Below are 1,011,938 nucleotides of genomic sequence, written 5' to 3' on the forward strand. Positions count from 1 at the left end.
GCTCATGTTCATGAACCACACCTTTCCTTGTGTCCTTCACCCCAACCAAGATTGAAGGATGACGCAGGCCATACTACTGATTACTCCATGGAGCTGTTTTCACATACCATGCCTGGATTATCAAGTGAAATGGTGAATTACCCAGGTCAAGATGAATCTGACATGGAGTGCACTGATGCACAGCCACTGATAGATGATTCTGCTGGTACATTCACTCAGAGCACTACATTGTCCTCCCAGTGTACAGAGCCAGATTCTGACCCTGATGAGACTCAGGTGCCCCTTCCCGCACACTATACCACCATACACGGTGACACAGAGGAAGGTGCACATGACATTGAAGAGGAGGTGATGGATGACCCAGTTGTTGACCCAGATTGGCATCTATTGGGGGAAGAGGGTGCTGCTTCCAATAGCTCAGATGAGGAGGAGGAGCATCCATAGCAGACATCGACATCGCAACAGCTGTTATCTGGCAGGCCCGGAGCACTCCAAAGACAGGTTCCAAAAATCAAAAGAGTTGCTGGACAGCTTGTCCAGAGGGTCAAAATATCACAGCGTGCTAGGCCGCAAAATGTCTGCCAAAGTAGGAAGAGTGCAGTGTGGCATTTTTTTGAACAAAATCCTCATGATCAGGCCAAGGTTATCTGTAAGAAGTGTGCAAAGACCTTTAGCCGAGGGAAAAATCTGAAAAATTTGAATACCAGTTGCATGCTTAGACATTTAACCAGCATGCACTTGCAAGCGTGGACACAACACCAAACCTCAAGTACCACATGTGCAACTGATCACAAAGAAGGTAGTCAGCAACGCTACATTGTTTCCCCCACTGTAAGCCCACCGGTTAGCACAGCAGCAAATGTTGAGGTGTCGTTGCAAGACCACAGCAGTCAGGGAATCCCACTGTTATATCAACGAAAGACTGAATCTAGGCCATCAGAAAGAACACCAACTCCATCACCATCATCAACCCTCTCTCAGTCTGCCCTGTCCACCGCTACTTCCACCATATGCAGCTCTCAAGTCCAGCTCACCCTCCCAGACACTATGAGTAGGTCAAGAAAGTACTCAGTCTCTCATCCGCGTACAATGGGTTTGAACGCCCACATTGCCAAACTAATCTCGTTAGAGATGATGCCCTATCGGTTGGTTGAAAGCGCAGCTTTCCGCGAACTCATGGCCTATGCAGTACCACGCTATGACCTATCCAGTTGCCACTTCTTCTCTCGCAAAGCCATCCCAGCCCTCCACCATCATGTAAAAGACCACATTGTCCATGCACTCAAGCAGTCAGTGAGTGGAAAGGTGCACCTCACAACTGATGCATGGTCCAGTCGGCATGGCCAGGGCCGTTACGTGTCCATCACTGCGCACTGGGTTAATGTGGTGGATGCAGGGTCCACAGGGGACAGCGGTGGTGGGACAGTGCTGCCTAGCCCACGGTATAGGAAACAGTTGGCTGTAGGCGTTCGACCCTCCTCCTCCTCCTCCAGAAGCGAAAGCTCATCCACAGAGCGCAGTCGTACGAGCACTCCATCTGCAGCTGCCACTGTTGCACATGAGGTGTCCCCCTATCGAGCAGCTAGTGGAAAGTGTCAGCAGGCTGTGTTGCAGATGATGTGTTTGGGCGACAGACACACCGCCGAGGTGCTGGCCGAGTACTTTCAGCGACAAACTGAGTCATGGCTGGGCAGAGTACATCTTGAGGCAGGCAAGGTAGTTAGTGATAGCGGCCGTAATTTTGTGGCAGCCATAGCCCTTTCAAAACTCAGCCACATACCTTGCTTGGCTCACACCTTGAACCTGGTGGTGCAGTGCTTCCTCAATAATTATCCGGAGTTAACAGCCCTGCTCCAGAAGGTGCGAAGACTGTGCGCGCACATCCGCCGGTCGCCTGTACACTCCACTCGTATGCAGAAGCTGCAGCAATTGCTCCACCTTCCCAACCACCGCCTCATTATCGACATTGCAACAAGGTGGAACTCCACCCTGCACATGGTTGAGCGGCTGTGCGAGCAGAGGCAGGCCATAATGCATTTGTGGGAGGATACACGGCCAGGCACTTTGAGAGCAGACATGAAGTTGACAGGTGTGCAGTGGTCGAAGCTGAAAGACCTCTGTAAAGTCCTTCAGTGTTTTGAGGAATGCACACGGCTGGTAAGCGCAGACGACGCCATCCTATGCATGAGCATCCCACTTATGCGTCTGCTCATGCAAACTTTGACGCACCTTAAGGAGCAGGCGTCTGCAGCCAATGTTGACGAGGAGGAAGAGGTGGAGGGAATCCTTGATGACATTCAGCCATTGTCTGCTCAGGGACCTCTCCTGGACGAGGTGGAGGAAGAAGAGGAGGAGGAGGATGATGATGGGTATGATTACTTAGGGGAGGAGGATGCATCTCGTGGGGCAAGTGAAAATGTTGGCGTGGCAAGGTCTGGTACAGGGTTTGTGCGTGACTGGTGGGATGTGGATTTGCCAGAAAGTGCTCCTCCACCCAGCACTCGCAGTGCATCATTGACACTGGGAACATTGGCCCACATGTCAGATTATGCCTTGCAGATCCTAAAAAGGGACCCACGCATTGCCAAAATGATGAACGATGATGACTGCTGGTTGGCCAGCATCCTGGATCCACGCTATGAAGGCAAATTACAAAACATCATGCCACAGGAGAACCTTGACCTAATATTGGCTACTAAACAAGCAACTCTGGTTAACCGGTTGGTTGAGGCATTCCCAGCACACAGCAGCGGTGATGGTTCTCACACGAGCCGTACGGGCCGGGGGCAGCTTGGCAGAGGTGTTCGTGGTGTACACAGCAGAAGTGGCGTTGGAGACAGGGGTTTCATGACAATGTTGTGGACTGATTTTTCACGGACCGCTCACACAACTGGTAATACTGCATCGATGGAAAGTGACAGGAGACAGCAGTTGTCAACTATGGTTAACAACTACTTTTCCTCCCATATTGATGTTCTCCCGCACAGGTCATTCCCCTTTGACTATTGGGCCGTTAAACTGGACACCTGGCCTGAATTGGCACAATATGCCTTACAGGAGCTCTCTTGCCCAGCTGCAAGTGTGCTATCGGAAAGAGTCTTCAGTGCAGCTGGATCAATCCTGACAGAAAAAAGGACCCGTCTGTCAACCCAAAATTTGGATGATCTAACCTTCATTAAAATGAACCATGCATGGGTTTCCAAGGATTTTGTCCCACCTTCCCTTGATGACACATAGGTTGCCAGAAAAAAGGCTTGCTTTGGTCCTCCTCCTATTCCGCGAACTTGACCTATTTCGCCTTTTGCAGCAGCTGAATGACCCACATCTACATATGCCACTTTGTAAACCTCCCTAAGTGGGCGGCCCCCCCCATAGCCGAGGTCACCACCTAGCGCACAAAACCGTGCGAGTGCCGTTGCCCTGGACAGGTGGGTAGGCCGACTCTTGGGCGCGGGCACTGGCATAGGGTCCCTCATAGTGCAATCAAGTGTCTCTGACAGTGGTGGTGCACACCCGCCGTCAGACACACCGCCGTACTATGAGGGGCCCAGTGCCAGTACCGACGCCCACGACTGTGCCCCCCTTGCTTGGGCAGGGCCCCAGCATTTGCAATGTTTACCTCTCCCTGCTCCTCCGCTGTGTAGTCTGGCCTGTCAAATCCTTCACTGGGACTGCCACTACAAATTGATTGAACTGAAAGATGATGGTTAAGATGTAGCTATGCCCTGTCCTGCTGGCCAGGCTCTAGCTCCAGATGATCAGTGGCTTCCATTTCTTATGGACGTCGACTCACAATTACATGCAGTGGTGGTTTATCATCAGCTTTCACAGTTTTCCTACTCACAAACGTGTGACATTCCGGCGCACATTTCAAAATGTGCCCTCTCATGCCAATCAAATAGAATCGCCTACGGCCTGTGGCTTCTGTCTTTTGCACTCCAAAGTTACGTGACAGATCATGATAGCCAGTGAGCACCATGTTTACATCGCTCCCTGTGATAAAAATTGGATTGAGATGAGTAACAGTGATGGAATCAACGAAAGTGCGATACAGCAAGACTTTATTCACAAAAAAATGTTTTCACTGTCTCAACACACAAATTAATTGAGGGTCAGCATCGCCTATGAGAATTGTGACGGAAGTTTTTCCCGTGAATAATAATTCCTAGATTTCTGCAATCAATAGCCTTTATGTCACTAATTGTATGCATCTCATTTCCTATTGCGTAGAGGCTGGACTGTATTACTGAGACAGAAATATATATGTAGATTTAAAAATAACACCAAAAGTATATAGTTGTGTACGCCTCAAATGCATTTCCTTTTTTCCACTTTTTAGATTGCTGTGTCATCCATACTGAGAACACGGAGACTTTACATGTTTAAACTATGCTATATATACCTGCTATCCAGTGATAAAGTACCCTTTCTCAACTTTGTACAATCTGGTCAAATCCATACTGGGCCTGAGAACATCTGAGTCTGCCTCCTGATCTATAGACATATATTTTTAATGTGTAAACTAGGCTACATATATACGTGTTATCCGGTGAAACTGTACCCTTTATCAACTTTCTACAATGTTGTTGAATCCATACTGGGCCTGAGAACGGCTGCCGAGCTGTTAAGCAAGCTACAGCACCTGTGGTTTGGACACGTAATTTTTTCAGGAATGACGGTTAGGCCTAACTCTGGAATTGCGGTTGACCTGAACTTACTGGGAAATCATCGTTCGCGGGGAATAATCTGAATCCCAGATTCCCATCACTAACGGAGTTCAGCAGGTTATCTGCACCTGTAAGCGACAACAGCTGGTCCTTTCAGTGTAGTGTGCATGCAGCCCCGGACATGTACTGGAATGCTAGACCTGTTATTGCTCGATCTCACGTGCCACAGCCTCGCGTATCCCTCTAGTAAGCTTGACGCGTACCGCGGGGCCATGCCGGAGTCTCGGTCGTTAACGGAATAAAGATGAGAAATTGCTAGCACAACTACAAACGGACATACCACACCACACACAGAATCGACAAAGCTTGCAATCTGTCCATCTTTTCTGTAGCTTGTATGGTAGTGGTTTCCCGGGTGCAGTCCAATTAAGCCACAGGCTCCACTCCTGGTGGTGCCCTTTTGGACATTCCTTTAAGGTTCAGCTTTGCAATCATACTACCCCCGGAAACCAAAAACGTTGCCTTCAGGGACGCTGTTTGGAGGTTCGTGGGAATAACGCCGCCCGATCAGCAGTCGGCATATGGGTTGCCCTCCCAGGGCTGTGGGGTACTCAGTACCGGGCCGGTGTCAGTGGGATGTGTCACAGCAGCGGTGACCCGGACGGTGGCCCTGGGCGCCCATGTAAATTCCGTGGTATAATGGTAAAGAGTTTATATAGATAGTTTGACGCCACCTGTGGTGTTCGGCAACATAGATGTTAGGCCGACGCTGCATGCAGATCCTCTGGGACTGATGGTGTTGTGCAGCAAAGATGGAGAAGCTCCCCACAGGTGGAGCTGGAGTCCCAGGGAAGTGTAGATGTAGTGAAGGGGGAAAGGCACAGGCGGTGTAGGTGCTGGAACCCAGATGTAGCGGTGCTGGAATAACTGTAGGACAGCAGAGTGTGCAGTTCCAAAGCTTTACTCACAGTCTGCAGTTTACACAGATGCCTGCCTCCGTGCTGTGTCCTCCGGGTCAGGACCTCTGCCAACCTCCGGGACCAGAATGGAAAGCTCCCTTCCAACACTCCGCCAACATGTACCTTCCTGAACGTCTCCTTTCTAGCGCTTGTGAGGGAAGCACTCACAGGACCGTGGTTCACTGAAACGCCTCCTGTCTAATAGATGTTCCTCAGACTTTACTTGTATGACAGACAGCTGTAGCCTTTTCCTTCTGCCTCGCACACGTCGATGCTGGGACCTCCGAGCCTTAGTTGGGTACAGAGCATTTATAGCTGCTACTTCCCCCGGTTTCTGCTGCAGGAACGTCAGTGTCCCTACAAACTCGGAGACCGGAATCCGGACCAAGCGCTCCAGCTAGGAGTGAGCCTTAACTCTGCTCATCCTCCAGCTCCCCTTCTCACATCCACACACTTCCCCTTCCCTGCACAGAGTGCCCTAACTTACCTCCTCCCGACCACAGAGAGCAGCTCCTCAGCAGTCAGGTTCAGAGGTCTCCCTGCTGGCCTGGAATGGGAAATGTGTTGTGTGTTGGTTTCACTGCTAGAGAGATCCTTCATTGCTCCCAAGCTTGACAACACACTCCCTAGGAGGAAGGCAATGCCACAGTGGCGACCGTACTCTTGGGGACGCCACAAGTGCACTGAGGCCCAGACACTGCTGGATGATGCTGCTGGTACATTGACCCAGACCACTACATTCCCCTCGCACTCTACACAGCCAGAATCTGACCCAGAGGAAACTCAGGTTCCCCTTCCCGCATACTATACCACCTTACACGGTGACAAAGAGGAAGGTGCAGATGAAAGTGCTGGTTCCTTGAGCAGGTGGGGGGGCATACTCATGGGCGATGGCACTGGCACAGGGCACCGCATAGTACGCAAAAGTGTCTCTGCTGGTGGGAGGGCCTAAACAGCCAAGTGCAGTGAAGTGAAGTGAAGTGCAGCCAAATGAAGTGAAGATGGGGATGACAAGGAGTTCAGAGTAGTGCAGGGATTCCCTAGCAAGGAGACTTATGTAATTGTTTTCAATGTTGGGACAGCAATTTTTGGGGAGCACTATACTCTGGTGAATGATATATGGGGCCCACCATACACTGGAGCATTCCAAAGGTGGACATCAGACACTGGAGCAGCATTTACAGGGCCCATTATACACTAGAGCAGTAGAAATGGGGCCCATTATATATGGAGCATTATTTGGGCCCGTAAGACAGTGGAGCTTCATCCATTGGGACCAACATATACTGTAGCATTATGTGGAGCTCATCATATACGGTTTGAAACATTATATGGGAATAATGATTCCGTATGGAGAAATATATGGGCCTCATTACTCTGTATAGCGCACTAAGCGCTGGCCATAATACTGTATGGAGTTATATACTGTCCGTTTTTGGAGGTATTGGAGAATTTAAAATGGATATCAGTCATGAGATGTAAGAAGTGAAGCATTTTTCATTGTACTATACTGCTATTTCTCTGCCGTATCGGAGCATCATGAGTTGTGGTATGTGTTAAAGGGGCGCTCTTTGGCCCTGGGCCCACGAAAACCTGGAGCCAGCCCCCCCCACAACTGTAGCCAAATAACCCCCATTTTTCAGTGCGTAACTAGTATTATGAAGTAAATTAAGGTTGACAAGCTTCAGTAACAAGAATTTATGCTTTTGGCATTCAAATGGGCACTGTTGGTGTGTTTCCTGTCCTCCTCTCAATGCCGACTTTAATTCTCCATTGACTTACATTGGGTTTCGTGTTTCGGGACGGAAAAGTCGGGTTTCATGAAACGAAACTCGACCCTAAAAAAACAAAAGTTGCTCAACACTAGTGCATATTATTATGTCTATGCTTTGAGTAGTTCCGGGTAATTTTTGTTTGTTTACCAACACCAACAACTGCATCTATTATTACTATAACTATTGTGTTTTTATGTGATGATTAATAAAAGGAATATTTTTAATAATTATCTTTTGTGTTATGGATCATGTAGGGCTGGATGCTCTTTAAATGTGTAAATTTCAATCTCCTATATTGTGTCTGTCTCAGCTGTGGACTGTGCATTCCCCATGGGGTGTCCAGTTCACAGCTGCGGGGGAGTCAGGTGCCATTTTATTGTAGTCCAGAACTGTGCTCTTGGCTACAATTTACACCCCCATATCAACAGCTCACAGTGACACAGCTGTTGGTGACAGGAGGTCTGCACAGCAGTTGTGAGATGTGGTGAGCACAGATCAGGAGCCTGACGCTGTAGTAATATCAGGCTATTGAGCAGCTCGGTAGCCTGGGATTAGTCGTACAGTGTCAGGCTGCCGACCTGTACTCACTCCAGTATTCAGAGTTCATCATCACACTGCTGTGCTCTGAACACTGACTCATCTCTGCTCAGTCAGTGTAAAGCCTCATTCAGATGTCCCCACATTATACTGTACATTTGAGTGAGGCTTTACACTGAGCACAGCCATGTATCTAGTCCCATCATGTGTGACGGTCTGCTGAGCCTTGTATCTCATGCGGCCACTGAATGAAACGGTGAGCAGCGCACCTTCAACTAACAGAATATGTGCTAACGACAGACCTCTGTGTCACTTTCCACTTGTCAATACCACTTTGCCGCCACTAACAAAATGGCTCCTACGCTTCATCCTGCCTTATCCTTTTGCAAACATCTAGAAGGCGAGGAGTGACATCTCACACTTGGAGCAGATCCCACCAATGTGTACTGCAGTTGCACTATCTCACATTAGACTAAATTTTTACGGCAAATATCAGCCGTTGCCCCCCACTACCTCCAGTTTTTCAAGTTGAAAATATGAGCAAAAATTGCTATTTTATACCATTAAAAAATATACGTTTTTGCATTTTTTTTTCCAATTGTTGAGAAAAAAAATGGACACATTCCCATTCAATCTGCCAGATCCATTTATCATCTACTGTAGATTATAAAGGGAATGTTACTGATGAAATGTAGCCATTAAAATGAACTGTTGTGCTCTGACTGGAACTAATTGTTCTTTGTTCTGGCTCTGACCGCCATGAATCCTCAATGCCTGTATGTCCACTCTGATTGTCTCTTGGGATCAGGAAAAAACTTTATTTTTTTTAATAAAGCCAATCGGTTCATGATTTGCACTCCTTTAAGTCAATAAGGTAAAGCAAAGTTCTATGATCAACCTCCGACCCTTCCTTCTGATGTTTGCTCCTTCTGACATGAATATATTCTCAAGGTCCATACAAGAACATGGCATAACTATTATTGGTATAGTGGTTTGTCTTAAGCGTTCTGGGTTGAAAAATAACCTGAATAAATGTTCGGCACTCCTCACTAAGGAATTTGGCAGGAGATAGCAGTAATTACATATACTACTACTACTACTACTACTTTTTGAAGCTATCTACAAGGATGCGGAGGGCACCATCAGATAATAAGACTAATTAGAGGGGTTCCAACCACAGTATGTCCAAATTACATGTAAATCACAAAAAAAAGAACCAAGAAGACATACACCAAATGCAGGGATCACCATAGAAAAATTGTCAATTTTATTACATGGGATACACAAACCACCAAAAAAATGATTAAAAACGTTTAAAATAGACAGCGGTTATTAAACATAAGCTATAATCATGGGAGCAATAACAAGCTCTATATAACATCACACAATTGTATACGTATAATGTGTGTAGCTAGTCCACATAATCAATATAATGTGCAAAATACACTAAGCCATATGCAAAAAAAATTTCAGATGTATATTGTTGCTAAATGCATTAATTTAAGTACATCAAAAACCATATCCTGAGTGCAAATGTTGGGAAGTATATATGGAGGGAGGTTTACTATTGATTTATTTTATAAGTGTTTTGGCGCTCTTTAACCCTTCAGTTCTTTTTCATCTTCTGAATACGGGTTAATATAGTGGTCCATATCACAGTTTATTATACTGGACTAATATTTGATGCCACAATACCTTGCCTTGATGCGTGTACTTCTTACATCTCCTCTCCCTCCATATATACTTCTCAACAGGCTATCTGACTATGGAGCTAGCTTGGTATGTATCTCGACCCATGCGCCAGACCACAGACTATTTAAAAGTTATCCATTTGGACTACAAGCAGTAAGCTGGATCCATTTTTTTTTCTTTCTTCTTGATGGCTATAACTTAATTACTTAATCTAAGTTCACATTGTGTCTTTGTCTACGGTCGGGGGCTTGCAGCTGAAGCCCTAGAAAAACGTTTTCCGATGGTTGTGTTAATGAAGCCATTGATTATAATGATGTAGATGGAGTCACTGTGTGCTCTGTAGGACATAATTTTTGGCCTTGTATGCCTTTTTGAGGCAGACACCAAGATGGCGTCTTGGTGCCTGCCTCAAATAGGTATATAATGATGCCAACATAGAACACTGACTCTGCCTGCATCATTATAGTCAATGTTCCTGTTGGTGCGAACATCTGAATCCCATTCTCCGAGGCTTCAGACACAAATACCGACAGAGCCACTGATCATAGTCCAACGTGAATATAGTCCAAGTAGGACTGTCCTAGGATGCCCAAGTCCTACTGGTTATGCATGTCTCTAGAAGCTTTTATAAGGGAATAATTTGTCACGGCTAGATGATGACCAGGTCACATCATCTCCCACATCGGCAAGTATGAAGTGAGTAAAGGGAACCTGTCACCTCGTTTTTCAGCTATAAGCCACGGCCACTGCCTTTCTACAGCTTTCTAGAATGCTGTTGATAAGCCCCGAAAGGCAGTGGCCGCAGCTTATAGCTGAAAAACGAGGTGACAGGTTCCCTTTAACAATGTAAGCCTATGAAGCATCAGAACAAGGCTCCATAGGCTCCCATTATAGAAGAGACTTCTCGCTCACACCGAGAGTATACAGTGAGCTAAAGAGCGATGACAGGCGATTCCAACAGCTAAATAGGAAAGGGTTATTTACAGTTAGAGCAGTGACACTGTGGAATGCCGACCACAAGAATAGCAGACACTACAACAGCTTTTAAAAAGGGCTGGATGATTTCCTCAATACCATAACATTGTGGGTTATATTTAATTTAGTGACAAAATGGACAATTGGTGGAGAAAGGTTAAACTTGATGGACCTAGGTCTTTTTTCAACCTATGTATGTAACTATGTTGTTATGACATCACACAAAAGTGGAGCCGGACAGAGCTTGATCTCAAAGACGGCAGTAGGGAAGTATATTACCTCACCACACTACAACACATACACGTTTAGTGAAAAAACAAAACTTCATGAGGGTGCTTCAAACATGTACGACGTACAGTATTGGTATGCCATATATTTCAGAAATATTCTATTACAAAGGAACATTAATTCAGAATTTTTATTTTATTTTTTTAAATTTGGAATTCCCAATCAGTATGTCTTTGGTGTGTGGGAGGAAACCGGAGTACCCGGAGGAAACCCACGCAAACACGGGGAGAACATACAAACTCCATGCAGATGTTTTCCTTAGTGACATTTAAACCCAGGATCCCAGTGCTGCAAAGCAACAGTGCTAACCACTGAGCCACGGTGCTGCCCAAGTACAGCTTTGATGATGGACTTGCTGTACTAGATGTATATTGTGCCCTATGGACAGATTGGACAAATGCATCTTCTGATGCTGCGAGCGGCCCTGGATAATCCTCGCCAGCAGGATGATATAATCCGGCGGAAGATGGAACCTAGGAGAAGAGATATAAAACTAATGTAAGTAATGGAACTCCATATTAGAGGATACTGCTTTGGTGTCATTGTGGCAGGACGGTAGAGAAATCTTATCCGTGCAGAGCAACAGGATCATTGCAAGTCATCATACATGTGACAATCCCACCACTGACAGATAACATCTTCTCCACATGAATTATTCCCACTGGCCAACATCAAACAATATAGACTTTATTATCACACTTACGTCTTCTAGGTTTTCGCTCTTCTACTATTTGGGCATTTTGCTCTTCTACCAGTATTTTTGCAGAGTTATTTTTCTTCTCAACTAGAAATTCATCTAAAAAGTAAAAAAAAAACAAGTCAGTGATCATTTTCAATCATCATCCATGTAGCAATCATGTAACTGGGAGTTAACATCTCCTCCTCATGAATAATTCTCAATCGCCAACATCAGACCACATAGACCTTATTGTCACACTTACCTCTGCTAGACTCTATCTCTACTACTATTTCTGGGTCTTGATCGTCTCCCAGTTTTATTGCAGATGTATTTGTCTCAACTGGAAATTCATGTAAAAAAGTAAGAAATACAAGTCAATGATCATTGTCAGTCATAGATGTGAAAATCCCACCATTGACATATAATATATCGTCCTCGTGAATTATTCTGTCGCCGACATCAGACAACATAGACCTTATTGTCACACTTACCTCTGCTAGACTCTGTCTCTACTACTATTTCTGGGTCATGATCTTCTCCCAGTTTTAATGCAGATGTATTTGTCTCAACTGGAAATTCATGTAAAAAAGTAAGAAATACAAGTCAATGATCATTGTCAGTCATAGATGTGAAAATCCCACCATTGACATATAATATATCATCCTCGTGAATTATTCTGTCGCCGACATCAGACAACATAGACCTTATTGTCACACTTACCTCTGCTAGACTCTGTCTCTACTACTATTTCTGGGTCATGATCTTCTCCCAGTTTTAATGCAGATGTATTTGTCTCAACTGGAAATTCATGTTACAAAGTAAGAAATACAAGTCAATGATCATTGTCAGTCATAGATGTGAAAATCACACCATTGACTTATAGTGATAAGCGAGTGTGCTCGTTACTGGAGTTTTCCGCGCATGCTCGGGTGTTCTCCATGTATTTTGAGCGTACTCGTGAATTAAGTTTTAGTCCTTGCAGCTGCATGATTTGCGGCTGCTGGAACGCCTGAATACATGTGGGGATTTTTGCTAAAGAACGGGCAATCCCCCATGTATTCAGGCTGTCAGCCGCAAATCATGCAGCTGCAGGGACTGACTGTTTGATGTCGGCAACTGAGAATAATTCCCAAGGAGGATATATTATATGTAGTGATGAGCGATTGTGCTCGTTAATTGAGTTTTCTAAGCATGCTCAGGTGTTCTCTGGGTGTTTGCCGAGTATTTTGGGCGTGCTCGGAAATTAAATTTTAGTCCCCGCAGCTGCATGGTTTGCAGCTGCTAGACAGCCTGAATACATGCGGAGATGATTGCACGTTTTTTCAAAAATCCTCACATGAATTCAGGTTGTTAAGCAGTCTCAAATCATGCAGCTGCGGGAATTAAAACTTGATTTCCGAACAGGCCCAAACTACTCAGAGAAAACCAGAGCATGTTCGGAAAACTCGAGTAAAGAGCACACTCGCTTATCACTACATATAACATCTCCTCCTCGTGAATTATTCTCAGTTGCCAACATCAGACAACATAGACCTTATTGTCAAACTTACCTCTGCTAGGTTCTGTCTCTGCTACCATTCCTGAGTCTTGATCTTCTCCCAGTTTTAATGCAGATGTATTTTTTGTATCAACTGGAAATTCATATAAAAAAAGTAAGAAAAACAAGTCAATGATCATTGTCAGTCATAGATGTGAAAATCCCACCATTGACATATAGTGATGAGGGAGTGTGTTCGTTTCTCGGGTGTTCTCCTAGACTTTTGAGCGTGCTCGTGAATTAAGGTTTAGTCCCCACAGCTGCATGATTTGCAGCTGCTAGACAGTCTGAATACATGTGGGAAGGATTGCCTGTTTCTTCGGAAATCCTCACATGAATTCAGGCGGTCTAGCAGTCTCTAATCATGCAGCTGCGGGGACTAAAACTTGATTTCCGAGCACGCCCAAACTACTCAGAGAACACCCGAGCATGTAAAGAGTAAAGAGCACACTCGCTTATAACTGCATATAATATATCCTCCTTGTGAATTATTCTCAGTCGCCGACATCAGACAACATAGACCTTATCGTCACACTTACCTATGCTAGATTCTGTTTCTGCTACAATTTCAGGGTCATGCTCTTCTCCCAGTTTTAATGCAGATGTATTTTTCATCTCAACTGGAAATTCATATAAAAAAAGAAAAACAAGTCAATGATCATTGTCAGTCATAGATGAGACAATCCACCACTGACATATAACATCTCCTCCTCATGAATTATTCTCAGTCGCCGACATCACACAACATAGACCTTATTGTCACACTTACCTCTGCTAGGTTCTGTCTCTGCTACTATTTCTGGGTTTTTCTCTTCTCCCAGGTTTAATGCAGATTTATTTTTGTTCTCAACTGGAAAATCATATAAAAAAGTAAGAAAAACATGTCAATGATAAACTCCTATAAGATTAGATTAATATCAAGTCAAAAGATTAGAGTCATATCTTTATGGTTGCTGATGCCGGATTGCTATGAGCGCAACCCTGTGGTCGGCGTTCATAGCACACCTGTAATTCTGCTACATAGAGATGATCTATGCATCTCCTCTATGTAGCAGAGGCAATCGAGTTATGGCAGTTTCTAGCCATCTATGGAGGCCATTGAAGCATGCCAAAATTAAAAAAATGTTTTTAAAAATATAAAAAAATTAAAAAAAACAAGATTTTAAATCACCCCTCTTTTGCCCTATCCAAAATTAAACAATACACATATTTGGTATTACCATGTTCAGAATCTATCTATGTCTGATCTATCAATAAAAAAAGGATTAACCCTATCGCAAAATGGCTGAGCGAGAAAACAAATCGAAAAGCCAGAATTGCGTTTTTTTGGTCGCCACGACATTGCATTAAAATGCAATAATGGGCACTCAAAAGAATGCATCTGCACAAAAGTGTTATCATTAAAAAAGTCAGCTTGGCGCACAAAAAATAAGCCCTCAACCAACCAGAGATCACGAAAAATGGAGACGCTACTGGTCTCAGAAAAGGGCGCAATTTTTTTTTTTTGGAAAGTTTGGAATTTTTCTTCACCACTTAGATAAAAAAGAACCTAGACATGCTTGGTGTCTACGAACTCGTAATGACTTGCAAAATCAAAATCGCAGGTCAGTTTTAGCATTTAGTGAACCTAGCAATAAAGCCAATCGAAAATTAAGTACGGGATTGCACTTTTTTTGCAATTTTACTGCACTTGGAATTTTTTTCCCGTTTTCTGTTACAAGACTTGGCAAAACCAATGGTATTGTTCAAAATTACAACTCGTCCCACAAAAAATAAGCCCTCACACGGCCATATTGACCTTAAAATAAAAAAGTTATGGCTCTGGAAATAAGGGGAGCGAAAAATAAAATCACAAAACCGAAAAAAGCTTTGGGAGTTAAAGGGTTAAAACATCTGTGGCACATTAAGGGTAGTTATAGGGTTAGTTTGGGGCCTGACTGAGCCAAGGGCAGAGTATTCGTGATCAGTATCAGGCACCAGACTGTATGGCCCCTTATACCTTTTAATGCGCAGCCCATAAGAGTGAGAATTTTATACATTAATGTGTTGGATTGTTGTTTATTTTAACCCCTTCCTGACATGAGACGTACTATCCCGTCCACGGTACCCGGGCCCGTATGACCGGGGACGGGATAGTACGTCTACCGCGATCAGCGGCGCCCACGTGGTGAGCGCCGCTGATCGCGGCCGGGTGTCAGCTGATTATCACAGCTGACACCCGGCACAATGTGTCAGGGGCGGTCACGGACCGCCCCCGACACATTAACCCCTTGCACACCGCGATCAAACGCGATCGCGGTGTACCGGGAGTTAAAGGGAAGCATCGGCAGGGAGGGGGCTCCCTCCGTGCTTCCCTGAGCCCCCCACGGCAGCGCAATGTGCAGCGCTGCTGCGGGGGACTCCTATCCTCCAGGCCCCCGAATCCAAGATGGCGACGGGGGCCTTCGGGGGCCTGGGGAAGCTGGCTTCCTCAGTGCCTGCAAAGCGCAGGCATGAGGAAGCCTTGTGCACTGCCTGTGACAGATTGCTGATCTGTCACAGTGATCTGTGATGTGACAGATCAGCGATCTGTCACAGGACAGTGATGTCCCACCTGGGACTATGTAATAAAGTAAAAAAAAATGTAAAAAAAAGTGTAAAAATAAATTAAAAAAAATCGCCAAATAAATTAGTAAAAAAAAAAAAAAATATTCCCCAATAAATTCATTTTTTTAAAATAATAAAAAAAAAAAACAATAAATGTACACATATTAGGTATCGCCGCGTCCGTAACGACCTGCCCTATAAAACTGTCCCATTAGTTAACCCCTTTAGCGAACCCCTTAAAAAATAAAAATAAAAAACGAAGCAAAAAATAATGATTTATTATCATACCGCCAAACAAAAAGTGCAATAACGCGAGATCAAAAAGACGCATATAAATATCCATGGTACCGCTGAAAACGTCATCTTGTCCCGCAAAAAACAAGCCGCCACACAGCATCATCAGCAAAAAAATAAAAAAGTTATAACTCGCAGAATAAAGCGATGCAAAAATAATTATTTTTTATATAAAATAGTTTTCATTGCATAAAACCGACAAAAACATAAAAAAACGACCTAAATGAGGTATCGCTGTAACCGTACTGACCCGAAGAATAAAAGCGCTTTATCAATTTTACCGCACGCGGAACGGTGTAAACGCACCCCCCCCAAAAGAAATTCATGAAACGCTGGTTTTTGTTCATTCTGCGTCCCAAAAATCGGAATAAAAAGCGATCAAAAAATTTCACGTGCCCGAAAATGGTACCAATAAAAACGTCAACTCGTCCCGCAAAAAATAAGACCTCACATGACTCGGTGGGTCAAAATACGGAAAAATTATAGCTCTCAATATGTGGTGATGCAAAAACTATTTTTACAATAAAAAGCGTCTTTTAGCGTGCGACAGCCGCCAAACATAAAAACCGCCATAAATAGTAAATCAAACCCCCCGTTATCACCCCCTTAGTTAGGGAAAAATAATAAAATAAAAAAAATGTATTTATTTCCATTTTTCCATTAGGGTTAGGGCTAGGGTTAGGGCTAGGGGTGTGTTGGGGTAGGGTTAGGTTAGGGTTAGGGCTAGGGTTAGGGCTAGGGTTAGGGCTAGGGCTAGGGCTAGGGCTAGGGTTAGGGCTAGGGTTAGGGCTAGGGTTAGGGCTAGGGTTAGGGCTAGGGTTAGGGGCATGTTGGGGTTCGGGTTGGAGTTAGAATTGGGGGTTTCCACTGTTTGGGCACATCAGGGGCTCTCCAAATGCAACATGGCGTCTGATCTCAATTCCAGCCAATTCTGAGTTGAAAAAGTCAAATGGTGCTCCTTCCCTTCCAAGCTCTGCTATGCGCCCAAACAGTGTTTTACCCCCTCATGTAGGGTATCAGCCTACTCAGGACAAATTGCAAAACAATTTTTGGGGTCCAATTTCTCCTGTTACCCTTAGGAAAATAAAAAATTGGGGGCAAAAATATCATTTTTGTGGAAAAAAAATGATTTTTTTATTTTCACGTCCGAGTGTTATAAACTTCTGTGAAGCACTTGGGGGTTCAAAGTGCTCACCACACATCTAGATAAGTTCCGTGGGGGGTCTAGTGTCCAAAATGGGGTCACTTGTGGGGAGTTTCAATAGTTTAGGTACATCAGGGGCTCTCCAAACGCACATGACAACCGCAGACCATTCCATCAAAGTCTGCGTTCCAAAACGTCTCTGCTTCCCTTCCGAGCCCCGACGTGTGTCCATACAGTAGTTTTCTCCCACATATGGGGTGTCAGCGTACTCAGGACAAATTGGACAACAACTTTTGGGGTCCAATTTCTCCTGGTACCCTTGGGAAAATAAAAAAAATGGTGACTAAAAGATCATGTTTGTGGAAAAAATACGAATTTTTTATTTTCACGCCCGGGCGTTGTAAACTTCTGTGAAGCACTGGGGGGGTCAAAGTGCTCACCACACATCTAGATAAGTTCCTTGGGGGGTCTAGTTTACAAAATGGTGTCATTTGTGGGGGGTTTCCACTGTTTAGGTACATTAGGGGCTCTCCAAAGGCAACATGACACCCGCAGACCATTCCATCAAAGTCTGCATTCCAAAACGTCACTACTTCCCTTCCGAGCCCTGACGTGTGCCCATACAGTAGTTTTCTCCCACATATGGGGTAGCAGCGTACTCAGGACAAATTGGAAAACAACTTTTGGGGTCCAATTTCTCCTGGTACCCTTGGGAAAATAAAAAAATGGTGACTAAAAGATCATGTTTGTGGAAAAAATACGAATTTTTTATTTTCACGCCCGGGCGTTGTAAACTTCTGTGAAGCACTGGGGGGGTCAAAGTGCTCACCACACATCTAGATAAGTTCCTTGGGGGGTCTAGTTTACAAAATGGTGTCATTTGTGGGGGGTTTCCACTGTTTAGGTACATTAGGGGCTCTCCAAAGGCAATATCACACCCGCAGACCATTCCATCAAAGTCTGCATTCCAAAACGTCACTACTTCCCTTCCGAGCCCCGACGTGTGCCCATACAGTAGTTTTCTCCCACATATGGGGTATCAGCATACTCAGGACAAATTGGACAACAACTTTTGGGGTCCAATTTCTCCTGGTACCCTTGGGAAAATAAAAAAATGGTGACTAAAAGATCATGTTTGTGGAAAAAATACGAATTTTTTATTTTCACGCCCGGGCGTTGTAAACTTCTGTGAAGCACTGGGGGGGTCAAAGTGCTCACCACACATCTAGATAAGTTCCTTAGGGGGTCTAGTTTCCAAAATGGTGTCATTTGTGGGGGGTTCCACTGTTTTGGTACATCAGGAGTTTTCCAAACGCGACATGGTGTCCGATCTCAATTCCAGCCAAAAACGTCAAATGGCGCTGCTTCCCTTCCGAGCTCTGCCATGCCCCCAAATAGTGGTTTACCCCCACATGTGGGGTATCAGCGTACTCAGGACAAATTGCACAATAACTTTTAGGGTCCTGTTACCCTTGGAAAAATAAGAATTGAGGGTGAAAAGATCATTTTTGTGGAAAAAATATGATTTTTTAATTGTATGGCTTTATGTTATAAACTTCTGTGAAGCCCATGGGGGTTCAAAGTTCTCACCACACATCTAGATAAGTTCCTTAGGGTGTCTAGTTTCCAAAATGGTGTCATTTGTGGGGGGTTTCCACTGTTTTGGTACATCAGGGGTTTTCCAAACGCGACATGGTGTCCGATCTCAATTCCAGCCAAAAACGTCAAATGGCGCTGCTTCCCTTCCGAGCTCTGCCATGCGCCCAAATAGTGGTTTACCCCCACATGTGGGGTATCAGCGTACTCAGGACAAATTGCACAATAACTTTTAGGGTCCTGTTACCCTTGGAAAAATAAGAATTGAGGGTGAAAAGATCATTTTTGTTTAAAAAATATGATTTTTTAATTGTATGGCTTTATGTTATAAACTTCTGTGAAGCCCATGGGGGTTCAAAGTTCTCACCACACATCTAGATAAGTTCCTTAGGGGGTCTAGTTTCCAAAATGGTGTCATTTGTGGGGGGTTTCCACTGTTTTGGTACATCAGGGGTTTTCCAAACGCGACATGGTGTCCGATCTCAATTCCAGCCAAAAACGTCAAATGGCGCTGCTTCCCTTCCGAGCTCTGCCATGCGCCCAAATAGTGGTTTACCCCCACATGTGGGGTATCAGCGTACTCAGGACAAATTGCACAATAACTTTTAGGGTCCTGTTACCCTTGGGAAAATAAAAATTGGGGTGAAAAGATCATTTTTGTGGAAAAAATATGATTTTTTAATTGTACCGCTGTACGTTATAAACTTCTGTAAAGCCCTTGTGGGTTCAAAGTTCTCACCACATATCTAGATAAGTTCCTTGGGGGGTCTAGTTTCCAAAATGGGGTCACTTGTAGGGGGTTTCCACTGTTTAGGTACATCAGGGACTCTCCAAACGTGACATGGCGTCCAATCTGAATTCCAGCCAATTTTGCATTGAAAAAGTCAAACGGCGCTCCTTCCATTCTGAGCTCTGCCATGCGCCGAAACAGTCGTTCCCCCCCACATATCAGGTATCTGCGTACTCAGGACAAATTGCACAATAACTTTTGCAGTTCAATTTCTCCTGTTACCCTTGGTAAAATAAAAAAAATTGAACCTGAAGTATTTTTTTTATGAAAAAAAGTTAGATGTTCATTTTTTTTTAAATATTCAAAAAAATTCCTGTGACGCACCTAAAGGGTTAATAAACTTCTTGAATGTGGTTTTGAGCACCTTAAGGGGTGCAGTTTTTAGAATGGTGTCACTTTTGTGTATTTTCTATCATATAGACCCCTCAAAGTGGCTTCAAATGTGATGTGGTCCTAAAAATAAAATGGTGTTGTAAAAATGAGAAATCGCTGGTCAACTTTTAACCCTTATAACTTCCTAACAAAAAAAAATTTTGGTTCCAAAATTGTGCTGATGTAAAGTAAACATGTGGGAAATGTTAGTTATCAAGTTTTTTGTGTGCCTTATCTCTGTGATTTAAGGGCATAAAAATTCAAAGTTGGAAAATTGCGAAATTTTCAAAATTTTCGCCAAATTTCCGTTTTTCTCACAAATAAACGCAAGTTATTTGAATGAAATTTTACCACTAACATGAAGTACAATATGTCACGAGAAAACAATGTCAGAATCACCGGGATCCATGGAAGCGTTCGAGAGTTATGACCTCATAAAGGTACAGTGGTCAGAATTGTAAAAATTGGCCCGGTCATGAACGTGCAAACCACCCTTGGGGGTGAAGGGGTTAAAGGCACAGAAAAGCAGTGATTTTCTGAGTCCTCATGTAACATTTACATTAACACCTTTTGATCAGTGACGACAACAAGATCTCCTATAGACCTGCACTTACCTGACAATATGGGAGAGGGTGACTTGTTGTTTTCAGTAGTGAAACACTGATTATCACCATCATTTCTAGTAGGAGAATCTTTCTGCCTGTTTAGTAGAAGAAAAATAAATAAATTACAAGTGAAAGCAATGAAAAATAAAAAGACTCCTTTTTTATGGGCAATTAGGACACTTGGACAAAATGAAGGGTATACCTTGCACAGAACTGCCTTCTGTCAGCAAGAATGAAGAATAACTAGTAATAAAGGGCTTTAATGAAATAGAAATGAAAGGCTGGTCACAATGATCAACTCACCAGTGTTATGACAAGCCAGACCCCACAGTGATCATCAATCATGGAATGGTGGATTCTAGATTTAGTATTGTGTCATATGCGACTTGTATTTGGTATTCTGAAGATTTGTCAGTACTATACCCCATAATAATAATCTACTCACACGTCTGAGTGTTTTGTGCTGGTCTGTAGAGAACAATCTGGAGATGGCTCATGATCTTCATTGCTCATCATCCTGGTATTGGTTGCATATAGCTAAAATACACAGAGTAAAATTAAATATATATATATAGAGAGAGAGTTTTTATATTATTTTAGTTATAGTTTTGTGGATTTACTGATCACATACTTACCTTAGAAAGTCTTTGAGAAGATGACGCATAGTTTAGGCTTTCTGGCCAATCACTGACTTCACTTGTGTCACTCTCATCTGAATCTATATGTTTGAGTCTCTCAATACAAGCTACAAAATACAAGTATTATCAGAGATTATTAATATAATCACAGACCATCACCATGTTATTACTAATAATGATGGGAACATATTGTCACATAAAATAAAAGACAAGACAAACGGCAGCTTTAACCAGATGACGTCTCATTCTACTTACTGGGAAAGTAGTGGGTGTCCTCCTCTGACCTAAGAATTGGCCTAAACTCTGGCTCCTGATTTTCAAGATTCTCAAAATCTAACTCACTCAGGAATGGATGACTCTTGATTTTATTTGCTCCTCCTGGAAATGGAAGACAAGAAAAAAGTGATCCAGACAATATTAGGAAGACTGTACATTTTATGGTAATCTAAACTGAAGACATAGCAGAGCCAAAATATACTGTAAGTCAAGGCATGAAGAATGGGAAATAGACAAGGAGGTAACGCAGAGACCTCAGTGCTAATCCTCATGGAAATTATCTATTTGTCAGGGCACAGTGGAGTTATAAGTCATTATTAATACTACTATATACATTACCTGTCCCGAGTCTAAGGTTGGGACTTTTTCTGAGCAGCTGAGTAATGAAGTTTTCAGCATCGGGATGAACAGCATGATTTTGAAATTTCAAAATGATGGATTCTGTTATATAAAAAGTAAATGTTACAGAAAAGAAAGTCTCTATATTTACTATAATTTAAAAAACTATCAAAAACAACAAGTAACTAAACCAAAGTATGAACCTAACAACTCAACCAAATTACTATGGCATCACACAGCATTCAGATTATTTTACTTACCTGTTATGATTCTGAGGAAAATCTCATCTTCGCATCTTCCTTTAAATGGCAAATCGCCGGTAAGAAATTGATATGTGATGATTCCTATTGACCACCAGTCAATAGGCCTTCCATAGCCCGTTTTTAAGAGGACTTCTGGGGCCATATAATCCAAGGTGCTGCTCCTCTGGAAACCAACAGAACAATGAGAAGATGATCAATGAAAATTACTGTGACAAATAATATCAGTGTAAAAGTTTTCTATGTGAGAAAATATCAGAAATAGATCAGATCTGTGAAGAATAACTTTTTAATCTATAGCTAACCTCTTTATCACGGAACTCTTTGGCGATGTCTTTAGTTCGAGCCTTGTAAATGTCTGATGTTGGTCTCATGAGTCCGAGTTTTGAAAGCCCAAAATCGGTGACTTTGATATGTCCAGTTGATGATATTATAAGGCTGTGAAAGAAAAGATATTGTCAGCCCTAAGTAAAAACCCACAGACTGTACACCAAACTATAACTGTCTCTCCCTTTATTATACTGCAGCGTTCACTTACTTTAAAGGCTTCAGGTCTCGGTGAACCACACCAAAGCTGTGCAGATATTCCACAGCAAGAACCGTTTCTGCAACATACAAGCGGGCCAAGGAGAGCGGTAAACGGCCATAAACCTTTAAGAGACTGTCACAGTCTCCTCCTAGAGCAGAAAGCAAATATGACAGGTGAGGGTTTGTTACAATGTAAATTACACATGATGAGTGTGAATGAGAAATAAGGTGAGACATTGGGGCATGGAGTCAATCATAGAGATACACTGTGTGATGTAGAGCGTATACTGTATACTGCAGAGTAATCCTATACAAAAAGAGCTGAGATCTGCCCCCTGCTGGTAAACTCTTACATTACACTGTCAATATCTGACAGCGGCATTTACAGCAGGTGACCTGGAGGCGAGCTGCTCTAAGCACTCATCGCCCCCATTGCATGTCAGTGGTTTGCTATGGCTGCTGAGTGTCTGCGGAAGACTACTATCCTTGCCATTATGGTACTTCTGTGACAGTCACTGTGTAGCTTGGCTTCATAGTGGACCAAGATTTTCACCATATTCTGCAATGCCCATATTGCAGTACATAGTATTTACGATTATATAATCACAAGTTCAGGTCCCTTATGGAGACTAAAAAATAATAAAAATATTTGGGGAAAGAAAATAAATATAAAATCACTTTTTCTCCATTCAAAATAAATAATATAAAAACAAATAAACTCAGATGGAATTGCAGTGTTTTTGATCGCCCAACATAAGAAGAAAAAATGCAATAAGAAGCAATGAAAATTATTATCTGTCAGAAAGAGGCAACCCTCCAAAACTGTTCTTCTGAGCATGTAGATTAATGACATATAAATACATTGATAGCTTTATATATTTAAGCAGAAATGGGCTGGATAGAGATACAATGGATATGTCTTACCTGCTCCAAAGTCCATGACCATACACAGATGTCGTTTAGTTGGGAAGGAACAAAGCGTGGAGACAACAAAGGGACAATCAGCGAATATTGCAATGTCCCTTTCCAGGTAGGCCATTTCAAGATACTCTGGACGATCCAGGTTACTCCGGTCTTGTTTCTTCATGGCGAATACCTTGTTTATGTCTTTATGACGCACTAAGTGGACGGCCCTGTAGAGGAGAAAAAGCCATAATTTATACAGAATTCTTACTAACTGTCTATATTTCAAATGATCTTCTGTCCTAATAGTTAATAGTGATGAGCGAGTCGTTACTCAAGATTTCTGAGCATACTCGGGTGATCTCCAAGTAGTTTGGTCGTGCTCAGAAATTTAGTTTGTGTCACCGCAGCTGCATGATTTGTGGTTGCTGGACAGCCTGAATACATGTGAGGAGGATTGTGTGTTTGTTAGGAAATCCCCACATGTATTCAGGCTGTCTAGCAGCCACAAATCATGCAGCTGCGGTGACACAAACTAAATTTCCAAGCACATCCAATACTCGGAGAACACCTGAGCATGCTCGGAAATCTCGAGTAACGAGTATACTCACTCATCACTAATAGTTAATAATAGATGTATGGCCGTCACTAGAAATCAATGTCTGGAAATACACAAAATAACTCAGCATGAATGATCACTTATGGGAGGTTTTCATCCATATCACATGATAACTGAGCTGAATCATGACAAATACCGTATTTTTTGGACCATAAGACGCAGTTTTTTCCCAAAAATTTTTGGGGGAAAATGGGGGTGCGTCTTATCGTAGCAATATACTTAGAAATTCTGTTGCAGCGGTCTCATGACGGTGGTCCCAATGCAGCCTCCCTGTGCTCTGTGGTGCGGTGGGGTCGGGGCTCTGTAGTGTTGCTGCAGCGGGGCTCTGCTGCGTGGGGGGCTCCGCCAGCATTTCGTTAAAGCCTGAAAGCCCCCGCAGCTGCGTTGCTGCAGCGCGGTGTCCTCCAGAAAGATGGCCGCTGGGAGCGGCGCATACTCAAATTCAAATCACGGCAACGAGATCTTGTCCCGAGATCTCGGGACAAGATCTCGGGACAAGATCTCGCTGCGGAGATCTGAAACTGAGCAGCGGCCATCTTTCCGGAGGCCCCTGGCGGCCATCTGTCAGGAGGCCTCCGCGTCGCAGCAACTGAGCTGCGGGAGGCTTTCGGGCTTTAACGAAATGCAGACGGAGCCCCCCACGCAGCACAGAGCCCCGCTGCAGCCACACTACAGAGCCCCGACACCACCGCACCACAGAGCACAGGGAGGCTGCATTGGGACCCCCGCCACGGGACCGCCGCAACAAGATTTTTAAGTATATTGTGACCAGAGCACAGCCACCCCACGGACACAGCCACCCCACAGAGCACAGCCATCCCACGGAATTCAGACTGTAAGACGGACCCCCATTTGACACATTATTTTTTTCCCCTATTTTCCACCCCAAAATTTGGGGTGCGTCTTATGGTCCGGTGCGTCTTATAGTCCGAAAAATACAGTAGATGTGGACTAGATGACTAGATGTAGAATAGATCTAGTGCAAAGTGGTACCGATAACAACAGCTCAACACATAAAAAACAAGTCTTTACAAAGCTCTATGGGATGAAAAAATAAAAATGTTACATGTCTTGGAATACAGTAGCATTTAGATGTAGACTCATATACAGGAATTTCCCTAAGGCAGGACATATAGAAAGAGGCATCATCATAAGGAGTTTGGGAAAAATGTAGATTATACATAACGCTCACCCAAAAGCTCCACTGCCGATCTCTTTGATCTGGGTATAGTCGCTTTTACTTGGTTTTCTCATAGGGGTCAATGATCTGACAACGGCCTAGAAGAATAAGAAATGACAATGAGACATAAAAGTTGCAGGAAATTAAAAGCTGCAGATGCAGGAACTTCTCTACATTATGACCCCGCTGATTACACTGCAGCAGATGTAGAGGACATGATAGCAGCAAGACGCTCCCCAGACACTATTATATTATAGGGATATCCTCCATACACATATATCATTGTATGGAGGGGATGGTAAGGGACATCACACAGAGGAGACAGGAATAATAATAATAGGTCCAATCTACATTAAGAATAGCATTAACCCACTGTACTCTGGGGTGTAACATGTGATGTGTAATTCATACCCCGTTATCTGATGATATACAGATGTTTTCTCTGATACTTACACTGGCAGATTCGGGGATCTCTGGTGTCTCAGATATTCCACCGTCAGCAGTTGCCGGCTCAGTTGTCTCTAGTATAATGATAAAATAATGAGACATCATGTATTAGACGATATCAGAACTGAATATATAACACATCGATATAAGGAAGGAAAGACAAGTAAATGGCATAATACTAGTTCTATGGATATTCTGCACATACTGGATATACTTATGGCACATCCATAGATAGATATACTCTACCATAAATGTGTGATTGCTTGGGATCTGACAGTGACTTGGATGGGGACCCTGTGAGGTCCTCTGTGCATTTTGGGGCTGAAAAGATCCCACAAGAGAGAACCAGAGGGGTTTTCAGATTTGCATGAGCCCTCTCCATTATAGTCTATAGGAGGTTCAGGAGCCGTCACCGGCCTCATACAGAGGATGTAGAGTAAATTTTATATTCTCTGGTGTCTCCATAATATTAATATTTGTAGGAATGCAAGATGATCAGCTTACCTTCAATCAGATCGCTTTTTAGCCCTGGCTCACTGGTATTGGGGTCAGCGATATTTCGGTGTTGCCCCTCTTTGGAGTCACCCTCCGGTGTTTCCTGATGGATATAATATGCGCAATTAATATAACAATTCACAAATGCTAAATTACAGTACACAAAAGACAGAATGGACTAAAGCTGGATTTACATAATGGCGGGGAATATACATGGCCGCTCCGTCCAGTAAATCCACATTAATATATAAGGGACTTGTATATACGACAGTTCTCCAATAACATCTATTACCAGAACTGCAGCATTTACAAGAAGGAAGATTGTGAAGATAAAGCGAGACCGATGTGATATGAAAGGTCCGCACCACTGAGCACAGTACAGACTGTCCCCACCGAGGATGGAGCAGAGACAGGCTGCCATAAAAAATCCTGTATCTGCCTGGAGCGGACAGGGGGCTTCTATAATGAGAAATATGACAATCTGCTATGACTAGTAATCTGGAGAAGATCAGACAAGAAAGACATGAGATATAGAAGATGACGGATTCTTACCAAAAGCTTCAGTGAGCGGGCAATATGCCGTAGTACAAACAGGAACTGTGAGGCCAATTCTTTAAAAAAGGTCAAATCTCCATATTGGGATCTTTCTTCAGCCTATAAAAATGGAAATAAACAAAAAAGGAAAATCATGAGAGAAAGTAGAGAATATAGGACGCTATTTATGTCATCATTTTACTCCTGCAATCTACAGCTACAATTACTACATATATGGATATTTCTTATAAGCTATAATTTATATTGCTCTTGGCCAAAATACATATTTCATGTAAATAAACTTGTATTTTGTGAATTTTATTCATTATTGTTTCATGTGCTGTGAATATTATCCATTATTGTTTTATATGCTTTGCCCAGATTGTCTGTTGCCTGTTGTACTAATGTCCTGATGTTCATCTGTAAATGCTCAAGATATTCTGAGCTTATACGACCTTGTTGGTGTTTGGTCAGGCAGTCGCTCACTAGCTTCACAACCAGCCGGTAAGTGAAGCTGAGGACGCCATCGGGTAGTGGTAGCACTTTGTCAGGGGCATAGGTGGTAAGAATCCCCTGGAGTAGTGCCAACACCTCAAGTATATCTGAAGAAATTCCAGACATTTCAAGCAAATCCAAGCGCAGTCAGTATATCAACAGCTTCACAGCCAATCACTGACAACAATGACACCTGGGCAGTAAGCACTTGGGCAGGTAGTGGTGGTGCATTATGATGTCATAATGGAATCTTGTGGTGGAATGTTAACATGTCATCAGTGATGTCATCATGGAATCAAGGATGGAACCTTAACCGATTTACAACTTTGAAAGTATAGGTACGTCCAAGGTCGTGTCCCTGTCTTTTTTAGGCAGCGACAGAGCCCGCATCTCTACCCGCACATGACAGTTGATGGTGTGATCAGCTGTCATGTCCTGCAAATAGATGCAGATGGATTTTGGCTGTCAACCACTTAAATGCTGCTGTTAATCACTAACAACGGCATTTAAGATGTTCGGACCGAAACCGTGTCTCAAGTCTCGCTCATCAGAGCCCTTGTCCCATGATTCTGGGGTTGCAATGGGTTATCATAAAAGCCGGGGGTGTGCAGAAGACCAGTGTGCCTGTCCATTGATCATCTTTTATGAACACCGACTCATTGCCGGCGTTCAGATTTTTTTTTTTCCACCACTTAAATAGAAAAAAAAAGGACCTATACATGTTTGGTATCTGCATTCGCGTACTGTCCTGTAGAATCATATTACCAGGTCAGTTTTAGCATTTAGTGAATTGTGGAATTGCACTTTTTTACAATTTCACCTCACTTGAATTTTTTTCCCGTTTTCAAGTACAATATATGTAATCTATAGTGTCATTAAAAACTACAACTCGGCCTGCAAAAAACAAGCCCTCATAGGCTATATTGATGGTCAAAAAGTGTTCTGGATCTGAGAAGAAGGGGAGCAAAACAAAGAAAGCACAAAAACGGAAAATTGCAAGGTGGTGAAGGGGTTAAAGGGGCATCTAACCATAAAGGGAGGTTGCCTAGCAACATTCTAGTAACAATTAAGTTGGCAACATTATGGGTTGAGCATCAGAACCAGAATCAGGGAAAGACGGAAAACCATGGCTTTGCTGTTCTGATCAGGCTTTTATGTCCATCTTTCCCACCCAAAATTATTTTAACCAGGTTTTGGATGCTAAATATTGTTTACATGTGTAACGATTTCCTTTTTTTTTTACATATTGTGACCAGGGTGGACTGGGAGTAAAATTCAGCCCTGGCATTGAAGAGCACGCGGGCCCACGCTATCACCGCCCCCCTCCCCAGCTTGTATTTTATGAATATTATCCATTATTGTTTTATATGCTTTGCCCAGATTGTCTGTTACTTACCTGTTGTACAAATGTCTTGATGTTCATCTGTAAATGCTCAAGATATTCTGAGCTTATACGACCTTGTTGGTGTTTGGTCAGGCAGTCTCTCACTAGCTTCATAACCAGCCGGTAAGTGAAGCTGAGGACGCCATCGGGTATTGGTAGCACATTGTCAGGGGAATAGGTGTTAAGAATCTCCCGGAGTAGTGCCAACTCCTCAAGTTTATGTGAAGAAATGTCAGACATTTCAAACAAATCCAAGCGCAGTCAGTATATCACCAGCTTCGCAGCCAATCACTGACAACAATGACACCTGGGCAGTAAGCACTTGGTTAAGTAGCCGCGGTGCATTATGATGTCATAATGGAATCTTGGGGTGGAATGTTAACATGTCATCAGTGATGTCATAATGGAATCCGAGGATGGAATCTTAAAGGGGCATCTCACCATAAAATGAAGTTGCCTAGCAATAATTAACGTGGCAACATCATAGACTGATCATCAGTTCCAAACTCAGTCCAGGAGGGAAGAACTATGGGTTTGATCAGTGAGGCAGGCTTTTACATCTGTCTTTTCCCCCATAAAATTTGTTAAAGAGTTTGAACGCTAAATGTTCTTCACTTCTGTAATCATTTCCTTTTTCTGGATATTGTGACTTGGGATGGACTGGGACTAAAATACAGCCCTCTGTGTTTCAAGCCCATGCTGACGCCTCCCCTTTCCCTAGATTGAGGTCTCTAATACTAATTTTATCCTGCCTGGAGGAAATCAATAATTTACTATTATCTATATTTATGGTGCTTGAAACTCTAGGTTCAAGCAACATATTGTAATCCGATTTCTTATATTTATAGTGCTTTGAAGAAAACACTATCATGTAATCCGAACGACGCTGCTAACTTATTATAGTGGTTTGAAAAAACCACTATATTGTAATCCGAACGCTGCTAACTTATTATAGTGGTTTGAAAAAAACACTATATTGTAATCCGAACGCTGCTAACTTATTATAGTGGTTTGAAAAAACCACTATATTGTAATCCGAACGCTGCTAACTTATTCTTCTTATTATTATTATTATTAAGTTGATTTCCGCAATTAATGCGGCCCGAACCGCTACACGCACAGACTCCGTTGAGGTGTCGTTTCGAAGCCAGCGTCCATGAGAGGTGTGCTAAGTATTTTTCGTGTCGATCGGATTTGTAGTTTTTGCGCAATTTGCTTTTGAAAATTTTTTTTCCCGTCATTGGAATGCACTGTCTCCAATGCTTTTCAATAGGAAATGGCAAAACGTGCCCTGAGGCGATTGAAATGACAGTTGAGCTCATTGATATGCGCAGGCAGACCCAGTTACTAAGCCAACGCCTACGAACTTCACTTGAACCCCAGCACAGAGCCTCTGCCACATAATATCAGCTCTTAAAGCGAAACCCACAGCACAAATGCAAATCTAGCTTCATCACATGACACATGCCCCTGAGAGAGAATGTGTGCGCCAAAGTGGATTTAAAAGAAGCCCAGTGAGCCAAAGTAGCTCTTAAAGGGCCAACGCGCCAAAGTGATTGTTAAAGGGTCAGCGCACTCAAATGAGTCTTAAAGGGCCGACACACCAAATCGGAGACTGAGCCACTCCGGCCTCCAAATCGGAGGCTGAGCCACCCCGGCCTCCAAATCGGAGGCTGAGCCAACCCGGCCTCCAAATCGGAGGCTGAGCCAACCCGGCCTCCAAATCGGAGGCTGAGCCAACCCGGCCTCCAAATCGGAGGCTGAGCCACCCCGGCCTCCAAATCGGAAGCTCATCGACCCCGGCCTCCAAATCGGAGGCTCTTTGACCTCGGCCTCCAAATCGGAAGCTCAACGACCCCGGCCTCCAAATTGGAGGCTGAGCGACCCCAGCCTCCAAATCTTACCCAGAGTGGCCCCACCCACCAAATCAGACCCAGAAAGGCCACACCCACAAAATAGGAGCCTGAGGGATCCCGGCCAACAATTCAGGCCCTGAGGGGCCCCACCCTCAAAATCGGACCCTGAGGGGCCCAATCAACAAAATCGGACCCTGAGGGGCCCCAGCCACAAAATCGGACCCTGAGGGGCCCCACCCACAAAATCGGACCCTGAGAGGCCCCACCCGCAAAATCAGACCCTGAGGGGCCTCGGCCATAAAATCAGACCCTGAGGGGCCCCGGCCATAAAATCGGACCCTGAGGGGCCCCGGACACAAAATCATACCCTGAGGGGCCCCACCCACAAAATCAAACCATGAGGGGCCCCACCCACAAAATCGGACCCTGAGGGTCCCCACCCATAAAATCGGACCCTGAGGGGACCCACCCACAAAATCGGACCCTGAGGGGCAAACACCCACAAAATCCGACCCTGAGGGGCCACACCCACAAAATTGGACCCTGAGGAATCCCGGCAACTAATTCAAATCCTGAGGAGCCCAGGCCACCGAATCGGATCCTCAGGGGCCCCACCCACCAAATCAGACCCTGAGGCCAATGTGGCCCCTGAGAGGCACCCACATTTAAAACGGATCCTGAGTTGAAAGTCTTGCAGGGGCAGCAGGCAAGTCTCTCTTAAAGGGGCAGACCGGGCACCATTTCAAACCACTATCTGTACTTCCTTCAGGAAATACACATCTAGTATTATTATTACTATTCAGTTGATTTCCGCAATTAATGCGGCCCGAACCACTACACGCACAGACTCCGTTGAGGCCTCGTTTCAAAGCCAGCATCCACGAGTGGTGTGCTAAGTATTTTTCGTGTCGATCGGATTTGCAGTTTTTGCGCAATTTGCGTTTGAAAAAACATTTTCCTCAATGCATTTCAATTGGAAAATGTTGCCATAGGGAAAACATGGGACAGTCGTGAGGTGGCAGTTAAGCTCATTGATATGCGCAGGCTCACCCAGTTAGTATGCCAACGCCTAGGAACTTCAAATGACCTCTCCAGGACAGAGTTTCTGGCAGATAATTTCAGCTCTTAAAGCGAAACCGAGAGCACAAATGCAAATCTAGCTTCATCACATGATGCATGCCCCTGAGAGAGAATGTACGCCAAAGTGGATTTAGAAGCCCAGTGAGCCAAACTGGCTCTTAAAGGGCTGACGCAACAAAGTGATTCTTAAAGGGCCGGCGCACCGAAATGAGTCTTAAAGGGTCGGCGCGCCAAATCGAAAGCTGAGTGACCCCAGGCTGCAAATCGGAGGCTGAGCCACCCCGGCCTCCAAATCGGAGGCTGAGCCACCCTGGCCTCCAAATCGGACCCAGTGTGGCCCCGCTCAAAAAATCAGACTCTGAGGGGACCCACCCACAAAATAGGACCCTGAGGGGACCCACCCATAAAATCGGACCCTGAGGGGACCCACCCACAAAATCGGACCCTGAGGGGCCTCACCCACAAAATCGGACCCTGAGGGGCCCCACCCACAAAATTGGACCCTAAGGAATTCCGGCCACTAATTCAAATCCTGAGGAGCCCAGGCCACCGAATCGAATCCTGAGGGGCCCCACCCACCAAATCAGACCCTGAGGCCAAAGTGGCCTCTGAGAGGCACCCACATTTAAAACGGATCCTGAGTTGAAAGTCTTGCAGGGGCAGCAGGCAAGACTCTCTTAAAGGGGCAGCCCAGGCACCATTTCAAACCACTATCTGTACTTCCTTCAGGAAATACACATCTAGTTATTATTATTAAGTTGATTTCCGCAATTAATACAGCCCGAACCGCTCCACGCACAGACTCCATTGAGGTGTCGTTTCGAAGCCAGCGTCCATGAGAGGTGTGCTAAGTATTTTTCGTGTCGATCAGATTTGTAGTTTTTGCGCAATTTGCAGTAGAAATTTTTTTTTTCCGTCATTGGAATGAATTGTTTCAATGCATTTGAATGAGGAAATGGCAAAACGTGCCCTGAGGCGATTGAAATGGCAGTTGAGCTCATTGATATGCGCAGGCAGAACCAGTTACTATGCCAACGCCTACGAACGTCACATGACATCTCCAGAACAGAGCTTCTGCCACATAATATCAGCTCTTAAAGCGAAACCCACAGCACAAATGCAAATCTAGCTTCATCACATGACACATGCCCCTGAGAGAGAATGTGCGCCAAAGTGGATATGGAAGCCAAGTGAGCCAAACTGGCACTTAAAGGGCCGAAGCGCCAAAGTGATTCTTAAAGGGCCGCCACACCGAAATGAGTCTTAAAGGGCCGACGCGCCAAATCGAAAGCTGAGCCACTCCGGCCTTAAAATCGGAGGCTGAGCCACCCTGGCCTTCAAATCGGACGCAGAGTGGTCCCGCCCACCAAAGAGGACACTGAGGGCCCCCGCCCACCAAATCAGACTCAGAGTGGCCCCACCCACCAAATCGGACCCTGAAGGGCCCCGCCCACCAAATCGGACCCAGAGGGGCCCTTCCCACCACTTCGGACCCTGAGGAGCTCTGTCCACCAAATCGGACCAAGAGTGACCCCACCCACCAAATCGGACCATGAAGGGCCCAGCCCACCAAATCGGAAGCAGAGGGGCCCCGCCCACCAAATCGGACCCTGAGGGGCCCCGCCCACCAAATCAGACCCTGAGGGGCACTGCACACTAAATCGGACCGAGAGAGCCACGCCCACCGAATCGGACCCTGAGGAGCCCCGCCCACCAAATCAGAACCCCGAGGGGCCCCGCCCACCAAATCAGACCCTGAGGGGCCCCGCCCACCAAATCGGACCAGAGTGGCCCCGCCCACCAAAATGGACCCAGGGGCTCCACCCACAAAATCAGACCCTAAGGGGCCCCACCCACAAAATCGGACCCTGAGTAGACCCGGCCACAAAATCAGACCCTGAGGGGCCCCAACCACAAAATCGGACCCTGAGGGGCCACACCCACAAAATCAGACCCTGAGGGGCCCTGGCCCACAAAATCGGAACCTGAAGGGCCCCGGCCACAAAATCAGACCCTGAGTGGCCCATCCACAAAATCGGACCCTGAGGGGCCCCAGCCACAAAATCGGACCCCGAGGGGCCCCGGCCACGAAATCGGACCCCGAGGGGCCCCGGCCACGAAAATGGACACTGAGGGGCGCTGGCCACAAAATCGGACCCTGAGGGGCCCCAACCACGAAATCAGACCCTGAGGGGCCCCGGCCACAAAATCGGACCCTGAGGGCCCCCAACCACAAAACCGGACCCTGAGGGGCCCCAACCACAAAATCGGACCCTGAGGGGCCCCAACCACAAAATCAGACCCTGAGGGGCCCCGGCCACAAAATCGCACCCTGAGAGACCCCGGCCACAAAATCGGACCCTGAGAGACCCCGGCCAAAAAATCGAACCCAGAGGGGCCCCATCCACCAAATCGGACCCTCAGGGGCCCCGCCCACAAAATCGGACCCTGAGGGGCCCCGCCCTCAAAATCGGACCCTGAGAGGCCCCACCCACCAAATCGGACCCTGAGGGGCCCCAACCACAAAATCGGACCCTGAGGGGCCCCACCCTCAAAATCGGATCCTGAGGGGCCCAACCAACAAAATCGGACCCTGAGGGGCCCCAGCCACAAAATCGGACCCTGAGGGGCCCCCCACAAAATCGGACCCTGAGGGGCCCCGGCCACAAAATCGGACCCTGAGTGGCCCAACCACAAAATCCGACCCTGAGGGGCACCGGCCACAAAATCGGACCCTGAGGGGCCCCAGCCATAAAATCGGACCCTGAGGGGCCCCGGCCACGAAATCGGACCCTGTGGGGAGCCGGCCACAAAATCGGACCCTGAGGGGCCCCAACCACAAAACCGGACCCTGAGGGGCCCAAAGCACAAAATCGGACCCTGAGAGGCCCCAACCACAAAATCGGACCCTGAGGGGCCCCGGCCACAAAATCGGACCCTGAAAGACCCCAGCCACAAAATCGAACCCAGAGGGGCCCCACCCACAAAATTGGACCCTGAGAGGCCCCGCCCACCAAATCGGACCCTGAGGGGCGCCACCCACAAAATCAAACCCTGAGGGGCCACACCCACAAAATCGGACCTTAGGGGCCCCTCCCACCAAATCAGACCTAGAGTGGCCCAGCCTATCAAATCGGACCGTGAAGGTCACCGCCCACCTAATTCGACCCAGAGAGGCCCCAACCACAAAATCAGACCCTGAGGGGCCTCGGCCACAAAATCGGACCCTGAGGGGCCCCGGCCACAAAATCGGACGCTGAGGGGCCTCGGCCACAAAATCGGACCCTGAGGGGCCCCGGCCACAAAATCAAACCCTGAGGCCACACCAACAAAATCGGACCCTAAGGGCCCTGGCCACAAAATCGGACCTTGAGGGGCCCCACCCACAAAATCGGACCCTGAGGGGCCCCGGCCACAAAATTGGACCCTGAGGGGCACCACCCACAAAATCAGACCCTGAGGGGCCCCACCCACAAAATCGGACTTTGAGTGGCCTCACCCACAAAATCGGACTTTGAGGGGCCCCACCCACAAAATCAGACTTTGAGGGGCTCCACCCACAAAATCGGACTTTGAGGGGCCCCACCCACAAAATCGGACTTTGAGGGGCCCCACCTACAAAATCGGACCTGAAGGGGCCCCGCCCACCAAATCAGACCTAGAGTGGCCCAGCCTATCAAATCGGACCGTGAAGGTTCCCGCCCACCTAATTAGACCCAGAGAGGCCCCAACCACAAAATCGGACCCTGAGAGGCCTCGGCCACAAAATCGGACCCTGAGGGGCCCCTGCCACAAAATCGGACCCTGAGGGGCTCCGGCCACAAAATCAGACCCTGAGGGGCCCCACCCACAAAATCGGACTTTGAGGAGCCCCACCTACAAAATCGGACTTTGAGGGGCCCCACGCACAAAATCGGACTTTGAGGGGCCCCACCCACAAAATCGGACTTTGAGGGGCCCCACCCACAAAAGCGGACCTGAAGGGGCCCCGCCCACCAAATCAGACCTAGAGTGGCACAGCCTATCAAATTGGACCGTGAAGGTCCCCGCCCACCTATTTAGACCCAGAGAGGCCCCAACCACAAAATTGGACCCTGAGAGGCCTGGGCCACAAAATCGGACCCTGAGGGGCCCCACCCACAGGATCGGACCCTGATGGGCCCCACCCACAAAATCGGACCCTGAGGGGCCCCACCCACAAAATCAGACCCTGAGGGGCCCCACCCACAAAATCGGACCCTGAGGGGCCCCACCCACAAATCGGACCCTGAGGGGCCCCACCCACCAAATTAGACCCTGAGGGCCCCACCCTCAAAATCGGACCCTGAGGGGCCTCGGCCACAAAATCGGACCCTGAGGGGCCCCGGCCACAAAATCGGACCCTGAGGGACCCCACCCGCAAAATTGGACCCTAAGGGGCCCCGGCCACAAAATCGGACCCTGAGGGGCCCCGGCCACAAATCGGACCTTGAGGGGCCCCGGCCACAAAATCGGACCCTGAGGGTCCCCACCGGCAAAATTGGACCCTAAGGGGACCCGGCCACAAAATCGGACCCTGAGGGGCCCCACCGGCAAAATCGGACCCTGAGGGGCCCCACCCGCAAAATCGGACCCTGAGGGGCCCCACCCGCAAAATCGGACCCTGAGGGGCCCCGGCCCCAAAAATCGGACCCTGAGAGGCACCGGTTACAAAATCGGACCCTGAGGGGCCCCGGACACAAAATCGGACCCTGAGGGGCCCCGGCCACAAAATCGGACCCTGAGGGGCCCAACCCACAAAATCAGACTCAGTGTCCCCACCCACCAAATTGGACCCTGAAGGGCCCCGTCCACCAAATCGGATCCAAAGTGGCCCCGCCCACCAAATCAGACCCAGAGTGGCCCCGCCCACCAAATGGGACCCTGAGGGGCCCCGCCCACCAAATGGGACCCTGAGGGGCCCCGCCCACCAAATGGGACCCTGAGGGGCCCCGCTCACCAAATCGGACTCCGAGGGGCCCCGCTCACCAAATCGGACTCCGAGGGGCCCCACCCACCAAATCGGACCCCGAGGGGCCCCACTCACCAAATCGGACCCCGAGGGGCCCCACCCACCAAATCAGACCCCGAGGGGCCCCGCCCACCAAATCGGACCCCGAGGGATCCCGCCCACCAAATCGGACCCCGAGGGGCCCCGCCCACCAAATCAGACCCCGAGGGATCCCGCCCACCATATCGGAACCCGAGGGTCCCCGCCAACCAAATTGGACCCTGAGGGGCCCCGCCCACCAAATCGGACTCTGATAGATCCCGCCCACCAAATCAGACCCTGAGGGGCCCAGCTCACCAAATCGGACCCAGATTGGCCCCGCCCACCAAATGAGACCGAGAGTGGCCCCGCCCACCAAATTGTACCCTGAGGGGCCCCACCCACAAAATTGGACCCTAAGGGGCCCCACCCACAAAATTGGACCCTGAGGGGCCCCGGCCACAAAATTGGACCCTGAGGGGCCCCACCCACAAAATCAGACCCTGAGGGGATCCGGCCACAACATCGGACCCTGAGTGGCCCCACTCACAAAATCGGACCCTGAGGGGCCCCAACCACAAAATCGGACCCTGACGGGCCCCGGCCACAAAATCGGACCCTGACGGGCCCCGGCCACAAAATCGGACCCTGACGGGCCCCGGCCACAAAATCGGACCCTGAGAGGCCCCAACCACAAAATCGGATCCTGAGGGGCCCCAACCACAAAATCGGATCCTGAGGGGCCCCAACCACAAAATCGGATCCTGAGGGGCCCCACCCACACAATCGGACCCTGAGGGGCCCCACCCACAAAATTGGACCCTCAGGGGGCCCCGGCCACAAAATCAGATTCTGAGGGGCCCCAACCACAAAATCGGACCCTGAGAGGCTCCGGCCGCAAAATCTGACCTTGAGGTGAGGGGCCACAACCACAAAATCGGACCGTGAGAGGCACCGGCCACAAAATCGGACCTTGAGGGGCACCGGACACAAAATCGGACCCTGAGGGGCCCTGGCCACAAAATCGGACCCTGAGGGGCCCAACCCACAAAATCAGACCCTGAGGGGCCCCGCCCACAAAATCGGACCCTGAGGGGCCCCAGCCACAAAATCAGACCCTGAGGGGCCCCACCCACAAAATCGGACCCTGAGGGGCCCCACCCACAAATCCAGACCCTGAGGGGACCCGGCCACAAAATCGGACCCTGTGGGGCCCCGCCCACCAAATCGGACCCTGAGGGGCCCCGCCCACCAAATGGGACCCTGAGGGGCCCCGCCCACCAAATGGGACCCTGAGGGGCCCCGCTCACCAAATCGGAGTCCGAGGGGCACCGCTCACCAAATCGGACTCCGAGGGGCCCCACCCACCAAATCGGACCCCGAGGGTCCCCGCCAACCAAATTGGACCCTGAGGGGCCCCGCTCACCAAATCGGACTCCGAGGGGCCCCGCCCACCAAATCGGACCCCGAGGGATCCCGCCCACCAAATGAGACCCAGAGTGTCCCCGCCCACCAAATTGTACCCTGACGGGCCCCACCCACAAAATTGGACCCTAAGAGGCCCCACCCACAAAATTGGACCCTGAGGGGCCCCGGCCACAAAATTGGACCCTGAGGGGCCCCACCCACAAAATCAGACCCTGAGGGGATCCGGCCACAACATCGGACCCTGAGTGGCCCCACTCACAAAATCGGACCCTGAGGGGCCCCAACCACAAAATCGGACCCTGACGGGCCCCGGCCACAAAATCGGACCCTGACGGGCCCCGGCCACAAAATCGGACCCTGACGGGCCCCGGCCACAAAATCGGACCCTGACGGGCCCCGGCCACAAAATCGGATCCTGAGGGGCCCCAACCACAAAATCGGATCCTGAGGGGCCCCAACCACAAAATCGGATCCTGAGGGGCCCCAACCACAAAATCGGATCCTGAGGGGCCCCACCCACACAATCGGACCCTGAGGGGCCCCACCTACAAAATTGGACCCTCAGGGGGCCCCGGCCACAAAATCAGATTCTGAGGGGCCCCAACCACAAAATCGGACACTGAGAGGCTCCGGCCGCAAAATCTGACCTTGAGGTGAGGGGCCACAACCACAAAATCGGACCCTGAGAGGCACCGGCCACAAAATCGGACCTTGAGGGGCCCCGGACACAAAATAGGACCCTGAGGGTCCCCGCCCACTAAATCGGATTTTGAAAGGCCCCGCCCACCAAATCGGACCCAGAGTGGCCCGCCTACCAAATTAGATCTAGAGTGTCCTCGCTCACCAAATCGGACCCCGAGGGGCCCCACCCACCAAATCGGACCCCGAGGGTCCCCACCCACCAAATCGGACCCCGAGGGGCCCCGCCCACCAAATCGGACCTCGAGGGATCCCGCCCATCAAATCGGACCCTGAGGGTCCCCGCCCACCAAATTGGACCCTGAGGGGCCCCGCCCACCAAATCGGACTCTGATAGATCCCTCCCACCAAATCAGACCCTGAGGGGCCCCACTCACCATATCGGACCCTGAGGGGCCCCGCTCACCAATTCGGACCCTGAGGGGCCCCACCCACCAAATCGGACCCTGAGGGGCCCCGGCCATAAAATCGGACCCTGAGGGGGCCCATCCACAAAATCGGACCCTGAGGGGCCCCGGCCACAAGATTGGACCCTGAGGGGCCCCACCCACAAAATCGGACCCTGAGGGGATCCGGCCACAACATCGGACCCTGAGTGGCCCCACTCACAAAATCGGACCCTGAGGGGCCCCAACCACAAAATCGGACCCTAACGGGCCCCGGCCACAAAATCGGACCCTTACGGGCCCCGGCCACAAAATCGGACCCTGAGGGGCCCCGGCCACAAAATCGGACCCTGAGGGACCCCACCTACAAAATTGAACCCTGAGGGGCCCCAACCACAAAATCAGATCCTGAGGGGCCCCACCCACAAAATTGGACCCTCAGGGGCCCCGGCCACAAAATCGGACCCTGAGGGACCCCGGCATAAAATCAGATCCTGAGGGGCCCCAACCACAAAATCGGACCCTGAGAGGCTCCGGCCGCAAAATCGGACCCTGAGGGGCCACAACCACAAAATCGGACCCTGAGAGGCACCGGCCACAAAATCGGACCATGAGGGGCCCCGGACACAAAATCGGACCCTCAGGGGCCCCGGCCACAAAATCGGACCCTGAGGGGCCCAACCCACAAAATCAGACCCTGAGGGGCCCCGCCCACCAAATTAGACCCTGAGGGGTGCCACCCTCAAAATCAGACCCTGAGGGGCCCCAGCCACAAAATCAGACCCTGAGGGGCCCCAGCCACAAAATCGGACTCTGAGGGGCCCCACCCACAAAATCGGACCCTGAGGGGCCCCACCCACAAATCCAGACCCTGAGGGGACCCGGCCACAAAATCGGACCCTGAGGGGCCCCGCCCACCAAATCGGACCCTGAGGGGCCCCGCCCACTAAATCGGATTCTGAAAGGCCCCAACCACAAAATCGGACCCTGAGGGGCCCCGCTGACCAAATTGAACTCTGAGGGGCGCCGCCCACCAAATCGGACCCAGAGTGGCCCGCCTACCAAATCAGACCTAGAGTGTCCCCACTCACCAAATCGGACCCCGAGGTGCCCCACCCACCAAATCAGACCCCGAGGGTCCCCACCCACCAAATAGGACCCCGAGGGGCCCCGCCCACCAAATCGGACCTCGAGGGATCCCGCCCACCAAATCGGACCCTGAGGGTCCCCGCCCACCAAATTGGACCCTGAGGGGCCCCGCCCACCAAATCGGACTCTGATAAATCCCGCCCACCAAATCAGTCCCTGAGGGTCCCCACTCACCAAGTCGGACCCTGAGGGGCCCCGCTCACCAAATCGGACCCTAAGAGGCCCCACCCACCAAATCGGACCCTGAGGGGCCCCACCCACCAAATCGGACCCTGAGGGGCCCCGGCCACAAAATCGGACCCTGAGGGGCCCCACCCACAAAATCGGACCCTGGGGGGCCCCGGCCACAAGATTGGTCCCTGAGGGGCCCCAACCACCAAATCAGACCCTGAGGGGCCCCAGCCACAAAATCGGACCCTTAGGGGCCCCACCCACCAAATCAGCCCCTGAGCGGACCCGGCCACCAAATCGGACCCTGAGGGGCCCCACCTACCAAATCGGATCCTGAGGTGCCCCACCCACAATATCGGACCCTGAGGCCAAAGTGGCCCCTGAGAGGCACACACAGTTAAAACGGATCCTGAGTTGAAAGTCTTGCAGGTGCAGCAGGCAAGTCTCTCTTAAAAGGGGCAGCCTGGGCAGCATTTCAAACCACTATCTGTACTTCCTTCAGGAAATACACATCTAGTTATTATTATTCAGTTGATTTCCGCAATTAATACAGCCCGAACCGCTACACGCACAGACTCCGTTGAGGTGTCATTTCGAAGCCAGCGTCCATGAGAGGTGTGCTAAGTATTTTTCGTGTCATATTTGTAGTTTTTGCGCCATTTGCTTTAGAAAAAATTTTTTCCCATCATTGGAATGAATTGTCTCAATGCATTTGAATGGGGAAATGGCAAAACGTGCCCTGAGGCGATTGAAATGGCAGTTGAGCTCATTGATATGCGCAGGCAGAACCAGTTACTATGCCAACGCCTACGAACGTCACATGACATCTCCAGAACAGAGCTTCTGCCACATAATATCAGCTCTTAAAGCGAAACCCACAGCACAAATGCAAATCTAGCTTCATCACATGACACATGCCCCTGTGAGAGAATGTGCGCCAAAGTGTATTTAGAAGCCCAGTGAGCCAAACTGGCTCTTAAAGGGCCGAAGCGCCAAAGTGATTCTTAAAGGGCCGCCGCACCGAAATGAGTCTTAAAGGGCCGACGCGCCAAATCGAAAGCTGAGTGACCCCAGGCTCCAAATCGGAGGCTGAGCCACCCCGGCCTTAAAATCGGAGGCTGAGCCACCCTGGCCTCCAAATCGGACCCAGAGTGGCCCCACCCACCAAAAACAGACCCAGAGTGGCACAGCCCACCAAATCGGACACTGAGGGCCCCCGCCCACCAAATCAGACTCAGAGTGGCCCCACCCACCAAATCGGACCCAGAGGGGCCCTGCCTACCAAATCGGACCCTGAGGAGCTCCGTCCACCAAATTGGACCCAGAGTGACCCCACCCACCAAATCGGAAGCAGAGGGTCCCCGCCCACCAAATCGGACCCTGAGGGTCCCCGCCCACCAAATCGGACCCCGAGGGGCACTGCCCACTAAATCAGACCGAGAGGCCACGCCCACCAAATCGGACCCTGAGAGCCCCGCCCACCAAATCAGACCCCAAAGGGCCCCGCCCACCAAATCAGACCCTGAGGGGCCCCTCCCACCAAAATGGACCCAGGGGGCCCCACCCACAAAATCAGACTCAGAGTGGCCACACCCACCAAATCGGACCCTGAAGGGCCCCGCCCACCAAATCGGACCCAGAGGGGCCCTGCCCACCAAATCGGACCCTGAGGAGCTCCGTCCACCAAATCGGACCCAGAGTGACCCCGCCCACCAAATCGGACCATGAAGGGCCCCGCCCACCAAATCAGAAGCAGAGGCGACCCGCCCACCAAATCGGACCCTGAAGGGAACTGCCCACTAAATCAGACCGAGAGGCCACGCCCACCAAATCGGACCCTGAGGAGCCCCGCCCACCAAATCAGACCCCGAGGGGCCCCGCCCACCAAATCAGACCCTGAGGGGCCCGCCCACCAAATCGGACCCAGGGGGCTCCACCCACAAAATCAGACCCTAAGGGGCCCCACCCACAAAATCGGACCCTGAGTAGACCCGGCCACAAAATCAGACCCTGAGGGGCCCCAACCACAAAATCGGACCCTGAGGGGCCCCGGCCACAAAATCGGACCCTGAGGGGCCCCACCCACAAAATCGGACCCTGAGGGGCCCCGGCCACAAAATCGGAACCTGAAGGGCCCCGGCCACAAAATCGGACCCTGAGCGGCCCATCCACAAAATTGGACCCTGAGGGGCCCCAGCCACAAAATCGGACCCTGAGGGGCGCCGGCCACGAAATCGGACCCTGAGGGGCCCCGGCCATGAAATTGGACACTGAGGGGCCCCAACCACAAAATCGGACCCTGAGGGGCCCCAACCACGAAATCGGACCCTGAGGGGCCCCGGCCACAAAACCGAGCCCTGAGGGCCCCCAACCACAAAATCGGACCCTGAGGGGCCCCAACCACAAAATCGGACCCTGAGGGGCCCCACCCACAAAATCGGACCCTGAGGGGCCCCGCCCTCAAAATCAGACCCTGAGAGGCCCCGCCCACCAAATCGGACCCTGAGGGGCCCCGCCAACCAAATCGGACCCTAAGGGGCCCCACCCACAAAATCGGACCCTGAGGGGCCCCACCCACAAAATCAGACCATGAGGCCAAAGATGCCCTTGAGAGGCACACACAGTTAAGACGGATCCTGAGTTGAAAGTCTTGCAGGGGCAGCAGGCAAGTCTCTCTTAAAGGGGCAGCCCGAGCACCATTTCAAACCACTATCTGTACTTCCTTCAGGAAATACACATCTAGTTATAGTGGTTTGAAAAAACCACTATATTGTAATCCGAACGCTGCTAACTTATTCTTCTTCTTATTATTATTATTATTATTATTATAGTGGTTTGAAAAAAACACTATATTGTATTCCGAACGCTGCTAACTTATTCTTATTATTATTATTATAGTGGTTTGAAAAAACCACTATATTGTAATCCCAACGCTGCTAACTTATTATAGTGGTTTGAAAAAACCACTATATTGTAATCCGAACGCTGCTAACTTATTCTTCTTATTATTATTATTAAGTTGATTTCCGCAATTAATGCGGCCCGAACCGCTACACGCACAGACTCCGTTGAGGTGTTGTTTCGAAGCCAGCGTCCATGAGAGGTGTGCTAAGTATTTTTCGTGTCGATCGGATTTGTAGTTTTTGCGCAATTTGCGTTTGAAAATTTTTTTTCCCGGTCATTGGAATGCACTGTCTCCAATGCTTTTCAATGGGTAATGGCAAAACGTGCCCTGAGGCGATTGAAATGGCAGTTGAGCTCATTGATATGCGCAGGCAGACCCAGTTACTATGCCAATGCCTACGAACTTCACTTGAACCCCAGCACAGAGCCTCTGCCACATAATATCAGCTCTTAAAGCGAAACCCACAGCACAAATGCAAATCTAGCTTCATCACATGACACATGCCCCTGAGAGAGAATATGTGCGCCAAAGTGGATTTAAAAGAAGCCCAGTCAGCCAAACTAGCTCTTAAAGGGCCAACGCGCCAAAGTGATTGTTAAAGGGCCAGCGCACCCAAATGAGTCTTAAAGGGCCGACACACCAAATCGGAGACTGAGCCACCCCGGCCTCCAAATCGGAGGCTGAGCCACCCCGGCCTCCAAATCGGACAATGAGCCACCCCGGCCTCCAAATCGGAGCCTGATCCACCCCGGCCTCCAAATCGGAGCCTGATCCACCCCGGCCTCCAAATCGGAGCCTGATCCACCCCGGCCTCCAAATCGGAGCCTGATCCACCCCGGCCTCCAAATCGGAGGATGATCGACCCAGGCCTCCAAATCAGAGGCTGAGCCACCCCAGCCTCCAAATAGGAGGCTGATCCACCCCGGCCTCCAAATCGGAGGCTGAGCCACCCCGGCCTCCAAATCGGAGGCTGAGCCACCCCGGCCTCCAAATCGGAGGCTGAGCCACCCCGGCCTCCAAATCGGAGGCTGAGCCACCCCGGCCTCCAAATCGGAGGCTGAGCGACCCCGGCCTCCAAATAGGAGGCTCATCGACCACGGCCTCCAAATCGGAAGCTCATCGACCCCGGCCTCCAAATCAGAGGCTTTTTGACCTCTGCCTCCAAATCGGAAGCTCAATGACCCCGGCCTTCAAATTGGAGGCTGAGCGACCCCAGCCTCCAAATCGGACCCAGAGTGGCCCCGCCCACCAAATCGGAACCAGAGTGGTCCCGCCCACCAAATTGGACCCAGAGTGGTCCCGCCCACCAAATTGGACCCAGAGGGGCTCCGCCCACCAAATCAGACCCAGAGGGGCCCCTGCCACAAAATCATACCCTGAGGGGCCGCGGCCGCAAAATCGGACCCTAATGGGCCCCAGTCACAAAATTGGACCCTGATAGGCCCCGGCCACAAAATCGGACCCTGAGGGGGCCCAACCACAAAATCGGACCCTGAGGGGACCCAACCACAAAATCGGACCCAGAGTGGTCCCGCCCACCAAATTGGACCCAGAGGGGCCCCACCCACAAAATCGGACCCAGAGGGGCCCCTGCCACAAAATCGGACCCTGAGGGGCCGCGGCCACAAAATCAGACCCTCAGGGGCCGCGGCCACAAAATCGGACCCTGAAGGGCCCCGACCACAAAATCGGACCCTGAGGGGACCCAACCACAAAATCGGACCCTGAGGGGCCCCTGACACAAAATCGGACCCTGAGGGGCCCCGGCCACAAAATCGGACCCTGAGGGGCCCAACCCACAAAATCGGACCCTGAGGGGCCCTGCCCACCAAATTGGACCCTGTGGGGCCCCGCCCACCAAATCGGACCCTGAGAGGTCCCACCCACAAAATCGGACCCTGATGGGCCCCGGCCACAAAATCGGACCCTGAGGGGCCCCACCTGCAAAATTGGACCCTGAGGGGTTCCGGCCACAAAAATCGGATCCTGATTGGCCCCGGCCACAAAATCGGACCCTGAGGGGCCCCAGCCACAAAATCGGACCTTGAGGGGCCCCACCCACTAAATCAGACCCTGAGGGGCCCCGGCCACCAAATCGGACCCTGAGGGGCCCCGGCCACCAAATCGGACCCTGAGTGGCCCCGGCCACAAAATCGGACCCTGAGGGGCCCCACCCACAAAATCGGACCCTGAGGGGCCCCACCCACAAAATCTGACCATGAGGCCAAAGTGGCCCCTGAGAGGCACCCACAGTTAAATCGTATCCTGAGTTGAAAGTCTTGCAGGGGCAGCAGGCAAGTCTCTCTTAAAGGGGCAGCCCGGGCACCATTTCAAACCACTATCTGTACTTCCTTCAGGAAATACACATCTAGTTCTTATTATTATTATTATTATTATTAAGTTGATTTCCGCAATTAATACGGCCCGAACCGCTACACGCACAGACTCCGTTGAGGTGTCGTTTCGAAGCCAGCATCCATGAGAGGTGTGCTAAGTATTTTTCGTGTCGATTGGATTTGTAGTTTTTGCGCTTGAAAATTTTTTTTCCCGTCATTGGAATGCACTGTCTCAATGCATTTGAATGGGGAAATTTTGCTATAGACAAAACATGCCCTGAGGCGATTGAAATGGCAGTTAAGCTCATTGATATGCGCAGGCAGACCCAGTTACTATGCCAACGCCTACGAACGTCACATGACCTCTCCAAGACAGAGCTTCTGCCACATATCAGCTCTTAAAGCAAAACCCACAGCACAAATGCAAATCTAGCTTCATCACATGATGTATGCCCCTGAGAGAGAATGTGCGCCAAAGTGGATTTAGAAGCCCAGTGAGCCACCCTCGCTCTTAAAGGGCCGACGCACCAAAGTGATTCTTAAAGAGTCGGCGCACCAAAATGAGTCTTAAAGGGCCGGCGCGCCAAATCGAAAGCTGAGTGACCCAAGGCTCCAAATCGGAGGCTGATAAACCCTGGCCTACAAAAAGGAGGCTGAGCCACCCTGGCATCCAAATTGGACCCAGAGTGGCCCCGCCCACCAAATCAGACCCAGAGTGGCCCCAACCACCAAATTGGACCCTGAGGGGCCCCACCCACAATATCGGACCCTAAGGGGCACCGGCCACAAAATCGGACCCTGAGGGGCCCCACCCACAAAATCGGACCCTGAGGGGATCCGGCCACAAAATCAGACCCTGAGGGGCCCCGGCCACAACATCGGACCCTGAGGGGCCCCACCCACAAAATCGGACCCTGAGGGGCCCCACCCACAAAATCGGACCCTGAGGGGCCCCAACCACAAAATCGGACCCTGAGGGGCCCCGCTCACCAAATCGGACCCAGAGTGGCCCCGCCCACCAAATCGGACCCTGAGGGGCCACAGCCACAAAATCAGACCATGAGGGGCCCCAGCCACAAAATCGGACCCTGAGGGGCCCCACCAACAGAATCGGACCCTGAGGGGCCCCAGCCACAAAATCAGACCCTGAGGGGCCCCAGCCACAAAATCGGACCCTGAGGGGCCCCACCCACAAAATCGGACCCTGAGGGGCCCCACCCACAAAATCGGACCCTGAGGGGCCCCGCCCACCAAATTAGACCCTGAGGGGCCCCACCCTCAAAATCAGACCCTGAGGGGCCACAGCCACAAAATCAGACCATGAGGGGCCCCAGCCACAAAATCGGACCCTGAGGGGCCCCACCCACAAAATCGGACCCTGATGGGCCCCACCCACAAATCCACACCCTGAGGGGCCCCAGCCACAAAATCGGACCCTGAGAGACCCCGATCACAAAATCGGACCCTGAGGGGCCCCACCCACAAAATCAGACCCTGAGGGACCCCAGCCACAAAATCAGACCCTGAGGGACCCCAGCCACAAAATCGGACCCTGAGGGGCCCCAGCCACAAAATCGGACCCTGAGGGGCCCCAGCCACAAAATCGGACCCTGAGGGGCCCCGCCCACCAAATTAGACCCTGAGGGGCCCCACCCTCAAAATCGGTCCCTGAGGGGTCCCAGCCACAAAATCGGACCCTGAGGGGTCCCGGCCACAAAATCGGACCCTGAGGGTCCCCAGCCACAAAATTGGACCCTGAGGGGCCCCGGCCACAAAATCGGACCCTGAGGGGCCCCACCCGCAAAATCGGACCCTGAGGGGCTCCACCCGCAAAATCGGACCCTGAGGGGCCCCGGCCCCAAAAATCGGACCCTGAGGGGCCCCAACCACAAAATGGGACCCTGAGAGGCACCGGCTTCAAAATCGGACCCTGAGGGGCCCCAGACACAAAATCGGACCCTGAGGGGCCCAACTCACAAAATTGGACCCTGAGGGGCCCAACCCACAAAATCAGACTCAGTGTCCCCGCCCACCAATTTGGACCCTGAAGGGCCCCGTCCACCAAATCGGACCCAGATTGGCCCCGCCCACCAAATCAGACCCTGAGGGGCCCCGCCCCCCAAATGGGACCCTGAGGGGCCCCACCCCCCAAATGGGACCCTGAGGGGCCCCGCCCCCCAAATGGGACCCTGAGGGTCCCCGCCCACCAAATGGGACCCTGAGGGTCCCCGCCCACCAAATTGGACCCTGAGGGGCCCCGCCCACAAAATCGGACCCTGAGGGTCCCCGCTGACCAAATTGAACTCTGAGGGGCCCCGCCCACCAAATCGGACCCAGAGTGGCCAACCCACCAAATCAGACCTAGAGTGGCCCGGCTCACCAAATCGGACCCCGAGGGGCCCCACCCACCAAATCGGACCCCGAGGGGCCCCACCCACCAAATCGGACCCCGAGGGGCCCCGCCCACCAAATCGGACCCCGGGGGGCCCCGCCAACCGAATTGGACCCCGAGGGATCCCGCCCACCAAATCGGACCCCGAGGGTCCCCGCCAACCAAATTGGACCCTGATGGGCCCCGCCCACCATATCGGACTCTGATAGATCCCACCCACCAAATCAGACCCTGAGGGGCCAGCTCACCAAATCAGACCGAGTGGCCCCGCCCACCAAATCGGACCCAGTGGCCCCGCCCACCAAATCAGACCGAGTGGCCCCACCCACCAAATTGTACCCTGAGGGGCCCCACCCACAAAATCGGACCCTAAGGGGGGCCCCACCCACAAAATTGGACCCTGAGGGGCCCCGGCCACAAAATTGGACCCTGAGGGGCCCCACCCACAAAATCAGACCCTGAGGGGATACGGCCACAACATCGGACCCTGAGTGGCCCCACTCACAAAATCAGACCCTGAGGGGCACTACCCACAAAATCGGACCCTGAAGGGCCCCAACCACAAAATCGGACCCTGACGGGCCCCGGCCACAAAATCGGACCCTGAGAGGCCCCGGCCACAAAATCAGACCCTGAGGGACCCCACCTACAAAATTTTACCCTGAGGGGCCCCAACCACAAAATCGGACCCTGAGGGGCCCCACCCACAAAATCGGACCCTGAGGGGCCCCACCCACAAAATTGGACCCTCAGGGGCCCCGGCCACAAAATCGGACCATGAGGGACCCCTGCCACAAAATCAGATCCTGAGGGGCCCCAACCACAAAATCGGACCCTGAGAGGCTCCGGCCACAAAATCGGACCCTGAGGGGCCCCAACCACAAAATCGGACCTTGAGAGGCACCGGCCACAAAATCGGACCCTGAGGGGCCCCGGCCACAAAATCAGACCCTTAGGCTGGTTTCACATTTGCGTTTTTTAGCGCTGGAAAAAAACGCATACGTGTGCATGCGTTTTTTCCCCTATATTTAACATGGGTGCGCATACCTGCGCGCTGGCATGCGCACGTATGCGATTTTCATGCGCTGCGTTTTTTTGGGGTGTGCGTTGGTATTTTCCAGACGCAGCATGTTGCATTTTTTGGCCCTGCAAAAAAGCGCATGCGCACGTATGCGCACGTTTTGCGCTAAAAATGGCCATTATAGCCTATGGGTGCGCATATGTGCGCATTGGCATGCTTATGTATGCTTTTTTTGCACATGCGTTTTTTTTTGTTAACCATGGAATTTAGGGGTTTGGGTTAGAGTTAGGGTTAGTTAAAGGGGTTTAGGGTTAGGGTTAGGGTCAGGGTCAGGGTTAGGGTTAGGGTCAGGGTTAGGGTTAAGTATGGTTTGGTTAAGGGTTAGGGTCAGGGTTAGGGTTAGGGTTAGAATTAGGGTCAGGGTTAGGGTTAAGTATGGTTTGGTTAAGGGTTAGGGTCAGGGTTAGGGTTAGGGTTAGGGTCAGGGTTAGGGTTAGTTAGGGTTTAGGGTTTGGGTTAGGGTTAAGTATGGTTTGGTTAAGGGTCAGGGTCAGGGTTAGGGTCAGGGTTAGGGTTAGTTAGGGTTTAGGGTTTGGGTTAGGGTTAAGTATGGTTTGGTTAAGGGTTAGGGTCAGGGTTAGGGTTAGGGTCAGGGTTAGGGTTAGGGTCAGGGTTAGGGTTAGTAAAGTCATGGTTTGGGTTAGTGTGAGGGGCCATCTAATGTTGGAAAAAAACGCAAACGCGGTAAAAACGCACTAAAAACGCATACAAACGCATAAAAACGCTGCGTTTTTTTCATGCATGCTCATAAAAATGCTTGAAAAAAACGCAGCAGTTGTATGCTTTTGTATGCGTTTTTTCAATGCGTTTTTTTGCGGGAAAAACGCGCTGCAAAAAAAAGCAAGTGTGAAACTAGCCTGAGGGACCCCACCTACAAAATTGAACCCTGAGGGGCCCCAACCACAAAATCAGATCCTGAGGGGCCCCACCCACAAAATCGGACCCTGAGGTGCCCCACCCACAAAATTGGACCCTCAGGAGCCCCGGCCACAAAATCGGATCCTGAGGGACCCCAGCCACAAAATCAGATCCTGAGGGGCCCCAACCACAAAGTCCGACCCTGAGAGGCTCCGGCCGCAAAATCGGACCCTGAGGGGCCCCAACCACAAAATCGGACCTTGAGAGGCACCGGCCACAAAATCGGACCCTGAGGGGCCCCGGACACAAAATCGGACCGAGGGGCCCAACCCACAAAATCAGACCCTGAGGGGCCCCGCCCACCAAATTAGACCCTGAGGGGCCCCACCCTCAAAATCGGACCCTGAGGGGCCCCAGCCTCAAAATCAGACCCTGAGGGGCCCCAGCCTCAAAATCGGACTCTGAGGGGCCCCACCCACAAAATCGGACCCTGAGGGGCCCCACTCACAAATCCAGACCCTGAGGGGACCCGGCCACAAAATCGGACCCTGAGGGGCACCGCCCACCAAATCGGACCCTGAGGGGCCCCGCCCACTAAATCGGATTCTGAAAGGCCCCAACCACAAAATCGGACCCTGAGGGGCCCCGCTGACCAAATTGAACTCTGAGGGGCCCCGCCCACCAAATCGGACCCAGAGTGGCCCACCTACCAAATCAGACCTAGAGTGGCCCCGCTCACCAAATCGGACCCCGAGGGGCCCCACCCACCAAATCGGACCCCGAGGGTCCCCGCCCACTAAATCGGACCCCGAGGGGCCCCGCCCACCAAATCGGACCCCGAGGGATCCCGCCCACCAAATCGGACCCCGAGGGTCCCCGCCCACCAAATTGGACCCTGAGGGGCCCCGCCCACCAAATCGGACTCTGATAGATCCCGCCCACCAAATCAGACCTTGAGGGGCCCCGCTCACCAAATCGGATCCTGAGGGGCCCCACCCACCAAATCGGACCCTGAGGGGCCCCGGCCACAAAATCGGACCCTGAGGGGCCCCACCCACAAAATTGGACCCTGAGGGGCCCCGGCCACAAGATTGGACCCTGAGGGGCCCCAACCACCAAATCAGATCCTGAGGGGCCCCAGCCGCAAAATTGGACCCTTAGGGGCCCCACCCACCAAATCAGCCCCTGAGGGGCCCCGGCCACCAAATCGGACCCTGAGGGGCCCCACCCACCAAATCTGACCCTGAGGTGCCCCACCCACAAAATCGGGCCCTGAGGGCCCCACCCACAAAATCGGACCCTGAGGCCAAAGTGGCCCCTGAGAGGCACCCACAGTTAAAACGGATCCTGAGTTGAAAGTCTTGCAGGTGCAGCAGGCAAGTCTCTCTTAAAGGGGCAGCCTGGGCAGCATTTCAAACCACTATCTGTACTTCCTTCAGGAAATACACATCTAGTTATTATTACTATTCAGTTGATTTCCGCAATTAATGCGGCCCGAACCGCTACACGCACAGACTCCGTTGAGGTGTTGTTTTGAAGCCAGCGTCCACGAGTGGTGTGCTAAGTATTTTTCGTGTCGATCGGATTTGTAGTTTTTGCGCAATTTGCGTTTGAAATTTTTTTTTTCCCGTCATTGGAATGCACTGTCTCAATGCATTTGAATGGGAAATGGCAAAACGAGCCCTGAGGCGATTGAAATGGCAGTTAAGCTCATTGATATGCGCAGGAACACCCAGTTACTATGCCAACGCCTACGAACGTCACATGACGCCCCCAGGACAGAGCTTCTGCCACATAATATCTGCTCTGAAAGCGAAAACCACAGCACAAATGCAAATCTAGCTTCATCACATGACGCATGCCCCTGAGAGAGGATGTGCGCCAAAGTGTGTCCCCGCCCACCAAATCGGACCCTGAGGGGCCCCACCCACCAAATCAGACCCTGAGGGGCCCCGCCCACCAAATCAGACACAGAGGGGCCCCGCTCACCAAATCGGACCATGAGGGGCCCCGCTCACCAAATTGAACTCTGAGGGGCCCCGCTCACCAAATCGGACCCTGAGGGGCCCCGCCCACCAAATCGGACCCTGAGGGGCCCCGCCCACTAAATCGGATTCAGAAAGGCCCCAACCACAAAATCGGACCCTGAAGGGCCCCGCTGACCAAATTGAACTCTGAGGGGCGCCGCCCACCAAATCGGACCCAGAGTGGCCCGCCTACCAAATCAGACCTAGAGTGGCCCCACTCACCAAATCGGACCCCGAGGGGCCCCACCCACCAAATCGGACCCCGAGGGTCCCCACCCACCAAATCAGACCCCGAGGGGCCCCGCCCACCAAATCGGACCTCGAGGGATCCCGCCCACCAAATCGGACCCTGAGGGTCCCCGCCCACCAAATTGGACCTTGAGGGGCCCCGCCCACCAAATCGGACTCTGATAGATCCCGCCCACCAAATCAGTCCCTGAGGGTCCCCACTCACCAAATCAGATCCTGAGGGGCCCCGCTCACCAAATCGGACCCTGAGGGGCCCCACCCACCAAATCGGACCCTGAGGGGCCCCACCCACCAAATCGGACCCTGAGGGGCCCCACCCACTAAATCGGATTCTGACAGGCCCCAACCACAAAATCGGACCCTGAGGGGCCCCGCTGACCAAATTGAACTCTGAGGGGCGCCGCCCACCAAATCGGACCCTGAGTGGCCCGCCTACCAAATGAGACCTAGAGTGGCCCCACTCACCAAATCGGACCCCGAGGGACCCCACCCACTAAATCGGACCCAGAGGGTCCCCACCCACCAAATCGGACCCCTAGGGACCCCGCCCACCAAATCGGACCTCGAGGGATCCCGCCCACCAAATCGGACCCTGAGGGGCCCCGCCCACCAAATTGGACCCTGAGGGGCCCCGCCCACCAAATCGGACTCTGATAGATCCCGCCCACCAAATCAGTCCCTGAGGGTCCCCACTCACCAAATCGGACCCTGAGGGGCCCCGCTCACCAAATCGGACCCTGAGGGGCCCCACCCACCAAATCGGACCCTGAGGGGCCCCACCCACCAAATCGGACCCTGAGGGGCCCCGGCCACAAAATCGGACCCTGAGGGGCCCCACCCACAAAATCGGACCCTGGGGGGCCCCGGCCACAAGATTGGTCCCTGAGGAGCCCCAACCACCAAATCAGACCCTGAGGTGCCCCAGCCACAAAATCGGACCCTTAGGGGCCCCACCCACCAAATCAGCCCCTGAGGGGACCCGGCCACCAAATCGGACCCTGAGGGGCCCCACCCACCAAATCGGACCCTGAGGTGCCCCACCCACAATATCGGACCCTGAGGCCAAAGTGGCCCCTGAGAGGCACCCACAGTTAAAACGGATCCTGAGTTGAAAGTCTTGCAGGTGCAGCAGGCAAGTCTCTCTTAAAAGGGGCAGCCTGGGCAGCATTTCAAACCACTATCTGTACTTCCTTCAGGAAATACACATCTAGTTATTATTATTCAGTTGATTTCCACAATTAATACAGCCCGAACCGCTACACGCACAGACTCCGTTGAGGTGTCGTTTCGAAGCCAGCGTCCATGAGAGGTGTGCTAAGTATTTTTCGTGTCATATTTGTAGTTTTTGCGCAATTTGCTTTAGAAAATTTTTTTTCCCGTCATTGGAATGAATTGTCTCAATTAGAGTTGAGCGACTTTTGGTTTTTTAGGGTCGCGTTTCGTTTCGTGAAACCCGACTTTTCCAAAAGTCTGGTCGAGCAAGATCGTCCGATTATAGGGAAAAGTCGGGGTCGTCCCGAAACACGAAACCCAATGTAAGTCAATGGGGAATAAAAGTCGGCAGTGAGAGGAGGACAGGAAACACACCTACAGTGCCCATTTGAATGCCAAAAGCATCAATTCTTCATTCTTAAGCTTGTCAACCTTAATTAACTTCATATTACAAGTTACGCACTGAAAAATGGGGGTTATTTGGCTACAAACTGTGGGGGGGAGGGCTGGCTCCAGGTTTTCATGTGCCCTGAGCGAAAGAGCGCCCCTTTAACACATACCACAACTCATCATGCTCCGATACGGCAGAGAAATAGCGGTATAGTACAATGAAAAATACCTCACTTTTTACATCTCATGACGAGGCCCATCTATTTCTCCATACAGAATCATTGGTCCCATATAATGTTTGAAACAGTATATGATGAGCTCCACATAATGCTACAGTATATGTTGGTCCCCATGGATGAAGCTCCACTGTCTTATGGGCCCAAATAATGCTCCAAACATAATGGGCCCCATTTCCAATGCTCTAGTGTATAATGGGCCCTGTAAATGCTGCTCCAGTGTCTGATGTCCACCTTTGGAATGTTCCAGTGTATGGTGGGCCCCATCTATCATTCTCCAGAGTATAGTGCTCCCCAAAAATTGCTGTCCCAACATAGAAAACAATCAAATAAGTCTCCTCGCTAGGGAATCCCTGTACTTGTCTGGACAGGTGCTGTAGCTTGCTTAACAGCTCGCCAGCCGTTCTCACACCCAGTATGGATTGCACGTGATTGCACAAAGGTTAGAAAGGGTACCGTATCCCTGGATAACATGTATGGATAGCGTACACATTCAAAATATATGTCTATACAGCATGAGGCAGGCTCAGACGGTGTTTGGCCCAGTATGGATTGCACGTCATTGCACAAAGGTTAGAAAGGGTACCGTATCCCCGGATAACATGTATGGATAGCGTACACATTCAAAATATATGTCTATACAGCATGAGGCAGGCTCAGACGGTGTTAGGCCCAGTATGGATTGCACGTCATTGCACAAAGGTTAGAAAGGGTACCGTATCCCCGGATAACATGTATGGATAGCGTACACATTCAAAATATAAATATATGTCTATACAGCATGAGGCAGGCTCAGACGGTGTTAGGCCCAGTATGGATTGCACGTCATTGCACAAAAGTTAGAAAGGGTACCGTATCCCCGGATAACATGTATGGATAGCGTACACATTCAAAATATATGTCTATACAGCATGAGGCAGGCTCAGACGGTGTTAGGCCCAGTATGGATTGCACGTCATTGCACAAAGGTTAGAAAGGGTACTGTATCCCCGGATAACATGTATGGATAGCGTACACATTCAAAATATATGTCTATACAGCATGAGGCAGGCTCAGATGGTGTTAGGCCCAGTATGGATTGCACGTCATTGCACAAAGGTTAGAAAGGGTACCGTATCCCCGGATAACATGTATGGATAGCGTACACATTCAAAATATATGTCTATACAGCATGAGGCAGGCTCAGACGGTGTTAGGCCCAGTATGGATTGCACGTCATTGCACAAAGGTTAGAAAGGGTACCGTATCCCCGGATAACATGTATGGATAGCGTACACATTCAAAATATATGTCTATACAGCATGAGGCAGGCTCAGACGGTGTTAGGCCCAGTATGGATTGCACGTCATTGCACAAAGGTTAGAAAGGGTACCGTATCCCCGGATAACATGTATGGATAGCGTACACATTGAAAATATATGTCTATACAGCATGAGGCAGGCTCAGACGGTGTTAGGCCCAGTATGGATTGCACGTCATTGCACAAAGTTTAGAAAGGGTACCGTATCCCCGGATAACATGTATGGATAGCGTACACATTCAAAATATATGTCTCAGGAGGCAGGCTAAGACGGTGTCAGGCACAGTATGGATTTGACGGCCCAGATTACACAGAGGAGGAGCAGGGAGAGGTAAAGATTGCAAATGCTGGGGCCCTGCCCAAGCAAGGGGGGCCCACTCGTGGGCGTCGGTACTGGCACTGGGCCCCTCATAGTACAGCGGTGTGTCTGACGGCGAGTGTGCACCACCGCCGTCAGAGACACTTGATTGCACTATGAGGGACCCTGTGCCAGTGCCCGCGCCCAAGAGTCGGCCTACCCACCTGTCCAGGGCAACGGCACTCGCACGGTGTCGTGCGGTAGGTGGTGACCCCGGCCATGGGGGGGAGGCAGCACAGTTAGGGAGTTTTAGAAAGTGGCATATGTTGATGTTGGACATTCAGCTGATGCAAAAGGCGAAATAGGTGAAGTACCAGGAAGAGGTGGACCAAAGCAAGACATTTTTCTGTCACCCTATGTGTCATCAGGGGAAGGTGGGACAAAATCCTTGGAAACCCATGCGTGGTTCATTTTAATGAAGGTTAGATCATCCACATTTTGGGTTGACAGACGGGTCCTTTTTTCTGTAAGGATTGATCCAGCTGCACTGAAGACTCTTTCCGATAGCACACTTGCAGCTGGGCAAGCGAGCTCCTGTAAGGCATATTGGGCCAATTCAGGCCAGGTGTCCAGTTTAGCGGCCCAATAGTCAAAGGGGAATGACCTGTGTGGGAGAACATCGATATGGGAGGAAAAGTAGTTTGTAACCATAGTTGACAACTGCTGTCTCCTGTCACTTTCCATCGATGCAGTATTACCAGTTGTGTGAGCGGTATTTGAAAAATCAGTCCACAACATTGTCATGAAACCCCTGTCTCCAACGCCACTTCTGCTGTGTGCACCACGAACACCTCTGCCAAGCTGCCCCCGGCCCGTACGGCTCGTGTGAGAACCATCACCGCTGCTGTGTGCTGGGAATGCCTCAAGCAACCGATTTACCAGAGTTGCTTGTTTATTAGCCAATATTAGGTCAAGGTTCTCCTGTGGCATGATGTTTTGTAATTTGCCTTTATAGCGTGGATCCAGGATGCTGGCCAACCAGTAGTCGTCATCGTTCATCATTTTGGCAATGCGGGGGTCCCTTTTTAGGATCCGCAAGGCATAATCTGACATGTGGGCCAATGTTCCCGGTGTCAATGATGCACTGCGAGTGCTGGGTGGAGGAGCACTTTCTGGCAAATCCACATCCCTCCAGTCACGCACAAACCCTGTACCAGACCTTGCCACGCCAACATTTTCACTTGCCCCACGAGATGCATCCTCCTCCCCTAAGTAATCATCCCCATCATCCTCCTCCTCCTCCTGTCCTTCTTCCTCCACTTCGTCCAGGAGAGGTCCCTGAGCAGACAATGGCTGAATGTCATCAAGGATTCCCTCCTCCTCTTCCTCCTCATCAACATTGGCTGCAGACGCCTGCTCCTTAAGGTGCGTCAAAGTTTGCATGAGCAGACGCATAAGTGGGATGCTCATGCTTAGGATGGCGTCATCTGCGCTTACCAGCCGTGTGCATTCCTCAAAACACTGAAGGACTTTACAAAGGTCTTTCAGCTTCGACCACTGCACGCCTGTCAACTCCATGTCTGCTCTCAAAGTGCCTGGCCGTGTATCCTCCCACAAATGCATTATGGCCTGCCTCTGCTCGCACAGCCGCTCCACCATGTGCAGGGTGGAGTTCCACCTTGTTGCAATGTCGATAATGAGGCGGTGGTTGGGAAGGTGGAGCAATCGCTGCAGCTTCTGCATACGAACGGAGTGTACAGGCGACCGGCGGATGTGCGCGCACAGTCTTCGCACCTTCTGGAGCAGGGCTGTTAACTCCGGATAATTTTTGAGGAAGCACTGCACCACCAGGTTCAATGTGTGAGCCAAGCAAGGTATGTGGCTGAGTTTTGAAAGGGCTATGGCTGCCACAAAATTACGTCCGTTATCACTAACTACCTTGCCTGCCTCAAGATGTACACTGCCCAGCCATGACTCAGTTTGTCGCTTCAAGTACTCGGCCAGCACCTCGGCGGTGTGTCTGTCGCCCAAACACATCATCTGCAACACAGCCTGCTGACGCTTTCCACTAGCTGCTCGATAGGGGGACACAGCGTGTGCAACAGTGGCAGCTGCAGATGGAGTGCTCGTACGACTGCTCTCTGTGGACGAGCTTTCGCTTCTGGAGGAGGAGGAGGAGGAGGAGGGTCGAACGCCTACAGCCAACTGTTTCCTATACCGTGGGTTAGGCAGCACTGTCCCACCACCGCTGTCCCCTGTGGACCCTGCATCCACCACATTAACCCAGTGCGCAGTGATGGACACGTAACGGCCCTGGCCATGCCGACTGGACCATGCATCAGTTGTGAGGTGCACCTTTCCGCTCACTGACTGCTTGAGTGCATGGACAATGCGGTCTTTCACATGATGGTGGAGGGCTGGGATGGCTTTGCGAGAGAAGAAGTGGCGACTGGGTAGGTCATAGCGTGGTACTGCATAGGCCATGAGTTCGCGGAAAGCTGTGCTTTACACCAACCGAAAGGGCATCATCTCAAACGAGATTAGTTTGGCAATGTGGGCGTTCAAACCCAGTGTACGCGGATGAGAGACTGAGTACTTTCTTGACCTACTCATAGTGTCTGGGAGGGTGAGCTGGACTTGAGAGCTGCATATGGTGGAAGTAGCGGTGGACAGGGCGGACTGAGAGAGGGTTGATGATGGAGTTGGTGTTCTTTCTGATGGCCTAGAATCAGTCTTTCGTTGATATAACAGTGGGATTCCCTGACTGTTGTGGCCTTGCAACGACACCTCAACATTTGCTGCTGTGCTAACCGGTGGGCTTACAGTGGGGGAAACAATGTAGCGTTGCTGACTACCTTCGTTGTGATCAGTTGCACATGTGGCACTTGAGGTTTGGTGTTGTGTCCACGCTTGCAAGTGCATGCTGGTTAAATGTCTAAGCATGCAACTGGTATTCAAATTTTTCAGATTTTTCCCTCGGCTAAAGGTCTTTGCGCACTTCTTACAGATAACCTTGGCCTGATCATGAGGATTTTGTTCAAAAAAGTGCCACACTGCACTCTTCCTACTTTGGCAGACATTTTGCGGCCTAGCACGCTGTGATCTTTTGACCCTCTGGACAAGCTGTCCAGCAACTCTTTTGATGTTTGGAACCTGTCTTTGGAGTGCTCCGGGCCTGCCAGATAACAGCTGTTGCGATGTCGATGTCTGCTGTGGATGCTCCTCATCTGAGCTATTGGAAGCAGCACCCTCTTCCCCCAATGGATGCCAATCTGGGTCAACAACTGGGTCATCCATCACCTCCTCTTCTATGTCATGTGCACCTTTCTCTGTGTCACCGTGTATGGTGGTATAGTGTGCGGGAACGGGCACCTGAGTCTCATCAGGGTCAGAATCTGGCTCTGTACACTGGGAGGACAATGTAGTGCTCTGAGTGAATGTACCAGCAGAAGCATCTATCAGTGGCTGTGCATCAGTGCACTCCATGTCAGATTCATCTTGACCTGGGTAATTCACCATTTCACTTGATAATCCAGGCATGGTATGTGAAAACAGCTCCATGGAGTAATCAGTAGTATGGCCTGCGTCATCCTTCAATCTTGGTTGGGGTGAAGGACACAAGGAAAGGTGTGGTTCATGAACATGAGCCTCCAATGACGACTCAGTGCTTTTATTTTTTACAACTGAAGAAGAGGAGGCGATAGAGCTGGAGGCTGAGTCAGCAATGTAAGACAAAACTTTTTCCTGATGCTCTGCCTTTAAAAGCGGTTTGCCAACTCCTAGAAAACTAAGCGTTCGAGGCCTTATGTAGCCAGACGATGACGCAGGGTCAGCACCTCCTGCATTCGGTCCTATTTTGCTCTTGCCACTACCATCAGATCCACCACCAACACCATCATTACCAGCTGCCAACCCCCGCCCAATTCCACGGCCTCTTCCACCAGCCTTCCTCATTTTTGGTAGAAATGTAGACAAAATCCAACAAACTATATAGTAATGTAAAACAAGGTAAAAGGTGTCTATAGGACAGGGGAGATTTAGAATTTCTGCACACACTTGTGGACAGTGGACACTTTTGGATTGTGTGAGGCCCACTGATATCTGAGCGCTATGTGACACGCTCGATGGCACAGCTGCCTGTGACCAAAGTGACGAGAGGATAATGGAGATTTTGAATCTCTGCGTACACTTTTGGACACTGGACACTTGTGGATTGTGTGAGGCCCACTGATATCTGAGCGCTATGTGACACGCTCGATGGCACAGCTGCCTGTGACCAAAGTGACGAGAGGATAATGGAGATTTTGAATCTCTGCGTACACTTTTGGACACTGGACACTTGTGGATTGTGTGAGGCCCACTGATATCTGAGCGCTATGTGACACGCTCGATGGCACAGCTGCCTGTGACCAAAGTGACGAGAGGATAATGGAGATTTTGAATCTCTGCGTACACTTTTGGACACTGGACACTTGTAGATTGTGTGAGGCCCACTGATATCTGAGTGCTATGTGACACGCTCGATGGCACAGCTGCCTGTGACCAAAGTGACGAGAGGATAATGGAGATTTTGAATCTCTGCGTACACTTTTGGACACTGGACACTTGTGGATTGTGTGAGGCCCACTGATATCTGAACGCTATGTGACACGCTTGATGGCACAGCTGCCTGTGACCAAAGTGATGAGAGGATAATGGAGATTTTGAATCTCTGCGTACACTTTTGGACACTGGACACTTGTGGATTGTGTGAGGCCCACTGATATCTGAGCGCTATGTGACACGCTCGATGGCACAGCTGCCTGTGACCAAAGTGACGAGAGGATAATGGAGATTTTGAATCTCTGCGTACACTTTTGGACACTGGACACTTGTAGATTGTGTGAGGCCCACTGATATCTGAGCGATATGTGACACGCTCGATGGCACAGCTGCCTGTGACCAAAGTGACGAGAGGATAATGGAGATTTTGAATCTCTGCGTACACTTTTGGACACTGGACACTTGTGGATTGTGTGAGGCCCACTGATATCTGAGCGCTATGTGACACGCTCGATGGCACAGCTGCCTGTGACCAAAGTGACGAGAGGATAATGGAGATTTTGAATCTCTGCGTACACTTTTGGACACTGGACACTTGTAGATTGTGTGAGGCCCACTGATATCTGAGCGCTATGTGACACGCTCGATGGCACAGCTGCCTGTGACCAAAGTGACGAGAGGATAATGGAGATTTTGAATCTCTGCGTACACTTTTGGACACCGGACACTTGTGGATTGTGTGAGGCCCACTGATATCTGAGCGCTATGTGACACGCTCGATGGCACAGCTGCCTGTGACCAAAGTGACGAGAGGATAATGGAGATTTTGAATCTCTGCGTACACTTTTGGACACTGGACACTTGTAGATTGTGTGAGGCCCACTGATATCTGAGCGCTATGTGACACGCTCGATGGCACAGCTGCCTGTGACCAAAGTGACGAGAGGATAATGGAGATTTTGAATCTCTGCGTACACTTTTGGACACTGGACACTTGTGGATTGTGTGAGGCCCACTGATATCTGAGCGCTATGTGACACGCTCGATGGCACAGCTGCCTGTGACCAAAGTGACGAGAGGATAATGGAGATTTTGAATCTCTGCGTACACTTTTGGACACTGGACACTTGTAGATTGTGTGAGGCCCACTGATATCTGAGCGCTATGTGACACGCTCGATGGCACAGCTGCCTGTGACCAAAGTGATGAGAGGATAATGGAGATTTTGAATCTCTGCGTACACTTTTGGACACTGGCCACTTGTGGATTGTGTGAGGCCCACTGATATCTGAGCGCTATGTGACACGCTCGATGGCACAGCTGTGACAAAAGTGACTAGAGGATAAGGGAGATTGGATTGCTTTTAAAAAAGCAGTTTGTGGAGCAGTGGGTAAACAGCAATGCCAGCGTGTCAGGAAGCCTTAGAAGGCAGCCCAACAACCAACACCACTGATACACCACAATATAGCCTCCCCTTGCACTGCACACACAGTGACTTGTGTGTTGTGCAGGCCAAATCGCTAGCAGCAGAAGCAGTTCTTTTGTCTTCTTCCCTGCCTAACGCTCTCCCTACAGAATCAGCAGCAACCTCTCCCTATACTAAGATCGGCAGAAGTAAGATGGCGGTCGGCGTGCACGCCCTTTTATACCCCCTGTGACGCCCACCAAAGCAAGCCAATCACTTGCATGCCCTTCTGAAAGATGGTGGTGACCCGTGCCTAGGTCATCACGTTGCCCACAGTGTCCGTGGATCCTGATTGGCTGAAAAAGAGCGCAAAACAAACTTTTGAAACGCGACTTTGGCGCGTAAGTCGCCGACCTCGTGGCCGACCTCATCCTAGGGTCGGGTTTCGTTTCATGAAACCCGACTTTGCCAAAAGTCGGCGACTTTTGAATTTTTTCGACCCGTTTCGCTCAACTCTAGTCTCAATGCATTTGAATGGGGAAATGGCAAAACGTGCCCTGAGGCGATTGAAATGGCAGTTGAGCTCATTGATATGCGCAGGCAGAACCAGTTACTATGCCAACGCCTACGGCCTACGAACGTCACATGATATCTCCAGAACAGAGCTTCTGCCACATAATATCAGCTCTTAAAGCGAAACACACAGCACAAATGCAAATCTAGCTTCATCACATGACACATGCCCCTGTGAGAGAATGTGCGCCAAAGTGTATTTAGAAGCCCAGTGAGCCAAACTGGCTCTTAAAGGGCCAAAGCGTCAAAGTGATTCTTAAAGGGCCGCCGCACCGAAATGAGTCTTAAAGGGCCGACGCGCCAAATCGAAAGCTGAGTGACCCCAGGCTCCAAATCGGAGGCTGAGCCACCCCGGCCTTAAAATCGGAGGCTGAGCCACTCTGGCCTCCAAATCGGACCCAGAGTGGCCCCGCCCACCAAAAACAGACCCAGAGTGGCACAGCCCACCAAATCGGACACTGAGGGCCCCCGCCCACCAAATCAGACTCAGAGTGGCCCCACCCACCAAATCGGACCCAGAGGGGCCCTGCCTACCAAATCGGACCCTGAGGAGCTCCGTCCACCAAATTGGACCCAGAGTGACCCCACCCACCAAATCGGACCCTGACGGTCCCCGCCCACCAAATCGGACCCTGAGGGTCCCCGCCCACCAAATCGGACCCCGAGGGGCACTGCCCACTAAATCAGACCGAGAGGCCATGCCCACCAAATCGGACCCTGAGAGCCCCGCCCACCAAATCAGACCCCAAGGGGCCCCGCCCACCAAATCAGACCCTGAGGGGCCCCTCCCACTAAAATGGACCTAGGGGGCCCCACCCACAAAATCAGACTCAGAGTGGCCACACCCACCAAATCGGACCCTGAAGGGCCCTGCCCACCAAATCGGACCCAGAGGGGCCCTGCCCACCAAATAGGACCCTGAGGAGCTCCGTCCACCAAATCGGACCCAGAATGACCCCGCCCACCAAATCGGACCATGAAGGGCCCCGCCCACCAAATCAGAAGCAGAGGCGACCCGCCCACCAAATTGGACCCTGAAGGGAACTGCCCACTAAATCAGACCGAGAGGCCACACCCACCAAATCGGACCCTGAGGAGCCCCGCCCACCAAATCAGACCCCGAGGGGCCCCGCCCACCAAATCAGACCCTGAGGGGCCCGCCCACCAAATCGAACCCAGGGGGCTCCACCCACAAAATCAGACCCTAAGGGGCCCCACCCACAAAATCGGACCCTGAGTAGACCCGGCCACAAAATCAGACCCTGAGGGGCCCCAACCGCAAAATCGGACCCTGAGGGGCCCCGGCCACAAAATCGGACCCTGAGGGGCCCCGGCCACAAAATCGGAACCTGAAGGGCCCCGGCCACAAAATCGGACCCTGAGCGGCCACAAAATCGGAACCTGAAGGGCCCCACCCACAAAATCGGACCCTGAGGGGCCCCAACCACAAAATCGGACCCTGAGGGGCCCCGCCCTCAAAATCAGACCGAGAGGCCCCGCCCACCAAATTGGACCCGGAGGGGCCCCGCCAACCAAATCGGACCCTGAGGGGCCCCACCCACAAAATCGGACCCTGAGGGGCCCCACCCACAAAATCAGACCATGAGGCCAAAGATGCCCTTGAGAGGCACACACAGTTAAGACGGATCCTGAGTTGAAAGTCTTGCAGGTGCAGCAGGCAAGTCTCTCTTAAAGGGGCAGCCCGAGCACCATTTCAAACCACTATCTGTACTTCCTTCAGGAAATACACATCTAGTTATAGTGGTTTGAAAAAACCACTATATTGTAATCCGAACGCTGCTAACTTATTCTTCTTCTTCTTATTATTATTATAGTGGTTTGAAAAAACCACTATATTGTATTCCGAACGCTGCTAACTTATTCTTATTATTATTATTATAGTGGTTTGAAAAAACCACTATATTGTAATCCGAACGCTGCTAACTTATTCTTCTTATTATAGTGGTTTGAAAAAACCACTATATTGTAATCCGAACGCTGCTAACTTATTCTTCTTATTATTATTATTAAGTTGATTTCCGCAATTAATACAGCCCGAACCGCTACACGCACAGACGCCGTTGAGGTGTTGTTTCGAAGCCAGCGTCCACGAGAGGTGTGCTAAGTATTTTTCGTGTCGATCGGATTTGTAGTTTTTGCGCAATTTGCGTTTGAAATTTTTTTTTCCCGTCATTGGAATGCACTGTCTCCAATGCTTTTCAATGGGTAATGGCAAAACGTGCCCTGAGGCGATTGAAATGGCAGTTGAGCTCATTGATATGCGCAGGCAGACCCAGTTACTATGCCAACGCCTACGAACGTCACATGACATCCCAAGGACAGAGCTTCTGCCACATAATATCAGCTCTTAAAGTGAAACCCACAGCACAAATGCAAATCTAGCTTCATCACATAACACATGCCCCTCAGATAGAATGTGCGACAAAGTGGATTTAGAAGCCCAGTGAGCCACCCTGGCTCTTAAAGGGCCAACGCGCCAAAGTGATTGTTAAAGGGCCAGCGCACCCAAATGAGTCTTAAAGGGACGACACACCAAATCGGAGGCTGAGCCACCCCGGCCTCCAAATCAGAGGCTGAGCCACCCCGGCCTCCAAATCGGACGCTGAGCCACCCCGGCCTCCAAATCGGAGGTTGAGCCACCCCGGCCTCCAAATCGGAGGCTGATCGACCCCGGCCTCCAAATCGGAGGCTGATCGACCCCGGCCTCCAAATCGGAGGCTGAGCCACCCCGGCCTCCAAATCGGAGGCTGAGCCACCCCGGCCTCCAAATCGGAGGCTGAGCGACCCCGGCCTCCAAATCGGAGGCTGAGCGACCCCGGCCTCCAAATCGGAGGCTGATCCACCCCGGCCTCCAAATCGGAGGCTGATCCACCCCGGCCTCCAAATCGGAGGCTGATCCACCCCGGCCTCCAAATCGGAGGCTGATCCACCCCGGCCTCCAAATCGGAGGCTGAGCCACCCCGACCTCCAAATCGGAGGCTGAGCCACCCCGGCCTCCAAATCGGAGGCTGAGCCACCCCGGACTCGAAATCGGAGGCTGAGCCACCCCGGCCTCCAAATCAGAAGCTCATCGACCCCTGCCTCCAAATCGGAGGCTCTTTGACCTCGGCCTCCAAATCGGAAGCTCAACGACCCCGGCCTCCAAATTGGAGGCTGAGCGACCCCAGCCTCCAAATCTTACCCAGAGTGGCCCCACCCACCAAATCAGACCCAGAGAGGCCCTGCCCACCAAATCGGACCCTGAGGGGCCCCGCCCACCAAATCGGACCCTGTGGGGCCCCGCCCACCAAATCAGACCCAGAGTGGTCCCGCCCACCAAATTGGACCCAGAGTGGTCCCGCCCACCAAATTGGACCCAGTGGGGCTCCGCCCACAAAATCAGACCCAGAGGGGCCCCTGCCACAAAATCAGACCCTGAGGGGCCGCGGCCACAAAATCGGACCCTGATGGGCCCCGGTCACAAAATTGGACCCTGAGGGGACCCAACCACAAAATCGGACCCTGAGAGGTCCCGCCCACCAAATTGGACCCAGAGGGGCCCCACCCACAAAATTGGACCCAGAGGGCCCCACCCACAAAATTGGACCCAGAGGGGCCCCAACCACAAAATCGGACCCTGAGGGGACCCAACCACAAAACCGGACCCTGAGGGGCCCCTGACACAAAATCGGACCCTGAGGGGCCCCGGCCACAAAATCGGACCCTGAGGGGCCCAGCCCACAAAATCGAACCTGAGGGGCCCTGCCCACCAAATTGGACCCTGAGGGGCCCCGCCCACCAAATCGGACCCTGAGGGGCCCCACCCACAAAATTGGACCCTGAGGGGTTCCGGCCACAAAAATCGGATCCTGAGTGGCCCCGGCCACAAAATCGGACCCTGAAGGGCCCCAGCCACAAAATCGGACCTTGAGGGGCCCCACCCACCAAATCAGACCCTGAGGGGCCCCGGCCACCAAATCGGACCCTGAGGGGCCCACCCACAAAATCGGACCCTGAGGGGCCCCACCCACAAAATCAGGCCCTGAGGGGCCCCACCCACAAAATCAGACCCTGAGGCCAAAGTGGCCCCTGAGAGGCACCCACAGTTAAATCGTATCCTGAGTTAAAAGTCTTGCAGGAGCAGCAGGCAAGTCTCTCTTAAAGGGGCAGCCCGGGCACCATTTCAAACCACTATCTGTACTTCCTTCAGGAAATACACATCTAGTATTAATGTTGTAATCCGAACGCTGCTAACTTATTATAGTGGTTTGAAAAAACACTATATTGTAATCCGAACGCTGCTAACTTATTATAGTGGTTTGAAAAAACCACTATATTGTAATCCGAACGCTGCTAACTTATTCTTCTTCTTCTTATTATTATTATTATTATTAAGTTGATTTCTGCAATTAATGCGGCCCGAACCGCTACACGCACAGACTCCGTTGAGGTGTCGTTTCGAAGCCAGCGTCCATGAGAGGTGTGCTAAGTATTTTTCGTGTCGATCGGATTTGTAGTTTTTGCGCAATTTGCGTTTGAAAATTTTTTTTCCCGTCATTGGAATGCACTGTGTCAATGCTTTTCAATGGGAAGCTTAAAACGTGCCCTGAGACGATTGAAATGGCAGTTGAGCTCATTGATATGCGCAGGCAGACCCAGTTACTATGCCAACGCCTACGAACGTCACATGACATCTCCAGAACAGAGCTTTTGCCACATAATATCAACTCTTAAAGCTAAACCCACAGCACAAATGCAAATCTAGCTTCATCACATGACACATGCCCCTGAGAGAGAATGTGTGCGCCAAAGTGGATTTAGAAGCCCAGTGAGCCACCCTGGCTCTTAAAGGGCCGACGCGCCAAAGTGATTCTTAAAGACCTGGCGCACCAAAATGAGTCTTAAAGGGCCGGCGCACCAAATCGAAAGCTGAGTGACCCAAGGCTCCAAATCGGAGGCTGATAGACCCTGGCCTACAAAAAGGAGGCTGAGCAACCCTGGCATCCAAATCGGACCCAGAGTGGCCCCGCCCACGAAATCGGACCCAGAGTGGCCTCGCCCACCAAATCAGACCCAGAGTGGCCCCGCCCACCAAATTGGACCCTGAGGGGCCCCACCCACAAAATCGGACCCTGAGGGGCCCCACCCACAAAATCGAACCCTGAGGGGCCCCAACCACAAAATCGGACCCTGAGGGGCCCCAACCACAAAATCGGACCCAGAGTGGACCTGCCCACCAAAATGGACCCAGGGGGCTCCACCCACAAAATCAGACCCTAAGGGGCCCCACCCACAAAATCGGACCCTGAGTAGACCCGGCCACAAAATCGGACCCTGAGGGGCCCCAACCACAAAATCGGACCCTGAGGGGCCCCGGCCACAAAATCGGACCCTGAGGGGCCCCACCCACAAAATCGGACCCTGAGGGGCCCCACCCACAAAATCGGACCCTGAGGGGCACCGGCCACAAAATCGGACACTGATGGGCCCCGGCCACGAAATCGGACCCTGAGGGACCCTGGCCACGAAATCGGACACTGAGGGGCGCTGGCCACAAAATCGGACCCTGAGGGGCCCCAACCACGAAATCAGACCCTGAGGGGCCCCAGCCACAAAATCGGACCCTGAGGGCCCCCAACCACAAAATCGGACCCTGAGGGCCCCCAACCACAAAATCGGACGCTGAGGGGCCCCAACCACAAAATCGGACCCTGAGGGGCCCCAACCACAAAATTGGACCCTGAGGGGCCCCGCCCACCAAATCGGACCCTCAGGGGCCCCACCCACCAAATCGGACCCTCAGGGGCCCCACCCACAAAATCGGACCCTGAGGGGCCCCACCCACAAAATCGGACCCTGAGGGGCCCCACCCACAAAATCGGACCCTGACTGGCCCCGGCCACAAAATCGGACCCTGACGGGCCCCGGCCACAAAATCGGACCCTGACGGGCCCCGGCCACAAAATCGGACCCTGAGGGACCCCACCTACAAAATTGAACCCTGAGGGGCCCCAACCACAAAATCGGACCCTGAGGGGCCCCAACCACAAAATCGGACCCAGAGTGGACCTGCCTACCAAAATGGACCCAGGGGGCTCCACCCACAAAATCAGACCCTAAGGGGCCCCACCCACAAAATCGGACCCCGAGTAGACCCGGCCACAAAATCAGACCCTGAGGGGCCCCAACCACAAAATCGGACCCTGAGGGGCCCCGGCCACAAAATCGGACCCTGAGGGGCCCCACCCACAAAATCGGACCCTGAGGGGCCCCGGCCACAAAATCGGACCTTGAGGGGCCCGGCCACAAAATCGGACCCTGAGGGGCCCCGGCCACGAAATCGGACCCTGAGGGGCCTCGGCCACGAAATCGGACCCTGAGGGGTGCCGGCCACAAAATCGGACCCTGAGGGGCCCCAACCACAAAACCGGACCCTGAGGGGCCCCAACCACAAAATCGGACCCTGTGGGGCCCCAACCACAAAATCGGACCCTGAGGGGCCCGGCCACAAAATCGGACCCTGAGGGGCCCCACCCACAAAATCGGACCCTGAGGGGCCCCAACCACCAAATCAGACCCTGAGGGGCCCCGGCCACAAAATTGGACCCTGAGGGGCCCCACCCACCAAATCAGCCCCTGAGGGGACCCGGCCACCAAATCAGATCCTGAGGGGCCCCACCCACCAAATCGGACCCTGAGGTGCCCCGGCCACCAAATCGGACCCTGAGGGGCCTCACCCACCAAATCGGACCCTGAGGGGCCCCACCCACCAAATCGGACCCTGAGGGGCCCCAGCCACAAAATCGGACCCTGAGGGGCCCCACCCACAAAATCAGACCCTGAGGGGCCCCAACCACCAAATCAGACCCTGAGGGGCCCCGGCCACAAAATCGGACCCTGAGGGGCCCCACCCACCTAATCGGACCCTGAGGGGCCCCGGCCACAAAATCGGACCCTGAGGGGCCCCACCCACAAAATCGGACCCTGAGGGGCCCCAACCACCAAATCAGACCCTGAGGGGCCCCCGGCCACAAAATTGTACCCTGAGGGGCCCCACCCACCAAATCAGCCCCTGAGGGGACCCGGCCACCAAATCAGACCCTGAGGGGCCCCACCCACCAAATCGGACCCTGAGGTGCCCCGGCCACAAAATCGGACCCTGAGGGGCCCCACCCACAAAATCGGGCCCTGAGGGCCCCACCCACAAAATCGGACCCTGAGGCCAAAGTGGCCCCTGAGAGGCACCCACAGTTAAAACAGATCCTGAGTTGAAAGTCTTGCAGGTGCAGCAGGCAAGTCTCTCTTAAAGGGGCAGCCCGGGCAGCATTTCAAACCACTATCTGTACTTCCTTCAGGAAATACACATCTAGTTCTTCTTATTATTATTATTAAGTTGATTTCCGCAATTAATACAGCCCGAACCGCTACACGCACAGACTCCGTTGAGGTGTCGTTTCGAAGCCAGCGCCCATGAGAGGTGTGCTAAGTATTTTTCGTGTCGATCAGATATGTAGTTTTTGCGCAATTTGCGTTCAAAAAATTTTTTTCCCGTCATTGGAATGCACTGTCTCCAATGCATTTGAATGGGGAAATGGCAAAACATGCCCTGAGGCGATTGAAATGGCAGTTGAGCTCATTGATATGCGCAGGCAGAACCAGTTACTATGCCAACGCCTACGAACGTCACATGACATCTCCAGAACAGAGCTTCTGCCACATAATATCAGCTCTTAAAGCGAAACCCACAGCACAAATGCAAATCTAGCTTCATCACATGACACATGCCCCTGAGAGAGAATGTGTGCGCCAAAGTGTATTTAGAAGCCCAGTGAGCCAAACTGGCTCTTAAAGAGCCGAAGTGCAAAAGTGACTGTTAAAGGGCCGGCGCACCGAAATGAGTCTTAAAGGGCCAACACGCCAAATCGAAAGCTGAGTGACCACAGGCTCCAAATCGGAGGCTGATCGACCCCCCGGCCTCCAAATCGGAGGCTGAGCCACCCCGGCCTCCAAATCGGAGGCTGAGCCACCCCGGCCTCCAAATCGGAGGCTGAGCCACCCCGGCCTCCAAATCGGAGGCTGAGCCACCCCGGCCTCCAGATCGGAGGCTGAGCCACCCCGGCCTCCAAATTGGAGGCTGATCGACCCCGGCCTCCAAATGGGAGGCTGATCGACCCCGGCCTCCAAATGGGAGGCTGATCGACCCCGGCCTCCAAATCGGAGGCTGAGCCACCCCGGCCTCCAAATCGGAGGCTGAGCCACCCCGGCCTCCAAATGGGAGGCTGAGCCACCCCGGCCTCCAAATGGGAGGCTGATCGACCCTGGCCTCCAAATGGGAGGCTGATCGACCCCGGCCTCCAAATGGGAGGCTGATCGACCCCGGCCTCCAAATGGGAGGCTGAGCCACCCCGGCCTCCAAATGGGAGGCTGATCGACCCCGGCCTCCAAATGGGAGGCTGAGCCACCCCGGCCTCCAAATGGGAGGCTGAGCCACCCCGGCCTCCAAATGGGAGGCTGAGCCACCCCGGCCTCCAAATGGGAGGCTGAGCCACCCCGGCCTCCAAATGGGAGGCTGATCTACCCCGGCCTCCAAATGGGAGGCTGATCGACCCCGGCCTCCAAATCGGAGGCTGATCGACCCCGGCCTCCAAATGGGAGGCTGATCGACCCCGGCCTCCAAATCGGAGGCTGATCGACCCTGGCCTCCAAATCGGAGGCTGATCGACCCCGGCCTCCAAATCGGAGGCTGAGCCACCCCGGCCTCCAAATCGGAGGCTGAGCCACCCCGGCCTCCAAATCGGAGGCTGATCGACACCGGCCTCCAAATCGGAGGCTGAGCCACCCCGGCCTTCAAATCTGAGGCTGATCGACCCCGGCCTCCAAATCGGAGGCTGAGCCACCCCGGCTACCAAATCGGAGGCTGAGCCACCCCGGCCTCCAAATCGGAGGCTGAGCCACCCCTGCCTCCAAATCGGAGGCTGATCGACCCCGGCCTCCAAATCGGAGGCTGATCGACCTCGGCCTCCAAATGTGAGGCTGATCGACCCCGGCCTCCAAATGGGAGGCTGATCGACCCCGGCCTCCAAATGGGAGGCTGATCGACCCCGGCCTCCAAATGGGAGGCTGAGCCACCCCGGCCTCCAAATGGGAGGCTGATCGACCCCGGCCTCCAAATGGGAGGCTGATCGACCCCGGCCTCCAAATGGGAGGCTGATCGACCCCGGCCTCCAAATCGGAGGCTGATCGACCCCGGCCTCCAAATGGGAGGCTGATCGACCCCGGCCTCCAAATCGGAGGCTGATCGACCCCGGCCTCCAAATCGGAGGCTGATCGACCCCGGCCTCCAAATCGGAGGCTGATCGACCCCGGCCTCCAAATCGGAGGCTGAGCCACCCCGGCCTCCAAATCGGAGGCTGAGCCACCCCGGCCTCCAAATCGGAGGCTGAGCCACCCCAGCCTCCAAATCGGAGGCTCTTTGACCTCGGCCTCCAAATCGGAGGCTCTTTGACCTCGGCCTCCAAATCGGAGGCTCTTTGACCTCGGCCTCCAAATCGGAGGCTCTTTGACCTCGGCCTCCAAATCGGAGGCTCTTTGACCTCGGCCTCCAAATCGGAGGCTCTTTGACCTCGGCCTCCAAATCGGAAGCTCATCGACCCCGGCCTCCAAATCTTACCCAGAGTGGCCCCGCCCACCAAATCTTACCGAGTGGCCCCGCCCACCAAATCGGACCCAGAGAGGCCCTGCCCACCAAACCGGACCCTGAGGGGCCCCGCCCACCAAATCGGACCCTGTGGGGCCCCGCCCACTAAATCGGACCCAGAGTGGTCCCGCCAACCAAATCGGACCCAGAGTGGCCCCGCCGACCAAATCGGACCCAGAGGGTCTCCGCCCACAAAATCAGACCCTAAGGGGCCCAACCCACCAAATCTGACCCTGAGGGGCCCCAACCACAAAATCGGACCCTGATTGGTCCCAACCACAAAATCGGACCCTGAGGGGCCCCGGCCACAAAATCGGACCCTGAGGGGCCCCGGCCACAAAATCGGACCCTGAGGGGCCCCGGCCACAAAATCGGACCCTGAGGGGCCCAACCCACATAATCGGACCCTGAGGGGCCACGGCCAGAAAATCAGACCCTGAGGGGATCCGGCCACAAAATCAGACCCTGAGGGGCCCCGGCCACAAAATCGGACCCTGAGGGGCCCCACTCACAAAATCGGACCCTGAGGGGCCCCACCCACAAAATCGGACCCTGAGGGGTCACACCCACAAAATCAGAGCCTGAGAGATCCCCGCCAACAATTCAAGCCCTGAGGAGCCCAGGCCAAGGAATCAGATCCTGAGGGGCCCCACCCACCAAATCAGACCCTGAGGCCAAAGTGGCCTCTGAGAGGCACTCACAGTTAAAACGGATCCTGAGTTGAAAGTCTTGCAGGGGCAGCAGGCAAGTCTCTCTTAAAGGGGCAGCCCGGGCACCATTTCAAACCACTATCTGTACTTCCTTCAGGAAATACACATCTAGTTATTATTATTATTATTATTAAGTTGATTTCCGCAATTAATACGGCCCGAACCGCTACACGCACAGACTCCGTTGAGGTGTCGTTTCGAAGCCAGCATCCATGAGAGGTGTGCTAAGTATTTTTCGTGTCGATCGGATTTGTAGTTTTTGCGCTTGAAAATTTTTTTTCCCGTCATTGGAATGCACTGTCTCAATGCATTTGAATGGGGAAATTTTGCTATAGACAAAACATGCCCTGAGGCGATTGAAATGGCAGTTAAGCTCATTGATATGCGCAGGCAGACCCAGTTACTATGCCAACGCCTACGAACGTCACATGACCTCTCCAAGACAGAGCTTCTGCCACATAATATCAGCTCTTAAAGCAAAACCCACAGCACAAATGCAAATCTAGCTTCATCACATGATGTATGCCCCTGAGAGAGAATGTGCGCCAAAGTGGATTTAGAAGCCCAGTGAGCCACCCTCGCTCTTAAAGGGCCGACGCGCCAAAATGAGTCTTAAAGGGCCGGTGCGCCAAATCGAAAGCTGAGTGACCCAAGGCTCCAAATCGGAGGCTGATAAACCCTGGCCTACAAAAAGGAGGCTGAGCCACCCTGGCATCCAAATTGGACCTAGAGTGGCCCCGCCCACCAAATCAGACCCAGAGTGGCCCCACCCACCAAATTGGACCCTGAGGGCCCCACCCACAATATCGGACCCTAAGGGGCCCCGGCCACAAAATCGGACCCTGAGGGGCCCCACCCACAAAATCGGACCCTGAGGGGATCCGGCCACAAAATCAGACCCTGAGGGGCCCCGGCCACAACATCGGACCCTGAGGGGCCCCACCCACAAAATCGGACCCTGAGGGGCCCCACCCACAAAATCGAACCCTGAGGGGCCCCACCCACCAAATAGGACCCTGAGGGACCCCGCCCAGCAAATCGGACCCTGAGGGACCCCGCCCAGCAAATCGGACCCTGAGGGTCCCCGCCCACCAAATCGGACCCTGAGGGGCCCCACCCACCAAATAGGACCCTGAGGGACCCCACCAACAGAATCGGACCCTGATGGGCCCCAGCCACAAAATCGGACCCTGAGGGGCCCCAGCCACAAAATCGGACCCTGAGGGGCCCCGCCCACCAAATTAGACCCTGAGGGGCCCCACCCTCAAAATCAGACCCTGAGGGGCCACAGCCACAAAATCAGACCATGAGGGGCCCCAGCCACAAAATCGGACCCTGAGGGGCCCCACCCACAAAATCGGACCCTGATGGGCCCCACCCACCAAATCTGACCCTGAGGTGCCCCACCCACAAAATCGGGCCCTGAGGGCCCCACCCACAAAATCGGACCCTGAGGCCAAAGTGGCCCCTGAGAGGCACCCACAGTTAAAACGGATCCTGAGTTGAAAGTCTTGCAGGTGCAGCAGGCAAGTCTCTCTTAAAGGGGCAGCCTGGGCAGCATTTCAAACCACTATCTGTACTTCCTTCAGGAAATACACATCTAGTTATTATTACTATTCAGTTGATTTCCGCAATTAATGCGGAACCGCTACACGCACAGACTCCGTTGAGGTGTTGTTTTGAAGCCAGCGTCCACGAGTGGTGTGCTAAGTATTTTTCGTGTCGATCGGATTTGTAGTTTTTGCGCAATTTGCGTTTTAAATTTTTTTTTCCCGTCATTGGAATGCACTGTCTCAATGCATTTGAATGGGAAATGGCAAAACGAGCCCTGAGGCGATTGAAATGGCAGTTAAGCTCATTGATATGCGCAGGAACACCCAGTTACTATGCCAACGCCTACGAACGTCACATGACGCCCCCAGGACAGAGCTTCTGCCACATAATATCTGCTCTGAAAGCGAAACCCACAGCACAAATGCAAATCTAGCTTCATCACATGACGCATGCCCCTGAGAGAGAATGTGCGCCAAAGTGTGCCCCCGCCCACCAAATCAGACCCTGAGGGGCCCCACCCACCAAATCAGACCGAGGGGCCCCGCCCACCAAATCAGACACAGAGGGGCCCCGCTCACCAAATCGGACCATGAGGGGCCCCGCTCACCAAATTGAACTCTGAGGGGCCCCGCTCACCAAATCGGACCCTGAGGGGCCCCGCCCACCAAATCGGACCCTGAGGGGCCCCGCCCACCAAATCGGACTCTGAGAGATCCCACCCACCAAATCGGACCCTGAGTGGCCCCGCCTACCAAATCAGACCCTGAGGGTCCCCGCTCACCAAATCGGACCCTGAGGGGCCCCACTCACCAAATCGGATTCTGAAAGGCCCCAACCACCAAATAGGACCCTGAGGGGCCCCACCCACCAAATAGGACCCTGAGGGACCCCGCCCAGCAAATCGGACCCTGAGGGACCCCGCCCAGCAAATCGGACCCTGAGGGTCCCCGCCCACCAAATCGGACCCAGCAGGGCCCCGCCCACCAAATAGGACCCTGGGGGCCCCGCCCACAAAATCGGATCCTGAGTGGCCCCGCCCACCAAATCGGACCCTGAGGGGCCCCGCCCACCAAATAGGACCCTGAGGGACCCCGCCCAGCAAATCAGACCCTGAGGTGCCCTGCCCACCAAATCGGACCCTGAGGGTCCTCACAAACCAAATCGGACCCTGATTGGCCCCGCCCACCAAATCGGACCCTGAGTGTCCCCGCCCACCAAATCGGACCCTGAGGGGCCGCAGCCACCAAATCGGACCCTGAGGGGCTAAACCCACAAAATCGGACCCTGTGGGGCCCCGGCCACAAAATCGGACCCTGAGGGGCCCCATCCACCAAATCGGACCCTGAGGGGCCCCACCCACAAAATCGAACCCTGAGGGGCCCTACCTACCAAATTGGACCCTGAGGGACCCCGGCCACAAAATCGGACCATGAGGGTCCCCAATCACAAAATCGGACCCTTAGGGGCCATGGTCACAAAGTCAGACCCTGAGGGGCTCCAACCACAAAATCAGACCCTGAGGGGCCCCGGCCACAAAATCGGACCCAGAGGGGCCCCATCCACCAAATCGGACCCTGAGGGGCCCCACCCACAAAATCGAACCCTGAGGGGCCCTACCTACCAAATTGGACCCTGAGGGGCCCCGGCCACAAAATCGTACCATGAGGGTCCACAATCACAAAATCGGACCCTTTAGGGGCCCTGGTCACAAAGTCAGACCCTGAGGGGCTCCAACCACCAAATCGGACCCTGAGGGGCCCCGGCAACAAAATCGGACCCTGAGGGTCCCCACCCACCAAATCAGACCCTGAGGGGCCCCGGCCACCAAATCGGACCCTGAGGGGCCCCACCCACCAAATCGGACCCTGAGGGGCCCTGGCCACTAAATCGGACCCTGAGGGGCCCCACCCACAAAATCGGACCCTGAGGCCAAAGTGGCGCCTGAGATGCACTCACAGTTAAAACGGATCCTGAGTTGAAAGTCTTGCAGGGGCAGCAGGCAAGTCTCTCTTAAAGGGGCAGCCCAGGCACCATTTCAAACCACTATATGTACTTCCTTCAGGAAATACACATCTAGTATTATTATTATTATTATTCAGTTGATTTTCCGCAATTAATACAGCCCGAACCACTACACGCACAGACTCCGCTGAGGTGTCGTTTCGAAGCCAGCGTCCACGAGTGGTGTCCTAAGTATTTTTCGTGTTGATCGCATTTGTAGTTTTTGCGCAATTTGCGTTTGAAAATTTTTTTCCCCATCATTGGAATGCATTGTCTCAATGTACTTCAATAGGAATGTTTTGCCATAGGAAGACATGGGGCAGCTTCATCACATGACGCATGCCCCTGAGATAGAATGTGCACCAAAGTGGATTTAGAAGCCCAGTGCGCCAAACTGGCTCCTAAAGGGCCGACGCGCCAAAGTGATTCTTAAAGGGCCGGCGCACCAAATCGAAAGCTGAGTGACCCCAGGCTCCAAATCGGAGGCTGATTGAACCCGGCATCAAAATCGGAGGCTGAGCCATCCTGGCCTCCAAATCGGAGGCTGGTCGACCCCGGCCTCCAAATAAGAGTTTGATCGACCCCTGCCTCCAAATCGGAGGCTGATCGACCCCGGCCTCCAAATCGGAGGCTGAGACACCCCGGCCTCCAAATCGGAGGCTGATCGACCTCGGCCTCCAAATCAGAGGCTGATCGACCCCGGCCTCCAAATCGAAGGCTGATCGACCCCGGCCTCCAAATCAGAGGCTGAGCCACCCCGGCCTCCAAATCGGAGGCTCATCGACCCCGGCGTCCAAATCGAAGGCTAATCGACCCAGGCCTCCAAATCGGAGGCTGATCGACCCCGGCCACCAAATCGGAGGCTGATCGACCCCGGCCTCCAAATCGGAGGCTGATCGACCCCGGCCTCCAAATCGGAGGCTGATCGACCCCGGCCTCCAAATCGGAGGCTGATCGACCCCGGCCTCCAAATCGGAGGCTGAGCCACCCCGGCCTCCAAATCGGAGGCTGAGCCACCCCGGCCTCCAAATCGGAGGCTGAGCCACCCCGGCCTCCAAATCGGAGGCTCATTGACCCCGGCCTCCAAATCGGAGGCTAATCGACCCCGGCCTCCAAATCGGAGGCCGAGCCACCCCGGCCTACAAATCGGAGGCTGAGCCACCCCGGCCTACAAATCGGAGGCTGAGCCACCCCGGCCTCCAAATCGGAGGCTGAGCCACCCCGGCCTCCAAATCGGAGGCTGAGCCACCCCGGCCTCCAAATCGGAGGCTGAGCCACCCCGTCCTCCAAATAGGAGGCTGATCGACCCCGGCCTCCCAATAGGAGGCTGATCGACCCCGGCCTCCAAATAGGAGGCTGATCGACCCCGGCCTCCAAATCGGAGGCTGATCGACCCCGGCCTCCAAATCTTAGGCTGAGCCACCCCGGCCTCCAAATCGGAGGCTGATCGACCCCGGCCTCCAAATCGAAGGCTAATCGACCCAGGCCTCCAAATCGGAGGCTGATCGACCCCGGCCACCAAATCGGAGGCTGATCGACCCCGGCCTCCAAATCGGAGGCTGATCGACCCCGGCCTCCAAATCGGAGGCTGATCGACCCCGGCCTCCAAATCGGAGGCTGATCGACCCCGGCCTCCAAATCGGAGGCTGATCGACCCCGGCCTCCAAATCGGAGGCTGATCGACCCCGGCCTCCAAATCGGAGGCTGAGCCACCCCGGCCTCCAAATCGGAGGCTGAGCCACCCCGGCCTCCAAATCGGAGGCTCATTGACCCCGGCCTCCAAATCGGAGGCTAATCGACCCCGGCCTCCAAATCGGAGGCCGAGCCACCCCGGCCTACAAATCGGAGGCTGAGCCACCCCGGCCTACAAATCGGAGGCTGAGCCACCCCGGCCTCCAAATCGGAGGCTGAGCCACCCCGGCCTCCAAATCGGAGGCTGAGCCACCCCGGCCTCCAAATCGGAGGCTGAGCCACCCCGTCCTCCAAATAGGAGGCTGATCGACCCCGGCCTCCAAATAGGAGGCTGATCGACCCCGGCCTCCAAATAGGAGGCTGATCGACCCCGGCCTCCAAATCGGAGGCTGATCGACCCCGGCCTCCAAATCGGAGGCTGAGCCACCCCGGCCTCCAAATCGGAGGCTGATCGACCCCGGCCTCCAAATCGAAGGCTGAGCCACCCCAGCCTCCAAATCGGAGGCTGATCGACCCCGGCCTCCAAATCGGAGGCTGATCGACCCCGGCCTCCAAATCGGAGGCTGATCAACCCCGGCCTCCAAATCGGAGGCTGATCGACCCCGGCCTCCAAATCGGAGGCTGATCGACCCCGGCCTCCAAATCGGAGGCTGAGCCACGCCGGCCTCCAAATCGGAGGCTGAGCCACCCCGGCCTCCAAATCGGAGGCTGAGCCACCCCGGCCTCCAAATCGGAGGCTGAGCCACCCCGGCCTCCAAATCGGAGGCTGAGCCACCCCGGCCTCCAAATCGGAGGCTAATCGACCCCGGCCTCCAAATCGGAGGCTGAGCTTAACCGGCCTCCGAATCGGAGGCTGAGCCACCCCGGCCTACAAATCGGAGGCTGGGCCACCCCGGCCTCCAAATCGGAGGCTGAGCCACCCCGGCCTCCAAATCGGAGGCTGATCGACCCCGGCCTCCAAATCGGAGGTTGATCGACACCGGCCTCCAAATCGGAGGCTGAGCGACCCCGGCCTCCAAATCGGAGGCTGATCGACCCCGGCCTCCAAATCGGAGGCTGATCGACCCCGGCCTCCAGATCGGAGGCTGATTGACCCCTGCCACAAAATCAGACCCTGAGGGGCCCCAACAAAATCGGACCCTGAGGGGCCTCGGCCACAAAATCGGACCCTAAGGGGCCCCGGCCGCAAAATCGGACCCTGAGGGGCCCCAACCCACAAAAATGGACCCTTAGGGGCCCAACCCACAAAAACGGACCCTGAGGGGCCCCACCCACAAAATCGGACCCTGAGGGGCCCCACTCACAATATCGGACCCTGAGGGGCCCCACTCACAAAATCGGACCCTGAGGGGCCCACCCAGAAAATCGGACCCTGAGGGGCCACACCCACAAAATCGGACCCTGAGGGGCCACACCCACAAAATCAGACCCTGAGGGGCCACACCCACAAAATCGGACCCTGAGGGGCCACACCCACAAAATAGGAGCCTGAGGGATCCCGGCCAACAATTCAAGCCCTGAGGAGCCCAGGCCAAGGAATCAGATCCTGAGGAGCCCCACCCACCAAATCAGACCCTGAGGCCAAAGTGGCCCCTGAGAGGCACTCACAGTTAAAACGTATCCTGAGTTGAAAGTCTTGCAGGGGCAGCAGGCAAGTCTCTCTTAAAGGGGCAGCCGGGTACCATTTCAAACCACTATCTGTACTTCCTTCAGGAAATACACATCTAGTTATAGTGGTTTGAAAAAACCACTATATTGTAATCCGAACGCTGCTAACTTATTCTTCTTATTATTATTATTATTAAGTTGATTTCCGCAATTAATACGGCCCGAACCGCTACACGCACAGACTCCGTTGAGGTGTCGTTTCGAAGCCAGCGTCCATGAGAGGTGTGCTAAGTATTTTTCGTGTCGATCGGATTTGTAGTTTTTGCGCAATTTGCGTTTGAAATTTTTTTTTCCCGTCATTGGAATGCACTGTCTCCAATGCTTTTCAATGGGTAATGGCAAAACGTGCCCTGAGGCGATTGAAATGGCAGTTGAGCTCATTATTATGCGCAGGCAGACCCAGTTACTATGCCAATGCCTACGAACGTCACATGACATCCCAAGGACAGAGATTCTGCCACATAATATCAGCTCTTAAAGTGAAACCCACAGCACAAATGCAAATCTAGCTTCATCAAATGACACATGCCCCTGAGATAGAATGTGCAACAAAGTGGATTTAGAAGCCCAGTGAGCCACCCTGGCTCTTAAAGGGCCGACGTGCCACAGTGATTCTTAAAGGGCCAGCACACCGAAATGAGTCTTAAAGGGCCGGCGCGCCAAATCGAAAGCTGAGTGACCCGGCCTCCAAATCGGAGGCTGAGCCACCCCGGCCTCCAAATCGGAGGCTGAACCACCCAGGCCTCCAAATCGGAGGCTGAGCCACCCTGGCCTCCAAATCGGACCCAGTGTGGCCCCGCTCAAAAAATCAGACCCAGAGTAGCACAGCCCACCAAATCGGATCCTGAGGGGCCCCGCCCACCAAATCAGACTCCGAGTGGCCCCGCCCACCAAATCGGACCCTGAAGGGCCCCGTCCACCAAATCGGACCCTGAGGAGCCCCGCCCACCAAATCAGACCCTGAGAAGCCCCGCCCACCAAATAGGACCCAGAGTGACCCCGCCCACCAAATCGGACCCTGAAGGGCCCCGCCCATCAAATCGGACCCAGAGGGGCCCCGCCCATCAAATCGGACCCTGAGGGGCCCCAGCCACAAAATTGGACCCTGAGGGGCCCCAGCCACAAAATCGGACTCTGAGGGGCCCCACCCACAAAAAAGGACCCTGAGGGGCCCCACCCACAAATCCAGACCCTGAGGGGACCCGGCCACAAAATCAGACCCTGAGGGGCCCCGCCCACCAAATCGGACCCTGAGAGGCACCCACAGTTAAAACGGATCCTGAGTTGAAAGTCTTGCAGGGGCAGCAGCCAAGTCTCTCTCAAAGGGGCAGCCGGGTACGATTTCAAACCACTATCTGTACTTCCTTCAGGAAATACACATCTAGTATTATTATTACTATTCAGTTGATTTCCGCAATTAATGCGGCCCAAACCGCTACACGCACAGACTCCGTTGAGGCCTCGCTTCGAAGCCAGCGTCCACGAGTGGTGTGCTAAGTATTTTTCATGTAGATCGGATTTGTAGTTTTTGCGCAATTTGCGTATGAAAAATCATTTTCGTCAATGCATTTCAATGGGAAAATGTTGCCATAGGGAAAACATGGGACAGTAGTGAGGTGGCAGTTAAGCTCATTGATATGCGCAGGCTCACCCAGTTACTATGCCAACGCCTACGAACTTCACATGACCTCTCTAGGACAGCGTTTCTGGCAGATAATTTCAGCTCTTAAAGCGAAACCAACAGCATAAATGCAAATCTAGCTTCATCACATGACGCATGCCACTGAGAGAGAATGTGCGCCAAAGTGGATTTAGAAGCCCAGTGAGCCAAACTGGCTCTTAAAGGGCCGACGCGCCAAAGTGATTCTTAAAGGGCCAGCTCACCGAAATGAGTCTTAAAGGGCCGGCGCGCCAAATCGAAAGCTGAGAGATCCCAGGCTCCAAATCGGAGGCTGAGCCACCCCGACCTCCAAATCGGAGGCTGATCCACCCTGGCCTCCAAATCGGACCCAGCGTGGCCCCGCCAAAAAAATCAGACCCTGAGTGGCCCCGCCCACCAAATCGGACCCAGAAGGGCCCCGCCCACCAAATCGGACCCAGAGTGGCCCCGCCCTCCAAATCGGACCCTGAGGGGCCCAGCTCACCAAATCGGACCCTTAGGGGCCACACCCACCAAATCGGACCCAGAGTTGCCCCGCCCACCAAATCGGACCCCGAGGGGCCCCACCCACCAAATCGGCCCCTGAGGAGCCCCGGCCGCCAAATCGGACCTTGAGGGGCCCCACCTACCAAATCGGACCCTGAGGGGCCCCACCCACAATATCGGGCCCTAAGGGGCCCCACCCACAAAATCAGACCATGAGGCCAAAGATGCCCTTGAGAGGCACACACAGTTAAGACGGATCCTGAGTTGAAAGTCTTGCAGGGGAAGCAGGAAAGTCTCTCTTAAAGGGGCAGCCCGAGCACCATTTCAAACCACTATCTGTACTTCCTTCAGGAAATACACATCTAGTTATAGTGGTTTGAAAAAACCACTATATTGTAATCCGAACGCTGCTAACTTATTCTTCTTCTTATTATTATTATTATAGTGGTTTGAAAAAAACACTATATTGTATTCCGAACGCTGCTAACTTATTCTTATTATTATTATTATAGTGGTTTGAAAAAACCACTATATTGTAATCCGAACGCTGCTAACTTCTTCTTCTTATTATTATAGTGGTTTGAAAAAACCACTATATTGTAATCCGAACGCTGCTAACTTATTATAGTGGTTTGAAAAAAACACTATATTGTAATCCGAACGCTGCTAACTTATTCTTCTTCTTATTATTATTATTATTAAGTTGATTTCCGCAATTAATGCGGCCCGAACCGCTACACGCACAGACTCCGTTGAGGTGTCGTTTCGAAGCCAGCGTCCACGAGAGGTGTGCTAAGTATTTTTCGTGTCGATCGGATTTGTAGTTTTTGCGCAATTTGCCTTTGAAAATTTTTTTTCCCGTCATTGGAATGCACTGTCTCCAATGCTTTTCAATGGGTAATGGCAAAACGTGCCCTGAGGCGATTGAAATGACAGTTGAGCTCATTGATATGCGCAGGCAGACCCAGTTACTATGCCAACGCCTACGAACTTCACTTGAACCCCAGCACAGAGCCTCTGCCACATAATATCAGCTCTTAAAGCGAAACTCACAGCACAAATGCAAATCTAGCTTCATCACATGACACATGCCCCTGAGAGAGAATGTGTGCGCCAAAGTGGATTTAAAAGAAGCCCAGTGAGCCAAACTAGCTCTTAAAGGGCCAACGCGCCAAAGTGATTGTTAAAGGGCCAGCGCACCCAAATGAGTCTTAAAGGGCCGACACACCAAATTGGAGACTGAGCCACCCCGGCCTCCAAATCGGAGGCTGAGCCACCCCGGCCTCCAAATCGGAGGCTGAGCCACCCCGGCCTCCAAATCGGAGGCTGAGCCACCCCGGCCTCCAAATCGGAGGCTGAGCCACCCCGGCCTCCAAATCGGAGGCTGAGCCACCCCGGCCTCCAATTCGGAGGCTGATCGACCCCGGCCTCCAAATCGGAGGCTGATCGACCCCGGCCTCCAAATCGGAGGCTGAGCCACCCCGGCCTCCAAATCGGAGGCTGAGCCACCCCGGCCTCCAAATCGGAGGCTGAGCCACCCCGGCCTCCAAATCGGAGGCTGAGCCACCCCGGCCTCCAAATCGGAGCCTGAGCCACCCCGGCCTCCAAATCGGAGGCTGAGCGACCCCGGCCTCCAAATCGGAGGCTGAGCGACCCCGGCCTCCAAATCGGAGGCTGAGCCATCCCGGCCTCCAAATCGGAGGCTGAGCCACCCGGCCTCCAAATCGGAGGCTAATCCACCCCGGCCTCCAAATCGGAGGCTAATCCACCCCGGCCTCCAAATCGGAGGCTGAGCCACCCCGGCCTCCAAATCGGAGGCTGAGCCACCCCGGCCTCCAAATCGGAGGCTGAGCCACCCCGGCCTCCAAATCGGAGGCTGAGCCACCCCGGCCTCCAAATCGGAGGCTGAGCCATCCCGGCCTCCAAATCGGAGGCTGAGCCACCCCGGCCTCCAAATCGGAGGCTGAGCGACCCTGGCCTCCAAATCGGAGGCTGAGCGACCCCGGCCTCCAAATCGGAGGCTGAGCCATCCCGGTCTCCAAATCGGAGGCTGAGCCACCCCGGCCTCCAAATCGGAGGCTGATCCACCCCGGCCTCCAAATCGGAGGCTGAGCCACCCCGGCCTCCAAATCGGAGGCTGAGCCACCCCGGCCTCCAAATCGGAGGCTCATCGACCCCGGCCTCCAAATCGGAAGCTCATCGACCCCTGCCTCCAAATCGGAGGCTCTTTGACCTCGGCCTCCAAATCGGAAGCTCAACGACCCCGGCCTCCAAATTGGAGGCTGAGCGACCCCAGCCTCCAAATCTTACCCAGAGTGGCCCCACCCACCAAATCAGACCCAGAGAGGCCCTGCCCACCAAATCGGACCCTGAGGGGCCCCGCCCACCAAATCGGACCCTGTGGGGCCCCGCCCACCAAATCGGACCCTGAGAGGCCCCGCCCACCAAATTGGACCCAGAGTGGTCCCGCCCACCAAACTGGACCCAGTGGGGCTCCGCCCACAAAATCAGACCCAGAGGGGCCCCTGCCACAAAATCAGACCCTGAGGGGCCGCGGACACAAAATCGGACCCTGATGGGCCCCAGTCACAAAATTGGACCCTGATAGGCCCCGGCCACAAAATCGGACCCTGAGGGGCCCCAACCACAAAATCGGACCCTGAGGGGACCCAACCACAAAATCGGACCCTGAGAGGCCCCGCCCACCAAATTGGACCCAGAGTGGTCCCGCCCACCAAATTGGACCCAGAGGGGCCCCACCCACAAAATCGGACCCAGAGGGGCCCCTGCCACAAAATCGTACCCAGAGGGGCCGCGGCCACAAAATCAGACCCTGAGGGGCCGCGGCCACAAAATCGGACCCTGAGGGGCCCCAACCACAAAATCGGACCCTGAGGGGACCCAACCACAAAATCGGACCCTGAGGGGCCCCTGACACAAAATCGGACCCTGAGGGGCCCCGGCCACAAAATCGGACCCTGAGGGGCCCCTGAAACAAAATCGGACCCTGAGGGGCCCCGGCCACAAAATCGGACCCTGAGGGGCCCAACCCACAAAATCGGACCCTGAGGGGCCCTGCCCACCAAATTGGACCCTGAGGGGCCCCGCCCACCAAATCGGACCCTGAGAGGCCCCACCCACAAAATCGGACCCTGACGGGCCCCGGCCACAAAATCGGACCCTGAGGGGCCCCACCCACAAAATTGGACCCTGAGGGGTTTCGGCCACAAAAATCGGATCCTGAGTGGCCCCGGCCACAAAATCGGACTCTGAGGGGCCCCAGCCACAAAATCGGACCTTGAGGGGCCCCACCCACCAAATCAGACCCTGAGGGGCCCCGGCCACCAAATCGGACCCTGAGGGGCCCCGGCCACCAAATCGGACCCTGAGTGGCCCCGGCCACAAAATCGGATCCTGAGGGGCCCCACCCACAAAATCGGACCCTGAGGGGCCCCACCCACAAAATCAGGCCCTTAGGGGCCCCACCCACAAAATCAGACCCTGAGGCCAAAGTGGCCCCTGAGAGGCACCCAGTTAAATCGTATCCTGAGTTGAAAGTCTTGCAGGGGCAGCAGGCAAGTCTCTCTTAAAGGGGCAGCCCGGGCACCATTTCAAACCACTATCTGTACTTCCTTCAGGAAATACACATCTAGTTATTATTATTATTATTATTAAGTTGATTTCCGCAATTAATGCGGCCCGAACTGCTACACGCACAGACTCCGTTGAGGTGTCGTTTCGAAGCCAGCGTCCATGAGAGGTGTGCTAAGTATTTTTCGTGTCGATCGGATTTGTAGTTTTTGCGCAATTTGCGTTTGAAAATTTTTTTTCCCGTCATTGGAATGCACTGTCTCCAATGCTTTTCAATAGGAAATGGCAAAACGTGCCGTGAGGCGATTGAAATGACAGTTGAGCTCATTGATATGCGCAGGCAGACCCAGTTACTATGCCAACGCCTACGAACTTCACTTGAACCCCAGCACAGAGCCTCTGCCACATAATATCAGCTCTTAAAGCGAAACTCACAGGACAAATGCAAATCTAGCTTCATCACATGACACATGCCCCTGAGAGAGAATGTGTGCGCCAAAGTGGATTTAAAAGAAGCCCAGTGAGCCAAACTAGCTCTTAAAGGGCCAACGCGCCAAAGTGATTGTTAAAGGGCCAGCGCACCCAAATGAGTCTTAAAGGGCCGACACACCAAATCGGAGACTGAGCCACCCCGGCCTCCAAATCGGAGACTGAGCCACCCCGGCCTCCAAATCGGAGGCTGAGCCACCTCGGCCTCCAAATCGGAGGCTGAGCCACCCCGGCCTCCAAATCGGAGGCTGAGCCACCCCGGCCTCCAAATCGGAGGCTGAGCCACCCCGGCCTCCAAATCGGAGGCTGATCCACCCCGGCCTCCAAATCGGAGGCTGATCCACCCCGGCCTCCAAATCGGAGGCTGATCCACCCCGGCCTCCAAATCGGAGGCTGAGCCACCCCGGCCTCCAAATCGGAGGCTCGTCGACCCCGGCCTCCAAATCGGAAGCTCTTCGACCCCTGCCTCCAAATCAGAGGCTCTTTGACCTCGGCCTCCAAATCGGAAGCTCAACGACCCCGGCCTCCAAATTGGAGGCTGAGCGACCCCAGCCTCCAAATCTTACCCAGAGTGGCCCCGCCCACCAAATCAGACCCAGAGAGGCCCTGCCCACCAAATCGGACCCTGAGGGGCCCCGCCCACCAAATCGGACCCTGTGGGGCCCCGCCCACCAAATCGGACCCTGAGAGGCCCCGCCCACCAAATTGGACCCAGAGTGGTCCCGCCCACCAAATTGGACCCAGAGTGGTCCCGCCCACCAAATTGGACCCAGAGTGGTCCCGCCCACCAAATTGGACCCAGTGGGGCTCCGCCCACAAAATCAGACCCAGAGGGGCCCCTGCCACAAAATCAGACCCTGAAGGGCCGCGGCCACAAAATCGGACCCTGATGGGCCCCGGTCACAAAATTGGACCCTGATAGGCCCCGGCCACAAAATTGGACCCTGAGGGGCCCCGCCCACCATATTGGACCCAGAGTGGTCCCGCCCACCAAATTGGACCCAGAGGGGCCCCACCCACAAAATTGGACCCAGAGGGGCCCCAACCACAAAATTGGACCCAGAGGGGCCCCAACCACAAAATCGGACCCTGAAGGGCCCCAGCCACAAAATCGGACCTTGAGGGGCCCCACCCACCAAATCAGTCCCTGAGGGGCCCCGGCCACCAAATCGGACCCTGAGGGGCCCCGGCCACCAAATCGGACCCTGAGTGGCCCCGGCCACAAAATCGGACCCTGAGGGGCCCCACCCACAAAATCAGGCCCTGAGGGGCCCCACCCACAAAATCGGGCCCTGAGGGGCCCCACCCACAAAATCAGACCCTGAGGCCAAAGTGGCCCCTGAGAGGCACCCACAGTTAAATTGTATCCTGAATTGAAAGTCTTGCAGGGGCAGCAGGTAAGTCTCTCTTAAAGGGGCAGCCCGGGCACCATTTCAAACCACTATCTGTACTTCCTTCAGGAAATACACATCTAGTTATTATTATTATTATTAAGTTGATTTCCGCAATTAATACGGCCCGAACCGCTACACGCACAGACTCCGTTGAGGTGTCGTTTCGAAGCCAGCATCCATGAGAGGTGTGCTAAGTATTTTTCGTGTCGATCGGATTTGTAGTTTTTGCGCAATTTGCGCTTGAAAATTTTTTTCCCCGTCATTGGAATGCACTATCTCAATGCATTTGAATGGGGAAATTTTGCTATAGACAAAACATGCCTTGAGGCGATTGAAATGGCAGTTAAGCTCATTGATATGCGCAGGCAGACCCAGTTACTATGCCAACGCCTACGAACGTCACATGACCTCTCCAAGACAGAGCTTCTGCCACATAATATCAGCTCTTAAAGCAAAACCCACAGCACAAATGCAAATCTAGCTTCATCACATGACGTATGCCCCTGAGAGAGAATGTGCGCCAAAGTGGATTTAGAAGCCCAGTGAGCCACCCTCGCTCTTAAAGGGCCGACACGCCAAAGTGATTCTTAAAGAGCCGCCGCACCAAAATAAGTCTTAAAGGGCCGGCGCGCCAAATCGAAAGCTGAGTGACCCAAGGCTCCAAATCGGAGGCTGATAAACCCTGGCCTACAAAAAGGAGGCTGAGCCACCCTGGCATCCAAATCGGACCCAGAGTGGCCCCGCCCACCAAATCAGACCCAGAGTGGCCCCACCCACCAAATTGGACCCTGAGGGGCCCCACCCACAATATCGGACCCTAAGGGGCCCCGGCCACAAAATCGGACCCTGAGGGGCCCCACCCACAAAATCGGACCCTGAGGGGATCCGGCCACAAAAACAGACCCTGAGGGGCCCCGGCCACAACATCGGACCCTGAGGGGCCCCACTCACAAAATCGGACCCTGAGGGGCCCCACCCACAAAATCGGACCCTGAGGGGCCTCAACCACAAAATCGGACCCTGAGGGGCCCCGCCCACCAAATCGGACCCAGAGTGACCCCGCCCACCAAATCGGACCCTGAGGGGCCACAGCCACAAAATCAGACCATGAGGGGCCCCAGCCACAAAATCGGACCCTGAGGGGCCCCACCAACAGAATCGGAACCTGATGGGCCCCAGCCACAAAATCAGACCCTGAGGGGCCCCAGCCACAAAATCGGACCCTGAGGGGCCCCACCCACAAAATCGGACCCTGAGGGGCCCCACCCACCAAATTAGACCCTGAGGGGCCCCACCCTCAAAATCAGACCCTGAGGGGCCACAGCCACAAAATCAGACCATGAGGGGCCCCAGCCACAAAATCGGACCCTGATGGGCCCCACCCACAAATCCAGACCCTGAGGGGCCCCAGCCACAAAATCAGACCCTGAGAGACCCCGGTCACAAAATCGGACCCTGAGGGGCCCCAACCACAAAATCAGACCCTGAGGGACCCCGATCACAAAATCGGACCCTGAGGGGCCCCACCCACAAAATCAGACCCTGAGGGACCCCAGCCACAAAATCAGACCCTGAGGGGCCCCAGCCACAAAATCGGACCCTGAGGGCCCCAGCCACAAAATCGGACCCTGAGGGGCCCCACCCACAAAATTGGACCCTGAGGTGCCCCGCCCACCAAATTAGACCCTGAGGGGCCCCACCCTCAAAATCGGTCCCTGAGGGGTCCCGTCCACAAAATCGGACCCTGAGGGGCCCCGGCCACAAAATCGGACCCTGAGGGGCCCCGGCCACAAAATCGGACCCTGAGGGGCCCCACCCGCAAAATCGGACCCTGAGGGGCTCCACCCGCAAAATCGGACCCTGAGGGGCCCCGGCCCCAAAAATCGGACCCTGAGGGGCCCCAACCACAAAATCGGACCCTGAGAGGCACCGGCTACAAAATCAGACCCTGAGGGGCCCCAGACACAAAATCGGACCCTGAGGGGCCCAACCCACAAAATTGGACCCTGAGGGGCCCAACCCACAAAATCAGACTCAGTGTCCCCGCCCACCAATTTGGACCCTGAAGGGCCCCGTCCACCAAATCGGACCCAAAGTGGCCCCGCCCACCAAATCAGACCCAGAGTGGCCCCGCCCCCCAAATGGGACCCTGAGGGGCCCCTCCCCCCAAATGGGACCCTGAGGGGCCCCGCCCACCAAATGGGACCCTGAGGGGCCCCGCCCACCAAATTGGACCCTGAGGGGCCCCGCCCACAAAATCGGACCCTGAGGGTCCCCGCTGACCAAATTGAACTCTGAGGGGCCCCACCCACCAAATCGGACCCAGAGTGGCCAACCCACCAAATCAGACCTAGAGTGGCCCGGCTCACCAAATCGGACCCCGAGGGGCCCCACCCACCATATCGGACCCCGAGGGGCCCCGCCCATCAAATCGGACCCCGGTGGGCCCCGCCAACCGAATCGGACCTCGAGGGATATCGCCCACCAAATCGGACCCCGAGGGTCCCCGCCAACCAAATTGGACCCTGATGGGCCCCGCCCACCAAATCGGACTCTGATAGATCCCGCCCACCAAATCAGACCCTGAGGGGCCCAGCTCAACAAATCAGACCCAGAGTGGCCCCACCCACCAAATCGGACCCAGAGTGGCCCAACCCACAAAATCGGACCCTGAGGGGCCCAAGCCACAAAAACGGACCCTGAGGGGCCCCAACCACAAAATCGGACCCTGAGGGGTCCCAATCACAAAATCAGACCCTGAGGGGATCCGGCCACAACATCGGACCCTGAGTGGCCCCACTCACAAAATCAAACCCTGAGGGGCCCAACCCACAAAATCGGACCCTGAGGGGCCCAAGCCACAAAAACGGACCCTGAGGGGCCCCAACCACAAAATCGGACCCTGAGGGGCCCCACTCACAAAATCGGACCCTGAGGGGCCCCACCCACAAAATCGGACCCTGAGGGGCCACACCCACAAAATCGGACCCTGAGGGGCCACACCCACAAAATCAGACCCTGAGGGGCCACACCCACAAAATAGGAGCATGAAGGATCCCGGCCAACAATTCAAGCCCTGAGGAGCCCAGGCCAAGGAATCAGATCCTGAGGAGCCCCACCCACCAAATCAGACCCTGAGGCCAAAGTGGCCCCTGAGAGGCACTCACAGTTAAAATGGATCCTGAGTTGAAAGTCTTGCAGGGGCAGCAGGCAAGTCTCTTAAAGGGGCAGCCGGGTACGATTTCAAGCCACTATCTGTACTTCCTACAGGAAATACACATATAGTTTGATATATGCCATTCATCACTAGCGTTTATATTACAATGTCTTATGTCAATTTTTTAAATCTGAATACTTGTTTAATAATCATAAAAGAAATTTTCATGATTGTATTGATCATTATGTTCTATTGTCATAGGCTACATTGATTTATAGGATATTTGATGTGATTCACCACATGTCACACTGGGTACATGCGTCTGGCAATGGGTTGTATGGGCCCCATGTGTGTCGCGTCTTCACACATCTTGGTTGCAATCGCGGCCTTGATGTTGACGCGGCCCATCTGGTCATCCCACCTTCCCTTGCTTGATGTGCGTCATATTCCATCTGACATGTGTGGTGAGATATTAAATGGTTATCTGTAATCCTTTTAGATCTAGTGTATCTCGTAGTAGTACACCTTCCTCCTCCTAAATGTGTAAGGAGTGGTGTTCTTGTCTATGCCAATGTTATTTCATCTTACCTTAGCTATTATTGATATTAACATATGCCTAAAGATATCATGTACCATCTATTATGCGCCTATTATATTATATATACCTAATGATATCATGTGCCATCCTTTTTGCGCCTTAATTTTGGTTGTCATGATCGTCTGGTATTATACAAGGATGGCTCTTAATTATATGTGACATTTGGTTATTATGGATATTGTTACTCCTTGGATGTTGGCATCCATTTTCTTCTTTTTCTGCCTATGCACAGTGGTTTGTTCCATATATTTCTGCGCTAGATATTTAAAGGGAATCTGTCTCCCTTTTTTTCGGCTTGCAGCTGCTGGCATAGACATCGGGGGCTTATCTACAGCATTCTGTAATGCTGTAGATAAGCCTCCGATGTAACCTGAAAGATAAGAATAACACTTTATATTATACTCACTGGGTTGGGCGGTCCAGTCCGACGCCTCCCTTCTTCATGCGATGACATCCTCTTCTCCCGTCCTGTAATGGCAGTGGCACAAGCGCACTGCTCTGCCCTTTTGAGGGCAGAGCAGAATTCTGCATTGCGCAGGCGCCGGACCTCTCCCGACGCCTGCGCACTGCAGGACTCTGCTCTGCCCTCAACAGGGCAGAGGAGTGCGCTTGCGCCACAGCCATTACAGGACGGGAGAAGAGGATGTCATTGCATGAAGAAGGGAGGCGTCGGACTGGACCGCCCACCCCGGTGAGTATAATATAACGTGTTTTTCTTATCTTTCACGTTACATCAGAGGCTTATCTACAGCACTACAGAATGCTGTAAATAAGCCCCCGATGTCTATGCCGGCAGCTGCAAGCCGAAAAAGAGTGACAGATTCCCTTTAAGAATAATGGTTACCATTTTTATGTTATGTGCAGAGTGATATCTAATGGATGCTATATATTTACAGCGGCGGTAAGTTGTTTTTTTTTTGTTTTTTTTCCTGCTTAGGGGCAGTATGAATATTGATATCAACATGGATGCTTTTGTATCATCTACAAGTAATAACGTACGCTATGCAATTAGGACTAGCGGCGGTCATTTTTTCCTGTCATGCGCAATTTAAGTATCTAAGTTACCATGGATGCTTTGTAATCATGAATAGCGGCGGCCATCGTTTTCCTGTCATGCACAGTGCAACTTGTTGTTACTAGGAACGCTGTGTTTGTAGCTGCGGCCATTTTATTCCGGTCATGCGCAGAGTGATTCGTTTTGTTACTATGGGCGCTGTATATCCACGAGTAGCGGCGGCCATGTTTTAACTGTCATGCGCAGTATGCGTGTCATTTTGTTACCAGGGACGCTTTGTATTTATGAGCGGTGACGATTACTTCTTGTTTGTCATGCGCTATTAGGGCCTGGTCTCCTGTTTTCACACATATTATAGCGATTCACTGCTTATAATGATATGGCTTTAATTAAATGACGTATGAGATAGAATAGGATGGGAAGTTCATCATCGTGATTGTTAAACACACCCTTCCGCTTTGATTGGCCAGTTTTGCTATATCTGATGTGCGATTGGTTGAGTTTGGGTATATATACTTACCTGTCTCCTATAGGCACCACCCCCTGATGAAGGCTAAGGGTCGAAATACGTTTTGGGGAGGGCGGCTGTCCAGACATGGTGCAGTGTAGCTTGTAAGTTATACCTTATACTTACCTTACTCTTTGATGTCTAACGCCGTTTTCAGAAATTTTCCTGGTCCATGACATAAACTATGCATATACTGACACCTATTGGTGCTATTGGGTATTATTCCCAATATTCATGTGGTATATCTATGCAGTGACACATATGGTGTTCACTATTTTTGCACTAATATTGCACTTTAATACCTATATATTTTTTGCACTTTATATACGTTTTCTTATTTGTATAATTATGATGTACACCTATAGGGAATTGATATACAATGTTTACTAATTTGTATGCACCTTACTTATGAATATATATTATCCATTTGGTTTTTAAAAAATTTTTTTTTTCACTGTTGAGATATATATATTTGTTAGCAACATTTACTGCAATAATATGCCCTTATGAAATGGATAGTACTGCCCTCTTATGTATATTTTTATATTATAAACACTGATACTTTGCTACTTTTAAAACACCTCAAGTACCTTTATTTATAAAATAATAAAGTGTATATATTTTTTACATTCAGGACTTATGGTCAATGTTTCTTGTGTGTTGTGCTGTGTTCAGTGATTTGACTGTCCTAACCATTATAGTTATATAGTCTGTGGGGTTATCAGCTGTAGATACCACTGGGTCTGCATATATCACTGTGTGATTGCTGCTGTTGTTTTTTCCCCTGTTTTCCTTTATGTGTGGTGTTCTCTAATTAAGAAACTAGGCAGAAAAGTAAGTAGATTCGCACACATACACCTAATTGTTTTATATTAACGACAATAACACAAGTGCAAATGTGGTAAAAATACATTTAGACCTTATAAATATGTTAGAATTCAATGGTAGTGGCCCACAATGATTATTGCACTCTGCCCAAATTATTCATGAATTGCTGCAAGTAGAAAATGTAAATGAAAGCAGAGGTATATTGGAATTGGATCTCGAGATAATATAAATTTATCCCAGGACCCCACTACAGAAAAAAATAAATGACGTTAGATATAGTGGCGATGGAATCCAACCCTAAAACAGAAACTGTGGAAGAAGCAGAATGAGGTAATCATTGCAGCAGAATGAAAAAATATACCAGGTATTAACTCTGTGAAAGAAGCCTGTAATAAATAAGGGGTTAAAAGTGCCGTTCTAGGAAAAATCTCACATGAATTTATAAAAAAAAACTTGTTTGCACCACTAGACATACGCCCTTCAAATGGATCCTGAGAAATGTGCCTGGTTGCTATAGTCTATTGGAACAAGCCCCAGCTGGTGGCAGCTCCTGATTGTCCAAAACTGGATTGATAGCCTAGTCATGGAGTGTAGCTTGGATGAGTTACCTGACATAGTATAAGCAAGTCCCTTCTGATAAGAGTCCGTGCAGCAGTTGATGGTGAGAGCATCCTGGTAGCCCCGGTCAATGGCTGCGCCCCCGCTTGTGAGCGTGGATGGGAGCAGGACCTGGCGTGACGTCAGGAGTCATGTGATGAGGTGTGACACTCACTTGCTGCTGGCTGCTGCGAAGTCTGGAGAGCTCTCTACAGTGACAAATTCAATGCAGTAACAGTACACCCGTGGTGATGAAGTCCCGGCAGCCGCAGTTAGTTACTGTGTCCTCGCTGTTGTGCGCTGTTAGGAGCAGGCCCTGGCGTGACATGGGAGGCCACGTAATAACACGTGACCTAGGCTTACAGCGGGCAGTGAAGATGTACGGAAGGCAGAAAGGACCACGAAACATCCAACGCGTTTCAGAAACACGGTTTCCTTCGTCAGGGATGGTCCTTTCTGATAATGAGGTCCTTTTATACATGCCTATTCCCGTACTCAGGTGATAAAGTGCAAATCTGATAAGGCCCGCTCAAGTTAGTAAAACTAATAAGTTTCAGCTTGCTATTTAATCCTTTGGGAATCAATGTGTCTAAAGTGAAAATTCACTTAGTTTCCATTTGTGACATTAGGGCTATATAGTCACCCTTCCTTCAAGGTGGTGGTACATGCACAAAACCCGTAACATCCTTGCAATGTACCTCACTGTTATGCTGTTCGATAAAATTTTTGGAGAGTGGATGACCCATAAATTTCTTTTAATATTTCTAATATGTTCTCCAATTCGTGTTTTTAAGGGGTGTTTTGTACGTCCCACATACAATTTTCTACATGGGCATCTAATTACATATATAACGCCATCGGAAGAAAAAGTGATAAAATCTTTTAAAGTATAGTTATATCCATCTTTTGTAACTGCTAGCTTTTTATTGGTGCAGGTTTGTGAGCATATAATACATTTTCGGCACGGATAAAAACCTTTTAAATTGTGAGTGAAAACATTAGGGCTTCGGTGTTTCATATTGTTTTGCACCGCGAGTGCAATTATATTAAATTGCGTGCTTTTCTATATATAAAACGAGTGACTGGAGGGACCAGTCCACCCAGAATTTTATCATCTTTTAATATACCCCATTGTTTGGTCACAATTTTCCTGTCATGTCGGACGCTGTTCACACCACAGCATCCGGCAGGCAGAGGTAGTTCCACCTCCAGCCACTATAGCCTCAGTGGCGCCGGCCTGATCTTCAGGCTCTCGGGGGTTAATCCTGCTGGAGACCAGGTTGGATGGTTAGTCACGCCCACGGTCTTTAAATAGTCATACTGGCATATGGGCGTCGCCGATTATAGCTTGTGTTTCATACCAAGTGGTTCCGGTCTGGAGTGGAGGTGTTCAAGAGAGAGATTCATATCTGGTGTCGTATGATCCGTCGTTATCCTTTCTCCTTCCCATATTTGTGTTTAGTTGTGCCCTGTTCACATTACTGTTTATTCCTGTGTGTGTGCGGCGCAGTGCAGTTTAAGTTCTCCCTGTCTGTCATTATTTGTGTGGGAGCTTTGGTGGTGACTTCTCACTGGGTGGAGGGTGGAGGGTTAAGTGCAGGGCTGAGCAGGAGATAAGGAAAGGTCGGAGGCTCAGGCATTTGCACCTTCAGCAAAAACCCTGGGTTGAGGGTCAGACAGGGTTTCCCCTAGTAAAGGGACACCACAGGGGCCCCGGGTATTTCAGCCTTAGTTGAACTAAGCCCCCGTGACATTATAATCGGCCCACATTTTTTCAGGAGTCCATGGATCCATTAGATTCCATAACCCGCCAGTTGGCGGCGCTGTCCATACAGGTCTCCGAGTTGAATGGGGCAGTTCAGCAGCAGGGCCTGGTAGTAGCAAAGGTGCAAACGGCATCTGCAGGTATCGGTGCAGAGCCGAAGTTTCCGCTGCCAGAACGATTTTCAGGCGTTCGCAGCAAATTTGTCGTATTTCGGGAGGCCTGCAAATTATACTTCCGCATGCGGCCAATCTCCTCAGGTAATGAGGCCCAGCGAGTAGGGCTGGTGTTGTCATTACTGAGTGGTGATCCCCAAGCATGGGCATTTTCCTTACCACCTGACTCTGCTACATTTCATTCGGTCGATAATGTTTTTTCTGCCCTCGGGCTCATTTACGATGACCCTGACCGACTGGCTCTAGCGGAATCTAAAATCCGCGCCCTCCGCCAGGGGGAGCGCTTGGCAGAAGACTATTGTTCGGAATTTCGCCGCTGGGCTGTAGACACACAGTGGAATGACCCAGCACTGCGGAGCCAGTTTATTCATGGGGTATCAGGGAGGGTGAAACAAGCCCTCCTGATGTATGAGACTCCGGCATCATTGGAGTCTGCCATGCGTTTGTTGATACGTATTGATCGCCGTTTTCGTCAGGGGGCACAGGAGACGCTACCTCTGGGGGAAAACAGAGGTGCAGGTGTGGTTGAAGTAGATGAGTCCCATGAACCTATGCAGATTGCTGGCGTGGCACAGGTTCAGCCTCGCGCTCCGGGAGTCCGGAAGTCCGGAGCATGTTTCTACTGTGGTAAAGGAGGTCATTATGTTAACGTTTGCCCGGTACTACCTAAGAGGGTCACACCGGCGGAAAACTGTTAAGCTCAGAGGGTATGGAGGAGACCCAACTGAGCGTATGCATATCCTCCATGATGGTATCTCAATGTATGCTCCCTGCCAAGGTTATTGTCGCCGGCAGAGAGCTACCTATATCAGTGTTTGTGGATAGCGGTTCCGCCACCAATCTCATAGATGAGGAGTTTGCACACACCGCCGGGTTTAAGATTGAAAAACTTCCTCACCCCATACAGGTGGTGACCATTAATGCTGTTCCCCTCCCTCAAGGGGAGATTACTGAGTTTGTGGCAGAGGTGAAACTCCACATTAGGGTCCTACATTCTGAGTCGGTTACATGTAGGGTCCTCCGTAATCTCCCAGCTCAAATGGTCCTGGGTTTTCCATGGCTGTCCAGGCACAACCCGGTAATTGATTGGAAAACTCAGGACATAGTACAATGGAGTGGTTTCTGCCAAGACAATTGCTTGGCCACATGTGTGTCCGCCGTGACTCCCAGCCTGCCGGAGGCTTTGCAGGATTTCGCGGATATTTTCTCTGAGAAGGGTTGCTCAGAACTGCCTCCACATAGAGCCTATGACTGTGCTATTAGGTTAAAACCCGGGGCCAAATTACCTAAGGCCAGGATGTTTAATATTTCTGGTCCTGAGAGACAAGCTCTGAAAGACTACATCGCGGAGAGTCTGAGCAAAGGTCACATCCGGCCTTCATCCTCGCCTGTAGCCGCGGGGTTTTTCTTCATTAAGAAGAAAGATGGGGGGTTACGCCCGTGTCTGGATTTCCGAGAGTTAAACCAGATTACTATCCGTGATCCCTACCCAATGCCGTTGATCCCGGATTTGTTCAACCAGGTAGCGGGGGCAAAATGGTTTTCCAAGCTGGACCTCAGGGGGGCGTATAACCTCATAAGGGTCCGTCAGGGGGATGAGTGGAAGACGGCGTTTAACACTCCTGAGGGTCATTTTGAGAGTCTGGTTATGCCGTTTGGGTTGACCACCGCGCCTGCCGTTTTCCAACATTTTATTAATGATGTCTTTGCTCATGTCCTGGGGAGATTTGTGATTGTATACCTGGATGATATCCTCATTTATTCTAGCGATCGGGACACTCATTTAGAGCATGTCAGGCAGGTGTTACAGCTTCTCCGTGAGAATAAGCTCTATGCTAAGCTGGAAAAATGTTTATTTTTTGTCCAGGAGTTGCCCTTTTTGGGATATATTGTGTCCGCAGCTGGTTTTAAAATGGACACCGCTAAGGTGCAAGCGGTGTTGCAATGGGAGAGGCCGGAGAGTCTGAAAGCACTCCAGCGGTTCCTTGGGTTTGCGAATTATTATAGGAAATTTATAAAACACTTTTCGACTGTCGCCAAACCGCTCACGGACATGACAAAAAAGGGTGCCGATCTGGCGAACTGGCCTGAGGTGGCTATACGTGCATTTGAGCGTCTGAAGAATAGTTTTGCTTCAGCCCCCATTCTGGTGCAACCAGACGTGTCTAAACCTTTTGTGGTAGAGGTTGATGCGTCGGAGGTGGGAGTGGGGGCAGTACTGTCTCAAGGCTCGTCCTTGAGCGAGATGCATCCATGCGCCTACTTCTCCAAGAAGTTGTCGCCGGCCGAACGGAATTATGATATCGGCAACAGGGAGTTGTTGGCCATCAAACTGGCTTTTGAGGAATGGCGACACTTCTTGGAGGGGGCGGCTCACCAGGTCACAGTTATCACCGACCATAAGAATCTGCTCTACCTGGAGTCGGCCAAGCGTCTGTCTCCTAGGCAGGCTCGCTGGGCATTGTTTTTTACTCGTTTCAATTTTCTTGTGACGTACCGTCCCGGGGCTAAAAACACCAAGGCGGATGCTTTGTCTAGGTGTTTTCCGGGGGGAGAACCTCGGGAAGAGCCGGTACCCATCCTCCAGAAAGGGGTAGTGGTCTCGGCTCTCACGACTGAGGTAGAGGCGGAGATTGCCGAGGCCCAAGAGGAGGTACCACCAGCACTTCCCGCCAACAAATCATTTGTACCCCTGCATCTTCGGCCTAAGGTGTTGAAGGAACACCACGATTCGGTACTGGCTGGTCACCCAGGGGTGAAGGGCACCTTAGAGCTGGTATCGCGTCGTTTCTGGTGGCCCAAAATCCGGCAGGACGTGGTCTCGTACGTGGCAGCTTGCATCACGTGCGCTAGGGCTAAGTCACCCCGAACCCGTCCTGCTGGCACGCTACAGCCTCTGGGGGTACCCAATAGGCCATGGACAGAAATCTCCATGGATTTTATCACTGACTTGCCAGCCTCGGCAGGGAACACGGTCATCCTGGTGGTGGTTGACCGTTTTTCAAAGATGGCGCATTTTGTGGCGTTGTCCTCTTTGCCCAATGCTAAGACGTTGGCTCAGGTATTTGTGAAGGAGGTGGTCAGACTCCACGGAGTACCGTCTGACATAGTATCTGATAGGGGTACGCAATTTGTGGCGAGGTTTTGGAAAGCTTTTTGCTCAAGGTTGGGGATCAAGTTGTCACATTCATCGGCGTTTCATCCACAGTCTAATGGACAAACTGAGCGCATGAACCAAAATCTAGAACAGTATTTACGATGCTTTGTGTCCGACAACCAGGAGGAGTGGTCTACTTTCCTTCCTCTGGCCGAATTCGCTTTAAATAATCACCGCCAAGAGTCATCAGGAGAGTCTCCATTCTTTTGTGTGTACGGTCAACATCCTCAGTTTTGTACCTTACGTCAGGGTGACTCCGGGGGTGTCCCGGAGGAGGATCAGCTAGGAGCCCAATTGTCATCAGTCTGGAGGCGGGTGAAACAGCGTTTGTTGAGCATGAGTGCCAGGTACAAACGGGTGGCTGACAGTAGACGCGTGCCAGGTCTGGACCTGTGTGTGGGTGAATGGGTGTGGTTAGCTACTAAGAACATAAAACTCAAAATCCCTTCTTTAAAACTGGGTCCAAGGTTTATTGGGCCTTTTAGGATTTCTGCCATCATTAACCCAGTAGCTTATCGGTTGGAACTTCCCGCGGTGTACAAGATACACAACGTGTTTCACAGGGCTTTATTGAAAAAGGTGGTAGGCTTGGTGGACACGACGCCGATGCCACCTCCAGTCATGGTGGATGGCGAGTTAGAGTTCGAGGTCGCCAAGGTAGTGGACTCTCGAGTAGTACGCCGTACTCTTCAGTATTTGGTGCACTGGCGGGGGTATGGTCCAGAGGAGAGGTCTTGGGTTCCAGCCTCAGACATACATGCGGATCGGCTGGTCAGTTCTTTTCACCGTCGTCATCCGGACAAGCCGGGTCCTATGAGTCTTGAGGGCCCTGGGGTCCCTCGTAGAAGACGGGGTACTGTCATGTCGGACGCTGTTCACACCACAGCATCCGGCAGGCAGAGGTAGTTCCACCTCCAGCCACTATAGCCTCAGTGGCGCCGGCCTGATCTTCAGGCTCTCGGGGGTTAATCCTGCTGGAGACCAGGTTGGATGGTTAGTCACGCCCACGGTCTTTAAATAGTCATACTGGCATATGGGCGTCGCCGATTATAGCTTGTGTTTCATACCAAGTGGTTCCGGTCTGGAGTGGAGGTGTTCAAGAGAGAGATTCATATCTGGTGTCGTATGATCCGTCGTTATCCTTTCTCCTTCCCATATTTGTGTTTAGTTGTGCCCTGTTCACATTACTGTTTATTCCTGTGTGTGTGCGGCGCAGTGCAGTTTAAGTTCTCCCTGTCTGTCATTATTTGTGTGGGAGCTTTGGTGGTGACTTCTCACTGGGTGGAGGGTGGAGGGTTAAGTGCAGGGCTGAGCAGGAGATAAGGAAAGGTCGGAGGCTCAGGCATTTGCACCTTCAGCAAAAACCCTGGGTTGAGGGTCAGACAGGGTTTCCCCTAGTAAAGGGACACCACAGGGGCCCCGGGTATTTCAGCCTTAGTTGAACTAAGCCCCCGTGACATTTCCTTAAAATACAGGAATTTAAGCTGTATTGTATGATTATTGGGGTGAAATTCAAAAAATTATTTCCTTTGCTTTTTATTTATTTATTTTTTTTTTTAAAGAAATCTTGACGGGTCATATTCATAACTGATTCTTTCGATGCCTCCAATGATTTGAGGCTATACCCCTTTGCCAAAAATTTGGAAATGAGGGATTCAGCCTCCCTATTGAAATCAGAGGGTTTAGAGCAGTTAAGATGTAATCTCATATACTGACTCTTAGGTATATTTAACAGCCAGCTGGGTAAGTGACAGCTATTCAATACATGATTCAATACTAAGGTCCTATGCACATTTTATTATGAAGAGTAAAGATCTGCTTTTCATCCTTTACATAAAACAGAATTTTTTATGTAAAGGATAAAATGCAGATCTTTACTCTTCATAATGAAATGTGCATAGGACCTTAGTATTGAATCATGTGATCGAATTCTCTTATTCTATTGGACTATGATTTGTATAAGATTTGCGACATTATATTACTCTGCAGCTGTGAAAAAGATCCTGCTGGATCGAAACGCGTAGCTGTTTCAGTGCCTCCCAGCACTTCTGCTTGCTGTGAGGAGAAAGCCGACATGCTGTCATTTTGATTATAACCAAATAAAGCAAGAAATTTTATGAAGCTGGAACCTTTTTTTTTTTTTTTTTTACTCTCAATAAGCCTACGAATGCCAACAGCTTTATCTCTATTGATAGCTGTCACTTAAGGCCCCGTCTCACTAAGCAATTTCGGTAGCGAGATCGCTGCTGAGTCACAACTTTTGTGACGTAACAGCGATCTCACCAGCGAGATTGCTGTGTGTGACAGCGATCAGTGAGCGGCCCCCCTGCCGGTATCGCTGATCGCTGCAAGAAATCTCTGGACATTTCTTTGGTCGCTGGTCTCCCGCTGGCCAGCACACATCGTTGTGTGTGACAGCGGGAGACCAGCGATCAGGTGTAAAAAATAATAAAAAAAATAAAAAATATAGTTATTCTCATCTTCCGATGTCCCGTTCAGCCATCCCGCCTCTCTCAACGCTCCGGACCCAGTGATCCTTTGCACGAATGACCGTGAGACTTTGTTATCCCACGAGACCGTGACATCTCGCGGTCATTCATGCAAAGGATCACTGGGACCAGAGCGTGGAGAGAGGCCGGAAGACTGCGCGGGACATCGGAAGGTGAGAATAACGATATTTTTTATTTTGATTCTATTTTTTACAGGATGGCCAGCGATGCCGGGCGCTCGGCATCGCTGTGCTGATCGCTGGTGAAGCTGTCTGTGTGACAGCTCATCAGCGATCACATAGCGACTTACCAGCGATCCTGACACCTTGATATCGGTGTCGGGATCGCTGGTAAGTCGCTTAGTGTGACGGGGCCTTAACCCAGCTGGCTGTTAAATATACCTATGAGTCAGTATAAGAGATTACATTGTAACTGCTCTAAACCCTCTGATTTCAATAGGGAGGCTGAATCCCTCACTTCCAAATTTTTGGAAAAGGGGTATAGCCTCATATCATTGGAGGCATCAAAAGAATCAGTTATGAATATGACCCGTCAAGATTTCTTTAAAGAAAAAATAAAAAGCAAAGGAAATGATTTTTTGAATTTCACCCCAATAATCATACAATACAGCTCCAATTCCTGTATTTTAAGGAAAATTGTGACCTAACACTGGGATATATTAAAAGATGATAAAATTCTGGGGGGACTCCCTGTTTTATATATAGAAAAGCACGCAATTTAGGTAATATAACTGCACCCACGGTGCAAAACAATATCAAACACAGAAGCCCCAATATTTTCACTCACAATTTAAAAGGTTTTTATCCATGCCAAAAATGTATTTTATGCTCACAAACCTGCACCAATAAAAAGCTAGCAGTTACAAAAGATAGAAAAGAACAGATGGCGGTTCTCAGTAAGGGGATGTCTTTTGTCCCAACATCTGATTTTGAATGTTTTGAAACGATTAAGGATTTACAGCTCTTCATCCGTAAACTTAAGTGGAAAAAACACTTTATAAATATGGATAAAAAAAGCTGCGCAGAATTGGGTATAGAGGGAGATTTACTTAATGATGTGAGATTTTTGTTCAATTTGGGGGATATGAATCCCAATGATTTGGGTGAGGGACCGTTCACACAATTAAAAAATAAGAGTAAACAAATGCCACCTATTAGCAATGATATAGGGGCCCTTGACATATTTGCCAACTTGGTATCTAGAGATATCAAGGAACTGGGTAATGGGAAAAAGACGATTCCATAACCTCACCAAGTTTGAGATGGATGGGCTTCTGGAGCTGGAGAGAGACAATACTCTAATAGTGAAACCCGCAGATAAAGGGGGGAATATAGTGTTGATGGATGTAGCACAGTATAAAACCATGTGCTATTCACTGTTAGATAGATCTATGGGGTATGAAAGAATGGAACATAACCCCACAAACACTTTTTTAAATGATCTTAAGAAGTTGGTGAATGGGGCCTTTCAAGCAAAACTCATTGATAAAAATGAGAAAGATTTTTTGATTCCACAACACCCGACTGTGGCAACATTCTATGCTCTGCCTAAGGTTCATAAAGGCCTTTCGCCTTTGAAAGGCCGACCGATTATATCGGGTATAGGAAGTCTAACCCAAAATCTGGGTATCAATGTAGACAAAATTTTAAGACCATTTGTTATATCACTTAGTTCCTACACAAGGGATACCACCGACCTTTTATTGAAACTTGACCACATCGAATTGGACACCGATATGATATTGGGTTCAATAGATGTAGAAGCCTTGTATTCATCCATTCCCCATGATAAAGGTCTAATGGCTGCAGACTATTTCCTTAAGACAAGAGGCGTCCAATGTACGAGACATAACCTGTTCGTTATGCAGGCCTTGGAATTCTGTCTCACGAAAAAAAATTTTCTCTTTGATGGCAGGTTCTTCCATCAGCTCAGGGGCACTGCGATGGGCAACCCCTGTGCGCCATCGTACGCAAATCTGCTCCTGGGCTGGTGGGAGGAAAATGTCGTTTTTGGTGAGCAGGTCGATGTGGCGGAGGACAAAATAGTGCTATGGCTCCGCTACATCGACGACGTATTTGTTATTTGGAGAGGTGATGAGAACAGTTTTAGAACTTTTGTGAAAGATCTTAATATAAATGATATTGGTCTTAGCTTTACATGTGAGGTTAGTGCCAACAGACTACCCTTCCTGGACATAGTCATTAAGAGGGGAGAAAATGACCGCATAGTCACAGAAACATACAGGAAACCTACCTCTACGAATTCCCTTCTAAGATGGGAATCTAGTCACCCAGTCCCCTTGAAAAAAGGTATTCCTAAAGGTCAGTACCTACGCATGAAAAGGAATTGTACTGATCAGAGAGACTTTAAGAGACAAGCAGATGACCTCAGATCTCGTTTTCATGAACGAGGATACCCAGATGACATTCTTAAAGGGGCCTATAAGTCTACGGTAGAGAAGGAAAGAAAAGAACTACTTATACCCAAACAGCAAACCAATGAAGACAATATCATAAGGTTCATCACCACTTTTTCCAATGGGGCAAATGAGCTGAGAGCCATTATGAACCGACATTGGCCAATACTATGTATGGACAATGATCTTGGAGGCTTGATCTCGGACAATCCACAAATTACATTTAGAAGGGGCCGCTCCTTGAGGGATAGGTTGGTCCGCAGCCATTATACCCAGAAAACCTCATATAGCTCAACATGGCTAGGTACACAGCCGAAAGGCTGTTACAGATGTGGTAGCTGTAAATATTGTACCTCTATTCAACAGAGCAAAGAATTTCAGAGCAATGTCACAGGAAAGATCTACCCTATTGGTCAATTCATTAATTGTAGATCAATAGGAGTGGTATATAAAATCACCTGTAGCTGTGGCCTTGAATACATCGGCAAGACCAAGAGGGAGCTGAGGGTTAGAGTAGGCGAACACCATAGAGATATAATTCATAAACGTGATACACCGGTAGCCACCCATGTCAATCAAAGACATAAGGGTGACGTGAAGGCAGTCAGTTTCATGGGCATAGAAAAGGTCCCCCAAAATCCAAGAGGAGGTGATTGGGATAAACGCATACTCCAAAGAGAAACCTATTGGATTTTCTCATTACAATCTGTATATCCCAAAGGACTGAATGAGACACTATCCTTTTCTTCCTTCTTGTAGGGAGTATTAATAGGGCTTTTTAGTTCAGGGAGAGCCGACGAGGAGTGGGGGCGCCATTTGCGCAGGAATTTAGGGTGCCAACCTCCGCGTGAGGTAGGGAACAGCTAGTTAGGGACCTATAGGGCCAGATTTAGCGGGCACCCTTTCTATAATTCCTACAGATATATGGAGGTTGGTGGTATCCCCTTCTTATGCATGCAACAAAATTAATTGAATAATTTCCACATCACACATATTTTGCAGTTGGTATCCTGACTCTTTTTTCTGCTTCTTTTCCTATGACGGAGTGTAAAGAATTTGTTTTCATTCACAAGATAATCCCTGACAATGTCCATAATATGGGTGTTGGCGTTTTGTACTGATTCATAACGCCTATGCAATCATAAAATGACTTAACAATTCGGGTCCCGTATAAATAATGATAGGGGGACGCATTCAACATTTATGATTGATTAAATGAAGCCGCACTATTAGATTGATGCAATAAAATAAAGTGAGCGGCTCCTACTGATACGTGATGGTCAGGTGACTGCCTAGACCAATCACGCAATATCTTGATATGCAGACTGACATGCCCGGTTACGCCCAGGAAGTGGGGCAGGGTATGGTCGGTTCCTGTCTCAACATGACGCGCGGCGCCTGTTTAGGAAAACCCAGGAAGTGGGGCAAGTTGCCTGAGCAGATGCCGGCGTCATGCGCAAACCGGAAGTACTGTACGGGGCAACCGGAAACGGCAACAAGCCGCGGTATGCCGCGATTTATAAAAGGCAGCTATCTTACAACGGGCGTGCTATGCGCCAGAAGAAGGTGTCACAATACCCCTGATGAGTCAGGCATCGACGAAACGCGTTGGGTGACAAGTCTGGAGATCGGGTCACGATTTTGGGTTTTCAGATGGACCTTACCTGATCATCCATTCTCTATAGAAGCGTTTAAGATAAGTACAGCGGTCTCAGTTTCTATAGTGGTATCATAAATGGATACAATTTGCTCATGAGGTGATTTTATGCTTATGCATTTGACCGATGCTGTACATATGCTGTGCTAATTTATATACGGGCTGGATATATGTCTATTAAGTAATATTAATTCTGATGACATAAAGGCCTGGTCGGCACACAATTACAAATATACAAGGCTCATATGGTCGGAGATTCCAGGTTTTGAAACACCTGGACAAGAAATACGTTAATGTCTAGGGCCATATGGTACCTTATTTAGTACAAAACGGTTTGTTTTTAATAGAACACTGCACAATTGCACTTTGGCACATGTTTGTTTTGATTTGATGTATGGTTTTTAAAGAATCATTAAAGGTTATGTTTTATTGTTCATGATATACCAATTTGCTACCTCTAAATATCTGACATTGGTTTGAGACACCCCCGCTATATAATCAGTTACAAAAGATGAATTGGATATAACTATACTATAAAAGATTTTATCACTTGTTCTTCTGAAGGCATTACATATGTAATTAGATGCCCATGTGAAAAATTGTATGTGGGACGTACAAAACGCCCCTTAAAAACACGAATCGGAGAACATATTAGAAATATTAAAAGAAATTTATGGGTCATCCTCTCTCCAAACATTTTATTGAACAACATAACAGTGAGGGACATTGCATGGATGTTATGGGTTTTGTGCATGTACCACCACCTTGAAAGAAGGGTGACAAGCCCTAATGTCACAGACGGAAACTAAGTGGATTTTTACTTTGGACACATTGATCCCCAAAGGATTGAATAGCGAACTGGAACTTTTTGTTTTTTACTTTATCAGCTGAGTACAGGAATAGGCATGTATAAAAGGACCTCATTATCAGAAAGGACTATCCCTGACGAAGGAAGCCGTGTTTCCGAAACGCGTTGGATGTTTTGTGGTCCTGCCTTCCTTCTACACTGCCTGCAGTAAGCCTAGGTCATGTGTTATCACATGACCTCCAGTGTCACACCAGGTCCTGCTCCTAACAGCGCACAACAGAAAGGACGCAGTAACTTACCACGGCTGCCGGGACTTCATCACCCCGGGTGTACTGTTACCGCAGCGAATTTGTCACTGTAGATAGCTCTCTGGACTTCCCTGCAGCCAGCAGCAAGTGAGTGTCACGCCTCATCATGTGACTCCTGACATCATGCCAGGTCCTGCTCCCATCCACGCTCACAAGCAGTGACGCAGCCATTGACCGCAGCTACCAGGATCCTCTCACCATCAACTGCTACACGAATGCTTATCAGAGGGGACTTGCTTATACTGTGTCAGGTAATTTATCCAAGCTACAGCTCCATGACTAGGCCATCAATCCTTTTTTGGACAATCAGAAGCTGCCACCGGCCAGAGCATGTTCCAATGGACTATAGCAACCAGGCACATTTCTCACCATCCATTTGACGGACGTATGTCTCTTGGTGCAAACAGGTTTTTTATAAATTCATGTGAACTTTCTCCTAGAATGGCACTTTTAACCTCTTATTTATTACAGGCTTCTTTCACAGAGTTAACACCAGGTATATTTTTTCATTCTGCAGCAACGATTAACTACCTCATTCTGCTTTTTCCACAGTTTCTGTTTTAGGGTTGGATTCCACCACCACTATATCTAACCTCATTTATTTTTTTTCTCTAGTGGGCTACTGGAATAAATTTATATTATCTCGAGATCCAATTCCAATATACAGTACCTCTGCTTACATTTATGTTTTCTACTTGCAGCAATTCATGAACAATTTGGGCAGAGTGCAATAATCATTGTGGACCACTACCATTGAATTCTAATATATTTATAAGGTCTAAACGTATTTTTACCACATTTGCACTTGTATTATTGTCGTTAATTAATAAATAAACAATTAGGTGTATGTGCGCGAATCTGCTTACTTTTCTACCTAGTTGGTTAAAGCACCTGTCTTGTAAACAGGAGATCCTGAGATCAACTCTCAGCAGTACATTGCTTTCATCTTCTTAAAAATAAGCTTCCCATCTTAATACAGGAATTTTACTTGTGTGCAAACTCAAATTTGCCTGTTACATGTTTTGCCAGGTTGGCATCTGTGACGACTCCTGGAGTGGACCCTCTGGGTCGTGACACCAACCCACCCTGGTTGAGCTGACCCAGTGAGGACCACCCCATATACAGGGTGTGCCAAGGGCAGACCCAGTGGGGTAAAGTACCACAACTGCTGTAACCATGTGGCCAGCTCAAAGAAGACGTGAGAGAGCGGGTCTAGCAAGATGCAGGTGGGGACACGCAGGATACAGGAGTGTGCAAAACGTGGACACGGGCACTCTGGGTACAGGAGTGTGTAAAGCATGGGCACGGGGACATGCAGGGTACAGGATAATGCAGGGCATGTACACAGGGGCACGCTGGGTACAGGAGTGCGTATATCATGCACGACCGGGTACAATGCAAAACAGAGCTCATGCTGGGAAGCACGCCAGAGCACAGAGCAAGGGACCTGAGTACAGAGAGCAGCCAGTACGGGATCAAGCAGGTCTAGCAAGTAAGCCAGAATGATAATCAGGTGTCGCCTACAGGAAGAAGCAGCCTGATATAGGGCATGTGTGCTGGGACATCCGGGTCAGGTCCTCCTGGACCATAAAGACATTGGAGATGGCGCGGCTGCAGTCAGGCTATGAGGAAGCGCATGCGTGCTTGACAAAGTCAAGTGAACAACCACAGAGTCAAGCGCAGAAGGCACTTGACGGGACCCCCGGACCGGCCACTATACCGGAAGTGATGACATCGGGTGCTGTGCCCCAGGTCTGAGGGAATGTAGTGAGAGCGGCATGACAGTACCCCCCCTTTTCACGCCCCCTCTTTCTAAGGCTGCAAAGGAACTTAGACAAAATCTGGGGTGTTGGATATTTTCCCTGGGCTCCCAAGACCTTTCTTCAGGGCCAAAACCCTTCCACTCAATTAAGAAAAGGGTTTTCCCTCTTACCTTCTTCATGGCCATGATATCATTCACCTCAAATTCATCCCCCATGCCAACAGGCTGGGGTGTGTGACCCAGAGAAGGATAAAGCCGATTGAGTACCACGGGCTTGAGGAGGAACACATAGAAGGAATTGGGAATGCGGAGCGAGGCGGTAGCTTCAATTTGTACACCACGTCATTAATACGCTTGAGGACCTCAAAAGAATCAATGTTTCGGGGGACCCAGTTTGTAAGATGGTACCTTAAGGCAAATGTATTTCGAGGAAAGCCACACCTTGTCACCAGGAAGAAAAGGAGGAGAATCCAGGCACCTTTTATCTGCATGTAGTTTCATCCTATCCTGTGCTTTTTGAAGAGCGTATTTGGTCTCCTGCCAGACCCTGGAGAACTCCAGAGAGTTGGCCGCAGGCACTTCCAAGACAGAAGGTACCGGTAGAGGCACACTGGGGTGTTGTCCGAAGACGATGAAGAAGGGAGACTTGGAGGAAGATTCGCTGGTGTGGTTATTGTATGCAAATTCTGCCCAAGGAAGCACACTGACCCAGTCGTTCTGATGAGCATTTGAAAAGTGACGGACATAAGATGTGAGGATCTTATTTGTTCATTCCACCTGCCCGTTGGTTTGGGGATGGTAGGCAGAGGAAACGTCTAGTGTCACTTTCATGAGTCCACAAAGAGCTTTCCAGAACCGGGATGTTAATTGAACACCTCTGTCCTACACGATGTGCAGAGGGAAGCCGTGAATTCTGAAGATGTGAGTGATGAAAAGCTTCCCTAATTCAGGAGCAGAGGGTAGACTGGGGAGAGGAACAAAATGGTCCATCTTCGGGAATTGATCCACGACCACCAGGATCACAGTACAACTGGAGGAACAAGGTGAGTCGGTAATAAAATCCATGGCTTTGTGCTGCCATGGAGCCGAAGGTACTGAAAGAGGAAGCAGAAGGCCCGAAGGTGGTTGTCTGGGTACCTTGCTCTTGGCGCAGGACGGACAAGAGGCCACAAAGTCTTTGACATCCTGGGACAGAGATGGCCACCAGTAGTAGAGGGAGTCTCCTTGACTCCAACATGGTCGGCAATTTTGGATGAACGTCCCCAGAATAACACTAGTCTTCGATTGCTCTCAGCCACAAAGGTTCTTCCCGGGGGTAAGGTCAAGTTGACAGGAGCCATGATAATTATCTTGGATAGGTTGATGACATGTGAAGGTTCCTCTTCAGTATCAGTCGACTGGAAAGATCTCGATAAAGCATCAGCTTTAATGTTTTTATCGCCTGGTCGGAAATGGAGTTCAAAGTCAAAACGAGCGAAGAACAATGACCACCTGGCCTTCCGAGGATTGAGCCTTTGTGCTGACTGAATGTACGACAGGTTTTTATGGTCTGTGAAGATCTTGAATGGATGTATGGCAACTTCTAATAAGTATTTTCATTCCTCTAAGGCCAATTTAATGGCCAATAGCTCTTTGTCATCAATGGAGTAATTTTGCTCAGACGGAGAGAATACCTTGGAAAAGCCGCAGGTGACTAGACATCCTGAAGACTTCTGCAAAAGGACAGCAAAGGCAGCAGTAGAGGATGTGTCTACCTCAAGGATGAAAGGTTTACTAACCTCTGGACAGTGAAGTGCTGGAGCAGTGGCGAAAGCTTGTTTCAAGGAAATAAAGGCGCCCTCTGCCTCTGAAGACCAAGCACTAGGATTAGCTCCTTTGCGGATAAGAGACAAGATAGGCCGAACCAATGAGGAGAAATGAGGAATGAACTGTCGATAGTAATTCGCAAAGCCAAGAAAGTATTGGATTGCCTTCACCCCATGGGGCCATGGACAATCAAGAATGGCGGACATTTTCGCCGGATCCATGTGTAGACCAGAGTCCAAAATAATGTACCCCAAGAACGGCAAGGACGTTTGTTTGAAGACTCATTTCTCGATCTTGGCGTAAAGGCAGTTCTCCCTCAAACGCAGGAGTACTTGGCGCAAGTTCTTTCTGTGGGTAGACAGGTCTGGAGAAAACATGAGGATATCATCCAGGTAGACTACTACACAGGAGTACGGCATATCCCAGAAAACGTCATTCAGGAACTCCTGGAATACTGCTGGAGCATTGCAGAGGATGAAGGGCATGACCAAGTATTCGTAGTGACTGTCTCGGGTGTTAAAGGCGGTCTTCCACTCATCACCAAAACGAATACGGACCAAGTTGTAGGCCCCACGAAGATCCAGCTTGGTGAAAATTTGTGCTCTTCTTTGCCGGTCAAAGAGCTCCGGGATCAGTGGCAGCGGATACTTGTTTTTGACCATGATGTCGTTCAGCCCTTGATAGTCTATGCAGGGACGGAGGGAGCCGTTCTTTTTGACAAAGAAAAACCCCGCACCTGCGGGCGAGGAAGACTTGCGGATGAAACCTCTAGCTAGATTCTCCTGGATATATCCTCTGACATGGCTTGGGTTTCGGCAGGAGACAGCAGGTATACAGTATTCTACACCTAGGTAGGGTAGAGCCAGGAACGAGGTCAATTGGACAGTCATAGTCGATGTGGAGACAGGGTCTCAGCTTCCTTCTTGTTGAAGACATCTGCAAAAGACCAGTAAGCTGACGGCAGACCTGCAGATGCCGAAGGTTGGCAGGGTGAAGCCATCAGATGGACGGACTGCAGGCACCTCTTCTGACAGGATGGTCCCCAACGGAGTATATCGCCAGATCACCAGTCAAGAACTGGCTCATGTGCACGTAACCAAGGGAGACCAAGAAGAAGCATGTGAGACAAAGTCGACAGGACATGGAAGGAGATCTCTCGAAGTAGGGCTCCATCTGCAGCTCTACTTCAGTGACCTGGGTAACGGTCTCCTGCAAGGGCTTACCGTCGATCGAAGCTATCAGCCGAGGAGTCTCCAGGGATCTGACAGGAATCTGATATTTTTTAACTGCCTCGAGCTTGACAAAGTTCCCTGCCGCGCCTGAGTCTACATAAGCCACCTCAGAATAATGTTTGTAACCTAAATTCAGCAAAACAGACACGGTCAGGGGAGGAGAGGAATCACATACACTTAGGGAGGCCTCTCCTACCAGTCCTCGGCGGAGGCGTTTCCCAGCCTCTCGGGACAAGAACGAAGGAAATGGGAAGCACTCCCACAGTAAAAACAGTCCTTGTGCAAGCCTCTCCACACGGCGCTGTTCAGCCATCTTGAGACGGTCCACCTGCATAGGCTCAGCTACAGGGTCCGCAGAAGATGACACAGATTGCAATTGGGGAGGACTGCGGGTAGACGAGGAGAGACAAGTTTTCTCTCTCTGACTGCCTCATGGTTGTGCTCCTGGAAGCGCAAATCAATGTCGGTCACGAGAGATTAAGTCCTCCACAGAGGTAGGGGTATCCCGACAAGCCAGTTTGTCTTTAATCCAATCGGACAGGCCTTACCAAAATGCCCCTACGAGGGCCTCATTGTTCTAACCGAGTTCGGAGGACAAAGTGGGAAAACAGAATGGATCCAAGATGGCCGCCGAAGGAGCAGGACACGTTCATCTGAGCTCCTGCTTCATCTGAAGCAATCCCCCACATCCAGCCTCGCATCCAAGGATAAAAGGACACCAGGATTACAAAGACCATCTAGCCTTACTAGAGGCTGCCTCATTTTAAGTCTGAAGCCCGTCTGCCCACTAATTGAGGGGCTCTTCTCTGGCGCACGTGGGAGACAGTGGTGCAAGGGGCAGATGAATGGCCCAGAAGGTTGGATCCCCCTTCGACTAACTGCTCACTACAGGAGGACTGGAGGGAGAGAGGAGTGGAGAAAACACCGCACACTAGCAATATAAGCAGGTACCTGAACGGGGAGCCCCGGGAGGCAGAGGTTGGGTGAGCTGTGGACGGCTGGAGACAGGAGACACAGGACTGGAATTCCCCTCCATGAGACCGGGCGCCCATCCCCCCTCATAGCAACACAGGCCGCTCACAGGCGCATCAACTGGCCCTGCTGTCTATACCATCAACTCCTAGGAGATCAATAAGAAAGTGCTCTCAGGAGGTGGGTGAGGGGTGAAGCAGGGAGGCGATATTCAGCTCTGGCAAAGCAGCATGTAATAAACGCTGCTGGGACTCATTAGCAGGCCTCTTATCTGGCCCAGATAGCACAGCGATTTGCATATGAACAGCGCTGTATAGATCACAATAGACTCCACTGTAGCTGCTCTCCCCCGCCCCTAAAAGAGGATATATTCGTGGTCATCGCTGGAGGCTCTGAGTACAGGCCAGCATCTTCAATATATACTGGAAGGGGCGCTATGCATGCAGCCCCTTGCTGCTTTGCTAAGCTCAATCTCTTTGAACAATGGCTCACTCTTTCTGTTTTTGCTATGATTTAAAGGAGCAGACACTGTGCCCACCGGGGAGGTATATATTTTAAAGTTCCATGGAGAATGTGAGAAACAGAACTCCCATGAGTCCTAGGGAGGCTGCTTCCTCTCTCATAAATTAATTCCTGCTGAATAAACAGCTAAATAGCTGTTAAACAATCCTTTTTTTTTCTCTCTCTCATAACTAAAAGGACACCACTGGCTGAGCCATTGAGAAATCTGCGAGTAACACAGCACGTGATCTCCATCTAGTGGCGCATTTGGCAATACACCAGCTGAGGGATCTTTCTGCACTCTCATTCTAATTCTGCCGCAAGATATCATAGTTAACAGACCTGATACCTGATACCTGTCCATGGTCTCCAGTGGCGAAACGCACTACATCACCTGTACTTAACGATAGAGTCGGATCATGGTCTAGATTGGCAGACCAACAGACATCAACACTAATAGGGGGCCGCAAACAACCAAAAAAATGGAAAAATTTATCACGAAACAAAATGAACCTAAACAAGGTCCACAGCTTTACAAGGACTCAGGTGACGACCTAGAGTTGGATGAATCGCAGGAAGATCCTTCTGACCTTGGAGACTCAGATAAGCCTATTTCTAGAAGCTTCATTAAAAGTATTTTGTCTTCAGCCTTGGCCCCTCTAGCAAAAGATTTATCAACAATTAAAAAAGACATCCAGCAGATAGGCAACAGGGTGGAGGAGTTAGAAGAAGCGCAATCAAAGTTGTCTGCCTTCGCTGGGGAACTAAAATCTGGCTCCAACAACAGGAGGCCCACATCAATTCCCTCTATACAGCAATGGAAGATATTGAAAACAGGAACAGAAGAAACAATCTAAGAGTCCAGGGGGTGCCTGAGGCTGCTGACCGAGAAGACATACCAGCCATTCTCCATGAACTCTTCTCCCCTATGCTAGACCCAGATGAGGGAAAGATGTTAATCCTTGAGAGAGCACATAGGGCATTAAAACCCAAGCCCAAACATTCAGAATTCCCAAGAGAGATAATTTGCAGAATCCTGGACTTCCGCATGAAAGAGAAAATTCTCAAAAGGACAAGGATGCTAAGTACTCTGGAATATAAAGGCTCTAAAATCTGGGTTTTCCAAGATCTGGCACCGTCAACCTTGTCTAAGAGATTGTTGAAGCCCTTTACAAATGCCCTCAAGCAGAGACAATTCCCATTTGGCCTTTTCATCACAGCAGACGGCAGGAGATTCACAGTTAAGTCATCTTCCGACATCGCCAAAGTGTGTACAGAGTTGGACTTTCAACTTGACTCACTGCTTGATCTTCGCCTCGCTCGTACTAACTACAGTCTTCCTGACCTGTCATTTCAAGAACCCTGGAGAAGAGCGGGCAATGCCAAAGAGCAGAGAAACAGAAGAAAGCAAGCAGGAAAGCAGCATCCCTCTGGCGATTGAATCGGGGACACTTGTCCCTTTACCATCATTGCATAACCTTTTTGAGTTGATCCACAATGACTGCCTAGCCACCAAGTGGAACAAAATGAAAAACTGTCATGTTTTCTCCTGTTACACTCCCTGATGGGTATTATAGGAATAATCGCAATCTTGCTTATCACTAAGAAAGTTATTAGTTTAGGGCAACAAGCCCTTATTGTTGAATACTTGTTAATGTTTATGTCTTTTGACTTTCTCTTTCCCTTCTCCCAACCTTTCCTACGTCCATCGGCGAATCATCAACTATCTCTTTCTGAGCCCCGGTGCCCACTGACCCGACATGGCTGACCGAATGCAAGAAACGACATTTGCATCATACAACATAAAAGGACTGAACCGCCAATTAAAAGAGCTCAGGTACTGGCACATATTAAGAAATTGGGGGCAGACATTGCACTCCTGCAAGAGACCCACTTTATATGGGAAAGAACCCTGAGTTTTGAGAAACATTACTATAACACGTGGTTCCACTCATTTTCCTCTTCTAGAAAGGGGAGGGGAGTGGCAATCGCTATTGCAAAAAACAAGCCATTTCAGTATCTCGACAAACTCCACGATAGAGATGGCAGATATATTTTTATAAATGGAGGTTAGCACATAAGTTGGTCACGATTGGGTGTATATATGCCCCCAACACAAAACAAGACACCTGGTTTCACAGAATCATGAGAGGCAGGCCAATTTGTAGAGGGCACTTTGATACAAGGATTAGTATGATTCTAGACACACTTGTCTGTCCCCTCCCTACCCCTCACAAAACCCACCTGCTCTGGAGAGAACTCCCCGAGACTATTGTACCTGATGCAACACGTGCACAGCCACCACAAACCTCTAGTTTTGATGGGTACCGACGCAGAGAAAGCGTTCGATGGGGTGGACTGGACATTCATGTGTGAAGTTCTCAGGAGGTTCGGTTTTCCCCTCACGGGTATTGAGGCCATCTTCCAAATGTACAAGTCACCTTCTGCAAAAGTAAGGGTAAATGGAGATTTCTCACCTCCCTTTGAAATCAAAAACGGCACGCGTCAGGGCTGCCCCCTCTCACCAACTTTGTTTGTTCTAACCATTGAGACGTTAATCCAGAGTATTAGACAACACTCAGCAATAGAGGGCATCAAGATCTCGGACTCCTCACACGTTGTAGCGGCGTTCGCAGACGACCTTCTCTTGCTCCTATTGGACCCGGAGAAAGAAATCCCGGCGGTACTAGAGAGGTTTGAGGCATTTGGAGAGTTATCGAACTTTAAAATCAACCTAGAAAATCTGAGGCGATGGGGATAAATATACGACCTGCAACAATCCAATATCTGAAGGCAAAATTCCCGATAAGGCCTCTTTCACACATCCATTTTTTGTTGTCAGTTAAAATCCGCCAAAATGGCGGAAAGCGGATCCGTTAGTAAATGATGCAAACGGAGGAACCGGACGTTTTTTTTGACGGATCCGATGAATGCAGAATTTTAAAGGAACCGCAGTCCGGGAAGGGGGGGGGAGAGAGAGAGAGAATTTTTTCTACCGCCAGAAAGGATTTCAGGGTTAAATTCCCGGCTGACTTCCTTTCTCCGGGCATACGCACTGTAAAATGCGGATCCTCCAGCAAAAAAAACGTTGCAGGGTCCGTCCAGGCATCCCGGCGGATGCAAACATTTTGGCGGATCCGCAAAAAAACGGATCCAACGGATGGCCATACATCAAGATCCGTCGGTAATGCAACTCATTGGGGACAAAAACAGATCCGCCCAAAAAAATGGCGGATCCATTTTTTTCAAAAACTGACGGATTTTGACTGATGGTCAAAAACGGAAGTGTGAAAGAGGCCTAAGGTGGAACTTTAAATATCTAGGCATTAAACTGTGCCCGCATTGGAACTCCCTTTTTACACTCAACTTCGTTCCCCTTCTCGATAATACTCTAGAAGCCATTAAGTCGTGGAAGGCACCCTATGTTACTTGGATAGGCAGGAAAAATCTCATCAAGGGGTTCATTTTACCCAAGTACAGTTATATATCCAGAATGTTACCAATTAAAGTCCCAGACATGTTCATCCAGAAAGTCCGATCTCTTTTTGGGAGATATATATGGGGGGGTTTAAAACCTAGAATAAGCTATAATACACTTTCCCTACCTAAACATAAAGGGGGTATGGGGATACCGGACCCACAAAAATATCACGCAGCGGCAATTTTATTGCTTCTAGTTGATAGTACAAACAAACTCTGGACAGAGATTGCGAATGAGTCATTATCAGTACCGATTTCCACTGTCCTTCACTCGTCTACGGCTTTTATAAAGAAAGTTCTTTCCCCAAATGCAATAACAAAAAATTTGATCAAGACCTGGGCCAGATTCTCATCCTCACTAATGCGGCTCCCATCACCTCTGATAAAAGTAAGGGACCTACCTGGCCTTTATTTAGACCGCCCTTTTACTAGGGACACAGACTCTTTACATAAGATAAACGAAAGTTTAGATGCTTTCATGGACGAAGGCGCGATCGTCCCACTGCAGGATTTACAAGCGAAATTCCCACATTACCATATTAACTTCTTTCATTACAACAGGCTCAATAATTGGATCAGATCCTATTTACAATCTGGACTTCCACATAGAGAGTTGACTGATTTTGAGAAGTTACTGTCTCAGAGAAATAAACCAAAGGGCGTGTTGGGTAAGCTCTACCAGGTGCTCTTAACCCACTCCACTTCGGTTAAACGAGCGTTCATATTGAAATGGGAAAGAGACCTCGAGGTTAAATTGCAAGATTGGGAAGTTGAAAAGATATATAAAAACTTGCATGGTCCTTCTGGTTGTGTAAGGGTCCAAAAAAATTCTTATAAGGTCCTTACTAGGTGGTATACCACCCCTGACACAAGAAAGAGGTGGCAACCTGAGACATCCTTCAATTGCTGGAGATGTCTTGGTGAGGGAGGATCATACCTCCACATTTGGTGGCAGTGTGATAAAATTCAACCTTTCTGGGAAAAACTGCTTAAATTTCTGCAAGACTCCGTCAGCTTCCAAACCCTCCATCCCTTAAGTTGATCTTTCTAAACTGGTCTGGTGACACTGCACAATATAAACACAAAAATCTTCTTATGTACTTGTTAGCAGCAGCTAAAATGCTTATCCCCTTACATTGGCTATCACAGAACTGCCCTACCCTGACAGAATGGTTGCACAAAGTAAACCAAATATATTACATAGAAGAAATAATTGCCAGTACGACCTTTAAGATGAATAAATTCAGTTCGACTTGGGCGCCGTGGACACTCTTTAGAGAAATAGATGAATACTTATGATATACTGAGGGTTTAGTAAGTTTATCAATCTGCCCCAAGATCAGCTAAACTTGAAGCAACACTGATTGACTAACCAGACAAACAGGGCAAAATAACTACCGACTGGACACTACTCCTGTTGAAATTCCTACCCCACCCTACCCCCAAATATTTTCCTTTTCTATATTTTTCCCCTTCTCTCTAACTACTATCTTTCTACTTAATTGAAAGTTTATACTCTGATGCGACTATTGTTTTGGACTTACGAGTTTAAGTCTTTCATAGCCTAGCTATTGTCTGTTCTGTCATATAGCAAAATGCCACAAATAGCAACAAAAGAGATGCTAACAGTTGTTCGAAACGTCCGGACGAAAATCTATGAAGCCAATGATACTTGTTCGTACTTGTCACATATATTGTTATTCTTGTCTATGTTAAAACAATAAAAAAATGTTTAAAACAAACAAAACAAAGTGGGAAAACAGATGGTGTATTGTCCAATAGATAGAGTACCCTGGTGGTGGTTGAAGGGAGACTCGGTGGTGGAAGCCAGATGACCAGGCTTGTCAAACACCTTGCGGAAGGTGTCCAAAAAGGTGGAGAGCTGAGAGAGGAGTGGATCGTCATGCTCCCAGAGAGGATTCACCCACGCTAACACCTCCCCCTCTAAGTGGGACACAAAGGCCACTTTAGCATGATTGGTGGGAAATTGCTGCGGCAGGAGCTCAAAATGTAGTCGTCATTGGTTCAAAAGTATTAAGTTACGTACCGGTAACGGTATTTTTCGGAAGCCCATGACAGCACCACGAGAAAGGGGATCCGCCCTTCGGGAACAGGAAACCTACAGATACAAAAGGGCGGCACCTCTCCCACGCATCAGTTGGATTACAGAGCTTGAGAGGCTACCATGGTTAGTACACCGCATATACACAATATATACAACCTATCTATCCTATTTACAATTCTTTATACCATCTCCCACATAAGGTAAATTCGTGAAACAATTTTCTAAAGGGGTGCACCCCTATACGTGAACAAGGGAGGGAACTAAGGGTGCTGTCATGGGCTTCCGAAAAATACCGTTACCGGTACGTAACTTAATACTTTATTCGGACTCCCATGACAGCACCACAAGAGAATTACAGAGATGTAAACTAATTTAGGGAGGGACTACAGCCTGCAGCACCCTTAGGTGAGATCTGAGGAGGCACCCATGTCTAACCGATAGTGGTTAAAAAAGGTGGAAGGAGATGACCAGGTGGCCGCCTTACATATCTGGTCAATTGATACTCCCGATCTCTCTGCCCAGGATGATGCCATGGCACGAGTGGAATGCACCCTCAGGTTCTGTGGAGCCGGACCGCCACCTGCTGTGTAGGCAAGAGAGATAGCCTCCCTAATCCACCTCGCTAACGTGCGCTTTGACACTCTATACCCTTTCCTGGAACCTTGGAAGGATAAAAATAATGCGTTCTCCTTCCTCCAAGGATCTGTGGCTGCTAAATATTTAAGTAGGCATCTCTTAACATCTAGAGCCTGAAGTTTTTGTTCTTTAGGATTGGTTGGATTAGGGAGGAAGGCAGAACTATCTCTTGTGTCCTATGAAAATGAGATGCTACCTTGGGAAGGTATGCTGGGTCTGGCCTTAGGATTACTCTATCCTGTAAGAATTCTGTGTAAGGGGGCAATCTGGAAAGTGCCTGTATGTCACCTATTCTACGTGCCGATGTTATTGCTACCAAAAAGGCTGTCTTAAGTGATATCGTTTTTAGTGAAGCAGAATCCAGAGGTTCAAACGGTCTCTCTGTCATGGCTGTCAGAACTAAATTTAAGTCCCAAGGCATACACCTATCTTTGAGTATGGGTCTCGATCTGGTAACTGCCTTAATGAATCTTGCAACCCAATGGTTACCGGCAATGTCGCATGCAAATAGGGCCCCTAAAGCTGAAACTTGTACTTTCAGTGTACTCGTGGAAAGGCCCAACTCGAGACCCCTCTGGAGGAATTCTAGAATCTGTTTTACGGGTATTCCATCCCTGATATTAAACTCACAGGTGGACAGGAATTGCCTCCAGGTTCTAGCATAGATACCTGTGGTGGTTTGTTTCCTACTTTTTAGAAGTGTATCGATTAGGTTTTTTGAGAACCCTCTATCCCTCAATAGTGTCCTCTCAAACACCATGCCGTCAAACGGAGTCCTGCTACTTGTGGGTGGTTGACTGGCCCCTGGTAGAGGAGATCTGGAAGGTTCAGCAGTACCCAAGGATCGCTTACTGACATGGTCCTCAACCATGCAAACCAGGTCCTTCTGGGCCAGAAGGGTGCAATCAATATGACTCTTGCCCCGTCTTCCCTGATCTTCCTCACTACCAGAGGTAGAAGGTTCAAAGTCGGAAAGGCATAAGCCAGCGAGAAGTCCCATTTTATTAGGAGGGCGTCCACGGCCAGTGGATTTTCCCTGGGATTTAGGGAACAGAAAGTCTTTTCCTTCCTGTTTTCCTTGGTGGCAAAGAGGTCCACCTCCGGTTGACCCCATTTGCGGACAATCTGGTTGTAGATGTGTGATTTTAACGCCCATTCTCCCTGCCTTAGGGCCCTGCGGCTTAGAAAGTCTGCCTTCATGTTGTCTTTTCCGCTGATGTGGAGTGCGGTTAAAGATAGAAAATTTTTCTCTGCTATCTGGAGACGTTCCGTTATCCGCATCAGGGCGTTGGAGCGGGTTCCACCTTGGTGGTTGACATAGGCTACCGCTACCTGGTTGTCCGAGAGTATCCTCACATGATGGCCCTGTAGATACATAATGAGTTTTTTAATGGACAATTCAATTGCCAGCAGCTCCCTCTGGTTAGATGATATCTCAGCATCGGAGCCCCATTGTCCCTGTACCACTATGTCCCCCATATGGGCCCCCCAACCCCAAGGACTAGCGTCTGTGGTTATTACACGGGTTATCTATATTACCCAGGGCACCCCAGAGGCCAAATTTCCGACATCAAGCCACCACCTAAGAGATGTAATAATTGAGGGGCTTAGCAATACTTGACCCTGCAAGGAGCCCTCTAAGGTTCTACTATTAACCAGGACGTCTTTCTGAAGGTCCCTAGTGTGGAATTGTGCCCACTTGACCGCTGGGATACATGAGGTTAGGGAGCCTAACAGGGACATGGCCTGCCTGAGGGTCATGGAGGGTTTATCGATTGCCCGAAGAACCTGCTGCTGTATCTGCTGTAATTTATCTATGGGTAACAGACACTGCTGAGTTTCTGAATTTAACAGCAAGCCTAGAAACTTCTGGACCCTTAAGGGCTGAAAACGGGATTTCTCGTAATTTATTATCCATCCGAGGTTCTCTAATCTGGACTTAGCTTTTTTAATCTGAGACAGACAATGGTCCACTGAATTTCCCACAATCAAAAAATCATCCAAGTATGGGATAATTAACATGTCAACTTCCCGTAAATGAGCCATAACTTCGGCCACTATTTTTGTAAATAACCGGGGCACTGCTGAGAGACCAAACGGAAGGGCTCTATATTGATAATGATGGATTATACCGTCTATTGATACCGCCACTCTCAGGAACTGCTGGAAATCTGCATGGATGGGCACATGATAATATGCGTCTTTTAAGTCCACTACCGCCATAAAACACCCTTCAAACAGCATCTTTATTGTAGAACTAATGGACTCCATTTTAAAGGTGCGTTTAACCAAAAACTCATTAAGGAAACGTAAATTGATAATCGTTCTGAATGTTTTATCCGGCTTTTGGATTAGGAATAAGGGAGAGTAGAACTCTCTTCCTCTCTCAGACTCTGGAACCTCTATCAGAACGTTTTTTAGACACAGGCTCACGACCTCTGCTTCTAAAGCCGCCTGCTCGAAGGGTGAAGATCTTAAGGGTGTAGGTTTGAAAGTATCCCGTGGGACCTGAGTGAACTCCAACCTGAGTCCGGTGGATATCACATTCCGCACCCAGTCACTGTTGGTGATCTGTAGCCATGCTGGGAGGAAGGATGACAGTCTACCCCCCATGGGAATTGCTAGTCATTGGTTTTGTCTTTTACGCTCTCGACGAGCGTCTGAACATGAAGCCCGTACCTCTTCTCCTTCTATCCTCCCATCTGGGACGGTCTCTATTAGGTGAAGGGTTACGCCTTCTCCCTTGACTGAATCTCCTTCTATTAAACGGACGTCGGTAAGATGCGGACCAAAGATTTGGGAATTTCTTTTTATCATCCCCGGCCTTCTCCAGTAGTTCTTCCAGGACTGCTCCGAATAAATATTCCCCCTCACACGGGATAGTGCAGAGTTTCGCCCTGGACTGAATATCTCCCGGCCAGCACTTCAGCCACAGGGCTCTCCGAGCCGCATTAGAGAGTCCTGCTGCCCTGGCGGCCATTCTGACTGCATCAGCTGAGGCATCCGCTAGGAAGGCTGCGCCATCCTGGATTATTGGAAGGGCCCCAAGGATTGCCTGTCTAGATGTTCCTTGTTTTAACTGTGACTCTAACTGGTCCAACCAGACCATCATGGACCTGGTCGTGCAAGTCGATGCTAATGCTGGTCTTAAGGAACCGGCTGCCATTTCCCAGGTATTTTTAAGGAAGGTATCTGCCTTCCTGTCAAGAGGATCTTTAAGGGACCCCATGTCCTCAAAGGGTAGCGAGGATTTTTTTGATGCTTTTGCAATAGCTGCATCTAATTTGGGGGCCTTGTCCCAAGTATTCATTGCTGTATCGTCAAAGGGATATCTCTGCTTGAGGGCTGGTGGTAGCGACCCTTTTTTATCTGGCTTTTTCCACTCTCTGCAGATGAGATCCTGGATCTTTTCGTTTAGTGGGAAGACCCTACGCTTCCTCTGCTCCAGCCCCCCGAACATCACATCCTGCATGGATAATTGAGGCTTCGGCTCCTCCACCTCCATTGTTCCTCTGACCACTTTTACCAATTTGTCTACTCGGTCAAGCGGCAGGCAAAACCGATCAGAGTCTTCGTCTTCTGAGGAGGACGAGGGAGATGAAATGTGGGAGCCTTTACTTCTCCTCCACTCTGTTGAGGAATCCGACTCCACTGGGTCCTCACCTCTTACACTCTCTGGTTGGGACAGGGATTTTAGGGTTCCCTTCATCTCTGCCCTTACTATATCCCTTAAACACGCCGCTACTGCGGGCGACTCCTCCGCCACTGTCTGCTGGATACAGGGGGGACATAACTTTTTGGGGCATGAATCTGGTAACGGGCATGCACAGAGTGCGCATTCCCTGTGTCTGGTTTTACTCATAGCTTTCTTCCCCTAGAATAAAACACAGAAGGAGGCCCCGTCACTGAGTGAACATTCACGAAGATCACTTACCAGTGCCACAATCAAGTACCGGAGAATGAGGGGGATTTTTCTCAGTTGATGCTCCTGTCCGCCTAGCGGAGCTCTTATGACTGGACTGGTCACTTCATCCCGGATGCTCCTTACTGTCACGGGCCTCTTTCTTCTTCTGTTTGACCTGCCTAGGTCATCCAGGGGCGGCAGTGAAGATTGTCGCTGTTGCCGCTGTTGCTGCTGCTTTTGCTGCTCCTGATCGCTCTCCATTACTGGCTTGCAATAATGTGGCCAAGGCAAGGCACCCATCTAGGGTCCTGCCTATATACCCCTCCTCCGGACAGCAGCTATCTCCTGCCGCGCCCCACCCTCTACTAGGGCCCCTCCAGCTGGCGCCGCTTCTGGCAGGCGAACCGGCGCTTACCGGCATCCTCCTGATGGGCGCCACCATCTTGTGTCCCCGCGCCTGCGCAGTGGCGCCGCCGACCCGGATGCGCCCCGAGGCTCCGCCCCCTGATGTCACCGCGACTCCCGACGTGAACAGAAGTCACGCGGAACGCCCGGGCCCTGCACTATGGAGCGCTCCCCGGCCCCAATGCTCTGCAGCTGCGCTGGCCCCAACGCCCTGCAGCCACGCCGGCCCCCCCGACCACCGCAATTGCGCCGCTGGAGTTGGGATTCCCTAGGGGGCATACTCACCGGCGCGGTCTGCTTATGGAGACGGACCTCCTCCGGACGCCGCTCCCTGCTGTCTACACCACTGCCGTGCCACCCATCCTGGGCCACCGTGGCGTCTTCCAGCAGCTCCGCACCAGGCGGAGGTAGGAGACCCCCCCACTACCTGAACCGGCCGGCCGGCCTGGGATCCGGTCATCTGCAGGATCCCGTCCCCTCAGGAACAGGAAACCAACTGATGCGTGAGAGGTGCCGCCCTTTTGTATCTGTAGGTTTCCTGTTCCCGAAGGGCGGATCCCCTCTCTCGTGGTGCTGTCATGGGAGTCCGAATAAAAACCCTGGCACTACTTGGGGTCAAACCCCTATACCGGGGTGGTCAGCCTAAACTAGGTAGAGGGTGCAAGACCGAGGCTTGGGTAGAAACGGAGGTAACAGATTGTAGGGAAAGGAGTCGGGTATCTACCGACGTCATATAGTTGAGGATGTGGGCCTGGGTGTCACGTTGCTGAGTGAGCTCTTGTTGGAGACTGGCCTACTGGGAAGCATTCCCTGGGTCAGAGAACTATAAGGCCGACAAACGGGACTCCATAGATTTCAAAAAGGACATAATCCTAGTCTGATTCTCCCATAGGAACACCAGTTCATTTTGGGCAGTGGCCGAGGTACCAGCGGGGTCCATGGCCTGATTATACTGTGGTGACTCCTGGAGTGGACCCTCTGGGTTGTGACACCAATCCACCCTGGGCGAGCTGACACAGTGAGGACTACCCCCTATACAGGGAGCGTCAGCGGCAGACCCTGGGGGGTAAAGTACCATGACTGCTGGAACCAAGTGGCCAGCTCACAGAAGACACGAGAGTGTGTCTAGCAAGATGCTTGTGGGGACACGCAGGATACAGGAGTGTGCAAAGCATGGACACCGGCACGCTGGGTACAGGAGTTTGTAAAGCATGGACACGGGGACACGCAGGGTACAGGATAGTGCAGAGCATGTACACAGGGGCACGCTGGGTACAGGAGTGCATATAACGTTCATTGACAAGCACGCCCGAGTACGAGGCAAAACAGAGCACGTGCAAGGAAGCACGCCCGGGTACAAGGCAAGGCAGAGTGCGTGCTGGGAAGCACTCCAGAGCAAAGAGCAAGGGACCTGAGTACAGAGAGCAGCCAAGCGGGGACTAAGCAGGTCTAGCAAGGAAGCCAGAATGATAATCAGGCACCGCCCACAGGAAGAGGCAGCCTGATATAGGGCATGTGTGCTGGGACTTCTGGATCAGGTCCTCCTGGACCATAGAGACATCGCAAATGGCACGACTGCAGTCAGGCTATGGGGAAGCGCATGCGCACTCAAAAAAGTTGAGTGTACAACCAGTGACAAGCGCGGAAGGTGCGCATGCGCACTCGACGGGACCCCCAGACCGGCCGTGATACTGGAAGTGATTACGTCGGGCGCTGTGCCCCGGGTCCAGGGGAATGCGGTGAGAGTGGCATGACAGTATCTCTTTTATGCTCTATGTCCCCCAGGTGTTCTTCAACCCTCAGCCTAAACTCGTTCATGGTTTCTCTGATGTATTCCAAGACCACACTCACATGTAACCTTGCATACAAAGCCTTTGTGCAGTGCAGCAATTAATAAAATCTGATTGTAAATTCCTTTTGTATAACGTTTCCTCTGGAGGTTTTTGTGGTGGAGATAAGGACAGGCCATACATTTTCCACATATAAAACACCCTTTACTATTGGAGTCAAGTCACATCTGTTTTGGTCCAGTGAAATGGCTATGGATGAGTCTATCCTTTAAAGATCTGTCACTTTTATATGCAACCCGTGAATAGGGGTCAAGACACTCACAGATGTCTGTATCCATTTTAAGCATGGGCCAATGTCTAGCGTGAATGGATCTGACTTTGCCCCATTTGAATAATTGAAACACACAGTAATCTCCAGCGATCTCAGGCAGGAAGGTAGTTATAAAAAATATTCCTTTATTTCTTTTCGTTAAAAGAACATGTTACAGGTAGTGGATGCTAAAAAATGTTACAGGTAGTGGATACCCCAATGGATGGTAAAAAAAGACTCTTGAGTTGAAACGCGTTGGACTTTTTACCATCCACTGGGGTATCCACTGCCTGTAACATGTATTTTTAACGAAAAGAAATAAAGGAATATTTTTTATAACTACCTTCCTGCATCAGATCGCTGGAGATTACTGTGTGTTTGGACTTGTATCCACCAGGCCAGGGCGGCTCCGTGCGACGGTGTGGTTCTTGCTATCCGGAGGATGCTAAGGGGTGAGCTGAAACATTTTTTTCAATTTGAATAATTGGTGATAAATCTAGTTAGTGCCTGATTCAGATCTGCAACCAGTAGACAGCAAGTCCGTCCTATCCTCAGATTTTGCTTTTTTTGTAAGCCTCTTTAGAACTTTTTTCGAGTACTCTTTCTGAATGAATCAATCCTTTGGTTCCTTAGCACTCTTTGTTGTTGTGTAGAATAGGGAGCAGGTCACTGAGGGATCTGTGACTGGTCAGAAGCCATACACATGAATACCTAATCAGAACACCACATGAAGACCCCCACAGTGCCACCCCAAAAGCACAAGCATAGCTAAGGGCCCCGTCACACATACAGTTGTGGCCAAAAGTATTGACACCCCTGCAATTCTGTCAGATTATAATACTCAGTTTCTTCCTGAAAATGATTGCAAACACAAATTCTTTGGTATTATTATCTTCATTTAATTTGTCTTAAATGAAAAAACACAAAAGAGAATTAAGCAAAAAGCAAAATATTGATCATTTCACGCAAAACTCCAAAAATGGGCCACACAAAATTATTGGCACCCTCAGCCTAATACTTGGTTGCACAACCTTTAGCCAAAATAACTGCGACCAACCGCTTCTGGTAGCCATCAATGAGTTTCTTACAATGCTCTGCTGGAATTTTAGACCATTCTTCTTTGGCAAACTGTTCCAGGTCCCTGATATTTGAAGGGTGCCTTCTCCAAACTGCCATTTTTAGATCTCTCCACAGGTGTTCTATGGGATTCTAGTCAGGACTCATTGCTGGCCACCTTAGAAGTCTCCAGTGCTTTCTCTCAAACAATTTTCTAGTGCTTTTTGAAGTGTGTTTTGGGTCATTGTCCTGCTGGAACACCCATGACTTCTGAGGGAGACCCAGCTTTCTCACACTGGGCCCTACATTATGCGGCACAATTTGTTGGTAGTCTTCAGACTTCATAATGCCATGCACACGGTCAAGCAGTCCAGTGCCAGAGGCAGCAAAGCAACCCCAAAACATCAGGGAACCTCCGCCATGTTTGACTGTAGGGACTGTGTTCTTTTCTTTGCCTCTTTTTTTCTCCTGTTAACTCTATGTTGAAGCCTTTGCCCAAAAAGCTCTACTTTTGTCTCATCTGACCAGAGAACATTCTTCCAAAACATTTTAGGCTTTTTCAGGTAAGTTTTGGCAAACTCCAGCCTGGCTTTTTTATGTCTTGGGGTAAGAAGTGGGGTCTTCCTGGGTCTCCTGCCATACAGTCCCTTTTCATTCAGATGCCGACGGATAGTATGAGTTGACACTGTTGGACCCTCGGACTGCAGGGCAGCTTGAACTTGTTTGGATGTAAGTCGAGGTTCTTTATCCAACATCCGCACAATCTTGCGTTGAAATCTCTTGTCAATTTTTCTTTTCCGTCCACATCTAGGGAGTTTAGCCACAGTGCCATGGGCTTTAAACTTCTTGATGACACTGCACACGGTAGACACAGGAACATTCTGGTCTTTGGAGATGGACTTGTAGCCTTGAGATTGATCATGCTTCCTCACAATTTGGTTTCTCAAGTCCTCAGACAGTTCTTTGGTCTTCTTTCTTTTCTCCATGCTCAATGTGGTACACACAAGGACACAGGACAGAGGTTGAGTCAACTTTAATCCATGTCAACTGGCTGCAAGTGTGATTTAGTTATTGCCAACACCTGTTAGGTGTCACAGGTAAGTTACAGGTGCTGTTAATTACACAAATTAGAGAAGCATCACATGATTTTTTGAACAGTGCCATTACTTTTGTCCACCCTCTTTTTTTATGTTTGGTGTGGAATTATATCCAATTTGGCTTTAGGACAATTCTTTTTGTTTTTTTCATTTAAGACAAATTAAATGAAGATAATACCAAAGAATGTGTTTGCAATCATTTTCAGGAAGAAACTGAGCATTATCTGACAGAATTGCAGGGGTGTCAATACTTTTGGCCACAACTGTAGCGATCTTGCTAGCGAGATCGCTGCTGAGTCACAAGTTTTGTGATGTAACAGCGATCTCACCAGCGAGATTGCTGTGTGTGACAGCGATTAGCGACCGGCCCCCCTGCCGGTATCGCTGATCGCTGTTGGAAAGCCCTGGACATTTTTTTGGTCGCTGGTCTCCCTCTGGCCAGCACGCATTGCTGCATGTGACAGGTGGGAGACCAGCGATCAGCTGGTAACTAAGGTAAACGCAGGGTTTCTAAGCACAGCGCTGTGCTTAGAAACTCTCTGTGTACTTTAGTTACCAGCGCGCTGATGCAAGGAGCTGGTAACTAAGGTACACATCGGGTTTCTAAGGGACGCACGTCCCTTAGAAACCCGATGAGTACATTAGCTACTAGCTCCCTGCATCAACGCGCTGGTAACTAAAGTACACAGCGACACCGCGCGCTCGGCGTCACTGGTCCTGATTGCTGGTGAAGCTGTCTGTTTGACAGCTCACCAGCGTTCATGTAGCGACTCACCAGCGATCCTGACACGTTGATATCGCTGTCGGGATCGCTGGTGAGTCGCTATGTGTGACGGGGCCCTTAGTCAAAAGTGAAAATAAAGATTAAACAACCACCACAAGATGGACTTCATCAACCAAGGAATCATTTTAGTGTAACGTTGCCGACCTGACATTGTTTGTAAGTTACTAAGCACAATCCTGCTGACAGATTCTCCTTATTGTCTCCAACTAGAATCTGGTGAGATTGTTCTAATTTGTTTACACTTTGTCGCAGGAAGTCACAGGCATTGATTTTGACTAATGTGTATAAATTGCTGTGAAGAAAGAAATTTGAGTATTTTTAGAATTTGTGTGTAGGTGATTCTTTTTCAGTGGTTATAAAATATTTTAATAATTGTACACGCCTTGCTATTTAAGATATGATTTAGTTGTACTTACGAGAATCTGCATAGATGTATAGGGGTTCATTACCCCATTTTTTGTATCCAACTTGCTACTTTATGATACTGCATAACACAATCACCATCTGCCATCAAAGATGCGGGTTCGTTTTCTGAGCGCTTAGCAAAGGCACGGAGAAGACATATGACAGCTGTGACGGACTCAGCTCCTGCTGAGCCCATTTTTTGAGTGGACCCTCTGGGTCATGGCACCCACCCACCGAGGGCAAGCTTACGTTGTGAGAATCCACCCCCTATACAGGGAGTGTCAGGGGCAAGACCAAGGGGGTGAGCCACCACGACTGCTGGGACCAGACGGCCGGCTCAGGGGACACTAGACGAGTGTCTGACGACAAGGACGAGCAGGAAGCAAAACGAGACAAGACGTAGGTGCAAGGTAACTTCATTAGGATAACTCAGGATCACATACAGTTTAAACAAGCAAAACATGCAAGGTGCGCGCGTGGGCACGCCAAGGTCCATAGCATGGTACGTGCCAGGTGGCACGCCTAGGTACAGGTAACGGCACGATGGCATCGGACTCCGGACTGCTGGCAACGATCGACATCATCAAGGCATCAGGCTGCGGACATCAGCTCCGGACGTCAGGCCGCAGTCATCCAGCTCATGATCTCTGGAAGCGATCGGCAGGTTCCGGGCATCCGGCAGGCAAACCAGGTTCCAGGCAAGGAGGCACGACAGATATCCGGGCATGGTGCGTGATAGGGAACACGCTGAGGTCCAAGGCTAGGTGCGTGTGTAGGGGACACACCAGGGTTCAAAGCTAGGTGCAAGGCAAGGTGCGTGTGTAGGGGACATGCCAGGGTTCAAGGCTAGGTGCGCGTGTAGGGGACACGCCAGGGTTCACAGACGAGACAGGGTGCGTGTGTGGAGACACGCCAAGGCATGAGACAGAGTGCGAGTGTAGACACACGCCAAGGCACAAGGTACGAGACAGAGTGCATGTGTAGAGACACACCAAGGCACAAGGTACGAGACAGAGTCCTGAGCGTGCAAAGGGCACGCCAGGGTCAGGCGAGGCAGAGTCCTGCGCGTGCAGAGAGGCACACCAGGAACAGGGTTCAAGGACCAGGCAAGACAGGAATCAGAGCAGAGCAAAGTTAACAAAGAGTTGTGCAAGAGTAGCACGAAAAGGCACAGTGCGAGAACCAGCGTGAGTGCAAGGGAGCACGGAGACCACGGCTGGGAGCGCCGGCAGGTGGTACTGACGATGGCAGTTGCAGGCGGGCACGACTAGAGGCGGCACCTCCGCGGGGCCACGCAGCCAGACCACTATAGCACTGGACGGGGCACGGCTGAGGCACACAGGCGAGCACGGCTAGAGGCGGCACGGCTGAGGCACACCAGGCAGGCACAGACGACCAGGCACGTGCAAGGAGGCACGGAGCCACAAGGCAGGGCTAGGCAAAGACACAGGACAGAGACACGTACAGACAGTATGGCAAAGCCTAGTGCAAAAAGTGCAAGGGCGCACGAAATGTCAGGGACAATACAAAGAAAAAGGCAGAGACCTGTGCATGCAAAGAGCATGCCAGGGACAGGGACAGTCTAGCAGCGGAGCATAGGCCGAAGCCCAGAGCCGGGCCAAGGCAGGGCCTTGGGACTAGACAAGGTACACAGGCGAGGCAGAATCCTGCGCGTGCAGAGGCACGCCAGGGACAGGCGAGGCAGAGTCCTGCGCGTGCAGAGAGGCACGCCAGGGACAGGCGAGGCAGAGTCCTGCGCGTGCAGAGAGGTACACCAGGGACAGAGACTCGGAACAGAAGCAGACAAGGACTACAAGGCAAAGCAGAGCAGGGACAGAACATGGCACGAAGGACAACACAAGACATGACAAGACAAGAGACGGAATACGAGCACGGAGCGTGTGCAGAGATGCACGACAGAGCAGAGTGCAAGGGCACAGAATAGAGGGAGCGCCCCACAGACCAAGCAGCCATGCAGGGACACCACACAATACTCAGGCCCTGAGCATAGGAAGGGGCGGCCTGATATAGGGCATAGCACCTCCTCTTCCAGGTCAGGACCAGGGGAGCACTTCCGGGTTCAGATCCACAGGATAACAGAGCACAGTCACATGATCAGAGTTCCAGACATGACGAGATGATTACCGAACCAGACAGTGCAGGATCTTTAGGAAACGTCACATGATCAGCGTTTCAGACATGACGAGATGATTGCAGAACCAGACAGTGCAGGATCCAGGCAGGGACACATGATCAGGGATCCTAGACATGACGAGAAGATCACAGAAGGCAGAGCAGAAATGCAGGCATCCTGCAGCTCAGACATGAGGTGAGTGTGCACACTGCTCTAGCGAACATGCAGGACAGCAGACAAGATATGCACATGCACAACGCTCCAGGAGTTCTTGAGACAAAACAGACATGGCAGACATGACAAACATGGCGGACATGACAACAGCAGTGCGTCCAATGTCAGAAATGTGTTTAAAATGAAACCTGTCATGCTTCTGCAGCTGCGATCCATACCGAGATGCAACATGCTAAACACATATTTGCTATGGTCATATCTGTAATGAACCAAACTATAAAATTATCATGCTTTTTATCCTACCCATTAAACACCGTAAAACATAAATACTTTCCAATTCACTGTTTTTATGTCACTTTGTCTCTCAAAATCTGGATTTAAAAGTACATTTAAAAAAAAATCACATTCACCCAAAAAATTGTATCAATAAAACTAAAAAGGGAAAAAAAGCTAACTATCAGCTGTTGAACAGCCGTGAGACACGCAGCTGCAACAACTCGAACATCGTATTCCAGCACGTCAAAAATAGCCCACAAGCACACTCAATAACACCTTATCCGAGCACACTCACTCATCACTAATTATAATGCACTACTGTTCATAAACCTACTTTTCTCACTAGAATTAGCATTGCATTTCCTACAACTACATGTTTTACTAGGAAATGTGAAAACTTTAGGGTTGGTTTAAACCTAAATTGGCCACTTATATACACAATACAATTTTATTTACAGTGATCTTTAATGTTTTATTCATTGCATCCATCACAGAGACATAAATGCCATACCAACCAGATTTACACCTATACTTGTATATACTTTTAGTCAAAACCTGATAAAAATCTATTTAATTTAAAAAATACACATATATATAACAAAAATCAAATAGATGCAGTCTTGAAAACAAAACAGATGAGCTTTTCTTTTCTTTATTTAGAACACATCAGTAATTTTCTATTGAAATAAAGAAGCCCTCCCAATACATTTTTGATTTGCTTAACTTGTATAAATGTGTGTGTGTGTAATGTAGTGTAAGGTTGTTAACCCCTTCACGCTGCAGCCCTTTAGTTTTTATGGCAATATGGCCATGTGAGGGCTTATTTTTTGTGGGACAAGTTGTACTTTTGAACACCATTGGTTTTACCATATCGTGTACTGAAAAACCAGAAAAAAAATCCAAGTACAGGGAAACTGCAAAAAAAGTGCAATTCACACAACTGTTTTTTGAATTTTTTTTTTACCATGCTCACCAAATGCTAAAACTGACCTGCCATTATGATTCTCCAAGTCACTACGAGTTCGTAGATAACATATGTTCTTTTTTATTTAAGTGGTGAAGAAAAATCCAAAGTTTGTTAAAGAAAAAAAAAATTGTTTCATTTTTTTGAGACCCGTAGCATCTCCATTTTTTGTGATCTGGGGCTTATTTTTTGCACGCCGAGCTGACGTTTTTAGTAACATTTTGGTGTGGATATGATCTTTTGATTGCCTGTTATTGCATTTTAATGCAATGTTGCATTAACAAAAAAACTTAATTCTGCAATTTTGAGGGGGGTTTTTGCTACAATTTACAGATTGGATTAATTTTTTTATATCTTGATAGATCGGGCAATTCTGAATGCGGCGATTCCAAATATGTGTATTTTTTTACATTACTTTATTTTGAATGTGTCGAATAGGGGGTTTGTTAAGCTTTTATATTTAACCCCTTCATGACCAAGCCTATTTTGACCTTAATGATCAGGCCATTTTTTTGCTTAAACGCATCCTAGCGATTCTGAGAATGTTTTTTCGTGACATATTGGGCTTCATGTTAGTGGTAAATTTAAGTCAATAATTTTTGCGTTTATTTGTGAAAATATCAGAAATTTGGTGAAAATTTCGCAATTTTCACATTTTGAAAATTTTATTCTGTTAACCCCTTCACCCCCAAGGGTGGTTGGCACGTTCATGACCGGACCAATTTTTACAATTCTGACCACTGTCCCTTTATGAGGTCATAACTCTGGAACGCTTCCATGGATCCCGGTGATTATGACATTGTTTTCTCGTAACATATTGTACTTCATGAGTGATAAAATTTCATTCAAATAACTTGCGTTTATTTGTGAAAAAAACGGAAATTTGGCGAACATTTTGAAAATTTCGCAATTTTCCAACTTTGAATTTTTATGCCCTTAAATCACAGAGATACGGCACAAAAAAAACTTGATAAGTAACATTTCCCACATGTTTACTTTACATCAGCACAATTTTGGAACCAAATTTTTTTTTTGCTAGGAAGTTATAAGGGTTAAAAATTGACCAGCGATTTCTCATTTTTCAACATCATTTTATTTTTACGGACCACATCACATTTGAAGCCACTTTGAGTGGTCTATATGATCGAAAATACCCAAAAGTGACACCATTCTAAAAACTGCACCCCTTAAGGTGCTCAAAACCACATTCAAGAAGCTTATTAACCCTTTAGGTGCGTCACAGGAATTTTTTGAATATTTAAAAAAAAAATGAACATCTAACTTTTTTTCACATAAAAAATACTTCAGGTTCAATTTTTTTTATTTTACCAAGGGTAACAGGAGAAGTTGGACTGGAAAAGTTATTGTGCAATTTGTCCTGAGTACGATGATGCCTGATATGTGGGGGGAACCACTGTTTCGGCGCATGGCAGACCTCAGAAGGGAAGGAGCGCCGTTTGACATTTTCAATGCAAAATTGGCTGGAATTCAGATCGGACGCCATGTCACGTTTGGAGAGCCCCTGATGTACCTAAACAGTGGAAACGCCCCACAATTGACCCCATTTTGGAAACTAGACCCCCCAAGGAACTTATCTAGATATATGGTGAGAACTTTGAACCCACAAGGGCTTCTCAGAAGTTTATAACGTAGTGGTACAATTAAAAAATCATATTTTTTCCACAAAAATGATCTTTTCACACCCAATTTTTATTTTCCCAAGGGTAACAGGACCCTAAAAGTTATTGTGCAATGTGTCCTGAGTACGCTGATACCCCACATGTGGGGGTAAACCAATATTTGAGCGCATGGCAGAGCTCGGAAGGGAAGCAGCACCATTTGACGTTTTTGGCTGGAATTGAGATCGGACACCATGTCGCGATTGGAAACCCCCCACAAATGACACCATTTTGGAAACTAGACCCCCCAAGGAACTTATCTAGATATGTGTTGAGCACTTTAAACCCCCCAGTGCTTCACAGAAGTTTATAACGCCCGGGCGTGAAAATAAAAAATTTGTATTTTTTCCACAAACATGGTCATCTTAGTCACCAATTTTTTTTATTTTCCCAAGGGTACCAGGAGAAATTGGACCCCAAAAGTTGTTGTCCAATTTGTCCTCAGTACGCTGATACCCCATATGTGGGAGAAAACTACTGTATGGGCACACGTCGGGGCTCGGAAGGGAAGTAGTGACGTTTTGGAATGCAGACTTTGATGGAATGGTCTGCGGGTGTCATGTTGCCTTTGGAGAGCCCCTAATGTACCTAAACAGTAGAAACCCCCCACAAATGACCCCATTTTGGAAACTAGACCCCCTAAGGAACTTATCTAGGATGTGTGGTGAGCACTTTGAACCCCCAAGGGCTTCACAGAAGTTTATAATGCCCGGGCATGAAAATAACAAAATCGTATTTTTTCCACGAACATGATCAATTAGTCCCCAATTTTTTAATTTTCCCAAGGGTAACAGGAGAAATTGAACCCCAAAAGTTGTTGTCCAATTTGTCCTGAGTACGCTGACACCCCATATGTGGGAGAAAACTACTGTATGGACACACGTCGGGGCTCGGAAGGGAAGTAGTGACGTTTTGGAATGCAGACTTTGATGGAATGGTCTGCGGGTGTCATGTGCGTTTGGAGAGCCCCTGATCTACCTAAACTATTGAAACTCCCCACAAGTGTCCCAATTTTGGACACTAGACCCCCCACAGAACTTATCTAGATGTGTGGTGAGCACTTTGAACCCCCAAGTGCTTCACAGAAGTTTAAAGCGCCCAGACGTGAAAATAAAAAAATCATTTTTTTCCCGACAAAAATATTTTTGCCCCCAATTTTTTATTTTCCTAAGATTAACAGGAGAAATTGGACCCCAAAAGTTGTTTTGCAATTTGTCCTGAGTAGGCTGATACCCTACATGTGGGGGTAAAACACTGTTTGGGTGCATGGCAGAGCTTGGAAGGGAAGGAGCACCATTTGACTTTTTCAACTCAGAATTGGCTGGAATTGAGATCAGATGCCATGTTGCATTTGGAGAGCACCTGATGTGCCCAAACAGTAGAAACCCCCCAATTCTAACTCCAACCCTAACCCCCACACACCCCTAACCCTAATATCAGCCCTAACCCTAAACCTAGCCCTAACCCTAATGGGAAAATGGAAATAAATACATTTTCTTTTAATTTTATTATTTTTCCCTAACTAAGGGGGTGATAACGGGGGGTTTGATTTACTATTTATGGCGGTTTTTATGTTTGGCGGCTGTCGCACGCTAAAAGACGCTTTTTATTGTAAAAATAGTTTTTGCATCACCACATATTGAGCGCTATAATTTTTCCGTATTTTAACCCACCGAGTCATGTGAGGTCATATTTTTTGCGGGACAAGTTGACGGTTTTATTGGTACCATTTTCGGGCACGTGACATTTTTTGATCGCTTTTTATTCCGATTTTTGGGACACTGAATGAACAAAAACCAGCATTTCATGAATTTCTTTTGGGGGGGTGCGTTTACACCGTTCCGCGTGCGGTAAAATTGATAAAGCGGTTCTATTCTTCGGGGCAGTATGGTTACAGTGACACCTCATTTAGGTCATTTTTTTATTTTTGTCGGTTTTATGCAATGAAAACTATTTTATATAAAAAATAATTATTTTTCCATTGCTTTATTCTGTGAGCTATAACTTTTTTATTTTTTCGCTGACGATGCTGTATGGTGGCTCATTTTTTGCGGGACAAGATGACGTTTTCAGCGGTACCATGGATATTTATATGCGTCTTTTTGATCGCGCGTTATTGCACTTTTTGTTTGGCGGTATGATAATAAATCATTTTTTTTTGCTTCGTTTTTTATTTTTATTTTTTAAGGGGTTCGCTAAAGGGGTTAACTAATGGGAGTTTTATAGGGCGGGTCGCTATGGACGCGGCGATACCTAATATGTATACTTTTATTGCTTTTGTTTTTTTTTTATTTAGAAAAATTGGATTTATTGGGGGAATATTTTTTTTTTTTTTCTAATTTATTTGGCGATTTTTTAAAAAAATGAACACTTTTTTTTTTCTTTAACTTTATTACGTAGTCCCAGGTGGGACATCACTGTCCTGTGACAGATCGCTGATCTGTCACATTACAGATCACTGTGAGAGATCAGCGATCTGTCACAGGCACTGCTGCAGACTTCCTCATGCCTGCGCTTTGCAGGCACTGAGGAAGTCAGCTCCCTACAGGCCCCTGTCGCCATCTTGGATTCGGGGGCCTGTAGGGAAAGAGACCCCCGCAGCAGCGCTGCACATTGCGCTGCCGTGGGGGGCTCAGGGAAGCACGGGGTTAACGTGTCGGGGGCGGTCCGTGACCGCCCCTGACACATAGTGCCGGGTGTCAGCTGTGATAATCAGCTAACACCCGGCCGCGATCAGCGGCGCTCACCACATGGGCGCCGCTGATTGCGGTAGACGTACTATCCCGTCCATGGGCATAGGGGCCCGGGTCCCATGGACGGGATAGTACGTCGGATGTCAGGAAGGGGTTAAACCAGAGAGTTATGTGACACAAAATAGCTACTAAATAACATTTCCCACATGTCTACTTTACATCAGCACAATTTTGGAAACAAATTTTTTTTTGTTAGGAAGTTATAAGGGTTAAAAGTTGACCAGCGATTTCTCATTTTTACAACAAAATTTACAAAACAATTTTTTTGTAAGGGACCACATCACATTTGAAGTCACTTTGAGGGGTCTATATGGCAGAAAATACCCAAAAGTGACACCATTCTAAAAACTGCACCCCTCAAGCTACTCAAAACTATATTCAAGAAGCATATTAACCCTTCAGTTGCTTCACAGGAAGTAAAGCAACGTGGAAGGAAAAAATGGACATTTTAATTTTTCCAACAAAAATTTTCTTTTATCATCAATTTTTTCATTTTCACATGGGCAACAGGATATAATGGATCCTAAAATTTGTTGGGCAATTTCTCCTGAGTACACCGGTACCTCATATGTGGTCATAAACCACTGTTTGGGCGCACGTCAGGGCTCAGAAGCACCATTTGACTTTTTGAATGGAAAATATGCTGGAATATTTAGCGGTTGCCATGTTGTGTTTGGAGAGCCCCTCTGGCCTAAACATTGGAGCCCCCCCACAAGTGACCCCAATTTGGAAACTAGACCCACCAAGGAACTTATCTAGATGCATAGTGATCACTTTGAACCCCCAGGTGCTTCACAAATTGATCCGTAAAAAAAAAGTACTTTTTTTTTCACAAAAATTTTCTTTTAGACTCAGTTTTTTCATTTGCACATGGGCAACAGGATAAAATGGATCCTAAAATTTGTGGGGCAATTTCTCCTGAGTACACCGATACCTCATATGTGGCCATAAACCACTGTTTGGACACACGGCAGGGTCCAGAAGGGAAGTTGCGCCATTTGACTTTTTGAATGGAAAATTAGCGCCTATCGTTATCGGACACCATGTCGCGTTTGGAGAGCCCCTGTGTGCCTAAATGGTGAAAACCCCCACAAGTGACCCCATTTTGCAAACTAGACCCCTTAAGGAACTTATCTAGATGTGTAGTGAGCACTATGAACCTCCAAGTGCTTCACAAAAGTTTATAAACGCAGAGCAATGAAAATAAAATCATTTTTTTCCTCAAAAATGATTTTTTAGCATGCTATTTTTTATTTTCACATGGCTAACAGGAGAAATTGCACCACAAAAGTTGTTGTCCAGTTTGTCCTGAGTACGCTGGTACCCCATATGTGGGGGAAACCACTGTTTGTGCGCACGGCAGGGCTAAGAAGGGAAGGTGCACCATTTGACTTTTTGAAAGGAAAATTAGCTCTAGTCGTTAGCGGACACCATGTTGTGTTTGGAGAGCCCCTGTGTGCCTAAACTTTGGATCTCCCCCACAAATGACCTCATTTTGGAAATTAGACCCCCTAAGACTGGTTTCACACTTGCATTTTTTTGTGCTGGATTTTAGCGCTAAAAAATGCATGCTTTTTTTTCCTATATTTTGCATGGGATGCGCTTATGTGCGCATACACATGCGTTTGTATTTGTTTTTCCGCGCGTGAGTTTTTTTGCAGTATGCGCTCGGGCACACAAAATGCATCCTGTTGCATTTTTTGGGCGTCCGACTTGCCTCAAAAAAACGCATGCGCGTGCAATGCGTTTTTTTACAGCAAGACACCCATTATAAGTCTATTGGTGCGCATATGTGCGCATTGGCATGCTTATGTATGCGTTTTTTTGCGCATGCTTTTTTTTACCATTAGACAATGGAATTTAGGGGTTTGGGTTAGAGTTAGGGTTAGTTAAGGGGGTTTAGGGTTAGGGTTAGCTAGGGTTTAGGGTTAAGGTTAGGCTTTGGGTTAGGGTTAGTAGGGTTTGGTTAAGGGTTAGGGTTAGTATGGTTTGGTTAAGGGTTAGGGTTAGGATCAGGGTATGGTTTGGTTAAGGGTTAGGGTTAGTAAAGTCATGGTTTCGGTTAGTGTGAGGGGCCACCTAATGTTGGAAAAAAACGCAAACGCGGTAAAAACGCATACAAACGCATAAAAACGCTGCGTTTTTTTCATGCATGCTCATAAAAATGCTAGAAAAAAACGCAGCATTTGTATGCGTTTTTTCAATGCGTTTTTTTGCGGAAAAAACGCGCTGCAAAAAAAAGCAAGTGTGAAAGTAGCCTAAGGAACTTATCTAGATGCACAGTGAGCATTTTGAACCCCCAGGTGCTTCACAGAAGTTTATAACGCAGAGCCGTGAAAATAAAAAATATTTTTTTCCTCAAAAAATTATTTTTTAGTCCGCAATATTTTATTTTCACAAGGGTAACAGGATAAATTGGACCCCTAAAGCTGTTGTCCAGTTTGTCCTGAGTACACTGGTACCTCATATGTTGGGGGATCCACTGTTTGGGCACACGTCGGGGCTCGGAAGGGAAGTAGTGACATTTTGAAATGCTGACTTTGATGGAATGGTCTGCGGGCATCATGTTACATTTGCAGAGCCCCTGATGTACCTATACTGTGGAAACCCCCACAAGTGACCATTTTGGAAACTAGACCCCCCAAGGAACTTACCTAGATGTGTAGTGAGCACCTTGAACCCCAAAGTGCTTCACAGAAGTTTATAAACACAGAGCAGTGAAAACAAAAAATCATTTTTTTCCTCCAAAAAATGATTTTTAGCCCGCAATTTTTTTTCCACAAGGGTAACAGGATAAATTGGACAGCAAAAGTTGTCCAGTTTGTCCTGAGTACGCTGGTACCCCATAACTGTGGGGGAACCATTGGTTTGGCACACGTCAGGGCTCGGAATGGAAGTAGTGACATTTTGAAATGCAGACTTTGATGGCATGGTCTGCGGTCGTCATTATGTTTGCAGAGCCCCTGATGTGCCTAAACAGTAGAAACCCCCCAAAAGTTACCCCATTTTGGAAACTAGACCCCCCAAGGAACTTATCTAGATGTCTGGTGAGCACTTTGAACCCCCAAGTGCTTCACAGAAGTTTATAAAGCAGAGCAGTGAAAATAAAAAAATCATTTTTTTTCCTGCAAAAATAATTTTTTAGCCCCCAATTTTTTATTTTCCCAAGGGTAACAGGAGAAATTAGACCCCCAAAGTTGTGTAATTTGTCCTGAGTACTTTGATACCCCATATGTTGGGGTAAACCACTGTTTGGGCACACGGTGGGGCTTGGAAGGGAGGGAGCACCGATTGACTTTTTGAACGCAAAATTGGCTGGAATCAATGGAGGCACAATGTCACGTTTGGAGACCCCCCGATGTACTTAAACAGTAGAAACCCCTCAATTCTAACGCCAACTCTAACCTCAACACACCTCTAACCCTAATCCCAACCATAACCCTAACCACAAGCCTAACCCTAATTCCAACCCTAACCCTAATTCCAGCCCTAGCCCTAGCCCTAAGGGAAAAATAAAAATATTTTCTTTATTTGTGCCTACCTATGGGGGTGATAGAGGGGGGTTTATTTACTTTTTATTTCATTTTGATCACTGAGAGTTTATCACAGTGATCAAAATGAATTAATGGAATTTGAAGTGGTGGACACACTGCTCATTGCCCGCCAATTTTCCAAGATGGCGGCGCCCATGATCCGGGACTGCGGGACACTGGGAGCGACAGCACTATTCAGGTACCGGGGGTGGTGGGGGGGGCGGAGGGAAGGCGGGGGGAGCAGATGATGACAGCGGCGGCACATCACCGCTGTCATTCATTGGCGGGGGCCGATCGCCCTGGCCAGCCGGTGTGTGGGGGGATCAGATAACAGTCTCCAGCCATGTCCGATGCTACTGCAGCATCGGCCATGGCTGGTTTGTAATATTTCATCAATTTTCATTGATGAAATGTTACTATCGGTATGATTGGCTGTTTCACTTTTAACAGCCAATCAGAGCGATTGCAGCCATGTGGGGGCGAAGCCACACCCCCTGTGGTGAAGTACAAAGCCTCCTGTATCTGCGGGTCAGGTGACCTTTCATTGACCCCGGTCACCTGACCAGCAGGGGGGCTTTAAAGTCATGACACAGTGTATGCGTCATTGGTCGGATTGGCACCGACTTTCATGACGCATACGCTTGTCACTGGTCGGGAAGGGGTTAAAAAACTTTAAAACCTTTTTTTTAACTTCTCACTTGCTTCGATAGTCTCCATAAAAGCTGCGATAATCCGATCACTCCTGCTACACACAGGTGATGATCAGATCACCTCTGTGTAGCAGAAATGCTATGAGCGACGTCTGCTGGGTAGTGCTCATAGCAATACGGAAATGACAACCACAGGGGTCTGCTGTAGATCACTGGTTGTCATGCCAACCCATCGGTGACCCACAGTCATGTGACATTAGCGCCGATGGGCGGAATTAGTGATGCACTTCTGGCAATATCACATTAAATGCCGCTGTCAGAGGTTGATCACAATTCCACCCATGGCTATTAGAGGCACATGTCAGCTATTCAAAACAGCTGACATGTGGGGAAAAAGATGTGGGCTCTGCCCCTGAGCCCACATCAAAGTGACAGACATAACATGTGCTGTACGTGTACGGCGCATGTCGTGAAGGGGTCAATATATTTACCAATTGCTGCTTTCGCTGGTTTTCAGTTGATACCTCATAGGTTTACATTGTAAAAGTGACTTTAAAACTAACACATGGAACCCATGAGGGTTGTAATGATCACAGAGAGTGCTACCACAACCGTGGAGTCATTGGGCCCACCAAAGTCAGCACTATTTACAGTCGAATTGGCTAGTTTGGATACACATTATGCTGAAATGTTTTGTGGTGCACCGGGACCACCAGCTTCCAGTGCCGCAATAGCTATAGTAGCTGCCAGCGTATCACAGGCTGACAGCTGATGTTGGCGTGCCCATTGTTGGTGATGTATGACGTCACTGCCATGGGCCACTCGCACACCCTATGGAGGTGGAAGATGGCACTGCTTGCCACAGAAATGAGGACAGGTAAGAATTGTTTTTTTTGTTTAAATGTGTTTTGTAGAATGCCAGGAAGGAGAATATTATAACAGGAAGGGGACGAAGACAGGGACATTATTAAAGGATGGGAGCCAGAGTGGTGGAGATTACTGTAGGACGGGGTCACATTATTGTAAAATGAGTCCAGAATGCTGGGCTTTATTACAGCATAGGTCCCAGGATGAAGGACATTACAGGACATGGTACATTTCTACAGGATGGGGTGCATTACAGACTGGGGGACAGGAAAAACTACATTATTAAAGAGGCCTACAAGTTTGTCAAACCTGCCGGTTGAGGACCCACAGGATTCCAGTTACAAGACTAGACCTCTGTGAGAGGCTGCACATCAATAATAGAAGTCACATGTTCCAGAAGAAGACCGAAGCAAAGCTGGAAACTGGAGAAGATATTTATTATATCACATTACAAACACATCTACACAGGTTTAACTAATAAAAATATTATTGGAAGAGCTTCTATAAGAAAAATATAAAAGTACAGTTGGATTGTTGCATTCACTGAAGAACTACAATTCTTGCTGACCAATTCAAATGTAATAAAACTTATTTTTTTTTATTTTGCCAATTAAAATGAACAATGATTTAAATTTACTTCATATTTTTAAGAGCAGGCAACTTGATTGCAGCTTTCCGAACTTGTTCCGAGATGTCTTTTCCAAACAAAGCTCTAAAAGGAAAATAATAATTTGACTTTAATTAACATGTTTAAGACCAAATAATAGAACTCTGCAAGGGAATGCATGGATTTCATCCGCACTGCCCAAATGATGAAATTCCAGAAGGTTAATAAAGTTTGACAGTGGTTTATTCTACGCGTTTCAAGATTTTTTGCAACCTCTTCTTCAAGTATTTCCTGAAGAAAAGGTTGCAAAAACCTTGAAACGCATAGAATAAACCACTGTCAAACTTTATTAACCTTCTGGAATTTCATCATTTGGGCAGCGCGGACGAAATCCACGTACTCCTTTGCAGAGTTCTGTTTCATATAGTCGGTGACCGACTTGTGGATCTGCAGCAGCCCTTATCTATACATGCTTTGAATACCTACTACCAGGTGAGCAGTTTTCTGTCAAACCGCTTACTTGGGATAAGACCCTATATTGCGCTTGTGTCTCCCTATTTCCTCACAATACTATAAGACCAAATAATGAATGGTCTACACAGAAATTTTGTTGAGTGATGGATTTTATAACAAATTACAAGTAAAGATGGGCGTTCCCCTGGATGTCCGGGTCGAACGGGTTCAGCCGAACAATTATAAAAAAGTTTGGGTACCAGAACAGTACCCGGATCCCATTCACTAGAATGGGGGGCCTGAACATCCAGTGTTTGACATGCTGCGCATCTTTACCACCGGTCAGACAGCTGCAGTTCCCATGCTGTCAAATTATAGCTTGAGCAGCAGCTGTATCAGCGAGAACAGACAGCGGATGATGGAAATTCATCAGCCAGCACCTGCACTCTAAATAGTTTTAAAAATAAACGGAGTAAATTCCCCTGTATTTTTGATAACCAGCCAGGCAAAACTGACAGCTGGGGGCTGCAACCCTCAGCTGTCAGCATTAGCAAGGCTGGATATCAAGAATAGATGGGTCCCCATGCTGTTCTTGTAATTATTAAAATAAATATTTTTAAAAAACAGCCTGGGGTCCACCCCATTTTTGACAACCAACCAAGCTAAAGCATACAGTTGGAGGCTGGTATTCTCAGGCTGATAAATGGCCACCGATATTGACCCCCCTCAGCCTAAAAATAGCAGGCTGCAGCCACCCAGGAAAGGCACATCTATTAGATGCGCCAATTCTGGCGCTTTGCCCAACTCTTCCCACTTGCTCTGCAGTGGTGCCAAGTTAGGTTCATGTTTGTGGGGTTGATGTCACCTTTGTCTGGTGACATCAAGCCCACGGGTTAGTAATGGAGAGGAGTCTTTAACCCCCTAACCCCCAACGGTGGTTTGCATGTTAATGACCAGGACAATTTTTACGAATGACCACTGTCTCTTTAGGAGGTAATAACTCTGGAACGCTTCCTTGGTTCCCGGTGATTCTCATGTTTTCTAGTGACATATTGTACTTCATGATAGTTGCAAAATTTCTTTGATATGACTTGCTTTTATTTTAAAAAAAAAAAGCGGAAATATGGCGAAAATTTCGTAATTTTCCAACTTTGAATTTTCATGCCCTTAAATCACAGAGATATGTCACATAAAATAATTACAGGAAAGATGTATATCTTTGCACTGTGTTAGCCAGTAGATAGAAAAATATTCAGAACTGAGAGTCCTCAGTGGTTGATACCTTTTAATGGCTAACTGAAAAGATGGTAACACATTGCAAGCTTTCGAGACTACTCAGGTCTCTTCTTCAGCCTACCTAATACAAAATCTGAAGAGTCACATATTTATGCACAATACAACACAGAAAAAATGCAATGGATAAGACAAGTGACGTGAAGCAGAACTATCAATATGGGAGAGGGAGAAACATAAATATTGGACCAGTACATGGATAAGGAGTCCGGATTTTTTATAGTCCTCTGATTGGGTCTCCTAATGTGTTGTGATGCCCCCACCAGGTCTTGAAAGCAAATTCCTTAATTGATGTAAAAAGACATAAATCCATGCAACACATTCATTCCAGCACTGAGAGTGTCAAAGGTCGTCACAAATTTATACTCCCAAACACGTCTCGCTCTCTGAGATGTGAAGTTACCTTTCAACACCAGTAATTTCATATCCATGTTGCTGTGATCAGGGATACAAAAATGTTTTGCCACAGGTAGATCCATTCTTTTTTCTCTTATTGTGTGACGATGATCATTCATCCTTGTTCTAAGCTTTTGCCCTGTCTCCCCCACATACAGACATTTAGTACAAATAGTTAAGTACACCACATTAGATGTAACGCAGCTGAAAGTACCTGGGATCTTGTAGTCCTGATGTGAGTTGGGGGATCTTTATCTTGTCCGTGGTCATTATAAATGGACAAGTTTTACATTTTTTCTGGATGCAAGGAAAGGTTCTTGCAGTTGTTGGAGAGGACAGGGAGCTTCTGACAATGATGCTTCTTAAATTTGGGGGCTGCCTAAAACACAGCAGTGGGGGGACTGGAAAAATGGATTGTAATCGGGCATCTTTTTGTAGTAAAGGTTGTAATTTCCGTGCAGTTCCCCTTAGCACTTCCAGATTTGGGTTGCAGGTGACTACTAGAGGCACCCGGTTATTTTCTTCTTTAGCTTTGTAATGTAGCAGGTGATTCCTTGACATTCTGGTGGCTCCTGTAATTTGGTTTTCAATTGTTCTTGGATGGTAGCCCTGATTCAAAAAGGTCTTTTTGAGGCGACCAAGGTGTTTGTCTCTATCCATGGGGTTGGAACATACACGATTGTATCTGATGGCTTGGCTATAGATAAGAGTTCTTTATGTGTTTTGGATGGAAACTGTCCCATTTAAGGTATGTTGGACGGTCGATTGGCTTTTGATACAGGGATGTCTCTATTTCATTGTTTTTTAGCTTAATGATGGTGTCCAAAAAGTTAATCTCAGTGCTGGAGTAGTTGAGTGTTAAATTGATGGTGGGATGAAATTGAATAAACTGTTCGTGGAACGTCTTTAGCTGTTGCTCAGACTCCGTCCAGATGATTAACCCCTTCATGACCAAGCCTATTTTGACCTTAATGACCAGGCCATTTTTTGCAATTCTGACCAGTCTCCCTTTATGAGGTAATAACTCAGGAACACTTCAACGGATCCTAGCGACTCTGAGATTGTTTTTTCGTGACATATTGAGCTTCATGTTAGTGGTAAATTTAGGTCGATAATTTTTGCATTTATTTGTGAAAAAATCAGAAATTTGGTGAAAATTTAGAAAATTTTGCAATTTTCAAATTTTTAATTTTTAATTCTGTTAAACCAGAGAGTTATGTGACACAAAATAGTTACTAAATAACATTTCCCACATGTCTACTTTACATCAGCACAATTTTGGAAACAAAATATTTTTTGTTAGGAAGTTATAAGGGTTAAAAGTTGACCAGCGATTTCTCATTTTTACAATAAAATATACAAAACCATTTTTTTAGGGACCACCTCACATTTGAAGTCACTTTGATGGGTCTATATGGCAGAAAATACCCAAAAGTGACACCATTCTAAAAACTGCACCCCTCAAGCTACTCAAAACTACATTCAAGAAGATTATTAACCCTTCAGGTGTTTCACAGGAACTAAAGCAACGTGGAAAGAAAAAATGGACATTTTAATTTTTCCAACAAAAATTTTCTTTTAGCATCAATTCTTTCATTTTCACATGGGCAACAGGATAAAATGGATCCTAAAATTTGTTGGGCAATTTCTCCTGAGTACACCGATACCTCATATGTGGTCATAAACCACTCTTTGGGCGCACGGCAGGGCTCAGAAGGGAAGGAGCACCATTTGACTTTTTGAATGGAAAATATGCTGGAATATTTAGCGGTTGCAATGTCACATTTGGAGAGCCCCTGTGTGCAAAAACATTGGAGCTCCTCCACAAGTGACCCCATTTTGGAAACTAGACCCCCCAAGGAACTTATCTAGATGCATAGTGATCACTTTGAACCCCCAGGTACTTCACAAACTGATCTGTAAAAAAAAAAAAAGTACTTTTTTTTCACAAAAATTTTATTTTAGCCTCAGTTTTTTCATTTTCACATGGGCAACAGGATAAAATGGATCCTAAAATTTGTTGAAAAAATTCTCTTGAGTACACTGATACCTCATATGTGGTCATAAACCACTGTTTGAGCACACGGCAGGGTCCGGAAGGGAAGGAGCACCATTTGACTTTTGAATGGAAAATAAGCTCCAATCGTTAGCGGACACCATGTCGCGTTTGGAGAGCCCCTGTGTACCTAAACATTGAAGCTCCCCCACAAGTGACCCCATTTTGGAAACTAGAATCCCTAAGGAACTTATCTAGATGTGTAGTGAGCACTTTGAACCCCCAAGTGCTTCACAAAATTTTATAACAGAGCAGTGAAAATAAAAAAAAAATTTTCTTCAAAAATGATTTTTAGCACACTATTTTTTAATTTTCACAAGGTTAACAGGAGAAATTGGACCACAAAAGTTGTTGTCCAGTTTGTCCTGAGTACGCTGGTACCCCATACGTCGGGGGGGAACCACTGTTTGGGCACACGGCAGGGCTCAGAAGGGAAGGAGCGCCATTTGACTTTTTGAAATGCAAATTACTTCTAATCGTTAGCGGACACCACGTCGTGTTTGGAGAGCCCCTGTGTGCCAAAACATTGGAGCTCCCCCACAAATGACCCCATTTGGGAAACTAGACCCCCTAAGGAACTTATCTAGATGCATAGTGAGCACTTTGAACCAAGTGCTTCACAAAAGTTTATAACGCAGAGCCGTGAAAATAAAAAATATTTTTTTTCCTCAAAAAATTATTTTTTAGTGCACAATTTTTTATTTTCACAAGGGTACCAGGATAAATTAGACCACAAAAGTTGTTTTCCAGTTTGTCCTGAGTACGCTGGTACCCCATATGTGGGGGGGAACCACTGTGTGGGCACACGTCGGGGCTCGAAAGGGAAGTAGTGACATTTTGAGATGCTGACTTTGATGGAATGGTCTGCGGGCATCATGTTACATTTGCAGAGCCCCTGATGTACCTAAACTGTGGAACCCCCCCACAAGTGACCCCATTTTGGAGACTAGACCCCCCCCAAGAACTTATCTAGATGTGTGGTGAGCACCTTGAATCCCAAAGCGCTTCACAGAAGTTTATAACGCAGAGCCGTTAAAATAAAAAATATTTTTTTTCCTAAAAAAAAAAAATGATTTTTAGCCAGCAATTTTAATTTCACAAGGGTAGCAGAATAAATTGGACCCCAAAAGTTGTTGTACAGTTTGTCCTGAGTACACTGGTGCCCCATATATGGGGGGAACCATTATTTGGGCACATGTAAGGGCTCGGAATGGAAGTAGTGACGTTTTGAAATGCAGACTTTGATGGAATGGTCTGTGGTCGTCGTTACGTTTGCAGAGCCCCTGATGTGCCTAAACAATAGAAACCCCCGACAAGTGACCCCATTTTGGAAACTAGACCTCCCAAGGAACTTATCTAGATGCCTGGTGAGCATTTTGAACCTCCAAGTGCTTCACAGAAGTTTATAACGCAGAGACATGAAAATAAAAAAATAAAAAATTTCCACTAAAATATTTTTTAGCCCCCAATTTTTTATTTTCCCAAGGGTACCAGGAGAAATTAGACCCCAAAAGTTGTTGTGCAATTTTTCCTGAGTATGCTGAAACCCCATATGTTGGGGTAAACCACTGATTGGGCACACGTCGGGGCTTGGAAGGGAGCACCGTTTAACTTTTTGAACACAAAATTGTCTGGAATCAATGGTTGCACCATGTCGCGTTTGGAGACCCCCTGATGTCCCTAAACAGTGGAAACCCCACAATTCTAACTCCAACCCTAACCCCAACACACCCCTATCCACAGCCCAAACCCCAACACATCCCTAACCCTAATCCCAACCCTAACCCCAACACACCCCTAACCCTAATCCCAACCCTAGCCACAAGCCTAACCCTAATTCCAACCCTAACCCTAATTCTAACGCTAATTCCAACCCTAACCCTAATTCCAACACTAACCCTCTTTCCAACCTTAACCCTCTTTCCAACCCTAACCCTAATGGAAAAATAAAAATAAAAGTAATTTCTTTATTTTATTAGTTGATCCTGTCTATGGGGGTGGCGGCGCCCATAGTCCGGGACCGCGGGACATCGGGAGCCATAACGGCACTCGGTGAGTACCGGGGGGTGGGAGAGGGGGCGATCGGAAGCCAGGGGGAGTGGAGGGAAGGCGGGGGATGATAGCGGCGGCACATCGCCGCTGTCATTCAGTGGCGGGGGGGCAGATCACCCCCGTTAACGGGGGGGGTCGGATCGCTGTCACCAGCCATGTCCGATGCTACAGCAGCGTCGGACATGGCTGGATTGTAATATTTTATCAATTTTCATTGATGAAATATTACTATCGCTCTGATTTGCTGTTTCACTTTTAACAGCCAATCAGAGCGATCGTAGTCACGTGGGGGCGAAGCCACGCCCCCTATGGTGAAGAACAAAGCCCCCTGTATCTGCGGGTCGGGTGACCTTTCAGTGACCTAGGTCACCCGACCCGCAGGGGAGCTTTAAAGTCATGATGCCACATAGGCGTCACTGGTCAGATTTGCACCAGTTTTCATGATGCCTATGTGGCGTCATTGGTCGTGAGGGGGTTAAAATATCATCAATGAAGCATAAATATGTGACTCTTTAGATTTTGTATTAGTCTAGCCTGAAGAAGAGACCTGAGTAGTCTCGAAAGCTTGCAATGTGTTACCATCTTTTCAGTTAGCCAATAAAACGTATCAACCACTATTCTGAATATAAAATAATTAATAACATTTCCCACATGTTTACATCAGCACAATTATGGAACAAAAATTTACTTTTGTTGGGAAGTTATAAGGGTTAAAAGTTAAACAGTGATTTCTCATTTTTACAACACCATTTTATTTTTAGGGACCACATCACATTTGAAGTCATCTTGACGGATCTATATGATAGAAAATACCCAAAAGAGACACCACTCTAAAAACTGCACCCCTGAAGGTGCTCAAAACCACATTCAAGAAGTTTATTAACCCTTCAGGTGCTTCACAGGAATTTTTGGAATGTTTAAAAAAAATGAACATTTAACTTTTTTCACAAAAAATTTACTTTAGATCCAATTTTTTTATTGTACCCAGATTAACAGGAGAAGTTGAATCCCAAAAGTTGTACAATTTATCCTGAGTACGGTGATACCCCAAATATGGAGGTAAACCACTGTTTGGGCGCATGGCAGAGCTCGGTAGGGAAGGAGCGCAGTTTGACTTTTCAGTGCAAAATTGGCTGGAATTGAGATTGGACGCCATGTCGCGTTTGGAGAGCCCCTGATGTGCCTAAACAGTGGAAAACCCCCACAAGGGACATTTTTGAAACTAGACCCCCTAAGGACCATATTTAGATGTGTGGTGAGCATTTTAAACCCCCAAGTGCTTCACAGAAGTTTACAACGTACAGCCGTAAAAATAAATCATTTTTTTTTTTAACAAAAATGATTTTTGCCCCAAATTTTTTATTTTCCCAAGGGTAACAGGAGAAATTGGACCCCAAAAGTTGTTGTGCAATTTGTCCTGAGTACGCTGATAACCCTTATGTGTGGGGTAAACCACTGTTTGGGCGCATGGCAGAGTTCGAAAGGAAAGGAGTGCCATTTTACTTTTCCAGAATTGGCTGGAATTGAGATCCGACGCCATGTCGCGTTTGAAGAGCCCCTGATGTGCATAAACCGTGGAAACCCCCAATTCTAACTCCAACCCTAACCCCAACACACCCCTAAACCTAATCCCAACCCTAGCCCTAATCCCAACCCTAACCCTAACTTTAGCCTCAACCCTAACTGTTGTGAATTCTCTCTCTTCCTTCCCTCTGGTGATTACTGAAGGTAGTGGAGCTTGTCAGATTGACAGAGGGGTTGCGAGTTCTCTTTCTGGACTCCCTCTGGTGGTTACTGGAGGTAGTGGAGCTGATCTGATTGACAGAGGCTTGCCACCTGATGATAAGAAAGACGATTGGAGATCTGGGGTTTCTGATTGGGATTTAAGACAGCTGACTCCCTCTATCCCTGCTGGTGATTTTCTTCCTGTCCTGTTGTGAGTTCATTTTCCCTTTCACCGTTGATGTCTGATGAACTCCCTCTGCTGGTGAAGAGAGGTAGTGAAATTGAATGGGTTGGGAAGAACCTGTCATCTGAACAGGTGGAGCCCGATTGGACACCCGGAATCACTGAGTGGATATAAGGCAGCCGACGCCCTACAGGGGTGCTGGTGATCCTTTCTGCTCTGAGCTCATGCAAACCAGTTCAGAACCTGTCTTCTGAAAGCTAAGTATTTGCTCTCTTATTTTTCCATGAGATATTGTCTGTTTACTTAGTGTTTGTGTTCTGCCAGCCCTTGTTGGTACAGGCTGAGCTCCATTTTTGTCTCTGGTCAAGTTGATCTTCAGAATATACCCGAGTGCTGATATAGTGTTTTTGAAAGTCTAGTGACTTCAGGGCCTTTTTTCTATCAGACGTGTTGGACATTATTTTGGCAGTATTTTTGCGGATTGCAGCCAGCATCTTTTCTGTCCTTTCCTATTTAGTTAGTTGGGCGCCATCGTTTGCTCAACCTGTCTTTCTTTGTTTGTGTTTTCATCTGCTTTTCACCGACAATACATGTTGGGGGCTGTCTATTGCTTTGGGGTTTGCTCTGGGGCAGTTTAGATTTCCCCTTTCTTTCTTTAGGCTTATTTAATTCTCCGGCTGTGAACGAGGGGTCTAGGGCACCGTAGGAACCCCCCATGGCTACTGTTAGTTGTGTGAATAGGATCAGGGGTCTGCAATCCGATAGCTACCAACCTCTCTGGTTTCCTGGACTTAGCTTGTATTTTTGTTTTTTCCTCCTTCGGTGACTCATTCATAACAGAATCATCAGCCATACCGCAGATTCTAGGGTACTCAATAGGAAAGAATTGTTAAAAAAAAAAAAAAAGTGTCAGAATTTTTTTTATTTTTGTGTTTATTTTTTCCTCTATGTCTTTGAGGCCGTAGGGGGAATTTTTTTTCTTCTCAATGGAGATGAAGCAATTGTCTGATCGTGTGAAGCAGCTCGCTGCTGAAGTGCGGGGAATTTCCGCCTATCTTGCTCATTCACATGTTGCTGAACCAAAGATCCCTACTCCTGATGTGTTTTTTGGGGATTGGTCTAAATTTCTGAATTTTAAGAATAATTGTAAATTATTTTTTGCCTTGAAGCCTAATTCATCAGGGAGCTCCGCGCAGCAGGTTAAAATTGTCATCTCTTTGCTGCGCTGCGATCCTCAGGATTGGGCGTTTTCTTTGAAACCTGATGATCCTATTCTAGCTAATGTGAATGCATTTTTTCAAGCCTAAGGGCTGTTGTATGATGAACCTAATGCTATTGATCAGGCTGAAAAGGCCCTGTTGGCATTGAGCCAGGGTCAGGATTCTGCAGAGTTGTACTGTCAAAAATTCCGAAATTGGGCGGTCCTTACTACTTGGAATGATGGTGCCTTGGCAGCTCTCTTTCAGAAGGGTTTGTCAGAAACCGTTAAAGATACTATGGTGGGATTTCCTGTTCCCTCTGATCTTGACGATTCTATGTCATTAGCCATTCAGGTTGATCGGCGTTTACGCGAACGCAAAACTGCACGAGAGGTGTTGCCACCTGTTGAACAAATGTCTGAACCTATGCAATGTGATAGAGTTTTGTCTAGGGCGCAACGTCAGGAGTTCAGAAGGCGTAATAAGCTGTGTTTTTTCTGTGGAGATGCCTCGCATATTATTTCTGTCTGCCCTAAACGAGAGAAACGTTTTGCACACACATTTGCTGTGGGCGGTGTTCAACCTAAGTTTCTTCTGGCAATTACTCTGATCTGCTCCATGTCCACATTTTCCGCTAAGGCTTTTGTGGGTTCGGAAGCAGCTCTGAACCTGATGGACTTGGATTTTGCTAAACGTTGTGGATTTCCTATGACACCTCTGCGGACGCCTATCCCTTTGAGGGGTATTGATGCTACTCCTTTGGCGAAGAATAAACCTCAGTTTTGGACCCAGGTGGTAATGTGGGTCGCCCCAGATCATCAAGAAAATTGCAGAGACTTGGTGTTGCATAATCTGCATGATACCATTGTTCTGGGGTTTCCCTGGTTACAAATCCATAATCCAGTTTTGGATTGGAAATCTGTGTCTGTGGTGAGTTGGGGTTGTCGGTGTGCCCTTAGTGACGCTCCTGTTTTCTCCACCTCTCCCCAGTCGCATGATGTTCCTGACTATTTGGCTGATTTTTATGATGTATTTACTGAGAATGAGTCTGCGTATTTGCCTCCTCATAGGAGTTATGACTGTGCAATTGAGCTGAGCCCTGGGTGTAAATTTCCCAAGGGTCGACTTTTCAATTTATCTGTACCCGAGCACGAGGCTATGCAATCCTATATTAAGGAGGCGTTGGAGAAGGGTCATATTAGACCATCCTCTTCACCTTTAGGTGCTGGGTTTTTTTTCGTGGCCAAGAAGGATGGTTCATTAAGGCCTTGTATTGACTATCGTTCCCTCAACAAAATTACTGTTAAATATCAGTATCCGATACCCCTGATTTCTGATCTATTCTCTAGAGTTAAAGGTGCTTGCTGGTTTACCAAGCTTGACCTCAGGGGGGCGTATAATCTTATTCGCATTAAGCATGGGGATGAATGGAAGCCGGCGTTTAATACTCCGGAGGGACATTTTGAGTACCTGGTGATGCCTTTTGGGCTCACTAATGCCCCTTCTGTCTTCCAGTGCTTCATGAATGATATTTTCCGAGACTTTGTGGATAAATTTTTGATCATCTATCTGGATGATATTTTGATCTTTTCCAAGGATTGGGACTCTCATGTGGAACATGTTCGGACTGTGTTCCGGATTTTGAGGGAGAATTCCCTGTATGTCAAGGGATCGAAATGTCTTTTTGGGGTACAGAGGATTTCATTTTTGGGATTTGTTTTGTCTCCTCTCCGTCAACTACTGAAATGGACCCGGCCAAGGTACAGGCCATTTATGATTGGGTTCAACCCACTTCTTTGAAGGCCCTCCAGAAGTTTTTGGGTTTTGCTAGTTTTTATCGTAAATTTATAGCTAATTTTTCTGGTATTGCCAAACCATTGACTGATTTGACTAAGAAGGGTGCTGATGTGCTGAATTGGTCTTCGGAGGTTGTTTCTTCCTTTCGGGAGCTGAAGCGAAGGTTCACTTCTGCTCCGGTTTTGCGGCAACCTGATGTCTCACTCCCGTTTCAGGTAGAGGTGGACGTTTCTGAGATTGGGGCAGGAGCTGTTTTGTCCCAAAAAGATCCGGTAACATCTAAGATGAATCCCTGTGCTTTCTTTTCCCGAAAGTTCTCCCCATCTGAACATAACTATGATGTGGGGAATCGGGAACTGTTAGCCATGAAATGGGCATTTGAGGAGTGGAGACATTGGTTGGAGGGAGCTAAACATCAAGTCGTGGTCCTTACTGACCACAAGAATTTGATTTACCTGGAGTCGGCCAAACGCTTGAATCCTAGACAGGCTAGGTGGGCCTTGTTTTTCACACGTTTTGATTTTGTGGTCTCCTTTCTTCTGGGCACTAAGAATGTCAAGGCAGACGCCCTCTCTAGGAGTTTCTTTGCTGATTCTCCTGTTGTGACCAAGTCTGCTACCATCTTAGGTGAGGGGGTAGTTCTTTCTGCTATCTCGCCCGATTTGAGACGTGCTCTGGAAGAGTTTCAGGAGGACAAACCTGAGCGTTGTCCCATTGGAAAATTGTATGTTCCTGACCAGTGGAGGAAGAGAGTGATGTCTAAAGTTCATTGCTCTGCATTGGCTGGTCATCCAGGTATTTTTGGTACTAGAGATTTGGTGAGTCGGTCTTTTTGGTGGCCCGCCTTGTCTCGTGATGTCAGTTTTGTGCAGTCCTGTGGGACTTGCTCCCGGTCTAAACCTTGTTCTCGCTCTAGTGGGTTGCTGATGCCTTTGCCGGTGCCCAGGAGGCCATGGACCCATATATCAATGGATTTTATCTCTGATATGCCTGTCTCTCAGAGAATGACTGTTATTTGGGTGATTTGTGATAGATTCTCTAAGATGGTCCATCTTGTACCACTCCCTAAGTTGCCATCTTCCTCAAAGTTGGTGGCCTTGTTTTTGCAACAGGTGGTTCGCTTGCACGGGATTCCTGAGAACATTGTATCTGACAGAGGAGTTCAGTTTATTTCTAGATTTTGGAGGACTTTCCGTTCCAAGCTGGGAATTCAGTTGTCCTTCTCCTCTGCGTTTCACCCTCAGACCAATGGGCAGACGGAGAGAACAAACCAGACTTTGGAGTCGTATTTGAGATGTTTTATTTCTGCTGATCAGGATGATTGGGTTTCATTTTTGCCCTTGGCCGAATTTGCTTTAAATAATAGAGCTAGTTCTGCCACTTTGATGTCACCTTTTTTTTGTAACTTTGGGTTTCATCCTCGATTCTCTTCAGGACAGGTGGAGTCTTCTGCCTGCCCAGGTGTTGACACTGTGGTGGAGAGAATGCACCAGATCTGGGACCAAGTGGTGGATAGGTTGTCTCTCTCCCAGGAAAAGGCCCAGCGGTTTTCCAACCGTCATAGGACCATTGGTCCCCAGTTTAAGGTGGGTGATATGGTTTGGTTGTCATCAAAGAATATCTCTATGAAGGTGGCTTCTCCAAAGTTTAAACCTAGATTTATTGGACCTTACAAGATTTTGGAGATTCTTAATCCTGTCTCTTTTCGATTGGCTCTTCCTTTTACATTTAAGATCCATAACGTGTTTCATAAGTCTCTGTTAAAGAGGTTTGTTGAGCCAGTAGTTCCTGTGGTGGCACCTCCTGACCCTGTATTGGTGGAAGATAATGTGGAATATGAGGTTGCGAAGATACTGGATTCTCGCCTGGCTAGACGGAGACTCCAGTATTTGGATAAATGGAAGGGTTATGGCCAGGAGGATAATTTTTGGGTCCCTGCATCCGATATTCATGCCGAAAGATTGGTTTGTGCTTTTCATCGGGCCCATCCTGATCGTCCTGGTGGCGTGGATGAGGGTTCGGTGACCCCTCATCAAGGGGGAGGTACTGTTGTGAGTTCATTTTCCCCTTCACCGTTGATGTCTGATGAACTCCCTCTGCTGGTGAAGAGAGGTAGTGAAATTGATTGGGTTGGGAAGAACCTGTCATCTGAACAGGTGGAGCCTGATTAGACACCCGGAATCACTAAGTGGATATAAGGCAGCCGACGCCCTACAGGGGTGCTGGTGATCCTTTCTGCTCTGAGCTCTTGCAAACCAGTTCAGTACCTGTCTTCTGAAAGCTAAGTATTTGCTCTCTTATTTTTCCATGAGATATTGTCTGTTTACTTAGTGTTTGTGTTCTGCCTGCCCTTGTTGGTACAGGCTGAGCTCCATTTTTGTCTCTGGTCAAGTTGATCTTTTGCTCAGTCTTCAGAATATACCCGAGTGCTGATATATTGTTTTTGAAGTCTAGTGACTTCAGGGCCTTTTTTCTATCAGACGTGTTGGACATTATTTTGGCAGTATTTTTGCGGATTGCAGCCAGCATCTTTTCTGTCCTTTCCTATTTAGATAGTTGGGCCCCATCGTTTGCTCAACCTGTCTTTCTGTCTGTGTTTGTGTTTTCATCAACAATACATGTTGGGGGCTGTCTATTGCTTTGGGGTCTGCTCTGGGGCAGTTTAGATTTCCCCTTTCTTTCTTTAGGCTTATTTAGTTCTCCGGCTGTGAACGAGGGGTCTAGGGCACTGTAGGAACCCCCCACGGCTACTGTTAGTTGTGTGAATAGGATCAGGGGTCTGCAATCCGATAGCTACCAACCTCTCCGGTTTTCTGGACTTAGCTTGTATTTTTGTTTTTTCCTCCTTCGGTGACTCATTCATAACACTGTCCCTTCTGAGGTCTGATGTCTCCTGCTCTTTCCCTGCACGGTTCAGCCAAGTGGTTCACTTGTTATTCTGTTTGCATTTGATCTGGTTTTGTTCATCTCTGCTTTGTGCCTGTCAGCCAGCTCCGGCTGGGGCTGTGCTGAATCACCGCCCATATGTTACTGCATGCGCCAGTTTTTGTCCCCTGTTATATTGGTCTCTTTTTGCTTTGCTTTCAGAATATACCAGAGTGCTGATATAGTGGGAGCAAAGTCGTGCAACGTCAGTGTTTTTTGTGCATCAGACGTGTTGGACTTTTTGCAGGGTTTTTTGCATGATTGTAGACAGTGTCTTTCTTTTCCTGTCTAGTCAGTGTGGGCTCCATCGTTTGCTCAGTCTATTTTTCTGCCTGTTTGTGTTTTCATCTTGTCTCACCGACAATATATGTTTGGGGGCTATCTATTCCTTTGGGGTCTGCTCCGGGCAGTTAAGATTTCCCCTTTCTTGCTTTAGGCATAGTTAGCTCTCCGGCTGTGCCTAGGCGTCTAGGATCACTGTAGGCACGCTCCACGGCTACTGCTAGTTGTGTGGACAGGATCAGGGGTCTGCATCTGCTTAGTTACCAACCTCTAAGGTTTTCTGTGGCTTAGCTTGGGCCTGCTATCCTCCTCGGTGCCCATTCATAACACCTAACTTTAACTTTAGCCAAAATCCTAATCCTAACTTTTGCCAAACCCTAACTTTAGCCACAACCCTAACCCTAACTTTAGCCCAATTCACTTTAACACTAATGGGAAAATGTAAATAAATACTTTAATTTTATTTTTCCCTAACGGGGTGATAAAGGGGGGTTTAGTTTACAATTTTTTTATTTTGATCACTGTGTAAGGTGTATAGGAGGTTGTTAAGGGGTTAAATGTAACTCATCACTCTCCCCTGCTCGTGCCGATCGCTGACAGAGCTGGGGAGAATGACGAGAGTCATGTTCATCACCCGGCGCCGAGGAACAGCACTTAAAGTAACGCTTCTTCCCTGGCACCTGTCCATGTGGTACTGATGTGGCACACACATGCCACACGTGTGCCGCAAGTATTACACACAGACACATGTCAGATGTTACTCCAGGACCAGAAATATCAGGATGTGTGAAAGAGGCCTTATAGCGGGTTTTTATGTTTGTCAGCTGTCACACGCTAAAAAGACGCTTTATATTGCAAAAAATAGTTTTTGCATTACCACATTTTGAGAGCAATAATTTTTCCATTTTTGGCCTACAGAGTCAAGTGAGGTCTTTTTTTTGCGGGATGAGCTGACGTTTTGATTGGTTTAATTTTAAGGCACATGACATTTTTTGATTGCTTTCTTTTTCGATTTTTGGGAGACAGAATGAGCAAAAACCAGCAGTTCATGAATTTCTTTTGAGGGGCGTTTACACCATCCCGCGTGTGGTAAAATTGATAAGGCAGTATTATTCTACGGGCCAGTACGATTACAGCGATACCTTATGTATATTTTATGATTTAGTGCTTTTATATAATAAAACCTATTTTATAGAAAAAATAATTGTTTTTGTATCACTTTATTCTGAAAGCTATAACTTTTGTACTTTTTCACTGATGACGCAGTATGGCGGCTTGTTTTTTGTGGGACAAGGTGACATTTTCAGCGGTACCATGTTTTTTAATACATCCATCTTTTTGATCATATGTTATTCCACTTTTTGCTCGATGGTATGATGATAAAGCATTGTTTTTTGCCTTGGTTTTTTTATGGTGTTCACTTAAGGGGTTAACTAGTGGGACAGTTTTATAGGGCGGGTCATTATGGATGCGGAGATACCAAATGTGTACTTTTTTGTTTAGATTTTTTTTTATTCAAATATTTATTTATTGATAGAATATTTAGTTTTTATTTTTTAAAATATTTTTACAATTATTTAAAAAATGTTTTATTTCATTCGATGTTTTACACTTTGTCCCACTATGGGACACTCATTTTGTGCAGGCTGATCGCTTCTACAACATGCAGGTCTGCATGCTATAGAAGCTGTCATCGCTGCATGTATTTTACACTGACCGGAGACTTGCTGATCAGCACTGCACATGACAGGAAGTCTCTCAGCTCTCGGGTCTCCATAGCAGCGATCCGGACCCAGCGTCACACCGCGGGGTCTCCAATCCAAAGGCAGAGGGGCTGTCAGCTCCTGTGCTGGCTCCGGAATGCTGTGATCGTGTTCGATCACAGCATTTCAAGGGTTAAAGTGCCGCTGCCACTTAGTGCCGGGTGTCAGCTGTGAGAATCTGTTGACACCCGGCCGCACACCACCTGTGTGCGTGGCTGATTTCTATGACATACTATCCTGTCCATTGGAAGTAAAGCCCAGGTCACATGGACAGTATAGTACGTCAGATGGCAGAGAGGGATTAAGATACCTATCCATTACTAATCCTATAGCTATATTGTAAAGAAACAGCCAGAATAAAGTCCTTTATGTGAAATAAACACTCTATAACTGTTATTTTTAAATAAAAAAGTAAAAAATCACCTAACGCCCATTCCGTTAAAGCCAACATTTCCTGTGATAAAATAAAAATAAAAAACAACCATATCACTCACTGGTCTGACGTTCTGTCCCACTCTGTCATCCATGTCTGGGGATAAACAGTTTTCAAACTGGACGGGACCAAGATGCGACCATTCAGGTTGAAAACCACTGAGGAATGAGCTGATGTGAACGCAGCATCAATGAGCAGTGGTGACATCGAGGTTACTGCCAGTCAGTGAGGCTACGTTCCCAGCCAGGCCAATTAACTGAGGTGACCTCGGTGAGATCACTGCTCAACACAGTGCGAAAAAGTCTCACGGTGCAGCTGTGCGTTCACAGGGAACATAAAGTTCATATCAAACAGCATAGCGCCCATGACAGAGCTCCACTCTGTTAGCCCTGTAGTCATACAGGTTAGGCAGTGTCCAATACGCAGGCTTTCTAGCCTCACAGTTATCTCACCCCGTCAGGGTTACCTCATGGCTGCTTCTCCATACTGCAGACGTTCATTCCCTCTCCTGGGAACTCTGAGACACATGCAGCCATTATGCACACAGGCACTCAGGAAGGCACACACATCTTCCAGCGAGACCTTCCAAACGGACCAACCGGGTCCAAGCATTCACCCATGTGACCTACCCTGGCCACCTTATATGGTCCGTAGCCACGCCCCACCGGATCACATGGCTACGACCTCATCACAGGTCCTTCACTCATTCACACACAAATACGTTACTATGGTATCCTAGATACCCACCCACCCCTAGGTGGGTTTGTAGGTAGCTGGTCTCACCCGTCTCACAAGCTACCTGGAAAGCTCTCCCTGACACCGTAACGAAAGCTCAGCAGTACCTCTACTGATCAACACACATATTCAAGCTTCCATCCCAAGGCCACCTTGGGATACATAACGATCATTCAGCACCCTGCCACTCATCCTCTCTCCTGGGACACCCACACAGCGCCCTCTAGCGGACACAGTGGTCACTACACCACATACCTCCCCCCTCTGTTCAAACTTGTGGGGTTGAACAAACATTACCCCGGGATCTCAAGACCAGGCACTCATTACACCTTGCCCAACAGGTCGAGAGAACCATCTTCATCTGTCATACGGCCTCATTCCTACGTTAGGCCTCCCCCACCCCCAGCAGTCAGAATATCGGTCTTGGTCTTTGGCCTTCCAGTCACAGTCTGTTTGCATCATCAGACACTGTTTAGTCTCCACCCTTTCTCTATCTGTTCCATTCCCCAACCAGCTCTCCTGGTTGGCGCGGTCACAAGTTTTAGTTGAGCCTACTGTCGGGCCTGGTCTGACCCATTCAGTGTCTTACAGGAACTAAGGTCTCTCAGCCTCATACGGCCCATCAAAATGCCATTTGCTGACATTCTTCGGCCACCTGCCATGTCACTACTTGGAGGAACCCTTCAGGTCCTTACATCTTGGGTTGAAGGCGGCCGCCACCTGGTGTTCCGTACCTCTTTATTGATTCGCAGACGGTCCAGCCTCAACTGCTCAATCTCTTGCAGGTACCCCACTCGATACTCCAAGACCATCTGAAAGTTTCTCAGGCTTTCTACGGAGCCAACCACCATGATGGGAATCCTACCCTCTTCACTGGATACCTGGTCTTCATCATCAGGAGGGATCCTCACCACACCGGAGATATTTACAAGGTCTTGCATTACCTTCCCCAGTCTTCCAATGATTCTCCCAAACATACCTTTGGGTACCGGAATTACATCTTTCACAAACCCAGCGATCCATAGCCTTGCTAACTCTAGGCGTCAAGCAGCTTTCATATTACTCCGCCTGACCAACTGTTTGGCGTGGAGACATTGCAAATGCATCTCTTTCAGGACAGCTACCTGGTTTGCTGTACCTTCCCTGGCTGATGTTATCACCAACTGCCGAGTCTCAGGTACCCAGTGCACCTTACAAGTCTTTACCGCCTCCTTGAAAGCCTCATGCACACCTTCCTCAGCACAGGCTTCTTGCATGTCTTCGGGTACCTCGATCACAGATTTGAAGGTCGTGGTCTTGCTCTCTTCCTGGACAGAAGGCTCTGGCTTTACCATGGACACTTCCCTCACTACAGTTGACCTGACCAGGTGACTGTCTTCTTCAGTTCTTAGCTCACAAACTTCATGAGACTTTCTCTCTTCATGACACTTTGCCAAGATGGGTACTGGCAGTTCCGTCCTATCAGTCGAGCCCGGCCGCTGTAAATCTTCATCCAAGCGCTTCTCCCGCAGAAGACCTTTTACTACTCCTCTGAGTTCTTCCATCTCTTCCCTAAAGGTCTTGTTCATGCTTTGCCAGGTGGACAGGTAACCTCTGAGCTCCAAGACTTCTTTCTTGAGCCCTTCCACCCTGTGCTTGGCCATTTGTCTCAGGACACTTTCACGTTCGAGATGTTCTTCCACTGTCTCTTTTATCAACTGTATCTCATGATCTTGTTCTCTTTTGGCCAGCACGTGTCGCACCACTACTTCTTTAATTATATCGTCAAAGGGTACCACTGGGTCAGTCCCGTCAGCCGAGTTTACCCTCCCATTACCATCTAACCGTATTTCTACTCCCCTACTCAGTCAGTTCACCATCCGTCATGTCACGAGACGTTAGGTCCTTAAGTTGAGCAGATGTTCCCCTTCTTCCGGTCACTTCCACATCAGACCTGTCCACTTTAGGAGGCGCCACCGTCTCAATGTGTTAGCCCAACAGTAGAAACGTCTCCATCCCCCTGCCATACACCGTCAAACATGACAAAGTCCTGGCCTCTCTCAAAAGGATGCACTAAGTTTGGTGGCATACTACCACCTTGGCACTCAACCCACTTTGTCATCTCCATCATGACTGTCCACCGTATAGTTCACTGACCCCATGGTCACAGTGAACCCTGACGTTTTTCTCGGTCAGAGATAAAATGAGAGGAGTTCCTGTCAGAGTCACTTGACTCTGAGTCCAGCCTACCAGAGACTCCTTCCCGATGCAGCATCACGGTACACACCTGTGGCCTGTCGTTATCTGGAAAATACATGCCGCACGCCGAAAAAGTCATACACACACACTGCGGTTCCCCAGACATGTCCACTGAGGTACCCAGTGCTGCCCCTTTTGAAAACTCGCCCCCTTTCTGGACCACCATCCCAGTTTGGGCCATCGCCTCCCTCTGGGACTCCACCCTTTTTGGGTTACCACCCCAATTTGGGTCACCACCTCCTTCTGGGACTCCACCCCTTTTTGGGATACCACCCCCTTTCGGGATTTCCCCATTTAATTTCTACAGGTCTCCTTAGACTACAGTTCACACCAAAACAGTTTGTCTTTAACGATTCCACACAAGTTCTTGCTGGCACCACCACAGCTCCTGCTGTCACCGATCTCCGACACCTCCGGCTGCCGCTCACACACAGCTGCCGGTGTCAACTTCGTAACCCCTCCGAGTTACAGCAAGCCACTTGTCACCTTCTTGACCCCACTGAGGCTGGTTTCACATTAGCGCTTTTTAAGCGCACTCATGGCCGGGGGTAGCTCCGCCCCCGAGCCGGCTCTCTGCCCGGCGTGCCCGCCCCTTGCTTGTAGCGCAGCCTCCTAGCGCACAGCGGCGCCTGCGATCGGCGCACCCTATCTTTAGCATAGGGTGCGCAGATCGTGCGCAGGCCGTGCGCTAGTTGCGCTTTGACCTGCGCTGCACACTTTTGACGGTGCGCCGTGCGCGCCAAAATCAAACTTTTCGGATTTTGGCGCGCACGGCGCACCATCAAAAGTGCGCAGCGCAGGTCAAAGCACAACTAGTGCACGGCCTGCGCACGATCTGCGCACCCTATGCTAAAGATAGGGTGCGCCGATCGCAGGCGCCGCTGTGCGCTAGGAGGCGGCGCTACAAGCAAGGGGCGGGCACGCCGGGCAGAGAGCCGGCTCGGGGGCGGAGCTACCCCCGGCCGTGCGTGCGCTTAAAAAGCGCTAATGTGAAACCAGCCTGAGCCACCGCATGCTGACTTGAAAGGGAAAAGAAAAAACACCACACAAAACGCACGTGTCCTGTCTGTGTGCTATTCAGGACGTCCGTCTCCACGTGAGACCGTCCAACACACAGGGCGCACCGGGTGCTATTCAGGGAGCAGACCCTCCTCTCAGGGTTTCCCAACACACCGGCCTCACCAGGTCCAGGGGCTCAGCGGGTGCTCTTCAGGACATCCATCTCCGCCTGAGACTGCCCAACACTCATGCCTCAACAGGTCCAAGGTCACAGCACGTGATCCAGGGATCAGACTCTTCTTCCAGAACATCCCAACACTGACCCTCCAGGACTTTTGCATACTGAACCCTCCAGGTACAGTCTTTCTCACTGACCAAGGTCAGTACAACACGGACACCTGTCCGTTACCTGTGTCGGCCACACAGGCTCTCAGGTACCTATTATCCACAGAGGCACCCTATAGCAATCCACAGTCTTTCTCTGACTCTGGTCAGCATACCTCACGGCTTTCACGACCGTCACCTGCCGGCCGCGCAGGTTCTCGGACCCTCTACCGCAGAGGTGTCCTACAGTTGTGGCCAAAAGTATTGACACCCCTGCAATTCTGTCAGATAATACTCAGTTTCTTCCTGAAAATGATTGCAAACACACATTCTTTGGTATTCTAATCTTCATTTGTCTTAAATGGAAAAAACACAAAAGAGAATGAAGAAAAAAGCAAAACATTGATCATTTCACACAAAACTCCAAAAATGGGCCAGACAAAAGTATTGGCACCCTCAGCCTAATACTTGGTTGCACAACCTTTAGCCAAAATAACTGCGACCAACCGCTTCCGGTAACCATCAATGAGTTTCTTACAATGTTCTGCTGGAATTTTAGATCATTCTTCTTTGGCAAACTGCTCCAGGTCCCTGATATTTGAAGGGTGCCTTCTGCAAACTTACATTTTTAGATCTCTCCACAGGTGTTCTATGGGATTCAGGTCTGGACTCATTGCTGGCCACCTTAGAAGTCTCCAGTGCTTTCTCTCAAACCATTTTCTAGTGCTTTTTGAAGTGTGCTTTGGGTCATTGTCCTGCTGGAACACCCATGACCTCTGAGGGAGACCCAGCTTTCTCACACTGGGCCCTACATTATGCTGCAAAATTTGCTGGTAATCTTCAGAATTCATAATGCCATGCACACGGTCAAGCAGTCCAGTGCCAGAGGCAGCAAAGCAACCCCAAAACATCAGGGAACCTCCGCCATGTTTGAATGTAGGGCCCGTCTTCTTTGAATGCCTCTTTTTTTCTCCGGTAAACTCTATGTTGATGCCTTTGCCCAAAAAGCTCTACTTTTGTCTCATCTGACCAGAGAACATTCTTCCAAAATGTTTTAGGCTTTTTCAGGTAAGTTTTGGCAAACTCAAGCCTGGCTTTTTTATGTCTCGGGGTAAGAAGTGGGGTCTTCCTGGGTCTCCTACCATACAGTCCCTTTTCATTCAGACGCCGACAGATAGTACGGGTTGACACTGTTGTACCCTCGGACTGCAGGGCAGCTTGAACTTGTTTGGATGTTAGTCGAGGTTCTTTATCCAACATCCGCACAATCTTGCGTTGAAATCTCTTGTCAATTTTTCTTTTCCGTCCACATCTAGGGAGGTTAGCCACAGTGCCATGGGCTTTAAACTTCTTGATGACACTGCGCACGGTAGACACAGGAAGATTCAGGTCTTTGGAGATGGACTTGTAGCCTTGAGATTGCTCAGGCTTCCTCACAATTTGGTTTCTCAAGTCCTCAGACAGTTCTTTGGTCTTCTTTCTTTTCTCTATGCTTAATATGGTACATACAAGGACACAGGACAGAGGTTGAGTCAACTTTAATCCATGTCAACTGGCTGCAAGTGTGATAAAGCTATTGCCAACACCTGTTAGGTGCCACAGGTAAGCTACAGGTGCTGTTAATTACACAAATTAGAGAAGCATCACGATTTTTCGAACAGTGCCAATACTTTTGTCCACCCTTTTTTTATGTTTGGTGTGGAATTATATCCAATTTGGCTTTAGGACAATTCTTTTTGTGCTTTTTCATTTAAGACAAATTAAATGAAGATAATAATACCAAAGAATTTGTGTTTGCAATCATTTTCAGGAAGAAATTGAGTATTATCTGACTGAATTGCAGGGGTGTCAATACTTTTGGCCACAACTGTATAAGTCTTTTCCACTGACCCAGGTCAGTATATCACATGGCTTTCAAGTCTGTCCGCCCTCCTGGCTCAGCGTTGGCAGCAATGCAACATGTGCTTTTGGAAATCGTTGCCCTTAGCAACCGAATTTTGCAGTCCTCTTCCGTTGCCCCTAGCAACAAGGCTACAACACTGCCCATAGCATTCTCCACCAATTGTAAGGTAGCACTTGTCATTAAGGTTGGGGACACTCACTTGGCAGCCAAATAATCAGATCCGGCACGGGTTTTCCATAAAACAATAACAATCCATGCGATTTATTCAGGTATCATAAACCATGACCAGCAACATAAAGTTCATATCAAACAGCATAGCGTCCATGACAGAACTCCACTCTGTTAGCCCTGTAGTCATACAGGTTAGGCAGTGTCCAATATGCAGGCTTTCTAGCCTCACAGTTATCTCACCCCGTCAGGGTTACCTCATGGCTGCTTCTCCATACTGCAGACGTTCATTCCCTCTCCTGAGAACTCTCAGACACATGCAGCCATTATGCACACAGGCACTCAGGAAGGAAGACACATCTTCCAGCGAGACCTTCCAAACGGACCAACCGGGTCCAAGCATTCACCCATGTGACCTACCCTGGCCCACCTTATATGGTCCGTAGCCACGCCCCACCGGATCACATGGCTACGACCTCATCACAGGTCCTTCACTCATTCACACACATATACGTTACTATGGTATCCTAGATACCCGCCCCTAGGTGGGTTTGCAGGTAGCTGGCCCCGCCCATCTCACCAGCTATCTGGAACAAATCCAAAGTGGAAAAAAGAGCCGGGCTGAATAAACCGCGCTGACCAGAAAAAAAACGCACCTTCGGCAGTCCATATAATAAAAAACTTCTTTAATAAGCCTACGCGTTTCGTGGCAAAACCAGCCACTTCATCATCATACTCCAGAGATCCAAACGTTATCTTCCTCATCAGGTGGCAGATCACTACCACTTAAACCAACCGCACTACCTACTGTCACCACCAGAGGGAGAACGGAAGGGGAACTCTCAACTGGTGGAACAGAAAATGAGTTCATGACAGGACACATAACGATCATTCTGCACCATACCACTCATCCTCTCTCCTGGGACACCCACACAGCGCCCCCTAGCGGACACAGTGGTCACTACACCACAAATATATATATATATATATATATATACTAGCTGAAGAGCCCGGCGCTTCTCGGGCATAGTAACTAACTGTGGTTAGTTATAGTAAATTATAATTAGCCTCCATCCCATAGTCCCGTGCCCATATACCCATCATACATATCCACGATCCCATAGCCCCGTGCCCATATACCCGTCATATATATCCTCCATCCCATAGTCGAGTGCCCATATACCCATCACACATCCTCCATCCCATAGTCCCATGCCCATATACCCATCATACATATTTGCCATCCCATAGTCGAGTGCCCATATACCCATCACACATCCTCCATCCCATAGACCCATGCCCATATACCCATCACACATTCGCCATCCCATAGTGAAGTGCCCATATACCCATCACACATATCCTCCATCCCATAGTCCCGTGCCCATATACCCATCACACATCCTCCAACCCATAGTCCCATGCCCATAATCCCATCATACATATCCTCCATCCCATAGTCCCGTGCCCATATACCCATCATCCATATCCGCCATCCCATAGTCCCGTGCCCATATACCCATCATACATATCCTCCATCCCATAGTCCAGTGCTCATATACCCATCACACATATCCTCCATCCCATAGTCCCGTGCCCATATACCCATCACACATCCTCCAACCCATAGTCCCATGCCCATAATCCCATCATACATATCCTCCATCCCATAGTCCCGTGCCCATATACCCATCATCCATATCCGCCATCCCATAGTCCCGTGCCCATATACCCATCATACATATCCTCCATCCCATAGTCCAGTGCTCATATGCCCATCACACATCCTCCATTCCATAGTCCCGTGCCCATATACCCATCATACATATCCTCCATCCCATAGTCCCATGCCCATATACCCATCATACATATTCGCCATCCCATAGTCGAGTGCCCATATACCCCTCACACATCCTTCATCTCATAGTCCCATGCCCATATACCCATCATACATATCCTCCATCCCATAGTCCCGTGCCCATATACCCATCATACATATCCGCCATCTCATAGTCCTGTGCCCATATACCCGTCACAAATATCCTCCATCCCATAGTCCTGTGCCCATATACCCGTCATACATATCCTCCATCCCATAGTCCAGTGCCCATATACCCATCACACATCCTCCATCCCATAGTCCCGTGCCCATATACCCGTCATACATATCCTCCATCCCATAGTCTAGTGCCCATATACCCATCACACATCCTCCATCCCATAGTCAACCATTATGACATCATAATGAGCGGCGGCGGGGCTTGCAACCTATGATGACATCAGCGTCGCCATGGCAACCATTGTGACATCATAATGAAGGGCGGGGTTTGACGCGCACACACTTTTTCCCCCAGTATGTAGACAGGGGCAAAAATTGTTTGGTGAATTGGAACGTGCGGGGTTAAAATTTCGCCTCAACATAGCTTAGGATGCTCTCGGGGTCCAGACTTGTGCCAAATTTTGTGGCTGTAGCTGCGACGGTGAGGATGCCTATCCCAGACATACACACGTACATACACTTTGAGCTTTATATATTAGATATGTGTGTGTATATGTATGGCTTGGGAGATCTGTATCACGGAGGTGATTGTCCTCTGTGAGGTAAACCTGGAGTAATGCTCTAGTACACATAATACTAAGAGGGGATAATCGGCCATGACAGGACTAGGATTATAGTGAAGAGCTAGAGTTGGGCGGGACAGCTTTTCACCATATCTCCACCCCTGGGTGTGGTTCACATTGTAAAATGGGACCTGTTTGTCTCACACATGCTGTGTGTGGATGTATGCAGATCTCCAGGAGTGTGTATGTCTTTGCTAAAGGTCTAAGAAGCTGGACTTTAACTCAAGTGGGCAAATCCACTCTACTTTTGAATGGACGTTTTACTTTATGTTTCACTTTGTGCCGAGAACAGGCTGTAATTAAGTTTTAACGTGTTGTGGTTTATGTGGAATGAAATAAACCAGCCGGATTATTAAATAGAAATATTTTCTTTGATCCGAATCGCAGGGGGGATATTTTTGAGTATCCCTCTGTTGCCACTGATATGTCAGGAACCGGGGTTCTTCTCAGCATGGATTTATGTATATCTTGCTTTCCAATTTCCAGTTTGGACTTTGCTGCTCTCCGGCGCCTCCTTACCCTCAGGTCATTCAGGGAACTGCACCTAGGACAAGTAGTCACTGGATGGGCCACCTCACCATGTACGGGCTAATGGGACGGCTGCAGTGAGGGAGATGACTTACCACTGTCCTAGGCACGATGTCCACTTATCTAACTCCGTCCGTCACTGCCAGGGTGTCCCCCAAAAGCCCAGAACACACTCTACGCCACCACCAACTCCTATTCCTAGGATCAATAACACGTCAGGAGCCAACACAATCAGTAGCGAATTTAGCCTCAGAGGACGTGAAGTACGTTATAGAGCAAGGAGAAATTAATCTAGTAATTTTATATTTTACTCCAAAAAGTAGGCAGTGTTTACAAAAGGTTTACAAATATATTACAACATGAGACAATGGAAATATGTACAAACGATTACAAAATAACAGAATAAAAGGAGAGAAACACTTACAGTTGCTTAAGTCATTTCATGAAACAAATCCAAAATGGAAAAAAATCCAAAGTGGAAAAAAAAGAGCCGGGCTGAATAAGTCACGCTGACCCGAAAAAAACGCACCTTTGGCAGTCCATATAATAAAAAACTTCTTTAATAAGCCTACGCATTTCATGGCAAAACCAGCCACTTCATCAGAGCATAAGGAACAATCACAAATTCAGGAGATAAATACAATCACAATTTGATTGAATTTATGATTGTTCCTTATGCCCTTATGAAGTGGCTGGTTTTGCCCCGAAACGCGTAGGCTTATTAAAGAAGTTTTTTATTATATGGACTGCCGAAGGTGCGTTTTTTTCTGGTCAGCGCGGTTTATTCAGCCCGGCTCTTTTTTTCCATTTTGGATTTGTTTCATTCACTACCAGCGGGATACCAGCGACGACCGGACTTTTATGAGTGATTCCCAGTTTGTTGTGACTCACACAACTTCAGCAGGTGAGTCTAACTGATTGGGCTTGCTTGCTATTGTGGTTCTTCTAGACGATACACTCTATGTGCGCTTTCCATCTTTGTCTCTTTTTTTTTTTTAAGTCATTTCATAGCAGACCATGCGGTGTGGGGGGAGGGGCGATACATCACATTGCATCACAGAGCCTCTCTGTATCAGGGTTCCAGGGCAAAGATGCTTGCAAAATGAGCCCCCACTATCTTATACCCCCTGGTCGTGACATCACTGCAGGGGCTGAGTTATGGGAGCCCTCCTCTTTTCTCAGAGGGAATAACACGTACTGAAAACTCATAAGTATCATATCTCGGGGAGGGAACCTCGTATAGCGATAAACCAAGTATCCTCTTACTCAACATGATGTTGGCGTTCATCTAAGTCCAAACCCGAAGTGCCTGTATGATTTGGTTAAGTAGGAATCCATTTCTTGGATTCCACTGAAGCTGGAGTCTAGAAAATTACAGCGTGGGTAGCTATCGGAGCACATTCCAAATATGTAACTTTCATTCTTATACCACCAACTGGGGTCAAGATATGCCCTCTCACATATGCCTAAAGCACATGTCTGCAGACAAAGGATTGTGTTATGAATGGGCACCGAGGCTGATAGCAGGCCCAAGCTAAGCCACAGAAAACCAGAGAGGTTGGTAACTAAGCAGATGCAGACCCCTGATCCTGTCCACACAACTTTTCAGTAGCCGTGGAGCGTGCCTACGATGATCCTAGACGCCTAGGCACAGCCGGAGAGCTAACTAAGCATAAAGCAAGAAAGGGGAAATCTAAACTGCCCCAGAGCAGACCCCAAAGGAATAGATAGCCCCCAAACATATATTGTCGATGAGACAAGATGAAAACACAAACACAGGCAGAAAAATAGACTGAGCAAACGATGGGGCCCAAGTTGACTAGACAGGACATGAAAGGACACTGTCTGCAATCATGCAAAAAAACCCTGCAAAAAGTCCAACACGTCTGATGCACAAAAAACACTGAAGTCGCACGACTTCGCCCCCACTATATCAGTACTCTGGTATATTCTGAAAGCAAAGCAAAAATAGACCAATATAACAGGGGACAAAACAAACTGGCAAATGCAATAACATGTGGGCGGTGATTCAGCACAGCCCCAGCCGGAGCTGGCTGACCCGCACAAAGCAGAGATAAACAAAACCAGATCAAATGCAAACAAAACAACAAATGAACCACTTGGCTGAACCATGCAGGGAAAGAGCAGGAGACATCAGACCTCAGAAGGCACAGGAAGAAAATCACCAGCAGGGATAGAGGGAGTCGGCTGTCTTAAATCCCAATCAGAAACCCCAGATCTCCAATCTGCTTCCTCATTATCAGAATTAAAACAGTGAGGGTGATATCCTGGATGAATTTAATAGTTAATAAAATAGTATAGTAGAATATAATAAAATATAAATTAGAACCACCCTTCTGAGACAATGGATGGCAGACCATCCGGGAAAAGCAACTGTACACACTGGATGTGGAGGAAAAAACCGGCAAGGTAACAAATGGATATCAATAAGATATATGCAACAACACGCAAGATAATTAAAATACCCTTTATTAAAATATGGGTGTAAACATTAAACAATTAAAAAGAAAGGCATCCCATATGTATACATGGTATAATAATGTAATACGCTATAGCATAAAGCTTAGTAAATAACCATGTAGGACAGGCTCAATAATGAGCAGGTAATGATTATGTGCAACATGGCGTGACAAAGAAAATTATAAAAGTAGGGTGCACAAATAATGGGGACAAAAAAATGCCAATGTGTGCAAAAAAAACACACTAAATGTGTGGAAACCACGAAAAGTGAGGATCAGGGAATGGAACAATTACCTGGTGAGCCCTTAATGGTGCCTGTAACGCGCCCCGACGCGCGTTTCGGAGTAGGTCTCCTTCGTCAGGGGGTGGAGATGCTAATGGCCGGCACGTCCATTTATAATGAGTAAAATGCCGGGCAGGTCACAAAACGGCGCATGCGCCGCCACTGCGACCCGGAAGACACATCGCGCGCGGCGTCACATGACAAAACACCGCCGGGTGAACCCGGCGTGTCAGGGCATGAAGAGACGCCGTCGCCATGCGAACCCCCGGCGCCGAGGCGGCGCACGCGCACAAGTGCCCATCCAGGAACAAATAGGGAAGAGTGTAGGTGCAGCAACAGCTGCAAAAGGACCACTTAGCCCAGCATATCGCCACAATATATATATATGGTTTATGGGGACACAAATATAAGATCCAATAATGTGAGAAAAAGGACATGGTGAAAAATAATAATAATAATAGTAATGATAAATGGAGAGCGTAATACTGTATATAAATACATAATGAACGATCCACATATGAGATGTGAGGAAAATCTTTTTTAAAAAACAAAATTACAACAATATATGTGACAACTAATTACAAAGTGATGAATAAATATAGTGCAAAAGGGGAAAGTGTACATTCCACAAAATGATATATAAATAGATATTGCTGAAAAAAAAATATATATCTCCATCCATATTGCAAGGTTCAAGGTATATCACTGTTACGAAGTGATAAATATATATAATGCAAAAGGAAGGAAGTGCACATTCCACATAATAATATACATATAAATATTGTTATAACTCAAGGTGCATCACTGTAACAAAGTGATGAATGTATATGATGTAAAAAAGGGGGGAGGTGCATATTCTACATAATATATATATATACATATTACTGAAAAAATATATATATATCTCTCTCCATCCATATTCAATATCATAATATATACAAGTGAAAAAAATCTTGTCACTGTTTCTTCTTTCTCAGATGTGAACGGTCCACAAAAAATACAGAGTGCCGGCCAAAGAATCTAAAATAAACACAAAGAAAATTAAAAAGTGCACAAAAGTATTTTATAAAAACGGAATAAAAGACAAACTCTCATTCAAACGCAGTGGAGACACAGTGTTCAGTGTCCAGATCCACTGGGTTTCTATCTGTGCAAGACGTTTGCTAACGCTGCCTCCCCTAATCCCTTTACGGATCATATCAATGCCAAACACTTTTAATAGAGTAGGATCACAATTGTGATGCATTTTAAAGTGTTTTGGCAAGGTTTTAAGGGAAGCAATATCCTCAACCTCACTTGCTGCCCTTATGCCCAGAACGTGCTCACGAACCCTCACCTTGAGCTGGCGGGTGGTAAGGCCAACATAGATGAGGGAACATGGGCACGTGGCATAATAGATCACAGCTGTTGATAAACAGGTGATGGATTGTTTGATATCAAAGACACGCGATCCATCAGAGCTAGCAAAGGTGCAGGCTCTGACAATGTTACAGCAAGCAACACAAGAGCCACAAGGTTTGCATCCTGCGGATCGTGTATGTTGAGTCATGAAATTATTGACTGGTTCGGAAATATAGTGACTTTTCACTAACCAGTCACCAAGATTGGGTGATCTACGAAAAGCGATGTTAGGGCAGTCACCAATGTATTTAGAGATTATCGGGTCATTTTTTAAAATGGGCCAAAATTTTTTTAAATAAAATCTCATTTGTTCATTGTGACCATTGAACGTAGTGATAAACCTTACCACTTCCTTAGATTCAGATCTATTCATGTTCGTATAAAGTGCATTGTGACGTGACGTGTGCTTGGCCCTATTAAAGGCTCTCTTCAGTGATCGCCTGCTATAACCACGTTCAAGAAATCTTTCCTTTAGAAGATCAGCCTGTTTGAAAAAATCGGTGTCTGTAGAGCAAATACGTCTTAAACGTAAAAATTGCCCAATGGGTATTGAATTGATAAGCGTGCGGGGGTGGGAAGATGAAGCATGGAGAAGCGCATTAACGGAGGTATGTTTTCTAAATAAATCTGTCTGAAGATGATTGTCACAATCCCTCATCACTAGAACATCAAGAAATTCAATGGTTTTAAAATCACTGTGATATGTAAGATGCACGTTGATGTTATTGGAATTCAATACATCAATGAAATCAGGCAACATACCGATGGGATCCTGCCAAATGAAAAATATGTCGTCAATGTAGCGTGTCCAGAAAAGATGTGGACCGTTCACATCTGAGAAAGAAGAAACAGTGACAAGATTTTTTTCACTTGTATATATTATGATATTGAATATGGATGGAGATATATATATATATATATATACATATTACTGAAAAAATATATATATATCTATTATTATGTAGAATATGCACCTCCCCCCTTTTTTACATCATATACATTCATCACTTTGTTACAGTGATGCACCTTGAGTTATAACAATATTTATATGTATATTATTATGTGGAATGTGCACTTCCCTCCTTTTGCATTATATATATTTATCACTTCGTAACAGTGATATACCTTGAACCTTGCAATATGGATGGAGATATATATATATTTTTTTCAGCAATATCTATTTATATATCATTTTGTGGAATGTACACTTTCCCCTTTTCCACTATATTTATTCATCACTTTGTAATTAGTTGTCACATATATTGTTGTAATTTTGTTTTTTAAAAAAGATTTTCCTCACATCTCATATGTGGATCGTTCATTATGTATTTATATACAGTATTACGCTCTCCATTTATCATTATTATTATTATTCCTATTTTTCACCAAGTCCTTTTTCTCACATTATTGGATCTTAGATTTGTGTCCCCATAAACCATATATATATATTGTGGCGATATGCTGGGCTAAGTGGTCCTTTTGCAGCTGTTGCTGCACCTACACTCTTCTCTATTTGTTCCTGGACGGGCACTTGTGCGCGTGCGCCGCCTCGGCGCCGGGGGTTCGCATGGCGACGGCGTCTCTTCATGCCCTGACACGCCGGGTTCACCCGGCGGTGTTTTGTCATGTGACGCCGCGCGCGATGTGTCTTCCGGGTCGCGGCGGCGGTGACCTGCCCGGCATTGAACTCATTATAAATGGACGTGCCGGCCATTAGCATCTCCACCCCCTGACGAAGGAGACCTACTCCGAAACACGCGTCGGGGCGCATTACAGGCACCATTAAGGGCTCACCAGGTAATTGTTCCATTCCCTGATCCTCACTTTTCGTGGTTTCCACACATTTAGTGTGGTTTTTTTGCACACATTGGCATTTTTTTGTCCCCATTATTTGTGCACCCTACTTTTATAATTTTCTTTGTCACGCCATGTTGCACATAATCATTACCTGTTCATTATTGAGCCTGTCCTACATGGTTATTTACTAAGCTTTATGCTATAGCGTATTACATTATTATACCATGTATACATATGGGATGCCTTTCTTTTTAATTGTTTAATGTGTACACCCATATTTTAATAAAGGGTATTTTAATTATCTTGCGTGTTGTTGCATATATCTTATTGATATCCATTTGTTACTTTGCCGGTTTTTTCCTCCACATCCAGTGTGTACAGTTGCTGCCTCATTATCAGGTGGCAAGCCTCTGTCAATCAGATCAGCTCCACTACCTCCATTAACCACCAGAGGGAGTCCAGAAAGAGAACTCGCAACCCCTCTGTCAATCTGACCAGCTCCATTACCTTCAGTAATCACCAGAGGGAAGCCAGAGAGAGAATTCACAACAGGATTGTATTCTGATTCCCCCAGCACATTCTTGAGGGAGAGGGAGGATTATAGGATTACACTTGCAGGCATAGGGAGGAGGTGGAAGGGGGGTCGAAAACCCACAGCGTGTGTTTGTAATGCCATGTATCTTTCTAGAAGTATACTCAGAATGTGGCATAGCAGGATCATTACACCTCATCCAAGGGAGTAGCTTTGTTACAGTGTATACAAAAATGTGCATTTTCCTAACAGATCAAAATTTCAGACCACACTCAGTGTCAAAGGCATATATGAAATACTAGTTTACCAGGAGAAAATGGTGACAATTAGAAAAAGAAAATGTACCTTCAATTAAAATATAATGAGTGCCAAATATATGTGTCATGCTCGCCATGTCTGTTTATGTCCTCCAAGTCTGTTTTGTCTCAAGAACTCCTGGAGCGGTGTGCATGCGCATCTCATGTCTGCTATCCTGCTTGCTCCCTAGAGCAGTGTGCACACTCACCTCATGTCTGCTGAGCTGCAAGATGCCTGCATTTCTGCTTTGCCTTCTGTGATCTTCTCGTCATGTCTAGAATCCCTGATCTTGTGTCTTTCCTAGGATCCTGCACTGTCTGGTTCTGCAATCATCTCGTCATGTCTAAAACCCTGATCATGTGACTGCACTCTGTGATCCTGGAGCATCTGAACTAGGAAGTTCTCCCCTGGTCCTGACTGGGAAGAGGAGGTGCTATGCCCTATATTAGACCGCCCCTTCCTATGCTCAGGGCCTGAGTATTGTGTGGTGTCCCTGCATGGCTGCTTGGTCTGTGGGGCACTCCCTCTATTCTGTGCCCTTGCACTCTGCTCTGTCGTGCGTCTCTGCACACGCTCCATGCTCATACTCCATCTCTTGTCCCGTGCCTTGTCTTATGTTTGTCTGTTGTGCCATGTTCGTCCTTGTCCCGCTTGGACTTGTAGTCCTTCTGTTATTCTCTGCCTTGCCTGTTTTCGCTATGCCTTGTTCCTCCCTATGGTCTCAGTCTTTGCTTGCTCTGCCTCGCCCTCTCCTATGGTGCTCTGTAGTGCTCCCTGGCACACGCACCATCCCTCCTTTCTTTCCTTTCGTGCTCTTTTCCATGTCTAGTCCCAAGGCTCTGCCTTGGCCCGGCTCTGGGCTTCGGCCTACGCTCCGCTGCTAGACTCTTTTCCTATTATGCTCTCTTGCACGTTTCTAGGCTAGTCCCAAGGTCCTCCCTTGGCCCGGCCCTGGGCTTCAGCCTAAGCTCCGCTGCTAGCTCTATTCTTGCTCTGACCTGATTCCGTGTTTCTGCCTATGCTTCCGTCCCTGGTTCCGTACATTGCCTAAGCCCTGCCTTGTTTCTCGTCTTGTCTTCCCTTGCTCTGTTTCTTCGTGTGCCCTTTGCATACGCCTGGCCTTCCTACCCTCCTGTTTGTGCCTCAGCCGTGCCCGCCCTAGCCGTGCCCGCCTGCTTGTGCCTCAGCCGTGCTTGTCGGTCAGTGACAGCTGTGTCGCCTGCCATGCCTCAGCCGGGTTCGCTGGAGTCTTGCCCGTCTGTCAGTGGCCGCAGCCCGATCAGCTAGCCAGTGCCCCAGCCGTGCCCTCTGTGCTCCCTTGCACTTCACGCTGTTTCCGCACTGTGCTCTGCGTGCTCTTTAAAGCACGCGCAGGCCCTCGCCTGCCCATGGCATACCTCCCCGTGCTTCTATAAAAGTATGCGCAGGCTTTGCCATGTCCCCTGTCGTGCCCTCTTGCACGCACAGGCCCTAACCCTGTCCTGGAACCTGACCCTGGCGTGAATCTCTGCACGCGCAGGACTCTGCCTCGCCTGTCCCTGGCGTGCCTCTCTGCACGCGCAGGAATCTGCCTCGTCTGATCTTGGCGTGCCTCTCTGCACGCGAAGCACTCTGCCTTGTGACATTGTGCCTTGGCGTGTCTCTACACACGCACTCTGTCTTACCTTGAACCCTGGCGTGTCTCCAAGCACGCACCCTACCTTGAACCCTGGCGTGTCTCCAAGCACACACCCTGCCTTGAACCCTGGAGTGGCTCCAAGCACGCACCCTGCCTTGAACCCTGGCGTGGCTCCAAGCACGCACCCTGCCTTGAACCCTGGCGTGACTCCAAGCTCGCACCCTGCCTTGAACCCTGGCGTGGCTCCAAGCACGCACCCTGCCTTGAACCCTGGCGTGGCTCCAAGCACGCACCCTGCCTTGAACCCTGGCGTGGCTCCAAGCACGCACCCTGCCTTGAACCCTGGCGTGGCTCCAAGCACGCACCCTGCCTTGAACCTTGGCTTGCCTGCCGGATTCCCGAAACCTGCCGACCGTTGCCAGAGGTCCCGAACCAGATAACTGTGGCCTGATGTCCAGAGCTGATGTCCACAGCCTGATGCCTGGACCCTGTCAGTCGTTGCCAGTAGTCCAGAGTCTGATGCCATCGCACCCCGTCTTGGATCCTGGCGTGTCCTAGCATGCATCCCTTCTAGGAACTCTTGTGTGATCCCTATCACGTATCCTGTCCTGGTCCCTGGTATGTTTACATGCACGTGTTATGCCTGGAACATTTGGCATGCCCTTGCACGCATCCTGCCGTGTTTCACTGTTTGTGCCCTGCACCTGATTCCCTGTTATGCCTTACACCAGAATAAAGTGTGAATCCACGTTTGAGGAAGAAACTGTGTGACTTCGCGTTATGTTTGGTATCCTGTCCGTCCTGTTGTCAGACACTCAATAGTGTCTCCTTGAGCCGACCATCTGGTCCAACTGCCTTGGTCTTGCCCCTGACACTCCCTGTACAGGCGGTGGGTTCTCCCCTACTAATCAAGGCTAATGTTAACTATTTATCTGGAGTATCCAATATACCCATAGCCTCCTGATGAACTTGTATCATTGGGGGAAAAGAATTGGAGGCATGATGTATAGATCAGTATCATTATTGAACATCCTATATATTAACCCCTTAATGTCCAATGACGGACACAGTCCGTCATTAGACATATCCCCTGCTTTGATGAGGGCTCCTGGCGCTGAGCCCGCATCAAAGCCGGGACATGTCAGCTGTTATGAACAGCTGACATGTGCCTGCAATAGGCTCGAGCGGAATCGCCGTCCACCCGCACCTATTAACTAGTTAAATCCCGCTGTCAAAGCTGACAGCGGGCATTTAAACAGCATTTCCGGCCGCCAGGCCAGAAACGACCTCATCGCCGACCCCCGTCATGTGATCGGGGGTCAGCGTTATGTTGCCTGGACAACCAGAGGTCTCTGAGACCTCTATGGTTGTTCCAGGCATATGGCTTTCAGCGCCACCCAGTGGTCGGCGCTGAAAGCACAGGAGTAAATTTGCTACATATGGGCGATTTGCTCATCGCCCATATGTAGCAGAGCCAATCAGGTTGCGCATGGTTCTAGCCTCCTATGGAGGCTATTGAAGCATGCCAAAAGTTAAAAAAAAATGTTTAAAAATAAAAAAAATTAAAAAACCTAAAAGTTCAAATCACCCCCCCTTTTGCCCCAATCAAAATAAAACAGTAAAAAAAAAATCCCACATACACATATTAGGTATCGCCGCGTTCAGAATAGCCCGATCAATAAAAAAAAAGCATTAACCCGATCGCTAAACGGCGTAGCAAGAAAAAAAATTCAAAATGCCAGAATTACGTTTTTTTGGTCGCCAAGACATTGCATTAAACTGCAATAACGGGCGATCAAAAGAACGTATCATTAAAAACGTCAGCCCGGCACCGAAAAAATAAGCCCAGATCATGAAAAATGATAACGCTACGGGTCTCGGAAAATTGCGCAAATTTTTTTTTTTTGTTTTTTTTTTTTTTTTGTTTTAGCAAAGTCTGGAATTTTTTTCCACCACTTAGATAAAAGAGGACATAGACATGTTTGGTGTCTATGAACTCGTAATGACCTGGAGAATCATAATGGCTGGTCAGATTTAGCATCTAGTGAAGTGTGGGATTGCACTTTTTTTGCAATTTCACCGCACTTGGAATTTTTTTCCCGTTTTCGAGTACATGACATGGTAAAACCAATGGTGTCATTTAAAAGTACAACTTGTCCCGCAAAAAATAAGCCCTAACATGGCCATATAGATGGAAAAATAAAAAAGCTATGGCTTTGGAAAGAAGGGGAGCGAAAAACGAATGCGAAAAATCGAAAAAAGCTCCGGTCATTAAGGGGTTAACTGCATTTCAAGGTGCTATACTTGTTTGTTTATATATAAACCTATTTACTTATTGAGGCATAATGTGTGGATTAGCAACAATGTCTGTTTACCCTGTCTACTGAATAAGTTTAAGAAACTCCTCAATTTGCTTTGTTTTGGAGGCACGTGGTGTTATTGGTCAAGCATATGTACTGTACATTTGTCTAATGTATCTATTGACTGTACAGCTATCATTTAAGTCTTCCCCTCTATTTCTATTGGGGCTAATACATCATTTAATACCCTCAACAATGGTTATTAAATGTAGCCATTTATATGCATTTTCATTGAGTCATCAAGTGTATTTCTTCCCATTAATCAATTGTTTAGTGTCAGTTGCTTATATTCACCTACTTCCTGGTTCACCATCCACCACTCTATATACTCTTGCGTCCTGTCTAGGAGTAGACTCCAACAGATTGTAGACTGGAATTGGCCTGTAGCCTGCCATATTAACCCCTTAAAGAGCAAGCCACTTTGTAAGTTAATGACCAGGCCTTAATTTTGAAATCAGACCAGTCACTTTATGTGCTTATAACTCTGGAATGCTTCAACGGAGGATCCCGCTGATTCTGAGAATGTTTTTTCGTGACATATTGTACTTCATGTTAGTGGTAAAATTTATTTGATATGACTTGCGTTTCTTTATGAAAAAATGGAAATATAGCGAAAATTTTTAAAATTTTGCCATTTTCAAACTTATTTTTTATGCCCTTAAATCAGAGAGATATGTCACAAAAAATAGTTAATAAATAACATTTACCACATGTCTACTTTACATCAGCACAATTTTGGAACCAAAATTTTTTTTGTTAGGAAGTTATAAGGGTTAAAAGTTGACCAGCGATTTCTCATTTTTATGACAAAATTTTAAAAAACATTTTTTTAGGGACCACATCACATTTGAAGTCACTTTGAGTGGTCAATATGACAGAAAATACCCAAAAGTGACACCATTCTAAAAACTACACCCCTCAAGGTGTTCAAAACTACATTCAAGAAGTATATTAACCCTTTAGGTACTTCACAAGAATTGAAGCAATGTGGAAGGAGAAAAATGAACATTTAACTTTTTTCCCTAAAATTTATCTTTGGACACAATTTTTTTTTTTAATTTTGTCAAGGGTTTCAGGAGAAAATGAACCATAATATTTGTTGTGCAATTTCTCCTGAGAACACTGATACCCCATGTGTGGAGGAAGACCAATCTTTAGGAGTACGGCAGGGCTCAGAAGGGAAGGAGCATCATTTGAGATTTTGAAGGTCAAATTGGCTGGAATCGAGAGCGGACGCCATGTCGCGTTTGGACAGACCATGATGTACCTAAACAGTGGAAACCCCACATAAGTGACCCCATTTTGGAAACTAGACTCCCCAAGGAACTTATCTAAATGTGTGGTGAGCACTTTGAACCCCCAAGGGCTTCACAGAAGGTTATAACGTAGAGTCGTAAAATTAAAAAATCATGTTTTCCACAAAAATGATCTTTTCACCCCCAATTTTTATTTTCCCAAGGGTAACAGGACCCCAAAAGTTATTGTGCAATTTGTCCTGAGTATGCTGATACCCCATATGTGGGGGTAAACCACTATTTGGGCACATGGCAGAGCTCAGAAGGGAAGCAGCGCCATTTGACTTTTTTGGCTGGAATTGAAATAGGATGCCATGTCACATTTGGAGAGCCCTGATGTGCCTAAACTGTGTAAACCCCCCACAAGTGACACCATTTTGGAAACTAGACCCCCCCAAGGAGCTTATCTAGATGTGTGGTGAACACTTTGAACCCCCAAGTGCTTCACAGAAGTTTATAACGTAGAACCGTGAAAATAAATCATTTTTTTCCACAAAAATGATCTTTTTGCCACCAAATTTTTATTTTCACAAGGGTAACAGGAGAAATTAGACCCCAAAAGTTGTTGTGCAATTTGTCTCGAGTACGCTGATACCCCATATGTGGGGGTAAACCACTGTGATCGCCTTACTGCGATCCTTGGGAGGCAGAATGCACAAATCCACAAAAGGTGAAGAATTGGTTTTATTTTTTACGCCGTTCCTCATGCGGTATTAGTGATATGACTATTCCTCGGGTTGGTACAATTAAAGCGACATCTCATTTATATGTTTTTTGTTTTTTACACAATGAAAACTTTTATAGAAAAAATAATTATTTTTGCATCACTTTATTCTGCGAGCTATAACTTTTATATTTTTCCGCTGATGGAGCTGTATGGTGGCTTGTTTTTTGGGGGACAAAATGATGCTTTCAGCGGTACCATGCTTATTCATATCTGTCTTTTTGATCGCGTGTTATTGCACTTTTTCCAAGCGGTATAAGGATACCGCTTGGAAAAAGTATAATTTGCTACTTTTTTGTTGTTTTTTTTAGCGGCGTTCACTGAAGGGGTTAACTAGGGTGACGCTTTTACAGATGGGATTTTTACGGATGCAGCGATACGAGACGAGTATTTTTTTGTTCATTTTATTTTTTTACATGTGTATTTTTAGGGGAATTTTTTTTATTATTTTTAATTATTTTTTAATATTTTATTTCATGTTTTTTTTTTCCTTGTCCAATTATGGGACATTCATTTTCGGTATAATACATTACAATGCTCCAGCATTATAATGTATTATGCCTATGCTGAAAGCTGCAGACACCATGGTCTCTGCAGCTTTCCGTAGGTAAATGACCCGGAGGTTGTCATGACACCTCTGGGTCATCATGGCACAGGTCGGTCCCCGCGATTACATCGTGGGGATGCCGACCTGAGGCAGAGGGAGCCCCCTACCCTCTACCTTCCCCTCTGAATGCTGCGATTGTGCTCGATCGCAGCAGTGAGGGGTTTAACAGCGGGGAATGGCGGGGGCACCACTCCCAGCTGTCAGTGCAGGACACTCAGCCCACTGCAGCGCTGAGCTCCTGCACTGATCATCGGGCAGGAGATGCTGACATTTTAGCCTCTCCTGCCCGATCGCTGCTGTTTGGTCAGTCAGACTGACTGACCAATCACAGCGCTTGGTGTGCAGGGACCGACTGCAAGGGTCCCTGCACCACTTGCCGTGCCTGTCAGCTGTCATAGACAGCTGTCGGCTCTGAACTGTCACTGCGTGTTTACACGCAGTGGCAGTTCAAAGCCATGACGTTCACAGTCCGTCATGATGCTGGAAGTTACCTCCTGCCATGACGGACTGTGCACGTCAGTGGACATTAAGGGGTTAATGAATCTGATAAAAAAAAACAAACTAAATAATGATAAAAAAGGTTCATTTTCAGCTTTAAGCAAACAACACATGTACGATAAAATATGCTATAAACAGAAATTGGTACCTGATTGCTATAGTAGCTAGCGCTTTGTCCCTTTCAAAGAATAAACCACTAGTTGCATATAGATGCAGCAAGAATCTAAGTGATGTTTTATTACATAAACGATTCCAAGAAAATAAAAAGCAAAACAATTTGATGTGGTTAAATTCAATCAGTCCAATAGGTAACTTTATTTTACCCCTTAAGCCCCAAGGGTGGTTTGCACGTTAATGATCGCGCCATTTTTTACAATGCTGACCACTGTCCCTTTATGAGGTCATAACTCAGGAATGCTTCAACGGATCTAGGCGATTCTTAGGTTGTTTTCTCGTGACATATTGTACTTCATGTTAGTGGTAACATTTCATTGATATAACTTGCGTTTAATTGTGAAAAAAATGGAAATATGGAAAAAATTTTGAAAATATTGCCATTTTCAAACTTTGAATTTTTATGCCCTTAAAATAGAGAAATATGTGACAAAGTAATTACTAAATAACATTTCCCACATGTCTACTTTACATCAGCACAATTTTGGAAACAAAATTTTTTTTTATTAGGAAGTTATAAGGGTTAAAAGTTGACCAGCGATTTCTCATTTTAACAAAATTTACAAAACCATTATTTTTTTAGGGACCCCCTCATATTCAAAGTCACTTTGAGGGGTCTATATGGCAGAAAATACCCAAAAATGACACCATTCTAAAAACTGCACCCCTCAAGCTACTCAAAACTACATTCAAGAAGATTATTAACCCTTCAGGTGCTTCACAGGAACTAAAACAACGTGGAAGGAAAAAATGAACATTTATCTTTTTAGTCACAAAAATTGATCTTTTAGCAACATTTTTTTTATTTTCCCATGGGTAACAGGAGAAATTAGACCCCAAAAGTTGTTGTCCAATTTGTCCTGAGTGTGCTGATACCCCATATGTGGGGGAAAAACACTGTTTGAGCACACGGCAGGGCTCGGAAAGGAAGGAGCGCTGTTTGACATTTTCAACCTAAAATTGGCTGATATTGAAATCGGAAGCCATGTTCCGTTTGGAGAACCAATGATATGCCTAAACAGTGGAAACCCCCCACAAGTGACCCAATTTTGGAAACTAGACCCCCTAAGGAACTTATCTAGATGTGTGGTGAGCACTTTGAACCCCCAAATGTTTAAAATGCCCGGGCATGGTGAAAACAAATTTTTTTTCCACAAAAATGATCTTTTAGTCCTCAATTTGTTATTTTCCCAAGAGTATCAGGAGAAATTGGACCCCAAAAGTTGTTGTCCAATTTGTCCTGTGTGCGCTAATACTCCATATGTGGGGAAGAAACACTGTTTGGGCACACTGCAGGGCTCGAAAGGGAAGTAATGACGTTTTGGAATGCAGACTTTGATGGCATGGTCTGCGGGCATCATGTTCCGTTTGCAGAGCCCCTGATGTACCTAAACAGTGGAAACCCCCCCCCCCCCAAGTGATCCCATTTTGGAAACTAGACCCCCTAAGGAACTTATCTAGATGTGTGGTGAGCACTTTGAACCCCCAAATGTTTCGCTAAAGCTTATAATGCCCGGGCGTGAAAATATAAAATCCTATTTTGATTCCTCATAAATGATTTTTAGTTCCCAATTTTTAATTTTCCCAAGAGTAACAGGAGAAATTGGACCCCAAAAGACGCTGTCCAATTTGACCTGAGTACGCTGGTACCCCACATGTGGGAAAAAACTGTTTAGGCACATGTCGGGGCTCGAAAGGGAAGTAGTGACGTTTTGGAATGCAGACTTTGATGGGTCTGCTGGCGTCATGTTCCGTTTGCAGAGCCCCTGATGTGCCTAAACAGGAAAAAACCCACATGTGACATCATTTTGTATACTAGACCCCCAAAGAACAAATCTAGATGTGCCCCCAACTAAACTAATGTAAATTAGTAGTGAATGGAGGTGTGGTACAGTTTGAAGCAATCCTTCATACACAGGCCAGGTTTTTCGGGGCAGGTATCGCACTGGTAAATGGTGTCCTTGCGTATTCCCTTTTTGTAACACACTCGGCCCCTTTTTTGTGGCTTACCTTTTCTACCAGTTGGCGGGACCACCCCCGGAAAATGCTGACCTGGTACGATACGAGCACCTTCCGTTCCGGAAGTACTGGGACCCGCTCCTTCCTGAGTGCCAAACATCAGGGCCTTAACCACTACCTCCTGGAAATGAAGGTACAACGTATTGGTGTGGCGTGCACATTGTGACAGCAGTAATGCGTTGAGCATTGCCATTTGTACGATGTGCACGGCCAGCTTTTTGTACCACGCCCTGGCCTTTCTGAGAGCATTGTACGGTGGGAGGTATTGATCAGAGAGATCAACGCCCCCCATGTTTTTGTTGTACCCCACGACACAGGTCGGTTTGCTGACCTGTGTGGAGGTACCCCGTATAGTGCAGAGGGTGCTGCAATCACAGTGTATGGTGGTCAAGTGATGGACATCCCTCTTGTCCTTGTACTTGACCACCAGTAGGTGGTCGCTACATTGGGCTCTGCTCTCACCTTTTCTGAGCATCTGCCCAAGTAGCGTCTTCGGAAGGCCTGTCTGATTTTTGCGGACAGTACCGCAGTCTGCGGTACCTCGCGCAGATAGGGATTTGTAGAGTGGGATGCGGTATAAAAGTTATCAGTGTAGAGGTGATAACCTTTATCCAGCAGTGGGTGAACCAAATCCCACACAATTTTCCCACTCACTCCCAGGACAGGAGGACACTCAGGGGGTTCAATCCTGGTGTCCTTTCCTTCGTAGACTCTAAACCTGTGAGTGTACCCTGAGGTACTCTCACAAAGTTTGTAGAGTTTGATTCCGTACCTGGCCCTCTTACTGGGCAGGTATTGACGGAATCCGAGCCTTCACTTGAAATGGACTGAGGACTCATCCACGCTGATTTCCCTTTGGGGCACGTACACTTCAGCAAACTTTTTGTTGAAGTGTTCCATGACCGGCCGAACTTTGAACAGACGGTCAAAGTTGGGGTCATCTCGTGCGGGACACTGCATTATCGGTATAATGCAGAAACTTGTGGATGGCCTCAAAACGCGTCCGGACCATGACCATTCGGAACACTGGAGTGTGGTATAAAATATCAACACTCCAATATTGCCGAATTTCCGGCTTCTTCAGTATCCCCATGTGGAGGACCAGGCCCCAAAACTGCATCATTTCAACTGCAAAAAAAACCCTGTTTGGGAGAGAAGAACAGACAATTCGCGGCGCCCCAAGTGCGTAAACACAATATTGTAGTCTTTAAAGGGTGCACAATTTTATGCACTCACCTGATAGAAGACTAATATAGCTTTGGATTATGTATCCTCAAAAATCCTTCCTTTTGGGATACTTCTCAGAAAACAGGGCTTGCAGCTTACCTCGGGTGGATCCAAGTGAAAGAGCCAGGTTCAGGCTCACACAGGATGAGTAAATCAAGAAAAACACATCCAGCCCATAAACGGCAGCGCTTCTCAGGTCTCACATCCAAAGATGATATTCCATATTTTTTATTTCATAGGTTAAAAAAGAGATACAGAGTTTTTAAATGCACCTCTAAAAAATGTTGTACCTGTGGGATCCTAGATCACGGGGCTAAAACCATCAAATGTAATAGTACTGGTGAGATCTTTGAGATTTCACAAAGACTCAGCTGTATCAGTGATTTTGTTGTATATGTAATCACATGGAGTTGCGGTTTGCAATATGTGGGACGCACTGTGCAGACACTGCGGTCACGCATTAATGGTCACAGAAATAGAGCAAAAAACGGCTTTTTAAAACATAGTCTCTCAAGGCATCTACTAATTAAACATAACAAAATTTTTAACATAAAAGTAACTCCGGTGGAGCAGATAACCTCTGGTGTTGCAAATAGGAATGCTCTTTTAAACCGGAAAGAAACGTTTTGGATATATCGTCTGGGAACATTATATCCAAATGGATTGAATTATATCGTAGAGAGAGTTTGAACGTTGCTTTTTTTTTTTTTTTTCTCTCTCTGGGTTTTTTCCCCTTTTGGGGTTTTTTTTTTCTTTTTCTTTTTTTTTTTTTCTTTTCTGTTTTGCATATATGTTGTCAAGGTTGTATCAATCAGTGGGTGTGTTCCTGAACTGTGTTCCTGAACTTGGTCCACACCCTAAATCAAGTTTCTGAGACTGGGATAAAAGGTTGCTACTATATATAAGTGTAACTGAATTTTATACTATTAGGATTTGTACTGTGTTTTTAGGATACCTCATGAAGGATATACACTGTATCCGAAACGCGTTGTATCTCTTTTTTAACTTATGAAATAAAAAAATATGGAATATCATCTTTGGATGTGAGTCCTGGGAAGCTCTGCCGTTTATTGGCTGGATGTGTTTTTCTTGATCATTTCAACTGCGTCCACATGAGACCAGTTGGAATATGATGAACGTGGGTTTTCCGCCAAAAATTGGCGCGCATACAAATTAGTTTACTCCACCATGAGGTTAACAAAATCCTCAGAGAAAAAGACTTTGAAAAAGTCTATTTCAGTGAGGCTGGTGGTGTCAAACTTGATTCCTGATTCTGCCACAAAATTAGGAATCAGTGGCTCGTAATTTTCGGTGGGCGAAGTCCATACAGGGTCTACTGAATCAGCTTCGGGCATGGTGGGCGCTGCCTCATCTTCTGTCCTGGAGAATCTGCGTGGCGGTTCCGCAGGACCCGAGGATGAAGATGAGGAAGAGGATGAAGAATCCAAAAAATAAAGAAAAGTCGGATCCTCGTCCTTGCTATCAGTGTCGGAGGCAAGGTAAGAATATGCCTCCTCCATTGAATAGCGCTGTTGGGACGAACGCGATGGGCGAGACATTTTTTGTGAAAGTGGTGCTTGGATATACTTTATTTATAACCATGTGTATGTGTGGGGGGCTAGTGATTGGTGCACACTATCCTGTAAAGAAAAGAGGAAATGGGGAGAAAAATACCTGTGAAAAGAAAAGTCTAAAACAGCAGGCCCTAGCTCTGATAAGTGAACGGCGTCACTTATCAAAGTTCAGTGGCGGCTGATGGGTGTGTGTACAGGTGTGGTGCAAGGGGGGGTGAAAAAAGGAAATCAGCAGGCACAAGCTCTGATAAGTGAACTATGTCACTTATCACAGTTTGGCGGCTGTGGGATGCAAATAAGGAGTTGGTGCTAAGGGGGCTGCTAAATGTGCGCACAGAGGTGGCGCAAAGGGGGATGGAGGGGGTAAAAAGAGGGGGAAGGGGGGATGAAGAGAGATCGGACAGGGATCAGGGATTAGCACTTCCACTTGTAGTTAGGTGGTGCAAAGGGGGGGTAAAAAAAAGGAAATCAGCAGGCACAAGCTATGATAAGTGAACTATGTCACTTATCACAGTTTGGCGGCTGTGGGATGCGAACACAGAGTGGCGCAAAGGGGGCTGCTAAATGTGTGCACAGAGGCGGCGCAAAGGGGGATTGAGGGGGGTAAAAAGAGGGGGAAGGGTGGGGATGAAGAGAGATCGGACAGGGATTAGCACTTATGCTTGTAGTCAGGTGGCGCAAAGGGTGGATAAAAAAAGGAAATCAGCAGGCACAAGCTATAAGTGAACTATGTCACTTATCAAAGTTTGGCGGCTGTAGGATGCGAATATGGAGCTGGCGCAAAGGGGGCTTAGGGAAAAAAAGCAAGCACGAGTTGATTGGTGAACTGCGTCACCAATCAACGCTCGGCGGCTGCTAAATGTGCGCACGGAGGTGGCGCAAAGGGGGGGTGGAGAGGGGGTAAAAAGAGGGGGAAGGGGGGAGTGGGGGATGAAGCTAGATTGGGGGGATAAAGCTAGATTGGGGGTGAAGCTAGATTGGGCAGGGATCGGGGATCAGGCAATACTTACAGTTGTAGGGTTTTCTTTCTTCTTTCTTTAGCAGGTATTGTGATGCTACAAGCTGCTGTGGCACCACAATACCCAGCACACCAGGAGAACCAGCCATATGACTGCTCTCTAGGGAATCCTCAGCTAGTGTGAGCACCCCCTGCAGAGTTGTCATACAGGTCACAGGCAGGTCAGGGACCGGTCACAGAGCGGTCACTTCGCTGCTGTGAACTGTCATTGGTGGGATCAAATGATAACATCGATCCACCAATCCCTGCACTTCCTGGTGACCATGACAACCGCCTAGGATCAGAGCTCACAGCTCCGATTCAAAGGCAGGTCATGCCCAGGTCATCAGCACGGCACAGAGCGGTCACAGAGTGACCGCAGCTGTGCCCTGTGGTTGGCGCCATCGCCGATCTAATTGATCGTGCCAACCAGTCCTGCAGGCACTGCTGGGCCTGTATCAGGTCCCTGCCTAGGATCGGTGCTAATACAGCACCGATCCGGACCGATACGATCGCGCCAATCCGGGGAGGGTTTGCCGGTGCCTGGCGTTGCCAGGCACCGGATCCTGGATCGAGTACATCGGTACTCGATCCTAGCCTAGGACATCATTGTTTCAGCCGCGCGGATTGGCTGAAACAATGAGAAGCGCTGCGATTGGCTGTGTCGATTTCAACAGCCAATCACAGCGCTCGGGAGGAAGGGAGGGCGGCGACAGACCCCAGGATGTTGAGTCCATCTACAATAAGGTACGATGGCATCGGAATTTTAACGCGATCATCGCGACTTAAGTCGCGATGTCGCATTAAATGCCATGACTTACTCTACCGTCCCTGGAAATTAAGTCCCAGGGCACATGGATGGGATAGTACGTCTCATGGCAGAAAGGGGTTAAACACAGTTTGTAATGTTAAAAAAATTGGTAAAAAGCCAAAGGGCTGAATACCTTTGCAAGTCACTGTATATAATGTCATTCAAGGCTTGGTATTTAAACCCAAATGGGTCTTACACTCATTGCCTGGGGATCGTAATACAGACCCCTACTGTCTCCTAGCCATTTGTTATTGTACTTTTGAGCTGTATTGATATTGTCTCTCGATCTTTGCTCTGTTTTGGGCCATATCCTTGTCTGTCCCACAAGACGCTCCATGCAGCACTTGTATTTCCTGAATTCTGACTTTGGCATAATCCTTAATCTGGCTCCGTCTATTACCATAAATATCTTGCCAGTATCTGTTTCATTCATCCAGTACTGGTCAGTGGCTTACCTGTGACTTTACTTCTGGATTTTAAGTTGTCCTAATTTTTCCTGTCTATCTTCCTGTTTACGAGTCCCTACTTAGTTCCTGATCCTGACTTCACCACTGTCTCAGCACTTATCCATTACTCCATGACTTATAATACTTTAAAGTGCAATATGTTTGTAGAAAACAGTACAAGAAATAAACACTATGCGCAAAGAGCAGCTGGTATATTTCTATATTATTGTTTGAGCACAGTACTTCAAGTGAGTCTACAGGCTGATAGGCATTAGTGATTTTATTTTATGTTTAATAATCCAGCAAGGTTGGACATCTAGCAACAGCCGTGTCTCATTGATTTAAGATCTTAATTTGATCAACACTGGAATTATTTGACTATTAACCAGAATTTAAAAAAAATAAGCAACAATTAACTTTGGTGTTAAAACAAAGTAAACGTTCTGAAAAACAATACAAACTATTTATTAATGAATTGAAAAGTTAATGCAGGTGCTTCTCACAAAACAAGAATATAAGCAAACATTTAAATTATTTCAGTTCTTCAAATAAAAAAAAAGTGAAACTCATTATATAGAGCCTGGATGTCTTCCTGGAGAGTAACAATATTGTATCTTACAGTTATTAGATTCTTTAGAAGGACGTAGATCTGGGGATTTATTCTGACGGAATATAGGCTGAACTGGATGGACAAATGTCCTTTTTCGGCCTTGCTAACTATGTTACTATGGATCTCAATTGTTTATTTCTGTTAATGTTGATGATTATGGCTTACAGCCAGTGAAAACCCAAACGTCATTATCTCAGTAAATAAAAAAAACTTTATAACACCAGCTTGAAAAATAATTTTAAAATCTGAAATGTTGGCCTACTTAAATGTATGTTCAGTAAATACACTTTTTGTATTGAAGAACTGAAATAATTTAACTTTTTGATATTCTAATTTTGTGAGAAGCACCTGTAATTAAGAGTCCTCAGTAGATTGTGCCTTTTAATGGCTAATGGAAAGCATGATGACTACTAACAACAAGCTTTGGACACAACTTCCATTTCTTCATGTTATAAAAAGACCAAAGTATTGTAAGAAGATTGCTATTTGTCATCGTCTTTTGGGCAGCCATTAAAAGCACCAACTACTGAGTACACTCAGTTTTTATCTTTTCTATACACTGATTTACACAAACAAGTATAAGACTGGAATCATTACCTTGGTTCATAACGTATGTCATCTAGATTTTCAAAAACTCCAGCACCAATGCGCAGTCTCTCAATACCATTCCTAAGAAATAATGGTTTGTAAACTGTAGTAACAAAATTATTTTGAGTGCATTACCATATACAAGATCCCTATTTATCACTATAAAAGGGCTAAAATGATGACAAGTAGGCATGAAAATGGATTTTAAAATGTGAAGCCTCGTCTAATCCTTAAACCCCCAAGGTCTCAGTCACACATCTGTCTTTTCACGTACGTGTTCTGTATTCTTCAGGGACAGAACACATACCAATCATAATCTAAGGTGTCAGTCATATGTCCATGTTTTTTATGAACCATGTGAACAGAAAAGTAATCATTGAGATGTGTCAGTTTTTGATCCTTCTAAGGGATCAAAATCACCCATACAAGTCTAAGGGTCAGTGAAAATCTAGGACAGCACACAGATGGCAGCAATGTACAATCCATGTGCGGTCTGTGATTAACATTGTCATGTATAGAAGCTTGGTAATTTATTTTTTGCAAAGGAAAATTACTAATGAAACTCTGATGGTAAAAACTGACACTGACCAAACACTGATGGAACTCGGACCCAAAACACTGATGAACTACAGATTATATTCTCATGTATGAGAAAAATCACTGATGTCAGAATAAGGCCTAAGAGCCAAGCCTAATTTGGCCTTAAAGGGGTATTTCTAGCTCCTAGAGTCTATTCCTTTATGTAGTAGGTGTAAATCTAAAATTGGGACACAGAGCGCACAATAGGGTGAAACCCTATGGAGGGAAAGTAAGAGAGTGATGGTTATGCTCACCTGGTGAGGTTGTGACAGGCATAACTCCTATGTAGGCTTGAAAAAAAAAAATAGCTGCTGCTGTCCCGTGGCTAGTGGGTAAATCCTTCAGGAGATATTGGATCCATTTGGAAAAAGACATAGGGGGGCTGCGCTGCTGGAGTGAATCAATTCTTCAGAAAGGATAATGAGAGAAAGGCTTTTTATTCACGACGCTTTTCAACAAATATTAACCAAACCATGTGTTTATCCAATTGAATCCAATATGTAGTAGGTGCAATAATAATAATAATAGAAAATACCACCAATTAGAAATGGAGCATAGCTCTTCTAATTAGCTTTTAGTGGTAAGCGACATAGCAAATTACCTGTCATTATATGCCCCACACGTGGGGTAAGCGATATAGCTAATTAGTAGAACTACAGTGGGTACAGAAAGTATTCAGACCCCTTTAAATTTTTCACTCTGTTTCATTGCAGCCATTTGGTAAATTCAAAAAAGTTATTTTTGTTATCATTAATGTACACTGCACCACATCTTGACTGAAAAAATACAGAAATGTAGAAATTTTTGCAAATTTATTAAAAAAGAAAAAAACTAAATATCACATGGTCATAATTATTCAGACCCTTTGCTCAAACACTCATTTAAGTCACATGCTATCCATTTCCTTGTGATCCTCCTTGAGATGGTTCAACTCCTTAACTGGAGTCCAGCTGTGCTTAAACTGATAGGTGTGTGCCTTTCCAAATCAAGTCCTGTCTATATAAGACCTCACAACCCACAGTGCATGTCAGACCTATTGAGAATCATGAGGTCAAAGGAACTGTCCAATGAGCTCAGAGACAGAAATGTGCAAGGCACAGATCTGGCCAAGATTAAAAAAAGAATTGCTGCAGTACTCAAGGTTCCTATGAGCACAGTGGCCTCCATAATTCTTAAATGGAAGAAGTTTGGGACCACCAGAAGCCTTCCTAGACTTGGCTGTCCAACCAAACTGAGCAATTGTGGGAGAAAAGCCTTGGTGAGAGAGGTAAAGAAGACCCCCAAGATCACTGTGGCTGAGCTCCACAGATGCATAGGGAGATGGAAGAAAGCTCCACAAAGTCAACTATCACTACAGCCCTCCACTAGTTGGGCCTTTATGACAGCGTGGCCTGAGGGAAGCCTCTCCTCAATGCAAGACATATGAAAGCCCGCATAGAGTTTTGTAAAAAACAAATGAAGGACTCCCAGACTATGAGAATATTAATTAATAAATTAATTATTTTTGTAAGAAATGTTTCATACATAGCTGTGAATCAACTGACCATTTCACTCTAAGGCCGGGTTCCGATGGTGGTATGGAAAACATGGATTTTTGTGATAACTCACCGTAAAATCTTTTTCTCCGAGACGCTCATTGGAGGACACAGATACTGTGGGTGTATGCTTCTGCCGCTAGGAGGCTGACACTAAGTGAAAAAAAGAGGTTAGCTCCTCCTCCGCAGTATACACCCTCGCCCCTATTGCGGGCGGAAATCAGTTTGGTGTCAAAATCAGCCTTAATACAGGTACAACATGTCCAAATAAAAACACCACCCTAATATCAAACAAGTAAATGCATATTAATTAAACAAAACAAGAGCCAACTGGCTAATAGGGTGGGTGCTGTGTCCCCGATTGAGCGTCTAGGAGAAAAGGATTTTACGGTGTTATCACAAAAATCCATGTTTCTCCTTCGCCTCATTGGGGGACACAGATACCGTGGGACGTCCTAAAGCAGTCCCTGGATGGGAGATTGACTCACCGATCCAAACTACATGCACCTCTTGTTTAAAGGTGTGCCACCGCTGCTTGGAGAATCCTTCTACCCAGGCTCTCATCCGCCGAGGCCTGAGTATGGATATTATAATGTTTGGCAAATGTGTGTAGGCTGGACCAGGTTTCTGCCTTGTAAACCTGCTCCGTCGAAGCCTGGTGCTGAAGCGCCCAAGAGGTACCCACTGCCCGAGTAGAGTGCGCTCTGATCCTTCTGGAATCGACGTGTCTTTAATGCGGTAGGACTCCTGAATAGTCAAACAAATCCATTTGGCTATGGTCGATTTTGAGGCAGCGAGTCCTGTTGTGAGTTCATTTTCCCCTTCACCATTGAGGTCTGATGAACTCCCTCTTCTGGTGAAGGAAGGTAGTGAGGCTGATTACCAAGCACCTGGGTATGATGATGATGACTGGGTGATGGGAATTGCTGACTGGATATAAGGCAGCTGACGCCCTTCTGCCTTGCTGGTGATCTCTCTGAGGGATTCTAGGAGACCAGTCTGATTCCTGCTCCTCAAAAGCTAAGTTTTCTGCACTGCTTTTTGCATTTGTGTTTTGGTTTGTTTTGCCTTGTTTTTCTGAATTTCTGCCATTCCCTGCTGGGGTGAGTTGAATTCCTTTTTGCTCTGTCTTCAGAAAATACCTGAGTGCTGATATAGTCTTTTTGAAGCCTAGCGTCTTCAGGGCCTTTTTCCCTATCAGCCTGTTGGCCCTTATTTTGATAGGGTTTTTGGCGGATTGCAGACAGCAGCTTTCCTATCCTGTCCTATTTAGTTAGCTTGGGCCCCATCATTTGCTCAGCCTATCTTTCTATCTGTGTGAGTGTTTTTTCATCTTGCTTCACCGTCATTATATGTTGGGGGCTGCCTATTGCTTTTGGGTCTGCTCTGGGGCAGTTTAGATTTCCCTTTCTGTCTTTAGGCTATGTAGTTCTCCGGCTGTGATCGAGGGGTCTAGGGCACCGTAGGAACCCCCCACGGCTACTGCTAGTTGTTGTTGATAGGTTCAGGTGTCTGCAATCCGATAGCTGCCAACTTCTCTGGTTTTCTGGACTTAGCTAGTATTTCTGTTTTTGCCTCCTACGGTGACTCATTCATAACAGAGTCCCTTCCTGCGCCCTTCGGGGAGCACAAACAGTGTGTCCGTCTGATGAAAGAGTGCCGTCCTCGACGCGTACCTCCGGAGGGCTCTTACCAGGTCTAACGTGTGAAGAGCCTTTACCACATGGTGCACCGGTGCTGGAAAAAAATGAGGGCAAGACAACATCTTCATTAATGAGAAAAAAGGACACGACTTTCAGCAGAAAAGGAGAGGGCTGGTCTGAGCACCACCTTATCCTTATGGAAAGTGAGGAACGGAGCTCAGCAGGATAGGGCCGCCAGCTCTGAAACGCGCCTAATAGAAGTGATGGCCACTAGGAACACCACTTTCCGGGAAAGGTACCTCAGAGATATCCTGAAGCGGTTCAAATGGAGCTTCCTGCAGAACACTTAGGACCAGGTTAAGGTCCCAGGCGTCCATAGGTGCCTTATAGGGAGGTACCAAGTGGGAGACTCCCTGGATGAAAGTCTTCACCTGAAAATTTGGTTGCAATTCTGCGCTGGAACAGGACGGATAAGGCCGATATTTGTCTCCTGAGGGAACTTGGGGCCAAGTCCGAGTTTAGGCCTGACTGGAGAAAAGCCAAGATGTTGGGGATCGAGAATTTCAGCAGAGAAACACCGCGGCCTCGACACCAAGCAAAGAACACCTTCCAGGTGTGGTGGTAAATTCGTGCTGAAGCAGGTTTCCGGGCGCTAACCATTGTGGTGACCACCTTGCTCCCAAACCCTGCCTGGGTTAGAATCCAAGATTCAACGGTGCATTAGATCTGCGTACCACGCTTGAAGGGCCAGTCTGGGGCCAGCAGAATCGCCGGAACCCCTTCCGTCTTGATCTTCTTGATGACCCTCGGCAGTAGTGGCAGCGGGGGAAATAGATATGGGAGGCGAAACTGGTTCCATGGTAGAACCAACGCATCCACAGCGATTGCCTGCGGGTCCCTAGCCCGAGCGACATCTTTGGGATGTAGAGACCACTCTCCGGACGCAAGACCCTGCCGGCTGAGAAAGTCTGCCGCCCAATTTTCCACGCCTGGGATGTGTACAGCCGAAATCACTGAGTGGTTTGCTTCGGCCCACTGAAGAACGCGCCCCACCTCGCGCATGGTTGCTCTGCTGCGGGTGCCCCCTTGTAGATTTATGTGAGCCACCGCCGTGGACTTGTCCGGACAGGGCGGCCTGCTAGAAAGTGATGAAACCTTTGCAGGGCCAGCCGAATTGCTCGTATATCCAATAAGTTGATCAGGAGGCGTGCCTCCTGTGGCGACCACTGTCCATGGGTTGTGTGGTGGCGAAACACTGCTCTCCAGCCGAGGAGACTGGCGTCGGTTGTCATCCCCAACCAATGGTCTGGGGGGAAAGATTTGCCCTGGGTCAGAGAGGAACCGGTTAACCACCATCCGAGCGACTGCCTGACTTGAGAGGACAGTCGGCACCGCCGATCGAGCGTGAAAGGATTCTTGTCCCAGGCTGACAAGAGGGGGTGCTGTAGGGGGCAAAGATGGAACTGGGGGAATGGTATCACTTCCATTGCTGCCACCATTTTCCCTAGAATCCTCATCCCGGATCGGATGGTATGAGGGACTGGTTGGCGAAGTGTCCGGACTCCCTGCCGGAGAGCTATCGCTTTTTCCTGAGGGAGAATTACCAACCCTCGGCAAGTGTCGAAGATCATTCCTAAGAAGGAAATCCTCTGAGCTGGCACAATGGATGACATCTTCGCATTGACCAACCACCCTAAGCGGGCAGGAGTGTCTAGCGTGATACTGACATTTTCCTCGCATCCCCGTATTGACGGGCCCTTGACCAAGAGGTCATCCAAGTAAGGCAAGACGACTATGCCTCGAGAGTGCAGTATGGCCATGACAACTGCCATAACCTTTGTGAACACTCTGGGAGCCGTGGCTAGCCCGAAGGGTAGCGCTACGAACTGAAAATGTCGACTGCTGATGGCGAAGCCTAGGAACCTCTGATGAGGAGGAAAAAATGGGAATATGCAGATATGCGTTCTGGATGTCGACCCTCGGCAAGTGTCGAAGAGAATACGTGGAGGGACACTTGCACATGCTCGCCCGTTGTTGGTTTGGGGAAATCGGACCCTTTCAAGAGGATCCGTTGCCCCTGTCTCATCTTCATGGGAAAAAGACAAAAAAAAGTCTGGAGAAAAACCAGACGTGTGCCTCCATGGACACTAAGCAACAAACTGATTTCCGCCCGCAATAGGGGCAAGGGTGTATACGGCAGAGGAGCTAAGGCTGGTTTCACATTTGCGTTTTTTAGCGCTGGAAAAAAACGCAAATGTGCGCATGCGTTTTTTCCCCTATATTTAACATGGGTGCGCATACCTGCGCGCTTGTAAGCGCATGTATGCGATTTTCATGCGCTGCGTTTTTTTGGGGTGTGCGTTTGTATTTTCCAGACGCAGCATGTTGCATTTTTTGGCCCTGCAAAAAAGCGCATGCGCACATATGCGCACGTTTTGCGCTAAAAATGGCCATTATAGCCTATGGATGCGCATATGTGCGCACTGGCATGCTCATGTATGCGTTTTTTTGCATATGCGTTTTTTTTTTTTAACCATGGAATTTAGGGGTTTGGGTTAGAGTTAGGGTTAGTTAAGGGGGTTTAGGGTTAGGGTTAGGGTCAGGGTTAGGGTTGGGGTTTGGGTCAGGGTTAGGGTTAAGTATGGTTTGGTTAAGGGTTAGGGTCAGGGTTAGGGTCAGGATTAGGGTTAAGTATGGTTTGGTTAAGGGTTAGGGTCAGGGTTAGGGTTAGGGTTAGGGTCAGGGTTAGGGTTAGGGTCAGGGTTAGGGTTAAGTATGGTTTTGTTAAGGGTTAGGGTCAGGGTTAGGGTCAGGATTAGGGTTAAGTATGGTTTGGTTAAGGGTCAGGGTCAGGGTTAGGGTTAGGGTCAGGGTTAAGTATGGTTTTGTTAAGGGTTAGGGTCAGGGTTAGGGTCAGGATTAGGGTTAAGTATGGTTTGGTTAAGGGTTAGGGTCAGGGTTAGGGTCAGGGTTAGGGTTAGGGTTATGGTCAGGGTTAGTGTTAGGGTCAGGGTTAGGGTTAAGTATGGTTTTGTTAAGGGTTAGGGTCAGGGTTAGGGTTAGGGTCAGGGTTAGGGTCAGGGTTAGGGTTTAGGGTTTGGGTTAGGGTTAAGTATGATTTGGTTAAGGGTTAGGGTCAGGGTTAGGGTTAGGGTTAGGGTCAGGGTTAGGGTTAGGGTCAGGGTTAGGGTTAGTAAAGTCATGGTTTGGGTTAGTGTGAGGGGCCACCTAATGTTGGAAAAAACGCAAACGCGGTAAAAACGCACTAAAAACGCATACAAACGCATAAAAACGCTGCGTTTTTTTCATGCATGCTCATAAAAATGCTTGAAAAAAACGCAGCAGTTGTATGCTTTTGTATGCGTTTTTTCAATGCGTTTTTTGCGGGAAAAACGCGCTGCGAAAAAAAGAGAGTGTGAAACTAGCCTAACCTCTTTTTTTCACTTAATGTCAGCCTCCTAGCGGCAGAAGCATACACCCACAGTATCTGTGTCCTCCAATGAGGCGAAGGAGAAATCATTTGCTGAATATGATTGACAAAGTGTGCAACTTGTGGTCATTTGCGCAGTGGATGTGCAGGAGTTGCCTTCTATAGCATGCAGTAGACCAGACTAGGGCACAAAGTGTTTTTTCTTCCCATTAGCCAGCGAGTAAACTGTTGATAAAGTAGTTACTGGCCAGTGAGCTTCTCTGTACAATTCCTAGTAGGCAAAAACCCTATAGCAGAACTGTGTACCTTTGTCAAGCTGTAGCCACCAGGGTGCACCATCAGCACCTTTTGACAGCTGACAGAGGTATCAAAGAAGTCAACAACCAGCACTGGGCCCTTCTTGAATGTCTATTGCTACAGGTGCTTCTCACAAAATTAGAATATCATCAAAAAGTTAATTTGTTTCATTTCTTCAATACAAAAAGTGAAACTCATATATTCTATAGAGTTATTAAGAAAAGAGTGATCTATTTCAAGTGTTTATTTCTGTTATTGTTGATGATTATGGCTTACAGCCAATGAAAACCCAAAAGTCATCATCTCAGTAAATTAGAAAAATCAACAAAAAACACCTGCAAAGGATTCCTAAGCATTTAAAAAGGTCCCTTATTCTGTTTCAGTAGGCTCAGCAATTATGGGGAAGACTGCTGACTTGAAAGATGTCCAGAAGGCAGTTATTGACACACTCCACAAGGAGGGTAAGCCACAAAAGGTCATTGCTAAAGAAGCTGGCTGCTTACAGAGTGCTGTATCCAATCATATTAATGGAAAGTTGAGTGGAAGGAAAAAGTGCACAAGTAACTGGGATAACCTCACCCTTGAAAGGATTGTTAAGAAAAGGCCATTCAAAAATTTGGGGGAGATTCATAAGGAGTGGACTGCTGCTGGAGCCCTTGCATCAAGAGCCACCAAACACAGACATGTCCAGGACATGGGCTACAAGTGACACATTCCTTGTGTCAATCCACTCATGACCAATAGACAACGCCAGAAGCGTCTTACCTGGGCCAAGGAGAAAAAGAACTGGACTGTTGCTCCAGTGGTCCAAAGTGTTGTTTTCAGATAAAAGTAAATTTTGCATTTCATTTGGAAATCAAGGACGCAGAGTCTGGAGGAATAGTGGAGAGGCACACAATCCAAGCTGCTTGAGGTCTAATGCGACGTCTCCACAATCAGTGATGGTTTGGGGAGCCATGACATCTGCTGGTGTAGGGCCACTGTGTTTTATCAAGACCAAAGTCAGTACAGCCATCTACCAGGAAATGTTAGAGCACTTCATGCTTTCCTCTGCCAACAAGCTTTTTGGAGATGGAAATTTAATTCTCTAGCAGGACTTGGCACCTGTCCGCCCTGCCAAAAGTACCAATACCTGGTTTACAAACAGTATCACTGTGCTTGATTGGCCAGCAAACTCGCCTGACCTTAACCTCATAGAGAATCTATGGGGTATTGTCAAGAGGAAGATGAGACCCCAGACCCAACAATGCAGATAAGCTGAAGGCTGATATCAAAGCAACCTGGGCTTCCATAACACCTCAGCAGTGCCACAGGCTGATCTCCTCCATGCCACTCCACATTGATGCAGTAATTGATGCAAAAGGAGCCCCAACCAAGTATTGAGTGCATTTACTGAACATACATTTCAGTAGGTAAACATTTCAGATTTTAAAATCATTTTTTCAAGCTGGTGTTATAAAGTATTCTAATTTACTGAGATGACGACTATTGAGTTTTCACTAGCTGCAAGCCATAATAATCAACATTAACAGAAACAATTGAAATAGTTAACTGTTTGTAATGACTATATAGAATATGAGTTTCACTTTTTGCATTGAAGAACAGAAATAAATTAACTTTTTGCTGATATTCTAATTTTGTGAGAAGCACCTGTATATTGGGAGTGTAACTGGGTAACACTGATGCCCTTCTGCGAGTAAATCCAGATGGATTAAGGGTGTCTTAACTTACTGTGCTTTTAGATGTACTTGTACATCCAGATGTGGTTATGGAAGTGGTTAGGTAAATAAGTGAACATTTCCAACCTTGTTATCTTACCAGGCAATCATAACACCATTGTCTGTGCAGAGGTTTGGTGGAGGACACAACAAAGACATATCGAGATCATCTGTTAAATTTTGTAGAACTTTGCAAATATATTTATTGCTGGCAACCCCTCCAGATACAACCTAAAATAGGAACATACAGACAGTTACTGTATATAGCCTTACATTCAGGACATCTATGAATATCAACTCAATCTATTTTAATTTGTCTTTAATTTGTCAGAAATTTATTTTCAAAATTTTCACTGGTTAGGATCAGAATGGCAAATAAAAATGCACAAAAGTAGAGTGTAATAATTTTATAAGATTTTAACTTGATAAAGTCTGGGAAATAATTTGTTTAGTTTAGCACAGAATAATTTATAGGGTCAGTTCATACATGGTCAGTTGACAGCACTTGTTTTATTGAATCGTATAATGACCATAGCCTGGGGATCAGTGACCATAGTATATAAGCATTGCATTTTAAGACAGATAACTTTCCAAAGCTAAGAACATCACTAGAGTGTATAGACTATAGCTTCATGTTCATAAATCAAAAAAATGTGAATTATTCACATGGATGACAAGAAGATACAGTAGCCCATTTACCGTATATATTCGTGTATAAGCCAACCCGTGTATAAGCCGACCCCCCTAATTTTGCCACAAAAAACTGGGAAAACGTATTGACTCGCGTAAAAGCCTAGGGTGGAAAATGCAGCAGCTACTGGTAAATTTCAAAAATAAAAATAGATACCAATAAAAGTAAAATTACTGTAATTGAGACATCAGTAGGCTAAATGTTTTTGAATATCCATATTGAATCAGGAGCCACATATAATGCTCCATACAGTTTATGATGGCCCCATAAAATGCTCCATACAAAATACACCCCATATAATGCTGCACAAAGGTTAATAATGACACCATAAGATGCTCCATAGAATAATATGCCCCATATGCTGCCCCATAAAGGTTATGGCCCCATAAGATGCTCCATAGAATAGGCCCCATAAGATACTCCATAGAGTATGCCCCCATATGCTGCCCCATAAGTTGCTCCATAGAATAGGCCCCATATGCTGCTCCAAAGATTATGCCGCCATATGCTGCCCCCATAAGATGCTCCATAGATTATGCCCCCATATGCTGCCCCATATGCTGCTCCATAAAATGCTCCATAGATTATGCCCCATATGCTGCCCCCTTAAGATGCTCCATAGATTATGCCCCAATATGCTGCCCCATAGATTATGCCCCCATATGCTGCCCCCATAAGATGCTCCATAGATTATGCCCCCATATGCTGCCCCATAAGATGCTCCATAAATTATGCCCCCATATGCAGCCCCCATAAGATGCTCCATAGATTATGTCCCCATATGCTTCCCCATAAGATGCTCCACAGATTATGCCCCATATGCTGTCCCATAAGATGCTCCATATATTATGCCCCCATATGCTGCTCCATAGATTATACCCCATATGCTGCTGAAAATGTAAAAAAAAAAAAAGACAATCACCTCTCCGTCACTGGGGGACAGGTGCCGGTGTCTGCCGCGTCCTCAGTCAGTGATGTTCAGGCAGCAGAGGGCACAGCGTGCACTAACCATGTCATCATGCCCTCTGCTGCCTGAATGTCACTAACAGAGGACGCGGCAGACAGCGGTGAGCAGCGTTGGAACGGGGGACAGGTGAATATAGCGTATACTTACCCCCTCCTGGCGTGGTCTCTGCATCATTATTCTCCCACGGTTTCCCTTCCTTCCTTCAGTGGTCACGTGGTACCGCTCATTAAAGTCATAAATATGCGCATATTCATGACTTTAATGAGCAGTACCACATGACCACTGAAGGAAGGAGCCTGAGACCGTGTGACAAGCAGGGGGGCTGCAGAGACCATGCCAGAGGGGCTTAGTATGATCTGACACCCCTGCCCCCCCTCCCCACCGACCCCCTGGCATATATAACTCGCGTATAAGCCGAGGGGGGGACTTACAGCCCAAAAAAATGGGCTGAAAATCTCGGCTTATACGCGAGTATATACGGTATTCCTATGGGAAGCACTCACAAAAAAAACCTTAAAACAAATTAAAAAATGAACAAAAAGTTAAAATCTAAATGTTGCTAACAATAAAGGTAAAATGAAAAATAAATGCAAAAAAAAAAGAATTTGACCCTGATGTTATAGTCTACTTTGAACTTCAGGATGGAGCATCATTTTTCAAATATCACTTGTGTCTCTTTGTGTGGTAATGAGCGAATTTGTTTGAAAAACAATTGCCAAACAAAAATTCGGCATGAATATTGCACATTAGGATTCGTGATTGGAAACACAAGCAAAATTTAATAAAATCGGGGAAAAAAAAATCTGTAACATTCGGTAAAAAGTGCAGGAAAATATTTGCGTGGCCACAAAAGTATTTGCAGCACTTTGGCTACAATAATTGTGGTGTAAGATGAGCGTTGGGCACGTGTTTGATGAGAGTAGGGGGTTTGCAGAGCTCAGTGAGCGGCTTGCTTATAAACTGTAATTTTTTTTCTAACTTTATGTGTGCACATTGTGGCTAGCCAATCAGGGCGCATGAAACATCCACAATGTTCTGACACAACGGCTTGTGTCACTGGCTGCTGAAATCACATGTCCCTGTTCATATAAAGAGCGGACATCTTGTTTTAGCACCATTTTGACACTGCCAATCAGGGCGCAGGTAACATCCACAATGTTCTGACACGTTGGGCACGTGTTTGATGAGAGTAGGGGGTTTGCAGAGCTCAAGTGAGCGGCTTGCTTATAAACTGTAATTTTTTTTCTAACTTTATGTGTGCCCACTGTGTGTGGCTAGCCAATCAGGGCGCAGGAAACATCCACAATGTTCTGACACAATGGCTTGTATCACTGGCTGCTGAAATCACATGTCCCTGTTCATATAAAGAGCGGACATCTTGTTTTAGCACCATTTTGACACTGTAACAGCAAAGAGAGGCCGCTCCTGACAATGGCACTGTTAGCAGCTAGATTTTAGCTAGTTAGCCAGGCAGTTGTTTCTTAATAGTTTAGCAAGGAAGTGTCCTGTGTGGCTGTGAAAGTGACCTTCCAGCATTTTTTGCAATTACTGAGGTCCACAGACAAAAACAGCAGGGCACATTTCTAACAAGTGTGTTGTGCACTGCTTCTATAGTGCTCCATGCACGAGTATACCATTCTAAGGCTACTTTCACACTAGCGTTTTTTTGCGCTGCGTTTGGAGCGCACATGAAACACATGTCAAAAGTGCATGCAAACGCTGCGTTATTTTGTATCATTATTGTGCGCATTACAACAAAAAATCGCAGCGTTTTTATGCGTTTGTAAGCGTTTTTCATGAGATTGCATTTTTATGCCCAATAAACAGGAGAAAAAATCCTTGAAAAATTCTTGCAACACACTCCACCAATGGGACACCAGTGGGCGTGTCTATGGAAATTCTTTATATAGACCCTGTTTACACCTGAATTCTCCACATTTGCTTGCATTTGACTTGAGAAACACGGATCTGCGCTGGAAGAGCTTTGACTTTGACTTGGATCTGGACATGAGGACGGCTCAGGCTTATGCCGTTGCTTGCCATGAACAGAGGGAGAGAGAGAGGCAGCTAAGACGGCAGCAGCAGCGTATGTGGATACATCCCATTATTGAACTCCGGGAGAGCCGTGGAGCGTACCACACCCTCTACAGTGAGCTACAGGCAAACCCGGAGAAATTTACGGATTATACCCGGATGACCCAAGAAACCTTTAACTATTTGCTTGGTCGGGTCAAAGAAGTCATCCGGAGACAGGACACACAGCTCCGGTGTGCAATTACTCCTGAGGAACGGCTCCTGGTCACATTAAGGTAGGTAGTTTTGCTAAACCAATGCCTGTTGATTTTTCTTGCTTGTGACATGTACTTTTCCAAATCTGGCATAATTACAGTTCTGCCATGTCGGTAACTACAAGCTGCGTTAATTTTTGGATGGCATGTATTGAACCAAAGGCTGCAGAATTTTTTTTTTTTAATTTAACATGTTAAAAAAATTATGTATACACAAATATTAATTATTGTTTTCTTTGTGTCACAGATTCATGGCTACTGGAAAGACCCTCTCGTCACTGCACTTCTAGTACTGGATTGGAATCTCCACGCTGTCTGGAATTGTAGCGGACACCTGCCAAGCTCTCTGGAACATTCTTTGTCCCGAATTCATGCCCATGCTAACCGCAGAAAAGTGGTTGGAAATCGCCGAAAGATTCTGGACTGTCTGCAATTTCCCTAACTGTTTGGGAGCGGTAGAAGGCAAACACATCCGGATTATCAAGCCCAAAAGAACAGGCTCTGAGTTCTTTAACTACAAAAAGTACTTTTCTACTGTACTGATGGCTATTGCGGATGCAGACTGTATGTTTATTGCAGTGGACATTGGGGCATTTGGCCGTGGGAATGACTCCCAGGCTTTTAAGACCTCGGTCATGGGCAGGAGGTTGTATGGCAACAACTTCAAATTCCCCATGACTCGGCCTCTTCCCAACACCGAAGGTCCGGCACAGCCATTTGTAATGGTTGGTGATGAAGCGTTCCAGATGTGCCAAAACCTGCTGAAACCCTACTCCAGCCGGGACTTGGACCACAACAAAAGAATTTTCAATTACAGGCTCACCAGGGCCAAGAGAACAGTAGAGTGTGCATTTGGTATCCTTGTATCTAGATGGCGCATTCTTGGCACAAGCTATTAATCTGAAACTGGAAACCGTGGATGAGGTGGTCAAGGCCTGTGTTGTTCTACTCAACTTTGTACTCTCTCAAGAGCACCCAAACTTTCATCTTGATGATGTTGACCCTAATCCATTGCTTGAATTTACACAGCACCCTCTCAGGTCATCCGTTGAAGTTGGCCAAATAAGGGACCAATTTGCGGCATACTTCAACTGAGATGTAGGACGGGTGGAATGGCAAGAGCAAATGGTTTAAAAAAATATTATTGCATGTTCTTTGTATGTTAATAAAAAAAACCTGTTTTGATACCTGTACTGAGTGCATTCTCTGTTTTTACACTCCCAATACCATTAGCAAGTAGCCAGGTGTATCAGTGAATTTATGATGCTGTGTTTTGTGCATGATTTCACTAATACTCCAGAGTAGGTGACTATATAGATTATGTGGTTATTTACAAGGTATATCTATAGTTCCTTGCCTTTTTGTCTAATAGTTAAATGAGAACAATAGATATGCCTTGCACTCAACACCATCCTCTATAGCCATGGTTTTCAAAATGTAGTCCTAAATGTCAACCAACATATCATGTTTACTTTTTTTTTTTAATTTTTTTAACTCCAATTTAATTACTAAAAACATGCTATGTTGTTTTGCTTTGAATACTGCAGTTGGGAAACCCTGCTCAATTCAGTGTGTGCAATACACCAGATATCTCGATTACTGACGTTTCTTGCGTCAGTCTTGGAGAAATGTTTTGTCAACGAAACCAATCTACATGACTGGTCTTTTTCACCGCAGTGTCAACATTCTAGTAATATTGCACAGACAGATTGGATCCAGCAGGGTTCCCCAACTCCACTCAACAAGGTCCACCACCAGATCATGTTGTAATGAAATCCATAGCTCCGTTGATAACTGTTTCACAATAGCCCAAAAAAAAGAGGATTCCATACAACATGATCTTTTGGTGGACCTTGAGGACTGGAGTTGGGGAAACCTGCTGGATTGAGTATGTGCAATATTACTAGAATGTAGAGACTGTTGTTGAAAAGGCAAGTCATGTAGATTTGGTTTGTTGATATCACACATATCTCCAAAACTGACACAAGAAACATGTCTCACACAAGAAACAGTAATGGAGATATTTGTTGTTGCAAAAACGCTAAGTGTACGGCGCAGTGTGTGTACGGCGCAGTGTGTGTAGTCAGCGAGAGACACAATAACCATTCCAAATTTTTTGAAAGCACAAGTGCACATTTATTTTGTAACAAAAAAGAACCAAAAAAAAATTTATTAGGAATGACATTTGGGGGAAGATTGGGAGACTTTGGGTGTGTGGAGAGACGAGGAAGGACTGGAGGTAGAGGAAGGGGTTCTAAAAGAAGGGGCGACAAAAGTACTGGGGGAAGGGAGCTCTGGAATGGACATTGAGCCAGCTTGGGACACATTAGGAGGAGACGGTGGATGGACAAAGTTTTTTTTTCCTCTTCTTTGGCGCAGGAATATCCTGCCCGGACCGACTTGCAGCCTGTGACCGCCTTACTTTTGTTGACCGCCTGGTAACGGTGGACTGTGGCGTTGCCCTGTAAAATAGGGAATGCGGATCACCCCTTTGCTGCTCTGTGGTGGCGGTGCTGCTAGAAGTGGCGGTGCTCCTAGGAGAGAAATTTGGGTCGGTGCTCTGAGCAGGAGGCTGCCTGTCTGGAATCTCATCCAAAGTTCTTCTCAGAGGAGGAGAATTGGTGGCGGTTATGTTGACATGAGGAGTGGTGGGGGTGCTCCTTTGCTGCGGAGTGCTGGCGGTGCTCCTTTGCTGAGGAGTGCTGGCGGTGCTCCGTTGCTGCGGAGTGCCGGCGGTGCTCCGTTGCTGCGGAGTGCCGGCGGTGCTCCGTTGCTGCGGAGTGCCGGCGGTGCTCTGTTGCTGCGGAGTGCCGGCGGTGCTCATTTGGTGTTGACTGGTGTTGTCGGTGGCCCAAGCAGGTTCTGTGGTGGTTTGCCTCCAAGCTGGTGGTGCTGTGGCGGTGGTGGTGCTCCATACAGGAGCAGCGCTTGCCATAGTGGTGGTGGCGGAGGAGTGTCCAGCAGCACTCAGACTTGAGGTGGTGTAGTGATGTCCGGCTTCGCTGGGAATGGAGGTGGCCGTGCAGTGGTATGCAGCAGAAGTCGGTAGTGTGGTAAAGCGAGTCAGCGGTGGAACTGTTGGAAATGACACCACTGACTGCTGAACATACCGATTCTGCTGCATAGCCTACAAGTAAGCAGCGTTGCAGGCCTGTAACACACTCAGCTGTTGCTCAGGACTAAGGTGTTCCGCCATGCCCTGTTCAATTTTACTGAAAAAATGGTGCGTTGGTCTGTTGAGGTCGGCCTCCAGACGGTCAAGGCGATGGTCAACAGAGTGGAAGCGGTGTTCCATGTGGTTAAAACCACGTTCCATGTGGTTAAAAGCACATTCCATCAGAGAAAACTGCTTTCCGTTCTAGCGGCCAGCGCCTTGAGGCTGGCCTTAAAGGCCTCGCTCAGGTGCATGAACTCGGGCATGACATTCCTGTCCAAGGCCCTCTACCGCTGGCGGGTAGTGCCCGCATAACCAGTGACAGAGACATGGGACAGGGGAACACCTGATGGACCAGCATCCTGGTCACCAGCTGTCTGTGTTGCTGACCTGCAAGATGCTTCCTGGCTGTCGGATGGCTGGGACGGGTCCGAGGTCGATCGATGAAGAACCGCTCCCGGGACAGGTTGCAGGGTGTTGCTCCAAGTGCTGTGGAAAGAAAGGGAAAACATGAGCATTATGCATTTACAAGAAGCATCACCTGTGGAATAGAAAAGCACAGAGTAATAACAAACCAAAAAAAAAAAAAACACTTACGCTCTGCTGGCAAGGACCAGTCTCAGGAAAGCCAACTCGCGATGATAGCGGTACTTTCTTCTGCGCCTTGACGCAGAACCACTCCGAACCTGTCCCTCAGCATGAACATCAGTGTTGAAGCAGTCCTTCATCGAGCGCCAACGTGTGCGGATTTTGTTCACTGTTGGGAAAAAAAGAAAAAAAATATTAGAAAATGCACTTAAGGCAACTTAATTATCAGCACACACACCGGATAGAACTTTGCAAACAGTCAATGTTGCAGCACAAATAAAATTCTAGACACAATGCAGTCACTGTTGATACTGAGGACACTGTTATGTTTCCTGCTAGAATATATGTATCAGCGAAAACAACAGTATCATCAGGAGCAAGAGTGAAAACAGGATCAAGACAGCAGTTGAAAAAGCAATCACAGTCTTCCACAAGGCATTGTTGTTTTAAATGCAAGAATATATCTTGCCAAAAAAAACACCAGCACCATCAGGACCATAAATCAATGCAGCAGTTGAAGATACAAATCAATCACAGTTTTCCACAAGGCATTGGTGTTTTAAATGCAAGAATATATCTTGCCAAAAAAACACCAGCACCATCAGGACCATAAATCAATGCAGTATCACAGAGCATCTTTATACTTACTGAACGCCCTTTTTGAAGCTGCAGAGGCGCTGTCCCAGCCATCCATCATCGCTGCGGCCACCTCATTCCAGAGCTACCGGGTCACCACTGTGTCTTTGTACTGCTGGTCACGGCTGTCCCACAATGGGATACGCTCCTCAACAAGGCGGATAAGGTGCTCGTTGTCGATGTAGACTTCGTCATCCCGTTGTGGAACCTAGAAAAAAAATATAGAATGTTTAGAATTTTGGAAAAGATACAAAAAGAAACAGAAAAGAAGCAAGATAAATAAAGACAGAAAAAAAAAAAAAAAAAGTAATAATAATAATAATAATAATAATAATAATATTATATATATATATATATATATATATATATATATATATATATATATATATATATATATATATATATATATATATATATATATATATACATACACACACACACACTCACATTGCGTCTCCTCGCCACAACTTGAGCACGCTGCTCCCGCTTAGAATCCTCAGACGGCTCCCACTCAGACGGCTCCCGCAATACTTACCAAAAGGCAGCAAGATTCTCACCTCACGATCAGCTTGGGCCAGTTCTTGCCGTGTTGGCGAATACATTGAGCCAGAAGAAGACATGCTGAAAAGAAAAAAAAAAACATTAGTACATTATAAAATCATACAGGACACACAGACATTATGTTGAAGAATACTCACATTTTGGCTCCTGAACCTTGAATCCACACTTGTAGGCTCTTGTCTGCTCTCTGCAAGGCTGTCTGTAGAGTAATTGTCTGACCCTGAAGACACCTTCTTTTATTTACACTCCTCCAAAACAATGTTGCTTGTTTAGGGGGAGTTCTAGACCAGTGTCTAGACATTGTTTACTCAAATCGCGTGCGCGGTGCCAAGCGCTCGTCAGCGACCACATAGACTGCAATGCTATTTTTGTGCGCACACCGAGCGCACACGTGCGCGCGAGATTTTTTTAACGATGTCGCCGGAAAAAAATGCAACATGTAGAGTACGGCGCGTCTGGGCACACACCTGTAAAATGCGCAGCGTACACTAAACGCTGAAGAGCGCGTACATTCGCAAGACCCTACGATCACCATGTTAAAGATAGGGGAACATTGCGTGTGCGCCCGATAGCGCACGATGCACTGCCCGATCGAACGCTGGTGTGAAACCAGCCTAAATCTTATTTTTTCACTAACTAAAGATGAAACAGTGTGCTATATCCCACCTTGCCATTTAGTGGTGTGGTGACATTGCTCTGTGATTTGAGCCGTTGTGCATGAAATGTTTGGGGGGCAATTGCTACCGTGATTCACCATGCCACATCTCATATTGTTACCTTGTTATTTAGTGGCGGTGAAATTCAACATTTTACATAGCTCATGCACATTAAAAAAAATATTTTTTTCTGTTGCTAAACTTGATACAGCCCGACATATCCCATGTTGTATTGTTTTGAGTTGAAATTAAAATGAACCTATCACCTTGTTTTTCAGCTACTAGCTGTGGCCACTGCCTTTCGGGGCTTATCTACAGCATTCTAGAATGCTGTAGATAAGCCCCCGATCTAACCTGAAAAATAAGAAAAATAAGTTTTATTATACTCACCCGGGGCGGGGCGGTCTGGTCCGTTGGGCGTCGCATGTCCGAGTCCGGCGCCTCCCATCTTCATGCAATGTCGTCATCTTCCTTGCTTCGTGTCGTGGCTCCTGCGCAGGCGTACTGATCTGCCCTGTTGAGGGCAGAGCCAAGTACTGCAGTGTGCAGGCGCCAGGAAAGGTCAGAGAAGCCCAATAACAGTGCAAACCTGATGGCGTCCCTATGGCGAGGCCAGCTCACACATGTGCCTTGCATTGCTCACATCCTGAACCTGGTGGTACAGCATTTTCTACGCCACTATCCTGACCTGGGTGAGCTGCTGCAGAAACCACAGAAGCTGTGTGCTCACTTCCGCCATTCGCCCCCCTCAGGTCATCGACTTGCTTCAATACAGAGGTCTATGTCCATGCCAGTTAACAGGTTGATATGCGGTGTAGAATTCCACTCTACAGTACACATGTTGCGACTATGGCAGCTGCATCGAGACCTGACGCAGCATGTCAGGTTGTATAGCCTGGGCCAACGCAGTATGGACGTGGCACTTATCACATTTACGGAGTGGGCACAGATTAAGAACCTTTGCATCCTTCTGCAGAGTTTTGAAATGGATACTATGATGGTTATCGCCGACAAAACTATTAGCATCACTCTTCCAGTCATTTATATGCTGGAGCAGACTTTCTATAGCCTGCAGGAGAAGGTGGTGGTCCCAGAAAAAGAGGAGGAGACAGAGGGGGATGCAGAAGGGATAACATGGTCTCAAAGCTCCAGACTGTCGTCACACAAGAGGGTGCCAAGGGAGGGTGGATTATTGCAATTGAGGGGGGGGTGGTGATAACAGAAACTGTTAGTGAAGGTGCAAGATCCGAGGAAAAGATGGAGGACGAAGAAGTGATGGTTGAGCAACTGTCAGGAGATGAAGAGGAAAATCATCCCCTCTCTGTTATTTGTGGTTGGCGGGAGCGGACAGAAGAAGCAAGCATCAGTGTTACCCAGCCACCAACACAGCATGGGCTTGGAACTCTTGGAAGAGCATGACATATCTGAAACATGATCCCAATATAGTTATGATTCAAAATAGTGCTGACTACTGGGTTGCCACTCACGTTATAAGACCAAATTTTGCCAGATGCTTCCTACCCTGGAAAAGGACCCACGAATGCTGAAGTATTGAAACACGCTTTTACACAACTTTAAGGAGAGGTTTTCCCCAAGACAGCAGTGAGGCACACAGTGTGCATCACAGCTCTAGATTTCCAACCTCTGGCATGTCAGTTCATCATTGCCAAAAGATTAGCAGCAGTAGCACTTTTTTAGACCAGCTCGTGCACCAGCACAAGAGTCCCAATCTGACACATGGTGGACGAATGGAGAGGATGGTGCAGGAGTATCTAGAAGTGAAAATCAATACCATCAAGGAGAGTTTGGACCCTTTCACATTTTTGGTATGCTGCATTAATCTGCACTCTGTGATATCTTTAGTGTGGCTTCTGTGCCTACTGTTGGGGCTTCAGATGTTAGCACAAATTTGTGGAAATGTGAACAGTCATGGTTGGCCACCATCTGATGGGTTGCCTGTAGTGAAAGAGATATCATTCTCCATTATACTATTTCTACTCTGGTGAAATTGATGCCAATTCAGAAGAGGCAGGACCTAATTTTTGGAAATGTCAACTCTCATGGTTGGGTGTAGTGAAAGAGATATCGTTCTCCATTATCCTATTTCTACTCTGGTAAAATTGATGCCACTTCAGTGGTGTCAGGCACTAATTTTTGGAAATGTCAACACTTCTGGTTCGGTGTCCACCTGCTTGGTTGGCTGTAGAGAAAGAGATATCGTTCTCCATTATACTATTTCTACTCTGGTAAAATTGATGGCACTTCAGTGGTGTCAGGCCCTAAATTTTTGGAAATGTCAACACTCCTGGTTGGGTGTCCACCTGCTTGGTTGGCTATAGTAAAAGAGATATCATTCTCCATTATACTATTTCTACTCTGGTGAAATTGATGCCACTTCAGTGGTGTCAGGCCCTAATTTTTGGAAATGTCAACACTCCTGGTTGGGTGTCTATGTGATGGGTTGGCTGCAGTGGAAAAGATGTCGATTCCTATTATACCATTTCTACTCTTGTGAAATTGATGTCACTTTGGTGGTGTCTGCCAATAATTTCTGGAAATGTTCTGATCCTGATTGGGTCCTGATTGAGTCTCCTTCAAGCGTGTTGCCTGTAGCCATAGGCGTCTGAGACAGTCAGGCCTCCACTTCCTTGGAGTCCGTGTTACTACTATCATCAGATTTTTCTGACAACAGAAGTCTACGAAACTGATATTTGTGCCACCTGTGTGTGGCTCAGCACAAAAGCAAGTTTAGGTGTTGCATGTGGTATGAGGGCTCCCAACACAGCAGGCCTATACTCATCCCTCACCTACCTCGTCTTACTTTGACGTTCAGTTCAAAGCTGTAAATGCTGGCCCACATCCCCGATACCTCACGCATGGCTGATCGCTGCCATCTCATGCTAGAATTTGTACTGTGGGTGAATTGAGACCACTTTCCTGGTGTCTGTCCCTCATTTGATATTTTTTGGCATCTTTTGGGTAAGAGCTTGAGGTTGAAACCCAGAAAGGAGAATATCATAAGATAAAAAACATGAAATGATAAAAAGAGAGTAATAGAGTGAGCCAAAGAGATTTTCAAACTGGTACTACAAGCAAACAGATTAAGTCAGTAGTCAGGACATTTTCACCCAATCCCTTTACGGTTTGGATACCCTTCCCTCCTGCAAGTTCACTTTCCACCTTTGAACCTGTCACAGAAGATACTAGGCTCCTCACTTCTTCTCGGCCTACAACCAGCAGCAATGATCCTATTCCCTCACATCTCCTTTAGTACCACTCCTCGGTTGTCACTTCCCAACTAACTAAAAGATTTCACCTCTCTCTCTTCCTTAATCTGACCCAACTCATTCAAACATGCCATCATAAACCCCTTACTAAAGAAACATTCCTCGACCAGAACTGCGCTGCTTAGTACATACCTGTCTCTAATCTTCCCTTCATCTCTAAAATGCTTGGTCCACTCTCGCCTAAACTTAAATCTCTCAGATATCGTTCTTATTGACTCATTACAATCTGGTTTCTGGTGTTTACACTCTAGTGAAAGTGAATTTACAAAAGTCTACTAACAGATAAATGTAATGGTCACTACTCCCTGCTGCATTTGAAACCATGGATTTCCAGTTTCTTCTCACTGTGCTCTGCTTTTTCGGCCTAAAGGACATCGTTCTCTCCTGCTTCTCCTATCTCTCTGACCACTCGTGTATTGTATAATTTGCCAGCATATCTATGGTACTTTAACCCCTTCACATTTAAGCCTTTTCTAACCTTCCTTCAAGGCCAAGTTATTCAATTATGATCAGTGTCACTTTATGTGGTTATATTTCTGAAATGCTTCAACATACCCAATGAGCTCCTCGTGACATATTGTGCTTCATGATAGTAGTAAACTTAAGTGAATATGATTTGTGTTTATTAATGAAAATATCTACAATTTGACAAAAATTTGAAAAGGTCATAATTTTTGAATTTTTAGTTTGTATGACCTAAATTTAAATTCACACTGTACAAAACAATAAATACGATTTCAACAGATGTGTACTTTGTCAGTATCATTTTTTAAATATTACTTTTTTAAATATTTAAAATATTTTTGTTAAGAAGTGAGAAGTCTTAAAACGTTTACCAGTAATTTTTCATTTTTACAATGAAATTTTCAAATATTTTTTTTAGAGATCATTTCACTTTTGATGTGACCTATGTGTCAGAAAACCCTCAAACAAGATCCCATTGTAAAACACCTCACAGCATTCTAAACTGCATTTAGGAAGTTAACCCTTCAGATGCTTCACAAGAATAATAGCAAAATGGAAGAAAATAATGAGAAATTGTTATTTTTTCCCCACATAAATGTTACTTTAGCCCCACATTTTTTTTATTTTCATCAGGATAATAGAAGAAAATGGACCTCTATATACATTTTGCAATTTCTCCTCAGTACGCCGGTGCCCCATGTGTGGGGGAAAACTACAGTCTGTAGACACAGAAGAGCTTGGAAAGGAAGGAGAGCTATTTGACTTTTCAAGTGCAGATATGGTCGGAATAGACTGCGCATGCAATGTCGCATTTGAAGTGTCCCCAATGTTTCAAAACAGCAGAAACCCCCGACAAGTGATCCCATTTTGGAAACTGCACCCCTCAAGTAATTTATATTGGGGTGAGGTGAGCATATTGAACACATAAGTGCTTCATGGATTTTTAAAACATTGGACTGTGAAAATGAAAAATTATATTTTCCCAAAAATTATTGCCCTAGCCCAAAATGTTTCATTTTTACAAAAGGAAAAATGAGAAAATGGAGCACCCAATCTTTTGTGCAATTTTTGCAGATTTCGCAATTGCCACATACGGAGGGTAAAACTACTGTTTGAGTGCACAGCAGAGCTCCAAAGGGAAAGAGTGCCGCTTTGGAAAGCAGGCTATGCTTGAATGGCCATACACAAATATGATGCTTCAACACACAGCAACTAATTAACCCCTTAATGACCAGGGGTATTTCAGTTTTTTAATTTCTGTTTTTTGCTCCCCTTCTTCCCAGGGCCATAACTTTTTTATTTATATTTTTAAAAACTTTTTTTTACTTTTGCATACTTCAATATTCTTTATGGGAGACTAGAAGCTGCAGTACTTTGCTTCTGCTACACACAGGTGATGACCAGATCGCCTGTGTATAGCAGACAAGCTCACATGCTATCTGCGCCGAGCATGGGGCGGTGCTCAAAGCAATCTGGCTATGACAACCACAGAGGTCTGCTGCACACCTTTGGTCATCATGCTGACCCATGGGTGACCCACGATCATGTAACAAAGTCACCGACGGGCAGGATTAGCGACACGCTTCCAGTAAACATAAGTTAAATGCCGCTGTCAGAGATTGACAGCGGCATTTAACTATCTAACAGCCACGGGTGGATTGTGATTCCACCCGTGGCTGTTGCGGGCACATGTCAGCCGTACAGATCAGCTGTCATGTGCCCGGAAAGGTGCTGGTTCAGCATCAGAGCACACACCAAACAGGGAAAGTTTGGCATGGGTGTACTCTAACACCCAATGTTGGAAAGGGGTTAATAAATAAACTTCAATATTGTGGAAAAGGCTAAAAATGTAAGGTACTTAGCGGTTTTGATCAAAGGGTAAAAGTCATCCAACCATGTCAAAGTGTACCTTTGAACTCCTTCCCGACCAATCACGCCACATAGGCGTCATGAAAACCTGTGCCATTATGACCAGTGATGCCTATGTGGCGTCATCACTTTAAAGCCCCCCTGCGGGTTGGGTGACCGGGGTCATTGAAAGGTCACCTGACCCGCAGATACAGGGGGCTTTGTACTTCACCACAAGGGGGGTGGCTTCGCCCCCACGTGGCTACGATCACTCTGATTGGCTGTTAAAAGTGAATCAGCCAATCAGAGCGATAGTAATATTTCATCAATGAAATTTGATGAAATATTACTATCCAGCCATGGCTGATGCTGCAATAGCATCGGACATGGCTGGAGACCATGATCAGACCCCCCACCAACTGACAGCGGCGATGTGCCGCTGCCATCAGTATCTGCTCCCCTCCGCTTCCCCCCATTTCCCCCTGCCTTCCGGTCACCCCCTATATCCCTCCCTGGTACCTCATGAGTCCCGGTACCTCCCGGTGTCCCGCCGTCTTCTCTCCATGGGTGCCGCCATCTTACAAAATTGGCGGGCGCATGCGCAGTGCGCCCGCGAATCTGCCGGACGGCAGATTCATTCATTTTACTATCACAGTGATCAAAATACAAAAAAAGTAAATAAAGCCCCCCTTTATCACCCCCATAGCTAGGGACACATAATAAAATAAAGAAAATATATTTATTTTTATTTTTCCTTTATGGTTAGAATTAGGGTTAGAATTAGGGTTAGGGTTGCAATTAGGGATAGGGTTAGGGTTGCAATTAGGGTTAGGGTTAGAATTAGGGTTGCAATTAGGGTTAGGATTAGAATTAGGGTTAGGGTTGCAATTAGGGTTAGGGTTGGAATTAGGGTTAGGATTAGGGGTGTGTTGGGGTTGGGATTAGGGTTAGGCTTGTGGTTAGGGTTATGGTTGGGATTAGGGTTAGGGGTGTGTTGGGTTTAGGGTTGTGATCAGGGTTAGGGGTGTTGGGGTTAGGGTGGAGTTAGAATTGAGAGGGTTTCCACTATTTAGGCACACCAGGGTGTCTCCAAACGCGACATGGCGCCACCATTGATTCCAGCCAATTTTGCGTCAAAAAAGTCAAACAGTGCTCCCTCCCTTCCGAGCCCTGACATGTATCCAAACAGTGGTTTACCCCAACATATGGAGTATTAGCGTAATCAGTAAAAATTGCACGACAACTTTGGGGGTCTAATTTCTCCTGATACCCTTGGGAAAATAAAAAATTGGGGGCTAAAAAATATTTCTGGAAAAAAAAATTTTTTCTCGTTATAAACTTCTGTGAAGCACTTGGGGGTTCAAAGAGCTCACCACACATCTAGATAAGCTCCTTAGGGGGTCTAGTTTCCAAAATGGTGTCACTTGTGGGGGGTTTCCACTGTTTAGGCACATCAGGGGCTCTGCAAACGCAACATGGTGTCCGATCTTAATTCCAGCCAATTCTGCATTGAAAAAGTGAAACTGCGCTCTCTCTCTTCCGAGCTCTACCGTGCACCCAAACAGAGGTTTACCCCCATATATGGGGCATCAGCCTACTCAGAACAAATTGCAAAACTTTTGGGGTCCAATTCCTTTTGCTACCCTTGGTAAAATAAAAAATAGGGGGCAAAAATCATTTTTGTGAAAAAAAATGATTTTTTTATTATTACGGCTCTACGTTATAAACTTCTGTGAAGCACTTTGGGGTCCAAGGAGCTCACCACATATCTAGGTAAGTTCCTTAGGGGGTCTAGTTTTCAAAATGGTGTCACTTGTGGGGGGTTTTCCACTGTTTAGGCACATCAGAGGCTCTGCAAATGTAACATGATGCCCGCAGACCATTCCATCAAGTCGACATTTCAAAACGTCACTACTTCCCTTCCGAGCCCCGACGTGTGCCCAAATAGTGGATCCCCCCACATATGGGGTACCAGCGTACTCATGACAAACTGGACAACAATTTTTCCTGTTACCCTTGTGAAAATAAATTGCGGGTTAAAAAATCATTTTTTGAGGAAAAAAAATGACTTTTTATTTTCACGGCTCGGCGTTATAAACTTCTGTGAAGCCCTTGGGGGTTCAAAGTGCCCACCACACATCTAGATAAGTTCCTTGGGGGGTCTAGTTTCCAAAATGGGGTCACTTGTGGGGGTACTCCATTGTTTAAGCACACAGGGGCTCTCCAAACATGGTGTCCGCTAACATTAGGAGCTAATTTTCCATTCAAAAGTCAAATGGCGCTCCTTCCCTTCCGGGCCCTGCCGTGCATTCAAACAGTGGTTTATGACCACACATGAGGTATTGGTGTATTCAGGAGAAATTGCCCAACAAATTTTAGGATCCATTTTATCCTGTTACCCATGTGAAAATGAAGAAATTGAGGCTAAAAGAAAATTTGTGTGAAAAAAAGTACTTTTTTTTTTACAGATCAATTTGTGAAGCACCTGAGGGTTCAAAGTGCTAACTATACATCTAGAAAAGTTCCTTCGGGGGTCTAGTTTCCAAAATGGGTTCACTTGTGGGGGAGCTCCAATGTTTAGGCTCACAGGGGCTCTCCAAATGCGACATGGCAACCGCTAACGATTGGAGCTAATTTTCCATTCAAAAAGTCAAATGGTGCTCCTTCCCTTCCAGGCCCTGCCGTGCACCCAACAGTGGTTTATGACCACATATGAGGTATCGATGTACTCAGGAGAAATTGCCCAACAAATTTTAGGATCCATTTTATCCTGTTACCCATGTGAAAATGAAAAAATTGATGCTAAAAAAAATTTTTGTTGGAAAAATTAAAATGTCCATTTTTTCCTTCCACGTTGCTTTAGTTCCTGTGAAGCACCTGAAGGGTTAATAATCTTCTTGAATGAAGTTTTGAGTAGCTTGAGGGGTGCAGTTTTTAGAATGGTGTCACTTTTGGGTATTTTCTGCCATATAGACCCCTCAAAGTGACTTCAAATATGAGGTGGTCCCTAAAAAAAAATGGTTTTGTAAATTTTGTTGTAAAAATGAGAAATTGCTGGTCAACTTTTAACCCTTATAACTTCCTAACAAAAAAATTGCTTCCAAAATTGTGCTGATGTAACGTAGACATGTGGGAAATGTTATTTATTAACTATTTTGTGTCACATTACTCTCTGGTTTAACAGAATAAAAATTCAAAATTTGGAAATTGCGAAATTTGCAAAATTTTAGCCAAATTTCCGCTTTTTTCACAAATAAACGCAGAAATTATCGAACTAAATTTACCACTAACATGAAGCCCAATATGTCACGAAAAAACAATCTCAGAATTGCTAGGATGTGTTGAAGCGTTCCTGAGTTATTACCTCATAAAGGGACACTGGTTAGAATTGCAAAACATGGCATGGTCATTAAGGTCAAAATAGGCTTGGTCATGAAGGGGTTAATGTGGATGGTCTCTAACCACTATATGTCCTTCCTCTCCATGTGCCAAACCAGACCTCATCTGAAAGAATTCAGAACCCTTATACATCCATCTTTCCCATACAAGATCTAAGTACCTTAATGTTTTTCAACATTTACAGCTATATTGGGGTTCATGTATTCATTAGCCGCAGTGTGCTGACGCATCATATATGTATATGTTTGTATATTGGCCAGATAGCGAATTTGTACACCTGTGCATTAATTTAATACTAAAGGTGGGAGCCCTATTTTTTCTTTTTTATGCTTGTTTGTATGCACCATGCCACATTTGTAGACCTCTTGTACTGCCAGAAGATCAGTAACCCTCCACAAATGACCCCATTTTGAAAACTACAACATTCAAGGAATTTTGTTGAGGGGTGTGTTGAACATATTGCACCACAGGTGCTTCACACATATTTTATAACATGAGGACATGTAAACGAAAAATTACTTTTATTCCATGAACATGTTGTAGCCCAAATTTTGAATTTTCACAAGGAATAATAGAAGGAAATGAATCCAAACATTTATGAAGCAATTTCTTCTGAATGCAGCATTACCCACTATGTGATCAGAGAATACATACTACAGGGCTCAGCTCAGACGGGGAGAATAGCTATTTGGCTATTGGAGCACAAATTTGGCAGTACTAGTTTGTGGGTGTCCCTTTTCAGAGCCCCTGAGGTGTCAGAACAGGAGAAAAACCGTACAACTGACTGAATTTTGGAAACTACATACCTCAATTAATTCATCTGGGGATGTAATTAATATTTGTTTACCATAATTGTCTTACCAGTTTTTTATAGTTGGGATATGAGAAAATGAAAAATTACATTTGTTATGTTACAATGATAAGATTTAGATCAAAATGTTTCATCTTTACCATTGCTATAAAGAAAAAATGTAGCCCATAAATTATTATGCTATCTCTCACAAGTGCAGAAATGCCCTATATGTTGTCATATACTCTTCAGCTTCCAAAATAGCAGAAAGCCCCCCCAAATTGTTCCAATTTAGCAATTTACACTCAGCGAAATAATCTAGGGGTGTACTGACTATTTTGACCCCACTGGCATTTTCCAGAAATCAGTGCGCAATGTATGTTGCACAGTGAAAAATGCAAATATGCAATTTTAGTGCATTATACATAGTGCCGACTTGTACTTCTGATGACGTGTGTCATACAGATTGCTAAAAGGGTTGTCCAGGACCTAACAATTGACGACTCATCTCAATATAAGCTTGGTGAGGGTCCGACAGTCTCCTGATCAGCTGAAACTAGTCTGGCAGCAGCCCAAACTAAGGCTAGGTCTACACTGCACTTGTCGACACTGATGCGTGCATACGCTTGGTTGGTATGTGCCCATGAGCATGCATTGTTACGATGCATCCCAAAGTATCCACCCACTGGAGGGACCCATTGTAAAGAGACATATACTGCATGGAATACACCTTTACACTGTTCCTTGGTATAGGAAAGTTCAATCTGCTGCTCTTTCCTATACAGATACATCAGTGCATGCCAGCCAGAAGGAGGCTTAAAGATCACACGTTTATCCTGAGTCTGCTGAATTGTCGGCCATGGTGACTGTGACGATACAGAATTTTAGCTTAATTAATCAGATGTCTATTTTCAGTAAGCCAGGAGGAATAGACTTATCTATATGTTGACTTTTGAATTTGTGATTGGTTCTTGACCAACTGAAGAACAAACACTTGTCATATAAGTCTTAAACGTTGATTTTTGATAATTTTGAATGGCTGTTTGCCTATTATATCAGCTCCTAGAAATTATTGTCTGCTATCTTTACAACACAGTGATGCAGGGTAATAAAACAATGTTTGCTGATATGTTGATTACACATTGTTCAGGCCAACTAGTTTTTTGACTTGCAAAACATAGGAGGAAAAACTATGCAAATAGAATAAATAATCAAACAATGCGAGTTGATCTCATCACCATTCATCTTTACCTGTGAATAATGGTTTAAAGAACAGTTGTGGACTATAAAAAGAGGACATAGAATCATAGAATCGTAGAGTTGGAAGGGACCTCCTGGGCCATCTGGTCCAACCCCCTGCTCAAAGCAGGATTCGCTAAATCATCCCAGTCAGATGTCTGTCCAGCCTCTGTTTGAAGACTTCCATTGAAGGAGAACTCACCACTTCTCGTGGCAGCCTGTTCCACTCATTGATCACTCTAACTGTCAAAAAGTTTTTTCTAATATCTAATCTGTGTCTCCTCCCATTCAGTTTCATCCCATTGCTTCTAGTCTTTCCTTGTGCAAATGAGAATAAAGTTGATCCTTCTACAATGTGACAGCCCTTTAGATATTTGTAGACAGCTATTAAGTCTCCTCTCAGTCTTCTCTTTTGCAAACTAAACATTCCCAAATCCTGCAACCTTTCCTCATAAGACAGGGTTTGCAGACCGGTCACCATTCTGGTCGCTCTTTTCTGAACTTGCTCCAGTTTGTTGATGTCTTTTTTAAAATGTGGTGCCCAAAACTGGACACAATATTCCAGATGAGGTCTGACCAAAGAGGAGTAGAGGGAAATAATGACTTCACGTGATCTAGACTGTATGCTTCTGTTAATACATCCTAGAATTGCATTTGCCTTTTTTGCTGCTGCATCACACTGTTGACTCATATTCAGTCTGTGATCTATTAGTATACCCAAATCTTTTTCACATGTGCTGTCACTTAGCCCTATTCCTCCCATTCTATATATGCTTTTTACATTTTTATTGCCCAGATGTAGTACTTTGCATTTCTCCCTGTTAAAAACCATTCTGTTAGTTGCTGCCCACTTCTCCAGTTTATTTAAATCTTTTTGAATCCTCTCTCTCTCTTCTCTAGTATTAGCTATCCCTCCTAGCTTTGTGTCATCAGCAAATTTAATCAGTTTACCCTCAATTCCTTCATCTAAATCGTTGATAAAGATGTTGAACAATACAGGGCCCAGGACAGAGCCCTGTGGAACCCCACTTGAGACATTCTTCCAACTGGATGTGCAGCCATTTACGACCACTCTTTGGGTCCGATCACTAAGCCAGTTATGAATCCACCTAACAGTTGCCTTGTCCATTCCATACTTAATCATTTTTTCAATAAGGATTGTATGAGAGACTTTGTCAAATGCTTTGCTGAAGTCAATATATACTATATCTACAGCATTTCCTTGATCCACCCAATCAGTGATACCGTCATAGAAGGAAATTAAGTTAGTCTGACATGACTTATTAGTTACAAACCCATGCTGACTCTGTTTAATCACTTCATTCTTATCCAGGTATTGACATACATGTTGTTTAATAATTTGTTCAAAGGTCTTTCCTGGTATAGAAGTCAGACTCACCGGCCTATAGTTACCTGGGTCCACCTTCTTCCCCTTTTTGAAGATAGGAACAACATTTGCTCTTCTCCAGTCTTCTGGCACTTCTCCTGTTCTCCAAGAATTTTCAAAGATTATAGAGAGGGGTTCAAAAATTTCTTCTTCTATCTCCTTCAGTAGTCTGGGGTGTAATTCATCTGGACCTGGAGACTTGAATTCATTTAGGCTAGCTAAGTGTTTCCTCACTATCTTTCTGTTTATAGATATCCTGGATTCTTCTATTCCCTTAATAGGACAGTGAATAACAGTTGATGTTACATTTCCTTTCTGAGAGAAAACAGATGCAAAATAGGAATTTAAAAGTTCAGCCTTCTCAACATCCTGTCTTACCATTTCATCATTTTCATCCTGTAAAAATCCTATAGCATCTTTGACTTTTCTTTTACTTTTGACATATCCCCAAAATCCTTTATTATTGCTTTTGACATCTCTTGCAAGCCTCAATTCATTTTCAGCTTTAGCTAATCTGATTTGTGCCCTGCAGGTTCTGCAGACAGCATTATATTCTTCTTTAGATATGCCTCCCTCTTTCCATTTTATAAACATTTTTTTCTTCCTTTTTAGCATGTGCTTAAGTTCTGTGTTCATCCATCCTGGTTTCCTTAACTGCTTCCTATTCTTCCCTCTTTTCGGAATTGTTAACAACTGTGCTTTGAGAATTTCATTTTTCAAGATTTCCCATCCTTCCTGGACATTTTTGTCTTTAAGGATATCCAGCCATTGAATCCCTCCAATTCTCTTTCTGAATCCCTTAAAATCTGCCTTTCTGAAATCTAACCTTGACGTCTGAGTCTTCACAGGTCTTCCGCCTCTAGTTATCCAAAATTCTAAAATAGCATGGTCGCTACCTCCTAGGGTCCCAGCCACTTTTACCTCCTCAACCATTTCCTCCCTGTTTATAAGGATTAGATCCAAGGTAGCAGTTCCTCTTGTTTTCTCCCTTACCTTTTGGAAGATAAAGTTGTCAGCAAGAGAGGATAAGAATTTCCTTGACCTGTTAGTTTTGCCTGAGAGAGATTCCCAACAAATGTCTGGATAGTTGAAATCTCCCATGACAACTATGTCATATTTTTTGGAGAACTTGGCCATTTGATGCATAAAGAGTTCATCCATAGCTTCAGCTTGCACAGGCGGCCTGTAGTAAATGCCTACAATGGTGTCCTTTCCATTGTTCTGTCCTTGTATTCTTACCCAAACAGTTTCCACAGAACTCCCAGTCTCTGAAGCTTCAATCGCTGTGCAGATATACGCGTTTCTAACATACAATGCGACACCCCCTCCTCGTTTATCAAGTCTGTTTCTTGCAAATAAGTTGTATCCTTCTAGTCTTGTATTCCAATCATGTGTATTGTCCCACCAAGTTTCAGTGATTCCAATGACATCATATTTCTTTTCCTGTGTTAGTAGTTCCAATTCTCCTTGTTTGTTGCCCATGCTTTGTGCATTAGTATAGAAACATTTCAGTTTGTGATTGGTTTCTCTTTCTCCAATATTTTTATTAATTAGATTCTTTCGTCTTTGTTCTTCCTTTCCACTTCTAATAGCAGAGTTCTCAATAGCATTTGTCAGGTGTATGGCTTTTTCTGGTCTTTTGCTTCCCTTCCCATGTTGTTCTAGTTTAAAGCTCTCCTTACAAGTGTAGCAAGGCGACTTCCAAATACATGCTTACCAGTCTTCGTAAGGTGCACCCCATCTCTAGCAAGTAGTCCATCGTATAAGTAGTTCACTCCGTGATCCAGAAATCCAAATCGTTGCTGACGGCACCATCGACGTAGCCAGTTGTTCACCTGCAGAATCTTATTCCACCTCCTTGTTCCATGGCCATCCACTGGGAGGATGGAAGAGAAGACCACCTGCGCTCCCAGTTCTTTCACTTTCTTGCCTAAGTCTTCAAAGTCTCTGCAGATGGTTTCCAGGTCGTTTCTTGCAGTGTCATTTGTCCCCACATGTAGTAGCAGGAATGGGTAGTCATCTGTAGGTCTGAAGAGTCCTGATATCCTGTCAGACACATCTTTAATTTTTGCACCTGGAAGACAACACCAGACATATGCCTGTGTGAGATAATAACCAAACATCCAGACATACAAAGATCCAAAGAACCAGAGACTCTTTACAAGACAGCAGCCAAGACATCATGGCTCTATCACGAGGGACACAGATTTGACATTTTACAGGATGTCAGATTAGGGGACCATGGCCCTTGGTTAAAGAATACAGATCTGCTCAATTGACCATCACTAAACTATGGATACATTTGGGGTAATCAGGATTTGGACCCACCAGTCAAATGGCTCCCTGGAGATGTTCGGAGAAGCCAGAAAGTGACCTTCTGGTCACCTGGCCGTGTATTTCAATGGACTGTCATCTTCCTAAGTTTGTCATTACCTCCTCGCGGTGCTTGCCATAGGTGCTCTTATCCCGGCGAGTCAGCAGAAGGGTGAGACTCTGTAATTTTTCACCATCTTTGGTATTTTGCCGGGACTGTTTGATGTGTTATTTGCCTGTTTTGTGGTTCAATAAAGTATTGCAACACTGCTTTACCCTAACTCTGTGTTGTCTGAGCAGTATTCTGCCCATAGTAAAGGGAGAGCAGGTGTTTAGTGGGATAATCCCTGGTCCATGCGGTTTTGTCAAGCGGACTAGACAACTTACAAACTCCCTTGTCTCCACAGTGATGTTACCGTATATGTCTCACAAAGTTTCCAGATATATACTGTAGGCTAGGTGCACAGACTTAGTATGCATGCAGCCGAAAACATGTACAGGGTTGATATATATATCCCGTACATAGCTTGGTGGCTGCTGCCTAGATAATGCAGTACGTTCACTTCAATGTGAGAACAAGCTCAGCACTCATCTACTAAGAAATGTGCGGGACTGCTGTGTTCTGCCGGTACAGCGCTTAGGTAAGGCAGCTTCCAGAGAAGTCTTCAGCTGATACATCGGTGTGCTGTTGCAGGACCGCCACGGATCTCATTCGAAGATCTGTCCAATCAGATGGATAACAATTAGAGCCAGAGAGCGTCTTTAATCCCTTTACCCCCAAGGGTGGTTTCCACGTTAATGACCAGGCCAATATTTACTATTTACAATTCTGACCACTGTCCCTTTATGAGGTAATAACTCAGGAATGCTTCAATGGATCCCCGTGATTCTGAGATAGTTTTCTTGCGACATACTGCACTTCATGATAGTGGTAAAATTTATTTGATGTTACTTGCGTTTGTGAAAAAAAACAGAAATTTGGAGAAAATTTTGCAATTTTCAACTTTGAATTTTCATACCCTTAAATCACAGAGATGTGTCACACAAAATACTTAATAGATAATAATTCCCACATAGCTACTTTACATCAGCACAAATTTGGAACTATTTTTTTTTTATTAGGAAGTTACAAGGGTTAAAAGTTGACCAGTGATTTCTCATTTTTACAACACCAGTTATTTTTAGGGACCAAATCACATTTGAAGTCACTTTGAGGGGTCCACATGATAGAAAATACCCAAACGTGACACCATTCTAAAAACAGCACCCCTCAAGGTGCTTAAAATCACATTCAAAAAGTTTATTAACCCTTCAGGTGCTTAACTGGAATTTTTGGAATGCCTAAAAAAATGACATTTAACATTTCACAAAAAAATTACTTCAGATCCAAATTTTTTTATTTTCCCAGGAGAAACTTTAACAGGAGAAATAGGACTCCAAAAGTTATTGTGCAGTTTTTCCTGAGTACGCTGACACTCCATATGTGGGGGGTAAACCACTGTTTGGGTGCATGGCAGAACTCGGAAGGGAAGGAGCGCCATTTGACCTTTCCAATGCAAAATTAGCTGGAATTGAGATCGGACACCAGGTCACGTTTGGAGAGCCCCCGATGTGCCTAAACAGTGGAAACTCCCAACAAGTGACCCCATTTTGGAAACGAGATTCCCCAAGGAACGTATCTACATGTGTGGTTTGCACTTTGAACCCCCAAGTGCTTCACAGAAGTTTATAACGTAGAGCCGTGAAAATAAAAAATCAGAGTTTTTGTACAAACATTTTATTTTAGCCCCAATTTTTGCATTTTCATTAGGGTAATAGGAGAAATTGCACCATACTGTTTGTTGTACAATTTTTCTTGAGTAGGCCGATACCCCATATGTAGGGGAAATACTACTTTTGAGGCAAAGTGCAAAGCTCAGAAGGGAAGAGGCGCCATATTGGAGTTCAGATTTTGCTGCAATGGTTTGAGGGTGCTGTTGTGAGCTCATTTTCGAGTTTGCCTGGCTTCTGGTGAGGGTTATAGAGCTGGCTGTGCTGACAGAGGAGTAGTGAGTTCTCTGTCTGGACTCCCTCTGTTGATGAAGGGAGGTAATGAAGCTGATCTAAATGGCAGAGACCGGCCACCTGAGGAAGAGGACTGCGATTGGACATGAGGAGTTTGATTGGATTTAAGGCAGCCGACTCCCTAGTTTCTTGCTGGTGATTTTTCCTGACTGTGGCTCCTGGTTTCCAGTTTGGTTCCTGCCTTCCTAAAGCTAAGTTTTCTTTGCTATTGTTCATATCAGTTTTTGTCTGGTTTACTTAATTTTTGTGTTCAGCCAGCCCTGGCTGGGACTGGGCTGAATCCCCATTTTGTCTCTGATCAGTTGATCTCTTTGCTCTGTCTTCAGAATATACCCGAGTGCTGATATAGTGATTTGAAGTCTAGCGACTTCAGGGCCTTTTTCTATCAGACGTGTTGGACATTCTTTTTGGCAGGGTTTTTTGCGTGATTGCAGACAGCAGCTTTTCTTTCCTGTCCTTTCTAGTTAGCGAGGGCCCCATCGTTTGCTCAGCCTATCTTTCTATCTGTGTCTGTGTTTTCATCTTGTTTCACCGACAATACATGTTGGGGGCTGTCTATTGCTTTGGGGTCTGCTCTGGGGCAGTTTACATTTTCCCTTTCTTTCTTTAGGCTTATTTAGTTCTCCGGCCGTGACATGGTGTCTAGGACCACCGTAGGCACGCTCCACGGCTACTGCTAGTTGTTGTGAATAGGATCAGGGGTCTGCAATCCACTAGTTACCAACCTCTCCGGTTTTCTGGGCTTAGCTTGTTTTTTGTTTTTTCCTCCTTGGTGACTCATTCATAACAGGGTGCCATATCACACTGGCAGAGCCCCTGAGGTGCCAGAACAACAGAAAGCCCCTATATGTGAACTCATTTTACAAACTACACTCCTCAATGAATTCATCTAGGGGTGCAATCATCATATTGACACCACATGTGTCTCACAGAACTTTATAACATTGGGCAGTGAAGACAAAATAACTACATTTTTACCACCAAAATTTTGTTTTAGCTTAAGATTTTATATTTTAGCCCAAGAAGTGGGAAAAAATGGTCACAAAGTTTGTCCCACAATTTCAATACCCCATATGTGGCTGTACAGTACTACTTAACCATACGGAGAAACTCGGGAGGAACGGAGCGCTATTTGCCTTCTGTAGCACAGATATTCCTAGAACAGTTTGCAGACTCCATAAACAGAGCCCTTAATTGCTAGAAGAGCAGAATCACCCCTCAAGTGACTCCATTTGTGAAACTATACCCCTCGGGGAATTTATCTACAGGTATAGTAATGAATTTGACTTCATGGGTATTTTCCAGAAACAAGCAGCAATGAATGTTGCCAAGTCACAATTGCAAACTGCCATTGTAGTGACCAGTACGCTCTAGTGACCAGTACATTGCAGTCACCAGTACGATAGGCCCAACCCGTGCTTCTGGAGGCATGCACCCGTAATTTAGGCGGGCTTTCATCACTTCAGAAATGCCAAACGTGGACGCAATATGTGATTTTGGTATACTGTGGGGCTCAGAAGGGAGGGGGGCATTTGGATTTGGGAGAAGAGAATTTGCTGAATTTCTTTTGGAGGGTGAGAAGCCATTTTGCTTTTCCAGAGCCTTTGTGCTACTAGTAATATGGAAGCCCCCTATATTTCTGTTAACAGATGGCGGACCTGAGTGGGGACTTGCTTTTGTTGTGGATTGAGTTGAAGCTTTGATTGGGAACATTTTACATAACGTTTCGGATCACATTTATCCAGCGCTCTACGCTGAGCACTTACTTTGGGGTTTTCATCTAAATCTCAAAGTAACGTGATTCTGATGAAACCCCTGAGGGATCCATTCAATATAGTGAGGCAGCAGTTACTCTGGACTCCGTTTGGGCTCTGTTCAGCAGTGTCCTTTTCAGAAGTGAACAAACTGTGGTCGACGGCACTTTTATGCAATTCTAAAAAGATGAACACCACCGGATCACAGTTCAGACGGCGTCCACAGTGCCTCCATCTGCCTCATCATAGGGAATCTTCCACCAGAGATTCCGTCTAAATCACATATTTCAGAGATTTACACAGAAACTCCAGTGCAAGCACTCAGGCAAGGTTAAATGTGCGCCGAGCCTTACTGCGATCTTTGGGAAGCAGAATTAAAAAATAAACAGCATGTGAAGATTTGGTTTTCTTTATTTTTGTGCTTTTCCTCGTGCGGTATAAATGATTAGGCGACTTTATTCTTCGGGACGGGGCGATTACAGATTACAGTGATATCAGATTTAGGCATTTTTCACAAGTCCATGTCTCCATAACGTGTGTGGACAGCTTTCACATGTACCGGAGACACGTACACACGTAGACTCATTCAAGCAAATGGGTCTTTGCACGTCAGTGTGTTTCCACGGACCATGTGTCCATGGGCAAAATATGATGACATATCCGTTTATTAATGTCAGCACGGGCCGCAAAACGTTCCGCACACGTGAACATGGATAACACACATGGATGTGACATGCATCGGCGCCGGGGAAAAAGCATTACAGTAAGTGCTGTTCTCCAGCGCCGGGTGCTGAACACGGCTCTCATCATTCTCCCCTGCTCTGCCGGCAATCGGCGCGAGCAGGGGAGAATGATGAGACTAATATTTAAGTGATAAAAAAGACAGCAGGTGGTTGCTGATGGGACTATTACTCCCATCAGCCTACCCCTGCTGCCGCTAAGAACAGTGACAGCAGGAGGGGCTGATGGGGGTATTCATCTGCCGCCACCTGCACTATAAAGAAAGAAATAAAAAAACGGAGTGGTTTCCTGAGTATTTTCTATAACCAACCAAGCAAAACTCACAGCTGGGGGTTGCAATCCTCAGCTGTCAGCTTCAGGAAGGTTGGTTATCAAGAACAGAGGCAACTCCATGCTGTTTTTAAAATTTCTTAAATAATTTTAAAAAATGGTGTGGGTTACCCCCATTTTTGACAAACAGCCTTGCTACAGCTCACAGCTGGGGGCTGGTATTCTCAGGCTGGTAAGGGGCCATGGATATTGACCCCATCCAGCCTAAAAATAGCTGCCCACAACCACCCAGGAAAGGCACATCTATTAGATGCACCACTTCTGGCGCCTTGCCCAGCTCTTCTCACTTGCCCTATAGCGGATGGCAAGTGGGGTGCATATTTGTGGGGTTGATGTCACCTTTGTATTGTAAGGTGTCATCAAGCCCAGAGATTACTAATGGAGAGGCGTCTATAAGACATCTATCCATTAATAATCCTATAGTTGTATAAAGACACAGCCAGAATAAAGTCTTTTATTAGAAAAAACCCCACAGTTTTCCATTTTTATTTAAAAATAACCAACACAGTTATACTAACGCCTAATTCCACTGAAGCCCTTGTTTTCCTGTAATAAACCAAAAATAAAAAATAACAATATCCACACACCTCTGTCGTTCTGTCCCACACCATTATCCATGTCTGGGAGAAAAATAGTATCAACTTAGACGGTACCAAGATGCGACCATCCAGGCTGAAAACCACTGGGGAATGGAACTACTGCTAAGTCGCAGCAAGGTTACTGCAAGTTGTAGGTTTTCCTGAAGAATTAAGTTTTAAGACTGTCTGAAGATTCCAAATGTCGGAGACATTCAGATGTGTTGAAGCACTGAATTCCATAATTTTGGTTAGGGCAGCTTCAGTGGAGTGATTGGAATGCAAGCTGGATTGTAGATTGTGGAAGAGTCTGTTAGATGGAAGAAAGGGATTAGGGATATGGGGGGGATAACTGGACATAGCGGTTGAGTCAAAGGATGGCTTCTTCATGGTGATCATTGCTTATTTGAAAGTGAGTATACCAAAGGTTAATGATAAGTTGAAGAGATGGGTTAGGGTTGGATAAACAGGGTGGCAAGGTCGGGGAGGAAGTGGCATGGGACAGAGAAATACAAGCGGTGAGGTGTGATTTGGAGACAAAATGAGCACTTTTTTTCTGTGATGATGTAAAAGAAGGTTGTGGGAGAAGGGCAAAATAACTTGTGACATGGTGAAAGAGTGGTAAATGCTGCTGTTTTCAACAGATAAGGCTTGTGAGGTATCGGATGATCTTTTATGTTTATGCTAGTATTTTAATGAAGTCACAAAAAAATTTTTGGCTTTTAACTCTTTACTGGATTGAAAAATACTTTTCATCACCCAATAGATCTATTTATTATAATGAGGCAGACTCCATAAGGCTCTATTCTAGTGGTGTGCGACTTTTAATAAGTGCACAAAAGCATGGTAGACTGCACTTTTGTGCCGGTCTAAAAAAAAAATGTGACACCTCTGGTTTGGAGCACAGATGGAGGCCAAAGTAAATTAGTCTGTTTCATTATTGTGAATGAGGGGGAGACACCAAGCATAATAAGGTCTTAACCAGAGGAGAAATTTCTCCACTGGTTAAGAAGTATAGGAATTGCTCACCTGTTGGGGTTGTTCAACCCACAACTGAGGAATCAAGGTATGGAAGCTGCTGCAGTACCCTAAGGTCAGGATTGGAACAATTACTAGGAGGATAGGCGTAGTAGTCTGCGCTGTGGTGACAGATTCAAGAAATCTGGAGAATGGGATGAAGAATTAGACCATGCGGTTTATTCTCAACTCATTTAAAAGTTGAACCAACTTTTTTCAAAACTGCCCTGTTTAGCTGCATGCACTATGAAAATATTGCACACATGCTGTAGCTTTTCATTTTTTTGGCCGACATACAGTAGCTTTATGCGGGCTTGTTATTTGTGGGATGAGTTGAAATTTTTATTGGTAACATTTTGGATTTTTACTTTTTTTATTGTTTTCTATTAAGATTTTTGAGAGACTGGATGAATAAGAAATAGCAGTTCACAGGTTGTTTTTAGATTTATTTATATTTTTTTCTACATCTTTCACTGTGTGGTAAATGTGATTAAACAGCTTTATTTTTCAGGTTGCCATCTTCTGACAGCTATAACTTTACGCTGACAAAGCTGAGTGTTAAGTGGAACCTGTCACCAGAAAAAAATGCTATTAACCTGGGGTAATCTGCAGGTTAATAACGTGGTTAATCTGCCTGTCATCCGCACTTAGCTGAACGTTGCGGTGAGAAAATGAACGTTATTTCTCCCGGCAGCATCCCAGTTAAAGCCATGAGGGTGGCTTGGTGTGGGTTCTGTCACCTCTCTGAGTATACAGAGTGATGGCTGGTACAATGCCCTTGGCCCTGACTGACACTAGTTCTGCATTAGGGCGGACTGTTAATCAGCTTTTTTATTTATTTTTTTGTACAAAGAACTTTTTGAGTCACCACAGAGAGCTATAATGTTTCTATATTTCTGCCTACAGTTATGTTTTTTGTTGGACGAGTTATCTTTTTATAGGTGCCAATTTTGGGCGCATAACATTCTTTGATCTCTTTCTATTCTGATTCTTTACCCTGCACCTATATTCTGTTTCTTTTAAGAAAGTAGGTGGCATATTCTCTAATCAGTACATACTTAATCTTTTATTTTTTTATTTCATGGTTTGTTTTACTCACTCTGGTATTTTTTTCTATTTCAGTACACTTTCTCTTCATGAGGGAATTTTCTCCCTGCTCAGCTCTCTGGTTCTTTAGGAGGAGCAAGAAACACTTGACAGCCTTGGTTCAATAAGGAACCACTAGAGACTGAAGGGACAGGATCTCTAGTCTGTGCAGGAACCAGCAGGGTCAGTTGCAGTTTTTAGTGTGTTACCTATTTTTCAGAGTGAGATTCTATACCATCATAACAGTAACTTCGCTACAAATGCCTGCTCACATATTAAAGGTACTGGTGACTTTTTGAAAAAAAATAGAGGTGTTCACCTGACTAAATCCACCATTTTGGCATCATTTGATGTAATTTCTCTGTAGACAAGTGCTCTCCAGGTCGAACATGGCACCTGAGTGTACATGATTTCCTGGAGGTCATCCTGAGGAGGAAATATCTTCTCTTCAGTGATGATTACCTCCTGCAGTGTCAGGGTTTTGCCATGGGGTCCAATGTGGCCCACACTTATGCTAACATCTACATGGTGGTATTCAAGGACAAGTATGTGTACAGTTTCTCCTTTTGGCCTTATGTCCTGAGCTGGTGGCGCTATATTGACGACATCTTTCCCTTGTGGGATGAAAGTAACGATTAATTACTTGCCTTTCAGGATCAAATTAATCATGTATTTCCAGAGCTACAGTTTACCCTGACAAACTGTACGATGGAATTACAATTTCTGGACACTCAGGTCTACAACGATGATGGTACTTTAAGCACTGATCTTTTTGTGAATCATACGGACAGAAATATTAAAATGTAGAAGACTATTTTAAAATTTGTTTATAGGAGCTATCGTGCTTCTAAGATTTCTAATCATAAAGTAAGGCACTGGAACTGAAACAAGATCTCCTTATGGAAGTACACGCTAACCCCTTCGTGACTTTGGGTTTTTCCATTTTTGAGTTTACATTTTCTGCTATCCTTTCCAGAGCCATGACTTTTTAATTTTTCTGTCAATATAGTCATGTGAGTACATGTTTTTCTCAAGTGAGCATTTCTGCTCTATGTAGCAGAAATGCTCACTTGCTATGAATGCCGACCGCTGGGAGCCATCACGCTGCCTCCGCCGTGTTTTACAGATGATGTGGTATGCTTTGGATCATCAGCTGTACCACGCCTTTGCCATACCTTTCTCTTTCCATCATTCTGGTAGAGGTTGATCTGGGTTTCATCTGTCCAAAGAATATTCTTCCAGAACTGTGCTGGCTTTTTTAGATTTTTTTTTAGCAAAGTCCAGTCTAGACTTTTGATCCTTGATGCTTATGAGTGGCTTGCACCGTGCAGTGAACCCTCTGTATTTACTTTCATGCAGTCTTCTTTTTATGGTAGATTTGGATATTGATACGCCTACCTCCTGGAGAGTGTTTTTCACTTGGTTGGCTGTTGTGAAGGGGTTTCTCTTCACCATGGAGATTATTCTGCGACCATCCACCACTGTTGTCTTCCGTGGGCGCCAAGGTCTTTTTGCATTGATGAGTTCACCAGTGCATTCTTTCTTTCTCAGGATGTACCAAACTGTAGATTTTGTCACTCCTAATGTAGCAATTTCTCGGATGGGTTTTTTCTGTTTTTGCAGCTTAAGGATGGCTTGTTTCACCTGCAAGGAGAGCTCCTTTGACCGCATGTTTCCTTCACAGCAAAACCTTCCAAATGCAAGCACCACACCTCAAATCAAATCCAGGCCTTTTATTTGCGTAATTGAGAATGACATAACGAAGGGATAGCCCACACCTGTCCATGAAATAGCCTTGGAGTCAATTGTCCAATTTCTTTTGGTCCTTTTAAAAACAGTCTCCCTTCAACCTTAATAACTATGTTACTATGTTAAGGAGCTGAAACTCCTAAACCCGTCATCCAATTTTAATGTGGATACCCTCAAATGAAAGCTGAAAGTCTGAACTTCAACTGCATCTGAATTGTTTTATTTAAAATTCATTGTGGTAATGTCTAGAATCAAAATTAGAAAAATGTTGTCTCTGTCCAAATATATATGGACCTAACTGTATATGCTTCACACTGGCAACGCTCCCTTTCATTTAAAATAAGCTCTGGAGTCAGATTCTCAGGGAGATCAGTGTCCGGCCCATAGTTCTGAACTGCTCATTTACATATTAAGGAAAATGTGGATTTCTCTGAAATATGACATTAGATTGCAGATATCAAGGTATTATTTTATTCAACTTTCTATTATGTACATGCCCATGCAGACAGCTTAGGAGGGTTGATTTTGCTGACAGATTCCCTTAAAGTTTCTTGTGCAGAGGAGAAACTGCTAAACATGCTGAAAACAGGTAATGTCATGACCAGAAATAGTAATATTCCTCATGTACACATGGGGCTGCTTATGGTGACAAGTCACCTGAAAGTGTAGATACATTTTAATGGGATCTACATGGTAATATAATAATGTTTAGGTTGGTGAAACATCATGTAACAAAAAAAAAAAATCAGACCTGGCCATGTTCTTCCATTGCTTTGTAGGCCAATTCTGATGCTTACATACTCACTGCAAGTCCTTTTGGTGATGGGCAGGAGTTCACACATAGCTACCTGCTATGTACTCTGACTTCTGACATTTTTCTATCAAATGCAGAAATGACGTTTTCCATTTTCAGCTAATTGTGCTACACTAGCTAGTGTTCATTCTCCAAGTGCATCAATCAGCCTTGGATGCCTATGATAGTTACTGGTTCACCAGTTGTTCCTTGGTGAGTACTAACCAGTGCATCCTGGGAACAACTTACAAGTCATTCTTTCCCCAGGCATTTACCGTATATACTCGTGTATAAGCAGACTCGAGTATAAGCCGACCCCCCCTAATTTTGCCACAAAAAACTGGGAAAACTTATTGAATCGCGTATAAGTTTAGAGTGGAAAATGCAGCAGCTACTGGTAAATTTCAAAAATGAAAATAGATACCAATAAAAGTAAAATTAATTGAGACATCAGTAGGTTAAATGTTTTTGAATATACATATTGAATCAGGAACCCCATATAATGCTTCAAACAGTTCATGATGGCCCCATAAGATGCTCCATAGAATAATATGCCTCATATGCTGCCCCAAAAGACGCTCCACAGATTATGCCCCCATAAAATGCTCCATACATTATGCCCCCATATGATGGTCCATAGATTATTCTCCATATGCTGCTCCATAGATTATGCCCCCATAAGATGCTCCATAGAATATGCCCCCATAAGATGCTCCATAGATTATGTCCCCATAAGATGCTCCATAGATTATGTCCCCATAAGATGCTCCATAGATTATTCCCCCATATGCTGCTGCTGCAAATTAAAAAAAATGACATACTCACCTCTCGTCGCTGGGGGTCAGGTACCGGTGTCCTGAGCAGGCGGGGACACTGGCGCGCTATGTGGGACAGATGCCAGTGTCACCTCTGGCTCAGGACCCCGGCACTGGCAATATTCACCTGTCCCCGGTACATCACCACGCCCTCTGACCTGAACATTACAGCCAGAGGATGTGGAGGACAGAGCGGCCACAGTAGTGGACCGGGGACAGGTGAATATCGCTTTTACTTACCCCCTCCTGGCTCCTGGCATGGTCTCTGCAGCTCCGCTTCTCCCACGGTTTCTGGCAGCTCTTCCTTCAGCGGTCACGTGGTACCGCTCATTAAAGTCATGAATATGCGCATATTCATGACTTTAATGAGCGGTACCACGTGACTGCTGAAGGAGGGTACCTGAGACCGTGGGAGACGCTCCCTCTACCCAGTCGACCCCCGGTATATGATTTGCGTATAAGCTAAGAGGGGGACTTTCAGCCCAAAAGAAAGGGCTGAAAATCTCGGCTTATACACGAGTATAAATGGTAGATTGTTACATTTGTACATGTTTCCTGCTTTTACCTACTCAACCTCAAAAAATAAATGTTTACTTTCTGCGTAATATTTCTCACCCATTAAAAGGTGCCATTGAAATATTAGAAATTGTTTGTTGCTGATATAAACATTAAGATTATAGACAGATTTTGATGGAATTTAGAATCTTTTGGATACTAAAGTTGGTGGCTGTTCTGCTCATCATAGACATCTAAGCAAACAGCATCATAACATATATTATTGCCCGCAGATTACAGTTCTAACGGTCCAAGATACACAATAAACAATTCAGCGATAAAACGGAATGTAATGTTTAGGAATTGATGTCCAAAATAAATCTGTAGCATAACTTATGCAAATAAAGTAGAGCAATCCCATAAATTCCTATGGTGTCTGTCTGGGTTCCATAATGTGTTTGGTTTTAGAGTAGACAAAAAAGTTCTGCAAAGTGTGCCTTTTCTGCCATTCTAAAATTTGACACTTAGTGGAACACAGATGGGTCACATAATACTCAATGGGCTTCCTATGATTCTGTTTGCATCAATTATGTAATAGAACCATTTTAAACATTAATTGCATAATATAAACGTCCACGGTAGAAATAAGCCTTTAGCATCATCATTTTATCTTGCATACCCCAAAATAAAGAGAATTCTCACCAATGAAGCTTTTGAAGATGGTAAAAGTTTTTCTTGCTTGCAGAACAAAATAGCTCGTTGGGTACGTTTCACCAAGTGATGTGCAACAGAGTGTTGAGCCGAAGCTGCAATGTCAGCTGCATTAGAAAGCAATGCTCCTTTTAGCATACCTGATGAATATTATTAATGAAACAATAAATCATGTAGAATAAAAGGAAACGCTCAGAAATGCATTATAACTTCAGTAATTGAACTACTCTACATTATCAAATGTCTGACCTCAGCAGTCATGCTCCTTAAGTTTTTTTGTTTATTTTCTTTTAAGTATGAAACAAACCTTTTACTCATTGCATAGCAGACACAATTGATATACCGGGTTGTTTAGATTCAGCATAATTAGCATTTTAGTTATTTAATCTCTGCTCATTCTGGGCTCAGGAATCCAGTTGATGTCAAAGAGAATATTTAGATATATTTACATATGCCAGATTTTATGGAGAAATGTCTGACACTTTCATATTCATTTGAATAATGTCTGCAGAAATCTATGCACATGCTGTAAATATCAGATGCTATCATTTCTGCAACAAATTTCTATTGTGCTTATATCTAAACCTATACATGTACAATACATATATCTTATAGCTGCCAACGCTATGTGAAAACAAAATATAAGTATTCAAGGTTGCCACATATTGGGTATTGGCGTACTCAGGAAAATGTCTATTGACTATTTTGTGTAACAGGATTCTCTGAATTAAGGGTAAAAAAAATTAAAAATCATAGCGAAAAAATTCTACCATTATCATACAGCACTTATTGCCATGAAAAAACAATCTCAGAATCAGTGAGATCTGTCTCCAGAAGCATGAGCTAGTCACTACAACAGCAGTTTGCAATTTTCATTCAGCAACATCCACTGATGCTTGTTCCTGGAAAACACCTATGGAGTCAAAATAGTCAATATGACTGTAGATAAATTCCCAAAGGGGTATAATTTCCAAAATGGGGGCACTTGAGGGGAAATTCTGCTTTTCTAGCACTAAGGAGCTCTGCATATGGAGTCCATAAACTATGCTATGAAAATCTTAGCTCACGGAGGCAAAAAGCTCTTTGTCCCTTCCGAGTCTCGCCGTCTGGCTAAGGCCTCTTTCACACTTCAGTTTTTTTACAATCAGTCACAATCCGCCAGGTTTTGAAAAAAACGGATCCTCAATTTTCTTTTGAGGATCCATTTTTTTCCCCATTGACTTCCATTAATGGCGGATTGTGACGGATTGCCGTCCGTTGCATCCGTTTTTTTTGAGGATCCGCCAAAAGTTGCTGTCCGTCACCATCCTCAAAGATTTGATAACGGAGCTTGCAACGTTTTTTTCCTCTGGCAGATCCTCCAGACACTCATTTAACCCGAAATTCTTTCTAGGTGCCGGACAAAAAAAAAAAAAAAATTCTCTCTCTCTCTCCTTTCCAGGCTGCGATTCCTTTAAAATTCTTCATTTGTCGGATCCGTCAAAAAAACGGACAGGTGGCATCCGTTGTCATCAGTACTAAAACGGATCCACCATCCGTCCTTTTGGCGGATTTTGACTGATGCAAAAAACTGAAGTGTGAAACAGGCCTAAGCAGTACTGTACAGCCACACATGGGGTATTTCTACATTCAGCAGAAATTATGGAACAAAGCTTGGTGTAATTTTTATCCATTTCCCAGTATAAAAATGTAAAGTCTGGGGCTAACACAAAATCTTGGAGGTTAAAATTTAATTCTTTTTTTTCACTGTCCAATGGTATAAAATTCTGTGACACCAGGGGCTCTCCAAACACAACATGGCATCTGCTAATAATTCCAGCAAATTTTGCATCCAAAAAGTCAAATGGTGCTCCTTCCATTCCAAGCCCTGCCATGCACCTTAACAGTAGTTTTCTTCGACATTTTGGGTATTGGAGTACTTAGAAGAAATTGCACAACAAATTATATGGTGCAATTTCTCCTGTTACCCTTATCAAAATGGAGAATTTGGGGATAAAATAACATTTTTGTGGGAAAAATGTGATTCTTTTTATTTTCACGTCTCAATGTTATAAACATCTGTGAAGCATCTTGGGGTTCAAGGTGCTCTATACAAATCTACCTAAGTTCCGTGAGGGGTCAAGTTTCCATAAATTAGATGGGTTCTCTTTGCAACAGAAATGCCAAACAAGTGGATGCTAAATCTGGTTTACACACACTGGGGCTCAGAAGGGAGGGGAGCACAGAGATTGCTGAACTTATTTTGGAGGGCCAAGGAACAACTTCGCTTTTCCAGAGCCTTTGTACTACCAGTATGTGGAAGCCCTCTATATTTCCATTAACAAATGACAGACCTGAATGAGGGCTTGCTTTTTTGTGAACGGTGTTGAAGCTTTTATTGGGAAAAGTTTACATAACATTTAGGATCACATTTATCCGGGGTTCTAAGCTGAGCACTTACTTTGGGGTTTGATACTAAATCTCTGAGTGACGTGACCAATAAAACCACCGATGGATCCATTCACTATAATGAGGGAACAGAGTTACTCTGGACTCCATCTGGCCTCTGTTCCTTCTAATCAGAAATGCAGAAAAACAGGGTTGACCATGCTTTTATGCACGCCTAAAAAGACAGACATCACAGGATTACAGGTCCTACAGTGTTCACAATGCCTCCCTCTGGCTCATTATAGAGACTCTTCCACCGTGGGTTCTGTCTGAATCATGTTGCCACGGTCCATTTTTGGAGCCGTGGCAAAATGTGGTTTCTTATAGAAACCCTTTTCCTTTTTTCCCGGTGGCGGCTAGGGTTTACTACAACTGTAGTTGTTTTGGTGCTGGTTTTGCCCCCGGTGGCCGCTGGGGTTACTACACGTTTGAATTAACCAACAGGTGACGACTACTCCCCCCTCCTTCATATAAAAGGTCATCATGTGCAGTAAATTACTGTTGGTAATATTGTTCATTTGTTATCCAACCGTGGTGAAGACTGGACCTACCTGGTGGAGAGGGGGGGTCAGCTTATCTGGAACAGTGGAGTTGCTGCTGGATGCTGATCGGATCCTTATTCTGTTGCTTGGAGCATTTGCAGCAGAGTAAAGCTAAGTTTTGGGTTTTAGTTGCTTTAACCCCGTGGTGTCTGTTTTATTTTCCCTTGTGTTATTGGGTGCAGTTCACTTTATTCCCTGTCTCACCTCCTGGGGAGGGGGTTGGTGGTTTAGCTCAGGGCTAAACAGGACATAGGGACAGGTTGGGGACTTGGGCCTCACTACCTTCAAGTGTACCCCCCAAGTTAAGGAGAGTCAGGGCACCCCCTTAGCCTGAGGGGCAGTTCAGGGGCCCAGGTTCCACGTCTCCTGCTTTGTCCCAACGGTCCCGTGACACATGTATTTCAGAGATTTACATGAAAAAACAGGTGTAAGCGCTCAGTGCAGCATGCAAGATGAATGCGAGCCAAGCCTTAGTGCGATCTTTGGGAGACAGAATGAACAAATCAACAGCAGATGAAGAATTGGTTTTATTTATTTTTACACCATTCCTCATGCGGTGTAAGTGATTAGACGACTTTATTCTTCGGGTCAGTGCGATTACAGCGATACCAGATTTATATCAGATTTTTATGTTTGGCCGCTACCACACACTAAAAGCACCTTTTTATTGCAAAAACTAGAATTTGCAACCCCATATTTATTTAGACAGCTATCATTTTTTCATATTTTGGCCAACAGAGTCATGTGAAATCTTTTTTACGGGAGAAGTTGATGTTTTTATTGGTGCTATTTTTGAGCACATGACATTTTTTGAATGCTTTCTATTCCGACTTTTGGGAGGCAGAAAAACAGTGATTCATGAATTGATTTTTGTTTTCTTTATTCCGTTCTGCGTGTGGAAAAATTGATAAGGAAGCTTTATTCTTTGGGTCAGTACAATTACAGCAATACCACTTTTTTTTTCATATTTTGGCACTTTTACACAATAAAAACTATTTTATAGAAAAAAGAATCACTATATATAGTCATGTACAAGCAGAGTTTTTTAGCACAAAAGTCAATTGTCCAAGAAAGCCGTCGAGGGAGGGGGAGCGGCGGAGCTGTGGGTCAGCGAGGCAGAAGCCGACAGCTGTGGCCACAGCTTGTGCAGCTGCTAAAGAGAAATTAATATTCATTTCTCTTATAGCGTGCACAGTGACAGCTGCAGCCGCAGCCACCGGCTTCCAGAAGACATTCTACTCACAATCCAGAGTGCCCTGCATATCGTTGGTCCTGGCGCCCTCACAGCATTTCGCTGGTGCTGGCTTCCAGCAGCTCTTCCTGTACTGAGCGATCACGTGGCACCACTCATTAACCCCTTAAGCCCCAAGGGTGGTTTGCATGTTCATGACCGGGCCAATTTTTACAACTCTGACCACTGTCCCTTTATGAGGTAATAACTCTGAAACACTTCCATGGATCCCGGTGATTCTGACATTGTTTTCTTGTGACATATTGTACATCATGTTAGTGGAAAACTTTCATTCAAATAACTTGTGTTTATTTGTGAAAAAAACGGAAATTTGGCAAATTTTGAAAATATCGCAATTTTCCAACTTTGAATTTTTATGCCCTTAAATCACAGAGATACAGCACACAAAAAACTTGATAAGTAACATTTCCCACATGTTTACTTTACATCAGCACAATTTTGGAACCAACATTTTTTTTTGCTAGGAAGTTATAAGGGTTAAAAATTGACCAGCGATTTCTCATTTTTGCAACACCATTTTATTTTTACGGACCACATCACATTTGAAGCCACTTTGCGGGGTCTATATGATAGAAAATACCCAAAAGTGACACCATTCTAAAAACTGCACCCCTTAAGGTGCTCAAAACCACATTCAAGAAGTTTATTAACCCTTTAGGTGCGTCACAGGAATTTTTTGAATATTTAAAAAAAATGAACATTTAACTTTTTCACAAAAAAAAATAATTCAGGTTCAATTTTTTTTCATTTTACCAAGGGTAACAGGAGAAATTGGACTGCAAAAGTTATTGTGCAATTTGTCCTGAGTACGCTGATACCTGATATGTGGGGGGGAACCACTGTTTCGGCGCATGGCAGAGCTCAGAAGGGAAGGAGCGCCGTTTGACTTTTTCAATGCAAAATTGGCTGGAATTCAGATCGGACGCCATGTCGCGTTTGGAGAGCCCCTGATGTACCTAAACAGTGGAAACCCCCCACAAGTGACCCAATTTTCGAAGCTAGACCCCCCAAGGAACTTATCTAGATATGTGGTGAGAACTCTGAACCCACAAGGGCTTCACAGAAGTTTATAACGTACAGCGGTACAATTAAAAAATCATTTTCCACAAAAATGATCTTTTCACCCCCAATTTTTATTTTCCCAAGGGTAGCAGGACCCTAAAAGTTATTATGCAATTTGTCCTGAGTACTCTGATACCCCACATGTGGGGTTAAACCACTATTTGGGCGCATGGCAGAGCTCAGAAGGGAAGCAGCGCCATTTGACGTTTTTGGCTGGAATTGAGATTGGACACCATGTCGTGATTGGAAAACCCCTGATGTACCAAATCAGTGGAAACCCCCCACAAATGACACCATGACACCATTTTGGAAACTAGACCCCCCAAGGAACTTATCTAGATGTGTGGTGAGAACTTTGAACCCCCCAGTGCTTCACAGAAGTTTATAATGCCTGGGTGTGAAAATAAAAAAATCGTATTTTTTCCACTAACATGATCAATTAGTCCACAATTTTTTTATTTTCCCAAGGGTAACAGGAAAAATTGGACCCCAAAAGTTGTTGTCCAATTTGTCCTGAGTATGCTGATACCTCATATGTGGGAGAAATCTACTGTATGGGCACACGTCAGGGCTCAGAAGGGAAGTAGTGACGTTTTGGAATGCAGACTTTGATGGAATGGTCTGCGGGTGTCATGTGCGTTTGGAGAGCCCCTGATGTACCTAAACTATTGAAACTCCCCACAAGTGACCCCATTTTGGAAACTAGACCCCCCACGGAACTTATCTAGATGTGTGCTGAGCACTTTGAATCCCCAAGTGATTCACAGAAGTTTATAACGCCCGGGCGTGAAAATAAAAAAATCATTTTTTTCCACAAAACTATTTTTGCCCCCAATTTTTTATTTTCCTAAGGGTAACAGGAGAAATTGGACCCCAAAAGTTGTTTTGCAATTTGTCCTGAGTAGGCTGATACCCTATATGTGGGGTTAAAACACTGTTTGGGTGCATGGCAGAGCTTGGAAGGGAAGGAGCACCATTTGACCTTTTCAACGTAGTATTGGCTGGAATTGAGATCAGACGCCATGTTGCATTTGGAGAGCACCTGATGTGCCCAAACAGTGGAAACCCCCAATTCTAACACACCCCTAACCCTAATCTCAGACCTAACCCTATTCTCAGCCCTAACCCTAGCGGGAAACTAGAAATAAATACATTTTCTTTTAATTTTATTATTTTTCCCTAACTAAGGGGGTGATAACGGGGGGTTTGATTTACTATTTATAACGGGTTTCTATGTTTGGCAGCTGACATAGGCTAAAAGACGCTTTTTATTGTAAAAATAGTTTTTGCATCACCACATATTGAGAGCTATAATTTTTCCATATTTTGACGCACCGAGTCATGTGAGGTCTTATTTTTTGCGGGACGAGTTGACGTTTTTATTGGTACCATTTTCGGGCACGTGACTTTTTTTAATCGCTTTTTATTCCGATATTTGGGACGCAGAATGAACAAAAACAAGCGTTTCATGAATTTCTTTTGAGGGGTGCGTTTACACCGTTCCGCGTGCGGTAAAATTGATAAAGCGCTTTTATTCCTCGGGTCAGTACGGTTACAGCGATACCTCATTTATGTCGATTTTTTATGTTTTGGCGGTTTTATGCAATGAAAACTATTTTACATAAAAAATTATTATTTTTGTATCGCTTTATTCTGCGAGCTATAACTTTATTTTTTCTCTGATGACGCTGTATAGCGGCTTGTTTTTTGCGGGACAAGATGATGTTTTCAGCGGTACCATGGATATTTATATACGTCTTTTTGATCGCGCGTTATTGCACTTTTTGTTCGGTGGTATGATAAATCGTTTTTTATTTTTATTTTTTTAAGGGGTTCGCTAAAAGGGTTAACTAATGGGACAACTTTATAGGGCAGGTCGTTACGGACGCGGTGATACCAAATATGTTTACTTCTATTGTTTTTTTCTATTTTTATTTCCAAAAAATGAATTTATTGGGGAATATTTTTTTTTCTAATTTAGCGATTTTTTTAAAATTATTTTTACACTTTTTTTTTTTTTTTAACTTTATTAGGTTGTCTCAGGGGGGACATCACGGTCCTGTGACAGATGGCTGATCTGTCACATCACAGATCAGAGATCTGTCACAGGCATAGACGCAGACTTCCTCATGCCTGCGCTTTGCAGGCACTGAGGAAGTCAGCTCCCTACAGGCCCCCGAAGGTCCCCGTCGCCATCTTGGATCCGGGGACCTGTAGGGAAAGAGACCCCCGCAGCAGCACTGCACATTGCGCTGCAGTGGGGGGCTCAGGGAAGCACGGAGGGAGCCCCCTCCCTGCCGATGCTTCCCTTTTAACCCCCGGTACACCGCGATCATGTTTGATCGCGGTGTGCAAGGGGTTAACGTGTCGGGGCGGTCCGTGACTGCCCTTGACACATTGTGCTGGGTGTCAGATGTGATAATTAGCTGAAACCCGGCCGCGATCAGCGGCGCTCACCACGTGGGCGCCGCTGATCGCTGTGACGTACTATCCCGTCCCTGGGAATTAAGTCCCAGGGCAAATGGACGGGATAGTACGTCACATGGGATTAAGGGGTTAAGCTAATGAATATGCATGCGTCTCCACACCCATAGGCGTGGAAGGAATATTCATTACCTTAATAAGAAGTGCCATGTGATCGCTCGGCAGGAAAAGCTGCTGGAAGCCGGAATGAGGTGCTGCGAGGTCATGCTGGAGGGTGAGTAGGATGTTTGGGGCTTTTTGTGTAACAGGAAGCATGCATGCAAGGACAGGAGGGGGAGCCATGCATATCAGGACAGCTATGGGGGGGAGCCATGCATACCAGGACAGCGACGGGGGGAGCCACCATACCAGGACAGCGATGGGGGGGGGGGAACCACACATACCAGGACAGTGACGGGGGAGCCACGCATACCAGGGACAGCTACAGGGGAGCCATGCATACCAGGACAGCTACAGAGGGAGCCACACATACCAGGACAGTGACGGGGGAGCCACGCATACCAGGAACAGCGACTGGGGGAGCCACCATACCAGAACAGCAACTAGGGGAGCCACGCATACCAGGACAGCGACAGCCACCATACCAGGACAGCGATGGGGGAGCCATGCATACCAGGACAGGACAGGGTGAGCCACGCATACCAGGGACAGCGACGGGGGGAGGCACGCATGCCAGGACAGGGATGAGGGGACAATGTAGGCCCGGATTATACTCGAGTCAATAAGCTTCCACAGTTTTCCATGGCAAAATTAGGTCCTTGGCTTATACTTGGGTTCGCTTATACTCGAGTATATAAGGTACTTTTTTTTATTATAAAACGCACCCCAAATTTTGAGAATAGGAAAAGATTTATTAAAATGGTGGTGCTTCTTATAATCCATGTGTCTTAATGCTTACCAGCGGTGGTGGCTGCAGTGAAGCGGGGTCCCAGGGTTGCTGCTGGAGGAGGCAGGAGTGGAACGATGCTGCCGGGCGCAGGCTGGGATAAGGGGGTGTTCCAATGTGCGGCGCGCCGTTGTGGATGTCTGGTGCTGCTGCGGTGTGCGGTACTGCTGCAGGTGTCTGGCCCTCCTGCCTGGTGCTGCTGTGGGTGTCTTCGTTGCTGCAAGTTCCCGGCGGTGCTATGTGGGTGTCCGGCGGTGCTGCGAGTGTCTCTGGTGCTGCTGCGGGTGCCCAGCGGTACTATGGAGGTGTCCAGCGCTGTGGGGGGTGTTGAGCGGTGCTGCTGGGGCTTTGCCGGCACCAAGATCTTGGGAGATGATATCTCAGTGCTGAACTCACATCTCCTGAGATCTCCATCTACGCATGCACCGCCTCCGGTGGTCATTTTCCCGGAGTCCACTGCACAGAAAACCATGGAACTGCAAGGGCTCTGAAATTTCACAAAATGTCGACAGAGCCCCGACAGCACCAGAGACACCACAGCAGCACCACCAGACATCCCCTCATCCCAGCCTGCTACAACGGTACCGATAAGGTATATACGCATTATAAGACGCACCCCCATTTTCCCTCCAAATTTGGGAGAAAAAAGTGCGTCTTCAAATCCAAAACATACAGTATTTTTGCTTAGTTTCTTTCTGAGAGCTATAACTTTATTATTTCTCCTTTGATGGAGTTAAATGGTGGCTTGTTTTTTGCGGGACAAGATGATGTTTTTTTTATTTACATTCGTCTTTTTGATGGCATTTTATAGCACTTTTTGTTAGGTGGTATGATGATAAAGCATAGTTTTTTGCCTCATTTTTTTACGGTGTTCACTGAAAGGGTTATCTAGTAGGACAGTTTTATAGGTTGGGTTGTTCCAGACGCGGTGATACTAAATATATGCAATGATAAAAATATTTACTATTTCTTTATTTTTAATTTTTACATAAACATTTATTTGATTAATGTTTTTTCATTTTTTTGTTCATTTGGGAATGTTTTAAAAATATCTTTACAAATTGTATTAACTTTCTTTTAACTTTTTTACATTGTATCAGGATGGGACATCAACTGTAAAGTGACAAATCACTGATAGGATACCCTGCAATGCCTCAACACTACAAGGCATCAGAGCAGCAATTGACAGCAAGGAAAGAGGGGTGTCAGCTCCTGCTCTTAGCAGGAGATCACAGGCCACCTACCCACAAGGACACTGCAGCCATCTTGCAACCCAGGGTCATCACGGAAACCATCGCACACAGGAATCTCACTATTAAAAGCGGCATCAGAGGGGTTAAACGTCTTCCATTGGTACTACCACCAATCACGGGTGTTGCTGCACGGTGTCAGCTGTCATATAAAGCTGAAACTTGCACTCTATCGCAGTGGTGTCCACGCGAGAAGTATATGTACAGCGTTTTGCGAGAATGCAGTACCGTACACCAGCCCCCAGCTGTCTTCTTTAGTAAGGCTGGTTGTGAAAAATGGGGGGGATCCCACGCCGTTTTTTAAATTATTTATTTAAGTAATTTAAAAAAAACAGCATGGGGACCACTTTATTCTTGATAACTAGCCTTACTGAAGCTGACAGCTGAGGGTTGCAGCCCCCAGCTCTGCGTTTTGCCTGGTTATCAAAAATGCAGGGGGACCACACGCTGTTTTTTTTTTAAATTATTTATATACAGCACAGGAGAGGCTGATGATTACCCCCATCAACCGCTCCTGCTGTTACTGTTATTAGAGGCTGCAGGTGTTGGATGAAGGGTTCAGTAGTCTCATCAGCTGACACCAATGACCGAGGTAAACTTTATATCACAGCTGCGCGCTCAAGCTGTCTTTTAACAGCATGGGAACCGCGGCTGCCTGACCAGCAGGGATGATATCATTGCCGATCAGAAGCTGTGTTTGCCACGCTGCCATGCACATGACAGCATGACAAACAACCGGTGTTCGGGGGCCGAACCTGAACAGCAATACAGACTTCCTGGTGAAGTCTGTGTTCGGGGTCCGTGCCCAAACAGTAGGTGTTCAGTACGGATGCCGAACTTTACTGTTCAGGTTCGCCCATTTCTAGTCATAACCTTGTAATTCTTCATTCAGTGTTCATTCTTTTATTACTGATCTGGGAATTAATTAGCATATGGGAAGAGGTGGTATTGAGGGACTATGACCCCCATCTAAACTACTGTCACTATGTATGCCATAGCAATAAATTAATTAAAATGCACATTTCTGAAGTTGTAAACTTTCATCTTTATTTAATCTTGACCTGTTAATGAATCAGTTCATTTGTATATGTGAAAAGGTGGCACTGAGGGATGGTAGTTCCGGTCTGTACCAGCGCAATAGACCTTTAATCCCCACATTGCTAAAGTCCGTGTGAGAACTAGAGGAACTCCTAGGATGGACTCGCTGGACCGTGGCAACGAACGTCCCTCGGGCGAGCTGACCAGGTGGACCACCCTGTTATGATTGGGTCACCGAGGAGGAAAGCAAGACCAAGCTAAGCCACAGAACACCAGAGAGGTTGGTAACTAAGTGGGTTGCAGACCTCTGATGCTATCCACACAACTAGCAGTAGCCGTGGAGCGTACCTATGATGATCCTAGACGCCTCGACACAGCCGGAGAACTAAATAAGCCTAAAGCAAGAAAGGGGAAATTTAAACTGCCCCAGAGCAGACCCCAAAGGAATAGATAGCCCCCAAACATATTGTCGGTGAGACAAGATGAAAACACAAACGCAGGTAGGAAAATAGACTGAGCAAACGATGGGGCCCACACTAACTAGACAGGAAAGGAAAGACTCTGTATGCAATCACGCAAAAAAAAGCCCAACACGTCTGATAAAAAAACACCTCAGGAGGCAGGAAAAAAATCACCAGCAGGGATAGAGGGAGTCGGCTGTCTTAAATCCAGTCAGAAACTCCAGATCTCCAGTCATCCTCCTCATTATCAGGTGGCAGGCCTCTGTTAATTAGATCAGCTCCATTATTTCCTGTAACCACCAGAGGGAGCCCGGAAAGAGAACTCGCAATCCCTCTGTCAATATAACCAGCTCCACTACCTTCACTAGTAACCAGAGGTAGGCCAGAAAGCGAATTCACAACAGTACCCCCCTTGAGGAGGGGGTCACCGAACCCTCATCCACGATACCAGGCCGATCAGGATGGACCCAGTGAAAAGCACGAACCAATCTATCAGCATGAATGTCAGAAGCAGAGACCCACGAATTATCCTCCTGGCCACAGCCCTTCCATTTGACCAAGTACTGGAGTCTCCGCCTAGTCAAAAGAGAATCCAATATTTTCTCTATCTCATATTCCACATTGCCTTTAACCAATACAGGGTCAGGAGGCGCCGCCATAGGAAATACTGGCTCCACAAACCTCTTCAACAGAGATTTATGAAACACGTTATGGATCTTAAACGTAACTGAAAGAGCCAAGAAACAGGATTAAGAATCTCCAAAATCTTATAAGGTAAAATGAATCTTGGCTTGAACTTTGGAGATGCAACCTTCATAGGAATATTCTTTGATGACAACCAAACCATATCACTCACTTTAAACCGGGGACCAATGGTCCCATGCCGGTTGGAAGACTGTTGGGCCTTTTCCTGAGAGAGGGACAACTTATCCACCACTTGGTCCCAAATCTGCTGCATTCTCTCTACCACAGTGTCCACACTTGGGTAGGTCGAAGATTCCACTTTCCCTGAAGAAAATCGAGGATGAAACCCAAAGTTACAGAAAAAGGGCAACATCAAACTGGCAGAACTAGCTCTATTGTTTAGCGCGAATTCGGCCAAGGGCAAAAATGAGACCCAGTCATCCTGATCAGCAGATATGAAACATCTAAAATAGGACTCCAAAGTATGGTATATTCTCTCAGTCTGCCCATTGGTCTGAGGATGAAATGCAGAGAAGATAGATAACTGAATTCCCAGTTTGGAACAAAAAGCTCTCCAAAATCTGGAAACAAACTGGACTCCTCTGTCCGACACAATGTTCTCAGGAATCCCATGCAACTGAACCACCTGTTGTAAAAACAAGGGCACCAACTCTGAAGAAGATGGCAACTTTGGGAGTGGTACAAGATGGATCTTAGAAAATCTATCACAAATCACCCAGATAACAGTCAGTCATTCTCAGAAACAGGAAGATCAGAAATAAAATCCATTGAAATATGGGTCCATGGCCTCCTGGGCACCGGCAGGGGCATCAACAACCCACTAGAACGAGAACAGGGTTTAGACAGAGAACAAGTCCCACAGAACTGCACAAAATTCCTGACATCACGAGATAAGGCAGGCCACCAAAAAGACCGACTCACCAAATCTCTGGTACCAAAAATACCTGGTTGACCAGCCAACGCGGAGCAATGAATTTCAGACATTACTCTTTTCCTCCACTGGTCAGGGACATACAATTTTCCATAGGGCAACATTCAGGTTTGTCCTCCTGAAATTCCTCCAGGGCACATCTCAAATCGGGTGAGATGGCGGAAAGAACTACCCCCTCATTTAGAATGGTAGTAGGCTTGGTCACAATAAGAGAATCCGCAAAGAAACTCCTAGAAAGGGCATCTGCCTTAACATTCTTAGTGCCCAGAAGAAAAGAGACCACAAAATTAAAATGCATGAAAAACAAGGCCCGCCTAGCCTGTCTAGGATTCAAGATAAATAAAATTCTTGTGGTCGGTGAGGACAACAACTTGGTGTCTAGCTCCCTCCAACCAATGTCTCCACTCTTCAAATGCCCATTTCATGGCCAACAATTCCCGATACCCCATGTCATAGTTGCGTTCAGATGGGGAGAATTTTCGAGAAAAGGCGGCACAGGGATTCATTTTAGAAGTCACCGGATGTTTTTGGGACAAAACGGCTCCTGCACCAACCTCAGAAGCATCTACCTCCACCTGAAATGGGAGTGAGACATCAGGTTGCTGTAGAATCGGAGCAGAAGTGAATCTCCGCTTAAGCTCTTGAAATGCCGAGACTGCCTCTGGAGACCAATTCACCACATCAGCGCCCTTTTTGGTCAGATCCCTCAGTGGTTTGACAATACCAGAAAAATTACTTATAAATTTACGATAGAAACTAGCAAAACCCAAAAACTTCTGGAGAGCCTTCAAAGAAGTGGGTTGAACCCAATCATAAATGGCCTGTACCTTGGCCAGGTCCATTTCAATAGCCAACGGGGACAAAATGAATCCCAAAAATGAAATCCTCTGTACACCAAAGAGGCACTTCGATCCCTTAACATACAGGGAATTTTCCCTCAAAATCTGGAACACAGTCCGGACATGTTCCACATGAGAATCCCAATCACTGGAAAAGATCAAAATATCATCCAGATAAATGATCAAAAACTTATCCACAAAGTCCTGGAAAATATCGTTCATAAACGATTGGAAGACAGAAGGGGCATTAGTGAGCCCAAAAGGCATCACCAGGTACTCAAAATGTCCCTCCGGAGTATTAAATGCCGTCTTCCATTCATCCCCGTCCTTGATGTGAAGATTATACGCCCCCTGAGGTCAAGCTTGGTAAACCAGCAGGCACTTTTAACTCTGGAAAATAAATCAGGATTCAGGGGTAACGGGTACTGATATTTAACAGTGATTTTGTTAAGGGAACGATAGTCAATGCAAGGCCTTAATGAACCATCTTTCTTGGCCACAAAAAAAAAACAACAGGTGAAGAGGATGGTCTAATATGACCCTTCTCCAACGACTCCTTGATATAAGATCGCATAGCATCATGTTCAGGTACCGATAAGTTGAAAAGCCGACCCTTGGGAAATTTACACCGGGACATTAACTCAATTGGACAGTCATAACTCCAATGAGGAGGCAAAGACGCAGAATTACTCTCACTAAATGCATCAGAAAAATCAGCCAAATAATCAGGAATATCATGAGAGTGGGGAGAGGTGGAGAAAACAGAAGTGTCACTAAGAACACACTGACAACCCCAACTCACCACAGACACAGATTTCCAATCCAAAACAGGATTATGAGTTTGAAACCAGGGAAAACCCAGAACAATAGTATCATGCAAATTGTGCAACACCAAAAATTTTCAATTCTCTTGGTGGTCCAGGGCGACCCGCATTATCACCTGGGTCCAAAACTGGGGTTTATTCTCCGCCAAAGGAGTAGCATCAATACCCCTCAAAGGGATAGGAGTCCGCAGGGGGATCATGGGAAAACCACAACATTTAGCAAAGTCTAAATCCATCAGATTCAAAGCTGCTCCTGAATCTATAAAAGCCTTAGAGGAAAATGTAGACAAGTAGCAGATCAGAGTAATTGCCAAAAGGAACTTAGGTTGTACACTGCCCACAGCAAATGTGTGTGCAAAACGTTTTTCTCGTTTAGGGCAGACAGAAATAGTATGATTGGCGTCTCCACAGAAAAAACACAGCTTATTACGCCTTCTAAACTCCTGATGTTGCACCCTAGACAAAACCCTATCACATTGCATGGGTTCAGACGTTCATTCAAAAGGCGGCAACGCCTCTGGTGTAGTTTTGCGCTCACGTAAACGCCGATCAACTTGAATGGCTAACGACATAGAATCATCAAGACCAGAGGGAACAGGAAATCCCACCATAACATCTTTTACGGTTTCTGCCAAACCCTTCCGAAAGAGCGCTGCTAAGGCACCGTCATTCCATGTAGTAAGGAACCGCCCACTTTCGGAATTTTTGACAGTATAACTCTGCAGAAATCTGACCCTGGTTCAATGCCAATAGGGTTTTCTCAGCTTGATCAATAGCATTAGGTTCAACATACAACAACCCCAAGGCTTGAAAAAATGCGTCCACATTAGTCAGAATAGGATCTCCAGGTGTCAGAGAAAAAGTCCAATCCTGGGGATTACCGCGCAGCAAGGAGATGACAATTTTAACCTGCTGCACCGAGCTCCCCGATGAGTTAGGCTTCAAGGCAAGAAATAGTTTACAATTATTCTTAAAATGCAAAAATTTAGACCGATCCCCAGAAAACACATCAGGAGTAGGGATTTTTGGTTCAACAGCAGATGATTGAGCAAGACAGGCGGAAATTCCCCGCACTTCAGCAGCAAGCTGCTCAATATGATCAGACAATTGCTTAATCTCCATTAAAGAAAAAATCCTCCTACGGCCTCAGAGAAAAAGAGGAAAAAATCCATATAAAAAAAAAAAAAAATTGACACTTTTTTTTTTTTTTTACAATTCTCTCCTGCTTTTGAGTGCCCTAGAATCTGCGGTTTAGGCTGGTGATTCTGTTATGATTGGGACACCAAGGAGGAAAGCAAGACCAAGCTTTCCACAGAAAACCAGAGAGGTTGGTAACTAAGCTAACAGCAGACCCCTGATCCTATCCACACAACTAGCAGTAGCCGTGGAGCGTACCTACAATGATCCTAGATGCCTCGACACAGCCGGAGAACTAAATAAGCCTAAAGCAAGAAAGGGGAAATCTAAACTGCCCCAGAGCAGACCCCAAAGGAATAGATAGCCCCCAAACATATATTGTCGGTGAGACAAGATGAAAATACAAACGCAGGAAGGAAAATAGACTGAGCAAATGATGGGGCCCACACTAACTAGACTGGAAAGGAAAGACTCTGCCTGCAATCACGCAAAAAACCCTGCAAAAAATGCCCAACATGTCTGATAGAAAAACACTGAAGTCACTAGACTTTGCCCACTATATCAGCACTCTGGTATATTCTGATAGCAAAGCAAAAAAGAGGTCAATCTAATAAGGGACTAAAACAAACTGGCACAAGCAGTAACATAAGGATGGAAATTCAGCACAGCCCCAGCCGGAGCTGGCTGAACACACAAAACTGAAATAGACAAAACCAGATCAAATGTGAACAATAGCAGAAGAACACTTAGCTGAGCATGCAGGGACTGAGCTGGAAACTAAGACCTCAGGAGGCAGGAAAAAATCACCAGCAGGGATAGAGGGAGTCGGCTGTCTTAAATCCAGTCAGAAACTCCAGATCTCCAGTCATCCTCCTCATTATCAGGTGGCAGGCCTCTGATAATTAGATCATCTCCATAACCACCAGTATCCACCAGAGGGAGCCTGGAATGAGAACTCATGACCCCTCTGTCAATATAACCAGCTCCACTACCTTCACTAGTAACCAGAGGTAGGCCAGAAAGTGAATTCACAACACCACCCCTATACAGGGAGGGTTAGGGGCAGGCCCAGGGGAGACTATCACCCCACGGCAGCTGGTACCCAGGGGTGAACAACAGGAGTCACAGCGGGAGACAGGGAGGACAGGCAGGAGGACTGACAAAGCAGAGACACAGGAACATGGGCAGGACTGAGATGCATGCTGGCACGGCTGTGACATGAGAACACGGGCGGAATGGAGACTCTAGCAGACAGGCTCGGCTGAGACACGGAAACACGGGCAGGACGGAGACACTGGCTGGTAGACACGGCAGAGACACGGGAGCTCGGGGAGGATGGAGACACAGGTAGGCTGGCACTAGGAGAGAGCAAAAATGGAGGATGTAGGCAAGGGCAGGAGATAGGCAGCAAAAGCTAGTGGCAGAGCGCAGGGAGACGTGGGGCCAGAATTACTTGTGGGGCACAAATGACAGGCACAGTCAGGAGGAAGAGGTGGCCTGATAAGCAGAGTGCATGGCTGGACTTCTGGGCCAGGATCCTCCAGGAGCATAGAGCAGACTGGGGAGGAGTGGCAGACATCAGAGAGGAGAGTGCATGTGCGCTGCCAAACCCAGTGCGCGTACCCGACGGGAGCCGGAGCAAGAGCCAGGTGAGGGGCGGGAGTGCGCCAGGACGCCGAGGACCGGTAAGTATGCCGGGGCTCGGGGGCGGCAGCATGACCGGCGAGGGCAGGGGAAAGACAGGCAGTGGCGGCGTGACAGTACCCCCCTTACGCGCCCCCCTCCCAAGGCCAGAAAGAAATCTTGCCAAGATTCGGGGAGGATGGATGTTCTCCCGAAGCTCCCAAGATCTCTCCTCAGGACCAAAATCTTTCCAGTCTGCTAGGAAAAAGGTCTTCCCTTTTAGCTTTTTCATGGCGAGGATGTCTTCAACTTCAAAGACATCATTAGCGGAAACAGGCGTGGCGAATGAGTGGTAGAAGCATGGAACTGGTTGAGGACATTTGGCTTCAGGAGAGAAACGTGGAATTGGGTTGCGGAGCGAAGCAGGTAGCATCAACTTGTAGGAGACATCATTGATGCGAGCCAAGACCTCCAAGGGTCCAATGTATCGGGGACCCAGTTTATGCGAGGGGACCTTTAGGCGGATGAACTTGGAAGATAACCACACCTTATCGCAGGATGATATGTGGAGGGTCTAAGCGCCTCTTGTCCGTGTGTCTTTTCATTCTGTCACGTGCTTGTTCGAGAGCGGTCTTGGTCTCCTGTCAGATCCTGGAAAACTCCCCGGACAGAAGATCAGCCGTCGGAACACCCGAAACAGGAGGGACCGGTAGAGGTACACCAGGATGTTGCCCGTAGATGATAAAGAAAGGTGACTTGGAAGAAGATTCGATGGTGTGATTGTTGAATGCGAATTCAGCCCACGGGATTAAGTCTGACCAGTAGTTCTGGTGGGCGTTAGAGAAATGACGGAGGTAAGTCACCAGAATCTGATTAGTATGCTCCACCTGACCGTTGGTCTGGGGGTGGTAGGCAGAAAAGTCAAGCGTGATGTTCATAAACTTGCAGAGAGCTCTCCAGAACCGGGAGGTGAACTGGACTCCCCTGTCCGAAACGATATGTTGTGGAAGGCCATAGACATGAAAAATATGATGGATGAAAACTATCACCAACTCAGGTGCCGAGGGTAGACCAGGGAGAGAGATGAAATGAGCCATCTTGGAGAATCTGTCCTCGACCAGGAGGATGACGGTGCAGCCCGCAAACCGAGGCAGATCGGTAATAAAGTCCATTGCAATGTGCCTGAAGGTAGCTGCCTAGGGACCTTGTTCTTGGCACAAGACGGACAGGAGGCAATAAAGCTTTGGACATCTTGGAGAAGGGTTGGCCACCAGTAGTAGCGGGACACAAGGATGAGATTCTTCTTGAGGCCAGCATGACCTGCAAGTTTGGAGGCATGTCCCCAGCGCAAGACTCACCTCCTGTTGTTCTCGGGAACAAAAGTTTTACCCGGAGGTAGAGAAGTTAGACAGGTGCTACCGTGATGACCTTGGAAGGGTCCATGATGTGCGTGGGTTCTTCCTCTGTATCAACTGACAAAAAGGACCTGGACAACATGTCAGCCATCAGTTTATTACTGCCGGGGTGGAAGTGAAGCTCAAAATCAAAACGGGCGAAGAATAGGGACCACCTAGCTTGCCGGGGATTAAGTCTCTGTGCCGATTGGATGTATGCCAAGTTCTTATGGTCCGTGTAGATCTTAAAAGGATTTATAGCTCCCTCCAATAAGTACCTCCACTCCTCTAATGCCAACTTGATGGCCAACAGCTCCCTGTCACCAATGGAGTAGTTCCGTTCCGAGGTGGAAAATGTCTTGAAGAAGAAACCGCAGGTGACGAGCCGCCCGGAGGAAGACTTCTGAAAAAGTATCACTCCGGCACCTGTGGCTGAGGCATCTACCTCAAGAATGAAAGGTTTGATAGCCTCAGGATGATGGCGTACGGGAGCTGTGGCGAAGGTTTGTTTCAGGGACAGAAAGGAGTTTTCGGCCTCCGACGACCAGACGTGAGGGTTGGCCCCCTTGCGAATCAGAGAGGAGATGGGGCCGCTCAACGAGGAAAAGTGGGGGATGAACTGCCGATAGTAATTCGCAAAACCGAGAAACCGCTGAATTGCCTTGACACCATGAGGATGCGGCCAATTGAGCACAGCGGACACCTTCTCCAGGCCCATGCATAAGCCCGAGTCAGATGATGTAACCCAAGAACGGGAGAGACGACTGTTCAAAGGCGCACTTTTCGAGTTTAGCATAAAGGCAATTCTCGCTCAGGCGCAGCATTACTTGACGGACGTATTTTCTATGGGTAGGCAGATCCGGAGAAAAAAACGAGAATATCGTCCAGGTACACCACCACACAAGAGTACAGTAGATCCCAGAAAATATCATTCACAAATTCCTGGAACACTGTGGGGGCATTGCACAAGCCGAAGGACATGACAAAATACTCATAGTGCCCGTTCCTGGTGTTAAAAGCGGTCTTCCACTCATCTCCAGGGCGGATACGGATTAGATTGTAGGCCCCACAGAGATATAGTTTAGTGAAGATTCGTGCTCCTCGCAGCTGGTCGAATAGCTCCCGAATGAGAGGTAGCGGGTACTTGTTCTTAATTGTGATGACATTGAGACCCCGGTAGTCGATGCAGGTACGATGAGATCCGTCCTTCTTGACAAAGAAGAAACCTGCACCTATGGGTGAAAAGGACTTCCGTATAAAGCCTCTGGCCAGATTTTCCTGGACGTACTCGGTCATGGCTTGGGACTCGAGAGGATTCAGTGGATAGATTCGGCCCCTGAGTGGCATAGAGCCTGAAACGAGATCGATCGGATAATCATATGGACGATGCGGGGGCAGGCTCTCCACTTCCTTCTTGTTGAAAACGACCGCAAATAACCAGTAGGCCAAAGGTAAGTCTGCAGGCACCGTAGTAGGCCCAGAAGACTTTATTGGCTGAATGGGAAGCAGGCACCTAGTCTGGCAGGATTGACCCCAACGTAGAATGTCACCAGATCGCCAATCAAGGATGGATTCGTGAATTCTTAACCACAGAAGGCCTAGGAGGAATGTAAGAGACGAGGGCAGCACGTAGTAGGCGATCTTCTCCCGATGCAATGCTCAGATATGTAGCGCCACTTTTTCGGTGACCAGGGTAACAGTTTCCCGCAAAGGTTCGCCATCGACCAAAGCTATCTGCCGAGGAGTCTCAAGGGACCTGACAGAAATATGAAATTTTCTGACTGCCTCGAGCTGAATGAAGTTCCCTGCTGCTCCAGAATCTATATATGCCACCTCCAAGAAGCGACTGGAACCCAGATTCAATAAAACAGAGAGGGTCAACTGTAGGGAGGTATCACTGACACCTAGGGAGGCCTCTCTTACCTGTCCTAGGTGGAGGCGTTTCCCGGCTTCACTGGACAAGAACGCAGAAGATGGGAGGCGCTGCCACAATAGAAGCAGAGAACCTGTGTGAGTCTCTCTTTGCGGCACTGCTCTGCCGGCTTGAGATGATCTACCTGCATGGGCTCTGCTGCCGAGGCTGCAGAGGCAGAGGCGAATCGAGAGCGGGGGGGCTGCGTGTAGCTGGAGATAGAGAGGTAAGTCTTCTCTCTTTGGCAGCTTTGCGGGAACGTTCCTGGAAATGCAAGTCAATGCAAATCACCAGGGAAATGAGATCCTCCAAAGACATTGGTGTGTCTCGACCCACCAGGTCATCCTTAATTCGAGCACACAAACCCAGCCAAAAAGCTCCCACCAAGGCCTCATTGTTCCATCCCAGTTCGCAGGATGAAATCGAATGGCGTACTGGCCAAGAGAGAGTGCCCTGTGGAGATTAAAAAGGGACTTGGTGGTAGAGGCCAGGCGTCTGGGCTCGTCGAAGACTTTGCGAAAGGTCTCCAGAATGGTGGAGAGCCGGGAGACCAGAGGATCGTCTCGCTCCCAGAGGGGATTCACCAGGCCAAGGCCTCGCCCTCCAAGTGGGACACCACAAAGGCCAACTTATCTTGGTCGGTGGGGCATTGTTGTGGCAGCAAATCAAATTGCAACTGGCATTGGTTTAGGAATCGCCGACACAATTTGGGATCTCCGCTATACCGCGGAGGTTTAGCCAAATGGGGCGGTGGGTGTGGAGCCGGAGCCTGGGCAGGGGCTGTGGCGACGGACTGTAGAGAGAGAAGTCGGTTATCCACTGAGGCGATATAACTAAGGATGTGGGCTTGGGTATCGCGTTGCTGGAGACCAGCCAGCTGGGACGCATTGCCCGGATCAGAAGGCTGCAACGCCGATAAACGGGACTCAATGATCTTTAAAAAGGCCATGATCCTGGTCTGATTTTCCCATAGGAACACCAGTTCCTTTAGGGCAGAGGCTGAAGTACCAGCAGGGTCCGTGGCCTGATTGTGTTGTGAGAACTAGAGGAACTCCTAGGGTGGACCCGCTGGACCGCGGCAACGAATCTCCCTCGGGTGAGCTGACCAGGTGGACCACCCCCTATACAGGGAGCGTTAGGGGCAGGCACATGGGAGACTATCGCCACGGCAGCTGGTACCCAGGGGTGAACAACAGGAGTCACAGCGGGAGACAGGGAGGACAGGCAGGAGGACTGACACAGCAGAGACACAGGAACACGGGCAGTAATGAGATGCAGGTAGGCACGGCTGTGACACAAGAACACGGGCGGAATGGAGACTCTAGCAAACAGGCTCGGCTGAGACACGGAAACACTGGCAGGACGGTGACACTGGCTGGCAGACATGGCAGAGACACGGGAGCACGGGCAGTTTAGAGACACTGGCTGGTAGACACAGCAGAGACACGGGAGCTCGGGCAAGATGGAGACACAGGTAGGCTGGCACTAGGAGAGCGCAAAAATGGAGGACATAGGTAAGGGCAGGAGATAGGCAACAAAAGCTAGTGGCAGAGAGCGCAGGGAGACGTGGGGCCAGAATCACTTGTGCGGCACAATTGACAGTCAGGCACAGCCAGAAGGAAGAGGCGGCCTGATAAGCAGAGTGTGCGGCTGGACTTCCGGGTCAGGGTCCTCCAGGAGCATAGAGCAGACTAGGGAGGAGCAGCAGACATCATAGAGAGGAGTGTGCGCTGCCGAACCCAGTGCGCACGCACCCTGACGGGAGACAGGAGCTGGAGCAAGCGCCAGGTGACGGGCAGGAGCATGCTGGAATGCTGAGGACCGGTAAGTATGCCGGGGCTCAGGGGCGGCAGCATGACAGGCGGGGGCAGTCTGCTTTGACCTTCCTGACAGTGATTCCATTTTGGAGACTACACTCATCAAAAAATTAATCTAGTGATGTGGTGTACAGCTTGATCCCACAGGTGCTTCATTGATTTTTATAATGTTGAGCCATGAAAATTAAAAATTACATTTTTCACAACAAAAAAGTTGCTTAAGCCCCAATTTTTCATTTTCCCCAGGGTAACAGGAGAAAATGGACCCAAAATTTATTGTGTACTTTCTCCAGAGTGCGCCGATACCCCATATGTGGTGGAAAACTACTATTTTGGCACACAGCGGGGCTTATAAGGGAAGGAGCGTCATTTGAATTATGGAGCATAAACGCAAAGTAAAATTGAAAAATTTAAAATGTTTATTGATATATCTCATAAAATGAATAATTTAAAACAACAATGATACAGGTAAATACCGATAAGGGTGTAGAACATGGGAGTGACCCCTGAGCAACCAAGTTCATAGATGAAAAAAAGGTAAAATAGACAGATACACCATTATTATGTAAAATAATTTTTTCTACATACAATATTAATAATAAAAACCAAATGGTTAAGATAAATAGTCCACAGGTGCAATACAAAGTGTACAAAATATATAATGTTTTAAGTGTCCAGTGGCAAAACACTGACATGACAAGTAGTAGTCTATGACAATAATGCATATGGACCCATGCAAACAGTGATTTTATGCATTATTGTCATAGACTACTACTTGTCATAGCAGTGTTTTGCCATTGCACATTTAAAACATTGCACATTTTGTACAGTTATTGCACCTGTGGACTATTTATCTTAACCACTTGGTTTTTATTATTAATATTGTATGTGTCCATCACTATTTTACATCTTAACGGTGTACCTACCTATTTTAACTTTTGTTCATTTATGAACTTGGTTGCTCAGGAGTCACTCTGCCTTGTTCTACACCCTTTTCAGTATTTACCTGTATCAGTTTTTTTTAAGTTACCATATTCATTTTATGAGATAAATCAATAAACATTTTCAATTTTACTTTGGGTTATATACTTCCCTTCTTCTGGGTCTGCCATGTTAAGTTTGCAGAGCTCTTGATGTGCTTAAAACAGTGGACACCGCCCACAAATGACCCCAATTTGGAAAATAACCTCCTCAAGAGTTTATCTAGAGGTGCGCTTCACAGAATTTTATCACGTCAAACTGTCAACACTAAAAAAATGTGTTTTTCCCACAAAAAATTTTGCTTTAGCGCCAAATTTTTCATTTATACAAGTGTAGCAGGATAAAATGGATGCCTAAATCTGTTGTACAATTTCTCCCGAGTACGCCGATACCCCGTATGTTGCCGGAAACAAATGTTTGGGCCCACTGCCGAGCTCTGAAAAGAAGGAACGACATTTTGGAGAGCAGAGTTTGATGGAATCGCATGTGGGTGCTATGTCGTATTTGCACAGCCTTTCTGGTGCCAAAACAGTGGAAAACAGTGACCCCATTTTGGAAACTACACCCCTTAATGAATTTATCAAGGCGCATGATTATAATAATGCTTTTGGTTTGATTGGTGTATTAATTTTTATTGTGGTGGTATGTTTAAGATGTGAGGAGTAATTCAGGATATAGAATAGTATTGTGTAAACAGGGTAAAAACTAATTTTAACAATTCATTGTTGTGTCGTATGCTTTGAAACAACCCGTAATGCAAAGGCAAGGTTTCTCAGGGTAGGTTTCAAAATTGTGTCCTTTAGTATTCCCCTTTTAGCGCATACTCTGCACCTTTTCTATGTTCCTCCTTTCCCTGTAGTTTGGGGAACAATACCAGAAAAATGTTGCCCTGGTACAATACGGGCACTATCAATGTCTGAGGTACTTGAAAACAACCAACTGAAACTGAAGGAAGGTCATCATATTACCTGTACATCGAAGCTGCACAAAAGCATTGAACAAGTGCGATTGTACAGGGGCAGAGATATCCTGGAAGTTGGGAATCTCAGAATTTTGTGAAACTGAAGCCACATCCCATGACCAGCCCTGTTATCAGTCACCAGAGGGGAGTTAACGTGTTAGTAAAAGGCAAATGCAAAATTTTGGTCTTTGTCAGTCCTTGGAGGTGCAGCTAACTGTGGCTCCTGTCCATTTTCTTTCTGCAGTACCTCCCTCTATAAATCTGAAGCCACTGCAGAGACGTCAGGTTTAGCAAGTTTCTTTTTTTATCATTTTTATTTAATGTAATTGTATATAATGTATTATTTTGTCCCCTTTGTAAAATCTTTTGTATTTTTTTTTTTTTATGAACACTGCCTATATTTCTGGAGTAAACATAAAATTTAATAGTACTGTGCCGTTTGGATACAGTTTACAGAGCAATCGGCCCAGTCTGTAAATCGATTGGTGGTGAGAGCTAATAATCTTTCTTGGGTTATTGGGGAGTTGACAACGACTGTGCCAACTAACGACTGTGTATATATGAAATATTGTATTTGTTAACCCCTTATCCCCATGAGCTTTCTTCGGTTTTGCGTTTTCATTTTTCGCTCCCCTCCTTCCCATAGCCATAACTTTTTTATTTTTCAGTCAATATGGCCATCTGAGGGCTTGTTTTTTTGCAGGACAAGTTGTACTTTTGAGTATCATTGGTTTTACCATGTCATGGACTAAAAAACAGAAAAAAAAATCCAAGTGCGGTGAAACTGCAAAAAAAGTGCAATCCCACACTTGTTTTTTGTTTGGCTTTTTTGCTGGGTTCACTAAATGCTAAAACTGACCTGCCATTATGATTCTCCAGGTCATTATGAGTTCATAGACACCAAACATGTTAAGGTTCTTTTTTATCTAAGTGGTAAAAAAAAAAAAATCTAAAGGTTATTAAAAAAGAATTGCTCCATTTTCCAATACCCGTATCGTCTCCATTTTTCAAGACCTGGGGTTGGGTGAGGGCTTAAATTTTGCATGCCGAGCTGACGTTTTTAATGATACCATTTTGGTGCAGATGCGATCTTTTGATCGCCTATTATTGCATTTTAATGCAATGTCTGGGCGACCAAAAAAAAGTAATTCTTTTTTTCTCGCTACGCAGTTTAGCCATCAGGTTAATCCTTTTTTTATTGATAGATCGAGCGATTCGGAACACGGCAATACCAAATATGTGTATCTTTGATTTTATTTTTGTTTTATTTTGAATGGGGTGAAAGGTGGGTGATTTGACATTTTATATATTTTTTATAATTTTAACCCCTTTACCCCCAAGAGTGGTTTGCACGTTAATGACCGGGCCAATTATTACAATCCTGACCACTGTCCCTTTATGAGGTAATAATTCTGGAACACTTCCATGGATCCTGGTGATTCTGACATTATTTTCTCGTGACATATTGTACTTCATGTTAGTGGTAAAATTTCTTTGATAGGACTTGCGTTTCTTTGTGAAAAAAATGGAAATTTGTCGAAAGTTTTGCACAATTTTTTTGTTTGTAAGTTATAAGGGTTAAAAGTTAACCAGCGATTTCTCATTTTTACAACACCATTTTTTTTTTTGGGGGGGTAGGGTCTATTTGATAGAAAACACCCAAAAGTGATACCATTCTAAAAACTGCACCTCTCAAGGTGCTCAAAACCACATTCAAGAAGTTTATTAACCCTTCAGGTGCTTCACAGGAATTTTTTTAATGTTTTTAAAAAATGAACAGTTGGCTTTTTTTCACAAAAAAATTATTTCAGGTCCAATTGTTTTACTTTCCCAAGGGTAACAGGAGAAATTGGACCCCAAAAGTTGTTGTGCAATTTGTTCTGAGTACGCTGATACCCCATATGTGGGGGGAACCACTGTTTTGGCGCACGTCAGAGCATGGAAGGGAAGAAGCGCCGTTTGACTTTTTCAACGCAATATTGGCTGGAATTGAGATCGGATGCCATGTCAGGTTTGGAGAGCCCCTGATGTGCCTAAGGGTATGTGCACACATTTCGGATTCCAATGCGGATATTTCCGCATGGATTCTGCAGAATCCGCAGGTAAAATGACCTGCGTTTTACCTGCAGATTCCCTGCGGGTTTTCTGAGGATTTGGTGCAGATTTCGCCTGCGTTTTTACACCTGCGGATTCCTATAATGGGATAGGTGTAAAAACGCTGCGGATTCCGCACAAAGAATTGACATGCTGTGGAAAATAAACCGCTGCGTTTCTGCGTGGAATTTTCCACAGCATGTGCACAGCGCTTTTTTGTTTTCCATGGTACTGTACACAGCATTAAAAACTGCTGCGGATCCGCAGGGCCAAATCCGCTGTGGATCCGCAGCCAAATCCGCAACATGTGCACATACCCTAAACAGTGGAAACACCCCACAAGTGACCCCATTTTGGAAACTAGACCCCCCAAGGAACTTAACTAGATGTGTGGTGAGAACTTTGAACCCCCAAGTGCTTCACAGAAGTTTATAACGTAGAGCCATAAAAATAAAAAATCATTTTTTTCCACAAAAATCATATTTTTTCCCCTTATCCTATTTTTTATTTTCCAAAAGGTAACAGAAGAAATTGGACACCAAGAGTTATTGTGCAATTTGTTCTGAGAATGCTGATACTCCATATGTGGGGGTAAACCACTGTTTTGGCGCATGGCAGAGCTTAGAAGAGAAGGAGCACCGTTTGACTTTTTGGCAGCTGTCACATGCTAAAAGACGCTTTTTATTGCAAAAAATAGTTTTTGCATCACCACATTTTGAGAGCTATAATTTCTCCATATTTTGGCCCATAGAGTCATTTGAGGTCTTATTTTTTGCGGGACGAGTTGACGGTTTTATTGGTACCATTTTCGGGCACATGACAATTTTTGATCGCTTTTTATTATAATAATTATTTTTGCTTTGCTTTATTCTGGGAGCTATAACTTTTTTATTTTTTTGCTGATGATGCTGTATGGTGGCTCGTTTTTTGCGGGATAAGATGATGTTTATTTATATACGTCTTTTTGATCGCATGTTATTGCACTTTTTGTTTGGCGGTATAATGATAAAGCATTGTTTTTTGCCTTGTTTTTTTTTTTTTTTAAGGGGTTCAATAAAGGGGTTAACTAGTGGAACAGTTTTATGGGTGGGTCATTGCAGGCACGGCGATACTAAATATGTGTACTTTTAGGCTATGTGCCCACGTAGCGTTTTATTCCGGACACTAAAAACCGGACTCCTTCCCAGAAATCGCGCGTTTTTTTCCGTGCGATTTCACGGCGATTTTACCACGATTATGATCGCGATTTTCACGTGCGATATTCAAGCACTTTCCAAGCGATTTCAAGCATCGCTTGGAAAGTGATTGACAGGTTGGTCACACTCGTCAAACATAGTGTTTGACAAGTGTGAGCAGCTTTTTACTATTGAGGCTGCCTATGCGGCATCAATAGTAAAATATAGAATGTTAAAATGCTAAAAATTAATAAAAAAAAATCGGGGTATATTTACGTTCCGGCGTCACGCGCTGCATTCCCGGCCTCAGGCGCTGCATTCCCGGCCTCAGCGTTCCCAGTAATGCCTTGCGAGACCTGTGATAACGTTGGTCTCGCGTTGCTATAGCGATCTCGCAAGACCGCTAGAGTCACGCGAGACTACGTCATCACAGGACCTTGCCACAAGGCATTACTGGGAACGCTGAGGCCCGGGAATGCAGCGCGGGACGTCGGAAGGTAAATATACCCCGATTTTTTATTTTTTATTCTTTTTTTTTTACAGGGGTATGGTACCCAGGGCCTGGAGGACAGTCTCCTCTCCTCCACACCGTGGGTACCAACCGCACATGAGACGCTTAACTTCGCGCATGGTGGGCATAGCCACATGCGGGAAGTAAGCGATTCTCATGCATTCCTATGGGTGCGGAATAGCAGCAATTCTTTGCGATTCCGCACAAAAGAATGACCATGCTGCGATTTTTTCCGCAATGCGATTCCGCCGCGGAAAAAAGCGCAGCATTAGCACAGCATGTGCGGAATGCCATAGGAATGCATGGGGGGCGTTCTGTACACGATTTTTAAACGTTTTTGCGCCGAAAATCGTGGCAAAAACGCTTAAAAATCGCTACGTGGGCACACAGCCTTATAGTTTTTTTATTCACATAAAGAAATGAATTTATTGGGGAATATTTTTTTTTATTTAGGATTTTTTAAAAATTATTTTTACACATTGTTAAATTTTTTTTTTTTAGTTTTTTACATTGTCCCAGGGTGGAACATTACTATGCAAAGTCAGATCGCTGATCTGACACTTTGCACATCACTGTGTCAGATCAGCGATCTGACAGGCAGTGTAGGAGGCTTCTCATTGCCTGCTTCAGGTGGAATCATAATCCACCCGTAGCTATTAACCAGTTAAATGCCGCTGTCAAACTCTGACAGCGGCATTTAACAAGCGCTTCCGGTAATCGTGCCGCAAATACGCACACCGGTAACTCGTGTCACGTGATCAAGGGTCACCAATGTGTCGCCATAACAACCGGTGGTCTCATGGAGACTTCTATGGTTGTCAGTGCCAGATCGCTGTGCGCACCACCCAGTGGTTGGCGATCCTAGGACATGAGCAATTCTACTACATAGAGGCGATCTGACAAAGTTGTCATTTTGTGGGATCAGATTGTAATTTCCCACTATATATTCATAGGTATATCTAGTTTGACACTTGTCATGATATGGCAATTCCTCTGGACCCTTTAATGACATCTGTCCACATCAGTAACTTCGGATATAAACATTATACTTTTATGGAACATGATTCTCCGATCGATAAACTATTTGGTATTGACCCCAGACCTCTTTACCCGAGTCCTTTATGATTTACTTTTTGTTCTTTATGTAATCATGTTTTACTGATTCGTGTTTCTGAATGTTAGTACACGACACTTTAATAAAAGTATTTTTGTATTATATTTAAACAGACCCTTCTTGATTCAATTTTTTCAGTATTTAAGTATAAGTCTGAGTTCACACGTCGCGGTTTTTTCGCGTTTTCGCGGCAGTTTTAAACGCGCAATTTTGCCGTGAAAACGCGAAATATAAGCATCCCATGCATTTCTATGGGATTCCGCAATGCTGTGCTAATGCTGCGTTTTTTTCCACGGCGGAATCGCTTCGCGGTAAAAAACGCAGCATGCTCATTAATTTAGCGGAATCGCTGCGATCCCGCACCCATAGGATTGCATTGTTCTGCTTACTTCCCGCATGTGGCTGTGCCCACCATGCGAAAAGTAAGCAGAACCCACGGTCCGGACGAGAGGAGACTGTCCTCCAGGCTCTGGGTACAATATCCCTGTAAAAAATAGAATTAAAATAAAAAATATTGTTATTCTCACCTTCCGGCGTCCCGCGCAGCCTTCCCGCCTTGCGCCACGCTCCCGGTCCCAGTAATCCTTTGCGAGAATGCGGGAGCGCGACGTCTCGCGGTCATTTGCGATGACGTCGCGGGAGCGCGACGTCTCGCGGTCATTCTCGCAAAGGATTACTGGGACCGGGAGCGTGGAGCAAGGCGGGAAGGCTGCGCGGGACGCCGGAAGGTGAGAATAACAATATTTTTTTTTTTTTTTTATTAGTTTTACATCCTATCTTTTACTACTGATGCTGCATAGGCAGCCTCAATAGTAAAAAGTTGGTCACACTTGTCAAACACTATGTTTGACGAGTGTGACCAACCTGTCAGTCAGTTCTCCAAGCGATGCTCCAGATCGCTTGGAAAACGCTAGCATTCTTGCAAGCTAATTACGCTTGCAAATCGCTAGTTTTCCACGGGAAAATCGCGGGAATCTAAAATGTGATTTTCCCACGGAATAGAATTCCAGAATTCTCGCTGTAACTTCCATGAGAGTTCCGCTACGTGTGCACATAGCCTAAGGCTTCTAAGTAATAATTACTATTTCTTTTTCTTAAAAAGAAATATCCGACATCACTAACACTGTGATGTCCACTACTATAATAATACACATTATATATATAGTGGTCTCTAACTTTTGCCAGAGTGTGTGTGTGTGTGTGTGTGTGTGTATATATGTGTGTATGTGTGTATATATATATATATATATATATATATATATATATATATATATATATATATATATATACATACACACATACACACATATATACAGCTCTGGCAAAAGTTAGAGACCACTGCAAAGTTTTGAGTTTGTCTGATTTTTCTCTTTACAGGTATATTTTTGAGTAAAATGTAAATTGCTCTTTTATTCTATAAACTAATGACAACATGTCTTCGAATTTCCAAGCACTAATTCTAACCCTAACCCCAACCCTAATTATAACCCTAACCCTAATTGAAAAATAAAAATATTTTCTTTATTTTATTATTTGTCTATACTTATAGGGGTGATAAAGAGGGGGTTTATTTACTTTTTTTATTTTGATCACTGTGATAGGGTTTATCACAGTGATTGAAATGTACCTGCAGTGAATGAAAGACTCTGCCAGGTGCCGGCAGGCAGATTCAGTGGGTGCACTACGCATGCGCCAGCCATTATGGAAGATAGCGGCGCCCATACTGGAAGACCGATGGACAGCGGGACATGGGAAGTACCGGGGGGGCAATCGGAAGGCGGGGAAATCAGAAGGTGGGGGAGCAGATACTGCCGGCGGCAGGTCGCCGCCGTCAGTCGGTGGCGGGGGAATATCACCACCGTCAGTCGTGGGGGGGTCTGATCGGTGTCTCCAGCCATGGCTGGTGCTATTGCAGCATTGGCCATGGCTGGATTGTAATATTTCACCAAGTTTCATTGGTGAAATATTACAATTGCTCTGATTGGCTGTTGAAAGTGAAACAGCCAATCAGAGCGATTGTAGCCGTGGGGGGGGCAAAGCCAACCCCCCTGGGGTGAAGTACAAAGCCCCCTGTACCTGCGGGTCGGGTGAACTTTCATTGACCCTGCTCACCCGACCCGCAGGAGGGCGATCTCCCCATCACACAGCATATGCGTCACAGGTCGGATTGGCACTGACTTTTATGATGCATGCGGTGTCACAGGTCGGGAAGGGGTTAAGGATGGAGGCAACATGACGCTCACTGTATCACTCTGCTAGTTAAGCCAGAATTAAGCCATTCTTTTCTTCACCCAACACTTTTCTGCCTGTGGCATGATTAAAAGTTATTTTTTCATTCCTATTACTTTTAGGATATTACTAGCACTTGTTTTGCCATCCAGCATGTGTTATTTGCAAGAGGATTGTGAACACCACAGCAGGGTTTTTTATACTTCCCTTCTTTAAATAAGATTTGGTTTAGGTGATCACCTAATCAGAAGCACATTAAGTAGAATGAGGTGTACTCTGGAATTCAACGGACACTGGCATGGAATGGCTGTCAGACATGTAGAGAAGCTGATTTTTATAAAACTGTGCAGTAGTCTCTTAATTTTTGCCAGAGCTGAAGTAAGTTTGCCCACTGACAAAGACATGAACAAAAGATATATAGACAGATATCCCTTGCGGATATATATACACACAAACACACATTCTCCCACCCTCTCTATGAATATCCACATAAAACCGGCCCATTTATGCAACTTTAGTTTAAGCCTCACAACACTTTAGCGTGCAGGAGGAAAATACTCTGGCTTTATAACACTGACGCAAATAAGCTGGTAAAGTACTGTAAGGGAGATATGTGTCACTGCGCTTAATGGCGTCAGTCATATAAAGCCAGAGTATTTTCCTCCAACTGAAGTGTTGTGAGGCTTAAACTAAAGTTGCATAAATGGGCTGGTTTTATGTGGACATTCATAGTATGGGTGGGAGAATGTCCACCTTATCTCCTCCAGCAGAGCTGGCACCACGGTGTCCTGACAGGACCTGTGTAATATCACAATCATGTGATCAGTCACATGGTCTGGGGCTTAAGCACTTGGCTTCCAAAGGCAGCAGTGTTCTGTGCGCCTCGAGAGGAAGCACTCCAGGAAAGTGTTCATGCATGTGTTGTATGCTCAAACCTCAACCATGTATGTTCTACTAGCGGTGAGCGGGAGGAACCACGCTCTCAGAAGGACTGTGTTTTCTGCCACCATTTTGTTTTACCTTGGTTTATATGCTGCCTAAAATAAACCAAAGGAAGTTCTTAAAGCCGCAGCATACCCATGTCTACCTTCGTGTGCAGCCGAGTGAGCCAATCTACCACAATATTATATATATATATATATATATATATATATATATATATATATATATATATATATATATATATATATATAGATTTACAGTTTGATCAGCAATACTAATCAGAGCACTGTGGCAGCTAAACACACATGTGTCAAAAAAAAAAAAAAAGGTGCTCCAAATATTGATCAAGTATGCTCAGCACAGAATGCAATTTGGGGGTGGACGAAGGACACACACATAAAAGGCGCAGAAAAAATGTACCAAAAATGCAACTGGCAAGTGGGGAAGAGCAAGTGAGAGAAGCTGAAACAGGGATTCGAAACTTTGCTGCTGCTGTAATCACAAATGAGACACAGAGAGCGGACTGCAGACAGCCCAGCACACAAGATCGGATGATCTGAAGCTCTTGATAAAGCACGATCGCAGCAAATGTCTACCAATTATTATTCTCTCACAAGTGAACCAGGGATTGAAGCTTGAGGAAGATAATTTGCATATTCCAGGTGCCTTCTGTGAAAAGCGAAGAGTCTCCCTAAGCAAGAGGATCATTGGATACAGCCGGGACCAGCTGCTTGGAAAGCATCGCCGAACCGCCCGCCTTACAGCGCACAAATTTTTGCCTCTAGCACATTATTGCAAGAAAGCTTTCCTGATTGAGTAAATTACACAAGAAGGGAGACACGCAGCAAGTCAGCAGGATCTAGGAGCAACATGGCAGATGTGACAACCTACATGGTGAGCTGCAACATATGCTACATGTTCACAGATCGACCAGAAGAAGAATCCAACTTCACCTGCCAGAAGTGTAGATTAGTGGCCCTTTTAGAAGAAAAGGTGCGTGGTCTGGAAAAAAAGAATTGCAACTTTGAAACTCAAAGAAAATGAAGACTTCCTAGACAGAACAGAAGTATCTCTACTGGTCACAGAAGGTGAAGAAAGTGTCAGAGAACATCCAAAAGCAGACGAGCGGAAGCATGTGACCAAAAGAAGCAAGAAGACCATAGAGACATCACCAACCACACAACTGACAAACCGATACCAAGGCCTTGCGGAGGATGACGATGGTACACCTAAGGATGAGGCACAACCAGCAAGCAAAGAAGAAAAGGGCACACAGCAACACCCAGAAGTGACAACAAAAAGTACAGCCAAGAAGCGAAGAAGAGTGGTAGTGGTGGGAGACTCACTACTGAGAGGCACAGAAGCAGGCATCTGCAGACCGGATATAACCGCAAGAGAAGTATGCTGCCTCCCAAGTGCGAAGATCAAGGATGTGACCGATAGGATACCAAAGCTCATCAGTTCCAAGGACGTCCACCCATTACTTCTCATACATGTTGGCACCAATGACACGGCAAGGAAGGACCTACCGACAATCTGCAAGGACTTTGAAGAGTTGGGGAAAAAAGTAAAGGAACTGGATGCACAGGTAGTATTTTCTTCTATCCTCCCAGTAGACAGGTATGGCACCAGGAGATGGAACAGGATCCTTGACGCGAACAACTGGCTAAGACGATGGTGCAGACAACAAGGATTCGGATTCCTGGACCACGGTGTGAATTACCTGTACGATGGACTCCTCGCCAGAGACCGACTACACCTCAACAAACCTGGGAAACACACATTCGCCAGAAGACTCGCTACACTCATTAGGAGAGCGTTAAACTAGAAGAAGAGGGAATGGGAAGAAAAATGTTAGACACGAACATGAAACCAGATATTATACTCATGAATGATATGAGGTGCAGCAAAGAAGATCCAAGACAACATACTCAGAAGGGAGGTAAGAAAATTTCTAAAACAATCAACAGGGAGGAGGTTGGAACAAAGCAAAATTCTCTAAAATGCATGCTCGCAAACGCCAGAAGCCTGACAAAAAAGATGGAAGAACTAGAAGCAGAAATATCTACAGGTAACTATGACATAGTGGGAATAACCGAGACATGGTTAGATGAAAGCTATGACTGGGCAGTTAACTTACAGGGTTACAGTCTGTTTAGAAAGGATCGTAAAAATCGGAGTGGAGGAGGGGTTTGTCTTTATGTAAAGTCTTGTCTAAAGTCCACTTTAAGGGAAGATATTAGTGAAGGGAATGAGGATGTCGAGTCCATATGGGTCGAAATACATGGAGGGAAAAATAGTAACAAAATTCTCTTTGGGGTCTGTTACAAACCCCCAAATATAACAGAAATCATGGAAAGTTTACTACTAAGGCAGATAGATGAAGCTGCAACCCATAATGAGGTCCTAGTTATGGGGGACTTTAACTACCCGGATATTAACTGGGAAACAGAGACCTGCGAAACCCATAAAGGCAACAGGTTTCTGCTAATAGTCAAGAATAATTATCTTTCACAATTGGTGCAGAATCCAACCAGAGGAGCAGCACTTTTAGACCTAATACTATCTAACAGACCTGACAGAATAACAAATCTGCAGGTTGTTGGGCATCTAGGAAATAGCGACCACAATATTGTACAGTTTCACTTGTCTTTCGCTAGGGGGACATGTCAGGGAGTCACAAAAACACTGAACTTTAGGAAGGCAAAGTTTGACCAGCTTAGAGATGCCCTTAATCTGGTTGACTGGGACAATGTCCTCAGAAATAAGAATACAGAAAATAAATGGGAAATGTTTAAGAACATCATTAATAGGCACTGTAAGCGGTTTATACCTTGTGGAAATAAAAGGACAATAAATAGGAAAAACCCAATGTGGCTAAACAAAGAAATTAGAGGGGCAATTAACAGTAAAAAAAAGAAAGCATTTAAACTACTAAAGTAGGATTGCACTGTTGAAGCTCTAAAAACTATGAGAAAAATTCTTTATCTAAAAAAATAATTAAAGCTGCCAAATAGGAAACAGAGAAGCAAATTTGCTAAGGAGAGTAAAACTAATCCCAAGCTGTTCTTCAACTATATCAATAGTAAAAGAATCAAAAGTGAAAGTGTAGGCCCATTAAAAAATTGTGAGGAAAGTATGGTTGTAGATGATGAGGAAAAAGCTAATATATTAAACACCTTCTTCTCCACGGTATTCACGGTGGAAAATGAAATGCTAGGTGAAATGCCAAGAGACAAAGAAAATCCTATATTAAGGGTCACCAATCTAACCCAAGAAGAGGTGCAAAACCGGCTAAATAAGATTAAAATAGATAAATCTCCAGGTCCGGATGGCATACACCCACGAGTACTAAGAGAATTAAGTAATGTAATAGACAAACCATTATTTCTTACATTTAGAGACTCTATAGTGACGGGGTCTGTTCCACGGGACTGGCACACAGCAAATGTGGTACCAATAGTCAATAAGGGCTCTAAAAGTGAACCTGGAAATTATAGGCCAGTAAGTCTAACCTCTATTGTTGGTAAAATATTTGAAGGGTTTCTGAGGGACATTATTCTGGATTGTCTCAATGAGAATAACTGTTTAACACCATATCAGCATGGGTTTATGAGGAATCGCTCCTGTCAAACCAATCTAATCAGCTTTTATGAAGAGGTAAGCTATAGACTGGACCAAGGTGAGTCATTGGATGTGGTATATCTTGATTTTTCCAAAGCGTTTGATACTGTGCCACACAAGAGGTTGGTACACAAAATTAAAATGCTGGGTCTGGGGGAAAATGTGTGTAAATGGGTAAGTAACTGGCTTAGTGATATAAAGCAGAGGGTGGTTATAAATGGTGTATTCTCTAACTGGGTCGCTGTGACCAGTGGGGTACCGCAGGGGCCGATGTTGGGACTTATTCTCTTCAACATATTTATTAACGATCTGGTAGAAGGTTTGCACAGTAAAATATCGATATTTGCAGATGATACAAAACTATGTAAAGCAGTCAATACAAGAGAAGATAGTATTCTGCTACAGAGGGATCTGGATAAGTTGGGAACTTGGGCCAAAAGGTGGCAGATGCAGTTTAACAATGATAAATGTAAGGTTATACACATGGGAAGAAGTATCAATATCACCATTACACACTGAACGGTAAACCACTTGGTAAATCTGACATGGAGAAGGACTTGGGGATCCTAGTTAATGATAAACTTACCTGGAGCAGCCAGTGCCAGGCAGCGGCTGCCAAGGCAAACAGGATCATGGGGTGGATTAAAAGAGGTCTGGATACACATAATGAGAGCATTATACTGCCTCTGTACAAATCTCTGGTTAGACCGCACATGGAGTACTGTGTACAGTTTTGGGCACCGGTGCTCAGGAAGGATATCATGGAACAAGAGCGGGTACAAAGGAGGGCAACAAAATTAATAAAGGGGATGGGGGAACTACAATACCCAGAGAGATTAGCAAAATTAGGATTATTTAGTCTAGAAAAAAAGACGACTGAGGGGCGATCTAATAACCATGTAGAAGTACATAAGGGGACAATACAAATATCTCTCCGAGGATCTGTTTATACCAAGGAAGGTGATGGTCACAAGGGGGCATTCTCTGCATCTGGAGGAGAAAAGGTTTTTCCACCAACATAGAAGAGGATTCTTTACTGTTAGGGCAGTGAGAATCTGGAATTCCCTGCCTGAGGAGGTGGTGATGACGAACTCAGTCGAAGGATTCAAGAGAGGCCTGGATGTCTTCCTGGAGCGTAACAATATTATCTCTTACAGTAATTGTTAGGTTCTTTAGAAGGACGTAGATCTGGGGATTTATTCTGACAGAATTTTATAGGCTGAACTGGATGGACTAATGTCTTTTTTCGGCCTAACTATGTTACTATGTTAAGTACACAGGGGCTATACAACTGCTCTGCACAACAGATATGAGGGAAATATGGCATGCAGAGCAGCTATCATTATTTTAAATGAACCCTTTTGATGCAAATTGGTCAGTACCTATTGAATGACCAATTGGGGCTAAGAGGATCAATAAACAGATGTGACGTAAAAATAACTCCATTCCTTTAGCTTGCTATTATTGGTGATCTCTAAGACAGCACTAATCAAGCTCTTGACAAGGGATTACTCCATCCCTTTAGCTTGCTATGATTAGTGCGATCTGAGACTGCACCAATCATCACTTGACAAGTTCTATTTTTAAAAAACCTTATTGCTAAAATGATGTGAACGGCCGGTCACAATTGACAGGCCAATCACAGCGATTGTCACTGCTTAGGCGCTGGGATTCTCTAACCTTTCCTGGCGCCTGCGCACTGCAGTACTTTGCTCTGCCCTCAACAGGGTAGATAAGTACGCCTGTGCAGGAGCGAGATGCCAGGGAGCGATGAAGCAACAGGAGGGCGACAGCGCAAGAAGATGCGAGGCACCGGACCCGGACCTGCGACACCCATCGGACCGGACCGCCCCCCCCCTCCGGGTGAGTATAATAAAACTTATTTTTCTTATCTTGCAGGTCATATCGGGGGCTCATCTACAGCATTATAGAATGCTGTAGAGAAGCCCTGATAGGCAGTGGCCGCATCTGGTTTGGTTGGAATTGTCTCGACTGGAAAAATAAGGTTAAAATATGTCTATCATACCTGATCAAAAGTAGTATGTACCACAAAATTGTGCCAAATCAAGACTAAAGGTGGTCAAGCAAAAAGTAACTCTCACATACCTCACAGAAAAAAGGGATTTTGCCAAGAGTGTACTTACTGGACAAAATTAATAAAACCATAATTAAAATCTACAGTATTTTCAGACGATAGGACACACCTAATTATAACAATCACACCAGGTTTAGACATCAGAAAAAAGGAAACACATGCCATATTTTTCGCTTTATAAGACGCACCTGTTTATAAAATGCACCCCCAAATTTGGTGAAGAAAAAGAGAAATTTTTTTTTATGTTAAATGGAGGTGTGTCTTATAATGCCAGTGTCTGTCTTTCAAATCATATATATGTCACTCATCCTGGTATCTATATAACCCCCATCCTGGCACATTGCCCCCTTGTGCTGGCACATAGCCCCCCATCCCAGCCTGGATATGGCCCCCCCGGTCACTATATGCCCCCCCCTGCTGGCCCTCACATGGGCCCCCCTCTCTCTATGCCCCCTGCTGGCACACACATGGCCCCCACCTCTCGATATGCCCCCGTGCTGGCATGCACACGGCCCCCCGTCCCTATATTTCCCCCTGCTGGCATTCACACGGCCCCCCCGTCCCTATATTCCCCCCTGCTGGCAAGCACATGATAAAATAAACACTTAACTCACCTTCCGATGATGGCTCCTGCTTCCAGCATCTCCGTGGCTTTCCTGTGTCTGTGCTGACATCCTCCTCCTGCGAGGGCGCGCGGTAGCAGCTGCTCATTCAGGCAGTTCATTGTAGCTTCAGGACCTTCCATCACGTGACCAATAGGACCTGCGGTCGTGTGACTCAGTGCACATTGGGGCGGGGGGGGGGGGGGGGGGGGGGGAGTGAATGCACATGTAATATGCACCGATCCTCTGTCTACCAACGTGGCATGGCTTCAGCACCGAGGTGATGGACAGCGGGTGCAGTGAATATTACATGAGCCTAATGAGCGGGAGCACGTGACCACCCGCTGTCTCTGCAGCCCGCAGCCAGCCCATCCCAGCCCCCTGACACCACGCCAGAGCGCCCCCCCCCCCTACTCTGTAGCCCAGCAGCACACAGATTCGGATTATAAGACGCACCCCCCACTTTCCCCCAGAATTTGGGGGAACAAAAGTGCGTCTTGTAATCCGAAAAATATGGTACTTCCTAGTAATGAAAACTTTCCTGGCAGTTAAAAGATCTGAAGGGGTCAATATCACTAATGTTAATGCACTAGGGTAAAACAAGGAGTTATTAAACCTAGGGTTAGTGTTTTTTCACAGCATGTGCATTTTACATACATAGCTTTACAGAAAGGAAATTATATACACTCTCTGCAGTGCACACATATGCACAATTCTGAATTCACAGTTTATACACACACTCAAGTTTTGCTACATGTACACGCACAGCAATCTTTCTTGTACACTCAACTCTTCTACATATGCATACAGCTTTCTTACACGCACAGCTCTCATATATACACACACACACACCTCTGCCACACACAGCTCTCCTACAGGCATGTAATTACATCCCCTAAAACAGTGTTTCTCAACTCCTGTCCTCAAGATCCACCAACAAATCATGTTTTCAGGATTTCTTTAGTATTGCCCATGTGCAATGTGAATGGAAATCCTGAAAACATGACATGTTTGTGGGCCTTGAGGACAGGAGTTGAGAAACACTGACCTAAAAGATTTTTCAGCATCCTTGCAGGTCCGGTAGCTTTCTCTCCTGCCCTGCACTGATCAGATTCAGTGTGAGACAGGAGGCTAGAGTACTGTGCTGTCCAAAAACCTGGGCTGTGGCGTTTGTAAGCCAAACCTTTGACTAAGACTCCTCAATTTCCCTGACTCCCATCTCCACGACTCAGACCCAACAGCACTGGTCACTACTGAGCATGTAAATAAAGTGCAGCACTGATTCATCTCAACTAAAAGCCGAGATCCTTAGATCAGGAACAGAAAAGACATTTATAGGACATTCAGAACTTTCCCAAATTCTTATGAAAAATTTAACGCACATACTGCATTGAACCAACTCCATCAATATGGACACTGACTCTACGACTCTGAAGCCCTGCTGAAAACACATGCAAAAATGCATCGAAAATGCTGCAAAACCACGTGTTATTGACACTGTGCTTTTCCTGCCAAGAGATTCAGAGATGATGCAGAAAATTCTGCATCCAAATACTCAACGCGTCCTCCTACCCTTATGATCTATGGGCAGTCCTTTAAGCAGTTAATCATTAAGGGACTTAATTTATAGCCTGTAACTAAACAACAAGCCTAAAGGTTATATAAAAAGTGGGCCAATTTTGTCCACAAATTATGGCAGTGATGGACACTGAAAATTGGTGAGGGAGATGCTTTTTACATCACATGCATTATACAGACCAGAATAGATCATACTATGATTTTTTTTCCACATGGTTCCTCGGTATGCGTAAAGCATGGCGTAGATGAACAAAATAAATGCTTATTTGAACAAGCCCTAAGAAGTGTGATGTATAAAAAAGGAAAATAGCCCCCCAATGCTAATTTCTTTGTAGCACAATCACGGACATTAATCATATGAAATTAGAATTTCACAGATAGATTTGCTAGTTGTTAGTCTGCCTAACTGAATAACTTACCATAAGAGATGGCATGACAGTCATTTAAAAAAGTAATTTGCATTGATTGCTTTAAAGGGAATCTGTCACCTCTGTAAATGACCTATCAATATGGGCATACAGGTATTAGAAATGTTACACTGTATTCCTCCATATTAACGGTATTGATACTGAGAAGTGTTATTTTCTGTCTATATGTTAATGATTTCTTACAGGCTTCGGGGCGTGCAGTGCCTGGAAGAAAATCCTGCCTCATGTCTTCATTGTTATACTACCTCCCTCCCATCAGCGTCAGTTATGGCCCCGGAATCCTGTGCCAGCGCCCTGCACTCCCTCAGAAATACATACCTCATCCTCCCTTCTGTGCGCGCTGCATTCAGAGATCTTCTGCCCAGGCAGTGACCTCCGGTGTGCGCCCCGATAATATGCTCTCCCCAATTCCTCGCTACATAGTCATCGCTAGGAATCATGTGTACATAGCAATGACTATGCAGGGAGGAAGTGGGGAGAGCATCGAAGTGGTGCGCACACAAGAGGTCACTGGAGCGGAAGTTGCCGGCGCCTGTGTAGAAGATCCCTGAATGCAGCACCCACAGAAGGGAGGATCAGTTATGCATTTCTGAGGGAGTGCAGGGCGCAGGCGCGTTAGATTCCGGGGTCATAACTGATGCTGGTGGGAGGGAAGTAGTATTACAATGAAGACAGAAGGCAGGGATTTCTTCCAGGCACCGCACGCACCGGAGCCTGGAAGAAATCATTAACATAAAAAAACAATATAACATTTCTCAGCTACAAGACCGTTAATATGAGGCATACAGGTAGGACTAGTGTAACATTTCTATTACTTGTATGCCCATATTAAGTCATATACGCCCCGAGGGTAACAGATTCCCTTTAACTAGAATATTGAAACTACTTAGGCATATTTGATGTGGATGAAAAAAAGTAAAAAAAAAAAAAAAAAAAAACTCAAAATCCAAATATACCTTCCTGATCCTCTAGTTTTTTAATAAGGCGATTATAATGGTTGCGCAATCCAGTAAAAGAAAAGTTGCAGTCTTGGTAATGTGCCATTGGAGGATTGTGGTTGATAAACCTCTTTTCGCCAAACTGAGCCAAGTACTCTATGGACTGTCCGCCACTCAATGTGGAACATTCAGGAAGTTGGGACAATGAGAGTCTTCTGGCCACCTGAAGAGAAATGATACATAGATGTCAAACATTTTTGTATTATTTCCACACAATTACAGTTCAGGTCACATATGAGATTGTACAATACTATATTATTGAAAGAAAATACAGCAGTAACATAATTTAAAGGACCGCTCCAAAGTTTTGTCTTTTAATGCCTTTTCTGCTACCTAACAGTGATGTGTCTAAAATGTGTGCATTAAGTTACCGTACTTAACTGTCGCGGTCTTCTACCATTTGTAGTTTCGCTCTGATCGCCTCCTGCATCAAGTGACAATTGAGACCTGTCAGTTCACACTGCGTCTTTTGTATGGGAAAGGAAGTAATGGCCAAAAACCCTGAGCTGTGGTCAAATGATGCAACACAGGACCAAGTTGGAAATGGCAGAAGACAGAGACCAGTACACACTACACACATAGCACTGATTGGTATCAGTAAGGCAATAAAATAAAACAATAAATGCTGAAATGGTTCCTTAACCCCTTAATGACCAGGAGAATTTTTGGTTTTGCATTTTCATTTTTCACTCCCCTTCTTCCCAGAGCCATAACTTTTTTATTTTTCTGTCAATATGGCCATGTGAGGGCTTGTTTTTTTGCGGGACGAGCAGTACTTTTGAACGACTCCATGTCGTGTACTACAAAACGGGAAAAAAATTCCAAGTGCGGTGAAATTGCAAAAAAAGTGCAATCCTACACTTGTTTTTTGCTTGGCTTTTTTGCTAGGTTCATTAAATGCTAAAAGTGACCTGCCATTATGATTCTCCAGGTCATTACAAGCTCAGTCACCAAACATATCTAGGTTCTTTTTTATCGAAGTGCAGAAAAAAAATTCCAAAGTTTGTTAAAAAAAAAAAAAAAAAAAAATTGTGCCATCTTCCGAGACCCGTAGCGTCTCCATTTTTCATGATCTCGGGTTGGGTGAGGGCTTATTTTTTGTACACCGAGCTGACGTTTCTAATGATACCAGGTATGTTCTTTTGATCGCCCGTTACTGCATTTTAATGCAATGTCACAGCGACCAAAAAAACCTAATTCTGGCGTTATGATTTTTTTTTATCGCTATGCCGTTTAGTGATCGGGTTAATCCTTTTTTTATTGATACGATCACGTGACGGGGGTCAGCGATGCGCACAGTTCCGGCTGCGTGACCGGAAGCACTGGTTAAATGCCGCTGTCAGCGTTTAACTAGTTAATAGGCACGGGTGGATCGCGATTCCACCTGCACCTATTGCGGGCACATGTCAACTATTCAAAACAGCTGACATGTCCTGGCTTTGATGCGGGCTCACCGCCGGAGCCCTCATCAAAGCGGGGGAGACATCCAATGACGGATTGTGTCCATCATTGGACGTTAAGGGGTTAAAGTGGTTTAACCATGACAGTAAATACATTCTGTGCAAAAGATCTTGGAATAACAAACTTTTCAAATACAATTAAATCTTCAAAACTACATTTTCCAGGACGTCCCTCCTGACAGCACAATGGAGGTCGTCCTCCTCCTCCTTACCAGGACAGTTAACACACGAGAGGTTAAAAGGCCCCTCCCCACCCACCTCCCTCAGTGTTTTTCCTGTCCCTGCATGGAGGACGCATGAGAGAGACGGGCTGGAGCTTACCGGAGGGTGCAGGGGATCATGTGGAGCAGCTAATCCTTCCCTCTGTCAAGAATGCCCAGGGCTGACACTCTCCCTCAGCCACAGAGGCTAGTTGAGCGGACGAGCTCCTGGGTAGCTGGGTAGAGCCGCTTCCTCCCGATGGGGGGGGCTCTCTGTTCCGACGGGGCGCTGCTACTTCCAGAAGCCGCGCAGTGCAAATGACCGTCACGAGGTCTGCGTACATTCCAGGGTAGAACGTGGAAGTAAAACAAGACAGATAATAAGACCGCTACCTGGATGTCGCGGGGCACTGGGCATGCACGAAGCGCTATGGAGGAATCGAGCAAAGGTGACCAGGACTGCGGGGTAAGTGTGCTTTTGCGCAGTCCAGCAGGTGGTAGTACAGCCTGTGACTATCCCCATTTACTACATCATATAGAATAAGGGAACCCGAGCTATGCCCTACCTACACCCAAACGGTCAGGCAAAGCTTTGGCAAAATCCAGACGGTGTCCTGTATGCAATATAAAGTTACCAGAGGCATATGGCAGAACACTCTGACACCTGCACCGCCAGAGTTATAAGGGAAGAACAACCGTCCCTATTGTTTGAGATGAGGTCTATAATCCGGGAAGTCCAGGCCTCTTTATCTAGCCTTACCGGCCCGCAACCTCCCAGTCCAGGTCCGAGAACTAAGAGGCCCCGGTGGGAGATGGAGCTAAGCTCGGAAGAGGAATCCTCCCAGCTTCTTGGGTCAGACCAGGAAGAAGAGGGTGAAGTAGCGTTGGAAAACCCGGAACGGGGCAAAAGATACTTATTTGCCTTAGAGGATACCGATGACCTAGTCCAGGCTATCAGAGATATGATGCAGGTGGAGGGGGATGAGATGTTTGGTAGACTCAGAGCTCAGAAACAGCGGGTGCTCGAAGTGAATGACCATATCCAGGACCATGGTCCTGGAGGAATGGGAGGATGCGGAGAAATGCTTGGTGGTTCCACGGGAATTTAAGAATCGTTTGCCATTTGATCCAGAGGACATTAAGATCTGGGAGGAGGTTCACAAGATAGATGTACCGGTTGCCAAGGTCTCTAGGTAGACATCTAATCCCTTTGAGGACTCTTCAAGTCTAAAAGACCCAATGGACAGAAAGGCTGAAAACCTCCTAAAACAGGATTGAGAGACATCTGCAGCTGTGATAAAAACCAATATAGCAGCCACTTCAGTTGCCAAGTCCATGTTTCTATGAATGGGGCAAATGGAGGAGCCCTTAAATAACAAAACGCCCAGGGAAGATATTATAGCCTCCCTCCCTCTAATGAAGTCCGCTACAGCCTTTTTAGGCATATACATCTGTTGAATCTGTGCAATTCTCTGCCAGAAATAGCTCATTATTTAGTCAGCCACCAATTGTGCAAGTTCTCCCACTTAAAAAGATGAGAGAGGCCTCTAATTGCCATCATAGGCAGCCCACAACTATGAGAATCAAAATTGAGAAAACAAATCTAGAAAATCACCTTGTCTGATTTGGCAAGATATATTTTAAAATTATGGTGGAAAATAAGTATTTGGTCATTAACAAAAGTTCATCTCAATATTTTGTTATATATCCTTTGTTGGAAATGACAGAGGTCAAACGTTTTCTGTAAGTCTTTACAAGGTTGGCACACACTGTTGGTTGTTATGAATAAGTCACCGGAGGAGGAAAAAACAAAAATGCAAGCTAAGTCCAGAAAACCGGAGAGGTTGGTAGCTAGCGCATTGCAGACCCCTGATCCTATTCACAACAACTAACAGTAGCCGTGGAGCGTTCCTACGGTGGTCCTAGACGCCTCTTCACAACCGAAGAACTAAATAAGCCTAAAGAAAGGAAAGGAGAAATCTAAACTGCCCCAGAGCAGACCCCAAAGCAATAGACAGCCCCCAACATGTATTGTCGGTGAAAACAGATGAAAACACAAACACAGACAGAAAGACAGGCAGAGCAAATGATGGGGCCCAACTAACTAGATAGAAAAGGACAGAAAAGATGCTGGCTGCAATCCGCAAAAACCCTACCAAAAATGTCCCAACATGTCTGATAGGAAAAACGGCCCTGAAGTCACTAGACTTCAAAATCCCTATATCAGCACTCCAATATATTCTGAAGACAGAGCAAAAGAGATTTCACCGATCAGGGACAAAAAAGGAAATTCAGCAGAGCCCCAGCCGGGGCTGGCAGAACACAAAACTAAGCAAATCAGACAAAATCTCATGGAACAATAACAGAGAAAAACTTAGCTTTAGAAGACAGGAACTGAACTGGAGGCCAGAGCTCAGAGCAGAGAAATCACCAGCAACCCTACAGGGCGTCGGCTGCCTTACATCCACTCAGAGATTCCGGATGTCCAATCGCAATCCACCTGTTCAGGTGACAGGTTTCTCCCATCCAAATCAGTTTCACCACCTCCTTTCACCAGCAGAGGGAGTTCATAGGACATCAAAGGTGAACGAGAAACATGGATTTTTGTGAGTACTCACCGTAAAATCCTTTTCTCCGAGACGCTCAATGAGGGACACAGATACTGTGGGTGTATGCTTCTGCCGCTAGGAGGCTGATACTAAGTGAAAAAAAAGAGGTTAGCTCCTCCTCCGCAGTATACACCCTCGCCCCTATTGCGGGCGGAAATCAGTTTGGTGCCAAAGCAGTAGGACAAATCAGCCTTAATACAGGTACAACATGTCCAAAGGAAAACACCACCCTTATATCAAATAAGTAAACACATTCATTTAAACAAGAGCCAACTGGCTAATAGGGTGGGTGCTGTGTCCCCCAATGAGCGTCTCTGAGAAAAGGATTTTACGGTGAGTACTCACAAAAATCCATGTTTCTCCTTCGTCTCATTGGGGGACAGATACTGTGGGACATCCTAAAGCAGTCCCTAGGTGGGAGATTGACTCACCGATCCAAGCTACATTCACCTCCTGTTTAAAGGTGCACCACCGTTGCTGGGAGAATCCTTCTACCCAGGCTGGCATCCGCCGAGGCCTGAGCATGGATATTATGTTTGGCAAATGTGTGCAGGCTGGACCAGGTTGCTGCCTTGCAAACCTGTTCCATCGAAGCGCCCAAGAGGCGCCCACTGCCCGAGTAGAGTGCGCTCTGATCCCTGCTGGAATCGGCGTGCCTCTAATGCAGTAGGACTCCTGAATAGTCAAACGAATCCATCTGGCTATGATCGAATTTAAGGCAGCGAGTCCCTTCCTGCGTTCTTGAGGGAGCACGAACAGCGTGTCCGTCTGAGGAAAGGGTGCCTGTTGTGAGTTCATTTACTCCTTCACCATTGAGGTCTGATGAACTCCCTTCTTCTGGTGAAGGAAGGTAGTGAGGCTGATTACAAAGCACCTGAGCAGAATGATGATGACTGGGTGACTGGAATTGCTGACTGGATATAAGGCAGCCGACGCCCTTCTGCCTTGCAGATGATTTCTCTGAGGGATTCTAGGAGACCAGTCTGATTCCTGCTCCTCAAAAGCTAAGTTTTCTGCTCTGCTTTTTGCATTTGTGTTTTGGTTTTGTTTTGCCTTGTTTTCCTGGATTTCTGCCTTCCCCTTCTGGGTGAGCTGAATTCCTTTTTGCTCTGTCTTCAGAAAATACCTGAGTACTGATATAGTCTTTTTGAAGCCTAGCGTCTTCAGGGCTTTTTTCCCTATCAGTCTGTTGGCTCTTGTTTTGAGAGGGTTTTGGCAGATTGCAGACAGCAGCTTTTCTATTCTGTCCTATTTAGTTAGCTTGGGCCCCATCATTTGCTCAGCCTATCTTTCTGTGTGAGTGCTTTTTTCTTGCTTCACCGTCATTATATGTTGGGGTCTGCCTATTGCTTTGGGGTCTGCTCTGGGGCAGTTTAGATTTCCCTTTCAGTCTTTAGGCTATGTAGTTCTCCGGCTGTGATCGAGGGGTCTAGGGCACCGTAGGAACCCCCCACGGCTACTGCTAGTTGTTGTTGTTAGGTTCAGGTGTCTGCAATCCGATAGCTGCCAACTTCTCTGGTTTTCTGGACTTAGCTAGTATTTCTGTTTTTGCCTCCTACGGTGACTCATTCATAACAGAATCACCCGCCCTACCGCAGATCCTAGGCTACTCAATAGCAGGAAAGAATTGTAAAAAAAAAAAAAAAAAAGGTGTGTATATTTTTTCCTCTATATCTCTGAGGCCGTAGGGGGAATTTTTTTTTTCTCTCAATGGAGATAAAGCAATTGTCTGATTGTGTGGAGCAGATCGCTGCGGAAGTGCGGGGAATTTCCGCCTACCTTGCTCATTCACATGCTGCTGAACCAAAGATCCCTACTCCTGATGTGTTTTTTGGGGATCGGTCTAAATTTTTGAATTTCAAAAATAATTGTAAATTTTTTTTTGCCTTGAAGCCTAATTCGTCAGGGAGCTCCGCGCAGCAGGTTAAAATTGTCATCTCTTTGCTGCGTGGCGATCCCCAGGATTGGGCGTTTTCTTTGAAACCAGATGAACCTATTCTGTCTAATGTGAACGCATTTTTTCAAGCCTTGGGGTTGTTGTATGACGAACCTAATGCTATTGATCAGTTTGAAAAGACCCTGTTGGCATTGAGCCAGGGTCGAGATTCTGCAGAATTGTACTGTCAAAAATTCCGAAAGTGGGCGGTCCTTACTACCTGGAATGATAATGCCTTGGCAGCTCTCTTTCGGAAGGGTTTGTCAGAAGCCGTAAAAGATACTATGGTGGGATTTCCTGTTCCCTCTGGTCTTGACGATTCTGTGTCATTAGCCATTCATGTTGATCGGCGTTTACGTGAAAGCAGGACTGCACGAGAGGTGTTGCCACCTGTTGAACAAGTGTCTGAACCTATGCAATGTGATAGTTTTGTCCAGGGAGCAACGTCAGGAGTTCAGAAGGCGTAATAAGCTGTGTTTATTTTGTGGAGATGCCTCGCATATTATTTCTGTCTGTCCTAAACGAGAGAAACGTTTTGCACACATGTTTTCTGTGGGTGGTGTTCAACCTAAGTTTCTTCTGGCAATTACTCTGATCTGCTCCCTGTCCACATTTTCCGACAAGGCTTTTGTGGATTCGGGAGCAGCCCTGAACCTAATGGACTTGGATTTTGCTAAACGTTGTGGATTTCCGATGACACCTCTGCGGACGCCTATCCCTTTGAGGGGGATTGATGCTACTCCTTTGGCGAAAAATAAACCTCAGTTTTGGACCCAGGTGGTAATGCGGGTCGCCCCAGACCATCAAGAAAATTGCAGATTTTTGGTGTTGCATAATTTGCATGATACCATTGTTCTGGGCTTTCCCTGGTTGCAAATTCATAATCCAGTTTTGGATTGGAAATCTGTGTCTGTGGTGAGTTGGGGTTGTCGGTGTGCCCTTAGTGAGGCTCCGGTTTTTTCCACCTCTCCTCAGTCACATGATGTTCCTGACTATTTGGCGGACTTTTATGATGTATTTAGTGAGAATGAGTCTGCGTCTTTGCCTCCTCATAGGAGTTATGACTGTGCAATTGAACTGAGCCCGGGGTGTAAATTTCCCAAGGGTCAGCTCTTCAATTTATCTGTACCCGAGCACGAGGCTATGCGATCCTATATTAAGGAGGCGTTGGAGAAGGGTCATATTAGACCATCCTCTTTACCCTTAGGTGCCTTTTTTTTTTCGTGGCCAAAAAGGATGGTTCATTAAGGCCTTGTATTGATTATCGTGCCCTCAACAAAATTACTATTAAATATCAGTATCCGTTAGCCCTGATTTCGGATCTATTCTCCAGAGTTAAAGGTGCTTGCTGGTTTACCAAGCTTGACCTCAGGGGGGCGTATAATCTTATCCGCATTAAGCATGGGGATGAATGGAAGACGGCGTTTAATACTCCGGAGGGACATTTTAAGTACCTGGTGATGCCTTTTGGGCTCACTAATGCCCCTTCTGTCTTCCAGTGCTTCATGAACGACATTTTCCGAGACTTTGTGGATAAATTTTTGGTTATCTATCTGGATGATATTTTGATCTTCTCCAAGGATTTTGATTCTCATGTGGAACATGTTCGGACTGTGTTCCGGATCTTGAGGGAGAATTCCCTGTATGTCAAAGGATCGAAATGCCTTTTTGGGGTACAGAGGATTTCATTTTTGGGATTCATTTTGTCTCCGTCAACTATTGAAATGGACCCGGCCAAGGTACAGGCCATTTATGATTGGGTTCAGCCCACTTCTTTGAAGGCCCTCCAGAAGTTTTTGGGTTTTGCTAATTTTTATCGGAAATTTATAGCAAAATTTTCTAGTATTGCCAAGCCATTGACTGATCTGACTACGAAGGGTGCTGATGTGTTGAATTGGTCTCCGGAGGCTGTTTCTTCCTTTCAGGAGCTGAAGCGAAGATTCACTTCTGCCCCGGTTTTGCGGCAACCTGATGTCTCACTCCCGTTCCAGGTAGAGGTGGACGCTTCTGAGATTGGTGCAGGAGCTGTTTTGTCCCAAAAGGATCCTGTAACATCTAAAATGAATCCCTGTGCTTTCTTTTCCCGAAAGTTCTCTCCATCTGAACGTAACTATGATGTGGGGAATCGGGAACTGTTAGCCATGAAATGGGCATTTGATGAGTGGAGACATTGGTTGGAGGGAGCTAAACACCAAGTCGTGGTCCTCACTGACCACAAGAATTTGATTTACCTGGAGTCGGCCAAACACTTGAACCCTAGACAGGCTAGGTGGGCCTTGTTTTTTACACGTTTTGATTTTGTGGTCTCTTTTCTTCCTGGCACTAAGAATGTCAAGGCAGACGCCCTCTCTAGGAGCTTCTTTGCTGATTCTCCTGTGGTGACCAAGCCTGCTACCATCTTAGGCGAAGGGGTAGTTCTTTCTGCCATCTCGCCCGATTTGAGACGTGCTCTGGAAGAGTTCCAGGAGGACAAACCTGAGCGTTGTCCCAGTGGAAAGTTGTATGTTCCTGACCAGTCAGTGGAAGAAGAGAGTGATGTCTGAAGTTCATTGCTCTGCATTGGCTGGTCATCCAAGTATTTTTGGTACTAGAGATCTGGTGAGTCGGTCTTTTTGGTGGCCCGCCTTGTCTCGTGATGTCAGGAATTTTGTGCAGTCCTGTGGGACTTGCTCCCGGTCTAAACCTTGTTCTCGCTCTAAACCTTGTTCTCGCTCTAGTGGGTTGTTGATGCCTTTGCCGGTCCCCAGGAGGCCATGGGTGATTTGTGATAGGTTCTCTAAGATGGTTCATCTTGTACCACTCCCTAAGTTGCCATCTTCCTCTGAATTGGTGCCCCTGTTTTTGCAACAGGTGGTTCGCTTGCACAGGATTCCTGAGAACATTGTATCTGACAGAGGAGTTCAGTTTGTGTCTAGATTTTGGAGGACTTTCTGTTCCAAGCTGGGAATTCAGTTGTCCTTCTCCTCTGCTTTTCACCCTCAGACCAATGGGCAGACGGAGAGAATAAACCAGACCTTGGAGTCGTATTTGAGATGTTTTATTTCCGCTGATCAGGATGATTGGGTTTCATTTTTGCCCTTGGCCGAATTTGCTTTAAATAATAGAGCTAGTTCTGCCACTTTGATGTCACTTTTTTTGTAGCTTTGGGTTTCATCCTCGATTTTCTTCAGGGCAGGTGGAGCCTTCTGCCTGCCCAGGTGTTGACACTGTGGTGGAGAGAATGCACCAGATCTGGGACCAAATGGTAGTTATCTCTCTCCCAGGAAAAGGCCCAGCGGTTTTCCAACCGGCATAGGACCATTGGTCCCCAGTTTAAGGTTGGTGATATGGTTTGGTTATCAAAAAATATCGCTATGAAGGTGGCTTCTCCTAAGTTTAAGCCTAGATTTATTGGACCTTACAAGATTTTGGAGAATATAATCCGGTCTCTCTTCTTTTGGCTCTTCCTGTCACATTTAAAATTCATAATGTGTTTCATAAGTCCTTGTTGAAGAGGTTTGTTGAACCAGTTGTTCCTGGGGTGGCACCTCCGGACCCTATATTAGTTAAAGGTAACATGGAATATGAGGTAGAGAAGATACTGGATTCCCGTCTGGCTAGACGGAGACTCCAGTATTTGGTTAAGTGGAAGGGTTATGGTCAGGAGGATAATTCCTGGGTCTCTGCCTCTGAAAATCATGCCAAAAGATTGGTGCGTGCCTTTCATCGGGCTCACAATGATCACCCTGGTGGCGTGGATGAGGGTTCGGTGACCCCTCCTCAAGGGGGAGGTACTGTTGTGAGTTCATTTTCCCCTTCACCATTGAGGTCTGATGAACTCCCTCTTCTGGTGAAGGAAGGTAGTGAGGCTGATTACAAAGCACCTGAGCAGAATGATGATGACTGGGTGACTGGAATTGCTGACTGGATATAAGGCAGCCGACGCCCTTCTGCCTTGCGGGTGATTTCTCTGAGGGATTCTAGGAGACCAGTCTGATTCCTGCTCCTCAAAAGCTAAGTTTTCTGCTCTGCTTTTTGCATTTGTGTTTTGGTTTTGTTTTGCTTTGTTTTCCTGGATTTCTGCCTTCCCCTTCTGGGTGAGCTGAATTCCTTTTTGCTCTGTCTTCAGAAAATACCTGAGTACTGATATAGTCTTTTTGAAGCCTAGCGTCTTCAAGGCTTTTTTCCCTATCAGTCTGTTGGCTCTTGTTTTGAGAGGGTTTTGGTGGATTGCAGACAGCAGCTTTTTCTATTCTGTCCTATTTAGTTAGCTTGGGCCCCATCATTTGCTCAGCCTATCTTTCTATCTGTGTGAGTGTTTTTTTTCTTGCTTCACCGTCATTATATGTTGGGGGCTGCCTATTGCTTTGGGGTCTGCTCTGGGGCAGTTTAGATTTCCCTTTCAGTCTTTAGGCTATGTAGTTCTCCGGCTGTGATCGAGGGGTCTAGGGCACCGTAGGAACCCCCCCACGGCTACTGCTAGTTGTTTTTGTTAGGTTCAGGGGTCTGCAATCTGATAGCTGCCAACTTCTCTGGTTTTCTGGACTTAGCTAGTATTTCTGTTTTTGCCTCCTACGGTGACTCATTCATAACAGGTGCCGTCCGTGACACGTACCTCCGGAGGTTCTTACCAGGTCTAATGTGTGAAGAGCCTTCTTCCACACGGTGCACCGGTGCTGGACAAAATGAAGGCAAAACAACATCTTCATTGATGTGAAAAAGATGAAACGACCTTCGGCAGAAAAAGAGGGGCTGGTCTGAGGACCACCTTATACCTATGGAAAGTGAGGAACGGAGCTCGGCAGGATAGAGCCGCCAGCTCTGAAACCCGCCTGATAGAAGTGATGGCCACTAGGGGAACAACTTTCCAGGAAAGGTATCCTGAACAGTTCTAATGGAGCTTTCTGCAGAACGCTTAAGACCATGTTAAGAACCCAGGCGTCCATCGGCACCATATAGGGAGGTATCAAGTGGGACACTCCCCGGATGAAAAGTTTTCACCTGCAAATTGGCAGCAACCCTGCACTGGAACAGGACGGATAAGGCCGACATTCGTCTCCTGCGGAAACCTGGGGCACAGCCCGAGTCTAATGCTCTACCGACTGAGCTATCCGGGCTCTCTGAGCCCGACTGGAGAAAAACCAAGATGTTGGAGATCGAGAATCTTAGCGGAGAAACACCGCGCCTCGACATCAAGCAAAGAACACCTTCCAGGTGTGGTGGTAAATTCATGCTGAAGCAGGCCTCCGGGCGCTAATCGTTGTAGCGACCACCTTGCTCCCGAACCCTGCCTGGGTTAGAATCCAAGATTCAACGGCCCTGCCGTTAAACACAGGGTCCCTGAGTTCGGGTGGCAAATTGGCCCTTGAGACGGTATATCTGGACGCTCTAGCAGGCGCCCAGGAACGTCGGCGAGCAGCTGCCTTAGATCAACGTAAGAAACTGGGTCTGAGCAGAAAAAGTAAATTAATGTGCATGCAAAATGTAATTGCATAGGAACACATGACCTTTACACAGAGAAAACCAAAAGCAAAACACAAAACAAATATCCTGGAATAAAAAAGTAAAAAAATATATTGCAAAAATTGCATGAAGGTAGTAATAATAGTAATAATAAGGGTATTTAGTTAACATAATTTTGATCAAAATAATGTAGAAGCCATCCCGCCACGTCACGGCAACCCTTGTGGGACAGTCCTAACTCTTGTATTTAAAACCTTTCCACTTGTCAAGTGACGTAAATGTGAACAAGGACAGAGGGACTGAACCACCAGTAATAGTATAGGCCAGACAGGATGGATTTTCCAACTCAGAAACAGGGCGGTCACACCCTTATATGCACAGAATGCACATTGAAACAAATAAGAAACTGGGTCTGAGCAAAAAAAGTAAATTAATGTGCATGCAAAATGTAATTGCATAGGAACACATGACCTTTACACAGAGAAAACCAAAAGCAAAAACACAAAACAAATATCCTGGAATAAAAAAGTAAAAAAATATATTGCAAAAATTGCATGAAGGTAGTAATAATAGTAATAATAAGGGTATTTAGTTAACATAATTTTGATCAAAATAATGTAGAAGCCATCCCGCCACGTCACGGCAACCCTTGTGGGACAGTCCTAACTCTTGTATTTAAAACCTTTCCACTTGTCAAGTGACGTAAATGTGAACAAGGACAGAGGGACTGAACCACCAGTAATAGTATAGGCCAGACAGGATGGATTTTCCAACTCAGAAACAGGGCGGTCACACCCTTATATGCACATTGAAACAAATAAGAAACTGGGTCTGAGCAGAAAAAGTAAATTAATGTGCATGCAAAATGTAATTGCATAGGAACACATGAACTTTACACAGAGAAAACCAAAAGCAAAATTTACTTTAAATTTAATTTACTTTTTCTGCTCAGACCCAGTTTCTTATTTGTTTCAATGTGCATTCTGTGCATATAAGGGTGTGACCGCCCTGTTTCTGAGTTGGAAAATCCATCCTGTCTAGCCTATTCTATTACTGGTGGTTCAGTCCCTCTGTCCTTGTTCACATTTACGTCACTTGACAAGTGGAAAGGTTTTAAATACAAGAGTTAGGACTGTCCCACAAGGGTTGCCGTGACGTGGCGGGATGGCTTCTACATTATTTTGATCAAAATTATGTTAACTAAATACCCTTATTATTACTATTATTACTACCTTCATGCAATTTTTGCAATATATTTTTTTACTTTTTTATTCCAGGATATTTGTTTTGTGTTTTGCTTTTAGATCTACGTACCACGCTCGACGGGGCCAGTCTGGGGCCAGCAGAATCGCCGGCCCCCCCTTCTGTCTTGATCCCTTAGCTGACTCTCGGGAGTAGTGGCAGTGGGGGAAACAGATATGGGAGGCGAAACTGGATCCATGGCAGAACCAACGCGTCCACCGCGAATGCCTGCGGGTCCCTAGCCCGAGCGACATATGTGGGCACCTTGGCATTCACTCTGGAAACCGTCAGGTCCACATCCGGAGCTCCCCAAAGTTGACAAATCTGTTGAAGAACTTCGTGATGTAGAGACCACTCTCCGGATGCAAGACCCTGCCCGCTGAGGAAGTATGCCGCCCAATTTTCCACTCCCGGGATGTGGACAGCCGAAATCACAGAGTGGTTTGCTTCGGCCCACTGAAGAACGTGCTCCACCTCACGCATGGTTGTTCTGCTGCGGGTGCCCCCCTGACGAATTATGTAAACCACCGCCGTGGCGATGTCCGATGGAATCCGGACGGGACAGCCTGCTCCTGCTAGAAAGTGATGAAACCTCTGCAGAGCCAGCCGAATTGCTCTTATTCCCCAATAAGTTGATCGGGAGGCGTGCCTCCTGTGGCGACCACCGTTTCTGGGTTGTGTGGTGGCGAAACACCGCTCCCCAACCGAGGAGACTGACGTCAATTGTCATTATCAGCCCATGACATGGGGGGAAAGGTTTCCCCTAGGCCGGAGAGGAACTGGTTATCCACCATCCGAGCGACTGCCTGACTTGAGAGGACAGTTTGCACAGTCGATTGAGCGTGAAAGGATTCTTGTCCCAGGCTGACACGAGGCGTGCTGCAGGGGGTGAAGGATGGAACTGGACGAAAGGTATCGCTTCGATTGCTGCCACCATTTTCCCTAGGATCCTTATCGCGGATCGGATGGTATGAGGGACTGGTTGGCGAAGTGTCCGGACTCCCTGCCGGAGACTAGCGCCCTTTCCTGAGGAAGAATTATCAACCCTCAGCAAATGTCAAAGATCATTCCTAGGAAGGAGATCCTCTGAGCTGGCACAAGGGATGATTTCTTTGCATTGACCAACCATCTAAGCGGCAAGAGTATCTAGCGTGATGTTGACACCTTCCTCACATGCCCGTATTGACGGGCCCTTGACCAAGAGGTCGTCCAAATAAGGCAAGACGACTATGCCTCGAGTATGCAGTGTGGCCCTGACAATTGCCAAAACCCTTGTGAACACTCTGGGAGCCGTGGCTAGCCTGAAGGGTAGCGCTATGAACTGAAAATGCTGAACGCTGATGGCGAAGCGTAGCCGCCTCTGATGAGGAGGAAAAAATGGGAATATGCAGAAAAGCGTCATGGCTGTCAATCGAGGCCATGTATTCTCACTGCTCCATGACCGCTATGACTGAACGGAGAGACTCCATCCGGAAATGTCTGATCCTGATGAATTTGTTCAGAAGCTTTAGGTCCAAAACAGGCCTGACAGACCCGTCCTTTTTGGGGACCGCAAAAAGGTTTGAATAGAACCCCTGAGCTCTTCCATGTTCCGCCACTGGAACAATGACTCCGTTGTGCAGGAGCGACTTGATGGCTCACGATAGAGCCCTTACCTGGGTATCCACCCTGGGAAGCCGGGAAAGAAAAAACCTTCTTGGAGGATATCTGACAAATTCTAATTTTGTAACCTGAGGACACCAACTCTTTTACCCATGCGTCGTGAGCGATGTTGGCCCAGACGTGGTGAAAACAGAGTAGGCAGCTGCCCACTTGCTGGTGTCGTCTGGTAAAGACCTCGAGACATTTGGCTGATGATCCTTAGGATCTGGGTCCCCTCGATCTGGCCTCTTGAGCACGCATTCTCCCCAATGGGTTGGCTCTATATGACCTGCCGTTCCCTATCCTGGTTGGGGCGGCCTGAGGTGGCGGAATTGGGCCCCGTAGTCCACCCGGAGTCTTAACGCATGACCCCAGACCGTCTCCTATTCGGGTCCCGGACCAGGCTCAGGCTGCTTAGCGGCCGCCACCTGACCACAACCGTCACGCCCGGCCTAGAATGGCCGGTGGCACTGCGAAAGGCCCGAAAACGTGCCTGAACCGGGTGACGAAAAAACGATCTAACCTTCTGTTGGGGGAGAAACCCGCTCTTTCCTCCTGTGGAGTCGGAGATAAGTTGATCCAAAAATAGGCGGCCGCACTGATCAGGCAGGGAAGTCAAGGACTTCTTGGAAGTAGAATCGGCCCGCCATATCCTCAACCATAGGGCTCTTCAGATAGAGATTGCATTAGCGGCAGCAAGTGCTGAACAATTGGCCGCATCCAAAAACGCATTCATTACATAATCTCCGGCTATCGTCATCTGACCTGTGACCTCCGAGATCTCTGCAGGTAGATCCTGCTCCTGCGCGACCTTGTTTAATGTTTCTGACTATGATATCATAGCCTTGGCTACCCAAGTTGCTGCGAACGAGGGAGCGAGTGCAGACCCTGACGCCTCATATACTGAACGAGCTAGGCTCTCAATAAGGCAGTCCATGGGATCTTTATTCAAGGAAACCCTAGGGACAGATAACAGGGTCTTAGTGGCCAGGCGTGAAACCGGAGGATCCACTATCGAGGATTCCATCCATTGTTTACGGAGGTCCGGAGCAAACGGATAACACATTTCGAGTGCCCTTTAACCCGAGAAAAACGCCTTTTTGGACGTTCTCTGTGCCGCTGTACTATGTCCTCAAACTCAGGGTGAGAGGAAAAAAATTCTGTGCGGCCGCTTCACTTGTTTACATGCCACTTTATGCCCCGTAGCCGCTGCGTTATCATCCTCAAACCCCAGGGTCTGATTGATGGCTTCTATGAGGCTGTCCACCGTTTCACGTGACTCTGGAGTGTCCAGGTCAATGGGCTCATCTGAGTCGCAATCTGAGGTCTGCTCGCTATCAACCACTGGTGACGGGGAGCGAGAAGCAGATCTTACGGATGCCAAAGGCACCGGATGGACTGGGCGACACCGTGTGGATTTGTTTCCCCCGGGTCTGCCTGGAGTGAGGGCGGCCCCTGCAGGCCGGAGGCTCCTGTGAGGTGGATGTTCCCTCTAAAGGCGGCGACACTGTCCCTGCCCCTATCTGGGGCTTGAAGGGATTCTATTGCTCTCGTAAGCGACACCATGTACTGTGACAGTGATCGGGCCCACATTGGTCGCGGTCGCAGGGGAGGGCTCCTGGACGCGTTTGGATTCGCAGGCTTCGCATAAACGCTTGCTCTGCGCCCGCGGAAACGCAGTCCGGCAAGAGATGCATGCCGCGTAAAAGAACGTGTGTCTTTGCTTTTTTCGGACATGCTGTATCTGTCCACTGCTGGGGATATGGGGAAGAGGTAGCCCCTCGTTTTTCCCTAGCATGGCCTCTCGGGAAGCACTTACCCCAGTCCTGCGCCCCCCCGACCTGGATACTTCCTTTAAATTATGCACCGAAGCCGGGGCCTCGATTTTTACTGCCGAGTGCGGGGCGGGCTGCCGGAAGTGACACGCGGCCCCGAGAGCGGAACTTCCGGCCGCGGCCTAGCTCCGGCCGAAGCCGCGGGCTCAATTTTTCCCCTACCCGACCGGGGGGGGGGGGGGCGGTACCAAAAAATGGCACTACTGACCGGCGCAGCGTTCCTGTCCTGACGGATCCAGCCCTTCTCTTGCATGCTATTGGACGCCGCCTGCTGCGGCTGTGGGCTCCAGCCCGAAATCTTCGCAGGAGCCCTCCCCGACCCTCTCCTCACCGATGATCCTCTTCAGCCTGAGCGCAGGTATGTGAGGGGGTCTTTGATAAAAAATAGGACGGTGCAGGCACCCTAGCTCCATCTAACCCCTTCAGGGGGTGAGGAGAGGGACCCTCCGCCACCTTGCAGCACCGCCGTCTAGCGTTGGTGGAGCAGTGGGGGCCGCACAGACTAGTCTTGTGCCTCTGTGCAAGCCCATGGTTTCAATACCTAGGGGTGGACAGGGCTAAGTCTGGTATAATATCCCACGTCGCGGGAAAGGATACGTGGAGGGACACTCGCACGTGCTCGCCCGTTGATGGTTTGGGGAAATCGGATCCTTTCAGTAGGATGCATTGCCCCTATCTCATCTTCATAAAATAACAAACAAAAATAGAAGTCTGGGGAAAAGTCCCAGATATGTCCCTCGGTGCGGGAAAGTATACGCGGAGACGATACTCAACGCGTGCTTGCCCGTTGATGGTTTGGGTAGATCAGACCCTTTCAATAGGATCCGTCGCCCCTGTCTCATCTTCATAGTAAACTAGAAAAAAATAGTCTGGAGAGATCCAGACTGAGTGCCTCCATAGGACACTAAGCAAAAAACTGATTTCCGCCCGCAATAGGGGCGAGGGTGTATACTGCGGAGGAGCTAACCTCTTTTTTTCCACTTAGTGTCAGCCTCCTAGCGGCAGAAGCATACACCCACAGTATCTGTGTCCCCCAATGAGACGAAGGAGAAAATGAGCTCACAACAGTTGGTGGTATGTTGGCCGATTCCTCCATGCAGATCTCCTCTAGAGCAATGATGTTTTGGGCCTGTCCCTGGGCAACACGGACTTTCAACTCCCTCCGAATGTTTTCTATGGGGTTGAGATCTGGAGACTGGCTAGGCCACTCCAGGACCTTCAGATGCTTCTTACGAAGACACTCCTTCGTTGCCCTGGCGGTGTGCTTCAGATCATTATTATGCTGGAAGACCCATCCACGTTCCATCTTCAATGCCCTTGCTGATGGAAGGAGGTTTGCACTCAAAAATCTCACAATACATGGCCCCATTCATTCTTTCATGTACACGTATCAGTCGTCCTGGTCACTTTGCAGAGAAACAGCCCCAAAGCATGATGTTGCCACCCCACTGATTCACAGTAGGTATGGTGTTCTTTGGATGCAACACAGCATTCTGTCTCCTCCAAACACTTAGAGTCTTGTTTCAACCAAACAGTTCTACTTTGGTTTCATCAGACCATACTGTATGACATTCTCCCAATACTCTTCTGAATAATCCAAATGCTCTCTAGCAAATATCAGACAGGCCCGGACATGTACTGGCTTAAGCAGGGGGACACGTCTGGCACTGCAATATCTGAGTCCCTGGCGGTGTAGTTTGTTACTGATGATAGCCTTTGTTATGGTGGTCCCAGTTCTATGCAGGTCATTCACTAGGACTCCCCGTGTGGTTCTGGGATTTTTGCTCATCATTCTTTCTTGTGATCATTTTGACCCCACAGGGTGAGATCTTGCGTGAAGCCCTCAAATCGAGGGAGATTATCAGTGGTCTTGTATGTGCTCCATTTTCTTATTATTGCTTCCACAGTTGAATTCATCACACCAAGCTGCTTGCCTAGATTCAGTCTTCCCAGCCTGGTGCAGGGATACAATTTTGTTTTTGGTGTCCTTCGACAGCTCTTTGGACTTCACCATCTTGGAGTTTGGAGTGTGACTGTTTGAGGTTGCGAACAGTGTCATTTGTACTGATAAGTTCAAACAGGTGCAGTTACTACAGGTAATAAGTGGAGGACAGAGGAGCCTCTTACAGAAGTTACAGGTCTGTGAGAGCCAGAAATCTTGCATGTTTTAAAGGTAACCAAATAATTATTTTCTACCATAATTTGCAAAAAAAATCTTGCCAAATCAGACAAGGTGATTTTTCTGTTTTTTTTTTTCAATTTTGACTCTCATAGTTGTGGTCTACCTGCGATGTCATCTTTTTAAGTTGGAGAACTTGCACAATTAGTGGCTGACTAAATACTTTTTTTCCCCCCAGTGTATATGGATAAAAACCTGGTTGGGGGACAATGCCTCTAAAAATAAATTGTGCTCCATTCCGTTTTCAGGGTAAGGATGTTTGGACCAGCATCAGACCGAGATCACTTACCGTGTGTGATGCGAGTATCTCGCACGAGTCTCTCGCATCAACACACGGTGCTACCGCTGCAGCTGTGGCTGCATATAAATACGTGCAGCTGAAAGCTCCGCTCCTGAGTGCCCGCGGCAGATGCGAGACTCGGCCGTGTTTCTCGCATGTGTGATGACGGCCTTAGATGACATCCTGGAGAAAAGATATAAGATCTGAGATACAGATACCATAGTATTCAAAATAGTCTTGAGTTTGTCAACCAGGCCTAATATGGGCATATACCCTTTGGAGCTCCCAAATAACATGAAAATACCAAAATATGGAGAATATCAACCACCAAAAAACTGCATAATGATTAAAAAGGTATAAACTGAATCAAATAAACTATAACAATCAAATATCACAGGTCAAAAAACAGAGCTATTTGAGTCCAGCTAAAGGAGCACCTGTAGAAAGTGGTGTTACGTCACATTAGACATGGGGAAAGAACAATTACATAGCCAGTCTTATAACCAACCCTCCCCCCCCCACAAACATATATATACACATGTAAAATGTCAGTGCAGACAATACTATTAGGGAGAGGTGGGCTCCCTATTACCGCATAGGTAAAACATAACGAAATGTCAAAGTTTTTTAGGTCAGTGACCATTCATTTACAGAACCTACATAGCAAGGGAGCTAGTATTACCATTAATGGCACTTACCCATAACCATGTCCGTGAGTGCAAACACGTGCCCCTATGAGCGTTTCACGTCCGCTTCCTCAGAAGGAGAACAGGAAGATTTTTCTGCGCGTATTATTGGATTCCAGTTACAGACCTTCCTTGCTACCAGAGGAGAAGCAGGAGACGATGCGGAACCTAATCCGAGAGTTCCTGAGAGGTCGAGCTTCAATCAGGTCGGCAGTGAAAATCTTAGGCCTCCTGTTGGCTTGCAACCCTGGTGTCCATTGGGCCCTGTTCCACTCGAGAGCCTTGCAGAGGGTAGTCCTGTCCGTTTGGGATCGACGCCAGTCATCACTTGACAGAGGAATGTCATTATCCCCGGCTGTGAAAAGATCATTTCTTTGGTGGACTCAACCAAAAAATCTGCAGTTAGGCATTCCCTGGATCTCCTCACCATGCGTGGTGATCACTACGGATGCCAGCAAATGGGTTTGGGGAGCACACATGGAAGGAAAGATTCTTCAGGGGAGACAGCCTTCAGAGATCCAGTCCATGTCGTCCAACTACAGTGAACTCTACACTGTGTGGGAGGCCCTAAGGCAAAATCAGCCATATCTAAAGAATCGACACATAAAGATCATATATCGGACAATGTAACATTGGTACCTTTCTTACGACAACAAGGAGGCCCCAGACACCGGGCACTCCAGGACCTGGCATTCAGAATCTTCTCTTGGGGAGAGAAGACGGTACTTTCGGTGGCAGCGGTCCATCACGAGGGATCCCAGAATCCAATAGCAGATTATCTGAGCAGGCAGAAGGTCTAGCCAACAGAATTGGAGCTAAATGAGGAGGTTTTCCAGTACTTGTGTTATCTCTGGGGAACACCTCAAATAGACTTGTTCGCAACCAGAAAGAATACAAAGGTCACCAGATTCTACTCCCTAAATCCTATGGACAAACCGGAGGCTGTCGACGCCTTAAGTCAGAGGTGGGACAGGTCCCGGTCTTATGCTTTTACTTCTGATCGTTCCGTATTGGTTAAAGAAAATTTGGTTCCCACGGCCAAGAGCCATGGCATTAGAGCAGGGTTCCCCAACTCCAGTCCTCAAGGCCCACCAACAGGTCATGTTTTCAGGATTTCCCTAGTATTGCCCAGGTGATAATTCCATCACCTGTGCAATACAAAGGAAATCCTGAAAACATGTTGGTGGGCCTTGAGGACTGGAGTTGGGGAACACTGTGTTAGAGGATCTGGTTATGCTTCCTCAGAGGGAGGATATAATCCATCAGGGTCCAGTTTTTCATCAGAACCCAGGAAGACTTCATCTGTCAGCTTGGATAAGGCGGGACATCCTGAGAGCTCAAGGGTTATCTGACCAAGTTATAACCACGAATCAGGCTAGTAGGAAGCTGGTCACAGCGACGATATTGCAAAATAAGGAAAAGGTTCTGTTTGGAAGGTGGATCCAAAGAAAGAAAATGGAGTACAAGTCCAAAATACTTAAAGAGGTATAATTTTATTAAATAGTTCATCACATTATTCACAAACAGAGAATAAAGGTAAATAGAGAATCAACAAGTATTACATGTTTAGCGAGGGTAAAACAAGGTAGAACAAACCAGTGTGTTTATCCAAAAATACCACACACATTACATAAATAAGGTGCTTAGTGTTTTGTAGACGATGGGAGAAAAAGCCAGAACAGGGTGGCAAGTAGGGCTAATATAGAAGTCCTATAAGCCTAGAGAGAAGTGCCTTATAAATATGAAAACCTACCAAACCCTGGATTCCTTACCCATGTTGTGGTATAGTTGGATCCACACCGTGCAGCCCCAATGCACATTTCACTCTAGGCTTATAGTCAACAAACTGCTTTGGAAGAAGGGTTCTCCAGGCAGTGGTCCCACCCTGAGGAGATATTTTGGTATTCTCCATGGTGCTCTCAGGAGGGACGTCCTGGAAAATAGGTATTAGACCTACCGGTAATTATGTTTCCAGGAGTCCATCCTGACAGCACAGTTAGTTCCCTCCTTGTTTGTATTGTTTCATGATGTCTTGATATGATATCGGTTGAAATAAATTTGTTAAGTTGCATCAATCATGGTGTAGAGAAAGATTTCCAGTTTGTCAAGGAGCGCTTCCGGCTGATTCATTAATTACTCCGAGTATTTCAAGGAATATCCAGAAAAAGAAGGGGAGTGTAGATCTAAGTGCAGAGTTTTAATTATGTCAGATAGAAATAAAAAATTCTTCTCACCTTTTTGGTGTCTTGTTGCTCAGCGTATAACCATGTGTTTGGGTACTGGAGTAATAGTCTGGATCTGCTGGCCTGCAGCTCAAAACAGGTGGAACGAACTACCTTGTAGGAGATTCGTCAGAGAAAGCGGAAAAGGATTTCCAGTTTGTCAAGGAGCGCATCCGGCTGATTCATTAATTACTCTGAATATTTAAAGGAATATCCAGTTTATTATTAGACATAAAAACACAACGCGTTTCGGCTATACATAAAATTAGCCTTCATCAGGTAAAATCATATCGTATTTTCCGCTTTGTAAGACGCACTTTTTTTCCCCCAAACTTGGGGGGAAAATGGGGGTGTGTCTTACAAAGAGGATATACCTTACCGAGTGTAGGCCGCATGGGTGTCCGGGTATCTCCGGGTCTCCGTCGGCGCTGTGGGTGTTTCCGGGTGCCCAGCGGTGTCTCCGGTTCCCATCGCGGGGCTCTGCCGACATTTTGCGCCAGGCCAGAGCCCCGGGTCTCCCTCTCGGTTCCCTCTGTATTGGTTCCGGCAATATGGCGGCCGCTGGCGCATGCGCTGATGGTGATCTCGGGAGCCAATACAGAGGGAGCCCCGGGGCTCTGGCCTGTCGCAAAATGTCGGCAGAGCCCCGGGATAGGAACCGGAGACACCGCTGGGCATGTGGAGACACGGCTGGGCACCCGGAGACATCCACAGCGCCGACGGACACCCGGAGACACCCAGACACCTCTGCTGCCTGCACTCGTTAAATGTCGGCAGAGCCCTGGGCAGCTGCACAGACCCCCCCTGGCAGCAGTACAGCCCCCCTGGTAGCAGCTCGAGCCCCCCTGGTAGCAGCACAGACCCCAGGTAGCAGCACGAGCCCCTCTGGTAACAGCACGAGCCCCCCTGGCAGCAGCACGAGCCCCCCTGGCAGCAGCACGAGCCCCCCTGGCAGCAGCACGAGCCCCCCTGGCAGCAGCACGAGCCCCCCTGGCAGCGTGCTGCACATCTGAGCACCCTCTCATCCCTTCCTGCGGTCTGCAGTATCACCCCACTCCTGCCTCCTCCAGCAGCGACCCTGGGACCCCGCTTCACCGCAGCCGCCACCCCCCGGTAAGCAATAAGATGCCTGGATTATAAGAGGCACCACCATTTTATTAAAAAATAGTTTTCCTATTTTTCTCCTCAAAATTTGGGGTGCGTCTTATAATCCGGAGCGTCTTATAAAGCGAAAAATACGGTATATCTTTAAAAGACACATTTATATAGGGAAAAAAAAAAAGTTCCACCCTTCAATCAATTATCATCGATTAAAAACACATGCACACCTCTCCAAACTGTTGGGAGGCTAGTTGTAGGTGGAATCTATATTACTTGGAATCTAAAAAAAAAGAAAAAAAACATTTTCTATGTGCTTTTTGTTCCCCCTTTCTTCCTGCCTTCCCTTCTCTTTTTTCCTTTCTTTTCTCCCTTCTCTTCTCAATAAATAAATTATATATATATATATATATATATATATATATATATATATATATATATATATATATATATTTCTTCCATGTTTAAAATTAATAAAATTAATAAGGTTATTTATCATTTAGCATCAATATTAAAGAATTTGTATCTATGTCTGATGAGTCAAAACTATTTTTCAAATCCGTAGGTAATTTCATTTTATTAGTTTCATCAATAGGGACCATCAGATTAACTAGTATCTCATGCATTCATATTGCCTATATCTATCACACTTACATATTTACTCTACAGAGCCACCCACATGTATGGTCTCTGGGTGCTTAGTTTCTTTCAATGGGGTTTTTAGCCATTGATTTCTAACCGGGGATATTTGTGTTCCACACAAATCATTATTATATACTAGAGGAAACATCTCATCAGAAATGGCATCTGATCACATTCTTAAGGGGGATTCAAAGCGAACCAACAAGAAACCAGTAGTGAATATATCAAAGAATCTTTTTAGACTTAAGACAACAGTACTATATATTTTCTAGCTTATCATTGAGGCCATCTGAATACAGAGTCCTCAGTCTGTATATCCAGAAGGCCTCTTTCTTATTTAACTGTTGTATCCTGTTCGAAACATCTCCAGGAATCTGTTCAACCGGTGTCAGGGTCACATTGAATTCTTTTTTATGTGTTAGCAGGAGGTGTCTTGATAGACTGTGAGTAAGGCGACCGACTTTGGCATTGTGCCTGTGGCCATTCAGTCGGGTTCAGACCATTTGTGTGGTCCTACCCACATATTGGAGGCCACAGTCACAATTGAGGACATATTACAAAGTCACTCGTACATGTCAGAAATTGTTCTATTTGAAATATTTCACCTGTACTGTAGGAGACTATTTGTTGTTGCTTATCTGCTATATTATAGCAACACCGACATTTATTCTGTTTGCATTTATAGACACAATGCCAAAGTCTGTCTCCTTACTCAGTCTATCAAGACACCTCCTGCTAAGACGGCCTCAATGATAAACTAGAAAATATATAGTACTGTTGTCTTAAGTCTGAACGGTGGAACCTTTTTTTTTTTTTTTCCCCTATATAAATGTGTCTTAACGATATATATGATTTTACCTGATGAAGGCTAATTTTATGTACAGCCGAAACGCGTTGTGTTTTTATGTCTAATAATAAACTGGATATGCCTTTAAATATTCGGAGTAATTAATGAATCAGCCGGAAGCGCTCCTTAACAAACTGGAAATCCTTTTCTGCATCAATCATGGTGTGGTACTTGTTAAAACACTGAGGGAGGTTCGTGGGGAGGGGCCTTTTAACCTCTCGTGTGTTTTCTGTCCCTGTAAGGAGGAGGACGACCTCCATGGTGCTGTCAGGATGGACTCCTGGAAACATAATTACCGGTAGGTCTACTGCCTATTTTTTCAACTGCAGGCTCTACTCTATAGCCTGATTATTTTCTTATTATTTGCTGCTAATAGTTTGTCAAGTAGCAGGGTTCTCCTGCTCTGGTCGAGAATGCACAGATGTTTTCTGCAATATTGGTTCTATCTGATCTCCTCACACAAGGCATTTTTTAACAAAAAAACACCTTTGCATGTGTAAGGGGGTGGGAAAGCGAAGATGTCGTTCATTAATGCTCTATGACTCTCGCGACCAAATGTCGCCATCTGCTGACCGCACTGAGTAAGGTGGAACTAGAAGATGAAGGAAGCATTTTTGGAAGGATGAACTTGAAATGGACACCAAGTCATGTGGTAGCTGCGGCGCAGTTATTGAAAAAAAAAAAAAAGTCTGGGTGAGATGGCAGTTGGCACTAGAGTTGAGCGAATTTTTCAAAATTATGATCCGATTATGATCGGTGGCGAATATTGTTTTTGCAATATTCGCCAAACATAGCCGAATGTCACTGGAGTCAATGAGAGTAGACATGAACAAATATGTTCAGAACTAATCATCAAACATAAATTCGGCACAAATAGGGTACCAATATGGCACGAATATGGCAAATTCAGATTCAATGACCGATTCCGAACATATGCGCTCAACTCTAGTTGGCACCAACCAGTGAAAGAGGGAGGATTTGTGAGCATTAGAACGCAGAAGCAGAGCGGCTGAAGAGTGGTTGGGGACCGAGACAAGCGGAACATCATGGGTCCAACACCGATGTCCAGGCTGCGACAATCAAGATCAGGAAACAAGAGTAAACTGCGCCGTTACTTCCAGAGTAGACTACGGTACAAGGCGCGAGCCTGGTTACAGGAACACACAGAGTACCAATTTACTTGTTGCTGAGGACTTGCTGCCTAGTGGGAAATACCAGTAAATCCAGCTAGTGCCAGTAATCAGAAGCGCCTGAAGGACATATTGCATTGACAAGTATCGTGATAGACGCCCATGGAGTTAAACCAGACGAACATAAAACGTTGCTCACTCTAAGAGATAGATACATAATAGATAGATACTGAACATATAGCACTGTTGTTATTGCCGTTATTGTCAATATTTTTATTTTTTTATGTGATTTGTTATTATTTGTTATCCTGTACCGAACAACTGCCTGTTTCCATAATTAACACTTTACTTTCTGTGATAGGAAAATTAATAGCTTAGTTACTTCCACCACATCTTTATCTGAGTGTTGCATCTCAGTAACTTGTTCACACATGGTAGAAGCCTGGGACTATAGCTTTAGCAGAAAATGAGAAGGCAAGCAGTCAGGCTATATAGTCAATAGCTTAGGTGTGTATTATGAGGTCCTGCCGCAGCTGAGAGGTAATATGAGGTTCTGCAGCAGCTGAAGTGTGTATTAAATGAAACCCTCTCGCCAGCAAAAATGGCATTAACCTGCAGATATGGGCTTAGTCTTCAGGTTAACAGGGCCAATGACCTACCTGGCGCCTGCACGTAGCTGAATGATGTGGTGAGAAAATGAAGTTTATTTTCTCCTATGGCATTCGGTTTCAGCCAGCACGGGTTCAGTCACCGCTCTGGGTAAACACAGTGGCAGCTGTAACTGCCCCCCGGCACTGACTTACAGCCGGCCCTAATGCATAGCCAGTGTCAGTCAGATTGCAGTGGCGGCTTACTATACTCAGAGCGGTGACTGACTCGGCGCCGCCCCAACACTGAAACCGAATTCTGCCAGGGAGAATAAAGTACATTTTCTCCCCACAGCTTTTGGCTACGTGCAGGCGCTGGGCAGTTTAGTAATACTTTGAACCTGCAGATTAACCCTAGGTAAATACGTTTTTGCTGGTGACAGGTTCCCTTTCTGACATTGGGTGTAATAGTACGCACATATCAAACTCTCCCTATTTGGTGCGGGCTCTGGCTTATTGCCAAAGTATGAATCATGAAACATGTAGATCTGTCCTCACCCACATGTATTATAGTATACACTACTGCAAATCTGTGGTCAGGAATCTAAACCTCAAATCAGCAATAAAACCTTAAATATCATTAAATTCCTCTCTCTTTTTTAATTTCTCCCCATCTTGTTTTAGACCATTCCCATCTATCCAATTCCCTTCCTACCTACATTTTCCATTCATGTACCTAACCTTAGTTTTCATTCCCTTCCTGACATCCTTGCCTTGTTTCTTCATTGTTGTAAAAGTTATTTATTTCATACTGATTAACCCCTTCACTACCAAGGGTGGTTTGCACGTTAACTCCCGGGCCAATTTTTACAATTCTGACCAGTGTCCTTTTATGAGGCCATAACTCTGGAACGCTTCTATGGATCCCGGTAATTCTGACAATGTTTTCTCGTGACATATTGTACTTCATGCTAGTGGTAACATTTCATTCATATAACTTGCGTTTATTTGTGAAAAAAACGGAAATTTGGGGAAAATTTTGAAAATTTCGCAATTTTCCAACTTTGAATTTTTATGCCCTTAAATCACAGAGATATGGCACACAAAAAACTTAATAAGTAACATTTCCCACATGTTTACTCAACATCAGCACAATTTTGGAACCAACATTTTTTTTTGTTAGGAAGTTATAAGGGTTAAAAGTTGACCAGCGATTTCTCATTTTTGCAACACCATTTTATTTTTACGGACCACATCACATTTGAAGTCACTTTGAAGGGTCTATATGATAGAAAATACCCAAAACTGACACCATTCTAAAAACTGTACCCCTTAAGGTGCTTAAAACCACATTCAAGAAGTTTATTAACCCTTCAGGTGCTTCACAGGAATATTTAGAATATTTTAAAAAAAAAATGAACATTTAAATTTTTTTCACAAAAAAAATACTTCAGGTTCAATTTTTTTTATTTTACCAAGGGTAACAGGAGAAATTTGTCCTGAGTACGCTGATACCTGATATGTGGGGGGGAACCACTGTTTCGGCGCATGGCAGAGCTCAGAAGGGAAGGAGCGCCGTTGGACTTTTACAATGCAAAATTGGCTGGAATTCAGATCGGACGCCATGTCACGTTTGGAGAGCATCTGATGTACCTAAACAGTGGAAACCCCCCACAAGTAACCCCATTTTGGAAACTAGACCCCCCAAGGAACTTATCTAGATATGTGGTGAGAACTTTGATCCCACAAGGGCTTTACAGAAGTTTATAATGTACAGCAGTACAATTAAAAAATCATATTTTTTCCACAAAATGATCTTTTCACCCCGAATTTTTATTTTTCCAAGGGTAACAGGACCCTAAAAGTTATTGTGCAATTTGTCCTGAGTACGATGATACCCCATGTGTGGGTGTAAATGACTATTTGGGCGCATGGCAGAGCTCGGAAGGGAAGCAGCGTCATTTGACTTTTTTGGCTGGAATTGAGATCGGACACCATGTTGCGTTTGGAAAGCCCCTGATGTACCAAAACAGTGGAATCCCCCCACAAATGACACCATTTTGGAAACTAGACCCCCCCAAGGAACTTATCTAGATGTGTGGTGAGAACTTTGATCCCCCAAGTGCTTCACAGAAGTTTATAACGCCCAGGCGTGAAAATAAAAAAATCATTTTTTTTTGCCACAAAAATGATATTTTTGCCCCCAATTTTTTATTTTCCTAAGGACAACAGGAGAAATAGGACCCCAAAAGTTGTTTTGCATATTGTCCTGAGGAAGCTGTTACCCCATATGAGGGGGTAAAACACTGGGTGCATGGCAGAGCTTGGAAGGGAAGGAGCACCATTTGACTTTTTCAACGCAGAATTGGCTGGAATTGAGATCAGACGCCATGTTGCGTTTGGAGAGCACCTGATGTGCGCAAATAGTGGAAACCCCCCAATTCTAACTCCAACCCTAACCCCAACACACCCCTAACCCTAGCCCTAACGGGAAAATGGAAATAAATAAATTTTATTATTTTTCCCTAACTAAGGGGGTGATAATGGGGGGTTTGATTTACTATTTATGGCGGCATTTATATTTGGCAGCTGTCGCACGCTAAAAGATGCTTTTTATTGTAAAAATATTTTTTGCATCACCACATATTGAGAGCTATAATTTTTCCATATTTTGACCCACCGAGTCATGTAAGGTCTTATTTTTTGCGGGACGAGTTGACGTTTTTATTGGTACCATGCTCGGGCATGTGACATTTTTTGATTGCTTTTTTTTTCGTTTTTTGGGACGCAGAATTTACAAAAACCAGTGTTTCATGAATTTCTCTTGGGTGGTGCGTTTACGCCGTTCCGCGTGCGAATAAAATTGATAAAGCGGTTTTCTTCTTCGGGTCAGTACGGTTACAGCGATACTTCATTTATGTCGTTTTTTAATGTTTTGGCGCTTTTATGCAATGAAAACAATTTTATATAAAAAAATAATTATTTTTGCATCGCTTTATTCTGCAAGCTATAACTTTTATTTTTTCGCTGATGATGCTGTTTGGTGGCTCGTTTTTTGCGGGACAAGATGACGTTTTCAGCGGTACCATGGATATTTATATGCGTCTTTTTGATCGCGCGTTATTGCACTTTTTGTTCGGCGGTATGAAAAATAATTTTTTGCTTCGTTTTTTATTTTTATTTTTTAAGGGGTTAACTAATGGGACAGTTTTATAGGGCGGGTCGTTACGGATGCGGCGATACCAAATATGTGTACTTTTATTGTTTTGTTTTTTTTATTTCCAAAAAATGAATTTATTGGGGGATTTTTTTAAAATTATTTTTACACTTTTTTTTTTTTACTTTATTACAATGTCCCGGGGGGATATAACTGTCATGTGACAGATCGCTTATCTGTAACATCACAGATCGCTGTGACAGATCAGCGATCTGTCACAGGCACTGCTGCAGGCTTCCTCATGCCTGTGCTCTGCGGGCAGTGAGGAAGCCAGCTTCCTGCAGGCCCCCGGATGTCCCCGCCGCCATATTGGTTCCGGGGACCTGCAGGAAAGGAGCCCCTCGCAGCAGCGCTGCACATTGCGCTGCCGTGGGGGGCTCAGGGAAGCACGGAGGGAGCCCCCTCCCTGCCGATGCTTCCCATTAACCCCGTTACACCGCGATCGTGTTTGATCGCGGTGTACAAGTGGTTAACATGTCGGGGGCGGTCCGTGGGCGCCGCTTATCGCTATGACGTAATATTTCGTCCATGGCAATTAGGGCCCAGGGCACATGGACGGAATATTACGTCCAATGAAGGAAAGGGGTTAAAACATTTAAGCATTAAAAGGTTAGAGTAGCTTATTGCTGTATATCCATAATGAATATAGAGCCTATAAATTCGATACACAGCCAGACGTTCGAGAAACAATATGTTAATTAAATACATAATTATAACATACAATTACAAAGTAATATGAAAAAATGGAAAAAGGGGTAAAAAGAACCAATGCTATTCCAACTGCCCAAAGCACGTTCCGCCGATGGATTCAACATGGAACTGAGCGATCGGTGAAATGCGCATTAGACAGGTGAAATAGCAGTGGGTCAGTACACTCCAACACAATTACTTACCATCAGTTGTATTTATCTTCTTACCTTGGTCACTCTGTGCCATTATATCTGATGCTCTTATATGCTTTGGTGCAAACAATTGTGTATATTAACTTGTGGCCATTTTGGGCCCATTAATAAGCACTTTAAATAACACCTATGTAAACTATTTGTATTTTATTTGATATATTATGTATTCATAATGTGCACAGATTGTACTTCACCATAGTCACTTTGACATTTGGTGACCTTGACATTTAACTACCCCTGCTTATGCAACATGAGGTTTTACCCCTTTTTCCGTTTATTCATATTACTTTTTAATTGCATGTTTTAATTATATATTTAATGAATATATTGTTTTTCGTACATCTGGCAGTTTATCATATTTGTGGGCTCTAGGTTTCAAACATTTGCTAATTGGAAAAAAATTATTTGTAAGGTAAAATGTTAAACAAATAACAATACCTTGTCTAATGCTTGACCTGGCGATTCATCCTGTGACTGTCCAAGTAACAAAAAGTCTGAAATACCATTAGCTACGGACAAGATGCAATGGCCTCCCGAAATTAAAAGCACCAAAAAAGGAAATTCCACCTGGTGCAATAATCGAATTGTTAATGCATGAGCTTCCATATGGTGGATTGGGATAAAGGGTTTGCTATAACGTTTCACCAAATTTAGGCTGTATGAAAGACCAACTCCAAGGCTTAATGCAAGTCCAGGCTTTACAGTTGTTGCAATGGCCGAAACCTCAGGTAGAGAGATGCCACTAGACAGAATGGCTTCATTAACAACTCGGTCAATATTATCTTTGTGAAGTTGCTGTGCCACACTTGGTATGATTCCACCAGTTCTGCAAAAGAATTGTAATGACAAAAATAAAACACTAACAGAACACAGAAACTTGAGAAAAATGTATTTTTCAGTAATACTATGTGGCTTAATAAAAACATTACTAAAGGGTTAACCATACTTTCAAGTAACCATTTTATGAGGAATAATACCTTTTCTGGTGGTTATTTGACGGATATCCTGCATTGTCATCAGGATTTACTTCCAGCAGACACCATCTGTAATTTGCATGCCACTTTGAGCATGTTTGAGGACCTAGACGCTCTGATGTCTTTCACAGACAGCACATCACACATGCCTGCTCTTCACAGAGAGAGAGAAGCAGCAAGAACATGAGGACATTATATGGTAGTGCTGAGCTGTCTGAAAGTGACCTAGCACATGGGCTCAGGAAAAAGACTTTGTAGAAACCTCAGCACAATCCATCTGTCTTTTCCTTTGTTTCCTCGCTATGCCTATATAAGAAACAATGGAAAAGCACACTATACATATAGTGGGTGCAAGGCCTCCCGAGCAAATCAGCCGTTATTTGCAGAAATACAGAAGACAAAAAAGCAGGCAGCACTACAGTATTTACCGAAAGACAAGGTGGACTTTTATTTAGCACGTCTCCTGACATCACTCCTGTATTACTGCAAAATATCAGTGATTGAATGTCCGCAGTCTATAACTTTATATCCTTTATCTAAAACTGAACTCATGTTTCCTCCCTCCATTAACCTACCTATACTAAATACTGCCATTTCCGTGTATGGCCTAGCATTACTCCCCAGCAGCATGCCCGCTGTCTTGGGGTCATACAGAGATTTCATTCACCACCTACATCCTATCACTCATTCAGGTCACCTACACCTCAAAAACATCTCCAGAATTGAACCTTTTCTTACCTTTGACTCTGCAAAAATGCTAATAGTTGCTTTTATTCATTCTCATCTGGACTATTGAGTTGATGATAATGTATCTAAAGGGACAGTGATGATAATGTATGTAAAGTGCTGCAGAACAAGATAGCACTATAAAAGCAAAGCATAGAAAATAAAATAAAATTAACCCCTTAACGACCGCCGATACGCCTTTTAACGGGGGTAGTTAAGAGTACTTAAAGCACAGCGCCGTGAATTCACAGCGCTGTGGAAAAAGTGTATAGCGCCCCCTAGAGTCAGATTTTCTCCGGGGTCTCGGCTGCCGGGGGTAGCCGAGACCCCAGATAACATGATTTGGGTTGTTTTTTACCGACCCCATTTTTGCGATTGCCGTTATTAATCATATAACTGCGACAGCAAAAAAAAAGCCAGATGTTCCATTTAATTTCTCTCTTTTCTGATGTGATCGCACATTAGAGGAGAGAGAAATAGGGTCCTCCATCCCCCCTCGGTGCTCCTCAGCCCTCGTGCTTCCCCTCATGGGAGCCGCCGAGATCTGTCGGCTGGCACCCGGCAATAATAGGAAGATTTTTCCTATTAGTTCATTTTGGTCACTGTCATAGACCCTATCACAGTGATCAAAGTAAAAAAAGTACATAAACCCCCCCTTTATCACCCCCTTAGTTAGGGAAAAATAATGAAATAAAGATAATATATTTATTTTCATTTTCCAATTAGAGTTAGTTAGGCTAAAGTGAGTTAGGGTTATGGTTAGGGTTGGGATTAGGGTTAGGGTTGGAATTAGGGTTAGGGTGTTGTGGTGTAATGACCACTGTGTCCACTAGGGGGCGCTGTGTGGATGTCCCAAGAGAACGGATGAGTGGCAGAATCCTGAAGGATAGTTATGTATCTCAAAGTGGGTGGCTTTGAGATGGAGACTTGTGTATGTGTGATCAGCAATATCATTGCTGAGGTGTTGTTTCTAAGTGTAAGGGAGAAGTCTTCAGGTAACTAGAGAGCTGGGCGGATCCTGGTTACCTACAAATTCACCCAGGGGTGTCTGAAAACGCCTTTAGTAAAAGGCTTTGTAAGTGTGTGAAGGACCTGTGATGAGGTCATAGCCATGTGACCCAGTGGGCGTGGCTACGGGCCATATAAGGTGGCCAGGGTAGGTCACAAGGAGTGAATGCCGAGACCTGATTGGTCCAGTTTGGAAGGTCCTGTGAGGAGAAGGATCTCCTCGCTAACAGCCTGTGGAGCGGCTGTGTAAGCATTGGCGATGTGCGCCTGAGAGCTCCCTGGAGGGAACTAACGTATGCGATGGTGAAGCCGCATAAGGAAGCCTGACGGGTGGGATGATGATGAGGCTGAATAGCTTATATAATGGACGCTATGCTGATATGAACTTTGTGGTGCTTCCTTTGGTTTATGCTGAATAATAAACCTCACGGACTGATATGGTTTTATGGAAAACCCGTACCGGATGTGATTTATTTGCCGCCAAGCTTGTGTCCCCCAACCTTGAATGACAGCGCTACCTCACAATTGGTGGAGAAGGCTATGGGCAGTGGTGTAGCCTTGTTGCTGGGAGCAACGGATAAGGACTGCAAAATTCGGTGGCAAAGAGCAACGCTGAGCCAGGAGGGCTGACGGTTGTGGAAGCCGTGTGATGTGCTGCTGACCGGCCACGTGTGAGCAGAGCCTGTGACGGCCTGCAAGTGGGGAAGCCACTGTCCGGCTGTGGTTCTGGAAAACCGTGGGGCGGCCTAGTGAGTAAGGCACTGTCCAGATCGGTGAGCCCAGTGCGGCCGCTTCCCCAGGAGAAAGAGACTGGTGATTGCTAGGGTGCCTCTGCGGAGAAGAGGTACCCGAGGACCTGTGTGGGCAACACAGGAGAAACGGACTGGTGTTCGTGTGGTACTGACCTGGGTCAATGAGTAAAACGGTGACCCGTGTGGCTGACACAGGTATCGGACAGGTGTTCGAGTGGTACTGACCTGGGTCAGTGAGGAAGACAGTGTACCTGGAGGGTTCAGTGAGGAAAGGTCCTGGAGGGTCAGCCCTGGGAGCAGAGTCGGATCCAAGGAGCACGTGGTGTGACCTTGGACCTGGTGAGGCGCGAGTGTTGGGCAGTCTCAGGCGGAGACAGATGTCCTGAAGAGCACCCGCCGAGCCCCTGGACCTGGTGAGGCCGTTGTGTGGGGAGACCCTGGGAGGAGGGTCGCTCCCTGAATCGCACCCGGTGCGCCCTGTGTGCTGGACAGTCTCAGGTGGAGACAGGAGCGTCCTAAACAGCACACAGTCAGGACACGTGAGTGTTTGAGTTTGTGGTGTTTTTTCTTCTTTTTTCTCGACTCAGCCTGCAGTGGCTCAGTGGGAGTCAAGAAGGTGACAAGCGGCTTGATGTGGCTCAGTGGGGTCACGAAGGCGACAAGCAGCTTGATGTGGCTCAGTGGGGTCACGAAGGTGACAAGCGGCTTCCGGTGGATCGGTGGGTCCACGAAGACGGCGCAGCAGGAGCTGCAGTGACTCCAGCCGCTGTGTGTGTGTGTGAACAGCAGCCGGTGGTGCCGGTGATCGGTGACAGCAGGAGCTGTGGTGGTGCCAACAAAGACTTGTGTGGTATCGTAAGAGACAAACTGTGTGGTGTGAACTGTGGTCTGAGAAGACCGGTATAACAGACATGGCGAGATCCTGAAAGGGGGTGGAGTCCAAAAAAGGGGGCGGTGACCCAAATCGGGGTGGTAGCCCAAAAGGGGGTGGAGTCCCAAATTGGCATGGTAACCAAAAAAGAAGTGGAGTCCCAAAAGGGGGAGGAGTCCCAAATTGGGGTGGTAACCCAAAAAGGGGCGGAGTCTCAGAAGGAGGAGGTAGCCCAAATTGGGGTGGTGGTCCAGAAAGGGGCCGAGTTTGAAGAAGTGGCAGCCCTGGTTGGCTCAGTGGGTATGTCTGGGAAACTGCAGTGTTCATGTATGTCATTTCCAGAATGTGGGATATTCTTTCCGAGTGATGACTGGCCGCAAGTGTGTACCGTGATGCTACACCGGGAAGGGATATCGGGACGGTTGGACTCAAAGAGTCGGTTACTCTGGTAGGGACTTCTCTCACTTTCTGTCTGACCGAGAAAATGGTCCAGGTTCGCTGTGCACATGGGATCACAGTGAACTATGCGGTAGACAGAATAATGTTTGAGGGGCTTGGAGGCAGTGAGTGCCAAGGGGGCAGTATACCATCAGACTTAGTGTATGCCTTGGAGTGGGGCCGGGGCTTTTTCAGGTTTGATGATATATGCCAGCAGGGTGGAGACGTTCCTACTGTTGGACTAACCAATACGAAGACGCTGACGCCTCCTAACGTGGACAGGCCAGACATAGGGGTGACCAGAGAAAGAATTACGTTAGATGAATTTACTGACCTGACGTCACCTGAAGGGTACCACAGTGTGAATGAGAATGGTGTAGTAAACAAAAAGAGCGGAGCTGACACACCGACAGAGAATGTCTTGGGGGTTCACCGTACGATGTGGTGTGACTTTGACGTGTCGTTGCCAGTAGCCACCACTAGGACAGAATCTAGTGCTGTGCTGACTGAAAATCGTGACAAAACTGACGCTGACCTGGTGGATAAGACGGCAGAAGTAGTAACACGGTTAGTGAGTAACTGGAGGGATGACTCATTCTCTGGGGGTGACTGTGGCTCTGAGAAAGAAAAGGGAGCAAAGAATAGAAGGGCTACAAAAAGAAGTTTCTGAGCTCAAAGGCCACATGGTAACGTGGCAAGGACTGAATAAGGCCCTCAGAGAAGAGGTGGATGAATATGTCAAACGAGAAAGAGTCCTGAGACAAACGGCCGAGCACAGGGTCGAGGAGCTCGAGAAAGAAGTCTTAGAGCTCAGAGGTCACCTGTCCACTTGGAAAAGTGTGAACAAGAACCTCAAGGAAGAGATGGAGGAACTCAGAGGAGTAGTTAACAGTCTTCTGCGGGAGAAATTGGATGAAGACTTACCGCGGGTGAGCGTGAGTGATAATAAGACAGAACTGCCAGTAGCCATAGTGGCCAAGGGTCATGAAGTGATCCAATCGTGTGAAGTTGATGAGTGAAGAACTGAAGAAGACAGTCACCCGGTCGGGTCAACTGTAGTGAGGGAAGTGTCCGTGGTAAGGCCAGAGCCTCCTGGCCTGGAAGAGAGCAAGACCACGTCCTTCAAGACTGTGATTGACGTTCCAGAAGACATGCAAGATGCCTGTGCGGAGGAAGGAGTACATGAGGCTTTCAAAGAGGCGGTCAAGGCGTGTGAGGTGCACTAGGCACCTGAGACTCGGCAGTTAGTGATAGTATCAGCCAGAGAAGATACATCAAACCAAGTAGCTGTCCTGAAAGAGATGCATCTACAATGTCTCCACGCCAAACAGCTGGTCAGTCGGAGTAATCTGAAGGCTTCTCGACGCCTAGCGTTAGCCAGGGGGGCTATGGATCGGAGGGGTTTGCGGAAAGATGTGGTTTCGGTACCCAAAGCTCTGATTGGGAGAATCATTGGAAGATCCGGGAAGGTGATGCAAGACCTCGTGAATATCTCCGGTGTGGTGAGGGTGAGGATCCCTCTTGATAATGAAGACCCGGTATCCAGTGAAGTGGGTAGAATTCCCATCATGGTGGTTGGCTCCATGGAGAGCCTGAGAGACTTTCGGATGCTCATGGAGTATCGAGTGGGGTACCTGCAAGAAATTGAGCAGTTGAGGCTGGACCGTCAGCGAATTATAAAAGAAGTAAGGAATAACAGGTTGCGGCCGCCTTCAACCCAAGATGTAAGGACCCGAACGGTTCCTCCAAGTAGTGACATGGCAGGTGGCCGAAGAATGTCAGCAAATGGCAGTTCTGACTGAGTCAGACTCAGGCCAGACAGTAGGACTGATTAAGACTGATGACTGTACCAACCGGGAGAGCTGGTCAGTGGGAGAATGGTCAGGTGACGAAGCGCACTCTAGGAGGGTGGTGACTAAACAGTGTCTGATGACGCAGACAGACTGCAACTGGAGGGTCAAAGACAATGACCGATATTTTGACCGCTGGGGAGGCCTAACGCAGAGATGAGGCCGTATGACAGATCAAGACAGTTCTCTCGACCTGAGGGGCAAGGTGTAATGAGTGCCCGGTCTCGAGATCCTGGTGTAAGATTGTGTGTTCAACCCCACAAGTTTGAACAGAGGGGCGAGGTATGTGGTGTAATGACCACTGTGTCCACTAGGGTGCGCTGTGTGGATGTCCCAAGAAAACGGATGAGTGGCAGAATCCTGAAGGATAGTTATTTATCTCAAAGTTGGTGGCTTTGAGATGGAGACTTGTGTATGTGTGATCAGCAATATCATTGCTGAGGTGTTGTTTCTAAGTGTAAGGGAGAAGTCTTCAGGTAACTAGAGAGATGGGCGGGTCCTGGTTACCTACAAATCCACCCAGGGGTGTGTCTGAAAACACCTACAGTAAAAGGCTTTGTAAGTGTGTGAAGGACCTGTGATGAGGTCATAGCCATGTGACCCAGTGGGCATGGCTACGGGCCATATAAGGTGGCCAGGGTAGGTCACAAGGAGTGAATGCTGGGACCTGATTGGTCCAGTTTGGAAGATCCTGTGAGAAGGATCTCCTCGCTAACAGCCTGTGGAGCGGCTGTGTGAGCATTGGCGATGTGCGCCTGAGAGCGCCCTGGAGGGAACTAACGTATGCGATGGTGAAGCCGCATAAGGAACCCTGACAGGTGAGATGATGATGAGGCTGAATAGCCTATATAATGGACGCTATGCTGATATGAACTTTGTGGTGCTTCCTTTGGTTTATGCTGAATAATAAACCTCACGGACTGATATGGTTTTATGGAAAACCCGTACCGGATGTGAATTATTTGCTGCCAAGCGAGTGTCCCCCAACCTTGAATGACAACGCTACCTCACAGTGTGTTGGGGTTATGGTTAGTTTTGTGGTTAGAGTTATGGTCAGGGTTGGGATTAGGGTTAGGGGTGTGTTGAGTTTAGGGTTGGAGTAAGAATTGAGGGGTTTCCACTGTTTAGGCACATCAGTGGGTCTCCAAACGCGACATGGCGCCATCATTGATTCCAGACAATTTTGCTTTCAAAAAGTCAAATGGTGCTCCCTCCCTTCCGAGCCCCGACGTGAGCCCTAACAGTGGTTCACCCCAACATACGGGGCATCAATGTACTCAGGACAAATTGCACACAAGCTTTGGGGGTCTAATTTTGTCTGATACCCTTGGGAATATAAAAAATTGGGGCTAAAAAATCATTTTTGTGGACAAAAAAAAAAAGAGAGTTTTATTTTCACTGCTCTGCGTTATAAACTTCTGTGAAGCACTTAGGGGTTCGAAGTGCTCACCACATATCTAGATAAGCTCCTTGGGGGGTCAAATTTCCAAAATGGGGTCACATGTGTGGGGTTTCTACTGTTTAAGCACATCAAGGGCTCTGCAAACGCAACATCACGCCCGTAGACCATTCCATCAAAGTCTGAATTCTAAAACGTCAATACTTCCCTTTCGAGCCCCGACGTTTGTCCCAACAGTGGTTCCTCCCCACATTTGGGGTTTCAGCGTACTCAGGACAAATTGCACAACAACTTTTGTGGTACAATTTCTCTTGATACCCTTGTGAAAATCAAAAATAGCGGGCTAAAAAATAATTGAGGAAAAAAAAATGATTTTTTATTTTCATGGACCTGCGTTATAAACTTCTGTGAAGCACTTGGGGGTTCAAAGTGCACAACACACATCTAGATAAGTTCCTTAATCTAGTTTCCAAAATGGTGTCAGTTGTGGGGGTTTTCACTGTTTAGGCACATCAGGAGCTCTCCAAATGCGACATGGCATCTGATCTCAAATTCAGCCAATTCTGCACAGAAAAAGTCAAATGGCGCTCTGTTATGAATGAGTCACCGGAGGAGGAAAAAACAAAAATGCAAGCTAAGTCCAGAAAACCGGAGAGGTTGGTAGCTAGCGGATTGCAGACCCCTGATCCTATTCACAACAACTTACAGTAGCCGTGGGGTGTTCCTACGGTGGTCCTAGACACCTCGTTCACAGCCGGAGAACTAAATAAACCTAAATAAAGAAAGGGGAAATCTAAACTGCCCCAGAGCAGACCCCAAAGCAATAGACAGCCCCCAACATGTATTGACGGTGAAAACAAACACAAACAGAAAGACAGGCTGAGCAAACGATGGGGCCCTCACTAACTAGAAATGACAGGAAAGAAAAGCAACTGTCTGCAATCACGCAAAAACCCTGCCAAAAATAATGTCCAACACGTCTGATAGAAAAGGCCCTGAAGTCACTAGACTTCAAAATCACTATATCAGCACTCAGGTATATTCTGAAAACAGAGCAAAGAGATCAACTGATCAGAGACAAAAATGGAGTTCAGCCAGTCCCAACCAGGGCTGGCTGAACACAAACACTAAGTAAACCAGACAAAATCTCATGGAACAATAGCAGAGCAAAAACTTAGCTTTAGTAGACCGGACTAAACTGAACCAGAGCTCAGAGCAAAGAGGATCACCAGCAATCCAGCAGGGCGTCGGCGGCCTTATATCCACTCAGAGATTCCAGATGTCCAATCACACTCCACCTGTTCAGATGACAGGTTTTTCCCATCCAAATCAATTTCACTACCTCCTTTCACCAGCAGAGGGAGTTCATCGGACATCAAAGGTGAAGGAGAAAATGAGCTCATAACAGCGCTTTCCCTTCTGAGCTCTGCCGTATGCCCAAACAATGGTTTACCCCCACATATCAGGTATCAGTGTACTCAGGACAAATTTCACAACAACACTGAGGGTCTAATTTCTCCTGTTACCCTTGTGAAAATAAAAATTTGGGGGCAAAAAATCATTTTTGTTGAAAAAATAAGATTTTTTATTTTCATGGCTCTATGTTATAAACTTCTTTGAAGCACTTGGAGGTTCAAAGTGCTCACCACACATCTAGATAATTTCCTTAAGGGGTCTCGTTTGCTTCCAAAATTGTGCTTATGTAAAGTACACGTGTGAAATGCTATTTATTAACCGCTTCATGACCATTGATAGTAGATAAACATCGACACTTGCTGGGCTTTGTGCAGCACTGACGTTTGTCTACGGTCGGCGGTTTTGTGCCCCCCGGGACCCCCACGTACCTTATAATGCAGGGATCCCGGCGCAAAATGCTTTCTGTGACCCCCGACCTCATTGAGACCTGATTGGTTCAGGTCCTGATGACATCAGCATCACAGCAGCCAGTGAGAGAGATCACTGAGAAAGCTTGATGTAGCAACAAACTTTCCCGGCGATCTGCCTCACAGTAACGCTGTTTCTCCTGATCTCCTGTCAGTGAGAGATCAGAGGAGAAACAGTGTGAAAAGCGCTGCTGGCAACAGCTGTGCCAGTCAGCGATCTTGTCACAAATTTAAAAAAGCAGGTACGGCAGGTTAGGCCTAGTGATGTAGTTACGGTTAGGGTTACTGTTAAGGTTACTATTAGGGTTAGTACTATAGTTAGGGTTACTGTTAGGGTTAGGCTAAAGTTAGGGTTACTGTTAGGGATAGGGTTACTGTTAAGGTTATTATTAGTGTAAAGTTTGTGCTACTGACAGGGTTAGTTTTACTGTTAAGGTTACTGTTAGGCTAAAGTTAGGGTTAGGCTAAAGTTAGGCTTATGGTTACGCTAAAGTTAGGGTTATTGTTAGGCTAAAGTTAGGGTTATGGTTAGGCTAAAGTTAGGGTTATGGTTAGGCTAAAGTTTGGGTTAGGTAGGGTTAGGCTAAAGTTAGGGTTATGGTTGGGGCTAGAGCTTGGGTTAGGATTGAGGCTAATATTAGGGTTAGAGTTGGGATTAGGGTTAGGTTTGAGGTTAGGGTTATGGTTATGGTTAGGGTTGGGATTAGGGTTAGAGGTGTGTTGGGGTTAGGGCTGGAAATAGAATTTGGGGTTTCCACTGTTTAGGCACATCAGAGGCTCTGCAAACGCAACATGACGCCCACAGACCATTCCATCAAAGTCTGCATTCCAAAACGTCACTACTTCCCTTCCAAGCCCCACCGCGTGCCCAAACAGTAGTTACCCCAACATATGTGGTACCAGCATACTCAGAACAAATTGGACAACAACTTTTGGGGTCTAATTTCTCCTGTTACCCTTGGCAAAATAAAAAATTGGGGGCTAAAAGATCATTTTTGTGAAAAAAAAAAAAAGATTTTTTATTTTCACGGCTCTACATTCTAAACTTTAATGAAACACTTGGGGGATCAAAGCGCTCACCACACATCTAGAAAAGTTCCTTGGGTGGTCAAGTTTCCAAAAATGGGGTCAATTGTGGAAGGTTTCTACTGTTTAGGCACATCAGAGGCTTTGCAAATGCAACATGACACCTGCAGACTATTTCATCAAAGTCTGCATTCCAGAACGTCACTACTTCCCTTCCGAGCCCCACCATGTGCCCAAACAGTAGTTTTATCCCACATATGGGGTACCAGCGTACTCAGGACAAATTGGACAACAATTTTTGGGGTCCAATTTCTCCTGATACCCTTGGGAAAATAAAAATTTTGGGGCGAAAAGATCATTTTTGTGTAAAAAAATGTTTTCTTATTTTTACGGCTCTACGTTATAAACTTCTGTGAAGCACTTGGGGGTTCAAAGTGCTCACCACACATCTAGATAAGTTCCTTGAGTGGTCTAGTTTACAAAACGGTGTCACTTGTGGGGGAGTTTCCACTGTTTAGGCACATAAGGGGCTCTCCGAACGTGACATGTGTCCGTTCTCAATTCCAGCCAATTATGCATTGAAAAAGTCAAACAGCGCTCCTTCCTTTCCGAGTTCTGCTGTGCACCCAAACAGTGGTTTACCCCCACATATGGTGTATGGGTGTACTCAGGACAAATTGCACAAAAAATTTTGTGGTTCATTTTCTCTTTTTACACTTGTGAAAATAAAAAAATTTGGTTCAGAAGTAAAATGTTTGTGAAAAAAAAGTTAAATGGTTATCTTTTCCTTCCACAATCCATTTATTCATGTGAAGCACCTGAAGGGTTAAGAAATTTTTTGAATGTGGTTTTGAGTACCGTGAGGGGTGCAGTTTTTACAATGGTGTTACTTTTGGGTAACATCATACTCTCATCATACTCCCCTGCTCTGCCGGCGATCGGAACGAGCAGGGGAGAATCATGAGAGTTACATTTAAGTGATAAAAGAGACAACAGGCGTCTGCTGATAAAAGAGACAACAGGCGTCTGCTGATGGGACTATTACCACCATCAGCCTACCCCTGCTGCTGCTGCTGCTGCTAATAACAGTGACAGCAGGAGCGGCTGATCGGGGTATTCAACAGCCGGCGCCTGCGTTATAAATAAATGAAAAAAAAAGGTGTGGGTTCCCCTGTATTTTCTATAACCAGCCAGGCAAAACTCGCAGCTGGGGGCTGCAACCCTCAGCTATCAGGTTCAGCAATGTTGGTTATCAAGAATAGAGTGGTCCCCACTCAGTTTTTCTTTTAATTATTCAAATTTAAAAAAACGGCGTAGGGCCCCCCTCATTTCTGACAACCAGCCTTGCTAAAGCTCACAGTTGAGGGTTGGTACTCTCAGGCTGGTAAGGGGCCATGGATATTGACCCCCCAGCCTAAAAATAGCAGCCCGCAGCTGCCCAGAAGAGGCACATCTATTAGATGCGCCAATTCTAGCACTTTGCCCGGCTCTTCCCACTTGTCCTGTAGCGGCAATTGGGGTTTCATATTTGTGGGATTGATGTCACCTTTGTATTGTCAGGTGACATCAAGCCCACGGCTTAGTAATGGAGAGGTGTCTATAAGACACCTCTCCATTATTATTCCTATAGTTATATGGTAAATAAAGACACAGTCAGAATAAAGTCTTTTAATTGAAAACAATGACATAGACTTCTTTAATAATCTCAATTAAACCATACTTACGAACTCGCATAATTCCACCGAAGCGTTCGATATCCTGTAATCAAACTAAAATAAAAAAAACAACAATATACCATACCTGTCCATCGTTGTGTCCCACGCTGTAATCCATGTCTGGGGGATAATTAGTTTTCAACCTGGACAGTGCCAAGATGTGACTGTCCAGGCTGAGGACCACTGGTGAATGAGCTGCTGGGAACGCAACGGGAATCTCACCGCAACTCAGCCCGGCTGGAAACAAAGTCCAGTGACCGGAGGTAACCTCTATAAAGTCACCCCTTGTCACTGAGCGCTCACGGTGCTAGCAGGGATCTCACCGCAGCTCAGCCCAGCTAGGAACGGAGCCCAGTGACCAGATGTAAACTCTATGATGTCACCCCGTCAATGACGCTGCATTCCCAGCAGCTCATTCACCAGTGGTTCTCAGCTTAGACGGTCGCACCTTGGCACCGTCCAGGTCGAAAACAAATTATCACCCAGACATGGATGAAAATTGCCACCTCTACAGGGTAAGTGAGAAGAGCCGGGCAAAGCGCCAGAATTGGCGCACCAAAAAGATGCGCCTATTCTGGGCAGCTGCGGGCTGCTATTTTTAGGCTCAGGGGGGTCAATATCCATAGCCCCTTACCAGCCTGATAATACCAGCCCCCAGCTGTGAGCTTTAGCAAGGCTGGTTGTCAAAAATGGGGGGGGGGGGTGGGGAGGGAGACTCCACAACATTTTTTTATTATTATTTATTTAAATAATTTAAAAAAACAGCATGGGGACCCCTCTATTCTTGATAACCAGCCTTGCTGAAGCTGACAGCGGAGGAGGGATGCAGTCCCCAGCTGTGAGTTTTGCCTGCTGCTTAAAAAAAAATACAGGAGAACATGAAATTTTTTCATCGCTTTCTATTCTGAATTTTGGGAGGCAGAATGAACAGAAACCAGCAATTCATGAATTCCTTTTTTTTTTGGGGGGGGGGGGGTTTATGCCATTCCGTGTGTGGTAAAATTGATAAGGCAGTTTTATTCTTTGGGTCAGTACGATTACAGCAATAACTCATTTATATTTTTTTTTTATGTTTTGGCGCTTTTATACAAAAAAATCTATTTTAGAGAAAAAAATTATTTTTGTATCATTTTATTCTGGGAGCTATAACTTATTTTTACGCTGATGGAGCTGTATAGCAGCTTGTTTTTTTGTGGGACAAGATGACGTTTCAGCGGTTCCATGTTTATTTATATCCGTCTTTTTGATCACGCTATTCCACTTTTTGTTCGGTGGTATGATGATAAAGCATTGTTTTTTGCCTTGTTTTTTATTTATTTTATTATGGTGTTCACTAAAGGGGATAAGTAGTGGGACAGTTTTATAGGTCAGATCGTTGAGGACACTGCGATGTCAAATATGTCTACTTTTATTCTTTAGATTTTATTTTTATTCAAATATTTATTTAGAGATATAATATATTGATTTTTTTATTATTTTGATTCTTTTTTAAATAATTTTACAATTATGTTAAATTATTTTTTTTTACTTTTTTCTAAATGTTTTTATTTAGTTCCACTATGGGACAATCATTTTTTGCAGGCTGATCGCTACTATAGCATGCAGATGAAGCAGCATCAGCATGTCATAAAAGCTGTCAGCGCTGCACTGACAGAGACATGCTGATCATGCACTGTGCAAGATCAACAAGTTTTGTAGCTCTGGTGACCCAGATGTTACGATGACGACATCTGCTCACCATGGCAATGATCGGGACCCCACGTCACGCCGCGGGGTCTCCGATCCAAAGGCAGAAGGGCTGTCAGCCCTGTGCCTGCTTACGGAATGATGCGATCGTGTTCAATCGCAGTATTTCGGGGATTATAGTGCCGGGAGCGGTCTGTGACCGCTCCTCGCACCTAGTACCGGGTGTCACCTGTCAGAATCAGCTGACACCCGGCAGCGATCGCCCGGGCACCCCCAGTGAGCGCATGACGTAATGATTCGTCCATAGTCAAATTGACACAGGTCACATGGACAGATCATTACAACTGATGTCAGAAAGGGGTTAAACAATGTTTTACCTCAAATAGAAAAATCAGCTGTGATCCCATGCTGTGCTGTTTGTACAGTATACTCTTTTGCATCCTCCTCTGCCCTTTAGCTGTGATATGATCAGACCATGTTCCTGCACAGTCAGACACAGCCATTACACAGCAGGGGCACATTTATAAAATTATCTCAGCACAGAAACATTTTTCTTTAAACACATCGAATTGTGGAAATTATTATTATTCATAGATCTATTGATTAAAATGTTGATTGAAATTAACTTTGTTCATGGGAAAACCCCTTTAACCCTTTTACCGCCAAGGGTGGTTTGCACGTTAATGACCAGGCCAATTTTTACAATTCTGACCAGTGTCCCTTTATGAGGTAATAACTCTGAAACGCTTACATGGATCCCGGTGATTCTGACAGTGTTTTCGCGTGACATATTGTACTTCATGTTAGTGGTAAAATTTAATTCATATAACTTGCGTTTATTCGTGAAAAAAATGGAAATTTGGAGAAAATGTTGCAATTTTCCAACTTTAAACTTTTATGCCCTTAAATCACAGAGATATGGCACACAAAAAACTTAAAAGTAACATTTCCCACATGTTTACTTTACATCAGCACAATTTCGGAACCAACATTTTTTTTTGTTAGGAAGTTATAAGAGTTAAAAAGTTGACCAGCGATTTCTCATTTTTACAACACCACTTTTTTTTTTTTAGGGACCACATCACATTTGAAGTTACTTTGAGGGGTCTATGTGATAGAAAATACCCAAAAGTGACACCATCCTAAAAACTGCACCCCTGACGGTACTCAAAACCACATTCAAGACGTTTATTAACCCTTCAGGTGCTTCACAGGAATTTTTTGAATGTTTTTTTAAAAAAAATGAACATTTAACTTTTTTCACAAAAAAATTACTTCAGGTCCAATTTTTTTTATTTTACCAAGGGTAACAGGAGAAATTGGACTGCAAAAGTTATTGTGCAATTTGTCCTGAGTACGCTGATACCTGATATGTGGGGGGGAACCACTGTTTCGGCGCATGGCAGAGCTCAGAAGGGAAGGAGCGTCGTTTCACTTTTTCAACACAAAATTGGCTGGACTTGGGATTGGCAGCATGACACGTTTGGAGAGCCCCCGCGATGTGCCTAAACAGTGGAAACTCCCCAAAAGTTATTGTGCAATTTGTCCTGAGTACGCCAATACCCCACATGTGGGGGTAAACCACTGTTTGTGTTCATGGCAGAGCTCAGAAGGAATGGAGCTCCGTTTGACGCAAAATTGGATGGAATTGAGATCGGGCGCCATGTCGTGTTTGGAGAGCCCCTGATGTACCTAAACAGTGGAAACCCCACACACGTGATCCCATTTTGGAAACTAGACCTGATAAGGAACTTATCTAGATGTGGATGTGTGGTGAACACTTTGAACCCCCAAGTGCTTAACAGAAGTTTATAATGCCCCGGCATGAAAATAAAAAAAATCATATTTTTTCCACAAACACGATCTTTTAGTCCCCAATTTTTTTATTTTCCCAAGGGTAACATAAGAAATTGGACCCCAAATGTTCTTGTCCAATTTGTCCTGAGTACACTGATACCCCATATGTGGAAGAAAACTACTGTATGGGCACACGTCGGGGCTCGGTAGGGAAGTAATGACGTTTTGGAATGCAGACTTTGATGGAATAGACTGCGGGTGTCATGTCGCGTTTGGGGAGCCCCTGATGTGCCTAAGCTGTGGAAACCCCCCACAAGTGACCCCATTTTGGAAACTAGACACCCAAGGAACCTATCTAGATGTGTGGTGAGCACTTTGAACCCCCAAGTGCTTCACAGAAGTTTATAACGTAGAGCAATAAAAATAAAAAAAATCATTTTATTCTACAAAAATGATATTTTTGCCCCTAATTTTTTATTTTTCCAAGGGTAACAGGAGAAATTGGACCCCAAAAGTTGTTGTACAATTTTTCCTGAGTAGGCTGATACCTCATATGTGGGGGTAAACCACTGTTTGGGCACATGGCAGAGCTTGGAAGGGAAGGAGCACCGTTTGACTTTTTCAACGCAGAATCGGCTAGAATTGAGATCAGGCGCCATGTTGCATTTGGAAAGCCCCTGATGTGCCTAAACAGTTGAAACCCCCCAATTGTAACTCCAACCAACCCTAACCCCAACACACCCCTAACCTTAATCTCAGCCCTAACCCTAATGGGAAAATGGAAATAAATACATTTTTTTCTATTTTATTATTTTCCTTAACTAAGGGGGTGATAAAGGGGGTTTGATTTACTATTTGTGGCTGGTTTTTATTTTTGGCCGCTGTCACATGCTAAAAGACGCTTTTTATAGTAAAAATAGTTTTTGCATCACCACATTTTGAAAGCTGTAATTTTTTCCATATTTTGACCCACAGAGTCATGTGAGGTCCTATTTTTTGCGGGACGAGTTGACGTTTTTATTTGTACCATCTTCGGGTACATGACATTTTTTGATCGCTTTTTATTCCGATTTTTGGGACGCAGAACGAACAAAAAACAGCATTTCATGAATTTCTTTTGGGGGGGGCGTTTACATCGTTCCGCGTGCAGTAAAATTGATAAAGCAGTTTTATTCTTCGGGTCAGTATGATTACAGCGATGCCTCATTTATATAATTTTTTATGTTTTGGCGCTTTTCTACAATAAAAACACTTATATAAAAAATAATTATTTTTGCATCGCCTTATTCTGCGAGCTATAACTTTTTTATTTTTTCGCTGATGACGCTGTATGGCGGCTCGTTTTTTTGCGGGACAAGATGATGTTTTCAGCAGTACCATGTTTATTTAAATACATCTTTTTGATTGTGTGTTATTGCACTTTTTGTTCGGCGGTATGATAAAGCATTGTTTGACTTTTTTTTCTGAAGGGGTTCACTAAAGGGGTTACCTACTGGGACAGTTTTATAGGGCGGGTCGTTAGCGCCGCTGATTGCGGTGATGTACAATCCTATCCACGGTCATACAGGCCCAAGTCCCGTGGATGGGATAGTACGTCACATGTGAGAAAGGGGTTAAGGAAAACTAAAAATTTTGTAATTAATTTATGCCGAATACTGAATAGGTATCACCTGCCACTGTAATCCTAACTGTGATGATAATGACATGGCTACTAAAAAGTGATCTTTAAAAACAACAGTATATGATATTTTAAAAAAAATATCTTTACCCATGTACATTTATAGAAATTGAAAATTAGTTATTAAAAAAACAATGCAAAGATACTGCCATTTGAGACAATTATTGAGACAGTTTGACAGCTATTACCTTGCACAAACACAAATATTTAGCAAAAGGATGTGTCTGCCTTCATACCTAGAAGTGCCATCCCCAATGGAATTAGTGACATCTTTCACCATAGCAAGAGGAAACAGAAGCTGTTGTCCACATTGAGAGAAAAAAAAAAAAAAAAAAAAAAAAAAAAGGTATTCAGGGTAGCCTCAAAAATTTAATCAAAACGAGAGAACAAATTTCCAAAGCTGCTTATATACTAGGAATTACAAGTGGATATTTCCTGAATGACTTGTTATAAATATGAACTGTGACGATTATTAGGTAGCATAAGAATGATATTATTAGAACAACAAATCGTTGAACAATATATACCAAAATCTGTGGCAGACTCTAGTCTTTCATTAAATAGGCAGCCCATTACTTTGAAAATGGGCATAGGGTGTTCTAAAAATTAAAAACACATACGTACCAGACCCCCGCTGCTCCTTGGTACTGCGGTCAGTGTTCCCTGACAGTGTCTTCACTTCCTTTACTGTCGAGAAGTCTGGTGACCACACTAAGTGACTGCAGCAGCATTTTTTTGAGCTAGTAGAGAACATTCATAAACCCTTTCCTCTGGCTTAGATGAAACATGACCACTGCAGCCAATCTGTGGCTGCAGTGAACACCCAAGGCCTCCCTGGTGGAATAAGAAGAGAGGAGACCAGAGAGAGACACTGGCAGCAGTACCGAGGAGTGGTGGCGTTGTTTAGGGAAGCATGTACATTCTATTAAAACCATGCTTAAAATAAAAACTAGCAGACAACTCCTTGTAATAGGATGCGGATCATTAATGCATGAGTGACGAGTAAAAGTCCTATATGGCTGATCAACTTTAAAACAGCTGTTGGCCTTAGGTCAGTACATGTAAAGCTCACTTGTATCACAAAAAGCTCAAATGGTAGAGGAAAGGTCTAAATTGGCCTTTTCAGCCATCTAAAGTCCTTACTGTATGGCAAGCTTTAGATAAAAAGCGTGGAAAGCATTAAAAAAAAATACCTTGAAAAAGAATCATAATAGAGAAAAATTATTTTCCCTTTTCCAGGACAACACATTGAGTTCTGCACCCACTCGTTGGTCCGGCAAAATGGGATTCAGGTGTATGCACCGACAAGGCTATATGTTATGATGAGTCACCGAAGGAGGAAAAAACAAAATACCAGCTAAGTCCAGAAAAACCAGAGAGGTTGGCAGCTATCGGATTGCAGACCCCTGAACCTATCCACAACAACTAGCAGTAGCCGTGGGGGTTTCCTACGGGGCCCTAGACCCCTTGATCACAGCCGGAGAGCTACATAGCCTAATAACAGAAAGGGGAAAAACTAAACTGCCCCAGAGCAGACCCCAAAGCAATAGGCAGCCCCCAACATATAATGACGGTGAAGCAAGATAAAAACACTAACACAGATATAGAAAGCTAGGTTGAGCAAACGATGGGGCCCAAGCTAACTACATAGGACAGGATAGGAAAGCCGCTGTATGCCATCCGCAAAAACCCTATCAAAATGAGCCAACCGACTGATAGGAAAAACAGGCCCTGAAGTCGCTAGGCTTCAAAAGACTATATCAGCACTCAGGTATATTCTGAAGACAGAGCAAAAGATCAACAGATCAGAGACAAAAATGGAATTCAGCTCACCCCCGGCCGGGGATGGCAGAACTCCCAAAAAACAAGGCAAAACAAAAACAAAACTGAAGAGTACAAAGCAGAGCAGAAAAACTTAGCTTTGAGACACAGGAATCAGGCTGGTCTCCAAGAATCCAGCAGGAAAATCACCAGCCAGGAAGAAGGGCGTCGGCAGCCTTATATTCAGTCCTCAATTCCAGCCACCCAGTTATCATCTAGCTGCCCAGGTGTTTGGTAATCAGTCTCACTACCTGCCTTCACCAGAGGAGGGAGTTCATCAGACCTCAATGATGAAGGGAAAAATGAACTCACAACAGCTATAGATATAATGTAGAATTATTTTCAGGTGTGTACGCCTACTGAAGGCAGGTACCCAGATGTAGTAGACTGCGTCTGAGCTGTCGCCTCCACTCAAAAATTATGCACGACAGAGCACACGTTCACTCTCTCAGCACCATTATAGCTTTTGGCTCCATAAGCACATACAGTCATGGACTAAAGTGCTGGTACCCTTGAAATTGTTCCAGAAAATAAAGTATTTCTCAAGTAAAAATATTGCAATTACATATATTTTGTTATACACACATTTATTTCCTGAGTGTGTATTGGAACACAAAAAAAAAAAAAAAAACAGGAAAAATAGGCAAATTGGACATTATTTTACACAAAACATACCGTATTTTCCGCTTTGTAAGACGCATTTTTTTTTCCCCAAACTTGGGGGGAAAATGGGGGTGCGTCTTACAAAGAGGATATACATTACTGGGTGTAGGCCGCAGAAGTGTCTGGCTGTCCGTCGGCGCTGTGGGTGTCTCTGGGTGCCCAGCCATGTCTCCGGTTCCAATCCTGGGGCTCTGGCGACATTTTGCGACAGGCCAGAGCCCCGGGGCTCCCTCTCGGTTCCCTGTTTTGGCTCTGGCAATATGGCAGCCGCCGCCGGGGGCGGCGCATGCGCTGATGGTGATCTCGGGACAGATCTCGAGAGATGAGATCTCAGCACTGAAATCTCATCTCTCGAGATCTCAGTCCCGAGATCACCATCAGCGCATGCGCCGTCCCCGGCGCGGGCCCCAATTTCCGGAGCCAAAACAGAGGGAACAGAGAGGGAGCCCCGGGGCTCTGGCCTGTCGCAAAATGTCGCCAGAGCCCCGGGATTGGAACCAGACACACCGCTGGGCACGTGGAGACACGGCTGGGCACCCGGAGACACCCACAGCGCCGACGGACACCCGGTAAATGTGGGCAGAGCCCCGGGCTGCTGCACAGACCCCCCTGGCAGCAGTACAGCCCCCCTGGCAGCAGTGCAAGCCCCCCTGGCAGCAGTACAGCCCCCCCTGGCAGCAGTACAGCCCCCCCTGGCAGCAGCACAAGCCCCCCCTGGCAGCAGCACAAGCCCCCCCTGGTAGCAGCACGAGCCCCCCTGGCAGCAGCGCAAGCCCCCCCAGGTAGCAGCACGAGCCTCCCCTGGCAGCGCGCTGCACATCGGAGCACCCTCTCATCCCTTCCTGCGGCCTGCAGTATCACCCCACTCCTGCCTCCTCCAGCAGTGACCCTGGGACCCCACTTCACCGCAGCCACCACCCCCGGTAAGCAATAAGACACCTGGATTATAAGAGGCACCACCATTTTATTAAAAAAACGTTTTTTCCTATTTTTCTCCTCAAAATGTGTGGTGCGTCTTATAATCCGGAGCGTCTTATAAAGCGAAAAATACGGTACTTAAAGAATCTCCCTAAAATGGATGGAGACCAGTCACTGACTCATCGCAGCTCCAGAGCATGCAGATATAAAATGAAGCTGGGGATGTACACCTAGATTCAGTGTGTATGCGCGGGGACCTGATAGTCAAGTGTGGGATTTACTGGACGATTGCCGTGACATCGGGGAAGCCTATTCCATCAGGCTGCAATGGGCATGAGTAATTTGAAGAAGACCGTGACTGGAAGATTAGAGAGATTAGAAAGCACCACACGTGTGACTGAAAGACAAGGTGATGTAATCGCCTGAGAATAAAAAGTGTTTTGCACATTGCATCACTGACAGGACATTGGGGGCAGCTTAATATTGGAAAAGGACTAGACAGGTTCCTTATAAAGAACTCTTGCCTTTCAGATTGTAAGCCCTCACGGACAGGACCTATTCTTTCTACCAGCTCATAATTACTGTACTCGTTTTTTATTATTTTACATTACCCAGAAGATAAGGAATAGAAAATGTGTATATCATCTTTCTAGATGTACTCACTTTAGATGGACTTCTTTCTGAGAGTGAATTGCCTCTCCTAGTATTTTACCATTTTCATCAACAACAGCGGCTCCAGTATCATCACAGCTTGTTTCTATTCCCAGAACCACTCTTTGGTAGTTCACTAAAGACAGTACAGAAAATGTTCGTTTAAGCGTCCAATAGTTTTTGCAGAAATTGCAGCATGTTCTACTCATCTTTCAAAGTAAGAGTCTGAAAGAAAAAAGAAAAAAAAACAAACACATAAAACACTTTTTAGGTGGACAGTTTGTCTCGAACAGCAAGTTGCCAGCACTAAAGGAGCCAAAACTACCATTCCCTCGTTTCTGAGTATGCCTAGCCCTGGTAGACCCTGATAAACTATAGGGGGGAAATCAATGAGCAAATAAAAGAGATCAAAAGATAGTGCTTAATGTTATACACTTAAGAGGTTATTATATGCAGACATAGAACCTCTAGTATATCCGATATATAACAACAATCTTGTCTTCTTAGGCATAATCACCCATAGACCAAAAATGCAGATTTCATTAGCTTAATACACTGTCAGAGAGGGCCACCTCACATCTATGAATTGGCTGGTTCCTTATTGTGCCTCCTGATGAACCGTGTGGACGGAGAAACGCGTCGCGGCTGGAAGCCAAGTTTGGGTTAACCCCCAGCTGTTTCTTTGGCTTTTTCTTGGCAACTAATATCGCTTATTGCTTTTTGTGGGAACCAATATGGACAAAATCCTGATGTTCCTTGTTTGAACCATGCTATTTTTTACCTCTTGTACATGTTTGTCTGTTTTATTGCAGAGAGATTGTTTTGGCCCTATCTGATAGTATATTAGGCTAAATGAAATCTGCATTTTTGGTCCATGGGTGATTATGCCTAATAAGACAAGATTATTGTTATATATCAGATATACAAGAGGTTCTATGTATGCATATACCTGTTAAGTCTATAACATTAAGCACTATCTTTTCATCTCTTATTTGCTCATTGTTTTCCCACCTATAGTTAATTATTATTATACATTTACATAGCACAATTTATTCCATGGCGCTTTACATGTGAAAAGGGGAAATATAGACAAGTACAATAAACATGTGCAAGACAAGGGACATACAAATATAGAAGGAGAGAGGACCCTGCCCGCGAGGGCTCACAGTCTACAGGGATGGGTCAGGATACACTAGGAGAGGGTAGAGCTGGTTGTGCGGTGGTTCAGTAGACCGAGGATCATTGCAGGCTGTAGGCTTGGCAGAACAGGTGGGTCTTCAGGTTCTTCTTGAAGGTTTCCGTTGGTGAGAGACTGATGTGTTGCGGCAGAGAGTTCCAGAGTATAGGGGAAGCAAGGGAGAAGTCTTGTATGCGGTTGTGGGAAGAAGAGATGATGGGGGAGTAGAGAAGGAGATCTTGAGAGGATCGAATGTTGCGTGCAGGTAGGTACCGGGAGACCATGTCACAGATGTATGGAGGAGACAGGTTGTGGATGGCTTTGTATGTCATGGTTAAGGTTTTGAACTGGAGCCTCTGGACAATAGGAAGCCAGTGAAGGGCCTGGCATAGGGGGGGGGAGGCTGGGGAATAACAGGGAGGACAGGTGGATTAGTCGGGCAGCAGAGTGTAGGATGGACTGGAGTGGTTCCAGAGTGCTGGAGGAGACCAGAGAGTAGGAGGTTGCAGTAGTCGAGGCGGGAGATAAGGGCGTGCACTAGTGTTTTTGTGGTTTCATGCTTGAGGAATGTGCGGATCCGGGAAATATTTTTGAGTCTGAGGCGGCAGGAGGAGGCAAGGGCTTGGAGATGTGGGTTGAAAGAGGGTAGAGTCGAGGATCACCCCAAGACACCGAGCGGGCGGGACTGCGGAAAGTGAGCAGCCATTGACATTGATGGATAGGTCTAGTGGAGGGGTAGAGTAAGCTGGGGGAAAGATGATGAATTCTGTTTTGTCCATGTTCAGCTTGAGAAAGCGAGCAGAAAAGAAGGCTGAAATAGCAAACAGACATTGTGGGATTTTGGTCAGCAAGGAGGTGAGGTCAGGTCCAGATAGGTAGATCTGCGTGTCATCGGCGTAGAGGTGATACTGCAAGCCATGGGATTCCATGAGCTGTCTCAGGACGAAGGTGTAGATGGAGAAGAGTAGGGGTCCTAGGACTGAGCCTTGAGGAAGACCGACAGACAGGGGGCGAGGTGAGGAGGTGGTGTGTGAGAGGGAGACACTAAATGTTCGATCTGTTAGGTATGATGAGATCCAGAATAGGGCCAAGTTTGTGATGCCAAGAGATGAGAGACTCTGTAGCAGGAGGGAATGGTCCACGGTGTCGAAGGCAGAAGACAGGTCCAGGAGAAGGAGGACAGAGTAGTGTCGTTTGCTCTTGGCGGTTAGTAGGTCGTTAGTGACTTTAGTTAGCGCAGTTTCAGTTGAGTGACGCGGTCGGAAGCCAGATTGTAACCGGTCAAAGAGGGAACAGGAGGAGAGGTGGGAGGACAGTTCAAGATATACATGCTGTTCCAGTAGTTTTCAGCTGTAAGGGAGAAGCGATATCAGGTGATAGTTAGACACAGAGGATGGGTCGAGGGAGGGCTTTTTGAGGATGGGTGTGATTGAGGCATGTTTCAAGGATGAGGGAAAGACACCATTTGTAAGGGAAAGGTTGAAGAGGTGTGTTAGAGTTGGGATGAAGATTATGGCAAAGTTAGGGATGAGGTGGGATGGAAGCGGGTCAAGCGCACAAATGGTGAGGCGTGATCTTGACAGGAGGGTGGAGAGCAGATCTTCTGTCATGGCGGAGAAGCTGGCTTTGGAAAAACAGGGCTGAGCAGCTAAGAGGGGCATTGGGGGCTGCGAGCCAAAGCTTTCTCTGATCGCATCGATCTTCTGCTTAAAGAAGGAGGCAAAGTCTTCAGCAGAAATGAGAGGAGAGGGAGGTGCTGTGGGACGGAGTAGAGAATTGAAAGTGTTGAAAAACTGTTTAGGGTTGTGAGATAGTGAGAATTGTTGTGAGTTCATTTTCCCCTTCACCGTTGATGTCTGATGAACTCCCTCTGCTGGTGAAGAGAGGTAGTGAAATTGATTGGGTTGGGAAGAACCTGTCATCTGAACAGGTGGAGCCTGATTGGACACCCGGAATCACTGAGTGGATATAAGGCAGCCGACGCCCTACAGGGGTGCTGGTGATCCTTTCTGCTGAGCTCTTGCAAACCAGTTCAGTACCTGTCTTCTGAAAGCTAAGTATTTGCTCTCTTATTTTTCCATGAGATATTGTCTGTTTACTTAGTGTTTGTGTTCTGCCTGCCCTTGTTGGTACAGGCTGAGCTCCATTTTTGTCTCTGGTCAAGTTGACCTTTTGCTCAGTCTTCAGAATATACCTGAGTGCTGATATAGTGTTTTTGAAGTCTAGTGGCTTCAGGGCCTTTTTTCTATCAGACGTGTTGGACATTATTTTAGCAGTATTTTTGCGGATTGCAGTCAGCATCTTTTCTGTCCTTTCCTATTTAGTTAGTTGGGCCCCATCGTTTGCTCAACCTGTCTTTCTGTCTGTCTTTGTGTTTTCATCCGCTTTTCACCGACAATACATGTTGGGGGCTGTCTATTGCTTTGGGGTCTGCTCTGGGGCAGTTTAGATTTCCCCTTTCTTTCGTTAGGCTTATTTAGTTCTCCGGCTGTGAACGAGGGGTCTAGGGCACCGTAGGAACCCCCCACGGCTACTGTTAGTTGTGTGAATAGGATCAGGGGTCTGCAATCCGATAGCTACCAACCTCTCCGATTTTCTGGACTTAGCTTGTATTTTTGTTTTTTCCTCCTTCGGTGACTCATTTATAACAGAGAATATGAGGGATGCAAAGTAAGTTTGTTTTGCGGCAGAGAGCGTGTACTTGAAGCTGGCAAGGGACTACTTGTATACATTGAAGTGCTTGGTAGAACAGGTTCGCTTCCATCCCCGCTCAGCGGCCCTGGAAACCCATCTCAGTTCTTTGGTCAGGGTCTACCAGGGCTAGTCTGTGACAGCTGTCGCGAAGTGGGGGCGCCAAACAATCGTTTCTTTTAGGGTGCCAACCTCCACTGTTAGGAAGGGATAGCAGGCTAGCATAGCCCTAATACAGGTTATGCAAGATTTTGTACTGTATTGATTGCACTGGGGGGTGTTTTTTACCTCAATTGATGAAAGTTTCATGTTTTTAAGGGAATATACAGTACAGACCAAAAGTTTGGACACACCTTCTCATTCAAAGAGTTTTCTTTATTTTCATGATTATGAAAATTGTAGATTCACTCTGAAGGCATCAAAACTATGAATTAACACATGTCAAATTAGATAATTAACAAAAAAGTGTGAAACAACTGAAAATATGTCTTATATTCTAGGTTCTTCAAAGTAGCCACCTTATGCTTTGCTTTGATTACTGCTTTGCACACTGTTGGCATTCTCTTGATGAGGTTCAAGAGGTAGTAACTACCTCAGTCACCGGAATGGTCTTCCAACAGTCTTGAAGGAGTTCCCAGAGATGCTTAGAACTTGTTGGCCCTTTTGCCTTCACTCTGCGGTCCAGCTCACCCCAAACCATCTCGATTGGGTTCAGGTCTGGTGACTGTGGAGGCCAGGTCATCTGGAGTAGCACCCCATCACTCTCCTTCTTGGTCAAATAGCCCTTACACAGCCTGGAGGTGTGTTTGGGGTCATTGTCCTGTGGAAAAATAAATGATGGTCCAACTAAACGCAAACCGGATAGAATATCATGCTGCTGCAAAATGCTGTGGTAGCCATGCTGGATCAGTATGTCTTCAATTTTGAATAAATCCCCAATAGTGTTACAAGCAAAGCAACCCCACACCATCACACCTCCTCTTCCATGCTTCACTGTGGGAACCAGGCATGTAGAGTCCATCAGTTCACCTTTTCTACGTCGCACAAAGACACGGTGGTTGGAACCAAAGATCTCAAATTTGGACTCACCAGACAAAAGCACAGATTTCCACTGGTCTAATGTCCATTCCTTGTGTTCTTTAGCCCAAACAAGTCCCTTCTGCTTGTTGCCTGTCCTTAGCAGTGGCTTCCCAGCAGCTATTTTACCATGAAGGCCTGCTGCACAAAGTCTCCTCTTAACAGTTGTTGTAGAGATGTGTCTGCAGCTAGAACTCTGTGTGGCATTGACCTGGTCTCTAATCTGAGCTGTTGTTAACCTGCGATTTCTGAGGCTGGTGACTCGGATTAACTTATCCTCCGCAGCAGAGGTGACTCTTGGTCTTCCTTTCCTGGGGAGGTCCTGATGTGAGCCAGTTTCTTTGTAGCGCTGGATGGTTGCACTGCACTAGGGGGACACTTTCAAAGTTTTCCCAATTTTTCGGACTGACTGACCTTCATTTCTTAAAGTAATGATGGCAACTCGTTTTTCTTTACTTTGCTTTTTTCTTGCCATAATACCAATTCTAACAGTCTATTCAGTAGGACTATCAGCTGTGTATCCACCAGACTTCTGCACAACACAACTGATGGTCCCGACCCCATTTATAAGGCAAGAAATCCCACTAATTAAACCTGACAGGGCACACCTGTGAAGTGAAAACCATTTCCGGTGACTACCTCTTGAAGCTCATCAAGAGAATGCCAAGAGTGGGCAAAGCAGTAATCAAAGCAAAAGGTGGCTACTTTGAAGAACCTAGAATATAAGGCTGGTTTCACATTTGCGTTACAGGCCGAAGCGCCGGCCTGCGCACGGCCGCCACTAAGCCCCGCCCCCTACCGCGCCTCCGGCGGTAGCTCCGTCTCCGGGCGCATGACGCTGCATGCGTCCCCTATCTTTATCACTGAGGACGCAGGCCGTGCGCACTATGCGTTTGGCGGCGCCTGCGTCCTTTTGACGGTGCACCGAGAGCAACCAAATTGCAACAGGTTGCGTTTGGCGCTGGTCGGCGCACCGTCAACAGGACGCAGGCGCCGCCAAACGCATACTGCACACGGCCTGCGTCCTCAGTGATAAAGATAGGGGACGCATGACGCATACAGCGTCATGCGCCCGGAGGCGGAGCTACCGCCGGAGGTGCGGCGCGGGGCTTAGCGGCGGCCGTGCGCAGGCCGGCGCTGCGGCCTGTAACGCAAATGTGAAACCAGCCTAAGACATATTTTCAGCTGTTTCACACTTTTTTGTTAATTATATAATTCCACGTGTTAATTCATAGTTTTGATGCCTTCAGAGTGAATCTACAATTTTCATAGTCATGAAAATAAAGAAACACGGGTATTACATACCTGGTAATGTGTTTTTTCATGAGACATGACGGCACCATGAGAGAGGGGATCCGCCCAGCGAGGACAGGAAACCTTCAAGATAAAGTGGCGGCTCCTCTCTCCGCATCAGTTGTTTTACAGATCACGAGAGGAACTCCGCACATTAGTGTACACATAAATCATACATCCTTTACACTACTAAATTTCCAACACCAAGGGAGTGTATAATGCTAATAAAGCACCCAACTAATCAATAGCGAGGGAATATAAGGGTGCCATCATGTCTCATGAAAAAACACATTACCAGGTATGTAATACCCGTGTTTTTCCATTCTACATGACGGCACCACAAGAGAGTTACAGAGATTTGTATTCTCTTTAGGGAGGGATCACTGCTTGTAACACTCTTCTTCCAAATGTGAGATCAGAGGTAGCACATAGGTCTAATCTGTAATGTTTGAAAAAGGTAGATGGAGAGGACCAAGTGGCCACCTTACAGATTTGGTCGATGGAGGCGTCAGTTCTCTGTGCCCAGGACGTCGCCATGGCCCTCGTGGAGTGGGCTTTTAGGTCCTCTGGAACAGCCCTGCCTGCACTACTATGCGCTAGCATGATGGCCTCTCTCACCCATCTATATATAGTCTGCTTAGAGGCTTTAAGGGTGTGTGCACACGCTGTGGATTCTGCTGCGGTTCCGCAGCGGATTTGGCCGCTACGGGTCCGCAGCAGTTTTTGCTGCAATGTACAGTACCATTATTCCTTACTAGATTATGGCCCGATGCTATCGCATCGGGAGGATGCGATAGCATCACACCTCTTGCCATATTAACCCTCAACACACACACTCCTCTCACCTTTCACCATCTCCACTCGCATCCACTCACTCTTTCACTCCACATACGACCCTTTCTCTCTCACTCCATCTCTCATACTCACACCGTCATCGTCGCTGCCCCGACATCTTCCTCCGCCGCCGCGATCCAGGATCCAGACGTTCTCCAGGCCGCCGACATGTTCTTGCGGGACGCCATCTTGGATTTCCTGAAATCCCGCGATATTAAAGATGGCGTCGCCGCAACATGTCGCTGGCGTGGATGACATCGGGATCCAAAAAGATGGCGTCGGCGAAATCTCGCGAGATTACGCCGACGCCATTTTGGATCCCGATGTCGCCCACGCCAGCGACATATTCTTGCGGGACGCCATCTTGGATTTCGTTAAGTCCCGCGAGATTTCGCCGACGCCATCTTTTTGGATCCCGATGTCGTCCACACCAGCGACATGTTGTTGCGGCGACGCCATCTTTAATATCGCGGGATTTCACGAAATCCAAGATGGCGTCCCGCAAGAACATGTCGGTGGCCTGGAGAACGTCTGGATCCTGGATCGCGGCGGCGGAGGAAGATGTCGGGGCAGCGACGATGACGGTGTGAGTATGAGAAACGGAGTGAGAGAAAGGAACGTATGTGGAGTGAAAGAGTGAGTGGACATGAGTGGAGGTGAAAGGTGAGAGGAGTGTGTGTTGAGGCGGTGTGGTGTGTTGAGGGTTAACATGTGCGTGTGTGTGGTGACGTCACCGGTTACAACTGGACGGAAGTTGTTACAACCGGAAGCTGGTTAGGGCATTTATTATTATAGATGGGAATAAAAAACCGCAGTGCAGACAGTGCGGATTTTTCCGCGCAGTTTTCCTGCGGTTTTGAAACCGCAGAAAGAATTGACATGTCAATTCTTTCTGCGGATTCCGCTGCGGTTTGCCATCTCCTCCATTGTGGAGATGAAAAACCGCAGGGCAAAACCACAGAGCAATCCGCAGGTAAAACCGCAGGTCTTTTGACCTGCAGATTTACCTGCGGATTTTACAAAATCCGCGCGGCCAAATCCATACCCCAATCCGCAGCGTGTGCACATACCCCAAGGCCTTTTCTTGCCCCCTGGTATGAGACAAATAGGGCCCTCTCTTTTCTCCAGGGTCTTGTCATCTCTAAATACTGTAGGATACATCTCCTAACATCTAAGCAATGAAGTCTCTCCTCCTTCTGGTTACCGGGGTTAGGACAAAAGGATGGTAAGACTATCTCTTGAAACCTAGGAAATTTTGAAACCACCTTGGGAAGGTATGCTGGATCTAATTTTAACACAACTCTATCGTCCATGACCTGAGTGTATGGCGGGTCTGCATGTAAGTCCCCAACTTTACGGGCCAATGTGAGTGCCACTAATAAAGCTGTTTTTAAAGTCAACACTTTTTCGACGTTTCGTTTAGCGGTTCAAACGGACTTTGACAGAGATGATAGGACTAAATTTAGATCCCAGGGAGGAGGAGTAGGGGATGGGACAGTCAGCGCTAGTACAGGCCCGGATAAACCTGGCCACCCATCTATTGTTTGCCAGGTCGCAGTTGAATAAGGCTGCCAGGGCTGAGACATGTACTTTGAGGGTGCTAACAGCTAACCCCAACTCTAAACCTTTCTGCAGAAACTCCAGTACTGCCCCTATCGGTACTTCTCCCTCCCGTTTTGGGCCTGAGGTAGATAAAAATTTTCTCCATACCCTTCCATAAATTGTTGTAGTCACTGGTTTTCTGCTACTGAGTAAGGTGGATATTAACCCCGCTGAGAAACCTTTTTTCTCCAACAGTGACCTTTCAGATTCCGGGCTGTCAAATGCAGCCTGGACTTCGGAGGGTGATTGAAGGGACCCTGTGCTTGAAGGTCGTGGTCCTCTGGGAGCCCCATGGGTCCGTCACCGACATCACTCTCAGACAGTAGAACCACAGTCTTTTCGGCCAAAAGGGAGCTATCATAATTACTCTGGCTTGGTCCTCCCTGATCTTCCTCAGAACTGCTGGAATGAGGCATATTGGAGGGAAGGCGTACAGGAGACCTGGTGTCCACTTTATCCTGAAAGTGTCTACTCCTAATGGCCTGTCTGCTGGACTTAGGGAGCAGAATTATTGAACCTTCCTGCTGGTTTTTGAGGCGAAGCGATCTATGATGGGTTTCCCCCACATATGCACAATCCGTTGAAAAATGGACTCTTTTAGGCACCATTCTCCTTGTCTCAAGTGGTTCCAGCTCAGAAAGTCTGCCTTCAGGTTGTCTATGCCTCGAATATGCAGGGCTGATAATGAAAGGAACTGGTGTTCTGCTAGAGTCATGATCCTTTCTGCTATTCGCATCAGGGACTGAGAACGGGTGCCCCCCTGGTGGATCACATATGCGACTGCTGTACGGTTGTCTGATAGGACTCTCACATGATGTCCTCTTAGGTGTGTCAACAATCCTTCCAGCGCCCTTTCGATGGCTAGTAGCTCGCACTCATTTGAGGATAGATTTCTTTCCTCCTGGGCCCAGGGATCCTGGAGCCATAGCGTGTCTAGATGGGCCCTCCAGCCCCAAGGACTGGCGTCCATTGCGACTACTTTGGAGGCTGTGTATGTCCAAGGTACTCCTCTTGGAGAGGACTCTATCTGTAACCACCATCTGAGTGACTGGAGTACAGGGTCCGGGAGGGTGAGCTTCTGCTCTAACTGCCCCTGAAGCCTAAGGTCGTTTTGTAGTACACACCACTGAAGTTCTCTTGTGTGAAACTGGGCCCATTTCACTGCTGGTAAGAAAGAGGCTAGGGACCCCAACACTGACATGGCCCTTCTCAGAGTCATTTCTGTTTTTTTTTTATGTTGCCATGATTAGATTTTTGATCTTCTCTTCTTTCTCCTCTGGGAGGTGACACTCCTGTACCACCAAGTCCATGGTTAAGCCCCAAAAATTCTGGATCATTGCTGGTTCCAGTTTGGATTTTTTGAGGTTCAGTTGCCAAGCCAGGGTCTGTAGTGTCTCCATCACTATTTTCACTTGTTCTTGACAGTGAAATTTCTTCCCACTATCAAGAAGTCGTCCAGATATGGTATCACCAGTGTGTCTGTTTCCCCAAGATATGCTGTGACCTCTGCAATTAATTTTGTTAAGACTCAGGGGGGCTATTGCTACACCAAAAGGGCAAAGCCCTGTATTGAAAGTGACGCCACTGAGACCTTATCTGGACCGCCACTCTGAGATATTTGCGGTTTTGTTGCCGGATCGTGACATGATAGTAAGCATCCTTGAGATCCAGGACTGCCATGTAGCACCGAGGAAAGAGGAGTATCACCGCTGACCTTATTGTTTCCATCTTAAATGATGGGACTATCAGATATTTGTTGAGGCCTTTCAAATTTATAATCGTCCTCCAGGAATTGTCTGGCTTTTTTATAAGAAATAGGGGGGAGTAAAAACCTTCCTTCTTTTCTTTTTCCAGAATTTCTTCCAGGACATGTTTTTCTAGAAGTGATAATACTTCCCCTTCCAGACTTTCTTGTTTTTCTTGAGATGACTGTACTGGAGTCTGCATGTATCTTCGTGGCGGCCAGTGGTGGAATCTTAATTCCAGACCCGACCCTACTATTTGTTGGATCCAGGTGCTGGATGAGATCCTCTCCCAGGCTGGGAGGAAGTGAGAGAGCCTTCCCCCCACCTGAGAAGGACCGTCACTGAGAGGGTTTTTGGCGTCTTTGGAGGGCTTGCCAAAATAGAAGCCTCTCCCACCTCTGGATCGCTTGTCAGAGTTGTTTCTGTCTCGATCCCTGAACTGCTGTCTTCTGAATTTTCGGCCCTTCTGAAAGGAGCGCCGAAAGGCCTGAAATGGCTGTTTTGGGAAATTCTTTTTGTCACCGGCTTTCTCCAATACATCATTCAATGCTGGTCTAAACAGGAAATTTCCCTCACATGGCAGAGAGCAAAGTTTCATCTTTGCCTGAGTGTCCCCCGGCCAGCATTTGAGCCATACTGCACAGCGTCCTACATTGGTTAAGGCTGCTGACTTTGCTGCTAGCCTGGCTGAATCTGCTGAAGCCTCAGCGAGAAAGACTGCCGCTGCTCTGATGGCCGGCAATGCATCCAGAATAGACTCCCTGGGGACTCCTTGCTCTAGCTGATCCTCCAGGTTGTCCACCCATATCTTTAGGGACCTAGCCACACAAGTGGCAGCGATGGCGGGCCTTAGTGCCCCAGCCGAGGCCTCCCAGGCTGTTTTAAGACAATGGTTTGCCTTTCGGTCCAGAGGTTCTTTTAGAGAACCTAGATCCTCAAAGGGTAGGGAGGATTTCCTGGTGACTTTTGATATCGCTACATCAATTTTTGGAGCTATATCCCAGGACAAGGATGCCTCTTCCTCAAAGGGGTAACTCCTTTTTAGGGAATTGATTATCTGGGACTTCTTCTCTGGTTTTTCCCACTCCCATTTTAGGAGTCCTTCCAGCTGTTCATCAATAGGGAAGGCTCTACGTTTTTTCTTTCGTAGTCCACTAAACATGAGTTCTTGAGCTGTCTTTATTGCTCGCTCATCTACCAGCCCCATGGTAGACCGGATAGCCTTTATAAGCTTATCTGTAGCTTCTACTGGGAATGCGTCTTCCTCGTCAGAACTACTATCCGAATAGTGAGTTTTATCTCAGTCATCCTCTGACCCTGTGGAGTCCTCCTGAGAGACCACTGAGGGACTGGATCTATCTCTTGTTTTGCTATCCGTATCCGCTGATTGTAATGACCTCACTGATTTGCAAACCTCTGTTTGAATTAGGGATCTCACACTGACAGAGAATGAGGGTGTCTCTTCCGCTACTGTCTTCTTAATACAATCCTGGCACAATCTTTTATTCCAGGATGCTCCTAGGGGACAATTGCATAAAGGACATTCTTTATTTTTAGTTTTTTCCCTACTCTTCTTAGGGACCTCCTATACTCCACCCCGCCAATGTATGTAAAAGAGGGGAGAGAGGAGACAAGAGAGAGAGAGAGAGAAAGAGAACAGACATTAGAGTGCTGGACTTTCTCGAAGCTCACTCACCACTCGGACGCTTCACAGAACGGGTACCGGATCTGGAGGCTGACTGGTCTTCTCACTCCCAAAGAGACTAGGGACCCCTCCTTTTTGCGGCGATGGTCCGCCCGTGCGCTGCCCGAACGGCTCCCACTGCTGCTGCGGCGTATCTGGCCCTTCTCCTCTGAGCGCGACCGCCTCTCCTTCGCCTCCTGGCGCGGCTGCAAGTGTTCTGGTGAAGGGCTCTCCATTCTATAAACTGCTTAGCTGCTGCTGCTGTTATGTGATGAGGGCAGTCACATCCAACCCAATAATGGTGTGGTGACGCCTGCCAGCACTTCCTGTTTCCTTTAAATAGCAGCATTTTTTTTTATTACTAATTAATTGGCACACCTGGTTGATCCTGCACCTGCCGGCTGCTTGCGCCCCCACGCCTGCGCACTATAGCTTGCCTATGCGTGCACCCGGCAACCACATCTGGTGCGCGCCACAGGTACCTGCGCCCCCCCCGGGCGTACGTGACCCGAAAACAATGCCCGCGCGCACATGGTAACCCGATGCGCGCCTGTCATGTGGCCGCTTGCTGTGCGCGCTCTCCCTGCCTGCCGGGTGTCGCGCTCCACTTCCGGGTTGCCAACATCTACTTCCGGTACCCGGACCTATTCACAGCTGCATGGCCACCATATGTCGACAGGGAGGGAGCACGGAAAGTGGCCTCCGTGGACTTTTATGGGGTATATCAGCATCTGGGAGGGTACACCACATGTGGTCTCCAGGGCATCCAACTTCACCCGGGCAATTTGCCTCACAGGCTGTGGCCATGCACTCGCTCGGGGGGGGGGGGGGGGCATAGGAATATATGGCCCCCGAGGCGACTACTGGTACCTGGCGACTGGTGTAGCAGACCGGTGCCTGCCGTTAATCACCCGACCCAGGCATCCTCTTCTTTCTTCAAGAGGTTTTCATCTTGAGGGTTCCCCATCGAGGACAGGAAACCAACTGATGCTGAGAGAGGAGCCGCCCCTTTTATCTTGAAGGTTTCCTGTCCTCGCTGGGCGGATCCCCTCGTGGTGCCGTCATGTAGAATGGAAAAAACTGTTTGAATGAGGTGTGTCCAAACTTTTGGTTTGTACTGTCTGTTAACACTTCACTAGTATACTGCTTTAGTCTTACAACTGTTTTTGGATTATGTAGCACATTTTGAAAGCATCACACAAAAAAAATAAGAAGATGGAGATTTCCCAGCCTCTCCTAGCAGTCAGTGAAAATGTTCACTATAATATCAATGTATTGACCTTTTTTAAGCTAACCAATTCACTTAAAGAGAAAAGTTCTTTCTGCAAAATGGACCAGCATAGGATGACTTTTTTTTTTTTGAAGGCCAATGGTCAAAAAAAAAAAAAAAACAAGCATGACTTGCCCCATAGAATGTGGGAAACTATGATCTGCGTGAAGGGGAAGAGACTTTTACATTGTAAGTCTATGGAGCGCCAGAACAATGCTTTACTTCCCTGCCCAAAACCAATCCCTCCAAGGCAGTGGGAGGAGAGAAGATGCCAGGCACAATGCAGAGCGGTAGAGTATGTAGCCCAAGATCGGTCCCTCCAGGGCAGCGGGAGGAGAGAAGATGCCAGGGACAGTGCAGAGCGGCAGAATATATAGCTCAAGACCTGTCCCTCCAGGGCAGCGGGAGGAGAGAAGCTGCTGGGGACCGTGCAGAGCGGTAGAGTATATACCCAAGACCTGTCCCTCCAGGGCAGTGGGAGGAGAGAAGCTGCTGGGGACCGTGCAGAGCGGTAGAGTATATACCCAAGACCTGTCCCTCCAGGGCAGCGGGAGGAGAGAAGCTGCTGGGGACCGTGCAGAGCGGTAGAGTATATACCCAAGACCTGTCCCTCCAGGGCAGCGGGAGGAGAGAAGCTGCTGGGGACCGGGCAGAGCGGTAGAGTATATACCCAAGACCTGTCCCTCCAGGGCAGCGGGAGGAGAGAAGCTGCTGGGGACCGGGCAGAGCGGTACAGTATATACGCAAGACCTGTCCCTCCAGGGCAGCGGGAGGAGAGAAGCTGCTGGGGACCGTGCAGAGCGGTAGAGTATATACCCAAGACCTGTCCCTCCAGGGCAGCGGGAGGAGAGAAGCTGCTGGGGACCGTGCAGAGCGGTAGAGTATATACCCAAGACCTGTCCCTCCAGGGCAGCGGGAGGAGAGAAGCTGCTGGGGACCGTGCAGAGCGGTAGATTATATACCCAAGACCTGTCCCTCCAGGGCAGCGGGAGGAGAGAAGCTGCTGGGGACCGTGCAGAGCGGTACAGTATATACCCAAGACCTGTCCCTCCAGGGCTGCGGGAGGAGAGAAGCTGCTGGGGACCGTGCAGAGCGGTAGAGTATATACCCAAGACCTGTCCCTCCAGGGCAGCGGGAGGAGAGAAGCTGCTGGGGACCGTGCAGAGCGGTAGAGTATATACCCAAGACCTGTCCCTCCAGGGCAGCGGGAGGAGAGAAGCTGCTGGGGACCGTGCAGAGCGGTAGAGTATATACCCAAGACCTGTCCCTCCAGGGCAGCGGGAGGAGAGAAGCTGCTGGGGACCGTGCAGAGCGGTAGAGTATATACCCAAGACCTGTCCCTCCAGGGCAGCGGGAGGAGAGAAGCTGCTGGGGACCGTGCAGAGCGGCAGAGTATATACCCAAGACCTGTCCCTCCAGGGAAGCGGGAGGAGAGAAGCTGCTGGGGACCGTGCAGAGCAGTACAGTATATACCCAATACCTGTCCCTCCAGGGCAGCGGGAGGAGAGAAGCTGCTGGGGACCGTGCAGAGCAGTACAGTATATACCCAAGACCTGTCCCTCCAGGGCAGCGGGAGGAGAGAAGCTGCTGGGGACCGTGCAGAGCGGTAGAGTATATACCCAAGACCTGTCCCTCCAGGGCAGCGGGAGGAGAGAAGCTGCTGGGGACCGTGCAGAGCGGTAGAGTATATACCCAAGACCTGTCCCTCCAGGGCAGCGGGAGGAGAGAAGCTGCTGGGGACCGTGCAGAGCGGTAGAGTATATACCCAAGACCTGTCCCTCCAGGGCAGCGGGAGGAGAGAAGCTGGTGGGGACCGTGCAGAGCGGTAGAGTACATACCCAATACCTGTCCCTCCAGGGCAGCGGGAGGAGAGAAGCTGCTGGGGACCGTGCAGAGCGGTAGAGTACATACCCAAGACCTGTCCCTCCAGGGCAGCGGGAGGAGAGAAGCTGCTGGGGACCGTGCAGAGCGGTAGAGTATATACCCAAGACCTGTCCCTCCAGGGCAGCGGGAGGAGAGAAGCTGCTGGGGACCGTGCAGAGCGGTAGAGTATATACCCAAGACCTGTCCCTCCAGGGCAGCGGGAGGAGAGAAGCTGCTGGGGACCGTGCAGAGCGGTAGAGTATATACCCAAGACCTGTCCCTCCAGGGCAGCGGGAGGAGAGAAGCTGCTGGGGACCGTGCAGAGCGGTAGAGTATATACCCAAGACCTGTCCCTCCAGGGCAGCGGGAGGAGAGAAGCTGCTGGGGACCGTGCAGAGCGGTACAGTATATACCCAATACCTGTCCCTCCAGGGCAGCGGGAGGAGAGAAGCTGCTGGGGACCGTGCAGAGCAGTACAGTATATACCCAAGACCTGTCCCTCCAGGGCAGCGGGAGGAGAGAAGCTGCTGGGGACCGTGCAGAGCGGTAGAGTATATACCCAAGACCTGTCCCTCCAGGGCAGCGGGAGGAGAGAAGCTGCTGGGGACCGTGCAGAGCGGTAGAGTATATACCCAATACCTGTCCCTCCAGGGCAGCGGGAGGAGAGAAGCTGCTGGGGACCGGGCAGAGCGGTACAGTATATACCCAAGACCTGTCCCTCCAGGGCAGCGGGAGGAGAGAAGCTGCTGGGGACCGTGCAGAGCGGTAGAGTATATACCCAAGACCTGTCCCTCCAGGGCAGCGGGAGGAGAGAAGCTGCTGGGGACCGTGCAGAGCGGTAGATTATATACCCAAGACCTGTCCCTCCAGGGCAGCGGGAGGAGAGAAGCTGCTGGGGACCGTGCAGAGCGGTACAGTATATACCCAAGACCTGTCCCTCCAGGGCAGCGGGAGGAGAGAAGCTGCTGGGGACCGTGCAGAGCGGTACAGTATATACCCAAGACCTGTCCCTGCAGGGCAGCGGGAGGAGAGAAGCTGCTGGGGACCGGGCAGAGCGGTAGAGTATATACCCAAGACCTGTCCCTGCAGGGCAGCGGGAGGAGAGAAGCTGCTGGGGACCGGGCAGAGCGGTAGAGTATATACCCAAGACCTGTCCCTCCAGGGCAGCGGGAGGAGAGAAGCTGCTGGGGACCGTGCAGAGCGGTAGAGTATATACCCAAGACCTGTCCCTCCAGGACAGCGGGAGGAGAGAAGCTGCTGGGGACCGTGCAGAGCGGTAGAGTATATACCCAATACCTGTCCCTCCAGGGCAGCGGGAGGAGAGAAGCTGCTGGGGACCGTGCAGAGCGGTAGAGTATATACCCAAGACCTGTCCCTCCAGGGCAGCGGGAGGAGAGAAGCTGCTGGGGACCGTGCAGAGCGGTAGAGTATATACCCAAGACCTGTCCCTCCAGGGCAGCGGGAGGAGAGAAGCTGGTGGGGACCGTGCAGAGCGGTAGAGTATATACCCAAGACCTGTCCCTCCAGGGCAGCGGGAGGAGAGAAGCTGCTGGGGACCGTGCAGAGCAGTAGAGTATATACCCAAGACCTGTCCCTCCAGGGCAGCGGGAGGAGAGAAGCTGCTGGGGACCGTGCAGAGCGGTAGAGTATATACCCAAGACCTGTCCCTCCAGGGCAGCGGGAGGAGAGAAGCTGCTGGGGACCGTGCAGAGCGGTAGAGTATATACCCAATACCTGTCCCTCCAGGGCAGCGGGAGGAGAGAAGCTGCTGGGGACCGTGCAGAGCAGTACAGTATATACCCAAGACCTGTCCCTCCAGGGCAGCGGGAGGAGAGAAGCTGCTGGGGACCGTGCAGAGCGGTAGAGTATATACCCAAGACCTGTCCCTCCAGGGCAGCGGGAGGAGAGAAGCTGCTGGGGACCGTGCAGAGCGGTAGATTATATACCCAAGACCTGTCCCTCCAGGGCAGCGGGAGGAGAGAAGCTGCTGGGGACCGTGCAGAGCAGTACAGTATATACCCAAGACCTGTCCCTCCAGGGCAGCGGGAGGAGAGAAGCTGCTGGGGACCGTGCAGAGCGGTACAGTATATACCCAAGACCTGTCCCTGCAGGGCAGCGGGAGGAGAGAAGCTGCTGGGGACCGTGCAGAGCGGTAGAGTATATACCCAAGACCTGTCCCTCCAGGGCAGCGGGAGGAGAGAAGCTGCTGGGGACCGTGCAGAGCGGTAGATTATATACCCAATACCTGTCCCTCCAGGGCAGCGGGAGGAGAGAAGCTGCTGGGGACCGTGCAGAGCGGTAGAGTATATACCCAAGACCTGTCCCTCCAGGGCAGCGGGAGGAGAGAAGCTGCTGGGGACCGTGCAGAGCGGTACAGTATATACCCAAGACCTGTCCCTCCAGGGCAGCGGGAGGAGAGAAGCTGCTGGGGACCGGGCAGAGCGGTAGAGTATATACCCAATACCTGTCCCTCCAGGGCAGCGGGAGGAGAGAAGCTGCTGGGGACCGTGCAGAGCGGTAGATTATATACCCAAGACCTGTCCCTCCAGGGCAGCGGGAGGAGAGAAGCTGCTGGGGACCGGGCAGAGCGGTAGAGTATATACCCAAGACCTGTCCCTCCAGGGCAGCGGGAGGAGAGAAGCTGCTGGGGACCGTGCAGAGCGGTAGAGTATATACCCAAGACCTGTCCCTCCAGGGCAGCGGGAGGAGAGAAGCTGCTGGGGACCGGGCAGAGCGGTAGAGTATATACCCAAGACCTGTCCCTCCAGGGCAGCGGGAGGAGAGAAGCTGCTGGGGACCGGGCAGAGCGGTAGAGTATATACCCAAGACCTGTCCCTGCAGGGCAGCGGGAGGAGAGAAGCTGCTGGGGACCGGGCAGAGCGGTAGAGTATATACCCAAGACCTGTCCCTCCAGGGCAGCGGGAGGAGAGAAGCTGCTGGGGACCGTGCAGAGCGGTAGAGTATATACCCAAGACCTGTCCCTCCAGGACAGCGGGAGGAGAGAAGCTGCTGGGGACCGTGCAGAGCGGTAGAGTATATACCCAATACCTGTCCCTCCAGGGCAGCGGGAGGAGAGAAGCTGCTGGGGACCGTGCAGAGCGGTAGAGTATATACCCAAGACCTGTCCCTCCAGGGCAGCGGGAGGAGAGAAGCTGCTGGGGACCGTGCAGAGCAGTACAGTATATACCCAAGACCTGTCCCTCCAGGGCAGCGGGAGGAGAGAAGCTGCTGGGGACCGGGCAGAGCGGTAGAGTATATACCCAAGACCTGTCCCTCCAGGGCAGCAGGAGGAGAGAAGCTGCTGGGGACCGTGCAGAGCGGTAGAGTATATACCCAAGACCTGTCCCTCCAGGGCAGCGGGAGGAGAGAAGCTGCTGGGGACCGTGCAGAGCGGTAGAGTATATACCCAAGACCTGTCCCTCCAGGGCAGCGGGAGGAGAGAAGCTGCTGGGGACCGTGCAGAGCAGTACAGTATATACCCAAGACCTGTCCCTCCAGGGCAGCGGGAGGAGAGAAGCTGCTGGGGACCGTGCAGAGCGGTACAGTATACAGCCCAAGACCTGTCCCTCCAGGGCAGCGGGAGGAGAGAAGCTGCTGGGGACCGTGCAGAGCGGTAGAGTATATACCCAAGACCTGTCCCTGCAGGGCAGCGGGAGGAGAGAAGCTGCTGGGGACCGTGCAGAGCGGTAGAGTATATACCCAAGACCTGTCCCTCCAGGGAAGCGGGAGGAGAGAAGCTGCTGGGGACCGTGCAGAGCGGTAGAGTATATACCCAAGACCTGTCCCTCCAGGGAAGCGGGAGGAGAGAAGCTGCTGGGGACCGTGCAGAGCGGTAGAGTATATACCCAAGACCTGTCCCTCCAGGGCAGCGGGAGGAGAGAAGCTGCTGGGGACCGTGCAGAGCGGTAGATTATATACCCAAGACCTGTCCCTGCAGGGCAGCGGGAGGAGAGAAGCTGCTGGGGACCGTGCAGAGCGGTAGATTATATACCCAAGACCTGTCCCTCCAGGGCAGCGGGAGGAGAGAAGCTGCTGGGGACCGTGCAGAGTGGTAGAGTATATACCCAAGACCTGTCCCTGCAGGGCAGCGGGAGGAGAGAAGCTGCTGGGGACCGGGCAGAGCGGTAGAGTATATACCCAAGACCTGTCCCTCCAGGGCAGCGGGAGGAGAGAAGCTGCTGGGGACCGGGCAGAGCGGTAGAGTATATACCCAAGACCTGTCCCTGCAGGGCAGCGGGAGGAGAGAAGCTGCTGGGGACCGTGCAGAGCGGTACAGTATATACCCAAGACCTGTCCCTCCAGGGCAGCGGGAGGAGAGAAGCTGCTGGGGACCGTGCAGAGCGGTAGATTATATACCCAAGACCTGTCCCTGCAGGGCAGCGGGAGGAGAGAAGCTGCTGGGGACCGTGCAGAGCGGTAGATTATATACCCAAGACCTGTCCCTCCAGGGCAGCGGGAGGAGAGAAGCTGCTGGGGACCGTGCAGAGCGGTACAGTATATACCCAAGACCTGTCCCTCCAGGGCAGCGGGAGGAGAGAAGCTGCTGGGGACCGGGCAGAGCGGTAGAGTATATACCCAAGACCTGTCCCTGCAGGGCAGCGGGAGGAGAGAAGCTGCTGGGGACCGTGCAGAGCGGTACAGTATATACCCAAGACCTGTCCCTCCAGGGCAGTGGGAGGAGAGAAGCTGCTGGGGACCGTGCAGAGCGGTAGAGTATATACCCAAGACCTGTCCCTGCAGGGCAGCGGGAGGAGAGAAGCTGCTGGGGACCGTGCAGAGCGGTAGATTATATACCCAAGACCTGTCCCTCCAGGGCAGCGGGAGGAGAGAAGCTGCTGGGGACCGTGCAGAGCGGTAGAGTATATACCCAAGACCTGTCCCTCCAGGGCAGCGGGAGGAGAGAAGCTGCTGGGGACCGTGCAGAGCGGTAGATTATATACCCAAGACCTGTCCCTCCAGGGCAGCGGGAGGAGAGAAGCTGCTGGGGACCGTGCAGAGCGGTAGAGTATATACCCAAGACCTGTCCCTCCAGGGCAGCGGGAGGAGAGAAGCTGCTGGGGACCGTGCAGAGCGGTAGAGTATATACCCAAGACCTGTCCCTCCAGGGCAGCGGGAGGAGAGAAGCTGCTGGGGACCGTGCAGAGCGGTAGATTATATACCCAAGACCTGTCCCTCCAGGGCAGCGGGAGGAGAGAAGCTGCTGGGGACCGTGCAGAGCAGTAGAGTATATACCCAAGACCTGTCCCTGCAGGGCAGCGGGAGGAGAGAAGCTGCTGGGGACCGTGCAGAGCGGTACAGTATATACCCAAGACCTGTCCCTCCAGGGCAGTGGGAGGAGAGAAGCTGCTGGGGACCGTGCAGAGCGGTAGAGTATATACCCAAGACCTGTCCCTCCAGGGCAGTGGGAGGAGAGAAGCTGCTGGGGACCGTGCAGAGCGGTAGAGTATATACCCAAGACCTGTCCCTGCAGGGCAGCGGGAGGAGAGAAGCTGCTGGGGACCGTGCAGAGCGGTAGATTATATACCCAAGACCTGTCCCTCCAGGGCAGCGGGAGGAGAGAAGCTGCTGGGGACCGTGCAGAGCGGTAGAGTATATACCCAAGACCTGTCCCTCCAGGGCAGCGGGAGGAGAGAAGCTGCTGGGGACCGTGCAGAGCGGTAGAGTATATAGCCCAAGACCTGTCCCTCCAGGGCAGCGGGAGGAGAGAAGCTGCTGGGGACCGTGCAGAGCGGTACAGTATATACCCAAGACCTGTCCCTCCAGGGCAGCGGGAGGAGAGAAGCTGCTGGGGACCGTGCAGAGCGGTAGAGTATATACCCAAGACCTGTCCCTCCAGGGCAGCGGGAGGAGAGAAGCTGCTGGGGACCGGGCAGAGCGGTAGAGTATATACCCAAGACCTGTCCCTGCAGGGCAGCGGGAGGAGAGAAGCTGCTGGGGACCGTGCAGAGCGGTAGAGTATATACCCAAGACCTGTCCCTCCAGGGCAGCGGGAGGAGAGAAGCTGCTGGGGACCGGGCAGAGCGGTAGAGTATATACCCAAGACCTGTTCCTCCAGGGCAGCGGGAGGAGAGAAGCTGCTGGGGACCGTGCAGAGCGGTACAGTATATACCCAAGACCTGTCCCTCCAGGGCAGCGGGAGGAGAGAAGCTGCTGGGGACCGTGCAGAGCGGTAGAGTATATACCCAAGACCTGTCCCTCCAGGGCAGCGGGAGGAGAGAAGCTGCTGGGGACCGGGCAGAGCGGTACAGTATATACCCAAGACCTGTCCCTGCAGGGCAGCGGGAGGAGAGAAGCTGCTGGGGACCGGGCAGAGCGGTAGAGTATATACCCAAGACCTGTCCCTGCAGGGCAGCGGGAGGAGAGAAGCTGCTGGGGACCGTGCAGAGCGGTACAGTATATACCCAAGACCTGTCCCTCCAGGGCAGCGGGAGGAGAGAAGCTGCTGGGGACCGGGCAGAGCCGGTGCCTAATACGGGGTGCTCCTGGATCGGTCGCACGCATCAACACTGTCAGGTTCCCTGTGAATTCTATTTACCTGCAGATTAACCCTGTATGTGCAGGTATACAGCATTCCTGGAGGTGACAGATTCCGTGCAGCCCCCCTACCTCCCCAGCAGAACCAATACCAGTAATCCCAGCTCTCCCACTCGGCTCTCATGCGTTGCGCCCTCTGCCAGTGAAGCACCAGGCTCGGCCTCTGCTGCCCCATACCATTTGGTTGCGGACAGATCCGGCGCGTAACTTCCACATAGCCCACGTGACTCCCTACTCTGCTCTGTCACTCGCTGGGGCAGCGTATTCGTCCTAAGCTAACATCCCAGTGACATTTATTAGGACGCTACTGAAAGTTACACGCACACGTTCTATGCACTTTACGGTAAACCCAGCACCTTGGCGTCGCTTGCGAGGATGTGGTTAGTTCCTTCGAGCATGCGCACTTCACGCACTATTCTCAGGAACAGGTCACGTCACAGTGCCTGCAGAGCGCATGCGCATTACAGATGCATATGACGTAATGCTTAGATTTCCGTAGAGGGGAGTGTCGCTGTATGCACATGAACAGGTCAATCGGGACTCACAAAAGCGTGACTGTGAGCCCGACCATTGCCCCGTCTGTGACGTGGCGGCCCCCGCCTCCTGGAGCCGCACGTCATGAAGTCGCCTGAGTGTGCACGGGGCAGACGGGGCTTCCTTATTCCTCAATTATTTGCAACATATGTTTTTACATGTTAACAAGCAGAAATGATGCCAGTGGGAGGATGCAGAGCGGTGCCCAGTGTGTGTACGGTCGCTGGAGTGGTGCCAGTAACCTTAGCTCGCTGCACCTAACACTACACTCACCACCCTCAGCGCCACTTCACTCCTGCACCGCCATCTTGTCACCGCACACGTTGCGAATTTGCTCTTGTAAAAATCTGCCCGGATTCTTCCTCTCTTGGCAGAAGACGCAGTTGAAAATCCACGAGGTTTTGATGTGGATTTTCATGCGTGTGGATTTGGAAGCTAAATAAAGCTCTATTAATAAAAAAAGAATTGTGATGTCATTCCCTTCTCCAACCCCTTCATTTACCTTCTCCATTGAAGACCACAATATCATTACATACCAAATATAACGTTTACACACAAAACAAACATAAGTGAATATAATCTATATAAGTATATATATATATGTCCTTCACAGATAAAAGCAGCACACCATGTAAGCTTCAATAAAGTGCTGCTTGAGAAAGGTTCACACCCACTGGACCGAAACGTTGCTGCATGGGCACATAGCCAGATGGGCTATTAAATAGCACTTTACTGAAGCTTACATGGTGTGCTGCTTTCATCTGTGAAGGACTATTTGGAGGTTTGGTATATGCCGGGAAGGCTGGCACCCGAATGTCTTTTCTTTTTTTGGGCTGCGTTTTCAACTTCTTCCTTTCTAAACAGAAAATACCAAGCCTGAGGTTTATTAACCCCAGAGTTTTTTTCGGTTTTGCGTTTTCATTTTTCTTTCCCGTCATTCCCAAAGCCATAACTTTTTTTTATTTTTTCGTCAGTATGGCCACCTGAAGGCTTATTTTTTGCGGGACAAGTTGTACTTTTGAACGACACCATTGGTTTTACCATGTTGTTAACTAGAACACAGGAAAAAAATTCCAAGTGCGGTGAAATTGCAAACAAAAGTGCAATCCAACACAGATGTATGGAGGACTCAGGTTGTGGATGGCTTTGTATGTCATGGTTAGGGTTTTGAACTGGAGTCTTTGGGTAATGGGGAGCCAGTGCAGGGATTGACAGAGGGGAGAGGCCAGGGAATAGCGGGGGGACAGGTGGATTAGTCGGGCAGCAGAGATTAGAATAGATTGGAGGGGTGCAAAAGTGTTAGAGGGGAGGCCACAGAGCAGGAGGTTGCAGTAATCAAGGTGGGAGATGATGAGGGCATGGACTAGGGTTTTTGCAGATTCTTGGTTGAGGAATGTACGGATCCGTGAAATGTTTTTGAGTTGAAGTTAACAGGAAGTGGAAAGGGCTTGGATATGTGGTTTGAAAGAGAGATCAGTGTCAAGTATTACCCCGAGGCAGCGAGCTTGTGGGCCTGGAGAGAGCGGGCAGCCATTTACTTTAATGGATAGGTCCATTGGGGGGGGTCGCGTGAGATGGGGGAAAGATGATGAATTCTGTTTTGTCCATATTAAGTTTTAGAAATCTAGCGGAGAAGAAGGATGAAATAGCAGACAGACATTGAGGGATTCTGTTTAGTAGTGAAGTGATATCTGGTCCAGAGATGTAGATCTGTGTGTCATCAGCATAGAGGTGATACTGAAAGCTATGAGATTCAATGAGCTGTCTGAGGCCGAAGATGTAAATGGAGAAGAGCAGGGCCCTAGGACTGAACCTTGCGGGACCCCGATGGATAGGGGGCGCGGTGAGGAGGTGGTGTGTGAGTGGGACAAGCTGAATCTCCGGTCTGTTAGGTATGTCGCGATCAAGATAGGGCCAAGTCTGTGATACCAAGAGATGAGAGGGTCTGTAGTAATGGGGAATGGTCAACTGTGTCAAAGGCAGAGGATAGGTCCAGGAGGAGGATAACAGAGTAGCGTCGCTTGGTCTTGGTGGTTAATAGGTCATTGGTGATCTTAGTTAGGGCAGTTTCAGAGGATTGGTGTGGCTGGAAGCCAGATTGTAAGCAGTCAAGGAGGGAGCAAGAAGAGAGGTGGGAGGACAGTTCAAGATGGACGTGTTGTTGCAGTAGTTTTGAGGCATAGGGGAGAAGTGATATAACGCGATAGCTAGATACAGAGGATGGGTCAAGAGAGGGCTTTTTGAGGATAGGTGTGATTGAGGCATGTTTAAAGCTTGAAGTGTGAATAGCGTAATGGCTTGTGAAATTTAGGAAAAACACATGAGATGCTTAGCACAAAATTTGGCCAAAAAATTTGAGCCCATCCACCAACGTTAAGGTGATCTCATCGAATGGGTCCCTGACTTAACTGCCTAGTGTGAACACTTACCTCTGGCTAATTGTCATGATCCAGTTTTGGATTTGTGTCACAGTCTGGACTCTGTTATATAAACCTTTTTCCTTTCTGGCCTCAGGGGTTTATATGGAGTTTTGCCCCCGGTGGCCGTTGGTATTACTACAACTGTAGTTGGTCGGCTGCTGGGTTTTTGCCCCCGTTGGCAGCTGGTGTTACTACATGTTTAATTAGTCAGCAGGTGGTGACCTCCCCCCTCCTTCCTATAAAAGGTCATCAGCTGCTGCTGCTCCCTGTTGGCAATACTGGTCATTTGCGATGCTAACCAACCTTGGTGAAGACTGGACCTACCTGGTGGAGAGGGGGTTCAGCTTATATGGAGCAATGGTGATGCTGCTGGATGCTGATCGGGTGCCTTCCTCTGCTGCTTGGAGCATTAGTAGCAGATAAAGCTAAGTTTGGGTTTTTAGTTGCTTTAACCCCATGGTGTCTGTTTTATTTTCCCTTGTGTATTGTTTGGTGCAGTTCACTTTATTCCATGTCTCACCTCCTGGGGAGGGAGTTGTGGGTTTAGCTCAGGGCTAAACAGGAGATAGGGACAGGTCGGGGACTTGGGCCTCACTACCTTCAAGTGTACCCCCAAGTTAAGGAAAGTCAGGGCACCTCCTTAGCCTGAGGGACAGTTCAGAGGCCCAGGTTCCACGTCTCCTGCTTTTTCCCTATTGCCCTGTTACATTATTACCAACCGTGGCCTGCTTTTTCCCTACTGCCCCGTGATATTATTACCAACCGTGGCCTGCAGTTGACATTATTACCAACCGATGTAGCCTGCAGTTCGTCGTGGTGTGAGGGCATGTTTTAGCTGTGAGACCAGGTTCCACGTCTCCTGCTTTTTCCCTACTGCCCCGTGACACTAATATCTTGGTAAAACCTATATTTGTAGGAAGGTCGGAACCAAATGTGATTGGATGCAATTAAAACCACAGCATGGTGAAGGGCTTAGTGCTCAGTCAGAAAGCTAGCATACAAATTACAGAAAAACTGACGGCAATTGCAACCATTTCCTCATTTTGATATGTAAGCTGTTTTTTGGTATGCACTTGTTCGGACTAGTTCTTGATGTGCCGTCAGTTTTCTGTTATGCGGGGATGTGCAGGAGTCTGTGCGGGGGTATGCCGGGCTGTGCAGAATCCCCGGCTGACTTGAGGTAATCTGACAGCATGGTAAAAAGTTCAGAAACTTTCCCACGCTATCAAGTTCACTTCAGGTCAGCCAGGGACTCCACGCAGCCTCAGTGATGTATGCGGCGGTATGCGGGTCTGTGTTGGGGTATGCGTGGGTATGCGGGGCTGTGCGGAGTTGCCGGCTGGCCTGAGGTGATCTGAGAGCATGGGAAAAAGTTCAGAAACTTTCCCACGTTATTGAGTTCACTTAAGGTCAGCCAGGGAGTCTGCGCAGCCTCAGTGACGTCAGCGGTAGTCCCCGGCTGACCTGAGGTAATCTGACATCGTGGGAAAAAGTTCAGAAACTTTCCTACGCTATCAAGTTCACTTCAGGTCAGCCGGGGACTCCGCGCAGCCTCAGTGACGTATGCGGGTCTGTGTGGAGGTATGTGGGGCTGTGCGGGGGTCTGCAGGGCATTGCGAGGGTATGCAGGGGTATGCGGGTCTGTGTGGGCGTATGCGGGTTTGTGCAGGGGTATGCGGGTCTGTACAGGGGGCTGTGCGTGGGTATGCGCTGCTGTGCAGGGATATGCGTGGCTGTATGGAGATTTGTGGGTGTGTGCGGGAGTTTGTCCGGGGGTATGCGGGCCTGTGCGGGGCTGTGAAGGGGTTTGCGGGTCTGTGTGGGGGTATGCAGGGGTAAGCGGGTCTGTGTGGGGGTCTGTGAGGGGCTGTGTGGGGGGTATGCAGGTCGAGCGCGGGTCTGTGCGGGGCTGTGAGGGGGGCTGTACAGGGGTATGTGGGTCTGTGTGGGGGTCTGTGCGGGGGTGTATGCATGTGTGTTTGTGTATGCAGGCATCGTCAGATGGGACTACAAGTCCCATCGGGCTATGCCTGCTACACTGACAATGATTAACACATTAGCCAATGATGGGACAGTAGTAGTCCCATCATCTGGCTAATGTGTTGAATGTAAAAAAATAAATAAATAAAAAATAAACATACACACATCTATTGTCCATACTAACCATCTACACCTAATCACCGAAGCAATTGATCACCTGAAAAAAACTTAAAGTAATAAACAAACACTATACTCTCTGTCCGACGTAATCAAATTAATATGATTGTCCCACGACGACCTCCCGTGCAGAGCTGTCACATCAGGGGCTTCAGTCATACAATGACGAAGATAATCCTCCGCATTGTATCACTCCGCTGCCAACAGGTCAACTGAGCTCACCTGTCACTTTGCTGCACTACAGCGTGAGAATTTTCTCACGCTGCAGTGCAGTAAAGCGAGAGGCTTATCTCCGATGACACGCTGCCGGAGGGTTATTTCCGGTCAGTGTGTCACCGGAGGCCTATAGAGAGGTCATTTCTGCTGATGTGACAGCTCTATAGGGGAGATCGTCGTGGGACAATCGTTATTAATGGGATTATGTCGGACAGGGAGAATATTGTTGGTTTGATTTTCATTTTTTTTTGCAGGTGATCGATGGCTTTGACTGGATCGGCGTGTAATAAACATTTTGAAAAAATGTGTGGTGTTTTAGTTCTTTAAAATACTTTATTCTTATGTGTGTGTTTTTAACCCTTTATTAATATAAGATTAATAATGGATAGGCGTCTTATTGACACCTCTTCATTATTAATCAGGGTTAATGTCACCTTCCAAAAGCAAGGTGACATTAACGCCTTATTACCCCATATGCCACCACTACACGGCAGTGGGAAAACAGGGGCTAAGTGCCAGAATTGGCGCATCCTTAGAGATGCGCCATTTCTGGGGCAGCCACGGGCTGGTATTTGTAGCCGGGGGGGAATATCCATGGCCCCTTCCCAGGCTATGAATATCAGCCTGCCGGCCCGCAGCTGTCTGCATAGTCTTTACTGGCTATTAAAATAGGGGGACCCCCAAAAAAATGATGTGGGGTCCCCCTATATTTTATAGCCAGAAAGTGTCATGATACCAGTGCTGGTGGACCTGCACTTCTGGGGTTAATGTTTTGATCTCAGTGCAGACTCTTACCTGCACACCTGGGGCTTATTATGGTGGCCTCTCATTGGTTCTGGGAAAGCTTCTTATAGCCTCAGGAAGCTCCAATCCCCATCAGTTATACTTTCACCCTTGGCAGAGTTGTGTTGACCCCTGAGTGTGTATGTGCTGTGTTCTGGTTGCCTGATACTTTGTGTACGACTCGGTCTGTTCTCTGGATATTGCTTGTTGGATTCTGCTTGGTACCTTCTTTGTCTGTTTGGTTTTGACCCCTGCTTGGCCCCAACTATCCGTTCTGTCTCATCCCTGGTACTTTACTGCTATCTCTGTGTATGACCTCTGTTTTGCCTGACTCTGAGCATTCCTGTAGTTGTGTCCTGCTGATCTCTGGAAGCAGGATGCTAAGCCCCGCCCCTTGCAGTCACATGACCGTAGGTCCTTCACTGCTTGCTAAACTTCAGTGTCCCCAGGTCCTGTTTGTCTGTATTCTCCGGCCGTACCTGACCCTGGGCCCCCCTACAGTGCGGGTGAGTCCCTGCTCAGCGGAGGCTGCACGCCGGCGCTGACAGGACCCTGACATTATAACTGACTATTAAGTTTTTGGGGGTTTTTTGTGCAGAGAATTATGGATTCCATACAGTGTCTGGCTGACCAGATGAAAAATCTGAGTCAGATGCTTCAGGGTTTATCTCTAGAGCAGCAAGCTCTTACTCGTTCTCAGCAGCAGGTTTCTGAGACTGTGCGAGGGGCTTTATCTGCTGGGTCTCTGGGGGCCAGGGTGAGTGATGTTGTTCTGGTGTCCCCGGAACCACCTGTTAAACTGCCTGACTTCTTTTCTGGGAACAAAGAGGAGTTCAGGATCTTCATGGAGGGTTGCAAACTTTTTTTTAGTTTGAGACCACGTTCCTCTGGGGATGAAAACCAGAAGGTAGGGGTCATTATGTCCTTATTAAGAGGGTCCCCACAAGCTCCCACTGCCCCTGAGAGAGTGTCTGTGAATGCATTCTTTGAGGCCCTCGGGCACATATATGATGAGCCTGACCGAGTGCGATTGGCAGAAGACATGGTGATGAGTGTCTGTCAGGGGAAACACTCGGCTGAGTGGTTTTGTACTGAATTCCACCACTGGGCTGCAGAGATCTCTTGGGGCGACGCCGTGCTTCGAGGTCTCTTTCGCAGAGGCTTGTCCGAGCGGCTGCAGGATGCCTTGGCGTTAGATCCCCCACCTAACTCTCTCGAGGATGCCATGACCCAGACCGTCCGGTTGGTCCGCAGGCTGCGAGCCAGAGGGGTGATGCAGGTGAAGACTCCATTGTTCCCCAGTGGAAAAGAGACTGCCCCTGAGCTCATGGATGTAGGCGCCCTCTCCCTGAAGGATACAGAGAGGAAACGCCGGAAGGACAAGCAGTTATGCCTTTACTGAGGTAAAACGGGACATTGGAAAAGGGAGTGTCCTGATTGCCCGTCTTCGACCCGGTCGAAGGGGAAACGACTAGGTCTGGGTAGTCAGCGGGGAGACTAATCAGACCCTCAGGTACCCTTTTCATCCTTTTCTAAAGTTTTACTTCATGTGGAACTGTTTGTGGATGGTAGTTCTTTTCCCTCTACAGCCTTCGTGGACTACGGATCAAACATTAATCTCATTGACTCCCAATTGGTCACACGCTGCAAGATAGGGACAGTTAGGCTCAAGGTTCCGATCAAGGTGGTGGCCATTGATTCCTCTCCCCTCACTAAAGAGGGAATTCTTTTCATGTCTGATTTATTTGCACTCAGAGTGGGCGCTACTCATGTGGAAAACCTATGTTGCTTGGTTCTGGACAATCTACCTGCAGGGTTGGTGTTGGGCATGCCCTGGTTACAACGCCATAACCCAGTTATTAACTGGAAAATGGGGGAAATTGTTCAATGGGGGTTTAATGATTTTAAGTTGTGTGATAAATCCGCACTGCTGGTTGAACCTGTTAAATCTGTGTCTGTATCATCTGTCGAGCTGGAAGGTATTCCGGAATACCTGAAGGACTTCGAAGATGTATTCTCTGAAAACGAGGCCGAGACCTTACCGCCACATAGACCCTTTGACTGTGCTATCGAGCTGGTCCTGGGGGCTAAATTACCTAAAGCCCGTCTGTTTAATTTATCCAGCCCTGAGCGCTTAGCTATGAAGGAGTACATTGCTGAAAGTCTGCTCAAAGGACACATACGTCCTTCAGTCTCACCTCTGGCAGCAGGTTTCTTTTTTGTAAAGAAAAAAGATGGCGGGTTACGTCCCTGTCTCGATTTTCGTGAGTTTAATCAGATTACTGTATGGAATACGTACCCCCTTCTGTTGATTCCCGATTTGTGTAACCAACTATCAGGGGCAAAATGGTTCTCTAAACTGGATCTTCGGGGGGCATATAATTTGATAAGGGTCCTAGAGGGGGATGAATGGAAAACTGCGTTCCTCATGTCCGAGGGACTGTTTGAAAATTTAGTCATGCTGTTTGGTCTTACTAATGCCCTCGCCATATTTCAGAGTTTCATCAACGTGGTATTCTCGGATCTCATTGGTAGTTTTGTTGTTATCTACTTAGATGATATTTTGATATACTCCTCCGACAGGCATTCTCATCTGGAACATGTACGAACTGTTCTCCAAAGACTGAGGGAAAATCATCTGTTTGCCAAATTGGAGAAATGTGTATTTTGTGTTCAGGAATTGTCTTTTTAGGGATTGTGTCCTGTGAGGGTTTTCGCATGGACCCCAAGAAGGTGCAGGCCATTGCGGATTGGGTGCAACCCCAAGATCTTAAGGGTCTTCAGCGCTTCTTGGGGTTCGACAATTATTACCGCAAATTTATCCGGGGTTTTTCGCAGGTGGTCAAACCACTCACAGATCTAACATGCAAAGGTGCGGATGTGAGAAATTGGTCCTCGCTCGCAAAAGAGGGCTTTGCGACTCTGAAAAAATGTTTTATGTCTGCTCCTGTGTTGGTACAGCCAGATCCATCCAAACCATTTGTGGTGGAGGTGGATGCCTCCGAGGTGGGGGTGGGGGCTGTGTTGTCCCAAGGGCCTGCCATTCTTACGAACCTCAGGCCATGTGCTTTCTTTTCCAGGAAGTTCTCTGCTGCTGAAATAAATTATGATGTAGGCAATAGAGAGCTTCTTGCGGTCAAGTTGGCGTTTGAGGAGTGGAGGCACTTTTTGGAGAGGGCCAGTCACCTGGTTACTGTGATCACTAGTGTTGAGCATTCCGATACCGCAAGTATCGGGTATCGGCCGATATTAGCTGTATCGGAATTCCGATACTGACTTCCGATACTTTTTTCATATCGGATACCGGAATCGGAAGTTCCCATAATGCTATGAGCCCGCTCGCTTTGATTCAGCCAGAAGTGTGGGCACATCCTGTTAGGCATGTAGGCATGTTAACTATTGGCATGGCTGTGATTGGCTGCTGAAATGATGTCATGATGCACTATAAAAGCCGCCGCCGCCATTTCTGGTCACTCTGCTGTGAATTCAGTTAGGAGCAGGCTGCTGTTGAAGACTGTGAGGGACAGTTAGAAATAGCGATTCTACAAAACATATTGTGCTTTAACCAGGCTACATAAACCACTGTAGCTTTCTTTTCCCTAGCAGCAGTGTTCACAGCTGTCTGCAAGGGCTGTGTGAGTGCAGCTCACACTGTGGAGTGGGTCCTGCAGCCACGTCTGGTTGTAGGCCGCCCAGCGTGCCTCACTGCTGCCTCATACATATTTTTCTTTTTGAGCTGCTTATTTTTCAAAAATTCTATCTAGTGTGCTTCCATCCATATCCATATACGTTGGTTGCAAACACTAGTAGTAGACAGCGGAGCCTTTCTGCAGCCTTTCAGTGCTAGTGCCCACTTAGCTGCACTTTTCACGGCTGTCTGAGAGGTCTCTGACTGTGTGTGAGTGCAGCTCACGCTGAGTAGTGTGTCCTGCAGCTACGTCTGATTGTAGGCCGCTCAGCATGCGTCACTGCCTCACACATATTTTTCTTTAATTGCAGCTCATTTTTTCTTCTCCTATTAGTTTGCATCCATCCGTATCCATCTACATTGGTTGGTTGCAAACACTATATAGGAGTAGATAGAGGAGCCTTTTTTCTGGCTTGTGCCCTTCATCTGCAGCCAGATTAGTATTACCCAATTTTTTTGGAGCCTCATCTTTTGCATTGTAGGTTACCTGCCTGCATTGTAATAGCTCCAAAAAGTTGGTGATACTATCACTTTCAAATCTTTGGTCACATCCTTTTAGTTTTTTTTCACAAAAAAAACAATAAAGTTCACCAAACACTACATTTGAAAGTTGTGTAGGCCACATTAGCTCCTATTAAAGTGTAGTCCACACACACACTTCATAAAATTAGTGTTTCTTCTACCTGTAACCAGCTGTTCAGGAATAAGCACACTAAGCCCCCCCTTTGTACTTTTCTGCCTTTCTTTATCAGTCTAGCAAGATGAAGAAGGCAGGGAGTAAGGCACGTGGGCGTGGAGTTTCAGCAGGAAGAGGACGTGGGGATTCTGCAGGGAGAGGACGTGGGGATTCTGCAGGGAGAGGACGTGGGGATTCTGTGCCTGCTGTGGGCACCAGTGAGTCAGCATCCCCCAGTTTTAGCAGGCAACAGTCCTTTATGCGCAGCTTTGTAGGACCTCGCCGTACCCCACTGCTGCGGGAGGAACAAATTGAAGCCGTTGTCAGATGGATGGCAGCTAACTCATCGCCTTCAATGACTTCCACATCCTCTCAGGGCCAGAGCACTGAAGAGCAACCATCTGTCTCTTCACCACCTGCCAAAGTGCCCAGGCAGTCAGAGAGCCCTGGACAGGAGCCATCACAGTCTCTACTTCTGTTCTCTGAATCTGTTGGCTTGGAAAGAGGGGGGCCAGCCAAGCAGCATTCCAGAATGTGAAGAAGAGGGAGTATGCAGTGATGCGCAACTTCTTTGTCCCTCTGAATCTGAAGAGGCGGGTGGGCCAGTGCCTATGGTCAGCACACCTCTGTACGCATCAGATGATGACGAGACACAGGTGCCACTTTCTGGTGCGTACGGTGCTGGCGAGACAACCAAGGAGAAGCAGGTGTTTGAAGAGGGGAGTGTAAATGATGAGGTCCTTGACCCATCATGGCGTGAGGAACAGGAAGGTGGTGGGAGCAGTTCTGAGGAAGAGATTCCCCAAACAGCCAAAACAGGAGGGAGAGGGAGGGGGCAGACTTGGTTGCCTGTAGCCTCCACTTCAGCACCAGTTAGGAGCATTCCTCTTTCAAAAGGCAAAACGGGCGCTCCCAAGACTTGCAGTGCGTGGTCCTTTTTAAACACAGTTGCAGATGACATTTACTTTGTCAAATGCAAGCTGTGTCATCAGAGAGTCAAAAGAGGGAAAAATGTCAGCAACCTCAATACCACTAATATGTGGAAACATGTACGGACCAAGCACGAGGTGGAGTTACACAGGCACACTGAAGACGTAGGCCAACGTAGAGCACCACCTACCACCTCTTCAGTTTGTGTTGGGGCCTCTTCCTCCAGCTCACACACAGCTGGTTCGGCTTCCTCACAGGATCGCCAAGGAAGAACCTCTGGCACTGTTGTCCGGAGACCCTGTGACATTCCACCCACAGCACCACATTCCCAGTCATCCTCACACTCCCAGGCCACTCGACAGCCATCGGTAGCACAGGCATGGGATAAAAGGCGGCCATACTTGGCAAACCATCCCCAAGCACAGGCTCTGAATGCTGGCATTGCCAAACTACTGGCACTTGAAATGCTCTCATTCAGGCTGGTGGAGACTGACACCTTCCGGGACTTCATGGCATTGGCAGTCCCGCAATACACCGTGCCCAGCTGCTTTTATTTCAGCAGGCGAGCCGTCCCTGCCCTGCAGAAACATGTGGAGGGAAAAATAAAACGTGCTACTAAACGCCGTTAGTAGCAAGGTCCACCTGACCACCGATGCGTGGACCAGTAACCATGGACAGGGACGATACCTTTCCCTCACTGCCCATTGGGTCAATGTTGTGGAGCCGGGTACAGATCTGGAGTGGTGCTGTACGTGTTCTGCCAACTCCATGGATTGCAGGAATCCAATCTGTACACATAGACTCCTCCTCTTACTCAAGTTCCTCAGAAACAGCGCAGCAGGAGCCTGTTACGACCGATATGAGCACAGCCGTGGCCAAACGTCAACAGGCCGTAGTCAAATTAATTTCTTTGGGGAATCGAAGCCACACCGCGCAGGAGCTCTGGAATGCCATCAAGCAGGAGAGCGACGTGTGGTTTGTGCCAGCGAATCTCCAGCCGGGCTTGGTAGTGTGTGACAATGGCCGAAATCTGGTGGCAGCTCTTGGCCTAGGCAACCTCACTCACATCCCATGTCTGGCACATGTGCTGAACTTGGTCGTGCAGAGCTTTCTGAGGGACTATCCGGATCTTGATGCACTGCTGCACAACGTCCGCATAGAGTGCGCTCACTTGCGGCGTTCCAGCATGGCAAGATCGCGCCTTGCTGCTTTGCAGCGTCGATTACGCCTTCCGGAATATCGCATCATATGTGACCTACCCACCAGGTGGAATTCAACGTTACATATGTTGGAGCGGTTGTGTGAGCAGCAGGCAGCAGTCATGGAGTACCAGCTGCATCAGGCGCAAACAAGTCGCACTGTGCGCCGGTCACACTTCAGCACCACTGAGTGGGCCTCTATGAAGGACATCTGCCTCGTTTTAGGTGCCTTCGATGATTCCACGCGGATTGCAAGTGCAGATGATGCACTAGTCAGCATGACTGTCCCCCTTATCTGCCTGCTTCAAAAAACACTGCAAGCACTAAGGGAGGAGGTTTTGGAAGAGGTGGAGGATGAGGAGTCCCAAATGCCATCTGCTTCTGGACAGTCTGCGCTACGTGGTTCCTCACAAAGGCCTAGGCAGGGGACACCTTGTGAGGAGGATGAGGATGAGTCGATGGAGGAGGAAGACATCTCTCCAGAGGAGGGAGGTACACAAAGCTCTAGTCAGTATGTACAGCGAGGGTGGGGTGATGCAGAGCAGGCAGAGATCACGCCTCAAGCAGGGGACAGCGGTTCTTTGGCAGTTGGGAGTCTGCAGCAAATGGTTGATTTCATGCTGCAGTGCCTGAGAAACGACCGCCGCATCTCCCACATTCTCTACACGGCTGATTATTGGGTGTACACCCTCCTAGATCCTCGCTACCGAGACAACTTACAAAGCCTCATACCAACGTTGAACCGGGAGCGTAAACTGCGGGAGTACCAAGACACACTGGTGCAGTCCATCATGTTTTCCATTCCACCCGACAGCAGTGGTGCTAGTGCTTTACAAAGCAGCTCTGTGCGTCGAGGCAGTGGAGGAAATTCGGCACACAGAGGGAGCAGAGGCAGCGCCACTATGGCCCAAATGTGGCAAAGTTTTGTGTGTCCGCCACAATTGTCTACACCATCACAGACGGCTCCAGTCAGCAGGAGGCAACGTTTCCGTCAGATGGTGACAGACTACATGTCTTGCCCGGTCAGTGTACTCCCAGATGGCTCTTCCCCCTTCAAGTTTTGGGTCTCTAAGCTGGATACATGGCCAGAGCTTAGCCAGTATGCATTGAAGGTGCTGGCTTGCCCTGCTGCCAGTGTATTATCGGAATGCGTCTTTAGTGCCACAGGTGGTGTACTAACAGACCGTGGCACGCGACTATCTTCCGATAACGTCGACCGACTTACTTTTCTGAAAATGAACAAGGCCTGGATCTCTCCAGAATTTGCCAGTCCTCTTCCCGACTAAATAATTGGTTGGCAACTGTATCCAGGTCTCCTGTTGTGTTCATGTTTCTACCACCTGAACTATAATCCCTGGGCTTCAACACAGCCAGTTGTCGATCAGATGTGTCGTCTGCACAGAGAAAAACACACTAACTCCTGTGTTAGTGGGTTTCAGTAACGCCAGCTGCTCCCCTGCTGTGTGGACGGCAAAGTCTCCTGCTCTATCCACATTCAAACTCCTACTGATTTTTAACCGTGCTCCACTTAGGCCTCTGGCTCCACTGTCTCTAGTATTTCCCCTGGCCTCCAACCCCGCCAGTTGCTGCTCTGAAGTGGCGTCTGCACAATCCACACTTGTTCCTGAGTTACTGGGGCTCAGTCACGTCAGTTGATCCCCTGATGTGTGTCCCGCAATGTCTCCTGCTCTGTCCACATTCCCATTACTAGTAGTGTGAATGAGGACAGTAACACCAGCTGCTCCCCTGCTGTGTGAATGGCAAAGTCTCCTGCTGCCTACACCATCACACTACTACTGATTTTTAACCGTGGTCCACATTCCCATTACTAGTAGTGGGAATGAGGACAGAGCAGGAGACCTTGCCGGACACACATCATGGGATCAACTGACGTGACTGAACCCCTGTAACCCAGGAACAAGTGTGGATTGTGCAGACGACACTTCAGAGCAGCAACTGGCGGGCTTGGAGGCCAGGGGAAATACTAGAGACAGCAGAGCCAGAGGCCGAAGTGGAGCACGGTTACAATCAGTAGTTGTGTACAACCAATATAAAACTCGCTCCAAGTAGGCCTCATCCTGCTGCATGATTGACCCCTGGGCTCCAACATCGCCAGTTGCTGCTCAGAAGTGTCTTTGGCACTGGTACTCCCTCCTGCCCAGCCTGGTTCCAGCACGCCTGCTGTTTTCGGGTAGTGTCAACGTCACTTTGCCACCGATACGTTGTCCTGTCGTGTTGCGGTCGGGTTAGCCGAGTCTATGGTGCCTGCAGTTTCGGTGCTTCCTATGTGGGCTGCGGGTTCTGGTACTAAAGGCTGGTTCCGTAGTGCCAATAGGACAAGCACCCCCTGTTGGACTGTGGGATTCGGTAACTGCGTCCTGCTCGCGGCCTTGCAACTTTGTTGATTATGGGTACCTTCTGCTACCCATCCGGGTTCCAGCACCGTCAGCTGGTTCTCGGCAGTGTCTTTGGCACGGGTACTCCCTCCTGCCCAGCTGGGTTCCAGCACCGTCAGCTGTTTCTCGGCAGAACCTTTGGCCGAGGTGCCTACTTCTCGGTGTCCGAGTTCCAGCAACTGCTGGTTCTTGGTAGTGCTTTAAAGCACAGGTACCTCCTGCTTAGAAACCGTGTTCCAGTACCATCAGCTGGTCCACAGTTCTGCCATTGGCTCTTGTTTCTTCTGCTACCCATCCGGGTTCCAGCACCGTCTGCTGGTTCTCGGCAGTGTCTTTTGTTATGAATGAGTCAACGGAGGAGGAAAAAACAAAAACACAATCTAAGTCCAGAAAACCGGAGCGGTTGGTAGCTAGCGGATTGCAGACCCCTGATCCTATTCACCACAACTAGCAGTAGCCGTGGGGGGTTCCTACGGTGCCCTAGACCCCTCGTCACAGCCGGAGAGCTAAATAAGCCTAAAGAAAGAAAGGGTAAATCTAAACTGCCCCAGAGCAGACCCCAAAGCAATAGACAGCCCCCAACATGTATTGTCGGTGAAAAACAGATGAAAACACAAACACAGACAGAAAGACAGGCTGAGCAAATGATGGGGCCCAACTAACTAGATAGGAAAGGACAGAAAAGATGCTGGCTGCAATCACGCAAAAAACCCTGCCAAAAATAATGTCCAACACGTCTGATAGAAAAGGCCCTGAAGTCACTAGACTTCAAAATCACTATATCAGCACTCAGGTATATTCTGAAGACAGAGCAAAGAGATCAACTGATCAGAGACAAAAAAGGAGTTCAGCCCGTCCCAACCAGGGCAGGATGAACACAAACACTAAGTAAACAGACAAAATCTCATGGAAAAATAGCAGAGCAAAAACTTAGCTTTTAGTAGACAGGAACTAAACTGGATGCCAGAGCTCAGAGCAGAAAGGTTCACCAGCAACCCAGCAGGGCGTCGGCTGCCTTATATCCACTCAGAAATTTTGGATGTCCAATCACACTCCACCTGTTCAGATGACAGGTTCTTCCCATCCAGATCAATTTCACTACCTCCTTTCACCAGCAGAGGGAGTTCATCATACATCAGAGGTGAAGGAGAAAATGAACTCATAACAGTCTTTGGCATGGGTACTCCCTCCTGCCCAGCCTGGTTCCAGCACGCCTGCTGTTTCTGCGTAGTGTCAACATCACTTTGCCACCGATACGTTGTCCTGTCGTGTTGCGGTCGGGATAGCCGAGTCTATGGTGCCTGCAGTTTCGGTGCTTCCTATGTGGGCTGTGGGTTCTGGTACTAAAGGCTGGTTCCGTAGTGCCAATAGGACAAGCACCCCCTGTTGGACTGTGGGATTCGGTAACTGCGTCCTGCTCGCGGCCTTGCAACTTTGTTGATTATGGGTACCTTCTGCTACCCATCCGAGTTCCAGCACCGTCAGCTGGTTCTCGGCAGAGCCTTGGGCCTAGGTGCCTCCTTCTCGGTATCCAAGTTCAAGCAACGTCTGCTGGTCCTTGGTAGTGCTTTGTAGCACCGGTACCTCCTGCTTAGTAACCATGTTCCTGCACCGTCAGCTGGTCCACAGTTGTGCCATTGGCTCTTGTTCCTTCTGCTACCCATCCGGGTTCCAGCACCGTCAGCTGGTTCTCGGCAGTGTCTTTGGCACGGGTACTCCCTCCTGCCCAGCCGGGTTCCAGCACCGTCAGCTGTTTCTCGGCAGAGCATTTGGCCGAGGTGCCTCCTTCTCGGTGTCCGAGTTCCAGCAATGTCTGCTGGTTCTTGGTAGTGCTTTAAAGCACAGGTACCTCCTGCTTAGAAACCGTGTTCCAGCACCGTCAGCTGGTCCACAGTTGTGCCATTGGCTCTTGTTTCTTCTGCTACCCATCCGGGTTCCAGCACCGTCAGCTGGTTCTCGGCAGTGTCTTTGGCACGGGTACTCCCTCCTGCCCAGCCAGGTTCCAGCACCGTCAGCTGTTTCTCTGCAGAGCCTTTGGCCGAGGTGCCTCCTTCTCGGTGTCCGAGTTCCAGCAACGTCTGCTGGTTCTTGGTAGTGCTTTAAAGCACGGGTACCTCCTGCTTAGAAACCGTGTTCCAGCACCGTCAGCTGGTCCACAGTTGTGCCATTGGCTCTTGTTTCTTCTGCTACCCATCCGGGTTCCAGCACCGTCAGCTCGTTCTCGGCAGTGTCTTTGGCACGGGTACTCCCTCCTTCCCAGCCGGGTTCCAGCACCGTCAGCTGGTTCTTGGTAGTGCTTTAAAGCACAGGTACCTCCTGCTTAGAAACCGTGTTCCAGCACCGTCAGCTGGTCCACAGTTGTGCCATTGGCTCTTGTTTCTTCTGCTACCCATCCGGGTTCCAGAACCGTCAGCTGGTTCTCGGCAGTGTCTTTGGCACGGGTACTCCCTCCTGCCCAGCCGGGTTCCAGCACCGTCAGCTGTTTCTCGGCAGAACCTTTGGCCGAGGTGCCTCCTTCTCGGTGTCCGAGTTCCAGCAACGTCTGCTGGTTCTTGGTAGTGCTTTAAAGCATGGGTACCTCCTGCTAAGAAACCGTGTTCCAGCACCGTCAGCTGGTCCACAGTTGTGCCATTGGCTTTTGTTTCTTCTGCTACCCATCCGGGTTCCAGCACCATCAGCTGGTTCTCGGCAGTGTCTTTGGCCGAGGTGCCTCCTTCTCGGTGTCCGAGTTCCAGCAACGCCTGCTGGTTCTTGGTAGTGCTTTAAAGCACAGGTACCTCCTGCTTAGTAACCGTGTTCCAGCACCGTCAGATGGTCCACAGTTGTGCCATTGGCTCTTGTTCCTTCTGCTGCCCCTCCGGGTTCCAGCACCATCAGCTGGTCCTCGCTAGTTCCATTTGCTATTGTTCCTTCTGCTACCCATCGGGGTTCCAGTACCGTCAGCTGGTTCTCGGCAGTGTCTTTGGCACGGGTACTCCCTCCTGCCCAGCTGGGTTCCAGCACCATCAGCTGTTTCTCGGCAGAACCTTTGGCCGAGGTGCCTACTTCTCGGTGTCCGAGTTCCAGCAACGTCTGCTGGTTCTTGGTAGTGCTTTAAAGCACAGGTACCTCCTGCTTAGAAACTGTGTTCCAGCACCGTCAGCTGGTCCACAGTTGTGCCATTGGCTCTTGTTTCTTCTGCTACCCATCCGGGTTCCAGCACCGTCAGCTGGTTCTCGGCAGTGTCTTTGGCACGGGTACTCCCTCCTGCCCAGCCGGGTTCCAGCACCGTCAGCCATTTCTCGGCAGAACCTTTGGCCGAGGTGCCTCCTTCTCGGTGTCCGAGTTCCAGCAACGCCTGCTGGTTCTTGGTAGTGCTTTAAAGCACAGGTACCTCCTGCTTAGAAACCATGTTCCAGCACCGTCAGCTGGTCCACAGTTGTGCCATTGGCTCTTGTTTCTTCTGCTACCCATCCGGGTTCCAGCACTGTCAGCTGGTTCTCGGCAGTGTCTTTGGCCGAGGTGCCTCCTTCTCGGTGTCCGAGTTCCAGCAACGCCTGCTGGTTCTTGGTAGTGCTTTAAAGCACAGGTACCTCCTGCTTAGTAACCGTGTTCCAGCACCGTCAGCTGGTCCACATTTGTGCCATTGGCTCTTGTTCCTTCTGCTGCCCCTCCGGGTTCCAGCACCATCAGCTGGTCCTCGCTAGTTCCATTTGCTATTGTTCCTTCTGCTACCCATCGGGGTTCCAGTACCGTCAGCTGGTTCTCGGCAGTGTCTTTGGCACGGGTACTCCCTCCTGCCCAGCTGGGTTCCAGCACCATCAGCTGTTTCTCGGCAGAACCTTTGGCCGAGGTGCCTACTTCTCGGTGTCCGAGTTCCAGCAACGTCTGCTGGTTCTTGGTAGTGCTTTAAAGCACAGGTACCTCCTGCTTAGAAACCGTGTTCCAGCACCGTCAGCTGGTCCACAGTTGTGCCATTGGCTCTTGTTTCTTCTGCTACCCATCCGGGTTCCAGCACCGTCAGCTGGTTCTCGGCAGTGTCTTTGGCACGGGTACTCCCTCCTGCCCAGCCGGGTTCCAGCACCGTCAGCCATTTCTCGGCAGAACCTTTGGCCGAGGTGCCTCCTTCTCGGTGTCCGAGTTCCAGCAACGCCTGCTGGTTCTTGGTAGTGCTTTAAAGCACAGGTACCTCCTGCTTAGAAACCATGTTCCAGCACCGTCAGCTGGTCCACAGTTGTGCCATTGGCTCTTGTTTCTTCTGCTACCCATCCGGGTTCCAGCACTGTCAGCTGTTTCTCGGCAGAGCTTTTGGCTGAGGTGCCTCCTTCTCGGTGTCCGAGTTCCAGCAACGTCTGCTGGTTCTTGGTAGTGCTTTAAAGCACAGGTACCTCCTGCTTAGTAACCGTGTTCCAGCACCGTCAGCTGGTCCACAGTTGTGCCATTGGCTCTTGTTCCTTCTGCTGCCCCTCCGGGTTCCAGCACCATCAGCTGGTCCTCGCTAGTTCCATTTGCTATTGTTCCTTCTGCTACCCATCCGGGTTCTAGTACCGTCAGCTGGTTCTCGGCAGTTCCTCAGCCTTCTTTTACCTTCTGCTACTTTTCCAAGTTCAAGCTTGTGGAAATGGTTTTTGATTCTCACTCTGGATCTCCCTGACAATGACCCTGAAGATGACGACCCTGAAGACCACACAGAAGAATACCTAGAAGATGACCAAGAGGACAAAGAACATGAAGACAACCACCAAGATGCAGAACAAGAGACAGAAGAGCAAGAAGCATAAAAACCAAAAGCAGAAGAACATTAAGCATAAGACTAAAAATCTGAACAAATGATATTATCTAATTTATAAGCAGAAGAAGACTAAGCAGTGTATGGGGGTGAGTCCGTTCCTTCTCGTGGTGCCCCTGAAAAAGGCCTGCTGCTGCAGGCCAAACTGAACGCGGACAAATCCTGTTGTAAATCTTTTGTGACAGGCTGAACGGAAGGTGTAATCTTCAAACTTTTATAGATTACAACTACAGGAATGCCTGACACAAATAAGAATATGATGAAGAAGAAGATGAAGAAGTAGAATATGAAGAAGAATAATAGTTGAATAAGAAGAATATGAAGACTGTAAGAAAAAAAAATAGGAAGAAGGTGAAGAAGAAGAAGATGAATAAGGTGCTGAGGATGATGGAGAAAGTGTGGGAGAAGTAAAAAAGAAGGTGAAGAGCATGGAAGTAGTGAAACATACATATCTGACAAAATATTAAAGACTTTAACATGGTCAATATCTTTGTAACTATGAACGTCTTTAAAAACAAAAAAAAATTACTGCTATTCCATTTGATTGGGATAAACCTCTATGGCTTTAATGTCTCCTACACCTCCCACAATACATTCTACATTACTATTAGTTGTTTTTCTTCATGTAGAATTAACCTACAGGGAAAAAAAGGTTTGTTTTAATTCCGATATTTCTGTTCCATTGACTTGAATGGGACTTCCGGGATCGGAATCGGCGATACCCGATACTTTTTTTAGATCGGCCGATCCATTCCGATCCGATATTTTTCAGTATCGGGTGGTATCGCTCAACACTAGTGATCACTGATCACAAAAATTTGTCATACATTGAGTCTGCTAAAAGACTAACGCCCAGACAGGCCCGTTGGTCACTTTTTTTTTCTCATTTCCAGTTTACTATTACATTCCGTCCAGGGTCAATGAATGTCAAGGCTGACGCCTTATCTCTCAGTTTTCATCCTGTGTCTTCCCCTGAGCCACCCCCCTCCATCCTGCACCCTGGGGTTGTGCTAGCAGGGATCTCGTCTGAATTGGAATGGGAAATTTAGGGGGCCCAGTCGCTGGCTCCTGCTGCCAAGCCAGGGGGCAAGTTGTTTGTCCCAGAACAACTTCGTCTTAAACTCTTGCAGGAGTTCCATGATCCAAGCTGTATGCTCACCCTGGTATATCAGCCACGTGCCTGGCGGTGGCTAGGATCTTCTGGTGGCCTACCCTTGGTTCTGATATAAAGAAATTCATTTCTGGTTGTGGAGTCTGCGCTCGTTCTAAAAGCTCTCATAGCCGGCCGGCGGGGTAGCTGATGCCCTTGGCAGTTCCCGAAAGACCATGGACCCACCTGTCCATGGATTTTATTACCAATCTTCCCTCTTACAGGGGTAATACGGTGGTATGGGTAGTGGTGGACAGACTTTCAAACAAGGCTCATTTTGTACCCCTGTCCGCATTACCTTCAGCTGAGACCTTATCCACATTGTTTGTGCAGCATGTGGTCCGCTTGCATGGGGTACCCCTGAATGTGGTGTCTGATCGTGGTATGCAGTTTGTGGCTAAGTTTTGGCATGTTTTCTGCAAAAAATTAGGGATGTCTCTGTCCTTTTCGTCTGCATACCATCCCGAGAGTAATGGTCAGACAGAACGCACTAATCAGATGTCTGACTTCTGCTAGACAGAATGACTGGTGTGATATACTGCCGTTGGCTGAATTTGCCTTCAATAGTCGGGCGAGTCAATTCACTGGTATGTCTCCTTTCTTGATCAACTATGGGTTCAGTCCTCATTTTGGTGAGTTTTCTCGTCTGGATTCGGGGTGTCCCGGGGCTGAGGACTCTGTTCAGCGGTTAAAAGATACATGGGCAGAAGTCCAGCGGCATATATCTAGATCTCAAGGCAGGTATAAGTTTTTCGCAGACAGGAAACGAACACCTGGTCCCATGTTTCAGGTTGGAGAGAAAGTCTGGCTCTCCACGCGAAACATTAAGTTAAAGATTCCGTCAGCCAAGTTGGGCCCCAAATTCATTGGCCCGTACAAGAATGTGGAAAAAATCAATCCAGTGGCGTACAGGCTATGCCTTCCACCCTCTTTCAAGATCCCTAACGTCTTCCATAAATCTCTACTGAAGCCTTTTGAAGCAGTCCAGGGAGAATCCGAGTCCGCTGCTCCTCCGGTTTCGGTTGAGGGACATGTGGAATATGAGATTGGTCATATCGTAGATTCCAGGTTGGCACAGCGGTCAGTACAGTACCTGGTTCATTGGAAGGGGTAAGAGCCGGAGGACAGGTCCTGGGTGCTGGCTCGGTTGATGCATGCGGATCGCCTGGTTTGGGCTTTGCATGCTAGGTACCCAGGCAAGCCTGGGGGTCCAGGGGCCCCCCGTTGAGAGGGGGTACTGTCATGATACCAGTGCTGGTGGACCTGCACTTATGGGGTTAATGTTTTGATCTCTGTGCAGACTCTTACCTGCACACCTGGGGCTTATTATGGTGGCCTCTCATTGGTTCTGGGAAAGCTTCATATAGCCTCAGGAAGCTCCCATCCCTGTCAGTTATACTTTCGCCCTTGGCAGAGTTGTGTTGACCCCTGAGTGTGTTTGTGCTGTGTTCTGGTTGCCTGATACTTTGTGTACGACTCGGTCTGTTCTCTGGATATTGCTTGTTGGATTCTGCTTGGTACCTTCTATGTCTGTCTGGTTTTGACCCCTGCTTGGCCCCGACTATCCGTTCTGTCTCATCCCTGGTACTTTACAGCTATCTCTGTGCATGACCTCCGCTTTGCCTGACTCTGAGCATTCCTGTAGTTGTGTCCTGCCGATCTCTGGAAGCAGGACACTAAGCCCCACCCCTTGCAGTCACATGACCGTAGGTCCTTCACTGCTTGCTAAACTTCAGCGTCTCCAGGTCCTGTTTGTCTGTACTCTCCGGCCGTACCTAACCCCGGGCCCCCCCCTACAGTGCGGGTGAGTCCCTACTCAGCGGAGGCTGCACGCCAGCGCTGACAGGACCCTGACAGGCTACGGAGACTACTGAGGGCTAATATTCATAGCCTAGGAAGGGGCCAAAGATATTGGCCCTCCTGTGGCTACAAAAACCAGCCCACAGCTGCCCCAGAATTGGCGCATCTGTACGATCAGCCAATTCTGCCACTTAGCCCCTCTCTTCCCATTGCTGTGTAGCGGTGGCTGTTTTGAGCTCTCTTGATCCGACTTTTGAGGCAAGGCTCCCTCTGGTGGATACTGCTGGTAGTGGTGCTGGTCAACATGATGTTAACCCAACAGCTGCAGAAGATAATTGGAGGAGTGGTATGCAGCAGGAAAGTCTGCTGCTACATAAGCGAGCAGACTTCGCTCAGTGACTGCCGGTGATACTCCTTTCTTTGCTTACTGAGGATTTCTGTCTGCTGCCTGATCCTGCATTTTTTCAGCTAAGTGTCATTTGCTAAACCCTTTGCATCTGTTTTTGCCTTGCTGTCAGGGGTCAGCTTGCTCCCCCTTGGGCTGCTGGCTCCTGCCCTGTATTTTTGTATCTTGTGTTTGTTTGCTCAGTCCCCTGCTGTATTAGCCTGTTGCTAGCCGCCAGTTCACACCTGAGTGCTGATATAGTGGGGGCGAGGTTGTTCAAACCTCAGTATTTTTGTACATCAGTCGTGTTGGAATTATTAGGGTTTTTGCGTGATTGCAGACAGTGCCTTTTCTGTCCTGTCCTATCTAGTCGTGGGCCCCATCATTTGCTCAGTCTATTTTCTGTCTGTGTTTGTGCTTCATCTTGTCTCACCGACAATATATGTTTGGGGGCTCTCTATTCCTTTGGGGATCTGCTCCGGGGCAGTTTAGATTTCATCTTTCTGTCTTTAGGCTTAGTTAGTCCTCCGGCTGTGACGAGGCGTCTAGGGCAACGTAGGAATGCTCCACGGCTACTGCTAGTTTTGTTGTTAAGATCACGGGTCTGCAATCCGCTGAGTAACCATCCTCTCTGGTGTTCTGGTGGCATAGCCTATTGCGCTCTCCTCCTCGGTGACCCATTCATAACAGAATCACCAGCCAAACTGTAGATTCTAGGGTACTCAAAAGAAGGAAAGAATTGCAAAAAAAAGTGTCAGATTTTTTATATATTTTTTCCTCTTTTTTCTCTGGGGCCGTAGGAGGATTTTTTCCTTAATGGAGGCTAGGCAATTGTCCGATCGTGTTGAGCAGCTCCCTGTTCAAGTGCGGACAATTTCTGCTTATCTCGCCCAATCATCTGTTGTAGAACCAAAGATCCCTACTCCTGATGTGTTTTCTGGGGATCGGTCTAAATTTCTGAATAATTGTAAACTATTTCTTGCTTTGAAGTCTAACTCCTCGGGGAGCTCGGTGCAGCAGGTTCAAATTGTCATTTCCCTGCTGCTCGGCGATCCCCAGGAATAGGCCTTTTCTCTGACACCTGGAGATCCTATTCTGGCTAATGTGGACACATTTTTTCAAGCCCTGGGGTTATTGTATGATGAGCCTAATCCTATTGATCAAGCAGGGAAACCTTATTGCCATTAAAACAGGGTCAAGATGATCCTGAGTTATATTGTCAAAAATTCCAAAAGTGGGCGGTCCTTACTAAATGGAATGATGATGCCCTAGCAGCTCTTTTTCAGAAAGGTCTGGCAGAATCCATAAAGGATGTTATGGTGGGATTCCCTGTCCCTTCTGGTCTTGACGACTCTATGTCATTGGCCATTCAAGTTGATTGATGTTTACAAGAACGTAAAACTATGCGAGAGGCTGTGCCGCCTTTCGAACAAACCTCTGAACCCATGCAATGTGATAGGGTTTTGTCTAGGGCGCAACGTCAAGAGTTTAGAAGGTGTAATAAGTTATGCTTCTTTTGTGGAGATGCTTCTCATGCTATTTCAGCCTTCCCTAAACGATAGAAACGTTTTGCTCACTCATTTTCGATGGGCAGTGTGTAGCCTGTCACGCCGTGCTCACCTGGGGGCGGGACCTCGGTCCCGACGTCATCTCTTCCGGAGCTGCGGTCACTCCGGGGGTCCCGTAGGGTGCGCACGCGCAGCTCCCGTCCCTGGGCCTCCTCCTACATGTCACGTTTGCGCTTGCGCGCTCCTGGTCAGTGCTGTATAGGGCTCGGTCCTCTCTATGGTAATGGAGGACCTGACCCGGAACCTGTAGTGGTCATGTGCTTTCTGGCTAGGTCCTGACCCGGAACCAGTAGTAGTCATGTGCTATATCAGACGACCTCCCCCTAGGGGAGGTGCCTGATTATTGTTGTGCTCCTGGCTTGGTCTGCCGTGTCCCTGCCTGGCTGTGCGCTGTACTCAGGTCCTCTGCCTTGCACTCTGTTGTGCCTCTTGGCACACGCTCTGAATCTGAACTCTGCTTTGTACTTGGTTGTGCCTCCTGGCACACGCTCTGACCCTGTGTTCTGTCTCGTACTCGGTTGTGCCTCCTGGCACATGCTCTGACACTGTACTCTGTCTCATACTCGGTTGTGCCTCCTGGCACACGCTCTTACCCTGTACTCTGTCTTATACTCAGTCGTGCCTCCTGGCACACACTCTGATTCCGTGCTCTGTCTTATACTCAGTTGTGCCTCCGGGCACACATTCTGATCCTGTACTCAGTCTCTTACTCTGTTACACCTCCTGGCACACCTGCTGCCTGACTCAGTGCTCTGACGTGCTCCTTGCACGCTTGCTGCTTCACTCACACCCGGACGAACGAAGTCTCTGTATACCACGTGTTCCCGTGTCCACACTTTACACGTTCCTGCAGACACTCTCACCCACTCGTGTCTCCTGTGAGCCGGCCGCCTGGTGCCAGCAGTCGTGGTGCCTCACCCCCTGGGGCTTGCCCCTGACACTCCCTGTATAGGGGGTGGTCTTCACTAGGTCAGCTCGCCCTGGGAGGGTTGGTGTTACGACCCAGAGGGTCCACTCCAGGAGTCGTCACAGTATAATCAGGCCATGGACCCCGCTGGTGCCACCACCTCCATCCAAAAGGAACTGGTGTTCCTACGGGAGAGTCAGACCAGGATTATGGTCTTTATGAAATCCATGGAGTCTCGTTTGTCGGCCATACAATCCGTTTCTGCCCAGTCCTCGGCCCCGCACCCGATACCGTGCCTCGGCAAGCCACCCCGATATAGCGGGGACCCTAAGTTTTGTCGAGGATTTCTGAACCAATGCCGGTTACATTTTGAGCTTTTGCCGCAGCACTATCCCACTGAGCGCGCCCAAATTGCCTTTATTGTTTCACACTTAGAGGGGGAGGCATTAGCATGGGTGAACCCCCTCTGGGAGCGCAATGACCCACTCGTCTCTCGGCTTTCCACCTTTTTGGACACCTTCCGCAAGGTGTTCGACGAGCCGGGTCGGCTGGCCTCTATCACCGAGTCCCTCTTTAACCTCCATCAGGGTACGCTACCGGTAGGACAGTATGCCATCCGTTTTCGTACCTTGGCCTCCGAACTCGGTTGGAACAACGAGGCTCTCGTAGGGATCTTTAGGCGTGGCCTGTCCAGTCGGATCAAAGACGTACTGGCAGGTCGGGATACTCCCACCTCTTTAGAGGATCTGATCTCACTGGCGACACGCATCGACCTGCGGTTTCAGGAACGTGCCCGTGAATTAGCCAGAGAGAGGAGCTCCTCTCCCCTCCTCCGTTCCTGCTCCAAGAAGCCGGGAAACTTCTCCGCCTAGGGTTGATAGGAGAGGCCTCCCTAGGTGTACGTGATTCCTCTCCTCCCCTGCTCGTGTCCGTATTATTGAATCTCGGTGCCAAGCGTTATTCTGAGGAGGCTTTCCTGGATTCTGGCGCGGAGGGGAATTTTATCACACTCGAGGCGGTTAAAAAATACCGGATTCCTGTCAGGTCCCTGGAGACTCCTCGGTCGATTGTTTCGGTCAATGGTACGTCCGTGCTGGAGTCCGTTACCCAGGCCACCGAAGAGATCGAGCTGCAGATCGGAGCCCTGCACCTGGAGAAGATCTCCTTCCTCGTCTTGTCCACCATGTCTCACGCACTTCTTCTAGGCCTCCCTTGGCTACGGACTCATGAGCCAACCCTGGACTGGCGGTCGGGCGAGATACTCCAGTGGGGACCGTTCTGTCAGGAGAAGTGCCTGTTGCCCGTCCGTCTGATGAACTCTGCCGGTCCATCCCCGGCACCTACAGGTCTGCCGTCGGCTTACTGGTCCTTTGCAGATGTTTTCGACAAGAAGGAGGCCGAGACTCTGCCCCCCCATCGGCCATATGACTGTCCGATTGACCTCATTCCTGGTTCTACGCCACCCAGGGGTAGGATATACCCGCTATCCCCTGCTGAGACCCAAGCTATGTCTGACTATATCCAAGAGAACCTTGCTAGAGGTTTCATCCGTAAGTCCTCCTCGCCCGCGGGAGCGGGATTTTTCTTTGTAAAAAAGAAGGACGGCTCCCTCCGTCCTTGCATAGACTACCGAGGCCTGAACAATATCACGGTCAAGAACAAGTACCCATTGCCATTGATCCCGGAGCTCTTTGACCGACTTAGAGGAGCTCGAATTTTCACCAAACTGGATCTTCGTGGGGCCTACAACTTGATCCGCATTCGTTCCGGGGATGAGTGGAAGACCGCCTTTAACACCAGAGACGGTCACTACGAGTACTTGGTCATGCCCTTCAGCCTCTGCAATGCCCCAGCGGTTTTCCAGGAGTTCGTGAATGACGTCTTCCGGGATATGCTGTACTCCTGCATGGTAGTCTATCTGGATGACATCCTCGTTTTTTCTCCAGACCTCTCCGCCCACAGAAAGAACGTGCGTCAAGTCCTCCAGTGCCTGAGGGAGAACCGCCTTTATGCCAAGCTCGAGAAATGTGCCTTCGAGCAAACGTCCCTGCCATTCTTGGGGTACATTATCTCAGAATCAGGTCTATTCATGGATCCGGCAAAAGTGTCCGCCGTCCTCGATTGGCCACAGCCCCATGGGGTGAAGGCAATCCAACGCTTCCTTGGTTTTGCGAACTACTACCGACAGTTCGTTCCTCATTTTTCCTCGTTGGTTCGCCCCATCTCGTCCCTTATCTGCAAGGGAGCTAACCCAAAGGCTTGGCCCTCTGAGGCTGAAGAGGCCTTCCAGTCGTTGAAACAAGCCTTCGCCGCTGCTCCGGCGCTTCACCGACCTGAGGTTAGTAGACCTTTCACTCTCGAGGTAGACGCATCCTCTACTGGGGCTGGCGCAGTCCTTCTGCAGAAATCCTCTTCTGGACGTTTTGTCACCTGTGGCTTCTTTTCTAAAGTATTTTCCTCCACTGAGCAGAACTACTCCATTGGCGACAAAGAGCTATTGGCCATTAAGTTGGCCTTGGAGGAGTGGAGGTACTTACTGGAGGGTGCCATACATCCATTCAAGATCTTCACAGACCATAAGAACCTGGCGTACATCCAGTCCGCACAGAGGCTCAATCCTCGGCAAGCCAGGTGGTCCCTATTCTTCGCCCGCTTTGACTTTGAGCTACATTTTCGGCCCGGCGATAAGAACGTTAGAGCGGATGCGTTGTCAAGATCATTCCTGTCGTCTGATGCAGAGGAAGAACCCTCTCATATCATTGATTTATCCAAAGTAATTACTGTGGCTCCTGTCAAGTTAACCACGTTACCTCCGGGAAGAACCTTTGTGGCTGAGAATAACCGAAAACGAGTGCTAAATTGGGGACATTCGTCCAAGATTGCCCGCCACGTTGGTGTCAAAAAGACTTTGGACTTAATCTCTCGCCATTATTGGTGGCCTTCACTCTCCCAGGATGTTAAAGACTTTGTAGCATCTTGCCCGTCCTGTGCCCAGAACAAGATACCCAGACAACCACCCTCCGGTCTTCTGTTCCCGCTTCCCATTCCGTCGGCTCCATGGCAGCACATAGCCATGGATTTCATTACTGATCTGCCTTGTTCTTCCGGTTGTACTGTGGTCTTGGTGGTTGTAGACCGATTTTCAAAGATGGCTCACTTCATTCCTCTTCCCGGACTACCCTCTGCTCCTGACTTGGCGAAGATCTTCATTTCCCATATCTTCAGGATTCACGGCTTCCCCCAGCACATCGTGTCGGATAGAGGGGTCCAATTCACCTCCCGGTTCTGGAGAGCTCTATGCGGACTCATGAAAGTGTCATTGGATTTCTCTTCCGCCTATCACCCCCAAACCAATGGGCAGGTGGAACGTACCAACCAGATCCTTACATCCTATCTCCGGCATTTTTCTAATGCTCATCAGAATGACTGGGACGGTCTACTTCCTTGGGCTGAGTTCGCCTACAATAATCACTCCAGTGAATCGTCTACCAAGTCTCCTTTCTTCATCGTCTTTGGACAGCATCTCAATGTGCCTCTACCGGTACTTCCTGTCTCGGGGGTACCTGCTGCCGATTCTCAGTCTGTGGAGTTCTCCAGGGTATGGCAGGAGACCAAAACCGCTCTCGAGAAAGCACGGGACAGAATGAAATTACACGCAGACAAGAGGCACTTGGACGTTCCTCCATTTCTCCCTGGTGACAAGGTGTGGCTCTCCACCAAATACGTCCACCTTAAGGTACCATCTTACAAACTGGGTCCCCGTTACATTGGTCCTTTTGAGGTCCTCAGGCGGATTAATGATGTTGCTTACAAATTGAAGCTGCCTCCTTCACTCCGTATTCCCAATTCCTTCCATGTGTCTCTCCTAAAACCTGTGGTTCTTAACCGATTTCATCCTTCTCCAGGCCACACACCCCAGCCTGTTGGCTTGGGGGATGAGTTTGAGGTGAATGACATTTTGGCCATGAAGAAGGTAAGAGGGAGAACCATGTTCCTGGTCGATTGGAAGGGTTTTGGCCCCGAGGAGAGGTCATGGGAACCCAGGGAGAATATCCACGCACCCCAGATTTTGTCTAAGTTCCTCTCCAGTTTTAGAAAGAGGGGGCGTAAAGGGGGGGTACTGTCATGCCGTGCTCACCTGGGGGCGGGACCTCGGTCCTGACGTCATCTCTTCCGGTGTTGCGGTCACTCCGGGGGTCCCGTAGGGTGCGCACGCGCAGCTCCCGTCCCCGGGCCTCCTCCTACATGTCACGTTTGCGCTTGCGCGCTCCTGTCAGTGCTGTATAGGGCTCGGTCCTCTCTATGGTAATGGAGGACCTGACCCGGAACCTGTAGTGGTCATGTGCTTTCTGGCTAGGTCCTGACCCGGAACCAGTAGTAGTCATGTGCTATATCAGACGACCTCCCCCTAGGGGAGGTGCCTGATTATTGTTGTGCTCCTGGCTTGGTCTGCCGTGTCCCTGCCTGGCTGTGCACTGTACTCAGGTCCTCTGCCTTGCACTCTGTTGTGCCTCTTGGCACACGCTCTGAATCTGCACTCTGCTTTGTACTTGGTTGTGCCTCCTGGCACACGCTCTGACCCTGTGTTCTGTCTCGTACTCGGTTGTGCCTCCTGGCACATGCTCTGACACTGTACTCTGTCTCATACTCGGTTGTGCCTCCTGGCACACGCTCTTACCCTGTACTCTGTCTTATACTCAGTCGTGCCTCCTGGCACACACTCTGATTCCGTGCTCTGTCTTATACTCAGTTGTGCCTCCGGGCACACATTCTGATCCTGTACTCAGTCTCTTACTCTGTTACACCTCCTGGCACACCTGCTGCCTGACTCAGTGCTCTGACGTGCTCCTTGCACGCTTGCTGCTTCACTCACACCCGGACGAACGAAGTCTCTGTATACCACGTGTTCCCGTGTCCACACTTTACACGTTCCTGCAGACACTCTCACCCACTCGTGTCTCCTGTGAGCCGGCCGCCTGGTGCCAGCAGTCGTGGTGCCTCACCCCCTGGGGCTTGCCCCTGACACTCCCTGTATAGGGGGTGGTCTTCACTAGGTCAGCTCGCCCTGGGAGGGTTGGTGTCACGACCCAGAGGGTCCACTCCAGGAGTCGTCACATAGCCTAAGTTCCTTTTGGCTGTTACCTTGATCTGCCCCTTGTCCACATTTTCCGCTAAGGCATTTGTGGATTCAGGAGCAGCTTTGAATCTGATGGATTTTGACTTTGCTAAGCGTTGTGGTTTTCCGATGGTGCCCCTTCGGACCCCTATTCCTTTGAGGGGTATTGGTGCTACCCCTTTGGTGGAGAATAAACCCCAGTTTTGGACCCAGGTGATTATGCGGGTCGCCCCGGACCACCAAGACAATTGAAAATTTTTGGTGCTGCACAAGTTAGATGATATTATTGTAATAGGTTTTCCGTGGTTGCAGACCCATAATCCCGTGTTGGATTGGAAATCTGTGTCTGTGGTGAGTTGGGGCTGTCAATGTGCTCTTGGTGACACTCCTGTTTTTCCACCTCTCCCCAGTCTCAAGATGTTCCTGCCTATTTGGCTGATTTTTCTGATGTATTTAGTGAGAGTAAGTCCGCGTCTTTGCCTCCTCATAGGAGTTATGGTTGCGCAATTGAGTTGATGCCCGGGTGTAAATTTCCCATAGGTCGGCTTTTCAACTAATAGGTACCTGAACATGATGCTATGCGATCTTATATCAAGGAGTCATTAGAGAAGGGTCATATAAGACCATCCTCTTCACCTTTAGGTGCTGTTTTTTTTGTGGCCAAGAAAGATGGCTCATTAAGGCCATGTATTGACTATCGCTCCCTTAGTAAGATCACTGTTAAATATCAGTACCCGTTGCCCCTGATTTCTGATTTATTTTCCAGGGTCAAAAGTGCTTGTTGGTTTACCAAACTTGACCTTAGGGGGCGTATAATCTTATTCGCATCAAGCACGGGGATGAATGGAAGACGGCTTTTAATACTCCGGAGGGACATTTTGAGTACCTGGTGATGCCTTTTGGGCTCACTAATGCCCCGTCCGTCTTCCAGTCTTTTATGAACAATATTTTCCGGGACTTTGTGGATACATTTTTGATCATTTATCTCGATGATATTTTGATTTTTTCCAGTGATTGGGATTCTCATGTGGAACATGTTCAGACTATGTTCCGGATCTTGAGAGAAAATACTCTGTATGTTAAGGGATCGAAATGCCTCTTTGGTGTACAGTGTACAGAGGATTTTGTTTTTGGGATTCATTTTGTCCCCATCTGCTATTGATATGGACCTGGCCAAGGTACAGGCCAACTATGATTGGGTTCAGCCCAGTTCTCTGAAGGCTCTTCAGAAGTTTTTGGGTTTTTCTATTTTCTATCGTAAATTTATAAGTAATTTTTCTGGTATTGTTAAACCACTGACGGATTTGACCAAAAAAGGCGCTGATGTGGTGAATTGGCCTCCAGAGGCAGTCTCGGCGTTTCTGGAGCTTAAGTGGAGATTCACTTCTGCTCCGGTTCTGCGGCAACCTGATGTTTCACTCCCATTTCAGGTGGAGGTAGATGCTTCTGAGATTGGTGCAGGAGCCATTTTGTCTCAAAGGGATCCGGTAACCTCTAAGATGAATCTCTGTGCCTTCTTTTCTCGAAAATTTTCCCCATCTGAACGTAACTATGACGTGGGGAATCGAGAGTTGTTGGCCATGAAGTGGGCATTTGAAGAGTGGAGACATTGGTTGGAGGGAGCTAGACGTCAAATTGTGGTCCTTACCGACCACAAGAATTTGATTTATCTTGAATCAGCCAAGCGCTTGAATCCTAGACAAGCGAGGTGGGCCTTGTTTTTCACGCGTTTTAATTTTGTGGTCACCTTTCTTCCTGGCACTAAGAATGTTAAGGCGGACGCCCTTTCTAGGAGTTTCTTTGCGGATTCTCTTGATGTGACAGAGCCTACTACCATTCTGGGTGAGGGTGTGGTTCTTTCCGCCATTTCACCCGATTTGAGACTTGCCCTGGAGGAATTTCAGGATGACAAGCCTGAACGATGCCCTGTGGGGAAATTGTATGTCCCTGACCAGTGGATGAAAAGTGTGATGGCTGAAATTCATTGCTCTGCGCTGGCTGGTCATCTGGGCATTTTTGGTACCAGAGATTTGGTGAGTCGGTCTTTCTGGTGGGCTGCCTTATCTCGTGATGTCAGGAATTTTGTGCATTCAAGCAAAAAAGGAAGCACACTGTAGCGCCAAACCATGCAAACATGAAAAATGAATAATGAACTGCATTACTGCATAAGAAGTATGAAAAATTGAGAAAGTTTAGCGCATAAAATGGCCAAGTTATGTGTACCTGGAAGCCACGTTAAGGCATTTCTCATTTTCCAGGTCCCTATTCCATGCCAATCCTCACCAAGACGTCTAATGCAGTAATGCAATTCATTATTCATTTTTCATGTTTGCATGGTTTGGCGCTACAGTGTGCTTCCTTTTTTGCTTGAATGTATATGAGTTGGTGACTCTAGGTTAAGTACCTGTTCACACTATGCTTATGCTTGGATGTGACGGTCAGTTTTTGAAATTTGTATTCATTTACCTTCTGACTGAGCACTCCACCTGTTAGCTGCAGGCGTTTTTAATCAAACCAGGGCCATTTCCCCTCCACAGAGATATAGGCTTCAGTCCTAACAGAGGATTTTTCATGGGCTCCCATTCAGATGGAGACTGCAGTCTTGGTGAGGATTGGCATGGAATAGGGACCTGGAAAACGAGAAATGCCTTAACGTGGCTTCCAGGTACACATAACTTGGCCATTTTATGCTCTAAACTTTCTCAATTTTTCATACTTCTAATCAAGTAATGCAATTCATTATTCATTTTTCATGTTTGCATGGTTTGGTGCTACAGTGTGCTTCCTTTTTTGCTTGAATGTATATGAGTTGGTGACTCTAGGTTAAGCACCTGTTCACACTATGCTTATGCTTGGATGTGACGGTCAGTTTTTGAAATTTGTATTCATTTACCTTCTGACTGGGCACTCCACCTGTTAGCTGCAGGCATTTTTAATCAAACCAGGGCCATTTCCCGTCCACAGAGATATAGGCTTCAGTCCTAACAGGATTTTTCATGGGCTCCCATTCAGATGGAGACTGCAGTCTTGGTGAGGATTGGCATGGAATAGGGACCTGGAAAACGAGAAATGCCTTAACGTGGCTTCCAGGTACACATAACTTGGCCATTTTATGCGCTAAACTTTCTCAATTTTTCATACTTCTAATCAAGTAATGCAATTCATTATTCATTTTTCATGTTTGCATGGTTTGGTGCTACAGTGTGCTTCCTTTTTTGCTTGAATGTATATGAGTTGGTGACTCTAGGTTAAGCACCTGTTCACACTATGCTTATGCTTGGATGTGACGGTCAGTTTTTGAAATTTGTATTCATTTACCTTCTGACTGGGCACTCCACCTGTTAGCTGCAGGCATTTTTAATCAAACCAGGGCCATTTCCCCTCCAGAGAGATATAGACTTCAGTCCTAACAGGATTTTTCATGGGCTCCCATTTGGATGGAGACTGCAGTCTTGGTGAGGATTGGCATGGAATAGGGACCTGGAAAACGAGAAATGCCTTAACGTGGCTCCCAGGTACACATAACTTGGCCATTTTATGCGCTAAACTTTCTCAATTTTTCATACTTCTAATGCAATAATGCAATTCATTTTTCATGTTTGCATGGTTTGGCGCTACATTGTGCTTCCTTTTTTGCTTGAATGTATATGAGTTGGTGACTCTAGGTTAAGCACCTGTTCACACTATGCTTTTGCTTGGATGTGACGGTGAGTTTTTGAAATTTGTATTGATTTACAGTACCTTCTGACTGAGCACTCCACCTGTTGGCTGCAGGCATTTTTAATCAAACCAGGGCCATTTCCCCTCCACAGAGATATAGACTTCAGTCCTAGCAGAGGATTTTTCATGGGCTCCCATTTGGATGGAGACTGCAGTCTTGGTGAGGATTGGCATGGAACAGGGACCTGGAAAACGAGAAATGCCTTAACGTGGCTCCCAGGTACACATAACTTGGCCATTTTATGCGCTAAACTTTCTCAATTTTTCATACTTCTCATGCAGTAATGCAATTCATTATTCATTTTTCATGTTTGCATGGTTGGGCGCTACAGTGTACTTCCATTTTTGCTTGAATGTATATGAGCTGGTGACTCTAGGTTAAGCACCTGCTCACACTATGCTTATGCTTGGTCAGTTTTTGAAATTAATAGGAATTTTGTGCAGTCCTGTGGGACTTGTGGGACTAGAGTCCTGTTCTCGTTCTAGTGGTTTGTTGATGCCCCGACCAGTGCCCAGCAGGCCATGGACCCATATTTCAATGGATTTTATTTCTGATCTCCCTGTCTCTCAGAGAATGACTGTTATCTGGGTGATTTGTGATAGATTTTCCAAGGTGGTCCATCTTGTACCACTCCCGAAGTTGCCATCTTCTTCTGAGTTGGTGCCCCTGTTTTTACAGGTGGTTCGTTTTCACGGGATTCCTGAGAACATTGTGTCAGACAGAGGAGTCCAGTTTGTTTCCTGATTTTGGAGGGCCTTTTGTTCTAAACTGGGAATTCAGTTATATTTCTCCTCTGCATTTCATCCTCAGACCAATGGACAAACTGAGAGAACAAACCAGACTTTGGAATCCTATTTGAGATGTTTTATATCTGCTGATCAGGATGACTGGGTCTCATTTCTACTATTGGCCGAATTCGTTCTAAACAATAGAGCTAGTTCCGCCACTTTAATGTCTCCGTTTTTCTGTAATTTTGGTTTTCATCCTCGATTTTCTTCGGGGCAGGTGGAGGCTTCTGCTTGCCCAAGTGTGGATTCTGTGGTGGACAGAATGCAGCAGATTTGGGACCAAGTAGTGGACAAGTTGTCCCACTCTCAGGAAAAGGCCCAATGGTTTTCCAACTGGCATAGGACTTTTGGTCTCCGGTTCAAAGTGGGTGATATGGTTTGGTTGTCCTCAAAAATATTCCAATGAAGGTTGCGTCTGCAAAATTCAAGCCAAGGTTCATTGGACCTTATAAGATTTTGGAAATACTTAACCCCATTTCTTTCAGTTTGACTCTTCCAGGTACGTTCAAGATTCACAATGTTTTTCACAAATCATTGCTGAAAAGGTTTGTGGAGCCAGTAGTTCCTGTGGCGGCGCCCCTGACCCTGTATTGTTTGAGGGTAATTTGGAGTATGAGGTAGAGAAAATATTGGACTCTCGTCTGGCTAGACAGAGACTCCAGTACTTGGTCAAGTGGAAAGGTTATGGCCAGGAGGATAATTCTTGGGTCTCTGCTTCCGATATTCATGCCGAGAGATTTGTTCATGCTTTTCACTTGGCCCATCCTGATCGGCCTGGTGGTGTGGATGAGGGTTTGGTGACCCCTCCTCAAGGGGGTACTGTTGTGAGCTCTCTTGATTCGACTTTTGAGGCAAGGCTCCCTCTGGTGGATACTGCTGGTAGTGGTGCTGGTCAACATGATGTTAACCCAACAGCTGCAGAAGATAATTGGAGGAGTGGTGGTAGTGACTGGGACTACATAAGCGAGCAGACTTCTCTCAGTGACTGCCGGTGATACTCCTTTCTTTGCTTACTGAGGATTTCTGTCTGCTGCCTGATCCTGCATTGTTTCAGCTAAGTGTCATTTGCTAAACCCTTTGCATCTGTTTTTGCCTTGCTGTCAGGGGTCAGCTTGCTCCCCCTGGGGCTGCTGGCTCCTGCTGTCATGTCGCTGTCAGACTCGGGGCCTGCTGTCCCGGCCTCAGCCACTAGGAGGCGCCGGACCATCACATCGCCGTCAGACTCGGGGCCTGCTGTCCCGACCTCAGCCACCAGGAGGCCCCGGACTGTCACATCGCCGTCTGACTCAGAACCTGCTGTTCCTACCTCAGCCACTGGGAGGTGCTGTGGTTCACCCCCGAGTGATGGCGGTGACAGAGAAGGGGCTCCTGCGCAGGCATCTGGTGGACGCAGGCTCCGCTCCTCTGTCAGTCATGAAGGGGTTGGTGCATCACCATCTGGCCTAGTCCTGGGGGCAGTCCTGATGACATCATCAGTCTGGGAACCTGTGAGGGATGACCTGATTATTTTTTTTATTATTATTATTATTATTTTTATTATTTATTTATATAGCACCATTGATTCCATGGTGCTGTACATGAGAAGGGGGTTACATACAAATTATAGATATCACTTACAGTAAACAAACTAACAATGACAGACTGATATAGAGTGGAGAGAGGACCCTGCCCTTTCGGGCTTACATGCTACAGGATGGTGGGGAAGGAGACAGTAGGTTGGTGGGTTGCAGCAGTTCCAGTGTTGGTTGAGGTGATATCACCAGTAGTGGTGAGAGAGAAGGAGGCAGCGGGGATCATTGCAGGCTGTAGGCTTTCTTGAAGAGGTGGGTTTTCAGGTTCCGTCTGAAGGATCCAAATGTGGTTGATAGTCGAACTCAGCGTCGGACTGGCCCACCGGGGAACCGGAGGATTCTCCGGTGGGCCCTGGCATCTGGTGGGCCCTGGCACCTGCAGGCATACAGGGCCAGCAGTTGCCTAGGGCCCCCGCTGGTCCAGGGGCCCCCAGCCAGTGGTGTGTCGCACACCATGCAGCTGCTATGGGGCCCCTGCCAGCGGAGCAGCAGCGGGTGTCAGGAGGCAGGAGCCCCTGTCCCCGCTGCTAAAGAGAAATGAATATTCACTGCGAAGCAGTGAATATCATTTCAGGTCTCCACCCCCAGAGGCCCCGCCCCCAGCCCAGTAAGCCGCTCTGCATCAGGGCCGGCGCCGCCCTCAGTCCTCTCTGCTCCTGGCTCACAGCCAGTGCGCGATGACGTCACTACATCGCGCACCCGCTGTGTGTCTGGCAGAGGGGGCAGCTCCTGACACTGAAGCCGGGATCAGCGTGGGACCGAGGAGGAGAGGTGAGTATCGTGTTTTGTTGTTTTTTTTTTATATCTCTCTCGCTCTCCCTATCTGTCTCTATCTATCTATCTCTATTTCTCAATATATCTCTCTCTCTATCTCTCTTATATCTATCTTTCTATCTCTATCTATTATCTATATCTATCTATCTCTATATCTATCTCTATCTATTATCTATATATATCTCTCTATCTTTATATCTATCTTTCTATCTCTACATCTATCTCTATATCTATCTATCTCTATATCTTTCTATATATATCTCTATATCTATCTATTATGTCTATCTATCTATCTCTATATATATTATCTCTATATTTATTATCTATCTAGCTACCATCTATATCTATCTATCTTTATCTATATATATCTCTATCTAATATCTATATCTATCTATCTATATACCTATCTATCTATTTATCTATCCGTTATCTATCTCTATATCTTTTCTCTGTATCTATCTATCTCTATAGCTATATCTCTCGCTATCTATCGCTCTATCTCTATATCTATCTTTATATCTATATATCTATCTCTATCTATCTCTATATCTATCTCTATTTCTCTCTATATCTATCTCTATATCTCTATAGCTATCTATCTATATATCTCTATCTATCTCTATATCTATCTCTCTATCTCTATATCTATCTATCTTTATCTATTTATCTCTATATCTTTTCTCTGTATCTATCTCTCTATATCTATCTATCTCTATATATATTATCTCTATATCTACTGTATATCTATTTCTCTCTATATATCTCTCTATATCTATCTATCTATTTATCTCTATCTCTATATCGATCTCTCTGTATATCTATCTATCTTTCTATCTCTATATCTATCTATTATCTATATCTATCTCTATCTCTACATCTATCTCTATATCTATCTTTCTATCTCTACATCTATCTCTATATCTATCTTTCTATCTATATCTATCTATTATGTCTATCTAGCTATCTCTATTATCTATATCTACCTATCTCTATATCTTTCTATCTTACTCTATCTCTATATCTATCTGTTATCTCTATATTTATTATCTATCTTTATCTATCTCTATCTATATCTATCTCTCTATTTATCGATCTCTGTATCTATCTCTCTCTCTATCTACCGCTCTCTCTATCTCTATCTATCTTTATATCTATATCTATCTATCTCTATATCTATTATCTCTATATCTATCTATCTCTATATCCATATCTATATATCTGTTTCTCTCTATATCTATCTCTATATCTCTCTCTCTATAGCCATCTATATATTATCTCTATATCTATCTATCTATATATTATCTCTATATCTATCTATCTATCTCTATATCTATCTATCTCTATATCTGTTATCTCTATATCCATATCTATCTCTATATCTATCTATCTCTATATCTATCTTTCTATCTAACACTATATCTCTATATCTATCTCTATATCTCATTATCTATCAATCTCTATCTCTCTCTCTTTATCTATCTATTGATCTATCCATCTATCTCTATATCTATCTCTATATCTATCTATCTATCTATTATCTCTATTATCTATATCTATCTATCCATCTATCTAGCTATCTCTATCTATCTCTATATCTCTCTATATCTATCTTTCTAACTCTATATCTATCTATCTCTATACATATCTCTATATCTAGCTATTATCTCTATATCTATCTTTCTATATCTATCTGTCTCTATATCTATCTATCTCTATATCTATTATCTCTATATCTATCTATCTCTATATATCTCTATATCTATTTTTATTTATAGCCATCTATCTATATATATTTATCTCTATATCTATCTATATATGTCTATATTATTATCATTATTATTATATCTGTATATCTCTATCTATTATCTATCTCTATCTATTATCTTTCTCTATCTATATATCTATCTCTATATCTTTCTATCTATAGCTATCTATCTCTATATCTATCTATCTATCTATCCATTATCTATTTTCTATCTATCTCTATATCTATCTACCTATCGATCTATCTATATTTCTTTCTATATCTATCTTTATATCTATCTCTATGAATCTTTCTATCTATATCTATCCATTATCTACTTTCTATCCATTATCTACTATCTATCTCTATATCTATCTATTTCTACATCTATCTTTCTATCTATTTCTATCTAACTCTATATCTATATATCTATATAGCATTATACCCTATGAGGGGGTGCATTATTACCTATGAGGGGGCAGCATTATACCCTATGAGGAGGCAGCATTATACCCTATGAGGAGGCAGCATTATACCCTATGAGGAGGGCAGCATTATTCCCTATGAGGGGAGCAGTATTATACCCTATGAGGGGGGGCAGTATTATACCCTATGAGGGGGGCAGTATTATACCCTATGAGGGGGGCAGCATTATACCCTATGAGGGGGTAGCATTATTCCCTATGAGGGGATGCATTATTCCCTATGAGGGGGGCAGTATTATACCCTATGAGGAGGCAGCATTATACCCTATGAGGGGGTGCATTATTCCCTATGAGGGGGGCAGTATTATACCCTATGAGGGGGGCAGTATTATACCCTATGAGGGGGTGCATTATACCCTATGAGGGGATGCATTATTCCCTATGAGGGGGGCAGTATTATACCCTATGAGGAGGCAGTATTATACCCTATGAGGGGGGCAGCATTATTCCCTATGAGGGGGGCAGTATTATACCCTATGAGGGGGCAGCATTATACCCTATGAGGGGGGCAGCGTTATACCCTATGAGGGGGGCAGTATTATACCCTATGAGGAGGCAGCATTATACCCTATGAGGGGGTGCATTATTCCCTATGAGGGGGGCAGTATTATACCCTATGAGGGGGCAGCATTATACCCTATGAGGAGGCAGCATTATACCCTATGAGGAGGGCAGCATTATTCCCTATGAGGGGGGCAGTATTATACCCTATGAGGGGGGCAGTATTATACCCTATGAGGGGGGCAGTATTATACCCTATGAGGGGGGCAGTATTATACCCTATGAGGGGGGCAGTATTATATTCTATGAGATGGCTGCATTATATTCTATGAGATGGCTGCATTATACTATGTGAGGGGGCTGCTTTATATTCTATGAGGGGGCTACCCCAACTCCTGCTACATAATTAAGACATGTACAACCTTATATTATACCCAGATATTAGCGTGTTTTACCGCATAATTGGTGGTCTGGTATTTAACTCTATGCAGCTACATAGTGGGCCCCAAGAATGATTTTCTCTGGTGGGCCCAAGGTGTTCCAGTCCGACGCTGGTCGAACTTGTTGGGGCAAAGAATTCCAGAGAATAGGGGCTATTCGGGAGAAGTCTTGGAGGCGGTTGGGTGAGGAGCGAATAAGTGTGGAGGAGAGAAGGAGGTCTTGGGAGGACCGGAGGTTACGTGAGGGAAGGTATCGGGAGATTAGTTCAGAGACATATGGGGGAGACAGGTTATAGATGGCCTTGTAGGTCAGAATTAGTAATTTGAACTGGATACGCTGAGGGAATGGGAGCCAGTGAAGAGATTTGCAGAGGGGAGAAGCGGAGGAGTAGCGAGGAGAGAGATGAATTAGTCGGGCGGCAGAGTTAAGGATGGACTGGAGAGGTGCGAGGGTGTTAGCAGGGAGACCACAGAAAAGGATGTTGCAGTAGTCGAGGCGGGAGATGATGAGAGCATGCACAAGCATTTTAGTAGATTGAGGGTTGAGGAAAGGGGGATTCTGGAAATATTTTTGAGCTGGAGGCGACAGGAGGTTCAAAGAGCTTGGATATTCGGTTTGAAGGACAGGGCAGAGTCAAAGGTTACTCCGAGGCAGCGGACTTCTGGTACTGGGGAAAGTGTGATGTCATTAATTGTTGTAGCTAGGTCGGGTAAAGAAGATCTGTGAGATGGAGGAAAGATGGTGAGTTCAGATTTGTCTACATTGAGTTTGAGGAAGCGAGAGGGGAAGAAGGAGGCTATGTCTGATAGACACTCTGGGATTCTGGACAGCAAAGAGGTGACATCTGGGCCAGAGAGGTAGATCTGAGTGTCATCAGCATAAAGGTGGTAGTGGAATCTGTGGGACTTTAGGAGTTGCCCCAGACCAAATGTATAGATTGAGAAGAGTAGGGGTCCTAAAACAGAGCCTTGAGGGACTCCAACAGAGAGAGGGTGGGATGAGGAGGTGGTGTGGGCGTGTGAGACGCTGAATGTGCAGTTGGAAAGGTATGAGGAGATCCAGGATAGGGCAAGGCCTTTGATGCCGAAGGAGGAGAGGATCTGTAGTAGGAGGCAGTGGTCAACTGTGTCAAATGCAGCGGACAGGTCTAGAAGCAGGAGTATAGAGTAATGTCCATTTGATTTGGCTGTAAGTAGGTCGTTAGTAATTTTGGTCAGGGCTGTCTCAGTGGAGTGATGAGGGCGGAAATCAGATTGTAGATTGTCAAAGAGCAAGTTAGATGATAGGTGGGAGGAAAGTTAAGCGTGGACATGCTGTTCCAGGAGTTTGGAAGCGAATGGAAGCAATGATATTGGGCGATAGCTGGACATGGCGGTTGGGTTGAGGGTTGGCTTTTTAAGGATAGGCGTGATTGTGGCATGCTTGAAAGCAGAAGGGAAGGTACTGGACGTTAGTGATAGGTTGAAGAGGTGGGTTAGGGATGGGATAAGTGTGGTGGTGAGTTTAAGGAGGAGGTGGGATGGGATGGGGTCAAGTGCACCGGTTTTGAGGTGTGATTTGAAGAAGAGGCGAATAAGCTCCCCTTCAGTGATGTTGGAGAGTGAGGTTATGGGGTTTGGGCATTGGTCTGGTATACAAAGGGGTTGTGGTGGTTGAGTGATGAAGACTTGCCTTGTTTGGTCAATCTTGTTTTTGAAGTGTGTGGCAAAGTCCTCGGCAGAGATGAGGGAGGTTGGAGGAGGCAGTGGTGGGCAGAGGAGGGAGTTAAAAGTTTTGAATAACTGTTTTGGATTGTAAGATAGGGAAGATACAAGGGTTGTGAAGTAGGCCTGTTTAGCAGAGATGAGGGCAGATTTGAAATCGAGTGTTGCCTGTTTGAATGTGGTGAAGTCATCTTGCGAATTTGTTTTCTTCCAGCGCCGCTCTGCAATCCTGGACACTTGCCGGAGCTTTTTAGTGGTGTTATTGTGCCAGGGTTGTCTGTTGATACGTCGCATTCTGCCATGAACGAGAGGGGCAACCGTGTCAATAGCTGATGCGAGAGTGGCATTGTAGAAAGCAGTGGCACTGTCTGTGTCATGGAGTGAGGATATGGATGCCAGTGGTAGAATAGAGTCAGAGAGCGTGTGGGTGTCTAGGTGTGTAAGGTTTCTGCGGGGGTGTGCGTGTTGCTGGACATGGGTGCCAGGTGAGGAGGACAGGGATGAGAAAGTGAGTAGATGATGATCAGATAGAGGGTGAGGGGAGTTGGTGAAGTTAGAAAGAGAGCAGAGACAGGTGAAGACCAGGTCTAATGTGTGTCCATCTGTGTGGGTGGCGAGGAGGACCACTGAGTAAGTCCAAAGGATGAAGTAAGGGACAGAAGTTTGGAGGCTGCTGACTGAAGGGTATCAGTGGGGATGTTGAAGTCACCCATGATGATAGTGGGGATGTCAGTTGAAAGAAAGTGAAGAAGCCAGGTAGAGAATTTGTCAATGAAGGCAGTGGTCGGGCCTGGAGGTCGGTATATGATGGCCACTTGGAGGTTGGAGGGAGAGTAGATGCGGACAGAGTGGACTTAAAAAGAGGGGAGGATTAGGGAGGGAAGAGGTGGGATTGGATTGAAGGTGCAGTTAGAAGAAAGGAGAAGACTCACTCCTCCACCGTGTCTGTTGCCAGAGCGAGGAGTGTGGGTAATGTGGAGGCCGCTATAACACAGCGCAGCAGGGGAGGCAGTGTCAGAGGGTGTCAGTCATGTTTCTGTGAGGCCGAGGAAGGCAAGATTGTGAGAGAGAAAGAGGTCATGAATCACATGGAGCTTATTGCATATGGAGAGGGCATTCCAAAGTGCACCCGAGAGAGGAAGCAGGGGGTTGGGTGTCAATGGCACAGGTTTTAAGTTGGAAAGATTGTGGTAGTTCTTATTAGATAGGGAGCGGTAGGAAGGGGAAGTAGTGGGGGGTGAGAGCTGTGGGGGTCCAGGATTGGTAGATATGTCGCCAGCGGTGAGGAGAAGCAGAGAAAGGGAGAGCAGATGGGAGAAGGAAAGTGGGCAGCTTGTTTTATGTTTCATTCGGACAGATTTGAGGTTGAGGAGCAGTTCAGCAGAGGAAGTCAGGTGGGGAGGAAAGAGGGAAGGGGAGATGATTATCTGGTTAGAGGCTGCTGGGGTTTGGGGATAGCGAAGGAGAGTGAGGACTAAAGGAACAAACACTGTGAGGGCATATGTAAACATGGTGAAGAAATAAGATAGGTTAAGAGAAGCTAGGTGAAAGTAATAAGAATGGGGTATGTCTGCTGAGTAAGCCAAAGAGACAGGTGGATAGAGTGGGGTCCTGACTCCTGCCGAGACTAACTGCCGTAGTAATAACTGCATTTTCGCGATACTTTTGCTGCCGTGATACTTATGCTGCAGGGAGACACACGTGCCTGACCCGCACACGTGCCCCCCTAGAAGGCATCTGAATATATAGGACTGAGTAGAGGATCAGGTGATCCCTCAAATACCTTGGGACTGGTCTTGCAAGCCGCTGGATATATTCTTGGTTCCCCTGTGTGCTACGGTGTGATTTGCTATTGTTTGACTCTGACCTCAGCCTGATTTCTGACCCCTCTACTGCCTGACGATTTTGTACCTCTGCTACTCTCCTGGTTTGTGACCTTGGTCTGGATGTTCATTCTGCTACTGCCTGCCGCTTTTGTACCGTTGCCACTATCCCCTTTTTGTGACCTTGGCCTGGACTGTTTACTCTGCCACTGCCTGCCTATTCGGTACCTCCGCTGCTCTCCCGATTTCTGTCTACGTTTTTGATTCCCTGCCTTTTTCCCTTGGCAACCGTCCTGCTCTGGCCCACGGCTCCTCTAGACAGCCACCCCCTGGGCCTTGCTACAATTCCAGATCCCTGTATATGGGTTAAGGGTCTCAGGGTTTGTCGGGGTGCTGTACCTATTGCAGCCCTGATTCGCGAACGGACGTCACATTATATCCGGCCACAAAAAAAAACTGCCTCTTGTGTATATATCCAACATATACAAAAGCAGTCTCCCTGAACTTTTTTTATTCCCTTCTTCTCCTGCCTGAGCTGATTGTTGGCCTAAACACCTGTTACTTGCTTCAGTGCACAGCTTGGAGGATCACTCCCATCTTCCTGCACAAGCATGCTGCAGTCTGGAGACTTCAGGAAAAAAGCTGAACGTCAGAGATCCACACTCCTGGGACATCAGCCCCTGGGCGGCTCGGGCCAGGGTTGCTCAGGGGCTCAGGTACTGCCCACAGATGCGGCCAAAGTTTTATTGCCCATCTCTCTTTCATTTGGTCAGAAATCTCTGTGTTTAAAAGCTTATGTGGATTGTGGATCTGAAGGAAATTTTATGAATTCTTGAATTCTTTGGCTGCAGGAACCTTGGTGTATCGCTGCTAAGGCTTAATGCCCCTATTAAAACCACGGCTATCAATGGCACATCTATTATTCAGGAGGGGGTTAAATTTGTTACGGCCAAAATTGCTATGTCTGTGGGAACATTACATACTGAACTTATGTCATTTTTTGTGATGGATAATTTATCTGCTGAAGTTATTTTGGGAATGCCATGGTTACGCCAGCACAATCCTGTCATTGACTGGCACCTGGGTGATGTTGTGCGCTGGAGTTCGCAGTGTCAGGATAACTGCATATCATTAGCAGTAAACCAAGTTAAGGTTAAAAACCCCCTCATACCGTTTGCTTTCAGAGACTATGAAGGTGTTTTTTCTATTGTAGAATCTGAGAAGATACCCCCACATAGAGAGTATGATTGCCCTATAGACCTGATGCCCGTCTCCCAAAAGGGAGAATATTTAATCTCTTTGGTCCAGAGCGTCAGGTCAGGAATGACTATATAGCGGACAGTTTAAAAAAGGGCTTATTAGACCATCCATTTCACCAGTTGGGGCCGGGTTCTTCTTTGTGGAGAAGAAAGATGGGGGTCTCAGACCTTGCATTGATTACCGGGAATTAAACGCAATCACTATAAAGAACCAGTATCCGCTTCCACTCACCCCTGATCTTTTTAATCAGCTAATGGGAGCCCGTTGGTTTACTAAACTTGACCTCCGGGGGGCATATAATCTGGTCCGCATAAGAGAGGGGGATGAGTGGAAAACCGCGTTTAATACACCCCTTGGCCACTTTGAGTACCTTGTAATGCCGTTCGGACTCAGTAACGCACCTGTCGTGTTTCAAAACTTCGTTAATGATATTTTCAGAGACATTTGTGGGGTGTATGTCGTCGTGTATTTGGATGACATTCTGATTTACTCTGCTGACCCCGTGACACACGCTCAACATGTCTGTTCTGTGCTGCAGACTGCAAGAACACTCCTTGTTTGTTAAACTAGAGAAATGTGTTTTTTTTTTGCTGAGGAGGTACAGTTTTTAGGGTACATGGTCTCAGGCAAAGGGTTTCGCATGGATCCTGCCAAGATCCAACCTATTAAAGCTTGGGTACAACCCAAATCGCTAAAAGCGCTGCAGCGATTTTTAGGGTTTGCTAATTACTACCGCAAGTTCATCAGGGGTTTCTCAGAAATTGCCAAACCACTCACGGATCTGACCCGGAAAGGGGCAGACATGGCCAATTGGAACCCTGAGGCAATTCAGGCATTTTCTACGCTAAAGGAGAGCTTTGTGGCCAACCCGGTTTTGGTTCAGCCTAATCTGGATCGACCATTTATTGTAGAAGTAGATGCCTCTGAAGTCAGAGTGGGAGCAGTGCTATCGCAAGGCACTGCATCCCTCACTCAGCTTCGTCCATGTGCTTTTTTTTCCCCGCAAATTCTCTTCCACTGAGAAAAACTATGATATAGGTAATCGGGAACTATTGGCAATTAAATGGGCCTTCGAGGAATGGCACCACTTCCTCGAGGGCGCCAAACATAAGATCACTGTAATTACAGATCACAAGAACCTGACCTACCTGGAGTCAGCTAAAAGACTAAATCCTAGACAAGCAAGGTGGGCCTTGTTCTTCTCTCGCTTTGATTTCATAATCACCTTCCGCCTTGGTACTAAAAATGTGAGGGCCGATGCCCTCTCTCGCAGTTTTTGCCCCTCACAAGCCGAGGACTGTGAACCAGTCCCGATATTGGCCAATGGGATCGTTGTGTCGGCAGTGTCTTTGGACCTTCTGGAGGAGATCCGTAGGTCCCCAGAACAAGCTCCTGACACTATGCCCCCCAAAAAATTATTCGTTCCAGCTACGTTTCACCTACAAATTCTTAAAGAATCGCATGACTCTGTTCTGGCAGGCCATCCTGATCTCAATAATACCACCAGACTGGTAACTAGGAATTTTTGGTGGCCGACAGTGGTTAAGGACTATAAAGACTATGTTTTAGCGTGTGAAGTCTGTGCCCGCACCAAGTCCCCCCTTAATCGCCCTGCCGTCTGGCTCCAGTCCTTGCCCACCCCTGAGAGTCCATGGACCCACATCTCCATGGACTTCATTATGGACCTGCCATCCTCAGATGGGAAAACGTGTATCTGGGTGGTGGTGGACAGGTTCAGCAAACAGTGTCATTTTGTCCTCCTGTCGAGGTTACCTAACTCCGAAACTTTGAGTAAACTGTTCATTGTGCATGTTGTACGTCTGCATGGTTGTGACGAGCGTCAGCTTATGCTGAGTCATTTCTTCTTTGAATGAGTGGACCCTCTGGGCCGTGGCACCCACCTAGGGCGAGCTAACCTAGTGAGAACCACCCCCTATACAGGGAGTGTCAGGGGCAAGACCAAAGGGGTGAGCCACCACGGCAGCTGGACCAGACGGCCGGCTCAGGGAAACAAGACAAGGCAAGACGAGATGTTAGTTCAAAGAAACTTCATTTAAGGAAGGCTTCAGGGATAACATCAGGTACAAACATAACCAGAACAGGAACAACATAGCAAGGTGCGTGCAAGGGCACGCCAAAGTCCAAGCATGGTACGTGCAGATGGGAGGCGGAGGCACGATGACATCAGACTCCAGACAGCAAGTGAAGATCAACCGGGACATCAGGTTCTGAAGCTCTGTAGGCAATCATCAGGATCCGGACATCCGAAAGTCAGCCAGGGTTCCATGCAAGGAAACAAGACAGGGCTAACGACATGATGCGTGTCAACGGACACGCCAGGTTCGGGTTCACAGGACGGAGGCCTGCGCATGCCAAGGGGCATGCCAGGGATGGGTACAAGGACGGAGACCTGCGCGTGCGAGGGCACGCGAGAGACGGGTTCAATGGCATCGGAATCCGGGGTACTGGCATCGACCGACAGGGTCCAGGAATCAGGCTATGGACATCAGCTCCGGACATCAGGCAGCAGTCATCTAGGTCCGGACCTCTGGCAGCAGTCGGCAGGTTACGGAATTCGGCAGGCAAACTAGGGTTCAGAGCAGAGGAAAGAGAGCAAAAGACTTTGTGCAAGAGTAGCACGAAAAGGCACAGTGCGAGAACCAGCGTGCGTGCAAGAGAGCACGGAGACCACAGCTGGGGGCACCGGCAGGTGGTACCGACGATGGCATAAGCAAGCGGGCACAACTAGAGGCGGCACCGCTGCGGCCACGCAGCCGGTAACCACTATAGCACTGGAAGGGGGCATGGCTGAGGCACACAGGTGAGCACGGCTAGGGGCGGCACGGTTGAGGCACAACAGACAGGCACAGGCAACCAGGCACGTGCACAGAGGCACGGAGCCACAAGGCAGGGCTAGGCAAATATACAGGACAGAGACGCGTGCAGGGAGCATGGCAAAGCCTAGTATGAAAAGTGCAAGAGCGCACGAAACATCAGAGGCAAGGCAAAGAGTAATAGACAGGACCCTGCACATGCAAAGGACATGCCAGGGGCAAAGTACCAGGGAGGCCTGCGTGTACCGAGGGGCACACCAGGGACAGGGCACAGAACGGAGGCCTGCACGTGTAAACAGACACGTCAGGGACAGGGACAGAGTCTAGCAGCGGAGCGTAGGCCGAAGCCCAGAGCCGGGTCAAGGGAGAACCTTGGGACTAGACAGGGTACAGAGTGGAAGCCTGCACGTGTAGACAGACACGTCAGGGACAGGGACAGAGTCTAGCAGTGGAGCGTAGGCCGAAGTCCAGAGCCGGGCCAAGGGAGAACCTTGGGACTAGACAGGGTACAGAGCGAAGGCCTGCATGTGCAGAGAGGCACGCCATGGACAGGGTACAGAGACGAGGCCTGCACGAGTAGGGAGACACATCAGGGACAGGGTACAGAGACGGGTACCTGAAGCCACAAAGCAAAGCGAGACAGGAAACATGGAAAGAAACACGGAACAGAATCAGAGCAAACAAGGACTACAAGGCAAAGCAGGGCAAGACAAAACATAACACAAAGGACAAACACTAGACAAGGCACGAGACAAGAGACGGAATGCGAGCACAGAGCGTATGCAGAGATGCACTACAGAGCAAGTGCAAGGGCACAGAATAGAGGGAGCAACCCCACAGACCAAACAGCCATGCAGAGAAGCAACACAATACTCAGGCCCTGAGCATAGGAAGGGGCAGTCTGATGTAGGGCCTAGCACCTCCACTTCCGGGTCAGGACCAGGGAAGAGCTTCCAGTTCAGATCCTCTAAGATCACAGAGCTCAGTCACGTGATCAGGATTCCAGACAAGCAGAGAGGAATGCAGAACCAGCCTATGCTGGAACATACGAAGGACACATGATCAGGGATTCTAGACATGACAAGATGATCACAGAAGGCAGAGCAGAAACGCAGGCATCCTGCAGCTCAACAGACATGAGGTGAGGTGAGTTTGCACACTGCTCTAGGGAGCATGCAGGATAGCAGACACGAGATGAGCGTGCACACCGCTCCAGGGGTTCTTGAGGCAAAACAGACAAGGCAGACATGGCGGACATGACAATGGTGCTCCGGTCAATATTGTGTCCGACAGGGGTACCCAGTTCATTTCAAAGTTCTGGAGGGCATTCTGCAAACGCATTGGTATTGAGTTGTCCTTCTCCTCGGCCTACCACCCCGAACCCAATGGTCAAACTGAGCGTACCAACCAGGCTCTGGAGCAATACCTTCGCTGTTATGAATCAGAACATCAGTCCGATTGGGTGGAACATCTGCCATTAGCTGAGTTTGCCCTAAATAATCGGTACCAGGACTCCATTAAGACTACCCCCTTTTTCTGCAACCATGGACTGCATCCGCACTTTGGTTCATTCTCGGCAAGGATGTCGGAGCTCCCTGGGGTAGAGAAAAATATGCATTGCTTAAAAACGATTTGGTCTGAGGTAAACTTGAACTTGAAAGGGGCCCAGCTTAGACAGGCTTCGGCTGTGAACAGACGGCGATCTAAGGGGCCGCACCTGGGAGTTGGAGATGAGGTCTGGCTCTCCACCAAAAACATCAAGCTTAAAGTGCCGTCTGCCAAACTGGGTCACAGATTTATTGGTCCATACGAAATTATAGAGGTAATTAACCCGTTAGCCTTCCGTTTAAAACTCCCTCAGTCATTCAAATTGCCCAACGTGTTCCATAAATCTCTCCTCAAGCTGTGTCACTCCCCAATTCATCCTGTCCAGTCCCCTCCTCCTCCGGTTTCGGTCAGGGGTACCTTAGAATATGAAGTCCAGGGTGTCCTTGACTCCCGCCTTGTGAGAGGGTCCGTACAGTATCTTGTACACTGGAAGGGCTACGGCCCGGAGGAGAGGTCCTGGCTCCCCGTGGGTAACATCCATGCCAAAGCATTAATTTGGAGATTTCATCTCCTTCACCTTGACAAACTGGGTATTAAGGGTCCGGAGGCCCCTCTTAGAGGGGGGGTACTGTCACTTTGCTGTCAGACTCGGGGCCTGCTGTCCCAGCCTCGGCCACTAGGAGGCGCCGGACCGTCACATTGCCGTCAGACTTGGGGCCTGCTGTCCCAACCTCAGCCACCAGGAGGCCCCGGACTGTCACGTCATCATCTGACTCGGGACCTGCTGTTCCTACCTCAGCCACTGGGAGGCGCCGTGGTTCACCCCTGAGTGATGGCGGCGACAGAGAAGGGGCTCCTGCGCAGGCATCTGGTGGACGCAGGCTTCGCTCCTCTGTCAGTCGTGAAGGTTTTGGTGCATCACCATCTGGCTTGGTCCTGGGGGCGGTCCTGATGACATCATCAGTCCAGGAACCTGTGAGGGATGACCTGATCCCTCAAATACCTTGGGACTGGTCTTACAAGCAGCCGGATATATTCTTGGTTCCCCTGTGTGCTACGGTGTGATTTGCTATTGTTTGACTCTGACCTCAGCCTGATTTCTGACCCCTTCAGTGCCTGACGATTTTGTACCTCTGCTACTCTCCTGGTTTGTGACCTTGGCCTGGATATTCGACTCTGCTACTGCCTGCCGTTTTTGTACTGTTGCCATTCTCCCGTTTTTGTGACCTTGGCCTGGACTGTTTACTCTGCCACTGCCTGCCTATTCGGTACCTCCGCTGCTCTCCCGATTTCTGTCTACATTTTTGATTCCCTGCCTTTTTCCCTTGGCGACCATCCTGCTCTGGCCCACTGCTCCTCTATACAGCCACCCCCTGGGCCTTGCTACAATTCCAGATCCCTGTATAGGGGTTAAGGGACTCGGGGTTTCTCGGTGTGCTGTCCCTATTGCAGCCCAGATTCGCAGACGGACGTCACACCTGCCCTGTATTTTTGTATCTTGTGTTTGTTTGCTCAGTCCCCTGCTGTATTAGCCTGTTGCTAGCTGCTAGTTCACACCTGAGTGCTGATATAATGTAGTGGGGGCGAGGTTGTTCAAACCTCAGTATTTTTGTACATCAGTCGTGTTGGAATTATTAGGGTTTTTGCATGATTGCAAACAGTGCCTTTTCTGTCCTGTCCTATCTAGTCAGTGTGGGTCCCATCATTTGCTCAGTCTATTTTCTGTCTGTGTTTGTGCTTCATTTTGTCTCACCGACAATATATGTTTGGGGGCTCTCTATTCCTTTGGGGATCTGCTCCGGGGCAGTTTAGATTTCACCTTTCTGTCTTTAGGCTTAGTTAGTCCTCCGGCTGTGACGAGGCGTCTAGTGCAACGTAAGAATGCTCCATGGCTACTGATAGTTGTGTTGTTAAGATCAGGGGTCTGCAATCCGCTGAGCGACCACCCTCTCTGGTGTTCTGGTGGCATAGCCTATTGCGCTCTCCTCCTCGGTGACCCATTCATAACAGGTGGCATATGGGGTAATAAGGGGTTAATGTCACCTTTCTATTGGAAAGTGACTTTAAGCCTGGTTAATAATGGAGAGTCGTCAATAAGACACCTATCCATTATTAAAATTATATTAATAAAGGGTTACAAAAACACACTTATAAGAATAAAGTTTTTTAATTAAATATAACACGACACATTTTTTCATAATTTTTATTGTACACCCAGATCCTAGCGAAACCATCAATCACCTGCAAAAAAAATTAAAAAAATAAAACCCAACAATATACTCCCTGTCCGACGTAATCCCATTAATAACGATTTTCCCACGACGATCTCCCCTATAGAGCTGTCACATCAGCAGAAAATGAAGAAAAATGCAGCACTCGTGGATTCTGTTAAAAAACCATAGTCCTAAATTGAATTAGTTGGACAAGGTCAGCATGAGGCCTAGGTACGTGAGCAACATGCAGGGAAAAAGACTACAGCTGTTTCGCATTACACACGCTTCAACAGGTCCAGATGCATCAATTACAACGTCATTTCCTTTTATAAGGCTTGTAATCAAACAATTACCATACAACATTTACATATTCAAATTAAAAACAGCAATGAATGCAAAAAAATTTTTTTTAAAAAACAATGCAAAAAAATACATCCAATTTTCTGATTGTAAGTTATCAACAAATACTGTATATTTAAGCAATATTATAGGAACACAGAATAATCTAATCTATCATTTAACCCCAAAGCTCCTTTGTGTTGGTTTTGGTAATCCACCTTGCTTTACGTTGCAATAATAATTTATTGTGATCACCACCTCCTGGTGGGAGTTTCACCACTTCTAAACCTGCAAACTTCAAACGAGATGGATTAGATCCATGCGCCTCCTGTACATGCTTTATCAGCCTCAAAGATCCTTTACCTGTTGCAATGGAACGGACATGTTCCCGAAATCATACAAACATAGGTCTTATTGTCTTCCCTATATAGAAATGAAAGCAAGGACAAAAAAACTATATACACCACAAATTTTGTTTTACAAGTAATTAAATCCCGTATTCTATGGTGAATAGGACCAATCTGTAAAGAATTACCAATTAGATGTTGGTCACAGAAACTGCAGTCGCCACATTTAAAATTTCCTTTAGGAACATTTGAAGTTAACCAGGTTTCCTGTGTATTGCAAACACGATTGCGCACTAATAGATCAGAAAGATTGTTAGTTCTTTTATAGGAAAAAAAGGTTTAATTTTGCATAGTTTATTAAGGTCCTTGTCGGCGTTTAATACATGCCAATTTTTACGAATTGACGCATGGATAACCTTATCCAAAGGATTGTGTTTAAAGCAAAAATTAAAGTGCTTTTCCTGAGGTGTGGCATTATTTTTGTTATTATTAGTGCCTATCTGATCTCGGGCAGTGTTTTTTCTCAATGTGTCAGTTTGTGAAAATTTAGAGACACGATTCGCAGCTTCATTCAGTATTTCTCTTGGGTACCCCCTATTAATAAACCGGAATTTGAGATCTTTCATTTGTTCCTCAAATGTATCGTTGTCATTATTTATTTTCCTCAGTCTCAACATTTGGCCATAGGGCAAACTTCTTTTAGTATAACAAGGGTGCGCTGATTCACAATGTAACAGGGAATTTGTAGCGGTTATTTTTCTATGGACCTTAGTAATAATTTCATCATTTTTTATAGCAATATCAATATCCAAAAAATTCAAATGATTTCCTCCAAAGTTAGATGTAAACAGCACATTTTCATCATTGGTATCGTTCAAAAATGCCACAAAATTATGAAATTCTATTTCCCCTCCAACCCAAATGATGAAAATGTCATCTACAAAGCGCAAAAAACACTTTATATGTTTGAGAAAGGGGTTTCCAGGACTAGTAATATATTTTTCTTCCAATTCCGCTAAAAATAGGTTTGCAAACACACAAGCCACAGGCGTACCCATAGCGGTACCGACCTTCTGCAAACACCACTGATCAAGAAATTTAAATGCATTATGAGTCAAGATGATTCTAAACCTTCTACAATAAAGGAAATAAACTCTTCAGTTTTTTCTGAATTCTGCAATATTTTTTTGACTATATTAATTCCAGTTATTTGTGGTATTCTAGTGTATAGGTTTTCCACATCTATGGATGCAAGGGCAAAATTTCAAACACCAGTCTAAATACTGGGAAAGAGGTTCAGTGAGTGCATTTTTCCCAGAAACAATGGGATGCCCTGGGGTTTTTTTCAAAGATTTGTGGATTTTTGGAATAGTATACCAATGGGGAATTCCTGGATAAATTGGAAACAATTTTTCTCCTTCTTCTTTTGTTAACACCCCATTTTCAACATTTTTCCGAATAAAAGACCTCAATTTATCCTTAAATTTAGGAATTGGATTATAATCCAGCCGCAAATATGTATCAGCATTGCTTAATTGAGCTCTCCCCTCTTCAATATAATAATCTTTGTCTAGAAGGACAATATTGCCATCTTTGTCAGCTCTATGAAATATTATGTCATGCCATTGTTGCATGTCTTTAAGGGCATGGAATTCACCTTCAGATAAACTTTTATTAGGGGGTTGGTAAAGCAATGACTTCTACATCTTTGACCACTAGGTCATGAAACAAATCAATGACATTGCCTGATGTGATAGGAGGCATATAATTAGATTTTATCCCGCCCATGAACGGAGCCACAGAATCAAAATTGACATTAGGAGTGATTATGTCCGTATTAGGATGCGTTATTTCCAAAAGTGCTGCTACATCATTCAGATGTTCTGGATTTTCAGGTGGATACGCCATAAAACCCAGAGTTCCAATGGAAACCAAGTTTTTCTTTTCTAATACAGGATTTATTGCCTCCCTATTAGCGAATGCTTTGTGCAAATGAAGGTTACTGACACCTTTATACAAAAAAATTTAAAATAAATTTTTTTTTTTTTTTGCATTCACTGCTGTTTTTAATTTGAATATGTAAATGTTGTATGGTAATTTTTTGATTACAAGCCTTATAAAAGGATATGACTTTGTAATTGATGCATCTGGACCTGTTGAAGCGTGTGTAACGCGAAACAGCTGTAGTCTTTTTCCCTGCATGATGCTCACGTACTGTGACGGACTCAGCTTCTGCTGAGCCGATTTTTTGAGTCGACCCTCTGGGCCGTGGCACCCACCCACCTAGGGCGAGCTGACCTAGTGAGGAACCACCCCCTATACAGGAAGCGTCAGGGGCAAGACCAAGGGGGTGAGCCACTACGACTGCTGGGACCAGACGGCCGGCTCGGGGAGACACTAGTGAGTGTCTGGCAGCAGGACGAGCAGGATGCAAAACATAAAGCGAGGTCACTGGGTTTCTTCAATAAACGTGGTTTCAAGCTTTAATCAGGTGCAAGGCATAAACAGTGAAACACAGCAAAGTGCGTGCAAGGGCACGTCAAATGTTCAAGGCATAACACGTGCTAGAAGACATACAAGGGTCCAAGGCAGGGTACGTGCTAGGAGACACAACAGGGTTTCAAGGAAGGATGCGTGCTAGGAGACACGCCAGGGTCCAGGACAGGCCAGGGTCCAAGACAGGGTGCGTGCTAGGAGACACGCCAGGGTCCAAGACAGGGTGCGTGCTAGGAGACACGCCAGGGTCTAAGACAGGGTGCATGCTAGGAGATATGCCAGGGTCCAAGGCACGGTGCGTGCTAGGAGACACGCCAGGGTCCAAGGCAGGGTGCGTGCTAGGAGACACGCCAGGGTCCAAGGCAGGGTGCGTGCTAGGAGACACACCAGGGTCCAAGGCAGGGTGCGTGCTAGGAGACACGCCAGGGTCCAAGGCAGGGTGCGTGCTAGGAGACACGCCAGGGTCCAAGGCAGGGTGCGATGGCATCGGACTGTGGACTACTGGCAACAACCGACAGGATCCAGGCATCAGGTTGCAGAAATCAGCTCCGGACATCAGGCCGCAGTTATCTGGTTCCGGACCTCTGGCAGCGGTCGGCAGGTTTTGGGAATCCGGCAGGCAAGCCAGGGTTCAAGGCAATGTGCAGGCTAGGAGGCGCGCCAGGGTACAGGCTAGGCCTGTGCGTGCAAGAGGGCACGACAGGGTATAGGCTAGGACCTGTACGTGCAAGAGGGCATGACAGGGTACATGGCAAGACCTGCGCATATTTTAGAGACGCACGGGGAGGTAAGCCAAGGAGCAGGCTAGGGCCTGCGCGTGCTTTAGAGAGCACGTAATGCACAGTGCACAGACAGCGTGGGTGCAAGGGAGCACAAGGAGCACGGCTGTGGCACAGACAGGCGGGCAAGACAGAAGCTAGGAAGGCCAGGCGCGTGCGAAGGGCATGCGAAGAAACAAGGCAAGGCAAGGCGAGAAACAAAGCAAGGCAAGGTACAGAGCAAGGAGCGGAACGTAGGCAGAAACACAGTGTCGTGTCATAGCGAGTATAGAGCTAGCAGCGGAGCGTAGGCCGAAGCCCAGAGCCGGGTCAAGGCAGAGCCTTGAGACTAGCCTGGAAATGTGCAAGAGAGCACCATAGGTCAGAGAGCAGAGATGGTGCGTGTGCCAGGAGGCACAACAGAGCATCAGGCAGAGAACAAGGCTAGCCGCGGAGCGTAGGCCGAAGCCCAGAGTCGGGTCAAGGACTCCGCGGCTGTTGATTTACATGCTTTTGCATATTTCCCATAAGGGATGGGGGCATTGCTCTAGATCACTGCGTTGAGAAACATGTGATGGTGTCTCCGCAGTGTTGGATGTTGATCTCCATGAGGTCACTCATCCTTATGTTCATAGCCTTTCACTAGGCATTGCTCCTACTAGCCAGTTTCCTACTCCACACTGATGAGGGGCAATACCCCGAAACAGCTGTCTGTGGATGGATACCATGTTTTGGCATAGGTGGTTTCCTTCATTGGAGACTGCCCTTCCCGTGGTTGTTCCTTCCCGGGGAAAGACCTGGCTAGTCATTGCTTGCGTTGAGAAACATGTGATGGTGTCTCCGCGGCTGTTGATTTACATGCTTTTGCATATTTCCCATAAGGGATGGGGGCATTGCTCTAGATCACTGCGTTGAGAAACATGTGATGGTGTCTCCGCAGTGTTGGATGTTGATCTCCATGAGGTCACTCATCCTTATGTTCAAAGGAAGAACCTTGAGACTAGCCTGGAAATGTGCTTGAGAAGCACCATAGGTCAGAAAGCAGAGGAATGGTGCGTGTGCCAGGAAGCACAACAGAGCACCACAGGTAAGAGAGGAGGAATGGTGCATGTGCCAGGAGGCACAACAGAACACCCCAGGTCAGAGAGCAAAGGAATGGTGCATGTGCCAGGAGGCACAACAGAGCACCATAGGTAAGAGAGGAGGAATGGTGCGTGTGCCAGGAGGCACAACAGAGCACCCTAGGTCAGAACAAGGAAGACCAGCCAGAAACAGGGAAGCGGAAGCAGCACAAGGAAAGCATAGCATAGACAAAACATGGCAAAGCAGGCAAAGGCAAAGAACACAGGAAGGACTACAAGTCCAAGCATGACAGAGACAAAACATGGGACAAAGGACAACACAAGACATGGCACAGGACAAGAGGCAGAATACAAGCGCAGAGCATGTGCAGAGACGCACGACAGGGCAGAGTGCAGGGGCTCAGAATACAGGGAGCGATCGAGCAGACCAAGCAGCCATGCAGGGAAGCAACACAATACTCAGGCCCCGACCATAGGAAGGGGGTGTCTGATATAGCACCTGCACTTCCGGGTCAGGACCAGGGAAGGACTTCCAGTTCAGATCCTCCAGGTTCATAGAGAGCATTGCTAGATCAGACTGGGCTGGACCATAGAGAAGGTCACATGATCAGGGGCTCCAGAAACACAGAGGTTAGCTGGGTCAGACAGTGCTGGAACATAGGAAAGGTCACTTGATCAGGGGAAGGACCACAGAGACAACCACAGCAGGCAGAGCAGAGACGGGCGCGCACACACAGCAACGGCATGCAGCCATGAGGTGCGCGTGCGCCTACACACTGCTCCAAGAGTCACGCAGCACAGCAGTCATGAGGTGCGCAGGCACACTGCTCCAGGGATCTTGCAGCATAGCAGACATGAGGTGCGCGTGCACACTGCTCCGGGAATCTTGCAGCATAGCAGACATGAGGTGCACGTGCACACTGCTCCGGGGATCTTGCAGCATAGCAGACATGAGGTACGCATGCACACTGCTCCAGGGATCTTGCAGCATAACAGACATGAGGTGCACATGCACACTGCTTCAGGGATCTTGCAGCATAGCAGACATAGTGGGCATGACACATACCTAGCCCTCATGCTGACCTTGTCCAACTAATTCAATAAAGGACTATGGTTTTTTAATGGATTCCACGAGTGCTGTTTTTTTCTTCATTTTTTGGCTTTATACTATGTGTGGTGTCACACATGGTGAAAAAAAAAGGTTACCTGTGCTTTTATCTGTCCTGATCCCGCATGGATCATGACAATAGTGCCGCAAAGTGACAGGTGAACTCAGGTGACCTGTCGGCAGCAGAGTGATACAATGCGGAGGATTATCTCCGTTATTGTATCACTGGAGCCCCTGGAGAGCTGTCGCATGAGCTGATGTGACAGCTCTCCATGGGAGATCGTCGTGGGACAATCGTATTAATTGGATTACGTTAGACAGGAAGTATAGTGTTTGTTTATTATTTTAAGTTTTTTTCAGGTGATCCATGGCTTCGGGGATTAGGTGTAGATGGTGAGTATGGACTATATATGTGTATGTCTATTTTTTATTTTTTTTTTACATTCAACACCTTAGCCAGATGATTGGACTACTACTGTCCCATCATTGGCTAATGTGTCAATCACTGTCACTGTAGCAGGCATACAGGATGGGTCCAAGTGACATTATCACTAACCGATAATTTTTTTTTCTGCTGAGCCATGGACCCAGTTCAGACCTTTGCCCAAGTGCTGCAGACCCTTACTGATGAGATTAGGAGACTGCGCGGTGAGTTGGTGCAGCAACTGCAGCAGTTGGTGGGCTTTGGGGGCTTGGTTCAGAGACAGGCTCAGCCAGAACCAAAGATATCCCTCCCTGATAGATTTTCTGGAGGGAAAGATCAATTCTTGGTATTCCAGCAAGCCTGTAAATTGTATCTCAGGCTGCGCCCTCGTTCATCGGCTGTTGCAATGGCTGCAATTCCACCTTCCACCAAGGTGCTTTTTCATCTGTGGGAATAGGTGATAGTCCGAGGGAGCCAAATCAGGGGAATAGGGTGGGTGCTGAAGCAGCTGGAAACCACAGGAGTGAATTGCAGCAGCCGATGTGTGAACTTTGCCATCTTCTCCATTTTCATATTTCAGCCTTGCGACCCAACTTTAAAATGCTGTAACGGAAACAAAAAAAATCAAAATAAATCCAGATTGCTCATGAGACCATTCAATTAACTAAATAACATATTGCATTGCAAAACAAGACCATGCAAAAAAGATTTCATGGGTGGGCCTCAAAGTTTTCAGGCGCCCCTCGTAGCCGACTGGGAGTAGAAGTCCCATCAGATGATGTCTGCCTACACACACACACACACACACACACACAGACCCGCACACAGCCGTGCAGACACACACAGACACCTGCAGACAGACTCGCACATATTCTCCGCACACACAGTTTCCGTCAATACACTCTTCATCCTGCCTTTCTGCAGCGTTTTTCGCACGCACATCCGCAGCAAATCCGCAAACCTTTTTACACCTGTGGTTTTGCTGCACATTTGACTGACTCAATGGAAGGGGGGGCACTACGTACGTTGCGGATTTGGTGCAAATCCGCGCATCAAAAACGCTGCGGATCCACAACAAAGTCTGCAACGTGTGCACATAGTCTAAATGAACAAGTAACCCATGGAGATGGAAAGAATGTTGGATGAACTTCTCGGCAAGCACAGGAGCAGACACATCGGAAAAAGGAGAAAAATGGTTCATCTTAAAGAAGCGATCCACAACTAACCAGATGACAGTACATCCGTCAGATACTGTAAGATCGGCAATGAAGTCCATCTCAATGTGCTGCCAGGGAGCTGATGGTACAGGGAGAGGAAATAACCGACCAGTTAGAAACTGTTTCGGAGTCTTCTTCTGGGCACAAGAGGGACAGACCGAAACTACAGTAAATCCACAATATTCTTGCACAGGAAACACTGAGCAAAGCTCAAAAAAAAGTGACCAATAAGTCCAAATAAAATGTAAATAATTTATTGCACTTATTTCAAAGACAGATAATTGACACAGGGGGAGAAGTGGACAATGAACTGCAGCTAGTCCACAAATCGCATGGGTATGCAAAAAGGGGTTAATGGAACATTGGAACCAATAAAATGATACATATATGGAATATATAAAGTGTTCAATTTACACCAACAAATATATGTAGCAAGATAAAGCACTCTGCCAATTATTATCATATATCAATCATGATGTAAGGCAAGCTGGACAAACCAATCCTATAATTATCATGTAAATGTATCTCTCCAAGCTCTATACCTAAAGAGACACCTATACAGAGGTGCTGATATGGAGGGTATGCATGTTTTACCTGATGGATGGCAGGCACGGGTTCCTACGTTCTAGACACCCACCCCAACGCGCGATTCGGAGGGTTAGTCCTTCATCAATTGTACTGCTTGTGTTATAGTAGCGTCTGTGCCTCCTTTTTATCAAATAAATCCACATAACTCTTACTAGCAGGAAGCAAGCCAGGTAAATTTGATGGGAGTAGCTGGAGGCCACACAGGACAAATAGGGGCAAGATATCTCTCATGTCAGGCTTGGTCCCAATGGAGTATTTCCCCTGATCTCCAATTCACGACAGGCTCGTGTTTTCGTAGTTATGTTAGGCCCAGGAGCAGAGGATGGAACAGGCCTGATAGCACTTAAAGAGGGATCATTTCAGAGTGTAATATTCCTATCCGAAGTTACACAGGTTTGGAAACAAAGAGGGTGGTCTCGGATAAAGGTCTCTCATCCATAAATGATACCAAAAAAGGATCCTGTAGACGTTGGACGGAGATCTGATGCTGGTCCACCACGGCCTGTTGAATAAAATTTTTTGCAGAATGAGAGTCTAGATATGCCGATTCAACAAAACGGATGTTGCCCTAGGAGACAGATACTGACAGATTCAGTGGAGGAGAAGAGTAGTCCTCGCCCAGGGTCACCTCTCCTACAGACTCTAGGCTCTGAAATTTTCATTTTTTTCAGGAGCAAATTAAATGTTCAGAAATGCTGCAACAGAAGCAGAGGAAGTTAAATTGAATCCAGCGAGAGACTGTGACTTTGTAGTAAAATATAGCTTTTAATGAGCCATTAAAAATCAGAATATCACCAGTAGTGCTCCACCGAATACAGTGCTATGCAAATTAATTGGGACTAATCACTGACTGGTAACCAACTTACGATTTTACTTAAAAAAATGCTTTGTCCCAATTAATTGGCACAGCACTGTATAACATTGCACATGACAGCATCGTACACACAGTGCAGCGATAGGACCAACGTGTTTCGACTTGCGTCTTAATCATTAGGCTGTGTTCACACGTAGCGTTTTTTTCGCGTCTCCGCAGCGGTTTTAAAAGCACGATTTTGCCGCGAAAATGCTAAAAATAAGCATCCCATACAATCCTATGGGATTCCGCAATGCTGTGCTAATGCTGCGCTTTTTTCCACGGCGAAATCACTTTGCGGAAAAAAACGCAGCATGCTCATTAATTTTGCGGAATTGCGGCGATTCCGCCCACATAGGGTTATATACAGTTGTGGCCAAAAGTATTGACACCCCTTGCAATTCTGTCAGATAATACTCAGTTTCTTCCTGAAAATGATTGCAAACACAAATTCTTTGTTATTATTATCTTCATTTAATTTGTTTTAAATGAAAAAACACAAAAAGAATTGTCCTAAAGTCAAATTGGATATAATTCCACACCAAACAAAAAAGAGGGTGGACAAAAGTATTGGCACTGTTTGAAAAATCATGTGATGCTTCTCTAATTTGTGTAATTAACAGCACCTGTAACTTACCTGAGGCACCTAACAGGTGTTGTCAATAACTAAATCACACTTGCAGCCAGTTGACATGGATTAAAGTTGACTCAACCTCTGTCCTGTGTCCTTGTGTGTACCACATTGAGCATGGAGAAAAGAAAGAAGACCAAAGAACTGTCTGAGGACTTGAGAAACCAAATTGTGAGGAAGCATGAGCAATCTCAAGCCTACAAGTCCATCTCCAAAGACCTGAATGTTCCTGTGTCTACCGTGCGCAGTGTCATCAAGAAGTTTAAAGCCCATGGCACTGTGGCTAAGCTCCCTAGATGTGGACGGAAAAGAAAAATTGACAAGAGATTTCAACGCAAGATTGTGCGGATGTTGGATAAAGAATCTCAACTAACATCCAAACAAGTTTAAGCTGCCCTGCAGTCCGAGGGTACAACAGTGTCAACCCGTACTATCCGTCGGCATCTGATTGAAAAGGGACTGTATGGTAGGAGACCCAGGAAGACCCCATTTCTTTCCCCGAGACATAAAAAAGCCAGGCTGGAGTTTGCCAAAACTTACCTGAAAAAGCCTAAAATGTTTTGGAAGAATGTTCTCTGGTCAGATGAGACAAAAGTAGAGCTTTTTGGGCAAAGGCATCAAAATAGAGTTTACAGTAGAAAAAAGAGCCATTCAAAGAAAAAAACACGGTCCCTACAGTCAAACATGGTGGAGGTTCCCTGATGTTTTGGGGTTGCTTTGCTGCCTCTGGCACTGGACTGCTTGACCATGTGCATGGCATTATGAAGTCTGAAGACTACCAACAAATTTTACAGCATAGTGTAGGGCCCAGTGTGAGAAAGCTGGGTCTCCCTCAGAGGTCATGGGTCTTCCAGCAGGACAATGACCCAAAACACACTTCAAAAAGCACTAGAAAATGGTTTGAGAGAAAGCACTGGAGACTTCTAAGATGTCCAGCAATGAGTCCAGACCTGAATCCCATAGAACACCTGTGGAGAGATCTAAAAATGTCAGTTTGGAGAAGGCACCCTTCAAATATCAGGGACCTGGAGCAGTTTGCCAAAGAAGAATGGTCTAAAATTCCAGCAGAGCACTGTAAGAAACTCATTGATGGTTACCGGAAGCGGTTGGTTGCAGTTATTTTGGCTAAAGGTTGTGCAACCAAGTATTAGGCTGAGGGTGCCAATACTTTTGTCTGGCCCATTTTTGGAGTTTTGTGCGAAATGATCAATGTTTTGCTTTTTGCTTCATTCTCTTTTGTGTTTTTTCATTTAAGACAAATTAAATGAAGATAATAATACCAAAGATTTTGTGTTTGCAATCATTTTCAGGAAGAAACTGAGTATTATCTGACAGAATTGCAGGGGTGTCAATACTTTTGGCCACAATTCTAGGATCTCTTGAAATCCGCAATTTATAGTAATTTTCGCGGATTTCAAGCGGTAAAAACCTCAGGGGACAGGAAGTGACATCATGGCCCATCCCATCATGCCATGCAAGTACCACCCCATAATCCAGGAAGACAAAAATCCCATAATCCTTTCCGTCTTCCTGGATCATGGCTGGCGCTGCAGACATGGAGTGGTATGACCGGATGGAACTGGATGTCCCCTTGATGATCAGTGTGGTAAGTGTGTCTATGTGTGTGTGTCTATGTGTGTGTGTACGTTTGTGTGCGGTGTATATGGCGTGTATGGCCTGCATGGGGTGTATGGGGCATCTGTGTCTGCTGCTGTCTGGCATAGGCCGATAGGACTACTAGTCCCATCGGGCTATGTCTGTTCCCATACAATAGTGCCAGCAGGCTCAGCGCGATGGGAGCAGTATTTCCCATCGCGCTGTTCCTGCTGTGAAAAACACACTATTTTTTTTTTTTACCCCCCCCCGCCAATTCCCGCCAATATATTTTTTTAGGCCCCCCTTTTTCCCTAAAAACACATTTTTAAAATGTTTTTTTTTCCACATACGCTTTTTCTTTCAAACCCCCCTCCTTTCTCTTCATAGCCATATTTTTTTTTTTTTTTGTATTAATGCCCCAAATTTTTTTTCATTGGTGGCCAGTGATTATCTGTGGAAAAAAATTGTAAATACATCTCCCTGATGTCAGCACCAAAAAAAAAACAAAAAAAAACCCTACTTACCTAATCTGCTAATTTCCCGAAGACCATGTTCCACCTAAATAAAAATATAAAAAGACAAACCAGAAAAATACCTACCCTCGACAGCATCCCATAAAAACGATTGTCCCACGAAGATCCAGTTTAGAGCAGCCACATAACAAGTGGCTGCTCTAAACCACCGACGCCACTACAATGAATGGGCCGTAAAGCGCCCCGGTTCATTGTATACCGAGTTCAACCGAAGTCAGCTCGAGCTGCTCGGGTGAACTTCGGCGGTGCGGTCTGCGCATGCGCGGACTCCCGGGCTGAGCTGAGGTGAACTCAGGAGTGTGGGAAAATTTCTCACGCTCCTGTGTTGATCTCTGGTCAGCCAGGGAGGCTGTGCAGAGTGCAGTTAACTCATTCTTCACTGGTAAATATATATTTTTTTTTTTTTTTTTTTTACAGGTCATGGTTTGGATTGGCTGTTTAATAAAATGTGGTCAAAAACTTTGTGTCTTTATTTCAATAAAAAATTTTTTTAATATCACGCGTTTTCTTTTTTTTTAACCCTTTAAAAATATATGGTTAATAATGGATAGGCGTCTGATTGACGCCTGTTATTAACCCGGCTTAATGTCACATTCCAATTACACATGAGTGGTGTTTGAGTGGAACTGTTGGCCTAGTTCAAATTCTAGCTGTTTTGGGCGGTGTTAGATCCGTTCGTCGAGCTACAACACTTTGATTAAAATTCGGCTGTCCGAGTTTCCATTCGAGAACGTTTCGCTAAATAAAAGCGTATTTTTTTTTTCACATTAATAATGGTTTTCAATGTTAATAGACAGTTTCATGGCATAGTAGCGGTGTCTGGTAGCCAGCGGTGTAGTACACCTGTCAAGGAGCTACACCGTGTGTGTTTCTAATTATTTTATACCGCATCTTGTCAAGAAAATCCTTTTGGGCCTTGTAGCACTGTCTGCTACTCAGCAGAGGAGCCCACCCGTGAACCTAGCTATGCCACCTGTTTATGAAGGAACCAGTTTTTGACTGCATTTAGCCCAGTTAATAATTTGGGCCTAGTAACTGTGTCTGCTACTCAGCAGAGGAGCCCACCCGTGAACTAAGCAGTGCCGCCTGTTTATGTAAGAACCATTTTTTAACTCCATTTAGCCCAGTGAATACTTTGGGCCTAGTACCTGTGTCTACTGCTCAGCAGAGGAGCCCACCCGTGAACCTAGCTATGCCGCCTGTTTATGTAAGCACTGCCTGCTACTCAGCGGAGTTGCCCACCCGTGAACTAAGCTATGCCGCCTGTTTGCGTAAGAACTGTGTGCTACTCAGCAGAGGAGCCCAGCTGTTAAGCAAGCTACAGCACCTGTGGTTTGGACACTTAATTTTTTCACATTTTTTCTGGAATGCAGGTTATGCCTAATTCCGGAATTCGGGTTGACCTGCACTTACTGGGAAATCCTCATTCGTGGGGAAGAATTGGAATCCCAGATCCCCATCACTAACGGTGTTCAGCAGGTTATCCGCACCTGTAAGCGACACACGCTGGTCCTTTCAGTGTAGTGCGCGTGCAGACCCGGACATGTAAGGGCATGACAGACCTGTTATTACTCGATCTCACGTGCCAGAGCCTCGCGTGTCCCTCTAGTAAGCTGGACGCGGACCGCGGGGGCATGCCGGAGTCTCGTTCGTTAACGGAATTAAGCCGACAAATCACTAGCACAACTAAAAACGGCCAAGCACCACCACCCACAGAATCGAGAAAGCTTGCAATCTGTCTATCCTTTCCGTGGCATAGTTGAGGTTGCCCGTGTGGAGTCCAATTAAGCCGCAGGCTCCACTCCTGGTGGTGCCCTTCTGGACATTCCTTTAAGGTTCAGCTTTGCAACCATACTGCCCCCGGAAACCAAACACTTTGCTTTCATGGACGCTGTTCGGAGGGTCGTGGGAATAACGCTGCCCGATCGGCAGTTGGCATAATTTATGGTGGGAAGTCCGACGGTATATGATCGTCTTCGATTTTAGAATTTTTTTTATTTTAGATTTTTATTCCAGCCTTTCTTGACTTTATAAGGGCATGACATGCATGTATCTGTGTCTCCTCCTCCTCCTTTTACTACTTCACCTCTTTTCTATATGTAGTTGCCCTTTTCCATATGTTATTTGTGTCTTCTGAGCATTTTGTCTGCTTTGGGACACCTTTTAAGGTGTTTTGTATGTGTTTTCTATATGTTTGTATTTGCCTGCCATTGTTTTCAATGGGGTTCAACGGTGTTCGTTGAACGTTCGACGAACATTCGACGAACTTGACTCCTGTTCGACGAACCGAACCAAACTCGAACACTAGCTGGGTGGCTCAACACTACTCCTGAATATATAGATGTACATTTTTAATGTTTAAACTATGCTATATATACCTGGTATCTGGTGATGCTGTACCCTTTCTGCCAGAAAGTCCTCCTCCACCCACCACTCTAAGTGTATCATTGACACCTGGAACATTGGCCTACATGTGTGATTATTTCTTGTGGATCTTCTTTTTATATTGTGGTGTGATCTATCCTGAGCGTGTGAGAGTCTGTGGGTTACTCCTGCAATTTATATGTGGATTTAAATATTACCCCAACACTGTATACAGCTCTACGCATGTGATACATTACCCATTTACTGCTTTTTATTTTCTGGTCTAATCCTAACTGACCAAATGAGAGTCTGTTTCTGACTCTGGAAATAAATACTGAAATTGACAATAACCCCTACACTGTATACATATGTTCGTTTCAGATTCATTACCGTTTTACGGCTTTTTATATTGTGTTGTAATCCATACTGAGCCTGAGAGCGTCTGTCTGCCTCCTGAAATATCTACGGAGATTTAGAATGTTTAAGCTATACTATATATACCTGCTATGTGATGATACTGTAGCCTTTTTCTACTTTTTATATTCTTGTCTAATCCATACTGAGCCTGTGAGCGTCAAAGCCAGGCTCACTCTGGTGGTAACAGGAGGTAGTGAAGCTGATTTAATCAGTAGAGAGCTGCCACCTGATAATGAGGATGACAATTGGACCTCAGGAATTTCAGACTGGATTTAAGTCAGCCGACGCCATATTCTGGTGCTGTTGATTCCTTCTGGCTTTTCAGCTCTTGGTGTTCAGCTCTGTTCCAGTCATTTCAAGCTAAGTTTTTCTGCTAATGTTAACACTTGATTTTGTTGGTCTATTCAGTTTTTTGTGTGGTCAGCCAGCCCCGGCTGGGGCTGTGCTGAATTTCCACTGTTATTTATCTGTATTTGCCAATTTGCTTTTTGTCCCCTATTAGATTGGCCTCTTTTTGCTGTGTCTCAGAATATATCAGAATGGGAGAAGTCTAGTGACTTCAGGGTTAATTTTGTTATCAGAAGTGTTGGACATTATTTTTGTAGGGTTTTTGGCAGATTGCAGACAGTGTCTTTCCTTTCCTGTCCTTTCTAGTTAGTTTGGGCCCCATCGTTTGCTCAGCCTATTTTCCTGCCTGTGTTTGTGTTTTTATCTTGTTTCACCGTCAATACATGTGTGGGGGATGTCTTTCCTTTGGGGTCTGCTCTGGGGCAGTTAGTTTTCCCCTTTCTTCCTTTAGGCTTATATAGTCCTCCGGCGGTGATGAGGCATCTAGGATCATCGTAGGAACGCTCCACGGCTGCTGCTAGTTGTGTGGTTAGGATCAGGGATCTGCAATCTGCATAGTTACCAACATCTCTGGTTTTTCTGGGACTTAGCTTGTTTTGTTTTTTCCTCCTCGGTGACCAATTCATAACAGAATCACCAGCCATACCGCAGATTCTAGGGTACTCAAAAGCAGGAAAAGGTTGTTAAAAAAAAAAAAGTGTCAGAATTTTTTTTTTTAATGTATTTTTTTCCTCTTTTTCTCTGGGGCCGTAGGAAGATTTTTTTTTTCCTAATGGAGATTAAGCAATTGTCTGATCGTGTGGAGCAACTTGCTGCTGAAGTGCAGGGAATTTCCACCTACTTCATTCAGTCACATGCTGCTGAACCTTAGATCGCTACTCCTGATGTGTTTTCTGGGGATCGGTCTAAATTTCTGAATTTTAAGAATAATTGTAACTTATTTCTTGCCTTGAAGCCTAACTCATCGGGGAGCTCTGCGCAGCAGGTGAAAATTGTCATCTCCTTGCTGCGCGGCGATAACCCAGGATTGGGCTCTTTCTCTGACACCTGAAAATCCTATTCTGACTAACGTGGATGCATTTTTTCAAGCCTTGGGGTTGTTGTATGATGAACCTAATGCTGTTTATCAAGCTGAGAGAACACTGTTGGCATTAAACCAGGGTCAGGATTCTGCAGAGTTATACTGTCAAAAATTCCAAAAGTGGGCGGTCCTTACTACATGGAATGATAGTGCATTGGTAGCTCTCTTTCGGAAGGGTTTATCAGAGACCGTAAAAAATGTTATGGTTGGATTTCCTGTTCCCTCTGGTCTGGATGATTCTATGTCATTAGCCATTCAAGTTGATCGGCGCTTACATGAACATAAAACTACATGGGAGGCACTGCCACCTTTTGAACATACGTCTGAACCTATGCAATGCGATGGGGTTTTGTCTAGGGCGCAATGTCAGGAGTTTAGAAGGCGTAATAAGCTGTGCTTTTTCTGTGGAGACGCCTCTCATACTATTTCTGTCTGCCCTAAACGAGAGAAACGTTTTGCACCCACATTTGCTGTGGGCAGTGTACAAACTAAGTTCCTTTTGGCAATTACTCTGATCTGCTCCTTATCCACGTTTTCCACTAAGGCTTTTGTGGATTCAAGAGCAGCGTTGAATCTGATGGATTTGGACTTTGCTAAACATTGTGGTTTTTCCATGACGCCTCTGCAGACACCTATTCCTTTGAGGGGTATTGATGCTACTCCTTTGGTGGAGAATAAACCCCAGTTTTGGACCCAGGTGATAATGCGAGTTACCCCAGACCACCAAGAAAATTGTAAATTTTTGGTGCTGCATAATTTGCATGATACTATTGTTCTGGGTTTTCCCTGGTTGCAAACTCATAATCCAGTTTTGGATTGGAAATCTGGGTCTGTGGTGAGTTGGGGTTGTCAGTGTGTTCTTAGGGATGCTCCTGTTTTCTCCACCTCTCCTCAGTCTCATGATATTCCTGATTATCTGGCCGATTTTTCTGATGCATTTAGTGAGAGTAAGTCTGCGTCTTTGCCTCCTCATAGGAGTTATGACTGTGCAATTGAGTTGATGCCTGGGTGTAAATTTCCCAAGGGTCGGCTTTTCAACTTATCAGTACCCGAACATGATACTATGCGATCCTATATTAAGGAGTCATTGGAGAAGGGTCATATTAGACCATCCTCGTCACCTTTAGGTGCTGGGTTTTTTTTTGTGGCCAAGAAAGATGGTTCATTAAGACCGTGTATTGATTATCGTTCCCCTAACAAGATGACAGTTAAATATCAGTACCCGTTACCTCTGATGTTTGATTTATTCTCCAGAGTTAAGAGTGCCTGCTGGTTTACTAAGCTTGACCTCAGGGGGGCGTATAATCTTATTCGCATCAAGCACGGGGATGAATGAAAGACGGCGTTTAATACTCCGGAGGGACATTTTGAGTACCTGGTGATGCCTTTTGAGCTCACTAATGCCCCTTTTTGTCTTCCAGTCCTTTATGAATGATATTTTCCGTGACTTTGTGGATAAATTTTTGATCATCTATCTGGATGATATTTCGATCTTTTCTAGTGATTGGGATCGTCATGTGGAACACGTCCGGACTGTGTTCCGGATTTTGAGGGAGAATTCCCTGTTTGTTAAGGGATAGAAATGCCTCTTTGGTGTACAGAGGATTTCATTTTTGGGATTTATCTTGTCTCCGTCGACTATTGAAATGGACCCGGCCAAAGTACAGGCCATTTATGATTGGGTTCAGCCTACTTCTTTGAAGGCCCTCCAGAAGTTTTTGGGGTTTGCTAAATTCTATCGTAAATTTATAGGTAATTTTTCTGTTATTGTCAAACCACTGACTGATCTGACCAAGAAGGGCGCTGATGTGCTGAATTGGTCTCCTGAGGATGTCTCAGCATTTCAGGAGCTTAAGCAGAGATTTACTTCAGCTCCAGTTTTACGGCAACCTGATGTCTCACTTCCATTTCAGGTGGAGGTAGATGCTTCTGAGATTGGTGCAGGAGCTGTTTTGTCCCAAAAAGACCCTGTGACTTCTAAGATGAATCCCTGTGCCTTCTTTTCTCAAAAGTTCTCCCCATCTGAACGCAACTATGACGTGGGGAATCGGGAATTGTTGGCCATGAAATGGGCGTTTGAGGAGTGGAGACATTGGTTGGAGGGAGCTAGACATCAAGTTGTGGTCCTCATCGATCACAAGAATTTGATTTATCTGGAGTTGGCCAAACGCTTGAATCCTAGACAGGCTAGATGGGCCTTGTTTTTCATGCGTTTTAATTTTGTGGTCTCTTTTCTTCCGGGCACTAAGAATGATAAGGCAGATGCCCTTTCTAGGAGTTTCTTTGTCGATTCTCTTAATGTGACCGAGCCTACTACCATCCTAGGTGAGGGGGTAGTTCTTTCTGCCATTTCGCCCGATTTGAGACGCGCCCTGGAGGAATTTCAGGAGGATAAACCTGAGCGTTGCCCTATGGGAAAATTGTATGTTCCTGACCAGTGGACAAAGAGTGATGTCTGAAATTCATTGCTTCGCATTGGCTGGTCATCCAGGTATTTTTGGTACCAGAGATTTGGTGAGTTGGTCTTTTTGGTGGCCCGCCTTATCTCGTGATGTCATGAATTTTGTACAGTCCTGTGGGACTTGTTCTCGGTCTAAACCCTGTTCTCGTTTTAGTGGGTTGCTGATGCCCCTGCCGGTGCCCAAGAGGCCATGGACCCATATCTCAATGGATTTTATTTCTGATCTTCCTGTCTCTCAGAGAATGACTGTTATCTGGGTGATTTGTGATAGATTTTCGAAGATGGTCCATCTTGTACCACTCCCAAAGTTGCCATCTTCCGCTGAGTTGGTACCCTTGTTTTTACAACAGGTGGTTCAGTTACAAGGGATTCCTGAGAACATTGTGTCCGACAGAGGAGTCCAGTTTGTTTCCAGATTCAGGAAAGCCTTTTGTTCCAATCTGGGAATTCAGTTATCCTTCTCCTCCGCGTTTCATCCCCAAACCAATGGACAGACTGAGAGAACAAACCAGACCTTGGAATCTTATTTAAGATGTTTTATATCTGCTAATCAGGATGATTGGGTCTCATTTTTGCCCTTGGCCGAATTCGCGCTGAACAATAGAGCTAGTTCTGCCACTTTAATGTCACCCTTTTTCTGTAATTTTGGGTTTCATCCTCGATTCTCTTCAGGGCAAGTGGAATCTTCGTCCTGCCCAGGTGTGGACACTGTGGTTGAGAGAATGCAGCAGATATGGGACCAAGTGGTGGATAAGTTGTAACTCTCTCAGGAAAAGGCCCAGCGATTTTCCAACCGGCATAGGATCATTGGTCCCCGGTTTAAAGTGGGTGATATGGTTTGGTTGTCATCTAAGAATATTCCTATGAAGGTTGCATCTCCAAAATTTAAGCCAAGATTTATTGGACCTTATAAGATTTTGGAGATTCTTAATCCTGTTTCGTTTCGATTGGCTCTTCCAGTTACATTCAAGATCCATAACGTATTTCACAAATCTCTGTTGAAGAGGTTTGTTGAGCCAGTTTTTCCTATGGCAGCACCTCCTGACCCTGTGTTGGTTGAAGGCAATGTGGAATATGAGGTAGAGAAAATATTGGATTCTCGTTTGGTTAGACGGAGACTCCAGTATTTGGTCAAATGGAAGGGTTATGGCCAGGAGGATAATTCTTGGGTCTCTGCCACTGATATTCATGCCAATAGATTGGTTCGTGCTTTTCACCGGGCCCATCCAGATCGGCCTGGTGGTGTGGATGAGGGTTCGGTGACCGCTCCTCAAGGGGGGGTACTGTTGTGAGTTCATTTTCTGGTCTACCAGTTGTGAGTTCTCCTTCCAGGCTCCCTCTGGTGGTAACAGGAGGTAGTGAGGCTGATTTAATCAGTGGAGATCTGCCACCTGATAAGGAGGATGACGATTGGACCTCATGAATATCAGACTGGATTTAAGACAGCCGACGCCCTATTCTGGTGCTGGTGATTCCTTCTGGATTGTCAGGTCTTGGTTCTCAGCTCTGTTCCAGTCAGCTCAAGCTAAGTTTTTCTGCTATTTTTCACACTTGATTTTGTTGGTCTATTCAGTTTTTTGTGGTCAGCCAGCACTGGCTGGGGCTGTGCTGAATTTCCACTCTTTTTATCTGCATTTGCCAATTTGCTTTTTGTCCCTTATTAGATTGGCCTCTCTTTGCTCTGTCTCAGAATATTTCAGAGTGCTAGTGTCTAGTGACTTCAGGGTTAATTTTGTTATCAGAAGTGTTGGACATTATTTTTGTAGGGTTTTTGGCAGATTGCAGACAGTGTCTTTCCTTTCCTATCCTTTCTAGTTAGTTTGGGCCTCATCGTTTGCTCAGCCTATTTTCCTGCCTGTGTTTGTGTTTTCATCTTGTTTCACCGTCAATACATGTGTGGGGGCTGTCTTTCCTTTGCGGTCTGCTCTGGGGCAGTTAGTTTTCCCCTTTTCTTGCTTTAGGCTTATTTAGTCCTCCAGCTGTGACGAAGCGTCGGAATGCTCCAAGGCTGCTGCTAGTTGTGTGTTAGGATCAGGGATCTGCAATCTGCATAGTTACCAACCTCTCTAGTTTTCTGTGACTTATTTTGTTTTTGCCTCCTCGGTGACCCATTCATAACAGCCTCCACTGATGACTCAGTGCTTTTATTTTTTTGAAACTACAGAAGAGGAGGCGATAAAGCTGGAGGCTGTGTCAGCAATGTAAGCCAAAACTTGTTCCTGAAGCTTCGGCTTTAAAAGCGGTTTGCCTACTCCCGGAAAAGGGAGCCTTCGAGGCCTTGTGGAGCCACACGATGATGCAGGCTCAACACCTCCTGCCTTAGGTGCTATTGTGCTTTTGCCACTACCAGCAGATGCACCACCACCACCATCAGTACCAGCTGGCAACCCCCACCCACTTCCACGGCCTCTTCCACCATACTTCCTCTTTTTTGGGAAAATGTACCCAAAATACCACCAGCTATGTGGTACTGTAAAGCAAGGTACTGTTAGGAGTGGTGGAAGACACTAAAATAAAAATATAAATAAAGTGTCTTCGCCACTCGGGGTCCACCGTGCGGTAGATGGAACGACCGCTGCTAGGTGGTTGCAGAGCTATATGGCGGTAGAGTGCACAGGTTTAAGTGCGTCACCAAGTGCACTGAACAAACTCTGTTGAGCTCACATAGCTGTAATTATAAATGGTAACACAAAAAGATGCTGAGTCTGTTCAGGACACAATCTCGGCGCAACACACGCGGTATGCAGTCACTGGAGAAACACAAGGTAGTGATACTAACTCCGTAAGGACCTACCGGAAACGTGTGCAAGGCGTCGAAACCGCGAACGCCACTAGGAGCTGCAACTGCAGCGTGGCTATAGCAGAGCCGCTGCAAAGACACTGCTGACTAGCAGGCGCAATGCTGATGCTTAGGCTGCTGTAGTATGCTGTAGTATGGAGCATAACGCGCTGGCGCTTGGCGCTGGGTACTGACACTAACACAAACACTCACACATGCGTAGTATCAGAGGGTAGGGGTTTCCAATGAGTCAGTCACCAGTCCATGCATCCATCAACAAACATACAGCAGCAGTATGGCTACACTAGCACATGGCGGAAAGGCCATGCGCACTTTTTATAGCGCACAGGACCTTCCGGAAATCTCCAAGAGTCCAGGAAGAGCCAATAGGATCCGGAGCGGGACCTGAACACCTGACTCCCAAAGTCCAATAGGAGCTCGTCCCATGAGCATGCCCAATAGATGGAATAAAGGACTGAGCCTCTGGAGACAGTTGTTGTGAGACAATCTACTCAGCAATCCCGTCTGCTGCAGCAGATGGGCAAGAGACTGCAGCTTGTGAGAATCTGGGTTTCTGTCTAGACGTGTCAGAAACCAGATTCCTAACATTACCCCCCCTCCTAGGGCCCCCCTCCCTGAACCTTCCGATCCATCACCCTGTGCCTAGCAGTGGCACAGGGCTCAAACTCGCCTATAGACGATCTTGGTGTCCTGGTAGGTGACATGGTCGCCCGGTTTCAGGAGGGAAATCTGGGAAATGGCAGGAGCGGGAGTGGCCGTGGCACACTGCCGTGTATCTATGGCCGTCGCCCCACTCCGCCTAGAGAGGCTATGCCAAGCACAAGAGGTACATGCCTGAATAAACCTCTTAACATCCCGAGCCCTATGAGGCCACCAATATGCTCCGGCCAAGAGCTTCGAGACCTGCATGTACCCTCGGTGGTGAGACGCATTGGACGCATGCGCCCAAGCGAGTACCTGAGCCCTAAGATGAGGAGGGACAAAGGTCTCGACAACCGGCTCAGACTCAGACCATTGCGGGGAGCTGGCTTCCGGAGAAACCGCACATACATGGTGACAACCGCAAACAGATTCCTGGTCTGAGTCCGTATTAAAATCGGTACGAGACACCTCCATGGGCTCAGGAGGTAGGACCTCAGGCTCAGGTGGCTCAAGCGGCTCTAAAAATTTGGGGAGCGGAGTACCATTCCGTTTTGAGTGAGCATGCTCTAAGCCGCGCTCCGAAAAACGGAGGTCAATGCGCGAGGAGATGGTAATCAACTCTTCCAAGGTCATGGGAATCTCTCTGTTAGAAAGAGCATCTTTCACATGCTCTGCTAACCCTTTCCAAAAGACAGGGATAAGGGCCCTATCAGTCCACTCCAACTCGGACACCAGAGTGTGAAAACGTACGGCCTATTGGCTCACCGAGAGAGATCCCTGAGTGAGCGCGAGTAGCTGCAGGGAGGTGTTGTGCGTGACCTGTGGACCGAGGAAAACCTGTTTGATGTCCATCAGCAGGTGCGCTGCGGTTCATATATCGGGATCACCACGCTCCCATAACGGCGTTGCCCATTCCAGGGCCTTGCCTGACAGTAGGGATATTATGAATGCCACCTTGGCCCGTTCCGTAGGGAATTGTGCAGCCAGCAGCTCCAGATGGATCGAGCACTGGCTGATAAAACCCCTACAGGAGGCACCATCCCCAGAAAACTTATCAGGCAACGGGTGGCGGGTAACTGTCGGCACAAGGGTGGACATGGACAAACGCGCTACTGCATCCGTTAACGCCTGGACAGCAGCATCAGTGGCTTGAGCAGCAGAGAGAGACTTCTCAAGAGCGGCCACCCAGTCACCAAGCTGCTTAATGCACTGCAGGAGCTGCTGCTGTTCTGCCATCACTAGGCAGACCCTGGCGCTAGTGTAATGTTAGGAGTGGCGGAAGACACTAAAATAAAAATATAAATAAAGTGCCTTCGCCACTCGGGGTCCACCGTGTGGTAGATGGAACGACCGCTGCTAGGTGGTGGCAGAGCTATATGGCGGTAGAGTGCACAGGTTTAAGTGCGTCACCAAGTGCACTGAACAAACTCTGTTGAGCTCACAGAGCTGTAATTATAAATGGTAACACAAAAAGATGCTGAGTCTGTTCAGGACACAGAATCTCAGAGCAACACACGTGGTATGCGGTCACCGGAGAAACACAAGGTAGCGATACTAACTCCGTAAGGACCTACCGGAAACATGTGCAAGGCGTCGCAACCGCGAATGCCACTAGGAGCTGCAACTGCAGCTCGGCTATAGCAGAGCCGCTGCAAAGACTCTGCTGACTAGCAGGCGCAAGGCTGACGCTTAGGCTGCTGTAGTATGGAGCATAACGCGCTGGCGCTCGGTACTAGCACTAACACAAACACACACACATACGTAGTATCAGAGGGTAGGGGTTTCCAATGAGTCAGTCACCAGTCCATGCATCCATCAACAAACATACAGCAGCAGTATGGCTACACTAGCGTATGGCAGAACGGCCATGCGCACTTTTTATAGCGCACAGGACCTTCCGGAAATCTCCAAGAGTCCAGGAAGAGCCAATAGGATCCGGAGCGGGACCTGAACACCTGACTCCCGAAGTCCAATAGGAGCTCGTCCCGTGAGCATGCCCAGTAGATGGAATAAAGGACTTAGTTTCTGGAGACAGTTGTTGTGAGACAATCTCCTCAGCAATCCCTTCTGCAGCAGCAGATGGGCAAGAGACTGCAGCATGTGAGAATCTGGGTTTAGGTCTAGACGTGTCAGAAACCAGATTCCTAACAGGTACAAGGTGTATATAGTATTGGGGAGAATTTGAATATCCCTAGAGATTTTAGGAGGCTGAACTATTATCTCAGGCCCACTATAGATTACACCTCAATGTAACAGGCTGAAATAGGCTTGTGTATGACAAGGTACAAGGTGTATATAGTATTGGGGAGAATTTGAATCTGCCTAGAGATTTTAGGAGGCTGAACTATTATCTCAGGCCCACTATAGATTACACCTCAATTTAACAGGCTGAAATTGGCTGGTGTATGGCAAGGTACAAGGTGTATATAATATTGGGGAGAATTTGAATCTCCCTAGAGATTTTAGGAGGCTGAACTATTATCTCAGGCCCACTATAGATTACACCTCAATTTAAGAGGCTGAAATAGGCTGGTGTATGAGAAGGTACAAGGTGTATATAGTATTGGGGAGAATTTGAATCTCCCTAGAGATTTTAGGAGGCTGAACTATTATCTCAGGCCCACTATAGATTACACCTCAATTAACAGGCTGAATGTCAGAGACACCACACTGCACTTGCTCATAGAGCCAGTGCGCGTGTCCTGAGTACAGAAGCAGTGCTAGAAGATACCTGTAGAGACGGGCAGCAGAGGTGACCATGCGTGCTTCAGGCTAATAGTGTCAGGGTCCAGTCAGCGCTGGAAAGTAAAGAGGCATAGGACCTGCGGACACTGAAACTGAATAGTCTGCACGGGACCTATGGTCATGTGACTGCAAGGGGGCGGGGCTTAGCGTCCTGTATTCAGATAGGACAGGACACCATACAACAACTCAGAGTCAGGCAAAACAGAGGTCACAGCAGTACGGGCAAACGAGGTACAGGAGGGACAAACAGACGGGTAGTCAGACAAAGCCAAAGGTCATACACAAGAGGGCGACGTGGTACCAAGGGGACGAGCAGAGAGAAATCGGGACACAAGCAGAGAGTCATACACGAGAGGTAGCGCAGTACAAGAGGGTCAGGCAGAACTCGTAACAGGGACAGAACCAGATCACAACCGAACAAGCAAGCAAGATATCAGGCACAAGGCACACGTATACAAGAGGTCACTTAACTCAGCCGAGGGCAGGAGTATAACTGACACCGGACCCAGGTCCAGTGAGCACTAAATAGCTTCCTGCTGCCAAAGAGAGGCAGCACAATTAACCCATAGTCTAACCAGGACGGGTCAAAGCGAAATCCCGTCTTGGATCATGACAGTACCCTCCTCTCAATGGGGGGCCACCGGACCCCCAGGTCTCTCAGGGTACTTGGCGTGAAAGGCTCGGATCAACCGATCCGCATGAACTGATCGAGCAGGAACCCACGAGCGTTCCTCAGGACCGTAGCCCTTCCAATGTATCAGATACTGAAGGGCGCGACGGACCAACCTGGAGTCGACAATTCGTTCCACCTCGTACTCATCCTGCCCATCTACCAGAACCGGTGTCGGGGAAGATGATGATCCCTCCCCACTGGACCTCACAGGTTTCAAAAGGGCCTTATGGAAAACATTAGGGATCCTTAGAGATGGCGGAAGACTCAACCGAAAAGCCACCGGGTTAACTGCTTCGGTAATTACATAGGGACCTATAAACTTGGGTCCAAGCTTCGCACAGGGGACCTTGAGCCTTATATTTTTGGTGGATAACCATACCTTATCTCCGACCTGAAACACTGGACCCACGGATCGTTTTTTGTCCGCAAAAAATTTAAATTTGTCCTGGGCCTTCGTAATGTTATTCTGGACCTCCCGCCATACCTCCCCCAACCGCTGGATCGTCTCGTCCACCCCAGGACACCCAGAATTCAAGCGGGAAAATTCTCCAAAATGAGGATGAAACCCATCATTGCAAAAAAAAGGAGATGTACCCGTAGACTGGTTAGTGCGGTTGTTAAATGCCTACTCAGCCAATGGTAACACAGAACACCAATCATCCTGTCAGGCTGAGGTCAAACAACGCAGAATTTGCTCCAGAGACTGATTGGTCCGCTCAGTCTGCCCATTAGTCTCTGGATGGTAGGCGGATGAAAAGGACAGACCAATACCCAACCTCCTACAAAAAGCTCTCCAAAATCTGGACACAAATTGCACTCCCCTATCAGACACCACATTCAGGGGTACCCCATGCAACTGCACCACATGCTCCACAAACAATCTGGACAATGTTTCCACATTAGGTAGAGCTGCCAAAGGTACAAAATGTGCCTGCTTACTAAACCTGTCCACTACGACCCAGACCACGGTATTACCCTTGGAAGGGGGAAGGTTGGTGATGAAATCCATGGACAGATGAGTCCATGGTCTCTCAAGAATTGGCAGTGGTACCAATTCCCCGGCCGGCCGGTTATGGGGAGTTTTCGCACGGGCACAAACCTCACACGCAGACACATACTCCCCAACTTCAGAGGCTAAAGAAGACCACCAGAATATTCTAGCAATGGCCTTCCGGGTCGCTGAGATCCCTGGATGTCCACCCAGAACTGAGTCATGGAACTCCTGGAGGACCTTGAGATGAAACTGAGCTGGCACAAAAAGTTTATCCAACGGCTTAGCTGGAGGTGCAAGAGCCTGGGCTTCTCGAATCTCCCGTTCCAACACATTAGAAACCTCTGCCACCACCACCCCAGGCTGAAGAATGGAGGATGGAGGTTCCGGGGGGGACACCGGATCAAGACTGCGTGACAATGCATCCGCTCTGATATTCTTGGATCCTGGTCGAAAAGTGATCGAGAAGTTGAATCGGGAAAAAAAAAGTGACCATCTAGCCTGTCTGGGAGTCAACCTTTTAGCTGACTCAATGTAAGCTAGGTTTTTGTGGTCCGTGATTACCGTTATAGGATGAACAGCCCCCTCCAAAAAATGCCTCCATTCTGCAAAAGCCAATTTTACGGCCAGAAGTTCCCGATTCCCCACATCATAGTTTCTCTCCGCAGGGGAGAACTTCTTTGAGAAAAAGGCGCAAGGTCTTAAACTGGTCAAAGTGGCGGGTCCCTGGGACAATACCGCCCCCACCCCCACCTCTGAGGCGTCTACCTCAACAATAAATGGTTCAGAGGGGTCCGGTTGGATAAGAACCGGGGCCGACATGAAACATTTTTTCAAAAACTGAAATGCCGCTACCGCTGCGGTTGACCAATTCTTGATATCGGCCCCCTTTTGAGTCATGTCTGTGAGGGGTTTAATCACCTGTGAGAACCCCCTTATAAATTTCCGATAATAATTAGCGAACCCTAGGAAACGTTGCAGACCCTTCAAATCACACGGTTGAACCCACTCGAGAATGGCCTGCACCTTATTAGGATCCATGCGATACCCTTCAGCAGACACGATGAACCCCAGAAAGGACAGTTCCTGAACAAAAAATAAACATTTTTCAAGTTTAGCAAACAGACAGTTCTCCCTGAGCCTTTGGAGAACTGCTCGAACATGACCAATGTGAGTCTGTTTATCAGGCGAGTAGATTAAAATGTCATCCAAATACACCACCATAAAACGTCCAATCAAATCGGAGAACACATGATTTATGAAATTTTGGAAGACCGCTGGAGCGTTGGTCAGGCCGAAGGGCATGACCAAATTTTCAAACAACCCTTCAGTAGTGAGAAAAGCGGTCTTCCATTCATCTCCGTCCCGGACTCGGATAAGGTTATACGCTCCCCGTAGATCTAATTTCGATAACCACTTAGCTCCGGACAACTGATTGTATAAATCAGGAATAAGTGGAAGGGGATAAGTATTCCTCACAGTTATTTTATTTAACTCACGAAAATCGAGGCATGGGCGCAAACCACCGTCTTTTTTTTTACAAAAAAGAACCCTGCCGCCACAGGAGAAACAGAAGGACGAATATGTCCCTTACGGAGGCTCTCGGAAATATATTCCTTCATCGCAGCCCGTTCCGGACCCAAGAGGTTATACAGGCAGGCTTTGGGCAATTTAGCACCTGGAACCAGGTCAATGGCACAATCAAATGGGCGGTGTGGTGGTAAAACCTCAGCCTCTTTTTCGGAGAAAACGTCAGTATAATCTATCAGGCACTCCAGAATGCCTTCTAGACCCACGGACGACACAGACACAGAAACAAGACATTTCTCAGAGCAATAGGGACCCCATTTAACAATATCCCGAGATTCCCAATTAATCACAGGATTATGCAGCTGAAACCAGGGGAACCCCAACACCAGTCCCGCAGGCAGGTTGTTCATTACAAAACATGAAATACGTTCCTGGTGTAAGGAACTCACTTTAAGGAGAAACTCTTCAGTACAAAACACAATGTCATTCTTAACCAGTGGTGTTTTGTCAATAGCAACAAGGTGAATCGGAGTTTCCAACCTAACTGTCCCTAACTTACACCTGGCCACCAAGTCAGAGTCAATAAAGTTCAATGATGAACCGCAATCCACGAAGGCAGAAGTGGATGTGGAGACACCCCCACAACAAAGTTCCACTTGAAATGACATTTTAGAAAATGCAGAAAAGGGTACCTGAGAGCCTGGGTGACCTCCACGAGAATCACCCGGGCTCAGTCGCTTGTTGGTTAGTGGCCGGGAGGGGCAATCCTTTTTCCAATGTACAGACTCGCCACTGTGAACACAGCATTTTCTCACGTGCCGTTGTCTCCTTTCTTCCTCCTTAAGGTTGATGGTTCCCATCTCCGTGATTTTCAATGAAGAACTGGCTCCCCTTCCTTGGGAGAATAATGATGTCTCGGTTTGTATCACTCCCCTTGCCCGTAACCTGCGATCCATTCGGACGGCCTGTGTCATAGCTTCCTCCAGGGCATCAGGTGGGGGGTGGAGAGCCAAGGCGTCTTTCAGATGCTCAGACAGGCCTCTACGGAACAACCCCCGGAGAGCAGCGTCGTTCCAGCAGACCTCAGCAGCCCAGCGTCTGAACTCTGAGCAAAACCACTCGGCTGAGTGTTTCCCCTGGAAAACATTCATCAGCCTGTCCTCAGCCATACGCACCCGATCAGGCTCATCATAAATATGCCCCAGGGCCTCAAAAAATGCATCCACAGTCAAACGCTCAGGGGCCGTGGTAGGAAGGGAGAAAGCCCAAGCTTGGGGGGCTCCCCTTAACAGAGACATAATGACCCCCACTCTCTGACTTTCATCCCCAGAAGAGTGTGGTCTTAAGGAAAAAAAAAGCTTACAGCCTTCCTTGAAAACTCTGAAGTCATTTTTATCTCCAGAAAAGGTATCTGGTAACTTCACTGGAGACTCAGGGGAAATTAATGTAACATCCTGAGCCCCCCATGAAAGAACTCCCTGCACAGTGTCGGCGATCAGCTGCTGAGACTGAGCCAGGACTCTTTGTTCTCCAAAGAGTTTCTGAGACATCTGCGTCAGATGCTTAACCTGCTCAGAAAGAGTGTGCACAGGATCCATCACACACACAGGTGAATGGGAGCAGAGAAAAAAAAAATGGTATGGGTCAGTTATAATGTCAGAGACACCACACTGCACTTGCTCATAGAGCCAGTGCGCGTGTCCTGAGTACAGAAGCAGTGCTAGAAGATACCTGTAGAGACGGGCAGCAGAGGTGACCATGCGTGCTTCAGGCTAATAGTGTCAGGGTCCAGTCAGCGCTGGAAAGTAAAGAGGCATAGGAGCTGCGGACACTGAAACTGAATAGTCTGCACGGGACCTATGGTCATGTGACTGCAAGGGGGCGGGGCTTAGCGTCCTGTATTCAGATAGGACAGGACACCATACAAAAACTCAGAGTCAGGCAAAACAGAGGTCACAGCAGTACGGGCAAACGAGGTACAGGAGGGACAAACAGATGGGTAGTCAGACAAAGCCAAAGGTCATACACAAGAGGGCAACGTGGTACCAAGGGGACGAGCAGAGAGAAATCGGGACACAAGCAGAGAGTCATACACGAGAGGTAGCGCAGTACAAGAGGGTCAGGCAGAACTCGTAACAGGGACAGAACCAGATCACAACCGAACAAGCAAGCAAGATATCAGGCACAAGGCACACGTATACAAGAGGTCACTTAACTCAGCCGAGGGCAGGAGTATAACTGACACCGGACCCAGGTCCAGTGAGCACTAAATAGCCTCCTGCTGCCAGAGAGAGGCAGCGCAATTAACCCATAGTCTAACCAGGACGGGTCAAAGCGAAATCCCGTCCTGGATCATGACACTGAAATTGGCTGGTGTATGACAAGGTACAAGGTGTATATAGTATTGGGGAGAATTTGAATCTCCCTAGAGATTTTAGGAGGCTGACAATGATGCTCTCAGTCCAAGTATGGCAGCAGGCAGCCTAATAAGCAGGACTGCTGCACACAAAAGTGTGGAAAAATGAACGCTTTGTAACTGTGCAGAAAAGAGGAAGAAAAGTATTTTTGCTTTTAAAAAAGCAGTTTGCACAGCAATGTGCAAACAGCAATGCAGCTATCAGGGAGCCTTATAAGGCAGCCTAATAACCAACAGAGCTGATGCACAAAAATATATCCTCCCCTGTCACGCACACAAACTGTTGTGTTGTACAGTGAAAATCACTACCAGCAGAAGCAGTTTTTTTTTCTTCTTCCCTGCCTAACGCTCTCCCTTATTCAGAATCAGCAGCAGCAACCTCTCCCTATGCTAAGATCGGCAGAAGTAAGATGGCGGTCGGCGTGCGCGCCCTTTTATAGCCCCTGTGACGCCACACAAAGCAAGCCAATCACTTGCATGCCCTTCTCAAAGATGGTGGTGACCGCTGCCCATGTCGTCACGTTGCCCACAGTGTGTGTCCTCCATCATTGGCTGAAAAAGGGCGCTGGAAGCATCATTTGAAACGTGAGTTTGGCGCTCTGGTCACCGACCTCATGGCCAACCTCACGATATGGTCGGGTTTCGTTTCATGAAACCCGACTTTAGGGAAAGTCGGCGACTTATGAATTTGACCGACCAGTTTCGCTCAACTCTAATCATGACTTTTTTGATTTGCTTTCATTGCAGTGGATGATATCAAAAAGCGCTGGCGCTCCATCACGGACAGGCTGGTCAAGTCACTGAAGCCCACAAGTGGTAGCTCACCTCCCAGAAAGAAGGTTCCCTATGCAGACCAGCTGTAGTTTATTTTAAACAGCAGGAATTTGCTGAGGTAAATCGAGGATGGATTAGTGCGGTGGGTCTGTTTGATGTCACGATATGGGATATTATTGTTAGTTGTCCGTTGGCTCTGGCTGACTGGACATTGTGTGATATTAGGGGTAGTATGCCGGTATCTCTGTCTGATGGGACGATGTGGTATATTGAATGGTTGTAGTAGGGCGGTGTCACTCTCTGATGGGGCGATGTGGGATATTTGGGGTAGTAGGCTGGTATCTCTGGCTGATGGGATGATGTGTGATATTATAGTGAACTAGCTGAAGAGCCCGGCGCTGCCCGGGCATAGTAACTAACTGTGGTTAGTTATAACAATTTATAATTATCCTCCATCCCATAGTCCTGTGCCCATATACCCATCATACATATCCACGATCCCATAGGCCCGTGCCCATATACCCATCATACATATCCTCCATCCCATAGTCGAGTGCCCATATACCCATCATACATCCTTCATCTCATAGTCCCATGCCCATATACCCATCATACATATCCTCCATCCCATAGTCCCGTGCCTATATACCCATCATACATATCCTCCATTCCATAGTCCCGTGCCCATATACCCATCATACATATTCTCCATCCCATAGTCCCGTGCCCATATACCCGTCATACATATCCTCCATCCAATAGTCCCGTGCCCATATACCCATCATACATATCCGCCATCCCATAGTCCCGTGCCCATATACCCGTCATGCATATCCTCCATCCCATAGTCGAGTGTCCATATACCCATCATACATACTTCATCTCATAGTCCCATGCCCATATACCCATCATACATATCCTCCACCCCATAGTCCCGTGCCTATATACCCATCATACATATCCTCCATTCCATAGTCCCGTGCCCATATACCCATCATACATATCTGCCATACCATAGTCCCGTGCCCATATACCCGTCATACATATCCTCCATCCCATAGTCCCATGCCCATATACCCATCATACATATCCACCATCCCATAGTCCCGTGCCCATATACCCGTCAAACATATCCTCCATCCCACAGTCCAGTGCCCATATACCCATCACACATCCTCCATCCCATAGTCAACCATTATGACCTCATAATGAGCGGCGGCAGGGCTTGCAACCTATGATGATATCAGCGTCACCATGGCAACCATTGTGACATCATAATGAGGGGCGGGCTTGATACGCACACACTGCTTCCTCAGTATGCAAATAGGGGCATTATGACATCATAATGAGGGGCGGGGCTTGACGCGCACACACTTTTTCCCCCAGTATGTAGATAGGGGCAAAATTGTTTGGTGAATGGGAACGCGCGGGGTTAAAATTTCACCTCACAACATAGCTTAGGACGCTCTCGGGTTCCAGACGTGTGACTGCGCCAAATTTTGTGGCTGTAGCTGCGACGGTGCGGATGCCTATCCCGGACATACACACACACACACACATACATACACACTTTGAACTTTATATATTAGATGTGGCTATGCGGAGGTCTACACTCAGCAAAATATATATAGATCTAATAATTATAATTAAAAAAAAAAAATTTACTATGCTCGTGCAGCGCTGGCCTCTTTATCCATATTAATATACTGTATATACTCGTGTATAAACCGCCCCCCCTAATTTTGCGCCCGAAATGTTGGAAAACTTATTGACGCGCGTATTAGCCTAGGGTGGAAAATGATGCAGCTACTGGTTAAATTCAAAGATAAAACTAAAAGTAAAATTATTTCAGACATCAGTTGGTGAAATGTTTTTGAATATCCATATTGAATCAGTAGCCTCATATAATGCTCCATACAGTTCATGATGGCCTCATATAATGCTCCATACAAAATACACCCCATGCAATTCTGCACAAAGGTTAATAATGCCCCCACAAGATGCTCCATAGAATAATATGCCCCATACTCCATTAAGGTTATGGCTCCCTTCCTGCTTTCAGGGGTCACTTGGTACCAGTCATTACATTCATGAATATGCGCATATTCATGAGGTTACAGAGCGGTAACATGCGACCACTGGCTGAAGGCAGGAAGGGAGACCGTGGTGAAGCAGGGGGGCTGCAGAGATCGTGACATGGGAGGTAAGTATGGTCACGGTATATCTATATATACTTTTTTTTGTTTTCAAATTTGTCAAATTGTCTTTTTTAACAGTAATTTGTTATTAATTCTACAGAACGGATGGAAATGTAAGGGCCGCCACACCAACGGACCCTGAACAGAACAGCCCGGAGCATGGTCTGGCAGAGGAGGTCCAGGACTTTGAAATGTGCTCATCTCCAGCTCCTCCGGATGCCAGGCCTTCTTCAGCTATGTCATCAATAGCATCCAAAGCTGCTTCGCCATCGGCATCTTCCTTTTTGGATAACAGTCTGTCCTCTGCTGTGGGATTGGCAGCTGGCTCCAGTTCTGCTGCTCCTGCATCTGCAGGTGCCTGTAGCTCTGCTGGTGGCGTGTCAAGGCGCACTGGGATGCGGGCTGATTCTGGCCATTCCGTGGCATCGACAAGGGCGGCACAAAAAAAAGGGACAAGGACTGAGACTTCGACTAGTGCAATTGAAAACCTCACTAGTTGAACCCTCAGTCTTATTGAAAATACCAGACATCAGGATGAACTCGACACTTTCGGGTCAAGCATAGCCAGCCACCTGAGGTCCATGCCACGGGACCGTCAGAATGTAATAATGTCAGCAGTCAATGGTATTATAATGTCTGTTGACATCCCATCCAATATTCCACCATCAAATGAAATAATAATGGGGATTATGAACATTTTCAATCCCCGAAGTGTGGCTCCACCACCACCAGCAGCAGCTGCATTGCAGCGGTTGGGGCAGGCGGCGTTATCACGTCACAACCATGCTGATGCCTTGCTTTATGGCCGCCAAAATTCATCGCAAACTGGTTTTCAACATGGAAGCTCCCAAATCAGCCAGGCTTTGTCCCAAAACCTATTTCCTTCCTATAACTATGATCCGGAGTACCATGACTTTTGAGTGTTTTCTCACCTACAACCAACTCTGCATGTCCACATATCTATTGATGGAATTCATGTCAAATAAAGACGCACAGTTTTTAAGCTATATTGGTGAGTGCTTCATATTTCTTCTTTATTCATTTCACATTGAAATATTCATGTTTTGTCATGCAAGCACCTCCGTTTTTTGACTCAAATATATACCACAATACTTCAGATAAATAGCTCCGTCTCTAATGTGGTGATTTGTGGGCCCTAGTTTGCCATTCATCTGTTTGCTCTTTGCTGGGATCATTATGGGGGTCAAATGTAAAGAAAAAAAAAAAAAACTTACCACAAGGTGATGAGCAGCCTTTCCTCAGCAGAGATGGCTCTTCGCATGAGGGCAGTTTCACACGTCAATGTCTCAGGTACTTGTAGTGACAGTTTTCTCACATACCGGAGACACTGACACACGTAGACACATTCGAATTAATGTGTCCATGCAGATGTCAGCGTGTTTTCACGGACCATGTGTCCGTGTGCAAAACACGCTGACATGTCCGTTTTTTTGCAACAGCACGGATCACACGGACCCATACAAGTCAATGGGTCCGTGTAAACACTTACCACACACGGATGCTGCCTGTGTGCGATCCAAGTGCGTTTTTAAAAGTCAAAGGGTTAACATTGAAAATAATTTTTCAAAAACAGGGACACACGGACAGCATACGGACAGCACACGGACATACGGATAGCACACGGATGTCACACGGATGGCATACGTATGCATACGGGCACACAGACACGGATAGCTCCGGTACCGGTTTTTCCGGTACCGGAATTATCTGGACATGTGAAACTGCCCTGACTGTGTTGTCATAATTTAAATCTGGTGACAGAATGTCGAGTAGCCGATCAAATGTTTCTCTTGTCAGCCGGCAGAACTGTGGAAATTTCTCCGGATAGCTGTTAAAAAAATAAAAAAAATGGTATTAACACACAGATAAGTATTGCACATGCTAACAAAAAACAACTAAAAAATATTTTTGGTGCACACGGAGGAAAAAATTCGTTTTTTGCCCTACTATATCTTACTTCCTTAAATCCTGGTAAAGAAAATTGAAGTGGCCCTTGTCCATGCGCTCTTCAACAATTGAGTGCACCCACATTCTTTTTGCAGCTGTTATCCTCCTCTTCCTCCTCCTCGTACGAGAGCGCTCCTATGGGAGAATGTAATATCAGTCCCAAATACATCCAAAGATTCAACCAATAACAAATCTGCGTACAGTATGTAACGGTAACTTCACATTAGCATTTTTTTAAAGGCACATCGTGTGGCAAAAAACGCATTTTAACAAAAAAAAAAGCGTTGTTGCATGTGATTACGTTTTTTCTGCGCCTTAGTTCTCTAGTGGTTAAATACAGTATCTAATAATCTTTATGCCAAAACCGCATGCGCACTATAATGCAAACAACAGCATGTTCATGCGCACGCTGCATTTCCAGAGACCATTATGCTTTATTTTGTCGCATTCCATAAAAAAGCATGCGCATGTTTTTTTTAAAGCCTTTTGTTGGACACAAAAATGAAAATGGATGTGCATTGCACGCCTAAGGCTAGGTTTACATGGCGTTACAGCAACCATTTTACGGATACATTAAATGGATGCGGTAAAGCAGATGTCATTATTGACATCCTTAGTGCCCTAGCGCTAACGGTTTGCGATAAGACATGGTAGCGCACAGGTAACATGCGCTACCTAGCGTTAGCCCATACAGTTCTATGCACAGCTGTGTGTTTACTGCCAATGCACCAAAAAAAGCTGCAAGCAGCGTTCAAGGGTGCGTGATTACTTAACGCCTACTTGATAACACATGGCGATTTTGAAATGCATTATGATGCAATGGCAGAGATAACGGATCCGTTACATAGTGCCGCCAAGTAACGGATCCGTCAGTGCATTGCCCCCTAACGCAATGTGAACCCAGCCACCGCACACGTCGAAAATACGCTTGTGCATAAACGAGGAGGAGGTGTCGCATTGTATGTTAGAAACACGTATATCTGCACAGAGATTGAAGCTTCAGAGACTGGGAGTTCTGTGGAAACTGTTTGGGTAAGAATACAAGGACAGAACAATGGAAAGGACACCATTGTAGGCATTTACTACACAGGCCGCCTGTGCAAGCTGAAGACATGGATGAACTCTTTATGCATCAAATGGCCATGTTCTCCAAAAAATATGACATAGTTGTCATGGGAGATTTCAACTATCCAGACATTTGTTGGGGATCTCTCTCAGGCAAAACTAACAGGTCAAGGAAATTCTTATCCTCTCTTGCTGACAACTTTATCTTCCAAAAGGTAGGGGAGAAAACAAGGGGAACTGCTACCTTGGATCTAATCTTTATAAACAGGGAGGAAATGGTTGAGGAGGTAAAAGTGGCTGGGACCCTAGGAGGTAGCAACCATGCTATTTTAGAATTTTGGATAACTAGAGGAGGAAGACCTGTGAAGACTCAGACGTCAAGGTTAGATTTCAGAAAGGCAGATTTTAAAGGATTCAATGGCTGGATATCCTTAAAGACAAAAATGTCCAGGAAGGATGGGAAATCTTGAAAAATGAAATTCTCAAAGCACAATTGTTAACTATTCCGAAAAGAGGGAAGAATAGGAAGCATTTAAGGAAACCAGGATGGATGAACACAGAACTTAAGCACATGCTAAAAAGGAAGAATAAAATGTTTATAAAATGGAAAGAGGAAGGCATATCTAAAGAATATAATGCTGTCTGCAGAACCTGCAGGGCACAAATCAGATTATCTAAAGCTGACAATGAATTGAGGCTTGCAAGAGATGTCAAACGCAATAATAAAGGATTTGGGGGATATGTCAAAAGTAAAAGAAAAGTCAAAGATGCTATAGGATTTTTACAGGATGAAAATGATGAAATGGTAAGACAGGATGTTGAGAGGGCCGAACTTTTAAATTCCTATTTTGCATCTGTTTTCTCTCAGAAAGGAAATGTAACATCAACTGTTCTTCACTGTCCTATTAAGGGAATAGAAGAATCCAGGATATCTATAAACAGAAAGATAGTGAGGAAACACTTAGCTAACCTAAATGAATTCAAGTCTCCAGGTGCAGATGAATTACAACCCAGAGTACTGAAGGAGATAGCAGAAGAAATTTTTGAACCCCTCTCCATAATCTTTGAAAATTCTTGGAGAACAGAAGTCCCAGAAGACTGGAGAAGAGCAAATGTTGTTCCTATCTTCAAAAAGGGGAAGAAGGTGGACCCAGGCAACTATAGGCCGGTGAGTCTGACTTCTATACCAGGAAAGATCTTTGAACAAATTATTAAACATGTCAGTCATTAAATATGTCAGTACCTGGATAAGAATGAAGTGATTAAACAGAGTCAGCATGGGTTTGTAACTAATAAGTCATGTCAGACTAACTTAATTTCCTTCTATGACGGAATCACTGATTGGGTGGATCAAGGAAATGCTGTAGATATAGTATATCTTGACTTCAGCAAAGCATTTGACAAAGTATCTCATACAATCCTTATTGAAAAAAATGACTAAGTATGGAATGGACAAGGCAACTGTTAGGTGGATTCATAACTGGCTTAGTGATCGGACCCAAAGAGTGGTCGTAAATGGCTGCAAATCCAGTTGGAAGAATGTCCCAAGTGGGCTACCACAGGGCTCTGTCCTGGGTCCTGTATTGTTCAACATCTTTATCAATGATTTAGATGAAGGAATTGAGGGTAAACTGATTAAATTTGCTGATGACACAAAGCTAGGAGGGATAGCTAATACACTAGAGAAGAGAGAGAGAGGATTCAAAAAGATGTAAATAAACTGGAGAAGTGGGCAGCAACTAACAGAATGGTTTTTAACAGGGAAAAATGCAAAGTACTACATCTGGGCAATAAAAATGAAAAAAGCATATACAGAATGGGAGGAATAGGGCTAAGCAACAGCACATGTGAAAAAGACTTGGGTATACTAATAGATCACAGACTGAATATGAGTCAACAGTGTGATGCAGCAGCAAAAAAGGCAAATGCAATTCTAGGATGTATTAACAGAAGCATACAGTCTAGATCACGTGAAGTCATTATTTCCCTCTACTCCTCTTTGGTCAGATCTCATCTGGAATATTGTGTCCAGTTTTGGGCACCGCATTTTAAAAAAGACATCAACAAACTGGAGCAAGTTGAGAAAAGAGCGAACAGAATGGTGACCGGTCTGCAAACCCTGTCTTATGAGGAAAGGTTGCAGGATTTGGGAATGTTTAGTTTGCAAAAGAGAAGATTGAGAGGAGACTTAATAGCTGTCTACAAATATCTCAAGGGCTGTGTCACGGAGCTGGATACGAGGGCAAGAGTGGACCCACTGGACCGTGACGCCAAACTCTCCCTGGGCGAGCGCACCAGGTGGACCGACCCCTATACAGGGACCGTTTGGGAGCAGGCTCAGGAAGCTCAAACGTCACAGCGGCCAGGACCAGGGGTCGGCTCAAGAGGGTGAGCAGCAGAGAGGAGGATGAGAGATCCGGGGTAACCACGGTCCAGGGAATGGAGGTTGTTGTGGAAGGGTGAAGGAGAGCAGCGGGAACCAGATGGAAGCAGGGCACAGGGAGCTGTAAAAGGAAGACACAGAGTTAGCAGGGAGACATGGGCTGAAGCAGCTACGGGAGCCGGGAGAGCGAGCGAGAGCTGGGGACCAGCAAGGGCAAGCAGGGCCTGAGCGCAGCGAGGAGAACTCGATAGTCAGGCGCCTCCCCTAAGGGAGGGCGGCCTGAAATACCTGATGGTATCCCCCAATTGGCCAGGCGGAGGGTCTGGATCAGGTCAGGCAGCGGGCGTCCATACGGCAGGGATGCGCGGTCAGGCCCCCCGGCGCGTGCGCAGAGGCACAGTGCGCGGGCCGAGGGCAGAGGGGGAGCGCGCCGGGAGACCGCCCGCCGGAACGGAGGACGACTGGAGGTGCGCGTAGGGAGCGAGAGGCAGGAGGAACCCGGACCGGAGGCCGAAGAAGCGGCGGTGAGTATGGGGACGGCAGGGACAGCGGGACCCATTGTGACGGTGCTAACAGTATCTCCTCCCTTACACCCCCATCTACTGTGTCTGGAAAGGAACCTCTTAAGAATACGTGGAGCATTGATGGTCTCGGATGGTTCCCAAGACCTCTCCTCGGGACCGAAACCCTTCCAGTCGATGAGAAAAAATGTTTTACCTCTTACCCTTCTCGAGGCCAAAATATCTCTCACCTCAAAAACATCATCAGAGCTGACTGGTGGAGGAGAAGAGTTTGGAGCTGGGTGGAAACGATTCAGGACAACTGGCTTAAGGAGAGAGACGTGGAAGGTGTTGGGAACTCGGAGCGAGGCGGGCAACTCCAGCCGGTAGGACACGTTGTTGATGCGTCTGAGAATCTTGAAAGGCCTAATGTAGCGGGGTCCAAGCTTGTAAGACGGGAGCTTCAGCCTAATATACTTGGCCGACAGCCAAACTTGTTGTCCCGGGAGGTAAGTCGGGGAGTCCAAGCGCCTTTTGTCAGCATGTCTCTTCATGCGCTCCCCGGACTTCTTGAGAGCTTCTTTAGTCTCGGACCAGACCTTGGAGAATTCAATGGCCAGGGAATTCGCTGCAGGCACACCGGAAGCAGTGGATATCGGCAGTGGAATACCGGGATGCATCCCAAACACTACAAAAAAATGGAGACTTAGCTGAGGACTCGCTGGAATGATTATTGTAGGAGAATTCTGCAAAGGGGAGGAGATGGACCCAGTTATCCTGGTGCGCATTCGAGAACAGGCGTAAATATGAGGCTAGCACCTGATTGACACGTTCCACTTGCCTGTTGGACTGAGGGTGGTAGGCGGAAGAAAAGTCCAATCTGACCTCCAGAAGCTTGCATAAGGCTCTCCAAAATCGAGAAGTGAATTGTACACCAAGATCCGAGACAATATGCTGCGGGAAGCCGTGAAGGCGGAAGATATGCTGGATAAAAATCTTCGCCAACTCTGGAGCAGAGGGCAGCGCTGGAAGAGGGACAAAATGGGCCATCTTAGAGAAGTGATCGACTGCCACCAGGATAGTCGTACATCCGGAAGAGTTAGGCAAATCGGTGATGAAATCCAATGCTATATGTTGCCACGGAACCGAGGGGATCGGCAAAGGAAGCAGAAGACGGGAGGGTGGCCGTCTAGGAACTTTGACCTTGGCACACGAGGAACAAGACGCCGTGAAGTCAATTACATCCTGACGAAGTGAAGGCCACCAATAAAAACGAGCAATGAAGTCCAGTGTCTTCTTGACTCCGACATGCCCGGAAAGTTTAGAGGAATGTCCCCAATGCAGCACCTCTCTTCTGTCCGCCTCAGAAACGTAGGTCTTGCCTGGAGGAGGAGTGATTAGACTTACAGGAGCCACCGTGATGATCTTGGCCGGATCGATGATGTGAGTCGGTTCCTCTACCAAATCAGGAGACTGCAGAGAACGGGACAATGCATCAGCCTTGACGTTTTTAGGTCCGGGACGAAAACGCAGCTCAAAATCAAACCGGCCAAAAAAGAGAGACCATCGGGCTTGTCGGGGATTCAGTCTGTGGGCTGACTGAAGGTATGCCAAATTCTTGTGATCGGTAAAGATGGTAAACGGGTGGACCGCTCCCTCAAGAAGATAGCGCCACTCCTCCATGGCCAATTTTATGACTAACAACTCGCAGTCCCCGATGGAGTAATTACACTCGGCAGGGGAGAAGGTCTTCGAGAAAAACCCACAGGAAACCAGTCGTCCGGAGGAAGATCGCTGAGAGAGAACTGCACCCGCTCCTGTGGATGAGGCATCGACCTCCAAAACGAATGGCTTGTTGGCCTCGGGTCGGTGGAGCACAGGGGCTGTTGCGAAGGCTTGTTTTAACCTGGAAAAGGCCTCTTCAGCCTTGGAAGGCCAGGACGAGGAGTTGGTGCCCTTGCGAGTAAGACTGGAAATGGGTTTGATGAGAGAAGAAAAGTGTGGCACAAACTGACGATAATAATTGGCGAAGCCGAGAAATCGTTGAATCGCCTTGACCCCTACCAGACGAGGCCATTGAAGAATTGCCAACAATTTCTCAGGATCCATCTCCAGCCCAGAATCCGAAACAATGTAGCCTAAGAAGGGCAACGATGACTGCTCAAAGAGGCACTTCTCAAGCTTCGCATAGAGGTGATTCTCCCGCAGGCGTTGCAGTACCAGACGAACACTCCTCCTGTGGGATGCCAGATCCAGGGAAAAAATAAGGATGTCATCTAGGTACACGACCACGCAGGAGTACAGCAGATCTCGGAAGATGTCATTAATGAACTCCTGAAACACCGCGGGAGCATTGCAGAGACCGAAGGGCATAACAAGATATTCATAATGCCCTTCCCGGGTGTTAAAGGCCGTTTTCCATTCGTCGCCGGAGCGGATGCGGACGAGGTTGTAGGCTCCGCGTAGATCCAACTTCGAGAAGATGCGGGCTCCACGTAAGCGGTCAAAGAGTTCCGGAATGAGAGGCAAGGGGTATTTATTCTTTATCGTGATATCGTTTAATCCTCGGAAATCGATGCATGGGCGGAGCGAACCGTCCTTCTTTTTCACAAATAAGAACCTGGCACCGGCAGGAGAAGAAGACTTCCGTATGAACCCTCTGGCAAGGTTATCACGAATGTACTCGGACATGGCAGTAGTCTCAGCTGGAGAGAGAGGATAAATTCGACCCCTGGGCGGAGTAGTCCCGGGCCGTAGATCAATAGGACAATCATATGGGCGATGCGGGGAAAGTGTCTCTGCCTCTTTCTTATCGAAGACGTCCGAAAACGATCAGTATGCGGCAGGCAAGCCTGCAGGACCCGAGGAAACTGGATGAGGAGTGACAGGATGAACGGAAGCTAGGCACCTCTCTTGGCAAGGGTGCCCCCAGCGGAGAACTTCACCGGAACGCCAATCCAATACGGGTTCATGTGTCCTAAGCCAGGGGAAGCCAAGTAGCAGAGCGTGGGACAGGTTGGGTAGGACATAGAACGAGATCAGCTCCTGGTGCAATGCCCCGATGCGCAGACGCACTTCTTCCATAACCAGAGACACCGACACTTGTAAAGGTCTCCCATCAACTGAAGCGATAACCCGTGGAGTCTTCAGAGTAATAACGGGAATCTGGTACTTCTTCACCTCCTTCAACCGGATGAAGTTCCCTGCCGCGCCCGAGTCCACATAGGCCACCTCCGAACCACGTCTCTGACCAAAAACCAGCTGCACAGAAAGAGTAAGAGGATGAGAGGAGTGAGACACACCTAGGACGGCCTCTCTTACCTGGCCTAGGTGGAGGAGTTTCCCGGCCTCTCAGGACAAGAACGCAGGAAGTGAGACGCGCTGCCGCAATACAAACATAAGCCATCCGTCAATCTCTCCCTCCGGCGCTGTTCCGCTAACTTGACCCAATCTACTTGCATCGGCTCTGGCGCCGGACTGGAGGACGACCCAAGGGAACGTGGACTGGATGGCCTGTGGAGAGAAGCAGAAGGTCTAAGCGGTCTCCTCTCCCTAGCGGCCTCGCGGGCGCGTTCCTGAAACAGGAGGTCAATCCGTGTAGCAAAGGAAATGAGATCCTTTAAGGTAGCCGGGGTATCTCGTCCTGCCAGTTCGTCCTTAATCTTGCCCGCGAGACCACGCCAGAAGGCCCAACCAAAGCCTCATTATTCCACCCCAACTCAGAGGCCAAGGTGCGGAACCGGATGGCGTATTGTCTGACCATAAGAGAACCCTGAGTGAGGCAGAAAAGGGACTCTGTAGCGGAAGCCAACCGACCGGGCTCATCAAAAACTTTACGAAAAGTGTCCGTGAAGGTCTGGAGACTAGAGACTATGGGGTTGTCCCGCTCCCACAGGGGATTCACCCAGGAGAGGGCCTCTGCCTCCAAATGGGACACAATGAAGGCCACCTTAGCCCGGTCAGTGGGATACTGCTGAGGCAGGAGTTCAAAATGCAACCTGCACTGATTCAAAAAACCCCTGCTTAGGGTCGCCGCCATACCACGGCGGTTTCCCAAGCCTAGGGGACGGGACAGGATCTGAGCTGCGAGACGGCTCTCGTGCGGCTGCAGACTGAAGGGAGAGCAGCCGATCGTCGACCGAAGCCATATAGGACAGAATATGGGCCTGGGTATCTCGCTGTTGACCCAGCTCCTGCTGGAGACTGGCCAATTGGGAAGCGTTGCTGGGGTCTGCGGCCTGCAAGGCCGAGAGGCGGGAGTACATAGTCTTCATAAAAGACATTATACGGATCTGGTTCTCCCGAAGGAACACTAGCTCTTTTTGGGCGGCGGCCCCGGCGGGGTCCATGGCCTGGCTATTCTGTCACGGAGCTGGATACGAGGGCAAGAGTGGACCCACTGGACCGTGATGCCGAACTCTCCCTGGGCGAGCGCACCAGGTGGACCAACCCCTATACAGGGACCGTTTGGGAGCAGGCTCAGGAAACTCAAACGTCACGGCAGCCAGGACCAGGGGTCGGCTCAAGAGGGTGAGCAGCAGAGAGGAGGATGAGAGATCCGGGGTAAACAGGGTCCAGGGAATGGAGGTTGTTGTGGAAGGGTGAAGGAGAGCAGCGGGAACCAGACGGAAGCAGGGCACAGGGAGCTGTAAAAGGAAGACACAGAGTTAGCAGGGAGACATGGGCTGAAGCAGCTACGGTAGCCGGGAGAGCGAGCGAGAGCTGGGGACCAGCAAGGGCAAGCAGGGCCTGAGCGCAGCGAGGAGAACTCGATAGTCAGGCGCCTCCCCTAAGGGAGGGCGGCCTGAAATACCTGATGGTATCCCCCGATTGGCCAGGCGGAGGGTCCGGATCAGGTCAGGCAGCGGGCATCCATACAGCAGGGACGCGCGGTCAGGCCCCCCGGCGCGTGCGCAGAGGCACAGTGCGCGCGGCCGAGGGCAGAGGGGGAGCGCGCCGGGAGACCGCCCGCCGGAACGGAGGACGACTGGAGGTGCGCGCAGGGAGCGAGAGGCAGGAGGAACCCGGACCGGAGGCCAAAGCAGCGGCGGTGAGTATGGGGACAGCAGGGACAGCGGGACCCGTTGTGGCGGTGCTAACAGGTTGTCACATTGTAGAAGGATCAACTTTATTCTCATTTGCACAAGGAAAGACTAGAAGCAATGGGATGAAACTGAATGGGAGGAGATACAGATTAGATATTAGAAAAAACTTTTTGACAGTTAGAGTGATCAATGAGTGGAACAAGCTGCCATGAGAAGTGGTGAGTTCTCCTTCAATGGAAGTCTTCAAACAGAGGCTGGACAGACATCTGACTGGGATGATTTAGAGAATCCTGCTTTGAGCAGGGGGTTGGACCAGATGGCCCAGGAGGTCCCTTCCAACTCTACGATTCTATGATTCTATATGAAAAGAGTGATTATTAATTGGACTGTTGAGGTATCCCTTGATATGAATGGGAACGTCACAGGATAGAAAGGGTGGAAGCCAGGTGACAAAGTCATCCACAAATTAGATGGTTTTGCCTGGAAAGAGGTACATAGCCGCCAATCACAAGCAGAAGGGTTTGAAGAGTCTAGCAGTATGGACCTCAAAGGAAGGAAACAAAAGCAAGGTTACTGGAAAAAAAGATAACCTAGAAAGAACTTTGTGATGAAAGGAGCAGACCAACACCTCCATCTTGTCTGCTCTCAGTTCTAGGCATATGTGAGAATTGTAGCAAACCAAACAAGAGAGCAGCGGTGGTGGTCGTATCTGACTGCTGGATCCAGTTTTCAGTGAGAGTCAGAAAGTAAATGGAATTAGAAAGTCTAGGATGTAGGAGAGCTGACACACGCTGGCAAAGTTCCAGAGAGCACAATAAAAAGCAGGAGAAAGCACTCTATGTTAACAAGATTAGCAGGGATTCTACATGTAGCAGACAGTACTGATTACTAGTGGAAAGAGAACTAGGGTTAGGGGAGATTTTGCCAGGGACTAGAAAAAGGAGCAAAAAGAAAATGAGCAAGTGGTTCAGTGATTTGTGCAAGCGTTTTGTGTGCTGCATGGTTGTAGTGGATGGTTTGGAGTGTTTGTGAAGTTTGAGTAGAGCCTGAGAGCTGTACATTGAAGCGGGACCAATGTGGAGAGAGTGCACAGAATGTGTAGAAAGTGTTCTGGTTGTGAAAGAAAAAAGCAGCTAGGGCTAGCAGTGGGGAAAATAAGTATTTGATACACTGACGATTTTGCAAGTTTTCCCACTTTCAAAGAATGGAGAGGTCTATAATTTTTTATCAAAGGCACACTTCAACTGTGAGAGATACCCTGTAAAAAGAAAAAAAACAGAAAATCACACTGTATGATTTTTAAATAATTAAAAATAGCATTTTATTCAATGAGATTAGTATTTGACAACCTACCAACCAGCAATAATTCTGGCTTTCACAGACCTGTTAGTTTTTCTTTAAAAAGCCCTCCTACTCTGCACTCATTACCTGTATTAATTGAACCTGTTTTAACGTGTTACCTGTATAAAAGACACCTGTCCACACAATCACACTCCAACCTCTCCACCATGGTCAAGACCAAAGAGCTGTCTAAGGACATCAGGGACAAAATTGTAGATCTGCATAAGCTTGGGATGGGCTACAGGACGATAGGCAAGCAGCTTGGTGAGAAGGTAACAGCTGTTATTAGAAACAATTATTAAAGTGGCAATAACAATTATTAGAAAATGGAAGAAACACAAGATGACGGTCAATCTTCCTCAGTCTCGGGGTCCATGCAAGATTTTGCCTCGTGAGGTAAAGATGATTCTGAGAAAGGTCAGAAATCAGCCCAGAACTACATTGGAGGACCTAATCAATGACCTAAAGAGAGCTGGGACCAGTATCTCAAACATTACCGTTAGTAACACATTACACCGATGTGGGAGGCAGCCAGGGCCGTAGTCATGGTCCGCAAAGGTGTCTGCTTCAGCACGTCCTGGCTACCCGCCCCACATACAGACAGTATCACTGTCTCACCTGCCTGGTTCTCAAAGACCTCCCTTAGTCGCAGAAACACGTCTTCTTTCGATCTGGAGACAGAGTCCAATTCCAACTTTAAACGTAGAACTTTACTGGTTTTCAATCGCAGCGTGTCCACATCAGTTACAGCATCAACACAGAGTTCTGCACAGTCCACATCCTTCACTTTCCCTGTGCTTTTCCCTATGTCCTTCAGTTTGTACCCGGGTAGTCACGTCTCGACCGGTACCACAGCGTCCTCCCTGTTTAGCTTCACTACGTTCAGGAGTTCCCTTGTCCATTTCGCCCCAGACATGAGGGCATCTGCCCACGTAGTAAGCTGCCACATCTTAGAGTGATGTGCTTGTCAGTACTGCTGCACTTCTGGACCAACGGCCATGGATGGCTGGGCTTTCCACTTCCCAATACAGAGTTAGCCACCCTGCCCGGGCTCTGTAGCCCTATTCACTAGAAAAAGGAAACCCACTATCTTATCTGCGGTTAGCTCCTCCTATGTAAAACTATGCACACTACTGTATCCCACCTAGTGTCCACTGTTATGATTGAGTCACCGTAGGAGGCAAAAATAGAAATGCTAGCTAAGTCCAGAAAACCAGAGAAGTTGGCAGCTATCGGATTGCAGACCCCTGAACCTATCAACACAACTAGCAGTAGCCGTGGGGGGCTCTTACGATGACCTAGGCCCCTCGATCACAGCCGGAGGACTACATAGCCTAAAGACAGAAAGGGAAATCCAAACTGCCCCAGAGCAGATCCCAAAGCAAAAGGCAGCCCCCCACATATAATGACGGTGAAGCAAGAAGAAAGAACAAAACACAGACAGAAAGATAGACTGAGCAAAGATGGGGCCCACGCTAGCTTAGATAGGAAAGGACAGGAAGGCTGCTGTCTGCAATCCGTGAAAAACCCTATGAAAATAAGAGCCAACAAACTGACAGTAAAAAAGGCCCTGAAGACGCTAGGCTTCAAAAAAGCTATGTCAGTACTCAGGAATATTCTGAAGACAGAGCAACAGGCAAAAGGAGATTCAGCTCACCCCAGCAGGGAATGGCAGAATCCAGAAAAGCAAGGAAAACAAAACACTAATGCAAAAAGGCAAAGCAGAAATCTTAGCTTTAGATGAGCAGGAATCAGACTGGTTTCCTAGAAGTCCACAGAGAAATCACCCGCAGGCCAGAAGGGCGTTGGCAGCCTTATATCCAGTCATTAACTCCACTCAGCCAGTCATCATCATCAGCCCCAGGTGTTTGACAATCAGGCTCACTACCTTTCTTCACCAGAAGAGGGAGTTCCTCGGGCCTCAGTAGTGAAGGGAAAAAAAAATGAACTCACAACAGTACCTCCCCCTTGAGGAGGGGTCACCGAACCCAAAACCACGCCACCAGGGCGATCAGGGTGAGCCCGATGAAAGGCACGCACCAATCTTTTGGCATGAATATCAGAGGCAGAGACCCAAGAATTATCCTCCTGACCATAACCCTTCCACTTAACCAAATACTGGAGTCTCCGTCTAGCCAGACGGGAATCCAGTACTTTCTCTACCTCATATTCAATGTTACCTTCAACCAATACAGGGTCTGGAGGTGCAACCCCCGGAACAACAGGTTCAACAAACCTCTTCAACAAAGATTTATGGAACACATTATGGATTTTAAATGTGACAGGAAGAGCCAAACGAAAAGAGACCGGATTAATAATCTCCAAAATCTTGTAAGGTCCAATAAATCTGATCTTAAACTTAGGAGAAGCCACCTTCATAGCAATATTTTTTGATGATAACCACACTATATCACCAACCTTAAATTGGGGACCAATGGTCCTATGTCGGTTGGAAAACCGCTGGGTCTTTTCCTGGGAGAGAGATAACTTATCCACCACTTGGTCCCAGATCTGGTGCATTCTCTCCACCACAGTGTCAACCCCTGGGCAGGCAGAGGGCTCCACCTGCCCTGAAGAAAATCGAGGATGAAACCCAAAGTTACAAAAAAAAGGAGACATCAAAGTGGCAGAACTAGCTCTATTATTTAAAGCAAATTCGGCCAAGGGCAAAAATGAAACCCAATCATCCTGATCAGCAGAAATAAAACATCTCAAATATGACTCCAAGGTCTGGTTTGTTCTCTCTGTCTGCCCATTGGTCTGAGGGTGAAAAGCAGAGGAGAAGGACAACTGAATTCCCAGCTTGGAACAGAAAGTTCTCCAAAATCTAGACACAAACTGGACTCCTCTGTCAGATACAATGTTCTCAGGAATCCCGTGCAAGCGAACCACCTGTTGTAAAAACAGGGGCACCAATTCAGAGGAAGACTGCAACTTAGGGAGTGGTACAAGATGAACCATCTTAGAGAACCTATCACAAATCACCCAAATAACAGTCATCCTTTGAGAGACAGGCATATCAGAAATGAAATCCATTGAAATATGGGTCCATGGCCTCTTGTGGACAGGCAAAGGCATCAACAACCCACTAGAGCGAGAACACGATTTAGACCGGGAGCACGTCCCACAGGACTGCACAAAATTCCTGACATCACGAGACAAGGAGGGCCACCAAAAAGACCGACTCACCAGATCTCTAGTACCAAAAATACCTGGATGACCAGCCAAAGCAGAGCAATGAACTTCAGACATCACTCTCTTCTTCCACTGGTCAGGAACATACAACTTTCCACTGGGACAACGCTCAGGTTTGTCCTCCTGGAACTCTTCCAGAGCACGTCTCAAATCGGGCGAGATGGCAGAAAGAACTACCCCTTCGCCTAAGATGGTAGCAGGCTTGGTCACCACAGGAGAATCAGCAAAGAAGCTCCTAGAGAGGGCGTCAGCCTTGACATTCTTAGTTCCAGGAAGAAAAGAAACCACAAAATCAAAACGTGTAAAAAACAAGGCCCACCTAGCCTGTCTAGGGTTCAAGCGCTTAGCCGACTCTAGGTAAATCAAATTCTTGTGGCCAGTGAGGACCACGACTTGATGCTTAGCTCCCTCCAACCAATGTCTCCACTCCTCAAATGCCCATTTCATGGCTAACAGTTCCCGATTCCCCACATCATAGTTACGTTCAGATGGAGAGAACTTTCGGGAAAAGAAAGCACCGGGATTCATTTTAGATGTTACAGGATCCTTTTGGGACAAAACAGCTCCTGCACCAATCTCAGAAGCATCCACCTCTACCTGGAACGGAAGTGAGACATCAGGTTGCCGCAAAACCGGGGCGGAGGTGAATCTTCGCTTCAGCTCCTGAAAGGAAGAAACAGCCTCCGGAGACCAATTTAACACATCAGCACCCTTCTTAGTCAAATCAGTCAATGGCTTGGCAATACTAGAAAATTTTGCTATAAATTTCCGATAAAAATTAGCAAAACCCAAAAACTTCTGGAGGGCCTTCAAAGAAGTGGGCTGAACCCAATCGTAAATGGCCTGTACCTTGGCCGGGTCCATTTCAATAGTTGACGGGGACAAAATAAATCCCAAAAAAGAAATCCTCTGTACTCCAAAAAGGCATTTAGATCCTTTGACATACAGGAAATTCTCCCTCAAGATCCGGAACACAGTCCGAATATGTTCCACATGAGAATCCCAATCCTTGCAGAAGATCAAAATATCATCCAGATAGATAATCAAAAATTTATCGACAAAATCTCGGAAAATATCGTTCATGAAGCACTGGAAGACAGAAGGGGCATTAGTGAGCCCAAAAGGCATCACCAGGTACTCAAAATGTCCCTCCGGAGTATTAAACGCCGTCTTCCATTCATCCCCATGCTTAATGCGAATAAGATTATACGCCCCCCTGAGGTCAAGCTTGGTAAACCAGCAAGCACCTTTAACTCTGGAGAATAGATCAGAAATCAAGGGTAACGGATACTGATATTTAACAGTAATTTTGTTGAGAGCACGATAATCAATACAAGATCTTAATGAGCCATCCTTTTTGGCTACAAAAAAAAAACCGGCACCTAAGGGTGACGAGGATGGTCTAATATGACCCTTCTCCAACGCCTCCTTAATATAGGATCGCATAGCCTCGTGCTCGGGTACAGATAAATTGAAGAGCTGACCCTTGGGAAATTTACACCCCGGGCTCAGTTCAATAGCACAGTCATAACTCCTATGAGGAGGCAGAGACGCAGACTCATTCTCACTAAATACATCATAAAAGTCCACCAAATAATCAGGAACATCATGCGACTGAGGAGAGGTGGAAAACACCGGAGCCTCACTAAGGGCACACCGACAACCCCAACTCACCACAGACACAGATTTCCAATCCAAAACTGGATTATGAATTTGTAACCAGGGAAACCCCAGAACAATAGTATCATGCAGATTATGTAACACCAAAAACCTGCAATTTTCTTGATGGTCTGGGGCGACCCGCATTACCATCTGGGTCCAAAACTGAGGTTTATTTTTAGCCAAAGGAGTAGCATCAATCCCCCTCAAAAGGATAGGCGTCTGCAGAGGTGTCATCGGAAATCCACAACGTTTAGCAAAATCCTAGTCCATTAGGTTTAGAGCTGCTCCCGAATCCACAAAAGCCCTGGCGGAAAATGTGGACAGGGAGCAGATCAGAGTAAAAGCCAGAAGAAACTTAGGTTGAACACCACCAACAGAAAACGTGTGTGCAAAGCGTTTCTCGCGTTTAGGACAGACAGAAATAATATGCGAGGCATCTCCACAGAAAAAACACAACTTATTACGCCTTCTGAACTCCTGACGCTGCTCTCTGGAAAAAACTCTATCAAATTGCATAGGTTCAGACATCTGTTCAACAGGTGGCAACACGTGGCAACACCTTTCGTGCAGCTCTGCGTTTGCGTAAACGCCGATCAACCTGAATGGCTAAAGACATAGAATCGTCAAGACCAGAGGGAACTGGAAATCCCACCATAGTATCTTTTATGGCTTCTGACAACCCCTTCCGAAAGAGAGCAGCCAAGGCATTATCATTCCAGGTAGTAAGTACTGCCCACTTTCGGAATTTTTGACAGTACAATTCTGCAGAATCACGACCCTGGTTCAATGCCAGCAGGGTCTTTTCAGCCTGATCAATGGCATTAGGTTCGTCATACAACAACCCCAAGGCCTGAAAAAATGCATTCACATTAGTCAGAATAGGATCATCTGGTTTCAAAGAAAACGCCCAATCATGGGGATCGCCACGCAGCAAAGAGATGACAATTTTAACCTGCTGCGTGGAGCTCCCTGACGAGTTAGGCTTCAAGGTAAAAAATAATTTACAATTATTTTTGAAATTCAAAAATTTAGACCGATCCCCAAAAAAATACATCAGGTGTAGGAATCTTTGGTTCAGCAGCATGTGAATGAGCAAGGTAGGCAGAAATTCCCCGCACTTCCGCAGCGAGCTGCTCCACACGATCAGACAATTGCTTTATCTCCATTGAGAGAAAAAAAAATTCCCCCTACGGCCTCAGAGATATATAGGAAAAAATATACACTTTTTTTTTATACAATTCTTTCCTGCTATTGAGTACCCTAGAATCTGCGGTATGGCGGGTGATTCTGTTATGATTGAGTCACCGTAGGAGGCAAAAATAGAAATGCTAGCTAAGTCCAGAAAACCAGAGAAGTTGGCAGCTATCGGATTGCAGACCCCTGAACCTATCAACACAACTAGCAGTAGCCGTGGGGGGCTCTTACGATGACCTAGGCCCCTCGATCACAGCCGGAGGACTACATAGCCTAAAGACAGAAAGGGAAATCCAAACTGCCCCAGAGCAGATCCCAAAGCAAAAGGCAGCCCCCCACATATAATGACGGTGAAGTAAGAAGAAAGAACAAAACACAGACAGAAAGATAGACTGAGCAAAGATGGGGCCCACGCAAGCTTAGATAGGAAAGGACAGGAAGGCTGCTGTCTGCAATCTGTGAAAAACCCTATGAAAATAAGAGCCAACAAACTGACAGTAAAAAAGGCCCTGAAGACGCTAGGCTTCAAAAAAGCTATGTCAGTACTCAGGAATATTCTGAAGACAGAGCAACAGGCAAAAGGAGATTCAGCTCACCCCAGCAGGGAATGGCAGAATCCAGAAAAGCAAGGAAAACAAAACACTAATGCAAAAAGGCAAAGCAGAAATCTTAGCTTTAGATGAGCAGGAATCAGACTGGTTTCCTAGAAGTCCACAGAGAAATCACCCGCAGGCCAGAAGGGCGTCGGCAGCCTTATATCCAGTCATTAACTCCACTCAGCCAGTCATCATCATCAGCCCCAGGTGTTTGACAATCAGGCTCACTACCTTTCTTCACCAGAAGAGGGAGTTCCTTGGGCCTCAGTAGTGAAGGGGAAAATGAACTCACAACAGTCCACCTTGAGGTACTACTATATATAATTATTAGTGATGAGAGAGTATACTAGTTGCTCAGGTTTCCCCAAGCCTGCTTGGGTGGTCTCTGAGTATTTGGAAGTGCTCGGAGATTTAGTTTCTGTCGCCGCAGCTGCATGATTTGTGGCTACTTGACATCCTGAATACATGTGGGGATTGCCTGTTTATTAGGAATTCCCACATGTATTCAGGCTGTCAAGTAGCCGCAAATCATGCATCTGCGGCAATAGAAACTAAATCTCCGAGCACTTCCAAATGCTGGAATATCCCGAGCAACAAGCATACTCGCTCATCACTAATAATTATATACAATATCAACATGAGGAAAGGGAGTGGAGCATCACACGATCCCCGTACACCGTCATGGATTAACCCCTTCACGACCGGAGGTATTTCGTTTTCTGCTTCCCTTCTTCCCAGAGCTATAACTTTTTATTTTTCTGTCAAAATGGCCATGTGAGAGCTTGGTTTTTGTGGGACAAGTTGTACTTTTGAACAACACTATTGGTTTTAACATATTGTGTACTGGAAAACAGTAAAAAAAATTCCAAGTGCAGTGAAATTGCAAAAAACTGCAATTCCACAATAGTTTTTGCTTTGCTTTTCTACTATGTTCACTAAATGCTAAACTAAACTAACTTGCCATTATGATTCACCAGATCATTAAGAGTTCATAGACACCAAACATGTCTTGGTTCTTTTTTATTTAAGTGGTTAAAAAAAATTGTGCCATTTTCCAATACCCGTAGCATCTCCATTTTTCGTGTTCTTGGGTTGGGTGAGAGCTTATTTTTTGCATGCCTAGCTGATGTTTTTAATGATACAATTATGGTACAGATACAATCTTTTGATCGCCTGTTATTGCATTTTAATGCAATGTTGCAGCGACCAAAAACGTAATTCTGGCATTTTGACTTTTTTTCTCGTTACCCCATTTAGCGATTGGGTTAATTCTTTTTTTATATTTATAGATCGGGCGATTCTGAACGCAGCGATACCAAATATGTGTATGTTTGATTTTTTTTTATTGTTTTATTTTGAATGGGGCGAAAGGGGGGTGATTTGAAGTTTTATTTTTTTAATATTTTTAAAAACTTTTTTTACTTTTGGCATGCTTCAATAGTCTCCATGGAAGGCTAGAAGCTGTCATAACCAGATCAGCACTGCTACATACAGGTGCCAGGAAAGATGTGGGATCACCGCCGGAGCCCACATCAAAGGGAGGGAGTCCGACGTGGGTGTACTATTATGCCCAATGTCGGAAAGGCATTAAAATAAGGTCCTCCTTTTCACACCAGCACATGTCCAGGCCCGTTTGAAGGTCACCAATGACCATCTGGATGATGCAGAGGAGGCATGGGAGAAGGTCATGTGGTTAGAGGCAACCAAAATAGAACTTTTTGGTATCAACTCCACTCATCATATTTGGAAGAAATAGGATGGGTACAACCCCAAGAACACCATTCCATCCGTGAAGCATGGTGGGCGAAACTTCATACTTTGGGGGTGCTTTTCTGCAAAGGGGACAGGACGACTACACCGTATTGAAGTGAGGATGGATGGGGTCATGTATTGCGAGATTTTGGCCAGCAACATCCTTTCATCAGTAAGAGCATTGAAAATGGGTTGTGGCTGGGTCTTCCAGCATGACAACGACCCACAACACACAGTCATGGCAACTAAGGAGTGGCTCCATAAGAAGTATTTTAAGGGCCTGGAGTGGCCAGATCTGGAGGGAGCCAAAATCCCTGCTGCAAATTTGTCAAGAACTACAGGAAACATCTGACCTCTGTAATTGCAAACAAAGGTTTCTATGCTAAATATTAAGTTCTGTTTTTCCTTTATATCAAATAAAAAATTAATGCAATAAAATGCAAATTAGTTATGTAAAAATCATACAATGTGATTTTCTAATTTTTTTTTCAAGATTCTGTCTCTCACAGTTTACATGTACTGTACCTGCGATAAAAATTATATCTCCATTCTTTGTAGGTAAGAAAAATTGCAAAATTGTCAGTGAATCAAATACCTATTTTCTCCATTGAAGACGAAGCACAGAGGTGTGAAAAATACAGTTGAAACTAGAAGCTTATATACACTATATTAAAAGACACATATGCATATTTTTGTCAATATCTGACATGAAATCAGAATAAACCTTTTCTGTTTTAGGTCAATTAGGATTACCATAATTATTAATATGTGCTTTTCATGAGTCACATTTGAATATATATGGAAACACTGATATCATCCCATATTAATATCCATTCTCACCTCTATTAGTTAAGTGTGGAGGCTAAACCTGACACGTCTGCATTCAGACCTGGTTGGCCTTCATCCGCACTTGCCTTTTCTGGCATCATGGGAGCGTTCCAGAAATGCTCAGGTACGGATTGCATTTAAAGTGGTCTTGCTTTTAATGTATCTAGGAGGCCGTAATGGCACAGTGTTTATTAAAAACGTAGAGTAGGACCCCCCACATGAGATTGCCTTGGCGCGGCGGGGTGGCTCAATTGAATTGATCAATTTTTTTGCTAAATATCTCATTTTGAATACAGTTAGATGTTATGTGCAAATGCACTTTATGTTATGCGTTCAGACCTTGGCAACGCTGGCTTCTCTTTTCTTTTTTTCTATTAGTTAACGGGGCAGGGCCCCTTCAACTTTTCAAAAAAGCTTGAGAAATACTTTGTGCTCTTCAAGCTTGTTAATACTCCTAGTTTTAGCCTACACTTGCTGGACTCCCAACTCCTCCCTTCTCCAGTTTTATAAGCCAGAAAACGCTGATATTCTAGGTTTGCAGGAAATCGGATTCTCTAAATTCTTGAGTCCCAGATTTTTAAGTCCACATTTCCCGTTGTTCTACGAGACATATTTGACTGAGAAATACATCTTCATAGCCTTTAGGAAGAATCTGCACTTTATCCATATACTAAGAATAGAAAACTTGACTGGTTGCTACCTCCACTTTCAGAGAATGCTATTTAGTATTGAATTGACTGTAGTCTCTGTCAGGAATTGTCATGAACTTACTATCAGGAATATAATAAATCTGTCATGAGATATATCACCCCACAACTTTTGGTTCCACTTTCAGTTGTGGTTAGGAACATGCAGCTCCCTTGGGCCCCCTTATCCTCAGGTCAGTCAGGGAACTGCACCTAGGAATAACAGTAGGCGGAAAGGCTGCCTTGTAGCTCACTGGCTATCGGGCACTCTGCAGTGAGGGTGGTGTGTATATCATCGGTCCCAGGCAAGGAGTACACACATAAACCTCCGATCTGTCACTGCCAGGGTTCCCCAATACCATCAGGGCGATATGCTGACACCAGTTCCTTGTTTGATTCTAAAGCCTACATTGGGTCAGGAACCAACCCTCAGATAGTGTGATTTGGCGCGGAGTACGTGTCCGTTCGATCATAGAGAAAAAATAATGAAACTAGTAAATTTATAAGTTTAGTCCAGGAAATATAGGCAGTGTTTACAAAAATACAAAAGATATTACAAAAGGACACAAAATACAGTATGTACAGACAGTTACAAATAAAATGGATTAAAATAAGAAACTTACTTTATCTCAGTCACAGATATGACGTATCGATAAAGGAGAGGAAGGCCTTCCCAAGGAATAAAGTTCATCAGCACAGCATCTTAGCTGGCACCTGACACCTTCCCAACTGAGCGTCTCAGCTCTATGCTTTTTCCCAAAACCAAGGGACTCCTCCATTGCTGACCTCACTTGGCCGCCTGTGTTAGACGACGTATGTCGCTTTTGAAAAGTTATTAAAACTCATATCTTTTCATATCTTTGGCTGAGGGGGGCTCACAGGGTGATAACAGGGGCATTACCTTTTCCCCTGCGACATGACCATTGTTTTGAGACTAAATATGACATGCCTGCGTGTTACAGGATGGCAGAAACTGTTTTCCTGGATTATGATGGTCGCACCGGCTACAAAACGCTGCTGTGCGTATCCCTAATTCTATCGATCCTTGTAGTATATTTTTCCTGTCTCTATGATTATTGTGTGTTATTAAATTCAACCTGGAATAGACAAAGGAAATCTTGGCTGGAAAAAAAAGCATTTCACTGGCCAGATGCCATAAAAGTGACCAGCTGCTGAAGGGATGGGGAAGTGCATAGAGTTTCAAAGGAGCAGGGAGAGGGGGGCTGCAGCTGTGAGGGGGAATCACTGGTGAAGCTTGCTCTTTACAAACCAATGGGGGAAGGGCAGTAATTTTAGCTGCATGTGTACCTGGGTTTTCAGCAAATAGCTCATATTTTCTAGTGATGAGCAAGCATACTCATTGCTCGGGTTTCCCCAAGTATGCTTGGGTGGTCTCCGAGTATTTGGAAGATTTCGTTTCTGTCACCGCAGCTGCATGATTTGCGGCTACTTGACAGCCTGAATACATGTGGGGATTGCCTGTTTGTTAGGGAATTCTCACATGTATTCAGGCTGTCAAGTAGCCATAAATCATGCAGCTGAGGCAATAGAAACTAAATCTCTGAGCACTTCCAAATACTCGGAGATCACCCGAGCAAGCTTGGGGAAAACCCGAGCGACGAGCATACTCGCTCATCACTAATATTTTCCTGACACCCCCCTTTTGGACTGCGCTATGGGGCAGGACCTCTTGGTACTCTTCCATGTGCACCTCTGTGGGCTCACCCCGCCGGGATAACCCATCTGCATTGCCATGGTCACTGCCCTTTTTGAGTTTAATGGTAAAGTCATACTGCTGGAGGGCCAGGCTCTAGCGTAGCAGCCTTCCATTGGTACCAGACACAGTGTGCAGCCAACTGAGGGGGTTATGGTCAGTCACGATGGTGAAGGTGTGCCTGTACAGGAAGGGCTGCAAATGTTGCAGGGCCCAAACCATGGTCAGACACTTCCCTCAGCAGGAGCTTCCAGCTGAGGTACAACATGGGGTGCTCTTGGTTCTCCGAGTCGACCTGGTTTGCACAGCACCTAGGCCAAACTCACTGGTGTCAGTCTGTACTAAGAACGGCCGATTGCTGTCAACTGCCCTTAGCACAGGAGAGCTGCTCAGGGCTGTTTTTTATGTCCGAAAGGCCACCTCAGAGTCGTTTGTCCAATCGACTGTATGGGGTAGTGTTATGAATGAGTCACCGAAGGAGGAAAAAACAAAAATACAAGCTAAGTCCAGAAAACCAGAGAGGTTGGTAGCTATCGGATTGCAGACCTCTGATCCTATCCACAACAACTAACAGTAGCTGTGGAGGGTTCCTACGATGCCCTAGACCCCTCGATCACAGCCGGAGAACTAAATAGGCCTAAAGAAAGAAAGGGGAAATCTAAACTGCCCCAGAGCAGACCCCAAAGCAATAGGCAGCCCCCAACATATAATGACGGTGAAGCAAGATGAAAACACTAACACAGATAGAAAGATAGGTTGAGCAAACGATGGGGCCCAAGCTAACTAAAAAGGACAGGATAGAAAAGCTGCTGTCTGCAATCCGTAAAAAACCCTACCAAAAAATGTCCCAACCGTCTGATAGGAAAAACAGGCCCTGAAGTCGCTAGGACTTCAAAATGACTATATCAGCACTCAGCTAAATTCTGAAGACAGAGCAAAGAGAAAAACTGATCAGAGACAAAAATGGAACTCAGCACACCCCCGACCGGGGATGGCTGAACTCCAAAAAACAAGGTAAACCAAAACAAAACTAATAAGTTCAATAGCAGAGCAAAAACTTATCTTTGGGAAGCAGGAATAAGACTGGTATCCAAGAATCCAGCAGAGAAATCACCAGCGACTCAGAAGGGCGTCGGCTGCTTTATATCCAGTCAGAAGTTCCTGTTACCCAGTCATCATCTACCAGATCAGGTGTTTGGTAATCAGCCTCACTACCTTCCTTCACCAGAAGAGGGAGTTCGTCAGACATAGACGGTGAAGGGGAAAATGAACTCACAATAGGGTAGGCTTTTCTTGATGAGGTACGTCAAGGGCTTCGCAAGGCTACTATAGTTTTGTACAAAGATCCTATAGTATCCTGCAGTACCCAAGAAGGAATCACCTGATTCTTGGTCCTGTGAGTGGGCCAGGACACGATAGTGTCCACTTTCCCAGGCTCTGGCCTCATAGAACCCCCATCTTCCAGATTTTCCAGGTAGTGGACCTAGCTCATGCCCATTTGGCACTTTCCCTGCTTTGTGGGAAGCACCTCCTGGAGATGCTCGAGGTGATCCTCCCAGGTGGAACTGAAGACGGCAATGTCATCCAGGTACGCCAACACACACCTCTCCAGTTGCTGGAGCAGGTGGTTGACCATCTGCTGGAATGTGGCAGGGGCAGTCTTCATGCCAAAAGGCATGACGTGAACTTCTACAGTCCGAAGGGGGTGATAAAGGCGGACTTCTCCTGTGCCTCAGGGCTCAGGGGAATATGCTAATATTCCCGGCTCAGATCCATAATGGATAGATAGTGCACGCCAGCTAACCGCTCAAGCAACTCCTCAATGTGTGGCATTGGGTGTGCATCGGAGGTCGTTATGGTGTTGAGCCCCCTGTAGTTCACACAGAACTGGATGGTCTAATACTTCTTTGGCACCAGTACTACAGGAGAGGCCCATGAGCTCTTGGACCGCATAATCACCCCCAACCGTAACATCGATCTCTTGGTGTATGATGTTCTGCAGATAGTCAGAGATGCAATTGGGAATCATGCCCCAATCCGGCTGACACCGTGTCCACCTCGTGGACAACTGCCTCAGTCATTCCAGGTATGTTGGTTAACATTGCCAAGAAGGATTCCAGTGTGGCTCGCAGCTACGATCGCTGATGCGCAGATAGCAAGGTGCTTACCTCCACATCCTCTATGGCCTTCACTTGGGCCAGCATGTCCGGGAGGGGGGTCTTCCTCCCCACCCTCAGGCAAGTTGCAGACCGGTAGGACACAGGCTCCATGTTCTTGATGAGCCTTTTCATATTCACGTGGAAGGCCTTGCGCCTACCCCGAGTGTGGTCAAGAGTGACCACATAGGTGACTGGGTTGAGCTGTTGGTGTGCAACGTACGGGCCCTGCCAGGCTGCCTGAAGCTTACCTTTTTGATTCGGGGACCAGCACCCACACCTTCTGACCCACCTGGTAGGTCTGCTCCCAGGCATTCTGGTCATACCAATGCTTCTGGTCAGCCTGGGCCTGCGCCATGTTGTCATGCACCACCTGCGTCAAGGTCTGAATCTTTTCACGGAAGTGCATGACATACTCCATGATGGACACTTTTGAAGGGCTCGGCTCTTCTTCCCAGGATTCCCTTACCAGCCAAAGGGGGTCCTCGGACTTGCCTGCCATACAGAAGCTCGAAGGGGGATAAACACCGTTGAGGCCTGCAGAACCTCTCAGTAAGCAAATAGCAGGTGTGGGAGGTTCCCCTCCCAGTCGCGTTCCTGGGTTTCAACCAGAATTTTAGCATCTGTTTGAGGGCACCATTGAAGCGCTCACACAAACCATTGGTTTGTGGGTGATACGCGCTCAATATCAGATGCTTCACCTGCATTTACTTACAGAGAGCCTCCATTAGGCGTGACATGAATTGAGTCCCCTGGTAAGTAAGCATCTCCCTGGGAAATCCTACTTGTGAAAAGATGGCCAACAAGGCATCCGCCACCTTATCCGCCCTAGTTGAGGACAGAGCCACTTCGTTGCAGATCTGCAGACTTTCTGGCACAGAATATGCACCTCTTGGCAGAAAACGCAAGTAAAAATCTGCGAGTTTTTCATGCATTTTTCATGCGGATTGTATGCGTTCTTGTAAGCTAAAGATGTTATTTAACAAAAAAAAAAAAAAAGATTTGTGATGTCATTTCTTGTCCATCCTCCTCTTTTACATTTGTCCAACCCACACTTCATTACACACACACACAGACAGCTAGAAAGACAGATAGATAGGGGATAGATAGAAGGAATGAGATAGATAGATAATAGATAGATAGTACATACAGTAGATAATAGATAGATCTATTATCTATCTCATTCCTTCTATCTATCCCATATCTATCTATCTATATTAAAAAAAAGGAAACAGCACAGTACTTAGGCTAGTTTCACACTTGCTTTTTTTTGCAGCGCGTTTTTCCCGCAAAAAAACGCATTGAAAAAACGCATACAAAAGCATACAACTGCTGCATTTTTTTCAAGCATTTTTATGAGCATGCATGAAAAAAACGCAGCGTTTTTATGCGTTTGTATGCGTTTTTAGTGCGTTTTTACCGCGTTTGCGTTTTTTTCCAACATTAGGTGGCCCCTCACACTAACCCAAACCATGACTTTACTAACCCTAACCCTGACCCTAACCCTTAACCCTGACCCTGACCCTAACCCTAACCCTTAACCAAACCATACTTAACCCTAACCCTGACCCTAACCCTTAACCAAACCATACTTAACCCTAACCCTGACCCTAACCCTTAACCAAACCATACTTAACCCTAACCCTAACCCTAACCCTGACCCTAACCCTAACCCTGACCCTAACCCTAACCCTTAACCAAACCATACTTAACCCTAACCCTGACCCTAACCCTTAACCAAACCATACTTAACCCTAACCCTAACCCTAACCCTGACCCTAACCCTTAACCAAACCATACTTAACCCTAACCCTGACCCTAACCCTTAACCAAACCATACTTAACCCTAACCCTGACCCTAACCCTGACCCTAACCCTAACCCTGACCCTAACCCTTAACCAAACCATACTTAACCCTAACCCTGACCCTAACCCTGACCCTAACCCTAACCCTAACCCTTAACCAAACCATACTTAACCCTAACCCTGACCCTAACCCTTAACCAAACCATACTTAACCCTAACCCTGACCCTAACCCTGACCCTAACCCTTAACCAAACCATACTTAACCCTAACCCTGACCCTAACCCTAACCCTGACCCTAACCCTTAACCAAACCATACTTAACCCTAACCCTGACCCTAACCCTAACCCTAACCCTGACCCTAACCCTAACCCCCCTTAACTAACCCTAACTTTACCCAAACCCCTAAATTCCATTGTCTAAACTAATGGTAAAAAAAAAAACGCATGTGCAAAAAAACGCATACATGAGCATGCCAGTGCGCACGTATGCGCATCCATAGGCTATAATGGCCAATTTTAGCGCAAAACGTGCGCATACGTGAGCATGCGCTTTTTTGCAGGGCCAAAAAATGCAACATGCTGCGTCTGGAAAATACAAACGCACACCCCAAAAAAACGCAGCGCATGAAAATCGAATACGTGCGCTTACCAGCGCGCAGGTATGCGCACCCATGTTAAATATAGGGGGAAAACCGCATGCGCACGTATGCGTTTTTTTCCAGCGCAAAAAAACGCAAATGTGAAACCAGCCTTAGCTTCGGGTGCCCGGCCCCTGGCAGAAAGTCCCGTTTTCAGCCACAATATCCAATATTCATTCCAAATAAAGGCAGCACTATCAGGCCTTGATATGTGGGCTGAATAAACTCACTACCACTTGAAAGATTTACTATAGAGTGCTGCCTTTATTTGGAATGAATATCTATCTATCTATCCATCCCATATCTATCTATAGATATAATCTGACTATCTATAGATAGATATGGGCCATCGATATTGCCTGCCCCCGGCTACAAACACCAGCCCACAGTTGCCCCAGAAATGGCGCATCTCTAAGATGCGCCAATTCTGGCACTTAGCCCCTCTCTTCCCACTGCCGTGTAGCGGTGGCATATGGGGTAATATGGAGTTAATGTCACCTTGCTATTGTAAGGTGACATTAAGCCCAGTTAATAATGGAGAGGCATCAATAAGACACCTATACATTATTCTTATAGTATCAAAGGGTTAAAAAAAGACAGCCAGAAAAAAGTATTTTAATGAAATAAAACACAACACATTTTTTCATTGTTTTTATTACACGCCTAAATCCAAGTGAAGCCATTGTCTCCTGTAAAGAAAAATTAAAACAAACCAATAGTATACTCCCTGTCCGACGCAGTCCCTCATTAATAACGAGTGTCCCATGATGATCTCCCGTTTAGAGCTGTCACATCAGTAGATGTGACCGCTCTATAGGCCTCCGATGACACACTGACTGGAGATAACCCTCTGGCAGTGTGTCATCGAAGTTAAGCCTCTCGCTTTACAGAACTACAGCGTGAGAAAATTCTCACGCTGTAGTGCCACAAAGTGACAGGTGAACTCAGGTGATCTGTGGGCAGTGGAGTGATATAGTGATGTAGATAAATCTCCGCATTGTATCATCTGAGCCCCTGGAGAGTGGTCGCATCTGCTGATGTGACAGCCCTCCACAGGAGATCATAGTGGGACAATCATTATTAATAGGATTACGTTGGACACAGGGTGTATAGTGTTTATTTTTTAAAATTTTTTGGCAGGTGAGCGAGGGCTTTGGGAATTAGGTGTAGATGGTGAGCATGAACTATATGTGTGTGTATGTGTTTCTTTTTTTTACATTCAACACATTAGCCGGATGATGGGACTACTATTGTTCCATCATTAGCTAATGTGTCACTCACTGTCACTGTAACAGGCATAGCCGGAAGGGACTTGTAGTCCCATCGGAAGATGCCTGCATACACAATCACACACACTCACCCACCCACAAACAGCCCCGGCAGACCCCCGCAGACCCCCCGGACAGCCCCGCAGACCCCCGCACAGCTCCGCAGACCCCCCAAGCAGCCCCGCAGACCCCCCGGACAGCTCCACAGACACTAGCACACACTTCCCTCCTCCCGATCTGCAGCATGTGATCCGCAATATAACCGCAGATCTTTTTTACATCTGCGGTTTTGCTGCGGATTTGCCTGACTCAGTGCAAGTCAATGAGTGCAGAAATGCTGCAGATCTGCAAAAAGAATTTACATGCTGCGGAGAATAAAATGCTGTGAATCTCCGCGTTTTTTTCCGCAGCATGTGCACAGCAAATTTTTTTTGCATAGGTTAACATTGTTTTGATACACACTTGCAGAGATCCACAGCGGAAAATCCACTGTGGATCCGCAATAAATCTGTATTGTGTGCACACAGCCTAAGGATGTAGCAATTTCCAGAGCTGCTGAGTATGGCCAGTGGTCCCACAACATCCACAGCAATCCTCTGGAAAAGCTCCTCTATCACTGGCAAGGAGATTAGGGGAACATTGGAAGCAGGCCTTGAATTCCCCACTCTTTGTTATGTGATACAAAAACGGCAATACTTGGTTACATCTGTCCCTGTCTTGGGCCAATGGAAGTGTGAAACTGTCAGGCCTTAGTTTTGTTGATCCCCAAGTGTCCAGCGAGTGGAATATCATCGGCAATCCGTAACAACTCATCCCTAAATTGGTAGGGTACGACTAGCTGTCTTTCCCTCAACCACTCCTGTTGGGATTTACCGGGAACTGTCTTCCGGTACAACTTCCCTTGTTCCCAGAACACCCTCTCCTTATCAGTCTCGAAGGTGGGCTTCTCAGTGAGGCTTGTCAGGGTCTCCAGGCTAGCATCATAGTGGAGAGCAGCCTGGAACTCCTGACTGGTGGCAGCCAGAAGTGGCGTTAAGGTCCCTTCCTCACGAGGACCCCCTGGGACCTACTCTGGGTCCATCTCTGGTTCAGTGATCCCTCTGACTGATGAGGGTCCAGAAGGCAGGGCATTACCTGGACAGTATTCTGGGCACTCTGACTGCGGGTGACAGCGGCTATATAGGCCATCTTCCTGGGGATTACCACAGTCCCATCAGCCTTTTTGGCTATGGGTACCACCTCCCCATCCTCCCCCATTACCTCAGGAGCAGTGCTATATATGGGGCAGTTACCTTCAGCCAAGACATCTTCCTTTGTGGCACTAGTCAGTTGCACAGCATCACCTTCTTCGTGGTTCCCATGCCTCTCGCCATTTCCCTTAGCATCGACGTTTGCTCCTGTTAGGGGGTCCTCAGCTATAAAGGCCCGCAGCGTGACGTGGCTGAGCACTCCAGTACCTCCAGATACATCATCATTATCAGGTAAAGTATGCACATTCACATCATTAGCATTACCCTCAATATCAAACCGGGGAAGGGTGTCAGGGACATGATACGCAAACATCCTCCCCAAATCAGTTCCCAACAAAACGTGTGTGGGCAAGTTTTCGGACACCCCCACTTCCTTCACCCCGCTCCCGACACCCTATCCTATAAAAACCCAGGCCATCGGCAAGGGACAGCAATCGCCGTGACAGTCAGGGTTTTCCCCGGGATAATCTCTTCAGGGGTCACCAGTTTGGGTCAGATGAGGGTTTGTTCGGCAACGGTGTCCTTGAGGCCTATGGCGACAGTGTTCCCCACAGTGGCTCTCTGCCAATTTTCACAGGCCCTCTCAATCGCCCCACCCACAAGAAGAACTGCCGCTTTAGGGCCTGAGGCCTTGGCTGGGAGGCTCTTCTTCTGCCAGTCCGGACAAGTGGTGCTGAGAAGTCCAGTCCGACTGCAGAAATAACACTTGCGGGGATCAGATGTAGGCCTGGTGTTGGCAGCAAGTAAAATCACAAAGCAGCAAATCACAATGAGGTGATTATTATGGGGGACTTCAACTACCCTGACATAGACTGGGAAACTGAAAAGTGCGTATCTCAGAAAGAGGATCGCTACTACCAATAGGTGGCGCTGTAGAGTAAAAGTCCTCTTTCTTTCTGAAGAGGCAATTTGCATATCTCAGAAAGGAAACCAATTTCTGTCAGTGACCAAGGATAATTATCTGTCACAACTTGTGCAGGGCCCGACTAGAGGGACAGCCTTCTGGACTTAATTTTAAGCAACAGGCCAGATAGAATAACAGAAGTACGAGTCGATGGGCACCTAGGGAACAGTGACCACAATATAATACAATTCCACTTGTCCATCAGTAAGGTGCCCTGGAAGGGGGTTACAAAAACGCTGAATTTCAGGAAAGCAAAGTTTGATCAGCTTAGAGAGGACCTTCGCCGAATTGATTGGGACAATGTCCTCAAAAATAGGTGCACAGAAAATAAATGGGAAATATTTAAATCAGTTTTACACACCCACTACGAGCTAGCCATACCGAACAGAAATAAAAGGGCTAGGAACAGGAGAACACCAATGTGGCTAAATAAGGATGTAAAAAGGGCAATAAATAACAAGAACAAGGCATTTAATAAGCTAAAACAAGAAGGCAATGAAGATACATTAAAAAGTTTTAGAGAAAAAAATAAAATGTGTAAAAAGCAAATACATTTAGCAAAAGTGGAAACTGAGAGACTCATTGCTAAGGAAAGTAAAACAAACCCCAAACTATTCTTTAATTATATAAACAGTAAAATGATTAAAATTGATGGTGTCGGCCCTTTAAAGAACAATGAGGGTGAAATCATACAGAACGATGTGGGAAAAGCAAATGTTTTAAATACTTTTTTCTCAACAGTGTTCACACAGGAAAAGGATTTGCCAGGGGAAATGCAGAGTGATAATGTAAACTCCCTTTTAAAGTATTACCTGCCTAACCCAGGAAGAAGTGCCGAACCGCCTTAGTAAGATTAAAATTCACAAATCACCAGGCCCTGATGGCATTCACCCTCAGGTATTAAGGGAGTTAAGTAATGTGATAGACAGGCCTCTATTCCTTATATTTAAAGACTCTATAGAAACAGGGTCTGTTCCTTTTGATTGGCGGCAAGCAAATGTGGTACAGATATTCAAAAAGGGGTGTAAAAAGGAACCTGGAAACTATAGGCCGGTAAGCTTAACATCTGTTGTGGGTAAAATTTTTGAAGGGTTTCTAAGGGATACCATTATGGAATATCTCAATGATAATAAATGTTTAACTCCATATCAACATGGATTTATGAAGGATCGCTCCTGTCAAACTAACCTGATCAGCTTCTATGAGGATGTAAGCTCTCAAATGGACCAAGGAGAATCATTGGATGTCATTTATCTCGACTTCTCTAAAGCATTTGACACTGTCCCACATAAAAGATTGTTAAGTCAGATGAGAAAGCTTGGGCTAGGGGAAAATGTGTGCAGATGGGTAGGTAGCTGGCTTAGTGATAGAAAACAAAGAGTGGTTATTAATGGTGCATACTCAGATTGGCCCAGGGTTACTAGTGGGGTACCACAGGGTTCTGTATTGGGCCCCCTACTATTTAATATATTTATTAATGATCTAGTGGATGGCTTAGGCCGGTTTCACATTTGCGATTCAGGGCGCAGCGACGGCCTGTGCACGGCCGCCACTAAGCCCCGCCCCCTGCCGCGCCTCCGCCGGTAGCTCCGCCTCCGGGCGCAAGTCACTGCATGCGCCCCCTATCTTTTTCAATGAGGACGCAGGCCGTGCGCAGTATGCGTTTTGGCGGCGCCTGCGTCCTTTTGACGGTGCGCCGACCAGCGCCAAATGCAACCTGTTGCAATTTGGTTGCGCTCGGCGCAAAGTCAAAAGGACGCAGGCGCCGCCAAAACGCATACTGCGCATGGCCTGCGTCCTCAGTGATAAAGATAGGGGACGCATGACGCATGCAGCGTCATGCGCCCGGAGGCGGAGCTACCGGTGGAGGTGCGGCAGGGGGCGGGGCTTAGCGGCGGCCGTGCGCAGGCCGTCGCTGCGCCCTGAAACGCAGATGTGAAACCGGCCTTACACAGTAAAATATCAGTATTTGCAGATGATACAAATCTATGTAAGGTAGTTAACACAAAGGAGGACAGTTTGCAACTACAGACAGATTTGAGTAAATTGGAGAATTGGGCTGAAAAATGGCAAATGAGGTTTAACACAGATAAGTGTAAGGTTATGCACATGGGAAGGAGAAACAGATTCTACAATTCCTTACTAAATGGGAAACTGCTGGAGAAATCAGACATGGAAAAAGACTTAGGCATCTTAGTCAATAAGAAGCTAAATTGCAGTGCCCAGTGTCAGGCAGCTGCCACCAAAGCAAATAGGGTCATGGGAAGCATTAGAAGAGGTCTAGGGACACGAGATGAAAACATAATTCTCCCTCTGTACAAATCACTCGTCAGACCACACTTGGAGTATTGGGTGGAATTTTGGACACCGGTTCTCAAGAAAGACATTACTGAACTTGAAAGGGTTCAAAGGTGGGCTACTAAAATGATAATTGGAGTTGGTTCACTACAATACCCAGAAAGGTTATCAAAATTAGGTCTATTTACTCTAGAAAAGAGAAGACTTAGGGGAGACCTAATATATATGTACAAGTATATCAGAGGGCAATACAGAGATCTCTCCAATGAACTGGTTGTACCAAGAACTGTGACAAGAACAAGGGGGCATTCTCTTCGTTTGGAGGAAAGACAATTTCTGCACCAGCATAGAAGAGGGTTCTTCACGGTAAGAGCAGTGAGGCTCTGGAATTCTCCTCCTGAGGAAGTGGTGATGGCCAACTCACTGAATGAATTTAAGAAAGGACTGGATGCTTTTCTTGTAACAGTATAGAAGGTTACGAATAACATAATATTATAGGTAGATGGTTGACCCAGCTTAGGGGAAGGAATTTTTTTCCCTATGGAGAAAATTGGCTTCTACTCTGTGGGTTTTTTGCCTTCCCCAGGATCAACAATGCAGAACAGCTGCACTAAAAATAGGCTGAACTAGATGGACATAAGGCCTTCAGCCTTCAAAACTATGTTACTATGTTATGTTAAAGGGGACAAGGCCTCCGGTGGTTTGGCTGGTAGGGGTACTGGGATTGGTTGATGGCTTACCCCCTTTCCAGCTGGCGGTGACCGGCTTCTGCACCTCCAGTTTACAGTTGGCTTTGTGTCGGCGATCTGCGCGGCTTTGACCACATCTTTTGGCTCCCGGTCCATCACGAACTGTTGCACCTCAGCCGGCAAAAGATCTAGAAACTGGTCTTTTACCATCAGGTCCTTCAGCTGCTCAAAGGTGATCACTGACAGTCCTTGGACCCACTGGTCAAAATGGGTTCTGAGTCCATGCATCACATCACTGTAGCTGTCGTGTGGGCCACGTTGGATGGTCCGGAACTTTTTACGGTATGGTCTCGAGGGAGAAAAACAAATGCCTCCAGAGCTTTTCCCTTGAGCCCTGGTGTTAAATAGTTAAATATCGGGCCCCTTGGTTCTCAGGCAGCTGGTACTGTCTGCAGGCTTTTTCAAATCCCCACAGAAATATGTCCAGGTCTCCGTCCTTCTCCATCATAGGAAAATGTTCGGGACAGGATTTGATAAAATGGGCGTTGCTGGAATCATTGCTGGGCTGGAAAGACCTCTGTCCCTGGATTCGGGCTAACTCCAGCTGGTACTGTCTCTCTTCTTGCTTGGCCTCTCTCTGGGCTTTTTGGTATTGCTGGATCAACTTCAGCCATTCTTGATAATCGTCAGCAGAGAGTTGCTTTAAGGCCAACTGTAGAGAAATATGTATAGGTATGCATGTATGACTAGCAGCAATTAACATTTGTCTTAGACTGCAGCTCTCCACACAGGTCATGACCTCATGGTATCCTGAGAAGGCAGTCTCCTGTCTCCAATTTCACCAGGGGGCATAACTGAGAGCTACACAGTGTAATATCCACACGTTATGAAGAATTCAAGGTATTAAACTTTAGATATGTTTTATTCTTCGTCCTCCAGCACACAGCATAACACTTGCATTCCCATGCTACCAGAAGTGAAACTGAAACTTCCCTTCTCATCCCTCTTGTCTCCACCCTCCAAGTCCCATAAGTCTGGCTTGCTTAAAGAGACAGATCTAATTATTATACATTACATCATCCCTTTTTTTTTTTTTTTTTTTTATAAATAATCTATATTACTGATAAATGCAACAACATGAAAACGTCCAAAGAAATCATATGTCCGTTTTGTCTTATTTGTTCAATTCTAAAACCAGAGAAACAAACAACAAAAAAAAAACAAACAAAACTGTAGTTACACTTCTTCAATAAGCCTCGATGGAGCTCTTCTCTCTCGTGTAGGATAACGTCTGGGCTCATTGAGAGAGTTCATTGTTGATGGACCAGCTACCTCTTGTTGGTCCTCTCCACCATCGGATACCAAATCTTCCACCAAAGAGAGTTCATTGTCATCATTCTGCGGTATGACTTTAAAATATGAAGAATTTCACGTTATGGAGTGTCCATCTCGTTCAGCTGTGATCATGCTGCCTTTCCTTTAGGTAACATAATATTTTGCAGGACCATATACAGGTGAGGTCTTGTTGGTTGGTCTTTGACGTACCACCATGACATCCCCTCTTTCGATGGCACTTGACTGTGTCCTTCGCCTTCTGTCTGCTAACGTTTCATGGCTTGTTTGTTGGAGAAATCTGTGGATCTCACTGAGGAGTCACTCGGTCGGGGATGGCTGGTCACATCAGGGAGACGTATACGCAGGGTTCTGCTGAACATTAAATGAGCTGGAGCAGCATTAGTAGTGGAGTGTGGCGTATTGCGGTAATTACGCATGAATTTGTATAATGACTGTTTCAGTGGGATGTGCTCCAGACTCGCTGCCTTGATACGTTTCCCCAGAGTGCGCATAAAACGTTCCACAATTCCATTGGCTTGCGGCCAGCAAGGTGTGATTTTCCTGTGATTGAATCCCAAGTATTCAGAAAATTGTGTAAACACATGTCCATTGAATGGAGGTCCATTGTCTGTTTTGACCACTTTTGGAATACCATATGCCGAGAAAATGTCGTCCAGCTCTGGTATGACATTATTAGCAGATGTTGAAGAGATAAATGAAATGACAGGGTATCGAGAATATTCATCAATTGTTACGAGAATGTATTGGCCATTTGGCAATGGTCCATATATATCAACTGCCACTTCCTCCCAGACAGCAGTGGGTAACGGAGACATTTGTAATGGCTCTAAGTTTGATGATGGAGTGATTAATTGACAAGTAGAACAGCGTCTAATCTTTTCTTCCACCAAGTGATCCATATTTGGGAACCACACTTTTTCTCTGAGTAACTTCTTTGTGCCAACAATTCCTAAATGACCTTCATGTGCTATCTGTATGACTAAGTTACGCAAAATCTTAGGTACAACTAGTTTGGCACCTCGAAGAATGAAGTGTTCTTCAGTGACTGATAATTCCTCACGTACGTTTGAGAATAGTTTTAACTCTTTCAGATCAATCTCAGAATCAGGAAATTTTTCTTTTTGAATTTCATGCCACCTTCGATTTTGGATGATTTGTATTAGGGCACAGAGTGTCTTGTCTTTTGTTGTTTCATTTATAAATTGATCAAGAGAAAGTGCTTTTGGCACGGCATGATCTGTAACAAAACGTAGGTATTCTTCAATGGAGGAATGCACAGGTATATCATCATTAGTAGGATGTCTTGAAAGATAATCAGCCGGATTGCTGTATTTTCCAGGTTTGTGAACAATTTTATAGTTGTAGTCCTGTAGACGTAGGCCCCATCGTTCAATTCGTGCAGGCATTTTAGCTCTGGGATTTCCAAAAATTGTAAGAAGTGCTTGATGATCTGTGACAATGGTGAAGGGAGCTCCATAGAGAAATAAGTGAAAGTGTTCACATCCCCAGACAACTGCCAAGCTTTCTTTTTCAGGTTGAGAATATTTTCTTTCAGTGTTTGTTAAGCTCTTACTTGCATAAGAAATGATGTGAGGATTTTGATTGTTATCCTTGTATTGCGCTAGAATAGCACCCAGTCCCACGGGACTGGCGTCCACAATCAGTTCAGTTCGAAGAGCTGGATCAAAATAAGCCATAGTGGTTGTCGAGCAGAGTTCATTTTTAATTGTTTCAAAAGAGGCCTGACAGCCTTGAGACCATTGAAAAATACAACTTTGTTTTGTAAGTTCCCGTAGTGGATTGCTGATTGTTGAAAAATTTGGAATATATCTAGCACAGTAACTTGCCATTCCAAGGAAAGAACGCACTTCACTAGCATCCTGTGGAATTGAGGCTGTTCTGATAGCTTCCACTTTCTTGGGGTCTGGTTGTACTCCTTTTGCCGAGAAGATGTGACCATAGAATTCTAATGAACCCTTGTCAAACTCGCACTTCTCTTTGCTTAAAGTGAGTCCAGCAGAAAGCAGGCATTCGAAGATAGCATATAGAGCACGATTATGCTCAGCTTGAGTTTTACCAAAAACCAATATGTCATCACTGTAATTAAAGGCATTTGGGATGTGTTGAATGACACTCCTTATTGCATCCTGAAAAATTTCTGCTGCTGAGCAGACTCCAAAAGTCAATCTTTTGTATCTTCTGAGGCCCACATGGGTGGAAAATGTGGTCAAATATCGGGACTCTGGACTCAGTTCTAATTGATGATATCCCTTATTGAGGTCGAGCTTTGAAAAGACGGTGGCTCCATTTAATAAATGAATAATGTCATCAATCGTAGGTGAGATATGTCTTTCCCTCTGGATAGCGGTGTTGGGCAGGCGCATGTCAACACACAGTCTCACTTGATCAGGAGTCTTTGGTTTTGGAACTACCACAAGTGGAGAGACCCACGGAGTGGGACCAGTAACAGTTTCAATAACGTCCTCATCCATGAGCAATTGGAGTTCCTTTTCTACCTTCTGTCTCAGGTGAAATGGAATACGCCTGTGAGGCTGGGCTACTGGACGAACATTGTCATCCACATGAAGGTGTACTTGAGTCCTTTAGTTTTCCCAAACCACTAAATAGGGAGGGAAAGCTGTTCACCATAGTTTGTACATCCATATCCGCAGGGTCAGTTATGGTATGAATAATCTGGATGAGCCCTAGCTCCAAGGCAGTGTGATAGCTGAGAAGACATCCTCCCGATCCTTGTAATGTGTGGAAAGTGGTTTTCTGCCTGTTTCCTTTATATCTAATTTCAGCATCAAATTGTCCCATTATAGCTAGAGGTGTTTTAGATCCATAAGGAAAGATTTTAGTCTGCACTTGTTGTAAGACTGGCCTTGTTTTCAGTTGTTCATATGTAGTGCCATCTATGATATCCACTGAAGCTCCTGTATCTATTGTAAAGGTAATGTCAGTGTTGCAGATTGAGAGTGTAACACAGGGAGACTGTACTGAACCAGTGACAGAGGTAGTGAACACATAGTTCTCAGTCGCAGACATTTCTTCTGTGTCCTGATTTATCACTTTTACATCTGCAGATTTTGTCATAGGCAGCGGAGACTTGTAGTGCGCTGATTTGCAAACAGCTGCAAAATGATTCCCTTTTCCACATTTACTGCAGGTTTGTCCCATAGCTGGACATTTGTTCTGGTGGTGAGGGAAATCCTGTCCACATCTATAACATTTCTTCTGTTTCTGGGCTTGTTTGTCTGGTAAATTTTTCTGTTTGAGATTATGCACATGTAATTTATCCCCATTCTCCATTACGGTAGCCTGATGATCTGCTATTTCTATAGCACGGGCCATTTTGAGCAAATCATGTAGAGAGATATCCTGCTGCAGAGCCTTACGCCTTAGGTTATTAGACGAGCAGGTGACAATTATTTGAGTTAGGATTTCATCATCTACATCTGTAAAGGCACATCCATGTGCTAACTCTTTCAGCCGTGTGACATAAGTGTCTATGGACTCTTCTGGAAGCTGCTTGGCAATCCTGAATTTATATCTTTCATATCTGATATTCTGTTTGGGGTTGAAGTAGCCAGTGAGAGCTTTAGTGCAGTTGCTGTATGTGTCTGTTTCTGCTGCAGGTAACGTACTGTATATGTCATAGACTCCTGTGCCTGCACAATGCAGGAGCAAAGCTCTCTTTCTTTTCTCCTCCTTTATGTCCATGGCTTCTAGGAAATTCTCAAATCTGTTTAGCCATTTTCTCCAGTTATGGGAGAGATTAATGACATCAGTCATATCAAACTGTGGGAATGTGTGCAAGTAGTCAGCCATGATAGAGTCTCTCAGTGGTGCTGGCGTGTGAAGCGGTAAAATAGAGTCCGTACTCACAGCAGTAGGTGATTATATCCCATCCTCGTCGCCAGTTGTAATATCCACACGTTATGAAGAATTCAAGGTATTAAACTTTAGATATGTTTTATTCTTCGTCCTCCAGCACACAGCATAACACTTGCATTCCCATGCTACCAGAAGTGAAACTGAAACTTCCCTTCTCATCCCTCTTGTCTCCACCCTCCAAGTCCCATAAGTCTGGCTTGCTTAAAGAGACAGATCTAATTATTATACATTACACACAGTGGTAACATTTCATACCTCTTAGTGTCTTTGAAGAAGAGATGCTAATTGGAGAATGACACTATATCTATGAGGAAGGTTACACAAGAGTTTCAGAGGAAAAAATAATGTATTCATTGGGAAAATAGTCATGGTCCAGTCACAAACCAACAATTAGAATATTAACATGAGAGGCTGGTCTAGAAATTGGATACCTGAGTCACATCTATAAATTAGGCCGACACACAAAGAAAAGTGTTCACAGTGAGGGGCAGCCTAGCTGTTGTGCTCCATTTCACATTCCCCCTCCCTCGGGGACAGAGGATTAGACTGCAAAGTTCAATATTTCTGTAAGTTTTCTCCCTTTTATTTTATCGCTGTTTTGCATATTTGTATGTCACTTTTTATTTCCATTTTTATATCCTTTTTATTGTAAGCACTGCACCTTTCATATTAAAGCTTAAAACTTTAATAAGTCTGAACCTTGTTGCCCTAAAGGATCCATAGCCTTAGAGTGTGTGCTCCTGATGATTGGCACATAGTAGTAGTACTTCCGGGACTCATCGCCCGTTGTGTTCGGTGAGTGGTGGTAGGGTGTATGAATCGGGGTGCGTGGTCTGTGTCGGGGTGTGATTTATGCTCCCACTGCAGCATAGAACAGAGGTTGAATGCTGGACTGAGAGGAGATAGATTAAACCTTGCAGGCGCAACCCCAAATCACGTGCTGAGAAGCAGGTACTTGACGTCAACCTCAGATAGTGGTCCCTGCTGCCCTGGATGAGAGTAGGGCGGGTATTCACCAGGTGGATCTCTGGATCAGTATCGTCCATACTTCAGCTGACCCCTGCAACTGCTGAGCTCTGGGAACAGTCTTGATCTGCTTCAAGTTGCACTAGTTCCGTGACCATTTGGTCTTTTGTTTTTGCCATGGGGGGGTCAATGCCTCTGAACATGCATATTCCAGCAAAAGTGTGCTTTTTCTGCTGGCATACCAGAGCTCTCCCCTCGTAGTCATCATTGCCAAATAAAAGATAGGACAGAAAAATCAAGAGGAGGGGTAACTGCTACACACACAGTATTGTCTAAAATCTAATAAACACTGAGTTCAATCTTCAAAACTTTTTGTGCAGGGTCCTCGCAAGAACCGTGCAAGTTTTTTGGTGAGAGGAACGATTGCTCAAACCCGATCGCTAATGCGCTATGATCCCACCGCTCTGCCACCAATTGTCAGGGAATTGTCACAAATTTACTTTCGGGAATATAATCAATTTGTCATGAGATACATCACCCCACAACTTTTGGTTCCACTTTCAGTTCTGCTTAGGAACTTGCAGCTCTCTGGCGCCCCCTTATCCTTAGGTCAGTCAGGTAACTGCAACTAGGATAAGTTGTCGCCGGAAAGGTTGCCTTGTCACGTACTGGCTATTGGGCACTCTGCAGTGAGGGCAGTTTGTATATCACCAGTCCTAGGCATGGAGTACACACATAAACCTGTTATGAGCTAATTTTCTGCTCCACCAGTTGAGAGTTCCCCTTCCATTCTCCCTCTGGTGGTGACGGGAGGTGGTGAGGTTGGGTTGAGTGGTAGTGATCTGCCACCTGGGGAGGAAGATAGTGATTGGATCTCTGGAGTATCAGAGTGGATATAAGTCAGCAGACGCCCTATCCTGTTGCTGGTGATTCAGTCTGTTTCTCAGGTCTAGGGCTCAGCTCTGTTCCAGTCTTCTAAAGATAAGTTTGTTTTTTGCTAATGTTCACACTTGCTCTTGTTGGTCTTTTCAGTTTTTTGTGTGGTCAGCCAGCCCGAATAGGTTGTGCTGAATTTCCACTCTTATTTGCCAAATTGCCATTTTTTTGTCCCTTATTAGATTGAAATATTCTGAGACAGAGCAAAAAGAGGCCAGAGTGCTGATATAGTGGGAGAAGTCTAGTGACTTCAGGGTTAATTTTGCTATCAGTTGTGTTGGACATTTTGTAGGGTTTTTTGGCAGACTGCAGACAGTGTCTTTCCTTTCCTGTCCTTTCTAGTCTGGCCCCATCGTTTGCTCAGCCTATTTTCCTGCCTTTGCTTGTGTTTTCATCTTTTTTCACCGTCAATACATGTGGGGGGCTGTCTCTATTTTGGGGTCTGCTCTGGGGCAGTTAGTTTTCCCCTTTTCCTGCTTTAGGCTTATTTAGTTTCTCCAGTTGTGACGAGGAGTCTAGGACCACCGTAGGAACGCTCCACGACTGCTGCTAGTTGTGTGTTAGGATCAGGGGTCTGCAGTCTGCATAGTTACCAACCTCTTTGGTTTTCTGAGACTTAGCTTGTGCTGTTTATTTCCTCCTCGGCTACCCGTTCATAACATAAACCTCTGATCCGTCACTGCCAGGGTTCCCCAATACCACCAAGAGCTATGCTGACACGTTCCTCATTTGATACTAAAGCCTACATCGGGTCAGGAACCAACCCTCAGGTAGAGTGATTTGGCGTGGAGTACGAGTCGGTTCGATCACAGAGCAAAAAGAATGAAACTAGTAAATTTATAAGTTTACGCCAGAAAAAATAGGAAGTGTTTACAAAAATACAAAAGGAGACAAAATACTGTATGTACAGACAGCTATAAATTAAAGGGATTAAAATAAGACACTCTCTCTCAGTCACAGATATGACATGCCCTTAAAGGGGAGGAGGGCCTTCCCAAGTAAAATGGCTCATAAGCACAGCATCATAGCTGACTCTCCTGGCATCTGACACCTCCCCAATTGAGTGTGTCAGCTTTATGCATTTGCCTAAAAACAAGGGACTCCTCTCTTGCTGTCCTCACTTGGTGGGCTGTGTTAGTGGATGTACGCCCCTTTTGAAAAGTTATTAAAACTCCTATCTTTCCATATCTTTGACTGAGAGCTCACAGGGTGATGACAGGGGCATTACCTTTTCCCCTGCGACGTGACCATTGTTTCGACAGCAATTATGACATGCCTGCATGTTACTGGGGAGCAGAAACTGTTTTCCCAAATACTGATGGCCGCAATGGCTGCAAAACGCTGCCATGTGTAGCCCTAATTCTATTGATCCTGGAAATATATTTTTCCTGTCTCTATGATTATTGTGCTATTAAATTCGACCTGGAATAGACAAAGGAAATCTTGGCTGGAAAAAAATGCATTTAACTGGCCAGATGCAATAAAAGTGACCAGCTGCTGAAGGGAGGGGGGAGTGGATAGTTTCACAGGAGCAGGGAGAGGAGGAGCTGCAGCTGCGAAGGGGAATCGCTGATGAAGCTTGCTCTTTACAAACCAATGGGGGGAAGGGCAGTAATTCAGCTGGATGTGTACCTGGGTTATCAGGAAATAACTCATATTTTCCTGACAGTCTCATACTATGCTCCTAACCAGTACCAAGATAATTTTATCCCAATCTATTCAAGGTCATTTAATTGCATGAGAAGGGGTTCGTGCTATGGGCAGGGGAGTTCAAACTTAGATTTACATGCTGCTTTAGATAGAGCTGCTCCATTATGCTTAGCCTCTGTTCCAGAGCCCTTTCATTGATTTTCTCCTTAATATTATCCTTTGACCTTGCTAACTGTTGAAGAGTTCTCCACCTCACAGCAAAATATATATTCTTTTATCTCAATTCAAATTCCTCTATCAGATAGATCACATATTCAACTCAGTTCGTCTCCTCCTTCAAATCAGGTCAGTGGATATCCTAATCACTCCTTGTTCAGACCAGGATCTCTATATAGCTAACTACCCACCTACGCTACACTCCATTTCCACCCTTATGTCCCAAGTTGATCTCCAAATGACTACTTCCTGGCTAGGCAAAATTAACGCTGTCAAAATTGACAGTATCCACATAGCTCCTTTACTCCTTTCATACCATGTTCATTTCGGTCCCTGCATATTTTTTATGCCACCTGAAAAGTCTTTCACTTTTTATCTAGAAGGTTGGATGACCTAATATCACCCTCCACACCCTGACATCACATAAGTGGGATGGTGGCCTATTATTCACCAACATTTCACGCTACTATCAGGAAGATACCACAGCACAATTTCGACATTACATTCTATTGCCAATATGCCCCCTATGGATCTTCCTGGAAATTTCTAATCTTTCCTCATCGCTTATTAATTCTCTATTATGGACTCCCTAGTGGTCAGACCTTCACCATTGAGCCCTTTAATGCACCACTCCCTTAAGAATTGTGAGGCAATAAAATGACTCCTCACCTTCCTATTCAATCTCAGTGGCACAATAGGGCCTTCCCATCCGATGCAGATGAGACTTCCTTTTCATGGTGATGTGCAAGTAGCTTTGATAAAGTTCATCAATTTTTCTAATTTTCAAGCTTTGTGTCTTGAGGTACTAAGAGAAAAATATTCATTCAATATCATCTTCAGAATATTTCATAATAGCGGAAGAACCCGGCATTGCCCGGGCATAACTAACTGTGATTAGTTGTAACAAATTATGATTATTCTCCATCCCATAGTCCAGTGCCCATATACCCATCATACATATCTCCATTCCATAAAGTCAAATGCCCATATACCCATCCTACATATCCTCCATTCCATAGTCTAGTGTCCTTATACCCATCACACATCCTCCATCCCATAGTCCCGTGCCCATATACCCATCATACATATCATCCATCCCATAGTCCCGTGCCATGGTAACTATGATGGCATAAAAGGTTGCAAACATTCTGACATCGTCGCCGTGACAACCTATTATGACATCATCGTTGGCAACCTATTATGACATCATCTTCGACATGGCAATCATTATGACTAAAGTTGAGCGACTTTGGTCGGATCGGGATTCATGAAACAAAATTTGTTTCAGATGAAACTGGTCCAACTAGGGCAAAAAAAAGTCGGAGTTTCGTCCGAAACCCGACCCCCAATGCAAGTCAATGGGGAATAAAAGTCGGCATTGAGTGTTAAACGGCATTTCCCACCACACCATACACAGATATGCAGGTAAACGGGGATGAATTACGTAGGTACATGACAGAGCATCATGAAATGATGCAGGGACAAATATTTATTCCTGCTTCATAAGCTCCAATGCAATTGAATCTGTATGTCAAGTTCCCATGTGCTGGTATGTGGACCTGACAAGGGTAGAACACATGGTCGCTGCCAATCCATGATCCCTGCTATGCAGTTATTTTACTTATGGGCTTGTCTATACAAGTTAGCCCAAACTATACTCCACACTTCCCTTACTAGAGATGCCTGGAGAGCCTTATTATATCACAAATCATCCACACTCACTTGGACGATAAGACTTCTTACATTTCTCTTTTTAATGGCACATCAAATGATAGCCAACAATTGGAAACACCCCATTTCCGCAAATCCTAGCCCACAAAGAAAATGCTATGACCAATGAACAGCTTACAAGTATCTTGAATGGTGATCAAGCTAAATAGTTAAAAATCTAGGAGTCATGGATACCAATATGCTCATCCATAATTTTCAAGTGCCAGTCTGTCCATTGGTTAATCAGCAATTCACAATGCAAACACATATACACGAACAACTGGTTCCAACCCTCTCATTCTTTTTGAGCTCTTCTCTTTTTTATTATTAGTTCATGTCTTTTATATTACTGTGATAATTTTAAATGCCATAGTTTCTCTTTTGTGTCTGCTGTAACATGATCTGTGAAAATTACTGAAGCTTTATACCAAATTTTACACTTGATCATAGTGACTATTTAAATGAGAAAAAGATACAGTGTCTTCATTTAGCAAATAAGAAACCTGTTTCTGCTCCTCAAATGGGTAATTTTTTGACTACCACTTGTCAAAAACTCATTTTCAAAAGCTTCTTCTGTGTTTAATGCCTATGCTAAAACACTGGAATTTGGGAAGGATGTCTTCCAAGTATGGTAACTCTGGCTTTTCCCCTAACAATTTGACATTTATAGACTCCCATTGAAGCAATTTCTTAAGGCCCCGTCACAATAAATGATGTCCCAGCGATCCCACCAACGATCCGACATGATGGGATCGCTGGGACATCGTTAGACAGCCCCAGCGACGCTGGTTTCAAATGTAAACGTCGGGTATCCAGGAGCCGCACGACTCCTGGATACCCGCTGTTTACCTTGGAAACCGGCGTACACTGCGTCGCTGATCGCTGGTCTGTCACACGCAGCGATGCGCGCTGGGCAGCGGAAAACCAGCGATTGAAAAACGGCCCAGGCCGCTCGAGCACGATCAGCGATAACCGGCAGGGGGGCTGGTCGCTGATCCCCGTCACACACAGCGATCTCGCTGGCGAGATCGCTGATGTGTCACAAAATCAGCGATCTCCCTAGCGAGATCGCTTAGTGTGACGGGGCCTTTACTCATGGGCTGTAACTCAATAAATGGACAAGTGCTAGTTGAAGAAGTCCTGCATATTCTCCTTTAGAACCTGGGTCTTGAACATCGTTTTTCTTGTTCTCACATGTCCAATCAAGATCTTTTTTTAACTGAAATATTGCCCATTAACAAAATATATGCCAAATCACTTCACGCTGAATTAGCGTGCAGTTTCACTTCTCTACTTGTTGCGTATTCTCACATCAGTTTTCTTTTCGTATGCAAGAAAATACAGAATTTCATCAATATATTGGATTTGATTTTCGCTAGTTTTTCTGTTTTTTTTTTATTTTTACTATACGTCATTTATTTTTGTGAAGAAAAACAATTGTAGGTTTTCTAAGCTTTTCTACCAATCTGTCAGGCTGGTTTCACACTTGCGTCTTTTTGCGCTGTTTTTTAGAGCAAAAAAACGCATGGGTGCGCATACACATGCGTTTGTATGCGCATGCGTTTTTTTTGTAGTGTGCGCTCGGGCGCACAAAATGCATCCTGTTGCATTTTTTGTGCGTCCGACTTAGGCCTGTTTCACACTTGCTTTTTTTTGCAGCGCGTTTTTCCCGCAAAAAAACGCATTGAAAAACGCATACAAAAGCATACAACTGCTGCGTTTTTTTCAAGCATTTTTATGAGCATGCATGAAAAAAACGCAGCGTTTTTATGCGTTTGTATGCGTTTTTACCGCGTTTGCGTTTTTTTCCAACATTAGGTGGCCCCTCACACTAACCCAAACCATGACTTTACTAACCCTAACCCTGACCCTAACCCTTAACCAAACCATACTTAACCCTAACCCTGACCCTAGCCCTTAACCAAACCATACTTAACCCTAACCCAAACCCTAACTAACCTTAACCCTAACCCTTAACCAAACCATACTTAACCCTAACCCAAACCCTAACTAACCTTAACCCTAACCCTGACCCTAACCCTTAACCAAACCATACTTAACCCTAACCCTGACCCTTAACCAAACCATACTTAACCCTAACCCTGACCCTAACCCTTAACCAAACCATACTTAACCCTAACCCTGACCCTAACCCTAACAATAACCCTAAACCCCCTTAACTAACCCTAACTCTAACCCAAACCCCTAAATTCCATGGTTAACAAAAAAAAAACGCATGTGCAAAAAAACGCATACATAAGCATGCCAATGCGCACATATGCGCACCCATAGACTTATATTGGGGGTCTTGCTGTAAAAAAACGCATTGCGCGCGCATGCGTTTTTTGAGGCAAATCGGACGCACAAAAAATGCAACAAGTTGCATTTTGTGCGCCCGAGTGCATACCGCAAAAAAACGCATGCGCGGTAAAACGCGTACAAACGCATGTGTATGCGCACATAAGCGCATCCCATGCAAAGTATAGGAAAAAAAACGCATGCGCTATTTAGCGCTAAATTACCGCGAAAAAAAACGCAAATGTGAAACCAGCCTTACCCCCCAAAAACGCATGCGCACGCAATGCGTTTTTTTTTACAGCCAAACACCCATTATAGTCTATGGGTGCACTGACATGCGCATTGTAATGCGCACGTATGTGCAAAAAAAGCATGCGTTTTTAAACGACGCACCAAAACCCGCAAAAAACGCACACAAATGCATGATGCGTTTTTTTAATGTGTTTGTGTGCGCAATAAACGCGCAGAAAAAAACTCAAGTGTGAAAGTAGCCTCAGAGAAAAATAGAGTGTGCTGGATTTTTTTTTGCGGACCTATTCACTTGAAGGGGTAACTTTCATCCACAAATCTGACCAAAGCAGGACATGTATTCCTTTTACAATTCATGCAAACCACTGGTCTGCAAAAATTAATAAAAACATATAGGCATGTTAATGGACAGTGTGACACCAATAAAATAATCTGACGTGTGAATGGAGCTTTAGGTCAGGGTCACACTTGCAACTGCAATGCGAGGAGTCTCCTGCATCAATACCTGGCACTGCTGCCGGCACTCGGGACCGGAGTGTGCGGCTGCATGTCTTTCTATGCAGCTGAGCGCTCTGGTCCCGAGTGCCTGGCAGCAGAATCGGGTATTGATGCGAGTTTCTCACATTGTAGTTGAAAGTGTGACCTCAGCCTTAAGGTACTGTCACACTTAGCGATGTACCAGCGATCCCGACCAGCGATATGACGCGGTCAGGATCGCTGGTACATCGCTAAGTGGTCGCTAGTGAGCTGCCACATAGGCAGATCTCACTAGCGACATCACTGGGGACGGGGATCGCTACTTACCTGTCACACTAGGCGATCCTGCGTCCTCCCGCCCGGCTCCACGCGTCGCTCGTCTTCACAGCAGGAAGCGCCACAGGAAGCTGACGACGAGAAACAGTCCTGAACGTTCTCGCGCGATCAGCGATAACCAGCGGGGGAGCCGGTCGCTGGTAAGTATCAGACACAGAGATATCGCTAGCAATATCGCTATAACGTCACTAGTTATAGCGATATTGCTAGCGATATCTCTTAGTGTGACATGCCCTTTAGACTACAAATGATAAGTTGTCAAGTTTTCAAAATAATCAATGCAACTAAAATACTACAGATTGTAAGAAAACAGAACATTAGGCTTCAAGATGAATATTTTATTTGGTAAACTGAAAAGCAACGGAGAGAATGACTATATATATAAAACTTTATCTGCTTACAACAGTAATAATTAAAACATGATTATGTCTACAATATGTGCAAATACAGAGTTTTCAAACAACTTCATTCTAGAAAAGGATGTGTTAAATGTTTCTCTGTAATTCTAAAAAAAATAAAAGCTTTATTCGTAAACAAAACAGGTCCAGAAGAATAAAAGGAGATCAACAATGCCTTAGGCTAGTTTCACACTAGCGCTCTTGGGCGCAGCGCAGGGCCGCTGCTAAGCACTGCCCCCGGCCACGCCTCCCTCGGGTCAGTTCCTCCTCTGATCGCATGAGGCTGCATGCGATCAGCGTATCCTATATTTAGCGTTGGATACGCTGATCGTGCGCTGGTCTGATTTTGCTGGCGCTGCGCCCAGCGCACAAAAGCGCGCTGTGTTGCATTTTTGTGCTCTGATAAGGGCGCAGCGCCAGCAAAATCAGACCAGTGCATGATCAGCGTATCCAACGCTAAATATAGGATACGCTGATCGCATGCAGCCTCATGCGATCAGAGGAGGAACTGACCGGAGGGGGCGCGGCCAGGGCTTAGCGGCGGCCCTGCGCCCAAGAACGCTAGTGTAAAACTAGCCTTAGCGACACAGATGATCCTCTTCGCCAATTAACCTTCTTTAAGGGCGATTGCAGACTCAGTGGCTTGCTGCAGGAGTATGACACTTTGCCCAACATGATGCTCAGTGACTACATTATTTGGTTTAAAAGTTGTGCAGACATTGTGCATCACGGTGGGAAGAGTTTCAGATGTTTACAGCAGGTAATCTAACCACCCTAAATATACCCAACCTTCAAGGTAAACTGTAAGGTGACATCAACATTTTGATTTTAAACCCACCAGATCTTTAAAAACAAAAATAGACCAAACCAAAAAATTAAAAAGTGGCAGCAGCTGAAAAACTTTTCATCTTATGAGGCATTTCTATTGCTACAGCTGGTCATAAACTGCAGCAATGCGCAGGCACAATTCAAAAACAACCTACCCTACCATAAGGTTACAAGAAATGTCTACATAAGCTTTAAAAGGATGAGTACAGTTAAACTATTTTTATTCTAAGTGACCAAATTACGAGCATACTTTTAATTTTTATTGTGCTAATGCGAGTGTCCCGAAGTAAATCTACCTAAAACTTTAATTGACTGCGAAATGCAAGTTACAACAATGTAATTGCCAGGTCTAAACAGTATAATGAAGGACAAATAACTTGGTCATGTTTTATAAAGACCTTGTGTTAACTAAAACCGTGTATATGCAATAAAACTGTTGGTTTGATGGCATTTCCTATAAATATGTTACGGTATTATTGGGGGGGGGAATGGGGGTGCATCTTATAATGCAGATATACCTTACCGCCGTGGTGGAGCAGTGTCCCAGGGTCGCGGCTGGAGCAGGAAAGAGTGGAGCGTTGCCGCAGGCTGGGATGAGGGGGTGTTCGGATGTGTGGCGCGCCGCTGCAGGTGTCCGGTGCTGCTTGGGGGGGGTTCTGCCAGCATTTTGTGAAAGGCCAGAGCCCCCCGCAGTTCCATGGTTTCCTATGCGGTGGACTCCGGGAAAATGGCTGCCGGGGGCGCCGCATGAGCAGATGGAGATCTTGGCACCAAGATCTCGGGAGATGAAGTCTCAGTGTTTTGACTTTTTCTTGTTACATCGTTTAGTGATCGGGTTAATTCTATTTTTATAATGATATATCGTGCGATTATGAATGTGGCGGTACCAAAAATGTGTATGTTTGATTTTCCTTTTATTGTTTTATTTTGAATGGGGTGAAAGGGGAGTGATTTGAACTTCTATATTTTTTTAATATTTTTTAAAACTTATTTTTATCTTTTTGCAGGCTTCAATAGTCACCATGGGAAACTAGAAGCTGCACTTGTCCAATCGGCTCTGCTACACACAGGGGATCATCAGATCACATGTATGTAGCAGAATTGCTCACTTGCTATGAGAGCCAACCACCGCTGGAGATCTCTGGTTGTCATGCCAACCCATCGGTGACCTGCGATCACCAATGAGTGGGATTTCTGATGTGCTTGCTGAAAGTGCTAGTTAAATGCCGCTGTCAGAGTTTGACAGCGGCATTTAACGGGTTAACAGCAGCAGGTTGATCACGATTCCACCCGCGGCTGTTAGAGGCACATGTCAGCTGTTCAAAACAGCTGACATGTGCCGCAAAAGATATGGGCTCACCGCCGGAGCCCACATCAAAAGGAGGGATTCTGACATCGGTGTACTATTACACCCCATGTCAGAAAGAGGTTTAAGAAATGATGAATAGGGATATATTACCTCCTACAGCGATGAAGAGGTATATTGACAGCTTCCTTTATTATCAGTACTATACCTCTTATACTACATTTATATACATGTTAATGAGTATTATGTACATATATTTTCAGGTTGTATTAATGTGTGGATTGATGCTTGTGTACCAGTTTTATCTTTTTTGTTAGGCAATATGTAAGTAAGTATATCAGTAATTTATTATACCATTTTCCAGGTATACCCAACCCTGTTTTCCTTATATGTACTGCCTTGTATTGTATTATCTTTTACATGTAAATATATTTATGCATATGTACCTTTTAATGTTTTTGACATTAATAAATATTTTTGTTTAGCCATAAAGAAAAGCCTCTTTTTTAGGGATATATTTTACACACACACACACACACACACACACACACACACACACACACACACACACACACACACACACACGTGAATGTGAAGACAGCGTATGTATATATATTATATACACACACATACAGTGCCTTGTGAAAGTATTTGGCCCCTGAAACTTTTCACCCTTTTCCCACATATCATGCATCAAGGCAACACAGCTCATTACCCTGAACACACCATCCCCACTGTCAAACATGGTGGTGGCAGCATCATGGTTTGGGCCTGCTTTTCTTCAGCAGGGACAGGGAAGATGGTTAAAATTGATGGGAAGATGGATGGAGCCAAATATAGGACCATTCTTGAAGAAAACCTGTTGGAGTCTGTAAAAGACCTGAGACTGGGACGGAGATTTGTCTTCCAACAAGACAATGATCCCAAACATAAAGCAAAATCTACAATGGAATGGTTCACAAATAAATGTATCCAAGTGTTAGAATGACCAAGTCAAAGTCCAGACCTGAATCCAATCGAGAATCTGTGGAAAGAGCTGAAAACTGCTGTTCACAAACGATCTCCATCAAACCTCACTGAGCTCGAGCTGTTTGCCATGGAAGAATGGGCAAGAATTTCAGTCTCTCAATGTACAAAACTGGTAGAGATATACCACAAGGGACTTGCAGCTGTAATCGCAGCAAAAGGTGGCGCAACAGAGTATTAAGTTAAAGGGGCCAAATAATATTGCACGCCCCACTTTTCAGTTTTTGAATTTTCACAAAAATTTAAAATCACCAATAAATTTCATTCAACTTCACAATTGTGTCCTACTTGTTGTTGATTCTTCACCAAAAATTTACATTTGGTATCTTTACGTTTGAAGCATGATATGTGGGAAAAGGTTCAAAAGTTCCAGGGGGCCGAATACCTTTGCAAGGCACTGTGTGTACTTGCATATACATAGAATATGTATATCATGTATAACACACACACTCGCACACTTCATTCCAGTTGGCAAAAAAAATGTCAGCTATTCTTTCAATCTGCCTAATTTGTGACTGTCAGGAGTTGTTTCTCTCATGACATACTAGTAAATAACTGATGCAATCCCAAGGCATTTTTCATGCAGTACGCCTAGGAGCTGATGTATTACATGAAAAATTCAAGTAACGCTTTTTTTTTTGCCTGACAAAGATTGGAAAATATTACTTATTGCTACTCTTGATCAGGTTATTTTTACAAATGCATCATGAATCAGACTAGTTTCGTACCGATTGCATTTCATCCTAATGATCACATCTTGTGGATCACTGGCTATTAACATTTTTGATTCAAAGCCAGTAATCACAATCTAAAAAAATAAAATAACACTGCACTTCCACATTCTTCATATAACAAGATACTATTGAAATAATGACACTTATTATAAAACTATTCAATGCACTGTATAGGTGGTTCACAAACGCAGAAAGATTAGCAAGCAAACTTACATTAAATTAAATTATAGTAGCACATAATCGAATACTCCGAAAACTGCAGAATGTCCTAGAATGATTATGTATGCCAGCAGATGACTACAGAGGATACATGATAACTGAAAGTATGTTCAGCCACCAGGAAAAACAAAGGAACAATAAAATAAAAAACAAACAAAACCCCAACTAGTGCATATCATTACCAACACAGCATGCTGCCGACTATTATGTCACCTAGTGAATGCTGCTGCCGGTCACAAAATGGATCACGATACTTGTTCATTTACTAACATATGGCGCATGGTTTGCTCTTAACCAATGGCGTTTGTAGTATAATCATCCATTCTCATGGTGCGATTACTATCCACCTTTCTTGTCAGTCTTGTTTGTTCATTTCCAAACTTCGGGTCATAGCTGGGCCAGCCCAGCATGTAAAGGTTAATCTTTACAGCAGCCCGCCGGCTCTCACAGGATTCTGGGAGACGCTCCTTCTTTACCACAAGAAGAGAGTCAGAATTTTACTGTATAAATTGTAAAAATGGCTTCGCTGGCTATTCTTTCTTTCACCAGAAAGAGCCACAGCCGAGGATTTGTGCGCTCAAAATGACAGATTGTGCCGGGTTCCTGTTCAGTATTTATTGATGCCGAAGATCCTGACTCCATGCAGCTGCGGTAACTTGGGAATCAGGACACTGAGAAGGGATGCGGTATTGATGAAGAAATGTGTAGGATCATACTTTGTATAGAAACTCGTTAAGAAGTACCTACAGTAAGAAAGAGGAAATAAAAAAACAGAAATTTATCAGGAAAACGTCTCCATGAATAGCTTAGATACTAGATTAAATTAATAGTAACTGGGGGCCAAACGTCACAGACTATATGGGCATCAATGTAAAGAGAACTGCTCTGGATACAGTCACTAAAATGTTACCAAATGAGTGGAGGAACATACTGATAAGTAGCATTCAGTTTCAGGAGTCCTAGGGAAAAGCTGCCGTACTATTGCTGTACAACAAAATATACTGTATATACTCAAGTATAAGCCGACCCGAGTACAAGCCGAGGCACCTAATTTTGCCACAGAAAGCTGGGCAAGCTCATTGACTCGAGTATAAGCCGGGTATGCATTGTCCCCTCATCCCTTTCCTGGAATGTGTTACTCCCCCTGCTGTATGCATGGCTCTTCCATCCCCCCCTTCTGTATGCATGGCTCCTCAGTCCTCCCCCTGCTGTATGCACGGCTCCTCAGTCCTCCCCCTGCTGTATGCACGGCTCCTCAGTCCTCCCCCTGCTGTATGCACGGCTCCTCAGTCCTCCCCCTGCTGTATGCACGGCTCCTCAGTCCTCCCCCTGCTGTATGCACGGCTCCTCAGTCCTCCCCCTGCTGTATGCACGGCTCCTCAGTCCTCCCCCTGCTGTATGCACGGCTCCTCAGTCCTCCCCCTGCTGTATGCACGGCTCCTCAGTCCTCCCCCTCCTGTATGCACGGCTCCTCAGTCCTCCCCCTACTGTATGCACGGCTCCTCAGTCCTCCCCCTGCTGTATGCACGGCTCCTCAGTCCTCCCCCTGCTGTATGCACGGCTCCTCAGTCCTCCCCCTGCTGTATGCACGGCTCCTCAGTCCTCCCCCTGCTGTATGCATGGCTCCTCAGTCCTCCCCCTGCTGTATGCATGACTCTTCAGTCCTCCGTTGTGAACTCATTTTCTGGTCTACCAGTTGTGAGTTTCCCTTCCGGGCTCCCTCTGGTGGTAACAGGAGGTAGTGAGGTTGATTTAATTAGTAGAGATCTGCCACCTGATGATGAGGATAACGATTGGATCTCTGGAATCTCAGAATGGATTTAAGACAGCCGACACCCTATTCTGGTGCTGGTGATTCCTTCTGGCTTTTCAGGTCTTGGTTTTCAGCTCTGTTCCAGTCATCTCAAGCTAAGTGTTTCTGCTAATGTTCACACTTGATTATGTTTAGTTTTCATCCTCGGTGACCCATTCATAACAGAATCACCAGCCATACCGCAGATTCTAGGGTACTCAAAAGCAGGAAAAAATTGTTTAAAAAAAAAAAAAAAAAGTCAGATTTTTTTTTTTTAATGTATTTTTTCCTCTTTTTCTCTGAGGCCGTAGGAGGATATTTTTTTTCCTAATGGAGATTAAGCAATTGTCTGATCGTGTGGAGAAACTTGCTGCTGAAGTGCAGGGAATTTCCACCTACCTCATTCAGTCACATGCTGCTGAACCTAAGATCCCTACTCCTGATGTGTTTTCTGGGGATCGGTCTAAATTTTTGAATTTTAAGAATAATTGTAAATTATTTCTTGCCTTGAAGCCTAATTCATCGGGGAGCTCTGCGCAGCAGGTTAAAATTGTCATCTCTTTGCTGCGCGGCGATCCCCAGGATTGGGCTTTTTCTCTGACACCTGAAAATCCTATTCTGACTAATGTGGATGCATTTTTTCAAGCCTTGGAGATGTTGTATGATGAACCTAATGCTGTTGATCAAGCTGAGAGAACCCTGTTGGCATTAAATCAGGGTCAGGATTCTGCAGAGTTATACTGTCAAAAATTCCGAAAGTGGGCGGTGCTTACTACATGGAATGATAGTGCTTTGGCAGCTCTCTTTCGGAAGGGTTTATCAGAGACCGTAAAAGATGTTATGGTGGGATTTCCTGTTCCCCCTGGTCTGGATGATTCTATGTCATTAGCCATTCAAGTTGATTGGCGTTTACGTGAACGTAAAACTACACGGGAGGCGCTGCTACCTTTTGAACAAATGTCTGAACCTATGCAATGTGATGGTGTTTTGTCTAGGGCGCAACGTCAGGAGTTTAGAAGGCGTAATAAGCTGTGTTTTTTCTGTGGAGACGCCTCTCATACTATTTCTGTCTGCCCTAAATGAGAGAAACGTTTTGCACACACATTTGATGTGGGCAGTGTACAACCTAAGTTCCTTTTGGAAATTACTCTGATCTGCTCCTTATCCACTAAGGCTTTTGTGGATTCAGGAGCAGCTTTGAATCTGATGGATTTGGACTTTGCTAAACGTTGTGGTTTTTCCATGACGCCTCCGCGGACGCCTATTCCTTTGAGGGGTATTGATGCTACTCCTTTGGCAGAGAATAAACCTCAGTTTTGGACCCAGGTGATAATGCAAGTTACCCCAGACCACCAGGAAAATAGTGAATTTTTGGTGCTGCATAATTTGCATGATACTATTGTTCTGGGTTTTCCCTGGTTGCAAACGCTTAATCCAGTTTTGGATTGGAAATCTGGGTCTGTGGTGAGCTGGGGTTGTCAGTGTGTTCTTAGGGACGCTCCTGTTTTCTCCACCTCTCCTCAGTCTCATGATATTCCTGATTATCTGGCCAATTTTTCTGATGTATTTAGTGAGAGTAAGTCTGCATCTTTGCCTCCTCATAGGAGTTATGACTGTGCAATTGAGTGGATGCCTGGGTGTAAATTTCCCAAGGGTCAGCTTTTCAACGTATCAGTACCCGAACATGATGCTATGCGATCCTATATTAAGGAGTCGTTGGAGAAGGGTCATATTAGACCATCCTCGTCACCTTTAGGTGCTGGTTTTTTTTTTGTGGCCAAGAAACATGGTTCATTAAGACCGTGTATTGATTATCGTTCCCTTAACAAGATGATGGTTAAATATCAGTCCTCCCCCTGCTGTATGCATGGCTCCTCAGTCCTCCCCCTGCTGTATGCATGGCTCCTCAGTCCTCCTCCTGCTGTATGCATGGCTCCTCAGTCCCCCCCCGCTGTATGCATGGCTCCTCCGTCCTCCCCCTGCTGTATACATGGCTTCTCCCTCCTCCCCCTGCTGTAAGCATGGCTCCTCCATCTTTCCCTGCTGTATGCATGGCTCCTCAGTCCACCCCCTGCTGTATGAATGGCTCCTCAGTCCTCCCCAGTGTATGCATGGCTCGGCTCCCCCATCATACTCACCCCCTCTTGCGCATGGTCTCTGCACTTTTCTGCTTCTCTGTTGTCCAGGCGAGGCAGCTTCTTCTCGTGTTCAGCGGTCACGTGGTACCGCTCATTAAAGTAATGAATATGCGCTCTACGAATATGGGAGTGGAGAAGCGTGCATATTCATTACTTTAGTGACCGCTGAACACAGGAAGCTGCCTCGCCTGGACAACAGAGCGATGCATGGAGGACTTACAGTGATTGCGCGAGGAGTGGGTGAGTACAATGTGACAGCCACCGGCTTCTGCAGCTCCCCCTCCCCGCCAACCCCCTAGGACAATGACTCATGTATAAGCAGAGAGGGGCATTTTCAGCCTAAAAAAATGGGTTAAAAATCTCGGCTTATACTCGAATATATACGGTATAATATAAATATAAGTATCACCGCGTCCAGAACCACCTGCCCCAGAAAACTGTCACAATAGTTAACCCCTTCAATGAACAACATAAAAAAAATAAAAACCGTGGCAAAAAAAAAACTATCTTTTTTCATTATATCTCCGAACAAAAAGTGGAATAAAACGGGATCAAAAAGACAAATAAAAATGGTATCACTGAAAACGTCATCTTGTCCCACAAAAAACAAGGTGCCATACAGCTACATCAGCGGAAAAATAAAAAAGTTATAGCTCTCAAAATAAAGCAATGAAAAAATAATTATTTTTTTCTAGAAAATTGTTTTTATTGTGTAAAAGCGCCAAAACATAAAAAACAGTAAATGTGTTGTCGCTGTAATCGTACTGACACAAAGAATAAAGCTTCCTTATCATTTTTATCATACTGGAAACTGCATTAAAAAAAAAAAAAAAAAAAAAAAAAATTCTGAATTGCTGTTTTTTGTTCATTTTGCGTCAAAAAAATTTGAATTGAAAGCGATCAAGAAATATCAAGCGTCCGAAAATGGTACCAATAAAAATTTCAACTCGTCTCGTAAATAAACAAACCCTCACATGACTGTGGGCCAAAATATGAAAAATTATACCTCTCAAAATATGGCAATGCAAAAAAGTTTTCGCAATAAAGAGTCTTTTAGTGTGTGACAGCAGCCAAACATAAAAACTCAATATAAATCTATTATCACTGTAATCGAACAGACCTAAAGAATAAAGTGGCATAATCAGTTATAACGCACGAGGTATGGCGTAAAAAATAAATAAAACCAATTCTTCACATGCTATTGATTTTTTTCATTCTGCCTCCGAAAGATCACAGTAATGCTCGGAACGCATATCTCCTGTGCTATGCAGCTTACACCGGGGTTTCCTTGTAAATCTCTGAAATAAGCGATTCAGAAGGAACCCCCAGCGGAAGATTCCCTATAATGAGGCAGATGTAGGCACTGTGGACGCCGTCTGGCCTATGATCCGGCGGTCTCAGTCTTTTTAGGCGTGCATAAAAGTGGGGTGCATAAAAGTGAATGTATTTTTAACTGAAGTCCAGCGCTGGAGATTCCATCCTTTATTTTGCTTCAGTCAACACCCCTGATCAAGGTGACTCCGTGCGCAGGAGGATTATGGATCGCAACCGAGACTGGTGAGCTGACCTCCCTTCATTTTCCCTATCCTTCTATAATTATATTTATGATCAAGTCTTGCTCCCTTACTCTATAATTGTTGTGGACGCTTGTAAACACTAATTCTATGGACATGGATTTGGACAGAAATAGGCAGCATATCTTTGCAGCCATTTTTGACTCTACAGACGATGTTACTAATGTGAGCAGTGGGGTCTCTCAGGTAGAGTCTTTAGAAAACCTTTTTAATAAACTGGAAAATCGGAAAAATAAGGAAACCAGATTATGGTGGGACATGACCTCTCTAAAATCTTATCTGACGAAAAAACTTATCCCTAGGGGATTGAGACTGAATAAAAGACCTACCTTCATCTACTCAGACACTTTCAGATTAAAGTGGGAGCAGATTCTTACACAAAGTTCTTTCAAATTAATGGAGTTGATTATTAAATATGAGGAACTGGAGATGACTTGTGTTAAAGAAGAGATCACTAAGATGCAGACTTCTCTGAACAAACACAATAATGTGAAAGACTTTGATAAATTTAATTCAAGAATGGAAAAAAATCTTTCCAAACTGGAAGAATATATTGCAGATATAAAACGCAGTAAATTCACAAGAGACAAACGCGACTTTGAATTGAACCAGGTCTATTCCTGGAAGAAAAGCCGTCCTTTTCAAGAAGGTAAAAAACGATATCAGCATGGTTTTTCAGGCTTTCACCATAGAGATCGCAGGGTCAGCTTCACCAGGTCTCATGATTCAACAGTGTCTTCCAGTTCTAATCTGAATACGTCAGAAGAGTTCTTAGATGCTTCCTTCAACACTAATCATTCTGAGGATATCCGTAGTGATGGAATTATCGTAAGGAGATCAAAAAACGACGGAGAAGAGCGGGGAGGAAACATAAAAAGAAACTACCACTTCAGAAACAGGAGGAGATATCCACATGCCCTGTAATAAATCTTTCAAGCTATATCCTATCAGAAGCTCATATGACTCTCTTGAGCAAAGGCTTGGGATTTAGTCCAGTCAACAAATTTGATATTTATCAGACTCTTCTAGATGTGAATAAGTTTGCCAGAAATTTAACTTTGAAATGTCATTTTGACTACCAGTCCACCTCTTCAGAGACCTTGCCACTGTCTGGATCTACAAATATTCCTGAGTTAATTTTTCCCTATGGAAATTTTTCTTTTAAAAAGATCTTATAGGTTATTCCACTCTTAGAGACTTACAATCACATTCCTTACCAAAAAATAGGACTTTAAATGATCTCTTTAAAATGCCCAATCCAGGGTTTTATCCAGTTCAGTCCAGACCTGCTATTCTAGATATATTCCAAGAACTAATAGAGAAAGATTTAGTGGAGCTTGATAAAATAACAGAAATGACATATGACAATTTAACAGCACAAGAGAGAGCAGCTATGAAAGAGTTAAAAGATAATGCTGACATTCTGGTGAGACAGGCAGATAAAGGGGGTGGAGTAGTCGTGCTTAATGCTGGCCTGTATTATTCAGAAAATCCGCGCATTTTGAATGATTCTGCTACCTATTCCAAGATTTCTAGTGATCCCACGTCTAAATTTCAGTGTGATTTGTCAAAATTATTAAACGATGGTTTAGTCACAGGGGCCATAACACAGAAAATTTATGATTATGTTAATATCAAGAACCCTGTGATTCCTATTTATCATGCGTTTCCTAAAATCCACAAGGATTTGTTCCCCCCCCCCTTTAGAACTATAATTTCGGGGATAGGGTCTTTTTCAGAGAAATTGGCAGAGTGGGTTGATCATTACCTACAACCTTTGGTCATTGATCTTCCAGGATATATCAGAGACACCAAAATGTTAATCTCTGCCCTGGATGATTATCATTGGTCACCAGAATATTCATGGATTACTTGTGATGTGGTGGGTTTATACCCGTCCATACCACACAATGTGATTATTTCTAGTCTCACATTCTTTTTGGACAAATATAGCACATATGTGATAGAAATTCAATCCTTCATTGTGGATGCAGTTTCCTTTCTTCTCTCACATAATTATTTTTCATTTGATGGAATTTTTTTCTTACAAAAACAAGGAGTAAGTATGGGGGGTAAATGTTCCCCAGCTTTAGCTAATATTACAGTAGCTGTTTGGGAAGAGAAATATATCTTATGTAACAATAATCCCTTTTCACAAAATATACAACTATATGGCCGCTTTATAGATGACCTGATTTTGATTTGGAAGGGAGACATCTCAGGGATTAGTGATTTCATTAGCTATATCAATATGAATGATTTTAATCTTTCATTTACATTTACAGTGTCAGATTTTTCTATTAATTATCTGGATGTGACTTTGTCTGTGAATCCTGACAGCCAAAAGGTTTGCGTTTTTCCTTTCAGAAAACCCACAGATACAAATTCAATTTTACAAGCTTATTCTTGTCACCCCAAGCACGTGGTTAAAAACATTCCAGTGGGAGAATTAATTAGGTTAAAAAGAAATTGTAGTTCACCTATAATATTTGCTAAAGAATCAAACAAAACCCTTTCTAGACTTAAGGACAGAGGATATGCTAATTGGATGCTAAGGAAAGCTGATAATATTGTCAGCAGGATCGATAGACACACCCTGCTGAATGAATCTCCTTTGAGCCTTGTACACACTGGAGTTACTGCTAACAAGAAAAAGAATCGCACACGGGCCCCCTGTAATAATTATGACCGTCCTATAGTTAGTTTTTCTACCATGTACAGTCCACAATTCAATAAGATAACGGACATTGTCAAAAAATACTTACCTATTTTACACAATGATAATAAACTTGGTCAAATTCTGGACAATACCCAGATACGATACATAGCCAGGAAAGCTCCTGCTTTGAGCGATATCTTATCCCCCAGTCTTTTTATCAGCAATAGGAGAACTAAAAATAATACTTGGTTGTCATATAAAGGCTTTTCCAAATGTGGACATCATCCCTGTAAAGTCTGCAACTATGTGGTTAAAACCAGCAGATTTACTTCTAGTGTTACTGGCATATCATACCCTATTCAGTCTCACATAAATTGTAATTCAGAAGGAGTAATATATGTTATTGAATGCGTTTTTTGTAACCTACAATATGTAGGCTGCACAATAGGACCTCTTAAAAAGAGAATTAGGAAACACTTGTCAGAAGCTACTAGTAGTAATTATAATATCTCAGCAGTTTCTTATCATTGTAAAACTGTTCATGGAGGTAAAACTGATAGCCTCAAAATTATAGCAATAGAGAAAGTCTATAGATCTACTAGGGGAGGTGATTTCAGGAGAAAATTATTAAATCGTGAATCCTTTTGGATTTTTAAATTAAATACAAGAGTACCATTAGGTCTGAACAAACGACTTGATTTAATATTGCAATTAGATTGATATTTTCTTCTGTATATTTACATTCTACTTAGTCCTATTCTATTCTGGTTATTCTGATAATTTTTGTGATTGTTATTATATTCTTATGATATCTTTTTATTAGTTTTTTTTTTTTTTTTCCTGTTTTTCCGACTAGTTTTTGTTTCAGCTCCACATTAGGCTGAGTGTTTGCAAGAGTTAACTGGTAGGGATACTCCCTATTTTCATTAATTCTTTTGTCCAACACCTGTGATTTACTAGTTTTTGTACTATTTGTAGTCGTCAGTATTGGTCTAGTGTGAACCATGAGTAAGACCCTCTAGGTCGAAACGCGTTGGTTGGAGACCACCAGAGACCCCATCTGCCTGTATGTCCTTATCCACACTTTTTTTTGTTCGATTTTAAGAATTTACAATAAATGATGTATTTTTAACTGAAGTCCAGCGCTGGAGATTCCATTCTTTATTTTGCTTCAGTCAACACCCCTGATCAAGGTGACTCCGTGCGCAGGAGGATTATGGATCGCAACCGAGACTGGTGAGCTGACCTCCCTTCATTTTCCCTATCCTTCTATAAAAACATAAAAAACAGTAAAATGTGTTGTCGCTGTAATCGTACTGACACAAAGAATAAAGCTTCCTTATCATTTTTATCATACTGGAAACTGCATTAAAAAAAAAAAAAAAAAAAAAAAAAAATTCTGAATTGCTGTTTTTTGTTCATTTTGCGTCAAAAAAATTTGAATTGAAAGCGATCAAGAAATATCAAGCCTCCGAAAATGGTACCAATAAAAATTTCAACTCGTCTCGTAAATAAACAAACCCTCACATGACTGTGGGCCAAAATATGAAAAATTATACCTCTCAAAATATGGCAATGCAAAAAAGTTTTCGCAATAAAGAGTCTTTTAGTGTGTGACAGCAGCCAAACATAAAAACTCAATATAAATCTAGTATCACTGTAATCGAACAGACCTAAAGAATAAAGTGGCATAATCAGTTATAACGCACGAGGTATGGCGTAAAAAATAAATAAAACCAATTCTTCACATGCTATTGATTTTTTTCATTCTGCCTCCGAAAGATCACAGTAATGCTCGGAACGCATATCTCCTGTGCTATGCAGCTTACACCGGGGTTTCCTTGTAAATCTCTGAAATAAGCGATTCAGAAGGAACCCCCAGCGGAAGATTCCCTATAATGAGGCAGATGTAGGCACTGTGGACGCCGTCTGGCCTATGATCCGGCGGTCTCAGTCTTTTTAGGCGTGCATAAAAGTGGGGTGCATAAAAGTTTGGTGCACTTTTGCAAAGGGCGCCGATGCTAAACACAGGCCAGATGGAATCCAGAGTAACTCTGCTGCTTCATTGCAGGGAGTGACTTCCTCGGGGGCTTCATCTGTCACATCACTCGGAAATTTTGAAACCTCAAAGTAAGTGCTCCAATGTAGTGGGCAGAATAAATGTGATGCAAAATGTTTTTGTAAATTTTAACAACAAAAGCTTCAAATCAATCAGAAAAAAGCAAGTAGTACCCACTCAGGTCCATCATCTGTTAAAGGAAATATAGGGGGCTTCCACATTTGTTAGTACAAAGGCTCTGGAAAAGCGAGCCCTGGAGGATTCTGTTCTTCTAGCACTTGAGGCTCTGTATGTGGAGTCCGCAAATTATTCTAGGAAAATCTGTGCTCCGTCCATTCCGAGTCTCACCGTTTGGCTAAGCATTACTGTACAGCCACATATGGGGTATTTCTACATTCAGCAGAAATTGTGTGACAAATTTTGGTGCCATTTTTATCCATTTCTTGTGTGAGAATGTAAAATCTGGGGTTAAAACAAAATTTTAGTGCTAAAAATGTAATTATTTTTTCTTTACTGTCCAATGGTATAAAACTCTGTGACACACCTTTGGTGTCAATATGATCACTGCACCTCTGGATTAATGAATTGAGAGATGTGATTTGTAAAATGGGGTCAATTGTGTGTGTGGGGGAGGTTCTGCTACATCAAGAGCTCTTCCAGTGCGTCATGGCACCCGCAAACCACAATGATAAAATCTGCCCTTTAATATGGTGCTCCTTCCCTGGCGACTGTGGTAACTACCCTGGAGATGTGAGGAAACCACGGGACCCCCTCCCATAGGGATTTTATGCCCAGCCACCAATGGCGAGAATGTATAACCTCTTGTGGTAGTGACAGTGTACCTTCCAGATGCCCCTGCAATGAATGTTGGCTTTCCAGGACGAACCTTGGCAATTCGCTTGAGTGGAACTGGGCCACTTCACTGCCGGGAAACATAAGGTCAGGAAGCCCAGGAGGGACATAGCAATTCTCAGGGTCTTGACCGGATTTCGTATTCACCTAGAGAGGAGGCTGAAACTGAACAATTTTTCATTTTTTTGCTCTGGCAGACGACATTCCTGCTGGTGGGAGTCGGGCAAGAGTACTAAAAAGATCTGCGTCTTTTGTGGCCGCAACCTTCATTTTCCCAGGTTTAAACACCATCCTAAGCTTGTCAAGATAGTGACTATGACCTCCACCTGACTGTGGCAATGAGTGAAGGAACGGCCCACTATTAGGAAATCGTCCAGTTATAGGATGACTAGCCTGTTCCTCTCTCTGAAGTCAGCCATAACCTCCGATATCAGCTTTGTGAAAATCCGAGGAGTCACTACTGCCAGGCCAAAGGTCAGTGCCTTGTCCTGGAGGTATCTTACAGCGCCTTCCACCGATACCGCCACCCTGAGGAATTTTCTGAATGCCACATGTATTGGCATGTGGTAATATGCGTCCTTCAGGTCCAGGATGGCCATATAGCAATCAGAGAAGAGTAGCTGAGTCGCTGACTATCAACTTCATCTTGAACTTTGGGATCTTAAAAAATTTGCTCAGGCCCTTTAAATTGAAGATCATCCTGTATGAGCCATTCGGCTTCTTTATTAGGAACAGGGGAGAGTAGAACTCTTTTCCCCTATTCTTCTGCTGGTACATACTGCAGAACATTGTTCCTCAAGACGCACAGTACTTCCGACTCCAACGCTATCTTCTCTGACACGGATGCTCGTGGGGCCGTAACAATGAACCTGTTTGGTGGATATCTCCCGAATTCCAGTCTCAACCCCGCCACCAGGTTGAGAACCCAAGGACTGGATGATATTTTCTCCCAGGCTGGAAGGAAGAGGGAGAGCCTTCCTCCCACCTGGGAAAGAGAGTCACTTGAAGGACTTCCGATCACTTTGGGAAGAGGTACCAACAGGAACCCTTTGGACTTTTTAGGTTTGTCGCCCTGTCTCATCTGTTCCGTGGACACTCTACTTCTTTTATACCTTTTCCCCGAAAGGACTGTTTGAAGGAAGAGAATTGAGGCTTTGAGAACCCCTTTTCTTGTCAGCCGCCTTATCCAAGAGGTCATCTAGAGCCGACCCAAATAAATATTGTCATTTGCAGGGAAGGGAACATAGCTTCCCTTTTGCCTGAACATTTCACGGGCAGCTTTTTAACCAGACTGCTCTCTGGCCTGCATTAGATAGTGCAGTTGATCTTGCGGCCAACCTGGCTAAGTCGGCTGGCGCATCCACCAAAAAGGCTGCTGCTCCCTTGATCATTGGAAGTGTTGTATTAATGGCATTACTGGATGAATCATCACCTAGCTGATCTTCTAACATGCTCAGCCAGACCATGAGAGACCTCACCGTGCAAGCTGCTGCGATGGCCGTGTCAGGAACACCACACTGCACTTGCTCACTGAGCCAGTGCGTGTGTCCTGAGTACAAAAATAGGTATTAGACCTACCGGTAATGATGTTTCCAGGAGTCCATCCTGACAGCACCACGGAGGACGTCCTCCTCCTCCTTACAGGGACAGGAAAGCACACGAGAGGTTAAAAGGCCCCGTCCCACCCCTTTCCCTCAGTGACTTAACAAGAACCACAGCGTGGATAATGCTATAACTCTTTTAATGGTATCATCATATTACATCATATGACATAACTTAACAAACATAACATAACAGGGAGGGAACTACCCGTGCTGTCAGGATGGACTCCTGGAAACATCATTACCGGTAGGTCTAATACCTATTTTCCAGGACGTCCACCTGACAGCACCATGGAGAGTACCAAAGCACCTCCTCAGGGTGGGATCACCGCCTGGAGAACTTTTCTCCCAAATGCGGTATGTTGGCCTGATAGCACATCAAGTTTGTAGTGCTTGCAAAATGTATTCAGGCTGGCCCAGGTTGCCGCTCTACAAATCTGCTCGACTGAGGCGCCTGCGTGCTCGGCCCAGGAGGCTGAAACTGCCCTAGTAGAGTGGGCCCTTAAGGTATCTGGTGGATTGGCGCCTTCCGACTGGTAGGCGTCTGAAATTACTGATGTGATCCATCTTGCGATGGACGCCTTAGAGGCTTTTCTTCCCCTATTTTTACCCCCGAAGAGGATGAACAAGTTGGAGTCAATACGCCAGTCATTGGTGGCCTCTAGATAGCTTATAACTGCCCGTCTTACATCTAGGGAGTGGAGACGCTGTTCTTTCTCGTTGCGGGGATTGCTGCAGAAGGATGGTAGCACTATCTCGTGATTTATATTCTGGTAAGAGGCTACCTTGGGGATAAAAACCGGATCTAATCTTAAGGTTATATGATCGTCTCTGATCTGGAGATATGGATCCTTGGGGGACAGGGCCTGGATCTCCCCTATTCTTCTGGCCGTGGTGATGGCTACGAGGAAAGCCGTCTTTCGAGAGAGAGTCGAAATGGACATTCTATCACTAGGCATGTAGGGGTCCCTACATAAAGATCTGAGTACCAGGCCGAGGTCCCAGGGCGGGGTGAGCTGCCTAATTGTGGGGCGAAGACGCTGCGTGGCCTTTATGAATCTTACCACCCAAGGATGGGAGGCTAAAGGGTAGTCGAAGAAGGCGCTCAAAGCCGAGATCTGGACCTTTAACGTGCTGGGTTTAAGCCCCTTATTATATCCCAACTGCAGAAAGTCTAGGACCCTAGGGAGGTCAGGGGTACCTGCCGAGAGGTCGGACCTGCCACCTTCCAGGCAGAATCTCTTCCATATTTTTCTGTAGATTGCGGATGTTACCGATTTTCTGCTGGCCAGTAGAGTGGATATGACCTGCTCGGATAAGCCCTTTGCTCTCAGGATGTCCCTTTCAGGATCCATGCCGAGAGGCGTAGCCTTGCTGGGTCTGGATGGCGAATCGGCCCCTGGTGGATAACATCTCCCTTCAGGGGTAGCTCGACTGGGTTTCCTACTGCCATGGCTCCTAGCAGCGGAAACCAGCTTCTCTTTGGCCAGTATGGCACTATTAATATTACCGACGCGCGGTCCTCGCAGATCTTCCTGAGTACCGCCGGTATCAGCGCCAGTGGCGGGAATGCATACAAGAGGAGTTCCGTCCAGGTCTGGCTCAGGGCATCTACTCCGTCCGGGTGATCTGCTGGGTTCAAGGAGTAGAATCTGGCGACCTTTGAGTTCTTCCAGTTTGCAAACAGGTCTATACTGGGGGTTCCCCAACGCTGACAAAGATGATGGAAGATTTCTTCGTTTAGCTCCCACTCTGTCGGGCTGAACCGCTGTCTGCTTAGATAGTCTGCTACTACATTCTGAGAACCCTCTAGGTGGATTGCCGTTATGGAGAGGACCACCTCTCTTCTGCCCAGGCGAATATTCGACCTGCGAGTGCCTGGAGTGGTCGATGTCTCGGACCTCCCTGGGTGTTTCAGGAATGAGACTGCCGTTGTGTTGTCGGACAATATCCGGACATGTCGATTTCTCACTACCGACCGGTTCTGACGCAGGGCTTCCCAGACCGCATAGAGTTCCCTGAAGTTGGAGGATCTGCTTCTGATGCTGACCGGCCATCTTCCTTGAAAAATTCTCCCTTCTACGTGGGCTCCCCATCCTCACGTACTGGCGTCTGTGGTGATTACCACGTACGGCGAGGTTGTCCATAGCACGCCCACCTGTAAGTTCTGGGCCTGTATCCACCACCGTAGGGATCTTCTTACCGAGTCTGGTAAGGATATGGGCCCGTCGAGAGAATCCTGACGACTGTTCCATCCTGCGAGGATTTCCTTTTGCAGGGGCCTCGAATGGGACTGGGCCCATCTGACGCATGGAATGCAAGCCGTCATCAGACCCAGAACTTCCATTGCACCTCTTATGGAGGAGCGGTGTCTCAGTAGTCCCTTGACTCTGTCTTGAATTGACTGCTGCTTTTTTCTCGGTAGCCGGGATATTCTGTGTCTTGAATCCAGAAGGACTCCCAGGAAGATCTTCCTGCTTTCTGGTTTTAGGTCTGACTTCTGGTCGTTGATCAGCCAGCCGAGATACTCCAGTGTTCTGATCGTTCGGCTTCTGTCCTGGATGAGCCTTTCTTCTGATCCTGCGACTAGGAGAAAGTCGTCTAGATAGGGTATTATAATGACTCCCTGCTTTCTCAGGTAGGCCTCCACCTCCGCTACCAGCTTTGTAAATATTCGGGGGGCCGAAGCCAGCCCGAACGGAAGGCACTGGAACTGGAAGGTCCGGGATGGTAGACTGATCGCGAATCTTAATAGGCTTTGAGATGCGGGATGGATGGGGACCTGATAGTACGCACTCTTCAGGTCCAGAGTACACATGACAGCATCCCTGTCTATAAGTTGAATCGCTGAGCGTATTGATTCCATTCGAAACCTTTTGTATACCACCCAGGCATTTAGGGGTTTTAAGTTCATAATTGTTCTGGCCTTGCCAGATGGTTTTGTAATGGAGAATAGGGAAGAGTAATGACCCTTTCCCCTCTCCTGCTGTGGAACTGGCACTATGACCTCTGACCGGAGCAGGTCCTGAAGGTCTGCCCACATGGTAGAGTCTTCCGGGACTATGGTGGGGGCGATGTATCTGTCGGGGGGAGGGGAATAACATTCTATGCTGTACCCTTCTTTGATGGTTCTGAGGACCCACCGGTTCTGGGTTACCTGGCGCCACCTTGCTGCGAATTGTCGCAGTCTTCCCCCGACACCTATGGCGTCATTGCCTTCTAGACCTGGAGGATGACGCGAAAAGAGGGGCCTTGCTTCTCCCCCCTTGGCTCTGAGTGTTTCTAAAGGAGCCCCTGTTGGATCTACCCTAGCTCCTAAAATCGGTCTGTCTCCTGAAAAAGGACCCTCTACGAAAGGTGGGGACGCTTGGGTTTTTCTTCTGGAAACCCCTTGTTTTTGTCAGACACCTGCTCTAGGATGCTATCTAGAGCTGGCCCGAACACCCTTGAGCCTGAAAAGGGGATGGAGCAAAGCTTTGCCTTTGAAGCGTTATCCCCAGACCAAGACTTCAGCCAAACCGCTCGTCTAGCTGCGTTGGAAAGGGAGCTGTTCCTGGCTGCGAATCTTACTGATTCGGCCGATGTATCAGAAAGGAACGCAGTGGCTGATTTCATCAGAGGGAGAGAAGCTAGGATCTCAGATCTAGGGGTCTTGTTGGATAAATGTTCTTCCAACTGCCCCACCCATAGGAACATGGACCTGGCCACTGAGGTGGCTGCTATGTTAGCCTTAGTAAGGGCGGCTGCCGATTCCCATGTTCTCTTTAACAGAATATCCGCCTTCCGGTCAATCGGGTCTCTGAGACTTGATGAGTCCTCGAAGGGGATGGCGGTTTTTTTGGTCACCCTAGCTACAGGAACATCGATTTTAGGGATTTCCTCCCACCATCGTGTTTCCTCTGGGTCAAAGGGCAGTCGGCTCTTAAAGTCCCGAGACAGTACAAGTCGCCGTTCTGCCTCTTTCCATTCTTCTAGGACCATTGTCTTAATGTGTTCGCTTACGGGGAACACAGTTTGTTTCCGAGCGACCAGTCCCCCAAACATCAGGTCCTGTCGGGACTGCGGTTTTGGAACATCCTCTATCTGCATGGTGTTCCTTACCGCCTGCACCAGGTCCTCGGTGTCCTCTAACTTAAACAGGTATTTCCTGCCTTGGTCCCTCCTGTCAGTCGGGATCTCCCCCTCCTCGGGATCCGAGTCCCGGGGGTCTGACCCTTCAGGCGAACTTGTCTCCGAAGCTAGCTCCGTCTCCCACCTCGGTCGCTTCCGGCTTGGCCCTGGACTAGGGGACTGCTGCAGTGAGAGACTGGATCTGGAGGCCTGTACTTCCTCCCGAATCAAGGATCGCATCTCGGCCAGGAGGGACGGCTGCTCGTCTCTTACGACCCTTGAAGTGCAGGGTCCGCAGAGAGTCTTGGTATAGTTGTCTGGCAGCTTTACCCTGCAAACCGGGCATCTGACAGACTTAGATGTGGCCTTTACCGGGTCCTTAACCTCTGTCGGGGGGGCTGGGGTACCCTTCTCCTGTACGATACAGAACAGGGATAGTCGGGTCAGTTGTCCTGGGCTGCGGGGAAGGCCTTGTGGGGGTTGGATTGCGCCAGGCGCACTTACCCCCCTGTCGGCTGGCGCCTCTGGGTCCATACCAGTGAAGCAGCTGTTGCCTGCGGTGAGCTGCTAGCGTGCAGTGAACTCCTGGTCTGCGGTGAGCTGCTGGCGTGCGGTGAGAGCTGCTGATGCGGCGGGCTGCTGGCATGCGGCGAGCTGCTGGTGTGCCCAGGCTGCTGGCGCGCTGTTTCCAAATCGGCGCGTGACGTCATCGCCGCGCGCCAGCCACTTCCGCTTCCTGTTTTGAAGCCCCGCCCCCGAGCGTTCTGCAATGGCGGCGCCCATTGCGGGGACCCGGTTCGAGCTGCCCCGGGATCTCTCTCGCCGGCGCCCACACCGCCGGCTGCGTGTGGGGCAGCGTTTACAGCCGCAACCGCCGCGCGGCCTGCATGTCGCACCGGCGCTGCCTGCGGGGACCCGGGCAACTGCCGCGCGGCCTGGAGCCGAGAGCCTCCCACCGGGAGGAGCGGCTTCCTCCAGGAGCGCGTCCTGCTCCTGGCTTTGGGGCAGAGGGACTCCCCACCGGGAAGTGTCGGTCCTGGGCATCCTGACAGGGGGAAGGATTGGACCGGCCGCCCGATCCCCCTGCGCCCTCAGGTAATCCTGCTCCTCTCGTATGTCCCTCCGTGCAGGGACAGGAAAGACACTGAGGGAAAGGGGTGGGACGGGGCCTTTTAACCTCTCGTGTGCTTTCCTGTCCCTGTAAGGAGGAGGAGGACGTCCTCCATGGTGCTGTCAGGTGGACGTCCTGGAAAACAGTGCTCAAAGATACCTGTGGTGCGGGACAGCAGCGGTGACGATGCGTGCTGCTTCACACTATCAGGACCTGAAGCACGTGACTGCTGGGGGCGTGACCTAAGCTCCACAGAGCTAGGAGCTGCAGGGAAACTCCTAGAAAGTAACTATGGGACAAGTTACCAAAGGGCATAGACAGGGACATAAACCAGATCAAGCCAGATCAAAGCACGAGATAGCAGGACAATACCAAAGGGTTAGACAGAGCGAATAGTCAGGACGTAGCAATAGATCAGAAAACCAGAACAGGCAATGGACGGTACAATAGGGACAAACTGTAACGGAGTAACAATAGCCAAGCCAGGAGGTCAGAACCGGAGAAGACAATAGTACCAAAACGAGAGACGGAGTTCAGAGTGAGGGGTCAGACCGGGTAATACACGGGAATCAAACAAGCAATGCAGTATACACGCACACCAGGGGGGTCAAACACAGCCAGAATAACAGTATAGCTGACAGGGAATCCTAGTCTGGAGTGAGTATAAATACCCCTCCCAGATACAAAGAGAGGCCGGCAAAAGTTAACCCTGTGAGAACAGGAGATTAACCATGTATGTCCTAACCATGACAGGCCGGTCTCAATGCCCCTGCTGATAACTCATGCTGCCTTAAGAAAGGTATCCACCTTCTTATCAAGAGGGTCTTTTAAAAATCCTGAGTCTTCAAAAGAGAGGGCTGAACTTTTTGAGGCCTTAGAAATGGCAACATTTAATTTGGGAGCCTTACCCCAGGAGAAAGAGGCCTCACCTTCAAAGTGGTATTTTCTTTTAAAGGAGGATGGTATGGGTCTGTCCTATCTGGCTTCTCCCACTCTCTAGTGATGAGACTCTAGTATGTCATTCATGGGAAAAACTTTACGTTTTTTCTTATCCAAAGTACCAAACATGATGTCTTGGATTGATCTTTTAGGCCTCTGGTCCACCAGTCCCATTGTGGACCTTATTTGACTAAACTGTCCACCTCCTCCAGGGGGAAGCAGTAACCTGAGCCTGAGTCACTTTCTGACGAGGAAGAACCCGAAGTATCCTGCAGAACTCCCTCATCAGATGGATGACATTGACAGCGAAGGAGATACTTTGACCCTATCCCCTCCTTGATGTCTCCCCTGAACGGGACCGGAAGCTTATTGAGTTTTCCACCTCGGCTCTGATGTGAGTTCTCAAGGTGGTAGAAACATCAGGGGTTTTGTTAGCTACCATGTCATTGATACACGGCCGGCATAATTTCTTGGGCCATGCACTATTAAGATTCTGTCCATATAAAGCACAACCCCTGTGCTTCAACTTCCTCGTACTCTTTCTAGGGGGCTCCTGCCCGAAAGCCATATACTGTAGAATAAAAAGGGGGGAAAGGAGAGAGAGATCTGCATTAACAAAGGTCATTCTCGTAGGTCACTCACCACTCCAAATGGAACAGGAGGCAGGATATCGTCCAAAAGGTCTCCTTTAGGAACTGTGGAGTCCTTCATCCAGGAGATGTGTCAACTTGTCCTGGAATCCTTGGACCTGTGTGCCCCCGCTGGAATGTCCGGAACTCTCCTGGCATTGGGGTTGCTGCGGCTGCTCTGACTCTCCATGCTGCTGCCGTGGCAGTGGGCTCAGCTGCTGCTGTGCCTCCATCGCTGCAACGGTGCCCCTGCCTGGCCGGCAATCCTCCCTTAAGAACTTAGCTCATAGGGAATCTGCCGGCCGGCATCTCCTGCAGCTTTCCAGTACCGCACCCTGGAAGTTCCCGGGTGCAAACTAGGTCCCGGCCGCGTCATCAGAGCGTGTCTTCCTGTTACTGGTCACGCTCTGACACCGCGCCAGAACGCAGGGCTGATGGCCACGATGCAGTGATGGCGCCGCAGGCGCATCGGTCGAGGCGGCATTGGCACCCCCCCCCATGGCATTTCTAGGATCACTGGCGCCGGCTGAAGCAGAACCAGTGCCCTGCCACCTGGGAATCCTAGTTTCTTCATCTGTGATGCCGCCATCCAGGTAAAGGCTCCGTCTATCAAGGACAGGAAACCACTGATGCGGAGAGAGGAGCCGCCCTTTTTATCTTAATGGTTCCCTGTCCTCTCGTTAGTGCTGCCATGGGTGATAGGAAAAACTGTGATTTTTTTTCCATTGTCACCGCTCAATGTTATACGTTTCTGTGAAACATCTGGGGGGGGATTCAAGGTGCCCACCACATATCTAGATAAGATCCTTGAATGGTCTAGTTTCCAAAATAGTGTCATTTATGGTGTGTTTTCACTGTTTAGGCACATCAGGGGTTCTCAAAATAAGACATAGCGTTCACTCTCTATTCCTGCCAATTTTGTGTTCAAAAAGTTAAACAGTGTTCCTTCCCAGCCGTGCACCTAAACAGTAATTTTCACCCCCAGTATGGGATATTGGCGTGCTCAGGAGATATTGCACCACATATTTTGAGGTCCATTTTTCCGGTTACTCCTGTGAAAATAAAAAAATGGGTCTAAAGTAAAATTTTTGCAAAATAAAGTTAAATGTCCCTTTTTGCCTTCCACATTGTTTTAGTTCCTGTGCAGCACCTGAAGAGTTCACTAACTTCTTGAATGTGGTTCTGAGCACCTTCAGGGGTGCAGTTTTTAGAATGGTGACAATTTGTGGTATGTTCTATCACATAGACCCCTTAAAGTCAATTCAAATGTGATGTGGTCCATATAAAAATAGCTCTGTCAATTTTGCTAGAAAAAAGAGAAATCGCTTGTCAGGTTTTAACCCTTCAAACTTCCCAGGGAAATAAATAATATTGTTTTAAAAAATGTGCTGATGTAAAGTACCGCATTTTTCGGATAATAAGACGCACTCCCCCCCCAAAAAAAAAATTTAAGGGGAAAATGGGGGGCATGTCTTATAATGAGTATACACCTGACCGATGCCATTGCTGCAGGCTGGGATGAGGGGGTGTCCGGCGGTGCTACTGCGGGTGTCTCCAACGCTGCCGAGGCTCTGCTGACATTTTGTGAAAGACTAGAGCCCCGGCAGTTCCACGGTTTCTTGTGCGGTGGACTTCAGGAAAATGGCCGCAGGGGGCGGCACATGCACAGAGAGAGATCTCAGCACCAAGATCTTGAGAGATGAGATTTCAGCCTTTCACAAAATGTCAGCAGAGCCCCAGCAGCATCGGAGACACCCGCAGCAGCACCGCCGGACACCCCACTAGCACCGGGCAGCAGCGCCTGACACCAGCAGCAGCACCAGACACCGCAGCAGCACCAGAAACCCACAGTGGCACGCCACACATCAGAACACCCCATCATTGCAGCCTGCAGCATCACCCCACTCATGCCTCCTTCAGCAGCGACCCACGGACACCACTTCACCGCAGCCACCACCCCCAGTAAAAAAAAATTATATTTTTCTCCTCAAGATTTGGGGTGTGTCTTATAATCTGGAGCGTCTTATAATCCGAAAAATACGATAGATATGAGAAATGTTATTTATTAACTAGGTTGTGTGAAATAGGTCTTTGGTGTAAGGGCACATAAAAATTGAAAGTTTGAAAATTGCAAACTTCTGATTTTTTCAAAAATAAGCACAAGTCATATTGAACACATTTTAAAATTTTACCACTATCATGAAGTACAATATGTAATGAGAAAATCTCAGAATCACTATGATCCATTGAAAAATATTTAGAATTGTGGTTGATACCTTTTAATGGCTAACTGAAAAGATGGTAACAAATTGCAAACTTTTGGGATTACTCAGGTGTCTTTATCAGGTATATAGCTACTGGCTAACATGGTACAAAAATATATATCTTTTCTGTATCAAAATGTAGGATCCATTGAAGCATTACAGAGTTATTACCTCAAAGTGACACTGGTCAGAATTGTAAAATTTGGCCTGGTCATGAAGGTGAAAACAGGTTTGAGTGTAAAGGGGCTAATTGAGAAAAATAAACTATTAACAAGTATGTTTGTGAATGCATTCTTACTTTGCAGCATTTCTAAAACACCTGCTTAACCCCTTTACCCCCAAGGGTGGATTGCACATTAATGACCGGACCAATTTTTACAATTCTGACCACTGTCCCTTTATGAAGTAATAACTTTGGAACGCTTCCATGGATCCCGATGATTCTGACACCGATGATTCTGACACTGTTTTCTCGTGACATATTGTACTTCATGTTAGTGGTAAAATTTAATTCATATAACTTGCGATTATTTGTGAAAAAAATGGAAATTTGGCAAAATTTTAAAAATTTCGCAATTTTCCAACTTTGAATTTCTATGCCCTTAAATCACAGAGACATGGCACACAAAAAACTTAACACTTCCCACACGTTTCCTTTACATCAGCACAATTTGGGAATCAAAATGTTTATTGTTAGGAAGTTATAAGGGTTAAAAGTTGCCCAGCGACTTCTCATTTTCACAACACCATTTTAATTTTATCCCCTTTCTGACATCAGACGTACTATCCCGTCCATGGGACCCGGGCCCCTATGCCCATGGACGGGATAGTACGTCTAGCGCAATCAGCGGCGCCCACGTGGTGAGCGCCGCTGATCGCGGCCGGGTGTCAGCTGATTATCACAGCTGACACCCGACACGTTAACCCCTTGCACACCGCGATCAAACAGGATCGCGGTGCACCGGGGGTTAAAGGGAAGCATCGGCAGGGAGTGGGCTCCCTCCGTGCTTCCCTGAGCCCCCCACAGCAGCGATCTGTCACAGGACAGTGATGTCCCACCTGGGACTATGTAATAAAGTTAAAAAAAGTGTTAGAATAAAAAAAAAAAAAAAAAAAAAAAAATATCCCCCCAATAAATCCATTTTTTGGAAATAAAAAAACAAAACAATAAAAGTACACATATTAGGTATCGTCGTGTCCGTAACGACCTGCCCTATAAAACTGTCCCATTAGTTAACCCCTTTAGCGAACCCCTTAAAAAATAATAAAAAACGAAGCAAAAAATAATGATTTATTATCATACCGCCAAACAAAAAGTGCAATAACGCACGATCAAAAAGACGCATATAAATCCATGGTACCGCTGAATACGTCATCTTGTCCCGCAAAAAACGAGCTGCCATGCAGCATCATCAGCGAAAAAATTAAAAAAGTTATAGCTCGCAGAATAAAGCGATGCAAAAATAATTATTTTTTATATAAAATAGTTTTCATTGCATAAAACCGCCAAAACATAAAAAATGACCTAAATGAGGTATCGCTGTAACCGTACTGACCCAAAGAATAAAACCGCTTTATCAATTTTACCGCACGCGGAACGGTGTAAACGCACCCCCCCAAAAGAAATTCATGAAACGCTGGTTTTTGTTCATTCTGCGTCCCAAAAATCGGAATAAAAAGCGATCAAAAAATGTCAGGCGCCCGAAAATGGTACCAATAAAAACGTCAACTCGTCCCGCAAAAAATAAGACCTCACATGACTCGGTGGGTCAAAATATGGAAAAATTATAGCTCTCAATATGTGGTGATGCAAAAACTATTTTTACAATAAAAAGCGTCTTTTAGCGTATGACAGCTGCCAAAAATAAAAACCGCCATAAATAGTAAATCAAACCTCCGTTATCACCCCCTTAGTTAGGGAAAAATAATAAAATTAAAAGAAAATGTATTTATTTCCATTTTCCCATTAGGGTTAGGGCTAGGGTTAGGGCCAGGGCTAGGGCTGAGATTAGGGTTAGGGGTGTGTTGGGGTTCGGGTTGGAGTTAGAATTGGGGGTTTCCACTGTTTGGGCACATCAGGTGCTCTCCAAATGCAACATGGCATCTGATCTCAATTCCAGCCAATTCTGAGTTGAAAAAGTCAAATGGTGCTCCTTCCCTTCCAAGCTCTACCATGCGCCCAAACAGTGTTTTACCCCCACATGTAGGGTATCAGCCTACTCAGGACAAATTGCAAAACAACTTTTGGGGTCCAATTTCTCCTGTTACCCTTAGGAAAATATAAAATTGGGGGCAAAAATATTTTTGTGGAAAAAATTATTTTTTTATTTTCACGCCCGAGCGTTATAAACTTCTGTGAAGCACTTGGGGGTTAAAAGTGCTCACCACACATCTAGATAAGTTCCGTGGGGGGGGGTCTAGTGTCCAAAATGGGGTCACTTGTGGGGAGTTTCAATAGTTTAGGTACATCAGGGGCTCTCCAAACGCACATGACACCCGCAGACCATTCCATCAAAGTCTGCATTCCAAAACGTCACTACTTCCCTTCCGAGCCCCGACGTGTGTCCATACAGTAGTTTTCTCCCACATATGGGGTATCAGCGTAGTCAGGACAAATTGGACAACAACTTTTGGGGTCCAAATTCTCCTGGTACCCTTGAGAAAATAAAAAAAAAAAAATTGGTGACTAAAAGATCATGTTTGTGGAAAAAATACAATTTTTTTTATTTTCACGCCCGGGCGTTATAAACTTCTGTGAAGCACTGGGGGGTTCAAAGTGCTCACCACACACCTAGATAAATTCCTTGGGGGGGGTATAGTTTCCAAAATGGTGTCATTTGTGGGGGGTTTCCACTGTTTTGGTACATCAGGGGTTTTCCAATCGCGACATGGTGTCCGATCTCAATTCCAGCCAAAAACGTCAAATGGCGCTGCTTCCCTTCAGAGCTCTGCCATGCGCCCAAATAGTGGTTTACCCCCACATGTGGGGTATCAGCGTACTCAGGACAAATTGCACATTTAGGGTCCTGTTACCCTTGGGAAAATAAAAATTGTGGGTGAAAAGATCATTTTTGTGGAAAAAAATATGATTTTTAATTGTACTGCTGTACGTTATAAACTTCTGTGAAGCCCTTGTGGGTTCAAAGTTCTCACCACATATCTAGATAAGTTCCTTGGGGGGTTTAGTTTTCAAAATGGGGTCACTTGTGGGGGGTTTCCACTGTTTAGGTACATCAGGGGATCTCCAAAAGTGACATGGCGTCCGATCTGAATTCCAGCCAATTTTGCATTGAAAATGTCAAACGGCGCTCCTTCCCTTCTGAGCTCTGCCATGCGCCGAAACAGTGGTTCCCCCCCACATATCAGGTATCAGCGTACTCAGGACAAATTGCACAATAACTTTTGCAGTCCAATTTCTCCCGTTACCCTTGGTAAAATAAAAAAAATTGAACCTGAAGTATTTTTTTTTGTGAAAAATTTAGATGTTCATTTTTTTTTAAATATTCAAAAAATTCCTGTGACGCACCAAAAGGGTTAACAAACTTCTTGAATGTGGTTTTGAGCACCTTAAGGGGTGCAGTTTTTAGAATGGTGTCACTTTTGGGTATTTTCTATCATATAGACCCCGCAAAGTGGCTTCAAATGTGATGCGATCCGTAAAAATAAAATGGTGTTGCAAAAATGAGAAATCGCTGGTCAATTTTTAACCCTTATAACTTCCTAACAAAAAAAATTTTGGTTCCAAAATTGTGCTGATGTAAAGTAAACATGTGGGAAATGTTAGTTATCAAGTTTTTTGTGTGCCATATCTCTGTGATTTAAGGGCATAAAAATTAAAAGTTGGAAAATTGCGAAATTTTCACCAACGTTCAGTTTTTTTCACAAATAAACGCAAGTTATTTGAATGAAATTTTACCACTATCAAGAAGTACAATATGTCACGAGAAAAAATGTCAGAATCACCGGGATCCATGGAAGCGTTCCAGAGTTATGACCTCATAAAAGGGACTGTGTTCAGAATTGTAAAAATTGGCCGGGTCATGAACGTGCAAACCACCCTTGGGGGTGAAGGGGTTAAGGACCACATCACAATTGAAGTCACTTTGAGGGGTCTATATGATAGAAAATACCCAAAAGTGACACCATTCTAAAAACTGCACCCCTCAAGGTGCTCAAAACCACATTTATTAAGTTTATTAACCCTTCAGGTGCTTCACAGGAATTTTTTTAATGTTTTAAAAAAAATTGAACATTTAACTTTTTTTCACAAAAAAATTACTTGAGGTGCAATTTTTTTTTATTTTACCAAGGGTAACAGGAGAAATTGGACTGAAAAAGTTATTGTAAAATTTGTCCTGAGTATGCCGATATCTGATATGTGGGAGGGAACCACTGTTTCGGCGCATTGCAGAGCTCAGAATGGAAGGAGCGCAGTTTGACTTTCAATGGAAAATTGGCTGGAAATCAGATCGGACGCCATGTCGCGTTTGGAAAGCCCCTGATGTGCCAAAACAGTGGAAACCCCCTACAAATGACACCATTTTGGAAACTAGACCCTCAAGGAAAGTTATCTGGATGTGTGGTGAGAACTTTGAACCCCCAAGGGCTTCACAGACGTTTATATCGTACAGCTGTACAATAAGAAAATCATATTTTTCCACAAAAAATATCTTTTCACCCCCAAATTTTACTTTACCAAGGGTAACAGGACCTCAAAAGTTATTGTGCAATTTGTCCTGCGTGCGCTGATACCCCATATGTAGGGGTAAACGACTATTTGGGTGCATGGCAGAGCTCGGAAGGGAAGCAGCGCCATTTAACTGTTTTGGCTGGAATTGAGATTGGATGCCATATTGCGTTTGGAAAGCCCCCGATGTGTCAAAACAGTGGAAACCCCCCACAAATGACACCATTTTGGAAATTAGACCCTCCAGAGAACGTATCTAGTTGTGTGGTGAGCACTTTGAACCCCCAAGGGCTTCACAGACGTTTATAACGCCCAGGTGTGAAAATAAAAAAATCATATTTTATCCACAATCATGATCTTTTAATCCCCAATTTTTTTTTAATTTCCCAAGTGTAACAGGAGAAATTGGACCCCAAAAGTTGTTGTCCAATTTGTCTTAAGTACGCTGATACCCCATACGTGGGAAAAAACTACTGTATGGGCACATGTCGGGGCTTGGAAGGGAAGTAGTGACGTTTGGAATACAGACTTTGATGGAATGGTCTGTGGGTGTCATGTCGCGTTTGGAGAGCCTCTGATGTGGGGGGTTTCAACAGTTTAGGCTCAAGTGACCCCATTTTGGAAACTAGACCCCCCAAGGAACTTATCTAGATGTGAGGTGAGCACTTTGAACCCTCAAGGACTTCACAGACGTTTATAACACCCAGGCATTTTGGAAACTAGACCCCCCAAGGAACTTATCTAGAAGTTTATAACGTAAAGCCATAAAAATAAAAAAAATCTTTTTTTTCCACAAAAATGATATTTTTGCCTAAACAGTGGAAACCTCCCAATTCTAACTCCAACCCTAACCCAAACACACCCCTAACCCTAGTCCTAACCCTAATGGAAATATACATTTTTTAAACATTTTTTATTATTTTTCCATAACTAAGGGGGTGATAACGGGGGGTTTGATTCACTATTTTTTAGCGGGTTTTTATGTTTGGCAGCTGTCACACGCTCAAAGACGCTTTTTATTGTAAAAATAGTTTTTGCACCACCACATATTGAGAGCTATAATTTTTCCGTATTTTGACCCACCGAGTCATGTGAGGTCTTATTTTTGCGGGACGAGTTTACGTTTTTATTGGTATCATTTTTGGGCACGTGACATTTTTTGATCCCTTTTTTATTCCAATTTTTGGGATGCAGAATTAACAAAAACCAGCATTTCATGATTTTTTTTTTTGGGGGGGGGGGGGTGCATTTACACCGTTCTGCATGTGGCAAAATTGATAAAGGGGTTTTTATTCTTCGGGTCAATACGATTGCAGCGATGCCTCATTTATGTCTTTTTTATGTTTTGGCGCTTTTATGCAATGAAAACAATTTTATATAAATAATTATTTTTGCATTGCTTTATTCTGCGAGCTATAACTTTTTTATTTTTTCACTGATGACGCTGTATGGCGGCTCGTTTTTTGCGGGACAAGATGACGTTTTCAGCGGTACCATGGTTATTTACATCCATCTTTTTGATCGCGCATTATTGCACTTTTTGTTCGGCGGTATGATGATAAAGCATTATTTTTTGCTTTGTTTTTTATTTTTTAACAGGGTTCACTAAAGGAGTTAACTAGTGGGACAGTTTTATCGGGCGAGTCGTTTCGGACGTGGCGATACTAAATGAGTACTTTTAGTGTGTTGTTTTTATTTCCAAAAAATTAATTTATTAGGGAATATATATTTATTTTAATTTATTTATAGTGATTTTTTTACAATTTAATTTTTACACTTTTTTTTTTTTTTTTTTTACTTAAATTTTCTTGTCCCAGGGGAGGACATTACTGTGAAGTGTCAGATTGCTGATCTGACACTTAGAACAGCGCTGCGTCAGATCAGCGATCTGACAGGCGCTGCTGCAGGCTTCCTCGTTCGTGTCTGCTCTCTGCAGGCACAGAGGAAGAGGAAGCCGGCTCCCTGGAGGAGTCCACGGCCATCTTGGATCCGGGGGCCTGCAAGGAAGGAGGCCCTCAGAGCAGTACATCGCGCTGCTCTGGGGGTCTCAGGGAAGCACGGAGGGAGCCTCCCTCCCTGCCGATGCTTCCCTAATCCCTTGGTACACTGCGATCATGTTTGACCGCCCCTGACACATAGTGCCGGGTGTCAGCTGTGATAATCCAGCTTGCTCAAGTGCTTGCCCAGCCTATTTCAGGCACATTGGATGATTGTACACTTCACTGCAGGTGAGTCACATATGCAAACACATTTGTAAACATGCACTTTTTCGCTCATTACTTCGAACCACCACACAAATTACACACCATTTGAAAGGTAAACTTGCTTTCTTCAGCAAGAAAAGAGCCAAACAAACCACACATTCACGATTTTATCACTAAATACAGTTTAAACATTCATTTTCATAGACCTGCAGAAAGACAATGACCTGCAGGTGGCACCTCAACCGGAAAACATTTTTTGGCCTCTACTTATCAAAACAATTTATTGTATTACCAATCTACATATATAAATACCTGTCTGTGTTCATCATCTTATGAAATACATTTACATTTGACCAGCCTGCTTTTTCTGAAATTGCCTGCGCCCCCCGACGACTAATGTGCGAAAATTTCGTACGGGATAAGCTAGTAATACAAAATCTGAAGAATCACATATTTACGGTATACACAACAGGGTACAGAAATAAGGCAATAGGTAAGACAAGTGACGTGAAGCAGAACTATCATTATGGGAGAGGGATAAATGGTGGTGGCTGTAAATATTGGAACAGTTCATAGATAAGGAGTGTGAAAGTTTTATTGTCCTCTAATTGAGTCCTGGTTCCTTGTTGTGATGCTCCCACGAGGTCTGAGGAGCAAATTCCTTAGTTGGTGCAGAAAGACATAATTCATTCCTGCATTGAGTGTGTCAAAGGTTGTCACAAGTTTATATTCCCAGATCCTTCTGTCTCTCTGAGATTTGAAGTTACCTTTTAATAAAAGTAATTTAATGTCCATGGTGCTGTGATCAGGGATACAAAAATGTTTGGCCACAGGTAGAGCCATTCTTTTTTCTTTTATTGTGTGGCAGTGAGAATTCATCTTTGTTCTAAGCGTTTGCCCTGTCTCCCATACTTACAGGCCTCCAACTGGACATTCGGTACACATAATTAAGTACACCACAGTAGATGTAGACTCTCAAATCTAAATATTTTTCTATCTACTGGCTAACACAGTACAAAAATATACATCTTTCCTGTATATTTCTTGTAGCATCTTATGATAAAGGACTGGAGAGCAAAGGTTATCTCTTCATTGAAGATATTGAGCTGAAGGGATGGGTAGGAAAATATCGTTGAAACGTCACTGTGAGCGTAAGATGGTAGGAAATCTTGCGTTTGGGCCATACTAGAGCGATCAATTTAAATAATATAGGGAACAAAGTACGTGCTCTTTATTCTTGTATTCAGTCATTACGAAACTCCCATAAAAGTGAATGAAGGAAGTCGCATATGTGGGATCACCTCTGTATACGGTCATACGAACTTAATCCCCCTTTACTCCCAAGGGTGGTTTGCACGTTAATGCCCAGGCCAATTTTTACAATTCGGACCACTGTCCCTTTATGAGGTAATAACTCTGGAACGCTTCCATGGATCCCGGTGATTCTGAGACTGTTTTCTCATGACATATTGTACTTCATGTCAGTGGTAAAATTTCATTGTTACAGCTTACGTTTATTTTTGAAAAAAAAACAAAACAAACGGAAATTTGGCGAAAATTTTGAAAATTTATCAATTTTTCCAACGTTGAATTTTCATGCCCTTAAATCACAGAGATATGGCACACAAAATACTTAATAAGTAACATTTCCCACATGTTTACTTTACATCAGCACAATTTTGGAACCAAAATTTTTTTCGTTAGGAAGTTATAAGGGTTAAAAGTTAACCAGCGATTTCTCCTTTTTACAACACCATTTTATTTTTAGGGACCACATCACATTTGAAGTCAATTTGAGGGGTCTATATGATAGAAAATACGCAAAAATGACACCATTCTAAAAACTGCACCACTCAAGGTGCTCAAAACCACATTCAAGAAGTTTATTAACCCTTCAGGTGCTTCACAGGAATTTTTTGCATGTTTAAACAAAATGAACATTTAACTTTTTTCACAAAAAAAAATTACTTTAGGTCCAATTTTTTTATTTTACCAAGGGTAATAGGAGTAATTGGACTGCAAAAGTTATTGTGCAATTTGTCCTGAGTAAGCTGATACCTGATATGTGGGGGGGAACCACTGTTTCGGCGCATGGCAGAGCTCGGAAGGGAATGAGCGACGTTTGACTTTTTCAACGCAAAATTGGCTGGAATTGAGGTCGGGCGCCACGTCACGTTTGGAGAGCCCCTGATGTGCCTAAACAGTGGAAACCCCCCACAAGTGACCCCATTTTGGAAACTAGACCCCCCAAGGAACTTATCTAGATGTGTGGTGAGAACTTTGAACCCCCAAGGGCTTCACAGAAGTTTATAACGTACAGCCGTACAATTAAAAAATTGTTTTTTCCACAAAAATGATCTCTTCACCCCCAATTTTTATTTTCCCAAGGGAAACAGGACCCCAAAAGTTTGTGCAATTTGTCCTGAGTACGCTGATAGCCCATATGTGGGGGTAAACCACTATTTGGGCGCAAGGCAGAGCTCGGAAGGGAAGCAGCGCCATTTGACTTTTTTTGGGCTGGAATTGAGATCAAACGCCATGTTGCGTTTGGAGAGCCCCTGATGTGCCCAAACAGTGGAAACCCCCAATTCTAACTCCAACCCTATTTTTTTTTATTTAGAAAAAACAGAATTAGGGAATATTATTTTTTTTTAATTTATTTTGTGATTTTTTTAAATTTTTAAATTTTTTTTTTTTTTACTTTATTATATTGTCCCATGGGGGGGACATCACTGTCTTTTGTCAGATCGCCTATCTGACACTTAGAACAGCGCTCAGCAGGCAGTGAGGAAGACGCCTCCCTGCAGGACCCCGAAGGCCCCCGCGGCCATATTGGATCCGGAGGCAGGGAGGAGGACTCTCGGAGCGACGCAGCATTCGTGTCACTCCAGGAGTCGCAGGGAAGCACGGAGGGAGTCCCCTCCCTGCGCGCTTCTCTCCTATGCCCCCGGTACACTGCAATCATGTTTGATCGCAGTGTGCCAGTGGTTAATGTGCCGGGGGCAGTCCGTGACCGCCCAATAGTGCCGGGTGTCAGCTGTGATAATCAGCAGACACCCAGCCGTGATCAGGGTATCTCCCACCACGAGCGCCGCTGATCACCTGTGATGTAATATTCCGTCCTTGGGACTTAGGTCCCAGGTCACATGGACGGAATATTACGTCCAATGTAGGAAAGGGGTTAAAGTGGATAAAGTCAACAAAATATATATTTACAGCAAGGATGGGAAGTTAGCCATAGATATACAGTGCAATACAAGGAGACCACACCAATACCTTCTAAAGACTCAGACTCATTAAAAAACACATGACTTACAGAATAATTGGAGATATTGTGAAGAATTTCCGTGATGCAGTGAATTGCACCCCATAATCTAGCTGTTCCCAGTGAGTTAGTAGACGTGCCTTGCCCTGGTCTGGTGTTTCAAATGGTGTGCCTTTTACTGCATGTAAAAACACATACATTCCCTGTTAAGGAAATAAGATAGAGATGGAACATAAAGGTAATCACGCAGTGAACAAATCAATAGAAACACTTCCATGTGTGCCATTTATCACAAGTTTAACAAATCAAAACTCTTTCTTCAGGGTAATTTGCTTGTGAAGATTTATCTAAGTACAATCATGGCCCAAACTTTTGAGGCCGACACAAATTTTGTTTTTCATGGAGTTTGCCCTCAGTCCGGCCCGCAGACTGAGAAAGTCGAGGGGCTGGAAAACAGAGGCCACAGGTTGCACCATGCCTGCCTGCTCTCTGTCTCTATCTGCGCTGACTTCATAGGTGGAGTAGGGGACTCCGGCCACTTCCTCCACCAATCAGCATGTGAAACAGCTGACGCAATTATGTCATTTCATCGCGTCCGCTATGTACTGCGAAGAGTCAGCGCACCAGAGACAGGACCAGAAGCAGAATGCCGAGGAATGGTACCGACGTGTGTATGTGATATTCTTTATTTCATGTGTATGGGATGTTTGGGTGGACATGGAGAGTCTATGGGGGTGTCATGCTGCACATGGGGAGGCTGTGTGGGGCTCATGCAGTATATATAGGTAGGCTGCAAGGGGCTCATGCAGTATACACAGCTCTGGCAAAAATTAAGAGGCCACTGCAAAATTTTCAGTTTGTCTGATTTTCCTCTTTATAGGTATATTTTTCTGTAAAATGTAAATTGCTCTTTTATTCTATAAACTACTGACATGTCTTTGAATTTCCAAGCAGAACATTTTGTATTTATTTTCAGAAAATGAGAAATGGTCAACAAAAAAAAAAAAAAATAAATGCAGTGCTTGCAGACCTCAAACAATGTTAAGAAAACAAGTCCATAATCATTTAGAAACAACAATACTAATGTTTTAACTCAGGAAGAGTTCAGAAATCAATATTTTGTGGAATAACCATGCTTTTTAATCACATGCGTCTTGGCATGCTTTCCACCAGTCTTTCACACTGGTTTTGGGTGACCTTATGCCACTCCTGGTACACAAGTTTAAGCAGTTCTTCTTTGCTTGATGGCTTTGAAAAGAAAAGGGGGAGACAGGGCGCTTCCAATGCGTAGGTCTGTATGGAAAGTAGATGAGTGCACAGCAAGTGTTAGGCTCACCTGATAGGGTTGTGAGAGTCACAACACCTATAATCGCATAAAACAGCTGCAGCAGTCTGCACGAGGTCCAAGGACTTGGTACAAAGAGAAGGCTGGTAGTGCAATAAGAGACTGCGCTGCTGTGGTAGAATTCAAGGTATCTTTATTGCCAATGCATTTCCTGAGCCAGTCCCAGCTCACTTCATCAGGGCATGATGGCACTACCAGCCTTCTCTTTGTTTGATGGCTTGTGACTATCCATCTTCCTCTTGATTACATTCCAAAGGTTTTCAATGGGGTTCAGATCTGGAGATTGGGCTGGCCATGACAGGGATTTGATGTTATGGTCCTTCATCCACACATTAACCTAGCTGTGTGGAATGGCGCATTGTCCTGCTGGAAAAAACAGTCCTCAGAGTTGGGGAACATTGCCTGAGCAGAAGGAATCAACTGTTTTTCCAGGATAACCTTGTATGCCGCTTGATTCATACATCCTTCATAAAGATTAACCTGCCCAATTCCAGCCTTGCTGAAGCATCCCCAGATCATCACCGATCATCCACCAAATTCCACAGTGGGTGCAAGACACTGTGGCTGCTACGCCTCTCCAGGTCTCCGTCTAACCATTAGACAACCAGGTGTTGGACAAAGCTATAAATTAGACTCATCAGAGAAGGTTACCTTACTCCAGTATTCTATGGTCCAATCCTTATAGTCTTTGGCAAACTTCAGCCTGGCTCTCCTTTGCTTCCCATTGATGAAAGGCTTTTTTCTAGCTTTACATGACTTGAGCCCTGCCTCTAGGAGCCTGTTACGAACTGTTCTTGCTGTGCACTTCACCCCAGCTGCCATTTGCCATTCCTTTTGTAGGTCACTTGATGCCATCCTGCGGTTGCTGAGTGACATTCAAATAAGATGATGGTCATCCCGGTCAGTGGAGTCGTTTTCGCCCTCTGCCGGTCTGTATCTTTGTTGTCCCTAATGTCTGCTGCTTGACCTTGTTATAAGTCCTGCGGTTTATCTGCGGTTTTACACCTCATAATGGATGAGGTGTAAAACTGCAGCGTTTCTGCACCAAACAATTGACATGCTGCAAATTGGAAACCGCAGCAAAACCGTGCGGAAAAATCCGCAGCATGTGCACAGTGTTTTTAATTTCCATAGGAAATAAAGGTACTGTACAACGCAGCAGAATCTGCACCGTGTGCACATACCCTTAGAAATTTTAAGGATGGAGGCAACATGACGCTCACTGTATCCCTCTGCTAGTAAAGCCAGAATTGAGCCCTTCATTCCTCAATCAAGACTTTTCTTTTCAACTCCTTTGGTATGGCTAAAAGTTATTTTTTCATTCCTATTACTTTTGGGATATTACTAGCACTTGTTTTGCCATCCAGCTTGTCCTATTGAAAGAGGATTGTGAACACCACAACAGATTTTTTTTTTTATACTTTCCTTCGTTAAACAATATTTGGTTCAGGTGATCGCCTAATCAGAAGCACATTAAGTAGAATGTGGTGTACTCTGGTTGGAATTCAACAGGGAATGGAATGGCTGTCAGACATGTAGAGAAGCTGATTTTTTTAGAAAACTGTGCAGTGGTCTCTTAATTTTTGCCAGAGCTGTATGTAAAAACATAGCCTGTATGTAAAAATGCACTCAATTGTTTAAGCTTGACAATGCTAATACATTTTCTATGCTAGGTCATTGTTGAGCGATTTATAAAACTGTCTAAAACACACAGTAAGTGTTGTGAAAGGAGAGTCACTTCTTGGCAATGAGCTGGGCACTTTAGATCCATTATAATTTACAGTCAATAGCTGTATAATATGCAACTACTGAGGTGGCACATTCAGTTTGGGGTACAATTGGCAAGTATACTAATTAAAGAGTATCTGTCACTCCCTTGGACATATTAATAGGTTACATATGGATATAACAGGCTATAGAATGGCTAAAATAATCATACTTGTATGCCCATATCTGTGCTCTTGTTGTGGAGAAATCCTCTTATTCGTTTATGGTAATAAACCACTGTAAGTGGGGAGAGCACCTTAACACTGGTCACTGGAGGCAGCAGTTCCCTTAAATTGGCGGAAAACGTCAATTGTAATCCCGTGATTGCAGGGTGCGGGATTCCAGGACCACCACTACACGTCACAGGGGACAGTGATGCTGATGGGATGGGGCTGGTATGCTAATGAAGACCGGAGGCAGGGATTTCTTTCAGACACAAAATGCCCCACAGCCTTGAAGAATGCATTACCATAAACAAATAAAAGCAGATTTGTCCACAAGACAACAGATATGAGCATACAGGAATGACTATTTTAACCATTCTATGACCTGTATGACCATATTAATAGGTTACATACGTCCAAGGGGGTGACAGATTCCCCTTAAATATTTATATCCCACCAAGGACAACATCTGCAAGGAGTTTGTATGTTCTCCCTGTGTTTGCATGGATTTCCTCCGGGTTCTCCGGTTTCCTCCCACATTCCAAAGACATACTGATAGGGAATTTAGATTGTGAGCCCCATCAGGGACAGTGATGATAATGTGTGCAAACTGTAAAGCGCTGCGGAATATGTTAGCGCTATATAAAAATAAAGATTATTATTACTATCCCGAATGATCATGATGACTGCTAATTTTCATCTTGGGCTCCATGTTTTAACAGAATTCCTCAGGCTTCTTTCTGCACATGCCATGGATATTTTTTGGGAGTTTGTAATATGTCTTGTTTGTGTCTGCACACGACGCACCGAAGAACTAAGACTGAGAATCTTAAGGGAAATGGTCCAAAGAAACGTATCAAGAACTTACCAAGTTGTGAATGACATTAGTCAAAGTCCAAGCAACAGGCACACTAAAGAAGGGAATGCTGAGGAGGACGATGTGTAGCATACCGACTCCCAGGGCATATGTCAGCCACATTCCACGACTGTTCATTACCCTTGTATTTGGGTTTACCTCACTGTGTGCTACACCCACATTCATTTTTGCTCTGTTAAAAAAGGGGAGTCAAAAGAAAATTGGTAAATATTCATGATTTGTTGCATAAGCACAAACACACAATAATTGAAGATTTATATTACTCAAATTTTCAAAAAGGATTATAGAGACATTTTGACAGTTTAAGTACACCAATCTCATCAGATCTAAGGCCCATTTCATAATGCATGAAATTTGTGTTCTAAAATATGATTACAGATCACTTTTGAATTTGAATATAGAAACCATCTTGTTTAGAGATGGGTGGACAACCTGGATGTACGGGTATGCAGGTTCGGCCGAACAGTTACAAAAAGTTTGAGTTTGGGCAGCAGAACAGCACCCAGACCCGAACCCCATCCCCTTGAATGGGGCTTGAACATTTAGTGTTTGCTACGCTGTCATGTGCATGACAGCGTGGCAAACATCGCTTCTGATCGACGGTGAAATCCTCCCCGCCGGTCAGAGAGCCGCAGTTCCTACGTAGTCAAAAGACAGAATGAGCACTCAGCTATGATCAGAGGTATAAGCTATGTGCACATGTCCGGAATTCCCGTGGATTTTATGCATTTTTGCCGCAAAAACGAGGCGTAAACGCATAAAATAAGCAACCCATTGTATTCAATGGCATTCTGCACATGCTGTGCTAATGCTGCGTATTTTTCCACGGGAAAAATCGCATTGCGGAAAAATACGCAGCAGGCTCATTTGTGCGGAATCGCGGGAATTCTGCACACATAGGAATGCATTGTTCCGCTTACTTTCCGCATGTGGCTATGGCCACCATGTGTAAAGTAAGCGGAAAATGTGCGAATGCTACCCAGTGTCTGGAGGAGAGGAGACTGGAAGGTGAGAAAAACACCATTTTTTATGGTTTTTAACTTTATATCTTTTTACTACTGATGCTGCATAGGCAGTCTCAACAGTAAAAAGTTGGTCACACTAGTCAAACACTATGTTTGACAAGTGTGACCAAGCTACAGATCGTTTGGAAAACGCTAGCATTCTGCAAGCTAATTACGCTTGCAAAACGCTAGTTTATTGCGGGAATTACACATGTGGAATTCTAGCGTATTTCCCGCGGCAGGGAGTTGCGGAATTCCCGCGGAAATTTCTGCGGCAATTCCGCAATGTGTGCACATTGCCTAAAGCTTACCTCCGGTCACTGGTGTCAGCTGATGGGACTACTGATCCCATCATCCGACACTTGCTACCACCAATTAGAGCAGGAGTGGAGGCTGGGAGTATTCATTAGCCACTCCTGCGCTGTAAATAAATAATAAAAAAAAAAAAAAAAAAAAAAAAAAGGCGTGTGTTCCCCTGTATTTTTGCTAACCAGCCAGGCAAAACTCACAGCTGTGGGCTGCAACCCGCAGCTGTCAGCTTCAACAAGACTAGTTATCAAGAATAGAGGGGTCCCCATGCTGTTTTTTAAGTTATTTAAAAAAACGGCGTGGGGTCCCCCCTAAGGCCTCTTTCGCCGTAATGTTGCTGTCCGTCAACATCCTCAAAGATTTCCAAACGGAGCTTGCAACGTATTTTTGGCCGGCGGATCCTCCAGACACTGATTTAACCCAAAATTCTGTCTGGGTGCCGGACAAAAAACAAAACAAAAAACAAAACATCTCTCTCTCTCTCTCCCAGCGGTTCCTTTAAATTTCCTCCGTTCACATCAGTTAACAACAGATCCGCTTGTCCGCCTTTTTGGCGGATTTTAACTGACACAAAAAACTGAAGTGTGAAAGAGGCCTAATTTTGACAACCAACCTTGCTAAAGCAGACAACTAGGGGCTGGTATTCTCAGGCTGGTAAGGGGCCACGGATATTGCCCCCCAGCCTAAAAATAGCAGCTTGCAGCTGCCCAGAAAAAACACATCTATTAGATGCACTAATTCTGGCGCTTTGCCCAGCTCTTCCCACTTGCCCTGTAGCGGTGGCAAGTGAGGTGATAGTTGGGGGGGGGGTTGATGTCACCTATGTATTGTCAGGTGACATCAAGCCCCAAGGTGTAAGGATTCCAGACTTTCATTTTTGCGTGCTCGTCCTTATCCAAGATGGAGTCTTGTATCTTGCCTGTCATGGAATTTCCTGTCTGTTCTGATTATTTAAGACCAGGCCGCGTGTTCCTCTTTGCCTGAGTATTATGTTGCTGTTGGCTCCTGAGCTCCTGCCTGTCTACTGGTGGACTTCCTGCTGCTGCTCGTTACTCGGTGTTCTGCTTCTCCATGTTATGCTGCCTACAGTCATCTGTGCGTCTCCCTGATGACAACAAATACAGGGTATTCAGTCGATACGTTTTTTTCAAAAAATAAGGGTTACCTTGACGAGGTGGAGCAGCTTGGTATACATTTTTTTTTTTGCAAAAAAACGTATCGACTAAATACCCTGTATTTGTTGTCATCTTTTTATCAGCACTTGCTGACTACTGTCATATGTCTTACTGCAAGGTATTTCTGCACATTTGTCATTCTGTACCTTCTGTTTGTGTTTCAGCTAGTGGGTGGTGTGAACAGTGTCCGACCGACTTGTTCAAGTTTGCTGAAGTGTACATTCCCTAAAGGGAAATTTGTGTGGATGAATCTCTCATCCACTTCAAAGGGAGGCTTCAGTTCTGTCAGTACCTGCCCAGCAAGAGGGCGAGGTATGGGATAAAACTCTACAAGCTGTGTGAGAGTACCTCATGGAACACTCTCAGCTTTAGAGTTTACCAAGGGAAGGACAGCAGGATCCAGCACCCAGAATGGCCACCTGCTCTGGGGGGTGAGTGGGAAAATAGTGATTTGGTCCACCCACCGCATGATAAAAGATTACCATCTGTACGTTGATGACTTTTAAACAAGCATCCCACTCTTTCAATCCCTCTCTGCCAAGAGCTACTGCAGCTTGCGGTACGGTGCGCAGAAACCAGAGGGGTCTCCCTTTGTTGCTAATTGAGCAGACTCTCCCAAAGGGTGAGAGCCGAGCCCAATGTAGCAGCAACATGGTAGTGGTCAAGTTCAAAGACAAAAAGGATGTCTTTTTCTTGACAACAATCCATGGTCCCAGCACCAAGGCCACCACCGTTCGAGGTACCCCAGCACAGGTCCACAAACCGGACTTTGCCCTAGGGTACAACAAACACATGGGGAAGTTGATCTTTCTGATCAAGTCCTCCAGCCCTATAGTGCCATGCGGAAGGCGATGGTGTGATATAAAAAACTGGATGTGCACATTGTACAAATGGCACTGTATAATGCATTTGTGCTATCACGATGTGTATACTACACCAGACACACCAACCTGACGTACAATACAGTACACCACACCACACACCAACCTGACATACACTACACCACATACACCAACCTGACGTAGTGCGTCAGGTTGGTGTGTGGTATAGTGTATGCCAGGTTGTTGTGTATAATACACCACACACACCAACCTGACGTCGTGTGTCAGGTTGGTGTGTGGTGTATACTACAGGATGGTGTGTGTGTGGTGTATACTACACCAATCACACCAAACTGACGCACACACCACACACCAACCTGACATACGCGACATGGTGTCCGCTAACGATTGGAGCTAATTTTCTATTCAAAAAGTCAAATGGCGCTCCTTCCCTTCCGAGCCCTGCCGTGCGCCCAAACAGTGGTTTATGACAACATATGAAGTATGGGTGTACTCAGGAGAAATTGCCCAACAAATTTTAGGATCCAATTTATCCTGTTGCCCATGTGAAAAAGAAAAAATTGAGGCTCAAATTAATTTTTTGTGAAAAAAAAGTACTTTTTCATTTTTACGGATCAATTTGTGAAGCACCTGGGGGTTGAAAGGGCTCACTATGCATCTAGATAAGTTCCTTCGGGGGTCTAGTTTCCAAAATGGGGTCACTTGTGGGGGAGCTCCAATGTTTAGGCACACAGGGGCTCTCCAAACGCCACATGGCGTCTGCTAACGAATGGAGCCAATTTTCCATTCAAAAAGTCAAATGGCGCTCCTTCCCTTCAGAGCCCTGCCGTGCGCCCAAACAGTGGTCCCCCCCCACATATCGGGTTTCAGCGTACTCAGAACAAATTGGACAACAACAATTGGGGTCCACTTTCTCCTTTTACCCTTGGGAAAATAAAAAAAAATTGGTGCTAAAAGATCATTTTTGTGACTAAAACGTTAAATGTTCATTTTTTCCTTCCATGTTGCTTCTGCTGCTGTGAAACACCTGAAGGGTTAATAAACTTCTTAAATGTGGTTTTGATCAGCTTGAGGGGTGCAGTTTTTAGAATGGTGTCAATTTTGGGTATTTTCAGCCATATAGACCCCTCAAACTGACTTCAAATGTGAGGTGGTCCCTAAAAAAAGAGGTTTTGTAAATTTTGTTGTAAAAATGAGAAAATCACTTATAACTTGCTATAAAAAAAAAAAAAATTGATTTCAAAATTGTGCTGATGTAAAGTAGACATGTGGGAAATGTTAGTTATTAACTATTTTGTGTCATATAACTCTCTGGTTTAACAGAATAAAGATTCAAAATGTGAAAATTGCGAATTTTCACAAATAAACGGAAAAATTATCAACCTAAATTTACCACTAACATGAAGCCCAATATGTCACGATAAAACAGTAAAACAGTCTCAGAATCGCTAGGATCCGTTGACGCGTTCCTGAGTTATTACCTCATAAAGGGACACTGGTCAGAATTGCAAAAAATGGCCAGGTCATTAAGGTCAAAATAAGGTATTAAGTGCCTTGTGCATTTCCACCCATAGGATTGCTGGACTTCAACACTTTAGTGCTGTGTCTGTGCTCATTTATAATATAGCTGTACTTCTTTATTAAATGTGGTGTGCTTACTCTCATACTTACTGCTGGACTCCCACGTTCAGTGCCTTGTGCACACCCGTGTCATATTACTGTTGGACTGGTTCATATTAGCGGTCGCACCTCACTCTGAACTGAGGTGACAGCGATGAGATCTACGCTAGCACTGTGAGAAAAACTCTCTCAGTGCTAGCGGGGATGTCACTAAGGTCACGGCAGTTCAGCCCGGCGGGGAACGGAGCCTCACTGACCGGAGGTAACCTCGATGACATCACCACCGGTATCAGAGGCTGAGCTTGCAGCAGTTCAGTCACCAGTCGCATCTTGGCACTGTTGAGGTAGAAAACTGTTTATTCCCCAGACATTTAATAAGGCGTGGGACAGAACGACAAACAGGTATGGTATATTGTTGATTTTTTATTTTGCTTTTATTACAGGAGAACGAGGGCTTCGCTGGAATTAGGCGTTTAAATAAAAATGGAAAACTGCGTTTTGTTTTAGTTCAAATAAATTACTTTATTCTGTTTGTGTCTTTACTTACCACACAACTATAGGATTAGCAATGGAAATGTGTCTTACAGACACCTCTCCATTACCAAGCCATGGGCTTGATGTTACCTGACAATACAAAGGTGACATTAACCCCACAAATATGAACCCCACTTACCACCACTACAGGGTAAGTGGGAAGAGCCGGGCAAGTCTAATAGGTGTGCCTTTTCTGGGCCTCTGCGGGCTGCTATTTTTAGGCTGGGGGGGCAATATCCATGGCTCCTTACCAGCTGTCTGCTTTAGCAAGGCTGGTTGCCAAAAATGGGAGGGATCCCAAGCTGGTTTTTTTTTTAAATTTAATTAAAAACAGCGAGGGGACCCCTCTATTCTTGATAACTAGCCTTGCTGAAGCTGACAGCTGCAGCTGACAGCTGCAGCCCCCAGCTGTGAGTTTTGTCTGGCTGGTTAGCAAAAATACAGTAGAACCCACGCCGTTTTTATTTATTTATTGTGCAGGAGCGGCTAATGAATACTCCCATCCGCAGCTCCTGCTCTCGCTGTTATTAGCGTCAGCAGGCGTCGGATGATGGGAGCTGTAGTCCTATCAGCTGACGCCAGTGACCAAAGGTAAACTTTATACCTCCGATGACAGCTGAGCGCTCTTGCTGTCTTTTGACAGCGTGGGAACAGCTGGCTCTCTGACTGGCGGGGAGGATTTCTCCGCAGTTCAGAAGCGATGTTTGCAACGCTGTCATGTGCATGACAGTGCGACAAAAATCCGGTGTTTGCGCAGCCGAACCGGAACAGTTACACGGACTTCCTGATGAAGTCCATGCCCGAACAGTAGGTGTTCGGTATGGACGCCGAACTTTACTGTTCGGCTTCGCCCATCTCTAATCTTCTTCTCTTTAGAAGGCCAGGTTCAGACGTGCATTTTTCATAGTCCATATACAGACTGCAATGCTGGAGACCCCCCGGGAGAAGCTAGAGATCCTGCTCAGGATCTGGGGAGGAGGCAGTAAAGCAGAGTTTCTTTTCTTTACTGCGTCTGGGGCCAGGAGTTTTCTGAAAATGGAAAACCCATCTAAAGCATGTACCCAGACATCTATGGCATGTCTGTCCCAATTTACTTTTAGGAGTTAAAAAATAACTATGTGTGCTCGCTTGTCTAGTTTAGTGAATTCCTGTAGAATCTCATGAGACCAGGGCATCCCACAGCTGCGTTCCCATTGAAGTAGATTGGGCCCTGTTCTTGAAACTACTGTAGGCCTCAGAGGCGAGGTCAACATCTATTAGACATTTATGGCATATTCTGTAGATTGAGATATATCTATAGTTAGAATGAGAATGTTAAGACTTGAAGAATAACCGTTACTTTTATAAGTCAGCAGTGCGAGCCTAGATCGTAAACATTGCAATTCTAGTTACTTATGCAATCTGATCAATGAAGCTGCTTCTAATCAGATGGGACTTTACCCTTCTGTTGCCTCATGCAAGAACTAAAGGTGAATTGAGAATAGGTGAGAAACCTTGAACAGTGTTCAAAAGAATGCTCATTGCCAATTATTAGCATGTGTAAACATGACAGCAATCACTTGACAACAGCTTGTTCATTGGGCGATTGGCTCATTTATTCAGGCATCAAAAGAAAAAAATAAACACCATTATCGGCAGCTCATCACCCCATGTACCCAGGGCACGTTCTGCTGCTAAGGGCCCCGTCACACATAGCGACACACCAGCAATCCCGACAACGATATGACCTTGTCAGGATCGCTGGTGTGTCGCTATATGATCGCTGGTGAGCTGCCAAACAGGCAGCTTCACCAGCGATCAGCACCAGCGACACGCGGGTAACAAGCGACGCATGTCGCTTAGTTACCCGCTGTGTATGTTAAAAACCAGCGCGCTGGTGCAGGGAGCTGGTAACCAAGGGAAACATTGGGTTTCTAAGCGCCAGCTCCCTGCACCAGCGCGCTGGTTTCTAAGCGCCGCACGGCGCTTAGAAACCCGATGTTTATCTTGGTTACCAGGCTCCAGCTCGATGGTCTCCCGCTTGTCACACGCAGCGATGTGTGCTGGCCAGCGGGAGACCAACAATCAAAAAAATGTCCAGGCCATCCGAGCACAATCAGTGATACCCGGCCGCTGATAAGTGTCACACACAGCGATCTTGCTGGGGAGATCGCTGTTGCGTCACAAAACTTGTGTCTCAGCAGCGATCTCGCTAGTGAGATCGCTATGTGTGACGGGGGCTTAACACAATGTTGTGCAAACAATGGTTCTATTCCCATCAGTACTTGTCAGCTTGTAATTGCGTGCAGCTCGACATGTACATAGTCTATCAGCACTACTGAAAAGGAACGCTCTCAAGTATATATCCACAGGACAGGGGAGAAATCTCCAATCTCATATCGATATCACTATTTTTCCAAAAGTTGTGAAGTTTTATTTTTGGAGCCACGGATGCTGGATTACCTGTCATTCCTTACAGTCTATGTTCACCTACGATCTGGTCTGGAGATCATCTGTGCACCTCACCTACTATACTGGCGAGTTCACAAAAGTTTTCCCTTTTTTACTTATTCCATGACAAGATTAACATCCTCAAACTGGTGAAAGGTTTTCTTTAGGCTATGTGCACACGTTGCGGATTTTCATGCGGATCCGCAGCGTTTTTGAATTGCATGAAATCCGCAGTGTAGGGCACATCTAATGTTAGTCAATGGGAAAAGAATTACTGTGCCCATGCTGCGGAAAAATCCGCGCAGATTTGCAACTTTTTTCCCCGCAGCATGTCAATTCTTTTTGCGGATCCGCAGCAGCGTTTTCCAGTCTGGCACATAAAAATCTCTCTCACAAGGGACAAAGTTCAACCGAATCCATTCCCAGTAACACCAACCAAATTCGCACAGCAAAAAAAGGCATTAAAATCCGCATCAATTCTGCATGAAAACTGCGGACGTTTTTCCCTGCATTTTCTGCCAAGAGATGCGGATTCTCTGCAGAAAATTCTGCAGGCTAAGCTGCAACGTGTGCAAATACCCTTAACGCCTTAGCGACAGAGCCAGTTTGCAGCTTAATGACGGCGCCAAATTTTACAATTCTGACCACTGTCCCTTTATGAGGTTATAACTCTGGAACGCTTTAATGGATATTCTTATGATCACACCCCTTCTTTGTTCATGTGGATGATGCCTCTCTACATTATCCACAGTCTCCCTGGCATTACGCTCCTGCGCAGGCATACTTCTCTGCCATGACTACGGTAGAGTAAAATACATCAGGGCTCTCTGACCTTTCCAGGCGCCTGCGCACTGCAGTAGTTTGCTCTGCTAACCAGGGCTGTGGAGTCGGAGTCGTGGAATCTGAGCTCATTTTGGTCCGACTCCTAAAATATATAATAAATTGGGTACAGTAGTTCAATGCAGAATGTGCGGAATATTTTTTCATAGGAATTTGGGAAAGTTATGAAATGTCCTATAAATGGCTGTTCTATTCCTGATCTAAGGCTACATTCACACACAGCGTTTTTGCTGCGTTTCTTGAGGATATGTTTTTCAGCTGCAAAAGCAGATGAGATTTTTAAAAAACCGCATCACCTGAAAGGTTTTTGAGCTCATAGACAATGTTTTCAATAGAGCAGATTTCTAATCTGCGTTTGCTATCTATATATCCATTTATCCATATCTGTATCCATATCATATCTGTACCAAAAAGAATGCATGTCAGATAGCACACAGACTAACACTCCTTTTTTTTTTTTAGCACCAGTCAGGGACACCTCATAGCTGCCCAAAAGGACGCCCAGGACAGGCATTGCTCGTCTTCAGTAACATATCAACATCAATTGATAGTTGGAATAAATAGACTGCATTCACCACATCTTAAGGTGCAGTGTTATGAATGGGTCACCGAGGAGAAAAAAAAAGCAAAACAAGCTAAGTCACAGAAAACCAGAGAGGTTGGTAACTATGCAGATTGCAGATTCCTGATCCTACCACACAACTAGCAGTAGCCGTGGAGCGTGCCTACGATGTTTCTAGATGCCTCGTCACGGCCGGAGGACTAAATAAGCCTAAAGCATGAAAAGGGGAAAACTAACTTCCCCAGAGCAGACCCCAAAGGAATAGACAGCCCCCACACATGTATTGACGGTGAAACAAGATGAAAACACAAACACAGGCAGGAAAATAGGCTGAGCAAATGATGGGGCCCAAACTAACTAGAGAGGAGAGGAAAGGAAAGACACTCTCTGCAATCTGCCCAAAACCCTACAAAATAATGTCCAACACTTCTGATAGCAAAATTAACCCTGAAGTCACTAGACTTCTCCCACTATATCAGCACTCTGAAATATTCTGAGACAGAGCAAAAAGAGACCGAACTAGTAAGGGACAAAAAGCCAATTGGCAAAATACTGATAAATAAGAGTGGAAATTCAGCACAGCCCCCAGCCGGGGCTGGCTGACCACACAAAAAACTGAATAGACCAACAAAATCAAGTGTGAACATTAGCAGAAAAACTTAGCTTTAGATGACTGGAACAGAGCTGAAAACCAAGAGCTGACAAGCCAGAAGGAATCACCAGCAACTGAATAGGGCGTTGGCTGTCTTAAATCCAATCTGAGAATCCTGAGGTCCAATCGTCATCCTCATTCTCAGGTGGCAGATCTCCACCGATCAAGCCAGCCCCATCACCTCCCGTCACCACCAGAGGGAGTCTGGAAGGGGACCTCACAACTGGTGAACCAGAGAATGAACTCACAACACAGAGCTGCCTGAGTAGACTGCACAAGCCACTGAGAGCTGTGGAGCTCACTGCCTGTCTCCATCGCTACAGGCAATAACAGTCACTGGGAGCAGCGACAGAGGCTCAGTGCTGGACCAGGGGAGAGGGAATAAAGCACAGATATTATACGATAAACTACAGCAGGTGCCCGGGGGGGGGGGGGGTCTGAAACCGGAATATAAAAAAAACAAAAAACATTTCATTAGACGTGAATAGCAAAGAAAAAGAAAGGCAACATTGCTGGACTAGGAAGTAAAAAAAAGGTTAGACGTGTCAAAGATAGCACAACATTTACATATAACATATATATATTGCTTTGGAAAGAAAACAGACACTGACACATCTGTGAGAAGCGTCCGTCTGTGGGATGAGTCCAGTAGACATAGCAAGAGCGTCCATGATGTGCAGGATCCCATCACCACACAGCCGGGTCCATGTTGTCAGGACCGTACATGGTGTGCAGAATCCCATCACCTCACAGCCAGGTCAGAGCTACAGCAGGAGCGTCCATAGTGTGCAGGATCCCATCTCCTCACAGCTAGATCAGCACCACAGCAGCAGCGCCACAGCAAGAGCGTCCATGGTGTGAAGGATCCCATCAACTCACAGCTGGGTCAGTGCCACAGCAGGAACATCCGTGGAGTGTAGGATCCCTTCACCTCACAGCCGGTCAGCTCCACAGCAGCAGCATCCGCAGAGTGCAGGATCCCATCATCTCACAGCAGGGTCAGCACCACAGCAGCAGCGTCCACAGTGTGCAGGAACCCATCACCTCACAGCAGGGTCAGCGCCACAGCAGCAGCATCCACAGGGAGCAGGATCCCATCACCTCACAGCCAGTCAGCGCCACAGCAGCAGCGTCCACAGTGTGCAGGAACCCATCACCTCACAGCAGGGTCAGCGCTAGAGCAGCAGCATCCACAGGGAGCAGGATCCCATCACCTCACAGCCGGTCAGCGCCACAGCAGCAGCATCCACAGGGTGCAGGACCCCATCACCTCACCGCCGGTCAGCGCCACAGCAGCAGCATCCACAGAGTGCAGGACCCCATCACCTCACCGCCGGTCAGCTCCACAGCAGCAGCATCCACAGGGTGCAGGACCCCATCACCTCACCGCCGGTCAGCGCCACAGCAGCAGCATCCACAGGGTGCAGGACCCCATCACCTCACCGCCGGTCAGCGCCACAGCAGCAGCATCCACAGAGTGCAGGACCCCATCACCTCACCGCCGGTCAGCTCCACAGCAGCAGCATCCACAGGGTGCAGGACCCCATCACCTCACCGCCGGTCAGCGCCACAGCAGCAGCATCCACAGGGTGCAGGACCCCATCACCTCACCGCCGGTCAGCTCCACAGCAGCAGCATCCGCAGAGTGCAGGATCCCATCACCTCACAGCCGGTCAGCGCCACAGCAGCAGCATCCACAGAGTGCAGGACCCCATCACCTCACCGCCGGTCAGCTCCACAGCAGCAGCATCCACAGAGTGTAGGATCCCTTCACCTCACAGCCGGTCAGCGATACAGCAGCAGCATCCACAGAGTGCAGGATCCCATGACCTCACAGCAGGGTCAGCGCCGCAGCATCCGCAGAGTGCAGGATCCCATGACCTCACAGCAGGGTCAGCGCCACAGCAGCAGCGTCCATAGTGTGCAGGACCCCATCACCTCACAGCCGGTCAGCGATACAGCATCCACAGAGTGCAGGATCCCATGACCTCACAGCAGGGTCAGCGCCGCAGCATCCGCAGTGTGCAGGACCCCATCACCTCACAGCAGGGTCAGCGCCACAGCAGCAGCATCCACAGAGTGCAGGACCCCATCACCTCACCGCCGGTCAGCGCCACAGCAGCAGCATCCACAGGGTGCAGGACCCCATCACCTCACCGCCGGTCAGCGCCACAGCAGCAGCATCCACAGGGTGCAGGACCCCATCACCTCACCGCCGGTCAGCGCCACAGCAGCAGCATCCACAGAGTGCAGGACCCCATCACCTCACCGCCGGTCAGCGCCACAGCAGCAGCATCCACAGGGTGCAGGACCCCATCACCTCACCGCCGGTCAGCGCCACAGCAGCAGCATCCACAGGGTGCAGGACCCCATCACCTCACCGCCGGTCAGCGCCACAGCAGCAGCATCCACAGGGTGCAGGACCCCATCACCTCACCGCCGGTCAGCGCCACAGCAGCAGCATCCACAGGGTGCAGGACCCCATCACCTCACCGCCGGTCAGCGCCACAGCAGCAGCATCCACAGGGTGCAGGACCCCATCACCTCACCGCCGGTCAGCTCCACAGCAGCAGCATCCGCAGAGTGCAGGATCCCATCACCTCACAGCCGGTCAGCGCCACAGCAGCAGCATCCACAGAGTGCAGGACCCCATCACCTCACCGCCGGTCAGCTCCACAGCAGCAGCATCCACAGAGTGTAGGATCCCTTCACCTCACAGCCGGTCAGCGATACAGCAGCAGCATCCACAGAGTGCAGGATCCCATGACCTCACAGCAGGGTCAGCGCCGCAGCATCCGCAGAGTGCAGGATCCCATGACCTCACAGCAGGGTCAGCGCCACAGCAGCAGCGTCCATAGTGTGCAGGACCCCATCACCTCACAGCCGGTCAGCGATACAGCATCCACAGAGTGCAGGATCCCATGACCTCACAGCAGGGTCAGCGCCGCAGCATCCGCAGTGTGCAGGACCCCATCACCTCACAGCAGGGTCAGCGCCACAGCAGCAGCATCCACAGAGTGCAGGACCCCATCACCTCACCGCCGGTCAGCGCCACAGCAGCAGCATCCACAGGGTGCAGGACCCCATCACCTCACCGCCGGTCAGCGCCACAGCAGCAGCATCCACAGGGTGCAGGACCCCATCACCTCACCGCCGGTCAGCGCCACAGCAGCAGCATCCACAGGGTGCAGGACCCCATCACCTCACCGCCGGTCAGCGCCACAGCAGCAGCATCCACAGGGTGCAGGACCCCATCACCTCACCGCCGGTCAGCGCCACAGCAGCAGCATCCACAGGGTGCAGGACCCCATCACCTCACCGCCGGTCAGCGCCACAGCAGCAGCATCCACAGAGTGCAGGACCCCATCACCTCACCGCCGGTCAGCGCCACAGCAGCAGCATCCACAGGGTGCAGGACCCCATCACCTCACCGCCGGTCAGCGCCACAGCAGCAGCATCCACAGGGTGCAGGACCCCATCACCTCACCGCCGGTCAGCGCCACAGCAGCAGCATCCACAGGGTGCAGGACCCCATCACCTCACCGCCGGTCAGCGCCACAGCACTGCACTATAGAGATGACCTTAGTGACAGTGTAGCCGGTGACGAGACACATCCAGAGGCGGCTCTGCAGGGAACGTTGTGGCTGCTGCCAGCATTAGGGGGGAGCCCGGTGTCCTGTGACCAGGAGCGGTCTCCACTCTGCACAACAGAAACTTCCCCGGGACGTGACTGTGACATGCTGGAATACACGAGGCCACGACACGCACCAGCTGTCTGCACCAGTTGATTACGCAGTGACTGCAATGCTCCTGTCCCCGCGGAATTTAACCCCTCCACTCCCACAGCAGTCAGCCACGGAGCTTTGGCCATTTTGGGATCTGGGCGACGCACGTTACCTATGTCCTTACCGAGTGTGATCTGCACCGTCAGGTGGGGCACCGGTGACCGGCTCGTCTGGTGATCAGCACCGGTTTCTGACGAAGCTTGTATCGGAATATTCCTCACAGAGGTTCTAAAACATTGGCCACTATTCCCGTGGAACACAGAGAACGGAAGAATCGACGCGACTGATTGACGTAGGGTTCAGCCACTGAGGCTGCGGGGACGTCCTAGTGACGTCATAGGGGCGGGTCTTCCGCTCTCGTGTTACAGATACAGACCTCAGTGGATAGATGGGGAAGTTGCGTTATTTGGCGAGGACAGTACAACAGGTACATGTGACGTGGGCTGCTGCTAACAGCTGTGCACCCTGAGCGTTATGTGAGAGGCAGGAGGTGCACTAGATGATTACTTACCAGTGCTGTCAATGGGAGCTGCCCACAACTGCGTCTGTGCTGTATATGACTGTACCCATGGACCCCCTCATGCCCGCCCCGGTGCGCGTGGGCCCCCTCGTGCCCGCCCCGGTGCGCGTGGGCCCCCTCGTGCCCGCCCCGGTGCGCGTGGGCCCCCTCGTGCCCGCCCCGGTGCGCGTGGGCCCCCTCGTGCCCGTCCCGGTGCGCGTGGGCCCCCTCGTGCCCGTCCCGGTGCGCGTGGGCCCCCTCGTGCCCGTCCCGATGCGCGTGGGCCCCCTCGTGCCCGCCCCGGTGCGCGTGGTCCCCCTAATGCCCGCCCCGGTGCGCGTGGGCCCCCTAATGCCCGCCCCAGTGCGCGTGGGCCGCCCCATGCCCATCCTGGTGTCCTACTTACCTTCCCTGCACTCCCTCGCAGCGTCTTGCTCTGATGCCAGCTGCTGATCTGCCTTTGATGACAGGAACGTCATGCGCAGCTTACAAGCAGAGGACAGCTACATGAATACTAACTTCTCCCAAGCTGGAAAAGTGAAAATAAGGTTTTATCTTTCTTAGGTGAAAAATCTCTGGGCAGATATATTGTGTAAAAAATAATTTTTTTTTTCCCATCCCGATTGTATAATTTTATCTGTTAAAGTAAGAATAACAACTAAACAGCTCAAAATGTACAAAAATACATTTATGACATCTCAAAAAAAAATCAGTGACTAAAATAGCCTCCGTCCATTCAAGAACAGGCAAGCTCCATCCATGGAGTCTGTCTGCTTCTTAGTCAGTTGACAATAAACCTTTTGGCCAGCACCAGCCACTGTTCAGAAAGGTGAATGGTTTCCTTCGCCGTAAATCTGCAGTGTAGTAAATAGCCCACAAGCGAGCTCGTCACTCCTCGTGATTCACTTGAGCATCAGTGCGCTTGAGATGCTCATTACTCAGCGAGTATTTTTGAATGCACAAGCTCGAGGCCCCGCGTGTTTTGGTGCTTGTTAGACAGCCAATAAACATGCATGGATTGCCTGCTCGGGAATTTATCTGCAGGTGTATTGATGATTTTGACTACATGGGTGTTTTCCAGAAACAAGCAATAGCGGATGTTGCTGAGTGATAATTGCAAACTACAGTGGTAATGACCAGTACGCTGTAGTGACCAGTATATTGTGTCCAGATCATGCTTCTGGAGACATGCTCCCATAATTTAGGTGGACTCTCATCGCTACAGAAATGCCAAACATGTGGAACCTAACTGCGGTTTAGGCACACTTTGAGGTTCAGAAAAGGGGGGTGGGGCAGTTGGATTTCTTTTTGGTCGGGCGAGGAGCCATTTTTCTTTTCCAGAGCTTTTATACTACCAATAACATGGAAGTCTTCTATATTTCCATTGACAGATGATGGACCTGAGTGGGAACTTTTTTTTTTGTGGCTTGTTTTGAAGCTTTTATTGGGAACATTTTACATAACGTTTGGGATCACATCCAGCGCTCTACGCTGAGCACTTACTTTGGGGTTTCCATCTAAATCTCCGAGTTATGGGATTCAGATGAAACCCCCGAGGGATCCATTCACTATAATGGGGCAGCAGAGTAAGGCTATGTGCACACGTAATGGAACTCTCGCGGAAATTACCGCGAGAATTCCGGAATTCCATTCCGCAGGAAAATCGCATTTTAAATTCCCGCGATTTTCCCACGGAAAAACTAGCATTTTGCAAGCGTAATTAGCTTGCAAAATGCTAGCTTTCTCCAAGCGATCTGTAGCATCGCTTGGAGAACTGATTGACAGGTTGGTCACACTCGTCAAACACAGTGTTTGACGAGTGTGACCAACTTTTTACTACTGAGGCCGCCTATGCGGCATCAGTAGTAAAAGATAGAATGTAAAAAAAAAAAATAAAAAATACTGTTATTCTTACCTTCAGACGTCTCGCGCAGCCGTTCCCAGTAATCCTTTGCGAAAATGCCCGCGATGACGTCCGTTCTGGCGGGATCGCGACGTCTCGTGGTAATTCGCGATGACCGCGAGACTTCGCGATCCCGCAAGAACGGAAGCCATCGCGGGAATTTTCGCAAAGGATTACTGGGAACGAGAGCGTGGAGAGAGGCGGGAAGGCTGCACGGGACGCCGGAAGGTAAGAATAACAAAATTTTTAAATTCTATTTTTTACAGGGATATGGTACCCAAAGCCCGGAGGACAGTCTCCTCTCCTCCGGGCCGTGGGTACCATCCGCAATTGTTCTGCTTACTTTCCGCATGTTGTGCACAGCCACATGCGGGAAGTAAGCGGAACAATACATTCCTATGGGTGCGGGATCACCGCGATTCCGCAAAATAATGAGCATGCTGCGTTTTTTACCGTGAAGCGATTCTGCCGCGGTAAAAACCGCAGCATTAGCACAGCATTGCAGAATCCCATAGGAATGCATGGGATGCTTATTTTTCGCGTTTTCGCTGCAAAATCGCGCGGTTAAAACCGCCGCGGAAACGCGAAAAAAACGCCACGTGTGAACTCAGCCTAACTCTGCACTCCGTCTAGCCTCTGTTCAGAAGTGCACAAAACTGTGTTAGATCACAATTTTATATTTGACTAAAAGACTGACACCGCCGGATCACAGGTCAGAAGGCATCCACAGTGCCTCCATCTGCCTCATTTTAGGGAATCTTCCTCCAGAGGTTTCATATGAATAATGTATTTCAGAAATTTACATGGAAACCCCAGTGTAAGGACTCACCGTAGAGTGCAGGATAAATGAGCTGCAAAACGAAAAAATCAACAGCAGGTGAAGAATTGGTTTTATTTATTTTTGTAGCGTTCCGCATACAGTATAAGTGATTAGATGACTTAATTATTTGTGTTGTGATTACAGCAATACCAGATTTATATCGGATTTTTATGTTTGACTGCTGTCACATACTAAACAACGCTTTTTTTGCAAAAACTATTTTTTGCGTTGATATTTTGAGAGCTATAATTTTTCGATGTTTCGTCTGACAGTCGTGTGAGGGCTTGGTTTTGCAGGACAAGTTATCGTTTTTATTGGTACCATTTTCGGTCACATAACAGTTTTTGATTGTTTTGTATTCCGATGAATGAACAGCTGTTCAGGAATTGTTTTTTGTATTTTTTTTATGCCGTTCCACATGTGGTAAAAGTGAAGGCAGCTTTATTCTATAGCTCAGTATAATTACAGCGATGCCATATTCATATAGTTTTTTAATCTTTTGGTTCCTTTACATAATAAAAACTATTACCGTATGTAGAAAAAAACATTATTTTCTGAGAGCTATAGCTTGTTTATTTTTCCACTGATTGAGCTATATGGTGGTTTGTTTTTTGCGGGACAAGGTGACTTTTTTCACAGATATCATTTTTCGTTACATTTGTCTTTTTGAGGGTTTTATTCCACTTTTTGTTTGGCGGTATGATGAAAAATCATCGTTTTGGCTGTTTTTTTATTTTTATTTTTTACTGTGTTCACTTAAAGGGAACCTGTCACTCCCTCCAGGCGTTTTTAAGTAAAAGAGCCACCTTGTGCAGCACTAATGCGGCATTCTGTCACGGTGGCTCTTTTATTTAGCGTCCCTTCCACCGCCGAAATAAGCGTTTTTAAAATTGGTCAGACATACCTGATATTAGACAGGGGGGCAGGTCTTTCCCCCTCTGACAGATGCCTCACATACGTCAGTCATGTCCTGCTTTTGAATTTGGGGCCGCCTCCTCAGCTTAATTTCTTTTCCTCGCTGTAATATTCTGACGTCACCACAAGTCTTGCTGTACCACTGCTCTGCTGAGCTCCGCCCCTACTGGTCACATGGTGCTGACGTCATCACAGGTCCTGCTGCACCACTGCTCTGCTGAGCTCCGCCCCTACTGGTTACATGGTGCTGACGTCATCACAGGTCCTGCTGCACCACTGCTTTCGTGAGCTCCGCCCCTACTGGTCACATGGTGCTGACGTCATCACAGGTCCTGCTGCACCACTGCTCTCGTGAGCTCCGCCCCTACTGGTCACATGGTGCTGACGTGATCACAGGTCCTGCTGCACCACTGCTTTCGTGAGCTCTGCCCCTACTGGTCACATGGTGCTGACGTCATCACAGGTCCTGCTGCACCACTGCTCTGCTGAGCTCCGCCCCTACTGGTTACATGGTGCTGACATCATCACAGGTCCTGCTGCACCACTGCTTTCGTGAGCTCTGCCCCTACTGGTCACATGGTGCTGACGTCATCACAGGTCCTGCTGCACCACTGCTCTGCTGAGCTCCGCCCCTACTGGTTACATGGTGCAGACATCATCACAGGTCCTGCTGCACCACTGCTCTGCTGAGCTCTGCCCCTACTGGTCACATGGTGCTGACGTCATCACAGGTCCTACTGCACCACTGCTCTGCTGAGCTCCGTCCCTACTGGTTACATGGTGCTGACGTCATCACAGGTCCGGTTGCACCACTGCTCTGCTGAGCTCCGCCCCTACTGGTCACATGGTGCTGACGTCATCACAGGCCCTGCTGCACCACTGCTCTGCTGAGCTCCGTCCCTACTGGTTACATGGTGCAGACATCATCACAGGTCCTGCTGCACCACTGCTCTGCTGAGCTCCGTCCCTACTGGTCACATGGTGCTGACGTCATCACAGGTCCTGCTGCACCACTGAAAGAATATTACAGCGCAGGCGCGAGAAAAAGAAATGAACGCTGAGGAGGCGGCGCCAAATTCAAAAGCTGGACATGACTGACGTATGTGAGGCGTCTGTCAGATGGGCAAAGCCCTGCCCCCCTGTCAAATATCAGCTATGTCTGACCAGTTTTAAAAACGCTTATTTCGGCGGTGGAAGGGACGCTAAATAAAAGAGCCACCTTGACAGAATGCCGCATTAGTGCTGCACAAGGTGGCTCTTTTACTTAAAACCGCCTGGAGGGGTGACAGGTTCCCTTTAATTATTTATTGTTCAGGAGTTCACCTCTCTCTTGCCTCCTGGTTTTCTGCTTACCAGGAAACAGGGCACTCTTCATGATCAATTGTTTGGACCAGTAGCCTTACCGGTGATCATACTCTGATGCTGCAAGCATAGATTCAAAAGCTGGTTGGATCCAGTGATCTGCCCAGCTTCAGTATTGCTTATTAGCTCTCTAGCAGAGAGCTTGTAAGCACTGCACTGATTGTGCTAAATGTTACTAACCTTAGACAGTAGGAGTGACAGTAGCCTAGGCAACAAGTAGTAATTACCATTTAAAATATGTCTGGTTTTGAGAACAGGTAAGACTTCTCATAACATGTAAATTTCAAAATTGCAGTTTTTTAAGTCTTTAATCTGCTATGTTATTTTTCAGTGTATATTTGGTTAACTGTATGTTTTTTGCTTTTTAGTTCTTTTGCGCAATATGCACCAGTTGTCTTCATCCACAGTCCGTCTGCTATCTAGCTCCCAAGTGATAACTGCAGTAGTCAGTGTCGTAAAAGAACTTGTAGAGAATTCATTAGATGCACTTGCTACAAATGTTGAGGTGAAACTGGTATGTTGTTTTCTTTTTGTTTTGTACTTGCATGAAAAGAGTTAATATTCTGATGTTTATACCTTCACACTGAAGAAATCTACAGTATCTCATAATGGCCACCCTATGTGCCAGACCATTGCCCTTTATCTTTACTTGGGTCCATTAGTGGGAATCTGTCAACATGCTTTCGCACCCCAAACTGTTTATATGTGCATGTAGCACTTTCAAAAACAAGTCCAGCAATACCTTTACATGGCCAGTCTGCTCCTCCCATACTGATAAACCAGCATTTGTATTGATATGCAAATTAGGCTGAAGCCTTTGTCACTCCAGCTCTACTACAGGAGGAGGGAGTGCTGGGTGTGGAATAGAGGTGGACCGAGGGAGGCTTCAGACCTACAGCCTCATTTGCATATCAATTCATTTCTCTGGAATGGACTGGCCATGTAAAGGGACTGCTGGACTTACCTTTGAAAGAGCTATATGTGAATATAAATAGTTTGCTGGTGATATCCTGCTGACAAATTCCTGTTATGAATGAGTCACCGTAGGAGGCAAAAACAAAAATACTAGCTAAGTCCAGAAAACCAGAGAAGTTGGCAGCTATCGGATTGCAGACCCCTGAACCTAACAACAACAACTAGCAGTAGCCGTGGGGGGTTCCTACGGTGCCCTAGACCCCTCGATCACAGCCGGAGAACTACATAGCCTAAAGACAGAAAGGGAAATCAAATCTGCCCCAGAGCAGACCCCAAAGCAATAGGCAGCCCCCAACATATAATGACGGTGAAGCAAGATGAATAAACACTCACACAGATAGAAAGATAGGCTGAGCAAATGATGGGGCCCAAGCTAACTAAATAGGACAGAATAGAAAAGCTGCTGTCTGCAATCCGCCAAAACCCTCTCAAAAACAAGAGCCAACAGACTGATAGGGAAAAAAGCCCTGAAGACGCTAGGCTTCAAAAAGACTATATCAGTACTCAGGTATTATCTGAAGACAGAGCAAAAAGGAATTCAGCTCACCTAGCAGGGAAAGGCAGAAATCCAGAAAAACAAGGCAAAACAAAACCAAAACACAAATGCAAAAGGTAGAGCAGAAAACTTAGCTTTTGAGGAGCAGGAATCAGACTGGTCTCCAAGAATCCCTCAGAGTAATCACCTGCAAGGCAGAAGGGCGTCTGCTGCCTTATATCCAGTCAGCAATCCCAGTCATCATCATTCTGCTCAGGTGCTTTGTAATCAGCCTCACTACCTTCCTTCACCAGAAGAGGGAGTTCATCAGACCTCAATGGTGAAGGGGAAAATGAACTCACAACAGTACCTCCCCCTTGAGGAGGGGTCACCGAACCCTCATCCACGCCACCAGGGCGATCAGGTTGAGCCTGATGAAAGGCACGCACCAATCTTTTGGCATGAATATCAGAGGCAGAGACCCAGGAATTATCCTCCTGACCATAACCCTTCCACTTAACCAAATACTGGAGTCTCCGTCTAGCCAGATGGGAATCCAGTATCTTCTCTACCTCATATTCCATGTTACCTTCAATTAATACAGGGTCCGGAGGTGCCACCCCAGGAACAACTGGTTCAACAAACCTCTTCAACAAGGACTCATGAAACACATTATGAATTTTAAATGTGACAGGAAGAGCCAAACGAAAAGAGACCGGATTAATAATCTCCAAAATCTTGTAAGGTCCAATAAATCTAGGCTTAAACTTAGGAGAAGTCACCTTCATAGCGATATTTTTTGATGATAACCAAACCATATCACCAACCTTAAACTGGGGACCAATGGTCCTATGTCGGTTGGAAAACCGCTGGGCCTTTTCCTGGGAGAGAGATAACTTATCCACCACTTGGGCCCAGATCTGGTTCATTCTCTCCACCACAGTGTCAACACCTGGGCAGGCAGAAGGCTCCACCTGCCCTGAAGAAAATCGAGGATGAAACCCAAAGTTACAAAAAAAAGGTGACATCAAAGTGGCAGAACTAGCTCTATTATTTAAAGCAAATTCGGCCAAGGGCAAAAATGAAACCCAATTATCCTGATCAGCGGAAATAAAACATCTCAAATATGACTCCAAGGTCTGGTTTGTTCTCTCCGTCTGCCCATTGGTCTGAGGGTGAAAAGCAGAGGAGAAGGACAACTGAATTCCCAGCTTGGAACAGAAAGTCCTCCAAAATCTAGACACAAACTGAACTCCTCTGTCAGATACAATGGTCTCAGGAATCCCGTGCAAGCGAACCACCTGTTGCAAAAACAGGGGCACCAACTCAGAGGAAGATGGCAACTTAGGGAGTGGTACAAGATGAACCATCTTAGAGAACCTATCACAAATCACCCAAATAACAGTCATTCTCTGAGAGACAGGCATATCAGAGATGAAATCCATTGAAATATGGGTCCATGGCCTCCTGGGGACCGGCAAAGGCATCAACAACCCACTAGAGCGAAAACAAGGTTTAGACCGGGAGCAAGTCCCACAGGACTGCACAAAATTCCTGACATCACGAGACAAGGCGGGCCACCAAAAAGACCGACTCACCAGATCTCTAGTACCAAAAATACCTGGATGACCAGCCAATGCAGAGCAATGAACTTCAGACATCACTCTCTTCTTCCACTGGTCAGGAACATACAACTTTCCACTGGGACAAAGCTCAGGTTTGTCCTCCTGGAACTCTTCCAGAGCACGTCTCAAATCGGGCGAGATGGCAGAAACAACTACCCCTTCGCCTAAGATAGTAGCAGGCTTGGTCACCACAGGAGAATCAGCAAAGAAGCTCCTAGAGAGGGCGTCTGCCTTGACATTCTTAGTGCCAGGAAGAAAAGAGACCACAAAATCAAAACGTGTAAAAAACAAGGCCCACCTAGCCTGTCTAGGGTTCAAGCGTTTGGCCGACTCCAGGTAAATCAAATTCTTGTGGTCAGTGAGGACCACGACTTGGTGTTTAGCTCCCTCCAACCAATGTCTCCACTCCTCAAATTCCCATTTCATGGCTAACAGTTCCCGATTCCTCACATCATAGTTACGTTCAGATGGAGAGAACTTTCGGGAAAAAAGCACAGGGATTCATTTTAGATGTTACAGGATCCTTTTGGGACAAAACAGCTCCTGCACCAATCTCAGAAGCGTCCACCTCTACCTGGAACGGGAGTGAGACATCAGGTTGCCGCAAAACCGGGGCACAAGTGAATCTTCGCTTCAGCTCCTGAAAGGAAGAAACAGCCTCCGGAGACCAATTCAACACATCAGCACCCTTTTTAGTCAGATCAGTCAATGGCTTGGCAATACTAGAAAATTTTGCTATAAATTTCCGATAAAAATTAGCAAAACCCAAAAACTTCTGGAGGGCCTTCAAAGAAGTGGGCTGAACCCAATCATAAATGGCCTGTACCTTGGCCGGGTCCATTTCAATAGTTGACGGAGACAAAATAAATCCCAAAAATGAAATCCTCTGTACCCCAAAAAGGCATTTTGATCCTTTGACATACAGGGAATTCTCCCTCAAGATCCGGAACACAGTCCGAACATGTTCCACATGAGAATCCCAGTCCTTGGAGAAAATCAAAATATCATCCAGATAGATAATCAAAAATTTATCCACAAAGTCTCGGAAAATGTCGTTCATGAAGCACTGGAAGACAGAAGGAGCATTAGTGAGCCCAAAAGGCATCATCAGGTACTCAAAATGTCCCTCCGGAGTATTAAACGCCGTCTTCCATTGATCCCCATGCTTAATGCGGATAAGATTATACACCCCACTGAGGTCAAGCTTGGTAAACCAGCAAGCACCTTTAACTCTGGAGAATAGATCCGAAATCAGGGGCACGATAATCAATACAAGGCCTTAATGAACCATCCTTTTTGGCCACGAAAAAAAAACCTGGCACCTAAGGGTGAAGAGGATGGTTTAATATGACCCTTCTCCAACGCCTCCTTAATAGAGGATCGCATAGCCTCGTGCTCGGGTACAGATAAATTGAAGAGCCGACCCTTAGGAAATTTACACCCCGGGCTCAGTTCAATTGCACAGTCATAACTCCTATGAGGAGGCAAAGACGCAGACTCATTCTCACTAAATACATCATAAAAGTCCGCCAAATAGTCAGGAACATCATGCGACTGAGGAGAGGTGGAAAAAACCGGAGCCTCACTAAGGGCACACCGACAACCCCAACTCACCACAGACACAGATTTCCAATCCAAAACTGGATTATGAATTTGCAACCAGGGAAACCCCAGAACAATGGTATCATGCAAATTATGCAACACCAAAAATCTGCAATTTTCTTAATGGTCTGGAGCGAGCCGCATTACCACCTGGGTCCAAAACTGAGGTTTATTTTTCGCCAAAGGAGTAGCATCAATCCCCCTCAAGGGGATAGGTGTCCGCAGAGGTGGCGGAAAATGTGGACAGGGAGCAGATCAGAGTAATTGCCAGAAGAAACTTAGCTTGAACACCACCCACAGAAAACATGTGTGCAAAGCGTTTCTCTCGTTTAGGACAGACAGAAATAACATGCGAGGCATCTCCACAAAAATAAAACAGCTTATTACGCCTTCTGAACTCCTGACGTTGCTCCCTGGACAAAACTCTATCACATTGCATAGGTTAAGACACTTGTTCAACAGGTGGCAACACCTCTCGTACAGTCCTGCGTTCACGTAAACGCCGATCAACCTGAATGGCTAATGACATAGAATCGTCAAGACCAGAGGGAACAGGAAATCCCACCATAGTATCTTTTACGGCTTCTGACAAACCCTTCCGAAAGAGAGCTGCCAAGGCATTATCATACCAGGTAGTAAGGACCGCCCACTTTTGGAATTTTTGACAGTACAATTCTGCAGAATCTCGACCTTGGCTCAATGCCAACAGGGTCTTTTCAGCCTGATCAATAGCATTAGGTTCGTCATGCAACAACACCAAGGCTTGAAAAAATGCGTTCACATTAGTCAGAATAGGATCATCTGGTTTCAAAGAAAACGCCCAATCCTGGGGATTGCCACGCAGCAAAGAGATGACAATTTTAACCTGCTGCGCGGAGCTCCCTGACGAGTTAGGCTTCAAGGAAAAAAATAATTTACCATTTTTGAAATTCAAAAATTTAGACCGATCCCCCAAAAACACATCATCATGATCATGATCTTTGGTTCAGCAGCATGTGAATGAGCAAGGTAGGCGGAAATTCCCCGCACTTCCGCAGCGAGCTGCTCCACACGATCAGACAATTGCTTTATCTCCATTGAGAGAAAAAAAAAATTCCCCCTACGGCCTCAGAGATATAGAGGAAAAAATATACACACTTTTTTTTTTTAACAATTCTTTCCTGCTATTGAGTAGCCTAGGATCTGCGGTTGGGCGGGTGATTCTGTTATGAATGAGTCACCGTAGAAGGCAAAAACAGAAATACTAGCTAAGTCCAGAAAGCCAGAGAAGTTGGCAGCTATCGGATTGCAGACCCCTGAACCTAACAACAACAACTAGCAGTAGCCGTGGGGGGTTCCTACGGTGCCCTAGACCCCTCGATCACAGCCGGAGAACTACATAGCCTAAAGACAGAAAGGGAAATCTAAACTGCCCCAGAGCAGACTCCAAAGCAATAGGCAGCCCCCAACATATAATGACGTTGAAGCAAGATGAAAAAACACTCACACAGATAGAAAGATAGGCTGAGCAAATGATGGGGCCCAAGCTAGCTAAATAGGACAGAATAGAAAAGCTGCTGTCTGCAATCCGCCAAAACCCTCTCAAAAACAAGAGCCAACAGACTGATAGGGAAAAAAGCCCTGAAGACGCTAGGCTTCAAAAAGACTATATCAGTACTCAGGTATTGTCTGAAGACAGAGCAAAAAGGAATTCAGCTCACCCAGCAGGGAAAGGCAGAAATCCAGAAAAACAAGGCAAAACAAAACCAAAACACAAATGCAAAAGGTAGAGCAGAAAACTTAGCTTTTGAGGAGCAGGAATCAGACTGGTCTCCAAGAATCCCTCAGAGTAATCACCCGCAAGGCAGAAGGGCGTCGGCTGCCTTATATCCAGTCAGCAAACCCAGTCATCATCATTCTGCTCAGGTGCTTTGTAATCAGCCTCACTACCTTCCTTCACCAGAAGAGGGAGTTCATCAGACCTCAATGGTGAAGGGGAAAATGAACTCACAACAAATTCCCTTTAATTGCTTCTAGACCACCCATAGACTTTAACGCCTTGGCAATCTGGTTCCTTCTCTGCATTGACGTTGTAAAACGTCACTGCATAGGAGCACAGCTGCATATGATCGGAAGTGGTGATCCAACTGTTACAGACACAGAAGTCTCCATAGAGAAGGCACACATGGTATGTTACTACCCATGCCTTCTCCATCACTGTATGCACAGCGCTAAAGAAGTGCTGTGTGCACAGTAATAGGAGGCGCTGATAGTGCATCCTCCTCCATACACAGCGGCCACATGATTGCTGTGTATAGTGAGGGAGCAGGACCTTCTGCATCATAGGAGACCCAGACGGCTCTTCTATTCAGCTAGGAGACTGCTCTTGTATGCAAAGAGACCCTGAATCGATCCATGTATCTCTTAGTTTACTGGATGCAATGGTTTTGACACAGAGTTTTTAGATTTAGCCATGTAGCAGAGCTTGGAAAGCTGCCCCCACCCACACCAGACTCTCTGTGTACATACTCTATGGACATTGGGCTTCTTGTCCCAGGATCGGCGGAGTTGATCTAGCATACATGCGCTGCTGTTGTCTAAACCATGATAATCACCAGTTTATAAAACCTTCATTGTAAGTAAGCAACACACAGCTTAACATGTGACACATCGTTGAAATCTGTGTTCTAACCATTACCTGCTGACAGATTTCCTTCAAACACCACTGTCAGTCTTTAATGCGTGCCAGCAGGGTGGCGCACCGTTGTATGCGCCAGGATCACAATCTCCCCAAACTCCCCATTCTGCTGATATCCCAATAACTGAGCCACTGCTGCTGTATGTGTCCCTGTTACTGCACCTACTGTTTGGTACCATAACAATGCTCCTCTTGGTGCCCCGCATAGTAATGCCACAACTGTGGCTCTTATAAAGTAAAACATCTTCTTTATGCCCTCTAGATGGTAAGACAGACTAGAATATAGTAATTCCCTGTGCAAGTGCCCTAGAAAGCAGTGCCCACATTTTGCCCCTAGAAAACGATAATGTTATTGACAGTCACAATAACCTCAGTGCCCGTATAGCAAGAAGTATCCTCTTAATACTAATAATGTCCCCTGAGACTTCCCCTTTTTCGCCATATGTTTCCACAACTCCCTTATGCACAATATGATGACCCCACAGTTCCCCTTTATACAGTATGATGTCACCACAGTTCCCCTTTATACAGTATGATGTCACCACAGTTCCCCTTTATACAGTATGTTGTCCCCACAGTTCCCCTCTATACAGTTTGATGTCCCCACAGTTCCCCCTCTGTACAGTATGATGTCCCCACAGTTCCCCCTCTGTACAGTATGATGTCCCCACAGTTCCCCCTCTGTACAGTATGATGTCCCCACAGTTCCCCCTCTGTACAGTATGATGTCCCCACAGTTCCCCTCTATGCAGTATGATGTCCCCCCTCTGTACAGTATGATGTCCCCACAGTTCCCCTTTATACAGTATGATGTCCCCACAGTTCCCCTCTATACAGTATGATGTCCCCACAGTTCCCCTCTATACAGTATGATGTCCCCACAGTTCCCCTCTATACAGTATGATGTCCCCACAGTTCCCCCTCTGTACAGTTTGATTTCCCCACAGTTCCCCCTCTGTACAGTATGATGTCCCCACAGTTCCCCCTCTGTACAGTATGATGTCCCCACAGTTCCCCCTCTGTACAGTATGATGTCCCCACAGTTCCCCCTCTGTACAGTATGATGTTCCTCCTCTGTACAGTATGATGTCCCCACAGTTCCCCTCTATGCAGTATGATGTCCCCCCTCTGTACAGTATGATGTCCCCACAGTTCCCCCTCTGTACAGTATGATGTCCCCACAGTTCCCCCTCTGTACAGTATGATGTTCCCCCTCTGTACAGTATGATGTCCCCACAGTTCCCCTCTATGCAGTATGATGTCCCCCCTCTGTACAGTATGATGTCCCCACAGTTCCCCTTTATACAGTATGATGTCCCCACAGTTCCCCTCTATACAGTATGATGTCCCCACAGTTCCCCTCTATACAGTATGATGTCCCCACAGTTCCCCTCTATACAGTATGATGTCCCCACAGTTCCCCCTCTGTACAGTTTGATTTCCCCACAGTTCCCCCTCTGTACAGTATGATGTCCCCACAGTTCCCCCTCTGTACAGTATGATGTCCCCACAGTTCCCCCTCTGTACAGTATGATGTCCCCACAGTTCCCCCTCTGTACAGTATGATGTTCCTCCTCTGTACAGTATGATGTCCCCACAGTTCCCCTCTATGCAGTATGATGTCCCCCCCTCTGTACAGTATGATGTCCCCACAGTTCCCCTTTATACAGTATGATGTCCCCACAGTTCCCCTCTATACAGTATGATGTCCCCACAGTTCCCCTCTATACAGTATGATGTCCCCACAGTTCCACTCTGCCGCCTACAGAATGAAGATTGGCAGTGCAGGGAAAATTTTGTCCGTGCTCTGCTGCAGAGTTTAACTGTATTGGCCCAATTTTCTGATTTTCTGAATTGTGTACTCTAACCGCACAGCTTTTGGTGACTTATATTATTAAACATGAGATATGCTTTGGTTGTGTTTTCTGACAAGTGCCTCTGATTAAACCCTCCGACATTTTCTGTTTGTAATTTTTAGGAAAACTTTGGCTTTGATAAAATTGAGGTCAGAGATAATGGAATTGGAATTAAAGCAGCAGACACATCTGTTATGGGCATCAAGCATTATACCTCTAAAATATCCAGCTATGAAGATTTAGAAACCTTACAAACATATGGGTTTCGCGGGGAAGCCCTGGGTTCAATCTGCTCAATTGCTGAGGTAAGTTGTTGAAATTAGTTGTAAAAAAGTTTGTTTCAACATGTTTTTCGATTGTAGGACTGTAGGAGTCAGGTGTACTTAAGAGTATAGCGAATCCTTCTCTTCAGACCCCTTAACTGCTGTATCTGCCAATACACAAAATGTTTATCAACCATTAAAGGGATATTCTCAACAGACTAAATTGCTTAAATTAGTTGGTCAGCATAAAAATAAGCAACATTAGAATTTACTTGCTCTTTTTGTCTGCTGTAATTTTCCTGCAATGATAGCTTTTGACTTTCCTAGTGTACAGCTGGTTTCCATGGAGCACAGTCACTATCGCCTTCCCATAGTCTCCTTCCAGAGTAGTTTTCCTTCTCCCCGCTCTCACTTTCCTGAGCTGTGTGCCAGATCAAATGCTATATTATTTCTGTGCCTGTAAAGCGCTGTGGAATTAATGGTGTTATATAAATGAGATAAATAAGTAAAATGTGTAAATACAGATTTTTCAAGTTCCACTAAGGCCATGTTCACACATTCAGTATTTGGTCAGTATTTTACATCAGTATTTGTTGCCAAAATCAGGAGAGGAACAATTGGAGGAAAAGTATAATAGAAAAGTGTCACCACTTCTGCATTTTTCTTCCACTCGTGGTTTTGGCTTATAAATACTGATGTAAAATACTGACCAAATGCTGAAAGTGTGAACGTGGACTAATACTACAACTCTACTTCCCAGAACTGTTACTCAAGGAGGACCGCTATCCCTGCCAGAAATCATAAAGTAGTGAGACTGCATTGCTCTGAGCTACTCAACAGATAACTTGAGAATACCCATTTTCCTAAACGCTATCAATGAAATGCCATATTTTTTGTGCCATTTGGTGTTGAAATAAAATGTTCCTGTGCTGAGATAATCTTATAAATGTGCTCCTGCTGTGTACTGCGTAATGGCCGCGTCTGACCGTACAGGAACATGGTCTGATCACAGCACAGCTCCTGGGCAGGAAGCAAAATAGTATACAGACAGGACAGCAGGGGGATCACAGCTGATTCTTTCTGTGAGGTAAAACATTTCCCTGCCTGTTTTTATCACATGAGCGAGTTTTTTGCTGTGTAACATAGTAACATAGTTAGCAAGGCCGAAAAAAAGACATTTGTCCATTTAGTTCAGTCTATATTCTGTTAGAATAAATCCCCAGATCTACGTCCTTCTAAAGAATCTAATCACTGTAAGATACAATATTGTTACGCTCCAGGAAGACATCCAGGCCTCTCTTGAACCCTTCGACTGAGTTCGCCATCACCACCTCCTAGGCAGGGAATTCCAGATTCTCACTGCCCTAACAGTAAATAATCCTCTTCTATGTTGGTGGAAAAACCCTTTCTCCTCCAGACGCAGCGAATGCCCCCTTGTGACCGTCACCTTCCTTGGTACAAACAGATCCTCGGAGAGAGATTTGTATTGTCCCCTTGACTGTCCTCACTAAATGAAGCAGAATTCATGTAGCTATACAGGCAGCTAAACCGCTATACCGGGGTCCAACAAGGAGACTGTAGGTTCTGTGCTTTATTGAACGTGATGGTATATTGAAGCACCAAAGAAGAAAAAATCTGACTACAAGTCCAATATGTAAAAATTGTGTATCTTATTATTATTGTAAATATATCAAGTTTTAAAAATTAGTGTACAGACATGATACATACAACAAGATATATAATTTAAATCTGTATATACCAAAAATTGGGGCACTAAATAACTAGGAAAAATATAGGAAAAATATATGAATGTAGAGGTATCAGTATATAACACTATTACATACTATATTTGGTGACATGACCAATGTCTATGCCACAGATATATCACATAAAGTGCAATGCCAAAAATTCGTAAATTTTATATAAAGTGTATGTGACAACAATATATGCATGTAAAATTGTGTATACAAAATATCAAAAATCATCTGATAAAGTGCAAAATAGTGCAAAGGATATGATAAAGTGTGAAAAGTGCCTATTGGAAAATCTGTTGGCAAGGGTAATATGTGCTATAATGCAAAAGCACCACTAGGTGTCACTAGCTCCACATGGAGTAAAATGACGAAGGCTACGTGCCAAAACGCTGCTTTGGGTGGGCACTATCCAGGAGACCAGGTGGACGTTATACTTGTAAGTCACTGTATCTCATTATGATTACATAATTTCCATGTACTGTGTACGTCCATTCTTGGTCATTCATTTTACTCCATGTGGAGCTTGATATATTTACAATAATAATAAAATACACACTTTTAACATATTTGACTTGTAGTCAGATTTTTTCTTCTTTGGTGCTTCTTTGTGGGTTCCGATAGTCCTATCTCATTTAGGTCCATTTTTTTGCCTCTGGTGCCAATTTCAATCTATGTAACACATTGGATTGTACTATTTGACTGTTTACATATATATATTTTTTTTTTATATATATATCTAAATACGTTATATAAATTTTGGCGTAAGTTCCCCATTTCTTCGCTGTTTAATCGTGATGGTATATTGGCACGGTGAAACTACAAACAAAAACATATATGCATACAATCAATACTTGGTTCATCAGGGATTCATATATACATAATACATCATCTGCGCTAATAGCTAGTTAGGAGAGAACTAACTAAGTAGGCTAGCATAAGACAGGAATTGGATACAGGAAACATAAATACATACCAGCGATGCTATCACAAGGGGAGAAGAGAAATGAGATGCTTCCTGAATGCAGGCAGAAGGGAAATGGAAAACTGGAGGGAAAATGGGGCTGAACTAACCATAATCCTTTGCAAAAGGCTACCAGGATGCATTGCAACCTTACCAGAATGCACTGCAAACGGAGGGAAATAGCAAAGTGAAAGTAAAACACACAATAACACTGACATAGACTGGGAAACTGAAACCTGCGTATCTCAGAAAGGAAACCAATTTCTGTCAGTGACCAAGGATAATTATCTGTCACAACTTGTGCAGGGCCCAACTAGAGGGACAGCCCTTCTGGACTTAATTTTAAGCAACAGGCCAGATAGAATAACAGAAGTACGAGTCGATGGGCACCTAGGGAACAGTGACCACAATATAATACAATTCCACTTGTCCTTCAGTAAGGTGCCCTGGAAAGGGGGTTACAAAAACGCTGAATTTCAGGAAAGCAAAGTTTGATCAGCTTAGAGAGGACCTTCGTCGAATTGATTGGGACAATGTCCTCAAAAATAGCACAGAAAATAAATGGGAAATATTTAAATCAGTTTTACACACCCACTGTGAGCTAGCCATACCGTACAGAAATAAAAGGGCTAGGAACAGGAGAACACGAATGTGGCTAAATAAGGATGTAAAAAGGGCAATAAATAACAAGAACAAGGCATTTAGGAAGCTAAAACAAGAAGGCAATGAAGAAGCATTAAAAAGTTATAGAGAAAAAAATAAAATGTGTAAAATACATTTAGCAAAAGTGGAAACTGAGAGACTCATTGCTAAGGAAAGTAAAACAAACCCCAAACTATTCTTTAATTATATAAGCAGTAAAAAGATTAAAATTGATGGTGTCGGCCCTTTAAAGAACAATGAGGGTGAAATCATAGAGAGCGATGTGGGAAAAGCAAATGTTTTAAATACTTTTTTCTCAACAGTGTTCACACAGGAAAAGGATTTGCCAGGGGAAATGCAAAGTGATAATGTAAACTCCCCATTAAGTATTACCTGCCTAACCCAGGAAGAAGTGCCGAACCGCCTTAGTAAGATTAAAATTGACAAATCACCAGGCCCCTCGGGTATTAAGGGAGTTAAGTAATGTGATAGACAGGCCTCTATTCCTTATATTTAAAGACTCTATAGAAACAGGGTCTGTTCCTTTTGATTGGCGGCAAGCAAATGTGGTACCAATATTCAAAAAGGGGTGTAAAAGGGAACCTGGAAACTATAGGCCGGTAAGCTTAACATCTGCTGTGGGTAACATTTTTGAAGGGTTTCTAAGGGATACCATTATGGAATATCTCAATGTTAATAAATGTTTAACTCCATATCAACATGGATTTATGAAGGATCGCTCCTGTCAAACTAACCTGATCAGCTTCTATGAGGATGTAAGCTCTCAAATGGACCCAGGAGAATCATTGTATGTCATTTATCTCGATTTCTCTAAAGCATTTGACACTGTCCCACATAAAAGATTGGTAAGTAAGATGAGAAAGCTTGGGCTAGGGGAAAATGTGTGTAGATGGGTAGGTAGCTGGCTTAGTGATAGAAAACAAAGAGTGGTTATTAATGGTGCATACTCAGATTGGGCCAGGGTTACTAGTGGGGTACCACAGGCTTCTGTATTGGGCCCCCTCCTATTTAATATATTTATTAATGATCTAGTGGATGGCTTACACAGTAAAATATCAGTATTTGCAGATGATACAAAACTATGAAAGGTAGTTAACACAAAGGAGGACAGCTTGCAGCTACAGACAGATTTGAGTAAGGCCTGTTTCACACACCAGTTTTTTTTCGTTAGTCAAAATCCGCTAAAATGGCGGACAACGGATCCGTTCCTGTACTAACCACAACGTTTGGCACCGGACTGTTGTTTTAACGGATCCGTCGAAGAAAGAATTTTAAAGGAACCGTCGCCTGAGGAAGAGAGAGAATTTTTTTCAGCCGCCAGATAAGGGTTTAGGGTTAAATTTGCGGCCGAGGCAAATCCTCCGGGCATGCGCAATGTAAAATGCGGATCCGGACGCCCGAAAAAACGTTGCATTGTCCGTCCAGGCATGTCGGCGGACGCCAAAATTTTGGCGGATCCGCAAAAAAACGGATCCAACGGATGGTCATCCGTCAAGATCCGCCGGTAATGCAACTCAATGGGAAAAAAAAACGGATCCGCCAAGCAAAATGGCGGATCCTTTTTTTTGCAAAACGGCGGATTTTGACTGATGGTAAAATACGGATGTGTGAAACAGGCCTAAATCGGAGAATTGGACTGAAAAATGGCAAATGAGGTTTAACACAGATAAGTGTAAGGTTATGCACATGGGAAGGAGAAACAGATTCTACAATTACTTACTAAATGGGAAACTGCTGGGGAAATCAGACATGGAAAAAGACTTAGGTATCTTAGTCAATAAGAAGCTAAATTGGAGTGCCCAGTGTCAGGCAGCTGCCACCAAAGCAAATAGGGTCATGGGATGCATTAGAAGAGGTCTGGGGACACGAGATGAAAACATAATTCTCCCTCTGTACAAATCACTCGTCAGACCACACTTGGAGTATTGTGTGCAATTTTGGACACCGGTGCTCAAGAAAGACATTACTGAACTTGAAAGGGTTCAAAGGCGGGCTACTAAAATGATAAATGGAGTTGGTTCACTACAATATCAAGACAGGTTATCAAAATTAGGTCTATTTACTCTAGAAAAGAGTAGACTTAGGGGAGACTTAATTTATATGTACAAGTATATCAGAGGGCAATACAGAGATCTCTCCAATTAACTGTTTGTACCAAGGACTGTGACAAGAACAAGGGGGCATTCTTTTCGTTTGGAGGAAAGACAATTTCTGCACCAGCATAGAAGAGGGTTCTTCACGGTAAGAGCAGTGAGGCTCTGGAATTCTCTTCCTGAGGAAGTGGTGATGGCCTACTCACTGAATGAGTTTAAGAAAGGAATGTATGCTTTTCTTGTGAGTAACAGTATAGAAGGTTACGAACAACAGAATATTATAGGTAGATGGTTGACCCAGCTTAGGGGAAGGAATTTTTTTCCCTATGGAGAAAATTGGCTTCTACTCTGGGTTTTTTACCTTCCCCAGGATCAACAATACAGAACAGCTGCACTAAAAATAGGCTGAACTAGATGGACATAAGGTCTTCCTTCAGCCTTCAAAACTATGTTACTATGTTACTGCGGTTATGACTCTGGTCACTAGATGGACCCAGAAACACTGAAAACATTTACAAGCAGATAATCAGGATTCTGAATCAGATGTTGGAGACAGAACACCCCTTATATACTTATACATGGTTATTAGATCCACCCCTCAGTCGTCATTTTTCAAAATCCTAATTTTGCTAATCTCTCTGGGTATTGTAGTTCCCCAATCCCCTATATTAAATAGCTGCCCTCCTTTGTACTCGCTCTAGTTCCATTATATCCTTCCTGAGCACCAGTGCCCAAAACTGTACACAGTACTCCATGTGCGGTCTAACCAGGGATTTGTACAGAGGCAGTATAATGCTCTCATCATGTGTATCCAGACCTCTTTTAATGCACCCCATGATCCTGTTTGCCTTGGCAGTCGCTGCCTGGCACTGGCTGCTCCAGGTAAGTTTATCATTAACTAGGATCCCCAAGTACTTCTCAAAGTTAGATGAACCCAGTGGTTTCCCGTTCAGTGTGTAATTGTTGTGGTACTGCAGCACAGGACTAGGGAAGGAGGGGGAAAACTGATCATGCACTGCGACTAGGCTGATGCCCTACGATGGAGTGGACGACCCATTCCTTGTGAATAGACCCACCAACGATCCTAGGTTAATCTCAAGCGAAAACCTATAGATAGGGGGAAGGGGGTCCCTGAAAGATCTAAGGACTGGGTACAAAAACGGGTCACCTCCTCATAGAAAACAAAGAGAAGGCTGCAGAAACAAACTGAAAACAGAAACTAAGACTTGCAGAACCAGAGGTCCCAGCACTGCACTAATTAAAGACACAGAAGGCAAAGCAAAGCTCCAAGCCAGAACTCAAGCGGATTAACACTGTTGTCCAGCAAGGAATGGGAGACAGGTGCCGGTTAATAAAGGGTGATGCAATCACCTGTCCCAAGACAAACCCAGCAGCCAGAACACTACAAGAAAATGGCGGATAGTCACAAACTGAACAGATTCTAACAGTAATGGTGATGTTGATTCCTTCTTCCCATGTGTATAACCTTACATTTATAAAGGTTAAACCACATCTGCCACCTTTCTGCCCAACTTTTCAACTTATCCAGATCCATCTGTAGCAGAATACTATCTTCTCCTGTATTGACTGCTTTACATAGTTTTGTGCCATCTGCAAATATCAATATTTTACTGTGCAAACTGTCATGGTCACGCGTGGCTGGACACAGCACCTCCAGCAGGGCGGATTTAGATGACACGTGACCCTGGATACACCGCCTCCAGTTGGGCGAATTTAAATAATAACACGTGCAGCTGGATACGCCGCCTCCAACAGGCAAAAGACACCACAGTGCAATAATCCTAAAGGCCACCGGGGGCAAAAACCAAACCTTGGCACACAGCCAAAGGGAAAAAAAAGGTTACTTTGTGCATTTAATCTGTCAGATCCAACCTGGATCATGACACAAACCTTCTACAAGATAGTTAATAAATATGTTGAAGAGAATAGGTCCTAAACCAATCCCTGCAGTACCCCACTGGTCACAGCGACCTATTTAAAGAATATACCATTTATAACCACCCCCTGCTATCTATCACTAAGCCACTTACCCATTTACACACATTTTCCCCCAGACCCAGCATTCTCATTTTATGTACGAACCTCTTGTGTGGTACGGTATCAAACGCTGTGGAAAAATCAAGATATACCACATCCAATGACTCACCTTGGTCCAGTCTATAGCTTAGCTCTTCATAAAAACTGATTAGATTGGTTTGACAGGAGCGATTCCTCATAAAACCATGCTGATATGGAGTTAAACAGTTATTCTCATTGAGATAATCCAGAATAACATCCCTCAGAAACTGTCACGATCCATTTTTGGATCCGTGGCAGAACTGGATTCTCACATTAAAACTTTTTTCCTTTCAGTCCGTCGGGGATTAATGTCAATTTTTTCCCCCGGTGGCCGCTGGTGTAATTAAATTGTTTGAGTTTGCTGATGCGGATGGTGACCACTCCCACCTTCCTTCAAAAGGTCACCTGATGCATCAGCTGACCGTCTGTGTTAGGCTGCGTGCACACGTTGCAGATTGATTGCGGATCCGCAGCAGATTTGCTGCTGCGGATCCGCAATAAATCCGCAAGTGTGTATCAAAACCATGTTAACCTATGGAAAAAAAAAAATTGCTGTGCACATGCTGCGGAAAAAACGTGCGGATTTGCAGCATTTATTTTTCCGCAGCAATGTTTCTTTTTGCTGAACTGCAGCGTTTCTGCACCCATTTGACTTCCATTGAGTCAGGCAAATCTGCAGCAAAACTGCAGATGTAAAAAAGATCTGCGGTTTTGCGCGGATGAAATGCTGCAGATTGGAATGAGGGAAGTGTTTGGGCGGAGACTGTGTGCGTGTCTGTGTGTGCGGGGGGTTTGTGGGGCCGTGTATGTATGTGCGGGCCTGTGTGTATATGTGTGTGTCTGTCTGTGTGCGTGTGTCCCTGTCTGTGCTGTGTGTGGGTCTGTGTAGGCATCCATTGTCTGATGGTGCTACTGCTCCCATCCAGCAATGAAGCAATGAATGCTCACAATGACAGGATTGCCGATGATGGGACAATAGTCCCATCAGACAATGGCTGTGTTCAGTAGTAAAAAAAAAAAACAGAACGGTACATACACATAACATATAACATAGAGTACATACTTACCAATCACCTATTCCCCGATGCCCTTGTATCCTTTAATAAAAATAAAATAAAAAAACAACCTATACATTACCTTTCCGCCACAGTCCAGTTATTAACGAGTGTCCCACGACGATCTCCCGTGTAGAACAGTGACATCGTGTGATGTTAGTGCTCTACACGGCCTCCACTATGAACTGGCAGCGGGGGTAATCCTCCATGCTGTATCCCTCCACTTAAGTTCATTCTCTCACCGGCAATGCTGTGTGAGAAAATTCCGACGCAGCATTGCCTTATAGTGAGAGAATGAACTCAGGTAACCTCAGTGATGCACTGCAGGAGGATTGTCTCCTGCCAGTGCATCACTGAGAGGCCAATAGAGCAAAGACATCGACTGATGTCACTGTTCTATGGGGGAAATCGGTGTGGGAGACTCGTTATTAATTGGACTGCGTCGGACAAGGAGTATACTATTGGTTTATTATTTTACTTTTTCTTACAGGAGAACAAGGGCGTCGCATGGATTAGGCGTGCAATAAAAGTATAAAAACTGTGTAGTGTTTTATTTAATTAAAATACTTTATTCTTATGTGTGTGTGTTTTTTTTATAAAATTAATAATGGAGAGGTGTCTTATTGACATCTCTCCATTTTTAACCGGGCTTAATGTCACCTTACAATACAAAGGTGACATTAACCTCTTATTACCCCATATGCCACTGCTACACAGCAGTGGGAAGAGAGGGGCTAAGTGCCGGAATTGGTGCATCTGGGGCAGCTGCGGGCTGGTGTTTGTAGCCGGGGGGGAGGCAATATCCATTGCCCCTTCCTAGGCTCTGAATATCATCCTGCAGCTGTGTGCATAGCCTTTCTGGCTATTAATTATAGGGGGACCCAACATCATTTGTTTTGTGGGGGGCCTTATTTTAATAGCCAGTAAAGGCTATGCAGACAGCTACGGGCTGATATTCATAGCCTGGAAAGAGGTCATGGGTATTTTTCCCTTTCCAGGCTATAACCATCGGCCCCCAGTCACTGGCTTTCTCTCTCTGGACGTGAAAATTGCGCAAGAGCCCACACAGTTTTTCCATTTTTTTTTTTTTTTTAAGTTAAACATATTGCGTTTAAGGCCGTGGTCACACTTTATGAGAAACTCGCACGAGTCTTGCACCTCAATAGCCGGCACTGCCGTCGGCACTCGACCGGAGTGTGCGGCTGCATGTATTTCTATGCAGCTGAACACTCGGGTCCATGTGCCGGTCGCAGTGCCGGGTATTACGGTGTGAAACTCGTGCGAGTTTCTCGCAAGTGTGACCCCGGCCTATTGCAGATTTTTCTATCTATCTATCTATCTATCTATCCCTTATCTATCTATCCTATATCTATAGATATATCTATCTATAGATATGGGATAGATAATAGATTGATAATAGATATGGGATAGATGTATAAATAGATAGATCTATAGATATATCTATCTATCTGTAATGGAGTATGGGATGGACAAATGTAAAGGGCATGTCTAAGGCTGGTTTCACACTAGCTTTTTATTGTGCAGCGCATCATGCGCTATCGGGCGCACGCGCAATGGTCCCCTATCTTTAAAATGGGTTGCGCAGTGTCTAGCGATTGCACGCAATCATCAGCGTTTTCGTGCGCTGCGCATTTTCCAGGTGTGCGCCCAGACGCGCCAGACGCTACATGTTGCATTCTTTGTTCCGCCCAACCTCGTTAAAAAATTGCATGCGCATGGAATGTGCAAAAAAATAACATTACAGTCTATGGGGTCGCTGGCGTGCGCGTGGTCGTGCGCTCGTCAGTGCTTTTAGCGCGCATGCGATTTTAGAGTAAACAATGTCTAGACACTTATTTAAACCACCCCCTACACAAGCAACATTGTTTGGGAGGAGTGTAGATAAAAGGTGTCTGCACAGTCAGACTACTTACTCTACAGACAGCCTGGAAGAGATAACAGCCTTGAACAAAGAAAAGCCACAACTTTGGATACAAGCTGCATCAGCCAAAATGTGAGTATTCTTCAACATAATGTCTGCCTGTCCTTTCAAATTTATGTACTAATGTTTTTTTTTTGTTTAAATTCCAGCATGTCTTCTGGATCGGAATATTCTCCATCCCAGCAAGAACTGGCCCAAGCAGAGGTGAGGATCTTGCTGCCTTTGGTAAGTATAGCTGACTCTACAAATGTGTAATGATTTTTTTTCTTTAGACCTCATCATCGGACCCGGCAAGTGAGGCGGAACAGCGGGAGCAGCCAAGCCAAGTCCCGGCAAGGAGACGGATTGTAAGTATATAGTCTTTCAATGTCCCTTTTTTTAATTTATTTTTCTCTTCCTTTTTTTCTGTCCTGTTTTTCATCTTCTATCTTGCTTCTTTTATTTCTATTTTTCTATCTTTTTCATTCTCCAAAATTTCCAAGATTATAATTTTTTTTTTCTAGGTTCCACAACGGGATGAAGACATTTACTTGGACAATGAGCACCTGATTCTCCTGGTCCAGGCGCGTGTCCCATTGTGGGACAGCCGTGACCAGCAGTACAAGGACACTGTGGTGACCCGGCAGCTCTGGAATGAGGTGGCCGCAGCGATGATGGATGGCTGGGACAGCGCCACTCCAACTTCCAAAAAGGCGTTTTGAAAGTATTTCCATGTTCTGTGATGCCGCATTGACTCTTGTTCCTGATGATACTGGAGTGATTCTTGCAAGATATTCTTGCAGGAAACACAACAGTGTCCTCAGGATCAACAGTGACTGCATTGTGTATTGTACTACTGTATTGATCATGCTTTCACTCTTGTTCCTGATGATACTGATGTGGTTCTTGCAAGATATATTCTTGCAAGAAACACAACAGTGTCCTCAGGATTAACAGTGACTGCATTGTGTATTGTACTGCTGGATTGATCATGCTTTCACTCTTGTTCCTGATGATACTGGTGTGTTTCTTGCAAGATATATTCTTGCAGGAAACACAACAGTGTCCTCAGGATCAACAGTGACTGCATTGTGTATTGTACTGCTGGATTGATCATGCTTTCACTCTTGTTCCTGATGATACTGGTGTGTTTCTTGCTAGATATTCTTGCAGGAAACACAACAGTGTCCACAGGAGCACCAGTGACTGTATTGTGTATTGAATTATTTTGTGATGCCGCATTGAATGTTTGCCAAGTTCACTCAGATGTGTGTGATGCTACAGATGTTGCCATCAGTCATTGTATAACGTTTTTTGTTTGTTTTTTCAACAGTGAACAAAGTCCGCACACGTTGGCGCTTGATGAAGGACCGCTTCAACACTGATGTTCGTGCTGAGGGACAGGTTCGCAGTGGTTCAGCGGCAAGGACCGGAAGAAAGTACCGCTATCTTTGCGAGTTGGCTTTCCTAAGACCGGTCCTTGCCACCAGAGCGTAAGTATTATCTATCTATCTATCTATCTATCTATCTATCTATCTATCTATCTAGCTATCTATCTATCTATCTATCTATCAATAATCTGTGCTTTTCTATTCCACAGCTGATGCTTCTTGTAAATGCATGATAGTAATGTTTTTATTTTCTCTCCACAGCACCTGGAGCAGCACCCTGCAACCTGTCCCTGGAGCGGTCCTTCATCGGACGACCTCGGACCCATCCCAGCCATGCGACAGCCAGTAAGCAAGTTGCAGGTCAGCAACACGGACAGCTGGTGACCAGAAAGCTGGTCAATCAGGTGTTCCCCTGTCCCAGGTCTCTGCCACTGGTTATGCAGGCACTTCCCGCCAGCGGCAGAGGGCCTCAGACAGGCCTGTCTTGCCCGAGTTCATGCACTTGAGCGAGGCCTTTCATGCCAGCCTCAAGTCGCTGTCAGACAGAGTGGAAAGCGTTTTTTCACTCATGGAACATGGTTTTACCCACATGGAACACCGTTTCCACTCTGTCGACCAGCGCCTTGACCGTTTGGATACCGCACACGTTGGCGCTCAATGAGGGACCGCTTCAACACTGATGTTCGTGCTGAGGGACAGGTTCGCAGTGGCTGATCGGCAAGGAGCAGAACCAAGTACCGATATCATCGTGCTTTGGAATTCCTACGACCGGTCCTTGCCACCAGAGCGTAAGTATAATTTCCTTTTTTTTTTTTGGTTTTCATTGAACATAATCGGTGATTTTATCTTCCACAGATAATCCTTCTTGTAAATGCATGATACCAATTTTTTACTTTTGCTTCCACAGCACCTGGAGCAGCACCCTGCAACCTGTCCCTGGAGCGGTTCTTCATCGATCAACCTCGGACCCGTCCCAGCCATCCCGACAGCCAGGAAGCAAGTTGCAGGTCAGCAACACAGACAGCTGGTGACCTGGAAGCTGGTCAATCAGGTGTTCCCCTGTTCCAGGTCTCTGTCACTGGTTATGCGGGCACTACCCGGCAGAGGGCCTCGGACAGGAATGTCATGCCCGAGTTCATGCACTTGAGCGAAGCCTTTCATGTCAGCCTCAAGACGCTGGCCGAAAGAGAGGAAAGTGGTTTTTCACTAATGGAACGTGATTTTAACCACATGGAACACCTCATTCACTCTTCCGACCAGCGCCTTGAACGGCTGGAGGCCGACCTCAATAGGTCAGCGCACCATTTCTTTAGTAAAATTGAACGGGGCATGGCGGATCACCTTAGTCCTGAGCAACAGCTGAATGTGTTACACGCCAGCAGCACTGCTTTCTTGCAGGCTATGCAGCAGAATCAGTACGTGCAGCAGTCAGTGGTGTCATTCCCACCTGTGCCACCACTGACTCGCTTAACCACAATACCCACTTCTGCATACCACTGCCTGGCCACCTGCATTCTTAGCCAAGCCAGACACCACTACACCACACCAATGCCGAGTGCTGCTGGACACTCCACCCCCGCCACCACCATGGCAAGCGCTGCTCCTGTCTGGAGCACCACCGCCACCGGAGTACCATCTTGGAGCACTACCACCGCAGAACCTGCTTGGGCCACCGCCACCTATTCTCTTCGGAGCACCGCCACCACTTCCGTCTAGGAACTCCGACCGACACCACTCATCATTCAAGGAGCACCGCCACCACTCCTCATCATTCAAGGAGCACCGCCACCACTCCTCATCATTCAAGGAGCACCGCCACCACTCCTCATCATTCAAGGAGCACCGTCACCACTTCCGTCTAGGAACTCTGACCGACACCACTCATCATTCAAGGAGCACCGCCACCACTCCTCATCATTCAAGGAGCACCGCCACCACTCCTCATCATTCAAGGAGCACCGTCACCACTTCCGTCTAGGAACTCTGACCGACACCACTCATCATTCAAGGAGCACCGCCACCACTCCTCATCATTCAAGAGCACCACCACCACTCATCATTCAAGGAGCACTGCCACCACTCCTCATCATTCAAGGAGCACCGCCACCACTCCTCCTTATAGGAGCACCGCCACCACTCCTCATCATAGGAGCACCGCCACCACTCCACATCATAGGAGCACCGCCACCACTTCTCCTAGAAGCGCCGCCACCACTTCTCCTAGGAGCACTGCCACCACTCCTTATCATAGGAGCACCGCCACCACTCCTCATCATAGGAGCACCGCCACCACTCCACATCATAGGAGCACCGCCACCACTTCTCCTCCTAGAAGCGCCGCCACCACTTCTCCTCCTAGGAGCACCGCCACCACTTCTCCTAGGAGCACCGCCACTTCTGGGAGCACCGCCACCACCAAGCATCAGAGAGGTGACCCACATTCCCTCTTTTACCCATCAAGGTCACGGTCCAGCAGCTCAAGGCGGTCGAGCAATGTAAGGCGATCACACAGTGGAAGTCGGTCCAGGCAGGACATTCCAGCCACAAAGAAGCAAAAAAAACAAAAGACTTTGTTTGTCCCTCCCCCCTCTCCTCCTATTGTGTCTCAGCCTGCCTCCAGTTCCATCCCTGAGCTCCCTTCCCCCAGTACTTTCGTCGCCCCTTCCCCTAGAACCCCTTCCTCAACTTTCAGCTGTTCCTCGTCTCTCCACACCCCCAAAGTATCCCAATCTTCCCCCAAACGTCATTCACAATAAAAAATTAGAATTTTTTTTGTTTAAAAATAAATGTGCAATTCTGCTTTCACAAAATACGGTTTCATTAATGTGTCTTTCATCGTCTACACACACTGCGCCGTACACTTGGCGTTTTTGACACCACATAGCTCCATTACTGACACGTTTCTTGTGTCAGTCTTGGAGATATGTGTAGTCAAAAACACAAATGTATAACTTGTATTTTCACCACCAGTCTCTTCAGTCTGCTAATATTGCACAGACTGAATAGAGCAGGGTTCCCCAACTCCAGTCCTCAAGCCCCACCAACAGATCATGTTTTCAGGATTTCCTTTGTATTGCTCAGGTGATAATTGCTTCACCTGTACAATACAAAGGCAATCCTGAAAACATGATCTGTTGGTGGGCCTTGAGGGACCGGAGTTGGGGAACCCTGGAATAGATCATGGTGTTGAGTGCAAGGCATATCTATTATCTTGCCAGGTATCATAAAAAGTTAATTGACTATGGTGTTTTTTTACCATCATCATTTGAACTGTTTGTGAGACAATGCAAGGGTATTCTAGATATACCTTATAATTAACCACATCCTCTTTTCAGTGTGTGTTGAATAAACTGATGACATGATGGGGAAAATACACGTCATATGTACAATACCCTGGCCTTGTATCATAACTATCACACCTGGGCAGGTGAATATACATGAGTTTTAACCTGCAGCATCGCTTCAGTCTGCATATATTTCAAGCAGACTGTAGCGATGCTGCAGTTTAACTCATGTGTATTCTCCTTCCCATGTGTGATAACTTCCTGAAGTCAGGATGCCTTAGTTTGGCCATCCTCACTTCAGCATGACACCAGGCCAGGGTATTGTAGAAGTTGTATAAACTTTATTATGTCTCCAGTCTGCATTCAAACTCAAGCCACAGTGGTGATCCTACAAATGATATTTATAGTCACATGGTCATTTGTCATAGAGTGACGGATGCTAGTGCATCCCCAAATCACTATTTGTAACATCAGGCCATGTGACACAAATATTAGTTGTATTATATCCACCGTCGCTGCAAATTGAACACAAACTGTAGAGATGATAAAGGTCATACAACTTGTGTGTGTATGTATAGTCACCTGGTCAGGAGTACTATAAAATTTGTGATGCAAAAAACACAGCATCATGAATTCACTGGTTCACCTGGCCAGTTGATTATTCTATTGGAGTATAAAAAGACAGAGTGCACTCGGTACAGGTATCACAACAGGTTTTTTATTAACATACACACAAGAAAATATTTTTACACCATTTGATTTTGCCATTCCACCCGTCCTACATCTGAGTTGAAATGGGCTGCAAATTGGTCCCTCATTTGGCCAACTTCAACGGAAGACCTGAGAGGGTGCTGAGTAAATTCTGGCAATTGGTTAGGTGATGCATCATCGAGTTCAAAGTTCGGGTGCTCTCTAGCCATCACAAAATTATGCAGAACCACACAGGCCTTCACCTCATCCACTGTTTCCAGTTGCAGATTAATGGCTGTGCCGAGAATGCAACATCTAGAGACAAGTATACCAAAGGCACACTCTACAGTTCTTCTGGCCCTGGTCAGCCTGTAATTAAAAATTTTTTGGTGTGGTCGAAGTCCCGGCTGGAGTAGGGCTTGAGCAGGTTTTGGCACATCTGGAATGTTTCATCACCAACCATTACAAAGGGCTGAGGCGGACCTTCGTGTTGGGAAGAGGCTGTGGCATGGGGAAATTGAAATGGTTGCCATACAATCTCCGGCCCATGTCCGAGTTCTTAAAAGCCTGGGAGTCATTCCCACGGCCAAATGCCCCAATGTCCACTGCAACAAACATACAGTCTGCATCCGAAATGGCCATGAGTACTGTAGAAAAGTACTTTTATTCGGTCGTCCATGACAGCACCACCTGAGAGAGGGGATCCGCCCTTCATAGGAACAGGAAAACCTACAGATACAAAAAGGGCGGCACCTCTCCCACGCATCAGTTGGTTTCCTGTTCCTAACAAGGACAGAACTCCCTACAGATCGTCCGTCATGGATAACTGAATTCCCAGGCCAGCGGACCGACTCAGGTAGCAGGGGGTTCTCCTACCTCGGTCTCGCTGGGGGCTCTGGATGCGCCACGGTGGGTCCGGGTAGGATGTCCACGGCAGTGGTAAGAGCAGGCGGAGACAGGGTCCGGTGGGCGCCTTCTCTATGGGACCGGTGAGGTAAGCGGTGTCCCCCTGTGTCTCCTTTCCCCAGAGCGGTCCGTTCGGGCGGGCGTCGGTCGCGTGGCGGAAGTGACGCGACGGAGGGGCGGGGCCTAGCGCCGAAACCGGAAGTCGGATGCCGGTCGACTTCCGGTTGTTGTGGACACGCGCCGATGCGCGCCCGCCGCCTGAAGGGCAGGCCTGAAGGGGAGGGGGAGTATCGCGAGGCGGTCCAATGGGGGGCCCGAACACAGGACGGAGTTCCTGCTGATCCGGAGGGGAAGCCTTCTTAAGACAGAAGGCATTGCTGCTGAGGTGCTTCTGGAGGCCCAGTGATGGACACAACAGAAGCCCCCATGGACCCACAAGAGGTGCAGCCCGTGGCAAAGCACCCCAGTGACCAGCCTAAGGGGCGGAAGGAGGGACGTTCGAGTGGACAGAGCCACAGTAGTTCCTCTAGGCCAAAGGATCCTCCTGCAGCCCCCCATGATCTGGTACCTGTCCTCATCTGCAAGGGTAAGAGATCTGCGAGAATGTACCCTGATGCAGTGTCCCCTTATGTTTTTTGATTCTCAGGGGAAGAAGGCCACAGGGAAGCAGAAGCACAAGGAATGTGCCCTCTGTAGTTGCCCCTTACCAGATGGCCACCCTAAGAGATTGTGTCAGTCTTGCGTGAGACAGACGGTAGGGACGGAGATGAGGGGTGGAACGTGAGTGGAGTATCAGACTCTTACACTCTTCCCTATTTATCCAGGTAGCGGAAGAAGCTCCAAGCTTCGCTACAGACCTCAGGCAATTAATCAGGACTGAAATAAAAGCCCTATCAAAAGAAGATTCTTCTAAAAGAAGACGGGCTAGTGTTTCAGGCTCAGAATCTTCAGTCGGCCCTAGGAGGGAAGATATCTCCTCAGAGTCCTCGGCCTCCTCTTCTTCTTCCGAAGAGGATTCCAGCCGGTTCTGTTTTCCCTTGGACCAAATGGATAAATTAATTAAAACCATAAGGTCAACCATGGGGATAGAAGAAAAAAAGACAGAACTGTCTGCTCAGTACATTATGTTCGGGGGTCTAGACCCCAGAAAGCAAAGGACTTTTCCATTAAACGAAAGAGTCCAGAGCCTGATAGACAGGGAGTGGAAAAAAACGGAAAAAAGGGGTTCTATGCCACCTGCTTTCAAGCGAAGATACCCCTTTGAGAACCCAATAGTAGGTCGATGGGATAAGGCCCCCAAGCTGGATGCAGCGGTAGCTAAGGCCTCCAAAAAGTCATCTATACCCTTCGACGATATGGCCTCCTATAAAGACCCCCTAGATAAAAAGGCAGATTCCTTTTTAAAGGGCACATGGGAGATGTCAGCAGGCGCCCTAAGGCCAGCAATAGCAGCCACGTGCGCAGCCAGATCCATGATGGTTTGGCTGGATCAATTGGACTCCCAGCTAAAGGATGGAACCTCGCGAGCTTCCATCCGTAAGTCTCTTCCAATTATCCAGAATGCTGCTGCCTTTCTGGCAGATGCCTCGGCAGACTCAGTAAGAATGGCGGCCAGGTCTGCAAGTTTGTCTAATTCGGCCCGAAGAGCCCTCTGGTTAAAATGCTGGCCGGGGGATATCCAAGCCAGGTCCCGTCTCTGTTCTATCCCCTGTGAGGGTGAATACTTGTTCGGCCCCGTCCTAGACGAACTGTTAGAGAAAGCCGGGGATGAGAAAAAGAAATTTCCGAGTCTGCCGAATACATCCTGGAGACGTCCCTTTTCTAGGAAAGGGTATTCCCGCAGGAGGCAGGCCAGAGATCAGAACAGATGGGACAACAAGAAAACCAGAGGTACGGGCTTCATGTTCGGAGGAGGGGGGTGCCAAGAAGGTCCATCACGGGATAATAAGAAGCCGCCCCAATGACTAGTGGCTCCGGTAGGAGGAAGATTATCTGCCTTCTACCCGGCCTGGGCCAGAATCTCAAATAGCAGCTGGATACTGGGGGTGATAGCTACAGGACTGCACCTAGAGTTCTCCTGCGTTCCCCAAGATCGGTTCAGGGTAACTCCGCTCAAATCTTCCCCGCTAGAACAAGCTGCCCTGGAGACCGAGGTCCTCGAGCTACTGGACAAAAAAGTCCTGACGGGAGTTCCAGAGGAAGAAAGGGGGAAAGGCTTCTATTCCCCCCTGTTCTTGGTCCGTAAACCGGACGACTCATTTAGGGCTATATTTAACCTCAAAGCCCTCAATAAATTCCTGGTCGTACGTCCGTTTAAAATGGAAACAATTAACACCGCAATAAAAATGCTGTTTCAAAACTGCTTCATGGTGGTCCTAGATCTGAAAGACGCTTACTACCATATACCCATATGTCTAGCACACCAACCTTTCCTTAGACTGGCGGTTCAGTTGGAGGGGTCAATCCAGCACTTCCAGTACGCGGCCTTACCCTTCGGGGTGGCAGTTGCGCCCCGAGTATTCACCAAAGTGATGGCAGAGGTGATGGCCCATCTGCGCGAGCTAAACATTCTAGTCGTTCCCTATCTAGATGACCTCCTTATAATAGGCAGTTCAGCCGAGCAGTGTTTAGAACAATTACAGAAAACAACGGCGGCTCTAGAGCGGTTGGGATGGCTACTTAATATCAAAAAATCCTGTTTGCAGCCATTAAAAATTCAACAATTTTTAGGCCTAACCCTAGATTCTAAAAAGCAGGAATGGCGTCTGCCCCCAGAGAAGCTGCTGCACCTGCATGGCCGGGTCCTGAACGCTTCCAACATTCCAACACCCCTCCATGTCCCTCAGGAAAGCCATGTCCCTGTTGGGTTCCCTCTCGTCCTGCATTCCCGCGGTCCAGTGGGCCCAAGTTCATACGAGAACTCTACAGGGCGAAGTTTTATGGTATCAGAGGATTCTTGGGGGTAACTTAGAAGGTCGACTGACCTTATCCAGAAACACAATAGAGTCCCTGGAGTGGTGGCTAGAAAGAAATAACTTGTCTAGAGGGGTCCCTTGGGAGTATAACATTACCCGCGTAGTCACCACGGATGCAAGTCCTTCCGGTTGGGGGGCGCATATGGAGGAAATTCTGGTCCAGGGCCTATGGGAACGGGATCAGATACAAATGTCTTCTAATTTGAAAGAATTGACAGCAGTAGTACACGCAGCTAAAGAGCTCCTTATGTATCTACAGGGCCTTCACGTACGAGTTCTCTCGGACAATCGAGTGGCCGTGGCCTATATCAACCACCAAGGCGGAACTCGATCCAAAACTCTGATGAATGTGGCAGGACAGTTGTTCCAGCTAGCAGAGCGGCATTTTTTATCTCTCACGGCTCTTCACATAAGAGGAAAAGAAAACGTTGCGGCAGATTTCCTAAGCCGCAATCTGTTAAAACAAGGAGAGTGGGCCTTAAACACCTCCATTTTCGTTCAGATCGTGCAGAGATGGGGTCAACCAGAGGTGGATCTATTCGCCACCAAGGAGAACTCGAAAACGAGACAGTTTTGCTCCCTGAATCCCAGGGAGACTCCTCTGGCAGTAGATGCGCTACTGATAAAATGGGACTTCAGGCTAGCCTACACCTTTCCTCCCCTATCTCTACTTCCTCTGGTGTTGAGGAAGATCAGGAAGGACAGGGCAAGGGTCATAGTCATCGCCCCGTTCTGGCCCAGAAGGGCATGGTTCTCGAACCTCAGGATCATGTCGGTAGACGATCCTTGGGTTCTCCCGGACATCCCGGACCTTCTGTCCCAGGGCCCGGTCTTCCACCCTCAGGTGGCTGGCCTACATCTCACGGCGTGGAATTTGAGCGGTCACTGCTAAAAAGTAAAGGCTTCTCCCCAGACCTAATTGACACTCTACTAAAAAGTAGAAAAGTGGTGACAACTAAGATTTACGTCAGAATTTGGAAAAGATTCCTCCAAAGCTCAAATATAAATACTGATGATTCCGTCCCTATAGACCAGATCTTGGAATTTTTACAAAAAGGGCTGGACCTGGGTCTCTCCACCAGTACCCTTAAAGTACAGGTATCCGCCTTAGGGGCCCTCTTTAGCTGCAACATCGCAGCTAATTACTGGGTCAATAGGTTTATCAAAGCAGCGAGTAGATCCAGACCAATAGTAAAGAATAGACTCACGCCATGGGATTTGAACCTGGTTCTCACAGCTATGACAGAAGTGCCATTTGAGCCTCTATTAGGAGCCTGTCCCTCAAGATAGCTTTCCTGATAGCCATAACGTCAGCCCGTAGGGTAAGCGACATTCAGGCATTGTCTAGGCTCCCACCTTTTCTTCAGGTAAAAGAGGATAGGGTAATACTTAGCCCTGACCCAGCGTATTTACCACAAGTAGCCTCCAGCTTTCATAGGTCGCAGGAAATAGTCCTTCCATCCTTCCTCCCTAAACCAACTAATGAGAAAGAGGAGAAGCTACACACTTTAGATGTTAGGAGATGCCTCTTGGAGTATCTAGCGGCTACCGATCCCTGGAAGAAGGACAATGCCCTCTTTGTCTCCTACCAAGGCCCTAGGAAAGGTCTTAGGGTGTCCAAAAGTACACTATCCAGATGGATTAGAGAAGCAATCTCGTTAGCTTATACCTCAAAAGGTAGAGTAGCTCCGGAGAAATTGAAGGCGCATTCCACCAGAGCCGTGGCGACCTCGTGGGCCGAGAGATCGGAAGTCTCCATCGACCAGATTTGTAAGGCGGCCACTTGGTCCTCTCCGAGCACTTTTTATAGTCATTATAGGCTAGACTTGGGTGCTTCTGCAGACCTCTCCTTCGGTATCAGGGTTCTGCAGGCTGTAGTCCCCCCCCCCCTAAAGTAGTGATTACTCTCTGTAATTCTCTCAGGTGGTGCTGTCATGGACGACCGAATAAAGTCTTAGTTACTCACCGGTTAACGGTATTTTTCGGAGTCCATGACAGCACCCATAGATTCCCTTCCCTTAGTCAATTTGGGTGTGCACGTCTTCCCTTTGTACATATCCACGGGTGATAAAAATTTAAGTATTAATATTGTTGTACATATAATCATGCATTAACCTTGGAGGTCCTCTTTTATGCTCTGTAATCCAACTGATGCGTGGGAGAGGTGCCGCCCTTTTTGTATCTGTAGGTTTTCCTGTTCCTAGGAAGGGCGGATCCCCTCTCTCAGGTGGTGCTGTCATGGACTCCGAAAAATACCGTTAACCGGTGAGTAACTAAGACTTTTGTAGTTATAGTACTCAGATCCAGTTCTTTTTGGTTTGATAATCCGGATGTGTTTCCCATCCACCGCTCCCAAACAGTTGGGGAAATTGCAGACTGTCCAGAATTTTTCTGCTATTTCCATCCACTTTTCGGCGGTGGGCAGGAGCATAAATTCAGGACAGAGAGCGTTCCACAAAGCCCGGCAGGTGTCCGCAACAATTCCAGACAAGGTGGATATTCCAATCCGGTACTGGAAGTGGAGTGAAGAGAGACTCTCTCCAGTAGTCAGGAATCTGGGAAACCAAGAAAATACAAAAATTAATATGTATATGGATTTTTAAAACACACAAAAAAAATACATGGCATAAAAATAAATCTGCAGCCTTTTGTTTACTATATGGCATAAAAATAATACTGCAGCCTTTTGTTTACTACATGCCAGAACAATAATTCTGCCAGATTTGGAATAGTACATGACACAACAAAGAAAATTATGCAGGCATTGGTTTTGCAATACAACGTACTGTAATGTGACCAGGAGCCATTCCTCCGGAGGAATCGCATGATGGAGCTGTGTGTCCTGTCTTCAGATGCCTTCTTGAACACGAGCAAGTAAATCCCTGAAGCTTTGTTCTGACATCCGGGTATAATCAGTAAATTTCTCCGGGTTTGCCTGGAGCTCGCTGTAGAGGGTGTGGTATGCTCCACGGCTCTCCCGGAGTTCAATAATTGGATGTATCCACAAACGCCGCCCCTGCCGTCTTCGCTGTCTCTCTCTCTCTCTCCCTTTGTTGATGGCAAGCAACTGCATAAGCCTGAGCCATCCAGATGTCCAGATCCAAGCTGAAGTGAAAACTCTTCCAGCGCAGATCCATGTTTCACAAAGGAAAAAGCAAGCAAATGTGAAGAATTCGGCTGTAAACAGGGTCTATATAAAGAATTCCCATAACACGCCCACTGCTGTCCCATTGGTGGAGTCTGTTGCAAGAATTTTTCAAGGATTTTTCTTCTGTGAAATGTGACACCTAGACAACCCATGCGCATAAAAAACGCAAACGCATGGAAAAACGCTTGAAAACGCATACAAACGCGTTTTTTAGTCGTAATGCGCACGATGATGCGTCGAAAAATCGCAGCGTTTGCATGAGTTTTTTCCATGCGTTTCGTGTGTGCTCGAAACACTGCACAAAATGGTGCAAGTGTGAAACTAGCCTAAGCTGATCAAACTTTGCCTTCCTAAAGTTCAGTGTTTTTGTGACTCCCTGACAAGTCCCCCTAGCGAAAGACAAGTGAAACTACAATATTGTGGTCGCTATTTCCTAGATGCTTCGTGACCTGCAGATTTGTTATTCTGTCAGGTCTATTAGATAGTATTATGTCTAAAAGTGCTGCTCCTCTGGTTGGATTCTGCACCAATTGTGAAAGATAATTTTTCTTGGATATTAGCAGAAACCTGTTACCTTTATGGATTTCACTGGTCTCTGTTTCCCAGGTATTATCCGGGTAGTTAAAGTCCCCCATGACAAGGACCTCATTATGGGTTGCAGCTTCATCTATCTGTCTTAGTAGTAAACTTTCCATGATTTCTGTTATATTTGGGGGTTTGTAACAGATCCCAATGAGAATTGTGTTACAATTTTCCCTCCATGTATTTCAACCTATATGGACTCGACATCCTCATTCCCTTTGCTAATATCCTCCCTTAAAGTGGGCTTTAGACAAGACTTTACATGAAGACAAACCCCTCGTCCTCTCTGATTTTTAAGATCCTTTCTAAACAGACTGTATCCCTGTAAGCTAACTGCCCAGTCATAGCTTTCATCTAACCATGTCTCGGTTATTCCCACTATGTCTTAGTTAGCTGTAGATATTTCTTCTAGTTCTTCTATCCTGTTTGTCAGGCTTCTGGCGTTTGCGAGCATGCAGTTCAGAGGATTTTGTTTTGTTCCAATCTCCCTGTGGATTGTTTTCTTACCTCCCTTCTGAGTATGTTGTCTTGGGTATTCTTTGCTGTACCTCATATCCTTCATCAGTATATTTTCTAGCTTCATGTTCGAGTCAGATGTTTTTCTTCCCGTCCCCTCTTCCCGTGTCTCCAGTCCGCCTGAGCTCATCATAAGTCAAGTAAGGTGGGAGCTCTGGCTGCTGCTGAGCTTCTATGACACTGACTTAATTTATCATGAACTCAAAGTTCTGGAGAAACAATTGCTCAAGTGATAAAATAAGCAGCTGGGTTTGCTTTGGCATGTATACCTACTACTCAGGAGATATCTAGTTATTAGATATGTTGTCCAGCCTGGAATACATATTTAAGCCATTCCTGACATTGGACAGACTGGCATGTCCAATCTCGGGTACCAGTCTTTGATATAGATGAACCTGCATCATTCCCAGCAGACAATGGCTGCGTTACATAGCTATCATCTGTCTCTAATAGAAGCAAGCAAAGCAGAGCTCTGTGCCTGCTGCTGTTTACTCCTTGTATGCCATAGTGAATCTCTGACAAGTGGCATTTACGTTTTTGTGAAAAAGTTTGTCCCCTTCCTGATTTTTTATTGTTTTACATGTTTGTCACACTTAAAGGGAAGGTGCCATCCAAAAAATTTTTTTTCAGCAATTGAAAAAATGTAAAGAATTAATGTTTACATTTTCTTAAAAAATATTATCGTTTGTTTTTAATTTTGCAAAATATGAAAAATAATTTTAAAAAGTTTGGCATTTCCACTTGTTAACACTAGGGGGAGCAGCTACTGAAATCTGGCACAAAAACCTATGACATCTATAGACACAGTGAGCAGCCATTTTGATGGGGCTTGCAAAGTTACTGACTGTCTTTGCATGTAAAGTCTGGATCAGAACAGGCCATCAATCAGCAGACATGTTTCCTGGATTTCTGTGGAGCAGACAAGCAGACGGTCCATCCATGTGAATAAAACACAGCGCTCTTTGTACAATCCCTGGCACCGAACAAGGTGCCCCCCACAGACCAGCACACTGCTCTCCTGAAATACTCTGTGCTGCTGTCGCCCTGCTCCTTCCACCATACATCAGGCCCCTGTCCCCTCGGTTTCACACATCGCCAGGACGGGATCTGAGGAGAGGAATGGGGTCTTCGGTCACCGAGGATGGCAGGCAGCAAGGATTCTGGGAGCAGAGTGACAGCAGCACAGAGTATTTCAGGAGAGCAGTATCACACGGGATAGGATTAGATACACGGCTCAGCAGGCAGCATCACACAGGAGAGGATTAGATACACGGCTCAGAATACAGTATCACACAGGATAGGATTAGATACACGGCTCAGCAGTCAGTATCACACAGGATAGGATTACATACACGGCTCAGCAGTCAGAATCACACAGGAGAGGATTAGATACACGGCTCAGCAGGCAGTATCACACAGGAGAGGATTAGATACACGGCTCAGCAGTCAGTATCACACAGAAGAGGATTAGATACACGGCTCAGCAGGCAGTATCACACAGGAGAGGATTAGATACACGGCTCAGCAGGCAGTATCACACAGGAGAGGATTAGATACACGGCTCAGCAGGCAGTATCACACAGAAGAGGATTAGATGCACGGCTCAGCAGGCAGTATCACACAGAAGAGGATTAGATGCACGGCTCAGCAGTCAGTATCACACAGGAGAGGATTAGATACACGGCTCAGAATACAGTATCACACAGGATAGGATTAGATACACGGCTCAGCAGTCAGTATCACACAGGATAGGATTACATACACGGCTCAGCAGTCAGTATCACACAGGAGAGGATTATATACACGGCTCAGCAGGCAGTATCACACAGGAGAGGATTAGATACACGGCTCAGCAGGCAGTATCACACAGAAGAGGATTAGATGCACGGCTCAGCAGGCAGTATCACACAGGAGAGGATTAGATACACGGCTCAGCAGACAGTATTACAGATATGCCCACACTGGTGAAACTTCCAGCCCCCCCCAATTATACACAAGACTATGGGCTGTATAAGTCACTGTCCTCCTCAGACAGCCATAAAAGCAAAGGTGTCAGATTACCGGAGATCACTGGGGCTGTGAGTGAGGAGGCGGAGACAGAGCAGGAGGACGCTGGAGCAGGAAGCACAGGGCTGAGCCTGGAGTAAGCAGTACAGAGGAGCATAGATGAAAGTCACCCGCACTCACCACTCTCCATCCTCCGGCTCCAGTGAGCGCTTCTCTCCTCTGCTGACCACCTTCTCCTTTTCTTCAGCCTCTCCTCACAACACAAGACCCGTTATGCCACAAGTGGTCCTGTGATAGAGGGTAAGTTGAGCTCAGCAGATAGCACTGGGCTACAGTAAAATGGCGCCCAGCCACACCTACAGCAGTGAATGGTGCAGCCCACAGGGGCGTGCCCAGTTCTCTGCTACTGAGGCTGCAATGTGCGGTCGGAAGCCGACCGCAGTTTCCTATGTGCAGGGACGGCCATATTTGCAGACTGAGTCCTCCACAGATCTGCAAATCAAGATGTCAGCGCCCAGTGGCTACATGAAAACATTATTACAAACAAACCATAAATCCTGGTTAGTACAACATTTGCTGAAACAACATGTTTTGTAACTTACTATTTTTTTGCAAATTATATAAAATTGCGGCACCTTCCCTTTAAGTGTTTCAGATCACCATACATATTTAAATATTAGACAAAAATAAAACAAAATTCTGTTTTTAAATGAAGATCTTTGTTATTAAGGGGAAAAAAATTCTAACCTACTAAACCCTGTGTGAAAAAGTGATTGCCCCCTAAACCTAATAACTGGTTGGGCCACCCTTTAGCAGCATCAACTGCAAACAAGCGTTTGCTGTAACTGGCAATGAGTCTTTTACAGCGCTCTGTAAGAAGTTTGGCCCACTCATCTTTGCAGAATTGTTTTAATTCAACCACAAATAATCCCAAAATATTCTTTAACTACATAAATAGTAAGAAACTAAAAAAGGATAGTGTTCGCCCCCTTAAAAATAGTCTGGGTGAAATGGTGGAGGAGGATGAGGAAAAAGCCAATATGCTAAATGACTTTTTTTCATCAGTATTTACACAAGAAAATCCCATGACGGATAACATGATCAGGGATAAAAATTCTCCGTTAAATGTCACCTGCTTAACCCAGCAGGAAGTACGGCGGCGTCTAAAAATCACTAAAATTGACAAATCCCCGGGCCCGGATGGGATACACCCCCGAGTACTGCAAGAATTAAGCACAGTCATAGATAGACCATTATTTTTAATCTTTAAAGATTCCATAATAACAGGGTCTGTACCACAGGACTGGCGTATAGCAAATGTGGTGCCAATATTCAAAAAGGGGACAAAAACTGAACTTGGAAATTATAGGCCAGTAAGTTTAACCTCAACTGTGGGTAAAATCCTGGAGGGTTTTCTAAGAGATACTATACTGGAGTATCTGGAGAAGAATAACCTTATGACCCAATATCAGCATGGGTTTACAAGGGACCGTTCCTGTCAGACTAATCTGATAAGCTTTTATGAAGAGGTGAGTTCCGGACTGGACCAAGGGAATGCAGTGGACGTGGTGTACATGGACTTTTCAAAAGCTTTTGATATGGTGCCACACAAAAGGTTGATACATAAAATGAGAACAATGGGGATAGGGGAAAATATGTGTAGGTGGGTTAAGAGCTGGCTCAGGGATAGGAAACAAAGGGTGGTTATTAATGGAGCACACTCAGACTGGGTCACGGTTAGCAGTGGGGTACCACAGGGGTCAGTTTTGGGCCCGCTTCTTAACATATTTATTAATGACCTTGTAGGGGGCATAGAGAGTAGAATTTCAATATTTGCAGATGACACTAAACTCTGCAGGGTAATCAATACAGAGGAGGACAATTTTATATTACAGGAGGATTTATGTAATCTAGAAGCTTGGGCTGATAAATGGCAAATGAGCTTTAATGGGGATAAATGTAAGGTCATGCATTTGGGTAGAACGAACAAGATGTATAATTATGTGCTTAATTGTAAAACACTGGGTAAAACAGTCACTGAAAAAGACCTGGGTGTATGGGAGGATGACAAACTCACATTTAGCGGCCAGTGTCAGGCAGCTCCTGCAAAGGCAAATAAAATAATGGGATGCATTAAAAGGGGCATAGATGCTCATGAGGAGAACATAATTTTACCTCTATATAAGTCACTAGTGCGACCACACTTAGAATACTGTGTACAGTTCTGGTCTCCGGTGTAGAAGAAAGACATAGCTGAACTGGAGCGGGTTGTCATGTCGGACACTGTTCGCACCAGGGTGTCCGGCAGACAGCGGTAATACCCCATCCTACCACATGGTTCTCAGCGGCGCTGGTTGGTCTTCTGATCCGGCTTGGATTGGGTTAACCAGGTTGTCATTCTGGCTGAGGGCTTAGCCACGCCCTCTGTCTTTAAATTGCCCTGTGTGACTATGGGCGTCGCCGACTATAGCTCTTGCCTTGTGCTAAGCGATACCGGTCTTCAGTGGTGGTCTAAGGAGCATACGGTTGCTGGTGTAGTATATTCCATTGTTGCCATTTTGCCTCCCTGTGTTGTATTATTTGGTTGCCCTTGCACATTTCTGTATTCCCCTGTGTGTATGCGGTGTGGTGCATTTCCGTTATCCCTGTCCATACTTATTTGTGGGGTCTGGTGTTTGGTCTCCTCACTGGGTGGAGGGTGGTGGGTTCAGCTTAGGGCTGGACAGGAGACAAGGACAGGGTGGAGGCCCAGGCAGGCACGCCTTCAGTGTAAACCCTGGGTTGAGGGACAGACAGGGTTTCCCCTAGTCTGAGGGACACCGCAGGGGCCCCGGGGTTCCAGCCTAAAGTTACCTAGGCTTCCCATGACACGGGTGCAGAGAAGAGCGACCAAGGTTATTAGGGAACTAGGGGGTCTGCAATACCAAGACAGGTTATTACACTTGGGGTTATTTAGTTTGGAGAATCGAAGGCTTAGGGGTGATCTTATTACAATGTATAAATATATGCGGGGACAATATCAAGACCTTTCTAATGATCTTTTTACTCTTAGACCTGTGACGGGGACAAGGGGGCATCCTCTACGTCTGGAGGAATGAAGGTTTAAGCATACTCACAGACGCGGATTCTTTACTGTAAGAGCAGTGAGACTATGGAACTCACTGCCATATGATGTTGTAATGAGTGATTCCCTACTAAAATTTAAGAAGGGACTGGATGCCTTTCTTGAAAAGTATAATATTACAGGGTATATACACTAGTTTCCTTAATATTGCGTTGATCCAGGGAGCTAGTTTGATTGCCGTATGTGGAGTCAGGAAGGAATTTTTTTCCCCAATGTGAAGCTTACTGTTTGCCACATGGGTTTTTTTTTTGCCTTCCTCTGGATCAACATGTTAGGGCAAGTTAGGATAGGATATGGGCTGAACTAGATGGACTTAAAGTCTCCCTTCAACCTTAATTACTATGTTACTATGTTACACTGGAGGGTTTCCGAGCGTGAATCACTAAGTGCGCTTCAGCTTGAGGTCACGAACAAATGGCCAGACATTCTCCTTCAAGATTTTTTAGTAGACAGCAGAATTCATGGTTCCATTTACCCCAGCAAGACTTTCAGGTCCTGAAGTAGCAAAACAACCCCAGACTAGCACCATATTTTACTATAGGTATGATGTTCCTTTTGTGAAATGCTTTGTTACTTCTACACCAGATGTAATGAGCCATACACCTTCCAAAAAGTCTGTCCCTAGGAGAGGACATCACGAAACAATCACTGACCTCAGGGAGACCAGTCAAAGAAAACACTGCGTCAGCCGGCAAGGGCGCTCAATCACAGTGAAATCCTAGGTGCATTGCTCCCTGGGAAATACGAATATGCAAATAAAGTCCCTGAAGCCTCATTTAAGAGTCTCAAACACAGGACTAGCCAGATCTTCCTCCAGGGAAGGACCCAGCCAAGGGGTGGCTCCTTTCAGAAACCACCATTACCACCATATTAAGTGGCCCTTTAAGTCAATATCCAGCTCTTTACGAGTTTACAGATATGACAAGGGAAATACCAAGGCCAGGTATCCATCCACAGACAGCTGTTTCGAGGTGTTGCCCCTCATCAGTGTGGAGTAGGATTCTGGCTAGGTGGAAGCAATGCCTAGTCGACCAACATCACAAAACAATCACTGACCTCAGGGAGACCAGTCAAAGAAAACACTGCGGCAGCCGGCCTTGGCTGGGTCCTTCCCTGGAGGAAGATCTGGCTAGTCCTGTGTTTGAGATTCTTAAATGAGGCTCCACGGACTTTATTTGCATATTCCTAGGAGAGGACAGTGACACCAGCGCTGATTGGGTTCTGGGGACACGTGTCTTAACTTTGCACGAGAGCCTCAGGGAGAGCAAGTGCCAACACAGCAGAAACTGCGCCGACTTTTTTCTTTTATCATAGCCAAACATTTAGTTCAAGAAGGGGTTGTCATAGTAGTGAACAACCCCTTTAGTTTGATTTGGGGGGGGCAATCACTTTTTCACACATGACTTTGTAGGTTTGTATTTCTTTTTCCCATAATAATAAAGACCTTCATGTAAAAACTGCATTCTGTGTTTACTTGTTATCTTTGTTTAATATGTCAATTTGTTTGGTGATCTGAAACGGTTAACTGTGAAATACATGCAAAAGAATAGGAAATCAGGAAGGGGGCAAGCACTTTTTCACAAAACTGTATAGCCCACGATCCAGGGGCTGCGTTTAAGGGTTATCTATGGGTTACTTTTGCAGTCATGGGCTTGCTGAAGGATTTCATGCCTGCCATAACTGTGCTGTTGTAATTAATCATGCTATACACAGGTAAAGCAATCGCTGGTCCAAGTCTCTTTAGAGGCCTAAAAATAAAGGAAAAAAGTTTTAAAAAATATGTAAATATTTGAATCTTCCCCTTTGTTCACAATTAAAAATAAAGAAATAAAAACAAAATTGAAAAGAAAAACATATGTAGTATTGATGCTTCCATAAAAGTCTGATCTGTTAAAACATGAAATTAACCGAAACGGAAAAAGTGATAAAGACAAAAAAACACAAAACATCATTGTGTTATTTTTTTGGTCACCGCAACACTGCAAAAAAATAGTTAATGCAATAAGAAGCAATCAAAATGTATGTAGCCTAACCTGGTATGACTAAAAATGTCAGTTTGCCCTGCGGAAAAAAAGGACTCGCACAGCTCTCTAGATTTAAAGTTTTCCCTTTTTTTTCACCTCTTTAAAAAAACAATCAAAAATAAGGTTTTCAAGTTTGATATTGCCACAATTGTAGTGACATGGTGAATGACACTGCAATGTCATTTTTGCAGCTAAATTAACTTTGCAAAAACAAATTAGAAAACTATAGCAGAATTGCATTTTTTTTTGTGTGCAATTTCACTGCACTTGGAATTTTTTTTTCCTTTTCCACTGCATTGAATGGTGAAATGAATGGTGTTGTTCAAAACCACACCTTATCCTGCAAAAAACAAGCCCTCTTATGGCAGGGCTATGTAGGTGAAATATAAAAAAGTTGTGGCTCTTAGAAGAAGGTGAGGAAAAAATGAAGTGCAAAAATGAAAAATCAGTCTGGAAAGGCTATAGGATTATCCCCCCCTCATATTCTTCAAAGTTTCTTCAATAGAGCTATGTTCCGAAATCCACACACTGACACCTGCTTGGCTGCTATCAGTGAGGTCTTTATTGGTTGTCTGAGAAAAGTTCTGCCGCACTAAATGCCCTTGGGCATGTAAACCATCAAGATCCACTGCAGGCAGATTCCTCTGCAGATGCTGTCCAAGACACACCAGCTGTGCTTGATGGGAGGCTCACACCTACAAGCTGGGTTCTGCCCAGGATTATGCATATCATATACCTAACTGCCATTCCCAGGGCAGAGAATGGTGAATTCTAGACGAGTTCTGCCCAGGAGTAAGGATATTGCATACCTTACTGCTGTTCCCAGGGCAGAGAATGGCAAATCTTAGACGAGTTCTGCCCAGGAATATGTACATTGCATACCTAATCGCCATAACCAGGGCAGAGAATGGCAACTGCTAGACGGGTTCTGCCAAGGAGTAAGCATATCGCATATCTGACTGCCATTCCCGGGGCAGAGAATGGCGAATGGTTGCAGCGCACAGTGCCAGTGCTGGGAGGGTTCACAAGTCTGGAGCCACACTGATTGACTACAGACTTTTTATTTTAGACCAGACAACCCCTTTAACCTCTTCGCGACCGCCCACAGTAGATAAACGTTGGCGCTTGCTGGGCTTTGTGCAGCGCCGACGTTTATCTACTGTCGGCGGTTTTGTGCCCCCCGGGACCCCCTCATACCTTATAACGCGGGGATCCCGGTGCACAATGCATGCTGGGACCCCCGACGTCATCGAGACCTGATTGGTTCAGGTCCTGATGACGTCGCGTCACAGCAGCCAATGAGAGAGCTCGCTGGGAAAGCTGCTTGTTTCCCGGCGATCTCCCTCATTATAACGCGACTTCTCCTCTGAGCTCATGCTGACAGATGAGCAGAGGTGAAGCAGCGTTACAGTGTGACTAGATCGCTGCCTGGCAAAGCTGATCGCTGCCTGGCACAGCTGTGTCAGGCAGCGATCTTGTCACACAGTAACGCTGCTTCACCTCTGCTCATCTGTCAGTGTGAGATCAGAGGAGAGGTGGCGTTACTATGTGCCGGGCGCGATCTTGTCACATAGTAACGCTGCTTCTCCTCTGATCATCTGCCAGTGTGAGATCAGAAGATAAGTTGCGTTACTATGAGTCAAAAATACAAAAAATAAAAAGCACAAAAATAAAAAAAAGTAAAGAAAAAAAAAGCAGGTAGGCAGGTTAGGGCTAGGGTTAGGGTTAGGGCTAGGGTTAGGGCTAGGGTTAGGGCTAGGGCTAGGGTTAGGGCTAGAGTTAGGGGTGTGTTGGGGTTAGGGTTGGAATTCGAATTGGGGGTTTCCACTGTTTAGGTACGTCAGGGGCTCTGTAAATGCAATATGACGCCCGCAGACCATTCCATCAAAGTCTGCATTCCAGAACGTCACTACTTCCCTTCCGAGCCCCACCGTGTGCCCAAACAGTGGTCCCCCCACATGTGGGGTACCAGCCTACTCAGGACAAATTGGACAACAACTCTTAGGGTCCAATTTCTCCTGTTACCCTTGTGAAAATAAAAATTGGGAGCTAAAAGATCATTTTTGTGGAAAAAAAATGATTTTTTTATTTTCACGGCTCTACATTATAAACTTTAGTGAAACACTTGGGGGTTCAAAGTGCTCACCACACATCTAGATAAGTTCCTTGGGGGGGTCTAGTTTCCAAAAAGGGGTCACTTGTGGAGGATTTCCACTGTTTAGGCACATCAGGGGCTCTGCAAATGCGACATGACACCCGCAGACCATTCCATCAAAGTCTGCATTCCAAAACGTCACTACTTCCCTTCCGATCCCCACCGTGTGCCCAAACAGTAGTTTTCTTCCACATATGGGGTACCAGTGTACTCAGGACAAATTGGACAACAACTTTTGGGGTCCAATTTCTCCTGTTACCCTTGTGAAAATAAAAAATTGGGGGCTAAAAGATCATGTTTGTGAAACAAAAATGATTTTTTATTTTCATGGCTCTACGTTATAAACTTCTGTGAAGCACTTGGGGGTTCAAAGTGCTCACGACACATCTAGATAAGTTCTTTAAGGGGTCTAGTTTCCAAAATGGGGTCACTTGTGGGGGTTTCCACTGTTTAGGCACATTAGGGGCTCTCCAAATGCGACATGGCGTCCTATCTCAATTCCAGCCAATTCTGCATTGAAAAAGTCAAACGGCACTCCTTCCTTTCTGAGCTCTGCCGTGTGCTCAAACAGTGGTTTAGCCCCACATACGGGGTATCGGCGTATTTGGGAGAAATTGCACAAAAAATTTTGTGGTTCATTTTCTGTTTTTACACTTGTGAAAATAAAAAAATGGTTCTGAAATAAAATGTTTGTGAAAAAAAGTTAAATGTTTATTTTTTCCTTCCACATTCCATTCATTCATGTGAAGCACCTGAAGGGTTAATAAACTTCTTGAATGTGGTTTTGAGTACATTGAGAGGTGCAGTTTTTAGAATGGTGTCACTTTTGGGTATTTTCTGTCATATTGACCCCCCAAACTCACTTCAAATGTGAGGTGGTCCCTAAAAAAAATGGTGTTGTAAATTTTGTTGTAAAAATGAGAAATCGCTGGTCAACTTTTAACCCTTATAACTTCCTAAAAAAAAAAAATTATGTTTCCAAAATTGTGCAGATGTAAAGTAGACATGTGGGAAATGTTATTTATTAACTATTTTGTGCGATATCACTCTCTGATTTAAGGGCATAAAAATTAAAAGTTTGAAAATTGCAAAATTTTCAAAATTTTTGCCAAATTTCGATTTTTTTAACATATAAGCGCAGTTCATATCTAAGAAATTTTACCACTATCCTGAAGTACAATATGTCATGAGAAAACAATGTCAGAATCAGCAGGATCCGTTGAAGTGTTCTAGAGTTATGGCCTCATAAAGTGACACTGGTCAGAATTGAAAAAATTGGCCTGGTCACGAAGGCAAAAACAGGCTCAGGCGCGAAAGGGTTAACCTAGAAGCACCATTGAAGAACTGTTACTGGAGCTGGTGAAGGTGATCTCTGATTTGTAATTTTCACCCATGGGGATCCTATGAGATAAAAAGAAAAACCTTCAGTAGTGGAAATCTTCTTTTGAATGGTGCCTTTACAAATATAAATCACCCCTTAAAAACAAGACCCATATGTGTGTGTTGGCGTAAAAAATGAAAAGTTGTGGATCTTACTAGGTGGCAGATTAGAAAACAATAAAGACGAGAGCCAAAAACTAGTTGCAAGATCAATAATTTAATAGCTGAATTAATCATTCTTCTGATTGGTGTATGTCAATGCAAAAAAAAGTTCTACGTTATTTTTTTTCCTATTTTTCAAAAGTGACAATGGAAAATTGCTTCCAGTTCATTTAATCAATTGCTTTCATCAGGAAAAAAAAGTTTGTTTTTTAAAATATTTGTTTCCACACTATTTTAGGTACAGATTACGACAAAGACGACTACTGAGCCAATTAGCACTCAGTATTATTTGGATAATAATGGGCATGTTGTATCCCAGAAACCTTCACACCTTGGACAAGGTAATTGCCACTGACCACTAATACATAAGTCTAAGGAGCGGTTTATAATGAAGTAAATATAAAATTATCACAAGGCCCTTCAGTTTTAATGTCCCATTGCAGCCTGATATCTAGAGTTGAGCGATACCAGCCGATATTTGAAAATATCGGATCGGAATGGATCGGCCGATCTTAAAAAAAAAAAAAAAAAAAGTATCGGTATCGCCGATTCCGATACCGGGAACCAATGCAAGTCAATGGGGCCAAAATATCGGAATTAAAAAAAACCCTTTCTTTCCTTGTAGGTTAATTCTACATGAAGAAAAACAACTAAGAATAATGTAGAATGTATTGTGGGAGGTGGAGGAGACATTAAAGCCATAGAGGTTTAGCCCAATCAAATGGAATAGCAGGAATTAAACTTTTTTTTTAAAGACGTTAGGAGTTACAAAGATATTGACTATGTTAGCCTCATTTATATTTTGCCAGACATGTATGTCTTCTTCTTTCTTCTTTCTTCTTTCTTATTCTTCTTCCTTTTTTTACCTTCTTCTTCTTCTTCTTATTCCTTTTTTTACATTCTTCTTCTTCTTCCTTTTTTTACATTCTTCTACTTCCTTTTTTACATTCTTCTTCTTATTCCTTTTTTTACATTCTTCTTCCTTTTTTTAAATTCTTCTACTTCCTTTTTTTACATTCTTCTTCTTCTTCCTTTTCTTACATTCTTCATATTCTTCTTATTCAACAATTATTATTCTACATATTCAACTTCTTCATCTTCTTCCTATTCTTCTTCATCATATTCTTATTTGTGTCAGGCATTCCTGTAGTTGTTATCTAGAAAAGTTAGAAGTTTACACCTTCCGTTCTCCCTGTCACAAAAGATTTACAACAGGATTTGTCCGCGTTCAGTTTGGCCTGCAGCAGCAGGCCTTTTCCAGGGGCACCACGAGGAGGAACGGACTCACCCCCATACACTGCTTAGTCGTCTTCTGCTTATAAATAAGATAATATCATTTGCTCAGAGTATTAGTCTTATGCTTAATATTCTTCTGCTTTGTTTTTTTATGCTTCTTTGTCTTCTCTCTCTTGTTGTTCTGCATCTTGGTGGTTGTCTTCCTGTTCTTTGTCCTTTTGAACCAGCTGACGGTACTGGCACCCGGAGGGGCAGCAGAAGGAACAAGAGCCAATGGCACTACCGAGGACCAGCTGACGACGGTGCTGGAACCCGGTTACTAAGCAGGAGGTACCTGTGCTACAAAGCACTACCAAGGACCAGCAGACGTTGCCGGAACTCGGATACCGAGATGGAGGCACCTAGGCCAAAGGCTTTGCCGAGAACCAGCTGACGGTGCTGGAACCCGGATGGGTAGCATAAGCTGCAAGAGCAAATGGAAATAGCGAGGACCAGCTGACAGTGCTGGCACCCGGAGGGGCAGCAGAAGGAATAAGCCAATGGCACAACCGAGGACCAGCTGACGGTGCTGGAACCCGGTTACTAAGCAGGAGGTACCTGTGCTACAAAGCACTACCAAGGACCAGCAGACGTTGCCGGAACTCGGATACCGAGATGGAGGCACCTAGGCCAAAGGCTCTGCCGAGAACCAGCTGACGGTGCTGGAACCCGGATGGGTAGCATAAGCTGCAAGAGCAAATGGAAATAGCGAGGACCAGCTGACAGTGCTGGCACCCGGAGGGGCAGCAGAAGGAATAAGAGCCAATGGCACAACCGAGGACCAGCTGACGGTGCTGGAACACGGTTACTAAGCAGGAGGTACCTGTGCTACAAAGCACTACCAAGGACCAGCAGACATTGCCAGAACTCGGATACCGAGATGGAGGCACCTAGGCCAAAGGCTCTGCCGAGAACCAGCTGACGGTGCTGGAACCCAGAGGGGCAGCTGAAGTTACCCCTGAAAAGCAAAGTTGGCATGCCGCAAGCTGGCCGCAGTTACCGAATCACACAGTCCTACAGGGGGTGCTTGTCCTACTGGCACTACGGAACAAGCCTTTCTTACCAGAACCCGCAGTCCACATAGGAAGCACCTAAACTGCTGGCACCCTAGCCTCGGCTAACCCAACCGCAACACGACATGGCAACTTGGGGTGGCAAACTGACATTGACACTTCCCGGAAACAGCAGGCAGGGCTGGAACCAAGCTGGGCAGGAGGGAGTACCCGTGCCAAAGTCAGTTATGAGCAGCAACTGGCGATGTTGGAGCCCAGGGACAAGCACTTAGCAGGCTGAGGCCTGATGTGCTGTCAATTGGGAGGCAGCAGGACAGATTGCCATCAAAACAGCAGGGGAACAGCTGACGTTACTGAACCCCACAAACACAGGAGCTAGTGTTTTACTCTGTGAAGACGGCACTTCCGAGCAACAACTGGCTGTGTTGAAGCCCAGGGACAAGCACGGAGCAGGCTGAGGCTGCATTGAAGAAATTTTAAGATCGGTTGTAGACTTCTACTAATTTTAACCAAGCTCCACTTAGGCCTGTGGCTTCACTGATTTTCGTATTTCCCCTGTCCTCCAACCCCGCCAGTTACAGCTCCGAAGTGGCGTCTGCACAATCCACACTTGTTCCTGTGTTACAGGTGTTCAGTCCGGTCAGTTAATCCCCTGATGTGTGTCCGGCAATGTCGCCTGCTCTGTCCACATTCCCTTAACTAGTTATGGGAATGTGGACAGAGCAGGCGACATTGCCGGACACACATCGGGATTAACTGACCGGACTGAACACCTGTAACACAGGAACAAGTGTGGATTGTGCAGACGCCACTTCGGAGCTGTAACTGGCAGGGTTGGAGGACAGGGGAAATACGAGAGACAGTGGAGCCACAGGCCTAATTGGAGCACGGTTAAAAATCAGTAGTAGTAGGGCTGTGTAGGCAGCAGGAGACTTGCCATCTCCACAGCAGGGGAACAGCTGGCAGTGCTGAACCCCACTAACACTTGAACGAATGTGTTTGGCTCTGTGGAGACGACACTTCTGAACACCAACTGACGCTGTTGGAGCCCAGGATTACGCATGCCGCATGCAGAGGCCAATGGGCAGCGGTTTTTATGGAGGTTGTTGACTACTACTGATTCTAACCATGCTCCACTTAGGCCTCTGGTTCCACTGTCTCTACTATTTACCCTGGCCTCCAACCCCGCCAGCTACATCTCTGAAGTGGCGTCAGCACAATCTACACTTGTTCCTGTGTTACTGGTGCTCAGTCCCGTCAGTTGAACCCCTGATGTTTGTCCGGCAAGTTCACCAGCTCTGTCCTCATTCCCACTACTGGTTATGGGAATGTGGACAGAGCAGGAGACCTTGCCGGACACACATAAGGGGATAAACTGATGGGACTGAGCCATAGGAACACAGGAACAAGTGTAGATTGTGCTGACGCCACTTCAGAGATGTAGATGGCGGGGTTGGAGGCCAGGGGAAATAGTAGAGACAGTGGAGCCAGAGACCTAAGTTGGGCACGGTTAAAAATCAGTAGTGGTTTGAATGTTGATGGAGCTGGTGACTTTGCCGTCCACACAGCAGGGGATCAGCTGGCGTTACTGAACCCCACTAACACAGGAGCTAGTGTGTTTCTCTGTGCAGACGACACATCTGAGCGACAACTGGCTGTGTTGAAGCACAGGGATTATAGTTCAGGTGGTAGAAAAATGAACACACCAGCAGACCTGGATACAGTTGCCAACCACTAATTTAGTCTGTAAGAGGAATGTCAAAGTCTTTGGAGATCCAGGCCTTGTTCATTTTCAGAAAAGTCAGCCGGTCAACATTATCGGAAGATAGTCGCGTGCGACGGTCTGTTAGTACACCACCTGCGGCACTAAAGATGCGTTCCGATAATACACTGGCAGCAGGGCAAGCCAGCACCTCCAATGCATACTGGCTAAGCTCTGGCCATGTATCCAGCTTAGAGACCCAAAACTTGAAGGGGGAAGAGCCATCTGGGAGTACAGCGACAGGGCAAGACATGTAGTCTGACACCATCTGACGGAAGCGTTGCCTCCTGCTGACTCGAGGCGTCGCTGATGGTGTAGACAATTGTGGTGGACACACAAAACTTTGCCACATTTGGGCCATAGTGGTCTTGCCTTGTGCTGCGGCGCTGCCTCTGCTCCCTCTTTGTGCAGAGTTTCCTCCACTGCCTTGACGCACAGAGCTGCTTTGTAAAGCACTAGCAACAATGCTGTCGGGTGGAATGGAAAACATTATGGACTGCACCAGTGACTCTTCGTACTCCTGCAGTTTACGCTCCCGGTTCAACGTTGGTATCAGCCTTTGTACGCTGTCCCGGTAGCGAGGATCTAGGAGGGTGTACACCCAATAATCAGCCGAGACGAGAATGTGGGCGATGCGGCGGTCGTTTCTCAGGCACTGCAGCATGAAATCAACCATATGCTGCAGACTCCCAACTGCCAAAGAACCGCTGTCCCCTGTTTGAGGCGTGACCTCGGCCTGCTCTGCATCACCCCACCCTCGCTGTACATACTGAGTAGAGGTTTGTGTACCTCCCTCCTCTGGAGAGATGTCTTCCTCCTCCATCGACTCCTCCTCATCCTCCTCACAAAGTGTCCCCTGCCTAGGCCTTTGTGAGGAAACACGTAGCGCAGACTGTCCAGAAGCAGATGGCATTTGGGACTCCTCATCCTCCACCTCTTCCGAAACCTCATCCCTTAGTGCTTGCAGTGTTTGTTGAAGCAGGCAGATAAGGGGGACAGTCATGCTGACTAGTGCATCATCTGCACTCGCCATCCGCGTGGATTCATCGAAGGCACGCAAAACGAGGCAGATGTCCTTCATAGAGGCCCACTCAATGGTGCTGAAGTGTGAACGGCGCACAGTGCGACTTGTTTGCGCCTGATGCAGCTGGTACTCCATGACTGCTGCCTGCTGCTCACACAACCGCTCCAACATATGTAACGTTGAATTCCACCGGGTGGGTAGGTCACATATGATGCGATGTTCCGGAAGGCCAAATCGTCGCTGCAGAGCAGCGAGGCGCGATCTTGCCGTGCTGGAACGCCGCAAGTGAGCGCACTCTATGCGGACCTTGTGCAACAGTGCATCAAGATTCGGATAGTCCCTCAGAAAGCTCTGCACGACCAAGTTAAGCACATGTGCCAGACATGGGATGTGTGTGAGGTTGCCTAGGCCAAGAGCTGCCACCAGATTTCGGCCATTGTCACACACTACCAAGCCCGGCTGGAGATTCGCTGGCCCAAACCACACATCGCTCTCCTGCTTGATAGCATTCCAGAGCTCCTGCGCTGTGTGGCTTCGATTCCCCAAAGAAATTAATTTGAGTACAGCCTGTTGACGTTTGGCCACGGCTGTGCTCATATCGGTCGTAACAGGCTCCTGCTCTGCTGTTTCTGAGGAACTTGAGTAGGAGGAGGAGTCTATGTGTACAGACTGGAGTTCTGCAATCCGTGGCGTTGGAAGAACACGTACAGCGCCACTATCCAGATCTGTACCCGGCTCCACAACATTGACCTAGTGGGCAGTGAGGGAAAGGTATCGTCCCTGTCCATGGTTACTGGTCCACGAATCGGTGGTCAGGTGGACCTTGCTACTTACGGCGTTTAGTAGCGCATGTTTTATTTTGCCCTCAACATGTTTCTGCAGGGCAGGGACGGCTCGCCTGCTGAAATAAAAGCGGCTGGGCACGTTGTATTGGGGGACTGCCAATGCCATTAAGTCCCGGAAGGTGTCAGTGTCCACCAGCCTGAATGACAGCATTTCAACTGCCAGAAGTTTGGCAATGCCAGCATTCAGAGACTGTGCTCGGGGATGGTTTGCCGAGTAAGGGCGCCTTTTATCCCATGCCTGTGCTACCGATGGCTGTGATGATGGGAACGTGCTGCTATGGGTGGAATCTGACAGGGTCTCCGGACAACAGTGGCAGAGGTTCTTCCTTGGCGATCCTGTGAGGAAGCCGAACCAGCAGTGTGTGAGCTGGAGGAAGAGGCCCCAACACGAACTGAAGAGGTGGTAGGTGGTGCTGTACGTTGGCCTACGTCTTCAGGGTGTCTCTGCAACTCCAACTCGTGCTTGGTGCGCACATGTTTCCACATATTTGTGGTATTGAGGTTGCTGACATTTCTCCCTCTTTTGACTTTCTGATGACACAGCTTGCATTTGACAAAGCAAATGTCATCTGCAACTGTGTCAAAAAAGGACCACGCACTGCAAGTCTTGGGAGCGCCCGTTTTGCCTTTGGAATAAGGAATGCTCCTAACGGGTGCCGAAGTGGAGGGTACAGGCAACCAAGTCTTCCCCCTCCCTCTGCCTCCTGTTTTGGCCGGTAGGGGAATCTCTTCCTCCGAGCTGCTCCCACCACCTTCCTGTTCCTCACGCCATGATGGGTCAAGGACCTCATCATCTTCCCTCCCCTCTTCAAACAGCTGCTTCTCCGGGGTTGTCTCGCCAGCACCGTATGCACCAGAAAGTGGCAACTGAGTCTCGTCATCATCTGATGCGTACTGAGGTGTGCTGACCATAGGCACTGGCCCACTCGCCTCTTCAGATTCAGAGGGACAAAGAAGTTGCGCATCACTGCATACTCCCTCTTCTTCACATTCAGGAATGCTGCTTGGCTGGCCCCCTCTTTCCAAGCCAACAGATTCAGAGAACAGAAGTAGAGACTGTGATGGCTCCTGTCCAGGGCTCTCTGACTGCCTGGGCACTTTGGCAGGTGGTGAAGAGACAGATGGTTGCTCTTCGGTGCTCTGGTCCTGAGAGGCTGTGGAAGTAATTGAAGTCGATGCGTTAGCTGACAACGGCCGACAACGGCTTCAATTTGTTCCTCCCGCAGCAGTGGGGTACATTGAGGTCCTACAAAGCGGCGCATAAAGGACTGTTGTCTGCTAAAACTGGGGGATGCTGATCCACTGGTGCCCGCAGCAGGCCCAGAATCCCCACGTCCTCTACCTGCAGAATCCCCACGTCCTCTCCCTGCAGAATCCCCACGTCTTCTCCCTGCTGAAACTCCACGCCCACGCCCACGCGCCTTACTCCCTGCCTTCTTCATCTTGCCATACTGCTTAAGATAGGCAGAAAAGTACAAAGGGGGGCCTTAGTGTGCTTATTCCTGAACAGCTGGTTACAGGTACAAGAAACACTAATTTTATGAAGTGTGTGTGTGTGGACTACACTTTAATAGGAGCTGATGTGGCCTACACAAGTTCCAAATGTAGTGTTTGGTGAACTTTTTTTGTGGTTTCTTTGTTGGAAACAAACTCAAAGTATGTGAACAAAGAATTGAAACTGATAGTATCACCAACTTTTTGGAGCTATTACAATGCAGGCAGGTAACCTACAATGCAAAAGATGAGGCTCCAAAAAAATTGGGTAATACTAATCTGGCTGCGCCGGCAGGGCACAAGCCAGAAAAAAAGGCTCCTCTATCTACTCCTATATAGTGTTTGCAACCAACCAGTGTTGATGGATACGGATGGATGCACACTAATAGGAGAAGAAAAAATGAGCTGCACTCAAAGACATATGTGTGAGGCAGTGATGCACGTTGAGCGTCCTACAACCAGATGTAGCTGCAGGACACTCTACTCAGCGTGAGCTGCACTCACACACAGTCAGAGACCTCTCAGACAGCTGTGAACAGTGCAGCTAAGTGGGCACTGGCACTGACAGGCTGCAGAAAGGCTCCGCTGTGTACTCCTATATAGTGTTTGCAACCACCGTAGATGGAGACGGATGGATGCACACTAATAGAAGAAAAAATGAGCTGCACTCAAATAAAAATGTGTGAGGCACTGACGCACGCTGAGCGTCCTACAACCAGACGTAGCTGCAGGACACACTACTCAGCGTGAGCTGCACTCACACACAGTCAGAGACCTCTCAGACAGCCGTGAACAGTGCAGCAAAGTGGACACTAGCACTGAAAGGCTGCAGAAAGGCTCCGCTGTCTACTACTAGTGTTTGCAACCAACGTATATGGATACGGATGGAAGCACACTAGATTGAAATTATGTAAAAAATGCAGCTCAAAAAATAAAAGATGTATGAGGCAGCAGTGATCACACTGGGTGGCCTACAGCCTGACGTGGCTGCAGGACCCACTCCACAGCGTGAGCTGCACTCACACAGCCCTTGCAGACAGCTGTGAACACTGCTGCTAGGGCAAAGAAGGCTACAGTGGTGGTTTATGTAGCCTGGGTAAAGCACTAGATGTTTGGTGGAATCGCTATTTCTAACTGTCCCTCACAGTCTTCTACAGCAGCCTGTCCCTAACTGAATTCACAGCAGAGTGAACCATAAATGGCGGCTGCGGTGGCTTTTATAGTGCATCATGACATCATTTCGGCAGCCAATCACAGCCATGCCAATAGTTAACATGCCTACATGCCTAACAGGATGTGCCCACACTTCGGAGGATTCCCATTGGCTTAATCAAAGCAAGCAGGCTCATAGCATGATGGGAACTTCCGATTCCGGTATCCGATATGACAAAAGTATCGGAAGTCAGTATCGGAATTCCGATACCGCTAATATCGACCGATACCCGATACTTGCGGTATCGGAATGCTCAACACTACTGATATCACATTTACTGGAACCTCCCCGTTATACTGATTAAAATGATACGCTGGTTGATGAAATCCTTCTTGTGGTTGTTGTTTAACCTTTATTTTCAGTTTTGAGTTAATGATATGCTTGGCTTATATATGAGTCATTGCCGGCGGGGAAGGGGGGATGGGGGAGCAGAAGACATCATACTCACCCTTCTGATGTCATTGCTGCATCTCAGTCCGGGCACCGGCATCTCTCTGTCTTCCTTCCAGTGCTGAGCGGTCATGCGGTACCGCTCATTAAAGTAATGAATATGCACGCTTCTCCACTCCCATAGGCATGGGAGTGCCCCCAATTTTTTATTTTCCCAAGGATAACAGGAGAAATTAGACCCCAAAAGTTGTTGTGCAATTTATCCTGAGTACGCTAATACCCCAAATGTGGGGGTAAACTACTGTTTGGGCGCATGGCAGAGCTTGGACGGGAAGGAGTACCGTTTGACTTTTTCAATGCAGAATTGGCTGAAATTGAGATCAGACGCCATGTTGCGTTTGGAGAGCCCCTGACGTGCCTAAACAGTGAAAACCCCCCAATTCTAACTCCAACCCTAACCCCAACATACCCCTAACTATTGTGAACTCCCTTGCTCGGATTTCTGAGCCGAAGCTCCCTCTGCTCCCTCTGGTGGTTACTGAGAGTAGTGGAGCTGGTCAGGTGGATGGAGGTTCTCCACCTGACGATGATAATTGGGAATCTGGGATTGCTGGCTGGGAGAATGTAATGGAGCTGGCTGCTCTTGAAGGTTGCTGGTGATTTTTTCCTCTTTGTGCGTTTGGAGTTCTTTTGTCCAATGCCTGATCTGCATGTTCAGCTAAGTGATTCTTTTGCTAATCCTTTGTATCTAATCTGGTTATGTAAAAATAAACAGATTGACCTGCGCTATAGGACTAAAGAAAATAAGCAATGATAAAAACCAAATAGAAAAACAACCCACTCTAAAACATACAGGGATAAACTAATGGCATGTACAATATATATAACAGATCACTCACCAATAGAAGGCAGACCAATAGATGTGATGCAAATTGGTGGCAGTGACTGCTGCTTTTTGATAGAGGTGAGAAAATGCACGGCAGAGGTCTTACTACATAGAGTTAAGTGAGCTCACCTCACCTCTATCAAAAAGCAGCAGTCACAGCCACCAATTTGCATCACATCTATTGGTCTGCCTTCTATTGGTGAGTGATCTGTTATATATATTGTACATGCCATTAGTTTATCCCTGTATGTTTTAGAGTGGGTTGTTTTTCTATTTGGTTTTTATCATTGCTTATTTTCTTTAGTCCTATAGCGCAGGTCAATCTGTTTATTTTTGCGATCTTATGTAGTTTGGGCTGACACCGACCCCTATTTGACCTCAGCAGCTGAGGACACAGTTCTCTTTTTTGCTGGTAAGCACTTGTGTGATTTTTTGTTCTAATCTGGTTATGTCTTTTTTTGCTTTGCTGCTAGGGTTCAGCATGCTCCCTGCTGGGGGCAGCGCTGGGCCCTGCTTCATATGTTGCAGCTTGTTCAGTTCCCTGTTATGTTAGTATCTTTTTGCTTGCTGCCAGTTTATACCAGAGTGCTGATCTAGCGGGGGTGAGATCGTGTGATCTCATTTTTTTTTGTATATCGGAAGTGTTGGACTTTTTCAGGGTTTTGTGCGTGATTGCAGACAGTATCTTTTTCTGTCCTGTCCTGTCTTTGACAGCTTGGGCCCCACCATTTGCTCAGTCTGTTCTCTGCCTGTGTTTGTGTCTTCTCTTGTCTCATCGACAATATATGTTTGGGGGCTGTCTATTCCTCTGAGGATCTGCTCCGGGGCAGTTTAGATTTCATCTTTCTGTCTTTAGGCTTAGTTAGTTCTCCGGCTGTGACGAAGTGTCTAGGGCATCGTAGGAACGCTCCACGGCTACTGCTAGTTGTGCAGATAGGATCAGGGGTCTGCAATACGCTTAGTTACCAACCTCTCTGGTCTTCTAGTGGCTTAGCCTGTTCCTGCCATCCTCCTCGGTGACCCATTCATAACACCTAACCCTAATTTCAGCCCTAACCCTAGCCCTAAACCTAATGGGAAAATGGAAAAAAAATACATTTTTTAAATTTTATTATTTTTCCCTAACTAAGGCTGGTTTCACATTTGCGTTTTTTAGCGCTGGAAAAAAACGCATACCTGCGCATGCGTTTTTTCCCCTATATTTAACATGGGTGCGCATACCTGCGCGCTGGTAAGCGCATGTATGCGATTTTCATGCGCTGCGTTTTTTTGGGGTGTGCGTTTGGATTTTCCAGACGCAGCATGTTGCATTTTTTGGCCCTGCAAAAAAGCGCATGCGCACATATGCGCACGTTTTGTGCTAAAAATGGCCATTATAGCCTATGGATGCGCATACATGCGCACTGGCATGCTCATGTATGCGTTTTTTTGCACATGCGTTTTTTTTTTTTAACCATGGAATTTAGGGGTTTAGGGTTAGGGTTGGGGTCAGGGTCAGGGTTAGGGTTAGGGTTGGGGTTAGGGTCAGGGTTAGGGTTAATTATGGTTTGGTTAAGGGTCAGGGTCAGGGTTAGGGTTGGGGTTAGGGTCAGGGTTAGGGTTAAGTATGGTTTGGTTAAGGGTTAGGGTCAGGGTTAGGGTTAGGGTCAGGGTTAGGGTTAAGTATGGTTTGGTTAAGGGTTAGGGTCAGGGTTAGGGTTGGGGTTAGGGTCAGGGTTAGGGTTAAGTATGGTTTGGTTAAGGGTTAGGGTCAGGGTTAGGGTTAGGGTTAGGGTCAGGGTCAGGGTTAGGGTTAAGTATGGTTTGGTTAAGGGTTAGGGTTAGGGTCAGGGTTAGGGTTAAGTATGGTTTGGTTAAGGGTTAGGGTCAGGGTTAGGGTTAGGGTCAGGGTTAGGGTTAGGGTCAGGGTCAGGGTTAGGGTTAGGGTCAGGGTTAGGGTTAGTTAGGGTTTAGGGTTTGGGTTAGGGTTAAGTATGGTTTGGTTAAGGGTTAGGGTCAGGGTTAGGGTCAGGGTTAGGGTTAGGGTCAGGGTTAGTAAAGTCATGGTTTGGGTTAGTGTGAGGGGCCAACTAATGTTGGAAAAAAACGCAAACGCGGTAAAAACGCACTAAAAACGCATAAAAACGCTGCGTTTTTTTCATGCATGCTCATAAAAATGCTTGAAAAAAACGCAGCAGTTGTATGCTTTTGTATGCGTTTTTTCAATGCGTTTTTTTGCGGGAAAAACGCGCTGCAAAAAAAAGCAAGTGTGAAACTAGCCTAAGGGGGTGATAAAGGAAGGGTTTGACTTACTATTTATAGCAGGTTTTTATGTTTGGCAGCTGTCACACGCTTAAAGATGCTTTTTATTGTAAAAATAGTTTTTGCATTACCACATTTTGAGAGCTATAATTTTTCCGTATTTTGACCCACCGAGTCATGCGAAGTCTTATTTTTTGTGGGACGCGTTGACGTTTTTATTGGTACCATTTTTGGGCACGTGGCATTTTTCGATCACTTTTTATTACGATTTTTGGACTCAGAATGAACAAAAACCAGCATTTCATGAATTTCTTTTGGGGGGTGCGTTTACACCGTTCCGCGTGCGGTAAAATTGAGAAAGTGGTTTTATTCTTCGGGTCAGTACAATTACAGCGATACCTCATTTATATCATTTTTTTATGTTTTGGCGCTTGTATACAATAAAAACAATTTTATATAAAAAATAATTATTTTTCCATCACTTTATTCTGCGAGCTATAACTTTTTTATTTTTTCGCCGATGACGCTGTGTGGCAGCTCATTTTTTGCTGGAAAAGATGCCGTTTTCAGCGGTACCATGGTTATTTACATCTGTCTTTTTTATTGCGCGTTATTGCACTTTTTGTTCGGCGGTATGATAGCATTGTTTTTTGCTTTATTTTTTATTTTTTTAAGGGATTTACTAAAGGGGTTAACTAGTGGGACAGTTTTATAGGGCGGGTCGTTACGGATGCGGAGATACTAAAGTATGTGTACTTTTATTGTTTTTTTATTTACTAAAAAAAAGAATTTATTAGGGAATATATATATATATATATATATATACACTCACTGGCCACTTTATTAGGTACACCTGTCCAACTGTGTGTTAAGACTTAATTTCTAATCAGCCAATCACATGGCGGCAACTCAGTGCATTTAGGCATGTAGACATGGTCAAGACAATCTCCTGCAGTTCAAACCGAGCATCAGTATGGGGAAGAAAGGTGATTTGAGTGCCTTTGAAAGTGGCATGATTGTTGGTGCCAGAAGGGCTGGTCTGAGTATTTCAGAAACTGCTGATCTACTGGGATTTTCACGCACAACCATCTCTAGGGTTTACAGAGAATGGTCCGAAAAAGAAAAAAAATCCAGTGAGCGGCAGTTCTGTGGCCGGAAATGCCTTGTTGATGCCAGAGGTCAGAGGAGAATGGGCAGACTGGTTCGAGCTGATAGAAAGGCAACAGTGACTCAAATTGCCACCCGTTACAACCAAGGTAGGCAGAAGAGCATCTCTGAACGCACAGTGCGTCGAACTTTGAGGCAGATGGGCTACAGCAGCAGAAGACCACACTGGGTACCACTCCTCTCAGCTAAGAACAGGAAACTGAGGCTACAATTTGCACAAGCTCATCGAAATTGGACAGTAGAAGATTGGAAAAACGTTGGCTGGTCTGATGAGTCTCGATTTCTGCTGCGACATTCGGATGGTAGGGTCAGAATTTGGCGTAAACAACATGAAAGCATGGATCCATCCTGCCTTTTATCAACGGTTCAGGCTGGTGGTGGTGGTGTCATGGTGTGGGGAATTTTTTCTTGGCACTCTTTGGGCCCCTTGGTACCAATTGAGCATCGTTGCAACGCCACAGCCTACCTGAGTATTGTTGCTGACCATGTCCATCCCTTTATGACCACAATGTACCCAACATCTGATGGCTACTTTCAGCAGGATAATGCGCCATGTCATAAAGCTCGAATCATCTCAGATTGGTTTCTTGAACATGACAATGAGTTCACTGTACTCAAATGGCCTCCTCAGTCACCAGATCTCAATCCAATAGAGCATCTTTGGGATGTGGTGGAACGGGAGATTCGCATCAGGGATGTGCAGCCGACAAATCTGCGCCAACTGTGTGATGCCATCATGTCAATATGGTCCAAAATCTCTGAGGAATGCTTCCAGCACCTTGTTGAATCTCTGCCACGAAGAATTGAGGCAGTTCTGAAGGCAAAAGGGGGTCCAACCCGTTACTAGCATGGTGTACCTAATAAAGTGGCCAGTGAGTGTATATTATTTATTTAGGAATTGTTTATTAATTATTTTTACACTTGTTTTTTTTTTTTTAACTCTATTATATTGTCCCAGGTGGGGACATCACTGTAAGGTGTTAGATCACTTATCTGACAGTTTGCACAGCGCTGTGTCAGATCAGTGATCTGACAGGCACTGAGGTGGTTTTTTCACCGTCTGCTGTCAGCAGGCACTGAGAAAGCCTCCTCCCTGCAGGACTCCGAAGGCCCCCGTGGCCATATTGGATCCAGGGACCTGCAGGGAGGAGGCCCTCGGAACAAAGCGAGCACATCGCGCTGTTCCGACGGTCTCAGGGAAGCACGCAGGGAGCCCCCTCCCTGCTTGATTCTTCCCTGTGCCCCCGGTACACTGTGATCATGTTTGATTGCAGTGTGCCAGGGGTTAATGTGCCGGGGGCGGTCCGTGACCGGCCCTGGCACACAGTGCCGGGTGTCAGCTGTGATAATCAGCTGACACCTGGCCGTGATTAGCGGCGCTTCCCCTATTATCGCGCTGATCGCGGTGACATACCATCCCATCCCCGGTCATATCGGCCCGGTAGCGTGGACGGTATAGTATGTCACATGTCAGAAAGGGGTTAAAGAATAACTGTCATTTTTAATTTTCCTTTCATAAATCAATATTTCACATGAAAATAAGAAACTTTGTAATATATCATTTCAGAGAAATCTGCTTCTTTCTCTGCCAGAATTGATCAGGCGTTATCAAAATCTTATTTATGAGATAAAATGTGTATTCAGTGAGGACACACTTTCCCATTACTGGTAAGATATGTTACAACGTTTCTTCTTTTCTTGTGTAATATTCATTTGTCAATGAAAAAGTAAAACAACGGTTAGTATTTAAGTGGAAAAACAATTACAATCATCCACCAAGCTGCAGAAGAGGAGAGAAGGGGGAAAACTTAGATTATTCAGCACCACCAAATCCAGTCATTTCCCAATCATAGGCATCAATATGTAGTAGGTAAGAATTGGCCCTAAAGCCCAGGGGCATGTAGAGACAGGGCCTCGAAATGGTCGTTTCAACAAACTTTGCATAAAACAATAGTAATAATGAATATGTGAAAATATCTTGGGTGATGGAGGTTTCCCAAGCTTCTCCTCGGATCCAGTTAGTGAACAAGATTCTGCACACTTATGAGAGTCGGGTATTTAATGTTCATATTTCCTCTGCACCACATGCGTAATGTTACCACATTTAGGGAGAAATTTTAACTGTAGAATTAATGTCTAACTCCTGATGAAATCCTGCATGCATGAACATATCCTAAAAGAAGGAACGATTAAGTGTTCAGTACTTTGCTTAGATGCACACTAGATGGCGCCAGTCACTAATGATAGGTAATGTGAATTGTGCACAATGCGTGTCTATTCAGAATACAAGATTAAAACAAATCGCTTAAAAGGGACGTGTTACTGTGAAAATGCAGTCCAGTCTGTGGGCACCGTGTTTTAGAGCAGGGAAAGTGGAGAAGATATATATATATATATATATATATATATATGGTTAGTTCATACGTTATGGTCAAATGTCTAAAACGTGAACTTGGCAGACGTTTTGAGCTACATTTATGTACATTTATAGCTATGGCTGAGCACAATAATTCTTATACATTTTTATACATCTTTGCTGCTTTATTCTGTGAGACTTAAATTTCCAGTTAAATAATGATTCCCAAGAATTCTTTTATTAGGGAATAGTCCCTAATCCTGTGTAAATGTTCATGTAATATAGCGCCTTAATAGACTCCCCGATCGCCCGCGTTCCCGGTTTCCAGCACCACTCCCATCCTATTCTCACTGATCACATGGTGGTTTATGTGTGAATGGGAAGTAACCATTACAATGTAGTCTAGAGTCTCGTTCTGATGTGACACAAATGTACATTGTAGAAGTTTGGCTCATACACAAATCCCATTAGTGATTGACAGTTGTCTTTGTATAACTGTGCATACAGAGAGAGCTGTCAGTCACTGATAGGACCGCCCACTGGACCCGAAATCCCAGAAAGAGCAGAGGTATATATGAATAAAACAGAGGTTACACTGTATCCCCTCTCACAAAACTATCTACTATATAATCGTCTAATTCTGTCTGTCTGTTTGTAACGGAAATCCCGCGTCGCTGATTGGTCGCGCCCAGCTGGCCGCAACCAATCAGCAACAGGCGCAGTCCGGCCGCGAATCCCGAGTCGCTGATTGGTCGTGCCCGGCTGGCCACGACCAATCAGTGACGTGGGATTTCTGTTACAAACAGAGAGACAGACAGACAGAATCATGTAGGATGCAGTTGTAGGAACGAGGCCCTCACAGAAACAACTGTAATGTGGATGCATCTGTGATGCGGTACCGCGCACTCCCGTGCCATCCGCTGCAGGAAGTCTCATGATATGCCGCGTGCTCTCGCAGTGAGTTAGGCACTGGCTGTGGTGACCTGGCAATGCACTGACTCCAACAACCGAGCAGCGCAGGTATGGAGGGAGACAGAGACAACTTCTACCTGGACCTTATCCTGCATTCTGGGAGGGGGACGGTGACCGGTGTGTGGATGTGGGGGGCAGAGACAGGCGAGGGAGCGGTACAGGGGGACTGTGGGGAGAGGCGGCTGTCACTGCAGCGCCGGTGTATGGGACACGTTATGCGTCACAGCCGGCGTTATGCGGCTATCTGTGCCTGGCCGGTGTGGCCGCTCCGTGCCGCCCTGTGTGCCCTGCCCTGTGTGCCCTATCCTATATGACGTGTTCTGCCCTGCGTGTGTTTATGGAAGCAGTGGAGAATTATCTAAAACTAGATGGTGACCCGATTCTAACGCTTTGGGTATTCTAGAATATGTATGTAGTTTCACGGGCGGACTGCACCTGTCGCAGTCCGGCCGCGAATCCAGCGTCGCTGATTGGTCGCGGCCGGCCACGACCAAACAACGACAGTCGCAGTCCGGCCGCGAATTGGCGCGATATTCGAACGACGCACGCCACCCCTACCATCGGGAGATCTGCGGCGCTAGCCGCTGATCTCCCGACGGTTGCCTCGTTCATCTCCTGCTGCACGGAGGTCAGCGGCGACACAGTCGGGAGATGACTGGCGCTAGCCTGATTGATTGCGGCCGGCTGGGTGCGACCAATCAGCGTCAGGTGCAGTCCGCCTGCGAAACTACATACGTATTCTAGAGTACCCGATGCGTTACAATCGGGCCAACATCTAGTGTATGTATGTATGTGTGTATATATATATATATATATATATATATATATATATATAGTGGTGCAGTGACCACTATGTCCGCTAGGGGGCGCTGTGTGGGTGTCCCAGGACAGGACTACAGTCATATCCATTGTGGTAATGGGTATGGGAGGCTGGAGGATCGTTTTGTATCTCAAGGTAGGTGGCCTTGAGATGAAGGCTTGCTTATGTGCTGATCAGCAGAGGCACTGCTGAGCTGTTGTTACACTGTGTCAGCAAGAGCTACCTACAAACCCACCCAGGGGTGTGTTTAAGAGTGTCATAATAAAGTATATGTGTATGAATGCTTGAAGGAGCTGTGATGAGGTCATAGCCATGTGACCGGGGGGGCGTGGCTGCGGACCATATAAGGTAACCAGATTAGGTCACATGAGAGAGAGCGCATGGATCTTATTGGGCCATGTGGAAGGTCCCGGCAGGCCTATGTGGAGGAAGGTGTGCTACCTTCCTGAAGACCACGTGCTGAGGCTGCTGACCCGGGGAGGCCTATGTATATTGGCTGTATGTGAGGAGGGATAAGCATCCTGTGTTTTGCTGAGGCTCCAGGACAGAGCCTGAAATCATGGACACTTATACTTGCTTTCGCCTGAGCTAAAGGCTATTCCTTATGTTATGTGCTGATTTATGGGTTATGGAGCAATAAACCCTATGAACTTTTAAAGAAACGTGCCTCCTGGTTGTCTCCCGTCGCACCTAAGCGAGTTGAATCCCTACTATATATATATATATATATACACTCACTGGCCACTTTATTAGGTACACCTGTCCAACTGTGTGTTAAGACTTAATTTCTAATCAGCCAATCACATGGCGGCAACTCAGTGCATTTAGGCATGTAGACATGGTCAAGACAATCTCCTGCAGTTCAAACCGAGCATCAGTATGGGGAAGAAAGGTGATTTGAGTGCCTTTGAACGTGGCATGATTGTTGGTGCCAGAAGGGCTGGTCTGAGAATTTCAGAAACTGCTGATCTACTGGGATTTTCACGCACAACCATCTCTAGGGTTTACAGAGAATGGTCCGAAAAAGAAAAAAAATCCAGTGAGCGGCAGTTCTGTGGCCGGAAATGCCATGTTGATGCCAGAGGTCAGAGGAGAATGGGCAGACTGGTTCGAGCTGATAGAAAGGCAACAGTGACTCAAATTGCCACCCGTTACAACCAAGGTAGGCAGAAGAGCATCTCTGAACGCACAGTGCGTCGAACTTTGAGGCAGATGGGCTACAGCAGCAGAAGACCACACTGGGTACCACTCCTCTCAGCTAAGAACAGGAAACTGAGGCTACAATTTGCACAAGCTCATCGAAATTGGACAGTAGAAGATTGGAAAAACGTTGCCTGGTCTGATGAGTCTCGATTTCTGCTGCGACATTCGGATGGTAGGGTCAGAATTTGGCATAAACAACATGAAAGCATGGATCCATCCTGCCTTGTATCAACGGTTCAGGCTGGTGGTGGTGGTGTCATGGTGTGGGGAATTTTTTCTGGGCACTCTTTGGGCCCCTTGGTACCAATTGAGCATCGGTGCAACGCCACAGCCTACCTGAGTATTGTTGCTGACCATGTCCATCCCTTTATGACCACAATGTACCCAACATCTGATGGCTACTTTCAGCAGGATAATGCGCCATGTCATAAAGCTCGAATCATCTCAGATTGGTTTCTTGAACATGACAATGAGTTTACTGTACTCAAATGGCCTCCTCAGTCACCAGATCTCAATCCAATAGAGCATCTTTGGGATGTGGTGGAACGGGAGATTCGCATCAGGGATGTGCAGCCGACAAATCTGCGCCAACTGTGTGATGCCATCATGTCAATATGGTCCAAAATCTCTGAGGAATGCTTCCAGCACCTTGTTGAATCTCTGCCACGAAGAATTGAGGCAGTTCTGAAGGCAAAAGGGGGTCCAACCCCTTACTAGCATGGTGTACCTAATAAAGTGGCCAGTGAGTGTATATATACACTCACTGGCCACTTTATTAGGTACACCTGTCCAACTGTGTGTTAAGACTTAATTTCTAATCAGCCAATCACATGGCGGCAACTCAGTGCATTTAGGCATGTAGACATGGTCAAGACATTCTCCTGCAGTTCAAACCGAGCATCAGTATGGGGAAGAAAGGTGATTTGAGTGCCTTTGAACGTGGCATGATTGTTGGTGCCAGAAGGGCTGGTCTGAGAATTTCAGAAACTGCTGATCTACTGGGATTTTCACGCACAACCATCTCTAGGGTTTACAGAGAATGGTCCGAAAAAGAAAAAAAATCCAGTGAGCGGCAGTTCTGTGGCCGGAAATGCCATGTTGATGCCAGAGGTCAGAGGAGAATGGGCAGACTGGTTCGAGCTGATAGAAAGGCAACAGTGACTCAAATTGCCACCCGTTACAACCAAGGTAGGCAGAAGAGCATCTCTGAACGCACAGTGCGTCGAACTTTGAGGCAGATGGGCTACAGCAGCAGAAGACCACACTGGGTACCACTCCTCTCAGCTAAGAACAGGAAACTGAGGCTACAATTTGCACAAGCTCATCGAAATTGGACAGTAGAAGATTGGAAAAACGTTGCCTGGTCTGATGAGTCTCGATTTCTGCTGAGACATTCGGATGGTAGGGTCAGAATTTGGCGTAAACAACATGAAAGCATGGATCCATCCTGCCTTGTATCAACGGTTCAGGCTGGTGGTGGTGGTGTCATGGTGTGGGGAATTTTTTCTGGGCACTCTTTGGGCCCCTTGGTACCAATTGAGCATCGTTGCAACGCCACAGCCTACCTGAGTATTGTTGCTGACCATGTCCATCCCTTTATGACCACAATGTACCCAACATCTGATGGCTACTTTCAGCAGGATAATGCGCCATGTCATAAAGCTCGAATCATCTCAGATTGGTTTCTTGAACATGACAATGAGTTTACTGTACTCAAATGGCCTCCTCAGTCACCAGATCTCAATCCAATAGAGCATCTTTGGGATGTGGTGGAACGGGAGATTCGCATCAGGGATGTGCAGCCGACAAATCTGCGCCAACTGTGTGATGCCATCATGTCAATATGGTCCAAAATCTCTGAGGAATGCTTCCAGCACCTTGTTGAATCTCTGCCACGAAGAATTGAGGCAGTTCTGAAGGCAAAAGGGGGTCCAACCCCTTACTAGCATGGTGTACCTAATAAAGTGGCCAGTGAGTGTATATATATATATATATATATCTCTGGCAAAATTAAAGTAACCACCACATCAAAACCCTGTCAAGGGCAGCCCATTCTCCAAACCCGAACCCCATTGAAAACCTCTGGAATATAATCAAGAGGATGATGGATAGTCACAAGCCATCAAACAAAGAAGAACTTGTTAAATTTTTGCACCAGGAGCAGTGTGAAAGACTGGTGGAAAGCATGCCAAGACGCATGAAAGCTGATTTTAAAAATCATGGTTATTCCACAAAAAATATTGATTTCAGATCTCTTCCTGAGTTAAAAAATTAGTATTGTTGTTTCTAAATGATTATGAACTTGTTTTCTTTGCATTATTTGAGGCCTGAAAGCACTGTTTTTTTTTTTTTCATTTTGATCATTTTTCTTTGTCAGAAAAAAAATAAAAAATGTATTGCTTGGAAATTCGGAGACATGTCCGAAGTTTATAGACTAAAAGAACAATTTACATTTTACTCAAAAATAAAAGATAAAAATCAGACAAACTGAACATTTGAAAGTGGTCTCTTAATATTTGCCAAACTGGTTTTGTAAGTTTGTCCAATGACAAGGACATGAACAGTCTATAATTGTAAGGGTAGGTTAATTTTAACATTGAGAGATAGAATAGAGCCATGTACCGTATAATCCTGAGTGACAACCTCCTTCCCCTCTGCGAGGACATTAAAAATGGGTTGTGGCTGGGTCTTCCAGCAAGACAATGACCCAAAACATACAGCCAAGGCAATAAAGGAGAGGCTCAACAAGAAGCACAATAAGGTCGCACACAAACACACACACACACACACACACACACACACACACACACACACACACACACACACACACACACACACGTATTTTATCCCTTGCTGATTTTGTAAGTTTGCCCACTGCCAAAGACATGAACAGTCTATAATTTTAAAGGTAGGTTAATTTTAACAATATGAGATTGGCTATCAAAAACAAAATACGGAAGACCACATTTTATAAATTTATTGCATTTGCAGTGAGAAATAAGTATTTGATCCCTCTAGCAAATAAGGCTTAATACTTGGTGGCAAAACCATTGTTGGCAAGTACAACAGTTAATGTTTTTTTGTAGCTGATGATGAGGTTTGCGCACGTCAGCAGGAATTTTTGTCCACTCCTCTTTGCAGATCATCTCTAAATCATTAAGTATTTGAGGCTGTCGCTTGGCAACTCGAAGCTTCAAGTCCCTCCATAAGTTTTTTATGGGATTAAGGTCTGGAGACTGGCTAGGCCACTCCATGACCTTAATGTGCTTCTTTTAGAGCCACTCCTTTATTGCCTTGGCTGTATGTTTTGGGTCGTTGTCTTGCTGGAAGACCCAACCGCTACCCATTTTTAATGTCCTGGCGGAGGGCAGGAGGCTGTCACTCAGGATTTTATGGTACATCATTCTCCTATTGATGTGGTGAAGTAGTCATGTGCCTTTAGCAGAGAAACATCCCTAAAACATAATGTTTCCACCTCCATGCTTGATAATGGGGATGGTCTTCTTTGGGTTATAGGCAGAATTTCTCTTCCTCCAAACACGGCATGTTGAGTTAATGCCAAAGAGCTCTATTTTTGTCTCATCTGACCACAGCACCTTCTCCCAATCAGTCACAGAATCATGCAGGTGTTCGTTGGCAAACTTCAGATGGCTTGCACATGTCTCCTTGAGCAGGGGTACCTTGTAGGCACTGCAGGATTTTAAACCTTTACAGGGTAATGTGTTACCAATGGTTTTCTTGGTGACTATGGTCCCAGCTGCCTTGAGATCATTAACAAGATCCACTCGTGTAGTTTTAGGCTGATTTCTCACCTTTTTCATGATCAAGGATACCCCACGAGGTGAGATTTTGCATGGTGTCCCACAACGATGTCGATTGACAGTCATTTTGTATTTCTTCCATTTTCTTACTATTGCACCAACAGTTGTCTCCTTCTCACCCAGTGTCTTACTTATGGTTTTGTAGCCCATTCCAGCTTTGTGCTGGTCTATGATCTTGTCCCTGACATCCTTAGAAAGCTCTTTGGTCTTTCCCATGTTGTAGAGGATAGAGTCTAACTGATTAATTGAGTCTGTGTACAGGAGTCTATTATAAAGGTGACTATATAAGAGCACTGTCTTTAATGCAGTTAACAAGTTGATTAGCAGCGTCTAACTGGTCTGTAGGAGCCAGAACTCTTAATGGTTGGTAGCAGAACAAATACTTATTTCTCACTGCAAAATGTAAATAAATTTATATATCACAATGTGATTTTCTGGATTTTATGTTTGATATTCTATCTCATTATTAAATTAACCTACCCTTAAAATTATAGACCGTTCATGTCTTTGTCAGCACTTGGGCAAACTTACAAAATCATCAAGGGATCAAATAATATTTTCCCCACTGTTGTACTGCATCATTTCTCACAAAACTATATATCAGGGCTCAGGTCCTCCTGCTCTTCAACATGATACCATCATATTAGCCTAAAGCATCCGACAACTCCTGGACAGTCTGGTGCAACGTGACATTGGTGGATGGAGCGAGACATGATGTCCCAGATGTGCTCAGTCGGATTCAGGTCTGGGGAACGGGCGGGCCAGTCCATAGTTTCAATGCCTTCATCTTGCAGGAACTGCTGACACACTCCAGCCACATGAGGTCTGGCATTGTCCTGCATCAGGAGGAACCCAGGTCCAACAGCATCAGCATATGGTCTCACAAGGAGTCTGAGGATCTCATCTCGGTGCCTAATGGCAGTCAGACTACCTCTAGCGAGCACATAGAGGGCTGTGTGGCCCTCCAAAGAAATGTCACCCCACATCATTACTGACCCACTGCCAAACCGGTCATGCTGAAGGATGTTGCAGGCAGCAGATCGCTCTCCACAGCGTGTCCAGACTTTTTCACGTCTGTCACGTGCTCAGTGTGAACCTGCTTTCATCTGTGAAGAGCACAGGGCCCCAGTGGCGAATTTGCCAATCCTGGTGTTCTGTGGACAAGCGTCCTGCATGGTGTTGGGCCCTCAGACCATCCTCATGGAGTTGGTTTCTAACCATTTGTGCAGACACATGCACATTTGTGGCCTGCTGGAGGTCATTTTGCAGGGCTCTGTGTTATGAGCTCATTTTCTGCTCCACCAGCTGGGAGTTCTCCTTCCGTTCTCCCTCTGGTGGTGACAGGAGGTGGTGAGGTTAGTTTAGTTGGTAATGGTCTGCCACCTGACAAGGAGGATAATGATTGGATCTCTGGAGCATCAGACTGGATATAAGACAGCCGACGCCCTATCCTGTTGCTGGTGATTCAGTCTGCTTCTCAGGTCTTGGACTTCAGCTCTGCTCCATTCTTCTCAAGTTAAGTTTGTTTTTTGCTAATGTTCACACTTGCTCTTGTTGGTCAGCTCAGTTTTTGTGTGGTCAGCCAGCCCGGCTGGGCTGTGCTGAATCTCCACTCTTATTTATCTGTATTTGCCAATTTGCCTTTTATTAGATTGGCCTCTTTTTTGCTCTGTCTCAGAATATTTCAGAGTGCTGATATAGTGGGAGAAGTCTAGTGACTTCAGGGTTAATTTTGTTATCAGAAGTGTTGGACATTATTTTGGGTAGGGTTTTTTGGCAGATTGCAGACAGTATCTTTCCTTCCCTGTCCTTTCAAGTTAGTTTGGCCCCATCGTTTGCTCAGCCTATTTTTCTGCCTTTGTTTGTGTTTTCATCTTCCTTCACCGTCAATACATGTGGGGGGCTGTCTTTCCTTTGGGGTCTGCTCTGGGGGAGTTAGTTTTCCCTTTTCTTACTTTAGGATTATTTAGTTCTCCGGTTGTGATGAGGCGTCCAGGACCATCGTAGGCACGCTCCACAACTGTTGCTAGTTGTGTGTTAAGATCAGGGGATCTGCAATCTGCATAGTTACCAACCTCTCTGGTTTTCTGAGACTTAGCGTGTGTTGTTTTTCTCCTCGGTGACCCATTCATAACAGCTCTGGCAGTGCTGCTCCTGTTCCTCCTTGCACAAAGGCGGAGGTAGCAGTCCTGCTGCTGGGTTGTTGCCCTCCTACGGCCCACTCCATGTCTCCTGGTGTACTAGCCTGTCTCCTGGAGTGCCTCCAGCCTCTGGTCACTACACTGACAGACACAGCAAACTGTTGTGAATTTGCTTTCTGGCCTACCTCTGGTTACTAGTGAAGGTAGTGGAGCTGGTTATATTGACAGAGGGGTCGCGCGTTCTCTTTCCGGGCTCCCTCCGGTGGTTACTGGAGGTAATGGAGCTGATCTAATTAACAGAGGCCTGCCACCTGATAATGAGGAGGATGACTGGAGATTTGGAGTTTCTGACTGGATTTAAGACAGCCGACTCCCTCTATCCCTGCTGGTGATTTTTTCCTGCCTCCTGAGGTCTTAGTTTCCAGCTCAGTCCCTGCATGCTCAGTTAAGTGTTCTTTTGCTATTGTTCACATTTGATCTGTTTTTGTCTATTTCAGTTTTGTGTGTTCTGCCAGCTCCGGCTGTGGCTGTGCTGAATTTCCATCCTTATGTTACTGCTTGTGCCAATTTGTTCCTTATTAGATTGGCCTCTTTTTGCTCTGCTTTCAGAATATACCAGAGTGCTGATATAGTGGGCGAAGTCTAGTGACTTCAGTATTTTTCTATCAGACGTGTTGGGCATTTTTTTGCAGGGTTTTTTGCGTGATTGCAGACAGAGTCTTTTCTTTCCTGTCCTGTCTAGTTAGTGTGGGCCCCATCGTTTGCTCAGTCTATTTTCCTACCTGCGTTTGTGTTTTTATCATGTCTCACCGACAATATATGTTTGGGGGCTATCTATTCCTTTGGGGTCTGCTCTGGTGCAGTTTAGATTTCCCCTTTCTTGCTTTAGGCTTATTTAGTTCTCCGGCTGTGTCGAGGCGTCTAGGATCATTGTAGGTACTCTCCACGGCTACTCCTAGTTGTGTGGATAGGATCAGGGGTCTGCAATCCACTTAGTTACCAACCCCTCTGGTTTTCTGTGGCTTAGCTTGGTCTTGCTTTCCTCCTCGGTGGCCCAATCATAACAGCAAACCTTCTTGCCACAGCTCACATTGATGTGCCATCCTGGATGAGCTGCACTACCTGAGCCACTTGTATGGGTTGTAGAGTCCGTCTCATGCTACCACAAGTGTGAAAGCACAACCAACATTCAAAAGTGACAAAAACATCAGCCAGAAAGTATTGTTACTGAGATGTGGTCTGTGGTCCCCACCTGCAGAACCACTCCTTTATTGTGTGTGTCTTGATAATTGTCAATAATTTCCATCTGTTGTCTATTCCATTTGCACAACAGCATGTGAAATTGATTGTCAATCAGTGTTGCTTCCTAAGTGGACAGTTTGATTTCACAAATCTACTTGGAGTTATATTATGTTGTTTAAGTGTTCCCTTTATTTTTTGAGCAGTGTATATAAAGTGCCTAGTGCTCGAAAGTGCCTTGTTAAGTATTGCTATTGCCCATACCCTCAAACATCATTTTCCTTACATAAGTATTAGTTCTGGTCTTGATACCCCTCAGCTACCCCGACAGCGCCGTTTTGCCGTATTGGCTTCCTCAACAGGGGGCATATGAACGCTGGCGATCAGTGAGTATATTAAGGCACTATATTATATACACATTTACACAGGATTAGGGATTATTCCCTAATAAAAGAATTCTTGGGAATTCTTCTTTAACTGGTAATTTACCATAAGTCTCACAGAATAAAGCAGCAAAGATGTATATAAATATATAGGAATTATTTAGTGTTCAGCCATAGCTATAAATGTAGCTAAGAACATCTGCGGTTCTTGCAACACAGTAATACCAAGTTCACACTCTTTATATATTTGACCATAACGTATGAACTAACCCTAAAGCGATATTCAAATGTTAGTGGTGGGTTAAATACTTTTAATAATCAATGTTTGAACAGTGTTATTTCCATCTCATTAAGCTATCCCTTTTGTCTGCTTTAGGCACTACGGTCACTGCAATGAAATTATTTAAAAATGTACCTGTTAGAAAACAGTATTATTCCACCGAAAAGAAATGCAAAGAGGAGCTCAAAAAGGTTCAGGATCTACTTATTTCCTATGGACTTATTAAGCCAGATGTAAGGATTGTACTTGTACACAATAAGGTATTTCTGCACATTTTATTCATTAGTATATGAATTACCGATAAAGAACAGCGACATTTTTTTCGTCTTTAGAAAGATTAACGTATTTATAAAGACAAAATATTAGAAAAACATTTTTTTTTACTATATGCACAACTCACAAAAAATTAGGCATGAAATATTTGGCTTTTGGGTGAAATTTATGGAAACCGTAAAAAGTTCACGCTACGTGATATTTTATCATGAAAGTAGGTGTTAGGAACGGTGGAACGCACTAAATAAAAATAATAATAAAGTGCGTTCGCCGCTCGGGGTCCACCGTGCAGTAGGTGATATAACCGCAGCTAAGTGGTGGCAGGAACAATATGGTGGTAATGCGCACGGGGTTAAACTTCACCAGGTGCGCAGAGCAATCTCAGTTAAGTCACAGAGATGCAAAAACACAAATACAAAGACTGAGCCTGTTGAGGTCTCAGTGCTCAGTATAAATACACACAAGGTATCAGGTCACAGGAGTAGCCCAAGACGGCGGCACTACGTCCGTCTAGACCTACCGTGTGTGCGGCATCGCAGCTGCGGATGCTAAGGAGGGCTGCTACTGCAGCGTGGCGTGGACACTGCCGCTAAACGACAATGCTATGACGCAAGCGCAATGTCGGACACTAGCAGCTGTGGATGTTGCAGCAGAGTGGCGCTGATTCTAACTCAGTCCCTGACCACATACGTAATATCAGAGGGAAGGGGTTTCTTAATGAGTCATTCACCAGAATCATGCATCCGTGCTCATACACACAGCAGCAAGTAAGTCTATACTAGCGCATGGCGGAACAGCCATGCGCGCCTTTTATAGCAGCCGGGACCTTCCGCAAGCCTCCAGATCTCTGAGATGGAACAATGAGATCAGGAGCGGGACCTGAGCACATGACTCTCGTTCTCCAATGGGAGATCGTCCCATGAGCATGCTCAGTAGGAAGACAGAAGGACTTAGCCTCAGGAGAGATTTGCTGCAAGGCAATCTCCTCTGCAATCTCCTTTGCAGTAGATAAAGAGCAGGAGACTGCAGAATGTGAGGGTCTGGATCCCTGCAAAGTAAACGCAGAAATCCGACTCCTAACAGTAGGGCCTTTAAATAAAAGCCTGCAATAGTGATTTCCTCATCTGAAACGATGCATTGAAACAAATGACAACAACAGTTGTGGGTGTACCCCCAAAAGTTGTCATTGTCTCAATAGCTTGTCTTGTGGCCTTGAGCATCAATTACAGCTTGACAACAGCGTATCATGCTGTTCACAAGTCGACTTTTTGTCTGCTGAGGCATGGCATACCACTCTTCTTGAAGGGCGATTCTTGGGTCATTGAGGTTCTGGGCTACAGAGTGGCCCATGCAAGACAATTACGCCTGTGCCTAGTGGTGTGGTCAGGTACCCTTGCAGGTCATCTAGCAAGCTGACAACGCTGATCTAAATGGTTTTGAGTGGTCTGATGTCACACTTGGGTACCTCTCACCTCTCTTAAATGTGCTTCGTGTTGTGTGCCACTCATCTTCCTGTGAGCGGCGCTATCGCTGACAGTATGATTAGCATCACGTGACCCCAGCTGCAGCCACCGCTAATGTCAACTTCCAGAATCTCTTGCATCACCCGGGCGTGACCCCTCCTGATCGACTGGGCTGTGGGCGGTGTTTGACCACACGACTCAGTCCATTATCCAGTGCTTGCGGCTAATTAAAGCAGAGGAGAGAGGGAACGTGTGCACTGGATACTTGGCTGTGACATGCGGTGAAACACCGCCCACAGCCCAGTCACTCAGGAGGGGTGCGTGCTACTGGGTCACGCCCGGGTGATGCAAGGGATTCTGGAACTTGACATCAGCGGATGATGGCGGCGGCCACAGCCGGGGTGACATGATGCTGAGTGAGCAGTCAGTGAAAGCCCCACTTCACAGACACAGATGAGAACAAGAGGTATTTACACAAATACGTCTTTACAAGTGTAAGGTAGCGCTTGTCATTAAAGTAGGGGACACTCGCTAGGCAGCCAAATAACCAGGTCCGGCACGGGTTTCTCATATAACTCTTTCCATGACAGAGCTCTGCTCTGTTATCCCTGTGATCACACCGGCTTTGCTATGTCCAGTACGCAGGCTCTCTAGCCTCACAGTTATATCCCCTGTCAGGGTTACCTCATGGCTGCTTCTCAGTGCAGACGTTCATTCTCTCCAGGGAACTATCAGGCACACGTCTCCACATGCATTCAAGAAGGCAGACACGTCAGCCAGGCGAGACCTTCCGTATGGACCAACCGGGTCCAAGCAGTCACTCATGTGACCTACCCTGGCCACCTTATATGGTCCGTAGCCACGCCCACTGGATCACATGGCTATGACCTCATCACAGGTCCTTCAATCATTCACACACATATACTTTACTACTTTACTATGGCGTTCTAGACACCCGCCCCTAGGTGGGTTTGTAGGTGATTGATCCCACCTATCTCACCAATCACCTGAACGCTTCTCCCTAACACACTGGAACAAAAGATCAGCTCTGAAAGATCAGCACATTATCAAGCCTTCATCCCAAGGCCACCCACCTTGGGATATATAACGGTCATTTAGGACCCTGCTCCTGTTACCACTCTGGACATGGCTATCCGTCCGTCCTGGAACACCCACACAGCGCTCCCTAGTGGACACAGTGGTCACTATACCACACAAGGTATAAATTGGTGGAGGTATTATTAGAGTGTAGTGGACAACCTCTTTAAAGCTCTGTGTTAGAGAACAGCATGTTGTGCAATAGGTCCTGAAACATTGAACAGTTGAACATGTGTACTCAAAAATTTAGAGAAGGTCACATTAAGTTCACCTGAAAAGGGTAGATTGCAATATAGGATCATCATTAAATTTCACCCAAAACCAAAATACACCTAACTTTTGTGAGTAGTGTATACTATTCTGAAAATGTTATTTCATAAAGTAAAATGCCTGATAAAATCTATTCAGTCTTGGATATGTGAACTTATTTCAGTGATTAAGTTTTTGCTTAATTGTATATCATATATTGGTATACTAATACAATAACCTTCCACTATATGCTATAATGTAAATAATGTAGAAGAGCTGAGCTTGTGTATGGCACAAAGCCCTTAGATTTCACAAAATGTTATCTTTGATTTCACATGGATATTATAGCATGGTGAGACAATAATTTGCATGTTTTCTATATCTGTAATTCTCCTTTTTATAATTACTCTCTACTTATCCAGAAGGCAGACTTTAGATAATTCACCTGTTTATAGACTGTAAAACATGTCATTCTGTAACCCTAGAGTATTTTGTACGATGTTTCAACCTAAATTATTTAACCCCTATTTCAAATTCTGATTTATTACTAAAATATACTGTTTTTGTCCTTTTTGCATTAAACAAATCAAACAACAACAATTTAAATACCTCATTGCAACTAATTACCGTATAACAAATGTCTTCTACAATTCAGCACTAAATGCCACGTTTACTTAGTCTTGTAGTCTTTGCATCATTCAGTCTTTTCACGACAAGCAGTGGCGCACATGGGGCTCCATAGCAGAAGTTCTATTTGCCCCTTCCCAAAAAAAAAACCCCCAAACCGTAATATTTGGCCGGGTCACAGAAGAGCATATCTCAAAACGTTGCAGCCCTTAGAAAGATATTTTCCTTCTATATAGTCCTCCATACAGTATTATGGGCACCACATAGTCTTCTGTTGGGGTAGCTATTTAGGGAGGGCTAAATTAACCCTTCACGGTTGATCCAGTGATTACCAAATTAATTCACAGGGCGTTGCTAGCAACTGGGAATGACCACACGGAGACGGGGGTCTCTGTACGGGAGGATCCAGGCAGATCACTAACCCCCTTTATTATGTCACCTTTTTATAGTATTTTGCTTAATTATGCAAAGTACTCAGCTACCAATAAAATCATTGTAATACATTCACTTTATAAGCCAATAGTATTGCTAGAAAATCAGAATATGTCCCTAGTTACGTGACGTAGAGAATAGAACAATAGCACATTCTTTTAGGGTCTCATATCTTGTACAAGCTAGAACAGTCTAGTTTTATAACAGCTGCGAACTTTCACCTAATTACAACATTTATCTTGTAAACAACAAAATGGCGTTGCAAGCACAAAAATGGAGTCTGAAGAACAAGATATCCCGTACATCAGAATACTGTACTTCACACTTCCATACAGTTTTATGGGCACCACATAGTCCTCCATTCAGTATTATGAGCACCACATAGTCCTCTATTCAGTATTATGAGCACCACATAGTCCTCCATACAGTATTACGGCCAACGTAGTCCTCCATACATAACTATGGGCCCCAACTAGTCCTGTATACAGTATTATGGGCACCACATAGTCCTGCATACATTATAATGGGCCCCATTTAGTGCTCCATACAGTAAAATTGGGCCCCATATAGTGTTCCATACAATATAATGGGCCTTACATAGTCCTCCATACAGTATTATGGGCACCACATAGTCCACTGTACAGTACTATGGGCACCACATAGTCCTGTATACAGTATTATGGGCACCACATAGTCCTGCATATATTATAATGGGCCCCATATAGTGCTGCATACAGTAAAATTTGGCCCCTTTTAGTGCTCCATACAATATAATGGGCCTTACATAGTCCTGAATACAGTATTATGGGCACCACACAGTCCACCGTACACAATTATTTGCACCACATAGTCCTGTATACAGTATTATGGGCACCACATAGTCCTGCATAAATTATTATAGGCCCCCTATAGTGCTCCAAACAGTAAAATTGGGCCCCATATAGTGCTCCATACAGTATAATGGACCACATATAGTGCTCTATTCAGTATAATGGGCCCCACATAGTCCTCCATATAGTATTATGGGCACCACATAATCCTCCATACAGTATAAGGGGCCCCATATTGTTGTTCCATACAGTATAATGGGTCCCACATAGTCCTCCATACAGTGTTATGGGCACCATATGGTCCTCCATGCAGTTTTATAGGCCCCATATTGTTGTTTCATACAGTATAATGGGCCCCATATAGTGCTCCATACATAAATAAATACCTCTCCCCGCTACTCTGGTTTCTGCAGTGCATCTTCTAGCCCTCTACACTGCTCAGCACAGAGGGTATGCTGTAGTGACGTCATTGTGCCCTCTACTCTGAGACGTCACAGAGGGATGATGTCAGCTGATCTTTCCCATCATTGTTTTCCCCTGTATCAGCATCCAGTATGCGGTTGGAACCCGGTGCTGGCACTGGCCCTGGGCCCCCCTGACTCACGGTCCCAATAGCTGTCACGTGACCTGCCGCCATTAGCGGTATGCAACTGATGACAAGCATTTTTATTACTTAGCAGAGCACCTTTGGCGGTTATGACCTGCTGCAGACATTAAACATTGTCAGTCAGCAGCTTCAGGCAGCGTTGCTAAGGAATTTTAGCCCATTCTTTTTTTTATCATTTTTTCCAGTTCATAGGGTTAAGTGGCCTACATGGGAAATAAAAAAAATATATATATTAGTAAACCGTTTAAAAAAAAAAAAAATTACAATAAATATAAAAACTTGATTTCAAATTGAAGGTTATTTTCAGAGGAGGCATTCTTTTTCGAAGGTATTCCCCCAGGAAAATGTCTGATTGTACAGAGTAGTGTATTGATGTTACAGGATCTGGTTATATCACGTGATCTCACTTGCGAGTGTCTAGGGAACTTAATGGGAATCTGTCACCAGGTTTTTCTTATATAAACTATATCCACCACCTTTAAGTACCGTATATATTCGCGTATGAGCCGAGATTTTCAGCCCTTTTTTTGGGCTGAAAGTCCCGCTCTCGGTTATACATGAGTCATATACACCAGGGGGTCGGCAGAGAAGCGGGGGTGTCAGATCATACTTCTCCCCCCTGGCACGTCTCTGCAGCCCCCCTCTCCTAGTCTCATGCTCCTTCCTTCAGCGGTCACGTGCTACAACTCATTAAAGTCATGAATATTCGCATATTCATGACTTTAATGAGCGGTACCTCATGACCGCTGAAGGAAGGAGCCTGAGACCGGGTGAAGCGGGGCTGCAGAGACCGCGCCAGGGGAGTAAGTATATGCAATATTCACCTGTCCCCAGTCCATCGCTGCACGCCCTACTCTGTCCTCCGCGTCCCCTAGCTGTGATGTTCAGGTCAGAGGGCGTGGTGACGTAGTTAGTGCGCTCCGCGCCCTCTGCCTGAACGTCACTGACAGAGGGACCCGGAAGAGACAGAGTGGCACGCAGTGATGGAGCGGGGACAGGTGAATATCTGAGGGCCCGGGGCCTTGGGCAAGCGGCGACACCGGCACCTGTCCCCACCTGCTCAGGGCCCCGGCACCTGTCCCCAAGCGATGGAGAGGTGAGTATGTCATTTTTTTTTATTTGCAGCAGCAGGGGTATAATCTATGGAGCATCTTATGGGGGCAGCATATGGGGGCATAATCTATGGAGCATCTTATGGGGCAGCATATGGGGGCATAATCTATGGAGCATCTTGTGGGGAAGCATATGGGGGCATAATCTATGAAGCATCTTATGGGGGCCATAATCTATGGAGCAGCATATGGGGGCATAATCTACGGATCATTTTATGGGGCAGCATATGGGGGCATAATCTATGGAGCATTTTATGGGGCAGCATATGGGGGTAAAATCTATGGAGCAGCATATGGAGCATTTTATGGGGCATAATCTATGGAGCATCTTATGGGGGTATAATCTATGGAGCATTTTATGGGGCATAATCTATGGAGCATCCTATGGGGCATAATCTATGGAGCATCTTATGGGGCATAATCTATGGAGCATCTTATGGGGGCATAATCTATGGAGCATCTTATGGCAACATAACCTTTATGGAGCAGCATATGGGGCCATTATTAACCTTTGTGCAGCATTATATGTTTTTTTTGTATGGAGCATCTTATGGGGCCCATCACGAACTGTATGGAGCATTATATGGGGCTCCTGATTCAGTGTGGATATTCAAAAACATATAACCTACTGATGTCTTAATTTTACTTTTATTGATATCTATTTTGTATATTGAGGAATACATATGCGAGTATAGTATATATAATTGGGTCAAATTTATTGTCATACAATTGTCCCTATACGTGCACATTGTTATTAAATTGGTTTTAATATTTTTTACCACTAATACAGTAAAAATTATTGATTATCTATATCCTGTTTGGTCTTTTCTGGTCAATGGGTCCCTCGGTAGATTGGGATTTGGTCTCTTAATCAGTGGGTAAACCACTAACTTCACTGAACACTGGTGGTAGTATATATAAGTATTTTAACAATTAATCACTATTATTTTTACATATATATATATATATATACACATATTATATATCTTATATATAATACTATATCTGGTGTTCGTGTATTTTTTACCAATTAGCACATGGAGAGGGACACAAAAGGCATTTTTTGGGGTATGTGGGGCACCTGGGCTCTTTAGAAGAAGTTGCAGGAGTGCTTTTAAAAATGACTGAAAGGTGGTGGAAATAGTTTACATAGGAAAAACCTTGTCAGTTTTTATTCTTCCCGACATTGGATGTACTGGTTGTTCTTTTTGGTAAGGTGTTTCTGCTAATGAGTTGACCAGTACGTTATGGTGATTGTGTAGGCAACAGAGCTGTGCCCGACGTGATTCCCGCAGGAGCTCCACTTAGCCGACAGCGGAGCACCTTCATCTACAGCCAGGGTCAGTGCCAGCACTGATCTGGGCTGTTTAAAGGGAACCTGGCAGCAGAAAAATGGTATTATAAGACCAAGAAAAAGAAATCTGCAAACAAGTCTCTTTTTTTAAGTTTAGAACGGAGTATCAATTAAAAAAAATGTAATACATTTATTCAGGATTTTTTTTATATTTAGTGATTACAAGAAGTTGATGAGTTCAGTTTTGTGTTTTCATAGCACATAAAGGTTGTTACAGGTGGAGGAATGAAAAAGGATAACTGAATAATCTGTAAAGTGTATGTTGGCTGAAGTACTCGGGGATGAATCGGATATTAGTCATATAAATCATATGATAACTTCAGGCACTGTAGAAATGGAGCTGCTGTGTGGGATAATTGTGCCAGCACGCTGAATGAGCACAAAGTTCAGCAGCGGGTTTCTATTCCATCTGTGGCATAGGAATCTTGATTGGGAAGTTGGCAGCTCTGTATCAGGTCAGCATTTGCTTGAAGATTGAATATAGTGTCAGCAGGTCATAGCTCCAGAGATAAGCTGCCCTGGATTTATGTGAGACAGGATTATGATTCCATTTCAGGGTACAGGTACGTGCGGTTTAGCACTACACAGTGAATATATGATGTGAATTACTAAATGGGAAGACTAAAGAGGAAAGTATACACAATGCATGGGATCAACCTGTGCAAAAATATTTATTCAATTATATAATACAGTATCAATTCACACATAGGCATGGAAAAAAACAATTAAAAACATTTGAAAAAGCCAAAAAAACCACACACAAGCACTGACCAATAGAATTTAAACCCGGGACATTAGGCACAAAAAGCACCTTGGAAGGTATAAAGTACATATTCCTTGTCAAAATCCAGGTCACAAATAACCAATAAGTGTAAACAGATATTTAATAGGCATGTAAACGTACCTAAAATAAAGAGCAGCAGGGAATAACACCAAAGACCTTTAAATAAGGTGATTACTGACAGAACCAAGTTCCAGAAAAATGTTATCCAGACATAGCTAATATATAGCACCCAAATTATGCATAGAAGGTACAAAAGGTCATCATACCACATAAGCAGCAATAGCCACCCATGAATCCCTGCCAACAATTGTGAGCCTGGAATGTCCAAATAGTCAAACAGACATAAGGATAAGAAAGTGCTAAGTGCAGTCCCTGGGAGGTCAGTCCCCACACGTATCGACAACAAGTGTCTTCATCAGGGGCATAAGTAGTATGGAAGATTAAACATACCTGTATATAGTGAGGCAAATTGATGAGATCAGTAACAGCTGTGAGGGTGCAGGGGCACGGTGCATAGTTGCAGTGTTCATTCCACTTCCAATCCAATGATGTCAGAGAAAGGGGAGGTAATACACGCCCCCAAGCCCCATCATATAGTGCAATTGTGCTAAGCAGCCAAAAGACGATGTGAGCATACCACCCAATCAGAAGAGCACTGTAGCAACTAGTTCTGTGTCTGGCGCTGTTAACACATATGGAGGCTACTACCATTAAAATAAAGCGCATGCTGTAGTGTCGAGGCAAGACAAAGACGCTGTAGTCGCACTATATTAACAGGCTTAGAAGTAAAGGCTCCGACGTGGAGGAGGTGCCCACCCATAGTCACATAGTGTGGATGCGCTGTATAACACATTGCAAATAAAGACCGCTGCGGATTGTCCTGCGGATTTTTCCGTGTGGATTTGTCAAAAACCGCAGGTCAAAAGACCTGCGGTTTATCTGCAGTTTTCCTTCGGTTTGACACCTGCCATGGAGCAGGTGCCAAACCGCAGCGGAATCCGCACAAAGAATTGACATGCTGCGGTTTTGAAACCGCAGCAAATCCATGCGGAAAAGTCTGCACTGTCTGCACAGCGGTTTTCGTTTTGCATTGATTTTAATGGTCTTGGACCAAAACCGCTGCGGATCCGCAGCAGAATCCGCAGCCTGTGCACACACCCTTAGTTATCTTAGAGCAAACGCTATGCGCATCAAGCTGGCAAATACCAGCCCACACTTGTATGATAAAATTCACATGCCGCGCTGTGTAGTACCCTGTAGATAAGGAAGACCGCAGTTAGAATTGTCCGAGAGCAAATGTTGTACCGGGCATACTGATAAATACCCGCCCACATCTGTATGGTACAATTTATGTGCCGCAAAAGCGCCATAGCTAATGCTATAAGAGCACTATAATGACTCAAAATGCAACCCCAATGCATTTTATTTCTTAAACACAGGGCTTGATATTCACCCGCGTTTACAAAAAGGACAACCTAAAAATACTCAGAAGGAAAAAGGAAGGGGGGGGCGGTTTGATAAGCCGGGGTAGTCAAAAGCCGCAGGCGCATACTAGTAATCGCATAAATACGCTAATTGAAGCAGCACGGTACTGAGACCACTATTAGGTGCGCATTATATCTATATGATTGCAATCACAGCAGAATGTATCACATCTATTATCAATGTGCAGCAACACATAGATTTTGAGGCCGGCATATCAAGCTGCCTTTATCAAGGTCTTTTTTGCTGTACCAATGCTGGATAAATGTTGCTATAATCGACGCCTCAACCCCTGGGTCGTTTGTCCAATATAGAGCTTATGGCAACTACAAATAAGAGCATAGACCAGATTTCTGGTACGACAGTTGAGATAACCCAAAGATTGAATGCGTCGTGAAACATGTGGAACAGTAGTGTCATGGTCACGTGTGTCTGGACGCAGATGATACCGCAAGGCGGACCCATATCACACGTGACCCTGGATACAGCGCCTCCAGTGGCGAATTTAAATAATAATACGTGCAGATGGATACACCGCCTCCACCTGGCAAATTTAGGTATTACACGTTAATATAAATTCTGGAAACCCCGCCTCCAGTACGGCGAATTTAAATAATAAGGGGGAACCTGGGAAACATTAACAATGGTGGGCCCTGCGATAGGGAATAGGGAAGTGGAGACCTCCTGAGCTCCCCTGAGCCAGTGTCCCTGCACTCCTTTCGTTCCCTATACAGGCTCCGCACCTGTCGCCGCACGCGAACCTTAAACCCTTGCTCGCCCTGACCCTAAACCCTCACTAGGGAGTAGGCCGGTGCGGAAACTAATCCCACCACTGCACTAACAACACACATGAGGGAAAGAGACAATACAGGGGGACACCACTTAGCTTTATGCTCTGTGCTTATGCTCCTCAACAGAGCCCTCCACCTGCGTGCGTCTTCTCCTCCACCCGGATCCATCACCATAACAGGATCCTTCACCATAGTGCAGCCTTGGAGCAGAGTCCACCACCAGTTGCTGCTGCTTAGTAACAGAGTCCCAAAGATGAGTTCAGCTTCTGCCACGAAGGCAAGCATGCTTGAGTCCAGCTCAGCAGCCAAGTCCCACATGGTGAGTGCCACTCTCCATAGTCGCCACTCCACCAGTCCATGCAGACACTTCCTGCCGACACCATCACTGCGACCCCACCATGCCATGCCATCCCTTCGTACAGACACCATAGCTGACACACGTCACCCCTGGCTAAGCTGCGCAGGACTCCTCCTCAGCTCCATCCTTCCACCAGGCTCTCACCAACTCAGAATCAATGAATGAATATCACCAGCAGTGATTACACACCCTGAGACTCATTTATAGAGCCCCACACCTGATTCATAATTATGTGTGCATTAAACCTAAAGTGCGATACCACTAACCACCACCGGGGACAGTCAAGTCACCTTGGCAACTTGCCAAAAGGAAAAAAGTTCACTCTGTGCTTTTAAAACTGTCAGATCAAATTCAGATCATGACAAGTAGTTCCACTGTCAGCAATCATGTAGCAACAGATGTTGCACTTACCACAAGGATAAGAGCCCCGAGGGATAATACCAGAATTCAGCTTGGTCGTAGTTCTCCTAAAATGGCTCGTGACTAGTTCATCTTTCAGATTTCGTGAGCGCCTGGCCATCATCTTGGGAGCCGATGAAATCCAAGGTCGAAGCTTTGGTTCTGTTAAGAGGATGTCCCAATTTTTCTTCAATACATCATATACCTCATTCCACTGGCTATTGTAAGTGGTGATTAAAATGATTCATCCGCATAGATTCCTTCAATTTAGGTTTCATTGCTTCATCTCGTGTCGTCCTACATCAATGCTGGTAGGACTGTGAGATTACTTTACGTGGGTAGCCTCTCGCCCAAAATCTTGTAAGCTTGGAGGATTCTTGATAAAAATCCTCCACCGCAGAACAGTTCCTTCTCAATCTGACGAACTGACCCTTAGAGATATTATTGCGTAGATGGGGGGGATGAGCACTAGCATAGTGCAACAAACTGTTAGTTGCTGTTTCCTTTCTGTAAAGATTGGTGACGATCTTTCCATTTAGAATAGAGATTTTTAGATCCAAAAAATTGACCGAAGTGGATGAGGTGGTGGAGGTGAGCTTGATATTCCACGGATTATCATTAAGGTCTCTGATAAAATGATTGCACTCGTCAAGAGTGCCGGGCCAAAAGAAAAAAATGTCGTCTATGAATCTAAACCATTTATAGACCTTCTGTTGATAGAGGTCATAACGATACACATTGTGGAGGAAAGACCGGTTACTCCCACATCACCAATGTGACGTAACTACACAGGCACAGCTCTCCGGCGCCCCCTTTGTCTCTCAGGTCAGTAAGGGAACTGAACCTAGAGCAAATGGCCGCCGGGGAGGATGTCCTGTTACCTGCTGGGTATTCTAAGATCCGTAATCAGAGTAAAAGCATCAGCCCAAGATTAATTTTATGGTTTAATTGCCTTAAGGGTGCACTAGATAATTACAGAAATATACAGTAAGCTATACAACGGAATTACAGTGGATTTGCAGTCAGAGTAAAAATATAACAATAATGGTACAAGACTTAGATATTAAGCTGGAGGTCAATTTACCAGGTTGTAGGTTGCATGTGGATGCCGGGCGCTCTGCAGTCCACAGGTGCAAGAATCTTAGTTGCCGGACAGACCCCAAAGCACGGGCCGCTGCTCCCTTGGCAGGTCTGTCCCCAGTTCCTTCTTAGATCATCATCTGGTTCTTCTGTGTGAGTGAGGCTGTCTGCCATGTGCTCCCAGTTCTTAAGCATGCTGAGTTCCTCCCCCCTGTGTCAGAGGGTGGGCTAATAATCTCCACCCTTTAGCTCTCTGCAGAACTTATTATCAATATCTAAGAAAGGGGCTAACTTCCTCCAGGATGATCGGATCAGGACACGAGGTACCAGTGAATGCGGTTTGTTTTGCCTGTCGTGTGGAGAGCAAACATGGCCCCATTGGGTCGCTGTGCAGGACCAATCTCTATATCTCAGGTCCCAGAGCCCTCATCGACTCAGGAGTCGCACTGCCAGATGCGCGATTTCCTCAGGGTCACGCGGATATCTTTTATGAGTCTGTAACTCGAAAAGTGGAGTCGAAGCGGCTGGGAGAGACAATGGATGTGTATTTCTGTGTCCAGCTGACAGGTATATTGTAATTGAAGCCCCCAGGCACCTTCCAGCCCCATGCTGGCGTGGCTCATACTCAAGCTTTGAAGTTCTGTTTTGGCCTTATCTCATCATACTAAAAGGCCTTGCTATTCAACATTGGAGCACTAAATCCTGCTTTCTTCAATATGCTTACAGGCCATGGGGGGGAGCAGATAGCTGTCTGTAGTTCTTGTGAACGCAGACCAAAATGGCATCACTGGGACAGGCCAAGCTCAGACACGAGGCGAGCATTATGCCCCATATCCAAGATGGTGGCTGCTCCTTCATCACACCTCCCTGCTTTAGAGGGCGCTAGGGGGTATCACATTCCTGTGTTCCCCCAGGCGCCCTTCCGCACCCTCTCCTTGCCGGGACAACCCATCAGCGTTACCATGGTCCCTGCCTCTTTTGTGGCAAATGGTGAAGTGATACTGCTGGAGAGTGAGGCTCCAGTGTAGCAACCTCCCATTCGTCTCAGAGACCATGTGTAACCAGCTGAGGGGGTTGTGGTCTGTTTCCATGGTGAATTGGTGTCCGTACAAGTGTGGCTTCAGACGCTGCAGGGCCCACACAATTGTCAGACATTCCTTCTCCATCGTGGAATAGGCCACTTCCCTTGGCAGGAGCTTCCGGCTCAGGTACAGAACGGGGTGTTCATGACCCGTAGTGTCGACCTGGCTGAGCATAGCACTGAGGCCGAAGTCGCTGGCGTCAGTCTGCACTACGAACTGCCGCATGAAGTCGGCTGTCTGTAGTACAGGAGAGCTAGAAAGGCGGTCTTGAGCGCCTGGAAAGCTGTCTCACAGGCGACTGTCCAGTCGACTGCGACGGGCAGCTTCTTCTTGGTGAGGTCCGTCAGGGGCTTGGCCAGGGCACTATAGTGTGGAACAAACCTTCTATAGTACCCGGCAGTCCCCAAGAAGGACATCACCTGCTTCTTGGTCCTGGGGGTGGGCCAGGATGCGATGGTATTCACCTTCCCGGGCTCTGGTTTTAGAGAGCTCCCCCACCTACCTGGTGTCCCAGGTAGTGGACCTCACTAATAACCAGCTGGCATTTTTCCGGCTTAATGGTCAAGCCAGGTGCTCTAGGTGATCCTCCCAGGTGGGACTGAAGATGGCAATGTCATCCAGGTTTGCGGTCGCTTACCCTTCCAGCCCCTCGAGCAGCGTGTTGACCATCCTCTGAAAAGTGGCAGGGGCATTCTTCATGCAGAATGGCATCACCGTGGACTCGTACAGTCCGAATGGGGTGATAAAGGCAGAGCGTTCCCGTGCCCCTGGGGTCAGGGGAATCTGCCAATACCCCCTGCTCAGATCCATGTTGGTCAGGTACTTGGCTCCGGCCAGCTGATCGAGCAGGTCATCGATGCGTGGCATTGGGTACGCATCGGTGACCGTCACAGCGTTGAGCCCCTGGTAGTCCATGCAGAACTACTTAGTTTGGTCCTTTTTAGGGACGAGGACTACAGGCGAAGCCCATGCGCTGTTGGACGCTTGGATCACCCCCAGCTTCAGCATCTCGTCTATCTCTTGGTGCATATGCTGCTGCACCTCAAGAGAGACCCGATATGCTGAACGCCGGATCGGGGGGTGACTGCCTGTGTCCACATCATGGACGGCTGTTTCAGTCCTTCCGGGCAGGCTGCTGAACAGCTCCCAAAAGGGGTGTAGGGTGACCCCCAGCTGGGAACGTTGGTCCTCTGAGAGCTGGTGGCCAACCCCCACATCCTCGATGGATCCACCCGCCTTGGCTTGGGTGAGCAGATCCAGGAGGGTTTCTACCTCTCCTTCCTCGGGAAGGTTGCACACTGGGTGGGCACAAGCCTCCCGCTCATGATGGGCCTTCATCATGTTCACATGGAAGGCCTTCCTCCTTCCACGTGGTCCAGGGTGACCAGATAGGTGACATCATTGAGCCGCTGGTGCATGAGGTATGGACCCTCCCAGGCTGCCTGAAGCTTGTTTTGAGGTACGGGGACCAGTACCCACACCTTTTGACCCACCTGGTAGGTCCGCTCACAAGCATTCTAGTTGTACCACCACTTCTGGTCAGCCTGGGCTTGGGCCATATTGTCATGCACCAGCCGTGTCAAGGCCATCATTCTGTCCGGGAAGCGTACGACATACTCAATGACCGACGCCCCAGGGGTGGCCAAATCCCCTTCCCATGCTTCCTTCACCAGAGCAAGGGGCCCCCGTACACGTTGCCCGTACAGGAGCTCAAAGGGGGAGAACCCTGTTGAGGCCTGTGGGACCTCCCAGCAGGCAAACAGCCAGGTGTGGGAGACACCGCTCCCAGTCTCTTCCATGGGAGTCAACCAACATCTTCAGCATCTGCTTTAAGGTGCCATTGAACCGCTCACACAGGCCATTGGTCTGTGGGTGGTACAGGTTGGCTACCAGATGTTGCACCTGTATCTGCTTACAGAGAGACTCCACGTTATGGTGTCTCCGCAGTGTCGGATGTTGATCTCCATGAGGTCAATCATCCTCCCTTTTTCATGGTCTTTTACTAGGCATTGCTCCTACTAGCCAGTTTCCTACTCCACACTGATGAGGGGCAATACCCCGAAACAGCTGTCTGTGGATGGATACCATGTTTTGGCATAGGTGGTTTCCTTCATTGGAGACTGCCCTTCCCGTGGTTGTTCCTTCCCGGTGAAAGACCTGGCTAGTCATTGCTTGCGTTGAGAAACATGTGATGGTGTCTCCGCGGCTTATGTTTTTGCATGTTTTACATATTTCCCATAAGGGATGGGGGCAGTGCTCTAGAATCACTGCGTTGAGAAACACGTGATGGTGTCTCCGCAGTGTCGGATGTTGATCTCCATGAGGTCAATCATCCTCCCTTTTTCATGGTCTTTTACTAGGCATTGCTCCTACTAGCCAGTTTCCTACTCCACACTGATGAGGGGCAATACCCCGAAACAGCTGTCTGTGGATGGATACCATGTTTTGGCATAGGTGGTTTCCTTCACTGGAGACTGCCCTTCCCGTGGTTGTTCCTTCCCGGTGAAAGACCTGGCTAGTCATTGCTTGCGTTGAGAAACACGTGATGGTGTCTCCGCGGCTTATGTTTTTGCATGTTTTACATATTTCCCATAAGGGATGGGGGCAGTGCTCTAGAATCACTGCGTTGAGAAACACGTGATGGTGTCTCCGCAGTGTCGGATATTGATCTCCATGAGGTCAATCATCCTCCCTTTTTCATGGTCTTTTACTAGGCATTGCTCCTACTAGCCAGTTTCCTACTCCACACTGATGAGGGGCAATACCCCGAAACAGCTGTCTGTGGATGGATACCATGTTTTGGCATAGGTGGTTTCCTTCATTGGAGACTGCCCTTCCCCTGGTTGTTCCTTCCCGGTGAAAGACCTGGCTAGTCATTGCTTGCGTTGAGAAACATGTGATGGTGTCTCCGCGGCTTATGTTTTTGCATGTTTTACATATTTCCCATAAGGGATGGGGGCAGTGCTCTAGAATCACTGCGTTGAGAAACACGTGATGGTGTCTCCTCAGTGTCGGATGTTGATCTCCATGAGGTCAATCATCCTCCCTTTTTCTTGTTCTGTAAGAGTGATGATGATAGAATGATATTGTTGTCCATTTGACAGATGTTGGAGTTATGAAGCGTACTATCCTTAAAGGGAGCCTGACAAATAATTCATGCCCTAACTACAGATAGCAATAATTAGAGACTGACTGTAATTGCAGTCATGTATGTTCAATGCTTTGGCATTTCAGAAAAATATAGCTGGGAATCATGCAACCACAAGGACAAGTCCAAGAGGCTAGTCTCCAGCAGCTTTCCCCAGCACTTCTTCCCGAATCGGACAGGTCTCTCCCTATACAAACAAGTTAAGATAGATCTGGCTTTCTAGGCAAGATGGGAAGTTGCCGAGGAACTGCCTCGTGCACTAGTCATTTGATATTAATAGACCCCAGCTGGCTTTTCAAGCAGGAATAGGCACAGGAGTTCAGACTAAAACATATGCAGCTGCAATAATAAAGCCGGTGTCTGGTTCAGGCAGCATGAATCTTCTGTCAGGTTTGCTTTCAAGGGCCTTTGTCAGCACAGAATGACTGTTCAAACCAAATACAGGTGCTCGGTACTCCATGGCGGGGCCAATCTATAGCACTACTGACGGCGCTCCTGCATCGTGTCCCCTTCTCCTTCCATGCAGGGTTGCTAGCTTAATCACTGATCTGGCGCGATCCCTGGCATTCTGCTCCTCCCTTTCACTTCCTGGTCCTGTGTGCATGCCAGTAGCGAGATGAACACCCGTAGAGAGATTTTAAAATTGCTGTTGGGAGAAGGCACCCTTCAAATATGAGAGACCTGAAACATTTTACAGAAGAAGACGGTGAGAATTAGCACAAGATAGCAAGGACTCAAACCCCGAATAATCTTATATTTCTCAAACTCACAAAAAAATTCAATATATAAAATAACTTGGTGAGAATAAATAAAACTTTAACTTTTAATAATTATAGCAATTTAAAATATAAAAAATGCCTTCCTAGTGTAATCACTAAATGATTATAATACAGCCACAGTGGTGGACTATTGTGTACATATAGAGAATAGATCTATCGATAAATATGATTTATTAACCGGTGAAACCGAGTCAAATGGGATTCCCAATCCAGTATTTATATGGATTTGATTAGTCATCTCACTGCCACTTCATTTTTTGACTTACAGAAGGGTTGTCAGTGGACACTCAGCCTTGACCTAAAAGCATGCACATGTCCTCCCCTGATGACCCAAGAGGAGAAAAGCATTGGGAGGCACGCAGGGCTATCTAGGGCTATTCCAGCTGAAGGAGAGCTTTGAACTGCCCTTATAAGGGCGGGAATTATGGGGTGTTCAGGGCCATGTATACTGACCAATAAGACCTTATAGGGCTAATGCTCTTGTCTACCCAATTCAGACCCGTTGAGGAGTTTTTCTCTTGATGCACCAGATGTTGAGCGTTCTCTTATTAGTCTTATTTTCTTCATCTAAAAGTGTTGCAGTTGTCATTGGATATTTCCTCATGTACTTCATATATAGAATATATGACCATTGTCCTTTCCAGGTATTCATTGTGAAGTATTGATCAATACCTCTCTATTCTAGACCTGTATGCGACCACTGTCATCTCCAGTTGTTTTCTGTGGAGTATTGAATGATAGGTCTATTCTCTATATGTATACAGTAGTCCGCCACTCTGGCTGCATTATAGTCAATTAATAACTTACATTAGGAAGGCATTTTTCGTATTTTATATAGCGTTGATTATTCAAAGTTAAAGTTTTACTTATGCTCAGAAGGCTATTTTATTTAAAAGAAGAGTGGTCCAGAATTCCAGTTGGGAAGTATAAGAAGCTTGTTGATGATTATAAGATTAATTGCAGTTATTTATTCCAAAAGGTGTGCAAATAAATATTAAGTTGAGGGTACCATCAATTTTGTCCAACCCATTTTGAAGGTTTTGTATGAAATTATGTCCATTTTCCTTTTTTCCCTTCTGTTGTTTGTGTTCTTCCAATACACACAAAGCAAATAAACATGTATATAACAAAACATGTAATTGCTATTATTTTCTGTGAGGAATACTTAATTTTCTGGAACAATTTCAAGGGTGCCAACACTTTCTTCCATGACTGTATGTTTCAGTGACCAGTAAAGTCACCCTTCTTTTTGATAAGTCATAAGTCTTCCATGGTTCCATGACAATTGTGTACAAGATAATTGTGTACGGACAATTGTGTACAGAAAATTGTGTACAGGCCAATTGCGTCCAAGGACAATTGTGTACAAGGACAATTGTGTACAGGGCAATTGTGTACAAGGACAATTGTGTACAGACAATTGTGTACAGGGCAATTGTGTACAAGGACAATTGTGTACAAGGACAATTGTGTACAGGGCAATTGTGTCCAAGGACAATTGTGTACGGACAATTGTGTACAGGGCAATTGTGTACAAGGACAATTGTGTACAGACAATTGTGTACAGGGCAATTGTGTACAAGGACAATTGTGTACAAGGACAATTGTGTACGGACAATTGTGTACGGACGATTATTTACAGACAAGTATAGGGAAAACAAAAAATTAAACGTCCAAAAAAAGAAAATACTATATTCATCATTGATTTTAACGTAAGATTGCTTATTGAATAACAGTTTCAAAGCTTCTTCTATTCTTATTCTACAAATATTGCTGGTCTTGTCTATCGTGCCTGCATGTTGCTGATCGCTCGTAGATACCGCAGCTTGTCTCCTTGATTGTGATAATCAGCCACTTTCACACGCAGTCGTTCAGCTAGCTGGACATACTTGCTTCGTGGATGCTCAACATTCAGTACCTCAGCATTCTGGGCTGTAAGTCTATGAATTGCCATGTCACTAATGAGTCTGTTGAACAGTTTCCACACGGTAGGATGAGCACAAAGAAAGAGTGCTTGTAAGGCGTTATGAAACCCCTCGCAGCAATTCGTGGTCTTGGGGGCAGAGGCCAAAGCGTCAGCATAATGATTCCAGACCTCTGGAGTAAACCTTGCGTTTCGAAAGCGTCCATCTACTCCTGGCCCCCTAACGTAGGTATGCTCAAAGTAGGAGAGGAGCTGATTGGTAGCATCATCATCAGGGAAGATTTGGGCTAGTTCGTCATACCTTGCACTTACTTCGGCTGGTGGGACAAACGCCAAGGAGGCCAAAGATTTTACCTTGAGATTGAACTCTCCATCCTCAGCCTCAAATTCAGCCTTTAGGCCCAGCTCATTGACCTTTCGAATAATGGACTGGCTCAGATGAAAGAAGCAGCCAGAAATCGCTGCAGCTGGAAACTCATCTTGGAAAGCTGACATTGCTGCCATCTCAAAGTCAAGAAGAATTTTCTGGGGATTTGCACCTGGCATCAACCCTTTGAGCGCCGTGATCATTCGACGATAGGTTGGACCAGTCTTGTTTGGCAGCAGGCAGTAGATCAGGGGAGGATAGGAGTTGCCGACTTTTGCATGGAGAGAATACAGCTGAAAGAACATGGTTGGCACCACCTTGAACGTTCCATCGCCAAACCATGTGTCTCCTCTTTCGAAATAAGGCAACAGTTCATTGCTACCAATGACAAGAATCCTTTGGGGGTCATCTCTTGCAGAGTCATATAAAATGATGTCGCTGTATTCCTGGGGGATAGCAAAATTGATGCTTTGAGGAGGAGCCAGCATGGTGTTTGCTCGCTGCCTGACCCGACGTGTATTTCGCTCAACGTCACTTCGCTTGGGCATTCGAGACAACACGTCATCAGACCTGTCTCGAAGAACCTGTCCAACAATGCTTCTAGTAGATGCTTGAGAGCTGATTGCTTCTTGCCTCAGAGCAGCCATTGTAGCTCTGGCTTCAGCTTGAACTGGATCTGCAGAGTGACTGTGCTCAGTCGGCTGTTTAACAATCGCGGCTCCAGATGTGTGCATGCGTGCGGGACACTTGAATTTGTTGACTTGCCTGCACCGCCATTCTTTGATGCTGTCATCACGTGTCCTGTGCAGGATATACTCGTGTCCCCCAAGCCTAAGGACATCTTTGTCTTTTTCAGACTTGCTCATAGTAAAAGTCATGGTGAAAGTTGCAAGGGGTGAGTAATGAAACCGAAAGTAAGCGTCAGTGTGAAAGTGGCCTGTACAATTATCTTTGTCTTTTTCAGACTTGCTCATAGTAAAAGTCATGGTGAAAGTTGCAAGGGGTGAGTAATGAAAGTGAAAGTAAGCGTCATTGTGAAAGTGGCCTGTACAAGTGGCCTGTACACAACAAGTAAAAGTCATGGTGAAAGTTGCAAGGGGTGAGTACTGAAACCGAAAGTAAGCGTCAGTGTGAAAGTGGCCTGTACAAGTGGCCTGTACACAAATAATTGCCTTGTACACAATTGTCCGTACACAATTGCCTCTTGTACACGGTTCCATGACCTTGTACACAATTGCCCGTACACACTTGCCTTGTACACAATTGCCTTGTACACAATTGTCCGTACACAATTTGTCCGTACACAATTGCCTCTTGTACACGGTTCCATGACCTTGTACACAATTGCCCGTACACAATTGCCTTGTACACAATTGCCTTGTACACAATTGCCCGTACACAATTGCCTTGTACACAATTGTCCGTACACAATTGCCCGTACACAATTGCCTTGTACACAATTGTCCGTACACAATTGCCTTGTACACAATTGCCTTGTACACAATTGCCTTGTACACATTTGCCTTGTACACAATTGCCTTGTACACAATTGCCTTGTACACAATTGCCTTGTACACAATCGCCTTGTACACAATTGCCTTGTACACAATTGTCATTGTACACAATTGGCCTGTACACAATTGTCTGTACACAATAGTCCGTACACAATTATCTTGTACACAATTGTCCTGTCACCGTCTTCCATACATGGTGTCTGCCAGTTTCTTCATCTGTTGACAATAAACCTTTTGGGTCGCACCAACCACAGCCTCCCAGACACTGTTCAAAGAGGTGACTGTTTTCCTGCCCCATAAATCTCCCATTTAAATGTGTGTCCATATGTTCTCAATAGGGTTAATTGTTAGTCCATCTTCAAATGAACCTATCAACTAGCTAACTTTTAATAATCCCAACTGAAGGCAGTATGCTACCTCCAGCTTGCTGGCTTCTGAGTTGAAGTGAAGGTCTGTGACAGTTACTGATCCAGCCACAGGCCCATATATCTTGTCTGTCAAGAGTCACTGCATTTCATCAGTGGATAAAACCTTAGATATAACTGTCTTCAGATATTTCTTAGTGATGAATGAAAAACCCAGTCACAAGGGAGCGCGAAGGATACAGATGAGGAGGTTATTTAAAACTTCATTTATTGTTATCCACAATGCGTTTCGACCTGATGAAGACTGATATACACTGTTGAAACGCATTGTGGATAACAATATATTAAGTTTTAAATAACCTCCTCATCTGTGTCCTTAGCGCTCCCTTGTTACCGGGTTTTTCATTCATCACTCCGTCTCCTCCTTTCCCGAGATACCCGGCTGGAGCTGCAGAGGACCTCCCTTAATTGGCCGCCTGCCTGGCGCTCCATCTAAACCATCCTTTCTGACTTTGCCTGCTTCAGATATTTCTGGGCCCAGTGTTGACGTTTCTCCTGTGTCTTGTTCAGTGGTGGTTGGGTCTCAGCCTCCGTACATCCGCCATGTCTCTGACCACTGAACACCTTGTAGTCTTGTACTTCTTGGCACCAGTGAGGTCGCTGTTCTGGAATATGACAGCACTGGAAGACAATGGGCTCCTGGTCATTTCATGTTTGATTCTTCTCAAATCTTTTACTGTTATTGTGCGTCTTTTTTTCTCAAGCCTGTTGACTATTTTCAAGAAAGCTTTTGATGTTTCTGTGATCATGCCCCAATGTCTCAGTAATTTCAGGATTGCTAGATTCTTCTATAAGACTTCAACATTTTTGACTTTTCAGAAGCTGTTAAGCCGTTTTTTTTTCGCCCATTTTGCCTGTGGAAGCAAGCTGCCTAATAATTCTGCACACCTTGATAAAGAGGGGACATCCTGAGACCTCACCCTCGTCATTGCATAAATGCACATCCCATGATCTGCTTAATCCAATAAGCATTTAAAGTTATACAACTTGTAATTGGTTAAATCTGCATGAAAATTATGTAGTCAAATATCTCTTGCTTAATACTTATGCACACAGTGTAGTGTTTCTCATGACTGTTAAAAGATAAGGTAGTTGAAAAGTTGGCCAGATAATCATTGACAAGTTTACTATTCAAATGAAGTGTAGAATTAGATTTTTGCACCACAACCAGCAAGTCTGTTTCTAGACACACTCAGACGCAAGAAATCTTTTAAAATTTTTTCTTTATTTATTTAGTTAAGTAGTATGAAACCAATTAATGTTTGATTTCCTTGGATGGCTAATAAATATCTAAAAAATCCTTTGTTATCCAACCCAAAGTATAGTAGCACTTTTAAAATAGATCTGAAATATTTCAGCCACCTTTTCCAGATGCAGCGGACAGTTAGCAACCATGTCATCATAATTTCCTGCCATCTGCTGATTCTGGCTGCCTGGATTCTGCCAAGTGTGTCAGAGGATGAAAAAGTATGCTTATAATACTGATTAGGATTTCTCTATTTTAGTTGGTAATTTTTGGGGTAAGTTTACATATGTTTGCCATTTTATTACCATGTGCTTCTGGACATTTTGTATCTCTTATATCTGAAATTATTTCCGTTTTGCTGACATACATTTTTAATTTAACCTAAAAAAGTCATATTTCACTATAACCAGGGATAATATAAGCCCCATGGCATTTGTTCTTCCCCAGTTATGGGTTTTCTTATTCGTAGGTTCAAACCACCGAGCAAAATAATCTGGGGCATTTGTCCTGGATACCTCGAATTAGTGACACCACAGCCCTCACTGATATATGCAAAAGCTAAGTTTGGTTGTCTTAATGAGGCAGATACTTTATTCACAAATACTAATTGTCAAGGGACACAACGTCACTTCCTTCTTTCATCAGGAAAGTTGCACAAATGACTGATGAATGATGGTCACAATTGTGGCTGTGGCCAGTTATTTGGGAACTCACAGTAAGTGTATGGTATATATACCTCCAAATCCAATACATGAAATATATAGGGTGGAAATATATATATATATATATATATATATACTCACACACACATACCCCGGAATGGTCACTGTCAGCTCCACAGTAAGAAAAGAACTACTAGCTGCCGCCAGTAATCGTTTATGCAGGCCGGTTGGACACCAGCTACAGGTAGCATATGGCTCCAGGGGTGCAGTTTACAGAGCAAGAGTTAGCTAGTGTTTATAAAAAAAAAAATAGAAAGATAATACAAAATTGGAAGAAAACAATGTGATATTTACAAGTCCATGAGTTAAAAAAAAATAACAAAAGAGTAGTGTTAAAGCTGATGTTGCAGGAATCGCTCTTGTCTTTATGGAGGGAAGCGATCCAATTAGACAAACGGAACACTTTCACAGTGAACTATGTCTTCCAGAATGAACAATGACATACACTCAAACTCTCACTTTTATTAGAGCAAGGTTATGCCTAGATACCTCCCCTTGATGAGCTCATATGAAGGCTTTTTGTGGGATGTACTAGGATTTTTTTGTAGATAGTCGGCATGTCTCCTTTTGTGATTTTATCTTTCTATAAACATGAAACATGGCATGGATAGCATCACCGATATTGAGTTGAAGGGGATAGTATGGCTTTACGGTGATGTGAGTGAATGCGTTATGTTCGTCCTTTCAGTATGACGCAGAAAATATATCTCCCATAAACATTGGATAGATGCCAACCCCAATATTCATCACTGACAACTGACTCCAAAAAGTCTAGGGACCCATGCTTTGAACAGAAACTTGCTGTTTTCTTGAAAGTGTACTTTTCTGCCTCTGCATAAATGAATCCCCGTCTGCGTGGTTGGTTCCCAGAACAAATCTGTTGCAATTACCTGGTGACTGCAAGAAGTCCCTAATTCAATGGAGGTTAAAGTGTCTCAGCTCTCTCACTTCCCCAGTTATAATTAATCCCATATGTTCAATGTGAACTCCTACTTCAAATAAGGTTGAAGTGTCAGCTCTTTTTCAGTTTCCATCTGCAATTAATCCCATATGTTCAATGTGAGAGTGATATGTCCCCTCTCTGGAGACGTCTTTATGGATTTTTTATTTTCCTCTACGGCAATAATAATTTTTATTTTTGTAGCACCAACACATTCCGCCGCACTTTACATTACAGAGGGGACCTGTATAGAAAATAATGACATAACAGAGTAAAGACAACAAAAGACAACAAGAGGAGTGAAGGCCCTGCTCAAAAGGTTACACTCTGTGACGATATGGGGTAAAGGTTTTCAACAAATGAAGTTTAATTTAACTTGTAAGGGTTTTCTGAGATTGCTGAACATTAAGGCAAAAGCATATGGTGCTTCAGATAAACTTACTTACCTGTTGAGCTACCCTACTTTTCTGGCTGTATCTCACTTGCCCCTATCAGTCTTTGTTTACACAGCTTTGGCGAATTCGCTGGTCTCTGCCTTGGTGTAGAGATACAGTAGATGGTATTTAGTCTGGTCCACCAGCAGAATGATCTGTAGGCTTATGGAAAAGGAGTGTGTGTAAATTTTATTTTATTCATTAAAATTCCTACTCACTCTGGTTTAGCAGTCAAGGGGAGGCACCTAATCATTGATGAGAAAAACAAATTCCAACACAGCTGTTTTTTTTTATCTGCAAATGTAGTCTTCAGACCACATGGTCTTAAAATCCATATGGCTGTTAATCATAGAATCATAGAGTTGGAAGGGACCTCCTGGGCCATCTGGTCCAACCCCCTGCTCAAAGCAGGATTCGCTAAATCATCCCAGTCAGATGTCTGTCCAGCCTCTGTTTGAAGACTTCCATTGAAGGAGAACTCACCACTTCTCGTGACAGCCTGTTCCACTCATTGATTACTCTAACTGTCAAAAAGTTTTTTCTAATATCTAATCTGTGTCTCCTCCCATTCAGTTTCATCCCATTGCTTCTAGTCTTTCCTTGTGCAAATGAGAATAAAGATGATCCTACAATGTGACAGCCCTTGAGATATTTGTAGACAGCTATTAAGTCTCCTCTCAGTCTTCTCTTTTGCAATCTAAACATTCCCAAATCCTGCAACCTTTCCTCATAAGACAGGATTTGCAGACCGGTCACCATTCTGGTCGCTCTTTTCTGAACTTGCTCCAGTTTGTTGATGTTTTTTTTAAAATGTGGTGCCCAAAACTGGAAACAGTATTCCAGATGAGGTCTGACCAAAGAGAAGTAGAAGGAAATAATGATTTCACGTGATCTAGACTGTATGCTTCTGTTAATACATCCTACAATTGCATTTGCCTTTTTTGCTGCTGCATCACACTGCTGACTCAAATTCAGTCTGTGATCTATTAGTATACCCAAGTCTTTTTCACATGTGCTGTTCCTTAGCCCTATTCCTCCCATTCTATATATGCTTTTTTCATTTTTTTTGCCCAGATGTAGTACTTTGCATTTTTCCCTGTTAAAAACCATTCTGTTAGTTGCTGCCCACTTCTCCAGTTTATTTATATCTGTTTGAATCTTCTCTAGTATTAGTTATCCCTCCTAGCTTTGTGTCATCAGCAAATATAATCAGTTTACCCTCAATTCCTTCATCTAAATAGTTGATAAAGATGTTGAACAATACAGGGCCCAGGACAGAGCCCTGTGGTACCCCACTTGAGACATTCCTCCAACTGGATGTGCAGCCATTTACGACCACTCTTTGGGTCCGATCACTAAGACAGCTATGAATCCACCTAACAGTTGCCTTGTCCATTCCATACTTAGTCATTTTTCAATAAGGATTGTATGAGATACTTTGTCAAATGCTTTGCTGAAGTCAAGATATTCTATATCTACAGCATTTCCTTGATCCACCCAATCAGTGATTCCGTCATAGAAGGAAATTAAGTTAGTCTGACATGACTTATTATTTACAAACCCATGCTGACTCTGTTTAATCACTTCATTCTTATCCAGGTACTGACATACATGCTGTTTAATAATAGTAACTCAGAGAACATGGCTGCCCCCACAATCACATATCGAACATATAATTAAAAAAAAATTGAAGAATCTATTATTCATTATCTGGTTTTAATTAGAAACATTGTCTAAAAAAAATAGTTATGTCAAGGTGGATAACGAGAGCCTTTAGGGGCAATTAAACATTATAGAACTAGGTTCTGTTTTAGGAACATAAAATTTAGAACTCGTAAAGGAAATTCGATTGCCTAGTAGACACAAACTGCAGCAGATGGACCCTATTAACTTTATCAAGGTCTCATTGGTTTCTGTTAGGTCAGGTGCAGACAACAGTATTTTCGGTCCCAGTGGTATTGGATCGCACTCGGCTATACAAGTCAATGCACTTGTTAGTATGTGTATATATTCACACACTGCTCAAGAAAAACTAGCTGCTACCACCAATCGTTTATGCAGGCTGATTGGACACCTCTTACAGATAGTGTATGGCTTCCATGGTGCGGTTCATGGAGTAAGAGGAACAAAGCTATTAAGTTTTGATATATTTAATCTGAAAAGTAGGCAGTGTTTGTAAAAATATTCAAAAAATATTACAAAAGGTAGCAAAAAATACAGTATATGCAGTCACATAAAATAAAAAGGATAACAAAAGAAAAGTACTAAGCCTGTGTCAAGGGAATTTTGCAGATATTAGTAGAGTGAAGCATTCCTTTTAAGAAAATGGTACAGAACCACAGAGAATTGTCTTTCAGGACTGAAAGTGATTATAATATGAAATCTATATTTATTAGGTAAAAGTTACACCCACACACCTACCCTGGATGACTTTAGACTGGGACTGGTCAATGGGATAAGTCTAGATCCCAAAAAATTATGGGATCCCCGATTTTCAGGATATTTCCCCATCTGGAGGTGCCATGAGGGAGATATTAATACCATATTTCCTATCATGATTTTAGCTTTACATAAATTGGAAATATCGCATATATATCATTATCCATCTGTCCCATATTAATTTAGAGCTGAAGCAGCGATGGCCCAGTGATGTAAGTAAATGTATTACATTCGTCACCTTGTCACGACACTGAAAATATGTCTCTCATAATTGTAGAACCTATTTCTTTGACAAAAAAACAATATTTATAACTGTAGTCTGGCTCCACAAAATCTGTTGTACTAACTTTGAACAGCACACAAGTTTTTCCGGAGTTCTCACCCTCTTGTATACACTGATCCCAGATAGCATAGTTGTTTTTCAGCAGATAACCTACTTCAATTACCAGTCCCCAGCAGCAGGGTCATAGTTGAATAATGACTGGAATGAAGTGCGAGCTCTTGTTTTTTTCAATTCATAATTAAAGGGGTACTCTGGGGAGATACAACATGTTTTATATTGTCCCTGCCCTCATAAACTATAAAGATGGTATTTGGATGTTGCTGCTTTCCTTGCCTCCTTATCATGGTTACCATATCCCTGAGGGATGCCGAGGTACTTGTACAGTGCCTTGCGAAAGTATTTGGCCCCCTGGAACTTTTCAACCTTTTCCCACATATTATGCTTACAAACATAAAGATGCCAAATGTAAATTTTTGGTGAAGAATCAGCAACAAGTGGAACACAATTGTGAACTTGGAAGAAATTTATTGGTTATTTTAAATTTTTGTAGAAATTCAAAAACTGAAAAAGTGGGGCGTGCAATATTATTTGGCCCCTTTACTTTCAGTGCAGCACACTCACTCCAGAAGTTCATTGTGGATCTCTGAATGATCCAATGTTGTCCTAAATGACTAATGATGATAAATATAATCCAAGTCTCTATATAAATGCACCTGCTATGTGATATTCTCAGAGTTCTGTTTGAAGCACAGAGAGCATCATGAAGACCAAGGAACACAACAGGCAGGTCCGTGATACTGTTGTGGAGAAGTTTAAAGCTGGATTTGGATACAAAATGATTTCCAAAACTTTAAACATCCCAAGGAGCACTGTGCAAGCAATCATATTGAAATGGAAGGAGTATCATACCACTGCAAATCTACCAAGACCTCTAAACTTTCATCTCAAACAAGGAGAAGACTGATCAGAGATTCCGCCAAGAGGCCCTTGATCACTCTGGATGAACTGCAGAGATCTACAGCTGAGGTGGGAAAGTCTGTCCATAGGACAACAATCAGTCGTACATTGCACAAATCTGGCCTTTATGGAAGAGTGGCAAGAAGAAAGCCAGTATCAAAGATATCGATAAAAAGTGTTTAAAGTTTGCAACAAGCCACCTGGGAGACACATAAAACATGTGAAATAAGGTGCTCTGGTCAAATGAAACCAAAATCGAACTTATTGGCAACAATGCCAAACAATGTGTTTGGCATAAAGGCAACACAGTTCATCACCCTGAACACACCATCCCCACTGTCAAACATGGTGGTGGCAGCTTCATGGTTTGGGCCTGCTTTTCTTCAGCAGGGACAGGGAAGATGGTTAAAATTGATGGGAAGATGGATGGAGCCAAATACAAGACCATTCTTGAAGAAAACACGTTGGAGTCTGCAAAAGACCTGAGACTGGGAATGGAGATTTTTCTTCCAACAAGACAATGATCCCAAACATAAAGCAAAATCTACAGTGGAATGGTTCACAAATAAACGTATCCAGGTGTTAGAATGGCCAAGTCAAAGTCCAGACCTGAATCCAATCGAGAATCTGTGGAAAGAGCTGAAAACTGCTGTTCACAAACGATCTCCATCAAACCTCACTGAGCTCGAGCTGTTTGCCAAGGAAGAATGGGCAAGAATTTCAGTCTCTCGATGTACAAAACTGATAGAGACATACCCCAAGCAACTTGCAGCTGTAATTGCAGCAAAAGGTGGCGCAACAAAGTATTAAGTTAAAGGGGCCGAATAATATTGCACACCCCACTTTTCAGTTTTTGACTTTCCACAAAATTTTAAAATAACCAATAAATTTCTTTCAACTTCACAATTGTGTCCCACTTGTGGTTGATTCTTCACCAAAAATTTACATTTGGTATCTTTATTATTGAAGCATGATATGTGGGAAAAGGTTAAAAAGTTCCAGGGGGCCGAATACTTTCACAAGGCACTGTAGCATGTCTGTACATCTGCTATGTGCCCTGCTGGTAATTCCACAAGTCTTGACTACCTTGCGTCTCTTTATTACCAACAGGCCGCACTTCTGTAGTCCGAAGGACATTCCGATGTCTTCACTGTTGATCTTTCTGTCTGCCATTACTGTTATGTCTCCTGGCTTCAATACCATCACCCATCTTTCCTGACCCCACTCACCCTGTATCTGTCCACCATTACTGCTTTTTTTTTTCTCCCCTGCATGTTTTCTCACCTTAATTCCTTGATGCTAACACACAGTTGGCTTTATCTATCTATTTGGATCTGACTATTTCCTGTTTGCATTTTCCCTTCCGACTTCTACTTAATCCCCTCCTGTGTCTGTGATTAGTCTCCCTGCTGCCCCTCCCTCCTGATCACACCTGGCCTATTTCATGTGCACTTAGCTTGTTATAAATGCAGAGCCGCAGGTCTGTGTGAATGTGGTCTGTCTCCATAAGGATGGCTTTATAAGGATGCAGCAGAAATATTCCAGAAATGACTCAGAAGTGAACAGAAAGTACGATTAACCACTATTATTAAATGTACTACATTTTGTTTCTCTTTCCTCCACACTTACTCTCATCATGCTGACATACGCTCTAACAGTTTTGGCTCCATTACTCCTCACTCTAATTCGCTATCCGCAAACCCAAGCACCTTCTAGCCAAGTAATAATCTCTCCTTCCCTCTTGTCTCCGCACCTGACCTCCACTGACCTGCTTCTCAACCTCAGATCTCTCCTAATAAAACACAAAACAAGCCGCCCACTCTCCTTCTCCCACCTGCTCTCCCTGTTTCTGCTTCTCCTCAATCCTGGATCCCCACATCTCATACCTCACATTATTACCTCTTTCTATCGCTCCCAACCCAATATAAGCACCCAAAATCTTGCCCACTTCAAATCCGGGCCCTTGACGCCCACCACCTTGCTCCCTCTCTCGGGATCACTCTGGAATGCTGGCTCCATCTGCAATAAACTCCATGTGATTCACAACCTCTTTACCTCTCGTAATCTTTCCTTCTAGGTCCTCACCGAAACAGGCTGACACACTCCGACACCGCCTCCTCTGCTGTGCTATGTTACGGCGGCCTGCACTTCACCCACACTCCTTGACCTGGCAACAGACACGGTGGAGGAATGGGCCTTCTCCTTTCTTCCAACTGTACCTTTAACCCAATCCCACCTCTACCCTCCCTTATCCTCCCCTCTTTTGAAGTCCACACTGTCCGCATCTACTCCTCCTCCAACCTAGAAGTGGCTGTCATATACCAACCTCTGGGCCCGACCACTGACTTTATTGACCAATTCTCTACCTGGCTTCTTCACTTTCTCTCTGCTGACATTAAGTAACCATAGGAATATATATCCAATAAACTATACCAGGCTATTTGCGCTCCCGTAGGTGTAAGATCCAAGGCTTCTTATTGTAACGTGTTTCGACAGTATGAAATGTCTTCCTCAGGTATATTGTGATAAATGTTCCAAAATTGTGGGTAGCTTTATAGGAAGTAGTATTATGCTAAATAGGGTGTGGACCACTAAAATTAAATCCTATTACACCCACTATATAGCTGCTATACAAGTTTGAAGTCTACAAAAAACATAATGATTTTAAAAACAAATGCATTACATAAATATATAAAAAGCATAATAAAATTAGATTATAACAAATATGTAAAATATGTTAATGAATATCATAAAATTACAATATAATTGTATAGCGAATGTAAATGGTTATATGTGACTAAAATACTTTTAAAACACTTAGATTATAAAAAACAGTGCTAATTGAAACTATGGAAAAAGAAAAGTTATATATATTTTTTTTATATTCCCTCAATGACCTCGCAAAGAATCCTATTGGATTTTTAAAATGATTACTTTACATCTGGATGGATTAAATGAAGTCATTGAGGGAATATAAAAAGAAAAAACAAAAAAAAAGTGTTTTCCATAATTTCTATTACCACTGTTTTTATAATCTGTGTTTTAAAAGTATTTTTGTCACATGTAACCATTTAAATTCGCTATATAATTATATTGTAATTTTATGATATTCATTAACATATTTTACATATTATTTGTTATAATCTAATTTTATTATGCTTTTTATATATTTATGTAATGCATTTGTTTTTAGAATAATTATGTCTTTTTGTAGACTTCAAACTTGTATAGCAGCTATATAGTGGGTGTGTTAGGAACTAATTTTAGTGCTTTTCTTGAGAAGTAATAAATACCTGTTTTGGACAATAAGAAGCCTTGGATCCTACATCTACGGGAGCGCAAATAGCCTGGTATAAAGTTTATTGGATATATCTTTCAACATATGGAATAGAGAGAGAGAGAATGTTTTACTGATCGGTGAGGTTCACAATGTTTCTTGGAGATGGTGTTAATTTTACATTTAATTTTATTAAATATACAGTACATACATTTAATTCTGGACCTTGTGTCTATTCTATTATGTTTTGCTGTTTTGCATTCTACTCTGTGAAGATTTAATCTTTATTTTACAATATCCATGTTGTTGTTTCCACATTCTTGGCAAGAATTAGAGAAGACATGCTGAATAGCAGTAACTTACCATGTGGATTTGCCACGGAGATTTTCATCGGATTTCATGGTATAGTCTGTTAAATGTGCAGTTCATGGCAAGGTCATAGGTCACCCTTGCATGTACAGAAGACACCTGCCTTTCACTGGGATAGGAAGTAACACTCATATTTAATTTTATTGACAGAGTGAGATTTGTTCAATGCAGTTTAGGTGTTGATTGCTTGATATACATGCTTTCTCGCCAGTTTGAATCCTTAGCACTTAAAATATATATGCAATGTATTTGTGTGTATATACTGTAGATATATATATACTTATATAATATTTAATTAGCGGGAGTGCAGCTGCTGGAGTGACATGCATATGGCACTAAAGCATCATATTTTACACTAGCAACCAGTGTGTAAGCAGCAGCGGAGGTGGCATTATCCTATGGAGAACCGACCCATCCTTGCTTGTTTTCTCTAGTGAATACCATTCACGCTGTACAGTGCTTGGCTGTGAACAATTTCCTCTACAGGATGTTGAGCCTTGTTGAAATGCTGGTAGTGCTCCTCCTTTTACTTCTCTCACAAAGAAGCCTATATAGGTCCTGCTGCTGAGATATTATTCTACAGTAATTTCAGGGAACTATTTGGGAAAGGTCCATTTTGGTTCCAGCACGACTGTATCCTTGTGCCCAAAGCAATGTCTGTGAAGGCATAGTTGAGTGGGATTGGAAAGAACTAGACAAGCGACCTGACTTCAACCCCATCATACACTTTTGGAATTAACTAGAATGGAGATTGCAGTCAGGCCATCTCGTCCAACATTAGTGTCTGACTTCACAAATTCTCTCCTAAACGGTTAAAAATTCTCAACATGCACTAGAAAGATATTACAATTTTGAGAGTCCTCAGTGGTTCATACGTTTTAACCCCTTTCCTAGGTTGGGCATAATGGTACGCCCACGTTGGAATACCTCCCTTTGATGTGGACTCTTGCGCTGTCCACATCTTTCCTGGTACATGCCAGCTGTTTGAACAGTTGACGTGTGCCTCAGACAGCCGTGGGTGGAATCGCAATCCACCTGTGGCTGTTAGCCCGAAAAAATGCGGCTGTCAATCTCTGACAGCGGCATTTAACTCATGCTTCTGGCATGCGCGTTGGAAATCCCACCCATCGGTAACCCAGTCACGTGATCGCGGGTCACCAATTGGTTGGTGTGACAACCAGAGGTCTCCAGTAGACGTCTTGTTTGTCATAGTCAAATTGCTATGATCATCGCCCAATGCCCCTCACCCAGCCCCAAATCACGAAAAATGGGCACGCTAAGGCTCTCTGAAAATGGTGCCTTTTTTTTTCTTTTTACCAGTTTTTTTTTCCTCACTTAAATACAAAAGAACCTAGACATGTTTGTTGTCTATGAACTCATATTGACCTGTAGAATTATAATGGCAGGTCAGTTTTAGCATTTAGTGAAGAATTACACTTTTTTTTTCAAATTCACCTCACTTGGAATTTTTTTTCCGGGTTTCCAGTACAATATATGTAAAAACCAATCATGTCATTCAAATGTATAACTTGTCCCGCAAAAAACAAGCCCTCACATGGCCATTTTGACCAAAAAATAAAAAAGTTATGGCTCTGGGAATAAGCGGAGCAAAAAGCTAAAACGCAAAAACGAAAATACCTTCGGTTGTTAAGGGGTTAATGGTTAGCTGTAAAGATGTTAATAAATAAGAAGCTTTTGAGACTACTCAGGTCTCTTCATCAGAAAATACAGATGGAAAGCACTCCTTGAGCAACTCAACAAATTATTGAGTAGAGGTAAGTGTCTTCTGCTCACCTGGATAGGTTGTGCAGCAACAGGCACAACACTGTGAATTGCAGATTAATCCTCCACAGCTGCAGTTGTGCCCTCTGAAACTCCATGAGAGATCCAGAATGGAATTCAGATAAGGGAAACAAAAATTGGGCTTCCTGAATAGCTGCTAAGGATCCAAGGAAACAATTCTAATGTTTAAAACGTTAATATTTATTGAGCTACGGCGTCATGCTGGTACAGCTCCTTCATCATGCTCATACAGACTGAATAATACATGCCATCATTTATACCATCCCTATTGACTTCACAATTTTGGTGTTTGGTTGACATCACAATTCTGATTAACTCACCTGTGTTGAATATTTACATCAAATGATGATAACCCATACCAATTTTGTAGCCCTGCAGACATGTATAAATTCATTACCTTCCAATAGCAATTGTATGTCCATACAGACATCATATCCATAAAAAAATCTTTTAGTATGGTTGCAGGCAACAAAATTGTGAATTGAATATTGAATCCTTTATAGGAAATATTTAGTTGTTTGTAACCATACTAAAATATTTTTATGGGTATAATGCCGTGAAAATAAAAAAAATCACATTTTTCCCACCAAAAATGTTTTTAGCCCCAAATTTTGTAATTTCACAAGAGTAACAGGAGAAAACGAACCCTGAAATTTGTTATGCAATTTTACCGATACCCCATATGTGGTCAAAAACTACTTTTGAGGCACATTGCAAAGCTCACAAGGGAAGGAGCATCATATGGTTTGAGGGTGTCAAGTTACATTGGCCTGAGGTGCCAGAACAGCACAACACCCCATAAGTGACCCAATTTTACAAGCTACGCCTCTCAATTAATTCATCTAAGGGTGCAGTGATCGTCTTGACACCATAGATGTATCACAGAATTTTATACCAGTGAAGAAAAAATAATTATTTTTACCACGAAAATTTTGTTTTAGCCCCAAATTTTACATTTTCACATAAGTAGGTAAAAATGGCACAACAATTTGTCCTACAATTTCTACTGAACGTGACAATACGCCATATGTGGCTGTACTGCTTATCCACACAGCAAGAAGCGAAGTGCTATTTGCCGCCTGGAGCACAGATTTTCCTAGAATAGTTTGCGGACTCCATGTACAGAGCCACTCAAGTGATCCTGTTTTGGAAAATATACCCCTTTGGGAATTTATCTACAGATATAGTGATGATTTTGACTTCATGGATGTTTTCCAGAAACAGGCAGCAATGGATGTTGCTGAGTGAAAATTGAAAACATTGTAGTGACCAGTGTGCTGTAGTGACCAGTACTTTATTATTATTATTATTTATTTATAAAGCACCATTGGTTCCATGGTGCTGTACATGAGAAGGGGGTTACATACAAATTACAGATATCACTTACGGTAAACAAACTAACAATCACAGACTAATATAGAGGGGAGAGGGGACCCTGCCTTTGCCGGCTTACATTCTACAGGATAGTGGGGAAGACGACAGGTTGGGGGGTTGCAGCAGCTCCAGTGATGGTGAGGCGGTAGCTCCAGTAGTGGTGAGGAGGCAGTGGGGATCATTGCAGGCTGTAAGCTTTCCTGAAGAGAAGGGTTTTCAGGTTCCATCTGAAGGATCCGATTGTGGTTGATAGTCGGACGTGTTGGGGCAAAGAATTCCAAAGGATGGGGGCTATTCAGGAGAAGTCTTGGAGGCGGTTGGGCGAGGAGCGAATAAGTGTGGAGGATTGAATGAGGTCTTGGGAGGACCAGAGAATTATGTGAGGGAAGATATCTGGAGATTAGTTCAGAGATATATGAAGGAGACAGGTTATAGATGGCCTTGTAGGTCAGTATTAGTAATTTGAATTGGATACACTGAGGAAATGGGAGCCAGTGAAGGGATCTGCAGTGGGGAGGAGCGGAGGAGTAGCGAGTAGAGAGATGAATTATTCGGGCAGCAGAGTTAAGGATGAACTGGAGATGTGCGAGGGTGTTAGCAGGGAGGCCACAGAAAAGGATGTTGCAGTAGTCGAGGCTGGAGATGATGAGGGCATGAACAAGCATTTTAGTAGATTGAGGGTTGAGGATAGGACAGATTCTGGAAATATTTTTGAACTAGAGGTGACAGGAGGATGAGAAGGAGGATATAGCTAATAGACACTCTGGGATTCTGGGGAGCAGAGAGGTGGCATCTGGGCCAGAGAGGTAGATCTGAGTATCATCGGCATAAAGGTGGTACTGGAATCCGTGGGACTTTGAGTTGCCCCAGGCCAAGTGTATAGGTTGAGAAGAGTATGGGTCCTAGAACAGAGCCTTGGGGGACTCCAACAGAGAGAGGGTGGGATGAGGAGGTAGTGTGGGAGATGCTGATTGTGCGGTTGTAGAGGTATGAGGAGATCCAGGATAGGGTGAGGCCTTTGATGCCAAAGGAGGAGAGGATCTGTAGTAGGAGGCAGTGGTCAACTGTGTCGAAAGCAGAGGACAGGTCTAGAAGGAGGAATATAGAGTATTGTCCTTTAGCTTTGGCTGTAGATAAGTCGTGAGTAATTTTGGTCAGGGCTGTCTCAGTGGAATTATGGGGACGAAAACCAGATTGTAGATTGTCAAAGAGCAAGTTAGATGAGAGATGGGAGGAAAGTTCAGCGTGGACTTGCTATTCCAGGAGTTGGGAAGCGAATGGGAGCAGCGATATTGGGCAATAGCTGGACTTAGCGGTTGGGTCGAGGGTTGGCTTTTTAAGGATAGGCGTGATTGTGACATGTTTGAAAGCTGAAGGGAAGGTACCAGAAGTGCACAAGTGTTGAGGTTTGTTTTGGAGAGAAGATCTCGGCAGAGATTAGGGAAGTCCGAGGGGGCAGTGGTGGGCGGAGGAGGGAGTTAAAAGTATTGAAGAACTGTTTGGGGTTGTGGGATAAGGAAGATGCAAGGGATGTAAAATAGGCCTGTTTTGCAGAGGTGAGGGCAGATTTGAATGCAAGTGTTGCTTTTTTGAGTGCAGTGAAGTCGTCTTGTGAATGCGTTTTCTTCCAGCACCGTTCTGCAATTCTGGATGCTTGCCGAAGCTTTTTAGTGATGTTATTGTGCCAGGGTTGTCTATTGATTTGTTGCACGCTTATGCATGACAGGGGCGACCGAGTCGATGGCCAGCTCATGCTTTTGGAGACATGAACCCATAAATTAGGTGGGCTCTCATCGCTACAGAAATGCCAAATGTGGGTGTTAAATGTGGTTTAGACATACTGGAGCACAGAAGAGAAAAGGCATTTAAATTTGAGAGCGCAGAATTTGCTGAATTTCTTTTTAGTGGCGAGGAGCCATTTCACTTTTCCAGAGCCTTTGTGCTGCCAGTAACATGGAAGCCCACTTTATTTCCGTTAACAGATGATGGACCTGAGTGGGGACTTGCTTTTTTGTGGATTAAGTTGACGCTTTTGTTAGAAACATTTTACATAACATTTAGGATCACATTTATCCTGCACGCTACGCTGAGCACTTACATTGGGGTTTACATCTCTGAGTGACTTGACAGACGAAACCCCCGATGGATCCATTCACTATATTGAGGCAGCAGAGTAACTTTGGACTGACACCGCCGGATCACAGGCCAGACGGATCCACAGTGCCTCCACCTGCCTCATTATAGGGGATCTTCGCTGGGAGTTCTGTCTGAATCACGTATTTCAGAGATCTAACGGAAAGTCCTGAGTAAGCGCACAGCACAGGGCACAAGATAAATGTGTGCCGAGCCTTATTGCGGTGAAGATTTGGTTTTATTTATTTTTTACGCCGTTCCTTGTGCGGTATAAGTGATATGGCGACTTTATTTTTCTGGTCGATGCGATTACAGCGATACCAGATTTATATTGGGTTTTTAAGCCATTGAGGATTTTTTTTTTTTACAGTGTTCCGCGTATAGTAAAATTGATAAGGCAGCTTTATTTTTTGGGTCAGTACGATTACAGCAATACCCCATATATACAGTATGTTTTTTTAATGTTTTGTTGCTTTTACACAATAATTATTTTATAGAAAAAATAATTATTTTTGCATCGCTTTATTCTGAGAGCTATAACTTTTATTTTTCTGCTGATTGAGCTGTATTGCAGCTAGTTTTTTTATGGTGTTTACTAAAGGGGTTAATTAGCGAGACAGTTTTATAGGGCAGGTCATTCCAGACTTGGCGATACCAAATATCTGTACTTTTTTTTTTACATAAGTAAATGTATTTATTGGATTAAAATTGTTATTATCACATAGTGCACAGCGCGCACAGATACAGCAGGGACTAGCCCCCGCCCCTGAATTGAGTGTCATCAATGACTCTTTGTTTCAGGGAGCTGGCAGGGGCTGTGCCAGTGAACACAGCCACTGCCCCTTGTTTACACTTTGTTTGGGTTTACCAGCATGCACTGACATACTCAAACAAAGCGTGAAATAAGGAAGAAAATGAAGTAGGGAAAAAAATAACGTAGCAGTTACATAGTGTAGTTAGGAAATTTTTAATTCAAGTATGTTAGAAAATAATGAAAAAAAGAGATTTGATCCTCCAGCTCCTTGTTAAAAAAAAAAAAAATCAACATTTATTTAATCCATGTTAAAACAAACGAATGCTCCTGGACAGCACGTGAGCAGACAATTTCTCGTCTGCTCGTGACAAGAAATTGACAAGCGACGTGCTTCAATCTCTGCAGCACGGTAAGACACAGCCATTACACAGTACACAGCAGGGGCACATTTATAAGATTATCTCAGCACACAATTTTTTTTTAAACACATCCAATTGTGGAAATGATAAATCAAACATCTATTGATTAAAATGTTGATTACAATTAACTTTGTTTGTGGAAACCCACTTTAACAAAGAAAAATCCTTCCAATTTCATGTGCTTGGCAATGGCACCACATAGAAGAGAAATGTCACAAGACTTGAGATAATTTCTTTACACAAGAAAGGTGATGGCTACAGGATCACTGATAACGGGGTTAGAATATCAATATATTCATAATTATTATTAATAATTTGTAGTCAATTCTCATTTTATTAAAGTCCATGAGAATTGTCTACTTTTCCTCTTTTTCTTTGTCCTAACATATTAGTTACTTTACTCTATGTCAAAAGCAATAATAAAGGATTTTGGGGATATGTCAAAAGTAAAAGAAAAGTCAAAGATGCTATAGGATTTTTACAGGATGAAAATGATGAAATGGTAAGACAGGATGTTGAGAAGGCTGAACTTTTAAATTCCTATTTTGCATCTGTTTTCTCTCAGAAAGGAAATGTAACATCAACTGTTATTCACTGTCCTATTAAGGGAATAGAAGAATCCAGGATATCTATAAACAGAAAGATAGTGAGGAAACACTTAGCTAACCTAAATGTATTCAAGTCTCCAGGTCCAGATGAATTACACCCCAGAGTACTGAAGGAGATAGCAGAAGAAATTTTTGAACCCCTCTCCATAATCTTTGAAAATTCTTGGAGAACAGGAGAAGTGCCAGAAGACTGGAGAAGAGCAAATGTTGTTCCTATCTTCAAAAAGGGGAAGAAGGTGGACCCAGGCAACTATAGGCCGGTGAGTCTGACTTCTATACCAGGAAAGATCTTTGAACAAATTATTAAACAACATGTATGTCAATACCTGGATAAGAATGAAGTGATTAAACAGAGTCAGCATGGGTTTGTAACTAATAAGTCATGTCAGACTAATTTAATTTCCTTCTATGATGGTATTACTGATTGGGTGGATCAAGGAAATGCTGTAGATATAGTATATCTTGACTTCAGCAAAGCATTTGACAAAGTCTCTCATACAATCCTTATTGAAAAAATGACTAAGTATGGAATGGACAAGGCAACTGTTAGGTGGATTCATAACTGGCTTAGTGATCGGACCCAAAGAGTGGTCGTAAATGGCTGCACATCCAGTTGGAAGAATGTCTCAAGTGGGGTACCACAGGGCTCTGTCCTGGGCCCTGTATTGTTCAACATCTTTATCAACGATTTAGATGAAGGAATTGAGGGTAAACTGATTATATTTGCTGATGACACAAAGCTAGGAGGGATAACTAATACTAGAGAAGAGAGAGAGAGGATTCAAAAAGATTTAAATAAACTGGAGAAGTGGGCAGCAACTAACAGAATGGTTTTTAACAGGGAGAAATGCAAAGTACTACATCTGGGCAATAAAAATGAAAAAAGCATATATAGAATGGGAGGAATAGGGCTAAGTGACAGCACATGTGAAAAAGACTTGGGTATACTAATAGATCACAGACTGAATATGAGTCAACAGTGTGATGCAGCAGCAAAAAAGGCAAATGCAATTCTAGGATGTATTAACAGAAGCATACAGTCTAGATCACGTGAAGTAATTATTTCCCTCTACTCCTCTTTGGTCAGACCTCATCTGGAATATTGTGTCCAATTTTGGGCACCACATTTTAAAAAAGACATCAACAAACTGGAGCAAGTTCAGAAAAGAGCGACCAGAATGGTGACCGGTCTGCAAACCCTGTCTTATGAGGAAAGGTTGCAGGATTTGGGAATGTTTAATTTGCAAAAGAGAAGACTGAGAGGAGACTTAATAGCTGTCTACAAATATCTAAAGGGCTGTCACATTGTAGAAGGATCAACTTTATTCTCATTTGCACAAGGAAAGACTAGAAGCAATGGGATGAAGCTGAATGGGAGGAGACACAGATTAGATATTAGAAAAAACTTTTTGACAGTTAGAGTGATCAATGAGTGGAACAGGCTGCCACGAGAAGTGGTGAGTTCTCCTTCAATGGAAGTCTTCAAACAGAGGCTGGACAGACATCTAACTGGGATGATTTAGCGAATCCTGCTTTGAGCAGGGGGTTGGACCAGATGGCCAGGAGGTCCCTTCCAACTCTACGATTCTATGATTCTATGATTCTCTTTGTTGTATTGCACATGCATGCAATGATTCATGACATTTTGTTATTATAAAGTATAACAAGTTTATATGCTAACAAAACTGTCATAACACTGTATAATATTATCACATATCAATACATACATGAATCAATATAGAATAAATTATTCACAATTGTAATATATGAGAACTACCAGTAAAATTCCCTTCACTTACTCACCCACTTATAAAGACACACACAAAAAAATACATACACATCTCTTTTCCTACCATGTGACAGTGCAGAACTATCCTCTGGAGGGGACAGGGAAAAAAAATAGAAGAGTCGTAAGAAGTGATAATGGGCAGGGGGAAGAAGGGGTTAATGTGAGAAGCTGTAGGAGACAGGCGCAAAGGGTGAATAAACCTGGGGTTTAGGGAAGTAGAGAAGTAGGAGGAACCATGGACTAAGTAGATACTCAAGGTGAAGAGAGGAGCACTTCCAGTGGGTGAATAATAGCAATTTATTCTTCAAGCGTTTCTGGCGTCTTACAAGCCCTTAATCATAGTATGTTGGTATAATTACAATAGTCTCATTTTAAACTGAACAGGATCAATCACAGTGTACCCATGAATGATGTACAGTACACGTTAGCATTAAGAAAACGTGCATACAACATACATTTACCTAATGGGAAATATGCAATTTCAAATATATAAAAAGGTTACTTTCATAATTCATGCCCTTTGGATGCTTGGTATCTAATTTTAGTATCCAAAAAGCCTCCTGCAACATTAGATGCTTTTGCCAGCTGCCCCTCTAAGAGGGTAAGGAACTTTTCCTTTCCCAAAGAATTTAAAGTGCGTTATACCACAGTTGTGTACAGTGACAAAATGTTTGTAGTAATTGAGATAAAGCAGCACCTAACGACATGTAGCATACCTTCTGGGGGTTAATCAGCAGACCAGCAGTATGTGAGCTTTCATGATCACAGGTGCAGCACCTAAAACGAACAGCGTTGTGAAAAATCCAAGCCAGAGAGAAATGAAAAGGTGGCACTTCATGATTCAGCAAAACAGCTTTTCTTTATGCAGGACAATCAATACATGAATGCATGTGAGCGGGTACAGAGGTGGACAATGGCCGTTGTACGTCGATGAGATGCTTCAACGGGTTCAAGTATGGCAGGAAGTGGATAGGCGGTCCCTTTTATGGAGACAACGCCTTCTTAACCACCCCACTGTAACAACAATTAAAAAAAGATATTTTATTTAAAATCAACAATCAGAAAATTGCAAAAAAGACTGACATATCGATCTTATCATTAAAGCCACATAGACCTTGTGCATTCGTGCATGTTATTCATCTGGACTCCCTAGGTAGAATTGTCTTTTTTAGATGACCACCTTGGTTTGGTAGAGACACCCCTTCTATCCCAGAAAAGCTAAGTACCTTTGGGTCTGAATTATGTACATCGCATATATGCTCTATTAAGCGCATTGACCCTCTCCCTAAGGAGACTGATTTAAAATGTTCCCTGAACCTTATGAAAAGGGGTCTAATAGTTTTTCCTATATAGAACCTATTACATGGGCAGAAGATGACATAAACAACAACCTGAGTTCTACAGGAATTAAATTGATTGACATAAAGTAATATTCCACCTATAGAAATGTAATTCGTTTTTAATTGAAAATGACAGACATGACGAGCCACATTTGGATTTCCCTTTATTGTGGAATTTTTTAACCACTTCTTTTGGGGTAACTTTAAACGGTTTCGGACCAAATTATCTTTCATATTTGAACACCGTCTATAAGTAATTAATGTTTTTTTCCTGAACTATATCTCTTATATTTTTATCTGAAGAGTTTATAATTATGGCAGAGCGTATCGCTTTGGCCATAGAACTCTCTCAGCACTATATGTGCTGGACCATGCTTCTGAGCTCACATCACCGCAGCTAATAATCACGATAACACATACACACATGGTCAAAATTTTTGGTACCCCTCGTTTATTGACAAAAACACACAATGGTCACAGAATTATCTTGAATCTGACAAAAGTAATAATAAATCAAAAATCTATGAAAATGAACAAATGAAAGTCAGACACTGCTTTTCATCCATGCTTCCATAGAATTTAAAAAAAAATAAAACTCATAAAACTCATGAAATAGGCCTGGACAGAAATGATGATACCCTTGAAAATAATGTGACAAAAGGTACATGTTAAATCAAGGTGTGTCCACTAATTAGAATCTCAGTTATTAATGTGACTATTGTGGGTTTTTCTGTCATTAAACGAGGGTTACCAATAATTGTAACCACATGTGTATCTCCCCTCAAAGACCCATCCGGCGGCCATCTTACATACCCCCCTCTACCCAAATCTGGCCGGCTTGGCACCTTCTGTCATCAAACAATAGACTTTCAACAGAGCGTCAGCATTGCCATGCAGTTTACCTGGCCTATGCTCTACATGGAAGTTAAAATCCTGAAGTGTTAGGAACCACCTGTTTACTCTGGCATTGTTCCCCTTCTTTTCAAGCATCCACAACAGTGGGGCATGGTCTGACACTAGTCTGAACTTCCTGCCTAAGAAGTAGTATCTTAGAGTTTCTAACTCCCACTTGATGGCCAAATATTCCTTCTTCACTATGAAGTAATTCTTCTCGCAGGAGAACAACTTCCAACTCAGATACATTATGGGGTGCTCTTCCCCATTCACTTTTTTAGATTAGACAGAGCACAGCCCGATATCCGACACGTACGTCTGGACCACAAACTCCTTGGTGCCACCAGCATCATCTGTTTACATAGGGCTAGCTTCAGTTCCTGGAAGGCCATCTCAACTTCTGGAGACCACTTAGCCATAGCCAACTTTGTCACTTTTAGGAGGTCCTTCAGAGAGGCTGCTACTATTGTGAAGTTCAGGATAAACCAGTGGTAATAGTCCATAATGCCCAGGAACGCTCTAATCTGCTTTTTTGAGATGGGTTGTGGCCAACTCTGGATCGCCCCAACTTTGTCTTGGGTTTTATTTCACCCCTGCATACAGAATTGTCCTAGTATTTAGCTTCCTCCATACCCAAGGCACATTTCTTCAAGTTTATGGAAAAACTCGCCTTCCGTAGGGCATCAAGTATCGCCTGGACCTTGCTCAAATGGCTTCCCCAATCCTGACTGAAGCACCTTGTAATCCAAACGGCATCCTAGTGTATATGAAGCATTCATCTGGCGTTGAAAAGGCAGTCTTCTCCTTGGCGTCTTGGGACATGGGGATTTGTCAATACCCTTTTGTGAGGTCAAGGGTAATGATGTACCGAGCCTGCCCTAGTCTCTCATTTAACTCATCAACACAGGGCATTGGGCATGTATTGAATTTAGAGACCTCATTATGCTTCCTATTGCCATTCCAAAACCGCCATTCTCCATATGGTTTCGGTACTGAGACTATTGGATTGTACCAGCCACTCTTGGACTATTCGATGACTCCAAGGCTCAGCATCTGCTTTACCTCTTTCAAGATCACCTCCCGACGGACTACAGGAATCCGATATTGCTTCAAGTTAACTCGGACATGAGGCGCCGTCAGAACCTCATGCTCTATGACCTTTGTACAACCTGTCAGTTCTGAGAACAGGTCTCTGTTTTGCTGTAGCAACTTTTGGCACTGTTGCTTTTCGGCATGTGACAGCGTCTCTGCCACCTTGACTTCTCCCACATCACCATCAGGCTTGGTCACCAAACATGGTGCTTCCACGGGCTCCCTATGTTGCCATGACTTAATTAGGTTGATGTGGTATACATGGCAAGGCTTCCTTCTCCCTGGCTGGTGGACTTTATAGTTGTCATCCCCAACCTTTTCAACTATTTAGTAGAGGCTCTGCCACTTGGCAAGGAATTTGCTCTATACCGTAGGTATCGGCACCAGTACACAATCCCCAGGGTGTCTCACCCTCGCCAACCTATTGTACACCCTCGACTGCGCCTCTTGTGGTTTGAGGAGGCGTTCTCTCGCGATAGGCATCACCTTGGCAATCCTCTCTTGCATCTGAGCCACATGCTCGATTACACTCCGGTACGGTGTAGACTCTGCCTCCCATGTCCCTTGTCAAGGTTTGTGGGACTTCTCTGATGAAGAATAGAAGGTATGGTAGTAGATTGACCCAGTCCTGGCCGTCCTTCTCTACGACCTTCTTTAACATGTCCTTCAAGGTTTTATTGAACCTTTCTACCAAGCCATCGTCTGTGGATGGTAGACTGAGGTCTGGAGTTGTGTGACTTGCAGGGTTTTGCATAACTTCTTCAACACCTTTGACATAAACAGGGACCCTTGGTCCGTGAGGATCTCTTAAGGCAACCCCATTCTAGAAAAGATATGAACCAACTCTCAGGTGATACCTTTGGCAGAGGAGTTACGTAGTGGAATGGCCTCTGGGTATCGTGTAGCATTGTCTAATACCACCAAGACATACTGATGCCCTGTGGCGGACTTGAACGTTGGTCCCACTAGATCTATGACTATGCGATCGAAGGGCACCTCAGTAATAGGCAGTGGCATTAAGGGGCCTACAAAAGTAGGCCACTGGGGAGGTCAGCTGGCTAGTGGGACATGACCTCCAATAGTTTAAGATTTCTCGTGACAACCGGACTAATAGAACCTCTGGAAGATCAGTTCCTGGGTTTATTCCACGCCCAGGTTACTACTTAACCCATGTGTATGGGCCATGTCTAACACCCTGTTTCTGTCTGGTCCTGGCACCAATAACTGCTCAATTACCTCCTCTCTCAGCTGTGTGGCCCGGTATAGTAACTCTCCATTTACGCATCAGCCCCTGACTCTTGTGCAACATCATTAAGCACCCTCACATTGTCAAATGCCCCTTTTAGAGTTAAATACCTGAGATGGGCGGTTCCAAAGTTTCCCCCTGACAGCTCCAGCTCAGGGATGTTGGCCTCTGGGGATTTGTCTTCTTCCTCAATGCGCACAAGGACACAAAAAGCAAACCCGTCAGCTGCGGCCTGGGACGAGGTTTCTTTTGGGAGGGACATAGCTTTTTTCCGGGCAACCAGGCATACTCGCTTTCCCCCACAAGTCCCAAAATAATGCAAAGTCCCGCCCTATTACAATAGGGTGCAATAGGTCCTTGACTACGCCCACCACACATGACATGGTACCACAGTTTGTGTCTATGACCACTCGGGCCACAGGGTAGTTCTTAGCATCCCCATGGATACAGCTGACACCCACCATCTTCCCAGGAACCAGCCAATGAGGTATTATGGCCCTCACTAGGGCAGCAGGCCAGTCATTTGCACTCCTTTCACCGTTACGGGGCATGCCTGTGGTCCCTCGCCTGGTTGAGGGACAGCACTGCTGGCAAGATATGCAAAATGTGAGTAACGCCGTCCTACGCCGCAGTCCATTGTTTAGGTATTCATGGGGCAACAGGCTGCTGTGTTTCCTGGGTTATGACCCCTCCAACAAATTACACTATGGGATGGGGCCTTGGACAATAACTCAGATGCCTCCTGGACTCTTGGACGTCCCCCATATGTGGCTCTAGTTGCCCTATTTGGGTGTCCAACCCCTTTTGGGAACCCCAGTATGGAGATGCTGAGTCCCCTTGCTTCATCAATGAGCTCTCGACCGTGTGGTACCTTTCGATCAGACCCATCAGTTCATCGGCATTCCGGAGATCTCCCTGGGCAACCCCGTATTGCACCGGCCTCGGGAGGGAATGTATGAACTTATCCATGACAACCCTCTCCACCATCTGTGCTGGGGAGGAAAATTTAAGTTGTTACCAATTTTGGACTAAGTGTAGGAGGTTAAACATTTGAGACCGGGGAGGTTTGTCACTGCAATAGGCCCAGTGGTGCACCCGCTGCACCCTGACAGTCAGAATTAGTCCTAAGCCTGCCAAGATGTCAGTCTTCAACTTAGCATACTCCTTAGCATCTTGCAAGGCAAGGTCATGATAGGTCTTCTGTGGTTCACCTGTTAAATATGGCACCAGAACCTCCGCCCACTGCTCGGGAGACTATTTCTCCCGCTTTGCCATCCTCTCAAGAACCGTCAGAAACGCCTCAACATAATCCCCCTGGTTCATCTTTTGCAATGATCTTCTTACCGTCTTCCTGGTTTATAAGTCATTACCATTGTACAAGTCAACAGCTTATTAGTTTTTTTTGTTGTGCCATTTACTGCTGTTGAAGGCAAGGTGGAGGAAATTCTGAACAGTTTCAGATATTAGTCACTTTGCATCAAAACCTTTAGGCCTCTGCTACAAAGTAAGTATATCTTTCATCATCATAGTAACCCTAAGCATATCTCCAAATCAACAAAAGAATGGCTTCACCAAACGAAGATCACAGCCAGAGCACAGACCTAAATCCTGTAGAAAATATCTAGTTGGACCTAAAGAGAGCTGTACACAGGGGATAACCTTGCAATCTGACAGATTTGGAGTGCTATAGCAAGGAAGAGTGGAAAGTGCCTTTCCATCAGCTGACAATCCCTGTGATATGCTTTTTAATAACAAGCAGCACATCTCAGCACTTGTTTGCTGAAGGCACAGTACTCCGAAGTATCATCAGCATCCCAGCAGAGGAGGAGAGTGAAGTCTGGTCTGTGCATGCGTGCGCAGACTGCTGTCACTCATTTTGTTCGAATTCTGTTGCCAGATCGGAAGTAGCAGAACCAGAATTGCAACAGAAGACTGGATAACCCACAGAGAGATGAGTTTATAGGTGCAGAGCAGGTAATAGATGTACCTGTATATTTTAGACTATAAGATGCATCGAACCATAAGACGCACCCCAAATTTTGGGGTGGAAAATAGCAGAAACCTTTTATTATAAGATGGGGGTACATCTTATTGTCAAAATTTAAGGTATCTTACCTGAGGGCCAGTGGTGGTAGAGCGGGGTCATAGGAGGCATGGTCCCATCCTGAGGATGTCGACAGCAGCGGAAGTGGGGCAATGCTGCAGTCCCGGGGTGTGATGCTGCCGGCGGTGAGGCAGAGCATGGAGCAGGGTCCCTTCTTCAGGATGCCGGCGGTAGAAATGTGGTGACGCCGCGGCCCGATGTCCATGGCGAGCAGAGCTGAGTGCATCATCGCTTTCTTGGTGGCCATTTCCCTGAGGTTGCGTGTGCGCCGATTGAGATCTTGGCATCCCTTGGCTTCAGGAAAATGGCTGCCGAGATCTCAATCTGTGTACGCGCGGCCTCCGGCGGCTATTTTCCTGAAGCCGAGGGCTGCAGAGATCTCAATCTGCACACATGCCGCCTCCGGCGGCCCACTGCTTCAGAAAGATGGCCGCAGGGAAACCGGTGATGCACTCGGCTCTGCTCGCCGTAGACACCGGGCCGCGACTTTGCCACATTTCTGCCACCGGCATCCTGAGGAAGGGACCCTGCTCCATGCTCTCCCTCACCGCCGACACTGGACCCACAGCATCAGACCCCGAGACTGTAGCATTGCCCCACTTCGGCATCCTGAGGAAGGTACCATGCCTCCTATGACCCCGCTCTGCCACCGCTGGTTCTGCTTCTACACCACTGCCGCAACCCCGTGGTAAGCCTGCATCCGGACTATATGACACTTCCCCCATTTTCCTCCCACATTTTTTTGGGAAAAAGTGCGTCTTATAGTCTGAAAAATGCGGTATATTAGAAAGTTGATTGGACGAGTTAGGACATATAAAGGTCATGAAATTAGTACTGAAAAACCTCTTCAGCACAGAATACACATGGATATCATCCATTTGCTGTATGTTTTTTTTCCAGGGACCCATAGACTTGTATTAGCATTTTAAATTCATGGTTTCAGAAAAAAACAACAGGCAATACTTGGCGTTTATACACTGATCCTTAATGATTTGTTTTATCCAGACGTTTGTGGCTTTAAATATATAATGACAATGATGTGCTAGTCCATATATAGAGCTTCTAATTAAGTTTTCGCTCCTTATTTAGGCTGTCTAGTTGGATATGCCGCAACTAAAAGGGTTCAACAAGATAGAATTTGATAGGAACTGCTTGTCGAAGTTTAGTAGGGGTGATCTTTTGATACCTGTATCAATAGAATAGATAGAATTCCAGTGGATAAGAGATTCTGACACTTTATTCTGCACACATTCAATTTAATAGTATTTTTAATTTTTTTATAGTCTTTAAAACAATTGGAATAATTTGAGACTTTCTAATATAATAGCAGTGGTCTCAAAATAAATGCCTCCTGATGAGTCGTCATCTAGAGGAAGACGAAACACGTAGAGACTTTATACCATCGAGTGAGATGTGTGAGTTCAATGTGAAAATTGGACCAATGTATTTGAGACAATATACTATTGAGTGAGTTTTTGGTGTATTTGTAGTACCGTAGTTGGCTTAATGCAGTTAGACTGAGGGCAAATGTTTGACTTTTTGTATCTATTAATCATGTCCTGAGGGACATTTGGTCCTAATTGGATTGAAGTACTTTGGTGCATGTTTTATTTGTAATTTGAATATAAGTTGTTTTAGGTCTTTTTCAGCAAGATTTAGTTTATTATCCCCTTTCCCACCTTTGACGTATCCATACGTCCCTGTGGCCTGGGCCTTATTGATCTCGGACGGATGGATACGTCCAGGTGATCTTGCTCGCACATGGGCTGTGTGCGTGCGACCTCCGCCGGGTGTCAGCTGATTCTGACAGCTGACACCCGGCACTCAGTTCAAGGAGTGGTTCCACACCTGCTTCCGGTACTTTAACCCCCTAAATACTTTGATAAAGCTCGATCACAGTATTCCGGGAGCAAGCAGAGGGAAGACAGCCCCTCTCCCCTCGGATCTGAGACCCCGCAACGTCATTGCGGGATCCCAATCATTGCCATGGTGACCCGATTTCGTCATGATGACATATGGGTCACCAGAGCTAGTAACTTTGCTAGATCATGCTCAGAGAATAATCAACTTTCTTTGTCAGTGCAGCGCTGGCAGTTTGCATACCATAGGGATGCTCCTACATCTCTGTTACACAAGCGATCAGCCTGCAAAACAAAATAGTCACATAATAGGATAATGTAAAAAAAAAAAGAATAAGTTAAATAGTTTTTAAATAATTGTAAAAATATTTTTTACAAAAATAAAAAAATAATAAATTCAAAATATCGTACCCATCAAGCAATATTTGTATGAAGAAAAAATATATATAAACAATAAAAGGACACATATTTGGTATTATCACATCTGAAACGACTCGACCAATGAAAATGTCCACTTGTTAACCCCTGTGGTATAGTGACCACTGTGTCCGCTAGGGGGCGCTGTGTGGATGTCCTAGGAGAGAGGATGAATGGCAGAATACTGAATGACCATTGTGTATCTCAAGGTGGGTGGCCTTGAGATGGAGACTTATGTGTGTGTTGATCAGCAGTGATACTGCTGAGGTGCTGATTCAATGTGTCCGGGAGAAGTCTCCAGTTAGCTGGGGAGACGGGCGAGGCCAGTTACCTACAAATCCACCCAGGGGTGTGGTTAAGAACAGTATTGTAAAGAGTGTGAGAATGGTTCATGGACCTGTGATGAGGTCATAGCCATGTGACCCGGTTGGCGTGGCTACGGACCATATAAGGTGGCCAGGGTAAGTCACATGGGTGAATGCAGGGACCTGGTTGGTCCGTTTTGGAAGGCCCCGTCTGGGAGAGATGGGGGCTGTCTTCCTGACAGCAAGGAACGCTGTGTTGAATGGCTGCACGTGCCTGATGATTACCTGGAGGGAATGGACGTCTGCTGCATGATGAGGTGAAGCAGTCATGAGGAAACCCTGACGTGATTGAGATAACTGAGGCTGAAGAGCCTGTGTATGCCTTACCTGTGTGACCATAGGGGTTACAGAGCTGAACTCTGTCCTTGACGCTATGCTGATGTGATGAACTTTGGAACTTTGTTACTGCTGTGGGTTTATGATGCTGAATAAACCGCATGGACAATAATTGTTTTATTGAAAACCCGTGCCGGATCTGGTTTTGTGACGGCTAAGCTAGTATCCCCTACTTGAATAACAGCGCTACCTTACAATTGGTGGAGAAAGCTATGGGCATTGTTGTAGCCTTGTTGCTAGGAGCAACGGAAGAGGACTGTAAAGTTTCGGTTGCTAAGGGCAACGGTTTCCAAAGGCACATGTTGCAGTGCTGGCAACGCTGAGCTAGGAGGGCTGACGTCTGTGAAAGCCGTGTGATATACTGACAGTGGGTCAGTGAGAAAGAGACTGGTGATTGCTAGGGTGCCTCTGCGGATAAGAGGTACTCAAGGACCTGTGTGGCCGACACAGGTAACGGACAGGTGTTCATGTTGTACTGACCAGGGTCAGTGGGAGACTGTGTACCTAGAGGGTTCAGTGAGCAAGGTCCTGGAGGGTCAGTGTTGGGAGGTTCTGGGAGAAGAATTGGATCCCTGGAGCACGTGGTATGACCTTGGACCTGGTGAGGCGTGAGTGTTGGGCAGTCTCAGGAGAAGATGGATGTCCTGAAGAGCACCCGCTGAGCCCCTGGACCTGGTGAGGCCGGTGTGTTGGGAAACCCTGGGAGGGGGGTCGGTTCCCTGAATAGCACCTGGTGCGCCCTGTGTGTTGGACGGTCTCAGGCGGAGAGGGAACGTCCTGAATAGCACACAGACAGGACACGTGAGTTTTGTGTGGTGTGTTTTTTTTCTTTTCTCAGCTCAGCTTGCGGTGGCTCAGTGGGAGTCAAGAAGGTGACAAGCGGCTTCCTGTAACTCGGCAGGGTTACGAAGGGGACAAGCGGCTTCCGGTAACTTGGCGAGGTTATGAAGGTGACACCAGCAGCTGTGTGTGAACAGTAGCCGGTGGTGTCGAAGATCGGTGACAGCAGGAGCTGTGGTGGTACCAACAAGGACTTGTGTGGTATCGTAAGGGACATAAACTGTGGTCTGAGAAGACCGGTATAACGGACATGGGGAAATCCTGAAAGGGGGCGGTGGCCCAAATCGGGGTGGTAGCCCAAAAGGGGGTGGAGTCCCAAATTGGGGTGGTAACCCAAAAAGAGGTGGAGTCCCAGAGGGGGGCGTTGACCCAAATCGGGGTGGTAGCCCAAAAGGGGGTGGAGTCCCAGAGGGGGGCGATGACCCAAGTCAGGGTGGTCCAGAAAGGGGCGAGTGTAGCAAAAGAGGAACCGCAGTGTTCGTTTATGTTGTTTCCAGATTGTGGGATATTCTTTCATGATGATGACTGGCCGCAAGTGTGTACCATGATGCTGCATCGGGAAGGAATCTCTGGATGATTGAACTCAAAGGGTCAGGTGACTCTGACAGCAACTCCTCTTACTTTCTGTCTGACTGAGAAAATGGTCCAGGTTCGCTGTAAACATGGGGTCACGGTGATCTATGTGGTAGACAGAGTAATGTTTGAGGGGTTCGGAGGCAGTGAGTGCCAAGGTGGCAGTATACCACCAGACTTAGTTTATGCCTTGGAGTGGGGCTGGGACTTTGTCAGGTTTGATGACATATGCCAGGAGGTTGGAGACGGTCCTACTGTTGGGCTAACCGATATTAAGACGGTGACGGCTCCAGACATGGAGAGGTCAGAGGTAGAAGTGACTGGGAAAAGGGGTACGTCTGCCCAACAGACGGACCTGTTATCTCGTGACCGGACTGACGTTGACCTGGTTGATAAGATGGCTGGAGTATTGGCACGGTTAATGGGTAACTGGTGGAATTGCTCGGCAGGTCGGGGTGACGCAGACTCTGGGGGTGACTGTGGCTCTGAGAGAAAGGGAGCACAGAATAGAAGGGCTCGAGAAGGAAGTCTCTAACCTCAGAGGTCACCTGTCAACGTGGCAAGATGTGAACAAGACCCTTAGGGAAGAGATGGAAGAACATATGAAACGGGAAAGAGTCCTGAGACAAACGACCGAGCACAGGGTCGAGGAGCTCGAGAAAGAAGTCCTGGAGCTCAAAGAAACTGTAAGAGGTCTTCTGCGGGAGAAGAGCTTGGACGAAGATGTACAGCGGCCGGGCCCGAGTGACAACAAGCCAGAACTGCCAGTACCAATCGTGGAAAAGGGTCATGAAGAGATAAAATCTTGTGAAGTTGGTGAGCAACGAACTAAAGAAGACAGTCACCCGGTAGGGTCAACAGTAGTGAGGGAAATGTCCGTGGTAAAGCCAGAGTCTTCTGTCCAGGAAGAGAGAAAGACCACGACCTTCAAATCTGTAGTCGAGGTACCCGAAGACATGCAAGAAGCCTGTGCTGAGGAAGGTGTGCATGAGGCTTTCAAAGAGACGGTCAAAGCGTGTGAGGTGCACTGGGCGCCTGAGACTCGACATTTGGTGATATCAGCCAGAGAAGATACATCAAACCGAGTAACTGTCCTGAAAGAAATGCATCTGCAATGTCTTCACGCCAAACAGCTGGTTAGGCGGAGTAATATGAAAGCTGCTCGACAGCCTAGAGTTAACAAGGGAGGCTATGGATCGGCTGGGTTTGCGGAAAGATGTAGTTCCGGTTCCCAAAGATCTGATTGGGAGAATCATTGGAAGATCTGGGAATTTAATACAAGACCTTGTGAATATCTCCGGTGTGGTGAGAGTGAGGATCCCTTCTGATGATGATGACCAGATATCCAGTGAAGAGGGTAGTATTCCAATCATGGTGGTTGGCTCCATGGAAAGCCTGAGAGACTTTCGGATGCTTTTGGAGTATGAAGTGGAGTACCTGCAAGAGATTGAGCAGTTGACGCTAGACCGTTGGCGGATCAATAAAGAGGTACGGAACACCAGGTGGCGGCCACCTTGAACCCAAGATGTAAGAAACCAAAGGGTTCCTCCAAGAAGTGACATGACAGGTGGCCGAAGAATGTCAGCAAGTGGTAGTTCGACTGGCAGGACGAAGCTGAGAGACCGTAGTTCCTGTGAGACACTGAGTGAGTCAGACTCAGGCCAGACAGTAGGCGTAACTAAGTCTTATGACCGGTCTGACCGGGGGAGCTGGTCGGGAACGGAACAAACAGGGAGAGGAATGTGGTGACTAAACAGTGTCTGATGATGCAGACAGGCTGTGACTGGAGGGCCAAAGATCAGGGCCGATATTCTGACCGCTGGGGGCAGTGGAGGCCTAACGTAGGAATGAGGCCGTATGACAGATGGAGTCAGTTCTCTCGACCTGTGGGACAAGGTGTAATGGGTGCCCGGTCTTGAGATCCTGGTGTAAAGTTGTGTGTTCAACCCCACAAGTTTGAACAGAGGGGGGAGGTATGGTGTAGTGACCACTGTGTCCGCTAGGGGGCGCTGTGTGGATGTCCTAGGAGAGAAGATGAATGGCAGAATACTGCTGAGGTGCTGTTTCAATGTGTCCAGGAGAAGTCTCCAGGTAGCTGGGGAGACGGGCAGGACCAGTTACCTACAAATCCACCCAGGGGTGTGGTTAAGAACAGTATTGTAAAGAATGTGAGAATGGTTCAAGGACCTGTGATGAGGTCATAGCCATGTGACCCGGTTGGCGTGGCTACGGACCATATAAGGTGGCCAGGGTAGGTCACATGGGTGAATGCAGGGACCTGGTTGGTCCGTTTTGGAAGGCCCTGTCTGGGAGAGATGGGGGCTGTCTTCCTGACAGCAAGGAACGCTGTGTTGAATGTCTGCATGTGCCTGATGATTCCCTGGAGGGAATGGACGTCTGCAGCATGATGAGGTGAAGCAGTCGTGAGGAAACCCTGACGTGGGTGAGATAACTGAGGCTGAAGAGCCTGTGTATGCCTTACCTGTGTGACCACAGGGGTTACAGACCTGAACTCTGTCATGGACGCTATGCTGATGTGATGAACTTTATGTTACTGCTGTGGGTTTATGCCGCATGGACTATAATTGTTTTATGGAAAACCCGTGTCGGATCTAGTTTTGTTGTGGCTAAGCGAGTATCCCCTACTTGAATAACAGCGCTGCCTTACACCCCTTTACTGAACACAATTAAAAAAAAGCAAAAAACAATGCTTTATTATCATAACGACAAAAAGTGGAATAAAACGCGATCAAAAAGATGAATAGAAATAAACATGGTACCGCTGAGATCGTCATCTGGTCTTGTAAAAGAAAAAAGCCATCATACAGCTCCATCAACGGAAAAATAAAAAAGTCATAGCTCTCAGAATAAAGTGATGCAATTTTAATTTTTTTAAAAAGTTTTTATTGTGTAAAAGCGCCAAAACATAAAAAAAAATATAAATGTGGTATCGCTGTAATCGTACTGACCCATAGAATAAAACTGCCTTATCAATTTTACCACACGCGGAACAACATAAAACCTCACTTGAGTCTAAAACAACATTTTAGTGCTAAAAATGTAATTTATTTTTTCCTCACCGGTATAAAAATTTTATACTGGTATAAAATTCTGTGAGGCACAGGTGGTATCAATATGATCACTGCACCCGTAGATGAATTCATTGAGGAGTGTAGCTTGTAAAATGAGTTCACATATAGGGGCTTTCTGTTGTCCTGGCACCTCAGGTGCTCTGACAATATGACGTGGCACCCTCAAACCATTCCAGCAAAATCTGAAATCCAATATAGCGCCTCTTCCATTCTGACCTTTGCACTGTGCCTAAAAAGTAATATTCCCTAACATATGTGATGTCGGTATGCTCAGGAGAAATTGCACAACAGATTTTGGGGTCCAATTTTGGAGTAAATTTTTTGTGAAAAAAGTTGTCTTTTTTTTCCCCCTACATTCCAAAAATTCCTGTGAAGGGTTAATAAACTTCTTGAATGTGGTTTTGAACACCTTGAGTTGTGCAGTTTTTAGAATGGTGCCACTTTTTGGTATTTTCTATCATATTGACCCCTGAAAGTCACTTCAAATGTAAGGTGGTCCTTAAAAATTGGATTTGTAAATTTTGTTTGAAAAAGGAGAAATAGCTAATCAACTTTTAACCCTTATAACTTCCTACCAAAAAAAACTTGTTTCAAAAATTGTGCTGATGTAAAGTAGACATGTGGGAAATGTTAATTATTAACTATTTTCTGTGACACAGCCTTCTGACTTAAGGGCATAATAATTATAAGAAAATAGCAAAATTTTCCATTTTTTTGCCAAATTTTCCATATTTTTCATAAATAAACGCAGGTCATGTCAAATAAATTTTACCTCTGTCATGGCTATGTCTCGAAAAAACAATCTTAGGATCACTGGGATCCGTTGAAGAGTTAAAACCTTATAAAGTGACATTAGAATTGTCAGAATTGTAAAAATAGGCCTGGTCATTAACATGAGGAAAATAGAAATGAAACCAGCTCGACACACCAGAAAAATTAGAAATATGGATAAATCCAGTGTTCAAGAGCTATGTAGCTTGAAACGTGTATGGATTGATCGCTATTGGGCTACTTTCACGCATCTGTTTTTCGCCGTCAGGCACAATCCGTCCAATATGGAAAAAGATGGATCCGGTGTAGTTAGAGGAAAAACTGATGCAACGGATCCGTTTTTTAGCCGGATCCGTTCTGAACTTGTGAACCCGAGAAATGCAGTGTGGAGGGAGGTAGAGAGAGAGAGAGACAAATGGTCTGGGCATGCTCAGAGGAGAAAAACTGAATTCGGTGGCCGGATCAGGCAAAAGACTGCATCCGCGGCTGTCCGTTTTTTTCGCCGGACAAAAGACGCGTTGTGTCCGGCCGCCGGAAACCAAATTGTAGACGGATCCGGAAAAAACGGACGAAACGCAAGCACATGCGGTGTGATCTGGCGCATGTGCTAGTCAATGAGAAAAAAAACGTATCCGGCGGGAAAAAAAACGGATTTTTAAAAAAAAAAACATGCTGGATCGCGCCTGACGGCAAAAAACGGATGTGTGAAAGTAGCCTTATACACACTACCCCTTTTTATTGCTTTGTTGTCTGAGATGCCCAATTTTTTTAACTCACTATTATTTTTAAAGGATTGCTAATAAAAAATTTGTACATTTTTAGTTTTTCCGGTGTGTCGAGCTGGTTCTATTTCTGTTTTCCTAAATTAACTTCAGCGCTGTGCGGCAGCAGGGACGCCGTGCTCCTCACAGATTGTAACAGCATCTCAGGGGTGAGCTGAATTTGTTTTGTTATTATTCACTGGTCATTAGCATGCAGATCACCTTGGGGGGTAGAGGTGTTAAAAATAATAATAATAATATAATAATAATAAAAAAGCCAATAATTTTTTGGAAAAAAATACGTGACACAATAATCATATTTAACCCTTTCATGACCTTGGGATTCTCTGTTTTTGTGATTTTGTTTTTTCCTCCCCTTCTTCCAAAAGGCATAGCTTTTTTTAATTTTTTTGTCAATTTATCTATATGAGGGTTTGTTTTTTGCGCAATGAGTTACACTTTTGAATGGCACCATTGATTTTGCTATATAATGTATTGGAAAATGGGAAAAAAATCCAAGTGCTGTAAAATTGCAAAAAAATAGTGCAATTCCTCAATTGTTTTTTTTTTTTTCATTTACCATGTTCATTATATGGTAAAACTGACCTGCCATTATGATTTTCCAGGTTAGTACGAGTACATAGATACCAAACCTATATACCGTATATACTCTAGTATAGGCCGAGGCACCTGATTTTGCCATGGAAAACTGGGTAAGCTTATTAACTCGAGTATAAGCTGGGTATCCATTGTCCCCTCATCCCTGTCCTGGTATAGATGGCACCCCATCACTGTCCTGGTATACATGGCCGCCCGGTCCTTGTCCTGCTATGTATGGCTCCCTGGTCCTCGTCCTGCTATGCATGGCTCCCTGGTCCCTGTACTGCTATGCATGGCTCCCTGGTCCCTGTCCTGCTATGCATGGCTCCCCCTGCCATCCTGGTATGCATGGCTTCTTATCTCTTTCCTACTCCAATATCCCGTGGTCCTGGCGTCTTCGCAGCATCTCCATGGTTCCTGCTTCCAGCAGCACTTCCGGCATGATCACGTGGCGCCGCTCATTAAGGTAATGAATATCCACTCCTATGGGAGTGGAGACGTGTGTATATTCATTACCTTAATGAACGGCGCCACGTGATCGCCCCAGAAGTGCCGCTTGAAGCCGGAACCATGGAGGTGCTGCGAAGACAATGGGACCACCCAGACGCTGCGAGGGCACACTGCAGGGTGAGTAGGATGTCTTCTGGAAGCCAGCGGCTGTCACTGTCCGCTGCTATAAGAGAAATGAATATTAATTTCTCTTTAGCAACGGGCACAGTTAGAGCTGCTGCCGCCGACTCCTGCCTCCTGTGACCCGCTGCTCCCCCTCCCCAGCCGTCTTTCTAGATAATTGACTCGTGTATAAGCTGAGGGAGGCGTTTTCAGCTCAAAGAAAGTGCTGAAGAACTCGGCTTATACATGAGTATATATGGTAGGTTTTTATTATTTAAGTAGTGAAATTGTTTTTCAAAATTTATAACAAAACCAAATTTTGCTTATGTCGTCATTTTTTTGGGAGCTGGGGCTAGGTAAGGGCTTGAGCTGACATTTTTAATGATACCATTTTAGGTATAGATACGATCATTGCCCCTTATTACACTTTATTGCAATGTTACAGTGGCCAAAAAACTTTATTCTGGAACTTTGAATATTGTTATCATTATGCCGTTTACCAATTGGATTAATTGTTATTATTTTTTGATCGGACATTTCTGAACGCAACAATACCAAATATGTATATTTTTTTCTTTCGTGTCAAAAGGGTAAATTTGAACTTTTGTGAGGGGGTGTCATTTTTTAAATTTTTTTTTTATTTTTTCACAATTTTCACTGACCCGATAGTCCCCTAAAATCTCGATCTCCTGTGAATGGAGATTAGATGTGTTATGCTTATCTGTGTTTCCTTGGGAAAGGAGGATTTGTCACTTAAAATCTGTCTTCCTTACAATTAGCTCAGTGTTTGCTGTTTTGTTGTAACAGGAAAACTGCAGCTGTGCTGCAGCTGCTTCCTTATGTGACATTTACTTTTTAAAAGTTAAGAAAAGGTGTTGTTTTTCAGAATTTCATTTCAAAATATAAAGCAGCAGTAACCCTAACTAACCTATCCAACTCTTAGGGAAGTGTGAAAAACAGCTCGCCAGTTCCCATATACCGAGGATCGGTTTTAGACAAAGTGGCGCCCCAAATGCTAACATATTGCACCATCACACAGAAACATTTGGGTTGTATTTACACAAGTTGCGTTGCGTACATATAGCACATATAAAAACATATATATTGCAAAGGAGAGGGAAAAACCACAGAGTATATACCCATTATTTTTTTTTTTATTTAGACAATTAAAATAGCTAAACAGTTATGTCATAGAGGCTGCTGAGCACTGATGCAGGGAAGATACTCATGAAAACAAGTTGCAGAGAGCCATATATATTACACACATGATTCAAAACCATATCCTATAGTTCTGTGTGATAGAAGGGTTAGATTCCCTAATAGACTCAAATAGGGGAGACTTGAATACAGGTAATATACTTATAAGTGTATAGTACTGCTTGTCAGAGTGTCCCCGCCACCCCAAGGCACATTTCGTTACTACTTCATCAGGGTTTATTATGGGTATTTTTTTTTTTTACATATACAAGAACATATGTAAATACACATAACACATACAGTTGTGGCTGAAATTGTTGACTCCCTTGAAATTGTTCCAGACTATGAAGTATTTCTCCCTGAAAATTATTGCAATTGCACATGTTTTGTTATACATGATTATTTCCTTTGCGTTTATTTGAACAACACAAATTAAACAAAGTGAAAAAAGGCAAATTAGACATAATTTAGCACAAAACCCACCAAAATGGGCCGGACAAAATTGTTGGCACCCGCAACTTAATATTTGTTTGCACACCCTTTGGAATAAAATAACTTCTATCTTGTGCTTCCTATAGCCATGAACTAGCTTCTTACACCTCTCAACTGGATTTTTTTTTTACCACTCTTCTTTTGCAAACTGCTCCAGGTATATTATATTGGAAGGATGCCTTCTCCCAACAGCAGTTTTAAGATCTCTCTATGTGTGTTCAATGGGATTTAGATCTGGACTCATTGCTGGCCACTTCTAAACTGTCCAGCGCTTTGTCAGTCATTATCCTGCTGGAAGACTCATGACCCAGGATGCAAGTGCAGCTTTCTGACAGTGGGCACTACATTGTAACCTAAAATCCTTTGGTATTGTTCAGATTTTATGATGCCTTGCACAAAGTCAAGGCACACCGTGCCAGTGGCAGCAAAATAACATGAAAACATATTTAAACCTCCCTCATTTTTGACTGTAGGTACTGTGTTCTTTTCTTTGTAGGCCTCATTCTGTTTTTGGTAAATAGTAGAATGATTTCCTTTACCAAAAGCTCTATGTTAGGCTACTTTCACACATCCGGTGTGTGGGGTCCGGCGGCGTGCGGAGAAAAGCCGGGCCGCCGGATCCTGCCTGCAGCCGTGACACCGGATGTGTGTGCGGCGAGAGATACGGCTCTGACATTATTTAAAGGAGCCGCAGGACGAGGTGGACAGAGGCAGCCGATGAGAGACAGCTGCTGAAAGGGAGGTGAGGGGAGGGGAGGATAGGAGAGGGGAGGGGAGGGGAGAGGGGGGTGGAGAGAGAGAGACATGGGGGGTTAACACTTTGTGTCCAGGCGAGAGAATCCCACAGAGAGATCTCTCTCTCTCACCCAGACACTGTGAGTGTTAACCCCACAAGTGCCCGGCGAGAGAGATCTCTCACAAGTGTCCGGGTGACAGAGAGAGATCTCTCTCTCTCTCGCCGGGCACTTGTGGGGTTAACATTCACAGAGTCCGGGCATGCGCTGTGGAAAAGCCGGTCCGGCACTGACAAAAAACGTTGCAGGGAACGTTTTTTGCAGATGCCGGACGGCTAATTTATGCCGTGTCCGGCAACAACCGGACACGACGCATAACCATCCGGCACGATGCGGCGACCATGAAAGCTTATGGGACAAAACCGGATCCGGTGCTGGATTCGGTTATTAAAAATTTTGCCGCATCGTGCCGGATTACTAAAACCGGATGTGTGAAAGAGGCCTTAGTCTCACCTGTCCACAGGACGCTTTCCCAGAATCATTTTAGCTTGTAAAAGTACATTTTGACAAACTTTAGTCTATCTTTTTTATGTGTCTGTGTCAGCAGTGGGGTCCTCCTGGGTCTCAGGATTTTCTTTCATTCAAATATTGACAGTTTGCGCTTACACTAATGCTCCCTGAGCTTGCAGAACAACTTAATTTTCTTTGGAACTTAATTGGGTCTGCTTATTCACCATCCAGTCTATCCTGCGTTGCAACCTTTCATCAACATTTCTCTGCAGTCCATGTCCAGGGAGATTAGCTACACAGACATGGGTTGTTAACTTCTTGATTATGTTGCGCACCTTGGACAAAGGAACATAAAGATCTCTGGAGATGGACTTGTAACCTTGAGATTGTTGATATTTTTCAACAATTTTTGTTCTCAAGTCCTTAGACAGTTCTCTTCTCCTCTTTCTGTTCTCCATGCTTAGTGTGGCACACAAAAACACAATTCAAAGACTGAGTTAACGTCTCCTCTTTTTATCTGGCTTCAGGTGTGATTTTCATATTTCCAACACTTACTTGCCACATGCTTGAAACAAAGTTGTGTTCTGTTCTCTCAACCCCAGAGAAGGTTGACAGTGGGGATGGTGTCTTCCTTGTCCAATGGAACGTCAGCCTGGCTTATGCCTTTCCTCCAATAGACCTTATTCCTTTGGTAATAAAAAAAAGATCAGAGAGGACAAGGCAAAGGTTATATTAATCACCCCCTTTTGATCCAAAAGGCCATGGTTCTCATGGTTAAAGACTATGTCGTTCACTGAGCTGTGAGTACTTCCGGAGCTTCCAGACCTCCTCTCTCTGGGACCACTCTCTGATCCACGAGTGCTTCCCAGACGCTGCTGATAGAAAACCTTTTTTCTCCCAAACTGGTCGCCACTCTACTTCAAAGTAGAAAAGTTTCCATGACCAGAATGTATGTCAGAACATGGAGGAAGTTCTTGTCTACCTCGAGATCAAAAATTGAGGAGGAGGTCTCAGTAAGTCGCGTTCTGGACTCCTGCAGAAGGGCTATGAACTAGGCCTGTCTACTAGCACTCTCGAAGTCCAGGTATCAGCTAAGTGGGCCCTGTTTAGTTGTGATCTGGCAGGGAATTATTGGGTATCTAAGTTTATCAGTATGCAAATTGCCTCTTCAGAAAGAAAGAGGACTTTTACTCTACAGCGCCACCTATTGGTAGTAGCGATCCTACAAGTCACAATCAACCCTTTAACGAGTCTTGTAATATGACTTAGGATAAAAGCCAAATCAGAATCTCAATTTGCAGACACGGTGTTTCGAGCTGTTGGCTCTCATCAGTGCAAAGTATGAGATCTGATTTGGCTAGGTGTGAGCCTCTGGACTAAGGTCTAAGAGGTAAGGTTTCTCCTTGCGGAGAGTGACATGCCAGCTCTGGCTTGTCAAGGTAAGGAGGCTTATTCGCCGTGCAATGCTCCTCTGGGAAAATAATATGCAAATTGCCTCTTCAGAAAGAAAGAGGACTTTTACTCTACAGCGCCACCTATTGGTAGTAGCGATCCTACAAGTCACAATCAACCCTTTAACGAGTCTTGTAATATGACTTAGGATAAAAGCCAAATCAGAATCTCAATTTGCAGACACGGTGTTTCGAGCTGTTGGCTCTCGTCAGTGCAAAGTATGAGATCTGATTTGGCTAGGTGAGAGGCTCTGGACTAAGGTCTAAGAGGTAAGGTTTCTCCTTGCGGAGAGTGACATGCCAGCTCTGGCTTGTCAAGGTAAGGAGGCTTATTCGCCGTGCAATGCTCCTCTGGGAAAATAATATGCAAATTGCCTCTTCAGAAAGAAAGTGGACTTTTACTCTACAGCGCCACCTATTGGTAGTAGCGATCCTACAAGTCACAATCAACCCTTTAACGAGTCTTGTAATATGACTTAGGATAAAAGCCAAATCAGAATCTCAATTTGCAGACACGGTGTTTCGAGCTGTTGGCTCTCGTCAGTGCAAAGTATGAGATCTGATTTGGCTAGGTGAGAGGCTCTGGACTAAGGTCTAAGAGGTAAGGTTTCTCCTTGCGGAGAGTGACATGCCAGCTCTGGCTTGTCAAGGTAAGGAGGCTTATTCGCCGTGCAATGCTCCTCTGGGAAAATAATATGCAAATTGCCTCTTCAGAAAGAAAGAGGACTTTTACTCCACAGGGCTACCTATTGGTAGTAACGATCCTACAAGTCACAATCAACCCTTTAACGAGTCTTGTAATATGACTTAGGATAAAAGCCAAATCAGAATCTCAATTTGCAGACACGGTGTTTCGAGCTGTTGGCTCTCGTCCGTGCAAAGTATGCGATCTATCAGGGCATCATCTAGATCCAGGCCTATCCTTAAAGTAACGGTAGTGGCATGGGACTTAAACCTTACTTTGACAGTGTTGTAGCTGTTTTAGTTCTGGCCAAAAGTCAGATATGTCGGATCACCAATGAGGCCGAATCAAGAGATTATGCCCCAAATAACAAGCTCTCGGAGAAAAAGATGCACACCTGTTGTGAGGAAGTCACTTTTCTAGTTTATTCACTCAGGAAGCAGTATTTTATACCAATTTACAGCAATGTAATTTCAATATAACTCTCATGCCCCCCCGTTACCCAGGTCATGATGACCTTTATTTACCATGTACACAGAACATGTTTTTGCAGACTCTTGACAACATTACATATGATATAAGTAATATAAGAACAAATTCTAGCAAAAGAAGGAAAAACATTAACCCTTCTATATCAATTCCCCCCTTTTGTAAATGGTTTAGTCTTTCGTCACAGGGTCAGTTGGTGTCCACAAAGGAGCTACTGTCTCATGGGTCTAGTACCCATAAGGGGGCATCCTACTTGCTTCGCCCATCCCTCAGTGTGAACACTCACTTCCCCCGTAATCAGTGGTTATCTGGGGTCTATGATACACTATGGAAGGTTCAGCCTTAAATTCTATTTTTACACATACATTATTCAATAGCTTAGGTAATACATATATCAGTGCTTTTACGGATACATAGAGCAGTAAACAAAGCATTAAAATCTTCATGCAAGCCTGTACAATACCAGAAATCCTTCCTGCTAGGCCAATAAGCCACTTGGCTGTATTTTAAAACACATTTGTGTTATGAAGGGGCATATTAGCATACTACTGAATATTTTATTTGTTATCCCCATTTCTACTAAATGTGGCCTACCATTTGGACGAGGCTTACTGTATGTAGCTCTTCAATACACAAGGTGTGAATTGGGACTGCTGCTGTGTCTATTTTACTATGGGGGAACTATGAAAGTGGCTGGTGTTAGTTTGGCAAGAGGTGTTAGTTTGGCTCACCCACCTGTAGACACAATGTCCGCAAACTAAGAATGCTCATTCTGGGAGAACACAAATGTGACCAGGGGTTTGTACACATTGGTATAAATTCAAAAGTCCCAACATAGCTTTATGGGTGCACCAAGTATTATTTATTTGATTTCCGTTTATACCAAATGTGCATTTACCCCTTTCTTTCCTTACTATTTTACTAATAGATGATGTTTTACAGCCTTCAACACCATCTTAGTACACTGTCTCATTAACCTGGGTTCGATCATGAGTGTATATACAGAAGCAATTATTGTCCTCACCACAGGCATTGCTCCAGTGTTTTGAAGATTGAACCACAATCCATCGTTGGGAATGGGGTCTGAATGAGGGATCTCAGTCCTTCTCTTGGTGACCACATTTCCAACTTCTGAATCATACTCCAACCACCACATTTGCACCTTAGGTCGCATTTTATTAAACTGGAAACAGGGATTAGCGGCCCATCCGATTATGGTCAATGAGGCAGATATATCACGGGGCACATCTTTACACCAAAACTTAGATGGAGTTCAGCTCTCATTGTGTATACTTTGTGTTGTTAATACCTTCCATGGCTCCGGAGGTAAGGCTAAGTACAGCATATTATTTGCAGATAGTGGGCTGTGTGTACAGATCCAATAGTCCTTTTGTTTTTTGTCCTTTCATGTCCGTTATAAGAAGAGCATGATGTTCAATAAGATTGTGGTCCCAGTCAATATTTAAAAGTTTATCCAGTGTTTCTGTAGGGTGCAATAATCCTGATACTGCCAAAAAGGTGATTAGTAGAACAGTCATTCTGCCGGTGAAGTGACCTTTTTGCAGTGACTGGAGTGGATCCAGGCCGGCTTTCCCACAAGCTTCACTGAGGTAGATGTGGTCAGCTGGACTTGGAATGGACCGTCAAACTGTGGATCTAGGCTCCTTCTCACGTATCTGTGTATGACCACCCAATCACCTGGATTTAGCTGATGCACGTCTGCACTTTCATTAGGATATGGAATGGATGAGAACACATGTTTATGCACCACATTAAGTCTAAGGCCTGTACATAGGCTGTCATAGCACTGTGTTGCATTTGTAGCACCTGTGGGAAGTACAGACCAGTCTTTGGCACACTACCAAACAGGACTTCAAAAGGAGACAAGCCTGTCTTTCTATATGGAGTGTTTCTGACTGAAAAGAGTGCAAGAGACAAGTACTCTACCCAGTTCTTTCCTGTGTCCACCATAGCTTTGTGTCCCGTTTAGGCTGGTTTCACATTCGCGTTAAAACAACGCTGCGCACTGCGTCGTTAAGCCCCGCCCCGATCCGGCTCCCTGCCCGCCCCATCCGGGATCACTGCCTACTTTCGCATTTGCACGCATGCGATCGGCGCACCCTATCTTTAGCATAGGGTGCGCAGATCATGCGCTGCCAGTGTGAAAGTAGCGTGCTGCGCACTTTTGACGGTGCGCCGTGCGCGCCGAAATGCAACATGCTGCATTTCGGCGCGCACGGCGCACCGTCAAAAGTGCGCAGCACGCTACTTTCACACTGGCAGCGCATGATCTGCGCACCCTATGCTAAAGATAGGGTGCGCCGATCGCATGCGTGCAAATGCGAAAGTAGGCGGTGATCCCGGATGGGGCGGGCAGGGAGCCGGATCGGGGCGGGGCTTAACGACGCAGTGCGCAGCGTTGTTTTAACGCGAATGTGAAACCAGCCTTAGTCTTTCCTCTTTCCCACTACTTTGTGGTCAATATGGTGTATGAGATGCTTGCTGTATTCCCAGGGCCTGCATGATTTCCTTCATTATTTCTCCAGTGAAGTGTGTACCCCTATCCCTTTTTATGGTTCCTGGGACCCCATATCTGCAGATCAGTTCTTTTGTCAGTTTGTCGGCAGTCATTTTAGCAATTGCTCCTTTTACCGGATAGGCTTCCAGCCAACCAGAGAAGAGATCTACACACACTAGGACATATTCTTACACTCCTACCTTGGGTAGTTGTATTTAGTCAATCTGCAGTCTGTGAAATGGGTAGAGGCCTGGGTGTCGCTTTCTTAGGGAATCTTATTGTTTTACCTGGGTTATGCTGTGCACAGACGAGGCACTTCTGCACGAGTTTTGTGGCTGCGTAACTGAAACCAGGAGCGATCCAGAAGGCATTTACACGTGACTTTTTGAGGTGCGAGTGGGGCTATGTGTTGCTTGCACCATTACTGGCAACAGGGACCTCAGTAAACACAATTTATCATTATTCTCCCATACTCCATTTGAGTTCAGCTCAGCCCCCATTTTCCTCCAGTGTTCCTTCTCTGAGGGGGAAGCCTGTTGTTGGAGGGATTTCAGGACATCTAGGCTCAGTGTGGCTGGAATTCACTAACACCCCGCCACCGTCCTCTGCTCTTTAGGCCGCCTTGCTACTACTTTAGCAGCCTCATCTGCCCTTCTCTTGCCCCTTACTTCTAGGAACCCACCTGTTGTGTGTGCTTTCACCTTGATTATGCCCACCTGGACTGGTAACATCAATGCCTCCATTAATTATTTCACCAGCTCTGCATTTTCATTGGGCTTACCAACTGATGTAAAAATAGCTATATTCCCCATGCTTAATTTGATTCTGTGTAAGTATTAGTGACTTTACCTTCAGCAGCTCTACACACAGTGAGTGCCTTCAACTCTGTCTCCTGAGCTGACATGTGAGGAGGGAGTGGTTCAGCTCGGATTACCTCATGTGAGGATACTTCTGCATATCCAATGTAGAATTGCCCATCCTGATGGTATCTGGAGCCATCTACAAAACACTCAAAATTTGCATTAGGAACAGGTTTTTCATGAATATGTGCAAAACCTACTTTCTCCTGACTCATCAGTTCCATGCAGTCATGTTCTTGCATCATGTCAAAGTACTTTTCCTCACTTGCTAATACTGTCACCAATTCCCCCTTTTCTGAATCCAGAGACAGAAGGGTGGCTGGATTCAGAACATTACATCTTTTGAAGGTGGTAGTAATAATAATAATTAATAATAAATTTTATTTCTATAGCGCCGACATATTCCGCAACACTTTACATTTCAGAGGGGACTTGTACAGACGATAGACATTACAGCATAACAATAAACACATAGATCATAACAGATACCAAGAGGAATGAGGGCCCTGCTCGCAAGCTTACAGTTTTGAGGAAAAAAAGGTAGACACGAATGGTGGGTGGTAACAGTTGCCCTGATTATTTGGACCAGCCATAATGTTAAGTGTGTAACAGTACAGACACCGAGGGCTAATAGATGCATAAAGCATGTGGGAACATGATGCGGGGAACCTGGATATGGTAAAACTTTTGACTGTGCCACACAGGGATACTTAGGTTAATGTGTTGAGGCGGTAGGCCAGTCTGAATAAATGCTTTTTCAGGGCACGCTTAAAATTGTAGGGATTGGGGAGTAATCGTATTGACCTGGAAAGTGCATTCCAAAGAATTGGCGCAGCACATGTTTAGTCTTGGAGACGGGAGTGGGAGGTTCTGATTATTGAGGATGCTAACCTCAGGTCATCAGCAGAATGGAGGGCACGGGTAGGGTGGTAAACTGAAACAAGGGAGGAGATGTAGGGTGGTGCTGAGCCATGGAGAGCCTTGTGGGTGAGGGTAATAAGTTTGACTGGATTCTGGAGTGGATAGGTAGCCAGTGTAATGACTGGCCCAAGGTAGAGGCATCGGTGTAACAATTGGCAAGGAATATGATCCTGGCTTCAGCATTCAAGACAGATTGGGGGGGGGAAAGTTTGGTAAGAGGGTGTCCGATTAGAAGAGAGTTACAATAGTCCAGACGAGAATGAATAAGAGAAACAGTAAGAGTTTCTGAGGAGTCAAAAGTAAGAAAAGGTTCAATTCTAGAAATGTTTTTGAGATGCAGATAACAAGAGCGAGCCAGTGAGCATTTAGACAATCGCTGGTGTTTTCTCAAAAGGCAGGCGTGATGTCAGGAGAAGAAGCATATAATTGGGTTTCATCAGCATAGAGATGGTACTGGAAACCAAATCTACTGATTGTTTGACCAATAGGAGCAGTGTACAAAGAGAAGAGGAAGGGACCTAGAACCGATCCTTGAGGAACCCCAACAGTAAGTGGAAGATGAGAGGAGGAGGAGCCAGCAAAAGATACAGTAAAGGAGCGGTCATAGAGATAGGAGGAAAACCAGGAGAGAACGGTGTCCTTGATGCCGATGGAGCAGACCATGGTGAGAAGGGGCTGATGATCCACCGTGTCAAATGCTGCAGAGAGATCCAAGAGAATTAGCATGGAATAGTGACCATTAGATTTAGCTGTTAATAGATCATTAGAGACTTTAGTGAGGGCAGTTTCAGTAGCGTGTAAAGAGCGTTATCAGAGAGATAGCGGATCAGATGGGAGTGGACCAGGCTTTCCAGGAGTTTAGAGATGAAGGGAAGATTAGAGACAGGTCTATAGTTAGCGGCACAGTTTTGGTTGAGGGATGGTTTTTTAAGTAGTGGATGTATGATGGCATGCTTAAATGAGGAGGGAAAGATACCAGAATAGAGAGAGAGGTTAAATATTTTAATTAGGTGAGTGGTGACAGCAGGGGAAAGGGACTGGAGGAGATGTGACAGAAATGGGTCACTGGTGCAAGTGGTTGGGTGAGAAGATGCAAGGAGCCTGCTTAATATTTCTTCTGTGACTGGTTCAAAATCAGAGAGTGAGCTAGATGCAGTGGGGGAAGGAGGACAGTGCATGGTATGAGGTGATTTGGAGATAATTTCCTGTCGGATATGGACAATTTTTTCTTTGAAGTAATTGGCCAAATCGTCAGCTTGAAGCTCCGTGGTTGGGGCCTGCACTCTTCGGTTGAACAGGGAATGAAAAGTGTCAAAGAGACGTTTAGGGTTATTGGACAGTGAGGTGATGATGGTGTTGAAATAGGTTTGTTTGGAGAGGTTAAGGGCATTGTTGTATGTTCTAAGCAAGGTGCCATATTCAGGAATTAGAAGAGCACATTCAAGTCTGACCTGCCTGGCCTAACACAGGTGATCATTCGTCTTTGTGGGAGGACTGTCCAACAGTACTGTCTCCCATCATGAGTGAATTCAAAAACTTTCTGACAGAATGGAGGGGGACAGAGAAAAGATAAACATTTGGAGGTGGCTGGGATGTGACAGTAAGGTGTGTGGGGTAAGAACAATTGAGTTCACACTCTGTAACATCATTAACAGCACTCAGATTATGAACTGTTCTGTAATTGTCCGTGGAACCGTTTTGTCCTTTTTTTTCCTAATTGGATACAAAGTGGTGTCACAGGTGGAAGATTTTTGCACGAGAGCCCCTGCCTTGACATACTCTTTTATATCCCTGGTTTGGGACTTGTGAATGCAATACCCTCAGGAGTGTTTTGCATTGTGGCCCAGATTGCACTCAACATATCTGCTACCAGCAAATTCATAGGGGTATTTTCACTAACAATAAGCTTTGTAAGCACATCTTGGCTATCTTGTAATTTTAGTTTTATCTGTTTAGTCAGAGGAGCTTCAGTCACCGGCCTTCTACCCCCATACATTCCACAATCTCCTTAGTAATCATGCCTGGAATTATCAAGTCTTTGTGCACCACAGTCTCGGCTGCCCCAGTGTCAATCAAAAATTCTTTCTCTTACCCTCCCCCCTCCGGCATTGTTATGGTCGTCATCAAGGTAGGACCAGGTCCTGAGGGGACAAGAAAAGGGCACACATTTGTCATTTTGTTGCCAGTTTCCTAGTCTGAAGGTAAAGGAGGTGGTAGATTGGTCTGCTTAGTCTTATTTCTAGGGTTTTTGCAGTGTTTGGCTTAATGTCCATTTTCTCCACAATTCCTGCACCTACTGTTTCTAGGTCATTAGGTCCCCTACTATGTCTCCACTGTTTCCCTTGTGCTCTAGCACACATGACAGGTCGCCTTGTCGTTTTTGTTTTTTCAGCTCACTTTGCCACCTTCAGTATAGCTAGCTGATCAGAGGGGCTCCAGGGATAATATTCCTGTGTCTGTATTACTCTAGTCACCCTTTCTTGGTCCTGATGTGGATGGTTGTCTGGTGGTGGGGGTGACCAGATGGTTGGTGTGGGTGACATGATGTTCTACAGCTTTCTCCCTCTCACGACTACTGTCAGCTTCCTCCCCAAAAATCAATGCCCCCACTGCTAAGTCAGCTTCTTCAGTCACTACATATTATCTTGTCTGGACAGGATTCAGTGTAATTCGCTTAGGACGGGTGGTAACACAGGTCACACAAGTATCTCCAGTCTGGGTTTGTCTGACCATAGTGTTTGCAAGTCCACCTGTCTTGTCTGGGTCTCTTGTTATACAGAGGTGAGGCAGTAGCAGTCATCTGGGGGTCATAGTCTAAACTTTTGTGCATCAAAACATTCATAATGCACCTTATTTCTGTACTACTGCACTTTCTCAGCTACCCGTCACCATTTATTCACACACTTGGTCTCACATTCTTTTACTTCTTCTTTTACTTCTTTTATGATCTGTATAGCTATTTTGGATCCCTTTGGGGCCCTTGACTGCACACAAAACAAGTTGCCCATGACTTCAACTTATTCTCCAGACAGCTCACCTTTCTGCAAATGCCCTCTGTGTGCCTGGACCTTGTCCACAGTCTACACTCTAGCATGTCAGACTGAGCTGTCAAGGTGTAGCAGGAAGGCTCTTGTGGTTCTCTCACCCGTTAGACTAGCTGACTAAAGTAGGAAGACCCAGGTGTGATAGGCCTCTCACCTACTAGACCAGCTCCATGGACAGTGGGAAGGCTAACGTGGCTCTCTAATCCACAAAAAAACCTGCTGACTAAAGTATGAAGGCCCAGGTGTGATAGGCCTCTCACCTACTATATCAGCCGTGCAGTTGGCTACCACCTTTTTCTGATCCTTAACTAGCTGTACATCAATCACACAACTAGAAGAAGGTACAAACACACTAATGACCAAACAATCACTTTCAAGTTTTCTTCTAAAATAGGCACAATATTTTACTTCCAACTTACAATATTACTTTCCACTTCAGTACAGTACTGTTGCTTTAAAACCACAAATCTCCCAGCGCACACTACTTTAAGTACAGAAAAGAAAAACTTGAACTCAGCTTCATCACCCCTCCCAAGATGCACTAGCAAAAATAAGAAGAACTTACAGGTTCTCCCACATAGAGCAGAAAGAATACTCAGTTCTCCGCAGTTTCTATATTCAGCGTGTTACAGAAGCTCCAAAAAATCCACATGAAATCTTGGACCCTCAGTCACTACACCAAGGATACCTGTACACCTTTCACAGAATGGTCTGTAATGATTCATTCGTATGTGCTCATTCAGGGATTATTTTAAAAAAAAGGAACAGAATCTCTTATTTCAATCACTCTGCCTGATTCAGCTCTAAGCGAGTTGTATAATGTCCTTTGTCACATACAGAGGACCACACCTAATGGAACCCCACAACAATCAGGGACTTAGTTTTTTGTCCGTTATACTCAGTTACTCATCACTCATGTCATTCGGAGGTTCTCATAAACATACATACAAAGATTCACACAACCTGCCTACTATACCTAGGAATTTGCACCATTCATGAGGACTGCAGTGCCCACTGACACCCCGAGAATGCCGAAGCCAACTACATAAACATAAAACACTGCTTTATATAAAATACAGCCTTATACAATGTACTGCTAATCCAAGATGACCAAAGCAATAAAACTGCACAGAGACTGTCCCAGCTCTGCACTACAAAACCAGTTAGTAGACTGACAGATAATACAGATAGCACTTATTATCTTATTGCTCTATTATTCAACTCTGATACAGACATAAACAGACAAAACTCACTAATGATGTCGGTTCTTGAACTATGTTTGCAGCCTTTACACGGAGATATGGAGAGATCAAGAGAGATTGCAAGCACAAAAACAAAAGTGTAAGAATAAGGCTTCCTACCTTGCTGCAGCTAGAATTTGTATGTCCAATCTCTTAGGAAACTCCCACATACGGATTCCGAATAGTCTAGTTACCGCGGCCCCACGTTTGGCGCCAAAACTGTTGTAACAATACCCAAGCCCATTATCCTAACCAAGGAGCAGGCTACACTCCATAAACTGATATATTAGAAAGATCAAGTCACTATTAGGTGACATATAGATCAAGAGTGTCACTCATATTTAATTAAAAACAGGTAGATATTTTATTTAAAAAAAAAATCAGACAAACATAAACATAAAAATGGTAGCCTCAAACCAAATATCACTTAAGCAGGGAGAACAGTTATGGCAGCAAGGATATAATCTATATAATTTAACTACCATATATACTTGTGTATAAGCCGACCCGTGTATAAGCTAACCCCCCTAACTTTGCCACAAAAAACTGGGAAAACTTATTGACTCTCATATAAGCCTAGGGTTAAATGGTGATCCAAGAAGAAGCTCCATAGATAAACCCCCCCATATGCTGCTGCACAATGGTTAATGCTGGCCCAAGAAGATGCTCCATAAATACCCCCCAATATGCTGCTGCACAAGGGTTAATGCTACCCCATATATACTCCCCATATGCTGCTCCACAAGGGTTAATGCTGCCCCATAAGATGCTCCATAAATACCCCTTATTTGCTGCTGCTGCAATGAAAAAAAAAATGACATACTCACCTCTCCGTCGCTGGGGGCTAGGTGCCGGTGTCCTGAGCCCCTGGCAGTGGCGATATGCACCTGTCCCCGTTCTAAGCTGTGCACCGCTGTGTCTCACTCTCCCGGATCTCTGCATTAACAGCAGAGGGCACGCACTGACTACGTCATCGCGCCCTCTGCCGTCACAGCAGGAGGACCCAGAGACACAGTGGTGCATGGCTTGGAACGGGGATAGGTGAATATCACTTTGCCCCCGTCATACTCACCCTTCCTAGCGCAAGGTCTTCTCTGCAGCGGCATCCTCTGCTTCTCCGTCTGCCGTCTGCTTCCTGCATTCAGCTGGTCACTTGGTACCGCTCATTAAACTCATAAGTATGCACATATTCATAAGTTTAATGAGCGGTACTACGTGACCACTGAATGCAGGAAGCAGATGGCAGAGGGAGACCCAGGGGCTGCAGAGAAGTGCCAGGAAAGGTGAGTATGGTCTCTGACACCCCCGCCCACCCCCCCGGTATATGACTCGCCTATAAGCCGAGAGGGGGACTTTCAGCCCCAAAAAATGGGCTGAAAATCTCAGCTTATACACGAGTAAATACGGTATATTTTGCATTCAACCAATAATATTCTTTATATAATGTCCATTTACTGAAAATTCATACAAATTATTTGAAATTTATTTTTTGTCATTCTGATAATAGCATCAATTGCTTGCACAGGGCTATATTATAGAGTTGACATCAATTCAAGAAAATAAAGAGGACTAAAATATTCCTTATCTCATAAGACAATCTTTTTCTCTTTTTCTTATGACCAAATGGCTAAGTGTAACTCCATTAAATGCCAAGGAAAACCATACCACAAGGCATGTGATGGTTATCAGTATTACTAAAGTGTCTAGTGCAAGCAAATAAATACACCTATATACATAGTTTATACATTTCCATATGCCTAATCCTCATCCACAGTAGCACCAGTATATATTAGACATTTTCCTGCAGAAATCAATCCCACATGGATACTCACTGATCACCAGATTATGCTGGGTTCACTTTACCAGTCTACAAATTTGCCAATAGAGCAGTCATTTTAACATTTTGCTTCAGCAGTCAATCCCAAATGGATACATCAGCTGTTAAATTACCCCAGATTCCTATATCTCCAATTGACATAAATCCACTGCGGACACATGAATAAGAAAAGACAGGTGCATAATACCTAAGTCTGCGCTGCAACCAGCATGGGCACCAAGTAACACGCTCTCCCCGCACCCCGACGTGCATTTCGCCCGTGCTTCTTCCTGGGGGTGTGTCTAGCTATCCAGCATCATCATAATTATACCGGTCATCAACCAATGGGAGTAGTGAGGAGACATGAGAGGGCTATCCTTTTCTAAGTCCACCTGAACTCATAATGTGCCCTCGTATAGCGTGACATCATGAGGGGGAGGCATTATGTAAAATAGTTCCACCCACCTGCCTCGTAACTCTGCCCATCCACCTTGTGGATCCACACACAATGTCACAACTCTGCAGCGCTGACCACCCGGTCGTCACATGGATGAGGAGAGCGCGTTGGTTACTACACAGAGATGATTAAACACTAATAATCTTTGATTCGAAATGATAAAGCTGCTTCATTGGTGTTTAATCATCTATGTGTAGTAACCAACGCGTGCTGTCTGACATGTATGCGTGATTGCTTTGGCCTGCATTTGGCTGATGAGAGTGTGGTTGTGCCTCCTTCCTGCAGGGGATCTGTCCGCGCTCTCCTCATCCTTGTGACGACCAGGTGGTCAGCGCTGCAGAGTTGTGACAGTGTGTGTGGATCCACTTGTGTTTATGCAAATAACCATGGCAGGTCCTCTCGTGCTCTGCAATCCAACTCATACGTGGGAGAGGTACTGCCCCTTTAGGTCTGTAGGGTTCCTGTCCTTGAAGGGTGGATCCCCTCTCTCGTGGTGCTGTCATGGGCTCTGAAAAATCCTTTTACCAGTAAGTAACTAAGACTTTTTGGAGGATTTTTTTTAACTCTGGACTCCTTCTGGCCTCTGCTCAGTGGTCCTTTTCAGAGGTGCACAAAATCATAGGCCAGGCGGCATCCATAGTGACCCAATCTGCCTCATTATAGGGAATTTTCCACTGGGGGCTCCATCTGAAGCATGCATTTTAGAGATTTACACAGGGAGACCCTGGTGTAAGCCCTAAATGTAGAGCAGGATAATGTTGTGCTGTTACATAGTACAACTTGTAGAAGCTCTGCTTGTGACACATGATAGGAGCAGTGAGTGAGCTGAGAAAAAGACTGGCTTAGCTATTAAAATGAAAAAAAAAAACAGCTAGACCCTTACAACACTCCTCTGATCAGGGGCTGACACAGGCCTATGAACAATTTGTTGGGTATAACCAAAGAATGAGTGGGGCACCAGGGCTGTTGGAATTATATTAATTGGTATTATCTTGGCCTGTGCAAACATTTTTGCACATTGGTCGTCGGGGGTGCAGGCAATTTCAGAAAAAGCAAGCTGGTCAAATGTAAATGTATTTCATGAGATTATGAACACAGACAGGTATTTATATATGTAGATTGGTAATACAATAAATTAGTTTGATAAGTAGAGGCCAAAAAATGTCTTCCGGTTGAGATGCCACCTGCAGGTCATTGTGTCTTTCTACAGGTTTATGAAAATGAATGTTTAAACTGTATTTAGTGATAAAATCATGAATGTGTGGTTTGTTTGGCTCTTTTGTTGCTGAAGGGAGCAAGTTTACCTTTCAAATGGTGTATTGTGTGTGGGGCAAAGTAATCACCGAAAAAGCAGTCCATGTATATAAATGTGTTTGCATATGCGTCTCACCTGCAGTGAAGTGTGCAATACTCCAATGTGCCTGAAATAGGCTGGGAAAGCACTTGAGCAAGCTAGAAAGACCCCAAGGCAAATGTTTGGATTTGTTTGTGGTGTGTGTAAGCAGCTTTGGGGTAGTGTGCTGCCACTTTCAGGTAATTTGACATTTCAAGTGGTGTATTATTATTATTATTATTATTTATATATTTATATATATATATATATATATAGCGCAATTGATTCCATGGTGCTGTACATAAGAAGGGGTTACATACAAATTACAGATATCACTTATAGTAAACAAACTTTACAATGACAGACTGATACAGAGGGTAGAGGACCCTGCCCTTTCGGGCTTACATGCTACAGGATGGTGGGGAAGGAGACAGTAGGTTGATGGGTTGCAGCAGTTCCGGTGTTGGTTGAGGTGAAATCTCCGGTAGTGGTGAGGAGGCAGCGGGGATCATTGCAGGCTGTAGGCTTTCTTGAAGAGGTGGGTTTTCAGGTTCCGTCTGAAGGATCCAAATGTGGTTGATAGTCGGACATGTTGGGGCAAAGAATTCCAGAGGATAGGGGCTCTTCGGGAGCAGTCTTGGAGGCAGTTGGGTGAGGAACGAATAAGTGTGGAGGAGAGAAGGAGGTCTTGGGATGACCGGAGATTACGTGAGGGAAGGTATTGGGAGATTAGTTCAGAGACATTTGGAGGAGACAGGTTATAGATGACCTTGTAGGTCAGTATTAGTAATTTGAACTGGAAACGCTGAGGGAATGGAAGCCAGTGAAGAGATTTACAAAGGGGAGAAGCGGAGGAGTAGTGAGGAGAGAGATGAATTAGTCGGGCAGCAGAGTTAAGGATGGACTGGAGAGGTGCGAGGGTGTTAGCAGGGAGACCACAGAAAAGGATGTTGCAGTAGTCGAGACGGGAGATGATGAGGGCGTGCACAAGCATTTTAGTAGATTGAGGGTTGAGGAAAGGACGGATTCTAGAAATATTTTTGAGCTGGAGGTGACAGGAGGTAGAAAGAGCTTGGATGTGCGGTTTGAAGTACAGGGCAGAGTCAAGGGTTACGCCGAGGCAGCGGACTTCTGGTACTGGGGAAAGTGTGATGTCATTAATTGTGATAGATAGGTCAGGTAAGGAAGATCTGTGAGATGGAGGAAAGATAATGTGTTCAGATTTGTCCACATTGAGCTTGAGGAAGCGAGAGGAGAAGGTGGATATGGCTGATAGACACTCCGGGATTCTGGGCAGCAGAGAGTTAGATCTGAGTGTCGTCAGCATAAAGGTGGTACTGGAATCCATGGGACTTTATTAGTTGACCCAGGCCAAGGGTATAAATTTAGAAGAGTAGGGGTCCTAGAACAGAGCCTTGGGGGACTCCAACAGAGAGAGGGTGGGATGAGGAGGTAGTGTGGGAGTGGGAGACACTGACTGTGCGGTTTGAAAGGTATGAGGAGATCCAGGATAGGGCGAGGTCTTTGATGCCAAAGGAGGAGAGGATCTGTAGTAGGAGGAAGTGGTCAACTGTGTTAAATGCAGAGGACAGGTCTAGAAGCAGGAGTATAGGGTATTGTCCGTTTGCTTTGGTCAGGGCTGTCTCAGTGGAGTGTTGGGGGCGGAAACCAGATTGTAGATTGTCAAATAGCAAGTTAGATGAGAGGTGGGAGGAAAGTTCAGCGTGGACGTGCAGCTCCAGGAGTTTGGAAGCGAATGGGAGCAGTGATATTGGGTGATAGCTGGACATAGCGGTTGGGTCGAGGGTTGGCTTTTTAAGGATAGGCGTGATTGTGGCATGTTTAAAAGCAGAAGGGAAGGTAGCGGACGTTAGTGATAGGTTGAAGAGGTGGGTTAGGGATGGGATAAGTGTGGAGGTGAGTTTGGGGAGGAGGTGGGATGGGATGGGGTCAAGTGCACAGGTTGTGAGGTGTGATTTGGAGAAGAGGCAATTAAGCTCCCCTTCTGTGATGTTGGAGAGGGAGGTTATGGGGTTTGGGCATTGGTCTGGTATGCAAAGGGGTTGTGGTGGTTGAACAATGAAGACTTGCCTTGTTTGGTCGATCTTATTTTTGAAATGTGTGGCAAAGTCCTCAGCAGAGATGAGGGAGGTTGGAGGGGGCAGTGGTGGGTGGAGGAGGGAGTTGAAAGTTTTGAATAACTGTTTGGGATTGTAGGATAGTGAAGATACAAGGGTTGTGAAGTAGGCCTGTTTAGCAGAGGTGAGGTCAGAATTGAATGCGAGTGTTGCCTGTTTGAATGCAGTGAAGTCATCTTACGAGTTTATTTTCTTCCAATGCCAATCTGCAGCCCTGGACACTTGCCGGAGCTTTTTAGTGGTGTTATTGTGCCAGGGTTGTCTGTTGGTTCGTCGCATTCTTCCATGAACGAGAGGGGCGACTGTGTCAATAGCTAATGCGAGAGTGGCATTGTAGAAAGCAGTAGCACTGTCTGTGTCTTTGATTGAGGATATGGATGCCAGTGGTAGAATAGAGTCAGAGAGCGCGTGGGTGTCTAGGTGTGCAAGGATTCTATGGGGGTGCGCATGTTGCTGGACATGGGTGCCAGGAGAGGAGAACAGGGATGAGAAAGTGAGTAGTGGGTGGTCAGATAGAGGGAGAGGGGAGGTAGTGAAGTTAGATAGGGAGCAGAGACGGGTGAAGACCAGGTCTAGTGTGGGTCCGTCTGTGTGGGTGGCTGAGGAGGGCCACTGAGTAAGTCCAAAGAATGAAGTAAGGGACAGGAGTTTGAAAGCTGCTGACTGAAGGGTATCAGTGGCGATGTTGAAGTCACCCATGATGATAGTGGGGATGTCAGTTGAAAGAAATTGAAGAAACCAGGTAGAGAATTGGTCAATGAAGGCAGTTGTCGGGCCTGGAGGTCTGTATATGATGGCCACTTGGAGGGAGAGTAGATGTGGACAGAGTGGACTTCAAAAGAGGGGAGGATTAGGGAGGGAAGAGGTGGGATTGGGTTAAAGGTGCAGTTGGAAGAAAGGAGAATATCCACTCCTCCACCATGTCTGTTGCCAGGGCGAGGAGTGTGGGTGAAGTGGAGGCTGCCGTAACACAGCGCAGCAGGGGATGCGGTGTCAGAGGGTGTCAGCCAGGTTTCTGTGAGGTCGAGAAAAGTAAGATTATGAGAGAGAAAGAGGTCATGAATCACATGAAGCTTTTTGCAGATGGAGCGGGCATTCCAAAGTGCTCCAGAGAGAGGGAGGGGGTTGGGTGTCAATGGCACGGGTTTTAAGTTGGAAAGATTGCGGTAGTTTTTATTAGAAAGGGAGCGGTAGGAAGGGGTAGTAATGGGGGTTATGAGGGGTGGGGGTCAAGGATTGGGAGATATGTCGCCAGCAGTGAGGAGAAGCAGAGAAAGGGAGAGCAGATGGGAGAAGGAGAGTGGGAAGCTTGTTTTAGGTTTCATTAGGACAGATTTGAGGTTGAGGAGCAGTTCAGCAGAGGAGGTCAGGTGGGAAGGAAAGAGGGAAGAGGAGATAATTATTTGGTTAGAGGGTGCTGGGGTTTGGGAATAGCGAAGGAGAGGACTAAAGGAGCAAACACTGTGAGGGCATATATAAACATGGTGAAGGAGTAGGAGGGTGAATAGAAAAGCTAGATACAAATAATAAGTGCTTACTTAGCAGACATACCCAAAAGAGACAGGTACATAGTGTGGGGTCCTGACTCCTGCCGTAACTGACTGCTGTTGTAATAACTGCATCTTCACAATACTTTTGCTGCAGTGATACTTATGCTGCATGACCCGCACACGAGCCCCCTTAGGAGGCATCTGAATATATAGGACTAAGTAGAGGATCAGGTGAGAGGGCTTGTGGGAACTAATTTGGAATAAATTACCTATTGCCTAGCACACCAGGGGAGTTTACACAATCAAAGGCACAGGGCCTGGCTACATCCATATGCTAGTAACACCTTGCACCTGATAACATCTCTACTGGCCCCAACATGGATATACAGCAGTAAGTATTGAGTTATATGCAACAAATGAATTTAGCAAACATTCAGTAGGCACTGTTATATACCATTAAAGGAAATGTTGCACTAGATGACAGCAAGCAGGGATTGTAGCAGTAGAATAGATTGTACCATTAAAGGAAATGTTGCACTAGATGACAGCAAGCAGGGATTGTAGCAGTAGAAGAGATTATACCATTAAAGGAAATGTTGCACTAGATGACAGCAAGCAGGGATTGTAGCAGTAGAAGAGATTGTACCATAAAAGGAAATGTTGCACTAGATGACAACAAGCAGGGATTGTAGCAGTAGAAGAGATTGTACCTGTGAAGAAAGGAGAGGAGGTGAATCTTAATTCTCAGCCGTCGTAATAACTGCATCTTCACAATACTTTTGCTGAAGTGATACTTATGCTGCAGAGAGACACGTGCCTCCACCCACATTTGTTTGTGTGGGTGGAGTATGAACGGAGCAAGTGTGCAATTCAATAGGCAGTGCATGTTTACAAATGTGTTTACATATGTGCCTCACCTGCAGTGAAGTGTGCAATCCTCCAGTTTGGCTAAAATAGGCTGGGCAAGCAGTTCAGCAAGCTGGAAAGCCCCCAAGGCAAATGTTTGGATTTGTTTGTGATGTCTGTAAGCAGCTTTGCGGTAGTGTGATTTGGGGTACTGTGGTTCCACCTGCAGGTCATTTTTCCTTACTGCAGGTTTATGAAAATTAATGTTTAAACTGTATTTTGTGATCAAATTGTGGTTGTGTGGTTTGTTTGGCTATTTTCTTGCTGAAGGGGGCAAGTTTACCTTTCAAATGGTGTATCATTTGTGTGTGTGGGTGCAGTATGAATAGAGATACAAAGTAATCACCAAAAAACAGTGTTTAGAAATAATAGAATAGATAACTTAATATTTAAAGCTGCTTTACCCATATTTTTCCCTGAAATGCCCCTTTAGGATTTAGACAATCAGTGTGTGGGACAGGGACAATGCAGCAGAGTTTAACTGTGCCATGTTACAAATCCTTCTATCAGCTTTTCTCCTTTCATAGCGCAGTCTCCTCTACTGTTGTGTCCCTCCCCAATGTGCTTTTTTTTTTTTAGATGGAAGCTAAAAAATGTCATGTTTTTGCTGACACCTTTGAGCTTTCATCTCTGGACAAGCAGTGTTGGGAGTAATGGCAGCACAGCTGAGCGTTGCAGCAGTGTGAAAAGAGGAGAGTTCATAGAAGAGTTTGTAATGTGACATAGTTGAACTCAGCTGTGCTGCCCCTTCCACCACACTGACTGTCAGGAGATGAAAGCTTAAAGGTGTTAGTAATTACACTTTTTTGTACACAGCGGCTTTTAATCACTCTGCAGTGAGAAAAGTTTTTGTCATTGTATGTCTCACACAGGAGTAACCTATTCTAAGTTATGATGGAGTGTTCTTTTACCAGAGTGTTGCTGTCTGCTTATGATTGGTCAACATCATACAGGGGGAAAAAGTACACATCCCAAGTGAAAACTCTGATAATGCCCAATTGAACTAAACCCTGCTATTCTGTTCGTTACCACTATACACTTGTTATGTTCCGGTCTTTTTTGACCGGACCTAATAAAGTCTTGATTTTTAGCTAATTTCAGTGTTTTAATTGAATAATTTTTGCAGTATTATATTGTATGTGAACCTGGTTGTTTATAAACAAATGAAAAATGGAAAGAAAAACTTACTTTTTATTTTTTTTGTGTCAACACATTTAACATGACTTTATTGGAATATTTATGCATATTGCATATTTGCACATACAAAAATAATTATTTATCCAACTGTAAACTATAACTAATAACAATAAACTAAATGTAATTATATTATTTTCCAACAAAAAAAATTAACAGTTCAGTTTTTTTTATGTAAAATGATAAGTCACACGGTGCAAAATTTACTCTTTGCAATTGTCACAGGTATATTTGACATGTCTTTTGCATAAATATTTCCACATCTGTAACATCACATTTGATTTGTGATTGCTTGATGTTGGACAGAAGTCGCATCGTTTCCGTTTTAGGCTGGTTGCATTGCTGGTGGCGTCCGTGGGTATTGTAGCAGTGCTGGTGGAAGCTGTTAGTTCACTTTCTTTATCTTGCTGTTGGATCCTGTGGACAATGGCTGCCGCTCCATCAACTCTGGGTGTTACCTTTCGTTCTGCAATATATGGGCTAACCAGTGATTTTCCCAACTCCTCTATAAAAAGTCTTCTCTTATATAGTTTATTTTTGTTCCAATTTGGGTCTATTTCCTTCCATAGCATGAATGCATTGTATGCTGACACATCAAGCATATTGTAAAAAATCCATATTGGCCACCGATTTGTTTTGCGCTTACAGGTGTAAGTGCCTATCAGTTGATCTAGAGTATCAACAGCCCCTTTTGTAGCATTATAATGTAAAATGATGTCCGGTGTTCTGCCGTCTCTATTACTGATTTCACTATCATGATGAATTGTGCTCATCAGAATTACCTGCTTGTGTTTCTTTGGGACGTAAGAAACTACTGTGGTATCCTTAGTAAAATAAAACATAGAATTATAAATGTCTCTCTTACTGAGAATACCTTGCGGCAGTTCTGGCTTATTTTTTCTAATAGTACCCAACATGGTCATTTTTCTTTTCATCAACATCTGCCCAAATTGATATGATGTAAAAAAATTGTCGCATGTGACATGTTGTCCTTTGAATCCCTGGGTCAAATCCAAGACTACTCGCATACCTTGATTTTTTTCGGCTCTTTCTCCAGCTTGTTTCCTATGTATACCTGTGCATTTAGAGCATACGCACTTTTGCTGTCGCACAGAGTCCATATTTTGATGCCGTACTTTGCAGGCTTACTTGGAATATACTGCCTGAACGGACACCTACCTCTGAACGAGACCAATTGCTCATCTACAGTCACATTGTCACCAGGATTTTAAAATATTGGTAGAATTTCTACCTATTTGTTCCACAAATCTCCAATAGGGGCAAGTTTGTCTGTGGCTCTTCTTTCAATTCGATTGTTTTTATTATCAAAACGAAGGACTATTGAAATTTGATGACGCAAATTTCGGCACGAGATCTGAAGCTGCGCATGCGCCGTCCCCGGACCGGTGGCCATCTTGCCGGCGTCCATGCTCCCGGAGGCCACCGCAACATGGCGGCGCCCAGCAAGGGGTGTGCGGGGGCCTCCGGGCTGCGAAGAAATGCCGGCGGAGCCGCCGCCCCTGCACCGGAGCACAGCCCGCTGCCACCACCGCACCGCAGAGCGCCGCCCGCTGCCACCACCGCACCGCAGAGCCTCGCCCACTGCCACCAACGCACCAGGTACCGTGCATTGCGACCATAAGATGCACCCCCCACTTTCCCCCAAAATGTTGGGGTGAAAAAGTGCGTCTTATGGTCCGAAAAATACGGTACATAAACAATAATAATGCAATGAGAGAACAAACTATTACCAGTTTTACAACAATAAACACAATAAGGGCCCCATCACACATTAAGAAATCCACTGCGATTGTGATGGTGGAGCGTTGCAAACAAGATCATCCATATAAGCATGCACTCATTCTATCAATTGCTGCTTTACACTATACAATCTAATCAAAAGAATTGAATACTTTGACAATAAAAAAATAGTTTATCTGCTACATACCTGTAACGATGATCCTTCAGAACTCTATTGTCTGTATATGTCCTCTCTGCTCTCCAGCTGGACTGAACATGAAACTGGATAGACTACTATGGCAATTGTCTACTGATAAGATAAAATAAAACACCCCCACCTACACTTTTCAGACAGAATTTATTAGTACTCTTTCAGGTCATCATTTCACAGAAATTAGATCAGGGAACACAAGTAAAAAAAGAATATGTTCATTTACAATCTGAAATGTTGAGAACTGAATTGAACTATTTTACATGAACAGCAGGGTAAAAACATTTGGCACATAACTATACTGGAAGGTAATCCATCATCAGTATTGTAATGAGAAAATGTATGTATGTGTAAATCTGCATGGACCAAAAGGACCTAAATAAATTGATAAATAGTAGTAGATGTAATATATAGTCCAAAATGAGATTATAGCTCCTTTATTTTACTCATAAAATGGCTGGAGATGACTATAGAAGGCTATCGGTCATTTTTGACCAAACAGTACAAGTGTATAAAAAATTGTGAAGCAAAAAGTAAACAAAAAAAAAAAAAGTACCCATAGTAAGAACCTCTGAAATGAGGAAAAGTCAATCAACCACAAGTTTCAGAACCGCATATTGAATATTTTAAAAAATATTAAAGTTCAAAATCGGTCATTTTTGACCGAACATAACAGCAGTAAACCAACTCATTAGCTACTAAATACTTTAATTTCCAATATCTGTGCAACCGAGAGGTATATTAAATAAATATTCTGCTCTGCAGCCGCTTTTACATCATGTGCTAGTGCAACATTAAAAATTTGGTAATAGTCCTCTTTAACAGCAGAACAATGGGGCTGAGATGTATTGACTAAATTAGAAATGACAAAGGGATAAATGTGTGTCCAAAGTTCCAATGTTTGATTTCATGTCAAGAGGCATAAAGGCATCATTAGCTGGGATGAGAATTGCAATGAGATGACTACCATTTTGCATTCTGTAACACTTAGTGTGTCTAATCACATAGAGTATTGTCATGATACTCCTTGTGTTCCTGATTTACACCCTCTAGTGATATTTCAGAGTAACATACAGCACATATTGTGCTATGGTATTCTGTATAAATAGGACCACAGAGTCAAGAGGACTTTCTACATAAATAGTGGAAGAATAGAGAAACACTCATTTGTAGGCAGGTTATGACGCTAAAGGTACATGCTTAGATCAGTGCAGTAGTTAAGTCCTAGATTAACTAGGGCTTCTGTACACTATCCCATTTCACTTTTTTTTTTTTCAGAAGCAGTTTGACATGACCCCCACCTGTCTGTGTGGTGAACTCCTTCTCTATACTTGTGAATTGCAAGTTGTTGGAATTGCCATGGGCGAATTTGTGCCAGAGAGATCAATTTTACATGCTGAATAAATTTCATATTTATTGAGAATATCGATTTACCAATGTGATAGCTCTCAAGGGCCACACAACACAACTTGTTCTGCAATTTATACTGTCCTAATGTGTGTGGAACTCCAAACATTTCCAGAACCCTTTCAAAAAATTACTGCAACCATTGCAGTGACCACACTGGTCATTTTTCCGAACATTTATTACGAGGTTTCTCGGGCCATTATTTTATTTTTTTTACCAGGGCATCTGCCCAATTTCCACTATGCCTAGGACCAAATTCATGATTATGTATGGACTGGCAGCAGTCTTCTGACTCAAGTTTAACAGCCTCCTCGGCATACATGAGATTGTTGTGTTTAACGGTTGGTCTGGAAATCACAGTCTGTACACAGACCAAATCTCATGGACATCTGAATTCAGCCTCAATATGATAATGGGATCTGTTCAAGAAATGTCCTTTCTTTGCTTTAATCCTTCTCTAATGGATGAACTTCTCGTAAAGGACTGTTGTTTTTTTTATTCAATTAGGTGAAAACGCTCAATATGTAACAGTACATTAATGGCCTTAGGTTTTCTTATAACCTTCTGTCGTGTGTTTTCTTTGACTCATCTGAGAAACAGTGGCGTTCTGCTATATGTTAATCCCCTCATTTATTGGTGTCCATTGCACTTGCTTCTCATCATATCTTACAGTGCCAGAAATGGTGGTAATTAAAACCCGTGCATTTTCCTTCCTCTCAACTTACATTGCACCTCTAATACACATTAGGAGCTCGGTTTCCATACAGAGGGGAAAAAACAGTGTTTATAATTCAACATGTTTGAAAATTATCATCAGTATCCACTATCACAAAGTTTGCATTTAATATGTCCTCATGTTTCGCAGCTTTCTAAAAAGCTCTTTGCTAAAGTGATCTCTTTACAGTCCAGTATATCAGCTACTCAGGAGGTCAGGCAGTGTAATAACATCCTTGCATTAATCAGCAACCCAGATTTATTACTGTACCTGTGCTTCTGCTGTAACGTACTCTTAAATAAACAACATCATGTGTATTAAGTTGACTTCATGGAAACGCTGCGCATTGCCTTCTTGTCTCATAACTGTTATTTTAGGTGATTTCATTCTTTATGGTCACAGTAAACAAAATGTAAGCCGTTAGCTTTCCATACATTCATTGTGCACATCAGTGTCTCGGTCTGACACTTGGGTGTAGGCATTTAACACATTTGCCTGTGATTCTGTTAAAGAATGAATTTATGTGCTCATACCATCTTCCAGCTCTAAAAGCGATAGCCATTCTGGTTCAGTTTTCACATGCACACACTTCTATATAACATGAGATGTACCTCCTGCAGCTGCTACTTGTGCTATATGCAGTTTCAGCCGCAGGATCCCATCATTCAATACAAGGGGGGTGTCGTATGGAATCCTAAAAAGAACAAACATCAAGTGAGAGGGAAAAATCAACTTACGCCCACCTGCAATAAAAGACGAATGCTGATAGAAGTCTGTACAAACAGTGAGAATTTACACAAAAATATGCAGATCTCATGAATATAGAGGACTAGATGTCTACATGTTTACTAGTTCTCTAGTGATAGTCTCCTGCTGATAAAACTGTGATTTTATCAAAGCTTCAGCAATAGGCCCAATATGTGACACATCGTTGAAGCAGAGTCTCTGTCTGTACTTCTTGATGCGCTCAAATACCTGATAACAGACTCCCTTTATTAAACAACATTTCTCCTATGTCTACTTTACGTCCGTCATTTTTCAAACATCCTGTTGTTTTGTTAGAATGTTAGAAGGGATCGGGGGCGTGGCCTATGCTCAGGACGATGATGGACGTCTGAGCGGTGAGCTCCTGCATATACAGCCACAAAAGCGACTCCAGCGCAATTAAAAAGAAGATATTTCTATCAATAAGAACATTTGCAAATGTCCCAGGACCTTCTTTAGATCCACTTCTGAAGATTTGGAACCCCTGCGTCCAAGCCTGCCAGGCCTGTGAGAAGCGGTGACTGAAGAGGTAAAAATGGCGGGAGCTGCTGATTCAAATGCGGCAAGAGTCCGGGAGTCCCTTCACTAAGCGGTGACGTCACCGTCAAAGAGCTGGAACCGCTTTGAACAGTAGCCGCTGCAGGAACTGTATCCCGTGGCCGCGGTGAGTACTAAGCCTGTGTCGCTCACCAGTTGAGAAAAGGCTGTACGTCAGCGCTGAGAAGAGGGGAAGAAAAAGCGCGGGAAGCGGCTGTGAGGCGGCGCCATTACAGCGCGCTGCAGCAAAGGAGATCCGCCTGACAAGCAAAGGGCGGGAAATAACCATTGACGCTGCAGCCGGAGGAGTGGCATAGGAAGGAGGCAGAGGAGGAGACGTGGCTGGTGGTGGTGACAGGACGAGACGGGCGAAGATAAGAGCGGTGCTACAGGTGAACCGCTGAAGGCAAAGGGGAGTCCATTACTCCTGAAGAGAAACCGGCTGGGAAGAAAGAGTGGCGGGAGACGTCTTAGAGGAAGAAAGAAGAATGTCGGTGTATTGAAGTTATCTCCAGGACAGAAGATTCAGCAAAGGAAGCTACTTTAACCTAAAACAATAGCCCTGTTAGGGCTGCATAAGTAAGAGAGCTTTAATCCTCTGTGCTGCAGATTGGTGGCCATTTGGAGGGGAGGGTGATTGCCTTCATTATTGCTGGTACTGGGGATACTTGAGGGCTTTAACATATATTTATCGGGCACAATTTTTTTTTAATTTTTTTTTTTTTTTTTTTTGATGATCTACCATACAGAAGGTTTATATATAAATTAGAATTGCCCTGGTCCTATAATTTTAAAGGGCACAGTTTATGTGGAATTTTATAACAAGAAACAGTACTTTATTTGATCTCCGCATAAATACCCATATATGGACTCTGTAGCAGGAATCTAGAGTGGGGGACTTGGTCTATTGGGATCATTAACATTCAATCCTCTGGATAAATTAATTCTGCAAAGTAGTGTCCTTGTTTACCCACACTACTAAAGACTGATCTTATTCGATACCCATTAATTTTACTGCACAGTGGTATTTGTGACCTTGAAGCTAAATTTTGGGAGACAACTACAGGTCATAAGACATTTATCACCTAAGAAGTATTGCCAAGAATTTTTTACCAAGCTTTTATCTTAGAGATACTACTACCTTATTCCGCCTGCTGTTTAACCCTGCAGTGTCATTATATGCAATGTTAAGTTATTAGCTATAGTTTATAAATATTAATATATACTAGTCCAGTACTAAACAGTCTGGTAACTGGGTCATATCTACTATTTTGAGGGCCAAAATCCCCTCAATTTTTTCTGAAGTATACGCTACCAGCGGATGACAAGATATTATAATTTCGGTAATATAGCATAGTTAGACGTATACAGTTTTAAGACATTACTTACTACCGACAATTTATAGGACCTTGTCTACACATAATTGGTGATTCTTTTGTCATTTGGCGCACTAATTAGCTTACCTGATATAATCAAACAGTATGGCATCTGGTAACCTGAGATATAAAGGGCAATCAAATAGCACCCAAAATAAATGGGGTTCCACAAAAACGGGACACAACAGAGGCTCCTCTGATTCAGTAAGTCCCCACAAATCCAGATCTCCACTTGAGAGACCTGAAGACAGATATAAACCCTCATTAAAAGACACAAATTCTTGTCATGGCAAATTAACACAAGAGAAAAAAGTACAAAGAGACCTGCTCCCTGAGCTTAGTACATCTCTGAAACCTACTGTGAGAACTAAAAATGACACTCAACATGTTGATCCCAATATTACATGTGAAGACAATATGGACTCTTCCTAGTCTCACAAACGTAAGACCCTGGGTAAGGGCGATAAGGCTAGTGGAGTTTCTGTTTTAGATTCGGATAGTACCTCAGAGGAATTGTCTCTTAACGGGAGTCCCAATAGACCCCTACAAAAAAAGGGCGTTTGGTGGCCGCACTTTTGGAAGGTCCCTCCATGAACACGATTAACTACGAATCTTTCTTTGATTCAGAGAGACAAGTATCGGAAGGGGTCCTTGCCAATTTCTGTAAGGCATTAAAAGATTCCATTACTCTGGGCTTTGAGGTTCAAAGAAACCTCATACAAGAGGTTAGCGACAAATTTACACACAGGTTTGAGGTTAATGAGTCCAAAATAACGAAGCTGGAAAATGAAATTGAGACATTAGCCCAACAAAATCTAGATCTGGGAGAACAAGTTAAATCTCTTCAGTCCAAAACGACTGACTTAGAAGACAGAAGTAGACGAAATAATCTTAAAATTAGGGGCATACCAGAGACGATAATACAGGAGGATCTTTCTAATTACGCCAAAACTATGTTTAAAAAAGCAATCCCTTCACTATCAGATTTTCATCTGACAATCGACAGAATACATAGGCTACCAAGACCAAAAGGCATACCCCCAGACAAACCTAGAGACACCATTCTGAGGTTATTATTCTTTGATACCAAAGAAAAAATTCTAAAATTTTTAAGAGACAAACATACTTTCCCAGTCCCGTATGACAACATAAATATTTTCTCGGATTTTTCAAAAAATACTTTGGATGCCAGAAGGGCATTCAGGGAAATTACTACTACACTAAGAGACCTGAGAATCACTTATAGATGGGGTTTTCCCACCAGGGTCATAGTTTCATACAAGGGCAGGAATATCTCCCTGATTAACCCTGATGAAGGTCGGGACTTCCTAGCCTACCTTCAAAAGGATCTTAAAGATAAAGGTTGACCTGAAACATCAAATTTCTTTAAGGTCTTTATTTTGGAGAAGAGTATCACATTTAAGTTGAAGAAGTTTTATGTTATATTTCTTACATAGTGGTTGTTCTTGCGGGAACCGGGTCACCTTTTTTTCCCCGCTTTTAGGAGTTAGCCACAATTGGTGGCTCCCTCCAGGAGTTCTCCGTTTAGTAGCTCTTTTTTCTCTAACTTTTAGTGATTACATTTAGCTTCTTTCTTTATTTCCTTTTTTTTGTTCTTATTTAAGAAACCAGACTCCAAGTGGCTCCACCCTAAATGGATATCAAACTTCTTTCCTATAATGTGAGAGGTCTTAACAGTCCATTTAAAAGTCACGCGCTGTGGAAAGAAATTAGAAATTACCAGGCAGATGTAATCTGCTTACAAGAAGTAAGACTAGCTAAAGATAACCACCCGTTCTTCCAGAATAGAAATTATTCTAATATATTTAAGGCTCTGAAACCTACTAAAAAAGCGGGAGTAATAACTATTGTTAGTGACAAAATATCATTTAAATTGCAGTTGGAAGAGGTAGATCCAGAGGGAAGATTTCACATCTTGGTATGTGATCTCAATGGTACTACGTTTACTATAGTTAATATCTATGCCCCAAATAGCAAACAGCTACCCTTCTTTAATAAACTAATCAAGAAAATTGAAAAGGTCAGGAAGGGAGAGTTGATTTTGGTGGGAGATTTTAATCTAGTGCCCAATAATGACCTGGATGCATCATCCCAGGCACGAAAATCATGCCCATCATTAGGCAACTGGCTCTCCAACAATGAATTATACGATGTTTTCCGTTGCCTCAATACTTCCTCTAGAGAGTATACCTATTTCTCCGAAACCCACCAATCTTCTTCGAGAATAGATCTTTTTCTCACCAGTGTATTCTCTCTCTCTAAATTTAAAAAAATTGAAATTTTCAAAAAAACTTTTTCAGATCATTCCCCAATAAGGGCAGAATTTGCCACAGGCCCTCAAACATCTAATACCTACTTGTGGAGGACCAATATTTCTCTGCTTAAGACAAATAAATTTAGGGAAACCATAGATAAAGCACTCAATAACTATTTTGCAGATAACGCCACAGAACACATTGACCCATTCATTTTATGGCAAGCCCATAAAGCTGTAATCAGAGGGTGCATCATGCAATTGTCGGCTAGAAACAGGAGAGAAAAAAGGGAAAAAATCTCAAATATACAATCGCAAATTAAATTAAAAGAGGACCAGCAAAATAATCTAGCAAGCCCATCACATACCACCCACATGGAAATATTAGACTTAAGGCAGCAATTGAAGGCATTACTTATTTCAGATTATGACGCAGCAATAAGAGCCACTAAAGCCACTTATTATACCTCTACAAATAAACCCACACGTTACATGATGAGGAAAATACAAAGGGATAGGATTACAAGAAGAATTAATAGGATTCGAAATACAGCAGGACAACTGCAGTCACATCCGCAAGACATTGCTAATGTTTTTGCGAATTTTTTCCAAAGCCTTTATAACTTGGATCAAGAGCCTGGGCAACTTTCCCCTGACCAAACTGCCATAAATACATTTTTGACCGGTTTGAAACTCCCTCATTTAAACGATTCAGATCTAGGCATACTGAACGAACCCATTTCCATAGAAGAAATTGAGAAAACTATTTTGAATCTCAAACCTCTGAAATCTCCTGGCCCAGATGGGTATGCTAATGAGTATTATCAAATATTTGCCAAAACCCTTACCCCCTTTTTAAAGGACCTCTACGATCAAGTAGCAATTACTGGTTCCTTTCCTAAAAGCATGTTGGAAGCAACTATAGTACTATTACCTAAAGAAAAGGGGGAATCAGTGAATGTTAAAGATTTTAGGCCCATCTCCCTAATTAACGGGGATATTAAAATATTTTCCAAAATACTGGCTGAAAGGCTTAAGCATATTCTTCCCAAGTTAATTAATACAGATCAGATGGGTTTTATTGTAGGTAGGCAAACAGCAGATGGCACAAGAAGAGTCATTAATCTTCTTATCTTAATTAAGAAATCTAGTGTCCCATCTCTTTTTTTAGCCTTAGACACCGAAAAGGCGTTTGATAGAATCAATTGGCTTTATCTTCAAAATGTCATGTCCAAATTTGGCTTTGACGATCAATTTATTTCTAAAATATTTTCTCTTTACTCTAATCCAAATGCCAAAATCTATCTAAATAATTATTTGTCTAAATCTTTTAATATAACAAATGGGACTAGACAGGGTTGCCCCCTCTCTCCCTTATTTGCAATGGCTATGGAACCTTTAGCAGAAGCAATTCGGGCAAATCCATCTATCACCGGATATAATACCAAAAATCATACCCATAAAGTAAGCCTATTTGCGGATGACTTATTCTTATCCTTAACTAATCCAATTAAATCAGTCAAAATCTTAATGGAAATATTAGAACAATTTTCCAAAATATCTTGCTTTAAAATTAATAGGGGGAAATCTAAAGTAATGTCATTTAATGTACCGCCAGAAGATGTTAACGAAGTTCTAGCGACCACTAATTTTCAGTTGGAAACCCAATCCTTGACATATTTAGGTATAAATATCACAAAAAATTTTAATCAGATTGTGCCTTGTAATATTGAAAGTCTAATAAAGGTCATTTCCAGAGATTTTAAACATCTCGAAAGTTTGAACCTTACTCTTATGGGACGTATATTGGTGGTTAAATCTATCATATTGCCTAAAATTCTTTATATTTTCTGTTCCATTCCTCTCAAAGTCAATGAAAAACTCATAAATAAATTGCAAGAACTAATTAAAATATTTGTTTGGGGCAATAAAAAACCAAGGGTAGCACATACTATTCTTTTTAGAAGTAAGAAACACGGAGGTTTAGCTCTTCCTAATATTAGGGCCTATTATCAGGCGACTCTGGTAAAAAATAGTCATCAATGGTTCAAGACTGGAGAGCAGCCTGCATGGATGGATCTTGAACTAGCAAGTAGTAGTTATAAACCGTTACAAATTACATTTTCTAGTCATATATTGGAACCTAAAACTAAACGCCACTCTAATCCAATTGTACATGCCATACTAGATGCCTGGTCAAAATTTGCTAAATTAAAAAAGAAAGAGGATAGAACTATCTCACTAAAAAAATGTCCTCTTAAACTCCTTGAGGTAATGTTTCAATCATCCATACCTAGGATTTGGCTTGATTTAAAGGTTAGGAAAGTAGGAGATATATGGGACGGTAGTAGGGTATCCTCCTTTTCCGAGATCAGGGAGAAATATTATATGCCATCTTGGGAGTTTCTCTTTTATCAGATCTTGAAGGATAATCTACTACTTTTGATATGTAGGAGATCTCTCAATTTAGAGATTGTGGCCTCGCTAGTCAATCACAGTAATACTAAATTGAATTGGACCTGCAAAAATATATATAGTCGCCTCAATGGGGGCTCCAACTTTACGAAACATATTTATATGGAAAGATGGGAAATTGATTTACGAAAGAATTTGCCATAGAGCATACCTGCAGGGCCATGGTTTCTATGTCTTTGCAGGAATCCTACTATAAAGTGCTAGTCCGATGGTATTTCACCCCAACCAGACTAGCTCATATAGGGGATGGAATGTCTCCTCTATGTTGGAGAGGATGTACTTTTCTGGGGAATTTATTTCATCTCTTTTGGAGTTGTCCCAAATTGCAGAATCTTTGGAGGGAAATTAGAGAACATATTAAATTGCTATCATCTGATCTTGTCAGGATTTCTCCCCAGATGGTAATCTTATCCTTGGATATGGAAGGGGTAGATACATCTATTAGATACGTTATGATACACATATTTACTGTAATTAAGAATCAAATAGCTTTGTGGTGGAAAAAGACAGAGGTACCCACATTCCCCATTATTTTGGACATTCTGCGTTCACAAAGTCTCATAGAAGAACGATTAGCCTTTAATAACAATGTCTTACATAAATATCATTTAAAGTGGGCAGTGTGGAACTCAATTTATATGTAAAGTTATTAGACTGTTGTACTATATGCTTGGAGTCTGGTCTAAAAAGTTATATGCTCTAGTTTCAATGTGGAGTTCTCTATTTTTTATTTCTTCCCTTGTTCCCCTTGTTTTGTTACCCCTGTCCTTCTTCCTATTTATGAAAAATTCAATAAACATACTTGAAAAAGAATGTTAGAAGGGATCGAACTTATCAGCAATCTTTCATTTGTTTCAAAGAAATTTACGAATCCTATTTCTTGCGGGCCTACTTAGTTTTGAAGTGATTTTGAGGAGTCTATATATTGACAAATCCCCTGAAGCGATCCAGTTTGAAAAATTGCACCTTTCAAGTTATTCTAAACTGCTGTCAGGAGACTTGTAACCTTTCTAGAATTACTGCAAAGTGGAAGAAACAAATGAAACGTTATGAGCCCCATAACGTTGGTCAATTTCTCTCTTATGTTAGTGATGCCTCATATGTGGATAAAAACTAATGTCTGAAGACATTGCAAAATTACTAAAGGAAAGAGCGATGTTTTTTTGAGTGCTATTTTGGCTGGAATAGATTGCGGACACCATGTTGCATTTGCAGAGCCCCCGAGGTACCAGAACAGGAGAAACCATCCAGAATTTACCTCATTTTGGAAACCTGATCCCTCAAGGAATTAATTTAGGGGTGCGTTGAGAGTTTTTAACCCACCAGTGCTTCACAAAACTTTATAACATTTCAATGTGCAAATAAGAAAAAGGTTTTTTTTCCAGTAAATGTCATTTTTAGTTCAAAGTTTGTAATTTTCTCAAGGCGTTATAGGATAAAATGGACTAGAACTTTTTACTCAATTTCTCCTGAATGTGGTGATGCCCTATATGTGGTCTGAAACAAATGTTTGGGCTTGGAAAGATGAGAGAGCGATTTGACTTTTGGAATGCAAATTTGTACTCCATGTTCCATTTGCAGAGGGCCTTAGGTTCTAAAAAAGCAGAAACCCCACAATTGCCCCATTTTGGAAAATAATCCCTACAAGGAATTCATACAAGGATGTGGTGAGCATTTTTAACCCTTATAACTCATATTATTTTAGAACACTTGTCCATGAAAATAAATGACATTTTTATCAATGAATTGCTGATTAGCTGTAATCTCCTACCGCTGCAGTGACTATTCTAGCCCCACAGTTGTTTTCACTCTGCAGCATCTAGTCCATGTAAATATGTCAGTTTTGTACCCATAAATTGTGCCCACCTTCGGTTTCTGGAGACGCTCTGCTCCCCACTTCAGGATTGACATACATGTGGCTGTTAACTGCGGTTTAGGCGTGCTTTAGGGCTCAAAAAGGAGGGAGGGCATTTGGACTTTGCAGAAGAGATTTCACTGGATTTTATTTAGTGGTGGTGGTGGGGGGGTGAGCCATGTTGTTTTACTAGAACCTTTATGCTTCCAATAACATGGAAACCCCTATATTTCCATTGATAGATGGCGACTTGTTTTTTCCAAGATAAGCTGAGTTGAAGTTTTTATAGGCAACATTTTTTGATACATTACTTTTTTTGATTGCTTTCAGCATAGGACTATATTTACATTTATTCTGTGCTCTATGCTGAACCCATAAGATTGGGTTTCCTTGTAAATCCCTGAAAATGTTATTCAAATGAAATCATTGATGGATTCACTCACTGTAATGATGCTGATGAAATCAGCTTGGACTGCAGTTGGCATCTTTTCCAGCAGTGTCTAGTTTTTTAGGTATGTAAACAACTGTGGTCTATCACTATGTGAACTAAAAACCTAAAAAGTCAGACACCACTGCAGTTGAGTCAGGACAGAGTGCAAAGTGACTCCATCTGATTCATTATATTAAGCGGCTCTGTCGGGATTTCATTTGAATCATGTTTTTTAGGAATTTACAGGGAAATCCCAATGTAAGTGTTCAGTGGAGAGCAGAGGATAAATGTGAACTGAGCCTAAGGGTATGTGCGCCCAATGTAGTTTAGATGCCATAGTACCTGCTGAGCTTTGCTTCAGGATATCGCGCCCTGTGCTTTTCCTGAAATGTATTCATTGTCCTCTTTTCAGTTATTTCTGCACCGACTTTGCCTCCGGCGTCTATTTTTTTGTCTTGCATTTATAATTCAGTGAGCGGCTCCCAAGTGAAGAAGGAACAGGTCATTTCTACTTTTCGTATTTTAAAATTTATCGCAGCAAAAGAAGTTGAAAAATCTGATCATATGCGCAACGCGTCGTGCATACATTTCTCCTTTTTGTGTCTAGTCAGCGCTATTTTAGTTGTGTTATCTAGAGCTTTATAGTTTGGGTCGTTCTGGACGCAATGATACCAATAACGTGTGTTTCTTCTTACTTTTTCACTGTGTACCACTGTGGGACATGAATTTTTTACTTTGAACTCATACACCGATGTACAGGCAGACCCTGGTTTGCAAACAAGATAGGTTAAGTTGAATTTGCATGTGTTACTACAGGGTTGTAAGGCAGCGATAGCACAGTGTGCAGTGATGAGGCAGTGACCCACAAAGTTTAAACATAAAAGTCTCTTTATTGTGTTATCTTCACACAGAAAAGGTTCCAATCCACACAAATGCATATAACTTCAGTGCATATTATCAGTGTTCAATTCACACCAGTGCATAGGACTCTATAGTACACGGAATCCTTTAGATTGCAGTCACTACACACGCTAGTCCTCCTCCGACTCGTTCCCGTGGGTGTCCTGCACCACTTGTATCACCGTCTCTACTCACAGCCATACACAGTCCAGGATATCCTCCAGATCGCAGCCGGGCACCATGTCCCCCTGTTTTGCAATCGTTACACGCCAGTTCTCTTTCAGGCACAGGACATCCACCTCCGGGAACAGGACTATCAACATCCGAGACCAGTTACTGTGGACAACTTGCATCACTGTGTATGCTGCGGGTGCCAGGCTATTCAGCTACTGGCTCCGCTGCTTCACACACACAGCCAGCGCTCTGCAGGCCTCTGCTATGCACATCAGCACACACCAGACTGACACTGATTCTGCACCTGACACACCTGAGACTCACTCAGAACTCCTCAGATCTCACTAATCCTTTCTTGGACACTAACATGTCCAAGACTAAAGGGGGTTTTACACTAAGCGATATCGCTAGCAATATCGCTAAAACGTCACTGGTTTTGTGACGTTATAGCGATATTGCTAGCGATATCGCTATGTGTGATACTTACCTCCGACCGGCTCCCCCGCTGTCCATCGCTGTTCGCGCGAGAATGTCCGGCTCCATTTCTCGTCGTCTGCTTCCTGCTGAGACTTCCTGCTGTGACGTCCAGCGACGCGTGGAGGCGGGCGGGAGGACGCAGGATCGCTGTGTGTGAATGGTAAGTATCGTGCGCTGCGTCGCTGCTGCATCGCTGTGAGATCTTTCTGTATGAAAGCTCACTAGCGATCATTTAGCGATGCACCAGCGATCCTGACCGGGTCGGATCGCTGGTTGGATCGCTGGTGCATCGCTAAATGTAAAAGGGCCTTAACACTTTTATTATCAGTCTGCATTGCAGTCACGGCTACGCCAGTGACTGCCATGCACACCTATGGTCTTCATACTCCCATGTGCATATCCTGAGGAGACTACATAGTGACCCCTACCTGTGACATCAGTCACTGCTTCCCCATTGCAATCCCAGCTATGCCTGTGACCGCAATGCATCCGCATAGCCTCAATATGCCTCCATATGTATCCTGGGGAGAACAAACAGCGCCCCCTAGCTAAAACAGGGGTCACTGCCTCGCAAGGTACAGAGCTGGCAAATGGTTAAAAAATAATTACAGTGGGTACAGAAAGTATTCAGACCCTTGAAATTTTTCACTCTTTGTTTTATTGCAGCCATTTGGTGGCTCAATCGGTAGAGCGTCAGACTTTTAATCACATGGTCCAGGGTTCAAGTCCCTGTTCAGGCGTTAGGTTTTTAGGTACCTATTATGGTCTATTTGGCTGTTCAAATGTCTATATTTTTTAATGTGCTGAATGGTCTGCAAAAATAAAAAAAAAATGAGGCATGTCGTTTTTGATTGAAGTGACATTTCAAAATTATCCTTACAAGTCTATGGATCCATGAAAAATCACTGACTTCACACATTGTGATCTGCAGTGGCATGTGAAAGCATTCACCCACCCCCCCAGCATTTTCTGTGTTTTGCTGCCTCACAACCTGGAATTTTACTTTTTTTTACGGTTTGCCTTAGTTCATGTAAAAGAACATGCCTTCACCTATGAGCATTTGGTTTTCTGTTTTGTTTATTTTTGTTATGAAGCAAACAACAAATAGGACAAAATAACGGAGAACTTCAATGTGCATAACTATTCACCTCCTTAAAATTAGTACCTTGTGGAGACTCCTTATGCTGCAATTACAGCTGGAAGTTGCTTTGGATAAGTCTTTTTGCACTTTACACATCTTGCCACTGGGATTTTTGCCAAATCCTCAGGGCAAAACTGCTCAAGCTCCTTCAAGTTAGATGGGTACTTCTGATGAATAGCAATCTTCAAGACTAACCTCAGATTTTCAATTGAATCAAGGTTTGGGCTATGATTAGGCCACTCCCAAACATTTACACATTTCCCTTTAGCAGTATACTTTGAGTCATTGTCTTGTTGGTAGGTCAACATACGTTTCAGTCTCAAATCATTGACAGACCGAAACAGGTTTTGCTCACGAATATTCCTGTATTTCCAGTTCACCAATCCTGACAGCACCCTGGAGGTTGTCCTTCTTATCCTCACTTTTTGCTGCTATGCCAGAAAGGTCATGTTTATTTTGTTAAACCTTGCCATGGCTGCCATGCTGTCCTATAATAAATCAGCAGGTGACTGAGGCCTGTTTCACACTTCCGTTTTTGTGTCCGCCAAACGGATCCGTTTCCGTTTTTTTGACGGAAACGGATGCCAACGGATCCGTTTTTTAAAAAAACGGATCCGCTTTTTTGACGGATCCGCGGTAACCGTAATGGAAGTCTATGGGACAAAAAAAAACGGATCCTGCAAAAAATGGCGGATCCGTTTTTTTACGGAAAACAACGGATTTTGACGGATTTGAAAAAACGGAAGTGTGAAACAGGCCTTACCTAAGAAGCGTTCCTGTGTCTACCTCTGGAAGCCGCTGAGTGAGCCGATCTACCACACCTTGAAAATAATATAGGGTACTTACAGTAGTTATCATAATTTTGATCGATAAAATGTAAAAGCTATCTCACCAGGACAAGATGGCCTTATTCGGAACGGTCCTATCCTCTGGAATTAAAATTTTGTTGTGTCGAATTATGTAAATGTGAAGAAGGGCCGAGAAGGACCGAGACCTCGACTAAGTGGGGAGCTATATAAATGTAATGTCCAGCTCAATGAAAAGGGAGGTCATACTCTTATTTGCACACAGGCCTTCTAGAGATTGTGTGTGTGTATGTGTATATATATATATACCTATCTAATATATAAAGCTCAAGTGTGTGTATGTATGTGTGTATGTCCGGGATTGGCATCCGCACCATCGCAGCTACAGCCACAAAATTTGGCACAGTCACGTCTGGACCCCGAGAGTATCCTAGGCTGTGTTGTGAGGCGAAATTTTAACCCTGCACGTTCCAATTCACCAAACAATTTTGCCCCTATCTACATAATGGGGAAAATAATAATAATCTTTATTTATATAGCGCCAACATATTCCGCAGCGCTTTACAGTTGAACAGTTTCAAACACAACAGTCATAAGTAACAACGTTAACAATACAATAATTAAAGCGAAATAAGACGACCCTGCTTGTGGAGCTTACGATCTACAATGAGGTGGGGGAGATACAAAGCATAGGTTTGTATTTACAATGATGTATTTACAATGACGGTCCAGCCATCTTCAGGGGGTGGGGGTTAGATGGAGATAGTGAATGGGCTACACACACACAAACATAACATGACTTTGATTACTGAATGTGATAGGCCGCTCTGAACAAATGTGTTTTGAGCGAGCGCCTAAAACTATGCAAATTGAGGATGGTCCTTATATCTTGGGGTAGAGCATTCCAGAGGATTGGCGCAGCACGGGAGAAGTCTTGGAGTCGGGAGTGGGAGGTACGGATTAGGGCAGAGGTTAGTCGAAAGTCATTTGCAGAGCGCAGCGGTCGGTTAGGCCGATAGACAGAAATGAGGGAGGAGATGTAAGGGGGTGCCGCACTGTGGAGAGCTTTGTGGGTGAGAACAAGTACTTTGAATTGTACCCTGTAATGAATTGGCAGCCAGTGTAACGACTGGCGAAGAGCGGACGCGTCTGAGTAACGATTAGCCAGATGGACAACCCTGGCTGCTGCATTAAGGAAAGACTGGAGAGGGGAGAGTCGAGTGAGAGGGAGGCCAATTAATAGAGCATTACAGTAGTCCAGGCGGGAGTGGATCAGGGCGACAGTGAGAGTTTTAGTTGTTTCCATGGTGAGAAAAGGGCGGATTCTAGAGATGTTCTTTAGGTGTAAGCGGCATGAGCGGGCAAGAGATTGTATATGGGAGGTGAAGGAGAAATCGGAGTCGAACATAACACCCAGACAGCGCGCCTGCTGTCGGGGTGTTATTATGGTGCCACCCACAGAGAGGGAAATGTCAGATTTAGGGAGGTTAGTAGATGGAGCAGAAGAAGTTCAGTTTTGGAGAGGTTGAGTTTCAGATAGAGAGCAGACATGATGTTGGAGACTGGAGACAGACAGTCAGTGGCGTTCTGTAGTACAGCGGAGGTAAGGTCAGGGGATGATGTGTACAGTTGTGTGTCATCAGCATAAAGATGGTACTGAAAGCCAAATCTGCTGATGGTCTGTCCAATTGGGGCCGTATAGAGAGAGAAGAGAAGGGGGCCAATGACTGAGCCCTGAGGTACCCCAACAGTGAGAGGAAGAGGAGATGAAGTGGAGCCAGAAAACAGAACACTGAAGGAGCGGTCGGAAAGATAGGAGGAGAACCAGGAAAGAGCAGTGTCCTTAATGCCTAGTGACTGGAGCCTAGAGAGTAGGAGAGGATGGTCAACAGTGTCGAAAGCTGCAGAAAGGTCGAGAAGAATGAGCAGAGAGTGGTCACCATTACGTTTTGCTGTCAGAAGGTCATTGGTCACTTTGATGAGTGCAGTTTCTGTCGAATGTGAAAAAGTGTGTGTGTATCAAGCCCCGCCCCTCATTATGATGTCATAATGGTTGCCATGGCGACGCTAATGTCATCAGAGATTGCAAGCCCCGCCGCTCATTATTATTTCATAATGGTTGACTATGGGATGGAGGATGTGTGATGGGTATATGGGCACTGGACTATGGGATGGAGGATATGTATGACGGGTATATCGGCACGGGACTATGGGATGGAGGATGTGTGATGGGTATATGGGCATGGGACTATGGGATGGAGGATGTGTGATGGGTATATGGGCACTGGACTATGGGATGGAGGATATGTTTGACGGGTATATGGGCACGAGACTATGGGATGGTGGATATGTATGATGGTATATGGGCACTGGACTATGGGATGGAGGATAATTATAATCTGCTAAAACTAACCACAGTTAGATACTATGCCAGGGCAGCGCCGGGCTCTAAAGCTAGTGTGTGTGTGTGTGTATATATATATATATATATATATATATATATATATATATATATATATAATGAGTTTATTTGTATTGTGATTATAAATTATTCATATGCTGTTCTATTCTGTGTCCAGGTTTTGATATTCACCAGTGGGTGGGAAATGTAATTTTATTGACTCTTGGCTAGCTTTATTAGTTGTTTTGTATACTTCTTTGTATGATAGCCTGAGGAAAAAATTAGATTTTGAAATGTGTTGTTGCCTTTTAGTAGATGTTTGTTGTTTTTCTACACCTTCTCATCCTTGTCTTTCATTTTGACAGCGCTCACCACAAACTTTTTTCTCCACGTTTTTGCCTTGCAATTGTTGTTGCAATTGTTTTAACACCTTTTCGATTTTGGGTGTAATTGTACGCCCACGTTGGAATCCCTTCCTTTGATATGAGCCCACAACTTTTTTGGCACATGTCAGCTGTCAAAACAGCTGACATGTGCCAAAAAAGTTGTGGGCTCATATCAAAGGAAGGGATTCCAACGTGGGCGTACAATTACGCTTTTCAAAAACAGCTGACATGTGCCCCTAACCGCCACGGGTGGAATCGCTATCCACCCACGGCTGTTAACCTGTTAAATGCCGCTGTCAATCTTTGACAGCGGCTTTTAGCTTGTACTTCCAGTAAGCGTGCTGGAAATCCCGCCCATCGGTGACCCCATCAAGTTATCGCAGCTCCGGTCCTGAGTGCCGGCGGTAGCGCCGGGTGTTGATGCGAGAGACTCGTGCGAGTTTCTCGCATCACACACAGTAGTGTGATCCCGGCCTAAGGCTAATTATGACATTTTCATCGTTCCTGCAAAGCCTTTGAGAACTGCAGAGGTGAGGTACCTCTAGGGTTTTCTAATTGTCAGTTAAGCAATTCTTGGATTTTATTGGAGGAACAGCTATTTCAGCCACAAAATCACGCTGCCAAAACAGTCGGCTGTATGAACTTGTGGGTGAAATGGCAAATGCAGTGTTTGGCTTCATCCATGTACTTCTGCTCATTTTTTTTAATACATTCCAGGTTTTATCTACTACACTTGCATCAAAAGTCTGCGTGGCGTCACCCTTAGCATTAACACAAATGTATATTCTGTCCATGTGCATAACAGACTGCACAAGGAATAGTGTTATCCCACATGCTAGGGCACATGGTCGATTCTTCACATAAGCCTAATGTCCTAATATTGCAGCATAAAGCTAGTCTAGTCTGTTTTACAGAATAGACTAGAAGATTTATTTTAGCAGTCAGCTCCTGCATCTGTCCGCTATCTGGATAGGCACAGAGCTGTGGACCTAGCTGGCCTGAGAAATGTAATGCCGATTCACATGGAGATGCTTCAAAACCACATGACACATGCTGTAATAAGTACTCCGGTTTCCTTTTTTAACCTCTTGTGTGTCTAATATATGAGAGTGACTTACAACTGTTAGAGGAAAGAAAGAAAAAATATGATGCAGAGCAGCTCAACTTGGAGGGTTGTGTAGCAATCCAGTACAACCCTGGAGTTCAGCATATGAATAGTACAGGGGAACCAGCTACAAACTGATCACAAGCATTCTTGATGTCTGAGCATCTGCTATTTAGAGATGATGGATCCAGTGATCTTTGTATTTAATGCGTATATTTTTGTTTTATAAAAAAGAACAAACAGACATGAAATTAGGGGTGTAGAGTCCATGCAACACTTTTCAATGCAAGACTGAAATCACCAAGTTTTAAGGCCACGTTCACACATTTAGTTCTTGGTCAGTAATTCACATCAATATTTTTAATAACACTTGTAAATAGAAAAATGCAAGCTGTTAAAATCATGATAAATTTTTATTGGAAAAATGCAAGCAAAGTTTAAAAACATATATAAAAAAAAATTGGACACCACAAGAATAAAAAAACGGACATCCAAGAAAATATAAGTTAATCCATAATAGAAGACTTGCTGCCATGTAGGCTAGTCTCAAAGGAATTTACAGTATGTAGGTATGAGTAACAAATAAATACTATCTAAATAAGTAAGTGAAAGATATAGGAAGTAAGGCAATTAAGGAAAGACAATAAGTAAGCATCCTATGTTAATCTAAGTACAAACAAAATCAACATGTCAACAATACTCCAGCATATTAGAGATAATCGGGGTGCTCACTGTTTATTATCTGGTGCTCAGAGGTAAAAATCCAATACTGAACATAATACAAATAACCTCGGCACACAAAAAGAAGGAATTCAAATGATCCAAGAACAAAGTTTATTGTATATCATAATTCCATATAATGATAGACCCAAAAGAAGATATGACAAATGATCCACAGAAAAAAATTCAACGTTTCGGCTATAACGCCTTTTTCAAGAATTTATCTGTGGGAATAATGATGCATAGACATCAGAATGAGGTTCATCTTATAAACCACACAAACGTGGAATGCCACATGTACAGGTCCGTGGATCGCGTGCTGGTAAACACTAGCCGCCCATGCAGAGTGCTCCGTGACCTTCATTTGAATTCCTTCTTTTTGTGTGCCGAGGTTATTTGTATTATAAACAATACTCCAGCAGTCATGGAGCTATGTGGCTATTCACTGTCCTATTGATATGTTGATTATTATACAGTGGGTATGGAAAGTATTCAGACCCCTTTAATATTTTCATTTAGTTTCATTGCAGCCATTTGGTAAATTCAAAAAAGTTCTTTTCTTTCATATTAATGTACACTCTGCAACCCATCTTGACTGAAAAGAAACTGAAATGTAGACCTTTTCTGCAAATTTATTAAAAAATAAGACTGAAATGTCACATGGTTAAAAGTATTCAGACCCTTTGCTCAGTAAAAAAGCCACTCCTTTGTTATTTTAGCTGTGTGCTTAGGGTCATTGTCTTGTTGGAAGGTCAACCTTCAGCCAAGTCTGCGGTCCAGAGCACTCTGGAAGAGGTTTTCATCCAGAATATCTCTGTACTCTGTACTCATTCATGTTTCCTTCAATTGCAACCAGTCGTCCTGCCCCTGCAGCTGAAAAACTCCCCCATAGCATGATGCTGCCACCACGATGTTTCACTGTTGGGATTGTATTGGGCAGGTGATGAGCATTACCTGGTGTTCTCCACACATACTGCTTAGAATTATCACCAAAAAGTTCTATCTTCGTCTCATCAGACCAGATAATCTTATTTCTCATAGTCTGGGAGTCCTTCATGTGTTTTTAGCAAACTCTATGCGGGCTTTCATATGTCTGTCACTGAGGAGAGGCTTCCATCTGGCCACTCTGCTATAAAGACCCGACTGGTGGAGGGCTGCAGTGATAGTTGACTTTGTGGAACTTTCTCCCATCTCCCTACTGCATCTGTGGAGCTCAGCCGCAGTGATCTTGGGTTTTTTCTTTACCTCTCTCACCAAGGCTCTTCTCCCACGATTGCTCAGTTTGCCTGGACGGCCAGGTCTAGGAAGACTTCTGGTGCTCCCCAACTTTTTCCAACTTTTTCCATTTAAGGATTATGGAGCCACTGTGCTCTTAGGAATCTTGAGTACTACAGAAATTCTTTTATAACCTTGACCACATCTGTGCCTGGCCACAATACTGTCTCTGAGCTCCTTGGCCAGTTCCTTTGACCTCATAATTCTCATTTGGCCTGACATGCACTGTGAGCTGTGAGGTCTTATATAGACAGGTGTGCGCCTTTACCAATCAAGTCCTATCAGTTTAATTAAACACAGCTGGACTCTAATTAAGAAGTAGAACCAGCTCAAGGAGGATCACAAGGAAATGGACAGCATGTGACTTAAATATGAGTGTCTGAACAAAAGGTCTGAATACTTATGACCATGTGATATTTCATTTTCTTTTTTTAATAAATTTGCAAAAATTTCTACATTTCTGTTTTTTTTCAGTCAAGATGGGGTGCAGAGTGTACATTAATGAGAAAAAAATTAACTTTTTTGAATTTACCAATTTGCTGCAATGAAACAAAGAGTGAAAAATTTAAAGGGGTCTGAATACTTTCCAAACACATTGTAGGAGTCTTACTTATTGTGTTTACTTAATTGCCTTACCCTAAGTAAATGATATATTGTATGGGATTTCAAGAAATCCCATGTCCACTATGCATACACAGATGTCTGTGGCTCACCCGCGGAGATGGACATCTAGTGCGTCTCTCCAGACCACAGCATGTCAATTTATCTTGTGGAGACAGAAGTCTCCATATGCTGCAACCAAAAGTGCTGCTTGTTCCGGATCGTGGGCGCCTGTAAACATATTTTTATAATTATCATTGTTATTGGCCTTGGCTGCTCCTATTCAGACCTATACATCTCAGTGGTAACAGTGAAGACAACATTGCTCTTCTTGAGGACTAATTTAGGATTATTTCTCCTTCACCTCAGTTTTATCTAATGATAGTTTCCCGCTCCTAATTGTCTCTACTTCCCAGTCTCAACCAGGTATCATCTGCCAAGACCAGGTGTATCACCTCTGCTTCCAAATCTAGCCCTGCACAGCTACTATCACTTATCCCTCCTATTTTCCAGGTAGAATCCCCTGTTAGGCCTTGTTCACATGTCAGGATTTCCTTTTTTTTAACATATGAGAAAAACAGATCAATTTTGATCAATGTTTTTATTTGATTTTCACCTTCTTTGTGGTCCACATGTGGCATCCTATTTTCTCATCTGCAAAAAAAAGTTTCCAAGCATTATCTACCCATTAGACAGCAAGAAAAAATCCCGAGAGCACTAGGAGACAGCACTGAAGGCATCCTTGAGCTATCCATTATTTTCACAGACTCAATGACGTGAATGATCAGATCAGATCAAAAATGGGACCTATCTGTTTTTATTTGCAAACTGATTATCCTGAAAAAAAAAGACATACATGTGAACAGATAATTTTAGTTGTGTGCTATCTATAAAATAGCTTGGTTAGAATGTGTGCAACGAAGACTGATGTCTGAATGGTGCCTTAGGTATTATCCCTTCCTCCTTTAGCCAAGAATTGCTGGAGCGCCCCCACAGGACCTTAAGTTACTTGGTACCGGGCTGGTCAGGTTCTTTAAAGGGGATGTGTCACGGTGGCAGTGACCCGGTCCGTGGTCCTGGGCGTCCAGTAAAGATGGACGTTCAATGGGGGAGAAAGATGATGGGAAAAATGGTAGGGGAAAAGGGGAATCGTGACGCCACCCGTGGTATTCGGCAAGGGTAGGCGACGCTGCAATGCAGATCCTCTGGGATGGTGGTACGGCAGCAGAGATGGTGTATCTCTCCACGGGCAGAGCTGTGTCCCAGGGCAGGTATGATGTTACTTGTGAGTTGGTGACTATGATGTTATGTGCGGTGTCAAGCAGGTAGTACGCAAAAGACACAAGTGACACAGTGAGGTGCAATTTCACGGTTTTTACTCGCGCTAAACCCATGCACTCAAGTGTCACGCTTAGCACTGTGTCATCCAGGTAAGGGGGTCCAGTCAACTCCCAGGTAGTTTCGGGAACACGTCTCCAGGACTTCCTTTTTTGTTCCCCCCTTTCTGGTCATCTCCCAGTGCTGGTCTTTCCTTCCTTCTTACCTAGCACCTTCACAGCAGTGTCTCTAAGCCAGCAGCCTTGGACCTCATCGGGCGACGTGGGTCAGGCCCCGGGATCCTTTATCTGGTTGCCTTTTTAGGGAGTTGCTGTGGATGCGGTTGAGGCACCTACAGTTCCCTCAGCCTCCGGCTTTCCAGCTGAGTCTGGTGTTTTCTCCACTGGGCTCAGTGGCCGGTACCCCCATTGCGACCTGGTCCTTCCAAACTGGAGCGGGTCCAAGGGTGGCTGCCGCACTTCCTGTGCCCCAAGGACCCCTTCTGTCCTCCTCAAAACTTCCTTCAGCTCTTCTTCCTCCACAATGGCTCTGACTCCTTCTACTCCAGTCTTGCTCCTTCGCTGTCCTGTCACCAACTGACACTTTCTAGAATCTTCTCTCTATCTCTCCACTATCTCCTCCCACTCACTTTCTGATTGGCTACGCTCCTTCTCACACCATCTCCTTAAGCCCCTCCCCTTCTCTACCTTTCCTCACTCACCTAACGGCTTCGCCCGCCTCCCAACACCCTTTCCTGGCCAGCTTGGTGTGTGTTGGGTGCAGGTGTTGAAGTCCCAGGTGGTACTCCCTCCTTACCTGAGGGTGGGATACCACACCTCTGGATGAGGTGCAGTACCACTGTGGCGACTGGACCCTCAGGGATGCCACATTGCCTCCCCAGGTGTAACATCTTTCTTTTCTGTTCGGTTTCACTTCTCACTCCTTTTCTTGATTTCCCCATGTTGAAGTTTCTATTTGGTTTACCTTGTATTTGATACAACTAGTGAAGGTTAGATAATCCTTTAATTCTGAGTTAAATTTTTCAAATTACGGTCATGGCACCAATTGCACCATAACAATTACACACCAGAACAATGGATTAAGGAAAATTAATAGAGCACAGTAGTTTTTGCTATGGCCTACTAGGGAAGTCTGTATTAATAAAGGAGGTGCTTTAAAGGGAACGTGTCACCTGGAAAAAATGTTATTAACTTACAGATATGGGGTTCATTTGCAGGATCATAGCGTTGTGAACTTGCCTGGTGCCAGCACTTAGACCCAAACTTTCAAGAGGGAACAAACTTTATTCCTCCCGGAACCGTTCCAGTTTCAGTCATCTCCTTATGTATAGAGCTTGATGGCTGTTACCGCACCCCGGCACTGACTGACAGCAGCTCCGCATTAGGGCCAGAAGTCAGTCCTGGGGGCGCAGTTACAGTGGCCAGCTCTATACATAAAGCGATGACTGAACCCGTGCCTACTCCACCCTCCTGACTAAAACCAGAACACTCCCGAGGGGAATAGAGCAAATTTCCTCCCGGCAGCATGGGTCTAAGTGCTGATGCCAGGCAGTTTCACATTGCTATTAACTTGCAGATTAACCTCATATCTGCAAGATAATAGCGTTTTTTCAGGTGACAGGTCCCCTTTAAGGATCCTCATGTCTTGGCTAACGTGGAGAGTGGTTACAGAGTCTCTTGCTTCAGAGTATCTAGCCAGCATATTACATAGATAGTGACTGTATTTTATTCCTCCTGAAGGGGTTAAGTATGTAGACATATATTTTAATTCTGCACAATATAGCTACACTACCTTATCTATTTCAACGTCAAAATGCAATTTATTTTTGCATGTTTGTACAAAATTGTTAGTCTTCCAAATCTAAGACTGTTTATTCTTATTTACGGATCTTGATGAGTGTGGTAAATGCACAATGTGAATGGTCAGGTAATGCTTCTATAGTAAATAGCAGCAACTGTATCGAGTATCCAGTTCAATTAGAGTTGTCAGGGCATAGATAGATTTCTATCCAGCAAGCTTCTATAGCTGAAATCAAGACTCTAGCATGAGAACTGCTAAAACCTAACAGATGCTAGTGTTTATGAGCTTGCATTTTCAGATGTCCTTTCTGGTAAATACTTTACAAGCAATACATCAAGTTGACCCTACTAGTAATCTAGTCAAGCTGGTTATGTGTTTCTGAGAGAGTATATTTAACCCTTATGAAGCCATTAAATACATATTAACCCCTTCAACTCTAAGCCTGTTTTCACCTTCCTGACCAAGGCAATTTTTTCAATTCTGACCACTGTCACTTTGAGGTAACAACTCTGGAATGCTTCAGCTGATGATATATCCATGATATATTGTACTTAACATAGTAACATAGTTAGCAAGGCTGAAAAGTTCAGCCTATATTCCGTCAGTATAAATCCCCAGATCAAAGTCCTTCTAAAGAACCTAATCACTGTAAGATACAGTAGTGTTACATTCCAGGAAGACATCCAGGCCTATCTTGAACCCCTCGACTGAGTTCGCCGTCACCATCTCCTCAGGCAGGGAATTCCAGATTCTCACTGCCCTAAAAGTAAAGAATCCTCTTCTATGTTGGTGGAAAAACCTCCTCTCCTGCAGACGCAGAGAATGCACCCTTGTGACCGTCACCTTCCTTGGTACAAACAGATCCTCTGAGAGATATTTATATTGTCTCCTTATATACTTATACATGGTTATTAGATCGCCCCTCAGTCGTCTTTTTTCTAGACTAAATAATCCTAATTTTGCTAATCTCTCTGGGTATTGTAGTTCCCCCATCCCCTATATTAAATTGCTGCCCTCCTTTGTACTCGCTCTAGTTCCATTATATCCTTCCTGAGCACCAGTGCCCAAAACTGTACACAGTACTCCATGTGCGGTCTAACCGTCTAACCAGAGATTTGTACAGAGGCAGTATAATGCTCTCATCATGTGTATCCAGACTTCTTTTAATGCACCCCATGATCCTGTTTGCCTTAGCAACCGCTGTCTGGCACTGGCTGCTCCAGGTAAGTTTATCATTAACTAGGATCCCCAAGTCCTTCTCCATGTCAGATTTACCCAGTGGTTTACCATTCAGTGTGTAATGGTGATATTGATTCCTTCTCCCCATGTGTATAACCTTACATTTATCAATGATAAACTGCACCTGCCACCTTTCGGCCCACGTTTCCAACTTATCCAGATCCATCTGTGGCAGAATACTATCTTCTCTTGTACTGACTGCTTTACATAGTTTTGTATCATCTGCAAATGTCGATATTTTACTGTGTAAACCTTCTACCAGATCATTAATAAATATGGTGAAGAGAATAGGTCCCCTGAGGTACCCCACTGGTCACAGCAACCAGAGAATATACCATTTATAACCACACTCTGCTTTCTATCACTAAGCCAGTTACTTACCCATTTACACACATTTTCCCCCAGACCCAGCATTCTCATTTTGTGTACCAACCTTTTGTGTGGTACGGTATCAAACGCTTTGGAAAAATCAAGATATACCACATCCAATGACTCACCTTGGTCCAGTCTATAGCTTACCTCTTCATAAAAATTGATTAGATTGGTTTGACAGGGGCGGTTCCTCATAAACCCATGCTGATATGGAGTTAAACAGTTATTCTCATTGAGATAATCCAGAATAACATCCCTCAGAAACCCTTAAAATATTTCACCAGCAATAGAGGTTAGACTTACTGGCCTATAATTTCCAGGTTCACTTTTAGAGCCCTTTTTGAATATTGGCACCACATTTGCTATGCGCCAGTCCTGTGGAACAGACCCCGATGCTATAGAGTCTCTAAATAATAATGGTTTGTCTATTACACTACTTAGTTCTCTTAGCATGCGTGGGTGTATGCCATCCGAACCCGGATATTTATCTATTTTAATCTTATTTAGCCTGGTTTGCACCTCTTCTTGGGTTAGATTAGTGACCCTTGATATAGGGTTTTCTTTGTCTATTGGTATTTCACTTAGCAATTTATTTTCATGAATACCGTGGAGAAGAAGGTGTTTATTAAACTAGCTTTTTCCTCGTCATCTACAACCATTCTTTCCTTTAAGCAAACTCAAGGAAAAGTGCACCTAATTAAATAGTTAAGAAATAAATGTAAAAAATCCCATATAATTTATGCACAAAGTCCTATTACCTCATGTGCTGATGGAGTCCCCAGGATGTGCCCACCCCTGGGGTAATAGCACTTTGCGATTCACTATTAGTTACATTATTGTCCCACTATGTAATATATTCCTCTATGATATCCTACAATGATCCATTAGATCCATAGGGTCTCCTATTATGTGTGATAAAATTGTTGATGCACTGGTATTGAATTAAATGCACTTGCACCTTATTGTTATCCTCTACTAGCCCTTTACCAATTTGCACATACCATATTTTGCACATATATACCCCTTTTTTATGCATTTGCACTTTATTTGTACCTCATGCACTGCACATGTTTGTGTTTATATATAAATTTGATATGTTGTCTAGATCTTGTTTTATTGATATACTCTAGTGTCCCCAGAGTTGTGCCCCTTTCTTGGCATTGGTTTCCTACCCTACCTTTTTATTGTCCTTAATATTACCTAAATAAATTTGCCTATTATTGGACATTATTTCAGTTTGTTTCGTTGTTTTTTAACCATTCTTTCTTCACAATTTTTTAAGGGGCGTACACTTTCACTTTTGATTCTTTTACTATTGATATAGTTGAAAAACAGTTTGGGATTAGTTTTACTCTCCTTAGCAATGTGCTTCTCTGTTTCCTTTTTAGCAGCTTTAATTAGTTTTTTAGATAAAGTATTTTTCTTCCTATAGTTTTTTAGCGATTCAACGGTGCCATCCTGCTTAGTAGTTTAAATGCTTTCTTTTTACTGTTAATTGCCCCTCTTACTTCTCTGTTTAGCCACATTGGGTTTTTCCTATTTCTTGTCCCTTTATTCCCACATGGTATAAACCACTTGCAGAGCCTATTTAGTTTGTTCTTAAACATTTCCCATTTATTATCTGTATTCTTATTTCTGAGGACATTGTCCCAGTCACCAGATTAAGGGAATCTCTAAAGGTACTGTCACACTTAGCGATGCACCAGCGATCCCGACGAGCGATATGACGCGGTCAGGATCGCTGGTGCATCGCTAAGTGGTCGCTAGTGAGCTGCCACACAGGCAGATCTTACCAGCGACATACCAGCGGTCGGGGGTCGCTACTTACCTATCAGACGAGGTGATGAAGACGTCCTCCCGCCCGCATCCACGTGTCGCTCGTCGGCGCCACAGGAAGCCCAGCAGGAATCTGACGACGAGAAACGGTCCTGGACGTTCTCGCGCAATCAGCGATAATCAGTGGGGGAGCCGGTCGGAGGTAATTATCAGACATAGCGATATCGCTGCTACGTCAAAAAAACCAGTGACGTTATAGCGATATTGCTGGCGATATCGCTTAGTGTGACAGGCCCTTAAGGCTAGTTTCAAACTAGCTTTCAGGAGGGCTGCAGATGGCTGCCTACTTCCTCCTTCTTTCCTCCGTGAAGCTCCGCCTACTGCCGCTTGCGTCCAACGTTTTCCTGCATAACTATCTTTAACATTGGGTACGCAGGGACATGCGTTGTATGCGAATGCATTTGCATGCGCCCATTTGACGTGTGCGGCCACCGCACGGAAATGCAGCCCTCCTGAATGCTAGTCTGAAACCAGCCTTAGCTGGTCAAAGTTTGCCTTCCTAAAGTTCAATGTTTTTGTGACTCTCTGACAAGTCCCCCTTGTGAAAGACAAGTGAAATTTTGCAATATTGTGGTCGCTACTTCCTAGATGCCCGACGACCTGCAGATTTGTTATTCTGTCAGGTCTATTAGATAGTATTAGGTCTAAAAGTGCTGCTTCTCTGGTTGGACTCTGCACCAATTGTGAAAGATAATCTTTCTTGGTTATTAGCAGAAACCTGTTGCCTTTATGGGTTTCGCAGGTCTCTGTTTCCCAGTTAATATCCTGGTAGTTAACCCCTTTACCCCCGAGGGTAATGCATTCAAATGCATTCACTGGGAAATGTCATTGTAACATTTAACAACCCAAGTTGGCCATGTGGTGTGTGACACATAAGCAGACCCATATTGTTTCATTTATAAAGGAGGAACTCTTAAAGTCACAGAGCTTATTTTTACTGGTGCATCAGGTGGCATTAATCTTCTTAACCCCTTTACCATCAAGGGTGGTTTGCACGTTAATGACCAGGCCAATTTTCACAATTCTGACCACTGTCCCTTTATGAGGTGGTAACGATGGAACGCTTCCATGGATCCCGGTGATTCTGACAATGTTTTCTCGTGACATATTGTACTTCATGATAGTGGTAAAATTTCATTGATATAACTTGCGTTTATTTGTGAAAAAAACAGAAATTTGGCGAAAATTTTGAAAATTTCGCAATTTTCCAAATTTGAATTTTTATGTCCTTAAATCACAGAGATATGGCACACAAAAAACTTAATAAATATGTGATAAAACACTCCGGGATCACCTTTGCTGGGGTCAAAGGCCACGTGGGTTTAGCATGAATCTCAGGGGCACAGCCGGGATTCGGTCATAACTGCGCTGGGTCAGGTCTATTTCAGGTGAAAGCAAAACATACAGGAAATAAAACAAAACAAATCCTTGCCTGTCCGGCACTAACTAAACAGGGTCCATACTAACTACCAACTGGAGAGCTTCTCCCAGCCAGCCAAACCAGGGTTACCGTAAGCACAGCTTTCACTCACAAGTTTCGCTCACACTGACATGCTCTCTGTGTTCCCCAGTCTGAGCAACTAACACACCACCTGGCATCCTTTTATATCTGCTTCCCATTACTTATTAGTCACCAGGTGAGATGCTGAGCAGACTATGCCACATAGAAAAGGTATCTGGGCGAGATATACATGCCCTCATCCACTATTCCCCCATGATTCTCACAAATAGCATTTCCCACATGTTTACTTTACATCAGCACAATTTAGGTAATAACATTTTTTTGTTAGGAAGCTATAAAGGTTAAAAGTTGACCAGTGATTACTCATTTTTACAACACCATTTTATTTTTAGGGACCACATCACATTTGAAGTCACTTTGAGGGGTCTATATCAGAAAATACCCAAAAGTGACACCATTCTAAAAACTGTACCCCTCAAGGTGCTCAAAACCACATTCAAAAAGTTTATTAACCCTTCAGGTGCTTCACAGGAATTTTTTGAATGTTAAAAAAAAATGAACATTTAACTTTTTTTTCACAAAAAAATTACTTCAGGTCCAATTTTTTTTATTTTACCAAAGGTAACAGGAGAAATTGGACTGCAAATGTTATTGTGCAATTTGTCCTGAGTACGCTGATACCTGATATGTGGGGGGACCACTGTTTCGGTGTATGACAGAGCTCGGAAGGGAAGAAGCGCCGTTTGACTTTTTCACTGCAAAATTGGCTGGAATTCAGATCGGACGCCATGTCTCGTTTGGAGAGCCCTGATGTGCCAAAACAGTGGAAACCCTCTACAAGTGACCCCATTTTGGAAACTTGACCCCCCCAAGGAACTTATCTAGATAAGGGCTTCACAGAAGTTTATAACGTACAGCCGTACAATTAAAAAATCATATTTTTTCCCCAAAAATTATCTTTTCACCCCCAGTTTTTATTTTCCCAAGGGTAACAGGACCCCAAAAGTTATTGTGCAATTTGTCCTGAGTACGCTGATACCCCATATGTGGGTGTAAAAGACTATTTGGGCGCATGGCAGAGCTCGGAAGGGAAGCAGCGCCTTTTGACTTTTTTGGCTGGAATTGAGATTGGACGCCATGTCATGTTTGGAAAGCTCCTGATGTGCAAAAACAGTGGCAACCCCCCACACATGACACCATTTTTGAAACTAGATCCCCCAAGGAACTTATCTAGATATGTGGTGAGCACTTTGAACCCCCAAGTGCTTCACAGAAGTTTATAACACCCGGGCATTTAAATAAAAAAATCATATTTTTTCCACAAGCATCATCTTTTGGTCCCCAATTTTTTTTTCCCAAGGGTAAGAGGAGAAATTGGACCCCAAAGGTTGTTGTCCAATTTGTCCTGAGTACACTGATCCCATATGTGGGAGAAACCTACTGTATGGGCACACGTCGGGGCTCGGAAGGGAAGTAGTGACGTTTTGGAATGCAGACTTTGAAGGAATGGTCTGCGGGTGTCATGTCGCATTTGTAGAGCCTCTGATGTGCCTAAACTGTTGAAACCCCCCACAAGTGACCCCATTTTGGAAACTAGACCCCCCAGGGAACTTGTCTAGATGTGTGGTGAGCACTTTGAACCCCCAAGTGCTTAACAGAAGTTTATAACGTAGGGCCATAAAAATAAAAAAAATCTTATTTTTTTTCCACAAAAATGATATTTTTGCTCCCAATTTATTTTCCCAAGGGTAACAGGAGAAATTGGACCCCAAATGTTGTTGTACAATTTGTCCTTAGTAGGCTGGAACCCCATATGTGGGGGCAAACCACTGTTTGGGCACATGGAAGAGCTTGGAAGGGAAGGAGCACCGTTTGACTTTTTCAACGCAGAATTGGCTAGAAATGAGAATAGACGCCATGTTGCGTTTGAAGAGCACCTGACGTGCCTAAACAGTGGAAACCCCCCCAATTTTAACTCCAACCCTAACCTCAACACACCCCTAAGCCTAATCTCAGCCCAAACCCTAACCCAAGCCCTAACTCAAGCCCTAACCCTAGCCCTAATCCTAACCCTAATGGGAAAACGGAAATAAATACATTTTATTTTTTTTTCCCTACCTAAGGGGGTGATAAAGAGGGGTTTGATTTACTATTTTTAGCTGGTTTTTATGTTTGGCAGGTGTCATACGCTAATAGACGCTTTTTATTGTAAAAATAATTTTTGCATCACCACATTTTGAGAGCTATAATTTGACCCACCGAGTCATGTGAGGTCTTATTTTTAGCGGGATCAGTTGACGTTTTTATTGGTACCATTTTCGGGCACGTGACATTTCTTTGATCGCTTTTTATTCCGATTTTTGGGATGCAGAATGAACAAAAACCAACGTATCATGAATTTCTTTTGGGGGGTGCGTTTTCACCGTTCTGCGTGTGGTAAAATTGATAAAGCGGTTTTGTTCTTCGAGTCAGTACGATTACAGCGATACCTCATTTATGTTTTTTTTAATGTTTTGGCGCTTTTATGCAATGAAAACAATTTTATATAAAAAATAATAATTTTTGCATCGCTTTATTCTGCGAGCTATAACTTTTTAATTTTTCCGCCGATGATGCTGTATGGCAGCTCTATTTTGCGGGACAAGATGACGTTTTCAGCGGTACCATGGTTATTTATATCCGTCTTTTTGATTGCGCGTTATTGCACTTTTGTTTGGCGGTATGATGATAAAGCATTGTTTTTTTACTTTTTTAAATTTTTTATGGGGTTCACTAAAGGGGTTAACTAGTGGGACAGTTTTATAGGGTGCGTCGTTACAGACGCCGCAATACTAAATATGTGTACTTTTATTGTTTTTTTATTTCCAAAAAATGAATTTATTAGGGAATATTTTTTTTAATTTATTTAGCGATTTTTTTTATAAATTATTTTTACACTTTTTTTTATTTTATTACATAGTCCCAGGTGGGTACATCACTGTAATGTGTCAGAACGCTGATCTGACAGTTTGGATAGCACTCTATCAGATCAGCGATCTGACAGGCGCTGCAGAGGCTTCCTCAGTGCCTGCTCTCTGCAGGCACTGAGGAAGCCGCCTCCCTGCAGGCCCCCGAAGACCCCCACTGCCATATTGGATCCGGAGGCCTGCAAGGAAGGAGGCCCCTTTAGCAGCGCAGCACATTGCGCTGCTATGTGGGTTTCAGGGAAACACAGAGGGAGCCCCCTCCCTGACGATGCTTCCCTAATCCCCCAGGACACTGCGATCATGTTTGATCGCAGTGTGCCAGGGGTTAATGTGCCGGGAGCGGTCCATGACCACCCCGACACATAGTGCCGCGTGTCAGCTGTGATAATCAGCTGACACCCGGCCACGATCAGCGGCACCCCCCCGGGAGCGCCGTGATCGCTTAGACGTACTATCCTGTCCCCTGTTGTGAGTTCATTTTCTGGTCTACCAGTTGTGAGTTCTTCCAGGCTCCCTCTGGTGGTAACAGGAGGTAGTGAGGCTGATTTAATCACTAGAGATCTGCCACCTGATAATGAGGATGACGATTGGACCTCAGGAATTTCAGACTGGATTTAAGTCAGCCGACGCCCTATTCTGGTGCTGGTGATTCCTTCTGACTTTTCAGCTCTTGGTGTTCAGCTCTGTTCCTGTCAGCTCAAGTTAAGTTTTTCTGCTAATATTCACACTTGATTTTGTTGGTCTATTCAGTTTTTTGTATGGTCAGCCAGCCCCGGCTGGGGCTGTGCTGAATTTCCACTCTTATTTATCTGTATTTGCCAATTTGCTTTTCGTCCCCTATTAGATTGGCCTCTTTTTGCTCTGTCTCAGAATATTTCAGAGTGCTGATATAGTGGGATAAGTCTAGTGACTTCAGGGTTAATTTTGTTATCAGAAGTGTTGGACATTATTTTTGTAGGGTTTTTGGCAGATTGCAGACAGTGTCTTTCCTTTCCTATCCTTTCTAGTTAGTTTGGGCCCCATCGTTTGCTCAGCCTATTTTCCTGCCTGTGTTTGTGTTTTCATCTTATTTCACCGTCAATACATGTGTGGGGGCTGTCTTTCCTTTGGGGTCTGCTCTGGGGCAGTTAGTTTTCCCCTTTCTTGCTTTAGTCTTATTTAGTCCTCCGGCGGTGACGAGGCGTCTAGGATCTTCGTAGGAACGCTCCACGGCTGCTGCTAGTTGTGTGTTTAGGATCAGGGATCTGCAATCTGCATAGTTACCACCTCTCTGTTTTTTTCTGGGACTTAGCTTGTTTTGTTTTTTCCTCCTCGGTGACCCATTCATAACAGTCCCCGGTCATAGGGGCCCGGGTACTGTGGACAGGATAGTACGTCTGATGTCAGAAAGGGGTTAAAGTCCCCCATAACAGTGATCTCATTATGGGTTGCAGCTTCATCTGTCTGCTTAGTAGTAGACTTTCCATGATTTATGTTATATTTGGAGGTTTGTAACAGACCCCAATGAGAATTTTGATACTATTTTTCCCTCCATGCATTTCGTCCCATATGAACTCGACATCCTTATTCCCTTCGCTAATATCCTCCTTTAAGGTGGACTTTAGACAAAACTTTACATAAAGACAAACCCCTCCTCCTCTCCAATTTTTACGATCCTTTCTAAACAGACTGTAAATCAAAAAAATAAATAAATTGAGGTAAAAAACACCCCCCTAGTGCAATAACACAATTACAAACTATACATTAATATCCTACGATAGCCCTACGCTAGCCTGCTATCCCTTCCTGACAGTGGAGGTTGGCACCCTAAAAGATAGGATTATTTGGCGCCCCCACTCCGTGGAGGCTTTCCCAGACTCACCCTAAATGACCCTTATAAACTACAGGTGGGAAAACAATAAGCAAATAAAAGAGATGAAAAAGACAGTGCTTAATATAATACACAGGCTATTAATGTACAATATATAAAAGACAGGCTATTGCGACCAGCCCCACTGTAAATTACTTCAGAATGACTTAGTTCAGCTCTGCGCAGCCTCCCTGGCTGCCCGTAGATGAACTAATAAGCGTGGGAAAGTTTCTGACTTTTTTCCCATGCTCATCAGTTCACCTCAGGTCAGCCGGGGACTCCCGCTGACGTCACTGAGGCTGCGAGGAGTCCCCTGGCTGACCTGAGGTGAACTGATGAGTGTGGGAAAAAAGTCAGAAACTTTCCCACGCTTATTAGTTCATCTTTGGGCAGCCAGTGAGGCTGCGCAGAGCTGAACTCAGTCATTCTGAAGTAGTTTATAGTGCGGCTGGAAGCATTAGCACCGGTCCTCATTGTAAACTGTTTAACCCCTTGTTAAGGATTACAGCATGGGACATGACTGAACGGCGGAGAGATAAGGATATTGTTGCTTTATGTTTTTGCTTTTTTGCAGATCATGGTTTAATTTTGGATTAGCAGAGTAATAAAGATTGGTCAAAAACTAGGTGTCTTTATTTCATTAAAAGACTTTTTAATTAATGAATTAATGTCTGTGTGTGTTTTTTAACCCTTTCATAGTCTAGGGTTAATAATGGATCGGCGTCTTATTGACACCTCTCCTTTATTAATCGGCTTAATGTCACCCTCCAATTGCAAGGTGCCATTAACCCTTTGTTAAATTAACCCGTTCGCCACCGCTACAGGGCAATGGGAATAGAGAGGATAAGTGCCAGAAAAGGCACATCTTATAGATGCGCCTTTTCTGGGGTGTCTGGGGGCAGATTTTTGTAGCCTGGGGGAGGGGGAAACAATGATCACTCTCAAGGCTATTAAAATCTGCCCTCACTCACCTGCTTTACCTCTCTGGTTGACAAATTACCACGAGAGCCCACGCAATTTTTTACAATGAATTAACACCTACACCTCCCAAATTTAACACACAAACCCTCATCTAATTACTAGTTAAAGACATATAAAAAAACATGAAATGAAATGGTTTACTGTATGTAAACCATGTGTCATTTCATGTCGGGTTTTGGAATGATTTTAATGAAACCGGCAAATGTTTTAGTGGCTATTTGGCTATGAAGAACTGTATAATGTGTGTGTCTCTATGACATATATGTGTGTATATATGTATGTGTCTATATCTATTCTTCCGTTTCTTTATTAAACCTGTCAGTGTGATTTTACTGTATTGCAAAATGAATTGCCGGCTTTTGGTAAAGAACACCGGGTGCAATTTTCTCGCAAGTCACACTTGTGGTCCGTGTGTAATCCGATTTTTTTCTTGGCCCCATAGACTTGCATTGGCGAGTCCGATCCGATAATCGGTAACAATCGCAGCATGCTGCGATTTTCTCAGCCCGATTAAAACGGCCGAGAAAAAAATCAGATGATGGGAGCTGCCCCATAGATTAACATTGTGACGAGTGCAATGCGATTTGTTTATCGCATTGCAATCGTCCGTTTTTCTCGCTAGTTTTTCTCACTAGTGTGACTCTGGCCTCACGGAGCGACTCGGGAGGAATGGAGCGCTATTTGCCTCCTGGAGTGCAGATTTTCCTATAATAGTGTGCGGACTCCATATACAGAGCCGCAGAAAAGCAGAATCCCATCTCAAGTGAGCCCATTTTAGAAATGATACCTTTTTGGGAATATATCTAAAGGTGTAGTGACGATTTTGACTACATGGGTGTTTTTTTTAAAGTGAGTAGCAGTGGATGTTGCTTAAGCTAGGTTCACATTTGCGGATGGCCGAGCTGCGGACTTCCTCCATGAAGCTCCACCCACTGCCGCACCTCCTCTGGTCAGCTCCGCCTACATATGCATGTGGCCTGCGTACCTATCTTTAACATTGGGTACGCAGGCCGTGCGGATGCCTCTGCATGTGTCGTTTTGATGATGTGGGTCACCGCTTTGTCAAAACGATCCCGGGGAGACGTGCAGAGATGACCTGCTGTCACAGTCAGAAGCCGTCTTAACTCTGTCACTGCGTAATGCAGTGCGGTGATCAGAAATAGGGGTGCCGTATATATATATATATATATATATATATATATATAGCACTTTGCCTTAACGCAGCTCCCGCTGCGCCGTACATTTATGGTGCATTTCGGGAAGGGGTTAAAGCTGCACTCCTATTGTATGAGCGCTACAAGTTCTAGTAAAACAAATGAACTGAATTGCCAAGATGAGACACTTAAAATTGTAACTCTAGTTCCAGTCTCCACTGTCCTTTGGCATTCTGGGTGAGAAGAAGCTAATACATTCTGGAAGGTAGTTTTCTATTCAACTGTACTATACTCGGAGAGTAGCGAGACTGAGTCCTGGATAATCAGAAAAAGAAAAAAGTGGTGCAATTGTTAAAATCTGTACAGCTCAGTATTTTGCCGAATTGAAGGAAGATTAATCTAAGATTAATCTAATTATCAGTGTTTTTGAAATTATGCAAATATGCATCATCAGTCAAGCTACTGCACCGTATTTTCTGCAGTTTTACTACAGCATCCTGTTGTTATTTTACATCTTATGTAAAATTTTTGCGATTTTTAACAGAAAATGCGTCTAATTTTTTTAGATTTTCTAAAGAAATGAGGATTTTGGTGCATGATACGTTATGTGGAATAACAATTATATATTTTAAAATGAAATGCTCATATTCCATCTTTATAAAGTCCATTTCCTGAGACATTGCTTTTAAATTTGTTGCCAATAGAAAATGTCTACTGCAGCGCGTATCACTCTCACTTATTACCGTCTGACGTTACTATTGATCTGTTTTGGTCTCACATTGCACCATTCCTGCCATTTTACTGCTGTGGAAAACGGTTCTACTGTCATAACAGTGAACTTGTGTCACCGTAGATTCACCGTCCCCTGCTGTACTCCTTGTTTAACGCCCACGTCTTGTTCTTTTACTTCGTATGTCTGAAAATATGTGCAAATCCTAACAAAATAATTGAAAGCATATCTGTAATAGTGTATGCATTCAAATAAGGATCTCAGTTTGACCATTCTGTGTCTTTGATATAGGTGATACTTTGGCAAAAAAATAAGGTTTCTGACCAGAAAATGGCCCTCATTTCAGTTTTGGGAACTACAGTAATGAATGCTATGGCACATGTTCAGCACCAATGTGAGAATCCAGAGGTATGTTACTACTCCGCAAATAAATGCTTTTTTTAATCCAAATATTACCCATTTTATGCTTTTTTCTTTTAAAAGAAATGTATTAATGTAGTTTTGCTTTCCCAGATGTGTTTGATCTAACAGGGCAAGGACATGTAGGGTAAAACTAATGTGACCATGATGGAGGTAGAAACCATGGCGGCATGCAGCTACGATGGTTTTTAGATTGGTAAATGAGTGCATGGTTTCTCCAGACCACTGTTACACCTGCAAAACCTGCAATTAATTACAATTAATTTACAAATTTACTTGCCATGACGGTTTTAGGCAACATGGTAGCTGTGTCAATGCCATTCCATCTGGCCTTAACAAAAAAAAAAAACAAAAAGATAATTTTTTTGTGTTTATATATATATATATATATATATATATATATATATATATATGTTCATTGCAGAAAGCAGTGAGTATTCATGGCTCTTCAGTAGCGCGTAGTGTCAGCCACCGGCTTCCTGTTGCTGCTGACAGTCATGTGTGCCGATACTTAAGAGAAATGAATATTCATTGTGAAGTGATCCCATGTGCCCGTATTTTGGACCTTACCAGTACGTTATATTTTGTATTTTCTTTAAAAATGGTATTTGTTTAGGGCTTATCATCCCTTTTCTTCAATAGGTGTTAATTATCTTTACTGTCTTTGTATGTGTTGTCATTTTTTGTAATTTAATTGCATTCAGCAACATATAGTTTAATCTGGAAGATATAACAATTCTATTAATGTTTGCTTGGTGTTGAGGATACTTTAGGATTATTCTATCCACAACTGTCCATTTTTGTATATTTTAATTGTTTTAACTGTCTGTGTTGCATTGTTTTTTAATAAAAATTCTAATACTTCTTATACTGTACATATTATTTGGTGGGTACTATATGTTTTCAGTGTAGCTGTTTTCTTCTTTCTTTTTACACATTTAACTTTTTTTTAACGATTAGTAGCACCCCATTTTCCTATATTTTTACTGTGTTCATTGCATATAGGAAAATGGGGTGCTACTAATCGTTAAAAAAAAGTTAAATGTGTAAAAAGAAAGAAGAAAACAGCTACACTGAAAACATATAGTACCCACCAAATAATATGTACAGTATAAGAAGTATTAGAATTTTTATTAAAAAACAATACAACACAGACAGTTAAAACAATTAAAATATACAAAAATGGACAGCTGTGGATAGAATAATCCTAAAGTATCCTCAACACCAAGCAAACATTAATAGAATTATTATATCTTCCAGATTAAACTATATGTTGCTGAATGCAATTAAATTACAAAAAATGAGAACACATACAAAGACAGTAAAGATAATTAACACCTATTGAAGAAAAGGGATAATAAGCCCTAAACAAATACCATTTTTAAAGAAAATACAAAATATAACGTACTGGTAAGGTCCAAAATACGGGCACATGGGATCACTTCACAATGAATATTCATTTCTCTTAAGTATCGGCACACATGACTGTCAGCAGCAACAGGAAGCCGGTGGCTGACACTACGCGCTACTGAAGAGCCATGAATACTCACTGCTTTCTGCAATGAACAGTCCCGGCCAGTATTCCGGCAGCTGTGCTCTGTTTGTCCCTGCTGCCATACGCTGCTTATAAGCATAAAGCAGTTGCTGGCATCTGAGCAGGACACTGCGTGGGAGCATCGGGTAGGTAACTGTAATGGTTGTTTTTTTTTTATATGCATGGTATGGTATGCATGGCCTGCTCCTTATAATTGGCCCCCACCCCCATCCTAGAGACAAGGCATTGCTGACAGAGGTGTCCACATTCACCCAGGAATTCAGACATCAGCCTTAGAGAGGTATTCACACAGTGTAGGTACCCATCAGATTTGAGGCCGCCTTGACGTTGGCTGGTGGGCAGATAATATTTGGCAAAATTTTATGCTAAGAGTCTCATATATTTTTTCTATAATTCTAAAGCTGTATTGCAATTCTAATTACATGTATTCCACATTGACATGCCTTAGCATGATAGAGTGCAACCATTCTTTGTATATTGTATATGGGGGTAGCTCCTCTTGGTATGCACCTATTCACATTAGTTTGGATGTGCCAGTCAGTTTTTTTTGTCTCTAGGATGGGCGTGGGGGCCAATTATAAGGAGGAGGCCATGCATACCATACCATGCATATTCATTGCATTGTTTTTGTCTCTTGTATGTTAGCTTACTGACTGAGCACTCCGCCCTCCGCCAGGTGGTGATTTTAATTATAGCAGGTCCCTACTTACCCATAAATGCAGGCATTGCTGACAGAGGTGTCCACATCCACCTAGGAATTCAGACATCAGCCTTAGAGAGGTATTCACACAGTGTAGGTACCCATCAGATTTGAGGCCGCCTTGACGTTGGCTGGTGGGCAGATAATATTTGGCCAAATTTTATGCTAAGAGTCTCATATATTTTTTCTAATTCTAAAGCTGTATTGCAATTCTAATTACATATATTCCACATTGACTTGCCTTAGCATGATAGAGTGCACCCACCCCCATCCTGGGATGCATTGCCCCCTCAGAAAATGAGGGGGCCATGCATACCAGGATGGGGGTGGGGGCCAATTATGAGGAGGAGGCCATGCATACCAGAATTGGGATGGGGCCAATCATAGCAAAATAAGAATGGGGCCCTGAGTACCAGGACGGGATGGGGGCCCTTTATACCAGGATGAGATGGGGGGCCCTGCATACCAGGATAAGGACAGGGGCCATGCATACCATGATAGGGATGGGACCATGCATACTAAGACAAAATGGGGGGGGCCTGCATACCAGAATAGGGATGGGCCATGCATACTAGGACGAGATAGGGGAACTGCATGCCAGGATAAGAATGAGGGCCATGCGTACTAGGATGGGATGGAGGCCAGGTTTGGGATAGGGACATGTATACGAGCATAGGGATGGGGCCATGCATACTAGGACAACATGGGGACCCTGCATACCAGGATATGGATGGGGCTGTGTATAATATTATAGGGATGAGGGCGATCATTCCTGCTAGAATCGGGATTTGGGGGCATTCATACCAGGATAGGGATGAGGAGGCCATGTGTATCAGGATGGGGGTGAGGGGACCATATATACCAGGATAGGGGATACGAAGTACTGAATTGACCACATTTTTTGCTTCAATTTTTTTCCCCTAATTTCCTCCTCTAAACCTAGGTGTGTCTTATAGTCCGAAAAATACGGTATATGTTTTTCTCTATATCTGACATGAAATCAGAAAAATCCTTTCCCGTTTTAGGTCAGTTAGGATAACCATAATTATTAATATTTGCCAAATGCCAGAATAATGAGAGAGAGAATGTTTTAAGGCATTTTATTACTTACTGCAAAGTCAAAAGTTTGCATACACTAAGATTACTATGCCTTTAAACATTTCAATTGATTTTCAGTTTCAAGTGGAATGCATAAACTGTTTCTGGATCCAAGATCACATGAATGTACTGTGGACCCTATCTGGTCTTGCTTTTCAGTTACGTGGCTTTGCCACATACATGTGTTTTCTGTTATTTATTTGCTGTATTTTGCAGCTTATAAGACACACCCCAAATAAGGGGTTGTAAATTATGAAATAAAATTTTTAAAATAAAATGGTGGTGCATCTTATCGGCAGGTTACTTGGGGCAGGGGGGTGCTGTTACAGGAGACATGGTTGCTGCTTCAGGAGGCCAGTGGTGACAGGGTTGTTGTGATGCAGCGGTGCCTGGGTGCTCAATAGATGTCTGCGCCGGTGAGCGGAGTCCCCTTTTCCATTCAGTTCCGTGCGGTGGGCTTCGTTTCCCTCAATCTGCGCATATGTCACCTCTGCCGACCATTTTCCTGAAGACCAACACATGGAACTGAATGGGAAAGGGGGCTCCGCTCACCGGTGCAGACATCTAATGAGCACCCAGGCACGGCAACATCGCCACACTCCTGTTGACATCTGCCTCTTAACCCATTTCTGACATTTTCAGTAATAATACTTCCATGCGCCATGGGCCTTATTGACTCGGGACGTATTATTACTGCATCACAATCGTGCGTGCACACAGGCTGTGCGCATGCGATCGCCGCCGGGTGTCAGCTGACTATGACTGCTGACACCCAGCACTCCGTGCCAGGTGCATTCCCGCATTGCACACGGCATTTTAACCCCCTAAATGCTGCGATTGAACTCTCGACTCAAAAAATATTGTACCCATAAATTAATATTTGTATGAAAAAAAAAAAAACAATGAAAGTATGCATATTTGGTATCGCTGCGTCCAGAACGACCCGACCTATAAAACTGTCCCATTAGTTAACTCCTTTAGTGAACACCATAAAAATGAGGCACAAAAACAATGCTTTGTCATCATACCGCCAAACAAAAAATGGAATAAAACACAATCAAAAAACAAATATAAACATGGTACGGCTGAAAACATCTTGTCTGGCAAAATAACAAGTCGTCATACAGCTCCATCAGCGGAAAAATAAAAAAGTTATAGCTCTCAGAATAAAGCAATGCAAAAATAATAATTTTTTTCAATAAAATAGTTTTTATTGCGTAAGAGCGCCAAAACATAAATATAAATAAGAATAAAACTGCCTTATAAATTTTACCACGCAGAACAACATAAACCCCTTCCAAAAAAAATGTAATTGTTGGTTTTTGCTCATTCTGCCTCCCAAAAATCGGAATAGATAGCGATCAAACAATCTAATGAGTCTGAAAATGGTGCCAATAAAAACGTCAACTCATCCCACAAAAGAACAAGCCATCACATGACTCTGTGGGCTAAAATATGCAAAAATGATAGCTCTAAAAATAAGGCGATGCAAATACATTTTTTGCAATAAAAAGCATTTTTTAGTGTGTGACAGCTGCCAAACATAAAACCCCAATATAAATCTGGTATCGCTGTAATCGCACCGACCAGAAGATTACAGTTGCCTAATCACTTATACCGCACAAGGAACGGATGTTGATTTTTTTTCAATCTGCCTCCCAAAGATTGTAGTAAGGCTCGGCGCACATTTATCCTGTGCTCTGCGGTAAGCGTTTGCACCAAGGTTTCTGTGTAAATCTCTGAAATACGTGGTTCAGACGGAACCTCTGGCGGATAATTCCCTATAATGAGTTAGATGGAGGCACTGTGGATCGCATCTGACCTGTGATCAGGCGGTGTCTGTCTTTTTAGGATTGCATAAAAGTGCAGTCAGCCACAGTTTTGTGCACTTCTGAAAAGGACAACTCTGAACAGAGGCCAGACAGAGTCCACAGTATCTCTGCTGCCTCATTATACTGAATAGATCCATCGGGGGTGTCATCTGAATCACGTCACTAAGAGATTTAATTGGCAACCACAGAGTAAGTGCTCAGCGTAGAACGCCAGATAAACGTGTTCCCAAACGTTATGTAAAATTTTCCCAATAAAAGCTTCAACTTAATCCATAAAAAAAGCAAGTCCCCACTCAGGTCTGTCATCTGTTATCGGAAATATAGGGGGCTTCCACGTTACTGGAAGTACAAAGGCTCTGGAAAAGTGAAATGTTTCCTCACCTGCCCAAAGAAATTCAGCAATTTCTCTGCTCCCAAATCCAAATGCCCCCCTCCCTTCTACGTCCTACAGTGTACCTAAACCACTTATAATGTCCACATGTTTGGCATTTCTGAAGCAATGTGAGTCCGCCTTACTGACGGGTAAGTGTCTCCAGAAGCACGGGCTGGGCTTAATGTACTGGTGACTAGAACATACTGGTCACTACAGCGCACTGATCACTACAGCGTATTGGTCAGTACAACGGCAGTTTGCAATTTTCTCTCGGCAACATTCATTGCTTCTGGTTTCTGGAAAATACCCATGGAGTCAAAATTGTCACTACACCTGTAGATAAATTCCCATAGGGGTATACTTTACAAAATGGGGTCACTTGAGAGGGATTCTGCTCTTCTAGCAATTAGGGGCTCTGTATATGGAGTCCGCAAACTGTTCTAGGAAAATCTGCGCTCAAGGAGTCAAATAGCACTTTGCTCCTCCCGAGTCTCTCCGTATAGCCAAGTAGTACGGTACAGCCACATATGGAGTATTGCCACGTTCAGTTGAAATTGTGGTGCAAATTATGGTGCCGTTTATACCCACTTCTTGTGTGAAAATAAAAAATCTGAAGTTAAAACAAAATTTTGTTGATAAAAATGTAGTTATTGTTTCTTCACTGCCCAATGGTATAAAAGTCTGTGACACACCCGTGGTATCAATATGATCACTGTACCCCTATATGAATTAATTCAGAGGTATAGTTTGTAAAATGGAGGGGTTCTGCTGTTCTGGCATCTCATGGGCTCTCCCAGTGGGTCATGGCACCTGCAAACCATAACAGTAACCTTGCCTTCTGAGCTTAGCAATTTTCAATATACTAATTTGTGTTCAGTAACAATATTTCTATTCATAGGGGCAAACAATCTATGCAATGTGCTGTACACTACAGTGAACAACCTGAACTCTAGACTGATACATTGTAGTAAGAAGAAATTCTGCAGTGTTCTCAGTCACTGACATCAAACTGTTATCCTTAAAGATGTAGTCCACTACAATGTATATTGTACACATAAATTTAATACTTTCAAATATGTCTTTTTTTAAATACCTTTTGCTGACATATTTGCCTCTGAGCGTCACTATTGCTGCCCGCTCAGTCCCGATCACGTGACTCCTGGCTGCAGCCTCAGCTGACATCTGGTGAGGTCATATCAACTTTCGGACTCTGAAAGTTGACCTTGCATCACTGAGGCATGACCCAGTCTCATGCACTTCCCCTGATTGACTGGGCTGTGGGCGATGTTTCATCGCACGTCACAGTACAGTATCGAATGCGCGCTTGTGGGGTTCTGCCAATGACAGCAGAGGAGAGAGGAAAGCTTATACATCATTCTAGATACTGGGCTGTGACATGCAGTGAAACACCACAGCCCAGTCAGGGGTAGTATGTGAGACTGTTTCACGACTTGTTGATGCTAGGTTAACTTCCAGAATCCGGAAGTTAGGCTATGTGCCCACGTAGCGTTTAAATCTGGACACTGAAAACCGGACTCCTTCCCAGAAATCGCACGTTTTTTTCCCCCGCGCAATTTTGCCGCGATTTTTGCGTGCGATATTCAAGCACTTTCCAAGCGATTTGAAGCATCGCTTGGAAAGTGATTGACAGGTTGGTCACACTCGTCAAACATAGTGTTTGACAAGTGTGAGCAGCTTTTTACTATTGAGGCTGCCTATGCGGCATCAATAGTAAAAGATAGAATGTAAAAAATAATAAAAAAATAAAAAATCGGGGTATATTTACCTTCCGACGTCCCGCGCTGCCATGCCGGGCCTCAGCATTGCCAGTAATGCCTTGCGAGACCTGTGATGACGTTGGTCTCGTGTTGCTATAGCGATCTCACGAGACCGCTAGAGTAACGCGAGACTACGTCATCACAGGACGTTGCCGCAAGGCATTACTGGGAACGCTGAGGCCCGGGAATGCAGCGCGGGACGTCGGAAGGTAAATATACCCCGATTTTTTATTCTTTTTTTACAGGGGTATGGTACCCAGGGCCTGGAGGAAAGTCTCCTCTCCTCCACACCGTGGGTACCAACCGCACATGAGACGCTTAACTTCGCGCATGGTGGGCATAGCCACATGCGGGAAGTAAGCGATTCTCATGCATTCCTATGGGTGCGGAATCGCTGCAATTCTTTGCGATTCCGCACAAAAGAATGAGCATGGTGCGATTTTTTCCGCGATGCGATTCCGCCATGGAAAAAAGCACAGCATTAGCACAGCATGTGCGGAATGCCATAGGAATGCATGGGGTGCGTCATGTACAAGATTTTTAAACATTTTCGCAGCGTTTTCGCGCCGAAAATTGCGGCAAAAACGCTTAAAAATCGCATCGTGGGCACACAGCCTTAGCGTGACATCACCAGATAGCACCGCTCAAAAGCAAGTATGTTAGCATAAGGTATTTGCAAAAAGACTTATTTGAAAGGTGTTTTTTTTTTGTAGTTTCACACTAGTTTTACCCAGCTTCCCCGAAGTGGACGAAGCTGAAGTAGGTCAGAGAAGTAATGACACAGCATGTCTAATTCATGATTAGATATGATGTAGGTTTTATAAAAAATCTTGCTCTTGTCTGTGACTGGAGTAAGATTTTTGGTGAGATGCATGCACATCTTAATGAATCAAAAGTGTCTGACTTCAACACACAGCCTTATCAAGATCGACATGACTCATGCCAGTAAGGAACAAGGGCATAAGTGCTTTGGCAGAATATTCCGGGGCCAGTCCCCAGCAGTTTCTCCCTGCCCCTATCCCTTTGACAGACAAGTCTCTCGATATGCGCATACATAGGAAGAGACCTGTTAGGCTGGTTTCACATTTGCACTTTTGTGCGCAGCGCATCGTGCGCACCCGTGCACCTATGTTTAACATGACGTGCGCATGGTCTTGCGCACACTTGCGTTTTCGTGCGCATGCGTTTTTTTGTCTTTTGTGCCAGGCGCGCCAGACGCAACATGTTGCATTTTTTGGTGCGCCCTGTCTCGGCAAAAAAACGCATGCGCACGGTTGCGCACGGAATGCGCAAAAACAACACATTGAAGTCTATGGGAACGCATGCGTGTGCATGGTCTTGCGCACGGTTGCGTTTTTTTGCGCATGCGTTTTTGAGTGAAACAAGTCTAGAATGTTCTCTAGACAATGGAAAAAATGTCACACCTAAAAACTCATGTGCATAAAAAAACGCAAACGCATGCAAAAACGCAGGTAAAACGCAAGCAACGCTGCGTTTTTTTGACGCATCAGCGTGCGCATGACGTTAAAAAACGCGCGTTTGTTTTGCGTTTTCCTTTGCGTTTTTTATGCGCACGATGCGCTGCGCAAAAAAACGCTAATGTGAAACTAGCCTTAGTGAAAGCGATTAGATCAGGAAGAAGCTTCCAGAAGCTGGTTTCGGAATAGACAGCCGATACATGTATGCACTGATACATCATGACCATCGATTTTCTGTCCTGCCTTAATGAGGGGGCATGGTGGAGTCAGATGCTTCTGATTCATGAAGAGGTCATGCCTCTTAGTGAATCGGGAGAGTCTGATAAGTGGCGTGCTTCTTGCCACAAATCTTAAGCCTGATTGTAATGACAAATTTGTCATGAATTAGTCGAACCATGGCATCAAGCCCCTGCTGTGTCCCCGACACACCATAGCACCGCCCATTTTTGCGCAACTGGGAGGAATTGATGTAAAAATTCCAAAAGTTGCAACATTTTGCGCACCTGCGATTTGCGTCAAACTTTTGTGACTTTTAAAAGCAATGTACTCAAGAATTTGGGCTAAATTGCTTTGATGAATCAGGGTCAAGGTCCCAAACCAGCATTTCAAAGCTAGTTTTCTCTAAAACATTATAGCATTAACCCCTTCCTGACATGAGACGTACTATCCCGTCCACGGTACCCGGGCCCGTATGACCGGGGACGGGATAGTACGTCTACCGCGATCAGCGGCGCCCACGTGGTGAGCGCCGCTGATCACGGCCGGGTGTCAGCTGATTATCACAGCTGACACCCGGCACAATGTGTCAGGGGCGGTCACGGACCGCCCCCGACACGTTAACCCCTTGCACACCGCGATCAAACGCGATCGCGGTGTACCGGGAGTTAAAGGGAAACATCGGCAGGGAGGGGGCTCCCTCCGTGCTTCCCTGAGCCCCCCACGGCAGCGCAATGTGCAGCGCTGCTGCGGGGGACTCCTTTCCTCCAGGCCCCTGAATCCAAGATGGCGACGGGGGCCTTCGGGGGCCTGGGGAAGCTGGCTTCCTCAGTGCCTGCAAAGCGCAGGCATGAGGAAGCCTTGTGCACTGCCTGTGACAGATTGCTGATCTGTCACAGTGATCTGTGATGTGATAGATCAGCGATCTGTCACAGGACAGTGATGTCCCACCTGGGACTATGTAATAAAGTAAAAAAAAAATTAAAAAAAAGTGTAAAAATAAATTAAAAAAAATCGCCAAATAAATTAGTAAAAAAAAAAAAAAATATTCCCCAATAAATTCATTTAATGAAAATAATAATAAAAACAAACAATAAAAGTACACATATTAGGTATCGCCGCGTCCGTAACGACCTGCCCTATAAAACTGTCCCATTAGTTAACCCCTTTAGCGAACCCCTTAAAAAATAAAAATAAAAAACGAAGCAAAAAATAATGATTTATTATCATACCGCCAAACAAAAAGTGCAATAACGCGCGATCAAAAAGACGCATATAAATATCCATGGTACCGCTGAAAACGTCATCTTGTCCCGCAAAAAACAAGCCGCCACACAGCATCATCAGCGAAAAAATAAAAAAGTTATAGCTCGCAGAATAAAGCGATGCAAAAATAATTATTTTTTATATAAAATAGTTTTCATTGCATAAAACCGACAAAAACATAAAAAAACGACCTAAATGAGGTATCGCTGTAACCGTACTGACCCGAAGAATAAAACCGCTTTATCAATTTTACCGCACGCGGAACGGTGTAAACGCACCCCCCCCAAAAGAAATTCATGAAACGCTGGTTTTTGTTCATTCTGCATCCCAAAAATCGGAATAAAAAGCGATCAAAAAATTTCACGTGCCCGAAAATGGTACCAATAAAAACGTCAACTCGTCCCGCAAAAAATAAGACCTCACATGACTCGGCGGGTCAAAATACGGAAAAATTATAGCTCTCAATATGTGGTGATGCAAAAACTATTTTTACAATAAAAAGCGTCTTTTAGCGTGCGACAGCCGGCAAACATAAAAACCGCCATAAATAGTAAATCAAACCCCCCGTTATCACCCCCTTAGTTAGGGAAAAATAATAAAATAAAAAAAATGTATTTATTTCCATTTTTCCGTTAGGGCTAGGGTTAGGGCTAGGGGTGTGTTGGGGTAGGGTTAGGTTAGGGCTAGGGTTAGGGCTAGGGTTAGGGCTAGGGTTAGGGGCGTGTTGGGGTTCGGGTTGGAGTTAGAATTGGGGGTTTCCACTGTTTGGGCACATCAGGGGCTCTCCAAATGCAACATGGCGTCTGATCTCAATTCCAGCCAATTCTGAGTTGAAAAAGTCAAATGGTGCTCCTTCCCTTCCAATCTCTGCTATGCGCCCAAACAGTGTTTTACCCCCACATGTAGGGTATCAGCCTACTCAGGACAAATTGCAAAACAATTTTTGGGGTCCAATTTCTCCTGTTACCCTTAGGAAAATAAAAAATTGGGGGCAAAAATATCATTTTTGTGGAAAAAAATGATTTTTTTATTTTCTACTTCCGAGTGTTATAAACTTCTGTGAAGCACTTGGGGGTTCAAAGTGCTCACCACACATCTAGATAAGTTCCGTGGGGGGTCTAGTGTCCAAAATGGGGTCACTTGTGGGGAGTTTCAATAGTTTAGGTACATCAGGGGCTCTCCAAAGGCAACATGACACCCGCAGACCATTCCATCAAAGTCTGCATTCTAAAACGTCACTACTTCCCTTCCGAGCCCCGACGTGTGCCCATACAGTAGTTTTCTCCCACATATGGGGTATCAGCATACTCAGGACAAATTGGACAACAACTTTTGGGGTCCAATTTCTCCTGGTACCCTTGGGAAAATAAAAAAATGGTGACTAAAAGATCATGTTTGTGGAAAAAATACGAATTTTTTATTTTCACGCCCGGGCGTTGTAAACTTCTGTGAAGCACTGGGGGGGTCAAAGTGCTCACCACACATCTAGATAAGTTCCTTAGGGGGTCTAGTTTCCAAAATGGTGTCATTTGTGGGGGTTTCCACTGTTTTGGTACATCAGGGGTTTTCCAAACGCGACATGGTGTCCGATCTCAATTCCAGCCAAAAACGTCAAATGGCGCTGCTTCCCTTCCGAGCTCTGCCATGCGCCCAAATAGTGGTTTACCCCCACATGTGGGGTATCAGCGTACTCAGGACAAATTGCACAATAACTTTTAGCGTCCTGTTACCCTTGGAAAAATAAGAATTGAGGGTGAAAAGATCATTTTTGTTGAAAAAATATGATTTTTTAATTGTATGGCTTTATGTTATAAACTTCTGTGAAGCCCATGGGGGTTCAAAGTTCTCACCACACATCTAGATAAGTTCCTTAGGGGGTCTATTTTCCAAAATGGTGTCATTTGTGGGGGGTTTCCACTGTTTTGGTACATCAGGGGTTTTCCAAACGCGACATGGTGTCCGATCTCAATTCCAGCCAAAAACGTCAAATGGCGCTGCTTCCCTTCTGAGCTCTGCCATGCGCCCAAATAGTGGTTTACCCCCACATGTGGGGTATCAGCGTACTCAGGACAAATTGCACTATAACTTTTAGGGTCCTGTTACCCTTGGGAAAATAAAAATTGGGGTGAAAAGATCATTTTTGTGTAAAAAATATGATTTTTTAATTGTACCGTTGTACGTTATAAACTTCTGTAAAGCCCTTATGGGTTCAAAGTTCTCACCACATATCTAGATAAGTTCCTTGGGGGGTCTAGTTTCCAAAATGGGGTCACTTGTAGGGGGTTTCCACTGTTTAGGTACATCAGGGACTCTCCAAACGTGACATGGCGTCCAATCTGAATTCCAGCCAATTTTGCATTGAAAAAGTCAAACGGCGCTCCTTCCATTCTGAGCTCTGTGATGCGCCGAAACAGTCGTTCCCCCCCACATATCAGGTATCTGCGTACTCAGGACAAATTGCACAATAACTTTTGCAGTTCAATTTCTCCTGTTACCCTTGGTAAAATAAAAAAAATTGAACCTGAAGTATTTTTTTTATGAAAAAAAGTTAGATGTTCATTTTTTTTTAAATATTCAAAAAAATTCCTGTGACGCACCTAAAGGGTTAATAAACTTCTTGAATGTGGTTTTGAGCACCTTAAGGGGTGCAGTTTTTAGAATGGTGTCACTTTTGGGTATTTTCTATCATAGAGACCCCTCAAAGTGGCTTCAAATGTGATGTGGTCCTAAAAATAAAATGATGGTGTAAAAATGAGAAATCGCTGGTCAACTTTTAACCCTTATAACTTCCTAACAAAAAAAAATTTTGGTTCCAAAATTGTGCTGATGTATAGTAAACATGTGGGAAATGTTAGTTATCAAGTTTTTTGTGTGCCGTATCTCTGTGATTTAAGGGCATAAAAATTCAAAGTTGGAAAATTGCGAAATTTTCAAAATTTTCGCCAAATTTCCGTTTTTCTCACAAATAAACGCAAGTTATTTGAATGAAATTTTACCACTAACATGAAGTACAATATGTCACGAGAAAACAATGTCAGAATCACCGGGATCCATGGAAGCGTTCGAGAGTTATGACCTCATAAAGGTACAGTGGTCAGAATTGTAAAAATTGGCCCGGTCATGAACGTGCAAACCACCCTTGGGGGTGAAGGGGTTAAAGAGTGAAACCTACATGCCTGCAGTAAAGCTATCAGTGTCTAATTCATGCTTCCACACAACGCATGTTCAAAATTATATTACTCTTCATTTATACATTACTTAAGATTTATTCATAGACAATAGAAAATCGGTTTAAAATTTTGCCTTTTTACACTTTGGAATACGTTTTTTTTGTGGAGAAACTAGTGTTTTCCTTTTTTACAAAACTGACACTGTTCTCTTGCTATTTTGTTGGTCGTATCTTAAGAATGATGGTCATAAGAAGAAAAATTTAATTTTTTTCATACACTCCTCAGCATTGACATTGTCAGTAAGAAGGAAAAGTTGTTGAGTTATGATAATCACTGAATCAATAGAAAGTAGTCCACCACTTGGACAACTACATGTCATAGCTCCAGCTTGGCCCCGATGAAATTAAAAAAGCTTATACTCGCCTCCAGTGCTGGCGCCGTTCCCGCAGTGTTGACACTTGCTCTCCCTGAAGCTGCCGTGCTGTTGTGACACGTTAGCTCAGCATCCAATCAGCTGCGGCGTCACTGTCTCCGCCTTCTGTCGAATTGAACATGAAGAGTAAGTCAGAGATCGGCTGCAGCTCTGACTTCCTCTTCATGTCCAATTCAACAGAAGGTGGGGACTGTGACGCCAGTGCTGATTGAGCGCCGGGCTCATGTGTCACAACAACCGCACGGGAGCCCCAGAGAGAGCAAGTGCCAACATCGCAGGAATGGCTTTAGCACAGCAGGTGAGTATAAGCTTTTTTTTATTTTATCGAGGCCAAACATTTAGATCCAACAGGGGTTGTCCTAGTAGTAGACAACCCATTTAATGATGTTTAATTGATGGGAAAAACTGAAACAAGTTTTTCAAAATGTCTCATTATATTCAGTATGAAGTATGAGCACCATGCAAAGGAATACACGGCCTTGCATACACTGGCATGATACTATTACTAGGGTTCAAAATGGTTATCTTAGAAATGTTCTGCCACGCTGTATGCACTATTCTCACAAATAATCAAGATCCGCTGGTAATATCTTCTTTTACAATTGCCATCCAATGATGTGCAAGATATAATCGATGGAAGACAAGTCTGGAGTCAATGCAAGCCATGTTGGCACATTTAGGCCATGCAGGCTGCTCACAGTAGCACAAGTAACATAGTCTGGCATTATGTCGAAAACAGCTCCTGAGACACCTTCGTATTCTATCGTAAAGGTCTCTTTATGGTGTTGCCCTCCTGGGCTGCAGACTAATCTCCAGTTACTATTTCTTCTTAGACAAAAGTGGGACTCATTGCCAAAGAACATAGACCTCTATTCCCGCCTAGATAGCTGTATTACTTTGCATTATGATAATGCTTGAGAGCGATAACATGAGGTTATTAGAACACCTGTAGCTGGACGTCTGGCTCATTTCCCAGTGTCATGCAAACACCTCCTGATGGTTTGTGTCATCACTGTTTGACGTATTAGACTTGGTATGTGGCGTCCAATTTCAGTTGCAGTACAGAATGTACCACTAAGCACCATTCTTTGAATCTGACCAGATCATGTGGGGAACACCTTGAAGAGATCTTCACGAGGACATGTCACTCATGTCCTGCTTTCAGGATTATTGTGTGGTCTGGCATAATGTCTAGTAGCCAAAGCCCTTTAGTCTTCATTCCAGGTACTCTACCTGCTCAACGCTATGTTGATTTGGTCGTGGAACCACTTGTACAGTGATTTCTCCAAAGTGTCCCATTCTTCAACACGATAAAGCGAGGCAATGTATTGCTCGTGCTAATATGACCAGACTGCATGGCCTAAACATTATCATGGCCTATAGCTTCTCCAGACTTATCTCCCATTGACCACATGTGATTTGACTGGTCGGCAATTGCAAAAGGAGCTGCCAGCAGATCTTAATGATTTGCATGTTAAAGTGCAGTCAGTAAGTCATTTCAGCTGTAATTATAAAGTATTCACAAGTCTCAGCATGGTTCTTTCCAAGACTGCTGATTTCAGATTTTGGTCAGTTACAGAAGCATGGTTTCAAAAATTGCCTTTGCACCCCATAAATATGAATGATTCTTTTAAACACCATGTCTTTTATTCTTATTGTAATAACAGATTGCTATCAATGGATATTTTCCAAGACCAGATGCAGACAACACACTAACTAGTGTTTATGGCCCAGATAGGAGCTTTATTTATATAAACCATCGCCCTGTTCATGCTAAAGACATATTAAAGGTAACATCAAAATCTTCAACTAATTACTCATTAAGAAATATATTTGCTAATCACCATTAACTGTTGTGTAATATATTAATTTCATTACAATAAAAAAAAAATCGAATTTGTACATATGCGCTCATGGCCGAATTTTGTTCTTGATAATGATGTATTTCTCCCAAGACAATTATTGCGATTCTCATGTTTTGTTATTCACATGTTGATTTTCTTTGTATGTATTGAAACACAAAAAAATAACTGAAAAAAAGGCAAATTGGAAATAATTTCACACAAAACTCCAAAAATGGTCCTGACAAAATTGTCAGCTTTCCAAATTGTGGGTAAACAACTTTGTTTCAAGCAATATGATTCTCGTTCAACCTCACCTGTGGCAAGTAACAGGTGTTGGCAATATGAAAATCACACCTGAAGCCAGATGAAAAGGGGAGAAGTTGTATAGCACAATGCATAATTGCAATACATTTCTGGAAAAATGCTTCATTTCTGTGGCAATTTCAAGGGTGCCAACATTTTCTGCCATGACGTGTGGTGTGTGTATATAGTAGAAAGTCAATCTTCGGCACATAAGTAAGTCAATTCAAGATGGGTTGGAAAAAAGTGTGGTTTTATTCACACCCGACTATTTAAGGAACAACAGAAAATTTAAATTCAGTGTTTCTGCAAAATTGCCTTTGTCATGAATATCTATATACATAACAACAAGAAGGAAAAAATATGCATACATCATTAATCGTGAAAATAAATCACCATCATGCCAAACTGACAAACTAAACATTTTTTTGTATTTAGATTTGTTCTATTCTTGAGATAGTATATCATATTTTCAACAACTTGATGAAAAGTGTGGTTGTCAATCATTTCTTTATAAAATTCAGTGGGGGAAAGAGTATTTAGTCAGCCACCAATTGTGCAAGTTCTCCCACTTAAAAAGATGAGAGATGCCGGTAATTTACATCATAGGTAGACCACAACTATGAGAGTCAAAATGAGAAAACAAATCCAGAAAATCAACTTGTCTGATTTGGCAAGATATATTTTTCAAATTATGGTGGAAAATAAGTATTTGGTCACCTAAAACATGCAAGATTTCTGGCTCTCACAAACCTGTAACTTCTTCTTTAAGAGGCTCTTCTGTCCTCCACTTAATGGCATGTGTTTGAACTTGTTATCAGTATAAAAGACACCTGTCCACAACTTCAAACAGTCACACTCCAAACTCCACTATGGTGACGACCAAAGAGCTGTCGAAGGACACCAGAAGCAAAATTGTAGCCTTACACCAGGCTGGAAAGATTGAATCTGCAATAGCCAAGCAGATTGGTGTAATGAAATCAACTGTGGGAGCAATAATAAGAAAATTGAAGACATACAAGACCACTAATAATCTCCCTCGATCTGGGGCTCCACACGAGATCTCACCCCGTGGTCAAAATGATCACAAGAACTGTGAGCAAAAATCCCAGAACCACACGGGGGATTTAGTGAATGACCCTCATAGAGCTGGGACCACTGTAACAAATGCTACCATCAGTAACACACTACGCCACCAGGGACTCATCCTGTGGTGCTAGATGTGTCCCTCTGCTTAAGCGAATACATGTCCATGCCCGTCTGAAGTTTGCTAGAGAGCATTTTGAATATGCAGAATAGTATTGGGAGAATGTCATATGGTCTGATGAAACAAAAGTAGAACTATTTGGTAGAAACAAAACTCTGTGTTTGGAGGAGACAGAATGCTGAGTTGCATCCAAAGAACACCATACCTACTGTGAAACATGGGGGTGGCAACATCATGCTTTGGAACAGCTGCTTCTCTGCAAAGGGACCAGGAAGACTGATCCGTGTACATGAAAGAATGAATGGGGCCATGTATAGTGAGATTTTGAGTGCAAACCTCCTTCCATCAGCAAGGGCAATGAAGATGAAACGTGAATTGGTCTTTAAGCATGATAATGATCCCAAGCACACTGCCACGGCAACGAAGGAGTGGCTTCATAAAAAGCATATGAAGGTCCTGGAGTGGCCTAGTGAGTCTCCAGATTTCAACCCCATAGAAAACCGTTGGCGGGATTTGAAAATCTGTGTTGTCCAGGGACAGGCCCAAAACATCACTGCTCTAGAGGAGATCTGTATGGAGGAATGGGCCAACATCCCACCAACAGTGTGTGCCAACCTTATGAAGACTTACAGAAAACTTTTGACCTCTGTCATTGCCAACAAAGGCTGTATAACAAACTATTGAGATGAACTTTTGTTTATGGCCAAATACTTATTTTCCACCATAATTTGAAAAATAAATGTTGCCAAATCAGACAAGGTGATTTTCTGGATTTGTATCCTCATTTTGACTCTCATAGTTGTGGTCTACTTATGATGTCAGTTACAGGCCTCTCTCATCTTTTTAAACGGGAGAACTTGCACAATTGGTGGCTGGCTAAATACTTTTTTTGCCCACTGTATATCCCGAACGTGAAGTGTAGGGAAAGCCTAAACCATGTTTTAACTTAACATAGTAACATAGTTTTGAAGGCTGAAGGAAGATCTTATGTCCATCTTGTTCAGCCTATTTTTAGTGCAGCTGTTCTGCATTGTTGATCTTGGGGAAGGCAAAAAACCCACAGAGTAGAAGCCAATTTTCTCCATAAGGAAAAAATTCCTTTCCCTAAGCTGGGTCAACCATCTACCTATAATATTCTGTTATTCGTAACCTTCTATACTGTTACTCACAAGAAAAGCATCCATTCCTTTCTTAAATTCATTCAGTGAGTTGGCCATCACCACTTCCTCAGGAAGAGAATTCCAGAGCCTCACTGCTCTTACCGTGAAGAACCCTCTTCTATGCTGGTGCAGAAATTGTCTTTCCTCCAAACGAAGAGAATGCCCCCTTGTTCTTGTCACAGTCCTTGGTACAAACAGTTCATTGGAGAGATCTCTGTATTGCCCTCTGATATACTTGTACATATATATTAAGTCTCCCCTAAGTCTTCTCTTTTCTAGAGTAAATAGACCTAATTTTGATAACCTTTCTGGGTATTGTAGTGAACCAACTCCATTTATCATTTTAGTAGCCCGCCTTTGAACCCTTTCAAGTTCAGTAATGTCTTTCTTGAGCACCGGCGTCCAAAATTGCACACAATACTCCAAGTGTAGTCTGACGAGTGATTTGTACAGAGGGAGAATTGTTTTCATCTCGTGTCGCCAGACCTCTTCTAATGCATCCCATGACCCTATTTGCTTTGGTGGCAGCTGCCTGACACTGGACACTCCAATTTAGCTTCTTATTGACTAAGATGCCTAAGTCTTTTTCAAGTCTTTTTCCATGTCTGATTTCCCCAGCAGTTTCCCATTTAGTAAGTAATTGTAGCATCTGTTTCTCCTTCCCATGTGCATAACCTTACACTTATCTGTGTTCAACCTCATTTGCCATTTTTCAGCCCAATTTTCCAATTTACTCAAATCTGTCTGTAGTTGCAAACTGTCCTCCTTTTCACATATAATCTGCTGGATTCATGGGATCTGGCCAAGAAAAAAGAAAAAAACAAAGAATGTAAAAAGGGAAAAGATTTGCTAATGTTTCATATAAGTAGTGCATTACTTTTGGCTTTTACTACAGTACTATATATAAATATATTCATAGATATACACCGCTCAAAAAATAAAGGGAACACTTAAGCAAAACTGTGTAACTCCAAGTCAATCACACTTCTGTGAAATCAAACTGTCCAGTTATGAAGCAACAAAGATTGCAAATAAATTTCTCCTGCTGTTGTGCAGATGGAACAGACAACAGGTAGAAATTAAAGGCAATTAGCAAGTCAACCCCAATAAAGGAGTGGTTCTGCATTGGCTGACCACAGACCATTTTTCTGTTCTAATCCTTTTTTGCTGTTGTTTTGGTCAGTTTTGCATTTTGTCATTGCTCTCACTGTTACGCCCCCGGGCTTCACTTACCCGGCGACGCGCACTTCCCTGCGCGCTCCTGCTCTCCGGCGCATCCCCGCACCCGGCCTCCGGCTCCCCCGGTGGCAGGAGCCTGCGCACTGCCTCCTTCCAGGCGCGCAGCCCCCTGGGTAACATGACGCGCTGGCCCCGCCTCCAACATGGCGGCGCCCAGCGCTACTTATGGCCGGCGCCTGGACAGGTAAGACGCCTGTTCTAACACGGTTTTGCTGTCTTTGCAGCACTCTCCATGTTCCAGGCCCTATTAACCTGCCTCTGTTTTCGCTGTGCTCCTGCTCCTCGCACCCTTACTCTTCCCTCTACCTTCTCTGCCTCCGTCAGTCCTTCCTCTGCTCTCCTGCTGTACTGTGTTCCTCAGTTGCTCCTACTCGGTCATGCTCCTCACATCCTTCCGCTTTTTGTGTCTTCTTTTGCAGCCTCCAGCCACCCGCACCCGCTACGCTCCGGTCCTGCGCTCTGCCTGATCCCTACGCTCTCTGTGCTCACTGTACGGATACGCCTGTGCCTCCACTCCTGCCTATCCCTAGCCGCCCCTTTGGTTCCGGCTGTCACGGTTCCATCCCCTGGGGGTCTGCCCCTAACACTCCCTGTATAGGGGGTGGTCCTCACCTGGGCATTCGCCCTCGGGGGCTCTGGAGCCGTGACCCAGAGGGTCCACTTCCGGGTTGCACCTCCGTACCTTCCCGCTACAGCAACCGTAACAGTCACCCCTAGAGGTAATGTACAGTAGCATGATGCGGTGTCTACAACCCACAGAAGTTGCTCAGGTTGCGCAGCTCATCCAGGGTGGCACATCAATGTGAGCTGTGGCAAGAAGGATAGCTCTCAAACGGACGAAGGAAAATCATTGGATGTCATTTATCTCGACTTCTCTAAAGCATTTGACACTGTCCCACATAAAAGATTGGTAAGTAAGATGAGAAAGCTTGGGCTAGGGGAAAATGTGTGTAGATGGGTAGGTAGCTGGCTTAGTGATAGAAAACAAAGAGTGGTTATTAATGGTGCATACTCAGATTGGGCCAGGGTTACTAGTGGGGTACCACAGGGTTCTGTATTGGGCCCCCTACTATTTAATATATTAATGATCTAGTGGATGGCTTACACAGTAAAATATCAGTATTTGCAGATGATACAAAACTATGTAAGGCTAGTTTCACATTAGCGTTTTTTTGCGCAGCGCATCGGGCGCATAAAAAACGCAAAGAAAAACGCAAAACAAACGCGTGTTTTTTTAACGTCATGCGCACGCTGATGTGTAAAAAAAAACGCAGCGTTGTTTGCGTTTTACATGCGTTTTTTGCATGCGTTGGCGTTTTTATGCGCATGCGTTTTTAAGTGTGACGTTTTTTCCAATGTCTAGAGAACATTCTAGACTTGTTTAACTCAAAAACGCATGCGCAAAAAAACGCAAGCGTGCGCAAGACCATGCGCACGCATGCGTTCCCATAGGCTCCAATGTGGTGTTTTTGCGCATTCCGTTCGCAAGCGTGCGCATGCGTTTTTTTGACGAGACAGGGCGGAACCAAAAATGCAACATGTTGCGTCTGGCGCGCCTGGCGCAAAAGACAAAAAAAACGCATGCGCACGAAAACGCAAGTATGCGCAAGACCATGCGCACGTCATGTTAAGCATAGGTGCGCAGTGCGCATGCGCACGGGTGCGCACGATGCGCTGCGCACAAAAGCGCTAATGTGAAACCAGCCTTAGGTAGTTAACACAAAGGAGGACAGTTTGTAACTACAGACAGATTTGAGTAAATTGGAGAATTGGGCTGAAAAATGGCAAATGAGGTTTAACACAGATAAGTGTAAGGTTATGCACATGGGAAGGAGAAACAGATGCTACAATTACAGCATAGAAGAGGGTTCTTCACGGTAAGAGCAGTGAGGCTCTGGAATTCTCTTCCTGAGGAAGTGGTGATGGCCAACTCACTGAATGAATTTAAGAAAGGAATGGCTGCTTTTCTTGTGAGTAACAGTATAGAAGGTTACGATTAACATAATATTATAGGTAGCTGGTTGACCCCGCTTAGGGGAAGGAATTTTTTTCCCTGTGGAGAAAATTGGCTTCTACTCTGTGGGTTTTTTGACTTCCCCAGGATCAACAATGCAGAAGAGCTGCACTAAAAAATAGGCTGAACTAGATGGACATAAGGTTTTCCTTCAGCCTTCAAGACTATGTTACTATGTTTGTCTGTAAGCACAGTGTCCATAGCATGGAGCAGATACCAGGAGACAGGTCATTACACCTGGAGACATGGAGGGGGCCATAGCAGGGCAGCAACCCAACAGCAGGACCACTATAGCCTCCTTTGTGCAAGGAGGAACAGAAGGAACAGTGCCAGAGCCCTGCAAAATGACCTCAAGCAGGCCCTAACATCCATGTGTCTGCTCAAACTGTTAGAAGCAGACTTCATGACAATGATTTGAGGGCTTAACATCCACAAGTGGGTGCTGTGCTTACAGCCCAACACTGTGCAGGGCAATTGACATTTGCCAGAGAGCACCAAGATTGGCAGATTTGACATTGGCACCCTGTGCTCTTCTTGGATGAGAGCAGGTTCACACTGCGCACATGTGACAGACGTGACGCTGTGGATCGCGTTCTGCCTGCAAAATTTTGCAGCATAACCGGTTTGGCAGTGGGCCAGTAATGATGTGGAGAGGAATGTCTTTGGACGTCCGCACAGCCCTACATATTCTAGCCAGAGGTACTCTCACTGCTATTAAATACCGGGATGAGATGTTCAGACCTATTGTGAGACCATATGCAGGTGCATTGGTCCCTGGGTTCCTTATGATGCATGAAAATGCTAGGCCTCATGGGGCTGAAGTGTGTCAGCTTTTCCTGCATGATGAAGTGAAGGCATTGATGCTATGGACTGGCCTGCCTGTTTCCCAGACCTGAATCCAATTGAGCACACCTGGGACATCAAGCCTCGTTCCATCCACGTTGCACCACAGACTGTCCAGGAGTTGACTGATGCTTTAATCTAGGTCTGGGAGGAGATTTCTCAGGATAACATACACAGCTTCATCAGGACCATGCACATGTGTTTTAGGGAGGTCATACAGGCATGTGGAGGCCACACACATTACCGAGCATCATCTGATTTTCCACTTTGATTTTGAGTATCATTCCAAATCCAGACCTCCATGGGATACTAATTTTTATTTACATTGATCATTTATATGTTTTATTGTTCTCAACGCATTCCACTATGTAGTGAATAAAGATTTGCAACTGGAATATTTCATTCAATGATATCTAGGATGTAGTATTTTAGCGTTCCCTTTATTTCTTGAGCAGTGTGTATGTGTGTGTGTATCATATACATATACACTGTGTCTGTAAAGTCATGGTGCACTTTTGACCAATCACTGGAAAGGCAACAAAAAGCGTTAGAAATGTGAAATCTGCTCCACATAAAAGAAAAACTCTCCCAGTTTCATACCTATTCAATGCAGTTCGATGTGGGCTCCATTTGTTGCCCTACACACATCCAAACGATAGTGAAGTTCTTGCCACACACGGGTAAGGACATCTGGTGTAACAGAGTGAATAACGTCTGTGATTCTCTGTTTTAAGTGATTAATGTTGTTGATGCGTTCAGTGTACACATGTTGCTTCACATAACCCCAAAAGTAAAAGTCTAAGGGTGTCAAATATAGGGATCGTGGTATACTTCTACACTTGACTGGTCAAAAGTGCACCATGACTTTACGGACACACTGCATATTTAATATACTTTACAGGTCACCACCTGACAGCACACTGGATGACGTCTTTCTCATCCGTAGTGGGACAGGAAGCCACGAGAGATTAAAAGGATCCTCCCCTTGCCATCCCTCAGTGTTTTTCCTGTCCCACTGCGGATAGGAACGACGAGAGGAATATCCGACCGTTCCACGCAGATGGTCAGGATCGGGGGGCCCCAGCCTTTCCCTTCCTACCTGGAGAAATCTGGAGTCTTTTATACAAGATGCCTCCAAGTTATTGGCTGGGAGCCATTTTGCAGGTGCAGTACATTATACTAAAGTATACTAAGCTGGACATATCCCTGCAAAAGCATAGAATGAGCATGTGCAAATGTCATTGAGAAGGCAGGGGAAGAAGGGTCAATTATGACATCACCTATTTTGATTTGTGGTTCCTGTGTTTTCAGCTGTGTATTGAGGTGTTACCTGTGATTATAATTCTTCCTGATAAGGAGTTTGGATGAAAACTCTTCCTGTTAGTGCAATAAGTATTAGTCTAAAATAGTTTCAGTGGTCAGATAGAAGATTGCAAGAATATTATTTTTTTTAAAAGATAAATTGTGATAGGAAAAAAAAGCCAAACTAATAAAAAAAAAAAAAAACCTGGAACACAAAAACTTGATTTCAACTATAAGTAATTTTCTGATGATTGCTTCATTTTTACCTTGTTATATACAATTTACTGTCAAAATGTTGATTTTCAATAGAAATTTAAAGTAGTTGGACAAAGCAAGACCTTAATGTCATAGCTGGATGAATTTGGTGCTGAAGAAGTTAACTTGACTCCCCTGACCTCAAGACAATCAAACACCTTTGTGTTTTCGATGTGTGGAAATTGTGAGTCAGGCCTTCTCATCCAACAACAGTGTCTCTCCTCACAAGTGCATTTGGGGCGACTGATTAAAAATTTCCACAGACACACTCCAAAAGCCTTCCAAGTTGTGTGGAGGCTGGTGTACCTACAAATGGCGAAACAACTCCATAGTAATGTGTATGGATTTAGAATATATGATATAAAAAATACTATAGTATTATAATATAATATAGGTGTAATTTGTAACTGTACCAATACTTTTGCCCATTTAATGTATATCAAACGTGCTACCAGTATTATGATCATACAGTGTGCAGTACTTTTTAAAAGCCCAACATGAAAATTGTGCATGTAGCCTTTTGGGTTCAAATTTCTTAAAGCACCACTCCAGCATTTTGTTTTTTATTGCAGAGCTGAAGTCGTGCTACTAATATATGTTCCCTTACCCTAGTCTTTTACTTAGCAGCCGCCATCTTCATGGTTTATTGGCACCGCTCCAGTTGGTCTCCAGCAGTTTGTGCCCTGAGGGATCACTCCCCTGTTTGCTGGGTGACCTGGAAGCTACAGCTCAATCTAAGTGTATGAGAGCCAGAACGATGCCATCATAGACTTACAGAGAAAGCTTGTTACCATTACCTCTGACTTCTAGTCAGTCAGAAGTGCGGGACCGGAGCAGCATCAGGAACAGCTGAAGATGGCTGCTGAAAAATATAATACTAGGGTCAGGAGGCTTAGATTAGTGAGACCATTCCAGGGATAAAATAAAAACAAAGATTGGAGTGATGTTTTAAGAAGTTTGTTATAAGCAGATAGCCTAAAAGTCGGCTTCTGTTACATTTGTATCACAGATTGATATTTTGACTAAATAAATTACTTGATTAGTACTAAACTTTTGTTTCATTGCCTTCTTCCTTTGTGTATCCGTTTAATCCTTTATTATTTTCTACTTTGTCTTGATGAAGTTTGTGTAGTTTGCTTGATTTCTGCATTGAGCTGAATATTCATAAAATATCATGTGTTTTCTTTAATTACTGTCTGACATAATTTGTTTTTATATTTGTAAACTATAGATGGTTCGCATGCATTTTAATCGAAACAAGGATTCTTCTCGTTTCTATCCAATATTCTTCATGGATATACTTGTTCCACCCTCATCTGTGGATGTAAACTTAACACCAGATAAAACTCAAGTGTTACTACATAATAAGGTAAAGTACCGTACATACAATATTTTGCTTTATGGAAATAATACATCAAGTATAACCATTGAAATGCCAAAATGGAGAAATCGTGGAATTATGGAGATCACAAGATTGATAGACATCTTAGTTGTATGCAAATGGCGAACAAATGTAAACAAAATTTTCTAAACATTTTGATTTATTCAGTATTGAATATGAGTGCCTAGTGCAGAAATACATATACTTACAGCACTTGGCATGCTGTCAATGGTTGTCTGAGGAATATTCTGCCATGCTGGCAGCTCCTCTTGAAATTGACTTCCAATAGCATCCTAGATGTGATAAATTAGAGACAAGTGAGAAGAAGCTGCATGCCTTTGTAGCATGCTTAGGCCACAAAGGATACTCATCATAGGAAGAGCAACATGCAGCCTGACATTGTTTAGTTGAAAAACCGCTCCTGAGACACTTTGTGGAAAATGGTCATACCAATGGTTCAGTGACAAAATCAGCTGTTAACCCCTCTCTGACATCTGACGTACTATCCCGTCCATGTGACCTGAGCCTGTCTGACCATGGACGGGGACAGTACATCATGCCCTTTAATGCGACACTGCGACTTAAGTCGCGATGATCGCATTAAAATTCTGACGCCATCTTAGCTGTAGGAATCTGTCCCCGCACATCCGGCCTCCCGATCGCTGTGATTGGCTGTTCAATTCTTCACAGCCAATCGCAGCCTTTCTCATTGTTTCAACCAATCAGATTGGCTGAAACAGTGAGGTCCCAGGCTAGGATCAAGTACCGATGTACTCGATCCTCGGCCGGTGCCTGTCAATGCCAGGCATTGGCCAAAACTGCTCAGATTTGCGCGATCGACGATCACACCGATTGCGCCAATTACAGGACACAGCAGAGGTGTTACCGCGCTGTGCCCTGCCGGTACCTACCTAGATCGTGCTGTAATAGCACCGATCCTAGGCTGGTGTTTAGTACAGGCCTAGCATGGCCAGCAGCTGCTGATTGGCGCAATCGAAGTAATCGTCGATCCAAACAATCACAGGGCACAGCCTTGGTGTGACCGTGCTGTGCCCTGCTGGTGACCTGCCGGTGACCTACCTAGGATCGGAGCTGTGAGTTCCGATCCTAGGCTGGGTGCCTAACAACACCGGCATCACCAGGGCCAGCTCTGATTGGTGGGATCGATGTGATCATCGATGCTACCAATGACAGATCACAGCAGCAGTTTGACCACTCTGTGACCTATGTGTGAATGCTCTGCAGGTCCTCACACTAGCTGAGGAGTCCTGCAGATTGGTCACACTGCCAGATCTCCCCCTGTGCTGGGCCTTGTGGTGCCACAGAAGCCTGTGACACCACAATCCGAACTTTCATAAATGACACAGTTCACTTTTCAGAGCTCGTGCCTGCCGTTTTCCTTTTTTTTTACCCCCCCCTTTTGCGCCACCTCCGTGCGCATATCCAGCAGCCGCCGAACTTTGATAAGTGATTCAGTGGTTTTTATCAGCTTGAAGGGTGCAGGTTTCAGAATGGTGTCACTTTTGGGTATTTTCTGCCATATAGACTCCTCAAAGTGACTTCAAATGTAAGGTGGTCCCTAAAAAAAGGTTTTGTGAATTTTGTTGTAAAAATGAGAAAGCTGGTCAACTTTTAACCCTTGTAACTTCCTAACAAAAAAAAAATTTGTTTCCAAAACTGTGCTGATGTAAAGTAGACATGTGGTCATTAACGTGCAAACCACCCTTGGGGTAAAGGGGTTATTCTACCTACAATGCAGACTAGAAGGGTTTAGCTAATCTCAGCAGTAGTACCGATGTGATGTTTCCTCATGGAGGTCCTTTGCATGGCGTTACCCATGTGGCAATGTCAGATTTGAAGAATGGAACATAGTGATTCATTCTAAACTGCAAGTGAAATATTAGATTTCACATACCATGCCTGCATCTGTGAGAGTGTAATATCTAAGAGAAGCTAAATTATTTTTTTTCGAGGTGTCTTCCCAGTTGTGTTCTAGTTAATTCTGATTTTTTCTCATCCATTTTTTTGCATTGAAACAGGTACATTATCTGAACAGTTTTAAACATTCACTCCTAACGTATTATTAACTCCTTAACCTTAACGACCCGGGGTATTTCAGTTTTTGAATTTTCGTTATTTGCTCCCCTTCTTTCCAGAGCCATAACTTTTTTTATTTTTCAGTCAATATGACCATGTGAGGTCTTGTTTTTTTGTGGGGGAAGTTGTACTTTTGAACGAATCCATTGGTTTTAACATCGTGTACTGGAAATGGGGGAAAAAATTCCAATTACGGTAAAAGTGAATATTAAGTGCAATTCGACAGTTTTTTTTTAACCATGGTAACTAAATGCTAAAGCTGACCTGCCATTATGATTCTTCAAGTCATTACGCATTCACAGACACCGAACGTATCTAGGTTCTTTTTTATTTAAGTGGTGACAAAAAAATTCCAAAATTTGTTACAAAAAAAAAATCTGGGGCTTGTGTGAGGGCTTATTTTTTGCTGAGCTGACATTTTTATTGATACCACTTTGGTGTAAATACGATCTTTTGATCACCCCTTATTGCATTTTATTGCAATGTAGCAGTGACCAAAAAACAATTCTGACTTCTTTTTTTTTTTTTAGTTACGCCATTTAGCCATCAGGTTATCTTTTTTTTATATTTATAGAACTGGTGATTCTGAACACGGCAATACCAAATATGTTTATATTTGATTTTTCACTGTTTTTATTTTGAATGGGGTGAAAAGGGTTTGATTTGAACGTTTATATTTTTGTAATTTTTTTTATGCTTTTAAAAAAAAATTTTTTAAAACTCCGCATGCTTCAGTAATCTCCATGGGAGACTAGAAGCTGTAGTACTTTGATCACCTCTCTGGCGCTGAGCACTAACTTTGGGATTTCCATCTCCGATTGACGTGACAGATGAAACCCCCGAGGGATCCATTTGCTATAATGAAGCAGCAGAGTCTGGACTCAGTCTTCCCTCTGTTCATCAGTTTTCTTATCAGAAGTGCACAAAACTGTGGTCGACCGTGCTTGTTTGCTCCCCTAAAAAGACGGGCACTGCCAGATCACAGGTCCTATGGTGTCCAAAGTGCCACCATCTACCTCATTATAGGAAATTTTCCGCCAGGGGTTCCGTCTGAATCACATATTTCTGAGCATTACATGAAAACCCTGGTAAGTGCTCAGTGCAGAGGGTAGGATAAATGTGAGCGGAGTCATACTGCGATCTTTGGGAGGCAGAATGAACAAATCCACTGCAAGCGAAGAATTGATTTTATTTATTTTTACGCTGTTCTTTATTCTATATAAGAGATTAGGTGACTTTATTTTTCGGCTCGGTGCGATTATAGCGATACCAGATTTATAATAGGTTTTTATGTTTAGCTGCTGTCACACACTAAAAGGCTCTTTTTATTGCAAAAACTATTTTTTGCATCACCATATTTAGACAGCTATAATTTTTCCAGAATTCAGTATAGTCATGTGACAGCTTCTTGTTTGCGGGACAAGTTGACATTTTTATTGGTACCATTCTCGGGCACATGACTTTGTATCACTTTGTATTTTGATTTTTGGGAGACAGAATGAACAAAAAACATTAATTCAGCACTTCTGCACTGCAGGGCAACAGAGCAGCATGTGACAGGCAGGTAGGAGGCATGTCAGTTCCAGCTTTTGGCAGGGGCTCAGAGGCTACCATCCCCAATGGACCCCATGGCAGGCCATCTTGCTTCACAGAGTCACCATGGAGACCACCGACACAATGCTTTCGCATCACGTTGTGCCGATGGGAGCAGACAGGAAGCTCCTTCTCTTTGCAATGCTCCTCCGTGTCACTGTCAATATTGACAGCTGCATCAGAGGGGTTAAACGTCCACGATCAGTGCTAGCACTGGGCATTGCTGCGGGGTGTCATCTCTCACAAAGAGCTGACACCTGCACCCCGGTGGCACTCAGCGTGAGCGCGGCACCGTATGTATACGGCGGTTTGTGGGAACACAGCTCCCGCGGCGCAGTTTGTATGTCGTGAAGGGATTAATGGACTATCAAGGCATATTGTGAGCAAACGGGGGTCTGGATTATCACACGTATGGATTATGTGGTTTGATTTATCTCACGTTTTTGTTATTGATTATTATCTGACCCTATTAATTGTGCCCTAAAAGGCCATCCAAGGTTTTCTTGCACCTGCTGTGGAACCAGAGGGGAGGCCAGAACACACATCCTGCAAAAGTAAATAAGAGCGTGCAGGGAAGCAGAAATTCCACCCAGTCTTCCTGATTAGATGAAGCAAAACACCTCAAATTCTGCTCTACCTCTTTTTTCATCCATTCTGTTTGTCCAATAGTCTCGCAATATCCATTCTGGAGCAAAAACATTGCTTAAAGCTATCTGTAAATTGAACCCCTCTGGAGTAAACAATGTTTTTGGGAACGCTATGTAATTTAACAATATGAAAAATTAACAATGTAGCTAAGCTCTTTGTGGTAGGAAACTTTTGAAGTGGGACCAAATGAACTATTTTGCTAAAGCAGTCTACCACCACATACACCACAGTATTACTGCCAGAGTGAGGCAAATTGGTGACAAAGTCAATGGACAAGTGGGTCCAGGGCTGCAACTGAACTTTGTTAGGTAAGAGATAACTCGCTGGGGCCTAACAAGAGGCTTTAGCCCTGGCACAGACTCTGCATTTACAGACATACACATCAACACCATTTTGGGCATTTAGCCACCGAAAGGACCTAGAAAGAGATCTACAAGTGGCAGAAGAACTGGGCTACCTAGCCAAAATGGAATCATGCACTTCGTTAAGAAAATATACACGTAAAGAGCAGAGCTGTGGAGTCGGAGGCAATTTTGGTGGAGTCGGTGTCATGGAAATTGAGGAGTCGAAGGTTTGGCTTACCGACTCCACAGCCCTGGTAATGAAGGCGGTACATAAAGTTTGTTTAAAAGCAAACCTATAGGCACACTGTCCTAAGCATCCCAAATGCACTGCCTGAGATCTATCCCCAGAGCACCCACCACCACCCCCTGTTTAAGAATCTCAACAGGATTTTCACCCCTTAACTCTGGAACAAACATTCTTAGATCCGGGAAGGTAAGTTACAGTAAAATCAAACCAGGCAAAAAAAAGGTCCCACCGATCCTTTGTGGTGTTTAAATACTTCAATATACAACAGGTTCTTATGATCGGTAAATGCCGTCACCTTATGTCTTGCCCCTCCAACCAATTCCTCCGTTCCTCAAAGGCCTTTTTAAACACCAGAAGCTCTCGGTCACCTATAACATAATTCGACTCTGGTTGAGAAAACTTCTGAGAGTAAAAAGCACAAGAATATAGGTACCGAATATTTTTTTATTAAAGGACAGCACTTTTCCCACAGTGGAAGTGTCTTTCTCGACCAAAAAAGGCAGATAGACCTGTTGTTGACTGAGAACAGGAGCCTTAGATAAAGCTGTCTTGAGAGCCGAAAAAGTATTTACTATCTCAGTGTCACAAGGAGGTTTTCTCAAACATCTCCAACTGTCATGGTGGCGTCAATGTGTGTTGATTCCACAGATTCAGACAACCCTCCTTTTAGAGCTGCAGCTCTTAGGCTTTTTCTCTATTTAAGCTGGCTCCACGGATCAGCGGATGCCAGAAATATATTTTTCTTTACTAGTCTGCATAGGTGGACCCCTAGCTTGAGGGTCAGATTAGAAACTCGCTTACCATCCCACAGTAACGCCATGACACTCAGCTGACCAGGAAGATAAGGCTGTTTTCTTCTCGGTCATGTCAGTTAAAGGCTTGTCTATGACAGAAAAGTTCTTAATGAACTTCCAGTAATTTGGAAAGCCTAGAAATCTCTGCAGCGTCTTTTGGTTTACTCATTTGAGCCCAATCATGAACGGCCTGTATCTTAATGTGATCCATCCGAAACCCCGAAGCAGAAACCAAATGCCCTAAGAACTGAACTTGCTATACTTCAAATAGATTTTTCTCCAGTATAGCAAATAAATGGTTGTCACTTACAATCTGAAGGACCGCTCGGTAATGCTCACGGTGTTCCTCCTGAGTACCCGAATAAATTACCACAATCCTAACCACCAGGTTTGCTCAGTTGAGCCAAATTTATGAAATCCCTTAATGGAATCCATCCAAATCCCTGAAGCAGAAACCAACAACCTAACAACTGAACCTGAGTAAATTACCACAGACCTACCCAGCAGAGAGCAAAGAATGTAATTGATAGAATTTTGAAAGATCGCTGATGCATTTGTCAACCCGGACGGCATCACCAAATTATCAAAATTACCTTCAGACGTACTGAAAACAGCCTTCCATTCATCATCCTACTGAATGCATATAAGGTTTTATGCCCTTCTCAAGTCAAGTTTAGAAAACCATTTAGCTCCAGAAAGTTGATTTAACAGTTCAGGTATAAGAGGTAAAGGATAGGGATTGTAGATCAGGATCTTATTAAGCTCTCTAAAATCCAAGCATGAACACAACCCTCTTTTTTTTCCCCAAAAACAAATCTAGTGGCAACTGGGGATGGCCGTATATGACTCTTAGCCAGACTCTTTTAAATATAATCTTTCAAGGCCTCCCTTTCTGAAGGAGAAATGTTAAACAAATGAAATTTAGGCATTTTAGCACCTGGTATGAAGTCGATAGCACAATCATATGCCCTATGGGGTGGAAGAAACATCCACCTTACTTAAGATTAAACTACCAAGAATATTTACTTCTTCCTGAGATGTTTTTATATTGCACATACCAGACATATCAAGTACAAGCATTGATAAGTGTGCGAGACCATAACTCACAAAAAATAGAAAAAAAATATCAACATGTTGTAAGATTCTGCGTAATAAACTAAGCAAAGAAGTCCATAGTAAGGATCACCAAAAATCAAACCAATACATTTATTATAGAACAAGATAAACACAACAACAATTGTAAAAGAATTAAAAAGCCAAGCAGCTGGAATACATTAACGGAAAGTCCATGTAAGGACTAACTATCCTCCTTCACTGTGTTTGTTGGTAAAAATGTAAATAAATGATAGATTAAAAAACTCTGTACTGGGATAACCAGACAAATCAAATGGGTGCTGAAGTTTAAGAAGTATTTCCAAATTAGCATAGTCTAAACAGGAAAGATGTATATCTTTGTACCGTGTTAGTCTCATCTATTGCATTTTTTCTGTGCTGTGTTGTGCATAAATATGTGACTCTTCAGATTTTGTATTAGTCTAGCCTGATCAAGAGACCTGAGTAGTCTCGAAAGCTTGCAATGTGTTACCATCTTTTCAGTTAGCCATTAAAAGGTATCAACCACTGAGGACTCTCAATTCTGAATATTTTTCATAGTCTAAACATGCATATATCAAGTTTGATCAGAAAGATAAAAGCAGCAGATATATTGTAGAAAGAAACAAAAGGCACCCATATATATACATTAAGGCAAGTACCAATATTAAGAGGAAAACCTGTAGGGAAATCCAATGAAGTAGAAATGCCTAAAACATGGATAATAAATAGAAGATAGCTTTTGAAAATCAAAAAAATCCCAGAAAAGACAGGGTTGAGCCAGATAACCTGTTGGTTGACATATTAGAAAGACCCAGCTACAGCATGGTACAAGGAGAAAAGGATCACATTCATATCGCCACAGAGCATGGCTTCCTGAGGCGAGATTGATGCCAAAATAGTTGAGGTCTATCTTATATATAGTATGAAATAATTACCAAGTAAACAGGTGTACGAATGGCATGATGAGATCGTGCCTGGAACTGACAGCAGTGCATTTGCGCTTTACAATTGAAACAATGTTCCTTTAAGAAAAGGTGACATATTTGCGCTTGAGCACTATGGGCCGGAACCCAGATATCATATGGTGAAGCTGACATAAATGCTTTTGCGCAATAGAATGAGAGTTAACAGCGCATGCATCAAAAATAGGCCTCACAATTATGGTGCTTGCGTGATAGAGCAAATGGTGACAGCGCATGCGTCAAAGCATTTTTATTGAGATGTATACACTGTGTTCCAAATTATTATGCAAAAAATATTTCCTCATGTTTTCTCTAAATTACCGTACCTATATGAATTGCAGTCATTGTTATTTTCCAGTCATCTAATATTCTGGTATAATTGCAATGTTTTTGAACAAACTGCCTATGAAAACACTATCCAATACGACAAAAACGAAGTTATGCCATAAAATCAATAACCTTTATTAAATCACATTACATAAAGAACACTAAAAAGTGCGCTTCAGGAGATACACGTCTAATAACGCCCAATTGGCAGTACATATGTCATAACAGGCAAATGTCTAAAAGGAGCTTCAAAGTAAGTTGCTGAAAAAATTTTTTTTATACATCTGCTCCCCTATACATTATATACAGTACATATGGTAAGGTACTCAATAATGACCCCCGTAATCACCACATCACACAGACAGTATAGATATATAAGGTTAAATGTGATATGTCATTCAATAACCAAATATATACAGGCTACATAGTGCACATATATAATCCCTAGTCCCTGCTGAAAGGTCTAAATTTAAACTGCATAATGCTATCCGACAGGGTATGTGGAGACAGCTGCCATATTAGTAGCGCACAGAGCCAAATCAGCCTGAAATCAATAAAGTGCAAAGTGCTTTCTGAAATGGTACAACCTTATTGGGCGAAGATCCCCGACGCGCGTTTCGCCTTTGCTTCTTCCAAGGGGGGTGAGTAATATGGCCTATGGCCAGGAGACCCGTGTGCCCTTAAATAGCCCCAGAAATTAATTACCTTGCAAGCTGCCGGTGTTCGGCATGTGACGCCGCCATGAGATGCACCCGCCTACAGCTCAGCCACTCCCCCGTCTGACACGTCAGAATGAGGAAGAAGCTGCGCTCGGCGTCGCGTCCCCATGACGACGCACACCCCCCACGTGATCTCGCCGCCAGTCATTTAGGCACGCCTCCCATCCACCGTGTCCTGGATAGAGGAGCAGCATGAACAGACCCAGCAGACGGCTCACAGTGGGGAGAGCCAAAAAAAACCGCTTGATGTGTGCACAATGCACTTAGTACAGATGGTAAAAAGTACAAAGTATGATACAATTACTCCCATATATTCACTTGCATAAACTCATAGCACATAAAGTGATATATATGTCGATTAGAAAAAAACTTTAAAGGGGCTACAGCACATATTGCACATATATCGTATGTATAACCACTAAAACACAGACTCATACATATGCCATGTGGGAAAGGATACACTATGAATATCCCCATATGGAATCCCTACAGATACTAAACAATGTCACATCCCATGTTTAGAAGGTTGATTAATATTAGATATCTGGTATCCTATAGAGCCGTACATAGTTATATCCACACAGTGACCAAGGTTGAATACATTAGAGAGCTTATATATATAAGCAAGAAGAAACAATGCTCCATACCATACTTTGTACAGTACGCCAACTCTCCAATGCACATTATACACCTAAAGGACATTGTAATTATACATAGTTTGATCCCTACATCAGACAATAACATTATAATTCACAGCTGGTCCATAAGAGAATTTCCATAGTGCAGACTTCTTCATTGCTGAGGTGTTCATTTCACCACATAGGTTTCCATATCTTCAGAGGGGTACACCGGTGACCTTCATTCCCAAGAACGATCCTTAGTGCTCACATCATGACCACTCCTCCATTCCCACATCACAATTACGTAAACATCTGAAAGACAAAATTCATATTAAAACTCTAAGAAAAATAACCATAAAACCATATTAAAGAAGAGGGGCAAAGCTCAAAATCTCGTTGAGGCCTTCTGGTTGCACTGAACCTATTCTGTAGATCCATCGTGTTTCTACCTGCGCCAGTCTTTTTCTCACATCTCCACCTCTGTGGTCTACAAAAACTTTATCAATTTCAATCACCTTCAGAAGGTTCGGATCACAGTTATGCAATGCCTTGAAGTGTTTTGGTAAGGGTTTCAATAAAGATACATCTTCTGTCTCATAGGCATTCTTTATATCCCTATAATGTTCCCTAACTCGGACTCTGACTGGTCTTGAGGTCATTCCCACATATATTTTCCTACATGGGCACATAGCATAGTACACTACTCCCGTTGTGTTGCATGTGATGTGTTGAGTAATATCAAAAATCCTCTTACCATCACTAGAGGAGAATGTAGATGCCTTGACCATATTTGGGCATGAGATACACTCGTTACATGGAAAAAAGCCCCATTTTTGTCCTTTAGAACCAAACCTCTTCTCAGGTCTAGGACCCCGATGGTAACTCCGCACCAGCAGGTCCTTAAGATTTTCTGACCTCCTGAAAGTGACCGAGGGTTTACTTGGAACATATTTTTTCAAGGTTTTGTCAGTCAAGAGTAAGGGCCAGTATTGGTTATTGAATGACATATCACATTTAATCTTATATATCTATACTGTCTGTGTGATGTGGTGATTACGGGGTCATTATTGAGTACCTTACCATATGTACTGTGTATAATGTATAGTGGAGCAGATGTATAAAAAAATTTTTTTCAGCACTTTTTAGTGTTTTTTATGTAATGTGATTTAATAAAGGTTATTGATTTTATGGCATAACTTCGTTTTTGTCGTATTGGATAGTGTTTAGCATGAAGTGCCATTAATGTAGGCTTATTGTTTTGGATTTATTGCCTATGAAAACAGTATATTTTTAAAAATAAGAAACACTCAAAATGCATGTTCCAAATTATTATGCACAGCAGAGTTTTCAACCTTTTTATTTTTATTTTGAACAAAAAAATGGTCAATTGTGAAATTATAAGCATTATCAGCTTATTACAAAATGAAATCAAACAGTTTTCAAGTCAAAACTTTATTCTAGGTAATGTTACATTTGCACATAGGACCCCTTGCTCGAAAGAAGCTTCTGAACTCTCTCGTCCATTGAATTTGTCAGTTTTTGGATGGTTTGTGCTTCAATTGTTTTGCATGTGGACAGAATACCCTCCCAGAGCTGTTGCTTAGATGTGAACTGCCTCCCACCATCATAGACACTCCTTTTGATGATGCTCCAGAGGTTCTGAATGGGGTTGAGGTCAGGGGAAGATGGTGGCCACACCATAAGTTTGTCCTCTTTTATGCCCATAGCAGCCAGAGATGCAGATGTGTTATTTGCAGCATAAGACGGTGCATTATCATGCATGAAAATGATCTTGCTGCGGAAAGCACGGTTTTTCCTCTTGAACCATGACAGGAAGTGCTGTTTTAGAAACTCCACATAGATTATGGAGTTCATCTTTACCCCTTCAGGGATCCTAAAGGGGCCGACAATCTCTTTCCCCATGATTCCAGCCCAAAACATTACTCCACCTCCTTGTTGGCGCCTTAGCCGTGTTTTCATGGGGTGTCCATCAACCAGCCATCCTCCACTCGATCCATCTGGACCATTGAGCGTTGCACGGCACTCATCAGTGAACAAAACAGTTTGGAAGTCAGTCTTCATGTATCGTTTGGCCCACTGGAGCCGTTTCTGCTTGTGTGCAGTGGATAGAGGTGGTCGACAGGATGGCTTACGCACAGCTGCAAACCTCTGAAGGACCCTGCATCTTGTTCGGGGGACGTTGGAGGCACCAGCAGTTTCAAAAACTTGTCTGCTGCTATGACAAGCATTTTTGCAGCTGCTCTTTTAACCTGACGCAATTGCCTGTTGGAAAGAGTCCTCAATTTTTCCTTATCAGCACACACACGTGTGTGCTGGGAATCAGCTACATACTTCCTGATTGTGCAATGATCACGATGAAGTGTCTTGGCAATGTTGATTGTAGTCATGCCTTGACCTAAATACTCCACAATTTGTTGCTTCTCAGCAGCCGACACATCCCTTTTCTTTCCCATTTTGGCAAAAAATGTAGGCTGCTTAATTATGTGGAACAGCCTTCTTAAGAAGTCTTGCCTTTATTTGGACACACCTGCCAAACTAATTTGCACAGGTATCGGCAATTGCTTTCAGTGATATAAAGAGCCCTGACACACATCACCATCAATGAGTTTAAATGACAAGCAAAAAAATTCTAACCTTATCACTCCTAAACTCTTTTTGCATAATAATTTGGAACACAGTTTAGTTAAGCTTGCGTGATCACACAAATGATGACAAAGCATGTGTTAAGACATGAAGGCAATGAGGCCTTATAGTAAAGACTCCTGCACAGTGGATAGAAGTAAACAGGACATTCAAGAGAGAGGTTTAAAGTAACAGAACCATCATAGTTATGGCGCTTGCACTTACGCAATAGAGCAAGTGGTGACAGCACATGAGTCAAGACATTATTATTGCGATCAAACAAATGATAACAGCGCATGCGTCAAGACACGTAGGTATTGAGGTTTCATAGTTATGGAGCCTGCGCAGTGAGTAGAAGTAAAAGGCACATTCACAAAAGTGGTTTAAAGCAACAGTGTCATAAATAATTAAGTAGTGTTTGCACACTTAAATTTGAAAAAAGGGAGACAGGCGCATATGTAAAAATATGTGTGGTAATTAGACAAATGTATTGTTTGCAAATTGAGATAACGCACTAAGGAATGACAATAAAATATGATAACTAGGCACAAAAACAAGAGAAAATAAAGGACATGATTACAGTTGTTCACTTCAAACCAAAATCAATGAACCATAGAGACAATCTCATGTTGGACATGAACAGTAAGCTCAATGAAGCCAGAAAATACAGTTAGTGTAGAAACAAAGTCAAACTGCTGCTTTCTCATAAAGTGCCACAAGTGAGACTTAAATCTGGAGAACGGAAGTACAGAAGCAAAAATAAAGTGCATATATTGGTAAGAGAGTACCCAAAGTGTAGTCCAGATCACAAGTAAGACGAATATATCAAGTAAGATGAATAATGTTTTGAGTCATGCGCTGTCACAACTTGCTCAGTTTGATTTTTTTTTTGTATTGTTTTATTTTGAATGGGGCAAAAGGGGAGTGATTTGAACTTTTATTTTTTTTTTATTTTTTTATAAACTTTTTTTTTTTACTATTTGCTTGCTTCAATAGTCTCCATGGGAGACTAGAAGCTGGCATAACCCAGTCGGCTCTGCTACATGCAGGTGATGATCAGATTGCCTGTATGTAGCAGAATTGCTGACTTGCGATAAGCATGAACCACCTGGTGGCGCTCAGCTATCCGGCAGTGACAACCATAGACGTCTGCTGGAGACCCCTGGTTGTCATTCCAACCCATCGGTGACTTGCGATCACGTGACGGGTAATCGATGGGCGGGATTTCCATCATGCTTGCCGGAAGCGCGCGTTTAATCCCGCTGTCAGAGTTTGACAGCGAAATTTAACGGGTTAACAGCAGTGGGTGGATTGATCAAAGGTGGAGACACGACATGCGCTGTACATGTACGGCACATGTCATGAAGGGGTTAATGTAGGTATCTGCCTTGATGTACATATATGAGTGTATTTTGTTCCTTTGTACAATATATCTGCTGCTTTTAGCATTCGGATCAAACTTGATATATGCATGTTGATGCTACGCTAATGTGGAAATACTTTTTGAACTTCAGTACCCATTTGATTTTCTAATCATTCCAGTGCAGGGTGTTTTATCTGTCATTTATTTACCGTATTCCCAGCAAACACAGTGGAGGAGGAAAGTTAGTCATTACATCGACTTTCTGTTGATGTATTCCAGCCCCGTGGCTTTTAATTTTTTTTTATAATTGTTGTTGTGTTTATGTTGTGCTATAATAAATTTATTGATTTGATTTTTGGTGATCCTTACTATACACACTTCTTCTCTTAGTTTGCTCATGTATTTTTAAATGTGTGGTTTATGATCCCATTATACAATTTTGTAGTGCCCTCGGGTTTCTTTTTTTAATATTTTATGTAATAAACAAGAAACACCTTTTTACATAAATGAGAAATGGAACTAAATATTTATTTTACCCCAGACGGAAAAAAAATAATTAAAAAAAAACATGCTCACATTCAACCTTAATAAATTAACAAGAACTCATTTATAAAATAATTTCTCAATGGTCCAAAATCACAGATATCTTACACAAAATTGACAATTCTTGTTTCTCAAAATGTTGGTGATATAACCAAGATCTAGGTAACCCATCACGCATTTAGTTTTGTCTTAAAATCAAGCCATTATGAGATAAAATAAAACTTTGCATAGATATTATTATTAAAATCAATATACGGTAGACCTCACCATTAGTTTAACCATATTTAACCAAGATGCTCTCTACATCAATTCTTAAAAAAAATTTCAATAATCCCTCATTTTGTAAACACCGCTAAAATCATTGTTGCAAGACACTGGAAGAATACTGATGCTTCTTCCTTACTCTAGTGGACCTATGAGCTTAACCTTACGTACACTTTAGAAAGGAATCAATTTTTTGTACTAGAAATAATAAAAAAAAAACTCGTACATAGTTACATAGGTTGAAAAAAGGCCTAGGCCCATCAAGTTACAGCTTTCGCCACTAAATGTCATGCCTAACAGCCAAGGGGTCCCCCTGAATCCACCACTGTTACTACTTTATCACGGGAACACAACTCTATTGCCTCCAACTGACAGGGCCATTACTCAATTGTCTGACGAGTGATGGGTGAGACCGCAGCTGCTTCTACTGCAAGACTCATTATTGGGGAACAAACAGTGAGCATATGGTATATACACATACGACTCCAACACCTGGAATATATGTATACAGCTCCATACGGTCACCGCCAGCTCTGCATTAGCAAAAAGAACTACTAGCTGCTGCCACCACCAATCATTTATAAGGCCATTGGACACCAGTTCCAGGTAGTGTATGTCTTCAGACATGTGTTTTATGGAGCGAGAGGAACAGAATTATTACATGTTATATTTAATCTTTAAAGATATGCAGTTTTTATAAAAATATACAATATGATACAAAATGGGAGCAAAACAATATGATATATACAATTACAAAAATTAATTGGCTTAGAGTTTAGTGAAGGGAGACCCTGCAATTGGAGAATGGACAGAACCTACTCAAACTGTGCCTTCCAAGTGCTGACAAAGACAGAGACCTACCTTTAAACTCATTTTTATTAACTCCATGCAACGCCCACATGTCAAGTTGCGTTTTGTGCGGACGGCGGGCGCGTCAAAACGGCACATCCGCTTGTCCTGCGTTCCCGATGTTAAAGATAGGTACGCAGGACGCATGCAGAAGTAGGCGGGGCTTAATGGAGGACATACGCAGCCCTCCAGAGAGCCCCAGAATGCTAATGTGAAGGTTGCTTAAGTCATGTGTCAGTGTTTTGTATTGACCACACATGTATTTGATATACATATAAATGAGATCTCCTCTGAGACGTCTGTTTTCTAAACTTCACAAGCCCAACTTTTCCAACCTCTCAACATATGAGAGGCCTCCATCCCTTGTTATAATCTAGTTGCCCGCTTTTAAACTCACTCTAACTTTTGAATAGCCTTTTTAAAATTTGTTGCCAAATACTGGATCCCATATTTAAATGTGGCCTTACAAGAGACTTATACAGAGGTAAAAATACTTTGGGATCACAGGATTTTAGCTCTATTTTTATAAACCCTAAAATCTTGTTGGCTTTTGCACCTGCTGCTTGACATTGAGTACTGCTGCTCAGCTTACTTGTAGCAGAATACCCAAGTCCTTCTCCTGTTCTGTAGTCCTGAGTATACTCCCATTTAATATATACAGTATGCCGCAATAGGATTACTCCGTCCCAGGTGCTTTACTCTACATTTATCTACATTAAATCTCATTTGCCAAGTGTTTGCCCATTCAGGCATCTTATCCAGATCGTTTTGTAATATTATGATGTCAAGGTCTGATTTTAATATCCTTTATAGTTTGGTGTCGAAAGCAAAGACTGACACTTTACTCTCAATCTGACCTCAGATAGGTGGTGAGTAACAACCCTGCCTGCATCACTGCATGGCCTCCCATCCTCCACCTGCCTTACACACGAACTTACTCACTACTCTGGGCCATGCGGTGAGTTCTTTCTTCTGCTGGCTCCATGCTGGGTGCCTCTTGCTTGCTCTCTGCATACTTCCTGGCTGTGTGCATAGGTTGGCGGCGCTAGCACTCTCGGGCTCTTATTGAGTCAGTGTGCACCTTTCTAAGGTGCCCCCAGCCAATTGTCAAGAGGCTTCAACTACTTAAGGCATCCCCACCCATAGGAGGATGCCTGAGCAACTATTTCTCTCAGTGTCTCACTGTCTTGCTGCTGAGGTGCCAGGTCCTGTCTTCTTTCCGCCTTCTCTGGGGGCTTCATTCCCAGACCTGTTACTGTGCACTTTTGTGTCCTATGTTCCTGCCTCCCTGAGGGCTGCATACTCAGGCCTGTGTCCTTGTTCAGTATCTGTTCCAGTGTCCGTCCTTGTCTGTATTGTGTCCTATTCCTGTATCTTATCCTGTTCCTGTACCTGACTTTGTCTTAACTGAGTTCTTTACCTATGTCCATTTGTATCCCTGTCTGTTGCCTTTCCTATCCTGCTGTGTGTTTTCTTGTGGTCTCTGCATCCTGTGGCTCTGCTCCACACCCTGTGGCTCTGCTCCGCTTTTTGCTCCGCACTCCTGCTGCTCTGCCTTTGCTCCGCACTCCTGCAGCTCTGCCTTTGCTCCGCACTCCTGCGGCTCTGCCTTTGCTCTGCACTCCTGCGGCTCAGCCTTTGCTCCGTACTTCTGCTGTTCTGCTTTTGCTCCGCACTCCTGCGGCTCTGTCTTTGCTCCGCACTCCTGCGGCTCTGCCTTTGCTCCGCACTCCTGCGGCTCTGCCTTTGCTCCGCACTCCTGCGGCTCTGCTTTTGCTCCGCACTCCTGCGGCTCTGCCTTTGCTCCGCACTCCTGCGGCTCTGCCTTTGCTCCGTACTTCTGCTGTTCTGCTTTTGCTCCGCACTCCCGTGGCTCTGCCTTTGCTCCGCACTCCTGCGGCTCTGCCTTTGCTCCGCACTCCTGCGGCTCTGCCTTTGCTCCGCACTCCTGCGGCTCTGCCTTTGCTCCGCACTCCTGCGGCTCTGCCTTTGCTCCGCACTCCTGCGGCTCTGCCTTTGCTCCGCACTCCTGCGGCTCTGCCTTTGCTCCGTACTTCTGCTGTTCTGCTTTTGCTCCGCACTCCCGTGGCTCTGCCTTTGCTCCGCACTCCTGCGGCTCTGCCTTTGCTCCGCACTCCTGCGGCTCTGCCTTTGCTCCGCACTCCTGCGGCTCTGCCTTTGCTCCGCACTCCTGCGGCTCTGCCTTTGCTCCGCACTCCTGCGGTTCTGCCTTTGCTCCGCACTCCTGCGGTTCTGCCTTTGCTCCGCACTCCTGCGGCTCTGCCTTTGCTCTGCACTCCTGCGGCTCTGCCTTTGCTCCGCACTCCTGTGGCTCTGCCTTTGATCCGCCCTACTGCGGTTCCGCCTTTGCTCCACACTCCTGCCGCTCTGCCTTTTCTACGTGCTCTTGCAGTTCTGCCTTTGCTCCGTGCTCCTTGCGGTTCAGCCCGCTGCACTGCAACCAGCGACTCTGTTCTGCTCGTCGCTCTGCAACCTTGCGGTTCTGCTCCACTCTCGTTCCGCTTCCTGCGGCTCTTTATGTGTCCCTGCTCCTCCAGTCTGAACAGGTCCCTACCTGTTCCCACACACTACTCTTACCTGTCCGTGTTTCTGTCCTTCCCAAGTCCGTCCCTGCTTCTCCACTCTGAACAAGCCCTTTAAGCCCTTTACCTGTTCCATACACCACTCATTCCTGCCCGTGTTCCTGTGCCTCCTGAGTCAGTGTGACGACTCCTGGAGTGGACCCTCTGGGTCATGGCACCAACCTTCCCAGGACGAGCTGACCTAGTGAGGACCACCCCCTATACAGGGAGTGTCAGGGGCAAGCCCAAGGGGTAAGGTACCACGACTGCTGGCACCAGGTGGCCGGCTCACAGGAGACACGAATGAGTGTGTGTGCAGGAACGTGTAAAGCGTGGACACAGGGACACATGGTGTACAGGACGGTACAGGGTGTACTCGGGAACACAAGGCGTGTACACGGGAGTGCGCTAGATACAGGATAGTGCAAGACGGGTACACAAGAGCACTTATGGCGTGCAGCGACTAGTAAGTCCGGGTGTCAGCAAAGCAGGACACGTGCAAAGGAACACATCAGAGTGCTGAGTTAGGCAGCAGGTGTGCCAGGAGGTGTAACAGAGTACAGGAGCAGAGTGTGTGCCAGGAGGCACAACTGAGCATAAGACGGAGTACAGGATCAGAGCATGTGCCAGGAGGTACAACTGAGTTTAAGACAGAGCACAGGATCAGAGTGTGTGCCAGGGGGCACAACTGAGTTTAAGACAGAGCACAGGAACAGGGTGTGTGCCAGGAGGCACAACTGAGTTTAAGACAGAGCACAGGAACAGAGTGTGTGCCAGGAGGCACAACTGAGCACAAGGCAGAGTGCAGGTTCAGAGCGTGTGCCAAGAGGCACAGCAGAGTACAAGGCAGAGTACAGGTTCAGAGCGTGTGCCAAGAGGCACAGTAGAGTACAACGCAGAGGACCCGAATACAGCGCACAGCCAGGCAGGGACACGGCAGACCAAGCCAGGAAGTACAACAAAAATCAGGCACCTCCCATAGGAAGAGGTAGCCTGATATAGCACTATATGCAGCGTATGCAGCGACTAGTAAGTCCGGGTGTCAGCAAAGCAGGACACGTGCAAAGGAACACATCAGAGTACTGAGTTAGGCAGCAGGTGTGCCAGGAGGTGTAACAGAGTACAGGAGCAGAGTGTGTGCCAGGAGGCACAACTGAGCATAAGACGGAGTACAAGATCAGAGCGTGTGCCAGGAGGCACAACTGAGTATAAGACAGAGCACAGGAACAGGGTGTGTTCCAGGAAGCACAACTGAGTTTAAGACAGAGCACAGGAACAGAGTGTGTGCCAGGAGGCACAACTGAGCACAAGGCAGAGTGCAGGTTCAGAGCGTGTGCCAAGAGGCACAGCAGAGTACAAGGCAGAGTACAGGTTCAGAGCGTGTGCCAAGAGGCACAGTAGAGTACAACGCAGCGTACAGGTTCAGAGCGTGTGCCAAGAGGCACAATAGAGTACAAGGCAGAGGACCCGAATACAGCGCACAGCCAGGCAGGGACACGGCAGACCAAGCCAGGAAGTACAACAAAAATCAGGCACCTCCCATAGGAAGAGGTAGCCTGATATAGCACATGATCACTAGGGCTTCCGGGTCATGTCCTCCAATACCATAGAGAGGACAGACCTGGAGACAGAGCTGAGAAGAGCGCGCATGCGCACACAGAACATGGAGAAAACATGAACCTAAGTACGAGAAGTTCACGTACACACCCGGCGGGACCCCCGGAGCGGCTGCAGCTCTGGAAGAGATGACGTCGGGACCGAGGTCCCGCCCCCAGGTGAGCGTGGCGTGATAGGTGGTGTGACAGTCAGTTCTCACCCGCCTGCCAGTGTCTCAGGCATGCCCGCCTGCCAGTATCAGGCGTGCCCGCCTGCCAGTGTCTCAGCCGTGCCCGCCTGCCAGTGTGCCAGCCACGCCTGCCTGCCTGAGTGCTGGTGCCTGCTTACTCATCAGAGTATCAGCGGCGCTCATCTGCCTGACTGTCAGTCATCCCTGTCGCCCGCACCTGTCCTTGCTTTCTGTCCCTCAGTGTGATCAGCAGCCGCAGCCAGACATCACCCTGGAGTGGCACCTGGCAGTTACCTGCCACACAAGCCTAATCTCACCATCAGAGGCTCCAGTGAACACAAAGGTAGCTGCTTAGTCACGCCCCTTCCAGGGTAGTCTGGTTTGTGGCACAGTCGGGCCACGCAACCACGCTCACGCCAACCAGTCAGGGCATGAGCGTTACAGTGAGTTCATCGGCTGTGAACTCCCAGGACCTTTCTGATGGCACGTGAGGATGAGAACTTTCTCGCGCTTGCGGTGCCGTCAGACAGGTAATAGGAGTTCACAGGGAGACACTGAACACACACTGCTCAATGTCTCTGCTGGATGACAAGCTGTATGGTCACATCATGCAACCATGCAGCATGCCATGTAGATGTAGCAGCGCTAGACCTGTCGTGGGACAAATGGATTGTCATCTTCTCTGTGGAAATGCGAGGAATATTGTTGTTTGTTATTTTAACTCTTTTGCAGGAGACACTGGCATCTGTGGAATGGGCGATGTCATAAGTATGGTTTAATTAAGATTTATTAAAGGAGACTGTGTTATTCTTTCAGTTAAAGGACTTCATTCTAGGTGTTTTGTGTTTTTATGCAATATCACTATTAAGATTATTAAACGAGTCTGTCATTATTTCAAATAAAGGGACTGTATTCTTGGTGTCTGTGTTTTTATACAATATCACTATGGGGTTACTAATGGATAGGTGTCTTGCCTCTAACCTCTGGGATTGATGTCACCTGACAATACAACGGTGACATTAACCACCCCAGCTATCACCCCACTTGCCACCAGTACAGTGCAAGTGAGAAGAGCAAGGCTAAATGCCAGAATTGGAACATCTTATGGATAGAGCTGATGATTTTAGCCTGGGGGGGGTCAGAATCCATGGCCTCTAACCAGTCTATTAATATCAGCCCACAGCTGTCTGCATAACCTTTGCTGGTTATTAACTATAGGGGGCCCTATGTCATTTTTATACGGGGTCCCCCATTTTAATAGCCAGTAAAGGCTAAGTATACAGCTGTGAGCTGATATTAATAGCCTGAGAGGCTCCATGGGAATTACCCTTTCCCAGGCTATAAACATCTTTCCCCAGCCGTTGGCTTTAGCTCTGCTAGTTACAATTTTTTGCGTTAGCCCACACCATTTTTTTCAGAAAAATAATCTTTTAATAATTAAATACATGTACAGTAAGCTGCAGGACCGGACTGGGACAAAAAAAATAGCCCTGCTACACAAACCCCACCAGCCCTCAAACTATAACACTCTCCGCCAGTGAATTTTGCTGTACTTTTTCGTGCCCATAATAATAAAAATAATTTTATTTCTATAGCGCCGACATATTCCACAACACTTTACATTTCAGAGGGGACTTGTACAGACGATAGACATTACAGCATAACAATAATCACATAGATCATAACAGATACCAAGAGAAATGAGGGCCCTGCTCGCAAGCTTACAATCTATGAGGAAAAAAGGTAGACACGAAAGGTGGGAGGTAGCAATCTCGTAGACTGAGACAAGGGAGGAAATGTAGGGTGAGGATGAGCCGTGGACTGCTTTGTGGGTGAGGGTAATAAGTTTGTACTAGAGTCTGGAGTGGATGGGTAGCCAGTGTAATGCCTGGCACAAGGTAGAGGCATCGGTGTAGCGATTGGCGAGGAATATGATCCTGGCTGCAGCATTCAAGACAAATTGGAGGGGGGAGAGTTTGGTAAGAGGGAGACCCATTAGAAGAGAGTTACAATAGTCCAGACGAGAATGATTAGGAGAAACATTAAGAGTTTTTGCAGAGTCAAAAGTAAGAAAAGGTCGAATTCTAGAAATGTTTTTGAGGTGCAGGTAATAAGAGCGAGCCAGTGATCGGATGTGAGGGGCGAATGAAAGCTCGGAGTCAAGTATGACCCCAAGACAGCGGGCATGTTGCTGGGGAGTAATAGTGGAACCACATACAGAGATGGCAATGTCAGGCATAGGTACATTACTAGAGGGAGGATACACAAGGAGTTCAGTCTTTGACAGGTTTAGTTTCAGATATAGTGAGGACATAGACATAGACACAGCGTTTAGACAATCGCTGGTGCTTTCTAAAAAGGCAGGCGTGTTGTCAGGAGAAGCGTATAATTGGGAGTCATCAGCATAGAGATGGTACTGGAAACCAAATCTACTGATTGTTTGACGAATAGGGACAGTGTACAAAGAGAAGAGGAGGGGACCTAGAACCGATCCTTGAGGAACCCCAACAGTAAGTGGGAAGATGTGGGGAGGAGGAGCAAGTAAAAGATACAGTAAAGGATCGGTCAGAGAGATAGGAGGAAAACCAGGAGAGAATGGTGTCCTTGATGCCGAAGGAGCGGAGCATAGTGAGGAGGACCTGGTGATCCACCGTGTCGAATGCTGCAGAGAGATCCAAGAGAATTAGCATGGAGTAATGACCATTAAATTTAGCTGTTAGTAGATCATTAGAGACTTTAGTGAGGGCAGTTTCAGTAGATTGTAAAGAAAGGAAACCGGATTGGAGAGGGTCGAGAAGAGAGTTATCAGAGAGATAGCGGATAAGACGGGAGTGGACCAGGCGTTACAGGAGTTTACAGATGAAGGGAAGATTAGAGACAGGTCTATAGTTAGTGGCACAACTTTGGTCGAGGGATGGTTTTTTAAGTAGTGGATGTATGATGGCATGCTTAAATGAGGAGGGAAAGATACCAGAAGACAGAGAAGTTAAATATTTTTGTCAGGTGGGCGGTGACAGCAGGGCAAAGGGACTGGAGGAGATGTGACGGAATTGGGTCACTGGTGCAAGTGGTTGGGCGAGAAGATCCAAGGAGCCTGCTTACTTTTCTTCTGTGACTGGTTCAAAATCAGAGAGTGAGCTGGATGCAGTGGAGGAGGAAGGAAAATGCATGGTATGAAGTGATTGAGAGATAATTTCCTGCCGGATATGGTCAGTTTTTTCTTTGAAGTAATTGGCCAGATCGTCAGCTCGAAGCTCCGTGGTTGGGGGTCTGCTCTTTTGGGTTGAGTAGGGAATGAAAAGTGTCAGAGACGTATAGGGTTATTGGACAGTGAGGTGATGAGGGTGTTGAAATAGGTTTGTTTGGAGAGATGAAGGGCAGTGTTTTATATTCTAAGCATAAACTTTAAATGGATGAAATCTTCGTCTCTCCTATAAGGAGTTATTTGAAGAGCCACATGTGAATAGTGCCACAGTGCGTATGATTGACCACAGCTGCATTTACATGGTGCTCTACAGAGCTCTGATTTTCAGGATTATAGGGGTCCCAGCAGTCGGCTCTCCAGAGGAGAGGGGATTACTTGGCATAATCCATTTAAACAGGTTTTCCAATATTTTATTTTTATTTGGCCATAGTAATATTATAAATACTAAACTGATATTGATCTTCCCAAAGTCCAATGTCGCCTCTTTTACAACAGAATAGGAGGAGTGGTACTGTGCAGTGTATATATACAGGACAGGAGTTGTACTGTGCAGTGTATATATACAGGATAGGAAGAGTGGTGCTGTGAAGTGTGTATATACAGGGGAAGTGGTACTGTGCAGTGTATACAAGGGAAGTGGTACTGTACAGTGTATATATACAGGACAGGAGAAGTACTGTGCACTGTATATGGACAGGGCAGGAGGTTTGGTACTGTGCAATGTGTATATACAGGCCACGAGAGGTGGCACTGTACAGTTTATATATACAGGACAGGAGAGGTGGTGCTGTGCAGTGTGTATATACAAGACAGGAGAGGTGGTACTGTGCAGTGTATAAATACAGGACAGGAGGAAAGGTACTGTGCAGTGTATATACACAGTAAGAGCGGTACTGGGCCGTGTATTTATATATATATATATACGCCGTGTTTTTCGCTTTATAAGACGCTCCGGATTATAAGACGCACCCCAAATTTTGAGGCAAAAAATAGGAAAAAAACTTTTTTTTAATAAAATGGTGGTGCATCTTATAATCCAGGCATCTTATTGCTTACCAGGGGAGGTGATGGAGGAGGCCGGAGTGGAACATTGCTGCTGGGATGAAGGGGTGTTTTGATGTGCAGCGTGCCGCTGCCTCATACTGCCACCACCGCCACGCTCTGTCCCCCGGTGCCTGCTTGCCACCAGCGCCGCACTCTGTCCCCCAGTGCTTGCCACCACTGCCGCGCTCTGTCCCTCGGTTCTTACCGCCACGCTCTCCCCCGGTTCTTACCGCCATTACCGCGCTCTGTCCCCCGGTTCTTTCCGCCACCGCCGCGCTCCTGTCCCCCGGTGTTTGCTGCCATCGTCGCGCTGTCCCGTTCTGAGGGTACTTGCCGCGGCACTCTTTGCCCTGATGCTGCCGCTGCGCTGTCCGCTGGTTCTTACCGCCACCGCCGCGCTCCTGTCCCCCAGTGGTTTCTGCCGCTACCGCCGCCGCGCTCTGTCCCGTTCGGCGTGGGGGGTCTCTGCCGCTCCATGCCTGCTTTCCTGTGGCTTTCTTCCTGGAAAATGGCCGCCGCGCATGCGCAGATGGACATCTCGGCACTGAAATCTCGGGAGATGAGATTTCAGCGCTGAAATTTCATCTCCCGAGATTTCAGTGCCGAGATGTCCATCTGCGCATGCGCAGCGGCCATTTTCCATGAAGAAAGCCACAGGAAAGCAGGCATGGAGCGGCAGAGACCCCCCACGCCGATCGGGACAGAGCGCGGCGGCGGCAGAGACCACCGGGGGACAGGAGCGCGGCGGTGGCGGTAAGAACCGGCGGACAGTGCAGTGGCAACATCAGGGCACAGAGTGCCGCGGCAATTACCCTCAGCGGCAGCGCAAATGTATATCCTCTTTGTAAGACGCACCCCCTTTTTCCCCTCAATTTTGGGGGAAAAAAAGTGCGTCTTAGAAAGCGGAAAATACGGTATATATATATTTATATATATATATATATATGTGTATGTATGTATAATTAGTTAGCTGACATTGTGTTAGCTAGAAAGCAATGAATACTCACTGCTCTCTAAGCACACAGTCCCGGCGTGCAGAGCATTGAGTATTTCGGCAGCTGCTCTTAGGCTTGCAAGCAGCACATGATGTCCCTGCCATTCGCTGCTTACAAGCATTAAGCAGCTGCTAGCATCAGAGCAGGATGCTGCCAGGGAGCACCGGGAAGGTAAGTGTAATGGTTTGTTTTTTTTATGTTTTCTGATAGGGCCATGCAAACCAGGATGGGAGCGAATAATACCAGGATAAAGAAAGGATGGGACCAATCATACCAGGATCCCATGAATGAGAAATGAATATTCATTGCCTTCCACGTCCATGGGCATGGAATGCAGTGAATATTTATTTCACTTTAGCAGCGGACACAGGAGTTAGCCGCAGCAGCCGGCTTCTGCCTCTGTGACCCACTGTTTCATCGAAACCGCTCCCACCAAAGCCAGAGCTGGTACATCCAGACTATAAGGCTGAGTTCACACGTGGCGTTATTTTCGCGTTTCCGCGGCGGTTTTAACCGCGAAAACGCGAAAAATAAGCATCCCATGCATTCCTATGGGATTCCGCTATGCTGTACTAATGCTGCGGTCTTTACCGCGGCGGAATCGCTTCGCGGTAAAAACCGCAGCATGCTCATTAGTTTGCGGAATCGCGGCGATCCCGCACCCATAGGAATGCATTGTTCCGCTTACTTTCCACATGTGGCTGTGCACACCATGCGGAAAGTTAGCAGAACAATTGCGGATGGTACCCACGGTCCGGAGGAGAGGAGACTGTCCTCCGGGCTTTGGGTACCATACCCCTGTAAAAAATAGAGTTTTAAAAATAAAAAATATTGTTATTCTCACCCTCCGACGTCCCGCGCAGTCTTTCCGCTTCTCTTCACGCTCCCGTTCCCAGTAGTCCTTTGCGAAAATGCCCGCGATGGCGTCCGTTCTTGCGGGATCGCGAAGTCTCGCGGTCATTAGCGCGACGTCATCGCGAAAAACCGCGAGACATCGCGATCCCGCGAGAACTGACGTCATCGCGGGCATTTTCGCAAAGGATTACTGGGAACGCCTGCGCGGGACGTCGGAGGGTAAGAATAACACTATTTTTTATTTTTTTTTTACATTTTATCTTTTACTACTGATGCTGCATAGGCGGCCTCAGTAGTAAAAAGTTGGTCACACTCGTCAAACACTATGTTTGACGAGTGTGACCAATCTGTCAATCAGTTCTCCAAGCGATGCTACAGATCGCATGGAGAACGCTAGCATTTTGCAAGCTAATTACGCTTGCAAAATGCTAGTTTTTCCACGGGAAAATCGCGGGAATTTAAAATGCGATTTTCCCGCGGACTGGAATTCCGGAATTCTCGCGGTAATTTCCGCGAGAGTTCCGGTACGTGTGCACTTAGCCTAAGATGCACCCCACATTTTCCTCCACATTTTTGGAGGAAAAAAGTGCATCTTATAGTCCAAAAAATACGGTTATATGTGTTGTGTCCCTGGGCGGATTTTACTATCGGCCCTGCAAGATCCGTCATAATCCGCTCAAAAATTACCTCTATAATGAGTAGAGGCACCAACGGACACCAGTAATTTGCAAATTTGCGGTGGGTGAGGTTAGTTGGCACTCAGGACACGTTTCACAGAACCTCTGCACCTCATTGTAGATTCCAGGCCAAAAAATCGCTGCAATATGCGCTCCTGTGTCTCTTTGGCCCCCAAGTGCCCTCCCAGCATGTGGATGTGAGCCATTTCAGTCATCGCCTGGCGGTAGGATTGGGGCACTACCAGTTGATAAAATCCGGGACGAGGTGATAGAACAACTCTATAGAGTAACTCCTGGTTGATCGCCATGTGTGGGAACACGGACTCCGCACCCGGTTGCTGAGCCACCCATTTATCTCGATTACCCTTAACCGTGCCCAGGTCAGTGTGGGATCCTGTAGCTGGACTGTCCCAAAAGTTCCCTGGGGCACTTCCAGCTTGGGGATTGTTGAGGTCTTCTTGTGCTCTCCTGCTATCACCTCTAGGGGAAACCTATCGGGTTCTCACTCTTTCTCTATGGGGTGATCCCTACTGCAGGAATACCTGTGTCGGGACCTTCGGGCTCTGCCCCCAGAAAAACATTTGCCCTAGGAGGGTTAATTTTATTTTTCCACAGAGACCAGAAGAGGGGAAAATCCTTTCCCAGGACAGCCCCGTACGTAATGGTCTTCAACACCCCACCACGTGTTTAATTTCCCTACATGGCGTAACCAATGAAACCTCTACTGTTGGATACTAGCGGAGTTCACCATGTATACACACAACACTCACATTTTTCCCAGCGGGTTCTAAGCCCGAGGTTAATGACCCATACACAAGTGTCACTAGGCTCCGAGTCCAGAAGGGCCTCGGCCTGCTGTCCACTGACGCGCACCTAGTACAGACATGGTTCACCCGCTGGGACGAACGGATCTGAGGCGAAAACAGCCTGGGCATACATAGACATACAGCGAGTATACCTGCAGTACATGGGTTCAGCTGTTAGGGGGCAGTTGGTAGCCACATGTCCTGGCCCTTGGGCACCGCCAACACCTAATAGCTGCTGCACGACTGGACCCTGGAACCAGTTTAGGGGAAATTGGTCTCGTCACTCCCACTTCAGGATACACCCTCAATACGGGCTCGGTCCTGATTGGCCCCAGCCGAGGTTCGTGGAGCTTTGCCAGGCTACTGGGCTTGCGGGGCCCAACGTAATAATCGTAGTGCAGCAGAATCCTGTATAAAGTCCTGAGTGGCAGTATATCGCTCAGTTAGGCTGACCATCTGGTCTAGGGTACCGGGATCCCCTTGGCCCACCCAGTGCTGAATAGTGGCTGGCAGAGTTCTTACTAGCCAATCGACCACCACCCTCTATACCATCTGGAAAGGGGATAAGGTCTCAGGCTTCATTTTTTTACTAGCTGTAGTAAGTCATATGTTTGAGACCTGGTGGGGCGAGTCTCCACAAAGGACCACTGGAACATCCTCTGGGCCCGCACATACGTATTAGCCACCAGTCAGGCTAGGATCTCACCTTTCAATTTCCCATAGTCCAGGGCAACGTCCCGACTGAGGTCAAAGTAGGCCTTCTGAGCATCTCCCGTCAGGAAGGAGGCCACCACTTCAGCCCACTGGGCACATGGCAAGCTCTCCCACTTTGTTGTGTGCTCAAACGCGGTGAGGAAAGCTTCCATGTCATCCTCAGGACTCATTTTCCTCGGTGCTGACCAGACTTTGTCCTGGGCATCAGAACAGATCGGGGTCGGTGGTGAGGGTGTCTCTTGCAGGGCTGCAATCTGCTGTAGAATGAGATCATTAGTCTTCTGCTGCTGATACATCAGCTGATGATGATGATTGTGCTGCTCCTCCTGCCATTGCTGCTGCTTCTGATACCTTTTTTGCTGCTCCTGATGCTGCTGCTGGTGTTGCTCTTGTTGCCGCTGAAACTGCAGCAGCTGGGTGAGGGCCAACTGCTTGAGTATTTTCTCCAACTTGTCAGCAGGCTTGAGCTGTAGCATTGCAGGCTTAATTACTGATTTAATTACTGACATGCTTTTCACTTTAGGTATGCCTCAGTTCACACTTCCCGCATTCTCCAACCATATGTAGTGCAGCAGGGTTAGTGCAGTGCGGCAGATAGGCAGGGACCACAGAAATTTCAACATAAATGGAGCCTTTATTTTAAGAACTTACACATAGGAGTGATGTCCTCTGGATCACAGCCGGGTTTCCATGAACACAGTCCAGAACTCAAAACCCATTGCCGTGGACAATGGCACTGCCGTGTCTTTTGGGTGTGTCAGCCACCTGGAAGTCCCTGGCTTTGTGTTAGCTCCACACAGACCTGGGTTGCACAGAGCCACCTGCTCTGCAGATTGCGAACTCCAAAACTGACGCACCCAAGGCAAAACAGATGGAAATGGAATCGTGGCCATAAAGCCTCTTCAAAACCTGGAGTGGAGAGAGGAATTTGACCTACTACCAAACCTGCAAATCCCTCTAAAGCTAAAAGACCTTAACGGGTTTTCCTAAAAATCTGACTGAGTCACTACTTGGACCCAATCCATTCTTTCTTTCATTTTGCTTTGTGACTCACAGGCATCCTGCTGTGAACACAAGGCACTCCAGAGGGTTTAGGCTGTGTGCACACGCTGCGGATTCCGCTGCGTTTCCGCAGCGGTTTTGGCCGCTGCGGACACGCAGCAGTTTTAGCTGCGGTGTACAGTACCATTCATTTGAATGGGAAAAAAAAACCGCTGTGCCGACGCTGCGGAAAAAACCGCGCGGATTTGCTGCGGTTTTGAATCCGCAGAAAGAATTGCATGTCAATTCTTTCTGCGGAAACCGCTGCGGGTTCCTATCTCCACCATTGTGGAGATAGTGAATCCGCAGGACCAAACCGCAGGCAAAACCGCAGATAATCCGCAGGTCTTTGGACCTGCGGATTATCTGCAGTTTTTGCAAAATCCGTGCGGATTAATCCGCAGCGGATTCCGCAGCGTGTGCACGTACCCTTAATAAGACTCTGTCCGCATCCTAGGGGATGCTTATTGACCCTCGCATATGAACCCCCTCACTGCCTCACAAAGGGTATTAACGTTGAATTGCTTGAACTGGTCAGAAGCTAGTTTATGTATCTATATAGATGCAAAGTAATTGTGCGTGCATGGATTATATGGGAAAAGATGATAGAAAGGGCCAGATTCTGAAGAAAATGTTGTAAGGGAGAACAGTGAACAACTAGATTAATTAGATGAGGTGATGGACCGGTCTAAAATTATGCATATTTAGGGCACTTTTGATACTGGGAATTAACTGTAGTGTCTGGGGTAGTGGATTCCAGACAACTTGAGTGGCATGAGAAAAGTTGTGTGGTAGAGATGAGAAATGAGATGTAAGGTGATGTTGAACAATGGTTGGCCTTAGTGGTGATAGTGATAAGTGGGCAGCACAGTGGCTCAGTTTTTAGCACTGCAGCCTTGCAGCGCTGGGGTCCTGAATTCAAATCCCACCAAGGACAACATCTGCAAGGAGATTGTATGTTCTCCCCATGTTTATGTGCGTTGCCTCCGTGTTCTCGGTTTCCTCCCACAATCCAAAGACATACTGATAGGGAATTCAGATTATGAGCCCCATTGGGGACAGCGATGATGATTCCTGTAAAGCACTGCAGAATGTGATGATGCTATATAAGCAAAGCATAATATATAATAATAAAAAGGTCATGTTGCATTCAATCATAGCTGAGCAACTACAGGGTGGAAACTTCAGTGTAGCAGCTAGACAGAAATATGACCGTGGCTTTCAGGACATATTGGAGAGGGGAGAGTTTAGTAAGAGAAAGGCCAATTAGTAGCAAGTTGCATGACTTGCCCAGCATGACTTGTTCTTGTTTTTTCATTGTCACTTTCCAGGAGTCATCAGCAGTAAAAAAGAACAGATGTGCTCCAGCAATGAAACAATCCACTGATGTATTAAAAACAGATTTTTATTTGCTTTTTTAAAGCATGTAAAAACAATGTGGGTAACACCAGAGGCAGAAATATGACCAACGCGTTTCAGCAATTAAGCCTTAATCGTGGTATCCAAGAGTCATAGTATTTTTATTTTCTGATTGATGTAGATTTATGAGGGCTTGTTTTTCAGGATCAGTTGTATTTATCAATGGCAGCATTTTGGGGGTATACAAACAACAGAAAACTGACGACACATCAAGAACTAGTCTAAACAAGTGCATACCAAAAAAGCAGCTTACATATCAAAATGAGGAAATGGTTGCACTCAATTGCGTTAAGGCATATCAATGTGAAATACATGAAGTGTGAATAGCGTAATGGCTTTTGAAATTTAGGAAAAACACATGAGATGCTTAGCATGAAATTTGGCCAAAAAAATGTGAGCCCATTCTCCAATGTCAAGGTGATCTCATTGATCGGATGGGTCCCTGACCTAACTGCCTAGTGTGAACACTTACCTCTGGCTAATAAGTTGATCAAGCCTTTATTTCTAGGAAGGTTGGAACCAAATGTGATTGGATGTAATTAAAATCACAGCATGGTGAAGGGCGGAGTGCTCAGTCAGAAAGCTAGCATACAAATAACAGAAAACTGACAGCACATCAAGAACTAGTCTGAACAAGTGAATACCAAAAAACATTTCCTCATTTTGATATGTAAGCTTTTTTGGGTGCACATAATGTATTGTATAACTTTTATTAACTCTTTATAAGGAGACAGAAAAACCAGCAGTTCTGTTATTTTTTGATGTTTTAAACTTTTTTGGTATTCACTTGCTTCACAAATGAGTTGCTTACTTTTGTGGGTCAGTGCAATTATGGCGGTACCAAGTGTATTCAGTTTTATTTGTTTTTCTACTTTTGTGTAATGCCAATTCCAAAAAAGTTGGGGAAATGTATGAAATGTAAGGAAAACAAGAATCCAATGATTTGGAAATGTTTTATTTACAACCGAGCATAGATAGCAGAAGTTAAAAGTTAGACGTTTTTCCCTTTTATTTGAAAAAATTAACTAATATAGAAATAGATTTCTTTTTGTTGCACTTTTTTGCAGGTGGAATGTGCAAAATAAACAGTTCTGGAATTTTCTTTTTTATATACTGTTTAATATTCTATTTATTTGACATATTAAGTCTTTTCTACATGACAATACCCAATGTATATAGTTTTTTTTTTCAGTACTCTAAAACAAACAAAAAAAAATTTTTTTTGCAATATTCGTAGACTTCTATATTTATTTTTTAAATTTTTCTATAGAGTTGTGAGCGCGTTTATTTTTTGCGGGATAAACTGAATTTTCTCTGGTGCCATTTTTAGATATAAGCAACTTTTTGATCACATATTGTTTCATTTCTTTCTTTGGCTGGATGGGCAAAATACAGTAATACTGGTATTTTTTGTATCTTTTATGGTGTGTATGGTGCTGGATAGCTAATGGCACTGATTGACAGCAGGCCCCATTGCAGAGCCAGTGTCAGGCAGGGCCGGGGGCTCGGTTACAGCCGTTACTCTGTATCAGAGCGGTGACTGAATTGGTGGCACCCCCGTGACTGAAGCCAGAACATTGCCAGGGAAAATAAAGTTCATTTTCGTTTGGCAGTTTTTGGCCAAGTGCAGTCGCCAGCCAGGTTAGTAACACTAATATCCTGAAGATTGACCCCATATCTGTTAGTAGCATTTTTTCTGGTGACAGGTTCCCTTTAAGCTCCTCTAGCTGGCTTCTATTAAGCTTATTTTGCCAGCTCCAAACTTAAGTGAATGGGGTGGATTTCTGAAATGCGTAAGGCCATCACATTAGTTCTTCTAATTATGATCCATAGGGAAGAAAGTGGATAGGCACGATCCGTCCCATGCAAAAATATCCTTTATTGTGGCATCAAGTTACCAACAGCAGGCAGATAAAACCATGGAGCATGTACAGACGACGATCATTTCGCGCTTACATTGTGCTTCAACAGGTCATGATGATGACCCGTTGAAGCGCAATGTAAGCGCGAAACGATTGTTGTCTGTACTTGCTCCATGGTTTTATCTGCCTGCCGTTGGTAACTTGATGCCACAATAATGGATATTTTTGCACGGGACGGATTGTGCCTATCCACTTTCTTCCCTATGGATATACAGACTATTTTCCTTGGAAGTGGCACCCGTATTCCCTGTTATGTGTGCAGCTTCATTAACCCAAGGCCATACAGCTGTCCCTTTGTCCTCCTTTTTTTCTTCTAATTATAATTACAGGTCATTGATTGGTCCATGTATAACATGTAAACTGAAATGTTATACCATTGTGTAATGAATCACAGATATTGTCCTCAATGGAATGACGTAACCATAATTTAATGTCAATGTTGTTTCCCTTCCTACAGGAATTTATTCTTGAAGCTGTGGAGAAGGTGTTAAAATCACTTTATCCTGACCCAGTAACTACATCAATTAGCAAAATGGACGCACAGATCAAAGAGAACAGTATCAATTATATTGAATCTCCAAGTGCAGATCAACAAAAAATGAATACTGAAAAGAAGAATATGGAAGAAGAAAACTTGTCCTTGTCTCCTACAAATAATAATGGTAAAAGTGAGATGCAAACGTATTTGTATGTAAAAGATCAGTCGTCTATCTGTGATAACTCACGTGAACCTGACACGGTGCAGGCTGCTGGCAAAGAATATTCTGCTCCACCTGCAATTATTTCCTCATCAGATCAAGTAATCCAGAAAGATGCTGAACGTAGTTCTTGTACTGGTGCCCAGATTCAGGAGATACAAGCATTAAGAAATACAACACCCAATAAGGATCTTTTGATAACTGATGATGCTTGGAGCAGAGGGAATGCTTTCACAAGCAACTCTATAGACAATATACAGCCGGTAACGGTAATGTGCCCTTCAGCTGTAAGCCATTGTGGTGAGACGTCAAATGAAGCTGCTTTGAATAAGAGCCGTCATGAAAGTACAGACAGCAAAACAACAAATATAATAACTGAGAAGCCTGGATTTATTACTGCCTATGATCTCATGAACAATCGAGTGATCAAGAGGCCTGTGTCTGCAATAGACATATTTACTCAGGAGCACAGAGCTTTGTTGCTCAGGGACAGTCCAGAGGTTCCATTTGATGACAGGACTTCGGTTACTTTGGCGCTGTGGGAAAAACTTAGTGAAGAAGACAAACTCAGGTAAGTTTTTGCACCGCGTGATCGCAGCTCTATGAGAAAGACACCCCATTCATTTTCTATTGCAGTATTGTAATATTTAGTATTCATTTATATGCGAATCTTAGGGCACTTTTAGACTAAATTGTATAAGCCCATTTGCTGAAACTTCTGTAGATAATATGCTTCACCCAGATATACCTCAATTAGGCTTAGACCTCTAAATTGAATTCCGAACACGTAAAATCCAGCTAGTTTATGTTCTATTGACGAGCGGGTTGATTCAATGTAAATCGAATTAGTGTCAAATTTTAGGACCTTCATTGTACTGTCAAATTCAAACAATTTTTTATTAAGTTTGCGCAAATCACCACAAACAGCTAGCCACCATTTTACACAAAGCAGCAGAGAAGGCCGACATGGCCTTCCTCAGATGACTTACCGCTATCGCATGACAGTTAGCACAGCCAATCAAGAGGGACAATCATAGCCTGCATTGTAATAAAGTTGAGTCAGGAAATACAGCATCCAGATTAGAGTGAATCTGGATAGCATAGCTTACAGCTCCGCAATGAAGAGAGATATAGAAAGATTCAGTTGATAGAGGTTGAGGCAGCAGTCTAATTGATCACACAACTATAGATTTTAAATGGCAGCTGTCCTCTTGCATTTGAGTGTAAATTGTTTCTAAAGGGAATCTAAACTATTAACACTTCTATTTTTCAAGGCGTTCTTACTATACAAAGCATTCTTACTATTTTTTATAAAGCTTTAGGCCATTACTGTATATTGGAAAATCCACAGAGAATCAGTAAGGGAAATGAGGAAAAACATCAAATTCTACATGTTCATCCCTGCACTAGGCTGTTGAGGGCGTCTTAGGGAAAATGTTAGGCGCAGCAGTACGTGGAGGAAAGAGAGGTAGAGCTTCAGATGGATGCGTAGATGACAATGAATTATTCCTGGCACTGACAGAAGGGGATGTGGCTAAAAGTCAGTATGAAATTAATGATCTACCTTTGTATCATTGTAACGCATATACATGGTATACATGCAAAGAGAAGAGGTCGCACTCATCGAGATGGAAGTTTCACTGATTTATTGACATATCATGAACATGTCAAGTCGGGGGAGTGACATAAGGAGTGCAAGAAAGGCTGACAACGGCCGTTTCGCGCTGCTCGAGCGCTTCCCAGCTGCTGGGCTTCTGTATGCCGCACATCATTTGAAGTCACACGGTAACAGCGGTGCCGTCCGCTTTTTATCTTGAGTTTTGTGATATACATGGTATAGTTACCTAGAAAAGTAAGGCCCTGGAGACCCACGGGTCGGGTGTGATGGGTCTCCCTGGTCTAACTCTCCTAGGTAACTATACCATGTATATGTTTACGGTTACTATGTGATGCTATATATTCCTAATCTATAATAATAAATGCCCTAAGCAGCTTCCGGTTGTAACAACTTCCGTCCAGTTGTAACCAGTGACGTCACCGCACACCTCTTTCCATGTTAACCCTCAACACACACACTCCTCTCACCTTTCACCATCTCCACTCACTCTTTCACTCCACAGACGACCCTTTCTCTCACTCCGTCTCTCATACTCACGCCGTCATCGCCGCTGATCCACGATCCCCGACATCATCTTCTGCCGGCGCCATCCTGGATCCAGACGTCCTCCACGCCGGCGACATGTTCTTGCGGCGACGCCAGTTTGGATCGGCGAAATCCCGCGATAGTCAAGATGGCGTCGCCGCAAGAACATGTCGCCGGCGTGGAGGACATCGGGATCCAAAATGGCGTCGGCGAAATCTCGCGAGATTTCGCCAACGGCATCCACGCCGGCGACATGTTCCTGCGGCGACGCTATTTTGGATCGGCAAAATCCCGCGATACTCAAGATGGCGTCGCCACAAGAACATGTCGCCGGTGAGGACGACGTCGGGATCCAAAATGGCGTCGGCGAAAACTCGCGAGATTTCGCCGACGCCATTTTGGATCCCGACGTCGTCCACGCCGGCGATATGTTCTTCCGGCGACGCCATCTTGAGTATTGCGAGATTTCACGATACTCAAGATGGCGTCGCCGCAAGAACATGTCGCCGGCGTAGACAACGTCTGGATCCAGGATGGCGCCGGCGGAAGAAGATGTCGGGGATCGTGGAGCAGCGGCGATGACGGCGTGAGTATGAGAGGCGGAGTGAGAGAAGGGGTCGTATGTGGAGTGAAAGAGTGAGTGGAGATGGTGAAAGGTGAGAGGAGTGTGTGTGTTGAGGGTTAACATGGCAAGAGGTGTGATGCTATCGCATCCTCCCGATGCGATAGCATCGGGCCATAATCTAGTGCATTTATAACTGACACACTTGCGTTTACTACAAGAGCTCAATACTATATGTTTTCCTACTATAGTTAAGCATTTAACCCTTTCATGACCAAGCCTATTTTGACCTTAATGACCAGGCCAATTTTTTGCAATTCTGAACAGTGTCCCTTTATGAGGTAATAACTCAGAAACGCGTTAACGGATCCTAGCGATTCTGAGATTGTTTTTTTGTAACATATTGGGCTTCATGTTAGTGGTAAATTTAGGTCTATAATTTTTACGTTTATTTGTGAAAAAATCAGAAATTTGGCAAAAATGTAGAAAATTTTGCAATTTTCAAATTTTTAATTTTTTTCGTTAACCCCTTAACGACCGCCGATATGCCTTTTAACGGCGGTAATTAAGGGTACTTAAACCACAGCGCCGTGAATTCATGGCGCTGTGGAGTAAGTAAATAGCGCCCCCCAGTGTCGGATTTTCTCCGGGATCTCAGCTGCAGGGGGTAGCCGAGACCCCAGAGAACATGAATCGGGTCGGTTTTTACCGACCCCGCTTTTGCGATCGCCGTTATTAACCCTATAACGGTGATCGCAAAAAAAAGCAGCGATTTTGCATTTAAATTCTCTTTCCTCTGATGTGATCGCACATCAGAGGAGAGAGAAATAGGGTCCCCCCCCGGTACCTCTCCGTGCTCCAGGGTCCCCTCCTGGTGGTCCTGCGTCCCGCCGGCGTCCTCCGGTGGGCGCCGCCATCTTGGATCCGGAGAAAATGGCGGGCGCATGCGCAGTGCGCCCGCCGGGAATCTGCAGGCTCCGGCTGGCAGATTCCATTCATTCAATGTGATTACTATGATAAACTATCATAGTGATCAAAATAAAAAAAATAGTAAATAACCCCCCCCCCCTGTTTATCACCCCCTTAGTTAGGCGAACATAATAAAATAAAGAAAATATTTTTTTTTTCATTTTTCCATTAGGGTTAGGTCTAGGGTTAGAATTAGGGTTAGGGCGAATTAGGATTAGGGATTAGGGTTGGGATTAGGGTTAGGGGTGTGTTGGGGTTAGGGTTGGAGCAATAATTGAGGGGTTTCCACTATTTACCAACTCTGGAAAATTGGGGGCTAAAAAATCACTTTTGCAGAAATAAAAAATACTTTTTATTTTCACGCCCGGGCGTTATAAACTTCTGTGAAGCACTTGGGGATTCAAAGTGCTCACCACACATCTAGATAAGCTCCTTGGGGGGTATAGTTTTCAAAATAAGGTCACTTGTGGGTGGTTTCTACTGTTTAGGTACATCAGGGGCTCTGCAAACGTACATGACGCCCGCAGACCATTCCATCAAAGTCTGCATTCCAAAATGGCATTCCTTCCCTTCCGAGCTCTCCCATGTGCCCAAACAGTGGTTCCCCCACACATATTGGGCATCAGCGTATTCAGGACAAATTGCACAACAACTTTTATGGTCCAATTTCTCCTGTTGCCCTTAGGAAATTAAAAAATAGAGGGCTAAAAAATCATTTTTGAGGGAAAAAAAAGATTTTTTATTTTCACGGGTCTGCGTTATAAACTTTTGGTGAAGCGCTTGGGGGTTCAAAGTACTCACCACACATCTAGATAAGCTCCTTGGGGGGATCTAGTTTCCAAAATGGGGTCACTTGTGGGGGGTTTCCGCTGTTTAGGTACATCAGGGGCTCTGCAAACGCAACATGATGCCCGCAGACCATTCCATCAAAGTCTGCATTCCAAAATGGCACTCCTTCCCTTCCAAGCTCTCCCATGCACCCAAACAGTGGTTCCCCCCCACATATGGGGTATCAGCGTACTCAGGACAAATTGCACAAAAACTTTTGTGGTCCAATTTCTCCTGTTAGCCTTGTGAAAATAAAAAATAGCGGGCTAAAAAAATCATTTTTGAGGAAAAAAAAATTATTTTTAATTTTCACGGCTCTACGTTATAAACTTCTGTGAAGCACTTGAAGGTTCAAAGTGCTCACCCCACATCTAGATAAGTTCTTTAAGGGATATAGTTTCCAAAATGGGGTCACTTGTTGGGGTTTCCACTGTTTAGGAACATCAGGGGCTCTCCAAATTCAACATGGCATCCGATCTCAATTCCAGCCAATTCTGTGTTGAAAAAGTCAAACGGGCTCCTTCCCTTGCGAGCTCTGCCGTGCGCTGAAAAAGTGGTTTACCCCCACATATGGGGTATCAGCATATTCAGGAGAAATTGCACAACAAATTTTGTGGTTCGTTTTCTCTTTTAACACTTGTGAAAATAAAAAAAAATTGGTTCTGAAGTAAATTTTTGCAAAAAAAAAGTTAAATTTTTTCCTTCCACATTGCTTTAGTTCCTGTGAAGCAAGTAAAGGGTTAATAAACTCCTTGAATGTGGTTTTGAACACCTTGAGGGGTCTAGTTTTTAAAATGCTGTCATTTTTGGGTATTTTCTGTCATGTACACCCCTCAAAATGACTTTAAATATGATGTGGTCCCTAAAAAAAAGGTTTTGTAAATTTTGTTGTAAAAATGAGAAATCGCTGATCAACTTTTAACCCTTATAACTTACTAACAAAAAAAAAAGATTTGCTTCCAAAATTGTGCTGATGTAAAGGAAACATGTGGGAAATGTTATTTATTAAGAAATTTGTGTGATACATCTCTCTGATTTAAGGGCATAAAAAGTTTTAAAATTGCAAAATTTTCAAAATTTTTGCCATATTTCCGTTTTTTTCCTAAATAAACACAAGACATATCGAATAAATTTTACTACTAACATGAATGTACAATATGTCACGAAAAAACATTCTCAGAATCAGCAGGATCCGTTAATGCGTTCCAGAGTTATAATCTCATAAAGTGTCAGTGGTCAGAATTGTAAAAATTGGCCTGGTCATTAAGCTGCAAACTGGCACTGTCACTAAAGGGTTAAACCAGAGAGTTATGTGACACAAAGTGGTTGCTAAATAACATTTCCCACACGTCTACTTTACATCAGCACAATTTTGGAAACAAATTTTTTTTTTGTTAGGAAATTATAAGGGTTAAAAGTTGACCAGTGATTTCTCATTTTTACAACAATATTTACAAAACCATTTTTTTTGGGGACCACCTTACATTTGAAGTCACTTTGAGGGGTCTATATGGCAGAAAACACCCAAAAGTGACACTATTCTAAAAACTGCAACCCTCAAGCTACTCAAAACTACATTCAAGAAGATTATTAACCTTTCAGGTGTTTCACAAGAACTCAAGCAACGTGGAAAGAAAAAATGGACATTTAAATTTTTCCAACAAAAATTTTCTTTTAGCATCAATTTTTTCATTTTCACATGGGCAACAGGATAAAATGGATCCTAAAATTTGTTGGGCAATTTCTCCTGAGAACACCGATACCTCATATGTGGTCATAAACCACTGTTTGGGTGCATGGCAGGGCTCAGAAGGGAAGGAGCGCCATTTGACTTTTTGAATGGATAACATGCTGGAATATTTAGCGGTTGCCATGTCGCGTTTGGAGAGTCCCTGTGTGCCTAAACATTGGAGCTCCCCCACAAGTGACCCCATTTTGGAAACTAGACCCCCCCAAGGAACTTATCTACATGCATCGTGATCACTTTGAACCCCCAGGTGCTTCATAAATTGATCTTTTAAAAAAAAGTACTTTTTTCACAAAAATTTTCTTTTAGCATCAATTTTTTCATTTTCACATGGGCAACAGGATAAAATGGATCCTAAAATTTGTTTGGCAATTTCTCCTGAGTACACCGATACCTCATATGTGGTCATAAACCACTGTTTGGGCGCACGACGGGGTCCGCAAGGGAAGGAGCGCTATTTGACTTTTTGAATGGAAAATTAGCTCCAATCGTTATCGGACATCATGTCGCGTTTGGAGAGCCCCTGTGTGCCTAAACCCCCAACAAGTGACACCATTTTGGAAACTAGACCCCTTATGGAACTTATCTAGCTGTGTAGTGAGCACTTTGAACCCCCAAGTGTTTCACAAAAGTTTATAACGCACAGCAGTGAAAATAAAAAATCATTTTTTTTCCTCAAAACTGATTTTTTTTAGCACGCTATTTTTTATTTTCACATGGCTAACAGGAGAAATTGGACAACAAATGTTGTTGTCCAGTTTGTCCTGAGTACACCGATACCCAATATGTGGGGGGGAACCACTGTTTGGGCGCACAGCAGGGCTCAGAAGGGAAGGAGAACCATGAAAATTACCTCTAATCGTTAGCGGACACCATGTCGTGTTTGGAGAGCCCCTGTGTGCCTAAACATTGGAGCACCCCCACAAATTACTCCATTTTAGAAACTAGACCCCCTAAGGAACTTATCTAGATGCATAGTGAGCACTTTGAACCCCCAAGTGCTTCACAAAAGTTTATAACGCAGTGCCGTGAAAATAAAAAATATTTTTTTTCCTCAAAAAATTATTTTTTAGTGCGCAATTTTTTATTTTCACAAGGGTACCAGGAGAAACTGGACCCCAAAAGTTGTTGTCCAGTTTGTTCTGAGTACACTGGTACCTCATATGTGGGGGAGACCACTGTTTGGGCACACGTCGGGACTCGGAAGGGAAGTAGTGACATTTTGATATGCTGACTTTGATGGCATCATGTTACATTTGCAGAGCCCCTGATGTACCTAAACTGTGGAAACCCCCCACAAATGACCCGATTTTGGAAACTAGACCCCCCAAGGAACTTATCTAGATGCGTGGTGAGCACCTTGAACCCCCAAGTCCTTCACAAAAGTTTATAACGCAGAGCCCTGAAAATAAAAAATCATTTTTTTTTCTCAAAAAATCATTTTTTAGCGCGCAATTTTTTATTTTCACAAGGGTAACAGGAGAAATTGGACCCCAAAAGTTGTTGTCCAGTTTGTCCTGAGTACACTGATACCCCATATATGGGGGGGGGAACCAATTTTTGGGCACACATAAGGGCTCAGAATGGAAGTAGTGACGTTTTGAAATGCAGACTTTGATGGAAAGGTCTGCGGTCGTCATTACGTTTGCAGAGCCTGATGTGCCTAAATAGTAGAAACCCTCCACAAGTGACCCCATTTTGGAAACTAGACCTTCCAAGGAACTTATCTAGATGTCTGGTGAGCACTTTGAACCCCCAAGAGCTTCACAGAAGTTTATAACGCAGAGACGTGAAAATAAAAAAAATAATTTTTTTTCCACAAAAATAATATTTTTGCCCCCAATTTTTTATTTTCCCAAGGGTAACAGGAGAAATTAGACACAAAAGTTGTTGTGCAGTTTTTCCCGAGTACGCTGATACCCCATATGTTGGGGTAAACCACTGTTTGGGGACACGTCGGGGCTTGGAAGGGAGGGAGCACCGTTTGACTTTTTGAACGCAAAATTGGCTGGAATCAATGGTTGCACCATGTCGCGTTTGGAGACCCCCTGATGTGCCTAAACAGTGGAAACCCCTCAATTCTAACTCCAACCCTAACCCCAACACACTCCTAAGAACAACCCTAACCTCAACACATCCCTAACCCTAATCCCAACCCTAACCCAACCCCAACACACCCTTAACCCTAACCCTAACTCCAACCCTAACCCTAGTTCCAACCCTAACCCTAGCCCTAACCCTATTTCCAACCCTAACAGAAAAATAAAAATAATTTCTTTATTTTATTATTTGATCCTGCCTATGGGGGTGATAAAGAGGGGATTTATTTACTTTTCATTCTATTTTGATCACTGTGAGAGTTCATCACAGTGACCAAATTGAATGAATAAATCTGCAGCTGGCATTTTCCAAGATGGCGGCGCCCATGGTCCGGGACCACGGGACACCGGGAGCACTTGGTAAGTACCGGGGGGTGGGAGGGGGGAGCCGAGGTATGGCGTGGGAGCAGATCGCCCCCGTTAACCGGTGGGGGGGTCGGATCAGGGTCTCCAGCCATGTCCGATGCTACTGCAGCATCAACCATGGCTGGATTGTAATATTTCATCAATTTTCATTGATAAAATATTACTACCGCTCTGATTGGCTGTTTCACTTTTAACAGCCAATCAGAGCGATTGTAGCCTTGTGGGGGCAAAGCCACGCCCCCTGTGGTGAAGAACAAAGCCCCCTGTATCTGCGGGTCGGGTGATCTTTTACTGACCCCGGTCACCCGACCCGCAGGGGGGCTTTAAAGTCATGACGCCACATAGGCGTCACTGGTTGGATTGGCACAGGTTTTGTTGACGCCTATGTGGCATCATTGGTCGTGAAGGGGTTAATTCCATGTGCCACATGATTGGACTGCAATGTTGCCATCATTAAATAGGGGTTCATTTATTTATTTATGTCTATATGTGCTTTTGTTGGTGCTTGTAGCCATTTGTGCTCGGATTAATATACGTTCATAATAGGATCAATGATTGATTTAGAATCATAGAATCATAGAGTTGGAAGGGACCTCCTGGGCCATCTGGTCCAACCCCCTGCTCAAAGCAGGATTCGCTAAATCATCCCAGTCAGATGTCTGTCCAGCCTCTGTTTGAAGACTTCCATTGAAGGAGAACTCACCACTTCTCGTGGCAGCCTGTTCCACTCATTGATCACTCTAACTGTCAAAATGTTTTTTCTAATATCTAGTCTGTGTCTCCTCCCATTCAGTTTCATCCCATTGCTTCTAGTCTTTCCTTGTGCAAATGAGAATAAAGATGATCCTTCTACAATGTGATAGCCCTTTAGATATTTGTAGACAGCTATTAAGTCTCCTCTCAGTCTTCTCTTTTGCAAACTAAACATTCCCAAATCCTGCAACCTTTCCTCATAAAGACAGGGTTTGCAGATCGGTCACCATTCTGGTCGCTCTTTTCTGAACTTGCTCCAGTTTGTTGATGTCTTTTTTAAAATGTGGTGCCAAAAACTGGACACAATATTCCAGATGAGGTCTGACCAAAGAGGAGTAGAGGGAAATAATGACTTCACTTGATCTAGACTGTATGCTTCTGTTAATACATCCTAGAATTGCATTTGCCTTTTTTGCTGCTGCATCACACTGTTGACTCATATTCAGTCTGTGATCTATTAGTATACCCAAGTCTTTTTCACATGTGCTGTTCCTTAGCCCTATTCCTCCCATTCTGTATATGCTTTTTTTATTTTTATTGCCCAGATGTAGTACTTAGCATTTTTCCCTGTTAAAAACCATTCTGTTAGTTGCTGCCCACTGCTCCAGTTTATTTATATCTTTTTGAATCCCCTCTCTCTCTTCTCTAGTATTAGCTATCCCTCCTAGCTTTGTGTCATCAGCAAATTTAATCAGTTTACCCTCAATTCTTTCATCTAAATCGTTGATAAAGATGTTGAACAATACAGGGCCCAGGACAGAGCCCTGTGGTACCCCATTTGAGACATTCTTCCAACTGGATGTGCAGCCATTTACGACCACTCTTTGGGTCCGATCACTAAGCCAGTTATGAATCCACCTTACAGTTGTCTTGTCCATTCCATACTTAGTCATTTTTTCAATAAGGATTGTATGAGATACTTTGTCAAATGCTTTCCTGAAGTCAAGATATACTATATCTACAGCATTTTCTTGATCCACCCAATTAGTGATTTGTCTACGTTCTTTAGATCTGTATGGATTTGTAAGGATTACTGTGTGTGTGTGTGTGTGTGTGTGTATATATATATATATATATATATATATTTATGTGTGTGTAAAAAAAGGAAAAAAATAGGCAGCACTCAAATTAAATGTGAAAACAGTGGATACTTTACTGATCCTCAGGTGGCAACATTTCAACGGTAAGGCGGAGTTCACACGTGGCGTTTTTTTCGCGTTTCCGCGGCGGTTTTAACCGCGCGATTTTGCCACGAAAACGCGAAAAATAAGCATCCCATGCATTCCTATGGGATTCCGCAATGCTGTACTAATGCTGCGGTTTTTACCGCGGCGGAATCGCTTTGCGGTAAAAACCGCAGCATGCTCATTAATTTGCGGAATCGCGGCGATCCCGCACCCATAGGAATGCATTGTTCCGCTTACATCCCGCATGTGGCTGTGCCCACCATGCGGAAAGTAAGCAGAACATTTGCGGATGGTACCCACGGTCCGGAGGAGAGGAGACTGTCCTCCGGGCTTTGGGTACCATATCCCTGTAAAAAATAGAATTTAAAAATAAAAAATATTGTTATTCTCACCCTCCGGCGTCCCGCGCAGTCTTCCTGCTTCTCTTCACGCTCTCGTTCCCAGTAGTCCTTTGCGAAAATGCCCGCGATGGCGTCCGTTCTCGCGGGATCGCGAAGTCTCGCGGTCATTCGCGCGACGTCATCGCGAATTACTGCGAGACGTCGCGATCCCGCGAGAACTGACATCATCGCGGGCATTTTCGCAAAGGATTACTGGGAACGGATGCGCGCGACGTCGGAGGGTAAGAATAACACCATTTTTTATTTTTTTTTTACATTCTATCTTTTACTATTGATGCCGCATAGGTGGCCTCAGTAGTAAAAAGTTGGTCACACTTGTCAAACACTATGTTTGACGAGTGTGACCAACCTGTCAATCAGTTCTCCAAGCGATGCTACAGATCGCTTGGAGAACGCTAGCATTTTGCAAGCTAAATACGCTTGCAAAATGCTAGTTTTTCCGCGGGAAAATCGCGGGAATTTAAAATGCGATTTTCCCGCGGACTGGAATTCCGGAATTCTCGCGGTAATTTCCACGAGAGTTCCGGTACGTGTGCACTTAGCCTAACCCGTCTTTGTCAAGCTTGACAAAGACGGGTTACCGTTGAAACGTTGCCACCTTTTGTTAATTTGGCTGTTTGGACACTGCTGAATAGGTTTTGCACCTACTATATTATTTTGGTAGTGCTGCCGTTTTTTCTTGATTTGTATATATATATATATATATATATATATATATATATATATATATATATTCCCAGGTGTACCCATCTATATTTTTTTTACTTGTGGCTGTTGTCTTATTACTTTTTTATACATTTTTTATATGTATTTTTTCTACTAAAAATTATTATTTTAAACTAATATATGGTTACTTGTAAAGATTTCTTTTTGGTGCTATGTTCTGTTTTGCTTAACGGCCTTAATATGCAGGATAATTGTTGGTGTATTTACATTTCTTTGAGGTGCCTGGTGCATCTCATCTAGCTCTGCTGTTTGTGAGTCATAGGTGCATGCAGCTGAACTTTGCAGGGATTTGTATCCATTCTGTCCAGCAGAGATTTGCTTCCCTGGCCTATCACCTGCCAGCAAGTGAAATATCAGATGACTTCACCCTCCAATTCTCACCTGAACTTAGGTCCTTATCAGCTCTGTCTTTCGTTGCTGTATTGGCTTATTACTGTTTCGCCCCACCTGTTACAACCCGGCTTGCCTTCTTGTTTATCCTGATCTCTCCGCTCCTGACCTCAGCTACTTACTTTGAACCTGTGCTGTCTGCCCGTGACCTTGGACTATCTGACTACGCTTTTGACTCACCCTCCTGTACCCTGAACCTGAGTCTCTGACCCTCCAGTCAGCTGCTGCAGTCCCAGGGACTGACCTGAAGTGGTACCAGGTGTCTACCGGCAGCCCAACTTATCCACACCATCAGAGGCTCTATTGAATACTAGGTAGACACTTAGCTACTCCCCTCTAGAATAAGCTCAGCCCATGGCACAGTGGGTCTACACCCACCAGCATTACAGTAAGTTCAGGCCAAGGACCCCACTAAGAAATCGGGACCCAGAGACCCCAAGCCTAACGTACAAGTGATGTATGAGGTGGTTTGTTTTCAACGAGAACATCAAGACCAACTGATGCAGGCTATTAATGTAGTGGTAACTCAGTTGCAGGATCTGAACACCATAATGTCCTCCCCGTCTTCTGATTCTACCATGTCTAACCATCCTATTACTGCCTCTCCAAGGAAACTGCTAGTGACTCCAGTTTCTGGTGCAACTGCCAAGCTCCAGCCTTCCCTACCATGGCGCAGTGGGTTCACACCCAACAGCATTACACTAAATAATCGCCCCGTCCATGAGTTGGTAGGTTGTGAGTGGTTGCCTCATTGGTATTTTGCATCTGTGTTGCCTCTATCTTTACTGAGTAGGTTTGCTGCATCCTGATAATGCATTAGTTCTGTGACCTGGGCAGGGAACTACTGTTTGCCTTGTAGTTGTGTTAATTCTTTCATTTAGGAAATTGTTATAGTTCTTTCTGTGGCTTTGCTTTTAATTATCATGAATGCTTAGAATTATGACTCTGTCTTGTAAGAGATGATGCTACCATCACTCTGTGCCCTTGATACATCTGCACTTTTCCAACATGACAATGATCTAAAACACATATCTAAGTAACTGTTGCATTTCTGAATAACGGGGTGAAAGTGATTCAGTGGCTAAGTTTGTCTCGTGGTCTGAACCCATTCAAACACTCATTGGGAAAAGTGAAGAGACAAGTTTAGCATCAATCTCCATCCAGCATCCAGGCTCTAAAAAGAAGTTGTTCTTGAAGAATGGAAAAACATAGATGTTGCAATATGTCGCCAACTTGTTTATTCCAGGCATTAAAGACTTGATGTTGTCCTTAAAACACATGGAGTTAATACAAATACTAGATGTAGTAGTTTTTAAAGTGAGGTGTATTAAGTTTTGCATATTCTAATTTCAGTAAAAACTGAAGATTTTTTAATGAAAATTGCTAAGAATCATTTTTTTTTAAATTTGACAAAGCTGGTGAATTAAAATTTCAAAAGATTCGCTGGTCTCTATTATGTTCTAATTAAAAGTTTTGTAAGAATGGGAGGAGTTGATGGCCAAGATGAAGGCTCCAAACACCTTTTAATGTACAATGCAAAAAAAAAAGTTAGCACATCTAAAGAAAGTGAAGTAAACTTTTCTGGTCTCAGATCCCAGTCTACAAGTATTTTATTACACCGACAGGAGGAAAAGAGGAATGGCTTAGTATGTTATCTAAGGCTATGTGCACACAATGCGTTTTCACTGCATTTTTTTCCATGCAGAAATGGTCCAAAAACGCAATGGAATCCTTGTAATTCATTGACAATCCTGAAGTGTTGTGCACATGATCAGAAAATTTCAGTGCATATTTGCAGTGCATTTTTTTCTGCAGCATGTCAATTCTTTTTGCATTTCTACACCCATTGACTTCAATTGAGTCAGTCAAAAGCGCAGCAAAAATGCAGGTATAAAAATGTTTGCGGATTTGCTGAGTTTTTATTTTGCGTTTTTACCGGCTTCTTATGGTGCTTCCCATGCTGTCATCTGTGTGACAGCATTGGAAACACCGGTGCGGTGGTTCTTATTGGCAGTAACGCAATCCCCGGTAAGTCAGATGTCAGTGTGACCCCGCAGATGTGACTGCAACTCGCAGGCGTGGGCCGATGAGACTTCTGCTCCCATCAGGCTACATCTGCTGTCACTGATAACAGTGCTGATGGGAGATGTAGTCTCATCTGTCGGCGCCTGTGCTCACAGTTAAAAAAAAAAAAAAAAAAAAAAGTAAAATTCCATACATAAAAACCCATTATACTCACCTAGCACCATATCTCTGACGCCCTCACCTCTTAGAAAAAATGTAAAATAATAAACGAACATATACTCACCTGTCTGCCGTAGTCCACATAATACCGAGAGTTGCATGGTGATCTCATCTCGGGAGATGTGTCCGCTCTACCCGGCGACAGGCAATACACTGACAGGAGGTAATCGCTCCCGCAGTGTATTACTGAGCTGCCTTGATTGTTCACCGGAGTTAATCAGCTCCAGTGCTCTCACTTACAGCACCGCTGCTTGGGAACTTTCCCACTCAGCAAAAGTGCCGTAAAGGAAATCACCAGAGCTGATCAGCTGGTGAACTCCGGTGAACTCTCTCCCGGCAGCTCAGTGATACACTGCGGGAGTGAGTACATCCTGTCAGTGTATCACCAGCTGTCTTTGAGAGCAGTCACACCAGTCACTGCTCTCAAAGTCATCAGGATGGTCGTGGGACATTATGGATTACAGGTGAGAAATATTGTAGTTTATTATTTTAGTTTTGTTGTAGAAGATGTTGGCTTCGGTGGATTAGGCGTTCGGTGAGTATGGTTTAATTAAGATTATTAAAGGAGTCTGTCATTATTTCAAATAAACGACTTTATTTTGGGTGTCTTATCGATGCCTCTTCATTACTAACCTATGGGCTTGATGTCACCTGACAATAAAAAGGTGACATAAACCCCACAAATATGAATCCCCTTGCACAGCCTTTGCTGGTTATTAATTATAGGGGTACCCCACGTCATTTTTTGGGGGTCCTCCATTTCAATAGCGAATATAGGCTAAGTATACAGCTGTGAGCTGATATTAATACCCTGGGGCGATCCATGGGTACTACACCCTTCCCAGGCTATAAACATCTACCCCAGCTGCTGGCTTTCCCTCTGCTGGTTATTAAAATTACACGGGAGTCCACGCCATATTTTTTTTTTCATTTTTTTCCTTTAAAACAGTTGCTTTCCTGTTATAGCCTATGTACATTCATTTGTTAATTCTCCTCTATAGGCTGGTGACAATGTGTGTGTAGGTTTGTGTGTATTTGTGTGTGTATTTGTATTTACTTATCGGCTTAGTAATAATAATAATAATAATAATAATCTTTATTTATATAGCGCCAACATATTCCGCAGCGCTTTACAGTTGAACAGTTTCAAACACAACAGTCATAAGTAACAACGTTAACAATACAATAATTAAAGCGAAATAAGACGACCCTGCTCGTGGAGCTTACAATCTACAATGAGGTGGGGGGGATACAAAGCACAGGTTTGTATTTACAATGATGTATTTACAATGACGGTCCAGCCATCTTCAGGGGGTGGGGGTTAGATGGAGATAGTGAATGGGCTACACACACACAAACATGACTTTGATTACTGAATGTGATAGGCCGCTCTGAACAAATGTGTTTTGAGCGAGCGCCTAAAACTATGCAAATTGTGGATGGTCCTAATATTTTGGGGTAGAGCATTCCAGAGGATTGGCGCAGCACAGGAGAAGTCTTGGAGTCGGGAGTGGGAGGTACGGATTAGGGCAGAGGTTAGTCGAAAGTCATTTGCAGAGCGCAGCGGTCGGTTAGGCCGATAGACAGAAATGAGGGAGGAGATGTAAGGGGGTGCCGCACTGTGGAGAGCTTTGTGGGTGAGAACAAGTACTTTGAATTGTACCCTGTAATGAATTGGCAGCCAGTGTAACGACTGGCGAAGAGCGGACGCGTCTGAGAAACGATTAGCCAGATGGACAACCCTGGCTGCTGCATTAAGGATAGACTGGAGAGGGGAGAGTCGAGTGAGAGGGAGGCCAATTAATAGAGCATTCCAGTAGTCTAGGCGGGAGTGGATCAGGGCGACAGTGAGAGTTTTTGTTGTTTCCATGGTGAGAAAAGGGCGGATTCTAGAGATGTTCTTTAGGTGTAAGCGGCATGAGCGGGCAAGAGATTGTATATGGGAGGTGAAGGAGAGATCGGAGTCGAACATAACACCCAGACAGCGCACCTGCTGTCGGGGTGTTATTATGGTGCCACCCACAGAGAGGGAAATGTCAGATTTAGGGAGGTTAGTAGATGGTGGGAGCAGAAGAAGTTCAGTTTTGGAGAGGTTGAGTTTCAGATAGAGAGCAGACATGATGTTGGAGACTGCAGACAGACAGTCAGTGGCGTTCTGTAGTACAGCGGAGGTAAGGTCAGGGGATGATGTGTACAGTTGTGTGTCATCAGCATAAAGATGGTACTGAAAGCCAAATCTGCTGATGGTCTGTCCAATTGGGGCTGTATAGAGAGAGAAGAGAAGGGGGCCAAGGACTGAGCCCGGAGGTACCCCAACAGTGAGAGGAAGAGGAGATGAAGTGGAGCCAGAAAACAGAACACTGAAGGAGCGGTCGGAAAGATAGGAGGAGAACCAGGAAAGAGCAGTGTCCTTAATGCCTAGTGACTGGAGCCTAGAGAGTAGGAGAGGATGGTCAACAGTGTCGAAAGCTGCAGAAAGGTCGAGAAGAATGAGCAGAGAATGGTCACCATTACGTTTTGCTGTCAGAAGGTCATTGGTCACTTTGATGAGTGCAGTTTCTGTCGAATGTAGGGGGCGGAAACCGGACTGTGAAGGGTCTAGGAGGGAGTGAGTGGAGAGGTAACGGGTAAGGCGTGAGTATATCAGGCGCTCCAAGAGTTTAGAGATGAAGGGGAGATTGGAGACTGGTCTGTAGTTGTTTGTGCAGGATGGGTCAAGGGTGGGTTTCTTTAGTAATGGAGTAATGATAGAGTGTTTGAAGGAGGAGGGGAAAATGCCAGAGGAGAGGGAGAGATTAAAGATTGTAGTTAGGTGAGTTGTGACGACTGGGGAGAGAGACTGGAGGAGATGTGAGGGAATGGGGTCGGTTGTGCATGTAGTTGGACGAGAAGAGGAGAGGAGCCTGGAGACTTCTTCTTCTGTGATGGGAGCAAATGTGGAGAGTGAGCCAGGGGAAATGCAGGGAGGGATGGGAGTCACTGAACTTGGTGATTGGGAGCGGATTTCCTGACGGATATTGTCTATTTTCTCTATAAAGTGGGAGGCCAGGTCATCAGCGCAAATGTCTGTGATAGGGGCTTGTGCTTTTGGCCTGAGGAGGGAGTGAAAGGTGTCAAAAAGTTTCTTGGGGTTGTTGGATAGTGAGGAGATCAGGGTGGTGAAGTAGGTCTGTTTGGCGAGGTGAAGGGCAGAGTTATATGTCCTTAACATAAATTTGAAGTGTATGAAGTCTTCTGGTGTGTGTGTTTTCCTCCATAAGCGTTCAGCACACCTAGAGCATCGCTGGAGAAATCGGGTTTGCGATGTGAGCCAGGGCTGTTTCACTCTGTGTTTGGAGGTTCTGAGGGTGAGGGGAGCAACTTGGTCAAGGGTGCTTCTAAGAGTGTCATTGAAGTGATGTACAGCCAGATCAGGACAGGACAAAGAAGAGATTGGGGACAATGATGAGTGTAGGGAGTCTGAAAGTGTATGAGGGTTAATGGCTTGTAGATTTCTGACTGAATGGTAGGTAGGAGGGTGCTGGGGTGAGCGAGGATTTGTGAGTGTAAAGGAGAGAATGTTGTGGTCAGAGAGGGGAAGCGGTGAGTTATCTAGGTAGGAGATTGAGCAGAGCCGGGCGAAAACCAGGTCCAGGGTGTTACCGTCTTTGTGTGTTTCAGAGGTTGAGAGCTGAGAGAAGCCTAGAGAAGTGGTTAGTGATAGAAGCTGGGATGCAGATGTGGAAGTGGGGCTGTTAATGGGGATGTTGAAGTCTCCCAGGATAAGGGTTGGTAGTTCTGAGGACATGAAGTGCGGCAGCCAGGCAGAGAAATGGTCCAGGAAGTGGGTGGGTGAGCCTGGGGGCCGGTATATGACCGCTACTCTGAGGGAGAGGGGACGAAAGAGCCTGATGGTGTGGACTTCAAAAGAAGGGAATGAGAGTGATGGAACTGAGGGGATGACCTGGAAAGTGCATTGTGGGGACAGGAGTATGCCGACTCCACCACCAGGTCTATTTGTCGGTCTCGGGGAATGGGAGAATTGTAAGCCACCATGGGAAATGGCAGCAGGAGAGACAGTGTCAGAATCCTGAATCCAGGTTTCTGTGAGGGCCAACAAATTCAGAGAGTTTTTCAGAAAGTAATTGTGTAGGAAAGGAAGCTTGTTGCATACAGACCGTGGATTCCAAAGGGCACAATTGAAAGAAGGAGATGAAGGAGTGCAAGTGATATTAGTAAGATTATTAAGGTTTCGATGTGAGGTAGGGTAGGGGTTGAGGTTGGGGGATGGTGGACCGGGGTTGGGGGAGATGTCCCCTGAAATCAGTAGGAGCAGGAAGATAAAGAGCAAGTAGTTTTTGGAATTGTATGAAGATTTTATGTGCAGTGTGTTTGGGCAAGATGGGCTGAGGCTTTTTAAGAAGGTGAGAAGTGCATGGGAGCTGTACATGGGAGAAGGAAAGAGAGAGGAGCTGATGTATATGAGTCGTGATGGAGGGGGGATTGGTCGGTGAAAGTGGATTGCAAGAGAACATAGGAGGATAGGAATAAAGCACATGGTTAAAAGGGACAGCAGAGTGAGGGTTACCTGACTCCTGTCCTGACTAACTGCCATGTAATAACTGCTGTATCCCGACGCTTATCTTCGTGACGCTTTGCTTCTGTGATGCGTGCACCCCCACATGCGTGCACCCCTATGGATGGTTCTAAATGAGGGTATTGGACTGACATCTTTTCATTAATAAGCCTAGAGCTAGTTGTAAGTGACAGGTGCTGACCTCTCTCCAAATGTAACGTTTATGGTTGTGGCCAAAAAGTTCAATTTTGGTCTCATCACTCCAAATTACCTTGTTCCAGAAGTTTTGAGGCTTGTCTCTGTGCTGTTTTGGGTATTGTATGTGAGATACTTTGTGGCATTTGCACAGTAATTGCTTTATTCTAGTGATTTGACCATGCAGCCCATTTTTCTTCAAGTGCCTTCTTATTGTGCATCTTGAAACCGCCACACTGCTAGTTTTCAGAGAGTCCAGTATTTCAGCTGATGTTATTTGTGGGTTTTTCTTTGCATCTTGAACAGTTTTCCTGGCAGTTGTGGACAAATTTTTTGTTGGTCTACCTGACCGTGGTTTTGTTTTTACAGAGCCCCTATTTTTCCATTTGTTAATTACAGTTTGAATGCTGCTGACTGGCATTATCAATTCTTTGGATATCTTTTTGTATCCCTTTCCTGTTTTATAAAGTTCAACTACCTTTTCCCGTAGATCCATTGACAATTATTTTGCTTTCCCTGTGACTCACAATCCAGAAATGTCAGTGGCTAGATCCCTGAAACTCACTCAGCTTTTATACACACACACTTTGCAAGCAATCAGGTCACAGTTGAGGGTGTTACCTTTAGTAGCCATTCAAACCCATTTGTGTCAACTTCTGTGCATGTTATCAGACCAAAATCACCAGGGTATGTAAACTTTTGATCAGGGTCATTTGGATGTTTTAGGTTGTCATTATGATTTAATAAGAGAAAACATAGTAGTTTGACAATAAATGGCTTCACCCAATCATGAGTGGAGAAAAAGGTTTGGTATTATCTTTCGTATTCTGTGAAAAAAGACCAAGAAAGCAAAAATTCTGCCGGGGTATGTAAACTTTTGAGCACAACTGTATTCTGATGCCACTGCATCAGCATGAAAAAGGTGGTGTTGAACCAATAAATTACATCATAAAACTTTTTTTAAATATCTTAAATATCTCAAAAAAGCATGCATTGCTATACAAAAATGCATACTAAAACGCACATTTTTGTTGCAGCGTTTTTCCTGCCAAGAGATGCAGAAACCTTGCAGAAATTTCTGCAAGTAAATACTCAACGTGCGCACATAGCCTAAAGGATATTTAAGTTTAGAGACTAAAGACCATAACTCATGGTTTCTGCTAGCTTTCTCTAAGAACTAGCTAAAACCAACTCTCAATTTAGCAACACTTTTAAACAAATCCCGCTATCACCCTACCTCATTGCTTTTTTTAGTGAAACCTAAAAAGCTAATACAAACAGTTATTAAAGATACATATATAAATATCCATAAATTGTTTAACCCCTTAACCCCTGAGGCTTTTTTCAGTTTTGTATTTTCGTTTTTCGCTCCCCTTCTTCCCAGAGCCATAACTTTTTTAGAAGATGCCAGAACCCAATATGCTCTGCTACATACAGGTGATGATCAGATCGCCTCTATAGCCAATTTACTCACTTCCTATGAGAGCCAACCACTGGGTGACGTTCACAGCAAGCCTGCACTGACAACCATAGAGGTCTCCAGGAGACCTCCGGTTGTCATGCCAGCACACCAGTGACCCTCGATCACGTGACGGGGGTCACCGGTGTGCATATTTCTGGCGCAATTGCCAGAAGAAGTTAAATGGCGCTGTCAGAATTTTTAACTGACCTGACCCCTATTTTACATACTGCATACACTATTGTGTTTAGAAAAAATACATTTACTTCCAGCAGAATAGCAGTGGTGGCGCCTGCGCACTAGCATGTAAAGCGTTATGCTTATAGTATTTCCGAGTAAGAAAAAAAAATTACTTTAATCCAAATGGCGACATTAGTACAGTAGCAAACATTGTATTCCAGTGGATGCTACTGAGCAAGCGCCTGCGCCGTTTTCTTGCAGCTACATTTTTCTCTAGCAAAATGGCATCTGCATAGTAGCATCTATCACGTTCTGATGCGCATGTGCCCCTGCCGGCTTCATTTTGATTAAGGTAATTTTTTTTTCTTACCCGACAATACTATACGAATAATGCTTTACATGCTAGTGCGCAGGCATCGCCACCGCTATTTTGACAAATGTCATTGGAGTCAATGGGAGTAGAAATTACTGAATATGTTCGGAACCAATCATCAAACATAAATTCGGCCTGAATATGGCAAATTCAGATTCGGCGACTGATTGCTCAACTCTAGTCCTGAGACCTCCACTGCTCGCTCAAACTTCCTCTTTCCTGAGAAGTACGCAGTCCGGTTCAGGAGAATAGCTACCTGCCTGAGATCTTAAATTCAGTGCAGTACAAGTACAATAGAAATCCTATAAGCGTATTCTTTCTATTTTATTCATACTCTGCTCTGTGTGTGTGTTCGGCCGGGAGCTGTGCACTTCTTAGGGGAGGAGGGAGTTTGAGCAATCAGTCAGCACCTCAGGACCCCGACCCCTGATTTCCTTGCAGATAAGAGAGCCTACAAATATAATAAAAAAAGTACAATGGTTTATTTACTTTTTAAAGAAGATAGAAAATAGTGGAAATAATTAAGTATTTTCAGTGCTGCCTCGTGTAAGGCTAGTTTTACACTTGCCTTGTTTTTGCAGCCCCAATGCATTTCCATGGGGCCACAAAAACGGGCCGCAAAAATTAGTAGAAGGGCCGGCCGTGTTCCGTTTAGCTGTAAGGGCCGTATTTGCAGCCGTGAAAAAATATGGCTGTGAGGGCCGTATTTGCGGCCGTGAAGATATTGAGCTTGCTCGATATTTTCCACGGCTTACGGACACGGCCGCAATGCATTTCAATGGTACCGCAAAAACAACGTTAGCTTGTTTTTGCAGTACACCGTATTTGCTGAGCGCCGTTTTTTTCCCTGCTATTTGTTATAACAGGGAAAATTGGTGATCCGAGAATGTTTTTTGCGGCCCGTTTTTGTGGAAGAACGTGGAAATTACGGCCATACAGACCACAAAAAACACGGCAAGTGTAAAACCAGCCTTAAACAAAACCTTCTATACATCAGTTTAGAACTACTTATTTCTTGGTCAGAGTAAAACTAGAAAACAGTGTTAACTCTTCACAAGTCTATGTAGTATTTGCATTTTGACCCTGTACCAGGATCTTCATCAGATTCTAGACCAGAGATTCACAAACCGGGGGGCATAGTGGCTACTTGGGACCCTCAGTGCCAGTTTGTGCACCCTCCCCCAACCATATGAACAGAAAAATGCTTGTCTGACGGGTTATCTATAGGTAAGAAGCTTCACAGACAGTAGTGTTAGCAGCTGAGGAGCAGAGACTGGCAGGTACTAATGGTGCCCTAAGTAGACACCTCTGGATAATAATAATAATAATAATTTTTATTTATATAGCGCCAACATATTCCGCAGCACTTTACAATTAAGCGGGGACATGTACAGACAATAAATTCAATACAAGTTAAGACAATTCAAACAGTGACATTAGGAGTGAGGTCCCTGCTCGCAAGCTTACAATCTACAAGGAAATGGGGGGGACACAGTAGGTGAAAAATGCTTGTTAATTCAGGTCTGGCAATTATAATAGGGATTTTCATATAAAGCTGCATGATCCGGTCATCAGCCCGTGTGTTTAAGTGCAATAGACAAGTATCAAATGCAGTTATCATGTGCATGAAGGGTGTGGAGACAGATGAATAGTAGGGTGCAGATTCAGAATAATATTTGGAAGGAGGGAACAGGGCAAAGTTAGCTTGCTGGGTAGTTGATGTGGTAGGCTTGTTTGAAGAGATGGGTTTTCAAAGCGCGCTTGAATAGGTCAGGGCTAGGTATCAGTCTGATCGCCTGGGGAAGTGCATTCCAGAGAGCTGGAGCAGCACGAGAGAAGTCTTGGAGGCGGAGGTGCGAGGTTCGGATTACGGGGGATGTTAGTCTCATACATCAAGAGTATTGAGTATTGAAACCAGTTTTGCACTTCAGAAAAGTGTGAACTGGACCGGTGGTCTTCCGTGTCAGTGTAATTTATGGGAGTTGTGAAACATTAGGTAGTGAGTACAAAACCCATATCCTATTGTAGAGAGCCATGGACATTCATCACCTCTTCCTCTTTAGAGTAAATTCAGACAGTTTTTTACAAGTATCTAACAGTATATTTTTCTTTATAATCCACATTAAAAATTGTTTAAAATATCCTGAATATGTTTCCTGTTGGTTTTACTGGGAAATGTTCAAAATAATGTGAAAATCACAGTAATGTGTGCAGTGCACTCTAGGAGCTTTTTCCACTCAAATCATGCAGAAACTTATTCAAAGAGTATTTGACTCCGTTTGTGATGTGGATTTTGGAGCACAATCTATTTCTAAATCCTCATAAAAAAAAACTTTGAATATACCATGAGATTGTTGGTTCTGAACAGATCAGACATTTATGGTATATCGTTTCAATGTGCCATAAATGTCACAGAAGGTAATACTGCTTTAAGTTTTAGTGCGGCCCCTGATTGGTTCAGTAAGACAATGTGGCCCTAGGACCAAAGTAAGTTGTGCACCCCTCTCCTAGAGGAATATAGTAGGTTCAGGATCCAAATGCATTCATTTACAGACTTGTATACAATTACAGCTCTTTTTTTATAAAGGATTATATGGCTATTCTGACATGGATTTTCAAAGTAATTCCTCCTGGCTCACTAGGTCTAAGAGAACCATTTAATAATGCATGCAGTTTGTATTGGGAAACCATGTGACTGATCGTCAGCAAAGCTGTCAATAACTGACATCTGTAAGCTTGAAACATGAAAAGCTGTCGGTCATGTGAGGGAAGCTGTTGTGAACTCATTCTCTGGTCTACCAGTTGTGAGTTCTCCTTCCGGGCTCCCCCTGGTGGTAACAGGAGGTAGTGAGGTTGATTTAATTAGTAGAGATCTGCCACCTGATGATGAGGATAACGATTGGATCTCTGGCTGACCACACAAAAAACTGAATAGACCAACAAAATCAAGTGTGAACATTAGCAGAAACACTTAGCTTGAGATGACTGGAGCAGAGCTGAAAACCAAGACCTGAAAAGCCAGAAGGAATCACCAGCACCAGAATAGGGCGTCGGCTGTCTTAAATCCAGTCTGAGATTCCAATCGTTATCCTCATCATCAGGTGGCAGATCTCTACTAATTAAATCAACCTCACTACCTCCTGTTACCACCAGAGGGAGCACGGAAGGAGAACTCACAACTGGTAGACCAGAAAATGAGTTCACAACAGGAAGCACTCCAACAACTTTTTACCTAATACAAAATTGTGCTTTTACTGACACAACAGCAACTATCCATGCAATTTCAAAGCTGCATGCAATTTTTATGAAAAAAAAATAGAACATAAAATTAAAAATTACATTTGTTTACAGTGATTATCTCTCCATTTATTTAACATAGCATTTTTACATGCAGATATGAAGAAAAAGCAGCTACAGACTTGCAAAGGTACAAGGCGCAGACTGCAAAACCTACAGGAGAAGCCATGCATAAGACAGGAAAACGACTGAAACAGATGCTGGCCAAAAGCCCTGCTCAAAAAGTCAAGCTGAAAACTCCAATGTCAAATCAGCAAATTTTAGACAAGTTGTTTTATTCTCAAAATGAGAAGAAAAATGTGGTGCCTACTATCAAAACTGTGCAAATGTCTTTTAGCTTATATAACTTAAAGCAAAAACTTTTCAAGCTTGGAAGAAAAGAAATGCTTGATTTTGAAAAAATTACTTTAATTACTAAACTTAATCTACCTGGTGCTTGGATTGTAGCATCAAATAAGGATATCGCTCTGCTGAACCCATACAGAGTGGAAGAAGCCTTGCTGTACAAACGGCTTGTGGAAAACCATAAAATTCCCGTGGAAAAGTTGGAGTTGCCGATTATATTAAATGAAAGGTAAAATGCCAAATAAGTGCTTTTATTATTGTTCAGGTCTAAAACCTTAAACTGAACTTTTGAAAGTTCTAATACATTTTACATGTTTTTTTTCAGCCCTCTCACAGAGAAAAATTGTGTAGATTAATATAACCTTAAACTTTGATGTTTACTTCTAACTAAACCATTTCCCGTCAACTCACTTTCTTCTCATATTCAAATGGAATGTTTTTGTGACTTCAACTTACAAAAAATGTACGACAGAATGATGTTAAAAAAAAGTATACATCCAGTAACACTAAAAACAAGCCTTCATAGGGCTAGGTCAACAGAAAAATGTAAAAGTTACAGATTTTTGAAATTTTTATTCTCTATATTTAGAAAAATTGCAATTCTACGTCTGGTAATTGTTTTAGCAATTAAAAAAATAAATTAAATTAAAAAGGTCATCCCCAAATTGGTGATAAGGTACTTTTTAAACTCTTGAATCTTTGTCTCCCATTGTCAGTTATTACTTCTTTATCTGGTCCACTCCTCTGCTGTGCTCCTGTTCTAGTGTTTATTGCTATTTCAGATCTCCGCCCACTTACAGACTATTTGAATCTTGATTTTGTCCCTTTTCTGTACCTCCTATTTCTGACCTGGTTATTTAACTGTCTTACAAGTCTGCTCCATCAGCCAGTAGCTACTTTGAGTACTCAACTCAAGGCCCCTGTTTGAGTCCACATTCCTCTACGGGGGTTAAAATGTGAAGCCCAGGGCTTCCATGGAACTTTATTTTCGGTAGCGAGTTCACAGACTATCCATTGAAACCCTATTTAGATCTATCAGGTGCCACATAAATGACCACTTCAACGTAGCTTGTTGCATTTTTTTGTGGCGTTAGATATCTGCAGTCATCCGCACTACTTGCACTTAACACTATCTTTCTCTACAGCAGCTATCTTGGGTTCTTTTTCCTTTTATCCCTGCTTCTGTTGCATGTTCATTCACTTTTCATCCCCACTCTCCGTTTGTCTTTTATCCCTCCCAATAGCTCAATCTATTCACTCATCCTTTTCTCCTATTATTTCCCAACACCACTTGGGTTTGATTCCCACCCAACAATAATTGCAATAATTTTCTGAGAGACATACTTCATTTTCTGGAAGAATTTCAAAGGTGCCAACATTTTCTACCATGACTGTATATACAGTATATGTTTGTGTAACGTACGTTATTTGTGTCACATATAGTGTGCTTGTGTACTAGTATCACATTTATAAATACTGGTATCAAAGATGAGAGTTAAGAGGTGTAAACATGTCAGAAATCACCCAATGAATTAGCAAAATGCTACTCACTTACTAGGAATTGGATTTTTTATGTCACAACAAAGGTCATTGTTCTCAGCAGTAGAGATGAGGGAATATGATTGGGTTCTCTCTTATTCGGCAATCTATAGCTCTTACGGAATACACTGCAGAGGGAACCCGGCTTCCTGGATCACACCGGCTGAACAGCTGATCGGTCCCTCAGCTGCATGAGTTGCGGCTGTATCACAGTCACAGCACACAGGATCTCCATGCATGTCTTGTGACTGCCACACAGCAGCGACACATGCAACTGCGGCACCGATCAGCTGTTCAGCCAGCGCGATCCAGGAAGCTGGGTTCCCTATGCAGCTTATTCGGTAAGTGCTATAGCTTGCCTAATAAGAGGGAACCCAAACATTCGCTCTTCTCTACTCAGCAGCACATCAACTGATGTGAAGATGTGCCACTGAGACATTATTTTGTCCCAATACAATATAATGTTATTAGAGATCGTTCTGTCCCCATCATTCTTTCTTAGCTTGTGTAAAAATGCTGAAGAGCGCCAAACGACTTCAATATATAGTCACTGTCGCTTTTTCCACAGTCTGAAATCAGCTTAATGTAAATAGGAATAAAAATTCTCTTTGATGTTGCAATTTTGGGCCTCACTTTTATCTTTTGCCCGTAACCCCATTTTATCTAAAACCGGCTCAGCCTACACCCCAAATGTGGTCATTTTTAATGTTTGCTTTTCCAGTTTTTCCTCATCTTATTTCAAGAGTCATAACTATTTTATTATTTTTTTTTTTATAATCTAGCCATAGGAGGGTTTGTTTTATGCAGTATTGAAAAATGGTAAAACAATTCCAAGTGCAGTGAGGTGGTGAAAAAAAAAATGGCAATTCTGCCATTGTCATTTTGGGTTTTGTTTTCATGGCATTCATTGTGTTGTAAATATGACCTGACAATATGATTTTACAGGTCAGTAGAATTACAGCAATAGAAAACGTATTTATATTTTAGTGTTCAAAAAATTCAATACTTTGTAACTTTGAGATAATCATAAATTGTATAGAAGTCAAAAACTGTGCAGTAACCTGATATTCAGCTCACCCACGGACTGAGGATCTCCTCTGCACGGATGGTCTTGTAGCACGGCAAGAAACAATGGAGAGAAAAGGAAGGTACAGTGGGGAAAAAAATATTTAGTCAGCCACCAATTTTGCTATTTCTCCGGCTTAAAAAGATGATAGAAGCCTGTAATTGACATCATAGGTAGAACACAACTATGAGAGTCAAAATGAGAAAACAAATCCAAAAATCACCTTGTCTGATTTGGCAAGATTTATTTTACAAATTATAGTGGAAAATAAGTGTTTGGTGATCAACAAAAGTTCATCTCAATAATAATAATAATAATAAATTTTATTTTTATAGCGCCGACATATTCCGCAGCACTTTACATTTCAGAGGGGATTTGTACAGACAATAGACATTACAGCATAACAATAATCACATACAGTAGATTATAGCAAATACCAAGAGGAAAGAGGGCCCTGCTCGCAAGCTTACAGTCTGAGGAAAGAGGTAGACACGAAAGGTGGGTGGTAACAGTTGCCCTGATTGTATGGACCAGCCATAATGTTAAGTGTGTAACAGTACAAACACAGAGGGCTAATGGATGCATAAAGCATGTGGGAACATGATGCGGGAAATCTGGTTATGGTAAAACACAGGGATAGATTAGGTTAATGTGTTGAGGCGATAGGCCAGTCTGAATAAATGTGTTTTCAGGGCACGCTTAAAATTGTGGGGATTGGGGACTAATCGTAGTGACCTGGGAAGTGCATTCCAAAGAATTGGCGCGGCACGTGTAAAGTCTTGGAGACGGGAGTGGGAGGTTCTGACTATTGAGGATGCTAACCTCAGGTCATCAGCAGAACGGAGGGTGCGGGTGGGATGGTATACTGAAACAAGGGAGGAGATGTAAGGTGGTGCTGAGCTATGAAGGGCTTTGTGGGTGAGGATAATAAGTTTATACTGAATTCTGGAGTGGATTGGTAGCCAGTGTAATGACTGGCACAAGGTAGAGGCATCGGTGTAACGATTGATGAGGAATATGATCCTGGCTGCAGCATTCAAGACAGATTGGAGAGGGGAGAGTTTGGTAAGAGGGAGACCGATTAGAAGAGAGTTACAATAGTCGAGACGAGAATGAATAAGAGAAACAGTAAGAGTTTTTGCAGAGTCAAAAGTAAGAAAATGTCGAATTCTAGAAATGTTTTTGAAGTGCCGATGACAAGAGCGAGCCAGTGATCGAATGTGGGGGGCAAAGGAAAGCTCGGAATCAAGTATGACCCCCAAGACAGCGGGTCTGTTGCTGGGGAGTAATAGTGGAACCACACACAGAAATGGCAATGTCGGGTATAGGTACATTAGTAGAGGGAGGAAACACCAGGAGTTCAGTCTTTGACAGGTTCAGTTTCAGATATAGTGAGGACATGATATTAGACACAGCGTTTAGACAATCGCTGGTGTTTTCTAGAAAGGCTGGCGTGATGTCAGGAGAAGAAGCGTATAATTGGGTGTCATCAGCATAGAGATGGTACTGGAAACCAAATCTACCGATTGTTTGACCAATAGGGACAGTGTACAAGGAGAAGAGGAGGGGGCCTAGAACCGATCCTCGAGGGACCCCAACAGTAAGGGGAAGGTGAGAGGAGGAGGAACCGGCAAAAGATACAGTAAAGGAGCGGTCGGAGAGATAGGAGGATAACCATGAGAGAACAATGTCCTTGAGGCCAATGGAACGGAGCCTAGTGAGGAGGAGCTGATGATCCACAGTGTCAAATGCTGCAGAGAGATCCAAGAGAATTAGCATGGAGTAATGACCATTTGATTTAGCTGTTAGCAGATCATTAGAGACTTTAGTGAGGGCAGTTTCAGTGGAGTGTAAAGAGCGGAAACCGGATTGGAGAGGGTCGAGAACAGAGTTTTCTGAGAGATAGCGGATAAGATGGGAGTGGACCAGGCGTTCCAGGAGTTTAGAGATGAAGGGAAGATTAGAGACAGGTCTATAGTTAGCGGCACAGTTTTGGTCAAGGGATGGTTTTTTAAGTAGTGGATGTATGATGGCATGCTTAAATGAGGAGGGAAAAATACCAGAAGAGAGAGAGGTTAAATATTTTAGTTAGGTGAGGGGTGACAGCAGGGGAAAGGGACTGGAGGAGATGTGACGGAAATGGGTCACTGATGCAAGGAGCCTGCTTACTTCTTCTTCTGTGACTGGTTCAAAATCAGAGCGTGAGCTAGATGCAGTGGAGGAGGGAGGACAGTGCATGGTATGAGGTGATTGGGAGATAATTTCCTGTCGAATCTGGTCAATTTTTTCTTTGAAGTAATTGGCCAGATCGTCAGCTCGGAGCTCCGTGGTTGGGGCCTGTACTCTTGGGTTGAGTAGAGAATGAAAAGTGTCAAAGAGACGTTTCGGGTTATTAAACAGTGAGGTGATGAGGGTGTTGAAATAGGTTTGTTTGGAGAGGTGAAGGGCAGTGTTGTATGTTCTAAGCATAAACTTAAAATGGATGAAATCTTCATGTAGATTGGATTTTCTCCACAGACATTTGGCGCACCTGGAGCACCGCTGCAGGAAACATGTTTGCACCGTGTGCCAGGGTTGTCGCCGTCTACATTGTGGTGTTCTATTTATAGGGGGTGCAAATTCATCCAGGGCACTTTGAAGTGTTTCATTGTAATGCTTCAATGCAGAATCAGGACATGAGAGGGAGGAGATAGGGGCCAATGAAGACTGCAAGTTCTTCATAAGTTTCTGAGTGTTAATGGCCTGTATGTTTCTATAAGTCTGGACAGTGGGGTGACCTGAGCAGCCTGGCAGTTCTTGATAGAGAATGAAAGAAGAATGTTGACAATAAGTAATTTACCTTCTGTGGCCAGTTTGCAGCATTTGCTAGATATGATCTCTTGCTTGTAAGAGAAAGGTCCAGGGGGGGTTCTCATTGAAATGAGAACTGGTCGTTTCCTCCTCAATAGTTTCACTTTCCATAGATCATTGTTCAGCGTGTGTCTGGGGGAGGAGCAGCTGCTCTCTGCACTGAGGCTGCTAGAGGGGGAGGATTTGTTACTGTGTGATGAGGGCTTCTTCATGTGGTTGGGGAGGGCCTGTTGCTATGGAGGGTGGGGTTGTTGCCATAGAGGGCATGTTTTTAGTAGAGTAGGAGGAAACGACCAGTTCTCATTTCAATGCCAGAACACACCCCCCTGGACGTTTTTATTACAAGCAAGAGATGATATCTAGCAAACGCTGCAAACTGGCCATAGAAGGTAAATTACTTATTGTCAGCATTCTGCAGCCCAGATATGCACTGAGATTATGTAAAAAGCCCGGACAACCCCTTTAATTACTTTGTTTCTCATTGTTCCAGAATTTATTTGGTTTATGGCATGATGTCTACCTTTTGATGACCTTTTGGTCTACTTCACTTTGAAAAGCAGGTCCTGTTTAAGTGCTTTCTTGATTGAGAACAGGTGTGGCAGTAAATCAGGCCTGGGTGTGGCTGATGAATTTGAATTCAGCTTCCCAAAGATGTGATAAACCACAGTTATTTTATGTTTTAGGAAATGTGAGGGGGCAATCACTTTTTCACACAGGGCCCTGTAGGTTTGGACTTCTTTTTCCCTTAATAATGACCATCATTTAAAAACTGCATTTTGTGCTTTATTGTTATTATTTATATAGCACCATTGATTCCATGGTGCTGTACATGCGAGGGGTTACATCAAAATACCAGTAAACAAAGTAACAAAGGTAGACCGGTACAGAGGGAAGAGAACACTGCCCTTGCGGGCTTACATTTTACAGGATTATGGGGAAGGAGACAGTAAGTTGGGGGTTGCAGTAGCTCCGATGATGTTGAGGTGGCAGCGTGGTCATTGTAGGTTGTAGGCTTTCTTGAAGAGATGGGTTTTTAGGTTCCACCTGAAGTATCCAAATGTGGTGGATAATCGGACATGTTGGGGCATAGAATTCCAGAGGATGGGGGATATACGGGACAAGTCTTGGAGGCTATTGATTAATATTTAAATTTGTTTGTTGATCAGGAGCAATTAAGTGCGACAAGCATGCAAAAGAATAGGAAATCAGGAAGGGGGCAAACACTTTTTCACACAAGTGTATATCAATTCCCTTATTTTATCCTAGCCCTCAAATGTTTTGTGCTTTCCTTTTAGATTAATTGGCGGGCCAGAATATTTCACAGCTCTACAAAGTATGCAAAGGGATAGTCCGAGACCAAATGGACATGTTTACTTCTCAGATTTAAGACTTGCAAATAATGGATTTCTGATAAAAATTATACCAGGTATGTATATCTTCATGCTGGCTTTTCAGTAAAAATGTCTTTATCCTGGGATCACAATGATCTTCATAGCTGTTGGCTATTCTATAGCAACTGATCCATTAGAAAAATTGTCAATGCAAAATGACATTTTCAACATTTTTACAATATTTTCCACTTCAGTCTTTTGATTTATACAGATAGAGGCTTACAATATAAGTATTCTGCTGAAATACAACTGCAGTGGCATTTAGGGTTATAGTGGACATATGTAACAATGTATTTTGCTGTGCTGTTGTAACTTAAAGCAATATTCAAGTGGCAATGCAACAGGTCGTGCTGATCAGTCAGTATATGCTTTAATCAGGTAATCAGTTTATCACATTGAGTGCTAATCGTTAATATTGTCTGATGCTGTTTTAGTGAACTGCATACATTGTTTGTCTAGTGATGACTCTCTGTAGTACATTGCAGTGTTACATGTCTTAGGGTACCGTTACACTAAGCGATGAATCAGCGATCCCGACAACGATATGGATCGCTGGTGCATCGCTAAGTGGTCGCTAGTGAGCTGCCACACAGGCAGATCTCACCAGCGACATAGCAGCGGTCGGGGGTCGCTACTTACCTGTCAGACGCGGCGATCCTGACATCCTCCCGCACGCGTCGCTCGTCGGCGCCACAGGAAGCCCAGCAGGAAGCGCCCCCGACGAGAAATGGTCCAGGACGTTCTCGTGCGATCAACGATAACCAGCGGGGGATCCGGTCGCAGGTAAGTATCAGACATAGCGATATCGCTAGCAATATCGCTGCGTCACAAAACCTGTGACGTTTCAGCGATATAGCTAGCGACCTCGCTGTGTGTAACGGGGGCTTTATACTCAGTGCCTCATTGCCTACCTGGCAACTCTGACAAATTGGTAGCGGCAATGGGCTGCTCAGACACTCCACTGATCACTTCAGTAGAATAACATCTAGATCCCTACACTGATGCTACTCAGGCATCAAGTCCTAACCCCCTCTCTTTTGTGACCTCCTTTTTCTGCTACCCACATTAGGCATATAAAGGTAGAAGAGGAAATGTCCAATGCAAAGGAATCAACATCATCATTAGCTGCTTACAGCTAGCCAAGTGAGAGCAGGAGGAGGCAAGCAGCTTCCAAAGTCTGAACTGCAGCAAGTGTGCTGGACTTAGAGGTTGTCTTCTTTTGCATCGATGATTTATCCTAAGGCTAGGCCATCAATATCTGATCCTCCGTGATCCGACATCTGGCACCCCTGTTGATCAACTGGTATCGATGTCTGCGGCGATGGCTGCTGGCTGGAAAGTACTCATTTGCCGAGCTGCTCCATCTTCTGATAGTGACCGAGGCTTGGTACTGCACTTTCGACACCAATAACAGCTGATTACAGGGGGTGCCTGGTGTCGGACCCTGGCAGATCAGATATTGATGACCTATTTTAAAGATAGGTTATCAGTGTAAAAGTAGCGGACAACCTTTTTAATAAAAATGCAGACTACACGCCCTGCACACATTCTGACTAGTAAAGTCAGGTCCTGTGATTCCCCCCCTCTCACTACATTCTTCTTATCACTCACCTTTGTTTATAAACGCTGGCTCTATCAAGCAACAGTGATAACCATTGCCTTTCTGCCGCAGTCTGCAAAATTGTGTGTATAGGTAGGCAGTGAGTAGTGAAAGGGTTACATTTTGTGGTGGGTGGCCTGATCAGCATGTAGTAAGGGCGCACTAACAGAGCTGACCTCCAACAATGCATCCTTCATTATCTTGTTGATCCAGCGCAAATATCCCCAGCATTGAGCTTTACCGTCTTCCTACAACATTCTCCGCATGCTGATCAGTGATTTTGTGTACATTCTGCCAGCTATGACAAGACATAAGATCAGCAGAGATCAGGACTGAGATAGAGGCCTTTGAACATGGCGGCATCAGTCTGTACCCAGAACAAAAATGAAAAAGTCTGCTTTAGCTGAGGTGGCCCAACTGCAGTGGTTTTCCCGTTCTTCATCTATCCTGTTGTTACCAGTACCTAATGATCCTGAAACTGCCTCTCTACTAGTTTCTGAGGACTTGGAATCAGAAACAACTAGTGACCTCTTATTTGAGAGCTGCTCCACTCAGGCTTTATCTGCTCAAATGGCTTTAACCATCTCAGCCACAAACATATCTCTTATACTGTATAAGAACTAATACTGAGAGATATTTTATCTGCAATTACTGTAAATAATGACCCAATCCACACTTAACTGTACATATAGTGCATGTGGGGAACTCGAAAGAGGACATGAGTCACTTCAGCCAAGACCTGTGCGGGGTCAATGACAGAGTCATAGAAATTGAAGGCAGAGTTGGTACAGTGCAGTTAATCTCCCCTATACACAGAGACTGTCCGCAATGGGAGCCTTTAATTCAACAAGACTGATGACCTGGAAAACGGGTTTAGCCAACAACACTTACACCTGATGGGTTTGGCCTCAAAGCCGAAGGGTTGCTTATTATGAATCCTGGCTTTTGGACAAGTTTGGCAAAAAAAAATTACTCTACTCTCTGTTATTGATAATCCCTTGCATAATCTTGCATAATCCCTTGTTCCCTAATACCACCAGGTGCCCCACTGAGGCTCATAACATTGGTAGAGGTGTAGAAGAGGTGGGCAAAATTTCTGAACATGAGAAATTGTACCCTACAAGTCTCCATTTATTTGTACTGTGCAAGATCCATATTTTTTGGTGCATATCAGTGGAATAATAATAATTTTATTTCTATAGCGCCAACATATTCTGCAGTACTTTACAGTTAAGTGGGGGCATGTATAGACAATAAAAACAATACAATGTAACACATTTCAACAGTTACAGGAGGAGTGAGGGCCCTGCTTGCATAAGGAAATAACCTATAGAAGTAGGGAACAGAGGAGAGTTAGGTTAGTGAGTTGAGGTGATAGGCTTGTCTAAACAGATGTGTTTTTAAAAAACTGTTAAAAACATGGGGGCTAGATATTAGTCGGATCGTTTGGGATAGTGCATTGCAGAACACTGGCGCATCGGTGAAGCGGCTGGACAGAAATGCAACCTTTTTTGCCGCATTCAGGACAGATTGGAGAGGAGAAAGTTTGGTTAGAGGGTGACTGATCAGTAAGGCTAGTTTCACACAAGCGTTCCTTGGAGCTGCATCGGGCTGCACACGGCCACCCCTAAGCTCCGCCCCCCCTGCCACGCCTCCTCCGATTAGCCCCCCTATGGGCGCATGGCGCTGCATGCGACCTGCGTACCCTATCTTTAGCATTGGGTACACAGGCCATGCGCAGGTATGCGTTTGCCGACGCATGCGTCCTTTTGACGGTGCGCCGACCTGCACCCTGTTGCATTTTGGTGTGCTCAGCGCACCGTCAAGAGGACGCATGCGCCGGCAAACGCATGCCTACGCACGGCCTGCGTACCCAATGCTAAAGATAGGGTACGCAGGTCGCATGCAGCATCATGCGCCCATAGGCGGAGCTAATCTGAGGAGGCGCAGCAGGGGGCGGAGCTTAGTGGCGGCCGTGCGCAGCCCGACGCAGCTCCAAGGAACGCTAGTGTGAATCTAGCCTAAAGAGTTTCAGTAGTCCATATGAGAATGAATAAGAGAAACAGTAAGTGTTTTTGCAGTTTCAAAAGTAAAAAAAAGGTCGGATTCTGGAGATGTTTTTAAGATACAAGCAACATGAGGTAGTGAGTGATTGGATATAGGGAATGAAGGAAAGCTCTGTGTCAAATATGAATTGAAATAAAATTGCAGACAGCATATTGTTGGTGGAGAATACAATGTATTTTAATTTTCTCTTAATGTTCCTTACAGGAAGGCTCATACTGTCGCTGGTTCATATGGTAGCTGGTTGCTCTCTTATTTTTTTTGGTACTTTATTTGTGAGAAGTGAGAGTTTACAAATGATTGATTGTGTTCCTCTTGGGTTCAGGGAATGCTGTATACTTGCCTTCATTGTCTCTTTCAGAAAGGAATGTCTCTTTTTGTTATAGTTACAGTTTCGATACCTGGTTTCATAATAAGGGAAACATTTTACCATTATGGGTTGTTTCATCTGTAACTAGAATTTTTTCTGTTATAACATTCTTACCCTCGTTAGTATGACACAGCATGTCATATCAACATGGTAGCTGGGAATGTCAATGGTATTGGTGAGGCAACCAAAAGATGCTCTGTCTAATACTAGCTCAACCAGTTCCAGCCAACTGTCAGTTATCTCTGAGACCCATATGGGCAGTGACACAATGACTGAGGTTGGGCTAGGATGGGACATATATATTAATCTGTATACACAACTCATGCAAGGGGTGTCAAACTTATGAATTCTTTGAAAACCAAATGGCCCTCTCTTCTGAGCCTCACAGTATGCCCAAACCACATTTAACATCACCATGTATGGAAGTGCTGTATATGGGAGAGCGCACTTAACAGGGTTCTAAGGGTCTAATCATTGATTATCTTTCTGCTGGATAGTTCTTTGATATGAGGATTGGTGGGGGACTCATACCAGCACACTCCCTTATCAGCTGAAAACTGCTCCAGTAGCGGGCGGATCTCAGCGACAAGGCAGAACACAGCAGTAGACGAGTTTTGTAATAGACGAGTAGAAGAGTAGTAGACGGGTACTGAGCTTGATCTCCCATTGAAGTGATTGTACTGCAATATTCATGTAGCGGCCACTAAGCAAGGTACAAGGTTACTGTATACAGCCCGTACATCGCTAAGGCCTCTCTCTCTCTCTCTCCAGAAGCACAAGGGATAAAGTTTACCTCAAGCTCCAGCTGCTGTGACAAATCCGTCAAAAGAACTGATCCATCACATCAGTTTTTCACAGTCTTCGCAGGATCCATTTTTTTCAAACTATGACGGATTGCGACTGATTTGAAAAAACTGATGTATTAAAGAGGCCTTATGCTATGTCTTGATTCCACCTATACTGCTGGAAACTGCCAGATATAGCTTTGTGCTTCCCTGGTTTCTGCTCCTGTGTTGCATTTGTACTTTCCTGTTTTGAACTCTGTTTATTGACGCTTTTCCTGCCTAACGATTTTGTACCTTTGTTACGTGTTACAGAACCACTCAGCACCCAGAATATGTTGTGCAGTTATATGTATGTATAATAGGTTCCATGTGAGATGCATGTCCCTAATGCATCAGTTCACAGGCTGCGCCCCTGGGCAGATGGGACACGATATTCTCCTTTTGTCCGCCCTCCCCCCACCTTTGTAATTCCCACAGTAAACATCGGCAGGCTCCGGCAACCTGCGGCTTTTGTAATGTATGTCTGGCCTGCCGCTTTTCTATTGGCTGGCCCTCTGTATCTGTGTGATATATTCTGTGTCCTGTGAGTAAAGTGTTGTCAAAATGGAAATACATGGAGAAGCAGTGATCTTTTATATGCGCCCATGTAACCAAGGAATTCCAGCCAGCGTCATTCATTCAGACTCCAGCCAACGCAGAGCGGACCTCCGAAAAAACGGGCTGGTACTGAAAGAGGTACCCCAGCTTGGTAGACCCTGTTACAACCTTTGCTGCTCTCTTGGTTCTGGCCCCACAACCTGACTATTTTTCTTGCCAGTTTGCACCACCAATCAGCAGCTGACTCTGTGGCCCTTGTGTAAGTCCATTTCATTGTATATAGGTTACAGGGTGAAGGCCATGGCAACAGCAGGGCTCTGATAAATGGAGAAGTTTGTGCCAAGCCTTTTTGTGGTAGCCATTTTGGAGCTGCCAGGCAACAACTGACAAAGCCTGCTTACAAGAGTGTTACCTTGTAGACAGTGTATATTTTGACAGATTGCAAGCTGATCGTAAAGTATGTATTTTGGTTTTACTTGAAGATGAGAGAGATTCCAAGACCCCTGTAGCAATAGGTGTATTACGCATACTATTTCAAGCATGGAAATTACTTGTTCCTTCTGTTACTGAATTAATTAAAAAAAATTAAATAAGACTTAAAACAGGAGGGAGTGTATCAAATGGAAATGCAGTGCATACATTTGAAGGAATTTTGGATGCATGGTTAACCCCTTCACGATCTTGCAATTTTCCATTTTTGCACATTTGTTTTTTGCTCCCCTTCTTCCCAGAGCTATAACTTTTTTATCTTTCCGTCAATGTAACCGTGGGAGGGCTGTTTTTTTGCGGGACGGGTTGTACTTTTGAATGACACCATTGATTTTATCATATCTTGTACTGGAAAACGGGGAAACATGAAATTGCAAAAAAAGTGCAGTTGTTTTTTGTTTTTTTTATTTACCATGTTCACTAAATGCTAAAACTGACCTGGCAATATGATTTTCTAGGTCAGTCGAGTACGCAGACACCAAACATGTATAGGTTCTTTTTTTATTTAGGTCATGAAAAAAAAAATCTGAAATTTGTTTAGAAAATGAATTTGCTTATGTCACTATTTTCTGAGACCCCTTGCATTTATACACTTTTTGAGGTCAGGGGGCCGGTTGAGGACTTATTTTTGTGCTCCAAGCTGACATTTTTATTGATACCAGTTTGGGATAGATACTATGTTTTGATCACCTGTTGTTGCATTTTATTGCAATGTTGTGACAGCCAAAGAGCATAATTAGTTTCGATTTTGTAACAGACGCGGCGCTGCCCGCCGCCGTCCCACTGGCATCGGGTCCCCCTGCGGCAGTCACTTACCTGGCTGGTTGTGCGCTCCCTCCTGCTCCCGCGCGCCTTCTCCTCCTGTCTCTCGGACATCTCCCCGCCCCCCCATGCGCACTAGGGTGCGGGCGCGCGCCCGTTGGGTTGTTTAACCCTGCGGTTGGCAGTGGCCGATTAGCGGTCAGCCAATCGCCTGCCAGCAGAGGAATTTATCAGGCGTCTCCCATAAGGGGAAGAGGCCTGGTTATTGTGTGAGTCCTTTGCACTAATTTGGCCACCTATAGTTACTCTATAGTTCTCCATCTGTCCTGTGGTTGTCCCTTGTCCCAGCCTTGCTGTCTCTGCCACTGCTTTTTCCCCTGTCTCTGCCTGTCCTCGATCCTGCCTGGTCCGTGTTCCGTAGCCTTCGCTTCCCTGTTCTCCGCTCCCGTTCCGCCCTCTACTGTCTGGCCGTTCCCTGTCCTGTTCCCCTTCCTGCTGTCTGTCTATCGTCCTCGTTGCCTCTGGTACTACTGCTCTGTATCTCTCCTCGCCCTCTCCATACGGAGCCCTGTACCTTAGTTCCGGTGCAGCCTCTCAGTCCTGCCTGTGGCCACTTTGGCCTTCGAGCCGCCCCTCTTAGTTCTAGCTGTCGCTGTGTCTGATCCCCCGCGGGCCTGCCCCTAACGGTCTCTGTATAGGGGTCGGTTCCACCTGGTGCGCTCGACCAGGGGGCCTCAGTTCTGCGACCCAGAGGGTCCACTCTCAGACGCTGCCAAAACCCCTGAAGCGTCACAGATTTTTTTCCTTGATTACTGATCTGATTAATTTACTTTATATTTTGATCAGCTGTTTCTGAACACAGCGATACTAAAGTGTATTTTTATTTTATTTTCAATGGGGCAAAAGTAAGGTGATTTAAGTGTTTGTGTTTTTGTTTATTTTTTAAATATTTTTAAAAACGTTTTTCTTTACTTTTTACTGACTTCAATAGTCCTCTTAAGAGACTTGAAGCTGCGATTATCTTATCACCTGTGCTTACCCATAGCAGGGCTTTAGCCTGTGTATGTGTAGCAGAAATCACGATCTCTTGTGAGCGATTCACAATCACAGGGACAGGGGCCTTCTGCAGACACCCGGCGGTGAAGAAGTCAAATCATTGGTGCCCCACAATGATGTGACACGGTGGCGATGGGTGGGTCTTGTGATGCACTTCTGGCAACCCAGTGTTAAATGTCACTGTCAGTGATTTACAGCAGCATTGAATCTCTAGCTCCTGCGGGCGGATCTCGGATGCCCCTAGGTTTAGGGATAGGGAAGAAGCCCCTTGCCGCTGGATATCCTGCAACAGTTCCAGGACATTAAAACTGGCCCAAACCATTTTTTGACCCATAACTGATCCAGTGACGGCTCTGGCAGGGAAACTGCAGCAACTCAGCCTGGAGGTGGCATACATATGCACTGTTGTTTTGCAGCACCCAAACATGTCTGGTTTAGGGACCAAGACTGTCAGGCAACCCCTTGTGAAACCCAAGATGGCTTTGCCTGGCAGGTTCTCTGGGGGGTGAGACAAGTTTGTTGTTTTCAGGGAGGCCTGTAAACTGACGAAGAAGGTCCGTGCACCTTTGAAATGTGTTGGTTGGCCCCTCTCAGCCTCCTTTCCCCAGCTCTCAGCCCTCTGCTCTAGGTGACGTCACCCAGACCACGCCCCCCCACACTCTGGCATTGCCAGTGGTGTCTCCTGGCCGGCGCACGCCGTGTGCTTCTATCTTCAGGTGAGGGTTCAGGCGGGCTCTTATCCAGGGGGGGACGCTCCCCGGGCCCCACTCTCCCTCCACATTGATTGCACTTCAGGATAGCAATTGCCGCTGTGACTTCACACTACGATCTGTGAATTAGTTGGTTCACGTCTCCCTGCTCCAGCTTAGAGGATCCCCCTGCCACAGGTGGTCTCTGGGGAGTGCCTGGATCTTTTATCATTCCTCTGCCTACACAAGAGCAACTTCCATATTGGATCACATACTTACCCTAAGGTAGGAAATCTTTTTATTTCACCCAGCCGCATGATTTACTTTTATGACTAATTCATTTAATTGTTTCTTTTGATAATTTTATTGGGCATTCTGGAATTTATTGCAGCAACTTTAGCGGGGTGCTTTTTTGTCATTTTGGTTTATGTTAACTGTTCCTTTGCCAGTCGCTAGCACAGAGGCTGACTAAGCACCTGCAGCTCTAGTTCACACCAGAGGTAGCGCCAGTGTATACATTCTGTTTTGTTTTTAATGTATAGAGTGTATTTCTGAATCATTTAGTGTTAGCATCATTGGAGAAAACTGTGCTTTTCTTTCAAAAATAAGGAAATTTCTAAGTGACCCTAAACTTTTGAACTGTACTGTAGGTCTGAGTCTACTGCCATACAGTTGAGTAGGTTGACTCGTTCTATTGGTCCAGCTGTAGTTCAGCACAAAGGGGGAGTGTTTTTTTGTGGTGGAAAGGGCAATTTTGTGGGTGCTTGTCCTTCTTTATCACACCATAAACAGCCGCTGGAAAACTAAGGAGCCTGTGTTGTGGGAAGGTTGGCAACCTGGGTGTACTAATTTCCTCTGTGGGTAGGTCACTTTTTTTTTTTACCGGTTGAGATCTACAGTTGTGGCCAAAAGTATTGACACCCCTGCAATTCTGTCAGATAATACTCAGTTTCTTCCTGAAAATGATTGCAAACACAAATTCTTTGGTATTATTATCTTCATTTAATTTGTCTTAAATGAAAAAGCACAAAAAGAATTGTCCTAAAGCCAAATTGGATATAATTCCACACCAAACATAAAAAAGAGGGTGGACAAAAGTATTGGCACTGTTCGAAAAATTGTGATGCTTCTCTAATTTGTGTAATTAACAGCAGCTGTAACTTACCTGTAGCACCTAACAGGTGTTGGCAATAACTAAATCACACTTGCAGCCAGTTGACATGGATTAAAGTTGACTCAACCTCTGTCCTGTGTCCTTGTGTGTACCACATTGAGCATGGAAAAAAGAAAGAAGACCAAAGAACTGTCTGAGGATTTGAGAAACCAAATTGTGAGGAAGCATGAGCAATCTCAAGGCTACAAGTCCATCTCCAAAGACCTGAATGTTCCTGTGTCTATCGTGCGCAGTGTCATCAAGAAGTTTAAAGCCCATGGCACTGTGGCTAACTTCCCTAGATGTGGACGGAAAAGAAAAATTGACAAGAGATTTCAACGCAAGATTGTGCGGATGTTGGATAAAGAACCTCGACTAGCATCCAAATAAGTTCAAGCTGCCCTGCAGTCCGAGGGTACAACAGTGTCATCCCGTACTATCCATCGGCGTCTGAATGAAAAGGGACTATATGGTAGGAGACCCAGGAAGACCCCATTTCTTACCCCGAGACACAAAACAGCCAGGCTGCTGCCTCTGGCACTGGACTGCTTGACTGTGTACATGGCATTATGAAGTCTGAAGACTACCAACAAATTTTGCAGCATAATGTAGGGCGCAGTGTGAGAAAGCTGGGTCTCCCTCAGAGGTCATGGGTCTTCCAGCAAGACAATGACCCAAAACACACTTCAAAAAGCACTAGAAAATGGTTTGAGAGAAAGCACTGGAGACTTCTAAGGTGGCCAGCAATGAGTCCAGACCTGAATCCCATAGAACACCTGTGGAGAGGTCTAAAAATGGCAGTTTGGAGAAGGCACCCTTCAAATATCAGGGACCTGGAGCAGTTTGCCAAAGAAGAATGGTCTAAAATTCCAGCAGAGCATTGTAAGAAACTCATTGATGGTTACCGGAAGTGGTTGGTCGCAGTTATTTTGGCTAAAGGTTGTGCAACCAAGTATTAGGCTGAGGGTGCCAATACTTTTGTCTGGCCCATTTTTGGAGTTTTGTGTCATATGATCAGTCTCTTTTGTGTTTTTTCATTTAAGACATTAAATGAAGATAATAATACCAAAGAATTTGTATTTGCAATCATTTTCAGGAAGAAATTGGAATTGCAGGGGTGTCAATACTTTTGGCCACAACTGTATCTGGGCAAAAATAAAGTGGTTATTTTAGCCTATCTGGACAGTGGGCCAGGGTTTAGTTTGATCAACACTAGATTCATCCAGGTCCAGGGCCTCAAACCACATAAACTGCCTAGACTAATAGCCATAATCGCCATGAACTCTACACCCTTGAGCCAGGGGTATTTTACGCCGGTCATTCAAGTGTTACATGTACAGGTAAGACCCACGCATTCATAATTTATTGACTGTTATGTGCTAAAGGGTTTGCCCTCATCTGTGGTTCTTAGACTACTTTGGCCTATGCTGCACAATCCTGTCGTAGACTGGCAGACTCGGGAGGTGGTAAAGTGGAGCGAGTATTATCAAGAAGATTGTTTGGGCATCCAGCTAGCCAGGGTGGGTACCCAATTTCTGTCTGAATATCTATCTGACTTCGGGGATGTGTCTTCAAAACAGGTATCAAAATCTTCTTCCCCATCGTTCTTAAGATTGTACTTTTAATCTTTATTCTGCCATGACACTATGTATCATGGCAGAATAAAGTTTTTTTTCTATTTTTTCACCTGGATGGGATGCTTTTCTACTTCATTTATTTGGAGTGCTTTGTGTCCAATTGGGTCTATGGACATTGAATGTGCATCCTGATGTTTGTCTGATGTGCTGTCGGCTGTCTTTCTCTGTGGACTGCACTGTTAATCTTGTCTCTGGGACTCAGCGGCCAAAGAGCAGATTATCTAATATCTCTTTTCCAGAGAGGCAGGCCATGATGGCCTATATCGCTGAAAGTCTGGCAAAGGGCCATATCAGACCTTCTAAATCTCCCATTGCAACAAGGTTTTCTTCATCAAGAAAAAAAACGGGGTTACGCCCTTGCCTAGAATTTCACAAACTTAATTGTATCTCCATCTGGTATCCATATCTCTCCCTCTTATCCCTGACCTCTTCAAAGTAGTTCGTAGGAGCAAAGTGGTTTTCTAAACTGGGTCTCGGGAGCATATTATCTCATTCAAATTAAGGATGGGGATGAGTGGAAGATAGCTTTACATACACCTGATGGACACAATGAAAACCTTGTGATGCAATTTGTGTTGACTAATTCTTCCGCCATTTTTCTTCACTTTGTTAATGAAATCTTTCTTCACCTGGCAGATAGATTTGTTTTGATCGATCTTGATGACATATTGATTTATTCGCTTGAACGTGAGTAACATCAGGTACATGTCAAGCAGGTCTTACCGATACTCAGAGACAATAAATTGTCAAACCAGAGAAATGTAAGTCCTTGGTTCAGGAGATCCCTTTTTTGGCTTATTTCTTTTCATCCACCGGCTTTCGCTTGGATCCGATGAAAGTCCAGTCTATACTGGATTGGGATTGTCCGGAGGACTTAAAGGACTTAATGGCATCAGATTTTTGTGTTTCTCCAACTACTACCATAACTTCATCAAAAACTTTTCGGTAGTGGTCAAACCTCTGACGGATATGACCAGGAAAGGGATAGACTTTTCCAAATGGTTCTGTTCGGCCAGGGAGGCATTTGATATCTTGAAAAATCTTGAGATTTATAATGGGGGTTTTGTATCTGTTAATCAGGAGGATTAGTTTATTTACTTGCCTCTAGCTGAATTTGCGGTGAATAACTGTTGTTATAAGTCTTCTGGTAAGTCCCTGTTCTTCGGGGCATACGGGTTTCATCCTTCATTTGGCTTGTTTTGAAAGAATCGTTCTTCAGGAATGCCTGAAGAGCAACAGTTTTCATCATCTATTACATCTGTGTGGCAAGGGGTTCTGAATAATTTGAAGAAAATGAGGTCCAAATAAAAATGTGTGGCTAATCTGAGACATTTGGTGGCTCCAGACCTGTGTATTGGTGATTTTGTGTGGTTGTCCTTCTTGGAAATTTGATCCCAGGTTCATTGGTCCTTATAAGATTGTGGCTGTCTTCAATCCTGTAAGCATTCTGCCTTACGTTGCCACCAACTTTAAGGATTCATAATGTGATTCACTGATCTCTACTTATAAAATACATTGCGTCCTCAGAACCATCACCACCACCTCCATCCCCGTTCAATATTGATGGGAATTTTAAGTTTTATATTGCTAAGATGATTGATTTTCGCTTGATTCGTCAGTCTCTTCAGTATCTGGTTACACTGGAAGAGTTACCGTCCTGAAGAGAGAATGTGGGTACCAACATCTGATCTTCATGCGGTCAGGATGATCTGGTCTTTTTACTTGGCGCACCAATAGACAAAGCCCTAAGGTTCTGGAGGTCCCTCTTAGAAAAGGGTGTACTGTCATGGGGTTTACTATGACAGATGATAGAGAGGCCAGCATACTGCAGTGTCTGATTTCATGTCCCTAGCTTTAGGTATAGGGAAGGAGCCCCTAGTCTCGGGATTTTGTGCAACAGTGCTGTGAAACATATATTGTACTTTAACTTTAGATTGTACGAATCCTTTATAATTTGTACATTTGACTTACCTGAAATGTGGAATATTACCAAGAACAATAACACTTCTTGATTTTTCAAATCAGGTTAATGATACTGAGCTGCAATAAACCCATAAGCAATAGTGGTGCTGGTTTTGGAAAAAAAGAATACTTATCTAATGCAGGACAAGACCTGTTATATTACTGGTTTCCAAAAGTTCTTTTTGTTTCACCAGTACCCCTCATATTTGAGTACCTAACTCTTTTATACCTTACAACTTTTAAACAATGACAGGAGAGGCCCATGAAATCATCTAAAGTGAAGTTTGCTCTTCATTTGCTTTTAGGCTCATCAAACATTGTCGACCATGTTGAGATTGAAGGCATGACTGATAGTTTACCTTTTTATGGAATATCTGATCTGAAAGAAGTTTTAAGCTCTGTGATGAATGGAAAAACAAATTTATGTGATACTCGACCCCTGAAAGTTTTGAACTATTTAGAGGTGAGTACACTTCCAAAAAAAATAATTTGAAGGGAGGAATTTTTTTATTATCATTAATATTATTATTATTACTACTATTATTAGAGCATCGTATGAACGCACACCCCTGTGGTTGGATATGGTACAAGTTTTTTCATTTTAACAGTGTTAGAAAACTTTCATCAATTGGTTCCAAAAAGCACAACCCTAACCCCAGAACTTTTTTTTTTTGCTGTTTAATATGTGATGGAAGAAGTTTTGCAGGGTCGTCATGTATTTCAATGTTTTACATCTCTTAAAAATCACCACCTTTCCATTCATACCATATTATTATTTTTTGAATGGTGGTGTGGGGGTCCGACACCCTGCCCCCCCAACGGTTAGCTTTAATTGCACTTATGACTGTCTGAAACACTTTGAATTGAGTTGCAAAGCTCAGCTCTATTCATTGTGTTCAGCCCCTGCTACCTGGTACTGCCGAACAGCACAAGTTTCTTAACCCTGCTGTTATGTTCGGTCAAAAACGACCGATTTTGAACTTTAATATTTTTTAAAATATTCAAGATGCGGTTCTGAAACTTGTGGTTGATTGACTTTTCCTCATCTGAGGGGTTCTTACTATGGGTATGGGTCCTTTTTTTTTTTTTTTTTTTTACTTCTTGCGCCACAATTTTTTATACACTTGTACTGCTTGGTCAAACATGACTGATAGCCTTTTATAGTCATCTCCAGCCATTTTATGAGTAAAATAAAGGGGCTGTAATCTCATTTTGGACTATATATTACATCTACTACTATTTATCAATTTATTTAGGTCCTTTTGGTCCATGCAGATTTACACATACATACATTTTCTCATTACAATACTGATGATGGATTACCTTCCAGTATAGTCTTGTGCCAAATGTTTTTACCCTGCTGTTCATGTAAAATAGTTCAATTCAGTTCTCAACATTTCATATTGTAAATGAACATATTCTCTTTTTTTTTTACTTGTGTTCCCTGATCTAATTTCTGTGAAATGCTGACCTGAAAGAGTACTAATAAATTCTGTCTGAAAAGTGTGTTTGCTTTACTATGAGCTCTTATCCTAAAGGGTGGGGGTGTTTTATTTTATCTTATCAGTAGACAATTGCCATAGTAGTCTATCCAGTTTCATTCTCAGTCCAGCTGGAGAGAGCAGCCTAAAACGGAAACGATGCGACTTCTGTCCAACATCAAGCAATCACAAATCAAATGTGATATGTTACAGATGTGAAAAATATTTATGCAAAAGACATGTCAAATATACCTGTGACAATTGCAAAGAGTAAATTTTGCACCGTGTGACTTATTTATCATTTTACATATAAAAAAAAAACTGAACTGTTAATTTTGTTTTTTTTTGTTGGAAAATATAATTACATTTAGTTTATTGTTATTAGTTATAGTTTACAGTTGGATAAATAATTATTTTTGTATATGCAATATGCATAAATATTCCAATAAAGCCATGTTAAATGTTTTGACACAAAAAAAATAAAAAGTAAGTTTTTCTTTCCATTTTTCATTTGTTTATAAACAACCAGGTTCACATATAATATAATACTGCAAAAATTATTCAATTAAAAGTAACACATTAAAGAGACTTTGTGTTGGAACTTTGTGGGTCACAGCCTCCTCAATGCATAAGTGTGCTAACGCTGCACTACAGGGCACAATAATTTTATTGGAGGATCTCTAATAATGAGACTGTTCAATATTTATACACTATGAACTTTACTGCATGGTTCTTCTCAAACCTTCTATAACAGACAACACTTTTAGAATTCTATAGGTGATTGGTTGTTTGTGCACATAGCGACAGGTAGGAGCCTGTTGTGGTGTACCATGTCACTTGGCACATATGTCCCTTATATATATGAAACAAGAGGGGATTATAGGGAGAGAAATGGGAAGCGCAGGCTTCTAAGTGTAGTAGTTAGTTTCCAAAAGTGTATACTCAGTGTGAATCCACTCACCTTTTTGGTGTTTTGAGATACTGCGTGTTCTGCCCTCTGAATATAGGGCAAATAGGTTTGTATTATGTGCTGGTTTAGTTAGCACCATCTATTAGTGGCTGAATTTATAGCTGTGTCTCAAATAGCTTTGCAGCCTGTGCCTTTAACAGAGTGATGCATGCTGGGATTGAAGAAATGTATTCTGGGATGAGTGAGATGCCATTTATTTTCTTCTGTGTATATCATAGGACGCACTTTGATTACTTGTCCTCCTGTAACTCCTCTACTTGAGTTCGTTATCCTGGTAAAGTATATCTGTTTTACTGCATGTTCTATACTCTTCACCAATAAACAAGTTAGACTACAGAGGACAGTCTGCTTATATTGGAAGTTAGAAGGTGGTTTATGCTGTATGCTAGAGTGCATAACCGTGTCAACATGTATGAAGGCAGAACACTGCGTATAGATCCAATGCATTCCTCTTTCCATTCAATTTGCTGCAGAAATCCGGGGACTAATGAGAGCACCGAACAGTGCTTTCATATGAGATAACACTTGGTAAATATTTTTCCCAGCAATATGCTCTCCTGAACTAAGTGTTTGGATTTGAAGATGATTTTTATTTAAAACTAAAACACAACCAGTTTCGACTTCTTGAAGTCTTCCTCAGGTATAATGTCATGCATATAAACAAATCTATGTGAGCACATTTTATTACAGATATCCCTGCATGTCATTTTGGGTGGGGTCTGAAATCTGTTTTTCAGACACACCCAGATACTCAGATATGCAGGATTTTGCACTCTGAGGAATGTAACAAAACCCATATACGAAATGAATTTTATGCAAAAAATTTTAAAATGTTTCACGAAAAAAATTCTACGCAAAATGTTTTTTTACAAAAAAAATTTTCACCAAAAAAAATTATACACACAAATGTTTCACACTAAAATTTTTTTCCTTTTCTAAAAACTAACTTTAGACGTACACGCGCTTTACTCCAATATTGATCATATACTGGGAATCAATACAGTTTCATATTATTTGAATGGAATAGTTGATATGCCAGAAGGTCAGAGACAATTTTTAATAATGGGTCTAAAATTCATATTGGAACATAACCTTTTCACTTTCCAGGGGCAATTGTGTATACAGCGGTTTGGCACCGCGATGGGGACTCAGGTAGCTCCAAGCTTTGCTAATCTTTTCATGGGGTGGTTCGAGTCCTCATCACTCTTGTTTCAGCCCCCTTTTACTGCAACAACATATTACAGTATATTATCATCACTTTATTGATGATTTAATTGTATTCTGGAAAGGCACTGAACTTGAAGCTCAAGAATTCATTGTGGCATTAAACAGGAATGACTGGGGTATTACTTTTTCCGCAGAGGTCAATAAAGAAAAAATAAATTTTCTTGATCTAGAAATATCCCATAAAAATAAAAAAAATTAGTACCAAAATGTATTTTAAGAAAACTGATACCAATAGTTTCTTTGATTATCGGAGCGCACACCATCAAAAAAGGAAGCAAAACATTCCTTATAGCCAATTCTGTCAAACTAGGAGAACTACAAATAAGGAAGATTATGTTGAACAATCGAAAATTCTTATCGATAGGTTTACAGATAAGAAATATCCAAAACGATTAATTATGGCATCATACAAAGCCAATCTAGAAAGAACTCATCAGGAGTGTTTATCTAGGGAGAATAATAAAAATATGGAAGTGGAAAAGGGGATTACTAAGGAAGGAGGAGAAAAACCTGAGCAGATAATTAATAAAAACAAAAATACGAATAAGGAAAGATAAAAAGATGGGTGGCAGTATAATTTTATTACCGCATTTAATCGTAGTAATACTGAGATAAGAAACATCTATTATATAAAGCTTAAGTGTATGTATGTATGTGTGTGTGTATGTGGCATCCGCACCGTCACAGCTACAGCCATAAAATTTGGCACAGTCACACGTCTGGACCCAGAGAGTGTCCTAGGCTATGTTGTGAGGAGAAATTTTAACCCCATACGTTCCAATTCACCAAACAATTTTGCCCCTATCTACATACTGGGGAAAAAGTGTGTATCAAACCCCGCCCCTCATTATGATGTCATAATGGTTGCCATGGCGATGCTGATGTCATCATATGTTGCAAGCCCCGCCACTCATTATGATGTCATAATGGTTGACTATGGGATGGAGGATGTGTGATGGGTATATGGGCACTGGACTATGGGATGGAGGATATGTATGACGGGTATATGGGCACGGGACTATGGGATGGAGGATGTGTGATGGGTATATGGGCACTGGACTATGGGATGGAGAATATGTATGATGGGTATATGGGCACGGGACTATGGGATGACGGATATGTATGATGGGTATATGGGCATTGCCCTATGGGATGGAGGATGTGTGATGGGTATATGGGCATGGGACTATGGGATGGAGGATGTGTGATGGGTATATGGACACTCGACTATGGGATGGAGGATATGTATGATTGGTATATGGGCACGGGCCTATGGGATCGTGGATATGTATGATGGGCATATGGGCACGGGATTATGGGATGGAGGTTAATTATAATTTGCTATAACTAACCACAGTTAGTTACTATGCCCGGGCAGCGACGGGCTCTTCAGCTAGTTTTAAATAAATACACTTGTTGAAAAAGGATACATTTTTGAAAAAACTTTTACCAGCTAGACCCAATATTACCTTTCATAGGGGCCAAACAGTGAAGGGTAAAATTGCCTCTAGTAATCTTATAATGACCAAAGATGGGGAACGGGAATGTATTAAGAAAAAAGAAATAATTTGGATAAGTTTAACAGATGCCTTCAATCAGGGTATCTATTGATGTGGTTCCCAAAAATGTTCTACCTGCAAAATCATCAACCATATGACACAATACACTACATCATACAGTACGAGTGAAACCATAGCGATCACACAAAAATTAACGTCTGATAGTGATTTTGTGATATATGTTATTACCTGTGCCTGTGGTCTGCAATACGTAGGTTGGACCATTCAGTCCTTATGATCCCGTATGAATGGCCACAGACACAATACCAAAAATGGCTTTTTAAAACAGAGCTTATCCCGGCACTTATGTTTGAAGCATAATAAAACATTCCATATGCCCGTGACCCCGCTGGAGCAAATACCTGTTAATTGTACTAATAGGGTACAAAGGTTAAACTGGAAAGAATAATATTGAATCTGCCGTCTGGGTACATTATACCCAGATGGATTAAATGATGTTATAGAGGTATATGATATATAAAATAAATAAATCGACAGGTACAAAATTGTATCCTTTTTTTACGTACTGTATATGAATGAAGTATAGAAAAATTCCATTTGGAATTTGGAAGTAGTTACAAAATGAAAAAAGGAGAAGTTTCAAATTTTGTTATAATGTATGTGTTTGCAGGATTTTATATTTTTGTATGAAATCACACTTTAGTATGTTTAATAACATTTTAAAAGAAATTTTACATATAGTGTAGTTATATTTATAGTGTTTTTAAAAAGAAAAACATTTTAGTGTGAAACATTTGTGTGTGTAAAAAAATAAAAATTTTGTGAAGTTTTTTTGGTAAAAAAAAACTTATTTTTTTTTTTTACCAACAATTTGTTTTTTTGTGAAACACTTAAAAAATTTTTGCATAAAATTCATTTGGTATATGGGTTTTGTTAGATTCATCAAAGTGCAAAATCCTGCATATCTGAGTATCTGGGTGTGTCTGAAAAACAGATCTTTCAGTCCCCACAAAAAAATGACATGCAGGGATATCTGCTATAAAATATGTTCAGATAGATTTGTTTATATGCATGACATTATACCTGAGGAAGACTCCCAAGAAATCAAAACCAGTTGTGTTTTAGTTTTAAATAAAAATCATCTTCAAATCCAAACATTGAGTTCCATCTTCATCCTTCAGGAGCACATATTGCTGGGAAAAATATGTCCCTTATATAGGGATTGATGTAGCCAAACAAATTTTGTACAGTTTCTTTGAAAGATAAACCTGTTATTCTAGCCCTGTTGGTGTTATTTTTTCTTTGGAACAAACTCAGGTTTGCCATATAGTTGAATACTATTATGAGTTCTCCACTGTGTGGTGAGTGGCAGCTCAGCCGTCCAATCTGGAGCAGTTGCATGTTGAGCTGTCAGTGGGAGTGAGTTACAGCCTAGTTGCTCAATTTGGGCTCAGGTATCCTGGGTTTCCTGTAGGTATCTCCTGTTTGGACTGATTCCCATGCTATTTTGCTGGTTGTCTGTCTCTAATCTCTGCTAATTGTAGCTCTGCTCAAGTGCTATGTATCTGCTCTGTGCTTTAAGTTATAGTATTCTGATCTTTATTCCCCAGCCTTGGATTTGCCTTTGACCATTCGTTTGCGTAGCCCTTTTGTTTTGATCTGCTACCTTCTTTGAATTTTGACCCTGGACTGTGACCTGACTATGCCTTTGCTTCACCGCTCTGTTTATGATGTACCCTCCAGGCTTTTGACCTCAGACTTGTTGACTTCCCCACCTCATAGCTAGTCCATCAGTAGTGACTAGCGTCAAAGAAACAAATTCTTTCATATTTTCAACATTTTTTCCAATGAATTTACTGTTAGAGATTTTCCATATTACTTTAATGTCCTTATTTCTACATCATGTTCCAAATTATTATGCAAATTGGTTTTAAGTGTCATAGTGTTTTTTTTTCAATGAAATCCATTGATGGTATTGTGTCTCAGGGCTCTTTGGATCACTGAAATCAATCTCAGATACCTGTGATAATTAGTTTGCCATGTGAGCCCAATAAAAGGAAAACTGGATGTTCCACACTATTAAGCAGGCCAGAGTTTTCAAGTAACATGGGAAAGAAAAAGGATCTCTCTGCTGAAAAGCATCAAATAGTTCAATGCCTTAGTCAAGGGATGAAAACATTAGATATTTTCCAAAAACCTAAGCGTGATCATCGTAATGTTAAGAGATTTGTGGCTGATTCTGAGCATAGATGTGTAGGGAAACAGCTTGTAGGGCCCTTTTAAGGTTCCTGAACGTGTGAAAATGACCTCTGCAAAGTATATAGAGTTTCTGACTGACAACTTTCTTCCATGGTATAAAAAGCAGAAACGGACAATGCACCATCTCATGCTGCAAAGAATACCTCTGAGTCATTGGCTGCTATGGGCATAAAAGGAGATAAACTCATGGTGTGGCCACCATCTTCCCCTGACCTCAACCCTGTAGAGAACCTTTGGAGTACCATCAAGCAAAAACAGCAGCTCTGGGAGGCTATTCTTACTTCATGCAAAGAAATACAAGCAAAAACTCTCCAAAAACTCACAAGTTCAATGGATACAAGAATTGTGAAGGTGATATCAAAGAATGGCTCCTATGTTAACATGTAACTTGGCCTGTTAGGATGTTTTGGAGTTAAATAGCTTTTTTGTTCAGTGAATGTGACCTCCTAATGCTGCAAATTCCACAAATGAGCTTTTTCAGTTCTTTAAAACATATCAAATGTTTAGAAATTCAACTGTTCCTAATAATTTGGAACAGTGCATTTTGTGTTTTTATTCATTTTGGATATTATACTATTATCATTGGGAGGTTTCTTCAATAAAATTCGATGTGTACTCTAAAGGGTGATGACTTTTATTAGACTGACTCATTTGCACTGACCTCTTAGGAAAATCAGAGAAAAATATAATTTGCATAATAATTTGTAACATGGTGTATTGCTACCCATGGATATTTAAAAGAGAAGTCTAGGAAAATAGCTTAAGGTGTTTATGACATACATTTTGGAGCTTCTTAAAAATCACCTCCTGGAGATACCATACAGGAACCCATGCAAATTGTTTGGAAGCTATTGTCATCGACCGAAAGATCCCACCACCTTATTGAAGGATCACCATTGAATGTCCTAAACACAAGGACAAACAGTGAAAATTCTGGTACAGTGAGAAAAATTAGGGATTGCCTTGGGCTTAACCTTATCCTCCAATACAGAAAAGCTAGTTGTGCAGATGTCCATTATCTTTATTTCCTTTGAGTTTGTGGTGTAATCTTTTATTTATTTCTGAGCAGTAGAGAACTATATTGACCTCGTGACAAGTGTAGTTGGAAAAATTAAAACTTACTTTATTTAATCTAAATAATAAAATGTCATGAGGCAGTGAAAATGTCGTTGATGCATTTCGAACATACAGTGATCTTAGTTTTAACACACGAGCTAAAAAAAACCTTCCTTTTAACATTACAAACCATGCCCATGAGAATGGCATCATTTCAGGTAAATGCAAAAGATGGAGATACAAGTTTATCACCACTTATAAAATGTGGTCAAAATGCTGCCCATTGTGTTGGTTTGTCAATGCAACCCTGTTCTCCCACTCTTGACACACTGATAGCAACACCGCAGAAGAAATGCTAGCACAGGCTTCCAGTATCCGTTGTTTGAGATGCTGCACATCTCGTATCTTCACAGCATAGACAATTGCCTTCTGATGACCCCAAAGATAAAAGTCTAAGGGGGTCAGATTGGGAGACTTTGGTGGCCATTTAACTGGCCCTTGATGACCAATCCACTCTCCAGGAAACTGTTCATGTAGGAATGCTCAGACCTGATGCCCATAGTTGATGGTATGGTGTGGTATACGGGGTACAAAGATAGTGGGGCCATTCTTCATCAATGGAACCCTCAATGCCACTGGATATCTGAAATTGCTAAATGATGATGTGTTGCCCTCTTTATGCACTGAAGATGGCATGTTCCCTGAGTTTTTCCAGCAAGATTGTGCACCACCACATTATGGGTGTCAGGCCCGAGCATTCCTACAAGGAATCTGACCCCCTTAGGCTAGCATTTCTTCTGCGGTATTTCAGTGTGTCAAGAGTGGGATAAGAAGGTTGCATTGCAATCTAACGCAATGGGCAGCACTTTGAAGACATTTTATAAGTGGTCATAAACTTGTAAATAACTCATGAAAGAGTAAAGTAATGTTAAAACCAAGTACACCATTGTTTTTCTTGTGAAATTCTCAATAAGTTTGATGTGTTACATGACCCTCTTCCCATTGGAAAACATAAAGTTGAATCCAAAATGGCTTACTTCAAAATGACCGCCATGGTCACTACCCATCTTGAAAATGTTTCCCTCTCCCATATACTAATGTGCCACAAACAGGAAGTTGATATCACCAACCATTCCCATGTTATTTAGGTGTATCCATATAAATTTCCCACCCTGTATACACAACGCGTTTTGGCTGTTTGCAGCCTTCTTCAGGTGTATGGAAAAAATTACTTTGTTTCTACTTCTATAGCCCTTTCCCAGTGTAAGAGAGGGAATGGAGACAAAAGACAGAGAGTGATTCATCCTACATTTTTTTTAAATATATTAACCCCTTCACTACCAAGGGTGGTTTGCACGTTAACTACCGGGCCAATTTTTACAATTCTGACCACTGTACCTTTATGAGGTCATAACTCTGGAACGCTTCTATGGATCCTGGTGATTCTGACATTGTTTTCTCGTGACATATTGTACTTCATGTTAGTGGTAAAATTGCATTCAAATAACTTGCGTTTATTTGTGAAAAAAACGGAAATTTGGCGAAAATTTTGAAAATTTCGCAATTTTCCAACTTTGAATTTTTATGCCCTTAAATCACAGCGATACGGCACACAAAAAACTTAATACATAACATTTCCCACATGTTTACTTTACATCAGCACAGTTTTGGAACCAAAATTTTTTTTTGTTAGGAAGTTATAAGGGTTAAAAATTGACCAGCGATTTCTCATTTTTGCAACACCATTTTATTTTTAGGGACCACTTCACATTTGAAGCCACTTTGAGGGGTCTATATGATAGAAAATACCCAAAAGTGACACCATTCTAAAAACTGCACCCCTTAAGGTGCTTAAAACCACATTCAAGAAGTTTATTAACCCTTTAGGTGCGTCACAGGAATTTTTTGAATATTAAAAAAAAAATGAACATTTAACTTTTTTTCACAAAAAAAATACTTCAGGTTCAATTTTCTTTATTTTACCAAGGGTAACAGGAGAAATTGGACTGCAAGACTTATTGTGCAATTTGTCCTGAGTACGCTGATACCTGATATGTGGGGGGGAACCACTGTTTCGGCGCATGGCAGAGCTCAGAATGGAAGGAGCGCCGTTTGACTTTTTCAATGCAAAATTGGCTGGAATTCAGATCGGACGCCATGTCACGTTTGGCGAGCCCCTGATGTACCTAAACAGTGGAAACCCCCCCAAGTGACCCCATTTTGGAAACTAGACCCCCCAAGGAACTTATCTAGATATGTGGTGAGAACTTTGAACCCACAAGGGCTTCACAGAAGTTTATAACGTACAGCGGTACAATTAAAAAATCATATTTTTTCCACAAAAATGATCTTTTCACCCCCAATTTTTATTTTTCCAAGGGTAACAGGACCCTAAAAGTTATTGTGCAATTTGTCCTGAGTACGCTGATACCCCATATGTGGGTGTAAATGACTATTTGGGCGCATAGCAGAGCTCGGAAGGGAAGCAGCGCCATTTGACGTTTTTGGCTAGAATTGAGATCGGACACCATGTCGCGATTGGAAAACCCCTGATGTACCAAAACAGTGGAAACCCCCCACAAATGACACCATTTTGGAATCTAGACCCCCCAAGGAACTTATCTAGATGTGTGGTGAGAACTTTGAACCCCCAAGGGCTTCACAGAAGTTTATAACGTACAGCAGTACAATTAAAAAATCATATTTTTTCCACAAAAATGATCTTTTCACCCTCAATTCTTATTTTTCCAAAAGTAACAGGACCCTAAAAGATATTGTGCAATTTATCCTGAGTACGCTGATACCCCACATGTGGGGGTAAACCACTATTTGGGCGTATGGCAGAGCTCGGAAGGGAAGCAGCGCCATTTGACGTTTTTGGCTGGAATTGAGATCGGACACCATGTCGCGTTAGGAAAGCCCCTGATGTACCAAAACAGTAGAAACCCCCCACAAATGACACCATTTTGGAAACTAGACCCCCCAAGGAACTTATCTAGATGTGTGGTGAGCACTTTGAACCCCCCAGTGCTTCACTGAAGTTTATAACGTCCGGGCGTGAAAATAAAAAAATCGTATTTTTTCCACAAACATGATCTTTTAGTCCCCATTTTTTTATTTTCCCAAGGGTAACAGGAGAAATTGGACCCCAAAAGTTGTTGTCCAATTCGTCCTGAGTACGCTGATACCTCATATGTGGGAGAAAACTACTGTATGGGCACACGTCGGGGCTCGGAAGGGAAGTAGTGACGTTTTGGAATGCAGACTTTGATGGAATGGTCTGCGGGTGTCATGTTGCGTTTGGAGAGCCCCTGATGTACCTAAATAGTGGAAACCCCCCACAAGTGACCCCATTTTGGAAACTAGACCCCCTAATGAACTTATCTAGATGTGTGGTGAGCACTTTGAACCCCCCAGTGCTTCACAGAAGTTTATAACGACCGGGCGTGAAAATAAAAAAATCGTATTTTTTCAACAAACATCATCTTTTAGTCCCCATTTTTTATTTTCCCAAGGGTAACAGGAGAAATTGGACCCCAAAAGTTGTTGTCCAATTTGTCCTGAGTACGCTGATACCTCATATGTGGGAGAAAACTACTGTATGGGCACACGTCGGGGCTCGGAAGGGAAGTAGTGACGTTTTGGAATGCAGACTTTGATGGAATGGTCTGCGGGTGTCATGTTGCGTTTGGAGAGCCCCTGATGTACCTAAACAGTGGAAACCCCCCACAAGTGACCCCATTTTGGAAACTAGACCCCCTAATGAACTTATCTAGATGTGTGGTGAGCACTTTGAACCCCCCAGTGCTTCACAGAAGTTTATAACGACCGGGCGTGAAAATAAAAATATCGTATTTTTTCAACAAACATCATCTTTTAGTCCCCATTTTTTTTATTTTCCCAAGGGTAACAGGAGAAATTGGACCCCAAAAGTTGTCCAATTTGTCCTGAGTACGCTGATACCTCATATGTGGGAGAAAACTACTGTATGGGCACACGTCGGGGCTCGGAAGGGAAGTAGTGACGTTTTGGAATGCAGACTTTGATGGATTGGTATGCGGGTGTCATATGCGTTTGGAGAGCCCCTAATGTACCTAAACTATTGAAACTCCCCACAAGTGACCCCATTTTGGAAACTAGACCCCCCACCGAGCTTATCTAGATGTGTGGAGAGCACTTTGAACCCCCAAGTGCTTCACAGAAGTTTATAACGCCTGGGCGTGAAAATAAAAAAAACATTTTTTTCCGCAAAATTATATTTTTGCCCCCAATTTTTTATTTTCCTAAGGGTAACAGGAGAAATTGGACCCCAAAAGTTGTTTTGTAATTTGTCCTGAGTAGGCTGATACCCTACATGTGGGGGTAAAACACTGTTTGGGCACATGGCAGAGCTTGGAAGGGAAGGAGCACCATTTGACTTTTTCAACGCAGAATTGGCTGGAATTGAGATCAGACGCCATGTTGCCTTTGGAGAGCACCTGATGTGCCCAAACAGTGGAAACCCCCAATTATAACTCCAACCCGAACCTTAACACACCCCTAACCCTAATCTGAGCCCTAGCCCTAACCCTAGCCCTAACCCTAGCCCTAACCCTAGCCCTAACCCTAACCCTAGCCCTAACCCTACCGGGAAAATGGAAATAAATACATTTTCTTTTAGTTTTATTATTTTTCCCTAACTAAGGGGGTGATAACGGGGGGTTTGATTTACGATTTATGGCGGTTTTTATGTTTGGCGGCTGTCGCACGCTAAAAGACGCTTTTTATTGTAAAAATAGTTTTTGCATCACCACATATTGTGAGCTATAATTTTTCCGTATTTTGACCCACCGAGTCATGTGAGGTCTTATTTTTTGCGGGACGAGTTGACGTTTTTATTGGTACCATTTTCGGGCACGTGACATTTTTTGATCGCTTTTTATTCCGATTTTTGGGACGCAGAATGAACAAAAACCAGCGTTTCATGAATTTCTTTTGGGGGGGTGCGTTTACACCGTTCCGCGTGCGGTAAAATTGATAAAGCGGTTTTATTCTTCGGGTCAGTACGGTTACAGCGATACCTCATTTAGGTCGTTTTTTTATGTTTTGTCGGTTTTTTGCAATGAAAACTATTTTATATAAAAAATAATTATTTTTGTATCGCTTTATTCTGCGAGCTATAACTTTTTTATTTTTTTGCGGATGATGCTGTATGGTGGATTGTTTTTTGCGGGACAAGATGACGTTTTCAGCGGTACCATGCATATTTATATGCGTCTTTTTGATCGCGCGTTATTGCACTTTTTGTTCGGTGGTATGATAATAAATCATTATTTTTTGCTTCGTTTTTTATTTTATTTTTTAAGGGGTTCGCTAAAGGGGTTAACTAATGGGACAGTTTTATAGGGCAGGTCATTACGGACGCGGCGATACCAAATATGTGTACTTGTATTGTTTTTGTTTTTTTTTATTTTGAAAAAATGGATTTATTGGGGAATATTTTTTTTTTTTTACTGATTTATTTAGCGATTTTTTTTTTTATTATTTTTAACACTTTTTTTTTTTTTTTTTTTTTTACTTTATTACCTTGTCCCAGGTGGGACATCACTGTCCTGTGACAGATCGCTGATCTGTCACATCACAGATCACTGTGACAGATCAGCGATCTGTCACAGGCACTGCTGCAGACTTCCTCATGCCTGCGCTTTGCAGGCAGTGAGGAAGTCAGCTCCCTGCAAGCCCCCGTCGCCATCTTGGATCCGGGGGCCTGTAGGGAAAGAGCCCCCCGCAGCAGCGCTGCACATTGCGCTGCCGTGGGGGGCTCAGGGAAGCACGGAGGGAGCCCCCTCCCTGCCGATGCTTCCCTTTAACCCCCGGTACACCGCGATCGCGTTTGATCGCGGTGTGCAAGGGGTTAACGTGTCGGGGGCGGTCCGTGACCGCCCCTGACACATTGTGCCGGATGTCAGCTATGATAATTAGCTGACACTCGGCCGCGATCAGCGGCGCTCACCACGTGGGCGCCGCTGATCGCGATGACGTAATATTCCGTCCATGGTAATTAGGTCCATGGACACATGGACGGAATATTACGTCAATTGTAGGTAAGGGGTTAAGCAATTGCATCACCTGATGCGATTGTGCAAACAGAGGCACAACTCCCACTTAACATATGTATGTATTTGCAAGAGACTGCTGCCAACTTAAGCCCCCGTCACACATAGCGATCTCGCTAGTGAGATCGCTGCTGAGTCACAAGTTTTGTGACGCAACAGCAATCTCACCAGCGAGATCACTGTGTGTGACACTCACCAGCGACTGGCCCCCTTGCCGGTTATCGCTGATCATCCTGGAATGGCCAGGACATTTTTTTGATCACTTATCTCCCGCTGGCCAGCACGCATCGCTGCGTGTGACAGGCAGGAGACCAGCGATCTGGCGCTAGTAACTAAGGTAAACACAGGGTTTCTAAGCGGCGCACAGCGCTTAGAAACCCGATGTGTACCTTACCAGTGCGCTGGTGCAGGGAGCTGGTAACCAAGGTACACATCGGGTTTCTAAGTGCCGCGCGCTGCTTAGAAACCCGATGTGTTATGAATGAGTCACGAGGAGGAAAAAACAAAAAGCAAGCTAAGCCCAGAAAACCAGAGAGGTTGGTAACTAGCGGATTGCAGACCCGTGATCCTATCCACAACAACTAGCAGTAGCCGTGGAGCGTGCCTACGGTGGTCCTAGACGCCTCGTCACGGCCGGAGAACTAAATAAGCCTAAAGAAAGAAAGGGGAAATCTAAACTGCCCCAGAGCAGACCCCAAAACAATAGACAGCCCCCAACATGTGTTGTCATTGAAACAAGATGAAAACACAGACTCAGATAGAAAGATAGGATGAGCAAACGATGGGGCCCTCACTAACTAGAAAGGACAGGAAAGAAAAGCTGCTGTCTGCAATCACGCAAAAAACCCTGCCAAAAAAAATATCCAACACGTCTGATAGAAAAAGGCCCTGAAGTCGCTAGACTGCAAATCACTATATCAGCACTCAGGTATATTCTGAAGACAGAGCAAAAGAGATCAACTGATCAGAGACAAAATAGGGATTCAGCCCAGTCCCAGCCAGGGCTGGCTGAACACAAAAACCAAGCAAGCCAGACAAAAACTCATATGAACAATAGCAGAGAAAACTTAGCTTTAGGAAGGCAGGAACCAAACTGGAAACCAGAAACCACAGTCAGGAAAAATCACCAGCAAGAAACTAGGGAGTCGGCTGCCTTAAATCCAATCAGAAACTCCTGATGTCCAATCGCAGTCCTCTTCCTCAGGTGGCCGGTCTCTGCCATTTAGATCAGCTTCATTACCTCCCTTCACCAACAGAGGGAGTCCAGATAGAGAACTCACTACTCCTCTGTCAGCACAGCCAGCTCCATAACCCTCACCAGAAGCCAGAGGCAAACCCGAAAATGAGCTCACAACACCGATGTGTACCTTGGTTACCAGCTCCCTGCACCAGCGCGCTGGTAACTAAGGTACACAGTGGGTAACTAAGCGACGTGCTTCGCTTTTTACCCCCGTGTCGCTGGTGCTGATCGCTGGTGAAGCTCCCTGTTTGGCAGCTCACCAGCGATCATGTAGCGACACACCAGCGATCATGTAGCGACACACCAGCGATCCTGACAAGGTCATATCGTTGTCGGGATCGCTGGTGCATCGCTATGTGTTATGGGGCCCTTAGTGAGGTGAGATTGGACCCTGAAACAGGAGTATCTGACTAAGTAAATGCCAGACAGGACGACCAGTGAATGGCACTGACTTTGCCACCGAGAGAAATCAAGGTGCATGACTTCATCGTCATTGAGTCCTCTCACAAATTGTATAGCCTCCTGTTCCGTACCTCTCCCTATGATGATCAGATTATCATAATATCTGCAATAGTATTTAATAAATGTTTTATACTCATCTGACATAATTGATGATAGGGACTTGAATCGCCCCATAAGCAAATTTGCGAAACTTGGGGCGACCCCAAATAGTGTCACTTGGGGGGATGCCACTGTTTAGGCACATTAGGAGCTATCCAAATGCAACACGACATCCGCTAATTATTTGAGCAAATTTTGCATTCAGAAAATCACATGGGCTCTTTCTCTTTCAAGCCTTGTTGTGCCCTCAAACAGTAGTTTTCCTCAACATTGGTTATCAGCATACTCAGGAGAAATTGCACAAAAATTGTATGGTGAAATTTCTCCTGTTAAAAAAGAAAATCTGGGATACTAAGGTATAGTGTATCAAAGGCTTACATGTGAACTAATACCTAAAACTAAATTTTATTTCAACCATTAAAAAATTGTTAAAAATGTAGACAATTACTTAAGATACCCGCTATCAGCAGGTCCAAAAAACAAGGATTGGTAATAATGATAGCAGATACATCCTAGATGGCCTTACCGGACCCTAGTTGCACCCTTCCTTGCAGCGGAGGTTGGCATCCTAACTTGTATGCAATATGGCACCCATACTCACTGTTGGCTTTTCCTGGATACAAACTAGTAATCCCTATTTTAGACACAAGGAACACAACAAACACAACAGAAATTCCAAGTGGTAGGAAGTGCCGCGGTGACTAGAAACGAAGAGAGGAGTGTAAGTAGCTATTGATCAATGAACCACTGGAGGGTAAGTCCTTACAATAGATGGTCAGTGTACTGGTGACAATCAGACAACAGATGGTTCCTTCCCAAGGAGTCAAAATATCAATTCCAAAAAAATCATTTACAAAAACTGTTTTACCAGCTGGATACGCAGAAAAGCTTTATTGTCAAAAGTTTGATAGAAATCGGGAAAAGGGCCTATTGATCTCACCCTATACTCACCCTGTTGAGTGTCCCTACCTTGCCGCGGAGGTTGGCACTCTAAATCATTGGGCAAAGTGGCACCCCCGCTCAACGTCGGCTGCCCCTCACTTGCCCTTAATAATAACCCCTAAATCTTTCCATAATTATGTGTAGATAATAAGGGTTATGGAGAGAAGAAGGGAAGGCAAGGTATGAAAGGGCTCAAATAAAGAAATGATAGAGACAGTAAAAAGTCCCAAGTTTAATAACCCCCCACTGGTGCGCTTAAGGGATGTATCAGTGATATAGTGCTTTGTCCTTATCAGGGGTACAGAACCAATTAGGGTACAGTGCATTGCATTCCAAGGTACATAGCAAGCATTAATTCAATATGCCAAATCATATATCTAATGCACCTTCATATGCGCAATATGAATTCCCTATTGCAACAAGGATTCATTCAAATTCAATAGAGCAAATCAAAGCACTGTTAGTCCCATTTCATTGTGAAATGCCCACATTAGGGTAACCCATAGTGAAAAACACAGATTTTTCACTAAACCCATTGAACAGATATGTCAGTACAACTTAACATGCCCGGGATCACCATATAAATTCTCCATACATTGAATGGAATGCCAATTCAAGAAAAAATATAATTACTGTTATCCACAGTCAGGGCACTTTTACTAGCTTACAATTGGTAATCTGCCCATATCAAGGTAACCTCAAATAAGAACGTACAATTATTGCACTATACCCATTAAAGCACCAATTGTAAACAAATCTTTACACTAGCTTGGAAGTGCCAGTCAGTCTTTTCTCGTTTGTATAACAAAATATGTCAGCCAAAGATTCCTTATGACATACAATAGCAATTAATTTATACTGTGTAAGGAGCCAGTACACTATGTCAGTGTAGCCAACCAAATATTGCTCCAGAGTGCCACCTCCCCTGTGTATCAATCTCCAAGGGATAGAGAAAATGTACTTTTGACAGCTATACACAAAATTTTCATATTGCTATCCATGTCCCAATCAGAAATCTGCAATGCCCATCAATATGGACATCACATATAATCAATGAAAAGAAATTGACACTTATCATTGTAGTCCTTATTTCATATTGCACTGCCTATCCCAAAAAGAAAATTGCATATAGATGAACATCAATATGGATGTCACATATAAAACTAGTGAAAGAAATCGGCAGTTATCATTGTCGTAGTCCCGAGCTAGCATTAAAGTATCAACAGCATTTTTGATCCGTATAATATATTTTACACATGTAATCACCTGTTAAGATCTTTTACTCAGAGGAGATCCCAAAAGGGAAAAGAAAAAAACCACCTGGTTCCTGCGCTGCTATACTTCAACCCTCAAATGGAGGAAATCCAGTCGATTCTAGGAGTAGGTTCCAATATCAATGCTTTATTTCATGGTACATACAAAGACAATGCGTTTCGGGGTTCATTCCATGACCTCTTCCTCAGGTCGGATGTACAAGGATGAAGACAAATCAAAGGTTGACGGTTTATATCATATCGGGGTTAATTACCCTGCTGCTCACAAAGAGGAAGCTGTGGGGTGGAGTAACCAAATGCAAATACATAAACATTTCATTACAAAACGAACCAATATTAAAAGACAATAACTTACTCCCCATAAATCACAAATTGGAATAGATTAAAAAGGAAAAAAAAAAAAAAACTTCTCTTACCAGAATCAAACCTATAAGGTTGTGGGACTAAAAGTATGTATGTGAACTAAAATCATCCACTTTAACTAGTAGTGCTATAGGCACACTATTATATTGGACTAAGAAGAGCCATCTATTTAAGATAAAAAATGAACATTATATACACAGAAAACCAAGACCGTGAATAACTTATGTTAGTACTGTAAGTGGAAAACCAGTCTGGTTATTCACGGTCTTGGTTTTCTGTGTATATAATGTTCATTTTTTTATCTTAAACAGATGGCTTTTGTTAGTCCAATATAATAGTGTGCCTATAGCACTACTAGTTAAAGGGGATGATTTTCGTTCACATACATACTTTTAGTCTCACAACCTTATAGGTTTGATTCTGGTAAGAGAAGTTTGTTTTTTTTTTACTTCTTTAGGCTGGTTTCACACTTGCGTTTTTTTTCGCGGTATTTTAGCGCTAAAAAACGCATGCGATTTTTTTTTCCTATACTTTGCATGGGATGCGCTTATGTGCGCATACACACGCGTTTATATGCGTTTTTGCGCGCATGCGTTTTTTTGCGGTATGCGCTCGGGCGCACAAGATGCATCCTGTTGCATTTTTTGGGCGTCCGACTTGCCTCAAAAAAACGCATGCGCGCGCAATGCGTTTTTTTACAGCAAGACACCCATTATAAGTCTGGGTGCGCATATGTGCGCATTGGCATGCTTATGTATGCGTTTTTTTGCACATGCGTTTTTTTTTGTTAACCATGGAATTTAGGGGTTTGGGTTAGAGTTAGGGTTAGTTAAGGGGGTTTAGGGTCAGGGTCAGGGTGAGGGTTTGGGTTAGGGTCAGGGTTAGGGTTAGTTAGGGTTTGGGTTAGGGTTAGTATGGTTTGGTTAAGGGTTAGGGTCAGGGTTAGTGTTAGGGTCAGGGTTAGGGTTAGTTAGGGTTTGGGTTAGGGTTAGTATGGTTTGGTTAAGGGTTAGGGTTAGGGTCAGGGATAGGGTCAGGGTTAGGGTCAGGGTTAGTAAAGTCATGGTTTGGGTTAGTGTGAGGGGCCACCTAATGTTTGGAAAAAACGCAAACGCGGTAAAAACGCACTAAAAACGCATACAAACGCATAAAAACGCTGCGTTTTTTTATGCATGCTCATAAAAATGCTTGAAAAAAACGCAGCAGTTGTATGCGTTTGTATGCGTTTTTTCAATGCGTTTTTTTGCGGGAAAAACGCGCTGCAAAAAAAAGCAAGTGTGAAATTAGCCTTAAAAATTAAAAAAAATTTTTTTGTTTTTTCCTTTTTAATCTATTCCAATTTGTGATTTATGGGGAGTAAGTTATTGTGTCTTCTAATATTGGTTCGTTTTGTAATGAAATGTTTACGTATTTGCATTTGGTTACTCCATCCCACAGCTTCCTCTTTGTGAGCAGCAGGGTAATTAACCCCGATATGATATAAACCGTCAACCTTTGATTTGTCTTCATCCTTGTACATCCGACCTGAGGAAGAGGTCATGGAATGGACCTCGAAATGCGTTGTCTTTGTATGTACCATGAAATAAAGCATTGATATTGGAACCTACTCCTAGAATCGACTGGATTTCCTCCATTTGAGGGTTGAAGTATAGCAGTGCGGGAACCAGGTGTTTTGTTTTTTTTTCCCCTTTTGGGATCTCCTCTTTGAGTAATGGAAGCAGATGCTGTCTGTCTACACCCTCCTGCTGCAGTTTCATTATATGGGATTGAGCGTATTTAGTAGTTGTGGCGTTACACAACCTCTGAGGGTGAGTACCCTGAACAATTCAAATTTTACTTATATCTGGTAAAGCCCTATGGGCGCGCTTTTGTGGTTTCTTTTATCTGTTAAGATCTTTGAAATTTTAAAAACTTTAAAATATTACATAGTGTTTGGAATAATGTTGTTTTTTTTTTACTTTTTAGGGGGAAGCTGTAAGACTAGCTCGACAACTGCCCTTAAACCTGTCTACAGTTGATATCCAGGACACTATGCATCGTATGAAACAACAGCTCAACAGTAACCAAACAGGATGTATCCATGGGCGGCCTTTTTTCCATCACCTCTTAGACATTCCTGAATCAGATGGCTAACTCTTTTTTTAATAATGATCCTTTTTTTCATGCATATTTAGCGGAGTTTGTAAAAGTTATGTAATAAAAACAGACCAGATGAGTCCAATTAAAAGGAGTCATGGCATTTACTTTACAATATAGTGCCACTTAAAATCGTGTATCTCCTCCTAATGGACTGAATGCTGTTGGATCAGCATTCTCCATCACTCTCTTCATAGCTACCACTCATAATACATAGAAAAAGATTGAAAAAGCAGCACAAAAAAAGCAAAAACATTTGGGTGCAAGCCTTCCTGGCATATACCAAACCTCCAAATAGTCCTTCACAGATAAAAGCAGCACACCATGTAAGCTTCAATAAAGTGCTGCTTGAGAAAGGTTCACACCCACTGGACCGAAACGTTGCTGCATGGGCACATAGCCAGATGGGCTATTAAATAGCACTTTACTGAAACTTATATGGTGTGCTGCTGTGAAGGACTACCACTCATAATAGTAATCAGAGAAGGATCAGAGTCTCTACAGAGGGGTATCAGTGTGCTCAAGAAGACAAGAAGATTACTACTGCAAGAAATTTACATTTCTTGCAGTAATAATCTTGTCTTCTTGAGCACACTGAAAAGACTATATTGTCAACTGATAGAGGCGGAAGTAACCAGTCCCGCAGATTAAGAACAGTACTAAGGGAGATACATGGAGACAAAAAATATAAAAATTATATTTCCGTATACTAGATACATTGGAACATTACTTTAAATCAGCTTGTAATGGTCTTTCAGGAATTTGGGCATAAGGGTATGTGCACACGTTCAGTAATTGGCAACGCTTTGGACACAGCACATGTCCACTGCGTCCAAAGTACTGCTGGCTATTGAACGCAGGTGAATCCGCATGTGTTCACTGAACCGTACGAGTTCAGAGTCCAATACATCGTACGGGTGAAATTTATCTCGCGGAGGCTCGCGTCTCTGCAAGATAAATGGGCATGCTGCGGTCTGGAAAGACGCTCCACATGTCTGTCTCCGCTGGTGAGCCGCTGGCATCTGTGCACACATAGTGGGCATGGGATTTCTTGAAATCCCATCCACTAAGATGTAACATCTGAACTCTGCAGGTTGGATGCTTCTCAAGTATGCAGTATCCAACCCGCAGTGTTTACTGCTCATCACATACCCAACAATGATTTATGGAATAACCTCGTCAAGGCAAATTGTTTCACAAATGAAACCTTTTTATTCAATTCTGTATCAGCAGTGCTGTATAATCTTTTTCTTTGTTTTATCTGGTTTCATGAAATTAAATTTGTCTAGAACTACAACTAATGCCCGTTTTGAAATAATTATATCTTTATAGTTATTGTTTCGCCGGCGTCACGCTGCTCCTTTTCCCTGGCATTAACACCTGCTTACTCACTGCCACAGCCTACACTTTTTCCTTCTTCCTTGGTGGCGGATGCCTGGCTTAGGTGAACTGGGGTCAGATTTGCGGGCACTGTGCTTAGGGCGTGCGATACCTTCCTCTTAAACAGTCAGTCAGACTCACCAGCAATCAGGAGCAGCGGGGATGCTGGTATCCAAGGTAAATATCGGGTAACTAAGCGCGCGCATCACTTAGTACCTTGGATACCAGCTCCCAGCGCGAGGAGAAGCGTAGAGGGACTGAAGCTAGGTGGATCAAGTGATCCAGCCAGCTAAAGTGCAGCACTTCCAAGTGTGCATTTCTTGGCTAGGAGACCAACCTTTCTGAGCAGTAAAGTATATAAAGTATAGAATTAGAAATCCCTTAACGTCCATTGACACAGTCCGTCATGGACGGGTGTCAGTTCCCGCACCAGGACAGACTTTGTCTATCATGCATTTAAACTGTGCTGCCAGTCCCCGCACCCAGATTGCTGATTGGTCAGTCAATGGTCGGTCAGTCAATCTGACTGACCGATCACAGCATGATCGCGTAGAAGATGCTTAAATATCAGCACTTCCCACCCGATCAGTGCAGCAGCTCAGCTCTGCCTGTGGCTGAGTGTCTGCACCAACAGCCAGGAGCCATGTTAGCGCCGAGCCTGGCTGTTAACCTCCTAAATGCTGCGATCATGCACAATTGCAGCATTCAGGAGGGAGACAGAGGGATGAGAGCTCCCTCTGCCTTCAGATTGGTGTCCCCGCAACGTCATCACGGGGGCCCTATTGATGCCATGGTGACACGGGGTTGTGATGACGAACCCCTGGTCACCAAGCTACAGAAAGCTGCTGAGACCATGCAATGCATTATACCTTCAATCAAAGTAAAAAAATAAAATGAAAGTCCCATAAAGGGACTAGGTAAAAAAGGTAAAAAAAATTACAAAATAATAATAATTAAAAATTCAGTAATAAATACAAATTTTTATGTAAAAAATTAAACAAAAAAGTACACATGTTTGATATTGCCACATTTAGAACAATCCGATCTATAGAAGTGTCATGCTAATTAAGCCCTTTGTGAACACCGAAAAAAAAAACACAAAAAAGTGGTAAACTATGCTTTATCATCATACTGCTTGGAAAAAGTGGAATTAAATGTGATATAAAAGACAAATGTAAATAAAAATAGTATCACTGAAAATGCCATTTTGTCCCACGAAAAACAAGCCACCATACAGCTCCATCAGCGGAGAAATAAAAAAGTTATAGCTCGCAGAATAAAGCAATGCAAAAATATTTCTTTTGTCAGTAAAAGTTTTTGTGTAAAAGCGCCAAAACATTAAAAAAAATGTAAATGAGACATCGCTTTAATCGTACTGACCCGAAGAATAAAACTGCCGTATGAATTTTACCACACGAAGAACAGAGAAAAAAACAAAAAATTCCTGAATTGCTGGTTTTTGTTCATTCTGCCTCCATAAATATCAGAATAGAAAGCAATCAAAAAATGTCATGCACCCAAAAATAACAACAATAAAAAAGGCAGCTAGTCCCTCAAAAAAAAGCCCTCACATATCTCTGTGATATAAAATATGGAAAAATTATAGCTCTCAAAATATGGCGACGCAAAAACTGCTTCTTGCAAAAAAAAACATCTTTTAGTGTGTGACAGCAGCCAAACACAAAAACTCAGAATATACAACTCTGTAAAAAATTTAGAGACCACCACATCAAAACCCTGTCATGGGTAGCCCATTCTCCTGACCTGAACACAATTGAAAACCTCCGGAATGTAATGAAGAGGATGATGGATAGCCGCAAGCCATCAAACAAAGAACTGCTTAAATTTTTGAGGCAGAAGCAGTGTAAAAGACTGGTGGCAAGCATGCCAAGATGCATGAAAGCTGTTTTTAAAAATCATGGTTATTCCCCAAAATATTGATTTCTGAACTATTCCTGAGTTAAAACATTAGTATTGTTGTTTCTAAATGATTATGAACTTGTTTTCTTTGCAATTTTTTTTGTTATTTTGACCATTTCTCCTTTTCAGAAAAAACAAATTTTATTGCTTGGAAATTCGGAGACATGTAGACTAAAAGAACAATTAACATTTTACTAAAAAATATACCTGAAATTAGTCCAAATGCCAAATATATTCTGGCACTTCAAAATATCAGAAACAAGCATTTTCGGGCCAATATACCATAACGGCACCAAAAATCATGAAGAGATCCAGTATGAGAATAAAATATCAAATTTTATTGAAAAAACATTAACCCTAGAACGCATGACCATAAAAATCTACACTTTCACATACCTGGGGCCTTTTAGGCCCGTGTGCAAATGACATGGAATAACGCAAATAAAAATAATTTTCAAAGTTTAGGATGCATTCCCACTAGCGCTGGTGTCTGCCAGGAGGAGATCTGTAATGGATCTGACCTTCTGGTGACCCCAGCTAAGGCTGGCAGAATCCCGGCATTCCAGCAGCCTTAACTGGAGTTACCAAGAGATCAGATCCATTACGGATCACCTCCTGGCAGACCCCAGCGCCAGTGGGAACACAGCCTAAGATGTGAATAATTCAAAACATTACTATGTGCAAAAAAAACAAAAGAGTAACTGAACAGGCTTAAAACGCCCAATATACGCATTCGATATAACTGTTTATGTTTTTTTGTCTAAAAGTTTTTTATATAAAAGTTGCAGTAAACATGCTGCAGGAATATCTCTTTTCAAAGGTTCCTTTTCTACTTTACTAATGACCGCAACAACTTTCACACGTTATCTGTTCAGAAGAATGCTCCTTGCAGACATTTTGTCCAAAAGTAGTACAGACACGCTCGGATTTCCTGTCCTTCTTTGCTGGACAAATATAACATCGCTTTCTTTTTTTATCTCTTGGCTCTGGATGTTCCTGAAAACGTATACCACATCGGATCATAGCTTCTGTTGTTTGCCTTTGTAAGCATTTTGTTCTGCTTCTCTCCATCATGTTAGGCATTCAAGTTCATAGCAAAGTTCTGTCAAGTATAGACGTCTCTTGTCCTTTCTGTTGGCATGGAATTCTGGATGAGTCTCACTATAAACAATATACAGTAGGTGTTGAGGGCTGACTCATCTAGCATATTATAAAAAAGAACTACAGGCCAACGTTTTGTCTGCCTCTTGCACGTATACTCTCCAATCATTTTGTCCATCTTGTCCACTCCTCCTTTGGTTTTATTATAATGCAAGATGATTTCGGGTTTCTGTTTCCTGTTATTGGTGTCTATACTTCCATCACGGTGCATTGTACTCAGTAATATCACAGATTTTTCTTTCTTAGCTTTAGAAGACACCATTGTCGCTTGATTGCAGAAACCAAATACACTATCATAAAGTTGTCGATGTTGATTGTGCTTCATGATTGGAGGAATTTCTCTGTGGTTTTGTTTTATTGTACCAACAAGTGTAAGTTGTTTCTGAAGCAAAAAATTGCCCAGATCAAGATTGGTGAATTAGTTGTCCATTGTTATATTTTTTCCAGAATAGAAAATTGGTTTCGCAAGTGTTTTTACTACGTCAGAACAAAGGTCTTTCTGGACTGGAGCGTCAACATCTTTGCCACAGTAAATCAGACCATTCATTCCATAATAGCTCGTAGAATCAGACATCCAGAAAATTTTAATACCATATTTAGCAGGTTTGCTGGGCATATACTGAATGAAATTGCAACGTCCCCTAAATGCAAGAAGTTGCTCATCCACTGTCACATTGTCACTAGAATGGTAATGCTTAGTACAGTTCTTCATAAAAAAGATTCCAGATGTAGCTAATGGGGGCTAATTTATCGGTTTCCAACCTGACAGGACGAGTTCTCTCGTCATCAAAACGAAGGCTTCTCCGAATATCCTCAAATCTATTGACTGACATTGTAGCTTTGTAATGTGGATCTGAAAAAGGGTTCATAAAGAGTTCTCTGATAGGAACATCGTATGATTTTGTACTCCCTGCCAGAAGAGTAAGGCCAATATAAGCATACAGTTCCTCTTTTGTTATATTTTTCCATGTTTTTTTCTTCCTGAAGCGATACGTTTTCCTTCTAAGTTAGTACACAAAACTACCTCATCTACAATATCATCTGAAAAAAATTTACAGAACATATCTCTTTTGGACAAGAATTGTGGAATTCCTACAGTTCCTTGAGCAACTCTTACAATATTATGTGATGGGGTTCGTCCAAGAACCTCAGCAGTACTGTTCCAAAAAACATTAGTTTTGGATGTTCTATTTGTACGTTCTGCTGGATCCATTACTTCTTCATCATCTGAAGAATCACTGGACGATGAAGTAGAGACATTAGCTGGTGGCATGTACTCTTCATCAGACAAAGAAAGTTCACTGTCTTCATCACTATCAAAAATGATTGCTTCGATTTCTTGGTCAGTCAAACCCCTGGATGTAGACTGTGCCATTGTAACCTTAGAAGTCAGTAAACTAAAATGAAAAAAAAAAATTACAATCAGGGTTGTACACTCTTGGTTAGTGTGTGTGCTAAGGGTAAAGTGCAGACCCCTCCTCTCACCTTCAGCAGGTCACCACTTTCTTTTAGGTGCAGTAGAAGCTTTTGGATTTTTGGAACTCAGAACGTTTCCTTTTCAAGAAACAAAGCTGACTCCTTCCTCCAAAGTCTCTTCAGCAAGTAGCACACAATGAACAGTATTCAGGACCTATGATGATGTCAGAGACGCATGACGTTGTGAGGGAGCCTCCTTCCCAAGATCACATGACCATGTAGTCAGGCAGAATTCACACTCTTCATAGCAACAGCAGAGTCATAAAGACTGAGTCAAAGTCTTCCCCAGCAACAGTGAAGACAAAAAGACTTAGGATCACATGTAAACCTAGTACGGGCCTAAAAGGCCCCAGGTATGTGAATATGGGGTATTCACAAAAAAGAGTTGTTATACCGAAATGCCTGTAACATAAAAATAAATGAACAACTGGAAAAGACAAACAACTATATACCTGAGGAATACCTAGAGTTTCAAAATTCTAACTAAAGTAATCTTGCAGAAAATAGAGAACAATTAACAGGGCGGGCCTGCGAGGCCCCAGGTATGCGTTCTAGGGTTAAAAAAATTATAAAATTACAAAAATGCCCAGCAGGAGGCGCTCAAAACATTCATGCCATTAGTTATTATAGTCACACAGACAAATGTGAATCCTTGCACATAAGTAATTATAAATAATTTCCAACAAGAGTATAATATCTCTATAAATGTAGAGAATATTCACACCACAGTATTAAAAAATATATTGAATTTAAATCAGGCCCGATATATGTAACTTAATTAAATAACCTCAGTGTCAAAATAACTGAATATATCGTGACAGAAAAAAAAATACAAAAATAAAGTGTACTAGAAACCCACATTAAATTGCACCTGAATGGTCGTGGCCCAATCTGATATATGCTGCAGGTTAAAATAAATTACCTCAATATCATCAAGATTGAATAGTATCACAGCTGAAAAAGTGCTAGAGAATTGCTGCATAGAACCTCAAAGGTTCAAAAAAAAAATTTTTGTGTGGAAATAATCTGTGACAACACTACAGGCAACTCACTCTGAATGTAATAGAGACTCACATTAAATTTCACCTGAATGAAGGTAACCCAGTCTGATATAAGCTGCAGGTAAAAGTAAATGACCTCAATGTCAGCACGATTAAATAATATCACGGCTGAGAAAGTACTAGAGGATTGCTGCATAAATCCACAAAGGTTCAAAATAAAGGTAAAAAAGGGTAATACATATGAAAACGCTGATGCCAGGTCTTTGGTGAAAGTGAATGATGCGACCTCCTTCACCCCAACACGTGTTAAGCACTAGCTTATTCCTGGGGCGTGTCTATGTGGTGGGCCTTGTGTGTTTAAATATACCCAGGAACCAATCAGAGAGCATCATAAGGTAATGAAGGCTTGAACTATGTGACATCACAAAGCACCTCTTATGGCGCATGCCTAGATCTGCACTGATGTATGAATCACTTCCCAATGATGCGCTCCCTTAGACTCCAAGCTGACATGCAAGAGGTCTAAGTGTGGAGCACTCATGGAAGCGAACACCAATGCCTAAACTGTGCAGGTGCACCTAGTGTTCGAGATACAGTGATCACAAAAAAATTGTGTATAATAAAATTACTGAAAAGAGGGGTTTATAAATTTCATATATAATGATTTTATTAAAGGAATAATATAACTATATGTGTATTTCCTGAAGGAAGTAGATAGTGCTTTGAAATGGTGCCCGGGCTGCCCCTTTAATTGAGACTTGCCTGCTGCCCCTGCAAGACTTTCAACTCAGTGTCCGTTTTAACTGTGGGTGCCTCTCAGGGGCCACTTTGGCCTCAGGGTCTGATTTGGTGGGTGGAGCCCCTCAGGATCTGATTCGGTGGCCTGGGCTCCTCAGGGCTTGAATTGGTGGCTGGGATCCCTCAGGGTCCGATTTGGTGGGCGGGCCCCTCAGGGTCTGATTTGGTGGGCGGGGCCCCTCAGGGTCCGATTTGGTGGGCGGGGCCCGTCAGGGTCCAATTTGGTGGGCGGGTTCACTCTGGGTCTGATTTGGTGGGCGGGGCCCCTCAGGGTCTGATTTGGTGGGCGGAGCCACTCTGGGTCCAATTTTGGGGGTGGGGCCCCTTAGGGTCCAATCTGGTGGGTGGGGCCATTCTTGGCCTGATTTGGTGGGCGGGGCCCCTCAGGGTCCGATTTGGTGGGTGGGTCCCCTCGGGGTCCAATTTGGTGGGCGGGGCCACTCTGGATCCGATTTGGTGGACGGAGCCACTTTGGGTCCGATTTTGTGGGTGGGGCCCCTTAGGGTCCGATTTGGTGGGCGGGGCCACTCTGGGCCTGATTTGATGGGCAGGGCCACTCTGGGTCTGATTTGGTGGGCAGGGCCCCCCAGGGTCCAAATTGGTGGGCGGGCTCCTCAGGGTCCGAATTGGTGGGTGGGGCCCCTCAGGGTCTGGTTTGGTGGGCGGGGCTCCTCAAGGGCCGATTTGGTGGGCGGGGCCACTCTGGGTCCGATTTGGTGGGCGGGGCCACTCTGGGTCCGATTTGGAGGCCAGGGTGGCTCAGCCTCCGATTTGTAGGCCTATGTCGATCAGCCTCTGATTTTGAGGCCTGGGTGTCTTAGCCTCTGATTTGGAGGCCGGGGTCAATCAGCCTCCGATTTGGAGCCTGGGGTCACTCAGCTTTCGATTTGGTGCACCAGCCCTTTAAGACTCATTTCGGTGCGCCAACCCTTTTTGAATCACTTTGGCACGTCGGCCCTTTAAGAGCCAGTTTGGCTCACTGGCTTCTAAATCCACTTTGGCGCACATTCTCTCTCAGGGGCATGCGTCATGCGATGAAGCTAGATTTGCATTCGTGCTGTGGGTTTCGTTTTAAGAGCTGAAATAATCTGGCAGAAACTGTGTCCTGCTGGGGTCATGTGAAGTTTGTAGGTGTTGGCATAGTAACTGGGTGTGCCTGCGCATATCAATGAGCTTAACTGCCATTTGAATCGCCTCAGGGCATGTTTTCCCTGTGCCAACAATTTCCCATTGAAATGCATTGAGACAGTGCATTCCAATGATGGGAACATTTTTTTTCAAACGCAAATTGCGCAAAAACTACAAATCCGATTGACACAAAAAATACTTAGCACACCACTCGTGGACGCTGGCTTCGTAACGACACCTCAGCGGAGTCTGTGCGTGTAGCGGTTCGGGCCGCATTAACCTTCGTCCGGCTGAGTAGGTACAATTGTACCTATTCCGTTTTAAAATTGCAATAACTTTTTTTCGAAAAGCCGTAGAGGGCTGAAATTTTGTGACATCTCTGCAGTTTTGGTCCAGAATATATTGGCCAAATTTCAATAAAATATCTCCACCCCCTTCCGAGATAAGGGGTCGAGATATTTTTGCATCCATAACAAGCTGCATAGATACAAATGTACCCTCATATATTTTGAATGAAGATACTGCAAGGAAAAAAGAATATTTTAATGATAATGCTATTTTATTATTATAAACAAGTAAAAAATCTGTTCATTTACATTATAAAAGAAAATGTAAGAAACTTTTTTTATTGATTTTCTTCGCAAGTAATGCATGTTGCCTTTGCTACCGAGTGTTCATCGCAAATGGGTTTCACACAAACCACACAAGACTTTCTAGTCTTACGTTGTTTTCGCCTCAGGTCTCGGCAAACATAGCAACTACCAACAACAGGGGAGGGTCCACGACTACCATGAGGTATTTGAGGGCCAGCTGCTGCTTGTAATGCCACCAGAATGCATCGTCCAAGCACCATTTCTACTGCACCTCGAAGAAAATGGTTTCTCATCATCATTCGGTTTGTACTGCGATCTTCAATTGCAGGCATACACAGCTGATTTGCGAGATCTTTCAGGAACTTTCTTCGTTGATCCTTTGTCCTAAAGCTTGGATTGTGTTCTCTGTAGATGATGTAGGATGCAAACCCAGTGACGTCAATCATATTGTAGAAAAATGCCAGAGGCCAACGTAATGTTCGTCGTTTCACAGTGTACTCTCCCAACATTTTATCCATAACATCAACTACGCCTTTTGTTTTGTTGTAGTATTTTATTATCTCTGGCTTGGCTGCTAGTGTCTCTTCAACTTCTCCCGTCATGTGCATAGATGATAGAAGCACGACTGATTTGTTCTTCTTTGGTACATATGAAGACTGTTGCATCATGATTGTAGGCAAAATTTGTCGAGTTTTCAGGCCTTTCTTCGGCAGGCTGCATGTTGCTAGGTAGGAACCTTTTGTTTTTTCTCACTGTACCAACTAGTGTCATGTTCCAGGAGTTCAATACCTTAGCTAGTTCCATGGTTGTAAAGAAGTTATCGGTGGTGACATTTCTTCCAGAGCCTTTATACGAGCTCACTAGGTCCAATACTGTTCGTTTACCAATGTTTACTTGTCGAGGACCATCAGTTGGTTTCCCAGTGTAGAGCTGACCTTGTAATGGGTAGGCGTTTGACGAGTCACAAGCCCAGAAAATCTTTATGCCATATTTAGCTGGTTTTGAAGGTATATACTGGGTAAATTTAGTATGGCCTCTAAATGGAAATAATTGCTTGTCGACGGTGATACAATTATATGGCTTGTAGGCTCTCTTCAGATTTCTGTTCAGCATTGTCCAGATGTCCCGTATTGGTGCAGCTTTATCTGTTTGCACACGTTCTGCACGTGTATTTTCGTTGTCAAATCTGATAAATCTGAGTATCATCTTGAAGCGGTCATGAGACATGGCTTCACGTATAAGAGGCAGAGCATCAACATTCCACATTTCCTCCAGATTCTCTTTGTTGTCTCTGTGCACACCAGCAGCAATCAGTATGCCCAAAAATGCATGGAGTTCAGTTTCAGTAAATTGCTTGAATGTTTTTTGTGGTGGCCGTTCAGAAGAATCAGGAAAACGTTGTACCAGTTAGTTGTTGTAAGCATCACAAACTCTCTTGGCCTTTCGATTCGTTTCTCGTAATATGATGTCACACATCTCGGGAGTCATGATTGACTTGAATATCTCTTTTGCTGTATACAGGTTGCTGATTGCTGCAGGGCCACCTCTTTGTCGTAGGACATTACGAGATTTTGTTTGAGCATTTGGCAGTGGATCACTACACCATTGAGTTTTATCCTTAGCAGTCCAAATGTCGCCTGCACTTTGAGGCACAGACTCATCCTCAACACTTTCGTCTGAGTCGTATTCTTTTTCCTGCTCTATGACCATTTCTTGTTCAATGTCTGAATCTTCTTCAGTAACATCCACTTGTGGTACATAGTTTTCATCATCAGATGCAACATATGGTTCTTCCTCATGCTCAGAATCAGATTCGTCTAGCATTCGCATTATTTCGTCAGACGTAAATCTGTAAATATGAAAAAATGAAAAATAAATAATTTTCCGAAATACTACACAATACAACATTATTGGCTTTTCACAAAATGATACTAACCTGCAAACACGTTTTCTTGGATTATGGCGGAAACTAGATCCAGCATCACTATCACTCATGATGACTTGGTAGATGAATTTTGGCTTCGTAATTTAGTTCAGTAACACGTGGCAAGTAGAATGAAACGCGATTCTAAAGTGCAGATAAAAAAGTAAATTATTTCTAGTGATAATTATTTATAAATGTCATTTATATATTATGTAAACCGTATACGGTTTCAGAATTTTCATTCCATCTTCGACTGTTTTTTCGACCAATAGGAAAATTGTAACAGAGCCACCATCTTTATTTTGTGCTGAATATAAGTAAAACATCGTAAAACAATATGTAGATACTAATTATTATCCATTTTTCATATAAAAATCATACCTCTAGTGATAAGCTTCATACAAAATATATGTAAGCCAAGTCCAGGCTCAAAGACAATTTCTGACTGTTCTGTCCCCACATAAGACGAATGAAGGTATAACTAGCTGTTAGATGCTGGGAGACTTTCCCACCTTCATATCCAAGAAATTGAAGGCTTCACAAGCCTAGAAATGTGTGTGCTCACAGCAATGAGATGAACAGCAAAAAGGCTACTGAGAGGAGGGAGGCAGGAAGAGAAGTAGAAGCCACTCCCAGTTTGAATCAACTTAATTGACAGCAACATAAGTGAGCAGTAACAACACTGGCCAATATGTTGTGAGTTCATTTTCCCCTTCACCATTGAGGTCTGATGAACTCCCTCTTCTGGTGAAGGAAAGTAGTGAGGCTGATTACCAAGCACCTGGGTATGATGATGATGACTGGGTGACGGGAATTGGGGACTGGATATAAGGCAGCCGACGCCCTTCTGCCTTGCTGGTGATCTCTCTGAGGGATTCTAGGAGACCAGACTGATTCCTGCTCCTCAAAAGCTAAGTTTTCTGCACTGCTTTTTGCATTTGTGTTTTGTTTTGCCTTGTTTTTCTGAATTTCTGCCATTCCCTGCTGGGGTGAGTTGAATTCCTTTTTGCTCTGTCTTCAGAAAATACCTGAGTGCTGATATAGTGTTTTTGAAGCCTAGCGTCTTCAGGGCCTTTTTCCCTATCAGCCTGTTGGCCCTTGTTTTGATAGGGTTTTTGGCGGATTGCAGACAGCAGCTTTCCTATCCTGTCCTATTTAGTTAGCTTGGGCCCCATCATTTGCTCAGCCTATCTTTCTATCTGTGTGAGTGTTTTTTCATCTTGCTTCACCGTCATTATATGTTGGGGTCTGCCTATTGCTTTGGGGTCTGCTCTGGGGCAGTTTAGATTTCCCTTTCTGTCTTTAGGCTATGTAGTTCTCCGGCTGTGATCGAGGGGTCTAGGGCACCGTAGGAACCCCCCACGGCTACTGCTAGTTGTTGTTGATAGGTTCAGGGGTCTGCAATCCGATAGCTGCCAACTTCTCTGGTTTTCTGGACTTAGCTAGTATTTCTGTTTTTGCCTCCTACGGTGACTCATTCATAACAGAATCACCAGCCATACCGCAGATCCTAGGGTACTCAATAGCAGGAAAGAATTGTAAAAAAAAAAAAAGTGTGTATATTTTTTCCTCTATATCTCTGAGGCCGTAGGGGGAATTTTTTTTTTCTCTCAATGGAGATAAAGCAATTGTCTAATCGTGTGGAGCAGCTTGCTGCAGAAGTGTGGGGAATTTCCGCCTACCTTGCTCATTCACATGCTGCTGAACCAAAGATCCCTACTCCTGATGTGTTTTTTGGGGATCGGTCTAAATTTTTCAATTTCAAAAATAATTGTAAATTATTTTTTGCCTTGAAGCCTAACTCGTCAGGGAGCTCCGCGCAGCAGGTTAAAATTGTCATCTCTTTGCTGCGTGGCGGTTCCCAGGATTGGGCGTTTTCTTTGAAACCAGATGATCCTATTCTGACTAATGTGAACGCATTTTTTCAAGCCTTGGGGTTGTTGTATGACGAACCTAATGCTATTGATCAGGCTGAAAAGACCCTGTTGGCATTGAGCCAGGGTCGAGATTCTGCAGAATTGTACTGTCAAAAATTCCAAAAGTGGGCGGTTTTTACTACCTGGAATGATAATGCCTTGGTAGCTCTCTTTCTGAAGGGTTTGTCAGAAGCCGTAAAAGATACTATGGTGGGATTTCCTGTTCCCTCTGGTCTTGACGATTCTATGTCATTAGCCATTCAGGTTGATCGGCGTTTACGTGAACGCAGGACTGCACGAGAGGTGTTGCCACCTGTTGAACAAGTGTCTGAACCTATGCAATGTGATAGAGTTTTGTCCAGGGAGCAACGTCAGGAGTTCAGAAGGCATAATAAGCTGTGTTTTTTTGTGGAGATGCCTCGCATATTATTTCTGTCTGTCCTAAACGAGAGAAACGTTTTGCACACACGTTTTCTGTGGGTGGTGTTCAACCTAAGTTTCTTCTGGCAATTACTCTGATCTGCTCCCTGTCCACATTTTCCGCCAAGGCTTTTGTGGATTCGGGAGCAGCCCTGAACCTAATGGACTTGGATTTTGCTAAACGTTGTGGATTTCCGATGACACCTCTGCGGACACCTATCCCTTTGAGAGGGATTGATGCCACTCCTTTGTCGAAAAATAAACCTCAGTTTTGGACCCAGGTGGTAATGCGGGTCGACCCAAACCATCAAGAAAATTGCAGATTTTTGGTGTTGCATAATTTGCATGATACCATTGTTCTGGGGTTTCCCTGGTTGCAAATTCATAATCCAGTTTTGGATTGGAAATCTGTGTCTGTGGTGAGTTGGGGTTGTCGGTGTGCCCTTAGTGAGACTCCGTTTTTTTCCACCTCTCCTCAGTCGCATGATGTTCCTGACTATTTGGCGGACTTTTCTGATGTATTTAGTGAGAATGAGTCTGCGTCTTTGCCTCCTCATAGGAGTTATGACTGTGCAATTGAACTGAGCCCGGGGTGTACATTTCCCAAGGGTCGGCTCTTCAATTTATCTGTACCCGAGCACGAGGCTATGCGATCCTATATTAAGGAGACGTTGGAGAAGGGTCATATTAGACCATCCTCTTCACCCTTAGGTGCTGGGTTTTTTTTCGTGGCCAAAAAGGATGGTTCATTAAGGCCTTTTATTGATTATCGTGCCCTCAACAAAATTACTATTAAATATCAGTATCCGTTACCCCTGATTTCGGATCTATTCTCCAGAGTTAAAGGTGCATGCTGGTTTACCAAGCTTGACCTCAGGGGGGCATATAATCTTATCCGCATTAAGCATGGGGATGAATGGAAGACAGCATTTAATACTCCAGAGGGACATTTTGAGTGCCTGGTGATGCCTTTTGGGCTCACTAATGCCCCTTCTGTCTTCCAGTGCTTCATGAACGACATTTTCCGAGACTTTGTGGATAAATTTTTGATTATCTATCTGGATGATATTTTGATCTTCTCCAAAGATTGGGATTCTCATGTGGAACATGTTCGGACTGTGTTCCGGATCTTGAGGGTGAATTCCCTGTATGTCAAAGGATCGAAATGCCTTTTTGGGGTACAGAGGATTTCTTTTTTGGGATTTATTTTGTCTCCGTCAACTATTGAAATGGACCCGGCCAAGGTACAGGCCATTTATGATTGGGTTCAGCCCACTTCTTTGAAGGCCCTCCAGAAGTTTTTGGGTTTTGCTAATTTTTATCGGAAATTTATAGCAAAATTTTCTAGTATTGCCAAACCATTGACTGATCTGACTAAGAAGGGTGCTGATGTGTTGAATTGGTCTCCGGAGGCTGTTTCTTCCTTTCAGGAGCTGAAGCGAAGATTCACTTCTGCCCCGGTTTTGCGGCAACCTGATGTCTCACTCCCGTTCCAGGTAGAGGTGGACGCTTCTGAGATTGGTGCAGGAGCTGTTTTGTCCCAAAAGGATCCTGTAACATCTAAAATGAATCCCTGTGCTTTCTTTTCCTGAAAGTTCTCTCCATCTGAACGTAACTATGATGTGGGGAATCAGGAACTGTTAGCCATGAAATGGGCATTTGAGGAGTGGAGACATTGGTTGGAGGGAGCTAAACATCAAGTCGTGGTCCTCAATGACCACAAGAATTTGATTTACCTGGAGTCGGCCAAACGCTTGAACCCTAGACAGGCTAGGTGGGCTTTGTTTTTTACACGTTTTGATTTTGTGGTCTCTTTTCTTCCTGGCACTAAGAATGTCAAGGCAGACGCCCTCTCTAGGAGCTTCTTTGCTGATTCTCCTGTGGTGACCAAGCCTGCTACCATCTTAGGCGAAGGGGTAGTTCTTTCTGCCATCTCGCCAGATTTGAGACGTGCTCTGGAAGAGTTCCAGGAGGACAAACCTGAGCGTTGTCCCAGGGGAAAGTTGTATGTTCCTGACCAGTGGAAGAAGAGGGTGATGTCTGAAGTTCATTGCTCTGCATTGGCTGGTCATCCAGGTATTTTTGGTACTAGAGATCTGGTGAGTCGGTCTTTTTGGTGGCCCGCCTTGTCTCGTGATGTCAGGAATTTTGTGCAGTCCTGTGGGACTTGCTCCCGGTCTAAACCTTGTTCTCGCTCTAGTGGGTTGTTGATGCCTTTGCCGGTCCCCAGGAGGCCATGGACCCATATTTCAATGGATTTCATCTCTGATATGCCTGTCTCTCAGAGAATGACTGTTATTTGGGTGATTTGTGATAGGTTCTCTAAGATGGTTCATCTTGTACCACACCCTAAGTTGCCATCTTCCTCTTAGTTGGTGCCCCTGTTTTTGCAACAGGTGGTTCGCTTGCACGGGATTCCTGAGAACATTGTATCTGACAGAGGAGTTCAGTTTCTGTCTAGATTTTGGAGGACTTTCTGTTCCAAGCTGGGAATTCAGTTGTCCTTCTCTGCTTTTCACCCACAGACCAATGGGCAGACGGAGAGAACAAACCAGACCTTGGAGTCGTATTTGAGATGTTTTATTTCCGCTGATCAGGATGATTGGGTTTCATTTTTGCCCTTGGCCGAATTTGCTTTAAATAATAGAGCTAGTTCTGCCACTTTGATGTCACCTATTTTTGTAACTTTGGGTTTCATCCTCGATTTTCTTCAGGGCAGGTGGAGCCTTCTGCCTGCCCAGGTGTTGACACTGTGGTGGAGAGAATGCACCAGATCTGGGACCAAGTGGTGGATAAATTATCTCTCTCCCAGGAAAAGGCCCAGCGGTTTTCCAACCGACATAGGACCATTGGTCCCCAGTTTAAGGTTGGTGATATGGTTTGGTTATCATCAAAAAATATCGCTATGAAGGTGGCTTCTCCTAAGTTTAAGCCTAGATTTATTGGACCTTACAAGATTTTGGAGATTATTAATCCGGTCTCTTTTCGTTTGGCTCTTCCTGTCACATTTAAAATCCATAATGTGTTTCATAAGTCCTTGTTGAAGAGGTTTGTTGAACCAGTAGTTCCTGTTGTGGCACCTCCGGACCCTGTATTGGTTGAAGGTAACATGGAATATGAGGTAGAGAAGATACTGGATTCCCATCTAGCTAGACGGATACTCCAGTATTTGGATAAGTGGAAGGGTTATGGTCAGGAGGATAATTCCTGGGTCTCTGCCTCTGATATTCATGCCAAAAGATTGGTGCGTGCCTTTCATCGGGCTCACCCTGATCGCCCTGGTGGCGTGGATGAGGGTTCGGTGACCCCTCCTCAAGGGGGAGGTACTGTTGTGAGTTCATTTTCCCCTTCACCATTGAGGTCTGATGAACTCCCTCTTCTGGTGAAGGAAGGTAGTGAGGCTGATTACCAAGCACCTGGGTATGATGATGATGACTGGGTGACGGGAATTGCTGACTGGATATAAGGCAGCCGACGCCCTTCTGCCTTGCTGGTGATCTCTCTGATGGATTCTAGGAGACCAGTCTGATTCCTGCTCCTCAAAAGCTAAGTTTTCTGCACTGCTTTTTGCATTTGTGTTTTGTTTTGTTTTGCCTTGTTTTTCTGAATTTCTGCCATTCCCTGCTGGGGTGAGTTGAATTCCTTTTTGCTCTGTCTTCAGAAAATACCTGAGTGCTGATATAGTGTTTTTGAAGCCTAGCGTCTTCAGGGCCTTTTTCCCTATCAGCCTGTTGGCCCTTGTTTTGATAGGGTTTTTGGCGGATTGCAGACAGCAGCTTTCCTATCCTGTCCTATTTAGTTAGCTTGGGCCCCATCATTTGCTCAGCCTATCATTCTATCTGTGTGAGTGTTTTGTCATCTTGCTTCACCGTCATTATATGTTGGGGTCTGCCTATTGCTTTGGGGTCTGCTCTGGGGCAGTTTAGATTTCCCTTTCTGTCTTTAGGCTATGTAGTTCTCCGGCTGTGATCGAGGGGTCTAGGGCACCGTAGGAACCCCCCACGGCTACTGCTAGTTGTTGTTGATAGGTTCAGGGGTCTGCAATCCGATAGTTGCCAACTTCTCTGGTTTTCTCGACTTAGCTAGTATTTCTGTTTTTGCCTCCTACGGTGACTCATTCATAACACCAATAGATATCAGCATAGCATTTGTAGCTGAATGAACTTTAGTTTCTGAAACCAAGTAAAGGAGAAAGTCTTCCCACAGTGGAGGTATATATGAAGGTACAATTGTACCTCTGCAGCCTGTTATCGTTGTAAAATTATGCAGCCTAACGAAGGTTAATTGCGGAAACCAACTGAATAATAAGAAGTTAGCAGCGTTCGGATTACAATATAGTGCTTTTTTCAAACCACTATAATTATTAAAGTGCAAAAGTGCCTATAGTGCCAGTATAATAAAATTAACTAGATGTGTATTTCCTAAAGGAAGTACAGATAGTGCTTTGAAATGGTGCCCGGGCTGCCCCTTTAATTGAGACTTGCCTGCTGCCCCTGCAAGACTTTCAACTCAAGATCCATTTTAACCGTGGGTGCCTCTCAGGGGCCACTTTGGCCTCATGGTCTGATTTGGTGGTTGGGGCCCCTCAGGATCCGATTCGGTGACCTGGGCTCCTCAGGGCTTGAATTGGTGGCTGGGATCCCTCAGGGTCCGATTTTGTGGGTGGGGCCCCTCAGGGTCCAATTTTGTGGGTGGGGCCCCTCAGGGTCCGATTTTGTGGCCGGGGTCCCTCAGGGACCGATTTTGTGGGTGGGGCCCCTCAGGGTCCGATTTTGTGGCCGGGGCCCCTCAGGGTCTGATTTTGTGGCCGGGGCCCCTCAGGGTCCGATTTTGTGGCCGGGGCCCCTCAGGGTCCGATTTTGTGGGTGGGGCCCCTCAGGATCCGATTTTGTGGCCGGGGCCCCTCAGGGTCCGATTTTGTGGGTGGGGCCCTTCAGGGTCCGATTTTGTGGCCGGTGCCCCTCATGGTCTCATTTTGTGGTTGGGGCCCCTCACGGTCCGATTTTGTGGGTGGGGCCCCTCAGGGTCCGATTTTGTGGCCGGGGCCATTAAGGTCCGATTTTGTGGGTGGGGCCCCTCTGGGTCCGATTTTGTGGCCGGGGCCCCTCAGGGTCCGATTTTGTGGGTGGGGCCCCTCAGGGTCCGATTTTGTGGCCGGGGCCCCTCAGAGTCCGATTTTGTGGCCGGGGCCCCTCAGGGTCCGATTTTGTGTGTGGGGCCCCTCGGCCCGATTTTGTGGCCGGGGCCATTAGGGTCCGATTTTGTGGGTGGGGCCCCTCTGGGTCCGATTTGGTGGGCGGGGCCCCTCTGGGTCCGATTTGGTGGGCGGGGCCCCTCTGGGTTCGATTTGGTGGGCGGGGCCCCTCTGGGTCCGATTTGGTGGGCGGGGCCACTCTGGGTCCAATTTGGTGGGCGAAAAATACTTAGCACACCACTCGTGGACGCTGGCTTCGAAACGACACCTCAACGGAGTCTGTGCGTGTGTAGCGGATTGGGCCGCATTAATTGCGGAAATCAACTGAATAATAAGAAGAATAAGTTAGCAGCTTTTTGAAAAAAGCACTATAACTAGAACCGCAGTATAATGACTCGGAATTAATTTTTATTCCTTTACCATGTATGTGATAATTATATTATGTTATATATTCAATAGTGTTTATGGTGCAAAGATAGTAACAAGAAGGAGTGGAATAGTCACAAAAAAAACTAATACCCTATATCAATAATTAGAATAACCACAGGGAAATTCCAATACAAATATTCCACGCAGCAAAAAAAGGAGCAGATCAGAGTAATTGCCAAAACGAACTTAGTTTGTACACTGCCCACAGCAAATGTGTGTGCAAAACGTTTCTCTCGTTTAGGGCAGACAGAAATAGTATGAGAGGCGTCTCCACAGAAAAAACACAGCTTATTACGCCTTCTAAACTCCTGACGTTGCGCCCTAGACAAAACCCCATCACATTGCATAGGTTCAGAAGTTTGTTCAAAAGGTGGCAGCGCCTCCTGTGTAGTTTTACGTTCACGTAAACGCCGATCAACTTGAATGTCTAATGACATAGAATCATCCAGACCAGAGGGAACAGGAAATCCCACCATAACATTTTTTACGGTCTCTGATAAACCCTTCCGAAAGAGAGCTGCCAATGCACTATCATTCCATGTAGTAAGGACCGCCCACTTTCGGAATTTCGGAAGTCCTTCCCGACCATGACGTATATATACTGCAAATATTGTGAAGGGGTTAAGAACTATTTTCAGAGTAAAGAAGATCAAGGAAAATATTCAGAATTGAGAGTCCTCAGTGGTTGATACCTTTTAATGGCTAACTGAAAAGATGGTTAGCCATTAAAAGGTATCAACCACTGAGGACTCTCAATTCTGAATATTTTTCTATCTACTGGCTAACACGGTACAAAGATATACATCTTTCCTGTATCAAAAAGAAGATCAAGGAATCATTGAAGCAATGATATGATCCCCACAGAACCCTGATCTTGACATCATCAACTCTGTGGAATTATTTGAAGAGACAGAAGAATTTGCACAAGACTACATTCACAGAAGACCTGTGGTTAGCTCTCCAACGTACTTGCACAGTTTTTTCAAACTGAAAAGAAGAATTGATGCTGCTTAGAAGCCAAAGGGTGATTTATCTTTAGTTCACTCACTTTGCAATTTGTTAATTGATAAAAATGAACTATTAACTATTTTTTTTAAAGCATTCTTAATTTGCAGCATTTTTTCTTAAAACCTTTGCATTGGAAAAAATATGTTTATGTATTCAGTTTTTAATTTACATTTTACAGGGTTTTGTTATGTGCATGAGCAGCAGGGCCAGACTGGCCATCTGGCAATTTTGGCCAATGCCAGAAGGTCCTGTCTGGTCATGGGCTACCTTGTCTGCTACATTGTTAACAGCGTCGGTATTCTCAAGATACCCATACTGTTAAGAGTTGTGATGGAGCACAAAGTTGCTGAATCCATCACTTACCCAAGCAGGCCATGGATATCATTAGAAATATTGGTCTTGTAGAAAATCTTCCTTTCCTCCATCCAGGGTAATATTAGTAATATATCCCATCTGGTTCATGGGGACGGATCAACATTGGCCTGTTTGATTACAAATGCCAGCACTGATTTCCAGTCCGTAGCTGATGATCAGTAACTGTTCCTTAAAGTAATTTTTGTTTTTATCTTTTTCTATTGATATTTTTTGAAAGGATGTACTCTCTAAGCAAAAAAAATATATTTCAATTTCTTCTTAGAGTTTACATACGCAAATTTATATTTTAGCTTTTTTGCCCTTAAAATGTCTGAAAATGATTTTAAACAACTCTTAAATTGCATGGTCTATTGATACCTCCTCTATTTGAGATGCATGAGTAATTCCACACAAAGCATTTCCGATTCTGAAACAGAGTTATGTAAGCTAATTAATCGGGCATAAAAAGTGTCCCAGATTTCATAATAATCATGTTGTGTAATGGTAAGAAAGGCTCTTGGAAGCTAAAAGAATTTAGCTTGTAGTGAGATGTGGGAAATGCTAAAAAAGGACAATAAATATTCACGTTTTGAATAACATGATGTAATGCAGGTCATTTCAGATTGTGAGATGTCAATGTCATTATGTATGTCTATTTAATTTATAATCCCCTAGTTAAATAGTTGACACTTTGAATTCACCACATAAGTGGCATACCGAATATTTTAATTGTGTACAAAGAAACTCTAGGGTGCTAACAACATAAGACAGTTTCACGATCCTAACCTTTGTTCACCAATGATGTGATATTCACTGCAGATTATTATGGTTTGTTGATGCCCGGAAGAAAAAAATCTTTAGATGTCTTAAAATGTATGTTTTTTATGTGTTTCTGAATATGTATGTTTTTTTAAACCCTTTAAGGTCTCATACAAATGGGAAACTCATGGGCATGGAGGATGTACGGTGGCATAGGGGTAGACATACCAAATGTGCAACCTCAGGGGCCCAAAAGACTAGGGGGCCCACTCCCACCTTCAAAGCAGTGTCCCACACCCAAAGCCTATTGGATGGCATTTAAGGTGCCTAAGAAATGATTTATGGTTCATAAGTCCAAAGAAACTATTAGAGATGCATGTTCGTCTTAGAAACCTTCAGGAAATGCTTAGGAACATGACCTAGAGTTCAGGAAGTTGACTTTCATAAATTTCCAAAATCCTAGTCTGATCGAGCATCTCTAGGCTATGGTGAAAAACTCCAATCCATGGATTACTTACCTTATAATTTACAGAAATTAAGGGATCGGGAGCTAATACCTTGGAGCCAGATACCCTTTGTCACCTTGGGATGCCTTGTAGAGAAAATGCCTTAATTTATCATAGCTGTTTTTGCAGCACAATATATCCATTAAAATAGACAAACAAAAAAAGTAAATTATCAAACTGATAAAAAATGTAAAGACAGCTTTCAGTCATGCTACTCTCAAGTAAGACTCCTATAATTGTTTGATACTAGGCAAATTAAACCTCTCTTCTCTCACAAATCAAAAATGTATCTTTAACAGTTTAATAATTCACTTAATTGGCAGAGTATTACGAGCTGAAAATTTTTCCGTTATAGATTGCTATATATAGTTTCAAATTATTATGCAAATGCTATTTTTCTCTTATATTTGTCACGCTCACCGCCGGCTCCACGTTCGCCGCTCCCGCCGCGTCCTCGGCTCCTGCTGCCGCCTCTCCCCGCGCTGGGTGCGCCCGCCGCCTCCGGCGTGCTCCCGTGGCGGGCGCGCGCTCACCTGCACGCCTGTCCTCCACCCCGCGCTCTGTCCCGGCATTCGGCCCGGGGCGCATGCGCACCCTGCGCTCCAGGTCCCACTACAGGCCTAGCCAGGCCATCTCCCCGCCCTCCTGACCCTGCTGACCTGACCCGGAGACTCCTGCCTCTATAAGAGGCAGCCTCTTCCTCCAGCTCACCGCCTGATCGTCACTTCCTCTCTCTGTGACTCTGGCTCCAGCCTGCCTGCCTTTTTCCCTGCTGCTCTTACCCTTTCCTCGTCCTCCCTGTCTAACCGTTCCTTGTGTTCCTCCCAGTGCCCGCCATCTCGTCTCCGTGTTCAGCCTGTGCCCTGCGTCTGACCCGTGTCTTGCCGTTCCAGCCTTGCCTGCCTGTATCCTTCAGCCTCCGTTCCTGGCCTCCAGTCCTGCCGGTTCCAGTCCAGCTCATCCTTCCGCCTGCCCGCTGCACCCTCTACTGTGCACCTCCGTCCTCGGGTACCAGCTGCCGTGGTGAGTAGTTTCCCCTGGGCCTGTCCCAAACACTCCCTGTATAGGGGGTGGTCCACCTGGTCCGCTCGCCCAGGGGAGGTTCGCTTGCCGCGGTCCAGTGGGTTCACCCTTGGGAATCCTTACAGAACGATCAGGCCATGGACCCCGCTGGTACTTCTACCCCGACCCAAAAGGAACTTCTGTTCCTGCGGGAAAATCAAGCGAGGATCATGTCGTTCCTCAAATCCATGGAGTCTCGTCTCTCGTCACTACAGGCCTCGGATCCAGGGAGTACCACCCAGATCGCCGGCCTCCAACAGGAGCTAGCCCAGCAGCGCGACACTCAGGCTCATATCCTGAACTACATGGCCTCGGTGGACAACCGCCTGCTGGCCCTCCAGACCGCGGCCGCAGCCCCGGCACAGCCTGCGGTTCCGCTCCCCTCCCCTCGGCTGGCTAAACCCCGCGTTATAGTGGCGACCCCAAGATGTGTAGAGGGTTTTTAAATCAATGCCAGTTACATTTCGAGTTGCTGCCACATCAGTACCCCACTGACCGTGCCAAGGTGGCCTTCATTGTGTCCCACTTAGAAGGAGAGGCTCTAGCGTGGGTTAACCCCCTCTGGGAGAGAGACGATCCCGTGGTCACTCAACTCTCCTTTTTTCTAGACACCTTTCGTAAGGTGTTTGATGAACCCGGTCGCCTTGCCTCCGCTACCGAGGCACTATTCAATCTGCATCAGGGCACGCTTTCAGTAGGTCAGTACGCCATTCGGTTTCGCACCCTGTCCTCAGAGTTGGGTTGGAACAATGAGGCCTTGGTGGGAGCCTTTTGGCGGGGCCTTTCGGGGCGGATCAAGGACGAGCTGGCGGGGCGGGATACCCCCACCTCCTTGGAGGATTTAATCTCTTTGGCCACCCGCATCGACCTCCGCTTTCAAGAACGTTCCCGAGAGCTCGCTAGGGACAGGAGACCTCTCCGCGCTCCTCCGGCCGCTCGGAGTCCACCTCGAGCCCGCTCGACTCCAGCCTCCACGCTCCCGCTACCGAAACCCATGCAAGTGGATCGCCTCAAACCGGTGGAGGAGCGTCGGAGAGAGAGGGTCGAACAGGGGCTCTGTTTCTACTGTGGGAGTGCGTCCCACTTTCTTCGTGCCTGCCCCACTCGTCCGGGAAACGACTCCGCCTAGGACAGGTAAGAGAGGTCTTCCTAGGTAATTTTGACTCCTCTCTACCCTTGACCCTATCTGTCCTTTTGCACCAGGATTCTAAACGTTTTTCAGAATGGGCCTATATAGATTCTGGGGCGGCCGGTAACTTCATCCAACTTGAGGCGGTTAGGAGACTGGGAATTCCTGTCAGATCCCTGGAGACCCCTCGGCAGATTGCTTCGGTCGACGGTCAACCCCTGCGGGAGTCCGTTACTCAGGTTACCGAAGAGGTGGAGCTTCAGGTCGGAGCCTTACACCGGGAGAAGATAGTATTCTATGTGCTACCTTCTTTGTCCCATGCCATCCTTCTGGGAATTCCCTGGCTAAGGACCCACGAGCCTATCCTGGATTGGCGCTCTGGTGACGTTCTGCGATGGGGTCGACTTTGTCAAGATAAGTGCTTACTCCCTGTACAGCCGCCGAAATTTCCACGTCCTATGTCGATGTCTACCGAATTACCCTCCGCCTACTGGGCCTTTTTGGATGTCTTCGACAAGAAGGAAGCAGAGGTCCTGCCTCCGCATCGTCCATATGACTGCCCCATCGATCTGCTCCCCGGTTCTACGCCGCCTCGTGGTCGCATCTACCCGCTGTCTCCCTCCGAGACCCAGGCCATGTCCGAATACGTTCAGGAAAACTTGGCCAAAGGCTTTATTCGTAAGTCTTCCTCTCCTGCAGGCGCTGGGTTCTTTTTTGTCAAGAAGAAGGACGGGTCCCTGCGTCCCTGTATTGATTATAGAGGGCTCAACATTATCACCATCAAGAATAAATATCCTCTGCCCCTCATCCCGGAGTTATTTGACCGTCTACGGGGTGCACGGATCTTCACTAAATTGGATCTTCGAGGGGCCTACAATCTGGTCCGGATCCGCTCCGGTGACGAATGGAAGACCGCCTTCAACACTCGTGACGGCCATTATGAATACCTCGTCATGCCCTTCGGCCTATGCAATGCCCCCGCAGTGTTCCAAGAATTTGTCAATGATATTTTCCGAGATCTTCTTTACTCCTGCGTGGTGGTTTACTTGGACGACATTCTGGTGTTTTCTCCTGATTTGTCCACACATCGAAAAGACGTGCGTCAAGTTTTACTTCGGTTGAGAACACATCGTCTCTACGCCAAGCTGGAAAAATGCGCCTTCGAACAGTCGTCTCTGCCGTTCTTGGGTTATATCATTTCCGATTCTGGCTTGCGCATGGATCCGGGAAAAGTGTCTGCGGTACTCAACTGGCCGCGTCCTCAGGGAATTAAGGCTATCCAACGGTTCCTGGGTTTCGCCAACTATTACCGGCAGTTTATTCCGCACTTTTCCTCTCTGACTGCTCCCATCTCTGCTCTGATCCGAAAGGGAGCCGATCCTCACCACTGGCCTCCTGAGGCCGAGAACGCCTTCCGAACCTTGAGGCAAGCCTTTGCCACAGCCCCGGTGCTACATCGTCCAGAGGCGAACAAACCATTCACCCTAGAGGTAGACGCTTCTGCCACCGGAGCCGGTGCGGTTCTCTCCCAGAGATCTCCTTCCGGTCGCTTGGTGTCCTGCGGCTTCTTCTCCAAGACTTTCTCCCCTGCGGAGAGAAACTATACCATCGGGGACAGAGAGCTGCTTGCCATTAAGTTAGCCTTGGAAGAGTGGCGGCATCTTCTGGAAGGAGCGGTACACCCACTCCACATCTTCACCGACCACAAGAATCTAGCCTACATTCAATCAGCACAAAGGCTTAATCCCCGGCAGGCCCGATGGTCATTATTCTTTAACCGGTTCGACTTTGAGCTCCATTTCCGTCCGGGTGAAAAGAATCTCAAAGCGGATGCCCTGTCTCGATCCTTTCTGGTCACCGACAACGAGGAGGAGCTTTCACACATTGTGGAGCCAAGCAAGCTCATCGTAGTCGCGCCTGTTAACCTGACTTCCGTGCCCCCCGGCAAGACTTTTGTCCAAGATGATGACAGGAGGCGAGTTCTACATTGGGGTCATGCTACCAAGTTAGCGGGTCATGCCGGCCTCAAGAAGACATTCTCCCTCATCTCTCGTTTTTATTGGTGGCCTTCTTTGTCTCAAGATGTCCGAAGTTTCATCCTCTCCTGCCCATCGTGTGCCAAGAACAAGGTCCCACGTCAGCCACCCTCCGGTTTTCTGCATCCACTTCCGGTTCCCTCGGCTTCGTGGCAGCATATCGCGATGGATTTTATTACGGATCTACCGCGTTCCTCAGGTCACACGGTCATTCTGGTGGTCGTGGACCACTTCTCCAAGATGGCCCACTTCATCCCTCTGCCCGGTCTTCCTTCCGCTCCTGACCTGGCGAGAATTTTTATATCTCATGTCTTCCGGATTCATGGCTTCCCCAAGCACATTGTCTCGGACAGAGGGGTTCAGTTTACCTCGCGTTTCTGGAGGGCTCTATGTAAGCTGATGGAGGTAACGTTGGACTTTTCCTCCGCTTATCACCCTCAGTCCAACGGTCAAGCGGAACGCACGAACCAGATCCTCGTAGCATACCTCCAACATTTTTCCAACGGCCATCAAGACAATTGGTCCAACTTGCTTCCTTGGGCCGAATTCGCTTTCAACAACCATACCAGCGAATCCTCCGCCAAGTCGCCTTTCTTTACGGTCTACGGTCAACATCCTGGTATACCTCTGCCGGTACTCCCGACCTCGGGTGTGCCGGCGGCCGATCTTCTGACCAAGGAGTTCTCCAGGGTCTGGCAGGAGACCAAAACCGCACTTAAGCGAGCACGAGACGGGTTCAAGAAGCACGCCGATAAGAAACGCCTAGATTCTCCGCTGTACCACCCTGGGGATAAAGTTTGGCTCTCCTCAAAATTTGTTCGTCTCAAAATTCCCTCCTACAAACTGGGTCCCCGCTACATCGGTCCCTTTGAGGTTCTAGCCCGTATCAATGACGTTGCCTACAAGCTAAAACTCCCCGCTTCACTGCGGATTCCTAATTCGTTTCACGTTTCCCTCTTAAAACCGGTCATACTCAACCAGTTTCATGCTTCTACTGGCAGCGCTCCCGCGCCCGTTTCCGCACAGGATGTCTTTGAGGTTAAGGAAATTCTTGCTATGAAACGATCTAGAGGTAAAACTTTCTTTTTAATTGACTGGAAAGGTTTTGGCCCTGAGGAGAGATCCTGGGAACCCCGGGAGAACATTCAAGCTCCCCAGATTTTAGCTAAGTTTCTTTCCGGCCGTGGGAAGAGGGGGCGTAAAAGGGGGGGTACTGTCACGCTCACCGCCGGCTCCACGCTCGCCGCTCCCGCCGCGTCCTCGGCTCCTGCTGCCGCCTCTCCCCGCGCTGGGTGCGCCCGCCGCCTCCGGCGTGCTCCCGTGGCCGGCGCGCGCTCACCTGCATGCCTGTCCTCCACCCCGCGCTCTGTCCCAGCATTCGGCCCGGGGCGCATGCGCACCCTGCGCTCCAGGTCCCACTACAGGCCTAGCCAGGCCATCTCCCCGCCCTCCTGACCCTGCTGACCTGACCCGGAGACTCCTGCCTCTATAAGAGGCAGCCTCTTCCTCCAGCTCACCGCCTGATCGTCACTTCCTCTCTCTGTGACTCTGGCTCCAGCCTGCCTGCCTTTTTCCCTGCTGCTCTTACCCTTTCCTCGTCCTCCCTGTCTAACCGTTCCTTGTGTTCCTCCCAGTGCCCGCCATCTCGTCTCCGTGTTCAGCCTGTGCCCTGCGTCTGACCCGTGTCTTGCCGTTCCAGCCTTGCCTGCCTGTATCCTTCAGCCTCCGTTCCTGGCCTCCAGTCCTGCCGGTTCCAGTCCAGCTCATCCTTCCGCCTGCCCGCTGCACCCTCTACTGTGCACCTCCGTCCTCGGGTACCAGCTGCCGTGGTGAGTAGTTTCCCCTGGGCCTGTCCCAAACATTCCCTGTATAGGGGGTGGTCCACCTGGTCCGCTCGCCCAGGGGAGGTTCGCTTGCCGCGGTCCAGTGGGTTCACCCTTGGGAATCCTTACAATATTCCTAAGTGGTCGATGCACATGAGTCACTATATTATTCAAATCATCAACTGTTTGGGTATAGATCAAATTGTGTTGGACAAACGTTACAACTATAACAGTATTATTTTCAAACCTAAAAAAAAAATTTAAATGAATTATTCCAAATTATTATTAACTTCAGGAGGAAAAAGGAAACAGAATGGGGAGGTTATGTTTCAGATGCTGCAATGGAGGAGACCAGCCTATTCACAAGATGAGACATTGAATGGCACTACGCTTTTCACGGACAGTCAGTTCCCTTCATCAGGTCTTCCTGAATTGTATCTCCAGCTTCTTCCCAAGAGGGTTTGGAGTTGGCGATCGGTGTGGTAGTTGATCAAGAATGTGCTTATTCACCATGACGGTGCAACCCCTGTTCGGTGAGGGTAGGAAGCTGATGGTTGGTGCGGCAACTGATCAGAAGCGTTATCCATTTTGTACCCTATAGCAGTGTTGTGCATTTTCAGCACAAGTGAAGGTGAGCAATACTTACTTTCACCATGTCCTGTGCTTTTGCCCATTCACATAGGGGATGTTTTTCTCTCTTATTCTTTCAAATTATTTTGCTAGAACAGTTTCCAAACATTTTATATGTTGTAAAGAACTGAAAATGGTCATTTGTTGAATTTGCAGCATTAAGAGGTCACATTTACTTAAATCACAAGCTTTGTCAATCAAAAATATCTTAACAAGGCCAAGATACATGTTAACATATGACCTATTCTTTGATATCACCTTCACAATTCTTGCATCCATTGAACTTGAGTGTACTGGACATGGCCGAGTGAAAACGTACCTTCTGCTGCTTCTAACCACCATCCACCTAGCAATCGTTTCCAGTACCTCGGCATGGGGAAATCAGGGGCTAAAAAGACAAGTACCCAGTCCTCCACCCGTTCTGCATCCCCCCAAGGCGATATTGAGCCTTTCCTCACCAAGGCACAGAGACCGGACCGGGGACCGTCTCCATCATCTACCTTGGAACAGAGGGAGTCTGGAGGTCCACGCACGCAGGGTGTAGCTTCTGCACCAGAACCCATGGACGAGTCTTCAGACCACCAGGTAACTGGGAGGATAGAGGAGGGTCTCCAGCGAGATCCTGCATGCAACAGGGAGGTCCCCGCTGAACAGAGTCTGGAAGACAGCACCATTGCAAGATGGGCGCTGCAGCAGCACTGCAGGGTGTCACACACGGCGTGTAGGAGATAGTGGTGAATTAGAGCTGCTGGCTGCCTGCTCTGCCACCTCTGACATGCTTAATGAGGGAACTGGATCACACAATGAGGAGGACATGGAGCAAACTGGGATGCGAGGTGAGCAGAGGATTGATTCCCTTAATCATAACTCTGGGCCAGCAATATTAGGGGAACACACAGTTGTTGGGGACCCCCACTTCTATGCTGGATGGAAAATCTAGCTGTGCCCAAAACACCCTACACCTGGAGTCTCTTCATGCTCCGATCTCCACAACTTACCCTTATATATCCACTGAGGGATCAAGCTTGCTCACCTCAGGAGAAAGGGGAGTGCAGCAATGGATGCTGGACCTGGATGAGACTTGTCCTGCTTGTCCATCAAGATGATCTACAGGCTCGTCATGGGGGGATACTTCACCATCTTCAGTAGAAAGACCTGAGGTGGTTCTAAATACCTTAAACAATGTGGTTACTATTCCTTTAAAAGCTGTGGACATTATACCAATTCAGCAACACTCTCAACCCTCTGTAGCTATGGATACAGTAGGGAGGACATGAGCCTTCTGCAAGCCTAATCTTTAACTCCACACCATAAAATGAATTCCATATAGAAAAGCCACTACCCCTCAAAAACATCAGTGATGACAGACCTTAGCAGATTTACAGGCTCTTCTCCAGACAATCCCCACTAAAAGTGATATTGTAGCCCTGACCTCTCAGATGATGGAGGAATGTAAACAGCAGTTTGCACAATTTAGGTCAGATCTCTCATCTCTTAATTCTAGAGTTGATGTAATAACCCAAACTCAAGAGGATAATGTATCAGCTATACAGATCTTACAGAACACTGTACACAAGCAGTCCCTACAAATATACTCACTTCAGCAAAACCTTGATGATTTAGAAAACAGAAACAGGAGAAATATTCTCTGCATCAGAGAATTACCATAATTAGAGATAAGCGACTTTGCCTTTTTTCGGGTCGAGTCGGGTTTCATGAAACCCGACTTTCGCAAACGTCGGGTCGAACGAAATCGGCCAACTATAGGGAAAAATCGGAGGCCGACTGAAACACGAAACCCAATGCAAGTCAATGGGGAAGCAAAGTCGGCAGAGAGTGGAAGACAGTAAACATACCTACAGTGCCCATTTCAATGCCAAAAACATCAATTCTTATAACTGAAGCTTGTCAACCTTAATTTATTTCCTAATAATAGTTACGCATTGAAAACTGGGGGTTATTTGGCTAAAGTTGTGGAGGGTTGGGCTGGGTCCAGGTTTTTGTGTGCCCTGGGCCAAAGAGTGTCAGTGCGCCCCTTTAACACATACCACAACTCATGATGCTCCGATACAACACAGAAATATAGGTATAGTACAATGACACATACTTCACTGCATACATGACATGACTGATGTATTTTAAACTGTACAATAGCTCAAAAACAGCACAGTATATTACTCCATACAGTGTTATGGTCACCACATTGTGCGCCATACAGAATAATGGGCCCCATATATTTCTCCATACCAAATAATTAGTCACATACAATGTTCCATACAGTATATGATGAGCTCCACATAATGCTCCATATATAATGGGCCCCATTTGTAATGCTCCAGTGTATAATGGGCCCCTTAGATGCTGCTCTAGTGTCTGATCTGCCCCATTTACATTGCTCCAGTACATGATGGGCCTCATGGATGATGCTCCAGTGTATGATGGGCTCCAATAATGCTCCATATATAATGGACCCCATTTGTAATGCTCCAGTGTATAATGTGCCCCTTAGATGCTGCTCCAGTGTCTGATCTGCCCCATTTACATTGCTCCAGTACATGAAGGGCCTCATGGATGATGCTCCAGTGTATCATGGGCCCTAATAATGCTCCATATATTATGGGCCCCATTTGTAATGCTCCAGTGTATAATGTGCCCCTTAGGCTAGTTTCACACTAGCGTTTATTTCCTGCAGCGCACGGCGCCGCTAAGCCCCGCCCCCTGCCAGCTCCCTGCCCGCCCCATCCGGTCATCGCCGCCTACTAGCGCACATGGGCACTTGCGATCTGCGATCCCTATCTTTAGCATAGGGTGCGCAGATCGTGCGCTGGCCGTGCGCTAGCAGGATTTTGCCATGCGCCGCGCACTTTTGAAGGTGCGCCGTGCATGCCGAAATGCAACATGCTCTTCCTGGGGCTGTGGGAGAGGGACCTCTTCCTCTCAGATCGGGAGATGTCAATGGAGCGCGTCCTTTTGTGGACGCGCTACATTGATGATGTGCTCCTGATCTGGCAGGATTCTGCATTGTCCCTTGAACAATTTATTTTGAAGCTTAATGACAATGACCGTAATATTCATCTTACCGTTAAATATGATCCGGACCACATTGAATTCTTGGATGTCAACCTAAGGAGAGATCCCTCGGGTAATATATTAACTGATATCTTTAGGAAGCCGACATCAACTAATATGTTGCTTCATGCTGATTCCTCTCATCCTGCTCATATGATTCGAGCAGTAGCAACTGGCCAATTTTTTCGCCTTAGGCGAATCTGCTCAACAGATGACGACTTTGAATTACGGGCAAATTAACTTAAAACACGTCTTCTTGATCGGGGATATAGTCATCGGGTAGTAAAAAGGGCCTACCATAAGGCTAAATTTAATTCTAGAAATATGCTCCTATACAAACATTCTGAACAGCCTACTACTTCACAACCTATCAGGTTTATAACCAACTTCCATATTCAGGCGGATGAATTACGTATGGTCCTGTCTAAATCTTGGCCGATTTTGCTGGCTGACCCGATTCTTTCTAAAATTCTACCAAATCAAACACTAATTACCTTCTGCAGAGCTAGGAATCTGCGTGATCAACTGGTGCATAGACACTATGCTCCAGTTCCTCAATCGCATTTTTTTAGTCACATTGCCCCCAGACGTGGATGCGTCCCCTGTGGCCACTGTGTGGCATGCGCAAACATCGAACGAAGTACCACATTCACTGATTCCTCTGGGTCAAGGGAATTTAAAATACGTAAATTTATTACGTGTACCTCCAAGAATGTGATTTACTTCGCTACCTGCCCCTGCTCCTTGATATATGTTGGATTGACCACCAGACAGTTTATGATACGTGTCAGGGAGCATGTGTTAGGTATACAGGCCGCTGTGGGACACGAGGACGTGTCCACGCTTAAGACCCTACCCCGCCACTTCAAAATCCATCACCAATGTGAAGCAGGTGGGTTGAGGATCAGGGGGATTGATGTATTGGAGGTGGGTATTCGTGGAGGTAGAATCTCACAACGCCTGGCACAAATGGAGACCCAATGGATTTGGAGATTGAATACAGTGCACCCCAATGGCCTGAATGAGAGTCTCAGCTTTGCTCCCTTCTTGTGATTGTCTCTCTTGCTGCACACTGTGTAATGTTCTATCACCAATGGTGTATTTGGTTTTTTAATTGTTTTTATTTATTTTTTATTTCTAGTGTGTCGCACTTTGATATCGCTGTTACTGTACCGGCTACCTGGTGGATTCATATGATTCGTTTCTGATGTTGGATGGCGTCTCCTTTTCTATACATTATAAATGCTTATGTGACTCTTTATTAGTTTTTTTTTTTTTTTTATTATTTTTTGAGTATATAATTTATATTGCTACAGTCATATGTAAAAGTTTGGACACCCCTATTAATGTTAACCTTTTTTCTTTATAACAATTTTGGTTTTTGCAACAGCTATTTCAGTTTCATATATCTAATAACTGATGGACTCAGTTATATCTCTGGATTCAAATGAGGTTTATTGTACTAACAGAAAATGTGCAATCTGCATTTAAACAAAATTTGACCGGTGCAAAAGTATGGGCACCCTTATCATTTTCTTGATTTGAACACTCCTAACTACTTTTTACTGACTTCCTGAAGCACTAAGGCTGGTTTCACATTTGCGTTTTTTAGCGCTGGTAAAAAACGCACACCTGCGCATGCGTTTTTTCCCCTATATTTAACATGGGTGCGCATACCTGCGCGCTGGTAAGCGCATGTATGCGATTTTCATGCGCTGCGTTTTTTTGGGGTGTGCGTTGGGATTTTCCAGACGCAGCATGTTGCATTTTTTGGCCCTGCAAAAAAGCGCATGCGCACATATGCGCACGTTTTGCGCTAAAAATGGCCATTATAGCTTATGGATGCGCATATGTGCGCACTGGCATGCTCATGTATGCGTTTTTTTGCATATGCGTTTTTTTTTTAAACCATGGAATTTAGGGGTTTGGGTTAGAGTTAGGGTTAGTTAAGGGGGGTTAGGGTTATGGTCAGGGTCAGGGTTAGGGTTGGGGTTTGGGTCAGGGTTAGGGTTAAGTATGGTTTTGTTAAGGATTAGGGTCATGGTTAGGGTCAGGATTAGGGTTAAGTATGGTTTTGTTAAGGGTTAGGGTCAGGGTTAGGGTTAGGGTTAGGGTCAGGGTTAGGGTTAGGGTCAGGGTTAGGGTCAGGATTAGGGTTAAGTATGGTTTTGTTAAGGATTAGGGTCAGGGTTAGGGTCAGGATTAGGGTTAAGTATGGTTTTGTTAAGGGTTAGGGTCAGGGTTAGGGTTAGGGTTAGGGTCAGGGTTAGGGTTAGGGTCAGGGTTAGGGTTAGGGTCAGGGTTAGGGTTAAGTATGGTTTTGTTAAGGATTAGGGTCAGGGTTAGGGTCAGGATTAGGGTTAAGTATGGTTTTGTTAAGGGTTAGGGTCAGGGTTAGGGTTAGGGTTAGGGTCAGGGTTAGGGTCAGGATTAGGGTTAAGTATGGTTTGGTTAAGGGTTAGGGTCAGGGTTAGGGTTAGGGTCAGGGTTAGGGTTAAGTATGGTTTTGTTAAGGGTTAGGGTCAGGGTTAGGGTTAGGGTTAGGGTCAGGGTTAGGGTTAGGGTTAGGGTTAGTTAGGGTTTAGGGTTTGGGTTAGGGTTAAGTATGATTTGGTTAAGGGTTAGGGTCAGGGTTAGGGTTAGGGTCAGGGTTAGGGTTAGGGTCAGGGTTAGGGTTAGTAAAGTCATGGTTTGGGTAGTGTGAGGGGCCACCTAAAAATGTTGGAAAAAAACGCAAACGCGGTAAAAACGCGCTAAAAACGCATACAAACGCATAAAAACGCTGCGTTTTTTTCATGCATGCTCATAAAAATGCTTGAAAAAAACGCAGCAGTTGTATGCTTATGTATGCGTTTTTTCAATGCGTTTTTTTGCGGGAAAAACGCGGTGCAAAAAAAAGCAAGTGTGAAACTAGCCTAAATTGGTTTTGTAACCTCATTGAGCTTTGAACTTCATAGCCAGGTGTATCAAATCATGAGAAAAGGTATTTAAAGTGGCCACTTGCAAGTAGTTCTCCTATTTGATTCTCCTATGAAGAGTGGCATCATGGGCTCCTCAAAACAACTCTCAAATGATCTGAAAACAAAGATAATTCAACATAACTTTTCAGGGGAAGGATACAAAAAGTTGTCTCAGAGATTTAACCTGTCAGTTTCCACTGTGAGGAACATAGTAAGGAAATGGAAGAACACAGGTTCAGTTCTTGTTAAGCCCAGAAGTGGCAGGCCAAGAAAAATATCAGAAAGGCAGAGAAGAATGGTGAGAACAGTCAAGGACAATCCACAGACCACCTCCAAAGACCTGCAGCATCATCTTGCTGCAGATGGTGTCACTGTGCATCGGTCAACAATACAGCGCATGCATAACGCCTTTTTGTATGACCATACAACTCAATCTTTGTTTCATCAGTCCACAGGACCTTCTTCCAAAATGTAACTGACTTGTCCAAATGTGCTTTTGCATACCTCAGGCGACTCTGTTTGTGGCGTGCTTGCAGAAACGGCTTCTTTCCCATCACTCTCCCATACAGCTTCTCCTTGTGCAAAGTGCGCTGTATTGTTGACCGATGCACAGTGACACCATCTGCAGCAAGTTGATGCTGCAGGTCTTTGGAGGTGGTCTGTGGATTGTCTTTGACTGTTCTCACCATTCTTCTTCTCTGCCTTTCTGATATTTTTCTTGGCCTGCCACTTCTGGGCTTAACAAGAACTGTACCTGTGTTCTTCCATTTCCTTACTATGTTCCTCACAGTGGAAACTGACAGGTTAAATCTCTGAGACAACTTTTTGTATCCTTCCCCTGAAAAGCTATGTTGAATAATCTTTGTTTTCAGATCATTTGAGAGTTGTTTTGAGGAGCCCATGATGCCACTCTTCATAGGAGAATCAAATAGGAGAACTACTTGCAAGTGGCCACCTTAAATACCTTTTCTCATGATTTGATACACCTGGCTATGAAGTTCAAAGCTCAATGAGGTTATAAAACCAATTTAGTGCTTCAGGAAGTCAGTAAAAAGTAGTTAGGAGTGTTCAAATCAAGAAAATGATAAGGGTGCCCATACTTTTGCACCGGTCAAATTTTGTTTAAATGCAGATTGCACATTTTCTGTTAGTACAATAAACCTCATTTGAATCCAGAAATATAACTGAGTCCATCAGTTATTAGATATATGAAGCTGAAATACCTGTTGCAAAAACCAAAATTGTTATAAAGAAAAAAGGTTAACATTAATAGGGGTGCCCAAACTTTTACATATGACTGTATATATACATTTTTTGTATAATTTTTGTATATATATTGTATATTGTGGGATCTCTATCTATTAGGATTGATATTTGGTGTATTGTTATTCCATAATATACTGGTTATATATTCATTATTATGTGTATTATACATCTTCTTGATTCCTCATGCTCGTTTATTATATGTGAACAATTTTTTGGATACATGGGGAGTTGTTTATATGTACACTATGTATATCTATTATTTTTTTGGTATGTCCACTATGCGAACGTTTTATAATGTGAACTGCCTGCACTTTGTGCAGTTGCTACCATTTTCTGATATGCTGCATTACCTCATGTTGATTCCTAAGTGGCCCCTCCGCTGACGTCCCGCACCCTCACTGTCGCGCGGCTCTCGGCGTCTGTATGCTTCAGGGGTTGCCTTGGTGATTCCCTGCTGCATGACGTCGATACCGCTCGCCACGGTGGGAGCTGGGATGGTGGATGCGTCACTTCCGGTCAGACGGCGTCGCCACTTCCGGTCCTCACCGGTACATATACGGCGCTTGTTTTGCATCCTGTCACGCCCCCTGATTAAGGACTGACCCTCCGAAACGCACGTCGGGGTGGGTGTCTGGATGTTGGTAGCCGCTGGCAATTGTCCTCAGGTACACTATATTTACTTGGTTTTCGCCATGACGCTCCTTGGTGGCCTCTTGGTAACTTACATAAATGAGCACAGTGTAGTGATTACTGCATTCCCCTGTGGACTCTTATGATATCTACTTTGTATATGAGCATATTATAATACTATCTGCCAGTTGGGCTATCCTACTCCAGCCCCCTTTTTTATCCATGTGGTTTTGGATGTGACAGTATCTCTGTCTCCCCTTCCATTGCTATATGTCCTTGTATGTATTAAATTATTATTATATATGCTAATAAATTCATACATTTTATTACATCAATTTGTGGACCTGGTTTGTCGCGTTTTTGGAGCTTTTGCTCATGTTGTTGCACCTTCAAAAGTGCGCAGCGCACGGCAAAATCCTGCTAGTGCACGGCCAGCGCACGATCTGCGCACCCTATGCTAAAGATAGGGTGTGCAGATCGCAAGCGCCCATGTGCGCTAGTAGGCAGCGATGACCGGATGGGGGGCAGGGAGCCGGCAGGGGGCGGGGCTTAGCGGCGCCGTGCGCTGCAGGAAATAAACGCTAGTGTGAAACTAGCCTTAGATGCTGCTCCAACGTCTGATCTGCCCCATTTACAATGCTCCAGTACATGATGGGCCTCATGGGTGATGTTCCAGTGTATGATGGGCTCCAATAATGCTCCATATATAATGGGCCCCATTTGTAATGCTCCACTGTATAATGTGCCCCTTACATGCTGCTCCAGTGTCTGATCTGCCCCATTTACATTGCTCCAGTACATGATGGGCCTCATGGATGATGCTCCAGTGTATGATGGGCTCTAATAATGCTCCAGTGTATAATGGGCCCCTTAGATGCTGCTCCAGTGTCTGATCTGCCCCAGTTACATTGCTCCAGTACATGATGGGCCTCATGGATGATGCTCCAGTGTCTGATGGACTCCAATAATGCTTCATATATAATGGGCCCCATTTGTAATGCTCCACTGTATAATGGGCCCCTTAGATGCTGCTCCAGTGTCTGATCTGCCCCATTTACAATGCTCCAGTACATGATGGGCCTCATGGATGATGCTCCAGTGTATCATGGGCCCTAACAATGCTCCATATATAATGGACCCTATTTGTAATGCTCCAGTGTATAATGTGCCCCTTAGATGCTGCTCCAGTGTCTGATCTGCCCCATTTACATTGCTCCAGTACATGATGGGCCTCATGGATGATGCTCCAGTGTATGATGGGCTCCAATAATGCTCCATATATAATGGGCCCCATTTGCAATGCTCCAGTGTATTATGGGCCCCTTAGATGCTGCTCCAGTGTCTTATCTGCCCCAGTTACATTGATCCAGTACATGATGGGCCTCATGGATGATGCTCCAGTGTATGATGGGCTCCAATAATGCTCCACATCCATTTGTAATGCTCCACTCTATAATGGGCCCCTTAGATGCTGCTCCAGTGTCTGATCTGCCCCATTTACAATGCTCCAGTACATGATGGTCCTCATGGATGATGCTCCAGTGTATCATGGGCCCTAATAATGCTCCATATATAATGGGACCCCATTTGTAATGCTCCAGTGTATAATGTGCCCCTTAGATGCTGCTCCAGTGTCTGATCTGCTCCATTTACATTGCTCCAGTACATGATGGGCCTCATGGATGATGCTCCACTGTATGATGGGCTCCAATAATGCTCCATATATAATGGGCCCCATTTGCAATGCTCCACTGTATAATGGGCCCCTTAGATGCTGCTCCAGTGTCTGATCTGCCCCATTTACAATGCTCCAGTACATGATGGGCCTCATGGATGATGCTCCAGTGTATCATGGGCCCTAATAATGCTCCAAATATAATGGGCCCCATTTGTAATGCTCCAGTGTACTGTATAATGGGCCCCTTAGATGTTGCTCCAGGGTCTGATCTGCCCCATTTACATTGCTCCAGTACATGATGGGCCCTATTTTTAATTAACCCAGGCCTGATATGTGAAAAGAGCTCGATGGAGTAATCTGAGGTGTGTGCTTTCACATCGTTCACTTTTGGTGTGGGTGAAGGACACAAGGAAAGGGGTTGCTCCTGGCCAGAAGTCTGCAGTTACGACTCAGTGCTTGCATTTTTTACAACTTCAGAAGAGGAGGCGATAGAGTTGGAGGCTGTTTCAGCAATGTAAGCCAGAAACAGTTCCTGATACCCTGGCTTTAAAAGCAGTCTACCTACTCCCAGAAAAGCTAGCCTTACAGGCCTTCCAGAGCTACACCATGATGCTGGCTCAACAACTCCTGCCTTAGCTGCTATTGTGTTTTTGGCACTACCAGCAGATGCACCACCACCACCATCAGTACCCGGTGGCCCTCCATGCCCACATCCGTGTCCTCTTCCACCATACTTCCTCATGTTTTGGAAAATGGACCCAAAATACCAGCAGATATATGGTACTGTATCAGAAGCGTACAGCTCTATACAGTCTATGGAAACAGTAAATATCCGTATATATTTCATGAGGCATACACAGATGCTCACAGGCTCAGTATGGATTACCCAATAAAATATCAAGTTGAAAAAGGGTACAGTATCACCAGATACAAGGTATATATAGTATATCAACAAGTAGGCCTAGAAAAAATGGCACATCCCATTAACATGTATTCACCCATCAGACTGTGGAAGCATATGGCCATAAAATAAACATAGCTTTATTGAAGTTCATACAAATGACAAAGACAATATAAAAAGAGATGAATATCCAATTAGATATCATAGATACATATGCCCGTATAAAGTGCTTCACATAGCATCAAGGGGTATAATGATATAGGTTCAACACCTTTTGAAGCATCATGATATAGTACACTCTGTATATAATGTGTTGGACATCAAGTGAAAGCATAAGATGCAATGAATATATACTGCATGAAAACACCACTAACATATATGTCATAAAAAATGCAAGTTATCTGCAAGCTAAACAGGTATCAAAGTTGATTAATAACAGTAATCGCCCATGGGTCAAACTCCAAATAAAGAGCATGTAATAAAGTGCATGGCAAATGGGCCTTATACTGATAGCCAAAATAGCAAAAATAGCAGCAAAATTCTATGACAATATGTAAAGGGAGTTTAGATGTAAACTGTACAAATATAGTCATCACTAAAATAGCAACATTAGTGCCTAATTACACGGCCCAAACGGTTCCTCCATGGCACCAATGCTGCTGCCCAGGTGTACTGCAGCAAACCCAAGAAAATAGAAACTTAAGAAAGATAAGAACAGGCATATGACCTTGTGATATCGCGGTCCCCAACGTGAGTTTCACGTGAGTTTCGTCCTGGGGGACGTCAGTGTTAGCAGAAATTTTGGAATTACTCATCGCGGGAAAACCTCCCGGTAGATGTTGCAGAGGTGATGCAGACCCTCAATTACTGTGTCTGTGGAGAAAGCGAAAAAGGTTCTTTGTGAAGAAAGGATTGCTTAATCGCAGTAGTGTGGATCACATCACTGTTACTCATCTCCATCAAATTGTGATCACAGGGAGAGATGTAGACATGGTCCTCACTGCCTATCATGATGTGTCTGGTCATTTTGGAGTGCAAAAGACAGAAGCCACAGGCTGTAGGCGATTCTATTGGATTGGCATGAGAGGAGACATTGAAAAATGGTGGCAGGAATGTCACACATCTGTGACTATCACAACTGTGAAAGGTGATCATAAACCACCACTGCATCCGCTTGTAAGTTGATGTCCATTTCAAATGGTAGCCATTGATCATCTGAAGGTAGAGGCCAGCAGGACAGGCCATAGCTACATCTTAACCATCATTGATCAATACACCAAATTTCTAGTGGCCGTCCCTGTGAAGGTTTTAACTGCCCAGACTACACAGCGGTGGAGCAGGGAGAGGTAAGCAATGCAACTTGCAAGTGCTGTGGCCATGACCAAGCAAGGGGGGCACAATCGTGGTTGACAGTACTGGCACAGGGCCCCTCATACTACGCTGGTGTGTCTGACGGCTGGTGGGCCCTCCCACCGTCTGAGACACTATATTGTACTATGAGGGGCCCTGTGCCATTGCTGTCGGCCATCAGTGGGCCCATCCACCTGTTCAGAGCAACGGCACTTGCCCGGGTGCGCCAGGTCTTGACCCCAGCCGTTGGGGGAGGGGTGGGCAGCCCAGTTAGGGAGGTTTCAAAATTGGCATATGTAGATGTGTTGGCTGGACATTCAGCTGCTGCAAAGGGCGTAATTGGGCAAGTCCAAGGAAGAGGAGGAAAAAAACCGAGGCACTTTTCTGGTAACCTATGTGTCATCAGGGGAAGGTGGAACAAAATCCTTTGAAACTCATGCATGGTTCATTTTAATGAAGGTTAGATCATCAACATTTTGGGTCGACAGACGGGTCCTTTTTTCTGTCAGGATTGATCCAGCAGCACTGAAGTCTTTCAGATAACACACTAGCAGTAGGGCAAGCGAGCTCCTGTAAGGCATATTGTGCCAATTCAGGCCAGGCATCCAGTTTAGAGGCCCAATAGTCAAAGGGGAATGACCTGTGAGGGAGAACATCGTTATGGGAGGAAAAGTAGTTTGTAACCATAGTTGACAACTGCTGCCTCCTGTCACTTTTAATCGATGCAGTATTAGCAGTCGTGTGAGCGATACTTGAGAAATCATTCCACAACATGGTCATTAAACCCCTGTCTCCAACGCCACTTCTGCTGTGTGCACCATGAACACCTCTTCCATTGTGCCCACTATGGCTTGAGGGAGAACCAGCACCACTGCTGTGTGCTGGGAAAGCCTCAAACAAACGGTTTACCAGAGTTGCTTGTTTGCTTGCCAATATTATCTCTAGGTTCTCCTGTGGCATGATGTTGCGTAATTTGCCTTTGTAGCGAGGCTCAAGAATGCTCGCCAGCCAGTAGTCGTCATCCCTCATCATTTTGGCAATGCGGGGGTCCCTTTTTAGGATCCACAAGGCATAATCGCACATGTGGGCCAATGTTCCAGGTGTCAATGATGCACTGCCCGTGGTGGGTGGAGGAGCAGTTTCTGGCAAATCCACATCCCTACAGTCACGCACAAACACTGTACCTGTTCTTGGAACGCCAACATTTTCTCTTGCCCCCTGAGAAACATCCTCCTGCCCAAAATAATCATCCCCCTCATCCTCCTCCTCTTCCTCTTCTTCCTCCACCTCGTCCATGACAGTTCCTGACCAGACAATGGCTGACTGTCATCAAGGCTTCCCTCCTCCTCCTCCACTGGAGACGTCTGATCCTTAATGTGCGTCAAACTTTGCATGAGCAGATGCATAAGTAGGATGCTCATGCTTCTGATGGCGTCGTCTGCGCTTACCAGCCGTATGCATTCCTCAAAACACTGAAGGACTTTACAGAGGTCTCTCAGCTTTGATCACTGAACAACCAACAATTCCATGTCTTCCCTCAAACTGCCTGCCCGTGTATCCTCCCACAAATGCATTAAAGCCTGCCTCTGTTTGCACAGCCTCTCAACCATGTGCAGGGTGGAGTTGCACCTTGTTGCAACGTCTATGATCAGGCGGTGCTTGGGGAGGTGGAGCAATCGCTGCAGCTTCTCCATACGACTGGAGTGTACGGCCGAGCGACGGATGTGCGAGCACAGTCTTCGCACCTTATGGAGCAGGGATGTTAACTCCGGATAATTATTAAGGAAGCACTGCACCACCAGGTTCAAAGTGTGAGCCAGGCAAGGTATGTGTGTGAGTTTTGCATGGGCTATGGCTGCCACAAAATTATGGCCGTTATCAATGACTATCTTGCCTGCCTCAAGATGTACACTGCCCATCCATGACTCTGTTTGTCTTTGCAAGTAGTCGGCCAGTACCTCCGCGGTGTGTCTGTTGTCGCCCAAAGACATCATCTTTAACATAGCCTGCTGATGCTTACCACTAGCTGTTCGATAGTGGGACACCTCGTGTGCAACACTGCCAGCTGCGGATGGAGTGCTCGTGCGACTGCGCTCTGTGGATGAGCTTTCGCTGATCGACAAGGAGGAGGAGGAGCAAAAGCCTACAGCCAACTGTTTCCTATACCGTGGGCTAGGCAGACCTGTTCCACCGCCGCTGTCCCCAGTGGAGCCTGCATCCACTACATTAACCCAGTGCGCAGTGATGGGCACGGCACGTAACGGCCCTGGCCATGCCTACAGGTCCATGCATCTGTTGTGAGGTGCACCTTTCCACTCACTGACTGTTTTAGTGCATGGACAATGTGGTCTTTCACATGCCGGTGGAGGGCTGGAATGGCTTTTCGAGAAAAGAAGTGCCGACTGGGTAGGTCATAGCGTAGGACAGCGTAGGCCATGAGGTCACGGAAAGCTTCACTTTCAACCAAACGGTAGGGCATCATCTCTAATGAGATTAGTTTGGCAATGTAGGCGTTCAAACACAGTGTACGCGGGTGAGAGGATGAGTACTTTCTTGTCCTACTCAGAGTGTCTGGTAGGATGAGCTGGACGGGAGAGCTGCATATGGGGTAAGTAGCGGTGGACCGGATGGAGTGAGAGGGGGGGTTGGTGATGGTATTGGTGGTGATGGCCTAGATTTAGTGTTGTGTTGCAAAACCATTGTGATTCCCTGAGTGCTTTGACCTGGCGACGACACCTCCACATTTAGTGCTGGTGGTGTGCTTAATGGTGGCGGTGGTCTTACAGTGGGGGTAGCAATGGAGCGTTGTTGGCTACCTTCAGTCGGAGCAGTTGCACATGTGCTACCTGAGGTTTTGTAGTCTGTCCACGCTTGCAAGTGCATGTTGATTAAATGTCTAAGCATGCGACTGGTATTCAAATTTCTGAGTTGTTTACCTCAGCTAAAGGTCCTTCCGCACTTCTTACAGGTAACCTTTGCCTCATCAGTAGGATTTTGGACAAAGAAGTGCCACACTGCACTCTTCCTACTATGGTACACATTTTCTGGCCTTGCACGCTGTGCTAAGTTGACCGTCTGGTCAAGCTGTCCTGCAACTCTTTTAGTTTTTGTTCCACGTTTTAGGACAGCTACAGGGCTGCTAGATAACCGTTGCTGCGATGTCAATGCCTGCTGCGGATCCTTCTCCTTATCTGAACTATTGCCAGTGCCACCCTCCTCCCCCAATGGATGCCAATCCAGATCCAGAACTGGGTCATTCATCACCTCCTCTTCAAAGTCATCTGCACCTTCCTCTTTACCTTTCTCTGTGTCACCGTGTAAGGTGGTATAGCATGCGGGAAGGGGCACTTTAGTTTCATCAGGGTCAGATTCTGGCTAAATACACTGCAAGGGCTATGTAGTGCTGTGGGTCAATGTACCAACAGAATCATCTAGCAGTGGCTGTGCATCAGTGCACTCCATGTAAGATTCATCTTGGACTGGGGAATTCAGGATTTGAATGGATAACCAAGGCATGGTATGTGAAAAGAGTTCCATAGAGTAATCGGAAGTGTGGGCTGCCGCATCCTTAACTTTTGGTGGGGGTGAAGGACACAAGGAAAGGGGTTTTTTATGACCAGAACCCTGCACTGATGGCTCCGTGCTTGCAGGTTTCGACCGTTCAGAAGAGGAGGCAATAGAGCTGGTGGCTGTTTCGGCAATGTACGCCAAAACCTATTCCTGATGCTCCGGCTTTAAAAGTGGTTTTCCTACTCCAAGAAAAGGCAGCCTTACAGGCCTTCTTGGGCCAGAGGATGACGCAGGCTCAACACCTCCTGCCTTAGCTGCTATTGTGCTTTTGCCAGAACCAGCCGATGCACCACCACCATCAGTACCAGCTGCGCCCCCCTGCCCACGTCCGCGGCCTCTTCCACCATACTTCCTCATATTTGGGAAAATGTGCCAAAAATACCAGCAGAGAGATGGTACTCTATGAGGAGCATCTAGCTGTGTAAGGTGTATTAAGCAAATTAAATCAACGTATATATTATGTTAGTCACAGACGCTCTCACAGTATGTATTGGACTGTAATCCAGCAAGCAGATATACGGAACTGTATCAGAAGTGTACAGCTGTATACGATTTTTGTGCAACTAACAATCTCTGTATATGTATTTACGGAGTGTCACACACACACACGCTGACTAGGTATAAAAGTGACTGTAATGCGAATGGCAGATATACAATACTGTTGGAGAATTGGACAGCTCTATACGATGTGTGTATGTAAAATTGTCAAGCTCTGTGTATTTGTATACCAACTGACACACGTTGTCTCTGTCTAGTTTTGACCATAATCAAACAGCAGATATACAAAACTGTTTGAAAAACGGACAGGACTGTAAGGTGTAGGTCTGGAAAAACTCCTCGGCTTTTTTTTCCAGAGTCACACACAGGTAGCTTCTATTTGTCCGTGCTAGAAGGCAGTACACGGTAGTGTGTGAGGAGCGTACAACGCTGTACGGTGTGTATGTAAAATTGTTAAGCTCCGTGTATTTGTATACGGACTGACACACGCTGTCTCTGTCTAGTTTTGACCGTAATCAAACAGCTGATATACAAAACTGTTTGAAAAACGGACACGACTCTAAGGTGTAGGTCTGGAAAACCGGACAAACTCCTCGCTTTTTCTTCCAGAGTCACACCCAGATAGCTTCTATTTGTCCGTGATACCAGCCGCGGTGTACGTGAGGAGCGTACACCGCTAGACGGTGTGTGAAAAAATGAATGCTCAGTAACTCACCAGGACAAAATAATAAAATTTGAAGTGCTTTGAAAAAAGCAGTTTTAACAGCAGTGTGCACACAGCGATGCAGCTAGCAGGTAACCTTAAAAGACAGCTTAATCAACACCAGCGCTGCTGCACACAACAAAAATCCTCCCCTTTAACTGCACACTAACTGTAAAGTGAAAAGCGCTATCAGCAGAAGCAGTTTTTTTTTCTTCTTCCCTGCCTAACGCTTCCCTATTCAGATTCAGCAGCAGCACCTCTCCCTATTGTAAGATCGGCAGAAGTAAGATGGCGGTCAGCGTTCACAGCCTTCTATACCCACTGTGATGCCACACAAGGCCAGCCAATCACTTCAATGCCCTTCTCTAAGATGGTGCTGGCCGCTGCGCATATCATCGCGTTGCCCACAGTGTGCATCCTCCATCATTGGGTGAGAAAAGGCGCTGAAAGCATCATTTGAAATGCGACTTTGGCGCGCTGATCGGCGACCTCATGGCCAACATCACGCTAGGGTCGGATTTCGATCGGCGAAACCTGACTTTGGCGAAAGTCGACGATTTTTGAATCTGACCGACCTGTTTCGCTGAACTCTAACCATAATCAATCAGTACCAAAGATATCCTAATTGTACTTTTATCTATTTTCAGCAACCTCCTCAGACGTCCTCCACGGACCCAAATAGAAATTAAAAAAGAGAAAAAAGCCAGCGCTGCCTTTGGTCAGAACACAATAAATACACATTAAATGCAAATTATACCTGAAGCGTTTCTGAATCCCTCCCATGGTGCCAGAAAGGACAAGCACAGATAAAGGTTGACCAGGTAATAGACATTTCAGGTCCAACCTCCACACTGCCAGACCAGCACCACATATGAAGGGTGAAACAGGCCCAGACACAGGTGCACAATCAAACAGAGCCTGGGGCAGGGCAGGGCTGTTGTATTTGTGTACAGCAGCCTAGATCAATCAAAATGAATACAGAAAGAATGGCGTACATAACCCAGTGTGCACAACAACAGTGGTGGTCAACTACAGCCAATATCAAATAAATAAGAGAAAGAAGCCAGCGCTGCCTATGGTCAGAACGCAATACTTAAAGTGCATATGCACATATGGATTTCTAACTGTATTTCAAAACGAGACATTTACCAAACAATTGATCAATTCTTTGAGCCACCCCACTATGCCAAGGCATTCTCATATGGGGCAGTCCTACTCTACGTTTTTTATATTCGCTGTGCCATTATGGTCTCCTAAATGTATTAAAACCAAGACCACATTAAATGCAAATTGTACCTGAAGCGTTTCTGAATCACTCCCATGGCGCCAGAAAAGACAAGCGCAGATAAAGATTGACCAGGTCATAGACATTTCATGTCCAACTTCCACACTGCCAGACCAGCACCACAACCAATATCAAATAAAATATCCCCCTTTTTTCCAAATAGAAATTGACAGAGCGCACGGAGCCCTGCACCCCCCAAACTCAGATCAATCTCATCCCAGGGATGTAATTTGTCTTGTCCTCTTCTATGCCGTTAAAGAATCCATTCTTCAAGCTGCAAGGAGGAAGGCCAATCTTACATACCAAAACAAATCTATCAGAATTATGCCTGATCTTTCGCGCCATACCTTGACACAACGCTTAGCGCTTAATCCCTTGATGGATGTCCTGTGGAAAAAGGAGATTCCCTTTGGTTGGGGTTCCCCCTCTCTCTGTCTGTCCAAAGAGGGTCAAAGTCATTTTTCTGCAGTCACCTGAAGATCTACGGATATTTCTATCCAGCTTGGACTTACCTAAGGTTGTTATACCCCACTGGCCTTCTTTATGAATTAATTCAGATGGCCCTGGAGGCATGGAAGGAACACCTAGTGGTCTTTCCACACATTCATCCAATTCTTCATTTCATCCAGGCCTACCTCCTGGTGCGGGGCACCAGAGAGCTGGTGGCTGTCCTTCTTCCAGGTATCAGGATTTAAAAAAATGCTACTTGACTTTGAATTGCCCACAGTAAAATAACATACAAGACCCATTTTCTTTTTTTTTCTTTTTATTTCCAAGGAACTTTGGGACTCTGGAGGTTTTAATTCGACATATGGTGCCCATACCATGTTTATTACCATTAGGGTTAAATTGCCGATTGCTATTATTATCACTTTTTTGTAGCAAATGAATTAAGAAGTAGCTATACATGATGGTTAGCTTTTGTAACCCCCATATGACAACCAACCTTGTTAAAGCAGACAGCTTTGGGCTGGTAATCTCAGGCTAGTAAGGGGACATGAATATTGGCTCCCCGCCTAAAAATAACAGCCGACAGCTGCCCAGAAAAGGCACATCTATTAGATGCATCAATTCTGGTGTTTTGCCTAGCTCTTCCCACTTGCCCTGTAGCGGTAGCAAGTGGAGTTCATATTTGTGGGGTTGATGTCACCTTTGTATTGTCAGGTGACATCAAGCCCACGGCTTAGTAATGGAGAGGCGTCTATAAGACATCTATCCATTACTAATCCTATATTTGTATGGGAAATAAACACAACTAGAATAAAGTCCTTTATTTGAAATAAGACTAAACACAGTTATCCATTTTTATCTAAACGCCTAATTCCACTGAAGCTCTCGATCCCCTGTAATAAAAGTAATATAAAAAAACACCAATATATCCATGTCTGGGGGCTTAAACAGTTTTCAACCTGGACGGTGCAAACATGCGACTGTCCAGGCTGAGAACCACTAGTGACTGAACTGCTGCGAGCGCAGCCTCAGAGACCAGTGGTGACGTCATCGAGGTTACCTCTAGTCAGTGAGGCTGCATAATGTTAGGAATCTGGGTTCTATAATGCCTATGCGGGAATCTAGATTCACACATTTATCTCCAGAGGCTAAGTCCTTTGTCCCAGCTTCTGAGCATGCTCACGGGACTAGCTCTCATTGGAGTTCAGGAGTCAGGTGCTCAGGTCCTGCTCCTGATTTGATTGGTTATGCTCAGGGCTCTGGAGATTTCCGGCAGGTCCCGTACGCTATAAAAAGTGCGCATGGCCGCTATACCATGCGCTTGTATTTTTCATACTGCTGCTGTATGTATGGCGATGGATGCTTTGACTGGTGACTGACTTATTATGAAACCCCTTTCCTCTGTTATTACGATTGTGTGAGTGATTGGGCAGCCGCCAGTAGCAGCACTAGCGTCAGCGCATTCCAGTTATACTTTTCCAGCAGCTAGCGTCCTGCATCGCGCCAGCGAGTATGCGGTGTCTCCTCTGTGGCTCCGTGCACACCGCGCTGCGGTTGCAGTCTGTCGGACGTTCACAGTTGCGACGTTCCACATCTTTTGTTACGGTAGGTCTAGACGGAGTAGTCCTGCGGTTTAAGGCTACTCCTGTGACCTTAAATACCGTATTTGTGTTGCTGTCAGTCTGTGACATAGAACAGACTCAGCGTTATTGTATACTCTGGGCGTGCAGCTCTGTGTGTGAACAGAGCTTGCCTTTGTGCACATTGGGTGCAGTTATACCCAGTGCACACTACTGCCGTAGTGCTCTGCCTCTGTTAGCAGCGGTTTTTCCATCTGCCGCACGGTGGACCCCGGGCAGCGAACACGCTTATTTATATTTTTTTAAGCGTGTTCCGCCGCCGTAACACATTCCCAGCCAGGCTGAACTTCGGTGACCTCCTGACATTCCTGCTAGCACTGAGAGTTTTTCTCTCTATGATGTCACCACCGGTCTCTGAGGTTGTGCTCGCAGCAGTTCAGTCACCAGTGGGTCTCAGACTGGACGTTCACATCTTGGCACTGTCCAGGTTGAAAACTGTTTATCCCCCAGACATGGATTACAGTGTGGGACAAAATGACAGACAGGTATGTTATATTGTTGTTTTTTGTTATTTTACTTTTATTACAGGAGATTGAGGGTTTCGGTGGAATTAGGCGAGGTCGTAAGCATGATTTAATTAAGATTATTAAAGGAGCCTGTGTTATTCCTTCAATTAAAGGATTTTTTTCTTCGTGTGTGTTTTATTACAATGTAACTATGGGGTTAGTAATGGGGGTTTCTTATTGATGCCTTTCCATTACTAACCTTGGGGCTTGATGACACCTGACAATACAAAGGTGACATCAACACCCCCAACTATCACCCCACTTGCCACCACTACAGGGCAAGTGGGAATAGCCATAGTGCCAGAATTGGTGCATCTAATAGATGTGCGTTTTCTGGGCAGCTGCCAGCTGCTGTTTTTAGGCTGGGGGTGCCAATATCCATGGCCCCTTACCAGCCTGAGACTACCAGCCCCCAGCTGTCAGCTTTAGCAAGGTTGGTTGTCAAAAATTAGGGGACCACATGCCGTTTTATTAAATGATTTATTTCAATAATTAAAAAAAGTGTGGGGATCCCTCTATTCTGGGGATGCAGCCCCAGCTATGAGTTTTGCCTGGCTGGTTAGCAAAAATACTGGGGAACCCCCTCTGTTTTTTTTATTATTTATTTACAGCATAAATACTCCCATCCGCCGTCTCCTGCTCTCACTGTAATTAGCAGCAGCAGGTGTAGGATGATGGGATCAGTAGTCCCATCAGCTGACACCAGTGACAGGAGGTAAGCTTTATGCCTCTGATTACAGCGCTCCCACTGTCTTTTGACAGCGTGGGAACCATGACTCTCTGACCGGTGAGGATGATTTTCCTGCCGATCAGAAGCGGTGTTTGCTGCCTGTCATGCACATGATAGTGCTACAAACACCCGGTGTTCGGGCAGCCAAACCCAAACAATAACACAGACTTCCTGGTGATGACCGGGTTCGGTGTCCGTGCCCAAACAGTAGGGGCTCGGTATGGACGCTGAACTTTACTGTTCAGGTTTGCCCATCTCTATGCTTTGGTTAAGATTTTTCTTCCCTAACCTCTCCTGCACTTTATCTCTTTAACCAGGCAGCTCGCCCACCTTACACTATATCTATAGGCGAAGAATCTCATATTGGTTATGAATGGCGGACCTTAATATCGCCTTTATGAATGTGAAAGGATTTAACATACCTGAAAAACAAGCACAAATATTTCACCATTTTCACAAGAAAAAGGTACATATTATATGTTTCCAGGAGACACACTTTAAGATGAACCATGCTCCTACAGCTAGGCACAAATATTACACATTTTGGCATTTTGCTCATAACCCTGAATCTCGCTCAAAAGGAGTTGCTATAGCGATTCATAAATTTTTAAAACATCAAGTCATCAACTGTGTAGTAGATAAGGAAGTGAGGTATATTACGTATCTTAGTGTTACGAGTATCAGTAGCCAGTTATTTACAATCATAAATGTATTGTGGTGTGACGGGTGGTCGTGTGGTTAATGGAAGGTATGTTTCACGGGGATGACAGCTCCCAGTGATGTAGCCCAGAGTGTTTTCTTAAGTAGTTGTTGCTCACATTTGGGTCCGGGCTACGGGTAGCTTTGAGAGTTGGGAGGGTTGTGCTACCCATGTACCACACACTGTCGTGAGGGGGCTCGCTGTACCCCGTTTTGGCTGAAGATATGTGTGTGGTTGTGAATCTGCAGGACCTGTAATGAGGTCATGAACATGTGACTAGCCATGTGATTGGTAACTGGGAGTGGTTACAGGCTATCTAAGGAATGTGTGTTGCACAGGTGTGAGAGAATGCTACGAGTCAGTCAGTGTGGACAGAGCTCCCATGTTCCAGGCTCAGATGTCGCATTGCTTGGGAAAGCCGTGCCGGCGACTCCAAGCTAAAAGGAGCGGGAGGTCTTGAAAACTGTGTGATACTGACCAGGGTCAGAGAGAAATGTTTACAGGATGCCTCTGCAGTAAGAGGGATCCGGGAACCTGCGTGGCCAACAAGTAACAGTCTTGAAAACCATGTGATACTGACCGGGGTCAGTAAAAGACTGTGTGTGAACTGATATCTATCGGAGACCTCTGAGGACAAGAGGGATCCCCAAACCTGTGTGGGCGATCCAACAGGTAACGGTATTGACAACCATGTGGTATGCTGACCGGAGTCAGTGGAAGACTATGTGAGAAGTGGCTATAGGGTGCCTCTGTGGATAAGAGGTACCCGAACCTGTATGGCTGACATCAGCAGGTAATGGACAGGTGTCCATGTTATACTGACCGGGGTCAGTGAGAAGTATTTTAAGTGAGAGACTGTATTCATGTGCTAATGCTGAATGTTTAACAGACAGTGCATAAATGGCTGCTGAAACTGTTTAAGTAATAAACTGAATGGCTTCATTTTAAACCCTGAGCGTGCCAGTGTTTACCTCAAAGACCTGAAAATTGAGTAATCCCCGTCCACTCACATGGTGGAACGTTACAATTGGTGCTACAATGCTGGCAGCGGTCCAAGGAGCATGTGTGCAGGTGTTTTGCTGTGGATCAGTGGGTCCATAAATTTTTTACTTTTTTTTCTCTTCCCAGCTTGCTGTGGCTCAGTGGGGTCATGAAGGTTTTTTTCTCAAGTCTGCTGTGGTGGCTCGGTGGGGCTGCAAAGGTAACAAGCGTCTGGCTGTAACTTGGCGGGGTTACGAAGATTGCTGTGGATCAACGGATTCACGAAGATGGCGCAGCAGGAGTGTGCATGGACTTGTGGCAGCGGGAGCTGCAGTTGCAAGTTGCAGCAAGAGGTTAAGCAGCAGCAGGAGCTGCAGTGACAGTTGCAGCGGCTTGTGAGTGGCAGCCGGAGGTGCCGGTGATTTGTGGCTACAGCAGGAGCTATGGCACTGCCAGCAGGAGCTGATGTGGTATAGTAAGAGGTTATCAGAGTGTTCAACCTCTTAAAGGGCCAGTACAAGCCCAAAAGACATGAACTGGACTGTGTGAACTCGGTCCTGAGAGTGCCGTGGGTGAGGCCACGGAGTGTACCCCAGAGAGGGGTGGTGTCCCTAAACGGGGTGGTGTCCCAAAAAAGGGGGTGGTAACCCAAAACAGCAATGGGTGCCAAAAAGGGGGTGGAGTCCCAAAAGGGGTGGTATCCCAAAAGGGAGTAGTTGCCCAAAAAGGGTGGAGTTCCAAAAGGGGGAGGTGTTGTGAGTTCAATCTCTGGTTCGGGAGGTGGTGCGGCTGGTTTGATCGGTGGAGATCTGCCAACTGAGAATGAGGATGATGATTGGATCTCAGGATTCTCAGATTGGATTTAAGACAGTCGACGCCCTATTCAGTTGCTGGTGATGCCTTCTGGCTTGTCAGCTCTTGGTTTTCAGCTCTGTTCCAGTCATCTAAAGCTAAGTTTTTCTGCTAATGTTCACACTTGATTTTGTTGGTCTATTCAGATTTTTGTGTGGTCTGCCAGCCCCGGCTGGGGGGCTGAGCTGAATTTCCACTCTTATTTATCAGTAATTTGCCAATTGGCTTTTTGTTCCTTACTAGTTCGGTCTCTTTTTGCTCTGTCTCAGAATATTTCAGAGTGTTGATATAGTGGGAGAAATCTAGTGACTTCAGGGTTAATTTTGCTATCAGAAGTGTTGGACATGATTTTTGTAGGGTTTTTTGCAGGTTGCAGACAGTGTCTTTCCTTTCCTGTCTAGTTAGTTTGGGCCCCATCATTTACTCAGCCTATTTTCCTGCCTTGTTTGTGCCTTCATCTTTTTTCACCGTCAATACATGTGTGGGGGCTATCTATTCCTTTGGGGTCTGCTCTGGGGAAGTTAGTTTTCCCTTTTCTTGCTTTAGGCTTATGTAGTCCTCCGGCCGTGAGGAGGCGTCTAGGAACATCGTAGGCACACTCCACGGCTACTGCTAGTTGTGTGGTAAGATCAGGGATCTGCAATCTGCATAGTTACCAACTTCTCTGGTTTTCTGTGGCTTAGCTTGTTTTGTTTTCTTTCTCCTCAGTGACCCATTCATAACAGAATCACCAGCCATACCGCAGATTCTAGGGTACTCAAAAGCAGGAAAGAATTGTAAAAAAAAAAAAAAAAGGAAGTGTCAGAATTTTTTTTTATATATGTATATTTTTTCCTCTTTTTCTCTGGGGCCGTAGGAGGATATTTTTTCTTAATGGAGATTAAGCAATTGTCTGATCGTGTGGAGCAGCTCACTGCTGAAGTGCGGGGAATTTCCGCCTATCTCGCTCATTCATATGCTGCTGAACCAAAGATCCCTACTCCTGATGTGTTTTTTGGGGATCTGTCTAAATTTTTGAATTTTAAGAATAATTGTAAACTATTTCTTACCCTGAAGCCTAATTCATCAGGGAGCTCTGCGCAGCAGGTTAAAATTGTCATCTCTTTGCTGCGTGGCGATCCCCAGGATTGGGCGTTTTCTTTGACACCTGAAGATCCTATTCTGACTAATGTGGATGCATTTTTTCAAGCCTTTGGGTTGTTGTATGATGAACCTAATGCTATTGATCAAGCTGAGAAAGCCCTATTGGCATTGAACCAGGGTCAGGATTTTGCAGAGTTTTACTGTCAAAAATTCCGAAAGTGGGTGGTCCTTACTACATGGAATTATAGTGCCTTGGCAGCTCTCTTTCGGAAGGGTTTGTCAGAAACTGTAAAAGATACTATGGTGGGATTTCCTGTTCCCTCTAGTCTTGACGATTCTATGTCATTAGCCATTCAAATTGATCGGCATTTACGTGAACGCAAAACTACACAAGAGGCGCTGCCACCTTTTGGACAAATGTCTGAACCTATGCAATGTGATAGAGTTTTGTCTAGGGCGCAACGTCAGGAGTTTAGAAGGTGTAATAAGCTGTGTTTTTTCTGTGGAGACGTCTCTCATACTATTTCTGTCTGTCCAAAACGAGAGAAACGTTTTGCACACACTTTTGCTGTGGACAGTATACAACCTAAGTTTCTTTTGGCAATTACTCTGATCTGCTCCTTATCCACGTTTTCCACGAAGGCTTTTGTGGATTCAGGAGCAGCATTGAATCTGATGGATTTGGACTTTGCTAAACGTTGTGTTTTTTCCATGATGCCTCTGCGGACGCCTATTCCTTTGAGGGGTATTGATGCTACTCCTTTGGCGGAGAATAAACCTCAGTTTTGGACCAGGTGACAATGCGGGTTGCCCCAGACCACCAAGAAAATTGTAAATTTTTGGTGCTGCATAATTTGCATGATACTATTGTTCTGGGTTTTCCTTGGTTGCAAACTCATAATCCAGTTTTGGATTGGAAATCTGGGTCTCTGGTGAGTTGGGGTTGTCAGTGTGTTCTTAAGGACGCTCCTGTTTTCTCCACCTCTCCTCAGTCTCATGATATTCCTGATTATCTAGCCGATTTTTCTGATGTATTTAGTGAGAGCAAGTCTGCGTCTTTGCCTCCTTATAGGAGTTATGACTGTGCAATTGAGTTGATGCCTGGGTGTAAATTTCCCAAGGGTCAGCTTTTCAACTTATCAGTACCCGAACATGATGCTATGCGATCCTATATTAAGGAGTCATTGGAGAAGGGTCATATTAGACCATCCTCGTCACCTTTAGGTGCTGTGTTTTTTTTTGTGGCCAAGAAAGATGGCTCATTAAGACCGTGTATTGATTATCGTTCCCTTAACCCCTTTCCTTCATTGGACGTAATATTCCGTCCATGTGCCCTGGGCCCTAATTACCATGGACAGAATATTACGTTATAGCGATAAGCGGCGCCCACGTGGTGAGCGCCGCTTATCGCGGCCGGGTGTCAGCTAATTATCATAGCTGACATCCGGCACAATGTGTCAGGGGTGGTCACGGACCGCCCCCGACACGTTAACCCCTTGTACACCGCGATCAAACACGATCGCGGTGTACCGGGGGTTAAAGGGAAGCATCGGCAGTGAGGGGGCTCCCTCCGTGCTTCCCTGAGCCCCCCACGGCAGCGCAATGTGCAGCGCTGCTGCGGGGGGCTCCTTTCCTGCAGGTACCCGGATCCAGTATGGCGGCGGGGACCTCCGGGGGCCTGCAGGAAGCTGGCTTCCTCACTGCCCGCAGAGCGCAGGCATGAGGAAGCCTGCAGCAGGGCCTGTGACAGATCGCTGATCTGTCACAGCGATCTGTCACATGACAGTTATGCCCCCCCCGGGACATTGTAATACAGTAAAAAAAAGAAACAAAAAAGTGTAAAAATAATTAAAATAAAATCGCTAAATAAATTAAAAAAAAAAATATTCCTCAATAAATTCATTTTTGGAAATAAAAAAACCAATAAAAGTACACATATTTGGCATCGCCGCGTCCGCAACGACCCGCCCTATAAAACTGTCCCATTAGTTAACCCCTTAAGTGAACCCCTTAAAAAATAAAAATAAAAAACGAAGCAAAAAATAAAGATTTATCATACCACCGAACAAAAAGTGCAATAGCGCGAGATCAAAAAGACGCATATAAATATCCGTGGTACAGCTGAAAACGACATTTTGTCCCGCATAAAATGAGCCATCATCCAGCATCATCAGTGAAAAAATAAATAAATAAATAAAAAATAAAAAAATTATAGCTCGAAGAATAAAGCGATGTAAAAATAATTATTTTTTTATATAAAATTGTTTTCACTGCATAAAAGCGCCAAAACATAAAAAAAGACATAAATGAGGTATCGCTGTAACCGTACCAACCCGAAGAATAAAGCCGCTTTATCAATTTTAACGCACGCGGACGGCATAAGCGCACCACCCAAAAGAAATTCATGAAATGCTGGTTTTTGTAAATTCTGCATCCCAAAAAACAAAATAAAAAGCGATCAAAAAATGTCACATGCCCCCAATAAACACGTCAACTCGTCCCGCAAAAAATAAGACCTCACATGACTCGGTGGGTCAAAATATGGAAAAATTAGAGCTCTCAATATGTGGTGATGCAAAAACTATTTTTACAATAAAAAGTGTCTTTTAGCGTGTGACAGCTGCCAAATATAAATACCACCATAAATAGTAAATCAAACCGCCCGTTATCACCCCCTTAGTTAGGGAAAAATAATAAGATTACAAAAATGTATTTATTTCCATTTTCCCATTAGGGTTAGGGTTAGGGCTAGGCTTAGGGTTAGGGGTGTGTTGGGGTTAGGGTTGGAGTTAGAATTGGGGGTTTCCACTATTTGCGCACATCAGGTGCTCTCCAAACGCAACATGGCGTCTGATCTCAATTCCAGCCAATTCTGCGTTGAAAAAGTCAAATGGTGCTCCTTCCCTTCCAAGCTCTGCCATGCACCCAAACAGTGTTTTATATATATAGTGTTTTCTCATATGGGGTATCAGCCTACTCAGGATAATTTGCAAAACAACTTTTGGAGTCCTATTTCTCCTGTTGCCCTTAGGAAAATAAAAAATTGGGGGCAAAAATATCATTTTTGTGGGAAAAAATATGATTTTTTTATTTTCACGCCTGGGCGTTATAAACTTCTGTGAAGCACTTGGGGGTTCAAAGTTCTCACCACACATCTAGATAAGTTCCTTGGGGTCTAGTTTCCAAAATGGTGTCATTTGTGGGGGGATTCCACTGTTTTGGTACATCAGGGGCTTTCCAAACGCGACATCGTGTCCAATCTCAATTCCAGCCAAAAAAGTCAAGGCGCTGCTTCCCTTGCGAGCTCTGCCATGCGCCCAAATAGTCGTTTATACCCACACATGGGGTATCAGCGTACTCAGGACAAATTGCACAATAACTTTTAGGGTCCTGTTACCCTTGGGAAAATAAAAATTGGGGGTGAAAAGATCATTTTGTGGAAAAAATATGATTTTTTAATTGTACCGCTGTACGTTATAAACTTCTGTGAAGCCCTTGTGGGTCCAAAGTTCTCACCACATATCTAGATAAGTTCCTTGGGGGGTCTAGTTTCCAAAATGGGGTCACATGTGGGGGGTTTCCACTGTTTAGGTACATCAGGGGCTCTCCAAATGTGACATGGCGTCCGATCTGAATTCCAGCCAATTTTGCATTGTAAAAGTCAAACGGCGCTCCTTCCCTTCTGAGCTCTGCCATGTGCCGAAACAGTGGTTCCCCCCACATATCAGGTATCAGCATACTCAGGACAAATTGCACAATTTCTCCTGTTACCTTTTTTAAAATAAAAAAAATTGAACCTGAATATTTTTTTTGTGAAAAACAGTTAATTGTTCATTTTTTTTTTTAAATATTCAAAAAATTCATGTGAAGCACCTGAAGGGTTAATAAACTCCTTGAATGTGGTTTTGAGCACCTTAAGGGGTGCAGTTTTTAGAATGGTGTCACTTTTGGGTATTTTCTATCATATAGACCCTTCAAAGTGACTTCAAATGTGATGTGGTCCGTAAAAATAAAATGGTGTTGCAAAAATGAGAAATCGCTGGTCAAATTTAACCCTTATAACTTCCTAACAAAAAAAAATTTTGGTTCCAAAATTGTGCTGATGTAAAGTAAACATGTGGGAAATGTTGCTTATTAAGTTTTTTGTGTGCCATATCTCTGTGATTTAAGGGCATAAAAATTCAAAGTTGGAAAATTGCGAAATTTTCAAAATTTTCGCCAAATTTCCGTTTTTTTTCACAAATAAACGCAAGTTATATGAATGAAATTTTACCACTAACATGAAGTACAATATGTCATGAGAAAACATTGTCAGAATCACCGGGATCCATGGAAACGTTCCAGCGTTATGGCCTCATAAAAGGACAGTGGTCAGAATTGTAAAAATTGGCCCGGGAGTTAACGTGCAAACCACCCTTGGTGGTGAAGGGGTTACCAAGATGACATTAAATATCAGTAACGTTAACTCTGATGTCTGATTTATTCTCCAGAGTTGAGTGCCTGCTGGTTTACTAAGCTTGACCTCAGGGGGATATATAATCTTATTCGCATCAAGCACGGGGATGAATGGAAGACGGCGTTAAATACTCCAGAGGGACATTTTGAGCACCTGGTGATGCCTTTTGGGCTCACTAATGCCCCTTCTGTCTTCCAGTCCTTTATGAAGATATTTTCCGTTACTTTGTGGATAAGTTTTTGATCATCTATCTGGATGATATTTTTATCTTTTCTAGTGATTGGGATTCTCATGTGGAACACGTCTAGACTGTGTTCCGGATTTTGAGGGAGAATTCCCTGTTTGTTAAGGGATCGAAATGCCTCTTTGGTGTACAGAGGATTTCATTTTTGGGATTTATCTTATCTCAATCGACTATTGAAATGGACCCGGCCAAGGTACAGGCCATTTATGATTGGGTTCAGCCTACTTCTTTGAAGGCCCTCCAGAAGTTTTTGGGTTTTGCTAATTTCTATCGTAAATTTCTAGGTAATTTTTCTGGTATTGTGAAACCACTGACTGATCTGACCAAGAAGGGCACTGATGTGCTGAATTGGTCTCCTGAGGCTATCTCAGCATTTCAGGAGCTTAAGCAGAGATTTACTTCAGCTCCAGTTTTGATGGCAACCTGATGTCTCACTTCCATTTCAGGTGGAGGTAGATGCTTCTGAGATTTGTGCAGGAGCTGTTTTGTCCCAAAAAGACTCTGTGACTTCTAAGATGAATCCCTGTGCCTTCTTTTCTCGAAAGTTCTCGCCATCTGAACGCAACTATGAAGTGGGGAATCGGGATTTGTTGGCCATGAAGTGGGCATTTGAGGAGTGGAGACATTGGTTGGAGGGAGCTAGACATCAAGTTGTGGTCCTCACCGATCACAAGAATTTGATTTATCTGGAGTAGGCCAAACGCTTGAATCCTAGACAGGCTAGTAGATGGGCCTTGTTTTTCACGCGTTTTAATTTTGTGGTCTCTTTTCTTCCGGGCACTAAGAATGTTAAGGCAGACACCCTTTCTAGGAGTTTCTTTGCCGATTCTCTTAGTGTGACTGAGCCTACTACTATCCTAGGTGAGGGGGTAGTTCTTTCTGCCATTTCGCCCGATTTGAGACACGCCTTGGAGGAATTTCAGGAGGATAAACCTGAGCGCTGCCCTATGGGAAAATTGTATGTTCCTGACCAGTGGAGAAAGAGAGTGATGTCTGAAATTCATTGCTCCGCATTGGCTGGTTATCCAGGTATTTTTGGTACCAGAGATTTGGTGAGTCGGTCCTTTTGGTGGCCTGCCTTATCTCGTGACGTCCGGAATTTATGTTCTCGGTCTAAACCCTGTTCTCGTTCTAGTGGGTTGCTGATGCTCTTGCCGGTGCCCAAGAGGCCATGGACCCATATCTCAATGGATTTTATTTCTGATCTTCCTGTCTCTCAGAGAATGACTGTTATCTGGGTGATTTGTGATAGATTTTCGAAGATGGTCCATCTTGTACCAGTCCCAAAGTTGCCATCTTCCGCTGAGTTGGTGCCCTTGTTTTTACAACAGGTGGTTCGGTTACATGGGATTCCTGAGAACATTGTGTCCGACAGAGGAGTCCAGTTTGTTTCCAGATTCTGGAAAGCCTTTTGTTCCAATCTGGGAATTCAGTTATCCTTCTCCTCCGCGTTTCATCCCCAGACCAATGGACAGACTGAGAGAACAAACCAGACATTGGAGTCTTATTTGAGATGTTTTATATCTGCTGATCAGGATGATTGGGTCTCATTTTTGCCCTTGGCCGAATTCGAACTGAACAATAGAGCTAGTTCTGCCACTTTGATGTCACCCTTTTTCTGTAATTTTGGGTTTCATCCTCGATTCTCTTCAGGGCAAGTGGAATCTTCGTCCTGCTCAGGTGTGGACACTGTGGTTAAGAGAATGCAGCAGATATGGGACCAAGTGGTGGATAAGTTGTCACTCTCTCAGGAAAAGGCCCAGCGATTTTCCAACCGGCATAGGACCATTGGTCCCTGGTTTAAAGTGAGTGATATGGTTTGGTTGTCATCTAAGAATATTCCTATGAAGGTTGCATCTCCTAAATTTAAGCCAAGATTTATTGGTCCTTATAAGATTTTGGAAATTCTTAATCCTGTTTCGTTTCAATTGGCTCTTCCAGTTACGTTCAAGATCCATAACGTATTTCACAGATCTCTGTTGAAGAGGTTTGTTGAGCCAGTGGTTCCTATGGCAGCACCTCCTGACCCTGTGTTAGTCAAAGGCAATGTGGAATATGAGGTAGAGAAAATATTGGATTCTCGTTTGGTTAGACGGAGACTCCAGTATTTGGTCAAATGGAAGGGTTATGGTCAGGAGGATAATTCTTGGGTCTCTGCCTCTGATATTCATGCCAATAGATTGGTTCGTGCTTTTCACCGGGCCCATCCTGATCTGCCTGGTGGCGTGGATGAGGGTTTGGTGACCCCTCCTCGGGGGGTACTGTTGTGAGTTAATTCTCTGGTTCAGGAGGTGGTGTGGCTGGTTTGATCGGTGGAGATCTGCCACCTGAGAATGAGGATGATGATTGGATCTCAGGATTCTCAGATTGGATTTAAGACCGCCAACGCCCTATTCAGTTGCTGGTGATTCATTCTGGCTTGTCAGCTCTTGGTTTTCAGCTCTGTTCCAGTCATCTAAAGCTAAGTTTTTCTGCTAATGTTCACACTTGATTTTGTTGGTCTATTCAGTTTTTTGTGTGGTCTGCCAGCCCCTGCTGGGGGCTGAGCTGAATTTCCACTCTTATTTATCAGTAATTTGCCAAATGGCTTTTTGTTCCTTACTAGTTCGGTCTCTTTTTGCTCTGTCTCAGAATATTCCAGAGTGCTGATATCGTGGAAGAAGTCTAGTGACTTCAGGGTTAATTTTGCTATCAGAAGTGTTGGACATTATTTTTGTAGGGTTTTTTGCAGGTTGCAGACAGTGACTTGCCTTCCCTTTCCTGTCTAGTTAGTTTGGGCCCCATCATTTGCTCAGCCTATTTTCCTGCCTGTGTTTGTGGCTTCATCTTGTTTCACCGTCAATACATGTGTGGGGGCTATCTATTCCTTTGTGGTCTGCTCTGGGTCAGTTAGTTTTCCCTTTTCTTGCTTTAGGCTTGTGTAGTCCTCTGGCCGTGACGAGGCGTCTAGGAACATCGTAGGCACGCTCCACGGCTACTGCTAGTTGTGTGGTAAGATCAGGGATCTGCAATCTGCATAGTTACCAACTTCTCTGGTTTTCTGTGGCTTAGCTTGTCTTGTTTTTTTTCTCCTCGGTGACCCATTCATAACATCCCAAAAGGGAGTAGTTGCCCAAAAAGGGTTGGAGTCCCAAAAGGGGGCAGTATACCAAAAGGGAATGGTATCCCAAAAGGGGGCGGAGCATCCCAATGTAAAAGTGGATGGGTCAGATGTAGGAGTGGCCATAAGAAAGGGTGGGTCTGACCAACTCGGGGACCTAGCAGAGGGGTCCGACACCATTAGAAGTAGGGACTGATGGTTCCAGAATGACCGATCGAGTGGTAGTGACTCCTATTCAGACTGTGACACAAGAGGAAAGTGTGCGTCTGCCCAACTTACGGGCCTGAGGTCTCTTGACATGTGCCACAGAATGACTGATAGAGATGTGGTAGATAAGATATCTGGAGTGGACACCCAGTTAGCGGGTAGCTGGAGGGTTCACTATACTGTGTGGTGTGACTCAGACTCCGGGGGTGACTGTGACTCTACAATAGAAAGGGAGCCTCAAAGGATGAAAGAGTCTGAATTCTTGGCAGTCAAGGCCCGGCTTGGAGAGAAGGAAACGCAGGCGTTCCAAGACCTCGCTAAAGAGTTGTCTCGAGAGAAGCACAAGGTGACAGGTGAGAGCTTGTAAAACAAGAAACGGTCCTGAGACAGGCGGCTGAGCACAGAGTGGATGAGCTGGAGAAGGAAGTCTCTGAGCTAAGATGTCACCTATTAATGTGTCAAACCGAGAAGAAGGCCATATTAGGAGATATGGAGGTGCTTCGGGAAGCCTTAGGAGTTCTAATGCAAGAGAAGAAGTTGGAGGTTGCAGAATTACAGCGGCAGTGCCAGAGTGATAATAAGGCGGAAAAAGACAATCAACCAGTCGTGGCAGATGTCTTGATGGAAATCTCTATGACAAACCGGGAGCTATCTGTCCATGAAGAGAATGAGACCTCGCTCTTCAAGTGCATGATAGAGGTGGAACAGTTAAGGCTGGAAAGACGACGCCTTATGGGACTGCTAGTCCAAATCGGTGAAAGAAGATGGCGACCACTTCCGGCCCGAGATATTGAGAAGCGAGAGACTTCTATAGAGACTGGCAGTACGCTGTCTGAAGCACAGAGGGGTAGAGATAGTGACTCCACTGTTAACTCAGAGCTGAGTAGCAAAGACAGGAGACCCGGTAGAGGTCGTGGTAGCAGAGGATCAGTCTCAGATCAGATAGTGTGACTGACAGGACGTGGGGCACATGACTGCAACAACCGTGGGAGGTGGCCAAGGAGAGAGAGATCACGTGAAGGGACACTTTTGGGAAGTGTGGTGACTAAAAAGGGTCTGGTGACACAGACAGAAAGTGATTCAAGTGATGATGTCCAAGGCCGACATTCTAACTGCTGGGGGCGGGGGAAGCCTGACAAAGGGGTGATGGTGAATGACGCGCAAAACCGACTGAGACGGTTTTATCTATGGATGGGGCGAGGTAACGTGTGTGACCTGTTTCGAGGTCCCGGGTATACAATAAGTGTTCAACCCCACAAGTTTGAACAGAGGGGGAATATGTGGTGTGACGGGTGGTCGCGTGGTTAATGGAAGGTATGTTTCACGGGGATGCCAGCTCCCTGTGATGTAGCCCAGAGTGTTTTCTTAAGTAGTTGTTGCTCACATTTGGGTCTGGGCTATGGGTAGTTTTGAGAATTGGGAGGGTCGGGCTAACCATGTACCACACACTGTGGTGAGGGGGCTCACTGTACCCCATTTTGGCTGAAGATATGTGTGTGGTTGTGAATCTGCAGGACCTGTGATGAGGTCATGAACATGTGACTAGCCATGTGATTGGTAACTGGGAGTGGTTACAGGCTATCTAAGGAAGGTGTGTTGCACAGGTGTGAGAGAATGCTAGGAGTCAGTCAGTGTGGACAGAGCTCCCATGTTCCAGGCTCGGATGTCACATAGCCTGGGGAAGCCGTGCCGGCGACTCCGAGCCAAAAGGAGCGGACGGTCTTGAAAACCGTGTGATACTGACCAGGGTCAGAGAGAAATGTTTACAGGATGCCTCTGCAGTAAGAGGGATCCGGGAACCTGCGTGGTCAACAAGTAACAGTCTTGAAAACCGTGTGATACTGACCGGGGTCAAAAAGAGACTGTGTGTGAACTGATATCTATCGGAGACCTCTGAGTACAAGAGGGATCCCCAAACCTGTGTGGGCGATCCAACAGGTAACGGTATTGACAACCGTGTGGTATGCTGACTGTGGTCAGTGGAAGACTGTGTGAGAAGTGGTTACAGGGTGCCTCTGTGGACAAGAGGTACCCGGGAACCTGTATGGCCGACACCAGCAGGTAACGGACAGGTGTCCGTATTATACTGACCGGGGTCAGTGAGAAGTATTTTAAGTGAGAAACTGTATCTATTCATGTGCTAATGCTGAATGTTTAACAGACAGTGCAAATGGCTGCTGAAACTGTCTTAGTAATAAACTGAATGGCTTCATTTTAAACCCTGAGCGTGCCAGTGTTTACCTCAAAGACCTGAAAATTGAGTAATCCGCGTCCACTCACATGGTGGAACGTTACAGTATATACCCCTAATCAGGATCAAGCCAATTTCATTGATAAGATAGTAGACAATCCCATTCTCTTAATACAGGGTGCCATAATATTTTGTGAGGATCTAAATGTTACTCTTGACCCAGTGTTAGATAATTCTAAAGGTAGATCTAATGTCACTTATGCGATTATTAAACATAACAGGAGAGCCTTTGTGCGAATGCAGCTTTATGACATCTGGAGGCCCCAGCACCCATCAGATAGGGATTATAGTTTTTACTCCCATCCGCATGATTCTAATAGTAGGTAAGACTATATCCTCCTCCAACAAAATGCCTTACCTTGGCTTTCAGATTCTAGTATTGGTCACATACTTTGGTCAGACCATGCCCCTGTATAGTGCTCACAAAAAGTATCACCCCTTACCAAAACATCAGGGTCTTGGCATCTCAATGATTTGCTATTATTAAACACTCCATGTGCCTCAAGCCTCCACATCTAACTTCATTGTTGATCACAGAAATGATGATACAGAAACCTACAATTAGACTGGAATCCTTTAAGCAGCGGTTCTCAACCTGTGGGTCGTGACCCTGGCGGGGGTCGAACGACCAAAACACAGGGGTCGACTAAAGCACTCGCAGTTTACCCACTCGCAGTTTCTGCATCCCTGTCAGCACGGCGGCTTCATCCAGTGCTGAGCAGTCATGTGGTACCGCTCATTTAAGGTCATGAATATGGATGCCACTCCTCTCCCATAGGCGTGGCGTCCATATTCATGACCTTAAATGAGCGGTACCACGTGAACGCTCCACACAGGAAGAAGCTGACACGCCAGGATAGAGATGCAGGGAAGTTCAGCAGCGACGATGTGAGGGTAAGTAAGATGGGGGGGAGGACAGGGGAGCCCAGCCATGCATACAAGAATGGGAGTGGAGCCATGTGTACAGGATGGGAGCAGAGACATGTATACAGGATGGGAGACTGGGAGCTGAGCCATGTATACAGGATGGGAGAGTGGGAGCCGAGCCATATATACAGGATGGGAGAGTGGGAGCAGAGCCATGTATCAGGATGGGAGAGTGGGAGCAGAGCCTTGTATACAGGATGGGAGCAGAGCCATGTATACAGGATGGGAGAGTGGGAGCAGAGCCATGTATACAGGATGGGAGAGTGGGAGCAGAGCCATGTATACAGGATGGGAGAGTGGGAGCAGAGCCATGTGTACAGGATGGGAGGGTGGGAGCAGAGCCATGTATACAGGATGGGAGAGTGGGAGCAGAGCCATGTATACAAGATGGGAGAGTGGGAGCAGAGCCATGTATACAGGATGGGAGAGTGGGAGTGGAGCCATGTATACAGGATGGGAGAGTGGGAGCAGAGCCATGTATACAGAATGGGAGAGTGGGAGCAGAGCCTTGTATACAGGATGGGAGCAGAGCCATGTATACAGGATGGGAGAGTGGGAGCAGAGCCATGTATACAGGTTGGGAGCAGAGCCATGTATACAGGTTGGGAGCAGAGCCATGTATACAGGATGGGAGCAGAGCCATGTATACAAGATGGGAGAGTGGGAGCAGAGCCATGTATACAGGATGGGAGAGTGGGAGCGGAGCCATGTATACAGGTTGGGAGAGTGGGAGCAGAGCCATGTATACAGGATGGGAGAGTGGGAGCAGAGCCATGTATACAGGATGGGAGAGTGGGAGCAGAGCCATGTATACAGGATTGGAGCAGAGTCATGTATACAGGATGGGAGAGTAGGAGCAGAGCCATGTATACAGGATGGGAGAGTGGGAGCAGAGCCATGTATACAGGATGGGAGAGTGGGAGCAGAGCCATGTGTACAGGATGGGAGGGTGGGAGCAGAGCCATGTATACAGGATGGGATTGCAAGTGTGGGGCCATCATATATATGGGGGATTACATGTGTGGGGCCATCATATTTATGGGGGATTACATGTGTGGGGCCATCATCTATATGGGGATTACATGTGTGGGACCATCTTGCTATACATGGGGGATTATATGTGTGGTGCCATCTTGCTATACATGGGAGTATTATATGTGTGGGCCCAACTTTCTTTACATGGGGGATTATATGTGTGGTACACCTTTTGAATATTTGTCAAATATGGGACCATCTTGTTGCAGGAAAACAAGCCCAGTGCTCCCACTGATACAGGGAAACAAGCCCGGTGCTCCCACTGTTTCAAAACTAGAGATGAGCAACTTTGCCTTTTTTCGGGTCGAGTCGGGTTTCATGAAACCCGACTTTCTAAAAAGTCGGGTCGAACGAAGTCGGCTGACTATAGGGAAAAGTCTGGGTCCGACTGAAACACGAAACCCAATGCAAGTCAATGGGGAAGCAAAGTCTGCAGGGAGTGGAGGACAGTAAACACACCTACAGTGCCCATTTCAATGCCAACGACATCAATTCTTATTACTTAAGCTTGGCAACCTTAATTTACTTTATAATAATAGTTTACGCATTGAAAACTAGGGGATATTTGGCTAAAGTTGTGGGGGAGTAGGGCTGGCGCCAGGTTTTCGTGTGCCCTGGGCCACAGAGTGTCAGTGCGCCCTTTTAACACATACCACAATTCATAATGCTCCGATACGGAACAGAAATATAGGTAGAGTACAATGAAAAATACTTCACTGCTTACATGACATGACTGATAATATCTATTTTAAATTCTACAATGGCTCAAAAAACGGACAGTATATTACTCCATACAGTATTATGGCCACCACCTAGAGCGCCATACAGAATAATGAGCCCCATATATTTCTCCATACAGAATAATTGGTCCCACATAATGTTCCATACAGTATATGATGAGCTCCACATAATGCTACAGTATATGTTGGTCCCCATGGATGATGCTCCACTGTCTTATGGGCCCAAATAATGCTCCATAGAGTCCATATATAATGGACCCCATTTCTAATGCTCCAGTGTATAATGGGCACCGTAAATGCTGCTCCAGTGTCTGATGTCCCTCATTTGGAATGCTCCAGTATATGTTGGTCCCCATGGACGATGCTCCAATGTGTTATGGGCCCAAATTATGCTCCATATATAATGGGCCCCATTTCTAATCATCCAGTGTATAATGGGCCCCATAAACGCTGCTCCAGTGTCTGATGTCTCCCATTTGAAATGCTCCAGTTTATAATGGGCCAAATGGATGATGCTCCAGTGTATGATAGGCCCCATATATCATTCTCCAGTGTATATTGCTCCCCAAAAAATGCTCCCAAAATTTTAAAAAATTAAATACCTCTCCTCGCTGGGCATTGCTCTACTCTGGACTCCTCAGCATTGCCATTTTAAAGCTCTCTGCACTTGTACTGTTTCGGTAGAGGGCATACAGACGTGATGTCATTGCGCTCTGTAACCTGAATGTCACTGTCAGGAAAGGCGGAAGACGTCACGGCGGTGGAGCAGGGAGAGGTAAGTATTGCAAGTGCTGTGGCCCTGAGCACGCATGGGGGGGCCCACTCGTGGGTGACAGCACTGGCACAGGGCCCCTCATAGTACGACGGTATGTCTGACGGCGAGTGGGCCCTCCCACCGGCAGAGACACTTTTGCGTACTATGAGGGGCCCTGTGCCACTGCCGTCGCCCACGAGTAGGACCCCTCCATCTGCTATAGGGAACCGGCACTTTCATCTGCACCTTCCTCTGTGTCACCGTGTAAGGTTGTATAGTATACAGGAAGGGGCACCTGAGTTTCATCAGTGTCACATTCTGGCTCTATAGAGTGCGAGAGGAATATAGTGCTGTGGGTGAATGTACCAGCGGAATCATCTAGCAGTGGCTGTGCATCAGTGCACTCCATCTCCGATTCATGTTGGATTGGGGAATTCAGAATTTCACTTGATAACACAGGCATGGCCTGTGAAAAGAGCTCCATGGAGTAATCTGAAGTTCTGGCTGCCGCATCCTTCACTTTTAGTGGGGGTGAAGGAGACAAGGAAAGGGGTGGTTCCTGACCAGAAGCCTGCACTGACGACTCTGTGCTTGCAGTTTTTGTAACTTCAGAAGAGGAGGCAATAGAGCTGGAGGCTGTTTCGGCAATGTATGTCAAAACCTGTTCCTGATGCTCCGGCTTTAAAAGCAGTTTACCTACTCCCAGAAAAGGGAGCCTTAAAGGCCTTCTTGTGCCAGCTGATGATGCAGGCTCAATACCTCCTGCCTTAGCTGCTATTGTGCTTTTGGCAATACCAGCAGATGCACCACCACCACCATCAGTACCAGCTGGCCCACCCACGTCCGCGGCCACAGATGGTCACAGGCTCAGTATGGATTAGACAATAATCTAAACATTTGCAAAAGGGTACAGTATCACTAGATATAAGATATATATAGTATAATTTAAACATATTGAATCTCCGTATAGATTTCAGGAGGCACAACACAGACGCTCTCAGGCGCAGTATGGATCCGACAACAATATCGAAAGTTGAGAAAGGGTACTATGGCACCCCTGAAGGTACGGTCGCCACAGAGGTACTGCACCTCACCCAAAGGTGTGGTATCCCACCCTCAGGTAAGGAGGAATCACCACTCAGGACTCCTAACCATGCACTCAACACACACACTAGTTAGTCAGTGCTTTCTGGGTGTACCCGGCGGGAGGATGGCCTAATCCCAGACTGACTAGGAAAGGGTGTTGGGGGTTAGTGTGGAAGGTAGGTACAGTGGGAGGAGCTTAGGTAGTGGAGTGATTGTGGGCATCCAATCAGAGAGAGCAAGCTGACAGTTGATGGGTGGAGCTAGTCTGAGGTAAATGGATCTTTCTAGAGAGTTGTCAGTCGGTAACAGGACAGAGTAAGAGCAGGATTGCTGTGAGAGGGCTGAGGGTCAGAGAAGAGAGAAAAATCTTGTCCAAGCTCATAGACTGGAAGGAAGGGGTCCTTGGGGCACGGGAAGTGCAATAAGCCACCTGTGAAGCCCGTTTCTGGAGAAGGAAGGACCAGGCCTTGTTGGGGAAGGTGGCTCCTGAAGGTAGTGGAAAAATACAGGGCTCAGCTAGAAAGACGGAGGCTGAGGTAACTTTAAGTGCCTCAGTCGCAGCTGCATTCAATACTCAAAAAGGCAGCAGTTGGAATAAAGGACCCTGGAGCCTGACCCACGTCGCCCGGTATGATCCATGGCTGCAGGCTTGGGACACTGTTTGCGAAGGCGCACAGCAGGAAGGAAGGGAGAGATCAGCGGAGAGACACGGCCTAGAAAGGATACACAAGGAGGAGTCTTGAACAGGTGTTCCTGATCTACCTTTGAGTTTGCCTGTCCCCTCCCTCGGATGACACAGTACCAATTGGGTCATCTTGTGCACAAAACTTTAGAAGAAAAACTCAGAAACTGCACCCAACTGTTTCCTTGGTGGCTTTTACAACTCGCCTGCTACACACGATACACTCACCATCACCGTCAATGGCTCACAAACACCATCTCAACTGCCCTGGGATACAGCTCTGCCCATGGAGAGCTTCATCATCTTGGCTGCTTTAACACTGGCTCAGAGGATCTGCATTGCAGCGTCGGCTACCCTAGCCGAGTACCACGGGTGGCGTCACGATCCAACTTTTCCAAATTAATTATCATACCATCTTCCCCCTCATCTGAACTGTCATCTTCTTTATTGGACACCCAGGGCCACGGACCGGGTCCCAATCACCACTGTGACATACTTCCCTCTTAAAAGAGCCTGAACGGCCCGGTACTGAGTAACCCCCGGTCCCGCGTGGCGTTTCATTTTAACACCAGATAACAGGGATATATTGTATAGTTTCAACATTATAAATCTACGTATATATTTGAGGAGGCAGACACAGACGCTGTCATGGCCAGTATGGATTCGACAACAATCTAAAAAGTCAAAAAAGGGTACAGTATAACCAGATCCAAGGTATATATAGTATAGTTTCAACATTCAAAATCTCCGTATTTATTTCAGGAGGCAGACACAGACACTCTGAGGCCCAGTATGGATTACACAACAATATGAAAAGCAGTAAAAGGGGAATGAATCCCAAGCGTACTGCTGTATACAGTGTTGGAGTCATTTGGCGATCTACATGTATATTTCAAGAGTAACACACAGCCTCTCACAGGCTCAGTATGGATTACACAAGAATATAAAAACTTGAAAAAGGGTAATGTTTTACAATCATTCAGCTGCATACAGTGTTGGTGTCATTTTAAATCTCCTTATATTTTACCAGAGTAAGACACAAACTCTCACAGGCTCAGTATGGATTACACCCGAATATAAAAATGAGAAAAAGGGAAATGTATTCGAAACGTACACCAGTATACAGTGTTGGAGTACTTTGAAATCTTCGCTTATATTTCAGTGTCAGTCGGCCAGTCCAGACTCTCTGCTAGAGGAAGGTAGATGGATAAAAGTACAGACGTAAAGTTGAGTGATTTTAGATGTTTTTGAATTAGTAATCATGGGAAAACCTCCCGGGAGAATTTGCAGAGGCGATGCTGACCCTCAATAACTTTAACTGTGGATACAGCTAAACCACAAATTAGTGAAGAAAGGGTTGCTGCATCGCAGTAGCGTCGATCCCATCACAGTAACTCGTCTCCATCAAATTGTGATCACAGGGAGAGATGTAGACATGGTCCTCACTGCCTATCATGATCTGTCTGGTCACTTTGGAGTGCAAAACACACAAGCCACAGGCCGTAGGGGATTCTATTGGATTGCCATGAGAGGAGACATTGAAAAATGGTGGCAGGAATGTCACATGTCTGTGACTATGAAAAATGTGAAAGGTGATCATAAAGCACCACTGCATCCGATTGGGAGTTGACGTCCATTACAAATGGTAGCCATTGGCAATCTTAAGGTAGAGGCCAGCAGCACAGGACATAGCTACTGTACATCTTAACCATCATCGATCAGTACACCAAATTTGTAGTGGCCGTTCCTGTGACGGATTTAACTGGCCAGACTACACAGCGGTGGAGCATGGAGAGGTAAGTATTGCAAGTGCTGTGTCCCTGAGCAAGCAGGGGGGACCCACTTGTGGGCGCCGGTACTGGCACAGGGCCCCTCATAGTACGCCAGTGTGTCTGACGGCGAGTGGGCCCCCACTGTCATAGACACTGTATTGTACTATGAGAGGCCCTGTGCCAGTCCCGTCGCCCAAGGGTGGGCCACACACCTGTTCAGGGCAACAGCACTTGCCCGGGCGCGGCAGGTGTTGACACTGGGCCTGGGGTGGGGAGGCAGTCTATTTCGGGTGGTATAAAAATATCATATGTTGATGTGTATGCTGGACTTTCAGCTGATGCAAATGGCAGAATTGGAGAAGTCAGAAGAAGAGGAGGACAAAAGCAAGCCTTTTTTCTGGCAACCTATGTGTTATCAGGGGAGGGTGGGTCAAAATCTTTTGAAACCCATGCATGGTTCATTTTAATGAAGGTTAGATCATCAACATTTTGGGTCAACAGACGGGTCCTTTTTTCTGTCAGGATTGATCCAGCAGCACTGAAGACTCGTTCAGATAGCACACTACCAGCAGGGCAAGCGAGCTCCTGTAAGGCATATTGTGCCAATTCAGGCCATGTGTCCAGTTTTGAGGCCCAATAATCAAAGGGGAATGACCTGTGAGGGAGAACCTTGATATGGGAGGCGAAGCAGTTTGTAACCATAGTTGACAACTGCTGTCTCCTGTCACTTGCAATTGATTCTGTATTAGCTGTCGTGTGTGCGGGGCTTGAGAAATCAGACCACAACATGGTCAGGAAACCCGTCTCCAACGCCAGTTCGGCTGTGTGCACCAAAAACACCTCTTCCATTGTGCCCACTACGGCTCGTGGGAGAATCAGCTCCGCTGCTCTGTGCTGGGAATGCCTCAAACAACCTGTTTACGAGAGTTGCTTGTTTGTTAGCCAATATTAGCTCTAGGTTCTCCTGTGGCATGATGTTTTGTAATTTGCCTTTATAGCGAGGATTGAGGATGCTGGCCAACCAGTAGTCATCATCCCTCATCATTTTGGCAATGCGGGGGTTCCTTTTTAGGATCCGCAAGGCATAGTCACACATGTGGGTCAATGTTCCAGGTGTCAATGCTGCACTGTCAGTGGTGGGTGGAGGAGCACTTTCTCTCAAATCCACATCCCTCCAGTCATGCACAAACCCTGTACCTGACCTTGGCACGCCCACATGTTCTCTTGCCCCTGAGAAGCATCCTCCTCCCCAAAATAATCATCCCCCTCATCCTCCTCCTCATCTTCCTCTTCTTCCTCCACCTCGTCCACGCCAGTTCCCTGACCAGACAATGGCTGACTGTCATCAAGGCTTCCATCCTCCTCCTCCTGTTGCTCCTCAGCTGCAGACGCCTGATCCTTGATGTGCGTCAAAGTTTGCATGAGCAGACGCATAAGTGGTATGCTCATGCTTATAATGGCGTCGTCTGCGCTTACCAGCCTTGTGCATTCCTCAAAACACTGAAGGACTTTACAGATGTCTTTCAGCTTTGACCACTGCACACCCGACAATTCCATGTCTGCCCTCAAACTGCCTGCCCGTGTATCCTCCCACAAATGCATTACAGCCTGCCTCTGTTCGTACAGCCTCTCAACCATGTGCAGGGTGGAGTTCCATCTTGTAGCAACGTCTATGATTAGGCGGTGCTTGGGGAGGTTGAGTGATCGCTGCAGCTTCTGCATATGACTGGAGTGGACATTTGAGTGACGGATGTGCGAGCACAGTCTTCGCACCTTATGGAGCAGGGCTGTTAACTCCGGATAATTATTTAGGAAGCACCGCACCACCAGGTTCAAGGTGTGAGCCAGGCAAGGTATGTGAGTTTTGAAAGGGTTATGGCTGCCACAAAATTCCGCCCATTATCACTGACTACCTTGCCTGGCTCAAGATGTAGACTGCCCAGCCATGACTCAGTTTGTCGATGCAAGTAGTCGGCCAGTACCTCCGCAGTGTGTCTACTGTCACCCAAAGACATCATTTTTAAAACAGCCTGCTGCCGCTTACCACTCGCTGTTCGATAGTGGGACACCTCATGTGCAACACTGGCAGATGTGGATGGAGTGCTTGAGCGACTGCACTCTGTCGACGAGCTTTCGCTTCTGGAGGAGGAGGAGGGTCGAACGCCTACAGCCAACTGTGTCCTATACCGTGGGCTAGGCAGCACTGTTCCACCGCCGCTGTCCCCTGTGGAGCCTGCATCCACCACATTAACCCAGTGCAAATGTATCAGGGCTCGACCTGATCTCTCCTGCGCTATTGGCCTTGTTATTTTCCAAGTCCTCTATTTATGGCGATCACACTAGCTTTGCGACACGCCCCCTGAGGAAGGAGCTATATCCGAAATGCGCGTTGGGGTCTGGCAGTGTGTGATACCCCTGTGCTCGCCCTCCCTGGTATATGTTGGAGCTATTATAATTTATCTGGCCTATAAGGTTTTTTTGGGGGGTTTACTTTTAAATTAAATCTCTTGGATGGTAGCCAGATTGGGATTTTTCCTTTCCTTTTTGCTGACCACTCATCTGTTTACTATTTAACCCCTTCCTGACATCCGACGTACTATCCCGTCCACGGTACCCGGGCCCGTATGACCGTGGACGGGATAGTACGTCTACCGCGATCAGCGGCGCCCACGTGGTGAGCGCCGCTGATCGCGGCCGGGTGTCAGCTGATTATCACAGCTGACACCCGGCACTATGTGTCAGGGACGGTCACGGACCGCCCCCGACACGTTAACCCCTTGCACACTGCGATCAAACATAATCGCGGTGTACCGGGAGTTAAAGGGAAGCATCGGGAGGGAGGGGGCTCCCTCCGTGCTTCCCTGAGCCCCCCACGGCAGCGCAATGTGCAGCGCTGCTGCGGGGGGCTCCTATCCTCCAGGCCCCCAAATCCAAGATGGCGACGGGGGCCTTCGGGGACCTGAGGAAGCTGGCTTCCTCAGTGCCTGCAAAGCGCAGGCAAGAGGAAGTCTTCTTCAATGCCTGTGACAGATTGCTGATCTGTCACAGTGATCTGTGATGTGACAGATCAGCGATCTGTCACAGGACAGTGATGTCCCACCTGGGACTATGTAATAAAGTAAAAAAAAAATAAAAAAAAAATGTAAAAATAAATTTAAAAAAATCGCCAAATAAATTAGAAAAAAAAAAAATATTCCCTTAATAAATCCATTTTTTGGAAATAATAAAAAAAAACCCCATAAAAGTACACATATTAGGTATCGCCGCGTCCGTAATGACCCGCCCTATAAAACTGTCCCATTAGTTAACCCTTTTAGCGAACCCCTTAAAAAATAAAAATAAAAAACGAAGCAAAAAATAATGATTTATTATCATACCGCCAAACAAAAAGTGTAATAACGCGCGATCAAAAAGACGCATATAAATATCCATGGTACCGCTGAAAACTTCATCTTGTCCCGCAAAAAACGAGCCGCCACACAGCATCATCAGCGAAAAAATAAAAAAGTTATAGCTCGCAGAATAAAGCGATGCAAAAATAATTATTTTTTATATAAAATAGTTTTCATTGCATAAAACCGACAAAAACATAAAAAAACGACCTAAATGAGGTATCGCTGTAACCGTACTGACCCGAAGAATAAAACCGCTTTATCAATTTTACCGCACGCGGAACGGTGTAAACGCTCCCCCCCAAAAGAAATTCATGAAACGCTGGTTTTTGTTCATTCTGCGTCCCAAAAATAGGAATAAAAAGCGATCGAAAAATGTCACGTGCCCGAAAATGGTACCAATAAAAACGTCAACTCGTCCCGCAAAAAATAAGACCTCACATGACTCAGTGGGTCAAAATACGGAAAAATTATAGCTCTCAATATGTGGTGATGCAAAAACTATTTTACAATAAAAAGCGTCTTTTAGCGTGTGACAGCCGCCAAACATAAAAACCGCCATAAATAGTAAGTCAAACCCCCCGTTATCACCCCCTTAGTTAGGGAAAAATAATAAAACTAAAAAAAAAGTATTTATCTCCATTTTCCCGTTAGGGTAAGGCTGTGTGCACACGCTGCGGATTAGGTGCGGATTCATCCGCACGGATTTTGTAAAATCCGCAGGTGAAACCGCAGGTCAAAAGACCTGCGGTTTTACCTGCGGATTGCTCTGCGGTTTTGTCCTGCGGTTTTTCATCTCCTCAATAGAGGAGATGGCAAACCGCAGGAGAATCCGCAGAAAGAATTGACATGTCAATTCTTTCTGCGGATTGAAAACCGCAGATAATCTGCGTGGAAAATTCCGCACCGTCTGCACTGCGGTTTTTGATTCCCATAGGGAATCATGGTACTGTACACCGCAGCAGAAACTGCTGCGGGTCCGCAGCAGCCAAAACCGCTGCGGAACCGCAGCAAAATCCGCAGCGTGTGCACACAGCCTTAGGGTTAGGGCTAGGGTTAGGGTTAGGGTTAGGGCTAGGGTTAGGGCTAGGGTTAGGGCTAGGGCTAGGGCTCAGATTAGGGTTAGGGGTGTGTTGGGGTTAGGGTTGGAGTTATAATTGGGGGTTTCCACTGTTTGGGCACATCAGGGGCTCTCCAAATGCAACATGGCGTCTGATCTCAATTCCAGCCAATTCTGAATTGAAAAAGTCAAATGGTGCTCCTTCCCTTGCAAGCTCTGCCATGCGCCCAAACAGTGTTTTACCCCCACATGTAGGGTATCAGCCTACTCAGGACAAATTGCAAAACAATTTTTGGGGTCCAATTTCTCCTCGTACCCTTAGGAAAATAAAAAATTGGGGGCAAAAATATCATTTTTGTGGAAAAAAATGATTTTTTTATTTTCACGTCCGAGTGTTATAAACTTCTGTGAAACACTTGGGGGTTCAAAGTGCTCACCACACATCTAGATAAGTTCCGTGGGGGGTCTAGTGTCCAAAATGGGGTCACTTGTGGGGAGTTTCAATAGTTTAGGTACATCAGGGGCTCTCCAAACGCACATGACACCCGCAGACCATTCCATCAAAGTCTGCATTCCAAAACGTCACTGCTTCCCTTCCGAGCCCCGACGTGTGTCCATACAGTAGTTTTCTCCCACATATGGGGTGTCAGCGTACTCAGGCCAAATTGGACAACAACTTTTGGGGTCCAATTTCTCCTGTTACCCTTGGGAAAATGAAAAAATTGGGGACTAATTGATCATGTTTCTGGAAAAAATACGATTTTTTTATTTTCATGCCCTGGCATTATAAACTTCAGTGAAGCCCTTGGGGGTTCAAAGTGCTCACCTCACATCTAGATAAGTTCCTTAGTGGGTCTAGTTTTCAAAATGGGGTCATTTGTGGGGGGTTTCCACTGTTTAGGTACATTAGGGGCTCTCCAAAGGCAACATGACACCCGCAGACCATTCCATCAAAGTCTGCATTCCAAAACGTCACTACTTCCCTTCCGAGCCCCGACGTGTGCCCATACAGTAGTTTTCTCCCACATATGGGGTATCAGCATACTCAGGACAAATTGGCCAACAACTTTTGGGGTCCAATTTCTCCTGGTACCCTTGGGAAAATAAAAAAATGGTGACTAAAAGATCATGTTTGTGGAAAAAATACGAATTTTTTTATTTTCACGCCCGGGCGTTATAAACTTCTGTGAAGCACTGGGGGGTTCAAAGTGCTCACCACACATCTAGATAAGTTCTTTGGGGGGTCTAGTTTACAAAATGGTGTCATTTGTGGGGGGTTTCCACTGTTTAGGTACATTAGGGGCTCTCCAAAGGCAACATGACACCCGCAGACCATTCCATCAAAGTCTGCATTCCAAAACGTCACTACTTCCCTTCCGAGCCTCGACGTGTGCCCATACAGTAGTTTTCTCCCACATATGGGGTATCAGCATACTCAGGACAAATTGGACAACAACTTTTGGGGTCCAATTTCTCCTGGTACCCTTGGGAAAATAAAAAAATGGTGACTAAAAGATCATGCTTGTGGAAAAAATACGAATTATTTATTTTCACGCCCGGGCATTATAAACTTCTGTGAAGCACTGGGGGGGTCAAAGTGCTCACCACACATCTAGATAAGTTCCTTAGGGGGTCTAGTTTCCAAAATGGTGTCATTTGTGGGGGGTTTCCACTGTTTTGGTACATCAGGAGTTTTCCAAATGCGACATGGTGTCCGATCTCAATTCCAGCCAAAAACGTCAAATGGCGCTGCTTCCCTTCCGAGCTCTGCCATGCGCCCAAATAGTGGTTTACCCCCACATGTGGGGTATCAGCGTACTCAGAACAAATTGCACAATAACTTTTATGGTCCTGTTACCCTTGGAAAAATAAGAATTGAGGGTGAAAAGATCATTTTTGTGGAAAAAATATGATTTTTTAATTGTATGGCTTTATGTTATAAACTTCTGTGAAGCCCATGGGGGTTCAAAGTTCTCACCACACATCTAGATAAGTTCCTTAGGGGGTCTAGTTTCCAAAATGGTGTCATTTGTGGGGGATTTCCACTGTTTTGGTACATCAGGGGTTTTCCAAACGCGACATGGTGTCCGATCTCAATTCCAGCCAAAAACGTCAAATGGCGCTGCTTCCCTTCCGAGCTCTGCCATGCGCCCAAATAGTGGTTTACCCCCACATGTGGGGTATCAGCGTACTCAGGACAAATTGCACAATAACTTTTAGGGTCCTGTTACCCTTGGAAAAAAGAATTGAGGGTGAAAAGATCATTTTTGTGGAAAAAAATATGATTTTTTAATTGTATGGCTTTATGTTATAAACTTCTGTGAAGCCCATGGGGGTTCAAAGTTCTCACCACACATCTAGATAAGTTCCTTAGGGGGTCTAGTTTCCAAAATGGTGTCATTTGTGGGGGGTTTCCACTGTTTTGGTACATCAGGGGTTTTCCAAACGCGACATGGTGTCCGATCTCAATTCCAGCCAAAAACGTCAAATGGCACTGCTTCCCTTCCGAGCTCTGCCATGTGCCCAAATAGTGGTTTACCCCCACATGTGGGGTATCAGCGTACTCAGGACAAATTGCACAATAACTTTTAGGGTCCTGTTATCCTTGGGAAAATAAAAATTGGGGTGAAAAGATCATTTTTGTGGAAAAAATATGATTTTTTAATTGTACCGCTGTACGTTATAAACTTCTGTAAAGCCCTTGTGGGTTCAAAGTTCTCACCACATATCTAGATAAGTTCCTTGGGGGGTCTAGTTTCCAAAATGGGGTCACTTGTAGGGGGTTTCCACTGTTTAGGTACATCAGGGACTCTCCAAACGTGACATGGCGTCCGATCTGAATTCCAGCCAATTTTGCATTGAAAAAGTCAAACAGCGCTCCTTCCATTCTGAGCTCTGCCATGCGCCGAAACAGTCGTTCCCCCCCACAAATCAGGTATCAGCGTACTCAGGACAAATTGCACAATAACTTTTGCAGTCCAATTTCTCCTGTTACCCTTGGTAAAATAAAAAAAATTGAACCTGAAGTATTTTTTTTGTGGAAAAAAGTTAGATGTTCATTTCTTTTTAAATATTCAAAAAAATTCCTGTGACGCACCTAATGGGTTAATAAACTTCTTGAATGTGGTTTTGAGCACCTTAAGGGGTTCAGTTTTTAGAATGGTGTCACTTTTGGGTATTTTCTATCATATAGACCCCTCAAAGTGGCTTCAAATGTGATGTGGTCCTAAAAATAAAATGGTGTTGTAAAAATGAGAAATCGCTGGTCAACTTTTAACCCTTATAACTTCCTAACAAAAAAAAATTTTGGTTCCAAAATTGTGCTGATGTAAAGTAAACATGTGGGAAATGTTACTTATCAAGTTTTTTGTGTGCCGTATCTCTGTGATTTAAGGGCATAAAAATTCAAAGTTGGAAAATTGCGAAATTTTCAAAATTTTTGCCAAATTTCCATTTTTTTCACAAATAAACGCAAGTTATTTGAATGAAATTTTACCACTAACATGAAGTACAATATGTCATGAGAAAACATTGTCAGAATCACTGGGATCAATGGAAGCGTTCCAGAGTTATGACCTCATAAAGGTACAGTGGTCAGAATTGTAAAAATTGGCCCGGTCATGAACGTGCAAACCACCCTTGGGGGTGAAGGGGTTAACCCTCATTGCCCTATGCCTTTGTGACAGCTTTCAATTCATTTCTCTACACAGCCGGACTATATATACCATCTTATTCAGGTGAACCGTGCTTCCACACACTGTCAGTTTTTTCATGTGTCACTTTTGTATGCACTAATTGCCATTTTTATCTGTGTTCTTAATAAAGATTTGTAATTTTAAAATAATTGAACTTGGACGCCTTTGCACTGGTTTCCTTCTGATACATTTGCAGGCCTTCAGTGTGTCCCACACTATTTTGCAATGAGCTTGGGTTACGTTTCATCATATCATTTTTATCTATAATTTGTTATGTATGATGTTATTCATTTATAGCTCATTGTGCCGCCTTCTCTGCTGTTTATTAACCCAGTGCGCAGTGATGGACACGCAACAGCCCTGGCCATGCCTACTTGTCCATGCATCTTTTGTGAGGTGCACCTTTCCACTCACTGATTGCTTTAGTGCATGGACAATGCGGTCTTTCACATGCCGGTCGAGGGCAGGGATGGCTTTTCGATAAGAGAAGTGCCGACTGGGTAAGTCATAGCGTGGGACAGCGTAGGCCATGAGCTCTCGGAAAGCTTTCTACCAAATGGAAGGGCATCATCTCTAATGAGATCAGTTTGGCAATGTAGGTGTTCAAAGCCAGTGTACGCGGATGAGAGGATGAGTACTTTATTGTCCTACTCAGAGTGTCTGGTAGGGTGAGCTGGACTTGAGAGCTGCATATGGGGGAACTAGCATTGGACATGACGGACTGAGAAGGGGTTGGTGATGATGAGGGTGTTGATGTCCTAGATTCAGTGTTTCCTCGCAAAAATATTGTGATTGCCTGACTGGTTTGGCCTAGCGACGACACCTCCACATTTCTTGATGGTGGTGTGCTTAGCGGTGGCCTTACAGTGGGGGAAGCAATGGAGCGCTGCCGGCTAACTTCAGTCGGAGCAGGTGCACATGTGCTACCTGAGCTTTTGTAGTCCGTCCATGCTTGCAAGTGCATGTTGGTTAAATGTCTAAGCATGCAACTGGTATTCAAATTTCTTAGATTTTTCCCTCTGCTAAAGGTCCTTTTGCACTTCTTACAGATAACCTTTGCGTCATCAGTAGGATTTTGTTCAAAAAAGTGCCACACTGCACTCTTCCTACTGTGGTACAAATTTTCAGGGCTTGCACGCTGTGCTAATTTGACTGTCTGGCCAAGCTGTAATGCAACTCTTTTAGTTTTCTTGCCAAGTTTTTTGACAGCTATGGGCCTGCCGGATAACCGCTGCTGCGATGACGATGCCTGCTGCGGATCCTTCTCCTGTTCTGACCTATTGTCACCAGCACCCTCTTCCCCCAATGGATGCCAATCCAGGTCAACAACTGGGTCATCCATGACCTCATCTTCAATGTCATCTGCACCTTCTTCTGTACCTTCCTCTGTGTCTCCCTGTAAGGTGGTATAATGTGCGGGAAGGGGCACCTGAGTTTCATCAGGGTCAAATTCGGGCTCAGAAGACTGCGAGGGCAATGTAGTGCTGTGGGTGAATGTACCAACAGATTCATCTAGCAGTGGCTGTGCATCAGTGCACTCCATGTCAGATTCATCTTGGACTGGGGAATTCAGGCTTTGACTTGATAACCCAGGAAATGTATGTGAAAAGAGCTCCATGGAGTAATCTGAAATGTGTGCTGCAGCATCCTTCACTTTTGGTGTGGGTGAAGGACACAACAAAAGGTATTGTTCCTGACCAGAGGCCTGCACTGACAACTCTGTGCAAGCAGTTTTTGTAACTTCAGAGGAGGAGGCAATAGAGCTGGAGGCTGTTTCGGCAATGTAAACCAAAACCTGTTCCTGATGCTCCGGCTTTAAAAGCGGTTTTCCTACTCCCAGAAAAGGGAACCTTAAAGGCCTTCTTGTGCCAGACGATGAAGCAGGCTCAACACCTCCTGCCTTAGCTGCTATTGTGCTTTTGCCAGAACTAACCGATGCACCACCACCATCAGTACCTGCTGCTCCCCCCTGCCTACATCCGTGGCCTCTTCCAGCATACTTCCTCATATTTGGGAAAATGTACCAAATATACCAGAGAGATGGTACTGTATGAGGAGCGTACAGATGTGTAAGGTGTATTAAAAAATTAAATCTCCGTATATATTTTGTTAGTCACAGACGCTCTACCAATATGTAGTTGACAGTAATCCAACAAGCAGATATACGGTACTTTATTAGAAGTGTACAGCTGTATACGTTTTTAGTGAAACTAACAATCTCTGTATATGTATTTACGGAGTGTTACACACACACGCTGACTTTGTATAGATGTGACTGTAATGCAAACAGCAGATAAACAATACTGTTGGAGAATTGGACAGCTCAATACGGTGTATGGAGAAAAGGAAATGTCCGTATATCTATTAACGGAGTGTCACACACACACGCTGACTCTGTATAGATGTGACTGTAATATGAACAGCAGATCTGCAATACTGTTTGAGAATCGGACAGCTCAATACGGTGTATGGAGAAATGGAAATGTCCGTATATGTATTTACGGTGTGTCTCACACACGCTGACTCTGTATAGATGTGACTGTAATACGAACAGCAGATCTACAATACTGCTTGAGAATCAGACAGCTCAATATGGTGTATGGAGAAATGGAAATGTCCGTATATGTATTTACGGAGTGTCTCACACACGCTGACTCTGTCTAGATGTGACTGTAATGAGAACAGCAGATCTACAATACTGTTTGAGAATCAGACAGCTCAATATGGTGTATGGAGAAATGTAAATGTCCATATATGTATTTGCGGAGTGTCACACACACACGCTGACTCTGTATAGATGTGACTGTAATGCGAACAGCAGATATACAATACTGTTTGAGAATCGGACAGCTCAATATGGTGAATGGAGAAATGGAAATGTCCGTATATGTAATTACGGAGTGTCACACACACGCTGACTCTGTATAGATGTGACCGTAATGCGAACGGCAGATATACAATACTGTTTGAGAATCGGAGAGCTCTATACGGTGTCTGTATGGAAAATTGTAAATCTCCATCTGTTTTTATACGGAGTGACACATGCGGTCTCTGTATAGATTTGACTGTGATCAAACAGCAGATAGCTTCACTGTTTGAAAAGCAGACAGCTCTATACGGTGTAGGTCTGGAAAAATGGAAAATTTCCTCTTTTTGCTTTTCCAGAGTCACACACAGATAGCTTCACTGTTTGAAAAGCAAACAGCTCTATACGGTTTAGGTCTGGAAAAATGGAAACTCTCCTCTTTTTGTTTTTCCAGAGTCACACACAGATAGCTTCACTGTTTGAAAAGCGGACAGCTCTATATGGTGTAGGTGTGGAAAAATGGAAAATCTCCTTGTTTTGTTTTTCCAGAGTCACACTGTGACGAGCGTCAGCTTACGCTGAGTCGTTTTCCTTTTTAGAGTGGACCCTCTGGGCCGTGGCACCCACCCACCTAGGGCGAGCTGACCTAGTGAGAACTCACCCCCTATACAGGGAGTGTCAGGGGCAAGACCAAGGGGGTGAGCCACCACAGCAGCTGGACCAGACGGCCAGCTCAGGGAGACACTAGTGTGTGTCTGGCAACAGGACGGACAGGATACGAAACATAAAGCGAAGTCACAGGGTTTCTTCAGCAAACATGGTTACACTCTTTATTCAGGTGCAGGGCACAAACGGTGAAACACGGCAAGGTGCTTGCAAGGGCACGCCAAATGTTCCAGACATAACACGTGCAGAAAACATACCAGGGTCCCGGGCAGGGTACGTGTTAGGGGTCACACCAGAGTTCCTAGGAAGGATGCGTACTAGGACACGCTAGAGTCCAAGACAAGGTGCGTTCTGGGAGACATGCCAGAGTCCAAGGCAGAGTGCATGCAAGGAGACATGCCAAGGTCCAAGGCAGGGCGCGATGGCATCAAACTCCGGACATCTGGCAACGACCGACAGGATCCAGGCATCAGGCTGCAGACATCAGCTCTGGACATCAGGCCGCAGTCATCTGGTTCCAGACCTCTGGCAGCGGTCGGCAGGCTTCGGGAATCCAGCAGGCAAACCAGGATACGAGGCAGGCAAACCAGGATATGAGGCATGGTCCTGCGCGTGCAGAGGGCACGCTGTTGTGAGCTCATTTTCTCGTTCACCTTTGATGTCCGATGAACTCCCTCTGCTGGTGAAAGGAGGTGGTGAAACTGATTTGGATGGGAGAAACCTGTCATCTGAACAGGTGGATTGCGATTGGACATCCGGAATCTCTGAGTGGATCTAAGGCTGCCGACGCCCTTATAAGGTTGCTGGTGATTTCTCTGCTCTGAGCTCTGGCCTCCAGTTCAGTTCCTGTCTTCTGAAAGCTAAGTTTTGCTCTGTTATTGTTCCATGAGATTTTGTCTGATTTGCTTAGTTTTGTGCTCAGCTAGCCCCGACTGGGGCTTTGCTGAATTTCCATTTTGTCCCTGATCGGTTAAATCTCTTTTGCTCTGTCTTCAGAATATATCGGAGTGCTGATATAGGGATTTTGAAGTCTAGTGACTTCAGGGCCATTTTTCTTATCAGACGTGATGGGACATTTTTGGTAGGGTTTTTGCGGATTGCAGCTAGCATCTTTTCTGTCCTTTCCTATCTAGCTAGTTGGCCCCCGTCGTTTGCATCTGATTTCACCGACAATACATGTTGGGGGCTGTCTATCGCTTTGGGGTCTGCTCTGGGGAAGTTTAGATTTCCCCTTTCTTTCTTTAGGCTTATGTAGTTCTCCGGCTGTGACGAGGCGGCTAGGACCACCGTAGGAACACTCCATGGCTACTGTTAGTTGTGTGAATAGGATCAGGGGTCTGCAATCCGTTAGCTGCCAACCTCTCCGGTTTTCTGGACTTAGCTTGCATTTTTGTTTTTTCCTCCTCCGGTGACTCATTCATAACAGCACGCCAGGGTCAGGTTCAAGGCAGAGTCCTGCATGTGCAGAGGGCACGCCAGGGTCAAGGTTCGAGGCAGAGTCCTGCGCGTGCAGAGGGCACACCAGGGTCAGGTTCAAGGCAGAGTCCTGCGCGTGCAGAGGGCATGCCAGGGTCAGGTTCAAGGCAGAGCCTGCATGTGCAGAGAGGCATGCCAGGATCAGGTGAGGCAGAGTCCTGCGCGTGCAGAGAGGCACGCCAGGGTCAGGCGAGGCAAAGTCCTGCGCATGCAGAGAGGCACACCAGGGTCAAGCAAGGCAGAGTCCTGCACGTGCAGAGAGGCAAGCCAGGGTCATGGTTCAAGGACAGGGTTAGGACCTGTGCGTGCAAGAGGGCACGACAGGATACATGGCAAGACCTGCGCGTACTTTTGCAGAAACACGGGGAGGTATGCCAGGGAGCAGGCGAGGGCCTGCGCGTGTTTTAGAGAGCACGTAGAGCGCAGTGCAGAAACAGCGTGAGGTGCAAGGGAGCACAGAGAGCATGGCTGGGGCACTGGCTAGCTGATCGGGTTGCAGCACTGACAGACGGGCAAGACTCCAGCAAACTCAGCTGAGGCATGGCAGGCGACACAGCTGTCACTGACCGACGAGCATGGCTGAGGCACAAGCAGGCGGGCTTGGCTAGGGCGGGCACGGCTGAGGCACAAACAGGCGGCTAGGAAGGCCAGGCGCATGCAAAGAGCAGACGAAGCAGCAAGGCAAGGCGAGACGAGAAACAAGACAGAGCTTAGGCAGAGTATGGAACCAGGAATGGAAGCATAGGCAGAAACACGGAATCAGGTCAGAGCAAGAACAGAGCTAGCAGTGGAGCGTAGGCCGAAGCCCAGAGTCGGGCCAAGGCGGAGCCTTGGGACTAGCCTAGAAACGTGCAAGAGAGCACAATAGGAAAGTGTCTTGCAGCGGAGCATAGGCCGAAGCCCAGAGCCGGGCCAAGGCAGAGCCTTGTGACTAGACATGGAAAAGAGCACCAAAAGTAAGAGAGGAGGAATGGTGCGTGTGCCAGGGAGCACTACAGAGCACCATAGGAGAGAGCGAGGCAGAGCAAGCAGACAGAGACCATAGGGAGGAACAATGCAGAGCAAGGCAAGGTACGGAACTATGAACGGAAGCTAGACTGAAGCACAGAACGGAATCAGAGCAAGGAAGGACTACAATGCAAAGCAAAGCAGAGACAAAACATGGCATGAAGGACAAACATAAGACAAGGCATGGGACAAGAGATGGAGTATGAGCATGGAGCATGTGCAGAGATGCGCGACAGGGCAGAGTGCAAGGTCACAGAATAGAGGGAGCGACTCAGCAGACCAAGCAGCCATGCAGGGAAGCAACACAATTCTCAGGCCCTAAGCATAGGGAGGGGCGGTATGATATAGGGTATTAGCACCTCCACTTCCGGGTCAGGACCAGGGGAGAACTTCCAGTTCAGTTCCTCCAGGATCACAGACAGCAGTCACATGACCAGGGATTCCAGACATGCAGAGATGATTGCAGAACCAAACAATGCTGGACCCTAGAAAAAGTCACATGATCAGGGGTTTCAGACATGCAGAGATGATTGCAGAACCAGACAATGCTGAAACCTAGTAAAGGTCACATGATCAGGGGTTTCAGACATGCAGAGATGATTGCAGAACCAGACAATGCTGGAACCCAGGAAAGGTCACATGATCAGGGGTTTCAGACATGCAGAGATGATCACAGAAGGCAGAGCAGAAATGCAGGCATCTTGCAGCCCAACAGTCATGAGGTGAGTGTGCACACTGCTCTAGGGAACATGCAGGATAGCAGACATGAGATGCGCATGCACACCGCTCCAGGGGTCATGAGGCAAAACAGATATGGCGGACATAACAGACATGGCGAGCATGACACATACACAGATAGCTTGTATTTGTCCGTGATACCAGCCGGTACACGGTAGTGTGTGAGGAGCGTACACCGCTATACGGTGTGTGAAAAAATGAACGCTTGGTAACTGAGCAGAACAAAATAATAAAAGTTGGAGTGTGCTTTGAAAAAAGCAGTTTGAACAGCAGTGTGCACACAGCAATGCAGCTATCAGGTAGCCTTAAAAGGCAGCCTAATCACACCCAGCGCTGCTGCACACAACAAAAATCCTCCCCTTTCACTGCACACTAACTGTACAGTGAAAAGCGCTATCAGCAGAAGCTATTTTTTTTCTTCTTCCCTGCCTAACGCTCTCCCTATTCAGAATCAGCAGCAGCACCTCTCCCTATTCTAAGATCAGCAGAAGTAAGATGGCGGTCATGGCCTTTTATAGGCACTGTGACGCCACACAAAGCCAGCCAATCACTTGTATGCCCTTCTCTAACATGGTGGGGGCCACAGCCGATGTAATCGTGTTGCCCACAGTGTGCGTCCTTGATGATTGGCAGAGAAAAGGCACTGGAAGCATTATTTGAAACGCGACTTTGGCGATCAAGTTGACGACCTCATGGCCGACCTTACGCTATGGTCGGGTTTCGCTTTAGCAAAAGTCAGCGGATTCTGAATTTGGCCGACCCATTTCGCTCAACTCTATTCAAAACCTATGGTGAGTTGAGTCACATTCACATTATAAATGAAGCCATGCTGTGCAGAAACTGCAGTGTATCCTATGACGTAGTTCACACTGTTCTATATAGAAAACTTGCCACTAATCTGGAAAAAAACATATCCATTAGTTAAGTATGTGAATACGGCCCCCTGATTATAGTATCAGGTGTGTAATAGAAAACAACACAAGGAATAGTAAATAATAAGAAACTTTAACAAACTCTTTAGACGCGACCTTCTTTTATTTTTTCTTTAGCAAACCGTGTCATGACAATGGATCGTGTAGACAAGAATATTAGGAAAAGAAAATAGCCACCAAAATTATTTTATGGTTTGGGGTCACCGCAACATGAGGAACTGTATTGTGGGGTCACAGCATTAGAAGGGTTGAGAACCTCTGCCCTAAAGTGTGTACTTAAAGGGTTATTTATGAAACATGGGTCCTGAAATAAAAAAAGACAGAAGTCAGGCAATCAAACTAGCCTTACAGAGAGTCATTAATTTGGAGTTCATTCATAAAAAGGCGCTCTCCACTGCAACCCTCAGAGATCTTCGCAAAGCAAGATTAGAAGCTAAAATATTACTCGATTCTTCATGTAAACGTTTATTTAAGTTAGGTCAGAGTAGGTTCGACAAGTTTGATTACAAACTGGGAAGAATGTTAGCTAAAACCTTTAACGCTAAAAAGACCCAAGCAAATATTCCATGTATTAAGAATACTCAAGATTTGGGATGAGCGAGTATACTGGTTAGTAGAGTTAAGCGAAACGGGTCGAAAAAATTCAAAAGTCGCCGACTTTTGGCAAAGTCGGGTTTCATGAAACGAAACCCGACCCTACGATGAGGTCGGCCACGAGGTCGGCGACTTACGCGCCAAAGTCGCGTTTCAAAAGTTTGTTTTGCGCTCTTTTTCAGCCAATCAGGATCCACGGACACTGTGGGCAACGTGATGACCTAGGCACGGGTCACCACCATCTTTCAGAAGGGCATGCAAGTGATTGGCTTGCTTTGGTGGGCGTCACAGGGGGTATAAAAGGGCGTGCACGCCGACCGCCATCTTACTTCTGCCGATCTTAGTATAGGGAGAGGTTGCTGCTGATTCTGTAGGGAGAGCGTTAGGCAGGGAAGAAGACAAAAAAACTGCTTCTGCTGCTAGCGATTTGGCCTGCACAACACACAAGTCACTGTGTGTGCAGTGCAAGGGGAGGCTATATTGTGGTGTATCAGTGGTGTTGGTTGTTGGGCTGCCTTTTAAGGCTTCCTGACACTCTGGCATTGCTGTTTACCCACTGCTCCGCAAATTGCTTTTTTAAAAGCAATCCAATCTCCCTTATCCTCTAGTCACTTTTGTCACAGCTGTGCCATCGAGCCTGTCACATAGCGCTCAGATATCAGTGGGCCTCACACAATCCACAAGTGTCCAGTGTCCAAAAGTGTGCGCAGAGATTCAAAATCTCCATTATCCTCTCGTCACTTTGGTCACAGCTGTGCCATCGAGCGTGTCACATAGCGCTCAAATATCAGTGGGCCTCACACAATCCACAAGTGTCCAGTGTCCAAAAGTGTGCGCAGAGATTCAAAATCTCCATTATCCTCTCGTCACTTTTGTCACAGGCAGCTGTGCCATCGAGCCTGTCACATAGCGCTCAGATATCAGTGGGCCTCACACAATCCACAAGTGTCCAGTGTCCAAAAGTGTGCGCAGAGATTCAAAATCTCCATTATCCTCTCGTCACTTTGGTCACAGCTGTGCCATCGAGCGTGTCACATAGCGCTCAAATATCAGTGGGCCTCACACAATCCACAAGTGTCCAGTGTCCAAAAGTGTGCGCAGAGATTCAAAATCTCCATTATCCTCTCGTCACTTTGGTCACAGGCAGCTGTGCCATCGAGCGTGTCACATAGCGCTCAGATATCAGTGGGCCTCACACAATCCACAAGTGTCCAGTGTCCAAAAGTGTGCACAGAGATTCAAAATCTCCATTATCCTCTCGTCACTTTGGTCACGGGCAGCTGTGCCATCGAGCGTGTCACATAGCGCTCAGATATCAGTGGGCCTCACACAATCCACAAGTGTCCAGTGTCCAAAAGTGTGCGCAGAGATTCAAAATCTCCATTATCCTCTCGTCACTTTGGTCACAGGCAGCTGTGCCATCGAGCGTGTCACATAGCGCTCAGATATCAGTGGGCCTCACACAATCCACAAGTGTCCAGTGTCCAAAAGTGTGCGCAGAGATTCAAAATCTCCATTATCCTCTCGTCACTTTGGTCACAGGCAGCTGTGCCATCGAGCCTGTCACATAGCGCTCAGATATCAGTGGGCCTCACACAATCCACAAGTGTCCAGTGTCCAAAAGTGTGCGCAGAGATTCAAAATCTCCATTATCCTCTCGTCACTTTGGTCACAGGCAGCTGTGCCATCGAGCCTGTCACATAGCGCTCAGATATCAGTGGGCCTCACACAATCCACAATTGTCCAGTGTCCAAAAGTGTGCGCAGAGATTCAAAATCTCTATTATCCTCTCGTCACTTTGGTCACAGGCAGCTGTGCCATCGAGCCTGTCACATAGCGCTCAGATATCAGTGGGCCTCACACAATCCAAAAGTGTCCACTGTCCACAAGTGTGTGCAGAAATTCAAAATCTCCCCTGTCCTATAGACACCTTGTAACTTGTTTTACATTACTATATAGTTTGTTGGATTTTGTCTACATTTCTACCAAAAATGAGGAAGGCTGGTGGAAGAGGCCGTGGAATTGGGCGGGGGTTGGCAGCTGGTAATGATGGTGTTGGTGGTGGATCTGATGGTAGTGGCAAGAGCAAAATAGGACCGAATGCAGGAGGTGCTTACCCTGCGTCATCGTCTGGCTACATAAGGCCTCGAACGCTTAGTTTTCTAGGAGTTGGCAAACCGCTTTTAAAGGCAGAGCATCAGGAAAAAGTTTTGTCTTACATTGCTGACTCAGCCTCCAGCTCTATCGCCTCCTCTTCTTCAGTTGTAAAAAGTAAAAGCACTGAGTCGTCATTGGAGGCTCATGTTCATGAACCACACCTTTCCTTGTGTCCTTCACCCCAACCAAGATTGAAGGATGACGCAGGCCATACTACTGATTACTCCATGGAGCTGTTTTCACATACCATGCCTGGATTATCAAGTGAAATGGTGAATTACCCAGGCCAAGATGAATCTGACATGGAGTGCACTGATGCACAGCCGCTGATGGATGATTCTGCTGGTACATTCACTCAGAGCACTACATTGTCCTCGCAGTGTACAGAGCCAGATTTTGACCCTGATGAGACTCAGGTGCCCCTTCCCGCACACTATACCACCATACACGGTGACACAGAGAAAGGTGCACATGACATAGAAGAGGAGGTGATGGATGACCCAGTTGTTGACCCAGATTGGCATCCATTGGGGGAAGAGGGTGCTGCTTCCAATAGCTCAGATGAGGAGCATCCACAGCAGACATCGACATCGCAACAGCTGTTATCTGGCAGGCCCGGAGCACTCCAAAGACAGGTTCCAAACATCAAAAGAGTTGCTGGACAGCTTGTCCAGAGGGTCAAAAGATCACAGTGTGCTAGGCCGCAAAATGTCTGCCAAAGTAGGAAGAGTGCAGTGTGGCACTTTTTTGAACAAAATCCTCATGATCAGGCCAAGGTTATCTGTAAGAAGTGCGCAAAGACCTTTAGCCGAGGGAAAAATCGGAAAAATTTGAATACTAGTTGCATGCTTAGACATTTAACCAGCATGCACTTGCAAGCGTGGACACAACACCAAACCTCAAGTGCCACATGTGCAACTGATCACAACGAAGGTAGTCAGCAACGCTACATTGTTTCCCCCCCTGTGAGCCACCGGTTAGCACAGCAGCAAATGTTGAGGTGTCGTTGCAAGACCACAGCAGTCAGGGAATCCCACTGTTATATCAACGAAAGACTGATTCTAGGCCATCAGAAAGAACACCAACTCCATCACCATCATCAACCCTCTCTCAGTCCGCCCTGTCCACCGCTACTTCCACCATATGCAGCTCTCAAGTCCAGCTCACCCTCCCAGACACTATGAGTAGGTCAAGAAAGTACTCAGTCTCTCATCCGCGTACACTGGGTTTGAACGCCCACATTGCCAAACTAATCTCGTTTGAGATGATGCCCTTTTGGTTGGTGGAAAGCACAGCTTTCAGCGAACTCATGGCCTATGCAGTACCACGCTATGACCTACCCAGTCGCCACTTCTTCTCTCGCAAAGCCATCCCAGCCCTCCACCATCATGTGAAAGACCGCATTGTCCATGCACTCAAGCAGTCAGTGAGCGGAAAGGTGCACCTCACAACTGATGCATGGTCCAGTCGGCATGGCCAGGGCCGTTACGTGTCCATCACTGCGCACTGGGTTAATGTGGTGGATGCAGGGTCCACAGGGGACAGCGGTGGTGGGACAGTGCTGCCTAGCCCACGGTATAGGAAACAGTTGGCTGTAGGCGTTCGACCCTCCTCCTCCTCCTCCTCCTCCTCCAGAAGCGAAAGCTCGTCCACAGAGCGCAGTCGTACGAGCACTCCATCTGCAGCTGCCACTGTTGCACACGATGTGTCCCCCTATCGAGCAGCTAGTGGAAAGCGTCAGCAGGCTGTGTTGCAGATGATGTGTTTGGGCGACAGACACACCGCCGAGGTGCTGGCCGAGTACTTGAAGCGACAAACTGAGTCATGTCTGGGCAGTGTACATCTTGAGGCAGGCAAGGTAGTTAGTGATAACGGCCGTAATTTTGTGGCAGCCATAGCCCTTTCAAAACTCAGCCACATACCTTGCTTGGCTCACACCTTGAACCTGGTGGTGCAGTGCTTCCTCAAAAATTATCCGGAGTTAACAGCCCTGCTCCAGAAGGTGCGAAGACTGTGCGCGCACATCCGCCGGTCGCCTGTACACTCCGTTCGTATGCAGAAGCTGCAGCGATTGCTCCACCTTCCCAACCACCGCCTCATTATCGACATTGCAACAAGGTGGAACTCCACCCTGCACATGGTGGAGCGGCTGTGCGAGCAGAGGCAGGCCATAATGCATTTGTGGGAGGATACACGGCCAGGCACTTTGAGAGCAGACATGGAGTTGACAGGCGTGCAGTGGTCGAAGCTGAAAGACCTTTGTAAAGTCCTTCAGTGTTTTGAGGAATGCACACGGCTGGTAAGCACAGACGACGCCATCCTAAGCATGAGCATCCCACTTATGCGTCTGCTCATGCAAACTTTGACGCACCTTAAGGAGCAGGCGTCTGCAGCCAATGTTGATGAGGAGGAAGAGGAGGAGGGAATCCTTGATGACATTCAGCCATTGTCTGCTCAGGGACCTCTCCTGGACGAGGTGGAGGAAGAAGAGGAGGAGGAGGAGGATGATGGGGATGATTACTTAGGGGAGGAGGATGCATCTCGTGGGGCAAGTGAAAATGTTGGCGTGGCAAGGTCTGGTACAGGGTTTGTGCGTGACTGGAGGGATGTGGATTTGCCAGAAAGTGCTCCTCCACCCAGCACTCGCAGTGCATCATTGACACCGGGAACATTGGCCCACATGTCAGATTATGCCTTGCGGATCCTAAAAAGGGACCCCCGCATTGCCAAAATGATGAACGATGACGACTACTGGTTGGCCAGCATCCTGGATCCACGCTATAAAGGCAAATTACAAAACATCATGCCACAGGAGAACCTTGACCTAATATTGGCTAATAAACAAGCAACTCTGGTAAATCGGTTGCTTGAGTCATTCCCAGCACACAGCAGCGGTGATGGTTCTCACACAAGCCGTACGGGCCGGGGGCAGCTTGGCAGAGGTGTTCGTGGTGCACACAGCAGAAGTGGCGTTGGAGACAGGGGTTTCATGACAATGTTGTGGACTGATTTTTCAAATACCGCTCACACAACTGGTAATACTGCATCGATGGAAAGTGACAGGAGACAGCAGTTGTCAACTATGGTTACAAACTACTTTTCCTCCCATATCGATGTTCTCCCACACAGGTCATTCCCCTTTGACTATTGGGCCGCTAAACTGGACACCTGGCCTGAATTGGCCCAATATGCCTTACAGGAGCTCGCTTGCCTAGCTGCAAGTGTGCTATCGGAAAGAGTCTTCAGTGCAGCTGGATCAATCCTGACAGAAAAAAGGACCCGTCTGTCAACCCAAAATGTGGATGATCTAACCTTCATTAAAATGAACCACGCATGGATTTCCAAGGATTTTGTCCCACCTTCCCCTGATGACACATAGGGTGACAGAAAAATGGCTTGCTTTGGTCCACCTCTTCCTGGTACTTCACCTATTTCGCCTTTTGCATCAGCTGAATGTCCAACATCAACATATGCCACTTTCTAAAACTCCCTAACTGTGCTGCCTCCCCCCCCATGGCCGGAGTCACCACCTACCGCACGACACCGTGCGAGTGCCGTTGCCCTGGACAGGTGGGTAGGCCGACTCTTGGGCGCGGGCACTGGCACAGGGTCCCTCATAGTGCAATCAAGTGTCTCTGACGGTGGTGGTGCACACCCGCCGTCAGACACACCGCTGTACTATGAGGGGCCCAGTGCCAGTACCGACGCCCACGAGTGGGCCCCCCTTGCTTGGGCAGGGCCCCAGCATTTGCAATCTTTACCTCTCCCTGCTCCTCCGCTGTGTAATCTGGGCTGTCAAATCCATACTGTGCCTGACACCGTCTGAGCCTGCCTCCTGAGACATATATTTTGAATGTGTACGCTATCCATACATGTTATCCGGGGATACGGTACCCTTTCTAACCTTTGTGCAATCACGTGCAATCCATACTGGGCCTAACACCGTCTGAGCCTGCCTCCTGAGACATATATTTTGAATGTGTACGCTATCCATACATGTTATCCGGGGATACGGTACCCTTTCTAACCTTTGTGCAATCACGTGCAATCCATACTGTGCCTGACACCGTCTGAGCCTGCCTCCTGAGACATATATTTTGAATGTGTACGCTATCCATACATGTTATCCAGGGATACGGTACCCTTTCTAACCTTTGTGCAATCACGTGCAATCCATACTGGGCCTAACACCGTCTGAGCCTGCCTCCTGAGACATATATTTTGAATGTGTACGCTATCCATACATGTTATCCGGGGATACGGTACCCTTTCTAACCTTTGTGCAATCACGTGCAATCCATACTGTGCCTGACACCGTCTGAGCCTGCCTCCTGAGACATATATTTTGAATGTGTACGCTATCCATACATGTTATCCAGGGATACGGTACCCTTTCTAACCTTTGTGCAATCACGTGCAATCCATACTGGGCCTGACACCGTCTGAGCCTGCCTCCTGAGTCATATATTTTGAATGTGTACGCTATCCATACATGTTATCCGGGGATACGGTACCCTTTCTAACCTTTGTGCAATCACGTGCAATCCATACTGGGCCTAACACCGTCTGAGCCTGCCTCCTGAGACATATATTTTGAATGTGTACGCTATCCATACATGTTATCCGGGGATACGGTACCCTTTCTAACCTTTGTGCAATCACGTGCAATCCATACTGGGCCTAACACCGTCTGAGCCTGCCTCCTGAGACATATATTTTGAATGTGTACGCTATCCATACATGTTATCCGGGGATACGGTACCCTTTCTAACCTTTGTGCAATCACGTGCAATCCATACAGTGCCTGACACCGTCTGAGCCTGCCTCCTGAGACATATATTTTGAATGTGTACGCTATCCATACATGTTATCCGGGGATACGGTACCCTTTCTAACCTTTGTGCAATCACGTGCAATCCATACTGTGCCTGACACCGTCTGAGCCTGCCTCCTGAGACATATATTTTGAATGTGTACGCTATCCATACATGTTATCCAGGGATACGGTACCCTTTCTAACCTTTGTGCAATCACGTGCAATCCATACTGGGCCTGACACCGTCTGAGCCTGCCTCCTGAGACATATATTTTGAATGTGTACGCTATCCATACATGTTATCCAGGGATACGGTACCCTTTCTAACCTTTGTGCAATCACGTGCAATCCATACTGGGCGTGAGAACGGCTGGCGAGCTGTTAAGCAAGCTACAGCACCTGTCCAGACAAGTACAGGGATTCCCTAGCGAGGAGACTTATTTGATTGTTTTCAATGTTGGGACAGCAATTTTTGGGGAGCACTATACTCTGGAGAATGATAGATGGAGCCCACCATACACTGGAACATTCCAAAGGTGGACATCAGACACTGGAGCAGCATTTACAGGGCCCATTATACACTAGAGCATTAGAAATGGGGCCCATTATGTTTGGAGCATTATTTGGGCCCATAAGACAGTGGAGCTTCATCCATGGGGACCAACATATACTGTAGCATTATGTGGAGCTCATCATATACTGTTTCAAACATTATATGGGACCAATGATTCTGTATGGAGAAATAGATGGGCCTCGTCATGAGATGTAAAAAGTGAGGTATTTTTCATTGTACTATACCGCTATTTATCTGCCGTATCGGAGCATGATGAGTTGTGGTATGTGTTAACGGGGCGCTCTTTCGCCCAGGGCACATGAAAACCTGCAGCCAGCCCTCCCCCCCACAACTTTAGCCAAATAACCCCCATTTTTCAGTGCGTAACTTGTATTATGAAGTTAATTAAGGTTGACAAGCTTAAGTAAGAAGAATTGATGCTTTTGGCATTCAAATGGGCACTGTAGGTGTGTTTCCTGTCCTCCTCTCACTGCCGACTTTTATTCCCCATTGACTTACATTGGGTTTCGTGTTTCGGGACGACCCCGACTTTTCCCTATAATCGGACGATCTTGCTCGACCCGACTTTTGGAAAAGTCGGGTTTCACGAAACGAAACGCGACCCTAAAAAAACAAAAGTCGCTCAACTCTACTGGTTAGGATTCGGTACTCGGCGAGTAATGCGGTACTCGCGGTACTCGAATCCAGGCGAGTAAATTTCACTACTCACCTTGCAATATTCGGCACAGCCCACACAGTCCCCACACAGCCCAGCACAGTCCCCGCACAGCCCAGCACAGTCCCCGTACAGTCCCCACACAGTCCCGCACAGCCCGGCACAGTCCCGCACAGTCCCCGCACAGTCCCTGCACAGCCCAGCACAGTCCCGCACAGCCCGACACAGTCCCCGCACAGTCCATCACAGTCCCGCACAGCCCAGCACAGTCCCTGCACAGCCCAGCACAGTACCGCACAGCCTGGCACAGTCCCGCGCGCGCACACACACACACACAGCCCATTACTCGCATTTCTCATAGACTTACATTGGACTCGTTACGAGTACCCAAGTATTAGGAGCTACTCGTAACGAGTACAGCGAGTCCAAGTATTTCACTACTCGCTCATCCCTACTCAAGATTAATTGGTTCATAGCACACCTGAAATTGCACCTGTCTGCTATTCATATTATTCAAAGCTATATAACTTGCCTACATCTTTTCTACAAGAAGTCTAGGGTCTGATGGTTTCACAGCTGAATTCTATAAAGTATTTTTTGAACAATTATCTTCATCAATATTACAATCATTTAATTCCATATCAGAGTCTACTTTCTTTCCTCCCCATTCCACAACGACACATTGCAGTCATTCTCAAACCAGGGAAAGACCCCAACTCATGTAGTAGCTGTAGGACTATATCTTTATTAAATGTAGATTTAAAATTATATGCCAAGCTTTTGGCCAATAGACTTAAATCCCACCTCTATCACTTAATTCACCCAGACCAGGTGTGTTTTTTCCAGAACGAAAAGCACGAGATAACACTTTGAAAACACTAGATATTATTAAGCATTCAAGCACTCAAAAAAAACCCTTTAATGATCCTATTGCTTGATGCTGAAAAGGCTTTTCATAGGATTTCATGTTCTTCTCTCTCTCTCAAACCCTGAGCCACATCGGTTTGAGTCCTGTATTTACTTCAAAAATCTTAAGGCCCCATCTCACATAGCGAGATTGCTGAAGCGTCACCAATTTTGTGATGCAACAGCGATCTTGCCAGCGATCTCACTGCATTTGACACATAGTGGCGACTGGCCCCCCCGCTGGATATCGCTGATCGTGCTCGAATGTCCTGGGCCATTTTTTCATCATTGGTGTCCCGCTGGCCACCATGCATTGCTGTGTTTGACGCCGATGAGCTACCTCGTTGGCAACTCAGAACTCAGGCACGCAGGCTGCAATCGTTCAGAATAGCTGCTGTGTGACAAGGTACCAATGACCGCCGCGGTCGTTATATGGATTGGCGGATCGCTACTGTGTTGTTGAAGAAATCTGCCTGTTTGGCAGCTTACTAGCGACCATGTAGTGATGCACCAGAGATCCTAACCAGGTCGTATCGTTGTCGAGATCGCTGGTGCATCACTATGTGAAACGGGACCCTTAGCCCTCTACCGCTCCCCCTCAGCCCAGCTGAAAATTAACGGCTCCCTTTTGGCCCTCTTTACTATAAAGAATGGTACTCGACAATGTTAACGCCTCTCCCCAATGTTATAGAATGTAATTGTAGCACTCATAATATACGTGTGAAAGGAGGGGTAAAAAAATGACACCCTCTAAATCAATGCATTCATCAATGTAGTGATACTAACTCCATCACACATACAGTACAGACACTACCTCTTGAAGCTCATCAAGAGAATGCCAAGAGAGTGCAAAGCAGTTATCAAAGCAAAAGGTGGCTACTTTGAAGAACCTAGAATATAAGACATATTTTCAGTTATTTCACATTTTTTTGTTAATTATATAATTCCACGTGTGTTAATTCATAGTTTTGATGCCTTCAGAGTGAATCTACAATTTTCATAGTCATGAAAATAAAGAAAACTCTTTGAATGAAAAGGTGTGTCCAAACTTTTGGTCTGTACTGTATATATCTCTCACCAATAGGACTAATGAGGACAAACTTCAAACTGTATAGAGTACACTGGAGAAAACAAGCAGTCAAACAGTTCATAAAACTTCACTTTTATTAATGTCTCATATAAAATGAATAAATACCAGAGAATGGGAAAAGGGAAAACAGGTGAAATGCATACCCCAAATGGTTCACAGACCCTGGACTTATAGCCCAACCAGCCTAACACAGCAATTCACATCATAGAGCTGATATATAATACTATACAAGTGCATCAGCATAATGGAAATCGTTAAATCAATGCTCAGGTACATAGTAGCACACGGATTACCAAAGGGCAGTCAAATAGATCATATTACCTGGATGCTGTGACAGGAGGGCAGCCGGTGGACCCCGACGTGCGTTTCAGAGCGCTAGGCTCCTTCCTCAGGGGGCATGGATGTATAACGCTATGTGCTCACATTTTATATGTACAGACAGAAAGGCCCGTGGGCGCGCTGCCCGTGTGTCATGCTGCCGGCGGTACCTTCCACCGCTGCCGAAGCCGGAAATACGAGGGCCCCACGTAACACGGCATCCGACATGGGAGGAGCACCGCCATTCCATTACATTGGTGGAACTCCTTAAAATGCCGCGGCAAGGTCTTAAGGGTAGAAGTGTCCGTGCAGGTAGATGCTGCCTGAATACCAAGTAGCAAGTAGTCCATCATGTAGGTAATTCGCTCCGTCATCCAGAAATCCAAATCCTTGCTGACGGCACTATCGACATAGCCAGTTGTTCACCTGCAGAATCTTATTCCACCTCTTATTCCACTGCAGAGAATCTAAACTCTGGGTATGTATCGCCTATGGGTAGTGATGAGCGAGCATGCTCCCCACTACAAGAAGAGAAAAATTTGTTCAGCACACCGACCATAAAATGAAAAAACTTTATTAGGCTATTATGCCATATTAAAATGTAGAAAGCACCTGACTCGTTTCTGGCACCAGATATCAGTGCTAGGCAGGCAGGCAGTGTATGTGGCAGACAGCGCATATAGCAAGAGGTTCCATTCCAGTTCTCTCTACTGCTGCTGCCTATTACAGATATTTCTAGACATAACCCCAGGTATCAGGGGACAGGAATAATTTTTATTGGATCTTAATCCTGATTATTTGCTTTAAAAGCAATCCAGAGAACACCATTTTTCTGCTACATTTGCTTGTTGGAACTTCAGAATACAGTCAGATCCTTCCCATATTACAGCGCTAGAAACTCAGCTATTTTAAACAGGGGTTTGTCCATCACATGGATCACTTATCTATGCGCCCAAAATTGTGCCAGATATTTCAAACTGTGGTTTGTCCGTCACAGAGATCACATATCAGTGCGCTCAAAATTGTGCCATTTCAGGCCTCCATTTAAATTTTTTTGCAGTGTCTTAGCCAAGTTGACACCAGTTGGCTGAAAAAAGAAATAGTTGCCTACAGGCCAGATATTTTAAGCTGGGTTGTTTCCGTCACACGGATCACATATCATTGTGCCTAAAATTGTGCCACTTCAGGCCTCCATTTAATTTTTTTTGCAGTGTCTTAGCCAAGTTATTGAAACCAGTTTGCTGAAAAAAATAGTTACCTACAGGCCAGATATTTTAAACTTGGTTTTGTCCGTCACACGGATCATATATCATTGCGCTCAAAATTGTGCTATTTCAGGTCCCCATTTAAATTGTGTTGCAGTGACTTAGCCAAGTTATTGACAACAGTTTGCTGAAAAAAATAGTTACCTACAGGCCAGATATTTTAAACTGGGGTTTTCCTTCACTCAGATCACATATAAGTTTGTTCCAAAGTCAGCCATTTGTAGTGAACAAGGAAAATATTATCCTCCATTCAAAATGGGCAAGGCTCGTGGCAAGGGATGGGAAACTGGATGTTATGGTGATGGTCCATGTAGAGACCAAGGCTGAGGCTGTGGGCAAGCTGAAATTGTTCCACAGCAAACACCTACATCTTCTCTCCTGACCTTCCTGTCCCAATTACTAGGGGACAGCAGCAGCACACCACTATTGAACCCAGAGCAGTGTCAAAAGGTGGTTGGTTGGATAGCAGATAATGCTTTCAGTCACTTTGCCACCACCACTCTGTCTTCCACAAGGTCAAGTCTCAGTAGCTGTGAATCTGGACCGCATATTCCTCACCCTGATCCTCCTTCCTCCCACCATGCTTAGTGCCCAGAAACAACTGATTCCACACTTGGACACTCCGAAGAACTTTTCACTTTTCCATGTATAGATTCGGGCCTCTCATCTTGTCCACTTGAAGCGAGGCAAGAGGAGATCACATGTAGCAATGCCCAAATATTTGAGCAGCCACTGTCACACAAAAGTGACAGTGGGAAAGTGTCACAACAGATGGACGATGATGAGACAGAGTTGCCAGAAAGTCAGGAGGAGGGCCAGGGTGCAGAAGCGAAGGATCAGGTGGTGGATGATATAGTAACTGACCCAAGCAGGCAGGAGGACCGCAGCACACAGGGGGAGTGAGGCGTACCACCCCAACTGCCAGTCTAACTGTTAGGTCTTCCTGAGTCTGGTTGTTTTTTAAAGACTCTGCTGATAACCCCAAAAAGGCCATTTGCACCACCTGCCTGGCCAGCATCAACAGGGGTAGCAAAACTACCAGCCTGGCCAACACCAGCATGATCAGGCACATGGCAGCAAAGCACCCGACTTTGTGGGCTGAACCCCAGGGTCCAGGAACAGTGTCTGCGGGTGACACCACTGCTTCTTCCACTGTTGTGCATGCAAGCCAATCCCCAGTCCATGGTGCATGCAAAGATGCCTCCTGCCCTGCACCTGTCATTGCACACACTCAACTAGCACCATCAGCAAGCACATCCTTGTCCTTGTCCCAGTGCAGCGTTCAGTTGTCTGTTATGAATGGGTCACCGAGGAGAAAAAAGCAAAACAAGCTAAAGCACAGAAAACCAGAGAAGTTGGTAACTATGCAGATTGCAGATCCCTGAACTTACCACACAACTAGCAGTAGCCGTGGAGCGTGCCTACGATGTTCCTAGATGCCTCGTCATGGCCGGAGGACTAAATAAGCCTAAAGCAAGAAAAAGGAAAACTAACTGCCCCAGAGCAGACCCCAAAGGAATAGATAGCCCCCACACATGTATTGACAGTGAAAAAAAATGAAGGCACAAACAAGGCAGGAAAATAGGCTGAGCAAATGATGGGGCCCAAACTAACTAGACAGGAAAGGAAAGGAAAGACGCTGTCTGCAACCTGCAAAAAACCTTACAAAAATCATGTCCAACACTTCTGATAGCAAATTTAACCCTGAAGTCACTAGACTTCTCCCACTATATCAGCACTCTGAAATATTCTGAGACAGAACAAAAAGAGACTGAACTAGTAAGGGACCAAAAGCCAACTGGCAAAATACTGATAAATAAGAGTGGAAATTCAGCACAGCCCCCAGCCTGGGCTGGCTGACCAGACAAAAAACTTGAACAGACCAACAAAATCAAGTGTAAACATTAGCAGAAAAATTTAGCTTTAGATGACTGGAACAGAGCTGAAATCCAAGAGCTAACAAGCCAGAAAGAATCACTAGCAACTGAATAGGGCGTCGGCTGTCTTAAATCCAATCTGAGAATCCTGAGGTCCAATCGTCATCCTCATTCTCAGGTGGCAGACCTCCACCGATCAAACCAGCCTCACCACCTCCTGTCACCACCAGAAGGAGTCTGGAAGGGGAACTCACAACTGGTGAACCAGAGAATGAACTCACAACAGTACCCCCCTTGACGAGGGGTCACCGAACCCTCATTAACGCTACCAGGCCGATCAGGATGGGCCCAGTGAAAAGCACGAACCAATATATTGGCATGAATATCGGAGGCAGAGACCCAAGAATTATCCTCCTGACCATAACCCTTCCATTTGACCAAATACTGGAGTCTCCGTCTAACCAAACGAGAATCCAATATTTTCTCTACTTCATACTCCACATTGCTCTCGACCAACAGTGTCAGGAGGTGCAGCCACAGGAACCACTGGCTCAACAAACCTCTTCATCAGAGATTTGTGAAATATGTTATGGATCTTGAACGTAACTGGAAGAGCCAATCGAAACGAAACAGGATGAAGAATTTCCAAAATCTTATAAGGACCAATAAATCTTGGCTTAAATTTAGGAGATGCAACCTTCATAGGAATATTCTTAGACGACAACCAAACCATATCACCCACTTTAAACCGGGGACCAATGGTCCTAAGTCGGTTGGAAAATCGCTGGGCCTTTTCCTGAGAGAGTGACAACTTATCCACCACTTGGTCCCATATCTGCTGCATTCTCTTACCCACAGTGTCCACACCTGGGCAGGACGAAGATTCCACTTGCCCTGAAGAGAATCGAGGATGAAACCCAAAATTACAGAAAAAGGGTGACATCAAAGTGGCAGAACTAGCTCTATCGTTCAGTGCGAATTCGGCCAAGGGCAAAAATGAGACCCAATCATCCTGATCAGCAGATATAAAACATCTCAAATAAGACTCCAATGTCTGGTTTGTTCTCTCAGTCTGTCCATTGGTCTGGGGATTAAACGCGGAGGAGAAGGATAACTGAATTCCCAGATTGGAACAAAAGGCATTCCAGAATCTGGACACAAACTGGACTCCTCTGTCGGACACAACGTTCTCAGGAATCCCATGTAACCGAACCACCTGTTGTAAAAACAAGGGCACCAACTCAGCGGAAGATGGCAACTTTGGGAGTGGTACAAGATGGACCATCTTCGAAAATCTATCACAAATCACCCAAATAAGTCATTCTCTGAGAGACCGGAAGATCAGAAATAAAATCCATTGAGATATGGGTCCATGGCCTCTTGGACACCGGCAAGAGCATCTTCAACCCACAAGAACGAGAACAGGGTTTAGACCGAGAACAAGTCCCACAGGACTGTACAAAATTCCTGACGTCATGAGATAAGGCAGGCCACCAAAAGGACCAACTCACCAAATCTCTGGTACCAAAAATACCTGGATAACCAGCCAATGCGGAGCAATGAATTTCAGACATCACTCTCTTTCTCTACTGGTCAGGAACTTACAATTTTCCCATAGGGCAATGCTCAGGTTTTTCCTCCTGAAATTCCTCCAGGGCGCGTCTCAAATCAGGCGAAATGGCAGAAAGAACTACCCCCTCACCTAGGATGGTAGTAGGCTCGGTCACACTAAGAGAATCGGCAAAGAAACTCCTAGAAAGGGCGTCTGCCTTAACATTCTTAGTGCCCTGAAGAAAAGAGACCACAAAATTAAAACACGTGAAAAACAAGGCCCATCTAGCCTGTCTAGGATTCAAGCGCTTGGCCAACTCCAGATAAATCAAATTCTTGTGATCGGTGAGGACCACAACTTGTTGTCTAGCTCCCTCCAACCAATGTCTCCACTCCTCAGATGCCCACTTCATGGCTAACAATTCCCGATTCCCCATGTTATAGTTGCGTTCAGATGGGGAGAACTTTCGAGAAAAGAAGGCACAGAGATTCATCTTAGAAGTCACAGGGTCTTTTTGGGACAAAACAGCTCCTGCACCAATCTCAGAAGCATCTACCTCCACCTGAAATGGAAGTGAGACATCAGGTTGCCGTAAAACTGGAGCTGAAGTAAATCTCCGCTTAAGCTCCTGAAATGCTGATACAGCCTCAGGAGACCAATTCAGCACATCAGCGCCCTTCTTGGTCAGATCAGTCAGTGGTTTGACAATACCAGAAAAATTACCTATAAATTTAAGATAGAAAATAGCAAAACCCAAAAACTTCTGGAGGGCCTTCAAAGAAGTCGGCTGAACCCAATCATAAATGGCCTGTACCTTGGCCGGGTCCATTTCAATAGTCGATGGAGATAAGATAAATCCCAAAAATGAAATCCTCTGTACACCAAAGAGGCATTTCGATCCCTTAACAAACAGGGAATTCTCCCTCAAAATCCGGAAGACAGTCCGGACGTGTTACACATGAGAATCCCAATCACTAGAAAAGATCAAAATATAATCCAGATAGATGATCAAAAACTTGTCCACAAAGTCACAGAAAATATCATTCATAAAGGACTGGAAGACAGAAGGGGCATTAGTGAACCCAAAAGGCATCACCAGGTACTCAAAATGTCCCTCCGGAGTATTAAACGCTGTCTTCCATTCATCCCCGTGCTTGATGCGAATAAGATTATACGCCCCCTGAGGTCAAGCTTAGTAAACCAGCAGGCACTCTTAACTCTGGAGAATAAATCAAACATCAGAGGTAACGGGTACTGATATTTAACCATCATCTTGTTAAGGGAACGATAATCAATACTCGGTCTTAATGAACCATCTTTCTTGGCCACAAAATACCCAGCACCTAAAGGTGACGAGGATGGTCTAATATGACCCTTCTCCAATGACTCCTTAATATACGATCACATAGCATCATGTTCGGGTACTGATAAGTTGAAAAGCCGACCCTTGGGAAATTTACACCCAGGCATCAACTCAATTGCACAGTCATAACTCCTATAAGGAGGCAAAGACGCAGACTTGCTCTCACTAAATACATCAGAAAAATCGGCTAGATAATCAGGAATATCATGATACTGAGGAGAGGTGGAGAAAACAGGAGTGTCCCTAAGAACACAATAACAACCCCAACTCACCACAGACCCAGATTTCCAATCCAAACCTGGATTATGAGTTTGCAACCAAGGAAAACCCAGAACAATAGTATCATGCAAATTATGCAGCACCAAAAATTTACAATTTTCTTGGTGGTCTGGGGCAACTCGCATTGTCACCTGGGTCCAAAACTGAGGTTTAATCTCCGCCAAAGGAGTAGCATCAATACCCCTCAAAGGAATAGGCGTCCGCAGAGGCATCATGGAAAAACCACAACGTTTAGCAAAGTCCAAATCCATCAGATTCAACGCTGCTCCTGAATCCACAAAAGCCTTCGTGGAAAACATGGTTGTATACTGCCCACAGCAAATGTGTGTGCAAAACATTTCTCTCATTTTGGGCCGACAGAAATGGTATGAGAGATGTCTCCACAGAAAAAGCACAGCTTATTATGCCTTCTAAACTCCTGACGTTGCGCCCTAGACAAAACCCCATCACATTGCATAGGATGAGACGTATGTTCAAAAGGTGGTAGCGCCTCCCGTGTAGTTTTACGTTCACGTAAACGCCGATTAACTTGAATGGCTAATGACATAGAATCATCCAAACCAGAGGGAACAGGAAATCCCACCATAATATCTTTTACGGTCTCTGATAAACCCTTCCGAAAGAGAGCTGCCAAAGCACTATCATTCCATGTAGTAAGGACCACCCACTTTCAGAATTTCTGACAGTATAACTCTGCAGAATCCTCACCCTGGTTTAATGCCAACAGGGTTCTTCTCAGCTTGATCACCAGCATTAGGCTCATCATACAACAACCCCAAGGCTCGAAAAAATGCATCCACATTAGTCAGAATAGGATTTTCAGGTGTCAGAGAAAAAGCCCAATCCTGGGGATCGCCGCGCAGCAAAGAGATGACCATTTTAACCTGCTGCGCAGAGCTCCCCGATGAGTTAGGCTTCAAGGCAAGAAATAATTTACAATTATTCTTAAAATTCAGAAATTTACACCGATCCCCAGAAAACACATCAGGAGCAGGGATGTTAGGTTCAGCAGCATGTGACTGAATGAGGTAGGTGGAAATTCCCCGCACTTCAGCAGCAAGTTGCTCCACACGATCAGACAATTGCTTAATCTCCATTAGGGAAAAAAAAAATCCTTCTACGGCCCCAGAGAAAAAAGAGGAAAAAATATATAAACAAAAATTCTGACACTTTTTTTTAACAACTTTTTCCTGCTTTTGAGTACCCTAGAATCTGCGGTATGGCTGGTGATTCTGTTATGAATGGGTCACCGAGGAGGAAAAAACCTAAACATGCTAAGCCCAGAAAAACCAGAGAAGTTGGTAACTATGCAGATTGCAGATACCTGATCCTACCACACGACTAGCAGCAGCCGTGAAGCGTGCCTACGATGAACCTAGACGCCTCGTCACGGCCGGAGGACTAAATAATCCTAAAGCAAGAAAAGGGAAAACTAACTGCCCCAGAGCAGACCCCAAAGGAATAGACAGCCCCCACACATCTATCGACGGTGAAACAAGATGAAAACACAAACACAGGTAGGAAAATAGGCTGAGCAAACAATGGGGCCCAAACTAACTAGACAGGAGAGGAAAGGAAAGACACTGTCTGCAATCTGCCCAAAACCCTACAAAATAATGTCCAACACTTTTGATAGCAAAATTAATCCTGAAGTCACTAGACTTCTCCCACTATATCAGCACTCTGAAATATTCTGAGACAGAGCAAAAAGAGACCAAACTAGTAAGGGACAAAAAGCAAATTGGCAAAATACTGATGAATAAGAGTGGAAATTCAGCACAGCCCCCAGCCGGGGCTGGCTGAACACACAAAAAACTGAATAGACCAACAAAATCAAGTGTGAACATTAGCAGAAAAACTTAGCTTTAGATGACTGGAACAGAGCTGAAAACCAATAGCTGACAAGCCAGAAGGAATCACCAGGAACTGAATAGGGCGTCGGCTGTCTTAAATCCAATCTGAGATTCCCGAGATCCAGTCATCATCCTCATTCTCAGGTGGCAGATCTCCACCGATCAAATCAGCCTCACCACCTCCCGTCACCACCAGAGGGAGTCTGGAAGGAGAACTCACAACTGGTGAACCAGAGAATGAACTCACAACAATTACCTGTACAGTGACACTATATACAGAGCTCCTGTGTATAATGTCACCGGTGATCACTGTATTACCTGTACACTGACACTATATACAGAGCTCCTGTGCATAATGTCACCAGTGATCACTGTATTACCTGTACACTGACACTATATACAGACCTCCTATGTATAATGTCACCGTCTCCACGTTTTATAGGCGTCATTTTGTGACTGCAACTTCTGTCTGCGGTAAGTCAGAAGTAGCAGAAACCCTCTATCAGGCCAAATTCGCACGTTCAGTATTTTACCTCAGTATTTGTAGGCCAAAACCAGGAGTGGAACAATCAGAGGAAAAGTATAATAGAAACACATCACCACTTCTGGATTTTCACCCACTCCCAAATTGGCTTACAAATACTGAGGTAAAATACTGACCAAATACTGAACGTGTGAATGTGGCCTTAGGCTGGTTTCACACATCCTGATATTTCCGGTATCGGAAAAACAGTTAGTGGAGAAATCCATGTCCGTGTGTGTAATACGTGTGGCAACAGTGTGCCGCATCAGTACCACAGGGACATCTGCCAGGGAAGAAGCGCTACTGTAAGCACTGTTTCCCGGCCAGGGGTGCACCTAAAATGAAGCAAGTTGATCACTTCGCCTCAGGGTGCATTGAGTCCCTGAAGAATTGTAAAGATGTTTCAAATATATTCCTATTTCAAAGTGTATGTATTTTACATGTGCACCAGGTTAGGTGGTTAGGCTAGTAGAGAGTAAACCAGATTTATTTGTACTGATTTTACTACGGGGGGGTGCCATTTTGCAGTTCGCCTCAGGCAGCAGAGAGACTAGGTTCACCCCTGGGTGTCAGGTAACTTAACATGTGGTTCAGCGGAAACTAAGGACACATCTGTGGAACCCTTATCCCAAGCCCCACAAGAAAAAGAACCCTGCATGGCGTCAGCAACCTCTCTTTGAACCTGTTGATGTGACTGAATCAGTGTTCGCTGCTCCACAGATAGTTTTTGCATCATTTGAGTGAGGCTATTCACTTGCTCAGAGAGTGCACGCAGTGGGTCCTTGGCTAAACAAAACCCCCACACCCGACAAGGAAAAAGTACTATGAGGTCAGTGATAATATCAAGAACCCTGCTGCAGACTTACAGCAGGAGTCTGCGCAAGAATTCCAAGTGGTCAGAGAATGTGTGGGGAGAGCTGCGGTGAGATTAACTGCCGGAGCACAGGACCTGAAGCACGTGACCACAGGGGGAGTGGCCGGAGGCGGAGCCAAACACCAAGTAGCGACGGTGACCGGCAATGCCGGAGAGTAGTCAGAACGTGCCGAAGTCAACCCAGGAGGTCGATATAGTGCCGAAGGGTGAGACGCAAAGAGTGGTCAGGATGCAGCAATAATCAAGCCAAAGGTCAAAGCCAGAGACAGACAATAAGTAAAGAGTCGCGAGGCAAAGCACAGAACGAGGAAACAGACCGAGTCATACACAAGAGGCAAATGAACAAAACAGTATGCAAGCACACAAGGGGGTCAGACACACATCCAAGAATGAATGTATTACTGACAAGGATCACCAGATGGAGGAGAGTACATATAGCCTTCCCCAAACCAAAAGGAGGCCATACAAAATTAACCCTGCGAGGACAGGGAAGTGAACCCTGTCCACAACCATGACACTCTCCCTGCTGCACCATCCAGTTTGTCCAACTAGATCCAGTAGCTGCGTGTCTGTTGGTCTGTCCTGGAGAGACACCTGGCATTAATCGGGAGTCAAGTCTAACCTCACCATCAGAGGCTCTAGTGAACTGTCCAGTGCTCGCTTAGTCATGCCTCTCCAGGTTCGCGGTCCGTGGCACAGTGGTTCCACAAACCACATTGTGACAGACTGTACTGTGTGTGATGTTAAGGTGGAGGAAGAGGAGCAGAGACCCCTTGATGCAGCGCTTGCCATTTACTGGAGTACATGTGCTTTCTAGCCCTCATCTACAAAGTGTACCACTGTGCAGCTGCCAAAGAAAAGGAGTGGCATATCCCCTCCAGTAACAGAAGTTGTACAAATGCTGCGCAATTGCTCACTGCAGAAAAACAAACCTAAACAGCTATTCAGTACTTTAAATTCTCTTCTACGTCCACCAGCTCTCCCTCCCTCTCCTCTCTTCTCAGCTGAAGACTTTGCCTCACCACCTCTGACCTTGACCCAATAATGTCCCAATTCATTCCAAACCTTACCACAGTCTTCATCCCAAGCCTAACCCACTTCTTCAACCTGTCACTAACAACTGGTGTCTTCCCCTCTTGATTCAAACATACTGTGATCACACCCATCCACAAAAAGTCCTAACTTGACCCATCCTCTGTGTCTCGCTATCTCCCCATCTCACTTCTCCCCTATGCCTCCAAACTACAGGAACAACACATCTATTTTGAACTGTCCTCCCACTTCTCCTCTTGCTCCCACTTTGACCACTTACAATATGGCTTCTGACTGCACCACTCAGCTGAAACTGCCCTGACTAAAGTCACCAACGACCTACTAACCACCAAATGAAAGCGACGTGAGTTTGTCCTCCTTCTCCTGGACCTGACATCTGCTTTGACACAGTGGACTATTCCCTCTTACTACAGACTTTTACAGATTTTTACCCTTTGTTGGATCTCCTCATACCTAACATACATGACATTCAGTGTTTCCCACTCACACAGCACCTCCTCATCTTCCCCCTATGTGTCGGTGTCCCCCAAAGTTCAGTTAAAGGCCCGGTCACTATGCTTATTTCGCATGCGCTCCCTCCCTTTTGAAGGGAATGTGCATGTCACCCTAAGGTGTTCCTTGCCAATAACTGGGCAACACCTTCTATTTAAGGTTCCTCCTCCAATAAACCGAATAAATTGGCGAATATTGCAAATTCTGCAATTGTAATTCGAACTAAACATTGAAATATTCGCTCATCTCTACTACTGAATGTCACTCTGGATTTCTCTTTGGCTTATCACCCGCAATCTAATGGTCAGGGAGAGTGGGTCTATCAGATCCTTCCTGACCAATTTCCTACAGCATTTTGTCAATGCCCACCAAAATGACTGGGTCGAATTCCTGTCTTGGGCAGAATTCTCATACAGCAACCATGCAAGTGAATCTTCTGACAAATCTCCTTTGTTGTGGTATATGGTCAACATACCAATATGCCATTCCCTGTTTCTACTACCTCCAACATTCCTGTGCTGAACCCCTCATCAAGAGTTTTTCTAAAATCTGGTAAGACACTGATTCCACCTTATACTGAAGTCTTCTGAATGGCCGAAAAGACACGCGGAAAAGACATGTTTGGATCCGCCTCTGTTTGTCCTTGGGATAAGGTGTGGCTGTTTTCTAAGTATGTCTTTCTCAAGGTACCCTTGTATAAACTAGGGCCTCACTTCATCGGTCTGTTCAAGGTTCTGAATTACATTAGTCCAGCAGCCTACAAGCTCAAACTCACAGTCTCTTTACAGATTCCTAATACCATCCATGTATATCTCCTCAAGTATGTCATTATCAGTCCTTTTTTCAAGGATCCTGCTCCAGTCGGCACTAAAGACAGTTTTGAGGTGGAGAACATTCTGGACACCAAAAGGGTAAGAAGAATAACCTTTTTTTTTGTAGATTAGAATTCTTTTGGTCCTGAGGAGAGGACCTGGGAGCCAAGGGAGAACATCCATACGCCTCTCCTTCTGGAGAGATTTCTTGCAGGCTTGAAAAACGGGGATGCAAAAAAGAGGGGTATTGTAATGCCGACGCTGCTGCACGTCACCCCTCTCTCCTACTGCAGGGATGCTGACTCGCTCATCACTGCGTCCCTCGTCCCACACCTCCTCCTTCCTCATCAGCTGCTGCCGGGGTGCATGCACTGTGCCTGTGGTGCATGCACACTCCCTCCTTCTTCATGGAGCTGCATGCGCCATCCTAAAGTGTCCCAAGCCAATGGCTGTGAGACATTATTTAAGGTACCTCCACCTGCATGGAGTTGCCTGTGCAAAGATGTTAGTCTGTTCCTAAACACGCTTGCTAGTTCTCCGGTCCCTGTCCGCTAGTCCCACAAGTATCTGTCTGTTCCTAACTACCTTGCTAGTACTTGCCTTGTCAGTCTGTATTAAAGCCGGTCCCACCTGCACTTGCCATGCCAATCTGTATTACAGCCGGACCCACCTGCGCTTGCCGTGCTGACTTGTATAACAACTGAACTCACCTGCACCTCCTGCGTCAAGTGTATTACAGCTGGACCTGCATGCACCAGCCATGCCAGTCTCTACATAAACTGGATCATCCAGCACTGGCTGTGCCAGTCTGTATATCAGCCGTACCAGTCTGCAACTGCCTGTTTCTTACATATCAAAAAAATGTCCAAGATGTATAAATACCATCTCCAAAGTTATTCATAAACCATAACTACCATTAGTAAATGGCAGAAAAAGAGGCAAAAATCATGATAATAAAATTTCTTCAAAATTTATTATTTACCCAATACATAAAATAAACAAGGGAATATGCATAAAATGCCATGATTATACACAGACCAGAAACCATATCAGAAAATATGACAGGAAAACACCATATCGAAACGCTTTGATAAATAAACCACTTTTTATCAGATTGGCATCCCTCATACTTTTTTCCTTGGCAGCCCAGAAATAACCCATTTGTTTCTCATTTGTATGAAATAAATCAATTGAAAATATGACATGCAGTAAAACAGCATCTTTGTTTTTACTTTTTTTTTGCATTTCTTCCAAATGCAGCATGATCTAGGTATGGCTTGTTTTCTCATAGGCTTCTAATTAGTAAAAAATATATGTGTGAGCAAGAGAAAAAAAAGTCATGCTAAGATAAGTGAAAAAAAGGTTTATGAAATAAATTATGTTTTGTAGTGCAGTGGTGTCCTCGCTATGCAGTGAAGAGGCAGTGACCCCGGAAAGATCAAAGTAAACATAGTTTAAATGTCCAAAAGTTACAAACAAAGCAAACGGTATCCTCCGGATCCCAGCCGGGAAACAAGACAGTTCATAAATGTGTCTGTTGCTGAGGGAGACAGCACCACTGTATTACACTGCGGGGTGCCAGGAGTTTGCTCCGCTTGGCTCTGTGTTCCCTCACACAGGCTAAGCTTCTGCACCTTGCAAACTCCACACTGACACCCCCAGCCCTCTGCTGCAGGGGCTTTTACCAAGAACCTGTGGCTGTAGGCCACATGGAAAACCCAGGCTGTAGTCCGTTTCAAAAATAAAAGCCCATGGCAGGTTTTTTAATCTGCTTTGGACAAATGGCTTGTCCAAGACCAACACTCACTTTTTTTCTGCGTTGCAATCACAGCTAGGCCTGTACTCCCACGATCTCAATATGCTTTTTTGCGCATCCTGGGGGACACATAGCGACCCTTGCATATAACCCCGGTCACTGCCTCACATACCCCCGCCCGCTGCTCAAACTTGTGGGGTTGACCATTTGTTCATGACAGGGCATCCGCATTTCCCTGTGACTTCCCAGCTCAATGTTCCATGGTAAAATTGAAATTTTACAAAGACAGGAACCATCCACCTTATCCAGACCAAGGGCGAATGATCTGTCACCAAGCAAAACGGTTGATTGAGCAAATGATAGTGTAAGGACTCCAAGGCCCACTTAAAGGTCAGGCACGCCTTCTCCACTACTCTATAATTTTTTCTTGGCCAGGGTATTTCCTACTTAGGTAGGTGACTGGATGTTCCTCTCTGTTCAATTCCTGCGACATGACCGCTTCTAGGCCCTGGTTAGAGGCATCTGTCTGCACAATCAAGTTTGGTACGCTTCCTCCGCCTGGGGGTTCCACCAAACCATGACCGACTTCTTTCCCTTAAGGAGCTCTGTAAAGGGTGTTGTTCTCCCGCCAAAAAATAGGTTTAAACTTCTGGTAATACCCAACAATTCCGAGAAATACCCTCACCTGTTTGGTAGTAACAGATCGGGGCCAGTTCTGAATGACCACGATTTTATTTATTTGGAGTTTGATAGCCCCACAGCCTCCGGTGTTATGAAGGTGGTCTTTTCCTTTGTAAGAGGCACCTGCCAATAACCCTTGGTCAGATCGAGCGTGGTGAAGTACTGGGTCTGACCCAGGTGCTTGATCAGCTTGTCCACCTGGGGCATTAGATAAAGGTCAAACTTCGTCACCTCATTCAATTTATGGAAGTCGTTACAGAACCGTAATGATCCGTCCGGCTTCAGGATTAGCACAATGGGGCTAGCTCAGTCACTCTGGGTTTCCTCAATTACTCCCAGCTGGAGCATTTGTCTTACATCACTCGCTATGGCTTGTCTCCAGACCTCTGGCACCCGGTATGGTTTAATTCATACCCTTACATGAGGCTTGGTGACAATGTCATGCTGGATGATGGAGGTACGACCGGGTAATTCCGAGAATACGTGTGCATTCTCTTGGACTGATTTCTGAATCTCTCGACGCTGCTGTTTCGAGAAAATGTCTCCTATTTTTACCTTTCTCTCTGCCTAATCCTTGGCCAGTGACAGAGGGTTCCCTGTTGGTACAACTGGGGTCGGCTCCGACCAGACATTCCCCATCCTTCCATGTTTTCAACAGGTTGACGTGATACAGCTTTTTGGGTTTTCTTTACCCGGGCTGGTAAACTCTATAATTTACTTCTCCCTTCTTCCACTGTATCTCATATGGCCCTTGCTACTTGGCCATGAGCTTACTCTCTGTGGTGGACACTAGTACCAACACCCTATCCCTTTCTTTAATGGTGCTGCCCGTACCTCTTTTATTATACAAGCGGCTCTGCGTGGCCTAGGCATCCATCAGATGCTCCTTTACTATGGGCCGTACTGCCTCAATCCGGTCATGCATGCTTGCCACATACTTGATGACACTCTTATGCGGAGTGGGCTCCTGCTCTCATGTCTCCTTGGCTATGTCTGGCAGCCCCCACGGGTGCCTGCCATGCAATAGCTCAAATGGGGAGAACCCCGTTGATTCCTGTGGTGCCTTATGGATAGCGAACATTAGATAGGGCAGTAACATGTCCCAAACCCTCCTATCCTTGGCGACCACCTTTTTTAGCATGGATTTGAGGGTCTTGTTAGACCTCTCCACCAACCCATCGGTTTGTGGCTGGCACACCAATGTACGTAGCTGTTTAATCTGGAGCATCTTACATAGCTCCCTGGTCACATTGGACATAAAAGGAGTCCCCTGATCTGTAAGGATCTCCTTTGGAAGCCCAAGGTGACAAATCATGGCAAATAATTTGCGGGCTATTAGTTTGGCCGAGATGTGGTGGAGAGGTATCGCCTCTGAGTACCGTGTGGTGTAGTCCACTATGACCAAAATATGTTGATGGCCATGGGTGGATTTCACGATGGGGCCAACTATATCCATTGCTATCCACTCAAATGGTACCTCTATGATGGGCAGAGGAACCAATGGACTCTGGTAGTTCACAGTGGGTGAGGATAGTTGGCACACCGGACACGTGTCACAGTACCTCTGGACCTCTGCGTAGACCCCAGGCCAAAAAAAAGCTGCATCATGCACTCCTGCATCTTTTTGGCCCCCAAGTGCTCTCCAAGCATGTGGGTGTGAGCCATGTCGAGCACCGCCTGATGGTAGGATTGGGGCACCACCAGCTGTTCCACCACCTCGTCCTGGACCTTATCCACCCATTCTAACAACTCCTGGTGTATAACCATGCGGGAAAAACTGCATCAGCACCTGGTTGCTGAGCTTCTCCATTAATTTCAATCACCTTTTCTCATGCCAGGGTGGGATCCTGGAACTGAGCTGTCCCGAACTTACCAGGGAACACTTCCAGTTCGGGGATCGGAGGGGTCTCCTCAACCTCTCCTGCCAATACCTCAAGGGGAAGCCTATTGGGGTTACACTCTGTCCCTATGTTGGCAACCTCTATCCAGGTATCCCTGACTCGGGATCCTCTAGTTCTGCACCCAGAATAGCATTTACTTTGGGAGGGTTAACCCTGGTCTCCCACAGGGACCAGAACAGGGGCAAGTCACTTGCCAACACAGTCCCATGCGGATAAGTCATTACCATTCCAACCTCATGTCTTATTTCTCGAGATGGTGTGGAAAACGTAACCTCCACAATCTGGTACTCTCAGAGTTCCCCATGTATGCATACCACCCTTACTTTCTATCCATTGGGGTTGACCCCGGCAACAGGGCACCCATGAACCAGAGTCACTAAGCTCCCTGAGTCCAAGAGAGTGTCCGTCTGGTACCCATTGATGAGTAACTTGCACAGTTGGGGTTTGGTACTGGAAATGCCTGTAGTGGTGGTGCAGACTGGCTGGGCATGCATTGACACATGGCTAGTATACCCACAGTCCATGTGTTCAGCTGTCAGGGGGCAGTTGGCTGCCACATCTCCAGGATCCTAGTACTGCCAACTAGAGTTGAGCGACTTTAGTTGGATCGGGTTTCATGAAACAAAATTCGTTTCAGATGAAACTGGTCCGACTAGGGCAAAAAAAGTCGGAGTTTCGTCCGAAACCCGACCCCAATGCAAGTCAATGAGAAATAAAAGTCGGCATTGAGCGGATGACATTCATCCACTCAATGCCGACTTTTATTCCCCATTGACTTGCATTGGGGTTGGGTTTCGGACGAAACTCCGACTTTTTTTGCCCTAGTCGGACCAGTTTCATCTGAAATGAATTTTATTTCATGAAACCTGATCCGACTAATGTCGCTCAACTCTACTGCCAACACTTGAAAGTTGCAGCACGACTGGACCTTGGGACCAATTTAGGGGACACAGGTCTGCTATCGTTCTCCCTTCTGGATGCGGCCTCCATACGAGCTCAGTCCTGATTGGCCCCAGTAGAGAGTCATGGACTTTTCACAGGCTCCTGGGTTGGTGGGGCCTGACGTGACAGCTGTAGTGGAGCTGTGTCCCATATAAAGTCCTGAGTGACCGTGTACCGCTCAATCAGTCCCACCACCTGATCCAGAGTGCCTGGGTCCCCTTGCCCCACCCAACACTTTATGGCTGCTGGCAAAGCTCTCACCAGCCGGTTGACCACCACCCTCTCCACCATCTGGGCTGGAGTCAAAGTCTCAAGTTGGAGCCACCTTTTCACAAGCTGCAGTAAGTCATAAACCTGAGACCGGGAGGGCTGGGCCTCCACAAAAGTTCATGAAAACACCCGTTGGGTTCTCATGTAGATATTAACCCCCAGTTGGGCAAGGATCTCAGCTTTTAGCTTGGCATAGACTTGGGCGTCATCCGGTCTGAGGGTCAAAGTAGGCCTTTAGCGAGTCACCTCTCAGGAACGGAGCCATCACTTTTGCCCACTGGGAAGTTGGCAGGTTCTCCTGCTCTGCCGTGCACTCATAAACGGTGAGGAAAGCTTCCACATTGTCTTCCGGACTCAGTTTCTTCAAAAGCGGAGTGGACCTTCTCTCGATTCTCGCGACATTCTGGAGTCAGCACTGGAGGTGCTTCATGCATGGCTGCAATTTGCTGTAGGAACAGGTTATTGGTCTGTTGCTGTTGTTGCTACACGAGGACCAGCTGCCTCAGGATTTATTACATTTTGTCTACAGGCCTGGATTACAGTGTGGCAGGCCTTGTGAGAGACATGCAGCTGGTGTTGGGTATGCCACAATTCACACTGTCTGCATTCTCCAACAAAATGTAGTGCAGCGATGTCCTCACTGTGCAGTGATGAGGCAGTGACTCAGGAAAGTTCAAAGTAAATGTAGTTTTAATGTCCAAAACTTACAAACAAAACAAACGGCATCTTCTGGATCGCAGCTGGGAAACAAGACAGTCCATAAATTTGTCCAGTTGCTGAGGGTGACTGCACCACCATATTACCCTGTGGAGTGCGAGGTGTTCGCTCTGCTTGGCTCTGTGTTCCCTCACACAGGCTGAGCTTTTGTAGAGCTGTCTGCTCTGCACCTTGCAAACTTCACACTGACACCCCAAACCTTCTGCTGCAGGGGTTTTTACCAAGAACCTGTGGCCGTAGGCCACATGGAAAACCTTGGTCGGGGAGGAAATGGACTGCCCCACTACTTTCCTGTAGTCCGTTTGAAAAATAAAAGCACATGGCAGGTTTTTTTTTAATCTGCATTGGACAAATAGCTTGTCCAAGACAAACACACTTATTCTGCATTGCAGTCACAGCTACGCCTGTGACTGCAATGCACTCCCGTGGTATCAATATGCTTCTTTGCGCATCCTGGGGGACACATAGCGACCCTCGCATATGACCCTGGTCACTGCCTCACAGTTTTTGTAACAATCTGAAAGAAAAACTGCAAAAAAATGCAGGAAGCTAGAATGTATATGATGTTTTTTATAAGCTAATAGAAAAACACTGAAAAAAAATGCTACGAAAGCATGAATATGTTTTGTGTTATGATTGAGAAACTAACAACCTAAAATGTTTCCCAAAATGTTGTAAATACGATGAATATTCATTCTAGATGGGTAGTTTCACACTTATAGATACATTCATCTTTGCAGTTATTTGAGGTCATGTCATGTGTAGGCTGTGTTGTAGAAATAACTGCTGTTAAAGATAATTCAGTTACAGCATCCAGTTTCTTTGCTGTCATATTACCCCAGTACAATGTGCTGCATGATTGATAGCAGATATGTAGAGATAATCTATCTCCTGTTAATGTTCTGAAATTAAGTACATGACCACAAATAATTTGAGTGACTAATTTAAAGTAAATATGCAATTTCAAGCTCAATTTTAGTTTAGTATTTAAGCTAAATTGTTGAACACTATGGCAGTGAATGTGATACACTAACTTAAAATGATCCTGCCTTCAGCTTGTAAATCTGATATTGAACAGTTGCTGAATTGTCTGACCTAACAGGTTTTGGAAGACATCTGCAACAATTATCTCAAGATGTGGAAAATCTGATTCGTTTGCTTAATTTTAGGCAAAAGCGTGTTCCAGATTTTGAAAAGACACTCTGAGAAAGAGAATCCAAATGTATTGAGAAGGAAGAATGGAGGCAGGAGGTGCAGCATTAAAATACATTAAGCATTTATGGTGCGCAGAAATCCTTTAAAAAGCCATGTAAAGTTTAGCATTCAGTGTGAATAGTTGCCACCTGTTAGTCTCATGCTCAGTGCAGCTGCTTTTTTATTGTCAGTAAACAGATGCAGAAAGTACAAGAATGTCACAATCCAATCTGCTAATCCAGTCTGCCACAAGAAAATATTCTCACAATACACTGTGCTCTAAGTGCTGTTTGCATGATAACCTTAACAGCTGCTGTTCAGAGGTAGTAAACACATTTTATTTGTATTTTCTCAAGAATCATTACCTAAAGTATTTGTGTTTCGTTAGAAGATGGAATTCAGTTTTAATTTTTCTACATAGATGGAATAAATGTGAACAGGTATTTCAAGATCCCAGTACCAGGGAGCTCAGAATGTAACCGTCATATCTAAATTCACAGTCATTGCTAATAAATATTTGCCAGAATCTGATTTATTTATATAACCCATAGATCATGAACGACATCTCTTAATAATGTCCACTACACAGTCAACAGAGATGTGCTGTTCTGTTCCCGGCAGAGCTGGAAACTGTACATTGGTAGCAGTGTCAGGTGTCGGACCTCTACCTATCTTTTATTGATGACCTATACAAATAATTGGTCTGATAGGGCAGGTTGATAATATCATGGTCAATCTGCTGTAGTTGATTTGTGGTTATTTAATCAGATTTATTAATATCAGTCCAGTGATTAAGACTAATAATATGAAAACCTCAAAAAGAGGAAAAAATCCTCCAAAAAAATTCAGATACAAACCAGACAGGCCTAAATACATCTGCACTAATACAAGGTGCAGAGGACCCAAGTAAAATGGCAGATGCACAGGTGCATAAATACCAAATGAAACAGCCAGCCTACAATCAGGGATTGGCCGTGTGGTACACCAGTGCAGAAGAAATAATCCGCATGTGGCAGTGTTCACACAGGGAATGCAGGGCTTCTGGTTCACAACCTGCACCCTATATTAGTGCAGATGCATTTAGGCTTGTCTGGTTTGTATAAGACTAATAATAGTATAGTCCCGCCTATATTATTTGCATGTTTGGACTGATTAGTTAATTATAATTTAGTCCCTCCTATCCTACAGTAATAGTTTCCAAATATATCGTCTTCATTTATCAATCATACTAATGAGATTGACCAGTAAAGAACAGTCCATATTTTAGAATAGGACTGATAAGAAACAGCCTTTCCTATAATGAGCGATCAAATAGAACTGTCCTGTAGTAAATAATCAATGAGCAGGATGGCAACTAAAGCGATTGATTACTTAATAGATAATCAATAGCTAACTTGCTGGTAGTAGCGCTAACTAATACCCTGGGAGATAAGTCATTTATCACTGCTCTGAACCATCAGGGGCTAGCAGTGTAACAATAAGGTGCGTAAGGTGCATGATAATTTGTGATAATGGATCACCCCCAGGGCAGGTGGGAATCTCTCACTTTATTCAGTACTGGGCCGGTGTCTTAAAGGGGAAGTGTCGCCGTGGCGGTGATCTGGTCCGTGGCCCTGGGTGTCCATGTAAAATAGGTGGAATTGAGTAAAGTTTTTACGTAGTTTGTGACGCCACCTGTGGTATGTGGTCATAAGGGGACCAGCGCTGCAGTGCAGATCCTCTGTGACAGATGGTGTGGTGCAGCAGAGATGTAATAGCTCTCCACAGGCATAGCTGTAGTCCCAAGGCAGCGATAGTAGATGTTGAGGTAGAGGGTGTAGTGTTCAGGCACAGAGATGTAGCAGTGCTGAGAAGGTGATGCAGGAATAAGGCAGAGACACAGCTGAATGCAGTTTCAATGCTTTACTCACGTTTCTGGCATAGACAAGAGCCCGCTTCAGTGCTGTGTCCTCCAGGTCAGAGGCTCAGCCAACTCCCAGGCAGATGGAGTACACCCTTCCAGCATTCCCTTACGTGTGCCTTTTCTGAACGTCTCTTTTCTGGTGCTAATCTGAAGTACTTGTTGTTATGAATTACACTCAAGTTCCTCTTGCTTGGTGTTACTTATATCTCCACTCGCATGACAGGCAGCTGTAGCCAACTTTGGGGACTCCTTACAATCATGTCCCAGCTCACACACGCTGTGTCGTCAAGTCTTAGGTGGAAATAAAGTGGTCACAACTTCTATTCCTCCGATTTCTGCTGTAGGATCATTAGTATCACACACAGCCTTGGATACCGGCGCCTGACCTTTGGCGCTTATACTTATGGAAGTGCTCTGCTCTAGCCCTAGTCTCCAGCTCTCTCCTCCTCATGTTCCGAACTTTTCTATCTTTCTTCTGAAGAACTGATCCTTCTTTCTTTCTCTTTCCTTGCCAGCAGCTCCAGCTCACAGGAGGCTGCTGCATCAATGTCCTTCCTCCACTTCCCCCTCTAGGGGACTGCTCTAACTTCCTGTCTGCTTTCCCCTCTAAGTGCAAACTAAGCTCCACCCACCTCCCAGCACCCATCATGAACCAAAGCAGCTGCCATGAAGGGTGCTCTGCTGTTCTAAGGTGTCTGTGCTGGGTGCAGGTGCTGGAGTCTGGTCAGGTGTTACCATCTTACCTGAGGAGTGGGATACTACACCTCAGGAGGAGGTGCAGTACCTCTGTGGCAACCGAACCCTCAGGGGTGCCACAATAACATCTCCGCATGATTGCTGGCTGTGTTCTGTGGCTAAACCAATATCCGTATATATGCTGATAGCCCATTCTGTCCATTATTACATGCCTAAAAAGCATTGTTTTCATGAGTGTATTCAATCATAAAATTAGTTCAAAAATAGTAAAGGTTGCACCATGAGTTGCCAAAAATTATTACTGTAGAACATTGATACTGCCTTACTTCCACAGAAAATAGGAAAAAGGAAAAAAAGCCCTATATAATGTATATATAAAATATTCATCTGAAAAAATTTGCTTTAAAAAATACAGTAAGAAAGAAGGTACTTAGCACATAGATTGGCCAATATATGTGAGCCCAATTGCCATGTCAAGGCGTCCTTCGAAAATTGGGTCCCTATCCTCATATGTCACCTTTCCTGGGCAAAGAAGCCTACAATTTATTGCGCATGATTTACCAAGAATGATAACTCTTGGCCAATCTATACGCTAAGTACCTTCTTTCTTACTGTATTTGTCATAGCAATTTTGCAGATGAATATTTCATGTATACTTTATATAGCGCTTTTTTCCTATTTTCTAGGACAGTAATACAGTTTCAATGTTCTAGAGCAGGGGTGGGCAATTAATTTTCCCGAGGGGGCCACATGAGAGATCATGACTGCTGTGGAGGGCTGAACCAACAGCTTGAAATTAATTCTACTCAATATTAGTTTATTAATATTAATTGTATCAATTAATATTGAGCAGAATTAAGTATGCTGACACCCCCTATATATCTTTAAACCCCCCTACAGCCCCTTATATACAGCATGAGCCTCACACATCCTACTACATGTGCGGCATGAGCCTCACACAGCCTCCCCCATATGCAGCATGAGCCTTACACAGCCTACTACATATACGGCATGAGCCCCACACAACCTCCCTATATACTGCATGAGCCCCACACAGACTTCCTATATACAGCATGAGCCCTATAGTCTTTCCACATACTGAATGAGGCCCCACACAGATTCCCTATATACTGCATGAGCCCCACACAGACTTCCTATATACAGCATGAGCCCTACAGTCTTTCCACATAATGAATGACAGTATAAAGCCTTCCTATAGCCTCCCCATGTGCAGCTTATCACCACCATAGCCTCCCCATGTGCTGTAAGATACACCCATAGCCTCCCCATGTGCTGCATGTCACCTCTATGAAATCCCCATGTGCAGCATGTCACCCCATAGAATCCCCATGTGCTGCATGTCACCCCCGTATAATCCCCATGTGCTGTTCTTAACCCCCATAGAATCCCCATGTGCTGTATGTCACCCCCATAGAATCCCCATGTTCACCCCCATAGAATTCCCATGTTCACCCTCAAAGAATCCCCATGTTCACCCCCATAGATTCCCCATGTTCACTTCCATAGAATTCCCAAGTTCACCCCCATACTGTAGAATTCTCATGTTTCACCCCCATAGAATCCCCATGTTCACCCCCATGGAATCCTGTTATGAATGAGTCACCGGAGGAGGAAAAAACAAAAATACAAGCTAAGTCCAGAAAACTGGAGAGGTTGGTAGCTAGCGGATTGCAGACCCCTGATCCTATTCACAACAACTAACAGTAGCCGTGGGGTGTTCCTACGGTGGTCCTAGACACCTCGTTCACAGTCGGAGAGCTAAATAAACCTAAAGAAAAAAAAGGGGAAATCTAAACTGCAAGAAAAGTGGAAAACTAACTGCCCCAGAGCAGACCTCAAAGCAATAGAAAGCCCCCAACATGTATTGACGGTGAAAACAGATGAAAACACAAACACAGACAGAAAGACAGGCTGAGCAAACGATGGGGCCCTCACTAACTAGATAGGACAGGAAAGAAAAGCAACTATTTGCAATCACGCAAAAACCATGCCAAAAATAATGTCCAACACGTCTGATAGAAAAGGCCCTGAAGTCACTAGACTTCAAAATCACTATATCAGCACTCAGGTATATTCTGAAAACAGAGCAAAGAAATCAACTGATCAGAGACAAAATTGGCGTTCAGCCAGTCCCAACCAGGGCAGGCTGAACACAAACACTAAGTAAACAGACAAAATCTCATGGAAAAATAGCAGAGCAAAAACTTAGCTTTAGTAGACAGGACTAAACTGGAGGCCAGAGCTCAGAGCAGAGAGGATCACCAGCAACCCAGCAGGGCGTCGGTGGCCTTATATCCACTCAGAGATTCCGGAAGTCCAATTACACTCCACCTGTTCAGATGACAGGTTTTTCCCATCCCAATCAATTTCACTACCTCCTTTCACCAGCAGAGGGAGTTCATCGGACATCAAAGGTGAAGGAGAAAATGAGCTCATAACAGAATCCCCATGTTCACCCCTATATTCATTCACATGAAAAAAAAACACCACATACTCACCTCAGTCCCGTTCCCAGGCGCCCTGCTTCTGCCTCCGGAGCGCTGACTTTCTAGCGGTACACAGCTGACGCGATGAAATGACGTCATACGTCAACTGTTTCACATGCTAATTGGTGGAGGTAGTGGCTGGAGGCCCCTCCTCCACCAATACTGACTGCGGGAGACAGCGAGCGGGCGGGCACGGTGCGGCCCGTGGAAATAAGGTTTCCAGCCCGACGCTGTCTCAGTTCGTGGGCAGGATTGAGACAGCCAGAGGGTCGGATGTGGCCCACGGGCCGCACTTTGCCAAGGTCTGTTCTAGAGTAATCATTCTTCGTAAATCATGGTGCAACCTTTACTGTTTTTCAACTTATAGGCTTTTTTCACACTAGCTTAGATGTGCTGGTCTTTTTCTCTATTTCAATCATAAAACTAGATGTGTATTTCCTGAAGGAAGTACAGATAGTGGTTTGAAATGGCTGCCCCTTTAAGAGAGACTTGCCTGCTGTCCCTGCAAGACTTTCAACTCAGGATCCATTTTAACTGTATGTGCCTCTCAGGGGCCACTTTGGTCTCAGGGTCTGATTTGGTAGGTGGAGCCCCTAAGGATCTGATTCCTTGGCCTGGGCTCCTCAGGGCTTGAATTGTTGGCTGGGATCCCTCAGGCTCCTATTTTGTGGGTGTGGCCCCTCAGGGTCCGATTTTGTGGGTGTGGCCTGTCAGGGTCTGATTTTGCAGGTGTGGCCCCTCTGGGTCCGATTTTGTGGGTGGGCCCCTCAGGGTCCAATTTTTTGAGTGGGGCCCCTCTGGGTCCGATTCTGTGGCCGGGGCCCCTCAGGGTCTGATTCTGTGGCCGGATCCCCTCAGGGTCCGATTTTGTGGGTGGGGACCCTCAGGGTCCGATTTTGTGGCCGGGGCCCCTCAGGGTCCAATTTTGTGGGTGGGGCCCTTCAGGGCCCGATTTTGTGGCCGGGGCTCCTCAGGGTCCGATTTTGTGGTTGGGGCCCCTCAGGTTCCGATTTTGTAGGTGGGGCCACTCTTTGTCTGATTTGGTAGGCGGGGCTCCTCAGGGTCTGAATTTCTGGCCGGGGCCCCTCAGGGTCCGATTTTGTGGGTTGGGCCCCTCAGGGTCCGATTTTGTGGTTGGGACCCCTCAGGGTCCGATTTTGTGGCCGGGACCCCTCAGGGTCCGATTTTGTGGCTGAGGCCCCTCAAGGTCCGATTTTGTGACCGGGGCCCATCAGGGTCCGATTTTGTGGCCGAGGCCCCTCAGGGTCTGATTTTGTTGGGGCCCCTCAGGGTCTGATTTTGTGGCTGGGGCCCCTCGGTCTGATTTTGTGGGTGGGGCCCCTTAGGGTCTGATATTGTGGGCGGAGCCCCTCTGTGTCCAATTTGGTGGGCGGGACCACTCGGGGGCCAATTTGGTGGGCGGGGCCACTTGGGGCCGATTTGGTGGGCGGGGCCACTCAGGGCCGATTTGGTTTGCGGGGCCACTCGGGGGCCGATTTGGTGGGCGGGGCCACTCAGGGGCCGATTTGGTGGGTGGGGCCTCTCAGGGTTCGATTTGGTGGACGAGGCTACTCTGGGTCCGATTTGCTGGGCGGGGCCACTCTGGGTCTGATTTGGTGAGCGGAGCCCTTTAACAATCACTTTGGCGCGTCAGCCCTTTAAGAGCTAGTTTGGTTTACTTCTAAATCCACTTTGGCGCACATTCTCTCTCAGGGGCATGTGTCATGTGATGAAGCTAGATTTGCATTTGTGCTGTGGGTTTCGCTTTAAGAGCTGATATTATGTGCCAGAAGCTCTGTCCTGGGGGCGTCATGTGACGTTCGTAGGCGTTGACATAGTAAATGGGTGTGCCTGCGCATATCAATGAGCTTTACTGCCATTTGAATTGCCTCAGGGCACATTTTAAGTTGCCCATTGAAAAGCATTGAGACATGCATTCCAATGAGAGGAAAAAAAATTTTCAAACGCAAATTGCGCAAAAACTACAAATCCGATCGACATGAAAAATACTTAGCACTAGTGTTGAGCATTCCGATACCGCAAGTATCGGGTATCGGCCGATACTTGCTGTATCGGAATTCCGATACCGACTTCCGATATTTTTTCAATATCGGAATTCGGCATCGGAATCGGAAGTTCAAAGTTGATTGACGGCCTGACGTCATCATGATGCGCGGTGTGTGCGCATCATGATGCGCCGTCATTTCGGGCCTTCCGGGGGTCTCTGCCGGCCTGCCGGGGGGCTGTGTGGACTGCCCGGGGTCGGTACCGGCCTGCCGGGGGGCTGTGCCGGCCTGCCGGTGGTCTGTGCACCCTGTGGGGGTCTGTACCGGCCTGCCGGGGGGCTGTGCCGGCCTGCCGGTGGTCTGTGCACCCTGTGGGGGTCTGTACCGGCCTGCCGGGGGGCTGTGCCGGCCTGCCGGGGGGCTGTGCTGATGTCCGGGGGTCTGTGCAAGCATCGTCCGATGGGACTACAAGTCCCATCTGGCGATGCCTGCTACCATGACAGTGATTGACACATTAGCCAATGATGGGACAGTAGTAGTCCCATCATCCGGCTAATGTGTTAAATGTTAAAAAAAAAAAAAAAAAAAAATACTACATACATACTACATACATACTACATGCATGCTACATACATACTACATGCTACATACATACCACATACATACTACATGCATGCTACATACATACTACACGCAGCAATGGCATAAAGTGAGACTAGGGACTTTTTTTTTTTAAGTGGCGGAGGAATACAGTGCGGAAGGATACCTACCTTCCGTCATTGGATTCCTGCAGCCCGTAGAGAACGGCAGCATCATCTGATGCTGCAGTTCTCTACCCAAGATCGTCGTGGGACACACTCGTGGACTGCTTCGGATCGTGGGTGAGTATTTTTGTGGTTTGTTATGTTAATATTTATTCCGGAAAAGACAATGGCTTCGGGGAACAATGTGACAAGTATTGGTAAGTATGTTACTCTATGTTATATGTACTGTATGTCTATGTATGTATTGTATGAATGTATTGTATGTATGTAGTATATATGTGGTATGTATGTAGCATGTAGTATGTATGTAGCATGTATGTAGCATGCATGTAGCATGCATGTAGCATGCATGTAGTATGTATGTAGTATGTATGTAGTATGTATGTAGTATGTATGTAGCATGCAGTATGTATGTAGCATGCATGTGGCATGCATGTAGTATGTATGTAGTATATATGTAGTATGTATGTAGCATGTAGTATGTATGTAGCATGTAGTATGTATGTAGCATGCATGTAGTATATATGTAGTATGTATGTAGCATGTAGTATGTATGTAGCATGTAGTATGTATGTAGCATGTAGTATGTATGTAGCATGCATGTAGTATGTATGTAGTATTTTTTTTTTTTTTAACATTTAACACATTAGCCGGATGATGGGACTACTACTGTCCCATCATTGGCTAATGTGTCAATCACTGTCATGGTAGCAGGCATCGCCCAATGGGACTTGTAGTCCCATCAGACGATGCCTGCACAGACCCCCGAAGCCTGCACAGACCACCGGCAGGCCGGCACAGCCCCCCGGCAGGCCGGCACAGCCCCCCGGAGCCTGCACAGACCACCGGCAGGCCGGCACAGCCCCCCGGCAGGCCGGCACAGCCCCCCGGAGCCTGCACAGACCACCGGCAGGCCGGCACAGCCCCCCGGCAGGCCGGCACAGACCCCAGAGAGGCTGTACAAGGCAAAAACAGGGTTTTTCTTATTCCGATACCGGAAGTCCCATAGACTTGAATGGGACTTCCGGTATCGGAATCGGCGATACCGATACTTTTTTTAAAGATCGGCCGATCCATTCCGATCCGATACTTTGAAGTATCGGACGGTATCGCTCAACTCTACTTAGCACACCTCTCGTGGACGCTGGCTTCGAAACGACACCTCAACGAAGTCTGTGCGTGTAGCGGTTTGGGCCGCATTAATTGCGGAAATCAACTGAAAAAAAAGAAAAAGTTAGCAGCGTTCGGATTACAACATTAATACTAGATGTGTATTTCCTGAAGGAAGTACAGATAGTGGTTTGAAATGGAGCCCGGGCTGCCCCTTTAAGAGAGACTTGCCTGCTGCCCCTGCAACTCAGGATCCGTTTTAACTGTGGGTGCCTCTCAGGGGCCACTTTGGCCTCAGGTTCTTATTTGTGGGTGGGGCCCCTCAGGGCCTGATTTTGTGGGAGGGGCCACTCAGGGTCTGATTTTGTGGCCGGGGCCCCTCAGGGTCCGATTTGGTGGCCGGGGCCCCTCAGGGTCCGATTTGGTGGCCGGGGCCCCACAGGGTCTGATTTGGTGGGTGGGGACCCTCAGGGTCCGATTTTGTGGCTGGGGCCCCTCAGGGTCCGATTTGGTGGTTGGGGCCCCTCAGGGTCCGATTTTGTGGCCGGGGCCCCTCAGGGTCCGAGTTTTGTGGCCGGAACCCCTCAGGGTCCAATTTTGTGGGTGGGGCCCCTCAGGGTCCGATTTTGTGGCCGGGGCCCCTCAGGGTCCGATTTTGTGGGTGGGGCCCCTCACGGTCCGATTTGGTGGGTGGGCCCTATCAGGGTCCGATGTGGTGGGTGGGGACCCTCAGGGTCCGATTTGGTGGCCGTGGGCCCTCAGGGTCCGATTTTGTGGTCGAGGCGCCTCAGGGTCTGATTTGGTGGCCGGGGCCCCTCAGGGTCCGATTTTGTGGATTGGGCCCCTCAGGGTATAATTTGGTGGCCGGGGCCCCTCAGGGTCTAATTTGGTGGCCGGGGCCCCTCAGGGTCCAATTTGGTGGGTGGGGCCACCTGGGTCTGATTTGGTGGGCGGGGCCACTCTGGGTCCGATTTGGTGGGCGGGGACACTCTTGATCTGATTTAGTGGGCGTTGCCCCTCAGGGTCTGATTTGGTGGGCGGTGCCCCTCAGGGTCTGATATGGTGGGCGGGGCCCCTCAGGGTCTGATTTGGTGGGCGGGATCCCTCAGGGTCCAATTTGGTGGGCGGGGCCCCTCAGGGGTCGATTTGGTGGGCGGGGCCCCTCAGGGTCTGATTTAGTGGGCGAGGCCCCTCAGGGTCTGATTTGGTGGAACGGGGCCCCTCAGGGTCTGATATGGTGGGCGGGCCCCCTCAGGGTCCGATTTGGTGGGCGGGGCCCCTCAGGGTCCGATTTGGTGAGCGGGGCCCATCAGAGTTCAATTTGGTGAGCAAGGCCCCTCAGAGTCCGTTTTGGTGGGCGGGGCCCCTCAGGGTCCGATTTGGTGGGCAGGGGCGCACTTTGGCGCACATTCTCTCTCAGGGACATGCGTCATTTGATGAAGGTAGATTTGCATTTGTGCTGTGGGTTTCGCTTTAAGAGCTGATATTATGTGGCAGAAGCTCTGTCCTGGGGGCGTCATGTGACGTTCGTAGGCGTTGGCATAGTAACTGGGTGTGCCTGCGCATATCAATGAGCTTTACTGCCATTTCAATCGCCTCAGGGCACGTTTTAAGTTTCCCATTGAAAAGCATTGAGACAGTGCATTCCAATGACGGGAAAAAAAATTTCAAACGCAAATTGCACAGAAACTACAAATCCGATCGACACGAAAAATACTTAGCACATCTCTCGTGGACGCTGGCTTCGAAACGACACCTCAACGGAGTCTGTGCGTGTAGCGGTTCGGGCCGCATTAATTGCGGAAATCAACTGAATAACTTGTGATTGGCGCATTATAATTGTAATACTAGATGTGTATTTCCTGAAGGAAGTACAGATAGTGGTTTGAAATGGTGCCCGGGCTGCCCCTTTAAGAGAGACTTGCCTGCTGCCCCTGCAAGACTTTCAAGTCAGGATACAATTTAACTGTGGGTGCCTCTCAGGGGCCACTTTGGCCTCAGGGTCTGATTTTGTGGGTGGGGCCCCTCAGGGCCCGATTTTGTGGGTGGGGCCCCTCAGGGTCCGATTTTGTGGGTGGGGCCCCTCAGGGTCCGATTTTGTGGCCGGGGCCACTCAGGGTCCGATTTTGTGGCCGGGGCCACTCAGGGTCCGATTTGGTGGCCGGGGCACCTCAGGGTCCGATTTGGTGGCCGGGGACCCTCAGGGTCTGATTTGGTGGGTGGGGCCCCTCAAGGTCCGATTTTGTGGCTGGGGCCCCTCAGGGTCCGATTTTGTGGCCGGGGCCACACAGGATCCGACTTTTGTGGCCGGAACTCCTCAGGGTCCAATTTTGTGGGTGGGGCCCCTCAGGGTCCGATTTTGTGGCTGGGGCCCCTCAGGGTCCGATTTGGTGGGCGGGGCCCCTCAGGGTCCAATTTGGTGGGCAGGGCCCCTCAGGGTCCAATTTGGTGGGGTGGGCCCCTCAGCCTCCGATTTTGTGGCCGGGGCCCCTCAGGGTCTGATTTAGTGTCAGGGGCCCCTCAGGGTCCGATTTTGTGGTTGGGTCCCCTCAGGGTCCGATTTTGTGGTTGGGGCCCCTCAGGGTCCGATTTTGTGGCCGCGGCCCCTCAGGGCCTGATTTTGTGGCTGCGGCCCCTCAGGGTCCAATTTTGTGGGCGGAGCCCCACTGGGTCCAATTTGGTGGGCGGGACCACTCTGGGTCCAATTTGGTGGGCGGGACCACTCTGGGTCCAATTTGGTGGGCGGGGCCTCTCAGGGTCCGATTTGGTGGGCGGGGCCCCACAGGGTCCGATTTGGTGGGTGGGGCCCCTCAGGGTCCGATTTTGTGGCTGAGGCCCCTCAGGGTCCGATTTTGTGGCCGGGGCCACTCAGGGTCCGATTTTGTGGCCGGGGCCACTCAGGGTCCGATTTGGTGGCCGGGGCCACTCAGGGTCCGATTTGGTGGCCGGGGCCACTCAGGGTCCGATTTGGTGGCCGGGGCCCCTCAGGGTCCGATTTGGTGGCCGGGGACCCTCAGGGTCTGATTTGGTGGGTGGGGCCCCTCAAGGTCCGATTTTGTGGCTGGGGCCCCTCAGGGTCTGATTTTGTGGCCGGGGCCACTCAGGATCCGATTTTTGTGGCCGGAACTCCTCAGGGTCCAATTTTGTGGGTGGGGCCCCTCAGGGTCCGATTTTGTGGCTGGTGCCCCTCAGGGTCCGATTTGGTGGGCAGGGCCCCTCAGGGTCCAATTTGGTGGGTTGGGCCCCTCAGGGTCCGATTTTTTGTGGCCGGGGCCCCTCAGGGTCCGATTTAGTGTCAGGGGCCCCTCAGGGTCCGATTTTGTGGTTGGGTCCCCTCAGGGTCCGATTTTGTGGTTGGGGCCCCTCAGGGTCCGATTTTGTGGCCGCGGCCCCTCAGGGCCTGATTTTGTGGCCGCGGCCCCTCAGGGTCCGATTTTGTGGGCGGAGCCCCACTGGGTCCAATTTGGTGGGCGGGACCACTCTGGGTCCAATTTGGTGGGCGGGACCACTCTGGGTCCAATTTGGTGGGCGGGGCCTCTCAGGGTCCGATTTGGTGGGCGGGGCCCCACAGGGTCCGATTTGGTGGGCGGGGCCCCTCAGGGTCCTATTTGGTGGGCAGGGCCTCTCTGGGTCTGATTTGGTGGGTGGGGCCACTCTGGGTAAGATTTGGAGGCTGGGGTCGCTCAGCCTCCAATTTGGAGGCCGGGGTCGTTGAGCTTCCGATTTGGAGGCCGAGGTCAAAGAGCCTCAGATTTGGAGGCAGGGGTCGATGAGCTTCCGATTTGGAGGCCGGGGTCGATGAGCCTCCGATTTGGAGGCCGGGGTGGCTCAGCCTCCGATTTGGAGGCCGGGGTGGCTCAGCCTCCGATTTGGAGGCCGGGGTGGATCAGCCTCCGATTTGGAGGCCGGGGTGGCTCAGCCTCCGATTTGGAGGCCGGGGTGGCTCAGCTTCCGATTTGGAGGCCGGGGTCGCTCAGCCTCCGATTTGGAGGCCGGGGTGGCTCAGCCTCCGATTTGGAGGCCGGGGTGGCTCAGCCTCCGATTTGGAGGCCGGGGTCGATCAGCCTCCGATTTGGAGGCCGGGGTCGATCAGCCTCCGATTTGGAGGCCGGGGTCGGTCAGCCTCCGATTTGGTGTGTCGGCCCTTTAAGACTCATTTGGGTGCGCTGGCCCTTTAACAATCACTTTGGCGCGTTGGCCCTTTAAGAGCTAGTTTGGCTCACTGGGCTTCTTCTAAATCAAATTTGGCGGACATTCTCTCTCAGGGGCATGTGTCATGTAATGAAGCTAGATTTGCATTTGTGCTGTGAGTTTCGCTTTAAGAGCTGATATTATGTGGCAGAGGCTCTGTGCTGGGGTTCAAGTGACGTTCGTAGGCGTTGGCATAGTAACTGGGTCTGCCTGCGCATATCAATGAGCTCAACTGCCATTTCAATCGCCTCAGGGCACGTTTTGCCATTTCCTATTGAAAAGCATTGGAGACAGTGCATTCCAATGATGGGAAAAAAATTTTCAAACGCAAATTGCGCAAAAACTACAAACCCGATCGACACGAAAAATACTTAGCACACCTCTCGTGGACGCTGGCTTCGAAACGACACCTCAACGGAGTCTGTGCGTGTAGCGGTTCGGGCCGCATTAATTGCGGAAATCAACTTAATAATAATAATAAGAAGAATAAGTTAGCAGCGTTCGGATTACAATATAGTGGTTTTTCAAACCACTATAATAAGTTAGCAGCGTTCGGATTACAATATAGTGGTTTTTTCAAACCACTATAATTAAACATACACCACAAAAATCATTTTCAAATTATACAACAATTTTGTTTATTTAAAACTGCTTCTACCTTTGAATACATTGATCCATCATTACAGTTTCAGACAAGGCAAAGGACAATTAACTTATTTAAGAGTCTGTCTTAGTGTTCATGGGAAAGACTTAAGCAGTTGCTTCTCATGCATCTTGTCTTAGTACATTCTGCTTCAAACAACTCTCCCACAGAGAGAGAACATACCGTGCCTTGCAAATGTATTCGGCCCCCTGGAACTTTTCAAACTTTTCCCACATATCATGCTTCAAACATAAAGATGCCAAATGTAAATTTTTAGTGAAGAATCAACAACAAGTCGGACACAATTGTGAAGTTTAACGAAAGTTATTGGTTATTTTAAATTTTTGTGGAAATTCAAAAACTGAAAAGTGGTGAGTGCAATATTATTTGGTCCCTTTAACTTAATACTTTATTGTGCCACCTTTTGCTGCGATTACAGCTGCAAGTCGCTTGGGGTATGTCTCTATCAGTTTGGTACATCGAGAGACTGAAATTCTTGCCCATTCTTCCTTGGCAAACAGCTCGAGCCCAGTGAGGTTTGATGGAGATCGTTTGTGAACAACAGTTTTCAGCTCTTTCCACAGATTCTCGATTGGATTCAGGTCTGGACTTTGACTTGGCCATTCTAACACCAGGATACATTTATTTGTGAACCATTCCATTGTTTGTAGATTTTGCTTTATGTTTGGGATCATTGTCTTGTTGGAAGACAAATCTCCGTCCCAGTCTCAGGTCTTTTGCAGACTCCAACAGGTTTTCTTCAAGAATGGTCCTGTATTTGGCTCCATCCATCTTCCCATCAATTTTAACCATCTTCCCTGTCCCTGCTGAAGAAAATCAGGCCCAAACCATGATGCTGCCACGACCATGTTTGACAGTGGGGATGGTGTGTTCAGGGTGATGAACTGTGTTGCCTTTATGCCAAACATATTGTTTGGCATTGTTGCCAAAAAGTTCGATTTTGGTTTCATTTGACCAGAGCACCATCTTCCACATGTTTGGTGTGTTTCCCAGGTGGCTTGTTGCAAACTTTAAGTGACACTTTTTATGGATATCTTTGAGAAATTACTTTCTTCTTGCCACTCTTCCATAAAGGCCAGATTTGTGCAGTGTACGACTGATTGTTGTCCTATGGACAGACTGTCCCACCTCAACTGTAGATCTCCGCAGTTCATCTAGAGTGATCATGGACCTCTTGGCTTCATCTCTGATCAGTCTTCTCCTTGTTTGAGATGAAAGTATAGAGGGACGGCCAGGTCTTGGTAGATTTACAGTGGTATGATACTCCTTCCATTTCAATATGATCGCGTGCACAGTGCTCCTTGGGATGTTTAAAGATTGGGAAATCATTTGTATTCAAATCCAGCTTTAAACTTCTCCACAACAGTATCACGGACCTGCCTGTTGTGTTCCTTGGTCTTCATGATGCTCTCTGTGCATCAAACAGAACCCTGAGACTATCACAGAGCAGGTGCATTTATACGGAGACTTGATTACACACAGGTGGATTATATTTATCATCATTAGTCATTTAGGACAACATTGGATCATTCAGAGATCCACTATGAACTTCTGGAGTGAGTTTGCTGCACTGAAAGTAAAGGGGCTGAATAATATTGCACGTTCCACTTTTCAGTTTTTGAATTTCCAAAACAATTTAAAATCTAATATATAAAGCTCAATGTGGGTGTGTGTGTATGTATGTATGTGTGTGTATGTCCAGGATTGGCATCCCCACTGTCGCAGCTACAGCCACAAAATTTGGCACAGTCACACGCCTAGACCCCGAGAGCATCATAGGCTATGTTGTGAGGTGAAATTTTAACCCTGCGTGTTCCAACTCACCAAACAATTTTGCCCCTATCTACATAATGGGGAAAATGTGTATATGTATTGGCATGTGCACTGTTGTAGCTACAGCCACAAAATTTTGCACAGTCACACATCTGGACCCAGAGAGTGTCATAGGCTATGTTGTGAGGTGAAATTTTAACCCCGCGCGTTCCAATTCACCAAACAATTTTGCCCCTATCTACATAATGGGGAAAAATTGTAGGTATGTATTGGCATCTGCACTGTCATAGCTACAGCCATACAATTTTGCACAGTCACATGTCTGGACCCCGAGAGCATCATAGGCTATGTTGTGAGGTGAAATTTTAACCCTGCGCGTTCCAATTCACCAAACAATTTTGCCCCTGTCTACATAATGGGGAAAAAGTGAAAGGAAAAGTGTTGTAGGCAAATTGACAGCTGCCAGATGTTAACAAAGGGGACTTAAAGAATGAGAGCGATGGCGCCAAAGAGTATATACCGTACAGTTGCTAAGGTGGGGCCCTGACATGGGATACTCACCACACACGGGGATATGAACACACACACAAAATGCGCCACACACTACCACGTGCTTCAACACATATACCACCCTCAGTACACATTTCACCACACATACACCAACCTCGCCACATAAAAGTCGAAACACGAAAGTCGCCACTCAAAACTCGCCACGCTGTCCCAGAGCTGTTTAAAGGATGAAAAATGAGCTGTGATTGGTTGCTATCAGCAACAGCTTTCTTTGTAGACAGTTGTGGTAACTGAGGTCTATTATTTTTATCATTTCTATGGTGTCATCGTCCTTCTGTAAAGCTGGAAATAACACAATTTATTACCGTGCCAACACAGACCACCCTCTGACACAGACTGCAGGGGGAGCCCAGTATCACACAGGATAGGATTAGATACACGGCTCAGCAGTCAGTATCACACAGGAGAGGATTAGTCACATGGCTCAGCAATCAGTATCACACAGGATAGGATTAGATACATAGCTCAGCAGACAGTATCACACAGAATAGGAATAGATACACGGCTCAGCAGACAGTATCACACAGGATAGGATTAGATATACGGCTCAGCGGTCAGTATCACACAGGATAGGATTAGATACACGGCTCAGCAGTCAGTATCACACAGGATAGGATTAGATACATGGCTGAGCAGTCAGTAATACACATGATAGGATTAGGTACACAGCTCAGCAGTCAGTATCACACAAGATAGGGTTAGATACACGGCTCAGCAGACAGTAGCACACAGGATAGGATTAGATACACTGCTCAGCAGTCAGTATCACACAGGATAGGATTAGATACACAGCTGAGCAGTCAGTAACACACGATAGGATTAGATACACAGCTCAGCAGAAAGTATCACACAGGAGAGGATACTTGGGTAATCGTTTAGTTAATTTGTGTTGCAAATCTGTAGTGTTGAATATATGATGTGAAATGTTTTTATGTGCAATATAATCATTATAATTTGTTATATCTAACCACAGTTGGTTACTATGCCCAGGCAACACCGGGCTCTTCAGCTAGTAAGCAATATATTTCGTTCAACTTCACAATTGTGTTTGAAGCATGACATATGGGAAAAGGTTGAAAAGTTCCAGGGGGGCCAAATACTTTCGCAAGGCTCTGTATATAATTTTGCATCTTTTCAATTTTGTTCATATTTCTGGATATTTGATTGCTTGTATTCAGTGTGTTTGCGCTTATAAACTTGGCAATGTAAGTGGATAAGAAAACCGCGCTGCCGAGGATCCAAAGCACAATAGGAGACCAGATGTGGTATGGATGTGGTTTTATTTGTCAACTTGTTTTGAGGTGATCATACCTCTTCATCAGAACAAACCATTGTGGTTTGTCCTGATGAAGAGGTATGATTGTCTCAGCAGCGCGGTTTCTTATCCACTTTGATCTCCAAGTTTGGTGGATCTGCAGCATTTGTCTTTATCTAAAATCGAACAAAGGGTATGTGACTTTCACAACCCCCTCGGTGAGCAAATCCCATTTTATTCTTTTGTTTGCAATCTGGATAAGACCCTATTGCCCTATTTGTTTTTCCATTTTTATATAAACACGTACCTGCACAAATATGGCCTTCATGCCTGAGTCATTAGAAGGAAAGCTCTCCTGCGTCCTCACTGTAAAATTCAGTGTCAGAAGCATGCAAAAGAACATCTAAATAAGCCTGTTGCATTTTGGAAACACGTTTTGTGGGTGTTCCCATATATAATTGGCACCCATTTTGAGCCTATAACTCCTTCCCAACCTTTGACATACCAAGTACGTCATGGAAGGGAGGGATGTTTTGCGCTCACAAGAGCTATATCCATGTGCAATCACCGCCAGGTGTTGAGCTAACATCATAGCTTACACTCGGCACTGCACCACTCCAGGCATTTTACCCCCTAAATGCTGCTATCAATATTAATCGCAGCATCAAGAAGGCAGGAAGAGCATTGTCTAACAAGCTTGTGTGTCAGTACAGAATTGACAGTTGAAAAGCACTGCAATGCCAGAGAATTGCAATGCTTTATAACAGTGATCAGACTGTAAAAAATGTAATCTTGTCCCTCGAAAACCAATCTGCCATACACCTCCACCAGTATAAAAATAAAAAAGCTAAAGCTCTCAGAATAAAGCGATGCAAAATATAATTATTTTTTCTATGAAAAAGTTTTTATTGTGTAAAAGCCTATAAACATAAAAAAAATTATATAAATGTGGCATTGCTGTAATTGTACAAAGAATACAGCTGCTTGAGCAATTTTATCACACAGGGAATGGTATAAAAAATAAAAAATCAATTCTGATTTGCTGGTTAATGCTGCTTCCCAAAAAATATGAATGGAAAGCAATAAAAAACAATTGTTAGGAGTCAGATTTTGGCCATTGCCAGGCAGGAATCTAGACCCTCACATGCTGCAGTCTCCTGCTCTGTGTTTAATGCAAAGGAGATTGCAGAGGAGATTGCTTTACAGCAACTCTCTCCGGAGGCTAAGTCCTTCGTCCCTTCTTCTGAGTATGCTCATGGGATAAGCTCCCATTGGAGTTCAGGAGTCAGGTGCTCAGGTCCTGCTCCTGATTCCATTGGTTCAGCCCAGGGCTCTGGGGACTTCCGGAAGGTCCCGTTCACTATAAAAAGTGCGCGTGGCTGTTCCGCCATGCACTAGTATTTTTCATACTTGCTGCTGTATGTTTGCTGATGGATGCTTGGACTGGTGACTGACTTATTAAGAAACCCCTTCCCTCTGATAATACGATTGTGTGAGTGTTTGGGTTCAGCCAGTAGCAGCGCTAGCGCCAGCGCGCCTATGCTCCATCTACCTCAGCAGCTAGCGTCCTGCATCGCGCTTGCGATATAGCGGTGCCATTTCTGCGGCACAGTTTACGCCGCGCTGCGCTTGCAGTCCTGCCCGGCATTCGCAGTTGCAATGCCACACACACGTCCAGTTACGGTAGGTCCTTTCGGATGTAGTGACGTTATTTTTATAACTACTCCGGTGACCGGTTACCGCATGTGTGCCCCTGAGTACCTGTGCTGTTAACAGGCTCCGCGTTTTCAGTTCAATTGTCTGCCATTGCAGCTCTGTGTCCATAACAGAGACTGCTAATTTGCACCTGGGTGATATCCAACCCTGTCCACATTACCGCCATAGTGCTCCGCATCTACTAGCTGCGTTTTTTCCATCCACCGCACGGTGGACCCCGAGTGGCGAAGGCACTTTATTTATATTTTTTAGTTAGTGTCTTCCGCCACTCCTAACAACAATATGTTCCCAAAAATGTTACCAATAAAGATGTCAACTCATCTGGCAAAAAACAAGCCTTCACATGACTGTCGGCAGAAATATGGAAACATTATAGCTTTCAAAATATGATGATGTAAAAACTTGTTTTGCAATTAAGTGTTATTTTTTGTGTGACAGCAGCCAAACATAAAAAAAAATATGCAGGTGCTTCTAATAAAATTAGAATATCATCAAAAAGTTAATTAATTTCAGTTCTTCAATACAAAATGTGAAACTCATATATTATATAGAGTCATTACAGACAGAGTGATCTATTTCAAGTGTTTATTTCTGTTAATGATGATTATGGCTTACAGCCAATGAAAATCCAAAAGTGCTTTATAACACCAGGTTGAAAAATGATTTTAAAATCCAAAATGTTGGCCTAATGAAATGTACAGTATGTTCAGTAAATGCACTCAATACTTGGTCAGGGCTCCTTTTGCATCAATTAATGCATCAATGCGGCCTGGCATGGAGGCAATCAGCCTGTGGCACTGCTGAGGTGTTAAGGAAGCCCAGGTTGCTTTGATAGTAGCCTTAAGCTCGTCTGCATTGTTGTGTCTGGTGTATCTCATCTTCTTCTTGACAATACCCCATAGATTCTCTATTGAGTTAAGGTCAGGGAGTTTGTTGGCCAATCAAGCACAGTGATACTGTTGCTTTTAAACCAGGTATTGGTTCTTTTGGCAGTCTGGACAGGTGCCAGGTCCTGCTGAAGAATGAAATTTCCATCTCCAAAAAGCTTGTCAGCAGAGGGAAGCAAGAAGTGCTCTAAAATTTCATGGTAGATGGCTAGTCTGACTTTGGTCTTGATAAAACACAGTGGACCTATACCAGCAGATGACATGGCTCCCCAAACGATCACTGATTGTGAAAACTTCACACTAGACCCAAAGCAGCTTGGATTGTGTGTCTCTCCACTATTCCTCCAGACTCTGAATTCTTGATTTTCAAATTGATATGGCACACAGAATGCGTGTGTTGTCATCTTAATTGCCTGTGGCCGAATTGGATCTCTGGCAGAGATTATACGTGCATGGAGAAAAGAATACACAAGACAAGGTATATCATGTCAAATGATTATTCCCTACTTTTAATCAGAGATGTACAGTTTTTATAACAGATATTGAGCTGTCTCATTGTGTTACATCATGGGTTCTTTTCCAAATTACTGTTTACCCCAAATAGCAAATTAGTATTGATCTCACATGTTCTATATTTACTAAATAATCATTACGCAGATAATTATTGTTTCTGGCCTAGCCTAACCTGGTTTCGATGAAACTAGGTGGATACAGAAATGAGTCTTAGAGAACCAAAAATATCTTACAACTACATGATTCTAATATTGAGCAAAGTGTCCATATAAACTTATAGATTTGATTCTTGTATATATTCATATGCCATATATTCTCCCCTTAACAAAATGAAATGCAAAATTTACTTTAATCTGAAAACAGCACGTTGGACCGCTGAGCAACAGTCCAGTTCTTTTTCTCCTTGGCCCAGGTAAGATGCTTCTGGCGTTATCTATTAGTCATGAGTGGCTTGACACAAGGAATATGGCACTTGTAGCCCATGTGCTGGATACGTCTGTGTGTGGTGGCTCTTGAAGCAATGACTCCAGCAGCAGTCCACTCCTTGTGAAACTCCCCCAAACTTTTGAATGGCCTTTTCTTAACAATCCTTTCAAGGCTGAGGTTATCCTGGCTGCTTGTGCATATTTGACTAACACACTTTTTCCTTCCACTAAACTTTCCATTAATATGCTTGGATACAGCCCTCTGAACAGCCAGCTTCTTTAGCAATGACCTTTTGTGGTTAAACCCTCCTGGGCAGTGTGTCAATGACTGCCTTCTGGACATCTGTCAAGTCAGCAGTCTTCCCCTGTAGCCTACTTAAACAGACCAAGGGACCTTTTTAAATGCTCAGAAAGCCTTTGCAGGTGTTTTTTAATTAATTATTTTAATTTTCTGAGATAATGATGTTTGGGTTTTCATTAGTTGTAAGCCATAATCATCAACATTAACAGAAATAAACACTTGAAATAGATCATGCTGTTTGTAATGACTCAATATAATAAATGAGTTTCACATTTTATATTGAAGAACTGAAATAAATTAGCTTTTTGATGATATTTTAATTTTATGAGAAGCGCCTATAAATATGGTATCACTGTAAATCGCACAGACCTGAAGAATAAAGTCATCTAATCCCTTATATCGCATGAGGAATGGGGTAAAAAATAAATAAAACCAATTCTTTACCTGCTGTTAATTTTTTCATTCTACCTCCCAAAGATCACAATATGTCTTGGCTCACAATTATCCTGCACTCTACACTGAGCACTTCCGTGTAAATCTTTGAAATAAGTGATTCAAACAGAACCCCTGGGATAAGATTCCCTATAATAAGGCAGATTGGGAAGCTCTGGACGCTGCCTGTCCTTTGATTTGGCGGTGTCCGTCTTATTAAGCGCGCATAAAAGCAAGGTTGACAACAGTTTTGAGAACTTTTGAAAAGAAGGACAATGCTGAGCAGAGGCCAGACTGAGTACAGAGTAACTTTGCCACCTCATTATAGTGAATGGATTTGTCAGGAGTTTTATCTGAATCATGTCACTTGGAGATTTACATGGAAACCCCGGTGTAAATGCTCAGCATAGAGTACAGGATGAAAATGATCCAAAATTGCTGGACTATGCTTGGTGCAACAACTCCATTCCTGTCTGAGTGTTTAGTTGCTAGATTTGTATGCTGTTCATAAAAGTTTTGCAAAAGAAACTCCCAGAGGCTCCCACAGGGAGAGCATGTGACTGTATTTCCTGTTTTCCTGTGTCTGTGGAAGATGAAGCAGCCTACTGTAGATGAAGCACAGATAGAGACACACAAATCATTTATTCCTGATCTGTTAAGCTTATCATATATTGTTCCTGATTGTTCCTGAATAAAGAAGCTCTGTTGTCACACGCTTGGAGAGAATCCTGAATAATCCGTTGCCAACAAAAATGTAATAAAAAATGTTCACAACAAAAGCTTGAAATCAATCTACAAAAGATGCAACTCAGGCCTGTCATCTGTTAGTAAAAATATAGGGGGCTTTCATGTTACTGGTAGTACAAAGACTCTGGAAAAGCAAAATGGCTACTTGCACATCAAAATAAATTCAGCAAATTCTGCTCTCTCAATTCCAGATGCCCCACTCCCTTCTGGGAATCAGTGTGCTTAAACCACACTTTGCATCCGCATGTTTGACATTTTTGTAACAATGATTATCCACCCAATTTATGGGTGTGTCTTCAGAAGCATATACTGGGTACTAAAATGTAGTGGTCACTAAAACATACTTGGCACTATGGTGTACTGGGTACTACAATGGAAGTTTGCAATTTTCATTCAGCAACAACCACTGCTTCTCGTTTATGGAAAGAAAAACATGAAGTCAATATGCTGAAAAAAAATCATTATCACACCTGTAGATAAATTCCAAAAGGGGTATAATTTTCAAAATGGGGTCATTTGAGAGGGTATTTTGCCATACTAGCACTAAGGGGCTCTGTATATGGAGTCTGCAAAGTATATAGGCAAATATGGCCTCCATGAGGCAAATAGCACTCCATCCCTCCCGAGTCTTGCCGTATGGCTTAGCGGTACTCTACGGGCACATACAGGGTATTTCCACATTCAGAAGAAATTGTGGGACATATTTTGGTACCATTTTTACCACTTCCATGTGAAAATGTAAAATCTGGGGCTAAAACAAAATTTTGGTGGTAAAAATGTAATTATTTTTTTTCACTGCCCATTGGTATAAAATTCTGTGACATACCCGTGGTGTCAATACGATCACTGCACCCATTTATGACTAAACAGGGGTCACTTATGGGGGTTTCTAATGTTTTGGCACCACAGGGCCTCTCCCAGTGGGTCATTTTCACAGTTCATCATTGTAAAATTCTATGAAGCACCTAAGGGTTCAAGGTTCTCCCAAATGTCTAGATAAATTCCTTGTGGGGTCTAGTTTAGAAAATATGGTCAATTGTGGGGGTTTGTACTGTTTAGGCACATTAGGGGCTCTCCAAATGCGGCATGATACCTACAGACCATTCCATCAAAGTCTGCTTTTCAAAACATCACTCTTTCCTTTCTGAGCCTTGCCGTGCATCCAAACAGTAGATTACACCAACATACAGTATTGGGTACTGGTTTACTCAGTAGAAATTTCACAACAAATTTTAGGGTCCATTTTCTCCTGATACCCTTGTGAAAATAAAAATATATGGCTAAAAGAACATTTTTGTGATTTTTTTTCACGGCTCTGTGTAATAACTTCTGTGAAGCACCTGGTAGTTTAAAGTGTTCACCACACATCTAGATAAGTTCCTTGAGGGGTGTAGTTAACAAAAAGGCATCACTTGTAGGGGATTCCACTGTTTAGGCACATCAGAGGCTCTCCAAACGTGACATGGCATCCCCTAATGATTCCAGCCAATTTTGCTCTCCAAAGTCTAATGGCACTAATTCACTTTTTTGCCCAGCCATGTGCCTAAACAGTAGTTATCTTTCACATTTGTGGCATACTCAGAAGAAATAGCACAACAAATTGTACAGTGCATTTTCTCCCGCTATCCTTGTGAAATAAAAACTTTGGAGCTAAAAGAAGATTTTGTGGGAAAATTTGATTTTTTATTTTCATGACTACGTTATGACCTTCTGTGAGGCACCTGGGGGATTAAGTTGCTCAACACACATCTAGCTACATTCCTTGAGGGGTCTAGCTTCCAAAATGGGGTCACTTGTTGGGAGGTTCCAATGTTTAGGCACATCATGGGCTCTCCAAATGTGACATGGCATCTGCTCTCGGTTCCAGTCATTATTGTGTTCAAACAGTCAAATGAAGCTGCTTCAGTTCCAAGCCATGTTGTGCACCCAAACAGTAGTTTACCCCCCATATTGGGTATCGGCGTACTCAGGAGAATAATATAAGAGAGAAAAAAACTGGCATTTCCTGTAAAATCTTGGCAGCTTAATTACATTTCCATTAAAAGCAGATCACAAAGTGAACAATGTTTTTGGTGTTGACGCGTTTCGGCTTTAGCAGTCTTAATTGTAACATGTCTCAGGAGAAGTTGCAAACAAAGTGTATGGTCTTTTTTCTTCTGTTACTCTTGTGAAAACAAAAAGTTGAGGCTAAAGTAAAATTTTTATGAAAAAAAGTAAAATGTTTTTCTTCCACATTGTATTAATTCCTGCAAAGCACCTGAAGAACTAGCAAAGTTTGTGAATGTGGTTTTGATTACTTTGATTAAAGTGCGAGATCTGGTTTGGCTGTGTGAAAGGCATTTGCAAAGTATTAGTTTAAGGGTGTGCATACAGAATTTATGCAACCACATTATTTTAGCTCTTAATTTTTTTTTCATACACCCAAAAAGATTTCAATCTATTTTTCAACTGAATTGTATAGGTGGAATAAAAGGTGGAAAAAGTTCTGAATTCATTTGTCTTAGTATACTTAGTTTTTTTACATAAAATCTGGCATGATAACATGAGTATGTAGACATTTATGTGTATTTTACTGCTAGTGTTCAGTATGCAGGAGTAGAATTCCACTCTGTAATAAGCAGAACTTCACTGTTTGTAAGAGGAGAAAAAATATTTTTTAGAAATTGTAAGTTTTCAATCTACAGTCCAAATCTTCATCTGACAAAAACTTCATCACAAAAACATGAAAAAGTAAAAAAAAATGAGTAATTATAGACACAAGGTCATAAAGCTTTTTACCATAAAATACGTTACATAAAGTGGGAAAGGTCGCGTTGTGCCTTACGAAGGCTAGTCATTTCAAAGTATATGAGTAAGTCTGTATAGCCAATCTATAATGTTATATATGCTTTTTGCCCATCATCCCTTCCAAACCCTGCTCATCTAGGACTAATGCACATCCAGTTCGTCATTAAGCCTCTGTCCATCATCCACTGCTAATTTCACTCAACTAGAATTTAAACACAGAAAGTCTATCACGCGAAGTTTCATTTGCATGTCGCATGCAAATCCATCTAGCCACAATGGGATTTTACACACTCCCTGTTTTATGTTTTTGTGGTATGGAATTTGTCAAATGGACTGTGGACTGGATTGCGCATTAAAAAATTATTTGACTTATTAGGGTATGTGCAGATGATCAGTAAATGCTGCAGGTTTAGACGTACTTGTGCAGTGTCCAACTCACAGCATCCTGATGCTACAGCATAGTGGATGGGATTTCAAGAAATCCCATGCCCACTATGCGTCCACAGATGCCCGTAGCTCACCTGTGGAGAATGACATGCAGCGCGTCTCTCCAGACCATCTCCACAAGAGAAATTTCACCCATACAATCTTAGACTCTGTGAATCCGCTCAGTTCAGTGAACACATGCAGATTCACCTGCGTTCAATAGCTGGCAGCACTTTTGACACAGCGGACATGAGCTGCATCCAAAGTGCTGCCAATTCCTGATTGTGTGCACATACCCTTATACATGGTGGAGTGTCGAGTTCTTTATGTTCACTTGATATGCTACATACCAATGATTTAAACAAAGCTTCTTTCTTTCGCTAACAAGCATGTTTATTATTTAATACATATACAAATATAAAACTGCAATGAAAAAATGCATTGATTGAAAAATGTTTTACTAAATATCGGCAACATGTTAAATGTTTTTAATTTCACTCTTACAAAACATCCAGCCTTACAAAACATAGAAACAGTATTGCCATTTTTGATGACTGATAACCTAAAGCTTTGATCTTGCTGCTTAGTTTTTTAATTTCTTACTCATTACACATACAGTAGAATGGCATAAACAGAAAAATCTTAAATTGATTACATTTTTTATATTGTTATACTAGTACAAACGAAAAACTTATATTTAGACCAAACTGTGAAAGGCCCTCCTGAAAAATTATAGTAACCTACAAAGAGATACCAGAAGTAAAATACCCACAAATAAAATTCAGTAAGCTTTACTGAAAACATACACAAAACAAAATATATAGACATAACTAAAAGGAGGTGTTAAAACAGAGGAAGACGTTACAAAGGGGGTCAATATTCCAGCATCATAATCGCTATAAGCTAATTTTTATGTAAGCAAGAACTACAGTAGGTTTCACAGTCAAATATAAGCAATAGAGTAAGATCACTCGGTTGGCAGATTAATGTTAGACATAAAAGAGAAAATATTGGGAAGCTAATTAAATAATGTATTTAAATAAGTTCTCACATCACACTATTATTGTGGAACTCAAAGTTAATTATAGCAGGATAGTCCCGGATTAATTCTAAGAGGACAGGATGTTATATCCCAAATAGTTTTGAACCAGGTCCTATGAATAAGAGAGTCGCAGACTCAAAAACAGGGACATGAGACACGCCGTGTGTAAGGCACTGATTGTCAGGGGGCAAATCCTCCCAGGACATAACAGTGGAGTCTTTCCTACATTAAAATGACCACAGTGTCGTAATCATAGAGTAAATCAAAGCATCCCTTTAGACAAGCATTAGCTATAGCTCAAGTCATAACAAACAAAAGAGACAAATCCACGGTGATGGTCAAGCTGGAGAATAACACCCCTTACTCACGTTTCGCATATGGCTTCTTCCGAGGGGGTCAAGGAAACTCGATTCCCCATCCCCTTCAATAGTTCTTACACATGTGAAATTAAATCATGTCAATTAAATTAGGATTCTGGAATATTGGCACCCTTTGTAAAGGCAACCTTTGTTTTAACATCTCCTTTTAATTATGTCTTGTATATTTTGTTTTTTTATGTTTTTTTATGTTTTTTATGTGCTTTCAATAAAACTTACTGCATTTTATTCGTGGCTGCTTTACTACTGATATTTCTTTGTTGGTTAGTGAAAAATGAAAAATTGCACCCTAGTTTAAAATCAATAGTAGTTCTTGTTTTGGTACAGTTGTGGCCAAAAGTATTGACACCCCTGCAATTATGTCAGATAATACTCAGTTTCTTCCTGAAAATGATTGCAAACACAAATTCTTTGATATTATTACCTTCATTTAATTTGTCTTAAATGAAAAAACACAAAAAGAATTGTCCTAAAGCCAAATTGGATATAATTCCACACCAAACATAAAAAAGAGGGTGGACAAAAGTATTGGCACTGTTCGAAAAATCATATGATGCTTCTCTAATTTGTGTAATTAACAGCACCTGTAACTTACCTGTGGCACCTAACAGGTGTTGGCAATAGCTAAATCACACTTGCAGCCAGCTGACATGGATTAAAGTTGACTCAACCTCTGTCCTGTGTACTTGTGTGTACCACATTGAGCATGGAGAAAATAAAGAAGACCAAAGAACTGTCTGAGGACTTGAGAAACCAAATTGTGAGGAAGCATGAGCAATCTCAAGGCTACAAGTCTATCTCCAAAGACCTGAATGTTCCTGTGTCTACTGTGTGCAGTGTCATCAAGAAGTTTAAAGCCCATGGCACTGTGGCTAACCTCCCTAGATGTGGACGGAAAAGAAAAATTGACAAGAGATTTCAACGCAAGATTGTGCAGATGTTGGATAAAGAACCTTGACTAACATCCAAACAAGTTCAAGCTGCCCAGCAGTACAAGGGTACAACAGTGTCAACCCGTACTATCCGTCGGTGTCTGAATGAAAAGGGACTGTATGGTAGGAGACCCAGGAGGACCCCACTTCTTACCCCAAGACATAAAAAAGCCAGGCTGGAGTTTGCCAAAACTTACCTGAAAAAGCCTAAAACGTTTTGGAAGAATGTTCTCTGGTCAGATGAGACAAAAGTAGAGCTTTTTGGGCAAAGGCATCAACATAGAGTTTACAGGAGAAAAAAAGAGGCATTCAAAGAAAAGAACATGGTCCCCACAGTCAAACATGGCGGAGGTTCCCTGATGCTTTGGGGTTGCTTTGCTGCCTCTGGCACTGGACTGCTTGACCATGTGCATGGCATTATGAAGTCTGAAGACTACCAACAAATTTTGCAGCATTATGTAGGGCCCAGTGTGAGAAAGCTGGGTCTCCCTCAGAGGTCATGGGTCTTCCAGCAGGACAATGACCCAAAACACACTCCAAAAAGCACTAGAAAATGGTTTGAGAGAAAGCACTGGAGACTTCTAAGGTGGCCAGCAATGAGTCCAGACCTGAATCCCATAGAACACCTGTGGAGAGATCTAAAAATGGCAGTTTGGAGAAGGCACCCTTCAAATATCAGGGACCTGGAGCAGTTTGCCAAAGAAGAATGGTCTAAAATTCCAGCAGAGCATTGTAAGAAACTCATTGATGGTTACTGGAAGCGATTGGTCGCAGTTATTTTGGCTAAAGATTGTGCAACCAAGTATTAGGCTGAGGGTGCCAATACTTTTGTCTTCCCCATTTTTGGAGTTTTGTGTGAAATGATCAATGTTTTGCTTTTTGCTTCATTCTCTTTTGTGCTTTTTCATTTAAGACAAATTAAATGAAGATAATAATACCAAAGAATTTGTGTTTGCAATCATTTTCAGGAAGAAACGGAGTATTATCTGACAGAATTGCAGGGGTGTCAATACTTTTGGCCACAACTATATTTCAACTGATCTAATTTTCTGAAATGTATAATTACTATATTAACCAACTAGAAGATTGGAGAACTTTTTTGGTGAACTTATAGAATTCTGCAAATGGAATATCTTAAAGGGAATCTGCTCTAGTGAACAGTAATGATGGCTTTTTCCCCAAAACACCCATTCTGGCATTCTTGAAGTCTCACATGCATAATCACAAGCTGTCCTCTTCTATCAGGATCCTGGTTTCAGTGGCACAATAAGGGAGCTGATTAGGTAGAGCAAGTTCTGTACACCAAGTTAGAATTTGACAACACACACCATAGTTTGGGACTGCATGTGATACTGCATCCCTGCCAACGGGCTTCAATCAGAATGGGCATTATTAGGGAATAATCACAGTGACTGTTGACTGAAGCATTTTCACCTTTATGACGCAAGTCTTTTTTGATTATATTGCATGCATGGGTTCTTTCCAAGAATGCAGATAGTGATTATACATATAAGGATCTTTTAGATGGCTATTTATACACACTCTAAGGCTGAGTTGGTGTTTTGGGGTTCCCTTTAATATAAATATTCATATTGCAATAACATGGAAGAAGCAAGGAATGACCAAACTGCCTAAATATAGCTATGCTGCTGAGCCTTTCCATTTCACCTTTAGTTTAATAAATCATATAAGAATATGAACAGAAAAGTGGATATAACACACGTAAGCAAAATGCTACAAGAGGATGCTGAATAAATGATGCAGCCCCATATTATGCCTCTGTACAATCTTCAAGCTTTAAACAGGTATAGCATAATACTCATAGAAAACAGATTGGATGGCCCCTTGAAAGGGAATATTTCAGCAGGTTTTTGCTACCTCATCTGAGAGCAACCTAATGTAGGGAAAGAGAAGCTGACTCCAACAATGTATCAATTAGATTACTGGGTGCAGCCGTTCTCACACAATCAGAGCTTTTTGATTTAGCAATGAAGCAGAGCTGAGAAAGCTAACCCCACCCACACCAGGCTCTGCATATACAAATGTCCATAGACAATGAGCTGACTATAACAGGAGGGGGCGTTGTCAAACCAGGGCTCACACAACCAGCTAGTCAGAGCAACGATAAGCTACTGATGCTAAAGCAATCATTGTAAGCAAAGAAAACCTCAGAGCTTGATAAGAGTCAGCACTAAAATCTGTATTTTAACCTCTGTCTCTTGCCATCTTCAGATTGCATAGCAAAAACTCGCTGACAGATTCCCTTAAGGGAATATATTGGTAATTGTACATGCAAGAAGAGACATGTCCACTATGTTCAAGAGAGGATGTATTGCTGCTTGAAATGATTTTAGAAAGGTAAATATCAATAAGCTTTGCAAAATATTAGATACATACAACATGGCACATGACAATATTGGGTCGGACTGGACAATAATGTATGAATATAAAGGGACTCAATATTTTCATTGTACTGAATTAACTAGTAAAATTAACTTAGTAAAAATATACATTTACTCTAATATCTCTGATTGTTTTATGAACTGGTGCTGAAAGACAGCAACAATGTAACTTTCTGTAAACATCTTTACGCTCAGCTCTTGGCATTATATAACACATACTCAAGTTTTTAATACATTTTCAATATTTCATCTGAAAATAAACCAAATAAAGTTAGCGCATGCCAAACAAATATTTAAAATTGTAAGATTATTTTTTTTAATGTATCTTTCATATTGTTTCACATTTTAGGTTACTTACAGTCTATGAAATGCTTTCATTGTAATAAAGGATTATTGCCATATCGTTTGTATTATTGCCATATGTTTTGCATGCACATTATAATCTTAGCTGTATTTGTCCAGATGTCAGGATGGCATCATAAAATACTTTAAAAACACTAGAACTACCGGAGGGGTCATTTTGACCCTATTGCTATTTCTTTTTCCTATAATTTCTAAAATTTTAACAAATGAGTTCTGACTTTTTGTGACTTTTATTTATTCATGGTAGTGTATATTTTAGGACACAAAAATGAATTGTAACTTTTTCAGGGGCCCGGATTTTACTATTCATACTTATAAGTACTGAAGTGGTCAATTTGACCCCATACATAAAAGTAGTAGTAGGCAAGTCACCTAATATTACAGAGTACAGAAAATAACAGTGCTTCTCCCTAGTTGTAGAGTATAATTGTATCTTTGCATATCAGGGATGATTCAGCATTTTGT

At 45.6% G+C, this 1,011,938-nt stretch overlaps 4 protein-coding genes across 23 annotated transcripts; 1 reads left to right on the forward strand and 3 right to left on the reverse strand.

Moving 5' to 3' along the window:
* Positions 1–142,265: 142,265 nt before the first annotated feature.
* LOC141067695 (tRNA N6-adenosine threonylcarbamoyltransferase, mitochondrial-like) lies at positions 142,266–352,656 on the reverse strand. Of its 9 annotated transcripts, XM_073558098.1 has the most exons (9): positions 352,346–352,477; positions 330,411–330,623; positions 308,981–309,368; positions 278,346–278,550; positions 236,463–236,611; positions 200,173–200,303; positions 190,880–190,951; positions 173,459–173,530; positions 171,006–172,315 (listed from the first exon to the last, which is right to left on the reverse strand). In XM_073558098.1, the coding sequence occupies exons 2-8, from the start codon at positions 330,605–330,607 to the stop codon at positions 173,491–173,493; spliced, it is 1,182 nt and encodes a 393-aa protein (XP_073414199.1). In that variant the 5' UTR covers positions 330,608–330,623; positions 352,346–352,477; the 3' UTR covers positions 171,006–172,315; positions 173,459–173,490. The 9 variants fall into 9 exon arrangements, with proteins under 9 accessions (XP_073414194.1, XP_073414193.1, XP_073414198.1 ...); XM_073558093.1 differs by lacking the exons at positions 171,006–172,315; positions 173,459–173,530; positions 352,346–352,477 and adding exons at positions 142,266–142,561; positions 352,525–352,656; XM_073558092.1 differs by lacking the exons at positions 171,006–172,315; positions 173,459–173,530; positions 352,346–352,477 and adding exons at positions 142,266–142,561; positions 352,493–352,616.
* Positions 347,447–472,906, reverse strand: LOC141067769 (uncharacterized). The gene is made up of 3 exons (XM_073558235.1): positions 472,704–472,906; positions 349,706–349,812; positions 347,447–349,632 (listed from the first exon to the last, which is right to left on the reverse strand). The coding sequence occupies exons 1-3, from the start codon at positions 472,904–472,906 to the stop codon at positions 347,573–347,575; spliced, it is 2,370 nt and encodes a 789-aa protein (XP_073414336.1). The 3' UTR covers positions 347,447–347,572.
* ORMDL1 (ORMDL sphingolipid biosynthesis regulator 1) lies at positions 410,756–541,290 on the reverse strand. 3 transcript variants are annotated; one of them, XR_012226455.1, is made up of 5 exons: positions 541,135–541,290; positions 527,249–527,429; positions 523,156–523,307; positions 482,309–482,444; positions 410,756–411,424 (listed from the first exon to the last, which is right to left on the reverse strand). XR_012226455.1 is itself a non-coding variant. In XM_073558110.1 (4 exons), the coding sequence occupies exons 2-4, from the start codon at positions 527,420–527,422 to the stop codon at positions 491,828–491,830; spliced, it is 462 nt and encodes a 153-aa protein (XP_073414211.1). In that variant the 5' UTR covers positions 527,423–527,429; positions 541,135–541,285; the 3' UTR covers positions 487,033–491,827. The 3 variants fall into 3 exon arrangements, 2 of the variants coding, with proteins under 2 accessions (XP_073414211.1, XP_073414212.1); XM_073558110.1 differs by lacking the exons at positions 410,756–411,424; positions 482,309–482,444 and adding an exon at positions 487,033–491,963 and having other exon boundaries at positions 541,135–541,285; XM_073558111.1 differs by lacking the exons at positions 410,756–411,424; positions 482,309–482,444; positions 541,135–541,290 and adding exons at positions 487,033–491,963; positions 540,994–541,012.
* Positions 541,291–541,311: 21 nt separating this feature from the next.
* Positions 541,312–863,735, forward strand: PMS1 (PMS1 homolog 1, mismatch repair system component). Of its 10 annotated transcripts, XM_073558100.1 has the most exons (13): positions 541,312–541,437; positions 546,878–547,023; positions 555,842–556,024; positions 591,091–591,193; positions 617,474–617,637; positions 739,267–739,383; positions 754,962–755,084; positions 764,690–764,827; positions 797,451–798,262; positions 822,263–822,739; positions 829,261–829,391; positions 842,826–842,983; positions 863,474–863,735. In XM_073558100.1, the coding sequence occupies exons 2-13, from the start codon at positions 546,892–546,894 to the stop codon at positions 863,639–863,641; spliced, it is 2,706 nt and encodes a 901-aa protein (XP_073414201.1). In that variant the 5' UTR covers positions 541,312–541,437; positions 546,878–546,891; the 3' UTR covers positions 863,642–863,735. The 10 variants fall into 10 exon arrangements, 9 of the variants coding, with proteins under 9 accessions (XP_073414201.1, XP_073414204.1, XP_073414202.1 ...); XM_073558103.1 differs by lacking the exon at positions 842,826–842,983; XM_073558101.1 differs by lacking the exon at positions 739,267–739,383.
* The last annotated feature ends 148,203 nt before the right edge of the window (positions 863,736–1,011,938 follow it).

This window comes from Dendrobates tinctorius, unplaced genomic scaffold (assembly GCF_039654945.1).
Source record: "Dendrobates tinctorius isolate UK_male_01 unplaced genomic scaffold, ASM3965494v1 ptg000254l, whole genome shotgun sequence".
NCBI classification, from domain to species: Eukaryota; Metazoa; Chordata; class Amphibia; order Anura; family Dendrobatidae; genus Dendrobates; species Dendrobates tinctorius.

What these genes read in the sequence shown, in the direction of transcription:
- PMS1 (XM_073558100.1), top strand. Translation starts at nt 546,892, where the DNA reads ATGCACCAGTTGTCTTCATCCACAGTCCGTCTGCTATCTAGCTCCCAA. An exon ending in CAAATGTTGAGGTGAAACTG is followed by an intron (nt 547,024 to 555,841) that starts GTATGTTGTTTT and finishes TGTAATTTTTAG; the next exon opens with GAAAACTTTGGCTTTGATAA. An exon ending in ACCTTCACACCTTGGACAAG is followed by an intron (nt 591,194 to 617,473) that starts GTAATTGCCACT and finishes TGTCTGCTTTAG; the next exon opens with GCACTACGGTCACTGCAATG.
- LOC141067695 (XM_073558093.1), bottom strand. Translation starts at nt 330,607, where the DNA reads ATGAGTAGAACATGCTGCAATTTCTGCAAAAACTATTGGACGCTTAAA. An exon ending in CATCTTCAAAAGCTTCATTG is followed by an intron (nt 200,304 to 236,462) that starts GTGAGAATTCTC and finishes TTCCTATTTTAG; the next exon opens with GTTGTATCTGGAGGGGTTGC. An exon ending in AATGGTGTTATGATTGCCTG is followed by an intron (nt 190,952 to 200,172) that starts GTAAGATAACAA and finishes ATTATTTCTTAG; the next exon opens with GAATGGTATTGAGAGACTGC.
- ORMDL1 (XM_073558110.1), bottom strand. Translation starts at nt 527,422, where the DNA reads ATGAATGTGGGTGTAGCACACAGTGAGGTAAACCCAAATACAAGGGTA. An exon ending in CTAATGTCATTCACAACTTG is followed by an intron (nt 523,308 to 527,248) that starts GTAAGTTCTTGA and finishes TTTCCTTAACAG; the next exon opens with GGAATGTATGTGTTTTTACA. An exon ending in ACAATATCTCCAATTATTCT is followed by an intron (nt 491,964 to 523,155) that starts GTAAGTCATGTG and finishes TTCTTACTGTAG; the next exon opens with GTACTTCTTAACGAGTTTCT.
- LOC141067769 (XM_073558235.1), bottom strand. Translation starts at nt 472,906, where the DNA reads ATGCATGGACTCAGAACCCATTTTGACCAGTGGGTCCAAGGACTGTCA. An exon ending in AAGCCAACTGTAAACTGGAG is followed by an intron (nt 349,813 to 472,703) that starts GTGCAGAAGCCG and finishes CCCGGTCCCCAG; the next exon opens with CAGCTTCTCTCCTCCCGCTG. An exon ending in CCGCTGCCCTGCAGGGACAG is followed by an intron (nt 349,633 to 349,705) that starts GTCTTGGGTATA and finishes CTGGAGGGACAG; the next exon opens with GTCTTGGGTATATAATCTAC.